The sequence below is a fragment of the Mesoplodon mirus genome (genome assembly GCF_964341445.2).
Source record: "Mesoplodon mirus genome assembly, chromosome: 1".
NCBI lineage: Eukaryota > Metazoa > Chordata > Mammalia > Artiodactyla > Ziphiidae > Mesoplodon > Mesoplodon mirus.
In genome coordinates, this window is record NC_138976.1 from 51,239,240 (window position 1) to 52,392,672 (window position 1,153,433).

Sequence of the window (1,153,433 nt, forward strand, 5' to 3'; positions counted from 1 at the left end):
AGAGACACTTCTACCCTGATTGTTAAGGATGATGAAAAGCTGTCTGATTGCCATGGAGCCCAGGAACAAAAGGAACTTGAAAGCAGTGAATGGGGTTTGAGACACTTTGGAAACAAGATTGCATGACTCAACAATGAACAGAAACATTGCTTAGTGGCTGGGTTTTGTATCTGACCATTTTTTCTTCTCCTGTTTGAGTTTTATATTCACAATATTCATTATCTTTGCATTGCCAAATGACACCGAATTAAATCATTTAATCCAGGGTTGATATCATTAGACCATGACTATTTATTAAATATTTCTTATAATATCAGAATTGACTTGTTATTGCAAAGGATGAGTGTGATTTTAGAGGGTCTCACTTGGTAGTTGTGGAAACAACTTTTGCGGGAGGGATGTTTTCTCTGTGTATTCTAGTTTCTATTCAATATATTTCCATACTTCTTTAAAGTGTGTAGTAAGAACTGTAAAATGCAATACCTAGTCATTTGGTACTTCTCAATCAACGTGCACTAAGATGCTATCATATGGGGAATTAAAAGATGTGGAAGACTCATTCTTTTCCTCAGGAAGCTTATATTTAATGACTCCTACTATGAACTAGGAATACTTTCTATGTTTACTTTACCCTTTACTACCACCCTGCAAGGTAGATACTACAAGGTCGAGGTCATAGACCAAGATCACACAAATAGAAAGTGGCAGGCTGTGGGTTGGGCTTCAAAGTCCATGCTCTTTCCATTACTCCCAGCTTGCTGTAGCAAATTTGCTAGAATCTCAATTTTCCAATGATTAATGCTCTCCTCAGTCGGGCAGTCCACAGCATGTTTCAAGTTAGAAAATCCTGGAGAAGGTAAGCAATTTCCCCCTCTCTAGGTGCCTTGGATGTGGCCCTGGTGGACCCAGAACGCACCCTTTCTGATCTGATATCCTACTCCCCGCCCTGGCCACAAGGTCAGTGTCTTTTCCGCAAGGCCGGGAGCTCTGCTCAGACTGTCCATTTCCCACCTCTTTCCGGAGGGAAGATGACCCAAAGGCGACCTGACGTCTCTTTCCGACGGAGCTGCCATTCCGCGGGCGGCCGCCAGGGGGTCCCCGCACGCGCCTCCGTATGGTAGCCGCGCGCCGGGCGCCGGTGGGGGCTGCTTTGGAGCGGCGGCGTCTGCAGCTGGAGTCGCGCGCTCGTTGAGGCCGCGCGCTCGTTGAGACCGCGCGCTCGTTGAGACCGCGCGCTCGTTGAGACCGCGCGCTCGTTGAGACCGCGCGCTCGTTGAGACCGCGCGCGCTGGCCCGAGATCCCCTCGCTGGATACGCGAGCGTCGCCCCTCCTGCCCCGAGCTCATCCTCTTCCTCTTGCGCCGCCTGCAGCTGCCCCGGCGCGGGGAGCCGACAGGGCCCCGGGGCTGAAGGTAAAAACCCCACGGTGAGTGAAAGCTCGCTTCAAGCGAGGGGAGGTGGCGCAGCCCGCGGCCGCTCACGCCGGGTCGCGCTCAGGAGGGTAGAGGTGCAGGGCGCACCTGGGGGCGGGGGCAACAGGAGGGCGGGAGGCGGCGGACCCCGTTTCCCCGCCCGCCCTTCGCTGGCTTCCGGGGCTGGAATCCGCGTCAGACCCCTGCCCGCGTCTTGGCTTCTGGCCGGCTCCTCCCGCGCTCTTCCCGTGTGTGAACGAGAGTCCACCCCGGGCTCCGGGGCCTTGATTTTAAAATATCTGTCAAAAATATCGATCTTCTTCGGGGTACAAGTCTGTCCCCGAATCCATCTCGGGTTGCTGATGACTGCAGGGTGCGTGTGGGGCAGTGGGTGGCGGGAAGACAAACTTTTACAAAAGTGCGCCTGGGCAGGGGGGAGCACGTTTAGGGCGTCTTGATATTGAAGGAGGAGGTTCGGCTCGGGGCTGCGAAGGGGAACTCCGCTCCATCGGCGAGGTCGCCCCGGGGACTGTGGATGCTTCTTGGAGGGAGACGGTGTGAAAAGGACGTACAAATCCTGCCGAACCCCTGGGCCAACAGCTGTCAAATATCTGGAATCCCAGCCCCTCCCTTTCCCTGAACTGAGGAAGGTGGAAACCCTTCAACTTTCCTTTAATTGCCCCTGCCTGCCTTTGGACCTCTCTGGAAGGGTAAAGGGCCGACTCCCGGCGCCTGGCAAGTAAGCCCCAGAGACCCCAAACTCCTCAAGATTCCCCCTTCACCCACCTTCCTGACCCCTCCCAGACGTCCTCCCCGCAGGGACCACGCGACAGAGCCAATTGAGATCTTGGCGAATAGCCTTTTGTTTCTCCGCGTTTCCCCTATTGTTTGCCTTTCTCACATCTGGCGGGGCTCGGGAGACAAGGAAGCCCCTCGGGTCCTCCTCCCCCCGCCTCCACACCAGCCACCCGGCCAGTTCGCGCCCGGGAGCCCGCCTGGGGAAGGAGAGGAGCCCGACCCCAGCGGGGCCGCCCCACCCGGGCCTTGCGGTTAGAGGGCGGAGGGAAAGTTGTTCCTTCCCCGCCTCCTCGGGTGCCTGTGGCCCCGGGCGCATTTCTCAGGTCTTATCCCCAGCGCGCCGAGGAGCGCAGGTCGAGATGGGTGCCTCTTTCGGCAGAGAGTGAAAGCGAGGTTCCGCCCCAATCTGGGTGTCCTTTGCTGGGTTCCAGTGGATTCCGATCTCCGCCTAAAGGCGTGTGGCCGGCCCGCTGCCAGGCGGCGGGACGGGATCAGGGCACGTCTGGTAGGCAGACAGCTTTAAGGCTCTGAGGTCTGCGAGTTTCCAAGGGTCAAAGGGCAGGCGAGTCGCCTTAAAGAGAATGGAGATATGCAAATAACCTAGGAAGCCTCGAGACTTTGTCTAGAAACTGGAGTGAAGTGGCTCCCTCCAGAATGAACCTGGAGTTCTGTCTTCGCATAGGGCTCCAAGTGTAAAGTCCCGGTCCCCTCTCGGCATTTAGGAGAAGCGCTCCCGGAGGACCCAGCGCAGACGCTGCCAGGGCCGAGTTCACGATACCCAGGCCTTGTGAATCGGTGTCTGGGGACAGAGTTCCTCTGTGAGTGCGCCTGTGAAATTATAGTGGCCCTGTTTCTCTGCCTTTCCTATCAAGTTGTTTGCTTACACATGGTGCTTATTCTTAATGACTGTGGATTATTGAAGAACTAGGACTTACCACCTGAAACTAATATAATATTGTAAATCAACTCTACCTCGGGGGCGGGGCGGGGCGGGGGCGGGGAAGAACTAGGGCCGAAGCACAGTAGCCACTTTGAGAGGGCAGGGACCCCAGTTGGTGCCCCTAGAGTCGCTTAGGCCGTGAGAGGAGACTGTCTGTACACCTGTTGGAATCTATACCTGCACATAGTCTTACATATACTGGTGGTGTCAGCTTTTTCTGTCTGACTGACACCCAATCAGTCCCCTTCCAAGGAGACTCAACTACACCCTTTTTTAATCCTCCACCATTTGATCCCTGCCCCAAGACAGGGGAGGGAGGAAGCTTCCATCTGAACACTCGTGACCGATGTACCCACTCAAGCATTTTTTTTTTTTTTTTTTTTTTTGTGGTACGCGGGCCTCTCGCTGTTGTGGCCTCTCCCATTGCGGAGCACAGGCTCCGGACACGCAGGCTCAGCAGCCATGGCTCACGGGCCCAGCCGCTCCGCGGCATGTGGGATCTTCCCAGACCAGGGCACGAACCCGTGTCCCCTGCATCGGCAGGCGGACTCTCAACCACTGCGCCACCAGGGAAGCCCTCACTCAAGCATTTTAAGTAGAAACTGCACACTGGCCTCTGCCGAATTCCAGAAGTTTTCCCTTTACTGGACTTAGAACTTTTGAGCTTCCATTTAATAAAGAAGAACAAAGGAGACTAAGTCAGGAGAGTGGACACATAGAGCACGTTCTCCAGTGATTTCTGAATATTACCAGTGGGACCAACAAAAGAAAGAAAGCAAAATCTTTGAAGCACCAGAAGGTACTTTACAAAGATTTCGTTGTGAAAATGATCCCCAAGGAAGGATTCCTTTGAAATTAGCAACAGCAGCAGCAGGAGAAAAACAAGAAGGACCTGAGTTGCTCAAGAAGTGTCTAAAGGCATCATTAACAAAGTGAAAGGGCAGTGTCTGTCCCAGTCTACTCCAGTAAGGAGAACAGGGTAATTGCAGTGAAAGATAAGCTTGTACAGTTTCTTTAATTTTAGAATTAAAAGAAAACCCTCCCCAGCATTGTAGAAAAAAACCAGAAAATACAGAGAGGTGAAAATTAAAACAGAGGAAGGAGGGATATTCTAAACAAGGCTCCATTAAACAATCTTATCCAGGTATTTCCTTGGAATAAATTTCTGGAGATAGGATAGCCAGGTCTAAGGAGTTAATATACTTTTTAAGGATATTTAAGATGCCATATTGTCCTGTAGGAAACTTTTGCCAGTTTAGCCTCTCCCCATCAATACACTGGAGTTTTTTTCCCTATACCCCACTGATAGTCTATATTATCACTCTTTTTTATCTCTGCCAGACTGGTGGGAGGGGAGTATCTTATTGTCTTCTTTTGAATTTCTTTAATCATAAATGGGATTAAACATTTTTTCATATTGCCTGTTAGTATTTCTTTGTGATGGTGCCAGATGGTGTCCAGTTTGTACCTATTCTTCAGTGAGAGTGTTCTCCTTTTTCTGACTAGTGGTGCTCTTAATAAAGGCATCCTGTTCTGACTTCTGCCCCTGCCAGTACAATCAGACAATCTTTATTGACTTGAAGTGCCAATTCTCTTCCTTCTTGCATTGCAAACATTTAGCAAGACTGCAACCATAACTTGCTGAAGTAACTGACACAGTCCCAGTAGAGTTACAAGGGAGACCATCCATGCAAAGGCATTACTAGAGAAATTCATGGAAAATATTAAGTGTATACTTTCTGCTCAGTAGCTTGCATGCCCTAACTCCTTTATAGTTTGTAATGCTTTTTTAAAATTTAGAACTACTACTGATGAGTTTTTTTTCCTAAATGGATTATACTAACTCATTTTATTGTCTGATCCTTCCCCTGATAACCAGTATACCATGATCCACAACTAGTTCTTGTGCCTTTAAACATTTCTTCTAACTTTTGGACTGAATTTGCCTCTATTTTATCATAAGACTTTCTCAGTTTGACTACATTATTGGAGCCTTGTACTTGGATGAATCTTGAATCTAAACAGTTCAGCAGCGTGCTGTTAAAGTAATAGCAGGAGAAGCCTTCCAAGAGCTGAACTGGGTACATTTCACCCTCTTTGATGCATTTGGGTAGCCACAATCTCTGTTAATTCTTGCTTGAAGGTAGATGGTTCTGAAATGGGGTAGAGGAGAGAGAGTAAGAGAAGATTCATTTCGGCTAGAAGATGAATTAATACAGATGAAAGACCACACAAGAAAATTTAAGTAAATAATCTGGGTAATCTAGGTACAAAATAACTTTCAAAAAGATAAAGTCTGTTAAAGTGTCATGTATTATTAAATTTATTTAACAAATAGAAAGTGGCTTTCTAACTGGGAAAATCCAATCTGAAATTCTTCCATAGTCTGACTGTAGGCATTTCATTTCAGGCACAAAACAAACAAACAAAAAACAATGAAAGGCAGATATTAAACTTTTCTGCAGCATTTTCCATGCCTTTAGATGTAAAAATCACACAGTATGCATTAGGAATGAACAATGCTCTCTGCATTAAATCATAGGCATCTAATTCAACCATCCAATATCACCATGGATCTTCACTCTCTTAAAATAATAAAATACCAAGCCACAAACTTTATATCATTTTAACCAAACCAAGTTGAGAAGCAAATGGGCCAGAAATTTCAAGGTTTTTTTTTTTGTTTTTTGGGTTTTTTTTTTTTTTTTTTTTTTTTACAGTAGGGAGACAGGAAGGGTTTTAACTCTATGGGAGCATGTATAAGCTCTTTTAATGTGCTGAACTTTCCTAGAATAAACAACCTTGGCAGCAAGAGGATTAAGTCATCGAGGTGTTACATTTTGCAATATTCTCTGATCCGTGTCCTCTAGCCATTGTTTTGGTGGAGTTCAAAGGTGAGAGATAGAGCAAAGCAGGTATGAAAGAGCAAAAGGAAAGAGGAACAGAGAGTAGAAGGTGGAGGGGGAATCCTCCTTTAAAACTGTCTTCAGGACTTCCTAACAAGACTCTTGGTCACCCAGGAGGTGGTTGACTTCACTTTCTTTAGAGAGGTGACTGTGGCTGCCAAACTTCAGAAACAGTGAACATTACCTGAACCACCACCCATCCAACAGAGGGGAGCCTTGGCATAGCACAGTAATCCTTAAACAGAAGATGAAGGAGGAAGAGAAGGAAAAGGAGATTTTGGAGAGAAATGGAATTTGAATTCTAAGAATATACCTTATTTCCTCCTGAGTAGTGCTGTGAATTTATGAAAGAAGTAGAGGCATCTTCTGATTTCCACTCGGACGATCTCCCAGGCGCAGTGACTGTATTTCTTATCTTTGAGGAACCTGTCTATCCTGTTGAAATATCTCCTCAGCTCTAGGTTGCTCAACTGGGGGACTGGAACTCCTGACTGTGTCTGCTCTTCCTCTGCCATCTCTCTCATGTCTTTGTTTTCCTCCTCCTCTTCTTCCAAGCATTGTTCCAGGTATTGCAGCTGTTGATCAAGTCCGATTTGGACTTGTCTCAGGTGTTTCTCTTCCCAAGTGGATTTGAAGGTATCTTGAATGAAGATGTGGAAGGCCTGTCTGGACATTTCATAGAAGGCCTCCTTGATGTCCCTCGTCAGAGCCTGGGTGTGTGAGAGGATCTCTTGGGGCAACTCAAAAGCTTTGCTTTCTCTGAGACACTCTATAGGAAATGACTTGCTCATCCTTCTCAGAAGGCTCAGATTTTGCCAGGTGACTCTCCTCAGGTGAACATTCAGCAGGTTACAGTCCAGAGGGAGGATGCCGGTGATGAACAGACCCATGAGGCACACTGACCACATACACTTTCTAATCACATCAGGCTCGGCGCTCATTTTTTTTCCTCGCCCCCTTAGCTGAAAAATCCACAAGACTCAAGGTTGACAGTGAGTGAGGTTTTAGGTCTTAAGTATTACTTCGTGTGCCTTTTATACACCTGGGTATCTTCAGTGGGGGAGGAGTTTTCTCATTCGTCATTTTATGGTACTCAGGGTTTCGGCCCCTTTGCCTCTGAGGCTTTTTTTGACTTTGGATGACTACACTGACTTTGGAAATGCAATCTTGTTTTTTTTTTTTTTTTTTCAGAGAAGTGAGCAAAGCATTACCATTGTGTTATCTTAGGTGCCTGGATGATCCATCCCAGTACTATAGAATCATCAGAACAAGCCTGATGCAGACTGTTTCAGAAAGATCTGAAAACTGGGACTCTATACACTTGCTCACCTAACACTATTACATAAGAGAGAGCAATCCTCCAAGGAAATATTTTTACCTGACCCTGTAGCCGAACATCTTCTCTCATTGAGTTAATCATAGACGTTGACAAAATAACTATGATTATTTGATTGCAAGACCACTAGAACATAACATAGGTTAGGTTGTTTCTAATCTTGATAAATTAAGCTTTTTAAAAATTAATTAATTATTTTTTATTTTTGGCCGCGTTGCAGTGCCTGGGCTTCTCCTTGCGGTGGCTTCTCTTGTTGCCGAGCATGGGCTCTAGGCATGCAGGCTTCAGTAGTTGTGGCACGTGGGCTCAGTAGTTGTGGCTCATGCGCTCTAGAGTGCAGGATCAGTAGTTGTGGCACATGGACTTAGTTGCTCCGTGGCATGTGGGATCTTCCCGGATCAGGGCTCGAACCCCTGTCCCCTGCATTGGCAGGTGGATTCTTATCCCCTGCACTACCAGGGAAGTCCTTAAATTAAGCTTCTATGTTTGGATATTTTCTCTTTTTATTTGATTTTTCTGGGCCTCAAAGAAGATGAAAAACAAGAGTGGGTCGTTGAGCATGGCACTTATCACAGAACAGACTAGGCTAGCTTAGTTTTCTGTTGCCATTAGGAAATGTTGAAACTCTCCAACTATCCTTTCCTTTAGTTAAACCTGAACCAGTGCTTACCACCCCCGCATGGCATTTTGTATGATCTCATCTCTTTCTTATAAGTTCTCCAGAGGGTTGTATATCGGGGAATATTTTTCTGCCTCATTAACTTCTCTAGTATCGTGCACTTTTTTTTTTTTTAACTTTTAAATATGGTTTAGACAGTATTTTAAAACTTTAACTTAGCTGTCTTTCCTTCTTGTTTAGAGGTTCTGCGTGCTGTAAAAATTTTTTTTGTTAGTTCCTGTTTGTTTTTGAGGAGGTATATGAGTAGGTGATCACCCATTTTAGCCAAACTAATTCTCACCTGGATCAGTATTACTGTGGTAATAATGGCTGTCCACCACTTATGGTTTTCACCCTGTTTGACCAAATAACCTTCTTCTGGTTATGGTCAAAGAAAATTTCTTTCTCCAGGAATGTGAAATGGGATGTCATTAAATAAGGCTAGCTTTAATTACCACCTTAAAAAAAGAAATGCATTAATTTTCAATAAAATCATTTTAGAATGGTAAGCAACCACCATTCCATAAATATGGCAGACTTGGACTGCAAAATTGCTTAAACTGTTTGTGTCTAAATTAGCTGGCTACACCAAAGGCTAATTGTAGACAAGTGAGACTTCTTAAAATCCTGGCTTTTTGGACTGGTTTACTATGAGAAGAAAACCTACTACATAATGTTACTCTATGTGCTCTCTCTGTATAAATTCTGATTTCACAGAGATATTTTGTGGGATGACTAACTTAGAAAAATAATTAGGAAAATGGGCCCTTTTACACAGGAATATAAATTGACACAAACTTCCTGGAGAGCAAGGTGGTGCTATGTATCAAAAGCCTTAAAAATGTACATAATCTTTGACTCAGCAATTCTCCCTCTAGGAGTTTATCTCCAAGAAATAATGATGGATGTCTTTTAAGGACTTAGCTGTCAGGAAGTTCATCACAGCAAAAAACTGAAAACAATTTAAATGTTCAGCAGTAGGTACTTGGTTAAGTAAACCATCTGTAGAAAACGTCTGTGCAAGCATTCAAAATTATGTTGTGGGAATATATTTGGTTACTTGGATGGATACACTTTGTAGCTTAAAAACAAGCTTACGTGGTAGTATATAGAGTCTGATTTGTTAAATATAAACATATGCATATATGTACAGAAGAAATCTAGAAGTATATATGCTACAAATATTGAGTCATTATCTCTGACTAGAAAAATAATGGGTGATTTTTAGTTTTGTATTTTTATTTACCTAGATTTTTAAAGTTTTCTATAGGCAGCAAGTATTTCTTATTTAATAAGGTAAACTATTTTTCAAACAAAATATATTGAAAAAAAGAGATATTATACATCTGCAGTAGGATCAGTTCTACTTTATTTATGTAAACATTTCCGTTCTAGGGTACTTTAAAAAGGAGATGTGAATTTTCTCTGAGATTCAGTTCTAATTCAGTTGATATGAATAATATAGACTATGTGGGAGTTCAGTGTAATATTGTTACAACTTTGCATACAAAAAATATCGGTTTATGTATATATATATATAATACATATATTTATTATTGCACATATGTACACACACAGAGTTTATAAAATGCAAATCTCTTCTGAGGGCCAGACCTTACATACCTCACTTAACTTCTTATACCTAAAGCTTTTTGAATGGTTGCAGTCAGAACTGCTTGTTCCTCTTTGGGCTTCTACAGTGCTTTGTCCTCCTTAATTCTGGCTTTGTAAAGTAAATAATTGTGTAAGTGTTGATCTCCCAATTTTGTGTGCCCCCCACCTCCACCCACCCAGGGTGCTTAGCATAGTTCGTGCTTGAGACAGTTCAAACGTACTAACCAAGCTAAGAGATTGTTCAGTTGACCTTCTGTGCTAAGAGGTTCTGCCTGTGGGTGATGGAGGTGGCTGGAGATTTGGCCGTTGTCAACCATCTTGAAGGTCCCTGTATTTTCTGCCATGTACAGTTTTGTCATCTTATCCCCCTCACCCCATATTCCCTCCCTCTATTGTCATTCCATATTGTATCCTCATTTATACAAAACTGTATTTTTAGCATCTACCACATGCCAATCCCTGGGCTAGGTTTTGAAGAAGGAGGGATAAGGTATAGTCCATGATCTCAAGGAGTCCGCGGTTGAAGAAGTAGGTATGTTCTGAGTGTCTTATGCACAGGAGTAATTCATAGGTCCTCCCTATAGCATGTACCTCATTCCTCATGTACAGTATTCGTGACGAAGAAGGAAAGATGATGGACATGCTTGTTGTCCGCTCTTCCACCATTAGAATTGCTTGATTTAGCAAAAAACAATATGGAAGACCCATGCAATATTTGGAATGCACCTATACTAAAAATCATTAATTTTTTAATCTAAAATTCCAATTTAATGGGGCGTCCCATATTTTATTTGGCAACCCTATCCACCATGCCAGCTCCCATTGACCTCTTAGAGCAGAACTCAGACATGAAGGCCTCTGCAGGAAGCTTTTCCTCTGCTAGCTGTCCACCTTATGCAGAGGGGCATTCGACTGTGTTTCTCTGTGCTGGTTTTACTTGTGCCCACATCCCTAACAACTGTGCACAGTCCGAAGAGGGTACCTGCCACACTGAGACAGAATAGCACACACACGTACTCTCTCACATAATTGTTGTGATCAGAAGCATTATTGCATGATCAGTATTGGTCATGCCTCTGTTCTGTAAAAGCCATGCCATCTGACTCTATCTCAAAATATGATTAGAAAGGTGACGGGCTTCCCTGGTGGCGCCAAGTTGAGAGTCCGCCTGCCGATGCAGGGGACGTGGGTTTGTGCCTCGGTCCGGGAGGATCCCACATGCCGCGGAGCGGCTGGGCCCGTGAGCCATGGCCACTGAGCTGCATGTCTGGAGCCTGTGCTCCACAACGGGAGAGGCCACAATAGTGAGAGGCCCGCGTACCGCAAAAGAAAAAAAAAAAAAAGAAAGGTGAAAAGAATGACAGTGTAAGGAATCGTTTTTATTCCAGAATTTGTCTGTCACAACTGCCCAGTCTGAAACTGTGGGCTATATTTTCACATGCTAACATTGTTCTATGGTACCTGCTCTCATTTCTCTCCATCATTTCTATGTGGTCAGACTTTCCTCAGGGGGAAAGCTGATTAGCAGAGGCTGCCCTGTTGTCAATGGAACTGTGTGAATTTGACCTGTGGATGACATGGTTAACAGTAATGGGTAAGACACAGCTTGTTTGACAAAATGGAGATGAGACATTTCAGTCTAGACAAGATAGCCATGACTCAGCTCACAGGCATCTGGCATCGTATGGTTAAGATTGATAGCTCTCTGGGAAAAGACAAGTTTTGAACCAGGGTGAGAGTAACATGTGGATCATCCATGTGACTCAGTGCGTGAAAGTCGGTCATTCTGTTTGTGGGGTCAGAAGATGATTGAGCCCAGTAAGGAGCTCAGAGATGGGAAGCCTTGTGTCCATACCTGTCAGTGCTTTCCATATGGCGTGCAGACAGCGGTCACCACAAAGTCACGTGCAGCTCTTTTAGCCCAGACCAACCCTGAAGCTCTAATAACTGGGTGTTTCACTTATTCCCACTGCCTCCCATATTGGGGTCCCCTCTCCCCTGGTCTTCTAGTCCCTTTCTTGTTTGTTCTTCTCTAAATGACGTACCTGATACAGAAATTTATAGTGACTACACAAGTGATACATGGATATGTGTCCATATAGTAAACATTTAAACATTTCAGATAAAGTGAAAGCTTTGCTTGCCAGCTCTGCCTCCCGTCATGCCTCTCTCCTCCCCTGCGGTAACTACAGTTATCAGTTTGGTATGTCCTTACTTGGTACCTGTCTCTCCACTAAACACTAAGTTCCGTGAGCACATGTCCAACAACTGGCTTGTTTGCTGCTCGTTCTTGAATGCCCACAGGGCTCACAGAGATGCAGAGACATCTGGACCACTTCCATGGGTGACACGTGGCATGGGAGTAGGGGGACTTGTATGTATTTTTTAAAAATTGCTGAAACAGGATTATAAAAATTGTGATATGCTTTGAAGTTCAAGCCTGGAAGTGTATTCCTGTGACTGTATATATGATATCATTTGGATATCATTTTTAAAATCTATGTTATAAATGCTTTGTGAATGTGAAGCCCAGTATAAATGGCTCATCAGACCTGGATCAGACAGATCCAGGTGTCTTTCACAGCACCCTGCACATAGTAGGTGCTCAATAGTTATTTGTTAGATGATCAAGGGAAGATAATGAAGCCATGTCTCAGTGACAGGGAAGTTATTTGGTGGTTTAGTTCTTCTGGTGTAGAGATACGGGGAGGACAAATTCAGGTGCTGGGGAGACTTGAGAAGTTCACAGAATGGTAGATGGCAGCTCAAGCATTCGTTCAGTGTCCCCTCCTACTTCCATTGCTTTTGTCTTTGGGATTCCCTGAGGCTGGTTAGGTCATGAGCACCATCGTACCTCTACTCTGGTGGTATCACATAGTTCTAGTTGTTTTTTTAAAAAATATTTATTTATTTATTTATTTTGACTGTGCTGGGTCTTAGTTGCGGCATGTGGGATCTTTGTTGCGGCATGTTTAGTTGAGGCATGTTTAGTTGCGGCATGTGGACTTCTTGGTTATTGCATGCCTGTGGGATATAGTTTGCCGACCAGGGATCGAACCTGTGCCCCCTGCACTGGGAGCGTGGAGTCTTACCCACTGCACCTCCAGGGAAGCCCCAGTTCTGTGGTGTTTGGTTAACTCATACATCCTCCCCTCCAGACAAGAAGTGTGTCTTACTCAGTTTTGTATGCTTGGCACCTCTTACATAAAGACATCAAATGTTTGTTGAATAAAAGATGACCATGTGATTTTTTTTATGGTTCTCAAGTTTGGGTGTTAACCTGTGCTGAAAAAACTGAGAGCTTCCAAAATCATCCCTTCCCCTTCTCCTCTGAATATTGCCACTTCTCTGTATTAATTGCTCCTGGTAACTGTCATTTTATATCACCCTTTTGAAGGCTCAGTGGACAGACTTACCCCTGGTTCGCTTTTATAGCCCAGCTTCAGATTATGCACATAGTAACTTCCTACACAGGAATAATTTTAGCTTTTAGAAAATGACCCCAGATAAAAAGAGATTTAACATGGTGGAATAAGTATGTAAGTAAATAAATATGCACCATCAGTAAAACCTACCCTCAGTTTGGTGTTTATCAGAACAGCTTGCATCTGAATCCTGTTCCACTGTTGTTTCTCTTGGTCCGTTTGAACCCTAATGGGGCTTTCACTTCTGAGATGGTGGTAAGCATTTCAGATGAGAGAGGTCACCTACCAGAATAACCCTCCCTTTTACCCACTGAGTAGATGTGGATTTCTTCCCAGACCATATCTGAGTGTGCCTGTAGTCTGGAAAAACAACAAGAGTGGAGTGAGTGATGGACAGCGATGTCCTCTTGTCTTAGATAAATATTTTAAAAGGAATTGCCGTGGCAGAGATGAGGACAGTGGCTTCATTTAATAACTATCAGTTTGAATGTGGTCATAAGGTTTCCTGACATTTATGAAGAACAAAGAAAGGTATTATTATGGAAAAATTTAAGTGGGCTTTTCTTTTTCTTTTTTAAATTTTTATTATTTATTTGGTTGCGCTGGGGCTTAGTTACGGCAGGTGGGCTCCCTAGTTGCAGCTCACCAGCTCCTTAGTTGCAGCATGTGGGCTCCTTAGTTGCGGCATGCATGTGGGATCTAGTTCCCTGAATAGGGATCGAACCCAGGCCCTGCATTGGGAGTGCGAAGTCTTATCCACTGCGCCACCAGGGAAGTCCCGAGTGGGCTTTTCTTTGACTGACAGAAGATTCACATGCCCCAAATTTTAGGGTTTTTTTTTTTTTTTGGTCTGAGCAATGCCTGGGTTTGAGGATAGTGTCTGGAATAATCTACTAGAGCTCTGGGCAGTGGGGAGGGGCCTCTTTTCTTCCTGACAACACCCTTGCCCCTAGGTAGCCTGTGAAGTGCAGACTCTATATTATAGAATGTAGGGTTGGAAGGACACTGAGAGATAGACTCTTGAGGTCAGAGGGGTAAAGTGACTTGCCCAAGGTCAGAGTGATACTTGGGGGCAAAGTCAGGCTGAGACCCCGGTCCTCTGGCCTCAAGGTCACTGCAAGTCTTTCTTCAGTAAGCAGAGAGCTCCCTTCGCTCTGCTTCCACTGAGAGGAGATGCCCACCGGCAGCCATAAGAAAGGGGATTCTGGAGGCTTTCTCTGCTTTGAAGTCAGACAAGGATGCTATAACTCAGGCTCTTTCTGGTACTTCACAAGGGCTTTTTGGCTCAGTGAGGGAGGCATTAGTTAGCAAAGGAGGAAACCCTGAGTTGTCTGACACTCCTAATATTTCTACAAAGTTACTTAGAATTCTACAAATAAAGACTGTTAGGCTTCCCAGATTCCTAGGTCAGTTCAGGACTAAAGTGGTTGCCCTAGAGAAACCTGGAATGGGTTTCCTGAGAGGTTTCCCCCATGTCTGAAATTTATTTCTGGACTCATTTACTTATTTTCTTTGTTTTCCATCATATCTCCAGTGCTTAGCACATAGCATATGCTTAATAAATATTTATTGAACAATTAAGTATGTGTGTCACTATTTTATCTTATGAGTATACTGTATGAGATCGGTTCAATAACTCTACCTCTTGGTAGAACTGTGTAACTTTGAGCAAGTCATTTAAACTTCCTGAACTTCATATGTAAATAGGAATAATAAGGGTACCTACCCCAAAGGGTGGTTGTGGAGATGTAAATTGCTAATAACAGTGCCTGGTACACAGGAAGCAGTCAATAAGATAGCATCGTTATCATCATCATCATCATCATCATCATCTGTTGCCTAGAGTGTAAAGACAATGCTAAATTCCAGGAGTACAGGAATAGAAAAGACATATATAGTCCTTGTCCTTGCAGAGATTCCTGGAGGCAGTGATATCTGAGCTGAGTCTTTTTTAAAACTTATTTTATTGAACTATAGTTGATTTACAATGTTGTGTTAATTTCTACTGTACAGCAAAGTGCTTCAATTATACATATATATAGGCATTCTTTTTCATATTCTTTTCCATTATGGTTTATAATAGGATATTGAATATAGTTCCCTGTGCTATACAGTGGGACCTTGTTGTTTTGAGCTGAGTCTCAAAGGGCAAAAGCTGGTGGGAGTTTGAATTAGCATGGTGACAGTTGGTATGGAGAAGAAGAGAATTATCTAGGAGGTAAGATTGGCAGGTCTTGGTGATTGATTTGGAGTGGGAGGGTGAGAAAGAGGAAATAGACCAGGGTGAAGCCCCATTTTTTTAGCTAGGTATACAGTGGTACCACCAACTAAGAGGTAGCCTATAGGAGAAAGAGCAGGCTTGGGGGGGAACAACTGGTGGGTTCTGTTATAGACGGGTTACTTTGAGTTGTCTATGGGATAGCCAAGTGGAGATGTCCATTTGGCAGTTGGATATATGGGTCTGGATGAGGGCTGGAGACTGATCCAGGTGGGAGAGAGAGATTTGAAAGTATCACTAGAAGCTGTGGGTGATAATTAAGACCATAAGAATCAATGGGTCTGTCTGTCTAATGAGGACATGTAGAGTGCAAAAAGAAGTGTGAGCCAATTTCAGAACCCTAAGAATAGCCTGCATTTAAAGAGTGGGTAGGGGAAGGAGAAACTGAAGAGGATGGTCACAGAGGCATGAGGAGAATGAGGATGGAGTATTTTGACTCTTTATCTGCCTCTCTGCCTAGATAATTCCTCATAATGGCTCTCTAAGACAACCATTCTCAACTCAACTCTATTTGCCATCATTAATCTAGACCTAACCCCGTCTTATAGATGAGATACTTGAAGCTCAGAGAGGGGAATTAATTCATTTAAGCCTAAAATCAAAGCCTCTCCCTCCCCCTTTCCCTCCTTTGTTCTTTTCTAGCACATGCCCCCATGGAACATGCCAGGTGTGTATCTGTAAGTTCTTGGCAGATGTCAACTGGATTGAAAGTTGGCTTGGTTATTTCACTTCTGCCATTTGGGGCTACAGGAGTTGGAGAATGTATTAGTTTCCTAGGACTGCTGTAGTAAATTTCCAGGAACAACGTGGCTGGGATTTCCCTGGCAGTCCAGTGGTTAAGACTCCACACTTCCACTGCAAAGGGGCACGGGTTGGATCCTTGGTCAGGGAACTAAGATCCCACGTGCTGCGTGGCGTGGCCAAAAAAACCCCAAAACAAACAAACAAAAAAAACAACAACGTGGCTTACAACAACAGAAATTTATTCTCTAATAGTTCTGGAGTCTAGAAATCCAAGATCAAAGTGTCATCAGGGCCGGGTTCCCTCAAAACATTCTAGGGACAAATCTTTTCCTGCTTCTTCTAGCTTCTGGTTATTGCTGGAAATCCTTGGTGTTCCATGTCTGGGAGAAGCATCACTCCAGTCTCTGCTTCCATAGTCCCATGACATTCGCCATGTTTTTGTCTGTCCCTGTGTCTTTCAGATGTTGCCTTTAGGTATTCTTTGGTAACAGTCTGCATAGTTATTAATAATAATAAAGGAAACTATTTATGTAGCAGTTACTAAGTACCAACTCTTTATATAAATTATCTTTAATTCTCATAGCCACTACACAATGTAGGTGTTATTACCCTTATTTTATTTTATTTTATTATTATTATTCTTTTTGCGGTACGCGGGCCTCTCACTGCCGTGGCCTCTCCTGTTGCGGAGCACAGGCTCCGGACTCACAAGCTCAGTGGCCATGGCTCATGGGCCCAGCCGCTCCGCGGCATGTGGGATCTTCCCGGACCGGGGCACGAACATGCGTCCCCTGCATTGGCAGGCAGACTCTCAACGTCTGTGCCACCAGGGAAGCCCTACCCTTATTTTAAAGAGGAGGAAATGGAAGCTTGGAAGTATTAGATGACTTGCCTGAGATCACATATCTAGAAATCCACAGAATTAGGTTTCAAACCCAGGTCTGTCTGAGGCCACGTTGTATTTTTACAAGGTCTAGGGTTGTAAAAGTTTTGGTGTAAAATCCACTGTCTGTATGTATTTCATTCCCACAAGGATTTGAAGCAGCTTATAAATATATATAATACAAGAGAATAAAAATGGTTAAAGAAATTAGATTTGAGAGAAAACAAGAGCAAGAAAACAAGATGAAGTCAGGGGTACAGTCTGCACATAAACATGCTTGTCTAGTGTCATTATGGCAGAGAGTTGCAAATCTGTCCCTGGGCTTTCTAGAAGCAAAGGGGAAAGAAGACCTGTTAAAGTAACCACAGTATCCAAAAGATAAAACGAACTAGCAACAAAGCTAAATCCTCAGTAGAAGCAAAGCTTTTCTTGGTACTGAGTCCTGGGGGGAAGTTGTCCTGCAGGCCTTCTGGAAGAGAGTGCTGTGGGACATCCTGGACAAAGACCCCAGCAACTTCCTTACAGGAGTGACCATCACCACCATCACTACCACGTGTATTGCAGGGCTGAGTCTTGTAACCTCCCTCCGTGCAGGCAGATGTCACATTGCCAGGGCACAGTTCTTGTGGGCTTTCTGCAGGGGCTTGTTGAGTTTTCTCATGTTGAGCTGCAGAAGGAGTTCATTAGTTCTGGATTTGGACAGTGTTTCTTCCTCAGGGCTCAAAGGGCGGAAAAAGGTAGTCACACATGTTGGCATTCTCAGGGCATTCAGTGTGGAGAGACTGCCCTGACATTTCCAGAGTCCCTGCCCAGATCCAATCCTGCATTTCCTATTATATGTACAGAGGAACTTTGGGGAAAACTATTTGCAGGCCTGACTCTCCTCCATTTAGTCAGAACTGGGAAAACAACTATCTTGTCAGATTGACCCAGTGCCATAAAAAAAAGTGAAGTGTGCACTGGACTTCCACATGGTCGTGGGCTTGATTTGCTATACTCCTCTAAAGGAGGTCATCCTGGATATGGGAATCCAAGCAAGCAGCCTGTGGTTTTACTCTGCATTTTGGGGACTTTTTTCTCTCCTGAAAGAGCTTCTTCGTAAGTTGGATAGCTTAAAATTCAAAGTGAAGACAGCCTTGTGTCCCCAAATATTATAGATAATTAAATGTTAAGACATCCTCTTGGGACTATTAATTTTGCAAACTCAAGCGTTTTTTATTTAAGAAAAGAACTCACATATGGGTGGCCTCAGAGCTAAAACTTTGTATTTCCAGGAGTGATGCAGTTAAGAGAGCAGAAATTGGCATCACCCTATACCCATCCCCATTGGGAGAGTGCAGTAACACTCACTGCCAAATGTGATAAAACAGTTTCTCATGAATGGTCCATGGGACAAAGAATGCTGTAATTATCTATTGCCTATAATTTCATCCATCCATCCATTCATCCACCCATCCATCTATTCATCTTTGAGGATATGATGCCTGAAACAAGATAGTAAAAAAGAAAAAGAGGTGAAGCAGTTCATGTCCTCATAGAGTGTCCAGATTTTCAGACAATAAAGAATAAAATTTCAGGGTGTTATAAGTGTTATGAAGGAAATAAACAGGGTAAGAGGGTAATTGGGGAGGTGAGGACTGAATTGAGACTTGAAGGGTGAGGAAAAATCAGCAATGTAAAGAGCTGGAGGGGAGAGCATTTCAGGCCATGAGAACAGGAGGTTCAAAAGCTCTCATGGGAAAGAGCTTGGGATATTCAAGGAACACAAAGGAGACTGGTTGTGTTGGAGTGAAGAGAGTGGGGAGGTTGGTCCTAGGATATGTTGGGGTTGGTAGGACATGGCAGGCCATGATGGAGTTCCAATTTTATTCTAAGACTAGTGAAGACACATGAAAGAATTTTAAGCAAGAGAGTGGTGTCATATGACTTGTGCTTTAAAGAGATCACTTCGGGGCCTCCTTGTTGGGAGCAGTTTGGAGAAGGGGCAAGAATGGAAGCAGGGAACCCAGGTAGAGAGTAGATATTTTAGCAGGCCGGGTGAGAGTTGTGGTGGCCTAATAAAGGTAGAAGCAGTGGAGATGGAGAGAAAAGATGATTTGAGAGAAGCTGCTTATGATGTATTTGGGTCCAGGCTAACATCTGTGATCACCAAAGGCCGTTTTCCAGAAACGCCATTATAAGGTCTTTACTGAAATAACACCGGTAGTTTTTTGATAACCAGTAAGTAATCTCATTTGGCATTACATCTTTAACTGGATGGCCTTAAACTAGGGTAAGTCCTTTATACTTCAGACAACAAAATAAATAATTTACTTAATTAGACCTGGGTTGGGATTGAAGCTTGAATTTCACAGGTTTTGCTTGAGGCTTAAGTTTCTGAGTGTCCCTTGATACACAAAACAAATACATATCCCTGTACATTTTAACATTTTTAGATAAAATCATGTGTTTCATGATCAATTTAAATCATGGATTACTATCTATAGTCAAATCATAATGGAATATAATCAATATAATCATACAATTCTGAAGTTAAGAAAGAGATTCTAATCTGTTATTTACTAAATATAGATGAAAGCCTGTAGCTAACAACTCCAATTCTCTCCAATTTGGTTTTTCTAAAAAGTCTCAGAAATGTCTAATTGTCAGAAATGCCAGTCCATACTAATACTGTGACACAGACTATACTCCCATGAAACACAGGTGTTTGATAGGCTGGGTCAAGATGTGCTCATCACTGAAGTCAAGCAATGACAGATTTTTCTTGTGTCACAGAAACATTTTTTTTTTTTTTTAAGATTTATTATTTATTTATTTTTGGCTGCATTGGGTCTTAGTTGCGGCAGGCAGGGTCTTCATTGCGGCACGCGGGATCTTCGTTGCGGCATGAAGGATCTTTTGTTGCAGTGCTCGAGCTTCTCTCTAGTTGTGGCGTGTGGGTTTTCTCTTCTCTAGTTGAGGCACACAGACTCCAGGCACGTGGGCTCTGTAGTTTGCCGCATGTGGGCTCTAGCTGAGGCGTGCGGGCTCAATAGTTGTGGCGTGAGGGCTTAGTTGCCATGTGGTGTGAGGGATCTTAGTTCCCTGACCAGGGATCGAACCTGAGTCCCCTGCATTGTAAGGTGGATTCTTTACCACTGGACCACCAGGGAAGTCCCTTTCAAGGTTTTCAACAACATTTTTCTTAAACTTTCGGCACCTCTGATGGTTAACCTGGAGTAGAAGCTAGGCTACAATGTTCTCTTAGTTCTAGATTATTTAGTTATTTTATGAGCTAGCATCTGATTTCACACATAAGGATTAGATTCATTGTTTTACAAATTATTTATCAGTATTTCATAATTTTGCAAAAAATCCTAGGACTTCCAGATGCTCCAGAGACCAGCTACTGTAATAAACACATCTAAAAACATAGAATGGCTCAAACATGGTAGGAGTATTTCTCACTCATGTAAAGTTTGGAACAGAGGTACTTGAGCTGTGGTTGGCTTTTTTCCAAGCAGTGATCAGGCACCAGACTCCTTCCATCTTGTGGATCTGCCATCTTCCATGTGGCTTCCAAGGTTTCAGAGCTTATCTTCATCAAGCTGGTGTAAAATGTCAAGAGCTGGAGGGATATGCATGGGAGTGTTGTACGGGTTAGGCTTGGAGAGGCATACATCACTTCCAGTCACATCCCATTGGCAGGAACTTAGTCACAGCTAAGTTCAAGGGATACTGGGAAATTCAGTCTAGCCATGTGCCTGGGAAGAAGAGGGACTACTTTGATGAACAGCTAGCCCGTCTCTGCCATGCTCCTGATCCATTTGGAGAAAGTCTAGCAATCAGAATGTGTTGGCACTGGTATGAGTTGGCTTGGGGATTGGGCTGGCGTGATGGGACACATTGTAGAGACCCAGTAAAGATTTTTTAAAAATCCATTTGAAGAGAATTGGAGCTGTCAGCCACAGGCAGCTTTCTAGTGAGGCTATTTATTTATTTTCTGAAGAGTAGAAGAAGTACTGTTGAAATAGAAGATTTTCATTTTTTCCCCTAAGGCTTATACAAAGAAGAAGAAAAATGATTAATTTGTGTCTTTAAAAAAAGCATGCTTTCCTTACAAGAAATCTATTTTGGTAGAAAGATACTGTCATTTGCTTTTTTTTAAAAAAAAGCAGGGCTTCCCTGGTGGCGCAGTGGTTAAGAATCCGCCTGCCAATGCAGGGGACACGGGTTTGAGCCCTGGTCCAGGAAGATCCCACGTGCCGCGGAGCAACTAAGCCCATGTGCCACAACTACTGAGCCTGCACACCTAGAGCCCGTGCTCTGCAATAAGAGAAGCCACTGCAGTGAGAAGCCCATGCACCACAATGAAGAGTAGCCCCCGCTTGCCTCAACTAGAGAAAGCCCGCATGCAGCAACGAAGACCCAATGCAGCCAAAAATAAAACATAAAATTAAAAAAAAGCAAATGGAGCTTATTTCCCACGGGGGCCAACACGTAGAAGACAATCCTTCAGTACTATCCACAGCGAACACTACACTGGGCATTAACCATTCATCAAGCATAGTATTACCGAGTTTGCATACATTATTTCGTTTTAACACCAAAAGAATCCAGCAGGATCCCATTTTATAGTTTTGAGGAACCCAGGCTGCAAAAAGTTACATAATTGGCAAGGGCCACACAAAACTAAGGTCTGCCTGATTTTCTGTTAGACTGTATTTAAGTGAAAATAAGTGTCTTGAGTATATCATGTTTTTCTTTCTTTCTTTTTTTAAATAGAGAAGAAAATTTGTCATAGCCTTAACGTCTTAAAGGCTTCTTTGAGAAAAGATTTTGCAAGGCTCCTGACTTCTGACAAAATAAGTCAAACACACTCGGGTCCCTTTTCCTGCCTGTGGAGGGCAAGACCTTTTCCCTTTCCATGTGGTCAGTTTAGATTCTGGATATTGTTTATGAGTCCCTGCAGCTTGACTGGACGTGGGAGACCAGGCAAATATGATTCTAGGGTGTGGCTGGAATGCACTTCTGGCTTCTGTGGCAGAGGGAGGGAAAAGCGCTGCTGGCCCTGTGAGAAGGGGCGAGAGCTGGGGCCCGCCAGGGTCTCCGCAGAGAAGCAGACTATGACGAGCGTCCTGGGGCTGCACCAAGCAAGCTTGGCTCCTAGCTCAAATCAGCTAGAGGGGTCCTGATGCAGAGACAGGCTCTGCGTCGGCCCAGAGCATCCTGCTGTTAGAAGAGGGGCTGGAGCAATTTCAACACAGTATCTTCAGGTGCAGAAAGGACTCAAATCTGTTTTCCCAAAGTTGGTTCCATGAAACACTAATTTTGCAAGAAGTTCTGTGAAAGAAGCTTTTTGTGGTTCAAGAAATTTAGGAAACTTTGTATGTTCAATGTAGACTCACAGTGTACATTAGCATATTAAAAGTCTCTACAACCTTACAGCAAGACACCTGTTAAGCTTGTTTAACCCATGGTATAACAAACTTATTTGACCACGTACTTAAAAAAAAATCACTCTTATTAATATCCTGAGGAGCCAGTGTTTAGGAGAATGTACTTTGTGATGTAAATTGGGCATAAAAAGAAGGTAATACGGGCTTCCCTGGTGGTGCATTGGTTGAGAGTCCACCTGCCGATGCAGGGGACACAGGTTTGTGCCCCAGTCCGGGAAGATACCCCATGCCACGGAGCAGCTGGGCCCGTGAGCCATGGCCGCTGAGCCTGCGTGTCCGGAGCCTGTGCTCCGCAACGGGAGAGGCCACAACAGTGAGAGGCCCGCGTACCGCAAAAAAAGAAAAAAAAAAGATAATACTAGAAAATACGTAAATCTAATGCCCAAATTCCAGTGGAACATCATATCTGTGGAGGATTATAAGATTACTCTTTTATTAGGCAACATAGGCAGTGACAATGATTGCATCGTAACCCCAGTGGTTTCTTTGGTTTTAAACAAGAGTATGAAAAACTCGTATTTTTTTATATTGTAAAATGCCTTTTGCCCCTCTTTTCTTTTTCTATTACTACATATACTTCTTGCTGTCCTCAAGTAAGTCACTTGACATTGTCATGTTTATTCTTTTCAGAAGATGTGTTAAAATCCCATTGAAGGGAGGATAAAGGTATTAATAAAGTACATATTGTCACTAAAAGATGTTTCATAAATTTATTGGGCTGATAATTTTATTTGATGTTTCTTTAAATTGGGGGAACTGGAAATATATCCCTGCTTCCTTCCTTCCTTCCTGCCTGCCTGTCTGTAGCAAATATATATTGATATTAAGGCTTGGCATTAGAACTACAAAATTCAATATCTCTTAGTGTGCGTGTATATGTATTTTTAATTGGATGAATAAATGTATCTTTTATGTGAATAATGAACATTAAGAAAACTAAAGGGCTTCCCTGGTGGCGCAGTGGTTGGGAATCCACCTGCCAATGCAGGGGACATGGGTTCGAGCCCTGGTCCAGGAAGATCCCACATGTTGCGGAGCAACTAAGCCCATGAGCCACAACTACTGAGCCTGCGCTCTAGAGCCTGCGAGCCACAACTACTGAGCCCACGTGCCACAACTATTGAAGCTTGTGCACCTAGAGCCTGTGCTCCGCAACAAGAGAAGCCACTGCAATGAGAAGCCTGTGCACCACAATGAAGAGTAGCCCCCGCTCACTGCAACCAGAGAAAAGCCCGTGTGCAGCAACGAAGACCCAACACAGCCAAAAATAAAATAAATAAAAATTTTAAAAACCCCAAAAAACTAAAGATATTTGTGTTAGTCACTCGACAGTTTTGATTGTGTAGACTTAGATTTTTTTTTAATTTTTGAATTTTATTTAATTTTTTTATACAGCAGGTTCTTATTAGTTATCCATTTTATACATATTAGTGTATATATGTCAATCCCAATCTCCCAATTCATCCCACCACCACCACCGCCCCTGCCACTTTCCCCCCCTTGGTGTCCATACGTTTGTTCTGTGTAGATTTAGATTGTGTGACATGGTATACTGGAGAGATGCAGATAAATAGCATATGTACCACCACTCTTGTCATGATGCCATGGCAGACATCACTAACAGATCACAGCACTCATTCTTGCTAAGTCCAGACCTGACTTTCTTCATGTAACAGGGAGGCAGGCACTACAGAGCAACTGGGACTGGAGCTGTTTGATTTCCTTGGAGTGGTGGATGGGTTAGAATTTTAGGAGACCTTGGTTCTGTTCTAATGAGTTGTTTGACCTTGAAAAACAGTCTTGGTGGGCCCCATATTCAATTTCCTCATATATTTAGACCAGGTGGTTTACTATATGGGTTTTTTAAAGTTTTTTTAATATACGTATATTTGGGCTTCCCTGGTGGTGCAGTGGTTGAGAGTCCGCCTGCCGATGCAGGGGACGTGGGTTCGTGCCCCGGTTCGGGAAGATCCCACATGCCGCAGAGCGGCTGGGCCCGTGAGCCATGGCCGCTGAGCCAGCACGTCCGGAGCCTGTGCTCCGCAACGGGAGAGGCCACAACAGTGAGAGGCCCGCATATAGCAAAAAAAAAAAAAATATATATATATATATATATACACACACGTGTATATTTTTATTTATTTATTTATTTATTTATTTATGGCTGTGTTGGGTTTTTGTTGCTGTGCATTGGCTTTCTCTAGTTGTGGCGAGTGGGGGCTACTCTTCGTTGCGGTGCGTGGGCTTCTCATTGTGGTGGCTTCTCTTGTTGCGGAGCATGGGCTCTAGGCATGTGAGCTTCAGTAGTTGCAGAACGCTAGCTCAGTAGTTGTGGCTTGCAGACTCTAGTGCACAGTCTCAGTAGTTGTGGCACACGGGCTTAGTTGCTTCGCGGCATGTGGGATCTTCCCAGACCAGGGCTTGAACCTGTGTCCCCTGCATTGGCAGGCGGATTCTTAACCACTGCGCCATACTGTATGGTTTTAAGATTTATATTTGCATTATTCTCCTGCCTACAAAGAGCTATCCTGGTGGCAAATTCAGTTTAAACTCAGAACAGTTTTCTGCCTGCTCATCTGAGACTCCATTTGGTATCTTCTATGCATTTGTTAGGAGTATCTAATGCCTTATCTCTCTATTGTTTTCTGTATGTGTCAATAGTTTGATATATCTTTATTATTTATTTATTTTTAGAAAAATGGCCTTCAGGATGAAATAATAAAAGTTTTGATTTCCTGCATGAATTTACTTTTCTAGACATGTCTAGGCCATATTCCCAGGGAACGTACCCCTTTAGTTTCCCCCACAGCCCTGCTAAGGCTTCTTGGTCAATCCCTACACTTGGATTCCTTAGCTTAATAGATGAAAAGGCTCAGTTTCTTTACCTGTAAAAGAGGAACCATAACTTCTACTCCTAGATGCGATAATAAAAATGTAAAGTGCTTGGCATTTCAGTGTCTGAAATACGGAGAACACTCAGTAAATAATATCAGTAAATACAGACACCCAGTAGATAGTTTGGTGTGTTTGATTGTCTACAGAGTAGCAATATTACATCATAGGATGGTGGTCAAGATGCAGTAGGATGACCCGGCACAGTGCGTACCATGCTTTAGGCGTGCAGTAAATGTCTCCTGTTATTATTATGGAAAATGTGATAGATGAGAGAAGGCATCCCAGGCACGTGGAGGAGGCACATAGTCTGGTCTGGGCTTGGCGAGTTACTCAGTTCTCTTGGACAGAAGATTTGTTCAGGTGAGTAATGGTTGAAAGGTAGATGCTGGTTGTAAAATGCATGACATTTAAAGGAAGAGTCTCTTAATTAGAGCTATTAAAGGAAGATTCCAGGATTCTGGGAGAAAATCAAATGGGTGATGGCCACGTTTCCTTCTGACTCTCCTTCTGTGGTTCCCCCAAAAGTTCCAGTGATTCCTGAGACAGACCGCAGTGACTCAAACAGCCCAGGCAGTAGAGCTCCAGAACTACAGCCTGGAGCACACCAATAACAAGGCGATGACTACCCTTTTGTCTGCTTTGATGATAACAACCCATTTGCCAAAAGGAGAATACGTTGTAGTTTTCATGTGACAATCTGCCCAAGTCTTTGATTTGACAGGTAACAGAGGGAAGCAAAGCTCATGAGTGTATTTGGTGACACGTTATTTCCTGGTCATTTTTCTTCCCTTCACTTTTGAGAGCCAAGTGAAGGAGAGGGAAAAGAGAGGAAGGGGAAAAAAACCCACAACAACTCAGCTCTCCAGGAAATGAGTCTTCAGGCAGAACTGAGACACCTGAAGAATGTGTCCCTTCACAAACTTTGTACATGTGAGTCAGTAGACAGGTTCTGGGTTTGCCAACAGGCACCTGAGGGCTGGTGCAAGGGAAGAGCCTCTCCCTCGCAGCTGGAGGGCTTCAGCTTTAGGTTCCTAAGAGAAGCTGGAGGGATGTGCAGACTCCCTGCAGAGCTGTTTCCCTGGCATTGACCTGGGCCGGAGGACAATCTAGTGCGTCATTCCAAAAGTGTTTGTGCAATGCTATGTGAAAAACAAATTGATAAAACTCATGGTTAAGCAATTTAAAATTGTTTTTTTACTGCCGGGCTTCTCAAGACCTTTGATTATGCCAGTGTGAATTGTGAGCATCCAAGGAGGGAGAATATAAATGCAGTACTTCCCAAACTCCCTGGAAAGTGGTACCTTTTACTGGACTATAGGTATGGACAACGACATGCCTGAGTCTCAGAAACACTGTGCCCAGTCAAAGCAGTGAGACACAAAGAAATACATACTACATGAATCCATTTATATGAAATTCTGGAACAGGCAAAAGCAGTGTGTATTTATAGAAAGCAGATCTCTGGTTGTCTGGGGCTTGGCATGGGATTAACAAAGGAATTTTTTTGGGTGGTGGAAATGTTCTGTATCTTTTTTGTTCTTCTTCTACAACTTGCTTTTTTATTCAACATTGTGCTTTCTAACCCCTTTCCATATTGATAAGAGTGGATCTAGATCTTTATTTTAACTCTGGTTTAGAATTCCATTGTATGAGATATACCATAGTTTATTTATCCATTTCTCTATCCTTGAACATTTTTGTTGTTTCTAATTTTTCTTTAATACCAACAATACTCCAGTATTCATCTATGCACCTAGAAGTAGAATTGCCCATTCATATAATTCACCTTTTTTGTGTTTTTAAAAAATTTTATTTTTTTATACTTATTTGAGGAAGTTATTTAAATTTCTTAAGACAGTCTGTTTTTTTTTATTAATTGATATTGGAGTATAGTTGCTTTACAATGTTGTGTTAGTTTCTGCTGTACAGCAAAGTGAATCAGCTATACATATACATATATCCCCTCTTTTTTAGATTCCCTTCCCATCTATGTCACCACAGAGCACTGAGTAGAGTTCCCCGTGCTATACAGTAAGTTCTCTATTTTATATGTAGTAATGTATATATGTCAATTCCAATCTCCCAATCCATCCTACCCGCCCCCCTTCTCCCCTTGGTAACCATAAGTTTGTTTTCTACATCTGTGACTATTTCTGCTTTGCAAATAAGTTCATCTGTACCATTTTTCTAGATTCCACATATAAGTGATATTATATGATATTTGTCTTTCTCTTTCTGACTTACTTCACTCTGTATGACAGTCTCTAGGTCCATCCATGTTGCTGCAAATGGCATTATTTCATTCCTTTTTACAGCTAAGTAATATTCCACTGTATATATGTACCACATCTTCTTTATCCATTCCTCTGTCAATGGACATTTAGATTGCTTCCATGTCCTGCCTATTGTAAATAGTGCTGCAGTGAACGTCAGGGTGCATGCATCCTTTCGAATTATGGTTTTCTCTGGATATATGCCCAGGAGTGGGATTGCTGGATCATATAGTAGCTCTGTTTTTAGTTTTTTAAGGAACCTCCATACTGTTCTCCATAGTGGCTCCACCAATTTACATTCCCACCAACAGTGTAGGAGGGTTCCCTTTTCTCCACACCTTCTCTAGCATTTATTATTTGTAGATTTTTTTGATAATGGCCATTCTGACCAGTGTGAGGTGATACCTCACTGTAGTTTTGATTTGTATTGCTCTAATAATTAGTGATGTTGAGCATCCTTTCATGTAGTTTTTGGCCATCTGTATATCTTCTTTGGAGAAATGTCTATTTAGATCTTCTGCCCGTTTTTTGATTGGGTTGTTTGTTTTTTTGATATTGAGCTGCATGAGCTCTTTGTATATTTTAGAGATTAGCCCTTGTTGGTTGCTTCTTTTGCAAATATTTTCTCCCATTCTGAGGGTTGTCTTTTTGTTTTGTTTATGGTTTTCTTTGCTGTGCAGAAGTTTATTTAGGTCCCATTTGTTTATTTTTGTTTTTATTTTCATTACTCTAGGTGGTGGATCAAAAAAGATCTTGCTGCGATTTATATCAAAGAGTGTTCTGCCTATGTTTTCCTCGGAGAGTTTTATAGTGTCCAGCTTTACATTTAGGTCTTTAATCCATTTTGAGTTTATTTTTGTGTATGGTGTTAGGGAGTGTTCTAATTTCATTCTTTTACATGAAGCTGTCCAGTTTTACCAACACCACTTATTGAAGAGATTGTCTTTTCTCCATTGTATATTCTTGCCTCCTTTGTCATAGATTAGGTGGCCATAAGTGCGTGGGTTTATCTCTGGGCTTTCTATCCTGTTCCATTGATCTATATTTCTGTTTTTGTGCCAGTACCGTACTGTTTGGATTACTGTAGCTTTGGTATAGTCTGAAGTCAGGGAGCCCTGATTCCTCCAGCTCTATTCTTCTTTCTCAAGATTGCTTTGGCTATTTGGGGTCTTTTGTGTTTCCATACAAATTATAAAATGAAATATTCTATATCTTGATGTGGAATGACTACATGGTGTATATAATTGTCCAAATATCCTTAACTATGCATTCTGAATGAGTATATTTTAAATAAATTATACCTCAGGAAAAAAAAAGGGGAACCTTTTGATGTAGAAGGTATCTAGGGACTAGTGGCTTGAGCAGGTCTTTGAGCAAAGCTGATTCAGGACCAAAATACCAGGCTAAATCATTTCTTTGTTCTTGCCCTCTCCCAGGGGGTCCAGCTCCAGACACAGATGTTTGCAGGCAGCTTTGCCTTTCCAGGAGCCAAATGGGGGTCACTGTTCATGAGAGCACCCATCATTTGGAAAAGCCTGATGGGGTGTGGTAGGCCACATAATGGCTCCCTAAGGTGTTTCACATTCTGATCCCTAGAACTGGTGAATATGTTACCTTACATGTCAGAAGGGACTTTACATGTGTGGTTAAATTAAAGGTATTGGGAAAGGCCATTATCCTGGATTTATCAGGATGGGCCCAAGGTAGTTACAGGAGGCTTTATAAGAGGGATGCAGGTGGGTGGGAGTCTGAGGAGATTCAAGGACAGAATCAGAGGTCAGGGTGATGTGGGGCAGTGAGTCAGGGAATGTGGGCAGTCTCTAGAAACTGGAAAAGACAAGGAAATGGATTCTCCCCTGGAGCCTCCGGAAGGAATACAGCCTTGCCACCCATTTTAGATTTCTGACCTCCAAATTATAATCTAATAAATTTGTGTTGTCTTAAGCAACTAGGTTTGTGGAAATTTGTTATAGCAACAATAGGAAACTAATACTTGGGATTTGATATTGGTCCCACTCTTCCTGTGCTTGAAGGTGGATGGATTAACATACTGCATTACCCTTCTCAGACCTTCAGAACACTAACACTCAAGGGAGCGGCCTGTAAGTAGCCACCATCTGGCCAGGGGGCCCTGCTTTCTTGCTGTCCTTCCTCCACCTCCCCAACCCCCTGAGCCCAAACATCACTCCAGCTCTTGCTTGTCCTGCTTAGATGTCCAGTGACCAATCACCAACGAGCTTTGGATGAAGTGATGTGATTGCTCACTGGTCGTGATGTGCTCCTGTTATTTACATTGTGATCTGTGGATGGAAAAGCAAGCAGCCCTCTCTGTCCTTAATGCAATTACTGCTATAAGATACTATGGTAACTGAAATCTGAACTGGGTTCTTGTGGGACTGGTATTATTTAACCAAACCATAGTCATTGAAATGCACGCATATCAGAGCTGTGCAAAAATGAGGACTGCATTTGTTGCTATCATGGCACAAATTCTGCAGTGTAGTTGTTACAGCTGGACTGGCGGGCAGCCTGGCCGTGCCTTCACTCATCTGCTGAATGTGGCTGATACAGGGTTAGGGCCGTCAGTAAACAATGCATTTAAATTGCAGCAGAGGCTAGTGAGGTACTTCTTGTATCTCATTTCTGATGACCACAGGTCAGTGCTCCAGTAAACAGATTCTGAGACCTGCGATTTGCATGTAGGGGATTTATGGGGAACTGCTTATGACAACAACGCCTGGCAAGAGAAGTGAGAACAGCAGAACTGGGCAGAGGGAGAGGTTGACCGTGATGCACGAGGGCTCGGGAACTGGGCTGCACTAAGGCAGGGGACCAGGCCTTATGTCCCTCCGTCAACTAGGCACTGGATGTGCTCTGCTCAGACCCTAGCCAGCAACTCCCTCCAGCAAGGTGGCTCTAACTACCTGTAATTCCTGAAGAGGCTGAGAGCTGGCAGCCTCCAACACTCCCTGCAACTGTGGGAATAAATGCTCCCGCCCTAAAGGCATCTGGGCAGCACATTATAGGGTCCACTAAATGATTAGCCTACGATTCTGGTGCCACCAGACAGCCAAACTCTAGAGGGGTCTGATCACTATTTTTAGCAATGCTCAAGTCGGAATCTGGGGCAAAGTAATCAGGAAGAAGAGACCGAAGCACGGGAGAGCTCTCAGGCTGCTGAGCCAGGGTCGGGACTGCTGGAGGGAGCAGCAGCCTGCTGGGCCCAGTTTGCCTCCACTTGCATTTTCATTTATGGTAACTTGCCAATTTGAGAGAAGTTGAAGTCTTGTTCTAGGCTTGTTTTGGCCTTTTAGGGCACTTGGACTCTGAATTGGAGCAGACGGAGAAAATGACAAAAACATGAAATAAAAAGTTGCTGGGTCTGACATTTTGTGGTCCGTTTTCCCTCTAGTAAAATGTAGGTACCTTGTAAAGAAAAGTGAAATTTGGTCAACTCCCTGCTCCTCCCCTGCCCTCCTTTTTCCTTTTGATTCTTAGGCCGCACACATACATCAGGTTCTCTCTCCAGTTTAGTCACCCCTAGCTCTTTATTCATAAACCATTAGATGCCTGGAGTCTGGCTCCCACTTCCCTGAATTGGGAAACAATTCATTCTCATTCTCTGAAATAGATTAAAAAAAGGAAAAGGGGCTTCCCTGGTGGGGCAGTGGTTAAGAATCTGCCTGCCAATGCAGGGGACACAGGTTCGATTCCTGGTCCGGGAAGATCCCACGTGCTGTGGAACAGCTAAGTCCATGAGCCACAACTACTGAGCCTTCGCTCTAGAGCCCGCGTGCCTAGAGCCCATGCTCCGCGACAAGAGAAGCCATCACAATGAGAAGCCTGCGCACCGCGGCAAAGAGTAGCCCCCACTCGCTTCAACTAGAGAAAAGCCCAAATGCAGCAACAAAGACCCAGTGCAACCAAAAATAAAATAAATTAAAAAAACCCAACACCATTCACTTTTTTTTTTTTTTTAAACGTAGGGTGTAGAGTTTTATTTATTTATTTATTTATTTATTTATTTATTTATGCTGTGTTGGGTCTTCACTTCTGTGCGAGGGCTTTCCCTAGCTGTGGCAAGTGGGGGCCACTCTTCATCGCGGTGCGCGGGCCTCTCACCATCGCGGCCTCTCTTGCTGCGGAGCACAGGCTCCAGACGCGCAGGCTCAGCAGCTGTGGCTCACGGGCCCAGCCGCGCCGCGGCATGCGGGATCCTCCCAGACCAGGGCTCGAACCCGCGTCCCCCGCATTAGCAGGCAGACTCTCAACCACTGCGCCACCAGGGAAGCCCACCATTCACTTTTAAAAAAAAGAGAGAGAGAGGAAAAAGAAAAAGATCTGTGCTTACTTCCTTGTGATGTTCTCCTTAAAAAACTGAAGATGTTCCTGGCTGTAATAAGGATTTAGTTTTTGCATCCTGGTGGACTGAGGGTTTGGGGGCCACCTGACAAAGGCTTTTCATCCAGAGAACCAAGTCTGACCCATCAGGAGCAGTGGCCTGGAGATGCTGAGTTAGGGAAGATTCTGAAAGAGCCTCTGTCTGATTGGCTGATGGCTGCCCTAGCTGTGCACCGGGGGAGGTGTGTGTTTGGCCATCTCTGGACTAGAGTTTCCACCAACAGCCCTCATTTGGCTGAAGGGTGGCTTTTGTTTGTTTGTTTGTTTTTTGTTTTTAGAAGATATTCAATAGTTACCTTTAATCCAGTGGGATGTACTGAGTTATTCAGAGGTGAAATGCTGAATGTAGCATGGTAAGTTAAAGAGGTAATTGTCTGTCTAGACCCTATACTTCAGGAAGAAAATGAAGGACAGTTAAATCTCCAAACAAGCATATTCTTGAATGGGTAAGAGATGGTGGAATTAGAATGTGTAAATATTCTTTGGTTTTGATATTGTATAGGAGACACAGACCAGTAACTCCACCAAGGTAGGTCTAGGTCCTATATGGCTAGACCTGCTGATATAAAGGTTGTTTTGGGTTTGAGGTGGAGAATTCTCTCATTACCTCATTTGACCTGATGTCAGGCAGTGAAGTATGAAAGAAGAGCTTACAACAAAATGCTTAGCAAATGATGATTGGAAACCAGAGATCTACCGACTCGGTAGGGGAGGGATGGTGTGTGTTTGGAAGAAACAAGAGAGCTGAACTGGTGGCAGAAGAGTAGAAGACAAACGGGGTTAGATTCCAATCTTTGTCCTTTTGGTTGAGGGTGTGCATTTCCTGAAAGAGCCTTGGGGGCTAAAGGTAAAACTTGAACTGCAATTTTACAATTTCCTTTTGTCTAGCAGCATCTCTTTTTGTAAAGCAAAAAATGAAAGGCTGCCCTAAAACAATCAATTCTCTGACACTTTCCCTTGCTGGAAGTAGATTACTTTGCTCAATGTGGAGTCCTTATCTCATAAATAGTGCCTTTTTAAAAAAAAAAAAAAAATTTATTTATTTATTTTTGGCTGCATTGGTTCTTTGTTGCTACATGCGGGCTTTCTCTAGTTGTGGCGAGTGGGGGCTACTCTTTGTTGCAGTGCACGGGCTTCTCATTGTGATGGCTTCTCTTATTGCGGAGCAGGGGCTCTAGGCACGTGGGTTTCAGTAGTTGTGGCATGCGGGCTCAGTAGCTGTGGCTCGCGGGCTCTAGAGCGCAGGCTCAGTAGCTGTGGGGCAGGGGCTTAGTTGCTCTGCGGCATGTGGAATCTTCCCGGACCAGGGCTCGAACCTGTGTCCCCTGCACTGGCAGGCGGATTCTTAACCACTGTGCCACCAGGGAAGTCCCAATAGTGCCTTTTTAATAGAAAGGTCCTATTGCTGTAATTGGAGTTTTAAATGAGGACTCTTTCCATGTGTTCAGTAAGACACCTGTTTGTGCTTTCTGTTATTTGAATTGCATAATAAGGCAGCTTTGCAAAGAACTTGGCATTCCTTGCAAGATACCTTATAGGTAAAAAGTCACAGTTTTGTTCCCAGTACAGAGAATTTGAGACACAGAAAGGCAGAAACTAAAGAAGGTCAACCAGACTCAGTTAAAGGCAATTGGCAACTCAGTTCTGGATGTCTGGTTTCTGGTATACTCCCTTTAATGGTGATTTTTCAATCACTGGAAGTTCTCCATAATCCTGAGTTCAGGTCAAGTTATGCCACAGCATTTCAGAACAAGATGAAGTTAAGTTAGGTATAAATAAACATAAATCTAACATGAGACTGTCTTAAAAGCTTGATTTTCGATGAAAAATTTATCAGCATTCAGTGATAGCTATATGTTATGAATCACTTCAACATCCAACTTAAGGGCAAAATTATAATTCTGTCCAATATAAGATGGTTCTGAAAGTTGCAAACAATATTTAGAAAAAAATGATGCCCCAATGTTGAGATCGTTCAGTATTAGAATACACGGTTTTCCTGTACTGACACCAACACACACACAAAAAGCCAATCGTTTCCTGCTTCGACTTGTCCCTCAGAAGGTGGGATAGTGGCCCAGTATGACTCATTTCCCTCACAGACCGGACGTCGCCTTTCTAATGAGAAATGGCATGAGTGGAAAGCAAATTTGTAAATAATAACGTGTCTGTCCTAGGAAACTGAGAATGTTTATTAAATTGGACAGTGTTTGAGTTACTCATCTTAATATCACTTTGGATTAGATGTGATTAATATTCCAGTTATTAAAGACAGATAAAAATGTCTTAACCTGACACATTTCCTTTCCATGTGTTTTAAGTAAGGACCTGAGTTTGTCTTGCCAAGACAATTAGAATACTACTTGGTTGACATGACGACTTGTTTCATGAACCTAGAGGGTTAATAGGCTTGCTTTCTTACTCATCCCTTTAGAGAAGGTTCTTTTTTTTTTTTAATTTTACTTCTTTTTTCAAAAAAAATTATTTATTTATTTTTGTCTGCGTTGGGTCTTCTTTGCTGCGCGCGGGCTTTCTCTAGTTGTGGCAAGCGGGGGCTACTCTTGGTTACAGTGCGCAGGCTTCTCATTGCGGTAGCTTCTCTCGTTGCGGAGCACAGACTCTAGGTGCACGGGCTTCAGTAGTTGTGGCATGTGGGCTCAGTAGTTGTGGCTTGCAGGCTCTAGAGCGCAGACTCAGTAGTTGTGGCACACGGGCTTAGTTGCTCCGCGGCATGTGGGATCTTCCTGGACCAGGGCTCGAACCCATGTCCCCTGCATTGGCAGGCAGATTCTTAACCACTGTGCCATCAGGGAAGCCCTAGAGAAGGTTCTTAATTGTTGAATTGTGAGGAGACAGAACTCCAGTCTCATCCCTTGGCTTCTATGTGATTTTCCTTTTTTCCTCCTTTTTTTTAAATACCCAAAAGAAGTAAGTTATTAGTAGCTCTGAGGTGTAAAAATAAATGCATTTGCTCTTGTAAGTTCTCGGGTAAAATATTTAAATTGTAAAACCTTAGTACGCTACTCCTATTTTTTTTTTTTTGTGGGTGTGTGGTACGCGGGCCTCTCACTGTTGTGGCCTCTCCCATTGCAGAGCACAGGCTCCGGACGCGCAGGCTCAGTGGCCATGGCTCATGGGCCCAGCCACTCCACGGCATGTGGGATCCTCCTGGACTGGAGCACGAACCCGTATCCCCTACATCGGCAGGCAGACTCAACCACTGAGCCACCAGGGAAGCCCCCTCGTGATTCTTTTCTAGTCTGTTCATTGGATGGTCATTTATACATATACAGAGAAATTTAGTATTGTGCACTTTAAAAATCCTATGTTAAGATCTTGTTCTTTGGAATCAGAAATTGCAAACTGGCAGTGCACAGGCCTATTTTGGTCCTCAGAGATGTTTAGTCTGTGCTTAGAAAGCATTGATTTTTCTTTTTAGTTGTCAACCTGTAAAAATACACAGATTTTCCATAAACATTTGAATTTCCAGTTATTCTTGGAAAATCAGAAGATCCAGCAATTCTAGGTCTTTATCCCCACATTAGCAACTGCTGCTGGTACTGAGTCCCTGCCCCTTTTAAGTGGCACATGAGCCCTGGCACTGTTTATCCTTTATCTGCCTGACGGCTAAAAGCATTTGAGTATGAGACCCTGCTCGTACAAATCACAGTTTTCTCTGTTGGCTTAGATGAGAAAATTCTGGCATTGAAAACAAATAATTTAAGCATTATTAAGTGGTATTTGTATTCAAAGAGATTGGGTACCAGAACAAAAACTTAGGGTACTGCTGCCTTCAACAGTTTTTCGTAAGAAGCGAATTCTCCTAACTTCCTACTTTCTCTTAAGTTTGTCCAAAGGTGCGTTTGCAAATGGTTTCTCAGGACCGGGGCCTAACTGGGCCTCTCCTCCCCAACACAGGCATCACACACTTATTCCTACAACTCCTCTAATTAATGGTCTAGCACAGCTCGTAAGATTCCCGAAGCTAATTAAACAGGGCTCACCCTTGTACTCCTAGTAGGTTGGGGAGTAGCTTGGCAAATGCTGTGATTGCTATGAAAAGTAGCAAGGTATTCTTAAGCACTTTTAGCACTGTTGTTTCTCTCTGAAGCACAAGCTTTCAACACTGTGGCCTTTTATCCTCTGTGCTTTTGGAGTGGAGACCGCCACAAAGGCTACAAGCACCGCAGCATACTTATGGGCTGAGAATCAAGGCTGGGAGGAGAGGGTGGGCAGCAGGGGAGTGACAGGCGGGGAGAGGGAGCTGGCAGCTGCCATCTGAATAGCATTTCCCTCCTCCCATTATCTTGTTGTCATGAAAGCTCCGTCCATTCATATTCATGGTTTCCACCCCTCTTCGTTCTGCGAAGGCCAGCTTCCTTTGCACATTTTATTTCCTTGTCTGTCTTGAATTTACAAAGAATCCTTGAACTGCTTCAGAAAAAGGATGAGCTGTTAGAAATTGGAGCTAGTTGGTAGAGAATCTACAGGGAGAAATTTATTTAAATATAAGAAGCAGTACATGTCTCTTTTTGAATTATGGTTTTCTCAGGGTATATGCCCAACAGTGGGATTGCTGGGTCATATGGTAGTTCTATTTTTAGTTTTTTAAGGAACCTCCATGCTGTTCTCCATAGTGGCTGTATCAATTTACATTCCCACCAACAGTGCAAGAGGCTTCCCTTTTCTCCACATCCTCTCCAGCATTTATTGTTTGTAGATTTTTTGATGATGGCCATTCTGACTGGTGCGAGGTGATACCTCATTGTAGTTTTGATTTGCATTTCTCTAATAATTAGTGATGTTGAGCATCCTTTCATGTGTTTGTTGGCAATGCAGCACTATTTACAATTGCCAGGACATGGAAGCAACCTAAGTGTCCATCAACAGATGAATGGATAACGAAGATGTGGCACATATATACAATGGAATATTACTCAGCCATAAAAAGAAACGAAATTGAATTATTTGTAGTGAGGTGGATGGACCTAGAGTCTGTCATACAGAGTGAAGTCAGAAACAGAAAAACAAATACCGTATGCTAACACATATATCTGGAATCTAAAAAAAAAAAAAAAAAAAAGGTTCTGAGGAACGTAGGAGCAGGACAGGAATAAAAACACAGATGTAGAGAATGGACTTGAGGACACGAGGAGGGGGAAGGGTAAGCTGGGATGAAGTGAGAGAGTAATACTGACATACATACACTACCAAATGTAAAATATGTAGCTAGTGGGAAGCAGCCACATAGCACAGGGAGATCAGCTTGGTGCTTTGTGACCACCTAGAGGGGTGGGATAGGGAGGGGGGTAGGGAGACACAAGAGGGAGGAGATATGGGAACATATGTATAGGTATAACATTCACTTTGTTATAAAGCAGAAACTAACACACCATTGTAAAGCAATTATACTCCAATAAAGATGTTAAAAAATATATATATAAGAAGCGAATGCCAAATCTATATAGTTCATTAACTTCATTTCACTTTTATTTATTCCCATTTATTTCCTACTAATGTAGTGATTAATTTATTTCACATGTATGAAGGCTATAGTCATGCTGATAAGACAACAAAATGAGGAAAACATTTTATATTTTAATTAACAAAAGTATTATACAATAATACATATTTAGTGTAAATGTTAAACTACAAAAATTCATGAAAATACAAAGAAATTTAAAATCACCCTACCTTACTGTTTAATTATTGTTAACTTTTGCATTTATTTCTTTTCAGTCATATACATATGTACATTTTTTTAGGAAATTGAAATAATTCTAGATATGCTATTTCATTATCTACTTATTTATGTGTAATACAAAATCATACATATTTTCATATCATATATTACATTAAAGCTTTTTAAAAGTCTTTATAGAATTACACTGTATGGATACCCTATGACTGATCTATTTTTGGAAAGATAGGTTTTTCCAAATTTGAGTGATAAACAGTGTTGTGATACAGACATTCATAATCTTTCACATCCAAGCTCTCTGCACATCTATGATTTTTTCTGTGGAAAAATACCCAAAAGTGACTTGTGAGTCAAAGGGTGTAGCTGGGCTTATGGTGACCTCCAGAAAGGTTGTAGGAATTTAATATCCCAGTGGCATTTTATGGGAGCCCTAAATAGGGAGCTTTTCTAAGGATGTCTAATGGGAGGCTGCTCTGAATATTCTTTGACTGCTTTTACCTAGATATTTCTACCCCATGAAGAAGAATAACCACTTAGGTTTCTTGGCTTTCAGGAAAAGGAAAGTGGAATGCTGCCAACTATGAAAATGTTTGGAAAAAGTCTGGGCCCTCTTAACCATCATGCTACTTAGCATTTGTTTTATATTGTGCATGGGAAACCAACTCTTCTGTAAGAAAACATAAATGTCTGCTGGGGAGCATGTATTTGCTTTGAGAACTCTTGGGACCAAGAAAATCAAATGCTTAATAACAACAGCATAATGAGGTCACAGAGGTGCTGAAAGCATTAATTAAAGAATGACTTAAGGGCTTCCCTGGTGGCGCAGTGGTTGAGGGTCCGCCTGCCGATGCAGGGGACACGGGTTCGTGCCCCTATCCCGGAGGATCCCACATGCCGCGCGGCGGCTGGGCCCGCGAGCCATGGCCGCGGAGCCTGTGTGTCCGGAGCCTGTGCTCCGCAACGGGAGAGGCCACAGCAGTGAGAGGCCCGCGTACAGCAAAAAAAAAAAAAAAAAAAGAATGACTTAAAAGTTCTCCAGTAAGCTTAGGGAGAGTGTGTGCCGTAGGCTCCCCAGGAGAAAGATTCAGTTTAGAATAGGTGGATTCCTGTACTGACAAAAACTAGTACCTTTGACAACCTGGGGTGAGTTGATTACATCAGAGCTAAATTTTAAAGATGCATGTAATTACAGTTTTCCCTATTGTAAATGTAATGTACCATATTTATAGAAATCCTATTATTCTATTGAGAAGATGAGTCACAGCTTACCATGCCCAATTTTTTGAACATTTTGGCTGTAGAACTAAAATTTTAAACATATCTGGAGACATTTAGAAGTAGATATTGTACCAACTGTACACACACACACACACACACACACACACACAATGTCTCAATTTGCAACAAAAGAGCCATAAGAAGACAGCCCTGAGCTGACCAATTGAATTAGAACTTGAGGCTCTGATCAAAAAAAACAAAAATCAGTTATATAAATACATCAAATTTGGACAAGTGCTTCCTAGTGTTGTCTAATGAAACTTAAATTTTTAGTGGTCCTTCTGGTTTAATGAGGTTTCTAACTCCTAGCAAGAAAACCAGTTTTTGCTACAGTAGTTTCCTTGGCAAATCTAATCTCCAGTTATCTGTGCAGTAAGATAAACCATGTAAAGACTACATGACTTGATTGTACAAGCTGATACTGATGTGAAGCCCCAGTTGGAAAACTTGTTGTATTTTGTAATAAAAGCAATGCAGGGTTTTTGTTTGTTTTTAGTGATCCTTAATTACTTAGAAAACCTATAACCTAAAGTAGTAGAGGTATAAAGCTATTACATGCCTTAAAAGAGAATGTAGGCTCATTATAATAGAATGTGTTATCAGCATGATGGTTTTGTAAGAGGTGTTGTCCCATTGAGGTGCTCGGAATTGTAGTTACTCTTCCTGGAGGACAGGAGACTTCCCTTGAGAGAGGGGAGTTCTGGATTTTTCTTTTCTATCGTAAAGGGAACTCTTTAAACTTTATATTTCTAGGGTGAATGCACAGGATTAATCTTTCCTGGTGGTTCTTTTGCCTGACTATCAAACTAGATAAAGTACTTAATCCCAACAACATTAATTTTAAGTGAAGTTAGCCCAGCAGTTAAGAAGTATGAAGTTCAGACTCATATAGACTTTTATATATTAACCAACAGCAATTTCCTTGAATTTCATTCATTCACCACATTCATGGATCCATTCACTTATTGATGCATAACTGGATTGAATATCTGAATTGAGTGCAGCAACACTTGAGGCCGTAAGGATGGGTGCTCTCGACCCATAGAGCAGACAGGAGAATCCCAATGGTGTGCTCAGTGCTACAGTGGAAGTGTGCTCAATGTGTACAGGCACACGGATAGAGTAGCTAATACTGCCTCAAAGTCGCTCCCATCTCCCTCAGCTTAATTTATTTTAGTTTAGTTTATAACTGCTTTACCCTAGAGCCTTGCTACTCCAATTGTGGTACCCAGACCAGCAGCATTCACATCACTAGCAGTTTGTTAGAAATGCAGCTTCTGAGACCCCATCCAGACCTATTGAATAGTATTGGGTTGGCCAAAAAGTTCATTTGGGTTTTTCCGTAAGATGTTATGGAAACACATAACATCTTATGGAAATGTTCCATAATATCTTACAGAAAAACCCGAATGAACTTTTTGGCCAACCCAGTATTTTGCATTTTAACAAGATCTCCAGGATCCAGATTTTGTCACATGATTTAAACTCGTATGTGAATGGGGACGGGGAACCATTACAAATGTGTATTCTTAAAAGTCTGAGCAGAGAGAGCCCACACTAGATCAGTGAGTGATGGAATAATTTAGTAATATAGCTCCCTTTCTTTTGTGTCTATGGCTTGCCAGTGTGACTGTTAAGTGACTTAAGTATACGATCTTACTTCTCTCTACAACCCACGAGAAAGGAAAACTTACCCCTGTTTTGCACATTAGAAACAGAAGCTCATGAGGTCAAGGGATGTGTCCAAGGCCACGCAGCAAGTAGTAACCGAGCGAGAATGCAAACCAAGGACTGCTTGATTCCAAAGGCTTGCTCCTTCCCCGGCAGGACCCACACAGACTCCCCAGTACTGTAGACACACCCCCCTGAAAGCATGTGTTACACTTAGTTTTTTTAATCTGTCAGTTCAGTTTCATAATAGAAAATTGGTACACTTAACCCGAACAGTCTAAAACTCGAGTTAATACTCTTCCACTCCAAATACAATTAATAAGTACTCTAAACTTGCAGTTCCCAAATGCAGTTTGGGTCAGTGGTTGAACCCCACTGGTCTGCTTACTTACGGGGCTAGATAGTAGATGAACTATTTCTCCAGAAATCTTCTGGTAGGCTCCACCTTGGGGGTCATTTGGGTGGTATTTGGCTGGCAGATTACCTGTCAGATACCTGGGCCTTAAGAGACTATTTGTTTGCTCTGGGATACATTTTACTCAGGGAATGCTTATTGAATCAACTTTTTAAAGACTTTTTAAAAATCCATGGGCTCTATTTTTCTTTCCAGTTTTTTTCTATTCAATTAAAAGAAAAGTATGACATTTTTTGACCATTGTAACAAGTGTGAACATTATGAGGATACAAGAAGAAAAGTTAATAATCTCTCTTCTAATTTTCTTTCCCACTTCCTTCCTCCCATTTCCTCCATGGACTGGCCTGAATTGTTCCACACCTTTCTCCTTCCTCATGCAAACATACAGAAACAGATATGCGCACATGCGGTGTTTTCAGTTTTACAAAAAAATACTCTGCAATTTGCCTTTGATAGGTCAAGGGCTTCCCTTCCTCCACTCTCAAATCTCATTTGCAAAGTTCTTTTTTCTTCACTGCAAGGATTCTCAATTGGAGTCGGGGTGGTGAGGGACAGGGGGGTGAGAAGACAATATTCAGTTTAGGTATCTCAGACTGGAGTTTAAGGAGGTATGCCTATAAAAGTGATGATGTGAAATAAAAGATACTTATAAAATATAAAAATGCTTATATTGATCTTTAAGGAATTACCTTTCTAATCTGGCATATAGAAAAAGAATGGTTGATCCTGATACATGTCTTTTCCCCCACTCTCCAAAAGCAGGTTGATGGGCAGTGACTATTTTTAGAAAGAAAACATGCCTTACTCTGGCAAAATTATAGTGGGACCTAAAATGTCCTAAAAAGATGCTGCAGTTATTTTTCTGAGCCTGTTGCTGTGCTCTCTTGCACAACTTCATTTGAGAGAAAAACATTCTCTTCCTTAATAAACAGCATAAATACACTTCTGTTTTCTGTTTTTCTAACCTTCTGGTTTAATTGGAGTTGGTGCCAAATCTCTCAGCATAAAGGCATCCGTTTTATATTTTCACAGCAGTGACAGCCTCAAATGAACAGTTATAAATAATATATCTAATATATCTTCTTTTTGTATGGACCACATATTAATTTTGTTCATACTATATAATGAGCTTATTCTTGTGATGAAATAATATAGGTAAAAGAGGATTTTAAAAGTGTAAAGTACAAGGAATATTTGTTGCAATTATTATCATTATTATTATCATCTTCCTCTGCCCAGGTATTCTTAATTTTCTAAGTTAAAAAAAATGGCTATATGACGTGCTATTTGGGGCTTCGATAAGTAATCTTTTTGTTCTGGTTGTTGTCATTGTTGTTATAATCCTCCTCTTATTTCACTTTCTGTGCTTCCATCTGGCCTCCCCTTGAGCTTCCCATTGTGCCCACAGCATCTGATGGTATTTATTAAATATGATCCCAGTTTCAGATGGCTACGTTTCATTGGCAGTAAAGGCCTCAAGGTCCAGTGAAAAGACCCCTAGAAGGAGAGTCAAGAAACCAGGTTAGGTGGGCCTTGGAGCTATTCTACTATGAAACCTTAGGGCCATTATGTAATCTCTCTAAACCTCCTCTCCCCACTCCGTACTGCCATCCAGTAAGTCCACTAGCTTCTCCCCCAGCAGATCAAGTGCTTTCACACTGTGTCTTTGTCTATATGCTTTTCCTTCTGCCCTGAATGCCCTTTCTTGTCTCCTACCAAACTCCTACTCATCTTTAAATGACCAAGTTCAAATCTCATCTCCTTTGGGAAGCTTTTCTTGAGTCCTCTTAAATACTCTTAGTTGCTTCTTCCTCTTTGAGCAAACTCATAATTCTGCAAACACACAAGATAATACTTTCAATATGTTATTGTGATTGTGATTGTGCACGTGTGTGTATGTGTTTGTGTTTAAACCACCCTTACTAAACCATGAGCATCTTCAGGGCAGGGATTGTGTGTCTCATTCATACTGTCTCCCCCGGGCCTAGAACGTCTCCTGACACATAGTAGGTCTTCTTTACCTGTTTATTCACTAAGAGATGGGCCTCAGTTTCGTCATCTGCAGTAGGGGGATTGGACCAGATGGTGTCAAAGCAATGCCCTGGAATTCTGTGTTGGTCAGAGACCTTAAATAAGAGGACCCAGGTCTGCAGAGGCCCAGCCAGGTGATACTTTTTATGTACAGCACAGAGGGAAAGTGTGTCAGTGGCATAAGTTTGGCTGCATTGCTGTTTCATAATGGTGAGCACAAGAGACACATTCCCTCTTTTGAGCTTTAGCTGTGCTGTTGGTCCTGATGTCTTGTTACATTACCGTAAAGAATTAGTAATCACTGGGAGATTATTATTATTATGAACTTGTAAAATGTTATCTTATTCTTTGCCCCAATGTCTACCAGTTTTGAATAGACTTTGCTTTAAATAATCCTGTGATAGCTTTTAATCTAGCCTGCTAGATTTGATTAACTAAAACTTGATCATTTTAAGAAAACAAAAAATGGTTGAAAGATTTTCACTAAGATTTTTATGTTTGTCCGAAAATGAACCGATTATTGGGCCCTTTGACACTGGGTTGGAAGTGACTAGGAAAGCTAATTAGTCCCATTTCTAGATCCATTCATTCAGTCACTCATGCACTCTCCCACTCACCAACAAATATTTACGGACAATTCCTGGGTGCCAGGCATTACGCCATGTGCGAGACATACAGAGGACAGCAGAATACAGTCCCTGTTGACGTGGAGCTCTCTCTCTAGTGGGAAAAGAGACCGACAGGCAGTTGGCTTCCATTGTGATAAGAGTTATGATTTGGGAAGTACAGAATAAAATTACCTAATTCAGATTTGGAGAGGCAGGGGTAGCTTCCCAGAAGTGGGTCTTATCTCAGAACTGAAGAGTGGGTGGGAGGGAGCCAAGGGCAGGGGTCAGGGAGTGCCAAAGGAGGACAGTGCTCAAGGCAGACAGAGGATGCTGCATGCCCAAATGCCCAGGAATCAGAGAATGGTGCTCTGCGGGCACCTGAGAAGTATATTCTGACTGGGGTATTGAGTTCAAAGGAATGGATATGGTGGCATTGAGTTCAAGGAGGGGTGAGCAGGGTCCAGATCAGAAGAGGTCCTCTAGGCCATGGCGACATGCTTTGGAAGGCAATAGAGAGCCCTTGAGGACACTGAGCATGGAGTCCTGATCAGATTTGGACATGAGGAAGAGCACTCTGGGTACTCTGTGTGCAGGATGGCTCAGACCGTTCCTAAATAATTTTTTTAAAATAGATCTTTACTGGAGTATAATTGCTTCACAATACTGTGTTAGTTTCTGTTGTACAACAATGTGAATCAGCCATATGCATACATATGTCCCCATATCCCCTCCCTCTTGAGCTTCCCTCCCATCCTCCCTATCCCACCCATCTAGGTCATTGCAAAGCACCGAGCTGATCTCCCTGTGCTATGCTGCTGCTTCCCACTAGCTAACTGTCTTACATTCAGTAGTGTATATAGGTGGATACTACTCGCATTTCGCCCCAGCTTCCCCCTCCCACTCTGTGTCCTCAAGTCCATTCTCTGTCTACATCTTTATTCCTGCCCTGCAACTAGGTTCATCAGTACCATTTTTTTCTTTTTTTTTTTTAGATTCCATATATATGCGTTAGCATACAGTATTTGTTTTTCTCTTTCTGACTTACTTCACTCTGTATGACAGACTCTAGTTTGTTTGTTTTTATGGCTGCGTAATATTCCATTGTATATATGTGCCACATTTTCTTTATCCATTCATCGGATGATGGACATTTAGGTTGTTTCCATCTCCGGGCTATTGTAAATAGAGCTGCAATGAACATTTTGGTACGTGACTCTTTTTGAATTATGGTTTTCTCAGGGTATATGCCCTGTAATGGGATTGCTGGGTCATATGGTAGTTCTATTTGTAGTTTTTTAAGGAACCTCCATACTGTTCTCCATAGTGGCTGTACCAATTCACATTCCCACCAGCAGTGCAAGAGTGTTCCCTTTTCTCCACAGCCTCTCCAGCATTTATTGTTTCTAGATTTTTTGATGATGGCCATTCTGACCTGTGTGAGGTGATACCTCATTGTAATTTTGATTTGCATTTCTCTAATAATTAGTGATGTTGAGCATCTTTTCATGTGCCTGTTGGCCATCTGTATGTCCTCCTTGGTGAAATGTCTATTTAGGTCTTCTGCCCATTTTTTAATTGGGTTGTTTGTTTTTTTGATATTGAGCTCCATAAAATAGACTTTAAAATAAAGCCTGTTACAAGAGATAAGGAGGGACACTACATAGTGATCAAAGGATCAATCCAAGAAGAAGATATAACAATTATAAATGTTTATGCACACAACATAGGAGCACCTCACTACATAAGGCAAATGCTAACAGCCATGAAAGGAGAAACTGACAGTAACACAATAATAGTAGGGGACTTGAACACCCCACTTACACCAATGGACAGATCATCCAAGCAGAAAATAAATAAGGAAACGCAAGCTTTAAATGACCCAATAGACCAATAGATTTAATTGATATTTATAGGACATGCCATCCCAAAACAGCAGATTACACTTTGTTCTCAAGTGTACATGGAACATCTCCAGGATAGAACACATCTTGGGTCACAAATCAAACCTCGGTAAATTTAAGAAAATTGAAATTGTATCAAGCATCTTTTCTGACCACAATGCTACGAGACTGGAAATCAATTACAGGAAAAAACTGTAAAAATCACAAATACATGGAGGCTAAACAGTGCACTACTAAATAACCAAGAGATCACTGAAGAAATCAAAGAAGAAGTAAAAAAAATACATAGAAACAAATGACAATGAAAACAGGACAACCCAAGACCTATGGGACACAGCAAAAGCAGTTCTAAGAGGGAAGTTTATAGCAATTCAATCTCACCTCAAGAAACAAAAAAAATCTCAAATAAACAATCTACCCTACACTTAAAACAACTAGAGAAAGAAGAACAAAGAAAACCCTAAGTCAGTAGAAGGAAAGAAATCATAAAAATCAGAGCAGAAATAAATGAAATAGAAATGAAGAAAATAATAGCAAAGATCAATAAAACTAAAAGCTGGTTCTTTGAGAAGATAAACAAAATTGGTAAACACTTAGCCAGACTCATCAAGAAAAGATGGGAGAGGACGCAAATCAATAAAATTAGAAATGAAAAAGGAGAAATCATAACTGACACTGCAGAAACACAAAGGATTATAAGAGACTGCTACAAACAACTATATGCCAATAAAATGGACAACCACAAAGAAATGGACAAATTCTTGGAAAGGTACAATTTTTCAAGACTGAACCAGGAAGAATTATAAAATATAAACAGACCTATCAAAAGTAATGGAATTGAAACCGTAATTAAAAATCTTCCAATAGACAGAAGTCCATGACCAGATGGCTTCACAGGCAAATTCTATCAAACATTTAGAGAAGAGCTAACACCGATCCTTCTCAGACTCTTCCAAAAAATTGCAGAGGGAGAAACACTCCTAATTCATTCTATGAAGCCACCATCACCCTGATACCAAAACCAAAAAAAGATATCACAAGAAAAGAAAATTATAGACCAATATCACTGATGAACATAGATGCAAAAATCCTGAACAAAATACTAGCAAACAGAATCCAACAGCACATTAAAAGGATCATACACCATGATCAAGTGGGATTTATCCCAAGTATGCAAGGATTCTTCAATATATGCAAATCAATCAATGTGCTACACCTCATTAATAAATTAAGGAATAAACATCATATGATCATCTCAATAGAGGCAGGAAAAGCTTTTGACAAAATTCAACACCCATTTATGATAAAAAAGCTCCATTTGTTTATTTTTGTTTTTATTTCTGTTACTCTAGGAGGTAGGTCAAAAAAGATCTTGCTGTGATTTATGTCAAAGAGTGTTTTTCCTATATTTTCCTCTAAGATTTTTATAGTATCTGGTCTTACATTTAAGTCTTTAATCCATTTGGAGTTTATTTTTGTGTATGGTATTAGGTAGTGTTCTAATTTCATTCTTCTACATGTAGCTGTCCAGTTTTCCCAGCACCACTATTGAAGAGGCTGCCTTTTCTCCATTGTATGTTCTTGCCTCCTTTGTCATAAATTAGGTGTCCATATGTGTGTGGGTTTATCTCTGGGCATTCTATCCTGTACCATTGAACTATATTTCTGTTTTTGTTCCAGTACCATACTGTCTTGATTACTGTAGCTTTGTGGTATAGTTTGAAGTCAGGGAGCCTGATTCCTCCAACTTTGTTTTTCTTTCTCAAGATTGCTTTGGCTATTTGGGGTCTTTTGTGTTTCCATGAATTGTAAAAATTTTTGTTCTAATTCTGTGAAGAATGCCATTGGTAGTTTGATAGGGATTGCATTGAATCTGTGGATCCTAAATAATTTTTGAAACAGATGTGTGCCTATTTCTGTCTTTTGTTCTCTATTACATTTCAGTGAATGTGATTTCATAACTTTCTCTATCGATCTTATCTTCCAGGGCTTAACGGGAGGTGTGTAATATGGGGAATGCCACTGTACAATCCCCGTTTCTCATGTTTTAATTATTTATGTCATGAAGTATTTCAAACAAACAGAAATATACAGAAAATAATATGCTACACACCTAAATGCACACGGCCTACATCTACAGACATAAACAGTTTGCTGCAAAAGCTTAGATCTCTCTTTTTATTAAAGAAATGAACCATTACAGATACATCTAAAGCTGCACCTCCATTCTTTATTACTCCTCTCCAGAGTAGCAACTCTTGCACTTGGTAAGCATCGATCCCCTGCATTTTTTTTTTTTTTTTTACTTTTAGTGTATATATGAATGAGTCCATAAACAACATAAAATCAAGTTTTATATATTTCTTTGAATTTTCATGATTGTTTTGGAGATACATCTGTGTTGATAGTATAGAGAATCTAGTTTGTGTATTCTTTTACAGGTGGACATTACTCTTATGATATTGAGCCTTAATGCCTTCATGGACAAAGAGGAAATAGATTCTCATCTGGTGTGGCATTGTTCTCTCTCCAGGGCCTGTTCCCAGCTAGGGAAATATGTGCTTTTACCTGCAACTCTGGCACCCTGCAAAGAACCCTCCAACTCCTACCCCACCCACACATGCAGTTTGCATTTATCTGCTGATTAGGGAAATCCATGCCACCTCCAATGTAAGCAGTGTTGTGTACCAGCAGCATAGTCTTTCTCTCCTCCCATGGCGAGAGAAATGAGCTTAGTGTTTTTGGAAAATTTCGAGGCAAGAGTGGCTTGAGTTCAAGATGAGAGAGTTAACCTCCAGCACACTTGGTTTTGACGGAAGTCCATTTTACTGCTTTTTAAAAAGAGTGAGACGAAATTGAGCTATTTGTAATGAGGTGGATAGACCTAGAGTCTGTCATACAGAGTGAAGTAAGTCAGAAAGAGAACGACAAATACCGTATGCTAACACATATATATGGAATTTAAGGGGAAAAAAAGGTCATGAAGAACCTAGGGGTAAGATGGGAATAAAGACACAGACCTACTAAAGAATGGACTTGAGGATACGGGGAGGGGGAAGGGTAAGCTGTGACAAAGCGAGAGAGGCATGGACATATATACAGTACCAAACGTAAGGTAGATAGCTAGTGGGAAGCAGCCGCATAGCACAGGGAGATCAGCTCGGTGCTTTGTGACCACCTAGAGGGGTGGGATAGGGAGGGTGGGAGGGAGGGAGACGCAAGAGGGAAGAGATATGGGAACATATGTATATGTATAACTGATTCACTTTGTTATAAAGCAGAAACTAACACACCATTGTAAAGCAATTATACTCCAATTAAAAAAAAAGTAGTGAGAGCCCAGGATTAGCAGCTGCTGGGTATAGGTCTAAGGTCCAACCGAAGCCTCTGCAGGGGCACCTGTTGCTTTCAGAACTGCCTGGGAGGGAGGGAATCCCCCCACACAAAAGGCTTCTGTTGGGTTTCTGTGCATAGCTGAGAAAGCTTAAATGACAAGGGAGGAAAATCACAAGTGAAAGAGGAGGACAGACCAGGAGGAGTAAAAGGGAATACTGTTGACAAGAGGCTGTGCTAGGGCAGAAAGATACCCGTGAGTATGAAACAGCAGAGAAAAACTGAAAAACACACCCAAGATGGCTGGAAAGGAAACCTGGTGGCAGCATCTAAATTTTCCAAAACGAAGATGGGAATCAAAATTATCTAAAATCCCCACCAGACGTTTGAAACATCATGGCTCGCCCCTTTAGTCTGTGCAAGTTACCAATCTTTCCAGAATAAGTAGGAATGATTTTGAGCCCCTGCCATAGGATGGCTACAACCCTAGGCTAGTCCTCCTCCTAACCCTGGCGCGAGTAAGCGGGCACAGGCAGCCTTGAAACGTACATTCTGTAAGCTGGGCTTCCCCCGGTGTGCCCACCACGATGTCATGCAGTTCTGCTGGGTATGCAAAAGAGCGCCCTGTGGGATTAAGTCAGTGCCACTCAGTGGGTGTATTATGAACTCTCTGTAGATGTGACACCCATCTTGAATCTCTGTGTAAAAAATCATGTTTGCACGGTACCCTGATTGATAACTGCTGGGCTGACTATTGAGCCGAGTTAGGTGGGATGGCTAGAGTTCTGAATCACCCTACTCTTGCTGCTGTTCCAAGAGCTGCCACCCTGTAAGAGCTAAATTCGGGAAGATGTTGTCTTTATTCTACCTGATGCTCTCCCTCCTCTCCTCCCATGTTTACAACATAATAGGAAACCAGTTGGTAAGGGATTTTGGGAAAGTCATTTGCAGACTTCCAGCCCCAGGGGCGATACAGAGCAAAGGAGGGCAGTTGTGAGGCTGAAAGACAACAGATAAATAACCGTCACCTGACTCAAGGGGAGCCAGTTTGCATATTAACAGACCTATGGACTGGCCTGGCTTGAAAATCTCTGTCCCATCAGAGACAGGTTGGTGCAATAGGTTATTTTCCTCAGAAATTTGGTATTGGAAATGAAGATTATCAGACAGCTGTGAAAGCTGAAAGGATGCACCTAAAAGGCCATAAGCAAACCAAATTAGAGAAGACAGAAACCGTGATTTGGCAGAAACCACGTTATAAGGCAGAGAAAAGATACACAGCATCGAGGTGAGAAAGATGTACCTGGAGAACCTATGGAAATAGTTGAGTCATTAACAGCAAATACAAGAGTGGAGATCTTCAAACTCGTGCTCGTAAGGGTCAAGTGACCAAGCAGTCCCTAAGGAGCAGGCTAGAGAGGGAAGCTACTAGGTCACGAGCATCTAGGTAGTTTACGACTCGTGGTCCCTCAGGCGGTGTGAACTTCCTGTTCACATGAGTTCCCCTTGCCCCTCGAGTCCCATGGGGGTGATGCGGATGTGGGCCCAGGTGGGTGCTGTGCACACAGGGGCCTGTTCCCCAGCTCAGCAGCACTGAACTTAGGAAACCCCCAATTTTATAGGGGGACCCACCCATCCTCCCCTCCAGAGACAGTGCCATTATCTTTATTACCCTGGAGTGTAGACAGATCTTCTCTGGGCTGGGGTTGTTCCCTGTCTTTACTCTGCTGACCAGGAAACAAATGTGCCCTCTGATCTGGAGGGGGACATTTCTCTAGCTTCCTAGGTTGTCTGCTAAGGGGAACATTCCAGAAGAGATAGTCTGGGGATCAGACTTGCAGAAACAACATGGAGAATTGTCTCCCTACACTGAGGACTCTCAAGCTGCCTTGGCTCTCGTTCCAATTCAAACAGACCAAGTGCTACGTTTTCCTTATTGCTGTTATATGCTTAAAAGCACCACTCTCCTCTTCCACTAGCCCGGTTGGCTTTCTGCTCCTTGCCTTTAGAACTGCAGAACTGGCACAAAGCTGGAAAACTAGGTTGTAGTCAGAATGTGGGACCTTGAATGCCAGGTGAAAGGTATAACCAAACATGAAATCCTGATGCTTGGATGCCACGGGACTAGCACCAATTATGCTTGGTCCAGTTCTGCTTCTGTTCATTTGGGACGTGACTGCCCATGATACAGGAAATTATTTCTCTTCATTGCTTCCAGGATGCTTAGTGGAGCATTGACTTGGAAACCAGAATTCTGGGCCCAGCATCTAAACTAGCCCTTGCCCCACTGTACTCTCTTTGTAACACTTGCTCTGTCATTCTTGGCACACAGCACAAGTTGTAATTATGTATCGTGTGTGTGTGTGTTTAATGGCTTTTCCCTCACCAGATGATAAGCTCCATTAAGATAAGAATTATGTTTGTTTTGTTCACCCCAGCAAACCCAGCCTGACCTAGCAGGTGCTCAAAAAATACTGATTGGACAGATTAAATGTAGGTTTTGGACCCTTTTATTGCAAAGAGGCTTGAATAACAGCTCAGGGAGTTTGCACTTTTATGGTTAACAATAGTTAATAATATAGAGTAAGTGATATATAGGAGTATTGACTATGATTCTTATTGTTATTGACATGTTATCAACATGTGGACTGGATGCCAACGAGACATCCCGCTGAAACTGTCCACCTGGCAATGGAAAATGCCACTCTAGAGCTTGGCTGAGTGGTCTGTTCAAAAACAGCAGCAAGGCTGACTTTCCAGGGTGGTTCATGTGTTGTTAAAGGCTGAGTCAAGTTTTCATGGACTGAGGTGTATGGTCACTGTCACTGTATGTCTCAGAGTCCCAGGCTAGCCCTTCCAAGGTGGGCACCTGGATCTGGCTGTGTGGATGTATTGATAGTTTACTGGCTGGTCCCCTCGTGAGCCCAATACCTGGATATGAGTGCCTGCAGACAAAGCCCCAGGATCCTGAGTTCTGAGAGGGCAAGAGAAGAAATGTATGGAGGGGGCATAGGGGTTGATTTGTGCAGGCATCGAGCCCACAGGGCAGGTACAGGGCTCAGGAGGTGGGCAGGCCTGAAATGCAGCAGGAACAACCTCTGGACCAAACAAAAGGGAATCCTCCTGGGACTGCTGCAGGGGAGCCTTTAGGGTGGCCCTTTAATGTGGATGGGTTAGAGTGACTTCGAAGTTGGAGGCTAACAGCAAATAGTTTCTCAAGTTCTTTATGTTTTTTATTTAAAGTAAAAATAAGCTCACAATAATGGACTTTGGTCTACTCTGTTTTCTGCTTCCCACCCATCAGCTTTGCACAGGGAGAAACATGCACTTCCTATGGTTTCCTGCCCCACCCAGGTTTTTTGTTCCACTTTGGTTTTAATATTGGTCCATTCTAACTGGAAACATGAAGGCCGCCTCCTCAGCCCGCACCTGGTAGGCAGCAGGCCTCCATGGAAGCCCTGGGAGACCTTGTTGGATCAAGGGCTTCTGTGCTGTCTAGCCCCTCCCCCTTCTCTCTTCATTAGCTTGACTCTCTGAAGGTGAGCCCTTATGAAGGACGCCTGATCACTTTTATTTCCAGTCTGTCTTTAGCACCAGACAATCTTGACTGGTGGCGCTTTTTCAGAAGAGCATCCATCATGAAATGCAGGTAACATGTCTCATTGGAGCACTCCTGCCCCTCAAAGGCTTAGGGAGAACTTGGCCTGAACCCCAGTTCCTGGTGCTGTGAGTTCAACATGGCCCTTTACCCCTGCTCTGGCCCCCCTTTTCCTTCTCTGCCCCTGCTGCTGAATCATGCAGCCTCCTCACTTTTACTCAGAATCTGACCTGGATTCTGAGCCTTATCCTTGTTCCATTTCTGCAAGAAATCCAATGGAAATCAGCATTTTCCTGGGCCTGTAGTTTTATTAATGATTTCATGAGAGGTGGGGGGCAGAGGAGGGGCCCACCTCAGCCATGACCAGCCCTCTGCCATGCCCCCTGCACTGCTTCACGTCCCATCAGCCCTCCACGTCCCCTCCAGCTGTGCACGGGACCAGGTCTTCATGGCCTTCTTTCTGAGGCCCTGAGTCCTCGTCTGCCCACACACATGCCGAACATTTCAACTTTTGCCCACAGCCCACGTTAAATGTAGTTTCTGCTGCAAGAAATGAAAAGCGTTCTTATAATTTGGCTTTTGAAATTGACTATAATGAACTCATTCAATTCATGATTGCTCTGATTTCTCAGGAGTTAGGCATTCACGTGTTTTTAAAAAGTGAGACAATGTAGTTTACCATATAGAATAAAGTATCTTTGGATATTAGATTTAAAAATTAACAAGTAAGGGCTTCCCTGGTGGCGCAGTGGTTGAGAGTCTGCCTGCCGATGCAGGGGACACGGGTTCGTGCCCCGGTCTGGGAAGATCCCACATGCCGCGGAGCGGCTGGGCCCGTGAGCCATGGCCGCTGAGCCTGCGCATCCGGAGCCTGTGCTCTGCAACGGGAGAGGCCACAACAGTGAGAAGCCCGCGTACCGCAAAAAAAAAAAAAAAAAAAAAAAAAAAAATTAACAAGTAAGCATCATATATATTTATAGACATTTACTTAAGCATTTGTTAATTTGTATGCTTTTCTCTTTGTATTCTCTCTCTCTTTTTTTTTTTATTTAGGTCTTGCTGAATTTCTATCTATCTATCTATTTATTTATTTTTGGCTGCATTGGGTCTTCATTGCTGCGTGTGGGCTTTCTCTAGTTGCAGCGAGCGGGGGCTACTCTTCATTGCGGTGCTTGGGCTCGGTAGTTGTGGCGCACGGGCTTAGTTGCTCTGTGGCATGTGGGATCTTCCCGGACCAGGGATTGAACCCGTGTCCCCTGCATTGGCAGGCGGATTCTTAACCACTGCGCCACAAGGGAAGTCCTGTATTCTCTTTTAAGCCTTAGAATATTTAGGTACAGCCCATAGAGATTAGACCATAGGCACTGTAGCTCTGCTTTCCAGTTAGTGAGACAGCTTCAGCAGGAGGCCTGTCCACAGGCAAGAACCTCTAGGAAAAGAGTCCAGTCCCAACCATAGTGGCATCCCTTGCTGGGAGGAGCCCCATCAGGCCAATCCATTTACCCTCAGGCCTTCTGGAATTATGATGAACACAATTGTCTTTGTCTCATTACACATATTTTTGCAGAGCCCGACTAAGTTTAAAAATAGCCATGAGATGTATTCCTCATACAGGGATTTCATCAGGCACCTTAAGCAACCTTTAGAGAATGCTTCACTTGGGAGTGGGTTTGGTCTGAAGTGTGGACGGGGAGACTACAGGAATCCTGGCAGAGGCAGCAGCCTGGGCAAAGGTGTGGAGACAGGGGCTGCGATAAGCCAGGTCTGAAAGGCCTTGGAAGCCACACTGAACATTTGGGACCTTACCTCACAGGCCATGGGGAAGAACTGACATTCCAGGAACTGGCTCAAATAACAGACTCAGAGTCACATAAGGTGAACATCCTTGATTCTTCTTTTCCCTTCTCTGCTTCCTCCTCCATCCTTTCAGGTATCTTTTAACATCACTATTTTTATTACCAGGTAGATGAGCCCAGGTATCCAGTAAGCCCCAGAGGAGACTTGTTGTAAGCAGAACTGATGGAATAAACATCCAGACATTATTTGGAGTTTTCAGTCACCACTGGTGCTCTGTGTACTTTATGTTTGGATTATTCAGTGTTTTCCCCATCCTTTAATGTTAGGTCTCTTCAGCCAAATGATAAGGTTGAACAGGGTGGAAATTACAGGGTGTGGATCACAGTGGGTGTTTAGTAGAAGCCATCACTTCCATTTGTGCTGCAAAGGCTTCCAGAGGTGGCTCTTTTTTTCTTTTGTTTTATGTCTTTGTTTCTTCATTTTATTTATTGTGCTTTTTCTTTGCTTGGTTGCTTGTTTCATATTATTTCCTTTTCTTCCATTCACTGAATGAATAGGATATTCTTTTTTTTTTTTTTCAAGGATTGCTTTGTTAAAAAAGTAATAGCCTATGTTTAAAAATCAGATTTCCCATAAAACTCAGAATTTCCAGCTTTGTTTGAAAGTTGACATACATAGCACTGGGCTGTATTCCCACATGGCAGCAATCCGTGAGAACAGCCTTCTTCAGACAGATATTCTCTCACCAGTTTACCCCAGGCCCCACTATACTCTGTTGTCTCCCCTGCCCTGAGGAGGTATCAGTTACCCTTTCATTTGAGCTGTTGCTTTCCTGTACCTGCTGTTTACTCATTTATGTGACTTCGCCTGCCCCAGGAGTTGTTCAAATTTACCATTTTTTTAACTGGAAAATGTAGTGGCCTTGCATTTATCATCGTTACTGATATATTTTAATTAATGTCTGCCAGAGTCTTTTGTGCTTTCTATTTGTCCCCCAAGTTCTATGTTTCTTTTCTCTTTTCTTGTCTTCTTTTGGGTTGACTGAGTTTGTTGTCTCACTCCACTTTTTTTTTTTCTGTACCACTCTGAAAATTATACCATCTTTTTTTTTTTTTGCTGTACGCGGGCCTCTCACTGTTGTGGCCTCTCCCGTTGCGGCGCGTAGGCTCCGGATGCGCAGGCTCAGCGGCCATGGCTCACGGGCCCAGGCGCTCTGTGCCATGTGGGATCTCCCCAGACTGGGGCACGAACCCGTGTCCCCTGCATCGGCAGGCAGATTCTCAACCACTGCGCCACCAGGGAAGCCCTATGCCATCTGTTTTTTATCCTTTTAGTGGTTAACCTAGAAATTATAGTTTGTATCTTTTACTTACCAAAATCTGAAGCGATCAATATCTTTACTTTACTCTGAAGGACACCTTTCCCATTTCCGCCCCCTCGTATGCTAGTTGTTTTGTATATTTTAAGTCTATATTTCTTTTCTTTTAAAAATCCCACAAGATATTGCTTCTTTTATTCTTCTATAGAGTCAATGCTAGTACCGATTTGCCTATATATTTACCACTTTCTGTCCTCTTAACTTTCTTATAGCTTGGGATCTTTTATCTTGTATCTTCTTGTATCTGCTCAGTTCCTTCTTCTAGCTTCTTTTATATGTCTTTCATCTGTGATCAATTTCCTTGGCTTGAACTACAATCTTTAAATTTCCTTTAATGAGGATCTGCCCATGGCAAATTCTTTCTGATTTTATACATCTCATATGAGTGTTCTTTTTTTTCCTTTTCCTCCCCACTTTTACTTTGGAAGTTATACATTACATTTCTTCTGCCCCATCCCCACTCTCATTTCCCCTAAAATTATAATATGCATGCTTAGCTTTAAAAACTTTCATTCTTCAAAATTGCTATTCTTCTACCAAACAACACAAGGACCTTAAAATACTTTAAGGTAATCATACTTCCATATTATTGCTATCTAATATTTTAGTTCCAAGTTGTTTATAACTTCTCCCCTCCATTAATCTTAAAAAAATTTAAATAGTATGGGTGTTTATAAATTTATTATTATTTTTATGATCTTTGCTCATTGTTTATCTTACTTTGTTCTTAGTTTAATTTACTTTAAATTGAAATGTACTATTATTATTTAATATTTTCTTTCAAGGAGCCTCTGTGATTTGGATATTCTTTTCTTTGTATAGATATGTCTTTATTTCACCCCCATTTTTGAGCAGGAATTTAGTTATAGAACATTAGTTTGGCATTTATTTTCTTTTACCACTTTGAGTGTGTTATTCCAGTATCTTCTTGCTTCTGTGTCATTGATGAAAACTCCTGTGCTAATCTAATTGCCATTATTAGGTTGGTAACCTCTTTTTCTATCTGGTTGCTTTCATGACTTTCTCTTTAGTTCTGAGGTGTGTGTGTGTGTGTGTGTGTGTGTGTGTGTGTGTGTGTGTGTGTGTTTCTTTTGAATCCTACCTGGGACTTGTGATGGTTCCAATGAACATCACAGGTATTACTTTAATTCTGTTAAATTCTCAGCCATTATCTTTTTAATATTGCCTATTTTACTTCTTCCTCCTGGAACTCCAATTAAAAGGATATTTTATTTTCTCAAATAAAATACTCTCCATGTCTTATACTCCCCATGTCTTATTACCTCTCTTTCACATTTTTCTATTTCTTTTTTTTTCTCTCTCTACTACATTATGAGTACTTTCCTCAGACCCATCTTCCATGATACTGGTTCTCTTTTTAGCTGTAACTAATATTCAACCTAGCACTGTATTTTTCATTTAAAAAATTCTATTTAGGGGCTTCCCTGGTGGCACAGTGGTTGAGAGTCCACCTGCCGATGCAGGGGGACACAGGTTCGTGCCCCGGTCCGGAAAGATCCCACATGCCGCGGAGCGACTGGGCCCGTGAGCCATGGCCACTGAGCCTGCGCATCCGGAGCCTGTGCTCCGCAACGGGAGAGGCCACAGCAGTGAGAGGCCCGCGTACCACACACACACACAAAAGTTCTATTTAGTTCTTTTTTTCCCCCAAAGCTGTCCTTTTGTTTTTCAAAGAGTCTGGTTCTTTCATTATAGTTTTTATTCCTTCTTTTACTTTAAAAATACCTTTAAACGTATTTAGTTTATAGTTCCATCAGATTATTCTATTACCATCAGTTCTTGAGGTGCTAATCATTCTGCTTGTTATGTATGTGGCCTCTCCCTCTGACTGGTTTGTTTCTTTGTCTGGTTTGTTCAGCAGGACTTGTTTATTCTGAAGGAATCTTGAAGGAGTCCTGAGTTATGAAAACATTTCTACAGGGCAATTTGAGTTTTGCTTCTGCAAAGGTTTCTCTGGTCCTGGGAACATTTTTATTGTAATTTATCAGCTCAGGATTCTTGCACAATTTAAACAGTGTATATCTGGGTATCACACTTGTACATGACACATGCTTGATGTTTTTTTTTTTTTTGAGATGTTTTGTTTTTTTCACCCTGGGACTAGGGCAGAATACACACTTACTGGCCTCTTTCCTGAGTTACTAGGGAGTGGTGGTAGTTTTTCTGGTCCTACTTTCATGTAGAGGCAGGTTTTCAAGAATTCTGACTGTATGCAGTTATGTCGGTTCCAGTCCCCTACCTTGCTTGGGCCCAGGCCACATTACCTGTCCTCACCTGAGCATTAAAATTCCAGCCCCAGGCCGCTATGCAGCTGTATCCAGATTCAACCCCCCTCTGGGTGAGTGCAGCATTTGCTCTCATGCCTCCTGCTTTGGCTTTGGATTCTCTCTTCATTTATGGCCTGCCTGTGTTTTTAAAAAGTTATATTTTATAGGTCTGTGAAGTACATTCTCAAGATGGTCACACTAGGTTATATTTTATATATGTTTGGAACTGAAAGAAGATCTAGGTGATTTTTATATGATTTTTAAAATATATTAATTTACCACAAACTATTTTTGGCTACCTATTACAAGCCTGGCTTTGTTATAGGTGTTGGGGTACAACACTAAACAAAACAAGTCTTTGTGTGGTTTACATTCTCAAGGGGAAGACAAAACAAACAATAAATAAAAAGATACAGTAAAATCAGAGGGAGCTATGAAGAAAATAAAAGCAGGATAATGAGAGAGAAAGAGAGACTGGGTTGGGTGGAGTGTGCTATATTTAGGACAGCAAAGGAAGCCTCTCTGAGGAGGTGACATTTGAGCAGAGGCTTACATGAAGTGGTAAAGAGTCATGCTGATATCTGGGGTGTTAGTCTGGGTCCTCCAAGAAGTAGACACTAACGCAGGATTAGCTGTGCAAGAGATTTATTAAAGCAACCCCTGTGAACAAGACCAGTGTCCAATACAAAGTGCAAATGTGAGTCTCCTTTTTCAAAAAATAACTTATGAAGGATTTCAAGTCAGGTACAGCAAAGCATTCAGTCAAGTTCAGGGCCTTTTTGAGTGCTCTGTTCAGACTAGGAGGGAAAATGGGGAGGGACTTGGTGAGAACCTGGGAGCGCTGTCAGATTATGATGCAAGTCTGAGACCAGGTGAAGAGGAGGGGGGAGGACAGAAGGTTGAGGGGAAGCCTCCTAGAGTTCTGTGCTGTTCTGAGAGAGTTTGGCAAGGCTGGGGGAGAGCCCTTGAGCCAAAGTCCCCTATCAGGTGAATTTTTCATCTCCCAGGAATAGGCTTGCCTTGGCAATCTTGCCCTGCCCAGTCACTGACCAGGAGTAGCTTGTGGACAGTATGACTTTATCACAAATGCAGAGATGGACTTCAGAGCACAGTAGCCATGACTCCTGGTCAGTTATGCTCCTTGTAAGTTGGATGGCTGTGAAGCACGTCCTCATGGCAGCCACACTGGGTAAAGAGCTTTCCAGGAAAAGGGAACAGCCATTGCAAAGGCTCTTTGTTATGGGTTGAATTATATGCCCCCAAAACTCATATGTTTAAGTTCTAAGCCCCAGCACCTCAGAATGTGACCTACTTTGGAAATAAAGTCATTGCTGATACAGTTAGTTAAGATGAGGTCATACTGGACTAGGGTGGGCCCCTACTTCATTAAGAATGGTGTTCTCGTAAAAAAGAGGAAATTTGGAGACAGACACGCCCATGACAAGAACACCATGTGAAGGTGAAGGCAGAGATCGGAGTGATGGTGTCTGCAAGCCATGGGCCACCAAAGATTGCCAGCAAACCACAGAAGAAAGGAGAGAGGCATAGACGAGACCCTTCCTTAGTGCCTTCAAAAGGAGCATGGCCCTGCCAACGTCTGGATTTCAGACTTCTAGTCTCCAAACCCATGAGACAATAAATTTCTTTTATTTAAGCCATCCAGCTTGTGGTACTCTGTTACGGCAGCCCTAGCAAACTAATACAGCCCTGAAATGATAGTGAACTTGGTGTGTTGTAGAAACATCAAGGATGTCAGTGTGGACACAGCAGATAAGTGAGAGGGAGACTTGTAGAGGAAGGAGAAATGTCCAGGGCCCAGATCTGTAGATCACGACTTTGTGAACCAACATAACAACTCTGGTTTTTATTTTGACTGTGATAGGGAACTTTACAGGCTTTAGAGAGGGGAGTGGCCTAATGTCATTCATATTTTTTCAGTGTCACTCTGGCTATTGTCTGGAAATAGATTGCAGAAGAGCCAGGGCAATGAGTCAGGTCCATTGCAGCTGCCTGAGAAAGAGAGGATGGTGGCTTGGATGGGAGAAGTCACTGTGGAGGTGCTGAGAAGCGTGGGAGGGGTGGAAATTTGAAGGTAAACTGTAATTTACTGATGGATTAGATGAGCAGTTAGAGGAAAAGAGAAGAGTCAAGAATGATCTCTCCTTTTTTGCTTTTGTTTGTTTGCCTATAGCGACTAGATAACTATAGTTGTTATTTTCTGAGATGGGAACACTGCATGAGGAGCTTGTCTGGAGATTACAGGAATCAAAATCTAGATCTCTGCTATGTTTTAGAAGTCCCACGTTGTTTTGCAACTTGCTTTTTCCTTTTCGTGGACTTCTTTCCATTTCAATACAGATATATTGCCTCGTTACATTTTGAGGGCTGCCCAGTATTTCTTGTATGGATGTTTCATTCCTGACTGAACTAGCTCCCTCAGAATGGACTTTTGGGCTGTTTCCCTTTTTTGTGTGTGATTGTAAATGATGATGCTTAAAAGTCATATTATTTATCTCTTGCCGCGTAAAAAGAAACCCCCAAACTTGGTGGCTTAAAAACAACTACGTGTATTATCTCCCAGTATCTCTGGGTCAGGAGTCAGAGCACAGCTTAGCTGAGCTCTCCAGTTCAAGATCTCTCTCAAGGCTGTAAGCAAGGTGTAGGCTGGGGCTAGTCATCTCAAGGATACACTGGGGAACTATCTGCTTCTGCGCTGACTCAGTGGTTGTGGGGAGGATTCAGTTCCTGATGGAATGTTGGCCTGAGGGCCTTCTTTCCTCACTGGCTATTGACTGGAAGCCACCCTCAGTTTCCTTGCCGTGTGGTCCTCTCCAAAGGAGAGCTCACAGCATGGCAGCTGGCTTCGTCAAGGTAAGCAGGCAGAAGAGAGTGGAAGAATTTGCAAGCAAGACGGAAGTCACAATCTTTTATAACCTAATCTCAGCAGCATTCCCCATGCCTTTTGCTGTATTCTATTCAGTAGAAGTAAGTCAGTAGGTCCCTCACTCAGGCAAAGAGGATTATTCAAGGGCCATGGATACCAGGAGGCTTACTTAGATCGTTGGGGGCCACCTTAGAAGTCTGCCTACCGCAACAGCCCCCATATTTGTCTTTTGAAAGATTGTTAAAGGTGGGTTTGCTGAATGAAGAAGTATGCATATTTTAAAATTCCAAGCATAGGGAGTACCCTGGTGACCTAGTGGTTAGGATTCCAGGCTTCCACTGCCGTGGCTGGGGTCAAGCCCTGGTCGGGTAATGAGATTCCTGCAAGCCACATGGCGTGGCCAAAAATAATAGTAAAATAAAATAAAATAAAATTCCAAGTATAACACTATAAGATTTCTTTTCAAAAGTGTTACTCCAAAGTTCATTTTGATGGGACTATTTGCTATTGCCTGAGAGGGACAGGTTGTAAATCCTCAAAGAGCCTTTGCCAGATTTTGTCAGGAGTCTCTCTTCCCTTCCTGTCTTCCTTTTTCTTGCCCCTCCAAAATTTCCCACAACAGGAAATAGCTGTGTGTCTTGTCACATAAATGATAGGAAGGGTCTAACCAGCAGGTACATGCCATTCTCATCATCATGGCAACTAGTCTAGGGTATGATGACCTGGGTATGCTGCCATTGAAAAACGTCATTGCCTTCACTTGTTTGCTGGCTTGAGTGAGGTTTTTTTCAGCCAGCCTTGGTGAGAGAGATGAAAAAGTGATAGACAAGGGGAGGGTAGATGGGGCCAATGAGGACTACGGAAACTCCACTTGAATCATTTCTTCTAAATCCTCTGTCCTCAGGAGTTTCTGGTAGGCCATGGAATGATGAGGTGTACATTTATTTCTTCATTAGTCCGAAAGCACCTTTACTTAAAAGGACCCTCTTATGTTTACTTGGATAGGTTAGAGGGAAAGTGGATATCAGGAGAATTGCTTTATCTCCTTCCCACACAATTTTAGGTGGCTTTATAAAATTAAGTACATTCTAAACTGAGACTATTATAAAGACCAAACAAAGGTGTTCCAAGTGTGGATGGCTGCCATCAGGGCGGGTGCCCCCGTGGAAAGCTTAGGTTCTCTTGGCAGGTTCCCAAATGCATGCGGAGGTGCCTTCCTCCTGTGAGCAAGGTGGGCTGGGGTGCGGAGCTGGGGGTAGTACCAGACCTCTGATGGTGTTAGGGAACATCTTGATGGGGCCATCATTGACCTTCCCTGTTTGTGGTTAGCCCCTTGGCTGGAGAAGGGACTGGAATTCCCCATGCTCCGGCCTGACTTTCCACTTTCAGGTTCCCACAAGCCACGAGGCCCTCTTTGGATGTAGAACAGTTTAGGGACCTAGCTCTCAGGGCAGCAACTCCATCTCTGCTTGCGCTGCCCGCTTGGAAAGCTTCTCATACTGGACAAATTGAGAGCCAAAGCCCTGCCTCCTTCCTGTCTGGGCCCTCCTGCGAGCCCGGTGCTGCACGAACAAAGCTTAACAAACTTGGAGCGACTCCTCGTGCTGGGGCAACTGCCCTGCCCCTCTGCCCTCCCCCCAGGCGCCTGCGCAGGATGTGATCACATTTCCAAGATCACTCCGCGAGATGAGAAAAATGTGTGGTTGACTCAGTACAGCGAGCCCGGTCCTGCGGATTGCACTCCCTGCAGAAATGAGAACCCGAGTGGAGCGGCCTTTCAAACTGAAGAAAATCAGGGCTCCTTGGCCATCCTTGCCCTGCTGTCAGGTTTTGCCTTTTTCTAGAAACTCCGCTGGGTTCAGGCAAATTAGGGGAGAGGAAATTAGGCCCGGCTCATTGCGTATCACACTCAGTTTCTAGGGTCTGGGACCAGCCATCTTGTGATTTAAAATATAAATACTTGCCAACGGTTTCTATCTTGATCAGTTATGTAAAAATCTGCGTTTAAGATGTGCTGAAGTGGCTATCAGATGTGTTTCCTTTTTTAATGTGACAGTCTTCTTTTTGTGGAACTCCATTTTTCAGTCTTTGACTATATTAAGACTTTTATATATATATATATTTAACATCTTTATTAGAGCATAATTGCTTTACAGTGGTGTGTTAGTTTCTGCTTTATAACAAAGTGAATCAGCTATACATATACATATATCCCCGTATCTCTTCCCTCTTGTGTCTCCCTCCCACCCTCCCTATCCCACCCCTCTAGGTGGTCACAAAGCACCGAGCTGATCTCCCTGTGCTACGCAGCTGCTTCCCACTAGCTATCTATTTCACATTTGGTAGTGTATATATGTCAGTGTTACTCTCTCACTTCATCCCAGCTTACCCTTCCCCCTCCCCGTGTCCTCAAGTCCATTCTCTACGTCTATGTCTTTATTCCTGTCCTGCCCCTAGGTTCATCAGTACCTTTTTTTTTTTTTTTTAGATTCCAGATATATGTGTTAGCATACGGTATTTGTTTTTCTGTTTCTGACTTACTTCACTCTGTATGACAGACTCTAGGTCCATCCACCTCACTACAAATAACTCAATTTCGTTTCTTTTTATGGCCCAGTAATATTCCACTATATATATGTGCTACATCTTCTTTATCCATTCATCTGTCGATGGACACTTAGGTTGCTTCCATGTCCTGGCTATTGTAAATAGAGCTACAATGAACGTTGTGGTACATGACTCTTTTTGAATTATGGTTTTCTCAGGGTATATGCCCAGTAGTGGGGTTGCTGGGTCATATGGTAGTTCTATTTTTAGTTTTTTGAGGAACCTCCATACTGTTCTCCATAGTGGCTGTACCAATTTACATTCCTACCAACAGTGCAAGAGTGTTCCCTTTTCTCCACAGCCTCTCCAGCATTTATTGTTTCTAGATTTTTTGATGATGGCCGTTCTGACTGGTGTGAGATGATATCTCATTGTAGTTTTGGTTTGCATTTCTCTAATGATTAATGATGTTGAGCATTCTTTCATGTGTTTGTTGGCAATCTGTATATCTTCTTTGGAGAAATGTCTATTTAGGTCTTCTGCCCAGTTTTGGATTGGGTTGTTTGTTTTTTTGGTATTGAGCTGCATGAGCTGCTTGTAAATTTTGGAGGTTAATCCTTTGTCAGTTGCTTTATTTGCAAATATTTTCTCCCATTCTGAGGGTTGTCTTTTCGTCTTGTTTTTGGTTTCCTTTGCTGTGCAAAAGTTTTTAAGTTTCATTAGGTCCCATTTGTTTATTTTTGTTTTTATTTCCATTTCTCTAGGAGGTGGGTCAAAAAAGATCTTGCTGTGATTTATGTCATCGGGTGTTCTGCCTATGTTTTCCTCTAAGAGTTTTATAGTGTCTGGCTTTATTTAGGTCTTTAATCCATTTTGAGTTTATTTTTGTGTATGGTGTTAGGGAGTGTTTTAATTTCATTGTTTTACATGTAGCTGTCCAGTTTTCCCAGCACCACTTATTGAAGAGGCTTCAAGACTTACTATATATTTTTTAATTGACTAAAATTAGTGGGAGAAATGTTTGTGGTTATGCTTATCAGGGTTTTTATAGATTGCTACATCACCTTCTTCCAAAAGGAGTTTGAGTCATTTAGCTCTTATGTAAAATCAAAAACTGTTTAAACTCAGGGAGCTGCTTTTGGCTGTTTTTTTTTTTTTTTTCCTTAAGTATAAAACGCAGTTTAAAGAAAATAAAATGCAGTCTAAGGCAATAGTATCAAACACCTGTTTTGGTCTCTTGCTGGGCGGTAGGCGGGTGCTGTTTTTCTAGGAGTGGTGGCTGTGTTTCTGTTTTTCCTCTTCTTTCTTTGAACAAATAGAGGAAATCTCTAATGGAGGGTTTCTCAACTAGACATACTGGTGAATGTAGAATCTTAAATGAAAAAGGAGTCAGTGGATGTGGCTTCTTGGCCTCTGTGCTTGGACCAGAAATAAAGCAAGTCCTCACCGCAGGCATTTGGCTCAAGGCCTTTGTTTTCCGCAGTTGGCCTGAGCAGCACGTCTCCGAGCAAAAGTTCCCCACGCCTTTGGAGGTTTTTAAGGGCTTTTTTTTTTTTTTTTTTTAAAACCTGCGCTTTCATTGTTTTCAAGAAGAGTGGTGTCACCCTCACTTGTCATTAAAGAATAGTGTGGGAAAAATAAATAAACCTACCCAAAAAATAAAACAGGAAGAACAAAAACCACTCCCCTAAATGAATGAAAAAATTTATACCCGTCACCCTTTTGTGGGGTAACTGTTTGCATGCAAGTTGGTTTAGAAACTTCAAGACGATTTTTTTCTTTTGATTTTTTTTTTGGGGTTGTCTTCTATTTTTATATTGTTGGCAAGTCTACACATTATGGTTACATAAGAAAGTCAGAATTAAGATACTTGGTATTGAAACAGCACCCCTGGACTCAGGATGAGTTTTTCTGGTACTGCCCTGAGAGAGTTCGAATTCCTATCATAATAGGCATAAATGTCCAATCAACACAGGCTTTCTGGCCGCTTTCTCCATGTGGTCCCTGGAGAAGCCTCCTGAACAGGGCTCCTGCCCTCCTGAAAGGCTCCTGTGCCTAGTGAGTGGAAGGAGGTGTCAGAGCATCAGACCTGAGGAGGAAGTTCCTGCCGTCCCTTGCTTTCAGAACTGGTCAAGGTGGGTCAGCCTTTTCAATAGCCACCGCCATTACTGAGTGCCTACGGTGTGCTAGACCCACTTCAGACATCTTTTCACCTCCTGTCTTATTCCATTACCACCACGATCCTTCGAGGTGTAATCTAGTAAGAGTGTGTTTATAAGAGAAGGAAGGTGGAAAGCCTATGGAGTTTGCTGTCCAGAAGTGGGGACACATGTTTATATGAATAAGGTCAAGAAAGTGTTATGTTAATGATAAGAATTAAAAGCTAGTGCTTATTACAGACTTACCTTGTGCCTGGTGCTGGGTCAAATGCTTTGTTTGGATAATGTCATTTAGCTCTCATAACAACACTAGATAGAAAATAGATAATAGATATAATAGAATATATATATATATATAAAATAAGAAATAGATAATTTTATGAAACTAAAGTTTAGCAATGTTATATAATAAGCTCAAGAGCCCAAAGCTCTGAAAATGATAGCCCTGGGAGTCAAACCCAGCAGTCTGATCTCAGACTCACTGACTTCACCACCAGTCTGTACCATACGGGGGCCCACAGACACAGAACACAGGAGGTGGTGAATCTGAGCAGGCTCGCCATCAGTGGTGTAGCTGGTGGACCAGTCAGGGGGAGAGCCGCGCTCTCCGTGCTCAGTGTGATTTCAGCTAGCCCTCCTTTCCCCTAAGGACTTTTTCTGTCGCTCTTATTGCTGGACCTTCAGTGCTTCAGGTGACCACATTTCTGTCCTACCCATTCTCCTCAATAAATGGCTGTTGACCCATGTGGACTCCATGGTAAGCCAGGCCTAGTGTGTGAAACTCCCCAGCTCAGGGAGTTCTCAAACACTGAAGTGCATCAGTCAGTATATGCAAAGTGAGGGGTGGGACCCGAGGGTCTGCATTTTAAACAAGCACCCAGGGTTATCTTGGTCTTCCTGTTCATTTCTGAGGGTGCCCAGGAGGCCCAGGGAGAACTGAAGAGTCAGTGGACAGATGGTTCTGGGCAAGTAGGGGTCATATTTTCTTCTTCAGCAGTCACCCACCTCTACCAGAGTCCCCAGGGCTCAAGAGGGGAAAAATGAAAGAGAAAAAGAACAAATGGGAGGCAGTGCAGGGGAACAGTGGAGAACACAGAAAAGCCAGTCAAATCCATAAACATTGGTTGAGAATCAAGTGTCCAAAATGAGCGCAATAGAGGGGGAGGGGCAATACAGGGGGAGGGGAGTAAGAGGTATAAACTATTAGGTATAAAATAAGCTATAAGGATATATTGTAGCACATGGGGAATATAGCCAATATTTTATAATAACTATAAATGGAGTATAACCCTTAAAAATTGTGAATCACTATATTATACATCTGTAACTTACGTAATATTGTACAGCAACTGTACTTCAATAAAAATAAATACATAAACAAAGGGAAAAAAATTCCCACAGCAAAAAAAATAGGATGAGCAGAAACAAAAGTCAGATCTGGGAAGGGTCAGGAGAGGAGGCAAAGGGGTGGGCTGAGCCTTCCGTGGCGTGGCCACTTGGGTTTGAAACTTGTCTTGATGAACCTGCAGGGGCTGCCAGATGGGTGGGTGGGCCCTCATGGTAGATGGGCGGGGAGGTGGGGGTGAGGTGTGAGAATAACGAATGGTCCAGACTGTTTGGCACAGAGCAACAGTTACACATTCAAAGCTTTGGGAGCAAAGGAGTAACAAGAGTCAGTTCTAACAGCATAGTCAGGAGAGGCTGCTCGGAGGGGTGACAGATGTCCGGGCCTTGCAGGCTGAAGGCTGACTGCAGGTGGGCAAGCCTAGGAGAGGACTGGGGCAGAAATTTAGTCCCTGACAAGTGCGGTGGGCATTAGGGGTCAGGTGGGTCATCGGATTCATAGAGCCACACCTGAAGGTCCTTCAGGGCTTGTTGAGGGTGGGTAGACTAAGAGTGAGGGCTCTTTTCCCTGCTTCAACTGAAGAAGAGAGAATTTTTCTCTATTTTTATATAATTGTGTCCTGCATAAGACTTCATGTGGGGAAAAAAGTCTTTGTTGCTAAAAAAAAAAAAAGACTTAATAACTACCAGGGGAGTTAAAAAAACTATATGTATAATATATACATACACATGTATATATTATATATACACACATGTATATATACTATCTATACATAAAAACATATACACGTGTATGGGTATATATGTATATATATAATATGTGTGTGTGTATATATATATATATGTATATATATATATATATGGTTTGTGTTGTAGTGTTGAAAGAGATAGTTATTGTGAACTTGGGGGCAGTTTGGAAGGGCAGCTAGGTGTCAGGTCTGCATAAACATTTAAGAGATTCCTGCCTTAGTGGAAAGAACACTGGCACCGAAGTTGAGGCTTTGTTTGAGTTCCAGTCTGTCCTAGGTGTGCCCACTTTTCTGGGCATTAGGTGTGTTTGTTTCTGTTTTGTGTTTAATACATTAAGAGGTTGAATTGAGTTAAGTGATTTTCGAGACTTCTTCCCGCTGTGAAACCTCCCAGCAGTGATCTCGCTCGCAGGCCTCCCCAGCATATGCGTGGGGTGGGTGGCAGGGTCATGGCTTGAGGAGCATGAGTTTAAGGTATTGTGCAGGATGATCTAAGGAGGCAGTTGAGGGGCCAGGATGCCTGCTGCCATGTCCCGCTGTGAAGGGCAGCAAAGGGTGGATGCAGCAGAGGCAGAAGCTTGGGGATGGTCACCAAAGTCACAGAAGTAGAGTTGGCACTAAAGGAGGTGATGCGATACGTTTTCTTCTTATATTAAAAAAAAAAAACTCTGCAAGCTGCTTGCCCTCCTGTCTTCCCCATCATTTTTCCTTTGAGGTATATTTTTTAAACTTTGTTTTTAAACAAAGCACACACACAAAAGCCTTTGCAGCACCATGTGAAGATGGTTACAGAGATCGACAACGAGTTTTGAAACATTCTTTTAAGGCCGGGCATCCTTCCAAACGAGCTGACTTTTCGGTGGATGCTGGAAAATGAAAACGTGGGCACAGTTTAGATTGGCCTGGGGAACTGCACATCTAGTAGCTGCTATTGATCTTTGAATGAAGTATCTGTTTTCTGAAAAGGTTTCTCTTGTCGATCATCCTCTCATCATGATTCTGGGAGCGTGGCCCTCTCACCTGGAGAAGGAACTGTTGTATCTGTGCACCATTTGATTAGCAATAATTTAGACACACAGTTCAACCACACAACTCACTGAGTTTCTGTTTGTGCCCCGTCCTGCGCTAGGTCCTCGTGCTGTGATGAAGTCTAGGGTGAGATCCTAGCCCTCCCAGATGGATGGAAGGGCCAGATGTGTGAGCACAGGGATGCAGTGTAGTGTGAGGTTACCGTGTGAGTGTGAGAGAGAGGTGGGTACAAGATGCAGAAGTCACAGGACAGAGATGGTGAGCCACCCCTTTCTTCCTTCGTCTCTACCTCTTTCCCTTTACTATACCAGAGGTTGAGGCCCTGAGGCTGGGCAAGGGAGAAGCCTTATCTGGGTCGAGATGTTTAGATTCCCCATGGAGAAGGCTGGCCATATACTGTTCCTGCATGGTAGCCACCTTCAACCTGGGGCTGTCACGCCCGGTACTCACTGACTGTTGTGGAAAGTTTAGAAACACCTCACAGATGAGAGGTTCCTCTGTTAGCATTCTCACTGTCCATGGCTGTGGCTGTACAGTATGTGGGAGAGATGATCCCTGTGATGGGTGGTCTCTCTTGTCTGAGTCAACCCTTGAGGAGACTGATGCCTGGTGTGCAGACACAGACCTTCTGCAGATAAATAAGGTATGTCTTAAACAGGGCCGTCCTTGAATTGATGTCGTACTGCAGCTCTACTAAAAAACAGCTACGTTTGCATAGGCAAGCTTGTGGGCACAACATGACATTGGGATCTCCATAAGGGCCCTCGAAACAAATACTACCAGTTTTCTCTAAGTGACTTCTGCAGAAATTGATTGAAGCAACAACAGATCGGCCTTACTGCTTATAGGACGTAGCTGTAGGTCTGTTAGTGAAATGTGTTTGCTTACATCAAAACCCTAGATTTACCCCCCTTTTCCCATGCAGCACTGGAGACAAGGGGCTTTGGGGAAGCAGCAAATAGCACACTGCCTGAGGGCAGGCATCTCTCAGGAGGGAAGGCTGAGCCAGCTGAGCATGTGGCCAGTTGATTCTTCTCAAATTCACCAGTTACATGAGTTAGTACCTCCACTTCCCCTGGGGTAACGTTGGTACAAGAACAGAGAAAGGCCAGTTGTATCCTTAGGGGAAATTCTTCCTGATAAAAACCAAGAATGGGGAAATGGATCTCTCCTTCAAACTTTCCAAGATTTTGTACAGTTTTGAAGGTCATGTCTTATGGAGAAGATGTCAAAGAACAGCCCAGGTTATGCTTGGGACCCCTATTGATCATGAAGCCACTTGAAATCCAATACTATGAGAAATCTGGGTTAATAAATGTAACATTTGAAATTTGTCTGTCTTTACTCACACTGTCTCACTTATCCCCCAAACACGCTGTGATATTGCGTTAGTACCCTCATTTAACCAAAGAAGAAATTGAAGCACAAAGAGGGAGGGTTTATCCCAGGAGAGTAGCTCATTAAGGGGCAGAGTCTGGATTCAAGCCCACGTCTTTCTGACTCTAAAGGTAGGGCTCTGTGCAGTCCTCCAGGTGGCCACATCGTTTACAATTACTTGTTTGATTCAGTTTTATTTCAAGCCTCTTTTTTAGTTGTGGATGTGTTCAAGAACTTAGAGAGGATAGCATCATTAATTATTTGTCTCAGTTTTATTGCAGCATTATCCTCCTGTCCATCTGTTTCCCCTCTCGAGTTGAAAAGCTCCCAGGTAGATGTTTGTCTTTTCTCTCTAGAGAGTTTCTGGGGATGCAGCCTAAATCCTCCAGCTGGAACACTGTTTGATAACAGGAGTAACGTTCTAATCAGTTGAGAAAGTTATTCTGTTACCAACACACAGAGATCATAGCTGGGTTAAAACCAAACGTACTGTATTCAATGTAAAGCATTTAAAAGTTTTTAATGAGAAACTTTTATATTCCATTCAAAACAAGTGTTTGAGAGATTAATGGGAGGGTATGCAGCATGTAATTTGCCCTGGTATATCAAAATTCATGAAATAATATTGCACTAGATTTTATTACATGCAGAAATACTAGAACTTCTTCACAATATTAAGCTAAGTGTGTTATAAGTATTAGGGAATCTTTTTCTTTAATGTTTTATTTGTTTTATTTTTGGCTGCGTTGGGTCTTCCTAGCTGTGCGCGGGCTTGCTTCTAGTTGCGGCGAGCGGGGACTGACCTTCGTTGCGATGCGCAGGCTTCTCATTGCAGTAGCTTTTCTTGTTGCAGAGCACGGTCTCTAGGTGAGTGGGCTTCAGTAGTTGTGGCTCTGGGGCTCTAGAGCGCAGGCTCAGTAGTTGTGGTGCATGGGCTTAGTTGCTCCGTGGCACGCGGGATCTTCCCGGACCAGGGCTCGAACCTGAGACTCCTGCACTGGCGGATTCTTAACCACTGTGCCCTCAGGGAAGTGCAATATTGAGGAATCTTGACTCATTATCAAATCACTTAGATTAATATTATTTCCTTTTTTCCTGAGAATTAGAAGTCCATCCGTATGAAGCAAGAAGGAAGCATTTGATTTCTTTCCTCATATGCAGGGCTCCCATTGCCACCCCTTCCCCTGACTCATAAACACACACTTGCATCGAACTGAATCATTTTCCATTACTCATATCATTTCCTGTTGTTACGTCAAAAGTCACCATGTCAGTAACGATATAATGGTTTTCTACTAATGAAGTGCTTCCACAGGAGATATCTCTTTTAATTCTCACAGTAACCTTGAGAGGTAAGCACCAGGTGCTTACCTTTATTTATTTTAATTTATTTTATTTATTTACTTTTGGCTGCGTTGGGTCTTCGTTGCTGTGCGCCGGCTTTCTTTAGTTGCCATGAGCGGGGGCTACTCTTTGTTGCGGTGCGTGGGCTTCTCATTGTGGTGGCTTCTCTTGTTGCGGAGAACGGGCTGTAGGCATGCGGGCTTCAGTAGGTGCAGCGTGTGGGCTCAGTAGTTGTGGTTTGAGGGCTCTAGAGCGCAGCATCAGTAGTTGTGGTGCACGGGCTTAGTTGCTTTGTGGCATGTGGGATGTTCCCAGACCAGGGCTCGAACCCATGTCCGCTGTATTGGCAGGCGGATTCTTAACCACTGCGCCACCAGGGAAGCCCTTACCTTTATTTTTAAAGAAAACAAAACTGAGGCTTATAAAGGGTGTCTTGTCCAAAGATGTAGCCAGTCAGAGTCATTGCCAGGACCTGACTCCAGACCACAAAAGTTCAAGAAATATGTATCATTGGGGGGTGGCACATGACCGTGTACATAGGGCTAGGTCTGTGTTTCTCCCATCCTCTTCCCTAACCCCCTTAGATGTGCCCTAGAAGTTCCTCTGGTCTTTTTTGTGAGCTACCTGTCTAGAGAGGCAGTCTAAATTAGGGTTGAGAGTTTTGGAGTCAGCTTGGCTACTTACTGTTTCTATGACCTGGGACGAGTTTTACTCTCACTGTATCTCAAGTTTCCCTGAGTATAAAATGGGGACAATAATACCTAACTCATAATTTTCTGTTAAAATAAATAAATGTTAGTTATTGTTACTATTATGCAATTAGGTTGAGTAGACTTTTAACCATTCTAACATTCTAATTGGCTGTTTGCTATCTCAGGAATCTGAGTCTCTGTTAAAACTTGAGTCATAACAGGATTCAAAGGATGATGACGATGATAGCAGCAGCCACGTTACTTAGTGCCTGCTGTGTTCCAAACATTTAACCAATATGCCCTCTGGAATTCCCACAGCAACCCTGCAGATGCTGTGTTCTTAGCTACTGGGCTATATTGCCTCCAAATTTTGCCTGCAGTTGGTGTTAGTTTTACCCATCCCACCAAGCTTAAAATAGTATTCTTTTGAAAATTAGAAATGTATTTTCCAATTTCCAGTCTTCTAGTGCATTTTGTGTTCTCTAACCCCCTTCAAAGATCTCTTGCAGTGGTTCCAGATGTCATACATAAATTTCCATAGTGCCAGGGATAAAAATTTTCCAGACCCTGAGACTCAAATTCACTTAGAGTGTCTAAAAGTAAATAAGTCTGTTGATAGTTACAGGAACCAACTTCCTTGAATTTGAATGTTTTCCCTTTAAAGCAAGACTTTTCCAAGAAAGAATTGGCATATCCTGTCTCAAAGAGAAAGAAGGAAATGGTAATTGACAATGACCTTTATCCCAGTATCCGATGGAGGTTCTGAGTGACATCACACCAGCTGGTATACACCTTTGCTTTAAAAAGTAAAAATACATTTTTTATCTGCCGTATTTTTTTAATTTCAGCAATTAAATTAGCTCTACCTGTAGTTACCTCCTCATCCTCCATTTCTCTACTGCCACCTGCCTAAGTATTATGGTCTCAAATCATAAGGATTTTTTTCTAACCACAAAAATATTCTCTAGCTAGGCGAAAGATTTGGAAATAATAGAGAGCAAGTGGTTACTAACTTGGAGAAGTTTTTTTCCTTTAAAAATTATTAAAATAATTAGGATGCCTTTCATGAATATTAAATGGGTCAACTGGCCATTTATCTTGCAATAATTTTGCTTTCACTATTTATTTTTAAAACTGTGGTAAGATTGAATCAACCCTATGCAAGGTAGAACCAAAGATTTGCCATCTCCCTCATTACTGGGAATCTAAGCCAGTCTCTACTGGGCTCAGGAAGGACTTTATTTAAGAGACCTTTATTCTCTTTAAGAAAATATATTTTTTTAAAAGTCTGTCTTTTCTTCAGCACAGTGTGAGTATATGGTAAATTTAACCACACCAAGTAAATCCCACCCTTTTCTTCTCTTTCTTTTTTTTTTCTTTTTTAGAAATTTATGTATTTATTTTGGGCTGTGTTGGGTCTTCATTGCTGTGCACAGCCTTTCTCTAGTTGCAGCGAGTGGAGAATAATCTTTGTTGCAGTGCGCGGGCTTCTTATTGTGGTGGCTTCTCCTGTTGCAGAGCGCGGGCTCTAGGTACGCAAGCTTCAGTAGTTGTGGCGCGTAGGCTCAGTAGTTGTGGCACGCAGGCCCTAGAGAGCAGGCTCAGTAGTTGTGGCGACGGGCTTAGTTGCTCCTCAGCATGTGGGATCTTCCCGGACCAGGGCTCGATCCCATGTTCCCTGCTTTGGCAGGCAAATGCTTAACCACTGCGCCACCGGGGAAGTCCCTAAATCCCACCCTTTTCTATCCTTCCACTCTTTTTACTCTTTCTTACCACCAAGTGTCCTCTTCTGAATGGTGATGTTTCTGAGTCTGTGAAATGAAGAATCATTGTGGGTCTCTGCTGTAAACACCTGTGCATTGATCAATCACCGCTATTGCTGCCACTGCAGTATACCAGCTTGCATGCAATATTTTCCTCTTTGGAATATTTACTCCTATTTTTAATGCTAGACTGTCCACACTGGTGACTAAAATATACAAATGAAACAATGAAAATGCAACTTGAATGGATATTGAAGAGTTAGAAATTGATGGGGAGTGATGGTTATGCAACAGACTTCTGTAAGGCTGCACCTGTTTGTACTGATTTCATCTGTGTTCAGAAATAACCTGGGCATTTTAAAGCTCTGAAATCATACATGCCTTTGAAGATGAAAATGAGGCAGCACTGTCTCTCCCAACTGGTCTAAAACGCAACGGTACAGCATCTCAAAGTTGAGGAAGTCGATTAGTTGGGCCACAAAAAAGAAAAAGGCAAGATGGCTTCTCAGGCAGGAATCTCTCCAATTTTTGGATTGTTTTGTGAGCAAAGACAGTACCTAATGACTAGGCAGGAGTAAAACACTACATAAAGGTTGATAGAGTCACTTTTTAGGCACAATCCTTTTGTTGGAGCCTGAGAAGGTTAGATGATGTTGAATTTATTCACACACACACACTCCTCTAAAATAAAAACCTAATGTACTGTTATTCAATATTTGGAATGTGAGAGGAGGGTTCCATGGACTATTCTAGCCATAAAGCGAAAAAAATAGTGGGAAGATAATAAATCAGGTGAGTTATTCTTTAATTCTGAAGAGCTGGAATTTTAGGTAACACATGGGAAAGAACAGCCCATTTGAGAGAGAAGTTGGACAGATGTCTTGACTTTTCAGGACAGCCCAGCAGTTGGAAATATCTGACCTCAGTGCGTAGGCAGTGAACTTACAGTTTGAGGTGGAGTCCCCAAATAATGAAAGGTAGGAGGTCCAATTTGGTTTCACTTTTGTCGTTTCACTTTGATGCAAAGGGTTCTTCATTCACTGTCATTTATTCATTCATTCAGCCAACTTTCAGTGAATTCGGCTCTGTTCCAGGCACCATCCTAGCTCCTGGGACCCCAGCAATGAAGATGGCATGGACTCCCTCATGTGGGGTCCTTCTGGGGCCCCCATTTTCCTCATGGCCTTCCTGTAGTGGATTGCCCTGCCAGCTGGTCTTGCCAGGAGGAGTGCTTCATCCCACAGAGGAGACATTAAACCTCCTTTCCCCGACTAATATCTCTCTGGTCCCTCTACTTTCTGTCCTGCCTGCCCTTCTGTACCTCCAACGTCTCTAGAGGTGGTCACAGCTAAAGAGGACGCATCTCAGGAGTGGATGGGAGAGCTGTTTCATTTCTTCCTTATCCTTGATGAGGAGTCTTTGATTTTTCAACTAATAAGTCAGCAGACATCAGTAGGAAAAGAAAAATAAGAACTTTTCTTGCCAGTGTTGCTTAGTTACCTTGTCAACATTCCCTTGCAGCCCAGCTGAATGCTCTCTGCATATTTTTATAGTGCACATGTTTTATTGCTATAATTGATCTATTTAGCAGAAAATATGGAGAACACATGGAGCGCCTGTCAATTTTATGCTGTTTATTTGAATCAATTTATGCTGTTTACTTGAAATTTAAGAGAATTTTTCTCTTCACTGTCTTTTTCATTCCTAACCTGAGTAATACCGTGAAGGAATCCCATCATGATCCATGTTGGGGCATTTAATTTTGTAGCTAAAAAAGCAAAAGCCATTGAACTGACCTCAGAACTAGACAGCAAGCTGTGGACTTTTCAAAGGCAGGGCCCAAGTTTTAATTAACTTTGTGTCCTTGGTGCCTAGCCCTTTAGTGAAGGTTTATTGGTTGAATGAGCAGTTAGCTTCAAACATTTCTTAAGAACCAGGATTGTAGTGGGTGTTATTCATAACATAGAATTTGCCATAGTTTTTAGCTACAGAGCAAAGCTGGTGACTTGTTCTTTTCTTTCTGGAGACTGGACAAAGACAGAGAATAACGACAGTGTCGTTGCTAGTCCCACATTTTATTTAGTCAAAGCAGCTTTGTGCCTGAGGCTGCCATGGCAGTAGCAGCAGCCATAGTCCATCTGGCATTTATGACAAGGTCTTGGAACGTCCTGAGTTCTGGGGCTGTGCTATCCAAATCAATGCAGATCAAGAGACCTGGTCATTGTCACTATCTGTCAAGGCAATTGTATTCAAAACACTGAGTCTCTCATTCTTTTTCTCACATACACACACTCAGCTGATAACTAGGTTTATGAAGCAAACTGTTGACAAAACAACGAAGGGAAGTTTATTTAGTCCTCCCCTTTCCCAGCCAGTAGGGCAGCCCACTAACCCAGTACTCCTTAAAACATATACTTCTGAGATTTTGTTGAAATTCAGGCTCAGATGTACTAGGTCTGGGGAGAGGCCTGAGAGTCTGCATTTCTGGCAAGCTCTCTTAGTTAGATCAGGCCTTGATACTTAAAGTGTCATCCGTGGGCCAATAGATTTGGCATCACTTGGGAACTTGTTAGGCCTGCAGACTCTTAGGCGCCACCCCAGACTTACTGGACCAGAACCTGCATTTTAACAAGATCCCATGTTCACATTTGAGAAGCACTGCTCTAACCATGTAATAAGCCTACAGTGTCAATTATGGGTAAGGGTCCTGCTGGGGCTCTGGGTTGAAAGTAAGGTTAGATGGATTTCTTTTTTTTTTTTTAAACGTCTTTATTGGAATATAATTGCTTTACAATGTTGTGTTAGTTTCTGCTGTATGACAAAGTGAATCAGCTATATGTATACATATATCCCCACGTAGATGGATTTCTTGTTGCCTTTTTACTTCAAAACTCTTTTGGGTACCTGCCTCAGTAGAGCATCTGAAGCTCAGATAAAGACACGGACAGATGCCTCTTTGTTCAGTCATTCAGTGGTGTGATGAATTTTATCCATCCTGGAGTGCCATTGTCTTTAAACACAGGGGCCCACTGACCAACCTATCCCTTCTCCAGAAAACTTTATTCTAGACAGAAAAGTTTGAACGGGAGAGACATGTCTGAGCATGTTAGAATGACGAACACATTTGCAACAGCATTAGGAGATGGAAGTTTCCGTTTTCTCATCTGTAAAATGCAGATAATAATACCACCTGTTCTAGCTTCCTTTATAGGCTTGTGAGGAGCTTTGACATCTACCTGTGAAGGGGCTTTGAAAACATAAGGATGTTCATGAGATTTTAAAGCAACTTTAGTGAGAAAAAATCATATATATTTCAGCACTGGAGAGGTCTGGATTCAAAACTTAGCCTTACCATCTACTAATTTTGTGATTTCTGCAAAATTATTTCATATGATTGAGCCTCAATTTCTTTTTATATAAAATGGTCATAAAATCATCCATCATGCAAGGTTGTAGTGAGGATTAAAATGTTAATAATATCCATAAAAATCTGGTGCATAGTAGAGTTTAATAAATGGTAGCCAAGAGCAGCACATTAAGGGACTTGGTTGAGAAATAATCTTACAAAGATGACTGTTCCCTCAGGTAAGCCTGTTACACTGGAGCAAAAAGGAAGAGTGACTTTAAAGCTGGTTAAACGTTTGAATAAACACCCATCCATTTCAAGAGATTGATGTCTTGAAGTTTGTTTTCTAAGTATGTCTGGAAGAAAAGTTCCCAAACCTCAAACAAGGTTTTTTTTTAATTTAAATATTAGTGAGTACCAGCCACTGGCGGGTTTTGTGATTAGGAGGATTTGCAATGGTTATCTGTCTCATTCACACACTCTCAACAGAGGTGCCAGAGGGACTTGGTAGTGTCCATGAGAGCTTGGCACTGGTACGGAGGAAGGTTTCCACATTGGTGTCCGTGCACCCAGACATGCCAGGCCCTGGGGAAACAGCAGAATTAGTGATAACGAGGGTCATGTAAGGTGATGAGATTGCTCTGAGGACCGTGGGAATTGATTGATGATACCCTCATTATCAGAATAACAGAACAGCAAGTCTTATTTACTGGAGACATGAGGGGGCAGCTGTTGGGCTATTGCTGCTTTACTGTCAGCAATTAAACATTTGCGATACAGAGGGACTTGTCTATTTTAAGAGAAAATAAACGTCCTTGTCCTCTTTTCCCTATCTTCCCAAGCTCTAGCTCATATTTTTATTTTGGAAATGCTCTTTGAAGGCCCTCAGCTTTCTAAAGTCTCTTTTCAGGCAGGCTAAGCCTTTGGGATGGTATTCTTTTGAAGAAGAGATTGCTACAGTGTGCAGAATTTGTGTGGTGATAACCTTCCTGGTGATATATATATATTTTTTTTTTTTTTTGCGGTATGCGGGCCTCTCACTGTTGTGGCCTCTCCCGTTGCGGAGCACAGGCTCCGGACGCGCAGGCTCAGCGGCCATGGCTCACGTGCCCAGCCGCCCCGTGGCATGTGGGATCTTCCCGGACCGGGGCACGAACCTGTGTCCCCTGCATCGGCAGGCAGACTCTCAACCACTGCGCCACCAGGGAAGCCCCCTGGTGATCTTCTGAAGTACTGTGAATGTGATTTCACAGACAGCCAAAGGCAGGGTGTCACATGATCTGCTTTTCTGCAGGGATCTCTTTGAGAGGGTGTGTACACTCGAGGCCAGGTGACGAGGGACAAGAACACCTCACTGACAATATGGCCTTGCAGTGAAAACCTAACAGGAAGAGGGTGGGCTTAAGAGGGAGGGAGTGAGCCGACCAAGGCTGCAGGGAGGCTGCAGGGAGTGGCCAGAAGAGGCATTCAGCTGAATAATCAGCAGTTCTGAGTGAAGCGCAGAGCCTGTGAGAGGCAGTCGGAATGTCTTAGATGGTTTTTGTTTTTGTTTTGCTGGAATAACTTAAGGTTGAATGCAGCACTGAACCATGTTTGAGTGTGGCATAGCAGAGGAGTGGATCAGTGGATCCTGCTTCAAGTCCATTTTAACTGATGCCATGGTGGACTCTTCTGACTCTGGCCACAGCTGTTGGCTCATTTTGCTAGGGTTTGACCCATGAATGGATCAGTGATCTCCTCTCTGTTTCCAGGCCACAGAACATCTTCTTCACTTCCAGCCAGTCGATACTTGTGGTCTTTGGGGAATACATGGACAGAAGCTCTAGGTAAAGGGGCTTCATGAACCAGCAGGAAGGACAGGTTGAAGAGCATCACTTTTTAGAATGTAAGGCTACGTGGAAAGAGCATTTGCTAGCAGTCAAAAACTGAATTTCGATCCTAGCCATGTCCCTACTCACTATGGGACCTTGTTCAGCAAGTAATTTTTTTTTTTTTTTTTTGTTGTTGTATGCGGGCCTCTCACTGTTGTGGCCTCTCCCGTTGCGGAGCACAACAGGCTCTGCGGCATGTGGGGTCTTCCCGGAACAGGGCACGAACCCGTGTCCCCTGCATCGGCAGGTGGGCTCTCAACCACTGCGCCACCAGGGAAGCCCTCAGCAAGTAATTTTATCTCTTGGAGACCCAGGGATATTGATACCTACTACAAATCTACTGCACCTATTCTAAATCTGCTATAAATCACACCAGAATTTTAAAAGGGTCAAATGAGGTGATGGAGAAGAGAGCACTGAAGACTTCAGAGCTGCCCTGTCCAGTATGGTAGCCACTAGCTGCATGTGGCTTTTTGGATTATTAATTAATTAATTAAGTCAATCAATTATTTAATTAATTAGAATGAAATAAAATGAAAAATTCAGTTTCTCAGTCACACTAGCCACCTTTTAAGTGCTCAGTAGCCACATGTGGCTAGTGGGTACCATACTGGACAAAAAAGATACAGAACATTTGCGTTATCACAGAAAGTTTTATCAGGTAGTGCTTCAAAGCACTATTTAGGATGTAAAGGATGGCATGTTGTAAGGGTGATAAATTCTGTCCTAGTTAGGGGTTCTTAGAAAGAAACAACCCACTCAAGTGAGCTGGAGTAAAATGAGATATTTGACTAATTCAAGAAAAATGTATGTGTACCAAGGGTTGGAAACACAACTAGGCTTCACGAGGAAATGGAACCAGTTCCTAGAAGACTTATCAAGAACAAAAGAAGCTACTCTCTCCCCACTGTCTCTCTTTCTCTGGTCTTCCTCTGCCTGTGGTCACTTGTGCCCTTGTCTCTGTTTCTCTGTCTGTGCATATGGCTTCTTTCTTTCTCTCCTCTTCCTCCTTCACTTCTTCCTCCTCTTCTTCTCAACCCCTCCCTCTTTCCTCCCTCCCCTCTCTGCAGACCAGCTTTCTCAACTGTACTACACATGGTCCAAATAGGGCTCAAGCAGACCCAATTTTGTAAAAAAATTGTTTAAGTATCATTGATTTACAATGTTGTATTAGTTTCTGGTGTACAGCAAAGTGATTCAGTTACACATATATAATAGTTTGCATTTGTTAATCCCAAACTCCCAATCCCATCCCTCCTCCCCCTTGGCAACCAGAAGTTTGCTGTCTATGTCTGTGAGTCTGTTTCTGTTTTGTAAATAAGTTCATTTGTGTCATATTTTAGATTCCACATATAAGTGTTATCATATGGTATTTGTCTTTCTCTGTCTGACTGACTTCAGTTGGTACAATAAACTCCAGGTCCATCCATGTTGCTGCAAATGGCATTATTTCATTCTTTTTTATGGCTGAGTAGTATTCCATTGTATATATATGTGTGTGTGCGTGTGTGTGTGTGTGTGTATATATATATATATATATATATATATATATATATCACATTTTCTTTATCCATTCATCTGTCGATAGACATTTAGGTTGTTTCCATGTCTCCATGTCTTGGCTATTGCAAATAGCATCAAGCAGACCCAGTTTTCATCACTTCTCAGGGATCATGCCTAACAAAGGCTGGATCCTGATTCCAAATTCCTGGGGAAGCCAGCTGGGTGTGATAGCCACCCCTGCTCCAATCAGCTGTATCCAGGTGGATGGGGGTAGTGTCCTTATGCTTACTCAATAGGGGCAAGTTGGGGGGTGGGGCAGATGCTCTAAAAAGGAGCATATGGGGATGTGTCATTGACTAACATGCTCATCCGTAACACCTTGGAGCAGTCCACTGAAACTATGATCACACAGGGAAAAGTTCCAGAGATTTAATCAAGGCCATGAAGAAAAAGGCTGTGATACTTTTCCTCCTTTGGCTATTTGGTCGTATGATTTGATCACCAATCCAGATTCTCAGGGGTTTGGCTTATCTTCCATGTCCTTATACCTGGATGAAAGTGGGCACAGCCAGAAGTGAGATGGAAGTCAGGTCTAAGCCTTTGTCATTTCTTAAATGCAAACAGGACACTAATGAGACCCTTTTCTCTCCTGCCTTTAGGAAGAAACATGAGGTTCCCCTGGAAATCATTCAAGAGGAAGATGGAAGGGGCTGTCTAAAAAGAGATTGAAAGCTGCAGACCGCAAGACTGGGGCCAGAGGGCTGGCAGTGGAAAACCCTGTTGGGTTGTGATCTCTCGTTGAAAAGCCCCAGTTGCCTTTTTGCTTCCTGCAGGAGGAAGCAAGAGAAGGAGAAGACCATGTCCATAGCCTTGAAGCAGGTGTTCAACAAGGACAAGACCTTCCGGCCGAAGAGGAAATTTGAACCTGGCACACAGAGGTTCGAACTCCACAAACGGGCTCAGGCATCCCTCAACTCAGGCGTGGACCTGAGGGCAGCTGTGCAGCTGCCCAGCGGGGAGGACCAGAACGACTGGGTGGCGGTGCACGTGGTGGACTTCTTCAATCGGATCAACCTCATCTACGGTACCATCTGTGAGTTCTGCACTGAGCGGACCTGCCCTGTGATGTCAGGGGGCCCCAAATACGAGTATCGGTGGCAGGATGACCTCAAGTACAAGAAGCCGACTGCACTGCCAGCCCCCCAGTACATGAACCTTCTCATGGATTGGATTGAAGTCCAGATCAACAATGAGGACATATTTCCAACGTGTGTGGGTAAGTCCATGACCAGCTTCCTGGTTATTTTGTCACCTTCCACCCAAGCTTGGAGGGTTTGCAGAGGCTTCTTCTGGGATGGCCTTTGAATGCTGGATAGCACCTATATCAGTGTTTCCCTAAATTCCATCACTCACATATTAGCAATTTCTTTTTCTGGATCTAAGGACCTTATTGAAAAAACAATCACTTGTAGACCACTTAGAATTATTTTGTAGACCTAAATAGTGGGAAACACTGGCTTGATGAAAAGTTGGATTTGATCTTATTGGCTTCCTTAGGATTAGACTCCAAACCCACCCAGAGCTCCTGGTAAAATTTTTAATTTGGAGCTAATTAACTAGTTAGTTACATTAACTCTGGTGCAATTATTGGTACTCGTCTCTCAGGGTAAGAAATCCCAGTGTGAGGATCCGTGGATTTGTTTGGGAATCAAGCAGACAGGCAGTGGGCATTTTGGAGAAATAAGATCCTGGCATTCTCTTCTTCCCTCTCCTGATCATAGGTATTAATTTCAGTCCGGACTATTAACTCTGGACCCTCGTGTAGCTGCTAGACCAACCCGGACACCTGAAATGCAAATGCTTTTGTTAGCTTTGTGCTCTGAGCCATAAAACTCTTCAAGGGGAGAGACCAGACCTTTCCTATCTCTTATATTTCTTTATGCTGCTGATTATGGAATCTGCATGCCTGGCAGGTTGAATTCAGAATTCAGTTTTTAGGGCCTTAGGTTCAGTAAAGATGAGCATTCTCTTCTTTCCACTGTTGTACCTGTGATACCTAGCTTGGTGCCCTGGAACCTTTTAGGCACTCGGGAACTATTTGTGGAATGGTTGAAAAAACACTTATGCTGCTGGAAAATATTATTGAAAAGCTCTGAGACAGTTGGAGTATTAAAAAAAAAAAAGCGTTTGAAACACATGGCTAAAATCACCTTTAGATGGGGCATGTGTGTCCCCATGTGGCATATGGAAAGTTGAAGTGGGGTGTATGGAAGTAATTATGTTTATACCAGAAAAAAAATGTATATAAATTGATTAGGGCAGTATGTCCATCTTGAAATATTCAGCACACAAACCAATCTGCTCAGAATCCTCGTGTTGCCTTGACTTGTCCAGTTTTCTTACATACTTTCTCTCTGCTGTCTCTTGTTAGGGCAGGAAGTGGGGGGTATGGCAGCACAACCCCCCTTGGTTGGCTCACCAGCATAGGAGGAAGAAGGCAGGTTTCAGAAACTCCCCTGGCTGTATAATTGGCGCCTTGGAGGAGTAGCAGTTTCCTAGGTTCATGTCTTTTTTGCACTTTCATTGACTGTCAGAGGCTTCCTTTTGGATCTGGGGGGAATTTGTCTTTTCCAAAAGCATTACAAGCAACTGCCAATGACTGTGCAGAACATACAACAGCAGTAAAGGTAAATAAATGTGGGCAAGGATCCCTCCTTGCTGTCCTTCCCCTTCTGTTTCTTTGATGCTTTGAACTCTGGGCACTTCTGTTCTCTCTGGCAGTTGTGGTTACCACATAGAGCTGCTGACCAGAAATAACATCACAGAGCCTGGTGTGTTACTTAAGAGGGAGGAAGCTTCTGGCCATCTCCCTGGAAAGTAGAACATCATAGGTGATTTTAGACTTTGCTTGGAGGAAATCACTGGATGCCGCCAGATCCCCCAGAGCAAATGACTTTGCTTTCTTTTTCTAGATGGTTTCCTTAGCCATTCAGTGTGCTTGGGGAACAGTCACCTGATCAGAATCCTCTATTTCAGCTCTTCCCAATCTGTGCCGCACAGTACAAAAGTGTTTTGGGAGCTCTTAATAGGTGCACTGTGATTTTTTTTTTTTCTCCCATGGAAAAATAAGTTTGGGAAATGCGGAGTGAAATTGATTTCTTTACTGCAGGACTTTAAATATACTAATGTGCATTATACATCTCCAAGAAAAGAATATGTTAGTAAGTAGTGTATCCTAATTTGAACCTGGTACCTTCTTTTGTTTTTTGTTTTTTTTAATGGAACACTATTAGCATCTTTTGGGAAATGTTCATCTATATAGAGTTGTCAAACTTTCCTTTGTATCAGAATTACTTGGACCTTCTTCTCAAAATGCAGATTCCTTGGTCCTCCCCCTCAACAACTAAATCAGAATCTCTTAGGTGAGGCCTAAGAAGCTGTACTTTTGGTAAGCTCCTCCCACCCCTCTTGTTCATTGTAACCACCCAGAATGCTTTTTATCCTCCCCAGGAACAGTTTGTTTCTTACCTCTCTGGTTTTAACCATGTCATTCTCTCCTTTGGAATCCCCTTCTAGTGAATTCTTATGCATCCTTTATACCATCTCAGGCTTCCCTGGTGGTCCAGTGGTTAAGACTCCTCCATGCTTCAATGCAGGAGGCGCGAGTTTGATCCCTGGTTGGGGAACTAAGATCCCACATGCTGTGTGGCATGACCAAAAATTTTTTTAAAAAAAATGAACTTTAGGGGCTTCCCTGGTGGTGCAGTGGTTGAGAGTCCGCCTGCTGATGCAGGGGACATGGGTTCGTGCCCCGGTCCGGGAGGATCCCACATGCCACGGAGCAGCTGGGCCCGTGAGCCGTGGCCGCTGAGCCTGCGCGTCCGGAGCCTGTGCTCCGCAACGGGAGAGGCCACAACAGTGAGAGGCCCGCATACCCCAAAAAAAAAAAAAAAAAAAAAAAAAAGAACTTTATACCATCTCCTCTGTGAAGACTCTCATCTTTTAGAATATAAGCCCCTTCAAGTTATAGAATATGTCTTATGCATTTGAATATCCCAGCACTAAGTCCAGTCCTGGTGCCTTATAAGTTGTTGGATGGATGGATGGATGGATGGATGGAAAAATAATCTTTATAAAGGTCCAGCATGTGTATGGTGCTGGTGATCAAAGTGAAGTTAAACAAATGTCTCTGAATCTCTTTATCACCATTCCTGGGTATTTCCCGTACCTTGCCTTCTACAGGGTTTAATTATGTCTGTTTAACTTTTCCAAGGTTAAAATGTTAGGGGTCAGTAAAAACCACCACCATCCACCATCACCCTGAGGGTCTTCATTAGTATCCTTCTCACCTCTGCTATTTGTCCTCAGACAATACTGTTGCTGTCTTTGCAAGAACTTATCTTTTAGGAGCCGCTTTCTCTATGAGAATTCATTTCCTGCTCTTCTTCCTCCCCCTGATTCCAGCCTACTTTCCTTCCTTTTGATCTTGGTGCTGCCATGAGTCATTATCATGGAAATGATCAAGATGTCTGTCAGGATAAAGTAAAAGAGGAATTCCCAGCCAACAGCAGACCCTGGGTGGATGAGAAATTTGGGAGTTCTGCTTCACATTACGTCTTTGAATCCTGGGCATATTTCTGTCTTCTGGCCTGGGAATTGGGAGGGTTTGAAACTTCCCCTCCTCCCCACTGTGATCCGAGGAACTAGAACCGGAAAATACAGACAGATGTGAAGGCTTCACCCTTAGTTAGGTATTAAAGGATATAAACAGCTGTTGATCTCTACCATTGAGACATGGAGGAAAGAAAAGCTTTCATCTGTTTCTGGATTCTGGTTTAACTCGGATACCCGGGCTATTTCAGAAGTCGAGCCTTCTCAGTTGGGAGAATACCAAACAGATGTGGCTCCCTCGTGAACCAGAGTCTCCTCCAGTCTCCCTTGATCCTTCCCAGCTTCCCTTGTTGAAAAGCCAACAGATGTTCCTGCAAAAGCTCCCAAGACAGCAGTAACTTCAGAAGCAAGGGCCACCTCCTCTTTGATTGTATCTCTTTAGCCACTTTTAGAGGTAACGTTTGAAAAGTAGAAAGCACAGCCACCCACTTTTTAAAATTCCATTGCCTGTCTAATTATAATAATTTTTATGTTCTAGCCCCCAGTTTCCCTGTTTTTCTGTTATATAATAGGACTTAAATCTCAGATCTGACACTCAGAAAAAAAGGAGTGGAAAACTTAGCACTCCTCCAACTCATGTTTTTAAAAAGTCTTTGAGCAGGAGGAATTTAAAAAATAATGGCATGGGGCTTCCCTGGTGGCGCAGTGGTTGAGAGTCCGCCTGCCGATGCAGGGGACACGGGTTCGTGCCCCGGTCCGGGAAGATCCCACATGCCGCGGAGCGGCTGGGCCCGTGTGCCATGGCCGCTGGGCCTGCACGTCCGGAGCCTGTGCTCCACAACGGGAGAGGCCACAACAGTGAGAGGCCCGCATACCGAAAAAAAAAAAAAAAAAAAAAAAATGGCATGATCTCACCTACCTCTATGGTTTTAGAATAAATGGGTGTCAGGGAAGGGGAGAGCAAGGAAAGGAAGCAAAGGAAGGGAGAGAAGCCAGGAGGGAGCTCACATGTATTGAGTTTGCTAAGTGCCAGGCACTATACTTGCTACTGTTAATCTTTCTTAATTCTTATAATAACTGAATGAATTAAATATGCCATTTTACCAGTTAGGAAGCTGACATTTAAACAAGCAAAGGGTTTCCCAAGGTTGTACAGCTAATCAGTCATTTAGAAGTCAGGGTTTGAACTCAAGAGTGGCCAAAAATCTATGCCCTTGTCACCCACTACCATTTACAGCATGAATTGTTATTCTGCAAATTTCCTTCACATGGTGAAAGACTTCTCAATCATGGTTTTAAGAGGTTGTCTAGGGTGGGAAAAAACTCAGAAAGGCTGAATTTTGGTATAAATTTTAAAGAAATGATTATTTTCTTTGTTTCTGTTTGTCCCTATTTTATTATTTTTTTAAAAATAAGATTCTTTTTTAAAATAACTTTATTTATTTATTTATTTTTGGCTGTGTTGGGTCTTCATTGCTGTACGCGGGCTTTCTCTAGTTGCGGTGAGTGGGGGCTACTCTTCGTTGCGGTACGCACACTTCTCATTGCAGTGGCTTCTCTTGTTGTAGAGCACAGGCTCTAGGGGCGCGGACTTCAGTAGTTGTGGCTCGTGGGCTCTAGAGTGCAGGCTCAGTAGTTGTGGAGCACGGGCTTAGTTGCTCTGCAGCATGTAGGATCTTCCCGGACCAGGGCTTGAACCCTTGTCCCCTGCATTGGCAGGCGGATTCTTAACCACTGTGCCACCAGGGAAGCCCTGCCCCTATTTTAAAAAATCACCCCTGAAATGCCTGAGGAGTGTGTCCATGAGACTGTAGCTGAGTTTCATCCTCTCTCAGAATATTGTGGCAGGAAACATAAGGCTATAAAAATGTCCATAGGGATGAGCTTTTCAGACATGGCATGTTGGGGAACTGAGTTTATAATTAGCCTTTAAATTTTAACTTTTTATTTTCTGTTGTCTCCCTCCTGGTTTTTTATTTTTATGTAAATCTATGTAACACTGGTAAGACAGCATGTATGTCAACAAAATATATTTACAGTGTGGTAGGACTAGCACTGGGCCTGTAGACAGAGACTAGCTCTGCTATTACAAGATGCTGTGTGACACTGGTAAACACATAACCTCTGAGCTTGCGTTTCTCTGTGTAAAGATTCTGATCTTACAGGACTGTTGTAAAGATTAAATGAGGCAGTGTGAGTAAAAACACCCAGCCCAGAGCCATAAGCCCCTGTAAGAGGTGCTAAAAAACAAATGTGTGTCAGCTGCCTCTCTCTCTGCATACGTTTCTACTTAACTGTCAACCAAAACTCCCGGAGCCCACTAGATGATTTCTGAATGGTATCCCCAGAAAAAAGCAAGACACATTGTAAGAGAATCAGCATGATTTTTAAAAAATGGTTGCTGAATTGCTCTGTGATGGGGGTCATAAATACCTTCCAAGACTCTGGGAAATATCAGTGTTTCTCTAGGAGCTAGACCAACTCCTGGTGTCAGGGATGAACACTTAACCCTTTAGACAGAAAGCTACTAGGAAGGATCGTTTTGCTTGGTTTTCAGAAGACTGAGTACTGAATGTGCCCACGTCCAGTGTCAGTCCGGCAAACCTCAGCAGAGACTGGGTGCAGGTTAGCTGGGGAAGAGGGGAGATAGCTTACTAGTCACATCTGGCACAAGCCATTCATTAAAATCAGTGCTGGGTGAGCTGCCCTGGATTTGACCTCTCAAGAGGATGGGGAAAGAGTTCTCAGTGCCCAGGAATGAAGCCTCCAAGATTGCCTTTTGAACTGGCAAGTTTTTCTAAGACTCTGGAAACATGTTTTGCCTTTGGGATCTGATAAACTGGCTCCCTAAGAATTTACTCGTTGGGAAGGCATCATAATAAAGCTCCAATTTTCTGAATACATACTACCCTCCACGCTTTACCTGCATCATATCGTTTAATCTGTAAAATAACCCCGTAAGGCGGGCATTATGAGGTCCATTTCGCAGATGAAAAAGATGAAGTAACTTGCCCAGGGTTACACAGGCAGAGCTAGGGTTCAGACCCAAAGTAGCCCAACTCTGCAGGCTGTGCTCTCAGCTACTCCGACATCTCGTGTCTGTGATGTTCTTAGCCCAGAATCAACATTACCCTTGATTTACCCCTACCTGTTGCATCACATGTTAAATCCTCTTTAGGAAATGTCCTACGATAAACCCAGCATTCACAGGGAAGGATGTGAAAACAGACAGGGCGGTGCATCCGATGCAAATTGTACTGGGTCCTTACTGATGGCAACTCTTAAAGTTCTGCTCGCTGTAGGAACTTGCCTTCTCTAGATTCTGATGCTACCCTAGTTTATTCAGTTGTCTATTCACGGAAACCATGCAGAAACAGCTGACTCCACTCTTCCTCACCCCCGCTGGCTGCCGGCGAATTGATGGTCTTGTGGAGGGACACAGTTCCCTACTTCCACCTTGTTAACCCAATACTGCAGTGACTTGGTGGCTGAGTTAATAAGAACAGTGGTAAATAACGACCCCACTCAACAAATCCCAAGAGATACCTCTGGAAAATGGTGAGGGCCACCAGTGTGCTAAGAAGCAGCAGGGAAAAGGAGTGGAGAGGGGAGCCCAGAGGGCCTAGAGACTGCCCTGTAAGTTAAGGCTAGTTACCTGCTGTCCCCACCTGCACTGAGGTCTCCATTACTCGTGCTGTGTAATTTTAATGAGCCATATCTCAAATGACAAGTTGTCACATCTCAGCATCAGCTGGGAAGGGAACTGGGCTATATGATACTCAGTGAAAAACAGAGATGAAAAATAAAGGCTGTAATGGGGGTTGGGGGGTATATGCTGCTTTCTCTCGGTTGGTGCTTGTGGACATGGGTGCCCTACCTTAGTCAACGAAGGCTGCCTTGTGGAGGTCAGTGCTGCGTGGATAGGCAAGCCGGGTCAGCACCTAAGCCTTAGGGGTTGTGGAAATGCATCCGGAAATGCAGTGGGATGGAGAAAAATGAGTTAACCAGAACTCTTGCCCGGAACAGACATGGAGTTGGAAGGAGCAGTTGCATAAGCCACTTGAAGTGAGGATGAGATCCCCAAGAGCATGCTGGATTATCACTGACGTGCCAGCTGACTTTTAAAAAGCACAGGTTTTTTGTTTATCTGAGTAGGGCGTATCAGCAGGGCCCTGACACCAGAGGTCTTCTCTCTCTGCCCTCCCCACCAGTCTCTGCCTCCCCTCTAGATAGAGAAGGTACCCTTAAACAGTGTCATTTGGAAGAGAGGTTGAGTTTTTGTCCTGCCCTAGATCTCCTTGTGTGGAGAGTGAGTCTCAAGCTTTTCTTTTCTTTTTTTTTGCGTTACGCGGGCCTCTCACTGTTGTGGCCTCTCCCGTTGCGGAGCACAGGCTCCGGACGCGCAGGTCCAGCGGCCATGGCTCACGGGACCAGCCGCTCCGTGGCATGTGGGATCTTCCCGGTCCAGGGCACGAACCCATGTTCCCTGCATCGGCAGGCGGACTCTCAACCACTGCGCCACCAGGGAAGCCCCTCAAGCTTTTCTTTTAAAAGACCTTTGTAGGTTTCAGGACATGTAGTATCTGTTAAGACCTCTGCATATAAGAACTTTTTGGTGTTTCATCTTAAAAAAACTCATGCAAAATTCATATTCTAAATGATAATTCTATCCATGTTTTCCTTCATGTAATCATGTCTTTCTCTTAAGTCTTCTGGTGAAATGGATGCTGTGGGAAGATGAGCCAGTTTGGGAAGGTGGGGTGTTGGTAAAAAGGAACAAAAGCATTAGTCTCTGTTAGACCTGAGTTTGAATCCCAGTTATCAACTTTTAGTAGAAAATTTTCACTCTCTGGGCCTGTTTCCTCATCTGTAAAATGCATAGAAAAGGATCTACTTCATAGGACTGTTGATATAATTAAATAACATGCTCATGCTACATTTAAAATACTTAGCACAGTGTTAAGACATAGACTAGGTATGCTTTCGATGTTATCCCCTCAATATCACATGGTATCAGTGTGATGAATTAGACTTGGCAGGTGAATTAAGGTAAGAAAGGAGAGAAGGTAGGATGAAAATCCATACTTCTTTCAAGTATTTGGCTGTGGAGTCGATCCACATTCCCTTCATCTTCTGCTATATCTTATGGAACCTTTAGAAGAAATAGTAAACATTCATGGGATGTTTAGCTTGGCCTTGACGGCTGGAACCAGGTGGGTCCCTGATGGAACTTGAGAAGATGTTCACATGAATAGCATATGAGGCCTGCACAAAGCCAATCCCACCTTCTTGTTTCTGCTACAGGGTGCAGCACCCAGCATAACGCTCTGCATCAAGTAGACACATGGTGAACTGATTACTACTATGTAAGTGTAAATTGATTGACTCATGCTGTATAGTTCATATTACAGAACAGAAAATTCCTGAAAATTGTGAGGCAGTTGAATTTCTGTCATTTGGCTGATATTTTCATTTTTCAGAGAGAATTTTAAAGAAAGCTTGGCAAAGAATCCTTTTAGTGTGTGTGAATACCTCCTTAGTGATATGTCTAATTGATCTTTAGAGCAGGCCTTTGGAAGTTAAAATGTTTGTCTTCATGGAGAGACAAACTGGAGTTGTTAGTTGTCTCTCAGGGAAAGGAAACATTCTTCAAATTAGGCCATAGGTTTTCAGTGTTTCTGTGGAATTGTCTGGCCCGGGATCCTAGGACTGGAGAGCAGTGATGAATTAAGGGAGAATCTTCAGCTGATAGTCAAGCGTTCATTCTGCTGTCACCCCCGGGATTCTGCCAGCAACAGCTGGCTCCTGCCTGGCTTCTGGGCCAGCTGAAGTGAGAGAGCCCTAATGCCTGGTGTGGCAGTACAATGGAACCTCAACATCTCAGGACCACCAAGAATTACTTGTGGGTGACTTCCTTCAACATTTCTTGGTTGCCTGGCCCAGCCAGGGAATCCTACCATGGCCTCCAGGAACAGAGGGAAGAAAGTTGTTGAACATTGGGGATTTACCTGTTTCAGCCTTCAGATAAACCATTCATATTTCACCATCCCAAAGTGGGGGGTGGGGGGAAGCCTACAGCTGAGGGCATCTGTCTTTCTGTGTCTTTGAAGAGAAATGTGAGCAAATATGTTAATGATATGTACCAAAGTCCCTGTGAGCAGTAACTGTCATAACACATGGATTGTGTTATGGCTTTATTTTGTTTTCTAAAGATAGTATACAGGGCTTCCCTGGTGGCGCAGTGGTTGAGAGTCCACCTGCCGATGCAGGGGACACGGGTTCGTGCCCCGGTCTGGGAAGATCCCACATGCCGCGGAGCGGCTGGGCCCGTGAGCCGTGGCCGCTGAGCCTGCAGATCCGGAGCCTGTGCTTCGCAACGGGAGAGGCCACAACAGTGAGAGGCCTGCGTACCGCAAAATAATAATAATAATAACAATAATAAAAATAAAAATAGTATACAGGTAAGATTTCATCATCAGCCTGGGTTCAAATCTGTTCCTCTCATGGCTTTGGGACTTTGGGAAGCCCTGACCCTCTCTGAGCCTGTCTCCTCATGTGGAAAGTAGGGGTATTAATAATTACACCCACTTTGTAAGGTTATGAGAATTAAGTGTCATAATGCACACAGGGCTCTTAGTGAGTTCCTGGTAGAGAATTAAGTGCTGAATACATTTGGGCTTTATTACTTTTCATGGTGATATAGAAAGGGAAGACCACTGATTTATTGCAGTTTGTAATGCCTAATGACATAGGAGAATTTTTCCTGCAGTATTCGCTGTAAATTTCTTTTCCAACTGGAATAAAAATTGAGAAAAGCTATTGATCATGTCATAATTACAGTAGTTATCTTGGAAAAAGAATAATCTTTCACATCCATTAGAATGCCAGTTAATAATCAAGACTTGAATACCTCACTGAAATCAATAGATTCCATATTTTATGTCAGGCAGTAATTCCAAAGTTTAAAGTACAGTAATAATAATAGCATTAGCTAACATTTATTGCCTATTCTGGGCCCAACAGCATGCGAGGTCCTTTATGAGTTTTTTTTTTTTTTGGCCGCACTGTGCAGCTTGTGGGATCTTAGTTCCCCGACCAGGGACTGAATCTGGGCCCTGGAAGTGAAAGTACCGAATCCTAACCACTGGACTCTGAGGGAATTCCCTGTGTGTATTTTATTTCTAATCCTCAAAGCAGCCCCAGTCGACATTATCGTTTTCCCTATTTTCAAATGAAGCAACTGAGGTAAGTTCCTTTCCCCAAAGTGTGGGGAGAGCTGAAATGTCAAAATGGGATGGTGAGGTACCAGTGTAATCACAAGAGCTGCAAGTTCCTACTCCCTAGGATTGGACAGACCAAGTGAGGGGAGGGGATGACTAGCATCTGGGGCTGGGGCTGTGCCGCAGGAGCTGGGAGCACGGCCTGTTCAGCAGAATTGGAACCAAGGAGAAGATGCAGCGCCGCTGGAGGCCAAGGAGGACCATGGGAGAAATACCTGGGTGTCTGCTTCCCTCCTCCAGTCTCCTGCTGGGGTAAAGGGGCCTGGGAAACCTATGTAGGGAATGGATCTGAGAGCAAATAAGTGAATGACTGGCATATGGAGAAAACAGATAAATAACAAATAAACGTATGAAATAATTTTAGGTAGTGATGAGTTCTGTAAAGACAACGTTGGGAAAGGGAATTGGGATGCTGTAAGATTTAAGTAAGATAGATGTAGAATAGTGGCCTCACATTTGTTTGGTCTTTGAACTCCTTCATACTCTTAAAAATTATTGAAAATCCTAAAGATCTTTTGTTTTATGTGGGTTATAGCTATCAATTGTTATCATATTAGAAATTAAAACTAGGGAAGTTTTAAAATATTTATTAATTCATTAAAAAATGATAAATGCACCACATATTAACATAAATAACATTTTAATGAGAAATAGCTGTTTCCCAAAACAAACAAAAAATGAGTAAGAAGAATGGCATTGTTTTACTTTTTGCAAATCTCTTTATTTATTTATTTTTAAAATTAATTTGTTTTTTTGGCTGTGTTGGGCCTTCGTTGCTGCGTGTGGGCTTTCTCTAGTTGTGGTGAGCGGGGACTGCTCTTCGTTGCGGTGCGAGAGCTTCTCATCATGGTGGCTTCTCTTGTTGCGGAGCGCAGGCTCTAGGCACGTGGGCTTCAGTAGTTGTGGCACGTGGGCTCAGTGGTTGTGGCATATGGGCTTGGTTGCTCCGCGGCACGTGGGGTCTTCCCAGACCAGGGCTCGAACCCGTGTCCCCTGCACTGGCAGGTGGATTCTTAACCACTGTGCCGCCAGGGAAGTCCCTGCAAATCTCTTTAAAGTCTGAGTTCATAGAAAACAATTGGGCTTTTATATCTGCTTCTGCATTTCAATCTATGGTTCAAGTCCAGCTTTGCACAGATATGTAGTTGGGAAGGGGAGGACTTTGTGTACCTGTGAAAGGACCCCCCAGGGATGCATACAATCCTTTGAGAACCCGGGTTACTACCATTTACTGAGTATCTATAATATGTTAGGTGCATTACAACCACTTTAGAAAGGTGTTTTTTACCTCTTTTCCAAATGAGGAAACTGAGTCTCAGAGAGGCCCAGGTCATACAGCTTATAAAGACTTGTAGCAAGTCTTTCTGACTCCACTGTGTTTTTTCCCTACACCAGGGACCTCTGAGCTATCACATTCTAGGCATGTGCATGCATGTCTTTGCATAAACACAAAGACAGAAATATATTCAAAGACTGTTGTAGATAAAGCAATGAGGAGGCCAGTCCTTTGCACCTAGTAGGCATTTGATGATTTTGGTTGAATGAACACAAATTAAGATTGCATTGAGGGTTTCACAGTGTCCCTTGTAATAAATGGTAGTAGTGAGGACTGATTGTGTGTGTGTGTGTGTGTGTGCGCGCGCGCGCACGCGCCCAAGGTGAAAATCTCACTGGTTAGGAAGAAAAGAAGGAAAAAATAAAAGAATATGAGGGTATGCCTGCTAGCTACCTATAATGCCGTATGGTTCCACATTGAGGAAATGAGCAGAGCAATATAATTGTCTTCAACTTTTACCTTTCAGTCCAGTGTGCAGTCCCTCTGACCCCTTTCACTGCCTTCCCTTTCTACTCCTTGGTCTGTTAACCCTATTTCTCTCCTGTAACACCACGAGACCTAGGTCATAAGGTTGCTGTGAGGACTTAATAATACATGGGGCTCGGCATGTCGAAAACGTTTGATAAATATCAGCTAACATGATTACTAACGATATTGTCAATACTGTATTTCTGCATAGTAGTTACTATGTTTTTTCTCCCATATGAGAAGGTGCACATACCAGTAAGTGGTTGAGGCTCTCAGAAATTAGGACCCTGGAGGCCCTGAGCCCTCGACAGGCAGGGTCAGAGGCAGGTTTCTGGACTTGCTGCAGGGGTGGACTTTTCAGCCATGGTTTCTCTGCGGTCCCTCACACAGTTGACACTTTGGGGCCCATGAAATTTTTTTAGCTGTAAAACATGTTGACTCTTAAAATAGTCATGGAATCCGGCTGCCCTTATCAGTCTGTGATGACTCACAGGGTCGACTGGGCTCAGTGTTGTTTCAGGTGCCACAGGTGTACATTTCACCTCTTCCTTGCCGTGCTCCCCAGCAGCTGGCCTTTGAGGAAGGCCCATGGGGCACTGTCGGCTCACGAGAAATACGGCCAAATGTGGGGCTCAAGTTTTTCAGATAAAACAGTGTCACCTTTTCCAGGACAGTTTGAAAAGGGGGTGTTATCAAAGTGAACCTTTTTAATGACCCAGTAAATAGATCCATAAGGATGAGTTTCTTGAAAAAGCTACGTTTCAGAACTAAGTTCGGGGTTATAATTCAATAACTATTTATTAAGCATCTGCCTATTCCAAGTACTGTATTAAGGGGTGGGATACAAAGACTGGTCTGCCTGCCCCTTGGGGGCCCCTCCACACCCTCAGGGTGCTGTGTTCCTACAGCTGGAGCATTTAACCCCATCCACAGGCTCGGACCCACCAGAGGCTCTGACCTTCTTCACAGGTTTTAGTGGCAAGATGGACTCTCCCAGTATTATTTATTGGGCCAACCCCATACCCCAAATTCCAAGACTGGGAAGTGGATTCTTGCCTAGGGCTCTACCTGGTATCCCAATCTTTGTAAACTGGTGTCCCACCTTGTCGCCCAGTTGTGCCATATTAGAGTCTTACTTCTGGTGTTCAGACCAGGAACAGGGTCCCCACTGTTTGATCCTAGCCCCTTCCATGCAGACCATTTGCCAGCCCCTAATTCCTCTTCCAGTCCCCCCTCTTGCCCCAGCACCCTGCCATCTGCCAGGGCTCCCTGGGTTACCTCCTCCTGAGTTTGCCTCAAGCACCTGCCTCGTCTCCGTGGGTCTATCAGTGGTCCTCAACCTCCTGCCACTGAAGAGGGCCTCTTCCCACCAACTTGGCAGCAGAAGTTCTGCAGCTGCAGCCTCCGGCTGGGAGGCTTTTAGCAGGGAGCAAGTGAGGGCTCCCAGACTCCAGCAGGAACAGGGCTTTGAATCCCATTCCCTTCTAGCCACTAATGCCCTGCTTAACTGCTTAGGTGTTTACTAAGTTTAATGGTCTGCTCCTTTGCCCAAGCTGAAGCGGCGTCAAAAGGCTGAGGGGCTAAGAGTTGGTGCAGCGCCTTCCTTAAAAGAATTTTCAGTGCTCTTGGCTATGTTTACGGTTACTGCTAACTGCTGTCTATGGATGTGGCTTCTAAAAGGTAAACTGACTTGCATTACAATGTCTTAATGGTGTTGCAACTAAATAAGAAAAGGAGAATTCATCTGGCATATCTTTCATCTTATCAGGAGGCCCCTATTCATCTGGTCCAGCAGGCCATCTCCTTAATTTAAGCAACAGCCTTGTGACTTCTGTTCTTCCATAGCTTCTAGATGTGTTTTTATTTCCAGTAGGATTTAGCAAAGTCATTATCCCACGCTTTAAGAAGGCTCCAGACTAAAAATACCTCAATACATTTTTTTTAATGACATAAGAAAACAGAAATCTTCTTTTTTCCTTGGAGAGAAGCGGTTTCAAATATAAGACTGGCAGATGTGTCCCTAAGGATGACTCTCACTTCTGTTGCATAGATCACTGCTCATAAATAATGAGTGTGACAAATGTCAGATGCATCGGTGAATTTCAGAAGAAAGGCTCTGGTGACAATGTTACGTACTTTGTAGCTGTTGAAGGGAGATGTTTATCAGAAATGAGCTTACTGGTATTTTTTCTTTTTAAGTGTCCATCAAACAGATCATATTCATCAATGATTAGTAAATAAATCTCATGTTAATAAATAAACAGACTTGGTAAGAGTTATGGCCCCTTAACTGGCTAATGTCCAGTAAAATGAGAGACTTGTCCCCTTGCTGGAGGTGAGGACTTGAAACTCACCAAAAAGGACTAAAGTCAACATATACCTTTTTAATTATGTAATAACCCCAAATGAAGTCAGATTTTTGAACAGCAAAACAATTTTATTTTTTCCTATAGTGGTCTTTGGTCTTCTAAGAGGTCTTAATGCCAAGAGGGCCAAAACTATTTGGCCTATTTTTCACATAGCAGAGGGTCATTTTCTTAAAAGCCATAAATCAGATCATGTTTATTGTCTGCTTTAAAAACCCCGATATCTCCCCACTGAAACCACAAAGAAGTCCTAAATCATTGCCTTGCCCTGCTGCCCGCTTTGTGAGCAGGCTTCTGGCCACCTCGTCTTGCACCATTTACCCTGCCCACTGGACTCCAGCCATCATCCTAGCTTTTCTTAACTTTATTTTCATTCTGAAATAATTTGTCTTATTCATTTATTCGTTTATGTTGGTTAACAGGAATAAGAGAACCAATAATTTCTTACTAAAAATCAAATGATACAATGAAAACCATCATGATAAATCTGAAATATTACCTTTTTCTGTGGACATGATTGCTTGAATGAACTTGTCTAATTCAACATGTATTTGTTTACTGTGTGCCCAGTAGTATCTTCAGTAAGCCAATCAGACAGTTGGCTCATGTCTACTGAATATTCACATGAAAATGTGCTAGTGTGCTAAAACACTGGAATGTAGCGGCCAGCAAAGCAAGCACGACCTCCTCCTCGAGGAGCTAAAAATCACATAGTGGAGGGAAATATTACAATGGATGGAAGCTCCCTGAGTGCAGGAATCTCTGCCATTCTATGCTGCAACCCCAGTGCCTACAACAGTGCACAAGCAGGGACTCTGTAAGTTGATGAATGAATGAGTGGAATTAATCATTACGCGTGTGAAAGTTTGGCAGAGGGAAATGCAGTGTGCCAAATGTACAAAATACAAAGGCATACAAATACTCTCGAACACGCATACAACATCTCTAACAGGGGGAGCTGTTAGAGGGAGGGGGCATTTAAGATGGGACTGGAAGGGTGAGTGGGACTCAGCAAGGCGGAAAGGGCAGGGTAGGGAGGCGGTGTGGGCAGAAGGAGAGAGCAACACGTGCAAAGGCTCTGAGGTGAGAAAAGCCTGGTATCTCTGAAGAACTGAAAGAAGGGAGATGTGAGGGCTGCCCAGTGAGTGAGGCAGGAGTGACACGTGATGAGTTCACATAGGTAGTGGGGCCTTGGAGACCATGCAAGAAATCCTGGAGGTCCTGAGAAGAACTCTGGACTTCATTTTACTGATGTAGGAAGCCTCTGAAGTCAGCTGAGTGACGTGGTAAGACTCAAAAGTTCAAAGTAGTGAACGAGGGAGGGGCAGAATGGATGTAGAGAAACCGGCCCGGAGCTCATTGCAGTGGTCCAGATAAGAGGTGGTGAGAGCTTAAACGCAAGTGTGAGGTTATATGGATTTGAGAGGTTTAGGAGGGAGAATAGGTGATGGAAGATATGGAGGCAAATCAGGGAACAGGAGCAATAGAGGGTAACTCCTAGGTTTCTGGCTTGAACAGCTAAGTAGAGCCGTTTTCTGAGTTGAGAATGTTGGACGAGGAGTTTTGAGGGGCTGGGAAGTTTGGCTGAGTTGATTCTGAGGTGCCTCTGAGACATCCAAGTGGGAATATGGACCGGACAAGTTGGATGTACAGGTCTGGAACTTAGGAAAGAGGTGAAGCAGGTAAAGGGCACTGAAGCTGTAGGTGTGACTGAGATCACTTAGGGCCGGGAGTCTAAAGTCTAAAGAGCAAAGGTCTAGGACAATGCCCTGAGGGACATCACACTCAGTGGCGGGGCATGTTGATAAAGGAGTTTGGGGAGAAGTCAGCGTTAGGAGGGAAATATGGAGAGAGTGGTGTCACAGGATCAAAGGGAAGAGAATGCTGCAGAGAGTAGGGTGTTGAAAGGCTGAGTTGAGCACAGAAAAGACAAGCACTTCGTAGATCAACGTAGTGAGAGGCGCAGGCCACAGTCCAGGGAAGTCAGAAACACTTGTAAGGCAGCATTGTCCTCCCACAGACATTCTGATCTGCATCCGGGCACACGGAGCCCAGCCAGCTCCCATGATTCCTAGTTCCTAAAGCAGAAAAGGTCGGTGTCGACAAAAATTTAATCAGTCGATCTAAGAAAGAAATAGAAAATTGTATTGGAGCCCAATTGGGGATTATAACCCAGGAACAGCTTCTCAGAAAGCCCCGAGAACTGTTCTGCCTGTTAGAAGTCAAAGCACAGTTAGCTATATAGGTTTTTGAGAGAGAGTGCTGTGCATTAAATGACACAGATAGTTTGCACAATCCAGATCTATGTATACAAAGCAAGTAGTGAGTCTTGGGTCATCGTGGCTTCTTACTAGATTACGAAAGGTTACCTCCTAAGGAGTTATCTTGGTGGTGCTAGGAGAATGTTGTTCTTTATGGCTGAGCAGGTATTTCTGCCAGTGGGGAGGTCTGGTCGATGCATAATGCAGATACACATGGCACAGTAGAGGGGAGAGAGGAGGCCAAAGGGCAGAGAAATTTTTTTATGTTTTACATTTTCCTTCACTTGCCATAGAATAGGAATTTTTATTTCATCATCCGTCTACAGAAGGAGAAGGAGCGAACAGACGGGAAGCTACCATGCGTCTTCAGAGAGGGTGGATCAATCCTATGGGTCTTGGGCTTCCCTGGTGGCGCGGTGGTTAAGAATCCGCCTGCCAATGCAGGGGACATGGGTTTGAGCCCTCGTCTGGGAAGATCCCTCATGCCGCGGAGCAACTAAGCCCGTGCGCCACAACTACTGCGCCTGCTCTCCTAGAGCCCGTGAGCCACAACTACTGAGCCCACGTGCCGCAACTACTGAAGCCCGTGCGCCTAGAGCCAGTGCTCTGCAACAAGAGAAGCCACCGCACCTCAACGAAGAGTAGCCCCCACTCGCTGCAACTAGAGGAAGCCCGCGCGCAGCAACGAAGACCCAACGCAGCCAAAAGTAAATAAATAAATTTATTTTAAAAAGAAAGAATACTATGGGCCTTGACTTGCCAGTTCCATTGCCATTCCCTCGTGATGCTGGATGACATTTCCTGCCCTTGTTTCCTTCCATCAAATGGCCTGCATTAGTTTATGCGCATTCAAGTGGTTTTCTTTTGTGTTCAAGAAAAGAGCCTTGGGAAGCCAAGAACTCTTTGACTGCCAGAGAAAAGACTGCTTGACCTCTGGAGGCTCCATTAAAGGTCACCTTTGGCAGTGATTCAGTAGCGTAGTAGGTTTACTGCTGTAGTACAGCCTGCAACTCCTAAACCATAAATTAAGAATCCCATGCACCTTCAACATGCACAGAATGGCTTCATTCTCCCCTGTAAATCACAGGAATTCTAAAGCCCTTGACAATTCATAGTGCAACCTCCCTTAGTTGTTCTGCTTCCAGGAATTTTTTCAGACTTGATTAACTGGAAGGGTGGAGATGGGGCTTTGCAGGCTTTTTTTGGTATCCTTGGCTGTATGATGAAGTGAGAGGAATGATTCTCTTTTTTTAAGGCAGAAGGCATAAGGTTGGTTTTTCTGAGAGACTTTTCGCATCTCTGATTTCTGTGACAGTCAGTGGGCTTTGCACCCCCATTCCCACTGAACAGCTGACAGAGATTTCACCGCTATGTGTCCAGATGTGTGGCTGCCTCTCAGTTTAAAATCATCTTGCCGCTCAAGACAGGTGAGGGCCACAGCGATGGCATAGACGTGGGTGGAAAATGCATTTAGAGCTAGAAAAGAGGGGAGAGAGGGACTGGAACCATTTCTGATTTAAAATTTTGGAGAAGCCTGGTTGAAAAATCAGCAAATCTGATTTTTAAAAAAATTTTATTTATTTTTTTATTGAAGTGTAGTTGATTTACAATGCTGTGTTAGTTTCAGGTGTACAGCAAAGTGATTCAGTTATACATATATATGTATATCTTTTTCAGATTCTTTTCCCTTATAGGTTATTACAAAATATTCAGTGTAGTTTCCTGTGCTATACAGTAGGTCCTTATTGTTTATCTATTTTATATATAGTAGTGTATATATGTTAATCCCAAACCCTTTGGTAACCGTCACTTTGTTTTCTATGTCTGTAGAGCAAATGTGACTTAGAAAAAAAATTCCGAAAGGAAAGGAAAATGTTGATTTTTCTTAAAGGAAAGATAATATTCTCAGAGAAGAGAAAAGGATGTCCCTGGTCCTGTTCCCTAGCATCATCCTCTGTCTCCCAGATGAATTGAGCATTCGGTATAATCGGGAATTTTTTTTGCGTTTTGGACACAGGTTGGAAACTAGCTTCCTTTGTCCTTTTCCTCCCTCATCTCCTTGAAGCCTTAATTGGAGATACCCCTGTTTCCTGCACAAAAGAGTATAAAGTCGAGAGGGCGGAGGAAGGTTATCCTCCAGGGACAACAGTTAATGCATAGCTTAGAATTGAATCCCACCCTTACTTAAAAGTTGGGAACCCTGCATTTTTCTCAATATTGTTAGGTAGAAAGGGATGAAACTAGACGACTTCCAGGGTCCTCTCAAGTGCTGACATTCGATTATGGAAAAGGATTGCCAATGACAGTGCCTGCTCTGAGGGCATGACAAGGGTCAGGGGTGTGCAACCCTGGCTGGGATTCAGTTCATTTCAAAAGAGGCGTTGAATGCCTACGATGGGCCAGGCCCAGGTGAGGCATTGCAGGGCACAGACGGAACTGCCCCAAGTGCTCCCTGCCCTTGAACTTAACCACCTCAAAGTGAAAATTAAAAATAAAAGCTTTACTAATATGACAATACTAAATAGAACTCTTCGGTGTACAGGTAATTCTAGTACATCATGAGGCAACAATCCTGTTATGCAATTATGACTCCCTCTGCCTTATAGGGGAAGAAATTCAGTTCACAGAAAGAAAGAAATCTTATAGAATTGCAAAAGAAGGAGAGCTCCTATCTGGCTGGTTGATCAAAATAAGTTTTACAGAAATGACTGGGAGTAAAAGCTTGGTTCCACTGCTTTCTTCTGGGACCAGTTTTTATGAATAGACTGCCTTCCTCCCTTAATTAATTTCTCTCTTAGCTGTGCAAGTCCCAGCATTATTTTTCTGAAAATGGCAGCTGATTGCCTGATGTCTTTTGCTTTTGTGAAGCACATTACCCAAAGGATGTTGGATTGTTCCTAATGTTACCTTTCCTTTCCAGTCTAGGGCTCATTTATTCCAGTCCTAAAAAATTGATTTAGCTCGCTTTTAAACTGCCCTGCACTGTGATGCCCAAAGACTCAACTCATCTCTTCTGTGTGTGTGTGACACATAAGCCTGGTACCCTAGAGAGTTTGGGAGAATTTTGTGCATGTTTTGGGTCTTTTGGCACATGGAGCTGTGTTTATCTCTCATGTTGATCGGTTGTGTACAGTTTTTAATGGGAAAAGCCTGACTTTACTGACCTTTTCCAAGCAAATAAATTGACTTCAGGCTGCTTGGTGTCATTTGGAAAAGAATGTTCTTTCTCTTCCTCTGGGGCTGCCTCAAGAGTTTTGCATTTCAAAATCACTACATTCCCAGCTTCACACCTCCCCCAGTCACCGCCACCAATGTCACCACTTTAAAAGCAGACTAGAAGGGGGCCTGAGAGAAGATGAGAGTGGGGAGGAGAGGCCCAGGGGCTGTGTGGGTCAGTCATTGGTGTTGCACTTTGGTGTGCAAGGCAGATTTACATCACTAGCCCTCATGTTCTCTCAGCTCCTGTTGCCTCTTGAGGTCAAGTTTTCCTTCCCAAGGGAAGTCTTATCTTTCTAGAAAGTACTGTCCTCTTTACAGGGTTGGACTCCCTCTGAATTCTCTGAAGCCTGGGGAAGGAGCAGCCAGGAGGATTAATCTGTCCCCTTCCCTGTCTCCATGTTCTTTCTGGGATCTCTTCAAATATGGTGATTAAGTCACGTAGATCTCTAAGGAGATCAGGAGTTCGATTTCACAACTGAAATAAAACCACAAATCTCTAGTAAAGTGAGGAAAATCATGTTGTTTGTTTAACTTTTGATTCTTTGGATGTGATTCCTGGCACTTGTTTGTTTATTTTCTCATTGTTGGGTGATCCAGCATCTCCTCCTTTGGGAATATAGAGAATATCCTTTCCGGGGTGGAAAAATCATCTTAAAAAATGAAAATTTCTCCCTTTAAAAAAAAAAAGTTGAATTTTCCCCTTATCCCAGAAGTCAGTTTTGCTAGCCATGTACAAAATCCCAGCCATTTTCAAGTGGAGGAACCTATTGAAGAAATGGCTGCTGAATTAGCAGTGGCCAAAGTCTTGGGGCCTAAGAGTCTCAGGTGAAATCTGATCTTTGACTGGGAAATTTTTTTTTCTGGCAGGTAGGACGGCAGCTTGACAAGCTGTGGGACAGAACCCATGTGGTTACTGTTCTGAAGTGGGGAGGGGTTCAGAAAGTTAACATTATCGTGGCAGGAACCAGGAGTCATCGTGCCTACTTTCACACAAAATACTTAAGAACAGCTACCACAAAACCCCTCATTTCATAGGCAAAATCATTGTCCCAATGAGCTTTTGTATTTAGTGATGACCTCTTGTAGACATTTTCCATCTCCTTTGAATTCCACCTTGGAGCCACTTTGCTTTTGTCTTGACTTCAACCCTTTAGTTGTTGTAACTACAAAAAATATGGTGTGATGTTATTGATACAGACACACCATTTTCTTGGTTTCAAGCCTTTTTATATTTTTCAAACCAACCAACCAATCAACCAACCAACCAACAAAAGGCCTTGAACCTTAAATAAGATGAGTAAAATTGGATCTGCGTTGGCTGCCGTGGTGGGTGAAAGGCTCAGAGTCTCACCTCCACTCCTCCAAGATGAAGTAGCTTCTTTCACTCATGAAGTGGAACCTTAAAGCTTCAAGAGACACAGTTTGAAATGCTCCGTAAACACTTGCCGCCTATAATTTCCCCTAGGGCCTGCTTTCCTTCTTGTTGTTTGGGAGGCAGGAGGGAGTCACAGACCAAGAGAGGCTGCTTGAGAAGGAAGGAAGAGGCCGGGGGGCTCTGATCCAGCCCTTCATGGTCTGTGGTCTCAACACGTTCTCCAAGCCTCGCCATCTACCCTGAGAAGGTGTGCCTGGCTGAAGATGAGGATGGTGAGAGTACCTCGTCAGGGAGTAAGTAGGGATGTCTCGCTACATCCAGAAAGGTTGATCAGGTGGGGTAGTTTAAGGAACAGCTCTGCAGAGCTCCTACAAGGCAAGTGGCACTCTTGGGGCCCCGCAGGGAATTCTGTTGCAGCAAAGGGGCAACACTGGTGAGGTGGCTTAAGCTTGAATCCGTGAAACAGACACCACATCCATCTGAGTGCTCCTTTTCCCAGAGTCCTAACTCTCCAGAGCCAGCCTTCTCCTGCCCTTAACAAACTGCCACGGCAAACTGAGAAAATGAATCATGTTCTGGCTCCCAAGAGTATTTTTTTCTGTTTATTTTCATTGTTTTAAGATATATTGTTCTCTTAACTGTTTCCCATTCTGAATTGCTCTGAGTGGGCTTAGAATATTACAGAAGAGTTTTCCCCCCTTATTTGCCTCTCCGATGACTTCAGAGGCCAGGTTTCAGCTGATGTCTGCAGTGACCAGAATGACTGCTGGTCATTCTGCGTATACCACCTCCTCTCTTGAGGGTATTTTCAAAGATCTCATATCTCATTGAGGGCCTCTGCAGTTCATTGGTGTGTTGACCTCTGTGTCGAACTGGGCTTTCCAAGTGGTTCATTTTAGAACATTGTTCTGAAGTTGTAAACTCAACCAAGACCTGTTAATTGAAGGGAGTGTAGCAGAGGTGTTCCTAGGGCTGGTGAGAAGCACTCAGAGTGTTACTCTGGGCCTTTCCCTTTGTGCCCTGGCATCCGTAGTGTGAACCTAAAGCCAGAGTGTCTCCTAACGGCTTATGGTGTCACCTACAGATTAAACCATTTTGAATTCCTTAAACTTCTGAAGTGTGTGTGAATCACAAACTTCGGTGTGAATGGAGTATCCATGGAATGTCATGTTTATTTTCCTTAATTTAATTATATCTGAGTACAGTCCCTGTTCTACCAGGTGATGGGAAACCCAGCCACAGACATTCTTGAGACTTTCTATCCTTCCTCAGAGCTTGGCAAAGCTTCCAGGATTTGACTCAGTGCCAAAGTCAGCCCAGCCAGTCCTTTATCTACCCTGCTATGCCCATTGTCCCAGCACACATGGTGCCCTTGAGTATGCTACATATGTGGCAATATTGGGGCACAGGAATCTTTGGCAGGGCCGGGAGCCCTGGAGCCTGCGACCCAGTCATTTTAGACATGCCCCGAAGCCATCACCTCTGATAGGTTGCATCTCCCCTGACAGTAAGTCATATCGATAAATCATCTTGAAACACTTCCTTCTGTTCAGCCTTCGGGACTGCAGTGAATGGAAACTGGACATTTTTACTTTATCTTTTGCCTCTGCCACCCCTCATTTCCCCAAACAGACCAAACCCATCTATTTTGGGCCAACTCCTATTCATCCTCTGAGTCTCAGCTGCAATATTACTGACCAAGTTAGAGGTATCCATGTGGGCACCCCCTCTGCCTGCCCATTCACTTTCCTGTTACCTTGTATTCCAAGTATGATTTGCTTTGGGATCACGTGGGAAATCGTTAAAAATGCAGAATCTCAGACCCCATCCCATATCAAATTGCTAGAACAGAATCTTCATTTTCACAATATCCCCAGGTGGCTCCTGTGCACATCAAAGAGTGAGAGGCACAGACCTACTGGATCATGAGCTCCTTGATCACAAGGTCACTGTTTTTCCATCACGATGTCTCCTTTCACAGTGCCTACTCTATGGCCCCCTCAATAAATAGCTGCTGAATGCATAGATAGCCGTTAAGAAGGATAGAGACCAAACATTCAGTTTGCAGTGGCTGCTATTAAAGGATGGATTTTACCTAAAGTGTGACATGGAGCTACTAAACTGGAGGTGGGTTGGGGTACAACTCTGTGGAGCCAGAAACGGTGGGCTGGGCTAAGGCTAGGTAGCCACGCCCACAGATTAATAACCACCTTATTAGGCCACATGGGGCCAGGTGGGCTAGGTTGGAAAGCCCGCTGGAGAGCCTGACCCCAGGAGGGAGGGCAAAGACTGAACCAATGAAGCAGAAGAGTGGGTAGGGCAACCTCTGTGAGTGTTCCTGAAAGGCATGACGGGAAATAAGTTTGGACAGGTAGATTGAAATTCCAGTGGCATTCATTTCCCACCCAGTGTTGGAACACAGATTCCCAACTAGATCAAAGACAAGGCAAAAAATATGAACAGAATCTTTATTGTTCTCTGCATTCCTTTTGTGCATTTGAACTTGAGGGTAGAGGGATAAGAGCCAACAAATGGATTAAATTCATCTCTCAAGTTAGTTAGAAAACCTGAGATTTTATTAGCGACTTTTTTTTTGGCTGCGTTGGGTCTTCGTTGCTGCACACAGCCTTTCTCTAGTTGTGGCTAGTGGGGGCTACTCTTTGTTGTGTTGCGCAGGCTTCTCATTACGGTGACTTCTCGTGGTGGAGCATGGGCTCCTGCCCTGTGAAGCGCAGGTTTCAGTAGTTGCAGCACGTGGGCTCAGTAGTTGTGGCGTGCGGGCTCTAGAGCGCAGGCTCAGTAGTTGCGGCACATGGGCTTAGTTGCTCTGCAGCATGTGGGATCTTCCCGGACCAGGGCTCAAACCCATGTCCCCTGCATTGGCAGGCGGATTCTTAACCACTGCGCAACCAGGGAGGTCCCTATTAGTGACTTTTACACACCTAATTATGGAAGACATGACTCCTAGACTGACATTAAGGCACCATTTGAGGAGCTGGGGCAGAAAGGCAACTGCCTGTGAAAAGGTCATGCTTGTCTGTGTAGACATCTCTCTTCAAATCAGTCACTCTGAGGGAATGTCTGACGTTGGCCACCTAGGAATTGTCTGGCAGGTGAGGTGTTCACTCTTGCTGGCGTTTTCTTTTACCTAGGAGATAACCAGGCGCTCTTTTGGGATGCTGGCACGTTGGTGCCTTATCAGTTACTGAAGTTTCTTCTTTTGTGGAACATGAAGTCTGTGGATTGTACCAAAGAGGCTTAGCTTTGGATCTAGGGAAAAAAAAAAAAAAAGGAAGCAGCAATGTCTCAGGGCTGCATCAAGTGACCTTGAACTCCACCACTCCTTGCCCTACCCACTCTTCCAGATGGGCAAGGAGTCAAACCTTGAAGGCTTTCTGCTCTCCTTGCCCTGGAATGCCCAGATGTGCTTGTAGGGAAGCATGTAGCACTCACTCTGCCCTTGCTTGTGGCAAACTTGGATGCTCCTCTGCTGAAATCGGCACCTAGGATAATCCAGTGTGTGCTTGCAAATTCTGTCTTGCCTACACAGGCATGGGATTCTGCAAGAAAAATCCAAGTGTCCCTGCCCATTCCCCTCCACCTCTCTGAGCTTGTAATGAACTTGGAGAGCTTGTTTCCAAAGCACTCTTGGGGGAGGGGAGACTATTCTGATTGAAGCCAGGCCTCCCTTCTAGGTGTAGGAGGCTGCAGAAAAGGGAATAATGACCCTGGGAAATGAATCTTAGGGATCCTGGAGCAGCTCATCTTCCCCTTGAATTCTGAGTTGGGAGTGGAAAGTGTCATGTATTATTCTGAGATCGGAATTCAGCTGAGCCTGGATTTCTTTTGAAGAAGCAGCAGCTGTTGCCTAGACATGAACTAGAGGTCCGTGATGGGCAATGGCACTGATGTTCTCAAGTCAGCTTCACACATCCCGCAGGAGTGGAATTATGTGCCCAAATGAGAGATTCACTTCACAGCATCCTGGTCACCTGCCTGGATCTCTGTGCACAAGTGCTGCCTGTATATGTGGTATCTCAACCAATGAGGGTTTGAAAAACTACTTCTCCATGAGATTCCTCCCCACCTATGAACACACACACACACACACACACACGCGCGCGCGCGCGCACACACACACACCTTCCTGTCCTGTTCATACCAAGCAACAATGAAAACAAAACAAAACAACAACAACAAAGCATATGACCCTTCTTTCCTCCCTAAGTGATGCTTGTAACTGAGGAAACTGGATTTGAGTACCACTCAGTGTAGATGACTTTATTTACACAACATTAAACAGATGATGAGTGTGGGATCTGGTGTCCACACAGTCTAGGTTGGAATCCCAGTTCTGCCACTTACAGGCAAGTTATTTAACCTTACTAAGTCACTGTGTCCTCACAGATCACATGGGGTAATAATAACACCTACCCCCTAAAATTTACTGAACGGATGAAATGAAACTTTATATTTAAGGGCTTAACATGGTCCTTTGCTACAGTAAGCACTGAGTAAATATCAGACTTTAAAAAAATGTTCATAAAGAAACAGATCAGCCTCTTCCTCCTGCTGGGTGCATCAGTGCTCTGCTGTCTAATGGACAAGTCAGTTTCCCATCAGTCTTCCTTACTTATTCTGTGCCTTTTCTAGTCCCACATTTTGAGCTGCAGTTTGATTGATGAACAGATGGTAAGATGTATGCTTGAAATCCATCAAGTTTGGGAATACCTTGGGGGGAGGATGCTGAGGAAAGAGAAATGAAGTGAGGAGAGGGCTGATGAAAAAGCCCACAGGCTTTCTGATAGACACACTGAGCCCTGTCTTCCACTCCACCCTGACCACTTCCAGGTTTGTAAAGCCCACTGTATTGGACTTCGGGTTATAAATATGGGTCTACAACCCATTATTAGCCATTCTGGAATCCAGAAAAGGTCTGAAAACCACAAGTGTTTTCATCTGGCATGAGGCTACTTATATTCTTTATTTATTTAACTTAGTATGAACATTCTTATGTTTCACTGTGAAGATATTAACGTGTTTGAGTCCAAGATGCTGTCCCTGGGCCTGCTGGGGGTGTTATGTAACAGGCAGTATATGTACCATGTTGCCATTCTAAATTCTGAAAAATTTTGACTTCTAGAACCAAATCTGTCCCCAGTGACTTTGAATAGGGATTTTTAAATTTTTTTTTTGTAACAAGAAACACTATCCTGAGCAGTTTAAGCCAACAGACAATAAATTGGAGGTGGTGGGGGAGAAATTTATTTCAAGGCTGGTGAGCAGAACCTCAGCAGAAATGCAGCTGTAGTGAGAAGCACGGCAGGAAGCAGGCCTGGGAAGCCTAGGATGCCCTCTCTAGAATTCTGGTTCTTATGGGCATGAACATGGATGGCTGCCATGGATATACCAGTTATAACCCTGGAGGCCCAATCTGTGGCAAGTGGTAGGAACTTAACACATACGTATCAATTCACAGATTGGCTTTCCAGTCTGATATACGCCTTGCTTGGTGGCCAACCCAGGTTGCACATTCTTACTAAGCCCATAATCAGAATTTGACTTTTGTAGGTTTCTATATGATGATCTTCCAAGACTCTGCTGTGTTCCCAGTCTTCTGAGCTGCAGTCCTGGGTCCCAAAGCAGTTTGTGACCAATCCCTGGTGGTTCCTTCTGTGGGTTTGGCAATGGCAGAAATCACTTGGAGTTCATCTTCCTAGAGTTGTGGGGTTTGATTCCCATAAGAATCTATGAGAAATGAAGCAGAATGGGAGAAAGATGGCAAAAAGCAATTTGAAAGAAGGACTCACTCAGGACTTAACATGTTCCTCAGTATTTTTTTCGGACCTTCAGTTTAAGCTCACCCCACATTAACTGTCTTGCCCTGGCCATCATGCCCTGGGACCTGGCTTTACACGGTCATGACTGTTTGGGATGAAGCTCTAAATCAGCCTAATTATTTTCCTTTAGTCTTAGCATCTTTGATAAGCCACAAAAACGTTTCTAAATGTTCTTTTCCCATTTTCCTTCTCTTACCTAAGAGGACATTTATACATAGACATAGGGAATGTCAAGAGGCTAAATCAATGTGGGTGATGGTCAGCTGTCAGGAAGCTGGAGCTTTGAGACACATACACAGACAGTGTCCACAGACATTCACCCTGTATCAGTGCAGTGATTAAAGCGTACAGATTCTGGAACCAGCCTTCTAGCTTTGTGTTCTAGTTCTACCACTTACTAGCTATAGGACATTAGGAAAGTTACTTAACCTCTCTGGGTCCTCACTTCTTCACCTGTAAAGTGGCCATCCTGGCACCTACTTCATATATTTGTTGTAAGGATTAAATGAGTTAATATATTACAAAAACACTTAGAAAGTAGGTGGCATGTAGTAAGTTCTAGATTAATGTTTGATACTTCCCTTTTATAAGCACAGAGTCTGAGTTAGATTCTTATTCATTCGTCAAACAAATATTTATTGTGTGTATTTTGTGTCTACCCTGTGAAGGCCCTGTGTGTGAGCTGGTGAACAATTCACGTATCTTCTAGTCTCAGTGGTGAAGACAAACATTAAACAAGATATTACACATGTGATGAGTATTATGACCCAAGCATTATGCTGGTGGTGCAGTGGTTGAGAGCCCACCTGCCGATGCAGGGGACACGGGTTCATGCCCTGGTCCGGGAAGATCCCACATGCTGCGGAGCGGCTGGGCCCGTGAGCCATGGCCGCTGAGCCTGCGCGTCCGGAGCCTGTGCTCCGCAACGGGAGAGGCCACAACAGTGAGAGGCCCGTGTACCGCAAAAAAAAAATAATAAAAAGAAGAACAGAAATCAGTAATAATAAATCCAACTTTATTGTCTTTTCTCTTTAGATATTGCATACTAAGTACTTCATATATTCTCCAAAGATCAGGGCATAAGTAGAGGTGAGAGTGTCTTCAAGCAATAGTCAGATCAATTGTTGCTTGCTTGGAACACGAAGTGATTTAAATCTATGATAAACTAAAAAAAAAAGAAAAGAAAAAAAATTATTGTCCTTAACTATCTTATGTGTGAGAACCAAAGATATCTACAGAACAGGTGAAATTGTTGTATTTACTTGCAATCATAATAATAACAGCAGCAACAGCCAGAAGATTTGTCATGCTTAGCAGTTCATTCTTCACCCTTGATTGTCATCACTGAGATGTAAAGTCAGTAGAGCAGGATTTACGCCCAATTTACAGATGAGGAAACTGCCCAAAGCAGTAAAATGACCGACCCCAAGTCACAGGCAGGGTTAGTGCCTCACACGTGATTAGCTCCGGTAATATTTGTTGGACTGAATGGCATCCAGGCATTCTGACTCCCTATGTCATCTCTCTGGTTCTATGCAGAACACAAGCAAGACCTGAACTCTGTAGTATTTTTAGATTTCATGCTTATTTAGTAGTATTAGGATCATTTATACTACTTCTTTGCAGATGGTAATTGAACAGCACTGTTTTCTTGACCCTGTCAACACCCAGCAGCAGTTTACCTCCATCTTTTTTCTATCTAGAGATTCAAGACATAGAAAACTAATTTTCAGGGTACATCTTTTAAAATTTTATAAGTACATTTAATAATTTTTAAAAATCATGTACAGTGTTTCTTGACAAATTGTTTCTGTAACTGCAATTTACAGGCAAAGTAGAATTAGTGGTATACAAAGTAGAATTAGTGAAGTCCTCGGTTGAATCCTAGGACTTCAACCAGTCCTAGGATTATCTCTTCTAGATCCAGTCTTTTCAAAGCTATTAATATTCATTAGAGGCTGATCTCACAAGGATTGTCATACAAAAAGCTTAGGAAGTGCATCACTCCCCCTGAATTTTTTGGCAAAATATAAAACTACATATTGCAAAAGCGTGAAAACAAAAAGATAAAATCTGTCTTCAGCTGTCTTGATTAAATATGATGCCTTGGTTCTATTCCACCAATATCTTTAACTTCTCAGGGTGCCCAATTTTAACCTAGGTCAGACTATATTAGCAGAATTAGAGAAATGACATCAAGGTAAGTGTGCAGCATATTTCACATTCACCAAATACCGCTGTTGTAAAAGTCTCTATAAGTAAGTAGTAGAGTTGGACTGAATTTAATTTATGCTTGAAATGGTGGGCACTTGATTTATGTTAATGCAGAAAAGACTAAATGAATGAACTCAGGAAATGTTGGGAAATGAAAGCTAAGTGTAAATCGCTCAGCCAGCCGTCTATTTGGAGAGCAGGCTCAGGTTTAGGTTTTTTAAGCTGAATTGAATATTCAGTCCCACCATTTTCCATTTGTAACTTACTGCCCTGAGGAGAGGTAGCTTTCATTCACTGATTTATGCATTTATTCATTCAATCACTCAGCAGATATTGATGATTGAGCCCCTGTCAGGTTCCAGGCACTTTTTTGACTTTTACTGGGGATGTTACCGACCTGGGCTCTTGGACTCTTTAATCAATAGAAATTGATAAAAGGCCAAATGAGGAATTCAGGCAAGGCTTTATTGGGACTCATGCTGTAGCAGGAGGGAGTGAAAACAAATAACAGGTTCCCTTGCTCACTCCCTGAGCTGGGGCAAGCTGGTGCCTTAAATGCGGTCGGGGGTGGGGAGGGGGCGAATCAATGGGTAAGACTGGAGGGGTGGCTTAGTGGTCTGCTCACCCCGCGGGTGGTGCTGTGTGCAGGGATCGTGCGTGGTACCCGGCTTTTGCTCCTGGCACCTCAGAAGTGGCAGTTGGGTTTTGGCCTTTTTGTATCTTGTTCATAATTTGGCCCAACTGTGCATGCGTGCAGTTATTTCTACGCCCTTACAGTTTCTTTGTATTCTGTTGCTCGAGGGGACATTTGTCCAGGTGCAAGCACTGCAGTAAAGGGTCCCATGAGACTTCCCTGGTGGTCCGGTGGTTAAGACTCCACACCTCCCAATGCAAGAAGCCTGGGTTCGATCCCCGGTCAGAAAACTAGATCTCGCATGTGACAACGAAGATCCCTTGTGCCTTAACTAAGACCTGGCGCAGCCAAATAAATAAATAAGTAAATATTCAGAGAAGAATGAAGACTAAGTTCTCACTCTCCTTGAGCTTATAGCTGAGTGGAAGAGAGAGGCACACTGTAATCACATTTATGATATGTCAGCTGGTGATCAGTGCTGTGAAGAAAATTAACTAGAGAGTGACAGAATGCTGCTTTATAATGGCAGAAGGGCCACTCCGAGAAAGTGATATTGGAACAACATCTGAATGGCATGAGAGACAGAGTCCTTGGATATTGGGGAAAGCACGCTCCAAGCAGGGGGGAAAGCAAGTGCCCAGGCCCTGAGGTGGGACCATGCTTGGAAAGTTTGAGAAACCGCAAGAAGGTGTGGCTAGAGTGAGGAGATGGGGAGAGTTGAAGAAAGTCAGATTATCTAAGGCCTCAGTCAGGTTTTCAAATTTTATTCTGAGGGCGATGGGGAGTCCGTGAAGGGTTTTAAGCAGAGATGTGAAGTAATCTCCCTTGATTTTTAAAAGAACCACTCCAGCTGCTGCGTGGGGAACAAGCATGTGTTGAGAGGAGCAGTGGGTGTGAGCAAAAAGATTGGCGTGATTCCTGCTGCTCTCAACTAGCTCTTTGACTGCAATCTCAACTCCTCACATGTACAATGGAGCTGAGAATACCTCTAGTTCCTGTGAGGGGAAGATGGGTGCAAGGTTACCCCTCAAGTATGGTAAAGGCCTCCCAGAATAGATGAGATTATTATTGTCGTCAAGCTCTGGGTCAGTGATGTATGTTGTTGACCTTCCTATTTTCTCTCCCCAAAGGGTCTGTGTAAGGATCACAGGGGATCATATATGCGAAGTGCCTGGCTGGAGCTCAGTACACATGGCTCCCTTCACCATCTCTTTAATAGTAAAGAGAGTCCAAAGTACTGGCTTCTTCCTTCTCACTGGGGACTCTGAGAGGGAGTCTAGAGGCTTAGAGGGTGTTTTGTAAATTCCCAGGGAAAAGAGCTATTGGGTCCTGGAGCCTGGGGTACAAGGCTTTCAGCAGAGGAGCTGCAATCAGATCACTCAAACCTAACTTTATCATTTCATTCCAAAGAGGGTCTCTCTCTCTCTCCCTCCCTCCCTGCAACCTCCACCCACCCCTCCTTCCCTGCTTCACTCCTTCATTTCCTGCTTTTGTGTTTCAAAAGTAATATGTCCTGGTAGTAATAAGTTACCCAATACCAGTGTCTAAAGTTCCAATAAAATTAAGTTTCTTTCTTTCTCTCCAACCCACTCCAATCCCAAACTCCAGATGTAACTGAAGATAACAATTTAGTGTATATCTTTCTTTAGTTTTCCCTTGCCTATTCAGTCATAAACACATTTACAAATTTATGGTGGTGCTTGTCTTTTGTTTTGTTTTGCAAAAATAAATAAAGAAAATACTCCATGGGTTCCACAGACCCCTCCAAATTATATTCAAAGTGTTTAAGAATGCATTTTCTGGGTAGAATATCTATAGCTTTATCAGATTGTCAAAGAAATCTAGTAACCTACCCCAGCCCCAAATTTTCAGCATCAGTCTTTTAAATTTCCTAAAATCCCCAAACATGGAGATTAGACCAAATGTTCTCTGAGGTCCCTCTGTTATTGCCATTTCACCAAATTTGCTTGTATTCAAGTCCAAGAAAAGCTTTTTTTTCTGATATGCCACTTACTGTATTTCTCTTATTAACTGATTCTTAAGCATACTTAGAATAAGTCTTGAGGTCCTTCAGGATCATGAAGGGAAATCTTAATGCTTGATAGAAATCCTTGATTTTTTTTCTGTGAGTACAGTTTATTAAATTTATTCAGAGTCCAATAATATTTGTATATGCTACATAATAGTTTTATCTATCAGAATAGTGTATTAATACAAACTACATTTTTGTCATATAATTAGAGGATAAAAACATATTGCAAGTCCAAATATCAACCAAGTTTAAATATAGATAACTCAGTGGTGACAGCACATGAAAAGTAAATCTGATCATATATTTGCATCATGAGTTAGCTAAATAAATAAGTGCAAATAAATAAATAAATAAGTGCATAAAACGGAAGATTAAAATCTATATGAGTGATAGAATCCACTCATCTTGCGATTTAGAACCAGATGTGATGAAATTGTATTTTTCTCAACAAGGCAGCACTTCAGCAAAGCAGACACACATCTGTTTGGTTTTCCCCAGAGGATGCAGTGGTTTTCAGATCTAAAGCCAAATCCATTTGAATCAGCCAGGACCTTTTCCATCTGAAGGTGAAAAATGAGGCTCTTTCTTACACAGTTAGCTGATGGTGCTCTGCTGGCATGTTGGGTCAATTATTGCAAACTTTAGACTGACATAAAATGTATGTGCCCACCTCATTTATTTTTTCATGATCCCGTCCAAAGATGGTCATATATAAATATATATTTACCGATGGGTTAGAACAGTTTTCGAGTAAGAAGTCATAGCTGGGAAAATTCAGAGACTACGGAACCAAGTTCTAACTTTTAAAATTTTATTTTCTAATTTGAAATTACTTTAGACTTACAGATAAGTTGCAAAAATAGTACCTAGAGTTTCCATATACCATTCACCCAGCTTCTCCTAATGTTGACATATTCATAACCTTAGAGCAGTTTTCAAACCAAGGAAATTGACATTAATGAAGTCATAATTTTTAATAATTTTTCTGAAAGCAAATGGTAAAATTTCACCTTTTGCCTAGGTTTGAGAAAAAACTGGTATTTTACAGATTGTACGTACACATAAAGCAGTCTTATAAAAATTCTTTCATTCTAAAGGACTTAAAAACCATACTTAGAGGACTGTTCAGCCAAGCTCTCTCGCACATTTTTTGTTGTTGTTTTCCCTCATTTTGGTTCAGAATTTTGGAGATCTGAACAGCAATTCCTACAAACAGCTGCTTGGAAGGCCTACATGCATTTGACTTATTGAGGAGGAAAAAAACTTGCGACTAGGTCATCTCATGTTTATGTTGCTGATTTAAGTAGTGAGGCAGCACTTTGAAAATCACACCATGTGTAACTGGTTCTTTATCACCAAATCCAAGGCCATAGGGAGTATAACCTCAGTAGCAGGAGCCAAGAAAAACTGCCCTTTGTTCAAGACTGATGTTTTAAACCTAATCCCCATGTTAGCTTTGCTGAGGCTGGAGGTGGGTCTTGCCTCATGTGGGGAATCTTCAGGGTCATCCCACTGCCCAGTCCTAGATGAATGGAGGCCATGAGTGTCGGACTGGGCTCTCAGCAGCTGCAAACATCTGTAACAATGTGGTGGTAAGATGAATGAGCCCCACGGGTTCCCAGCTGCTTTCATCCACCGAGACCTTGTAGCTTTAGACAGATATTTCTACCCTGAACACTGGGAAATAAATGTACAGTTTCTCTGCCTGTTGCCAGGGAAGATGGTTATTCCCAGTCATGCTCTGAGGTCCTCTGAAGCCATTAAATGGTACCTGTAGATGTTGGCCTCTGTCGACAAGTGTAAGCCCACATTTGATGCTTTGAAAAGCAAGGCCTTCCCTTGGGAAGCAGCAGTGAGAGAGATCATATGTATTTCTCCATCAGAACCCAGCCCAGATGTATAGAGCAGGGCAGGGTGCAGAGATGTCACAGCATACTTTGTGGCTCCCAAGCTAAATGAAAGCTTGACTCTAGCCAACCCATATGTCAGTTTTAAAAATACATCTCAGGTTCCAGCATTGGCCTTCTGTTCATTGAGACACCTCAAAGAAACCAAAGCTCTTCGGAAGACTGTTCTAAAATAGCCTCAGCAACTTGCTAAAGTTTGGATTTATTAGGGGGCCCCCCTCTCCTTCCTTTGCCAAACCTGCTTCTCCTGCAGGGTTCTCCAGCTCACAGTTTGGCCAAGATCTTCTCCCCAGTTGCTCAGAAACCTAGACAAATCCTTGATGCCTCCCTTTCCCTTGCCCCCACTTTGAATCTATCCTCCATTCCTACTGCTTGTACCTTCCGATGTGTGTTGGGTTTCTGTCTCTCTCCTTATTGCCATTTCTGTAATCATCTCTCAACCAGAATACTACAGTGCCCTCCAATTTTAAGTCTCCCAACTTCACTCTTGCCCCCTCTCCAATCCATTCTCTTCAAAATAGCCAAGAGTAAGTTTTTTAAAACAAACCAAAGCCATGTACATAACTGGTTCTCTAGTGAGTATAACTCATACTGTAACCCAAATGTGACCTTATTCTTTTTCACCCTTGAAAAAAATATATTCAGTATGGTGGTCCTCCCATTGTTCCTGGATAAAATTCTTACAGGCCGTGGCTTTTCTAGTCTCTCTCAGGTGATAAGAATCTTACATCAGTGTAGATCACACGCAAAAAAGTCCCAGTTCAGTAATGAGAATGAGTCCAATCCAAGGTAACCATAACATTCAAAGATAAGACTCCTGCCCCTAGCTTTGCCCCCACCTCTCCGCTGTGCTAAGATAGTTACAATTGAGCTGTTGGCCTCAGGGGAGTGGATCAATAGAAATAAGGCAGGATTCCACTCCTGTTCCAGCATTTCCTTCTTCTCCCACTACTGACTGCTATTTGGGACCCTGCCAAACAACTAGCAAGACAGGAACACAATGCCACCCATTAGCAGAGAGGCTGCCTAAAATCATAATAAGGTCACAGACACCCCAAAACACACCACCAGCCGTGGACCTTCCCACCAGAAAGGCAAGATCCCGCCTCATCCACCAGAACACAGGCACTAGTCCCCTCCACCAGGAATCCTACACAATCCACTGAATCAACCTTAGCCACTGAGGGCAGCCACCAAAAACAACAGGGACTACGAACCTGCAGCCTACGAAAAGGAGACCCCCAAACACAGTAAGTTAAGCAAACTGAGAAGACAGAGAAACACACAGCAGATGAAAGAGCAAGGTAAAAACCCACCAGACCTAACAAATGAAGAGTAAATAGGCAGTCTACCTGAAAAAGAATTCAGAGTAATGATAGTAAAGATGATCCAAAATCTTGGAAATAGAAAGAAGAAAATACAAGAAACATTTAACAAGGACCTACAAGAACTAAAGAGCAAACAAACAATGATGAACAACACAATAAATGAAATTTAAGATTCTCTAGAAGGGATCAATAGCAGAATAACTGAGGCAGAAGAATGGATAAGTGACCTGGAACATAAAATAGTGGAAATAACTATTGCAGAGCAGAAAAAAGAAAAAAGAATGAAAAGAATTGAGGACAGTGTCAGAGACCTCTGGGACAACATTAAATGCACCAACACTCGAATTATAGGGGTCCCAGAAGAAGAAGAGAAAAAGAAAGGAACTGAGAAAATGCTTGAAGAGATTATAGTTGAAAACTTCCCTAATGTGGGAAAGGCAATAGATAATCAAGTCCAGGAAGCACAGAGTCCCATACAGGATAAATCCAAGGAGAAACACTCCAAGACACGTATTATTCAAACTATCAAAAATTAAATACAAAGAAAAAATATTAAAAGCAGCAAGGGAAAAACAACAAATAACATACAAGGGAATCCCCATAAGGTTAACAGCTGATCTTTCATCAGAAACTCTGCAAGCCAGAAGGGAGTGGCAAGACATATTCAAAGTGATGAAAGGTAAAAACCTACAACCGAGATTTCTCTGTGCAGCAAGGATCTCATTCATCCTTGATGGAGAAATTAAAACCTTTACAGACAAGCAAAAGCTAAGAGAATTCAGCACCACCAAACCAACTTTACAATAAATGCTAAAGGAACTTCTCTAGGCAGGAAACACAAGAGAAGGAAAAGACCTACAATAACAAACCCAAAACAATTAAGAAAATGTAATAGGAACATACATATGGATAATTACCTTAAGTATAAATAGATTAAATGCTCCCACCAAAAGACATAGACTGGCTGAATGGATACAAAAACAAGATCCGTATATATGCTGTCTACAAGAGACCCACTTCAGACCTAGGGACACATACAGACTGAAAGTGAGGGGATGGAAAAAGATATTCCATGCAAATGGAAATCAAAAGAAAGCTGGAGTAGCAATTCTCATATCAGACCAAATAGACTTTAAAACAAAGACTAGTACAAGAGATAAAGAAGGACACTACATAATGATCAAGGGATCGATCCAAGAAGAAGATATAACAATTGTAAATATTTATGCACCCAACATAGGAGCACCTCAATACATAAGGCAAATACCAACAGCCATAAAAGGGGAATTCGACAGTGATACAACCATAGTAGGGGACTTTAACATCCCACTTTCACCAATGGACAGATCATCCAAAATGAAAATACATAAGGAAACACAAGCTTTAAATGACACATTAGACAAGATGGACTTAATTGATATTTATAGGACATTCCATCCAAAAATAACAGAATACACTTTCTTCTCAAGTGCTCTTGGAACATCCTCCAGGATAGATCATATCTTGGATCACAAATCAAGCCTTGGTAAATTTAAGAAAATTGAAATTGTATTAAGTATCTTTTCTGACCACAATGCTATGAGACCTTAGATATCAATTACAGGAAAAAGTCTGTAAAAAATACAAACATGTGGAGGCTAAACAATACACTAATAATAACCAAGATATCATTGAAGAAATCAAAGAGGAAATCAAAAAATACCTAGAAACAAATGACAATGAAAACATGACAACTCAAAACCTATGGGATGCAGCAAAAACAGTTCTAGGAGGGAAGTTTATAGCGATACAATCCTACCTTAAGAAAGAAGAAACATCTCAAACAACCTAACCTTACACCTAAAGCAATTAGAGAAAGAAGAACAAAACCCCCCCAAAGTTAGCAGAAGGGAAGAAATCATAAATATCAGATCAGAAATAAATGAAAAAGAAATGAAGGAAATGAGAGCAAAGATCAATAAAACTAAAAGCTGGTTCTTTGAGAAGATAAATAAAATTGATAAACCATTCGCCAAACTCATCAAGAAAAAAAGGGAGAAGACTCAAATCAATAAAATTAGAAATGAAAAAGGAGAAGTAACCGCTGACACTGCAGAAATACAAAGGATCATGAGAGATTACTACAAGCAACTCTATGCCAGTAAAATGGACAACCTGGAAGAAATGGACAAATTTTTAGAAATGCACAACCTTCCAAGACTGAACCAGGAAGAAACAGAAAATATAAACAGACCAGTCAGAACCACTGAAATTGAAACTGTGATTAAAACTCTTCTAAGAAACAAAAGCCCAGGACCAGATGGCTTCACAGGCAAATTCTGTCAAAGACTTAGAGAAGAGCTAACACCTATCCTTCTCAAACTCTTCCAAAATATAGCAGAGGCAGGAACACTGCCAAACTCATTCTACTAGGCCACCATCACCTTGATACCAACACCAGGCAAGGATGTCACAAAGAAAGAAAACTACAGGCCAATATCACTGATGAACATAGATGCAAAAATCCTCAACAAAATACTAGCAAACAGAATCCAACAGCACGTTAAAAGGATCATACACTATGATCAAGTGGGTTTTCTCCCAGGAATGCAAGGATTCTTCAATATATGCAAATCAATCAATGTGATACACCATATTAACAAATTGAAGGAGAAAAACCATATGATCATCTCAATAGATGCAGAGAAAGCTTTTGACAAAATTCAACACCCATTTATGATAAAAACCCTCCAGAAAGTAGGCATAGAGTGAACTTTTCTCAACATAATAAAGGCCATATATGACAAACCCACAGCCAACATCACCCTGAATGGTGAAAACCTGAAACCATTTCCACTAAGATCAGGAACAAGACAAAGTGGCCCACTCTCACCACTATTATTCAACATAGTTTTGGAAGTTTTAGCCACAGCAATCAGGGAGGAAAAAGAATTAAAAGGAATCCAAACAGGAAAAGAAGAAGGAAAGCTGTCACTGTTTGCAGTTGACATGATACTATACATAGAGAATCCTAAAGATGCTACCAGAAAACTACTAGAGCTAATCAATGAATTTGGTAAAGTAGCAGGATAAAAAATTAATGCACAGAAATCTCTTTCATTCCTATACACTAATGATGAAAAATCTGAAAGGGAAATTAAGGAAGCACTTCCATTTACCATTGCAACAAAAATAATAAAATACCTAGGAATAAACCTACCTAAGGAGACAAAAGACCTGTATGCAGAAAATTATAAGACACTGATGAAAGAAATTAAAGATGATACGAATAGATGGAGAGATATACCACGTTCTTGGATTGGAATAATCAACATTGTGAAAATGACTCTACTACCCAAAGCAATCTACAGATTCAATGCAATCCCTATCAAACTACTACTGGCATTTTTCACAGAACTAGAACAAAATATTGCACAATTTGTATGGAAACACAAAAGACCCCGAATATCCAAAGCAATCTTGAGAAAGAAAAACGGAGCTGGAGGAATCAGGCTCCCTGACTTCAGAGTATACTACAAAGCTACAGTAATCAAGACAGTATGGTACTGGCACAAAATCAGAAGTATAGATCAGTGGAACAGGATAGAAAGCCCAGAGATAAACCCACACACTTATGGCCACCTAATCTATGACAAAGGAGGAAAGAATATACAATGGAGAAAAGACAGCCTCTTCAATAAGTGGTGCTGGGAAAACTAGACAGCTACATGTAAAAGAATGAAATTAGAACACTCCCTAACACCATACACAAAAATAAACTCAAAATGGATTAAAGACCTGAATGTAAGGCCAGACACTATCAAACTCTTAGAGGAAAACATAAGCAGAACCCTGTATGACATAAATCACAGCAAGATCCTTTTTGACCCACCTCCTAGAGAAATGGAAATAAAAACAAAAATAAACAAATGGAAGCTAATGAAACCTAAAAGCTTTTGCACAGCAAAGGAAACCATAAACAAGACAAAAAGACAACCCTCAGAATGGGAGAAAATATTTGCAAATGACAAAGGATTAATCTCCAAAATTTACAGGCAGCTCATGCAGCTCAGTAAGAAAAAAACAAACAACCCAATCCAAAAATGGGCAGAAGACCTAAATAGACATTTCTCCAAAGAACATATACAGATTGCTAACAAACACATGAAAGTATGCTCAACATCATTAATCATTAGAGAAATGCAAATCAAAACTACAATGAGATATCATCTCACACCAGTCAGAATGGCCATCATCAAAAAATCTAGAAACAATAAATGCTGGAGAGGGTGTGGAGAAAAGGGAACTGTCTTGCACTGTTGGTGGGAATGTAAATTGACGGAGCCCCTATGGGGAACAGTATGGAGGTTTCCTCATAAAACTAAAAATAGAACTACCATACGACCCAGCAATCCCACTACTGGGCATATGCCCTGAGAAAACCATAATTCAAATAGAGTCATGTACCACAACGTTCATTGCAGCTCTATTTACAATAGCCAGGACATGGAAGCAACCTGAGCATCCATGGACAGATGAATGGATAAAGAAGATGTGGCACATATATACAATGGACTATTACTCAGCCATAAAAAGAAACGAAATTGAGTTATTTGTAGTGAGGTGGATGGACCTAGAGTCTGTCCTACAGAGCAAAGTAAGACAGAAAGAGAAAAACAAATACCGTATGCTAACACATATATATGGAATCTAAAAAAAAAAAAAAGGTCATAAAGAACCTAGGGGCAAGATGGGAATAAAGGCACAGACCTACTAGAGAACGGACTTGACGACACAGGGAGGGGGAAGGGTAAGCTGGGACGAAGTGAGAGAGTGGCATGGACATACATACACTACCAAATGTAAAATAGATAGCTAGTGGGAAGCAGCCATATAGCACAGGGAGATCAGCTCCGTGCTTTGTGACTACCTAGAGGGGTGGGATAGGGAGGGAGGGAGGGAGGGAGATGCAAGAGGGAAGAGAGATGGGAACATATGTATATGTATAACTGATTCACTTTGTTATAAAGCAGAAACTAACACACCATTGTAAAGCAATTATACTCCAATAAAGATGTGAAATAAAAATAAAAAATAATAAAGAATCTGCCTGCCCCTGCGGGGAACATGGGTTCGAGCCCTGGACTGGGAAGATCCCACATGCCGTGGAACATCTAAGCTGGTGCACCACAACTACTAGCCTGTGCTCTAGAGCCCTCGAGCTACAACTGCTGAAGCCCGTGCCCCGCAACAAGAGAAGCCACCGCAGTGAGAAGCCTGCGTACCACAATGAAGAGTAGCCCCCGCTTGCCACAACTAGAGCAACACAGCAACAAAGACCCAACATAGTCAACAGTAAATAAATAAAATAAATTTATTAAAAAAATTTCTTCCTGAGATATACATATACCTATCTAAGGGGTCTATTTTTCCAAAGCACAGAGTACCTCATCCTGTTTTTCATCCTGAATTCCTTTTAGGGTGCACTGTAGGTTAGTGACTGCAGTCAGTGGCTAATGACTTATTGAGCTGGGTTGTGAGCAACATTCTTTGTTGTACGTGGTTCAATCAACTGTAGCCATAGAGGGGTGATTTCCCAAAAAGTAGGGCTGCCATAGAGGATATATACCAATGGGCTGTATGTGGGTCCTCAGAATCTAACTAAGGAATAGACAGCTGCAGGCTAATGACTTAGTGTAGGGCTGTAATAAGCTAAGGTAACCTGCCAGGGTTACTGTTTCTGTTTAAAGCAGGATGGCTGTAACCCTCACTTTTATCCTGAGGTGATGCTGCATTAGCCCTCAGGACTGATCGTCCTCATTCTCCTCCTATGACAGAAGTAAAAACTTTGCCTTCCTTTTTGATTAATGGCTGTAAGTCCATAACACTTGCTCTGGGGAAAGTGGAAGTTGGTACTTGAACTTAGAGGAAAGGAAAGAAGGAAAGGAAAGGAAAGAAGCCCTAAAAGCTGTAGAAACAAAAAGAAAATTGACTCGTGGTGCTGAACGTTTCCACATGGCACTGAAGTATAGAAAAAGAATACATGTCAAGAAGGGGTTGTTGTGTGGTCATAATGCTTTTGATTCTGGGAAGATGGGGGATTCATCAGGAAGCTTCATCAGGAAGCCATCCCCTCACTTATTAGACGTTAACTAGGAGTTTTTTGCTTTGGAAAACGTGAGGAAAGGAACCTGGCCAAGCAGCCTGTGTCTGCTCCCTGGGATTCTGAGTTACTAGACATGGATAAGGGTTCTGCTCCTCCTTGGTTTTATTTGTTTTTATTTATTTTTAATCAAAAGGGAAGATTTCAAGGCAAAGCTGACTTTTTTCCATAACCTTTACTCCATAGTATCCTGTCACATACTATCTGAATTGTTTCATTTTACTTTGTTAGATTGCATAAAACACCATGAATAATAAATTACTTGGGGCTAATAGGCAGCCTTTCCCCCCCCTTAATTAATAACACTTTATTTTTTAGAGCAGTTTTAGGCTCACAGAAAATTAAGCAGATAATACAGGACGTTCTAGTCTGACACTTTACCCGCCTCACAATTTCTCCCATTGTTAATATCCGGATTAGTGTGCTACATTCGTTACAATTGATGAACCAAAATTGATTTGTTATTGTTAATTAAAGTCCATAGTTTACATTGGGGTTCACTATGTTATAGTTCTATGATTTTTGATAAATGCATAGTGCCGTGTATCTACCATTACAGTAGCAAACAAAATAGTTTCACTGCCCTGAAACTCCCCTGTACTCTGCCTTTTCATCCTTCTCCTTTACTTACTTACTGACTTATATTTGTCACACCTCAAGTGTGAGCAAGGCCCCTCCTGTGGGTTCATTTAATACAACTGGCATGGTTTCAAACTTTCAAAAGACTCTGCCAAATCCTGAGGTCGATCAGCGAGGAAGTATACACAGACATTTTAAAAGTCTAAAAATAAGGACTTCCTTGGTGGCACAGTGGTTAAGAATCTGCCTGCCAATGCAGGGAAAATGGGTTCAATCCCTGGTCTGGGAAGATCCCACATGCCACGGAGCAACAAAGCCCGTGTGCCACAACTACTGAGCCTGCGCTCTATAGCCTGCAAGCCACAACTGCTGAGCCCATGTGCCACAACTACTGAAGCCCATGCGCCTAGAGCCCGTGCTCCGCAACAAGAGAAGCCACCGCGATGAGAAGCCTGTGCACCACAATGAAGAGTAGCCCCCGCTCACCGCAACTAGAGAAAGCCCGCACGCAGCAACGAAGACCCAACACAGCCAAAAATAATAAATAAATAATTTTTTTAAAAAATGTCTAAAAATAGGTACGGTGTGTACTCTGATGATGACCGTCCTGCTCCTCCAGGCTCCCTTGCCCATTCAAGGCCTCACACTGGCTTCTGATCTCCACAGTTTAATCCCAAAAGGTTAGTTCAAATCTACAAGCACTTTGCTAGAAAAATTAGAGGGCACTGATTTCACCACTTAAATGCTCCTTTCTAGAAATTTTGAACCTTCTTTGGGACCAAGATAGAGCTGGATTTCTCCACTGCAATAGTATCCCTCCCTCCAAGCCAGTAGGCTTTCTTTTAAAATGAAGCTATTATGTTTCTTTCCTGGTTACAAATTAGTGATGTTCACCTTAGAAAATTTGGAAGATTTGGAAACATCTGTGTGTGATTTCTAGATGTGCCTGGCCCAGAGACCAACCAGGCAACAATGGAGGTGCAAAGCTGGGGTCAGAGTGTTAACCCCTGAGTAGTCAGCTTGCCTGTACTTATTTCCAGAAAGATGCAAAATATGCGTTTATCACAAGAGCAAAGGTGCTCTTAAAAAAGAAAGAATTGCCAGAAATTCAAAAATCCTCTTTTCTAAGCAGTTGCCTAGCCAGGTGCCTCTAAAAACTCTTTTGAACTGGATGACGCGAATTTGCCAGTTTCCAGTATTCCCTTGCTATCATCTTCATCAAACTGTATTTATTACATTTGCCCTATACTGCCTGTATGTTTAGGGAGAAATGGCCCCCACTGGATAAAGGATGAGGTGAGTGAGGCCTTGCGGGAAGCTGGCATCTTTTCTTTCCTACGTGTCTTGGGGTAGAAATGTTTGTTGACTTTGAAATCAAATGACAAAATGAATAGGTATGTGCTCCAGACCCTGAGAACCCCCAGTAATTGGCTGATGTCTTCTCGTTCTTAGGCTGATTTCTTTTATGATCAAAAATTTTTAAAAAATCTATTGATATTTCTTTTACTGTGGTAAAATATACATAACATAAAAATTACCATTTTCACTATTTTTAAGTGTACAAATCAGTGCATTCACTGTGTTGTGCATTCACAGTGTGGTTCAACCATCACCACTATCCACTTCCAGAACTTTTGATCACCCCAAACATAAACTCTGTACCCATTAACCATTAACTCCCCATTCCTCCCTCCCCTCAACCCCTGGTAACTTCTATTCTACTTTCTGTCTCTATGAATTGGCCAATTCTAGGTACCTCATATAAGTGGAATTATCTAATATTTGTTCCTTTGCATCTGGTATATTTCACTTAGGCTCATGTTTTCAAGCTTCCTCCATGTTGTTGTAGCATGTATCAGAATTTCATTCCTTTTTTAGGCTGAATAATATTCCATTGCATGTAAATACCACGTTTTGTTTATACATTCATCTGTTGCTGGACATTTGGGTTATTTCCACCTTTGGGTTACTGCAAATAATGCTACTGTGAACATTTGTGTACAGGTATCTGGTGTGCAGGTATCTGTCCAAGTACCTGCTTTCAATTCTTTGAGGTATATACCTAGAAGTGGAATTGCTGGACCATGTGATAATTCTGTCTAACTTTTTGAGGGACTGCTAAACTCTTTTCCACAATGGCTGCGCCATTTTACATTTCCACCAACAGTGCACAAGGGTTCCAATTTCCCTACATCCTTGCCAACACTCGTTATTTTCCATTTTTTTGGTAATAGCCATCCTAATGGGTGTGAAGTGGTATCTCATTGTGGTTATGATCAAACCTTTTTAAAGCAACTCTTTCTGTGTCGTGACCACCTCTGAACTAGTGTCATGTAATTTAACCCTAGCTTGACCCCAGCTCTGGGATCAAACAGCTTTGAGCTTAAACCGCAGCAGGAAATCAGCTCCATGAGGACTGGAATTTTAGGCTGTTTTGTTCAATAATATATCCCCGGTCCCTACAACAGTGACTGGCACATAATAAAAGCTTAATGTTATCTGATGAATGGACGAATTCTACCTCCATCACTTACTAGCTATGTGACCTGACTGAAGTTAATAACCTAAATCTCTGTTTCCTCAACCGTAATATGGGAAGAAAAATAGTGCCCTCTGCCAGGGTTATGTGAGGATTAAATGCAGCAATGCCTAGAGAGCACTTGCACACTGCCTGGCACATAGTAGGCACTCTGTAAATGGTAGTAAGATGCTTGTAATGACTAAGCAGGGGGCTTCATAAATACGCCAGTGCTGAGCATTGTCTGCAGCATGGTGATGAGTTTCAAGAGGCAGGTAGGGTGTCATGTCTTCAGGGATCTGGGCAGCTTTGGTGCTAAGCCAAAGCTTTGTAGCAGGAAGGAAGGGGAAGTGCTGCAAAAATCCATTAAGCCCAGAGCTCCCCAGAGCAAATGCGCACCCCGGCAATGATGCTGGGGGGCCAGACAGAGGGAGAAGAACTGGGAGGCATCCTCTCAATGGGCCCATCCAGCAGGACCTTAAGCCAGAACAGGCACAGAGAGTTTACAGCAGGAGGAACACTCAGTGGAGATTAATGACCCGTGATTGACGGTGGGTCTTGTAGCTATAGCTACCACGCTCTTTCACGATGCATAATAACACATTGGGAAAATGCAGCTTCATGTAACCAAATGCTAATAGAACCCTAACATCCCAGGTCCAGGAGTAAGTAGACTGAAGGAGGGGAAAGCTAGGCATTTCCCCTTTTGCTCAGGTGTTGATAGAAAATGCATCTCCATCTGGGGGCAGAAATGTAGATTCCTGGGAATTCAGGCAGGCTGAAGTCTACATCCTGTTTGTTCTGTTACATGTCTAGTGAATGGATGCTGGCTAGTGTCAAGCAGATTTCTCTTAGGAGGAGGAGAACTTTTGCTTCCCCCCTCCCCGCCCCCCCCCCCCCCCCCCCCGCGTGGTTTGTCTGTCTTATCAACTTAGAGCCTGCTGGGATGTTTCCGAAGTGATGCATGCGTTATTCCAGCGGCTGAGTCACCTCTGTATTGATCTGTACAGCTGTCATGGGGTAGAAGGTTAACAAGTCCTACTCTGTGCTTACCACATTCTTTCAGGGGCTCAGACACAAGCCTGCTGTGTAAACCCTGACCAGAGATCACCTGGACGCCCTGGGGCACTGGTCAGCTGTTGGCATTCCAGGCACCATGCTCAATGCCCAGAAACAGCCTCTAGAGATGGGGAGGCCTGTGAGCACTCAGCGAGGGTACCAGCTAGGGCTGGCAGCAGCAGGGCTTGGGGCCCTGGAGCCAGAAGTAGGTATGACAGGTTGTCAAAGAATATAGAGCTCACGTTTCAGGATCAGAGCCAAGAATGGGGGAAAAGATGAGGAAAGAAGTTGAGAAGAAGCAGATAAGCATCCCCAGGATCCCAGTGCCTTGCCAGAGATAGTCCCTGAGGCCCTTCCCCACATTCCCCTTGCCAAGTCAGTCCCCATTCTGTGCATCTGAGCACTTCCGGTTTCACGCTCTGCAGGAGAGGGGAAAGTGACCAGTGCTTCTGGAGCTGAAGGAAGTCTGCCAGGGTGGGAGAGCAGCCGGGGGAGCACAAGACTTCCTTGCCTTCCCCACCCCCAGCGCTTCTCCAAGAAGAGGGAAAGGCAGGGTTGAACACTGGCCCTCCTGCCCTCCAGGAGCTCAAAGCTCTCCAGGCCTCCAGGGCCCCGCTTTGACCTGCATCCATGGACCACTGGAATTCCAGTGAGACGGGAGCGTGAGTCACTCCACACCTCTCAGGGAGTTGTGTCCTATTCCTTTGATGGACGACTCAGACCCTCTTTATAACCAAACAAAACCCATCATTATAATCCTGTGGTAACGCTTCTGTTAACAGTAGCTTGAGCTGAAAAGACCAGCTCCCGAATCCTGAGAAACGGCAACAATCCTTAACCTCATCTGGGCAGGGTTCCCTGATGTTCTGCTCTAGGCTTTCTTCTAATCTCAGATGTGAAATGCCGGACACTTCTGTCTTCCCTAGTCCTGCCAGATGACACAAGTGCGGGCCAGGCAGTAAGCGTGTCGGAGAACCTTCGAGATAACGTTGGTGTATTTGTCTTTGTGGACCTTGGCTATTCTTTTCTTCTTGCCTTCTCCCCACGCTTGTGTATTTGTGGTTTCCTGAAGTTTAAGTAATTGAAAGTGACCGATTTTCTTCCAAATGTAACTACATTCTACCTTTCATATGTTGTTCCTCCTTTATTTGTTGTCAAAACCAGGAAGACCATTCCTCTCTTCTAAAAGTGACTTCATTCTAAAATCCAGAGATATAACTTGACATTTTAAAGGTGGATGTATGGCTGGGTGAAGTCTTCTATTTTCACTGTAACTAGTTTTCTTTTTTCTTTTCTTCTCTCTTCTTTTCCTTTTCCTTTCCTTCCCCTTTTTCCCTTTCCTCTCTTTTCTTTTCTTTTCTATTCCTTTTCCTCCTTCCCTTCCTTCCTTCCTTTCTTCTCAATCAATCCAGGCTCCTTCTTGCTCTCCTGGTTGTCACTAGGGCCACATACCAGTTCTTTTCTTTTGTTTTTCTTCCCGGACTATTCTCCCTTCTAATCTGTTTTTCTCTAGGGAAGATTAAATGTTTGATGAGAGGTACAGGGAATCAGCTAAGCATGTTCTTTGGACAAAAAACTGCCTTAAGTAGCATGAGCCACACAGAGTGCCTGGACGGAGGGGCTGGGGGTCTTTCCAATGTCTACAAAGGCTTATCGCACAACTGCGAGCCGTTGGCTGTCTCTGGGCAGACTAAAGCCAGCAGGCTTCTGGAAGCTGCACACCACAGTCCTAAACTTTCCTGGCTTGTCAGGCTGCAGCTCAGCACTTTGCCTCTCTCACTGCCTGGAGGCCCAGGGGACTAAGTGAATGCTGATGGTGTCTCCACAGCACCAAAGAGCCTGCTGGAATGGTGGAAAGGAAGGCAAGGCACTTGGTATTTTGTGACGGCCACGACCAGCACCCTGCTTCATAGCAGTTTTAGTTGATTGATAGTCTCTTTGGACTTTCTGTATTTAGGCTTGAAATTCATTTGCTTGTTCGCCCATTCATTCCTTTAATAAACATTTATTGTGTCCCTCCTGTTTGCCAGGCAATGGAATAAAGAACTATATTGTCCCAGATAGAGGCAGTCTAGAAGAGGTATCTTGAGCATTGTCATCCTTATAATCGTCACCAATATTCATTCATTAGAAAAATAGAGATGAAACACCTACTGTCTGGCAAGTGCTTATGTGGGAAGTGAGATGGGCAGAGTCCATGCTCTCAAAGAGCTCGTAGTTTAACGTTGGAAACATACCATTACACAATAATTATGAAAAATCACAAGTCCTCTGAGAGAGGAAGCATATAATATCAGTTTGATCTACCAAAATGTCAACTTCATATGATTCACCATAATACTGTTTATTGATTGTTCCCTATACACTAAGCATAGGAAGATGTACTTTTAAGTCTCAACATTAATATTCAAAAGAACCCTGCAAAGTAGGTTTTATTATATCCATTTTATAGATTGGGATACTGACATAAAGAGGTTAGGTGATTTTCTCTTGCTCACAGAGAAGTGGCAGAATTCAGTCTGTCTGACTCTAGTTTTTGTGCTGCATTCTCTATGGTATAGAAATACTGTACATTGTGTGCCAGGCCATTGGAGGGGGGCGGTAGAGCATAATGCCCACCTGTTACGTGGAGGACAGATGGAATAAAGTTTAGCCCCCAGAATCATTGTGGTTGCCATGTTTCAAAATCTGCTATCAGATAAGAGATAGATTGCTAAATTCAACATGCGTTTTTAACTTTTGGCTTACCAGTATGTTTTTCTTTTGCTTTCCTTGCTTTGATGTTCCTTTAATGGTTTTAATTCCTCGTTATTGTACTAAGAGGATTTAACTTTTGGCACCTAACTGTGCTCTGTTTGGCACTGTGGGTGCTAGTAGACAGCAGGCTGGCAGAGGTATTGAGGATGAGGGATGAGACAGAAAGGTGTAGGGCAAGAGGGGGCCTGCAGACATATACCTTTGGAGACGGCTATAATGCCTGCGACCCTTCTCAGATCATCCATCCCTGCTCACAGCCCCAGATGAGAGGGCATCTGCCCATGTGACTCCCATCCCTCCTTGACACAGGTGATTGGACCAGGATGGACACCTGACCTGAGCCAGGCCCACCAATAGGTTGGCCTGTGCTGTGTGACTTGTGTGCCACCCAAAAGGAGAGCCGGGCCAACTCGAGCCCCACTCTCACGACTTCATGCTGTTAAAAGATAAACTGAGGTATACTAAAAAATCATAAGAGTTTATTTGACCAAAAATCGATTCCAATCAGGGAGGGCAAAACTGAAAGTGGCTAAAAGCACTCCATCAACAGGGGCCGGGGGAAAGAAGAGACAGAAGCAAAGCAAGGTAGTTATTTGATTGGCTGTAGCTTAAGTGATTGCCTTATTTGGGAAACCTCGTTGGCTGTTTGTGACTGGTTGTCCTTAGGTTTTGATTCCTTAACACTGAGGCATTTCACGATTAGGTTTTGGTTTGCTTATGTAGGCTATTGAGGCATTAACGCCACCTCAGTCTAATGGCCTCTTGTTTAATTAATTTAATAGCACTGAAGCTCAGAGGAAAGGTGTTAGAGCCCTTGAGTTGAAAACTCATGCGGGGCCAGCCTAAAACTGCCGTTTGGGGCTCACGTGCATGTCAAATGAAGAAGGAGTCAAGTCTCAGAGGGGACTAGAAAGAAAATGACTCCAGGGACTAGAGTGAGGCAGAGAAGTGAGATCACATGGCCTGTGAGGTAAGAAGAGCGCCCAGTCCCCACCCTTCAGTTCCCTGGCCCACTTCCATCCCTGTGCTTCATCACCTGTTCTTGGGCTCCATGTTATAACACAGTAAGTCCCTCATTTACTTAAGTAGCTTGAATAGGTTTCTGTTCCTTGTAATGGACAGATCAAAACACAAGTTCTCGGGGCTTCCCTGGTGGCGCGGTGGTTGAGAGTCTGCCTGCCGATGCAGGGGACACGGGTTCGTGCCCCGGTCCGGGAAGATCCCACATGCCGCGGAGCGCCTGGGCCCATGAGCCATGGCCACTGAGCCTGCGTGTCCGGAGCCTGTGCTCCGCAACGGGAGAGGCCACAACAGTGAGAGGCCCACGTACCGCAAAAAAAAAAACAAACCAACACACACACACACAAGTTCTCAAAGCAGGTAATTTGTATCACAGCTAAAGGGAACAGAGGAACCCCGTGAAGTCCTACTTCTAGGCCTCAGATACCTCTGCCCTCTCCACAGAAGGCTAAGCTAGATAATTTCATGTTATTCTGTCCTTAAAGAAACACTGAAAGAGGGAATAGAAAGCATACAAGAAGAGCTGCCCCCTTTAAGTAATTGTCTTTCTACAGTTAATGTACCACTAGAAGAACCATCATTATGCTCAGGCCACTGGCCATCTCTTTCACCCACCATCCCATGGACCTTCTCAAACTCAGGCTCTGAAGAAGGTCCTGGGTAGATGAAGATGAGCAGCACAGCACCTGTTCCTGGGGTGTTCACTGTACCATGGAGAGAACAGCAAACCAATACATCACTGTAAAATATGGGGGTTACTATAGCAGAGACATGGAAGTGTTCCTCTGAAAAGGGAATGACTAATTTCACTTGAGGATTTTGGAGAAGGTTTCACCTTGGAGGTGATTTTTGAGCTGAGTCTTGAAAGGTGAGTAACTATTTGCCTGGCATTTCAGGAAGAAAGGGGAGAGGGAGGCAGGCACTCCAGGCTGAAGGAAGGAACAGAATGTGCAAAGTCACGGCGTTGAAAACTGGTCTGTTGAGTTCATGGAACTAGAAGTCAGTACAGTTGGGGAAGTGAATGTTTTGGGTGAGCAGCAGTAATAAGATTAGGTTGGGGCCAGATTTTGAATATCTGTGTCTACAGTTAACAACGTAATTGATAATAATAATAATAATTATAATTATTATTATTTCTTTTTTTGCGGTACGCGGGCCTCTCACTGTTGTGGCCTCTCCCGTTGCGGAGCACAGGCTCCGGATGCACAGGCTCAGCGGCCATGGCTCTCGGGCCCAGCCGCTCCGCGGCATGTGGGATCCTCCCGGACCAGGGCACGAACCCGTGTCCCCTGCATCGGCAGGTGGACTCTCAACCACTGCGCCACCAGGGAAGCCCTGTAATTGATAATTATCATAAGTATTATTCATTATTCTCTACCAGAGACAAAGTCATCATCTCTATGTATTATTCTCATTTAATTAAAAGCCAAGGAAACAGGAATTCCCTGGAGGTCCAGTGGTTAGGACTCTGCGTTTCCACTGCAGGGGGCATGGGTTCGACCCCTGTAACTAAGATCCCACATGCCGTGTGGAGCAGCCAAAAAAAAAAGGGAAAAAAAAGCCAAGGAAACGTGTTGTGGACAACATGCAACCAATGTGAATGTTTTTTTTTTTTTAAAGGGCTTCAAATGCTTGGCTTTTTAATTAATTAATTAATTAATTTTTGGCTGTGTTCGGTCTTCATTTCTGTGCGAGGGCTTTCTCTAGTTGTGGCAAGTGGGGGCCACTCTTCATCGCTGTGCGCGGGCCTCTCACTATCGCGGCCTCTCGTTGCGGAGCACAGGCTGCAGTCGCGGAGGCTCAGTGGTTGTGGCTCACGGGCCTAGTTGCTCCGCGGCATGTGGGATCTTCCCAGACCAGGGCTCGAACCCGTGTCCCCTGCATTAGCAGGCGGACTCTCAACCACTGCGCCACTAGGGAAGCCCCCAATGTGAATTTTTTAAGGATCATTTTTGGGACTGAGGACTCGAGGCAGTTTGGAGCAGAGGCTGGTGTGAGGGAAGATGAAGAGGGCGGGCAGGAGGCAGCCGCAGTTGTCCAGGTGAGCCATAAGTACGTGATGCAGGGTGGTGGCTCTGGGAGCCAGAGAAGCGGCTGAGCCTAAGCCACGCTTGGGAGCAAAATTATTTAAATGTGTGCAGAGAATGAAAAAGAACCTGGAGCTCGATTTGAAAATTTTCCTCTTTAGAGGTGGAGTCAGTAGTGATAGCACTGATCAAGATAGATGATACAGGAGCAGGAATGGGCAGGAGGGCATGATTTCACCTAGGGACATACTCAGTTTCAGATCCTGATATGAGATCAAGGTGAAGATCTGAGGGCAGTCAGGTAAGGGAGTGAGGCTTGGAAAAGGGATTAGGATGGAATGTACAGGCTTGAATTTCTGTCACTCTGTCCTTCTGACAGGTGGAAGAGTTCAGAGAGGTGTACAAGACAGTTCTCAAGGTTTGTATTACTGGAAGGGTCTCCAGACCACATCAGTCATGGTACCGTCGGCATATGCAGTACTCTCAAACAACCATCCGGTGACTTGCCTCCTTCAGCCAACTCCCTGGAGCTCTAATCCTACTTTCCAGCACTTTCTGCTCCTTAGTGGGCAGCCAGGTAGGGGTGAGCTGGAGGATGGGATGCTCACTAACCCCAAACCCACAATGGTCTGAACTGCGTTTCTGCCTGCCGTTTTGTGCCGTGTGACCCCTTCCCTGCCCTAGGATGGCATACATATGCCATCTCTTTTATGTCATAGCCTAGTATTAGTTTCAGGTGAGTTCTCCCTTCTTCCTCTGATTAATTCAGAGCCCTGCTGGGATTTGGGATCAAGCACCTGCCTCTTTTATTGGAGGGTCTTTTGAAAGCTCTGTAAATTAGCCTCTTGTGTTGATGAAAGAAAGGTGAAGAATAGAATGTTCACCCGTAATAATAGTACACCTCACGTGGGCTTGGCTTCTTCGGAATTTTCCAAACATAACCAAGAATGAGTTCTTTGACCTCCACTTGAGAACCTTACATTTTAGGTATTGGAAATAGTGTGTTCCCCCGCTCCACACATTTAGACTGTTCCCTAAGAAAGTGCCATTTGGCAGATAAAAAATAGTCGAATATCAGCAATTTCCATGCAGTTCAACCTACTGGCATCAGGGATGGGGATGGGGATGGCGAGGTGAAAATAAGAGAAATTTTATGTGAGATGTCTCTTTTCCTTAATTCAGATTGTACATGACTTTAAAAAGTCCTCGGAGCATTTAGTGACACGCAATTATTTATTTGTAGAAAGACTTGGCAGTGTTACACAGTGAGTATTTCTGCTTCAGAGATGTCTTCTGCCTCTCAGGCATGTTGAGCCTCCCCAATTCATCCAAATCCGTGGAGTGGGGCACATGTGCCCTTGCACCCAGCTCTTCTGGTCTCCATCGTGGCTTCCAAATGGGACCATGTGGTGGCCTTGGTTTGAGATTCCTCATGAATAGGGAATGAAAGACCTAGCTTTTGTTATGCACACCTATATACTAGATTCTGTGCTAAATGCTTTATGTGCACTATTTTCTTCAATTCTGAGCAACAGCTTTGAGAACTCGGAATTACTATCTTCGTTTTTATGAACAGGAAAACTGAGGCTCTCAGAGCTGAGATAACTTGCCCCAAATTGCCTAGGACTTGATTGCTGTTGTTAGTTCTTGCTCTGAACTATTAAATCCTCCAGTGCAAATTTTGCCTCCCCCAGGAAAGAAGGCAATAGATGAGGTGATGATCCCTCTGCCCATACTGGGAGGGAGGATGGGAAGGGAATACATTTCAGGAGACACCTCATGTCCCGGTCTCACTGTATGACTTTGGACTCTGTTTCTCAACAATGAATTGAAGATAACACATGAACTCCTCCCAGGGATGCTGTGTGATTGAATGTCAAATTGCTTTGCTTTGTACTCAGCTAATCCAGGAGGGTAATCTTTTGAATAGGGAGGAGGTATGCCATAAAATTTATCTTTGGATCATCTATCAAAAAACGGGAGAGGTTAGTAAGCAATAGATGGATACCCTACAGCAGGAGTTCTCAACTGGGAGTGATTCTGCACCCCAGGGGACAGTTAGCAATGTCTAGAGACATTTTCGGTTGTCACATCTGGGAGGCTTCTCTGGCATTTAGTGAGTAGATTCTGCCAAATGGTCCACACAATGCACAGGACAGCCTCTCGCTACAGTTATCCTGCCCCAAATGTGAATGGTGCTGAGTTTGAGAAACTCTGGTATAAAGTACACTTGCTGGGAAAACATTTAAACTGCTCTAAAAGAACAAGTTAACTTCATGAAATATCAAGTATTTTGGAGGCCCTTACCTGCACATAAAGAATTACTGTAAATTATAAATTACAAAATATCTGGTCATAAAAGCAATTCTCAGCAGGAGGCTTCTATTATTATTATTTTCTTCTGAGGGTTCTATAAACTTTTTAAAAAGTGTATTTTAACAAGAAAAGGGATGTAGTCAAATTTTACACACTTATACTCATCAGAGCAAGGAGAGGACGTAATCACTCAGAATTAGTGAAAATTCAAAATATTGAAGCGTTATTGGTTTATTCCCTTGTAATGTATTGCTTTACATAATAATCAGTGGAGACCCTATTGATTTTCATTTATTTGGTTATTGCTTTCTAATGCATATATTAGCTCTAAACGTGCTGTGGTTCAATGCAAGAAAAGCCTTGAATTAAATGAGATTGTTAAGATATCAATCTTTACCTTTTGGGGTGGAGGAGGCTGAGTACTCCTATAAGACTCATAATCATAGTGTCTCATCCTAGACCAGCCATGCGGGTTTTATTTCGGGGAGGATATGAAATTGGAGAGGTCAGGGACTATGTCTTGAACAGAGGAAAAGAAATCCATTTCTGAGCTGGAAAATGTAAGAAAAGATTACTCTCTCTTACTTGATGTTATTTTTACTTCAGTTGTAGAGGTGGGGTTGGGTGAGATGTTATGCAAAGTGCTAGGGTAGATAATTGAAGTGTTTGGGGAGCCTCAGAGCCCAGCTGTATATTCTTGAGAATCAGAGGAAATGAATGTCCCAGGCATTCTGCACATTTTTAGAGCCATTTGTAACTGATGCATGTGGTTCTTCATTATAAATTTAGTAAGTTCATAATTAATGAACTTCCTAAATAACAGAACTATGGAAATTCCAGCTACTGAATAAGCAAGCATGAGTACCAGGGTAGTTTAATAGAGAAATGGTAAGTGGGATTCTTTGTGTTTCCCTGTTGGCTATGGCTGTTTGTTCTACTGTGTTGAGAAAATTCTGGGACTCTGGCTTAAGTGGAAATGAGCACTGCGGTCAGTTGGTGATGTCTGCTTTGGAAGTGTGGTGGGAGCCTGGTGACATGTAAGCCGTGTCTTTGACAGCCAGCCTGGTTTATGTGTTTAACAGTTAACCACAGTCTCTCAAAGCCCTGAATTTAAAAGTTCTCTGAGTTAGATCCTATAACAAAAAAATTCAGAAAGCTGTATCTGCCCTACCTTTTGTCAATTACAACTGTCTTGTACAGACATTTAATTTTGTGGTTGAAGTCAAGTGTACAGATCTAATTTCATTCATTTTTAGGCTCATTAATACACTAGATGCTATGATGACCAACGCTTCTGTCTAGAAAATATTTGCAACAGAACAGATGTTTAGATCATAGAAATTTAAAGACACATATCATTTCCATGTGCCTTCAGTGATCACACTTGGGGATAATGACATTTCTATAGTGTTATCCAACAAAAAATTTGGAGATCTATGCATGCGTTATGCACAGCATTTCTAAAGCCTGTGTATATCCCTTCCCATTTCCTTCACTTGATCATTCAGGGAGTTTTAAGAGACTGATTTTTCGTTCCTTGGGGATAAAAGAAAATTAAATATTTTTCAGATATGAATTTAAAATAAAGAACTCTTTTATTGGTTCATTGCTTTGGGTCAATTATCCAATGCTTACTTTTGTGTGTGCAGAGAACCCTCAAATTTAAAACAGCTCACTGCACATAAAAGTTCACTGTGTGTTGGCTGGCAGACAACTTGGAGTGATTCCGTTTTGGAGGATCCTGCATCTCCCTGTAGAAGAAATAATATCAGGCATTTTTCCTTAACACCCCTCTCCCTTCTTCCTGCATTCCTTTCTTCCCTAACTGCCGTTTCTTTTGAACCATTCTTAGATGTCTTTATTATGAGACTGGTTTGTAGATGTTATTGTCCTGTGACAAAGGCCTTTTCTACTTCACAAAGAAAATTTATTTGGATTGGGTCCAAAATAGTATTTCCTTATAAGTTGCCCAGTAAGATGACGACAGCACCTTACCAAGTATCGGGAGACTGCATTCTAATCTGTCCTCTCTCTGGCAGTTTGGCCTTGGACAAAAGGCTCTCCTCCTTTTTCTGCCACTATAAAATGAATAGAGCAGATGGTAGCTCCTTCTCCTTGTGCATTACCATTTTAAGATGATAATAGTTAAGTCTTAGGGTGCTTAGGATGCCAACATTAACATCTTGTGCAGCAAAAAATCAGGTTTGCTTGAGGGTAACTGAATTTCATGGAGCCACTGTGCTAGTTAAGAGGAAGGCTGAACTTATTAGAAGAGGGGTGATGTCATCCTTATCACAGAATGGATTAAATGCTGCCATGTTCAGCACGGAAGGAGATTAAGTTTGTTGGTAGATGGTCAAGCAGACATATGGGAAACCATCCATGAAGTAGAAAGGAAACCTGAGTAGAAAGGAAGGAACAACAAGATAGCTATCAGTTAGGGCCCTTTAGTTACAAGCCACAGAAACTGGCTCTGATGAACCAGAGCAGGAAAAAGGATCTATTAGGAAACAGGTAACCTTAGTGCCAAATGATGATTCTGCGTATATGTCAGTTGGGGTGGGTAGGCATGGGGTTGGGGGATCACAGATTGACAGACTCACCAGAACCCCAGTAACTGAGGGGAGAGCAGTTCTCCCCAGGAGGAAAGCTATGAAAAGAGGAAGAGAGAAAGGAATGCTGCTTCTCAAAAATAATATAAGAAAGATAAATACTTGTAGAACAAGTAAAAAAATAAAAGAATTGGACAGCCTCAACTAGCTGTCAACAATACAGCTGCTTGAATCAAGGGGAAAACGTGATTTACTATTTTGGAAAAGAAAAAAAAAAATAGGGAGACTATACCAGGAAATGAAAGTGAACTAAATCAAACCAAATTAACTCCTGCTTGAGCCTAAGTCCCCCATTTCCCATGACTGCCTTGGGTGCCCAGGCACCTGGTGCTCAGGAGCTGAAATAAGACACATGACCCCTGTCCTCAAAGAGCTCCCATTTCAGCCATGCAGTGTGGTGAATCCCTCATTTACTGAATGCTCACTGGGTGCCAAGCTCTTGCTGAGAGCTTTAAAAGCGTATCTCCTTGAATTGTCCAAGTGCACTTTGAGGCCAGTCCTATTATGTCCACCACTGTGCAGGTGCCACTAAGAGAAGCAGGGGAACCAGCCTAAAGTTAGGAAGCAGGTAGGGCAGAGCAGGAGTCGGCTCTGCTCAATTTGGCTGCAGGGCCTGGAGTCCTGTTACTGGTCTGTGTTACCTGTCTTAGCAAATAAAAGAGAAGAAAGAAAACTGAGACAAATGGGAAGGATCAGCTCAGCCCTTTGGTATCACCGGTTATTGACTAGTTCACTGAGCTGTTGTAACGTTTAGGAAATTGACTCCCGTTCACTCCCTATTGAAACCTGTCATAAAATATTAAGGACAGCCATGTACAGTGTGTGCATGAGAGCAGGCTGGCCACTACTCCAAAGCAGGACAGAGCCTGCCCCTCACTCTGGGGCGACTAGCAAATCAACGGTCTTTTTGTGCTGAGCTTCTACAAGATGACATCCTGACTTACTGACTCCATGGATGACCTTTTTCCCCAAAACCAAGTTCAGATTTCAAGTCTAAAATTTCCTAAGCCAGGATAAAAATATTATTGTCTCTTCTGGGCCTGACCTTGTTCATCAGCAGTAAATGGAATGCTTGATGATGGTTCATATTTCTAGACTAGGAGCACCACTGACTCTTGGTCATCCCAAATGTCAAAGCATGGCTCCCAAAACATAAAATGTGAAACTTCTAACATGACATGATTATTTCTCCTTTTAAATTTTTTTTAGTGTTTTCATTTAAAAGTATGTTTACTTTTATAATAGAAAAAAGCATTTATTAAGAAAAATGCCTGATACGCTAGGGTTAATCTAAAATTCATCACTTTTCTGCCCCTTACACCATTACTTATAAAGGAGTCTATTGTAGGTGCCGGAAATGTAAGTAAATGTGACTGTTCGATGCCCCACGCACTGAATCTAAATAACCAAGAAAAGGAAAGTCCCCTCTTGAGAGATCAAGCCTGGGATGTCGTGCTTTCCTTCCTTGTCGTTATCCCCACCACCCTTTGCTGGCTTTGGAACCTTTTCATCGAGACACCTTCTGGGCAGAGTTTATTCAATGGCCAGTGTAGCGTGGAGTTGTCGGCCTTTACGGTCCATTTGGGGCCACTTCTTTTGATAGTTCTGTCTTTTGGAACTCTACGCCTCTGCCTCTGTTTTCTTTTCCTTTCAAAAGTCATTGAAGTCCAGAGTGTCGGCAGTGACCTTTGGAAATGTTTTTACAGCTTACAGAGACTTCCTGACATGTTTTATTAGCTCTTGGTGGTAGCTCATAAAGTGAGGCTTAGCAAAGCTGCCTACCGTGACAGATTAGAGCCACTTCCACAAGGACCACGCACCAGTGTTGCCCGGGAGGACGCTTGATGACAGGATATTTGGCTACTGCCCTCTGTCCAGTTCAGCAGGGCAGGAGTGATTACTTCTTGAAGAAAGAGAGGTCATCCCTTTAGGAAATACAATGACTAACTTATTCTGAGAGAGCCTCAAGTACGAAAGACCCCTGCGTGGCAAACAGAGACATCATTGCTCTGGGGATTGAGGAACGAGCTCTTCCAAAAAGCTTTTGTTAGAATGATAATACCAGATGTAGACAAGAGCACAGAAAAATGGGTGCACTGTTGTCGGAAATATAAATTGGTACACTCTGCTATAATTAGAGCTGACATGTGTTAAATGCTCACTAATTACCTAAAAAAAAACAACCAAAAAGCTTTTGTTTTCTGTGTTCATGGAGGTAAACCATAAGCCAAAGCTGGCCAACTGCTTTTTATTTATTTATTTATTTATTTATTTATTTATTTATTTTTGGCTGCGTTGGGTCTTCGTTGCTGTGCACGGGCTTTCTCTAGATTTAGCGAGCAGGGGCTACTTTTCATTGCGGTGCGTGGGCTTCTCATTGCGGTGGCTTTTCTTGTTGTGGAGCACGGGCTCTAGGCGCGTGGGCTTCATTAGTTGTGGCATGCGGGCTCAGTAGTTGTGGCTCGTGGGCTCTAGAGCGCAGGCTCAGTAGTTGTGGCGCACGGGCTTAGTTGCTCTGCGGCATGTGGGATCTTTCCAGCCCAGGGCTCGAACCCGTGTCTCCTGCATTGGCAGGCAGATTCTTAACCACTGCGCCACCAGGGAAGCCCTGGCCAACTGCTTTTTAGCAGGAAGAAAAGAAGAGAAAACAACCTTCCTTTCAGATTTATAAGTTTTAAACAAGATCTCCGTTCTCTGTTTCCTCCTGCTTGGAGGGGTGGTTTAGCAAACTGGTATGGAGTTTAAGCTCTGGATGTCCAGACATGGACTCCATTTCTTCCTCTGCCGTTGACCAGCTAACTGGGTGATCGTAGGCAGGAGACCACTTAAGACTTGGTCTCCTCACAGAGAAAGTGGGAATCATAATCATAGGGTTACCGTGAGGGATAAAATGTGATAGTGCAGGTCAAGTGTTTAGCACATTGCTTGATACGAAAGCACTCAAAAAGTGTTAGCTATGAAACTATTTTACTAAATTCTTTGGAAAGCTGTGTTTGAGCTGTTGGTGGAATAATATTTATCTGTGTGTGTCCCCCTGCCTGGGTCCATCATTTTGTACAACCTCTTGGGACATGATTGACAATGGGACATCATTTATATAGGATACAGTGTGACTGGGGTCCTGGAGTCATGCAGCACATCAGCCCTCCTTCTCACCCTCCCTTCTCTCTCTCTTTCTCTCTCTCTCACTCTCTCTCAGACACACACACACACCTCTGCACCCTTTACAGATAGACACATAGACTGTATTTGCTTTGGAGAAATAATTTACTCATAAATAAGCATAACAAAAAAAAAAGCAAAAAGACATTTCAGAGATGTTTGGCAGGGATTTACTTGCACCCCTTGCATTTTGTGACAAACCAAGCAGAGAACTGCAGTTTCAGATTGTTGGTAACAGTCAAATAACAGAGCATCTGTCTAATGTGAAATTCCATCATAATGGAAAGCAAGAGAAGCTAAAAAAGAAAAAAGGGACATAAAAGCTGGGAACAATTAATGAAGCAGCCCTTTTTCCTCCTTTTTATCTCAAGCAAGTCTTTATCTCAAGTCTTTTTATCTCACATCCAACAAGATTCTTGGTAGATTGCAAAGCTGTAGGAAGAGAAAACCAAGGAAGGAGGGCAGCTTTGAGTCCCTTCCATCCCTTCCATGGGACAGCTGATTAATCCATGTTAGGTCAGTAATGGTCACAATGATGTTTATCCTTGTTTTATAGATGAACAAACAAAGACAAAAGACAAATTGGTCATGCACGTGATGCCCAAATCACACAGTTAGCAAGGGGCAGAGCTTAGAACTGATATTTGTCTTTATGAAACCCTGGTCTCTCCACTACCTGAGAGCTTCCCAAATGTCAGTGCCGGAGTCAGTGTTCTCTGTGACAAAATGAGAATGAAGAAAATAAGGACATCGTATCAAATGCCTCATACTTACTCCTAAATTTATTCTAGGTCAAGGACTGTCCTTTGTTCTGAGATTACGTCTTTCCTCCTTATTTCTTTTTTGGTGTTAAAAACGCCTTTTCTTTTATGAAATTATAGCGTTGGTGGGGCTTTTCAAATTGCTCTTGTTGATAAAATAAAGGAGACAATTTATGCTGATTTCCCCTTGCCCAGTTTTTAAAATTTTGCTGGATTTTGACACCCAGAAGTTTAGCTACACCGTTTTGCTTCCCTTAAAGTAAAACATGCAAATATTTTAAATGCCCCTGTTTGCACCCTGTTATACTCCTCATAGGCTGTGGGCCATTAGGCCGTATGTGATTATGGCCTCTATTTCTCATCAAGCTGTAATGATGGTCCCATTACGTGCTCCCAGATATGATAAAGGAATATTTCCTGTTTCTTTGTTCAGATTCCACCAGAAATGGTTTCTATTAAGAATTCTTTGGGAAACATTAAAATTGCAGATTCCAGAGCCCTGCCCCGAAAGATTGACTCAGTAGTGCTGGATAGGACCCAAATTTGAGTTTTTAGCAGCCTTTGAGGGGATGCTGATTCTGCTCATCTGGGAATAATACTTTCAGGAACTCTCATATAAAGGCACTGGATCATATGACATTATCTCTTCTCTGCACTGAGAATTCTTTGTTCTTTCCATAGAGACATGGCATCATGTCAAGCTCAATTTTGTGAATTATATGAGATTTCTACATCCATTTCTGATTACAGTGTTGGAAAAGAACCATCTGATTTGCTTCAAGCACTTCCTTCCAAAATCAATTTAAGTAAAATTAATCTTAAAAAAAAAAGACTCATTTCCTAAATTTGAAATCACTTTTATGCTTAACTAAACCTACGATACATCCAAGCTGAATCCTGGGCCCATCGGGGAAGTCTCCATCCTGTATGTGACATCAGTCAGTTACCATGGAACTAAAAGGCTGTGCTATAAATTCTACTTCTATGCAGGTTTTCCTTCAGTGCAAATCAGCTGAGAAACTCACTCTCTCTCTCTCTCTCTCTCTCTCTCTCTCTCTCTCTCTCTCTCTCTCTCTTTTTTTTTTTGGATCACACTCAGAGAGGATATTTAGTATAAACTTACTTTTCTTAAAATACTTTAATAATTTATGGCTTCCAAACGTTTTCTTGCCATCCCATTTTTCATATGAACAGCATACTTAACAATAACCTAGCTCATTACATGAAGGGATTACTGACCCAGGAGAGATGAATCAGATTAGCTGGGGCTCCAGTGTAGCTAAAAATGCCCTGCGTCCTCCCCCAGGAGAATTTATAAGCACTGCCCACTGCACTCCAGTATGCATGTGTACAAATAAACTTTCCAGAGAGCACATATCCTGTCAATAGTCAAAACAGATTATTGTTGAAGAATTGTCCGAGATGAGAGAGGACAGCAGCAGCAGCTCTGAATAGAGCATGCTCAGCCAAATGTCTTCCTGGGATCTGAGCACATTTCACCAGAGCCCTTCTCTTCCCAGCTCAGACTTCTTCTAGGAAAGGAGTAAGTGAGTACAGGGTGAGTCTTTGCTTCCCTGCTTCTTTGTTTTCCACACCTTTGACTCACTCATGCCTCAGAAGTCCCCCTGGACTCCCTTTGACACCTTTACCTTAACCTGGGTGCAGTGATTGCCCTCAGTCCTGTATGGTATATCATGCCCTGTACCATCTGTTATGCTCACTGTAGGGAAAGGATTCAGCAATGAGTTCAGGTGTCACAATCAGACCATCCTGTGTTTAAAGCCTCTTTTTACCACTTACTGTGGGAACTTGGGCACATGACATGATCTTACAACTCAGTTTTCTCATCAGTAAGTGGGAATAATAATTATTCTATATAGTGTTCATGTGACTTAAGATAGTGCTTGTGAAATGTTAGTGCAGTATCTGGTACATAAATAATACTAGTAATTAAATTATTTGAAATATTGTTTAGAGATTTGATATACTTGTCTCTTCCACTTCTATTGAAAGTAACAACTTGGACTTTTTTTTTTTTTTTTCTTAGTGGATGCTTAGAGTAAGGTGTCATAAAAAATTCTGAGGCCATATCCAGGTGTAAGAGGGAAAGACTCTGGAGACCAAATAGCCATGTCTGCCTCATTTAGATGGTGGAGTGAGGACAGATGCCACATATTTTCTTTTCCTGTACTCTACTGGAAGGACCTTAAGGGTGGTAATGCGTGAATTCAAGCCCTTAACGTATCGATCATCTACTATGTACCAAGCACTGTAGTGTCCATTGTGTATACATTAACAAACAAAACAGACATGCCCTGTCCTCGTGGAGGTTACAGCTAGTGGAGGAGCCAAATAAAAACAAGTAAACCAGGGCACTTTCCCGGCGATCCAGTGGTTAGGACTCCACGCTTCCACTGCAGGGGACACAGGTTCGATCCCTGGTCGGGGAACTAAGATCCCACAGGCCGTGGGGTGCAGCCAAAAACAAAAAACAACCAAAAAACAAAAACAAGTAAACCAGAAAATAAAAATAGGAAACTAGTGATAGGGAGTACTGGGAAGAAAACCATTAGATCCAAGCCACAGAGAATTAAAGGTGGAAACAAAAATCTGCATTAGAAAGAGTGGGCAGAGGAAGTACCTGAGAAGGAGATATGAAAAGAGGGATGGGAAATGTGTTCCAGGCAGCAAGAGCAGGCTATGTAAGGACCTGAAGGAGAAAAGACCTTGGCACGGTCAAGAAATTAACAAGATGCCCATTTGACAGAGTGTAATCAGGAAGGAGGAAAGTGAACGAGATGAGGTGGAAGACATAGGCAGGAGCCGGATCACTTAGAGCAGTGATTCTCAAACTCCAGCATGCATCCCAGTCCCCCAGAGAGCTTGTTAAAACCCTGATTGCTGGGCCTCACCCCCAGAGTTTCTGATCCAGTAGGTCTGGGGCGGCACCTGGGAATGTGCATTTCCGAACAAGTTCCAGGTGCCGATACTACTGGTCTGGGGACCACTCTTTGAGAACGCCTCCTATAAGGCTTTTTCAGGCCATGGTCAGGGGCTTGAATTTTATTTGAAGCATCAGTGGTAAGCTATCAAAGGATGTCAAGAGTCATAGCCCTTAATTATTATTTTTTAAATGATTACTCAGGCCATTGTCTGGAGGATTAATTAGGAATTGTCAAGGATGAACATGGGGAGGCCATGTAGGGAGTTATTCACAGTGGTCAGGCAAGGACGGTGGCAGTCAAGAGGCGAGGAAGCGTTCAAGATCTGTGTCGAGGTGGCAGCAGTGGGGTCTGAAGACTGAATGGATGGGTGAGGGAAAGAGAAGTGAAGGATGTTGGGTTTTTGTTGCTGCTGCTGTTGTTTTTTGCGGTACGCGGGCCTCTCACTGTTGTGGCCTCTCCCGTTGCGGAGCACAGGCTCCGGATGCGCAGGCTCAGCGGCCATGGCTCACAGGCTCAGCCGCTCCGCGGCATGTGGGATCTTCCCGGACCGGGGCACGAACCCGCGTCCCCTGCATCGGCAGGCGGACTCTCAAGCACTGCGCCACCAGGGAAGCCCCAGATCTATATATTTTAAAAATATTAACTCACTTAATCCTCACAGCAACACTGTGACTTTGGCAGTATTATTATCATCCGCATTTTATAGATGAGGAAACTGAGGTGTAAAGATTTAACCAAGATCACACAGATAGTTAAGTAACAGCTGGGTTCAGACCCAGGAACTCTAACTCCCCACCCAAGTCCATCCTCATAACTTTACTGTTTTTCCAAAGGAATGGGGAGGAGGGATCTGATGGGAGAGAACACAGGGTCAGTTGGGTGTAAAATGATCTGCCTGCTAAGATGCATCACCTTTAATCTTTATTATTAATTATACTTCTAAATTTACAAAGTCTCTTTGGTAGAAAATTCCCATAGTTTAAAGTATTTGAGAAATTATAGTTTCCACCAATGATAAATATCGCAAGTAAACAATAATTCATTTATTCATGCATTTACCCCCTTTCATTCTGTTTAAAGGAGGCATCTAACTTCAGTTCTCTTAGCAAACACACTTTTTTTTTTTTTTTTCTTTTTGCGGTATGCGGGCCTCTCACTGCTGTGGCCTCTCCCGCCGCGGAGCACAGGCTCCGGACGCGCAGGCCCAGCGGCCATGGCTCACGGGCCCAGCCGCTCCGCGGCACATGGGATCCCCCCAGACCGGGGCACGAACCCGCATCCCCTGCATCGGCAGGCGGACTCCCAACCACTGCGCCACCAGGGAGGCCCAGCAAACACACTTTTAAGCCACAGATTTCATTAAGTCACAGAGATTCATTTTCACAGGCTTGTAACTATTTTTGGTACCCAGAAGTAACTCCTCCACTTTTTGCTGCTATTTCCAAACTGCATGGAGAGGCCAACACAAACATTTCCATCACTGTAGCAACTGCAGGCAGCTGTGAAATTACAGGTGTGCTGAGTTTTCGTGATGTAGTAGGGATGAATGCTCACACTGTTTCCCAAAACTCCTCCAGGAGCACGTCAATAGCAGAGGGAAATGCACTTAGATGAAGGATGTAACACGAGTCATGAGCTGATTCTTCCACTGCTGCCTTGGTTCCTGGAAAGATAAGCTCATGACATTTTCCTTCAAAACATGTTCTGAAATGCAATTCCTGTAGCTAATAAAACATCAGTGAAACTCGGGCTGACTGGGCCTTCAGGGCCATCAAGAATGTGATGACAGTTGATACAGGGTTAACACCTGACCCCGTTTGTGCTACATTGATAGATTCTGAAATTCCTTGGGAAAGAACTTCCATCTGGTGAATTTCTCTAAGGAGGGAAGTTTCTGGCGTTTATGCATCTTATGATCAGAAAAAAAAAATCTTCATGCTGTTCTTGAGAAGACAGAGAATTGCCATCAACACAGCAGTTGCTTCAATCTGCTTTCATTTTCTTTTTGACAAGCCTTGCTTCCAGATCCTGTCCATCAAATGGGCTATGGCTGTAAAGGGACATTTCCTTGGGCTTTGTTGAGCTGTTGCTCTCAGATGTGTCAATAATAATGATGATAATACTAAAAATGTCCAAAATGTATCGGGTACTTAGCTACTATGTTATCACTTTCCATGGATAATCTAACACCTAGATCCCATGAGATGGGAACTATCACTGCCCCCTGATTTACGGTTGAGAAAATACAGGCTTAAAGAGAGAAGTCACCTGCCCCAGGTCACAAGTGAGGCACTAGTGGGGCCAGGACTTGAACTTCGCACACTTTGTTGGGCACCTAACGCCTGCTACGTGCTGTCTTCCACCTGTGACCATCACGTGCCTAAGGAAACGCAGCGGCAGGATGGACTGTCCATGTACTTACTTCTTGTGCTCGTCTGTACAGCAGTTAGGTGTCTGGAGCTTGCAAGGTTGAAAACCTTACTAGGCCCGAGGCACCCTTCATCAAATGGTTGACACCAGAAACACCCAAACCTCAAGGTGCCCTGGGGCTTCTCCCAACAGCTGCCACAGCAGACTGTCTAGGGGAGCAAGTAGGTGCTTAAGGCCGTGCCAGGCCTGGCCAGCCAGCGCTTGAACTTGCTCCTAGCTCCCAGCAAACCATGATCCATAAGTATGTTTCCTCTGCCAGAAACCCCTTAGGGCAATCAACATTGGCATCTGTCTTTGCATGCTTAATAAGAGTCGGGTCCTGGACTGGTCCTGCAGGAAGGACCTTCACATATTCCCAAGGGCTTGTAAACATCAGGAAATGAAGTCTCCCACCAGCTCTCCCTGCAAAGAAACATAGAGAACAGATCAAAGTAGAGCTACCTAATTGGGTGGGGAGAGGATGAATAAGGCAGAGGGCGGGTGAGCCCGAGAGGACCCTGCTTCTCAGCATCTTACCAGCCCACACCCCATTGCGGCCCCTCAGGCACCTTTGTAACACTTGCAGAATACAGTTTCAGAACCACGTCAGTCCTGTCCTACCTTCTTTATCTTATTGTCACTGTCTCACGGTCCTTAACTCAGAGTCTGACACTGTGGAAGTGGTGAGTACATTTTTTATTGAGTTAACATGAACTGGGAAAAAAATAGTCACTGTCCTTTTGTATGTCCTACTTTGCTTTAAAAAAATGTTATGTGAGGGACTTCCCTGGCGGTCTAGTGGTTAAGACTCCACGCCTCCAATGCAGGGGCATGGGTTCGTTCCCTGGTCAGGGAACTAAGATCCCACGTGCCAAGTGGCACGGCCCAAAATTTTTTTTTAAAAAGTAAAAAATGTAATGTGAATGTAAGAATTCAGAGGAGTGTGGTAAACCCCATGGAGGAAACTCAGCTAGAAAACACCTTCAGGGAAACATATTCTACAGGCTCTCCCTCTTCTCCCTTCTCCTCCCCTTCATATCCTGCTTCCTGCCCTGTGGCAGGTCTGTGCAGCAGAAATTAAACGGTCTTGGCTTGGTGCTAATTTCTAGGGCAAGATGCCTATCTTCATCCCTTAGCGGTCCACAGATGCTCATCCTGCTTGCTCTTGACAGGGGTTGCCTGATCAACCTTCGTATCTTGTGCGACATCATCTGGCAGAGGGGCTGGAGGCTGGGGGCTGCTGTCTGAGGACCAGGCTCAGCTTCCCTCCTTCACCAGAGCTCCCCTTCCCGGGCACAGGCTGTTCAGTGTGGCCAGAAGGACTCATCTCTGTTTCAGATGCTACTTCTGGGCAGAACTCTGGGGGGCCTCTGCTAGGAGGAACTTGGCAGGCCTGGCGGAGGCTTCTGTCCCATGCTCAGCTGTGCCGGGGAAATGCTGGAGGGAGGTGTTGATGGAGAGAGCGTGGCTGTGGGTGAGTTCCAGTGCTAAAGCACGTTGGCTTCCACTGTTTTTTCCTATGGAAGAAGGCAGAACAATCGTTTTAATGAGGATGATTTTATTACCCAATGACCAGATTTTTTTTCATCAGTCCGGTGTGAGCAGCTGATTGCCAAGAAGAATGGACTGAGATCATCTGTGCTGTTGAACTCTGAAAGGACAGGATCTCCCAGTTCCATTCCTGGAACTAACCCTGAATGCCAGCATGTCAGCTGCTGGTCCATGTCTTAGCTCAGGCAGGGGTGCACTCAAACCATTCATGGCAATTGATGGCAGCCTGTTTCTATATTTATAGATTTTTAAAAAGTTAGCAAACGTAGGCGTAGTCCCTTTTCCACTCCTAACCAGCTCTGTGGTTTTGGCCAAGTCACTTATTTCTAACATTTAGTTTTACCTGTAGACTTAAAAAATGAAAAGCAAAAGACATAATGTCTGGGATGGTGACTTTTCCAGTGTGGTGTTTTGGAAATGTGAGTGTTCTTATTTTGGAGGCAGAGACCTGGGCTTCTGTCAGTGGCTCTGCCAGCCACTGGATGAGTTTCTGTTTTCTTACCTGGAAAGTGGGAATAATTATCCCCTGCTTGCCGGGAAGTCAAAATTCAGTTGAGCAATTTCACTATTCCCCAGAGCTTCTATTATCTAGGAAAGGGTTCTGTCGCCAAGTAGGTTTTGGAAACCCTGCATTAAAAAGAGCAGGTTTCTTTAGTGTTGAATTTCTCAGAGACTTTATGGTGCTTATGTACACTGGAAAATTTCCTGGAAAGGGATAGAATACACAGGATTTCCTTTAACTTTCGTGTCCTTTAAATCAGCGGTCCCCAACCTTTTTGGCACCAGGGACCACTTTCGTGGAAGGCAGTTTTTCCATGGAGCGGCAGGGGCGACGGTGGGGGGAATGGTTCAGGCAGTAATGTGAGTGATGGGCAGGGATGGAGAGCGGCTGTAAATACGGATGAAGCTTTGCTTGCTTACCTGCCAGTCACCTCCTGCTGTGCGGCCTGGGTCCTAACAGGCCGCGGACAGGTACCGGTCCTCGGCCCGGGGGTTGGGGACCCCTGCTTTACATTATTTTTTTAAGGAGCATCTAACCCCATGAGGACAAACTTTAAGGAATGCTGGGCAGTACATGTAAATTTAAGCTCAGGCCAGCATAAGGTAACAAATATGGGTAATCATAACCATTGACTAGATGCCCACTATGTTTTGGCTAGAGTACAGTATAAATATTGGCTTGGCTGAAAAGTTCCATTACGGAAAAACCTGAACGAACTTTTCGGCCAACCCAATAACAAATCAAGAATGTAGTCCTCCAGCACCTGAGCAAGAGAGGTATATAGGTACCTATTTCCCAGATACCCTTTAAAGGTACCAGCTTACTAGGTTTACAGAGGTGCTCTGTGCTGATTAAAAAGGAAAATAATCTGCTTCCACGGTTAGGTGTCCTTCTACACCCACACCCACATATAAACGACCTGCTTGCCTTTCTGGACTTGACTCTGGAGGCTCCACGGCCCGTTGTGTCCACCCCTTTGACAGGCTGTCCCGCTTCTCTCACAAAACCCTCATCAATCACTGTTGTTTGTCTAAGTGACTTGGAATCATTGGAGCCCGAGTTTGAATTCGCAAACCTCCACTTACTGCCCCTGTGACCCTAGATACATTATTTGTGTTCCAGTTTCTCCAACTGTAAAATTTGGACCCCGCCCACCTCATGAAGATCAAAATGAGATGGAGAGATGAAACAAGAAAGCTTACCCGCCAGGCTCTGTAGTGAGAGCGCCAGCATATATGAATTTGTTTCATCCTCATGAGGTCCTGTGGGAGAGGTTCTTTTATTACCTCCGAAGCACCGAGAGGTCACATCACTCGTCCAAGTGACTGTGTACTGGGATGTGAATGTGGGCAGGCTGGGTCCCAGATCCACACTCTTACTGCTTCACCTTCCCACCTTTCCTGTAAAGCAGGGGTCCCCAACCCCCAGGCCACGGACCGATACCAGTCCCGTGGCCTGTTAGGAACCAGCCTCACAGCAAGAGGTGAGTGGCAGGCAAGTGAGCAAAGCTTCATCTGTATTTACAGCCACTCCCCATGGCTCGCATTACCGCCTGAGCTCCGCCTCCTGTCAGATCAGTGGCGGCTTTAGATTCTCATAGGAGCTCGAACCCTACTGTGAACCGTGCATGCGAGGGATTTAGGCTGCGCGCTCCTTATGAGAATCTAATGCCTGATGATCTGAGGTGGAGCTGAGGGGTGATGCTAGCACTGGGGAGCGGCTGCAAATACAGATGATCATCAGCAGAGAGGTTTGACTGCACAGACACCATAATCAATTGCTAGCAGACTCATATCAAAACCCTATCAGTGAGTGGCAAGTGAAAACAAGCTCAGGGCTCCCACTGATTCTGCATCATGGTGAGCTGTATAATTATTTTATTATATATTACAATGTAATAATAATAATAGACATAAAGTGCACCATAAATGTGATGCCCATGAATCATCCCGAAACCATCCCCCCCGCCCTGTTCGGTGGAAAAATTGTCTTCCACGAAACCAGTCCCTGGTGCCAAAAAGGTTGAGGATCGCTGCTGTAAAGGACCCGAGTGGTTCCTGCCACATGGTAGGTGAAATTGATGGACATTTTCTTCTCCCTCCACATCTGTTCCATCTGCTGAACTGTTCTCTTATTATCTTATTCATCAATGTATTCTCCCCTCCCCCAGTACCTTCCTTAATAAAGTTTTACTCATTTAATTGTATGTTCAACACATAAAGACCACACGGCACCAAGTCCTAGAAGTCTATGATATTGTTTGGGGGCTTTGAATAGGATTGGGGGGCGATAGGGTCACTGGTCACGTCACATCCCTGGGGAACTGCAGGAAGCACCCTTCTTTCTGCCAGTTCTGCTCTGTAGTGAGTAACATTATAAGTGGTCCCTTCATCTCTCATGGCACACTGGAGAACCACAGATCACTACAAGTTCTCACGTGTCAGGTTTTTATCACGTCCTGGGAGGGCAAGGTCCAGGGAATTCTCGGTCTTGTCTTTTCTCTGCCCAGGTAGGAGCCAAGGAGCTATGTGTGTGAATCAGCTTGAAGGAACTCATAATGGGCCTTGATTTATTAGGCGGTTGTCTCGCCCTAAGCCACAGGACTGAGGGTGGGGGACTTGGGGGATGGTTAGCCTTGATCTTCTGAACAATACACATGCTTTCCAGCTTCTGGGTGCAAAGAGTGAATCAGGCCCCTGGGAATAGCTAGAAACATTTGAATCTGTGCCACGTGTTATGGGGAGCCTGGGACTTTAGGCAGAGAAGCCCACGTAGAAAGAGAATTGATTTGATACCTTAAGCAATGGGTATCCATCCACACAGCTGGGTAACTTTGAGCCCCTTAATTTTTCGGCTTATTTTATTATTCATCACATTTTAAGGCAGCCCAGGCATTGACGTGGTAAGAACATTTACAGTGCCAGACACTATGCCAGACTGTCTCATTGTCCATTTGCCCTATGAAAAAGCTGAGGCCCAGAAAGATGAAATCATGTGCTGAAGGCCACAGAGCTGGGATGAGGGGCATCAGAATTACGAACTCAGAGCTTTCTGACTCCAAGGCTTCAGACTAGAGAACATCCACTCTTATCAGGTTATACCCAACCCTCAACCCATTTCACATGATCTTCTCATGGGCTTGGAACATTCTGGGGCCATAGCTGAAATTTCGGAAAACGTCTTTGATTCCATCACAAATCAGCCAGTGCCCCGAGGGGCCCGGCCTGGGGAATGCTGCCTGAAGTGGCCGTTCCACCCAGACCCCAGCTGTCAGCATCTGGCTTGGTTTTCCTAGGCACTTGGCAGTATTCCAGGGACTTTGAGGGTCCCGTGTGATGCCAGGATGTGCAGAAAATGAGGCATCTTCCTAGTCAGTTGGCAGGGACAGACTTATACCCCCAGGACTCCAGGGAAGAGGTGTCCACCCTTTAGCAGTCCTCAGATCAGCATGGGCTGGGGAGACAGCTGTCTACTTCAGTGGGAAATAGAGTCTCAGAACGATAGAATGTTAGGTCTGGAAGGGACCTTAAAAGTCACCCAATTTTATCAAGTGAAATCCTACATAGAACCTGAACATCGACGTGGATGGATAGGTGGGAGAAGAGATCCCTTATTCCTCCCGCTAGCTCGGCAGCACCTCAGCGCCTGCAGTGAAGAGTTTGAGACACACTGATCTCAGCCACACCTCGTGGATGTCAGCTGAGGAGCCTCTCCAGAGGTCACCCCGATTGATCAGGAGCCTGGTGAGAGGTTGTGACCTGGTTTCCCAGGTGAGTTCTGGGTCTACAAAGGTGACCTTGGCTCTGCCTCTTCCCAGCCCCAGGTTAAATTGAGCTTCCTTAGGCAGAGGGGAAAGTCCCAGGCGTCTCTGACTGGTTGACTCCGTTCAAGCTGTTGCAGCTCTTTCCAGTGAGTTTTAACCTTTCTCACAAAGCGCTAGGAATTTTGAGAGAGAAAGGATCATTAAAAAGCAAGAATAGCTTAAGGACCTTAGGCTGGAAGCGAGAACAAGGGTTAATTAGCCGTGCTGCGGGGAGGGGAGCTTGGCAGTAAGGAGACCACCTCTGTTCTTCCCAAAGTTTTGCCCAGAGCAACTTTAATGAGAGGGTTAGTTTAATAGGGCACATAACCTGGAAAGTCCCCTGTGAGTTTAGCGCTCAGAGTATAGACATCACGTCTCCTTTTTTTGCCCTTGACTCTCCTAAGACTGAGATGACCCTGAGGGAGGAAATAGAGCATATTTGGTTGAGAAAGTCCCTGCACTGAAGTTGCACTCCTGGTGCTGAAGCTGGCCTCCAGGCCACGTGGTGGGTGAGGATTTGGCCAAGGTACAGCAGGTGACGCAGCTTTTCCCAGAAAGGCTTGGGCGGGCTCTGTTGAATTAGCACATCAGGAGTTTCACTAGGGTTCATGTTTTAACCGTGTCAATATACTTAACGTCATTTTGTTTGAACATTCCAGGACCCGATAAAACCATTTTGAAGGAGCACGGTTTGTTTTTGAGTGAAGGAACAGCGGTAGGAATTACTGGGGTGCACTCGTGCTGTGTTGAAAAGTTTAAATGTTACAAGTCGAATACAACACCAAAGACCAAAGAACTGCCTATAGTTTATACCTTGAGAGTTTTGCAACACTTTCAGTTGTTATAGTCATTTCATAGTCTGAGAGTCTGTTTCACTCTCTTGGTCATTTCTGTGCTGTGGAATTTTTGTGATTTGGGAGATTCGCTGCTGGTGGGTTTTATTCAGAACCTGCCTTGGACTGGATGGCTTTGGATCAGGTCACATTTGGTGCCTTCTCCTCCTCTGATTAAGAGGAGAAGATCTAGAGCCAGCCTGCCTGAACTCACAGCCGAGCTCCTCCACCCACTTGTGGTGTGACCTTGGGCAGGAAACTTAATCTTCCTGATCTGTGAAATGGGCATGACGGTAGTACCTGCTTCGTGGGGTAGTGATGAGTACTTAATGAAGTAATGCACCAGCCCTGGACCAGAGTAAGCACTCAACACTTAGCTAGTATAGTTGTCGCTGTTAACACCAGCACTGACAACCCACAGCTGGCCCTCTCTTAGACCACGGTCACTATGGTCACAGCATCTCAGAGCTGAAGGAGACCCCAACGATTCCCAAAAGCTGCATTGGAATCCCCAAAGGTGCTTTGAAAAATTAGCTATAACTGAGCTGCACCTGAGACCCAGGGGACTAGAAGGGGGACTGGGAATCTGGCCTATTAACAAACACAGGTGATTGTCATATGCAACCAGTAGTGGAAACCACCTTCTCTTACCTGGATCCCCTCTGTAACAGCACTAGCAAGTGGCCTCTACTTGAACATCTCCCTGAATGGGGAACTCACCACCACCCCAGACAATGAATCCCCCTTTTGGACACCTCTGGCAGTACAACAGTGTGTCTTCCCGTTGATCTTAAGAAGGAAGGGAAGAAGAAAGGGACTGCCTTCAGCCATAAAAAGAGACAGAATAGAGTAGTGGAAAGAGAACAGACTTTGAAGTCAGAAAGAAATGGGCTTGAATTCCTCTCCCGCCCTTGTTAGCTTTGTGGCCCTGGGTGAGTGGCTTGCTGTTTTCTTCTCCCATTCATTTTCCAAATGACAGCCTTTCAGTGTTTGAACCTGATCTTTCCAGTTTTCTCCTGGACTCCCGACATGATAAGACCTCAGTTTCCCTTATCACTTTATGACCAGGCTCTGTCCCTACCCAATCATATAATCCCCAAAGATGCACATGGTTCCCCAGCTGTGGTTCTGGGTCAGAGAGTGAATCAGGACTGGCAGGGGCTGGAAGAATAGACCAGAAGACCAGGGAGTGAGCCAGCAGGGTGAGGGGGGAAGAGACTCTGGCACACCAAATCCCCAGCCCTCATCCCCCTAATCATTCACCTAAGCTGACCCGTGGTTCTGATGCTCCTGGAACTAAACCCTGGCAGTGTGCCTTTGGAGGTGGGACTGGGGATGGATGTTGTCATCCTAGCCACATCCTTGAGGGTAGTGTGTGAGGAACTGGATGGAGTCAAGGCCACCTCTCCCTCCTGTTCAGTTTTCCAGAGGCTGCGACCAGAGCTTGCTGGAGGGCAGGTGAGCAGGAATCTAGGCTGTGCACCCTTTACCCGCATCCTGATGCTGAGTCCATTCCCATGACCTCAGCCCCACCCCAGCTCAGATCCAACAATGCCTGGTTCATTCCCAACCATGCACGTGGTTTTCAGCCTACAAGCAAGGACTCTTCTACCCACTGTGTGGGTCAGAAAGAGAAAAGCAAAGGTTTTTAGATCTGAGTTCTGAAAATCCTTAGTACCGTGTGTGTTCAGAACATTTAACCTCTCTCTCTCTTTTTTAAAAAATTTATTTATTTTATTTATTTTTGGCTGCATTGGGTCTTCGTTGCTGTGCGCGGGCTTTCTCTAGTTGCAGCGAGCGGGGGCTACTCTTTGTTGCAGTGCTCAAGCTTCTCATTGTGTTGGCTTCTCTTGTTGTGGAGCACGGGCTCTAGGTGCTCAGGCTTCAGTAGTTGCAGCATGCGGGCTCAGTAGTTGTGGCTCGTGGGCTCTAGAGCGCAGGTTCAGTAGTTGTGGCACGCGGGCTTAGTTGCTCCGCGGCATGTGGGATCTTCCTGGACCAGGGCTCGAATCTGTGTCCCCTGCGTTGGCAGGTGGATTCTTAACCACTGTGCCACCGGAGAAGTCCAACATTTAACTTCTCTTGAGCTTCAGTTCCTCATCTGTAAAATTGAGATACAAGTAATACCTACCTCACAGGATTGGAGAAAGGACTAGATGACATGTGCATACAAACACTTAAGTATATACTAAGTGACTAATATGTGTCGGCTTCTTGGGAGGAGGAGGTACAATTGAGTGATTGATTTTTTACCCTACCACTGCCTATGAGAGCGGACCAAAGGCTGTGGCTGCCCATGCATCCACCTCTCCAATCCCCTGCGAAGGACCTAGGGTTCAAATGAAAACGTGACCATCAGCATGTCTGTAAAGTTGGTGAAGGCAAATCTAAATAGTACATCAGGGGAGTTTAAATTTTACAGAGGAAATGTGAAAGTCTTGGAGAATTTCTTCCTTTCTTAAACTTTTATAGGGTATATAGTTCAGTGTTGCCTTTCACTTCCGTTAGGTGTCAATTTAGCTGTAAAGGTGTGGTCTGACCAGCTGCATGACCATCACCTGGAAACTTATTAGAAGCACGAAACCTCAGACTCCACTCTGAAACTCTAGGGTGCAGCCCAGCAATCTGTGTTTTAACAAACCCTTCAGATGCTTTTATGGCTCCCATTTGAAAACATTGCTTAGGTGTTGGCGGGGTCGCCTTCCTATGCCCCTCCTCCCACCCCTGGCAGTTTTCAGGTCCACAAGCCCATGTCTCTAGCCATATATTTTCAACACTTCCACAGTTTGAAGACATCTCCTGGGAGAATGATTTATTGTCTCATCTTGGGAGACTCATCTGTTCACACCAACAGCTGGTGTAATCTAAATCCAAGTCTGTACTAGGGAAAAGTCAGGGAATAAACATCTGTTTTGGATGGTCAACCTCCAGATCATTTGGCTTCCTCTACCTCCAAAGCTGCCTTCCTGACCTCCTGAAAACTATCATGGTATTTCTGATGGGTAATGATCATAGCAAATATTTATCAAGCTCTACCTATGTTGGAAAACACCTTCCTTCCTTCCTTCCTTCCTTCCTCCCTCTCTCCCTCCCTCCCTCTCTCCCTCCCTCCCTTCCTTCCTTCCTTCCTTCCTTCCTTTTCCCTGATTTAATCCTCACGACAACCTAATGAGGTAAGTACTGTTAATATTACCCTCCTGGCCTGCATGGTGAAACTGAGCCTCAGAGAGGCTAATTCACTTGCCCCAAATCACGTAGCTAGCAAGTGGCAGGCAAGAGACTCAGACTCCAGTCTGAAACCAGATTCTGTGAATCTTCAGCGAGCCTCCCTGTTTGGTTAAGCAGGCTGTGTATCCTTGAGCCAGGAATATGCACAAAGGAATATTCTAGGCTAGTGTTCTTTAAACATCGGCATGGATCAGGATTATCTGGATGGCATCTTAAAACACAGATGGCTGGGCCCTAGTCCCAAAGATTCAGATTTAGTGTCTCTAACTTGGGGTCTGGGAATGTGCATTTCTAACAAGTTCCCAGTTACTACTGGTGCTGCTGGTCCAGGGACCACAATTTAAGAATCATAATCTAAGCCACTGTTTCTCAAGTAGGGCTGAACATGAGAATCATCTGGAAATTTTCAGATTGAATTGCTGTAGTGGGAAATAACAGCCATTCTTTTTTTTTTTTTAAATATGCTCCCCAGATAATTCTAATGTGCAGGAAGGGTTGAGAACCACTGCTGTACTCAAAGGAAGACTGCTAATTGCTGTTTACAGCTTTAGTTCTTAAGTCCTGTGTCAGTGCTTCTCCAACGAAGGCATTCACACTGCCAAGGAAGTCAGTGGAGTGCCAGGGAATACCAACACTGCAGGATAAATAGAGCCCATTAATTTTATTTCAAGCTTTGGGAACATGTTCATATTCTGGAAGCAAACAAATTTCGTGTGGACTAAAGTACAAAATGTGCATGAATGATTAATATAAACTATGGGGTTAAACCCACTTTTAAGAATCTATCCAAGGAAAATTGTCGGAGACCAACCGCCAAAGATATGTTCAAGGAAAGTCATTCAAGCATTATTTTGTCTTGATAATTGTTAAATCTGTATCATGGGTATATGACAATTCGTTGTTCAAAAAATATGTAATACTCATGATATTATGTTAAGTGCAAAGAGGAGGATACAAACTAAATGTATAATTTGATTCTAATCTTACTTTTTAAAAGCTATATATTATATATATGCAAAGAGACAAGAATGGAAGGTTACATACCAAATATTACCAGTGGTTATTTCTTGGTGGGATTATGGGTGATAATGGTATCTTGACAGCATTTTCTAAATTTTCTTAAACATTACTCATATGATTAGAGCAGAAGAAATGAGGCAATCACCTACTTTTATAAATTTATGTTTCCTAATACCTGTCTGAAACACAAACCAGAGGTTTATAACTTAGGAGTTTTTTTTCAGAGAACTCAAAAACATGTAAGAATTGCTAATTACAGTCCCAAAGAGTGCTAATGCCTTTGGGGCCAGGACATGTGAGAACCTTCCTAGGAATTGGGGAGAGGTGCCTTTGGACAAGGGGACACTTGCTCTGCAAGGTTGTCATGGGGATGGGCAGCGGTGGTCGGGCGGGGGGTGGGCTACTAGGATCCTCCCAGCATGCATGGGGTGGGGCTTTTGTTCTCTCCTCCAATGACAGCTGGCTGACAGTGTTTCTGTGTGACATCACCAAGGTACCACAGTAGGTAGTAAATGTAGAATAGACCAAATGTGCCATGCCAAGGGGGATTAGCGGTGTCCATGTATTGTGTAAATATGCAGGCAGTAAGAAAGTCAAGCCTACATAATAATTTGAGGACCACCTAGGAAGGTTACCAAAGAAAAGATGTAGGGTTGCAAAACACCAAACCCATTTGCTTCCAGCACCCCCAGGAGTCTATCAATGTGCCCAGTGGGGTTGCCTTCAGAAAAAAAGCAAATGATACCTTCTGCACATTTGTTTCAAATGGAGCACTTTGGAAAGAGGACAGTCCCACTGCAGGGCTCAGAGGGGCCTGGAAGGAAGATGGAATCTGAAAGTATTACGTACTCAGGGATGTATTACGTACCCTAGGACGGTGTTCCTAGGGTAATGGTTTTCTAGTATAGCCAATAGATATTTTCTATGCAACCAAGCCTCACCTGGCCTCACAAAACAAAACAAAACAAAAAAGTGTATTAACTACCTGCTTCCACACAGAGAAACACAATGTTTTCTTTAAGGGTCTAGGCTGGCAAAGTAAATGAATGAAATGAATGGGGCTGCCCTGGTAAGTACAGCATCTCCAGTTTACAGGGAGCAAACATCACTTAGTTATTGCCGTGTGGGAATTTCAGTCCACTAGTGCCAGGTCTTTCGAGTTTTTCCAAGAGAAGCCAGACTTCTTAATATTTGTATCATAGTTCCCAATTTCTAAATGTTGGCAGCATTTCAAAAATACTATGTAGTCCAAAGAAAACATGCCTTCTGGCTAAGGTTGGCCTGCAACTGACAGTTTCTCACCTCTGCTTCAGCATCTCAGGTCCAAGAGAGGCAATTGCTTTAGTCACCTGCATCCTCTTCCCGTCCACCTCCATCACATTCCAAAAGACAAATGTCCTGAACTCTCAGACTTTTCTTCTCAAAAGTCATGTTTTATTAAGGACCTTAAAATTGGCTAATGGCCTTACAGTAATTTATTTCAGTTGAGGATTGGTAAAACTAACTATTCAGAGGTACATTCTTGAAGGTGAGGTGAATTTTTAAAATAATTTTAAAGGAATTATGAAGGTAGAGGTTGTATTAGTTGTATTATTTGAGGGTGTGTTATATGCTTTGCAGTGGGATGGATCTCGGTTGAGATTCCAGCTCCATCACCTAGTACCTGTGTCACTTGGGCACAGGTGATTTCCATTTTCTCATCTGCAAAGTGGGGGAAACAACTCCTGAGTTTGTTGGCTTGTTTGATTGGTAATGAATGCTATTAACATATGCTAATATCTGGTGCCATTAGGTGCTCAGGAAATTAAGTTTCTCTCAGGAGCCAACGTAATTGAAACTTTTAATTGAAAATGTTATAAAATAACCTCATGAAACTTTTCCACATTTTAATAATTTAAAAAATTCACTTTCTTCAGAAGTCCCATTATAGTAAATAGTGTTGCAGTTGAAACAGGAGAAAAGGAGAAATTAGAGAGAGTGAGGGGAAGAACCTCAAGGGTGTCCGATCAGTGCCAGGATTCACTTACATTATAAGGGGACCTTATAATTTATGAGTCTAATTTAGCTCTTCTGATTATTGCTGAATTTCTAATATCTAGCGCATTCCCAAATATATGTGTTTGTTAATTTTTAAAATTAGTTAATGGACAAATAAAGAGTATGTGCTGGGAGTTTTATCTGGCAAGAATAACTGCTAGCTGGATAGCTCTGTTTGGACTATGCTGTGTATCAGAAATGGTTGGCTTCCCAGACATGGAACCTGTATGGTCACACAGGACCTGCCCTCAGAAAAGCCCCTTGCTTGGTTTAATATTTGCTGTTGCCATCTTGAAATTCTTTATAATTTTTGAAAAAGGGCCTCCGCAAATTATGTAGCCAGTTCTGATCAGAGAGTGTCATCAGGAAACATAGAATTGTCAGTGCATAAGCCAAAGGGTACAAACTCATGGCCCCTGGACCCTATTGAATATTTTTGGCCCACAGAGTGGTTTTTTTTTTAATATAAATAAACTTTTTATTTAGAAGAGTTTTATATTTGCAGAAAAATTGCAAAGATAAGACAGAGTTCCACATATAACTCATCCAGTTTCCCATGTTAGGAACATCTTATGTTACATTTATACGACATTTGTCACAAATGAGGAACTAACATCAGTACATTTTCATTAACTAAACTCCACACACAGTATTCAGATTTTAGAAGTTTTTCCCTAATGCCCTTTTCCTGTTCCTGGATTCCATCCAGGATACCACATTACATTTAGTTGTCACGTCTCCTTACACCCTTCTGAGCTGACGTTTTCTCAAACTTTACTTGTTTTTGATGACTTGGACAATTTAAAGGAGTGCTGGTAAATGTTTTGTAGAATGTCCCTGAATTTGGGTTTGTCTAATATTTTTCTCATGGTTCCATTGGGGTTATGGGTTTTGGGTCAGAAGTCCACAGAGCTGAAGTGACATTTTCCTCACATCATATCAAAGGTGTATGCCAAGAACATGCCAAGAAACTAATCAGTGATGGCATTGACCTTAGTTACCTGGCCAACGTTGTGTCTGCCAGGTTTCTCCATTTTAAAGTTACTCTTCCCACCTCCCTTTCCAAACTGCACTCTTTGGAAGCGAGTCACCTGGCATACCCCACAGTCAAGGCTACGGAAAGGAGTTCCACCTTCTTCAGGAGAAAGTCACTACGTAAATTATTTGGAATTCTGCTGCAATTTGTCTGTTCCCCACTTATTTATTCAATCATTTATTTCTATCAGTCTGGACTCGTGGGTATTTATTTTATACTTTTGGTTATAATCTAATACTACTCCATTTATTTTCTTGCTCAAATTCCAGCTTCGGCCTTGCAGGAGCTCTTTCAGGTTGCCTCCAGGGTCCCTTGGACACACCTCCACTGTTGTGTGTTTATCGAGGACTCCCTTTCTTTCTGGCGCTACAAAGTGTTCTGTTATATTTCCTGCCCCAGCCTTAGAATCAGCTATTTCTCCAAGGAGCCCTGATTCCCCTTTTTGAAGAATGGTCTTAGACAATAAGATCTGGATGTTGCAGGTGCTCATTGCTACAAGGTATTTTTTAATTTTTAAAATTCTAAAATTAAAAAAATTTTTAATGTAAATTAAAAATGCAATGTAATATAAAATTTTTTAACGTAAAATTTAAAACTTAAGCTGTCATAGAGAGTCAACTTTTCCAGGCTGAGTTAACTATGTAAAAATAAATTACATTAAAAATAAAATGTTTTGGGCTTCCCTGGTGGCGCAGTGGTTGAGAGTCTGCCTGCCGATGCAGGGGACACGGGTTCGTGCCCCGGTCTGGGAAGATCCCACATGCCGCGGAGCGGCTGGGCCCGTGAGCCATGGCCGTTGAGCCTGCGCGTCCGGAGCCTGTGCTCCGCAACGGGAGAGGCCACAACAGTGAGAGGCCCATGTAACGCAAAAAAAATAAATAAATAAATAAAATAAATAAAATGTTTTAAAAAATTTTTTAATGTTTTTAAACTACCAACGTTTAAAACAAGATTTCACATTAGAATCTAGACTTCCGATTCTCTTGAAAGACCAGAAGTTCTAGCAATCCTGGACCCATATTCCTGCTCAACACAGTTAGCTAAGGCTGAGACAATTTTTCTTTCCTGCATAAAGCACTGTCCAGGTTGTCACAGTCTGTGCCATTCTCTATTGTATTACAGCCAGCCTACTTGACGCTTTTATGTCCCTTTCTGACCCTTGAAGGCATTTGAATACGTGATTTCTGGTTAAGACCATATTCAAGTAAGTACTTTACAGATATACAGTTTAGTCGATGAATTTAGCTCTACTTTGACCCAGTGATCAGATTTAAAAGCTACATTTCTGGTTTCATCCCTAACCCACTAACGTACCTTCATTGGGTCTTACATGCAAATGCAATGACTCACCAATTTTTCTCAGTCCCTGCCAGAACCCTTCCAGCTCAGATGCAAAGAGTCATCTGCATCCACTTGCATCCCCTTCAGCCTCATGCAGGGTGGGTCTTTGCATTCAGAGTCTGCTCTGAACTTCTTTGGCAAGTTTTCCTTTCTTAGACCCTTTCTGTCTGGAGAAGATCCCCCAACAGTTACACCCCTGCCTCAGATCAATTTCTTCATGTTCCCTTTTGGCTCTGCAGAGCACCCCTCAAGTTGGGATCCAATCATTGTTCTTTCTGGATCCGCGTTTCTCAAAAGGATGGATTACTTTTGCTATCTATTCCCTCTCCCCTGCCTTCCCCAATCATGTATCCCAGAATTATTTGTTTCTCAATCAATCCTGGCTTATTTCAAACTTCAGTAACTCTGGAAAATGACCTATCTGATAGTTTTCTATTTATATGAAAATAGGTGCTTCGATATAAATATAAAATACAATTTGAGGAGGTGTTCTTTTCCAGTATGGGTGAAAAGTTAATAGAAAGATGCATCTGAGATCTGCTAGGTGTGAAAAGTTAAATGGGTATTAATTTTCATTGCAGCCTTATGGCCTTGGACTTGACAAGGTTAAACATGGGCCAATAGCAGTTCCCTGGGGGATCTTTCCATAGCACAGTGGTTTTCAGACTGTGACTCCAAGGCCACTGCCTGGGGACAGGAGAAGAAATCCAAGAGTAAAGGAAGGAAGCTCCACTAAGGGGGAGCCACAGCCAACCAGGCAGGAGGTGATGGTGGCTTGACCTAGGGAAGTGGCCGTGGGGCTGGAGAGAAGTTTATAGATTAGAAACTATTCGGACAAGACTTGGTATTTTGTGTGTGTGTGTGTGTGTGTGTGTGTGTGTGTGTGTGTATTTTGTGTGTGTATTTTTCTGTATTTAAAAAAATTTAACTATAGTTGATTTACAATATTGTGTTAGTTTCAGGTGTACAACTTCAGATTCTTTTCCATTATAGGTTATTAGAAGATATTGAATATAGTTCCCTGTGCTATATTCAATATAAATAAATAAATCCTTGTTGTAAATCCTTGTTGTCTATTATATATATAGTGGTGTGTATCTGTTAATCCCATACTCCTAATTTATCCCTCCCCCACTTTCCCCTTTAGTAACCATAAGTTTATTTCCTATGTCTGAGTCTATTTCTGTTTTGTAAGTAAGTTGATTTGTATTATTTTTTAGATTCCACATATAAGTGATGTCATATGATATTTGTCTTTGTCTGACTTACTTCACTTAGGATGATAATCTCTAGGTCCATCCATGTTGCTGCAAATGGCATTATTTCATTCTTTTTTATGGCTGAGTAATATTCCATTGTGTATATACACATACATATATACATATACACCACACCTCGACAAGACTGGGTTTTCAGTGCCCTGCACATAATGGAAGGAAGATTCTGCTGGTGAATAAAGAAAAGTTTTATTTGTGAAAATACTCACAACAGATCATCCACGACCGGGAGGCTGAGTCATTTTCAAATTCTGACTGGGGCTGATGATCAAAGTGCTGGTGCTTTTGTCTGACTTTCCAGTTCTAATGAGGTTCATTAGCACCATGTTCTCAGCTCACTCTATCTCATTTGGGCCATTTGATTTTCAGCAAACGCGGCAGGTCTGAACTAGCTAGAATTCATCTTTAATGGCTTTTATTGCCAATGCATAGTGAATGAATGCCTTTCTCAGGTCTTCTTGGGTCTCTCTTGATGTATTTCCACCTCCACGCCAGGACAGAACGAGGGAAGGCAGCCAGCCAACCTGGAGATGGGAACACGAATAAGAAGGAGCTTCCAGGGCTTCCCTGGTGGCGCAGTGGTTGAGAGTCCACCTGCTGATGCAGGGGACACGGGTTCGTGCCCTGGTCCGGGAAGATCCCACATGCCATGGAGCGGCTGGGCCCGTGAGCCACGGCCGCTGAGCCTGCACTTCCGGAGCCTGTGCTCCGCAATGGGAGAGGCCACAGCAGTGAGAGGCCCGCGTACCACAAAAAAAAAAAAAAAAAAAGAAGGAGCTTCCAGCAGCAGAGAAGTGGCGCTGGGGACAGGAAGGGGCAGGTGACAGGCAGGCTCCTTTGGCTGGCTGAAACAGCACTTCCTCTGCCTCGCAAATGGCACGTCTGAGGGAATTAACAGTCTGTTTAGAGTGTATCATCACTTGCTATTCTGTTTTCCCTTCTTTTGGTCCGGCCAGTGTGGTAATGGGTCCGAGGGTAACTCGGGGTTGGGGCGAGGGGCAGCTGGGGAAGAGAGTAGTAGCCAGTTTATTTCTAACCATTTGCAGCTGTCAGCTTGTTTGGGGCCTTTTTTTTTTTTTTTTTCAGGCAGAGGAACAAAGTCTTGCTCCACAGGATTGTTTTCCTTGGCATGGTGTACAGACACTTTCTTGAGGAATGCACTGAGATAACACAAAACATCTGCTTAGAAGAATCGGCCCTCCAAAGCTGAATTTTCATCAGCAAGAGTATGAGGCTTCTTTAGATAAATATATATGTATACGTTTTGCAGGAGGCAGGAGAACGTGGATGGAATGGGCAAGAGAATAAACTATTAGGAGAGGATTTTTAAGAAGTAGGTTTATGTTGTTAAGGTTTCTTTTCTTTCTTTTTCTTTCTTCATTGTGATCCAATTGTGTTTTGTTTTGCAAGTATCTTGGAAATGGTATGTTCTCAGCCACGCTGCCGGAGGAGGCCTGTTTTCTTTTCCCACGTGTGTGGGATGTTGCTTTTATTCACGAGCTATTGAGAATGAGTGGTTTTTATGACTTGTAGAGGGATTTTCACATGCACACTCCTGGTACTGGCCCCCAAAGACCCAAAGGACAGCACAGATGCTCTCAGACAGGAGTGACAGTGTGAAGGAGCTCAAGATAGGCATTTCTGGTTGTTGTTACTGACGTGCCATTGGGGTCCCCAAGGGATTAGATTAACCAAGGCACTAGGCTTCATCTCGTGTCACGTGGAAGCTCCTCGGACAGTTCACACGGTGTTTCCGTATATCACCTTGGGTCCAAATCTGCTTTCCAGGAAGAGTTTGTCCTTTAGAGAAAAGGCAGCTCCATCTGTGCCATTTCATTTGCCCTCCCCCACCCTAGACTCTGATGAGGAAGAGTCTCACCTTTTAGAGCAGCAATAACATGAGCGGCCTTTTGCCAAATGCCTCTGAAAGCCTGCTGGCCCTAGGCTCTGTGTTTAATCCTCCCAATCTTACCAACTACCAGGTATAATTATCCTCATTCCTCAGATAAGGAAACCGAGCCTTTTAGAAGTTAGCAAACTCACTCCCGGGCAAGTATCAGGGGAGTTCCACAGCTGCAGCCTGAAACCAGTGATTGACACCAGAGCCAGACACTTAACCAGTGTCCACGAATGACACATGCCTTTGGGGAAGTAAGAGCCAATATGCCCTTTTCCACCTTCATGTTTTAACAGATTTGGCTTCTCCAATTCTGCCAGTTGGATTGGCAAGAGGTGAAACGAGCCGTAAGAATCCCATCCAGTTTCCTGGCAGAGTGGAAAGAGCATAGGCTCTGGAATCAGACAGACTTGAATTCAGACCCCTTTTCATCACAAACTAGCTCTAAACCTCGGGCCAGTCAGTCCCTGCACCTTTCTGAGCTTTGATTTTGGTGTACCTCCGCTCTGGGCTCTAAGCATCCTTCTGGGAGGAGCATGGATGCACTCCCTGCCCTCAGGGAGCGTACAGTCTGGAGGGGGTGGCAGACCTGAGCCAGTACCCACACAGGTCAGTGTGCAATTGCTATCTGGGATCTGTGCTCAGGAGAGTTACAGGAGCAGATGGCACATGCCAGGCAACCTGAGTCTGGGGATGATGGGAGGCCTTCAGCTGAGCTCTACAGAAGGAAGAGGCATTAGCTAGGTGAACGACGGGCTGGAATGTCTGCCAGCTGCTTGTGGAACCTGGGATGTTCTGGGGCCAGTTCTCTGGTGTCCCTGTAGACAGGCTTTGAGGCCCTCCTCTCCAGAGCTCCACAGCCCAGGTTCAACCCAGTGCCGTCAGAGACCAGGTTCTCAGCCCTAAGCATCTGGCTTTCTCTCCAGAAGAAAAAAGAGAAAAACCATGAAAACAAGAATGGGTAGCAGCTAGCTTGGAAATTGCCGCCTGGGTCTTGTTTGACTTTGGGACCTCCATCTCCCACCTGTGGCCCTGTCATAGCATCTCTGCATTCTCTGAGGGACTCTCTCCTTTTGCAGCTTCCCTAACAGGATAAAAGATAAAAACACAAGCCATTTAGACAACTTCTTGTTTTTTTTTTTCCAGAGGTGCCTGAAAAGGAAGGATTGAATGGGGCATTTGGGGGCTAAGTGAAAGGGAGGGGAGGGGAGGGGATGAGGAAGAAAGAAAATGGATTGAAGCTCAGAAATTACTGGAATTTTTATTCAATTCTGTGTGGGAGAAAGAATAGTTACTGAGTCAGAGATGAAAGGCAAATCCCCATGGGGCCCCAGAGAAATTATTATATTCCATGCTCAATTTAGCTCTCACACTCAATGTGGCTTGGAGATCAGAAAGTTTGTGGTTAGACACATTCATAAACTCAGCAGGGCTCTGTCAGATGCTGGTTCCCGGCTGAGTACCAGGTCCTCACCAGCAGCAGAAACAGAGCCGTGAAGCTGCCTGGTCGGGCCTTCAAGAGGGGCTCCAAGCCCCACAGGCTCATTGCACCCTCCTCCTTCACCCCAACTCTCTGGCTGGCCTTCTCCTTGGCCTGATCGCTTAACAAACTCTAGTCTTGCTTTGAGTCTAATTGTTGAGCAAATTCCTGTGGAACATGTGAGAGATTGGTCTGGGATTCTGACCTCAGCCCAGGCATCTTGCCTGGGCTCGTTCTGGAATCTGAGTTCAGCCTGGTCCCGTTTTAGGCTCACTGATCCCATTTGCAGAGACCAAGCCACACGGCCTGCCCCGAGCCATCCAGATCTATCCTTGAACACCTAGATGTCTATCACCTCTTTCTGAAGCTCATCTGAACACGTCTTCTCATTTCGGGCCAGCTTCTTGGAGTCTGAAATTTCCCAGCTTGAATCTGAGAGTCAGGGGCTATGGCTCAGGGTAGGGTAGAGGAAGGGGAGGCTCTGAGATCAACCGTGCTTGCAAATCATGTAGAGACCTTCTGTTCAAAGGTTGTTTTCTATAGGGATTTCCCTGGCGGTCCAGTGGTTAAGACTCCGCGCTTCCATGGAGGGGGCACGGGTTCGATCCCTAGTCTGGCAAGTTCCTCATGCTGCATGGCATGGCCAAAAAAAAAAAAAAAAAAAAAAGCCTCTCTAGCCTATTCCAAAAGTTGTTTTCTATATGATCAATACATATCTGTCTGAGATTATTGTCGGAAGGTTTGTCTGGGTTATTATAAGACTAGTCAAAGTTTAACTCCAAATCCTTCAGATATGCAGTCTATTTCAGTTATGACTTCTGGTTAATATTGTCTGGCATTAACTTTCTAATTGCGTACAGTGACTGAAAATTAACTATCACCCCCCTGAAAAACTATATTGAAAGGTAAAAAAGGGAGGTTTTAATGATAAAAAAAAAGGAGTTTCAGATTCTTTCTTCCCACCCACTAGGCTAGATGAAAACGTTCTCCATCTCAGAGCTCTCCTCCATAGAAGAGCATTGTGTCGCCTTGCATGCCAGGACCATATCAAGACTCTGGCAAAAAGCTATCATTTCTGCTGTAGGCTTTTTTCCTCCCCCAAATAGGCGATGATGGATTCACATCTTGACTAAATAAGATCACTGCTGTCTTATGATTCAACTTTGAATGATGAGTGTTCCTTACCTAGCCCTGTGCCAGGTGCTTTTAAAGATGGAATCAAAGTATAAAGCAGCCCCTTTGTTCAGGGAACTTACAGTAATACAAGACATAAATATGAGAAATTTGTAAAAAATAATGCAAAGTCAAATATCATCCAGGGCTTAATTGAGTACCTACCACTCAAAATTCTTTGCAAGTTCTGGATTGATGGATTAATAGCAAGACTGCCCTCCTGAAAATAAATATGCAGGAGGAATTTAATCCCAAAGTATGTTACAAAGAACATTTGGTCCATGAGATACTGAAACTAACAGTGCACCAGAGTGCTTCGTATCTGCAAAGTATTAGCAAAGCCTTTTACGTGTGTGTAGTTAATCCTCACAACAACCCCCTGAGCTACAGATAACATAAATATCCCTGTTTCTTTCCAGTTGAGGAAACTGCAGCTTAGAGATACGAAGCCGTTTGCATATGGTTACCTTGTTAATAGGTAGTAGAACCAGAAATGAAACCTGGGAAGTCTGATTACAGACTCTTTTAAACCAATAGCTATTACAGGAAAAAGGGGGTTCCAGAGTTAAATAGGACTTTTGGCTACAGGAATTCTCAGATCCTTTACTATTTTTAGGTATATTGCAAACATTTATAAAAGCAGCATTTTGACTAGTATACTTGACCTCGTGATCCTCTTTTTTAGCCAAGGATCTCCCAGAATTAGTCACTTTTAACACAGACCTTGGGAAGTACGAAAGTGGAGGGTCCCCAGTGCCTTATGTATTCAAAGAAGCAGAAGGGACAAAAGGATGGGGTTGGATATAGTCCTGAGCTGGGTCATTGGTGCCCCTTGGAACACATAGGCTGCCCTCTGCCCAGAGCCTTCCTTGCACGTTCTCCTCAGGTTCAGGCTGCCATGCTAACAAGTCCAGTGTCCATTTGAGATGGTTCATTAGCCTTTCGTTCTTCCTACTGTTAGCCTGTATTTATCGAAAACAAACAAACATTTTTTTGAGCTTCCTCTGCAAGCCAGGTACTGAGCTCAGTGGAGGTCAGAAAATGGTCATCTTAACAGTGAGTTTCGCTGTGCCATGGAGTGTAACTGCAGGACGCCAAAGAAAGGGCCCGAGTTGTCGGAGTCAAATCTCTACATCCTTTTATCTGTGGGGACAGGCAAACACTTCAGCTGAACTAAGCCACAGTTACATTAAAAAAAAAAATTGCTGAAATAATAGTATCACAGCTCAGGATTTCACTGGGAATAAATGACATCACACATACACATAGCAGGCCTCTCTCAGGGTTCATTTTTCTGTGGCTATTTAATGGAGATTAGATACTTCTTACCGGCACCATGAAGACAAGAAACCCTCAGATAAATTAATTGTCATGAACTGGTCCCTCTGGAGCCTGTCAGGAAAAGGAGAAGATCAGCACTGAGTCTTACCCTGTCTTGCTGCCGTGAGGCCAGTTACACAGGATGAGAGTTCCAGGGTCCACCAAAGTGGTGGACATCCAGAGGGGTGAGATCTTCCACTTCCCACCTTCTGACGGTTTATTTAAAGTCTTCACACACACACACAAATCTGAACATTGGAAGGCAGAAGAGAAAGGGAGAAAAGGGCTAAGATAGTATACAAACTGTAGAATTGGACCCTGAACCATCAATAATATTGAGTGAATTTCCCAAATGCCACAGAGCTTTCTTATTCTTAACCCCACACTCTGTGAGCTGGGATTTTATCTCTGGCTTAGCAGGGAACCCACCAGGGTTCTTAGGCTCCCTACGAATCCAGCCTAGGACTTCTCAGCTTCCCATGTTGGCCTGGGGGTGACTATGGTGCATGCTGAGCATGTCCTTACTTGAACCATTTGCAATGTTTGCTTTTGAAGAATGAATTACATGTAAGGAAGGGGATGGTGGAAGAGTCAGGGCCAACTTAGCAGCCAGAGCCAAGAGATTTGAGGCTGGGGTCCTACCTACCCAAGGAGTTCAAGTGGGAAATAACAAAAGTACGACTTAATCTCAAAGTTCCCACCATGTGCCAGACTCATTACAGATACTATTATAAGAACCCTAGAAAGTAAATGTTTTTCTCCATTTTGTAATGAAGTAGAGTGATGAAGTCACTTGCCTATACAGCTAGTAAGTTACAGGGCTAGGATTTTAATCTAGGTCTTCCAGACTCTAAATCAGCTCTTCTCTATACTGTGAAGATCATTCCCAGCCATAGCCCAAATGCGAGAGGCAAGAGCAAACCAAGTTCAAGGCCAAAGGCAAGGCCAGAGACCAGGTGTGGAATGGAGGGCAGAGCCAAGAGCTCAAAGCTGATCAGATGTAGGGACTTGAGGGGTGTGGGGGGATGCAGATTGGGGACACTCTAGAGGGACCCAACAAGTGCCATGAACATCCTTGGTGTGTCCAAGATTTTGCCTTACCTTCAGTCAGTGTGTGGGGTGTGGGCACCAGCTTTAAAGGTCAAGCAGACGAACTGGCACAGCTGAAACCCCCCATCCCTGTGTCCCCAGCAGCTGGTGACGTGAAAGGTGAACGCCCCTGGGGGGATTCAGGCCACCCAGGAAGGAAGGGCTTGGGAGCTGGAAGTGTGTGCAGAGTCCCAGAGCAACATCTCCAGATTTCAGAGTAGTGGGTACTCATGGGCTTTGGAGTTAGACAATCCTGGGTCCAAACCCCTCCGCTATTTGCCAGCTGCATGACCCGGGTAAGCTACTTAATTTTCTGAGTCTGTTTCCTCATTTATGAGATGGAAACAATAATAGTACCTAGACTTGTTACGTGCTCAGTAAATGTTGGCTTTTACTCTTAGTCCCAGGTCCATCGTCTAAGGCACCGGCAGAGAAAACACATCTCTCCTTGGGGCCTCAGAGTATTAGCTGACCTCTTAGTAACTCGGATCTGTGGCTCCCAAGGGTTTGGACTTTTTTCACCCTCCTCTCCTCACCCCTCTCCTTTTTAAAAATTATATTTCTGTGCCACCAAAGACTAATCTTTAGATGCCTCGTTGCATTTAGCAATTAAGCTGTGCTTTTATCCTTGGCAAAGAGAGTCACACTCCAAACATAACCAGATCTGTTAAATTTTAGAATCAGGCTGACTTGGTCCAAATCCCAGCCCTGCCACTGTTTACCTAAGTGGCCTGGAGCAAGTTAATCTGTGCTTGGTGTTAATTCATCTGTGATACAGGACTAGTAAAACCTACATCACGGACAGGTTGCGAAAGTAACACATGTCAACCTCTGCTGTTGTGTCCGTGTGGTTCCAGGACTCCCGTTCTGATGGGAACATAATCAACACTTGAATATGGATAATGGGGGATTCCATCACCTCTGGATCTCAGGCTTCTTTGAAGCCTCTAGACCTTCTCCCAGCCTGGCAGCAGAGGTTTTCACTGGACCCCCCTTCAGCAGAGATAACCACCTAGCCGCTCTGGGGGGGAGCTGCCCTCCACCTTGGGCCAGCTTTACATCACCCCACCCTCAAACCCCAGCATCTGTTGCCCAGACAGTCAGCTGCCAAGCTGTGCCCAAGTCTCTCCCTTGGGTTCATTTGATATGTTGCCACTTTGTTTTGGAAGAAAAGCCAATATCATTGCCGGACCCTGGGGAGGCAGATTCCTGCCTCTGCCAGCTGCCAGCTGTGTTCCGTCGCTCATCCTGCTCTCGGTGTCCCAGGTGATCCCGTGACAGTGTCTCTCACCAGACAGCTGCCACTGGGACCCTGTGGAGGCACGGACAGCAAAACTCCAGGCTTGCTGGGGACCAGGGACATGCCCTGAGCGCAGCTCTGCAATTCTGCCAAACGGCTGGTGGTCATGTCTGCCTTTTCCTGATAAGGGTAATTACTTGCCTTATAACAACAGCTAGATGTTCCAGATCTACAAAGCAGAGAGCGGGCCGGAGAGGTGTCATTCCCTTTAGCAAGCGCTTACTCTGTCCTGGGCGCTGTAGGAGGGTTTTAGTCATGCTGACACTCCTGGCCATGCAAAAAAGGCCTTGTTTTGACTCCTCCTTAACTGACAGAAAAACAAAAGTCACAGGGGTGTCACTTCTAATCCTCAGGACAATTGGCAATTTTACCTGCACCCTACATATGGAGAAACTGAAGCTCAGAGAGGTTAAATAACTTGTCTGTGGTCCTATGGCTGGAAGAGGAGCGCAATAGGAATTCAAAGGCTATTTAACTTTGGAATCCATGACGTCACTGCTTAAGAACAGTGTAAATACCAAGAGTTTAAGCAGTGTCTGAGAAGTAGAAAGGAAGTGGGCTTGGGATTCTGCTATTTGTTGCTCTGACCAAGCTGGGAGTAGTGGTCATCAGACAGGAAATCTGGGTGATTCCTCTGCCCCCTCACCCAGTCTGTGTTAGGAAAAACAACCCCCAACTCTTACCTTCCCTCAAGGAGATGAGGTGACAATAAGTATAATGCGAAGTTTCCATGAAGTTTTGTTGCATTTGCCCACCTCCGAAACAGTGTATCTCAGAAAAAGTTTGGATCAGAATTTGCAAACTGGTAGTCTGCAGGCCGAGTTACCCTAGGAAGATGTTTTGTTTTGACCTGCGGTATTTTTTTCTTTTTTAAATGTCAGGTTAATTTCTATCCTTTTAAAAATAGAACTCCAGATAGTTCATATAGAACCCCAGATTTCTGAATCATCTTGCAAAACCAGATCTCGCAGCCCCGGGCTTCTGTGGCCATCTGGCCACCACTGACTGAGTTGTGCAGCGGCTGCTTCCTTTGACGAGAAAGGGCTTTCTAATTTGCTGCAGTCCTCACCGCTCCCTATTACTCTGTGTCAAGGAGTGCCAGTCTCCCTGGATCATCGCCCTCCTTCTACCAGTTTTCTTATATTAGAGATAAGAGGAAAAGGAACTTTCTTGGGCTCTAAAAAGTGGGAAAAGTAAAAAAGCAAGAAGGGAGAGTGCCTGTTTCTATCTAAAAATAAATATTTCTGTGCGTCTATCTGCACCAAAAAAGATATAACCAAAGAAACAAACCTGGCCCTCTTTGTTCATTTTTTTGGTCTTTTCGTGGTTGTTGGTGTTTGAATTTAACACCATTTTAGCCACTTTTTCAGACAATGTCCAATGCAGCTGCCCACACAGAGCCAGGCATCTGCAGGCTGGCCCAGAAGCCCGGGTCCAGGACTGTTCTCCAGCCTCACACGTGTGCTCGGGGCCTGCCAGAGCTTCCCCATCATGGTTTTGTTTCCTTTTTCCCTTTCTCTAGGTGTTCCCTTCCCAAAGAACTTCCTGCAGATCTGCAAGAAGATCCTGTGTCGCCTCTTCCGGGTCTTCGTCCACGTCTACATCCACCACTTCGACCGGGTCATTGTGATGGGCGCGGAGGCCCACGTCAATACCTGCTACAAACACTTCTATTACTTCGTCACTGAGATGAACCTCATAGACCGCAAGGAGCTGGAGCCCTTGGTAAGTGTCACTGTGCGGCACCCTGGTCACCCCAGGGACTCAGCCACTTGTCACAGGACACTGCCTCGCCCATGCAAACTGATGGCCAGCTCCTAACCAGAGGATTGCAGAATTGGACAGGAGTTAGAGGTCAGCTAAAGGGCAGGAGATGCCAAGATGTGCGCGGCCATCAAACAGAGGTCTTACATTTCTCCCTGGGATTGTCATGGTTTGGGTCAGAGGAAGTAGCTTTAATTCTCAGCTCCAAAACCAGTCACCTATTCACTTAACCCCTTAAATGGGCATCTTTGAGTTCTATGTCATCTCTTACACTGTTTTCCAAAGAAGGTAAGAAACGTTTCTTCAGTCAGTGACTAAATATTCAGCACCTACTGGGTGGCACCTGCTAGATACACAAAGTCAAGTTAAACTAGTTTTGAGTAGCTTTTACTCCAGAGATATAGAGAGAGGTGAGCCCAAGATGAGAATACAGTATCATGGGGACTTTGCTTTTCATACTGAATCTCCTGCAGTGCAGTTTTAATGGAATATATGAGAATCCAGAGCACTTGGTTAAAAAAAACTTTACTATTATTGTTTAAGTGAGTGGGGAGTCCTTTCATTTTCTTTTTTTTTTTTCTTTTTTTTTTTTTTTTTTTTTTTGTGGTACGTGGGCCTCTCACTGTTGTGGCCTCTCCCGTTGCGGAGCACAGGCTCCGGAAGCGCAGGCTCAGCGGCCATGGCTCACGGGCCTAGCCGCTCCGCAGCATGTGGGATCCTCCCAGACTGGGGCACGAACCCGCGTCCCCTGCATCGGCAGGCGGACTCTCAACCACTGCGCCACCAGGGAAGCCCCTTTCATTTTCTTTATAGACTATCTTTACAGTAGGACTCAAACTGTGCTTTGGAAGTCAAGGGCCCCTAAAAACCCTACATCTTTTGTGACATATAACATACTATGGTACCCTCATCACAGCTATCCCTAGCAACTCTATCTAGTACCGTCTTATCCAGTATAATCAGTGCTTTATCGTAAAATCATGCTTTTTTCCTGAAACAGTTATACGTGACAGTTTTGCTAAATATAACTGACAGAGCAACTAAATTTCATCCAACTCCATTTGAACAATGGCCTGAGCACAGGGGCCAGACTGGTCTTTTGCTAGCCTGTCTTCCTTTCTCTTGAGGTACATGTTTTTAAAATACAGGTTTTTTAAATTATTTCTGTATGGTGAGGCCAACAGATCCAGAGATGACTGCCAAAGCAGCTCTACTCAATCAAAACTAATTAAAACAAAAAAGAAAAAGACATGACTGCCATTGAAAAGATAGTTTGTTTTACTCACAGATCCCAAGAGAAGGGGGTATACCACGGTGTGAGGACAACGTGGGGAAGGACGCAGACTGGTCAGGGACAACACGGGCAGGAGCCTTTCTTGTGGTTTCCCTGGGAAGGAATGGGCGAGGCAGGGTAAGAAGGCTAAACATGGACTAATTTAAGTAATTTCAGCAGATTCTGGGGCAGGGGAGCTGCCCCTAGCTGGTCACCTGGTGCTATGGTGATTAGGCCAAAGGGGTTTTAACCCTAAGAGGTCACAGTGGAGGTGGTTGGGAAAGTGGGCTCTGGATTGGTTGGTTTGTGTTGATTGGTGAGTAAACAGCTCAAGGATGAGTTGTCTACAATCTCTAGAAATTGGTTAGCCCTAGAAGGGGCAATCCCTCCCTTTTCATCAAGGCCCCAGATATTCAAGAATCAAAACACAAAAACCAAAAGACATGTTTAATACAGTAGAGTACCTGTATCTGGCAAAGAAGATGTTGGGGAATTTTATATATCACCTTTAGAGTTTCTCAACTTGAAATCTATAACGACGCTTTGAGAATACATGGCAAAAAACCCATTTTTCTGTGTGTCACTCAAGAGTTGTGGAACAAAGCAAGACTCGCTGGGTACAAGTGAGATATATCATTGGCTAAAGCATTTATTTTCTTCGTTTTCTTTCACAACCACTTTCTAGAAAGCTCTTGGCAAGAACTAAGTTGTCTCTGGATTCAGTTGGACGAGTAGTGTGGAAAGAAACTAAAACATAATCATGGTGAGGTTTTGCTCATTTGTCTTGTATAAAGGCTGTTGTGGGTAAACAGAAAAGGTTGTGCAAACAGCAAAAGGGAGTTAAAGGCCTGAAAGGAGCTGATAAAGCTAATTTCAGAAAATGTTAAGGACAGAGTGGATAGGGGCAGGTGAATGAAGAGGGTGGAGCAAGCACTCTGATCTCCAGGAGAAGAGTCTCCTTCTGGGGAGTTTGGTTCAGTTGTTTTCAGTTGACATGTTCAGGTGGAGGGGAAACACCTTCCCTAAAGGTCCACTGGAAGGAAGAGGCTCTCCTCAGCACTCAAGTTTGGGTTTCTCTGAGTTAAAGGAGCAGAAACATCTGATGGAGAGAGCTGAATGTTAATTTCTTCTCTACGTACGGAAGCATGAAGGCCATTGTAGGACAAAGCCGAGTGTAAGTTAACAAGTAGATAAAGCCTTCCTTTGCCATCAGAGCACTCTCAGTTACAGCAGACCCTTGAACAACATGGGTTTGAACTGCACAGGTCCACTTATACGCTATATACTGCATTACTGCACCATCCACGTTTGGTTGAATCTGTTTATGCAGACCCATAGATACGGAGGAAACTCAGTCATGGAGGGCCCAACTATAAATTATACTCAGATTGTCAATGGCATGGAGGGTCAGGGCCCCTTACCCCCACGTTGTTCAAGGGTCAACTGTATTTTCTACAACTGAAGAAGGGCCCCAGGGATTCTAACACCTGGCAGTGCCGGGAACTGACTTGAAGTCTGAGTCACAGAAAGGGCTGGAACAACTCAGTTATTCTATCAATAGATAAGAGCCTATTTCGGGGGATGGGAAACAAACTATGATTGGACTAACCAGGAATTATTAACAGTAGGTGTGAGCAAGAAGGGATATCATTTTTTTCCCCAGAAGCTTATAGTTCTTTAAATTTTGCTTGAAACAGCCTACCTTTATGTTTTGTTCATTTTAATTACAGGGAGATTAATTTCAATGCTTGTACATATTAATAACAAGTGCTTTTAATGCTTAACTGTCTGAAATTATGTATTCATTTTACACAAATCAAAACCTAGAAAGTAACAGAAAAAGATATTGAGAATGTTTCTGAAGACAGTCATTAGCACAGTTCAATGGCCACTAAGAATATTGCACTTGTGGATTATTATTACTGAAACGAGCACTTTCAATATTGAAAGTGCTGGAATACCTAACTTCCAAGTCTACTATTGCAATGCTGTAGTATTAAAATCAGTCATATTATATGAAATCAATACGTATGTATTTGATTTGCATATATCAAGTACCCTATATATGCAAGGCAAGTTGCTCAGATGTTCTAATTGTATAAGAAAGATAAGCTTTTGAGAATTGACAAATGCAGTCTAAAAAAATATAAAATAATGACTGTCACTCATCTTTGGTCCTTGAAGGATGATGAAGTAGTCAGGCATTTGGCTTCCTGTTCTAGTACCTTCTTTAGAATCTAATGCAGCTAGGGACCAGAAGGGCAGCACTTGTCAGGCCAGTTTCCTTTTGAACATCAGCAGCTCCAGAGTCGCCACACCTCCAGTGGGACATTCTCGATGTCATGCCTCGGGATTCCACAATGTAGGATGCAGAAGCCCCACCTCATGTTTCTCTCTGCCATGTTCCCGCCACGCACAGCCATGCTCCTCAGCTGGCCCTGTTAGTTTTGTCTGATGTTGGCTGAGTGCCCAACACACTGGTTGTGTTGAGGGTACAGCAGCCCACAGGGGTAGGAGATTCAGTCTCAAGACAGTGCTTACCACAAGGCTCAGACTCTCTGGGTTCAAACCCTGGACCCTTCATTCACTAACTCGCAATTTCGAGCACGGTTTTTCAAAGCCTCATTTTACTCATTTGTAGAATAGGTATAATAATAGAATTGTAAAAAACTAAATGGGTTAGTCACAGGATAGGTGCTTAAGAAATGTTGGCTGTTAAATGAGATAACGAATGTACAGTGGCTGTCATATAGTAAGCAGAGGTACCCTATTTCTCCCTTCCCCAGCTCCCATGGCCTTTTGCCATCTTGGAGATCCCCTAGGTAGCCTTGTAGCAGATATAGTTCATTGTATTTGTATTAGTGTCTCCCACAGGATTGTCAACTCTTTGAGGGCTGGTAGTAAACGGGACATATGCTTGTATTGCCTGTGTTGCCAAGCACCTAATAAATGCTTAGTGTGTTTTTGAATCCGGAAGAGTACTTTGAGGATGATCCCCATTCAATGGGATTACACACTAGTCATTCCTCCTTTGGTGCCACCCTCATCTCAGAACATGCCTGCAGACCTCCACTTATCCACAGTTGGAAATAAAGCTTCATGCTATCCGATTAGCAGTAGAGATTAAAAAGCAAAATAAGGCGCAGAGCAGTAAAGGGGTGCATCCTCAGCCTCAGGCCTGACAGAGAAAGCTGGGACCCCAGCTCCGTCAGTTCCCTGATCCAGGTTCCAACTATATCACCTAGGAGGATGTTGAATGCTCTCACACTGTCTGTGTGTCCTGGTGGACCAAGTGTACAGTGACCAAGCCTCCCAGATTTAGCACAGAAGAATCCCATGTCTTGGGAAAACACTGTCCCTGGCAAACGGGGACAGTTGGTCACCCTATCAGGCCTCTGAGGGGGAATACAGCTTGGAATTCAGAAGCTGGGAAGAGGTCACCTCGGCAGCCCAGTGAGGAAGGCCAGCACGTCCATCTGTCCACAGGGTTTGCCTCATGGCTCCCGTTGGGACCTGCTGGTCTGCAGCAGCCTGGGAACCCAGAGAAATACGTGATTTCATTTGGTCTCCAACAGCGAGGGGGAGGCTGGAGCATTGACAGACATAGATGTGACAAATGATCTATTTTTCATGTAAATGCAACAGCTGAAGATGACTTGAACTCGAGCAAGTTCACAGTTGGAGAAAAGGAGCCCAAATGATAATTAGCAAATGGGCCAGGCCCTGATTGAATAAGCAGGCTGCTGTTGGCCCTGGGCAGCCTGGGAGTCAGCTGACAGAGTGGAGCTAATCAGGATTATCATTAGCCAGCACAGAGAGCAGCAGTATTTTGTTAGCCTTTCACTAAAAACAAAAGCAGATTCAGAGGGCTGTTAGTGACACAGAAGCTGGCGAATAAAGAGCAGATGAGGGAGGAGGAGGACGAGAGAGGTTGGCGAGGCGGGGGAGGAAAGACAGGAGAGTCCTTGTTCACCCTAAGGCACCTGCTGGCCCCTGGGTGACCTTGGTCCAGCAGTTTCACCTTCTCTCTCCAGGGATCCATTTCCTTATTTCTAACAATGAAAGTGATTATACCATCACCTAGCTTGTAGAGGTGCTGCCATGAAACCACATGTTAGCACAAGGCTGTTTGGTTACCTTATAGCAGGGCACGTGGGCCATAGGAGCTTTTTAATTAAGTCAGTGTTTCTCATTAGGGGTCCACACACCAGCTGCATCAGAATGTCCTGGAAGTGGTATTTTAAAATGTGCATACCCGGGCCTCACCCTGGATACACCAAGTCAGAATTATTGAGGTTAGTGCCTAGTCCCAAGCACCCTCGGTCTGCATCTCAAACTTCAGTGTGCATATGAATCACTCTGGCATCTCGCCAGACTGCAGATTCTGGTTCGGTACCCCTGATAGCAGCGCAATTCATTTTGCTCCCAGGTGATGTCAATGTTGCTGGTTCCCAGACCACTCGCTCAGGGGCACGACTCTAGATAACAATGACTCTCAAATTTGAAAATTACTATTGTTAGCACATCATCCCTTCTTCTTCTCTAGGATGGGTGTGTGGGGGGGTCAGCTCAGTGAAGTGGGAAAGTAAAGCAAAGAAGAAAAATCTAAGGATCAGCATCGACCAAGAGTATTCCTCTAAATATCAGTCCCGAGTAATCATCAGTGAAAACAGTTTTTCTTTTCCTGATCAAATGGGTTTTCGAAACGCTACATCATCTCCACCCCTGAAGACTCACGATGGACAATCATAGATCAAAGGCCTTGTGAAGTCATCCAGTGAAGAAACTGGTTGGGTTTTCTGTAGCGCCCCCTGCCCCCCATTTAGCTGCGTTTGGCTGCTGAAATCTTTTTTCTTTTGTCATCACTCATCGACATCTTATGGAGATTGTGATCCATGGAACAAAGCAAGGGCAACACTGTTCAGCTCTGTGATGTGTTTCTGGATTTTGAGTTTTCCCTCCGTGCCTCCACCCTGGCCCCAGCCGTACACTCACCACTGCTGCATGGGATGAGGAAGAAAGAAGCCTTGGAGAGGGAGATGGGAAGGAAGTGAGACTCCTCATATGGGAAGGCTTCACAGAAGGAAAAGTAACTCAGCCTCATTCACCTTCACTCCTCAACCCTCCCACTTCCCTGTATGACACCCCATCAGTGAGTTTTTACCATGTGGCTGGCATGCACATATTTTCAAGAAATAAACGATAGCTCCATTTCTTGAGTTCCAGGTGTTCCCTTACATTCTTCACATAAATTGTTTCCTCTGTTCCCCACACTTATTACCTTTACTTCAAACAGGTGTGGTGGGCAGTCTCTCAACCTCCCTCATTATTCTCATTACTGCCATCTTATCACACCCAAGCTTCCCCTCCTCCCCCAGTTTGTAGGCAGTGCCTGCTGGCTAATGATTGAGGTTCATGCATCAAATGATCTTAGGCTTCAGCACCAAAACCACTGCTTCAAACATGGGTACTTTAGGGCCAGATGGAAGAACAGCAGTTTGCAGACCAAAGACTTGGAAAGCCTTGTCTCATAAAGACCCAGCACAGCCCATCTAAGCCCAGGCATACGATGACCTTGCCTTCCCATATGAGGTGGCCAGGTCATGCCCACACTTCCCTTGGAGACGCTTGGGTGAGTGCAGTAGCCAGGATTGGCCAGATCAGGTCAGGATGGTGAAAAGAAGCAGAGCCTGTCACATGAGCCAGAGTTGCTCCCCCAAATAGCCAGCAATGAAGAGCCATTGTGGGGCTTTTGAAAGGATCTTTTCTTTTGAAACACCATCTGTGCAAAGGCCTCTGGGCTGCTTCTTGTCAGGCGGGTTCTTTCACTTTCAGCCAGATGGTTCCAACATGGACACAGGCATTGAAGAAGAAAGAGCTTCAGCCTGTGAGTCTGAAGCCTGGCAGTTTGGCCTTTACAAGGATGCTTCTACTATTATGTTACCACATTCGTTGTCTGATGCTGAGCAAGGCATTTAATATCTCTGGACCTCAGTCTTCCATATATGAATGAGATCATATCAAGAGTCCCCCCAGCTTGACTTACTGAGACTATGATCTTTGACATGGTATGTCAACAGCCTTATTGTCTTTGGTCCAAGGTGACTTTCCCTTTTGCTTAGTGAGGCCTTCATGAATTAAAGCTCACCATGCCAGCAGAGTGGGTATACCTGGCACAGAGGGTCGCTGGAGTTGAGTTTGCATTTGTGGGACTTTGTCAAATTAGGTGGGGTGTGTGTGTGTGTGTCTGTCTGTCTCCAGCATGGCATCAGCTGGGGGTGGTTGTTCAGGGCAACCGAAATGCCCAGAGCTGAATGGGGGAGCCTGCCAGAGACCATTTTAGGAGCTTTGGCAGACATATTTTAAAGTGTCAGTTTGAAAAATAGCAAAAGAATGTGGGATTATTTTCAATGAACTGCATTGTGCTGCGTTAGCGGGAATGGAGCAAAGTCAGCTGCATGTCTTTGTGAGTTCTACTTATTCATCTTTTGCTGACGTCCAGTGAGCTTTTGCTTCTGGTTTGTACGATGGGAGATGGTTGGGTTTTGGTTTTTGGTTTTGTTTTGTTTTTTAACTGGGTCAGGGGTGAGATGTGGTCTGCTTTATTTCAGGGCCTAAAATATAATCAATTAGAGTTGAATACTATGCCCATGGGAAAATCACAACACATAATATTAAGTAATAAAAACAAGATTCAAAACCGTATTGGAAAATCACTCTAATCGTGTGTCTGTCTATTAGTATGTCTACTAGAATCATCTAATCATAGATGAGAAAGGAAATATGGCAAAAAGAGTCAAGAGTAGTTCTCTCTTGGGTGATACTTTTGTATATGTGTCTACTTGGACTTTTCAAGTTTTCTGTAACAAACATGCATCACTTTTATAATAATCAGAAAAATCAAACCTTATGCTTTAAAAAGCCTTACCAACAAAGACCAAAGCTAAACATGACAAGTGGCCTGTGTGCCCAGGACCAAGGGGTTTTTTGTTTGTTTGTTTGTTTGTTTTTTAAAGAGTCGACCAGAGGACTCTTTTTTTTTTTTTTTTTTTTTTTTTTTGCGGTACGCGGGCCTCTCACTGTTGTGGCCTCTCCCTTTACGGAGCACAGGCTCCGGACGCGCAGGCTCAGCGGCCATGGCTCACGGGCCCAGCCGCTCCACGGCACGTGTGATCTTCCCGGACCAGGGCACGAACCCGTGTCCCCTGCATCGGCAGGCGGACTCTGAACCACTGCTCCACCAGGGAAGCCCAGGACCAAGGGTTTTGAGTGAGCTCTTTCCTGTCTCTGGCCGTGCCCTCTCCTCCCCCTTCTCAGAGCTGTGGTGACAGAGATGCTCAGAGGAACAGGCTAGTGTTGGTGCATCCCTTTTGTGAATGTAGTTGGAGGCAGATGTGCACAATCACATGGGCTAAACAATGAAGCTTTCACTGGATGTGGGGTGATCCCTCCTGGAGTGGGGGAGTTCAGCATCTTTGTAAACACTGAGGTGATGTTATCTTTATAATAGGTACACTTTTTTCATTTTGAAGCCTCTGTTTTAAGTGGGCCGATCTAAAGCACGTGACGAAGTCTGTGGATCACTCACATGGAACGCATCCAGCCCTGCAGGGACAGGCTTTGTCTGGGCACCTCACTGCCGAGGGTACCATGATCTTGACTGACGGTTTTGGTTGGAGGTTCTCCCATCTAGATTCCTTTACCTAACTAGATCTGAAGAGATTCTTGTTTTTTTCTAACTTCGAGTTTCAAAAGAGAATAGGAAGGATTTATTGAAAAGAGATTAACCCATACCATAGAATGGTCTATATGCAGTGTTTTTTTTTGTTTTTTGTTTTAAAAATATTTATTTATTTATTTTTGGCTGCGTTGGGTCTTCGTTGCTGCATGCAGGCTTTCTCTAGTTGCAGCGAGCAGGGGCTACTCTTCGTTACAGTGTGCGGGATTCTCACTGTGGTGGCTTCTCTTGTTGCGGAGTGTGGGCTCTAGGTACGCAGGCTTCAGTAGTTGCGGCACGTGGGCTCAGTAGTTGTGGCTCACAGGCTGTAGAGCTCAGGGTCAGTAGTTGTGGCACACGGGCTTAGTTGCTCCGCGGCATGTGGGATCTTCCGGACCAGGGCTCGAACCCGTGTCCCCTGCATTGGCAGGGGGATTCTTAACCACTGCGCCACCAGGGAAGCCCTATATATAATTTATTAAATTTAAGCATAAGTGTATGTACAGTAACTACAAATAATTTTTAGCTGAAACTATGGTGTGGGTCTAGAGTTAATTCCAATCCCTTCTTACTAAGGCACTAGCGAAACTAAAGGCCAGAAGTGACTAAGAAACATGGTTCTGTCCTGATCTCAGTCAGGTTCTTGTTTCATCGTTTCTCTTCTCAGAGAGGACCGTTCTCTTCTCCTCTCCCCAGGGACCCATGCTCATCCTCGTTTACACCACCTGTATCTCCGGATTGGTCATTCCTTTCTATGGGGGTGGATATTCTAATCACAACAAATTCTCAGTGTTTAGCTGCTTGGTTTAAATTTTTAAAGAACAGGGTCTTAAAATATTAGTATATTTCAGTAACTCTTATTATTTCTGTTCCAATTTGCTATTACATATCCCTAATTCATACATGTCAGATTATCTTCTAGTTCGGCAGGTGCCCAATACGGCAGCCTGAGAATACCTAGATTTGCCAGCCACACTCTGCCTTCTTTCTTTACCTTTGCTGAGTGGGAACGGTTTGTAGACTGCTTCTGATTTTGATTGGAAGTGAGACATTTCTAGACCATTCAATAAATATTTATTACCTGCTGACCATGTGCTAGAAATCGGGGTCCCTACTTTTCAAGGAATTCATTGGAAGTCTTCCTCTTACCCTGTCATTATTTCAGCATCCTCCAAAGTGTTTTCCCCGGAATCTACTAGTTCTAGGGGATGTCAAAGGTATTATGTGAAAAAGGGGTTCCATGGTCAAATGACTAGGGGAAACAGTGAGTTAATAAAGCTATTCCAGTTTCTTTAGTACCCTGTCATACATCCTAATCCCCCAAGCAAGATATAGAACATACAGATATATTTGATCAGGGAGTTCTTTCTTTCCAGAGCATTTTGTGGGTCTAAGGCTTTGAAATACCCTTTGGGAAATACTAACTAAACAGTCTTAAACAATCTACGTTCCGTATTATAAAGGCAGCCCTCTTCTAGCTACTGAGGGTCTGTTAATAAGCATTTATTGAAAACCTACTATATGTCAGACATGTGCTGAGCGCCAGTGTAAGATACATCTCCATTCTTCAAGAAGCTCCTGGTTTTAAAGAATCCATGAAACCACATTAATTAGAGCTGCACTGTCCAATACAGTAGTCGCTGGTCACCTGTGGCTATTTACATTTAAATTAATTAAAATTAAATAAAAACTAAAATTAGTTTCTTAATCTTACTAGTCACATTTCAAGTGCTCAAAAGCCACGTATGTCTAGTGGGTATTGTATTAGATAGTGAGCCTTTCCATCATCATGGAATGTTCTGTCGGACACCACTGACTAAGAGGTTCCAGCCTCGAGTGTTACCTCCTACAATACTCTGTTAATCCCCTGTCCCACCAATGGCTGCCAGATGTGTTCAGAATTGTCCCCCTGCTGCCTCAGTGAGGCATTGCCATTTAGCTCTTTAAGCATCGATTATGGTCTGCTTCTCTTTGCTAGACCACTTCTCTCCCAGTTTACAGATGAAGAACAGATAAAACTCAAAACTGTATGCTCAGTGTTTCTCCCTAGGTCTCATGTCAGAATCTCCATCTCAGGGGCTGCTCAGCGCCTCAGGAATGCTTGTAAATTACAAATCAATTACAAATCGTAATTACACTTTACTGTGTCTGCATTTTTGGAAATTGCTGCAGAATGTCAGTCACAGCAGGAATTAATTTATCTTCGTGAGCATTTGAATAAACGTGTGAACAGTCAGTATGGCTTGATGCCCATATATAAATAAGCCTGCCAACTTTTGTCTGCTATGTGTGGTCTAGACTAGTTCAAATTTCCCGGCAGACAAGAGTAGATTCTTTGTCAAATGAGTATTAGCTTGGGATTTAAATGCAGGAAGGTTTTACTTACTGAAATATAACAATATATCTTCTCTCACCACTCACCAGTCTTACCACAATAAAAGCATGAGGATACGGTTATAAGCAGTCCTTATCCTAAGGCTCAGTAGTTGTGGTGCATGGGCTTAGTTGCTCTGTGGCACGTGGGATCTTCCTGGACCAAGGGTCGAACCCATGTCCCCTGCATTGGCAGGTGGATTCTCAGCGACTGCACCACCAGGGAAGCCCATGGTCTTTACTTTCTCACTTCCCTTTCAATTTGTTCCGGAAACCTGCTCTTTCTCCGGAAGTAGTACCCGGAAGCCCTATGCACTTATTATTATTTTTTATTTTATTTTTTTTTCTTTTGGCGGTATGCGGGCCTCTCACTGTTGTGGCCTCTCCTGTTGCGGAGCACAGGCTCCGGATGCGCAGGCCCAGCGGCCATGGCTCACGGGCCCAGCCGCTCCGCGGCATATGGGATCCTCCCAGACCGGGGCACGAACCCGTATCCCCTGCATCGGCAGGCGGACTCTCAACCACTGCGCCACCAGGGAGGCCCCGCACTTATTATTTTTTTTGTGTGTGTGGTACGCGGGCCTCTCACTGTTGTGGCCTCTCCCATTGCGGAGCACAGGCTCCGGACGCACAGGCTCAGCGGCCACGGCTTACGGGCCCAGCCGCTCCGCGGCATGTGGGATCCTCCTGGACCGGGGCACGAACTCGCGTCCCCTGCATCGGCAGACGGACTCTCAACCATTGCGCCACCAGGGAAGCCCCTATGCACTTATTTTTGAAACAGAGGAGAAACAATGAACAATATAATTCACTAATAATTCATGTTATGGATGAATCTTAAAAACATTGTGCTGAGCAAAAGAAATCCGGCATAAGGTACATACTGTTTGATGCCATTTGTATCAAATTCTAGAACAGTCTAAACTAATCCAGTGTTAGAAAGCAGATCAGTGGTTGCCTGGGCCAAGGGTGGGGTTGGGGGATTGACCGCAAAGGAGTAAAGAGGGAATTTTCTTGGAGGTGGTAGAAATATTACGTATCTTAATTGAGGTGGTACCTGGAAGCATATATCCATCAAAACTCTTCAAACTGTGCATTTAAATAAAGCATTTTATTAAAAACCAAATATACCTTGATAAACTTTAAAGTATGCTTGGTAAATGCATCCCCAACATATTTTAAAAGCAACTTCAGTATTTGCAAGAGCAATGTTTTGACAGGTCTTTGTTGAAAACTTTTGTCTTCCTGCTGCCTGGGTGGTTAAAGAGACAAACCAAAGGGAAAAGTAGCAAGTTATCTCTAAGGGCCAATTAGAATATCGGCAATTTTCAGTTGGTTGTAATAACAGAAGTGATTCATATCACAGAGACAGGAGGCTCTCCCTCCCCTCTGGCAATCAGTTGTGAATGATTACAAACCACTCTGCCCTACAACCCTGGGGCGGGGTGGGGGGGGAGGTGTATTTCAGAAAGCACCTCAATTCTCAGGCCCCACCTCAGACCTATTAAATCAGAATCTCCAAGTGTAGGGCCCAAGCAAAGTAAAGCTCTCCCGATGGCTCTCGGTGACACCGTGGGTGAGCCCCAGTGAGATGGAGTATGGTGCTTCTCAAAATTTTTTTTTTTTTTTGTACAAGAACATCTGGGAAGCTGGTGGAGGATGTAAATGCTTGGATTCTACTACTGGAAATTCTGATTGAGTAATTCTTCTTGGGGGTCATGAATTTGCATTTTTAATAAGCTTTCAGGTAGCTCTGATGCAAGTGGCCCAGGCATCACACATTGAAACTAACATTATCTTTTCCCAGATTTCTGGGCAGAATTGGAGTTCAACAAGATTCCTTGGCTGAAAAGTGGCTCCTTCATCTTGGGTTTTTTAGATGGCATCTAGCCCTACTACTTTTGTTTACTTAAGTCAGGCTTACTTAGCCCCACCCCATTTCTTCCCCCAGAATCAACCCCACACCCAGTACCCTGTCTAGACCATAATGGCATTTTTGTCACCCCGTACTGGCAGCAATCATCACCATACCCTACAAGCCTATCCCTCCAGACTTCACCTCTTCAGCCTGGCACCTCACCTGTGTTAGAGCCCCCATCACACAAGCCTTTGTGCTACTAGGGTCCTGTGCTCCAGGCACATGGCTAGGTGCTGGGGATACAGTCACAGGTCAGTCTTGGTCTTTGACATAAATCTTCTTATCTAGGTATAGATATGAATGGTCTTAATTTTCCACTGGTCAAATGAGAGGGCTTAACCAAGGTCCATGGTCCTTAGCAACAGGTTCTGAGAACATGCTGGGTGAAGCCAGAGCCCAGTTCTGGGGCCTCACCTCCTCTTCAACCAAAGCTGCCACACTGCTGTCATTAATGGCTTCGGTGTAAGACTGCATTGGAAGAAATGGTTTCTGCTGCTAAAATAAGTTGTAAATCCACTGGATTAAGGAAGGCTTAGCTTTCCTTCCAGTTCTGGCACATTGTGGATCCAGAATGACATAGATTGTCAGTGCCTTTCCCTTTACTTCATTTATTTCTAATAGTATAATTATTTGAAAACAGAGATTTATGGTAGTGATTTATGTCTATGTCTTATGAAAGTATTTCAACATAGAAGAATGCTGTGATGGTCTGTAATAACTATATACTTTTAAAATTTGGTATGTTCAGCTTCTGAAGGTATAATGATAGGGAAATATTTTGGGTAAAGCTATGACCCAGGTGCTGTAGGAGATATGTTTATATATTACCTCATTTAATCTGCACACAGTCCTTTGAGATAAATACTATTTTTATCTCCACTCAAGAGAGAAGGAACATCAGGCAAGGAAGTGAAGCAACTTGTCCAATATCACACAGGTCTGGGGAGGCAGGGGTTGAACACATGCAGTCTGACTTCCAATCCCAGACACAGCCTCTGTTGAGGAAATCCATTCGAGGTGGATTTTTGCTTAAGGAGGACTCACTAACTCAAGTGGGTTCTGATGATCTGCAGCAGCTGGATGATTTCCAAGCTTCTGTCCATCTTTCAACAGCATCCAGTTGTGAGACCAATGTCACAATACCTCAGCTCTCTGAGCCCAAGGAATGTGCTTTGCTGAATGACTCAAATGAGATGACAGTGCATGAAGAGCTGGTGCTGAGTGTTGGCACAGCTCAAAAGACACCACCCTTGCCTCAGGAAGTTTAATATCTCTATATGACCCAAACCCAAAGCCTTCAGAGGCCAGGCAGGTAGCAAAGATGAGTTAACAAGCAGGTAGTGAGAAAAAGCAAGTTGGGGGAGGAGCCGCCACGCAATGCCAGCTAATGGTTTCCCTGGAGGGTACGGGGTGTGTGGAGGGTAAAAAGCCAGTGTTTCCAAATCAAAAGAACCTGGTGAACTCGCCAGGATTTTATCTATCTATCTATCTATCTATCTATTTATTTATTTATTTTTGGCTGCATTGGGTCTTGTTGCTGCGCACGGGCTTTCTCTAGTTGCGGCGAGTGGGGGCTACTCTTCATTGAGATGCACAGGCTTCTCATTGCGGTGGCTTCTCTTGTCGCAGAGCACGGGCTCTAAGCACGTGGGCTTCAGTAGTTGTGGCTCGCGGGCTCAGTACTTGTGGCTCACGGGCTCTAGAGTGGAGGCTCAGTAGTTGTGGCACGTGGACTTTGTTGCTCTGTGGCATGTGGGATCTTCCCGGACCAGGGCTTGAACCCGTGTCCCCTGCATTGGCAGGCGGATTCTTAACCACTGTGCCACGAGGGAAGTCCCTCGCCAGGATTTTAAACGGTGGCAACTGATTTGAACAGTTCTTGTATTTTATTCTATTTATTTTTATATCTACAGACCTAACAAGCTCTTTCTAGGAGTGCCATTTGCCTAGGCGCCATCGTTTTGCATTCCTGCCTTATATAGATTCTGCAGTGGACAGGAGGGTTCTGGCCCATTACAACCTGGCCACACATCGGCAGTATCTGCACTTACAGAGTTATTTTTAGAGTTTCCCCTTATCTTGAAAGCCCAGCACTTCCAAGCATAGGAAGTGAAGCATCAGTGCGTGCGTGTGTGTGCATGCATGTATGTGTGTGTGCATGCATATGTGTTTGTGTGTGTGTGCATGCATGTGTGTTTGTGTGTGTGTGTGTGTGTGTTGGGGGGTGTACAGGGTTTGTCTGAAGCAGACGAGACAGTGGGCATTTGACTGAGTTGGTGTCAGCATCACACCATGCTGCTCCGAGCTCCATCACCATGGCTGGTCTGCAGCAACTGCATTGCAGCAGCCACCAAGGACACAGAACACATCTGTCCCTTTGTCGCTGGCTTCACTTGACATGACCAGTGTCATCTCCAGTTGGCATTTAGCTCATTGACTCCGTCGCTGCCAGGCCCGGGCCATAAGCAGCTATTGTTATTGTGTGTGCTTACTCCAAACAGTAGAGCCTTCAGAAACTCCGCCATACACCACCTCAGCTCGGGGAACTGGCAGAAAGTCCCACAGTACTCACAGCACACACTCAAAGGATTTTATCTTATTAATCTTTGAAAAACATTGGCAAATGCACAGGAGTCAAATACGAAGTTTGCCCACATCTAACATAGGCTGGTTTTAGTTTTACGACCTAATGATTGAAGAAGAAGACTTTTTTATTAAGGTTGGCACTCCTGCTCAGATCTCAGTTCCATTTTTAGGATAAGGTTTCTGTTGTGGTTTGCTGTTTTTTTGGAGCTCACTCTCTCCCTGGCGGGTACAACAGCCTTTGTACATACACGACAGGAGAATCTTAATAGGTGTCCACTGGGTGTGGTTTCTTTCCTTTGGTGTCACTGGTAAAAGATGTTAGAGCTCTAAGAGGTTCCCAGACATAGTTACTCCTTATTTTGATTTCTGTTTCTGGTGCAAGGGTGCTTGGTATTTTGCATTAATAGATTGAGATTATTCTACATAGAAGGACTCTTGAAAACATTTTTATTTCCAATATTGATCGCAATAACAGAGGGAATATAATTAATTGGACATAAATGTTTTCTTTTTTTAGTTTATTTTTTATTGAAGTATAGTTGATTTTCAATGTTGTGTTAGTTTCTGGTGTACAACAAAGTGATTCAGTTATATATATATATAATATATGTGTATTATATATATTGATATATTCTTTTTCATATTCTTTTCCATTATGGTTTATTACAGGGTATTAAATATAGTTCCCTGTGCTATACAGTAGGCCCTTGTTATTTATCTATTCTATATATAGTGGTTTGTATCTGCTAATCCCAAACTCCTAATTTATACCCCTCCCCCCTTCCCCTTGGGTAACCATAAGTTTGTTTTCTATATCTGTGTGTCTGTTTCTGTTTCGTAAATAAGTTCATTTGTGTCATATTTTAGATTCCACATATAAGTGATATTATATGGTATTTGTCTTTCTCTGTGCAGCTTACTTCACTTAGTATGATAATCTCTAGGTCCATCCATGTTGCTTCAAATGGCATTATTTCATTCTGTTTTTATGGCTGAGTAGTATCCCATTGTGTGTGTGTGTGTGTGTGTGTGTGTGTGTGTGTACACCACGTCTTCTTTATTCAGTGATCTGTTGATGGACACTTAGGTTGCTTCCACATCTTGGCTATCGTAAGTAGTGCTGCTATTAACACTGGGGTGCATGTATCCTTTCAAATTATAGTTTTCTCCACATATATGCCCAAGAGTTGGGTTGCTGGATATGGCAACTCTATTTTTAGTTTTTTGAGGGACCGTCATACTGTTTTCCATAGTGGCTGCACCAATTGATATTCCCACCAACAGTGTAGGAGGGTTCCCTTTTCTCCACACCCTCTGCAACATTTGTTATTTGTGGACTTTTTAATGATGGCCGTTCTGACTGGTGTGAAGTGGTACCTCATTGTAGTTTTGCATTGCATTTCTCTAATAACTAATGATGTTGAGCATCTTTTGACATGAATGTTTTCTTGAAAGCACACACACACATGCATAAGTGCGCAATCATACACACAAACACACACTAATGCTCATTTTTTCCTGAAAAAGCTTCAAATCTTTCAAAACCCCTTCCCTGGGGATTTTTTATTTTCCATTTTCTTAATGGAATTGTCTATAAAAATCTTCCTTGAAGCTTTTGAAATTGTTTTTTTCTAAAACTGATATCTGTGGGGTCTTTTTTGTTGTTGTTTGGTTGGTTTTACTTTAAATTATGGTAAAATACACATAACATAAAGCTTACCATCGTAACTGTCTTCGAGTGTATAGTTCATGGGCATTAAGTAACCCACTTTGTTGTGCGACCCTCACCACCGTCCATCTCCAGAAATCTTCATCTTGATAGGTATGGTTTTTAATTTTTGTTTTATTTTATTTTGTTTTCACATATAAGCCAGGTCTTTAGGATGTGCAATAGAGGCCAGAAAGGGGAACAAAAACTATGCAAAGGAAGAAGATATCTGCTTTCATTTCTCCTCAGCTGAAGCAGTGCTACTACCTACCACCTTTCAATACACTGGGCAACTTCCTCTTACACTGAGAGCAAAACACATTGTGAGAACAATAGCACATCATGCTCTGTTGCTAAAATTGCAGCTTCATAATCAAATGTCAAGACCAAGTGAGGAAGGAGCCCTAACAAGTAAAAATTACTTTATTCCTATAAAGCACATTCCCTTTACGTAAAATTCATGTTGTTTTCATGGTTCATTAATTGGGAATCTGAGAATAAGAAAAAAGCCCTTTTCCTCCTCTCGTATGCTGAAAGCCATCGAAGTTTAGTTATCAGGGAGGCAGGTACGTGCAGAGTTTATTCCATTCTTATTTCACGTGCGTTTTCTTTTTTTAAAATTTTTATTGGAGTATAGTTGATTTACAATGTTGTGTTACTTTCTACTGTACAGCAAAGTGAATCAGTTGTGTATATACATATATACACTCTTTTTTAGATTCTTTTCCCATATAGGTCATTATGGAGTGTTGAGAAGAGTTCCCTGTGTTATACGGTACGTCCTTATAAGTTATCTATTTTATATATAATCTTACTGATGTAGCATCACTTCTGTCCCAGGATAGGAGAGATATTGGACTATTTATGGCCAGGTCGATTTTGGAAAGGCAGCTGGGGGACCGTTTATAACCACATGGGCTTTAAAACGATAGAGTCCCACTGCTCGCGGTACCCATGGGGTGCAGACCAGTGCTAGCAAACTTTTTCTGAAAAGATCCAGATATTGAGTGTTTTGGCTTGTGGGCCACATCTACTCAGCTCCGCCATTGACATGGGAAAGCAGCCCTAGACAACACATAAACAGAGGGTGTCACTGGGTTCCAACTTCACCTTTATAGATGGGGATTGAAATTTAAATGTCATGTAATGTTCATGCGTCAGGAAGTATTATTCTTCTTTTGATTTTTTTTCAACTGTTTAAAAGTCATTCTTAGCTTATGGACCATACATAACAGGTGTGGATTGGATTTGGGCCAAGGACTCAATTTCCAGGTGCCTGAAGTAGAGGAAAAACAGGATTCCAAGGCCTGTGGACAAGATGCCAATGACGGATACTGGTTTGAGTTCTCGCTCTGCCAGGTATTAACCATGTAACCTTGGGCATGTCACTAACCTCTGCAAGTTTCAGTTTATCCATAGGGAAAGCACAATGACCACCCCATAGAGATGAAAGTTACAAAGTGGGGCACAAAATGGTGATCAGGCCGTACAGCTCTGGAGAGGCTACATTTCTTTCTTTGGGAGCTTGAGAACATGTTTCAGTTGGTGGTAGTCAAACTCCTAGCAATAGGTCTTATTTTATTAAAAAGAAAATTAAGTTTGTTTCATGTTTATTTACCCCATCAACATAATACTTTGTTTCTACCAAAAGAATGAGATTGCTAAGAAACTACAAATTTCCTAAATTACAGGCTGACTGAGGAAGAAAAATCTCCGTATGTTTTCATCAGACACACAACAGAGGTCTTATTAAGTAATGGCAAGCTCTGTCCTGTGGTGAATTCAGCCAGACTGACCCTCTTCTATGGAATCCTTTGTTTTCCCCAGGGGAGGTAAATTCTTCCTCCAGGGACTTATGCCCTTGAACTTCATTCAGGTTACACCCGAAATGATGAATGATGCTTTGTCAGGGTGTTTTGAATGTCATCAAGGGCTGGACCCTTTAAGCTTCTCTCAGGATAACTAAAAGTCTGTGCCTGCAGCCTAACCTAGATTGGGAATGCTTTCCCAGCCTGTGCTCTTCCCTCCCCACCCCTGCCCCCCATGAAAAGGCCAAGTGACAGAAGCAAATGGGGGAGAGTTCCTTACCTGCCTTCCCACAAACAGTCCTCAAAGAGCCGGGCAACCCGAGAGGTGGGCACTGGGCCATGTTGAAATCTGTTCCATCCCTCCAAGGGTGTGTGTGCATTGAGTTACCTGTGGCTCATCCCAAAACAAGGGGCTTAAGGAACATCTACCAGAAACCAGTCCAGCTGTGCTGACAAATGCAGGGTATGGGAGTCAGGGAGTCAGACCCCTTATGGCTGTGTGGACCCCAAGCCAGGCTGTGGAGGAGGTGGGCAGGCAGAGATGGAAAGGAGGAGGGAGAAGCAACGGACCACCAAAGAGGGCCAGTACTGTGCCTTGTTGGGTTATAGGTAGCATCGCTTTGAGCAGAAATCAGGCTGGATCCATGCACCGTCATGGTCAAGTGCTAACTAACACTGCACCAGCGGGAGGGATGGGATGGGATGGGGGAAGACATGGTTGGTAGATCTGCAGAGAAATCAGGATGTTAAAAAACATGGAATGGCAGATCGGGGGCTGGCAGCAGTCTGCTGACTTGATCTTGAGAAATGAGGTGATGACGAAACGTTTTCAATTCATTCTCTTGCTTTCATGATACGCCATGAGGCAGCCCGCCGTGCGTCCGTATCCCATCTCCTGTGGTTAAAGGAGAGAGCTTCAAAAATGTGCAGCTCTGCCCTTGTAAGAACAAGTGTAAATCAAGAGACTGAATGTGTTTACATAATGTGACTTATTTTTAATGTTTGCAGGATTTGGGAAAAGAAGAGCAGTTTGATTCTTGCATGAGTATGAGTAAATATTCTCTGTGGGTGGCAGGTCTTTGTGTTTATCTATCCATACATGTGTATACATGTACGTGGGGGTGTGCATATATGTGCACACATTCACACACACACACACCCCCGCGTGGGGACTGCCCTCTGTGGCAGTGATGTGGGCTGCTGTTTAGGTACAGAATTAATCAAATAAATATTTTTCTTTCCTGTGTAGGGTGGTCTGGCCTGCTATGTTTCTATTTTTATTTCTTTTGGCTTATTTGCCACCCACATTCCTAAGAGAATGCAGGAAGAACATTTTAAATTTCTGTGTGATGGTTGGATCACGTGTATACTTCAATTTGGGAGAATTTTTTTAAATGTTTGTAGTCTGGCTGCCCTGCCTGCCTTAAAGGACTTCCGACCTGGGGATGCTAGCAAGGAAAGTCAGCAGCCCTGGCTGTGGGCCTGCCATGGATGGCTCCACCGGTCATGGCCCTGTCCCGTCCACACTGCCCTCCCCAACCCCGACGGCCAGGGCTGGCTTTGTATGGCTGCCAACTCAAAGACTCAGCTGAAAGCACACGCAGATATGAGTGAAGATCTGTTCAGAGTGATGCCTTGGGTAGACTGGTTAGGAAGACAGGTCTTCAAGTTTCAACCTTGGCTACCCGAATGAACTATGTGACTTTGACCAAGGGACTTAACCCCAGTTCTGTCATCTGTACAATGAGGAGAGTACCACTCACCCCATAAGACTGCTGTAAGGACTGAAGGAAGTCATGAGTTTAAAGCACTGAGCACAGTCTGGCACATAGAAAGAAGGGCCGGAGGTGTAGCTACCGCTCTCTTAGCAGCACAGTACACTTTCGTTGATTCCTTAAGGCTGGGATGCTACCGCCCCATCTTGCTCGCTGCATCTTTTGTGACCTGGCACTACTTCAATTATGCATTCATCAGGTTATTAATATGTATAAAGCCTTGTTCCAAAAATCATTTAAGGTGGCTAGTGTCAGTCTCCCCCTGGAATTCTTTCTCCGTCTAACAGACACAGCGACGTTAAGAAAAAAAGTTTTTAAAAAATGTTCAGGCCAGGTGCGCTCTTTACTCCGTGGTCTGTCTGTTCTTTGGAACAGAAGCTTCCGGGCCCAGAAGCGTGGCCTCCAGGATCACTGGGAGCAGCAATGTCCTCAGGGCTTCGAGGCCCTGAGGGCAGAAGGAAGTGCTCCGCACCCAGGGGGCGGGGCCGCAGAGACTCCTGGGCAGCTCACAAGTGAAGACCCTCAGCGATCTCGGTCTCTGGAACCAGCTCTGAATGGTCCAGTTCACCCAAGGAGATTGAACTGGGCTCGCGTTTTTGGGGAGCGTGTTGGGTGGCCCTGCTGTAGGCGAAGGCCGAATCATCCTCACTGGCTCTGCCCTGCACTGTGGGCGGAACTGAGGGCTCCTTACAAAGTCCTGCCCTGGGAGGCCCCACCCATGGAATTACCTGCTCTTCCCCCCCGCCCCCCCCCCGCAATTGTCAAGGCACTTGGGAAAAGGTCAATGTCATAGGTGCAGCTTTGTGGATTCTAGAAAGTGAGAGGAGAAACACTGCAGCAGGGGAGAGCTGGCCTCCCCTGGGTGGGTGAGATGCATGGCCGCCCTGTGCCCGAGGGTGGCAGGAGCTGCCCCCTTGTTTCTACCTTCTGAAGACTAGCTGTCCCACAGGGATTGGGCAGGAGAGTGGCTGGGGATGTTTTGTACTCGCTTGTTTGCTTTGCTTTTCTCCTCCTCTCTCTTGTTCCAGGGATTTCCCTGCAGCAAACAGCCTGATATTTTACTGGGCTCCCCCTTGAAGTGAAATACTGCCCTTCAGAGCTCAGGGAGACGCTGTCTGAGGGAGAGCTAACTGCCAGGCCACATTCTTAGCACCCAGCCCTGGGGCCCTCCGGGATCGTCTTTCTCTTCTTCCTTTTCCCCTGAGGCCTGTTCCCTTTCCCTGAGCGCTCTGTCTCCCATCCGGAGACACTTACATGGGGCCTGAAAGGATGAACAGGTGTGTTCTGGGCAGGCTAAGGAAGCGGGGCTCTCGTGCAGAAACAAACAGAAGCAAGGTATGTGCAAGGCTGGAGGGGGGCAGGTCCCAGAGTCCTGCAGTCACTTAACTTGCTGAGACTTTTTCTGGTAGGAGATGGAGGGAAGTGGAAACAAGCTTTGTGTGTTTTTGGATCTTCAGCAGCAGCTTTCCAGCCTGCGCTGCTGATGATACCAGGAGAGATTAGAGAGTGTAGGCCTTTGGCCTTGTCTACACGTTGGAATCACAAGGCAGCATGGGATCATGGGAAATTCTGAGTCCTCCAAACTGGATGATTCGGAGACAACAACTGATTTTGATCCCCGTCATCAAATACCTTGCACACCACCACTTCCTCCCTAAAGCCACCCGTGCCAGTTCCTCGAGTCCTTCTGACCCTGGTGTGGCCCTGCTTCTCACGGCGTCACGGTGCTAGAAGAGCCCTCGCTGAACCCTTGGCCCTGCCTGCGCTCAGGAATCGCCCCACGTTGCCCTGTGTGGCTCAGCTGCCCATCATAGCCTCCTTGCTGGTGCCAGCTCGCTTTTCTTCTGGTTCTCATCCTCCTTGCTCCTCCAGGAAAACTGCCGTTTCCAAAGGGACTCGCTTTGCTACCCGTGGGTTAGATCCCGAGATAAGGAAATAGCAAAATATCTGCTTGACCTCTGGTGTAGAAAGATGGCCAGAGGGAAATGGGTATGGTCAGGAGCTGAGGACCCCAGGGGGCGGGTGGGTTAGGGGTAGTTCTGGTGAAATCCTCGCATGGGCATCAGCAGCACTTTGCTTGGAATGGGGTGGTGGGGAGAGCAGACCCTTGAGCAATGGAATTTTCGAGATGGTCAACATTTTCAATCCACACACTTGTTAGGGGAGGGGAAAATAGCCAATAGCAAAAGAAACAAATGGATAATACGGTTACCACTTGGAGGTTTTAAAGCCTTTAAGAAATGGAATTTGTAGGATGCAAGGCTGCGTAGAAAGTCATTTTGCGGACCGGGCTGCCAACCCCCCCGGGGGCCTAACCAAGTTGTCGGGAATGAAGAAGTCTTCTCAGTTACAGGGTTTACTCGTATCCCATCCCCCCGACCCAGCCAGAAATGTGGTCCCTGTAATTCACGCTGCAGTTCAAACCCACTTTCCCAAATCTGTCTTCATCTGAGAGGAGGCTGAGGAGAGGTGAGGTGTGGCCATGTTCCAGCTTAGGGGGGGCTTCCGGGAACTGGGGGGCCCTGAGGCTGTGCTGCTGATTGGTTGCAAGGAAGCACATTAGAAAAGGAGCACCCCTCCTCCCGGCACCCCCTCTCCCTGCCCCGCACCTTGGCCCTTTTTGGTGGACTCACCGTTTTCCTTTGTCTTTTTGGCAACTATCACCTTAACATAGTGCCTTTAAAATGTGTTGGTGAAGTTCCATTACTGGAGAAGGAAAGTGTGTGTGTGTGTGTGTGTGTGTGTACACCTATGCTCTGTTAGATGAGAGGCAGTTGATGGAATACTTCCCTCTTTGTGCCCGATCTAACGATATGCTGTGTGTTTCAAGCTACCCTGTTTTCATGGTGGCTGGTGGTGGGAAGGACCCGCTAACACAAAGGTCATCTTCACGAAGCGCTGGGCCCAGTGTTCTCATTCTTATCACACTGCTGCGCCTTTTATACCCACCTTCCTTTCATCCCTTTGTGTCCTGTTCTTCCTAAATCATTGCTTTATTTCCAATATTTCTTCCTCCCCTTTCTCCTTCTTATTTCTCAGAATTAGCAGAAAGTTGGTGAATTAGAAACAAGAAATTGGCTTTAAAATGCTGTTGCTGTAGCACTTCTATGCCCAATATATGTTAAAACACTAGAAAAACAAAGAACCTCAGTCCTTTTATTTCTCCTCCCAGTGGAGTAATAGAAACAGGATGTTTTTTGTCTGCTTGCTTGTTTTTTTTGTTTTTTTTTTTGCAGTACACGGGCCTCTCACTGCTGTGGCCTCTGCCATTGGGGAGCACAGGCTCCGGACGCGCAGGCTCAGCGGCCATGGCTCACGGGCCCAGCCGCTCCGCGGCATGTGGGATCCTCCCGGGCCGGGGCACGAACCCATGTCCCCTGCATCGGCAGGCGGACTCTCAACCACTGCGCCACCAGGGAAGCCCTGCTTTTTGTTTTTGAGGCAACCAAATCTGATCCTTATCCTTCCACTTGCTAGCTGAGTGAACTTGGGCAAGTTACTTCAGTTCTCTGAGCCTCTGTTTCCTCATCTGTAAGTTAGAAGGAGCAATGCCTACTTCACAGAGTTTTGAGCAAGAAGTACACACAATAAATATAAGTGCCTCCACCATAGTAGGTATTCAGTTTGTATTTTCCTCTACCTCTCGTTTTACTGGGTCTTTAAGACCTAATAATTGTTCATCTTCATTGGATTTTCATCGAATTAGCAAATATTTGTACAGCCCCTTGTATGTGGCAGGCCTTGTGCACCAGGGTCCAAACAGAAACAAGGTATGGTTCATCTCTTCCAGAGCAATCTCCTGCTGGAACCAGGAATTAATAAAGTGTCATAGAACAACGTGAGAGGTACTATGGGCACAAGGGGAAACTAGAAGAGGAGCAGCTGAGACTTCTTGGGGACGGGGTGGGGAGGGTAGGAGATGGTGTTCCTGAGGGGGGAAATGGTCAAGGGTCTCGAAGGATGCTGGAGTTGGGAGAAAGGTGTTTTGGGAAGAGAGGAGCAAAGGAAAGCATATATAAGGGCATTGCTATGGGCTCAACGGTAGAGAAGGAGAGTTGGGGAGTGACGGCCAAGTGGTTGAGTAGTAGTCCACACCAATGCTAGACGCTAGAGTTGGGACTTAGTTTGAAAGCTGTGGAGAGCCATTTAGGTTTTAGGTTTACGTGGAGGAGAGCCAGTAATGCAAGAGGGATTTTCCTGAAGCACACTGAGGTGACTCTTAAGAAATCCTTGTGTACACAAGTTGCCTCTCTGAAATCAACATGGAGTGCAGAGTCCACAGGTCAGGAGTCCTGGCGCTGCCATTTATCAGTGGTCCCACCTTCGGCAAGTCGCTTCCTCCCTCACGGCCGGGTCTTCACATCTCTGGAATGAAGGTGTTGGACTAGATCACATCCAGGTGTCCTCCCAGCTTGAACAGTAGTCTATGATCCTGTGATTTTGTCACTCCTTTTTGGAGCTCATTTTATAATTCCTAATGTTACCTTATTCATATGGTTATGCTAGCATGATGACTGACACCTGGCAGACATCAGATTTCTTTCTTTATTCCATGTGAAAATTCGATTACTGGAATGTGTGATGGTATGGTGTAGTAAGCTAAGTCAGTCGGTTTCTTTGTAGTCTTGGTCAGGTCAGAAATTATTTGCGTGACCTGGAATAAATCATTTTACTTCCCTGGAAAGTTTATTCCCTCCGTGGCCAGTTCTCAAAATGGCTACACTGAGAGATAAGAGGAAGATTTGACTCATAGAATTCACACAAGTTTGTTCCATGTATATTAAAACAAACAAACAAAACTTTCAAATGCTAGCAAAGATCTCTATTTTAATTTTAAATGTTCTGGATCAGAAGTGGCTGAGTATCTTATGCAGAAGATATGCTGATTTCATCCACCACCACCATTCCCCACAAAGACTAGGCAAAATCATTTTAACTTCATTCCCAAAACTAACTATGATTTCAATGTGGAGATTTGGTCTACTTCTCTTTTTGTTTTTTAAATGACTGAAGCTTACTTTTGAGGAAAAATTACATGTATATTAAAAATATCTAAAAAGCTAGAGGATATGTGAAAGGCAAATATCAGAAATAGAAAACATATATTATTCCATTCACCCAGAGGTAAACTTATCATGCTGGACTCATGCTTTATATTTTTTCCTAATATAATTGGATCAAACCATACATACTGTTATGTGACTTGACCAAAATATCTCTCATCATATATTCCTATATAACAAAGTTTTAAGGGTCTGTTCAGATTCAGGCAAGATGAAATGGTGAGTTCCAGTGCTGGTAGAAAGCAGTGTGATGCAGGTGTGTGCAAAGTGATGGAGGAACCCCGGAAGGGAGCTAATTAACCCTTTCTGATCTTGAAGGATGTCAAAGTTTGCCAGGCATAGAAGGGCAGAAAGCATTTGCCAGATGGAAGAAACAAGCCGATGGGAAGCTACTAGAAACGTTACAGACCAGGGCCCTTGGAGTACGGGGAGGAGTCTAGTTTGCCTGATGGGTGTGGTGAGTGGGCTGGGCTTCAACAGGAGGTGAGCAGGGTGGGTGGATCCAGTTAAGAACAGCTTTGTTTGCCAGGCTGCAGAGTGTGGACTTTGTTCTGCTGAGAGTCGGGAATCAGGGACTTTGCAGAATCAAGTTCTGCCTTACATTAAAGCAGTGGTACCGACTGAGCACAACCAAAACCTGACTTTACTCTTTCCTTAAGAATGGATTTTTAAAAATCTGGGTGCTTGAAAAGTCTTCATGTACAAGCCAAATACAGTCTTTAGGAACATTTCTCAGAAAATTCACACTACCTCTGCAGAAACCTCTTAAGCACCTGTTGGAGCTCTTTAGTGGACTTAATACATGGTGGGTTCAGATAACTCCTGCAATGGCAAATTCATCCCTAGAGAGCAAACTGCATAGGAGTTGCTTAAGCTACTCTCCCCGATAGGAAGGAACGTGTTTGGCCCTGCTGGATGCCTGCAGGAGGGCTCTGATGAAGAGGAAAGCCATGGAACCCAATATTGTCTGGTTTTTTTTGGGGGGGTTTGGGTTTTTTTTTCTCAGAACCAGTTGGTTTTTAGCCAGCCCATTGGCGCCACCTAGTGGGGAATCGCTAGAATACAGCTGTGAAGGCTTGTAGGCTTTTGCAGGGCGGATCCAACTGAGACGTCCTTCCTCAAGTTTCAGATCTATTTCAACCATTCATTCCCTTAAGAATGTTAAGAGGCCTCATAGTAAACAGTTTTTCTCCTGCATTTGAGGCTGCACGGTGTGGTGAGGAAAGCACTGGTCCTGGCTTTTCACAGACTAACTCAGTGGCTTTGCTTAAGTCCCATATCCTCTCTCAATCTTTTCCCTCTTCTGCTTTCCTTAAAAAAAAAAAAAAAGTCTTCCATATTTCTAGTGTCTATAGTCTTTTAGTGGCATAATTGTTTTAGTATTTACCAATTGCACTTGTAACTCAAAGTGGCATCAGTCTGGATAAAGAAAAACTATCTCTTTGGCATTTTGAAAATTCAGGAACGATTGCAATTAATCATTAATTAATATAAGTCAATATCACTCAAATGAATATTCATAAGAATGTCTCAGAGGCTTTAAACCATGGTCATGTGGTGTAGTGGAAAGAGCTGGCCTTTGCATCCAGATAGACCTGAGTTTAAATCTCTACTTCTGCCACTTTCTGTGTGGCTTTGATAAGTTATTCTCTGTCTCTGTGCCTGTTTCCTCATCAGACCAATGGGGATGGCAAAGCTTACTTCACAGGATCAGGGTAAGGGTTACATGAAGTGATATCTGTAGGGCCGTGAGGGACACCAAGACTAAACAACAGCAAACCTTTGTTTGATGGAAGCAACTGTTACCATTTAAGCTGGGCAGCTTACTGTTCACCATACCTGTTCACCCTGAGCACATCACTTCTGCTCTGAGGCCTGGATTCCTCTTCTGTCAAAGTTTTACAGAGGCAATGATATTAATATAACGACCCGAAGCACCTGCAACTCACAGGGGCTTAACAAATGCTAGTTCCTTTCTTTCTGTAATCCTGACCCATTGCAAATAATTATGAGAATTAGTTATAAAGGCAAAGTTGTCTTCATGATCTCTCCTTCACTCTCTTGCTCTCACTCTTTCAAACACACCCGCACACACCCGCGCACACACACACACACTTTGTATTCCCACCTAATTCCCACCTAATTTTTCCCATCTCTGTCACAAAAAGTTAACCAAAAACACAAGAACCTTTGGAAGCTTAACAGAGGAACAGCAAATTCCTTTTCAGGTTGTCATCATCTATTTCCATCCCCCCACACCAGGTGCCTGGGTCCTTATTCAAATAGTTGTGCGCTTACCTGTCTCCCCACCCCTGCATCCCCATCCTGCCCTGCCCCCACCCCGCTCCACCCACAGCAGCATCAGATCCCTGGCAGGCTCCACCTCGACTGTGCTTCCCTCCAGCCACAGCCCCTATTCTCCAGTCCCCCTTCTCCCAGCCTCACCTGTCAGACTCCTCCTCCTCTAGGTTGTGGAGTCCATCTCAGTGGGTACGTTATCAGAGAAGTCCTCTCAAGGCTCTGCCTTCCCAGCACAAAGTGGCCGCTGCCATGTTTGTGCTTCTGGAGAGATCAGGAAAGGGAATGAATGCGTACTCTGTCCATGAACACTTTTTAACCTTCCCACTCACCTCAAGTAGGCATCACTGGTCTGTTTCACAGATGAGGACACTGGGAGCCCATTCATTACTGGATTACACAAACATTTTATCCACCATCACTTGCCAGGCACTGGGGACACAGCACAGACCACAGACACAGCCCTTTTCTTGGTGGGTCTTACAGGATCTTACAAGGGATGAATCCAGGAGGCAGGAATGAAACAGAAAGACTATCCTGGTTGTGAAGAAGGGTGCTATGAAAGAGCAGAAGAGGAGGTGATGCCCTATCCTGGAGGTTCGGAAGGGTATCCCTAGGTATCCCTAGAAAGGGGCCACTTCAGCTAAGACCCAAAGCCTCAGGGAGGTCACACAGGGTGCTAGTGAGGGCAGAGTGGGATGGGTGGATTGGGTTCTACCATGCGTCACCTCCTCCTCTAAATATTAATATTTATATCATTGTATTTTTTTTTGTGTGTGTGTGGTACGTGGGCTTCTCACTGTTGTGGCCTCTCCTGTTGCGGAGCACAGGCTCCGGACGCGCAGGCTCAGCGGCCATGGCTCACGGGCCCAGCTGCTCCGCGGCATGTGGGATCCTCCCGGACCGGGGCACGAACCCGTGTCCCCTGCATCGGCAGGCGGACTATCAACCACTGCGCCACCAGGGAAGCCCTATCATTGTATTTTATATCATTTTCTCCCTGATAGACTGTAGCTCCTTGAGAACAGTGACCTCATCTCCCAGGCACCTGGTCCATAGCATAAGTACTGAGCATAAGTAAATGGTCACTTAATTTTTCAATATATGTATCTCTACATAATTGCCTTGCTTAATATTATAAGGGTGCCAAAGTACCTAAATTCTGTTCTGTATATTTGGTTGTTTTTTTTAACCAGCACATTGGTATGGTTTTCTAATAGAGTCTCTGAGCAGCTGGCATGCGTATTCGCCAGCTCCTGTTACTCAGATGTTTCCTATTTGATAGGGGGCGCTGGAGGGTGAGCTGGGGTCACCGTGCAAGAGAGGTAGCAGCTGGCATCAGCTCTGCAGCAGGTGGACCTCAGAAGCAGCTCATTCATCTAACTAAAACATATGAAACGTGTCCTCCTAAATGCCACAAGGCACAAGTCTCCTTCCCAGCCTGCGACCCAGGACATTCTTGAGGATGAAAGAGGAGCTGCTGCCCTGTGCCAGGCACTGCTAGTGAGGGTTTCTTCTTCCTGACACCTTGGAGCTCACAAGTAGAGCTAACCCACATGCCCGTCGCCCATGTGTGCGTGCACACACACACACACACACAGGTGTACAAACTGGCTCCCTGCACGCAGGCCTCCGGGTGGGCTCAGGTGGAGGGCATGGCTGATCCACAGTGGGAGGGGTGGGAGTGCCTGAAGGCCTCCCAGGCAGATCAGAGTCATCTTGCTGGAGTTGGGAAAATGGATGGCAATTAGCCAAGTAAAGAGAGCAGGGCGAGGTAGGAGCAGGCCACGGGCGAGGGTCTCGCCTGTGCAGAGACCCAAAGAAGGAGAACAGATGCCACATTTGGGGTCTATAAATGCCCACAAGAGCATTTATAGAAAGGCCAGCTGGTTGTGGTTAACGGTCAGACACACTGGGATAGTCTTCCTTTCTATTAAGAAATGTCCTTCCTCCCACTTTTCTTGACTTGTACCTATCCTCCATTTTTTTATCTTTGATTGAAACTTAGGTAAAGAGAAATTGTGCTCTACTCTAAGGAAAACAGCCATCTAAATCCAATTATCATATCAATCAGTAAGTGATACTTCACTCCTGATGGGGAGACTGCTGGGAGTGGTGGAGACTGGGGCAAACTGGAGAGTGTATTCTGCATCTGAAGAGGACAGCAATTCTCAACTCAGCCGCCCAGTGGCTCCAGATCTTGCAATTTTTCCAAAACACAGAGCAACCTGGATTTTTGGCAAGTTAGCTGAGGTTTTTAAACATTGCTTTGATTTTAAAAAAAAGCCTGCAGCCAGTGGAACACATCTGTATGCTGAGCCTTATTCCTGGGCCATGCTTGCAACCTCTTGTTTAAAGGCTCCAGAGATTGCCAGGGTATTTTCAGAATCCTTCAACAAGTCATTGCTCTGCTTATAGTTACTCCTAACCATCCTTCTCCCCCTGCTTTCCAGAAAGAGATGACGAGCAGGATGTGTCACTAACGCCCCATCTTACCCTACGGAAGAAAGAGGAAAAGCTGTTTCCTCCTGGAGTCCCGGGCCGGCAGGAGGGAGACCTCCCTGGCTGAAAAGGCGCACCTACTCCCAGGAGCAGGCAAGCTGGAGACCAGCGGTGACTCCTGAGAGATGTTCCCCGCGCACTTCGTGTGCTCTTAACCGTCTGAGTGCTGCTAGCCGTGACCTGTGGACCTGGCCAGGAGAGAAGGACGGCCCCTCACCCATCCTGGAGGAAGGAAGCCTCTGCACTTACATGCGTGTCGCAGTTCTGCCTGTGACCTGCCACCTAAGCTTTACTGGAATTCAGGTTTTGAGACTGAGATACTTACTTGTACTTTTCCACTTACCTGTCTCGTCAGCCGGCTCCCTTTTCTGTAACGTGTTTTCTAAGTACCCAGTGAATTTTGGAACTCTGGATGCACAGCCAATTTTTCTCTAACAAGCCTTCCTGTGCGGTCCCTGTAGGCTCTGGCCCTGGTGCCGTGGTCTTGGCTGGGAGGTCTGAGGCCCGTCCCACAGCATCAGTGCAATTTCCCCCATAAACAGTTTGACCAGGGACCACTCCACGGCGTGGCTTGTCTTGCCCCAGATAAGGTCTGCACCCTTTCATTGCAGGGAAGAGACTGCTCTCTAGCCTAAGGCTAACTAGTTACCAGTTCACCCTCAACAGAATGTGCTTTTTGTAACCACACCATTCCTTGTCTCTTCCGTTCAAGATATTTTTTTTCCCCTGTTTCCCCAAAGAGAGAAATAAAAGGAAGTTATAAATGACCAAGAATGATCAGCAGATGCCCTGAGCCAAATTAGTGCAGTGTTTGTTCATTACTAAAGGGTGTGGTGGCTGTCTTCACACAATACTGAAATTTCAGTGAAAAAAAAAAAAAAACCAACAAAAGTACAATGGGTAATTTGGTGCCTGTAGCTCAAATGCCCCGCCCATTGATTCATAATCTTCCCAGCCGGCCCTCTGAGTTTCTAGATCCAGCCGATGTTTTCTTCCTCTTCCTCCGCGCTCTCCCTTCCTTTGCCCTATGATATTATGGCACAAAGTTAATTTCTGCCCGGATGATGCTTGCGCCACAGTTGCCAAGGTAACAGTGGAGCTGGAGCCAACTTTCTTCTCCCATCCTTCCCAGTGTTTCTATCCCAGTAGACAGAATCATTCTGTGCTACATCCTGCGTTTTGGAAGCTAAGTGACTTTTAGCTGAAGCACTGTTGCCTTCTGTGATTCATTCGCAAAACCGTGGTGGTCCTGAGAGCCTATGACTAGGGGGTGATGATACTTCCAGTGAGCATTTGAATTCGACAAAATAGCAGTTGGTGGAGGGATGTAGATAAGAATGTATTAGGGCATTTCAATGTAATACTGATTAAAGAATAACTCAACAGCTCTGATTTTGTTTCATTGCATGTAATGTGTTAAAGCCATTTGGAGCTGCCGCGAGAGCCTAGAAAGGCATGAAGTCTTTTCTTGGTCCAGACTGAGAAAGCGTCAACTGTCTGGACACTGTGGCATTCTGTGTTGACCTAACCCGGCAGACCAACCCTTGCTTTGTATCTCGTCAAAGTTGTCTCATGGAATCCAAGTGCTGCTACCTCTCTCTATATTGTTGGGCTCTGATCAACAACAAACATACCTTTTTTGTTTTTTGTTTTTTTGCTTCCTAAGTAACTTTGAGAGGACAAGATAGGCAAAGAATTTTCTCAGCATCGTTTTTGGCTGAAAGGATATCTGACTGTCCGAAGCATCCAGAGATTAGACAAATGAGCCCGTCTTCCCGACCTATGCACGATGCAGTTAGTGCCACATGGGAGTGTTGAGCAGTGAGACAGAGAAGTGACAGCATGGAGCCCAGGCCCTGGGAGGATCTCTGAAGCTCTGCACAATGGAAAACACAGGAGTTTTGCATTAAAAAGTTGACTAAGTTGGGCTTCCCTGGTGGCGCAGTGGTTGAGAGTCCGCCTGCTGATTCAGGGGACGCGGGTTCGTGCCCCGGTCCGGGAGGATCCCACATGCCGCGGAGCGGCTGGGCCCGTGAGCCATGGCCGCTGAGCCTGCGCATCCGGAGCCTGTGCTCCGCAACAGGAGAGGCCACAACAGTGAGAGGCCCGCGTACCGCAAAAAACAAACAAACAAAAAGTTGACTAAGTTCCTGTATTTCAATAATGCCTGATCAAGTAGGATGCTGGACTATGAAGACTTCTGTTATAAAGTCTTTTGAAGGTTATTTTCTGTTAACTGTTCGTGCATATGCAATTTCCACTCAATTAAAAAAAGTTCAGATTTTTTTAAAACTTCTTGGAACCATTTCCTCCTGGTTATATTGTTCGCTGCACTAATCGGCACTTCTAGGGTTAGTGCTGGCAAACCACTCTTATGTTTTAATTACAGACTGTTCCTATTCCCGCAGAACTTTGTTTGGCAAATTCTGAAGAAAATCATTACAGCCGATCTTTTATCTCTTTGGCCTGACTACATCCTAAGTACCTCTCCTGGCAAATGGAGATCTCAGCTCTTCAGGCATCTCCTACTCTCTGGGTCTGAGATTGACATCTTGCTTCTTCCTCCTAACCTGGCTCGCTCTCCCTCATTTCCCACTATTTTTTTTTAGTTGAGTAATACATGTATCCATGATTTTCTTTTTTTTTTTTTTTGAGAAATGTCAAAGTGGAAATTTCAAAAAGGAAAGATTACAATGACATCCATATACCCTTAGTTGTCATTCTCTTTAGTTAATGGATTAGAGTCCTTCTTTTATGTATGTGTGAGGTGTGTGTGTATGTGTGTGTGTGTGTGTGCGTGCGTGTGTGTATGTGGGTCTTTGATGACACTGACATTATTAAAGAGTTCTGGCTGGTTTGTTTGTAGAATGTTCCACAATCTGGCATTTTTTTCTGATTGTTTCCTCATTATTAGAGTCAGGTTAAACATTTTTTAGCAAGAATACTATGTAAGTGATGTTGTTTCTTTCCTTTTGCATCATATCAGGAAGCATATAATGTCTAGATGTCTCTTTTTATGATAAATATTAAGCTTGATCAGTGGGTTGAGGTGTTATCTGCCTGATCCATTCATTATACAGTTCCATAATTCATTATAAAGATCTGAAATTCCATATGCATACATTTTATAGAGTGTGAGAGTGTACATATGTGCTTTCCCAATATTCACAAAGAGGTCCAGGATCTCCAAAAGATTATAGCCATTGCAGTTAGATGAAATAGCAGTGACAGAGAATTCATCTTTTCCCATTTAACAGAAAGAAGAGGACACAAAAAGTTTCCCTCTGTAGGTAGAGCATGAGTATGCTGACTAATGAGAATTTATGTAGTCCCTGAAGCCAGAGTTAAAATATATATAACTTTTTTTTCCTCCCATCCTCAGTGACCTCCCATTCAGACCGATGTTTTATTTTAGAGAGCGTGTATTTTCATTGATGGTGATTGCCCAAGGGTGCAAAAATTGATTTGGGTGGGGAGGAAATCTTATATATTAGACTGGAGCATGGCCTGACCATAGTACATATACAGATATGAAGTATATATGTAGTATTAAATTTCCGTAGGGATAGGGAGATGATTAAGAATAAAATGTCTAAAAAGGCTCTTTAGGAGGATGATAATTTTTAAAAATTGAGAAATACCCATCTGGAGTCAGTTTCTACTTCTGAGATTTCTCATTTTCTCTTCCTGGGGTGTTTGCTCATTTCTGAGGGCCAGGATGAATGGAAGTAACTTCGAGAGATTTCTTAAGCCATTCCTTCTACCCTCCCAAACCACACCAGTAATATTCCAGGTGAAAAACCAATTCTCCTCTCAATGATCTTCAGGCACAGAAATTCTGTAGCATCCTCTGGTATAACCCACAGACCAGATTCCATCTGAAATCCTTCCATTCAACTTGAGTTAAACTATTATCTTTGCGTTTCAGCTCACCTTTTCTAGTATCCCACATTAAGATCCAAAGACTGTATAAGTAAACACATACTAAATGAGAGCTTTATTTGCATGTCCACTAAATACTTGAAGACTGTTACCAGCTGTCTTTCAGCCTTCCTCCATTTATCATCTCCCAATGGCGGAATTCTCTTGGAAGTCTCGTTGCCCCACTGCTAACATTTCTATACTTCAGCCTGAAACCTTCCTAAAGCTCTCCATGTCACTGTGCGTTATGGATGTAACTAGCAGTGAACATTAAGAAATTACTGCATGCTTTCTCCAAACTATGTTGTGTCTTTGCTAGCTCTTGACTTGATTTTATACACTTATAAATTTTCTTTTCTGTTGTATTTGCCCACACTAAATCCTTATCTATATTCTGTTCCACCATTTTGCTTTATCTTCTTGAGCTTCCTTCCTTCCTACCTTTAGCATTCCCTGTAAGATCACACTGAGTTATTTTGTTTTAATTCCCTCTTTAATTGGCAAAGCATTAGGGGACGTGGATAGAATTTCTCTTATCTTTTTGTGGTGATTATGTCATTCTGGTCATTAATGGAAGCACATCACTTCCTATGGTCTCTAACCTTACACTGCTTCCACACCCTATGGGTATCACACTGAGAAAAAGAAATATCATAGGAAAAGTACAGCCACCAAGGAATGTGTACAAAGGCAGAATCACTAAAAGGAGTCTGATGTGTCACTTGGTTAATACTGTTGTCTTTTGTGCTTTGATCATTTTAGTTCTTAATGAAATAGGTGATTCTCTCCTAGAATTAGCGAAACAAAGCGTGTTTTGGAACTAATGGGTTTTTTTCCCTGCTTTTAAAAATATATCAACAAAAAAACAACAAGTTGTTTCTCTCTGGGCAGTTATTAATTCTGGGTAAGCAGTTTTCAATGAATAAATAAGGATTTTTGTAACTTTTAGAGGGAAGAGTCCATTTCTAATCTGACAGTTAAGCTGTTTTACTAGCTTTTAATGTTCTAATTTCAAAGTTTTTCAGTATCTTTTCTAATTGCATCAGAAAAAAGATTTAGCATATCTTTAGTTCCATTTGTGATTAAATTAAGGATTTGGTTAAAAGAACAGACTAACAATTAAAAACAATTAAAATGCAAGATAAAACTAAAGGATATTTATGAAATCAGTTTTATGTGAGCTTAGGAATTCAAATGTTACAAATAAAAGACACATAATCATATACTATTTTGTCTTTTTTATGTGTTCATTTTATTTCTTTAACAAACATATTCTTTATCCTGCAATGATCCTGGAACAAATAGATGCAAAGAAAGGTTAACTCTACAAAAAACTAATTCAAAATTTATTTTAGAACACATGCACATATTTGTATTTTAGCAGAAGTTCCTTTATTCTATTACAAATTTTCCTGGGAGGGTGTCATGCATATTGTGTAGCTTCTCAACAGATTAATGTTGTACATCTTTTTTCTTGCAGTAGGATTCAGTATTAAGTTTGGTAACAGCCTGGCATATAAAGGTAATAAGTCTAGATTATAGAAAAAGCTCATCAACCAGAGTAAACAAACCTGAGGTTTAATCTCAGGTTTGCCACTACCTTATTTGTATGACCTTGGGTAGTATATTTAACTGTTCCATGCCTCAGATTTCTGAACTGCAACTGGGGTCCTAGATTTGTTCCCATGTAGCTTATAATTATTTTTGGACACTGATGTAAGATTAAAATATTAACATATTTGGAAAAGCAGAAATATGCAAATTCTGTATACTTATACATTATTGATATTAGTACATTTCCAGTCACTATGTAATAATTGTAAATGACTCCAAAAGTAGCCCCTGTTCCTAATAGCAACAATAGAATACTATGTCTGACAAAAGCTGTTTGTGACGAGGTGATTTCTAGACACAGGGCAGTGAGGAACGAGATTTCTGGAACTCAGTCACACATATAAGGGTTTCTCTGTTTTCAGTTCCACTGTCTGAAATGTATACCAAGAAGTGACAAAGAGGCGGGCTATGGACTGAATTTGTCCTGCAGGCATGTTTTGTTGGACCTATGTAGATTGTAGTTGTTGTTGTTGTTTTACTAGTACCGACATTTAAAAATCAGAAAATTTGACACATGAAAATCAGAATTTCTGGCTTCTCTTACAAAATCAGAAGATCTGGCCACACAAGGCTTTTTTTTTTCAGGAATTGGCTGAGAAGTGGCTGACCCATTTTGATGGGGTTGTCTCTCTAATGTACCACTGTCCTCACCACTCCCTGTTGCTGCACAAACATGTGGCTGGTTGTCAGTTACCACTGTCCTCTTACACTGGGATGCTTCACTCGTGTATGTTTCTTGCCACTCCCCTAAGGCATGTCAGGTCACAGCCCCTGCTTTACCATGTCTAGAGAGGCCCCTGAGGAAACCATTATTTTAATTTTCAAATGTATCCCCATACACATTGAATACCTGGTGTATTATTATATTCTCCCTAGTAACCTACATTGTATTAATGATAATAAATGGAAAACTGTCTTAGAAGACAATAAATTCAAACCAGATGCCTTCAGTCCTTCCACCCAACAACAGCAAAATTGATACTCCCATAAGAAGCTTGCTTCCCGTGGAAGCTAAGCCGATCATTAAATCTATGCAATCTTTCAATAACCTAAATTCTTAAATTTCAACTTTGCTTCCAAGCAGACTTCATTGCTACATTGACCAAAATGATAAAGAACTGTCATTGGGAAGCAATCGTAGTGTCATTTATAACAATTAGATATTTTATCTGATTTTTCTATTTCATTGTGAAGTAGATTTTAACAGAACACGTTATTTTAACAGAAACTTCTTGTTTTAATGCAGCATTCATCATCTAACTGAGTTTTAATGAGGACAAAAAAAACCCCCAAAATTCCCAGTACTTAATAAATTAAAACCCAAATGAGGACATCCAATTCAATCTAATTAAACTTTGATTGAGCATATAAATATTACTGCATACTAGATTAAGTTGAATAACTGCTCCAGAGTAAATCGTATCATATAACTGAGATGTGACCTCACCTATAACCAAATCAGCAAAGGATAAGAGTGTAAGCATTTTCAAGAAATATATAGAACATAGAGGCACAAAGGTATCAACAGAATCCTATGTTTATTAACCCAGAAACAATATTTTGGATAACTGTTTCTCCATAACTGTGCATATAATGTCTCTACAATGATGTATTTAGTCTTGCTAAACACTACATGCTGACATCCATCCATAAGAGGCAGCAGCATTTAGAAAACTCGTCCATTGTGACTTGTTTATTTATCTAAAGGCTAATTATTTCACTTAGGGCAAAGTTGCTGAGGTCTTTTAGACAGGATGAAATTTGGTGGGAGAAGTTAACATTGGCTGGACATGAGGAACTGGGCCGCCCACTCCTGCCCAGTCTGTGGATGAGAATATAGTCCCTTCTTTGCTCAAAACCTCAGATTAAAACCCTCAGTTCCCCTCTGTCCCTCCTCTCCTTGCTGGCGTCACACATGCCGGTCACATTCACACTTATGGCCTCTGCGCTGGCCGTTCCCCTGCCTGGATGCTCTGCCCCCAAATACCCTCATGTCTAATTCCTTCTCCCCTCAAGTCTTTGCTTGAATGTCACCTTCTCACTGGGGCCTCTGCTGGTCACACCTGCCCACCAAGACTCACAGTCTCCCTTTCTCTGGTCAAATTTTCTTTTTCCCATAGCATCTATGTTGTGTAATTTATTTGCTAGGTTTATTGTGTATTGTCTGTCTCTCCCAACTAGAATATAAATTCTATGTCATCAGGGATCTCTATTTTGTTGATTGATGTATACCTAGCACCTAGAGAGTGGACACAGTTTTGTTTCTTCCTTTCCAATCCTTACATTTTCTATTTTGTTTTCTTGCCTTATTGCACTAAATAGCACCTCTGGTACAGGTTTAGTAAAAGCACCTACATATTACAGTTTGGTCTTTACAGAATATTTACCAATCTATGCTTTAGACCCTAGGTTTAAGTGTGAAAAAAAATCATGAAAGAACTAGGACAAAAAGGTTTATTTTTAAAATAACCTCAGAGTGGGGAGGGATAAACTAATTTAAATAAGAAATGGCATGGTACTGCTTACAAAAAAATAAATAGGTATGAATTGAGGGGAGGGAGGGAGGGAAGATGGAAGGGGAAATAAACTAAAGAGTGGAGGAAGGTTGATTGGATGGAGCTTGTGGGATGACAAAGAAGAGAGTTATTTTAGGAGACACTAAAGGAGTGTTGGGGAGAAATTTGGATAAAGAAGATTTTAAGGAAGTTTTGTATTATGTATTGTATTATTATATTGTATTATGTAGTATTTTGTATTCCCTTTTCGTGGCCTCTTTATGAGACTTCACTCAAGGCACATCTTACTTTACAAACTTGTAATAAGACATTAGACTATACAACTAAGCTTTGTTTACTGTGTGCCAGTCACTGTGCCAAGTGATTTACATGCCATATCTCATTCAATGATTATAACAACTCCATGAGGTGAGTGCCATAATTTCCCCCACTTTACTGGTGAAAAAACTGAGTCTCAAAGAGATGAAATATTTTGCTCAAGGTCAAACTGATAGTTAGTGAAGGAGCAGAGATGTGAACCCAGAAAACCAGACTCAATGCCGGGACTCTTATCCACTATATATTTCTCCTGGTATTGGCCTTTTCATGGTACCAGAGAAAGGATATGGCAGCTTGTGAGTAGATAGAGGCTCATTCTGAGCTCCTGGAATGGTACAAGGACAAAGTAAGTGTTGGCCAGGCTTTCCTGGAGGCAGCTGGTACACTATTCTGCAGTATTCATCTGGAGAAAGGGAATGCATTAATGATAGTAGGAGTTTATAAAGTAAGTTAATTCAGAGGCGTGAGTGTTTGTCATCAGGACACAGAAGAAAAGAACAGGAGACAGCAGAATATTGACCTCCTTGCAACCACACAAGTGAGGTGAGCCAAGAGCAGGCAGGAATCTAAGTCACAGTAGAGCCTGAACTGAGCAAGTGCTCCCCTTGGTTGCCCTGACAATGGGACCTCCTTCCATTAAAATGTTATTATCATGTGGAAAGACACATGCATACAAAGTAAACAGTAATTCGGTGCAGAGCAAAAGTGTCAGGGAGGAGTTTGGGAGGAGTTTGTGTAACAGATAGAGGATCAGACCTTAAGGGAAAGAATTTCACTTATGTATTAAAAAGTTGATGTTCTCAGGATGTCTTGGGTTCTGCAGACCTATTGTGCAGGATGCTGTCCATGTAAACAATAAGTTATACACCTGCAGTTTTATGCTTCCTCACCTCTCCTGCCTGATGCCCTCACTGTACGGAAGGACAACCCTAAGAAGCAGAGTGGGCAGGTCTATAAGAGCCATGCACCAGGGTCCATTTCCAGGCTCTCTTTGTTCCATTGGACAAAGGACAAGGCAGCACAATCCTACCGGGCCTGTAGCATGTTCTCCATGAATTTTTATTAGGATGGCCTTTTGCCAATATCCCCAACTTAGTCTCCAAATCACTCAGTCCTTCAGCTTATAAAATGGGTTGTTATAAGAAACAGTCCCATGAAATTCATTAATGAGCCTCACAGAAGTTTTTATTCAGCATTTATTTTAGCACCTACTACGTGCAAGGGTCTGGGGATACAGCAGTAAATAAGATACACTGAGTCTCACAGAGCTTATATTCTAGCAAGGGGAGACTACCAGGAAACATTATTTGCATGCAAATAACGCCTTATGATCAGGATGAATCCTCCAAGGGTAAGCTCAAGGCACTATATAAGAACAGGAGAACCTGGATTTGGTTAAAGATGGTGGAGTAGAAGCACGTGTGCTCACTCCCTCTTGTGAGAGAACCAGAATCACAACTAACTGCTGAATAGTCATGGCAGGAAGACACTGGAACTCACCAAAAGAGATACCCCACATCCAAAGACAAAGGAGAAGCCACAGTGAGACAGTAGGAGGGACTCAATCACAATAAAATCAAACCCCATAACTGCTGGGTGGGTGACTCACGAACTGGAGAACACTTAGACCACAGAAGTCCACCCACTGGAGTGAAGGTTCTGAGCCCCACGTCAGGCTTCCCAAACTGGGGTCCAGCAACGGGAGGAGGAATCCTCAGAGAATCAGACTTTGAAGGCTAGTGGGATTTGATTGCAGGACTTTGACAGGACTGGGGGAAACAGAGACTCCACTCTTGGAGGGCACACACAAAGTAGTGTGCACATCAGGACCGAGGGGGAAGGAGCAGTGACCCCATAGGAGACTGAACCAGACCTACCAGCTAGTTGTTGGAGGGTCTCCTGCAGAGGCAGGGGGTGGCTGTGGCTCACCATGGAGACAAGGACACTGGCGGCAGAAGTTCTGGGAAGTACTCCTTGGCATGAGCCCTCCTGGAGTCCACCATTAGCCCACCAAAGAGCCTGTAGCCTCCAGTGCTGAGTTGCCTCAGGCCAAACAACGAACAGGGAGGCAACTCAGCCCCACCCATCAGCAGACAATGGATTAAAGTTTTACTGAGCTCTGCCCACCAGAGCAACACCTAGCTCTACCCACCACCAGTCCCTCCTATCAGGAAGCATGCACAAGCCTCTTAGATAGCCTCATCCACCAGAGGGCAGATGGCAGAAGCAAGAAGAACTACAGTCCTACAGTCTGTGGAATGAAAACCACATTCACAGAAAGATAGACAAAATGAAAAGGCAGAGGGCTATGTACCAGATGAAGGAACAAGATAAAACCCCAGAAAAACAACTAAATGAAACGGAGATAGGCAACCTTCCAGAAAAAGAATTCAGAATAATGATAGTGAAGATGATCCAGAACCTCGGAAAAAGAATGGAGGCAAAGATTGAAAAGATGCAAGAAATGTTTGACAAAGACCTAGAAGAATTAAAGAACAAACAAAGAGAGATGAACAATACAATAACTGAAATGAAAAATACACTAGAAGGAATCAATAGCAGAATAACTGAGGCAGAAGAATGGATAAGTGACCTGGAAGACAGAATGGTGGGATTCACTGCCATGGAACAGAATAAAGAAAAAAGAATGAAAAGAAATGAAAACAGCCTAAGAGACCTCTGGGACAACATTAAATGCACCAACATTTGCATTATAGGGGTCCCAGAAGGAGAAGAGAGAGAGAAAGGACCTGAAAAGTATTTGAAGAGATTATAGTCAAAAACTTTCCTAATGTGAGAAAGGAAATAGCCACCCAAGTCCAGGAAGCACAGAAAGTCTCAAACAGGATAAACCCAAGGAGAAACACGCCAAGACACATAGTAATCAAATTGACAAAAATTAAAGACAAAGAAAAATTATTAAAAGCAACAAGGGAAAAATGACAAATAACATAAAGAGGAATTCCCATAAGGTTAACAGCTGATTTCTCAGCAGAAACTCTATAAGCCAGAAGGGAGTGGCATGATATATTTAAAGTGATGAAAGGGAAGAAACTACAACCAAGATTACCCGGCAAGGGTCTCATTCAGATTTGATGGAAAAATCAAAAGCTTTACAGATAAGCAAAAGCTAAGAGAATTCAGCACCACCAAACCAGCTCTACAACAAATGCTAAAGGAACTTCTCTAAGTGGGAAACACAAGAGAAGAAAAGGACCTACGAAAACCCAAAGCAATTAAGAAAATGGTAATAGGAACATACATATTGATAATTACCTTAAATGTGAATGGATTAAAAGCTCCAACCAAAAGACACAGGCTCAATGAATGGATACAAAAACAAAACCCATATATTTGCTGTCTTCAAGAGACCCATTTCAGTCCTAGGGACACATACAGACTGAAAGTGAGGGGATGGAAAAAGATATTCCATGCAAATGGAAATCAAAAGAAAGTTGGAGTAGCAATACTCATAGCAGATAAAATAGACTTTAAAGAATGTTACAAGAGAAAAGGAAGGACACTACATAATGATCAAGGAATCAATCCAAGAAGAAGATATAACAATTATAAATATATATGCACCCAACATAGGAGCACCTCAATACATAAGGCAAATGCTAACAGCTATAAAAGAGGAAATCAACAGTAACACAATAATAGTGTGGGACTTTAACACCTCACTTACACCAATGGGCAGATCATCTGGACAGAAAATAAGGAAACACAAGCTTTAAATGACACAAGAGACCAGATAGATTTAATTGATATTTATAGGACATTCCATCTGAAAACAGCAGATTACACTTTCTTGTCAAGTGCACATGGAACATTCTCCAGGATAGATCACATCTTGGGTCACAAATCAAACCTCGGTAAATTTAAGAAAATTGGAATTGTATCAAGCATCTTTTCTGACCCCAATGCTATGAGATTGGAAATCAATTACAGGAAAAAAAATGTAAAATCACAAATACATGGAGGCTAAACAGTGCACTACTAAATAACCAAGAGATCACTGAAGAAATCAAAGAAGTAAAAAAAGAAAAACAGAAACAAATGACAACGAAAGCATGATGACCCAAAACCTATGGCACACAGGAAAAGCAGTTCTAAGAGGGAAGTTTATAGCAATACAACCCTACCTCAAGAAACAAGAAAAATCTCAAATAAACAACCTAAGCTTAAATCTAAGAAACTAGAGAAAGAAGAAGAACAACAACAAAAACCCAAAGTTAGTAGAAGGAAAGAAATCATAAAGATCAGAGCAGAAATAAATGAAATAGAAACAAAGAAAGCAATAGCAAAGATCAATAAAACTAAAAGCTGGTTCTTTGAGAAGATAAACATAATTGGTAAACCTTTAGCCAGATTCATCAAGAAAAAGAGGGAGAGGACTCAAATCAATAAAATTAGAAATGAAAAACGAGAAGTTAAAATGGACACCACAGAAATACAAAGCATCATAAGAGACTACTACAAGCAATTCTATGCCAATAAAATGGACAACCTGGAAGAAATGGACAAATTCTTAGAAAGCTGTAACCTTCCAAGACTGAACCAGGAAGAAATAGAAAATATGAACAGACCAGTCACAAGGAATAAAATTGAAACTGTGATTAAAAATCTTCCAACAAACAAAAGCCCAGGACCAGATGGCTTCACAGGTGAATTCTATCAAACATTTAGAGAAGAGTTAACACCCATCCTTTTCAAACTCTTCCAAAAAATTGCAGAGGAAGGAACACTCCCAAGCTCATTCTACAAGGCCACCATCACCCTGATACCAAAACCAGGCAAAGATACTACAAAAAAAGAAAGTTACAGAACAATATCACTGATGAATATAGATGCAAAAATCCTCAGCAAAATACTAGCAAACAGAATCCAACAACACATTAAAAGGATCATACACCATGATCAAGTGGGCTTTATCCCAGGGATGCAAGAATCCTTCAATATATGCAAATCAATCAATGTGATACACCATATTAACAAATTGAAGAATAAAAACCATATGATCATCTCAATAGATGCAGAAAAAGCTTTTGACAAAATTCAACACCCATCTATGATAAAAACTCTCCAGAAAGTGGGCATAGAGGGAACCTACCTCAACATAATAAAGGCCCTATATGACAAGCCCACAGCAAACATCATTCTCAATGGTGAAAAACTGAAAGCATTTCCTCTAAGATCAGGAACAATACAAGGATGTCCACTCTCGCTACTCTTTTTCAACATAGTTCTGGAAGTCCTAGGCATGGCAATCAGAGAAGAAAAAGAAATAAAAGGAATACAAATTGGAAAAGAAGAAGTAAAACTGTCACTGTTTGCAGATGACATGATACTATACATAGAGAATCCTAAAGATGCCACCATAAAACTACTAGAGCTAATCAGTGAATTTGGTAAAGTTGCAGGATACAAAATTAATGCACAGAAATCTACTGCATTCCTATACACTAACAATGAAAGATCAGAAAGAGAAATTAAGGAAACAATTCCATTCACCACTGCAACAAAAAGAATAAAATACCTAGGAATAAACCTACCTATGGAGGTAAAAGACCTGTACTCAGAAAACTATAAGACACTGATGAAAGAAATCAAAGATGACAGAAACAGATGGAGAGGTATACCATGTTCTTGGATTGGAAGAATCAATATTGTCAAAATGAGTATACTACCCCAAGCAATCTACAGATTCAATGCAATCTTGATCAAATTACCAATGGCATTTTTTACAGAACTAGAACAAGATATCTTAAAATTTGTATGGAGACACAAAGGACCCCGAATAGCCAAAACAATCTTGAGAAAGAAAAACAAAGTTGGAGGAATCAGGCTCCCTGACTTCAGACTATACTACAAAGCTACAGTAATCAAGACAGTATGGTACTGACACAAAAACAGAAAGATAAATCAATGGAGCAGGATAGAAACCCCAGAAATAAACCCACATACACATGGTCACCTTATCTTTGATAAAGGAGGCAGGAACGTACAGTGTAGAAAGGACAGCCTCTTCAATAAGTGGTGCTGGGAAAACTGGACAGGGACATGTAAAAGAATGAAATTAAAACACTCCTTAACACCATACACAAAAATAAACTCAAAATGGATTAAAGACCTTAATTAAGACCAGACACTACAAAACTCTTAGAGGAAAATATAGGAAGAACACTCTTTGACATAAATCACAGCAAGATCTTTTTTGACCCACCTCCTTGAGTAATGGAAATAAAAACAAAAATAAGCAAATGGGACCTAATGAAACTTAAAAAAGCTTTTGCACAACAAAGGAAACTATCAACAAGACAAAAAGACAACCCTCAGAATGGGAGAAATTATTTTCAAACGAATCAAGTGACAAAGGCTTATCTGGATCCAGCCAAGCAGATAGAAGGAAAAGAGCCCTCCAAGCAAAAGGGCCAGATGGAAAAAGAAACCTCGGGCAGGAAAAGGTTCTTTGAAGCACTGAAGGAACACTAGGGTGCCTGGGGCCCCGGAAGGGAGATGGTGGGTGGCACAGACACAGCTGGAGAGGTACGCAGGGGCCAGATCACACAGAAAATGAGCCTGTCTGATTCCAACACCAAGAATAGGGGTCCACTCTCTGAGAAATAGTTTCTTATTTCTCTCAACACCGTGGGTCGTATAATTGACAAGATTCTCTTTTTTGTATTATCTCTTTCTATGAAGGATAGACCCAATTCTATGCCAACCTTGAACATGGTCATGGGACTTTACAGTTGACTTTTAAAGCTGATTCCTGCTTAACTGAGTACCTGAACTTGCTTTTCTATCTCCCCCACCCCATATTTTATTATTTTTATGTTATGCTGTTATTTTCTGTACCTCTTATAAACTTCCTAAAATCCTTTCTGGGATAAGATGCGCTAAAGTTCACATAAAATAAGAGTAAATATCATGGTAACTTGTTCATTGAGTCAGGCTTGGTCACTGCTCAAATTCCCGTTGCATTTGAAGGTGAACTTCACATTCTCACGTTTGTGGAGGGCAAATCATTTAACTTCAGTGTATGTTTAGAGGCCCCCAAGTTTTCATTTATTCTGCTGTCTTTATTTATTTATTTATTTATTTATTTATTAATGGCTGTGTTGGGTCTTTGTTGCGGTGCACGGGCTTCTCATTGCAGTGGTTTCTCGTTGCGGAGCACAGGCTTTAGATGCACGGCTTCCATAGTTGTGGCTCATGGGCTTCAGTAGTTGTGACTCGTGAGCTCTAGAGCGCAGGCTCAGTAGTTGTGGCACATGGGCTTAGTTGCTCCGTGGCGTGTGGGATCTTCCTGAACAAGGTCTCGAACCTGTGTTCCCTGCATTGGCAGGCGGGTTCTCAACCACTGCGCCACTAGGGTAACCCTATTCTGGTGTCTTTAATCTTTTTACTGTGTAAATTTCCCTTTAGAAGATGTGAACATGGATCATCACTTCAAGTTGAATGAGAAGATATAAGATCGGAGAGAAAGGAATTAGAGCAGGATTTGGGGCAAGGGTGACCATTGAGAAGAAAGAAAAAGACAGCAGTGTTCAGAAGTTCTGAATGTTTCTGAGTCAACTAAATTTGAAAGTAGGTACATTGTCACTTCCCCCTTCATCCTTCTGAAAATTCCTATCCCAAAGCCTTAGGTAGGGTCACTCACAGTAGGATATGTGCCAGGGTGGGGTGGAGGGAGCCATGTGGCCCAGAATGGGGTGTCAGAGCTCAAGTGGGATGAGAAGGGCATCTGAGTAGGAGGAGGGGTGCTCGGTATGGAATATTGGAACGGAATCAGGATCGGGAGGGAATCCATGCAGGGGTGAGGTGGGAGGTAGCCTGGCATGGTGTATTGGAGCCCAGGTGAAATGGGGCAGGCATCTGTGTAGGAGGGCTGCCTACCATGAGGTGGCAGAGGCCAGTGGGGTGAGGAGGTCATCTATCTGGGAGAGCAGCCTGGCAGAGGGTGTCAGAGCCTGAGTGGGTTGTGAAAGGCATCTAGACAGCGGGAGGGAGGTAGCAGCAATGGAAGGTTGATTCCATACCACGGGGAGGAGGGAGAAGTTAATCAAACAAGTAAATATACTCCATTAAGTATAATGGAAGCCAGGTTTCTCACCATCAAAGAAGGGGGTTATAAATATGTAAACAGGTGTTGGTCTGAAGTTAAAGTAACTGTTTGAACCCATGTTTTTGCTATAGATACATATAGAAATAAATATAGATGTAAATATATGTATGTATATATATGCATATATTACATACACATATACACTTGTACATACACTGTATTCCTGTCTCTGTCCACTGAGAGGACCTGACCACAGTGGTGTTCTGATTCAATGAACACGTCTAGTGTCCAGATCTTGGCATGTGGATACTATTGTCCCCTGAAAGGAACCAGGAATTCTTAGAGATGACGGTTGGTTCCATGGCTGGGGCTGGGAAAATCCAAGATGAGTGTGGAACAGTGAGTATCAAGAGCCTGGAAATGTTCATATGCTTTAAGGTAGAAATTCCTCATTTAGGAAACTATCTAAATGAAATCATTATAAATGCTGAAAAAATTTTAGCCATAAATATGCTCATTACTTTACTGTGTGTAATAAGGAAAATTGGAAACAACCTAACCAACGATAAGGTAAATCACCCAAAAAAGTAATAAATATTCACTGAATTGGATGTTTTACAGATATTAAAAGTAAGTGTGTCAGAATGCTTATATTATAATGTTAAATTATAAATACAACATCTAGATTCAGTATGAGTACAACTTCTCACCGAGATCTGGCTCTTCCCTGCAGCCTTCTACAACCCCTTCTCCTAAATCTCATGTACCCCAGTGTATATCAGTGCCTTGAGGTGTGGTTGGCATTCTTGCTCTTCAGTATCTTGACTTTTGTGTTCTCAAAACCACCCATCCTCCCAGGTTTATGCCATTTAACAATACCACTCTCTACCACCCTACCCACCACCATCATCTGTTGTCATTCTCTACACCAGCCTCATTCACAGAAGACCAAGGTACCACTTTCCCACAGTTCCTCTCATTTCCAAGTCTTACATGTCCTAGGGAGCTTCATTGGCCCCAGACAACACATCATGGTCTCTCATTTTACTTAATTTACATCCCAATGCCAATGTTCTTCTTCCCGTCTAATCTAATTTAGCAACCTGAAGCCAGGCCCTTTGGACTCGTTATTACACAGCACTGTTCAGCTTTGAAGTTTTAAACTTCCAGACCCCACTGTAAATCAGTTTTTCCACTCTTTACTTAGCAGTCTCAATGTTCTTGTCCCTCTGTCCTAATGCATCTACCCTGTTATCCTGAATCTTTGGATAGCTATTAATTAGCAACCTCCTTAAGACTTAGGTTAAGTGGCAGTTTTTAAATAGCAACCTAATTAAACAACTTCAGCCTGGCCAGATTCCATGCAGTCTTCCCTTGCCTCTTCTATTAAGTTGTGAATGAAAGATCTGGTTTTAAACCCAACGTTTTAATATCAACAGATATTTCTCTTTTACTACATGAGTCACCATGTTAGTAAAAATACCCTTACTTCAATATTTCTATTCATCTAGAAGCTAAAAAAAGCTTTACCTTAATAAAAAATAATAATATAAATAAAAAGGATCTGGACCTGGGGGAAAAAAGCTCAGATAATCAAAATGATACACAAAAGTACTCATTGATAATCAAGGTTCTCACTTAACCCAGAGGGCCCTATAAATTCTTGACAGCCCCACAAAGAGAGAAAAGAGATTACATTCTGTTCAAAAGAACTTTCTTATATTTTATTGAAAGATTCTAGTTCTTTGAAAATTAGCAATCCTGAATGAAATGGTAACTTCTGTTTAGTTTGAGAGAGTCTGTTAAAGACAACCTCAGTTCCCTAACCATTCCGATGAAGCAGAGTTCATTGTTCTTGGTTTTACAAAATTACAATGATATAACCAATCATTTATTTTATTTTATGTCATGTGTAAACTTACTATTTAGAATTAAGGAAAGTAATATTCAAATTAATATTTTAAGCAAGGTTTGAGACTTACGTTCATGGATTGCAACAACTAATGTACGCTTTGTGGAACTATCTGCGTTTAATGGAGTCTCTCGAAGATTAGGATGACTCAACTGACAGTCTTTAAAATACGTTTGGGGTCATTTTACAACATGGTTTCATTTCTTAATGTTTGTGTGTCTTCTACTACATCACTTTTTCTACTTATATTTACTTTCCTAGTAGGGTACTGTTGTGTTATGCCTCTTAAAAAGCTGTGTATATGAAAATCTCACCAGCGCTAATCCTTTTAGGCATGAAAAAAAATTATCTTATAGAAAGTAAATAAATTCTTTATGAAGTAAATAAATTCAGGAAATAAATTCAACCCAGTAAATGCCTCGAATATCTACTTGGTATGATCTCTAATTTACTTATTTTCCAGATGAGGAAATTCAGGGTTAGAGAGATGATTTGCTCATGATCACATAGGTAGTAAGTGATGGAGCTAAGACCCAAATGTATTCCTTCTTACTCCTGGCCCAGTGCTCTTATCGGAGAAGACACCAAAATGGAAGGGGCTTATAACCCAGACATGGTCAAGAAACAAGAAATAAAATAAAATCATAGATTAGAAAGTATATCTAATGACATCCTTGGTATTAGCAATGGATCCTTCTTAGGGCATTCTTCAAAAGCATAAAATATAGTTTAATATATAGAAAGTAAATATACACTTTTTTTAAAGATAAGTTTTTACTCTATTGCATAATAGAATATTTACATTCATGGAAATGATAACTACAGCCTAAACTGATGATATACAGTGAGGACACATTCAAGTTTAGTTTCCATAATCTCTTCCCAAGAACCCAAAGAGTTTATCTAGTGTTTGTTTGCTAGGGCTGCCATAAAGAAGTACCACAAACTGAGTGGCTTAAACAACAGAAATTTGCTGACTCACAGTTCTGGAGTCTAGACATCTGAGACCAAGGTGTTAGTAGGGTTGGTTCCTTCTGAGGGCTGTAAGGGAGAATCTGTCCTGTGCCTCTCTTCTAGCTTTTGGTAGTTTCTTGGCAGTCTTCAGTGTTCCTTGACTTTTGCTGCATCATCCCCATCTCTGCCTTCATCTTCACATGGCATTCTCCCTGTGTGTGTGTGTGTGTGTGTGTGTGTGTGTGTGTGTGTGTGTGTGTGTGTGTGTGTGTGTGTGTGTGTATCTGTCTGACTGTCTATGTTCAACTTTCCCCTTTTTATAAGAATAGCAATCATGTTGTATTAGGGGCCCACCCTACTTTAGTATGACTTCATCTTAACTAATTACATCTGCAGTGACCCCATCTCAAACAGGGTCACATTCTGAGGTACTGGAGGGTTAGGACTTCAACATTTGAACTTGGGGGTGGGGAGACATAGTTCAACCCGTAACACTAGTGATATACTCTAGAAAGAGTACTGGTCATGGGACAAAGGAAAATTAAAATCAATTTTGAAACAAACTTAGTTTCATAAAATCGAATGTTTAAAAAAAAATCTACCAATTCACTCTACCAGTTCCATTACATGTAGAGGGGGTTTGTCACATCTGAAAATAAGCATAACTATTCTAGGAATATAAGAGGATTCTGCAGAGAGAAAAGTTGGTAATTCCACTGGATGCCACCTCCTCCCCAACCCTGGAACTTCTATCTTTTGCTAAGTTTCATCATGGCTGAGCTCCATCAGACAAAGCTGTGCAGTGGTTCAGGGCAACCAGGGGCATGCTTGCTCCAAGTACGTCCCCTTTTCTATGTTGCACCCTGTTAGGGAGATGCCAAAGTAAAGGGCTCCAGAAGCCTACTAGCTCTTTACTCACATCTCTTCTTCACTTCCCAGCACCCACGGAAGAATGGGCTGGAGAGCCTAAAAGAAAAACAGTACTAAACACAGGACGACCTCCCTTTCGTTGACTGAGGACTGAGGCTGTGATCCTAACCATCTTTTACTTTAGAATAAGTCCTCTCTGCTTCCTGTCACCCTCTTAAGCAATTAGACTCCTTCCGAGTTTACTCTTTAGTACCTCAGGTATGCCCAGTCAATGCCACACTGGCTGGACTTCATTTGTGAGCCTTCATTATACTGAAAAAACATTCAAGTCTTTTTAAACTTGTGCGCTTTTTCTCCTGATGCTTGTGTCATTTTAATTATGAATATTGTCCAGAGCTAAGAGACTCCATCAATAATAATTACAACTGCGGGAGGGGATATTAGGTGATCCTTTAATATGAAGAGCAATATTGGTGGTATTGTCCATTTGATTTCTTGCCTTTATTGCTTATTATATGAGTTGTTATATGAAGAATGTATGGATAATATTATCCAGGCGTAAGTCCTATTCTAACTGTTAGATAATTTTCTCAATCTGTATGATGTGAGGTGAAAGATCGGTTTCACTGATAAAATGTTTTTAGCAAAATAAATATATTATATTCTATAAAGAATATAGGTCTTAAACCGCCCCCAAAAGGATGTTTCAAACAACTTTCCCCTAAAGAATTACAGTTAAGGGCTTCCCTCGTGGCACAGTGGTTGAGAGTCCGCCTGCCGCTGCAGGGTACACGGGTTCGTGCCAGGGTCAGGGAAGATCCCACATGCCGCGGAGCGGCTGGGCCTATGAGCCATGGCCGCTGAGCCTGCGCGTCCACAGCCTGTGCTCCGCAATGGGAGAGGCCACAGCAGTAAGAGGCCTGCATACTGAAAAAAAAAAAAAAAAAAAAAAAAAAAAAGAATTACAGTTAAGATAGCCCAGGAACCAGAATTTGCAGGACATTTGGATTGAATTTTGATGTCTGATTAGTTTTATAGGAGATACTTTGTGGTTATCCAAAACAGCATACGATATTGTAATTCCTTTGAAAACCAAAAGGGTCTGTTCTCATCTTTCTATCAGCAATATTAATTGTTCTTTAAAATCCAGGAACCAAAAATTTACATTACCTCATGAAAACATAAGTCTTAATTTTCAAAGAAAATCTGATAGTGGTTTATTTAAAAAAAAAAAAAAACACACCTAAAAACAATTGTAGGACCAAAGATAAACACATCAGACTGAGTCACAAAGCTTTCGGAAATTCATCCCCAGCATTCTGATCTCCATTTATCAGTGACATCCTAATGTCTCTGCTAGTTACAGAAACTGCTGGGCAAAGAAAGAAGACTCTGAGACACAGTAGATCACTGGATAAATCACGTCATTTTCCCAATGACTTTTTTACTATTTATTTTTTTATGTGGGGTTTTTCACCCAAAGATTAGTGGTACGGATCCCACCGATGAAGGTAAGCATTAAAAATTTTCATCAAAATAGCAGATAAGAAACATGATCCATTATCCTAGGAAATTTGTCCATAGCAATTTTTAAAAAACATTTTATTGAAGTATAGTTGATTTACAATGCGGTGTAAATTTCTGCTCTACAGCAAAGTGACTCAGTTATAGACATATATATACTTTTTGATATTCTTTTCCATTATGGTTTATCATAGGATATTAAATATAGTTCCCTGTGCTATACAGTAGGACCTTGTTGTTTATCCATCCTATATACACTAGTTTGCATCTGCAAATCCCAAAGTCCTAATCCTCCTCTCCACCCCCTTGGCAACCACAGTCTGTTTTCTATGTCTGTGAGTCTGTTTCTGTTTCGTAGATATGTTCATTTGGGACATATTTTAGAATCCACATGTAAGTGATATCATCTGGTACTTGACTTCCTCTATCTGACTTACTTCACTTAGTATGATAACCTCTAGGTCCATCCATGTTGCTGCAAATGGCATTAGTTCATGCTTTTTTATGGATGAGTAATATGCTATTGTATATATATACCACATCTTCTTTATCCATTCATATGTCAGTGGACATTTAGGTTGTTTCCATGTCTTGGCTTTTGTAAATAGTGCTGCTGTGAACACAGGGGTGCATTCATCTTTTTGAATTATAGTTTTGTCTTCATATATGCCTAGAGGTGGGATTGCTGGATCATATGGCAACTCTATTTTTAGTTTTTAGAGGAACCTCCATACTGTTCTCCGTAGCAGTTTCACCAATTTTACATCCCACCAAGAGTGTAGGAGGGTTCCCTTCTCTCCACACCCTCTCCAACACTCTGTGGCAATTTCCTATAGGATGATATAAAGTTTATTGTTGGAAATATGGTATAACTTAGATTTTAAATCTCTGACTGAAATCCTTTGTGAAAAAATGCAGTTAGTAAAAGAAAATAATCAAAGAAATGAACATATGTCTGATCTCTGGACATACTTTTTTTCAGGGCCTGAGACGACGCACTTACCTGAGCAACCTGTGGTTGAACAACCAAAGTGCAAGAAGAAAATAAGGAGTATACTTCTGCTAATGAGAAAACCGGCAGTTATTATAAAGGTATGGAACAATGTAAGCTTTTCAAGTTAATAGCAATACATATACAAAAGCTGATTAGACTGGTTTGATTTAGCTTTGATTAGATTGGTTTGATTTATTCTTCCCTTGCATCTTCCAGCTTCTGGTAGCCCCAGGAGTTCCTTAGCTTATAGCAGCAGAACTCCAACCGCTGCATCTGTCTTCACAAGTTCTTTCTGTGTTTCCATATCCAAATTTCCCTCTTCTCAATAAGGACACCGTTTTGGATTCGGAGCCCACCTACTCGCACGTGACTTTGTCTTCACTAATTAAATGTTCAATGACTTAACTTCCAAATTAGGTCACATTCTGAGGTACTGAAGGTTAAGACATCAACATAGCTTTTTGGGGCGTACAAAATTCAACCCATAACAAGATGACTTTGAGATGTTTGGAAGGTCCACTGAACTTCAGTTTATTCACCATTCATCATATGGGCTTTCTTTCCATGTGCTTACAAGGTCCACCATTCTACAATGTGAAAAATTCATAAGAAACTCTTGTTAAAAATTAAATATAGGGTTTCCCTGGTGGCACAGTGGTTGAGAGTCCGCCTGCCGATGCAGGGGACGCGGGTTCGTGCCCCTGCCGGGAAGATCACCCGTGCCGCGGAGCGGCTGGGCCCGTGAGCCATGGCCGCTGAGCCTGCGCGTCTGGAGCCTGTGCTCCGCAACGGGAGAGGCCCCAGCAGTGAGAGGCTCTCGTAGCGCAAAACTAAATAAATAAATAAAATAAAGAATTACAGTTAAGATAGCCCGTGAACCAGAATTTGCAGGATATTTGGATTGAATTTTGGTGTCTTGATTAGTTTTTCAGAAGATACCTTGTGGTCATCCAAAAGAACATACGGTATTGTAAATGCTTTGAAAACCAAAAAGGTCTGTTCTCATCTTTCTATCAGCAATATTAATTGTTCTTTAAAATCCAAGAACCAAAACTTTACCGTACCTCAGGAGAGCATAACCCTTAGTTTTCAAAGAAAATGTGTTAGTGGTTTATTAAAAAAAAACAAAAACAACGTAAAAACTATTGTAGCACCAAAGATAAAGACATCAGATTGAATCACACACAAAGCTTTTGGAAGTTCATCCCCAGCACTGTGATCTCCATTCGGCAGTGACATCATAATGCCCCTGCTAGTTATAGGACCTGCTGGGCACGAAACTCTGAGACCCAGTAAATCACTGGGTAAACCACGTCATTTTCGCAATGAGTTTTATATTGTTTATTGTTTTATGTGTTTTTTTTCACCCAGCGATTAGTGGTACAGATCCCACCGATGAAGGTGAGCATTTAAAACTTTCATCGAAATAGCAGATAAGAGGTGCGCGGAGGTGGGTCGGTGTGTTGTGGACTCGTGGTGCTGGCTGCCACTGTTGAGGCGGCCGGGAACGGGCGTTGGGGAGCGGGCGGAGCTCGCCCTGCCTCTGCCTACCCGGCTCCGCAGTCGGCGCGGCCGCGCCCGCCGCCTTAAACTGCCCTGAGCGCCTGCGCAGGCCGAGGGAGAAGTCGGGGCCTGCACCTGGAGGGAGCCTGCCGCGCTGGCCCCGAGGAGGGGGCGTGGCCATGGCGACAGCCTCTCCCGCTGCTGACGGGGGGGGGGGGTGTGGGGGGGCGGGGACGGCCCTGGGAAGGAGGGCTGGTCTCCTGGCCCCCTGCTCCTCCCCTTACAATCCCCTGGACTTGGATGGGCCCGAGTTGGGGGCAACACCCCGGGGTGGGTGCTGCGGCGAGGCCCCCCCAGATTGGGCCCTGGTAATGCATGCGGGGTGAGGGTCGCGGCGCGCAGTTTGTGCAGCCTGGGGTGCTGGCCCATGTGCTCACCCTGGATGCATGGTCTACTGAGGAACGTTTAGGCGGAGAAGGAGAGGGGCAGGGCTTTGAAAGACAGGCTGGGTGAGGTGACTAAGCATGCTGACTTCCTCCCTGGGATTACTTAGGAGGAGGAAGAGAGCTTTGACCAAAGAGGATAGAAAACTAGCAAGGAGATGGTAGAGAGAACATTCCCTTTACCCTCTCCCCAACACACACACACAGACACACAAGCTTAGCAGTTTACTTCTTTTTGTAAATCTGTAGCGGTGGTCGTAGTTATGGTGGAAGGATTGAATAAGGGGCCTAACTTGGCTAGCTTTCTGTCTGCTTTTCCTGCAAATGCTCCAGCAACAGGTGTTTTCTTAAAAAGGCATGAACTTGGATTGGGGCTTGATTGCGAGTTCTTGCAAAACATAACTGCTCCTTGTTGACTTGGAAGATGCTGAACGTGGCTTCTCATTGGGGGCTTGGATTCTGTCCTTAGGGCTGGATTGTGTAAACTGATAGTACCCATCATTCCCTCTGCTATAGGTCTCTCTGGCCACTTCTCTGGTATTAGTTCTTGTCAGACAGTTTATCAGTCTCCCAGGCGAAGGGCAAAAACCCAGGAATCCCATTGGCTAAAGACCGTACACTATTGAACAATAGTAGGTTGTGATTGGCTGAATGGTTTTTGATTGTAGAGTTTCTACCAGAAATTGGCTTCATCAAATTCTGCTTTCTTCTGACTTTATCATACACAGCATGCCTTGTTTTGGTGGGTTCATGCCTGGAGCTTAAGTATATTATACCTGAATCCCCTAGCATTTGAAAGGCAATTTATAAACAGGGACTTGGAGTGTGACTCCACTAATGTGTGTGTCTGTGGTCTTGGTTAGAAAGCCAATTGGCTGCCTTTCGTGGCGGGAGTTGGGGGAGGTAGCTGCCGGGAGTGATTGATAAAGTTTCCCTTATGGATTCTGTGGTGCTTCACTGGAGCTCAGAGCACTTTGGCAACTTAAGCACTCCAAATTAAAAGCTCATTAACAATTCCTGCCCAAATATCCTGTAAATAATCGGCTAGCTAGGTCACAGAGCTTGGCTGAGAGCTCTCCTTGCAACTTGAAATTTCCAAATAAAAGTGTTTTTATTCCCTTTAAAAAAATATAGCATATAAGAAACGTGATCCACTATCCTAGAAAATTGGTCCGTAGTAATTTTTAAAAACATTTTATTGAATTATAGTTGATTTACAATGCGGTGTTAATTTCTGCTGTACAGCAAAGTGACTCAGTTGTACACAATATATTCTTTTTGATATTCTTTTCCATTATGGTTTATCATAGGATCTTAAATATAGTTCCCTGTGCTATACAGTAGGACCTTGTTGTTTATCCATCCTATATACACTAGTTTGCATCTGCTAATCCCAAACTCCCAATCCTTCCCTCTCCACCCCCTTGGCAACCACAGTGTGTTCTCTATGTCTGTGAGTCTGTTTCTCTTTCGTAGATATGTTCATTTGTGGCGTATTTTAGATTGCACATGTAAGTGATATCATCTGGTACTTGTCCTTCTGTGTCTGACTTACTTCACTTAGTATGATAATCTCTAGGTCCATCCATGTTGCTGCAGATGACATTATTTCATGCTTTTTATGGCTGAGTAATATTCTATTGTGTATATATATACCACATTTTCTTTATCCATTCATATGTCAGTGGCCATTTAGGTTGTTTCCACGTCTTGGCTTTTGTAAAGAGTGCTGCTGTGAACATAGGGGTGCATTCATCTTTTTGAATTACAGTTTTGTCTTGGTATATGCCCAGGAGTGGGATTGCTGGATCATATGGCAACTCTATTTTTAGTTTTTAGAGGAACCTGCATACTGTTCCCCATAGCAGTTTCACCAATTTTACATCCCAACAAGAGTGTAGGAGGATTCCCTTTTCTCCACACCCTCTCCAACAATCCGTGGCAATTTCCTATAGGATGGTATAAAGTTTATTGTTGGAAATATGGTATAACTTAGATTTTAAATCTCTGACTGAAATCCTTTGTGAAAAAATGCAGTTAGTAAAAGAAAATAATCAAAGAAATCAACATATTTCTGATCTCTGGTCATACTTTTTTTCAGGGCCTGAGATGACGCCCTTACCTGAGCAGCCTATGGCTGAACCACCACATGAAGTGGAAGAAGAAAATAAGGAGTATACTCCTGCTAATGAGAAAACTGGCAATTTTTATACAGATAAGGAAAAATGTAAGCTTTTCAAGTTAATAGCAGTACATATACAACAGCTGATTAGACTGGTTTGATTTAGTTTTGATTAGACTGGTTTGATTTATTTTAAATCTAAAACTCCTATTATCATTTTATTTCCTACTTAAATTTAACTTACTTTGTAGACGTTTTAACGTATGAGATGAAATCCATATTTCCTACAACATTTTCCATGCAGTGTTATGAAGTTTCATAAGATTCTCTTGGTAATTACTAACATAGGGTTTATCATTAGTAGTATGGTTATTTATTCACATTAGTAACCATTGTCCTTATTTTATGGTGAGTTAAGCAAAATTTATTTGGAGGTGTGTGTCAGCTTTGTAGTGCTTCTTGAAACAAAGTACCACAAACTGGGGCTCAAAGCGAAAGAAATTTATTCTCTCAGTTGTCACAGAAACCAGAAATGCAAAATCAAAGTTTTGGCCATGCCAGCCTCTCTCCAAAGCCTCTAGGAGACTATCTTCCCTTGCATCTTCCAGCATCTGGTAGCCTCAGGAGTTCCTTGGCTTATAGCAGCAGAACTCCAACCGCTGCATCTGTCTTCACAAGTTCTTTCTGTGTTTCCATATCCAAGTTTCCCTCTTCTCAATAAGGACACCGTTTTGGATTAGGAGCCCACCTACTCGCATGTGACTTTGTCTTCACTAATTAAATGTTCAATGACTTAAGTTCCAAATTAGGTCACATTCTGAGGTACTGAAGGTTAAGACTTCAACATAGCTTTTTGGGGCAAACAAAATTCAACCCGTAACAAGATGACTTTGAGATGTTTGGAAGGTCCACTGAACTTCAGTTTATTCACCATTCATCGTATTGGCTTTCTTTCCATGTGCTTACAAGGTCCACCATTCTACAATGTGAAAAATTCATAAGAAACTCTTGTTAAAAATTAAATATAGGGTTTCCCTGGTGGCGCAGTGGTTGAGAGTCCGCCTGGCGATGCAGGGGACGTGGGTCCGTGCCCCGGTCCGGGAAGATAACACGTGCCGCGGAGCGGCTGGGCCAGTAAGCCATGGCCGCTGAGCCTGCGCATCCGCAGCCTGTGCTCCGCAACGGGAGAGGCCACAGCAGTGAGAGGCCCGCGTACCGCAAGAAAATAAAAAGAAAAGAATTACACTTAAGATAGCCCATGAACCAGAATTTGCAGGGCATTTGGATTGAATTTTGGTGTCCGATTAGTTTTTTAGGAGATACTTTGTGGTTATCCAGAAGAACATACGGTATTGTAAATGCTTTGAAAACCAAAAAGGTCTGTTCTCATCTTTCTATCAGGAATATTAATTGTTCTTTAAAATCCAGGAACCAAAAATTTACATTACCCATGAAAACATAGTTCTTAATTTTCAAAGAAAATCTGATAGTGGTTTATTAAAAAATTTAAAAAAGAACTCCTAAGAACTATTGTAGGACCAAAGATAAAGACATCAGACTGAGTCACAAAGCTTCTGGAAATTCATCCCCAGCATTTTTATCTCCATTGGGCAGTGCCATCCTAATGTCCCTGCTACTTACAGGACCTGCTGGGCAAAGAAAGGAAACTCTGAGACACAGTAGATCACTGGGTAAATCATGTCATTTTTCCAGTGATTTTTATATTGTTTATTTTTTTATGTGGGGTTTTTCACCCAGAGATTAGTGGTACGGATCCCACCGATGAAGGTGAGCATTTAAAACTTTCATCAAAATAGCAGACAAGAAACATGATCCATTATCCTATACAATTGGTCCGTAGCCGTCTTTTAAAACATTTTATTGAAGTGTAGTTGATTTACAATGCGGTGTTAATTTCTGCTGTTCGGCAAAGTGACTCAGTTGTACACATATATATTCTTTTTGGAAAGAATGGAACATTCTTTTCCATTAAAATTCTTTTCCATTATGGTTTATCATAGGATCTTAAATATAGTTCCCTGTGCTATACAGTAGGACCTTGTTGTTTATCCATCCTATGTACACTAGTTTGCATCTGCTAATCCCAAACTCCCAATCCTTCCCTCTCCACACCCTTGCCAACCACAGTGTGTTCTCTATGTCTGTGAGTCTGTTTCTGTTTCGTAGATATGTTCATTTGTGGCGTATTTTAGATTGCACATGTAAGTAATATCATCTGGTACTTGTCTTTCTCTGTCTGACTTACTTCACTTAGTATGATAATCTCTAGGTCCATCCATGTTGCTGCAGATGACATTATTTCATGCTTTTTTATGGCTGAGTAATATTCTATTGTATATATAGACCACGTCTTCTTTATCCATTCATATGTCAGTGGACATTTCGGTTGTTTCCATGTCTTGGCTGTTGTAAATAGTGGTGCTGTGAACATAGGGATGCATTCATTTTTTGAATTGTAGTTTTGTCTTGGTTTATGCCCAGGAGTGGGATTGCTGGATCATATGGCAACTCTATTTTTAGTGTTTACAGGAACCTCCATACTTTTCTCCATAGCAGTTTCACCAATTTTACATTCTCACCAACAGCGTAGGAGGGTTCCCTTTTCTCCACACCCTCTCCAACAATCCGTGGCAATTTCCTATAGGATGATATAAAGTTTATTGTTGGAAATATGGTATAACTTAGATTTTAAATCTCTGCCTCAAATCCTTGTGAAAAAAATGCAGTTAGAGAAAGAAAATAGTCAGAGAAATCGACATATGTCTGATCTCTGTTCATACTTTTTTTCAGGGCCCGAGAGGACGCCCTTACCTCGGCAGCCTGTGGCTGAACAACCACCTAAAGTGGAAGAAGAAAATAAGGAGTATACTCCTGCTAATCCGAAAATTGGCAATTATTATAAACATAGAAAACAATGTAAGCTTTTCACGTTAATAGCAATACATATACAAAAGCTGATTAGACGGGTTTGATTTAGTTTTGATTAGACTGGTTTGACTTGTTTTAACTCTAAAACTCCTATTATCATTTTATTTCCTATTTAAATTTTAACTTACCTTGTAGACGTTTCAGCGTATGAGATGAAATCCTTGTTTCCTACAACTCTTTCCATGAGGTGTTATGAAGTTTAATAAGATTCTCTTGGTAATTGTCTATAATTAACATAGGGTTTATCATTAGTAGTATGGTTATTTATTCACATTAGTAACAATTGACCTAATTTTATGGTGAGTTAACCAGACTTTATTTGGAGGTGTGTGTCAGCTTTGTAGGGCTTCTTGAAACAAAGTACCACACACCGGGGCTCAAAGCAAAAGAAATTTATTCTGTCACTTCTCACGGAAGCCAGAAATGCAAAATCAAAGTTTTGGCCATGCCAGCCTCTCTGCAAAGCCTGTAGGAGACTATCTTCCCTTGCATCTTCCAGCATCTGGTAGCCCCAGGAGTTCCTTGGCTTATAGCAGCAGAACTCCAACCGCTGCATCTGTCTTCACAAGTTCTTTCTGTGTTTCCATATCCAAATTTCCCTCATCTCAATAAGGACACCGTTTTGGATTCGGAGCCCACCTACTCGCACGTGACTTTGTCTTCACTAATTAAATGTTCAATGACTTAAGTTCCAAATTAGGTCACATTCTGAGGTACTGAAGGTTAAGACGTCAACATAGCTTTTTGGGGCGTACAAAATTCAACCCATAGCAAGATGACTTTGAGATGTTTGGAAGGTCCACTGAACTTCAGTTTATTCACCATTCATCATATGGGCTTTCTTTCCATGTGCTTACAAGGTCCACCATTCTACAATGTGAAAAATTCATAAGAAACTCTTGTTAAAAATTAAATATAGGGTTTCCCTGGTGGCACAGTGGTTGAGAGTCCGCCTGCCGATGCAGGGGGCGCGGGTTCGTGCCCCTGCCGGGAAGATCACCCGTGCCGCGGAGCGGCTGGGCCCGTGAGCCATGGCCGCTGAGCCTGCGCGTCTGGAGCCTGTGCTCCGCAACGGGAGAGGCCCCAGCAGTGAGAGGCTCTCGTAGCGCAAAACTAAATAAATAAATAAAATAAAGAATTACAGTTAAGATAGCCCGTGAACCAGAATTGCAGGATATTTGGATTGAATTTTGGTGTCTTGATTAGTTTTTCAGAAGATACCTTGTGGTCATCCAAAAGAACATACGGTATTGTAAATGCTTTGAAAACCAAAAAGGTCTGTTCTCATCTTTCTATCAGCAATATTAATTGTTCTTTAAAATCCAAGAACCAAAACTTTACCGTACCTCAGGAGAGCATAACCCTTAGTTTTCAAAGAAAATGTGTTAGTGGTTTATTAAAAAAAAACAAAAACAACGTAAAAACTATTGTAGCACCAAAGATAAAGACATCAGATTGAATCACACACAAAGCTTTTGGAAGTTCATCCCCAGCACTGTGATCTCCATTCGGCAGTGACATCATAATGCCCCTGCTAGTTATAGGACCTGCTGGGCACGAAACTCTGAGACCCAGTAAATCACTGGGTAAACCACGTCATTTTCGCAATGAGTTTTATATTGTTTATTGTTTTATGTGTTTTTTTTCACCCAGCGATTAGTGGTACAGATCCCACCGATGAAGGTGAGCATTTAAAACTTTCATCGAAATAGCAGATAAGAGGTGCGCGGAGGTGGGTCGGTGTGTTGTGGACTCGTGGTGCTGGCTGCCACTGTTGAGGCGGCCGGGAACGGGCGTTGGGGAGCGGGCGGAGCTCGCCCTGCCTCTGCCTACCCGGCTCCGCGGTCGGCGCGGCCGCGCCCGCCGCCTTAAACTGCCCTGAGCGCCTGCGCAGGCCGAGGGAGAAGTCGGGGCCTGCACCTGGAGGGAGCCTGCCGCGCTGGCCCCGAGGAGGGGGCGTGGCCATGGCGACAGCCTCTCCCGCTGCTGACGGGGGGGGGGGGTGTGGGGGGGCGGGGACGGCCCTGGGAAGGAGGGCTGGTCTCCTGGCCCCCTGCTCTTCCCCTTACAATCCCCTGGACTTGGATGGGCCCGAGTTGGGGGCAACACCCCGGGGTGGGTGCTGCGGCGAGGCCCCCCCAGATTGGGCCCTGGTAATGCATGCGGGGTGAGGGTCGCGGCGCGCAGTTTGTGCAGCCTGGGGTGCTGGCCCATGTGCTCACCCTGGATGCATGGTCTACTGAGGAACGTTTAGGCGGAGAAGGAGAGGGGCAGGGCTTTGAAAGACAGGCTGGGTGAGGTGACTAAGCATGCTGACTTCCTCCCTGGGATTACTTAGGAGGAGGAAGAGAGCTTTGACCAAAGAGGATAGAAAACTAGCAAGGAGATGGTAGAGAGAACATTCCCTTTACCCTCTCCCCAACACACACACACAGACACACAAGCTTAGCAGTTTACTTCTTTTTGTAAATCTGTAGCGGTGGTCGTAGTTATGGTGGAAGGATTGAATAAGGGGCCTAACTTGGCTAGCTTTCTGTCTGCTTTTCCTGCAAATGCTCCAGCAACAGGTGTTTTCTTAAAAAGGCATGAACTTGGATTGGGGCTTGATTGCGAGTTCTTGCAAAATATAACTGCTCCTTGTTGACTTGGAAGATGCTGAACGTGGCTTCTCATTGGGGGCTTGGATTCTGTCCTTAGGGCTGGATTGTGTAAACTGATAGTACCCATCATTCCCTCTGCTATAGGTCTCTCTGGCCACTTCTCTGGTATTAGTTCTTGTCAGACAGTTTATCAGTCTCCCAGGCGAAGGGCAAAAACCCAGGAATCCCATTGGCTAAAGACCGTACACTATTGAACAATAGTAGGTTGTGATTGGCTGAATGGTTTTTGATTGTAGAGTTTCTACCAGAAATTGGCTTCATCAAATTCTGCTTTCTTCTGACTTTATCATACACAGCATGCCTTGTTTTGGTGGGTTCATGCCTGGAGCTTAAGTATATTATACCTGAATCCCCTAGCATTTGAAAGGCAATTTATAAACAGGGACTTGGAGTGTGACTCCACTAATGTGTGTGTCTGTGGTCTTGGTTAGAAAGCCAATTGGCTGCCTTTCGTGGCGGGAGTTGGGGGAGGTAGCTGCCGGGAGTGATTGATAAAGTTTCCCTTATGGATTCTGTGGTGCTTCACTGGAGCTCAGAGCACTTTGGCAACTTAAGCACTCCAAATTAAAAGCTCATTAACAATTCCTGCCCAAATATCCTGTAAATAATCGGCTAGCTAGGTCACAGAGCTTGGCTGAGAGCTCTCCTTGCAACTTGAAATTTCCAAATAAAAGTGTTTTTATTCCCTTTAAAAAAATATAGCATATAAGAAACGTGATCCACTATCCTAGAAAATTGGTCCGTAGTAATTTTTAAAAACATTTTATTGAATTATAGTTGATTTACAATGCGGTGTTAATTTCTGCTGTACAGCAAAGTGACTCAGTTGTACACAATATATTCTTTTTGATATTCTTTTCCATTATGGTTTATCATAGGATCTTAAATATAGTTCCCTGTGCTATACAGTAGGACCTTGTTGTTTATCCATCCTATATACACTAGCTTGCATCTGCTAATCCCAAACTCCCAATCCTTCCCTCTCCACCCCATTGTCAACCACAGTCTGGTCTCTATGTCTGTGAGTCTTTTTGTGTTTCGTAGATATGTTCATTTGTGGCATATTTTAAATTGCACATATAAGTGATATCATCTGGTACTAGTCTTTCTGTGTCTGACTTACTTCACTTAATATGATAATCTCTGGGTCCATCCATGTTGCTGCAAATGACATTATTTCATGCTTTTTTTATGGCTGAGTAATATTCTATTGTATATATAGACCACGTCTTCTTCATCCATTCATATGTCAGTGGACATTTAGGTTGTTTCCATGTCTTGGCTATTGTCAATAGTGCTGCTGTGAACATAGGGATGCATTCATTTTTTGAATTATAGTTTTGTCTTGGTTTATGCCCAGGAGTGGGATTGCTGGATCATATGGCAAGTCTATTTTTAGTTTTTACAGGAACCTCCATACTGTTCTCCATAGCAGTTTCACCAATTTTACATTCTCACCAACAGTGTAGGAGGGCTCCCTTTTCTCCACACCCTCTCCAACAATCCGTGGCAATTTCCTATAGGATGATATAAAGTTTATTGTTGGAAATATGGTAAAACTTAGATTTTAAATCTCTGCCTAAAATCCTTGTGAAAAAATGCAGTTAGAGAAAGAAAATAGTCAGAGAAATCGACATATTTCTGATCTCTGTTCATACTTTTTTTCAGGGCCCGAGAGGACGCCCTTACCTCGGCAGCCTGTGGCTGCACAACCACATAAAGTGGAAGAAGAAAATAAGGAGTATACTCCTGCTAATCCGAAAATTGGCAATTATTATAAACATAGAAAACAATGTAAGCTTTTCACGTTAATAGCAATACATATACAAAAGCTGATTAGACGGGTTTGATTTAGTTTTGATTAGACTGGTTTGACTTGTCTTAACTCTAAAACTCCTATTATCATTTTATTTCCTATTTAAATTTTAACTTACTTTGTAGACGTTTCAGCGTATGAGATGAAATCCTTGTTTCCTACAACTTTTCTCATGAGGTGTTATGAAGTTTAATAAGATTCTCTTGGTAATTGTCTATAATTAACATAGGGTTTATCATTAGTAGTATGGTTATTTATTCACATTAGTAACAATTGACCTAATTTTATGGTGAGTTAACCAGACTTTATTTGGAGGTGTGTGTCAGCTTTGTAGGGCCTCTTGAAACAAAGTACCACAAACTGGGGCTCAAAGCGAAAGAAATTTATTCTCTCCGTTGTCACAGAAACCAGAAATGCAAAATCAAAGTTTTGGCCATGCCAGCCTCTCTGCAAAGCCTCTAGGAGACTATCTTCCCTTGCATCTTCCAGCATCTGGTAGCCTCAGGAGTTCCTTGGCTTATAGCAGCAGAACTCCAATCGCTGCATCTGTCTTCACAAGTTCTTTCTGTGTTTCCGTATACAAATTTCCCTCATCTCAATAAGGACACCGCTTTGGATTAGGAGCCCACCTACTTGCATGTGACTTTGTCTTAACTAATTAAATGTTCAATGACTTAACTTCCAAATTAGGTCACATTCTGAGGTATTGAAGGTTAAGACGTCAACATAGCTTTTTGGGGCATACAAAATTCAACCCATAACAAGATGACTTTGAGATGTTTGGAAGGTCCACTGAAGTTCAATTTATTCACCATTCATCGTATGGGCTTTGTTTCCATGTTCTTACAAGGTCCACCATTCTACAATGTGAAAAATTCGTAAGAAACTCTTGTTAAAAATTAAATATAGGGTTTCCCTGGTGGCGCCAGTGGTTGAGAGTCCGCCTGCCGATGCAGTGGATGCGTATTCATGCCCCGGTCCGGGAAGATCACACATGCCGCGGAGCGGCTGGGCCCGTAAGCCATGGCCGCTGAGCCTGCGCGTCCAGAGTCTGTGCTCCACAACAGGAGAGTCCACAGCAGTGAGAGGCCTGCGTACCGCAAAAAAAAAAAAAAAAAAAAAGTTTTACAGTTAAGATAGCCCATGAACCAGAATTTGCAGGGCACTTGGATTGAATTTTGGTGTCTGATTAGTTTTTTAGGAGATACCTTGTGCTCATCCAAAAGAACATACGGTATTGTACATGCTTTCAAAACCAAAAAGGTCTGTTCCCATCTTTCAATCGGCAATATTAATTGTTCTTTAAAATCTAGGAACCAAAAATTTACATTACCTCATGAAAACATAACCCTTAATTTTCAAAGAAAATCTGATAGTGGTTTATGAAAAGACACCTAAAAACTGTTGTTATACCAAAGATAAAGACATCAGACTGAGTCACAAAGCTCTTGGAAATTCATCCCCAGCATTCTGATCTCCATTTGGCAGTGACATGCTAATGTCCCTGCTACTTACAGGACCTGCTGGGCAAAGAAAGGAAACTCTGAGACACAGTAGATCACTGGGTGAATCATGTCATTTTTCCAATGATTTTTATATTGTTTATTTTTTTATGTGGGTTTTTCACCCAGAGATTAGTGGTACGGATCCCACCGATGAAGGTGAGCATTTAAAACTTTCATCAAAATAGCAGATAAGAAACATGATCCATTATCCTAGAAAATTGGTCCGTAGCAATTTTTTAAAACATTTTATTGAAGCATAGTTGATTTACAATGCAGTGTTAATTTCTCCTGTACAGCAACGTGACTCAGTTGTACACATATATATTCTTTTTGGAAAGAATTGAAAATTCTTTTCCATTATGGTTTATCATAGGATCTTAAATATAGTTCCCTGTGCTATACAGTAGGACCTTGTTTATCCATCCTATATACACTAGTTTGCATCTGCTAATCCCAAACTCCCAATCCTTCCCTCTCCACCCCCTTGGCAACCACAGTGTGTTCTCTATGTCTGTGAGTCTGTTTCTCTTTCGTAGATATGTTCATTTGTGGCGTATTTTAGATTGCACATGTAAGTGATATCATCTGGTACTTGTCCTTCTGTGTCTGACTTACTTCACTTAGTATGATAATCTCTAGGTCCATCCATGTTGCTGCAGATGACATTATTTCATGCTTTTTATGGCTGAGTAATATTCTATTGTGTATATATATACCACATTTTCTTTATCCATTCATATGTCAGTGGCCATTTAGGTTGTTTCCACGTCTTGGCTTTTGTAAAGAGTGCTGCTGTGAACATAGGGGTGCATTCATCTTTTTGAATTACAGTTTTGTCTTGGTATATGCCCAGGAGTGGGATTGCTGGATCATATGGCAACTCTATTTTTAGTTTTTAGAGGAACCTGCATACTGTTCCCCATAGCAGTTTCACCAATTTTACATCCCAACAAGAGTGTAGGAGGATTCCCTTTTCTCCACACCCTCTCCAACAATCCGTGGCAATTTCCTATAGGATGGTATAAAGTTTATTGTTGGAAATATGGTATAACTTAGATTTTAAATCTCTGACTGAAATCCTTTGTGAAAAAATGCAGTTAGTAAAAGAAAATAATCAAAGAAATCAACATATTTCTGATCTCTGGTCATACTTTTTTTCAGGGCCTGAGATGACGCCCTTACCTGAGCAGCCTATGGCTGAACCACCACATGAAGTGGAAGAAGAAAATAAGGAGTATACTCCTGCTAATGAGAAAACTGGCAATTTTTATACAGATAAGGAAAAATGTAAGCTTTTCAAGTTAATAGCAATACATATACAACAGCTGATTAGACTGGTTTGATTTAGTTTTGATTAGACTGGTTTGATTTATTTTAAATCTAAAACTCCTATTATCATTTTATTTCCTACTTAAATTTAACTTACTTTGTAGACGTTTTAACGTATGAGATGAAATCCATATTTCCTACAACATTTTCCATGCAGTGTTATGAAGTTTCATAAGATTCTCTTGGTAATTACTAACATAGGGTTTATCATTAGTAGTATGGTTATTTATTCACATTAGTAACCATTGTCCTTATTTTATGGTGAGTTAAGCAAAATTTATTTGGAGGTGTGTGTCAGCTTTGTAGTGCTTCTTGAAACAAAGTACCACAAACTGGGGCTCAAAGCGAAAGAAATTTATTCTCTCAGTTGTCACAGAAACCAGAAATGCAAAATCAAAGTTTTGGCCATGCCAGCCTCTCTCCAAAGCCTCTAGGAGACTATCTTCCCTTGCATCTTCCAGCATCTGGTAGCCTCAGGAGTTCCTTGGCTTATAGCAGCAGAACTCCAACCGCTGCATCTGTCTTCACAAGTTCTTTCTGTGTTTCCATATCCAAGTTTCCCTCTTCTCAATAAGGACACCGTTTTGGATTAGGAGCCCACCTACTCGCATGTGACTTTGTCTTCACTAATTAAATGTTCAATGACTTAAGTTCCAAATTAGGTCACATTCTGAGGTACTGAAGGTTAAGACTTCAACATAGCTTTTTGGGGCAAACAAAATTCAACCCGTAACAAGATGACTTTGAGATGTTTGGAAGGTCCACTGAACTTCAGTTTATTCACCATTCATCGTATTGGCTTTCTTTCCATGTGCTTACAAGGTCCACCATTCTACAATGTGAAAAATTCATAAGAAACTCTTGTTAAAAATTAAATATAGGGTTTCCCTGGTGGCGCAGTGGTTGAGAGTCCGCCTGGCGATGCAGGGGACGTGGGTCCGTGCCCCGGTCCGGGAAGATAACACGTGCCGCGGAGCGGCTGGGCCAGTAAGCCATGGCCGCTGAGCCTGCGCATCCGCAGCCTGTGCTCCGCAACGGGAGAGGCCACAGCAGTGAGAGGCCCGCGTACCGCAAGAAAATAAAAAGAAAAGAATTACACTTAAGATAGCCCATGAACCAGAATTTGCAGGGCATTTGGATTGAATTTTGGTGTCCGATTAGTTTTTTAGGAGATACTTTGTGGTTATCCAGAAGAACATACGGTATTGTAAATGCTTTGAAAACCAAAAAGGTCTGTTCTCATCTTTCTATCAGGAATATTAATTGTTCTTTAAAATCCAGGAACCAAAAATTTACATTACCCATGAAAACATAGTTCTTAATTTTCAAAGAAAATCTGATAGTGGTTTATTAAAAAATTTAAAAAAGAACTCCTAAGAACTATTGTAGGACCAAAGATAAAGACATCAGACTGAGTCACAAAGCTTCTGGAAATTCATCCCCAGCATTTTTATCTCCATTGGGCAGTGCCATCCTAATGTCCCTGCTACTTACAGGACCTGCTGGGCAAAGAAAGGAAACTCTGAGACACAGTAGATCACTGGGTAAATCATGTCATTTTTCCAGTGATTTTTATATTGTTTATTTTTTTATGTGGGGTTTTTCACCCAGAGATTAGTGGTACGGATCCCACCGATGAAGGTGAGCATTTAAAACTTTCATCAAAATAGCAGACAAGAAACATGATCCATTATCCTATACAATTGGTCCGTAGCCGTCTTTTAAAACATTTTATTGAAGTGTAGTTGATTTACAATGCGGTGTTAATTTCTGCTGTACGGCAAAGTGACTCAGTTGTACACATATATATTCTTTTTGGAAAGAATGGAACATTCTTTTCCATTAAAATTCTTTTCCATTATGGTTTATCATAGGATCTTAAATATAGTTCCCTGTGCTATACAGTAGGACCTTGTTGTTTATCCATCCTATGTACACTAGTTTGCATCTGCTAATCCCAAACTCCCAATCCTTCCCTCTCCACACCCTTGCCAACCACAGTGTGTTCTCTATGTCTGTGAGTCTGTTTCTGTTTCGTAGATATGTTCATTTGTGGCGTATTTTAGATTGCACATGTAAGTAATATCATCTGGTACTTGTCTTTCTCTGTCTGACTTACTTCACTTAGTATGATAATCTCTAGGTCCATCCATGTTGCTGCAGATGACATTATTTCATGCTTTTTTATGGCTGAGTAATATTCTATTGTATATATAGACCACGTCTTCTTTATCCATTCATATGTCAGTGGACATTTCGGTTGTTTCCATGTCTTGGCTGTTGTAAATAGTGGTGCTGTGAACATAGGGATGCATTCATTTTTTGAATTGTAGTTTTGTCTTGGTTTATGCCCAGGAGTGGGATTGCTGGATCATATGGCAACTCTATTTTTAGTGTTTACAGGAACCTCCATACTTTTCTCCATAGCAGTTTCACCAATTTTACATTCTCACCAACAGCGTAGGAGGGTTCCCTTTTCTCCACACCCTCTCCAACAATCCGTGGCAATTTCCTATAGGATGATATAAAGTTTATTGTTGGAAATATGGTATAACTTAGATTTTAAATCTCTGCCTCAAATCCTTGTGAAAAAAATGCAGTTAGAGAAAGAAAATAGTCAGAGAAATCGACATATGTCTGATCTCTGTTCATACTTTTTTTCAGGGCCCGAGAGGACGCCCTTACCTCGGCAGCCTGTGGCTGAACAACCACCTAAAGTGGAAGAAGAAAATAAGGAGTATACTCCTGCTAATCCGAAAATTGGCAATTATTATAAACATAGAAAACAATGTAAGCTTTTCACGTTAATAGCAATACATATACAAAAGCTGATTAGACGGGTTTGATTTAGTTTTGATTAGACTGGTTTGACTTGTTTTAACTCTAAAACTCCTATTATCATTTTATTTCCTATTTAAATTTTAACTTACCTTGTAGACGTTTCAGCGTATGAGATGAAATCCTTGTTTCCTACAACTCTTTCCATGAGGTGTTATGAAGTTTAATAAGATTCTCTTGGTAATTGTCTATAATTAACATAGGGTTTATCATTAGTAGTATGGTTATTTATTCACATTAGTAACAATTGACCTAATTTTATGGTGAGTTAACCAGACTTTATTTGGAGGTGTGTGTCAGCTTTGTAGGGCTTCTTGAAACAAAGTACCACACACCGGGGCTCAAAGCAAAAGAAATTTATTCTGTCACTTCTCACGGAAGCCAGAAATGCAAAATCAAAGTTTTGGCCATGCCAGCCTCTCTGCAAAGCCTGTAGGAGACTATCTTCCCTTGCATCTTCCAGCATCTGGTAGCCCCAGGAGTTCCTTGGCTTATAGCAGCAGAACTCCAACCGCTGCATCTGTCTTCACAAGTTCTTTCTGTGTTTCCATATCCAAATTTCCCTCATCTCAATAAGGACACCGTTTTGGATTCGGAGCCCACCTACTCGCACGTGACTTTGTCTTCACTAATTAAATGTTCAATGACTTAACTTCCAAATTAGGTCACATTCTGAGGTACTGAAGGTTAAGACGTCAACATAGCTTTTTGGGGCGTACAAAATTCAACCCATAGCAAGATGACTTTGAGATGTTTGGAAGGTCCACTGAACTTCAGTTTATTCACCATTCATCATATGGGCTTTCTTTCCATGTGCTTACAAGGTCCACCATTCTACAATGTGAAAAATTCATAAGAAACTCTTGTTAAAAATTAAATATAGGGTTTCCCTGGTGGCACAGTGGTTGAGAGTCCGCCTGCCGATGCAGGGGGCGCGGGTTCGTGCCCCTGCCGGGAAGATCACCCGTGCCGCGGAGCGGCTGGGCCCGTGAGCCATGGCCGCTGAGCCTGCGCGTCTGGAGCCTGTGCTCCGCAACGGGAGAGGCCCCAGCAGTGAGAGGCTCTCGTAGCGCAAAACTAAATAAATAAATAAAATAAAGAATTACAGTTAAGATAGCCCGTGAACCAGAATTGCAGGATATTTGGATTGAATTTTGGTGTCTTGATTAGTTTTTCAGAAGATACCTTGTGGTCATCCAAAAGAACATACGGTATTGTAAATGCTTTGAAAACCAAAAAGGTCTGTTCTCATCTTTCTATCAGCAATATTAATTGTTCTTTAAAATCCAAGAACCAAAACTTTACCGTACCTCAGGAGAGCATAACCCTTAGTTTTCAAAGAAAATGTGTTAGTGGTTTATTAAAAAAAAACAAAAACAACGTAAAAACTATTGTAGCACCAAAGATAAAGACATCAGATTGAATCACACACAAAGCTTTTGGAAGTTCATCCCCAGCACTGTGATCTCCATTCGGCAGTGACATCATAATGCCCCTGCTAGTTATAGGACCTGCTGGGCACGAAACTCTGAGACCCAGTAAATCACTGGGTAAACCACGTCATTTTCGCAATGAGTTTTATATTGTTTATTGTTTTATGTGTTTTTTTTCACCCAGCGATTAGTGGTACAGATCCCACCGATGAAGGTGAGCATTTAAAACTTTCATCGAAATAGCAGATAAGAGGTGCGCGGAGGTGGGTCGGTGTGTTGTGGACTCGTGGTGCTGGCTGCCACTGTTGAGGCGGCCGGGAACGGGCGTTGGGGAGCGGGCGGAGCTCGCCCTGCCTCTGCCTACCCGGCTCCGCGGTCGGCGCGGCCGCGCCCGCCGCCTTAAACTGCCCTGAGCGCCTGCGCAGGCCGAGGGAGAAGTCGGGGCCTGCACCTGGAGGGAGCCTGCCGCGCTGGCCCCGAGGAGGGGGCGTGGCCATGGCGACAGCCTCTCCCGCTGCTGACGGGGGGGGGGGGTGTGGGGGGGCGGGGACGGCCCTGGGAAGGAGGGCTGGTCTCCTGGCCCCCTGCTCTTCCCCTTACAATCCCCTGGACTTGGATGGGCCCGAGTTGGGGGCAACACCCCGGGGTGGGTGCTGCGGCGAGGCCCCCCCAGATTGGGCCCTGGTAATGCATGCGGGGTGAGGGTCGCGGCGCGCAGTTTGTGCAGCCTGGGGTGCTGGCCCATGTGCTCACCCTGGATGCATGGTCTACTGAGGAACGTTTAGGCGGAGAAGGAGAGGGGCAGGGCTTTGAAAGACAGGCTGGGTGAGGTGACTAAGCATGCTGACTTCCTCCCTGGGATTACTTAGGAGGAGGAAGAGAGCTTTGACCAAAGAGGATAGAAAACTAGCAAGGAGATGGTAGAGAGAACATTCCCTTTACCCTCTCCCCAACACACACACACAGACACACAAGCTTAGCAGTTTACTTCTTTTTGTAAATCTGTAGCGGTGGTCGTAGTTATGGTGGAAGGATTGAATAAGGGGCCTAACTTGGCTAGCTTTCTGTCTGCTTTTCCTGCAAATGCTCCAGCAACAGGTGTTTTCTTAAAAAGGCATGAACTTGGATTGGGGCTTGATTGCGAGTTCTTGCAAAATATAACTGCTCCTTGTTGACTTGGAAGATGCTGAACGTGGCTTCTCATTGGGGGCTTGGATTCTGTCCTTAGGGCTGGATTGTGTAAACTGATAGTACCCATCATTCCCTCTGCTATAGGTCTCTCTGGCCACTTCTCTGGTATTAGTTCTTGTCAGACAGTTTATCAGTCTCCCAGGCGAAGGGCAAAAACCCAGGAATCCCATTGGCTAAAGACCGTACACTATTGAACAATAGTAGGTTGTGATTGGCTGAATGGTTTTTGATTGTAGAGTTTCTACCAGAAATTGGCTTCATCAAATTCTGCTTTCTTCTGACTTTATCATACACAGCATGCCTTGTTTTGGTGGGTTCATGCCTGGAGCTTAAGTATATTATACCTGAATCCCCTAGCATTTGAAAGGCAATTTATAAACAGGGACTTGGAGTGTGACTCCACTAATGTGTGTGTCTGTGGTCTTGGTTAGAAAGCCAATTGGCTGCCTTTCGTGGCGGGAGTTGGGGGAGGTAGCTGCCGGGAGTGATTGATAAAGTTTCCCTTATGGATTCTGTGGTGCTTCACTGGAGCTCAGAGCACTTTGGCAACTTAAGCACTCCAAATTAAAAGCTCATTAACAATTCCTGCCCAAATATCCTGTAAATAATCGGCTAGCTAGGTCACAGAGCTTGGCTGAGAGCTCTCCTTGCAACTTGAAATTTCCAAATAAAAGTGTTTTTATTCCCTTTAAAAAAATATAGCATATAAGAAACGTGATCCACTATCCTAGAAAATTGGTCCGTAGTAATTTTTAAAAACATTTTATTGAATTATAGTTGATTTACAATGCGGTGTTAATTTCTGCTGTACAGCAAAGTGACTCAGTTGTACACAATATATTCTTTTTGATATTCTTTTCCATTATGGTTTATCATAGGATCTTAAATATAGTTCCCTGTGCTATACAGTAGGACCTTGTTGTTTATCCATCCTATATACACTAGCTTGCATCTGCTAATCCCAAACTCCCAATCCTTCCCTCTCCACCCCATTGTCAACCACAGTCTGGTCTCTATGTCTGTGAGTCTTTTTGTGTTTCGTAGATATGTTCATTTGTGGCATATTTTAAATTGCACATATAAGTGATATCATCTGGTACTAGTCTTTCTGTGTCTGACTTACTTCACTTAATATGATAATCTCTGGGTCCATCCATGTTGCTGCAAATGACATTATTTCATGCTTTTTTTATGGCTGAGTAATATTCTATTGTATATATAGACCACGTCTTCTTCATCCATTCATATGTCAGTGGACATTTAGGTTGTTTCCATGTCTTGGCTATTGTCAATAGTGCTGCTGTGAACATAGGGATGCATTCATTTTTTGAATTATAGTTTTGTCTTGGTTTATGCCCAGGAGTGGGATTGCTGGATCATATGGCAAGTCTATTTTTAGTTTTTACAGGAACCTCCATACTGTTCTCCATAGCAGTTTCACCAATTTTACATTCTCACCAACAGTGTAGGAGGGCTCCCTTTTCTCCACACCCTCTCCAACAATCCGTGGCAATTTCCTATAGGATGATATAAAGTTTATTGTTGGAAATATGGTAAAACTTAGATTTTAAATCTCTGCCTAAAATCCTTGTGAAAAAATGCAGTTAGAGAAAGAAAATAGTCAGAGAAATCGACATATTTCTGATCTCTGTTCATACTTTTTTTCAGGGCCCGAGAGGACGCCCTTACCTCGGCAGCCTGTGGCTGCACAACCACATAAAGTGGAAGAAGAAAATAAGGAGTATACTCCTGCTAATCCGAAAATTGGCAATTATTATAAACATAGAAAACAATGTAAGCTTTTCACGTTAATAGCAATACATATACAAAAGCTGATTAGACGGGTTTGATTTAGTTTTGATTAGACTGGTTTGACTTGTCTTAACTCTAAAACTCCTATTATCATTTTATTTCCTATTTAAATTTTAACTTACTTTGTAGACGTTTCAGCGTATGAGATGAAATCCTTGTTTCCTACAACTTTTCTCATGAGGTGTTATGAAGTTTAATAAGATTCTCTTGGTAATTGTCTATAATTAACATAGGGTTTATCATTAGTAGTATGGTTATTTATTCACATTAGTAACAATTGACCTAATTTTATGGTGAGTTAACCAGACTTTATTTGGAGGTGTGTGTCAGCTTTGTAGGGCCTCTTGAAACAAAGTACCACAAACTGGGGCTCAAAGCGAAAGAAATTTATTCTCTCCGTTGTCACAGAAACCAGAAATGCAAAATCAAAGTTTTGGCCATGCCAGCCTCTCTGCAAAGCCTCTAGGAGACTATCTTCCCTTGCATCTTCCAGCATCTGGTAGCCTCAGGAGTTCCTTGGCTTATAGCAGCAGAACTCCAATCGCTGCATCTGTCTTCACAAGTTCTTTCTGTGTTTCCGTATACAAATTTCCCTCATCTCAATAAGGACACCGCTTTGGATTAGGAGCCCACCTACTTGCATGTGACTTTGTCTTAACTAATTAAATGTTCAATGACTTAACTTCCAAATTAGGTCACATTCTGAGGTATTGAAGGTTAAGACGTCAACATAGCTTTTTGGGGCATACAAAATTCAACCCATAACAAGATGACTTTGAGATGTTTGGAAGGTCCACTGAAGTTCAATTTATTCACCATTCATCGTATGGGCTTTGTTTCCATGTTCTTACAAGGTCCACCATTCTACAATGTGAAAAATTCGTAAGAAACTCTTGTTAAAAATTAAATATAGGGTTTCCCTGGTGGCGCCAGTGGTTGAGAGTCCGCCTGCCGATGCAGTGGATGCGTATTCATGCCCCGGTCCGGGAAGATCACACATGCCGCGGAGCGGCTGGGCCCGTAAGCCATGGCCGCTGAGCCTGCGCGTCCAGAGTCTGTGCTCCACAACAGGAGAGTCCACAGCAGTGAGAGGCCTGCGTACCGCAAAAAAAAAAAAAAAAAAAAAAGTTTTACAGTTAAGATAGCCCATGAACCAGAATTTGCAGGGCACTTGGATTGAATTTTGGTGTCTGATTAGTTTTTTAGGAGATACCTTGTGCTCATCCAAAAGAACATACGGTATTGTACATGCTTTCAAAACCAAAAAGGTCTGTTCCCATCTTTCAATCGGCAATATTAATTGTTCTTTAAAATCTAGGAACCAAAAATTTACATTACCTCATGAAAACATAACCCTTAATTTTCAAAGAAAATCTGATAGTGGTTTATGAAAAGACACCTAAAAACTGTTGTTATACCAAAGATAAAGACATCAGACTGAGTCACAAAGCTCTTGGAAATTCATCCCCAGCATTCTGATCTCCATTTGGCAGTGACATGCTAATGTCCCTGCTACTTACAGGACCTGCTGGGCAAAGAAAGGAAACTCTGAGACACAGTAGATCACTGGGTGAATCATGTCATTTTTCCAATGATTTTTATATTGTTTATTTTTTTATGTGGGTTTTTCACCCAGAGATTAGTGGTACGGATCCCACCGATGAAGGTGAGCATTTAAAACTTTCATCAAAATAGCAGATAAGAAACATGATCCATTATCCTAGAAAATTGGTCCGTAGCAATTTTTTAAAACATTTTATTGAAGCATAGTTGATTTACAATGCAGTGTTAATTTCTCCTGTACAGCAACGTGACTCAGTTGTACACATATATATTCTTTTTGGAAAGAATTGAAAATTCTTTTCCATTATGGTTTATCATAGGATCTTAAATATAGTTCCCTGTGCTATACAGTAGGACCTTGTTTATCCATCCTATATACACTAGTTTGCATCTGCTAATCCCAAACTCCCAATCCTTCCCTCTCCACCCCCTTGGCAACCACAGTGTGTTCTCTATGTCTGTGAGTCTGTTTCTCTTTCGTAGATATGTTCATTTGTGGCGTATTTTAGATTGCACATGTAAGTGATATCATCTGGTACTTGTCCTTCTGTGTCTGACTTACTTCACTTAGTATGATAATCTCTAGGTCCATCCATGTTGCTGCAGATGACATTATTTCATGCTTTTTATGGCTGAGTAATATTCTATTGTGTATATATATACCACATTTTCTTTATCCATTCATATGTCAGTGGCCATTTAGGTTGTTTCCACGTCTTGGCTTTTGTAAAGAGTGCTGCTGTGAACATAGGGGTGCATTCATCTTTTTGAATTACAGTTTTGTCTTGGTATATGCCCAGGAGTGGGATTGCTGGATCATATGGCAACTCTATTTTTAGTTTTTAGAGGAACCTGCATACTGTTCCCCATAGCAGTTTCACCAATTTTACATCCCAACAAGAGTGTAGGAGGATTCCCTTTTCTCCACACCCTCTCCAACAATCCGTGGCAATTTCCTATAGGATGGTATAAAGTTTATTGTTGGAAATATGGTATAACTTAGATTTTAAATCTCTGACTGAAATCCTTTGTGAAAAAATGCAGTTAGTAAAAGAAAATAATCAAAGAAATCAACATATTTCTGATCTCTGGTCATACTTTTTTTCAGGGCCTGAGATGACGCCCTTACCTGAGCAGCCTATGGCTGAACCACCACATGAAGTGGAAGAAGAAAATAAGGAGTATACTCCTGCTAATGAGAAAACTGGCAATTTTTATACAGATAAGGAAAAATGTAAGCTTTTCAAGTTAATAGCAATACATATACAACAGCTGATTAGACTGGTTTGATTTAGTTTTGATTAGACTGGTTTGATTTATTTTAAATCTAAAACTCCTATTATCATTTTATTTCCTACTTAAATTTAACTTACTTTGTAGACGTTTTAACGTATGAGATGAAATCCATATTTCCTACAACATTTTCCATGCAGTGTTATGAAGTTTCATAAGATTCTCTTGGTAATTACTAACATAGGGTTTATCATTAGTAGTATGGTTATTTATTCACATTAGTAACCATTGTCCTTATTTTATGGTGAGTTAAGCAAAATTTATTTGGAGGTGTGTGTCAGCTTTGTAGTGCTTCTTGAAACAAAGTACCACAAACTGGGGCTCAAAGCGAAAGAAATTTATTCTCTCAGTTGTCACAGAAACCAGAAATGCAAAATCAAAGTTTTGGCCATGCCAGCCTCTCTCCAAAGCCTCTAGGAGACTATCTTCCCTTGCATCTTCCAGCATCTGGTAGCCTCAGGAGTTCCTTGGCTTATAGCAGCAGAACTCCAACCGCTGCATCTGTCTTCACAAGTTCTTTCTGTGTTTCCATATCCAAGTTTCCCTCTTCTCAATAAGGACACCGTTTTGGATTAGGAGCCCACCTACTCGCATGTGACTTTGTCTTCACTAATTAAATGTTCAATGACTTAAGTTCCAAATTAGGTCACATTCTGAGGTACTGAAGGTTAAGACTTCAACATAGCTTTTTGGGGCAAACAAAATTCAACCCGTAACAAGATGACTTTGAGATGTTTGGAAGGTCCACTGAACTTCAGTTTATTCACCATTCATCGTATTGGCTTTCTTTCCATGTGCTTACAAGGTCCACCATTCTACAATGTGAAAAATTCATAAGAAACTCTTGTTAAAAATTAAATATAGGGTTTCCCTGGTGGCGCAGTGGTTGAGAGTCCGCCTGGCGATGCAGGGGACGTGGGTCCGTGCCCCGGTCCGGGAAGATAACACGTGCCGCGGAGCGGCTGGGCCAGTAAGGCATGGCCGCTGAGCCTGCGCATCCGCAGCCTGTGCTCCGCAACGGGAGAGGCCACAGCAGTGAGAGGCCCGCGTACCGCAAGAAAATAAAAAGAAAAGAATTACACTTAAGATAGCCCATGAACCAGAATTTGCAGGGCATTTGGATTGAATTTTGGTGTCCGATTAGTTTTTTAGGAGATACTTTGTGGTTATCCAGAAGAACATACGGTATTGTAAATGCTTTGAAAACCAAAAAGGTCTGTTCTCATCTTTCTATCAGGAATATTAATTGTTCTTTAAAATCCAGGAACCAAAAATTTACATTACCCATGAAAACATAGTTCTTAATTTTCAAAGAAAATCTGATAGTGGTTTATTAAAAAATTTAAAAAAGAACTCCTAAGAACTATTGTAGGACCAAAGATAAAGACATCAGACTGAGTCACAAAGCTTCTGGAAATTCATCCCCAGCATTTTTATCTCCATTGGGCAGTGCCATCCTAATGTCCCTGCTACTTACAGGACCTGCTGGGCAAAGAAAGGAAACTCTGAGACACAGTAGATCACTGGGTAAATCATGTCATTTTTCCAGTGATTTTTATATTGTTTATTTTTTTATGTGGGGTTTTTCACCCAGAGATTAGTGGTACGGATCCCACCGATGAAGGTGAGCATTTAAAACTTTCATCAAAATAGCAGACAAGAAACATGATCCATTATCCTATACAATTGGTCCGTAGCCGTCTTTTAAAACATTTTATTGAAGTGTAGTTGATTTACAATGCGGTGTTAATTTCTGCTGTACGGCAAAGTGACTCAGTTGTACACATATATATTCTTTTTGGAAAGAATGGAACATTCTTTTCCATTAAAATTCTTTTCCATTATGGTTTATCATAGGATCTTAAATATAGTTCCCTGTGCTATACAGTAGGACCTTGTTGTTTATCCATCCTATGTACACTAGTTTGCATCTGCTAATCCCAAACTCCCAATCCTTCCCTCTCCACACCCTTGCCAACCACAGTGTGTTCTCTATGTCTGTGAGTCTGTTTCTGTTTCGTAGATATGTTCATTTGTGGCGTATTTTAGATTGCACATGTAAGTAATATCATCTGGTACTTGTCTTTCTCTGTCTGACTTACTTCACTTAGTATGATAATCTCTAGGTCCATCCATGTTGCTGCAGATGACATTATTTCATGCTTTTTTATGGCTGAGTAATATTCTATTGTATATATAGACCACGTCTTCTTTATCCATTCATATGTCAGTGGACATTTCGGTTGTTTCCATGTCTTGGCTGTTGTAAATAGTGGTGCTGTGAACATAGGGATGCATTCATTTTTTGAATTGTAGTTTTGTCTTGGTTTATGCCCAGGAGTGGGATTGCTGGATCATATGGCAACTCTATTTTTAGTGTTTACAGGAACCTCCATACTTTTCTCCATAGCAGTTTCACCAATTTTACATTCTCACCAACAGCGTAGGAGGGTTCCCTTTTCTCCACACCCTCTCCAACAATCCGTGGCAATTTCCTATAGGATGATATAAAGTTTATTGTTGGAAATATGGTATAACTTAGATTTTAAATCTCTGCCTCAAATCCTTGTGAAAAAAATGCAGTTAGAGAAAGAAAATAGTCAGAGAAATCGACATATGTCTGATCTCTGTTCATACTTTTTTTCAGGGCCCGAGAGGACGCCCTTACCTCGGCAGCCTGTGGCTGAACAACCACCTAAAGTGGAAGAAGAAAATAAGGAGTATACTCCTGCTAATCCGAAAATTGGCAATTATTATAAACATAGAAAACAATGTAAGCTTTTCACGTTAATAGCAATACATATACAAAAGCTGATTAGACGGGTTTGATTTAGTTTTGATTAGACTGGTTTGACTTGTTTTAACTCTAAAACTCCTATTATCATTTTATTTCCTATTTAAATTTTAACTTACCTTGTAGACGTTTCAGCGTATGAGATGAAATCCTTGTTTCCTACAACTCTTTCCATGAGGTGTTATGAAGTTTAATAAGATTCTCTTGGTAATTGTCTATAATTAACATAGGGTTTATCATTAGTAGTATGGTTATTTATTCACATTAGTAACAATTGACCTAATTTTATGGTGAGTTAACCAGACTTTATTTGGAGGTGTGTGTCAGCTTTGTAGGGCTTCTTGAAACAAAGTACCACACACCGGGGCTCAAAGCAAAAGAAATTTATTCTGTCACTTCTCACGGAAGCCAGAAATGCAAAATCAAAGTTTTGGCCATGCCAGCCTCTCTGCAAAGCCTGTAGGAGACTATCTTCCCTTGCATCTTCCAGCATCTGGTAGCCCCAGGAGTTCCTTGGCTTATAGCAGCAGAACTCCAACCGCTGCATCTGTCTTCACAAGTTCTTTCTGTGTTTCCATATCCAAATTTCCCTCATCTCAATAAGGACACCGTTTTGGATTCGTAGCCCACCTACTCGCACGTGACTTTGTCTTCACTAATTAAATGTTCAATGACTTAACTTCCAAATTAGGTCACATTCTGAGGTACTGAAGGTTAAGACGTCAACATAGCTTTTTGGGGCGTACAAAATTCAACCCATAGCAAGATGACTTTGAGATGTTTGGAAGGTCCACTGAACTTCAGTTTATTCACCATTCATCATATGGGCTTTCTTTCCATGTGCTTACAAGGTCCACCATTCTACAATGTGAAAAATTCATAAGAAACTCTTGTTAAAAATTAAATATAGGGTTTCCCTGGTGGCACAGTGGTTGAGAGTCCGCCTGCCGATGCAGGGGGCGCGGGTTCGTGCCCCTGCCGGGAAGATCACCCGTGCCGCGGAGCGGCTGGGCCCGTGAGCCATGGCCGCTGAGCCTGCGCGTCTGGAGCCTGTGCTCCGCAACGGGAGAGGCCCCAGCAGTGAGAGGCTCTCGTAGCGCAAAACTAAATAAATAAATAAAATAAAGAATTACAGTTAAGATAGCCCGTGAACCAGAATTTGCAGGATATTTGGATTGAATTTTGGTGTCTTGATTAGTTTTTCAGAAGATACCTTGTGGTCATCCAAAAGAACATACGGTATTGTAAATGCTTTGAAAACCAAAAAGGTCTGTTCTCATCTTTCTATCAGCAATATTAATTGTTCTTTAAAATCCAAGAACCAAAACTTTACCTTACCTCAGGAGAGCATAACCCTTAGTTTTCAAAGAAAATGTGTTAGTGGTTTATTAAAAAAAAACAAAAACAACGTAAAAACTATTGTAGCACCAAAGATAAAGACATCAGATTGAATCACACACAAAGCTTTTGGAAGTTCATCCCCAGCACTGTGATCTCCATTCGGCAGTGACATCATAATGCCCCTGCTAGTTATAGGACCTGCTGGGCACGAAACTCTGAGACCCAGTAAATCACTGGGTAAACCACGTCATTTTCGCAATGAGTTTTATATTGTTTATTGTTTTATGTGTTTTTTTTCACCCAGCGATTAGTGGTACAGATCCCACCGATGAAGGTGAGCATTTAAAACTTTCATCGAAATAGCAGATAAGAGGTGCGCGGAGGTGGGTCGGTGTGTTGTGGACTCGTGGTGCTGGCTGCCACTGTTGAGGCGGCCGGGAACGGGCGTTGGGGAGCGGGCGGAGCTCGCCCTGCCTCTGCCTACCCGGCTCCGCGGTCGGCGCGGCCGCGCCCGCCGCCTTAAACTGCCCTGAGCGCCTGCGCAGGCCGAGGGAGCAGTCGGGGCCTGCACCTGGAGGGAGCCTGCCGCGCTGGCCCCGAGGAGGGGGCGTGGCCATGGCGACAGCCTCTCCCGCTGCTGACGGGGGGGGGGGTGTGGGGGGGCGGGGACGGCCCTGGGCAGGAGGGCTGGTCTCCTGGCCCCCTGCTCCTCCCCTTACAATCCCCTGGACTTGGATGGGCCCGAGTTGGGGGCAACACCCCGGGGTGGGTGCTGCGGCGAGGCCCCCCCAGATTGGGCCCTGGTAATGCATGCGGGGTGAGGGTCGCGGCGCGCAGTTTGTGCAGCCTGGGGTGCTGGCCCATGTGCTCACCCTGGATGCATGGTCTACTGAGGAACGTTTAGGCGGAGAAGGAGAGGGGCAGGGCTTTGAAAGACAGGCTGGGTGAGGTGACTAAGCATGCTGACTTCCTCCCTGGGATTACTTAGGAGGAGGAAGAGAGCTTTGACCAAAGAGGATAGAAAACTAGCAAGGAGATGGTAGAGAGAACATTCCCTTTACCCTCTCCCCAACACACACACACAGACACACAAGCTTAGCAGTTTACTTCTTTTTGTAAATCTGTAGCGGTGGTCGTAGTTATGGTGGAAGGATTGAATAAGGGGCCTAACTTGGCTAGCTTTCTGTCTGCTTTTCCTGCAAATGCTCCAGCAACAGGTGTTTTCTTAAAAAGGCATGAACTTGGATTGGGGCTTGATTGCGAGTTCTTGCAAAATATAACTGCTCCTTGTTGACTTGGAAGATGCTGAACGTGGCTTCTCATTGGGGGCTTGGATTCTGTCCTTAGGGCTGGATTGTGTAAACTGATAGTACCCATCATTCCCTCTGCTATAGGTCTCTCTGGCCACTTCTCTGGTATTAGTTCTTGTCAGACAGTTTATCAGTCTCCCAGGCGAAGGGCAAAAACCCAGGAATCCCATTGGCTAAAGACCGTACACTATTGAACAATAGTAGGTTGTGATTGGCTGAATGGTTTTTGATTGTAGAGTTTCTACCAGAAATTGGCTTCATCAAATTCTGCTTTCTTCTGACTTTATCATACACAGCATGCCTTGTTTTGGTGGGTTCATGCCTGGAGCTTAAGTATATTATACCTGAATCCCCTAGCATTTGAAAGGCAATTTATAAACAGGGACTTGGAGTGTGACTCCACTAATGTGTGTGTCTGTGGTCTTGGTTAGAAAGCCAATTGGCTGCCTTTCGTGGCGGGAGTTGGGGGAGGTAGCTGCCGGGAGTGATTGATAAAGTTTCCCTTATGGATTCTGTGGTGCTTCACTGGAGCTCAGAGCACTTTGGCAACTTAAGCACTCCAAATTAAAAGCTCATTAACAATTCCTGCCCAAATATCCTGTAAATAATCGGCTAGCTAGGTCACAGAGCTTGGCTGAGAGCTCTCCTTGCAACTTGAAATTTCCAAATAAAAGTGTTTTTATTCCCTTTAAAAAAATATAGCATATAAGAAACGTGATCCACTATCCTAGAAAATTGGTCCGTAGTAATTTTTAAAAACATTTTATTGAATTATAGTTGATTTACAGTGCGGTGTTAATTTCTGCTGTACAGCAAAGTGACTCAGTTGTACACAATATATTCTTTTTGATATTCTTTTCCATTATGTTTTATCATAGGATCTTAAATATAGTTCCCTGTGCTATACAGTAGGACCTTGTTGTTTATCCATCCTATATACACTAGCTTGCATCTGCTAATCCCAAACTCCCAATCCTTCCCTCTCCACCCCATTGTCAACCACAGTCTGGTCTCTATGTCTGTGAGTCTTTTTCTGTTTCGTAGATATGTTCATTTGTGGCATATTTTAAATTGCACATATAAGTGATATCATCTGGTACTAGTCTTTCTGTGTCTGACTTACTTCACTTAATATGATAATCTCTGGGTCCATCCATGTTGCTGCACATGACATTATTTCATGCTTTTTTTATGGCTGAGTAATATTCTATTGTATATATAGACCACGTCTTCTTCATCCATTCATATGTCAGTGGACATTTAGGTTGTTTCCATGTCTTGGCTATTGTCAATAGTGCTGCTGTGAACATAGGGATGCATTCATTTTTTGAATTATAGTTTTGTCTTGGTTTATGCCCAGGAGTGGGATTGCTGGATCATATGGCAAGTCTATTTTTAGTTTTTACAGGAACCTCCATACTGTTCTCCATAGCAGTTTCACCAATTTTACATTCTCACCAACAGTGTAGGAGGGCTCCCTTTTCTCCACACCCTCTCCAACAATCCGTGGCAATTTCCTATAGGATGATATAAAGTTTATTGTTGGAAATATGGTAAAACTTAGATTTTAAATCTCTGCCTAAAATCCTTGTGAAAAAATGCAGTTAGAGAAAGAAAATAGTCAGAGAAATCGACATATTTCTGATCTCTGTTCATACTTTTTTTCAGGGCCCGAGAGGACGCCCTTACCTCGGCAGCCTGTGGCTGCACAACCACATAAAGTGGAAGAAGAAAATAAGGAGTATACTCCTGCTAATCCGAAAATTGGCAATTATTATAAACATAGAAAACAATGTAAGCTTTTCACGTTAATAGCAATACATATACAAAAGCTGATTAGACGGGTTTGATTTAGTTTTGATTAGACTGGTTTGACTTGTCTTAACTCTAAAACTCCTATTATCATTTTATTTCCTATTTAAATTTTAACTTACTTTGTAGACGTTTCAGCGTATGAGATGAAATCCTTGTTTCCTACAACTTTTTTCATGAGGTGTTATGAAGTTTAATAAGATTCTCTTGGTAATTGTCTATAATTAACATAGGGTTTATCATTAGTAGTATGGTTATTTATTCACATTAGTAACAATTGACCTAATTTTATGGTGAGTTAACCAGACTTTATTTGGAGGTGTGTGTCAGCTTTGTAGGGCTTCTTGAAACAAAGTACCACAAACTGGGGCTCAAAGCGAAAGAAATTTATTCTCTCCGTTGTCACAGAAACCAGAAATGCAAAATCAAAGTTTTGGCCATGCCAGCCTCTCTGCAAAGCCTCTAGGAGACTATCTTCCCTTGCATCTTCCAGCATCTGGTAGCCTCAGGAGTTCCTTGGCTTATAGCAGCAGAACTCCAATCGCTGCATCTGTCTTCACAAGTTCTTTCTGTGTTTCCGTATACAAATTTCCCTCATCTCAATAAGGACACCGCTTTGGATTAGGAGCCCACCTACTTGCATGTGACTTTGTCTTAACTAATTAAATGTTCAATGACTTAAGTTCCAAATTAGGTCACATTCTGAGGTATTGAAGGTTAAGACGTCAACATAGCTTTTTGGGGCATACAAAATTCAACCCATAACAAGATGACTTTGAGATGTTTGGAAGGTCCACTGAAGTTCAATTTATTCACCATTCATCGTATGGGCTTTGTTTCCATGTTCTTACAAGGTCCACCATTCTACAATGTGAAAAATTCGTAAGAAACTCTTGTTAAAAATTAAATATAGGGTTTCCCTGGTGGCGCCAGTGGTTGAGAGTCCGCCTGCCGATGCAGTGGATGCGTATTCATGCCCCGGTCCGGGAAGATCACACATGCCGCGGAGCGGCTGGGCCCGTAAGCCATGGCCGCTGAGCCTGCGCGTCCAGAGTCTGTGCTCCACAACAGGAGAGTCCACAGCAGTGAGAGGCCTGCGTACCGCAAAAAAAAAAAAAAAAAAAAAAGTTTTACAGTTAAGATAGCCCATGAACCAGAATTTGCAGGGCACTTGGATTGAATTTTGGTGTCTGATTAGTTTTTTAGGAGATACCTTGTGCTCATCCAAAAGAACATACGGTATTGTACATGCTTTCAAAACCAAAAAGGTCTGTTCCCATCTTTCAATCGGCAATATTAATTGTTCTTTAAAATCTAGGAACCAAAAATTTACATTACCTCATGAAAACATAACCCTTAATTTTCAAAGAAAATCTGATAGTGGTTTATGAAAAGACACCTAAAAACTGTTGTTATACCAAAGATAAAGACATCAGACTGAGTCACAAAGCTCTTGGAAATTCATCCCCAGCATTCTGATCTCCATTTGGCAGTGACATGCTAATGTCCCTGCTACTTACAGGACCTGCTGGGCAAAGAAAGGAAACTCTGAGACACAGTAGATCACTGGGTGAATCATGTCATTTTTCCAATGATTTTTATATTGTTTATTTTTTTATGTGGGTTTTTCACCCAGAGATTAGTGGTACGGATCCCACCGATGAAGGTGAGCATTTAAAACTTTCATCAAAATAGCAGATAAGAAACATGATCCATTATCCTAGAAAATTGGTCCGTAGCAATTTTTTAAAACATTTTATTGAAGCATAGTTGATTTACAATGCAGTGTTAATTTCTCCTGTACAGCAACGTGACTCAGTTGTACACATATATATTCTTTTTGGAAAGAATTGAAAATTCTTTTCCATTATGGTTTATCATAGGATCTTAAATATAGTTCCCTGTGCTATACAGTAGGACCTTGTTTATCCATCCTATATACACTAGTTTGCATCTGCTAATCCCAAACTCCCAATCCTTCCCTCTCCACCCCCTTGGCAACCACAGTGTGTTCTCTATGTCTGTGAGTCTGTTTCTCTTTCGTAGATATGTTCATTTGTGGCGTATTTTAGATTGCACATGTAAGTGATATCATCTGGTACTTGTCCTTCTGTGTCTGACTTACTTCACTTAGTATGATAATCCCTAGGTCCATCCATGTTGCTGCAGATGACATTATTTCATGCTTTTTATGGCTGAGTAATATTCTATTGTGTATATATATACCACATTTTCTTTATCCATTCATATGTCAGTGGCCATTTAGGTTGTTTCCACGTCTTGGCTTTTGTAAAGAGTGCTGCTGTGAACATAGGGGTGCATTCATCTTTTTGAATTACAGTTTTGTCTTGGTATATGCCCAGGAGTGGGATTGCTGGATCATATGGCAACTCTATTTTTAGTTTTTAGAGGAACCTGCATACTGTTCCCCATAGCAGTTTCACCAATTTTACATCCCAACAAGAGTGTAGGAGGATTCCCTTTTCTCCACACCCTCTCCAACAATCCGTGGCAATTTCCTATAGGATGGTATAAAGTTTATTGTTGGAAATATGGTATAACTTAGATTTTAAATCTCTGACTGAAATCCTTTGTGAAAAAATGCAGTTAGTAAAAGAAAATAATCAAAGAAATCAACATATTTCTGATCTCTGGTCATACTTTTTTTCAGGGCCTGAGATGACGCCCTTACCTGAGCAGCCTATGGCTGAACCACCACATGAAGTGGAAGAAGAAAATAAGGAGTATACTCCTGCTAATGAGAAAACTGGCAATTTTTATACAGATAAGGAAAAATGTAAGCTTTTCAAGTTAATAGCAGTACATATACAACAGCTGATTAGACTGGTTTGATTTAGTTTTGATTAGACTGGTTTGATTTATTTTAAATCTAAAACTCCTATTATCATTTTATTTCCTACTTAAATTTAACTTACTTTGTAGACGTTTTAACGTATGAGATGAAATCCATATTTCCTACAACATTTTCCATGCAGTGTTATGAAGTTTCATAAGATTCTCTTGGTAATTACTAACATAGGGTTTATCATTAGTAGTATGGTTATTTATTCACATTAGTAACCATTGTCCTTATTTTATGGTGAGTTAAGCAAAATTTATTTGGAGGTGTGTGTCAGCTTTGTAGTGCTTCTTGAAACAAAGTACCACAAACTGGGGCTCAAAGCGAAAGAAATTTATTCTCTCAGTTGTCACAGAAACCAGAAATGCAAAATCAAAGTTTTGGCCATGCCAGCCTCTCTCCAAAGCCTCTAGGAGACTATCTTCCCTTGCATCTTCCAGCATCTGGTAGCCTCAGGAGTTCCTTGGCTTATAGCAGCAGAACTCCAACCGCTGCATCTGTCTTCACAAGTTCTTTCTGTGTTTCCATATCCAAGTTTCCCTCTTCTCAATAAGGACACCGTTTTGGATTAGGAGCCCACCTACTCGCATGTGACTTTGTCTTCACTAATTAAATGTTCAATGACTTAAGTTCCAAATTAGGTCACATTCTGAGGTACTGAAGGTTAAGACTTCAACATAGCTTTTTGGGGCAAACAAAATTCAACCCGTAACAAGATGACTTTGAGATGTTTGGAAGGTCCACTGAACTTCAGTTTATTCACCATTCATCGTATTGGCTTTCTTTCCATGTGCTTACAAGGTCCACCATTCTACAATGTGAAAAATTCATAAGAAACTCTTGTTAAAAATTAAATATAGGGTTTCCCTGGTGGCGCAGTGGTTGAGAGTCCGCCTGGCGATGCAGGGGACGTGGGTCCGTGCCCCGGTCCGGGAAGATAACACGTGCCGCGGAGCGGCTGGGCCAGTAAGGCATGGCCGCTGAGCCTGCGCATCCGCAGCCTGTGCTCCGCAACGGGAGAGGCCACAGCAGTGAGAGGCCCGCGTACCGCAAGAAAATAAAAAGAAAAGAATTACACTTAAGATAGCCCATGAACCAGAATTTGCAGGGCATTTGGATTGAATTTTGGTGTCCGATTAGTTTTTTAGGAGATACTTTGTGGTTATCCAGAAGAACATACGGTATTGTAAATGCTTTGAAAACCAAAAAGGTCTGTTCTCATCTTTCTATCAGGAATATTAATTGTTCTTTAAAATCCAGGAACCAAAAATTTACATTACCCATGAAAACATAGTTCTTAATTTTCAAAGAAAATCTGATAGTGGTTTATTAAAAAATTTAAAAAAGAACTCCTAAGAACTATTGTAGGACCAAAGATAAAGACATCAGACTGAGTCACAAAGCTTCTGGAAATTCATCCCCAGCATTTTTATCTCCATTGGGCAGTGCCATCCTAATGTCCCTGCTACTTACAGGACCTGCTGGGCAAGGAAAGGAAACTCTGAGACACAGTAGATCACTGGGTAAATCATGTCATTTTTCCAGTGATTTTTATATTGTTTATTTTTTTATGTGGGGTTTTTCACCCAGAGATTAGTGGTACGGATCCCACCGATGAAGGTGAGCATTTAAAACTTTCATCAAAATAGCAGACAAGAAACATGATCCATTATCCTATACAATTGGTCCGTAGCCGTCTTTTAAAACATTTTATTGAAGTGTAGTTGATTTACAATGCGGTGTTAATTTCTGCTGTACGGCAAAGTGACTCAGTTGTACACATATATATTCTTTTTGGAAAGAATGGAACATTCTTTTCCATTAAAATTCTTTTCCATTATGGTTTATCATAGGATCTTAAATATAGTTCCCTGTGCTATACAGTAGGACCTTGTTGTTTATCCATCCTATGTACACTAGTTTGCATCTGCTAATCCCAAACTCCCAATCCTTCCCTCTCCACACCCTTGCCAACCACAGTGTGTTCTCTATGTCTGTGAGTCTGTTTCTGTTTCGTAGATATGTTCATTTGTGGCGTATTTTAGATTGCACATGTAAGTAATATCATCTGGTACTTGTCTTTCTCTGTCTGACTTACTTCACTTAGTATGATAATCTCTAGGTCCATCCATGTTGCTGCAGATGACATTATTTCATGCTTTTTTATGGCTGAGTAATATTCTATTGTATATATAGACCACGTCTTCTTTATCCATTCATATGTCAGTGGACATTTCGGTTGTTTCCATGTCTTGGCTGTTGTAAATAGTGGTGCTGTGAACATAGGGATGCATTCATTTTTTGAATTGTAGTTTTGTCTTGGTTTATGCCCAGGAGTGGGATTGCTGGATCATATGGCAACTCTATTTTTAGTGTTTACAGGAACCTCCATACTTTTCTCCATAGCAGTTTCACCAATTTTACATTCTCACCAACAGCGTAGGAGGGTTCCCTTTTCTCCACACCCTCTCCAACAATCCGTGGCAATTTCCTATAGGATGATATAAAGTTTATTGTTGGAAATATGGTATAACTTAGATTTTAAATCTCTGCCTCAAATCCTTGTGAAAAAAATGCAGTTAGAGAAAGAAAATAGTCAGAGAAATCGACATATGTCTGATCTCTGTTCATACTTTTTTTCAGGGCCCGAGAGGACGCCCTTACCTCGGCAGCCTGTGGCTGAACAACCACCTAAAGTGGAAGAAGAAAATAAGGAGTATACTCCTGCTAATCCGAAAATTGGCAATTATTATAAACATAGAAAACAATGTAAGCTTTTCACGTTAATAGCAATACATATACAAAAGCTGATTAGACGGGTTTGATTTAGTTTTGATTAGACTGGTTTGACTTGTTTTAACTCTAAAACTCCTATTATCATTTTATTTCCTATTTAAATTTTAACTTACCTTGTAGACGTTTCAGCGTATGAGATGAAATCCTTGTTTCCTACAACTCTTTCCATGAGGTGTTATGAAGTTTAATAAGATTCTCTTGGTAATTGTCTATAATTAACATAGGGTTTATCATTAGTAGTATGGTTATTTATTCACATTAGTAACAATTGACCTAATTTTATGGTGAGTTAACCAGACTTTATTTGGAGGTGTGTGTCAGCTTTGTAGGGCTTCTTGAAACAAAGTACCACACACCGGGGCTCAAAGCAAAAGAAATTTATTCTGTCACTTCTCACGGAAGCCAGAAATGCAAAATCAAAGTTTTGGCCATGCCAGCCTCTCTGCAAAGCCTGTAGGAGACTATCTTCCCTTGCATCTTCCAGCATCTGGTAGCCCCAGGAGTTCCTTGGCTTATAGCAGCAGAACTCCAACCGCTGCATCTGTCTTCACAAGTTCTTTCTGTGTTTCCATATCCAAATTTCCCTCATCTCAATAAGGACACCGTTTTGGATTCGTAGCCCACCTACTCGCACGTGACTTTGTCTTCACTAATTAAATGTTCAATGACTTAAGTTCCAAATTAGGTCACATTCTGAGGTACTGAAGGTTAAGACGTCAACATAGCTTTTTGGGGCGTACAAAATTCAACCCATAGCAAGATGACTTTGAGATGTTTGGAAGGTCCACTGAACTTCAGTTTATTCACCATTCATCATATGGGCTTTCTTTCCATGTGCTTACAAGGTCCACCATTCTACAATGTGAAAAATTCATAAGAAACTCTTGTTAAAAATTAAATATAGGGTTTCCCTGGTGGCACAGTGGTTGAGAGTCCGCCTGCCGATGCAGGGGGCGCGGGTTCGTGCCCCTGCCGGGAAGATCACCCGTGCCGCGGAGCGGCTGGGCCCGTGAGCCATGGCCGCTGAGCCTGCGCGTCTGGAGCCTGTGCTCCGCAACGGGAGAGGCCCCAGCAGTGAGAGGCTCTCGTAGCGCAAAACTAAATAAATAAATAAAATAAAGAATTACAGTTAAGATAGCCCGTGAACCAGAATTTGCAGGATATTTGGATTGAATTTTGGTGTCTTGATTAGTTTTTCAGAAGATACCTTGTGGTCATCCAAAAGAACATACGGTATTGTAAATGCTTTGAAAACCAAAAAGGTCTGTTCTCATCTTTCTATCAGCAATATTAATTGTTCTTTAAAATCCAAGAACCAAAACTTTACCTTACCTCAGGAGAGCATAACCCTTAGTTTTCAAAGAAAATGTGTTAGTGGTTTATTAAAAAAAAACAAAAACAACGTAAAAACTATTGTAGCACCAAAGATAAAGACATCAGATTGAATCACACACAAAGCTTTTGGAAGTTCATCCCCAGCACTGTGATCTCCATTCGGCAGTGACATCATAATGCCCCTGCTAGTTATAGGACCTGCTGGGCACGAAACTCTGAGACCCAGTAAATCACTGGGTAAACCACGTCATTTTCGCAATGAGTTTTATATTGTTTATTGTTTTATGTGTTTTTTTTCACCCAGCGATTAGTGGTACAGATCCCACCGATGAAGGTGAGCATTTAAAACTTTCATCGAAATAGCAGATAAGAGGTGCGCGGAGGTGGGTCGGTGTGTTGTGGACTCGTGGTGCTGGCTGCCACTGTTGAGGCGGCCGGGAACGGGCGTTGGGGAGCGGGCGGAGCTCGCCCTGCCTCTGCCTACCCGGCTCCGCGGTCGGCGCGGCCGCGCCCGCCGCCTTAAACTGCCCTGAGCGCCTGCGCAGGCCGAGGGAGCAGTCGGGGCCTGCACCTGGAGGGAGCCTGCCGCGCTGGCCCCGAGGAGGGGGCGTGGCCATGGCGACAGCCTCTCCCGCTGCTGACGGGGGGGGGGGTGTGGGGGGGCGGGGACGGCCCTGGGAAGGAGGGCTGGTCTCCTGGCCCCCTGCTCCTCCCCTTACAATCCCCTGGACTTGGATGGGCCCGAGTTGGGGGCAACACCCCGGGGTGGGTGCTGCGGCGAGGCCCCCCCAGATTGGGCCCTGGTAATGCATGCGGGGTGAGGGTCGCGGCGCGCAGTTTGTGCAGCCTGGGGTGCTGGCCCATGTGCTCACCCTGGATGCATGGTCTACTGAGGAACGTTTAGGCGGAGAAGGAGAGGGGCAGGGCTTTGAAAGACAGGCTGGGTGAGGTGACTAAGCATGCTGACTTCCTCCCTGGGATTACTTAGGAGGAGGAAGAGAGCTTTGACCAAAGAGGATAGAAAACTAGCAAGGAGATGGTAGAGAGAACATTCCCTTTACCCTCTCCCCAACACACACACACAGACACACAAGCTTAGCAGTTTACTTCTTTTTGTAAATCTGTAGCGGTGGTCGTAGTTATGGTGGAAGGATTGAATAAGGGGCCTAACTTGGCTAGCTTTCTGTCTGCTTTTCCTGCAAATGCTCCAGCAACAGGTGTTTTCTTAAAAAGGCATGAACTTGGATTGGGGCTTGATTGCGAGTTCTTGCAAAATATAACTGCTCCTTGTTGACTTGGAAGATGCTGAACGTGGCTTCTCATTGGGGGCTTGGATTCTGTCCTTAGGGCTGGATTGTGTAAACTGATAGTACCCATCATTCCCTCTGCTATAGGTCTCTCTGGCCACTTCTCTGGTATTAGTTCTTGTCAGACAGTTTATCAGTCTCCCAGGCGAAGGGCAAAAACCCAGGAATCCCATTGGCTAAAGACCGTACACTATTGAACAATAGTAGGTTGTGATTGGCTGAATGGTTTTTGATTGTAGAGTTTCTACCAGAAATTGGCTTCATCAAATTCTGCTTTCTTCTGACTTTATCATACACAGCATGCCTTGTTTTGGTGGGTTCATGCCTGGAGCTTAAGTATATTATACCTGAATCCCCTAGCATTTGAAAGGCAATTTATAAACAGGGACTTGGAGTGTGACTCCACTAATGTGTGTGTCTGTGGTCTTGGTTAGAAAGCCAATTGGCTGCCTTTCGTGGCGGGAGTTGGGGGAGGTAGCTGCCGGGAGTGATTGATAAAGTTTCCCTTATGGATTCTGTGGTGCTTCACTGGAGCTCAGAGCACTTTGGCAACTTAAGCACTCCAAATTAAAAGCTCATTAACAATTCCTGCCCAAATATCCTGTAAATAATCGGCTAGCTAGGTCACAGAGCTTGGCTGAGAGCTCTCCTTGCAACTTGAAATTTCCAAATAAAAGTGTTTTTATTCCCTTTAAAAAAATATAGCATATAAGAAACGTGATCCACTATCCTAGAAAATTGGTCCGTAGTAATTTTTAAAAACATTTTATTGAATTATAGTTGATTTACAATGCGGTGTTAATTTCTGCTGTACAGCAAAGTGACTCAGTTGTACACAATATATTCTTTTTGATATTCTTTTCCATTATGGTTTATCATAGGATCTTAAATATAGTTCCCTGTGCTATACAGTAGGACCTTGTTGTTTATCCATCCTATATACACTAGCTTGCATCTGCTAATCCCAAACTCCCAATCCTTCCCTCTCCACCCCATTGTCAACCACAGTCTGGTCTCTATGTCTGTGAGTCTTTTTCTGTTTCGTAGATATGTTCATTTGTGGCATATTTTAAATTGCACATATAAGTGATATCATCTGGTACTAGTCTTTCTGTGTCTGACTTACTTCACTTAATATGATAATCTCTGGGTCCATCCATGTTGCTGCACATGACATTATTTCATGCTTTTTTTATGGCTGAGTAATATTCTATTGTATATATAGACCACGTCTTCTTCATCCATTCATATGTCAGTGGACATTTAGGTTGTTTCCATGTCTTGGCTATTGTCAATAGTGCTGCTGTGAACATAGGGATGCATTCATTTTTTGAATTATAGTTTTGTCTTGGTTTATGCCCAGGAGTGGGATTGCTGGATCATATGGCAAGTCTATTTTTAGTTTTTACAGGAACCTCCATACTGTTCTCCATAGCAGTTTCACCAATTTTACATTCTCACCAACAGTGTAGGAGGGCTCCCTTTTCTCCACACCCTCTCCAACAATCCGTGGCAATTTCCTATAGGATGATATAAAGTTTATTGTTGGAAATATGGTAAAACTTAGATTTTAAATCTCTGCCTAAAATCCTTGTGAAAAAATGCAGTTAGAGAAAGAAAATAGTCAGAGAAATCGACATATTTCTGATCTCTGTTCATACTTTTTTTCAGGGCCCGAGAGGACGCCCTTACCTCGGCAGCCTGTGGCTGCACAACCACATAAAGTGGAAGAAGAAAATAAGGAGTATACTCCTGCTAATCCGAAAATTGGCAATTATTATAAACATAGAAAACAATGTAAGCTTTTCACGTTAATAGCAATACATATACAAAAGCTGATTAGACGGGTTTGATTTAGTTTTGATTAGACTGGTTTGACTTGTCTTAACTCTAAAACTCCTATTATCATTTTATTTCCTATTTAAATTTTAACTTACTTTGTAGACGTTTCAGCGTATGAGATGAAATCCTTGTTTCCTACAACTTTTTTCATGAGGTGTTATGAAGTTTAATAAGATTCTCTTGGTAATTGTCTATAATTAACATAGGGTTTATCATTAGTAGTATGGTTATTTATTCACATTAGTAACAATTGACCTAATTTTATGGTGAGTTAACCAGACTTTATTTGGAGGTGTGTGTCAGCTTTGTAGGGCTTCTTGAAACAAAGTACCACAAACTGGGGCTCAAAGCGAAAGAAATTTATTCTCTCCGTTGTCACAGAAACCAGAAATGCAAAATCAAAGTTTTGGCCATGCCAGCCTCTCTGCAAAGCCTCTAGGAGACTATCTTCCCTTGCATCTTCCAGCATCTGGTAGCCTCAGGAGTTCCTTGGCTTATAGCAGCAGAACTCCAATCGCTGCATCTGTCTTCACAAGTTCTTTCTGTGTTTCCGTATACAAATTTCCCTCATCTCAATAAGGACACCGCTTTGGATTAGGAGCCCACCTACTTGCATGTGACTTTGTCTTAACTAATTAAATGTTCAATGACTTAACTTCCAAATTAGGTCACATTCTGAGGTATTGAAGGTTAAGACGTCAACATAGCTTTTTGGGGCATACAAAATTCAACCCATAACAAGATGACTTTGAGATGTTTGGAAGGTCCACTGAAGTTCAATTTATTCACCATTCATCGTATGGGCTTTGTTTCCATGTTCTTACAAGGTCCACCATTCTACAATGTGAAAAATTCGTAAGAAACTCTTGTTAAAAATTAAATATAGGGTTTCCCTGGTGGCGCCAGTGGTTGAGAGTCCGCCTGCCGATGCAGTGGATGCGTATTCATGCCCCGGTCCGGGAAGATCACACATGCCGCGGAGCGGCTGGGCCCGTAAGCCATGGCCGCTGAGCCTGCGCGTCCAGAGTCTGTGCTCCACAACAGGAGAGTCCACAGCAGTGAGAGGCCTGCGTACCGCAAAAAAAAAAAAAAAAAAAAAAGTTTTACAGTTAAGATAGCCCATGAACCAGAATTTGCAGGGCACTTGGATTGAATTTTGGTGTCTGATTAGTTTTTTAGGAGATACCTTGTGCTCATCCAAAAGAACATACGGTATTGTACATGCTTTCAAAACCAAAAAGGTCTGTTCCCATCTTTCAATCGGCAATATTAATTGTTCTTTAAAATCTAGGAACCAAAAATTTACATTACCTCATGAAAACATAACCCTTAATTTTCAAAGAAAATCTGATAGTGGTTTATGAAAAGACACCTAAAAACTGTTGTTATACCAAAGATAAAGACATCAGACTGAGTCACAAAGCTCTTGGAAATTCATCCCCAGCATTCTGATCTCCATTTGGCAGTGACATGCTAATGTCCCTGCTACTTACAGGACCTGCTGGGCAAAGAAAGGAAACTCTGAGACACAGTAGATCACTGGGTGAATCATGTCATTTTTCCAATGATTTTTATATTGTTTATTTTTTTATGTGGGTTTTTCACCCAGAGATTAGTGGTACGGATCCCACCGATGAAGGTGAGCATTTAAAACTTTCATCAAAATAGCAGATAAGAAACATGATCCATTATCCTAGAAAATTGGTCCGTAGCAATTTTTTAAAACATTTTATTGAAGCATAGTTGATTTACAATGCAGTGTTAATTTCTCCTGTACAGCAACGTGACTCAGTTGTACACATATATATTCTTTTTGGAAAGAATTGAAAATTCTTTTCCATTATGGTTTATCATAGGATCTTAAATATAGTTCCCTGTGCTATACAGTAGGACCTTGTTTATCCATCCTATATACACTAGTTTGCATCTGCTAATCCCAAACTCCCAATCCTTCCCTCTCCACCCCCTTGGCAACCACAGTGTGTTCTCTATGTCTGTGAGTCTGTTTCTCTTTCGTAGATATGTTCATTTGTGGCGTATTTTAGATTGCACATGTAAGTGATATCATCTGGTACTTGTCCTTCTGTGTCTGACTTACTTCACTTAGTATGATAATCTCTAGGTCCATCCATGTTGCTGCAGATGACATTATTTCATGCTTTTTATGGCTGAGTAATATTCTATTGTGTATATATATACCACATTTTCTTTATCCATTCATATGTCAGTGGCCATTTAGGTTGTTTCCACGTCTTGGCTTTTGTAAAGAGTGCTGCTGTGAACATAGGGGTGCATTCATCTTTTTGAATTACAGTTTTGTCTTGGTATATGCCCAGGAGTGGGATTGCTGGATCATATGGCAACTCTATTTTTAGTTTTTAGAGGAACCTGCATACTGTTCCCCATAGCAGTTTCACCAATTTTACATCCCAACAAGAGTGTAGGAGGATTCCCTTTTCTCCACACCCTCTCCAACAATCCGTGGCAATTTCCTATAGGATGGTATAAAGTTTATTGTTGGAAATATGGTATAACTTAGATTTTAAATCTCTGACTGAAATCCTTTGTGAAAAAATGCAGTTAGTAAAAGAAAATAATCAAAGTAATCAACATATTTCTGATCTCTGGTCATACTTTTTTTCAGGGCCTGAGATGACGCCCTTACCTGAGCAGCCTATGGCTGAACCACCACATGAAGTGGAAGAAGAAAATAAGGAGTATACTCCTGCTAATGAGAAAACTGGCAATTTTTATACAGATAAGGAAAAATGTAAGCTTTTCAAGTTAATAGCAGTACATATACAACAGCTGATTAGACTGGTTTGATTTAGTTTTGATTAGACTGGTTTGATTTATTTTAAATCTAAAACTCCTATTATCATTTTATTTCCTACTTAAATTTAACTTACTTTGTAGACGTTTTAACGTATGAGATGAAATCCATATTTCCTACAACATTTTCCATGCAGTGTTATGAAGTTTCATAAGATTCTCTTGGTAATTACTAACATAGGGTTTATCATTAGTAGTATGGTTATTTATTCACATTAGTAACCATTGTCCTTATTTTATGGTGAGTTAAGCAAAATTTATTTGGAGGTGTGTGTCAGCTTTGTAGTGCTTCTTGAAACAAAGTACCACAAACTGGGGCTCAAAGCGAAAGAAATTTATTCTCTCAGTTGTCACAGAAACCAGAAATGCAAAATCAAAGTTTTGGCCATGCCAGCCTCTCTCCAAAGCCTCTAGGAGACTATCTTCCCTTGCATCTTCCAGCATCTGGTAGCCTCAGGAGTTCCTTGGCTTATAGCAGCAGAACTCCAACCGCTGCATCTGTCTTCACAAGTTCTTTCTGTGTTTCCATATCCAAGTTTCCCTCTTCTCAATAAGGACACCGTTTTGGATTAGGAGCCCACCTACTCGCATGTGACTTTGTCTTCACTAATTAAATGTTCAATGACTTAAGTTCCAAATTAGGTCACATTCTGAGGTACTGAAGGTTAAGACTTCAACATAGCTTTTTGGGGCAAACAAAATTCAACCCGTAACAAGATGACTTTGAGATGTTTGGAAGGTCCACTGAACTTCAGTTTATTCACCATTCATCGTATTGGCTTTCTTTCCATGTGCTTACAAGGTCCACCATTCTACAATGTGAAAAATTCATAAGAAACTCTTGTTAAAAATTAAATATAGGGTTTCCCTGGTGGCGCAGTGGTTGAGAGTCCGCCTGGCGATGCAGGGGACGTGGGTCCGTGCCCCGGTCCGGGAAGATAACACGTGCCGCGGAGCGGCTGGGCCAGTAAGGCATGGCCGCTGAGCCTGCGCATCCGCAGCCTGTGCTCCGCAACGGGAGAGGCCACAGCAGTGAGAGGCCCGCGTACCGCAAGAAAATAAAAAGAAAAGAATTACACTTAAGATAGCCCATGAACCAGAATTTGCAGGGCATTTGGATTGAATTTTGGTGTCCGATTAGTTTTTTAGGAGATACTTTGTGGTTATCCAGAAGAACATACGGTATTGTAAATGCTTTGAAAACCAAAAAGGTCTGTTCTCATCTTTCTATCAGGAATATTAATTGTTCTTTAAAATCCAGGAACCAAAAATTTACATTACCCATGAAAACATAGTTCTTAATTTTCAAAGAAAATCTGATAGTGGTTTATTAAAAAATTTAAAAAAGAACTCCTAAGAACTATTGTAGGACCAAAGATAAAGACATCAGACTGAGTCACAAAGCTTCTGGAAATTCATCCCCAGCATTTTTATCTCCATTGGGCAGTGCCATCCTAATGTCCCTGCTACTTACAGGACCTGCTGGGCAAGGAAAGGAAACTCTGAGACACAGTAGATCACTGGGTAAATCATGTCATTTTTCCAGTGATTTTTATATTGTTTATTTTTTTATGTGGGGTTTTTCACCCAGAGATTAGTGGTACGGATCCCACCGATGAAGGTGAGCATTTAAAACTTTCATCAAAATAGCAGACAAGAAACATGATCCATTATCCTATACAATTGGTCCGTAGCCGTCTTTTAAAACATTTTATTGAAGTGTAGTTGATTTACAATGCGGTGTTAATTTCTGCTGTACAGCAAAGTGACTCAGTTGTACACATATATATTCTTTTTGGAAAGAATGGAACATTCTTTTCCATTAAAATTCTTTTCCATTATGGTTTATCATAGGATCTTAAATATAGTTCCCTGTGCTATACAGTAGGACCTTGTTGTTTATCCATCCTATGTACACTAGTTTGCATCTGCTAATCCCAAACTCCCAATCCTTCCCTCTCCACACCCTTGCCAACCACAGTGTGTTCTCTATGTCTGTGAGTCTGTTTCTGTTTCGTAGATATGTTCATTTGTGGCGTATTTTAGATTGCACATGTAAGTAATATCATCTGGTACTTGTCTTTCTCTGTCTGACTTACTTCACTTAGTATGATAATCTCTAGGTCCATCCATGTTGCTGCAGATGACATTATTTCATGCTTTTTTATGGCTGAGTAATATTCTATTGTATATATAGACCACATCTTCTTTATCCATTCATATGTCAGTGGACATTTCGGTTGTTTACATGTCTTGGCTGTTGTAAATAGTGGTGCTGTGAACATAGGGATGCATTCATTTTTTGAATTGTAGTTTTGTCTTGGTTTATGCCCAGGAGTGGGATTGCTGGATCATATGGCAACTCTATTTTTAGTGTTTACAGGAACCTCCATACTTTTCTCCATAGCAGTTTCACCAATTTTACATTCTCACCAACAGCGTAGGAGGGTTCCCTTTTCTCCACACCCTCTCCAACAATCCGTGGCAATTTCCTATAGGATGATATAAAGTTTATTGTTGGAAATATGGTAAAAGTTAGATTTTAAATCTCTGCCTAAAATCCTTGTGAAAAAATGCAGTTAGAGAAAGAAAATAGTCAGAGAAATCGACATATGTCTGATCTCTGTTCATACTTTTTTTCAGGGCCCGAGAGGACGCCCTTACCTCGGCAGCCTGTGGCTGAACAACCACCTAAAGTGGAAGAAGAAAATAAGGAGTATACTCCTGCTAATCCGAAAATTGGCAATTATTATAAACATAGAAAACAATGTAAGCTTTTCACGTTAATAGCAATACATATACAAAAGCTGATTAGACGGGTTTGATTTAGTTTTGATTAGACTGGTTTGACTTGTTTTAACTCTAAAACTCCTATTATCATTTTATTTCCTATTTAAATTTTAACTTACTTTGTAGACGTTTCAGCGTATGAGATGAAATCCTTGTTTCCTACAACTTTTTTCATGAGGTGTTATGAAGTTTAATAAGATTCTCTTGGTAATTGCCTATAATTAACATAGGGTTTATCATTAGTAGTATGGTTATTTATTCACATTAGTAACAATTGACCTAATTTTATGGTGAGTTAACCAGACTTTATTTGGAGGTGTGTGTCAGCTTTGTAGGGCTTCTTGAAACAAAGTACCACAAACTGGGGCTCAAAGCGAAAGAAATTTATTCTCTCCGTTGTCACAGAAACCAGAAATGCAAAATCAAAGTTTTGGCCATGCCAGCCTCTCTGCAAAGCCTCTAGGAGACTATCTTCCCTTGCATCTTCCAGCATCTGGTAGCCCCAGGAGTTCCTTGGCTTATAGCAGCAGAACTCCAATCGCTGCATCTGTCTTCACAAGTTCTTTCTGTGTTTCCATATACAAATTTCCCTCATCTCAATAAGGACACCGCTTTGGATTAGGAGCCCACCTACTTGCATGTGACTTTGTCTTAACTAATTAAATGTTCAATGACTTAACTTCCAAATTAGGTCACATTCTGAGGTATTGAAGGTTAAGACGTCAACATAGCTTTTTGGGGCATACAAAATTCAACCCATAACAAGCTGACTTTGAGATGTTTGGAAGGTCCACTGAACTTCAGTTTATTCACCATTCATCGTATGGGCTTTGTTTCCATGTTCTTACAAGGTCCACCATTCTACAATGTGAAAAATTCGTAAGAAACTCTTGTTAAAAATTAAATATAGGGTTTCCCTGGTGGCGCCAGTGGTTGAGAGTCCGCCTGCCGATGCAGTGGATGCGTATTCATGCCCCGGTCCGGGAAGATCACACATGCCGCGGAGCGGCTGGGCCCGTAAGCCATGGCCGCTGAGCCTGCGCGTCCAGAGTCTGTGCTCCGCAACAGGAGAGTCCACAGCAGTGAGAGGCCTGCGTACCGCCAAAAAAAAAAAAAAAAAAAAAAAGTTTTACAGTTAAGATAGCCCATGAACCAGAATTTGCAGGGCACTTGGATTGAATTTTGGTGTCTGATTAGCTTTTTAGGAGATATCTTGTGCTCATCCAAAAGAACATACGGTATTGTACATGCTTTCAAAACCAAAAAGGTCTGTTCCCATCTTTCAATCGGCAATATTAATTGTTCTTTAAAATCTAGGAACCAAAAATTTACATTACCTCATGAAAACATAACCCTTAATTTTCAAAGAAAATCTGATAGTGGTTTATGAAAAGACACCTAAAAACTGTTGTTATACCAAAGATAAAGACATCAGACTGAGTCACAAAGCTCTTGGAAATTCATCCCCAGCATTCTGATCTCCATTTGGCAGTGACATGCTAATGTCCCTGCTACTTACAGGACCTGCTGGGCAAAGAAAGGAAACTCTGAGACACAGTAGATCACTGGGTGAATCATGTCATTTTTCCAATGATTTTTATATTGTTTATTTTTTTATGTGGGTTTTTCACCCAGAGATTAGTGGTACGGATCCCACCGATGAAGGTGAGCATTTAAAACTTTCATCAAAATAGCAGATAAGAAACATGATCCATTATCCTAGAAAATTGGTCCGTAGCAATTTTTTAAAACATTTTATTGAAGCATAGTTGATTTACAATGCAGTGTTAATTTCTCCTGTACAGCAACGTGACTCAGTTGTACACGTATATATTCTTTTTGGAAAGAATTGAAAATTCTTTTCCATTATGGTTTATCATAGGATCTTAAATATAGTTCCCTGTGCTATACAGTAGGACCTTGTTTATCCATCCTATATACACTAGTTTGCATCTGCTAATCCCAAACTCCCAATCCTTCCCTCTCCACCCCCTTCGCAACCACAGTGTGTTCTCTATGTCTGTGAGTCTGTTTCTCTTTCGTAGATATGTTCATTTGTGGCGTATTTTAGATTGCACATGTAAGTGATATCATCTGGTACTTGTCCTTCTGTGTCTGACTTACTTCACTTAGTATGATAATCTCTAGGTCCATCCATGTTGCTGCAGATGACATTATTTCATGCTTTTTATGGCTGAGTAATATTCTATTGTGTATATATATACCACATTTTCTTTATCCATTCATATGTCAGTGGACATTTAGGTTGTTTCCACGTCTTGGCTTTTGTAAAGAGTGCTGCTGTGAACGTAGGGGTGCATTCATCTTTTTGAATTATAGTTTTGTCTTGGTATATGCCCAGGAGTGGGATTGCTGGATCATATGGCAACTCTATTTTTAGTTTTTAGAGGAACCTGCATACTGTTCCCCATAGCAGTTTCACCAATTTTACATCCCAACAAGAGTGTAGGAGGATTCCCTTTTCTCCACACCCTCTCCAACAATCCGTGGCAATTTCCTATAGGATGGTATAAAGTTTATTGTTGGAAATATGGTATAACTTAGATTTTAAATCTCTGACTGAAATCCTTTGTGAAAAAATGCAGTTAGTAAAAGAAAATAATCAAAGAAATCAACATATTTCTGATCTCTGGTCATACTTTTTTTCAGGGCCTGAGATGACGCCCTTACCTGAGCAGCCTATGGCTGAACCACCACATGAAGTGGAAGAAGAAAATAAGGAGTATACTCCTGCTAATGAGAAAACTGGCAATTTTTATACAGCTAAGGAAAAATGTAAGCTTTTCAAGTTAATAGCAATACATATACAACAGCTGATTAGACTGGTTTGATTTAGTTTTGATTAGACTGGTTTGATTTATTTTAAATCTAAAACTCCTATTATCATTTTATTTCCTACTTAAATTTAACTTACTTTGTAGACGTTTTAACGTATGAGATGAAATCCATATTTCCTACAACATTTTCCATGCAGTGTTATGAAGTTTCATAAGATTCTCTTGGTAATTACTAACATAGGGTTTATCATTAGTAGTATGGTTATTTATTCACATTAGTAACCATTGTCCTTATTTTATGGTGAGTTAAGCAAAATTTATTTGGAGGTGTGTGTCAGCTTTGTAGTGCTTCTTGAAACAAAGTACCACAAACTGGGGCTCAAAGCGAAAGAAATTTATTCTCTCAGTTGTCACAGAAACCAGAAATGCAAAATCAAAGTTTTGGCCATGCCAGCCTCTCTCCAAAGCCTCTAGGAGACTATCTTCCCTTGCATCTTCCAGCATCTGGTAGCCTCAGGAGTTCCTTGGCTTATAGCAGCAGAACTCCAACCGCTGCATCTGTCTTCACAAGTTCTTTCTGTGTTTCCATATCCAAGTTTCCCTCTTCTCAATAAGGACACCGTTTTGGATTAGGAGCCCACCTACTCGCATGTGACTTTGTCTTCACTAATTAAATGTTCAATGACTTAAGTTCCAAATTAGGTCACATTCTGAGGTACTGAAGGTTAAGACTTCAACATAGCTTTTTGGGGCAAACAAAATTCAACCCGTAACAAGATGACTTTGAGATGTTTGGAAGGTCCACTGAACTTCAGTTTATTCACCATTCATCGTATTGGCTTTCTTTCCATGTGCTTACAAGGTCCACCATTCTACAATGTGAAAAATTCATAAGAAACTCTTGTTAAAAATTAAATATAGGATTTCCCTGGTGGCGCAGTGGTTGAGAGTCCGCCTGGCGATGCAGGGGACGTGGGTCCGTGCCCCGGTCCGGGAAGATAACACGTGCCGCGGAGCGGCTGGGCCAGTAAGGCATGGCCGCTGAGCCTGCGCATCCGCAGCCTGTGCTCCGCAACGGGAGAGGCCACAGCAGTGAGAGGCCCGCGTACCGCAAGAAAATAAAAAGAAAAGAATTACACTTAAGATAGCCCATGAACTAGAATTTGCAGGGCATTTGGATTGAATTTTGGTGTCCGATTAGTTTTTTAGGAGATACTTTGTGGTTATCCAGAAGAACATACGGTATTGTAAATGCTTTGAAAACCAAAAAGGTCTGTTCTCATCTTTCTATCAGGAATATTAATTGTTCTTTAAAATCCAGGAACCAAAAATTTACATTACCCATGAAAACATAGTTCTTAATTTTCAAAGAAATTCTGATAGTGGTTTATTAAAAAATTTAAAAAAGAACTCCTAAGAACTATTGTAGGACCAAAGATAAAGACATCAGACTGAGTCACAAAGCTTCTGGAAATTCATCCCCAGCATTTTTATCTCCATTGGGCAGTGCCATCCTAATGTCCCTGCTACTTACAGGACCTGCTGGGCAAGGAAAGGAAACTCTGAGACACAGTAGATCACTGGGTAAATCATGTCATTTTTCCAGTGATTTTTATATTGTTTATTTTTTTATGTGGGGTTTTTCACCCAGAGATTAGTGGTACGGATCCCACCGATGAAGGTGAGCATTTAAAACTTTCATCAAAATAGCAGACAAGAAACATGATCCATTATCCTATACAATTGGTCCGTAGCCGTCTTTTAAAACATTTTATTGAAGTGTAGTTGATTTACAATGCGGTGTTAATTTCTGCTGTACAGCAAAGTGACTCAGTTGTACACATATATATTCTTTTTGGAAAGAATGGAACATTCTTTTCCATTAAAATTCTTTTCCATTATGGTTTATCATAGGATCTTAAATATAGTTCCCTGTGCTATACAGTAGGACCTTGTTGTTTATCCATCCTATGTACACTAGTTTGCATCTGCTAATCCCAAACTCCCAATCCTTCCCTCTCCACACCCTTGCCAACCACAGTGTGTTCTCTATGTCTGTGAGTCTGTTTCTGTTTCGTAGATATGTTCATTTGTGGCGTATTTTAGATTGCACATGTAAGTAATATCATCTGGTACTTGTCTTTCTCTGTCTGACTTACTTCACTTAGTATGATAATCTCTAGGTCCATCCATGTTGCTGCAGATGACATTATTTCATGCTTTTTTATGGCTGAGTAATATTCTATTGTATATATAGACCACATCTTCTTTATCCATTCATATGTCAGTGGACATTTCGGTTGTTTACATGTCTTGGCTGTTGTAAATAGTGGTGCTGTGAACATAGGGATGCATTCATTTTTTGAATTGTAGTTTTGTCTTGGTTTATGCCCAGGAGTGGGATTGCTGGATCATATGGCAACTCTATTTTTAGTGTTTACAGGAACCTCCATACTTTTCTCCATAGCAGTTTCACCAATTTTACATTCTCACCAACAGCGTAGGAGGGTTCCCTTTTCTCCACACCCTCTCCAACAATCCGTGGCAATTTCCTATAGGATGATATAAAGTTTATTGTTGGAAATATGGTAAAAGTTAGATTTTAAATCTCTGCCTAAAATCCTTGTGAAAAAATGCAGTTAGAGAAAGAAAATAGTCAGAGAAATCGACATATGTCTGATCTCTGTTCATACTTTTTTTCAGGGCCCGAGAGGACGCCCTTACCTCGGCAGCCTGTGGCTGAACAACCACCTAAAGTGGAAGAAGAAAATAAGGAGTATACTCCTGCTAATCCGAAAATTGGCAATTATTATAAACATAGAAAACAATGTAAGCTTTTCACGTTAATAGCAATACATATACAAAAGCTGATTAGACGGGTTTGATTTAGTTTTGATTAGACTGGTTTGACTTGTTTTAACTCTAAAACTCCTATTATCATTTTATTTCCTATTTAAATTTTAACTTACTTTGTAGACGTTTCAGCGTATGAGATGAAATCCTTGTTTCCTACAACTTTTTTCATGAGGTGTTATGAAGTTTAATAAGATTCTCTTGGTAATTGCCTATAATTAACATAGGGTTTATCATTAGTAGTATGGTTATTTATTCACATTAGTAACAATTGACCTAATTTTATGGTGAGTTAACCAGACTTTATTTGGAGGTGTGTGTCAGCTTTGTAGGGCTTCTTGAAACAAAGTACCACAAACTGGGGCTCAAAGCGAAAGAAATTTATTCTCTCCGTTGTCACAGAAACCAGAAATGCAAAATCAAAGTTTTGGCCATGCCAGCCTCTCTGCAAAGCCTCTAGGAGACTATCTTCCCTTGCATCTTCCAGCATCTGGTAGCCCCAGGAGTTCCTTGGCTTATAGCAGCAGAACTCCAATCGCTGCATCTGTCTTCACAAGTTCTTTCTGTGTTTCCATATACAAATTTCCCTCATCTCAATAAGGACACCACTTTGGATTAGGAGCCCACCTACTTGCATGTGACTTTGTCTTAACTAATTAAATGTTCAATGACTTAACTTCCAAATTAGGTCACATTCTGAGGTATTGAAGGTTAAGACGTCAACATAGCTTTTTGGGGCATACAAAATTCAACCCATAACAAGCTGACTTTGAGATGTTTGGAAGGTCCACTGAACTTCAGTTTATTCACCATTCATCGTATGGGCTTTGTTTCCATGTTCTTACAAGGTCCACCATTCTACAATGTGAAAAATTCGTAAGAAACTCTTGTTAAAAATTAAATATAGGGTTTCCCTGGTGGCGCCAGTGGTTGAGAGTCCGCCTGCCGATGCAGTGGATGCGTATTCATGCCCCGGTCCGGGAAGATCACACATGCCGCGGAGCGGCTGGGCCCGTAAGCCATGGCCGCTGAGCCTGCGCGTCCAGAGTCTGTGCTCCGCAACAGGAGAGTCCACAGCAGTGAGAGGCCTGCGTACCGCCAAAAAAAAAAAAAAAAAAAAAAAGTTTTACAGTTAAGATAGCCCATGAACCAGAATTTGCAGGGCACTTGGATTGAATTTTGGTGTCTGATTAGCTTTTTAGGAGATATCTTGTGCTCATCCAAAAGAACATACGGTATTGTACATGCTTTCAAAACCAAAAAGGTCTGTTCCCATCTTTCAATCGGCAATATTAATTGTTCTTTAAAATCTAGGAACCAAAAATTTACATTACCTCATGAAAACATAACCCTTAATTTTCAAAGAAAATCTGATAGTGGTTTATGAAAAGACACCTAAAAACTGTTGTTATACCAAAGATAAAGACATCAGACTGAGTCACAAAGCTCTTGGAAATTCATCCCCAGCATTCTGATCTCCATTTGGCAGTGACATGCTAATGTCCCTGCTACTTACAGGACCTGCTGGGCAAAGAAAGGAAACTCTGAGACACAGTAGATCACTGGGTGAATCATGTCATTTTTCCAATGATTTTTATATTGTTTATTTTTTTATGTGGGTTTTTCACCCAGAGATTAGTGGTACGGATCCCACCGATGAAGGTGAGCATTTAAAACTTTCATCAAAATAGCAGATAAGAAACATGATCCATTATCCTAGAAAATTGGTCCGTAGCAATTTTTTAAAACATTTTATTGAAGCATAGTTGATTTACAATGCAGTGTTAATTTCTCCTGTACAGCAACGTGACTCAGTTGTACACGTATATATTCTTTTTGGAAAGAATTGAAAATTCTTTTCCATTATGGTTTATCATAGGATCTTAAATATAGTTCCCTGTGCTATACAGTAGGACCTTGTTTATCCATCCTATATACACTAGTTTGCATCTGCTAATCCCAAACTCCCAATCCTTCCCTCTCCACCCCCTTCGCAACCACAGTGTGTTCTCTATGTCTGTGAGTCTGTTTCTCTTTCGTAGATATGTTCATTTGTGGCGTATTTTAGATTGCACATGTAAGTGATATCATCTGGTACTTGTCCTTCTGTGTCTGACTTACTTCACTTAGTATGATAATCTCTAGGTCCATCCATGTTGCTGCAGATGACATTATTTCATGCTTTTTATGGCTGAGTAATATTCTATTGTGTATATATATACCACATTTTCTTTATCCATTCATATGTCAGTGGACATTTAGGTTGTTTCCACGTCTTGGCTTTTGTAAAGAGTGCTGCTGTGAACGTAGGGGTGCATTCATCTTTTTGAATTATAGTTTTGTCTTGGTATATGCCCAGGAGTGGGATTGCTGGATCATATGGCAACTCTATTTTTAGTTTTTAGAGGAACCTGCATACTGTTCCCCATAGCAGTTTCACCAATTTTACATCCCAACAAGAGTGTAGGAGGATTCCCTTTTCTCCACACCCTCTCCAACAATCCGTGGCAATTTCCTATAGGATGGTATAAAGTTTATTGTTGGAAATATGGTATAACTTAGATTTTAAATCTCTGACTGAAATCCTTTGTGAAAAAATGCAGTTAGTAAAAGAAAATAATCAAAGAAATCAACATATTTCTGATCTCTGGTCATACTTTTTTTCAGGGCCTGAGATGACGCCCTTACCTGAGCAGCCTATGGCTGAACCACCACATGAAGTGGAAGAAGAAAATAAGGAGTATACTCCTGCTAATGAGAAAACTGGCAATTTTTATACAGCTAAGGAAAAATGTAAGTTTTTCAAGTTAATAGCAATACATATACAACAGCTGATTAGACTGGTTTGATTTAGTTTTGATTAGACTGGTTTGATTTATTTTAAATCTAAAACTCCTATTATCATTTTATTTCCTACTTAAATTTAACTTACTTTGTAGACGTTTTAACGTATGAGATGAAATCCATATTTCCTACAACATTTTCCATGCAGTGTTATGAAGTTTCATAAGATTCTCTTGGTAATTACTAACATAGGGTTTATCATTAGTAGTATGGTTATTTATTCACATTAGTAACCATTGTCCTTATTTTATGGTGAGTTAAGCAAAATTTATTTGGAGGTGTGTGTCAGCTTTGTAGTGCTTCTTGAAACAAAGTACCACAAACTGGGGCTCAAAGCGAAAGAAATTTATTCTCTCAGTTGTCACAGAAACCAGAAATGCAAAATCAAAGTTTTGGCCATGCCAGCCTCTCTCCAAAGCCTCTAGGAGACTATCTTCCCTTGCATCTTCCAGCATCTGGTAGCCTCAGGAGTTCCTTGGCTTATAGCAGCAGAACTCCAACCGCTGCATCTGTCTTCACAAGTTCTTTCTGTGTTTCCATATCCAAGTTTCCCTCTTCTCAATAAGGACACCGTTTTGGATTAGGAGCCCACCTACTCGCATGTGACTTTGTCTTCACTAATTAAATGTTCAATGACTTAAGTTCCAAATTAGGTCACATTCTGAGGTACTGAAGGTTAAGACTTCAACATAGCTTTTTGGGGCAAACAAAATTCAACCCGTAACAAGATGACTTTGAGATGTTTGGAAGGTCCACTGAACTTCAGTTTATTCACCATTCATCGTATTGGCTTTCTTTCCATGTGCTTACAAGGTCCACCATTCTACAATGTGAAAAATTCATAAGAAACTCTTGTTAAAAATTAAATATAGGGTTTCCCTGGTGGCGCAGTGGTTGAGAGTCCGCCTGGCGATGCAGGGGACGTGGGTCCGTGCCCCGGTCCGGGAAGATAACACGTGCCGCGGAGCGGCTGGGCCAGTAAGGCATGGCCGCTGAGCCTGCGCATCCGCAGCCTGTGCTCCGCAACGGGAGAGGCCACAGCAGTGAGAGGCCCGCGTACCGCAAGAAAATAAAAAGAAAAGAATTACACTTAAGATAGCCCATGAACCAGAATTTGCAGGGCATTTGGATTGAATTTTGGTGTCCGATTAGTTTTTTAGGAGATACTTTGTGGTTATCCAGAAGAACATACGGTATTGTAAATGCTTTGAAAACCAAAAAGGTCTGTTCTCATCTTTCTATCAGGAATATTAATTGTTCTTTAAAATCCAGGAACCAAAAATTTACATTACCCATGAAAACATAGTTCTTAATTTTCAAAGAAATTCTGATAGTGGTTTATTAAAAAATTTAAAAAAGAACTCCTAAGAACTATTGTAGGACCAAAGATAAAGACATCAGACTGAGTCACAAAGCTTCTGGAAATTCATCCCCAGCATTTTTATCTCCATTGGGCAGTGCCATCCTAATGTCCCTGCTACTTACAGGACCTGCTGGGCAAGGAAAGGAAACTCTGAGACACAGTAGATCACTGGGTAAATCATGTCATTTTTCCAGTGATTTTTATATTGTTTATTTTTTTATGTGGGGTTTTTCACCCAGAGATTAGTGGTACGGATCCCACCGATGAAGGTGAGCATTTAAAACTTTCATCAAAATAGCAGACAAGAAACATGATCCATTATCCTATACAATTGGTCCGTAGCCGTCTTTTAAAACATTTTATTGAAGTGTAGTTGATTTACAATGCGGTGTTAATTTCTGCTGTACAGCAAAGTGACTCAGTTGTACACATATATATTCTTTTTGGAAAGAATGGAACATTCTTTTCCATTAAAATTCTTTTCCATTATGGTTTATCATAGGATCTTAAATATAGTTCCCTGTGCTATACAGTAGGACCTTGTTGTTTATCCATCCTATGTACACTAGTTTGCATCTGCTAATCCCAAACTCCCAATCCTTCCCTCTCCACACCCTTGCCAACCACAGTGTGTTCTCTATGTCTGTGAGTCTGTTTCTGTTTCGTAGATATGTTCATTTGTGGCGTATTTTAGATTGCACATGTAAGTAATATCATCTGGTACTTGTCTTTCTCTGTCTGACTTACTTCACTTAGTATGATAATCTCTAGGTCCATCCATGTTGCTGCAGATGACATTATTTCATGCTTTTTTATGGCTGAGTAATATTCTATTGTATATATAGACCACATCTTCTTTATCCATTCATATGTCAGTGGACATTTCGGTTGTTTACATGTCTTGGCTGTTGTAAATAGTGGTGCTGTGAACATAGGGATGCATTCATTTTTTGAATTGTAGTTTTGTCTTGGTTTATGCCCAGGAGTGGGATTGCTGGATCATATGGCAACTCTATTTTTAGTGTTTACAGGAACCTCCATACTTTTCTCCATAGCAGTTTCACCAATTTTACATTCTCACCAACAGCGTAGGAGGGTTCCCTTTTCTCCACACCCTCTCCAACAATCCGTGGCAATTTCCTATAGGATGATATAAAGTTTATTGTTGGAAATATGGTAAAAGTTAGATTTTAAATCTCTGCCTAAAATCCTTGTGAAAAAATGCAGTTAGAGAAAGAAAATAGTCAGAGAAATCGACATATGTCTGATCTCTGTTCATACTTTTTTTCAGGGCCCGAGAGGACGCCCTTACCTCGGCAGCCTGTGGCTGAACAACCACCTAAAGTGGAAGAAGAAAATAAGGAGTATACTCCTGCTAATCCGAAAATTGGCAATTATTATAAACATAGAAAACAATGTAAGCTTTTCACGTTAATAGCAATACATATACAAAAGCTGATTAGACGGGTTTGATTTAGTTTTGATTAGACTGGTTTGACTTGTTTTAACTCTAAAACTCCTATTATCATTTTATTTCCTATTTAAATTTTAACTTACTTTGTAGACGTTTCAGCGTATGAGATGAAATCCTTGTTTCCTACAACTTTTTTCATGAGGTGTTATGAAGTTTAATAAGATTCTCTTGGTAATTGCCTATAATTAACATAGGGTTTATCATTAGTAGTATGGTTATTTATTCACATTAGTAACAATTGACCTAATTTTATGGTGAGTTAACCAGACTTTATTTGGAGGTGTGTGTCAGCTTTGTAGGGCTTCTTGAAACAAAGTACCACAAACTGGGGCTCAAAGCGAAAGAAATTTATTCTCTCCGTTGTCACAGAAACCAGAAATGCAAAATCAAAGTTTTGGCCATGCCAGCCTCTCTGCAAAGCCTCTAGGAGACTATCTTCCCTTGCATCTTCCAGCATCTGGTAGCCCCAGGAGTTCCTTGGCTTATAGCAGCAGAACTCCAATCGCTGCATCTGTCTTCACAAGTTCTTTCTGTGTTTCCATATACAAATTTCCCTCATCTCAATAAGGACACCACTTTGGATTAGGAGCCCACCTACTTGCATGTGACTTTGTCTTAACTAATTAAATGTTCAATGACTTAACTTCCAAATTAGGTCACATTCTGAGGTATTGAAGGTTAAGACGTCAACATAGCTTTTTGGGGCATACAAAATTCAACCCATAACAAGCTGACTTTGAGATGTTTGGAAGGTCCACTGAACTTCAGTTTATTCACCATTCATCGTATGGGCTTTGTTTCCATGTTCTTACAAGGTCCACCATTCTACAATGTGAAAAATTCGTAAGAAACTCTTGTTAAAAATTAAATATAGGGTTTCCCTGGTGGCGCCAGTGGTTGAGAGTCCGCCTGCCGATGCAGTGGATGCGTATTCATGCCCCGGTCCGGGAAGATCACACATGCCGCGGAGCGGCTGGGCCCGTAAGCCATGGCCGCTGAGCCTGCGCGTCCAGAGTCTGTGCTCCGCAACAGGAGAGTCCACAGCAGTGAGAGGCCTGCGTACCGCCAAAAAAAAAAAAAAAAAAAAAAGTTTTACAGTTAAGATAGCCCATGAACCAGAATTTGCAGGGCACTTGGATTGAATTTTGGTGTCTGATTAGCTTTTTAGGAGATATCTTGTGCTCATCCAAAAGAACATACGGTATTGTACATGCTTTCAAAACCAAAAAGGTCTGTTCCCATCTTTCAATCGGCAATATTAATTGTTCTTTAAAATCTAGGAACCAAAAATTTACATTACCTCATGAAAACATAACCCTTAATTTTCAAAGAAAATCTGATAGTGGTTTATGAAAAGACACCTAAAAACTGTTGTTATACCAAAGATAAAGACATCAGACTGAGTCACAAAGCTCTTGGAAATTCATCCCCAGCATTCTGATCTCCATTTGGCAGTGACATGCTAATGTCCCTGCTACTTACAGGACCTGCTGGGCAAAGAAAGGAAACTCTGAGACACAGTAGATCACTGGGTGAATCATGTCAGTTTTCCAATGATTTTTATATTGTTTATTTTTTTATGTGGGTTTTTCACCCAGAGATTAGTGGTACGGATCCCACCGATGAAGGTGAGCATTTAAAACTTTCATCAAAATAGCAGATAAGAAACATGATCCATTATCCTAGAAAATTGGTCCGTAGCAATTTTTTAAAACATTTTATTGAAGCATAGTTGATTTACAATGCAGTGTTAATTTCTCCTGTACAGCAACGTGACTCAGTTGTACACATATATATTCTTTTTGGAAAGAATTGAAAATTCTTTTCCATTATGGTTTATCATAGGATCTTAAATATAGTTCCCTGTGCTATACAGTAGGACCTTGTTTATCCATCCTATATACACTAGTTTGCATCTGCTAATCCCAAACTCCCAATCCTTCCCTCTCCACCCCCTTCGCAACCACAGTGTGTTCTCTATGTCTGTGAGTCTGTTTCTCTTTCGTAGATATGTTCATTTGTGGCGTATTTTAGATTGCACATGTAAGTGATATCATCTGGTACTTGTCCTTCTGTGTCTGACTTACTTCACTTAGTATGATAATCTCTAGGTCCATCCATGTTGCTGCAGATGACATTATTTCATGCTTTTTATGGCTGAGTAATATTCTATTGTGTATATATATACCACATTTTCTTTATCCATTCATATGTCAGTGGACATTTAGGTTGTTTCCACGTCTTGGCTTTTGTAAAGAGTGCTGCTGTGAACGTAGGGGTGCATTCATCTTTTTGAATTATAGTTTTGTCTTGGTATATGCCCAGGAGTGGGATTGCTGGATCATATGGCAACTCTATTTTTAGTTTTTAGAGGAACCTGCATACTGTTCCCCATAGCAGTTTCACCAATTTTACATCCCAACAAGAGTGTAGGAGGATTCCCTTTTCTCCACACCCTCTCCAACAATCCGTGGCAATTTCCTATAGGATGGTATAAAGTTTATTGTTGGAAATATGGTATAACTTAGATTTTAAATCTCTGACTGAAATCCTTTGTGAAAAAATGCAGTTAGTAAAAGAAAATAATCAAAGAAATCAACATATTTCTGATCTCTGGTCATACTTTTTTTCAGGGCCTGAGATGACGCCCTTACCTGAGCAGCCTATGGCTGAACCACCACATGAAGTGGAAGAAGAAAATAAGGAGTATACTCCTGCTAATGAGAAAACTGGCAATTTTTATACAGCTAAGGAAAAATGTAAGCTTTTCAAGTTAATAGCAATACATATACAACAGCTGATTAGACTGGTTTGATTTAGTTTTGATTAGACTGGTTTGATTTATTTTAAATCTAAAACTCCTATTATCATTTTATTTCCTACTTAAATTTAACTTACTTTGTAGACGTTTTAACGTATGAGATGAAATCCATATTTCCTACAACATTTTCCATGCAGTGTTATGAAGTTTCATAAGATTCTCTTGGTAATTACTAACATAGGGTTTATCATTAGTAGTATGGTTATTTATTCACATTAGTAACCATTGTCCTTATTTTATGGTGAGTTAAGCAAAATTTATTTGGAGGTGTGTGTCAGCTTTGTAGTGCTTCTTGAAACAAAGTACCACAAACTGGGGCTCAAAGCGAAAGAAATTTATTCTCTCAGTTGTCACAGAAACCAGAAATGCAAAATCAAAGTTTTGGCCATGCCAGCCTCTCTCCAAAGCCTCTAGGAGACTATCTTCCCTTGCATCTTCCAGCATCTGGTAGCCTCAGGAGTTCCTTGGCTTATAGCAGCAGAACTCCAACCGCTGCATCTGTCTTCACAAGTTCTTTCTGTGTTTCCATATCCAAGTTTCCCTCTTCTCAATAAGGACACCGTTTTGGATTAGGAGCCCACCTACTCGCATGTGACTTTGTCTTCACTAATTAAATGTTCAATGACTTAAGTTCCAAATTAGGTCACATTCTGAGGTACTGAAGGTTAAGACTTCAACATAGCTTTTTGGGGCAAACAAAATTCAACCCGTAACAAGATGACTTTGAGATGTTTGGAAGGTCCACTGAACTTCAGTTTATTCACCATTCATCGTATTGGCTTTCTTTCCATGTGCTTACAAGGTCCACCATTCTACAATGTGAAAAATTCATAAGAAACTCTTGTTAAAAATTAAATATAGGGTTTCCCTGGTGGCGCAGTGGTTGAGAGTCCGCCTGGCGATGCAGGGGACGTGGGTCCGTGCCCCGGTCCGGGAAGATAACACGTGCCGCGGAGCGGCTGGGCCAGTAAGGCATGGCCGCTGAGCCTGCGCATCCGCAGCCTGTGCTCCGCAACGGGAGAGGCCACAGCAGTGAGAGGCCCGCGTACCGCAAGAAAATAAAAAGAAAAGAATTACACTTAAGATAGCCCATGAACCAGAATTTGCAGGGCATTTGGATTGAATTTTGGTGTCCGATTAGTTTTTTAGGAGATACTTTGTGGTTATCCAGAAGAACATACGGTATTGTAAATGCTTTGAAAACCAAAAAGGTCTGTTCTCATCTTTCTATCAGGAATATTAATTGTTCTTTAAAATCCAGGAACCAAAAATTTACATTACCCATGAAAACATAGTTCTTAATTTTCAAAGAAATTCTGATAGTGGTTTATTAAAAAATTTAAAAAAGAACTCCTAAGAACTATTGTAGGACCAAAGATAAAGACATCAGACTGAGTCACAAAGCTTCTGGAAATTCATCCCCAGCATTTTTATCTCCATTGGGCAGTGCCATCCTAATGTCCCTGCTACTTACAGGACCTGCTGGGCAAGGAAAGGAAACTCTGAGACACAGTAGATCACTGGGTAAATCATGTCATTTTTCCAGTGATTTTTATATTGTTTATTTTTTTATGTGGGGTTTTTCACCCAGAGATTAGTGGTACGGATCCCACCGATGAAGGTGAGCATTTAAAACTTTCATCAAAATAGCAGACAAGAAACATGATCCATTATCCTATACAATTGGTCCGTAGCCGTCTTTTAAAACATTTTATTGAAGTGTAGTTGATTTACAATGCGGTGTTAATTTCTGCTGTACAGCAAAGTGACTCAGTTGTACACATATATATTCTTTTTGGAAAGAATGGAACATTCTTTTCCATTAAAATTCTTTTCCATTATGGTTTATCATAGGATCTTAAATATAGTTCCCTGTGCTATACAGTAGGACCTTGTTGTTTATCCATCCTATGTACACTAGTTTGCATCTGCTAATCCCAAACTCCCAATCCTTCCCTCTCCACACCCTTGCCAACCACAGTGTGTTCTCTATGTCTGTGAGTCTGTTTCTGTTTCGTAGATATGTTCATTTGTGGCGTATTTTAGATTGCACATGTAAGTAATATCATCTGGTACTTGTCTTTCTCTGTCTGACTTACTTCACTTAGTATGATAATCTCTAGGTCCATCCATGTTGCTGCAGATGACATTATTTCATGCTTTTTTATGGCTGAGTAATATTCTATTGTATATATAGACCACATCTTCTTTATCCATTCATATGTCAGTGGACATTTCGGTTGTTTACATGTCTTGGCTGTTGTAAATAGTGGTGCTGTGAACATAGGGATGCATTCATTTTTTGAATTGTAGTTTTGTCTTGGTTTATGCCCAGGAGTGGGATTGCTGGATCATATGGCAACTCTATTTTTAGTGTTTACAGGAACCTCCATACTTTTCTCCATAGCAGTTTCACCAATTTTACATTCTCACCAACAGCGTAGGAGGGTTCCCTTTTCTCCACACCCTCTCCAACAATCCGTGGCAATTTCCTATAGGATGATATAAAGTTTATTGTTGGAAATATGGTAAAAGTTAGATTTTAAATCTCTGCCTAAAATCCTTGTGAAAAAATGCAGTTAGAGAAAGAAAATAGTCAGAGAAATCGACATATGTCTGATCTCTGTTCATACTTTTTTTCAGGGCCCGAGAGGACGCCCTTACCTCGGCAGCCTGTGGCTGAACAACCACCTAAAGTGGAAGAAGAAAATAAGGAGTATACTCCTGCTAATCCGAAAATTGGCAATTATTATAAACATAGAAAACAATGTAAGCTTTTCACGTTAATAGCAATACATATACAAAAGCTGATTAGACGGGTTTGATTTAGTTTTGATTAGACTGGTTTGACTTGTTTTAACTCTAAAACTCCTATTATCATTTTATTTCCTATTTAAATTTTAACTTACTTTGTAGACGTTTCAGCGTATGAGATGAAATCCTTGTTTCCTACAACTTTTTTCATGAGGTGTTATGAAGTTTAATAAGATTCTCTTGGTAATTGCCTATAATTAACATAGGGTTTATCATTAGTAGTATGGTTATTTATTCACATTAGTAACAATTGACCTAATTTTATGGTGAGTTAACCAGACTTTATTTGGAGGTGTGTGTCAGCTTTGTAGGGCTTCTTCAAACAAAGTACCACAAACTGGGGCTCAAAGCGAAAGAAATTTATTCTCTCCATTGTCACAGAAACCAGAAATGCAAAATCAAAGTTTTGGCCATGCCAGCCTCTCTGCAAAGCCACTAGGAGACTATCTTCCCTTGCATCTTCCAGCATCTGGTAGCCCCAGGAGTTCCTTGGCTTATAGCAGCAGAACTCCAACCGCTGCATCTGTCTTCACAAGTTCTTTCTGTGTTTCCATATACAAATTTCCCTCATCTCAATAAGGACACCGCTTTGGATTAGGAGCCCACCTACTTGCATGTGACTTTGTCTTAACTAATTAAATGTTCAATGACTTAACTTCCAAATTAGGTCACATTCTGAGGTATTGAAGGTTAAGACGTCAACATAGCTTTTTGGGGCATACAAAATTCAACCCATAACAAGCTGACTTTGAGATGTTTGGAAGGTCCACTGAACTTCAGTTTATTCACCATTCATCGTATGGGCTTTCTTTCCATGTTCTTACAAGGTCCACCATTCTACAATGTGAAAAATTCGTAAGAAACTCTTGTTAAAAATTAAATATAGGGTTTCCCTGGTGGCGCCAGTGGTTGAGAGTCCGCCTGCCGATGCAGTGGATGCGTATTCATGCCCCGGTCCGGGAAGATCACACATGCCGCGGAGCGGCTGGGCCCGTAAGCCATGGCCGCTGAGCCTGCGCGTCCAGAGTCTGTGCTCCGCAACAGGAGAGTCCACAGCAGTGAGAGGCCTGCGTACCGCCAAAAAAAAAAAAAAAAAAAAAAGTTTTACAGTTAAGATAGCCCATGAACCAGAATTTGCAGGGCACTTGGATTGAATTTTGGTGTCTGATTAGTTTTTTAGGAGATATCTTGTGCTCATCCAAAAGAACATACGGTATTGTACATGCTTTCAAAACCAAAAAGGTCTGTTCCCATCTTTCAATCGGCAATATTAATTGTTCTTTAAAATCTAGGAACCAAAAATTTACATTACCTCATGAAAACATAACCCTTAATTTTCAAAGAAAATCTGATAGTGGTTTATGAAAAGACACCTAAAAACTGTTGTTATACCAAAGATAAAGACATCAGACTGAGTCACAAAGCTCTTGGAAATTCATCCCCAGCATTCTGATCTCCATTTGGCAGTGACATGCTAATGTCCCTGCTACTTACAGGACCTGCTGGGCAAAGAAAGGAAACTCTGAGACACAGTAGATCACTGGGTGAATCATGTCAGTTTTCCAATGATTTTTATATTGTTTATTTTTTTATGTGGGTTTTTCACCCAGAGATTAGTGGTACGGATCCCACCGATGAAGGTGAGCATTTAAAACTTTCCTCAAAATAGCAGATAAGAAACATGATCCATTATCCTAGAAAATTGGTCCGTAGCAATTTTTTAAAACATTTTATTGAAGTATAGTTGATTTACAATGCAGTGTTAATTTCTCCTGTACAGCAATGTGACTCAGTTGTACACATATATATTCTTTTTGGAAAGAATTGAAAATTCTTTTCCATTATGGTTTATCATAGGATCTTAAATATAGTTCCCTGTGCTATACAGTAGGACCTTGTTTATCCATCCTATATACACTAGTTTGCATCTGCTAATCCCAAACTCCCAATCCTTCCCTCTCCACCCCCTTCGCAACCACAGTGTGTTCTCTATGTCTGTGAGTCTGTTTCTCTTTCGTAGATATGTTCATTTGTGGCGTATTTTAGATTGCACATGTAAGTGATATCATCTGGTACTTGTCCTTCTGTGTCTGACTTACTTCACTTAGTATGATAATCTCTAGGTCCATCCATGTTGCTGCAGATGACATTATTTCATGCTTTTTATGGCTGAGTAATATTCTATTGTGTATATATATACCACATTTTCTTTATCCATTCATATGTCAGTGGACATTTAGGTTGTTTCCACGTCTTGGCTTTTGTAAAGAGTGCTGCTGTGAACGTAGGGGTGCATTCATCTTTTTGAATTATAGTTTTGTCTTGGTATATGCCCAGGAGTGGGATTGCTGGATCATATGGCAACTCTATTTTTAGTTTTTAGAGGAACCTGCATACTGTTCCCCATAGCAGTTTCACCAATTTTACATCCCAACAAGAGTGTAGGAGGATTCCCTTTTCTCCACACCCTCTCCAACAATCCGTGGCAATTTCCTATAGGATGGTATAAAGTTTATTGTTGGAAATATGGTATAACTTAGATTTTAAATCTCTGACTGAAATCCTTTGTGAAAAAATGCAGTTAGTAAAAGAAAATAATCAAAGAAATCAACATATTTCTGATCTCTGGTCATACTTTTTTTCAGGGCCTGAGATGACGCCCTTACCTGAGCAGCCTATGGCTGAACCACCACATGAAGTGGAAGAAGAAAATAAGGAGTATACTCCTGCTAATGAGAAAACTGGCAATTTTTATACAGCTAAGGAAAAATGTAAGCTTTTCAAGTTAATAGCAATACATATACAACAGCTGATTAGACTGGTTTGATTTAGTTTTGATTAGACTGGTTTGATTTATTTTAAATCTAAAACTCCTATTATCATTTTATTTCCTACTTAAATTTAACTTACTTTGTAGACGTTTTAACGTATGAGATGAAATCCATATTTCCTACAACATTTTCCATGCAGTGTTATGAAGTTTCATAAGATTCTCTTGGTAATTACGAACATAGGGTTTATCATTAGTAGTATGGTTATTTATTCACATTAGTAACCATTGTCCTTATTTTATGGTGAGTTAAGCAAAATTTATTTGGAGGTGTGTGTCAGCTTTGTAGTGCTTCTTGAAACAAAGTACCACAAACTGGGGCTCAAAGCGAAAGAAATTTATTCTCTCAGTTGTCACAGAAACCAGAAATGCAAAATCAAAGTTTTGGCCATGCCAGCCTCTCTCCAAAGCCTCTAGGAGACTATCTTCCCTTGCATCTTCCAGCATCTGGTAGCCTCAGGAGTTCCTTGGCTTATAGCAGCAGAACTCCAACCGCTGCATCTGTCTTCACAAGTTCTTTCTGTGTTTCCATATCCAAGTTTCCCTCTTCTCAATAAGGACACCGTTTTGGATTAGGAGCCCACCTACTCGCATGTGACTTTGTCTTCACTAATTAAATGTTCAATGACTTAAGTTCCAAATTAGGTCACATTCTGAGGTACTGAAGGTTAAGACTTCAACATAGCTTTTTGGGGCAAACAAAATTCAACCCGTAACAAGATGACTTTGAGATGTTTGGAAGGTCCACTGAACTTCAGTTTATTCACCATTCATCGTATTGGCTTTCTTTCCATGTCCTTACAAGGTCCACCATTCTAAAATGTGAAAAATTCATAAGATACTCTTGTTAAAAATTAAATATAGGGTTTCCCTGGTGGCGCAGTGGTTGAGAGTCCGCCTGGCGATGCAGGGGACGTGGGTCCGTGCCCCGGTCCGGGAAGATAACACGTGCCGCGGAGCGGCTGGGCCGGTAAGCCATGGCCGCTGAGCCTGCGCATCCGCAGCCTGTGCTCCGCAACGGGAGAGGCCACAGCAGTGAGAGGCCCGCGTACCGCAAGAAAATAAAAAGAAAAGAATTACACTTAAGATAGCCCATGAACCAGAATTTGCAGGGCATTTGGATTGAATTTTGGTGTCTGATTAGTTTTTTAGGAGATACTTTGTGGTTATCCAGAAGAACATACGGTATTGTAAATGCTTTGAAAACCAAAAAGGTCTCTTCTCATCTTTCTGTCAGGAATATTAATTGTTCTTTAAAATCCAGGAACCAAAAATTTACATTACCCATGAAAACATAGTTCTTAATTTTCAAAGAAAATCTGATAGTGGTTTATTAAAAAATTTTAAAAAGAACTCCTAAGAACTATTGTAGGACCAAAGATAAAGACATCAGACTGAGTCACAAAGCTTTTGGAAATTCATCCCCAGCATTTTTATCTCCATTGGGCAGTGCCATCCTAATGTCCCTGCTACTTACAGGACCTGCTGGGCAAAGAAAGGAAACTCTGAGACACAGTAGATCACTGGGTAAATCATGTCATTTTTCCAGTGATTTTTATATTGTTTATTTTTTTATGTGGGGTTTTTCACCCAGAGATTAGTGGTACGGATCCCACCGATGAAGGTGAGCATTTAAAACTTTCATCAAAATAGCAGACAAGAAACATGATCCATTATCCTATACAATTGGTCCGTAGCCGTCTTTTAAAACATTTTATTGAAGTGTAGTTGATTTACAATGCGGTGTTAATTTCTGCTGTACAGCAAAGTGACTCAGTTGTACACATATATATTCTTTTTGGAAAGAATGGAACATTCTTTTCCATTAAAATTCTTTTCCATTATGGTTTATCATAGGATCTTAAATATAGTTCCCTGTGCTATACTGTAGGACCTTGTTGTTTATCCATCCTATGTACACTAATTTGCATCTGCTAATCCCAAACTCCCAATCCTTCCCTCTCCACACCCTTGCCAACCACAGTGTGTTCTCTATGTCTGTGAGTCTGTTTCTGTTTCGTAGATATGTTCATTTGTGGCGTATTTTAGATTGCACATGTAAGTAATATCATCTGGTACTTGTCTTTCTCTGTCTGACTTACTTCACTTAGTATGATAATCTCTAGGTCCATCCATGTTGCTGCAGATGACATTATTTCATGCTTTTTTATGGCTGAGTAATATTCTATTGTATATATAGACCACGTCTACTTTATCCATTCATATGTCAGTGGACATTTCGGTTGTTTCCATGTCTTGGCTGTTGTAAATAGTGGTGCTGTGAACATAGGGATGCATTTATTTTTTGAATTGTAGTTTTGTCTTGGTTTATGCCCAGGAGTGGGATTGCTGGATCATATGGCAACTCTATTTTTAGTGTTTACAGGAACCTCCATACTTTTCTCCATAGCAGTTTCACCAATTTTACATTCTCACCAACAGCGTAGGAGGGTTCCCTTTTCTCCACACCCTCTCCAACAATCCGTGGCAATTTCCTATAGGATGATATAAAGTTTATTGTTGGAAATATGGTATAACTTAGATTTTAAATCTCTGCCTCAAATCCTTGTGAAAAAAATGCAGTTAGAGAAAGAAAATAGAGAAATCAACATATGTCTGATCTCTGTTCATACTTTTTTTCAGGGCCCGAGAGGACGCCCTTACCTCGGCAACCTGTGGCTGAACAACCACCTAAAGTGGAAGAAGAAAATAAGGAGTATACTCCTGCTAATCCGAAAATTGGCAATTATTATAAACATAGAAAACAATGTAAGCTTTTCACGTTAATAGCAATACATATACAAAAGCTGATTAGACGGGTTTGATTTAGTTTTGATTAGACTGGTTTGACTTGTTTTAACTCTAAAACTCCTATTATCATTTTATTTCCTATTTAAATTTTAACTTACCTTGTAGACGTTTCAGCGTATGAGATGAAATCCTTGTTTCCTACAACTCTCTTCATGAGGTGTTATGAAGTTTAATAAGATTCTCTTGGTAATTGTCTATAATTAACATAGGGTTTATCATTAGTAGTATGGTTATTTATTCACATTAGTAACAATTGACCTAATTTTATGGTGAGTTAACCAGACTTTATTTGGAGGTGTGTGTCAGCTTTGTAGGGCTTCTTGAAACAAAGTACCACACACCGGGGCTCAAAGCAAAAGAAATTTATTCTGTCACTTCTCACGGAAGCCAGAAATGCAAAATCAAAGTTTTGGCCATGCCAGCCTCTCTGCAAAGCCTGTAGGAGACTATCTTCCCTTGCATCTTCCAGCATCTGGTAGCCCCAGGAGTTCCTTGGCTTATAGCAGCAGAACTCCAATCGCTGCATCTGTCTTCACGAGTTCTTTCTGTGTTTCCATATCCAAATTTCCCTCATCTCAATAAGGACACCGTTTTGGATTCGGAGCCCACCTACTCGCACGTGACTTTGTCTTCACTAATTAAATGTTCAATGACTTAACTTCCAAATTAGGTCACATTCTGAGGTACTGAAGGTTAAGACGTCAACATAGCTTTTTGGGGCGTACAAAATTCAACCCATAACAAGATGACTTTGAGATGTTTGGAAGGTCCACTGAACTTCAGTTTATTCACCATTCATCATATGGGCTTTCTTTCCATGTGCTTACAAGGTCCACCATTCTACAATGTGAAAAATTCATAAGAAACTCTTGTTAAAAATTAAATATAGGGTTTCCCTGGTGGCACAGTGGTTGAGAGTCCGCCTGCCGATGCAGGGGGCGCGGGTTCGTGCCCCTGCCGGGAAGATCACCCGTGCCGCGGAGCGGCTGGGCCCGTGAGCCATGGCCGCTGAGCCTGAGCGTCTGGAGCCTGTGCTCCGCAACGGGAGAGGCCCCAGCAGTGAGAGGCTCTCGTAGCGCAAAACTAAATAAATAAATAAAATAAAGAATTACAGTTAAGATAGCCCGTGAACCAGAATTTGCAGGATATTTGGATTGAATATTGGTGTCATTAGTTTTTCAGAAGATACCTTGTGGTTATCCAAAAGAACATACGGTATTGTAAATGCGTTGAAAACCAAAAAGGTCTGTTCTCATCTTTCTATCAGCAATATTAATTGTTCTTTAAAATCCAAGAACCAAAACTTTACCTTACCTCAGGAGAGCATAACCCTTAGTTTTCAAAGAAAATGTGTTAGTGGTTTATTAAAAAAAAAAACACCTAAAAACTATTGTAGCACCAAAGATAAAGACATCAGACTGAGTCACAAAGCTTTTGGGAATTCATCCCCAGCATTGTGATCTCCATTGGGCAGTGACATCCTAATGTCCCTGCTACTTACAGGACCTGCTGGGCAAAGAAAGGAAACTCTGAGACACAGTAGATCACTGGGTAAATCATGTCATTTTTCCAATGATTTTTACTTCTTTCTGCTTTGCACTTTCAGCTTCAAATATTATTTCTTTTTTGCATCTTTCCACCAAGTGTAACTATTGATAGATAAAACTGTTGCCAGCATGTGACTCTGGAGGCCATTAAAAGTCTCTAAAGTACATATACCACGTCTTTCACCTTGACGTGTCAATAGCTCATATCTATGAAAGACAAGAAGACAAGGAAAAGGGGATGAAAATAAATAAGGCAAGACAGCATATTTCTGACTATGACCATATTCAATATTGGGAAAAGCCAGACTCAGCAATGCCTAACTATTAATAAAGCTACTTGACAATAACGAAATATTTTGAGCAATTCCAAAATTTGGGGCATAAATGGATAGGGACATTTCAAGGGCATACATTAATTAGACAAACCTCTCACGGGAGTTTTGCTTGCACAGAGCAGACAACATCTTGAGCTATTTGGGATAAGACACACAGAGCCAGGTACCTCAAATTCCCTTAGGAAATGGATTATTGAAGGCCACAGTACCCATGGAAGAGATTCCAAAACCCTAACTTCTCTTCCTACAATTCAGGTCCCCAAAGGATTGTCAAAGTTGTATTGGGATAAGAAATTTTTGCCATTTTGAAAGGGGCCCTAACAGAGGGAGACATGTTGACATGGCGGGGACATTGTGGAGGAACAAGCTCCCCGAGGAGATGGAAATCTCCAGAAAAATTTTGACTAACAATTCTTTTAGTCCCTAAAACGATGAGAGCGAGGCAGTAGTGAGACAATCCAGACATTTTTCTCCAAAATCAAGTCTGAGGGTTGCATAGCAGAGTTAAAGGATTACTTACCAATTGTTCCAGCCCTGCCTGAATCTGTGTCAACTCTGGTAACGGGTTCGTTTTTCCATCCTTCCTTGCCAACAAGATACCTATTCTGTTTGTAGGCTCAGTAGAAATCTTCCTAGAAGTGGGGTTGCCTGTACTTCATATGGAACTTTATTGACTCCTGTATGCAGCAATTTAACTGAAATTGCCAACTTCGTGGGGAGAACAATGGTCCTTCAGTCACAATTGTTCCCAAATACACTCTTGCTGACATACCTCCAGATAGACACATTGTAGACTGAGATATATACTAAATCAGGCCTGAAAATCCTTGATCTGTAGCCCCAAATCTTTAGGGCCAAAACTCTGTTTTGCGTAGTTAACATGCATGTGTTTCCAGTTTGCAAGGACATTGATGTTACAACTCTTTCACGTCACCACCCTGACCAGCAACCAACTTGTCCTGAAGTGACAGTATCACTTCAAGGCCTGTTCAGGGAACCATGTGAAGCCAATGCCTCTCATTCGATAGATGTTCCGTACTGTCAAAGGAAGCCTGTGGCCCCACGCTCCCAGTTTTTCCTCACTCTTGCAAATTATACGCATATTAATCCCACCTCAGGCAACCCGTTATCACACAAACATCATTCTTCAAAGCCTTCTTCTTTCCCCTCCTTTAAGGTATCTCAGGAAAATGTCAACATCTTTCTCTTTTTTTGTTTGTTTGTGTGTTTTGATATTCTTGTCTCCTTTTCCTCTACTTTTTTAGCTTAAAAAATGCTTAATCACAAATGTTGAGTCAATATATTTATATGCTGATAATCCATTATGCCTTTTCGTAGATAAACTCGTCAATGAAAACACGACATTACCACCTCCTGAAACAGTCAGCAATGAAGAAGAAGGTAAAGAACCTACTGAAAAAACTATTCACAGTATTAAAGTTACAACACTGTAGGCAGACCTGGAGCATATCATTATATGACTTAAAACTTTTACTTTCATTAATCTGAGTATTTCGTAAAGTAATAACATGCTTAAAGAATTTGTACTACTACAATTTAAAGCCACTCTAAAATCTTTTAAATGGTAAAAAAAAAAATCTAAGGCTGAATTTTCAGATTTACTTGCCAAGTGATAGGAAGTGAGCTCTTTTTAAAATACAACTTTATGTTAGTAAAATGTATTACATTTATATTTATATTAAATATATATTTATCTAAAATATCATGTGTGTTTAAATATATATTTATATAAATATATTTAATACATTTTAATACAATTTGAAAATAATGATATAACAATCACATGCTTGAGAAATAAACTTGCCTCTGCTTAGAATCAATTGTTGGTGTTTCCTAAGATTATCCGTGGGGGAAAGTTCAGAGTGAGAGTTTACAAAATCAAAATTATCCTTTTACTTTTTCTGACAAGAGTATTGTTCCTTATAAAATACTTGTGAAAACATAACAACCCAGGATGGCTCTCCTCGAAGGTCTTGAAAGAGGAGTGGTCTAATTGAAGACAGTGGACTGTCATTACATGAAACCCTATGTTCTCCAGTTCATGCAATCCAAGTATGTTTCTCATATGATTACTCTAATATTATTCACTTTCTTGATATATTTAAATAGAGAAATCTGATCATCCTGGTTGGCCCCTTCTTAAATACCTTCAGTAATTTTCTACTAGGTTTGGGGTCATAGTCTAAGTTCTTAACCAGGCATTCAAGTCTGAAATGATCTGACCATTGAAGAACTTGCCAGTCTCATCTCTGGTCACATTCCTCACCCACATTCTCCACTCCAGACTACCTGAAGCTCTCAGAACTTACCGAACCTGCTTATGACACCTGAGTTTGCTCACCGTGGAATGACCTCTCTCTTACATAGTTTGTCTGGCAAACAATTTCTAGTCCTCTGAGCCTATATGGGAGCATCAGCTCCCTGTCCAAGTGTTTCTGGCCTTTGGAAGTTGAATTAGATCCCTCTGTGCATACCACCTATGCATCGCTATGAAAGCCCTCATTACCCTGCAACATAATGAACAGTGATTCTTGTCTGTCTCCCAAATTGAGAGCGTGTTCCTTGAGCATAAGACCTTGTTCATTTCTGTAACTTTAATGCCAACCACAGGGTCTGGCACATGATAGGAACTCAAGGTCTAACTTTTAGATGACTAAAGTAACGAATGAATGTTCTATCAAAAATTTACTGAAGCCGGGGCTTCCCTGGTGGCGCAGTGGTTGAGAGTCCGCCTGCCAATGCAGGCGACGCGGGTTCGTGCCTCAGTCCGGGAGGATCTCACGTGCCACGGAGCGCCTGGGCCCGTGAGCCATGGCCGCTGAGCCTGCGCATCCAGAGCCTGTGCTCTGCAAGGGGAGAGGCCACAACAGTGAGAGGCCCGCGTACCGCACAAAAAAAAAAAAAAAAAAAATTATTTACGCCAAATTACCTTATTTTGTTATCATGTTCTATTTTGTTTTCTAAACAGAACCAATCCAGAGTCCACCTGAGACTGCATTTTGGAAAATATTAGCTGAAGGTACGCTCATAGTAGTTGGGTTGCTGGGAAAATGTTTTGGTTTTCTAAAGTCTTCTGTAAGAAAGCCAAGATCAGTGTAAATTGTTCTAATACTGAGAATTAATAAGCCAACATTTTGCTGCCATCATCACATGTAATAGCAAATGTAAAACAAACCCAGAAAGCTGATCAGTGTCACACATTTTCTGATTCTCTCCCCAAAACTCTTATTTTCCTACAAGTGTTGCAATCTAGTCATTTAATTTATGATTAAAAATGTTAAATAAGGCTCTTGCTCAATATAATCCCTCTTTGTATTTGGAGCAGTATGCACATGGAGAGGCATGAATGAATGCAAATTATATATCAAAATATATGCATGCATAAAAGTAATATATAATCATAAATGTACAATCATGCATGTATAAATGTAACATGCATAGCATTTGTATGTATCATGTATAAATGTAACATGCATATCATCTATGTATGCAGACATGTATAAATATAATTCATGTATCACACACATACAAGCATGTGTTATAAATGTGAAATACATACCATATTCAATGGATCCTAGCTTGCAGATTCTGTATTTGTGAATTTACCTGTATCTAAAATTTATCTGGAACCCTCCACTTGCAGAACTTTCACAGTCATTTGTGGACACACACAGAGTAGCAAAAAAAATTTAATTGCTTGATGGTCTTGTTCCTAGCTGAGGTATAACAAAGGACTCCTTTTTTCAGCTCTCATGCTTTAAACAAGTTCCTTTTTTTGTGGTCTACTTAGTGCTAGATGTTTCGCATTTTTGTGCTTTCTGTTGGCGATTTTGCTGTTTTAAATGCCCCCCAAGTATAGTAGTACAATGCTGTTTAATGTTCCTAAACACAAGAAGGCTGTGGTGTACCTCAGGAGAAAAATGTGTGTATTATATAAGCTTCATGTAGGTGTGAGTTATAATGCTGTTGATTGTGAGCTCAGTGTTGATGAATCAGCAGTATATACTAAATAAAGTGTCTCTAAACAGAAACACACACATAAAACAAGGTTAGATATTCATTGGTTGATGAAAATGTAGTGACCAGAGGCTCATAGGAACCTAAGCCTGTATTTCCCTTAGGAACAATGATGGTTCAGTATTCATTGATTCAGTGCTCACATAGCTTAACTGCCATGACTACCATGAACAATGAGAATAAGCTGTATACACACACAAAAGTAAGTGAATTTTGTTTACCATAACACCAATTTATTGTTTAAACAGCTATAAATGCAGACACCAATGAGGACAACCAACGAGATCAAGCTTTTCAGCCAATTCCAAGTAAGAACAAAATACTTCAATTAAAGGGATACATAAATACTTTCACACATTGTAGTGTCTACATGGTGATACTGTTTTCCTCAGTACGGTATAGAATATGTAAGAAGGTAGCATGGTGGCTGACATCATGTCAGAGAGGACATTTACAGTTGTAGGAAAGTTATGTTTCCTAAACAGTGTTCTTCAGTGACCACATTACAGATGACTATTTCCATCTCCCTGTTTTGTAACTTATATTCCTGAAACAGTAAACCAAATGAAGGAGTAGGCAAGTGAACAATATTTAGGATGCAGTTGTCTTAAATTGACAGACATTTTTAGAGCGGTTTTAAGCTTACAGAAAAATTGAGTAGAAAGTACAGGGTTCTCATATATTCCCCCTGCTCAGTTTCCCCTGTTATTAATATCTTTCATTCGTGTGGTGCATTTTTTTAACAATTTATGAGCCAATATTGATACATTGCTATTAACTAAACGTCATAGTTTACATTAGGGTCCACACTTTGTGTTGTACAATTCTACGGGATTTTGACAAATGCATAATGTCTTGTGTCCACCATTACAATCATACCGAGTAGCTTCATTGACCTAAAAATCCCCTACAACCTACTTAGCCATCCCTCCCTTCCCCAACCCTTGGCAACTACTGATCTTTTCACTGTCTCTATAGTTTTGCCTTTTCCAGAAGGTCAAATCATTGGAAATATACAGTATGTATCCTTTTCGATTGGCTTCTTTTGCTTAGTAGTATGCATTTAAGATTAAATATAGAAATCTGATCATCCTGGTTGGCCCCTTCTTAAATACCTTCAGTAATTTTCTGCTAGGTTTGGGGTCATAGTCTAAGTTCTTAACCAGGCATTCAAGTCTGAAATGATCTGACCATTGAAGAACTTGCCAGTCTCATCTCTGGTCACATTCCTCACCCACATTCTCCACTCCAGGCTACCTGAAGCTCTCAGAACTTACCGAACCTGCTTATGACACCTGAGTTTGCTCACCGTGGAATGACCTCTCTCTTACATAGTTTGTCTGGCAAACAATTTCTAGTCCTCTGAGCCTATATGGGAGCATCAGCTCCCTCTCAAAGTGTTTCTGGCCTTTGGAAGTTGAATTAGATCCCTCTGTGCATACCACCTGTGCATCGCTATGAAAGCCCTCATTACCCTGCAACATAATGAACAGTGATTCTTGTCTGTCTCCCAAATTGAGAGCGTGTTCCTTGAGCATAAGACCTTGTTCATTTCTGTAACTTTAATGCCAACCACAGGGTCTGGCACATGATAGGAACTCAAGGTCTAACTTTTAGATGACTAAAGTAACAAATGAATGAATGTTCTATCAAAAATTTACTGAAGCCGGGGCTTCCCTGGTGGCGCAGTGGTTGAGAGTCCGCCTGCCAATGCAGGCGACGCGGGTTCGTGCCCCAGTCCGGGAGGATCTCACATGCCACGGAGCGCCTGGGCCCGTGAGCCATGGCCGCTGAGCCTGCGCATCCAGAGCCTGCGCTCTGCAACGGGAGAGGCCACAACAGTGAGAGGCCCGCTTACCGGAAAAAAAAAAAAAATCATTACAGTTAAGATAGCCTATGAACCAGAATTTGCAGGGCATTTGGATCGAAGTTTGGTGTCTGATTAGTGTTTTAGGAGATACCTTGTGCTCATCCAAAAGAATATACGGTATTGTAAATGCTTTGAAAACCAAAAAGGTCTGTTCTCATCTTTCAATCGGCAATATTAATTGTTCTTTTAACTCTAGGAACCAAAAATTTACATTACCTCATGAAAACATAGCTCTTAATTTTCAAAGAAAATCTGATAGTGGTTTATGAAAAAAAAAAACACCTAAAAACTGTTGTAGGACCAAAGATAAAGACATCAGACTGAGTCACAAAGCTTTTGGGAATTCATCCCCAGCATTGTGATCTCCATTGGGCAGTGACATCCTAATGTCCCTGCTACTTACAGGACCTGCTGCGCAAAGAAAGGAAACACTGAGACACAGTAGATCACTGGGTAAATCATGTCATTTTTCCAATGATTTTTACTTCTTTCTGCTTTGCACTTTCAGCTTCAAATATTATTTCTTTTTTGCATCTTTCCACCAAGTGTAACTATTGATAGATAAAACTGTTGCCAGCATGTGACTCTGGAGGCCATTAAAAGTCTCTAAAGTACATATACCACGTCTTTCACCTTGAAGTGTCAATAGCTCATGTCTATGAAAGACAAGAAGACAAGGAAAAGGGGATGAAAATAAATAAGGCAAGACAGCATATTTCTGACTATGACCATATTCAATATTGGGAAAAGCCAGACTCAGCAATGCCTAACTATTAATAAAGCTACTTGACAATAACGAAATATTTTGAGCAATTCCAAAATTTGGGGCATAAATGGATAGGGACATTTCAAGGGCATACATTAATTAGACAAACCTCTCATGGGAGTTTTGCTTGCACAGAGCAGACAACATCTTGAGCTATTTGGGATAAGACACACAGAGCCAGGTACCTCAAATTCCCTTAGGAAATGGATTATTGAAGGCCACAGTACCCATGGAAGAGATTCCAAAACCCTAACTTCTCTTTCTACAATTCACGTCCCCAAAGGATTGTCAAAGTTGTATTGGGATAAGAAATTTTTGCCATTTTGAAAGGGGCCCTAACAGAGGGAGACATGTTGACATGGCGGGGACATTGTGGAGGAGCAAGCTCCCCAAGGAGATGGAAATCTCCAGAAAAATTTTGACTAACAATTCTTTTAGTCCCTAAAACGATGAGAGTGAGGCAGTAGTGAGACAATCCAGACATTTTTCTCCAAAATCAAGTCTGAGGGTTGCATAGCAGAGTTAAAGGATTACTTACCAATTGTTCCAGCCCTGCCTGAATCTGTGTCAACTCTGGTAACGGGTTCGTTTTTCCATCCTTCCTTGCCAACAAGATACCTATTCTGTTTGTAGGCTCAGTAGAAATCTTCCTAGAAGTGGGGTTGCCTGTACTTCATACGGAACTTTATTGACTCCTGTATGCAGCAATTTAACTGAAATTGCCAACTTCGTGGGGAGAACAATGGTCCTTCAGTCACAATTGTTCCCAAATATACTCTTGCTGACATACCTCCAGATGGACACATTGTAGACTGAGATATATACTAAATCAGGCCTGAAAATCCTTGATTTGTAGCCCCAAATCTTTAGGGCCAAAACTCTGTTTTGAGTAGTTAACATGCATGTGTTTCCAGTTTGCAAGGACATTGATGTTACAACTCTTTCACGTCACCACCCTGACCAGCAACCAACTTGTCCTGAAGTGACAGTATCACTTCAAGGCCTGTTCAGGGAGCCATGTGAAGCCAATGCCTCTCATTCCATAGATGTTCCGTACTGTCAAAGGAAGCCTGTGGCCCATGCTCCCAGTTTTTCCTCACTCTTGCAAATTATAGGCATATTAATCCCACCTCAGGCAACCCATTATCACACAAACATCATTCTTCAAAGCCTTCTTCTTTCCCCTCCTTTAAGGTATCTCAGGAAAATGTCAACATCTCTCTCTTTGGTTTTTTTTTGTTTGTTTTGATATTTTTGTCTCCTTTTCTTCTACTTTTTTAGCTTAAAAAATGCTTAATCACAAATGTTGAGTCAATATATTTATATGCTGATAATCCATTATGCCTTTTCGTAGATAAACTCGTCAATGAAAACACGACATTACCACCTCCTGAAACAGTCAGCAATGAAGAAGAAGGTAAAGAACCTATTGAAAAAACTATTCACAGTATTAAAGTTACAACACTGTAGGCAGACCTGGAGCATATCATTATATGACTTAAAACTTTTACTTTCATTAATCTGAGTATTTTGTAAAGTAATAACATGCTTAAAGAATTTGTACTACTACAATTTAAAGCCACTCTAAAATCTTTTAAATGGTAAAAAAAAAATCTAAGACTGAATTTTCAGATTTACTTGCCAAGTGATAGGAAGTGAGCTCTTTTTAAAATACAACTTTATGTTAGTAAAATGTATTACATTTATATTTATATTAAATATACATTTATCTAAAATATCATGTGTGTATATATTTATATAAATATATTTAGTACATTTTAATATAATTTAAAAATAATGATATAACAATCACATGCTTGAGAAATAAACTTGCCTCTGCTTAGAGTCAATTGTTGGTGTTTCCTAAGATTATCTGTGGGGGAAAGTTCAGAGTGAGAGTTTACAAAATCAAAATTATCCTTTTACTTTTTCTGACAAGAGTATTGTTCCTTATAAAATACTTGTGAAAACATAACAACCCAGGATGGCTCTCCTCGAAGGTCTTGAAAGAGGAGTGGTCTAATTGAAGACAGTGGACTGTCATTACATGAAACCCTATGTTCTCCAGTTCATGCAATCCAAGTATGTTTCTCATATGATTACTCTAATATTATTCACTTTCTTGATATATTTAAATAGAGAAATCTGATCATCCTGGTTGGCCCCTTCTTAAATACCTTCAGTAATTTTCTACTAGGTTTGGGGTCATAGTCTAAGTTCTTAACCAGGCATTCAAGTCTGAAATGATCTGACCATTGAAGAACTTGCCAGTCTCATCTCTGGTCACATTCCTCACCCGCATTCTCCACTCCAGACTACCTGAAGCTCTGAGAACTTACCAAACCTGCTTATGACACCTGAGTTTGCTCACCGTGGAATGACCTCTCTCTTACATAGTTTGTCTGGCAAACAATTTCTAGTCCTCTGAGCCTATATGGGAGCATCAGCTCCCTGTCCAAGTGTTTCTGGCCTTTGGAAGTGGAATTAGATCCCTCTGTGCATACCACCTGTGCATCGCTATGAAAGCCCTCATTACCCTGCAACATAATGAACAGTGATTCTTGTCTGTCTCCCAAATTGAGAGCGTGTTCCTTGAGCATAAGACCTTGTTCATTTCTGTAACTTTAATGCCAACCACAGGGTCTGGCACATGATAGGAACTCAAGGTCTAACTTTTAGATGTCTAAAGTAACAAATGAATGAATGTTCTATCAAAAATTTACTGAAGCCGGGGCTTCCCTGGTGGCGCAGTGGTTGAGAGTCCGCCTGCCAATGCAGGCGACGCGGGTTCGTGCCCCAGTCCGGGAGGATCTCACATGCCACGGAGCGCCTGGGCCCGTGAGCCATGGCCGCTGAGCCTGCGCATCCAGAGCCTGCGCTCTGCAACGGGAGAGGCCACAACAGTGAGAGGCCCGCTTACCGGAAAAAAAAAAAAAATCATTACAGTTAAGATAGCCTATGAACCAGAATTTGCAGGGCATTTGGATCGAAGTTTGGTGTCTGATTAGTGTTTTAGGAGATACCTTGCGCTCATCCAAAAGAATATACGGTATTGTAAATGCTTTGAAAACCAAAAAGGTCTGTTCTCATCTTTCAATCGGCAATATTAATTGTTCTTTTAAATCTAGGAACCAAAAATTTACATTACCTCATGAAAACATAGCTCTTAATTTTCAAAGAAAATCTGATAGTGGTTTATGAAAAAAGAAAACACCTAAAAACTGTTGTAGGACCAAAGATAAAGACATCAGACTGAGTCACAAAGCTTTTGGGAATTCATCCCCAGCATTGTGATCTCCATTGGGCAGTGACATCCTAATGTCCCTGCTACTTACAGGACCTGCTGCGCAAAGAAAGGAAACACTGAGACACAGTAGATCACTGGGTAAATCATGTCATTTTTCCAATGATTTTTACTTCTTTCTGCTTTGCACTTTCAGCTTCAAATATTATTTCTTTTTTGCATCTTTCCACCAAGTGTAACTATTGATAGATAAAACTGTTGCCAGCATGTGACTCTGGAGGCCATTAAAAGTCTCTAAAGTACATATACCACGTGTTTCACCTTGACGTGTCAATAGCTCATATCTATGAAAGACAAGAAGACAAGGAAAAGGGGATGAAAATAAATAAGGCAAGACAGCATATTTCTGACTATGACCATATTCAATATTGGGAAAAGCCATACTCAGCAATGCCTAACTATTAATAAAGCTACGTGACAATAACGAAATATTTTGAGCAATTCCAAAATTTGGGGCATAAATGAATAGGGACATTTCAAGGGCATACATTAATTAGACAAACCTCTCATGGGAGTTTTGCTTGCACAGAGCAGACAACATCTTGAGCTATTTGGGATAAGACACACAGAGCCAGGTACCTCAAATTCCCTTAGGAAATGGATTATTGAAGGCCACAGTACCCATGGAAGAGATTCCAAAACCCTAACTTCTCTTTCTACAATTCACGTCCCCAAAGGATTGTCAAAGTTGTATTGGGATAAGAAATTTTTGCCATTTTGAAAGGGGCCCTAACATAGGGAGACATGTTGACATGGCGGAGACATTGTGGAGGAGCAAGCTCCCCAAGGAGATGGAAATCTCCAGAAAAATTTTGACTAACAATTCTTTTAGTCCCTAAAACGATGAGAGTGAGGCAGTAGTGAGACAATCCAGACATTTTTCTCCAAAATCAAGTCTGAGGGTTGCATAGCAGAGTTAAAGGATTACTTACCAATTGTTCCAGCCCTGCCTGAATCTGTGTCAACACTGGTAACGGGTTCGTTTTTCCATCCTTCCTTGCCAACAAGATACCTATTCTGTTTGTAGGCTCAGTAGAAATCTTCCTAGAAGTGGGGTTGCCTGTACTTCATACGGAACTTTATTGACTCCTGTATGCAGCAATTTAACTGAAATTGCCAACTTCGTGGGGAGAACAATGGTCCTTCAGTCACAATTGTTCCCAAATATACTCTTGCTGACATACCTCCAGATGGACACATTGTAGACTGAGATATATACTAAATCAGGCCTGAAAATCCTTGATTTGTAGCCCCAAATCTTTAGGGCCAAAACTCTGTTTTGAGTAGTTAACATGCATGTGTTTCCAGTTTGCAAGGACATTGATGTTACAACTCTTTCACGTCACCACCCTGACCAGCAACCAACTTGTCCTGAAGTGACAGTATCACTTCAAGGCCTGTTCAGGGAGCCATGTGAAGCCAATGCCTCTCATTCCATAGATGTTCCATACTGTCAAAGGAAGCCCGTGGCCCATGCTCCCAGTTTTTCCTCACTCTTGCAAATTATAGGCATATTAATCCCACCTCAGGCAACCCATTATCACACAAACATCATTCTTCAAAGCCTTCTTCTTTCCCCTCCTTTAAGGTATCTCAGGAAAATGTCAACATCTCTCTCTTTGTTTTTTTTTTGTTTGTTTTGATATTTTTGTCTCCTTTTCTTCTACTTTTTTAGCTTAAAAAATGCTTAATCACAAATGTTGAGTCAATATATTTATATGCTGATAATCCATTATGCCTTTTCGTAGATAAACTCGTCAATGAAAACACGACATTACCACCTCCTGAAACAGTCAGCAATGAAGAAGAAGGTAAAGAACCTATTGAAAAAACTATTCACAGTATTAAAGTTACAACACTGTAGGCAGACCTGGAGCATATCATTATATGACTTAAAACTTTTACTTTCATTAATCTGAGTATTTTGTAAAGTAATAACATGCTTAAAGAATTTGTACTACTACAATTTAAAGCCACTCTAAAATCTTTTAAATGGTAAAAAAAAAATCTAAGACTGAATTTTCAGATTTACTTGCCAAGTGATAGGAAGTGAGCTCTTTTTAAAATACAACTTTATGTTAGTAAAATGTATTACATTTATATTTATATTAAATATATATTTATCTAAAATATCATGTGTGTATATATTTATATAAATATATTTAGTACATTTTAATATAATTTAAAAATAATGATATAACAATCACATGCTTGAGAAATAAACTTGCCTCTGCTTAGAGTCAATTGTTGGTGTTTCCTAAGATTATCTGTGGGGGAAAGTTCAGAGTGAGAGTTTACAAAATCAAAATTATCCTTTTACTTTTTCTGACAAGAGTATTGTTCCTTATAAAATACTTGTGAAAACATAACAACCCAGGATGGCTCTCCTCGAAGGTCTTGAAAGAGGAGTGGTCTAATTGAAGACAGTGGACTGTCATTACATGAAACCCTATGTTCTCCAGTTCATGCAATCCAAGTATGTTTCTCATATGATTACTCTAATATTATTCACTTTCTTGATATATTTAAATAGAGAAATCTGATCATCCTGGTTGGCCCCTTCTTAAATACCTTCAGTAATTTTCTACTAGGTTTGGGGTCATAGTCTAAGTTCTTAACCAGGCATTCAAGTCTGAAATGATCTGACCATTGAAGAACTTGCCAGTCTCATCTCTGGTCACATTCCTCACCCGCATTCTCCACTCCAGACTACCTGAAGCTCTGAGAACTTACCAAACCTGCTTATGACACCTGAGTTTGCTCACCGTGGAATGACCTCTCTCTTACATAGTTTGTCTGGCAAACAATTTCTAGTCCTCTGAGCCTATATGGGAGCATCAGCTCCCTGTCCAAGTGTTTCTGGCCTTTGGAAGTGGAATTAGATCCCTCTGTGCATACCACCTGTGCATCGCTATGAAAGCCCTCATTACCCTGCAACATAATGAACAGTGATTCTTGTCTGTCTCCCAAATTGAGAGCGTGTTCCTTGAGCATAAGACCTTGTTCATTTCTGTAACTTTAATGCCAACCACAGGGTCTGGCACATGATAGGAACTCAAGGTCTAACTTTTAGATGTCTAAAGTAACAAATGAATGAATGTTCTATCAAAAATTTACTGAAGCCGGGGCTTCCCTGGTGGCGCAGTGGTTGAGAGTCCGCCTGCCAATGCAGGCGACGCGGGTTCGTGCCCCAGTCCGGGAGGATCTCACATGCCACGGAGCGCCTGGGCCCGTGAGCCATGGCCGCTGAGCCTGCGCATCCAGAGCCTGCGCTCTGCAACGGGAGAGGCCGCAACAGTGAGAGGCCCGCTTACCGGAAAAAAAAAAAAAAATCATTACAGTTAAGATAGCCCATGAACCAGAATTTGCAGGGCATTTGGATCGAAGTTTGGTGTCTGATTAGTGTTTTAGGAGATACCTTGTGCTCATCCAAAAGAATATACGGTATTGTAAATGCTTTGAAAACCAAAAAGGTCTGTTCTCATCTTTCAATCGGCAATATTAATTGTTCTTTAAAATCTAGGAACCAAAAATTTACATTACCTCATGAAAACATAACTCTTAATTTTCAAAGAAAATCTGATAGTGGTTTATGAAAAAAAAAAAAACACCTAAAAACTGTTGTAGGACCAAAGATAAAGACATCAGACTGAGTCACAAAGCTTTTGGGAATTCATCCCCAGCATTGTGATCTCCATTGGGCAGTGACATCCTAATGTCCCTGCTACTTACAGGACCTGCTGGGGAAAGAAAGGAAACTCTGAGACACAGTAGATCACTGGGTAAATCATGTCATTTTTCCAATGATTTTTACTTCTTTCTGCTTTGCACTTTCAGCTTCAAATATTATTTCTTTTTTGCATCTTTCCACCAAGTGTAACTATTGATAGATAAAACTGTTGCCAGCATGTGACTCTGGAGGCCATTAAAAGTCTCTAAAGTACATATACCACGTCTTTCACCTTGACGTGTCAATAGCTCATATCTATGAAAGACAAGAAGACAAGGAAAAGGGGATGAAAATAAATAAGGCAAGACAGCATATTTCTGACTATGACCATATTCAATATTGGGAAAAGCCAGACTCAGCAATGCCTAACTATGAATAAAGCTACTTGACAATAACGAAATATTTTGAGCAATTCCAAAATTTGGGGCATAAATGGATAGGGACATTTCAAGGGCATACATTAATTAGACAAACCTCTCATGGGAGTTTTGCTTGCACAGAGCAGACAACATCTTGAGCTATTTGGGATAAGACACACAGAGCCAGGTACCTCAAATTCCCTTAGGAAATGGATTATTGAAGGCCACAGTACCCATGGAAGAGATTCCAAAACCCTAACTTCTCTTTCTACAATTCACGTCCCCAAAGGATTGTCAAAGTTGTATTGGGATAAGAAATTTTTGCCATTTTGAAAGGGGCCCTAACATAGGGAGACATGTTGACATGGCGGGGACATTGTGGAGGAGCAAGCTCCCCAAGGAGATGGAAATCTCCAGAAAAATTTTGACTAACAATTCTTTTAGTCCCTAAAACGATGAGTGCGAGGCAGTAGTGAGACAATCCAGACATTTTTCTCCAAAATCAAGTCTGAGGGTTGCATAGCAGAGTTAAAGGATTACTTACCAATTGTTCCAACCCTGCCTGAATCTGTGTCAACTCTGGTAACGGGTTCGTTTTTCCATCCTTCCTTGCCAACAAGATACCTATTCTGTTTGTAGGCTCAGTAGAAATCTTCCTAGAAGTGGGGTTGCCTGTACTTTATACGGAACTTTATTGACTCCTGTATGCAGCAATTTAACTGAAATTGCCAACTTCGTGGGGAGAACAATGGTCCTTCAGTCACAATTGTTCCCAAATACACTCTTGCTGACATACCTCCAGATGGACGCATTGTAGACTGAGATATATACTAAATCAGGCCTGAAAATCCTTGATTTGTAGCCCCAAATCTTTAGGGCCAAAACTCTGTTTTGAGTAGTTAACATGCATGTGTTTCCAGTTTGCAAGGACATTGATGTTACAACTCTTTCACGTCACCACCCTGACCAGCAACCAACTTGTCCTGAAGTGACAGTATCACTTCAAGGCCTGTTCAGGGAGCCATGTGAAGCCAATGCCTCTCATTCGATAGATGTTCCGTACTGTCAAAGGAAGCCTGTGGCCCATGCTCCCAGTTTTTCCTCACTCTTGCAAATTATAGGCATATTAATCCCACCTCAGGCAACCCATTATCACACAAACATCATTCTTCAAAGCCTTCTTCTTTCCCCTCCTTTAAGGTATCTCAGGAAAATGTCAACATCTCTCTCTTTGTTTTTTTTTTGTTTGTTTTGATATTTTTGTCTCCTTTTCTTCTACTTTTTTAGCTTAAAAAATGCTTAATCACAAATGTTGAGTCAATATATTTATATGCTGATAATCCATTATGCCTTTTCGTAGATAAACTCGTCAATGAAAACACGACATTACCACCTCCTGAAACAGTCAGCAATGAAGAAGAAGGTAAAGAACCTATTGAAAAAACTATTCACAGTATTAAAGTTACAACACTGTAGGCAGACCTGGAGCATATCATTATATGACTTAAAACTTTTACTTTCATTAATCTGAGTATTTCGTAAAGTAATAACATGCTTAAAGAATTTGTACTACTACAATTTAAAGCCACTCTAAAATCTTTTAAATGGTAAAAAAAAAATCTAAGACTGAATTTTCAGATTTACTTGCCAAGTGATAGGAAGTGAGCTCTTTTTAAAATACAACTTTATGTTAGTAAAATGTATTACATTTATATTTATATTAAATATATATTTATCTAAAATATCATGTGTGTATATATTTATATAAATATATTTAGTACATTTTAATATAATTTAAAAATAATGATATAACAATCACATGCTTGAGAAATAAACTTGCCTCTGCTTAGAGTCAATTGTTGGTGTTTCCTAAGATTATCCGTGGGGGAAAGTTCAGAGTGAGAGTTTACAAAATCAAAATTATCCTTTTACTTTTTCTGACAAGAGTATTGTTCCTTATAAAATACTTGTGAAAACATAACAACCCAGGATGGCTCTCCTCGAAGGTCTTGAAAGAGGAGTGGTCTAATTGAAGACAGTGGACTGTCATTACATGAAACCCTATGTTCTCCAGTTCATGCAATCCAAGTATGTTTCTCATATGATTACTCTAATATTATTCACTTTCTTGATATATTTAAATAGAGAAATCTGATCATCCTGGTTGGCCCCTTCTTAAATACCTTCAGTAATTTTCTACTAGGTTTGGGGTCATAGTCTAAGTTCTTAACCAGGCATTCAAGTCTGAAATGATCTGACCATTGAAGAACTTGCCAGTCTCATCTCTGGTCACATTCCTCACCCACATTCTCCACTCCAGACTACCTGAAGCTCTGAGAACTTACCGAACCTGCTTATGACACCTGAGTTTGCTCACCGTGGAATGACCTCTCTCTTACATAGTTTGTCTGGCAAACAATTTCTAGTCCTCTGAGCCTATATGGGAGCATCAGCTCCCTGTCCAAGTGTTTCTGGCCTTTGGAAGTGGAATTAGATCCCTCTGTGCATACCACCTGTGCATCGCTATGAAAGCCCTCATTACCCTGCAACATAATGAACAGTGATTCTTGTCTGTCTCCCAAATTGAGAGCGTGTTCCTTGAGCATAAGACCTTGTTCTTTTCAGTAACTTTAATGCCAACCACAGGGTCTGGCACATGATAGGAACTCAAGGTGTAACTTTTAGATGACTAAAGTAACAAATGAATGAATGTTCTATCAAAAATTTACTGAAGCCGGGGCTTCCCTGGTGGCGCAGTGGTTGAGAGTCCGCCTGCCAATGCAGGCGACGCGGGTTCGTGCCCCAGTCCGGGAGGATCTCACATGCCACGGAGCGCCTGGGCCCGTGAGCCATGGCCGCTGAGCCTGCGCATCCAGAGCCTGCGCTCTGCAACGGGAGAGGCCACAACAGTGAGAGGCCCGCTTACGGGAAAAAAAAAAAAATCATTACAGTTAAGATAGCCTATGAACCAGAATTTGCAGGGCATTTGGATCGAAGTTTGGTGTCTGATTAGTGTTTTAGGAGATACCTTGCGCTCATCCAAAAGAATATACGGTATTGTAAATGCTTTGAAAACCAAAAAGGTCTGTTCTCATCTTTCAATCGGCAATATTAATTGTTCTTTCAAATCTAGGAACCAAAAATTTACATTACCTCATGAAAACATAGCTCTTAATTTTCAAAGAAAATCTGATAGTGGTTTATGAAAAAAGAAAACACCTAAAAACTGTTGTAGGACCAAAGATAAAGACATCAGACTGAGTCACAAAGCTTTTGGGAATTCATCCCCAGCATTGTGATCTCCATTGGGCAGTGACATCCTAATGTCCCTGCTACTTACAGGACCTGCTGCGCAAAGAAAGGAAACTCTGAGACACAGTAGATCACTGGGTAAATCATGTCATTTTTCCAATGATTTTTACTTCTTTCTGCTTTGCACTTTCAGCTTCAAATATTATTTCTTTTTTAAATCTTTCCACCAAGTGTAACTATTGATAGATAAAACTGTTGCCAGCATGTGACTCTGGAAGCCATTAAAAGTCTCTAAAGTACATATACCACGTCTTTCACCTTGATGTGTCAATAGCTCATATCTATGAAAGACAAGAAGACAAGGAAAAGGGGATGAAAATAAATAAGGCAAGACAGCATATTTCTGACTATGACCATATTCAATATTGGGAAAAGCCAGACTCAGCAATGCCTAACTATTAATAAAGCTACTTGACAATAACGAAATATTTTGAGCAATTCCAAAATTTGGGGCATAAATGGATAGGGACGTTTCAAGGGCATACATTAATTAGACAAACCTCTCATGGGAATTTTGCTTGCACACAGCAGACAACATCTTGAGCTATTTGGGATAAGACACACAGAGCCAGGTACCTAAAGTTCCCTTAGGAAATGGATTATAGAAGGCCACAGTACCCATGGAAGAGATTCCAAAACCCTAACTTCTCTTCCTACAATTCAGGTCCCCAAAGGATTGTCAAAGTTGTATTGGGATAAGACATTTTTGCCATTTTAAAAGGGGCCCTAACAGAGGGAGACATGTTGACATGGCGGGGACATTGTGGAGGAGCAAGCTCCCCAAGGAGATGGAAATCTCCAGAAAAATTTTGACTAACAATTCTTTTAGTCCCTAAAACGATGAGAGCGAGGCAGTAGTGAGACAATCCTGACATTTTTCTCCAAAATCAAGTCTGAGGGTTGCATTGCGGAGTTAAAGGATTACTTACCAATTGTTCCAGCCCTGCCTGAATCTGTGTCAACTCTGGTAACGGGTTCATTTTTCCATCCTTCCTTGCCAACAAGATACCTATTCTGTTTGTAGGCTCAGTAGAAATCTTCCTAGAAGTGGGGTTGCCTGTACTTCATACGGAACTTTATTGACTCCTGTATGAAGCAATTTAAATGAAATTGCCAACTTCGTGGGGAGAACAATGGTCCTTCAGTCACAATTGTTCCCAAATACACTCTTGCTGACATACCTCCAGATGGACGCATTGTAGACTGAGATATATATTAAATCAGGCCTGAAAATCCTTGATTTGTAGTCCCAAATCTTTAGGGCCAAAACTCTGTTTTGAGTAGTTAACATGCATGTGTTTCCAGTTTGCAAGGACATTGATGTTACAACTCTTTCACGTCACCACCCTGACCAGCAACCAACTTGTCCTGAAGTGACAGTATCACTTCAAGGCCTGTTCAGGGAGCCATGTGAAGCCAATGCCTCTCATTCGATAGATGTTCCGTACTGTCAAAGGAAGCCTGTGGCCCCACGCTCCCAGTTTTTCCTCACTCTTGCAAATTATAGGCATATTAATCCCACCTCAGGCAACCCATTATCACACAAACATCATTCTTCAAAGCCTTCTTCTTTCCCCTCCTTTAAGGTATCTCAGGAAAATGTCAACATCTCTCTCTTTTTTTTTTTTTTTTGTTTTGATATTTTTGTCTCCTTTTCTTCTACTTTTTTAGCTAAAAAAATGCTTAATCATAAATGTTGAGTCAATATATTTATATGCTGATAATCCATTATGCCTTTTCGTAGATAAACTCGTCAATGAAAACATGACATTACCACCTCCTGAAACAGTCAGCAATGAAGAAGAAGGTAAAGAACCTATTGAAAAAACTATTCACAGTATTAAAGTTGCAACACTGTAGGCAGACCTGGAGCATATCATTATATGACTTAAAACTTTTACTTTCATTAATCTGAGTATTTTGTAAAGTAATAACATGCTTAAAGAATTTGTACTACTACAATTTAAAGCCACTCTAAAATCTTTTAAATGGTAAAAAAAAAAATCTAAGACTGAATTTTCAGATTTACTTGCCAAGTGATAGGAAGTGAGCTCTTTTTAAAATACAACTTTATGTTAGTAAAATGTATTACATTTATATTTATATTAAATATATATTTATCTAAAATATCATGTGTGTATATATTTATATAAATATATTTAGTACATTTTAATATAATTTAAAAATAATGATATAACAATCACATGCTTGAGAAATAAACTTGCCTCTGCTTAGAGTCAATTGTTGGTGTTTCCTAAGATTATCTGTGGGGGAAAGTTCAGAGTGAGAGTTTACAAAATCAAAATTATCCTTTTACTTTTTCTGACAAGAGTATTGTTCCTTATAAAATACTTGTGAAAACATAACAACCCAGGATGGCTCTCCTCGAAGGTCTTGAAAGAGGAGTGGTCTAATTGAAGACAGTGGACTGTCATTACATGAAACCCTATGTTCTCCAGTTCATGCAATCCAAGTATGTTTCTCATATGATTACTCTAATATTATTCACTTTCTTGATATATTTAAATAGAGAAATCTGATCATCCTGGTTGGCCCCTTCTTAAATACCTTCAGTAATTTTCTACTAGGTTTGGGGTCATAGTCTAAGTTCTTAATCAGGCATTCAAGTCTGAAATGATCTGACCATTGAAGAACTTGCCAGTCTCATCTCTGGTCACATTCCTCACCCACATTCTCCACTCCAGACTACCTGAAGCTCTGAGAACTTACCGAACCTGCTTATGACACCTGAGCTTGCTCACCGTGGAATGACCTCTCTCTTACATAGTTTGTCTGGCAAACAATTTCTAGTCCTCTGAGCCTATATGGGAGCATCAGCTCCCTGTCCAAGTGTTTCTGGCCTTTGGAAGTTGAATTAGATCCCTCTGTGCATACCACCTGTGCATCGCTATGAAAGCCCTCATTACCCTGCAACATAATGAACAGTGATTCTTGTCTGTCTCCCAAATTGAGAGCGTGTTCCTTGAGCATAAGACCTTGTTCATTTCTGTAACTTTAATGCCAACCACAGGGTCTGGCACATGATAGGAACTCAAGGTGTAACTTTTAGATGACTAAAGTAACAAATGAATGAATGTTCTATCAAAAATTTACTGAAGCCGGGGCTTCCCTGGTGGCGCAGTGGTTGAGAGTCCGCCTGCCAATGCAGGCGACGCGGGTTCGTGCCCCAGTCCGGGAGGATCTCACATGCCACGGAGCGCCTGGGCCCGTGAGCCATGGCCGCTGAGCCTGCGCATCCAGAGCCTGCGCTCTGCAACGGGAGAGGCCACAACAGTGAGAGGCCCGCTTACCGGAAAAAAAAAAAAAATCATTACAGTTAAGATAGCCTATGAACCAGAATTTGCAGGGCATTTGGATCGAAGTTTGGTGTCTGATTAGTGTTTTAGGAGATACCTTGTGCTCATCCAAAAGAATATACGGTATTGTAAATGCTTTGAAAACCAAAAAGGTCTGTTCTCATCTTTCAATCGGCAATATTAATTGTTCTTTAAAATCTAGGAACCAAAAATTTACATTACCTCATGAAAACATAGCTCTTAATTTTCAAAGAAAATCTGATAGTGGTTTATGAAAAAAGAAAACACCTAAAAACTGTTGTAGGACCAAAGATAAAGACATCAGACTGAGTCACAAAGCTTTTGGGAATTCATCCCCAGCATTGTGATCTCCATTGGGCAGTGACATCCTAATGTCCCTGCTACTTACAGGACCTGCTGGGCAAAGAAAGGAAACTCTGAGACACAGTAGATCACTGGGTAAATCATGTCATTTTTCCAATGATTTTTACTTCTTTCTGCTTTGCACTTTCAGCTTCAAATATTATTTCTTTTTTGCATCTTTCCACCAAGTGTAACTATTGATAGATAAAACTGTTGCCAGCATGTGACTCTGGAAGCCATTAAAAGTCTCTAAAGTACATATACCACGTCTTTCACCTTGACGTGTCAATAGCTCATGTCTATGAAAGACAAGAAGACAAGGAAAAGGGGATGAAAATAAGTAAGGCAAGACAGCATATTTCTGACTATGACCATATTCAATATTGGGAAAAGCCAGACTCAGCAATGCCTAACTATGAATAAAGCTACTTGACAATAACGAAATATTTTGAGCAATTCCAAAATTTGGGGCATAAATGGATAGGGACGTTTCAAGGGCATACATTAATTAGACAAACCTCTCATGGGAATTTTGCTTGCACACAGCAGACAACATCTTGAGCTATTTGGGATAAGACACACAGAGCCAGGTACCTCAAATTCCCTTAGGAAATGGATTATTGAAGGCCACAGTACCCATGGAAGAGATTCCAAAACCCTAACTTCTCTTCCTACAATTCACGTCCCCAAAGGATTGTCAAAGTTGTATTGGGATAAGAAATTTTTGCCATTTTGAAAGGGGCCCTAACAGAGGGAGACATGTTGACATGGCGGGGACATTGTGGAGGAGCAAGCTCCCCAAGGAGATGGAAATCTCCAGAAAAATTTTGACTAACAATTCTTTTAGTCCCTAAAACGATGAGAGCGAGGCAGTAGTGAGACAATCCAGACATTTTTCTCCAAAATCAAGTCTGAGGGTTGCATAGCAGAGTTAAAGGATTACTTACCAATTGTTCCAGCCCTGCCTGAATCTGTGTCAACTCTGGTAACGGGTTCATTTTTCCATCCTTCCTTGCCAACAAGATACCTATTCTGTTTGTAGGCTCAGTAGAAATCTTCCTAGAAGTGGGGTTGCCTGTACTTCATACGGAACTTTATTGACTCCTGTATGCAGCAATTTAACTGAAATTGCCAACTTCGTGGGGAGAACAATGGTCCTTCAGTCACAATTGTTCCCAAATACACTCTTGCTGACATACCTCCAGATGGACGCATTGTAGACTGAGATATATATTAAATCAGGCCTGAAAATCCTTGATTTGTAGCCCCAAATCTTTAGGGCCAAAACTCTGTTTTGAGTAGTTAACATGCATGTGTTTCCAGTTTGCAAGGACATTGATGTTACAACTCTTTCACGTCACCACCCTGACCAGCAACCAACTTGTCCTGAAGTGACAGTATCACTTCAAGGCCTGTTCAGGGAGCCATGTGAAGCCAATGCCTCTCATTCCATAGATGTTCCGTACTGTCAAAGGAAGCCTGTGGCCCCACGCTCCCAGTTTTTCCTCACTCTTGCAAATTATAGGCATATTAATCCCACCTCAGGCAACCCATTATCACACAAACATCATTCTTCAAAGCCTTCTTCTTTCCCCTCCTTTAAGGTATCTCAGGAAAATGTCAACATCTCTCTCTTTGTTTTTTTTTGTTTGTTTTGATATTTTTGTCTCCTTTTCTTCTACTTTTTTAGCTTAAAAAATGCTTAATCACAAATGTTGAGTCAATATATTTATATGCTGATAATCCATTATGCCTTTTCGTAGATAAACTCGTCAATGAAAACATGACATTACCACCTCCTGAAACAGTCAGCAATGAAGAAGAAGGTAAAGAACCTATTGAAAAAACTATTCACAGTATTAAAGTTACAACACTGTAGGCAGACCTGGAGCATATCATTATATGACTTAAAACTTTTACTTTCATTAATCTGAGTATTTTGTAAAGTAATAACATGCTTAAAGAATTTGTACTACTACAATTTAAAGCCACTCTAAAATCTTTTAAATGGTAAAAAAGAAAATCTAAGACTGAATTTTCAGATTTACTTGCCAAGTTATAGGAAGTGAGCTCTTTTTAAAATACAACTTTATGTTAGTAAAATGTATTACATTTATATTTATATTAAATATATATTTATCTAAAATATCATGTGTGTATATATTTATATAAATATATTTAGTACATTTTAATATAATTTAAAAATAGTGATATAACAATCACATGCTTGAGAAATAAACTTGCCTCTGCTTAGAGTCAATTGTTGGTGCTTCCTAAGATTATCTGTGGGGGAAAGTTCAGAGTGAGAGTTTACAAAATCAAAATTATCCTTTTACTTTTTCTGACAAGAGTATTGTTCCTTATAAAATACTTGTGAAAACATAACAACCCAGGATGGCTCTCCTCGAAGGTCTTGAAAGAGGAGTGGTCTAATTGAAGACAGTGGACTGTCATTACATGAAACCCTATGTTCTCCAGTTCATGCAATCCAAGTATGTTTCTCATATGATTACTCTAATATTATTCACTTTCTTGATATATTTAAATAGAGAAATCTGATCATCCTGGTTGGCCCCTTCTTAAATACCTTCAGTAATTTTCTACTAGGTTTGGGGTCATAGTCTAAGTTCTTAACCAGGCATTCAAGTCTGAAATGATCTGACCATTGAAGAACTTGCCAGTCTCATCTCTGGTCACATTCCTCACCCACATTCTCCACTCCAGACTACCTGAAGCTCTGAGAACTTACCGAACCTGCTTATGACACCTGAGTTTGCTCACCGTGGAATGACCTCTCTCTTACATAGTTTGTCTGGCAAACAATTTCTAGTCCTCTGAGCCTATATGGGAGCATCAGCTCCCTGTCCAAGTGTTTCTGGCCTTTGGAAGTGGAATTAGATCCCTCTGTGCATACCACCTGTGCATCGCTATGAAAGCCCTCATTACCCTGCAACATAATGAACAGTGATTCTTGTCTGTCTCCCAAATTGAGAGCGTGTTCCTTGAGCATAAGACCTTGTTCATTTCTGTAACTTTAATGCCAACCACAGGGTCTGGCACATGATAGGAACTCAAGGTGTAACTTTTAGATGACTAAAGTAACAAATGAATGAATGTTCTATCAAAAATTTACTGAAGCCGGGGCTTCCCTGGTGGCGCAGTGGTTGAGAGTCCGCCTGCCAATGCAGGCGACGCGGGTTCGTGCCCCAGTCCGGGAGGATCTCACATGCCACGGAGCGCCTGGGCCCGTGAGCCATGGCCGCTGAGCCTGCGCATCCAGAGCCTGCGCTCTGCAACGGGAGAGGCCACAACAGTGAGAGGCCCGCTTACCGGAAAAAAAAAAAAAATCATTACAGTTAAGATAGCCTATGAACCAGAATTTGCAGGGCATTTGGATCGAAGTTTGGTGTCTGATTAGTGTTTTAGGAGATACCTTGTGCTCATCCAAAAGAATATACGGTATTGTAAATGCTTTGAAAACCAAAAAGGTCTGTTCTCATCTTTCAATCGGCAATATTAATTGTTCTTTTAAATCTAGGAACCAAAAATTTACATTACCTCATGAAAACATAGCTCTTAATTTTCAAAGAAAATCTGATAGTGGTTTATGAAAAAAGAAAACACCTAAAAACTGTTGTAGGACCAAAGATAAAGACATCAGACTGAGTCACAAAGCTTTTGGGAATTCATCCCCAGCATTGTGATCTCCATTGGGCAGTGACATCCTAATGTCCCTGCTACTTACAGGACCTGCTGCGCAAAGAAAGGAAACTCTGAGACACAGTAGATCACTGGGTAAATCATGTCATTTTTCCAATGATTTTTACTTCTTTCTGCTTTGCACTTTCAGCTTCAAATATTATTTCTTTTTTAAATCTTTCCACCAAGTGTAACTATTGATAGATAAAACTGTTGCCAGCATGTGACTCTGGAAGCCATTAAAAGTCTCTAAAGTACATATACCACGTCTTTCACCTTGATGTGTCAATAGCTCATATCTATGAAAGACAAGAAGACAAGGAAAAGGGGATGAAAATAAATAAGGCAAGACAGCATATTTCTGACTATGACCATATTCAATATTGGGAAAAGCCAGACTCAGCAATGCCTAACTATTAATAAAGCTACTTGACAATAACGAAATATTTTGAGCAATTCCAAAATTTGGGGCATAAATGGATAGGGACGTTTCAAGGGCATACATTAATTAGACAAACCTCTCATGGGAATTTTGCTTGCACACAGCAGACAACATCTTGAGCTATTTGGGATAAGACACACAGAGCCAGGTACCTAAAGTTCCCTTAGGAAATGGATTATTGAAGGCCACAGTACCCATGGAAGAGATTCCAAAACCCTAACTTCTCTTCCTACAATTCAGGTCCCCAAAGGATTGTCAAAGTTGTATTGGGATAAGACATTTTTGCCATTTTAAAAGGGGCCCTAACAGAGGGAGACATGTTGACATGGCGGGGACATTGTGGAGGAGCAAGCTCCCCAAGGAGATGGAAATCTCCAGAAAAATTTTGACTAACAATTCTTTTAGTCCCTAAAACGATGAGAGCGAGGCAGTAGTGAGACAATCCTGACATTTTTCTCCAAAATCAAGTCTGAGGGTTGCATTGCGGAGTTAAAGGATTACTTACCAATTGTTCCAGCCCTGCCTGAATCTGTGTCAACTCTGGTAACGGGTTCATTTTTCCATCCTTCCTTGCCAACAAGATACCTATTCTGTTTGTAGGCTCAGTAGAAATCTTCCTAGAAGTGGGGTTGCCTGTACTTCATACGGAACTTTATTGACTCCTGTATGAAGCAATTTAAATGAAATTGCCAACTTCGTGGGGAGAACAATGGTCCTTCAGTCACAATTGTTCCCAAATACACTCTTGCTGACATACCTCCAGATGGACGCATTGTAGACTGAGATATATATTAAATCAGGCCTGAAAATCCTTGATTTGTAGTCCCAAATCTTTAGGGCCAAAACTCTGTTTTGAGTAGTTAACATGCATGTGTTTCCAGTTTGCAAGGACATTGATGTTACAACTCTTTCACGTCACCACCCTGACCAGCAACCAACTTGTCCTGAAGTGACAGTATCACTTCAAGGCCTGTTCAGGGAGCCATGTGAAGCCAATGCCTCTCATTCGATAGATGTTCCGTACTGTCAAAGGAAGCCTGTGGCCCCACGCTCCCAGTTTTTCCTCACTCTTGCAAATTATAGGCATATTAATCCCACCTCAGGCAACCCATTATCACACAAACATCATTCTTCAAAGCCTTCTTCTTTCCCCTCCTTTAAGGTATCTCAGGAAAATGTCAACATCTCTCTCTTTTTTTTTTTTTTTTTGTTTTGATATTTTTGTCTCCTTTTCTTCTACTTTTTTAGCTAAAAAAATGCTTAATCATAAATGTTGAGTCAATATATTTATATGCTGATAATCCATTATGCCTTTTCGTAGATAAACTCGTCAATGAAAACATGACATTACCACCTCCTGAAACAGTCAGCAATGAAGAAGAAGGTAAAGAACCTATTGAAAAAACTATTCACAGTATTAAAGTTGCAACACTGTAGGCAGACCTGGAGCATATCATTATATGACTTAAAACTTTTACTTTCATTAATCTGAGTATTTTGTAAAGTAATAACATGCTTAAAGAATTTGTACTACTACAATTTAAAGCCACTCTAAAATCTTTTAAATGGTAAAAAAAAAAATCTAAGACTGAATTTTCAGATTTACTTGCCAAGTGATAGGAAGTGAGCTCTTTTTAAAATACAACTTTATGTTAGTAAAATGTATTACATTTATATTTATATTAAATATATATTTATCTAAAATATCATGTGTGTATATATTTATATAAATATATTTAGTACATTTTAATATAATTTAAAAATAATGATATAACAATCACATGCTTGAGAAATAAACTTGCCTCTGCTTAGAGTCAATTGTTGGTGTTTCCTAAGATTATCTGTGGGGGAAAGTTCAGAGTGAGAGTTTACAAAATCAAAATTATCCTTTTACTTTTTCTGACAAGAGTATTGTTCCTTATAAAATACTTGTGAAAACATAACAACCCAGGATGGCTCTCCTCGAAGGTCTTGAAAGAGGAGTGGTCTAATTGAAGACAGTGGACTGTCATTACATGAAACCCTATGTTCTCCAGTTCATGCAATCCAAGTATGTTTCTCATATGATTACTCTAATATTATTCACTTTCTTGATATATTTAAATAGAGAAATCTGATCATCCTGGTTGGCCCCTTCTTAAATACCTTCAGTAATTTTCTACTAGGTTTGGGGTCATAGTCTAAGTTCTTAATCAGGCATTCAAGTCTGAAATGATCTGACCATTGAAGAACTTGCCAGTCTCATCTCTGGTCACATTCCTCACCCACATTCTCCACTCCAGACTACCTGAAGCTCTGAGAACTTACCGAACCTGCTTATGACACCTGAGCTTGCTCACCGTGGAATGACCTCTCTCTTACATAGTTTGTCTGGCAAACAATTTCTAGTCCTCTGAGCCTATATGGGAGCATCAGCTCCCTGTCCAAGTGTTTCTGGCCTTTGGAAGTTGAATTAGATCCCTCTGTGCATACCACCTGTGCATCGCTATGAAAGCCCTCATTACCCTGCAACATAATGAACAGTGATTCTTGTCTGTCTCCCAAATTGAGAGCGTGTTCCTTGAGCATAAGACCTTGTTCATTTCTGTAACTTTAATGCCAACCACAGGGTCTGGCACATGATAGGAACTCAAGGTGTAACTTTTAGATGACTAAAGTAACAAATGAATGAATGTTCTATCAAAAATTTACTGAAGCCGGGGCTTCCCTGGTGGCGCAGTGGTTGAGAGTCCGCCTGCCAATGCAGGCGACGCGGGTTCGTGCCCCAGTCCGGGAGGATCTCACATGCCACGGAGCGCCTGGGCCCGTGAGCCATGGCCGCTGAGCCTGCGCATCCAGAGCCTGCGCTCTGCAACGGGAGAGGCCACAACAGTGAGAGGCCCGCTTACCGGAAAAAAAAAAAAAATCATTACAGTTAAGATAGCCTATGAACCAGAATTTGCAGGGCATTTGGATCGAAGTTTGGTGTCTGATTAGTGTTTTAGGAGATACCTTGTGCTCATCCAAAAGAATATACGGTATTGTAAATGCTTTGAAAACCAAAAAGGTCTGTTCTCATCTTTCAATCGGCAATATTAATTGTTCTTTAAAATCTAGGAACCAAAAATTTACATTACCTCATGAAAACATAGCTCTTAATTTTCAAAGAAAATCTGATAGTGGTTTATGAAAAAAGAAAACACCTAAAAACTGTTGTAGGACCAAAGATAAAGACATCAGACTGAGTCACAAAGCTTTTGGGAATTCATCCCCAGCATTGTGATCTCCATTGGGCAGTGACATCCTAATGTCCCTGCTACTTACAGGACCTGCTGGGCAAAGAAAGGAAACTCTGAGACACAGTAGATCACTGGGTAAATCATGTCATTTTTCCAATGATTTTTACTTCTTTCTGCTTTGCACTTTCAGCTTCAAATATTATTTCTTTTTTGCATCTTTCCACCAAGTGTAACTATTGATAGATAAAACTGTTGCCAGCATGTGACTCTGGAAGCCATTAAAAGTCTCTAAAGTACATATACCACGTCTTTCACCTTGACGTGTCAATAGCTCATGTCTATGAAAGACAAGAAGACAAGGAAAAGGGGATGAAAATAAGTAAGGCAAGACAGCATATTTCTGACTATGACCATATTCAATATTGGGAAAAGCCAGACTCAGCAATGCCTAACTATGAATAAAGCTACTTGACAATAACGAAATATTTTGAGCAATTCCAAAATTTGGGGCATAAATGGATAGGGACGTTTCAAGGGCATACATTAATTAGACAAACCTCTCATGGGAATTTTGCTTGCACACAGCAGACAACATCTTGAGCTATTTGGGATAAGACACACAGAGCCAGGTACCTCAAATTCCCTTAGGAAATGGATTATTGAAGGCCACAGTACCCATGGAAGAGATTCCAAAACCCTAACTTCTCTTCCTACAATTCACGTCCCCAAAGGATTGTCAAAGTTGTATTGGGATAAGAAATTTTTGCCATTTTGAAAGGGGCCCTAACAGAGGGAGACATGTTGACATGGCGGGGACATTGTGGAGGAGCAAGCTCCCCAAGGAGATGGAAATCTCCAGAAAAATTTTGACTAACAATTCTTTTAGTCCCTAAAACGATGAGAGCGAGGCAGTAGTGAGACAATCCAGACATTTTTCTCCAAAATCAAGTCTGAGGGTTGCATAGCAGAGTTAAAGGATTACTTACCAATTGTTCCAGCCCTGCCTGAATCTGTGTCAACTCTGGTAACGGGTTCATTTTTCCATCCTTCCTTGCCAACAAGATACCTATTCTGTTTGTAGGCTCAGTAGAAATCTTCCTAGAAGTGGGGTTGCCTGTACTTCATACGGAACTTTATTGACTCCTGTATGCAGCAATTTAACTGAAATTGCCAACTTCGTGGGGAGAACAATGGTCCTTCAGTCACAATTGTTCCCAAATACACTCTTGCTGACATACCTCCAGATGGACGCATTGTAGACTGAGATATATATTAAATCAGGCCTGAAAATCCTTGATTTGTAGCCCCAAATCTTTAGGGCCAAAACTCTGTTTTGAGTAGTTAACATGCATGTGTTTCCAGTTTGCAAGGACATTGATGTTACAACTCTTTCACGTCACCACCCTGACCAGCAACCAACTTGTCCTGAAGTGACAGTATCACTTCAAGGCCTGTTCAGGGAGCCATGTGAAGCCAATGCCTCTCATTCCATAGATGTTCCGTACTGTCAAAGGAAGCCTGTGGCCCCACGCTCCCAGTTTTTCCTCACTCTTGCAAATTATAGGCATATTAATCCCACCTCAGGCAACCCATTATCACACAAACATCATTCTTCAAAGCCTTCTTCTTTCCCCTCCTTTAAGGTATCTCAGGAAAATGTCAACATCTCTCTCTTTGTTTTTTTTTGTTTGTTTTGATATTTTTGTCTCCTTTTCTTCTACTTTTTTAGCTTAAAAAATGCTTAATCACAAATGTTGAGTCAATATATTTATATGCTGATAATCCATTATGCCTTTTCGTAGATAAACTCGTCAATGAAAACATGACATTACCACCTCCTGAAACAGTCAGCAATGAAGAAGAAGGTAAAGAACCTATTGAAAAAACTATTCACAGTATTAAAGTTACAACACTGTAGGCAGACCTGGAGCATATCATTATATGACTTAAAACTTTTACTTTCATTAATCTGAGTATTTTGTAAAGTAATAACATGCTTAAAGAATTTGTACTACTACAATTTAAAGCCACTCTAAAATCTTTTAAATGGTAAAAAAGAAAATCTAAGACTGAATTTTCAGATTTACTTGCCAAGTTATAGGAAGTGAGCTCTTTTTAAAATACAACTTTATGTTAGTAAAATGTATTACATTTATATTTATATTAAATATATATTTATCTAAAATATCATGTGTGTATATATTTATATAAATATATTTAGTACATTTTAATATAATTTAAAAATAGTGATATAACAATCACATGCTTGAGAAATAAACTTGCCTCTGCTTAGAGTCAATTGTTGGTGCTTCCTAAGATTATCTGTGGGGGAAAGTTCAGAGTGAGAGTTTACAAAATCAAAATTATCCTTTTACTTTTTCTGACAAGAGTATTGTTCCTTATAAAATACTTGTGAAAACATAACAACCCAGGATGGCTCTCCTCGAAGGTCTTGAAAGAGGAGTGGTCTAATTGAAGACAGTGGACTGTCATTACATGAAACCCTATGTTCTCCAGTTCATGCAATCCAAGTATGTTTCTCATATGATTACTCTAATATTATTCACTTTCTTGATATATTTAAATAGAGAAATCTGATCATCCTGGTTGGCCCCTTCTTAAATACCTTCAGTAATTTTCTACTAGGTTTGGGGTCATAGTCTAAGTTCTTAACCAGGCATTCAAGTCTGAAATGATCTGACCATTGAAGAACTTGCCAGTCTCATCTCTGGTCACATTCCTCACCCACATTCTCCACTCCAGACTACCTGAAGCTCTGAGAACTTACCGAACCTGCTTATGACACCTGAGTTTGCTCACCGTGGAATGACCTCTCTCTTACATAGTTTGTCTGGCAAACAATTTCTAGTCCTCTGAGCCTATATGGGAGCATCAGCTCCCTGTCCAAGTGTTTCTGGCCTTTGGAAGTGGAATTAGATCCCTCTGTGCATACCACCTGTGCATCGCTATGAAAGCCCTCATTACCCTGCAACATAATGAACAGTGATTCTTGTCTGTCTCCCAAATTGAGAGCGTGTTCCTTGAGCATAAGACCTTGTTCATTTCTGTAACTTTAATGCCAACCACAGGGTCTGGCACATGATAGGAACTCAAGGTCTAACTTTTAGATGACTAAAGTAACAAATGAATGAATGTTCTATCAAAAATTTACTGAAGCCGGGGCTTCCCTGGTGGCGCAGTGGTTGAGAGTCCGCCTGCCAATGCAGGCGACGCGGGTTCGTGCCCCAGTCCGGGAGGATCTCACATGCCACGGAGCGCCTGGGCCCGTGAGCCATGGCCGCTGAGCCTGCGCATCCAGAGCCTGCGCTCTGCAACGGGAGAGGCCACAACAGTGAGAGGCCCGCTTACCGGAAAAAAAAAAAAAATCATTACAGTTAAGATAGCCTATGAACCAGAATTTGCAGGGCATTTGGATCGAAGTTTGGTGTCTGATTAGTGTTTTAGGAGATACCTTGTGCTCATCCAAAAGAATATACGGTATTGTAAATGCTTTGAAAACCAAAAAGGTCTGTTCTCATCTTTCAATCGGCAATATTAATTGTTCTTTTAAATCTAGGAACCAAAAATTTACATTACCTCATGAAAACATAGCTCTTAATTTTCAAAGAAAATCTGATAGTGGTTTATGAAACAAAAAACACCTAAAAACTGTTGTAGGACCAAAGATAAAGACATCAGACTGAGTCACAAAGCTTTTGGGAATTCATCCCCAGCATTGTGATCTCCATTGGGCAGTGACATCCTAATGTCCCTGCTACTTACAGGACCTGCTGGGCAAAGAAAGGAAACTCTGAGACACAGTAGATCACTGGGTAAATCATGTCATTTTTCCAATGATTTTTACTTCTTTCTGCTTTGCACTTTCAGCTTCAAATATTATTTCTTTTTTGCATCTTTCCACCAAGTGTAACTATTGATAGATAAAACTGTTGCCAGCATGTGACTCTGGAAGCCATTAAAAGTCTCTAAAGTACATATACCACGTCTTTCACCTTGACGTGTCAATAGCTCATATCTATGAAAGGCAAGAAGACAAGGAAAAGGGGATGAAAATAAGTAAGGCAAGACAGCATATTTCTGACTATGACCATATTCAATATTGGGAAAAGCCAGACTCAGCAATGCCTAACTATGAATAAAGCTACTTGACAATAACGAAATATTTTGAGCAATTCCAAAATTTGGGGCATAAATGGATAGGGACGTTTCAAGGGCATACATTAATTAGACAAACCTCTCATGGGAATTTTGCTTGCACACAGCAGACAACATCTTGAGCTATTTGGGATAAGACACACAGAGCCAGGTACCTCAAATTCCCTTAGGAAATGGATTATTGAAGGCCACAGTACCCATGGAAGAGATTCCAAAACCCTAACTTCTCTTTCTACAATTCACGTCCCCAAAGGATTGTCAAAGTTGTATTGGGATAAGAAATTTTTGCCATTTTGAAAGGGGCCCTAACATAGGGAGACATGTTGACATGGCGGGGACATTGTGGAGGAGCAAGCTCCCCAAGGAGATGGAAATCTCCAGAAAAATTTTGACTAACAATTCTTTTAGTCCCTAAAACGATGAGAGCGAGGCAGTAGTGAGACAATCCAGACATTTTTCTCCAAAATCAAGTCTGAGGGTTGCATAGCAGAGTTAAAGGATTACTTACCAATTGTTCCAGCCCTGCCTGAATCTGTGTCAACTCTGGTAACGGGTTCATTTTTCCATCCTTCCTTGCCAACAAGATACCTATTCTGTTTGTAGGCTCAGTAGAAATCTTCCTAGAAGTGGGGTTGCCTGTACTTCATACGGAACTTTATTGACTCCTGTATGAAGCAATTTAACTGAAATTGCCAACTTCGTGGGGAGAACAATGGTCCTTCAGTCACAATTGTTCCCAAATACACTCTTGCTGACATACCTCCAGATGGACGCATTCTAGACTGAGATATATATTAAATCAGGCCTGAAAATCCTTGATTTGTAGCCCCAAATCTTTAGGGCCAAAACTCTGTTTTGAGTAGTTAACATGCATGTGTTTCCAGTTTGCAAGGACATTGATGTTACAACTCTTTCACGTCACCACCCTGACCAGCAACCAACTTGTCCTGAAGTGACAGTATCACTTCAAGGCCTGTTCAGGGAGCCATGTGAAGCCAATGCCTCTCATTCGATAGATGTTCCGTACTGTCAAAGGAAGCCTGTGGCCCCAGGCTCCCAGTTTTTCCTCACTCTTGCAAATTATAGGCATATTAATCCCACCTCAGGCAACCCGTTATATCACAAACATCATTCTTCAAAGCCTTCTTCTTTTCCCTCCTTTAAGGTATCTCACGAAAATGTCAACATCTCTCTCTTTGTTTTTTTTTTGTTTGTTTTGATATTTTTGTCTCCTTTTCTTCTACTTTTTTAGCTTAAAAAATGCTTAATCACAAATGTTGAGTCAATATATTTATATGCTGATAATCCATTATGCCTTTTCGTAGATAAACTCGTCAATGAAAACACGACATTACCACCTCCTGAAACAGTCAGCAATGAAGAAGAAGGTAAAGAACCTATTGAAAAAACTATTCACAGTATTAAAGTTACAACACTGTAGGCAGACCTGGAGCATATCATTATATGACTTAAAACTTTTACTTTCATTAATCTGAGTATTTCGTAAAGTAATAACATGCTTAAAGAATTTGTACTACTACAATTTAAAGCCACTCTAAAATCTTTTAAATGGTAAAAAAAAAAACTAAGACTCAATTTTCAGATTTACTTGCCAAGTGATAGGAAGTGAGCTCTTTTTAAAATACAACTTTATGTTAGTAAAATGTATTACATTTATATTTATATTAAATATATATTTATCTAAAATATCATGTGTGTATATATTTATATAAATATATTTAGTACATTTTAATATAATTTAAAAATAATGATATAACAATCACATGCTTGAGAAATAAACTTGCCTCTGCTTAGAGTCAATTGTTGGTGTTTCCTAAGATTATCCGTGGGGGAAAGTTCAGAGTGAGAGTTTACAAAATCAAAATTATCCTTTTACTTTTTCTGACAAGAGTATTGTTCCTTATAAAATACTTGTGAAAACATAACAACCCAGGATGGCTCTCCTCGAAGGTCTTGAAAGAGGAGTGGTCTAATTGAAGACAGTGGACTGTCATTACATGAAACCCTATGTTCTCCAGTTCATGCAATCCAAGTATGTTTCTCATATGATTACTCTAATATTATTCACTTTCTTGATATATTTAAATAGAGAAATCTGATCATCCTGGTTGGCCCCTTCTTAAATACCTTCAGTAATTTTCTACTAGGTTTGGGGTCATAGTCTAAGTTCTTAACCAGGCATTCAAGTCTGAAATGATCTGACCATTGAAGAACTTGCCAGTCTCATCTCTGGTCACATTCCTCACCCACATTCTCCACTCCAGACTACCTGAAGCTCTGAGAACTTACCGAACCTGCTTATGACACCTGAGCTTGCTCACCGTGGAATGACCTCTCTCTTACATAGTTTGTCTGGCAAACAATTTCTAGTCCTCTGAGCCTATATGGGAGCATCAGCTCCCTGTCCAAGTGTTTCTGGCCTTTGGAAGTTGAATTAGATCCCTCTGTGCATACCACCTGTGCATCGCTATGAAAGCCCTCATTACCCTGCAGCATAATGAACAGTGATTCTTGTCTGTCTCCCAAATTGAGAGCGTGTTCCTTGAGCATAAGACCTTGTTCATTTCTGTAACTTTAATGCCAACCACAGGGTCTGGCACATGATAGGAACTCAAGGTCTAACTTTTAGATGACTAAAGTAACAAATGAATGAATGTTCTATCAAAAATTTACTGAAGCCGGGGCTTCCCTGGTGGCGCAGTGGTTGAGAGTCCGCCTGCCAATGCAGGCGACGCGGGTTCGTGCCCCAGTCCGGGAGGATCTCACATGCCACGGAGCGCCTGGGCCCGTGAGCCATGGCCGCTGAGCCTGTGCATCCAGAGCCTGCGCTCTGCAACGGGAGAGGCCACAACGGTGAGAGGCCCGCTTACCGGAAAAAAAAAAAATCATTACAGTTAAGATAGCCCATGAACCAGAATTTGCAGGGCATTTGGATCGAAGTTTGGTGTCTGATTAGTGTTTTAGGAGATACCTTGTGCTCATCCAAAAGAATATACGGTATTGTAAATGCTTTGAAAACCAAAAAGGTCTGTTCTCATCTTTCAATCGGCAATATTAATTGTTCTTTAAAATCTAGGAACCAAAAATTTACATTACCTCATGAAAACATAGCTCTTAATTTTCAAAGAAAATCTGATAGTGGTTTATGAAAAAAAAAAAACACCTAAAAACTGTTGTAGGACCAAAGATAAAGACATCAGACTGAGTCACAAAGCTTTTGGGAATTCATCCCCAGCATTGTGATCTCCATTGGGCAGTGACATCCTAATGTCCCTGCTACTTACAGGACCTGCTGGGCAAAGAAAGGAAACTCTGAGACACAGTAGATCACTGGGTAAATCATGTCATTTTTCCAATGATTTTTACTTCTTTCTGCTTTGCACTTTCAGCTTCAAATATTATTTCTTTTTTGCATCTTTCCACCAAGTGTAACTATTGATAGATAAAACTGTTGCCAGCATGTGACTCTGGAGGCCATTAAAAGTCCCTAATGTACATATACCACGTCTTTCACCTTGACGTGTCAATAGCTCATATCTATGAAAGACAAGAAGACAAGGAAAAGGGGATGAAAATAAATAAGGCAAGACAGCATATTTCTGACTATGACCATATTCAATATTGGGAAAAGCCAGACTCAGCAATGCCTAACTATGAATAAAGCTACTTGACAATAACGAAATAGTTTGAGCAATTCCAAAATTTGGGGCATAAATGGATAGGGACATTTCAAGGGCATACATTAATTAGACAAACCTCTCATGGGAGTTTTGCTTGCACAGAGCAGAAAACATCTTGAGCTATTTGGGATAAGACACACAGAGCCAGGTACCTCAAATTCCCTTAGGAAATGGATTATTGAAGGCCACAGTACCCATGGAAGAGATTCCAAAACCCTAACTTCTCTTCCTACAATTCAGGTCCCCAAAGGATTGTCAAAGTTGTATTGGGATAAGAAATTTTTGCCATTTTGAAAGGGGCCCTAACAGAGGGAGACATGTTGACATGGCGGGGACATTGTGGAGGAGCAAGCTCCCCAAGGAGATGGAAATCTCCAGAAAAATTTTGACTAACAATTCTTTTAGTCCCTAAAACGATGAGAGCGAGGCAGTAGTGAGACAATCCAGACATTTTTCTCCAAAATCAAGTCTGAGGGTTGCATAGCAGAGTTAAAGGATTACTTACCAATTGTTCCAGCCCTGCCTGAATCTGTGTCAACTCTGGTAACGGGTTCGTTTTTCCATCCTTCCTTGCCAACAAGATACCTATTCTGTTTGTAGGCTCAGTAGAAATCTTCCTAGAAGTGGGGTTGCCTGTACTTCATACGGAACTTTATTGACTCCTGTATGCAGCAATTTAACTGAAATTGCCGACTTCGTGGGGAGAACAATGGTCCTTCAGTCACAATTGTTCCCAAATACACTCTTGCTGACATACCTCCAGATGGACGCATTGTAGACTGAGATATATATTAAATCAGGCCTGAAAATCCTTGATTTGTAGCCCCAAATCTTTAGGGCCAAAACTCTGTTTTGAGTAGTTAACATGCATGTGTTTCCAGTTTGCAAGGACATTGCTGTTACAACTCTTTCACGTCACCACCCTGACCAGCAACCAACTTGTCCTGAAGTGACGGTATCACTTCAAGGCCTGTTCAGGGAGCCATGTGAAGCCAATGCCTCTCATTCGATAGATGTTCCGTACTGTCAAAGGAAGCCTGTGGCCCCAGGCTCCCAGTTTTTCCTCACTCTTGCAAATTATAGGCATATTAATCCCACCTCAGGCAACCCGTTATATCACAAACATCATTCTTCAAAGCCTTCTTCTTTCCCCTCCTTTAAGGTATCTCAGGAAGATGTCACCATCTCTCTCTCTGTTTTTTTTTTGTTTGTTTTGATATTTTTGTCTCCTTTTCTTCTACTTTTTTAGCTTAAAAAATGCTTAATCACAAATGTTGAGTCAATATATTTATATGCTGATAATCCATTATGCCTTTTCGTAGATAAACTCGTCAATGAAAACACGACATTACCACCTCCTGAAACAGTCAGCAATGAAGAAGAAGGTAAAGAACCTATTGAAAAAACTATTCACAGTATTAAAGTTACAACACTGTAGGGAGACCTGGAGCATATCATTATATGACTTAAAACTTTTACTTTCACTAATCTGAGTATTTTGTAAAGTAATAACATGCTTAAAGAATTTGTACTACTACAATTTAAAGCCACTCTAAAATCTTTTAAATGGTAAAAAAAAAAATCTAAGACTCAATTTTCAGATTTACTTGCCAAGTGATAGGAAGTGAGCTCTTTTTAAAATACAACTTTATGTTAGTAAAATGTATTACATTTATATTTATATTAAATATATATTTATCTAAAATATCATGTGTGTATATATTTATATAAATATATTTAGTACATTTTAATATAATTTAAAAATAATGATATAACAATCACATGCTTGAGAAATAAACTTGCCTCTGCTTAGAGTCAATTGTTGGTGTTTCCTAAGATTATCCGTGGGGGAAAGTTCAGAGTGAGAGTTTACAAAATCAAAATTATCCTTTTACTTTTTCTGACAAGAGTATTGTTCCTTATAAAATACTTGTGAAAACATAACAACCCAGGATGGCTCTCCTCGAAGGTCTTGAAAGAGGAGTGGTCTAATTGAAGACAGTGGACTGTCATTACATGAAACCCTATGTTCTCCAGTTCATGCAATCCAAGTATGTTTCTCATATGATTACTCTAATATTATTCACTTTCTTGATATATTTAAATAGAGAAATCTGATCATCCTGGTTGGCCCCTTCTTAAATACCTTCAGTAATTTTCTACTAGGTTTGGGGTCATAGTCTAAGTTCTTAACCAGGCATTCAAGTCTGAAATGATCTGACCATTGAAGAACTTGCCAGTCTCATCTCTGGTCACATTCCTCACCCGCATTCTCCACTCCAGACTACCTGAAGCTCTGAGAACTTACCGAACCTGCTTATGACACCTGAGTTTGCTCACCGTGGAATGACCTCTCTCTTACATAGTTTGTCTGGCAAACAATTTCTAGACCTCTGAGCCTATATGGGAGCATCAGCTCCCTGTCCAAGTGTTTCTGGCCTTTGGAAGTTGAATTAGATCCCTCTGTGCATACCACCTGTGCATCGCTATGAAAGCCCTCATTACCCTGCAACATAATGAACAGTGATTCTTGTCTGTCTCCCAAATTGAGAGCGTGTTCCTTGAGCATAAGACCTTGTTCATTTCTGTAACTTTAATGCCAACCACAGGGTCTGGCACATGATAGGAACTCAAGGTCTAACTTTTAGATGACTAAAGGAACAAATGAATGAATGTTCTATCAAAAATTTACTGAAGCCGGGGCTTCCCTGGTGGCGCAGTGGTTGAGAGTCCGCCTGCCAATGCAGGCGACGCGGGTTCGTGTCCCAGTCCGGGAGGATCTCACATGCCACGGAGCGCCTGGGCCCGTGAGCCATGGCCGCTGAGCCTGCGCATCCAGAGCCTGCGCTCTGCAACGGGAGAGGCCGCAACAGTGAGAGGCCCGCTTACCGGAAAAAAAAAAAAAATCATTACAGTTAAGATAGCCCATGAACCAGAATTTGCAGGGCATTTGGATCGAAGTTTGGTGTCTGATTAGTGTTTTAGGAGATACCTTGTGCTCATCCAAAAGAATATACGGTATTGTAAATGCTTTGAAAACCAAAAAGGTCTGTTCTCATCTTTCAATCGGCAATATTAATTGTTCTTTTAAATCTAGGAATCAAAAATTTACATTACCTCATGAAAACATAACTCTTAATTTTCAAAGAAAATCTGATAGTGGTTTATGAAAAAAAAAAAACACCTAAAAACTGTTGTAGGACCAAAGATAAAGACATCAGACTGAGTCACAAAGCTTTTGGGAATTCATCCCCAGCATTGTGATCTCCATTGGGCAGTGACATCCTAATGTCCCTGCTACTTACAGGACCTGCTGGGCAAAGAAAGGAAACTCTGAGACACAGTAGATCACTGGGTAAATCATGTCATTTTTCCAATGATTTTTACTTCTTTCTGCTTTGCACTTTCAGCTTCAAATATTATTTCTTTTTTGCATCTTTCCACCAAGTGTAACTATTGATAGATAAAACTGTTGCCAGCATGTGACTCTGGAAGCCATTAAAAGTCTCTAAAGTACATATACCACGTCTTTCACCTTGACGTGTCAATAGCTCATATCTATGAAAGACAAGAAGACAAGGAAAAGGGGATGAAAATAAATAAGGCAAGACAGCATATTTCTGACTATGACCATATTCAATATTGGGAAAAGCCAGACTCAGCAATGCCTAACTATGAATAAAGCTACTTGACAATAACGAAATATTTTGAGCAATTCCAAAATTTGGGGCATAAATGGATAGGGACATTTCAAGGGCATACATTAATTAGACACACCTCTCATGGGAATTCTGCTTGCACACAGCAGACAACATCTTGAGCTATTTGGGATAAGACACACAGAGCCAGGTACCTCAAATTCCCTTAGGAAATGGATTTTTGAAGGCCACAGTACCCATGGAAGAGATTCCAAAACCCTAACTTCTCTTCCTACAATTCAGGTCCCCAAAGGATTGTCAAAGTTGTATTGGGATAAGAAATTTTTGCCATTTTGAAAGGGGCCCTAACAGAGGGAGACATGTTGACATGGCGGGGACATTGTGGAGGAGCAAGCTCCCCAAGGAGATGGAAATCTCCAGAAAAATTTTGACTAACAATTCTTTTAGTCCCTAAAACGATTAGAGCGAGGCAGTAGTGAGACAATCCAGACATTTTTCTCCAAAATCAAGTCTGAGGGTTGCATAGCAGAGTTAAAGGATTACTTACCAATTGTTCCAGCCCTGCCTGAATCTGTGTCAACTCTGGTAACGGGTTCGTTTTTCCATCCTTCCTTGCCAACAAGATACCTATTCTGTTTGTAGGCTCAGTAGAAATCTTCCTAGAAGTGGGGTTGCCTGTACTTCATACGGAACTTTATTGACTCCTGTATGCAGCAATTTAACTGAAATTGCCAACTTCGTGGGGAGAACAATGGTCCTTCAGTCACAGTTGTTCCCAAATACACTCTTGCTGACATACCTCCAGATGGACACATTGTAGACTGAGATATATACTAAATCAGGCCTGAAAATCCTTGATTTGTAGCCCCAAATCTTTAGGGCCAAAACTCTGTTTTGAGTAGTTAACATGCATGTGTTTCCAGTTTGCAAGGACATTGATGTTACAACTCTTTCACGTCACCACCCTGACCAGCAACCAACTTGTCCTGAAGTGACAGTGTCACTTCAAGGCCTGTTCAGGGAGCCATGTGAAGCCAATGCCTCTCATTCGATAGATGTTCCGTACTGTCAAAGGAAGCCTGTGGCCCCACGCTCCCAGTTTTTCCTCACTCTTGCAAATTATAGGCATATTAATCCCACCTCAGGCAACCCGTTATATCACAAACATCATTCTTCAAAACCTTCTTCTTTCCCCTCCTTTAAGGTATCTCAGGAAAATGTCAACATCTCTCTCTTTGTTTTTTTTTTGTTTGTTTTGATATTTTTGTCTCCTTTTCTTCTACTTTTTTAGCTTAAAAAATGCTTAATCACAAATGTTGAGTCAATATATTTATATGCTGATAATCCATTATGCCTTTTCGTAGATAAACTCGTCAATGAAAACACGACATTACCACCTCCTGAAACAGTCAGCAATGAAGAAGAAGGTAAAGAACCTATTGAAAAAACTATTCACAGTATTAAAGTTACAACACTGTAGGCAGACCTGGAGCATATCATTATATGACTTAAAACTTTTACTTTCATTAATCTGAGTATTTCGTAAAGTAATAACATGCTTAAAGAATTTGTACTACTACAATTTAAAGCCACTCTAAAATCCTTTAAATGGTAAAAAAAAAAATCTAAGACTGAATTTTCAGATTTACTTGCCAAGTTATAGGAAGTGAGCTCTTTTTAAAATACAACTTTATGTTAGTAAAATGTATTACATTTATATTTATATTAAATATATATTTATCTAAAATATCATGTGTGTATATATTTATATAAATATATTTAGTACATTTTAATATAATTTAAAAATAATGATATAACAATCACATGCTTGAGAAATAAACTTGCCTCTGCTTAGAGTCAATTGTTGGTGCTTCCTAAGATTATCCGTGGGGGAAAGTTCAGAGTGAGAGTTTACAAAATCAAAATTATCCTTTTACTTTTTCTGACAAGAGTATTGTTCCTTATAAAATACTTGTGAAAACATAACAACCCAGGATGGCTCTCCTCGAAGGTCTTGAAAGAGGAGTGGTCTAATTGAAGACAGTGGACTGTCATTACATGAAACCCTATGTTCTCCAGTTCATGCAATCCAAGTATGTTTCTCATATGATTACTCTAATATTATTCACTTTCTTGATATATTTAAATAGAGAAATCTGATCATCCTGGTTGGCCCCTTCTTAAATACCTTCAGTAATTTTCTACTAGGTTTGGGGTCATAGTCTAAGTTCTTAACCAGGCATTCAAGTCTGAAATGATCTGACCATTGAAGAACTTGCCAGTCTCATCTCTGGTCACATTCCTCACCCGCATTCTCCACTCCAGACTACCTGAAGCTCTGAGAACTTACCGAACCTGCTTATGACACCTGAGTTTGCTCACCGTGGAATGACCTCTCTCTTACATAGTTTGTCTGGCAAACAATTTCTAGTCCTCTGAGCCTATATGGGAGCATCAGCTCCCTGTCCAAGTGTTTCTGGCCTTTGGAAGTTGAATTAGATCCCTCTGTGCATACCACCTGTGCATCGCTATGAAAGCCCTCATTACCCTGCAACATAATGAACAGTGATTCTTGTCTGTCTCCCAAATTGAGAGCGTGTTCCTTGAGCATAAGACCTTGTTCATTTCTGTAACTTTAATGCCAACCACAGGGTCTGGCACATGATAGGAACTCAAGGTCTAACTTTTAGATGACTAAAGGAACAAATGAATGAATGTTCTATCAAAAATTTACTGAAGCCGGGGCTTCCCTGGTGGCGCAGTGGTTGAGAGTCCGCCTGCCAATGCAGGCGACGCGGGTTCGTGCCCCAGTCCGGGAGGATCTCACATGCCACGGAGCGCCTGGGCCCGTGAGCCATGGCCGCTGAGCCTGCGCATCCAGGGCCTGCGCTCTGCAACGGGAGAGGCCGCAACAGTGAGAGGCCCGCTTACCGGAAAAAAAAAAAATAATCATTACAGTTAAGATAGCCCATGAACCAGAATTTGCAGGGCATTTGGATTGAAGTTTGGTGTCTGATTAGTGTTTTAGGAGATACCTTGTGCTCATCCAAAAGAATATACGGTATTGTAAATGCTTTGAAAACCAAAAAGGTCTGTTCTCATCTTTCAATCGGCAATATTAATTGTTCTTTTAAATCTAGGAACCAAAAATTTACATTACCTCATGAAAACATAACTCTTAATTTTCAAAGAAAATCTGATAGTGGTTTATGAAAAAAAAAAATACCTAAAAACTGTTGTAGGACCAAAGATAAAGACATCAGACTGAGTCACAAAGCTTTTGGGAATTCATCCCCAGCATTGTGATCTCCATTGGGCAGTGACATCCTAATGTCCCTGCTACTTACAGGACCTGCTGGGCAAAGAAAGGAAACTCTGAGACACAGTAGATCACTGGGTAAATCATGTCATTTTTCCAATGATTTTTACTTCTTTCTGCTTTGCACTTTCAGCTTCAAATATTATTTCTTTTTTGCATCTTTCCACCAAGTGTAACTATTGATAGATAAAACTGTTGCCAGCATGTGACTCTGGAGGCCATTAAAAGTCCCTAAAGTACATATACCACGTCTTTCACCTTGACGTGTCAATAGCTCATATCTATGAAAGACAAGAAGACAAGGAAAAGGGGATGAAAATAAATAAGGCAAGACAGCATATTTCTGACTATGACCATATTCAATATTGGGAAAAGCCAGACTCAGCAATGCCTAACTATGAATAAAGCTACTTGACAATAACGAAATATTTTGAGCAATTCCAAAATTTGGGGCATAAATGGATAGGGACATTTCAAGGGCATACATTAATTAGACAAACCTCTCATGGGAGTTTTGCTTGCACACAGCAGACAACATCTTGAGCTATTTGGGATAAGACACACAGAGCCAGGTACCTCAAATTCCCTTAGGAAATGGATTATTGAAGGCCACAGTACCCATGGAAGAGATTCCAAAACCCTAACTTCTCTTTCTACAATTCACGTCCCCAAAGGATTGTCAAAGTTGTATTGGGATAAGAAATTTTTGCCATTTTAAAAGGGGCCCTAACAGAGGGAGACATGTTGACATGGCGGGGACATTGTGGAGGAGCAAGCTCCCCGAGGAGATGGAAATCTCCAGAAAAATTTTGACTAACAATTCTTTTAGTCCCTAAAACGATGAGAGCGAGGCAGTAGTGAGACAATCCAGACATTTTTCTCCAAAATCAAGTCTGAGGGTTGCATAGCAGAGTTAAAGGATTACTTACCAATTGTTCCAGCCCTGCCTGAATCTGTGTCAACTCTGGTAACGGGTTCGTTTTTCCATCCTTCCTTGCCAACAAGATACCTATTCTGTTTGTAGGCTCAGTAGAAATCTTCCTAGAAGTGGGGTTGCCTGTACTTCATACGGAACTTTATTGACTCCTGTATGCAGCAATTTAACTGAAATTGCCAACTTCGTGGGGAGAACAATGGTCCTTCAGTCACAATTGTTCCCAAATACACTCTTGCTGACATACCTCCAGATGGACGCATTGTAGACTGAGATATATATTAAATCAGGCCTGAAAATCCTTGATTTGTAGCCCCAAATCTTTAGGGCCAAAACTCTGTTTTGAGTAGTTAACATGCATGTGTTTCCAGTTTGCAAGGACATTGATGTTACAACTCTTTCACGTCACCACCCTGACCAGCAACCAACTTGTCCTGAAGTGACAGTGTCACTTCAAGGCCTGTTCAGGGAGCCATGTGAAGCCAATGCCTCTCATTCGATAGATGTTCCGTACTGTCAAAGGAAGCCTGTGGCCCCACGCTCCCAGTTTTTCCTCACTCTTGCAAATTATAGGCATATTAATCCCACCTCAGGCAACCCATTATCACACAAACATCATTCTTCAAAGCCTTCTTCTTTCCCCTCCTTTAAGGTATCTCAGGAAAATGTCAACATCTCTCTCTTTGTTTTTTTTTGTTTGTTTTGATATTTTTGTCTCCTTTTCTTCTACTTTTTTAGCTTAAAAAATGCTTAATCACAAATGTTGAGTCAATATATTTATATGCTGATAATCCATTATGCCTTTTCGTAGATAAACTCGTCAATGAAAACACGACATTACCACCTCCTGAAACAGTCAGCAATGAAGAAGAAGGTAAAGAACCTATTGAAAAAACTATTCACAGTATTAAAGTTACAACACTGTAGGCAGACCTGGAGCATATCATTATATGACTTAAAACTTTTACTTTCATTAATCTGAGTATTTCGTAAAGTAATAACATGCTTAAAGAATTTGTACTACTACAATTTAAAGCCACTCTAAAATCTTTTAAATGGTAAAAAAAAAAATCTAAGACTGAATTTTCAGATTTACTTGCCAAGTGATAGGAAGTGAGCTCTTTTTAAAATACAACTTTATGTTAGTAAAATGTATTACATTTATATTTATATTAAATATATATTTATCTAAAATATCATGTGTGTATATATTTATATAAATATATTTAGTACATTTTAATATAATTTAAAAATAATGATATAACAATCACATGCTTGAGAAATAAACTTGCCTCTGCTTAGAGTCAATTGTTGGTGCTTCCTAAGATTATCCGTGGGGGAAAGTTCAGAGTGAGAGTTTACAAAATCAAAATTATCCTTTTACTTTTTCTGACAAGAGTATTGTTCCTTATAAAATACTTGTGAAAACATAACAACCCAGGATGGCTCTCCTCGAAGGTCTTGAAAGAGGAGTGGTCTAATTGAAGACAGTGGACTGTCATTACATGAAACCCTATGTTCTCCAGTTCATGCAATCCAAGTATGTTTCTCATATGATTACTCTAATATTATTCACTTTCTTGATATATTTAAATAGAGAAATCTGATCATCCTGGTTGGCCCCTTCTTAAATACCTTCAGTAATTTTCTACTAGGTTTGGGGTCATAGTCTAAGTTCTTAACCAGGCATTCAAGTCTGAAATGATCTGACCATTGAAGAACTTGCCAGTCTCATCTCTGGTCACATTCCTCACCCGCATTCTCCACTCCAGACTACCTGAAGCTCTGAGAACTTACCGAACCTGCTTATGACACCTGAGTTTGCTCACCGTGGAATGACCTCTCTCTTACATAGTTTGTCTGGCAAACAATTTCTAGTCCTCTGAGCCTATATGGGAGCATCAGCTCCCTGTCCAAGTGTTTCTGGCCTTTGGAAGTGGAATTAGATCCCTCTGTGCATACCACCTGTGCATCGCTATGAAAGCCCTCATTACCCTGCAACATAATGAACAGTGATTCTTGTCTGTCTCCCAAATTGAGAGCGTGTTCCTTGAGCATAAGACCTTGTTCATTTCTGTAACTTTAATGCCAACCACAGGGTCTGGCACATGATAGGAACTCAAGGTCTAACTTTTAGATGACTAAAGGAACAAATGAATGAATGTTCTATCAAAAATTTACTGAAGCCGGGGCTTCCCTGGTGGCGCAGTGGTTGAGAGTCCGCCTGCCAATGCAGGCGACGCGGGTTCGTGCCCCAGTCCGGGAGGATCTCACATGCCACGGAGCGCCTGGGCCCGTGAGCCATGGCCGCTGAGCCTGCGCATCCAGGGCCTGCGCTCTGCAACGGGAGAGGCCGCAACAGTGAGAGGCCCGCTTACCGGAAAAAAAAAAAATAATCATTACAGTTAAGATAGCCCATGAACCAGAATTTGCAGGGCATTTGGATCGAAGTTTGGTGTCTGATTAGTGTTTTAGGAGATACCTTGTGCTCATCCAAAAGAATATACGGTATTGTAAATGCTTTGAAAACCAAAAAGGTCTGTTCTCATCTTTCAATCGGCAATATTAATTGTTCTTTTAAATCTAGGAACCAAAAATTTACATTACCTCATGAAAACATAACTCTTAATTTTCAAAGAAAATCTGATAGTGGTTTATGAAAAAAAAAAATACCTAAAAACTGTTGTAGGACCAAAGATAAAGACATCAGACTGAGTCACAAAGCTTTTGGGAATTCATCCCCAGCATTGTGATCTCCATTGGGCAGTGACATCCTAATGTCCCTGCTACTTACAGGACCTGCTGGGCAAAGAAAGGAAACTCTGAGACACAGTAGATCACTGGGTAAATCATGTCATTTTTCCAATGATTTTTACTTCTTTCTGCTTTGCACTTTCAGCTTCAAATATTATTTCTTTTTTGCATCTTTCCACCAAGTGTAACTATTGATAGATAAAACTGTTGCCAGCATGTGACTCTGGAGGCCATTAAAAGTCCCTAAAGTACATATACCACGTCTTTCACCTTGACGTGTCAATAGCTCATATCTATGAAAGACAAGAAGACAAGGAAAAGGGGATGAAAATAAATAAGGCAAGACAGCATATTTCTGACTATGACCATATTCAATATTGGGAAAAGCCAGACTCAGCAATGCCTAACTATGAATAAAGCTACTTGACAATAACGAAATATTTTGAGCAATTCCAAAATTTGGGGCATAAATGGATAGGGACATTTCAAGGGCATACATTAATTAGACAAACCTCTCATGGGAGTTTTGCTTGCACACAGCAGACAACATCTTGAGCTATTTGGGATAAGACACACAGAGCCAGGTACCTCAAATTCCCTTAGGAAATGGATTATTGAAGGCCACAGTACCCATGGAAGAGATTCCAAAACCCTAACTTCTCTTTCTACAATTCACGTCCCCAAAGGATTGTCAAAGTTGTATTGGGATAAGAAATTTTTGCCATTTTAAAAGGGGCCCTAACAGAGGGAGACATGTTGACATGGCGGGGACATTGTGGAGGAGCAAGCTCCCCGAGGAGATGGAAATCTCCAGAAAAATTTTGACTAACAATTCTTTTAGTCCCTAAAACGATGAGAGCGAGGCAGTAGTGAGACAATCCAGACATTTTTCTCCAAAATCAAGTCTGAGGGTTGCATAGCAGAGTTAAAGGATTACTTACCAATTGTTCCAGCCCTGCCTGAATCTGTGTCAACTCTGGTAACGGGTTCGTTTTTCCATCCTTCCTTGCCAACAAGATACCTATTCTGTTTGTAGGCTCAGTAGAAATCTTCCTAGAAGTGGGGTTGCCTGTACTTCATACGGAACTTTATTGACTCCTGTATGCAGCAATTTAACTGAAATTGCCAACTTCGTGGGGAGAACAATGGTCCTTCAGTCACAATTGTTCCCAAATACACTCTTGCTGACATACCTCCAGATGGACGCATTGTAGACTGAGATATATATTAAATCAGGCCTGAAAATCCTTGATTTGTAGCCCCAAATCTTTAGGGCCAAAACTCTGTTTTGAGTAGTTAACATGCATGTGTTTCCAGTTTGCAAGGACATTGATGTTACAACTCTTTCACGTCACCACCCTGACCAGCAACCAACTTGTCCTGAAGTGACAGTGTCACTTCAAGGCCTGTTCAGGGAGCCATGTGAAGCCAATGCCTCTCATTCGATAGATGTTCCGTACTGTCAAAGGAAGCCTGTGGCCCCACGCTCCCAGTTTTTCCTCACTCTTGCAAATTATAGGCATATTAATCCCACCTCAGGCAACCCATTATCACACAAACATCATTCTTCAAAGCCTTCTTCTTTCCCCTCCTTTAAGGTATCTCAGGAAAATGTCAACATCTCTCTCTTTGTTTTTTTTTTTTTTTTGTTTTGATATTTTTGTCTCCTTTTCTTCTACTTTTTTAGCTTAAAAAATGCTTAATCACAAATGTTGAGTCAATATATTTATATGCTGATAATCCATTATGCCTTTTCGTAGATAAACTCGTCAATGAAAACACGACATTACCACCTCCTGAAACAGTCAGCAATGAAGAAGAAGGTAAAGAACCTATTGAAAAAACTATTCACAGTATTAAAGTTACAACACTGTAGGCAGACCTGGAGCATATCATTATATGACTTAAAACTTTTACTTTCATTAATCTGAGTATTTTGTAAAGTAATAACATGCTTAAAGAATTTGTACTACTACAATTTAAAGCCACTCTAAAATCTTTTAAATGGTAAAAAAAAAAATCTAAGACTGAATTTTCAGATTTACTTGCCAAGTGATAGGAAGTGAGCTCTTTTTAAAATACAACTTTATGTTAGTAAAATGTATTACATTTATATTTATATTAAATATATATTTATCTAAAATATCATGTGTGTATATATTTATATAAATATATTTAGTACATTTTAATATAATTTAAAAATAATGATATAACAATCACATGCTTGAGAAATAAACTTGCCTCTGCTTAGAGTCAATTGTTGGTGTTTCCTAATATTATCCGTGGGGGAAAGTTCAGAGTGAGAGTTTACAAAATCAAAATTATCCTTTTACTTTTTCTGACAAGAGTATTGTTCCTTATAAAATACTTGTGAAAACATAACAACCCAGGATGGCTCTCCTCGAAGGTCTTGAAAGAGGAGTGGTCTAATTGAAGACAGTGGACTGTCATTACATGAAACCCTATGTTCTCCAGTTCATGCAATCCAAGTATGTTTCTCATATGATTACTCTAATATTATTCACTTTCTTGATATATTTAAATAGAGAAATCTGATCATCCTGGTTGGCCCCTTCTTAAATACCTTCAGTAATTTTCTACTAGGTTTGGGGTCATAGTCTAAGTTCTTAACCAGGCATTCAAGTCTGAAATGATCTGACCATTGAAGAACTTGCCAGTCTCATCTCTGGTCACATTCCTCACCCGCATTCTCCACTCCAGACTACCTGAAGCTCTGAGAACTTACCGAACCTGCTTATGACACCTGAGTTTGCTCACCGTGGAATGACCTCTCTCTTACATAGTTTGTCTGGCAAACAATTTCTAGTCCTCTGAGCCTATATGGGAGCATCAGCTCCCTGTCCAAGTGTTTCTGGCCTTTGGAAGTTGAATTAGATCCCTCTGTGCATACCACCTGTGCATCGCTATGAAAGCCCTCATTACCCTGCAACATAATGAACAGTGATTCTTGTCTGTCTCCCAAATTGAGAGCGTGTTCCTTGAGCATAAGACCTTGTTCATTTCTGTAACTTTAATGCCAACCACAGGGTCTGGCACATGATAGGAACTCAAGGTCTAACTTTTAGATGACTAAAGGAACAAATGAATGAATGTTCTATCAAAAATTTACTGAAGCCGGGGCTTCCCTGGTGGCGCAGTGGTTGAGAGTCCGCCTGCCAATGCAGGCGACGCGGGTTCGTGCCCCAGTCCGGGAGGATCTCACATGCCACGGAGCGCCTGGTCCCGTGAGCCATGGCCGCTGAGCCTGCGCATCCAGAGCCTGCGCTCTGCAACGGGAGAGGCCGCAACAGTGAGAGGCCCGCTTACCGGAAAAAAAAAAAAAATCATTACAGTTAAGATAGCCCATGAACCAGAATTTGCAGGGCATTTGGATCGAAGTTTGGTGTCTGATTAGTGTTTTAGGAGATACCTTGTGCTCATCCAAAAGAATATACGGTATTGTAAATGCTTTGAAAACCAAAAAGGTCTGTTCTCATCTTTCAATCGGCAATATTAATTGTTCTTTTAAATCTAGGAACCAAAAATTTACATTACCTCATGAAAACATAACTCTTAATTTTCAGAGAAAATCTGATAGTGGTTTATGAAAAAAAAAAAACACCTAAAAACTGTTGTAGGACCAAAGATAAAGACATCAGACTGAGTCACAAAGCTTTTGGGAATTCATCCCCAGCATTGTGATCTCCATTGGGCAGTGACATCCTAATGTCCCTGCTACTTACAGGACCTGCTGGGCAAAGAAAGGAAACTCTGAGACACAGTAGATCACTGGGTAAATCATGTCATTTTTCCAATGATTTTTACTTCTTTCTGCTTTGCACTTTCAGCTTCAAATATTATTTCTTTTTTGCATCTTTCCACCAAGTGTAACTATTGATAGATAAAACTGTTGCCAGCATGTGACTCTGGAGGCCATTAAAAGTCTCTAAAGTACATATACCACGTCTTTCACCTTGACGTGTCAATAGCTCATATCTATGAAAGACAAGAAGACAAGGAAAAGGGGATGAAAATAAATAAGGCAAGACAGCATATTTCTGACTATGACCATATTCAATATTGGGAAAAGCCAGACTCAGCAATGCCTAACTATGAATAAAGCTACTTGACAATAACGAAATATTTTGAGCAATTCCAAAATTTGGGGCATAAATGGATAGGGACATTTCAAGGGCATACATTAATTAGACAAACCTCTCATGGGAGTTTTGCTTGCACAGAGCAGAAAACATCTTGAGCTATTTGGGATAAGACACACAGAGCCAGGTACCTCAAATTCCCTTAGGAAATGGATTATTGAAGGCCACAGTACCCATGGAAGAGATTCCAAAACCCTAACTTCTCTTCCTACAATTCAGGTCCCCAAAGGATTGTCAAAGTTGTATTGGGATAAGAAATTTTTGCCATTTTGAAAGGGGCCCTAACAGAGGGAGACATGTTGACATGGCGGGGACATTGTGGAGGAGCAAGCTCCCCAAGGAGATGGAAATCTCCAGAAAAATTTTGACTAACAATTCTTTTAGTCCCTAAAACGATGAGAGCGAGGCAGTAGTGAGACAATCCAGACATTTTTCTCCAAAATCAAGTCTGAGGTTTGCATAGCAGAGTTAAAGGATTACTTACCAATTGTTTCAGCCCTGCCTGAATCTGTGTCAACTCTGGTAACGGGTTCGTTTTTCCATCCTTCCTTGCCAACAAGATACCTATTCTGTTTGTAGGCTCAGTAGAAATCTTCCTAGAAGTGGGGTTGCCTGTACTTCATACGGAACTTTATTGACTCCTGTATGCAGCAATTTAACTGAAATTGCCAACTTCGTGGGGAGAACAATGGTCCTTCAGTCACAGTTGTTCCCAAATACACTCTTGCTGACATACCTCCAGATGGACGCATTGTAGACTGAGATATATATTAAATCAGGCCTGAAAATCCTTGATTTGTAGCCCCAAATCTTTAGGGCCAAAACTCTGTTTTGAGTAGTTAACATGCATGTGTTTCCAGTTTGCAAGGACATTGATGTTACAACTCTTTCACGTCACCACCCTGACCAGCAACCAACTTGTCCTGAAGTGACAGTATCACTTCAAGGCCTGTTCAGGGAGCCATGTGAAGCCAATGCCTCTCATTCCATAGATGTTCCATACTGTCAAAGGAAGCCTGTGGCCCCACGCTCCCAGTTTTTCCTCACTCTTGCAAATTATAGGCATATTAATCCCACCTCAGGCAACCCGTTATATCACAAACATCATTCTTCAAAGCCTTCTTCTTTCCCCTCCTTTAAGGTATCTCAGGAAAATGTCAACATCTCTCTCTTTGTTTTTTTTTTGTTTGTTTTGATATTTTTGTCTCCTTTTCTTCTACTTTTTTAGCTTAAAAAATGCTTAATCACAAATGTTGAGTCAATATATTTATATGCTGATAATCCATTATGCCTTTTCGTAGATAAACTCGTCAATGAAAACACGACATTACCACCTCCTGAAACAGTCAGCAATGAAGAAGAAGGTAAAGAACCTATTGAAAAAACTATTCACAGTATTAAAGTTACAACACTGTAGGCAGACCTGGAGCATATCATTATATGACTTAAAACTTTTACTTTCATTAATCTGAGTATTTCGTAAAGTAATAACATGCTTAAAGAATTTGTACTACTACAATTTAAAGCCACTCTAAAATCTTTTAAATGGTAAAAAAAAAAATCTAAGACTGAATTTTCAGATTTACTTGCCAAGTGATAGGAAGTGAGCTCTTTTTAAAATACAACTTTATGTTAGTAAAATGTATTACATTTATATTTATATTAAATATATATTTATCTAAAATATCATGTGTGTATATATTTATATAAATATATTTAGTACATTTTAATATAATTTAAAAATAATGATATAACAATCACATGCTTGAGAAATAAACTTGCCTCTGCTTAGAGTCAATTGTTGGTGTTTCCTAAGATTATCCGTGGGGGAAAGTTCAGAGTGAGAGTTTACAAAATCAAAATTATCCTTTTACTTTTTCTGACAAGAGTATTGTTCCTTATAAAATACTTGTGAAAACATAACAACCCAGGATGGCTCTCCTCGAAGGTCTTGAAAGAGGAGTGGTCTAATTGAAGACAGTGGACTGTCATTACATGAAACCCTATGTTCTCCAGTTCATGCAATCCAAGTATGTTTCTCATATGATTACTCTAATATTATTCACTTTCTTGATATATTTAAATAGAGAAATCTGATCATCCTGGTTGGCCCCTTCTTAAATACCTTCAGTAATTTTCTACTAGGTTTGGGGTCATAGTCTAAGTTCTTAACCAGGCATTCAAGTCTGAAATGATCTGACCATTGAAGAACTTGCCAGTCTCATCTCTGGTCACATTCCTCACCCGCATTCTCCACTCCAGACTACCTGAAGCTCTGAGAACTTACCGAACCTGCTTATGACACCTGAGTTTGCTCACCGTGGAATGACCTCTCTCTTACATAGTTTGTCTGGCAAACAATTTCTAGTCCTCTGAGCCTATATGGGAGCATCAGCTCCCTGTCCAAGTGTTTCTGGCCTTTGGAAGTGGAATTAGATCCCTCTGTGCATACCACCTGTGCATCGCTATGAAAGCCCTCATTACCCTGCAACATAATGAACAGTGATTCTTGTCTGTCTCCCAAATTGAGAGCGTGTTCCTTGAGCATAAGACCTTGTTCATTTCTGTAACTTTAATGCCAACCACAGGGTCTGGCACATGATAGGAACTCAAGGTCTAACTTTTAGATGACTAAAGGAACAAATGAATGAATGTTCTATCAAAAATTTACTGAAGCCGGGGCTTCCCTGGTGGCGCAGTGGTTGAGAGTCCGCCTGCCAATGCAGGCGACGCGGGTTCGTGCCCCAGTCCGGGAGGATCTCACATGCCACGGAGCGCCTGGGCCCGTGAGCCATGGCCGCTGAGCCTGCGCATCCAGAGCCTGCGCTCTGCAACGGGAGAGGCCGCAACAGTGAGAGGCCCGCTTACCGGAAAAAAAAAAAAAATCATTACAGTTAAGATAGCCCATGAACCAGAATTTGCAGGGCATTTGGATCGAAGTTTGGTGTCTGATTAGTGTTTTAGGAGATACCTTGTGCTCATCCAAAAGAATATACGGTATTGTAAATGCTTTGAAAACCAAAAAGGTCTGTTCTCATCTTTCAATCGGCAATATTAATTGTTCTTTTAAATCTAGGAACCAAAAATTTACATTACCTCATGAAAACATAACTCTTAATTTTCAAAGAAAATCTGATAGTGGTTTATGAAAAAAAAAAAAACACCTAAAAACTGTTGTAGGACCAAAGATAAAGACATCAGACTGAGTCACAAAGCTTTTGGGAATTCATCCCCAGCATTGTGATCTCCATTGGGCAGTGACATCCTAATGTCCCTGCTACTTACAGGACCTGCTGGGCAAAGAAAGGAAACTCTGAGACACAGTAGATCACTGGGTAAATCATGTCATTTTTCCAATGATTTTTACTTCTTTCTGCTTTGCACTTTCAGCTTCAAATATTATTTCTTTTTTGCATCTTTCCACCAAGTGTAACTATTGATAGATAAAACTGTTGCCAGCATGTGACTCTGGAGGCCATTAAAAGTCTCTAAAGTACATATACCACGTCTTTCACCTTGACGTGTCAATAGCTCATATCTATGAAAGACAAGAAGACAAGGAAAAGGGGATGAAAATAAATAAGGCAAGACAGCATATTTCTGACTATGACCATATTCAATATTGGGAAAAGCCAGACTCAGCAATGCCTAACTATGAATAAAGCTACTTGACAATAATGAAATATTTTGAGCAATTCCAAAATTTGGGGCATAAATGGATAGGGACATTTCAAGGGCATACATTAATTAGACAAACCTCTCATGGGAGTTTTGCTTGCACAGAGCAGAAAACATCTTGAGCTATTTGGGATAAGACACACAGAGCCAGGTACCTCAAATTCCCTTAGGAAATGGATTATTGAAGGCCACAGTACCCATGGAAGAGATTCCAAAACCCTAACTTCTCTTCCTACAATTCAGGTCCCCAAAGGATTGTCAAAGTTGTATTGGGATAAGAAATTTTTGCCATTTTGAAAGGGGCCCTAACAGAGGGAGACATGTTGACATGGCGGGGACATTGTGGAGGAGCAAGCTCCCCAAGGAGATGGAAATCTCCAGAAAAATTTTGACTAACAATTCTTTTAGTCCCTAAAACGATGAGAGCGAAGCAGTAGTGAGACAATCCAGACATTTTTCTCCAAAATCAAGTCTGAGGTTTGCATAGCAGAGTTAAAGGATTACTTACCAATTGTTCCAGCCCTGCCTGAATCTGTGTCAACTCTGGTAACGGGTTCGTTTTTCCATCCTTCCTTGCCAACAAGATACCTATTCTGTTTGTAGGCTCAGTAGAAATCTTCCTAGAAGTGGGGTTGCCTGTACTTCATACGGAACTTTATTGACTCCTGTATGCAGCAATTTAACTGAAATTGCCAACTTCGTGGGGAGAACAATGGTCCTTCAGTCACAGTTGTTCCCAAATACACTCTTGCTGACATACCTCCAGATGGACGCATTGTAGACTGAGATATATATTAAATCAGGCCTGAAAATCCTTGATTTGTAGCCCCAAATCTTTAGGGCCAAAACTCTGTTTTGAGTAGTTAACATGCATGTGTTTCCAGTTTGCAAGGACATTGATGTTACAACTCTTTCACGTCACCACCCTGACCAGCAACCAACTTGTCCTGAAGTGACAGTATCACTTCAAGGCCTGTTCAGGGAGCCATGTGAAGCCAATGCCTCTCATTCCATAGATGTTCCATACTGTCAAAGGAAGCCTGTGGCCCCACGCTCCCAGTTTTTCCTCACTCTTGCAAATTATAGGCATATTAATCCCACCTCAGGCAACCCGTTATATCACAAACATCATTCTTCAAAGCCTTCTTCTTTCCCCTCCTTTAAGGTATCTCAGGAAAATGTCAACATCTCTCTCTTTGTTTTTTTTTTGTTTGTTTTGATATTTTTGTCTCCTTTTCTTCTACTTTTTTAGCTTAAAAAATGCTTAATCACAAATGTTGAGTCAATATATTTATATGCTGATAATCCATTATGCCTTTTCGTAGATAAACTCGTCAATGAAAACACGACATTACCACCTCCTGAAACAGTCAGCAATGAAGAAGAAGGTAAAGAACCTATTGAAAAAACTATTCACAGTATTAAAGTTACAACACTGTAGGCAGACCTGGAGCATATCATTATATGACTTAAAACTTTTACTTTCATTAATCTGAGTATTTCGTAAAGTAATAACATGCTTAAAGAATTTGTACTACTACAATTTAAAGCCACTCTAAAATCTTTTAAATGGTAAAAAAAAAAATCTAAGACTGAATTTTCAGATTTACTTGCCAAGTGATAGGAAGTGAGCTCTTTTTAAAATACAACTTTATGTTAGTAAAATGTATTACATTTATATTTATATTAAATATATATTTATCTAAAATATCATGTGTGTATATATTTATATAAATATATTTAGTACATTTTAATATAATTTAAAAATAATGATATAACAATCACATGCTTGAGAAATAAACTTGCCTCTGCTTAGAGTCAATTGTTGGTGTTTCCTAAGATTATCCGTGGGGGAAAGTTCAGAGTGAGAGTTTACAAAATCAAAATTATCCTTTTACTTTTTCTGACAAGAGTATTGTTCCTTATAAAATACTTGTGAAAACATAACAACCCAGGATGGCTCTCCTCGAAGGTCTTGAAAGAGGAGTGGTCTAATTGAAGACAGTGGACTGTCATTACATGAAACCCTATGTTCTCCAGTTCATGCAATCCAAGTATGTTTCTCATATGATTACTCTAATATTATTCACTTTCTTGATATATTTAAATAGAGAAATCTGATCATCCTGGTTGGCCCCTTCTTAAATACCTTCAGTAATTTTCTACTAGGTTTGGGGTCATAGTCTAAGTTCTTAACCAGGCATTCAAGTCTGAAATGATCTGACCATTGAAGAACTTGCCAGTCTCATCTCTGGTCACATTCCTCACCCGCATTCTCCACTCCAGACTACCTGAAGCTCTGAGAACTTACCGAACCTGCTTATGACACCTGAGTTTGCTCACCGTGGAATGACCTCTCTCTTACATAGTTTGTCTGGCAAACAATTTCTAGTCCTCTGAGCCTATATGGGAGCATCAGCTCCCTGTCCAAGTGTTTCTGGCCTTTGGAAGTGGAATTAGATCCCTCTGTGCATACCACCTGTGCATCGCTATGAAAGCCCTCATTACCCTGCAACATAATGAACAGTGATTCTTGTCTGTCTCCCAAATTGAGAGCGTGTTCCTTGAGCATAAGACCTTGTTCATTTCTGTAACTTTAATGCCAACCACAGGGTCTGGCACATGATAGGAACTCAAGGTCTAACTTTTAGATGACTAAAGGAACAAATGAATGAATGTTCTATCAAAAATTTACTGAAGCCGGGGCTTCCCTGGTGGCGCAGTGGTTGAGAGTCCGCCTGCCAATGCAGGCGACGCGGGTTCGTGCCCCAGTCCGGGAGGATCTCACATGCCACGGAGCGCCTGGGCCCGTGAGCCATGGCCGCTGAGCCTGCGCATCCAGAGCCTGCGCTCTGCAACGGGAGAGGCCGCAACAGTGAGAGGCCCGCTTACCGGAAAAAAAAAAAAAATCATTACAGTTAAGATAGCCCATGAACCAGAATTTGCAGGGCATTTGGATCGAAGTTTGGTGTCTGATTAGTGTTTTAGGAGATACCTTGTGCTCATCCAAAAGAATATACGGTATTGTAAATGCTTTGAAAACCAAAAAGGTCTGTTCTCATCTTTCAATCGGCAATATTAATTGTTCTTTTAAATCTAGGAACCAAAAATTTACATTACCTCATGAAAACATAACTCTTAATTTTCAAAGAAAATCTGATAGTGGTTTATGAAAAAAAAAAAACACCTAAAAACTGTTGTAGGACCAAAGATAAAGACATCAGACTGAGTCACAAAGCTTTTGGGAATTCATCCCCAGCATTGTGATCTCCATTGGGCAGTGACATCCTAATGTCCCTGCTACTTACAGGACCTGCTGGGCAAAGAAAGGAAACTCTGAGACACAGTAGATCACTGGGTAAATCATGTCATTTTTCCAATGATTTTTACTTCTTTCTGCTTTGCACTTTCAGCTTCAAATATTATTTCTTTTTTGCATCTTTCCACCAAGTGTAACTATTGATAGATAAAACTGTTGCCAGCATGTGACTCTGGAGGCCATTAAAAGTCTCTAAAGTACATATACCACGTCTTTCACCTTGACGTGTCAATAGCTCATATCTATGAAAGACAAGAAGACAAGGAAAAGGGGATGAAAATAAATAACGCAAGACAGCATATTTCTGACTATGACCATATTCAATATTGGGAAAAGCCAGACTCAGCAATGCCTAACTATGAATAAAGCTACTTGACAATAACGAAATATTTTGAGCAATTCCAAAATTTGGGGCATAAATGGATAGGGACATTTCAAGGGCATACATTAATTAGACAAACCTCTCATGGGAGTTTTGCTTGCACAGAGCAGAAAACATCTTGAGCTATTTGGGATAAGACACACAGAGCCAGGTACCTCAAATTCCCTTAGGAAATGGATTATTGAAGGCCACAGTACCCATGGAAGAGATTCCAAAACCCTAACTTCTCTTCCTACAATTCAGGTCCCCAAAGGATTGTCAAAGTTGTATTGGGATAAGAAATTTTTGCCATTTTGAAAGGGGCCCTAACAGAGGGAGACATGTTGACATGGCGGGGACATTGTGGAGGAGCAAGCTCCCCAAGGAGATGGAAATCTCCAGAAAAATTTTGACTAACAATTCTTTTAGTCCCTAAAACGATGAGAGCGAGGCAGTAGTGAGACAATCCAGACATTTTTCTCCAAAATCAAGTCTGAGGTTTGCATAGCAGAGTTAAAGGATTACTTACCAATTGTTCCAGCCCTGCCTGAATCTGTGTCAACTCTGGTAACGGGTTCGTTTTTCCATCCTTCCTTGCCAACAAGATACCTATTCTGTTTGTAGGCTCAGTAGAAATCTTCCTAGAAGTGGGGTTGCCTGTACTTCATACGGAACTTTATTGACTCCTGTATGCAGCAGTTTAACTGAAATTGCCAACTTCGTGGGGAGAACAATGGTCCTTCAGTCACAGTTGTTCCCAAATACACTCTTGCTGACATACCTCCAGATGGACGCATTGTAGACTGAGATATATATTAAATCAGGCCTGAAAATCCTTGATTTGTAGCCCCAAATCTTTAGGGCCAAAACTCTGTTTTGAGTAGTTAACATGCATGTGTTTCCAGTTTGCAAGGACATTGATGTTACAACTCTTTCACGTCACCACCCTGACCAGCAACCAACTTGTCCTGAAGTGACAGTATCACTTCAAGGCCTGTTCAGGGAGCCATGTGAAGCCAATGCCTCTCATTCCATAGATGTTCCATACTGTCAAAGGAAGCCTGTGGCCCCACGCTCCCAGTTTTTCCTCACTCTTGCAAATTATAGGCATATTAATCCCACCTCAGGCAACCCGTTATATCACAAACATCATTCTTCAAAGCCTTCTTCTTTCCCCTCCTTTAAGGTATCTCAGGAAAATGTCAACATCTCTCTCTTTGTTTTTTTTTTTTTTTGTTTTGATATTTTTGTCTCCTTTTCTTCTACTTTTTTAGCTTAAAAAATGCTTAATCACAAATGTTGAGTCAATATATTTATATGCTGATAATCCATTATGCCTTTTCGTAGATAAACTCGTCAATGAAAACACGACATTACCACCTCCTGAAACAGTCAGCAATGAAGAAGAAGGTAAAGAACCTATTGAAAAAACTATTCACAGTATTAAAGTTACAACACTGTAGGCAGACCTGGAGCATATCATTATATGACTTAAAACTTTTACTTTCATTAATCTGAGTATTTCGTAAAGTAATAACATGCTTAAAGAATTTGTACTACTACAATTTAAAGCCACTCTAAAATCTTTTAAATGGTAAAAAAAAAAATCTAAGACTGAATTTTCAGATTTACTTGCCAAGTGATAGGAAGTGAGCTCTTTTTAAAATACAACTTTATGTTAGTAAAATGTATTACATTTATATTTATATTAAATATATATTTATCTAAAATATCGTGTGTATATATTTATATAAATATATTTAGTACATTTTAATATAATTTAAAAATAATGATATAACAATCACATGCTTGAGAAATAAACTTGCCTCTGCTTAGAGTCAATTGTTGGTGTTTCCTAAGATTATCCGTGGGGGAAAGTTCAGAGTGAGAGTTTACAAAATCAAAATTATCCTTTTACTTTTTCTGACAAGAGTATTGTTCCTTATAAAATACTTGTGAAAACATAACAACCCAGGATGGCTCTCCTCGAAGGTCTTGAAAGAGGAGTGGTCTAATTGAAGACAGTGGACTGTCATTACATGAAACCCTATGTTCTCCAGTTCATGCAATCCAAGTATGTTTCTCATATGATTACTCTAATATTATTCACTTTCTTGATATATTTAAATGGAGAAATCTGATCATCCTGGTTGGCCCCTTCTTAAATACCTTCAGTAATTTTCTACTAGGTTTGGGGTCTTAGTCTAAGTTCTTAACCAGGCATTCAAGTCTGAAATGATCTGACCATTGAAGAACTTGCCAGTCTCATCTCTGGTCACATTCCTCACCCACATTCTCCACTCCAGACTACCTGAAGCTCTGAGAACTTACCGAACCTGCTTATGACACCTGAGTTTGCTCACCGTGGAATGACCTCTCTCTTACATAGTTTGTCTGGCAAACAATTTCTAGTCCTCTGAGCCTATATGGGAGCATCAGCTCCCTGTCCAAGTGTTTCTGGCCTTTGGAAGTTGAATTAGATCCCTCTGTGCATACCACCTGTGCATCGCTATGAAAGCCCTCATTACCCTGCAACATAATGAACAGTGATTCTTGTCTGTCTCCCAAATTGAGAGCGTGTTCCTTGAGCATAAGACCTTGTTCATTTCTGTAACTTTAATGCCAACCACAAGGTCTGGCACATGATAGGAACTCAAGGTCTAACTTTTAGATGACTAAAGGAACAAATGAATGAATGTTCTATCAAAAATTTACTGAAGCCGGGGCTTCCCTGGTGGCGCAGTGGTTGAGAGTCCGCCTGCCAATGCAGGCGACGCGGGTTCGTGCCCCAGTCCGGGAGGATCTCACATGCCACGGAGCGCCTGGGCCCGTGAGCCATGGCCGCTGAGCCTGCGCATCCAGGGCCTGCGCTCTGCAACGGGAGAGGCCGCAACAGTGAGAGGCCCGCTTACCGGAAAAAAAAAAAATAATCATTACAGTTAAGATAGCCCATGAACCAGAATTTGCAGGGCATTTGGATCGAAGTTTGGTGTCTGATTAGTGTTTTAGGAGATACCTTGTGCTCATCCAAAAGAATATACGGTATTGTAAATGCTTTGAAAACCAAAAAGGTCTGTTCTCATCTTTCAATCGGCAATATTAATTGTTCTTTTAAATCTAGGAACCAAAAATTTACATTACCTCATGAAAACATAACTCTTAATTTTCAAAGAAAATCTGATAGTGGTTTATGAAAAAAAAAAAACACCTAAAAACTGTTGTAGGACCAAAGATAAAGACATCAGACTGAGTCACAAAGCTTTTGGGAATTCATCCCCAGCATTGTGATCTCCATTGGGCAGTGACATCCTAATGTCCCTGCTACTTACAGGACCTGCTGGGCAAAGAAAGGAAACTCTGAGACACAGTAGATCACTGGGTAAATCATGTCATTTTTCCAATGATTTTTACTTCTTTCTGCTTTGCACTTTCAGCTTCAAATATTATTTCTTTTTTGCATCTTTCCACCAAGTGTAACTATTGATAGATAAAACTGTTGCCAGCATGTGACTCTGGAGGCCATTAAAAGTCTCTAAAGTACATATACCACGTCTTTCACCTTGACGTGTCAATAGCTCATATCTATGAAAGACAAGAAGACAAGGAAAAGGGGATGAAAATAAATAAGGCAAGACAGCATATTTCTGACTATGACCATATTCAATATTGGGAAAAGCCAGACTCAGCAATGCCTAACTATGAATAAAGCTACTTGACAATAACGAAATATTTTGAGCAATTCCAAAATTTGGGGCATAAATGGATAGGGACATTTCAAGGGCATACATTAATTAGACAAACCTCTCATGGGAGTTTTGCTTGCACAGAGCAGAAAACATCTTGAGCTATTTGGGATAAGACACACAGAGCCAGGTACCTCAAATTCCCTTAGGAAATGGATTATTGAAGGCCACAGTACCCATGGAAGAGATTCCAAAACCCTAACTTCTCTTCCTACAATTCAGGTCCCCAAAGGATTGTCAAAGTTGTATTGGGATAAGAAATTTTTGCCATTTTGAAAGGGGCCCTAACAGAGGGAGACATGTTGACATGGCGGGGACATTGTGGAGGAGCAAGCTCCCCAAGGAGATGGAAATCTCCAGAAAAATTTTGACTAACAATTCTTTTAGTCCCTAAAACGATGAGAGCGAGGCAGTAGTGAGACAATCCAGACATTTTTCTCCAAAATCAAGTCTGAGGTTTGCATAGCAGAGTTAAAGGATTACTTACCAATTGTTCCAGCCCTGCCTGAATCTGTGTCAACTCTGGTAACGGGTTCGTTTTTCCATCCTTCCTTGCCAACAAGATACCTATTCTGTTTGTAGGCTCAGTAGAAATCTTCCTAGAAGTGGGGTTGCCTGTACTTCATACGGAACTTTATTGACTCCTGTATGCAGCAGTTTAACTGAAATTGCCAACTTCGTGGGGAGAACAATGGTCCTTCAGTCACAGTTGTTCCCAAATACACTCTTGCTGACATACCTCCAGATGGACGCATTGTAGACTGAGATATATATTAAATCAGGCCTGAAAATCCTTGATTTGTAGCCCCAAATCTTTAGGGCCAAAACTCTGTTTTGAGTAGTTAACATGCATGTGTTTCCAGTTTGCAAGGACATTGATGTTACAACTCTTTCACGTCACCACCCTGACCAGCAACCAACTTGTCCTGAAGTGACAGTATCACTTCAAGGCCTGTTCAGGGAGCCATGTGAAGCCAATGCCTCTCATTCCATAGATGTTCCATACTGTCAAAGGAAGCCTGTGGCCCCACGCTCCCAGTTTTTCCTCACTCTTGCAAATTATAGGCATATTAATCCCACCTCAGGCAACCCGTTATATCACAAACATCATTCTTCAAAGCCTTCTTCTTTCCCCTCCTTTAAGGTATCTCAGGAAAATGTCAACATCTCTCTCTTTGTTTTTTTTTTGTTTGTTTTGATATTTTTGTCTCCTTTTCTTCTACTTTTTTAGCTTAAAAAATGCTTAATCACAAATGTTGAGTCAATATATTTATATGCTGATAATCCATTATGCCTTTTCGTAGATAAACTCGTCAATGAAAACACGACATTACCACCTCCTGAAACAGTCAGCAATGAAGAAGAAGGTAAAGAACCTATTGAAAAAACTATTCACAGTATTAAAGTTACAACACTGTAGGCAGACCTGGAGCATATCATTATATGACTTAAAACTTTTACTTTCATTAATCTGAGTATTTCGTAAAGTAATAACATGCTTAAAGAATTTGTACTACTACAATTTAAAGCCACTCTAAAATCTTTTAAATGGTAAAAAAAAAAATCTAAGACTGAATTTTCAGATTTACTTGCCAAGTGATAGGAAGTGAGCTCTTTTTAAAATACAACTTTATGTTAGTAAAATGTATTACATTTATATTTATGTTAAATATATATTTATCTAAAATATCGTGTGTATATATTTATATAAATATATTTAGTACATTTTAATATAATTTAAAAATAATGATATAACAATCACATGCTTGAGAAATAAACTTGCCTCTGCTTAGAGTCAATTGTTGGTGTTTCCTAAGATTATCCGTGGGGGAAAGTTCAGAGTGAGAGTTTACAAAATCAAAATTATCCTTTTACTTTTTCTGACAAGAGTATTGTTCCTTATAAAATACTTGTGAAAACATAACAACCCAGGATGGCTCTCCTCGAAGGTCTTGAAAGAGGAGTGGTCTAATTGAAGACAGTGGACTGTCATTACATGAAACCCTATGTTCTCCAGTTCATGCAATCCAAGTATGTTTCTCATATGATTACTCTAATATTATTCACTTTCTTGATATATTTAAATGGAGAAATCTGATCATCCTGGTTGGCCCCTTCTTAAATACCTTCAGTAATTTTCTACTAGGTTTGGGGTCTTAGTCTAAGTTCTTAACCAGGCATTCAAGTCTGAAATGATCTGACCATTGAAGAACTTGCCAGTCTCATCTCTGGTCACATTCCTCACCCACATTCTCCACTCCAGACTACCTGAAGCTCTGAGAACTTACCGAACCTGCTTATGACACCTGAGTTTGCTCACCGTGGAATGACCTCTCTCTTACATAGTTTGTCTGGCAAACAATTTCTAGTCCTCTGAGCCTATATGGGAGCATCAGCTCCCTGTCCAAGTGTTTCTGGCCTTTGGAAGTTGAATTAGATCCCTCTGTGCATACCACCTGTGCATCGCTATGAAAGCCCTCATTACCCTGCAACATAATGAACAGTGATTCTTGTCTGTCTCCCAAATTGAGAGCGTGTTCCTTGAGCATAAGACCTTGTTCATTTCTGTAACTTTAATGCCAACCACAGGGTCTGGCACATGATAGGAACTCAAGGTCTAACTTTTAGATGACTAAAGGAGCAAATGAATGAATGTTCTATCAAAAATTTACTGAAGCCGGGGCTTCCCTGGTGGCGCAGTGGTTGAGAGTCCGCCTGCCAATGCAGGCGACGCGGGTTCGTGCCCCAGTCCGGGAGGATCTCACATGCCACGGAGCGCCTGGGCCCGTGAGCCATGGCCGCTGAGCCTGCGCATCCAGGGCCTGCGCTCTGCAACGGGAGAGGCCGCAACAGTGAGAGGCCCGCTTACCGGAAAAAAAAAAAATAATCATTACAGTTAAGATAGCCCATGAACCAGAATTTGCAGGGCATTTGGATCGAACTTTGGTGTCTGATTAGTGTTTTAGGAGATACCTTGTGCTCATCCAAAAGAATATACGGTATTGTAAATGCTTTGAAAACCAAAAAGGTCTGTTCTCATCTTTCAATCGGCAATATTAATTGTTCTTTTAAATCTAGGAACCAAAAATTTACATTACCTCATGAAAACATAACTCTTAATTTTCAAAGAAAATCTGATAGTGGTTTATGAAAAAAAAAAAACACCTAAAAACTGTTGTAGGACCAAAGATAAAGACATCAGACTGAGTCACAAAGCTTTTGGGAATTCATCCCCAGCATTGTGATCTCCATTGGGCAGTGACATCCTAATGTCCCTGCTACTTACAGGACCTGCTGGGCAAAGAAAGGAAACTCTGAGACACAGTAGATCACTGGGTAAATCATGTCATTTTTCCAATGATTTTTACTTCTTTCTGCTTTGCACTTTCAGCTTCAAATATTATTTCTTTTTTGCATCTTTCCACCAAGTGTAACTATTGATAGATAAAACTGTTGCCAGCATGTGACTCTGGAGGCCATTAAAAGTCTCTAAAGTACATATACCACGTCTTTCACCTTGACGTGTCAATAGCTCATATCTATGAAAGACAAGAAGACAAGGAAAAGGGGATGAAAATAAATAAGGCAAGACAGCATATTTCTGACTATGACCATATTCAATATTGGGAAAAGCCAGACTCAGCAATGCCTAACTATGAATAAAGCTACTTGACAATAACGAAATATTTTGAGCAATTCCAAAATTTGGGGCATAAATGGATAGGGACATTTCAAGGGCATACATTAATTAGACAAACCTCTCATGGGAGTTTTGCTTGCACAGAGCAGAAAACATCTTGAGCTATTTGGGATAAGACACACAGAGCCAGGTACCTCAAATTCCCTTAGGAAATGGATTATTGAAGGCCACAGTACCCATGGAAGAGATTCCAAAACCCTAACTTCTCTTCCTACAATTCAGGTCCCCAAAGGATTGTCAAAGTTGTATTGGGATAAGAAATTTTTGCCATTTTGAAAGGGGCCCTAACAGAGGGAGACATGTTGACATGGCGGGGACATTGTGGAGGAGCAAGCTCCCCAAGGAGATGGAAATCTCCAGAAAAATTTTGACTAACAATTCTTTTAGTCCCTAAAACGATGAGAGCGAGGCAGTAGTGAGACAATCCAGACATTTTTCTCCAAAATCAAGTCTGAGGTTTGCATAGCAGAGTTAAAGGATTACTTACCAATTGTTCCAGCCCTGCCTGAATCTGTGTCAACTCTGGTAACGGGTTCGTTTTTCCATCCTTCCTTGCCAACAAGATACCTATTCTGTTTGTAGGCTCAGTAGAAATCTTCCTAGAAGTGGGGTTGCCTGTACTTCATACGGAACTTTATTGACTCCTGTATGCAGCAATTTAACTGAAATTGCCAACTTCGTGGGGAGAACAATGGTCCTTCAGTCACAGTTGTTCCCAAATACACTCTTGCTGACATACCTCCAGATGGACGCATTGTAGACTGAGATATATATTAAATCAGGCCTGAAAATCCTTGATTTGTAGCCCCAAATCTTTAGGGCCAAAACTCTGTTTTGAGTAGTTAACATGCATGTGTTTCCAGTTTGCAAGGACATTGATGTTACAACTCTTTCACGTCACCACCCTGACCAGCAACCAACTTGTCCTGAAGTGACAGTATCACTTCAAGGCCTGTTCAGGGAGCCATGTGAAGCCAATGCCTCTCATTCCATAGATGTTCCATACTGTCAAAGGAAGCCTGTGGCCCCACGCTCCCAGTTTTTCCTCACTCTTGCAAATTATAGGCATATTAATCCCACCTCAGGCAACCCGTTATATCACAAACATCATTCTTCAAAGCCTTCTTCTTTCCCCTCCTTTAAGGTATCTCAGGAAAATGTCAACATCTCTCTCTTTGTTTTTTTTTTGTTTGTTTTGATATTTTTGTCTCCTTTTCTTCTACTTTTTTAGCTTAAAAAATGCTTAATCACAAATGTTGAGTCAATATATTTATATGCTGATAATCCATTATGCCTTTTCGTAGATAAACTCGTCAATGAAAACACGACATTACCACCTCCTGAAACAGTCAGCAATGAAGAAGAAGGTAAAGAACCTATTGAAAAAACTATTCACAGTATTAAAGTTACAACACTGTAGGCAGACCTGGAGCATATCATTATATGACTTAAAACTTTTACTTTCATTAATCTGAGTATTTCGTAAAGTAATAACATGCTTAAAGAATTTGTACTACTACAATTTAAAGCCACTCTAAAATCTTTTAAATGGTAAAAAAAAAAATCTAAGACTGAATTTTCAGATTTACTTGCCAAGTGATAGGAAGTGAGCTCTTTTTAAAATACAACTTTATGTTAGTAAAATGTATTACATTTATATTTATGTTAAATATATATTTATCTAAAATATCGTGTGTATATATTTATATAAATATATTTAGTACATTTTAATATAATTTAAAAATAATGATATAACAATCACATGCTTGAGAAATAAACTTGCCTCTGCTTAGAGTCAATTGTTGGTGTTTCCTAAGATTATCCGTGGGGGAAAGTTCAGAGTGAGAGTTTACAAAATCAAAATTATCCTTTTACTTTTTCTGACAAGAGTATTGTTCCTTATAAAATACTTGTGAAAACATAACAACCCAGGATGGCTCTCCTCGAAGGTCTTGAAAGAGGAGTGGTCTAATTGAAGACAGTGGACTGTCATTACATGAAACCCTATGTTCTCCAGTTCATGCAATCCAAGTATGTTTCTCATATGATTACTCTAATATTATTCACTTTCTTGATATATTTAAATGGAGAAATCTGATCATCCTGGTTGGCCCCTTCTTAAATACCTTCAGTAATTTTCTACTAGGTTTGGGGTCTTAGTCTAAGTTCTTAACCAGGCATTCAAGTCTGAAATGATCTGACCATTGAAGAACTTGCCAGTCTCATCTCTGGTCACATTCCTCACCCACATTCTCCACTCCAGACTACCTGAAGCTCTGAGAACTTACCGAACCTGCTTATGACACCTGAGTTTGCTCACCGTGGAATGACCTCTCTCTTACATAGTTTGTCTGGCAAACAATTTCTAGTCCTCTGAGCCTATATGGGAGCATCAGCTCCCTGTCCAAGTGTTTCTGGCCTTTGGAAGTTGAATTAGATCCCTCTGTGCATACCACCTGTGCATCGCTATGAAAGCCCTCATTACCCTGCAACATAATGAACAGTGATTCTTGTCTGTCTCCCAAATTGAGAGCGTGTTCCTTGAGCATAAGACCTTGTTCATTTCTGTAACTTTAATGCCAACCACAGGGTCTGGCACATGATAGGAACTCAAGGTCTAACTTTTAGATGACTAAAGTAACAAATGAATGAATGTTCTATCAAAAATTTACTGAAGCCGGGGCTTCCCTGGTGGCGCAGTGGTTGAGAGTCCGCCTGCCAATGCAGGCGACGCGGGTTCGTGCCCCAGTCCGGGAGGATCTCACATGCCACGGAGCGCCTGGGCCCGTGAGCCATGGCCGCTGAGCCTGCGCATCCAGGGCCTGCGCTCTGCAACGGGAGAGGCCGCAACGGTGAGAGGCCCGCTTACCGGAAAAAAAAAAAATAATCATTACAGTTAAGATAGCCCATGAACCAGAATTTGCAGGGCATTTGGATCGAAGTTTGGTGTCTGATTAGTGTTTTAGGAGATACCTTGTGCTCATCCAAAAGAATATACGGTATTGTAAATGCTTTGAAAACCAAAAAGGTCTGTTCTCATCTTTCAATCGGCAATATTAATTGTTCTTTTAAATCTAGGAACCAAAAATTTACATTACCTCATGAAAACATAACTCTTAATTTTCAAAGAAAATCTGATAGTGGTTTATGAAAAAAAAAAAACACCTAAAAACTGTTGTAGGACCAAAGATAAAGACATCAGACTGAGTCACAAAGCTTTTGGGAATTCATCCCCAGCATTGTGATCTCCATTGGGCAGTGACATCCTAATGTCCCTGCTACTTACAGGACCTGCTGGGCAAAGAAAGGAAACTCTGAGACACAGTAGATCACTGGGTAAATCATGTCATTTTTCCAATGATTTTTACTTCTTTCTGCTTTGCACTTTCAGCTTCAAATATTATTTCTTTTTTGCATCTTTCCACCAAGTGTAACTATTGATAGATAAAACTGTTGCCAGCATGTGACTCTGGAGGCCATTAAAAGTCTCTAAAGTACATATACCACGTCTTTCACCTTGACGTGTCAATAGCTCATATCTATGAAAGACAAGAAGACAAGGAAAAGGGGATGAAAATAAATAAGGCAAGACAGCATATTTCTGACTATGACCATATTCAATATTGGGAAAAGCCAGACTCAGCAATGCCTAACTATGAATAAAGCTACTTGACAATAACGAAATATTTTGAGCAATTCCAAAATTTGGGGCATAAATGGATAGGGACATTTCAAGGGCATACATTAATTAGACAAACCTCTCATGGGAGTTTTGCTTGCACAGAGCAGAAAACATCTTGAGCTATTTGGGATAAGACACACAGAGCCAGGTACCTCAAATTCCCTTAGGAAATGGATTATTGAAGGCCACAGTACCCATGGAAGAGATTCCAAAACCCTAACTTCTCTTCCTACAATTCAGGTCCCCAAAGGATTGTCAAAGTTGTATTGGGATAAGAAATTTTTGCCATTTTGAAAGGGGCCCTAACAGAGGGAGACATGTTGACATGGCGGGGACATTGTGGAGGAGCAAGCTCCCCAAGGAGATGGAAATCTCCAGAAAAATTTTGACTAACAATTCTTTTAGTCCCTAAAACGATGAGAGCGAGGCAGTAGTGAGACAATCCAGACATTTTTCTCCAAAATCAAGTCTGAGGTTTGCATAGCAGAGTTAAAGGATTACTTACCAATTGTTCCAGCCCTGCCTGAATCTGTGTCAACTCTGGTAACGGGTTCGTTTTTCCATCCTTCCTTGCCAACAAGATACCTATTCTGTTTGTAGGCTCAGTAGAAATCTTCCTAGAAGTGGGGTTGCCTGTACTTCATACGGAACTTTATTGACTCCTGTATGCAGCAATTTAACTGAAATTGCCAACTTCGTGGGGAGAACAATGGTCCTTCAGTCACAGTTGTTCCCAAATACACTCTTGCTGACATACCTCCAGATGGACGCATTGTAGACTGAGATATATATTAAATCAGGCCTGAAAATCCTTGATTTGTAGCCCCAAATCTTTAGGGCCAAAACTCTGTTTTGAGTAGTTAACATGCATGTGTTTCCAGTTTGCAAGGACATTGATGTTACAACTCTTTCACGTCACCACCCTGACCAGCAACCAACTTGTCCTGAAGTGACAGTATCACTTCAAGGCCTGTTCAGGGAGCCATGTGAAGCCAATGCCTCTCATTCCATAGATGTTCCATACTGTCAAAGGAAGCCTGTGGCCCCACGCTCCCAGTTTTTCCTCACTCTTGCAAATTATAGGCATATTAATCCCACCTCAGGCAACCCGTTATATCACAAACATCATTCTTCAAAGCCTTCTTCTTTCCCCTCCTTTAAGGTATCTCAGGAAAATGTCAACATCTCTCTCTTTGTTTTTTTTTTGTTTGTTTTGATATTTTTGTCTCCTTTTCTTCTACTTTTTTAGCTTAAAAAATGCTTAATCACAAATGTTGAGTCAATATATTTATATGCTGATAATCCATTATGCCTTTTCGTAGATAAACTCGTCAATGAAAACACGACATTACCACCTCCTGAAACAGTCAGCAATGAAGAAGAAGGTAAAGAACCTATTGAAAAAACTATTCACAGTATTAAAGTTACAACACTGTAGGCAGACCTGGAGCATATCATTATATGACTTAAAACTTTTACTTTCATTAATCTGAGTATTTCGTAAAGTAATAACATGCTTAAAGAATTTGTACTACTACAATTTAAAGCCACTCTAAAATCTTTTAAATGGTAAAAAAAAAAATCTAAGACTGAATTTTCAGATTTACTTGCCAAGTGATAGGAAGTGAGCTCTTTTTAAAATACAACTTTATGTTAGTAAAATGTATTACATTTATATTTATATTAAATATATATTTATCTAAAATATCGTGTGTATATATTTATATAAATATATTTAGTACATTTTAATATAATTTAAAAATAATGATATAACAATCACATGCTTGAGAAATAAACTTGCCTCTGCTTAGAGTCAATTGTTGGTGTTTCCTAAGATTATCCGTGGGGGAAAGTTCAGAGTGAGAGTTTACAAAATCAAAATTATCCTTTTACTTTTTCTGACAAGAGTATTGTTCCTTATAAAATACTTGTGAAAACATAACAACCCAGGATGGCTCTCCTCGAAGGTCTTGAAAGAGGAGTGGTCTAATTGAAGACAGTGGACTGTCATTACATGAAACCCTATGTTCTCCAGTTCATGCAATCCAAGTATGTTTCTCATATGATTACTCTAATATTATTCACTTTCTTGATATATTTAAATGGAGAAATCTGATCATCCTGGTTGGCCCCTTCTTAAATACCTTCAGTAATTTTCTACTAGGTTTGGGGTCTTAGTCTAAGTTCTTAACCAGGCATTCAAGTCTGAAATGATCTGACCATTGAAGAACTTGCCAGTCTCATCTCTGGTCACATTCCTCACCCACATTCTCCACTCCAGACTACCTGAAGCTCTGAGAACTTACCGAACCTGCTTATGACACCTGAGTTTGCTCACCGTGGAATGACCTCTCTCTTACATAGTTTGTCTGGCAAACAATTTCTAGTCCTCTGAGCCTATATGGGAGCATCAGCTCCCTGTCCAAGTGTTTCTGGCCTTTGGAAGTTGAATTAGATCCCTCTGTGCATACCACCTGTGCATCGCTATGAAAGCCCTCATTACCCTGCAACATAATGAACAGTGATTCTTGTCTGTCTCCCAAATTGAGAGCGTGTTCCTTGAGCATAAGACCTTGTTCATTTCTGTAACTTTAATGCCAACCACAGGGTCTGGCACATGATAGGAACTCAAGGTCTAACTTTTAGATGACTAAAGTAACAAATGAATGAATGTTCTATCAAAAATTTACTGAAGCCGGGGCTTCCCTGGTGGCGCAGTGGTTGAGAGTCCGCCTGCCAATGCAGGCGACGCGGGTTCGTGCCCCAGTCCGGGAGGATCTCACATGCCACGGAGCGCCTGGGCCCGTGAGCCATGGCCGCTGAGCCTGCGCATCCAGAGCCTGCGCTCTGCAACGGGAGAGGCCACAACGGTGAGAGGCCCGCTTACCGGAAAAAAAAAAAATCATTACAGTTAAGATAGCCCATGAACCAGAATTTGCAGGGCATTTGGATCGAAGTTTGGTGTCTGATTAGTGTTTTAGGAGATACCTTGTGCTCATCCAAAAGAATATACGGTATTGTAAATGCTTTGAAAACCAAAAAGGTCTGTTCTCATCTTTCAATCGGCAATATTAATTGTTCTTTAAAATCTAGGAACCAAAAATTTACATTACCTCATGAAAACATAGCTCTTAATTTTCAAAGAAAATCTGATAGTGGTTTATGAAAAAAAAAAAAACACCTAAAAACTGTTGTAGGACCAAAGATAAAGACATCAGACTGAGTCACAAAGCTTTGGGGAATTCATCCCCAGCATTGTGATCTCCATTGGGCAGTGACATCCTAATGTCCCTGCTACTTACAGGACCTGCTGGGCAAAGAAAGGAAACTCTGAGACACAGTAGATCACTGGGTAAATCATGTCATTTTTCCAATGATTTTTACTTCTTTCTGCTTTGCACTTTCAGCTTCAAATATTATTTCTTTTTTGCATCTTTCCACCAAGTGTAACTATTGATAGATAAAACTGTTGCCAGCATGTGACTCTGGAAGCCATTAAAAGTCTCTAAAGTACATATACCACGTCTTTCACCTTGACGTGTCAATAGCTCATATGTATGAAAGACAAGAAGACAAGGAAAAGGGGATGAAAATAAATAAGACAAGACAGCATATTTCTGACTATGACCATATTCAATATTGGGAAAAGCCAGACTCAGCAATGCCTAACTATTAATAAAGCTACTTGACAATAACGAAATATTTTGAGCAATTCCAAAATTTGGGGCATAAATGGATAGGGACGTTTCAAGGGCATACATTAATTAGACAAACCTCTCATGGGAATTTTGCTTGCACACAGCAGACAACATCTTGAGCTATTTGGGATAAGACACACAGAGCCAGGTACCTCAAATTCCCTTAGGAAATGGATTATTGAGGACCACAGTACCCATGGAAGAGATTCCAAAACCCTAACTTCTCTTCCTACAATTCAGGTCCCCAAAGGATTGTCAAAGTTGTATTGGGATAAGACATTTTTGCCATTTTGAAAGGGGCCCTAACAGAGGGAGACATGTTGACATGGCGGGGACATTGTGGAGGAGCAAGCTCCCCGAGGAGATGGAAATCTCCAGAAAAATTTTGACTAACAATTCTTTTAGTCCCTAAAACGATGAGAGCGAGGCAGTAGTGAGACGATCCAGACATTTTTCTCCAAAATCAAGTCTGAGGGTTGCATAGCAGAGTTAAAGGATTACTTACCAATTGTTCCAGCCCTGCCTGAATCTGTGTCAACTCTGGTAACGGGTTCGTTTTTCCATCCTTCCTTGCCAACAAGATACCTATTCTGTTTGTAGGCTCAGTAGAAATCTTCCTAGAAGTGGGGTTGCCTGTACTTCATACGGAACTTTATTGACTCCTGTATGAAGCAATTTAACTGAAATTGCCAACTTCGTGGGGAGAACAATGGTCCTTCAGTCACAGTTGTTCCCAAATACACTCTTGCTGACATACCTCCAGATGGACACATGGTAGACTGAGATATATATTAAATCAGGCCTGAAAATCCTTGATTTGTAGCCCCAAATCTTTAGGGCCAAAACTCTGTTTTGAGTAGTTAACATGCATGTGTTTCCAGTTTGCAAGGACATTGATGTTACAACTCTTTCACGTCACCACCCTGACCAGCAACCAACTTGTCCTGAAGTGACAGTATCACTTCAAGGCCTGTTCAGGGAGCCATGTGAAGCCAATGCCTCTCATTCGATAGATGTTCCGTACTGTCAAAGGAAGCCTGTGGCCCCACGCTCCCAGTTTTTCCTCACTCTTGCAAATTATAGGCATATTAATCCCACCTCAGGCAACCCATTATCACACAAACATCATTCTTCAAAGCCTTCTTCTTTCCCCTCCTTTAAGGTATCTCAGGAAAATGTCAACATCTCTCTCTTTGTTTTTTTTTGTTTGTTTTGATATTTTTGTCTCCTTTTCTTCTACTTTTTTAGCTTAAAAAATGCTTAATCACAAATGTTGAGTCAATATATTTATATGCTGATAATCCATTATGCCTTTTCGTAGATAAACTCGTCAATGAAAACACGACATTACCACCTCCTGAAACAGTCAGCAATGAAGAAGAAGGTAAAGAACCTATTGAAAAAACTATTCACAGTATTAAAGTTACAACACTGTAGGCAGACCTGGAGCATATCATTATATGACTTAAAACTTTTACTTTCATTAATCTGAGTATTTCGTAAAGTAATAACATGCTTAAAGAATTTGTACTACTACAATTTAAAGCCACTCTAAAATCTTTTAAATGGTAAAAAAAAAAATCTAAGACTGAATTTTCAGATTTACTTGCCAAGTGATAGGAAGTGAGCTCTTTTTAAAATACAACTTTATGTTAGTAAAATGTATTACATTTATATTTATATTAAATATATATTTATCTAAAATATCATGTGTGTATATATTTATATAAATATATTTAGTACATTTTAATATAATTTAAAAATAATGATATAACAATCACATGCTTGAGAAATAAACTTGCCTCTGCTTAGAGTCAATTGTTGGTGTTTCCTAAGATTATCCGTGGGGGAAAGTTCAGAGTGAGAGTTTACAAAATCAAAATTATCCTTTTACTTTTTCTGACAAGAGTATTGTTCCTTATAAAATACTTGTGAAAACATAACAACCCAGGATGGCTCTCCTCGAAGGTCTTGAAAGAGGAGTGGTCTAATTGAAGACAGTGGACTGTCATTACATGAAACCCTATGTTCTCCAGTTCATGCAATCCAAGTATGTTTCTCATATGATTACTCTAATATTATTCACTTTCTTGATATATTTAAATAGAGAAATCTGATCATCCTGGTTGGCCCCTTCTTAAATACCTTCAGTAATTTTCTACTAGGTTTGGGGTCATAGTCTAAGTTCTTAACCAGGCATTCAAGTCTGAAATGATCTGACCATTGAAGAACTTGCCAGTCTCATCTCTGGTCACATTCCTCACCCACATTCTCCACTCCAGACTACCTGAAGCTCTGAGAACTTACCGAACCTGCTTATGACACCTGAGTTTGCTCACCGTGGAATGACCTCTCTCTTACATAGTTTGTCTGGCAAACAATTTCTAGTCCTCTGAGCCTATATGGGAGCATCAGCTCCCTGTCCAAGTGTTTCTGGCCTTTGGAAGTTGAATTAGATCCCTCTGTGCATACCACCTGTGCATCGCTATGAAAGCCCTCATTACCCTGCAACATAATGAACAGTGATTCTTGTCTGTCTCCCAAATTGAGAGCGTGTTCCTTGAGCATAAGACCTTGTTCATTTCTGTAACTTTAATGCCAACCACAGGGTCTGGCACATGATAGGAACTCAAGGTCTAACTTTTAGATGACTAAAGTAACAAATGAATGAATGTTCTATCAAAAATTTACTGAAGCCGGGACTTCCCTGGTGGCGCAGTGGTTGAGAGTCCGCCTGCCAATGCAGGCGACGCGGGTTCGTGCCCCAGTCCGGGAGGATCTCACATGCCACGGAGCGCCTGGGCCCGTGAGCCATGGCCGCTGAGCCTGCGCATCCAGAGCCTGCGCTCTGCAACGGGAGAGGCCACAACGGTGAGAGGCCCGCTTACCGGAAAAAAAAAAATCATTACAGTTAAGATAGCCCATGAACCAGAATTTGCAGGGCATTTGGATCGAAGTTTGGTGTCTGATTAGTGTTTTAGGAGATACCTTGTGCTCATCCAAAAGAATATACGGTATTGTAAATGCTTTGAAAACCAAAAAGGTCTGTTCTCATCTTTCAATCGGCAATATTAATTGTTCTTTAAAATCTAGGAACCAAAAATTTACATTACCTCATGAAAACATAGCTCTTAATTTTCAAAGAAAATCTGATAGTGGTTTATGAAAAAAAAAAAACACCTAAAAACTGTTGTAGGACCAAAGATAAAGACATCAGACTGAGTCACAAAGCTTTGGGGAATTCATCCCCAGCATTGTGATCTCCATTGGGCAGTGACATCCTAATGTCCCTGCTACTTACAGGACCTGCTGGGCAAAGAAAGGAAACTCTGAGACACAGTAGATCACTGGGTAAATCATGTCATTTTTCCAATGATTTTTACTTCTTTCTGCTTTGCGCTTTCAGCTTCAAATATTATTTCTTTTTTGCATCTTTCCACCAAGTGTAACTATTGATAGATAAAACTGTTGCCAGCATGTGACTCTGGAAGCCATTAAAAGTCTCTAAAGTACATATACCACGTCTTTCACCTTGACGTGTCAATAGCTCATATGTATGAAAGACAAGAAGACAAGGAAAAGGGGATGAAAATAAATAAGACAAGACAGCATATTTCTGACTATGACCATATTCAATATTGGGAAAAGCCAGACTCAGCAATGCCTAACTATTAATAAAGCTACTTGACAATAACGAAATATTTTGAGCAATTCCAAAATTTGGGGCATAAATGGATAGGGACGTTTCAAGGGCATACATTAATTAGACAAACCTCTCATGGGAATTTTGCTTGCACACAGCAGACAACATCTTGAGCTATTTGGGATAAGACACACAGAGCCAGGTACCTCAAATTCCCTTAGGAAATGTATTATTGAGGACCACAGTACCCATGGAAGAGATTCCAAAACCCTAACTTCTCTTCCTACAATTCAGGTCCCCAAAGGATTGTCAAAGTTGTATTGGGATAAGACATTTTTGCCATTTTGAAAGGGGCCCTAACAGAGGGAGACATGTTGACATGGCGGGGACATTGTGGAGGAGCAAGCTCCCCGAGGAGATGGAAATCTCCAGAAAAATTTTGACTAACAATTCTTTTAGTCCCTAAAACGATGAGAGCGAGGCAGTAGTGAGACAATCCAGACATTTTTCTCCAAAATCAAGTCTGAGGGTTGCATAGCAGAGTTAAAGGATTACTTACCAATTGTTCCAGCCCTGCCTGAATCTGTGTCAACTCTGGTAACGGGTTCGTTTTTCCATCCTTCCTTGCCAACAAGATACCTATTCTGTTTGTAGGCTCAGTAGAAATCTTCCTAGAAGTGGGGTTGCCTGTACTTCATACGGAACTTTATTGACTCCTGTATGAAGCAATTTAACTGAAATTGCCAACTTCGTGGGGAGAACAATGGTCCTTCAGTCACAATTGTTCCCAAATACACTCTTGCTGACATACCTCCAGATGGACGCATTGTAGACTGAGATATATATTAAATCAGGCCTGAAAATCCTTGATTTGTAGCCCCAAATCTTTAGGGCCAAAACTCTGTTTTGAGTAGTTAACATGCATGTGTTTCCAGTTTGCAAGGACATTGATGTTACAACTCTTTCACGTCACCACCCTGACCAGCAACCAACTTGTCCTGAAGTGACAGTATCACTTCAAGGCCTGTTCAGGGAGCCATGTGAAGCCAATGCCTCTCATTCGATAGATGTTCCGTACTGTCAAAGGAAGCCTGTGGCCCCACGCTCCCAGTTTTTCCTCACTCTTGCAAATTATAGGCATATTAATCCCACCTCAGGCAACCCATTATCACACAAACATCATTCTTCAAAGCCTTCTTCTTTCCCCTCCTTTAAGGTATCTCAGGAAAATGTCAACATCTCTCTCTTTGTTTTTTTTTTTTGTTTGTTTTGATATTTTTGTCTCCTTTTCTTCTACTTTTTTAGCTTAAAAAATGCTTAATCACAAATGTTGAGTCAATATATTTATATGCTGATAATCCATTATGCCTTTTCGTAGATAAACTCGTCAATGAAAACACGACATTACCACCTCCTGAAACAGTCAGCAATGAAGAAGAAGGTAAAGAACCTATTGAAAAAACTATTCACGGTATTAAAGTTACAACACTGTAGGCAGACCTGGAGCATATCATTATATGACTTAAAACTTTTACTTTCATTAATCTGAGTATTTCATAAAGTAATAACATGCTTAAAGAATTTGTACTACTACAATTTAAAGCCACTCTAAAATCTTTTAAATGGTAAAAAAAAAAATCTAAGACTGAATTTTCAGATTTACTTGCCAAGTGATAGGAAGTGAGCTCTTTTTAAAATACAACTTTATGTTAGTAAAATGTATTACATTTATATTTATATTAAATATATATTTATCTAAAATATCATGTGTGTATATATTTATATAAATATATTTAGTACATTTTAATATAATTTAAAAATAATGATATAACAATCACATGCTTGAGAAATAAACTTGCCTCTGCTTAGAGTCAATTGTTGGTGTTTCCTAAGATTATCCGTGGGGGAAAGTTCAGAGTGAGAGTTTACAAAATCAAAATTATCCTTTTACTTTTTCTGACAAGAGTATTGTTCCTTATAAAATACTTGTGAAAACATAACAACCCAGGATGGCTCTCCTCGAAGGTCTTGAAAGAGGAGTGGTCTAATTGAAGACAGTGGACTGTCATTACATGAAACCCTATGTTCTCCAGTTCATGCAATCCAAGTATGTTTCTCATATGATTACTCTAATATTATTCACTTTCTTGATATATTTAAATAGAGAAATCTGATCATCCTGGTTGGCCCCTTCTTAAATACCTTCAGTAATTTTCTACTAGGTTTGGGGTCATAGTCTAAGTTCTTAACCAGGCATTCAAGTCTGAAATGATCTGACCATTGAAGAACTTGCCAGTCTCATCTCTGGTCACATTCCTCACCCACATTCTCCACTCCAGACTACCTGAAGCTCTGAGAACTTACCGAACCTGCTTATGACACCTGAGTTTGCTCACCGTGGAATGACCTCTCTCTTACATAGTTTGTCTGGCAAACAATTTCTAGTCCTCTGAGCCTATATGGGAGCATCAGCTCCCTGTCCAAGTGTTTCTGGCCTTTGGAAGTTGAATTAGATCCCTCTGTGCATACCACCTGTGCATCGCTATGAAAGCCCTCATTACCCTGCAACATAATGAACAGTGATTCTTGTCTGTCTCCCAAATTGAGAGCGTGTTCCTTGAGCATAAGACCTTGTTCATTTCTGTAACTTTAATGCCAACCACAGGGTCTGGCACATGATAGGAACTCAAGGTCTAACTTTTAGATGACTAAAGTAACAAATGAATGAATGTTCTATCAAAAATTTACTGAAGCCGGGGCTTCCCTGGTGGCGCAGTGGTTGAGAGTCCGCCTGCCAATGCAGGCGACGCGGGTTCGTGCCCCAGTCCGGGAGGATCTCACATGCCACGGAGCGCCTGGGCCCGTGAGCCATGGCCGCTGAGCCTGCGCATCCAGAGCCTGCGCTCTGCAACGGGAGAGGCCACAACGGTGAGAGGCCCGCTTACCGGAAAAAAAAAAATCATTACAGTTAAGATAGCCCATGAACCAGAATTTGCAGGGCATTTGGATCGAAGTTTGGTGTCTGATTAGTGTTTTAGGAGATACCTTGTGCTCATCCAAAAGAATATACGGTATTGTAAATGCTTTGAAAACCAAAAAGGTCTGTTCTCATCTTTCAATCGGCAATATTAATTGTTCTTTAAAATCTAGGAACCAAAAATTTACATTACCTCATGAAAACATAGCTCTTAATTTTCAAAGAAAATCTGATAGTGGTTTATGAAAAAAAAAAAACACCTAAAAACTGTTGTAGGACCAAAGATAAAGACATCAGACTGAGTCACAAAGCTTTGGGGAATTCATCCCCAGCATTGTGATCTCCATTGGGCAGTGACATCCTAATGTCCCTGCTACTTACAGGACCTGCTGGGCAAAGAAAGGAAACTCTGAGACACAGTAGATCACTGGGTAAATCATGTCATTTTTCCAATGATTTTTACTTCTTTCTGCTTTGCGCTTTCAGCTTCAAATATTATTTCTTTTTTGCATCTTTCCACCAAGTGTAACTATTGATAGATAAAACTGTTGCCAGCATGTGACTCTGGAAGCCATTAAAAGTCTCTAAAGTACATATACCACGTCTTTCACCTTGACGTGTCAATAGCTCATATGTATGAAAGACAAGAAGACAAGGAAAAGGGGATGAAAATAAATAAGACAAGACAGCATATTTCTGACTATGACCATATTCAATATTGGGAAAAGCCAGACTCAGCAATGCCTAACTATTAATAAAGCTACTTGACAATAACGAAATATTTTGAGCAATTCCAAAATTTGGGGCATAAATGGATAGGGACGTTTCAAGGGCATACATTAATTAGACAAACCTCTCATGGGAATTTTGCTTGCACACAGCAGACAACATCTTGAGCTATTTGGGATAAGACACACAGAGCCAGGTACCTCAAATTCCCTTAGGAAATGTATTATTGAGGACCACAGTACCCATGGAAGAGATTCCAAAACCCTAACTTCTCTTCCTACAATTCAGGTCCCCAAAGGATTGTCAAAGTTGTATTGGGATAAGACATTTTTGCCATTTTGAAAGGGGCCCTAACAGAGGGAGACATGTTGACATGGCGGGGACATTGTGGAGGAGCAAGCTCCCCGAGGAGATGGAAATCTCCAGAAAAATTTTGACTAACAATTCTTTTAGTCCCTAAAACGATGAGAGCGAGGCAGTAGTGAGACAATCCAGACATTTTTCTCCAAAATCAAGTCTGAGGGTTGCATAGCAGAGTTAAAGGATTACTTACCAATTGTTCCAGCCCTGCCTGAATCTGTGTCAACTCTGGTAACGGGTTCGTTTTTCCATCCTTCCTTGCCAACAAGATACCTATTCTGTTTGTAGGCTCAGTAGAAATCTTCCTAGAAGTGGGGTTGCCTGTACTTCATACGGAACTTTATTGACTCCTGTATGAAGCAATTTAACTGAAATTGCCAACTTCGTGGGGAGAACAATGGTCCTTCAGTCACAATTGTTCCCAAATACACTCTTGCTGACATACCTCCAGATGGACGCATTGTAGACTGAGATATATATTAAATCAGGCCTGAAAATCCTTGATTTGTAGCCCCAAATCTTTAGGGCCAAAACTCTGTTTTGAGTAGTTAACATGCATGTGTTTCCAGTTTGCAAGGACATTGATGTTACAACTCTTTCACGTCACCACCCTGACCAGCAACCAACTTGTCCTGAAGTGACAGTATCACTTCAAGGCCTGTTCAGGGAGCCATGTGAAGCCAATGCCTCTCATTCGATAGATGTTCCGTACTGTCAAAGGAAGCCTGTGGCCCCACGCTCCCAGTTTTTCCTCACTCTTGCAAATTATAGGCATATTAATCCCACCTCAGGCAACCCATTATCACACAAACATCATTCTTCAAAGCCTTCTTCTTTCCCCTCCTTTAAGGTATCTCAGGAAAATGTCAACATCTCTCTCTTTGTTTTTTTTTTTTGTTTGTTTTGATATTTTTGTCTCCTTTTCTTCTACTTTTTTAGCTTAAAAAATGCTTAATCACAAATGTTGAGTCAATATATTTATATGCTGATAATCCATTATGCCTTTTCGTAGATAAACTCGTCAATGAAAACACGACATTACCACCTCCTGAAACAGTCAGCAATGAAGAAGAAGGTAAAGAACCTATTGAAAAAACTATTCACGGTATTAAAGTTACAACACTGTAGGCAGACCTGGAGCATATCATTATATGACTTAAAACTTTTACTTTCATTAATCTGAGTATTTCGTAAAGTAATAACATGCTTAAAGAATTTGTACTACTACAATTTAAAGCCACTCTAAAATCTTTTAAATGGTAAAAAAAAAAATCTAAGACTGAATTTTCAGATTTACTTGCCAAGTGATAGGAAGTGAGCTCTTTTTAAAATACAACTTTATGTTAGTAAAATGTATTACATTTATATTTATATTAAATATATATTTATCTAAAATATCATGTGTGTATATATTTATATAAATATATTTAGTACATTTTAATATAATTTAAAAATAATGATATAACAATCACATGCTTGAGAAATAAACTTGCCTCTGCTTAGAGTCAATTGTTGGTGTTTCCTAAGATTATCCGTGGGGGAAAGTTCAGAGTGAGAGTTTACAAAATCAAAATTATCCTTTTACTTTTTCTGACAAGAGTATTGTTCCTTATAAAATACTTGTGAAAACATAACAACCCAGGATGGCTCTCCTCGAAGGTCTTGAAAGAGGAGTGGTCTAATTGAAGACAGTGGACTGTCATTACATGAAACCCTATGTTCTCCAGTTCATGCAATCCAAGTATGTTTCTCATATGATTACTCTAATATTATTCACTTTCTTGATATATTTAAATAGAGAAATCTGATCATCCTGGTTGGCCCCTTCTTAAATACCTTCAGTAATTTTCTACTAGGTTTGGGGTCATAGTCTAAGTTCTTAACCAGGCATTCAAGTCTGAAATGATCTGACCATTGAAGAACTTGCCAGTCTCATCTCTGGTCACATTCCTCACCCACATTCTCCACTCCAGACTACCTGAAGCTCTGAGAACTTACCGAACCTGCTTATGACACCTGAGTTTGCTCACCGTGGAATGACCTCTCTCTTACATAGTTTGTCTGGCAAACAATTTCTAGTCCTCTGAGCCTATATGGGAGCATCAGCTCCCTGTCCAAGTGTTTCTGGCCTTTGGAAGTTGAATTAGATCCCTCTGTGCATACCACCTGTGCATCGCTATGAAAGCCCTCATTACCCTGCAACATAATGAACAGTGATTCTTGTCTGTCTCCCAAATTGAGAGCGTGTTCCTTGAGCATAAGACCTTGTTCATTTCTGTAACTTTAATGCCAACCACAGGGTCTGGCACATGATAGGAACTCAAGGTCTAACTTTTAGATGACTAAAGTAACAAATGAATGAATGTTCTATCAAAAATTTACTGAAGCCGGGACTTCCCTGGTGGCGCAGTGGTTGAGAGTCCGCCTGCCAATGCAGGCGACGCGGGTTCGTGCCCCAGTCCGGGAGGATCTCACATGCCACGGAGCGCCTGGGCCCGTGAGCCATGGCCGCTGAGCCTGCGCATCCAGAGCCTGCGCTCTGCAACGGGAGAGGCCACAACGGTGAGAGGCCCGCTTACCGGAAAAAAAAAAATCATTACAGTTAAGATAGCCCATGAACCAGAATTTGCAGGGCATTTGGATCGAAGTTTGGTGTCTGATTAGTGTTTTAGGAGATACCTTGTGCTCATCCAAAAGAATATACGGTATTGTAAATGCTTTGAAAACCAAAAAGGTCTGTTCTCATCTTTCAATCGGCAATATTAATTGTTCTTTAAAATCTAGGAACCAAAAATTTACATTACCTCATGAAAACATAGCTCTTAATTTTCAAAGAAAATCTGATAGTGGTTTATGAAAAAAAAAAAACACCTAAAAACTGTTGTAGGACCAAAGATAAAGACATCAGACTGAGTCACAAAGCTTTGGGGAATTCATCCCCAGCATTGTGATCTCCATTGGGCAGTGACATCCTAATGTCCCTGCTACTTACAGGACCTGCTGGGCAAAGAAAGGAAACTCTGAGACACAGTAGATCACTGGGTAAATCATGTCATTTTTCCAATGATTTTTACTTCTTTCTGCTTTGCGCTTTCAGCTTCAAATATTATTTCTTTTTTGCATCTTTCCACCAAGTGTAACTATTGATAGATAAAACTGTTGCCAGCATGTGACTCTGGAAGCCATTAAAAGTCTCTAAAGTACATATACCACGTCTTTCACCTTGACGTGTCAATAGCTCTTATGTATGAAAGACAAGAAGACAAGGAAAAGGGGATGAAAATAAATAAGACAAGACAGCATATTTCTGACTATGACCATATTCAATATTGGGAAAAGCCAGACTCAGCAATGCCTAACTATTAATAAAGCTACTTGACAATAACGAAATATTTTGAGCAATTCCAAAATTTGGGGCATAAATGGATAGGGACGTTTCAAGGGCATACATTAATTAGACAAACCTCTCATGGGAATTTTGCTTGCACACAGCAGACAACATCTTGAGCTATTTGGGATAAGACACACAGAGCCAGGTACCTCAAATTCCCTTAGGAAATGTATTATTGAGGACCACAGTACCCATGGAAGAGATTCCAAAACCCTAACTTCTCTTCCTACAATTCAGGTCCCCAAAGGATTGTCAAAGTTGTATTGGGATAAGACATTTTTGCCATTTTGAAAGGGGCCCTAACAGAGGGAGACATGTTGACATGGCGGGGACATTGTGGAGGAGCAAGCTCCCCGAGGAGATGGAAATCTCCAGAAAAATTTTGACTAACAATTCTTTTAGTCCCTAAAACGATGAGAGCGAGGCAGTAGTGAGACAATCCAGACATTTTTCTCCAAAATCAAGTCTGAGGGTTGCATAGCAGAGTTAAAGGATTACTTACCAATTGTTCCAGCCCTGCCTGAATCTGTGTCAACTCTGGTAACGGGTTCGTTTTTCCATCCTTCCTTGCCAACAAGATACCTATTCTGTTTGTAGGCTCAGTAGAAATCTTCCTAGAAGTGGGGTTGCCTGTACTTCATACGGAACTTTATTGACTCCTGTATGAAGCAATTTAACTGAAATTGCCAACTTCGTGGGGAGAACAATGGTCCTTCAGTCACAATTGTTCCCAAATACACTCTTGCTGACATACCTCCAGATGGACGCATTGTAGACTGAGATATATATTAAATCAGGCCTGAAAATCCTTGATTTGTAGCCCCAAATCTTTAGGGCCAAAACTCTGTTTTGAGTAGTTAACATGCATGTGTTTCCAGTTTGCAAGGACATTGATGTTACAACTCTTTCACGTCACCACCCTGACCAGCAACCAACTTGTCCTGAAGTGACAGTATCACTTCAAGGCCTGTTCAGGGAGCCATGTGAAGCCAATGCCTCTCATTCGATAGATGTTCCGTACTGTCAAAGGAAGCCTGTGGCCCCACGCTCCCAGTTTTTCCTCACTCTTGCAAATTATAGGCATATTAATCCCACCTCAGGCAACCCATTATCACACAAACATCATTCTTCAAAGCCTTCTTCTTTCCCCTCCTTTAAGGTATCTCAGGAAAATGTCAACATCTCTCTCTTTGTTTTTTTTTTTTTGTTTGTTTTGATATTTTTGTCTCCTTTTCTTCTACTTTTTTAGCTTAAAAAATGCTTAATCACAAATGTTGAGTCAATATATTTATATGCTGATAATCCATTATGCCTTTTCGTAGATAAACTCGTCAATGAAAACACGACATTACCACCTCCTGAAACAGTCAGCAATGAAGAAGAAGGTAAAGAACCTATTGAAAAAACTATTCACGGTATTAAAGTTACAACACTGTAGGCAGACCTGGAGCATATCATTATATGACTTAAAACTTTTACTTTCATTAATCTGAGTATTTCGTAAAGTAATAACATGCTTAAAGAATTTGTACTACTACAATTTAAAGCCACTCTAAAATCTTTTAAATGGTAAAAAAAAAAATCTAAGACTGAATTTTCAGATTTACTTGCCAAGTGATAGGAAGTGAGCTCTTTTTAAAATACAACTTTATGTTAGTAAAATGTATTACATTTATATTTATATTAAATATATATTTATCTAAAATATCATGTGTGTATATATTTATATAAATATATTTAGTACATTTTAATATAATTTAAAAATAATGATATAACAATCACATGCTTGAGAAATAAACTTGCCTCTGCTTAGAGTCAATTGTTGGTGTTTCCTAAGATTATTCGTGGGGGAAAGTTCAGAGTGAGAGTTTACAAAATCAAAATTATCCTTTTACTTTTTCTGACAAGAGTATTGTTCCTTATAAAATACTTGTGAAAACATAACAACCCAGGATGGCTCTCCTCGAAGGTCTTGAAAGAGGAGTGGTCTAATTGAAGACAGTGGACTGTCATTACATGAAACCCTATGTTCTCCAGTTCATGCAATCCAAGTATGTTTCTCATATGATTACTCTAATATTATTCACTTTCTTGATATATTTAAATAGAGAAATCTGATCATCCTGGTTGGCCCCTTCTTAAATACCTTCAGTAATTTTCTACTAGGTTTGGGGTCATAGTCTAAGTTCTTAACCAGGCATTCAAGTCTGAAATGATCTGACCATTGAAGAACTTGCCAGTCTCATCTCTGGTCACATTCCTCACCCACATTCTCCACTCCAGACTACCTGAAGCTCTGAGAACTTACCGAACCTGCTTATGACACCTGAGTTTGCTCACCGTGGAATGACCTCTCTCTTACATAGTTTGTCTGGCAAACAATTTCTAGTCCTCTGAGCCTATATGGGAGCATGAGCTCCCTGTCCAAGTGTTTCTGGCCTTTGGAAGTTGAATTAGATCCCTCTGTGCATACCACCTGTGCATCGCTATGAAAGCCCTCATTACCCTGCAACATAATGAACAGTGATTCTTGTCTGTCTCCCAAATTGAGAGCGTGTTCCTTGAGCATAAGACCTTGTTCATTTCTGTAACTTTAATGCCAACCACAGGGTCTGGCACATGATAGGAACTCAAGGTCTAACTTTTAGATGACTAAAGTAACAAATGAATGAATGTTCTATCAAAAATTTACTGAAGCCGGGGCTTCCCTGGTGGCGCAGTGGTTGAGAGTCCGCCTGCCAATGCAGGCGACGCGGGTTCGTGCCCCAGTCCGGGAGGATCTCACATGCCACGGAGCGCCTGGGCCCGTGAGCCATGGCCGCTGAGCCTGCGCATCCAGAGCCTGCGCTCTGCAACGGGAGAGGCCACAACGGTGAGAGGCCCGCTTACCGGAAAAAAAAAAATCATTACAGTTAAGATAGCCCATGAACCAGAATTTGCAGGGCATTTGGATCGAAGTTTGGTGTCTGATTAGTGTTTTAGGAGATACCTTGTGCTCATCCAAAAGAATATACGGTATTGTAAATGCTTTGAAAACCAAAAAGGTCTGTTCTCATCTTTCAATCGGCAATATTAATTGTTCTTTAAAATCTAGGAACCAAAAATTTACATTACCTCATGAAAACATAGCTCTTAATTTTCAAAGAAAATCTGATAGTGGTTTATGAAAAAAAAAAAACACCTAAAAACTGTTGTAGGACCAAAGATAAAGACATCAGACTGAGTCACAAAGCTTTGGGGAATTCATCCCCAGCATTGTGATCTCCATTGGGCAGTGACATCCTAATGTCCCTGCTACTTACAGGACCTGCTGGGCAAAGAAAGGAAACTCTGAGACACAGTAGATCACTGGGTAAATCATGTCATTTTTCCAATGATTTTTACTTCTTTCTGCTTTGCGCTTTCAGCTTCAAATATTATTTCTTTTTTGCATCTTTCCACCAAGTGTAACTATTGATAGATAAAACTGTTGCCAGCATGTGACTCTGGAAGCCATTAAAAGTCTCTAAAGTACATATACCACGTCTTTCACCTTGACGTGTCAATAGCTCATATGTATGAAAGACAAGAAGACAAGGAAAAGGGGATGAAAATAAATAAGGCAAGACAGCATATTTCTGACTATGACCATATTCAATATTGGGAAAAGCCAGACTCAGCAATGCCTAACTATGAATAAAGCTACTTGACAATAACGAAATATTTTGAGCAATTCCAAAATTTGGGGCATAAATGGATAGGGACGTTTCAAGGGCATACATTAATTAGACAAACCTCTCATGGGAATTTTGCTTGCACACAGCAGACAACATCTTGAGCTATTTGGGATAAGACACACAGAGCCAGGTACCTCAAATTCCCTTAGGAAATGTATTATTGAGGACCACAGTACCCATGGAAGAGATTCCAAAACCCTAACTTCTCTTCCTACAATTCAGGTCCCCAAAGGATTGTCAAAGTTGTATTGGGATAAGACATTTTTGCCATTTTGAAAGGGGCCCTAACAGAGGGAGACATGTTGACATGGCGGGGACATTGTGGAGGAGCAAGCTCCCCGAGGAGATGGAAATCTCCAGAAAAATTTTGACTAACAATTCTTTTAGTCCCTAAAACGATGAGAGCGAGGCAGTAGTGAGACAATCCAGACATTTTTCTCCAAAATCAAGTCTGAGGGTTGCATAGCAGAGTTAAAGGATTACTTACCAATTGTTCCAGCCCTGCCTGAATCTGTGTCAACTCTGGTAACGGGTTCGTTTTTCCATCCTTCCTTGCCAACAAGATACCTATTCTGTTTGTAGGCTCAGTAGAAATCTTCCTAGAAGTGGGGTTGCCTGTACTTCATACGGAACTTTATTGACTCCTGTATGAAGCAATTTAACTGAAATTGCCAACTTCGTGGGGAGAACAATGGTCCTTCAGTCACAATTGTTCCCAAATACACTCTTGCTGACATACCTCCAGATGGACGCATTGTAGACTGAGATATATATTAAATCAGGCCTGAAAATCCTTGATTTGTAGCCCCAAATCTTTAGGGCCAAAACTCTGTTTTGAGTAGTTAACATGCATGTGTTTCCAGTTTGCAAGGACATTGATGTTACAACTCTTTCACGTCACCACCCTGACCAGCAACCAACTTGTCCTGAAGTGACAGTATCACTTCAAGGCCTGTTCAGGGAGCCATGTGAAGCCAATGCCTCTCATTCGATAGATGTTCCGTACTGTCAAAGGAAGCCTGTGGCCCCACGCTCCCAGTTTTTCCTCACTCTTGCAAATTATAGGCATATTAATCCCACCTCAGGCAACCCATTATCACACAAACATCATTCTTCAAAGCCTTCTTCTTTCCCCTCCTTTAAGGTATCTCAGGAAAATGTCAACATCTCTCTCTTTGTTTTTTTTTTTTGTTTGTTTTGATATTTTTGTCTCCTTTTCTTCTACTTTTTTAGCTTAAAAAATGCTTAATCACAAATGTTGAGTCAATATATTTATATGCTGATAATCCATTATGCCTTTTCGTAGATAAACTCGTCAATGAAAACACGACATTACCACCTCCTGAAACAGTCAGCAATGAAGAAGAAGGTAAAGAACCTATTGAAAAAACTATTCACGGTATTAAAGTTACAACACTGTAGGCAGACCTGGAGCATATCATTATATGACTTAAAACTTTTACTTTCATTAATCTGAGTATTTCGTAAAGTAATAACATGCTTAAAGAATTTGTACTACTACAATTTAAAGCCACTCTAAAATCTTTTAAATGGTAAAAAAAAAAATCTAAGACTGAATTTTCAGATTTACTTGCCAAGTGATAGGAAGTGAGCTCTTTTTAAAATACAACTTTATGTTAGTAAAATGTATTACATTTATATTTATATTAAATATATATTTATCTAAAATATCATGTGTGTATATATTTATATAAATATATTTAGTACATTTTAATATAATTTAAAAATAATGATATAACAATCACATGCTTGAGAAATAAACTTGCCTCTGCTTAGAGTCAATTGTTGGTGTTTCCTAAGATTATCCGTGGGGGAAAGTTCAGAGTGAGAGTTTACAAAATCAAAATTATCCTTTTACTTTTTCTGACAAGAGTATTGTTCCTTATAAAATACTTGTGAAAACATAACAACCCAGGATGGCTCTCCTCGAAGGTCTTGAAAGAGGAGTGGTCTAATTGAAGACAGTGGACTGTCATTACATGAAACCCTATGTTCTCCAGTTCATGCAATCCAAGTATGTTTCTCATATGATTACTCTAATATTATTCACTTTCTTGATATATTTAAATAGAGAAATCTGATCATCCTGGTTGGCCCCTTCTTAAATACCTTCAGTAATTTTCTACTAGGTTTGGGGTCATAGTCTAAGTTCTTAACCAGGCATTCAAGTCTGAAATGATCTGACCATTGAAGAACTTGCCAGTCTCATCTCTGGTCACATTCCTCACCCACATTCTCCACTCCAGACTACCTGAAGCTCTGAGAACTTACCGAACCTGCTTATGACACCTGAGTTTGCTCACCTCTCTCTTACATAGTTTGTCTGGCAAACAATTTCTAGTCCTCTGAGCCTATATGGGAGCATCAGCTCCCTGTCCAAGTGTTTCTGGCCTTTGGAAGTTGAATTAGATCCCTCTGTGCATACCACCTGTGCATCGCTATGAAAGCCCTCATTACCCTGCAACATAATGAACAGTGATTCTTGTCTGTCTCCCAAATTGAGAGCGTGTTCCTTGAGCATAAGACCTTGTTCATTTCTGTAACTTTAATGCCAACCACAGGGTCTGGCACATGATAGGAACTCAAGGTCTAACTTTTAGATGACTAAAGTAACAAATGAATGAATGTTCTATCAAAAAATTTACTGAAGCCGGGACTTCCCTGGTGGCGCAGTGGTTGAGAGTCCGCCTGCCAATGCAGGCGACGCGGGTTCGTGCCCCAGTCCGGGAGGATCTCACATGCCACGGAGCGCCTGGGCCCGTGAGCCATGGCCGCTGAGCCTGCGCATCCAGAGCCTGCGCTCTGCAACGGGAGAGGCCACAACGGTGAGAGGCCCGCTTACCGGAAAAAAAAAAATCATTACAGTTAAGATAGCCCATGAACCAGAATTTGCAGGGCATTTGGATCGAAGTTTGGTGTCTGATTAGTGTTTTAGGAGATACCTTGTGCTCATCCAAAAGAATATACGGTATTGTAAATGCTTTGAAAACCAAAAAGGTCTGTTCTCATCTTTCAATCGGCAATATTAATTGTTCTTTAAAATCTAGGAACCAAAAATTTACATTACCTCATGAAAACATAGCTCTTAATTTTCAAAGAAAATCTGATAGTGGTTTATGAAAAAAAAAAAACACCTAAAAACTGTTGTAGGACCAAAGATAAAGACATCAGACTGAGTCACAAAGCTTTGGGGAATTCATCCCCAGCATTGTGATCTCCATTGGGCAGTGACATCCTAATGTCCCTGCTACTTACAGGACCTGCTGGGCAAAGAAAGGAAACTCTGAGACACAGTAGATCACTGGGTAAATCATGTCATTTTTCCAATGATTTTTACTTCTTTCTGCTTTGCGCTTTCAGCTTCAAATATTATTTCTTTTTTGCATCTTTCCACCAAGTGTAACTATTGATAGATAAAACTGTTGCCAGCATGTGACTCTGGAAGCCATTAAAAGTCTCTAAAGTACATATACCACGTCTTTCACCTTGACGTGTCAATAGCTCATATGTATGAAAGACAAGAAGACAAGGAAAAGGGGATGAAAATAAATAAGGCAAGACAGCATATTTCTGACTATGACCATATTCAATATTGGGAAAAGCCAGACTCAGCAATGCCTAACTATGAATAAAGCTACTTGACAATAACGAAATATTTTGAGCAATTCCAAAATTTGGGGCATAAATGGATAGGGACGTTTCAAGGGCATACATTAATTAGACAAACCTCTCATGGGAATTTTGCTTGCACACAGCAGACAACATCTTGAGCTATTTGGGATAAGACACACAGAGCCAGGTACCTCAAATTCCCTTAGGAAATGTATTATTGAGGACCACAGTACCCATGGAAGAGATTCCAAAACCCTAACTTCTCTTCCTACAATTCAGGTCCCCAAAGGATTGTCAAAGTTGTATTGGGATAAGACATTTTTGCCATTTTGAAAGGGGCCCTAACAGAGGGAGACATGTTGACATGGCGGGGACATTGTGGAGGAGCAAGCTCCCCGAGGAGATGGAAATCTCCAGAAAAATTTTGACTAACAATTCTTTTAGTCCCTAAAACGATGAGAGCGAGGCAGTAGTGAGACAATCCAGACATTTTTCTCCAAAATCAAGTCTGAGGGTTGCATAGCAGAGTTAAAGGATTACTTACCAATTGTTCCAGCCCTGCCTGAATCTGTGTCAACTCTGGTAACGGGTTCGTTTTTCCATCCTTCCTTGCCAACAAGATACCTATTCTGTTTGTAGGCTCAGTAGAAATCTTCCTAGAAGTGGGGTTGCCTGTACTTCATACGGAACTTTATTGACTCCTGTATGAAGCAATTTAACTGAAATTGCCAACTTCGTGGGGAGAACAATGGTCCTTCAGTCACAATTGTTCCCAAATACACTCTTGCTGACATACCTCCAGATGGACGCATTGTAGACTGAGATATATATTAAATCAGGCCTGAAAATCCTTGATTTGTAGCCCCAAATCTTTAGGGCCAAAACTCTGTTTTGAGTAGTTAACATGCATGTGTTTCCAGTTTGCAAGGACATTGATGTTACAACTCTTTCACGTCACCACCCTGACCAGCAACCAACTTGTCCTGAAGTGACAGTATCACTTCAAGGCCTGTTCAGGGAGCCATGTGAAGCCAATGCCTCTCATTCGATAGATGTTCCGTACTGTCAAAGGAAGCCTGTGGCCCCACGCTCCCAGTTTTTCCTCACTCTTGCAAATTATAGGCATATTAATCCCACCTCAGGCAACCCATTATCACACAAACATCATTCTTCAAAGCCTTCTTCTTTCCCCTCCTTTAAGGTATCTCAGGAAAATGTCAACATCTCTCTCTTTGTTTTTTTTTTTTTGTTTGTTTTGATATTTTTGTCTCCTTTTCTTCTACTTTTTTAGCTTAAAAAATGCTTAATCACAAATGTTGAGTCAATATATTTATATGCTGATAATCCATTATGCCTTTTCGTAGATAAACTCGTCAATGAAAACACGACATTACCACCTCCTGAAACAGTCAGCAATGAAGAAGAAGGTAAAGAACCTATTGAAAAAACTATTCACGGTATTAAAGTTACAACACTGTAGGCAGACCTGGAGCATATCATTATATGACTTAAAACTTTTACTTTCATTAATCTGAGTATTTCGTAAAGTAATAACATGCTTAAAGAATTTGTACTACTACAATTTAAAGCCACTCTAAAATCTTTTAAATGGTAAAAAAAAAAATCTAAGACTGAATTTTCAGATTTACTTGCCAAGTGATAGGAAGTGAGCTCTTTTTAAAATACAACTTTATGTTAGTAAAATGTATTACATTTATATTTATATTAAATATATATTTATCTAAAATATCATGTGTGTATATATTTATATAAATATATTTAGTACATTTTAATATAATTTAAAAATAATGATATAACAATCACATGCTTGAGAAATAAACTTGCCTCTGCTTAGAGTCAATTGTTGGTGTTTCCTAAGATTATCCGTGGGGGAAAGTTCAGAGTGAGAGTTTACAAAATCAAAATTATCCTTTTACTTTTTCTGACAAGAGTATTGTTCCTTATAAAATACTTGTGAAAACATAACAACCCAGGATGGCTCTCCTCGAAGGTCTTGAAAGAGGAGTGGTCTAATTGAAGACAGTGGACTGTCATTACATGAAACCCTATGTTCTCCAGTTCATGCAATCCAAGTATGTTTCTCATATGATTACTCTAATATTATTCACTTTCTTGATATATTTAAATAGAGAAATCTGATCATCCTGGTTGGCCCCTTCTTAAATACCTTCAGTAATTTTCTACTAGGTTTGGGGTCATAGTCTAAGTTCTTAACCAGGCATTCAAGTCTGAAATGATCTGACCATTGAAGAACTTGCCAGTCTCATCTCTGGTCACATTCCTCACCCACATTCTCCACTCCAGACTACCTGAAGCTCTGAGAACTTACCGAACCTGCTTATGACACCTGAGTTTGCTCACCGTGGAATGACCTCTCTCTTACATAGTTTGTCTGGCAAACAATTTCTAGTCCTCTGAGCCTATATGGGAGCATCAGCTCCCTGTCCAAGTGTTTCTGGCCTTTGGAAGTTGAATTAGATCCCTCTGTGCATACCACCTGTGCATCGCTATGAAAGCCCTCATTACCCTGCAACATAATGAACAGTGATTCTTGTCTGTCTCCCAAATTGAGAGCGTGTTCCTTGAGCATAAGACCTTGTTCATTTCTGTAACTTTAATGCCAACCACAGGGTCTGGCACATGATAGGAACTCAAGGTCTAACTTTTAGATGACTAAAGTAACAAATGAATGAATGTTCTATCAAAAATTTACTGAAGCCGGGGCTTCCCTGGTGGCGCAGTGGTTGAGAGTCCGCCTGCCAATGCAGGCGACGCGGGTTCGTGCCCCAGTCCGGGAGGATCTCACATGCCACGGAGCGCCTGGGCCCGTGAGCCATGGCCGCTGAGCCTGCGCATCCAGAGCCTGCGCTCTGCAACGGGAGAGGCCACAACGGTGAGAGGCCCGCTTACCGGAAAAAAAAAAAATCATTACAGTTAAGATAGCCCATGAACCAGAATTTGCAGGGCATTTGGATCGAAGTTTGGTGTCTGATTAGTGTTTTAGGAGATACCTTGTGCTCATCCAAAAGAATATACGGTATTGTAAATGCTTTGAAAACCAAAAAGGTCTGTTCTCATCTTTCAATCGGCAATATTAATTGTTCTTTAAAATCTAGGAACCAAAAATTTACATTACCTCATGAAAACATAGCTCTTAATTTTCAAAGAAAATCTGATAGTGGTTTATGAAAAAAAAAAAACACCTAAAAACTGTTGTAGGACCAAAGATAAAGACATCAGACTGAGTCACAAAGCTTTGGGGAATTCATCCCCAGCATTGTGATCTCCATTGGGCAGTGACATCCTAATGTCCCTGCTACTTACAGGACCTGCTGGGCAAAGAAAGGAAACTCTGAGACACAGTAGATCACTGGGTAAATCATGTCATTTTTCCAATGATTTTTACTTCTTTCTGCTTTGCGCTTTCAGCTTCAAATATTATTTCTTTTTTGCATCTTTCCACCAAGTGTAACTATTGATAGATAAAACTGTTGCCAGCATGTGACTCTGGAAGCCATTAAAAGTCTCTAAAGTACATATACCACGTCTTTCACCTTGACGTGTCAATAGCTCATATCTATGAAAGACAAGAAGACAAGGAAAAGGGGATGAAAATAAATAAGACAAGACAGCATATTTCTGACTATGACCATATTCAATATTGGGAAAAGCCAGACTCAGCAATGCCTAACTATTAATAAAGCTACTTGACAATAACGAAATATTTTGAGCAATTCCAAAATTTGGGGCATAAATGGATAGGGACGTTTCAAGGGCATACATTAATTAGACAAACCTCTCATGGGAATTTTGCTTGCACACAGCAGACAACATCTTGAGCTATTTGGGATAAGACACACAGAGCCAGGTACCTCAAATTCCCTTAGGAAATGTATTATTGAGGACCACAGTACCCATGGAAGAGATTCCAAAACCCTAACTTCTCTTCCTACAATTCAGGTCCCCAAAGGATTGTCAAAGTTGTATTGGGATAAGACATTTTTGCCATTTTGAAAGGGGCCCTAACAGAGGGAGACATGTTGACATGGCGGGGACATTGTGGAGGAGCAAGCTCCCCGAGGAGATGGAAATCTCCAGAAAAATTTTGACTAACAATTCTTTTAGTCCCTAAAACGATGAGAGCGAGGCAGTAGTGAGACAATCCAGACATTTTTCTCCAAAATCAAGTCTGAGGGTTGCATAGCAGAGTTAAAGGATTACTTACCAATTGTTCCAGCCCTGCCTGAATCTGTGTCAACTCTGGTAACGGGTTCGTTTTTCCATCCTTCCTTGCCAACAAGATACCTATTCTGTTTGTAGGCTCAGTAGAAATCTTCCTAGAAGTGGGGTTGCCTGTACTTCATACGGAACTTTATTGACTCCTGTATGAAGCAATTTAACTGAAATTGCCAACTTCGTGGGGAGAACAATGGTCCTTCAGTCACAATTGTTCCCAAATACACTCTTGCTGACATACCTCCAGATGGACGCATTGTAGACTGAGATATATATTAAATCAGGCCTGAAAATCCTTGATTTGTAGCCCCAAATCTTTAGGGCCAAAACTCTGTTTTGAGTAGTTAACATGCATGTGTTTCCAGTTTGCAAGGACATTGATGTTACAACTCTTTCACGTCACCACCCTGACCAGCAACCAACTTGTCCTGAAGTGACAGTATCACTTCAAGGCCTGTTCAGGGAGCCATGTGAAGCCAATGCCTCTCATTCGATAGATGTTCCGTACTGTCAAAGGAAGCCTGTGGCCCCACGCTCCCAGTTTTTCCTCACTCTTGCAAATTATAGGCATATTAATCCCACCTCAGGCAACCCATTATCACACAAACATCATTCTTCAAAGCCTTCTTCTTTCCCCTCCTTTAAGGTATCTCAGGAAAATGTCAACATCTCTCTCTTTGTTTTTTTTTTTTTGTTTGTTTTGATATTTTTGTCTCCTTTTCTTCTACTTTTTTAGCTTAAAAAATGCTTAATCACAAATGTTGAGTCAATATATTTATATGCTGATAATCCATTATGCCTTTTCGTAGATAAACTCGTCAATGAAAACACGACATTACCACCTCCTGAAACAGTCAGCAATGAAGAAGAAGGTAAAGAACCTATTGAAAAAACTATTCACGGTATTAAAGTTACAACACTGTAGGCAGACCTGGAGCATATCATTATATGACTTAAAACTTTTACTTTCATTAATCTGAGTATTTCGTAAAGTAATAACATGCTTAAAGAATTTGTACTACTACAATTTAAAGCCACTCTAAAATCTTTTAAATGGTAAAAAAAAAAATCTAAGACTGAATTTTCAGATTTACTTGCCAAGTGATAGGAAGTGAGCTCTTTTTAAAATACAACTTTATGTTAGTAAAATGTATTACATTTATATTTATATTAAATATATATTTATCTAAAATATCATGTGTGTATATATTTATATAAATATATTTAGTACATTTTAATATAATTTAAAAATAATGATATAACAATCACATGCTTGAGAAATAAACTTGCCTCTGCTTAGAGTCAATTGTTGGTGTTTCCTAAGATTATCCGTGGGGGAAAGTTCAGAGTGAGAGTTTACAAAATCAAAATTATCCTTTTACTTTTTCTGACAAGAGTATTGTTCCTTATAAAATACTTGTGAAAACATAACAACCCAGGATGGCTCTCCTCGAAGGTCTTGAAAGAGGAGTGGTCTAATTGAAGACAGTGGACTGTCATTACATGAAACCCTATGTTCTCCAGTTCATGCAATCCAAGTATGTTTCTCATATGATTACTCTAATATTATTCACTTTCTTGATATATTTAAATAGAGAAATCTGATCATCCTGGTTGGCCCCTTCTTAAATACCTTCAGTAATTTTCTACTAGGTTTGGGGTCATAGTCTAAGTTCTTAACCAGGCATTCAAGTCTGAAATGATCTGACCATTGAAGAACTTGCCAGTCTCATCTCTGGTCACATTCCTCACCCACATTCTCCACTCCAGACTACCTGAAGCTCTGAGAACTTACCGAACCTGCTTATGACACCTGAGTTTGCTCACCTCTCTCTTACATAGTTTGTCTGGCAAACAATTTCTAGTCCTCTGAGCCTATATGGGAGCATCAGCTCCCTGTCCAAGTGTTTCTGGCCTTTGGAAGTTGAATTAGATCCCTCTGTGCATACCACCTGTGCATCGCTATGAAAGCCCTCATTACCCTGCAACATAATGAACAGTGATTCTTGTCTGTCTCCCAAATTGAGAGCGTGTTCCTTGAGCATAAGACCTTGTTCATTTCTGTAACTTTAATGCCAACCACAGGGTCTGGCACATGATAGGAACTCAAGGTCTAACTTTTAGATGACTAAAGTAACAAATGAATGAATGTTCTATCAAAAAATTTACTGAAGCCGGGACTTCCCTGGTGGCGCAGTGGTTGAGAGTCCGCCTGCCAATGCAGGCGACGCGGGTTCGTGCCCCAGTCCGGGAGGATCTCACATGCCACGGAGCGCCTGGGCCCGTGAGCCATGGCCGCTGAGCCTGCGCATCCAGAGCCTGCGCTCTGCAACGGGAGAGGCCACAACGGTGAGAGGCCCGCTTACCGGAAAAAAAAAAATCATTACAGTTAAGATAGCCCATGAACCAGAATTTGCAGGGCATTTGGATCGAAGTTTGGTGTCTGATTAGTGTTTTAGGAGATACCTTGTGCTCATCCAAAAGAATATACGGTATTGTAAATGCTTTGAAAACCAAAAAGGTCTGTTCTCATCTTTCAATCGGCAATATTAATTGTTCTTTAAAATCTAGGAACCAAAAATTTACATTACCTCATGAAAACATAGCTCTTAATTTTCAAAGAAAATCTGATAGTGGTTTATGAAAAAAAAAAAACACCTAAAAACTGTTGTAGGACCAAAGATAAAGACATCAGACTGAGTCACAAAGCTTTGGGGAATTCATCCCCAGCATTGTGATCTCCATTGGGCAGTGACATCCTAATGTCCCTGCTACTTACAGGACCTGCTGGGCAAAGAAAGGAAACTCTGAGACACAGTAGATCACTGGGTAAATCATGTCATTTTTCCAATGATTTTTACTTCTTTCTGCTTTGCGCTTTCAGCTTCAAATATTATTTCTTTTTTGCATCTTTCCACCAAGTGTAACTATTGATAGATAAAACTGTTGCCAGCATGTGACTCTGGAAGCCATTAAAAGTCTCTAAAGTACATATACCACGTCTTTCACCTTGACGTGTCAATAGCTCATATGTATGAAAGACAAGAAGACAAGGAAAAGGGGATGAAAATAAATAAGGCAAGACAGCATATTTCTGACTATGACCATATTCAATATTGGGAAAAGCCAGACTCAGCAATGCCTAACTATGAATAAAGCTACTTGACAATAACGAAATATTTTGAGCAATTCCAAAATTTGGGGCATAAATGGATAGGGACGTTTCAAGGGCATACATTAATTAGACAAACCTCTCATGGGAATTTTGCTTGCACACAGCAGACAACATCTTGAGCTATTTGGGATAAGACACACAGAGCCAGGTACCTCAAATTCCCTTAGGAAATGTATTATTGAGGACCACAGTACCCATGGAAGAGATTCCAAAACCCTAACTTCTCTTCCTACAATTCAGGTCCCCAAAGGATTGTCAAAGTTGTATTGGGATAAGACATTTTTGCCATTTTGAAAGGGGCCCTAACAGAGGGAGACATGTTGACATGGCGGGGACATTGTGGAGGAGCAAGCTCCCCGAGGAGATGGAAATCTCCAGAAAAATTTTGACTAACAATTCTTTTAGTCCCTAAAACGATGAGAGCGAGGCAGTAGTGAGACAATCCAGACATTTTTCTCCAAAATCAAGTCTGAGGGTTGCATAGCAGAGTTAAAGGATTACTTACCAATTGTTCCAGCCCTGCCTGAATCTGTGTCAACTCTGGTAACGGGTTCGTTTTTCCATCCTTCCTTGCCAACAAGATACCTATTCTGTTTGTAGGCTCAGTAGAAATCTTCCTAGAAGTGGGGTTGCCTGTACTTCATACGGAACTTTATTGACTCCTGTATGAAGCAATTTAACTGAAATTGCCAACTTCGTGGGGAGAACAATGGTCCTTCAGTCACAATTGTTCCCAAATACACTCTTGCTGACATACCTCCAGATGGACGCATTGTAGACTGAGATATATATTAAATCAGGCCTGAAAATCCTTGATTTGTAGCCCCAAATCTTTAGGGCCAAAACTCTGTTTTGAGTAGTTAACATGCATGTGTTTCCAGTTTGCAAGGACATTGATGTTACAACTCTTTCACGTCACCACCCTGACCAGCAACCAACTTGTCCTGAAGTGACAGTATCACTTCAAGGCCTGTTCAGGGAGCCATGTGAAGCCAATGCCTCTCATTCGATAGATGTTCCGTACTGTCAAAGGAAGCCTGTGGCCCCACGCTCCCAGTTTTTCCTCACTCTTGCAAATTATAGGCATATTAATCCCACCTCAGGCAACCCATTATCACACAAACATCATTCTTCAAAGCCTTCTTCTTTCCCCTCCTTTAAGGTATCTCAGGAAAATGTCAACATCTCTCTCTTTGTTTTTTTTGTTTGTTTGTTTTGATATTTTTGTCTCCTTTTCTTCTACTTTTTTAGCTTAAAAAATGCTTAATCACAAATGTTGAGTCAATATATTTATATGCTGATAATCCATTATGCCTTTTCGTAGATAAACTCGTCAATGAAAACACGACATTACCACCTCCTGAAACAGTCAGCAATGAAGAAGAAGGTAAAGAACCTATTGAAAAAACTATTCACGGTATTAAAGTTACAACACTGTAGGCAGACCTGGAGCATATCATTATATGACTTAAAACTTTTACTTTCATTAATCTGAGTATTTCGTAAAGTAATAACATGCTTAAAGAATTTGTACTACTACAATTTAAAGCCACTCTAAAATCTTTTAAATGGTAAAAAAAAAAATCTAAGACTGAATTTTCAGATTTACTTGCCAAGTGATAGGAAGTGAGCTCTTTTTAAAATACAACTTTATGTTAGTAAAATGTATTACATTTATATTTATATTAAATATATATTTATCTAAAATATCATGTGTGTATATATTTATATAAATATATTTAGTACATTTTAATATAATTTAAAAATAATGATATAACAATCACATGCTTGAGAAATAAACTTGCCTCTGCTTAGAGTCAATTGTTGGTGTTTCCTAAGATTATCCGTGGGGGAAAGTTCAGAGTGAGAGTTTACAAAATCAAAATTATCCTTTTACTTTTTCTGACAAGAGTATTGTTCCTTATAAAATACTTGTGAAAACATAACAACCCAGGATGGCTCTCCTCGAAGGTCTTGAAAGAGGAGTGGTCTAATTGAAGACAGTGGACTGTCATTACATGAAACCCTATGTTCTCCAGTTCATGCAATCCAAGTATGTTTCTCATATGATTACTCTAATATTATTCACTTTCTTGATATATTTAAATAGAGAAATCTGATCATCCTGGTTGGCCCCTTCTTAAATACCTTCAGTAATTTTCTACTAGGTTTGGGGTCATAGTCTAAGTTCTTAACCAGGCATTCAAGTCTGAAATGATCTGACCATTGAAGAACTTGCCAGTCTCATCTCTGGTCACATTCCTCACCCACATTCTCCACTCCAGACTACCTGAAGCTCTGAGAACTTACCGAACCTGCTTATGACACCTGAGTTTGCTCACCTCTCTCTTACATAGTTTGTCTGGCAAACAATTTCTAGTCCTCTGAGCCTATATGGGAGCATCAGCTCCCTGTCCAAGTGTTTCTGGCCTTTGGAAGTTGAATTAGATCCCTCTGTGCATACCACCTGTGCATCGCTATGAAAGCCCTCATTACCCTGCAACATAATGAACAGTGATTCTTGTCTGTCTCCCAAATTGAGAGCGTGTTCCTTGAGCATAAGACCTTGTTCATTTCTGTAACTTTAATGCCAACCACAGGGTCTGGCACATGATAGGAACTCAAGGTCTAACTTTTAGATGACTAAAGTAACAAATGAATGAATGTTCTATCAAAAAATTTACTGAAGCCGGGACTTCCCTGGTGGCGCAGTGGTTGAGAGTCCGCCTGCCAATGCAGGCGACGCGGGTTCGTGCCCCAGTCCGGGAGGATCTCACATGCCACGGAGCGCCTGGGCCCGTGAGCCATGGCCGCTGAGCCTGCGCATCCAGAGCCTGCGCTCTGCAACGGGAGAGGCCACAACGGTGAGAGGCCCGCTTACCGGAAAAAAAAAAATCATTACAGTTAAGATAGCCCATGAACCAGAATTTGCAGGGCATTTGGATCGAAGTTTGGTGTCTGATTAGTGTTTTAGGAGATACCTTGTGCTCATCCAAAAGAATATACGGTATTGTAAATGCTTTGAAAACCAAAAAGGTCTGTTCTCATCTTTCAATCGGCAATATTAATTGTTCTTTAAAATCTAGGAACCAAAAATTTACATTACCTCATGAAAACATAGCTCTTAATTTTCAAAGAAAATCTGATAGTGGTTTATGAAAAAAAAAAAACACCTAAAAACTGTTGTAGGACCAAAGATAAAGACATCAGACTGAGTCACAAAGCTTTGGGGAATTCATCCCCAGCATTGTGATCTCCATTGGGCAGTGACATCCTAATGTCCCTGCTACTTACAGGACCTGCTGGGCAAAGAAAGGAAACTCTGAGACACAGTAGATCACTGGGTAAATCATGTCATTTTTCCAATGATTTTTACTTCTTTCTGCTTTGCGCTTTCAGCTTCAAATATTATTTCTTTTTTGCATCTTTCCACCAAGTGTAACTATTGATAGATAAAACTGTTGCCAGCATGTGACTCTGGAAGCCATTAAAAGTCTCTAAAGTACATATACCACGTCTTTCACCTTGACGTGTCAATAGCTCATATGTATGAAAGACAAGAAGACAAGGAAAAGGGGATGAAAATAAATAAGACAAGACAGCATATTTCTGACTATGACCATATTCAATATTGGGAAAAGCCAGACTCAGCAATGCCTAACTATTAATAAAGCTACTTGACAATAACGAAATATTTTGAGCAATTCCAAAATTTGGGGCATAAATGGATAGGGACGTTTCAAGGGCATACATTAATTAGACAAACCTCTCATGGGAATTTTGCTTGCACACAGCAGACAACATCTTGAGCTATTTGGGATAAGACACACAGAGCCAGGTACCTCAAATTCCCTTAGGAAATGTATTATTGAGGACCACAGTACCCATGGAAGAGATTCCAAAACCCTAACTTCTCTTCCTACAATTCAGGTCCCCAAAGGATTGTCAAAGTTGTATTGGGATAAGACATTTTTGCCATTTTGAAAGGGGCCCTAACAGAGGGAGACATGTTGACATGGCGGGGACATTGTGGAGGAGCAAGCTCCCCGAGGAGATGGAAATCTCCAGAAAAATTTTGACTAACAATTCTTTTAGTCCCTAAAACGATGAGAGCGAGGCAGTAGTGAGACAATCCAGACATTTTTCTCCAAAATCAAGTCTGAGGGTTGCATAGCAGAGTTAAAGGATTACTTACCAATTGTTCCAGCCCTGCCTGAATCTGTGTCAACTCTGGTAACGGGTTCGTTTTTCCATCCTTCCTTGCCAACAAGATACCTATTCTGTTTGTAGGCTCAGTAGAAATCTTCCTAGAAGTGGGGTTGCCTGTACTTCATACGGAACTTTATTGACTCCTGTATGAAGCAATTTAACTGAAATTGCCAACTTCGTGGGGAGAACAATGGTCCTTCAGTCACAATTGTTCCCAAATACACTCTTGCTGACATACCTCCAGATGGACGCATTGTAGACTGAGATATATATTAAATCAGGCCTGAAAATCCTTGATTTGTAGCCCCAAATCTTTAGGGCCAAAACTCTGTTTTGAGTAGTTAACATGCATGTGTTTCCAGTTTGCAAGGACATTGATGTTACAACTCTTTCACGTCACCACCCTGACCAGCAACCAACTTGTCCTGAAGTGACAGTATCACTTCAAGGCCTGTTCAGGGAGCCATGTGAAGCCAATGCCTCTCATTCGATAGATGTTCCGTACTGTCAAAGGAAGCCTGTGGCCCCACGCTCCCAGTTTTTCCTCACTCTTGCAAATTATAGGCATATTAATCCCACCTCAGGCAACCCATTATCACACAAACATCATTCTTCAAAGCCTTCTTCTTTCCCCTCCTTTAAGGTATCTCAGGAAAATGTCAACATCTCTCTCTTTGTTTTTTTTTGTTTGTTTGTTTTGATATTTTTGTCTCCTTTTCTTCTACTTTTTTAGCTTAAAAAATGCTTAATCACAAATGTTGAGTCAATATATTTATATGCTGATAATCCATTATGCCTTTTCGTAGATAAACTCGTCAATGAAAACACGACATTACCACCTCCTGAAACAGTCAGCAATGAAGAAGAAGGTAAAGAACCTATTGAAAAAACTATTCACGGTATTAAAGTTACAACACTGTAGGCAGACCTGGAGCATATCATTATATGACTTAAAACTTTTACTTTCATTAATCTGAGTATTTCGTAAAGTAATAACATGCTTAAAGAATTTGTACTACTACAATTTAAAGCCACTCTAAAATCTTTTAAATGGTAAAAAAAAAAATCTAAGACTGAATTTTCAGATTTACTTGCCAAGTGATAGGAAGTGAGCTCTTTTTAAAATACAACTTTATGTTAGTAAAATGTATTACATTTATATTTATATTAAATATATATTTATCTAAAATATCATGTGTGTATATATTTATATAAATATATTTAGTACATTTTAATATAATTTAAAAATAATGATATAACAATCACATGCTTGAGAAATAAACTTGCCTCTGCTTAGAGTCAATTGTTGGTGTTTCCTAAGATTATCCGTGGGGGAAAGTTCAGAGTGAGAGTTTACAAAATCAAAATTATCCTTTTACTTTTTCTGACAAGAGTATTGTTCCTTATAAAATACTTGTGAAAACATAACAACCCAGGATGGCTCTCCTCGAAGGTCTTGAAAGAGGAGTGGTCTAATTGAAGACAGTGGACTGTCATTACATGAAACCCTATGTTCTCCAGTTCATGCAATCCAAGTATGTTTCTCATATGATTACTCTAATATTATTCACTTTCTTGATATATTTAAATAGAGAAATCTGATCATCCTGGTTGGCCCCTTCTTAAATACCTTCAGTAATTTTCTACTAGGTTTGGGGTCATAGTCTAAGTTCTTAACCAGGCATTCAAGTCTGAAATGATCTGACCATTGAAGAACTTGCCAGTCTCATCTCTGGTCACATTCCTCACCCACATTCTCCACTCCAGACTACCTGAAGCTCTGAGAACTTACCGAACCTGCTTATGACACCTGAGTTTGCTCACCGTGGAATGACCTCTCTCTTACATAGTTTGTCTGGCAAACAATTTCTAGTCCTCTGAGCCTATATGGGAGCATCAGCTCCCTGTCCAAGTGTTTCTGGCCTTTGGAAGTTGAATTAGATCCCTCTGTGCATACCACCTGTGCATCGCTATGAAAGCCCTCATTACCCTGCAACATAATGAACAGTGATTCTTGTCTGTCTCCCAAATTGAGAGCGTGTTCCTTGAGCATAAGACCTTGTTCATTTCTGTAACTTTAATGCCAACCACAGGGTCTGGCACATGATAGGAACTCAAGGTCTAACTTTTAGATGACTAAAGTAACAAATGAATGAATGTTCTATCAAAAATTTACTGAAGCCGGGACTTCCCTGGTGGCGCAGTGGTTGAGAGTCCGCCTGCCAATGCAGGCGACGCGGGTTCGTGCCCCAGTCCGGGAGGATCTCACATGCCACGGAGCGCCTGGGCCCGTGAGCCATGGCCGCTGAGCCTGCGCATCCAGAGCCTGCGCTCTGCAACGGGAGAGGCCACAACGGTGAGAGGCCCGCTTACCGGAAAAAAAAAAATCATTACAGTTAAGATAGCCCATGAACCAGAATTTGCAGGGCATTTGGATCGAAGTTTGGTGTCTGATTAGTGTTTTAGGAGATACCTTGTGCTCATCCAAAAGAATATACGGTATTGTAAATGCTTTGAAAACCAAAAAGGTCTGTTCTCATCTTTCAATCGGCAATATTAATTGTTCTTTAAAATCTAGGAACCAAAAATTTACATTACCTCATGAAAACATAGCTCTTAATTTTCAAAGAAAATCTGATAGTGGTTTATGAAAAAAAAAAAACACCTAAAAACTGTTGTAGGACCAAAGATAAAGACATCAGACTGAGTCACAAAGCTTTGGGGAATTCATCCCCAGCATTGTGATCTCCATTGGGCAGTGACATCCTAATGTCCCTGCTACTTACAGGACCTGCTGGGCAAAGAAAGGAAACTCTGAGACACAGTAGATCACTGGGTAAATCATGTCATTTTTCCAATGATTTTTACTTCTTTCTGCTTTGCGCTTTCAGCTTCAAATATTATTTCTTTTTTGCATCTTTCCACCAAGTGTAACTATTGATAGATAAAACTGTTGCCAGCATGTGACTCTGGAAGCCATTAAAAGTCTCTAAAGTACATATACCACGTCTTTCACCTTGACGTGTCAATAGCTCATATGTATGAAAGACAAGAAGACAAGGAAAAGGGGATGAAAATAAATAAGACAAGACAGCATATTTCTGACTATGACCATATTCAATATTGGGAAAAGCCAGACTCAGCAATGCCTAACTATTAATAAAGCTACTTGACAATAACGAAATATTTTGAGCAATTCCAAAATTTGGGGCATAAATGGATAGGGACGTTTCAAGGGCATACATTAATTAGACAAACCTCTCATGGGAATTTTGCTTGCACACAGCAGACAACATCTTGAGCTATTTGGGATAAGACACACAGAGCCAGGTACCTCAAATTCCCTTAGGAAATGTATTATTGAGGACCACAGTACCCATGGAAGAGATTCCAAAACCCTAACTTCTCTTCCTACAATTCAGGTCCCCAAAGGATTGTCAAAGTTGTATTGGGATAAGACATTTTTGCCATTTTGAAAGGGGCCCTAACAGAGGGAGACATGTTGACATGGCGGGGACATTGTGGAGGAGCAAGCTCCCCGAGGAGATGGAAATCTCCAGAAAAATTTTGACTAACAATTCTTTTAGTCCCTAAAACGATGAGAGCGAGGCAGTAGTGAGACAATCCAGACATTTTTCTCCAAAATCAAGTCTGAGGGTTGCATAGCAGAGTTAAAGGATTACTTACCAATTGTTCCAGCCCTGCCTGAATCTGTGTCAACTCTGGTAACGGGTTCGTTTTTCCATCCTTCCTTGCCAACAAGATACCTATTCTGTTTGTAGGCTCAGTAGAAATCTTCCTAGAAGTGGGGTTGCCTGTACTTCATACGGAACTTTATTGACTCCTGTATGAAGCAATTTAACTGAAATTGCCAACTTCGTGGGGAGAACAATGGTCCTTCAGTCACAATTGTTCCCAAATACACTCTTGCTGACATACCTCCAGATGGACGCATTGTAGACTGAGATATATATTAAATCAGGCCTGAAAATCCTTGATTTGTAGCCCCAAATCTTTAGGGCCAAAACTCTGTTTTGAGTAGTTAACATGCATGTGTTTCCAGTTTGCAAGGACATTGATGTTACAACTCTTTCACGTCACCACCCTGACCAGCAACCAACTTGTCCTGAAGTGACAGTATCACTTCAAGGCCTGTTCAGGGAGCCATGTGAAGCCAATGCCTCTCATTCGATAGATGTTCCGTACTGTCAAAGGAAGCCTGTGGCCCCACGCTCCCAGTTTTTCCTCACTCTTGCAAATTATAGGCATATTAATCCCACCTCAGGCAACCCATTATCACACAAACATCATTCTTCAAAGCCTTCTTCTTTCCCCTCCTTTAAGGTATCTCAGGAAAATGTCAACATCTCTCTCTTTGTTTTTTTTTTTTTGTTTGTTTTGATATTTTTGTCTCCTTTTCTTCTACTTTTTTAGCTTAAAAAATGCTTAATCACAAATGTTGAGTCAATATATTTATATGCTGATAATCCATTATGCCTTTTCGTAGATAAACTCGTCAATGAAAACACGACATTACCACCTCCTGAAACAGTCAGCAATGAAGAAGAAGGTAAAGAACCTATTGAAAAAACTATTCACGGTATTAAAGTTACAACACTGTAGGCAGACCTGGAGCATATCATTATATGACTTAAAACTTTTACTTTCATTAATCTGAGTATTTCGTAAAGTAATAACATGCTTAAAGAATTTGTACTACTACAATTTAAAGCCACTCTAAAATCTTTTAAATGGTAAAAAAAAAAATCTAAGACTGAATTTTCAGATTTACTTGCCAAGTGATAGGAAGTGAGCTCTTTTTAAAATACAACTTTATGTTAGTAAAATGTATTACATTTATATTTATATTAAATATATATTTATCTAAAATATCATGTGTGTATATATTTATATAAATATATTTAGTACATTTTAATATAATTTAAAAATAATGATATAACAATCACATGCTTGAGAAATAAACTTGCCTCTGCTTAGAGTCAATTGTTGGTGTTTCCTAAGATTATCCGTGGGGGAAAGTTCAGAGTGAGAGTTTACAAAATCAAAATTATCCTTTTACTTTTTCTGACAAGAGTATTGTTCCTTATAAAATACTTGTGAAAACATAACAACCCAGGATGGCTCTCCTCGAAGGTCTTGAAAGAGGAGTGGTCTAATTGAAGACAGTGGACTGTCATTACATGAAACCCTATGTTCTCCAGTTCATGCAATCCAAGTATGTTTCTCATATGATTACTCTAATATTATTCACTTTCTTGATATATTTAAATAGAGAAATCTGATCATCCTGGTTGGCCCCTTCTTAAATACCTTCAGTAATTTTCTACTAGGTTTGGGGTCATAGTCTAAGTTCTTAACCAGGCATTCAAGTCTGAAATGATCTGACCATTGAAGAACTTGCCAGTCTCATCTCTGGTCACATTCCTCACCCACATTCTCCACTCCAGACTACCTGAAGCTCTGAGAACTTACCGAACCTGCTTATGACACCTGAGTTTGCTCACCTCTCTCTTACATAGTTTGTCTGGCAAACAATTTCTAGTCCTCTGAGCCTATATGGGAGCATCAGCTCCCTGTCCAAGTGTTTCTGGCCTTTGGAAGTTGAATTAGATCCCTCTGTGCATACCACCTGTGCATCGCTATGAAAGCCCTCATTACCCTGCAACATAATGAACAGTGATTCTTGTCTGTCTCCCAAATTGAGAGCGTGTTCCTTGAGCATAAGACCTTGTTCATTTCTGTAACTTTAATGCCAACCACAGGGTCTGGCACATGATAGGAACTCAAGGTCTAACTTTTAGATGACTAAAGTAACAAATGAATGAATGTTCTATCAAAAAATTTACTGAAGCCGGGACTTCCCTGGTGGCGCAGTGGTTGAGAGTCCGCCTGCCAATGCAGGCGACGCGGGTTCGTGCCCCAGTCCGGGAGGATCTCACATGCCACGGAGCGCCTGGGCCCGTGAGCCATGGCCGCTGAGCCTGCGCATCCAGAGCCTGCGCTCTGCAACGGGAGAGGCCACAACGGTGAGAGGCCCGCTTACCGGAAAAAAAAAAATCATTACAGTTAAGATAGCCCATGAACCAGAATTTGCAGGGCATTTGGATCGAAGTTTGGTGTCTGATTAGTGTTTTAGGAGATACCTTGTGCTCATCCAAAAGAATATACGGTATTGTAAATGCTTTGAAAACCAAAAAGGTCTGTTCTCATCTTTCAATCGGCAATATTAATTGTTCTTTAAAATCTAGGAACCAAAAATTTACATTACCTCATGAAAACATAGCTCTTAATTTTCAAAGAAAATCTGATAGTGGTTTATGAAAAAAAAAAAACACCTAAAAACTGTTGTAGGACCAAAGATAAAGACATCAGACTGAGTCACAAAGCTTTGGGGAATTCATCCCCAGCATTGTGATCTCCATTGGGCAGTGACATCCTAATGTCCCTGCTACTTACAGGACCTGCTGGGCAAAGAAAGGAAACTCTGAGACACAGTAGATCACTGGGTAAATCATGTCATTTTTCCAATGATTTTTACTTCTTTCTGCTTTGCGCTTTCAGCTTCAAATATTATTTCTTTTTTGCATCTTTCCACCAAGTGTAACTATTGATAGATAAAACTGTTGCCAGCATGTGACTCTGGAAGCCATTAAAAGTCTCTAAAGTACATATACCACGTCTTTCACCTTGACGTGTCAATAGCTCATATGTATGAAAGACAAGAAGACAAGGAAAAGGGGATGAAAATAAATAAGGCAAGACAGCATATTTCTGACTATGACCATATTCAATATTGGGAAAAGCCAGACTCAGCAATGCCTAACTATGAATAAAGCTACTTGACAATAACGAAATATTTTGAGCAATTCCAAAATTTGGGGCATAAATGGATAGGGACGTTTCAAGGGCATACATTAATTAGACAAACCTCTCATGGGAATTTTGCTTGCACACAGCAGACAACATCTTGAGCTATTTGGGATAAGACACACAGAGCCAGGTACCTCAAATTCCCTTAGGAAATGTATTATTGAGGACCACAGTACCCATGGAAGAGATTCCAAAACCCTAACTTCTCTTCCTACAATTCAGGTCCCCAAAGGATTGTCAAAGTTGTATTGGGATAAGACATTTTTGCCATTTTGAAAGGGGCCCTAACAGAGGGAGACATGTTGACATGGCGGGGACATTGTGGAGGAGCAAGCTCCCCGAGGAGATGGAAATCTCCAGAAAAATTTTGACTAACAATTCTTTTAGTCCCTAAAACGATGAGAGCGAGGCAGTAGTGAGACAATCCAGACATTTTTCTCCAAAATCAAGTCTGAGGGTTGCATAGCAGAGTTAAAGGATTACTTACCAATTGTTCCAGCCCTGCCTGAATCTGTGTCAACTCTGGTAACGGGTTCGTTTTTCCATCCTTCCTTGCCAACAAGATACCTATTCTGTTTGTAGGCTCAGTAGAAATCTTCCTAGAAGTGGGGTTGCCTGTACTTCATACGGAACTTTATTGACTCCTGTATGAAGCAATTTAACTGAAATTGCCAACTTCGTGGGGAGAACAATGGTCCTTCAGTCACAATTGTTCCCAAATACACTCTTGCTGACATACCTCCAGATGGACGCATTGTAGACTGAGATATATATTAAATCAGGCCTGAAAATCCTTGATTTGTAGCCCCAAATCTTTAGGGCCAAAACTCTGTTTTGAGTAGTTAACATGCATGTGTTTCCAGTTTGCAAGGACATTGATGTTACAACTCTTTCACGTCACCACCCTGACCAGCAACCAACTTGTCCTGAAGTGACAGTATCACTTCAAGGCCTGTTCAGGGAGCCATGTGAAGCCAATGCCTCTCATTCGATAGATGTTCCGTACTGTCAAAGGAAGCCTGTGGCCCCACGCTCCCAGTTTTTCCTCACTCTTGCAAATTATAGGCATATTAATCCCACCTCAGGCAACCCATTATCACACAAACATCATTCTTCAAAGCCTTCTTCTTTCCCCTCCTTTAAGGTATCTCAGGAAAATGTCAACATCTCTCTCTTTGTTTTTTTTTTTTGTTTGTTTTGATATTTTTGTCTCCTTTTCTTCTACTTTTTTAGCTTAAAAAATGCTTAATCACAAATGTTGAGTCAATATATTTATATGCTGATAATCCATTATGCCTTTTCGTAGATAAACTCGTCAATGAAAACACGACATTACCACCTCCTGAAACAGTCAGCAATGAAGAAGAAGGTAAAGAACCTATTGAAAAAACTATTCACGGTATTAAAGTTACAACACTGTAGGCAGACCTGGAGCATATCATTATATGACTTAAAACTTTTACTTTCATTAATCTGAGTATTTCGTAAAGTAATAACATGCTTAAAGAATTTGTACTACTACAATTTAAAGCCACTCTAAAATCTTTTAAATGGTAAAAAAAAAAATCTAAGACTGAATTTTCAGATTTACTTGCCAAGTGATAGGAAGTGAGCTCTTTTTAAAATACAACTTTATGTTAGTAAAATGTATTACATTTATATTTATATTAAATATATATTTATCTAAAATATCATGTGTGTATATATTTATATAAATATATTTAGTACATTTTAATATAATTTAAAAATAATGATATAACAATCACATGCTTGAGAAATAAACTTGCCTCTGCTTAGAGTCAATTGTTGGTGTTTCCTAAGATTATCCGTGGGGGAAAGTTCAGAGTGAGAGTTTACAAAATCAAAATTATCCTTTTACTTTTTCTGACAAGAGTATTGTTCCTTATAAAATACTTGTGAAAACATAACAACCCAGGATGGCTCTCCTCGAAGGTCTTGAAAGAGGAGTGGTCTAATTGAAGACAGTGGACTGTCATTACATGAAACCCTATGTTCTCCAGTTCATGCAATCCAAGTATGTTTCTCATATGATTACTCTAATATTATTCACTTTCTTGATATATTTAAATAGAGAAATCTGATCATCCTGGTTGGCCCCTTCTTAAATACCTTCAGTAATTTTCTACTAGGTTTGGGGTCATAGTCTAAGTTCTTAACCAGGCATTCAAGTCTGAAATGATCTGACCATTGAAGAACTTGCCAGTCTCATCTCTGGTCACATTCCTCACCCACATTCTCCACTCCAGACTACCTGAAGCTCTGAGAACTTACCGAACCTGCTTATGACACCTGAGTTTGCTCACCTCTCTCTTACATAGTTTGTCTGGCAAACAATTTCTAGTCCTCTGAGCCTATATGGGAGCATCAGCTCCCTGTCCAAGTGTTTCTGGCCTTTGGAAGTTGAATTAGATCCCTCTGTGCATACCACCTGTGCATCGCTATGAAAGCCCTCATTACCCTGCAACATAATGAACAGTGATTCTTGTCTGTCTCCCAAATTGAGAGCGTGTTCCTTGAGCATAAGACCTTGTTCATTTCTGTAACTTTAATGCCAACCACAGGGTCTGGCACATGATAGGAACTCAAGGTCTAACTTTTAGATGACTAAAGTAACAAATGAATGAATGTTCTATCAAAAAATTTACTGAAGCCGGGACTTCCCTGGTGGCGCAGTGGTTGAGAGTCCGCCTGCCAATGCAGGCGACGCGGGTTCGTGCCCCAGTCCGGGAGGATCTCACATGCCACGGAGCGCCTGGGCCCGTGAGCCATGGCCGCTGAGCCTGCGCATCCAGAGCCTGCGCTCTGCAACGGGAGAGGCCACAACGGTGAGAGGCCCGCTTACCGGAAAAAAAAAAATCATTACAGTTAAGATAGCCCATGAACCAGAATTTGCAGGGCATTTGGATCGAAGTTTGGTGTCTGATTAGTGTTTTAGGAGATACCTTGTGCTCATCCAAAAGAATATACGGTATTGTAAATGCTTTGAAAACCAAAAAGGTCTGTTCTCATCTTTCAATCGGCAATATTAATTGTTCTTTAAAATCTAGGAACCAAAAATTTACATTACCTCATGAAAACATAGCTCTTAATTTTCAAAGAAAATCTGATAGTGGTTTATGAAAAAAAAAAAACACCTAAAAACTGTTGTAGGACCAAAGATAAAGACATCAGACTGAGTCACAAAGCTTTGGGGAATTCATCCCCAGCATTGTGATCTCCATTGGGCAGTGACATCCTAATGTCCCTGCTACTTACAGGACCTGCTGGGCAAAGAAAGGAAACTCTGAGACACAGTAGATCACTGGGTAAATCATGTCATTTTTCCAATGATTTTTACTTCTTTCTGCTTTGCGCTTTCAGCTTCAAATATTATTTCTTTTTTGCATCTTTCCACCAAGTGTAACTATTGATAGATAAAACTGTTGCCAGCATGTGACTCTGGAAGCCATTAAAAGTCTCTAAAGTACATATACCACGTCTTTCACCTTGACGTGTCAATAGCTCATATGTATGAAAGACAAGAAGACAAGGAAAAGGGGATGAAAATAAATAAGACAAGACAGCATATTTCTGACTATGACCATATTCAATATTGGGAAAAGCCAGACTCAGCAATGCCTAACTATTAATAAAGCTACTTGACAATAACGAAATATTTTGAGCAATTCCAAAATTTGGGGCATAAATGGATAGGGACGTTTCAAGGGCATACATTAATTAGACAAACCTCTCATGGGAATTTTGCTTGCACACAGCAGACAACATCTTGAGCTATTTGGGATAAGACACACAGAGCCAGGTACCTCAAATTCCCTTAGGAAATGTATTATTGAGGACCACAGTACCCATGGAAGAGATTCCAAAACCCTAACTTCTCTTCCTACAATTCAGGTCCCCAAAGGATTGTCAAAGTTGTATTGGGATAAGACATTTTTGCCATTTTGAAAGGGGCCCTAACAGAGGGAGACATGTTGACATGGCGGGGACATTGTGGAGGAGCAAGCTCCCCGAGGAGATGGAAATCTCCAGAAAAATTTTGACTAACAATTCTTTTAGTCCCTAAAACGATGAGAGCGAGGCAGTAGTGAGACAATCCAGACATTTTTCTCCAAAATCAAGTCTGAGGGTTGCATAGCAGAGTTAAAGGATTACTTACCAATTGTTCCAGCCCTGCCTGAATCTGTGTCAACTCTGGTAACGGGTTCGTTTTTCCATCCTTCCTTGCCAACAAGATACCTATTCTGTTTGTAGGCTCAGTAGAAATCTTCCTAGAAGTGGGGTTGCCTGTACTTCATACGGAACTTTATTGACTCCTGTATGAAGCAATTTAACTGAAATTGCCAACTTCGTGGGGAGAACAATGGTCCTTCAGTCACAATTGTTCCCAAATACACTCTTGCTGACATACCTCCAGATGGACGCATTGTAGACTGAGATATATATTAAATCAGGCCTGAAAATCCTTGATTTGTAGCCCCAAATCTTTAGGGCCAAAACTCTGTTTTGAGTAGTTAACATGCATGTGTTTCCAGTTTGCAAGGACATTGATGTTACAACTCTTTCACGTCACCACCCTGACCAGCAACCAACTTGTCCTGAAGTGACAGTATCACTTCAAGGCCTGTTCAGGGAGCCATGTGAAGCCAATGCCTCTCATTCGATAGATGTTCCGTACTGTCAAAGGAAGCCTGTGGCCCCACGCTCCCAGTTTTTCCTCACTCTTGCAAATTATAGGCATATTAATCCCACCTCAGGCAACCCATTATCACACAAACATCATTCTTCAAAGCCTTCTTCTTTCCCCTCCTTTAAGGTATCTCAGGAAAATGTCAACATCTCTCTCTTTGTTTTTTTTTGTTTGTTTGTTTTGATATTTTTGTCTCCTTTTCTTCTACTTTTTTAGCTTAAAAAATGCTTAATCACAAATGTTGAGTCAATATATTTATATGCTGATAATCCATTATGCCTTTTCGTAGATAAACTCGTCAATGAAAACACGACATTACCACCTCCTGAAACAGTCAGCAATGAAGAAGAAGGTAAAGAACCTATTGAAAAAACTATTCACGGTATTAAAGTTACAACACTGTAGGCAGACCTGGAGCATATCATTATATGACTTAAAACTTTTACTTTCATTAATCTGAGTATTTCGTAAAGTAATAACATGCTTAAAGAATTTGTACTACTACAATTTAAAGCCACTCTAAAATCTTTTAAATGGTAAAAAAAAAAATCTAAGACTGAATTTTCAGATTTACTTGCCAAGTGATAGGAAGTGAGCTCTTTTTAAAATACAACTTTATGTTAGTAAAATGTATTACATTTATATTTATATTAAATATATATTTATCTAAAATATCATGTGTGTATATATTTATATAAATATATTTAGTACATTTTAATATAATTTAAAAATAATGATATAACAATCACATGCTTGAGAAATAAACTTGCCTCTGCTTAGAGTCAATTGTTGGTGTTTCCTAAGATTATCCGTGGGGGAAAGTTCAGAGTGAGAGTTTACAAAATCAAAATTATCCTTTTACTTTTTCTGACAAGAGTATTGTTCCTTATAAAATACTTGTGAAAACATAACAACCCAGGATGGCTCTCCTCGAAGGTCTTGAAAGAGGAGTGGTCTAATTGAAGACAGTGGACTGTCATTACATGAAACCCTATGTTCTCCAGTTCATGCAATCCAAGTATGTTTCTCATATGATTACTCTAATATTATTCACTTTCTTGATATATTTAAATAGAGAAATCTGATCATCCTGGTTGGCCCCTTCTTAAATACCTTCAGTAATTTTCTACTAGGTTTGGGGTCATAGTCTAAGTTCTTAACCAGGCATTCAAGTCTGAAATGATCTGACCATTGAAGAACTTGCCAGTCTCATCTCTGGTCACATTCCTCACCCACATTCTCCACTCCAGACTACCTGAAGCTCTGAGAACTTACCGAACCTGCTTATGACACCTGAGTTTGCTCACCGTGGAATGACCTCTCTCTTACATAGTTTGTCTGGCAAACAATTTCTAGTCCTCTGAGCCTATATGGGAGCATGAGCTCCCTGTCCAAGTGTTTCTGGCCTTTGGAAGTTGAATTAGATCCCTCTGTGCATACCACCTGTGCATCGCTATGAAAGCCCTCATTACCCTGCAACATAATGAACAGTGATTCTTGTCTGTCTCCCAAATTGAGAGCGTGTTCCTTGAGCATAAGACCTTGTTCATTTCTGTAACTTTAATGCCAACCACAGGGTCTGGCACATGATAGGAACTCAAGGTCTAACTTTTAGATGACTAAAGTAACAAATGAATGAATGTTCTATCAAAAATTTACTGAAGCCGGGACTTCCCTGGTGGCGCAGTGGTTGAGAGTCCGCCTGCCAATGCAGGCGACGCGGGTTCGTGCCCCAGTCCGGGAGGATCTCACATGCCACGGAGCGCCTGGGCCCGTGAGCCATGGCCGCTGAGCCTGCGCATCCAGAGCCTGCGCTCTGCAACGGGAGAGGCCACAACGGTGAGAGGCCCGCTTACCGGAAAAAAAAAAATCATTACAGTTAAGATAGCCCATGAACCAGAATTTGCAGGGCATTTGGATCGAAGTTTGGTGTCTGATTAGTGTTTTAGGAGATACCTTGTGCTCATCCAAAAGAATATACGGTATTGTAAATGCTTTGAAAACCAAAAAGGTCTGTTCTCATCTTTCAATCGGCAATATTAATTGTTCTTTAAAATCTAGGAACCAAAAATTTACATTACCTCATGAAAACATAGCTCTTAATTTTCAAAGAAAATCTGATAGTGGTTTATGAAAAAAAAAAACACCTAAAAACTGTTGTAGGACCAAAGATAAAGACATCAGACTGAGTCACAAAGCTTTGGGGAATTCATCCCCAGCATTGTGATCTCCATTGGGCAGTGACATCCTAATGTCCCTGCTACTTACAGGACCTGCTGGGCAAAGAAAGGAAACTCTGAGACACAGTAGATCACTGGGTAAATCATGTCATTTTTCCAATGATTTTTACTTCTTTCTGCTTTGCGCTTTCAGCTTCAAATATTATTTCTTTTTTGCATCTTTCCACCAAGTGTAACTATTGATAGATAAAACTGTTGCCAGCATGTGACTCTGGAAGCCATTAAAAGTCTCTAAAGTACATATACCACGTCTTTCACCTTGACGTGTCAATAGCTCATATGTATGAAAGACAAGAAGACAAGGAAAAGGGGATGAAAATAAATAAGACAAGACAGCATATTTCTGACTATGACCATATTCAATATTGGGAAAAGCCAGACTCAGCAATGCCTAACTATTAATAAAGCTACTTGACAATAACGAAATATTTTGAGCAATTCCAAAATTTGGGGCATAAATGGATAGGGACGTTTCAAGGGCATACATTAATTAGACAAACCTCTCATGGGAATTTTGCTTGCACACAGCAGACAACATCTTGAGCTATTTGGGATAAGACACACAGAGCCAGGTACCTCAAATTCCCTTAGGAAATGTATTATTGAGGACCACAGTACCCATGGAAGAGATTCCAAAACCCTAACTTCTCTTCCTACAATTCAGGTCCCCAAAGGATTGTCAAAGTTGTATTGGGATAAGACATTTTTGCCATTTTGAAAGGGGCCCTAACAGAGGGAGACATGTTGACATGGCGGGGACATTGTGGAGGAGCAAGCTCCCCGAGGAGATGGAAATCTCCAGAAAAATTTTGACTAACAATTCTTTTAGTCCCTAAAACGATGAGAGCGAGGCAGTAGTGAGACAATCCAGACATTTTTCTCCAAAATCAAGTCTGAGGGTTGCATAGCAGAGTTAAAGGATTACTTACCAATTGTTCCAGCCCTGCCTGAATCTGTGTCAACTCTGGTAACGGGTTCGTTTTTCCATCCTTCCTTGCCAACAAGATACCTATTCTGTTTGTAGGCTCAGTAGAAATCTTCCTAGAAGTGGGGTTGCCTGTACTTCATACGGAACTTTATTGACTCCTGTATGAAGCAATTTAACTGAAATTGCCAACTTCGTGGGGAGAACAATGGTCCTTCAGTCACAATTGTTCCCAAATACACTCTTGCTGACATACCTCCAGATGGACGCATTGTAGACTGAGATATATATTAAATCAGGCCTGAAAATCCTTGATTTGTAGCCCCAAATCTTTAGGGCCAAAACTCTGTTTTGAGTAGTTAACATGCATGTGTTTCCAGTTTGCAAGGACATTGATGTTACAACTCTTTCACGTCACCACCCTGACCAGCAACCAACTTGTCCTGAAGTGACAGTATCACTTCAAGGCCTGTTCAGGGAGCCATGTGAAGCCAATGCCTCTCATTCGATAGATGTTCCGTACTGTCAAAGGAAGCCTGTGGCCCCACGCTCCCAGTTTTTCCTCACTCTTGCAAATTATAGGCATATTAATCCCACCTCAGGCAACCCATTATCACACAAACATCATTCTTCAAAGCCTTCTTCTTTCCCCTCCTTTAAGGTATCTCAGGAAAATGTCAACATCTCTCTCTTTGTTTTTTTTTTTTTGTTTGTTTTGATATTTTTGTCTCCTTTTCTTCTACTTTTTTAGCTTAAAAAATGCTTAATCACAAATGTTGAGTCAATATATTTATATGCTGATAATCCATTATGCCTTTTCGTAGATAAACTCGTCAATGAAAACACGACATTACCACCTCCTGAAACAGTCAGCAATGAAGAAGAAGGTAAAGAACCTATTGAAAAAACTATTCACGGTATTAAAGTTACAACACTGTAGGCAGACCTGGAGCATATCATTATATGACTTAAAACTTTTACTTTCATTAATCTGAGTATTTTGTAAAGTAATAACATGCTTAAAGAATTTGTACTACTACAATTTAAAGCCACTCTAAAATCTTTTAAATGGTAAAAAAAAAAATCTAAGACTGAATTTTCAGATTTACTTGCCAAGTGATAGGAAGTGAGCTCTTTTTAAAATACAACTTTATGTTAGTAAAATGTATTACATTTATATTTATATTAAATATATATTTATCTAAAATATCATGTGTGTATATTTATATAAATATATTTAGTACATTTTAATATAATTTAAAAATAATGATATAACAATCACATGCTTGAGAAATAAACTTGCCTCTGCTTAGAGTCAATTGTTGGTGTTTCCTAAGATTATCCGTGGGGGAAAGTTCAGAGTGAGAGTTTACAAAATCAAAATTATCCTTTTACTTTTTCTGACAAGAGTATTGTTCCTTATAAAATACTTGTGAAAACATAACAACCCAGGATGGCTCTCCTCGAAGGTCTTGAAAGAGGAGTGGTCTAATTGAAGACAGTGGACTGTCATTACATGAAACCCTATGTTCTCCAGTTCATGCAATCCAAGTATGTTTCTCATATGATTACTCTAATATTATTCACTTTCTTGATATATTTAAATAGAGAAATCTGATCATCCTGGTTGGCCCCTTCTTAAATACCTTCAGTAATTTTCTACTAGGTTTGGGGTCATAGTCTAAGTTCTTAACCAGGCATTCAAGTCTGAAATGATCTGACCATTGAAGAACTTGCCAGTCTCATCTCTGGTCACATTCCTCACCCACATTCTCCACTCCAGACTACCTGAAGCTCTGAGAACTTACCGAACCTGCTTATGACACCTGAGCTTGCTCACCGTGGAATGACCTCTCTCTTACATAGTTTGTCTGGCAAACAATTTCTAGTCCTCTGAGCCTATATGGGAGCATCAGCTCCCTGTCCAAGTGTTTCTGGCCTTTGGAAGTTGAATTAGATCCCTCTGTGCATACCACCTGTGCATCGCTATGAAAGCCCTCATTACCCTGCAACATAATGAACAGTGATTCTTGTCTGTCTCCCAAATTGAGAGCGTGTTCCTTGAGCATAAGACCTTGTTCATTTCTGTAACTTTAATGCCAACCACAGGGTCTGGCACATGATAGGAACTCAAGGTCTAACTTTTAGATGACTAAAGTAACAAATGAATGAATGTTCTATCAAAAATTTACTGAAGCCGGGGCTTCCCTGGTGGCGCAGTGGTTGAGAGTCCGCCTGCCAATGCAGGCGACGCGGGTTCGTGCCCCAGTCCGGGAGGATCTCACATGCCACGGAGCGCCTGGGCCCGTGAGCCATGGCCGCTGAGCCTGCGCATCCAGAGCCTGCGCTCTGCAACGGGAGAGGCCACAACGGTGAGAGGCCCGCTTACCGGAAAAAAAAAAAATCATTACAGTTAAGATAGCCCATGAACCAGAATTTGCAGGGCATTTGGATCGAAGTTTGGTGTCTGATTAGTGTTTTAGGAGATACCTTGTGCTCATCCAAAAGAATATACGGTATTGTAAATGCTTTGAAAACCAAAAAGGTCTGTTCTCATCTTTCAATCGGCAATATTAATTGTTCTTTAAAATCTAGGAACCAAAAATTTACATTACCTCATGAAAACATAGCTCTTAATTTTCAAAGAAAATCTGATAGTGGTTTATGAAAAAAAAAAAACACCTAAAAACTGTTGTAGGACCAAAGATAAAGACATCAGACTGAGTCACAAAGCTTTGGGGAATTCATCCCCAGCATTGTGATCTCCATTGGGCAGTGACATCCTAATGTCCCTGCTACTTACAGGACCTGCTGGGCAAAGAAAGGAAACTCTGAGACACAGTAGATCACTGGGTAAATCATGTCATTTTTCCAATGATTTTTACTTCTTTCTGCTTTGCGCTTTCAGCTTCAAATATTATTTCTTTTTTGCATCTTTCCACCAAGTGTAACTATTGATAGATAAAACTGTTGCCAGCATGTGACTCTGGAAGCCATTAAAAGTCTCTAAAGTACATATACCACGTCTTTCACCTTGACGTGTCAATAGCTCATATCTATGAAAGACAAGAAGACAAGGAAAAGGGGATGAAAATAAATAAGACAAGACAGCATATTTCTGACTATGACCATATTCAATATTGGGAAAAGCCAGACTCAGCAATGCCTAACTATTAATAAAGCTACTTGACAATAACGAAATATTTTGAGCAATTCCAAAATTTGGGGCATAAATGGATAGGGACGTTTCAAGGGCATACATTAATTAGACAAACCTCTCATGGGAATTTTGCTTGCACACAGCAGACAACATCTTGAGCTATTTGGGATAAGACACACAGAGCCAGGTACCTCAAATTCCCTTAGGAAATGTATTATTGAGGACCACAGTACCCATGGAAGAGATTCCAAAACCCTAACTTCTCTTCCTACAATTCAGGTCCCCAAAGGATTGTCAAAGTTGTATTGGGATAAGACATTTTTGCCATTTTGAAAGGGGCCCTAACAGAGGGAGACATGTTGACATGGCGGGGACATTGTGGAGGAGCAAGCTCCCCGAGGAGATGGAAATCTCCAGAAAAATTTTGACTAACAATTCTTTTAGTCCCTAAAACGATGAGAGCGAGGCAGTAGTGAGACAATCCAGACATTTTTCTCCAAAATCAAGTCTGAGGGTTGCATAGCAGAGTTAAAGGATTACTTACCAATTGTTCCAGCCCTGCCTGAATCTGTGTCAACTCTGGTAACGGGTTCGTTTTTCCATCCTTCCTTGCCAACAAGATACCTATTCTGTTTGTAGGCTCAGTAGAAATCTTCCTAGAAGTGGGGTTGCCTGTACTTCATACGGAACTTTATTGACTCCTGTATGAAGCAATTTAACTGAAATTGCCAACTTCGTGGGGAGAACAATGGTCCTTCAGTCACAATTGTTCCCAAATACACTCTTGCTGACATACCTCCAGATGGACGCATTGTAGACTGAGATATATATTAAATCAGGCCTGAAAATCCTTGATTTGTAGCCCCAAATCTTTAGGGCCAAAACTCTGTTTTGAGTAGTTAACATGCATGTGTTTCCAGTTTGCAAGGACATTGATGTTACAACTCTTTCACGTCACCACCCTGACCAGCAACCAACTTGTCCTGAAGTGACAGTATCACTTCAAGGCCTGTTCAGGGAGCCATGTGAAGCCAATGCCTCTCATTCGATAGATGTTCCGTACTGTCAAAGGAAGCCTGTGGCCCCACGCTCCCAGTTTTTCCTCACTCTTGCAAATTATAGGCATATTAATCCCACCTCAGGCAACCCATTATCACACAAACATCATTCTTCAAAGCCTTCTTCTTTCCCCTCCTTTAAGGTATCTCAGGAAAATGTCAACATCTCTCTCTTTGTTTTTTTTTTTTTGTTTGTTTTGATATTTTTGTCTCCTTTTCTTCTACTTTTTTAGCTTAAAAAATGCTTAATCACAAATGTTGAGTCAATATATTTATATGCTGATAATCCATTATGCCTTTTCGTAGATAAACTCGTCAATGAAAACACGACATTACCACCTCCTGAAACAGTCAGCAATGAAGAAGAAGGTAAAGAACCTATTGAAAAAACTATTCACGGTATTAAAGTTACAACACTGTAGGCAGACCTGGAGCATATCATTATATGACTTAAAACTTTTACTTTCATTAATCTGAGTATTTCGTAAAGTAATAACATGCTTAAAGAATTTGTACTACTACAATTTAAAGCCACTCTAAAATCTTTTAAATGGTAAAAAAAAAAATCTAAGACTGAATTTTCAGATTTACTTGCCAAGTGATAGGAAGTGAGCTCTTTTTAAAATACAACTTTATGTTAGTAAAATGTATTACATTTATATTTATATTAAATATATATTTATCTAAAATATCATGTGTGTATATATTTATATAAATATATTTAGTACATTTTAATATAATTTAAAAATAATGATATAACAATCACATGCTTGAGAAATAAACTTGCCTCTGCTTAGAGTCAATTGTTGGTGTTTCCTAAGATTATCCGTGGGGGAAAGTTCAGAGTGAGAGTTTACAAAATCAAAATTATCCTTTTACTTTTTCTGACAAGAGTATTGTTCCTTATAAAATACTTGTGAAAACATAACAACCCAGGATGGCTCTCCTCGAAGGTCTTGAAAGAGGAGTGGTCTAATTGAAGACAGTGGACTGTCATTACATGAAACCCTATGTTCTCCAGTTCATGCAATCCAAGTATGTTTCTCATATGATTACTCTAATATTATTCACTTTCTTGATATATTTAAATAGAGAAATCTGATCATCCTGGTTGGCCCCTTCTTAAATACCTTCAGTAATTTTCTACTAGGTTTGGGGTCATAGTCTAAGTTCTTAACCAGGCATTCAAGTCTGAAATGATCTGACCATTGAAGAACTTGCCAGTCTCATCTCTGGTCACATTCCTCACCCACATTCTCCACTCCAGACTACCTGAAGCTCTGAGAACTTACCGAACCTGCTTATGACACCTGAGTTTGCTCACCGTGGAATGACCTCTCTCTTACATAGTTTGTCTGGCAAACAATTTCTAGTCCTCTGAGCCTATATGGGAGCATCAGCTCCCTGTCCAAGTGTTTCTGGCCTTTGGAAGTTGAATTAGATCCCTCTGTGCATACCACCTGTGCATCGCTATGAAAGCCCTCATTACCCTGCAACATAATGAACAGTGATTCTTGTCTGTCTCCCAAATTGAGAGCGTGTTCCTTGAGCATAAGACCTTGTTCATTTCTGTAACTTTAATGCCAACCACAGGGTCTGGCACATGATAGGAACTCAAGGTCTAACTTTTAGATGACTAAAGTAACAAATGAATGAATGTTCTATCAAAAATTTACTGAAGCCGGGACTTCCCTGGTGGCGCAGTGGTTGAGAGTCCGCCTGCCAATGCAGGCGACGCGGGTTCGTGCCCCAGTCCGGGAGGATCTCACATGCCACGGAGCGCCTGGGCCCGTGAGCCATGGCCGCTGAGCCTGCGCATCCAGAGCCTGCGCTCTGCAACGGGAGAGGCCACAACGGTGAGAGGCCCGCTTACCGGAAAAAAAAAAATCATTACAGTTAAGATAGCCCATGAACCAGAATTTGCAGGGCATTTGGATCGAAGTTTGGTGTCTGATTAGTGTTTTAGGAGATACCTTGTGCTCATCCAAAAGAATATACGGTATTGTAAATGCTTTGAAAACCAAAAAGGTCTGTTCTCATCTTTCAATCGGCAATATTAATTGTTCTTTAAAATCTAGGAACCAAAAATTTACATTACCTCATGAAAACATAGCTCTTAATTTTCAAAGAAAATCTGATAGTGGTTTATGAAAAAAAAAAAACACCTAAAAACTGTTGTAGGACCAAAGATAAAGACATCAGACTGAGTCACAAAGCTTTGGGGAATTCATCCCCAGCATTGTGATCTCCATTGGGCAGTGACATCCTAATGTCCCTGCTACTTACAGGACCTGCTGGGCAAAGAAAGGAAACTCTGAGACACAGTAGATCACTGGGTAAATCATGTCATTTTTCCAATGATTTTTACTTCTTTCTGCTTTGCGCTTTCAGCTTCAAATATTATTTCTTTTTTGCATCTTTCCACCAAGTGTAACTATTGATAGATAAAACTGTTGCCAGCATGTGACTCTGGAAGCCATTAAAAGTCTCTAAAGTACATATACCACGTCTTTCACCTTGACGTGTCAATAGCTCATATGTATGAAAGACAAGAAGACAAGGAAAAGGGGATGAAAATAAATAAGACAAGACAGCATATTTCTGACTATGACCATATTCAATATTGGGAAAAGCCAGACTCAGCAATGCCTAACTATTAATAAAGCTACTTGACAATAACGAAATATTTTGAGCAATTCCAAAATTTGGGGCATAAATGGATAGGGACGTTTCAAGGGCATACATTAATTAGACAAACCTCTCATGGGAATTTTGCTTGCACACAGCAGACAACATCTTGAGCTATTTGGGATAAGACACACAGAGCCAGGTACCTCAAATTCCCTTAGGAAATGTATTATTGAGGACCACAGTACCCATGGAAGAGATTCCAAAACCCTAACTTCTCTTCCTACAATTCAGGTCCCCAAAGGATTGTCAAAGTTGTATTGGGATAAGACATTTTTGCCATTTTGAAAGGGGCCCTAACAGAGGGAGACATGTTGACATGGCGGGGACATTGTGGAGGAGCAAGCTCCCCGAGGAGATGGAAATCTCCAGAAAAATTTTGACTAACAATTCTTTTAGTCCCTAAAACGATGAGAGCGAGGCAGTAGTGAGACAATCCAGACATTTTTCTCCAAAATCAAGTCTGAGGGTTGCATAGCAGAGTTAAAGGATTGCTTACCAATTGTTCCAGCCCTGCCTGAATCTGTGTCAACTCTGGTAACGGGTTCGTTTTTCCATCCTTCCTTGCCAACAAGATACCTATTCTGTTTGTAGGCTCAGTAGAAATCTTCCTAGAAGTGGGGTTGCCTGTACTTCATACGGAACTTTATTGACTCCTGTATGAAGCAATTTAACTGAAATTGCCAACTTCGTGGGGAGAACAATGGTCCTTCAGTCACAATTGTTCCCAAATACACTCTTGCTGACATACCTCCAGATGGACGCATTGTAGACTGAGATATATATTAAATCAGGCCTGAAAATCCTTGATTTGTAGCCCCAAATCTTTAGGGCCAAAACTCTGTTTTGAGTAGTTAACATGCATGTGTTTCCAGTTTGCAAGGACATTGATGTTACAACTCTTTCACGTCACCACCCTGACCAGCAACCAACTTGTCCTGAAGTGACAGTATCACTTCAAGGCCTGTTCAGGGAGCCATGTGAAGCCAATGCCTCTCATTCGATAGATGTTCCGTACTGTCAAAGGAAGCCTGTGGCCCCACGCTCCCAGTTTTTCCTCACTCTTGCAAATTATAGGCATATTAATCCCACCTCAGGCAACCCATTATCACACAAACATCATTCTTCAAAGCCTTCTTCTTTCCCCTCCTTTAAGGTATCTCAGGAAAATGTCAACATCTCTCTCTTTGTTTTTTTTTTTTGTTTGTTTTGATATTTTTGTCTCCTTTTCTTCTACTTTTTTAGCTTAAAAAATGCTTAATCACAAATGTTGAGTCAATATATTTATATGCTGATAATCCATTATGCCTTTTCGTAGATAAACTCGTCAATGAAAACACGACATTACCACCTCCTGAAACAGTCAGCAATGAAGAAGAAGGTAAAGAACCTATTGAAAAAACTATTCACGGTATTAAAGTTACAACACTGTAGGCAGACCTGGAGCATATCATTATATGACTTAAAACTTTTACTTTCATTAATCTGAGTATTTCGTAAAGTAATAACATGCTTAAAGAATTTGTACTACTACAATTTAAAGCCACTCTAAAATCTTTTAAATGGTAAAAAAAAAAATCTAAGACTGAATTTTCAGATTTACTTGCCAAGTGATAGGAAGTGAGCTCTTTTTAAAATACAACTTTATGTTACTAAAATGTATTACATTTATATTTATATTAAATATATATTTATCTAAAATATCATGTGTGTATATATTTATATAAATATATTTAGTACATTTTAATATAATTTAAAAATAATGATATAACAATCACATGCTTGAGAAATAAACTTGCCTCTGCTTAGAGTCAATTGTTGGTGTTTCCTAAGATTATCTGTGGGGGAAAGTTCAGAGTGAGAGTTTACAAAATCAAAATTATCCTTTTACTTTTTCTGACAAGAGTATTGTTCCTTATAAAATACTTGTGAAAACATAACAACCCAGGATGGCTCTCCTCGAAGGTCTTGAAAGAGGAGTGGTCTAATTGAAGACAGTGGACTGTCATTACATGAAACCCTATGTTCTCCAGTTCATGCAATCCAAGTATGTTTCTCATATGATTACTCTAATATTATTCACTTTCTTGATATATTTAAATAGAGAAATCTGATCATCCTGGTTGGCCCCTTCTTAAATACCTTCAGTAATTTTCTACTAGGTTTGGGGTCATAGTCTAAGTTCTTAACCAGGCATTCAAGTCTGAAATGATCTGACCATTGAAGAACTTGCCAGTCTCATCTCTGGTCACATTCCTCACCCACATTCTCCACTCCAGACTACCTGAAGCTCTGAGAACTTACCGAACCTGCTTATGACACCTGAGCTTGCTCACCGTGGAATGACCTCTCTCTTACATAGTTTGTCTGGCAAACAATTTCTAGTCCTCTGAGCCTATATGGGAGCATCAGCTCCCAGTCCAAGTGTTTCTGGCCTTTGGAAGTTGAATTAGATCCCTCTGTGCATACCACCTATGCATCGCTATGAAAGCCCTCATTACCCTGCAACATAATGAACAGTGATTCTTGTCTGTCTCCCAAATTGAGAGCGTGTTCCTTGAGCATAAGACCTTGTTCATTTCTGTAACTTTAATGCCAACCACAGGGTCTGGCACATGATAGGAACTCAAGGTCTAACTTTTAGATGACTAAAGTAACAAATGAATGAATGTTCTATCAAAAATTTACTGAAGCCGGGGCTTCCCTGGTGGCGCAGTGGTTGAGAGTCCGCCTGCCAATGCAGGCGACGCGGGTTCGTGCCCCAGTCCGGGAGGATCTCACATGCCACGGAGCGCCTGGGCCCGTGAGCCATGGCCGCTGAGCCTGCGCATCCAGAGCCTGCGCTCTGCAACGGGAGAGGCCACAACGGTGAGAGGCCCGCTTACCGGAAAAAAAAAAAATCATTACAGTTAAGATAGCCCATGAACCAGAATTTGCAGGGCATTTGGATCGAAGTTTGGTGTCTGATTAGTGTTTTAGGAGATACCTTGTGCTCATCCAAAAGAATATACGGTATTGTAAATGCTTTGAAAACCAAAAAGGTCTGTTCTCATCTTTCAATCGGCAATATTAATTGTTCTTTAAAATCTAGGAACCAAAAATTTACATTACCTCATGAAAACATAGCTCTTAATTTTCAAAGAAAATCTGATAGTGGTTTATGAAAAAAAAAAAACACCTAAAAACTGTTGTAGGACCAAAGATAAAGACATCAGACTGAGTCACAAAGCTTTGGGGAATTCATCCCCAGCATTGTGATCTCCATTGGGCAGTGACATCCTAATGTCCCTGCTACTTACAGGACCTGCTGGGCAAAGAAAGGAAACTCTGAGACACAGTAGATCACTGGGTAAATCATGTCATTTTTCCAATGATTTTTACTTCTTTCTGCTTTGCACTTTCAGCTTCAAATATTATTTCTTTTTTGCATCTTTCCACCAAGTGTAACTATTGATAGATAAAACTGTTGCCAGCATGTGACTCTGGAAGCCATTAAAAGTCTCTAAAGTACATATACCACGTCTTTCACCTTGACGTGTCAATAGCTCATATCTATGAAAGACAAGAAGACAAGGAAAAGGGGATGAAAATAAATAAGGCAAGACAGCATATTTCTGACTATGACCATATTCAATATTGGGAAAAGCCAGACTCAGCAATGCCTAACTATTAATAAAGCTACTTGACAATAACGAAATATTTTGAGCAATTCCAAAATTTGGGGCATAAATGGATAGGGACATTTCAAGGGCATACATTAATTAGACAAACCTCTCATGGGAGTTTTGCTTGCACAGAGCAGACAACATCTTGAGCTATTTGGGATAAGACACACAGAGCCAGGTACCTCAAATTCCCTTAGGAAATGGATTATTGAAGGCCACAGTACCCATGGAAGAGATTCCAAAACCCTAACTTCTCTCTCTACAATTCACGTCCCCAAAGGATTGTCAAAGTTGTATTGGGATAAGACATTTTTGCCATTTTGAAAGGGGCCCTAACAGAGGGAGACATGTTGACATGGTGGGGACATTGTGGAGGAGCAAGCTCCCCGAGGAGATGGAAATCTCCAGAAAAATTTTGACTAACAATTCTTTTAGTCCCTAAAACGATGAGAGCAAGGCAGTAGTGAGACAATCCAGACATTTTTCTCCAAAATCAAGTCTGAGGGTTGCATAGCAGAGTTAAAGGATTACTTACCAATTGTTCCAGCCCTGCCTGAATCTGTGTCAACTCTGGTAACGGGTTCGTTTTTCCATCCTTCCTTGCCAACAAGATACCTATTCTGTTTGTAGGCTCAGTAGAAATCTTCCTAGAAGTGGGGTTGCCTGTACTTCATACGGAACTTTATTGACTCCTGTATGAAGCAATTTAACTGAAATTGCCAACTTCGTGGGGAGAACAATGGTCCTTCAGTCACAGTTGTTCCCAAATACACTCTTGCTGACATACCTCCAGATGGACACATTGTAGACTGAGATATATACTAAATCAGGCCTGAAAATCCTTGATTTGTAGCCCCAAATCTTTAGGGCCAAAACTCTGTTTTGAGTAGTTAACATGCATGTGTTTCCAGTTTGCAAGGACATTGATGTTACAACTCTTTCACGTCACCACCCTGACCAGCAACCAACTTGTCCTGAAGTGACAGTATCACTTCAAGGCCTGTTCAGGGAGCCATGTGAAGCCAATGCCTCTCATTCGATAGATGTTCCGTACTGTCAAAGGAAGCCTGTGGCCCCACGCTCCCAGTTTTTCCTCACTCTTGCAAATTATAGGCATATTAATCCCACCTCAGGCAACCCATTATCACACAAACATCATTCTTCAAAGCCTTCTTCTTTCCCCTCCTTTAAGGTATCTCAGGAAAATGTCAACATCTCTCTCTTTGTTTTTTTTTGTTTGTTTTGATATTTTTGTCTCCTTTTCTTCTACTTTTTTAGCTTAAAAAATGCTTAATCACAAATGTTGAGTCAATATATTTATATGCTGATAATCCATTATGCCTTTTCGTAGATAAACTCGTCAATGAAAACACGACATTACCACCTCCTGAAACAGTCAGCAATGAAGAAGAAGGTAAAGAACCTATTGAAAAAACTATTCACAGTATTAAAGTTACAACACTGTAGGCAGACCTGGAGCATATCATTATATGACTTAAAACTTTTACTTTCATTAATCTGAGTATTTCGTAAAGTAATAACATGCTTAAAGAATTTGTACTACTACAATTTAAAGCCACTCTAAAATCTTTTAAATGGTAAAAAAAAAAATCTAAGACTGAATTTTCAGATTTACTTGCCAAGTGATAGGAAGTGAGCTCTTTTTAAAATACAACTTTATGTTAGTAAAATGTATTACATTTATATTTATATTAAATATATATTTATCTAAAATATCATGTGTGTATATATTTATATAAATATATTTAGTACATTTTAATATAATTTAAAAATAATGATATAACAATCACATGCTTGAGAAATAAACTTGCCTCTGCTTAGAGTCAATTGTTGGTGTTTCCTAAGATTATCCATGGGGGAAAGTTCAGAGTGAGAGTTTACAAAATCAAAATTATCCTTTTACTTTTTCTGACAAGAGTATTGTTCCTTATAAAATACTTGTGAAAACATAACAACCCAGGATGGCTCTCCTCGAAGGTCTTGAAAGAGGAGTGGTCTAATTGAAGACAGTGGACTGTCATTACATGAAACCCTATGTTCTCCAGTTCATGCAATCCAAGTATGTTTCTCATATGATTACTCTAATATTATTCACTTTCTTGATATATTTAAATAGAGAAATCTGATCATCCTGGTTGGCCCCTTCTTAAATACCTTCAGTAATTTTCTACTAGGTTTGGGGTCATAGTCTAAGTTCTTAACCAGGCATTCAAGTCTGAAATGATCTGACCATTGAAGAACTTGCCAGTCTCATCTCTGGTCACATTCCTCACCCACATTCTCCACTCCAGACTACCTGAAGCTCTGAGAACTTACCGAACCTGCTTATGACACCTGAGCTTGCTCACCGTGGAATGACCTCTCTCTTACATAGTTTGTCTGGCAAACAATTTCTAGTCCTCTGAGCCTATATGGGAGCATCAGCTCCCTGTCCAAGTGTTTCTGGCCTTTGGAAGTTGAATTAGATCCCTCTGTGCATACCACCTGTGCATCGCTATGAAAGCCCTCATTACCCTGCAACATAATGAACAGTGATTCTTGTCTGTCTCCCAAATTGAGAGCGTGTTCCTTGAGCATAAGACCTTGTTCATTTCTGTAACTTTAATGCCAACCACAGGGTCTGGCACATGATAGGAACTCAAGGTCTAACTTTTAGATGACTAAAGTAACAAATGAATGAATGTTCTATCAAAAATTTACTGAAGCCGGGGCTTCCCTGGTGGCGCAGTGGTTGAGAGTCCGCCTGCCAATGCAGGCGACGCGGGTTCGTGCCCCAGTCCGGGAGGATCTCACATGCCACGGAGCGCCTGGGCCCGTGAGCCATGGCCGCTGAGCCTGCGCATCCAGAGCCTGCGCTCTGCAACGGGAGAGGCCACAACAGTGAGAGGCCCGCTTACCGGAAAAAAAAAAAATCATTACAGTTAAGATAGCCCATGAACCAGAATTTGCAGGGCATTTGGATCGAAGTTTGGTGTCTGATTAGTGTTTTAGGAGATACCTTGTGCTCATCCAAAAGAATATACGGTATTGTAAATGCTTTGAAAACCAAAAAGGTCTGTTCTCATCTTTCAATCGGCAATATTAATTGTTCTTTAAAATCTAGGAACCAAAAATTTACATTACCTCATGAAAACATAGCTCTTAATTTTCAAAGAAAATCTGATAGTGGTTTATGAAAAAAAAAAAACACCTAAAAACTGTTGTAGGACCAAAGATAAAGACATCAGACTGAGTCACAAAGCTTTGGGGAATTCATCCCCAGCATTGTGATCTCCATTGGGCAGTGACATCCTAATGTCCCTGCTACTTACAGGACCTGCTGGGCAAAGAAAGGAAACTCTGAGACACAGTAGATCACTGGGTAAATCATGTCATTTATCCAATGATTTTTACTTCTTTCTGCTTTGCACTTTCAGCTTCAAATATTATTTCTTTTTTGCATCTTTCCACCAAGTGTAACTATTGATAGATAAAACTGTTGCCAGCATGTGACTCCGGAAGCCATTAAAAGTCTCTAAAGTACATATACCACGTCTTTCACCTTGACGTGTCAATAGCTCATATCTATGAAAGACAAGAAGACAAGGAAAAGGGGATGAAAATAAATAAGGCAAGACAGCATATTTCTGACTATGACCATATTCAATATTGGGAAAAGCCAGACTCAGCAATGCCTAACTATTAATAAAGCTACTTGACAATAACGAAATATTTTGAGCAATTCCAAAATTTGGGGCATAAATGGATAGGGACATTTCAAGGGCATACATTAATTAGACAAACCTCTCATGGGAATTTTGCTTGCACACAGCAGACAACATCTTGAGCCATTTGGGATAATTGACACACAGAGCCAGGTACCTCAAATTCCCTTAGGAAATGGATTATTGAAGACCACAGTACCCATGGAAGAGATTCCAAAACCCTAACTTCTCTTCCTACAATTCAGGTCCCCAAAGGATTGTCAAAGTTGTATTGGGATAAGACATTTTTGCCATTTTGAAAGGGGCCCTAACAGAGGGAGACATGTTGACATGGCGGGGACATTGTGGAGGAGCAAGCTCCCCGAGGAGATGGAAATCTCCAGAAAAATTTTGACTAACAATTCTTTTAGTCCCTAAAACGATGAGAGCGAGGCAGTAGTGAGACAATCCAGACATTTTTCTCCAAAATCAAGTCTGAGGGTTGCATAGCAGAGTTAAAGGATTACTTACCAATTGTTCCAGCCCTGCCTGAATCTGTGTCAACTCTGGTAACGGGTTCGTTTTTCCATCCTTCCTTGCCAACAAGATACCTATTCTGTTTGTAGGCTCAGTAGAAATCTTCCTAGAAGTGGGGTTGCCTGTACTTCATACGGAACTTTATTGACTCCTGTATGAAGCAATTTAACTGAAATTGCCAACTTCGTGGGGAGAACAATGGTCCTTCAGTCACAATTGTTCCCAAATACACTCTTGCTGACATACCTCCAGATGGACGCATTGTAGACTGAGATATATATTAAATCAGGCCTGAAAATCCTTGATTTGTAGCCCCAAATCTTTAGGGCCAAAACTCTGTTTTGAGTAGTTAACATGCATGTGTTTCCAGTTTGCAAGGACATTGATGTTACAACTCTTTCACGTCACCACCCTGACCAGCAACCAACTTGTCCTGAAGTGACAGTATCACTTCAAGGCCTGTTCAGGGAGCCATGTGAAGCCAATGCCTCTCATTCGATAGATGTTCCGTACTGTCAAAGGAAGCCTGTGGCCCCACGCTCCCAGTTTTTCCTCACTCTTGCAAATTATAGGCATATTAATCCCACCTCAGGCAACCCGTTATATCACAAACATCATTCTTCAAAGCCTTCTTCTTTCCCCTCCTTTAAGGTATCTCAGGAAAATGTCAACATCTCTCTCTTTGTTTTTTTTTTTTTTGTTTTGATATTTTTGTCTCCTTTTCTTCTACTTTTTTAGCTTAAAAAATGCTTAATCACAAATGTTGAGTCAATATATTTATATGCTGATAATCCATTATGCCTTTTCGTAGATAAACTCGTCAATGAAAACACGACATTACCACCTCCTGAAACAGTCAGCAATGAAGAAGAAGGTAAAGAACCTATTGAAAAAACTATTCACGGTATTAAAGTTACAACACTGTAGGCAGACCTGGAGCATATCATTATATGACTTAAAACTTTTACTTTCATTAATCTGAGTATTTCGTAAAGTAATAACATGCTTAAAGAATTTGTACTACTACAATTTAAAGCCACTCTAAAATCTTTTAAATTGTAAAAAAAAAAAATCTAAGACTGAATTTTCAGATTTACTTGCCAAGTGATAGGAAGTGAGCTCTTTTTAAAATACAACTTTATGGGGCTTCCCTGGTGGCGCAGTGATTGAGAGTCCGCCTGCCGATGCAGGGGACGCGGGTTCGTGCCCCGGTCTGGGAGGATCCCACATGCCGCGGAGCGGCTGGGCCTGTGAGCTATGGCCACTGAGCCTGCGCGTCCGGAGCCTGTGCTCCGCGACGGGAGAGGCCACAGCAGTCAGAGGCCCGCGTACAGCAAAAAAAAAAAAAAATATAAAATAAAATAAAATACAACTTTATGTTAGTAAAATGTATTACATTTATATTTATATTAAATATATATTTATCTAAAATATCATGTGTGTATATATTTATATAAATATATTTAGTACATTTTAATATAATTTAAAAATAATGATATAACAATCACATGCTTGAGAAATAAACTTGCCTCTGCTTAGAGTCAATTGTTGGTGTTTCCTAAGATTATCCGTGGGGGAAAGTTCAGAGTGAGAGTTTACAAAATCAAAATTATCCTTTTACTTTTTCTGACAAGAGTATTGTTCCTTATAAAATACTTGTGAAAACATAACAACCCAGGATGGCTCTCCTCGAAGGTCTTGAAAGAGGAGTGGTCTAATTGAAGACAGTGGACTGTCATTACATGAAACCCTATGTTCTCCAGTTCATGCAATCCAAGTATGTTTCTCATATGATTACTCTAATATTATTCACTTTCTTGATATATTTAAATAGAGAAATCTGATCATCCTGGTTGGCCCCTTCTTAAATACCTTCAGTAATTTTCTACTAGGTTTGGGGTCATAGTCTAAGTTCTTAACCAGGCATTCAAGTCTGAAATGATCTGACCATTGAAGAACTTGCCAGTCTCATCTCTGGTCACATTCCTCACCCACATTCTCCACTCCAGACTACCTGAAGCTCTGAGAACTTACCGAACCTGCTTATGACACCTGAGTTTGCTCACCGTGGAATGACCTCTCTCTTACATAGTTTGTCTGGCAAACAATTTCTAGTCCTCTGAGCCTATATGGGAGCATCAGCTCCCTGTCCAAGTGTTTCTGGCCTTTGGAAGTTGAATTAGATCCCTCTGTGCATACCACCTGTGCATCGCTATGAAAGCCCTCATTACCCTGCAACATAATGAACAGTGATTCTTGTCTGTCTCCCAAATTGAGAGCGTGTTCCTTGAGCATAAGACCTTGTTCATTTCTGTAACTTTAATGCCAACCACAGGGTCTGGCACATGATAGGAACTCAAGGTCTAACTTTTAGATGACTAAAGTAACAAATGAATGAATGTTCTATCAAAAATTTACTGAAGCCGGGACTTCCCTGGTGGCGCAGTGGTTGAGAGTCCGCCTGCCAATGCAGGCGACGCGGGTTCGTGCCCCAGTCCGGGAGGATCTCACATGCCACGGAGCGCCTGGGCCCGTGAGCCATGGCCGCTGAGCCTGCGCATCCAGAGCCTGCGCTCTGCAACGGGAGAGGCCACAACGGTGAGAGGCCCGCTTACCGGAAAAAAAAAAATCATTACAGTTAAGATAGCCCATGAACCAGAATTTGCAGGGCATTTGGATCGAAGTTTGGTGTCTGATTAGTGTTTTAGGAGATACCTTGTGCTCATCCAAAAGAATATACGGTATTGTAAATGCTTTGAAAACCAAAAAGGTCTGTTCTCATCTTTCAATCGGCAATATTAATTGTTCTTTAAAATCTAGGAACCAAAAATTTACATTACCTCATGAAAACATAGCTCTTAATTTTCAAAGAAAATCTGATAGTGGTTTATGAAAAAAAAAAAACACCTAAAAACTGTTGTAGGACCAAAGATAAAGACATCAGACTGAGTCACAAAGCTTTGGGGAATTCATCCCCAGCATTGTGATCTCCATTGGGCAGTGACATCCTAATGTCCCTGCTACTTACAGGACCTGCTGGGCAAAGAAAGGAAACTCTGAGACACAGTAGATCACTGGGTAAATCATGTCATTTTTCCAATGATTTTTACTTCTTTCTGCTTTGCGCTTTCAGCTTCAAATATTATTTCTTTTTTGCATCTTTCCACCAAGTGTAACTATTGATAGATAAAACTGTTGCCAGCATGTGACTCTGGAAGCCATTAAAAGTCTCTAAAGTACATATACCACGTCTTTCACCTTGACGTGTCAATAGCTCATATGTATGAAAGACAAGAAGACAAGGAAAAGGGGATGAAAATAAATAAGACAAGACAGCATATTTCTGACTATGACCATATTCAATATTGGGAAAAGCCAGACTCAGCAATGCCTAACTATTAATAAAGCTACTTGACAATAACGAAATATTTTGAGCAATTCCAAAATTTGGGGCATAAATGGATAGGGACGTTTCAAGGGCATACATTAATTAGACAAACCTCTCATGGGAATTTTGCTTGCACACAGCAGACAACATCTTGAGCTATTTGGGATAAGACACACAGAGCCAGGTACCTCAAATTCCCTTAGGAAATGTATTATTGAGGACCACAGTACCCATGGAAGAGATTCCAAAACCCTAACTTCTCTTCCTACAATTCAGGTCCCCAAAGGATTGTCAAAGTTGTATTGGGATAAGACATTTTTGCCATTTTGAAAGGGGCCCTAACAGAGGGAGACATGTTGACATGGCGGGGACATTGTGGAGGAGCAAGCTCCCCGAGGAGATGGAAATCTCCAGAAAAATTTTGACTAACAATTCTTTTAGTCCCTAAAACGATGAGAGCGAGGCAGTAGTGAGACAATCCAGACATTTTTCTCCAAAATCAAGTCTGAGGGTTGCATAGCAGAGTTAAAGGATTACTTACCAATTGTTCCAGCCCTGCCTGAATCTGTGTCAACTCTGGTAACGGGTTCGTTTTTCCATCCTTCCTTGCCAACAAGATACCTATTCTGTTTGTAGGCTCAGTAGAAATCTTCCTAGAAGTGGGGTTGCCTGTACTTCATACGGAACTTTATTGACTCCTGTATGAAGCAATTTAACTGAAATTGCCAACTTCGTGGGGAGAACAATGGTCCTTCAGTCACAATTGTTCCCAAATACACTCTTGCTGACATACCTCCAGATGGACGCATTGTAGACTGAGATATATATTAAATCAGGCCTGAAAATCCTTGATTTGTAGCCCCAAATCTTTAGGGCCAAAACTCTGTTTTGAGTAGTTAACATGCATGTGTTTCCAGTTTGCAAGGACATTGATGTTACAACTCTTTCACGTCACCACCCTGACCAGCAACCAACTTGTCCTGAAGTGACAGTATCACTTCAAGGCCTGTTCAGGGAGCCATGTGAAGCCAATGCCTCTCATTCGATAGATGTTCCGTACTGTCAAAGGAAGCCTGTGGCCCCACGCTCCCAGTTTTTCCTCACTCTTGCAAATTATAGGCATATTAATCCCACCTCAGGCAACCCATTATCACACAAACATCATTCTTCAAAGCCTTCTTGTTTCCCCTCCTTTAAGGTATCTCAGGAAAATGTCAACATCTCTCTCTTTGTTTTTTTTTTTTGTTTGTTTTGATATTTTTGTCTCCTTTTCTTCTACTTTTTTAGCTTAAAAAATGCTTAATCACAAATGTTGAGTCAATATATTTATATGCTGATAATCCATTATGCCTTTTCGTAGATAAACTCGTCAATGAAAACACGACATTACCACCTCCTGAAACAGTCAGCAATGAAGAAGAAGGTAAAGAACCTATTGAAAAAACTATTCACGGTATTAAAGTTACAACACTGTAGGCAGACCTGGAGCATATCATTATATGACTTAAAACTTTTACTTTCATTAATCTGAGTATTTCGTAAAGTAATAACATGCTTAAAGAATTTGTACTACTACAATTTAAAGCCACTCTAAAATCTTTTAAATGGTAAAAAAAAAAATCTAAGACTGAATTTTCAGATTTACTTGCCAAGTGATAGGAAGTGAGCTCTTTTTAAAATACAACTTTATGTTAGTAAAATGTATTACATTTATATTTATATTAAATATATATTTATCTAAAATATCATGTGTGTATATATTTATATAAATATATTTAGTACATTTTAATATAATTTAAAAATAATGATATAACAATCACATGCTTGAGAAATAAACTTGCCTCTGCTTAGAGTCAATTGTTGGTGTTTCCTAAGATTATCCGTGGGGGAAAGTTCAGAGTGAGAGTTTACAAAATCAAAATTATCCTTTTACTTTTTCTGACAAGAGTATTGTTCCTTATAAAATACTTGTGAAAACATAACAACCCAGGATGGCTCTCCTCGAAGGTCTTGAAAGAGGAGTGGTCTAATTGAAGACAGTGGACTGTCATTACATGAAACCCTATGTTCTCCAGTTCATGCAATCCAAGTATGTTTCTCATATGATTACTCTAATATTATTCACTTTCTTGATATATTTAAATAGAGAAATCTGATCATCCTGGTTGGCCCCTTCTTAAATACCTTCAGTAATTTTCTACTAGGTTTGGGGTCATAGTCTAAGTTCTTAACCAGGCATTCAAGTCTGAAATGATCTGACCATTGAAGAACTTGCCAGTCTCATCTCTGGTCACATTCCTCACCCACATTCTCCACTCCAGACTACCTGAAGCTCTGAGAACTTACCGAACCTGCTTATGACACCTGAGTTTGCTCACCTCTCTCTTACATAGTTTGTCTGGCAAACAATTTCTAGTCCTCTGAGCCTATATGGGAGCATCAGCTCCCTGTCCAAGTGTTTCTGGCCTTTGGAAGTTGAATTAGATCCCTCTGTGCATACCACCTGTGCATCGCTATGAAAGCCCTCATTACCCTGCAACATAATGAACAGTGATTCTTGTCTGTCTCCCAAATTGAGAGCGTGTTCCTTGAGCATAAGACCTTGTTCATTTCTGTAACTTTAATACCAACCACAGGGTCTGGCACATGATAGGAACTCAAGGTCTAACTTTTAGATGACTAAAGTAACAAATGAATGAATGTTCTATCAAAAATTTACTGAAGCCGGGGCTTCCCTGGTGGCGCAGTGGTTGAGAGTCCGCCTGCCAATGCAGGCGACGCGGGTTCGTGCCCCAGTCCGGGAGGATCTCACATGCCACGGAGCGCCTGGGCCCGTGAGCCATGGCCGCTGAGCCTGCGCATCCAGAGCCTGCGCTCTGCAACGGGAGAGGCCACAACGGTGAGAGGCCCGCTTACCGGAAAAAAAAAAAATCATTACAGTTAAGATAGCCCATGAACCAGAATTTGCAGGGCATTTGGATCGAAGTTTGGTGTCTGATTAGTGTTTTAGGAGATACCTTGTGCTCATCCAAAAGAATATACGGTATTGTAAATGCTTTGAAAACCAAAAAGGTCTGTTCTCATCTTTCAATCGGCAATATTAATTGTTCTTTAAAATCTAGGAACCAAAAATTTACATTACCTCATGAAAACATAGCTCTTAATTTTCAAAGAAAATCTGATAGTGGTTTATGAAAAAAAAAAACACCTAAAAACTGTTGTAGGACCAAAGATAAAGACATCAGACTGAGTCACAAAGCTTTGGGGAATTCATCCCCAGCATTGTGATCTCCATTGGGCAGTGACATCCTAATGTCCCTGCTACTTACAGGACCTGCTGGGCAAAGAAAGGAAACTCTGAGACACAGTAGATCACTGGGTAAATCATGTCATTTTTCCAATGATTTTTACTTCTTTCTGCTTTGCACTTTCAGCTTCAAATATTATTTCTTTTTTGCATCTTTCCACCAAGTGTAACTATTGATAGATAATACTGTTGCCAGCATGTGACTCCGGAAGCCATTAAAAGTCTCTAAAGTACATATACCACGTCTTTCACCTTGACGTGTCAATAGCTCATATCTATGAAAGACAAGAAGACAAGGAAAAGGGGATGAAAATAAATAAGGCAAGACAGCATATTTCTGACTATGACCATATTCAATATTGGGAAAAGCCAGACTCAGCAATGCCTAACTATTAATAAAGCTACTTGACAATAACGAAATATTTTGAGCAATTCCAAAATTTGGGGCATAAATGGATAGGGACATTTCAAGGGCATACATTAATTAGACAAACCTCTCATGGGAATTTTGCTTGCACACAGCAGACAACATCTTGAGCTATTTGGGATAAGACACACAGAGCCAGGTACCTCAAATTCCCTTAGGAAATGGATTATTGAGGACCACAGTACCCATGGAAGAGATTCCAAAACCCTAACTTCTCTTCCTACAATTCAGGTCCCCAAAGGATTGTCAAAGTTGTATTGGGATAAGACATTTTTGCCATTTTGAAAGGGGCCCTAACAGAGGGAGACATGTTGACATGGCGGGGACATTGTGGAGGAGCAAGCTCCCCGAGGAGATGGAAATCTCCAGAAAAATTTTGACTAACAATTCTTTTAGTCCCTAAAACGATGAGAGCGAGGCAGTAGTGAGACAATCCAGACATTTTTCTCCAAAATCAAGTCTGAGGGTTGCATAGCAGAGTTAAAGGATTACTTACCAATTGTTCCAGCCCTGCCTGAATCTGTGTCAACTCTGGTAACGGGTTCGTTTTTCCATCCTTCCTTGCCAACAAGATACCTATTCTGTTTGTAGGCTCAGTAGAAATCTTCCTAGAAGTGGGGTTGCCTGTACTTCATACGGAACTTTATTGACTCCTGTATGAAGCAATTTAACTGAAATTGCCAACTTCGTGGGGAGAACAATGGTCCTTCAGTCACAGTTGTTCCCAAATACACTCTTGCTGACATACCTCCAGATGGACACATTGTAGACTGAGATATATACTAAATCAGGCCTGAAAATCCTTGATTTGTAGCCCCAAATCTTTAGGGCCAAAACTCTGTTTTGAGTAGTTAACATGCATGTGTTTCCAGTTTGCAAGGACATTGATGTTACAACTCTTTCACGTCACCACCCTGACCAGCAACCAACTTGTCCTGAAGTGACAGTATCACTTCAAGGCCTGTTCAGGGAGCCATGTGAAGCCAATGCCTCTCATTCGATAGATGTTCCGTACTGTCAAAGGAAGCCTGTGGCCCCACGCTCCCAGTTTTTCCTCACTCTTGCAAATTATAGGCATATTAATCCCACCTCAGGCAACCCATTATCACACAAACATCATTCTTCAAAGCCTTCTTCTTTCCCCTCCTTTAAGGTATCTCAGGAAAATGTCAACATCTCTCTCTTTGTTTTTTTTTTTTGTTTGTTTTGATATTTTTGTCTCCTTTTCTTCTACTTTTTTAGCTTAAAAAATGCTTAATCACAAATGTTGAGTCAATATATTTATATGCTGATAATCCATTATGCCTTTTCGTAGATAAACTCGTCAATGAAAACACGACATTACCACCTCCTGAAACAGTCAGCAATGAAGAAGAAGGTAAAGAACCTATTGAAAAAACTATTCACGGTATTAAAGTTACAACACTGTAGGCAGACCTGGAGCATATCATTATATGACTTAAAACTTTTACTTTCATTAATCTGAGTATTTCGTAAAGTAATAACATGCTTAAAGAATTTGTACTACTACAATTTAAAGCCACTCTAAAATCTTTTAAATGGTAAAAAAAAAAATCTAAGACTGAATTTTCAGATTTACTTGCCAAGTGATAGGAAGTGAGCTCTTTTTAAAATACAACTTTATGTTAGTAAAATGTATTACATTTATATTTATATTAAATATATATTTATCTAAAATATCATGTGTGTATATATTTATATAAATATATTTAGTACATTTTAATATAATTTAAAAATAATGATATAACAATCACATGCTTGAGAAATAAACTTGCCTCTGCTTAGAGTCAATTGTTGGTGTTTCCTAAGATTATCCGTGGGGGAAAGTTCAGAGTGAGAGTTTACAAAATCAAAATTATCCTTTTACTTTTTCTGACAAGAGTATTGTTCCTTATAAAATACTTGTGAAAACATAACAACCCAGGATGGCTCTCCTCGAAGGTCTTGAAAGAGGAGTGGTCTAATTGAAGACAGTGGACTGTCATTACATGAAACCCTATGTTCTCCAGTTCATGCAATCCAAGTATGTTTCTCATATGATTACTCTAATATTATTCACTTTCTTGATATATTTAAATAGAGAAATCTGATCATCCTGGTTGGCCCCTTCTTAAATACCTTCAGTAATTTTCTACTAGGTTTGGGGTCATAGTCTAAGTTCTTAACCAGGCATTCAAGTCTGAAATGATCTGACCATTGAAGAACTTGCCAGTCTCATCTCTGGTCACATTCCTCACCCACATTCTCCACTCCAGACTACCTGAAGCTCTGAGAACTTACCGAACCTGCTTATGACACCTGAGTTTGCTCACCGTGGAATGACCTCTCTCTTACATAGTTTGTCTGGCAAACAATTTCTAGTCCTCTGAGCCTATATGGGAGCATCAGCTCCCTGTCCAAGTGTTTCTGGCCTTTGGAAGTTGAATTAGATCCCTCTGTGCATACCACCTGTGCATCGCTATGAAAGCCCTCATTACCCTGCAACATAATGAACAGTGATTCTTGTCTGTCTCCCAAATTGAGAGCGTGTTCCTTGAGCATAAGACCTTGTTCATTTCTGTAACTTTAATACCAACCACAGGGTCTGGCACATGATAGGAACTCAAGGTCTAACTTTTAGATGACTAAAGTAACAAATGAATGAATGTTCTATCAAAAATTTACTGAAGCCGGGGCTTCCCTGGTGGCGCAGTGGTTGAGAGTCCGCCTGCCAATGCAGGCGACGCGGGTTCGTGCCCCAGTCCGGGAGGATCTCACATGCCACGGAGCGCCTGGGCCCGTGAGCCATGGCCGCTGAGCCTGCGCATCCAGAGCCTGCGCTCTGCAACGGGAGAGGCCACAACGGTGAGAGGCCCGCTTACCGGAAAAAAAAAAAATCATTACAGTTAAGATAGCCCATGAACCAGAATTTGCAGGGCATTTGGATCGAAGTTTGGTGTCTGATTAGTGTTTTAGGAGATACCTTGTGCTCATCCAAAAGAATATACGGTATTGTAAATGCTTTGAAAACCAAAAAGGTCTGTTCTCATCTTTCAATCGGCAATATTAATTGTTCTTTAAAATCTAGGAACCAAAAATTTACATTACCTCATGAAAACATAGCTCTTAATTTTCAAAGAAAATCTGATAGTGGTTTATGAAAAAAAAAAACACCTAAAAACTGTTGTAGGACCAAAGATAAAGACATCAGACTGAGTCACAAAGCTTTGGGGAATTCATCCCCAGCATTGTGATCTCCATTGGGCAGTGACATCCTAATGTCCCTGCTACTTACAGGACCTGCTGGGCAAAGAAAGGAAACTCTGAGACACAGTAGATCACTGGGTAAATCATGTCATTTTTCCAATGATTTTTACTTCTTTCTGCTTTGCACTTTCAGCTTCAAATATTATTTCTTTTTTGCATCTTTCCACCAAGTGTAACTATTGATAGATAATACTGTTGCCAGCATGTGACTCCGGAAGCCATTAAAAGTCTCTAAAGTACATATACCACGTCTTTCACCTTGACGTGTCAATAGCTCATATCTATGAAAGACAAGAAGACAAGGAAAAGGGGATGAAAATAAATAAGGCAAGACAGCATATTTCTGACTATGACCATATTCAATATTGGGAAAAGCCAGACTCAGCAATGCCTAACTATTAATAAAGCTACTTGACAATAACGAAATATTTTGAGCAATTCCAAAATTTGGGGCATAAATGGATAGGGACATTTCAAGGGCATACATTAATTAGACAAACCTCTCATGGGAATTTTGCTTGCACACAGCAGACAACATCTTGAGCTATTTGGGATAAGACACACAGAGCCAGGTACCTCAAATTCCCTTAGGAAATGGATTATTGAGGACCACAGTACCCATGGAAGAGATTCCAAAACCCTAACTTCTCTTCCTACAATTCAGGTCCCCAAAGGATTGTCAAAGTTGTATTGGGATAAGACATTTTTGCCATTTTGAAAGGGGCCCTAACAGAGGGAGACATGTTGACATGGCGGGGACATTGTGGAGGAGCAAGCTCCCCGAGGAGATGGAAATCTCCAGAAAAATTTTGACTAACAATTCTTTTAGTCCCTAAAACGATGAGAGCGAGGCAGTAGTGAGACAATCCAGACATTTTTCTCCAAAATCAAGTCTGAGGGTTGCATAGCAGAGTTAAAGGATTACTTACCAATTGTTCCAGCCCTGCCTGAATCTGTGTCAACTCTGGTAACGGGTTCGTTTTTCCATCCTTCCTTGCCAACAAGATACCTATTCTGTTTGTAGGCTCAGTAGAAATCTTCCTAGAAGTGGGGTTGCCTGTACTTCATACGGAACTTTATTGACTCCTGTATGAAGCAATTTAACTGAAATTGCCAACTTCGTGGGGAGAACAATGGTCCTTCAGTCACAGTTGTTCCCAAATACACTCTTGCTGACATACCTCCAGATGGACACATTGTAGACTGAGATATATACTAAATCAGGCCTGAAAATCCTTGATTTGTAGCCCCAAATCTTTAGGGCCAAAACTCTGTTTTGAGTAGTTAACATGCATGTGTTTCCAGTTTGCAAGGACATTGATGTTACAACTCTTTCACGTCACCACCCTGACCAGCAACCAACTTGTCCTGAAGTGACAGTATCACTTCAAGGCCTGTTCAGGGAGCCATGTGAAGCCAATGCCTCTCATTCGATAGATGTTCCGTACTGTCAAAGGAAGCCTGTGGCCCCACGCTCCCAGTTTTTCCTCACTCTTGCAAATTATAGGCATATTAATCCCACCTCAGGCAACCCATTATCACACAAACATCATTCTTCAAAGCCTTCTTCTTTCCCCTCCTTTAAGGTATCTCAGGAAAATGTCAACATCTCTCTCTTTGTTTTTTTTTTTTGTTTGTTTTGATATTTTTGTCTCCTTTTCTTCTACTTTTTTAGCTTAAAAAATGCTTAATCACAAATGTTGAGTCAATATATTTATATGCTGATAATCCATTATGCCTTTTCGTAGATAAACTCGTCAATGAAAACACGACATTACCACCTCCTGAAACAGTCAGCAATGAAGAAGAAGGTAAAGAACCTATTGAAAAAACTATTCACGGTATTAAAGTTACAACACTGTAGGCAGACCTGGAGCATATCATTATATGACTTAAAACTTTTACTTTCATTAATCTGAGTATTTCGTAAAGTAATAACATGCTTAAAGAATTTGTACTACTACAATTTAAAGCCACTCTAAAATCTTTTAAATGGTAAAAAAAAAAATCTAAGACTGAATTTTCAGATTTACTTGCCAAGTGATAGGAAGTGAGCTCTTTTTAAAATACAACTTTATGTTAGTAAAATGTATTACATTTATATTTATATTAAATATATATTTATCTAAAATATCATGTGTGTATATATTTATATAAATATATTTAGTACATTTTAATATAATTTAAAAATAATGATATAACAATCACATGCTTGAGAAATAAACTTGCCTCTGCTTAGAGTCAATTGTTGGTGTTTCCTAAGATTATCCGTGGGGGAAAGTTCAGAGTGAGAGTTTACAAAATCAAAATTATCCTTTTACTTTTTCTGACAAGAGTATTGTTCCTTATAAAATACTTGTGAAAACATAACAACCCAGGATGGCTCTCCTCGAAGGTCTTGAAAGAGGAGTGGTCTAATTGAAGACAGTGGACTGTCATTACATGAAACCCTATGTTCTCCAGTTCATGCAATCCAAGTATGTTTCTCATATGATTACTCTAATATTATTCACTTTCTTGATATATTTAAATAGAGAAATCTGATCATCCTGGTTGGCCCCTTCTTAAATACCTTCAGTAATTTTCTACTAGGTTTGGGGTCATAGTCTAAGTTCTTAACCAGGCATTCAAGTCTGAAATGATCTGACCATTGAAGAACTTGCCAGTCTCATCTCTGGTCACATTCCTCACCCACATTCTCCACTCCAGACTACCTGAAGCTCTGAGAACTTACCGAACCTGCTTATGACACCTGAGTTTGCTCACCGTGGAATGACCTCTCTCTTACATAGTTTGTCTGGCAAACAATTTCTAGTCCTCTGAGCCTATATGGGAGCATGAGCTCCCTGTCCAAGTGTTTCTGGCCTTTGGAAGTTGAATTAGATCCCTCTGTGCATACCACCTGTGCATCGCTATGAAAGCCCTCATTACCCTGCAACATAATGAACAGTGATTCTTGTCTGTCTCCCAAATTGAGAGCGTGTTCCTTGAGCATAAGACCTTGTTCATTTCTGTAACTTTAATGCCAACCACAGGGTCTGGCACATGATAGGAACTCAAGGTCTAACTTTTAGATGACTAAAGTAACAAATGAATGAATGTTCTATCAAAAATTTACTGAAGCCGGGGCTTCCCTGGTGGCGCAGTGGTTGAGAGTCCGCCTGCCAATGCAGGCGACGCGGGTTCGTGCCCCAGTCCGGGAGGATCTCACATGCCACGGAGCGCCTGGGCCCGTGAGCCATGGCCGCTGAGCCTGCGCATCCAGAGCCTGCGCTCTGCAACGGGAGAGGCCACAACGGTGAGAGGCCCGCTTACCGGAAAAAAAAAAAATCATTACAGTTAAGATAGCCCATGAACCAGAATTTGCAGGGCATTTGGATCGAAGTTTGGTGTCTGATTAGTGTTTTAGGAGATACCTTGTGCTCATCCAAAAGAATATACGGTATTGTAAATGCTTTGAAAACCAAAAAGGTCTGTTCTCATCTTTCAATCGGCAATATTAATTGTTCTTTAAAATCTAGGAACCAAAAATTTACATTACCTCATGAAAACATAGCTCTTAATTTTCAAAGAAAATCTGATAGTGGTTTATGAAAAAAAAAAAACACCTAAAAACTGTTGTAGGACCAAAGATAAAGACATCAGACTGAGTCACAAAGCTTTGGGGAATTCATCCCCAGCATTGTGATCTCCATTGGGCAGTGACATCCTAATGTCCCTGCTACTTACAGGACCTGCTGGGCAAAGAAAGGAAACTCTGAGACACAGTAGATCACTGGGTAAATCATGTCATTTTTCCAATGATTTTTACTTCTTTCTGCTTTGCACTTTCAGCTTCAAATATTATTTCTTTTTTGCATCTTTCCACCAAGTGTAACTATTGATAGATAAAACTGTTGCCAGCATGTGACTCTGGAAGCCATTAAAAGTCTCTAAAGTACATATACCACGTCTTTCACCTTGACGTGTCAATAGCTCATATCTATGAAAGACAAGAAGACAAGGAAAAGGGGATGAAAATAAATAAGGCAAGACAGCATATTTCTGACTATGACCATATTCAATATTGGGAAAAGCCAGACTCAGCAATGCCTAACTATTAATAAAGCTACTTGACAATAACGAAATATTTTGAGCAATTCCAAAATTTGGGGCATAAATGGATAGGGACATTTCAAGGGCATACATTAATTAGACAAACCTCTCATGGGAGTTTTGCTTGCACAGAGCAGACAACATCTTGAGCTATTTGGGATAAGACACACAGAGCCAGGTACCTCAAATTCCCTTAGGAAATGGATTATTGAAGGCCACAGTACCCATGGAAGAGATTCCAAAACCCTAACTTCTCTCTCTACAATTCACGTCCCCAAAGGATTGTCAAAGTTGTATTGGGATAAGACATTTTTGCCATTTTGAAAGGGGCCCTAACAGAGGGAGACATGTTGACATGGTGGGGACATTGTGGAGGAGCAAGCTCCCCGAGGAGATGGAAATCTCCAGAAAAATTTTGACTAACAATTCTTTTAGTCCCTAAAACGATGAGAGCAAGGCAGTAGTGAGACAATCCAGACATTTTTCTCCAAAATCAAGTCTGAGGGTTGCATAGCAGAGTTAAAGGATTACTTACCAATTGTTCCAGCCCTGCCTGAATCTGTGTCAACTCTGGTAACGGGTTCGTTTTTCCATCCTTCCTTGCCAACAAGATACCTATTCTGTTTGTAGGCTCAGTAGAAATCTTCCTAGAAGTGGGGTTGCCTGTACTTCATACGGAACTTTATTGACTCCTGTATGAAGCAATTTAACTGAAATTGCCAACTTCGTGGGGAGAACAATGGTCCTTCAGTCACAGTTGTTCCCAAATACACTCTTGCTGACATACCTCCAGATGGACACATTGTAGACTGAGATATATACTAAATCAGGCCTGAAAATCCTTGATTTGTAGCCCCAAATCTTTAGGGCCAAAACTCTGTTTTGAGTAGTTAACATGCATGTGTTTCCAGTTTGCAAGGACATTGATGTTACAACTCTTTCACGTCACCACCCTGACCAGCAACCAACTTGTCCTGAAGTGACAGTATCACTTCAAGGCCTGTTCAGGGAGCCATGTGAAGCCAATGCCTCTCATTCCATAGATGTTCCGTACTGTCAAAGGAAGCCTGTGGCCCCACGCTCCCAGTTTTTCCTCACTCTTGCAAATTATAGGCATATTAATCCCACCTCAGGCAACCCATTATCACACAAACATCATTCTTCAAAGCCTTCTTCTTTCCCCTCCTTTAAGGTATCTCAGGAAAATGTCAACATCTCTCTCTTTGTTTTTTTTTGTTTGTTTTGATATTTTTGTCTCCTTTTCTTCTACTTTTTTAGCTTAAAAAATGCTTAATCACAAATGTTGAGTCAATATATTTATATGCTGATAATCCATTATGCCTTTTCGTAGATAAACTCGTCAATGAAAACACGACATTACCACCTCCTGAAACAGTCAGCAATGAAGAAGAAGGTAAAGAACCTATTGAAAAAACTATTCACAGTATTAAAGTTACAACACTGTAGGCAGACCTGGAGCATATCATTATATGACTTAAAACTTTTACTTTCATTAATCTGAGTATTTCGTAAAGTAATAACATGCTTAAAGAATTTGTACTACTACAATTTAAAGCCACTCTAAAATCTTTTAAATGGTAAAAAAAAAAATCTAAGACTGAATTTTCAGATTTACTTGCCAAGTGATAGGAAGTGAGCTCTTTTTAAAATACAACTTTATGTTAGTAAAATGTATTACATTTATATTTATATTAAATATATATTTATCTAAAATATCATGTGTGTATATATTTATATAAATATATTTAGTACATTTTAATATAATTTAAAAATAATGATATAACAATCACATGCTTGAGAAATAAACTTGCCTCTGCTTAGAGTCAATTGTTGGTGTTTCCTAAGATTATCCGTGGGGGAAAGTTCAGAGTGAGAGTTTACAAAATCAAAATTATCCTTTTACTTTTTCTGACAAGAGTATTGTTCCTTATAAAATACTTGTGAAAACATAACAACCCAGGATGGCTCTCCTCGAAGGTCTTGAAAGAGGAGTGGTCTAATTGAAGACAGTGGACTGTCATTACATGAAACCCTATGTTCTCCAGTTCATGCAATCCAAGTATGTTTCTCATATGATTACTCTAATATTATTCACTTTCTTGATATATTTAAATAGAGAAATCTGATCATCCTGGTTGGCCCCTTCTTAAATACCTTCAGTAATTTTCTACTAGGTTTGGGGTCATAGTCTAAGTTCTTAACCAGGCATTCAAGTCTGAAATGATCTGACCATTGAAGAACTTGCCAGTCTCATCTCTGGTCACATTCCTCACCCACATTCTCCACTCCAGACTACCTGAAGCTCTGAGAACTTACCGAACCTGCTTATGACACCTGAGCTTGCTCACCGTGGAATGACCTCTCTCTTACATAGTTTGTCTGGCAAACAATTTCTAGTCCTCTGAGCCTATATGGGAGCATCAGCTCCCTGTCCAAGTGTTTCTGGCCTTTGGAAGTTGAATTAGATCCCTCTGTGCATACCACCTGTGCATCGCTATGAAAGCCCTCATTACCCTGCAACATAATGAACAGTGATTCTTGTCTGTCTCCCAAATTGAGAGCGTGTTCCTTGAGCATAAGACCTTGTTCATTTCTGTAACTTTAATGCCAACCACAGGGTCTGGCACATGATAGGAACTCAAGGTCTAACTTTTAGATGACTAAAGTAACAAATGAATGAATGTTCTATCAAAAATTTACTGAAGCCGGGGCTTCCCTGGTGGCGCAGTGGTTGAGAGTCCGCCTGCCAATGCAGGCGACGCGGGTTCGTGCCCCAGTCCGGGAGGATCTCACATGCCACGGAGCGCCTGGGCCCGTGAGCCATGGCCGCTGAGCCTGCGCATCCAGAGCCTGCGCTCTGCAACGGGAGAGGCCACAACAGTGAGAGGCCCGCTTACCGGAAAAAAAAAAAATCATTACAGTTAAGATAGCCCATGAACCAGAATTTGCAGGGCATTTGGATCGAAGTTTGGTGTCTGATTAGTGTTTTAGGAGATACCTTGTGCTCATCCAAAAGAATATACGGTATTGTAAATGCTTTGAAAACCAAAAAGGTCTGTTCTCATCTTTCAATCGGCAATATTAATTGTTCTTTAAAATCTAGGAACCAAAAATTTACATTACCTCATGAAAACATAGCTCTTAATTTTCAAAGAAAATCTGATAGTGGTTTATGAAAAAAAAAAAACACCTAAAAACTGTTGTAGGACCAAAGATAAAGACATCAGACTGAGTCACAAAGCTTTGGGGAATTCATCCCCAGCATTGTGATCTCCATTGGGCAGTGACATCCTAATGTCCCTGCTACTTACAGGACCTGCTGGGCAAAGAAAGGAAACTCTGAGACACAGTAGATCACTGGGTAAATCATGTCATTTATCCAATGATTTTTACTTCTTTCTGCTTTGCACTTTCAGCTTCAAATATTATTTCTTTTTTGCATCTTTCCACCAAGTGTAACTATTGATAGATAAAACTGTTGCCAGCATGTGACTCCGGAAGCCATTAAAAGTCTCTAAAGTACATATACCACGTCTTTCACCTTGACGTGTCAATAGCTCATATCTATGAAAGACAAGAAGACAAGGAAAAGGGGATGAAAATAAATAAGGCAAGACAGCATATTTCTGACTATGACCATATTCAATATTGGGAAAAGCCAGACTCAGCAATGCCTAACTATTAATAAAGCTACTTGACAATAACGAAATATTTTGAGCAATTCCAAAATTTGGGGCATAAATGGATAGGGACATTTCAAGGGCATACATTAATTAGACAAACCTCTCATGGGAATTTTGCTTGCACACAGCAGACAACATCTTGAGCCATTTGGGATAATTGACACACAGAGCCAGGTACCTCAAATTCCCTTAGGAAATGGATTATTGAAGACCACAGTACCCATGGAAGAGATTCCAAAACCCTAACTTCTCTTCCTACAATTCAGGTCCCCAAAGGATTGTCAAAGTTGTATTGGGATAAGACATTTTTGCCATTTTGAAAGGGGCCCTAACAGAGGGAGACATGTTGACATGGCGGGGACATTGTGGAGGAGCAAGCTCCCCGAGGAGATGGAAATCTCCAGAAAAATTTTGACTAACAATTCTTTTAGTCCCTAAAACGATGAGAGCGAGGCAGTAGTGAGACAATCCAGACATTTTTCTCCAAAATCAAGTCTGAGGGTTGCATAGCAGAGTTAAAGGATTACTTACCAATTGTTCCAGCCCTGCCTGAATCTGTGTCAACTCTGGTAACGGGTTCGTTTTTCCATCCTTCCTTGCCAACAAGATACCTATTCTGTTTGTAGGCTCAGTAGAAATCTTCCTAGAAGTGGGGTTGCCTGTACTTCATACGGAACTTTATTGACTCCTGTATGAAGCAATTTAACTGAAATTGCCAACTTCGTGGGGAGAACAATGGTCCTTCAGTCACAATTGTTCCCAAATACACTCTTGCTGACATACCTCCAGATGGACGCATTGTAGACTGAGATATATATTAAATCAGGCCTGAAAATCCTTGATTTGTAGCCCCAAATCTTTAGGGCCAAAACTCTGTTTTGAGTAGTTAACATGCATGTGTTTCCAGTTTGCAAGGACATTGATGTTACAACTCTTTCACGTCACCACCCTGACCAGCAACCAACTTGTCCTGAAGTGACAGTATCACTTCAAGGCCTGTTCAGGGAGCCATGTGAAGCCAATGCCTCTCATTCCATAGATGTTCCGTACTGTCAAAGGAAGCCTGTGGCCCCACGCTCCCAGTTTTTCCTCACTCTTGCAAATTATAGGCATATTAATCCCACCTCAGGCAACCCGTTATATCACAAACATCATTCTTCAAAGCCTTCTTCTTTCCCCTCCTTTAAGGTATCTCAGGAAAATGTCAACATCTCTCTCTTTGTTTTTTTTTTTTTTGTTTTGATATTTTTGTCTCCTTTTCTTCTACTTTTTTAGCTTAAAAAATGCTTAATCACAAATGTTGAGTCAATATATTTATATGCTGATAATCCATTATGCCTTTTCGTAGATAAACTCGTCAATGAAAACACGACATTACCACCTCCTGAAACAGTCAGCAATGAAGAAGAAGGTAAAGAACCTATTGAAAAAACTATTCACGGTATTAAAGTTACAACACTGTAGGCAGACCTGGAGCATATCATTATATGACTTAAAACTTTTACTTTCATTAATCTGAGTATTTCGTAAAGTAATAACATGCTTAAAGAATTTGTACTACTACAATTTAAAGCCACTCTAAAATCTTTTAAATTGTAAAAAAAAAAAATCTAAGACTGAATTTTCAGATTTACTTGCCAAGTGATAGGAAGTGAGCTCTTTTTAAAATACAACTTTATGGGGCTTCCCTGGTGGCGCAGTGATTGAGAGTCCGCCTGCCGATGCAGGGGACGCGGGTTCGTGCCCCGGTCTGGGAGGATCCCACATGCCGCGGAGCGGCTGGGCCTGTGAGCTATGGCCACTGAGCCTGCGCGTCCGGAGCCTGTGCTCCGCGACGGGAGAGGCCACAGCAGTCAGAGGCCCGCGTACAGCAAAAAAAAAAAAAAATATAAAATAAAATAAAATACAACTTTATGTTAGTAAAATGTATTACATTTATATTTATATTAAATATATATTTATCTAAAATATCATGTGTGTATATATTTATATAAATATATTTAGTACATTTTAATATAATTTAAAAATAATGATATAACAATCACATGCTTGAGAAATAAACTTGCCTCTGCTTAGAGTCAATTGTTGGTGTTTCCTAAGATTATCCGTGGGGGAAAGTTCAGAGTGAGAGTTTACAAAATCAAAATTATCCTTTTACTTTTTCTGACAAGAGTATTGTTCCTTATAAAATACTTGTGAAAACATAACAACCCAGGATGGCTCTCCTCGAAGGTCTTGAAAGAGGAGTGGTCTAATTGAAGACAGTGGACTGTCATTACATGAAACCCTATGTTCTCCAGTTCATGCAATCCAAGTATGTTTCTCATATGATTACTCTAATATTATTCACTTTCTTGATATATTTAAATAGAGAAATCTGATCATCCTGGTTGGCCCCTTCTTAAATACCTTCAGTAATTTTCTACTAGGTTTGGGGTCATAGTCTAAGTTCTTAACCAGGCATTCAAGTCTGAAATGATCTGACCATTGAAGAACTTGCCAGTCTCATCTCTGGTCACATTCCTCACCCACATTCTCCACTCCAGACTACCTGAAGCTCTGAGAACTTACCGAACCTGCTTATGACACCTGAGTTTGCTCACCGTGGAATGACCTCTCTCTTACATAGTTTGTCTGGCAAACAATTTCTAGTCCTCTGAGCCTATATGGGAGCATCAGCTCCCTGTCCAAGTGTTTCTGGCCTTTGGAAGTTGAATTAGATCCCTCTGTGCATACCACCTGTGCATCGCTATGAAAGCCCTCATTACCCTGCAACATAATGAACAGTGATTCTTGTCTGTCTCCCAAATTGAGAGCGTGTTCCTTGAGCATAAGACCTTGTTCATTTCTGTAACTTTAATGCCAACCACAGGGTCTGGCACATGATAGGAACTCAAGGTCTAACTTTTAGATGACTAAAGTAACAAATGAATGAATGTTCTATCAAAAATTTACTGAAGCCGGGACTTCCCTGGTGGCGCAGTGGTTGAGAGTCCGCCTGCCAATGCAGGCGACGCGGGTTCGTGCCCCAGTCCGGGAGGATCTCACATGCCACGGAGCGCCTGGGCCCGTGAGCCATGGCCGCTGAGCCTGCGCATCCAGAGCCTGCGCTCTGCAACGGGAGAGGCCACAACGGTGAGAGGCCCGCTTACCGGAAAAAAAAAAATCATTACAGTTAAGATAGCCCATGAACCAGAATTTGCAGGGCATTTGGATCGAAGTTTGGTGTCTGATTAGTGTTTTAGGAGATACCTTGTGCTCATCCAAAAGAATATACGGTATTGTAAATGCTTTGAAAACCAAAAAGGTCTGTTCTCATCTTTCAATCGGCAATATTAATTGTTCTTTAAAATCTAGGAACCAAAAATTTACATTACCTCATGAAAACATAGCTCTTAATTTTCAAAGAAAATCTGATAGTGGTTTATGAAAAAAAAAAAACACCTAAAAACTGTTGTAGGACCAAAGATAAAGACATCAGACTGAGTCACAAAGCTTTGGGGAATTCATCCCCAGCATTGTGATCTCCATTGGGCAGTGACATCCTAATGTCCCTGCTACTTACAGGACCTGCTGGGCAAAGAAAGGAAACTCTGAGACACAGTAGATCACTGGGTAAATCATGTCATTTTTCCAATGATTTTTACTTCTTTCTGCTTTGCGCTTTCAGCTTCAAATATTATTTCTTTTTTGCATCTTTCCACCAAGTGTAACTATTGATAGATAAAACTGTTGCCAGCATGTGACTCTGGAAGCCATTAAAAGTCTCTAAAGTACATATACCACGTCTTTCACCTTGACGTGTCAATAGCTCATATGTATGAAAGACAAGAAGACAAGGAAAAGGGGATGAAAATAAATAAGACAAGACAGCATATTTCTGACTATGACCATATTCAATATTGGGAAAAGCCAGACTCAGCAATGCCTAACTATTAATAAAGCTACTTGACAATAACGAAATATTTTGAGCAATTCCAAAATTTGGGGCATAAATGGATAGGGACGTTTCAAGGGCATACATTAATTAGACAAACCTCTCATGGGAATTTTGCTTGCACACAGCAGACAACATCTTGAGCTATTTGGGATAAGACACACAGAGCCAGGTACCTCAAATTCCCTTAGGAAATGTATTATTGAGGACCACAGTACCCATGGAAGAGATTCCAAAACCCTAACTTCTCTTCCTACAATTCAGGTCCCCAAAGGATTGTCAAAGTTGTATTGGGATAAGACATTTTTGCCATTTTGAAAGGGGCCCTAACAGAGGGAGACATGTTGACATGGCGGGGACATTGTGGAGGAGCAAGCTCCCCGAGGAGATGGAAATCTCCAGAAAAATTTTGACTAACAATTCTTTTAGTCCCTAAAACGATGAGAGCGAGGCAGTAGTGAGACAATCCAGACATTTTTCTCCAAAATCAAGTCTGAGGGTTGCATAGCAGAGTTAAAGGATTACTTACCAATTGTTCCAGCCCTGCCTGAATCTGTGTCAACTCTGGTAACGGGTTCGTTTTTCCATCCTTCCTTGCCAACAAGATACCTATTCTGTTTGTAGGCTCAGTAGAAATCTTCCTAGAAGTGGGGTTGCCTGTACTTCATACGGAACTTTATTGACTCCTGTATGAAGCAATTTAACTGAAATTGCCAACTTCGTGGGGAGAACAATGGTCCTTCAGTCACAATTGTTCCCAAATACACTCTTGCTGACATACCTCCAGATGGACGCATTGTAGACTGAGATATATATTAAATCAGGCCTGAAAATCCTTGATTTGTAGCCCCAAATCTTTAGGGCCAAAACTCTGTTTTGAGTAGTTAACATGCATGTGTTTCCAGTTTGCAAGGACATTGATGTTACAACTCTTTCACGTCACCACCCTGACCAGCAACCAACTTGTCCTGAAGTGACAGTATCACTTCAAGGCCTGTTCAGGGAGCCATGTGAAGCCAATGCCTCTCATTCGATAGATGTTCCGTACTGTCAAAGGAAGCCTGTGGCCCCACGCTCCCAGTTTTTCCTCACTCTTGCAAATTATAGGCATATTAATCCCACCTCAGGCAACCCATTATCACACAAACATCATTCTTCAAAGCCTTCTTCTTTCCCCTCCTTTAAGGTATCTCAGGAAAATGTCAACATCTCTCTCTTTGTTTTTTTTTTTTGTTTGTTTTGATATTTTTGTCTCCTTTTCTTCTACTTTTTTAGCTTAAAAAATGCTTAATCACAAATGTTGAGTCAATATATTTATATGCTGATAATCCATTATGCCTTTTCGTAGATAAACTCGTCAATGAAAACACGACATTACCACCTCCTGAAACAGTCAGCAATGAAGAAGAAGGTAAAGAACCTATTGAAAAAACTATTCACGGTATTAAAGTTACAACACTGTAGGCAGACCTGGAGCATATCATTATATGACTTAAAACTTTTACTTTCATTAATCTGAGTATTTCGTAAAGTAATAACATGCTTAAAGAATTTGTACTACTACAATTTAAAGCCACTCTAAAATCTTTTAAATGGTAAAAAAAAAAATCTAAGACTGAATTTTCAGATTTACTTGCCAAGTGATAGGAAGTGAGCTCTTTTTAAAATACAACTTTATGTTAGTAAAATGTATTACATTTATATTTATATTAAATATATATTTATCTAAAATATCATGTGTGTATATATTTATATAAATATATTTAGTACATTTTAATATAATTTAAAAATAATGATATAACAATCACATGCTTGAGAAATAAACTTGCCTCTGCTTAGAGTCAATTGTTGGTGTTTCCTAAGATTATCCGTGGGGGAAAGTTCAGAGTGAGAGTTTACAAAATCAAAATTATCCTTTTACTTTTTCTGACAAGAGTATTGTTCCTTATAAAATACTTGTGAAAACATAACAACCCAGGATGGCTCTCCTCGAAGGTCTTGAAAGAGGAGTGGTCTAATTGAAGACAGTGGACTGTCATTACATGAAACCCTATGTTCTCCAGTTCATGCAATCCAAGTATGTTTCTCATATGATTACTCTAATATTATTCACTTTCTTGATATATTTAAATAGAGAAATCTGATCATCCTGGTTGGCCCCTTCTTAAATACCTTCAGTAATTTTCTACTAGGTTTGGGGTCATAGTCTAAGTTCTTAACCAGGCATTCAAGTCTGAAATGATCTGACCATTGAAGAACTTGCCAGTCTCATCTCTGGTCACATTCCTCACCCACATTCTCCACTCCAGACTACCTGAAGCTCTGAGAACTTACCGAACCTGCTTATGACACCTGAGTTTGCTCACCGTGGAATGACCTCTCTCTTACATAGTTTGTCTGGCAAACAATTTCTAGTCCTCTGAGCCTATATGGGAGCATCAGCTCCCTGTCCAAGTGTTTCTGGCCTTTGGAAGTTGAATTAGATCCCTCTGTGCATACCACCTGTGCATCGCTATGAAAGCCCTCATTACCCTGCAACATAATGAACAGTGATTCTTGTCTGTCTCCCAAATTGAGAGCGTGTTCCTTGAGCATAAGACCTTGTTCATTTCTGTAACTTTAATACCAACCACAGGGTCTGGCACATGATAGGAACTCAAGGTCTAACTTTTAGATGACTAAAGTAACAAATGAATGAATGTTCTATCAAAAATTTACTGAAGCCGGGGCTTCCCTGGTGGCGCAGTGGTTGAGAGTCCGCCTGCCAATGCAGGCGACGCGGGTTCGTGCCCCAGTCCGGGAGGATCTCACATGCCACGGAGCGCCTGGGCCCGTGAGCCATGGCCGCTGAGCCTGCGCATCCAGAGCCTGCGCTCTGCAACGGGAGAGGCCACAACGGTGAGAGGCCCGCTTACCGGAAAAAAAAAAAATCATTACAGTTAAGATAGCCCATGAACCAGAATTTGCAGGGCATTTGGATCGAAGTTTGGTGTCTGATTAGTGTTTTAGGAGATACCTTGTGCTCATCCAAAAGAATATACGGTATTGTAAATGCTTTGAAAACCAAAAAGGTCTGTTCTCATCTTTCAATCGGCAATATTAATTGTTCTTTAAAATCTAGGAACCAAAAATTTACATTACCTCATGAAAACATAGCTCTTAATTTTCAAAGAAAATCTGATAGTGGTTTATGAAAAAAAAAAACACCTAAAAACTGTTGTAGGACCAAAGATAAAGACATCAGACTGAGTCACAAAGCTTTGGGGAATTCATCCCCAGCATTGTGATCTCCATTGGGCAGTGACATCCTAATGTCCCTGCTACTTACAGGACCTGCTGGGCAAAGAAAGGAAACTCTGAGACACAGTAGATCACTGGGTAAATCATGTCATTTTTCCAATGATTTTTACTTCTTTCTGCTTTGCACTTTCAGCTTCAAATATTATTTCTTTTTTGCATCTTTCCACCAAGTGTAACTATTGATAGATAATACTGTTGCCAGCATGTGACTCCGGAAGCCATTAAAAGTCTCTAAAGTACATATACCACGTCTTTCACCTTGACGTGTCAATAGCTCATATCTATGAAAGACAAGAAGACAAGGAAAAGGGGATGAAAATAAATAAGGCAAGACAGCATATTTCTGACTATGACCATATTCAATATTGGGAAAAGCCAGACTCAGCAATGCCTAACTATTAATAAAGCTACTTGACAATAACGAAATATTTTGAGCAATTCCAAAATTTGGGGCATAAATGGATAGGGACATTTCAAGGGCATACATTAATTAGACAAACCTCTCATGGGAATTTTGCTTGCACACAGCAGACAACATCTTGAGCTATTTGGGATAAGACACACAGAGCCAGGTACCTCAAATTCCCTTAGGAAATGGATTATTGAGGACCACAGTACCCATGGAAGAGATTCCAAAACCCTAACTTCTCTTCCTACAATTCAGGTCCCCAAAGGATTGTCAAAGTTGTATTGGGATAAGACATTTTTGCCATTTTGAAAGGGGCCCTAACAGAGGGAGACATGTTGACATGGCGGGGACATTGTGGAGGAGCAAGCTCCCCGAGGAGATGGAAATCTCCAGAAAAATTTTGACTAACAATTCTTTTAGTCCCTAAAACGATGAGAGCGAGGCAGTAGTGAGACAATCCAGACATTTTTCTCCAAAATCAAGTCTGAGGGTTGCATAGCAGAGTTAAAGGATTACTTACCAATTGTTCCAGCCCTGCCTGAATCTGTGTCAACTCTGGTAACGGGTTCGTTTTTCCATCCTTCCTTGCCAACAAGATACCTATTCTGTTTGTAGGCTCAGTAGAAATCTTCCTAGAAGTGGGGTTGCCTGTACTTCATACGGAACTTTATTGACTCCTGTATGAAGCAATTTAACTGAAATTGCCAACTTCGTGGGGAGAACAATGGTCCTTCAGTCACAGTTGTTCCCAAATACACTCTTGCTGACATACCTCCAGATGGACACATTGTAGACTGAGATATATACTAAATCAGGCCTGAAAATCCTTGATTTGTAGCCCCAAATCTTTAGGGCCAAAACTCTGTTTTGAGTAGTTAACATGCATGTGTTTCCAGTTTGCAAGGACATTGATGTTACAACTCTTTCACGTCACCACCCTGACCAGCAACCAACTTGTCCTGAAGTGACAGTATCACTTCAAGGCCTGTTCAGGGAGCCATGTGAAGCCAATGCCTCTCATTCGATAGATGTTCCGTACTGTCAAAGGAAGCCTGTGGCCCCACGCTCCCAGTTTTTCCTCACTCTTGCAAATTATAGGCATATTAATCCCACCTCAGGCAACCCATTATCACACAAACATCATTCTTCAAAGCCTTCTTCTTTCCCCTCCTTTAAGGTATCTCAGGAAAATGTCAACATCTCTCTCTTTGTTTTTTTTTTTTGTTTGTTTTGATATTTTTGTCTCCTTTTCTTCTACTTTTTTAGCTTAAAAAATGCTTAATCACAAATGTTGAGTCAATATATTTATATGCTGATAATCCATTATGCCTTTTCGTAGATAAACTCGTCAATGAAAACACGACATTACCACCTCCTGAAACAGTCAGCAATGAAGAAGAAGGTAAAGAACCTATTGAAAAAACTATTCACGGTATTAAAGTTACAACACTGTAGGCAGACCTGGAGCATATCATTATATGACTTAAAACTTTTACTTTCATTAATCTGAGTATTTCGTAAAGTAATAACATGCTTAAAGAATTTGTACTACTACAATTTAAAGCCACTCTAAAATCTTTTAAATGGTAAAAAAAAAAATCTAAGACTGAATTTTCAGATTTACTTGCCAAGTGATAGGAAGTGAGCTCTTTTTAAAATACAACTTTATGTTAGTAAAATGTATTACATTTATATTTATATTAAATATATATTTATCTAAAATATCATGTGTGTATATATTTATATAAATATATTTAGTACATTTTAATATAATTTAAAAATAATGATATAACAATCACATGCTTGAGAAATAAACTTGCCTCTGCTTAGAGTCAATTGTTGGTGTTTCCTAAGATTATCCGTGGGGGAAAGTTCAGAGTGAGAGTTTACAAAATCAAAATTATCCTTTTACTTTTTCTGACAAGAGTATTGTTCCTTATAAAATACTTGTGAAAACATAACAACCCAGGATGGCTCTCCTCGAAGGTCTTGAAAGAGGAGTGGTCTAATTGAAGACAGTGGACTGTCATTACATGAAACCCTATGTTCTCCAGTTCATGCAATCCAAGTATGTTTCTCATATGATTACTCTAATATTATTCACTTTCTTGATATATTTAAATAGAGAAATCTGATCATCCTGGTTGGCCCCTTCTTAAATACCTTCAGTAATTTTCTACTAGGTTTGGGGTCATAGTCTAAGTTCTTAACCAGGCATTCAAGTCTGAAATGATCTGACCATTGAAGAACTTGCCAGTCTCATCTCTGGTCACATTCCTCACCCACATTCTCCACTCCAGACTACCTGAAGCTCTGAGAACTTACCGAACCTGCTTATGACACCTGAGTTTGCTCACCGTGGAATGACCTCTCTCTTACATAGTTTGTCTGGCAAACAATTTCTAGTCCTCTGAGCCTATATGGGAGCATGAGCTCCCTGTCCAAGTGTTTCTGGCCTTTGGAAGTTGAATTAGATCCCTCTGTGCATACCACCTGTGCATCGCTATGAAAGCCCTCATTACCCTGCAACATAATGAACAGTGATTCTTGTCTGTCTCCCAAATTGAGAGCGTGTTCCTTGAGCATAAGACCTTGTTCATTTCTGTAACTTTAATGCCAACCACAGGGTCTGGCACATGATAGGAACTCAAGGTCTAACTTTTAGATGACTAAAGTAACAAATGAATGAATGTTCTATCAAAAATTTACTGAAGCCGGGGCTTCCCTGGTGGCGCAGTGGTTGAGAGTCCGCCTGCCAATGCAGGCGACGCGGGTTCGTGCCCCAGTCCGGGAGGATCTCACATGCCACGGAGCGCCTGGGCCCGTGAGCCATGGCCGCTGAGCCTGCGCATCCAGAGCCTGCGCTCTGCAACGGGAGAGGCCACAACGGTGAGAGGCCCGCTTACCGGAAAAAAAAAAAATCATTACAGTTAAGATAGCCCATGAACCAGAATTTGCAGGGCATTTGGATCGAAGTTTGGTGTCTGATTAGTGTTTTAGGAGATACCTTGTGCTCATCCAAAAGAATATACGGTATTGTAAATGCTTTGAAAACCAAAAAGGTCTGTTCTCATCTTTCAATCGGCAATATTAATTGTTCTTTAAAATCTAGGAACCAAAAATTTACATTACCTCATGAAAACATAGCTCTTAATTTTCAAAGAAAATCTGATAGTGGTTTATGAAAAAAAAAAAACACCTAAAAACTGTTGTAGGACCAAAGATAAAGACATCAGACTGAGTCACAAAGCTTTGGGGAATTCATCCCCAGCATTGTGATCTCCATTGGGCAGTGACATCCTAATGTCCCTGCTACTTACAGGACCTGCTGGGCAAAGAAAGGAAACTCTGAGACACAGTAGATCACTGGGTAAATCATGTCATTTTTCCAATGATTTTTACTTCTTTCTGCTTTGCACTTTCAGCTTCAAATATTATTTCTTTTTTGCATCTTTCCACCAAGTGTAACTATTGATAGATAATACTGTTGCCAGCATGTGACTCCGGAAGCCATTAAAAGTCTCTAAAGTACATATACCACGTCTTTCACCTTGACGTGTCAATAGCTCATATCTATGAAAGACAAGAAGACAAGGAAAAGGGGATGAAAATAAATAAGGCAAGACAGCATATTTCTGACTATGACCATATTCAATATTGGGAAAAGCCAGACTCAGCAATGCCTAACTATTAATAAAGCTACTTGACAATAACGAAATATTTTGAGCAATTCCAAAATTTGGGGCATAAATGGATAGGGACATTTCAAGGGCATACATTAATTAGACAAACCTCTCATGGGAATTTTGCTTGCACACAGCAGACAACATCTTGAGCCATTTGGGATAATTGACACACAGAGCCAGGTACCTCAAATTCCCTTAGGAAATGGATTATTGAAGACCACAGTACCCATGGAAGAGATTCCAAAACCCTAACTTCTCTTCCTACAATTCAGGTCCCCAAAGGATTGTCAAAGTTGTATTGGGATAAGACATTTTTGCCATTTTGAAAGGGGCCCTAACAGAGGGAGACATGTTGACATGGCGGGGACATTGTGGAGGAGCAAGCTCCCCGAGGAGATGGAAATCTCCAGAAAAATTTTGACTAACAATTCTTTTAGTCCCTAAAACGATGAGAGCGAGGCAGTAGTGAGACAATCCAGACATTTTTCTCCAAAATCAAGTCTGAGGGTTGCATAGCAGAGTTAAAGGATTACTTACCAATTGTTCCAGCCCTGCCTGAATCTGTGTCAACTCTGGTAACGGGTTCGTTTTTCCATCCTTCCTTGCCAACAAGATACCTATTCTGTTTGTAGGCTCAGTAGAAATCTTCCTAGAAGTGGGGTTGCCTGTACTTCATACGGAACTTTATTGACTCCTGTATGAAGCAATTTAACTGAAATTGCCAACTTCGTGGGGAGAACAATGGTCCTTCAGTCACAATTGTTCCCAAATACACTCTTGCTGACATACCTCCAGATGGACGCATTGTAGACTGAGATATATATTAAATCAGGCCTGAAAATCCTTGATTTGTAGCCCCAAATCTTTAGGGCCAAAACTCTGTTTTGAGTAGTTAACATGCATGTGTTTCCAGTTTGCAAGGACATTGATGTTACAACTCTTTCACGTCACCACCCTGACCAGCAACCAACTTGTCCTGAAGTGACAGTATCACTTCAAGGCCTGTTCAGGGAGCCATGTGAAGCCAATGCCTCTCATTCCATAGATGTTCCGTACTGTCAAAGGAAGCCTGTGGCCCCACGCTCCCAGTTTTTCCTCACTCTTGCAAATTATAGGCATATTAATCCCACCTCAGGCAACCCGTTATATCACAAACATCATTCTTCAAAGCCTTCTTCTTTCCCCTCCTTTAAGGTATCTCAGGAAAATGTCAACATCTCTCTCTTTGTTTTTTTTTGTTTGTTTTGATATTTTTGTCTCCTTTTCTTCTACTTTTTTAGCTTAAAAAATGCTTAATCACAAATGTTGAGTCAATATATTTATATGCTGATAATCCATTATGCCTTTTCGTAGATAAACTCGTCAATGAAAACACGACATTACCACCTCCTGAAACAGTCAGCAATGAAGAAGAAGGTAAAGAACCTATTGAAAAAACTATTCACGGTATTAAAGTTACAACACTGTAGGCAGACCTGGAGCATATCATTATATGACTTAAAACTTTTACTTTCATTAATCTGAGTATTTCGTAAAGTAATAACATGCTTAAAGAATTTGTACTACTACAATTTAAAGCCACTCTAAAATCTTTTAAATGGTAAAAAAATAAAAATCTAAGACTGAATTTTCAGATTTACTTGCCAAGTGATAGGAAGTGAGCTCTTTTTAAAATACAACTTTATGGGGCTTCCCTGGTGGCGCAGTGATTGAGAGTCCGCCTGCCGATGCAGGGGACGCAGGTTCGTGCCCCGGTCTGGGAGGATCCCACATGCCGCGGAGCGGCTGGGCCCGTGAGCCATGGCCACTGAGCCTGCGCGTCCGGAGCCTGTGCTCCGTGACGGGAGAGGCCACAGCAGTGAGAGGCCCGCGTACAGCAAAAAAAAAAATAAAATAAAATAAAATACAACTTTATGTTAGTAAAATGTATTACATTTATATTTATATTAAATATATATTTATCTAAAATATCATGTGTGTATATATTTATATAAATATATTTAGTACATTTTAATATAATTTTAAAATAATGATATAACAATCACATGCTTGAGAAATAAACTTGCCTCTGCTTAGAGTCAATTGTTGGTGTTTCCTAAGATTATCCGTGGGGGAAAGTTCAGAGTGAGAGTTTACAAAATCAAAATTATCCTTTTACTTTTTCTGACAAGAGTATTGTTCCTTATAAAATACTTGTGAAAACATAACAACCCAGGATGGCTCTCCTCGAAGGTCTTGAAAGAGGAGTGGTCTAATTGAAGACAGTGGACTGTCATTACATGAAACCCTATGTTCTCCAGTTCATGCAATCCAAGTATGTTTCTCATATGATTACTCTAATATTATTCACTTTCTTGATATATTTAAATAGAGAAATCTGATCATCCTGGTTGGCCCCTTCTTAAATACCTTCAGTAATTTTCTACTAGGTTTGGGGTCATAGTCTAAGTTCTTAACCAGGCATTCAAGTCTGAAATGATCTGACCATTGAAGAACTTGCCAGTCTCATCTCTGGTCACATTCCTCACCCACATTCTCCACTCCAGACTACCTGAAGCTCTGAGAACTTACCGAACCTGCTTATGACACCTGAGTTTGCTCACCGTGGAATGACCTCTCTCTTACATAGTTTGTCTGGCAAACAATTTCTAGTCCTCTGAGCCTATATGGGAGCATCAGCTCCCTGTCCAAGTGTTTCTGGCCTTTGGAAGTTGAATTAGATCCCTCTGTGCATACCACCTGTGCATCGCTATGAAAGCCCTCATTACCCTGCAACATAATGAACAGTGATTCTTGTCTGTCTCCCAAATTGAGAGCGTGTTCCTTGAGCATAAGACCTTGTTCATTTCTGTAACTTTAATGCCAACCACAGGGTCTGGCACATGATAGGAACTCAAGGTCTAACTTTTAGATGACTAAAGTAACAAATGAATGAATGTTCTATCAAAAATTTACTGAAGCCGGGGCTTCCCTGGTGGCGCAGTGGTTGAGAGTCCGCCTGCCAATGCAGGCGACGCGGGTTCGTGCCCCAGTCCGGGAGGATCTCACATGCCACGGAGCGCCTGGGCCCGTGAGCCATGGCCGCTGAGCCTGCGCATCCAGAGCCTGCGCTCTGCAACGGGAGAGGCCACAACGGTGAGAGGCCCGCTTACCGGAAAAAAAAAAAATCATTACAGTTAAGATAGCCCATGAACCAGAATTTGCAGGGCATTTGGATCGAAGTTTGGTGTCTGATTAGTGTTTTAGGAGATACCTTGTGCTCATCCAAAAGAATATACGGTATTGTAAATGCTTTGAAAACCAAAAAGGTCTGTTCTCATCTTTCAATCGGCAATATTAATTGTTCTTTAAAATCTAGGAACCAAAAATTTACATTACCTCATGAAAACATAGCTCTTAATTTTCAAAGAAAATCTGATAGTGGTTTATGAAAAAAAAAAAACACCTAAAAACTGTTGTAGGACCAAAGATAAAGACATCAGACTGAGTCACAAAGCTTTGGGGAATTCATCCCCAGCATTGTGATCTCCATTGGGCAGTGACATCCTAATGTCCCTGCTACTTACAGGACCTGCTGGGCAAAGAAAGGAAACTCTGAGACACAGTAGATCACTGGGTAAATCATGTCATTTTTCCAATGATTTTTACTTCTTTCTGCTTTGCACTTTCAGCTTCAAATATTATTTCTTTTTTGCATCTTTCCACCAAGTGTAACTATTGATAGATAATACTGTTGCCAGCATGTGACTCCGGAAGCCATTAAAAGTCTCTAAAGTACATATACCACGTCTTTCACCTTGACGTGTCAATAGCTCATATCTATGAAAGACAAGAAGACAAGGAAAAGGGGATGAAAATAAATAAGGCAAGACAGCATATTTCTGACTATGACCATATTCAATATTGGGAAAAGCCAGACTCAGCAATGCCTAACTATTAATAAAGCTACTTGACAATAACGAAATATTTTGAGCAATTCCAAAATTTGGGGCATAAATGGATAGGGACGTTTCAAGGGCATACATTAATTAGACAAACCTCTCATGGGAATTTTGCTTGCACACAGCAGACAACATCTTGAGCTATTTGGGATAAGACACACAGAGCCAGGTACCTCAAATTCCCTTAGGAAATGGATTATTGAGGACCACAGTACCCATGGAAGAGATTCCAAAACCCTAACTTCTCTTCCTACAATTCAGGTCCCCAAAGGATTGTCAAAGTTGTATTGGGATAAGACATTTTTGCCATTTTGAAAGGGGCCCTAACAGAGGGAGACATGTTGACATGGCGGGGACATTGTGGAGGAGCAAGCTCCCCGAGGAGATGGAAATCTCCAGAAAAATTTTGACTAACAATTCTTTTAGTCCCTAAAACGATGAGAGCGAGGCAGTAGTGAGACAATCCAGACATTTTTCTCCAAAATCAAGTCTGAGGGTTGCATAGCAGAGTTAAAGGATTACTTACCAATTGTTCCAGCCCTGCCTGAATCTGTGTCAACTCTGGTAACGGGTTCGTTTTTCCATCCTTCCTTGCCAACAAGATACCTATTCTGTTTGTAGGCTCAGTAGAAATCTTCCTAGAAGTGGGGTTGCCTGTACTTCATACGGAACTTTATTGACTCCTGTATGAAGCAATTTAACTGAAATTGCCAACTTCGTGGGGAGAACAATGGTCCTTCAGTCACAATTGTTCCCAAATACACTCTTGCTGACATACCTCCAGATGGACGCATTGTAGACTGAGATATATATTAAATCAGGCCTGAAAATCCTTGATTTGTAGCCCCAAATCTTTAGGGCCAAAACTCTGTTTTGAGTAGTTAACATGCATGTGTTTCCAGTTTGCAAGGACATTGATGTTACAACTCTTTCACGTCACCACCCTGACCAGCAACCAACTTGTCCTGAAGTGACAGTATCACTTCAAGGCCTGTTCAGGGAGCCATGTGAAGCCAATGCCTCTCATTCGATAGATGTTCCGTACTGTCAAAGGAAGCCTGTGGCCCCACGCTCCCAGTTTTTCCTCACTCTTGCAAATTATAGGCATATTAATCCCACCTCAGGCAACCCATTATCACACAAACATCATTCTTCAAAGCCTTCTTCTTTCCCCTCCTTTAAGGTATCTCAGGAAAATGTCAACATCTCTCTCTTTGTTTTTTTTTTTGTTTGTTTTGATATTTTTGTCTCCTTTTCTTCTACTTTTTTAGCTTAAAAAATGCTTAATCACAAATGTTGAGTCAATATATTTATATGCTGATAATCCATTATGCCTTTTCGTAGATAAACTCGTCAATGAAAACACGACATTACCACCTCCTGAAACAGTCAGCAATGAAGAAGAAGGTAAAGAACCTATTGAAAAAACTATTCACGGTATTAAAGTTACAACACTGTAGGCAGACCTGGAGCATATCATTATATGACTTAAAACTTTTACTTTCATTAATCTGAGTATTTCGTAAAGTAATAACATGCTTAAAGAATTTGTACTACTACAATTTAAAGCCACTCTAAAATCTTTTAAATGGTAAAAAAAAAAATCTAAGACTGAATTTTCAGATTTACTTGCCAAGTGATAGGAAGTGAGCTCTTTTTAAAATACAACTTTATGTTAGTAAAATGTATTACATTTATATTTATATTAAATATATATTTATCTAAAATATCATGTGTGTATATATTTATATAAATATATTTAGTACATTTTAATATAATTTAAAAATAATGATATAACAATCACATGCTTGAGAAATAAACTTGCCTCTGCTTAGAGTCAATTGTTGGTGTTTCCTAAGATTATCCGTGGGGGAAAGTTCAGAGTGAGAGTTTACAAAATCAAAATTATCCTTTTACTTTTTCTGACAAGAGTATTGTTCCTTATAAAATACTTGTGAAAACATAACAACCCAGGATGGCTCTCCTCGAAGGTCTTGAAAGAGGAGTGGTCTAATTGAAGACAGTGGACTGTCATTACATGAAACCCTATGTTCTCCAGTTCATGCAATCCAAGTATGTTTCTCATATGATTACTCTAATATTATTCACTTTCTTGATATATTTAAATAGAGAAATCTGATCATCCTGGTTGGCCCCTTCTTAAATACCTTCAGTAATTTTCTACTAGGTTTGGGGTCATAGTCTAAGTTCTTAACCAGGCATTCAAGTCTGAAATGATCTGACCATTGAAGAACTTGCCAGTCTCATCTCTGGTCACATTCCTCACCCACATTCTCCACTCCAGACTACCTGAAGCTCTGAGAACTTACCGAACCTGCTTATGACACCTGAGTTTGCTCACCGTGGAATGACCTCTCTCTTACATAGTTTGTCTGGCAAACAATTTCTAGTCCTCTGAGCCTATATGGGAGCATCAGCTCCCTGTCCAAGTGTTTCTGGCCTTTGGAAGTTGAATTAGATCCCTCTGTGCATACCACCTGTGCATCGCTATGAAAGCCCTCATTACCCTGCAACATAATGAACAGTGATTCTTGTCTGTCTCCCAAATTGAGAGCGTGTTCCTTGAGCATAAGACCTTGTTCATTTCTGTAACTTTAATGCCAACCACAGGGTCTGGCACATGATAGGAACTCAAGGTCTAACTTTTAGATGACTAAAGTAACAAATGAATGAATGTTCTATCAAAAATTTACTGAAGCCGGGACTTCCCTGGTGGCGCAGTGGTTGAGAGTCCGCCTGCCAATGCAGGCGACGCGGGTTCGTGCCCCAGTCCGGGAGGATCTCACATGCCACGGAGCGCCTGGGCCCGTGAGCCATGGCCGCTGAGCCTGCGCATCCAGAGCCTGCGCTCTGCAACGGGAGAGGCCACAACGGTGAGAGGCCCGCTTACCGGAAAAAAAAAAATCATTACAGTTAAGATAGCCCATGAACCAGAATTTGCAGGGCATTTGGATCGAAGTTTGGTGTCTGATTAGTGTTTTAGGAGATACCTTGTGCTCATCCAAAAGAATATACGGTATTGTAAATGCTTTGAAAACCAAAAAGGTCTGTTCTCATCTTTCAATCGGCAATATTAATTGTTCTTTAAAATCTAGGAACCAAAAATTTACATTACCTCATGAAAACATAGCTCTTAATTTTCAAAGAAAATCTGATAGTGGTTTATGAAAAAAAAAAAACACCTAAAAACTGTTGTAGGACCAAAGATAAAGACATCAGACTGAGTCACAAAGCTTTGGGGAATTCATCCCCAGCATTGTGATCTCCATTGGGCAGTGACATCCTAATGTCCCTGCTACTTACAGGACCTGCTGGGCAAAGAAAGGAAACTCTGAGACACAGTAGATCACTGGGTAAATCATGTCATTTTTCCAATGATTTTTACTTCTTTCTGCTTTGCGCTTTCAGCTTCAAATATTATTTCTTTTTTGCATCTTTCCACCAAGTGTAACTATTGATAGATAAAACTGTTGCCAGCATGTGACTCTGGAAGCCATTAAAAGTCTCTAAAGTACATATACCACGTCTTTCACCTTGACGTGTCAATAGCTCATATGTATGAAAGACAAGAAGACAAGGAAAAGGGGATGAAAATAAATAAGACAAGACAGCATATTTCTGACTATGACCATATTCAATATTGGGAAAAGCCAGACTCAGCAATGCCTAACTATTAATAAAGCTACTTGACAATAACGAAATATTTTGAGCAATTCCAAAATTTGGGGCATAAATGGATAGGGACGTTTCAAGGGCATACATTAATTAGACAAACCTCTCATGGGAATTTTGCTTGCACACAGCAGACAACATCTTGAGCTATTTGGGATAAGACACACAGAGCCAGGTACCTCAAATTCCCTTAGGAAATGTATTATTGAGGACCACAGTACCCATGGAAGAGATTCCAAAACCCTAACTTCTCTTCCTACAATTCAGGTCCCCAAAGGATTGTCAAAGTTGTATTGGGATAAGACATTTTTGCCATTTTGAAAGGGGCCCTAACAGAGGGAGACATGTTGACATGGCGGGGACATTGTGGAGGAGCAAGCTCCCCGAGGAGATGGAAATCTCCAGAAAAATTTTGACTAACAATTCTTTTAGTCCCTAAAACGATGAGAGCGAGGCAGTAGTGAGACAATCCAGACATTTTTCTCCAAAATCAAGTCTGAGGGTTGCATAGCAGAGTTAAAGGATTACTTACCAATTGTTCCAGCCCTGCCTGAATCTGTGTCAACTCTGGTAACGGGTTCGTTTTTCCATCCTTCCTTGCCAACAAGATACCTATTCTGTTTGTAGGCTCAGTAGAAATCTTCCTAGAAGTGGGGTTGCCTGTACTTCATACGGAACTTTATTGACTCCTGTATGAAGCAATTTAACTGAAATTGCCAACTTCGTGGGGAGAACAATGGTCCTTCAGTCACAATTGTTCCCAAATACACTCTTGCTGACATACCTCCAGATGGACGCATTGTAGACTGAGATATATATTAAATCAGGCCTGAAAATCCTTGATTTGTAGCCCCAAATCTTTAGGGCCAAAACTCTGTTTTGAGTAGTTAACATGCATGTGTTTCCAGTTTGCAAGGACATTGATGTTACAACTCTTTCACGTCACCACCCTGACCAGCAACCAACTTGTCCTGAAGTGACAGTATCACTTCAAGGCCTGTTCAGGGAGCCATGTGAAGCCAATGCCTCTCATTCGATAGATGTTCTGTACTGTCAAAGGAAGCCTGTGGCCCCACGCTCCCAGTTTTTCCTCACTCTTGCAAATTATAGGCATATTAATCCCACCTCAGGCAACCCATTATCACACAAACATCATTCTTCAAAGCCTTCTTCTTTCCCCTCCTTTAAGGTATCTCAGGAAAATGTCAACATCTCTCTCTTTGTTTTTTTTTTTTGTTTGTTTTGATATTTTTGTCTCCTTTTCTTCTACTTTTTTAGCTTAAAAAATGCTTAATCACAAATGTTGAGTCAATATATTTATATGCTGATAATCCATTATGCCTTTTCGTAGATAAACTCGTCAATGAAAACACGACATTACCACCTCCTGAAACAGTCAGCAATGAAGAAGAAGGTAAAGAACCTATTGAAAAAACTATTCACGGTATTAAAGTTACAACACTGTAGGCAGACCTGGAGCATATCATTATATGACTTAAAACTTTTACTTTCATTAATCTGAGTATTTCGTAAAGTAATAACATGCTTAAAGAATTTGTACTACTACAATTTAAAGCCACTCTAAAATCTTTTAAATGGTAAAAAAAAAAATCTAAGACTGAATTTTCAGATTTACTTGCCAAGTGATAGGAAGTGAGCTCTTTTTAAAATACAACTTTATGTTAGTAAAATGTATTACATTTATATTTATATTAAATATATATTTATCTAAAATATCATGTGTGTATATATTTATATAAATATATTTAGTACATTTTAATATAATTTAAAAATAATGATATAACAATCACATGCTTGAGAAATAAACTTGCCTCTGCTTAGAGTCAATTGTTGGTGTTTCCTAAGATTATCCGTGGGGGAAAGTTCAGAGTGAGAGTTTACAAAATCAAAATTATCCTTTTACTTTTTCTGACAAGAGTATTGTTCCTTATAAAATACTTGTGAAAACATAACAACCCAGGATGGCTCTCCTCGAAGGTCTTGAAAGAGGAGTGGTCTAATTGAAGACAGTGGACTGTCATTACATGAAACCCTATGTTCTCCAGTTCATGCAATCCAAGTATGTTTCTCATATGATTACTCTAATATTATTCACTTTCTTGATATATTTAAATAGAGAAATCTGATCATCCTGGTTGGCCCCTTCTTAAATACCTTCAGTAATTTTCTACTAGGTTTGGGGTCATAGTCTAAGTTCTTAACCAGGCATTCAAGTCTGAAATGATCTGACCATTGAAGAACTTGCCAGTCTCATCTCTGGTCACATTCCTCACCCACATTCTCCACTCCAGACTACCTGAAGCTCTGAGAACTTACCGAACCTGCTTATGACACCTGAGTTTGCTCACCGTGGAATGACCTCTCTCTTACATAGTTTGTCTGGCAAACAATTTCTAGTCCTCTGAGCCTATATGGGAGCATGAGCTCCCTGTCCAAGTGTTTCTGGCCTTTGGAAGTTGAATTAGATCCCTCTGTGCATACCACCTGTGCATCGCTATGAAAGCCCTCATTACCCTGCAACATAATGAACAGTGATTCTTGTCTGTCTCCCAAATTGAGAGCGTGTTCCTTGAGCATAAGACCTTGTTCATTTCTGTAACTTTAATACCAACCACAGGGTCTGGCACATGATAGGAACTCAAGGTCTAACTTTTAGATGACTAAAGTAACAAATGAATGAATGTTCTATCAAAAATTTACTGAAGCCGGGGCTTCCCTGGTGGCGCAGTGGTTGAGAGTCCGCCTGCCAATGCAGGCGACGCGGGTTCGTGCCCCAGTCCGGGAGGATCTCACATGCCACGGAGCGCCTGGGCCCGTGAGCCATGGCCGCTGAGCCTGCGCATCCAGAGCCTGCGCTCTGCAACGGGAGAGGCCACAACGGTGAGAGGCCCGCTTACCGGAAAAAAAAAAAATCATTACAGTTAAGATAGCCCATGAACCAGAATTTGCAGGGCATTTGGATCGAAGTTTGGTGTCTGATTAGTGTTTTAGGAGATACCTTGTGCTCATCCAAAAGAATATACGGTATTGTAAATGCTTTGAAAACCAAAAAGGTCTGTTCTCATCTTTCAATCGGCAATATTAATTGTTCTTTAAAATCTAGGAACCAAAAATTTACATTACCTCATGAAAACATAGCTCTTAATTTTCAAAGAAAATCTGATAGTGGTTTATGAAAAAAAAAAACACCTAAAAACTGTTGTAGGACCAAAGATAAAGACATCAGACTGAGTCACAAAGCTTTGGGGAATTCATCCCCAGCATTGTGATCTCCATTGGGCAGTGACATCCTAATGTCCCTGCTACTTACAGGACCTGCTGGGCAAAGAAAGGAAACTCTGAGACACAGTAGATCACTGGGTAAATCATGTCATTTTTCCAATGATTTTTACTTCTTTCTGCTTTGCACTTTCAGCTTCAAATATTATTTCTTTTTTGCATCTTTCCACCAAGTGTAACTATTGATAGATAATACTGTTGCCAGCATGTGACTCCGGAAGCCATTAAAAGTCTCTAAAGTACATATACCACGTCTTTCACCTTGACGTGTCAATAGCTCATATCTATGAAAGACAAGAAGACAAGGAAAAGGGGATGAAAATAAATAAGGCAAGACAGCATATTTCTGACTATGACCATATTCAATATTGGGAAAAGCCAGACTCAGCAATGCCTAACTATTAATAAAGCTACTTGACAATAACGAAATATTTTGAGCAATTCCAAAATTTGGGGCATAAATGGATAGGGACATTTCAAGGGCATACATTAATTAGACAAACCTCTCATGGGAATTTTGCTTGCACACAGCAGACAACATCTTGAGCTATTTGGGATAAGACACACAGAGCCAGGTACCTCAAATTCCCTTAGGAAATGGATTATTGAGGACCACAGTACCCATGGAAGAGATTCCAAAACCCTAACTTCTCTTCCTACAATTCAGGTCCCCAAAGGATTGTCAAAGTTGTATTGGGATAAGACATTTTTGCCATTTTGAAAGGGGCCCTAACAGAGGGAGACATGTTGACATGGCGGGGACATTGTGGAGGAGCAAGCTCCCCGAGGAGATGGAAATCTCCAGAAAAATTTTGACTAACAATTCTTTTAGTCCCTAAAACGATGAGAGCGAGGCAGTAGTGAGACAATCCAGACATTTTTCTCCAAAATCAAGTCTGAGGGTTGCATAGCAGAGTTAAAGGATTACTTACCAATTGTTCCAGCCCTGCCTGAATCTGTGTCAACTCTGGTAACGGGTTCGTTTTTCCATCCTTCCTTGCCAACAAGATACCTATTCTGTTTGTAGGCTCAGTAGAAATCTTCCTAGAAGTGGGGTTGCCTGTACTTCATACGGAACTTTATTGACTCCTGTATGAAGCAATTTAACTGAAATTGCCAACTTCGTGGGGAGAACAATGGTCCTTCAGTCACAGTTGTTCCCAAATACACTCTTGCTGACATACCTCCAGATGGACACATTGTAGACTGAGATATATACTAAATCAGGCCTGAAAATCCTTGATTTGTAGCCCCAAATCTTTAGGGCCAAAACTCTGTTTTGAGTAGTTAACATGCATGTGTTTCCAGTTTGCAAGGACATTGATGTTACAACTCTTTCACGTCACCACCCTGACCAGCAACCAACTTGTCCTGAAGTGACAGTATCACTTCAAGGCCTGTTCAGGGAGCCATGTGAAGCCAATGCCTCTCATTCGATAGATGTTCCGTACTGTCAAAGGAAGCCTGTGGCCCCACGCTCCCAGTTTTTCCTCACTCTTGCAAATTATAGGCATATTAATCCCACCTCAGGCAACCCATTATCACACAAACATCATTCTTCAAAGCCTTCTTCTTTCCCCTCCTTTAAGGTATCTCAGGAAAATGTCAACATCTCTCTCTTTGTTTTTTTTTTTTGTTTGTTTTGATATTTTTGTCTCCTTTTCTTCTACTTTTTTAGCTTAAAAAATGCTTAATCACAAATGTTGAGTCAATATATTTATATGCTGATAATCCATTATGCCTTTTCGTAGATAAACTCGTCAATGAAAACACGACATTACCACCTCCTGAAACAGTCAGCAATGAAGAAGAAGGTAAAGAACCTATTGAAAAAACTATTCACGGTATTAAAGTTACAACACTGTAGGCAGACCTGGAGCATATCATTATATGACTTAAAACTTTTACTTTCATTAATCTGAGTATTTCGTAAAGTAATAACATGCTTAAAGAATTTGTACTACTACAATTTAAAGCCACTCTAAAATCTTTTAAATGGTAAAAAAAAAAATCTAAGACTGAATTTTCAGATTTACTTGCCAAGTGATAGGAAGTGAGCTCTTTTTAAAATACAACTTTATGTTAGTAAAATGTATTACATTTATATTTATATTAAATATATATTTATCTAAAATATCATGTGTGTATATATTTATATAAATATATTTAGTACATTTTAATATAATTTAAAAATAATGATATAACAATCACATGCTTGAGAAATAAACTTGCCTCTGCTTAGAGTCAATTGTTGGTGTTTCCTAAGATTATCCGTGGGGGAAAGTTCAGAGTGAGAGTTTACAAAATCAAAATTATCCTTTTACTTTTTCTGGCAAGAGTATTGTTCCTTATAAAATACTTGTGAAAACATAACAACCCAGGATGGCTCTCCTCGAAGGTCTTGAAAGAGGAGTGGTCTAATTGAAGACAGTGGACTGTCATTACATGAAACCCTATGTTCTCCAGTTCATGCAATCCAAGTATGTTTCTCATATGATTACTCTAATATTATTCACTTTCTTGATATATTTAAATAGAGAAATCTGATCATCCTGGTTGGCCCCTTCTTAAATACCTTCAGTAATTTTCTACTAGGTTTGGGGTCATAGTCTAAGTTCTTAACCAGGCATTCAAGTCTGAAATGATCTGACCATTGAAGAACTTGCCAGTCTCATCTCTGGTCACATTCCTCACCCACATTCTCCACTCCAGACTACCTGAAGCTCTGAGAACTTACCGAACCTGCTTATGACACCTGAGTTTGCTCACCGTGGAATGACCTCTCTCTTACATAGTTTGTCTGGCAAACAATTTCTAGTCCTCTGAGCCTATATGGGAGCATGAGCTCCCTGTCCAAGTGTTTCTGGCCTTTGGAAGTTGAATTAGATCCCTCTGTGCATACCACCTGTGCATCGCTATGAAAGCCCTCATTACCCTGCAACATAATGAACAGTGATTCTTGTCTGTCTCCCAAATTGAGAGCGTGTTCCTTGAGCATAAGACCTTGTTCATTTCTGTAACTTTAATGCCAACCACAGGGTCTGGCACATGATAGGAACTCAAGGTCTAACTTTTAGATGACTAAAGTAACAAATGAATGAATGTTCTATCAAAAATTTACTGAAGCCGGGGCTTCCCTGGTGGCGCAGTGGTTGAGAGTCCGCCTGCCAATGCAGGCGACGCGGGTTCGTGCCCCAGTCCGGGAGGATCTCACATGCCACGGAGCGCCTGGGCCCGTGAGCCATGGCCGCTGAGCCTGCGCATCCAGAGCCTGCGCTCTGCAACGGGAGAGGCCACAACGGTGAGAGGCCCGCTTACCGGAAAAAAAAAAAATCATTACAGTTAAGATAGCCCATGAACCAGAATTTGCAGGGCATTTGGATCGAAGTTTGGTGTCTGATTAGTGTTTTAGGAGATACCTTGTGCTCATCCAAAAGAATATACGGTATTGTAAATGCTTTGAAAACCAAAAAGGTCTGTTCTCATCTTTCAATCGGCAATATTAATTGTTCTTTAAAATCTAGGAACCAAAAATTTACATTACCTCATGAAAACATAGCTCTTAATTTTCAAAGAAAATCTGATAGTGGTTTATGAAAAAAAAAAAACACCTAAAAACTGTTGTAGGACCAAAGATAAAGACATCAGACTGAGTCACAAAGCTTTGGGGAATTCATCCCCAGCATTGTGATCTCCATTGGGCAGTGACATCCTAATGTCCCTGCTACTTACAGGACCTGCTGGGCAAAGAAAGGAAACTCTGAGACACAGTAGATCACTGGGTAAATCATGTCATTTATCCAATGATTTTTACTTCTTTCTGCTTTGCACTTTCAGCTTCAAATATTATTTCTTTTTTGCATCTTTCCACCAAGTGTAACTATTGATAGATAAAACTGTTGCCAGCATGTGACTCCGGAAGCCATTAAAAGTCTCTAAAGTACATATACCACGTCTTTCACCTTGACGTGTCAATAGCTCATATCTATGAAAGACAAGAAGACAAGGAAAAGGGGATGAAAATAAATAAGGCAAGACAGCATATTTCTGACTATGACCATATTCAATATTGGGAAAAGCCAGACTCAGCAATGCCTAACTATTAATAAAGCTACTTGACAATAACGAAATATTTTGAGCAATTCCAAAATTTGGGGCATAAATGGATAGGGACATTTCAAGGGCATACATTAGTTAGACAAACCTCTCATGGGAATTTTGCTTGCACACAGCAGACAACATCTTGAGCCATTTGGGATAATTGACACACAGAGCCAGGTACCTCAAATTCCCTTAGGAAATGGATTATTGAAGACCACAGTACCCATGGAAGAGATTCCAAAACCCTAACTTCTCTTCCTACAATTCAGGTCCCCAAAGGATTGTCAAAGTTGTATTGGGATAAGACATTTTTGCCATTTTGAAAGGGGCCCTAACAGAGGGAGACATGTTGACATGGCGGGGACATTGTGGAGGAGCAAGCTCCCCGAGGAGATGGAAATCTCCAGAAAAATTTTGACTAACAATTCTTTTAGTCCCTAAAACGATGAGAGCGAGGCAGTAGTGAGACAATCCAGACATTTTTCTCCAAAATCAAGTCTGAGGGTTGCATAGCAGAGTTAAAGGATTACTTACCAATTGTTCCAGCCCTGCCTGAATCTGTGTCAACTCTGGTAACGGGTTCGTTTTTCCATCCTTCCTTGCCAACAAGATACCTATTCTGTTTGTAGGCTCAGTAGAAATCTTCCTAGAAGTGGGGTTGCCTGTACTTCATACGGAACTTTATTGACTCCTGTATGAAGCAATTTAACTGAAATTGCCAACTTCGTGGGGAGAACAATGGTCCTTCAGTCACAATTGTTCCCAAATACACTCTTGCTGACATACCTCCAGATGGACGCATTGTAGACTGAGATATATATTAAATCAGGCCTGAAAATCCTTGATTTGTAGCCCCAAATCTTTAGGGCCAAAACTCTGTTTTGAGTAGTTAACATGCATGTGTTTCCAGTTTGCAAGGACATTGATGTTACAACTCTTTCACGTCACCACCCTGACCAGCAACCAACTTGTCCTGAAGTGACAGTATCACTTCAAGGCCTGTTCAGGGAGCCATGTGAAGCCAATGCCTCTCATTCCATAGATGTTCCGTACTGTCAAAGGAAGCCTGTGGCCCCACGCTCCCAGTTTTTCCTCACTCTTGCAAATTATAGGCATATTAATCCCACCTCAGGCAACCCGTTATATCACAAACATCATTCTTCAAAGCCTTCTTCTTTCCCCTCCTTTAAGGTATCTCAGGAAAATGTCAACATCTCTCTCTTTGTTTTTTTTTGTTTGTTTTGATATTTTTGTCTCCTTTTCTTCTACTTTTTTAGCTTAAAAAATGCTTAATCACAAATGTTGAGTCAATATATTTATATGCTGATAATCCATTATGCCTTTTCGTAGATAAACTCGTCAATGAAAACACATTACCACCTCCTGAAACAGTCAGCAATGAAGAAGAAGGTAAAGAACCTATTGAAAAAACTATTCACGGTATTAAAGTTACAACACTGTAGGCAGACCTGGAGCATATCATTATATGACTTAAAACTTTTACTTTCATTAATCTGAGTATTTCGTAAAGTAATAACATGCTTAAAGAATTTGTACTACTACAATTTAAAGCCACTCTAAAATCTTTTAAATGGTAAAAAAATAAAAATCTAAGACTGAATTTTCAGATTTACTTGCCAAGTGATAGGAAGTGAGCTCTTTTTAAAATACAACTTTATGGGGCTTCCCTGGTGGCGCAGTGATTGAGAGTCCGCCTGCCGATGCAGGGGACGCGGGTTCGTGCCCCGGTCTGGGAGGATCCCACATGCCGCGGAGCGGCTGGGCCCGTGAGCCATGGCCACTGAGCCTGCGCGTCCGGAGCCTGTGCTCCGCGACGGGAGAGGCCACAGCAGTGAGAGGCCCGCGTACAGCAAAAAAAAAAATAAAATAAAATAAAATACAACTTTATGTTAGTAAAATGTATTACATTTATATTTATATTAAATATATATTTATCTAAAATATCATGTGTGTATATATTTATATAAATATATTTAGTACATTTTAATATAATTTAAAAATAATGATATAACAATCACATGCTTGAGAAATAAACTTGCCTCTGCTTAGAGTCAATTGTTGGTGTTTCCTAAGATTATCCGTGGGGGAAAGTTCAGAGTGAGAGTTTACAAAATCAAAATTATCCTTTTACTTTTTCTGACAAGAGTATTGTTCCTTATAAAATACTTGTGAAAACATAACAACCCAGGATGGCTCTCCTCGAAGGTCTTGAAAGAGGAGTGGTCTAATTGAAGACAGTGGACTGTCATTACATGAAACCCTATGTTCTCCAGTTCATGCAATCCAAGTATGTTTCTCATATGATTACTCTAATATTATTCACTTTCTTGATATATTTAAATAGAGAAATCTGATCATCCTGGTTGGCCCCTTCTTAAATACCTTCAGTAATTTTCTACTAGGTTTGGGGTCATAGTCTAAGTTCTTAACCAGGCATTCAAGTCTGAAATGATCTGACCATTGAAGAACTTGCCAGTCTCATCTCTGGTCACATTCCTCACCCACATTCTCCACTCCAGACTACCTGAAGCTCTGAGAACTTACCGAACCTGCTTATGACACCTGAGTTTGCTCACCGTGGAATGACCTCTCTCTTACATAGTTTGTCTGGCAAACAATTTCTAGTCCTCTGAGCCTATATGGGAGCATGAGCTCCCTGTCCAAGTGTTTCTGGCCTTTGGAAGTTGAATTAGATCCCTCTGTGCATACCACCTGTGCATCGCTATGAAAGCCCTCATTACCCTGCAACATAATGAACAGTGATTCTTGTCTGTCTCCCAAATTGAGAGCGTGTTCCTTGAGCATAAGACCTTGTTCATTTCTGTAACTTTAATGCCAACCACAGGGTCTGGCACATGATAGGAACTCAAGGTCTAACTTTTAGATGACTAAAGTAACAAATGAATGAATGTTCTATCAAAAATTTACTGAAGCCGGGGCTTCCCTGGTGGCGCAGTGGTTGAGAGTCCGCCTGCCAATGCAGGCGACGCGGGTTCGTGCCCCAGTCCGGGAGGATCTCACATGCCACGGAGCGCCTGGGCCCGTGAGCCATGGCCGCTGAGCCTGCGCATCCAGAGCCTGCGCTCTGCAACGGGAGAGGCCACAACGGTGAGAGGCCCGCTTACCGGAAAAAAAAAAAATCATTACAGTTAAGATAGCCCATGAACCAGAATTTGCAGGGCATTTGGATCGAAGTTTGGTGTCTGATTAGTGTTTTAGGAGATACCTTGTGCTCATCCAAAAGAATATACGGTATTGTAAATGCTTTGAAAACCAAAAAGGTCTGTTCTCATCTTTCAATCGGCAATATTAATTGTTCTTTAAAATCTAGGAACCAAAAATTTACATTACCTCATGAAAACATAGCTCTTAATTTTCAAAGAAAATCTGATAGTGGTTTATGAAAAAAAAAAAACACCTAAAAACTGTTGTAGGACCAAAGATAAAGACATCAGACTGAGTCACAAAGCTTTGGGGAATTCATCCCCAGCATTGTGATCTCCATTGGGCAGTGACATCCTAATGTCCCTGCTACTTACAGGACCTGCTGGGCAAAGAAAGGAAACTCTGAGACACAGTAGATCACTGGGTAAATCATGTCATTTTTCCAATGATTTTTACTTCTTTCTGCTTTGCACTTTCAGCTTCAAATATTATTTCTTTTTTGCATCTTTCCACCAAGTGTAACTATTGATAGATAATACTGTTGCCAGCATGTGACTCCGGAAGCCATTAAAAGTCTCTAAAGTACATATACCACGTCTTTCACCTTGACGTGTCAATAGCTCATATCTATGAAAGACAAGAAGACAAGGAAAAGGGGATGAAAATAAATAAGGCAAGACAGCATATTTCTGACTATGACCATATTCAATATTGGGAAAAGCCAGACTCAGCAATGCCTAACTATTAATAAAGCTACTTGACAATAACGAAATATTTTGAGCAATTCCAAAATTTGGGGCATAAATGGATAGGGACATTTCAAGGGCATACATTAATTAGACAAACCTCTCATGGGAATTTTGCTTGCACACAGCAGACAACATCTTGAGCCATTTGGGATAATTGACACACAGAGCCAGGTACCTCAAATTCCCTTAGGAAATGGATTATTGAGGACCACAGTACCCATGGAAGAGATTCCAAAACCCTAACTTCTCTTCCTACAATTCAGGTCCCCAAAGGATTGTCAAAGTTGTATTGGGATAAGAAATTTTTGCCATTTTGAAAGGGGCCCTAACAGAGGGAGACATGTTGACATGGCGGGGACATTGTGGAGGAGCAAGCTCCCCGAGGAGATGGAAATCTCCAGAAAAATTTTGACTAACAATTCTTTTAGTCCCTAAAACGATGAGAGCGAGGCAGTAGTGAGACAATCCAGACATTTTTCTCCAAAATCAAGTCTGAGGGTTGCATAGCAGAGTTAAAGGATTACTTACCAATTGTTCCAGCCCTGCCTGAATCTGTGTCAACTCTGGTAACGGGTTCGTTTTTCCATCCTTCCTTGCCAACAAGATACCTATTCTGTTTGTAGGCTCAGTAGAAATCTTCCTAGAAGTGGGGTTGCCTGTACTTCATACGGAACTTTATTGACTCCTGTATGAAGCAATTTAACTGAAATTGCCAACTTCGTGGGGAGAACAATGGTCCTTCAGTCACAATTGTTCCCAAATACACTCTTGCTGACATACCTCCAGATGGACGCATTGTAGACTGAGATATATATTAAATCAGGCCTGAAAATCCTTGATTTGTAGCCCCAAATCTTTAGGGCCAAAACTCTGTTTTGAGTAGTTAACATGCATGTGTTTCCAGTTTGCAAGGACATTGATGTTACAACTCTTTCACGTCACCACCCTGACCAGCAACCAACTTGTCCTGAAGTGACAGTATCACTTCAAGGCCTGTTCAGGGAGCCATGTGAAGCCAATGCCTCTCATTCCATAGATGTTCCGTACTGTCAAAGGAAGCCTGTGGCCCCACGCTCCCAGTTTTTCCTCACTCTTGCAAATTATAGGCATATTAATCCCACCTCAGGCAACCCGTTATATCACAAACATCATTCTTCAAAGCCTTCTTCTTTCCCCTCCTTTAAGGTATCTCAGGAAAATGTCAACATCTCTCTCTTTGTTTTTTTTTGTTTGTTTTGATATTTTTGTCTCCTTTTCTTCTACTTTTTTAGCTTAAAAAATGCTTAATCACAAATGTTGAGTCAATATATTTATATGCTGATAATCCATTATGCCTTTTCGTAGATAAACTCGTCAATGAAAACACGACATTACCACCTCCTGAAACAGTCAGCAATGAAGAAGAAGGTAAAGAACCTATTGAAAAAACTATTCACGGTATTAAAGTTACAACACTGTAGGCAGACCTGGAGCATATCATTATATGACTTAAAACTTTTACTTTCATTAATCTGAGTATTTCGTAAAGTAATAACATGCTTAAAGAATTTGTACTACTACAATTTAAAGCCACTCTAAAATCTTTTAAATGGTAAAAAAATAAAAATCTAAGACTGAATTTTCAGATTTACTTGCCAAGTGATAGGAAGTGAGCTCTTTTTAAAATACAACTTTATGGGGCTTCCCTGGTGGCGCAGTGATTGAGAGTCCGCCTGCCGATGCAGGGGACGCGGGTTCGTGCCCCGGTCTGGGAGGATCCCACATGCCGCAGAGCGGCTGGGCCCGTGAGCCATGGCCACTGAGCCTGCGCGTCCGGAGCCTGTGCTCCGCGACGGGAGAGGCCACAGCAGTGAGAGGCCCGCGTACAGCAAAAAAAAAAATAAAATAAAATAAAATACAACTTTATGTTAGTAAAATGTATTACATTTATATTTATATTAAATATATATTTATCTAAAATATCATGTGTGTATATATTTATATAAATATATTTAGTACATTTTAATATAATTTTAAAATAATGATATAACAATCACATGCTTGAGAAATAAACTTGCCTCTGCTTAGAGTCAATTGTTGGTGTTTCCTAAGATTATCCGTGGGGGAAAGTTCAGAGTGAGAGTTTACAAAATCAAAATTATCCTTTTACTTTTTCTGACAAGAGTATTGTTCCTTATAAAATACTTGTGAAAACATAACAACCCAGGATGGCTCTCCTCGAAGGTCTTGAAAGAGGAGTGGTCTAATTGAAGACAGTGGACTGTCATTACATGAAACCCTATGTTCTCCAGTTCATGCAATCCAAGTATGTTTCTCATATGATTACTCTAATATTATTCACTTTCTTGATATATTTAAATAGAGAAATCTGATCATCCTGGTTGGCCCCTTCTTAAATACCTTCAGTAATTTTCTACTAGGTTTGGGGTCATAGTCTAAGTTCTTAACCAGGCATTCAAGTCTGAAATGATCTGACCATTGAAGAACTTGCCAGTCTCATCTCTGGTCACATTCCTCACCCACATTCTCCACTCCAGACTACCTGAAGCTCTGAGAACTTACCGAACCTGCTTATGACACCTGAGTTTGCTCACCGTGGAATGACCTCTCTCTTACATAGTTTGTCTGGCAAACAATTTCTAGTCCTCTGAGCCTATATGGGAGCATGAGCTCCCTGTCCAAGTGTTTCTGGCCTTTGGAAGTTGAATTAGATCCCTCTGTGCATACCACCTGTGCATCGCTATGAAAGCCCTCATTACCCTGCAACATAATGAACAGTGATTCTTGTCTGTCTCCCAAATTGAGAGCGTGTTCCTTGAGCATAAGACCTTGTTCATTTCTGTAACTTTAATGCCAACCACAGGGTCTGGCACATGATAGGAACTCAAGGTCTAACTTTTAGATGACTAAAGTAACAAATGAATGAATGTTCTATCAAAAATTTACTGAAGCCGGGGCTTCCCTGGTGGCGCAGTGGTTGAGAGTCCGCCTGCCAATGCAGGCGACGCGGGTTCGTGCCCCAGTCCGGGAGGATCTCACATGCCACGGAGCGCCTGGGCCCGTGAGCCATGGCCGCTGAGCCTGCGCATCCAGAGCCTGCGCTCTGCAACGGGAGAGGCCACAACGGTGAGAGGCCCGCTTACCGGAAAAAAAAAAAATCATTACAGTTAAGATAGCCCATGAACCAGAATTTGCAGGGCATTTGGATCGAAGTTTGGTGTCTGATTAGTGTTTTAGGAGATACCTTGTGCTCATCCAAAAGAATATACGGTATTGTAAATGCTTTGAAAACCAAAAAGGTCTGTTCTCATCTTTCAATCGGCAATATTAATTGTTCTTTAAAATCTAGGAACCAAAAATTTACATTACCTCATGAAAACATAGCTCTTAATTTTCAAAGAAAATCTGATAGTGGTTTATGAAAAAAAAAAAACACCTAAAAACTGTTGTAGGACCAAAGATAAAGACATCAGACTGAGTCACAAAGCTTTGGGGAATTCATCCCCAGCATTGTGATCTCCATTGGGCAGTGACATCCTAATGTCCCTGCTACTTACAGGACCTGCTGGGCAAAGAAAGGAAACTCTGAGACACAGTAGATCACTGGGTAAATCATGTCATTTTTCCAATGATTTTTACTTCTTTCTGCTTTGCACTTTCAGCTTCAAATATTATTTCTTTTTTGCATCTTTCCACCAAGTGTAACTATTGATAGATAATACTGTTGCCAGCATGTGACTCCGGAAGCCATTAAAAGTCTCTAAAGTACATATACCACGTCTTTCACCTTGACGTGTCAATAGCTCATATCTATGAAAGACAAGAAGACAAGGAAAAGGGGATGAAAATAAATAAGGCAAGACAGCATATTTCTGACTATGACCATATTCAATATTGGGAAAAGCCAGACTCAGCAATGCCTAACTATTAATAAAGCTACTTGACAATAACGAAATATTTTGAGCAATTCCAAAATTTGGGGCATAAATGGATAGGGACATTTCAAGGGCATACATTAATTAGACAAACCTCTCATGGGAATTTTGCTTGCACACAGCAGACAACATCTTGAGCCATTTGGGATAATTGACACACAGAGCCAGGTACCTCAAATTCCCTTAGGAAATGGATTATTGAAGACCACAGTACCCATGGAAGAGATTCCAAAACCCTAACTTCTCTTCCTACAATTCAGGTCCCCAAAGGATTGTCAAAGTTGTATTGGGATAAGACATTTTTGCCATTTTGAAAGGGGCCCTAACAGAGGGAGACATGTTGACATGGCGGGGACATTGTGGAGGAGCAAGCTCCCCGAGGAGATGGAAATCTCCAGAAAAATTTTGACTAACAATTCTTTTAGTCCCTAAAACGATGAGAGCGAGGCAGTAGTGAGACAATCCAGACATTTTTCTCCAAAATCAAGTCTGAGGGTTGCATAGCAGAGTTAAAGGATTACTTACCAATTGTTCCAGCCCTGCCTGAATCTGTGTCAACTCTGGTAACGGGTTCGTTTTTCCATCCTTCCTTGCCAACAAGATACCTATTCTGTTTGTAGGCTCAGTAGAAATCTTCCTAGAAGTGGGGTTGCCTGTACTTCATACGGAACTTTATTGACTCCTGTATGAAGCAATTTAACTGAAATTGCCAACTTCGTGGGGAGAACAATGGTCCTTCAGTCACAATTGTTCCCAAATACACTCTTGCTGACATACCTCCAGATGGACGCATTGTAGACTGAGATATATATTAAATCAGGCCTGAAAATCCTTGATTTGTAGCCCCAAATCTTTAGGGCCAAAACTCTGTTTTGAGTAGTTAACATGCATGTGTTTCCAGTTTGCAAGGACATTGATGTTACAACTCTTTCACGTCACCACCCTGACCAGCAACCAACTTGTCCTGAAGTGACAGTATCACTTCAAGGCCTGTTCAGGGAGCCATGTGAAGCCAATGCCTCTCATTCCATAGATGTTCCGTACTGTCAAAGGAAGCCTGTGGCCCCACGCTCCCAGTTTTTCCTCACTCTTGCAAATTATAGGCATATTAATCCCACCTCAGGCAACCCGTTATATCACAAACATCATTCTTCAAAGCCTTCTTCTTTCCCCTCCTTTAAGGTATCTCAGGAAAATGTCAACATCTCTCTCTTTGTTTTTTTTTGTTTGTTTTGATATTTTTGTCTCCTTTTCTTCTACTTTTTTAGCTTAAAAAATGCTTAATCACAAATGTTGAGTCAATATATTTATATGCTGATAATCCATTATGCCTTTTCGTAGATAAACTCGTCAATGAAAACACGACATTACCACCTCCTGAAACAGTCAGCAATGAAGAAGAAGGTAAAGAACCTATTGAAAAAACTATTCACGGTATTAAAGTTACAACACTGTAGGCAGACCTGGAGCATATCATTATATGACTTAAAACTTTTACTTTCATTAATCTGAGTATTTCGTAAAGTAATAACATGCTTAAAGAATTTGTACTACTACAATTTAAAGCCACTCTAAAATCTTTTAAATGGTAAAAAAATAAAAATCTAAGACTGAATTTTCAGATTTACTTGCCAAGTGATAGGAAGTGAGCTCTTTTTAAAATACAACTTTATGGGGCTTCCCTGGTGGCGCAGTGATTGAGAGTCCGCCTGCCGATGCAGGGGACGCGGGTTCGTGCCCCGGTCTGGGAGGATCCCACATGCCGCGGAGCGGCTGGGCCCGTGAGCCATGGCCACTGAGCCTGCGCGTCCGGAGCCTGTGCTCCGCGACGGGAGAGGCCACAGCAGTGAGAGGCCCGCGTACAGCAAAAAAAAAAATAAAATAAAATAAAATACAACTTTATGTTAGTAAAATGTATTACATTTATATTTATATTAAATATATATTTATCTAAAATATCATGTGTGTATATATTTATATAAATATATTTAGTACATTTTAATATAATTTTAAAATAATGATATAACAATCACATGCTTGAGAAATAAACTTGCCTCTGCTTAGAGTCAATTGTTGGTGTTTCCTAAGATTATCCGTGGGGGAAAGTTCAGAGTGAGAGTTTACAAAATCAAAATTATCCTTTTACTTTTTCTGACAAGAGTATTGTTCCTTATAAAATACTTGTGAAAACATAACAACCCAGGATGGCTCTCCTCGAAGGTCTTGAAAGAGGAGTGGTCTAATTGAAGACAGTGGACTGTCATTACATGAAACCCTATGTTCTCCAGTTCATGCAATCCAAGTATGTTTCTCATATGATTACTCTAATATTATTCACTTTCTTGATATATTTAAATAGAGAAATCTGATCATCCTGGTTGGCCCCTTCTTAAATACCTTCAGTAATTTTCTACTAGGTTTGGGGTCATAGTCTAAGTTCTTAACCAGGCATTCAAGTCTGAAATGATCTGACCATTGAAGAACTTGCCAGTCTCATCTCTGGTCACATTCCTCACCCACATTCTCCACTCCAGACTACCTGAAGCTCTGAGAACTTACCGAACCTGCTTATGACACCTGAGTTTGCTCACCGTGGAATGACCTCTCTCTTACATAGTTTGTCTGGCAAACAATTTCTAGTCCTCTGAGCCTATATGGGAGCATGAGCTCCCTGTCCAAGTGTTTCTGGCCTTTGGAAGTTGAATTAGATCCCTCTGTGCATACCACCTGTGCATCGCTATGAAAGCCCTCATTACCCTGCAACATAATGAACAGTGATTCTTGTCTGTCTCCCAAATTGAGAGCGTGTTCCTTGAGCATAAGACCTTGTTCATTTCTGTAACTTTAATGCCAACCACAGGGTCTGGCACATGATAGGAACTCAAGGTCTAACTTTTAGATGACTAAAGTAACAAATGAATGAATGTTCTATCAAAAATTTACTGAAGCCGGGGCTTCCCTGGTGGCGCAGTGGTTGAGAGTCCGCCTGCCAATGCAGGCGACGCGGGTTCGTGCCCCAGTCCGGGAGGATCTCACATGCCACGGAGCGCCTGGGCCCGTGAGCCATGGCCGCTGAGCCTGCGCATCCAGAGCCTGCGCTCTGCAACGGGAGAGGCCACAACGGTGAGAGGCCCGCTTACCGGAAAAAAAAAAAATCATTACAGTTAAGATAGCCCATGAACCAGAATTTGCAGGGCATTTGGATCGAAGTTTGGTGTCTGATTAGTGTTTTAGGAGATACCTTGTGCTCATCCAAAAGAATATACGGTATTGTAAATGCTTTGAAAACCAAAAAGGTCTGTTCTCATCTTTCAATCGGCAATATTAATTGTTCTTTAAAATCTAGGAACCAAAAATTTACATTACCTCATGAAAACATAGCTCTTAATTTTCAAAGAAAATCTGATAGTGGTTTATGAAAAAAAAAAAACACCTAAAAACTGTTGTAGGACCAAAGATAAAGACATCAGACTGAGTCACAAAGCTTTGGGGAATTCATCCCCAGCATTGTGATCTCCATTGGGCAGTGACATCCTAATGTCCCTGCTACTTACAGGACCTGCTGGGCAAAGAAAGGAAACTCTGAGACACAGTAGATCACTGGGTAAATCATGTCATTTATCCAATGATTTTTACTTCTTTCTGCTTTGCACTTTCAGCTTCAAATATTATTTCTTTTTTGCATCTTTCCACCAAGTGTAACTATTGATAGATAAAACTGTTGCCAGCATGTGACTCCGGAAGCCATTAAAAGTCTCTAAAGTACATATACCACGTCTTTCACCTTGACGTGTCAATAGCTCATATCTATGAAAGACAAGAAGACAAGGAAAAGGGGATGAAAATAAATAAGGCAAGACAGCATATTTCTGACTATGACCATATTCAATATTGGGAAAAGCCAGACTCAGCAATGCCTAACTATTAATAAAGCTACTTGACAATAACGAAATATTTTGAGCAATTCCAAAATTTGGGGCATAAATGGATAGGGACATTTCAAGGGCATACATTAGTTAGACAAACCTCTCATGGGAATTTTGCTTGCACACAGCAGACAACATCTTGAGCCATTTGGGATAATTGACACACAGAGCCAGGTACCTCAAATTCCCTTAGGAAATGGATTATTGAAGACCACAGTACCCATGGAAGAGATTCCAAAACCCTAACTTCTCTTCCTACAATTCAGGTCCCCAAAGGATTGTCAAAGTTGTATTGGGATAAGACATTTTTGCCATTTTGAAAGGGGCCCTAACAGAGGGAGACATGTTGACATGGCGGGGACATTGTGGAGGAGCAAGCTCCCCGAGGAGATGGAAATCTCCAGAAAAATTTTGACTAACAATTCTTTTAGTCCCTAAAACGATGAGAGCGAGGCAGTAGTGAGACAATCCAGACATTTTTCTCCAAAATCAAGTCTGAGGGTTGCATAGCAGAGTTAAAGGATTACTTACCAATTGTTCCAGCCCTGCCTGAATCTGTGTCAACTCTGGTAACGGGTTCGTTTTTCCATCCTTCCTTGCCAACAAGATACCTATTCTGTTTGTAGGCTCAGTAGAAATCTTCCTAGAAGTGGGGTTGCCTGTACTTCATACGGAACTTTATTGACTCCTGTATGAAGCAATTTAACTGAAATTGCCAACTTCGTGGGGAGAACAATGGTCCTTCAGTCACAATTGTTCCCAAATACACTCTTGCTGACATACCTCCAGATGGACGCATTGTAGACTGAGATATATATTAAATCAGGCCTGAAAATCCTTGATTTGTAGCCCCAAATCTTTAGGGCCAAAACTCTGTTTTGAGTAGTTAACATGCATGTGTTTCCAGTTTGCAAGGACATTGATGTTACAACTCTTTCACGTCACCACCCTGACCAGCAACCAACTTGTCCTGAAGTGACAGTATCACTTCAAGGCCTGTTCAGGGAGCCATGTGAAGCCAATGCCTCTCATTCCATAGATGTTCCGTACTGTCAAAGGAAGCCTGTGGCCCCACGCTCCCAGTTTTTCCTCACTCTTGCAAATTATAGGCATATTAATCCCACCTCAGGCAACCCGTTATATCACAAACATCATTCTTCAAAGCCTTCTTCTTTCCCCTCCTTTAAGGTATCTCAGGAAAATGTCAACATCTCTCTCTTTGTTTTTTTTTGTTTGTTTTGATATTTTTGTCTCCTTTTCTTCTACTTTTTTAGCTTAAAAAATGCTTAATCACAAATGTTGAGTCAATATATTTATATGCTGATAATCCATTATGCCTTTTCGTAGATAAACTCGTCAATGAAAACACGACATTACCACCTCCTGAAACAGTCAGCAATGAAGAAGAAGGTAAAGAACCTATTGAAAAAACTATTCACGGTATTAAAGTTACAACACTGTAGGCAGACCTGGAGCATATCATTATATGACTTAAAACTTTTACTTTCATTAATCTGAGTATTTCGTAAAGTAATAACATGCTTAAAGAATTTGTACTACTACAATTTAAAGCCACTCTAAAATCTTTTAAATGGTAAAAAAATAAAAATCTAAGACTGAATTTTCAGATTTACTTGCCAAGTGATAGGAAGTGAGCTCTTTTTAAAATACAACTTTATGGGGCTTCCCTGGTGGCGCAGTGATTGAGAGTCCGCCTGCCGATGCAGGGGACGCGGGTTCGTGCCCCGGTCTGGGAGGATCCCACATGCCGCGGAGCGGCTGGGCCCGTGAGCCATGGCCACTGAGCCTGCGCGTCCGGAGCCTGTGCTCCGCGACGGGAGAGGCCACAGCAGTGAGAGGCCCGCGTACAGCAAAAAAAAAAAAATAATAAAATAAAATACAACTTTATGTTAGTAAAATGTATTACATTTATATTTATATTAAATATATATTTATCTAAAATATCATGTGTGTATATATTTATATAAATATATTTAGTACATTTTAATATAATTTTAAAATAATGATATAACAATCACATGCTTGAGAAATAAACTTGCCTCTGCTTAGAGTCAATTGTTGGTGTTTCCTAAGATTATCCGTGGGGGAAAGTTCAGAGTGAGAGTTTACAAAATCAAAATTATCCTTTTACTTTTTCTGACAAGAGTATTGTTCCTTATAAAATACTTGTGAAAACATAACAACCCAGGATGGCTCTCCTCGAAGGTCTTGAAAGAGGAGTGGTCTAATTGAAGACAGTGGACTGTCATTACATGAAACCCTATGTTCTCCAGTTCATGCAATCCAAGTATGTTTCTCATATGATTACTCTAATATTATTCACTTTCTTGATATATTTAAATAGAGAAATCTGATCATCCTGGTTGGCCCCTTCTTAAATACCTTCAGTAATTTTCTACTAGGTTTGGGGTCATAGTCTAAGTTCTTAACCAGGCATTCAAGTCTGAAATGATCTGACCATTGAAGAACTTGCCAGTCTCATCTCTGGTCACATTCCTCACCCACATTCTCCACTCCAGACTACCTGAAGCTCTGAGAACTTACCGAACCTGCTTATGACACCTGAGTTTGCTCACCGTGGAATGACCTCTCTCTTACATAGTTTGTCTGGCAAACAATTTCTAGTCCTCTGAGCCTATATGGGAGCATGAGCTCCCTGTCCAAGTGTTTCTGGCCTTTGGAAGTTGAATTAGATCCCTCTGTGCATACCACCTGTGCATCGCTATGAAAGCCCTCATTACCCTGCAACATAATGAACAGTGATTCTTGTCTGTCTCCCAAATTGAGAGCGTGTTCCTTGAGCATAAGACCTTGTTCATTTCTGTAACTTTAATGCCAACCACAGGGTCTGGCACATGATAGGAACTCAAGGTCTAACTTTTAGATGACTAAAGTAACAAATGAATGAATGTTCTATCAAAAATTTACTGAAGCCGGGGCTTCCCTGGTGGCGCAGTGGTTGAGAGTCCACCTGCCAATGCAGGCGACGCGGGTTCGTGCCCCAGTCCGGGAGGATCTCACATGCCACGGAGCGCCTGGGCCCGTGAGCCATGGCCGCTGAGCCTGCGCATCCAGAGCCTGCGCTCTGCAACGGGAGAGGCCACAACGGTGAGAGGCCCGCTTACCGGAAAAAAAAAAAATCATTACAGTTAAGATAGCCCATGAACCAGAATTTGCAGGGCATTTGGATCGAAGTTTGGTGTCTGATTAGTGTTTTAGGAGATACCTTGTGCTCATCCAAAAGAATATACGGTATTGTAAATGCTTTGAAAACCAAAAAGGTCTGTTCTCATCTTTCAATCGGCAATATTAATTGTTCTTTAAAATCTAGGAACCAAAAATTTACATTACCTCATGAAAACATAGCTCTTAATTTTCAAAGAAAATCTGATAGTGGTTTATGAAAAAAAAAAAACACCTAAAAACTGTTGTAGGACCAAAGATAAAGACATCAGACTGAGTCACAAAGCTTTGGGGAATTCATCCCCAGCATTGTGATCTCCATTGGGCAGTGACATCCTAATGTCCCTGCTACTTACAGGACCTGCTGGGCAAAGAAAGGAAACTCTGAGACACAGTAGATCACTGGGTAAATCATGTCATTTATCCAATGATTTTTACTTCTTTCTGCTTTGCACTTTCAGCTTCAAATATTATTTCTTTTTTGCATCTTTCCACCAAGTGTAACTATTGATAGATAAAACTGTTGCCAGCATGTGACTCCGGAAGCCATTAAAAGTCTCTAAAGTACATATACCACGTCTTTCACCTTGACGTGTCAATAGCTCATATCTATGAAAGACAAGAAGACAAGGAAAAGGGGATGAAAATAAATAAGGCAAGACAGCATATTTCTGACTATGACCATATTCAATATTGGGAAAAGCCAGACTCAGCAATGCCTAACTATTAATAAAGCTACTTGACAATAACGAAATATTTTGAGCAATTCCAAAATTTGGGGCATAAATGGATAGGGACATTTCAAGGGCATACATTAGTTAGACAAACCTCTCATGGGAATTTTGCTTGCACACAGCAGACAACATCTTGAGCCATTTGGGATAATTGACACACAGAGCCAGGTACCTCAAATTCCCTTAGGAAATGGATTATTGAAGACCACAGTACCCATGGAAGAGATTCCAAAACCCTAACTTCTCTTCCTACAATTCAGGTCCCCAAAGGATTGTCAAAGTTGTATTGGGATAAGACATTTTTGCCATTTTGAAAGGGGCCCTAACAGAGGGAGACATGTTGACATGGCGGGGACATTGTGGAGGAGCAAGCTCCCCGAGGAGATGGAAATCTCCAGAAAAATTTTGACTAACAATTCTTTTAGTCCCTAAAACGATGAGAGCGAGGCAGTAGTGAGACAATCCAGACATTTTTCTCCAAAATCAAGTCTGAGGGTTGCATAGCAGAGTTAAAGGATTACTTACCAATTGTTCCAGCCCTGCCTGAATCTGTGTCAACTCTGGTAACGGGTTCGTTTTTCCATCCTTCCTTGCCAACAAGATACCTATTCTGTTTGTAGGCTCAGTAGAAATCTTCCTAGAAGTGGGGTTGCCTGTACTTCATACGGAACTTTATTGACTCCTGTATGAAGCAATTTAACTGAAATTGCCAACTTCGTGGGGAGAACAATGGTCCTTCAGTCACAATTGTTCCCAAATACACTCTTGCTGACATACCTCCAGATGGACGCATTGTAGACTGAGATATATATTAAATCAGGCCTGAAAATCCTTGATTTGTAGCCCCAAATCTTTAGGGCCAAAACTCTGTTTTGAGTAGTTAACATGCATGTGTTTCCAGTTTGCAAGGACATTGATGTTACAACTCTTTCACGTCACCACCCTGACCAGCAACCAACTTGTCCTGAAGTGACAGTATCACTTCAAGGCCTGTTCAGGGAGCCATGTGAAGCCAATGCCTCTCATTCCATAGATGTTCCGTACTGTCAAAGGAAGCCTGTGGCCCCACGCTCCCAGTTTTTCCTCACTCTTGCAAATTATAGGCATATTAATCCCACCTCAGGCAACCCGTTATATCACAAACATCATTCTTCAAAGCCTTCTTCTTTCCCCTCCTTTAAGGTATCTCAGGAAAATGTCAACATCTCTCTCTTTGTTTTTTTTTGTTTGTTTTGATATTTTTGTCTCCTTTTCTTCTACTTTTTTAGCTTAAAAAATGCTTAATCACAAATGTTGAGTCAATATATTTATATGCTGATAATCCATTATGCCTTTTCGTAGATAAACTCGTCAATGAAAACACATTACCACCTCCTGAAACAGTCAGCAATGAAGAAGAAGGTAAAGAACCTATTGAAAAAACTATTCACGGTATTAAAGTTACAACACTGTAGGCAGACCTGGAGCATATCATTATATGACTTAAAACTTTTACTTTCATTAATCTGAGTATTTCGTAAAGTAATAACATGCTTAAAGAATTTGTACTACTACAATTTAAAGCCACTCTAAAATCTTTTAAATGGTAAAAAAATAAAAATCTAAGACTGAATTTTCAGATTTACTTGCCAAGTGATAGGAAGTGAGCTCTTTTTAAAATACAACTTTATGGGGCTTCCCTGGTGGCGCAGTGATTGAGAGTCCGCCTGCCGATGCAGGGGACGCGGGTTCGTGCCCCGGTCTGGGAGGATCCCACATGCCGCGGAGCGGCTGGGCCCGTGAGCCATGGCCACTGAGCCTGCGCGTCCGGAGCCTGTGCTCCGCGACGGGAGAGGCCACAGCAGTGAGAGGCCCGCGTACAGCAAAAAAAAAAAAAAAATAAAATAAAATACAACTTTATGTTAGTAAAATGTATTACATTTATATTTATATTAAATATATATTTATCTAAAATATCATGTGTGTATATATTTATATAAATATATTTAGTACATTTTAATATAATTTTAAAATAATGATATAACAATCACATGCTTGAGAAATAAACTTGCCTCTGCTTAGAGTCAATTGTTGGTGTTTCCTAAGATTATCCGTGGGGGAAAGTTCAGAGTGAGAGTTTACAAAATCAAAATTATCCTTTTACTTTTTCTGACAAGAGTATTGTTCCTTATAAAATACTTGTGAAAACATAACAACCCAGGATGGCTCTCCTCGAAGGTCTTGAAAGAGGAGTGGTCTAATTGAAGACAGTGGACTGTCATTACATGAAACCCTATGTTCTCCAGTTCATGCAATCCAAGTATGTTTCTCATATGATTACTCTAATATTATTCACTTTCTTGATATATTTAAATAGAGAAATCTGATCATCCTGGTTGGCCCCTTCTTAAATACCTTCAGTAATTTTCTACTAGGTTTGGGGTCATAGTCTAAGTTCTTAACCAGGCATTCAAGTCTGAAATGATCTGACCATTGAAGAACTTGCCAGTCTCATCTCTGGTCACATTCCTCACCCACATTCTCCACTCCAGACTACCTGAAGCTCTGAGAACTTACCGAACCTGCTTATGACACCTGAGTTTGCTCACCATGGAATGACCTCTCTCTTACATAGTTTGTCTGGCAAACAATTTCTAGTCCTCTGAGCCTATATGGGAGCATCAGCTCCCTGTCCAAGTGTTTCTGGCCTTTGGAAGTTGAATTAGATCCCTCTGTGCATACCACCTGTGCATCGCTATGAAAGCCCTCATTACCCTGCAACATAATGAACAGTGATTCTTGTCTGTCTCCCAAATTGAGAGCGTGTTCCTTGAGCATAAGACCTTGTTCATTTCTGTAACTTTAATGCCAACCACAGGGTCTGGCACATGATAGGAACTCAAGGTCTAACTTTTAGATGACTAAAGTAACAAATGAATGAATGTTCTATCAAAAATTTACTGAAGCCGGGGCTTCCCTGGTGGCGCAGTGGTTGAGAGTCCGCCTGCCAATGCAGGCGACGCGGGTTCGTGCCCCAGTCCGGGAGGATCTCACATGCCACGGAGCGCCTGGGCCCGTGAGCCATGGCCGCTGAGCCTGCGCATCCAGAGCCTGCGCTCTGCAACGGGAGAGGCCACAACGGTGAGAGGCCCGCTTACCGGAAAAAAAAAAATCATTACAGTTAAGATAGCCCATGAACCAGAATTTGCAGGGCATTTGGATCGAAGTTTGGTGTCTGATTAGTGTTTTAGGAGATACCTTGTGCTCATCCAAAAGAATATACGGTATTGTAAATGCTTTGAAAACCAAAAAGGTCTGTTCTCATCTTTCAATCGGCAATATTAATTGTTCTTTAAAATCTAGGAACCAAAAATTTACATTACCTCATGAAAACATAGCTCTTAATTTTCAAAGAAAATCTGATAGTGGTTTATGAAAAAAAAAAAAACACCTAAAAACTGTTGTAGGACCAAAGATAAAGACATCAGACTGAGTCACAAAGCTTTGGGGAATTCATCCCCAGCATTGTGATCTCCATTGGGCAGTGACATCCTAATGTCCCTGCTACTTACAGGACCTGCTGGGCAAAGAAAGGAAACTCTGAGACACAGTAGATCACTGGGTAAATCATGTCATTTTTCCAATGATTTTTACTTCTTTCTGCTTTGCACTTTCAGCTTCAAATATTATTTCTTTTTTGCATCTTTCCACCAAGTGTAACTATTGATAGATAATACTGTTGCCAGCATGTGACTCCGGAAGCCATTAAAAGTCTCTAAAGTACATATACCACGTCTTTCACCTTGACGTGTCAATAGCTCATATCTATGAAAGACAAGAAGACAAGGAAAAGGGGATGAAAATAAATAAGGCAAGACAGCATATTTCTGACTATGACCATATTCAATATTGGGAAAAGCCAGACTCAGCAATGCCTAACTATTAATAAAGCTACTTGACAATAACGAAATATTTTGAGCAATTCCAAAATTTGGGGCATAAATGGATAGGGACATTTCAAGGGCATACATTAATTAGACAAACCTCTCATGGGAATTTTGCTTGCACACAGCAGACAACATCTTGAGCTATTTGGGATAAGACACACAGAGCCAGGTACCTCAAATTCCCTTAGGAAATGGATTATTGAGGACCACAGTACCCATGGAAGAGATTCCAAAACCCTAACTTCTCTTCCTACAATTCAGGTCCCCAAAGGATTGTCAAAGTTGTATTGGGATAAGACATTTTTGCCATTTTGAAAGGGGCCCTAACAGAGGGAGACATGTTGACATGGCGGGGACATTGTGGAGGAGCAAGCTCCCCGAGGAGATGGAAATCTCCAGAAAAATTTTGACTAACAATTCTTTTAGTCCCTAAAACGATGAGAGCGAGGCAGTAGTGAGACAATCCAGACATTTTTCTCCAAAATCAAGTCTGAGGGTTGCATAGCAGAGTTAAAGGATTACTTACCAATTGTTCCAGCCCTGCCTGAATCTGTGTCAACTCTGGTAACGGGTTCGTTTTTCCATCCTTCCTTGCCAACAAGATACCTATTCTGTTTGTAGGCTCAGTAGAAATCTTCCTAGAAGTGGGGTTGCCTGTACTTCATACGGAACTTTATTGACTCCTGTATGAAGCAATTTAACTGAAATTGCCAACTTCGTGGGGAGAACAATGGTCCTTCAGTCACAGTTGTTCCCAAATACACTCTTGCTGACATACCTCCAGATGGACACATTGTAGACTGAGATATATACTAAATCAGGCCTGAAAATCCTTGATTTGTAGCCCCAAATCTTTAGGGCCAAAACTCTGTTTTGAGTAGTTAACATGCATGTGTTTCCAGTTTGCAAGGACATTGATGTTACAACTCTTTCACGTCACCACCCTGACCAGCAACCAACTTGTCCTGAAGTGACAGTATCACTTCAAGGCCTGTTCAGGGAGCCATGTGAAGCCAATGCCTCTCATTCCATAGATGTTCCGTACTGTCAAAGGAAGCCTGTGGCCCCACGCTCCCAGTTTTTCCTCACTCTTGCAAATTATAGGCATATTAATCCCACCTCAGGCAACCCATTATCACACAAACATCATTCTTCAAAGCCTTCTTCTTTCCCCTCCTTTAAGGTATCTCAGGAAAATGTCAACATCTCTCTCTTTGTTTTTTTTTGTTTGTTTGTTTTGATATTTTTGTCTCCTTTTCTTCTACGTTTTTAGCTTAAAAAATGCTTAATCACAAATGTTGAGTCAATATATTTATATGCTGATAATCCATTATGCCTTTTCGTAGATAAACTCGTCAATGAAAACACGACATTACCACCTCCACCTCCTGAAACAGTCAGCAATGAAGAAGAAGGTAAAGAACCTATTGAAAAAACTATTCACGGTATTAAAGTTACAACACTGTAGGCAGACCTGGAGCATATCATTATATGACTTAAAACTTTTACTTTCATTAATCTGAGTATTTCGTAAAGTAATAACATGCTTAAAGAATTTGTACTACTACAATTTAAAGCCACTCTAAAATCTTTTAAATGGTAAAAAAAAAAATCTAAGGCTGAATTTTCAGATTTACTTGCCAAGTGATAGGAAGTGAGCTCTTTTTAAAATACAACTTTATGTTAGTAAAATGTATTACATTTATATTTATATTAAATATATATTTATCTAAAATGTCATGTGTGTATATATTTATATAAATATATTTAGTACATTTTAATATAATTTAAAAATAATGATATAACAATCACATGCTTGAGAAATAAACTTGCCTCTGCTTAGAGTCAATTGTTGGTGTTTCCTAAGATTATCCGTGGGGGAAAGTTCAGAGTGAGAGTTTACAAAATCAAAATTATCCTTTTACTTTTTCTGACAAGAGTATTGTTCCTTATAAAATACTTGTGAAAACATAACAACCCAGGATGGCTCTCCTCGAAGGTCTTGAAAGAGGAGTGGTCTAATTGAAGACAGTGGACTGTCATTACATGAAACCCTATGTTCTCCAGTTCATGCAATCCAAGTATGTTTCTCATATGATTACTCTAATATTATTCACTTTCTTGATATATTTAAATAGAGAAATCTGATCATCCTGGTTGGCCCCTTCTTAAATACCTTCAGTAATTTTCTACTAGGTTTGGGGTCATAGTCTAAGTTCTTAACCAGGCATTCAAGTCTGAAATGATCTGACCATTGAAGAACTTGCCAGTCTCATCTCTGGTCACATTCCTCACCCACATTCTCCACTCCAGACTACCTGAAGCTCTGAGAACTTACCGAACCTGCTTGTGACACCTGAGCTTGCTCACCGTGGAATGACCTCTCTCTTACATAGTTTGTCTGGCAAACAATTTCTAGTCCTCTGAGCCTATATGGGAGCATCAGCTCCCTGTCCAAGTGTTTCTGGCCTTTGGAAGTGGAATTAGATCCCTCTGTGCATACCACCTGTGCATCGCTATGAAAGCCCTCATTACCCTGCAGCATAATGAACAGTGATTCTTGTCTGTCTCCCAAATTGAGAGCGTGTTCCTTGAGCATAAGACCTTGTTCATTTCTGTAACTTTAATGCCAACCACAGGGTCTGGCACATGATAGGAACTCAAGGTCTAACTTTTAGATGACTAAAGTAACAAATGAATGAATGTTCTATCAAAAATTTACTGAAGCCGGGGCTTCCCTGGTGGCGCAGTGGTTGAGAGTCCGCCTGCCAATGCAGGCGACGCGGGTTCGTGCCCCAGTCCGGGAGGATCTCACATGCCACGGAGCGCCTGGGCCCGTGAGCCATGGCCGCTGAGCCTGCGCATCCAGAGCCTGCGCTCTGCAACGGGAGAGGCCACAACGGTGAGAGGCCCGCTTACCGGAAAAAAAAAAAAATCATTACAGTTAAGATAGCCCATGAACCAGAATTTGCAGGGCATTTGGATCGAAGTTTGGTGTCTGATTAGTGTTTTAGGAGATACCTTGTGCTCATCCAAAAGAATATACGGTATTGTAAATGCTTTGAAAACCAAAAAGGTCTGTTCTCATCTTTCAATCGGCAATATTAATTGTTCTTTAAAATCTAGGAACCAAAAATTTACATTACCTCATGAAAACATAGCTCTTAATTTTCAAAGAAAATCTGATAGTGGTTTATGAAAAAAAAAAAACACCTAAAAACTGTTGTAGGACCAAAGATAAAGACATCAGACTGAGTCACAAAGCTTTGGGGAATTCATCCCCAGCATTGTGATCTCCATTGGGCAGTGACATCCTAATGTCCCTGCTACTTACAGGACCTGCTGGGCAAAGAAAGGAAACTCTGAGACACAGTAGATCACTGGGTAAATCATGTCATTTTTCCAATGATTTTTACTTCTTTCTGCTTTGCACTTTCAGCTTCAAATATTATTTCTTTTTTGCATCTTTCCACCAAGTGTAACTATTGATAGATAATACTGTTGCCAGCATGTGACTCCGGAAGCCATTAAAAGTCTCTAAAGTACATATACCACGTCTTTCACCTTGACGTGTCAATAGCTCATATCTATGAAAGACAAGAAGACAAGGAAAAGGGGATGAAAATAAATAAGGCAAGACAGCATATTTCTGACTATGACCATATTCAATATTGGGAAAAGCCAGACTCAGCAATGCCTAACTATTAATAAAGCTACTTGACAATAACGAAATATTTTGAGCAATTCCAAAATTTGGGGCATAAATGGATAGGGACATTTCAAGGGCATACATTAATTAGACAAACCTCTCATGGGAATTTTGCTTGCACACAGCAGACAACATCTTGAGCTATTTGGGATAAGACACACAGAGCCAGGTACCTCAAATTCCCTTAGGAAATGGATTATTGAGGACCACAGTACCCATGGAAGAGATTCCAAAACCCTAACTTCTCTTCCTACAATTCAGGTCCCCAAAGGATTGTCAAAGTTGTATTGGGATAAGACATTTTTGCCATTTTGAAAGGGGCCCTAACAGAGGGAGACATGTTGACATGGCGGGGACATTGTGGAGGAGCAAGCTCCCCGAGGAGATGGAAATCTCCAGAAAAATTTTGACTAACAATTCTTTTAGTCCCTAAAACGATGAGAGCGAGGCAGTAGTGAGACAATCCAGACATTTTTCTCCAAAATCAAGTCTGAGGGTTGCATAGCAGAGTTAAAGGATTGCTTACCAATTGTTCCAGCCCTGCCTGAATCTGTGTCAACTCTGGTAACGGGTTCGTTTTTCCATCCTTCCTTGCCAACAAGATACCTATTCTGTTTGTAGGCTCAGTAGAAATCTTCCTAGAAGTGGGGTTGCCTGTACTTCATACGGAACTTTATTGACTCCTGTATGAAGCAATTTAACTGAAATTGCCAACTTCGTGGGGAGAACAATGGTCCTTCAGTCACAGTTGTTCCCAAATACACTCTTGCTGACATACCTCCAGATGGACACATTGTAGACTGAGATATATACTAAATCAGGCCTGAAAATCCTTGATTTGTAGCCCCAAATCTTTAGGGCCAAAACTCTGTTTTGAGTAGTTAACATGCATGTGTTTCCAGTTTGCAAGGACATTGATGTTACAACTCTTTCACGTCACCACCCTGACCAGCAACCAACTTGTCCTGAAGTGACAGTATCACTTCAAGGCCTGTTCAGGGAGCCATGTGAAGCCAATGCCTCTCATTCCATAGATGTTCCGTACTGTCAAAGGAAGCCTGTGGCCCCACGCTCCCAGTTTTTCCTCACTCTTGCAAATTATAGGCATATTAATCCCACCTCAGGCAACCCATTATCACACAAACATCATTCTTCAAAGCCTTCTTCTTTCCCCTCCTTTAAGGTATCTCAGGAAAATGTCAACATCTCTCTCTTTGTTTTTTTTTGTTTGTTTGTTTTGATATTTTTGTCTCCTTTTCTTCTACGTTTTTAGCTTAAAAAATGCTTAATCACAAATGTTGAGTCAATATATTTATATGCTGATAATCCATTATGCCTTTTCGTAGATAAACTCGTCAATGAAAACACGACATTACCACCTCCTGAAACAGTCAGCAATGAAGAAGAAGGTAAAGAACCTATTGAAAAAACTATTCACGGTATTAAAGTTACAACACTGTAGGCAGACCTGGAGCATATCATTATATGACTTAAAACTTTTACTTTCATTAATCTGAGTATTTCGTAAAGTAATAACATGCTTAAAGAATTTGTACTACTACAATTTAAAGCCACTCTAAAATCTTTTAAATGGTAAAAAAAAAAATCTAAGGCTGAATTTTCAGATTTACTTGCCAAGTGATAGGAAGTGAGCTCTTTTTAAAATACAACTTTATGTTAGTAAAATGTATTACATTTATATTTATATTAAATATATATTTATCTAAAATGTCATGTGTGTATATATTTATATAAATATATTTAGTACATTTTAATATAATTTAAAAATAATGATATAACAATCACATGCTTGAGAAATAAACTTGCCTCTGCTTAGAGTCAATTGTTGGTGTTTCCTAAGATTATCCGTGGGGGAAAGTTCAGAGTGAGAGTTTACAAAATCAAAATTATCCTTTTACTTTTTCTGACAAGAGTATTGTTCCTTATAAAATACTTGTGAAAACATAACAACCCAGGATGGCTCTCCTCGAAGGTCTTGAAAGAGGAGTGGTCTAATTGAAGACAGTGGACTGTCATTACATGAAACCCTATGTTCTCCAGTTCATGCAATCCAAGTATGTTTCTCATATGATTACTCTAATATTATTCACTTTCTTGATATATTTAAATAGAGAAATCTGATCATCCTGGTTGGCCCCTTCTTAAATACCTTCAGTAATTTTCTACTAGGTTTGGGGTCATAGTCTAAGTTCTTAACCAGGCATTCAAGTCTGAAATGATCTGACCATTGAAGAACTTGCCAGTCTCATCTCTGGTCACATTCCTCACCCACATTCTCCACTCCAGACTACCTGAAGCTCTGAGAACTTACCGAACCTGCTTATGACACCTGAGCTTGCTCACCGTGGAATGACCTCTCTCTTACATAGTTTGTCTGGCAAACAATTTCTAGTCCTCTGAGCCTATATGGGAGCATCAGCTCCCTGTCCAAGTGTTTCTGGCCTTTGGAAGTTGAATTAGATCCCTCTGTGCATACCACCTGTGCATCGCTATGAAAGCCCTCATTACCCTGCAGCATAATGAACAGTGATTCTTGTCTGTCTCCCAAATTGAGAGCGTGTTCCTTGAGCATAAGACCTTGTTCATTTCTGTAACTTTAATGCCAACCACAGGGTCTGGCACATGATAGGAACTCAAGGTCTAACTTTTAGATGACTAAAGTAACAAATGAATGAATGTTCTATCAAAAATTTACTGAAGCCGGGGCTTCCCTGGTGGCGCAGTGGTTGAGAGTCCGCCTGCCAATGCAGGCGACGCGGGTTCGTGCCCCAGTCCGGGAGGATCTCACATGCCACGGAGCGCCTGGGCCCGTGAGCCATGGCCGCTGAGCCTGCGCATCCAGAGCCTGCGCTCTGCAACGGGAGAGGCCACAACGGTGAGAGGCCCGCTTACCGGAAAAAAAAAAAATCATTACAGTTAAGATAGCCCATGAACCAGAATTTGCAGGGCATTTGGATCGAAGTTTGGTGTCTGATTAGTGTTTTAGGAGATACCTTGTGCTCATCCAAAAGAATATACGGTATTGTAAATGCTTTGAAAACCAAAAAGGTCTGTTCTCATCTTTCAATCGGCAATATTAATTGTTCTTTAAAATCTAGGAACCAAAAATTTACATTACCTCATGAAAACATAGCTCTTAATTTTCAAAGAAAATCTGATAGTGGTTTATGAAAAAAAAAAAACACCTAAAAACTGTTGTAGGACCAAAGATAAAGACATCAGACTGAGTCACAAAGCTTTGGGGAATTCATCCCCAGCATTGTGATCTCCATTGGGCAGTGACATCCTAATGTCCCTGCTACTTACAGGACCTGCTGGGCAAAGAAAGGAAACTCTGAGACACAGTAGATCACTGGGTAAATCATGTCATTTTTCCAATGATTTTTACTTCTTTCTGCTTTGCACTTTCAGCTTCAAATATTATTTCTTTTTTGCATCTTTCCACCAAGTGTAACTATTGATAGATAATACTGTTGCCAGCATGTGACTCCGGAAGCCATTAAAAGTCTCTAAAGTACATATACCACGTCTTTCACCTTGACGTGTCAATAGCTCATATCTATGAAAGACAAGAAGACAAGGAAAAGGGGATGAAAATAAATAAGGCAAGACAGCATATTTCTGACTATGACCATATTCAATATTGGGAAAAGCCAGACTCAGCAATGCCTAACTATTAATAAAGCTACTTGACAATAACGAAATATTTTGAGCAATTCCAAAATTTGGGGCATAAATGGATAGGGACATTTCAAGGGCATACATTAATTAGACAAACCTCTCATGGGAATTTTGCTTGCACACAGCAGACAACATCTTGAGCTATTTGGGATAAGACACACAGAGCCAGGTACCTCAAATTCCCTTAGGAAATGGATTATTGAGGACCACAGTACCCATGGAAGAGATTCCAAAACCCTAACTTCTCTTCCTACAATTCAGGTCCCCAAAGGATTGTCAAAGTTGTATTGGGATAAGACATTTTTGCCATTTTGAAAGGGGCCCTAACAGAGGGAGACATGTTGACATGGCGGGGACATTGTGGAGGAGCAAGCTCCCCGAGGAGATGGAAATCTCCAGAAAAATTTTGACTAACAATTCTTTTAGTCCCTAAAACGATGAGAGCGAGGCAGTAGTGAGACAATCCAGACATTTTTCTCCAAAATCAAGTCTGAGGGTTGCATAGCAGAGTTAAAGGATTACTTACCAATTGTTCCAGCCCTGCCTGAATCTGTGTCAACTCTGGTAACGGGTTCGTTTTTCCATCCTTCCTTGCCAACAAGATACCTATTCTGTTTGTAGGCTCAGTAGAAATCTTCCTAGAAGTGGGGTTGCCTGTACTTCATACGGAACTTTATTGACTCCTGTATGAAGCAATTTAACTGAAATTGCCAACTTCGTGGGGAGAACAATGGTCCTTCAGTCACAGTTGTTCCCAAATACACTCTTGCTGACATACCTCCAGATGGACACATTGTAGACTGAGATATATACTAAATCAGGCCTGAAAATCCTTGATTTGTAGCCCCAAATCTTTAGGGCCAAAACTCTGTTTTGAGTAGTTAACATGCATGTGTTTCCAGTTTGCAAGGACATTGATGTTACAACTCTTTCACGTCACCACCCTGACCAGCAACCAACTTGTCCTGAAGTGACAGTATCACTTCAAGGCCTGTTCAGGGAGCCATGTGAAGCCAATGCCTCTCATTCCATAGATGTTCCGTACTGTCAAAGGAAGCCTGTGGCCCCACGCTCCCAGTTTTTCCTCACTCTTGCAAATTATAGGCATATTAATCCCACCTCAGGCAACCCATTATCACACAAACATCATTCTTCAAAGCCTTCTTCTTTCCCCTCCTTTAAGGTATCTCAGGAAAATGTCAACATCTCTCTCTTTGTTTTTTTTTGTTTGTTTGTTTTGATATTTTTGTCTCCTTTTCTTCTACGTTTTTAGCTTAAAAAATGCTTAATCACAAATGTTGAGTCAATATATTTATATGCTGATAATCCATTATGCCTTTTCGTAGATAAACTCGTCAATGAAAACACGACATTACCACCTCCTGAAACAGTCAGCAATGAAGAAGAAGGTAAAGAACCTATTGAAAAAACTATTCACGGTATTAAAGTTACAACACTGTAGGCAGACCTGGAGCATATCATTATATGACTTAAAACTTTTACTTTCATTAATCTGAGTATTTCGTAAAGTAATAACATGCTTAAAGAATTTGTACTACTACAATTTAAAGCCACTCTAAAATCTTTTAAATGGTAAAAAAAAAAATCTAAGGCTGAATTTTCAGATTTACTTGCCAAGTGATAGGAAGTGAGCTCTTTTTAAAATACAACTTTATGTTAGTAAAATGTATTACATTTATATTTATATTAAATATATATTTATCTAAAATGTCATGTGTGTATATATTTATATAAATATATTTAGTACATTTTAATATAATTTAAAAATAATGATATAACAATCACATGCTTGAGAAATAAACTTGCCTCTGCTTAGAGTCAATTGTTGGTGTTTCCTAAGATTATCCGTGGGGGAAAGTTCAGAGTGAGAGTTTACAAAATCAAAATTATCCTTTTACTTTTTCTGACAAGAGTATTGTTCCTTATAAAATACTTGTGAAAACATAACAACCCAGGATGGCTCTCCTCGAAGGTCTTGAAAGAGGAGTGGTCTAATTGAAGACAGTGGACTGTTATTACATGAAACCCTATGTTCTCCAGTTCATGCAATCCAAGTATGTTTCTCATATGATTACTCTAATATTATTCACTTTCTTGATATATTTAAATAGAGAAATCTGATCATCCTGGTTGGCCCCTTCTTAAATACCTTCAGTAATTTTCTACTAGGTTTGGGGTCATAGTCTAAGTTCTTAACCAGGCATTCAAGTCTGAAATGATCTGACCATTGAAGAACTTGCCAGTCTCATCTCTGGTCACATTCCTCACCCACATTCTCCACTCCAGACTACCTGAAGCTCTGAGAACTTACCGAACCTGCTTATGACACCTGAGCTTGCTCACCGTGGAATGACCTCTCTCTTACATAGTTTGTCTGGCAAACAATTTCTAGTCCTCTGAGCCTATATGGGAGCATCAGCTCCCTGTCCAAGTGTTTCTGGCCTTTGGAAGTTGAATTAGATCCCTCTGTGCATACCACCTGTGCATCGCTATGAAAGCCCTCATTACCCTGCAGCATAATGAACAGTGATTCTTGTCTGTCTCCCAAATTGAGAGCGTGTTCCTTGAGCATAAGACCTTGTTCATTTCTGTAACTTTAATGCCAACCACAGGGTCTGGCACATGATAGGAACTCAAGGTCTAACTTTTAGATGACTAAAGTAACAAATGAATGAATGTTCTATCAAAAATTTACTGAAGCCGGGGCTTCCCTGGTGGCGCAGTGGTTGAGAGTCCGCCTGCCAATGCAGGCGACGCGGGTTCGTGCCCCAGTCCGGGAGGATCTCACATGCCACGGAGCGCCTGGGCCCGTGAGCCATGGCCGCTGAGCCTGCGCATCCAGAGCCTGCGCTCTGCAACGGGAGAGGCCACAACGGTGAGAGGCCCGCTTACCGGAAAAAAAAAAAAATCATTACAGTTAAGATAGCCCATGAACCAGAATTTGCAGGGCATTTGGATCGAAGTTTGGTGTCTGATTAGTGTTTTAGGAGATACCTTGTGCTCATCCAAAAGAATATACGGTATTGTAAATGCTTTGAAAACCAAAAAGGTCTGTTCTCATCTTTCAATCGGCAATATTAATTGTTCTTTAAAATCTAGGAACCAAAAATTTACATTACCTCATGAAAACATAGCTCTTAATTTTCAAAGAAAATCTGATAGTGGTTTATGAAAAAAAAAAAACACCTAAAAACTGTTGTAGGACCAAAGATAAAGACATCAGACTGAGTCACAAAGCTTTGGGGAATTCATCCCCAGCATTGTGATCTCCATTGGGCAGTGACATCCTAATGTCCCTGCTACTTACAGGACCTGCTGGGCAAAGAAAGGAAACTCTGAGACACAGTAGATCACTGGGTAAATCATGTCATTTTTCCAATGATTTTTACTTCTTTCTGCTTTGCACTTTCAGCTTCAAATATTATTTCTTTTTTGCATCTTTCCACCAAGTGTAACTATTGATAGATAATACTGTTGCCAGCATGTGACTCCGGAAGCCATTAAAAGTCTCTAAAGTACATATACCACGTCTTTCACCTTGACGTGTCAATAGCTCATATCTATGAAAGACAAGAAGACAAGGAAAAGGGGATGAAAATAAATAAGGCAAGACAGCATATTTCTGACTATGACCATATTCAATATTGGGAAAAGCCAGACTCAGCAATGCCTAACTATTAATAAAGCTACTTGACAATAACGAAATATTTTGAGCAATTCCAAAATTTGGGGCATAAATGGATAGGGACATTTCAAGGGCATACATTAATTAGACAAACCTCTCATGGGAATTTTGCTTGCACACAGCAGACAACATCTTGAGCTATTTGGGATAAGACACACAGAGCCAGGTACCTCAAATTCCCTTAGGAAATGGATTATTGAGGACCACAGTACCCATGGAAGAGATTCCAAAACCCTAACTTCTCTTCCTACAATTCAGGTCCCCAAAGGATTGTCAAAGTTGTATTGGGATAAGACATTTTTGCCATTTTGAAAGGGGCCCTAACAGAGGGAGACATGTTGACATGGCGGGGACATTGTGGAGGAGCAAGCTCCCCGAGGAGATGGAAATCTCCAGAAAAATTTTGACTAACAATTCTTTTAGTCCCTAAAACGATGAGAGCGAGGCAGTAGTGAGACAATCCAGACATTTTTCTCCAAAATCAAGTCTGAGGGTTGCATAGCAGAGTTAAAGGATTGCTTACCAATTGTTCCAGCCCTGCCTGAATCTGTGTCAACTCTGGTAACGGGTTCGTTTTTCCATCCTTCCTTGCCAACAAGATACCTATTCTGTTTGTAGGCTCAGTAGAAATCTTCCTAGAAGTGGGGTTGCCTGTACTTCATACGGAACTTTATTGACTCCTGTATGAAGCAATTTAACTGAAATTGCCAACTTCGTGGGGAGAACAATGGTCCTTCAGTCACAGTTGTTCCCAAATACACTCTTGCTGACATACCTCCAGATGGACACATTGTAGACTGAGATATATACTAAATCAGGCCTGAAAATCCTTGATTTGTAGCCCCAAATCTTTAGGGCCAAAACTCTGTTTTGAGTAGTTAACATGCATGTGTTTCCAGTTTGCAAGGACATTGATGTTACAACTCTTTCACGTCACCACCCTGACCAGCAACCAACTTGTCCTGAAGTGACAGTATCACTTCAAGGCCTGTTCAGGGAGCCATGTGAAGCCAATGCCTCTCATTCCATAGATGTTCCGTACTGTCAAAGGAAGCCTGTGGCCCCACGCTCCCAGTTTTTCCTCACTCTTGCAAATTATAGGCATATTAATCCCACCTCAGGCAACCCATTATCACACAAACATCATTCTTCAAAGCCTTCTTCTTTCCCCTCCTTTAAGGTATCTCAGGAAAATGTCAACATCTCTCTCTTTGTTTTTTTTTGTTTGTTTGTTTTGATATTTTTGTCTCCTTTTCTTCTACGTTTTTAGCTTAAAAAATGCTTAATCACAAATGTTGAGTCAATATATTTATATGCTGATAATCCATTATGCCTTTTCGTAGATAAACTCGTCAATGAAAACACGACATTACCACCTCCTGAAACAGTCAGCAATGAAGAAGAAGGTAAAGAACCTATTGAAAAAACTATTCACGGTATTAAAGTTACAACACTGTAGGCAGACCTGGAGCATATCATTATATGACTTAAAACTTTTACTTTCATTAATCTGAGTATTTCGTAAAGTAATAACATGCTTAAAGAATTTGTACTACTACAATTTAAAGCCACTCTAAAATCTTTTAAATGGTAAAAAAAAAAATCTAAGGCTGAATTTTCAGATTTACTTGCCAAGTGATAGGAAGTGAGCTCTTTTTAAAATACAACTTTATGTTAGTAAAATGTATTACATTTATATTTATATTAAATATATATTTATCTAAAATGTCATGTGTGTATATATTTATATAAATATATTTAGTACATTTTAATATAATTTAAAAATAATGATATAACAATCACATGCTTGAGAAATAAACTTGCCTCTGCTTAGAGTCAATTGTTGGTGTTTCCTAAGATTATCCGTGGGGGAAAGTTCAGAGTGAGAGTTTACAAAATCAAAATTATCCTTTTACTTTTTCTGACAAGAGTATTGTTCCTTATAAAATACTTGTGAAAACATAACAACCCAGGATGGCTCTCCTCGAAGGTCTTGAAAGAGGAGTGGTCTAATTGAAGACAGTGGACTGTCATTACATGAAACCCTATGTTCTCCAGTTCATGCAATCCAAGTATGTTTCTCATATGATTACTCTAATATTATTCACTTTCTTGATATATTTAAATAGAGAAATCTGATCATCCTGGTTGGCCCCTTCTTAAATACCTTCAGTAATTTTCTACTAGGTTTGGGGTCATAGTCTAAGTTCTTAACCAGGCATTCAAGTCTGAAATGATCTGACCATTGAAGAACTTGCCAGTCTCATCTCTGGTCACATTCCTCACCCACATTCTCCACTCCAGACTACCTGAAGCTCTGAGAACTTACCGAACCTGCTTATGACACCTGAGCTTGCTCACCGTGGAATGACCTCTCTCTTACATAGTTTGTCTGGCAAACAATTTCTAGTCCTCTGAGCCTATATGGGAGCATCAGCTCCCTGTCCAAGTGTTTCTGGCCTTTGGAAGTGGAATTAGATCCCTCTGTGCATACCACCTGTGCATCGCTATGAAAGCCCTCATTACCCTGCAGCATAATGAACAGTGATTCTTGTCTGTCTCCCAAATTGAGAGCGTGTTCCTTGAGCATAAGACCTTGTTCATTTCTGTAACTTTAATGCCAACCACAGGGTCTGGCACATGATAGGAACTCAAGGTCTAACTTTTAGATGACTAAAGTAACAAATGAATGAATGTTCTATCAAAAATTTACTGAAGCCGGGGCTTCCCTGGTGGCGCAGTGGTTGAGAGTCCGCCTGCCAATGCAGGCGACGCGGGTTCGTGCCCCAGTCCGGGAGGATCTCACATGCCACGGAGCGCCTGGGCCCGTGAGCCATGGCCGCTGAGCCTGCGCATCCAGAGCCTGCGCTCTGCAACGGGAGAGGCCACAACGGTGAGAGGCCCGCTTACCGGAAAAAAAAAAAAATCATTACAGTTAAGATAGCCCATGAACCAGAATTTGCAGGGCATTTGGATCGAAGTTTGGTGTCTGATTAGTGTTTTAGGAGATACCTTGTGCTCATCCAAAAGAATATACGGTATTGTAAATGCTTTGAAAACCAAAAAGGTCTGTTCTCATCTTTCAATCGGCAATATTAATTGTTCTTTAAAATCTAGGAACCAAAAATTTACATTACCTCATGAAAACATAGCTCTTAATTTTCAAAGAAAATCTGATAGTGGTTTATGAAAAAAAAAAAACACCTAAAAACTGTTGTAGGACCAAAGATAAAGACATCAGACTGAGTCACAAAGCTTTGGGGAATTCATCCCCAGCATTGTGATCTCCATTGGGCAGTGACATCCTAATGTCCCTGCTACTTACAGGACCTGCTGGGCAAAGAAAGGAAACTCTGAGACACAGTAGATCACTGGGTAAATCATGTCATTTTTCCAATGATTTTTACTTCTTTCTGCTTTGCACTTTCAGCTTCAAATATTATTTCTTTTTTGCATCTTTCCACCAAGTGTAACTATTGATAGATAATACTGTTGCCAGCATGTGACTCCGGAAGCCATTAAAAGTCTCTAAAGTACATATACCACGTCTTTCACCTTGACGTGTCAATAGCTCATATCTATGAAAGACAAGAAGACAAGGAAAAGGGGATGAAAATAAATAAGGCAAGACAGCATATTTCTGACTATGACCATATTCAATATTGGGAAAAGCCAGACTCAGCAATGCCTAACTATTAATAAAGCTACTTGACAATAACGAAATATTTTGAGCAATTCCAAAATTTGGGGCATAAATGGATAGGGACATTTCAAGGGCATACATTAATTAGACAAACCTCTCATGGGAATTTTGCTTGCACAGAGCAGAAAACATCTTGAGCTATTTGGGATAAGACACACAGAGCCAGGTACCTCAAATTCCCTTAGGAAATGGATTATTGAGGACCACAGTACCCATGGAAGAGATTCCAAAACCCTAACTTCTCTTCCTACAATTCAGGTCCCCAAAGGATTGTCAAAGTTGTATTGGGATAAGACATTTTTGCCATTTTGAAAGGGGCCCTAACAGAGGGAGACATGTTGACATGGCGGGGACATTGTGGAGGAGCAAGCTCCCCGAGGAGATGGAAATCTCCAGAAAAATTTTGACTAACAATTCTTTTAGTCCCTAAAACGATGAGAGCGAGGCAGTAGTGAGACAATCCAGACATTTTTCTCCAAAATCAAGTCTGAGGGTTGCATAGCAGAGTTAAAGGATTACTTACCAATTGTTCCAGCCCTGCCTGAATCTGTGTCAACTCTGGTAACGGGTTCGTTTTTCCATCCTTCCTTGCCAACAAGATACCTATTCTGTTTGTAGGCTCAGTAGAAATCTTCCTAGAAGTGGGGTTGCCTGTACTTCATACGGAACTTTATTGACTCCTGTATGAAGCAATTTAACTGAAATTGCCAACTTCGTGGGGAGAACAATGGTCCTTCAGTCACAGTTGTTCCCAAATACACTCTTGCTGACATACCTCCAGATGGACACATTGTAGACTGAGATATATACTAAATCAGGCCTGAAAATCCTTGATTTGTAGCCCCAAATCTTTAGGGCCAAAACTCTGTTTTGAGTAGTTAACATGCATGTGTTTCCAGTTTGCAAGGACATTGATGTTACAACTCTTTCACGTCACCACCCTGACCAGCAACCAACTTGTCCTGAAGTGACAGTATCACTTCAAGGCCTGTTCAGGGAGCCATGTGAAGCCAATGCCTCTCATTCCATAGATGTTCCGTACTGTCAAAGGAAGCCTGTGGCCCCACGCTCCCAGTTTTTCCTCACTCTTGCAAATTATAGGCATATTAATCCCACCTCAGGCAACCCATTATCACACAAACATCATTCTTCAAAGCCTTCTTCTTTCCCCTCCTTTAAGGTATCTCAGGAAAATGTCAACATCTCTCTCTTTGTTTTTTTTTTTTGTTTGTTTTGATATTTTTGTCTCCTTTTCTTCTACTTTTTTAGCTTAAAAAATGCTTAATCACAAATGTTGAGTCAATATATTTATATGCTGATAATCCATTATGCCTTTTCGTAGATAAACTCGTCAATGAAAACACGACATTACCACCTCCTGAAACAGTCAGCAATGAAGAAGAAGGTAAAGAACCTATTGAAAAAACTATTCACGGTATTAAAGTTACAACACTGTAGGCAGACCTGGAGCATATCATTATATGACTTAAAACTTTTACTTTCATTAATCTGAGTATTTCGTAAAGTAATAACATGCTTAAAGAATTTGTACTACTACAATTTAAAGCCACTCTAAAATCTTTTAAATGGTAAAAAAAAAAATCTAAGACTGAATTTTCAGATTTACTTGCCAAGTGATAGGAAGTGAGCTCTTTTTAAAATACAACTTTATGTTAGTAAAATGTATTACATTTATATTTATATTAAATATATATTTATCTAAAATATCGTGTGTATATATTTATATAAATATATTTAGTACATTTTAATATAATTTAAAAATAATGATATAACAATCACATGCTTGAGAAATAAACTTGCCTCTGCTTAGAGTCAATTGTTGGTGTTTCCTAAGATTATCCGTGGGGGAAAGTTCAGAGTGAGAGTTTACAAAATCAAAATTATCCTTTTACTTTTTCTGACAAGAGTATTGTTCCTTATAAAATACTTGTGAAAACATAACAACCCAGGATGGCTCTCCTCGAAGGTCTTGAAAGAGGAGTGGTCTAATTGAAGACAGTGGACTGTCATTACATGAAACCCTATGTTCTCCAGTTCATGCAATCCAAGTATGTTTCTCATATGATTACTCTAATATTATTCACTTTCTTGATATATTTAAATAGAGAAATCTGATCATCCTGGTTGGCCCCTTCTTAAATACCTTCAGTAATTTTCTACTAGGTTTGGGGTCATAGTCTAAGTTCTTAACCAGGCATTCAAGTCTGAAATGATCTGACCATTGAAGAACTTGCCAGTCTCATCTCTGGTCACATTCCTCACCCACATTCTCCACTCCAGACTACCTGAAGCTCTGAGAACTTACCGAACCTGCTTATGACACCTGAGCTTGCTCACCGTGGAATGACCTCTCTCTTACATAGTTTGTCTGGCAAACAATTTCTAGTCCTCTGAGCCTATATGGGAGCATCAGCTCCCTGTCCAAGTGTTTCTGGCCTTTGGAAGTTGAATTAGATCCCTCTGTGCATACCACCTGTGCATCGCTATGAAAGCCCTCATTACCCTGCAGCATAATGAACAGTGATTCTTGTCTGTCTCCCAAATTGAGAGCGTGTTCCTTGAGCATAAGACCTTGTTCATTTCTGTAACTTTAATGCCAACCACAGGGTCTGGCACATGATAGGAACTCAAGGTCTAACTTTTAGATGACTAAAGTAACAAATGAATGAATGTTCTATCAAAAATTTACTGAAGCCGGGGCTTCCCTGGTGGCGCAGTGGTTGAGAGTCCGCCTGCCAATGCAGGCGACGCGGGTTCGTGCCCCAGTCCGGGAGGATCTCACATGCCACGGAGCGCCTGGGCCCGTGAGCCATGGCCGCTGAGCCTGCGCATCCAGAGCCTGCGCTCTGCAACGGGAGAGGCCACAACGGTGAGAGGCCCGCTTACCGGAAAAAAAAAAAAATCATTACAGTTAAGATAGCCCATGAACCAGAATTTGCAGGGCATTTGGATCGAAGTTTGGTGTCTGATTAGTGTTTTAGGAGATACCTTGTGCTCATCCAAAAGAATATACGGTATTGTAAATGCTTTGAAAACCAAAAAGGTCTGTTCTCATCTTTCAATCGGCAATATTAATTGTTCTTTAAAATCTAGGAACCAAAAATTTACATTACCTCATGAAAACATAGCTCTTAATTTTCAAAGAAAATCTGATAGTGGTTTATGAAAAAAAAAAAAACACCTAAAAACTGTTGTAGGACCAAAGATAAAGACATCAGACTGAGTCACAAAGCTTTGGGGAATTCATCCCCAGCATTGTGATCTCCATTGGGCAGTGACATCCTAATGTCCCTGCTACTTACAGGACCTGCTGGGCAAAGAAAGGAAACTCTGAGACACAGTAGATCACTGGGTAAATCATGTCATTTTTCCAATGATTTTTACTTCTTTCTGCTTTGCACTTTCAGCTTCAAATATTATTTCTTTTTTGCATCTTTCCACCAAGTGTAACTATTGATAGATAATACTGTTGCCAGCATGTGACTCCGGAAGCCATTAAAAGTCTCTAAAGTACATATACCACGTCTTTCACCTTGACGTGTCAATAGCTCATATCTATGAAAGACAAGAAGACAAGGAAAAGGGGATGAAAATAAATAAGGCAAGACAGCATATTTCTGACTATGACCATATTCAATATTGGGAAAAGCCAGACTCAGCAATGCCTAACTATTAATAAAGCTACTTGACAATAACGAAATATTTTGAGCAATTCCAAAATTTGGGGCATAAATGGATAGGGACATTTCAAGGGCATACATTAATTAGACAAACCTCTCATGGGAATTTTGCTTGCACACAGCAGACAACATCTTGAGCTATTTGGGATAAGACACACAGAGCCAGGTACCTCAAATTCCCTTAGGAAATGGATTATTGAGGACCACAGTACCCATGGAAGAGATTCCAAAACCCTAACTTCTCTTCCTACAATTCAGGTCCCCAAAGGATTGTCAAAGTTGTATTGGGATAAGACATTTTTGCCATTTTGAAAGGGGCCCTAACAGAGGGAGACATGTTGACATGGCGGGGACATTGTGGAGGAGCAAGCTCCCCGAGGAGATGGAAATCTCCAGAAAAATTTTGACTAACAATTCTTTTAGTCCCTAAAACGATGAGAGCGAGGCAGTAGTGAGACAATCCAGACATTTTTCTCCAAAATCAAGTCTGAGGGTTGCATAGCAGAGTTAAAGGATTGCTTACCAATTGTTCCAGCCCTGCCTGAATCTGTGTCAACTCTGGTAACGGGTTCGTTTTTCCATCCTTCCTTGCCAACAAGATACCTATTCTGTTTGTAGGCTCAGTAGAAATCTTCCTAGAAGTGGGGTTGCCTGTACTTCATACGGAACTTTATTGACTCCTGTATGAAGCAATTTAACTGAAATTGCCAACTTCGTGGGGAGAACAATGGTCCTTCAGTCACAGTTGTTCCCAAATACACTCTTGCTGACATACCTCCAGATGGACACATTGTAGACTGAGATATATACTAAATCAGGCCTGAAAATCCTTGATTTGTAGCCCCAAATCTTTAGGGCCAAAACTCTGTTTTGAGTAGTTAACATGCATGTGTTTCCAGTTTGCAAGGACATTGATGTTACAACTCTTTCACGTCACCACCCTGACCAGCAACCAACTTGTCCTGAAGTGACAGTATCACTTCAAGGCCTGTTCAGGGAGCCATGTGAAGCCAATGCCTCTCATTCCATAGATGTTCCGTACTGTCAAAGGAAGCCTGTGGCCCCACGCTCCCAGTTTTTCCTCACTCTTGCAAATTATAGGCATATTAATCCCACCTCAGGCAACCCATTATCACACAAACATCATTCTTCAAAGCCTTCTTCTTTCCCCTCCTTTAAGGTATCTCAGGAAAATGTCAACATCTCTCTCTTTGTTTTTTTTTGTTTGTTTGTTTTGATATTTTTGTCTCCTTTTCTTCTACGTTTTTAGCTTAAAAAATGCTTAATCACAAATGTTGAGTCAATATATTTATATGCTGATAATCCATTATGCCTTTTCGTAGATAAACTCGTCAATGAAAACACGACATTACCACCTCCTGAAACAGTCAGCAATGAAGAAGAAGGTAAAGAACCTATTGAAAAAACTATTCACGGTATTAAAGTTACAACACTGTAGGCAGACCTGGAGCATATCATTATATGACTTAAAACTTTTACTTTCATTAATCTGAGTATTTCGTAAAGTAATAACATGCTTAAAGAATTTGTACTACTACAATTTAAAGCCACTCTAAAATCTTTTAAATGGTAAAAAAAAAAATCTAAGGCTGAATTTTCAGATTTACTTGCCAAGTGATAGGAAGTGAGCTCTTTTTAAAATACAACTTTATGTTAGTAAAATGTATTACATTTATATTTATATTAAATATATATTTATCTAAAATATCATGTGTGTATATATTTATATAAATATATTTAGTACATTTTAATATAATTTAAAAATAATGATATAACAATCACATGCTTGAGAAATAAACTTGCCTCTGCTTAGAGTCAATTGTTGGTGTTTCCTAAGATTATCCGTGGGGGAAAGTTCAGAGTGAGAGTTTACAAAATCAAAATTATCCTTTTACTTTTTCTGACAAGAGTATTGTTCCTTATAAAATACTTGTGAAAACATAACAACCCAGGATGGCTCTCCTCGAAGGTCTTGAAAGAGGAGTGGTCTAATTGAAGACAGTGGACTGTCATTACATGAAACCCTATGTTCTCCAGTTCATGCAATCCAAGTATGTTTCTCATATGATTACTCTAATATTATTCACTTTCTTGATATATTTAAATAGAGAAATCTGATCATCCTGGTTGGCCCCTTCTTAAATACCTTCAGTAATTTTCTACTAGGTTTGGGGTCATAGTCTAAGTTCTTAACCAGGCATTCAAGTCTGAAATGATCTGACCATTGAAGAACTTGCCAGTCTCATCTCTGGTCACATTCCTCACCCACATTCTCCACTCCAGACTACCTGAAGCTCTGAGAACTTACCGAACCTGCTTATGACACCTGAGCTTGCTCACCGTGGAATGACCTCTCTCTTACATAGTTTGTCTGGCAAACAATTTCTAGTCCTCTGAGCCTATATGGGAGCATCAGCTCCCTGTCCAAGTGTTTCTGGCCTTTGGAAGTGGAATTAGATCCCTCTGTGCATACCACCTGTGCATCGCTATGAAAGCCCTCATTACCCTGCAGCATAATGAACAGTGATTCTTGTCTGTCTCCCAAATTGAGAGCGTGTTCCTTGAGCATAAGACCTTGTTCATTTCTGTAACTTTAATGCCAACCACAGGGTCTGGCACATGATAGGAACTCAAGGTCTAACTTTTAGATGACTAAAGTAACAAATGAATGAATGTTCTATCAAAAATTTACTGAAGCCGGGGCTTCCCTGGTGGCGCAGTGGTTGAGAGTCCGCCTGCCAATGCAGGCGACGCGGGTTCGTGCCCCAGTCCGGGAGGATCTCACATGCCACGGAGCGCCTGGGCCCGTGAGCCATGGCCGCTGAGCCTGCGCATCCAGAGCCTGCGCTCTGCAACGGGAGAGGCCACAACGGTGAGAGGCCCGCTTACCGGAAAAAAAAAAAAATCATTACAGTTAAGATAGCCCATGAACCAGAATTTGCAGGGCATTTGGATCGAAGTTTGGTGTCTGATTAGTGTTTTAGGAGATACCTTGTGCTCATCCAAAAGAATATACGGTATTGTAAATGCTTTGAAAACCAAAAAGGTCTGTTCTCATCTTTCAATCGGCAATATTAATTGTTCTTTAAAATCTAGGAACCAAAAATTTACATTACCTCATGAAAACATAGCTCTTAATTTTCAAAGAAAATCTGATAGTGGTTTATGAAAAAAAAAAAAACACCTAAAAACTGTTGTAGGACCAAAGATAAAGACATCAGACTGAGTCACAAAGCTTTGGGGAATTCATCCCCAGCATTGTGATCTCCATTGGGCAGTGACATCCTAATGTCCCTGCTACTTACAGGACCTGCTGGGCAAAGAAAGGAAACTCTGAGACACAGTAGATCACTGGGTAAATCATGTCATTTTTCCAATGATTTTTACTTCTTTCTGCTTTGCACTTTCAGCTTCAAATATTATTTCTTTTTTGCATCTTTCCACCAAGTGTAACTATTGATAGATAATACTGTTGCCAGCATGTGACTCCGGAAGCCATTAAAAGTCTCTAAAGTACATATACCACGTCTTTCACCTTGACGTGTCAATAGCTCATATCTATGAAAGACAAGAAGACAAGGAAAAGGGGATGAAAATAAATAAGGCAAGACAGCATATTTCTGACTATGACCATATTCAATATTGGGAAAAGCCAGACTCAGCAATGCCTAACTATTAATAAAGCTACTTGACAATAACGAAATAGTTTGAGCAATTCCAAATTTTGGGGCATAAATGGATAGGGACATTTCAAGGGCATACATTAATTAGACAAACCTCTCATGGGAATTTTGCTTGCACACAGCAGACAACATCTTGAGCTATTTGGGATAAGACACACAGAGCCAGGTACCTCAAATTCCCTTAGGAAATGGATTATTGAGGACCACAGTACCCATGGAAGAGATTCCAAAACCCTAACTTCTCTTCCTACAATTCAGGTCCCCAAAGGATTGTCAAAGTTGTATTGGGATAAGACATTTTTGCCATTTTGAAAGGGGCCCTAACAGAGGGAGACATGTTGACATGGCGGGGACATTGTGGAGGAGCAAGCTCCCCGAGGAGATGGAAATCTCCAGAAAAATTTTGACTAACAATTCTTTTAGTCCCTAAAACGATGAGAGCGAGGCAGTAGTGAGACAATCCAGACATTTTTCTCCAAAATCAAGTCTGAGGGTTGCATAGCAGAGTTAAAGGATTGCTTACCAATTGTTCCAGCCCTGCCTGAATCTGTGTCAACTCTGGTAACGGGTTCGTTTTTCCATCCTTCCTTGCCAACAAGATACCTATTCTGTTTGTAGGCTCAGTAGAAATCTTCCTAGAAGTGGGGTTGCCTGTACTTCATACGGAACTTTATTGACTCCTGTATGAAGCAATTTAACTGAAATTGCCAACTTCGTGGGGAGAACAATGGTCCTTCAGTCACAGTTGTTCCCAAATACACTCTTGCTGACATACCTCCAGATGGACACATTGTAGACTGAGATATATACTAAATCAGGCCTGAAAATCCTTGATTTGTAGCCCCAAATCTTTAGGGCCAAAACTCTGTTTTGAGTAGTTAACATGCATGTGTTTCCAGTTTGCAAGGACATTGATGTTACAACTCTTTCACGTCACCACCCTGACCAGCAACCAACTTGTCCTGAAGTGACAGTATCACTTCAAGGCCTGTTCAGGGAGCCATGTGAAGCCAATGCCTCTCATTCCATAGATGTTCCGTACTGTCAAAGGAAGCCTGTGGCCCCACGCTCCCAGTTTTTCCTCACTCTTGCAAATTATAGGCATATTAATCCCACCTCAGGCAACCCATTATCACACAAACATCATTCTTCAAAGCCTTCTTCTTTCCCCTCCTTTAAGGTATCTCAGGAAAATGTCAACATCTCTCTCTTTGTTTTTTTTTGTTTGTTTGTTTTGATATTTTTGTCTCCTTTTCTTCTACGTTTTTAGCTTAAAAAATGCTTAATCACAAATGTTGAGTCAATATATTTATATGCTGATAATCCATTATGCCTTTTCGTAGATAAACTCGTCAATGAAAACACGACATTACCACCTCCTGAAACAGTCAGCAATGAAGAAGAAGGTAAAGAACCTATTGAAAAAACTATTCACGGTATTAAAGTTACAACACTGTAGGCAGACCTGGAGCATATCATTATATGACTTAAAACTTTTACTTTCATTAATCTGAGTATTTCGTAAAGTAATAACATGCTTAAAGAATTTGTACTACTACAATTTAAAGCCACTCTAAAATCTTTTAAATGGTAAAAAAAAAAATCTAAGGCTGAATTTTCAGATTTACTTGCCAAGTGATAGGAAGTGAGCTCTTTTTAAAATACAACTTTATGTTAGTAAAATGTATTACATTTATATTTATATTAAATATATATTTATCTAAAATATCATGTGTGTATATATTTATATAAATATATTTAGTACATTTTAATATAATTTAAAAATAATGATATAACAATCACATGCTTGAGAAATAAACTTGCCTCTGCTTAGAGTCAATTGTTGGTGTTTCCTAAGATTATCCGTGGGGGAAAGTTCAGAGTGAGAGTTTACAAAATCAAAATTATCCTTTTACTTTTTCTGACAAGAGTATTGTTCCTTATAAAATACTTGTGAAAACATAACAACCCAGGATGGCTCTCCTCGAAGGTCTTGAAAGAGGAGTGGTCTAATTGAAGACAGTGGACTGTCATTACATGAAACCCTATGTTCTCCAGTTCATGCAATCCAAGTATGTTTCTCATATGATTACTCTAATATTATTCACTTTCTTGATATATTTAAATAGAGAAATCTGATCATCCTGGTTGGCCCCTTCTTAAATACCTTCAGTAATTTTCTACTAGGTTTGGGGTCATAGTCTAAGTTCTTAACCAGGCATTCAAGTCTGAAATGATCTGACCATTGAAGAACTTGCCAGTCTCATCTCTGGTCACATTCCTCACCCACATTCTCCACTCCAGACTACCTGAAGCTCTGAGAACTTACCGAACCTGCTTATGACACCTGAGCTTGCTCACCGTGGAATGACCTCTCTCTTACATAGTTTGTCTGGCAAACAATTTCTAGTCCTCTGAGCCTATATGGGAGCATCAGCTCCCTGTCCAAGTGTTTCTGGCCTTTGGAAGTTGAATTAGATCCCTCTGTGCATACCACCTGTGCATCGCTATGAAAGCCCTCATTACCCTGCAGCATAATGAACAGTGATTCTTGTCTGTCTCCCAAATTGAGAGCGTGTTCCTTGAGCATAAGACCTTGTTCATTTCTGTAACTTTAATGCCAACCACAGGGTCTGGCACATGATAGGAACTCAAGGTCTAACTTTTAGATGACTAAAGTAACAAATGAATGAATGTTCTATCAAAAATTTACTGAAGCCGGGGCTTCCCTGGTGGCGCAGTGGTTGAGAGTCCGCCTGCCAATGCAGGCGACGCGGGTTCGTGCCCCAGTCCGGGAGGATCTCACATGCCACGGAGCGCCTGGGCCCGTGAGCCATGGCCGCTGAGCCTGCGCATCCAGAGCCTGCGCTCTGCAACGGGAGAGGCCACAACGGTGAGAGGCCCGCTTACCGGAAAAAAAAAAAAATCATTACAGTTAAGATAGCCCATGAACCAGAATTTGCAGGGCATTTGGATCGAAGTTTGGTGTCTGATTAGTGTTTTAGGAGATACCTTGTGCTCATCCAAAAGAATATACGGTATTGTAAATGCTTTGAAAACCAAAAAGGTCTGTTCTCATCTTTCAATCAGCAATATTAATTGTTCTTTAAAATCTAGGAACCAAAAATTTATATTACCTCATGAAAACATAGCTCTTAATTTTCAAAGAAAATCTGATAGTGGTTTATGAAAAAAAAAAAAACACCTAAAAACTGTTGTAGGACCAAAGATAAAGACATCAGACTGAGTCACAAAGCTTTGGGGAATTCATCCCCAGCATTGTGATCTCCATTGGGCAGTGACATCCTAATGTCCCTGCTACTTACAGGACCTGCTGGGCAAAGAAAGGAAACTCTGAGACACAGTAGATCACTGGGTAAATCATGTCATTTTTCCAATGATTTTTACTTCTTTCTGCTTTGCACTTTCAGCTTCAAATATTATTTCTTTTTTGCATCTTTCCACCAAGTGTAACTATTGATAGATAATACTGTTGCCAGCATGTGACTCCGGAAGCCATTAAAAGTCTCTAAAGTACATATACCACGTCTTTCACCTTGACGTGTCAATAGCTCATATCTATGAAAGACAAGAAGACAAGGAAAAGGGGATGAAAATAAATAAGGCAAGACAGCATATTTCTGACTATGACCATATTCAATATTGGGAAAAGCCAGACTCAGCAATGCCTAACTATTAATAAAGCTACTTGACAATAACGAAATAGTTTGAGCAATTCCAAATTTTGGGGCATAAATGGATAGGGACATTTCAAGGGCATACATTAATTAGACAAACCTCTCATGGGAATTTTGCTTGCACACAGCAGACAACATCTTGAGCTATTTGGGATAAGACACACAGAGCCAGGTACCTCAAATTCCCTTAGGAAATGGATTATTGAGGACCACAGTACCCATGGAAGAGATTCCAAAACCCTAACTTCTCTTCCTACAATTCAGGTCCCCAAAGGATTGTCAAAGTTGTATTGGGATAAGACATTTTTGCCATTTTGAAAGGGGCCCTAACAGAGGGAGACATGTTGACATGGCGGGGACATTGTGGAGGAGCAAGCTCCCCGAGGAGATGGAAATCTCCAGAAAAATTTTGACTAACAATTCTTTTAGTCCCTAAAACGATGAGAGCGAGGCAGTAGTGAGACAATCCAGACATTTTTCTCCAAAATCAAGTCTGAGGGTTGCATAGCAGAGTTAAAGGATTGCTTACCAATTGTTCCAGCCCTGCCTGAATCTGTGTCAACTCTGGTAACGGGTTCGTTTTTCCATCCTTCCTTGCCAACAAGATACCTATTCTGTTTGTAGGCTCAGTAGAAATCTTCCTAGAAGTGGGGTTGCCTGTACTTCATACGGAACTTTATTGACTCCTGTATGAAGCAATTTAACTGAAATTGCCAACTTCGTGGGGAGAACAATGGTCCTTCAGTCACAGTTGTTCCCAAATACACTCTTGCTGACATACCTCCAGATGGACACATTGTAGACTGAGATATATACTAAATCAGGCCTGAAAATCCTTGATTTGTAGCCCCAAATCTTTAGGGCCAAAACTCTGTTTTGAGTAGTTAACATGCATGTGTTTCCAGTTTGCAAGGACATTGATGTTACAACTCTTTCACGTCACCACCCTGACCAGCAACCAACTTGTCCTGAAGTGACAGTATCACTTCAAGGCCTGTTCAGGGAGCCATGTGAAGCCAATGCCTCTCATTCCATAGATGTTCCGTACTGTCAAAGGAAGCCTGTGGCCCCACGCTCCCAGTTTTTCCTCACTCTTGCAAATTATAGGCATATTAATCCCACCTTAGGCAACCCATTATCACACAAACATCATTCTTCAAAGCCTTCTTCTTTCCCCTCCTTTAAGGTATCTCAGGAAAATGTCAACATCTCTCTCTTTGTTTTTTTTTGTTTGTTTGTTTTGATATTTTTGTCTCCTTTTCTTCTACGTTTTTAGCTTAAAAAATGCTTAATCACAAATGTTGAGTCAATATATTTATATGCTGATAATCCATTATGCCTTTTCGTAGATAAACTCGTCAATGAAAACACGACATTACCACCTCCTGAAACAGTCAGCAATGAAGAAGAAGGTAAAGAACCTATTGAAAAAACTATTCACGGTATTAAAGTTACAACACTGTAGGCAGACCTGGAGCATATCATTATATGACTTAAAACTTTTACTTTCATTAATCTGAGTATTTCGTAAAGTAATAACATGCTTAAAGAATTTGTACTACTACAATTTAAAGCCACTCTAAAATCTTTTAAATGGTAAAAAAAAAAATCTAAGGCTGAATTTTCAGATTTACTTGCCAAGTGATAGGAAGTGAGCTCTTTTTAAAATACAACTTTATGTTAGTAAAATGTATTACATTTATATTTATATTAAATATATATTTATCTAAAATGTCATGTGTGTATATATTTATATAAATATATTTAGTACATTTTAATATAATTTAAAAATAATGATATAACAATCACATGCTTGAGAAATAAACTTGCCTCTGCTTAGAGTCAATTGTTGGTGTTTCCTAAGATTATCCGTGGGGGAAAGTTCAGAGTGAGAGTTTACAAAATCAAAATTATCCTTTTACTTTTTCTGACAAGAGTATTGTTCCTTATAAAATACTTGTGAAAACATAACAACCCAGGATGGCTCTCCTCGAAGGTCTTGAAAGAGGAGTGGTCTAATTGAAGACAGTGGACTGTCATTACATGAAACCCTATGTTCTCCAGTTCATGCAATCCAAGTATGTTTCTCATATGATTACTCTAATATTATTCACTTTCTTGATATATTTAAATAGAGAAATCTGATCATCCTGGTTGGCCCCTTCTTAAATACCTTCAGTAATTTTCTACTAGGTTTGGGGTCATAGTCTAAGTTCTTAACCAGGCATTCAAGTCTGAAATGATCTGACCATTGAAGAACTTGCCAGTCTCATCTCTGGTCACATTCCTCACCCACATTCTCCACTCCAGACTACCTGAAGCTCTGAGAACTTACCGAACCTGCTTATGACACCTGAGCTTGCTCACCGTGGAATGACCTCTCTCTTACATAGTTTGTCTGGCAAACAATTTCTAGTCCTCTGAGCCTATATGGGAGCATCAGCTCCCTGTCCAAGTGTTTCTGGCCTTTGGAAGTGGAATTAGATCCCTCTGTGCATACCACCTGTGCATCGCTATGAAAGCCCTCATTACCCTGCAGCATAATGAACAGTGATTCTTGTCTGTCTCCCAAATTGAGAGCGTGTTCCTTGAGCATAAGACCTTGTTCATTTCTGTAACTTTAATGCCAACCACAGGGTCTGGCACATGATAGGAACTCAAGGTCTAACTTTTAGATGACTAAAGTAACAAATGAATGAATGTTCTATCAAAAATTTACTGAAGCCGGGGCTTCCCTGGTGGCGCAGTGGTTGAGAGTCCGCCTGCCAATGCAGGCGACGCGGGTTCGTGCCCCAGTCCGGGAGGATCTCACATGCCACGGAGCGCCTGGGCCCGTGAGCCATGGCCGCTGAGCCTGCGCATCCAGAGCCTGCGCTCTGCAACGGGAGAGGCCACAACGGTGAGAGGCCCGCTTACCGGAAAAAAAAAAAAATCATTACAGTTAAGATAGCCCATGAACCAGAATTTGCAGGGCATTTGGATCGAAGTTTGGTGTCTGATTAGTGTTTTAGGAGATACCTTGTGCTCATCCAAAAGAATATACGGTATTGTAAATGCTTTGAAAACCAAAAAGGTCTGTTCTCATCTTTCAATCGGCAATATTAATTGTTCTTTAAAATCTAGGAACCAAAAATTTACATTACCTCATGAAAACATAGCTCTTAATTTTCAAAGAAAATCTGATAGTGGTTTATGAAAAAAAAAAAAACACCTAAAAACTGTTGTAGGACCAAAGATAAAGACATCAGACTGAGTCACAAAGCTTTGGGGAATTCATCCCCAGCATTGTGATCTCCATTGGGCAGTGACATCCTAATGTCCCTGCTACTTACAGGACCTGCTGGGCAAAGAAAGGAAACTCTGAGACACAGTAGATCACTGGGTAAATCATGTCATTTTTCCAATGATTTTTACTTCTTTCTGCTTTGCACTTTCAGCTTCAAATATTATTTCTTTTTTGCATCTTTCCACCAAGTGTAACTATTGATAGATAATACTGTTGCCAGCATGTGACTCCGGAAGCCATTAAAAGTCTCTAAAGTACATATACCACGTCTTTCACCTTGACGTGTCAATAGCTCATATCTATGAAAGACAAGAAGACAAGGAAAAGGGGATGAAAATAAATAAGGCAAGACAGCATATTTCTGACTATGACCATATTCAATATTGGGAAAAGCCAGACTCAGCAATGCCTAACTATTAATAAAGCTACTTGACAATAACGAAATAGTTTGAGCAATTCCAAATTTTGGGGCATAAATGGATAGGGACATTTCAAGGGCATACATTAATTAGACAAACCTCTCATGGGAATTTTGCTTGCACACAGCAGACAACATCTTGAGCTATTTGGGATAAGACACACAGAGCCAGGTACCTCAAATTCCCTTAGGAAATGGATTATTGAGGACCACAGTACCCATGGAAGAGATTCCAAAACCCTAACTTCTCTTCCTACAATTCAGGTCCCCAAAGGATTGTCAAAGTTGTATTGGGATAAGACATTTTTGCCATTTTGAAAGGGGCCCTAACAGAGGGAGACATGTTGACATGGCGGGGACATTGTGGAGGAGCAAGCTCCCCGAGGAGATGGAAATCTCCAGAAAAATTTTGACTAACAATTCTTTTAGTCCCTAAAACGATGAGAGCGAGGCAGTAGTGAGACAATCCAGACATTTTTCTCCAAAATCAAGTCTGAGGGTTGCATAGCAGAGTTAAAGGATTGCTTACCAATTGTTCCAGCCCTGCCTGAATCTGTGTCAACTCTGGTAACGGGTTCGTTTTTCCATCCTTCCTTGCCAACAAGATACCTATTCTGTTTGTAGGCTCAGTAGAAATCTTCCTAGAAGTGGGGTTGCCTGTACTTCATACGGAACTTTATTGACTCCTGTATGAAGCAATTTAACTGAAATTGCCAACTTCGTGGGGAGAACAATGGTCCTTCAGTCACAGTTGTTCCCAAATACACTCTTGCTGACATACCTCCAGATGGACACATTGTAGACTGAGATATATACTAAATCAGGCCTGAAAATCCTTGATTTGTAGCCCCAAATCTTTAGGGCCAAAACTCTGTTTTGAGTAGTTAACATGCATGTGTTTCCAGTTTGCAAGGACATTGATGTTACAACTCTTTCACGTCACCACCCTGACCAGCAACCAACTTGTCCTGAAGTGACAGTATCACTTCAAGGCCTGTTCAGGGAGCCATGTGAAGCCAATGCCTCTCATTCCATAGATGTTCCGTACTGTCAAAGGAAGCCTGTGGCCCCACGCTCCCAGTTTTTCCTCACTCTTGCAAATTATAGGCATATTAATCCCACCTCAGGCAACCCATTATCACACAAACATCATTCTTCAAAGCCTTCTTCTTTCCCCTCCTTTAAGGTATCTCAGGAAAATGTCAACATCTCTCTCTTTGTTTTTTTTTGTTTGTTTGTTTTGATATTTTTGTCTCCTTTTCTTCTACGTTTTTAGCTTAAAAAATGCTTAATCACAAATGTTGAGTCAATATATTTATATGCTGATAATCCATTATGCCTTTTCGTAGATAAACTCGTCAATGAAAACACGACATTACCACCTCCTGAAACAGTCAGCAATGAAGAAGAAGGTAAAGAACCTATTGAAAAAACTATTCACGGTATTAAAGTTACAACACTGTAGGCAGACCTGGAGCATATCATTATATGACTTAAAACTTTTACTTTCATTAATCTGAGTATTTCGTAAAGTAATAACATGCTTAAAGAATTTGTACTACTACAATTTAAAGCCACTCTAAAATCTTTTAAATGGTAAAAAAAAAAATCTAAGGCTGAATTTTCAGATTTACTTGCCAAGTGATAGGAAGTGAGCTCTTTTTAAAATACAACTTTATGTTAGTAAAATGTATTACATTTATATTTATATTAAATATATATTTATCTAAAATGTCATGTGTGTATATATTTATATAAATATATTTAGTACATTTTAATATAATTTAAAAATAATGATATAACAATCACATGCTTGAGAAATAAACTTGCCTCTGCTTAGAGTCAATTGTTGGTGTTTCCTAAGATTATCCGTGGGGGAAAGTTCAGAGTGAGAGTTTACAAAATCAAAATTATCCTTTTACTTTTTCTGACAAGAGTATTGTTCCTTATAAAATACTTGTGAAAACATAACAACCCAGGATGGCTCTCCTCGAAGGTCTTGAAAGAGGAGTGGTCTAATTGAAGACAGTGGACTGTCATTACATGAAACCCTATGTTCTCCAGTTCATGCAATCCAAGTATGTTTCTCATATGATTACTCTAATATTATTCACTTTCTTGATATATTTAAATAGAGAAATCTGATCATCCTGGTTGGCCCCTTCTTAAATACCTTCAGTAATTTTCTACTAGGTTTGGGGTCATAGTCTAAGTTCTTAACCAGGCATTCAAGTCTGAAATGATCTGACCATTGAAGAACTTGCCAGTCTCATCTCTGGTCACATTCCTCACCCACATTCTCCACTCCAGACTACCTGAAGCTCTGAGAACTTACCGAACCTGCTTATGACACCTGAGCTTGCTCACCGTGGAATGACCTCTCTCTTACATAGTTTGTCTGGCAAACAATTTCTAGTCCTCTGAGCCTATATGGGAGCATCAGCTCCCTGTCCAAGTGTTTCTGGCCTTTGGAAGTTGAATTAGATCCCTCTGTGCATACCACCTGTGCATCGCTATGAAAGCCCTCATTACCCTGCAGCATAATGAACAGTGATTCTTGTCTGTCTCCCAAATTGAGAGCGTGTTCCTTGAGCATAAGACCTTGTTCATTTCTGTAACTTTAATGCCAACCACAGGGTCTGGCACATGATAGGAACTCAAGGTCTAACTTTTAGATGACTAAAGTAACAAATGAATGAATGTTCTATCAAAAATTTACTGAAGCCGGGGCTTCCCTGGTGGCGCAGTGGTTGAGAGTCCGCCTGCCAATGCAGGCGACGCGGGTTCGTGCCCCAGTCCGGGAGGATCTCACATGCCACGGAGCGCCTGGGCCCGTGAGCCATGGCCGCTGAGCCTGCGCATCCAGAGCCTGCGCTCTGCAACGGGAGAGGCCACAACGGTGAGAGGCCCGCTTACCGGAAAAAAAAAAAAATCATTACAGTTAAGATAGCCCATGAACCAGAATTTGCAGGGCATTTGGATCGAAGTTTGGTGTCTGATTAGTGTTTTAGGAGATACCTTGTGCTCATCCAAAAGAATATACGGTATTGTAAATGCTTTGAAAACCAAAAAGGTCTGTTCTCATCTTTCAATCAGCAATATTAATTGTTCTTTAAAATCTAGGAACCAAAAATTTATATTACCTCATGAAAACATAGCTCTTAATTTTCAAAGAAAATCTGATAGTGGTTTATGAAAAAAAAAAAAACACCTAAAAACTGTTGTAGGACCAAAGATAAAGACATCAGACTGAGTCACAAAGCTTTGGGGAATTCATCCCCAGCATTGTGATCTCCATTGGGCAGTGACATCCTAATGTCCCTGCTACTTACAGGACCTGCTGGGCAAAGAAAGGAAACTCTGAGACACAGTAGATCACTGGGTAAATCATGTCATTTTTCCAATGATTTTTACTTCTTTCTGCTTTGCACTTTCAGCTTCAAATATTATTTCTTTTTTGCATCTTTCCACCAAGTGTAACTATTGATAGATAATACTGTTGCCAGCATGTGACTCCGGAAGCCATTAAAAGTCTCTAAAGTACATATACCACGTCTTTCACCTTGACGTGTCAATAGCTCATATCTATGAAAGACAAGAAGACAAGGAAAAGGGGATGAAAATAAATAAGGCAAGACAGCATATTTCTGACTATGACCATATTCAATATTGGGAAAAGCCAGACTCAGCAATGCCTAACTATTAATAAAGCTACTTGACAATAACGAAATAGTTTGAGCAATTCCAAATTTTGGGGCATAAATGGATAGGGACATTTCAAGGGCATACATTAATTAGACAAACCTCTCATGGGAATTTTGCTTGCACACAGCAGACAACATCTTGAGCTATTTGGGATAAGACACACAGAGCCAGGTACCTCAAATTCCCTTAGGAAATGGATTATTGAGGACCACAGTACCCATGGAAGAGATTCCAAAACCCTAACTTCTCTTCCTACAATTCAGGTCCCCAAAGGATTGTCAAAGTTGTATTGGGATAAGACATTTTTGCCATTTTGAAAGGGGCCCTAACAGAGGGAGACATGTTGACATGGCGGGGACATTGTGGAGGAGCAAGCTCCCCGAGGAGATGGAAATCTCCAGAAAAATTTTGACTAACAATTCTTTTAGTCCCTAAAACGATGAGAGCGAGGCAGTAGTGAGACAATCCAGACATTTTTCTCCAAAATCAAGTCTGAGGGTTGCATAGCAGAGTTAAAGGATTGCTTACCAATTGTTCCAGCCCTGCCTGAATCTGTGTCAACTCTGGTAACGGGTTCGTTTTTCCATCCTTCCTTGCCAACAAGATACCTATTCTGTTTGTAGGCTCAGTAGAAATCTTCCTAGAAGTGGGGTTGCCTGTACTTCATACGGAACTTTATTGACTCCTGTATGAAGCAATTTAACTGAAATTGCCAACTTCGTGGGGAGAACAATGGTCCTTCAGTCACAGTTGTTCCCAAATACACTCTTGCTGACATACCTCCAGATGGACACATTGTAGACTGAGATATATACTAAATCAGGCCTGAAAATCCTTGATTTGTAGCCCCAAATCTTTAGGGCCAAAACTCTGTTTTGAGTAGTTAACATGCATGTGTTTCCAGTTTGCAAGGACATTGATGTTACAACTCTTTCACGTCACCACCCTGACCAGCAACCAACTTGTCCTGAAGTGACAGTATCACTTCAAGGCCTGTTCAGGGAGCCATGTGAAGCCAATGCCTCTCATTCCATAGATGTTCCGTACTGTCAAAGGAAGCCTGTGGCCCCACGCTCCCAGTTTTTCCTCACTCTTGCAAATTATAGGCATATTAATCCCACCTTAGGCAACCCATTATCACACAAACATCATTCTTCAAAGCCTTCTTCTTTCCCCTCCTTTAAGGTATCTCAGGAAAATGTCAACATCTCTCTCTTTGTTTTTTTTTGTTTGTTTGTTTTGATATTTTTGTCTCCTTTTCTTCTACGTTTTTAGCTTAAAAAATGCTTAATCACAAATGTTGAGTCAATATATTTATATGCTGATAATCCATTATGCCTTTTCGTAGATAAACTCGTCAATGAAAACACGACATTACCACCTCCTGAAACAGTCAGCAATGAAGAAGAAGGTAAAGAACCTATTGAAAAAACTATTCACGGTATTAAAGTTACAACACTGTAGGCAGACCTGGAGCATATCATTATATGACTTAAAACTTTTACTTTCATTAATCTGAGTATTTCGTAAAGTAATAACATGCTTAAAGAATTTGTACTACTACAATTTAAAGCCACTCTAAAATCTTTTAAATGGTAAAAAAAAAAATCTAAGGCTGAATTTTCAGATTTACTTGCCAAGTGATAGGAAGTGAGCTCTTTTTAAAATACAACTTTATGTTAGTAAAATGTATTACATTTATATTTATATTAAATATATATTTATCTAAAATATCATGTGTGTATATATTTATATAAATATATTTAGTACATTTTAATATAATTTAAAAATAATGATATAACAATCACATGCTTGAGAAATAAACTTGCCTCTGCTTAGAGTCAATTGTTGGTGTTTCCTAAGATTATCCGTGGGGGAAAGTTCAGAGTGAGAGTTTACAAAATCAAAATTATCCTTTTACTTTTTCTGACAAGAGTATTGTTCCTTATAAAATACTTGTGAAAACATAACAACCCAGGATGGCTCTCCTCGAAGGTCTTGAAAGAGGAGTGGTCTAATTGAAGACAGTGGACTGTCATTACATGAAACCCTATGTTCTCCAGTTCATGCAATCCAAGTATGTTTCTCATATGATTACTCTAATATTATTCACTTTCTTGATATATTTAAATAGAGAAATCTGATCATCCTGGTTGGCCCCTTCTTAAATACCTTCAGTAATTTTCTACTAGGTTTGGGGTCATAGTCTAAGTTCTTAACCAGGCATTCAAGTCTGAAATGATCTGACCATTGAAGAACTTGCCAGTCTCATCTCTGGTCACATTCCTCACCCACATTCTCCACTCCAGACTACCTGAAGCTCTGAGAACTTACCGAACCTGCTTATGACACCTGAGCTTGCTCACCGTGGAATGACCTCTCTCTTACATAGTTTGTCTGGCAAACAATTTCTAGTCCTCTGAGCCTATATGGGAGCATCAGCTCCCTGTCCAAGTGTTTCTGGCCTTTGGAAGTTGAATTAGATCCCTCTGTGCATACCACCTGTGCATCGCTATGAAAGCCCTCATTACCCTGCAGCATAATGAACAGTGATTCTTGTCTGTCTCCCAAATTGAGAGCGTGTTCCTTGAGCATAAGACCTTGTTCATTTCTGTAACTTTAATGCCAACCACAGGGTCTGGCACATGATAGGAACTCAAGGTCTAACTTTTAGATGACTAAAGTAACAAATGAATGAATGTTCTATCAAAAATTTACTGAAGCCGGGGCTTCCCTGGTGGCGCAGTGGTTGAGAGTCCGCCTGCCAATGCAGGCGACGCGGGTTCGTGCCCCAGTCCGGGAGGATCTCACATGCCACGGAGCGCCTGGGCCCGTGAGCCATGGCCGCTGAGCCTGCGCATCCAGAGCCTGCGCTCTGCAACGGGAGAGGCCACAACAGTGAGAGGCCCGCTTACCGGAAAAAAAAAAAATCATTACAGTTAAGATAGCCCATGAACCAGAATTTGCAGGGCATTTGGATCGAAGTTTAGTGTCTGATTAGTGTTTTAGGAGATACCTTGTGCTCATCCAAAAGAATATACGGTATTGTAAATGCTTTGAAAACCAAAAAGGTCTGTTCTCATCTTTCAATCGGCAATATTAATTGTTCTTTAAAATCTAGGAACCAAAAATTTACATTACCTCATGAAAACATAGCTCTTAATTTTCAAAGAAAATCTGATAGTGGTTTATGAAAAAAAAAAAACACCTAAAAACTGTTGTAGGACCAAAGATAAAGACATCAGACTGAGTCACAAAGCTTTGGGGAATTCATCCCCAGCATTGTGATCTCCATTGGGCAGTGACATCCTAATGTCCCTGCTACTTACAGGACCTGCTGGGCAAAGAAAGGAAACTCTGAGACACAGTAGATCACTGGGTAAATCATGTCATTTATCCAATGATTTTTACTTCTTTCTGCTTTGCACTTTCAGCTTCAAATATTATTTCTTTTTTGCATCTTTCCACCAAGTGTAACTATTGATAGATAAAACTGTTGCCAGCATGTGACTCCGGAAGCCATTAAAAGTCTCTAAAGTACATATACCACGTCTTTCACCTTGACGTGTCAATAGCTCATATCTATGAAAGACAAGAAGACAAGGAAAAGGGGATGAAAATAAATAAGGCAAGACAGCATATTTCTGACTATGACCATATTCAATATTGGGAAAAGCCAGACTCAGCAATGCCTAACTATTAATAAAGCTACTTGACAATAACGAAATATTTTGAGCAATTCCAAAATTTGGGGCATAAATGGATAGGGACATTTCAAGGGCATACATTAATTAGACAAACCTCTCATGGGAATTTTGCTTGCACACAGCAGACAACATCTTGAGCTATTTGGGATAAGACACACAGAGCCAGGTACCTCAAATTCCCTTAGGAAATGGATTATTGAAGGCCACAGTACCCATGGAAGAGATTCCAAAACCCTAACTTCTCTTCCTACAATTCAGGTCCCCAAAGGATTGTCAAAGTTGTATTGGGATAAGACATTTTTGCCATTTTGAAAGGGGCCCTAACAGAGGGAGACATGTTGACATGGCGGGGACATTGTGGAGGAGCAAGCTCCCCAAGGAGATGGAAATCTCCAGAAAAATTTTGACTAACAATTCTTTTAGTCCCTAAAACGATGAGAGCGAGGCAGTAGTGAGACAATCCAGACATTTTTCTCCAAAATCAAGTCTGAGGGTTGCATAGCAGAGTTAAAGGATTACTTACCAATTGTTCCAGCCCTGCCTGAATCTGTGTCAACTCTGGTAACGGGTTCGTTTTTCCATCCTTCCTTGCCAACAAGATACCTATTCTGTTTGTAGGCTCAGTAGAAATCTTCCTAGAAGTGGGGTTGCCTGTACTTCATACGGAACTTTATTGACTCCTGTATGAAGCAATTTAACTGAAATTGCCAACTTCGTGGGGAGAACAATGGTCCTTCAGTCACAGTTGTTCCCAAATACACTCTTGCTGACATACCTCCAGATGGACACATTGTAGACTGAGATATATACTAAATCAGGCCTGAAAATCCTTGATTTGTAGCCCCAAATCTTTAGGGCCAAAACTCTGTTTTGAGTAGTTAACATGCATGTGTTTCCAGTTTGCAAGGACATTGATGTTACAACTCTTTCACGTCACCAACCTGACCAGCAACCAACTTGTCCTGAAGTGACAGTATCACTTCAAGGCCTGTTCAGGGAGCCATGTGAAGCCAATGCCTCTCATTCCATAGATGTTCCGTACTGTCAAAGGAAGCCTGTGGCCCCACGCTCCCAGTTTTTCCTCACTCTTGCAAATTATAGGCATATTAATCCCACCTCAGGCAACCCATTATCACACAAACATCATTCTTCAAAGCCTTCTTCTTTCCCCTCCTTTAAGGTATCTCAGGAAAATGTCAACATCTCTCTCTTTGTTTTTTTTGTTTGTTTGTTTTGATATTTTTGTCTCCTTTTCTTCTACGTTTTTAGCTTAAAAAATGCTTAATCACAAATGTTGAGTCAATATATTTATATGCTGATAATCCATTATGCCTTTTCGTAGATAAACTCGTCAATGAAAACACGACATTACCACCTCCTGAAACAGTCAGCAATGAAGAAGAAGGTAAAGAACCTATTGAAAAAACTATTCACGGTATTAAAGTTACAACACTGTAGGCAGACCTGGAGCATATCATTATATGACTTAAAACTTTTACTTTCATTAATCTGAGTATTTCGTAAAGTAATAACATGCTTAAAGAATTTGTACTACTACAATTTAAAGCCACTCTAAAATCTTTTAAATGGTAAAAAAAAAAATCTAAGGCTGAATTTTCAGATTTACTTGCCAAGTGATAGGAAGTGAGCTCTTTTTAAAATACAACTTTATGTTAGTAAAATGTATTACATTTATATTTATATTAAATATATATTTATCTAAAATGTCATGTGTGTATATATTTATATAAATATATTTAGTACATTTTAATATAATTTAAAAATAATGATATAACAATCACATGCTTGAGAAATAAACTTGCCTCTGCTTAGAGTCAATTGTTGGTGTTTCCTAAGATTATCCGTGGGGGAAAGTTCAGAGTGAGAGTTTACAAAATCAAAATTATCCTTTTACTTTTTCTGACAAGAGTATTGTTCCTTATAAAATACTTGTGAAAACATAACAACCCAGGATGGCTCTCCTCGAAGGTCTTGAAAGAGGAGTGGTCTAATTGAAGACAGTGGACTGTCATTACATGAAACCCTATGTTCTCCAGTTCATGCAATCCAAGTATGTTTCTCATATGATTACTCTAATATTATTCACTTTCTTGATATATTTAAATAGAGAAATCTGATCATCCTGGTTGGCCCCTTCTTAAATACCTTCAGTAATTTTCTACTAGGTTTGGGGTCATAGTCTAAGTTCTTAACCAGGCATTCAAGTCTGAAATGATCTGACCATTGAAGAACTTGCCAGTCTCATCTCTGGTCACATTCCTCACCCACATTCTCCACTCCAGACTACCTGAAGCTCTGAGAACTTACCGAACCTGCTTATGACACCTGAGCTTGCTCACCGTGGAATGACCTCTCTCTTACATAGTTTGTCTGGCAAACAATTTCTAGTCCTCTGAGCCTATATGGGAGCATCAGCTCCCTGTCCAAGTGTTTCTGGCCTTTGGAAGTTGAATTAGATCCCTCTGTGCATACCACCTGTGCATCGCTATGAAAGCCCTCATTACCCTGCAACATAATGAACAGTGATTCTTGTCTGTCTCCCAAATTGAGAGCGTGTTCCTTGAGCATAAGACCTTGTTCATTTCTGTAACTTTAATGCCAACCACAGGGTCTGGCACATGATAGGAACTCAAGGTCTAACTTTTAGATGACTAAAGGAACAAATGAATGAATGTTCTATCAAAAATTTACTGAAGCCGGGGCTTCCCTGGTGGCGCAGTGGTTGAGAGTCCGCCTGCCAATGCAGGCGACGCGGGTTCGTGCCCCAGTCCGGGAGGATCTCACATGCCACGGAGCGCCTGGGCCCGTGAGCCATGGCCGCTGAGCCTGCGCATCCAGAGCCTGCGCTCTGCAACGGGAGAGGCCACAACAGTGAGAGGCCCGCTTACCGGAAAAAAAAAAAATCATTGCAGTTAAGATAGCCCATGAACCAGAATTTGCAGGGCATTTGGATCGAAGTTTGGTGTCTGATTAGTGTTTTAGGAGATACCTTGTGCTCATCCAAAAGAATATACGGTATTGTAAATGCTTTGAAAACCAAAAAGGTCTGTTCTCATCTTTCAATCGGCAATATTAATTGTTCTTTTAAATCTAGGAACCAAAAATTTACATTACCTCATGAAAACATAGCTCTTAATTTTCAAAGAAAATCTGATAGTGGTTTATGAAAAAAAGAAACACCTAAAAACTGTTGTAGGGCCAAAGATAAAGACATCAGACTGAGTCACAAAGCTCTTGGAAATTCATCCCCAGCATTGTGATCTCCATTGGGCAGTGACATCCTAATGTCCCTGCTACTTACAGGACCTGCTGGGCAAAGAAAGGAAACTCTGAGACACAGTAGATCACTGGGTAAATCATGTCATTTTTCCAATGATTTTTGTATTGTTTATTTTCTTATGCGGGGTTTTTCACCCAGAGATCACTAGTACGGATCCCACCGATGAAGGTGAGCATTTAAAACTTTCATCAAAATAGCAGATAACAAACATGAACCATTATCCTAGAAAATTGGCCCGTAGCAATTTTTTAAAACATTTTATTTAAGTATAGTTGATTTACAATGCAGTGTTAATTTCTCCTGTACAGCAAAGTGACTCAGTTGTACACATATATATTCTTTTTGATATTCTTTTCCCTTATGGTTTATCATAGGATCTTAAATATAGTTCCCTGTGCTATACAGTAGGACCTTGTTGTTTATCCATCCTATATACACTAGCTTGCATCTGCTAATCCCAAACTCCCAATCCTTCCCTCTCCACCCCATTGTCAACCACAGTCTGGTTTCTATGTCTGTGAGTCTTTTTGTGTTTCGTAGATATGTTCATTTGTGGCATATTTTAAATTGCACATATAAGTGATATCATCTGGTACTAGTCTTTCTGTGTCTGACTTACTTCACTTAATATGATAATCTCTGGGTCCATCCATGTTGCTGCAAATGACATTATTTCATGCTTTTTTTATGGCTGAGTAATATTCTATTGTATATATAGACCACGTCTTCTTCATCCATTCATATGTCAGTGGACATTTAGGTTGTTTCCATGTCTTGGCTATTGTCAATAGTGCTGCTGTGAACATAGGGATGCATTCATTTTTTGAATTATAGTTTTGTCTTGGTTTATGCCCAGGAGTGGGATTGCTGGATCATATGGCAAGTCTATTTTTAGTTTTTACAGGAACCTCCATACTGTTCTCCATAGCAGTTTCACCAATTTTACATTCTCACCAACAGTGTAGGAGGGCTCCCTTTTCTCCACACCCTCTCCAAGAATCCGTGGCAATTTCCTATAGGATGATATAAAGTTTATTGTTGGAAATATGGTAAAACTTAGATTTTAAATCTCTGCCTAAAATCCTTGTGAAAAAATGCAGTTAGAGAAAGAAAATAGTCAGAGAAATCGACATATTTCTGATCTCTGTTCCTACTTTTTTTCAGGGCCCGAGAGGACGCCCTTACCTCGGCAGCCTGTGGCTGAACAACCACATAAAGTGGAAGAAGAAAATAAGGAGTATACTCCTGCTAATCCGAAAATTGGCAATTATTATAAACATAGAAAACAATGTAAGCTTTTCACGTTAATAGCAATACATATACAAAAGCTGATTAGACGGGTTTGATTTAGTTTTGATTAGACTGGTTTGACTTGTTTTAACTCTAAAACTCCTATTATCATTTTATTTCCTATTTAAATTTTAACTTACTTTGTAGACGTTTCAGCGTATGAGATGAAATCCTTGTTTCCTACAACTTTTTTCATGAGGTGTTATGAAGTTTAATAAGATTCTCTTGGTAATTGCCTATAATTAACATAGGGTTTATCATTAGTAGTATGGTTATTTATTCACATTAGTAACAATTGACCTAATTTTATGGTGAGTTAACCAGACTTTATTTGGAGGTGTGTGTCAGCTTTGTAGGGCTTCTTGAAACAAAGTACCACAAACTGGGGCTCAAAGCGAAAGAAATTTATTCTCTCCGTTGTCACAGAAACCAGAAATGCAAAATCAAAGTTTTGGCCATGCCAGCCTCTCTGCAAAGCCTCTAGGAGACTATCTTCCCTTGCATCTTCCAGCATCTGGTAGCCTCAGGAGTTCCTTGGCTTATAGCAGCAGAACTCCAATCGCTGCATCTGTCTTCACAAGTTCTTTCTGTGTTTCCATATACAAATTTCCCTCATCTCAATAAGGACACCGCTTTGGATTAGGAGCCCACCTACTTGCATGTGACTTTGTCTTAACTAATTAAATGTTCAATGACTTAACTTCCAAATTAGGTCACATTCTGAGGTATTGAAGGTTAAGACGTCAACATAGCTTTTTGGGGCATACAAAATTCAACCCATAACAAGATGACTTTGAGATGTTTGGAAGGTCCACTGAAGTTCAATTTATTCACCATTCATCGTATGGGCTTTGTTTCCATGTTCTTACAAGGTCCACCATTCTACAATGTGAAAAATTCGTAAGAAACTCTTGTTAAAAATTAAATATAGGGTTTCCCTGGTGGCGCCAGTGGTTGAGAGTCCGCCTGCCGATGCAGTGGATGCGTATTCATGCCCCGGTCCGGGAAGATCACACATGCCGCGGAGCGGCTGGGCCCGTAAGCCATGGCCGCTGAGCCTGCGCGTCCAGAGTCTGTGCTCCGCAACAGGAGAGTCCACAGCAGTGAGAGGCCTGCGTACCGCAAAAAAAAAAAAAAAAAAAAAAAAAGTTTTACAGTTAAGATAGCCCATGAACCAGAATTTGCAGGGCACTTGGATTGAATTTTGGTGTCTGATTAGTTTTTTAGGAGATATCTTGTGCTCATCCAAAAGAACATACGGTATTGTACATGCTTTCAAAACCAAAAAGGTCTGTTCCCATCTTTCAATCGGCAATATTAATTGTTCTTTAAAATCTAGGAACCAAAAATTTACATTACCTCATGAAAACATAACCCTTAATTTTCAAAGAAAATCTGATAGTGGTTTATGAAAAGACACCTAAAAACTGTTGTTATACCAAAGATAAAGACATCAGACTGAGTCACAAAGCTCTTGGAAATTCATCCCCAGCATTCTGATCTCCATTTGGCAGTGACATGCTAATGTCCCTGCTACTTACAGGACCTGCTGGGCAAAGAAAGGAAACTCTGAGACACAGTAGATCACTGGGTGAATCATGTCAGTTTTCCAATGATTTTTATATTGTTTATTTTTTTATGTGGGTTTTTCACCCAGAGATTAGTGGTACGGATCCCACCGATGAAGGTGAGCATTTAAAACTTTCCTCAAAATAGCAGATAAGAAACATGATCCATTATCCTAGAAAATTGGTCCGTAGCAATTTTTTAAAACATTTTATTGAAGTATAGTTGATTTACAATGCAGTGTTAATTTCTCCTGTACAGCAACGTGACTCAGTTGTACACATATATATTCTTTTTGGAAAGAATTGAAAATTCTTTTCCATTATGGTTTATCATAGGATCTTAAATATAGTTCCCTGTGCTATACAGTAGGACCTTGTTTATCCATCCTATATACACTAGTTTGCATCTGCTAATCCCAAACTCCCAATCCTTCCCTCTCCACCCCCTTCGCAACCACAGTGTGTTCTCTATGTCTGTGAGTCTGTTTCTCTTTCATAGATATGTTCATTTGTGGCGTATTTTAGATTGCACATGTAAGTGATATCATCTGGTACTTGTCCTTCTGTGTCTGACTTACTTCACTTAGTATGATAATCTCTAGGTCCATCCATGTTGCTGCAGATGACATTATTTCATGCTTTTTATGGCTGAGTAATATTCTATTGTGTATATATATACCACATTTTCTTTATCCATTCATATGTCAGTGGACATTTAGGTTGTTTCCACGTCTTGGCTTTTGTAAAGAGTGCTGCTGTGAACGTAGGGGTGCATTCATCTTTTTGAATTATAGTTTTGTCTTGGTATATGCCCAGGAGTGGGATTGCTGGATCATATGGCAACTCTATTTTTAGTTTTTAGAGGAACCTGCATACTGTTCCCCATAGCAGTTTCACCAATTTTACATCCCAACAAGAGTGTAGGAGGATTCCCTTTTCTCCACACCCTCTCCAACAATCCGTGGCAATTTCCTATAGGATGGTATAAAGTTTATTGTTGGAAATATGGTATAACTTAGATTTTAAATCTCTGACTGAAATCCTTTGTGAAAAAATGCAGTTAGTAAAAGAAAATAATCAAAGAAATCAACATATTTCTGATCTCTGGTCATACTTTTTTTCAGGGCCTGAGATGACGCCCTTACCTGAGCAGCCTATGGCTGAACCACCACATGAAGTGGAAGAAGAAAATAAGGAGTATACTCCTGCTAATGAGAAAACTGGCAATTTTTATACAGCTAAGGAAAAATGTAAGCTTTTCAAGTTAATAGCAATACATATACAACAGCTGATTAGACTGGTTTGATTTAGTTTTGATTAGACTGGTTTGATTTATTTTAAATCTAAAACTCCTATTATCATTTTATTTCCTACTTAAATTTAACTTACTTTGTAGACGTTTTAACGTATGAGATGAAATCCATATTTCCTACAACATTTTCCATGCAGTGTTATGAAGTTTCATAAGATTCTCTTGGTAATTACTAACATAGGGTTTATCATTAGTAGTATGGTTATTTATTCACATTAGTAACCATTGTCCTTATTTTATGGTGAGTTAAGCAAAATTTATTTGGAGGTGTGTGTCAGCTTTGTAGTGCTTCTTGAAACAAAGTACCACAAACTGGGGCTCAATGCGAAAGAAATTTATTCTCTCAGTTGTCACAGAAACCAGAAATGCAAAATCAAAGTTTTGGCCATGCCAGCCTCTCTGCAAAGCCTCTAGGAGACTATCTTCCCTTGCATCTTCCAGCATCTGGTAGCCTCAGGAGTTCCTTGGCTTATAGCAGCAGAACTCCAACCGCTGCATCTGTCTTCACAAGTTCTTTCTGTGTTTCCATATCCAAGTTTCCCTCTTCTCAATAAGGACACCGTTTTGGATTAGGAGCCCACCTACTCGCATGTGACTTTGTCTTCACTAATTAAATGTTCAATGACTTAAGTTCCAAATTAGGTCACATTCTGAGGTACTGAAGGTTAAGACTTCAACATAGCTTTTTGGGGCAAACAAAATTCAACCCGTAACAAGATGACTTTGAGATGTTTGGAAGGTCCACTGAACTTCAGTTTATTCACCATTCATCGTATTGGCTTTCTTTCCATGTCCTTATAAGGTCCACCATTCTAAAATGTGAAAAATTCATAAGATACTCTTGTTAAAAATTAAATATAGGGTTTCCCTGGTGGCGCAGTGGTTGAGAGTCCGCCTGGCGATGCAGGGGACGTGGGTCCGTGCCCCGGTCCGGGAAGATAACACGTGCCGCGGAGCGGCTGGGCCAGTAAGCCATGGCCGCTGAGCCTGCGCATCCGCAGCCTGTGCTCCGCAACGGGAGAGGCCACAGCAGTGAGAGGCCCGCGTACCGCAAGAAAATAAAAAGAAAAGAATTACACTTAAGATAGCCCATGAACCAGAATTTGCAGGGCATTTGGATTGAATTTTGGTGTCTGATTAGTTTTTTAGGAGATACTTTGTGGTTATCCAGAAGAACATACGGTATTGTAAATGCTTTGAAAACCAAAAAGGTCTGTTCTCATCTTTCTATCAGGAATATTAATTGTTCTTTAAAATCCAGGAACCAAAAATTTACATTACCCATGAAAACATAGTTCTTAATTTTCAAAGAAATTCTGATAGTGGTTTATTAAAAAATTTAAAAAAGAACTCCTAAGAACTATTGTAGGACCAAAGATAAAGACATCAGACTGAGTCACAAAGCTTCTGGAAATTCATCCCCAGCATTTTTATCTCCATTGGGCAGTGCCATCCTAATGTCCCTGCTACTTACAGGACCTGCTGGGCAAAGAAAGGAAACTCTGAGACACAGTAGATCACTGGGTAAATCATGTCATTTTTCCAGTGATTTTTATATTGTTTATTTTTTTATGTGGGGTTTTTCACCCAGAGATTAGTGGTACGGATCCCACCGATGAAGGTGAGCATTTAAAACTTTCATCAAAATAGCAGACAAGAAACATGATCCATTATCCTATACAATTGGTCCGTAGCCGTCTTTTAAAACATTTTATTGAAGTGTAGTTGATTTACAATGCGGTGTTAATTTCTGCTGTACAGCAAAGTGACTCAGTTGTACACATATATATTCTTTTTGGAAAGAATGGAACATTCTTTTCCATTAAAATTCTTTTCCATTATGGTTTATCATAGGATCTTAAATATAGTTCCCTGTGCTATACAGTAGGACCTTGTTGTTTATCCATCCTATGTACACTAGTTTGCATCTGCTAATCCCAAACTCCCAATCCTTCCCTCTCCACACCCTTGCCAACCACAGTGTGTTCTCTATGTCTGTGAGTCTGTTTCTGTTTCGTAGATATGTTCATTTGTGGCGTATTTTAGATTGCACATGTAAGTAATATCATCTGGTACTTGTCTTTCTCTGTCTGACTTACTTCACTTAGTATGATAATCTCTAGGTCCATCCATGTTGCTGCAGATGACATTATTTCATGCTTTTTTATGGCTGAGTAATATTCTATTGTATATATAGACCACGTCTTCTTTATCCATTCATATGTCAGTGGACATTTCGGTTGTTTCCATGTCTTGGCTGTTGTAAATAGTGGTGCTGTGAACATAGGGATGCATTCATTTTTTGAATTGTAGTTTTGTCTTGGTTTATGCCCAGGAGTGGGATTGCTGGATCATATGGCAGCTCTATTTTTAGTGTTTACAGGAACCTCCATACTTTTCTCCATAGCAGTTTCACCAATTTTACATTCTCACCAACAGCGTAGGAGGGTTCCCTTTTCTCCACACCCTCTCCAACAATCCGTGGCAATTTCCTATAGGATGATATAAAGTTTATTGTTGGAAATATGGTATAACTTAGATTTTAAATCTCTGCCTCAAATCCTTGTGAAAAAAATGCAGTTAGAGAAAGAAAATAGTCAGAGAAATCGACATATGTCTGATCTCTGTTCATACTTTTTTTCAGGGCCCGAGAGGACGCCCTTACCTCGGCAGCCTGTGGCTGAACAACCACCTAAAGTGGAAGAAGAAAATAAGGAGTATACTCCTGCTAATCCGAAAATTGGCAATTATTATAAACATAGAAAACAATGTAAGCTTTTCACGTTAATAGCAATACATATACAAAAGCTGATTAGACGGGTTTGATTTAGTTTTGATTAGACTGGTTTGACTTGTTTTAACTCTAAAACTCCTATTATCATTTTATTTCCTATTTAAATTTTAACTTACCTTGTAGACGTTTCAGCGTATGAGATGAAATCCTTGTTTCCTACAACTCTTTCCATGAGGTGTTATGAAGTTTAATAAGATTCTCTTGGTAATTGTCTATAATTAACATAGGGTTTATCATTAGTAGTATGGTTATTTATTCACATTAGTAACAATTGACCTAATTTTATGGTGAGTTAACCAGACTTTATTTGGAGGTGTGTGTCAGCTTTGTAGGGCTTCTTGAAACAAAGTACCACACACCGGGGCTCAAAGCAAAAGAAATTTATTCTGTCACTTCTCACGGAAGCCAGAAATGCAAAATCAAAGTTTTGGCCATGCCAGCCTCTCTGCAAAGCCTGTAGGAGACTATCTTCCCTTGCATCTTCCAGCATCTGGTAGCCCCAGGAGTTCCTTGGCTTATAGCAGCAGAACTCCAACCGCTGCATCTGTCTTCACAAGTTCTTTCTGTGTTTCCATATCCAAATTTCCCTCATCTCAATAAGGACACCGTTTTGGATTCGGAGCCCACCTACTCGCACGTGACTTTGTCTTCACTAATTAAATGTTCAATGACTTAAGTTCCAAATTAGGTCACATTCTGAGGTACTGAAGGTTAAGACGTCAACATAGCTTTTTGGGGCGTACAAAATTCAACCCATAGCAAGATGACTTTGAGATGTTTGGAAGGTCCACTGAACTTCAGTTTATTCACCATTCATCATATGGGCTTTCTTTCCATGTGCTTACAAGGTCCACCATTCTACAATGTGAAAAATTCATAAGAAACTCTTGTTAAAAATTAAATATAGGGTTTCCCTGGTGGCACAGTGGTTGAGAGTCCGCCTGCCGATGCAGGGGGCGCGGGTTCGTGCCCCTGCCGGGAAGATCACCCGTGCCGCGGAGCGGCTGGGCCCGTGAGCCATGGCCGCTGAGCCTGCGCGTCTGGAGCCTGTGCTCCGCAACGGGAGAGGCCCCAGCAGTGAGAGGCTCTCGTAGCGCAAAACTAAATAAATAAATAAAATAAAGAATTACAGTTAAGATAGCCCGTGAACCAGAATTTGCAGGATATTTGGATTGAATTTTGGTGTCTGATTAGTTTTTCAGAAGATACCTTGTGGTCATCCAAAAGAACATACGGTATTGTAAATGCTTTGAAAACCAAAAAGGTCTGTTCTCATCTTTCTATCAGCAATATTAATTGTTCTTTAAAATCCAAGAACCAAAACTTTACCTTACCTCAGGAGAGCATAACCCTTAGTTTTCAAAGAAAATGTGTTAGTGGTTTATTAAAAAAAAACAAAAACAACGTAAAAACTATTGTAGCACCAAAGATAAAGACATCAGATTGAATCACACACAAAGCTTTTGGAAGTTCATCCCCAGCACTGTGATCTCCATTCGGCAGTGACATCATAATGCCCCTGCTAGTTATAGGACCTGCTGGGCACGAAACTCTGAGACCCAGTAAATCACTGGGTAAACCACGTCATTTTCGCAATGAGTTTTATATTGTTTATTGTTTTATGTGTTTTTTTTCACCCAGCGATTAGTGGTACAGATCCCACCGATGAAGGTGAGCATTTAAAACTTTCATCGAAATAGCAGATAAGAGGTGCGCGGAGGTGGGTCAGTGTGTTGTGGACTCGTGGTGCTGGCTGCCACTGTTGAGGCGGCCGGGAACGGGCGTTGGGGAGCGGGCGGAGCTCGCCCTGCCTCTGCCTACCCGGCTCCGCGGTCGGCGCGGCCGCGCCCGCCGCCTTAAACTGCCCTGAGCGCCTGCGCAGGCCGAGGGAGAAGTCGGGGCCTGCACCTGGAGGGAGCCTGCCGCGCTGGCCCCGAGGAGGGGGCGTGGCCATGGCGACAGCCTCTCCCGCTGCTGACGGGGGGGGGGTGTGGGGGGGGGCGGGGACGGCCCTGGGAAGGAGGGCTGGTCTCCTGGCCCCCTGCTCCTCCCCTTACAATCCCCTGGACTTGGATGGGCCCGAGTTGGGGGCAACACCCCGGGGTGGGTGCTGCGGCGAGGCCCCCCCAGATTGGGCCCTGGTAATGCATGCGGGGTGAGGGTCGCGGCGCGCAGTTTGTGCAGCCTGGGGTGCTGGCCCATGTGCTCACCCTGGATGCATGGTCTACTGAGGAACGTTTAGGCGGAGAAGGAGAGGGGCAGGGCTTTGAAAGACAGGCTGGGTGAGGTGACTAAGCATGCTGACTTCCTCCCTGGGATTACTTAGGAGGAGGAAGAGAGCTTTGACCAAAGAGGATAGAAAACTAGCAAGGAGATGGTAGAGAGAACATTCCCTTTACCCTCTCCCCAACACACACACACAGACACACAAGCTTAGCAGTTTACTTCTTTTTGTAAATCTGTAGCGGTGGTCGTAGTTATGGTGGAAGGATTGAATAAGGGGCCTAACTTGGCTAGCTTTCTGTCTGCTTTTCCTGCAAATGCTCCAGCAACAGGTGTTTTCTTAAAAAGGCATGAACTTGGATTGGGGCTTGATTGCGAGTTCTTGCAAAATATAACTGCTCCTTGTTGACTTGGAAGATGCTGAACGTGGCTTCTCATTGGGGGCTTGGATTCTGTCCTTAGGGCTGGATTGTGTAAACTGATAGTACCCATCATTCCCTCTGCTATAGGTCTCTGGCCACTTCTCTGGTATTAGTTCTTGTCAGACATTTTATCAGTCTCCCAGGCGAAGGGCAAAAACCCAGGAATCCCATTGGCTAAAGACCGTACACTATTGAACAATAGTAGGTTGTGATTGGCTGAATGGTTTTTGATTGTAGAGTTTCTACCAGAAATTGGCTTCATCAAATTCTGCTTTCTTCTGACTTTATCATACACAGCATGCCTTGTTTTGGTGGGTTCATGCCTGGAGCTTAAGTATATTATACCTGAATCCCCTAGCATTTGAAAGGCAATTTATAAACAGGGACTTGGAGTGTGACTCCACTAATGTGTGTGTCTGTGGTCTTGGTTAGAAAGCCAATTGGCTGCCTTTCGTGGCGGGAGTTGGGGGAGGTAGCTGCCGGGAGTGATTGATAAAGTTTCCCTTATGGATTCTGTGGTGCTTCACTGGAGCTCAGAGCACTTTGGCAACTTAAGCACTCCAAATTAAAAGCTCATTAACAATTCCTGCCCAAATATCCTGTAAATAATCGGCTAGCTAGGACACAGAGCTTGGCTGAGAGCTCTCCTTGCAACTTGAAATTTCCAAATAAAAGTGTTTTTATTCCCTTTAAAAAAATATAGCATATAAGAAACGTGATCCACTATCCTAGAAAATTGGTCCGTAGTAATTTTTAAAAACATTTTATTGAATTATAGTTGATTTACAATGCGGTGTTAATTTCTGCTGTACAGCAAAGTGACTCAGTTGTACACAATATATTCTTTTTGATATTCTTTTCCATTATGGTTTATCATAGGATCTTAAATATAGTTCCCTGTGCTATACAGTAGGACCTTGTTGTTTATCCATCCTATATACACTAGCTTGCATCTGCTAACCCCAAACTCCCAATCCTTCCCTCTCCACCCCATTGTCAACCACAGTCTGGTCTCTATGTCTGTGAGTCTTTTTGTGTTTCGTAGATATGTTCATTTGTGGCATATTTTAAATTGCACATATAAGTGATATCATCTGGTACTAGTCTTTCTGTGTCTGACTTACTTCACTTAATATGATAATCTCTGGGTCCATCCATGTTGCTGCAAATGACATTATTTCATGCTTTTTTTATGGCTGAGTAATATTCTATTGTATATATAGACCACGTCTTCTTCATCCATTCATATGTCAGTGGACATTTAGGTTGTTTCCATGTCTTGGCTATTGTCAATAGTGCTGCTGTGAACATAGGGATGCATTCATTTTTTGAATTATAGTTTTGTCTTGGTTTATGCCCAGGAGTGGGATTGCTGGATCATATGGCAAGTCTATTTTTAGTTTTTACAGGAACCTCCATACTGTTCTCCATAGCAGTTTCACCAATTTTACATTCTCACCAACAGTGTAGGAGGGCTCCCTTTTCTCCACACCCTCTCCAACAATCCGTGGCAATTTCCTATAGGATGATATAAAGTTTATTGTTGGAAATATGGTAAAACTTAGATTTTAAATCTCTGCCTAAAATCCTTGTGAAAAAATGCAGTTAGAGAAAGAAAATAGTCAGAGAAATCGACATATTTCTGATCTCTGTTCCTACTTTTTTTCAGGGCCCGAGAGGACGCCCTTACCTCGGCAGCCTGTGGCTGAACAACCACATAAAGTGGAAGAAGAAAATAAGGAGTATACTCCTGCTAATCCGAAAATTGGCAATTATTATAAACATAGAAAACAATGTAAGCTTTTCACGTTAATAGCAATACATATACAAAAGCTGATTAGACGGGTTTGATTTAGTTTTGATTAGACTGGTTTGACTTGTTTTAACTCTAAAACTCCTATTATCATTTTATTTCCTATTTAAATTTTAACTTACTTTGTAGACGTTTCAGCGTATGAGATGAAATCCTTGTTTCCTACAACTTTTTTCATGAGGTGTTATGAAGTTTAATAAGATTCTCTTGGTAATTGCCTATAATTAACATAGGGTTTATCATTAGTAGTATGGTTATTTATTCACATTAGTAACAATTGACCTAATTTTATGGTGAGTTAACCAGACTTTATTTGGAGGTGTGTGTCAGCTTTGTAGGGCTTCTTGAAACAAAGTACCACAAACTGGGGCTCAAAGCGAAAGAAATTTATTCTCTCCGTTGTCACAGAAACCAGAAATGCAAAATCAAAGTTTTGGCCATGCCAGCCTCTCTGCAAAGCCTCTAGGAGACTATCTTCCCTTGCATCTTCCAGCATCTGGTAGCCTCAGGAGTTCCTTGGCTTATAGCAGCAGAACTCCAATCGCTGCATCTGTCTTCACAAGTTCTTTCTGTGTTTCCATATACAAATTTCCCTCATCTCAATAAGGACACCGCTTTGGATTAGGAGCCCACCTACTTGCATGTGACTTTGTCTTAACTAATTAAATGTTCAATGACTTAACTTCCAAATTAGGTCACATTCTGAGGTATTGAAGGTTAAGACGTCAACATAGCTTTTTGGGGCATACAAAATTCAACCCATAACAAGATGACTTTGAGATGTTTGGAAGGTCCACTGAAGTTCAATTTATTCACCATTCATCGTATGGGCTTTGTTTCCATGTTCTTACAAGGTCCACCATTCTACAATGTGAAAAATTCGTAAGAAACTCTTGTTAAAAATTAAATATAGGGTTTCCCTGGTGGCGCCAGTGGTTGAGAGTCCGCCTGCCGATGCAGTGGATGCGTATTCATGCCCCGGTCCGGGAAGATCACACATGCCGCGGAGCGGCTGGGCCCGTAAGCCATGGCCGCTGAGCCTGCGCGTCCAGAGTCTGTGCTCCGCAACAGGAGAGTCCACAGCAGTGAGAGGCCTGCGTACCGCAAAAAAAAAAAAAAAAAAAAAAAAAAGTTTTACAGTTAAGATAGCCCATGAACCAGAATTTGCAGGGCACTTGGATTGAATTTTGGTGTCTGATTAGTTTTTTAGGAGATATCTTGTGCTCATCCAAAAGAACATACGGTATTGTACATGCTTTCAAAACCAAAAAGGTCTGTTCCCATCTTTCAATCGGCAATATTAATTGTTCTTTAAAATCTAGGAACCAAAAATTTACATTACCTCATGAAAACATAACCCTTAATTTTCAAAGAAAATCTGATAGTGGTTTATGAAAAGACACCTAAAAACTGTTGTTATACCAAAGATAAAGACATCAGACTGAGTCACAAAGCTCTTGGAAATTCATCCCCAGCATTCTGATCTCCATTTGGCAGTGACATGCTAATGTCCCTGCTACTTACAGGACCTGCTGGGCAAAGAAAGGAAACTCTGAGACACAGTAGATCACTGGGTGAATCATGTCATTTTTCCAATGATTTTTATATTGTTTATTTTTTTATGTGGGTTTTTCACCCAGAGATTAGTGGTACGGATCCCACCGATGAAGGTGAGCATTTAAAACTTTCATCAAAATAGCAGATAAGAAACATGATCCATTATCCTAGAAAATTGGTCCGTAGCAATTTTTTAAAACATTTTATTGAAGCATAGTTGATTTACAATGCAGTGTTAATTTCTCCTGTACAGCAACGTGACTCAGTTGTACACGTATATATTCTTTTTGGAAAGAATTGAAAATTCTTTTCCATTATGGTTTATCATAGGATCTTAAATATAGTTCCCTGTGCTATACAGTAGGACCTTGTTTATCCATCCTATATACACTAGTTTGCATCTGCTAATCCCAAACTCCCAATCCTTCCCTCTCCACCCCCTTCGCAACCACAGTGTGTTCTCTATGTCTGTGAGTCTGTTTCTCTTTCGTAGATATGTTCATTTGTGGCGTATTTTAGATTGCACATGTAAGTGATATCATCTGGTACTTGTCCTTCTGTGTCTGACTTACTTCACTTAGTATGATAATCTCTAGGTCCATCCATGTTGCTGCAGATGACATTATTTCATGCTTTTTATGGCTGAGTAATATTCTATTGTGTATATATATACCACATTTTCTTTATCCATTCATATGTCAGTGGACATTTAGGTTGTTTCCACGTCTTGGCTTTTGTAAAGAGTGCTGCTGTGAACGTAGGGGTGCATTCATCTTTTTGAATTATAGTTTTGTCTTGGTATATGCCCAGGAGTGGGATTGCTGGATCATATGGCAACTCTATTTTTAGTTTTTAGAGGAACCTGCATACTGTTCCCCATAGCAGTTTCACCAATTTTACATCCCAACAAGAGTGTAGGAGGATTCCCTTTTCTCCACACCCTCTCCAACAATCCGTGGCAATTTCCTATAGGATGGTATAAAGTTTATTGTTGGAAATATGGTATAACTTAGATTTTAAATCTCTGACTGAAATCCTTTGTGAAAAAATGCAGTTAGTAAAAGAAAATAATCAAAGAAATCAACATATTTCTGATCTCTGGTCATACTTTTTTTCAGGGCCTGAGATGACGCCCTTACCTGAGCAGCCTATGGCTGAACCACCACATGAAGTGGAAGAAGAAAATAAGGAGTATACTCCTGCTAATGAGAAAACTGGCAATTTTTATACAGCTAAGGAAAAATGTAAGCTTTTCAAGTTAATAGCAATACATATACAACAGCTGATTAGACTGGTTTGATTTAGTTTTGATTAGACTGGTTTGATTTATTTTAAATCTAAAACTCCTATTATCATTTTATTTCCTACTTAAATTTAACTTACTTTGTAGACGTTTTAACGTATGAGATGAAATCCATATTTCCTACAACATTTTCCATGCAGTGTTATGAAGTTTCATAAGATTCTCTTGGTAATTACTAACATAGGGTTTATCATTAGTAGTATGGTTATTTATTCACATTAGTAACCATTGTCCTTATTTTATGGTGAGTTAAGCAAAATTTATTTGGAGGTGTGTGTCAGCTTTGTAGTGCTTCTTGAAACAAAGTACCACAAACTGGGGCTCAAAGCGAAAGAAATTTATTCTCTCAGTTGTCACAGAAACCAGAAATGCAAAATCAAAGTTTTGGCCATGCCAGCCTCTCTCCAAAGCCTCTAGGAGACTATCTTCCCTTGCATCTTCCAGCATCTGGTAGCCTCAGGAGTTCCTTGGCTTATAGCAGCAGAACTCCAACCGCTGCATCTGTCTTCACAAGTTCTTTCTGTGTTTCCATATCCAAGTTTCCCTCTTCTCAATAAGGACACCGTTTTGGATTAGGAGCCCACCTACTCGCATGTGACTTTGTCTTCACTAATTAAATGTTCAATGACTTAAGTTCCAAATTAGGTCACATTCTGAGGTACTGAAGGTTAAGACTTCAACATAGCTTTTTGGGGCAAACAAAATTCAACCCGTAACAAGATGACTTTGAGATGTTTGGAAGGTCCACTGAACTTCAGTTTATTCACCATTCATCGTATTGGCTTTCTTTCCATGTGCTTACAAGGTCCACCATTCTACAATGTGAAAAATTCATAAGAAACTCTTGTTAAAAATTAAATATAGGGTTTCCCTGGTGGCGCAGTGGTTGAGAGTCCGCCTGGCGATGCAGGGGACGTGGGTCCGTGCCCCGGTCCGGGAAGATAACACGTGCCGCGGAGCGGCTGGGCCAGTAAGGCATGGCCGCTGAGCCTGCGCATCCGCAGCCTGTGCTCCGCAACGGGAGAGGCCACAGCAGTGAGAGGCCCGCGTACCGCAAGAAAATAAAAAGAAAAGAATTACACTTAAGATAGCCCATGAACTAGAATTTGCAGGGCATTTGGATTGAATTTTGGTGTCCGATTAGTTTTTTAGGAGATACTTTGTGGTTATCCAGAAGAACATACGGTATTGTAAATGCTTTGAAAACCAAAAAGGTCTGTTCTCATCTTTCTATCAGGAATATTAATTGTTCTTTAAAATCCAGGAACCAAAAATTTACATTACCCATGAAAACATAGTTCTTAATTTTCAAAGAAATTCTGATAGTGGTTTATTAAAAAATTTAAAAAAGAACTCCTAAGAACTATTGTAGGACCAAAGATAAAGACATCAGACTGAGTCACAAAGCTTCTGGAAATTCATCCCCAGCATTTTTATCTCCATTGGGCAGTGCCATCCTAATGTCCCTGCTACTTACAGGACCTGCTGGGCAAGGAAAGGAAACTCTGAGACACAGTAGATCACTGGGTAAATCATGTCATTTTTCCAGTGATTTTTATATTGTTTATTTTTTTATGTGGGGTTTTTCACCCAGAGATTAGTGGTACGGATCCCACCGATGAAGGTGAGCATTTAAAACTTTCATCAAAATAGCAGACAAGAAACATGATCCATTATCCTATACAATTGGTCCGTAGCCGTCTTTTAAAACATTTTATTGAAGTGTAGTTGATTTACAATGCGGTGTTAATTTCTGCTGTACAGCAAAGTGACTCAGTTGTACACATATATATTCTTTTTGGAAAGAATGGAACATTCTTTTCCATTAAAATTCTTTTCCATTATGGTTTATCATAGGATCTTAAATATAGTTCCCTGTGCTATACAGTAGGACCTTGTTGTTTATCCATCCTATGTACACTAGTTTGCATCTGCTAATCCCAAACTCCCAATCCTTCCCTCTCCACACCCTTGCCAACCACAGTGTGTTCTCTATGTCTGTGAGTCTGTTTCTGTTTCGTAGATATGTTCATTTGTGGCGTATTTTAGATTGCACATGTAAGTAATATCATCTGGTACTTGTCTTTCTCTGTCTGACTTACTTCACTTAGTATGATAATCTCTAGGTCCATCCATGTTGCTGCAGATGACATTATTTCATGCTTTTTTATGGCTGAGTAATATTCTATTGTATATATAGACCACGTCTTCTTTATCCATTCATATGTCAGTGGACATTTCGGTTGTTTCCATGTCTTGGCTGTTGTAAATAGTGGTGCTGTGAACATAGGGATGCATTCATTTTTTGAATTGTAGTTTTGTCTTGGTTTATGCCCAGGAGTGGGATTGCTGGATCATATGGCAACTCTATTTTTAGTGTTTACAGGAACCTCCATACTTTTCTCCATAGCAGTTTCACCAATTTTACATTCTCACCAACAGCGTAGGAGGGTTCCCTTTTCTCCACACCCTCTCCAACAATCCGTGGCAATTTCCTATAGGATGATATAAAGTTTATTGTTGGAAATATGGTATAACTTAGATTTTAAATCTCTGCCTCAAATCCTTGTGAAAAAAATGCAGTTAGAGAAAGAAAATAGTCAGAGAAATCGACATATGTCTGATCTCTGTTCATACTTTTTTTCAGGGCCCGAGAGGACGCGCTTACCTCGGCAGCCTGCGGCTGAACAACCACCTAAAGTGGAAGAAGAAAATAAGGAGTATACTCCTGCTAATCCGAAAATTGGCAATTATTATAAACATAGAAAACAATGTAAGCTTTTCACGTTAATAGCAATACATATACAAAAGCTGATTAGACGGGTTTGATTTAGTTTTGATTAGACTGGTTTGACTTGTTTTAACTCTAAAACTCCTATTATCATTTTATTTCCTATTTAAATTTTAACTTACCTTGTAGACGTTTCAGCGTATGAGATGAAATCCTTGTTTCCTACAACTCTTTCCATGAGGTGTTATGAAGTTTAATAAGATTCTCTTGGTAATTGTCTATAATTAACATAGGGTTTATCATTAGTAGTATGGTTATTTATTCACATTAGTAACAATTGACCTAATTTTATGGTGAGTTAACCAGACTTTATTTGGAGGTGTGTGTCAGCTTTGTAGGGCTTCTTGAAACAAAGTACCACACACCGGGGCTCAAAGCAAAAGAAATTTATTCTGTCACTTCTCACGGAAGCCAGAAATGCAAAATCAAAGTTTTGGCCATGCCAGCCTCTCTGCAAAGCCTGTAGGAGACTATCTTCCCTTGCATCTTCCAGCATCTGGTAGCCCCAGGAGTTCCTTGGCTTATAGCAGCAGAACTCCAACCGCTGCATCTGTCTTCACAAGTTCTTTCTGTGTTTCCATATCCAAATTTCCCTCATCTCAATAAGGACACCGTTTTGGATTCGGAGCCCACCTACTCGCACGTGACTTTGTCTTCACTAATTAAATGTTCAATGACTTAAGTTCCAAATTAGGTCACATTCTGAGGTACTGAAGGTTAAGACGTCAACATAGCTTTTTGGGGCGTACAAAATTCAACCCATAGCAAGATGACTTTGAGATGTTTGGAAGGTCCACTGAACTTCAGTTTATTCACCATTCATCATATGGGCTTTCTTTCCATGTGCTTACAAGGTCCACCATTCTACAATGTGAAAAATTCATAAGAAACTCTTGTTAAAAATTAAATATAGGGTTTCCCTGGTGGCACAGTGGTTGAGAGTCCGCCTGCCGATGCAGGGGGCGCGGGTTCGTGCCCCTGCCGGGAAGATCACCCGTGCCGCGGAGCGGCTGGGCCCGTGAGCCATGGCCGCTGAGCCTGCGCGTCTGGAGCCTGTGCTCCGCAACGGGAGAGGCCCCAGCAGTGAGAGGCTCTCGTAGCGCAAAACTAAATAAATAAATAAAATAAAGAATTACAGTTAAGATAGCCCGTGAACCAGAATTTGCAGGATATTTGGATTGAATTTTGGTGTCTGATTAGTTTTTCAGAAGATACCTTGTGGTCATCCAAAAGAACATACGGTATTGTAAATGCTTTGAAAACCAAAAAGGTCTGTTCTCATCTTTCTATCAGCAATATTAATTGTTCTTTAAAATCCAAGAACCAAAACTTTACCTTACCTCAGGAGAGCATAACCCTTAGTTTTCAAAGAAAATGTGTTAGTGGTTTATTAAAAAAAAACAAAAACAACGTAAAAACTATTGTAGCACCAAAGATAAAGACATCAGATTGAATCACACACAAAGCTTTTGGAAGTTCATCCCCAGCACTGTGATCTCCATTCGGCAGTGACATCATAATGCCCCTGCTAGTTATAGGACCTGCTGGGCACGAAACTCTGAGACCCAGTAAATCACTGGGTAAACCACGTCATTTTCGCAATGAGTTTTATATTGTTTATTGTTTTATGTGTTTTTTTTCACCCAGCGATTAGTGGTACAGATCCCACCGATGAAGGTGAGCATTTAAAACTTTCATCGAAATAGCAGATAAGAGGTGCGCGGAGGTGGGTCGGTGTGTTGTGGACTCGTGGTGCTGGCTGCCACTGTTGAGGCGGCCGGGAACGGGCGTTGGGGAGCGGGCGGAGCTCGCCCTGCCTCTGCCTACCCGGCTCCGCAGTCGGCGCGGCCGCGCCCGCCGCCTTAAACTGCCCTGAGCGCCTGCGCAGGCCGAGGGAGAAGTCGGGGCCTGCACCTGGAGGGAGCCTGCCGCGCTGGCCCCGAGGAGGGGGCGTGGCCATGGCGACAGCCTCTCCCGCTGCTGACGGGGGGGGGGGTGTGGGGGGGCGGGGACGGCCCTGGGAAGGAGGGCTGGTCTCCTGGCCCCCTGCTCCTCCCCTTACAATCCCCTGGACTTGGATGGGCCCGAGTTGGGGGCAACACCCCGGGGTGGGTGCTGCGGCGAGGCCCCCCCAGATTGGGCCCTGGTAATGCATGCGGGGTGAGGGTCGCGGCGCGCAGTTTGTGCAGCCTGGGGTGCTGGCCCATGTGCTCACCCTGGATGCATGGTCTACTGAGGAACGTTTAGGCGGAGAAGGAGAGGGGCAGGGCTTTGAAAGACAGGCTGGGTGAGGTGACTAAGCATGCTGACTTCCTCCCTGGGATTACTTAGGAGGAGGAAGAGAGCTTTGACCAAAGAGGATAGAAAACTAGCAAGGAGATGGTAGAGAGAACATTCCCTTTACCCTCTCCCCAACACACACACACAGACACACAAGCTTAGCAGTTTACTTCTTTTTGTAAATCTGTAGCGGTGGTCGTAGTTATGGTGGAAGGATTGAATAAGGGGCCTAACTTGGCTAGCTTTCTGTCTGCTTTTCCTGCAAATGCTCCAGCAACAGGTGTTTTCTTAAAAAGGCATGAACTTGGATTGGGGCTTGATTGCGAGTTCTTGCAAAATATAACTGCTCCTTGTTGACTTGGAAGATGCTGAACGTGGCTTCTCATTGGGGGCTTGGATTCTGTCCTTAGGGCTGGATTGTGTAAACTGATAGTACCCATCATTCCCTCTGCTATAGGTCTCTGGCCACTTCTCTGGTATTAGTTCTTGTCAGACATTTTATCAGTCTCCCAGGCGAAGGGCAAAAACCCAGGAATCCCATTGGCTAAAGACCGTACACTATTGAACAATAGTAGGTTGTGATTGGCTGAATGGTTTTTGATTGTAGAGTTTCTACCAGAAATTGGCTTCATCAAATTCTGCTTTCTTCTGACTTTATCATACACAGCATGCCTTGTTTTGGTGGGTTCATGCCTGGAGCTTAAGTATATTATACCTGAATCCCCTAGCATTTGAAAGGCAATTTATAAACAGGGACTTGGAGTGTGACTCCACTAATGTGTGTGTCTGTGGTCTTGGTTAGAAAGCCAATTGGCTGCCTTTCGTGGCGGGAGTTGGGGGAGGTAGCTGCCGGGAGTGATTGATAAAGTTTCCCTTATGGATTCTGTGGTGCTTCACTGGAGCTCAGAGCACTTTGGCAACTTAAGCACTCCAAATTAAAAGCTCATTAACAATTCCTGCCCAAATATCCTGTAAATAATCGGCTAGCTAGGACACAGAGCTTGGCTGAGAGCTCTCCTTGCAACTTGAAATTTCCAAATAAAAGTGTTTTTATTCCCTTTAAAAAAATATAGCATATAAGAAACGTGATCCACTATCCTAGAAAATTGGTCCGTAGTAATTTTTAAAAACATTTTATTGAATTATAGTTGATTTACAATGCGGTGTTAATTTCTGCTGTACAGCAAAGTGACTCAGTTGTACACAATATATTCTTTTTGATATTCTTTTCCATTATGGTTTATCATAGGATCTTAAATATAGTTCCCTGTGCTATACAGTAGGACCTTGTTGTTTATCCATCCTATATACACTAGCTTGCATCTGCTAACCCCAAACTCCCAATCCTTCCCTCTCCACCCCATTGTCAACCACAGTCTGGTCTCTATGTCTGTGAGTCTTTTTGTGTTTCGTAGATATGTTCATTTGTGGCATATTTTAAATTGCACATATAAGTGATATCATCTGGTACTAGTCTTTCTGTGTCTGACTTACTTCACTTAATATGATAATCTCTGGGTCCATCCATGTTGCTGCAAATGACATTATTTCATGCTTTTTTTATGGCTGAGTAATATTCTATTGTATATATAGACCACGTCTTCTTCATCCATTCATATGTCAGTGGACATTTAGGTTGTTTCCATGTCTTGGCTATTGTCAATAGTGCTGCTGTGAACATAGGGATGCATTCATTTTTTGAATTATAGTTTTGTCTTGGTTTATGCCCAGGAGTGGGATTGCTGGATCATATGGCAAGTCTATTTTTAGTTTTTACAGGAACCTCCATACTGTTCTCCATAGCAGTTTCACCAATTTTACATTCTCACCAACAGTGTAGGAGGGCTCCCTTTTCTCCACACCCTCTCCAACAATCCGTGGCAATTTCCTATAGGATGATATAAAGTTTATTGTTGGAAATATGGTAAAACTTAGATTTTAAATCTCTGCCTAAAATCCTTGTGAAAAAATGCAGTTAGAGAAAGAAAATAGTCAGAGAAATCGACATATTTCTGATCTCTGTTCCTACTTTTTTTCAGGGCCCGAGAGGACGCCCTTACCTCGGCAGCCTGTGGCTGAACAACCACCTAAAGTGGAAGAAGAAAATAAGGAGTATACTCCTGCTAATCCGAAAATTGGCAATTATTATAAACATAGAAAACAATGTAAGCTTTTCACGTTAATAGCAATACATATACAAAAGCTGATTAGACGGGTTTGATTTAGTTTTGATTAGACTGGTTTGACTTGTTTTAACTCTAAAACTCCTATTATCATTTTATTTCCTATTTAAATTTTAACTTACTTTGTAGACGTTTCAGCGTATGAGATGAAATCCTTGTTTCCTACAACTTTTTTCATGAGGTGTTATGAAGTTTAATAAGATTCTCTTGGTAATTGCCTATAATTAACATAGGGTTTATCATTAGTAGTATGGTTATTTATTCACATTAGTAACAATTGACCTAATTTTATGGTGAGTTAACCAGACTTTATTTGGAGGTGTGTGTCAGCTTTGTAGGGCTTCTTGAAACAAAGTACCACAAACTGGGGCTCAAAGCGAAAGAAATTTATTCTCTCCGTTGTCACAGAAACCAGAAATGCAAAATCAAAGTTTTGGCCATGCCAGCCTCTCTGCAAAGCCTCTAGGAGACTATCTTCCCTTGCATCTTCCAGCATCTGGTAGCCTCAGGAGTTCCTTGGCTTATAGCAGCAGAACTCCAATCGCTGCATCTGTCTTCACAAGTTCTTTCTGTGTTTCCATATACAAATTTCCCTCATCTCAATAAGGACACCGCTTTGGATTAGGAGCCCACCTACTTGCATGTGACTTTGTCTTAACTAATTAAATGTTCAATGACTTAACTTCCAAATTAGGTCACATTCTGAGGTATTGAAGGTTAAGACGTCAACATAGCTTTTTGGGGCATACAAAATTCAACCCATAACAAGATGACTTTGAGATGTTTGGAAGGTCCACTGAAGTTCAATTTATTCACCATTCATCGTATGGGCTTTGTTTCCATGTTCTTACAAGGTCCACCATTCTACAATGTGAAAAATTCGTAAGAAACTCTTGTTAAAAATTAAATATAGGGTTTCCCTGGTGGCGCCAGTGGTTGAGAGTCCGCCTGCCGATGCAGTGGATGCGTATTCATGCCCCGGTCCGGGAAGATCACACATGCCGCGGAGCGGCTGGGCCCGTAAGCCATGGCCGCTGAGCCTGCGCGTCCAGAGTCTGTGCTCCGCAACAGGAGAGTCCACAGCAGTGAGAGGCCTGCGTACCGCAAAAAAAAAAAAAAAAAAAAAAAAAAGTTTTACAGTTAAGATAGCCCATGAACCAGAATTTGCAGGGCACTTGGATTGAATTTTGGTGTCTGATTAGTTTTTTAGGAGATATCTTGTGCTCATCCAAAAGAACATACGGTATTGTACATGCTTTCAAAACCAAAAAGGTCTGTTCCCATCTTTCAATCGGCAGTATTAATTGTTCTTTAAAATCTAGGAACCAAAAATTTACATTACCTCATGAAAACATAACCCTTAATTTTCAAAGAAAATCTGATAGTGGTTTATGAAAAGACACCTAAAAACTGTTGTTATACCAAAGATAAAGACATCAGACTGAGTCACAAAGCTCTTGGAAATTCATCCCCAGCATTCTGATCTCCATTTGGCAGTGACATGCTAATGTCCCTGCTACTTACAGGACCTGCTGGGCAAAGAAAGGAAACTCTGAGACACAGTAGATCACTGGGTGAATCATGTCATTTTTCCAATGATTTTTATATTGTTTATTTTTTTATGTGGGTTTTTCACCCAGAGATTAGTGGTACGGATCCCACCGATGAAGGTGAGCATTTAAAACTTTCATCAAAATAGCAGATAAGAAACATGATCCATTATCCTAGAAAATTGGTCCGTAGCAATTTTTTAAAACATTTTATTGAAGCATAGTTGATTTACAATGCAGTGTTAATTTCTCCTGTACAGCAACGTGACTCAGTTGTACACGTATATATTCTTTTTGGAAAGAATTGAAAATTCTTTTCCATTATGGTTTATCATAGGATCTTAAATATAGTTCCCTGTGCTATACAGTAGGACCTTGTTTATCCATCCTATATACACTAGTTTGCATCTGCTAATCCCAAACTCCCAATCCTTCCCTCTCCACCCCCTTCGCAACCACAGTGTGTTCTCTATGTCTGTGAGTCTGTTTCTCTTTCGTAGATATGTTCATTTGTGGCGTATTTTAGATTGCACATGTAAGTGATATCATCTGGTACTTGTCCTTCTGTGTCTGACTTACTTCACTTAGTATGATAATCTCTAGGTCCATCCATGTTGCTGCAGATGACATTATTTCATGCTTTTTATGGCTGAGTAATATTCTATTGTGTATATATATACCACATTTTCTTTATCCATTCATATGTCAGTGGACATTTAGGTTGTTTCCACGTCTTGGCTTTTGTAAAGAGTGCTGCTGTGAACGTAGGGGTGCATTCATCTTTTTGAATTATAGTTTTGTCTTGGTATATGCCCAGGAGTGGGATTGCTGGATCATATGGCAACTCTATTTTTAGTTTTTAGAGGAACCTGCATACTGTTCCCCATAGCAGTTTCACCAATTTTACATCCCAACAAGAGTGTAGGAGGATTCCCTTTTCTCCACACCCTCTCCAACAATCCGTGGCAATTTCCTATAGGATGGTATAAAGTTTATTGTTGGAAATATGGTATAACTTAGATTTTAAATCTCTGACTGAAATCCTTTGTGAAAAAATGCAGTTAGTAAAAGAAAATAATCAAAGAAATCAACATATTTCTGATCTCTGGTCATACTTTTTTTCAGGGCCTGAGATGACGCCCTTACCTGAGCAGCCTATGGCTGAACCACCACATGAAGTGGAAGAAGAAAATAAGGAGTATACTCCTGCTAATGAGAAAACTGGCAATTTTTATACAGCTAAGGAAAAATGTAAGCTTTTCAAGTTAATAGCAATACATATACAACAGCTGATTAGACTGGTTTGATTTAGTTTTGATTAGACTGGTTTGATTTATTTTAAATCTAAAACTCCTATTATCATTTTATTTCCTACTTAAATTTAACTTACTTTGTAGACGTTTTAACGTATGAGATGAAATCCATATTTCCTACAACATTTTCCATGCAGTGTTATGAAGTTTCATAAGATTCTCTTGGTAATTACTAACATAGGGTTTATCATTAGTAGTATGGTTATTTATTCACATTAGTAACCATTGTCCTTATTTTATGGTGAGTTAAGCAAAATTTATTTGGAGGTGTGTGTCAGCTTTGTAGTGCTTCTTGAAACAAAGTACCACAAACTGGGGCTCAAAGCGAAAGAAATTTATTCTCTCAGTTGTCACAGAAACCAGAAATGCAAAATCAAAGTTTTGGCCATGCCAGCCTCTCTCCAAAGCCTCTAGGAGACTATCTTCCCTTGCATCTTCCAGCATCTGGTAGCCTCAGGAGTTCCTTGGCTTATAGCAGCAGAACTCCAACCGCTGCATCTGTCTTCACAAGTTCTTTCTGTGTTTCCATATCCAAGTTTCCCTCTTCTCAATAAGGACACCGTTTTGGATTAGGAGCCCACCTACTCGCATGTGACTTTGTCTTCACTAATTAAATGTTCAATGACTTAAGTTCCAAATTAGGTCACATTCTGAGGTACTGAAGGTTAAGACTTCAACATAGCTTTTTGGGGCAAACAAAATTCAACCCGTAACAAGATGACTTTGAGATGTTTGGAAGGTCCACTGAACTTCAGTTTATTCACCATTCATCGTATTGGCTTTCTTTCCATGTGCTTACAAGGTCCACCATTCTACAATGTGAAAAATTCATAAGAAACTCTTGTTAAAAATTAAATATAGGGTTTCCCTGGTGGCGCAGTGGTTGAGAGTCCGCCTGGCGATGCAGGGGACGTGGGTCCGTGCCCCGGTCCGGGAAGATAACACGTGCCGCGGAGCGGCTGGGCCAGTAAGGCATGGCCGCTGAGCCTGCGCATCCGCAGCCTGTGCTCCGCAACGGGAGAGGCCACAGCAGTGAGAGGCCCGCGTACCGCAAGAAAATAAAAAGAAAAGAATTACACTTAAGATAGCCCATGAACTAGAATTTGCAGGGCATTTGGATTGAATTTTGGTGTCCGATTAGTTTTTTAGGAGATACTTTGTGGTTATCCAGAAGAACATACGGTATTGTAAATGCTTTGAAAACCAAAAAGGTCTGTTCTCATCTTTCTATCAGGAATATTAATTGTTCTTTAAAATCCAGGAACCAAAAATTTACATTACCCATGAAAACATAGTTCTTAATTTTCGAAGAAATTCTGATAGTGGTTTATTAAAAAATTTAAAAAAGAACTCCTAAGAACTATTGTAGGACCAAAGATAAAGACATCAGACTGAGTCACAAAGCTTCTGGAAATTCATCCCCAGCATTTTTATCTCCATTGGGCAGTGCCATCCTAATGTCCCTGCTACTTACAGGACCTGCTGGGCAAGGAAAGGAAACTCTGAGACACAGTAGATCACTGGGTAAATCATGTCATTTTTCCAGTGATTTTTATATTGTTTATTTTTTTATGTGGGGTTTTTCACCCAGAGATTAGTGGTACGGATCCCACCGATGAAGGTGAGCATTTAAAACTTTCATCAAAATAGCAGACAAGAAACATGATCCATTATCCTATACAATTGGTCCGTAGCCGTCTTTTAAAACATTTTATTGAAGTGTAGTTGATTTACAATGCGGTGTTAATTTCTGCTGTACAGCAAAGTGACTCAGTTGTACACATATATATTCTTTTTGGAAAGAATGGAACATTCTTTTCCATTAAAATTCTTTTCCATTATGGTTTATCATAGGATCTTAAATATAGTTCCCTGTGCTATACAGTAGGACCTTGTTGTTTATCCATCCTATGTACACTAGTTTGCATCTGCTAATCCCAAACTCCCAATCCTTCCCTCTCCACACCCTTGCCAACCACAGTGTGTTCTCTATGTCTGTGAGTCTGTTTCTGTTTCGTAGATATGTTCATTTGTGGCGTATTTTAGATTGCACATGTAAGTAATATCATCTGGTACTTGTCTTTCTCTGTCTGACTTACTTCACTTAGTATGATAATCTCTAGGTCCATCCATGTTGCTGCAGATGACATTATTTCATGCTTTTTTATGGCTGAGTAATATTCTATTGTATATATAGACCACGTCTTCTTTATCCATTCATATGTCAGTGGACATTTCGGTTGTTTCCATGTCTTGGCTGTTGTAAATAGTGGTGCTGTGAACATAGGGATGCATTCATTTTTTGAATTGTAGTTTTGTCTTGGTTTATGCCCAGGAGTGGGATTGCTGGATCATATGGCAACTCTATTTTTAGTGTTTACAGGAACCTCCATACTTTTCTCCATAGCAGTTTCACCAATTTTACATTCTCACCAACAGCGTAGGAGGGTTCCCTTTTCTCCACACCCTCTCCAACAATCCGTGGCAATTTCCTATAGGATGATATAAAGTTTATTGTTGGAAATATGGTATAACTTAGATTTTAAATCTCTGCCTCAAATCCTTGTGAAAAAAATGCAGTTAGAGAAAGAAAATAGTCAGAGAAATCGACATATGTCTGATCTCTGTTCATACTTTTTTTCAGGGCCCGAGAGGACGCGCTTACCTCGGCAGCCTGCGGCTGAACAACCACCTAAAGTGGAAGAAGAAAATAAGGAGTATACTCCTGCTAATCCGAAAATTGGCAATTATTATAAACATAGAAAACAATGTAAGCTTTTCACGTTAATAGCAATACATATACAAAAGCTGATTAGACGGGTTTGATTTAGTTTTGATTAGACTGGTTTGACTTGTTTTAACTCTAAAACTCCTATTATCATTTTATTTCCTATTTAAATTTTAACTTACCTTGTAGACGTTTCAGCGTATGAGATGAAATCCTTGTTTCCTACAACTCTTTCCATGAGGTGTTATGAAGTTTAATAAGATTCTCTTGGTAATTGTCTATAATTAACATAGGGTTTATCATTAGTAGTATGGTTATTTATTCACATTAGTAACAATTGACCTAATTTTATGGTGAGTTAACCAGACTTTATTTGGAGGTGTGTGTCAGCTTTGTAGGGCTTCTTGAAACAAAGTACCACACACCGGGGCTCAAAGCAAAAGAAATTTATTCTGTCACTTCTCACGGAAGCCAGAAATGCAAAATCAAAGTTTTGGCCATGCCAGCCTCTCTGCAAAGCCTGTAGGAGACTATCTTCCCTTGCATCTTCCAGCATCTGGTAGCCCCAGGAGTTCCTTGGCTTATAGCAGCAGAACTCCAACCGCTGCATCTGTCTTCACAAGTTCTTTCTGTGTTTCCATATCCAAATTTCCCTCATCTCAATAAGGACACCGTTTTGGATTCGGAGCCCACCTACTCGCACGTGACTTTGTCTTCACTAATTAAATGTTCAATGACTTAAGTTCCAAATTAGGTCACATTCTGAGGTACTGAAGGTTAAGACGTCAACATAGCTTTTTGGGGCAAACAAAATTCAACCCATAGCAAGATGACTTTGAGATGTTTGGAAGGTCCACTGAACTTCAGTTTATTCACCATTCATCATATGGGCTTTCTTTCCATGTGCTTACAAGGTCCACCATTCTACAATGTGAAAAATTCATAAGAAACTCTTGTTAAAAATTAAATATAGGGTTTCCCTGGTGGCACAGTGGTTGAGAGTCCGCCTGCCGATGCAGGGGGCGCGGGTTCGTGCCCCTGCCGGGAAGATCACCCGTGCCGCGGAGCGGCTGGGCCCGTGAGCCATGGCCGCTGAGCCTGCGCGTCTGGAGCCTGTGCTCCGCAACGGGAGAGGCCCCAGCAGTGAGAGGCTCTCGTAGCGCAAAACTAAATAAATAAATAAAATAAAGAATTACAGTTAAGATAGCCCGTGAACCAGAATTTGCAGGATATTTGGATTGAATTTTGGTGTCTGATTAGTTTTTCAGAAGATACCTTGTGGTCATCCAAAAGAACATACGGTATTGTAAATGCTTTGAAAACCAAAAAGGTCTGTTCTCATCTTTCTATCAGCAATATTAATTGTTCTTTAAAATCCAAGAACCAAAACTTTACCTTACCTCAGGAGAGCATAACCCTTAGTTTTCAAAGAAAATGTGTTAGTGGTTTATTAAAAAAAAACAAAAACAACGTAAAAACTATTGTAGCACCAAAGATAAAGACATCAGATTGAATCACACACAAAGCTTTTGGAAGTTCATCCCCAGCACTGTGATCTCCATTCGGCAGTGACATCATAATGCCCCTGCTAGTTATAGGACCTGCTGGGCACGAAACTCTGAGACCCAGTAAATCACTGGGTAAACCACGTCATTTTCGCAATGAGTTTTATATTGTTTATTGTTTTATGTGTTTTTTTTCACCCAGCGATTAGTGGTACAGATCCCACCGATGAAGGTGAGCATTTAAAACTTTCATCGAAATAGCAGATAAGAGGTGCGCGGAGGTGGGTCGGTGTGTTGTGGACTCGTGGTGCTGGCTGCCACTGTTGAGGCGGCCGGGAACGGGCGTTGGGGAGCGGGCGGAGCTCGCCCTGCCTCTGCCTACCCGGCTCCGCAGTCGGCGCGGCCGCGCCCGCCGCCTTAAACTGCCCTGAGCGCCTGCGCAGGCCGAGGGAGAAGTCGGGGCCTGCACCTGGAGGGAGCCTGCCGCGCTGGCCCCGAGGAGGGGGCGTGGCCATGGCGACAGCCTCTCCCGCTGCTGACGGGGGGGGGGGTGTGTGGGGGGGCGGGGACGGCCCTGGGAAGGAGGGCTGGTCTCCTGGCCCCCTGCTCCTCCCCTTACAATCCCCTGGACTTGGATGGGCCCGAGTTGGGGGCAACACCCCGGGGTGGGTGCTGCGGCGAGGCCCCCCCAGATTGGGCCCTGGTAATGCATGCGGGGTGAGGGTCGCGGCGCGCAGTTTGTGCAGCCTGGGGTGCTGGCCCATGTGCTCACCCTGGATGCATGGTCTACTGAGGAACGTTTAGGCGGAGAAGGAGAGGGGCAGGGCTTTGAAAGACAGGCTGGGTGAGGTGACTAAGCATGCTGACTTCCTCCCTGGGATTACTTAGGAGGAGGAAGAGAGCTTTGACCAAAGAGGATAGAAAACTAGCAAGGAGATGGTAGAGAGAACATTCCCTTTACCCTCTCCCCAACACACACACACAGACACACAAGCTTAGCAGTTTACTTCTTTTTGTAAATCTGTAGCGGTGGTCGTAGTTATGGTGGAAGGATTGAATAAGGGGCCTAACTTGGCTAGCTTTCTGTCTGCTTTTCCTGCAAATGCTCCAGCAACAGGTGTTTTCTTAAAAAGGCATGAACTTGGATTGGGGCTTGATTGCGAGTTCTTGCAAAATATAACTGCTCCTTGTTGACTTGGAAGATGCTGAACGTGGCTTCTCATTGGGGGCTTGGATTCTGTCCTTAGGGCTGGATTGTGTAAACTGATAGTACCCATCATTCCCTCTGCTATAGGTCTCTGGCCACTTCTCTGGTATTAGTTCTTGTCAGACATTTTATCAGTCTCCCAGGCGAAGGGCAAAAACCCAGGAATCCCATTGGCTAAAGACCGTACACTATTGAACAATAGTAGGTTGTGATTGGCTGAATGGTTTTTGATTGTAGAGTTTCTACCAGAAATTGGCTTCATCAAATTCTGCTTTCTTCTGACTTTATCATACACAGCATGCCTTGTTTTGGTGGGTTCATGCCTGGAGCTTAAGTATATTATACCTGAATCCCCTAGCATTTGAAAGGCAATTTATAAACAGGGACTTGGAGTGTGACTCCACTAATGTGTGTGTCTGTGGTCTTGGTTAGAAAGCCAATTGGCTGCCTTTCGTGGCGGGAGTTGGGGGAGGTAGCTGCCGGGAGTGATTGATAAAGTTTCCCTTATGGATTCTGTGGTGCTTCACTGGAGCTCAGAGCACTTTGGCAACTTAAGCACTCCAAATTAAAAGCTCATTAACAATTCCTGCCCAAATATCCTGTAAATAATCGGCTAGCTAGGTCACAGAGCTTGGCTGAGAGCTCTCCTTGCAACTTGAAATTTCCAAATAAAAGTGTTTTTATTCCCTTTAAAAAAATATAGCATATAAGAAACGTGATCCACTATCCTAGAAAATTGGTCCGTAGTAATTTTTAAAAACATTTTATTGAATTATAGTTGATTTACAATGCGGTGTTAATTTCTGCTGTACAGCAAAGTGACTCAGTTGTACACAATATATTCTTTTTGATATTCTTTTCCATTATGGTTTATCATAGGATCTTAAATATAGTTCCCTGTGCTATACAGTAGGACCTTGTTGTTTATCCATCCTATATACACTAGCTTGCATCTGCTAACCCCAAACTCCCAATCCTTCCCTCTCCACCCCATTGTCAACCACAGTCTGGTCTCTATGTCTGTGAGTCTTTTTGTGTTTCGTAGATATGTTCATTTGTGGCATATTTTAAATTGCACATATAAGTGATATCATCTGGTACTAGTCTTTCTGTGTCTGACTTACTTCACTTAATATGATAATCTCTGGGTCCATCCATGTTGCTGCAAATGACATTATTTCATGCTTTTTTTATGGCTGAGTAATATTCTATTGTATATATAGACCACGTCTTCTTCATCCATTCATATGTCAGTGGACATTTAGGTTGTTTCCATGTCTTGGCTATTGTCAATAGTGCTGCTGTGAACATAGGGATGCATTCATTTTTTGAATTATAGTTTTGTCTTGGTTTATGCCCAGGAGTGGGATTGCTGGATCATATGGCAAGTCTATTTTTAGTTTTTACAGGAACCTCCATACTGTTCTCCATAGCAGTTTCACCAATTTTACATTCTCACCAACAGTGTAGGAGGGCTCCCTTTTCTCCACACCCTCTCCAACAATCCGTGGCAATTTCCTATAGGATGATATAAAGTTTATTGTTGGAAATATGGTAAAACTTAGATTTTAAATCTCTGCCTAAAATCCTTGTGAAAAAATGCAGTTAGAGAAAGAAAATAGTCAGAGAAATCGACATATTTCTGATCTCTGTTCATACTTTTTTTCAGGGCCCGAGAGGACGCCCTTACCTCGGCAGCCTGTGGCTGAACAACCACCTAAAGTGGAAGAAGAAAATAAGGAGTATACTCCTGCTAATCCGAAAATTGGCAATTATTATAAACATAGAAAACAATGTAAGCTTTTCACGTTAATAGCAATACATATACAAAAGCTGATTAGACGGGTTTGATTTAGTTTTGATTAGACTGGTTTGACTTGTTTTAACTCTAAAACTCCTATTATCATTTTATTTCCTATTTAAATTTTAACTTACTTTGTAGACGTTTCAGCGTATGAGATGAAATCCTTGTTTCCTACAACTTTTTTCATGAGGTGTTATGAAGTTTAATAAGATTCTCTTGGTAATTGCCTATAATTAACATAGGGTTTATCATTAGTAGTATGGTTATTTATTCACATTAGTAACAATTGACCTAATTTTATGGTGAGTTAACCAGACTTTATTTGGAGGTGTGTGTCAGCTTTGTAGGGCTTCTTGAAACAAAGTACCACAAACTGGGGCTCAAAGCGAAAGAAATTTATTCTCTCCGTTGTCACAGAAACCAGAAATGCAAAATCAAAGTTTTGGCCATGCCAGCCTCTCTGCAAAGCCTCTAGGAGACTATCTTCCCTTGCATCTTCCAGCATCTGGTAGCCTCAGGAGTTCCTTGGCTTATAGCAGCAGAACTCCAATCGCTGCATCTGTCTTCACAAGTTCTTTCTGTGTTTCCATATACAAATTTCCCTCATCTCAATAAGGACACCGCTTTGGATTAGGAGCCCACCTACTTGCATGTGACTTTGTCTTAACTAATTAAATGTTCAATGACTTAACTTCCAAATTAGGTCACATTCTGAGGTATTGAAGGTTAAGACGTCAACATAGCTTTTTGGGGCATACAAAATTCAACCCATAACAAGATGACTTTGAGATGTTTGGAAGGTCCACTGAAGTTCAATTTATTCACCATTCATCGTATGGGCTTTGTTTCCATGTTCTTACAAGGTCCACCATTCTACAATGTGAAAAATTCGTAAGAAACTCTTGTTAAAAATTAAATATAGGGTTTCCCTGGTGGCGCCAGTGGTTGAGAGTCCGCCTGCCGATGCAGTGGATGCGTATTCATGCCCCGGTCCGGGAAGATCACACATGCCGCGGAGCGGCTGGGCCCGTAAGCCATGGCCGCTGAGCCTGCGCGTCCAGAGTCTGTGCTCCGCAACAGGAGAGTCCACAGCAGTGAGAGGCCTGCGTACCGCAAAAAAAAAAAAAAAAAAAAAAAAAAGTTTTACAGTTAAGATAGCCCATGAACCAGAATTTGCAGGGCACTTGGATTGAATTTTGGTGTCTGATTAGTTTTTTAGGAGATATCTTGTGCTCATCCAAAAGAACATACGGTATTGTACATGCTTTCAAAACCAAAAAGGTCTGTTCCCATCTTTCAATCGGCAGTATTAATTGTTCTTTAAAATCTAGGAACCAAAAATTTACATTACCTCATGAAAACATAACCCTTAATTTTCAAAGAAAATCTGATAGTGGTTTATGAAAAGACACCTAAAAACTGTTGTTATACCAAAGATAAAGACATCAGACTGAGTCACAAAGCTCTTGGAAATTCATCCCCAGCATTCTGATCTCCATTTGGCAGTGACATGCTAATGTCCCTGCTACTTACAGGACCTGCTGGGCAAAGAAAGGAAACTCTGAGACACAGTAGATCACTGGGTGAATCATGTCAGTTTTCCAATGATTTTTATATTGTTTATTTTTTTATGTGGGTTTTTCACCCAGAGATTAGTGGTACGGATCCCACCGATGAAGGTGAGCATTTAAAACTTTCCTCAAAATAGCAGATAAGAAACATGATCCATTATCCTAGAAAATTGGTCCGTAGCAATTTTTTAAAACATTTTATTGAAGTATAGTTGATTTACAATGCAGTGTTAATTTCTCCTGTACAGCAACGTGACTCAGTTGTACACATATATATTCTTTTTGGAAAGAATTGAAAATTCTTTTCCATTATGGTTTATCATAGGATCTTAAATATAGTTCCCTGTGCTATACAGTAGGACCTTGTTTATCCATCCTATATACACTAGTTTGCATCTGCTAATCCCAAACTCCCAATCCTTCCCTCTCCACCCCCTTCGCAACCACAGTGTGTTCTCTATGTCTGTGAGTCTGTTTCTCTTTCATAGATATGTTCATTTGTGGCGTATTTTAGATTGCACATGTAAGTGATATCATCTGGTACTTGTCCTTCTGTGTCTGACTTACTTCACTTAGTATGATAATCTCTAGGTCCATCCATGTTGCTGCAGATGACATTATTTCATGCTTTTTATGGCTGAGTAATATTCTATTGTGTATATATATACCACATTTTCTTTATCCATTCATATGTCAGTGGACATTTAGGTTGTTTCCACGTCTTGGCTTTTGTAAAGAGTGCTGCTGTGAACGTAGGGGTGCATTCATCTTTTTGAATTATAGTTTTGTCTTGGTATATGCCCAGGAGTGGGATTGCTGGATCATATGGCAACTCTATTTTTAGTTTTTAGAGGAACCTGCATACTGTTCCCCATAGCAGTTTCACCAATTTTACATCCCAACAAGAGTGTAGGAGGATTCCCTTTTCTCCACACCCTCTCCAACAATCCGTGGCAATTTCCTATAGGATGGTATAAAGTTTATTGTTGGAAATATGGTATAACTTAGATTTTAAATCTCTGACTGAAATCCTTTGTGAAAAAATGCAGTTAGTAAAAGAAAATAATCAAAGAAATCAACATATTTCTGATCTCTGGTCATACTTTTTTTCAGGGCCTGAGATGACGCCCTTACCTGAGCAGCCTATGGCTGAACCACCACATGAAGTGGAAGAAGAAAATAAGGAGTATACTCCTGCTAATGAGAAAACTGGCAATTTTTATACAGCTAAGGAAAAATGTAAGCTTTTCAAGTTAATAGCAATACATATACAACAGCTGATTAGACTGGTTTGATTTAGTTTTGATTAGACTGGTTTGATTTATTTTAAATCTAAAACTCCTATTATCATTTTATTTCCTACTTAAATTTAACTTACTTTGTAGACGTTTTAACGTATGAGATGAAATCCATATTTCCTACAACATTTTCCATGCAGTGTTATGAAGTTTCATAAGATTCTCTTGGTAATTACTAACATAGGGTTTATCATTAGTAGTATGGTTATTTATTCACATTAGTAACCATTGTCCTTATTTTATGGTGAGTTAAGCAAAATTTATTTGGAGGTGTGTGTCAGCTTTGTAGTGCTTCTTGAAACAAAGTACCACAAACTGGGGCTCAATGCGAAAGAAATTTATTCTCTCAGTTGTCACAGAAACCAGAAATGCAAAATCAAAGTTTTGGCCATGCCAGCCTCTCTCCAAAGCCTCTAGGAGACTATCTTCCCTTGCATCTTCCAGCATCTGGTAGCCTCAGGAGTTCCTTGGCTTATAGCAGCAGAACTCCAACCGCTGCATCTGTCTTCACAAGTTCTTTCTGTGTTTCCATATCCAAGTTTCCCTCTTCTCAATAAGGACACCGTTTTGGATTAGGAGCCCACCTACTCGCATGTGACTTTGTCTTCACTAATTAAATGTTCAATGACTTAAGTTCCAAATTAGGTCACATTCTGAGGTACTGAAGGTTAAGACTTCAACATAGCTTTTTGGGGCAAACAAAATTCAACCCGTAACAAGATGACTTTGAGATGTTTGGAAGGTCCACTGAACTTCAGTTTATTCACCATTCATCGTATTGGCTTTCTTTCCATGTGCTTACAAGGTCCACCATTCTACAATGTGAAAAATTCATAAGAAACTCTTGTTAAAAATTAAATATAGGGTTTCCCTGGTGGCGCAGTGGTTGAGAGTCCGCCTGGCGATGCAGGGGACGTGGGTCCGTGCCCCGGTCCGGGAAGATAACACGTGCCGCGGAGCGGCTGGGCCAGTAAGGCATGGCCGCTGAGCCTGCGCATCCGCAGCCTGTGCTCCGCAACGGGAGAGGCCACAGCAGTGAGAGGCCCGCGTACCGCAAGAAAATAAAAAGAAAAGAATTACACTTAAGATAGCCCATGAACCAGAATTTGCAGGGCATTTGGATTGAATTTTGGTGTCCGATTAGTTTTTTAGGAGATACTTTGTGGTTATCCAGAAGAACATACGGTATTGTAAATGCTTTGAAAACCAAAAAGGTCTGTTCTCATCTTTCTATCAGGAATATTAATTGTTCTTTAAAATCCAGGAACCAAAAATTTACATTACCCATGAAAACATAGTTCTTAATTTTCAAAGAAATTCTGATAGTGGTTTATTAAAAAATTTAAAAAAGAACTCCTAAGAACTATTGTAGGACCAAAGATAAAGACATCAGACTGAGTCACAAAGCTTCTGGAAATTCATCCCCAGCATTTTTATCTCCATTGGGCAGTGCCATCCTAATGTCCCTGCTACTTACAGGACCTGCTGGGCAAGGAAAGGAAACTCTGAGACACAGTAGATCACTGGGTAAATCATGTCATTTTTCCAGTGATTTTTATATTGTTTATTTTTTTATGTGGGGTTTTTCACCCAGAGATTAGTGGTACGGATCCCACCGATGAAGGTGAGCATTTAAACCTTTCATCAAAATAGCAGACAAGAAACATGATCCATTATCCTATACAATTGGTCCGTAGCCGTCTTTTAAAACATTTTATTGAAGTGTAGTTGATTTACAATGCGGTGTTAATTTCTGCTGTACAGCAAAGTGACTCAGTTGTACACATATATATTCTTTTTGGAAAGAATGGAACATTCTTTTCCATTAAAATTCTTTTCCATTATGGTTTATCATAGGATCTTAAATATAGTTCCCTGTGCTATACAGTAGGACCTTGTTGTTTATCCATCCTATGTACACTAGTTTGCATCTGCTAATCCCAAACTCCCAATCCTTCCCTCTCCACACCCTTGCCAACCACAGTGTGTTCTCTATGTCTGTGAGTCTGTTTCTGTTTCGTAGATATGTTCATTTGTGGCGTATTTTAGATTGCACATGTAAGTAATATCATCTGGTACTTGTCTTTCTCTGTCTGACTTACTTCACTTAGTATGATAATCTCTAGGTCCATCCATGTTGCTGCAGATGACATTATTTCATGCTTTTTTATGGCTGAGTAATATTCTATTGTATATATAGACCACATCTTCTTTATCCATTCATATGTCAGTGGACATTTCGGTTGTTTACATGTCTTGGCTGTTGTAAATAGTGGTGCTGTGAACATAGGGATGCATTCATTTTTTGAATTGTAGTTTTGTCTTGGTTTATGCCCAGGAGTGGGATTGCTGGATCATATGGCAACTCTATTTTTAGTGTTTACAGGAACCTCCATACTTTTCTCCATAGCAGTTTCACCAATTTTACATTCTCACCAACAGCGTAGGAGGGTTCCCTTTTCTCCACACCCTCTCCAACAATCCGTGGCAATTTCCTATAGGATGATATAAAGTTTATTGTTGGAAATATGGTAAAAGTTAGATTTTAAATCTCTGCCTAAAATCCTTGTGAAAAAATGCAGTTAGAGAAAGAAAATAGTCAGAGAAATCGACATATGTCTGATCTCTGTTCATACTTTTTTTCAGGGCCCGAGAGGACGCCCTTACCTCGGCAGCCTGTGGCTGAACAACCACCTAAAGTGGAAGAAGAAAATAAGGAGTATACTCCTGCTAATCCGAAAATTGGCAATTATTATAAACATAGAAAACAATGTAAGCTTTTCACGTTAATAGCAATACATATACAAAAGCTGATTAGACGGGTTTGATTTAGTTTTGATTAGACTGGTTTGACTTGTTTTAACTCTAAAACTCCTATTATCATTTTATTTCCTATTTAAATTTTAACTTACTTTGTAGACGTTTCAGCGTATGAGATGAAATCCTTGTTTCCTACAACTTTTTTCATGAGGTGTTATGAAGTTTAATAAGATTCTCTTGGTAATTGCCTATAATTAACATAGGGTTTATCATTAGTAGTATGGTTATTTATTCACATTAGTAACAATTGACCTAATTTTATGGTGAGTTAACCAGACTTTATTTGGAGGTGTGTGTCAGCTTTGTAGGGCTTCTTGAAACAAAGTACCACAAACTGGGGCTCAAAGCGAAAGAAATTTATTCTCTCCGTTGTCACAGAAACCAGAAATGCAAAATCAAAGTTTTGGCCATGCCAGCCTCTCTGCAAAGCCTCTAGGAGACTATCTTCCCTTGCATCTTCCAGCATCTGGTAGCCCCAGGAGTTCCTTGGCTTATAGCAGCAGAACTCCAATCGCTGCATCTGTCTTCACAAGTTCTTTCTGTGTTTCCATATACAAATTTCCCTCATCTCAATAAGGACACCGCTTTGGATTAGGAGCCCACCTACTTGCATGTGACTTTGTCTTAACTAATTAAATGTTCAATGACTTAACTTCCAAATTAGGTCACATTCTGAGGTATTGAAGGTTAAGACGTCAACATAGCTTTTTGGGGCATACAAAATTCAACCCATAACAAGCTGACTTTGAGATGTTTGGAAGGTCCACTGAACTTCAGTTTATTCACCATTCATCGTATGGGCTTTGTTTCCATGTTCTTACAAGGTCCACCATTCTACAATGTGAAAAATTCGTAAGAAACTCTTGTTAAAAATTAAATATAGGGTTTCCCTGGTGGCGCCAGTGGTTGAGAGTCCGCCTGCCGATGCAGTGGATGCGTATTCATGCCCCGGTCCGGGAAGATCACACATGCCGCGGAGCGGCTGGGCCCGTAAGCCATGGCCGCTGAGCCTGCGCGTCCAGAGTCTGTGCTCCGCAACAGGAGAGTCCACAGCAGTGAGAGGCCTGCGTACCGCCAAAAAAAAAAAAAAAAAAAAAAAGTTTTACAGTTAAGATAGCCCATGAACCAGAATTTGCAGGGCACTTGGATTGAATTTTGGTGTCTGATTAGTTTTTTAGGAGATATCTTGTGCTCATCCAAAAGAACATACGGTATTGTACATGCTTTCAAAACCAAAAAGGTCTGTTCCCATCTTTCAATCGGCAATATTAATTGTTCTTTAAAATCTAGGAACCAAAAATTTACATTACCTCATGAAAACATAACCCTTAATTTTCAAAGAAAATCTGATAGTGGTTTATGAAAAGACACCTAAAAACTGTTGTTATACCAAAGATAAAGACATCAGACTGAGTCACAAAGCTCTTGGAAATTCATCCCCAGCATTCTGATCTCCATTTGGCAGTGACATGCTAATGTCCCTGCTACTTACAGGACCTGCTGGGCAAAGAAAGGAAACTCTGAGACACAGTAGATCACTGGGTGAATCATGTCATTTTTCCAATGATTTTTATATTGTTTATTTTTTTATGTGGGTTTTTCACCCAGAGATTAGTGGTACGGATCCCACCGATGAAGGTGAGCATTTAAAACTTTCATCAAAATAGCAGATAAGAAACATGATCCATTATCCTAGAAAATTGGTCCGTAGCAATTTTTTAAAACATTTTATTGAAGCATAGTTGATTTACAATGCAGTGTTAATTTCTCCTGTACAGCAACGTGACTCAGTTGTACACGTATATATTCTTTTTGGAAAGAATTGAAAATTCTTTTCCATTATGGTTTATCATAGGATCTTAAATATAGTTCCCTGTGCTATACAGTAGGACCTTGTTTATCCATCCTATATACACTAGTTTGCATCTGCTAATCCCAAACTCCCAATCCTTCCCTCTCCACCCCCTTCGCAACCACAGTGTGTTCTCTATGTCTGTGAGTCTGTTTCTCTTTCGTAGATATGTTCATTTGTGGCGTATTTTAGATTGCACATGTAAGTGATATCATCTGGTACTTGTCCTTCTGTGTCTGACTTACTTCACTTAGTATGATAATCTCTAGGTCCATCCATGTTGCTGCAGATGACATTATTTCATGCTTTTTATGGCTGAGTAATATTCTATTGTGTATATATATACCACATTTTCTTTATCCATTCATATGTCAGTGGACATTTAGGTTGTTTCCACGTCTTGGCTTTTGTAAAGAGTGCTGCTGTGAACGTAGGGGTGCATTCATCTTTTTGAATTATAGTTTTGTCTTGGTATATGCCCAGGAGTGGGATTGCTGGATCATATGGCAACTCTATTTTTAGTTTTTAGAGGAACCTGCATACTGTTCCCCATAGCAGTTTCACCAATTTTACATCCCAACAAGAGTGTAGGAGGATTCCCTTTTCTCCACACCCTCTCCAACAATCCGTGGCAATTTCCTATAGGATGGTATAAAGTTTATTGTTGGAAATATGGTATAACTTAGATTTTAAATCTCTGACTGAAATCCTTTGTGAAAAAATGCAGTTAGTAAAAGAAAATAATCAAAGAAATCAACATATTTCTGATCTCTGGTCATACTTTTTTTCAGGGCCTGAGATGACGCCCTTACCTGAGCAGCCTATGGCTGAACCACCACATGAAGTGGAAGAAGAAAATAAGGAGTATACTCCTGCTAATGAGAAAACTGGCAATTTTTATACAGCTAAGGAAAAATGTAAGCTTTTCAAGTTAATAGCAATACATATACAACAGCTGATTAGACTGGTTTGATTTAGTTTTGATTAGACTGGTTTGATTTATTTTAAATCTAAAACTCCTATTATCATTTTATTTCCTACTTAAATTTAACTTACTTTGTAGACGTTTTAACGTATGAGATGAAATCCATATTTCCTACAACATTTTCCATGCAGTGTTATGAAGTTTCATAAGATTCTCTTGGTAATTACTAACATAGGGTTTATCATTAGTAGTATGGTTATTTATTCACATTAGTAACCATTGTCCTTATTTTATGGTGAGTTAAGCAAAATTTATTTGGAGGTGTGTGTCAGCTTTGTAGTGCTTCTTGAAACAAAGTACCACAAACTGGGGCTCAAAGCGAAAGAAATTTATTCTCTCAGTTGTCACAGAAACCAGAAATGCAAAATCAAAGTTTTGGCCATGCCAGCCTCTCTCCAAAGCCTCTAGGAGACTATCTTCCCTTGCATCTTCCAGCATCTGGTAGCCTCAGGAGTTCCTTGGCTTATAGCAGCAGAACTCCAACCGCTGCATCTGTCTTCACAAGTTCTTTCTGTGTTTCCATATCCAAGTTTCCCTCTTCTCAATAAGGACACCGTTTTGGATTAGGAGCCCACCTACTCGCATGTGACTTTGTCTTCACTAATTAAATGTTCAATGACTTAAGTTCCAAATTAGGTCACATTCTGAGGTACTGAAGGTTAAGACTTCAACATAGCTTTTTGGGGCAAACAAAATTCAACCCGTAACAAGATGACTTTGAGATGTTTGGAAGGTCCACTGAACTTCAGTTTATTCACCATTCATCGTATTGGCTTTCTTTCCATGTGCTTACAAGGTCCACCATTCTACAATGTGAAAAATTCATAAGAAACTCTTGTTAAAAATTAAATATAGGGTTTCCCTGGTGGCGCAGTGGTTGAGAGTCCGCCTGGCGATGCAGGGGACGTGGGTCCGTGCCCCGGTCCGGGAAGATAACACGTGCCGCGGAGCGGCTGGGCCAGTAAGGCATGGCCGCTGAGCCTGCGCATCCGCAGCCTGTGCTCCGCAACGGGAGAGGCCACAGCAGTGAGAGGCCCGCGTACCGCAAGAAAATAAAAAGAAAAGAATTACACTTAAGATAGCCCATGAACCAGAATTTGCAGGGCATTTGGATTGAATTTTGGTGTCCGATTAGTTTTTTAGGAGATACTTTGTGGTTATCCAGAAGAACATACGGTATTGTAAATGCTTTGAAAACCAAAAAGGTCTGTTCTCATCTTTCTATCAGGAATATTAATTGTTCTTTAAAATCCAGGAACCAAAAATTTACATTACCCATGAAAACATAGTTCTTAATTTTCAAAGAAATTCTGATAGTGGTTTATTAAAAAATTTAAAAAAGAACTCCTAAGAACTATTGTAGGACCAAAGATAAAGACATCAGACTGAGTCACAAAGCTTCTGGAAATTCATCCCCAGCATTTTTATCTCCATTGGGCAGTGCCATCCTAATGTCCCTGCTACTTACAGGACCTGCTGGGCAAGGAAAGGAAACTCTGAGACACAGTAGATCACTGGGTAAATCATGTCATTTTTCCAGTGATTTTTATATTGTTTATTTTTTTATGTGGGGTTTTTCACCCAGAGATTAGTGGTACGGATCCCACCGATGAAGGTGAGCATTTAAAACTTTCATCAAAATAGCAGACAAGAAACATGATCCATTATCCTATACAATTGGTCCGTAGCCGTCTTTTAAAACATTTTATTGAAGTGTAGTTGATTTACAATGCGGTGTTAATTTCTGCTGTACAGCAAAGTGACTCAGTTGTACACATATATATTCTTTTTGGAAAGAATGGAACATTCTTTTCCATTAAAATTCTTTTCCATTATGGTTTATCATAGGATCTTAAATATAGTTCCCTGTGCTATACAGTAGGACCTTGTTGTTTATCCATCCTATGTACACTAGTTTGCATCTGCTAATCCCAAACTCCCAATCCTTCCCTCTCCACACCCTTGCCAACCACAGTGTGTTCTCTATGTCTGTGAGTCTGTTTCTGTTTCGTAGATATGTTCATTTGTGGCGTATTTTAGATTGCACATGTAAGTAATATCATCTGGTACTTGTCTTTCTCTGTCTGACTTACTTCACTTAGTATGATAATCTCTAGGTCCATCCATGTTGCTGCAGATGACATTATTTCATGCTTTTTTATGGCTGAGTAATATTCTATTGTATATATAGACCACATCTTCTTTATCCATTCATATGTCAGTGGACATTTCGGTTGTTTACATGTCTTGGCTGTTGTAAATAGTGGTGCTGTGAACATAGGGATGCATTCATTTTTTGAATTGTAGTTTTGTCTTGGTTTATGCCCAGGAGTGGGATTGCTGGATCATATGGCAACTCTATTTTTAGTGTTTACAGGAACCTCCATACTTTTCTCCATAGCAGTTTCACCAATTTTACATTCTCACCAACAGCGTAGGAGGGTTCCCTTTTCTCCACACCCTCTCCAACAATCCGTGGCAATTTCCTATAGGATGATATAAAGTTTATTGTTGGAAATATGGTAAAAGTTAGATTTTAAATCTCTGCCTAAAATCCTTGTGAAAAAATGCAGTTAGAGAAAGAAAATAGTCAGAGAAATCGACATATGTCTGATCTCTGTTCATACTTTTTTTCAGGGCCCGAGAGGACGCCCTTACCTCGGCAGCCTGTGGCTGAACAACCACCTAAAGTGGAAGAAGAAAATAAGGAGTATACTCCTGCTAATCCGAAAATTGGCAATTATTATAAACATAGAAAACAATGTAAGCTTTTCACGTTAATAGCAATACATATACAAAAGCTGATTAGACGGGTTTGATTTAGTTTTGATTAGACTGGTTTGACTTGTTTTAACTCTAAAACTCCTATTATCATTTTATTTCCTATTTAAATTTTAACTTACTTTGTAGACGTTTCAGCGTATGAGATGAAATCCTTGTTTCCTACAACTTTTTTCATGAGGTGTTATGAAGTTTAATAAGATTCTCTTGGTAATTGCCTATAATTAACATAGGGTTTATCATTAGTAGTATGGTTATTTATTCACATTAGTAACAATTGACCTAATTTTATGGTGAGTTAACCAGACTTTATTTGGAGGTGTGTGTCAGCTTTGTAGGGCTTCTTGAAACAAAGTACCACAAACTGGGGCTCAAAGCGAAAGAAATTTATTCTCTCCGTTGTCACAGAAACCAGAAATGCAAAATCAAAGTTTTGGCCATGCCAGCCTCTCTGCAAAGCCTCTAGGAGACTATCTTCCCTTGCATCTTCCAGCATCTGGTAGCCCCAGGAGTTCCTTGGCTTATAGCAGCAGAACTCCAATCGCTGCATCTGTCTTCACAAGTTCTTTCTGTGTTTCCATATACAAATTTCCCTCATCTCAATAAGGACACCGCTTTGGATTAGGAGCCCACCTACTTGCATGTGACTTTGTCTTAACTAATTAAATGTTCAATGACTTAACTTCCAAATTAGGTCACATTCTGAGGTATTGAAGGTTAAGACGTCAACATAGCTTTTTGGGGCATACAAAATTCAACCCATAACAAGCTGACTTTGAGATGTTTGGAAGGTCCACTGAACTTCAGTTTATTCACCATTCATCGTATGGGCTTTGTTTCCATGTTCTTACAAGGTCCACCATTCTACAATGTGAAAAATTCGTAAGAAACTCTTGTTAAAAATTAAATATAGGGTTTCCCTGGTGGCGCCAGTGGTTGAGAGTCCGCCTGCCGATGCAGTGGATGCGTATTCATGCCCCGGTCCGGGAAGATCACACATGCCGCGGAGCGGCTGGGCCCGTAAGCCATGGCCGCTGAGCCTGCGCGTCCAGAGTCTGTGCTCCGCAACAGGAGAGTCCACAGCAGTGAGAGGCCTGCGTACCGCCAAAAAAAAAAAAAAAAAAAAAAAGTTTTACAGTTAAGATAGCCCATGAACCAGAATTTGCAGGGCACTTGGATTGAATTTTGGTGTCTGATTAGTTTTTTAGGAGATATCTTGTGCTCATCCAAAAGAACATACGGTATTGTACATGCTTTCAAAACCAAAAAGGTCTGTTCCCATCTTTCAATCGGCAATATTAATTGTTCTTTAAAATCTAGGAACCAAAAATTTACATTACCTCATGAAAACATAACCCTTAATTTTCAAAGAAAATCTGATAGTGGTTTATGAAAAGACACCTAAAAACTGTTGTTATACCAAAGATAAAGACATCAGACTGAGTCACAAAGCTCTTGGAAATTCATCCCCAGCATTCTGATCTCCATTTGGCAGTGACATGCTAATGTCCCTGCTACTTACAGGACCTGCTGGGCAAAGAAAGGAAACTCTGAGACACAGTAGATCACTGGGTGAATCATGTCATTTTTCCAATGATTTTTATATTGTTTATTTTTTTATGTGGGTTTTTCACCCAGAGATTAGTGGTACGGATCCCACCGATGAAGGTGAGCATTTAAAACTTTCATCAAAATAGCAGATAAGAAACATGATCCATTATCCTAGAAAATTGGTCCGTAGCAATTTTTTAAAACATTTTATTGAAGCATAGTTGATTTACAATGCAGTGTTAATTTCTCCTGTACAGCAACGTGACTCAGTTGTACACGTATATATTCTTTTTGGAAAGAATTGAAAATTCTTTTCCATTATGGTTTATCATAGGATCTTAAATATAGTTCCCTGTGCTATACAGTAGGACCTTGTTTATCCATCCTATATACACTAGTTTGCATCTGCTAATCCCAAACTCCCAATCCTTCCCTCTCCACCCCCTTCGCAACCACAGTGTGTTCTCTATGTCTGTGAGTCTGTTTCTCTTTCGTAGATATGTTCATTTGTGGCGTATTTTAGATTGCACATGTAAGTGATATCATCTGGTACTTGTCCTTCTGTGTCTGACTTACTTCACTTAGTATGATAATCTCTAGGTCCATCCATGTTGCTGCAGATGACATTATTTCATGCTTTTTATGGCTGAGTAATATTCTATTGTGTATATATATACCACATTTTCTTTATCCATTCATATGTCAGTGGACATTTAGGTTGTTTCCACGTCTTGGCTTTTGTAAAGAGTGCTGCTGTGAACGTAGGGGTGCATTCATCTTTTTGAATTATAGTTTTGTCTTGGTATATGCCCAGGAGTGGGATTGCTGGATCATATGGCAACTCTATTTTTAGTTTTTAGAGGAACCTGCATACTGTTCCCCATAGCAGTTTCACCAATTTTACATCCCAACAAGAGTGTAGGAGGATTCCCTTTTCTCCACACCCTCTCCAACAATCCGTGGCAATTTCCTATAGGATGGTATAAAGTTTATTGTTGGAAATATGGTATAACTTAGATTTTAAATCTCTGACTGAAATCCTTTGTGAAAAAATGCAGTTAGTAAAAGAAAATAATCAAAGAAATCAACATATTTCTGATCTCTGGTCATACTTTTTTTCAGGGCCTGAGATGACGCCCTTACCTGAGCAGCCTATGGCTGAACCACCACATGAAGTGGAAGAAGAAAATAAGGAGTATACTCCTGCTAATGAGAAAACTGGCAATTTTTATACAGCTAAGGAAAAATGTAAGCTTTTCAAGTTAATAGCAATACATATACAACAGCTGATTAGACTGGTTTGATTTAGTTTTGATTAGACTGGTTTGATTTATTTTAAATCTAAAACTCCTATTATCATTTTATTTCCTACTTAAATTTAACTTACTTTGTAGACGTTTTAACGTATGAGATGAAATCCATATTTCCTACAACATTTTCCATGCAGTGTTATGAAGTTTCATAAGATTCTCTTGGTAATTACTAACATAGGGTTTATCATTAGTAGTATGGTTATTTATTCACATTAGTAACCATTGTCCTTATTTTATGGTGAGTTAAGCAAAATTTATTTGGAGGTGTGTGTCAGCTTTGTAGTGCTTCTTGAAACAAAGTACCACAAACTGGGGCTCAAAGCGAAAGAAATTTATTCTCTCAGTTGTCACAGAAACCAGAAATGCAAAATCAAAGTTTTGGCCATGCCAGCCTCTCTCCAAAGCCTCTAGGAGACTATCTTCCCTTGCATCTTCCAGCATCTGGTAGCCTCAGGAGTTCCTTGGCTTATAGCAGCAGAACTCCAACCGCTGCATCTGTCTTCACAAGTTCTTTCTGTGTTTCCATATCCAAGTTTCCCTCTTCTCAATAAGGACACCGTTTTGGATTAGGAGCCCACCTACTCGCATGTGACTTTGTCTTCACTAATTAAATGTTCAATGACTTAAGTTCCAAATTAGGTCACATTCTGAGGTACTGAAGGTTAAGACTTCAACATAGCTTTTTGGGGCAAACAAAATTCAACCCGTAACAAGATGACTTTGAGATGTTTGGAAGGTCCACTGAACTTCAGTTTATTCACCATTCATCGTATTGGCTTTCTTTCCATGTGCTTACAAGGTCCACCATTCTACAATGTGAAAAATTCATAAGAAACTCTTGTTAAAAATTAAATATAGGGTTTCCCTGGTGGCGCAGTGGTTGAGAGTCCGCCTGGCGATGCAGGGGACGTGGGTCCGTGCCCCGGTCCGGGAAGATAACACGTGCCGCGGAGCGGCTGGGCCAGTAAGGCATGGCCGCTGAGCCTGCGCATCCGCAGCCTGTGCTCCGCAACGGGAGAGGCCACAGCAGTGAGAGGCCCGCGTACCGCAAGAAAATAAAAAGAAAAGAATTACACTTAAGATAGCCCATGAACTAGAATTTGCAGGGCATTTGGATTGAATTTTGGTGTCCGATTAGTTTTTTAGGAGATACTTTGTGGTTATCCAGAAGAACATACGGTATTGTAAATGCTTTGAAAACCAAAAAGGTCTGTTCTCATCTTTCTATCAGGAATATTAATTGTTCTTTAAAATCCAGGAACCAAAAATTTACATTACCCATGAAAACATAGTTCTTAATTTTCAAAGAAATTCTGATAGTGGTTTATTAAAAAATTTAAAAAAGAACTCCTAAGAACTATTGTAGGACCAAAGATAAAGACATCAGACTGAGTCACAAAGCTTCTGGAAATTCATCCCCAGCATTTTTATCTCCATTGGGCAGTGCCATCCTAATGTCCCTGCTACTTACAGGACCTGCTGGGCAAGGAAAGGAAACTCTGAGACACAGTAGATCACTGGGTAAATCATGTCATTTTTCCAGTGATTTTTATATTGTTTATTTTTTTATGTGGGGTTTTTCACCCAGAGATTAGTGGTACGGATCCCACCGATGAAGGTGAGCATTTAAAACTTTCATCAAAATAGCAGACAAGAAACATGATCCATTATCCTATACAATTGGTCCGTAGCCGTCTTTTAAAACATTTTATTGAAGTGTAGTTGATTTACAATGCGGTGTTAATTTCTGCTGTACAGCAAAGTGACTCAGTTGTACACATATATATTCTTTTTGGAAAGAATGGAACATTCTTTTCCATTAAAATTCTTTTCCATTATGGTTTATCATAGGATCTTAAATATAGTTCCCTGTGCTATACAGTAGGACCTTGTTGTTTATCCATCCTATGTACACTAGTTTGCATCTGCTAATCCCAAACTCCCAATCCTTCCCTCTCCACACCCTTGCCAACCACAGTGTGTTCTCTATGTCTGTGAGTCTGTTTCTGTTTCGTAGATATGTTCATTTGTGGCGTATTTTAGATTGCACATGTAAGTAATATCATCTGGTACTTGTCTTTCTCTGTCTGACTTACTTCACTTAGTATGATAATCTCTAGGTCCATCCATGTTGCTGCAGATGACATTATTTCATGCTTTTTTATGGCTGAGTAATATTCTATTGTATATATAGACCACATCTTCTTTATCCATTCATATGTCAGTGGACATTTCGGTTGTTTACATGTCTTGGCTGTTGTAAATAGTGGTGCTGTGAACATAGGGATGCATTCATTTTTTGAATTGTAGTTTTGTCTTGGTTTATGCCCAGGAGTGGGATTGCTGGATCATATGGCAACTCTATTTTTAGTGTTTACAGGAACCTCCATACTTTTCTCCATAGCAGTTTCACCAATTTTACATTCTCACCAACAGCGTAGGAGGGTTCCCTTTTCTCCACACCCTCTCCAACAATCCGTGGCAATTTCCTATAGGATGATATAAAGTTTATTGTTGGAAATATGGTAAAAGTTAGATTTTAAATCTCTGCCTAAAATCCTTGTGAAAAAATGCAGTTAGAGAAAGAAAATAGTCAGAGAAATCGACATATGTCTGATCTCTGTTCATACTTTTTTTCAGGGCCCGAGAGGACGCCCTTACCTCGGCAGCCTGTGGCTGAACAACCACCTAAAGTGGAAGAAGAAAATAAGGAGTATACTCCTGCTAATCCGAAAATTGGCAATTATTATAAACATAGAAAACAATGTAAGCTTTTCACGTTAATAGCAATACATATACAAAAGCTGATTAGACGGGTTTGATTTAGTTTTGATTAGACTGGTTTGACTTGTTTTAACTCTAAAACTCCTATTATCATTTTATTTCCTATTTAAATTTTAACTTACTTTGTAGACGTTTCAGCGTATGAGATGAAATCCTTGTTTCCTACAACTTTTTTCATGAGGTGTTATGAAGTTTAATAAGATTCTCTTGGTAATTGCCTATAATTAACATAGGGTTTATCATTAGTAGTATGGTTATTTATTCACATTAGTAACAATTGACCTAATTTTATGGTGAGTTAACCAGACTTTATTTGGAGGTGTGTGTCAGCTTTGTAGGGCTTCTTGAAACAAAGTACCACAAACTGGGGCTCAAAGCGAAAGAAATTTATTCTCTCCGTTGTCACAGAAACCAGAAATGCAAAATCAAAGTTTTGGCCATGCCAGCCTCTCTGCAAAGCCTCTAGGAGACTATCTTCCCTTGCATCTTCCAGCATCTGGTAGCCCCAGGAGTTCCTTGGCTTATAGCAGCAGAACTCCAATCGCTGCATCTGTCTTCACAAGTTCTTTCTGTGTTTCCATATACAAATTTCCCTCATCTCAATAAGGACACCGCTTTGGATTAGGAGCCCACCTACTTGCATGTGACTTTGTCTTAACTAATTAAATGTTCAATGACTTAACTTCCAAATTAGGTCACATTCTGAGGTATTGAAGGTTAAGACGTCAACATAGCTTTTTGGGGCATACAAAATTCAACCCATAACAAGCTGACTTTGAGATGTTTGGAAGGTCCACTGAACTTCAGTTTATTCACCATTCATCGTATGGGCTTTGTTTCCATGTTCTTACAAGGTCCACCATTCTACAATGTGAAAAATTCGTAAGAAACTCTTGTTAAAAATTAAATATAGGGTTTCCCTGGTGGCGCCAGTGGTTGAGAGTCCGCCTGCCGATGCAGTGGATGCGTATTCATGCCCCGGTCCGGGAAGATCACACATGCCGCGGAGCGGCTGGGCCCGTAAGCCATGGCCGCTGAGCCTGCGCGTCCAGAGTCTGTGCTCCGCAACAGGAGAGTCCACAGCAGTGAGAGGCCTGCGTACCGCCAAAAAAAAAAAAAAAAAAAAAAGTTTTACAGTTAAGATAGCCCATGAACCAGAATTTGCAGGGCACTTGGATTGAATTTTGGTGTCTGATTAGCTTTTTAGGAGATATCTTGTGCTCATCCAAAAGAACATACGGTATTGTACATGCTTTCAAAACCAAAAAGGTCTGTTCCCATCTTTCAATCGGCAATATTAATTGTTCTTTAAAATCTAGGAACCAAAAATTTACATTACCTCATGAAAACATAACCCTTAATTTTCAAAGAAAATCTGATAGTGGTTTATGAAAAGACACCTAAAAACTGTTGTTATACCAAAGATAAAGACATCAGACTGAGTCACAAAGCTCTTGGAAATTCATCCCCAGCATTCTGATCTCCATTTGGCAGTGACATGCTAATGTCCCTGCTACTTACAGGACCTGCTGGGCAAAGAAAGGAAACTCTGAGACACAGTAGATCACTGGGTGAATCATGTCATTTTTCCAATGATTTTTATATTGTTTATTTTTTTATGTGGGTTTTTCACCCAGAGATTAGTGGTACGGATCCCACCGATGAAGGTGAGCATTTAAAACTTTCATCAAAATAGCAGATAAGAAACATGATCCATTATCCTAGAAAATTGGTCCGTAGCAATTTTTTAAAACATTTTATTGAAGCATAGTTGATTTACAATGCAGTGTTAATTTCTCCTGTACAGCAACGTGACTCAGTTGTACACGTATATATTCTTTTTGGAAAGAATTGAAAATTCTTTTCCATTATGGTTTATCATAGGATCTTAAATATAGTTCCCTGTGCTATACAGTAGGACCTTGTTTATCCATCCTATATACACTAGTTTGCATCTGCTAATCCCAAACTCCCAATCCTTCCCTCTCCACCCCCTTCGCAACCACAGTGTGTTCTCTATGTCTGTGAGTCTGTTTCTCTTTCGTAGATATGTTCATTTGTGGCGTATTTTAGATTGCACATGTAAGTGATATCATCTGGTACTTGTCCTTCTGTGTCTGACTTACTTCACTTAGTATGATAATCTCTAGGTCCATCCATGTTGCTGCAGATGACATTATTTCATGCTTTTTATGGCTGAGTAATATTCTATTGTGTATATATATACCACATTTTCTTTATCCATTCATATGTCAGTGGACATTTAGGTTGTTTCCACGTCTTGGCTTTTGTAAAGAGTGCTGCTGTGAACGTAGGGGTGCATTCATCTTTTTGAATTATAGTTTTGTCTTGGTATATGCCCAGGAGTGGGATTGCTGGATCATATGGCAACTCTATTTTTAGTTTTTAGAGGAACCTGCATACTGTTCCCCATAGCAGTTTCACCAATTTTACATCCCAACAAGAGTGTAGGAGGATTCCCTTTTCTCCACACCCTCTCCAACAATCCGTGGCAATTTCCTATAGGATGGTATAAAGTTTATTGTTGGAAATATGGTATAACTTAGATTTTAAATCTCTGACTGAAATCCTTTGTGAAAAAATGCAGTTAGTAAAAGAAAATAATCAAAGAAATCAACATATTTCTGATCTCTGGTCATACTTTTTTTCAGGGCCTGAGATGACGCCCTTACCTGAGCAGCCTATGGCTGAACCACCACATGAAGTGGAAGAAGAAAATAAGGAGTATACTCCTGCTAATGAGAAAACTGGCAATTTTTATACAGCTAAGGAAAAATGTAAGCTTTTCAAGTTAATAGCAATACATATACAACAGCTGATTAGACTGGTTTGATTTAGTTTTGATTAGACTGGTTTGATTTATTTTAAATCTAAAACTCCTATTATCATTTTATTTCCTACTTAAATTTAACTTACTTTGTAGACGTTTTAACGTATGAGATGAAATCCATATTTCCTACAACATTTTCCATGCAGTGTTATGAAGTTTCATAAGATTCTCTTGGTAATTACTAACATAGGGTTTATCATTAGTAGTATGGTTATTTATTCACATTAGTAACCATTGTCCTTATTTTATGGTGAGTTAAGCAAAATTTATTTGGAGGTGTGTGTCAGCTTTGTAGTGCTTCTTGAAACAAAGTACCACAAACTGGGGCTCAAAGCGAAAGAAATTTATTCTCTCAGTTGTCACAGAAACCAGAAATGCAAAATCAAAGTTTTGGCCATGCCAGCCTCTCTCCAAAGCCTCTAGGAGACTATCTTCCCTTGCATCTTCCAGCATCTGGTAGCCTCAGGAGTTCCTTGGCTTATAGCAGCAGAACTCCAACCGCTGCATCTGTCTTCACAAGTTCTTTCTGTGTTTCCATATCCAAGTTTCCCTCTTCTCAATAAGGACACCGTTTTGGATTAGGAGCCCACCTACTCGCATGTGACTTTGTCTTCACTAATTAAATGTTCAATGACTTAAGTTCCAAATTAGGTCACATTCTGAGGTACTGAAGGTTAAGACTTCAACATAGCTTTTTGGGGCAAACAAAATTCAACCCGTAACAAGATGACTTTGAGATGTTTGGAAGGTCCACTGAACTTCAGTTTATTCACCATTCATCGTATTGGCTTTCTTTCCATGTGCTTACAAGGTCCACCATTCTACAATGTGAAAAATTCATAAGAAACTCTTGTTAAAAATTAAATATAGGGTTTCCCTGGTGGCGCAGTGGTTGAGAGTCCGCCTGGCGATGCAGGGGACGTGGGTCCGTGCCCCGGTCCGGGAAGATAACACGTGCCGCGGAGCGGCTGGGCCAGTAAGGCATGGCCGCTGAGCCTGCGCATCCGCAGCCTGTGCTCCGCAACGGGAGAGGCCACAGCAGTGAGAGGCCCGCGTACCGCAAGAAAATAAAAAGAAAAGAATTACACTTAAGATAGCCCATGAACCAGAATTTGCAGGGCATTTGGATTGAATTTTGGTGTCCGATTAGTTTTTTAGGAGATACTTTGTGGTTATCCAGAAGAACATACGGTATTGTAAATGCTTTGAAAACCAAAAAGGTCTGTTCTCATCTTTCTATCAGGAATATTAATTGTTCTTTAAAATCCAGGAACCAAAAATTTACATTACCCATGAAAACATAGTTCTTAATTTTCAAAGAAATTCTGATAGTGGTTTATTAAAAAATTTAAAAAAGAACTCCTAAGAACTATTGTAGGACCAAAGATAAAGACATCAGACTGAGTCACAAAGCTTCTGGAAATTCATCCCCAGCATTTTTATCTCCATTGGGCAGTGCCATCCTAATGTCCCTGCTACTTACAGGACCTGCTGGGCAAGGAAAGGAAACTCTGAGACACAGTAGATCACTGGGTAAATCATGTCATTTTTCCAGTGATTTTTATATTGTTTATTTTTTTATGTGGGGTTTTTCACCCAGAGATTAGTGGTACGGATCCCACCGATGAAGGTGAGCATTTAAAACTTTCATCAAAATAGCAGACAAGAAACATGATCCATTATCCTATACAATTGGTCCGTAGCCGTCTTTTAAAACATTTTATTGAAGTGTAGTTGATTTACAATGCGGTGTTAATTTCTGCTGTACAGCAAAGTGACTCAGTTGTACACATATATATTCTTTTTGGAAAGAATGGAACATTCTTTTCCATTAAAATTCTTTTCCATTATGGTTTATCATAGGATCTTAAATATAGTTCCCTGTGCTATACAGTAGGACCTTGTTGTTTATCCATCCTATGTACACTAGTTTGCATCTGCTAATCCCAAACTCCCAATCCTTCCCTCTCCACACCCTTGCCAACCACAGTGTGTTCTCTATGTCTGTGAGTCTGTTTCTGTTTCGTAGATATGTTCATTTGTGGCGTATTTTAGATTGCACATGTAAGTAATATCATCTGGTACTTGTCTTTCTCTGTCTGACTTACTTCACTTAGTATGATAATCTCTAGGTCCATCCATGTTGCTGCAGATGACATTATTTCATGCTTTTTTATGGCTGAGTAATATTCTATTGTATATATAGACCACATCTTCTTTATCCATTCATATGTCAGTGGACATTTCGGTTGTTTACATGTCTTGGCTGTTGTAAATAGTGGTGCTGTGAACATAGGGATGCATTCATTTTTTGAATTGTAGTTTTGTCTTGGTTTATGCCCAGGAGTGGGATTGCTGGATCATATGGCAACTCTATTTTTAGTGTTTACAGGAACCTCCATACTTTTCTCCATAGCAGTTTCACCAATTTTACATTCTCACCAACAGCGTAGGAGGGTTCCCTTTTCTCCACACCCTCTCCAACAATCCGTGGCAATTTCCTATAGGATGATATAAAGTTTATTGTTGGAAATATGGTAAAAGTTAGATTTTAAATCTCTGCCTAAAATCCTTGTGAAAAAATGCAGTTAGAGAAAGAAAATAGTCAGAGAAATCGACATATGTCTGATCTCTGTTCATACTTTTTTTCAGGGCCCGAGAGGACGCCCTTACCTCGGCAGCCTGTGGCTGAACAACCACCTAAAGTGGAAGAAGAAAATAAGGAGTATACTCCTGCTAATCCGAAAATTGGCAATTATTATAAACATAGAAAACAATGTAAGCTTTTCACGTTAATAGCAATACATATACAAAAGCTGATTAGACGGGTTTGATTTAGTTTTGATTAGACTGGTTTGACTTGTTTTAACTCTAAAACTCCTATTATCATTTTATTTCCTATTTAAATTTTAACTTACTTTGTAGACGTTTCAGCGTATGAGATGAAATCCTTGTTTCCTACAACTTTTTTCATGAGGTGTTATGAAGTTTAATAAGATTCTCTTGGTAATTGCCTATAATTAACATAGGGTTTATCATTAGTAGTATGGTTATTTATTCACATTAGTAACAATTGACCTAATTTTATGGTGAGTTAACCAGACTTTATTTGGAGGTGTGTGTCAGCTTTGTAGGGCTTCTTGAAACAAAGTACCACAAACTGGGGCTCAAAGCGAAAGAAATTTATTCTCTCCGTTGTCACAGAAACCAGAAATGCAAAATCAAAGTTTTGGCCATGCCAGCCTCTCTGCAAAGCCTCTAGGAGACTATCTTCCCTTGCATCTTCCAGCATCTGGTAGCCCCAGGAGTTCCTTGGCTTATAGCAGCAGAACTCCAATCGCTGCATCTGTCTTCACAAGTTCTTTCTGTGTTTCCATATACAAATTTCCCTCATCTCAATAAGGACACCACTTTGGATTAGGAGCCCACCTACTTGCATGTGACTTTGTCTTAACTAATTAAATGTTCAATGACTTAACTTCCAAATTAGGTCACATTCTGAGGTATTGAAGGTTAAGACGTCAACATAGCTTTTTGGGGCATACAAAATTCAACCCATAACAAGCTGACTTTGAGATGTTTGGAAGGTCCACTGAACTTCAGTTTATTCACCATTCATCGTATGGGCTTTGTTTCCATGTTCTTACAAGGTCCACCATTCTACAATGTGAAAAATTCGTAAGAAACTCTTGTTAAAAATTAAATATAGGGTTTCCCTGGTGGCGCCAGTGGTTGAGAGTCCGCCTGCCGATGCAGTGGATGCGTATTCATGCCCCGGTCCGGGAAGATCACACATGCCGCGGAGCGGCTGGGCCCGTAAGCCATGGCCGCTGAGCCTGCGCGTCCAGAGTCTGTGCTCCGCAACAGGAGAGTCCACAGCAGTGAGAGGCCTGCGTACCGCCAAAAAAAAAAAAAAAAAAAAAAGTTTTACAGTTAAGATAGCCCATGAACCAGAATTTGCAGGGCACTTGGATTGAATTTTGGTGTCTGATTAGCTTTTTAGGAGATATCTTGTGCTCATCCAAAAGAACATACGGTATTGTACATGCTTTCAAAACCAAAAAGGTCTGTTCCCATCTTTCAATCGGCAATATTAATTGTTCTTTAAAATCTAGGAACCAAAAATTTACATTACCTCATGAAAACATAACCCTTAATTTTCAAAGAAAATCTGATAGTGGTTTATGAAAAGACACCTAAAAACTGTTGTTATACCAAAGATAAAGACATCAGACTGAGTCACAAAGCTCTTGGAAATTCATCCCCAGCATTCTGATCTCCATTTGGCAGTGACATGCTAATGTCCCTGCTACTTACAGGACCTGCTGGGCAAAGAAAGGAAACTCTGAGACACAGTAGATCACTGGGTGAATCATGTCAGTTTTCCAATGATTTTTATATTGTTTATTTTTTTATGTGGGTTTTTCACCCAGAGATTAGTGGTACGGATCCCACCGATGAAGGTGAGCATTTAAAACTTTCATCAAAATAGCAGATAAGAAACATGATCCATTATCCTAGAAAATTGGTCCGTAGCAATTTTTTAAAACATTTTATTGAAGCATAGTTGATTTACAATGCAGTGTTAATTTCTCCTGTACAGCAACGTGACTCAGTTGTACACATATATATTCTTTTTGGAAAGAATTGAAAATTCTTTTCCATTATGGTTTATCATAGGATCTTAAATATAGTTCCCTGTGCTATACAGTAGGACCTTGTTTATCCATCCTATATACACTAGTTTGCATCTGCTAATCCCAAACTCCCAATCCTTCCCTCTCCACCCCCTTCGCAACCACAGTGTGTTCTCTATGTCTGTGAGTCTGTTTCTCTTTCGTAGATATGTTCATTTGTGGCGTATTTTAGATTGCACATGTAAGTGATATCATCTGGTACTTGTCCTTCTGTGTCTGACTTACTTCACTTAGTATGATAATCTCTAGGTCCATCCATGTTGCTGCAGATGACATTATTTCATGCTTTTTATGGCTGAGTAATATTCTATTGTGTATATATATACCACATTTTCTTTATCCATTCATATGTCAGTGGACATTTAGGTTGTTTCCACGTCTTGGCTTTTGTAAAGAGTGCTGCTGTGAACGTAGGGGTGCATTCATCTTTTTGAATTATAGTTTTGTCTTGGTATATGCCCAGGAGTGGGATTGCTGGATCATATGGCAACTCTATTTTTAGTTTTTAGAGGAACCTGCATACTGTTCCCCATAGCAGTTTCACCAATTTTACATCCCAACAAGAGTGTAGGAGGATTCCCTTTTCTCCACACCCTCTCCAACAATCCGTGGCAATTTCCTATAGGATGGTATAAAGTTTATTGTTGGAAATATGGTATAACTTAGATTTTAAATCTCTGACTGAAATCCTTTGTGAAAAAATGCAGTTAGTAAAAGAAAATAATCAAAGAAATCAACATATTTCTGATCTCTGGTCATACTTTTTTTCAGGGCCTGAGATGACGCCCTTACCTGAGCAGCCTATGGCTGAACCACCACATGAAGTGGAAGAAGAAAATAAGGAGTATACTCCTGCTAATGAGAAAACTGGCAATTTTTATACAGCTAAGGAAAAATGTAAGCTTTTCAAGTTAATAGCAATACATATACAACAGCTGATTAGACTGGTTTGATTTAGTTTTGATTAGACTGGTTTGATTTATTTTAAATCTAAAACTCCTATTATCATTTTATTTCCTACTTAAATTTAACTTACTTTGTAGACGTTTTAACGTATGAGATGAAATCCATATTTCCTACAACATTTTCCATGCAGTGTTATGAAGTTTCATAAGATTCTCTTGGTAATTACTAACATAGGGTTTATCATTAGTAGTATGGTTATTTATTCACATTAGTAACCATTGTCCTTATTTTATGGTGAGTTAAGCAAAATTTATTTGGAGGTGTGTGTCAGCTTTGTAGTGCTTCTTGAAACAAAGTACCACAAACTGGGGCTCAAAGCGAAAGAAATTTATTCTCTCAGTTGTCACAGAAACCAGAAATGCAAAATCAAAGTTTTGGCCATGCCAGCCTCTCTCCAAAGCCTCTAGGAGACTATCTTCCCTTGCATCTTCCAGCATCTGGTAGCCTCAGGAGTTCCTTGGCTTATAGCAGCAGAACTCCAACCGCTGCATCTGTCTTCACAAGTTCTTTCTGTGTTTCCATATCCAAGTTTCCCTCTTCTCAATAAGGACACCGTTTTGGATTAGGAGCCCACCTACTCGCATGTGACTTTGTCTTCACTAATTAAATGTTCAATGACTTAAGTTCCAAATTAGGTCACATTCTGAGGTACTGAAGGTTAAGACTTCAACATAGCTTTTTGGGGCAAACAAAATTCAACCCGTAACAAGATGACTTTGAGATGTTTGGAAGGTCCACTGAACTTCAGTTTATTCACCATTCATCGTATTGGCTTTCTTTCCATGTGCTTACAAGGTCCACCATTCTACAATGTGAAAAATTCATAAGAAACTCTTGTTAAAAATTAAATATAGGGTTTCCCTGGTGGCGCAGTGGTTGAGAGTCCGCCTGGCGATGCAGGGGACGTGGGTCCGTGCCCCGGTCCGGGAAGATAACACGTGCCGCGGAGCGGCTGGGCCAGTAAGGCATGGCCGCTGAGCCTGCGCATCCGCAGCCTGTGCTCCGCAACGGGAGAGGCCACAGCAGTGAGAGGCCCGCGTACCGCAAGAAAATAAAAAGAAAAGAATTACACTTAAGATAGCCCATGAACCAGAATTTGCAGGGCATTTGGATTGAATTTTGGTGTCCGATTAGTTTTTTAGGAGATACTTTGTGGTTATCCAGAAGAACATACGGTATTGTAAATGCTTTGAAAACCAAAAAGGTCTGTTCTCATCTTTCTATCAGGAATATTAATTGTTCTTTAAAATCCAGGAACCAAAAATTTACATTACCCATGAAAACATAGTTCTTAATTTTCAAAGAAATTCTGATAGTGGTTTATTAAAAAATTTAAAAAAGAACTCCTAAGAACTATTGTAGGACCAAAGATAAAGACATCAGACTGAGTCACAAAGCTTCTGGAAATTCATCCCCAGCATTTTTATCTCCATTGGGCAGTGCCATCCTAATGTCCCTGCTACTTACAGGACCTGCTGGGCAAGGAAAGGAAACTCTGAGACACAGTAGATCACTGGGTAAATCATGTCATTTTTCCAGTGATTTTTATATTGTTTATTTTTTTATGTGGGGTTTTTCACCCAGAGATTAGTGGTACGGATCCCACCGATGAAGGTGAGCATTTAAAACTTTCATCAAAATAGCAGACAAGAAACATGATCCATTATCCTATACAATTGGTCCGTAGCCGTCTTTTAAAACATTTTATTGAAGTGTAGTTGATTTACAATGCGGTGTTAATTTCTGCTGTACAGCAAAGTGACTCAGTTGTACACATATATATTCTTTTTGGAAAGAATGGAACATTCTTTTCCATTAAAATTCTTTTCCATTATGGTTTATCATAGGATCTTAAATATAGTTCCCTGTGCTATACAGTAGGACCTTGTTGTTTATCCATCCTATGTACACTAGTTTGCATCTGCTAATCCCAAACTCCCAATCCTTCCCTCTCCACACCCTTGCCAACCACAGTGTGTTCTCTATGTCTGTGAGTCTGTTTCTGTTTCGTAGATATGTTCATTTGTGGCGTATTTTAGATTGCACATGTAAGTAATATCATCTGGTACTTGTCTTTCTCTGTCTGACTTACTTCACTTAGTATGATAATCTCTAGGTCCATCCATGTTGCTGCAGATGACATTATTTCATGCTTTTTTATGGCTGAGTAATATTCTATTGTATATATAGACCACATCTTCTTTATCCATTCATATGTCAGTGGACATTTCGGTTGTTTACATGTCTTGGCTGTTGTAAATAGTGGTGCTGTGAACATAGGGATGCATTCATTTTTTGAATTGTAGTTTTGTCTTGGTTTATGCCCAGGAGTGGGATTGCTGGATCATATGGCAACTCTATTTTTAGTGTTTACAGGAACCTCCATACTTTTCTCCATAGCAGTTTCACCAATTTTACATTCTCACCAACAGCGTAGGAGGGTTCCCTTTTCTCCACACCCTCTCCAACAATCCGTGGCAATTTCCTATAGGATGATATAAAGTTTATTGTTGGAAATATGGTAAAAGTTAGATTTTAAATCTCTGCCTAAAATCCTTGTGAAAAAATGCAGTTAGAGAAAGAAAATAGTCAGAGAAATCGACATATGTCTGATCTCTGTTCATACTTTTTTTCAGGGCCCGAGAGGACGCCCTTACCTCGGCAGCCTGTGGCTGAACAACCACCTAAAGTGGAAGAAGAAAATAAGGAGTATACTCCTGCTAATCCGAAAATTGGCAATTATTATAAACATAGAAAACAATGTAAGCTTTTCACGTTAATAGCAATACATATACAAAAGCTGATTAGACGGGTTTGATTTAGTTTTGATTAGACTGGTTTGACTTGTTTTAACTCTAAAACTCCTATTATCATTTTATTTCCTATTTAAATTTTAACTTACTTTGTAGACGTTTCAGCGTATGAGATGAAATCCTTGTTTCCTACAACTTTTTTCATGAGGTGTTATGAAGTTTAATAAGATTCTCTTGGTAATTGCCTATAATTAACATAGGGTTTATCATTAGTAGTATGGTTATTTATTCACATTAGTAACAATTGACCTAATTTTATGGTGAGTTAACCAGACTTTATTTGGAGGTGTGTGTCAGCTTTGTAGGGCTTCTTCAAACAAAGTACCACAAACTGGGGCTCAAAGCGAAAGAAATTTATTCTCTCCATTGTCACAGAAACCAGAAATGCAAAATCAAAGTTTTGGCCATGCCAGCCTCTCTGCAAAGCCACTAGGAGACTATCTTCCCTTGCATCTTCCAGCATCTGGTAGCCCCAGGAGTTCCTTGGCTTATAGCAGCAGAACTCCAACCGCTGCATCTGTCTTCACAAGTTCTTTCTGTGTTTCCATATACAAATTTCCCTCATCTCAATAAGGACACCGCTTTGGATTAGGAGCCCACCTACTTGCATGTGACTTTGTCTTAACTAATTAAATGTTCAATGACTTAACTTCCAAATTAGGTCACATTCTGAGGTATTGAAGGTTAAGACGTCAACATAGCTTTTTGGGGCATACAAAATTCAACCCATAACAAGCTGACTTTGAGATGTTTGGAAGGTCCACTGAACTTCAGTTTATTCACCATTCATCGTATGGGCTTTCTTTCCATGTTCTTACAAGGTCCACCATTCTACAATGTGAAAAATTCGTAAGAAACTCTTGTTAAAAATTAAATATAGGGTTTCCCTGGTGGCGCCAGTGGTTGAGAGTCCGCCTGCCGATGCAGTGGATGCGTATTCATGCCCCGGTCCGGGAAGATCACACATGCCGCGGAGCGGCTGGGCCCGTAAGCCATGGCCGCTGAGCCTGCGCGTCCAGAGTCTGTGCTCCGCAACAGGAGAGTCCACAGCAGTGAGAGGCCTGCGTACCGCCAAAAAAAAAAAAAAAAAAAAAAGTTTTACAGTTAAGATAGCCCATGAACCAGAATTTGCAGGGCACTTGGATTGAATTTTGGTGTCTGATTAGTTTTTTAGGAGATATCTTGTGCTCATCCAAAAGAACATACGGTATTGTACATGCTTTCAAAACCAAAAAGGTCTGTTCCCATCTTTCAATCGGCAATATTAATTGTTCTTTAAAATCTAGGAACCAAAAATTTACATTACCTCATGAAAACATAACCCTTAATTTTCAAAGAAAATCTGATAGTGGTTTATGAAAAGACACCTAAAAACTGTTGTTATACCAAAGATAAAGACATCAGACTGAGTCACAAAGCTCTTGGAAATTCATCCCCAGCATTCTGATCTCCATTTGGCAGTGACATGCTAATGTCCCTGCTACTTACAGGACCTGCTGGGCAAAGAAAGGAAACTCTGAGACACAGTAGATCACTGGGTGAATCATGTCAGTTTTCCAATGATTTTTATATTGTTTATTTTTTTATGTGGGTTTTTCACCCAGAGATTAGTGGTACGGATCCCACCGATGAAGGTGAGCATTTAAAACTTTCCTCAAAATAGCAGATAAGAAACATGATCCATTATCCTAGAAAATTGGTCCGTAGCAATTTTTTAAAACATTTTATTGAAGTATAGTTGATTTACAATGCAGTGTTAATTTCTCCTGTACAGCAATGTGACTCAGTTGTACACATATATATTCTTTTTGGAAAGAATTGAAAATTCTTTTCCATTATGGTTTATCATAGGATCTTAAATATAGTTCCCTGTGCTATACAGTAGGACCTTGTTTATCCATCCTATATACACTAGTTTGCATCTGCTAATCCCAAACTCCCAATCCTTCCCTCTCCACCCCCTTCGCAACCACAGTGTGTTCTCTATGTCTGTGAGTCTGTTTCTCTTTCGTAGATATGTTCATTTGTGGCGTATTTTAGATTGCACATGTAAGTGATATCATCTGGTACTTGTCCTTCTGTGTCTGACTTACTTCACTTAGTATGATAATCTCTAGGTCCATCCATGTTGCTGCAGATGACATTATTTCATGCTTTTTATGGCTGAGTAATATTCTATTGTGTATATATATACCACATTTTCTTTATCCATTCATATGTCAGTGGACATTTAGGTTGTTTCCACGTCTTGGCTTTTGTAAAGAGTGCTGCTGTGAACGTAGGGGTGCATTCATCTTTTTGAATTATAGTTTTGTCTTGGTATATGCCCAGGAGTGGGATTGCTGGATCATATGGCAACTCTATTTTTAGTTTTTAGAGGAACCTGCATACTGTTCCCCATAGCAGTTTCACCAATTTTACATCCCAACAAGAGTGTAGGAGGATTCCCTTTTCTCCACACCCTCTCCAACAATCCGTGGCAATTTCCTATAGGATGGTATAAAGTTTATTGTTGGAAATATGGTATAACTTAGATTTTAAATCTCTGACTGAAATCCTTTGTGAAAAAATGCAGTTAGTAAAAGAAAATAATCAAAGAAATCAACATATTTCTGATCTCTGGTCATACTTTTTTTCAGGGCCTGAGATGACGCCCTTACCTGAGCAGCCTATGGCTGAACCACCACATGAAGTGGAAGAAGAAAATAAGGAGTATACTCCTGCTAATGAGAAAACTGGCAATTTTTATACAGCTAAGGAAAAATGTAAGCTTTTCAAGTTAATAGCAATACATATACAACAGCTGATTAGACTGGTTTGATTTAGTTTTGATTAGACTGGTTTGATTTATTTTAAATCTAAAACTCCTATTATCATTTTATTTCCTACTTAAATTTAACTTACTTTGTAGACGTTTTAACGTATGAGATGAAATCCATATTTCCTACAACATTTTCCATGCAGTGTTATGAAGTTTCATAAGATTCTCTTGGTAATTACGAACATAGGGTTTATCATTAGTAGTATGGTTATTTATTCACATTAGTAACCATTGTCCTTATTTTATGGTGAGTTAAGCAAAATTTATTTGGAGGTGTGTGTCAGCTTTGTAGTGCTTCTTGAAACAAAGTACCACAAACTGGGGCTCAAAGCGAAAGAAATTTATTCTCTCAGTTGTCACAGAAACCAGAAATGCAAAATCAAAGTTTTGGCCATGCCAGCCTCTCTCCAAAGCCTCTAGGAGACTATCTTCCCTTGCATCTTCCAGCATCTGGTAGCCTCAGGAGTTCCTTGGCTTATAGCAGCAGAACTCCAACCGCTGCATCTGTCTTCACAAGTTCTTTCTGTGTTTCCATATCCAAGTTTCCCTCTTCTCAATAAGGACACCGTTTTGGATTAGGAGCCCACCTACTCGCATGTGACTTTGTCTTCACTAATTAAATGTTCAATGACTTAAGTTCCAAATTAGGTCACATTCTGAGGTACTGAAGGTTAAGACTTCAACATAGCTTTTTGGGGCAAACAAAATTCAACCCGTAACAAGATGACTTTGAGATGTTTGGAAGGTCCACTGAACTTCAGTTTATTCACCATTCATCGTATTGGCTTTCTTTCCATGTCCTTACAAGGTCCACCATTCTAAAATGTGAAAAATTCATAAGATACTCTTGTTAAAAATTAAATATAGGGTTTCCCTGGTGGCGCAGTGGTTGAGAGTCCGCCTGGCGATGCAGGGGACGTGGGTCCGTGCCCCGGTCCGGGAAGATAACACGTGCCGCGGAGCGGCTGGGCCGGTAAGCCATGGCCGCTGAGCCTGCGCATCCGCAGCCTGTGCTCCGCAACGGGAGAGGCCACAGCAGTGAGAGGCCCGCGTACCGCAAGAAAATAAAAAGAAAAGAATTACACTTAAGATAGCCCATGAACCAGAATTTGCAGGGCATTTGGATTGAATTTTGGTGTCTGATTAGTTTTTTAGGAGATACTTTGTGGTTATCCAGAAGAACATACGGTATTGTAAATGCTTTGAAAACCAAAAAGGTCTCTTCTCATCTTTCTGTCAGGAATATTAATTGTTCTTTAAAATCCAGGAACCAAAAATTTACATTACCCATGAAAACATAGTTCTTAATTTTCAAAGAAAATCTGATAGTGGTTTATTAAAAAATTTTAAAAAGAACTCCTAAGAACTATTGTAGGACCAAAGATAAAGACATCAGACTGAGTCACAAAGCTTTTGGAAATTCATCCCCAGCATTTTTATCTCCATTGGGCAGTGCCATCCTAATGTCCCTGCTACTTACAGGACCTGCTGGGCAAAGAAAGGAAACTCTGAGACACAGTAGATCACTGGGTAAATCATGTCATTTTTCCAGTGATTTTTATATTGTTTATTTTTTTATGTGGGGTTTTTCACCCAGAGATTAGTGGTACGGATCCCACCGATGAAGGTGAGCATTTAAAACTTTCATCAAAATAGCAGACAAGAAACATGATCCATTATCCTATACAATTGGTCCGTAGCCGTCTTTTAAAACATTTTATTGAAGTGTAGTTGATTTACAATGCGGTGTTAATTTCTGCTGTACAGCAAAGTGACTCAGTTGTACACATATATATTCTTTTTGGAAAGAATGGAACATTCTTTTCCATTAAAATTCTTTTCCATTATGGTTTATCATAGGATCTTAAATATAGTTCCCTGTGCTATACTGTAGGACCTTGTTGTTTATCCATCCTATGTACACTAATTTGCATCTGCTAATCCCAAACTCCCAATCCTTCCCTCTCCACACCCTTGCCAACCACAGTGTGTTCTCTATGTCTGTGAGTCTGTTTCTGTTTCGTAGATATGTTCATTTGTGGCGTATTTTAGATTGCACATGTAAGTAATATCATCTGGTACTTGTCTTTCTCTGTCTGACTTACTTCACTTAGTATGATAATCTCTAGGTCCATCCATGTTGCTGCAGATGACATTATTTCATGCTTTTTTATGGCTGAGTAATATTCTATTGTATATATAGACCACGTCTACTTTATCCATTCATATGTCAGTGGACATTTCGGTTGTTTCCATGTCTTGGCTGTTGTAAATAGTGGTGCTGTGAACATAGGGATGCATTTATTTTTTGAATTGTAGTTTTGTCTTGGTTTATGCCCAGGAGTGGGATTGCTGGATCATATGGCAACTCTATTTTTAGTGTTTACAGGAACCTCCATACTTTTCTCCATAGCAGTTTCACCAATTTTACATTCTCACCAACAGCGTAGGAGGGTTCCCTTTTCTCCACACCCTCTCCAACAATCCGTGGCAATTTCCTATAGGATGATATAAAGTTTATTGTTGGAAATATGGTATAACTTAGATTTTAAATCTCTGCCTCAAATCCTTGTGAAAAAAATGCAGTTAGAGAAAGAAAATAGAGAAATCAACATATGTCTGATCTCTGTTCATACTTTTTTTCAGGGCCCGAGAGGACGCCCTTACCTCGGCAACCTGTGGCTGAACAACCACCTAAAGTGGAAGAAGAAAATAAGGAGTATACTCCTGCTAATCCGAAAATTGGCAATTATTATAAACATAGAAAACAATGTAAGCTTTTCACGTTAATAGCAATACATATACAAAAGCTGATTAGACGGGTTTGATTTAGTTTTGATTAGACTGGTTTGACTTGTTTTAACTCTAAAACTCCTATTATCATTTTATTTCCTATTTAAATTTTAACTTACCTTGTAGACGTTTCAGCGTATGAGATGAAATCCTTGTTTCCTACAACTCTCTTCATGAGGTGTTATGAAGTTTAATAAGATTCTCTTGGTAATTGTCTATAATTAACATAGGGTTTATCATTAGTAGTATGGTTATTTATTCACATTAGTAACAATTGACCTAATTTTATGGTGAGTTAACCAGACTTTATTTGGAGGTGTGTGTCAGCTTTGTAGGGCTTCTTGAAACAAAGTACCACACACCGGGGCTCAAAGCAAAAGAAATTTATTCTGTCACTTCTCACGGAAGCCAGAAATGCAAAATCAAAGTTTTGGCCATGCCAGCCTCTCTGCAAAGCCTGTAGGAGACTATCTTCCCTTGCATCTTCCAGCATCTGGTAGCCCCAGGAGTTCCTTGGCTTATAGCAGCAGAACTCCAATCGCTGCATCTGTCTTCACGAGTTCTTTCTGTGTTTCCATATCCAAATTTCCCTCATCTCAATAAGGACACCGTTTTGGATTCGGAGCCCACCTACTCGCACGTGACTTTGTCTTCACTAATTAAATGTTCAATGACTTAACTTCCAAATTAGGTCACATTCTGAGGTACTGAAGGTTAAGACGTCAACATAGCTTTTTGGGGCGTACAAAATTCAACCCATAACAAGATGACTTTGAGATGTTTGGAAGGTCCACTGAACTTCAGTTTATTCACCATTCATCATATGGGCTTTCTTTCCATGTGCTTACAAGGTCCACCATTCTACAATGTGAAAAATTCATAAGAAACTCTTGTTAAAAATTAAATATAGGGTTTCCCTGGTGGCACAGTGGTTGAGAGTCCGCCTGCCGATGCAGGGGGCGCGGGTTCGTGCCCCTGCCGGGAAGATCACCCGTGCCGCGGAGCGGCTGGGCCCGTGAGCCATGGCCGCTGAGCCTGAGCGTCTGGAGCCTGTGCTCCGCAACGGGAGAGGCCCCAGCAGTGAGAGGCTCTCGTAGCGCAAAACTAAATAAATAAATAAAATAAAGAATTACAGTTAAGATAGCCCGTGAACCAGAATTTGCAGGATATTTGGATTGAATATTGGTGTCATTAGTTTTTCAGAAGATACCTTGTGGTTATCCAAAAGAACATACGGTATTGTAAATGCGTTGAAAACCAAAAAGGTCTGTTCTCATCTTTCTATCAGCAATATTAATTGTTCTTTAAAATCCAAGAACCAAAACTTTACCTTACCTCAGGAGAGCATAACCCTTAGTTTTCAAAGAAAATGTGTTAGTGGTTTATTAAAAAAAAAAACACCTAAAAACTATTGTAGCACCAAAGATAAAGACATCAGACTGAGTCACAAAGCTTTTGGGAATTCATCCCCAGCATTGTGATCTCCATTGGGCAGTGACATCCTAATGTCCCTGCTACTTACAGGACCTGCTGGGCAAAGAAAGGAAACTCTGAGACACAGTAGATCACTGGGTAAATCATGTCATTTTTCCAATGATTTTTACTTCTTTCTGCTTTGCACTTTCAGCTTCAAATATTATTTCTTTTTTGCATCTTTCCACCAAGTGTAACTATTGATAGATAAAACTGTTGCCAGCATGTGACTCTGGAGGCCATTAAAAGTCTCTAAAGTACATATACCACGTCTTTCACCTTGACGTGTCAATAGCTCATATCTATGAAAGACAAGAAGACAAGGAAAAGGGGATGAAAATAAATAAGGCAAGACAGCATATTTCTGACTATGACCATATTCAATATTGGGAAAAGCCAGACTCAGCAATGCCTAACTATTAATAAAGCTACTTGACAATAACGAAATATTTTGAGCAATTCCAAAATTTGGGGCATAAATGGATAGGGACATTTCAAGGGCATACATTAATTAGACAAACCTCTCACGGGAGTTTTGCTTGCACAGAGCAGACAACATCTTGAGCTATTTGGGATAAGACACACAGAGCCAGGTACCTCAAATTCCCTTAGGAAATGGATTATTGAAGGCCACAGTACCCATGGAAGAGATTCCAAAACCCTAACTTCTCTTCCTACAATTCAGGTCCCCAAAGGATTGTCAAAGTTGTATTGGGATAAGAAATTTTTGCCATTTTGAAAGGGGCCCTAACAGAGGGAGACATGTTGACATGGCGGGGACATTGTGGAGGAACAAGCTCCCCGAGGAGATGGAAATCTCCAGAAAAATTTTGACTAACAATTCTTTTAGTCCCTAAAACGATGAGAGCGAGGCAGTAGTGAGACAATCCAGACATTTTTCTCCAAAATCAAGTCTGAGGGTTGCATAGCAGAGTTAAAGGATTACTTACCAATTGTTCCAGCCCTGCCTGAATCTGTGTCAACTCTGGTAACGGGTTCGTTTTTCCATCCTTCCTTGCCAACAAGATACCTATTCTGTTTGTAGGCTCAGTAGAAATCTTCCTAGAAGTGGGGTTGCCTGTACTTCATATGGAACTTTATTGACTCCTGTATGCAGCAATTTAACTGAAATTGCCAACTTCGTGGGGAGAACAATGGTCCTTCAGTCACAATTGTTCCCAAATACACTCTTGCTGACATACCTCCAGATAGACACATTGTAGACTGAGATATATACTAAATCAGGCCTGAAAATCCTTGATCTGTAGCCCCAAATCTTTAGGGCCAAAACTCTGTTTTGCGTAGTTAACATGCATGTGTTTCCAGTTTGCAAGGACATTGATGTTACAACTCTTTCACGTCACCACCCTGACCAGCAACCAACTTGTCCTGAAGTGACAGTATCACTTCAAGGCCTGTTCAGGGAACCATGTGAAGCCAATGCCTCTCATTCGATAGATGTTCCGTACTGTCAAAGGAAGCCTGTGGCCCCACGCTCCCAGTTTTTCCTCACTCTTGCAAATTATACGCATATTAATCCCACCTCAGGCAACCCGTTATCACACAAACATCATTCTTCAAAGCCTTCTTCTTTCCCCTCCTTTAAGGTATCTCAGGAAAATGTCAACATCTTTCTCTTTTTTTGTTTGTTTGTGTGTTTTGATATTCTTGTCTCCTTTTCCTCTACTTTTTTAGCTTAAAAAATGCTTAATCACAAATGTTGAGTCAATATATTTATATGCTGATAATCCATTATGCCTTTTCGTAGATAAACTCGTCAATGAAAACACGACATTACCACCTCCTGAAACAGTCAGCAATGAAGAAGAAGGTAAAGAACCTACTGAAAAAACTATTCACAGTATTAAAGTTACAACACTGTAGGCAGACCTGGAGCATATCATTATATGACTTAAAACTTTTACTTTCATTAATCTGAGTATTTCGTAAAGTAATAACATGCTTAAAGAATTTGTACTACTACAATTTAAAGCCACTCTAAAATCTTTTAAATGGTAAAAAAAAAAATCTAAGGCTGAATTTTCAGATTTACTTGCCAAGTGATAGGAAGTGAGCTCTTTTTAAAATACAACTTTATGTTAGTAAAATGTATTACATTTATATTTATATTAAATATATATTTATCTAAAATATCATGTGTGTTTAAATATATATTTATATAAATATATTTAATACATTTTAATACAATTTGAAAATAATGATATAACAATCACATGCTTGAGAAATAAACTTGCCTCTGCTTAGAATCAATTGTTGGTGTTTCCTAAGATTATCCGTGGGGGAAAGTTCAGAGTGAGAGTTTACAAAATCAAAATTATCCTTTTACTTTTTCTGACAAGAGTATTGTTCCTTATAAAATACTTGTGAAAACATAACAACCCAGGATGGCTCTCCTCGAAGGTCTTGAAAGAGGAGTGGTCTAATTGAAGACAGTGGACTGTCATTACATGAAACCCTATGTTCTCCAGTTCATGCAATCCAAGTATGTTTCTCATATGATTACTCTAATATTATTCACTTTCTTGATATATTTAAATAGAGAAATCTGATCATCCTGGTTGGCCCCTTCTTAAATACCTTCAGTAATTTTCTACTAGGTTTGGGGTCATAGTCTAAGTTCTTAACCAGGCATTCAAGTCTGAAATGATCTGACCATTGAAGAACTTGCCAGTCTCATCTCTGGTCACATTCCTCACCCACATTCTCCACTCCAGACTACCTGAAGCTCTCAGAACTTACCGAACCTGCTTATGACACCTGAGTTTGCTCACCGTGGAATGACCTCTCTCTTACATAGTTTGTCTGGCAAACAATTTCTAGTCCTCTGAGCCTATATGGGAGCATCAGCTCCCTGTCCAAGTGTTTCTGGCCTTTGGAAGTTGAATTAGATCCCTCTGTGCATACCACCTATGCATCGCTATGAAAGCCCTCATTACCCTGCAACATAATGAACAGTGATTCTTGTCTGTCTCCCAAATTGAGAGCGTGTTCCTTGAGCATAAGACCTTGTTCATTTCTGTAACTTTAATGCCAACCACAGGGTCTGGCACATGATAGGAACTCAAGGTCTAACTTTTAGATGACTAAAGTAACGAATGAATGTTCTATCAAAAATTTACTGAAGCCGGGGCTTCCCTGGTGGCGCAGTGGTTGAGAGTCCGCCTGCCAATGCAGGCGACGCGGGTTCGTGCCTCAGTCCGGGAGGATCTCACGTGCCACGGAGCGCCTGGGCCCGTGAGCCATGGCCGCTGAGCCTGCGCATCCAGAGCCTGTGCTCTGCAAGGGGAGAGGCCACAACAGTGAGAGGCCCGCGTACCGCACAAAAAAAAAAAAAAAAAAAATTATTTACGCCAAATTACCTTATTTTGTTATCATGTTCTATTTTGTTTTCTAAACAGAACCAATCCAGAGTCCACCTGAGACTGCATTTTGGAAAATATTAGCTGAAGGTACGCTCATAGTAGTTGGGTTGCTGGGAAAATGTTTTGGTTTTCTAAAGTCTTCTGTAAGAAAGCCAAGATCAGTGTAAATTGTTCTAATACTGAGAATTAATAAGCCAACATTTTGCTGCCATCATCACATGTAATAGCAAATGTAAAACAAACCCAGAAAGCTGATCAGTGTCACACATTTTCTGATTCTCTCCCCAAAACTCTTATTTTCCTACAAGTGTTGCAATCTAGTCATTTAATTTATGATTAAAAATGTTAAATAAGGCTCTTGCTCAATATAATCCCTCTTTGTATTTGGAGCAGTATGCACATGGAGAGGCATGAATGAATGCAAATTATATATCAAAATATATGCATGCATAAAAGTAATATATAATCATAAATGTACAATCATGCATGTATAAATGTAACATGCATAGCATTTGTATGTATCATGTATAAATGTAACATGCATATCATCTATGTATGCAGACATGTATAAATATAATTCATGTATCACACACATACAAGCATGTGTTATAAATGTGAAATACATACCATATTCAATGGATCCTAGCTTGCAGATTCTGTATTTGTGAATTTACCTGTATCTAAAATTTATCTGGAACCCTCCACTTGCAGAACTTTCACAGTCATTTGTGGACACACACAGAGTAGCAAAAAAAATTTAATTGCTTGATGGTCTTGTTCCTAGCTGAGGTATAACAAAGGACTCCTTTTTTCAGCTCTCATGCTTTAAACAAGTTCCTTTTTTTGTGGTCTACTTAGTGCTAGATGTTTCGCATTTTTGTGCTTTCTGTTGGCGATTTTGCTGTTTTAAATGCCCCCCAAGTATAGTAGTACAATGCTGTTTAATGTTCCTAAACACAAGAAGGCTGTGGTGTACCTCAGGAGAAAAATGTGTGTATTATATAAGCTTCATGTAGGTGTGAGTTATAATGCTGTTGATTGTGAGCTCAGTGTTGATGAATCAGCAGTATATACTAAATAAAGTGTCTCTAAACAGAAACACACACATAAAACAAGGTTAGATATTCATTGGTTGATGAAAATGTAGTGACCAGAGGCTCATAGGAACCTAAGCCTGTATTTCCCTTAGGAACAATGATGGTTCAGTATTCATTGATTCAGTGCTCACATAGCTTAACTGCCATGACTACCATGAACAATGAGAATAAGCTGTATACACACACAAAAGTAAGTGAATTTTGTTTACCATAACACCAATTTATTGTTTAAACAGCTATAAATGCAGACACCAATGAGGACAACCAACGAGATCAAGCTTTTCAGCCAATTCCAAGTAAGAACAAAATACTTCAATTAAAGGGATACATAAATACTTTCACACATTGTAGTGTCTACATGGTGATACTGTTTTCCTCAGTACGGTATAGAATATGTAAGAAGGTAGCATGGTGGCTGACATCATGTCAGAGAGGACATTTACAGTTGTAGGAAAGTTATGTTTCCTAAACAGTGTTCTTCAGTGACCACATTACAGATGACTATTTCCATCTCCCTGTTTTGTAACTTATATTCCTGAAACAGTAAACCAAATGAAGGAGTAGGCAAGTGAACAATATTTAGGATGCAGTTGTCTTAAATTGACAGACATTTTTAGAGCGGTTTTAAGCTTACAGAAAAATTGAGTAGAAAGTACAGGGTTCTCATATATTCCCCCTGCTCAGTTTCCCCTGTTATTAATATCTTTCATTCGTGTGGTGCATTTTTTTAACAATTTATGAGCCAATATTGATACATTGCTATTAACTAAACTTCATAGTTTACATTAGGGTCCACCCTTTGTGTTGTACAATTCTACGGGATTTTGACAAATGCATAATGTCTTGTGTCCACCATTACAATCATACCGAGTAGCTTCATTGACCTAAAAATCCCCTACAACCTACTTAGCCATCCCTCCCTTCCCCAACCCTTGGCAACTACTGATCTTTTCACTGTCTCTATAGTTTTGCCTTTTCCAGAAGGTCAAATCATTGGAAATATACAGTATGTATCCTTTTCAGATTGGCTTCTTTTGCTTAGTAGTATGCATTTAAGATTAAATATAGAAATCTGATCATCCTGGTTGGCCCCTTCTTAAATACCTTCAGTAATTTTCTGCTAGGTTTGGGGTCATAGTCTAAGTTCTTAACCAGGCATTCAAGTCTGAAATGATCTGACCATTGAAGAACTTGCCAGTCTCATCTCTGGTCACATTCCTCACCCACATTCTCCACTCCAGGCTACCTGAAGCTCTCAGAACTTACCGAACCTGCTTATGACACCTGAGTTTGCTCACCGTGGAATGACCTCTCTCTTACATAGTTTGTCTGGCAAACAATTTCTAGTCCTCTGAGCCTATATGGGAGCATCAGCTCCCTCTCAAAGTGTTTCTGGCCTTTGGAAGTTGAATTAGATCCCTCTGTGCATACCACCTGTGCATCGCTATGAAAGCCCTCATTACCCTGCAACATAATGAACAGTGATTCTTGTCTGTCTCCCAAATTGAGAGCGTGTTCCTTGAGCATAAGACCTTGTTCATTTCTGTAACTTTAATGCCAACCACAGGGTCTGGCACATGATAGGAACTCAAGGTCTAACTTTTAGATGACTAAAGTAACAAATGAATGAATGTTCTATCAAAAATTTACTGAAGCCGGGGCTTCCCTGGTGGCGCAGTGGTTGAGAGTCCGCCTGCCAAGGCAGGCGACGCGGGTTCGTGCCCCAGTCCGGGAGGATCTCACATGCCACGGAGCGCCTGGGCCCGTGAGCCATGGCCGCTGAGCCTGCGCATCCAGAGCCTGCGCTCTGCAACGGGAGAGGCCACAACAGTGAGAGGCCCACTTACCGGAAAAAAAAAAAACATTACAGTTAAGATAGCCCATGAACCAGAACTTGCAGGGCATTTGGATTGAAGTTTGGTGTCTGATTAGTTTTTGAGGAGATACCTTGTGCTCATCCAAAAGAATATACGGTATTGTAAATGCTTTGAAAACCAAAAAGGTCTGTTCTCATCTTTCAATCGGCAATATTAATTGTTCTTTTAAATCTAGGAACCAAAAATTTACATTACCTCATGAAAACATAAATTTTAATTTTCAAAGAAAATCTGATAGTGGTTTATGAAAAAAAGAAACACCTAAAAACTGTTGTAGGACCAAAGATAAAGACATCAGACTGAGTCACAAAGCTTTTGGGAATTCATCCCCAGCATTGTGATCTCCATTGGGCAGTGACATCCTAATGTCCCTGCTACTTACAGGACCTGCTGGGCAAAGAAAGGAAACTCTGAGACACAGTAGATCACTGGGTAAATCATGTCATTTTTCCAATGATTTTTATATTGTTTATTTTTTTATGCGGGGTTTTTCACCCAGAGATTACTGGTACGGATCCCACCGATGAAGGTGAGCATTTAAAACTTTCATCAAAATAGCAGATAACAAACATGATCCATTATCCTAGAAAATTGGCCCGTAGCAATTTTTTAAAACATTTTATTTAAGTATAGTTGATTTACAATGCAGTGTTAATTTCTCCTGTACAGCAAAGTGACTCAGTTGTACACATATATATTCTTTTTGATATTCTTTTCCATTATGGTTTATCATAGGATCTTAAATATAGTTCCCTGTGCTATACAGTAGGACCTTGTTGTTTATCCATCCTATATACACTAGCTTGCATCTGCTAATCCCAAACTCCCAATCCTTCCCTCTCCACCCCATTGTCAACCACAGTGTGTTCTCTATGTCTGTGAGTCTGTTTCTGTTTCGTAGATATGTTCATTTGTGGCGTATTTTAGATTGCACATGTAAGTAATATCATCTGGTACTTGTCTTTCTCTGTCTGACTTACTTCACTTAGTATGATAATCTCTAGGTCCATCCATGTTGCTGCAGATGACATTATTTCATGCATTTTTATGGCTGAGTAATATTCTATTGTATATATAGACCACGTCTTCTTTATCCATTCATATGTCAGTGGACATTTCGGTTGTTTCCATGTCTTGGCTGTTGTAAATAGTAGTGCTGTGAACATAGGGATGCATTTATTTTTTGAATTATAGTTTTGTCTTGGTTTATGCCCAGGAGTGGGATTGCTGGATCATATGGCAAGTCTATTTTTAGTTTTTACAGGAACCTCCATACTGTTCTCCATAGCAGTTTCACCAATTTTACATTCTCACCAACAGTGTAGGAGGGCTCCCTTTTCTCCACACCCTCTCCAACAATCCGTGGCAATTTCCTATAGGATGATATAAAGTTTATTGTTGGAAATATGGTAAAACTTAGATTTTAAATCTCTGCCTCAAATCCTTGTGAAAAAAATGCAGTTAGAGAAAGAAAATAGTCAGAGAAATCGACATATTTCTGATCTCTGTTCATACTCTTTTTCAGGGCCCGAGAGGACGCCCTTACCTCGGCAGCCTGTGGCTGAACAACCACCTAAAGTGGAAGAAGAAAATAAGGAGTATACTCCTGCTAATCCGAAAATTGGCAATTATTATAAACATAGAAAACAATGTAAGCTTTTCACGTTAATAGCAATACATATACAAAAGCTGATTAGACGGGTTTGATTTAGTTTTGATTAGACTGGTTTGACTTGTTTTAACTCTAAAACTCCTATTATCATTTTATTTCCTATTTAAATTTTAACTTACTTTGTAGACGTTTCAGCGTATGAGATGAAATCCTTGTTTCCTACAACTTTTTTCATGAGGTGTTATGAAGTTTAATAAGATTCTCTTGGTAATTGTCTATAATTAACATAGGGTTTATCATTAGTAGTATGGTTATTTATTCACATTAGTAACAATTGACCTAATTTTATGGTGAGTTAACCAGACTTTATTTGGAGGTGTGTGTCAGCTTTGTAGGGCTTCTTGAAACAAAGTACCACAAACTGGGGCTCAAAGCGAAAGAAATTTATTCTCTCCGTTGTCACAGAAACCAGAAATGCAAAATCAAAGTTTTGGCCATGCCAGCCTCTCTGCAAAGCCTCTAGGAGACTATCTTCCCTTGCATCTTCCAGCATCTGGTAGCCTCAGGAGTTCCTTGGCTTATAGCAGCAGAACTCCAATCGCTGCATCTGTCTTCACGAGTTCTTTCTGTGTTTCCATATACAAATTTCCCTCATCTCAATAAGGACACCGCTTTGGATTAGGAGCCCACCTACTTGCATGTGACTTTGTCTTAACTAATTAAATGTTCAATGACTTAACTTCCAAATTAGGTCACATTCTGAGGTATTGAAGGTTAAGACGTCAACATAGCTTTTTGGGGCATACAAAATTCAACCCATAACAAGATGACTTTGAGATGTTTGGAAGGTCCACTGAAGTTCAATTTATTCACCATTCATCGTATGGGCTTTGTTTCCATGTTCTTACAGGGTCCACCATTCTACAATGTGAAAAATTCGTAAGAAACTCTTGTTAAAAATTAAATATAGGGTTTCCCTGGTGGCGCAGTGGTTGAGAGTCCGCCTGGCGATGCAGGGGACGTGGGTCCGTGCCCCGGTCCGGGAAGATAATACATGCCGCGGAGCGGCTGGGCCAGTAAGCCATGGCCGCTGAGCCTGCGCATCCGCAGCCTGTGCTCCGCAACGGGAGAGGCCCCAGCAGTGAGAGGCTCTCGTAGCGCAAAACTAAATAAATAAATAAATTAAAGAATTACAGTTAAGATAGCCCGTGAACCAGAATTTGCAGGATATTTGGATTGAATTTTGGTGTCTGATTAGTTTTTCAGAAGATACCTTGTGGTTATCCAAAAGAACATACGGTATTGTAAATGCGTTGAAAACCAAAAAGGTCTGTTCTCATCTTTCTATCAGCAATATTAATTGTTCTTTAAAATCCAAGAACCAAAACTTTACCTTACCTCAGGAGAGCATAACCCTTAGTTTTCAAAGAAAATGTGTTAGTGGTTTATTAAAAAAAAAAACACCTAAAAACTATTGTAGCACCAAAGATAAAGACATCAGACTGAGTCACAAAGCTTTTGGGAATTCATCCCCAGCATTGTGATCTCCATTGGGCAGTGACATCCTAATGTCCCTGCTACTTACAGGACCTGCTGGGCAAAGAAAGGAAACTCTGAGACACAGTAGATCACTGGGTAAATCATGTCATTTTTCCAGTGATTTTTACTTCTTTCTGCTTTGCACTTTCAGCTTCAAATATTATTTCTTTTTTGCATCTTTCCACCAAGTGTAACTATTGATAGATAAAACTGTTGCCAGCATGTGACTCTGGAGGCCATTAAAAGTCTCTAAAGTACATATACCACGTCTTTCACCTTGACGTGTCAATAGCTCATATCTATGAAAGACAAGAAGACAAGGAAAAGGGGATGAAAATAAATAAGGCAAGACAGCATATTTCTGACTATGACCATATTCAATATTGGGAAAAGCCAGACTCAGCAATGCCTAACTATTAATAAAGCTACTTGACAATAACGAAATATTTTGAGCAATTCCAAAATTTGGGGCATAAATGGATAGGGACATTTCAAGGGCATACATTAACTAGACAAACCTCTCATGGGAATTTTGCTTGCACACAGCAGACAACATCTTGAGCCTTTTGGGATAATTGACACACAGAGCCAGGTACCTCAAATTCCCTTAGGAAATGGATTATTGAAGACCACAGTACCCATGGAAGAGATTCCAAAACCCTAACTTCTCTTCCTACAATTCAGGTCCCCAAAGGATTGTCAAAGTTGTATTGGGATAAGAAATTTTTGCCATTTTGAAAGGGGCCCTAATGGAGACATGTTGACATGGCGGGGACATTGTGGAGGAGCAAGCTCCCCAAGGAGATGGAAATCTCCAGAAAAATTTTGACTAACAATTCTTTTAGTCCCTAAAACGATGAGAGCGAGGCAGTAGTGAGACAATCCAGACATTTTTCTCCAAAATCAAGTCTGAGGGTTGCATAGCAGAGTTAAAGGATTACTTACCAATTGTTCCAGCCCTGCCTGAATCTGTGTCAACTCTGGTAACGGGTTCGTTTTTCCATCCTTCCTTGCCAACAAGATACCTATTCTGTTTGTAGGCTCAGTAGAAATCTTCCTAGAAGTGGGGTTGCCTGTACTTCATACGGAACTTTATTGACTCCTGTATGAAGCAATTTAACTGAAATTGCCAACTTCGTGGGGAGAACAATGGTCCTTCAGTCACAATTGTTCCCAAATACACTCTTGCTGACATACCTCCAGATGGACACATTGTAGACTGAGATATATACTAAATCAGGCCTGAAAATCCTTGATCTGTAGCCCCAAATCTTTAGGGCCAAAACTCTGTTTTGCGTAGTTAACATGCATGTGTTTCCAGTTTGCAAGGACATTGATGTTACAACTCTTTCACGTCACCACCCTGACCAGCAACCAACTTGTCCTGAAGTGACAGTATCACTTCAAGGCCTGTTCAGGGAGCCATGTGAAGCCAATGCCTCTCATTCGATAGATGTTCCGTACTGTCAAAGGAAGCCTGTGGCCCCACGCTCCCAGTTTTTCCTCACTCTTGCAAATTATACGCATATTAATCCCACCTCAGGCAACCCATTATCACACAAACATCATTCTTCAAAGCCTTCTTCTTTCCCCTCCTTTAATGTATCTCAGGAAAATGTCAACATCTTTCTCTTTTTTTGTTTGTTTGTTTGTTTTGATATTCTTGTCTCCTTTTCCTCTACTTTTTTAGCTTAAAAAATTCTTAATCACAAATGTTGAGTCAATATATTTATATGCTGATAATCCATTATGCCTTTTCGTAGATAAACTCGTCAATGAAAACACGACATTACCACCTCCTGAAACAGTCAGCAATGAAGAAGAAGGTAAAGAACCTATTGAAAAAACTATTCACAGTATTAAAGTTACAACACTGTAGGCAGACCTGGAGCATATCATTATATGACTTAAAACTTTTACTTTCATTAATCTGAGTATTTTGTAAAGTAATAACATGCTTAAAGAATTTGTACTACTACAATTTAAAGCCACTCTAAAATCTTTTAAATGGTAAAAAAAAAATCTAAGACTGAATTTTCAGATTTACTTGCCAAGTGATAGGAAGTGAGCTCTTTTTAAAATACAACTTTATGTTAGTAAAATGTATTACATTTATATTTATATTAAATATACATTTATCTAAAATATCATGTGTGTATATATTTATATAAATATATTTAGTACATTTTAATATAATTTAAAAATAATGATATAACAATCACATGCTTGAGAAATAAACTTGCCTCTGCTTAGAGTCAATTGTTGGTGTTTCCTAAGATTATCCGTGGGGGAAAGTTCAGAGTGAGAGTTTACAAAATCAAAATTATCCTTTTACTTTTTCTGACAAGAGTATTGTTCCTTATAAAATACTTGTGAAAACATAACAACCCAGGATGGCTCTCCTCGAAGGTCTTGAAAGAGGAGTGGTCTAATTGAAGACAGTGGACTGTCATTACATGAAACCCTATGTTCTCCAGTTCATGCAATCCAAGTATGTTTCTCATATGATTACTCTAATATTATTCACTTTCTTGATATATTTAAATAGAGAAATCTGATCATCCTGGTTGGCCCCTTCTTAAATACCTTCAGTAATTTTCTACTAGGTTTGGGGTCATAGTCTAAGTTCTTAACCAGGCATTCAAGTCTGAAATGATCTGAACATTGAAGAACTTGCCAGTCTCATCTCTGGTCACATTCCTCACCCGCATTCTCCACTCCAGACTACCTGAAGCTCTGAGAACTTACCAAACCTGCTTATGACACCTGAGTTTGCTCACCGTGGAATGACCTCTCTCTTACATAGTTTGTCTGGCAAACAATTTCTAGTCCTCTGAGCCTATATGGGAGCATCAGCTCCCTGTCCAAGTGTTTCTGGCCTTTGGAAGTTGAATTAGATCCCTCTGTGCATACCACCTGTGCATCGCTATGAAAGCCCTCATTACCCTGCAACATAATGAACAGTGATTCTTGTCTGTCTCCCAAATTGAGAGCGTGTTCCTTGAGCATAAGACCTTGTTCATTTCTGTAACTTTAATGCCAACCACAGGGTCTGGCACATGATAGGAACTCAAGGTCTAACTTTTAGATGACTAAAGTAACGAATGAATTTTCTATCAAAAATTTACTGAAGCCGGGGCTTCCCTGGTGGCGCAGTGGTTGAGAGTCCGCCTGCCAATGCAGGCGACGCGGGTTCGTGCCTCAGTCCGGGAGGATCTCACGTGCCACGGAGCGCCTGGGCCCGTGAGCCATGGCCGCTGAGCCTGCGCATCCAGAGCCTGTGCTCTGCAAGGGGAGAGGCCACAACAGTGAGAGGCCCGCGTACCGCACAAAAAAAAAAAAAAAAAAAATTATTTACGCCAAATTACCTTATTTTGTTATCATGTTCTATTTTGTTTTCTAAACAGAACCAATCCAGAGTCCACCTGAGACTGCATTTTGGAAAATATTAGCTGAAGGTACGCTCATAGTAGTTGGGTTGCTGGGAAAATGTTTTGGTTTTCTAAAGTCTTCTGTAAGAAAGCCAAGATCAGTGTAAATTGTTCTAATACTGAGAATTAATAAGCCAACATTTTGCTGCCATCATCACATGTAATAGCAAATGTAAAACAAACCCAGAAAGCTGATCAGTGTCACACATTTTCTGATTCTCTCCCCAAAACTCTTATTTTCCTACAAGTGTTGCAATCTAGTCATTTAATTTATGATTAAAAATGTTAAATAAGGCTCTTGCTCAATATAATCCCTCTTTGTATTTGGAGCAGTATGCACATGGAGAGGCATGAATGAATGCAAATTATATATCAAAATATATGCATGCATAAAAGTAATATATAATCATAAATGTACAATCATGCATGTATAAATGTAACATGCATAGCATTTGTATGTATCATGTATAAATGTAACATGCATATCATCTATGTATGCAGACATGTATAAATATAATTCATGTATCACACACATACAAGCATGTGTTATAAATGTGAAATACATACCATATTCAATGGATCCTAGCTTGCAGATTCTGTATTTGTGAATTTACCTGTATCTAAAATTTATCTGGAACCCTCCACTTGCAGAACTTTCACAGTCATTTGTGGACACACACAGAGTAGCAAAAAAAATTTAATTGCTTGATGGTCTTGTTCCTAGCTGAGGTATAACAAAGGACTCCTTTTTTCAGCTCTCATGCTTTAAACAAGTTCCTTTTTTTGTGGTCTACTTAGTGCTAGATGTTTCGCATTTTTGTGCTTTCTGTTGGCGATTTTGCTGTTTTAAATGCCCCCCAAGTATAGTAGTACAATGCTGTTTAATGTTCCTAAACACAAGAAGGCTGTGGTGTACCTCAGGAGAAAAATGTGTGTATTATATAAGCTTCATGTAGGTGTGAGTTATAATGCTGTTGATTGTGAGCTCAGTGTTGATGAATCAGCAGTATATACTAAATAAAGTGTCTCTAAACAGAAACACACACATAAAACAAGGTTAGATATTCATTGGTTGATGAAAATGTAGTGACCAGAGGCTCATAGGAACCTAAGCCTGTATTTCCCTTAGGAACAATGATGGTTCAGTATTCATTGATTCAGTGCTCACATAGCTTAACTGCCATGACTACCATGAACAATGAGAATAAGCTGTATACACACACAAAAGTAAGTGAATTTTGTTTACCATAACACCAATTTATTGTTTAAACAGCTATAAATGCAGACACCAATGAGGACAACCAACGAGATCAAGCTTTTCAGCCAATTCCAAGTAAGAACAAAATACTTCAATTAAAGGGATACATAAATACTTTCACACATTGTAGTGTCTACATGGTGATACTGTTTTCCTCAGTACGGTATAGAATATGTAAGAAGGTAGCATGGTGGCTGACATCATGTCAGAGAGGACATTTACAGTTGTAGGAAAGTTATGTTTCCTAAACAGTGTTCTTCAGTGACCACATTACAGATGACTATTTCCATCTCCCTGTTTTGTAACTTATATTCCTGAAACAGTAAACCAAATGAAGGAGTAGGCAAGTGAACAATATTTAGGATGCAGTTGTCTTAAATTGACAGACATTTTTAGAGCGGTTTTAAGCTTACAGAAAAATTGAGTAGAAAGTACAGGGTTCTCATATATTCCCCCTGCTCAGTTTCCCCTGTTATTAATATCTTTCATTCGTGTGGTGCATTTTTTTAACAATTTATGAGCCAATATTGATACATTGCTATTAACTAAACTTCATAGTTTACATTAGGGTCCACCCTTTGTGTTGTACAATTCTACGGGATTTTGACAAATGCATAATGTCTTGTGTCCACCATTACAATCATACCGAGTAGCTTCATTGACCTAAAAATCCCCTACAACCTACTTAGCCATCCCTCCCTTCCCCAACCCTTGGCAACTACTGATCTTTTCACTGTCTCTATAGTTTTGCCTTTTCCAGAAGGTCAAATCATTGGAAATATACAGTATGTATCCTTTTCAGATTGGCTTCTTTTGCTTAGTAGTATGCATTTAAGATTAAATATAGAAATCTGATCATCCTGGTTGGCCCCTTCTTAAATACCTTCAGTAATTTTCTGCTAGGTTTGGGGTCATAGTCTAAGTTCTTAACCAGGCATTCAAGTCTGAAATGATCTGACCATTGAAGAACTTGCCAGTCTCATCTCTGGTCACATTCCTCACCCACATTCTCCACTCCAGGCTACCTGAAGCTCTCAGAACTTACCGAACCTGCTTATGACACCTGAGTTTGCTCACCGTGGAATGACCTCTCTCTTACATAGTTTGTCTGGCAAACAATTTCTAGTCCTCTGAGCCTATATGGGAGCATCAGCTCCCTCTCAAAGTGTTTCTGGCCTTTGGAAGTTGAATTAGATCCCTCTGTGCATACCACCTGTGCATCGCTATGAAAGCCCTCATTACCCTGCAACATAATGAACAGTGATTCTTGTCTGTCTCCCAAATTGAGAGCGTGTTCCTTGAGCATAAGACCTTGTTCATTTCTGTAACTTTAATGCCAACCACAGGGTCTGGCACATGATAGGAACTCAAGGTCTAACTTTTAGATGACTAAAGTAACAAATGAATGAATGTTCTATCAAAAATTTACTGAAGCCGGGGCTTCCCTGGTGGCGCAGTGGTTGAGAGTCCGCCTGCCAAGGCAGGCGACGCGGGTTCGTGCCCCAGTCCGGGAGGATCTCACATGCCACGGAGCGCCTGGGCCCGTGAGCCATGGCCGCTGAGCCTGCGCATCCAGAGCCTGCGCTCTGCAACGGGAGAGGCCACAACAGTGAGAGGCCCACTTACCGGAAAAAAAAAAAACATTACAGTTAAGATAGCCCATGAACCAGAACTTGCAGGGCATTTGGATTGAAGTTTGGTGTCTGATTAGTTTTTGAGGAGATACCTTGTGCTCATCCAAAAGAATATACGGTATTGTAAATGCTTTGAAAACCAAAAAGGTCTGTTCTCATCTTTCAATCGGCAATATTAATTGTTCTTTTAAATCTAGGAACCAAAAATTTACATTACCTCATGAAAACATAAATTTTAATTTTCAAAGAAAATCTGATAGTGGTTTATGAAAAAAAGAAACACCTAAAAACTGTTGTAGGACCAAAGATAAAGACATCAGACTGAGTCACAAAGCTTTTGGGAATTCATCCCCAGCATTGTGATCTCCATTGGGCAGTGACATCCTAATGTCCCTGCTACTTACAGGACCTGCTGGGCAAAGAAAGGAAACTCTGAGACACAGTAGATCACTGGGTAAATCATGTCATTTTTCCAATGATTTTTATATTGTTTATTTTTTTATGCGGGGTTTTTCACCCAGAGATTACTGGTACGGATCCCACCGATGAAGGTGAGCATTTAAAACTTTCATCAAAATAGCAGATAACAAACATGATCCATTATCCTAGAAAATTGGCCCGTAGCAATTTTTTAAAACATTTTATTTAAGTATAGTTGATTTACAATGCAGTGTTAATTTCTCCTGTACAGCAAAGTGACTCAGTTGTACACATATATATTCTTTTTGATATTCTTTTCCATTATGGTTTATCATAGGATCTTAAATATAGTTCCCTGTGCTATACAGTAGGACCTTGTTGTTTATCCATCCTATATACACTAGCTTGCATCTGCTAATCCCAAACTCCCAATCCTTCCCTCTCCACCCCATTGTCAACCACAGTGTGTTCTCTATGTCTGTGAGTCTGTTTCTGTTTCGTAGATATGTTCATTTGTGGCGTATTTTAGATTGCACATGTAAGTAATATCATCTGGTACTTGTCTTTCTCTGTCTGACTTACTTCACTTAGTATGATAATCTCTAGGTCCATCCATGTTGCTGCAGATGACATTATTTCATGCATTTTTATGGCTGAGTAATATTCTATTGTATATATAGACCACGTCTTCTTTATCCATTCATATGTCAGTGGACATTTCGGTTGTTTCCATGTCTTGGCTGTTGTAAATAGTAGTGCTGTGAACATAGGGATGCATTCATTTTTTGAATTATAGTTTTGTCTTGGTTTATGCCCAGGAGTGGGATTGCTGGATCATATGGCAAGTCTATTTTTAGTTTTTACAGGAACCTCCATACTGTTCTCCATAGCAGTTTCACCAATTTTACATTCTCACCAACAGTGTAGGAGGGCTCCCTTTTCTCCACACCCTCTCCAACAATCCGTGGCAATTTCCTATAGGATGATATAAAGTTTATTGTTGGAAATATGGTAAAACTTAGATTTTAAATCTCTGCCTCAAATCCTTGTGAAAAAAATGCAGTTAGAGAAAGAAAATAGTCAGAGAAATCGACATATTTCTGATCTCTGTTCATACTCTTTTTCAGGGCCCGAGAGGACGCCCTTACCTCGGCAGCCTGTGGCTGAACAACCACCTAAAGTGGAAGAAGAAAATAAGGAGTATACTCCTGCTAATCCGAAAATTGGCAATTATTATAAACATAGAAAACAATGTAAGCTTTTCACGTTAATAGCAATACATATACAAAAGCTGATTAGACGGGTTTGATTTAGTTTTGATTAGACTGGTTTGACTTGTTTTAACTCTAAAACTCCTATTATCATTTTATTTCCTATTTAAATTTTAACTTACTTTGTAGACGTTTCAGCGTATGAGATGAAATCCTTGTTTCCTACAACTTTTTTCATGAGGTGTTATGAAGTTTAATAAGATTCTCTTGGTAATTGTCTATAATTAACATAGGGTTTATCATTAGTAGTATGGTTATTTATTCACATTAGTAACAATTGACCTAATTTTATGGTGAGTTAACCAGACTTTATTTGGAGGTGTGTGTCAGCTTTGTAGGGCTTCTTGAAACAAAGTACCACAAACTGGGGCTCAAAGCGAAAGAAATTTATTCTCTCCGTTGTCACAGAAACCAGAAATGCAAAATCAAAGTTTTGGCCATGCCAGCCTCTCTGCAAAGCCTCTAGGAGACTATCTTCCCTTGCATCTTCCAGCATCTGGTAGCCTCAGGAGTTCCTTGGCTTATAGCAGCAGAACTCCAATCGCTGCATCTGTCTTCACGAGTTCTTTCTGTGTTTCCATATACAAATTTCCCTCATCTCAATAAGGACACCGCTTTGGATTAGGAGCCCACCTACTTGCATGTGACTTTGTCTTAACTAATTAAATGTTCAATGACTTAAGTTCCAAATTAGGTCACATTCTGAGGTATTGAAGGTTAAGACGTCAACATAGCTTTTTGGGGCATACAAAATTCAACCCATAACAAGATGACTTTGAGATGTTTGGAAGGTCCACTGAAGTTCAATTTATTCACCATTCATCGTATGGGCTTTGTTTCCATGTTCTTACAGGGTCCACCATTCTACAATGTGAAAAATTCGTAAGAAACTCTTGTTAAAAATTAAATATAGGGTTTCCCTGGTGGCGCAGTGGTTGAGAGTCCGCCTGGCGATGCAGGGGACGTGGGTCCGTGCCCCGGTCCGGGAAGATAACACGTGCCGCGGAGCGGCTGGGCCAGTAAGCCATGGCCGCTGAGCCTGCGCATCCGCAGCCTGTGCTCCGCAACGGGAGAGGCCACAGCAGTGAGAGGCCCGCGTACCGCAAGAAAATAAAAAGAAAAGAATTACACTTAAGATAGCCCATGAACCAGAATTTGCAGGGCATTTGGATTGAATTTTGGTGTCTGATTAGTTTTTTAGGAGATACTTTGTGGTTATCCAGAAGAACATACGGTATTGTAAATGCTTTGAAAACCAAAAAGGTCTGTTCTCATCTTTCTGTCAGGAATATTAATTGTTCTTTAAAATCCAGGAACCAAAAATTTACATTACCCATGAAAACATAGTTCTTAATTTTCAAAGAAAATCTGATAGTGGTTTATTAAAAAATTTTAAAAAGAACTCCTAAGAACTATTGTAGGACCAAAGATAAAGACATCAGACTGAGTCACAAAGCTTTTGGAAATTCATCCCCAGCATTTTTATCTCCATTGGGCAGTGCCATCCTAATGTCCCTGCTACTTACAGGACCTGCTGGGCAAAGAAAGGAAACTCTGAAACACAGTAGATCTCTGGGTAAATCATGTCATTTTTCCAGTGATTTTTATATTGTTTATTTTTTTATGTGGGGTTTTTCACCCAGAGATTAGTGGTACGGATCCCACCGATGAAGGTGAGCATTTAAAACTTTCATCAAAATAGCAGACAAGAAACATGATCCATTATCCTATACAATTGGTCCGTAGCCGTCTTTTAAAACATTTTATTGAAGTGTAGTTGATTTACAATGCGGTGTTAATTTCTGCTGTACAGCAAAGTGACTCAGTTGTACACATATATATTCTTTTTGGAAAGAATGGAACATTCTTTTCCATTAAAATTCTTTTCCATTATGGTTTATCATAGGATCTTAAATATAGTTCCCTGTGCTATACAGTAGGACCTTGTTGTTTATCCATCCTATGTACACTAGTTTGCATCTGCTAATCCCAAACTCCCAATCCTTCCCTCTCCACACCCTTGCCAACCACAGTGTGTTCTCTATGTCTGTGAGTCTGTTTCTGTTTCGTAGATATGTTCATTTGTGGCGTATTTTAGATTGCACATGTAAGTAATATCATCTGGTACTTGTCTTTCTCTGTCTGACTTACTTCACTTAGTATGATAATCTCTAGGTCCATCCATGTTGCTGCAGATGACATTATTTCATGCTTTTTTATGGCTGAGTAATATTCTATTGTATATATAGACCACGTCTTCTTTATCCATTCATATGTCAGTGGACATTTCGGTTGTTTCCATGTCTTGGCTGTTGTAAATAGTGGTGCTGTGAACATAGGGATGCATTTATTTTTTGAATTGTAGTTTTGTCTTGGTTTATGCCCAGGAGTGGGATTGCTGGATCATATGGCAACTCTATTTTTAGTGTTTACAGGAACCTCCATACTTTTCTCCATAGCAGTTTCACCAATATTACATTCTCACCAACAGCGTAGGGGGGTTCCCTTTTCTCCACACCCTCTCCAACAATCCGTGGCAATTTCCTATAGGATGATATAAAGTTTATTGTTGGAAATATGGTATAACTTAGATTTTAAATCTCTGCCTCAAATCCTTGTGAAAAAAATGCAGTTAGAGAAAGAAAATAGAGAAATCAACATATGTCTGATCTCTGTTCATACTTTTTTTCAGGGCCCGAGAGGACGCCCTTACCTCGGCAGCCTGTGGCTGAACAACCACCTAAAGTGGAAGAAGAAAATAAGGAGTATACTCCTGCTAATCCGAAAATTGGCAATTATTATAAACATAGAAAACAATGTAAGCTTTTCACGTTAATAGCAATACATATACAAAAGCTGATTAGACGGGTTTGATTTAGTTTTGATTAGACTGGTTTGACTTGTTTTAACTCTAAAACTCCTATTATCATTTTATTTCCTATTTAAATTTTAACTTACCTTGTAGACGTTTCAGCGTATGAGATGAAATCCTTGTTTCCTACAACTCTTTCCATGAGGTGTTATGAAGTTTAATAAGATTCTCTTGGTAATTGTCTATAATTAACATAGGGTTTATCATTAGTAGTATGGTTATTTATTCACATTAGTAACAATTGACCTAATTTTATGGTGAGTTAACCAGACTTTATTTGGAGGTGTGTGTCAGCTTTGTAGGGCTTCTTGAAACAAAGTACCACACACCGGGGCTCAAAGCAAAAGAAATTTATTCTGTCACTTCTCACGGAAGCCAGAAATGCAAAATCAAAGTTTTGGCCATGCCAGCCTCTCTGCAAAGCCTGTAGGAGACTATCTTCCCTTGCATCTTCCAGCATCTGGTAGCCCCAGGAGTTCCTTGGCTTATAGCAGCAGAACTCCAACCGCTGCATCTGTCTTCACAAGTTCTTTCTGTGTTTCCATATCCAAATTTCCCTCATCTCAATAAGGACACCGTTTTGGATTCGGAGCCCACCTCCTCGCACGTGACTTTGTCTTCACTAATTAAATGTTCAATGACTTAAATTCCAAATTAGGTCACATTCTGAGGTACTGAAGGTTAAGACGTCAACATAGCTTTTTGGGGCGTACAAAATTCAACCCATAACAAGATGACTCTGAGATGTTTGGAAGGTCCACTGAACTTCAGTTTATTCACCATTCATCATATGGGCTTTCTTTCCATGTGCTTACAAGGTCCACCATTCTACAATGTGAAAAATTCATAAGAAACTCTTGTTAAAAATTAAATATAGGGTTTCCCTGGTGGCACAGTGGTTGAGAGTCCGCCTGCCGATGCAGGGGGCGCGGGTTCGTGCCCCTGCCGGGAAGATCACCCGTGCCGCGGAGCGGCTGGGCCCGTGAGCCATGGCCGCTGAGCCTGAGCGTCTGGAGCCTGTGCTCCGCAACGGGAGAGGCCCCAGCAGTGAGAGGCTCTCGTAGCGCAAAACTAAATAAATAAATAAATTAAAGAATTACAGTTAAGATAGCCCGTGAACCAGAATTTGCAGGATATTTGGATTGAATTTTGGTGTCTGATTAGTTTTTCAGAAGATACCTTGTGGTTATCCAAAAGAACATACGGTATTGTAAATGCGTTGAAAACCAAAAAGGTCTGTTCTCATCTTTCTATCAGCAATATTAATTGTTCTTTAAAATCCAAGAACCAAAACTTTACCTTACCTCAGGAGAGCATAACCCTTAGTTTTCAAAGAAAATGTGTTAGTGGTTTATTAAAAAAAAAAACACCTAAAAACTATTGTAGCACCAAAGATAAAGACATCAGACTGAGTCACAAAGCTTTTGGGAATTCATCCCCAGCATTGTGATCTCCATTGGGCAGTGACATCCTAATGTCCCTGCTACTTACAGGACCTGCTGGGCAAAGAAAGGAAACTCTGAGACACAGTAGATCACTGGGTAAATCATGTCATTTTTCCAGTGATTTTTACTTCTTTCTGCTTTGCACTTTCAGCTTCAAATATTATTTCTTTTTTGCATCTTTCCACCAAGTGTAACTATTGATAGATAAAACTGTTGCCAGCATGTGACTCTGGAGGCCATTAAAAGTCTCTAAAGTACATATACCACGTCTTTCACCTTGACGTGTCAATAGCTCATATCTATGAAAGACAAGAAGACAAGGAAAAGGGGATGAAAATAAATAAGGCAAGACAGCATATTTCTGACTATGACCATATTCAATATTGGGAAAAGCCAGACTCAGCAATGCCTAACTATTAATAAAGCTACTTGACAATAACGAAATATTTTGAGCAATTCCAAAATTTGGGGCATAAATGGATAGGGACATTTCAAGGGCATACATTAACTAGACAAACCTCTCATGGGAATTTTGCTTGCACACAGCAGACAACATCTTGAGCCTTTTGGGATAATTGACACACAGAGCCAGGTACCTCAAATTCCCTTAGGAAATGGATTATTGAAGACCACAGTACCCATGGAAGAGATTCCAAAACCCTAACTTCTCTTCCTACAATTCAGGTCCCCAAAGGATTGTCAAAGTTGTATTGGGATAAGAAATTTTTGCCATTTTGAAAGGGGCCCTAATGGAGACATGTTGACATGGCGGGGACATTGTGGAGGAGCAAGCTCCCCAAGGAGATGGAAATCTCCAGAAAAATTTTGACTAACAATTCTTTTAGTCCCTAAAACGATGAGAGCGAGGCAGTAGTGAGACAATCCAGACATTTTTCTCCAAAATCAAGTCTGAGGGTTGCATAGCAGAGTTAAAGGATTACTTACCAATTGTTCCAGCCCTGCCTGAATCTGTGTCAACTCTGGTAACGGGTTCGTTTTTCCATCCTTCCTTGCCAACAAGATACCTATTCTGTTTGTAGGCTCAGTAGAAATCTTCCTAGAAGTGGGGTTGCCTGTACTTCATACGGAACTTTATTGACTCCTGTATGAAGCAATTTAACTGAAATTGCCAACTTCGTGGGGAGAACAATGGTCCTTCAGTCACAATTGTTCCCAAATACACTCTTGCTGACATACCTCCAGATGGACACATTGTAGACTGAGATATATACTAAATCAGGCCTGAAAATCCTTGATCTGTAGCCCCAAATCTTTAGGGCCAAAACTCTGTTTTGCGTAGTTAACATGCATGTGTTTCCAGTTTGCAAGGACATTGATGTTACAACTCTTTCACGTCACCACCCTGACCAGCAACCAACTTGTCCTGAAGTGACAGTATCACTTCAAGGCCTGTTCAGGGAGCCATGTGAAGCCAATGCCTCTCATTCGATAGATGTTCCGTACTGTCAAAGGAAGCCTGTGGCCCCACGCTCCCAGTTTTTCCTCACTCTTGCAAATTATACGCATATTAATCCCACCTCAGGCAACCCATTATCACACAAACATCATTCTTCAAAGCCTTCTTCTTTCCCCTCCTTTAATGTATCTCAGGAAAATGTCAACATCTTTCTCTTTTTTTGTTTGTTTGTTTGTTTTGATATTCTTGTCTCCTTTTCCTCTACTTTTTTAGCTTAAAAAATGCTTAATCACAAATGTTGAGTCAATATATTTATATGCTGATAATCCATTATGCCTTTTCGTAGATAAACTCGTCAATGAAAACACGACATTACCACCTCCTGAAACAGTCAGCAATGAAGAAGAAGGTAAAGAACCTATTGAAAAAACTATTCACAGTATTAAAGTTACAACACTGTAGGCAGACCTGGAGCATATCATTATATGACTTAAAACTTTTACTTTCATTAATCTGAGTATTTTGTAAAGTAATAACATGCTTAAAGAATTTGTACTACTACAATTTAAAGCCACTCTAAAATCTTTTAAATGGTAAAAAAAAAATCTAAGACTGAATTTTCAGATTTACTTGCCAAGTGATAGGAAGTGAGCTCTTTTTAAAATACAACTTTATGTTAGTAAAATGTATTACATTTATATTTATATTAAATATACATTTATCTAAAATATCATGTGTGTATATATTTATATAAATATATTTAGTACATTTTAATATAATTTAAAAATAATGATATAACAATCACATGCTTGAGAAATAAACTTGCCTCTGCTTAGAGTCAATTGTTGGTGTTTCCTAAGATTATCCGTGGGGGAAAGTTCAGAGTGAGAGTTTACAAAATCAAAATTATCCTTTTACTTTTTCTGACAAGAGTATTGTTCCTTATAAAATACTTGTGAAAACATAACAACCCAGGATGGCTCTCCTCGAAGGTCTTGAAAGAGGAGTGGTCTAATTGAAGACAGTGGACTGTCATTACATGAAACCCTATGTTCTCCAGTTCATGCAATCCAAGTATGTTTCTCATATGATTACTCTAATATTATTCACTTTCTTGATATATTTAAATAGAGAAATCTGATCATCCTGGTTGGCCCCTTCTTAAATACCTTCAGTAATTTTCTACTAGGTTTGGGGTCATAGTCTAAGTTCTTAACCAGGCATTCAAGTCTGAAATGATCTGACCATTGAAGAACTTGCCAGTCTCATCTCTGGTCACATTCCTCACCCGCATTCTCCACTCCAGACTACCTGAAGCTCTGAGAACTTACCGAACCTGCTTATGACACCTGAGTTTGCTCACCGTGGAATGACCTCTCTCTTACATAGTTTGTCTGGCAAACAATTTCTAGTCCTCTGAGCCTATATGGGAGCATCAGCTCCCTGTCCAAGTGTTTCTGGCCTTTGGAAGTTGAATTAGATCCCTCTGTGCATACCACCTGTGCATCGCTATGAAAGCCCTCATTACCCTGCAACATAATGAACAGTGATTCTTGTCTGTCTCCCAAATTGAGAGCGTGTTCCTTGAGCATAAGACCTTGTTCATTTCTGTAACTTTAATGCCAACCACAGGGTCTGGCACATGATAGGAACTCAAGGTCTAACTTTTAGATGACTAAAGTAACGAATGAATGTTCTATCAAAAATTTACTGAAGCCGGGGCTTCCCTGGTGGCGCAGTGGTTGAGAGTCCGCCTGCCAATGCAGGCGACGCGGGTTCGTGCCTCAGTCCGGGAGGATCTCACGTGCCACGGAGCGCCTGGGCCCGTGAGCCATGGCCGCTGAGCCTGCGCATCCAGAGCCTGTGCTCTGCAAGGGGAGAGGCCACAACAGTGAGAGGCCCGCGTACCGCACAAAAAAAAAAAAAAAAAAAATTATTTACGCCAAATTACCTTATTTTGTTATCATGTTCTATTTTGTTTTCTAAACAGAACCAATCCAGAGTCCACCTGAGACTGCATTTTGGAAAATATTAGCTGAAGGTACGCTCATAGTAGTTGGGTTGCTGGGAAAATGTTTTGGTTTTCTAAAGTCTTCTGTAAGAAAGCCAAGATCAGTGTAAATTGTTCTAATACTGAGAATTAATAAGCCAACATTTTGCTGCCATCATCACATGTAATAGCAAATGTAAAACAAACCCAGAAAGCTGATCAGTGTCACACATTTTCTGATTCTCTCCCCAAAACTCTTATTTTCCTACAAGTGTTGCAATCTAGTCATTTAATTTATGATTAAAAATGTTAAATAAGGCTCTTGCTCAATATAATCCCTCTTTGTATTTGGAGCAGTATGCACATGGAGAGGCATGAATGAATGCAAATTATATATCAAAATATATGCATGCATAAAAGTAATATATAATCATAAATGTACAATCATGCATGTATAAATGTAACATGCATAGCATTTGTATGTATCATGTATAAATGTAACATGCATATCATCTATGTATGCAGACATGTATAAATATAATTCATGTATCACACACATACAAGCATGTGTTATAAATGTGAAATACATACCATATTCAATGGATCCTAGCTTGCAGATTCTGTATTTGTGAATTTACCTGTATCTAAAATTTATCTGGAACCCTCCACTTGCAGAACTTTCACAGTCATTTGTGGACACACACAGAGTAGCAAAAAAAATTTAATTGCTTGATGGTCTTGTTCCTAGCTGAGGTATAACAAAGGACTCCTTTTTTCAGCTCTCATGCTTTAAACAAGTTCCTTTTTTTGTGGTCTACTTAGTGCTAGATGTTTCGCATTTTTGTGCTTTCTGTTGGCGATTTTGCTGTTTTAAATGCCCCCCAAGTATAGTAGTACAATGCTGTTTAATGTTCCTAAACACAAGAAGGCTGTGGTGTACCTCAGGAGAAAAATGTGTGTATTATATAAGCTTCATGTAGGTGTGAGTTATAATGCTGTTGATTGTGAGCTCAGTGTTGATGAATCAGCAGTATATACTAAATAAAGTGTCTCTAAACAGAAACACACACATAAAACAAGGTTAGATATTCATTGGTTGATGAAAATGTAGTGACCAGAGGCTCATAGGAACCTAAGCCTGTATTTCCCTTAGGAACAATGATGGTTCAGTATTCATTGATTCAGTGCTCACATAGCTTAACTGCCATGACTACCATGAACAATGAGAATAAGCTGTATACACACACAAAAGTAAGTGAATTTTGTTTACCATAACACCAATTTATTGTTTAAACAGCTATAAATGCAGACACCAATGAGGACAACCAACGAGATCAAGCTTTTCAGCCAATTCCAAGTAAGAACAAAATACTTCAATTAAAGGGATACATAAATACTTTCACACATTGTAGTGTCTACATGGTGATACTGTTTTCCTCAGTACGGTATAGAATATGTAAGAAGGTAGCATGGTGGCTGACATCATGTCAGAGAGGACATTTACAGTTGTAGGAAAGTTATGTTTCCTAAACAGTGTTCTTCAGTGACCACATTACAGATGACTATTTCCATCTCCCTGTTTTGTAACTTATATTCCTGAAACAGTAAACCAAATGAAGGAGTAGGCAAGTGAACAATATTTAGGATGCAGTTGTCTTAAATTGACAGACATTTTTAGAGCGGTTTTAAGCTTACAGAAAAATTGAGTAGAAAGTACAGGGTTCTCATATATTCCCCCTGCTCAGTTTCCCCTGTTATTAATATCTTTCATTCGTGTGGTGCATTTTTTTAACAATTTATGAGCCAATATTGATACATTGCTATTAACTAAACTTCATAGTTTACATTAGGGTCCACCCTTTGTGTTGTACAATTCTACGGGATTTTGACAAATGCATAATGTCTTGTGTCCACCATTACAATCATACCGAGTAGCTTCATTGACCTAAAAATCCCCTACAACCTACTTAGCCATCCCTCCCTTCCCCAACCCTTGGCAACTACTGATCTTTTCACTGTCTCTATAGTTTTGCCTTTTCCAGAAGGTCAAATCATTGGAAATATACAGTATGTATCCTTTTCAGATTGGCTTCTTTTGCTTAGTAGTATGCATTTAAGATTAAATATAGAAATCTGATCATCCTGGTTGGCCCCTTCTTAAATACCTTCAGTAATTTTCTGCTAGGTTTGGGGTCATAGTCTAAGTTCTTAACCAGGCATTCAAGTCTGAAATGATCTGACCATTGAAGAACTTGCCAGTCTCATCTCTGGTCACATTCCTCACCCACATTCTCCACTCCAGGCTACCTGAAGCTCTCAGAACTTACCGAACCTGCTTATGACACCTGAGTTTGCTCACCGTGGAATGACCTCTCTCTTACATAGTTTGTCTGGCAAACAATTTCTAGTCCTCTGAGCCTATATGGGAGCATCAGCTCCCTGTCCAAGTGTTTCTGGCCTTTGGAAGTTGAATTAGATCCCTCTGTGCATACCACCTGTGCATCGCTATGAAAGCCCTCATTACCCTGCAACATAATGAACAGTGATTCTTGTCTGTCTCCCAAATTGAGAGCGTGTTCCTTGAGCATAAGACCTTGTTCATTTCTGTAACTTTAATGCCAACCACAGGGTCTGGCACATGATAGGAACTCAAGGTCTAACTTTTAGATGACTAAAGTAACAAATGAATGAATGTTCTATCAAAAATTTACTGAAGCCGGGGCTTCCCTGGTGGCGCAGTGGTTGAGAGTCCGCCTGCCAAGGCAGGCGACGCGGGTTCGTGCCCCAGTCCGGGAGGATCTCACATGCCACGGAGCGCCTGGGCCCGTGAGCCATGGCCGCTGAGCCTGCGCATTCAGAGCCTGCGCTCTGCAACGGGAGAGGCCACAACAGTGAGAGGCCCACTTACCGGAAAAAAAAAAAACATTACAGTTAAGATAGCCCATGAACCAGAACTTGCAGGGCATTTGGATTGAAGTTTGGTGTCTGATTAGTTTTTGAGGAGATACCTTGTGCTCATCCAAAAGAATATACGGTATTGTAAATGCTTTGAAAACCAAAAAGGTCTGTTCTCATCTTTCAATCGGCAATATTAATTGTTCTTTTAAATCTAGGAACCAAAAATTTACATTACCTCATGAAAACATAACTCTTAATTTTCAAAGAAAATCTGATAGTGGTTTATGAAAAAAAGAAACACCTAAAAACTGTTGTAGGACCAAAGATAAAGACATCAGACTGAGTCACAAAGCTTTTGGGAATTCATCCCCAGCATTGTGATCTCCATTGGGCAGTGACATCCTAATGTCCCTGCTACTTACAGGACCTGCTGGGCAAAGAAAGGAAACTCTGAGACACAGTAGATCACTGGGTAAATCATGTCATTTTTCCAATGATTTTTATATTGTTTATTTTTTTATGCGGGGTTTTTCACCCAGAGATTACTGGTACGGATCCCACCGATGAAGGTGAGCATTTAAAACTTTCATCAAAATAGCAGATAACAAACATGATCCATTATCCTAGAAAATTGGCCCGTAGCAATTTTTTAAAACATTTTATTTAAGTATAGTTGATTTACAATGCAGTGTTAATTTCTCCTGTACAGAAAGTGACTCAGTTGTACACATATATATTCTTTTTGATATTCTTTTCCATTATGGTTTATCATAGGATCTTAAATATAGTTCCCTGTGCTACACAGTAGGACCTTGTTGTTTATCCATCCTATATACACTAGCTTGCATCTGCTAATCCCAAACTCCCAATCCTTCCCTCTCCACCCCATTGTCAACCACAGTGTGTTCTCTATGTCTGTGAGTCTGTTTCTGTTTCGTAGATATGTTCATTTGTGGCGTATTTTAGATTGCACATGTAAGTAATATCATCTGGTACTTGTCTTTCTCTGTCTGACTTACTTCACTTAGTATGATAATCTCTAGGTCCATCCATGTTGCTGCAGATGACATTATTTCATGCATTTTTATGGCTGAGTAATATTCTATTGTATATATAGACCACGTCTTCTTTATCCATTCATATGTCAGTGGACATTTCGGTTGTTTCCATGTCTTGGCTGTTGTAAATAGTAGTGCTGTGAACATAGGGATGCATTCATTTTTTGAATTATAGTTTTGTCTTGGTTTATGCCCAGGAGTGGGATTGCTGGATCATATGGCAAGTCTATTTTTAGTTTTTACAGGAACCTCCATACTGTTCTCCATAGCAGTTTCACCAATTTTACATTCTCACCAACAGTGTAGGAGGGCTCCCTTTTCTCCACACCCTCTCCAACAATCCGTGGCAATTTCCTATAGGATGATATAAAGTTTATTGTTGGAAATATGGTAAAACTTAGATTTTAAATCTCTGCCTCAAATCCTTGTGAAAAAAATGCAGTTAGAGAAAGAAAATAGTCAGAGAAATCGACATATTTCTGATCTCTGTTCATACTCTTTTTCAGGGCCCGAGAGGACGCCCTTACCTCGGCAGCCTGTGGCTGAACAACCACCTAAAGTGGAAGAAGAAAATAAGGAGTATACTCCTGCTAATCCGAAAATTGGCAATTATTATAAACATAGAAAACAATGTAAGCTTTTCACGTTAATAGCAATACATATACAAAAGCTGATTAGACGGGTTTGATTTAGTTTTGATTAGACTGGTTTGACTTGTTTTAACTCTAAAACTCCTATTATCATTTTATTTCCTATTTAAATTTTAACTTACTTTGTAGACGTTTCAGCGTATGAGATGAAATCCTTGTTTCCTACAACTTTTTTCATGAGGTGTTATGAAGTTTAATAAGATTCTCTTGGTAATTGTCTATAATTAACATAGGGTTTATCATTAGTAGTATGGTTATTTATTCACATTAGTAACAATTGACCTAATTTTATGGTGAGTTAACCAGACTTTATTTGGAGGTGTGTGTCAGCTTTGTAGGGCTTCTTGAAACAAAGTACCACAAACTGGGGCTCAAAGCGAAAGAAATTTATTCTCTCCGTTGTCACAGAAACCAGAAATGCAAAATCAAAGTTTTGGCCATGCCAGCCTCTCTGCAAAGCCTCTAGGAGACTATCTTCCCTTGCATCTTCCAGCATCTGGTAGCCTCAGGAGTTCCTTGGCTTATAGCAGCAGAACTCCAATCGCTGCATCTGTCTTCACGAGTTCTTTCTGTGTTTCCATATACAAATTTCCCTCATCTCAATAAGGACACCGCTTTGGATTAGGAGCCCACCTACTTGCATGTGACTTTGTCTTAACTAATTAAATGTTCAATGACTTAACTTCCAAATTAGGTCACATTCTGAGGTATTGAAGGTTAAGACGTCAACATAGCTTTTTGGGGCATACAAAATTCAACCCATAACAAGATGACTTTGAGATGTTTGGAAGGTCCACTGAAGTTCAATTTATTCACCATTCATCGTATGGGCTTTGTTTCCATGTTCTTACAGGGTCCACCATTCTACAATGTGAAAAATTCGTAAGAAACTCTTGTTAAAAATTAAATATAGGGTTTCCCTGGTGGCGCAGTGGTTGAGAGTCCGCCTGGCGATGCAGGGGACGTGGGTCCGTGCCCCGGTCCGGGAAGATAACACGTGCCGCGGAGCGGCTGGGCCAGTAAGCCATGGCCGCTGAGCCTGCGCATCCGCAGCCTGTGCTCCGCAACGGGAGAGGCCACAGCAGTGAGAGGCCCGCGTACCGCAAGAAAATAAAAAGAAAAGAATTACACTTAAGATAGCCCATGAACCAGAATTTGCAGGGCATTTGGATTGAATTTTGGTGTCTGATTAGTTTTTTAGGAGATACTTTGTGGTTATCCAGAAGAACATACGGTATTGTAAATGCTTTGAAAACCAAAAAGGTCTGTTCTCATCTTTCTGTCAGGAATATTAATTGTTCTTTAAAATCCAGGAACCAAAAATTTACATTACCCATGAAAACATAGTTCTTAATTTTCAAAGAAAATCTGATAGTGGTTTATTAAAAAATTTTAAAAAGAACTCCTAAGAACTATTGTAGGACCAAAGATAAAGACATCAGACTGAGTCACAAAGCTTTTGGAAATTCATCCCCAGCATTTTTATCTCCATTGGGCAGTGCCATCCTAATGTCCCTGCTACTTACAGGACCTGCTGGGCAAAGAAAGGAAACTCTGAAACACAGTAGATCTCTGGGTAAATCATGTCATTTTTCCAGTGATTTTTATATTGTTTATTTTTTTATGTGGGGTTTTTCACCCAGAGATTAGTGGTACGGATCCCACCGATGAAGGTGAGCATTTAAAACTTTCATCAAAATAGCAGACAAGAAACATGATCCATTATCCTATACAATTGGTCCGTAGCCGTCTTTTAAAACATTTTATTGAAGTGTAGTTGATTTACAATGCGGTGTTAATTTCTGCTGTACAGCAAAGTGACTCAGTTGTACACATATATATTCTTTTTGGAAAGAATGGAACATTCTTTTCCATTAAAATTCTTTTCCATTATGGTTTATCATAGGATCTTAAATATAGTTCCCTGTGCTATACAGTAGGACCTTGTTGTTTATCCATCCTATGTACACTAGTTTGCATCTGCTAATCCCAAACTCCCAATCCTTCCCTCTCCACACCCTTGCCAACCACAGTGTGTTCTCTATGTCTGTGAGTCTGTTTCTGTTTCGTAGATATGTTCATTTGTGGCGTATTTTAGATTGCACATGTAAGTAATATCATCTGGTACTTGTCTTTCTCTGTCTGACTTACTTCACTTAGTATGATAATCTCTAGGTCCATCCATGTTGCTGCAGATGACATTATTTCATGCTTTTTTATGGCTGAGTAATATTCTATTGTATATATAGACCACGTCTTCTTTATCCATTCATATGTCAGTGGACATTTCGGTTGTTTCCATGTCTTGGCTGTTGTAAATAGTGGTGCTGTGAACATAGGGATGCATTTATTTTTTGAATTGTAGTTTTGTCTTGGTTTATGCCCAGGAGTGGGATTGCTGGATCATATGGCAACTCTATTTTTAGTGTTTACAGGAACCTCCATACTTTTCTCCATAGCAGTTTCACCAATATTACATTCTCACCAACAGCGTAGGGGGGTTCCCTTTTCTCCACACCCTCTCCAACAATCCGTGGCAATTTCCTATAGGATGATATAAAGTTTATTGTTGGAAATATGGTATAACTTAGATTTTAAATCTCTGCCTCAAATCCTTGTGAAAAAAATGCAGTTAGAGAAAGAAAATAGAGAAATCAACATATGTCTGATCTCTGTTCATACTTTTTTTCAGGGCCCGAGAGGACGCCCTTACCTCGGCAGCCTGTGGCTGAACAACCACCTAAAGTGGAAGAAGAAAATAAGGAGTATACTCCTGCTAATCCGAAAATTGGCAATTATTATAAACATAGAAAACAATGTAAGCTTTTCACGTTAATAGCAATACATATACAAAAGCTGATTAGACGGGTTTGATTTAGTTTTGATTAGACTGGTTTGACTTGTTTTAACTCTAAAACTCCTATTATCATTTTATTTCCTATTTAAATTTTAACTTACCTTGTAGACGTTTCAGCGTATGAGATGAAATCCTTGTTTCCTACAACTCTTTCCATGAGGTGTTATGAAGTTTAATAAGATTCTCTTGGTAATTGTCTATAATTAACATAGGGTTTATCATTAGTAGTATGGTTATTTATTCACATTAGTAACAATTGACCTAATTTTATGGTGAGTTAACCAGACTTTATTTGGAGGTGTGTGTCAGCTTTGTAGGGCTTCTTGAAACAAAGTACCACACACCGGGGCTCAAAGCAAAAGAAATTTATTCTGTCACTTCTCACGGAAGCCAGAAATGCAAAATCAAAGTTTTGGCCATGCCAGCCTCTCTGCAAAGCCTGTAGGAGACTATCTTCCCTTGCATCTTCCAGCATCTGGTAGCCCCAGGAGTTCCTTGGCTTATAGCAGCAGAACTCCAACCGCTGCATCTGTCTTCACAAGTTCTTTCTGTGTTTCCATATCCAAATTTCCCTCATCTCAATAAGGACACCGTTTTGGATTCGGAGCCCACCTCCTCGCACGTGACTTTGTCTTCACTAATTAAATGTTCAATGACTTAAATTCCAAATTAGGTCACATTCTGAGGTACTGAAGGTTAAGACGTCAACATAGCTTTTTGGGGCGTACAAAATTCAACCCATAACAAGATGACTCTGAGATGTTTGGAAGGTCCACTGAACTTCAGTTTATTCACCATTCATCATATGGGCTTTCTTTCCATGTGCTTACAAGGTCCACCATTCTACAATGTGAAAAATTCATAAGAAACTCTTGTTAAAAATTAAATATAGGGTTTCCCTGGTGGCACAGTGGTTGAGAGTCCGCCTGCCGATGCAGGGGGCGCGGGTTCGTGCCCCTGCCGGGAAGATCACCCGTGCCGCGGAGCGGCTGGGCCCGTGAGCCATGGCCGCTGAGCCTGAGCGTCTGGAGCCTGTGCTCCGCAACGGGAGAGGCCCCAGCAGTGAGAGGCTCTCGTAGCGCAAAACTAAATAAATAAATAAAATAAAGAATTACAGTTAAGATAGCCCGTGAACCAGAATTTGCAGGATATTTGGATTGAATTTTGGTGTCTGATTAGTTTTTCAGAAGATACCTTGTGGTTATCCAAAAGAACATACGGTATTGTAAATGCGTTGAAAACCAAAAAGGTCTGTTCTCATCTTTCTATCAGCAATATTAATTGTTCTTTAAAATCCAAGAACCAAAACTTTACCTTACCTCAGGAGAGCATAACCCTTAGTTTTCAAAGAAAATGTGTTAGTGGTTTATTAAAAAAAAAAACACCTAAAAACTATTGTAGCACCAAAGATAAAGACATCAGACTGAGTCACAAAGCTTTTGGGAATTCATCCCCAGCATTGTGATCTCCATTGGGCAGTGACATCCTAATGTCCCTGCTACTTACAGGACCTGCTGGGCAAAGAAAGGAAACTCTGAGACACAGTAGATCACTGGGTAAATCATGTCATTTTTCCAATGATTTTTACTTCTTTCTGCTTTGCACTTTCAGCTTCAAATATTATTTCTTTTTTGCATCTTTCCACCAAGTGTAACTATTGATAGATAAAACTGTTGCCAGCATGTGACTCTGGAGGCCATTAAAAGTCTCTAAAGTACATATACCACGTCTTTCACCTTGACGTGTCAATAGCTCATATCTATGAAAGACAAGAAGACAAGGAAAAGGGGATGAAAATAAATAAGGCAAGACAGCATATTTCTGACTATGACCATATTCAATATTGGGAAAAGCCAGACTCAGCAATGCCTAACTATTAATAAAGCTACTTGACAATAACGAAATATTTTGAGCAATTCCAAAATTTGGGGCATAAATGGATAGGGACATTTCAAGGGCATACATTAATTAGACAAACCTCTCACGGGAGTTTTGCTTGCACAGAGCAGACAACATCTTGAGCTATTTGGGATAAGACACACAGAGCCAGGTACCTCAAATTCCCTTAGGAAATGGATTATTGAAGGCCACAGTACCCATGGAAGAGATTCCAAAACCCTAACTTCTCTTCCTACAATTCAGGTCCCCAAAGGATTGTCAAAGTTGTATTGGGATAAGAAATTTTTGCCATTTTGAAAGGGGCCCTAATGGAGACATGTTGACATGGCGGGGACATTGTGGAGGAGCAAGCTCCCCAAGGAGATGGAAATCTCCAGAAAAATTTTGACTAACAATTCTTTTAGTCCCTAAAACGATGAGAGCGAGGCAGTAGTGAGACAATCCAGACATTTTTCTCCAAAATCAAGTCTGAGGGTTGCATAGCAGAGTTAAAGGATTACTTACCAATTGTTCCAGCCCTGCCTGAATCTGTGTCAACTCTGGTAACGGGTTCGTTTTTCCATCCTTCCTTGCCAACAAGATACCTATTCTGTTTGTAGGCTCAGTAGAAATCTTCCTAGAAGTGGGGTTGCCTGTACTTCATACGGAACTTTATTGACTCCTGTATGAAGCAATTTAACTGAAATTGCCAACTTCGTGGGGAGAACAATGGTCCTTCAGTCACAATTGTTCCCAAATACACTCTTGCTGACATACCTCCAGATGGACACATTGTAGACTGAGATATATACTAAATCAGGCCTGAAAATCCTTGATCTGTAGCCCCAAATCTTTAGGGCCAAAACTCTGTTTTGCGTAGTTAACATGCATGTGTTTCCAGTTTGCAAGGACATTGATGTTACAACTCTTTCACGTCACCACCCTGACCAGCAACCAACTTGTCCTGAAGTGACAGTATCACTTCAAGGCCTGTTCAGGGAGCCATGTGAAGCCAATGCCTCTCATTCGATAGATGTTCCGTACTGTCAAAGGAAGCCTGTGGCCCCATGCTCCCAGTTTTTCCTCACTCTTGCAAATTATACGCATATTAATCCCACCTCAGGCAACCCATTATCACACAAACATCATTCTTCAAAGCCTTCTTCTTTCCCCTCCTTTAATGTATCTCAGGAAAATGTCAACATCTTTCTCTTTTTTTGTTTGTTTGTTTGTTTTGATATTCTTGTCTCCTTTTCCTCTACTTTTTTAGCTTAAAAAATGCTTAATCACAAATGTTGAGTCAATATATTTATATGCTGATAATCCATTATGCCTTTTCGTAGATAAACTCGTCAATGAAAACACGACATTACCACCTCCTGAAACAGTCAGCAATGAAGAAGAAGGTAAAGAACCTATTGAAAAAACTATTCACAGTATTAAAGTTACAACACTGTAGGCAGACCTGGAGCATATCATTATATGACTTAAAACTTTTACTTTCATTAATCTGAGTATTTCGTAAAGTAATAACATGCTTAAAGAATTTGTACTACTACAATTTAAAGCCACTCTAAAATCTTTTAAATGGTAAAAAAAAAAATCTAAGACTCAATTTTCAGATTTACTTGACAAGTGATAGGAAGTGAGCTCTTTTTAAAATACAACTTTATGTTAGTAAAATGTATTACATTTATATTTATATTAAATATATATTTATCTAAAATATCATGTGTGTTTAAATATATATTTATATAAATATATTTAATACATTTTAATACAATTTAAAAATAATGATATAACAATCACATGCTTGAGAAATAAACTTGCCTCTGCTTAGAGTCAATTGTTGGTGTTTCCTAAGATTATCCGTGGGGGAAAGTTCAGAGTGAGAGTTTACAAAATCAAAATTATCCTTTTACTTTTTCTGACAAGAGTATTGTTCCTTATAAAATACTTGTGAAAACATAACAACCCAGGATGGCTCTCCTCGAAGGTCTTGAAAGAGGAGTGGTCTAATTGAAGACAGTGGACTGTCATTACATGAAACCCTATGTTCTCCAGTTCATGCAATCCAAGTATGTTTCTCATATGATTACTCTAATATTATTCACTTTCTTGATATATTTAAATAGAGAAATCTGATCATCCTGGTTGGCCCCTTCTTAAATACCTTCAGTAATTTTCTACTAGGTTTGGGGTCATAGTCTAAGTTCTTAACCAGGCATTCAAGTCTGAAATGATCTGACCATTGAAGAACTTGCCAGTCTCATCTCTGGTCACATTCCTCACCCACATTCTCCACTCCAGACTACCTGAAGCTCTGAGAACTTACCGAACCTGCTTATGACACCTGAGTTTGCTCACCGTGGAATGACCTCTCTCTTACATAGTTTGTCTGGCAAACAATTTCTAGTCCTCTGAGCCTATATGGGAGCATCAGCTCCCTGTCCAAGTGTTTCTGGCCTTTGGAAGTTGAATTAGATCCCTCTGTGCATACCACCTGTGCATCGCTATGAAAGCCCTCATTACCCTGCAACATAATGAACAGTGATTCTTGTCTGTCTCCCAAATTGAGAGCGTGTTCCTTGAGCATAAGACCTTGTTCATTTCTGTAACTTTAATGCCAACCACAGGGTCTGGCACATGATAGGAACTCAAGGTCTAACTTTTAGATGACTAAAGTAACGAATGAATGTTCTATCAAAAATTTACTGAAGCCGGGGCTTCCCTGGTGGCGCAGTGGTTGAGAGTCCGCCTGCCAATGCAGGCGACGCGGGTTCGTGCCCCAGTCCGGGAGGATCTCACGTGCCACGGAGCGCCTGGGCCCGTGAGTCATGGCCGCTGAGCCTGCTCATCCAGAGCCTGTGCTCTGCAAGGGGAGAGGCCACAACAGTGAGAGGCCCGTGTACCGCGCAAAAAAAAAAAAAAAATTTATTTACGCCAAATTACCTTATTTTGTTATCATGTTCTATTTTGTTTTCTAAACAGAACCAATCCAGAGTCCACCTGAGACTGCATTTTGGAAAATATTAGCTGAAGGTACGCTCATAGTAGTTGGGTTGCTGGGAAAATATTTTGGTTTTCTAAAGTCTTCTGTAAGAAAGCCAAGATCAGTGTAAATTGTTCTAATACTGAGAATTAATAAGTCAACATTTTGCTGCCATCATCACATGTAATAGCAAATGTAAAACAAACCCAGAAAGCTGATCAGTGTCACACATTTTCTGATTCTCTCCCCAAAACTCTTATTTTCCTACAAGTGTTGCAATCTAGTCATTTAATTTATGATTAAAAATGTTAAATAAGGCTCTTGCTCAATATAATCCCTCTTTGTATTTGGAGCAGTATGCACATGGAGAGGCATGAATGAATGCAAATTATATATCAAAATATATGCATGCATAAAAGTAATATATAATCATAAATGTACAATCATGCATGTATAAATGTAACATGCATAGCATTTGTATGTATCATGTATAAATGTAACATGCATATCATCTATGTATGCAGACATGTATAAATATAATTCATGTATCACACACATACAAGCATGTGTTATAAATGTGAAATACATACCATATTCAATGGATCCTAGCTTGCAGATTCTGTATTTGTGAATTTACCTGTATCTAAAATTTATCTGGAACCCTCCACTTGCAGAACTTTCACAGTCATTTGTGGACACACACAGAGTAGCAAAAAAAATTTAATTGCTTGATGGTCTTGTTCCTAGCTGAGGTATAACAAAGGACTCCTTTTTTCAGCTCTCATGCTTTAAACAAGTTCCTTTTTTTGTGGTCTACTTAGTGCTAGATGTTTCGCATTTTTGTGCTTTCTGTTGGCGATTTTGCTGTTTTAAATGCCCCCCAAGTATAGTAGTACAATGCTGTTTAATGTTCCTAAACACAAGAAGGCTGTGGTGTACCTCAGGAGAAAAATGTGTGTATTATATAAGCTTCATGTAGGTGTGAGTTATAATGCTGTTGATTGTGAGCTCAGTGTTGATGAATCAGCAGTATATACTAAATAAAGTGTCTCTAAACAGAAACACACACATAAAACAAGGTTAGATATTCATTGGTTGATGAAAATGTAGTGACCAGAGGCTCATAGGAACCTAAGCCTGTATTTCCCTTAGGAACAATGATGGTTCAGTATTCATTGATTCAGTGCTCACATAGCTTAACTGCCATGACTACCATGAACAATGAGAATAAGCTGTATACACACACAAAAGTAAGTGAATTTTGTTTACCATAACACCAATTTATTGTTTAAACAGCTATAAATGCAGACACCAATGAGGACAACCAACGAGATCAAGCTTTTCAGCCAATTCCAAGTAAGAACAAAATACTTCAATTAAAGGGATACATAAATACTTTCACACATTGTAGTGTCTACATGGTGATACTGTTTTCCTCAGTACGGTATAGAATATGTAAGAAGGTAGCATGGTGGCTGACATCATGTCAGAGAGGACATTTACAGTTGTAGGAAAGTTATGTTTCCTAAACAGTGTTCTTCAGTGACCACATTACAGATGACTATTTCCATCTCCCTGTTTTGTAACTTATATTCCTGAAACAGTAAACCAAATGAAGGAGTAGGCAAGTGAACAATATTTAGGATGCAGTTGTCTTAAATTGACAGACATTTTTAGAGCGGTTTTAAGCTTACAGAAAAATTGAGTAGAAAGTACAGGGTTCTCATATATTCCCCCTGCTCAGTTTCCCCTGTTATTAATATCTTTCATTCGTGTGGTGCATTTTTTTAACAATTTATGAGCCAATATTGATACATTGCTATTAACTAAACTTCATAGTTTACATTAGGGTCCACCCTTTGTGTTGTACAATTCTACGGGATTTTGACAAATGCATAATGTCTTGTGTCCACCATTACAATCATACCGAGTAGCTTCATTGACCTAAAAATCCCCTACAACCTACTTAGCCATCCCTCCCTTCCCCAACCCTTGGCAACTACTGATCTTTTCACTGTCTCTATAGTTTTGCCTTTTCCAGAAGGTCAAATCATTGGAAATATACAGTATGTATCCTTTTCAGATTGGCTTCTTTTGCTTAGTAGTATGCATTTAAGATTAAATATAGAAATCTGATCATCCTGGTTGGCCCCTTCTTAAATACCTTCAGTAATTTTCTGCTAGGTTTGGGGTCATAGTCTAAGTTCTTAACCAGGCATTCAAGTCTGAAATGATCTGACCATTGAAGAACTTGCCAGTCTCATCTCTGGTCACATTCCTCACCCACATTCTCCACTCCAGGCTACCTGAAGCTCTCAGAACTTACCGAACCTGCTTATGACACCTGAGTTTGCTCACCGTGGAATGACCTCTCTCTTACATAGTTTGTCTGGCAAACAATTTCTAGTCCTCTGAGCCTATATGGGAGCATCAGCTCCCTGTCCAAGTGTTTCTGGCCTTTGGAAGTTGAATTAGATCCCTCTGTGCATACCACCTGTGCATCGCTATGAAAGCCCTCATTACCCTGCAACATAATGAACAGTGATTCTTGTCTGTCTCCCAAATTGAGAGCGTGTTCCTTGAGCATAAGACCTTGTTCATTTCTGTAACTTTAATGCCAACCACAGGGTCTGGCACATGATAGGAACTCAAGGTCTAACTTTTAGATGACTAAAGTAACAAATGAATGAATGTTCTATCAAAAATTTACTGAAGCCGGGGCTTCCCTGGTGGCGCAGTGGTTGAGAGTCCGCCTGCCAAGGCAGGCGACGCGGGTTCGTGCCCCAGTCCGGGAGGATCTCACATGCCACGGAGCGCCTGGGCCCGTGAGCCATGGCTGCTGAGCCTGCGCATCCAGAGCCTGCGCTCTGCAACGGGAGAGGCCACAACAGTGAGAGGCCCACTTACCGGAAAAAAAAAAAACATTACAGTTAAGATAGCCCATGAACCAGAACTTGCAGGGCATTTGGATTGAAGTTTGGTGTCTGATTAGTTTTTGAGGAGATACCTTGTGCTCATCCAAAAGAATATACGGTATTGTAAATGCTTTGAAAACCAAAAAGGTCTGTTCTCATCTTTCAATCGGCAATATTAATTGTTCTTTTAAATCTAGGAACCAAAAATTTACATTACCTCATGAAAACATAACTCTTAATTTTCAAAGAAAATCTGATAGTGGTTTATGAAAAAAAGAAACACCTAAAAACTGTTGTAGGACCAAAGATAAAGACATCAGACTGAGTCACAAAGCTTTTGGGAATTCATCCCCAGCATTGTGATCTCCATTGGGCAGTGACATCCTAATGTCCCTGCTACTTACAGGACCTGCTGGGCAAAGAAAGGAAACTCTGAGACACAGTAGATCACTGGGTAAATCATGTCATTTTTCCAATGATTTTTATATTGTTTATTTTTTTATGCGGGGTTTTTCACCCAGAGATTACTGGTACGGATCCCACCGATGAAGGTGAGCATTTAAAACTTTCATCAAAATAGCAGATAACAAACATGATCCATTATCCTAGAAAATTGGCCCGTAGCAATTTTTTAAAACATTTTATTTAAGTATAGTTGATTTACAATGCAGTGTTAATTTCTCCTGTACAGAAAGTGACTCAGTTGTACACATATATATTCTTTTTGATATTCTTTTCCATTATGGTTTATCATAGGATCTTAAATATAGTTCCCTGTGCTACACAGTAGGACCTTGTTGTTTATCCATCCTATATACACTAGCTTGCATCTGCTAATCCCAAACTCCCAATCCTTCCCTCTCCACCCCATTGTCAACCACAGTGTGTTCTCTATGTCTGTGAGTCTGTTTCTGTTTCGTAGATATGTTCATTTGTGGCGTATTTTAGATTGCACATGTAAGTAATATCATCTGGTACTTGTCTTTCTCTGTCTGACTTACTTCACTTAGTATGATAATCTCTAGGTCCATCCATGTTGCTGCAGATGACATTATTTCATGCATTTTTATGGCTGAGTAATATTCTATTGTATATATAGACCACGTCTTCTTTATCCATTCATATGTCAGTGGACATTTCGGTTGTTTCCATGTCTTGGCTGTTGTAAATAGTAGTGCTGTGAACATAGGGATGCATTCATTTTTTGAATTATAGTTTTGTCTTGGTTTATGCCCAGGAGTGGGATTGCTGGATCATATGGCAAGTCTATTTTTAGTTTTTACAGGAACCTCCATACTGTTCTCCATAGCAGTTTCACCAATTTTACATTCTCACCAACAGTGTAGGAGGGCTCCCTTTTCTCCACACCCTCTCCAACAATCCGTGGCAATTTCCTATAGGATGATATAAAGTTTATTGTTGGAAATATGGTAAAACTTAGATTTTAAATCTCTGCCTCAAATCCTTGTGAAAAAAATGCAGTTAGAGAAAGAAAATAGTCAGAGAAATCGACATATTTCTGATCTCTGTTCATACTCTTTTTCAGGGCCCGAGAGGACGCCCTTACCTCGGCAGCCTGTGGCTGAACAACCACCTAAAGTGGAAGAAGAAAATAAGGAGTATACTCCTGCTAATCCGAAAATTGGCAATTATTATAAACATAGAAAACAATGTAAGCTTTTCACGTTAATAGCAATACATATACAAAAGCTGATTAGACGGGTTTGATTTAGTTTTGATTAGACTGGTTTGACTTGTTTTAACTCTAAAACTCCTATTATCATTTTATTTCCTATTTAAATTTTAACTTACTTTGTAGACGTTTCAGCGTATGAGATGAAATCCTTGTTTCCTACAACTTTTTTCATGAGGTGTTATGAAGTTTAATAAGATTCTCTTGGTAATTGTCTATAATTAACATAGGGTTTATCATTAGTAGTATGGTTATTTATTCACATTAGTAACAATTGACCTAATTTTATGGTGAGTTAACCAGACTTTATTTGGAGGTGTGTGTCAGCTTTGTAGGGCTTCTTGAAACAAAGTACCACAAACTGGGGCTCAAAGCGAAAGAAATTTATTCTCTCCGTTGTCACAGAAACCAGAAATGCAAAATCAAAGTTTTGGCCATGCCAGCCTCTCTGCAAAGCCTCTAGGAGACTATCTTCCCTTGCATCTTCCAGCATCTGGTAGCCTCAGGAGTTCCTTGGCTTATAGCAGCAGAACTCCAATCGCTGCATCTGTCTTCACGAGTTCTTTCTGTGTTTCCATATACAAATTTCCCTCATCTCAATAAGGACACCGCTTTGGATTAGGAGCCCACCTACTTGCATGTGACTTTGTCTTAACTAATTAAATGTTCAATGACTTAACTTCCAAATTAGGTCACATTCTGAGGTATTGAAGGTTAAGACGTCAACATAGCTTTTTGGGGCATACAAAATTCAACCCATAACAAGATGACTTTGAGATGTTTGGAAGGTCCACTGAAGTTCAATTTATTCACCATTCATCGTATGGGCTTTGTTTCCATGTTCTTACAGGGTCCACCATTCTACAATGTGAAAAATTCGTAAGAAACTCTTGTTAAAAATTAAATATAGGGTTTCCCTGGTGGCGCAGTGGTTGAGAGTCCGCCTGGCGATGCAGGGGACGTGGGTCCGTGCCCCGGTCCGGGAAGATAACACGTGCCGCGGAGCGGCTGGGCCAGTAAGCCATGGCCGCTGAGCCTGCGCATCCGCAGCCTGTGCTCCGCAACGGGAGAGGCCACAGCAGTGAGAGGCCCGCGTACCGCAAGAAAATAAAAAGAAAAGAATTACACTTAAGATAGCCCATGAACCAGAATTTGCAGGGCATTTGGATTGAATTTTGGTGTCTGATTAGTTTTTTAGGAGATACTTTGTGGTTATCCAGAAGAACATACGGTATTGTAAATGCTTTGAAAACCAAAAAGGTCTGTTCTCATCTTTCTGTCAGGAATATTAATTGTTCTTTAAAATCCAGGAACCAAAAATTTACATTACCCATGAAAACATAGTTCTTAATTTTCAAAGAAAATCTGATAGTGGTTTATTAAAAAATTTTAAAAAGAACTCCTAAGAACTATTGTAGGACCAAAGATAAAGACATCAGACTGAGTCACAAAGCTTTTGGAAATTCATCCCCAGCATTTTTATCTCCATTGGGCAGTGCCATCCTAATGTCCCTGCTACTTACAGGACCTGCTGGGCAAAGAAAGGAAACTCTGAAACACAGTAGATCTCTGGGTAAATCATGTCATTTTTCCAGTGATTTTTATATTGTTTATTTTTTTATGTGGGGTTTTTCACCCAGAGATTAGTGGTACGGATCCCACCGATGAAGGTGAGCATTTAAAACTTTCATCAAAATAGCAGACAAGAAACATGATCCATTATCCTATACAATTGGTCCGTAGCCGTCTTTTAAAACATTTTATTGAAGTGTAGTTGATTTACAATGCGGTGTTAATTTCTGCTGTACAGCAAAGTGACTCAGTTGTACACATATATATTCTTTTTGGAAAGAATGGAACATTCTTTTCCATTAAAATTCTTTTCCATTATGGTTTATCATAGGATCTTAAATATAGTTCCCTGTGCTATACAGTAGGACCTTGTTGTTTATCCATCCTATGTACACTAGTTTGCATCTGCTAATCCCAAACTCCCAATCCTTCCCTCTCCACACCCTTGCCAACCACAGTGTGTTCTCTATGTCTGTGAGTCTGTTTCTGTTTCGTAGATATGTTCATTTGTGGCGTATTTTAGATTGCACATGTAAGTAATATCATCTGGTACTTGTCTTTCTCTGTCTGACTTACTTCACTTAGTATGATAATCTCTAGGTCCATCCATGTTGCTGCAGATGACATTATTTCATGCTTTTTTATGGCTGAGTAATATTCTATTGTATATATAGACCACGTCTTCTTTATCCATTCATATGTCAGTGGACATTTCGGTTGTTTCCATGTCTTGGCTGTTGTAAATAGTGGTGCTGTGAACATAGGGATGCATTTATTTTTTGAATTGTAGTTTTGTCTTGGTTTATGCCCAGGAGTGGGATTGCTGGATCATATGGCAACTCTATTTTTAGTGTTTACAGGAACCTCCATACTTTTCTCCATAGCAGTTTCACCAATATTACATTCTCACCAACAGCGTAGGGGGGTTCCCTTTTCTCCACACCCTCTCCAACAATCCGTGGCAATTTCCTATAGGATGATATAAAGTTTATTGTTGGAAATATGGTATAACTTAGATTTTAAATCTCTGCCTCAAATCCTTGTGAAAAAAATGCAGTTAGAGAAAGAAAATAGAGAAATCAACATATGTCTGATCTCTGTTCATACTTTTTTTCAGGGCCCGAGAGGACGCCCTTACCTCGGCAGCCTGTGGCTGAACAACCACCTAAAGTGGAAGAAGAAAATAAGGAGTATACTCCTGCTAATCCGAAAATTGGCAATTATTATAAACATAGAAAACAATGTAAGCTTTTCACGTTAATAGCAATACATATACAAAAGCTGATTAGACGGGTTTGATTTAGTTTTGATTAGACTGGTTTGACTTGTTTTAACTCTAAAACTCCTATTATCATTTTATTTCCTATTTAAATTTTAACTTACCTTGTAGACGTTTCAGCGTATGAGATGAAATCCTTGTTTCCTACAACTCTTTCCATGAGGTGTTATGAAGTTTAATAAGATTCTCTTGGTAATTGTCTATAATTAACATAGGGTTTATCATTAGTAGTATGGTTATTTATTCACATTAGTAACAATTGACCTAATTTTATGGTGAGTTAACCAGACTTTATTTGGAGGTGTGTGTCAGCTTTGTAGGGCTTCTTGAAACAAAGTACCACACACCGGGGCTCAAAGCAAAAGAAATTTATTCTGTCACTTCTCACGGAAGCCAGAAATGCAAAATCAAAGTTTTGGCCATGCCAGCCTCTCTGCAAAGCCTGTAGGAGACTATCTTCCCTTGCATCTTCCAGCATCTGGTAGCCCCAGGAGTTCCTTGGCTTATAGCAGCAGAACTCCAACCGCTGCATCTGTCTTCACAAGTTCTTTCTGTGTTTCCATATCCAAATTTCCCTCATCTCAATAAGGACACCGTTTTGGATTCGGAGCCCACCTCCTCGCACGTGACTTTGTCTTCACTAATTAAATGTTCAATGACTTAAATTCCAAATTAGGTCACATTCTGAGGTACTGAAGGTTAAGACGTCAACATAGCTTTTTGGGGCGTACAAAATTCAACCCATAACAAGATGACTCTGAGATGTTTGGAAGGTCCACTGAACTTCAGTTTATTCACCATTCATCATATGGGCTTTCTTTCCATGTGCTTACAAGGTCCACCATTCTACAATGTGAAAAATTCATAAGAAACTCTTGTTAAAAATTAAATATAGGGTTTCCCTGGTGGCACAGTGGTTGAGAGTCCGCCTGCCGATGCAGGGGGCGCGGGTTCGTGCCCCTGCCGGGAAGATCACCCGTGCCGCGGAGCGGCTGGGCCCGTGAGCCATGGCCGCTGAGCCTGAGCGTCTGGAGCCTGTGCTCCGCAACGGGAGAGGCCCCAGCAGTGAGAGGCTCTCGTAGCGCAAAACTAAATAAATAAATAAAATAAAGAATTACAGTTAAGATAGCCCGTGAACCAGAATTTGCAGGATATTTGGATTGAATTTTGGTGTCTGATTAGTTTTTCAGAAGATACCTTGTGGTTATCCAAAAGAACATACGGTATTGTAAATGCGTTGAAAACCAAAAAGGTCTGTTCTCATCTTTCTATCAGCAATATTAATTGTTCTTTAAAATCCAAGAACCAAAACTTTACCTTACCTCAGGAGAGCATAACCCTTAGTTTTCAAAGAAAATGTGTTAGTGGTTTATTAAAAAAAAAAACACCTAAAAACTATTGTAGCACCAAAGATAAAGACATCAGACTGAGTCACAAAGCTTTTGGGAATTCATCCCCAGCATTGTGATCTCCATTGGGCAGTGACATCCTAATGTCCCTGCTACTTACAGGACCTGCTGGGCAAAGAAAGGAAACTCTGAGACACAGTAGATCACTGGGTAAATCATGTCATTTTTCCAATGATTTTTACTTCTTTCTGCTTTGCACTTTCAGCTTCAAATATTATTTCTTTTTTGCATCTTTCCACCAAGTGTAACTATTGATAGATAAAACTGTTGCCAGCATGTGACTCTGGAGGCCATTAAAAGTCTCTAAAGTACATATACCACGTCTTTCACCTTGACGTGTCAATAGCTCATATCTATGAAAGACAAGAAGACAAGGAAAAGGGGATGAAAATAAATAAGGCAAGACAGCATATTTCTGACTATGACCATATTCAATATTGGGAAAAGCCAGACTCAGCAATGCCTAACTATTAATAAAGCTACTTGACAATAACGAAATATTTTGAGCAATTCCAAAATTTGGGGCATAAATGGATAGGGACATTTCAAGGGCATACATTAATTAGACAAACCTCTCACGGGAGTTTTGCTTGCACAGAGCAGACAACATCTTGAGCTATTTGGGATAAGACACACAGAGCCAGGTACCTCAAATTCCCTTAGGAAATGGATTATTGAAGGCCACAGTACCCATGGAAGAGATTCCAAAACCCTAACTTCTCTTCCTACAATTCAGGTCCCCAAAGGATTGTCAAAGTTGTATTGGGATAAGAAATTTTTGCCATTTTGAAAGGGGCCCTAATGGAGACATGTTGACATGGCGGGGACATTGTGGAGGAGCAAGCTCCCCAAGGAGATGGAAATCTCCAGAAAAATTTTGACTAACAATTCTTTTAGTCCCTAAAACGATGAGAGCGAGGCAGTAGTGAGACAATCCAGACATTTTTCTCCAAAATCAAGTCTGAGGGTTGCATAGCAGAGTTAAAGGATTACTTACCAATTGTTCCAGCCCTGCCTGAATCTGTGTCAACTCTGGTAACGGGTTCGTTTTTCCATCCTTCCTTGCCAACAAGATACCTATTCTGTTTGTAGGCTCAGTAGAAATCTTCCTAGAAGTGGGGTTGCCTGTACTTCATACGGAACTTTATTGACTCCTGTATGAAGCAATTTAACTGAAATTGCCAACTTCGTGGGGAGAACAATGGTCCTTCAGTCACAATTGTTCCCAAATACACTCTTGCTGACATACCTCCAGATGGACACATTGTAGACTGAGATATATACTAAATCAGGCCTGAAAATCCTTGATCTGTAGCCCCAAATCTTTAGGGCCAAAACTCTGTTTTGCGTAGTTAACATGCATGTGTTTCCAGTTTGCAAGGACATTGATGTTACAACTCTTTCACGTCACCACCCTGACCAGCAACCAACTTGTCCTGAAGTGACAGTATCACTTCAAGGCCTGTTCAGGGAGCCATGTGAAGCCAATGCCTCTCATTCGATAGATGTTCCGTACTGTCAAAGGAAGCCTGTGGCCCCATGCTCCCAGTTTTTCCTCACTCTTGCAAATTATACGCATATTAATCCCACCTCAGGCAACCCATTATCACACAAACATCATTCTTCAAAGCCTTCTTCTTTCCCCTCCTTTAATGTATCTCAGGAAAATGTCAACATCTTTCTCTTTTTTTGTTTGTTTGTTTGTTTTGATATTCTTGTCTCCTTTTCCTCTACTTTTTTAGCTTAAAAAATGCTTAATCACAAATGTTGAGTCAATATATTTATATGCTGATAATCCATTATGCCTTTTCGTAGATAAACTCGTCAATGAAAACACGACATTACCACCTCCTGAAACAGTCAGCAATGAAGAAGAAGGTAAAGAACCTATTGAAAAAACTATTCACAGTATTAAAGTTACAACACTGTAGGCAGACCTGGAGCATATCATTATATGACTTAAAACTTTTACTTTCATTAATCTGAGTATTTCGTAAAGTAATAACATGCTTAAAGAATTTGTACTACTACAATTTAAAGCCACTCTAAAATCTTTTAAATGGTAAAAAAAAAAATCTAAGACTCAATTTTCAGATTTACTTGACAAGTGATAGGAAGTGAGCTCTTTTTAAAATACAACTTTATGTTAGTAAAATGTATTACATTTATATTTATATTAAATATATATTTATCTAAAATATCATGTGTGTTTAAATATATATTTATATAAATATATTTAATACATTTTAATACAATTTAAAAATAATGATATAACAATCACATGCTTGAGAAATAAACTTGCCTCTGCTTAGAGTCAATTGTTGGTGTTTCCTAAGATTATCCGTGGGGGAAAGTTCAGAGTGAGAGTTTACAAAATCAAAATTATCCTTTTACTTTTTCTGACAAGAGTATTGTTCCTTATAAAATACTTGTGAAAACATAACAACCCAGGATGGCTCTCCTCGAAGGTCTTGAAAGAGGAGTGGTCTAATTGAAGACAGTGGACTGTCATTACATGAAACCCTATGTTCTCCAGTTCATGCAATCCAAGTATGTTTCTCATGTGATTACTCTAATATTATTCACTTTCTTGATATATTTAAATAGAGAAATCTGATCATCCTGGTTGGCCCCTTCTTAAATACCTTCAGTAATTTTCTACTAGGTTTGGGGTCATAGTCTAAGTTCTTAACCAGGCATTCAAGTCTGAAATGATCTGAACATTGAAGAACTTGCCAGTCTCATCTCTGGTCACATTCCTCACCCGCATTCTCCACTCCAGACTACCTGAAGCTCTGAGAACTTACCAAACCTGCTTATGACACCTGAGTTTGCTCACCGTGGAATGACCTCTCTCTTACATAGTTTGTCTGGCAAACAATTTCTAGTCCTCTGAGCCTATATGGGAGCATCAGCTCCCTGTCCAAGTGTTTCTGGCCTTTGGAAGTTGAATTAGATCCCTCTGTGCATACCACCTGTGCATCGCTATGAAAGCCCTCATTACCCTGCAACATAATGAACAGTGATTCTTGTCTGTCTCCCAAATTGAGAGCGTGTTCCTTGAGCATAAGACCTTGTTCATTTCTGTAACTTTAATGCCAACCACAGGGTCTGGCACATGATAGGAACTCAAGGTCTAACTTTTAGATGACTAAAGTAACGAATGAATTTTCTATCAAAAATTTACTGAAGCCGGGGCTTCCCTGGTGGCGCAGTGGTTGAGAGTCCGCCTGCCAATGCAGGCGACGCGGGTTCGTGCCTCAGTCCGGGAGGATCTCACGTGCCACGGAGCGCCTGGGCCCGTGAGCCATGGCCGCTGAGCCTGCGCATCCAGAGCCTGTGCTCTGCAAGGGGAGAGGCCACAACAGTGAGAGGCCCGCGTACCGCACAAAAAAAAAAAAAAAAAAAATTATTTACGCCAAATTACCTTATTTTGTTATCATGTTCTATTTTGTTTTCTAAACAGAACCAATCCAGAGTCCACCTGAGACTGCATTTTGGAAAATATTAGCTGAAGGTACGCTCATAGTAGTTGGGTTGCTGGGAAAATGTTTTGGTTTTCTAAAGTCTTCTGTAAGAAAGCCAAGATCAGTGTAAATTGTTCTAATACTGAGAATTAATAAGCCAACATTTTGCTGCCATCATCACATGTAATAGCAAATGTAAAACAAACCCAGAAAGCTGATCAGTGTCACACATTTTCTGATTCTCTCCCCAAAACTCTTATTTTCCTACAAGTGTTGCAATCTAGTCATTTAATTTATGATTAAAAATGTTAAATAAGGCTCTTGCTCAATATAATCCCTCTTTGTATTTGGAGCAGTATGCACATGGAGAGGCATGAATGAATGCAAATTATATATCAAAATATATGCATGCATAAAAGTAATATATAATCATAAATGTACAATCATGCATGTATAAATGTAACATGCATAGCATTTGTATGTATCATGTATAAATGTAACATGCATATCATCTATGTATGCAGACATGTATAAATATAATTCATGTATCACACACATACAAGCATGTGTTATAAATGTGAAATACATACCATATTCAATGGATCCTAGCTTGCAGATTCTGTATTTGTGAATTTACCTGTATCTAAAATTTATCTGGAACCCTCCACTTGCAGAACTTTCACAGTCATTTGTGGACACACACAGAGTAGCAAAAAAAATTTAATTGCTTGATGGTCTTGTTCCTAGCTGAGGTATAACAAAGGACTCCTTTTTTCAGCTCTCATGCTTTAAACAAGTTCCTTTTTTTGTGGTCTACTTAGTGCTAGATGTTTCGCATTTTTGTGCTTTCTGTTGGCGATTTTGCTGTTTTAAATGCCCCCCAAGTATAGTAGTACAATGCTGTTTAATGTTCCTAAACACAAGAAGGCTGTGGTGTACCTCAGGAGAAAAATGTGTGTATTATATAAGCTTCATGTAGGTGTGAGTTATAATGCTGTTGATTGTGAGCTCAGTGTTGATGAATCAGCAGTATATACTAAATAAAGTGTCTCTAAACAGAAACACACACATAAAACAAGGTTAGATATTCATTGGTTGATGAAAATGTAGTGACCAGAGGCTCATAGGAACCTAAGCCTGTATTTCCCTTAGGAACAATGATGGTTCAGTATTCATTGATTCAGTGCTCACATAGCTTAACTGCCATGACTACCATGAACAATGAGAATAAGCTGTATACACACACAAAAGTAAGTGAATTTTGTTTACCATAACACCAATTTATTGTTTAAACAGCTATAAATGCAGACACCAATGAGGACAACCAACGAGATCAAGCTTTTCAGCCAATTCCAAGTAAGAACAAAATACTTCAATTAAAGGGATACATAAATACTTTCACACATTGTAGTGTCTACATGGTGATACTGTTTTCCTCAGTACGGTATAGAATATGTAAGAAGGTAGCATGGTGGCTGACATCATGTCAGAGAGGACATTTACAGTTGTAGGAAAGTTATGTTTCCTAAACAGTGTTCTTCAGTGACCACATTACAGATGACTATTTCCATCTCCCTGTTTTGTAACTTATATTCCTGAAACAGTAAACCAAATGAAGGAGTAGGCAAGTGAACAATATTTAGGATGCAGTTGTCTTAAATTGACAGACATTTTTAGAGCGGTTTTAAGCTTACAGAAAAATTGAGTAGAAAGTACAGGGTTCTCATATATTCCCCCTGCTCAGTTTCCCCTGTTATTAATATCTTTCATTCGTGTGGTGCATTTTTTTAACAATTTATGAGCCAATATTGATACATTGCTATTAACTAAACTTCATAGTTTACATTAGGGTCCACCCTTTGTGTTGTACAATTCTACGGGATTTTGACAAATGCATAATGTCTTGTGTCCACCATTACAATCATACCGAGTAGCTTCATTGACCTAAAAATCCCCTACAACCTACTTAGCCATCCCTCCCTTCCCCAACCCTTGGCAACTACTGATCTTTTCACTGTCTCTATAGTTTTGCCTTTTCCAGAAGGTCAAATCATTGGAAATATACAGTATGTATCCTTTTCAGATTGGCTTCTTTTGCTTAGTAGTATGCATTTAAGATTAAATATAGAAATCTGATCATCCTGGTTGGCCCCTTCTTAAATACCTTCAGTAATTTTCTGCTAGGTTTGGGGTCATAGTCTAAGTTCTTAACCAGGCATTCAAGTCTGAAATGATCTGACCATTGAAGAACTTGCCAGTCTCATCTCTGGTCACATTCCTCACCCACATTCTCCACTCCAGGCTACCTGAAGCTCTCAGAACTTACCGAACCTGCTTATGACACCTGAGTTTGCTCACCGTGGAATGACCTCTCTCTTACATAGTTTGTCTGGCAAACAATTTCTAGTCCTCTGAGCCTATATGGGAGCATCAGCTCCCTGTCCAAGTGTTTCTGGCCTTTGGAAGTTGAATTAGATCCCTCTGTGCATACCACCTGTGCATCGCTATGAAAGCCCTCATTACCCTGCAACATAATGAACAGTGATTCTTGTCTGTCTCCCAAATTGAGAGCGTGTTCCTTGAGCATAAGACCTTGTTCATTTCTGTAACTTTAATGCCAACCACAGGGTCTGGCACATGATAGGAACTCAAGGTCTAACTTTTAGATGACTAAAGTAACAAATGAATGAATGTTCTATCAAAAATTTACTGAAGCCGGGGCTTCCCTGGTGGCGCAGTGGTTGAGAGTCCGCCTGCCAAGGCAGGCGACGCGGGTTCGTGCCCCAGTCCGGGAGGATCTCACATGCCACGGAGCGCCTGGGCCCGTGAGCCATGGCTGCTGAGCCTGCGCATCCAGAGCCTGCGCTCTGCAACGGGAGAGGCCACAACAGTGAGAGGCCCACTTACCGGAAAAAAAAAAAACATTACAGTTAAGATAGCCCATGAACCAGAACTTGCAGGGCATTTGGATTGAAGTTTGGTGTCTGATTAGTTTTTGAGGAGATACCTTGTGCTCATCCAAAAGAATATACGGTATTGTAAATGCTTTGAAAACCAAAAAGGTCTGTTCTCATCTTTCAATCGGCAATATTAATTGTTCTTTTAAATCTAGGAACCAAAAATTTACATTACCTCATGAAAACATAACTCTTAATTTTCAAAGAAAATCTGATAGTGGTTTATGAAAAAAAGAAACACCTAAAAACTGTTGTAGGACCAAAGATAAAGACATCAGACTGAGTCACAAAGCTTTTGGGAATTCATCCCCAGCATTGTGATCTCCATTGGGCAGTGACATCCTAATGTCCCTGCTACTTACAGGACCTGCTGGGCAAAGAAAGGAAACTCTGAGACACAGTAGATCACTGGGTAAATCATGTCATTTTTCCAATGATTTTTATATTGTTTATTTTTTTATGCGGGGTTTTTCACCCAGAGATTACTGGTACGGATCCCACCGATGAAGGTGAGCATTTAAAACTTTCATCAAAATAGCAGATAACAAACATGATCCATTATCCTAGAAAATTGGCCCGTAGCAATTTTTTAAAACATTTTATTTAAGTATAGTTGATTTACAATGCAGTGTTAATTTCTCCTGTACAGAAAGTGACTCAGTTGTACACATATATATTCTTTTTGATATTCTTTTCCATTATGGTTTATCATAGGATCTTAAATATAGTTCCCTGTGCTACACAGTAGGACCTTGTTGTTTATCCATCCTATATACACTAGCTTGCATCTGCTAATCCCAAACTCCCAATCCTTCCCTCTCCACCCCATTGTCAACCACAGTGTGTTCTCTATGTCTGTGAGTCTGTTTCTGTTTCGTAGATATGTTCATTTGTGGCGTATTTTAGATTGCACATGTAAGTAATATCATCTGGTACTTGTCTTTCTCTGTCTGACTTACTTCACTTAGTATGATAATCTCTAGGTCCATCCATGTTGCTGCAGATGACATTATTTCATGCATTTTTATGGCTGAGTAATATTCTATTGTATATATAGACCACGTCTTCTTTATCCATTCATATGTCAGTGGACATTTCGGTTGTTTCCATGTCTTGGCTGTTGTAAATAGTAGTGCTGTGAACATAGGGATGCATTCATTTTTTGAATTATAGTTTTGTCTTGGTTTATGCCCAGGAGTGGGATTGCTGGATCATATGGCAAGTCTATTTTTAGTTTTTACAGGAACCTCCATACTGTTCTCCATAGCAGTTTCACCAATTTTACATTCTCACCAACAGTGTAGGAGGGCTCCCTTTTCTCCACACCCTCTCCAACAATCCGTGGCAATTTCCTATAGGATGATATAAAGTTTATTGTTGGAAATATGGTAAAACTTAGATTTTAAATCTCTGCCTAAAATCCTTGTGAAAAAATGCAGTTAGAGAAAGAAAATAGTCAGAGAAATCGACATATTTCTGATCTCTGTTCATACTCTTTTTCAGGGCCCGAGAGGACGCCCTTACCTCGGCAGCCTGTGGCTGAACAACCACCTAAAGTGGAAGAAGAAAATAAGGAGTATACTCCTGCTAATCCGAAAATTGGCAATTATTATAAACATAGAAAACAATGTAAGCTTTTCACGTTAATAGCAATACATATACAAAAGCTGATTAGACGGGTTTGATTTAGTTTTGATTAGACTGGTTTGACTTGTTTTAACTCTGAAACTCCTATTATCATTTTATTTCCTATTTAAATTTTAACTTACTTTGTAGACGTTTCAGCGTATGAGATGAAATCCTTGTTTCCTACAACTTTTTTCATGAGGTGTTATGAAGTTTAATAAGATTCTCTTGGTAATTGTCTATAATTAACATAGGGTTTATCATTAGTAGTATGGTTATTTATTCACATTAGTAACAATTGACCTAATTTTATGGTGAGTTAACCAGACTTTATTTGGAGGTGTGTGTCAGCTTTGTAGGGCTTCTTGAAACAAAGTACCACAAACTGGGGCTCAAAGCGAAAGAAATTTATTCTCTCCGTTGTCACAGAAACCAGAAATGCAAAATCAAAGTTTTGGCCATGCCAGCCTCTCTGCAAAGCCTCTAGGAGACTATCTTCCCTTGCATCTTCCAGCATCTGGTAGCCTCAGGAGTTCCTTGGCTTATAGCAGCAGAACTCCAATCGCTGCATCTGTCTTCACGAGTTCTTTCTGTGTTTCCATATACAAATTTCCCTCATCTCAATAAGGACACCGCTTTGGATTAGGAGCCCACCTACTTGCATGTGACTTTGTCTTAACTAATTAAATGTTCAATGACTTAACTTCCAAATTAGGTCACATTCTGAGGTATTGAAGGTTAAGACGTCAACATAGCTTTTTGGGGCATACAAAATTCAACCCATAACAAGATGACTTTGAGATGTTTGGAAGGTCCACTGAAGTTCAATTTATTCACCATTCATCGTATGGGCTTTGTTTCCATGTTCTTACAAGGTCCACCATTCTACAATGTGAAAAATTCGTAAGAAACTCTTGTTAAAAATTAAATATAGGGTTTCCCTGGTGGCGCCAGTGGTTGAGAGTCCGCCTGCCGATGCAGTGGATGCGTATTCGTGCCCCGGTCCGGGAAGATCACACATGCCGCGGAGCGGCTGGGCCCGTAAGCCATGGCCGCTGAGCCTGCGCGTCCAGAGTCTGTGCTCCACAACAGGAGAGTCCACAGCAGTGAGAGGCCTGCGTACCGCAAAAAAAAAAAAAAAAAAAAATGTTTTACAGTTAAGATAGCCCATGAACCAGAATTTGCAGGGCACTTGGATTGAATTTTGGTGTCTGATTAGTTTTTTAGGAGATACCTTGTGCTCATCCAAAAGAACATACGGTATTGTAAATGCTTTGAAAACCAAAAAGGTCTGTTCTCATCTTTCAATCAGCAATATTAATTGTTCTTTAAAATCTAGGAACCAAAAATTTACATTACCTCATGAAAACATAACCCTTAATTTTCAAAGAAAATCTGATAGTGGTTTATGAAAAGACACCTAAAACCTGTTGTTATACCAAAGATAAAGACATCAGACTGAGTCACAAAGCTCTTGGAAATTCATCCCCAGCATTCTGATCTCCATTTGGCAGTGACATGCTAATGTCCCTGCTACTTACAGGACCTGCTGGGCAAAGAAAGGAAACTCTGAGACACAGTAGATCACTGGGTGAATCATGTCAGTTTTCCAATGATTTTTATATTGTTTATTTTTTTATGTGGGTTTTTCACCCAGAGATTAGTGGTACGGATCCCACCGATGAAGGTGAGCATTTAAAACTTTCCTCAAAATAGCAGATAAGAAACATGATCCATTATCCTAGAAAATTGGTCCGTAGCAATTTTTTAAAACATTTTATTTAAGTATAGTTGATTTACAATGCAGTGTTAATTTCTCCTGTACAGCAAAGTGACTCAGTTGTACACATATATATTCTTTTTGATATTCTTTTCCATTATGGTTTATCATAGGATCTTAAATATAGTTCCCTGTGCTATACAGTAGGACCTTGTTGTTTATCCATCCTATATACACTAGCTTGCATCTGCTAATCCCAAACTCCCAATCCTTCCCTCTCCACCCCATTGTCAACCACAGTGTGTTCTCTATGTCTGTGAGTCTGTTTCTGTTTCGTAGATATGTTCATTTGTGGCGTATTTTAGATTGCACATGTAAGTAATATCATCTGGTACTTGTCTTTCTCTGTCTGACTTACTTCACTTAGTATGATAATCTCTAGGTCCATCCATGTTGCTGCAGATGACATTATTTCATGCATTTTTATGGCTGAGTAATATTCTATTGTATATATAGACCACGTCTTCTTTATCCATTCATATGTCAGTGGACATTTCGGTTGTTTCCATGTCTTGGCTGTTGTAAATAGTAGTGCTGTGAACATAGGGATGCATTCATTTTTTGAATTATAGTTTTGTCTTGGTTTATGCCCAGGAGTGGGATTGCTGGATCATATGGCAAGTCTATTTTTAGTTTTTACAGGAACCTCCATACTGTTCTCCATAGCAGTTTCACCAATTTTACATTCTCACCAACAGCGTAGGAGGGCTCCCTTTTCTCCACACCCTCTCCAACAATCCGTGGCAATTTCCTATAGGATGATATAAAGTTTATTGTTGGAAATATGGTATAACTTAGATTTTAAATCTCTGCCTCAAATCCTTGTGAAAAAAATGCAGTTAGAGAAAGAAAATAGTCAGAGAAATCGACATATTTCTGATCTCTGTTCATACTCTTTTTCAGGGCCCGAGAGGACGCCCTTACCTCGGCAGCCTGTGGCTGAACAACCACCTAAAGTGGAAGAAGAAAATAAGGAGTATACTCCTGCTAATCCGAAAATTGGCAATTATTATAAACATAGAAAACAATGTAAGCTTTTCACGTTAATAGCAATACATATACAAAAGCTGATTAGACGGGTTTGATTTAGTTTTGATTAGACTGGTTTGACTTGTTTTAACTCTAAAACTCCTATTATCATTTTATTTCCTATTTAAATTTTAACTTACTTTGTAGACGTTTCAGCGTATGAGATGAAATCCTTGTTTCCTACAACTTTTTTCATGAGGTGTTATGAAGTTTAATAAGATTCTCTTGGTAATTGTCTATAATTAACATAGGGTTTATCATTAGTAGTATGGTTATTTATTCACATTAGTAACAATTGACCTAATTTTATGGTGAGTTAACCAGACTTTATTTGGAGGTGTGTGTCAGCTTTGTAGGGCTTCTTGAAACAAAGTACCACAAACTGGGGCTCAAAGCGAAAGAAATTTATTCTGTCACTTCTCACGGAAGCCAGAAATGCAAAATCAAAGTTTTGGCCATGCCAGCCTCTCTGCAAAGCCTCTAGGAGACTATCTTCCCTTGCATCTTCCAGTATCTGGTAGCCCCATGAGTTCCTTGGCTTATAGCAGCAGAACTCCAATCGCTGCATCTGTCTTCACGAGTTCTTTCTGTGTTTCCATATACAAATTTCCCTCATCTCAATAAGGACACCGCTTTGGATTAGGAGCCCACCTACTTGCATGTGACTTTGTCTTAACTAATTAAATGTTCAATGACTTAACTTCCAAATTAGGTCACATTCTGAGGTATTGAAGGTTAAGACGTCAACATAGCTTTTTGGGGCATACAAAATTCAACCCATAACAAGATGACTTTGAGATGTTTGGAAGGTCCACTGAAGTTCAGTTTATTCACCATTCATCGTATGGGCTTTGTTTCCATGTTCTTACAAGGTCCACCATTCTACAATGTGAAAAATTCGTGAGAAACTCTTGTTAAAAATTAAATATAGTGTTTCCCTGGTCGCGCCAGTGGTTGAGAGTCCGCCTGCCTATGCAGTGGACGCGTATTCGTGCCCCGGTCCGGGAAGGTCACACATGCCGCGGAGCGGCTGGGCCCGTGAGCCATGGCCGCTGAGCCTGCGCATCCGGAGCCTGTGCTCTGCATCGGGAGAGGCCACAGAAATGAGCGGCCTGCGTACCGCAAAAAAAAACAGACCAAAGAAAAAAAACAAACTAACAAAAATTAAATAGTATTGAGATTAAATCTGATTATCCTGCAATCTTTCATAATATTAATCGAAGATAAAATAGAAATAGTATTAAGATATACACATGTACATTCACTCAAGTACTTTGAAAACTATAATACATAAGTTGTATTTCTGTATGTTCTTTGGTGAATCACTGTCCTCTTTTGTAAGTTCAAAAAATCACTGATGCTTCACAGAGGTCAATTGCCAGGTTTCATAGCTACGAAGAAGCAGAGTCACTAGTGGTGTCCAGTCTGTTCACCACAGGCTGCCTCTACTGTATGCAAAATCATGCAGTTATTTCCTTTTCAGGATGTATCTCTATTTTGAATTTCCAGAGGGTAAATAAATTAAGAGCCTGATATTTACTTAGATTGAAGAAAAAAATCTTTCTTACACACACACATATATATATAAAATATAAATGGGATTATACGAAAGGATTGTATTATGACTTGCTTTTTTCATTTAACAACTCCAGAGCTCTTTTCACATCTACCTCCTTATTTTTAATGGATATATACTGTTCCATAAAATGATATGTTCCATAATTTATCCACTATCTCATTAAAGAATTAGATTATGTGCAGTTTTTTCCCTGTACATTCTTCTCATGTACACTTGTGTGTATCTCTCTTTGGATAGATACCTAATACTGGAATTTTTGAATCAAGGATTAATCTTTTAAAATATTGATAGATACCACAAATTGTACTCCAAACCTTATCTACCAATTTACATCCCCCAAGAATGCACCACAATATCACATCACATACAATGAATATTGTTAATCATATTTTGTGAATAAGTGAGAATTTTTCATTACTGTTGTAATTTGCACTCTGATTCCTTTTGAAACTGAGGATTTTTCTCTGTATTTACTGGGCATTTTTATTTCTACTTCCATGATTTACCTGTTCATATCCTTGGCCCATTTTTCTATTAGGTTGTATTTTATTTGTTTGTAGGGGCTCTTTTTATGTTTTGTATATTAATTTTTTCTCTATGATAAAAGTAACAAGTATTTTCTCCCAAGCTGTTGCTTATCTTTAAACTTATTTAGGTATCTTAATCACAGAGAAAATTTTAAATTTTATGAGATCAATTCTTGATTAATTTCTTCTTCATTTTGTATCTTATTTAGGTAGGCCTTATCCAATCCAAGATATTAAATTATTTTCCAATTTTTGGATAATTTTTTATTTTTGTTTAAACTCTTAGGTCTTAAATCCAATTATCTTTGTATATGGCATAAAATATGCATAAAACTTTACATTTTTCCAGGAGGATTGCCGGTTGTCTAACACTAGTTCCCTACTGATATGACACTCACATTTAATATAATCTAAATTCCATTTGAAATTGTTCAGTTGCTACCTTTTTATTGTTTCTTTTATCTGTCTTTCCCTACAAAAATACCACAGTGTTTTAATTTTTATACTTTCATAACTCATAACATGAATATTGAGCTGTGATTTCCTTTTATTTCTCCATAGATCTAGTCCAGAAATTCTTCAAAATTAATGGCAGTGTGTGTGTGTGTGTGTGTGTGTGTGTGTGTGTGTTGGGGAAGTGAATATATATATTTATATACTAAACACACATATACATTCATGTGTGTAAAATTTTCTGTCATTTCATGAGATTTTGGAAAGTGGAGACATGCATATGAATGTTCAGTCTGGCATCTTGATCCAATTTACTTTGACTCTGGTTGGGTGGGCATGTCCATTAGTTTTGAATTACAACCAGCCTCACTGACAACTCTTAATAGCAGGCTTCTTTATGTGCATGTGTAAATGTGAATCTGTTGGGGAGATCTTGATTGTTACTGAAGTATGTGCTTTTTAAGCTGAACTATTACAGTCTAACAGAAGGTTCAAGGGCAAGTGAATGCTTCTTACTTGGCTAAAATTTGACAATGTTAATACAAACAGTGATAATATTACACATCTACAAATCCTTTGGGCACCTATTATGCACCTATATATGTTTTTTTGCAATTTCCTTAATAATTTCTTTTCAGAAATAATCAGTTAGTATAAGGATACTAGTTTGGCTTTTTTCCCCATGAATTTTATTTTTGACCCTTGCCCCACTTGTTATTTTGTAGCTGAAGAATGTCTCAAATACTTTATTATTCTTTTCTTGGAATTAGTTAGTGCATATGTTTTAAGAAAAAAAACATCTGGTGAGGAAAAATGTAAAAGGAACAAGAAGGGACTTAGCAAGCTGCTGAAAAATTTTGATCTTATTAGAGATTAGAGATTATTTAGATCTTTTTAGATGTGTTTACATCACAAAATCCAAATGGCACACAGTCTGAAATACCTGTGAGAACAACAACTGACCTGAATTTTTCTCTAAGAAACTCTTAAGTACTGAAAGGCACCATTGCAAATATGAAGAACCCTTAAAGCAAGATTCCAAAATAGCACTACAGAGTATTGGGTAGGAAAAAGGTCTTAGTGGAGCTAATGTCATCAGGGAGTCTCAGTTCCTAAAATAGGGAGACTCCACGATAGCCATTGCACTGATAAATTCAGAAGGCAAGGACGTTCTTATATTTCTTAGCCTCATATTTTTGGTTTGTGTGGACAGGAAAATGAAATAACTAAATTTAGGACTCTAGAAAATTGTTTTTTCTTTTTTTTTTTTTTTTTTTTTTTTTTTTGCTGTATGCGGGCCTCTCACTGTTGTGGCCTCTCCCGTTGCGGAGCACAGGCTCCGGATGCGCAGGCCCAGCGGCCATGGCTCACGGGCCCAGCAGCTCCGCGGCATATGGGATCCTCCCAGACCGGGGCACGAACCCGTATCCCCTGCATCGGCAGGCGGACTCTCAACCACTGCGCCACCAGGGAGAAAATTGTTTTTTCTTAAACCCACAGTTTTACTTCTTTCTGCTTTGCACTTTCAACTTCAAATATTATTTCTTTTTTGCATCTTTCCACCAAGTGTAACTATTGATAGATAAAACTGTTGCCAGCATGTGACTCTGGAGGCCATTAAAAGTCTCTAAAGTACATATACCACGTCTTTCACCTTGACGTGTCAATAGCTCATGTCTATGAAAGACAAGAAGACAAGGAAAAGGGGATGAAAATAAATAAGGCAAGACAGCATATTTCTGACTATGACCATATTCAATATTGGGAAAAGCCAGACTCAGCAATGCCTAACTATGAATAAAGCTACTTGACAATAACGAAATATTTTGAGCAATTCCAAAATTTGGGGCATAAATGGATAGGGACATTTCAAGGGCATACATTAATTAGACAAACCTCTCATGGGAATTTTGCTTGCACACAGCAGACAACATCTTGAGCTATTTGGGATAAGACACACAGAGCCAGGTACCTCAAATTCCCTTAGGAAATGGATTATTGAGGACCACAGTACCCATGGAAGAGATTCCAAAACCCTAACTTCTCTTCCTACAATTCAGGTCCCCAAAGGATTGTCAAAGTTGTATTGGGATAAGAAATTTTTGCCATTTTGAAAGGGGCCCTAACAGAGGGAGACATGTTGACATGGCGGGGACATTGTGGAGGAGCAAGCTCCCCAAGGAGATGGAAATCTCCAGAAAAATTTTGACTAACAATTCTTTTAGTCCCTAAAACGATGAGAGCGAGGCAGTAGTGAGACAATCCAGACATTTTTCTCCAAAATCAAGTCTGAGGGTTGCATAGCAGAGTTAAAGGATTACTTACCAATTGTTCCAGCCCTGCCTGAATCTGTGTCAACTCTGGTAACGGGTTCGTTTTTCCATCCTTCCTTGCCAACAAGATACCTATTCTGTTTGTAGGCTCAGTAGAAATCTTCCTAGAAGTGGGGTTGCCTGTACTTCATACGGAACTTTATTGACTCCTGTATGAAGCAATTTAACTGAAATTGCCAACTTCGTGGGGAGAACAATGGTCCTTCAGTCACAATTGTTCCCAAATACACTCTTGCTGACATACCTCCAGATGGACACATTGTAGACTGAGATATATACTAAATCAGGCCTGAAAATCCTTGATTTGTAGCCCCAAATCTTTAGGGCCAAAACTCTGTTTTGAGTAGTTAACATGCATGTGTTTCCAGTTTGCAAGGACATTGATGTTACAACTCTTTCACGTCACCACCCTGACCAGCAACCAACTTGTCCTGAAGTGACAGTATCACTTCAAGGCCTGTTCAGGGAGCCATGTGAAGCCAATGCCTCTCATTCCATAGATGTTCCGTACTGTCAAAGGAAGCCTGTGGCCCCACGCTCCCAGTTTTTCCTCACTCTTGCAAATTATACGCATATTAATCCCACCTCAGGCAACCCATTATCACACAAACATCATTCTTCAAAGCCTTCTTCTTTCCCCTCCTTTAAGGTATCTCAGGAAAATGTCAACATCTCTCTCTTTGTTTTTTTTGTTTGTTTGTTTTGATATTTTTGTCTCCTTTTCTTCTACTTTTTTAGCTTAAAAAATGCTTAATCACAAATGTTGAGTCAATATATTTATATGCTGATAATCCATTATGCCTTTTCGTAGATAAACTCGTCAATGAAAACACGACATTACCACCTCCTGAAACAGTCAGCAATGAAGAAGAAGGTAAAGAACCTATTGAAAAAACTATTCACGGTATTAAAGTTACAACACTGTAGGCAGACCTGGAGCATATCATTATATGACTTAAAACTTTTACTTTCATTAATCTGAGTATTTCGTAAAGTAATAACATGCTTAAAGAATTTGTACTACTACAATTTAAAGCCACTCTAAAATCTTTTAAATGGTAAAAAAAAATCTAAGACTGAATTTTCAGATTTACTTGACAAGTGATAGGAAGTGAGCTCTTTTTAAAATACAACTTTATGTTAGTAAAATGTATTACATTTATATTTATATTAAATATATATTTATCTAAAATATCATGTGTGTATATATTCATATAAATATATTTAGTACATTTTAATATAATTTAAAAATAATGATATAACAATCACATGCTTGAGAAATAAACTTGCCTCTGCTTAGAGTCAATTGTTGGTGTTTCCTAAGATTATCCGTGGGGGAAAGTTCAGAGTGAGAGTTTACAAAATCAAAATTATCCTTTTACTTTTTCTGACAAGAGTATTGTTCCTTATAAAATACTTGTGAAAACATAACAACCCAGGATGGCTCTCCTCGAAGGTCTTGAAAGAGGAGTGGTCTAATTTAAGACAGTGGACTGTCATTACGTGAAACCCTATGTTCTCCAGTTCATGCAATCCAAGTATGTTTCTCATATGATTACTCTAATATTATTCACTTTCTTGATATATTTAAATAGAGAAATCTGATCATCCTGGTTGGCCCCTTCTTAAATACCTTCAGTAATTTTCTACTAGGTTTGGGGTCATAGTCTAAGTTCTTAACCAGGCATTCAAGTCTGAAATGATCTGACCATTGAAGAACTTGCCAGTCTCATCTCTGGTCACATTCCTCACCCACATTCTCCACTCCAGACTACCTGAAGCTCTGAGAACTTACCAAACCTGCTTATGACACCTGAGTTTGCTCACCGTGGAATGACCTCTCTCTTACATAGTTTGTCTGGCAAACAATTTCTAGTCCTCTGAGCCTATATGGGAGCATCAGCTCCCTGTCCAAGTGTTTCTGGCCTTTGGAAGTTGAATTAGATCCCTCTGTGCATACCACCTGTGCATCGCTATGAAAGCCCTCATTACCCTGCAACATAATGAACAGTGATTCTTGTCTGTCTCCCAAATTGAGAGCGTGTTCCTTGAGCATAAGACCTTGTTCATTTCTGTAACTTTAATGCCAACCACAGGGTCTGGCACATGATAGGAACTCAAGGTCTAACTTTTAGATGACTAAAGTAACGAATGAATGTTCTATCAAAAATTTACTGAAGCCGGGGCTTCCCTGGTGGCGCAGTGGTTGAGAGTCCGCCTGCCAAGGCAGGCGACGCGGGTTCGTGCCTCAGTCCGGGAGGATCTCACGTGCCACGGAGCGCCTGGGCCCGTGAGCCATGGCCGCTGAGCCTGCGCATCCAGAGCCTGTGCTCTGCAAGGGGAGAGGCCACAACAGTGAGAGGCCCGCGTACCGCACAAAAAAAAAAAAAAAAAAATTATTTACGCCAAATTACCTTATTTTGTTATCATGTTCTATTTTGTTTTCTAAACAGAACCAATCCAGACTCCACCTGAGACTGCATTTTGGAAAATATTAGCTGAAGGTACGCTCATAGTAGTTGGGTTGCTGGGAAAATGTTTTGGTTTTCTAAAGTCTTCTGTAAGAAAGCCAAGATCAGTGTAAATTGTTCTAATACTGAGAATTAATAAGCCAACATTTTGCTGCCATCATCACATGTAATAGCAAATGTAAAACAAACCCAGAAAGCTGATCAGTGTCACACATTTTCTGATTCTCTCCCCAAAACTCTTATTTTCCTACAAGTGTTGCAATCTAGTCATTTAATTTATGATTAAAAATGTTAAATAAGGCTCTTGCTCAATATAATCCCTCTTTGTATTTGGAGCAGTATGCACATGGAGAGGCATGAATGAATGCAAATTATATATCAAAATATATGCATGCATAAAAGTAATATATAATCATAAATGTACAATCATGCATGTATAAATGTAACATGCATAGCATTTGTATGTATCATGTATAAATGTAACATGCATATCATCTATGTATGCAGACATGTATAAATATAATTCATGTATCACACACATACAAGCATGTGTTATAAATGTGAAATACATACCATATTCAATGGATCCTAGCTTGCAGATTCTGTATTTGTGAATTTACCTGTATCTAAAATTTATCTGGAACCCTCCACTTGCAGAACTTTCACAGTCATTTGTGGACACACACAGAGTAGCAAAAAAAATTTAATTGCTTGATGGTCTTGTTCCTAGCTGAGGTATAACAAAGGACTCCTTTTTTCAGCTCTCATGCTTTAAACAAGTTCCTTTTTTTGTGGTCTACTTAGTGCTAGATGTTTCGCATTTTTGTGCTTTCTGTTGGCGATTTTGCTGTTTTAAATGCCCCCCAAGTATAGTAGTACAATGCTGTTTAATGTTCCTAAACACAAGAAGGCTGTGGTGTACCTCAGGAGAAAAATGTGTGTATTATATAAGCTTCATGTAGGTGTGAGTTATAATGCTGTTGATTGTGAGCTCAGTGTTGATGAATCAGCAGTATATACTAAATAAAGTGTCTCTAAACAGAAACACACACATAAAACAAGGTTAGATATTCATTGGTTGATGAAAATGTAGTGACCAGAGGCTCATAGGAACCTAAGCCTGTATTTCCCTTAGGAACAATGATGGTTCAGTATTCATTGATTCAGTGCTCACATAGCTTAACTGCCATGACTACCATGAACAATGAGAATAAGCTGTATACACACACAAAAGTAAGTGAATTTTGTTTACCATAACACCAATTTATTGTTTAAACAGCTATAAATGCAGACACCAATGAGGACAACCAACGAGATCAAGCTTTTCAGCCAATTCCAAGTAAGAACAAAATACTTCAATTAAAGGGATACATAAATACTTTCACACATTGTAGTGTCTACATGGTGATACTGTTTTCCTCAGTACGGTATAGAATATGTAAGAAGGTAGCATGGTGGCTGACATCATGTCAGAGAGGACATTTACAGTTGTAGGAAAGTTATGTTTCCTAAACAGTGTTCTTCAGTGACCACATTACAGATGACTATTTCCATCTCCCTGTTTTGTAACTTATATTCCTGAAACAGTAAACCAAATGAAGGAGTAGGCAAGTGAACAATATTTAGGATGCAGTTGTCTTAAATTGACAGACATTTTTAGAGCGGTTTTAAGCTTACAGAAAAATTGAGTAGAAAGTACAGGGTTCTCATATATTCCCCCTGCTCAGTTTCCCCTGTTATTAATATCTTTCATTCGTGTGGTGCATTTTTTTAACAATTTATGAGCCAATATTGATACATTGCTATTAACTAAACTTCATAGTTTACATTAGGGTCCACCCTTTGTGTTGTACAATTCTACGGGATTTTGACAAATGCATAATGTCTTGTGTCCACCATTACAATCATACCGAGTAGCTTCATTGACCTAAAAATCCCCTACAACCTACTTAGCCATCCCTCCCTTCCCCAACCCTTGGCAACTACTGATCTTTTCACTGTCTCTATAGTTTTGCCTTTTCCAGAAGGTCAAATCATTGGAAATATACAGTATGTATCCTTTTCAGATTGGCTTCTTTTGCTTAGTAGTATGCATTTAAGATTAAATATAGAAATCTGATCATCCTGGTTGGCCCCTTCTTAAATACCTTCAGTAATTTTCTGCTAGGTTTGGGGTCATAGTCTAAGTTCTTAACCAGGCATTCAAGTCTGAAATGATCTGACCATTGAAGAACTTGCCAGTCTCATCTCTGGTCACATTCCTCACCCACATTCTCCACTCCAGACTACCTGAAGCTCTCAGAACTTACCGAACCTGCTTATGACACCTGAGTTTGCTCACCGTGGAATGACCTCTCTCTTACATAGTTTGTCTGGCAAACAATTTCTAGTCCTCTGAGCCTATATGGGAGCATCAGCTCCCTCTCAAAGTGTTTCTGGCCTTTGGAAGTTGAATTAGATCCCTCTGTGCATACCACCTGTGCATCGCTATGAAAGCCCTCATTACCCTGCAACATAATGAACAGTGATTCTTGTCTGTCTCCCAAATTGAGAGCGTGTTCCTTGAGCATAAGACCTTGTTCATTTCTGTAACTTTAATGCCAACCACAGGGTCTGGCACATGATAGGAACTCAAGGTCTAACTTTTAGATGACTAAAGTAACAAATGAATGAATGTTCTATCAAAAATTTACTGAAGCCAGGGCTTCCCTGGTGGCGCAGCGGTTGAGAGTCCGCCTGCCAAGGCAGGCGACGCGGGTTTGTGCCCCAGTCCGGGAGGATCTCACATGCCACGGAGCGCCTGGGCCCGTGAGCCATGGCCGCTGAGCCTGCGCATCCAGAGCCTGCGCTCTGCAACGGGAGAGGCCACAACAGTGAGAGGCCCACTTACCGGAAAAAAAAAAAACATTACAGTTAAGATAGCCCATGAACCAGAACTTGCAGGGCATTTGGATTGAAGTTTGGTGTCTGATTAGTTTTTGAGGAGATACCTTGTGCTCATCCAAAAGAATATACGGTATTGTAAATGCTTTGAAAACCAAAAAGGTCTGTTCTCATCTTTCAATCGGCAATATTAATTGTTCTTTTAAATCTAGGAACCAAAAATTTACATTACCTCATGAAAACATAACTCTTAATTTTCAAAGAAAATCTGATAGTGGTTTATGAAAAAAAGAAACACCTAAAAACTGTTGTAGGACCAAAGATAAAGACATCAGACTGAGTCACAAAGCTTTTGGGAATTCATCCCCAGCATTGTGATCTCCATTGGGCAGTGACATCCTAATGTCCCTGCTACTTACAGGACCTGCTGGGCAAAGAAAGGAAACTCTGAGACACAGTAGATCACTGGGTAAATCATGTCATTTTTCCAATGATTTTTATATTGTTTATTTTTTTATGCGGGGTTTTTCACCCAGAGATTACTGGTACGGATCCCACCGATGAAGGTGAGCATTTAAAACTTTCCTCAAAATAGCAGATAACAAACATGATCCATTATCCTAGAAAATTGGCCCGTAGCAATTTTTTAAAACATTTTATTTAAGTATAGTTGATTTACAATGCAGTGTTAATTTCTCCTGTACAGCAAAGTGACTCAGTTGTACACATATATATTCTTTTTGATATTCTTTTCCATTATGGTTTATCATAGGATCTTAAATATAGTTCCCTGTGCTATACAGTAGGACCTTGTTGTTTATCCATCCTATATACACTAGCTTGCATCTGCTAATCCCAAACTCCCAATCCTTCCCTCTCCACCCCATTGTCAACCACAGTGTGTTCTCTATGTCTGTGAGTCTGTTTCTGTTTCGTAGATATGTTCATTTGTGGCGTATTTTAGATTGCACATGTAAGTAATATCATCTGGTACTTGTCTTTCTCTGTCTGACTTACTTCACTTAGTATGATAATCTCTAGGTCCATCCATGTTGCTGCAGATGACATTATTTCATGCATTTTTATGGCTGAGTAATATTCTATTGTATATATAGACCACGTCTTCTTTATCCATTCATATGTCAGTGGACATTTCGGTTGTTTCCATGTCTTGGCTGTTGTAAATAGTAGTGCTGTGAACATAGGGATGCATTCATTTTTTGAATTATAGTTTTGTCTTGGTTTATGCCCAGGAGTGGGATTGCTGGATCATATGGCAAGTCTATTTTTAGTTTTTACAGGAACCTCCATACTGTTCTCCATAGCAGTTTCACCAATTTTACATTCTCACCAACAGCGTAGGAGGGCTCCCTTTTCTCCACACCCTCTCCAACAATCCGTGGCAATTTCCTATAGGATGATATAAAGTTTATTGTTGGAAATATGGTATAACTTAGATTTTAAATCTCTGCCTCAAATCCTTGTGAAAAAAATGCAGTTAGAGAAAGAAAATAGTCAGAGAAATCGACATATTTCTGATCTCTGTTCATACTCTTTTTCAGGGCCCGAGAGGACGCCCTTACCTCGGCAGCCTGTGGCTGAACAACCACCTAAAGTGGAAGAAGAAAATAAGGAGTATACTCCTGCTAATCCGAAAATTGGCAATTATTATAAACATAGAAAACAATGTAAGCTTTTCACGTTAATAGCAATACATATACAAAAGCTGATTAGACGGGTTTGATTTAGTTTTGATTAGACTGGTTTGACTTGTTTTAACTCTAAAACTCCTATTATCATTTTATTTCCTATTTAAATTTTAACTTACTTTGTAGACGTTTCAGCGTATGAGATGAAATCCTTGTTTCCTACAACTTTTTTCATGAGGTGTTATGAAGTTTAATAAGATTCTCTTGGTAATTGTCTATAATTAACATAGGGTTTATCATTAGTAGTATGGTTATTTATTCACATTAGTAACAATTGACCTAATTTTATGGTGAGTTAACCAGACTTTATTTGGAGGTGTGTGTCAGCTTTGTAGGGCTTCTTGAAACAAAGTACCACAAACTGGGGCTCAAAGCGAAAGAAATTTATTCTGTCACTTCTCACGGAAGCCAGAAATGCAAAATCAAAGTTTTGGCCATGCCAGCCTCTCTGCAAAGCCTCTAGGAGACTATCTTCCCTTGCATCTTCCAGTATCTGGTAGCCCCATGAGTTCCTTGGCTTATAGCAGCAGAACTCCAATCGCTGCATCTGTCTTCACGAGTTCTTTCTGTGTTTCCATATACAAATTTCCCTCATCTCAATAAGGACACCGCTTTGGATTAGGAGCCCACCTACTTGCATGTGACTTTGTCTTAACTAATTAAATGTTCAATGACTTAACTTCCAAATTAGGTCACATTCTGAGGTATTGAAGGTTAAGACGTCAACATAGCTTTTTGGGGCATACAAAATTCAACCCATAACAAGATGACTTTGAGATGTTTGGAAGGTCCACTGAAGTTCAGTTTATTCACCATTCATCATATGGGCTTTGTTTCCATGTTCTTACAAGGTCCACCATTCTACAATGTGAAAAATTCGTGAGAAACTCTTGTTAAAAATTAAATATAGTGTTTCCCTGGTCGCGCCAGTGGTTGAGAGTCCGCCTGCCTATGCAGTGGACGCGTATTCGTGCCCCGGTCCGGGAAGGTCACACATGCCGCGGAGCGGCTGGGCCCGTGAGCCATGGCCGCTGAGCCTGCGCATCCGGAGCCTGTGCTCTGCATCGGGAGAGGCCACAGAAATGAGCGGCCTGCGTACCGCAAAAAAAAACAGACCAAAGAAAAAAAACAAACTAACAAAAATTAAATAGTATTGAGATTAAATCTGATTATCCTGCAATCTTTCATAATATTAATCGAAGATAAAATAGAAATAGTATTAAGATATACACATGTACATTCACTCAAGTACTTTGAAAACTATAATACATAAGTTGTATTTCTGTATGTTCTTTGGTGAATCACTGTCCTCTTTTGTAAGTTCAAAAAATCACTGATGCTTCACAGAGGTCAATTGCCAGGTTTCATAGCTACGAAGAAGCAGAGTCACTAGTGGTGTCCAGTCTGTTCACCACAGGCTGCCTCTACTGTATGCAAAATCATGCAGTTATTTCCTTTTCAGGATGTATCTCTATTTTGAATTTCCAGAGGGTAAATAAATTAAGAGCCTGATATTTACTTAGATTGAAGAAAAAAATCTTTCTTACACACACACATATATATATAAAATATAAATGGGATTATACGAAAGGATTGTATTATGACTTGCTTTTTTCATTTAACAACTCCAGAGCTCTTTTCACATCTACCTCCTTATTTTTAATGGATATATACTGTTCCATAAAATGATATGTTCCATAATTTATCCACTATCTCATTAAAGAATTAGATTATGTGCAGTTTTTTCCCTGTACATTCTTCTCATGTACACTTGTGTGTATCTCTCTTTGGATAGATACCTAATACTGGAATTTTTGAATCAAGGATTAATCTTTTAAAATATTGATAGATACCACAAATTGTACTCCAAACCTTATCTACCAATTTACATCCCCCAAGAATGCACCACAATATCACATCACATACAATGAATATTGTTAATCATATTTTGTGAATAAGTGAGAATTTTTCATTACTGTTGTAATTTGCACTCTGATTCCTTTTGAAACTGAGGATTTTTCTCTGTATTTACTGGGCATTTTTATTTCTACTTCCATGATTTACCTGTTCATATCCTTGGCCCATTTTTCTATTAGGTTGTATTTTATTTGTTTGTAGGGGCTCTTTTTATGTTTTGTATATTAATTTTTTCTCTATGATAAAAGTAACAAGTATTTTCTCCCAAGCTGTTGCTTATCTTTAAACTTATTTAGGTATCTTAATCACAGAGAAAATTTTAAATTTTATGAGATCAATTCTTGATTAATTTCTTCTTCATTTTGTATCTTATTTAGGTAGGCCTTATCCAATCCAAGATATTAAATTATTTTCCAATTTTTGGATAATTTTTTATTTTTGTTTAAACTCTTAGGTCTTAAATCCAATTATCTTTGTATATGGCATAAAATATGCATAAAACTTTACATTTTTCCAGGAGGATTGCCGGTTGTCTAACACTAGTTCCCTACTGATATGACACTCACATTTAATATAATCTAAATTCCATTTGAAATTGTTCAGTTGCTACCTTTTTATTGTTTCTTTTATCTGTCTTTCCCTACAAAAATACCACAGTGTTTTAATTTTTATACTTTCATAACTCATAACATGAATATTGAGCTGTGATTTCCTTTTATTTCTCCATAGATCTAGTCCAGAAATTCTTCAAAATTAATGGCAGTGTGTGTGTGTGTGTGTGTGTGTGTGTGTGTGTGTGTGTTGGGGAAGTGAATATATATATTTATATACTAAACACACATATACATTCATGTGTGTAAAATTTTCTGTCATTTCATGAGATTTTGGAAAGTGGAGACATGCATATGAATGTTCAGTCTGGCATCTTGATCCAATTTACTTTGACTCTGGTTGGGTGGGCATGTCCATTAGTTTTGAATTACAACCAGCCTCACTGACAACTCTTAATAGCAGGCTTCTTTATGTGCATGTGTAAATGTGAATCTGTTGGGGAGATCTTGATTGTTACTGAAGTATGTGCTTTTTAAGCTGAACTATTACAGTCTAACAGAAGGTTCAAGGGCAAGTGAATGCTTCTTACTTGGCTAAAATTTGACAATGTTAATACAAACAGTGATAATATTACACATCTACAAATCCTTTGGGCACCTATTATGCACCTATATATGTTTTTTTGCAATTTCCTTAATAATTTCTTTTCAGAAATAATCAGTTAGTATAAGGATACTAGTTTGGCTTTTTTCCCCATGAATTTTATTTTTGACCCTTGCCCCACTTGTTATTTTGTAGCTGAAGAATGTCTCAAATACTTTATTATTCTTTTCTTGGAATTAGTTAGTGCATATGTTTTAAGAAAAAAAACATCTGGTGAGGAAAAATGTAAAAGGAACAAGAAGGGACTTAGCAAGCTGCTGAAAAATTTTGATCTTATTAGAGATTAGAGATTATTTAGATCTTTTTAGATGTGTTTACATCACAAAATCCAAATGGCACACAGTCTGAAATACCTGTGAGAACAACAACTGACCTGAATTTTTCTCTAAGAAGCTTAAGTACTGAAAGGCACCATTGCAAATATGAAGAACCCTTAAAGCAAGATTCCAAAATAGCACTACAGAGTATTGGGTAGGAAAAAGGTCTTAGTGGAGCTAATGTCATCAGGGAGTCTTAGTTCCTAAAATAGGGAGACTCCACGATAGCCATTGCACTGATAAATTCAGAAGGCAAGGACGTTCTTATATTTCTTAGCCTCATATTTTTGGTTTGTGTGGACAGGAAAATGAAATAACTAAATTTAGGACTCTAGAAAATTGTTTTTTCTTAAACCCACATTTTTACTTCTTTCTGCTTTGCACTTTCAACTTCAAATATTATTTCTTTTTTGCATCTTTCCACCAAGTGTAACTATTGATAGATAAAACTGTTGCCAGCATGTGACTCTGGAGGCCATTAAAAGTCTCTAAAGTACATATACCACGTCTTTCACCTTGACGTGTCAATAGCTCATATCTATGAAAGACAAGAAGACAAGGAAAAGGGGATGAAAATAAATAAGGCAAGACAGCATATTTCTGACTATGACCATATTCAATATTGGGAAAAGCCAGACTCAGCAATGCCTAACTATTAATAAAGCTACTTGACAATAACGAAATATTTTGAGCAATTCCAAAATTTGGGGCATAAATGGATAGGGACATTTCAAGGGCATACATTAATTAGACAAACCTCTCATGGGAATTTTGCTTGCACACAGCAGACAACATCTTGAGCTATTTGGGATAAGACACACAGAGCCAGGTACCTCAAATTCCCTTAGGAAATGGATTATTGAGGACCACAGTACCCATGGAAGAGATTCCAAAACCCTAACTTCTCTTCCTACAATTCAGGTCCCCAAAGGATTGTCAAAGTTGTATTGGGATAAGACATTTTTGCCATTTTAAAAGGGGCCCTAACAGAGGGAGTCATGTTGACATGGCGGGGACATTGTGGAGGAGCAAGCTCCCCAAGGAGATGGAAATCTCCAGAAAAATTTTGACTAACAATTCTTTTAGTCCCCAAAACGATGAGAGCGAGGCAGTAGTGAGACAATCCAGACATTTTTCTCCAAAATCAAGTCTGAGGGTTGCATAGCAGAGTTAAAGGATTACTTACCAATTGTTCCAGCCCTGCCTGAATCTGTGTCAACTCTGGTAACGGGTTCGTTTTTCCATCCTTCCTTGCCAACAAGATACCTATTCTGTTTGTAGGCTCAGTAGAAATCTTCCTAGAAGTGGGGTTGCCTGTACTTCATACGGAACTTTATTGACTCCTGTATGAAGCAATTTAACTGAAATTGCCAACTTCATGGGGAGAACAATGGTCCTTCAGTCACAATTGTTCCCAAATACACTCTTGCTGACATACCTCCAGATGGACACATTGTAGACTGAGATATATACTAAATCAGGCCTGAAAATCCTTGATTTGTAGCCCCAAATCTTTAGGGCCAAAACTCTGTTTTGAGTAGTTAACATGCATGTGTTTCCAGTTTGCAAGGACATTGATGTTACAACTCTTTCACGTCACCACCCTGACCAGCAACCAACTTGTCCTGAAGTGACAGTATCACTTCAAGGCCTGTTCAGGGAGCCATGTGAAGCCAATGCCTCTCATTCCATAGATGTTCCGTACTGTCAAAGGAAGCCTGTGGCCCCACGCTCCCAGTTTTTCCTCACTCTTGCAAATTATACGCATATTAATCCTACCTCAGGCAACCCATTATCACACAAACATCATTCTTCAAAGCCTTCTTCTTTCCCCTCCTTTAAGGTATCTCAGGAAAATGTCAACATCTCTCTCTTTGTTTTTTTTGTTTGTTTTGATATTTTTGTCTCCTTTTCTTCTACTTTTTTAGCTTAAAAAATGCTTAATCACAAATGTTGAGTCAATATATTTATATGCTGATAATCCATTATGCCTTTTCGTAGATAAACTCGTCAATGAAAACACGACATTACCACCTCCTGAAACAGTCAGCAATGAAGAAGAAGGTAAAGAACCTATTGAAAAAACTATTCACAGTATTAAAGTTACAACACTGTAGTCAGACCTGGAGCATATCATTATATGACTTAAAAATTTTACTTTCATTAATCTGAGTATTTTGTAAAGTAATAACATGCTTAAAGAATTTGTACTACTACAATTTAAAGCCACTCTAAAATCTTTTAAATGGTAAAAAAAATCTAAGACTCAATTTTCAGATTTACTTGACAAGTGATAGGAAGTGAGCTCTTTTTAAAATATAACTTTATGTTAGTAAAATGTATTACATTTATATTTATATTAAATATATATTTATCTAAAATATCATGTGTGTATATATTTATATAAATATATTTAGTACATTTTAATATAATTTAAAAATAATGATATAACAATCACATGCTTGAGAAACAAACTTGCCTCTGCTTAGAGTCAATTGTTGGTGTTTCCTAAGATTATCCGTGGGGGAAAGTTCAGAGTGAGAGTTTACAAAATCAAAATTATCCTTTTACTTTTTCTGACAAGAGTATTGTTCCTTATAAAATACTTGTGAAAACATAACAACCCAGGATGGCTCTCCTCGAAGGTCTTGAAAGAGGAGTGGTCTAATTGAATACAGTGGACTGTCATTACATGAAACCCTATGTTCTCCAGTTCATGCAATCCAAGTATGTTTCTCATATGATTACTCTAATATTATTCACTTTCTTGATATATTTAAATAGAGAAATCTGATCATCCTGGTTGGCCCCTTCTTAAATACCTTCAGTAATTTTCTACTAGGTTTGGGGTCATAGTCTAAGTTCTTAACCAGGCATTCAAGTCTGAAATGATCTGACCATTGAAGAACTTGCCAGTCTCATCTCTGGTCACATTCCTCACCCACATTCTCCACTCCAGACTACCTGAAGCTCTGAGAACTTACCGAACCTGCTTATGGCACCTGAGTTTGCTCACCGTGGAATGACCTCTCTCTTACATAGTTTGTCTGGCAAACAATTTCTAGTCCTCTGAGCCTATATGGGAGCATCAGCTCCCTCTCAAAGTGTTTCTGGCCTTTGGAAGTTGAATTAGATCCCTCTGTGCATACCACCTGTGCATCGCTATGAAAGCCCTCATTACCCTGCAACATAATGAACAGTGATTCTTGTCTGTCTCCCAAATTGAGAGCGTGTTCCTTGAGCATAAGACCTTGTTCATTTCTGTAACTTTAATGCCAACCACAGGGTCTGGCACATGATAGGAACTCAAGGTCTAACTTTTAGATGACTAAAGTAACAAATGAATGAATGTTCTATCAAAAATTTACTGAAGCCGGGGCTTCCCTGGTGGCGCAGTGGTTGAGAGTCCGCCTGCCAATGCAGGTGACGCGGGTTCGTGCCCCAGTCCGGGAGGATCTCACATGTCACGGAGCGCCTGGGCCCGTGAGCCATGGCCGCTGAGCCTGCGCATCCAGAGCCTGCGCTCTGCAACGGGAGAGGCCACAACAGTGAGAGGCCCGCGTATCGCACAAAAAAAAAAAAAATTTTACTGAAGCCAAATTACCTTATTTTGTTATCTTGTTCTATTTTGTTTTTTAAACAGAACCAATCCAGAGTCCACATGAGACTGCATTTTGGAAAATGTTAGCTAAAGGTACGCTCATAGTAGTTGGGTAGCTGGGAAAATGTTTTGGTTTTCTAAAGTCTTCTGTAAGAAATCCAAGATCAGTGTAAATTGTTCTAATACTGAGAATTAATAAGTCAACATTTTGCTGCCATCATCACATGTAATAGCAAATGTAAAACAAACCCAGAAAGCTGATCAGTGTCACACATTTTCTGATTCTCTCCCCAAAACTCTTATTTTCCTACAAGTGTTGCAATCTAGTCATTTAATTTATGATTAAAAATGTTAAATAAGGCTCTTGCTCAATATAATCCCTCTTTGTATTTGGAGCAGTATGCACATGGAGAGGCATGAATGAATGCAAATTATATATCAAAATATATGCATGCATAAAAGTAATATATAATCATAAATGTACAATCATGCATGTATAAATGTAACATGCATAGCATTTGTATGTATCATGTATAAATGTAACATGCATATCATCTATGTATGCAGACATGTATAAATATAATTCATGTATCACACACATACAAGCATGTGTTATAAATGTGAAATACGTACCATATTCAATGGATCCTAGCTTGCAGATTCTGTATTTGTGAATTTACCTGTATCTAAAATTTATCTGGAACCCTCTACTTGCAGAACTTTCACAGTCATTTGTAGACACACACAGAGTAGCAATTTCTGTTGGCGATTTTGCTATTTTAAATGCCCCCCAAGTATAGTAGTACAATGCTGTTTAATGTTCCTAAACACAAGAAGGCTGTGGTGTACCTCAGGAGAAAAATGTGTGTATTATATAAGCTTCATGTAGGTGTGAGTTATAATGCTGTTGATTGTGAGCTCAGTGTTGATGAATCAGCAGTATATACTAAATAAAGTGTCTCTAAACAGAAACACACACATAAAACAAGGTTAGATATTCATTGGTTGATGAAAATGTAGTGACCAGAGGCTCATAGGAACCTAAGCCTGTATTTCCCTTAGGAACAATGCTGGTTCAGTATTCATTGATTCAGTGCTTACATAGCTTAACTACCATGACTACCATGAACAATGAGAATAAGCTGTATACACACACAAAAGTAAGTGAATTTTGTTTACCATAACACCAATTTATTGTTTAAACAGCTATAAATGCAGACACCATTGAGGACAACCAACGAGATCAAGCTTTTCAGCCAATTCCAAGTAAGAACAAAATACTTCAATTAAAGGGATACATAAATACTTTCACACATTGTAGTGTCTACATGGTGATACTGTTTTCCTCAGTAAGGTATAGAATATGTAAGAAGGTAGCATGGTGGCTGACATCATGTCAGAGAGGACGTTTACAGTTGTAGGAAAGTTATGTTTCCTAAACAGTGTTCTTCAGTGACCACATTACAGATGACTATTTCCATCTCCCTGTTTTGTAACTTATATTCCTGAAACAGTAAACCAAATGAAGGAGTAGGCAAGTGAACAATATTTAGGATGCAGTTGTCTTAAATTGACAGACATTTTTAGAGCAGTTTTAAGCTTATAGAAAAATTGAGTAGAAAGTACAGAGTTCTCATATATTCCCCCTGCTCAGTTTCCCCTGTTATTAATATCTTTCATTCGTGTGGTGCATTTTTTTAACAATTTATGAGCCAATATTGATACATTGCTATTAACTAAACTTCATAGTTTACATTAGGGTCCACCCTTTGTGTTGTACAATTCTACGGGATTTTGACAAATGCATAATGTCTTGTGTCCACCATTACAATCATACCGAGTAGCTTCATTGACCTAAAAATCCCCTACGATCTACTTAGCCATCCCTCCCTTCCCCAACCCTTGGCAACTACTGATCTTTTCACTGTCTCTATAGTTTTGCCTTTTTCAGAAGGTCAAATCATTGGAAACATACAGTATGTATCCTTTTCAGATTGGCTTCTTTTGCTTAGTCAGATGCATTTAAGATTCCTCCATGTCTTTTTGTGCCTTGATGGTTCACTTCTGTTCATCACAGAATAATATTCCATTGTATGGATGTACCAGTTTGTTTATCCATTCACCTATTGAAGGACGTCTTGACTGTTTCCAAATTTTGGCAATAATGAATAAAGCTGCTAGAGACATGCACTTGTAGGTTTTTGTGTAGTCATAAGTTTTCAACTCATTCGGGTAAATACCAAGGATCGTGATTGCTGAATCATGTGGTAAGACTATGTTTAGATATGTAAGAAACTACCAAACTGTCTTACAAAGTGGCTGTACCATTTTGTATTCCCACCAGCAAGGAATGAAAGAATTCCTGCTACTGAATGTAGTTTTCATTCATGGATTAATTTTATTTGTATGAGTGAAAGAACTCCTGACTTGATGGAAAATTTCATAATGAGGCAATATATTAATTTTCCCCAATCCTCTGTCTTTCAAAAGGACATTGAAAAAGAAATAACATCTGATAATACATCTAAGTCCTGTCACCTCAATTCTGTACTGGATTATTTGACCAGTACAGCCACTTGCCTTTCAGTGCATCAAGAAAACAGAGTCAGTCTTCTTTGTTTAGAAAAGTGATATACAGTAATGACAAATACTTTAGAAATATTTTGTGTTTTCAAGTAATTAAAATGAGCATCACTGATTTTCTATTACATATTGAGCACATACTACACTATACATACATTATTATGTCAGCACTCACAGCAACTCCATGAAAGTTGGTATTATCTCCATTTTACAGATGAGGAAACTGAGGCTTAGAGGAAAAAAAAGCTGTCCAAACTTGTAATTAGCTTTTCTATAATTTCCAGTGGTTAGGAATTTCAAACCCTTCTCTAGTTTTGACCACCACCTTGATAAACAAAATGTACTATAAGCACACCTATTTACAAACACCCTTTTAAGGAGTAACAAAGCAATTCAGGAGCACAGTCCATTTTAACATAATTTGTTTATTCCCAAAATAATCTCCCTCAAAGTCAAGATATCAGTCATTGACAACTGTGCACATTTCACTCCCCTTGGCCTAGGATTGCACTTTGACAATTACAAGTTTTTTAAATATCAGAGAGTTAGATATGGGAGCTTGTCATTGCTTATTACCAAAATATCATTACCTAGAAAATCATGAAAACCCTTGGAACTTTTAGGTGGGAGGAGGTTGGGGGAAAGGGGAGAAATAGCAACATGGTTATTTAAAGTCACTATTAAATGCCTATTAAGTCAGACATATATTCAGGAAGTTATAAAATTTGGCAGTAAAGATATATTTTCATAACTTTAGGAAAAAGACTTTTGACGTTTCTGGATCCAGACATGATTTTTATTATATAATGTATTTTAGAAAGTTAACTAAATTTCCATTTCTTTAACATCAAGTACACTAGATTTGATCACAGTAATAAAATGGCAAATTCAGTTCTTTTTTTAAAAATAAATTTATTTATTTTATTTATTTTTGGCTGTGTTGGGTCTTCGTTGCTGCATGCGGGCTTTCTCTAGTTGCGGTGAGTGGGGGCTGCTCTTCATTGTGGTGCACGGGCTTCTCATTGCAGTGGCTTCTGTTGTGGAGCACAGGCTCTAGGCGCGTGGGCTTCAGTAGCTGTGGCATGCAGGCTCAGTAGTTGTGGCTTGTGGACTCCAGAGCTCAGGCTCAGTAGTTGTGGTGCATGGGCTTAGTTGCTCCATGACATGTGGGATCTTCCAGGACCAGGGCTTGAACCCATGTCCCTTGCATTGGCAGGCAGATTCTTAACCACTATACCACCAGGGAAGCCCGCAAATTCAGTTCTTAAGCCTTGTGGAGAAAGCATTGTAATACATCATCCTTTTAGCTTAAAAGAAAGTCAATGCATGTCCCAACAGTAGAATTGCATCTTTCTCTCTTGAAGGACTAATCCCTTGTGTGTAATTTCATCACTTTTTTTTTTTTTTTTTTTTTTTTGCGGTACGCGGGCCTCTCACTGTTGTGGTCTCTCCCGTTGCGGAGCACAGGCTCCGGATGCGCAGGCTCAGCGGCCATGGCTCACGGGCCCAGCCGCTCCGCGGCATATGGGATCCTCCCGGACCGGGGCACGAACCCGTATACCCTGCATCGGCAGGCGGACTCTCAACCACTGCGCCACCAGGGAGGCCCCATCACATTTTTTTTTTTTTTTGCGGTATGCGGGCCTCTCACTGTTGTGGCCTCTCCCGTTGCGGAGCACAGGCTCCGGACGCGCAGGCCCAGCGGCCATGGCTCACGGGCCCAGCCGCTCCGCGGCATATGGGATCCTCCCAGACCGGGGCACGAACCCGTATCCCCTGCATCGGCAGGCGGACTCTCAACCACTGCGCCACCAGGGAGGCCCCCCATCACATTTTTAATAGTAATCTCTTCAGTCTTGAATTGTTTTTATTATTATTATTATTCAGGGAGGAAGTCTGATACATATTTTAACATCTGGTAACCTGGGTTTGATACCAAATTTTGCCACTTATTAGCTGTGTACCAAGGGCAAATCCATAAACTTCTGTGATCCTGGAAAATGGAGCAAAGGACAGCTCCCCCATGATTGCTGTGAAGGGGAAAGGTAAAAAAGTTAAGAGTACTTGGCTGTAGGGAGTGGCCTATAGCCTTCTCCTTTGCATTGCATGAGGGTAGTGGGGAGAACTCAGTGAAGACTCCGGGTGGTGAAGGCTTCTCTTCAGTTGCTTTGCGATCCTTATTCCTCCAGGAAAACATGCTGAGCAGAGTCACTCTTTCCCATTGCATTTTCTTTCTTTTCTCTCAGACTCTGATGTGAATGCTACAGATAAAGACAACCTGGCAGAAGTTAAGAAAGCCAAATTAAGGTTAATTCTGGGCATCTCGTTGACGAGCCTCTTCCTTTTTGCCATCCTCTTGGCAGTCAGTTGTACCGTGCTGTACAAAGTGAAGATAAAGAAGTAAGTCTACAGACCTCTGGAGTCTTTAAAACACGTGAGAGGAAACACCCACTCTGCTCTCTTTAGTCGAGTGCTAGGCAAACGTGACTCCCAAGTTTATAAGGTATTCATTTTGGCTCCATTTCCCCTATTTGGAAAGGAGCATGGGGCTGTCTCTCAGGGAATATCCCACTTGGACTTTTTCCCAATATTTTAAATAGTCATCTAGAGATAGTAACAACCCTAGTCAATTGGAAAGGGTATAGAGAATCTAGAAATGTATTCTTTTTTAATAGCCTTGAAACAAAAGGGCTATGACCTCTGTTCTAAACAGCACATCTGTGTAGGGTCTAACATTTTTCATTCATTTTTATATAGTGTTATAATAAATAGCTAATATATTGGACAGAATTCATATATCACTTTAAGATGCTTTTCTAAGCCAAGCTGCAAACGTACACAATTAAAAACAATTTTTGATGTATGTTTTTTTTTTTCAGATGTAAAAAAGCTCTTCAGTCTGGTGAAGACTTTGTCGACCCAGAGCAGGCATCTCTTTATAACTGATCCATGAGAAGGCGTATCAACACATCTTTTTCTCAGAGTACTGACAGCAGCACATTTTGGGGCACCACTTCTTCAGAATTAAGGAAATCAGACACAAGGTCAAAATCTAGGACAACAGACGTGGTTTCCACAGGCTCAGATGAGACAGGCATGAATGATGAGTCAGACTTAATTCAGAGTGAGGAACAAAGACAAACCCACTGATGAATAGACAACTTTAATTTTTTTTGTCATAAAAAATATGTTGGTGCCACTCATGTTATGATTTGGAAACTCTGTTGAGACCTTTAAATTTTCTGGTGCTTTAAAAGGAGGGCAGGGCTTCCCTGGTGGCACAGTGGTTGCGAGTCCGCCTGCTGATGCAGGGGACACGGGTTCGTGCCCCGGTCCGGGAAGATCCCACATGCCGCGGAGCGGCTGGGCCCGTGAGCCATGGCCGCTGAGCCTGCGCTTCCGGAGCTCCGCAACGGGAGAGGCCACAAAAGTGAGGCCCGCGTAACGCAAAAAAAAAAAAAAAAGGAGGGCATATTCAATTAAAAAATCTCTCAGCTATAAAAACCATTCAATGGAAAAAAAATAGAAGGAAATAACTTAAGGTGTGGAAAACTTCATCAAGTAAAAATGATCCTGGAAAGTGACTTAAGGAAACTATTCATTCTAGGCTGGTTCTTTTTAAAATGAGAACATTTAGTTTTTTACCTTACTTGGGGGCATTTTGAGGACTTTCAGGGTAATCACTACTAACTACGCCCCTCCCCACCACCAAAGCAAAAAAAACACACCTGTTCATGTTTTACTGGCAAAACAGGTGTGCCGTATCAAGAGACAAAACTAGCACTAGAGACTCTTAGCATTCTTCAATTGTTTCCAAGTCATCAGGGTCCTCTCATAGGACAGTAAGATTTAGGACCTTCTAAAGTATCCATAACCATTTGAGATAACATTGTTTTTCAGAAGAAAAGAAAGGAAGGAGGGATCCCAGCATGTAATTTCCTAGAGGGGGATCCATGGACCCTGAATCTTTTAGAGCTGGAGGACCCTTCCTTCTCTCTTCCCCCCAGCACCCAGGCTCAGTATGTGCTACTGGAAGAAAAGCAAACATCTCAAAGACTAATTGAAGTTATCAGTGACTTATGAACCTATCTATCCTAGGAGTATTTCAGTTTACAAAGAAGAACAATGGAATAGGGAACTGTTTCCCTTTTAGGAATCAGTTTCAACTGGAAGGATTTTAGGGACATGTACCAGGTCCTTTGTGGATATGTGTTGATGATGGGAAGGGGAAGAACTTGTCCTCCTCAATTCTCACCTACTTTATGCTAGGCACTTTGGTACATTACAGCACACTGAATTCTACTACCCTATGAAAGGCAAGTTTATTTTACAGATCAAGAAAGGAGAACTCGGGTAAGTCAGATACCTTGCCTAAGATCACCTGCTAGAGAGAAGCAAAGTTTAGATGTGCTTCACAGCTGAGGTTCTCTCCATGATCCATGAGGGTTAATAGCCAAACTTACTATAAGTCAAAGGATGTTGTTTAGGAGCAAGGTAGGCATCCACAAGGCAGGAGATTCCTTAATCCAAGGGTCCTTTCATCTCTTGGGAAATTGTTTTCCTTACCTGTAGGTTAGGTCTTTATGAACCTTCTTCCCCATGGAGGACAGACACACACTACACTCACCTGACGCAGCCCTACCATGCATTCTCTGGGTCATTCCCTCCCTCGTTATTTTCTCCCCTGACGCCAGCCCCAAGCTCTCCATTGGCTGGGAAAGCTACGAAGCTCCGCCTTCGAGTAGCAACGGACTATATAAGGCGGTACCCTGGCTGGAGAAGAGGTAGTAGGGTGTGTGTTAAGCTCTGCTTGCTTTTCCCATCAGTGCACACAATTTTCGAAGCCAGAGGAGGTGGCCTTGAGCAGTAGCCCATGCTGCCCTCCGTGGGTTACTTTTGCCATTTTCCATGCCCTTTTGACAGCCCCTGGGGCCGGTGCCAGCGTTTGTGCTGCCAGTTCAGGCACCGGGAAACGCGGTGGGAACTGAGTTAGGCAGCTCATTGCAGCAGCTTGGAGGTGCTCGGAGTGCAGCGGAGCCATGTTGAATCCATGGGTGAGAAAAGGCTTGTGGGAAGAATGTCAGGTGGGCTTGGGGAGGGGTTGGCTACCAACCGTTCCCACCTTTTTACTCCACCCACCCTTGGAAGGGACCACGAATTTTCTTGATTGGAAAGAGGTGTAAGGGTTGCTTTTGTCTCCAGGACTAATGTACCTTGAGAAAGTTACTCAATATGGTTTTACTATGCCTAAAAGGGCCAAAAGAGATGTTAACTATATATATATATATATATATATTTTTTTTTTTTTTTTTAATTGGTTTCTCATCCTCAGCATAACTTGCAGATACCATTGTAGGTAACATTGTAAAGTGCAGTCATGGTATTGGGGGCGGGGCATGAAGAATGTCAGGTAGTCTAGAAGTGAGGAGAGGGTCCTACATCCCAGGCTGGTGTGTATGTGTATTGGGAGGGGGAGTGTCTTTTCATTTGTCCCCTGCTGACCCTCCATGCCATGACTAAACCTGGATTTCCTAAACAGGTTGTCTGGACCTCTGATGTGTTTGTTTCCTCTTAAAGGACAAAATAAAACCAGTTCCTTTTTAACTTGTTTCCCCCCATTCCAAAACACCCTTGCATTTCCTTTCTCTGATGCCCATAATCTGTCTCTTCCCCAGCCCTCAGAAAGGGCTGTTTACTCCCACCTACCTACTTAAGGGCAATTCCTATAGAGTGGCTATTATGGGCAAGAGGAAAACAAGCACTTGCCTTCGAACGAGGAACCAAGTTGTTAAGAGTTCGCAAGAGTAAATCTTCCCAGCATCGCACAGCCAGGTTCAGGAGCCTTAAGGGCTAGTCCTTACTCCCTCTTACTTCACCCCTCCCACGTCAAGTGTGTTCGACATATACTGAGCAGTGAGGGTGCTATGCAAGATCCTGTTTGAGGACGTTCTTCGAGAGCCTTTTGGGTGGTCACACAGTTTCTGAAACCGTGGAGCGGGGGCGTCCAAGAGACATTCGGGAAGATGGTTGGCTTAGGCTGGTCATCCGCAGAGAATCTCCGCCCCAGTACTGAGAAGCTGAGAGAGCTGAGAGAGCTCAGCTTCCAGGCCGGCTCTACGTGGGTGGCCACCCCGCCCCCAAGGCTCCGGAGGGGGAGAGTGGGGCGGGGCCAAAGTCACGTGGCCAGGGAGGCAGGGCGAGGAGCGTGCTGTGGACCGGCGTGTGCGGACGGTTGATGCCAGCTCTTGGGAACGCGGGATCCTAGAAAGGCATGCACAGTAAGATGCACGTGCGTGGTCTTGTGTGGTTTTATCATCGCTTCCTGTCACCCATCCCCAGTATGGTATTACTCTAAGGAGCTTCCTGTGCTCTGGGGAAAGGTGATGGGTGGGGTGGGACCCCGGTTGTGGTGAAGAGGATTTACAAGTCAGGAGGAGCTGTTTCCAATCACCTGTAGCCTGAGCAAAGGTTATAAGTGTGCCTCAGACTTCAAAATTTGCCCTCCAAATCCAGCTTCTGATGCAGCAAAGAAATTTTAAACTTCGGACATGGAGGTAAAGTACAGTTTTTTGTTTGTTTGTTTTGTTTTTTCAGTAGCACCCCAACGCACTGCTTAAATAGCCTTTCCTGAATCATGGCAACCAGATAAAACCCAGCTTATGCCAAAATGCAGTTCTAGCTGGTTACCCAGAGTTTACTCCCCTTTCCAAGTTTATTTAAAAAGAAATTAGACCCATTTGTTTATGTTTGGAACATAGGATAGTTCTCATTCTTGTGCCTGCTCTTCACCTTTTTCCTTCTCCATCAAAATGTCCTACACCTTTGTTACACACGTTGTTTTGGATTTCAATAGAGTTGATTTCTTAATAGAAAACAAATGATAAATTGAAAAGCGAGTGAGCCAGGAGAAAGCTCATTGTGTAAAGAGGAAGCACATGTGTGTTATCAAAACACGTAGGTTATCTAAAATAAATTCAGAGTTTTAACGAGTATAATTTGGACGACATCTCATATCTGAAATTTCTTGTTGGGGAGAAGAGAGAAGTATGTAAATTATCCCATCATTGCCATAGGAAAGTATATCTTGGAAAGAGGGAAGAGGTGGAGATTTCCTTAGTAAAAAGTCAGGAAGGAGCTGCCAGGTATTGTGAAGAGCCATGACTAAGCAGCCTGATCTCTTGTCGCTGTCCTGGGTTTCCTCAGGAGTGTGGATCCAACTGGTCTGGAGTTTTATTTTTTTGATTTTTTTTAAGGTTTTTTTAATGGTTGGTTGTGGAAGGGTGTGTTTTGCTTAACTTGGTGTTTGAGGCATTCTGTAGAATATCAGGGACCTTAGTGAGAATGTTAAGAACCACTAAATTAAGAAAAGACTAATGTTTTAAAAAAACTTTCTTGTGACAGAGGAGATATATTGGTGTGTGAGTCTATGTACAGTTCTGTGTAAGAGGCATTTGACTATTTGAACTATTACCAAATTGTCACTGCTTGGTAAATAATAAGGTGAATAGTGTATATCCAAACCATGTCATGTTTGACACAGCTCAATATGTATACACGTGGCCTATCCCACAGATGTATAGTTACTCTAGTAATAAGACACGAATGTACTTTAATCAGTCATGGGAATGAGCTAGACATTTGAAAGACTTAATCAGTAATAGCCGTTGACATTCTCATTCCAGGAACTGACCTGTTAGTCAACAATTCCCTGCATTTAAGGCTGGGTTTGGAAAAGTTAATGTCCTTGTGATAGGAAACTCATTGTCCAGGATATTCTGGAGTCCACATTTCATCTTAAGTGATGTTTAAAGATAAACCCATCTTCCATTAACAACACTAGGCACAACTATGGAAGAATTGGAAAGAATCAACAAAGAAATCGAGTCAGTCAAGGCTGAGGTTGCAGAAAAGGGGAAGAGGCTCTCCAGGTTTACTTTAGCGCTTGAAGAGCTATCGCAAAGCCCCGCGGCCTCCTTGAGTGACACAAAAGTGAGACAAGGTTCTCCTGAAACTAGTCTGCTCCCAAAAGAACAGTGGAATGAACCGTCAAAGAGCAAAGAGAGTCAGCCTAGAAAGTACGTGATGGACCACAGATGTCCAGCAACTGACCTTGAGTATGATCCCTTGCTCAATTATTCTGCAGGGCTGCTTGGGGCATCTAAAGCAAAGCAGGGTAAGACTGACAAGCAGCACTTCTGGAAGAAATCTGTGGGTGGAAATTGCCACAAGTCCCTGGAGAGCCAAAGACCTTATGTTTCACCAATACGAATTAAAATAAATCTTCAAGATTCTGATGAAGATGACCTTGTTATGGATGTACCTCCAATCATTCCTACTTCTAAGAAATCTAAGCCATTTAGAGGCTTTAAATATCAGAATATGGATGAAAAGATACAAGTATTGCCCCCGGAGGAGAGAAATCTTCAGATCAGTGGTATGGAAGAGGAGAAGATAGATGAAACGCAACTAACCACACAAACAGATGATGACAGTAACAAGTTAGAACCACCAAAATCACACATGAAAACCTCACTAGATACTAAAACTAACATAAACTTATGTGGTGTTAAAAACCACATTTCTAAGATGGAAAGCTTCAATGGTGAGGAAAAGCATGTCTGTATTTCAGGAGAAAGTATAACTTGTGCACCTCTCAGTGACAAAGAAATACAGAAGGAAAGTCATAATGAAAGTTACCCAAAGAGCAGAAGACGTGTAAAAACAATTGATGATACTCAAAAAGAAGAAACTGAATGGCAATATTCACCAAGCCAACTCCGGTTCTGTTATTCAGACGATCATGTGAAAGACAAAGTTCTGAGAGTACAAGACGACAGTCAAGACTTCACTACTCTTGAAGACAACAGATTAGTTGAATTTGATTTTGATAAGGAATGTACTGAAGATGACACTCCTTCTGATTCTGATGACACTGTGAAGGAATGTCTTCGAATTTTCAGTAAGTTCACACGAAGCAAAGCTCATAAGGGAGAGACTGCTAAGCAGGTTGGTCACTTTTTTAAAAATCCTTTTCCTAAATCTAAAGGAGTTTCCCTTAAATATATATTCTCTATATTCTAAACCCTATAGAATATATATAACATCTATTATATATATTTCTAATACTTATGATTAATAATGTATTAAAATAAGGCAAAACCTTGGTAATTGGCCAGCCATCATGTCTTGCAGACTTGACATTTTCCAGAGACCCTGGTATTATGTACAGTAACTTATAGTTGATTTCCCAAATTAGAGGTATCTTTTATAGGAACCTATGCATGTCAGATTATCCAAATTAAATTATTTTTTCTGAATTATTTTTTAATAATTTGCCTAGTATTTTGTAGCTTGGATTCCTGTGGCTCTTCGGGAAACATAACTTTGCTTTTACTACACTGAAATTGGATGTCTTATCTTTTTCCCATTAGCCTTCAGGAAAGCAAATGGAATTAGATATGCAGTATTACCAAAACGTTTCTGGACCAAAAAGGAGAATTGCGCACACTGCCAAGTTTGATGTGAGTCATTTTGTTTCTCTTTCTATCGCACTTCTCACCCTCCCTGTCTCTCTCAGCAGGTTATGAAGTACCTACCTTGTCATTTCAAGCTTTAAGTATATTCCAGTACTTGTTATCCTATTATCCACTAGGGGGCACAAGTGGGCAGTCAATAAATTTATTGCCTACTTGTAAGCATTTTCTGAAACCTTCATTTTTCTCCCCCATTATCTAACGTTTTCATTAAAAGAAGGTATGTTGTTTTTGTATAACCTTTTAACTATAAATTAAAATGGTCAATCCTTATTATTTTCAGATTCTGTATTTGCAAATTTGCCTCTTCAGTAAAATTAATTTGTAACTTTAAAATCAAGACTCATGCTTCTGTGGTCCTCTGTACACAGGCGCAGTGGCCAAAAAATTGAATTGAATCGCCTGACATGCACGTTCCCAACTAAGGTTGAACAAGGCAACACTGACTTCTTGTTCAGCTGTCATACTGTTAACCAAGGTCCTTACCTGAGTCTGTCTGGTGCCATGTTTTCTGCATTTTTGTGTGTTTTGTTGGTGATTTTGTTATTTAAAATGGTCCCCAAGTATAGTGCTGTCTAGTGTTCCTTGGCGCAAGAAGGCTGTGCTGTGCCTTACAGAGAAAATGTGTGTTAAACAACTTTGTTCAGGCACGAGTTATTAGTGCTGTTGACCACAAATTCAGCGTTGATGAATCAGCATTATATACTAAATGAAGTATCTTTAAACAGAAACACGCATATAACAAGGTTATGTATTCATTGGTTGATGAAACTGCTGTGACCAGATACTCACCTGCACCTAGGAGTAATGGTTCAGTATTTTCTAATTCATTGTTTGCGGGACTCTATAGAACTTAACTAGCGTAAGTAAGGGGAATTGACTGTAGTTTTGCAAAGCAATTTGAACCTCTTGTAAATTTATATTATAAATGCTGAAGTTCTTTTATGACATGTAAAGGAACTGTACAAACACTGCAGCAAGTATTATTCCTTTAACACTTTTGTGTTAAAAAGTGCTATTTAACACAAACTTTATTTCTCTGCTCTAGTCTCTGTATTATTTTTACTTGGTACATACTGACAGCAGAATCTTCTGCATGGCATAAAAAGGCTTTATGCTTCCAAGTCGCAATTAAGACCCTGAATTCCAGTTCTTAACAGAATAGTTGAACGTCCTTGAGCAAATTACTTAATTTCTCTGTTTCATTTTCCATATCCATGAAATGGAGATAGTGAATACCTGCACATCCCGGGGTCAGATATTATAGATATTTACTAAACTAGTTTCTCTCCCCTTCTCTCTTATGAAAAAAGTTTTTAGGAGGCTAACCTTGTTTCTCTTTAATTGCAAGTGATGTGGTGGTTAGTTTTCACATTACTGTGCTATATAACGTCCCCCCAAATTCTTATATTTAAATGATTGTCGGTTTCATCAGCAATTTTTAAAGAATACATTCTCACAAATAGAAGTAACTGGGCAAAAGAAGATAAAGATTTTTATGATTTTAAAAATATGTTACTGGGCTTCCCTGGTGGTGCAGTGGTTGACAGTCCGCCTGCCGATGCAGGGGACACGGGTTCGTGCCCCGGTCGGGGAAGATCCCACATGCCGCGGAGCAGCTGGGCCTGTGAGCCATGGCCGCTGAGCCTGCGTGTCTGGAGCCTGTGCTCCACAACGGGAGAGGCCACAACAGTGAGAGGCCCACGTACAGCAAAAAATATATATATATATGTTACCATATTGCCTTCTAGAAGGGTTGTGACAATTTACAGTCCTACACAGTGTTCCAGGGTTCCCTTCCCACAAACCTTACAAAAAATGGGTATTATCATTTTTTAAACCTGTAAATCAGAGTGAAATTTTATTTCCTTAGTTTATATTACATTTCTTTGGTTACTAGTGAAGCTGAACATTTTTTCATATGTTCCCTTCTTTTCTCATAATGAATGTTGCTGTGGAGAAGTCTGATGCTAGCCTGCTATTTCTCCCTGTATGGGTCACCTGATACGTCTGCCAGGTTACCTAATGAATTCTTTTCTTAACTTTGAATTTCAGTAACTTCAGTAGGATATGTCTTATTACCACTTCTACCTGCATACAAAGTGTCATTATCTTATAAGATTTAATTTTCTCTCTTATTTCAAGAAAAAATGTCTCAAATCATATGCTTAAATTGTTGTTCAGTTTTATTATTTCTGTTTATTTCTGGGAATATTCCAATTATGTGTGTATCGGACTACATGTAGTATTGTGAATGGAGTCAATTCCAAAGAGCTTTTGTGCAAAAGGAAAGTGAAATTATCCATCTTATCCATTTTTAAAATCAGGATTTTTTTGTTTTATGTTGATTCTCTATAGGTTCCAACCAGTAAAGAGATCACTAGCCCATCCAGGGGACCAGTTCTACCATTAATTAGTCACACTGGAATCCTTCAGGCCCAGCAACAGGCAGTGCAGATAATGGCTGCCATTAAGGGTGGGCAGGCTTTTGTTGCTGCCACTTCAGAACAGAAAAAAAAAAACATTTGCATGTCCAGCCTCTCAGACCCAAAGGAAAGCCTCAGGAGGTATGAGAAAATCTCTTTTTTAAGTCACTTATTTAATAAATGTGGTTTTACCTTATTTTAAAAATGTTTCTTATGAAGTCCATATATTCCCAATTATAGTTAAGTCAATCACCTAGAGCTTTACATGAAATAATATGATTAGCATGATATCTAAATCATTTATATTGTTTATCTCTATATGCTAGGCAATAAATGGTAGTATTTTGCATGCATTCTTACATGGAGCAAGTTGCTTTATAAATTATTTAAATTTGTTCTAGGTTATACTGGAGTTGGTTATTGAGACCCTTTTGTGTTAGCATTTTGTTTTCTTCCAGAAAAAAATATATATGTATATATATAGATCAAGCCTATAAACGAAGCATTGTGAAATTTTGAGCTGATGATTGAAATAAACTCATCTTCTGAGACTAATGACATTAAAATTTACCTTTTCCTTTTTCTCTCGTTCATTTTAAACTTCTTAGAAAATTCATGTACATCAGACAGCCTTCATGTGGATGTAGTTCTTTCAAAGGAAAATCTAACTGCAAAGCCAAACAGATCACACATTCCTGTGAAAAGTATTGCTTCTTTTCCTGTAAAGGTACTATAAACTAAGTCTGAAGATAATAATTTTATTTCTAATTACCATCATATCCTACCCATATATAGAGCCCCTTGGAGAGTGGGTATATTCTTCTCTCTGAAGACCCCTAATTCAGATAAATGCCAAACCTATTGAAGAGAAATTTCAACCTTTTTTGGTTACCCTTAGATATAGTTATTTTCATATTTTCATGGGATGTGTGCCTGTGCGTCACTTTTGGTTAATTTGGTTTTCCTATCCTTGGAAACATTAGGCATTTTTTCAGACCTAAAATATCTGTAGCTATGATTAATTTAAGCTGCCTCAGAGTTTTTCAGAGAAAAGTTTTACATTGGAATATGCCTTTCAGGCCACATCCAGTGAGGGGTGTATATGTGTACATATGTGAGAGAGACAGGGAGACAGAGAGACAGACCTTTAGAAAATAATGCCCACTAGTAATATGATAGTACAACCTTTCCTCTTTAGTCAATTTTCCCCTACTTGTGGCAATGATGTTTTTTTTTTTTCTTTTTACCAAATATTCTTTAGCAGAAAACTACCGGTCAGTTTTAAGGCTTTGTCCCTCCTAAAAGTGAGGTAGATTAACTCATCCTAGAATTCTTAGTCTTTTTAAGTCCGTCGAAAGGAATGCTCACCTTGTTTCTAGCTGGGATCGTTTTAATATTGAATATGCAAAGATTGTCATAAATTTAAGTCCAAACATTTTTCTCAATGAAAAGTTAACTGAAAGGCATTGGGACATATATTTGTTTTAAGAATAGTAAGCTGGGACTTCCCTGGTGGTGCAGTGGTTAAGAATCCGCCTGCCAATGCAGGGGACACGGGTTCGAGCCCTAGTTCGGGAAGATCCCACATGCTGTGGAGCAACTAGGTCTGTGCACCACAACTACTGAGCCCGCGTGCCTAGAGCCCGTGTTCCACAACAAGAGAAGCCACAGCAGTCAGAAGCCTGCGCACCACGACAAAGAGTAGCCCCCGCTTGCCGCAACTAGAGAAAGCCCTCGTGCAGCAACGAAGACCCAATGCAGCCAAAAATAAATAAATAAATTTATTTTTAAAAAAAGAATAGTAAACTTCACACCTTCCTGTACGCTGATCAGAGGACCAAACCATGGTTCTAAGAATCTGGATGTGGAAACAGCAAAGGGATTAGATGAGTAATCAGATCAGCCTTAATAATGGTGGACATACAGGCAGCTGTCCCACTTCTCCCTTTTGTGAGTGTAGATAATTTATGCCTTGCATTTATTCTACTTCTGATGAATTTAAAATGAAATTATTTTTAAATTTAATTCTGGATATAAAACTTACCTAAGATAGTTATACTTTCATACACATAGTAGGAATGTTAAACAGAACACACATGTATTCTTCTTTTCTCTAATCAATTTTGTATTTAACAAGATGTTGAAACATAAAGTGGCTCATCAGAAGAGGGCTGTAGGAGCATCAGAATCCTCGTCCAAAGTACCTGATGAAGTAAGACAACGCTATGTCAACCTCTTTTTTGAGAAGTATTTGAGAGTTTATAAAACAGAGGATGAGGCTTTTAACAAGGTCAGTACTAAATAATGTAATTTATCTGAAAACAACACACACACACACACACTCAGTAACTATTACTTTGACTAAAGAACTCATGAGGCACAACTAGCAAACAACTTTATTCAGTTTCTCTCCAGTACTTTTTTGAAGCCAGGCTGTAGACCTAGATTTTTCCTCCCTCTTGAATGACTTTTCTGGTCTTGATAATTTGTAAAAAGTACTCTGGTTACTTTTCTTTTTTTAAAAAAATAATTAAACTCTTTATGTTGGAGATTCATCAGGTTTTTTAAAAAATTAATTTATTATTTATTTTTGGTTGCATTGGGTCCTTGTTGCTATGCGCGGGCTTTCTCTAGTTGCAGCGAGTGGGGGCTACTCTTCATTGCGGTGCGCGGGCTTCTCATTGTGGTGGCTTCTCTTGTTGTGGAGCACGGGCTCTAGGTGCACAGGCTTCAGTAGTTGTGGCACATGGGCTCAGTAGTTGTGGCTCATGGACTCTAGAGCACAGGCTCCATAGTTGTGGCGCACGGGCTTAGTTGCTCTGCAACATGTGGGATCTTCCCAGCCCAGGAATCGAACCCATGTCCCCTGCATTGGCAGGCAGATTCTTAACCACTGTGCCACCAGGGAAGCCCCTGGTTACTTTTAGTGGTAAAACTGTCTTAGTCAGTCCTGCGATTTCATATCAAAGCAAGTAGTTTATTAATCTGAGTTGTGTCTCCCCCTTTATGTGCTGTCTAGTGAGCCACAGTCCCCACCACTCCCTATTAGGCACACCTGCTACACTCATTTCTAAGCCATGCCTGGTTTCTTGGCAGCACCTGTATTTGCAGTTCCTACTCAAAACCTTTTTCCCAAATTGAAACCTTTCAAATCAGTGGCAATAGCTGTAGCTCTCACCCCATGCATATTTTCAAAATCCAATGTGGAGTGGTGAGGATGGTGACTTACTAGGTAGAATAAGTCCCATCTAAAGGTGGGCAGATACCTCTCGGCTCCATCTGATTATTGCAGTTTGGAAATGCAAGTTCAAAATGTACAGATTTCTAATCTTCGAATAATTTTTATCTTAAAATCTCTACTTAACACACTGTCAGACAAACACATGTCTGAGCACTCGATTTGGGCTTTGTGCTGCCCCTCCTCTGATTGAGGTGAATTCAGATGGCTCTGGAGGTTATTTTAAAAGACTATGGCTGGATGAAACAAGAGGCACATTTCAGATCAACATGAAAAAGACCTTTGTAACTGATATGCTGTCCATAAAACAGATTCACAAAACAGTGAGCTGCCAGTTGCTAAAAGTGTTTGGGATAGAAGCTAAATTGTCATCACAACAGGAGATTCATGCATTAGGAGTGAGGAAAAATCAATTTAAGAATTCTTTTTATTAACAGCTTTGTTGAGATATGATTCACATACCCTACAATTCATCCATTTAACATATATAGTTCAGTAACTTTAGTATATTCACAGGGTTGTGCGATCACTGCCACAATTAATTTAACTACATTTCCATCGCCCCCAAAAGACACCCTTTACCCTTCATCTGCCATTCCCCCACTCCTCCATATCTCCCAGCCCTAGGAAACTACTAATTTACTCTCTATTTCTATTGATTTGCCTATTCTAGACATTTCATGAAAATGGAATCATATAATATGTGGTTCTTTTGTGACTGATGTAATGTTTTCCCTTAGCATAATGTTGTCAAGGGTCATCCACGCTATAGCATGTGTCATTGCTGAGTAATATTCTGTTTTATGGATATACACATTTTATTTCTCCATTCATTAGTTGATGGACGTTTGGATTATTTCTATTTGGGGCTATTATGAATAACAAACATTTGTACAGAATGTTTATTTGTATTTGTGTACAAGTTTTTGTGTGGACAAATAGTTACATTACCCTTAAGCATATTTCTAGGAGTAAAATTACTGGGTTATATGCTAGTTCTACATTTAGCTTTTTGTGGAACTAACAAACTGTTTTCCAAAGTGACTATACCACTACATTCCCACCAACAACATACAGGGGTTCTGGTTTCTCCACATCCTTGCCGACACTTGTTATTGTCTGTCTTTCTAGCCATCCTAGTGGGTATGAAGTGGTAGCTCATTTGTAGTTTTGATTTGCATTTCCCTACCAAATAATGATGTTAAACATACTTTCATGTACCTGTTGGCCATTTGTATATCTTCCTGAAGAAATGTCTATTCAAATCCTTTGCCCATATTTTGGGTTATTTGTTTTCTTACTGTTGAGTTATAAGAGTTGTTTATGTATTCTGGATACAAGTCTCTTAGATAAAACATTGTCAAATATTTTTTCTTTTCTGTGGGTCGTCTTCTCACTTTCTTGATGGTATCAGTTGCAGCACAAAGTTTTTCACCGTGATGTATTCCAATTTATTTTTCTTCTGTTCCTTGTGCTTTTGGTATCATATGTAAGAAAACTAGGTCACAAAGTTCTTTCTTTTTTTTTTTTTCCTAAGAGATTGAAAGTTTTAGTTTTTACACTTAGGTGTATGATCTGTTTTGAGTTTAGTTTTGCATAATGTTTGAGGTAGGGGGTCCAACTTCATTCTTTTGAATGTGGATAAACCAGTTATACCACCATTTGTTGAAAAGACTATTTTTCCTTATTTAATTTTTGTGTCACTTTTGTCAGAAATCAGTTGTAAATATAAGAGTAACTGACCATAAATTCTGAGCTCTGGTTCTCTTGCTTTGATTTCTATTTCTGTCCTCATGCCAGTACTACACAGTCTGAATTACTGTAGCTTTGTAGTAAGTATTGAAATTAGAAGTGTGAGTTCTTAAAATTTGTTGTTCTTTTTTAAGAACGTTTTGGTCTCTGGCATATCCATATAACTTTTAGGATCAGCTTGTATTTTCTGCAAAAATATCGAGTTAGGATTTTGGTAGAGATTGTTCTGAATCAGTAGATCAATTTGTGGAGTATTACCATTTAACAATATTAAGTCTTGTGAGCCATGAACATGGGATGTCTTTACATTTATTTAGATCTTTAAATCCTTTCAACAGTTTTTGTAGTTTTTCAGAGGACAAGTCTTGAACTGCTTTTGTTAAACTTATTCCTAGGTATTTTAATCTTTTTAATGCTATTGTAAATGGAATTGTTTTTGTAATTTTATTTTCAAATTATTCATTACAAGTGTGTAAAAATACAATTGATTTCTGATCTTGTATCTTGCAACTTTGCTGTATTTGTTTATTAGTTCTAATCATTTTTATTGAGCTCCTTGGAAGTTTCTTTATAAAAGATTATATCTTCTATAAATAGAGTTTTATTTTTTCCTTTCCAATGTGGGTACTTTTATTTCATTTTCTTGCCTAATTTCTCTAGGCATAAACTCCAGGATGATATTGAATACAAGTGATAAGAGGGGCCATGCTTATCTCTTTCCTCATTCTAGGAGAAAAACTTACAGTCTTTCTTCATTAAGTACAATAGTAACTGTGGGTTTTTTGCATGTGTCCCTTCTGTCTCATCTAAATGTTCTGATTTATTGGCATATAGTTGTTCATAGTATTCCTTTATAATTCTTTCTATTTCTGCAAGTTCTATAATGATGTCTTCTTTCAATATTTATTTATTTATTTATTTATTTATTTATTTATTTATTTATTTATTTATTTATTTATGGCTGCATTGGGTCTTCATTGCTGTGTATGGGCTTTCTCTAGTTGCAGTGAGCAGGGGCTACTCTTCATTGTGGTGCACAGGCTTCTCATTGTGGTGGCATCTCTTGTTGCAGAGCACAGGCTCTAGGGCATGCGGGCTTCAGTAGTTGTGGCACATGGGCTTAGTTGCTCTGCGGTATTGTGATCTTCCCAGAGCAGGGCTTGAACCCATGTCTCCTGCATTGTCAGGTGGATTCTTAACCACTGCGCCACCAGGAAAGCCCTCATTTATTTTAATAATTCGAGCGTTCTCTCTTTTTTCTTGGTCAATCTGGCTAAAGTTTTATCTATTTGGTTGATCTTTTTCAAAGAATGAACTTTTAGTTTTTATGATTATCTCATTTTTAATTCTTTATTTTACTTATTTCCACTCTACTCTTTATTATTTGATTCCTTTTGCATTCTTTGGGTTTAGTTTCCATTAAAATTCTAGTTGCTTAAGGTGGAAGGCAAATTTACTGATTTGAGATCTTTTTAATATAGCCATTTACAATATTAATTTTACTCTAAGCACTACTTTAGGTGCATCCTATATGTTTCATTATGTTGTGTTTCCATTTTCATTCATCTCAAAGAACTTTTAAGTTTCCCTTTTATTTTTGTATACATCTTTATTGGAGTATAATTGCTTCACAATGTTGTGTTAGTTTCTGCTGTACAACAAAGTGAATCAGCTATATGCACACACATATCCCCATATCCCCTCCCTCTTGAGCCTCCCTCCCACCCTCCCTACCCAACCCCGGTAGGTGGTCACAAAGCACCGAGCTGATCTCCCTGTGCTATGCAGCAGCTTCCCACCAGCCATCCGTTTTACATTTGGTAGTGTATATATGTCAGTGATACTCTCTCACTACATCCCAGCCTCCCATAACCCCCGTGTCCTCAAGTCTGTTCTCAGAACCTACCACTAGGTTCATCAGTACCATTTTTCTAGATTCCATATATATGCGTTAGCATATGGTATTTGTTTTTCTCTTTCTGACTTACTTCACTCTGTATGACAGAGTCTAGGTCCATCCACCTCACTACAAATAATTCAGTTTCATTCCTTTATATGGCAGAGTGATATCCCATTGTATATATGTGCCATATCTTCTTTATCCATTTGTCTGTCGATGGGCATTTAGGTTGTTTCCGTGTCCTGGCTATTGTAAATAGTGCTGCAGTGAACATTGTGGTACATGTCTCTTTTGGAATTATGGTTCTCTCAGGGTATATGCCCAGTAGTAGGATTGCTGGGTCATATGGTACTTCTATTTTTAATTTTTTAAGGAATCACCATACTGATCTCCATAGTGGCAGTATCAATTTATATTCCCACCAACAGTGCAGGAGCGTTCCCTTTCCTCCACACCCTCTCCAGCATTTATTGTTTCTAGATTTTTTGATGATGGCCATTCTGACTGGTGTGAGGTGATACCTCATTGTAGTTTTGATTTGCATTTCTCTAATGATTAGTGATGTTGAGCATTCTTTCATGTGTTTGTTGGCAATCTGTATGTCTTCTTTGGAGAAATGTCTATTTAGGTCTTCTGCCCATTTTTGGATTGGGTTGTTTTTTTTTCTGATATTGAGCTGCATGAGCTGCTTGTATATTTTGGAGATTAATCCTTTGTCCATTGCTTTATTTGCAAATATTTTCTCCCATTCTGAGGGTTGTCTTTTCTCTTGTTTGTGGTTTCCTTTGCTGTGCAAAAGCGTTTAAGTTTCATTAGATCCCATTTGTTTATTTTTGTTTTTATTTCCATTTCTCTAGGAGGTGGGTCAAAAAGGATCTTGCTGTGATTTATGTCATAGAGTGTTCTGCCTGTGTTTTCCTCTAAGAGTTTTATAGTGTCTGGCCTTACATTTAAGTCTTTAATCCATTTTGAGTTTATTTTTGTGTATGATGTTAGGGAGTGTTCTAATTTCATTCTTTTACATGTAGCTGTCCAGTTTTCTCAGCACCACTTATTGAAGAGACTGTCTTTTCTCCATTGTATAGTCTTGCCTCCTTTATCAAAGATAAGTTGACCATATGTGCGTGGGTTTATATCTGGGCTTTCTATCCTGTTCCATTGATCTATATTTCTGTTTTTGTGCCAGTACCATATTGTCTTGACTACTATAGCTTTGTAGTATAGCCTGAAGTCAGGGAGCCTGATTCCTCCAGCTCCGTTTTTTTCCCTCAAGATTGCTTTGGCTATTTGGGGTCTTTTGTGTTTCCATACAAATTGTAAAATTTTTTGTTCTAGTTCTGTGAAAAATGCCATTGGTGGTTTGATAGGAATTGCATTGAATCTGTAGATTGCTTTGGGTAGTATAGTAATTTTCACAATGTGGAGTCTTCTAATCCAAGAACATGGTATATATCTCCATCTGTTTGTATCGTCTTTGATTTCTTTCATCACTGTCTTGTAGTTTTCTGAGTAAAGGTTTTTTGCACCTTAGGTAGGTTTATTCCTAGGCATTTTTTTCTTTTTGTTGCAGTGGTAATTGGGAGTGTTTCCTTAATTTCTCTTTCTCATTTTCCATTGTTAGTGTATAGGAATGCAAGAGATTTCTGTGCATTAATTTTGTATCCTGCTACTTTACCAATTCATCAATTAGCTCTAGTAGTTTTCTGCTGGCACCTTTAGGATTTTCTATGTGTAGTATCACATAATCTGCAAACAGTAACAGCTTTACTTCTTTTCCAGTTTGGATTCCTTTTATTTCTTTTTCTTCTCTGATGGTCATGGCTAAAACTTCCAAAACTATGTTGAATAATGGTGAGAGTGGAAATCCTTGTCTTCTTCCTGATCTTAGAGAAAATGGTTTCAGTTTTCCACCATTGAGAATGATGTTGGCTGTGGGTTTGTCATATATGGCCTTTAGTATGTTGAGGTAGGTTCCCTCTGTGCACACTTTCTGGAGAGTTTTTATCATAAATGGGTGTTGAATTTTGTCAGAAGCTTTTTCTGCATCTATTGAGATGATCGTATGGATTTTATTCTTCAGTTTGTTAATATGGTGTATCACATTGATTGATTTGCATATATTGAAGAATCCTTGCATTCCTGGGATAAACCCCACTTGATCATGGTGCATGATCCTTTTAATGTTCTGTGGATTCTGTTTGCGGGTATTTTGCTGCGGATTTTTGCATCCATATTCACCAGTGATATTGGCCTGTAATTTTCTTTTCTTTATTTTTTTCTTTATTTTTTTTGTGCGGTACGCGGGCCTCTCAATGTTGTGGCCTCTCTTGTTGCGGAGCACAGGCTCCACACGTGCAGGCTCAGCGGCCATGGCTTACGGGCCCAGCTGCTCCGTGGCATGTGGGATCCTCCCGGACCGGGGCATGAACCCACATCCCCTGCAGGCGGACTCTCAACCACTGCACCACCAGGGAAGCCCCTGTAATTTTCTTTTTTTGTGACATCATTGTCTGGTTTTGGTATCAGGGCGATGGTGGCCTCATAGAATGAGTTTGGGAGCGTTCCTCCCTCTGCTATATTTTGGAAGAGTTTGAGAAGGATAGGTGTTAGCTCTTTAAATGTTTGATGGAATTCACCTGTGAAACCATCTGGCCCTGAGCTTGTTTGTTGGAAGATTTTTAATCACAGTTTCAATTTCAGTGCTTGTGATCAGTCTGTTCATATTTTCTATTTCTTCCGGGTTTAGTCTCAGAAGGTTGTACTTTTCTAAGAATTTGTCCATTTCTTCCAGTTTGTCCATTTTATTGGCATAGAGTTGCTTGTAGTAGTCTCTCTCATGATCCTTTGTATTTCTGCAGTGTCAGTTGTTACTTCTTCTTTTTCGTTTCTAACTCTGTTGATTTGAGTCTTCTCCCTTTTTTTCCTGATGAGTCTGGCTAATGGTTTATCAATTTTGTTTATCTTCTCAAAGAACCAGCCAGCTTGTAGTTTTCTTGATCTTTGCTGTTCTTTCCTTCATTTCTTTTTCATTTATTTCTGATCCAATCTTTATGATTTCTTTCCTTCTGCTAACTTTGGGGTTTTTTTTTTTTTTGGTTCTTTAATTGCTTTAGGTTTAAGGTTAGGTTGTTTACTTGAGATTTTTCTTGTTTCTTGAGGTAAGATTGTATTGCTATACATTTCCCTCTTAGAACTGCTTTTGCTCCATCCCATAGGTTTTGGGTCATCATGTTTTCATTGTCATTTGTTTCTAGGTATTTTTTGATTTCCTCTTTGATGTCGTCAGTGATCTCTTGGTTATTTAGTAACGTATTGTTTAGCCTCCATGTGTTTGTGTTTTTTACCGTTTTTTCCCTGTAATTAATTTCTAATCTCATAGCATTGTGGTCAGAAAAGATGCTTGATATGATTTCAGTTTTCTTAAATTTACTGAGGCTTGATATGTGACCCAAGATGTGAACTATCCTGGAGAATGTTCCATGCACACTTGAGAAGGAAGTGTAATCTTCTGTTTTCAGATGGAATGTCCTATAAATATCAATTAAATCTATCTGATCTCTTGTGTCATTTAAAGCTTGTGTTTCCATATTAATTTTCTGTTTCGATCTGTCCATTGGTGTAAGTGAGGTGTTAAAATCCCCCACTATTATTATGTTACTGTCGATTTCCTCTTTTATAGCTGTTAACAGTTGTCTTATGTATTGAGGTGCTCCTATGTTGGGTGCATATATATTTATAATTGTTATATCTTCTTCTTGGATTGATTCCTTGATCATTATGTAGTGTCCTTACTTTTCTCTAGTAGCATTCTTTATTTTAAAGTCTATTTTATCTGATATGAGTATTGCTCCTCCAGCTTTCGTTTGATTTCCATTTGAATGGAATATCTTTTTCCGTCCCCTCACTTTCAGTCTGTATGTGTCCCTAGGTCTGAAGTGGGTCTCTTGTAGACAGCATATGTATGGGTCTTGTTTTTGTATCCATTTAGCAAGCCTGTGTCTTTTGGTTGGAGCATTTAATCCATTCACATTTAAGGTAATTTATTGATATGTATGTCCCTATTACCATTTTCTTAATTGTTTTGGGTTTGTTTTTGCAGGCCCTTTGCTTCTCTTATGTTTCCCACTTAGAGAAGTTCCTTTAGCATTTGTTGTAGAGCTGGTTTGGTGGTGCTGAATTCTCTTAGCTTTTGCTTGTCTGTAAAGCTTTTGATTTCTCCTTCAAATCTGAATGAGATCCTTGCTGAGTAGAGTAATCTTGGTTGTAGGTTCTTCCCTTTCATCACTTTAAGTATATCATGCCACTCCCCTCTTACTTGCAGAGTTTCTGCTGAAAAATCAGCTGTTAACCTTATGGGGATTCCCTTGTATGTTATATGTTGCTTTTCCCTTGCTGCTTTTAATATTTTTTCTTTGTATTTAATTTTTGATAGTTTGATTAATATGTGTCTCAGTGTGTCTCTCCTTGGGTTTATCCTGTATGGGACTCTCTGCACTTCCTGGACTTGATTGACTATTTCCTTTCCCATGTTAGGGATGTTTTCAACTCTAATCTCTTCAAATATTTTCTCAGACCCCTTCTTTTTCTCTTCTTCTTCTGGGACCTCTACAATTGTAATGTTGGTGCATTCACTGTTGTCCCAGAGGTCTCTGAGACTTTACTCAATTCTTTTCATTCTTTTTTCTTTATTCTGCTCTGCAGCAGTTATTTCCACCATTCTGTCTTCCAGGTCACTTATCTGTTCTTCTGCCTCAGTTATTCTGCTATTGATTCCTTCTAGAGTATTTTAAATTTCAGTTATTGTGTTGTTCATCACTGTTTGTTTGTTCTTTAGTTTTTCTAGGTCCTTGTTAAATATATCTTGTATTTTCTCCATTCTATTTCCGATATTTTGGATCATCTTTACTATCCTCACTCTGAATTCTTTTTCTGGTAGACTGCCTATCTCCTCTTCATTTGTTTGGTCTTGTGGGTTTTTACCTTGCTCCTTCATCTGCTGCATATTTCTGTGTCTTCTCATTTTGTTTAACTTACTGTGTTTGGGGTCTCCTTTCTGCAGGCTGCAGGGTCGTAATTCCTCTTACTTCTGTTGTCTGTGCCTAGTGGGTGAGTTTGGTTCAGTGGCTTGTGTAGGCTCCCTGGTGGGGGGGACTGGAGCCTATGTTCTGGTGGGTAAAGCTGGATCTTGTCCCTCTGATGGGCAGGGCCACATCTGGTGGTGTGTTTTGCGGTGTCTTTGAGCTTAGTATGATTTTAGGTAGCCTAGCCTGTCTGCTAGTGGGTGGGGTTGTGTTCCTGTTTTGCTAGTTGTTTGCTGTGAGGCATCCAGCACTGGAGCTTGCTGGCCGTTGGGTGGAGCTGGGTCTTTGTGTTGAGACAGAGACCTCTGGCAGAGCACTCACTGATTAATATTCCAAGGGGCTGGGAGTTCTCTGGTGGTCTGACATCCTGGACTCAGCTCTCCCACCCCCAAGGCTCTGGCCTGATCCCCTGCTGGACCACCAAGACCCTGCAAGCCACACAGTGTGGAAGAATAGGAAGAAGAAAAACAAAATCATAAAGAAAAAACAGAAAAGAACCCAAACAAACAAACGGACAAATCCCCAAGACAAATGGTAAAAGCAAAGCTAAACAGACAAAATCACACAAAGAAACATACACACAGGCACTCACAAAAAAACAAAAGAAGAAAAAGAGAAAACAAAGAAGAGAGGAACCAAACCAATAAACAAATCCAAAACCAAAACAAACACTAAAAACTAACAAAAACATAAAAGCAGAAACAAATCAAGTGCAGAATGCAAACTGAAAAAAGGCACTGAAAGCATAAAAGAAATACAAAAACGATAAAGCAAAATGTAAAGACGAAAGATGAAAACAAAAGGAAAAAATACAAAATGACAGAGAGGTAAAGTAAAAATAGAAAAATATAAAATACAGTTAAAAAAAAACAAAGCAAAAGAAAGGAAAAAACAAACACAAGGAAAAAGCACAATATAAAAGTACAGTAGAAGGTGAAAACAATTAAGTAAAATATATTTTAAAAATAAAAGCATAAAAAGAAAAGTAAATTTAAAAGTAAAATTTAAAAAATGATAATAATAAAAAAAGAACAACAGAACCAAAAAAAAAAAAGTAGTGATATTTTCCTGTAGCCTTCATTGTCAGTGTCCTTGGCTGCACAGTGAGCCACAGCCAATTCCTGCTTCCCCAGGAAGCCCTCGGGTACCTCTAGGTGGGTCTCTGGACCTGCTGTGGGCACTGTGGGGCCAGCTCAGACTCTGACCTGACCTTAGTCCTGCATGTACTTGCCCCCAAAGTCCACAGTTGCCCCCAAAGTCCACAGCCTCAATTGTGGGAACACTCATTGTCTATTCAGGTATTCTACAGATGCAGGGTTTACCCAGCCGATTGCAGGGATTTGATCACTGCTCCTGAGCTGCATGGGGATACTTCCCTTTCTCTTTTTTGGTCACACTGCCCCTGGAGTTCAGCTTTGGTTTTGGCCCCGCCTCTGCATGTAGCTGCCCTCAGGCGTCTGTTGCCTGCCCAGGCAAGAGGGGGCAAAGCAGCAGCTATAGATTAGGTCTCACTTGCTTGCTCAGGCTGCGGGGAGAGGGATATAGCAGTCATAATTGGGATGTGCGGGGAGGGCCTGCAGTGGCAGAGGCCGTTGTGAAGTTGCAAGAGCCTAAGGAGGCGCGCCATGCTTTCTCCCGGGGAAGTTGGTCCTGGTTCGCAGGACCCTCAGCAGTGGCAGGCTGCACAGGCTGCTAGGAAGTTGTGGGCAGGTACCTGCCTTGCACACAGGACCCTTGGTGGCAGTGGCAGCAGCCTCTGGGGTCCGAGATAACAGCCACAGGTCACACTCGCGCCCATGCAGGCATTGCCCTACCATCTGTGAGCACACAGAGAGAGAAGCTTTTCTGGCAGGGCTGCCCCTCTCCTCATGCACACAACAAAGGTATCCTGCCTCTCTGGCAGGCCTAGGTTTTTTCCCAGACTCCCTCCCAGCTAGCTGTGGCGCACTAGCCCCCCAAGGCTGTCCTCACGCAGCCAACCCCAGTCCTCCCAGGGGTCTGACCTCCGAAGCCCAAGCCTCAGCACCCAGCTCCCACCTTCCCCAGCAAGTGAGCTGACAGGTGTCTCAGGCTGGTGAGTGCTGGTCAGCACTGATCCTCCATGTGGTAATCTGTCTGCTCGGCACTCCACACCTCTGTTGCTGCCCTCTCCTCTGAAGCTCTGACGCTCCCCCATCCCATCTCCACCAGTGAGGGGGCTTCCTAGTGTGTGGAAACTTTTCATCCTTCACAGCTCCCTTCCAGAGGGACAGGTCCTGTCCCAATTTCATTGTCTCTTTTTTTCTTTTTTCTTTTGCCCTACCCAGTTACATGGGGATTTTCTCACCTTTTTGGAAGTCTAAGGTCCCCTATGAGGATTCAGTAGTTGTTCTGTAGGCGTTCTTCCACATGTAGATGTATTTTTGATGTATTTGTGGGGAGGAAGGTGATCTCCACGTCTTACTCCTCCACCACCTTGCAGTTCTCTCCCCTAAGTTTCCCTTTTATACCTTCTTTGACCTGTTCATTATTTAGGAATGTGTAATTCAATTTTCACATATTAATGAATTTCCAAAATATCCTGCCGTTGATGTATAATATAGTACCATTATGGTCAGAGAACATACTTTGTATGACTCCAGTCCTTTTAAATTTATTGAGGATTGTTTTATGACCTAACATGGGATCTGCCCTAGAAAATGTTCCATGTGTACTTGAAAAGTATATGTATTCTGTTCTTGTTGTGTGGCGTATTCAATAGGTGTCTATTAGGTACAATTGCTTCATAGTTTTGTTGAAGTGTTCCATTTTTTTCTTGATATTCTGACTTGTATCCATTATTGAAAGTGTGACATTGAAGTTTCTGATTGTTGAATTGTTGTTTCTCCTATTCCATCCATTTTTGCACTGTGTATTTTGGTGCTCTGGTATAAGATGCATATTTGTTTATAGTCATTATGTCTTTCTGATAGATTAACACTCTTATCATTATAAAATGTCTTTGTCTCTAGTGACAACTTCTGTTTTAAAGATTATACTGTCTGACATTAGTGCAACCACTCCAACTATCTTTAATTAGTGCTTAGAAAGTATCTCTCTTTTCTTCCTTTTGCTTTCAACCTATTTGGTCTTTGAATTTAGTGTGTGTCTTGTAGACGGCATACAGTTGACCCATATTTTCCCCCATTCTTCCAAATGTAAATGGAGTGTTTAATCCATTTACATTTAATGCAGTGACTCATAACTAATAAAGTAGGATTTATCTATACATCATCCATTTTGCAATGTGACTTTTATGTCTTGTGTCTTTTTATTTCCTCTACAAGTATTGCTTTGTTTGGGGTTAAATATTTTCTAGTATACCATTTAAATGCCCATGTCATTTCTTTGACTATATCTTTTGAATTATTTTCTTAATGTTTATAGTAAGGATTACAATTACCATCTTAATTTGTGACAATCTGGTTCAAACTAAAACTAACTTAATTTCAATAGTATTCAAAAATTTACACCAGTATATTTCTTTCTACCCCTCCTTTATACCATTACTGTCATATAAATTACATCATTATATATTATAAAACCTGTAATTCAATTTTATAATTCTTCCTTTATGTTATTATCTTAAAATAGATGAAAAAGAAATAGATTACAAACAAATACATATTTATTCTCTTATATATTTTCCTGTGAAGTTACATTTACCAGTATTCTTTATTTCTTCATGTGGATTCAAATTACCATCTAGTGTCCTTCTCAGACTTAAGGAATCCCTTTAGCAATTCTTGGAGGATAGATCTGCTAATGACAAATTCCCTCAGAGTTTATCTGGGAATGTCTTCATTTCTCCTCCATTGTAAGGAAAAATTTAGTTGGTATAGAATTCTTGGTTAACAGTCTTTTTCTTTCAACACTTTGATATGTCATTCCACTGTTTCCATGGTTTCTGATGAGAAATCAACTTTTAATCTTATTAAAGATCCTTTGTACATAATGTCATTTTTCTCTTACTATTGATATTTTCAAGATTTTCTTTTTGTCTTTGACTTTCATCAGTTTGACTGTGACATGTCTAAGTGTGGCTCTCTGTGAATAAATTCTACTTGGAGTTTGTTGAGCTTCATGGATGTATGGGTTAATATTTTACATAATATTTGGGAAGTTTTGGGCAATTATTTCTTCAATATTTTTTCTGCTCCTTTCTTTCTCCTTTTCCTGTGGAACTCACATTATGTGAATGTAGGTATGTTTGATGGTGTCCCACAGGCGTCTGAGGCTTTGTTCATTTTATCTTTTTCTTTTTTCTTCTCCTGAAGCTGAATCATCTCTATTGATCCATCTTTAGGCTCCCTGATTATTTCTTCTGCTAGCTCATATCTGTGGTTGAGCCCCTATGGTGAATTGTTCATGTAATTTTTGTACTTTTTAACTCCAGAACTTCAATTTTTTTTTCTATTTTTACTTCTCTTTATTGGTACTATGTATTTGATGAAATATCATTTTCACACTTTCCTTTAATCCTCTAGACATCATTCCATTAATTTTTAAAACATATTTACAATAGCTGATTTAAAGTCTGTGTCTACTAAGTCCCAAATCTGGACTTTCTCAGGAACATTTTCTCTTGGCTGCTTTTTTTCTTCCTGTTAGTGGTATACTTTCCTGTTTCTTTACACGTCTCATGATTTTTTGTAGAAAACTATACAGTTAAATAATGTATCATAATAACTCTAGGGTCGGGTCAGATAGGTATTTATTTTGTTGCTAGGTTCTTGTAATTGTTTTTCTTGTTGCTACTTACTTCCTTACTGACTTTTCTGAACTAATTCTGTAGATTCTGTATTGCTTCCAGTGTATGGACACTTAAGTCCTCTGGTGGCATTTTTTTTTAAGTTCTTTTATTATTTATTTTAGGAGTCATCCTGTGTCAGTACAATTTAGTGATCAGCCAATGACTTGTTAGAAAAGTTTCTTAAATGCCTTGTCTATATGTCTTCCACCCTTTTTATCCCTTCCCACAAGAGGATCTATGTGCCTTCGAACTTGTTGCAGTTTATAAGACAGCCTTAGCTTTTACTTCCTGTTTGTGCAGGGTTTCAAGGTCAGCCACTAGTGAGTTATTGGGAGATTCTCTTTTCCCAGGTCTTTCTTGGGTCACCTTTTTTTTTTTTTTAAAGAAGGTGCTGGGGATAGGAGTTTATTAATTTATTAATTTATTTTTGCTGTGTTGGGTCTTCGTTCCTGTGAGAGGGTTTTCTCTAGTTGTGGCAAGCGGGGGCCACTCTTCATCACGGTGTGCGGGCCTCTCACTATCGCGGCCTCTCTTGTTGCAGAGCACAGGCTCCAGACGCACAGGCTCAGTAGTTGTGGCTCACGGGCCTAGTTGCTCCACGGCATGTTGGATCTTCCCAGACCAGGGCTCGAATCCATGTCCCCTGCATTAGCAGGCAGACTCTCAACCACTGCGCCACCAGGGAAGCCCCCTTGGGTCACCTTTTACACCCTAAGAATATGTCAGAGCTTTTCAAAGTTTCAAAATCTAGTTCTCCAAGATTTCCTTTTAAATTCCTAGTCAGGTTTTTGTTTACCCGCCTGAAATCATATCCTTAGGTAGCTGCCATATTGCCACCCATTTACTATTGTTTTGATAGTACTCTGGGGATAGGTTTTTTTTTTTTTTTCTCCCATGATCTGAACTCTGAGTCCAATCAAATACCCATGGCACTCTGGGAATAGAGATTTTTCCAGGAACTGCTTGTTCGGACAAAATACTGACTGTGCTCTGGGGATGATGCCTTTAATGTAGCTCTAAAAGAGTTCTGTCCTTTATGTGGGCTATCTGGCTGCCAATTTTTTGCAGCTATGGTGCCACTAAGCTGGGGAGAAAGGCGGGTGGGAATAGCCTCAAGCTAAAATGTTAGAGACACCACTGTCTTACCAAGGTTCAGTAGTTTCTCTTAGACAATTTTCAGTTTTCTTCTGTGGCTTTGGTTAATTTTCCGTGTTTTGAAATGGTTGGTTTTAGTTGTTTTGCCAGTATTTGTATTGTTTTTGTGGGACAGTTTGTGAAGGTTCTTGTCCTACCATTCCAGAAGTCTGTCTCCTCTAGGATTCTGTATAAGTTAAAGAATAATGACAAAGCAAAGAAACAAAAAAGGAGCCTCTTAAAAAGAAATGTTACCCTTTTTCTTCCAGCTTTGTCTTTTTCTGTATCCCTGTCTTGTCTTCTGTACTGTCTTCCAACCTCCCTATGGCATTCACTCTGGGATGGTTTAGTGTAGTGAGGAGAGTCTTGACTTCGGAACTTGGGCACACCTGGATTCCATTTCTAGCTCTGCAACAGTAAGCAAGATACTGACTCCTTTGGTCTCAGTTTCCTCATATAAATTGGTGATCCTCATAGAATCACAATAAAGATTAAATGAGAAAACTTTTAACGAGCTTATTCCAGACCTGTACATACTAGGTGCACAATAAATTATTAATATAATATACAATTTATTATTCATTTGGTTCTCTCGTTTCATCCCTTTTTACTGACCTATCTTAATGAGTTTGGGTGTAAAAATAGTAATTAATGGATTTAGGAAAGTAACTTATAGAAGAAAGATAATGAAAAGAGAATCATGTCTTTTCTTTGCTGTGTGATCTTAAGAAAATTATTTAGCCACTTTGAGCCTTAGTGTCCTCACCCTTTTTTTTTTTTTTTTTTTTTTTTTTTTTTGTGGTACACGGGCCTCTCACTGCTGTGGCCTTTGCCGTTGCGGAGCACAGGCTCCGGATGCGCAGGCTCAGCAGCCATGGCTCACGGGCCCAGCCGCTCCGTGGCATGTGGGATCTTCCCGGACTGGGGCACAAACCCGGGTCCCCTGCATCGGCAGGCGGACTCTCAATCACTGCACCACCAAGGAAGCCCAGTGTCCTCACCTTTTAAATTAGAATACTAGTATGTGCCTCTGATAATGTCAGGGCCTTGCTTTGAGACTCACATGAGTTCATGACACTGTAGGCTTGTGGAGGCTTTGCACCATGCACTGTCTGCAAACATACAGTGGTCTCTAGTTTGTGAAGATAAGTGGCTGGTTCTTGGATTAAATTCATGGGATTAAGTTTGCTTTTTTTTTCTTCTCAAAAACCATAAACATAGAATGTAAAATAAGTTGCTTATTATTTGTGGCACCATTTCCCCCATCTTTTGAGTTAGATAAGTATTTTGCCATATTTATCCATTATATAGCAAATGACATTTATTGTTCATAGACTTTGGATTTAATATTTTCATTTAATTATTCACTTTGTGATTTAGGCTAAAATAGAAGAAAAGGCCATTTATGAGTGCCGTAGCAGTCGAAATATGTATGTGAACATAGCAAGAAATACTCTGAAGAAGCTGAGAGACCAAGGTAATGTCTTTTCAATTAAGTGATAAGATAAAAAGTTGTGATTAACACCTGACACTGAATGTGTTTTCTTCATTAGCAGGGTTGTTTTTAGATATTCAATGAAATGTATGTTTTAAATATTCTGTTGAGTCGAACATGCAGGTGGCATTTTTTTGTTGAAAGTAACAAGTTAGCCTTGAAGTTAGATATAAATATAACCTCACTGAAAGAGGTTATCACTGATATATTTAAATTTGATTTCTGGTTATAAAAGTAATTCACCTCCATGTGGAATAGTATCAGTACTTCTCAACTTTTTAAAAATCAATATTTTTCCCCTAATAAACCTATTTTTTCTACATCCTTCACCCCCAGTAAAATGAAGTACTGAGGGATAATATTTTATCAGTTAAATTGGGTTTTGTAGAGCCACATACTATTATAATAGCTAAGATTTTTTTCATTCCTCAAGAGCCAATTTTACTCCTCTGGGGGCAGTACCACCCCAGTTGAGAATATGTGGCATGAGTTCAAATAATACAGAAAAACATCTTTTTAAAAAACAGTCAAAGACAACTGTCTTCCACATCTCTTATATAGACCCTCCTTTACATGACTACAGAGATATATATAATATTCATGAATACAATCATTTTATATACAGTGTGTCTAACTTTTTTTACTCAGTAAGGTATCATAGAAGTCTTTTGTCAGTTAACCTGGAATCCACATTCATATCTAGATCTGTATCATATTTTTTAAAGACTGCATGAAACTCTATTGTATAGAACCTATACTATAAATATTCCAATATATGGAATCTATAATATAGATGAACTAAACGCCTTTGGGTATTTAGATTGCTTACATTTTTTTTTGAGTATAAATTCTGTGATAAATATGTGTGGGCATGTTAACACATTAACATTTACTTAAACCCGAACATATGTATCTTTAGCATAAATTCCTATACACAGAGAAGCTAGCAGAAAGGGTCTGTATGTTTAAAATTGGTAAATATTGGATTTTTTTGTTTTTTTTTTTATTTTTGGCTGCGTTGGGTCTTCATTGCTGCGCGAGGGCTTTTCTCTAGTTGCGGCAAGTGGGGGCTACTCTTCATTGCAGTGCATGGGCTTCTTATTGCGGTGGCTTCTGTTGTTGCAGAGCACAGGCCATAGGCTCATGGGCTTCAGTAGTTGTGGCATGCGGGCTCAGTAGTTGTGGCTCATGGGCTCTAGAGCACAGGCTCAGTAATTGTGGCACACGGGCTTAGTTGTTCCGCAGCATGTGGGATCTTCCCGGACCAGGGCTCGAACCCTTCTCCCCTGCATTGGCAGGCGGATTCTTAACTACTGTGCCACCAGGGAAGCCCTGGTAAATATTGTTAACTACCCCAGAAAGGGTTTGTCCATTTACATCGCCCACTAATGGTGGAGTATGTGGTTTTCCTCATACCCTGCCAAACTTTCTTATTTATCCTATTTCAGAGTATGAAGGTATATTTTTTAAAAAGTTATTTTAATATCTTTTATTCCTACGAAGTTGAAGATGTTTATTTCTCTCTCTTTTTAAATGTGTTCGTTGTATCCTTCTGCCCCCCCTTTATAAATTGTCCTATTCATTTGGGACAGCCTTTTACATATTCTCTTTTAATATACTGCAGATATTTTCTTCAGTTTGTCACTTGCGCATCAGCCTTGTTTATACTTTTTTTATAATATAGAGGTTATTTTCAAAGTGTAATCAATCTCTTTTTTATTGGTTTCTGGGTTTTGTGTCATGCTTTGAAAGTCTTTTCCATTCTCAAGAATATAAAAAGTGTTCATCTGTGATTCCTTTATGGCATTTTTTTTAATGTACAGCACTTTAAGTAGACTTAAATACATGTATTAAAATATACGAGATCTCTTAGATTAGTATTTTCATGGCATTCTAGCTTCCCCCCCCTTTTTTCTCATACTAAATATAGCCCATGGAAATAGAACATGCAGGTCTAAGTACATATTTTAAATATTCCCAATGAAAATAGAAATGGTTTGCAAGCTGTTACAGTTGTGGTAAATGATGGTATAAAACTCAGTGACTCAAATTTAGACACACTCTATCCAGTAGTCAAAATGTATTAGTTTTAGCAAATGTAAAATCCTGATCTTTTTAGTAGTTGAATAGATATGACTTTTTCCCAATTTGGAATTGGTTATGAAGATGTTTGCCCTCACATGGATGTTTTAAAAGAAAAAGAAATATTTTATTATACTGTAGACCTTTTTATGTTCTGTATGTTTTTATGAAGTAGATAAAAATAGTTCATCTCAGGAGAAAAGTTCTTATATGTTTTAGATGTGTCTGGAAGCAGTAACAACAATAAGACAACTGGATTGAAAAAGAAGGAAAAGAAAAACGGTAAGCTTACTGTGATAATGATAGGGCCTTGCAGTTGTGACCTTAAAGGGGAAGTAAATTTGGTAGACTGCAGCTATTAAACTGTTGTGTTTGTGAAGGATCAGCTGCATACTTTGTACATGTGCTATCCTTTTTAAAAGCTTGTATAAATTGGAGATGAAAAAATGGACTTTGATTTAAGTAATATTTGGATAGAATTCTCAACTTTGTTTTTTCTTTTGGTAGTTAACATGTGTCTAGTCAGCAAGAGTAGTGCTGCTCAAATTTTCAAACTCTACCTGCATTGGAATTACCTGGAAATCTTGTTAAAAATGCAGATTCTGATTCAATGGGTCTGGGTACAGCCTCAAAGTCTGAATTTATAACAAGAAAGAAGGTAGAGAAAACAATTTGGTTGTATTTTGAATAAAACCAGATGGTTGTGTTCTCTTTAAAAAAAAAAAAAAAGCCTCATGTAAGAATTGAAACAACATAGATGCTTTTAGAATCTCTTAATACTTCTCGTAACAAAGTTTTTCGTTTTACAAAAGAGTTTGCTAAAGCATGTCTAGTAAATTCTGCTAAAGCTTTTAATAATAAATTAGAGAAACTTTCTCCAGAGCTCATTAGAGTGAGGGGATCTGGGACTGGGTTACTGGTGTTGGGAAGAGATCCTTGAGCTATTTTGCCTTTGTGAGAGTCATCAGTGTTCCCATTGCCTCCTGCTTGTAAGATTTTGTACTTTTCTTATCTGAGTGAGTATTAAGAGCTGTTACGCAAGATCTCGAACCAGAAGGCCTGGGTTTGTGTATCAACTGTGCTGTGTGACTTTGTTCATATGTCCTTACTTTTCTGAGCCTCATCTAATTCATCTGTAAAAGTGAAGTCAGTTCACTTGCCATTCTGGCTTAATGTAAAGTTTAAATCAACATGCTTAGAACAGGTTTTGGCCTGCTTAATATGCACCAGCTATTACTGATATAATTTTAACTTTCCCATCTCTCGCCCAAAGCTTAGGACATCACATGATCCAGGAAACAATATTGATTTGTTGTGGCTCTTATTGAAGGACACGAAGACTTGGATTCTTTTAGACTACTGTCATACTTAATGTTAAGCAGAATCCTAGCATTTCATATCTAAAAGGGTTAGTAGATTCTAACCTTACCACTACTTAAAAAGGAAAAAAAAAGCAATTTAAATTTTATTGAACAGCTTTTCTTTTTCTCTTAGTGCTCATAGGAATTATTCTCTACAGACATCTTAAAGACTACCTTCTAACTGAAGAACAGTTCCGTGAAAATAACTACCCCCAACCCAACCCTGACAAACCAGGAAATATTCTTTTAAACCCAGGCATGACAAAAACTCTTGTAAATGATCGTACGTATATGGGTCCAACAATTATCCTTTCTACACACGAAGACTGGAGCCCTAAAAGTCCCAGTGTTCTGGCACTTCCCTGGTGGTCCAGTGACTAAGACTCCGCGCTCCCAATGCAGGGGGCCCAGGTTTGATCCCTGGTCAGGGAACTAGAGCCCATGTGCCACAACTAAGTCCCATGCTCTAACTGAAGATCCTGCATGCGACAATGAACATCCCACGTGCCACAACTAAGACCCAGTGCAGCCAAATAAATAAATATGAAAAATAAATAAAAATAAAAGTCCCAGTGTTCTGACATTTTCTAATGGAAAGAAGATTTGTGGCCAGCCATGGCCACAAATGATGGCCAGCATCATTAGGCTACAGGTAAAAGCATTGTTGCATTTCATTTTCTTTCCCTTTCCATTTCATTTTATTCCCAGTATCTAAGTGCTTTATTTATGTAATCAGTTTTATTAAATCTTAGCAGCCATTTCAGGTAAGTACTGTTACCACCTCCATTTATACAAATGAAGAAACTAAGGTTCAGAGAGGTCAAATAATTTATCAAAGGTCACTCAGAAAATAAGTGGTAGAGCCAGGATTTGAACCCAAGGAGTCTGACTCTGGAGCTTCTTCTTTTACCCCTAGACATATGTAGGCAGTGCTGTGTTCTGTATACTTCATACCCTTTCACTAGGAATTCTTAGAAAAAGACTTACAGTTAGTCTTATTATTTTGCCTTTTCTCCAAATACTGGGCATAGTTAGTTAATATATTTATCCCACTCCCTCTCCCCCGAGAAAAGAGATAACAAGAGAATATTTAACATTAACACAACTGTCAAATGTTAGGTCCATCAGAGTTTGAAATGCAGTTATAGAAGTATTTTTCATTGGCTAGAAGAGATTTAGCTTCATCTCTTGCATCTTTAGAACTTCTCTCTTGGGATTATTTTCGCCATTTGCTTTACCTTTCTTTAAATCCTCTCATTGGAAGGCAGTACACTTAACAGTTAAGAACCAGGGCTCTGAAGGAGAAAGGCAAATCTGGGTCGGGGTGCTGGGTAAGTCATGAGTCACTCTCCCAGTGTCGGCTTCCCCACTCTGAATAATGAGATGATGGTAGCTGCCCCATCAGTAGCTATGAGAATCCATTAAAATAGTGCATCTGAAGTGCTTGGTGCAGTGCCTGCCTCATCATCGCATAACAGACACCCAAATAAAAGAGTTGCTGTCATCATCGTCCTCAGAGCCAGTTTGAGGGTCATTAATAAAAACAAGTATTCATAAATGGGTCTAGTGAAAAGCCCAGATACACTCTCAGTGACAATAAACAAACAGATCACTATGTGTCTAAAAGGAAGACATGGGTCCTAATTCAGGAGTTACTATGTACTAGAGTAGATGACAGATCAAGTTGGTGACAGTCAACTTGTGGTGCTAAAACCACAATTACCTGGCGTTGGGCTGACTCTGGAAGCAGGTGGGAGAATGCCTGTTTGAGCAGTGGCAGCCCTGATGCAGGAAGCAGTTCACCTGCACACACTCCTTTGCATAATTCTGTTCCTTTTCCTGTTACTTCGAGATCACACTGAGTGTGTGCTCATGACAGGATCAGGAATGCAAAGGCAAGTCTCTGCATTCAGGTCCTCATTTCCCCCCCCTGCATCTATTCATGAATAACTCTACTTCATGTTCTGTTTCAGCTTCTAGGAAGATGTGCTGTCGATGTGGGAAGATCTATGGCGTGGCTCCTGCAGGCAAAAACAGCAGCAGAGAGGAATGTCACTACCACCTTGGCCGACTGGTGAGTCATAAAGGCAAGTATCTGGTCATTCCATTTCATTTACTTGACGAGCTGGTGCCAAAGCACTGGGGAGAAAAGTGGAATAAAGTATTCAGTTCAGTGTGTATTTGTTAAATAAAATACAGTAATACAGTAAAGAGAAACTGTATTGATTCAAAAGTTTCCATTACAAACACTCCCAACCATCACTTCTTAACTTTGGAGCTCGCTGGCTCAAGAAGTATGGCTGTGATGATTCTTCCGCCTTTTTAAGACCTCAGGTCAATCAGCTACCTCCTGACTTCACCTGCTTTTCACAGGCCAGCATTAGAATAATTGCTTATGGCTTCAGTTCCTTGGCCCCTGCCCTGCACTGAGTGAGGATGAATACCTGCTTCCTCACCCCCAACCCAGCCCCCATTTCTTCTCCAGCACAGTAAATTCCCTACAGTCCACTCAGATGGGTTTTTTTCCCTACTCAGACCAAAAAAACCTGGGTGCAGTCACCACTGTCTCCCCTCGGTGCACCCTCCCCCACCCCCATTCAAGGCCTTTGTTTTGTTTTTCCCTTTTTTCTTTTTTTCTGCCTATGCCAGCACCCTTAGTTCCCCCACCAAGGATTGAATCCAGGCCACGGCACTGAGGGCACCGAGTCCTAACCACTGGACCACCAGGGAACTCCCTGGTGCGCCCTTTCATCTCAGCGGTGTCCACGTCCCATTTGTTCTGTTACCTCCAAAGTGTCTCTTCTCCACCTCTGCTGCCCCCCACCAGGGCCACAAGACCCTCATCTCCTTCCCAAGCTACTGCAGCATCCTCCCAGTCTTACACTCCCCTGCCCCAAGCTACTTCTCAGCCAACAACCGCCAGAATAATTTTTAAATCACAGTTCTGTTTACATCACTCCCTTGCTTTAATGAAAACTCTTCAATAACTTTGTCAACCCTGCCGAATTTGGCCTCTTCCCCCTATCTTGTACCCTTTCCACAGTTTCCTTCCTATCACACTGGCCAACTTTCTGGAACCTTCTAACCTGCTGTCTCCTCTCCTTTTCACACGGCTGGTTCCTTCTCATCCTTTAGGTCTCTCCTTAAATGTGACCTACTCAAGGTTCTTTCGCGACCCCGTGATCTAAAATAGGTCCTCCCTCTTCTGTCACAACCTTTGAGGGCCTTTGACTGTCACTGCCTTTGACAGCACCCAACTGCATTTTGTAATGATTTAGCGATTTATCCGCCATCTTCAAAAGACTGCAAGCTCTCGGAGGGACCGAATGTCTCCCCGGCACTTAGCATGGTACCTAATGCATACAGGCTGTCAATATCTGTGTGGATAGATGGGTGAACAGATGAATTATTTATGCAGATATGGAAATAAATATGAAAGCTATTATAATAAATGCTATGAAGAAAATAAAGCAGGGCAGAGGAAGTAGAGAGGAACAGTGGATGTGATTGAATTATAGAATAAATATAAGAATAATGGATCAATAGTAAAGTAAATCAGACAAGTTTGACTTAAGTGTTTAGGGCTTAGTTTTAGTGGGTGGGGAGACTATAAATTCCAAAAGGGAAGAAAAATAGGAAGACACTGTAGGAGAATAAAAGTAGCAGATTAACTACTGTGTGGAATAACTAGACGACACAGCGTAATGAACAGAATGGGACTTTGGAGCTGGCGGACCTGAGATTTTGGGCTGTTTCACCACTTACTTTCTCTGAGACCTTGAGCAGGTTTCTGAAGCTCTCTGAGCTTTTGTTTCCATATTCATAGAATGAGCTTTGTGTGGCAGTTTAGTGAGCTGATGGGTCCAATTCCTGGCTTATAACAGATGCTCTGTTAATACTGGTTCTCAGCCTCCCTTTCTCATCACAGGAGAAGGTAAGATAAAGCCGTGAGATGTCAGGATTGGATGAGTAATAGAAGGTTGGTTAAGCAAGAGTCTTCAGTGCCAGCCTGAGAAATTGGCATTTGATCAGCAATGTACAAGTGAAGCATTTGAGGAAAGTGATGTAATGAAAAATGTGCTTGAGGAAGATTAATCTAACCACATGTTATAGGAAGACTGGTGCAAAACCTACTGCAGGCAGAGGGGTTTTTAGGGAGCAGTTGGGAGAACATTACCTTAGGCCAGAGGGAAGAAGGACTTGGGGTAGGTAAGGGTACAGGTGAGATGGAAGGTGTGAGAGAGATAAAAGAGAGAAGACGGCTTAGGCTTGTTGCTGTGAAAATGTGCAAAGTGTCTGGCCAAGGAAAATGGAAGAAGAGGGTGTCGGGATTTCAGAGGTCCAGCCAGGGTTGGAGACAACATCTTTATTACGGTCTCAGTCTACGTAACTGGGTGACGTTGCTCAGGTCACATGCAGGAAGGGAGAGGGTGGTAGCTGGAGCCCATCATCCAGGGGCTTCAGCAAAGAGGGAAGGTCAGGGAGGAGAATATTTTGAAAGGATGGTTGACATAGAGTTAAAGCAGAATGAAGAAGTGACATCAGGAGAGGAGCTGAGGGGCCCGGCCACGTTATGGGGAAGCAAAGGGAGGAAGGGAAGAAAGGCATTCAAGACACTGGTAATTATAATTCACCTTCAAAGTGCAGCCTCTGAGAACTCGGCTTCTAGGAGTCAGTGTTTCCTGTTTGTTACATAATAGCTAGAAAAGCAACCATGCAGAGTTTTAGACTTTACATCAGATCGCTTGCATGGTGCGGTCTTAAAGGTGCTTGCGGGTGAGACGCTCTGGGAGTTAGCCACTCTGCCTTGTCAAGCTTGCCTGTTTTGATTTTTACTTTTCGTGTGGTTTGCAGTCCTTGGTGGCTCAGAAAGGCGGCACAGCTGTTGTGAAGGTATCCTTGGATCCCCCGGGTGTCAGGTTGCCAAGGTAGGGCTTGTTCCCCAGAATGCTGCTTGTTTCAGAACCAGAGTTGCTGCCTCCTGCGCAGACCTTGGGGATCCATAAGCATTTGGTATAATCCACTAATTTTCAGTTGATGAAATTTTTATGAGCTTAGTTGCTCTTGCCAAAACGTACAGTAACTTATTTGGCAGTGTTTGTTTCAGCTTCACGTTCATGACCAAAAAGAAAACCTAGAAGGCTTTGTGAAGACTTTTGTCAAGTTCCCACCCTGCAGCGGGAATCACGGTGTATTTGCCGTGAATTGTGAGGTGGTACGTTGGTGGTATGTTTTGCCTTATTTATGCATGTGTAAGGAACGTTCCCGGGCTCGCTCTCTCAGTCCCACACAGCGCTGTGATGTTGTTCACACATTTTCAGATGAAGCAACTGAAGCTGAAAAGAGTTAAGTGACTTGGTGGGATACCTGCACTTGGTGATGGAGCCAGGAGTTGGCCCATGATCCTCTTTCTTTTACTTATTAATTTTTCTTTATATATAATCACTGCTTGTCCTACTCATTACATTGCTGAAATTACACTGGTGGAAAATGTTATGAGTACTACTGTTATCCCCCAAATCAGCATAAAAGCTTTAATTTTTAAAAAACTATTGTTTTTATAGAGACAATAAAATATTTATAGGGAGTTATCTTCTTTCATATGAGAATCAATACTAAACAGTAGGGGAAAAACAGAACTTGGAATCATGAGACCTCGGAAGCTCCACTGCTTATCAGGCAAGTCTCCCAGATGCTCCAATCTGTAAATTATGAGGTTAATAACAATCCGCCAGTGATGGTGAGAATCAGATACACTAATATATGGCAAAGTGCTTTGTATATGTCGAACATTATGTGAACAGTCATCTTTAACAAAACATAAAATTAAATTTTTGTTCCCTGTGGCATATTTGGAAAGCAGATTTGTGGAGTTTTTAAGCTTAGATTTTTAATTGCAGACAATGAAAGCTGCTTCTGGCTTAGAAATCAAATGATTTTTTTTTTCATTCAACAAGGTTTATAACTGCATTGTCCACTATGGTATCCACTAGCAAACAAACATGTCGGTATAGAGAACAGAGTAGCAGTTACCAGAGGGGAAGCGGGGGAGGGCAAAATGGGTAAAGGGGGTCAACTGTATGGTGATGAATGAAAACAAAATTTTTGGTGGTGCAGCGTGCTGTAGTGTTTATAGAAGTCAAAATATAATGTTGTACACATGAAACTTATATAATGTTATAAAACAATGTTACCTCAATAAAAAATTAAATTAAATTAAAAATTTAGGGCTTCCCTGGTGGCGCAGTGGTTGAGAGTCTGCCTGCTGATGCAGGGCACATGGGTTCGTGCCCCGGACCAGGAAGATCCCACATGCCGCGGAGCGGCTAGGCCCGTGAGCCATGGCTGCTGAGCCTGCGCGTCCGGAGCCTGTGCTCCGCAACGGGAGAGGCCACAACAATGAGAAGCCCGCATACCGCAAAAAGGAAAAAAAAAAAAAATTAAAAATTTAGTTCCTCAGTCATACTAGCCATATTTCACATACTCAATCCCCACTTGTGGCTGGTGGCTACCATATTGGACAGGACAGAAATAGAACATTTCATCTTCACAGAAGGTTCTTTTGGATAGCACTGACCTCTAATGAAAATAATTGTAAAGCCTAAGCCAAGAAAATGAAATTATTTTTATTAGCAGAAATATTACCAACATTAAGGAAAAAATTAAAGCTTGGATCATCTTTTATATGACCATCAGATCCACACACTGGCTTTTGTTAGCAAAACTGAATGATAGGGTTAGATTGTATATTCCAGTTAGAAATATTCCTTTAAGATATCTAAGATGTTAAAATATGTTTGCCCAATATGATGTTTAAATTTAATAGTTCCATCTTTATAGTGCTATACAGCCAAAGGTTTGGAACTTACTCAAGTGACAGTGGTTGATCCCAGCCTCCAGGTGGACTATGATACATTTGTGAAACCAGATGAAGAAGTCATTGACTGTAACAGTAGGTATGCATTATACACAGGGGTTTGTTTTTGAAATTATAGAACATTGAACATGTACTTTGAGTTTTAGCCTAGGTACTTTTATTTGATTCAACTTTAGCGCATGAGTTAACATTGTTTTCTTTTAATTAATTTGTTTATTCAAAACTATTCATGTTCTGTTGAGTACCTTGCTAAAATTATGTAGACACTGTATTAGGCCCTGGGTAACAACCCTAAATTAGAGATACGGCCTCAGCACTCATGTTGTTTACATGTTGGAATGGTAGGTAGGAGGCTAGAGAGACAGACAAAAATATTGAACACGTTATTTATTCATTCAATCATTAATCAGTTTCTTCTGAAAATACCATACTATTCCCATTGGATGAAAATTTCTATAATCCTGTAGGCATGTCGCTGAGTATACATAGCTTTGATATAGCATACAGAACACTGGTTCAGTGCAAATTCTATTTTACTATTATTAAAGTAGGACATGTTTCTGATCCAAATTCAATGCTAACTTGAGATAGTGTGATATAGATGTGCCTTTAATTTTTAAAAAGCTCATATAAAACACCCGATAATATCATTGATTAATTGAATTGGATTTCCTAAAGGCATATAAGCCATATGACATGACATATTTATATATTTATTTAAATATATCTATTTAAATATAAAATAGAAGACATTGATCTTATTCTACAATGAAAATTTAGAAGTGTTAATTACTGGTGTGACTGTATTTATTCAATCTTCTTTAAATAAATTCTCCAATGGTACTTAATATGACGTGTGTGCGTATACATGCACACATATATACATACATTTGTATATGTATATATGAACAAATATGACTTGATACACATACACGTGTATATTACATGCATTATATACTATAGTACATAGTTTATAGTATTATAGTATATATAGTATACATAATATATATTATATATGTGTACGTCCATAATTTTGGAGCACAGTAAGGCAAGGTGGTCAAGTGAATTAAAAGTTGTTGTGATAAATTTTGAGAATAATTATAAAGAATTCTGCTAACAAGAATTTTTTAACCTGAATTTCCTCATGGTTCATAAAAATGGTTGAATACATAAAAACTCAGTAAAAGTTGCTGTTATCAGAAAATGCATTGTTACTAATCTCTCTCCTGACCTCATTTGATTTTTTTTCCTACTCATTTTGCCCATATCCTAATAGCCCCAGCTACTTTATATTTTACTCTTTTTTTTTTTTTACTTTATTGAGCTATAACTGACAAAATTGTACTATATTTAAAGTTACTGTACTCTTATTGGTTCTTGTTCTTCCATGGGTTTAGCGGAATCTTCTAACTCCTTTTTGGAACAAGTCAGGAAATGCTTTGCTAATTACTGATACTCATAGCAGCAAAATGAGAACTGAAGGTCTTGCTTTAAAAATAAAAACTTGGGGCCTCCCTGGTGGCGCAGTGGTTGAGAGTCCGCCTGCCGATGCAGGGGACACGGGTTCGTGCCCCGGTCTGGGAGGATCCCATATGCCGCGGAGCGGCTGGGCCCGTGAGCCATGGCCGCTGAGCCTGTGCGTCCAGAGCCTGTGCTCCGCAACGGGAGAGGCCACAACAGTGAGAGGCCCGCGTACAGCAAAAAAAAAAAATAAAAAAAATAAAAAATAATAATAATAAAAAAAATAAAAACTTGAATCTTTAAAGAAAAAGTCAAAAGGGGGCTTCCCTGGTGGCGCAGTGGTTGAGAGTCCGCCTGCCGATGCAGGGGACACGGGTTCGTGCCCCGGTCTGGGAAGATCCCACATGCTGCGGAGCGGCTGGGCCCGTGAGCCATGGCCGCTGAGCCTGCGCGTCTGGAGCCTGTGCTCCGAGACGGGAGAGGCCAAAGCAGTGAGAGGCCTGCGTACCGCAAACAAAACAAAACAAAACTCTATGTGCTAATGTGGTAGTCATTATCATTGTGTTATCACTGTTGCTTGATTTGCCCTTTTAGACAAAACAAGATAAGAATCACTGTGCTGATGACTTCGTCCAACTCTTGTAAACCAGAAGCAGTATAAGATGCCCAAGTCATTTGGCTAAACAGGTCAGAAAGAAAGTCCATTATCAATTGTGATGAAACCAAAATCGTTGTTTTGACATGGTCTTAGATCATTGTCTTTAATATTCAAGTGGGTAAAACTACGTTTATCTAATAGGTTATTATAGTCACGTCCTGGAAGATAACTTTTTCATATTAAGTCAGGTAGACTTATAAAGCCTACCTATAAGGTAGGCTCAAAATCAAATGGCATGTTCATTTTTCTTGGCATGATAGGCTTGAAAATCTCCCCCTTAATACTCCAGGTTAAAATGGTCTGTTCTTTGCTCCATGTTCTAGAACAGGTGTCAGCACACTATGGTCCACGTTAGCCACCTGTTTTTGCAACTATTTTTATTGGAACAGAGCCACCACACCCACTCACTGATGTATTTTCTATCACTGCTTTCATACTACAGTGGCATTGTTGAGTAGTTATAACAGAAATGGTATGGCCTGCAAGCCTAAACTATTTATAACTCGGAAGAGAGTTTGGTGGCCACCCCCGATCTAGAACAGTGCTCTGCAACAGAACTCTCCGTTCTACATGTTCACTATCCAATATGGTAGACACTAGCCACATGTGGCTAGTGAGCACTTAAAATGTGTCTAATGTGACCGAGAAAACGATTTTTTCATTTTGCTTACTTAATTTCAATAGTTACATGTGGCTGGTGGCTACCACATTGCACAGCGCAACTCTAGAACTTTGGGGACCTTGACTGTTTGTTTCAGCCACCCCTAAGACTTACCTTCATGCTGAGAAGGGCTAGTTCTTCTTTAGCGTAAGAATGTAAGTAAGGCCATTTAATTTTCCTGAGTATCCACCTCTTTCCCTGCAAAGCTGGTACCATAGTATAGATAGTTGTTTCACACAGCACTGTTGTCTCTGCATGTGACAGATGAGACTGGAATGTGCTTCCACCAGACCCCACCCAAGTGTGAGCAAAGAGAGCTGGGGACGTAAGCTTTCTGTAAGAAAGCTCTTCACAGGGGTGTCCTTCTGACACCTCAGCGACAGCTTGTCTCAGACTCAGCTTCTCACCATGACTTTCCTGTCTCTCATTTTCCAGGAACCGTTCTGTTTCACTTGTCTCCCAGACCAGAAAATTTGAAACCACTGTGTTTTTTTATTCCTTGTAATCAGTCTGTTTCTTTCACCCAGATTACTCGTAGATTTCTCTATTTCCCCCACCACCTTCTTTTATGTGCTCAGTATTCTGCAGCCAGGAACCAGTGTCTAGGAGGTGGCTGACACATTAAAAGTGAGAATTTAAAGCGTTTATGGATGGGGCGTAGTAGGTGCTAAACATTAAACTTCCAACCCCTTTCTTCTTCTTTTTTATTCATTTATTTAATTTTTGGCTGCATTGGGTCTTTGTTGCTGCGCACAGGCTTTCTCTAGTTGCTGAGAGCGGGGTCTACTCTTCATTGCGGTGCGTGGGCTTCTCATTGCGGTGGCTTCTCTTGTTGCGGAGCATTGGCTCTAGGTGCGCGAGCTTCAGTAGTTGTGGCATGTGGGCTCAGTAGTTGTGGCTTGCGGGCTCCAGAGCACAGGCTCAGTAGTTGTGGCGCACAGGCCCAGTTACTCAGCGGCATGTGGGATCTTCCCGGACCAGGGCTCGAACCCGTGTCCCCTGCATTGGCAGGCAGACTCCCAACCAGTGCACCACCAGGGAAGCCCCAACCCCCTCTCTTCTTGATCAGTCTTTAAATTACTCTTGTCCTGAGGCTAATCTTCTTCAACGCTTTTTCAAAGTACAGCTCTTCTAACGAGGAATCCAAACTGGTAGCTGACAGTCCAGGCTCTCAGTTATCTGACCCCTCTCTTATTGTATCACTATTTCCTACTTTATTAAATCTCAGGAAAAATTTATTCACCTTCTTCCATGTGTAAGCAGAGGGGATTTGGACCTAGATGGGACTAATCCTTGTCCATGCCCCCTCCCCAGGGACAGACAAACCACTGAAATGGGCCTTGCACTAGAGTGAGGTGTGCCTGCACCTCCGCTGAGTCACAAGGTGGGAGGAGCCTGGCTCACCCTTTACCGCCCCTCACCCCGCCAGTAATTATTGGAACCGCTCTGAGCTCATGCTGCCCCCTGGTGGTGCTCCCTTGGTAGGAAAGTGGACTTGGAAGTCAGGCTGCTGAGATTGGATTTCCTTCTACCCTGCTGACTCAGCTTAGGCAACTTTCTTAACCTCTCGAAGCCTCAGTTTCCTTGGCTGTAAAAAGGGACAATAAAATACCTACCTTGCTAGGTTACTCTGCAGGTTGTAGTGAAATAATCCAAGTAAAGTGCCTAGTGACTGGCCTGTTGTAACTGCTCATGTCACTTGCTTTTGTAGCCTAGTTACTGCTGCTACAGTTACTGTTGCTGCCATCAGTTTCCTTATTCTTTGGGAAGAACGTCTAAAGAGTTTTCCTCTTTCCTTTGACAGTTAATTCATACTTCAGTTGTGGACACGACAGTTATGTTTCCTCATCGGCTAGGCTTGCCTCACAAAAGATCCCTTAAAAGTCTAGTGGCCGACTACCTGCGGAGAATCATTCAGGATGATGGTAAGAGCCTGCTTGTTCGTGATGAATATCAGGATCCTAAGTCTGACTTGAGTAAACCATGAGGTTCATGGTAAAGGTCTACTGTTTGAAATGCTGCCCTGTGGGTTCTCTTCTTGGGTAGAGAATCCTAAAGCTTCTGCTTAAGTAAAAAGTGTTCCATGCTCACTGCCTGGTATAGTCCTAGATGTTCCACAGGCATCAAAATAGCAATTAAACTGAGACTGGTGACCACATCATGGTTCAGCAAGTTGCCTGACCTTGGAATTCATGCATAAAACTTTTGTTGGGGCTTCCCTGGTGGCGCAGTGGTTGAGAGTCCGCCTGCCGATGCAAGGGACACGGGTTCGTGCCCCGGTCCGGGAGGATCCCACATGCCGCGGAGCGGCTGGGCCCGTGAACCATGGCCGCTGAGCCTGTGCATCCGGAGCCTGTGCTCCGCAATGGGAGAGGCCACAACAGTGAGAGGCCTGCGTATCTCAAAAAAAAAAAAAAAAAAAAACTTTTGTTGGTGTAGAGATCTAATTCCATTCTAAATTTTGCTGTGTACCTCCTTTCATATGTGATTTTCGTTAAGCCTAAAGAGATTCTAAAATTGATTGGGTCCAAGTTCTCTCACCCAGGGTAAATAGTGTGCATTGCAAAAGAAGTATAGCTCAAATTCAATACATTCATGCGTGCACTTGCTCTGTAGTGGATTGGTACAGAGGTTTTGCTCTCAGAACTTTTTTTCTTTTTGGTTTTTCTGATGAAAAATACCCAACATTAAACAAGTTAATCTAATACAACAAGTACAGCCACCAACTATCCTGTTAGTGGCATTGTGATATGCATGAGATATGTGTCTGGCTTGGAATGGAGGTTAGTTACTCTGTACATTTCATGTATACCCATATAGGCCCCACTTTTGCACAAGAGGGAGAAGAAAGTTAATTTTGAGTATGTTAAAATTATGTTATAATGCTGTATGTTTCTACAGATGCTCCGCTGATCATGCCATTTATTGTACAAAATACAGATTTTACTTTATGGTCTTTACTCTTTCATTCTCTGTTTATTAGACACTACCCAATACCATCTTGCAGAAAATCTTTAATTTACATTATCTGCTTTGTTAAAAATATTCATATCTCAAATTCCCAGAAAATGCTCTTATCAAATTTGTAACGTGTTCTACTGAAAATAATCTGGAACCATGGACACAAAAATATTTCACCTAACAAAAAATACCCTATGTAAAACAAAATCTTCGAAAAGTTATATAATACCACAGTTCTCTCAGAATAACACAAATAAACAATAATATACCATTTTAGAATTGTGGTCCATATGATTTTTCTCATTTAATCTCGGATGTCATTTATTATTTTGACCAGAACTGCAGGCTTGATATCTTGGGTAGATTTCATCTACTTTTTAAAACCATGTCATTTTGTATCTAAGGTCACTCTTTGTCTGGAGAGGTGTACTTTTTCTAGCGTCCCTTATTTCTGGCTTCTTTTTTTTTTAATTTTTTAATTTTTTAATTATTATTATTATTATTTTTTTTTGCAGTACACGGGCCTCTCACTGCTGTGACTTCTCCCGTTGCATAGCACAGGCTCCGGACGTGCAGGCTCAGCGGCCATGGCTCACAGGCCCAGCCGCTCCGCGGCATGTGGGATCCTCCCGGACCGGGGCACGAACCCGTGTCCCCTGCATCGGCAGGCGGACTCTCAACCACTGCGCCACCAGGGAAGCCCATTTCTGGCTTCTTGTCAGATCTCTGTCGTTCAGTGGTACCTGTCACTTTGTTGTTGTATCTCCCTGGAAACGAGGTTCATGGAGAAGGTACTGATGTGCTATCCAGTCATAGCAATGTAGTGACCACATGACTGAGGACAGGTTACATAGAGAAAGGGAGATGCTTGTTCATCTGGATTTATGTAAAACATTTCTAAAGCAACCAGTAGGGGTTGTCCTAGGTATGAAATAATGAAATATTGATAAGTGGCCAGTGGTAATTTTGTTTCAAACTCAAGACTTCGTTTTGAGACCATCCGTGGGTAACATCACAGAGTTGTCTATGTCTAATGTGCTATTTTATATTCTATACTATTTGAAGGTCACAATTCAAGTGAAAATGCAACCGCCTGCATGGAACTGGTACTCTGGAAGGTAAAAGACGACCTGAAAGGAAAGAAGTAACCACTTTGCCCAAGAATATCTTAAACCTCTGCATTGCTTCCGTGACTACTTGGCCTCCACTGCTGGCAGTAGAGTTTGGTCTATAATAACATGAGGTTTCTCCATGCTTTCAAAGAGAAGAGGAGAAGGACAAGCACTGTTGAGGTCTATTTATTACATTTTAAAGGTTAAATTTCCACAGTGATTTCTAAAGTTGTGACTGGGGACGAGCGGGGGAAGGAATTAGGTTTTCTGGAATTTGACTCATCTTTGTAGGCAGTGTACAAATAACAGTGGAAGATGGTTTGAAGTTGAAGTAATGGGTCCAGGACTTTCACAAAGGTCGTTTCTCAGGTTACTTAAATTCCTTTTTCTCTCTAAATACTTAGAACCATTATACTGCTTGGAGATAGAAACATCTTTACCTAACAAAATTGTAAGTTTTCTTTAGATCATCTATATAGAAACAGAAGTGGAGATTTTCCTCACAAACTATATGGAAGTAAATGTAAACTTTTCAGTGTACTATTAACATAAAAGTTCTGGTCATTTGGCTATTGTGTAATGTGTTTTTAATCTAACTGGTGTATTCTTACTTGATATCAACAACTCACTGATTTTTTTTTTTTTAAGGCAGTGTCCTATGGCTCTTCTAAACACACTGAAATCTAATCTATATACCCAGTACTGGAATTGTCTAATTCCTTTAAGGCGTTGGTTCTTTCCTTCTTAATTGCTTTTTGATGATGTGGAAACTGGCCTATGGAAATGACATGACTTTATTCAATTTGACTATCGACCTTTGAGTAAGTATGAATCTTTAATATTAATGCCGTTAACATGCTACAAAACTACAAAGGTTTCTCTGCCAATGGTAGGGATGAGACCCAGAGCTGTCAATCGTATGGTCTCTGTGCCAGGAGTAAATTCAAGTTGATGGTGATGATGTGCCCTCAGTAAGAACACCTCAGGTTTGCTGCTTTGGTACTTTGAATTTACAAGTAAATCTTAGGTATCACTGAATTCGTTTTTCTTTTTTCTTTTTAATTATTTATTTTTGGCTGCATTGGGTCTTTGTTGCTGTGCGTGGGTTTTCTTTAGTTGCTGCAGGCGGGGGCTACTCTTCGTTGTTTGCGGTGTGCGGGCTTCTCATTGCGGTGGCTTCTCTTGCTGCAGAGCACGGGCTCTAGGTGCGCAGGCTTCAGTAGTTGTCGCGCACAGGCTTAGTTGCTCCACAGCATGTGGGATCTTCCCAGACCAGGGCTCGAACCCATGTCCCCTGCATTGGCAGGCGGGTTCTTATCCACTCTGCCACCAGGGAAGTCCAGTTCCTTTTTCTTGATACCGTAAGTACTTCCTTAGTCATCTCTTATACTTGACATGAAGTAAATTTGTAATGATGTAAAGTATTTTAAATATATGTAATCAAGAAGGTCAGGCTGCTATAGAAAAAGCAGCTGTTATTATGTATTCCAAAGCCACATGCAAAATTTGAAGACATTATCTACATTTTTCAGATCATCCTTGTTCTTGTTCAGTTCCATGTACATGCAAACCAAGAGCTGTCAGGAGTATCTCCACAACATTTGGGTAAAAAGCAAAATGGAACTATTCACATATATATACATATATACACATATATCTATACATATATGTATATATATGTATATATAGTGTATATGTATATATAAATAGTGTATATATATAGTTTATATACATGTGTGTATATATATATGTGTGTGTGTGTATATATATATATATATATATATATATATATATATATATATATTTGGACCTACTTTCAATGGCTCTTCATTTGAGCCCCTACTTAGTTGATGAAATAAATGCTGCGACAGCAGTCTTGCTTTTGTTTTGTCTCCACTGCATATGCTGTTGTGGATGAAGAGCGTTTGGGACAAATACAATTTCCTGGTCATTGTTTCTGATGCATAAAGTTGAGCAGATGGCAGGAATATGGAACGTTATGCGGTATGGCGAACTGTTAACATTGCAGCACAATTAAAAGGGATTCTAGTTCTAAGCCCTCAGTTCACATTGGAATACTACCAGAGGTGCAAGAAAACACATTAGACAGTAGGATACTTCTGGAAGACATTTCTAATCTTGTGAGCTTGAGATACGTCTGGTGGCATATACCCACCAACTGCTCTCTGCATATTACCAACAAGGTAGAGGATGATAATTTAAGGTGTTTTTCTCAAAAGTATAATACAGACATTTGGCAATACCTATGAGACATATTCCTGGACAAAATGTGGGTAGGCAAGACATTTATTCACTTACTATATGATCTCAGTGTAGCATGTGCCTACAGTATAAACGGTAAACTCACAAATGATCAAAACTAAAACTTTTTACAATGTGTAATACAGGTAGGGATGTTAATCTGATATGATGTCACATGTCTCCCAAATATAACTAACTAACTCCAAGCTTCCTATTTTAATTTCTTAATAAACACATCAATGTTATCAAAGAAACTAAAACTAAATCCTATTAATTGATCAAACTTATACTTCTCTCAAAGTTCTTAGGCATCTAAGGAACGAGATTTAAATCTGTTTTTCAGTGTTAGCATTCTGGACTGACTTGTGGGCTCTGGAAACACCTGACAAAGTTGTCAAATTATGAAATGAAATTGGGGTGGCTTCCACAGGTGAGGGGGAAATTTTAGAGATAGAAGAAGCTCTTTTATATTGCTTAGGTACAGACTTAAATCCATGTCCTGTAAGAATTCATACATTTCCCCTACTTTTCTCACCTGTGCTATCAGGGTCAGGTTTACAATATTTTCTTCTACACAGCAAGACATAACATCCAATATATAGGTAAATATCAAAAATATCTGGGACAATAATGAGTTATGCACTACAGTAATTGTACTCTCACACCTTCCTGTAAAGTCCATGTTTTTAGAAAAATATATTATTGCATATGAAACCACAGGCATTCTGATTCCAGCACATTCTTACTCAAAATAGTATATACAGTCCTAATAGAGGGTACTATAGATTCACACACAGGGGTCTTACGGTGAATGTCCCAGACAGACAGCAATCTATATACACGTCCATATTCTATGTCACCTCTCTTGACAGAGACTTGCTTGCTTGGCATCAAGTTCTCAAGGGTCTCTCATGCTGGTGAAGCGAAAACGGAATATACAGCTGAAGATGGTCTGTCCTAGGCTGCTTCTTCGGCAGAACAGTCGATTCCTGCGTAGGTAAACTTCTCATAAAGCGTGGTATTCACGTAGGTCTAGAAGAACAAGAGTGGTTCAGAGACACAAACTGGCTCAGTCCTGCCTCTGCCAGGGGCAGTTACAGTAATACCCCAGTTTCCTTAGCTTGTTTCAACTCAGATGCGGATACTTGGGGGGTAGTTTTCTATCCTTATTCCCTCTGTTGTGTTTAACAACTTTCTTCCTGAAAAGTATCCCTTGACTTCTGCAAGTAGGATTGCTTCCTCTCACCTGTTTCAGTCTCCGGCTTCTCTTTCTCATGGTCTCTCACTGGTCCCTCCTGACACGCCCCACATCCTCTAAGGCCCCTTCCTCTGTCTGCTTCTCACCTCCTGCTGTGTGACCTCACCCACATCTTTGGTTTAATTACCAACTGGGTTTTGATGACGTTCAACATCTACTTCCCTAACCTAGATTTGTCTTTCGAACCTCAGATCTGTATAGTCAACTACTTTCTAGAAATTTTGATAGAATGCCTGACCCTCCCCATAGTAACCTGTAGACCACGCTATGTTGTCTACCTGCTGTTTGTCCTTGGGCAAGTCACTTTTCACCCTTCTAAGTCTGTTTCTTCCTCTATAAAATTAAAGGGTCAGGCTGTATGACTGATGAGATTTAAGATTGCTTCTAGCTCGAATAAGCCCGTTGTATATGTTGTGCTACTGTGTGTGACTGTATCTTATATAGGAATCTTATGTCCTCCAAAATTGTAACTTCCTCAAAGTTGGGTCCACATCCTTATGTCCCTCTAGCACCTAGGGTCATGCTCAGGAGAACCTGTTGACTTGTATCAACTTTTTATTAACCACAATAGACACATGAGGAATTCCACTTAAAGAACCCCTGCTTTGATCTCCATACTCACTTTTCGTTCTTCTAACATCCTGTTTAAGGACACCAGGATCTGGGCAAATGAGGGCCTTTCATAAGGCTTCTCCCGCCAGCATTGTCTCATGAGATCATACCTTTTGAAAACAGTGAAAGGGTTAAGTCTACAACTGTGCTTCAGGCCTGCGCACAGCCAGGTGTAGGGTATGGCAAAAAAGAGAATGTAGCCACCCAACGCATGGTCATCATGCTTAGCCAGCAAAAGACAAAAGTACGGCACCTAGGAAGATTCTGTTAGGCCTCCCATCTCCCCATCCAAGTCCCCTTTCTTCTCCCACTAGATCTAGTGCCTGCTTTAGGTACCACTCCCATGGGATCTTGGTCTCAGCTATTCTGATTATCTGGAAAGAACTGAGTTACATGTCTAGGGCAGCATGTCCCTTGGAATACCACACCTCTCAAAATGTCAGGGTTTTATTTTTTTTAAATGGCCCCATGCTCAAATAAATTTGCAAAATGCCACCCATCGCATCTTCCTCTTAGGCATCGACCCAGGAAAATCTTGAGAAGACATTCCATTAAAAACAAGCTACCTTTTTAACCAGGTTTAACCTAGAAGCTTCCCAGACATAACTGATCACAGAACTCTGTGTCATTTATTTACGTCTCACACTTTCCACATAGTTTAGGAAGTGCTGGTCTAAGTCAGTACTTTCTCAAATGTGGCCAGAACTACTTGTTAAAATGCAGATTCCTGGGACGCACCCTAGATGTACAGAATCATGTCTGGGAATGGGGCTCAAGATTTCACATGCTGACCAGGTGACTCAGGGGAACTGTAGTGCACAGAGGGCTCTCAACCATCAGCCTGGGGTGTTAGAGATTCTATCAATAGAACAGTTTGTACTTTAACAGAAGTTTCATAAGGGCTGAAAATATCGCTCCTTATGGAATGAATCTCAAAAGATGAAATTTTAGGGACTTTGTCCAGTGATGGTTCAGGTACACCCAGGTTTTCCCAGGATGGTCTAGTTTTATATCTCTTGTACCATAACAATAACAGCACCCTATTTCACTCTTAGAAGTGGCTTGGTTTGGATGATAAATTACTTGCTCAGCCTAGAGCCTTGCACTCTTCAAATCATGCCAGTTAGGCAGCAACTACATTGGTTAGTTCTGGGAATGGCAACATCGCTAAAGATAATCATTATTCCCCTGAGAAGAATACTTATTCCTGGAAAATAATCCTCATAGAAGTAAGATTTTATGAAGAAAAATCTGTCTTTCTTAATATAACAGCTCTGAAATCTCTGTCCCCAAAGTTAGTCTCAAGGTTTCATACATTTATTCATGGATAATTTCATGAATTTATTTCAGATCTTTTCTGCCTTTGTTGCCCTTTCTCCTTTCAACCTTAAGATTCAACCAAGAATCATCACCTTAAATTCCTCCTGGATTTCTATGCCTAGAAAGCTGTTATTCCCTGCCCATTGCATCACAGTCTTAGTTTCAAGAACCCCCTTGTTTCTGACTATATGGGGTGTGCATGTGTGCGTGCGTGTGTGCACATATAGGTAAACATATGTGTATGTATCAGATAGCTCCTTCATTAGAGTCAGTCCAAGAAAGGTACAGGGAGAAAGTCAGGATAAAATGGCCCCGGGTGAGGCCTGACTTACACCTCATCATCACAGTTTAGCGGCTTCTCCAATCTGTAGCCCTGGGGCAGCTTCTCGTAGAGTTCTGCACACGTCATCCCACAGTAAGGGGTGCCACCTGGAAGACAGGAAACGGTGCACCCTAAGCCCCCTCGGATGCAGAAGTCAGCATCTCCTGCCCTGAGGCTATACAGCCAAGGGGCTGGGAGAAAGACGGGGTGTGTCAAGCAATGCTGAGCACCCGTGGTGATCTTCCTCCAGAGCAAGCCTACCGCACATCACAGCTGGACTTCGGCTACAGACCGTGCTTCCGTGCGGCCACTCCTTAGTGCAGAGATCCACCACAGTCTCCTTCCTTCTGGTGCTATTCCTCTTCCCCAAGTCTGTCTACACACAGCACGTCTATTGTACCAATGACATGGATCTTTTTCCTAATTGGAAGTCTGTATTTATGTTATGCAATTCCTATTTTATCTATCAATGTTAATTACAAAAGCAATACATGTTTACTGTGGAAAATACAAAAAATAATGCAGAAAAAAACTACATTTAAAAAAATCCTTCTGTGTGGTCCTCCCAGTTTTTTTCATGTGTCATATTTATAAAACCGGGATTATGGGAATTTTTTCTGGTTTTTGGCATGCACATTTTCACGTGGTATTAAATGGCCTTAGAAAATGTGACTTTTCATAATATACTGTCTTCAAGTTGTAGAAGTAAACTTATGACAGCTCTGTGACATCTGTGCACAAGCAGAGACAACTCAGAATGAAGTTCTTGACCACCAGGTTATTAGTATTAAATATGACATTAAACACAGGGCTTTCATAAAGAGAACCATGGGAATAAACACACTCAAACATGGAAACCCGTAAGGTTCTTTTCCCAAGTGGCGTCTGTTGGCACTGAGTACACGTTACCCATGAAATTATACAGTAAAGGAGTCTGGGAGGGGCCCACTCCCTTTGCCTAGAGCCTCACCTGGTAGGTAGACATGGATACTCACCTAAGCTAACAATCTCCCATAGTAACACGCCATAGGACCATCTGCAGAGGAACAAAAGAGAAACCAATAAGCACGCATGTTGCCCAGTCAACTTTCTGCCCAGAAAGCCAGGGCGACTAAGCCTAGGTCAGAAAAGGAAAAGTTACATGTCTGTTTCCTAGGCTAGGGCCTTGCACACAGCATGCATTTATCTCCTCTTTGGCCAATGGAAGGATTATAACAGGGAAAGAGTGTTAGCTCTGCCAGAGCTCCCACTCGCTTTAGGTAGCGAATGCAAGGTGGAAAGCTGGAAAGCAGGAGATTCTAAGCCAGACAGACCTGTGTCAGATCCCATCTCTGCCACCTGATACTTGTGTGACCTGAGACAAGTGGCTAGAACTCCTGAGGCCTCTTAGTGTATTCTTCCAAAAGTGAGGACACCAATTTCTTAAAGTTATGCAGAGATGATGTGAGATAACATATAAAGGCACACACTGAAGACACAGGAACACTCGGGGCCTCAGTTCTTCCTCCTGAAAAGAGGGAACCTGAGCAAGAGGGCTCAGGCCTCAATCCCAACCCTTCCTTCCCCCACCAGCCTGAGACTTGTCATGCAGGCTGCAAGCAGAGATGGTTCCCACTGTGTCTGTCTGCTTTCCATCCCTGCCACCTCTGATCCCCAGCAGCTACTGTGGGCCACCTCCTCTGATCTAGGTCCTCGTGCTGAGGTCAGTCTGGGAGTGGAGCCATGGGAAGGCTGGGATGCCCCTTGCTCCTCTGGAGATGAGGAATTCACCACTTGAGGTCACTCCTCGACATGCAGAAAGAAACCCAAAGCCTGCCACCAGGGAAAACTGTCCCCTCTGTGGCTTCATTTAGTCTGTGATTTCCTGGGATTAGTGATTAGCTTTATTCCCCAGACAGATACAATATTTCTGCTTCTCTTTAAAACCTCTGTCAAATGGATATTTTTCTGGGACAAAAAAAAAAAAAAATCCCTCAGCAGTGAGAGGCTTTACTTACACGTCACTGTTGGTTGTATACACGCTGTAATTTAGTGACTCGATCGCCATCCAGCGCACGGGGAGCCGTCCCTGGAGAGAACGAGGTGAGATGCCGCTTAGGCTGGACAGGGCCCCTTCCCAAGGCTCGCCGCTGGCCTGAAGCTGGGACTCACCCAAGTCCACGGGGAGGTCCCCAGACAGAAGGCGTGGCAGACTCAGGAACTGTTTTGCACATGTCCCACCCACAAGTGTGCTTTTAAATTCAAAGACTTGCAAATTGTGTGAGTCCCACTTACCTCAAGGGGCCCCTACCACAGTTTCACATATTTAAGGTTTAAATATAAAAGTATCCTTTCTCAAAAAAGATCCATGGTTGCTAGGGGTGGGGTTGGGTTTAGGGTCTGAATAGGCAGAAAACAGGATTTTTAGGGCGGTGAAAATGTGTAAGATACAATAATGAAGAACATAGGTCCTTATAAATTTCTCCAAACCCATAGAATGTACAACACCGGGAGTGAGCTTTGATGTAAACTATAAACTTTGGGTGATTATGGCATGTCAATGCAGGTCCATTGGCTGTAACAAAGGTACCTCTGTGACAGAGGATGTTGATGATGGGGGAGGGTATGCATGTGTGGGGTAGGGAGTATATGGGAAATCGCTGTGCCTTCCTCTCCATTTTGTTGTGAACCTAAAACTGCTCTAAAAAAAAAAGTCTTCTTTTAAAAAAGGATCCTTTCTCACATCTACATCTTCAGTGTTCTCCTCAACATCCACGCCTCCCTTCTCTCTATGTCCACCCCACCCCATCTGTCACCTGTTTTTCTCTCTTCCCCTTCACAGCTATGGAACGGAAAGAGTTGTCTCCATTTCCTGTTGGGTCTTTGCTCTCATTTACTCCCAACCAGCTGACCTCTGACCTCATACCTCCTAATGACTGATTTCCATGCACACTTCATCCTTTCTGTTTTATTTGACTGCTTTTGGATCTGCCCACATGTGTCTGTCCCTACCGCTATCACCTTGGTGCAGGCCACCATCATCTCCTGCCTGATGAAACCACCACCTCTCCACGGATCTCCCAGCCTCTAGTTTCACCCCGATGACCTGTTCTCCACACCACAATCACTCTAAATGGCAAGTACAACCATGTGGTTCCTTTCCTTAAAGTTCTTTAATGTCCCAAGATCCCCAGTGCTTAGATGAGTCCCCAAATCCTTAGCTGGCATCCAAAGCTCTTCAGGACCTTATCCCCACTTGCATTTTAACTCCAACCTTGCATTTTATTTTTTACTTATGGCCTTCCACAAGCATACACTCTTTTCCATAGTTACAATCACAGTGAACCTAACCATTCTGGAACTTTCCACACTCCCTTGGAAAGTCCCAGCCTTGCATTTTAACTCTCCCTTTTTTCTGCATCACACTCCAGCCATACTGAACTACTTAATGGCCAAAGGTTCCATGCTTTCCTTTGCCTCTCGATTTTTATATATACCACACCCTCCAGGTCATCCACTTCATTCTGACATCTCCAATATCTATTTGACATTTACTGTAAAGCTTCAGTGTGCTTCCTCTGAGTTCCCATGGCACTGGCACTTTCCTCATCCTCAGCCTCATCCACTGTGACGATTGTTCATTATGGGTCTCTGAGCTCTTTGAAGGAGAACATTGTGTCTGAATTATATTATCCCCAAACCTAGCACAAGCATGAAACATTATAGTAATAAATAAATCCATGCTGACGGGATCGATATATTAATCAATGATAGTAAAACCCCAAATCACTTAAGTACGTTAGTTTGCTACACTTCCAGTATTAGCATCGCCTGGGGGAATTAAAAAAAAAAAAAAAAACTGATGCAGGATGCCCTCCCCAGAATAACTGAATCAGAATATCTAAGCCATAGGACTCAGCAGCTGTATTTTTTTTAATTTCCCCGGACGACTCTAGGTACAATAGGAATTGAATATCTCTGACTTAAATAATAGGCCAGAGAAAGTGGCTCCTCTGCCCTCTGGTGGTGTCTTGCTATACTGCACCCTTCTTGCCGGGAGCTTGCTCCTCTCCAGTCCCTTCTCTTTTCTTCCCCTACCCTCACCCTGTCCTTTTCCTCCCCAGACCCCATGCTGCCACTGCACACTTTGCCCTTCCACTGGGAGATAGACTTGAGCCCTACCTGTGCTCCGCCCCTCTAAGCATTCCTCCTAAGCTCCCCAAGATACAGAAATCCCTACCCTTGATGAAATGTCGAGCAAACCAACCTTAGCTTTGGGGGCCTAAGGAAAGCAACCAAATAAAATGCGTGGATTATGGGGCTAACCTGTGTTAACCTCTCTTGCCCCTCATCTGGGGCAAACCCCACCCTGCCCATGCCAGAGTGAAGGAAGGAGAGGGATTCTGTGATGGAGATAAGAGGATTCTAAGGAGGATGCTCCCAGGAGGAGTGGGGAGAGCAAGAGTAGATGGGTGAGTGGTGGTAGGTCCTGCTTCTTTAAGACCAGCCCAGCTCCTTCCCAGAGAAAAGTCTGCTTTGAGTGGGGCAAATCTGAAGTGTTTAGGGGAAAAAAAAATATTGCCTGGAAACCAGCCCTCAGGGAGGCATCTCTGGCTTCCAAAAAGTGCTGATGTTAATAAGTATACAGGACCAGGGGCATGGTGGTCTCTAAGAACCAAAGGAGACTAACTTCAAAACCTCATCCAAAAAGAGAGTGGGAAGTTCCAAAGTGGTTAGGTTCACTGTGATTGTAACTATGGAAAAGAATGTATGCCTGTGGAAGGCCATAAGTAAAGAATAAAATAAATTAATCGTGTCCAGGTTGTGAACTGTGGACCATTTCCTCTTGAAAGCATTCTTGAGTGTTATTTCTGTGTTATCTTGTCAGTAACTAAAATAAGTATATTGAAGAGAAAGGAAACCTGAGCTTGAGGATAAACACAGAAGCCTGAGCCTTGCTAGGAGGCAATTTGGTACCCACAAAAGTAAAAGGACCCTCTATATGTTATAAGAACTGGAGTCATCCCAAGAAAGCTGAGCCCAGGTAATGCTGGGAGAGCCAGGCCAGTGGAGTGGACCTACCCAACACGTGCAAAGACTACAGGGTGTGTCACCCCCAACGCCCTACATTGCCCACCCGCTCAGGGAAAGCAGAGGGTGGTGGCATGTTGTCGGCACAGCACTAATGTCCAGGAATGTGGCATGTCCAGGGCTTTATGATTCTAGGGTGGACAAAAGTAGCAGAGTGAGTCCAGCTTCTCTCTTCTAACACTGTGGTGAGGTTCTCCCAGGAGCTTGTATTTGAAGATAAAATATGAATGTTTAGGAGACTAGGTATCATTAGGTGAAAGTGGATTTGATTGGGGCTTGAAGAGTGAGCAGAGAACTTTTGGCAAAGAGGGAAATCTTGTATGAGCATTTAGAAGTTATGAGTTTCTCTCTAGAGCATCCTTGTGATTTAGGAACCTCATTAATTGATTTCCTTGATGTTTTAGAAGGTATATTAAGTGTCTTTTTCCCCCTCCTAAGTTTGCTGTGCAAAAGGGGACTGTGGGAGCTCTCCAGAGGTTTCTGAGTGAGACCAGACCTCAGGGTCTGGGCTGGATGTAGACCTGAGTCCCTGCAGCACTAGGCTTGCACGTTCAATTACTTGGCCACATGTGACAGGGCCTTCTTCATTGGTAAATGTCGACCCTCCAGTCATTTTAGGAATCAAAAATGAGAAAGGACGTTTGCTGGGCCAGGGCATTATCCAATGGGGAAAATGGTCAGAGGCCTCAGTCATCACAGAAAGATGGTATTCTAAGAGAAACAACATCAGGAGAGGGAGGGGTGCCCCGGAAAGGATCTCATCAGTGTCTGTTCTGAACTTACCATCGTCTTTTTCACATACACTTCTTGACCTCGGGACAATCCAAAATCGGCTATTTTGGCTACATAGTTTTCACCAACTAAAATGTTCCTGGCAGCCAGGTCCCTGTGAATAAACTGAAATTTAAAAAAAAAATCATGTATTTTCAGCATCGCATTTGCTTTTTCACTCCATTTTGTTTCTTGCGTAGGGGCAAGAGCTTTGGGAAACAGAGAGGTCAGTGTGAAAAGGGGTTTTCAAAAGTCATCAGAATCCAGTTCCCTTAAAGTTCCTCTCCTAAATGCTCAGTGAGTGGATTCTGCCAAATGACCCACATGTCTCTGGAGGAGCAACCTGGAAGAAAAACCAGGTCATGAAATCTTCCAGTTGCCGTGAATGGCCTCTGCTACTATGCATTATTTAGAGCCACATCAAGCTTAGATCGGTGAAGGCACCTCACCAAATATACATGATAAGAGTCACTAGATAAACATACCGTCAGTGTTGGGCATTAACTTCTATATAAAGAGATGACATATTAGCAAAGATATGAAAATTAGAAGATTGTAAGAAGGAATTAAGGAAGAGACAGTGACCAAAAACAAATGTACAAACTTATCTAAACTCTGATTCCAGAGAGAATTTCAGAGGAAAGATGTCCAAAGCAAGATCCTCAGGACGAACCTGTTTTTGGCTCAAGTAGTCCATTCCCCGGGCCACATCTGCTGCAAAGTGGAGGAGCTGCTGGGAGGACAGCGTGGAGGCGGTGCTGTTAGCGATGGCGAACGCAGGGTCCGTCTCCAGCACGCGGCTCTTGCGCAGGAAGTCAAGGAGGTTGCCGTGGGGGGCATACTCGATGGCCAGGTACAGGTAGCCTGGGCAGGAAGGGAGACAGCACCACTTTATCGGTAACCCTAAGCTGCCGTGATATTTCTGAGATGTGCTATGATTCTCAGGAACCGCTTATACACCTCTGTTTTATCGTAAAGTTACACATCTAGTGGTACCGACCTCGGTAATGCTGGGGCCAGGAGGAAGACAAGTGACATCATTCCTGCAATACTTAAAGTGCTTGCTCTCAGGGTTCCCCTCCCCACCTCTACCAAACATAGAGGGCTTCCTGTCACCTACTCGGTGACACTAGTAGAATGAAATCAAAGCATTTGCTTCCAGACGATCTAAGACAGCTAGTCCACATCACCTGTCATTTTTTTATTCAATCAATATTGAATATCAAGAACCTAATATGAGCCAGGCATGTTATTCCAGTATGAATCTAGCTTTTTTTTTTTTTTTTTTTTTTTTTTTTTTTTTGTGGTACGAGGGCCTCTCACTGTTGCGGCCCCTCCCGCTGTGGAGCACAGGCTCCGGACGCGCAGGCTCAGCGGCCATGGCTCACGGGCCCAGCCACTCCGCGGCAGGTGGGATCTTCCCAGACCGGGGCACGAACCCGTGTCCCCTGCATCGGCAGACGGACTCCCAACCACTGCGCCACCAGGGAAGCCCGAGGTTATAATTTTTTAATCAAAAAACAATGATAAAATATCCATAGCAGAAGAGGACCCACACCAGGTAACTTTCTCTCTCTCCTGCCTTCTGCTCCTCCCTAAAATCTGGAATAAGTCACTATATTGCTGAGTAGGTCACTAGTCAGCAGAGCCTAGTGTCAGGGATTGCATTTTTGCTTACAGAAACCAGAAAACTCAACCTTTTAGGAAAAAAATAAAACAAAATAGTTCCTAGAGGAAACTATGGTGCAGTGTCTTATTTTTATTCCAAATTGCTTTCTCCTTTTCCCTTTTTAATAAAATGTAAGCTGCTTTGATAAAAACATTGATCTTTGGAGCCAATGAAAAGTAAAGTGGTTTTACTGTCTTTTAAAGGTGAATTATTTGGTCTTTTTTTAATGTTGAAGGAATTTAAACTTCAAAGATATTCTAAGGAAGTGAAATTCTCAAAAATTAAAAAAATCTAGCACTGAATCCTGTTGTACTATAAGGAAAGATATACTTCAATTCTGGTATGAATGTGCTTTCTCACTTCTTTACTGAATTATAAATTTTAAGAGCCAACCAATAATGTGACCATAGAGCAAAATATTAAAAGATATACATTCTTCTGTTGTTGTCGGTTTCTTTCTTTTTTTTTTTTTTTAACTTTCATTTACTGCTGTCCCATGCTGATTACTGTTCTCAGGAAACAGCTCAAAAATAAATGTCATTACTTCATTATCTAACCTAAGAGACATGATCTGGCTTTCAGGATTACACCCTTATTGGATCACAGAATGATACATTGTTTGAAGTACCAGTATTTTTAGTTTAATAAATTGAGGAAAAGGAAGTAGTCTCTTTTCCATTGTTGGTATTTGTGCTGCAAAGTCAACAAGAGGTTGTCAAGTCTGTAAATAATTACTGTGTGGAGCTTTTTTGTTGGAGCAAATTTTTCCACGAGAAATTAAGATTAAGCATAGATTTAGACCTACAAACCCAGGTAGCAAGCAGAGGTAAAGCCATGAAAGATTTCTTGTTACCTACTCATTCACAGCTAATTACATGCATTACAATAGGAAATACTCAATAAATACTTGAATTAATAATGTAAGTTGGACTTAAGAGTATGTGTGACATAGGATAGTTGTAAAACTTCAGTGTTATTGTACAGGACATTGTTTTGGATAAAAACAAAGTATTGATACTATTAGATATAAGCTTATTATTATTATTTTAACCTAAGCATCACCAGTGCTTTCACATTACAGTAGATTAATGGCATTCACAGATTTAACATTCAGAATATCAGTTCCTTGGGTTTGGAGGGAAAATGAAAAGGTAGGCAACTAACAAGAACCAATCTACTTCACTCTTCCTGGTGCTGAGGGCTGCCTCAATCCACTCAGTAGTAGCTGAGAAAACCTCTGGATTAGCAAAGGTGGAGGCATGTAGGAGCCATGGATATTTTGGGGCAGTACTAGCTGAACCACATCAGAGGCCAAAAGATTCAGCCTTGGGATCTACCTTCAAAAAGGTACTAAATCTCAGCATGATCTATTAATGGGACCAGACATTCAGACTGAAACTGCAACTTAAAAAAAAATAGATAACAATCTTAGATGACTTTCTTTCCTAATTTCAATATGGAATGTGCCTGTTTTTTTAAAAAAAAAAATCTGGCAGGAAAGACAGGAAAAGAACATCTTACCACGATGTTCACACGCTCCCAAGAGATTGATGATGTTTGGGTGGTGTCCAAGTTTACAAAGCACCTCCAGTTCCCCAGCGAAGTCCCTGTGGTCATCCTTGGAAGCATATTCTGGGAAGAAAGTAAAGAGTAGTGATCCCTTTCTGTTACACCTCTTCAGAAACAACTGTCCCCCCTCTGCTTCCCAGAACCTTCAGGTACACTCAGCCACCATTAGGTCTGGAAAACTGTATAGAAATCAGAGATGACTATAATGCAGATGCTTCTTTATTGTTGGGGGCTGCCCTGTACAAAGTAGGATGTTTGGCTGCACCTCTGACCTGACCCACTAGATACCAGTAGCCCAACTGAAAATGTATCCAGAAATCACCAAATGTCCCCCCTGGGGGAAAAATCACCCCTGCTTGAGAACCACTGCTCTGAAGTTTTCCTGTTGAAGCTCTCAAATATCCAGGGAAATGATTTGGTCGAGATGGAGCTGCATCCATTCTTAGACTCTGGCTCTCCCAGCTAACTCTACCGTCCAGAGACAAATATGCTCAGGGATAAAAACAAAGTTGTAGTGAAACATCACCAGTAGTGTACACACCTTGCTTTATTATAATAACTTTACTTTTTTCATAAACCAGTCCTACTGAAAAAATTCAAATCTCAATGTCATTTTCATAGAAGTTGCTTGGTAGTCAGGAAACAGTTGCATTTATTTCTGTTCCTTTCATTCCATCTGTCCGCTAGCACTTTGATCAGAGGGAGAACCACCAGTCAGGCTGAAGAGAAAGCTCTTTGGCTGATGCACAACTGGCTGATCAGCCTTGAGTCAGTGACAGTATACTATTATGGCTTTTTGAAGAAATAACATTGGGGGAAAGGGTGAGAAGGGAGCTGGTAGCCATGTGAATGCCTGAACATGCTTGGAAATTATGGGAATGTTTCATATGGGCTAAGGGTACCCATAAGGCTGATAAGTAGGCAATTCCAAGTCGAGGACCCTGTTTATACCACAGGGACCTGAGGGTCAATACCTTGGAAGCATTTAAAAAGCAAAGCTCTTTATAATAAGGTTGTCAGTAGCTGCCCTCTTTGCATGCATGATTTTTCCTGCAAAAATTGTCTGCCCTGGTGCCCTGTTAAGCTATTCTACCTCTTCACATGGGCATGAGATAGACAATCAGCTCAGGTCAGATGCCAATAAAAACTGATGCTACAAAGTTCTACACCCTCTCTCCTCTCACTATTTTTACTGCTTCCTAAAGCTCCCTGTAACTAAAGTAGCAAAATGAAAAAGGGATTTCTGGATGCTAAGCAAGGTGTGTGTGTGTGTGTGTGTGTGTGTGTGTGTGTGTGTGTGTGTGTGTGTGTGTGTGTGTGTGGTTTGAAACATTACTGTCTCTAAGCATAAATAATACTGTGTTTATTTTGTTTTGTTCATTTTCTGACATAGTGTTTTCTAGCAATGTGGAAAACAGCGATGATTTAAAAAGATTTAGGGTTAATTGTCATCTTAGGCTTAATATTGCAGTCAAAAAGAAGGAAAACCCATCAGCAACCTCAGAGAGTCCTTACAATGGAGCTGCCCAATGCAACTAGTAATTACATTGCTGGCTCTAATACGCCACTTTTCAAGCCTGTGTGCTGTAAAAGCAACAGTGCAGCTTCGCAATCAAGTCATTTCTAAACTGCCATTTCACCCGGAAGAGAAGACAGATAGTATTGCCAGGGAACAAGTCATTCTGCTTTCTCAGAAGATCTGATTAAATGGATAGGCCCCAAGCAGTCTTTTTTTTTTTTCTTCCCCCAAGCAGTCTTGAACACAACTGGAAAAGATCTAGTTCCTGTGACCATACATCAAGGGTTTTCAAACTTGAGTGTACAGAAGAGCCACTGAGCAAGCTTAAAAACATAGATTTTTCATGCACCATCCCAGAAATTAGAATACAGTAGAACCATGAGAAGGAGAAACCCAAGTAGATGCATTTCTAACAATATTTCTAGGAATGTTGATGCAGATAATCCATGAAGATAGTGGTTTGCCAAGTGTGGTCTCCCAAGCCTCAGAATCAGCATCACATGGGAACTAATTAGAAATCCAAGTTCTCTGGCCCTGCGCCAGACTTACTGTATCAGAAACTGTGGGGTGGAGCTGAAGAATCTGGTTTTTTAACAAGCCTTCCAGGTGATTCGGATGCATGCTCAATTTTGAGGACCACTGGATTAAGAAAAATAATGCTCCCCCAAAGTCAGCAGGGTATGACAGAGAATCTGTATTCTCACATCCCAAGGAATCAAGACAGTGGTATCTAAATAGCTTATGCCTTCATGTTTACATCCTGACCCTCAAAGGAAACATCACCTTCAGTTGCACATAACAGCTCTATCTGACACCACGCCAATTTTTTGTTTAAAGAGCGTAAGACCTTAGAGGAAAGATTCAACAGGAAGTCAAGCTGTCCCCCCACCCTAATAAAATGCTGACTCGAGCAGTCCAAGCACTGACCTTTCATTCTCTTGATGGCAGCGTCCATCCGTAACCCATCCTTCTTGATGCGAGCTTTCAGAACCTGGCCAAAATTACCCTCCCCAATCACATCTTGAAATTTGATGTCATTCCAGTCAAGCACTGGATAAATTGTAGGATCTGGGTTGTTTTTGGCCTTCCTGTTCAGGGCCAGAGTTCCTGAGTTGAACTGCACAGCTGGTTCTTCCCGCTAGAAAAATAATGGTTTTGTGTCAGGATTTTTCATAATTTTAAGGTACATAATACCTCCTGATTTGTACCCACACTGGGTGAAAAAAGAAATACTGTATCCAATTCTAGAATGAAAACGGAAATAGGGTTCATTGAACAGGCCCACTCAGATGAAGTGGCTGCCTATAGAGCTGCATGGGCACGATCACAGGCCTCAGTGGCAAAGCACGCCACAATCAATTAGTTATGTCTGCAGAGGTGAGGGAGGGGAGGATAACAGCATGTATGCCACGAAATAGCATATCCCTGAGTTAGTCACACTTGAGTTTCTACTCTGCTGTGGAATGAGCAGGTGTTGAGTTCTGATCTGGAGAAGAACTCAGAGATCGATCTGAGTCAGTCACAGGACACACCTCTGTGAGAGCTTTGTTTCCTAGCATCATCTTGGTCTATTCTTGGCTCTTACTCAACTTGTCCTAAAGCTCAGAATCTCTCAAGCCCACTCTGGCGCAGACACTGGCCCCAAGATGACTGATGCTTAGAGTAAAACCCAACAGGGTGTCTCCTTTTCTCCTGAGTTTCAGTGGCTGCTGATGGTATCAGAACAAAGCATCAGTAGTACCATGATGCGCTCTAGCACTCTCTACCACCTTGCTGGTCCTTCCTCTACAGGGACAGCCTGAGTTGAGCCAGCTCTGGCAAGGAGTCCGATTACAGAGCTTCCCTTGTTCTGTACTGAAGGGAATCTCAGGGACTCATGTACAGGAAGGTATACTTCATTTGGAATATGTAATTGTACTCAATGTTTCATATACAGAATCAATAAAGTTGGGTACAGATTAATTTTACAGAGCTTGAAACCACAAACTAGGGAAATGTTCAGGCTGTAGTATAGCAGAGGACTCAAATGGGGTGCCTATAGGTAAAGTATGATTTTCTAAACTTTTTACTGGTCAAAATTCCTAGATGAAAGAAAGAGGCCGTGCCAAGCACCATGAACTATGGCTGCAGACCAAAGGGTGCACAGGAATGGAGATACACACGTATATGTAATCCATACATATAGGAGGGATAATAGAATTGAAAGAGATATTAGAAGTACAAAATGGAAACTGGAAACAGGGAAACGTGGGGAAAACTGGTCTAGTGCAAATCTTCATTACCTATCACTCTGAGGTCTGGTTACCCTTATGCCATTCATTACCAAAAATGTTCAGTTCTTTATATTACAAGATTACCCTTGCTGGTGACTTATTACTAGTATGACTGTATTCTCTTTCTGATGGGGCAGTAGTCCTGCTTTAGGCTTGGTTTCCTGCATACTTATTAAGAGCAGCCTTTTCACTCTTAGAATTGTTCTGATTTGGACAAGAAATTATATAGCCATGCTATTTATCTCCCATTTCATAATGGAAGACAAAGAAAAGACGAAACTTGCCTAAGGGAAATATTTGCTTTACAGGTAAAATTTTTGACCCACATCTTTAAAATGAAGGTTCTGCATATATGTGGAATTGCACTTATTACTATTAGGAAGATGAGACATACCACGTTTTGGAAGGCTTGGGCCATTCTTCTTTGGACGTTTGCCCTCTTCAACTGCAACATGATCAGAAAGGCCAAGAGCACCGTCAGGCAGGTCATTCCCGCTGAGCCAAGGATGGCAATCAGCAGCATCTTCCCACTTCCGAGGTCTGCTGGGGCTGTGCCGGAGAACACAGGAGAAGGAGCAGGTTAGTCTAGGTAGAGAGAGAGGCCAAGACCATCTGCAGGAGAAGTCACAGTGTAATGGGAAAGTAATGGCAGCCTGAGCCCAGCCTGAGCCCTGCTAGGTGACCTTGGGCTACTCATTTATTTTCTGGAACTCAGTGGAGATGAGTCTGACTCACAGGGCTGTTATAAGTTCAAAGAAATGTGCAAAAGACCTTTTTAAATGGCAACATGCTAATCACTAATTGTTGTCCTTTGTTCAACTTTCACTTCCAAGTACAGGCCCAAGCAGATGAATATTATCGAGTAATAGTGAGAATGACTAACTAGATCTATGACTTTGGGTAAGTGACTAAACCTCCCTGCACAATTTAACCACCTAGAAAAGCTTTAAAGCTCTGCAACTCTAAAGAGCATAGCGTCTGTAAGATATTTGGCTTTGGCTTTTTTCTTGTTTTAAAGAGCTAATGGAGATTTTCTTACTATGCACTCTGATCTGAAGTGCCAGATGCAAGGCCTCTGCTTGAAGCACCCTGTGAACAACTGAAACTAGTCGAAGCACAAAGGAAAACAAAACAAAAAAACAATCTGTAAAACCTCTGAAAAAAAAGCCTCTGCACCTCTAGCTCTTGTTGACAAGAGGTTGACATCTTCAGTGGAGGCTCCTATTGCAGGGGGACCTTCAAGATGGTGGAGGAGTAAGATATAGAGATCACCTTCCTCCCCACAAATACATCAAAAATACATCTACATGTGGAACAACTCCTACAGAACACCTACTGAACGCTGGCAGAAGACCTCACACTTCCCAAAAGGCAAGAAAATACCCCCCATACCTGACCACGTGGCTGACAGGGTCTTGGTGCTCTGGCCTGGTGTGAGGCCTGAGCCTCTGAGGTGGGAGAGCCGAGTTCAGGATATTGGACCACCAGAGACTGCCTGGCCCCACGTAATATCAATTGGCAAGAGCTCTCCCAGAGATCTCCATCTCAACGTTAAGACCCAGCTCCACCCAACAGCCAACAAGCTCCAGTGCTTGACGCCCCATGCCAAACAACTAGCAAGACAGGAACACAACACAACCCATTATGAAAGAGGCTGCCTAAAATCATACTAAGTTCACAGACACCAGAAAACACACCACTGAACATGGCCCTGCCCAACAGAAAGACAAGATCCAGCCTCATCCACCAGAACACAGGCACCAGTCCCCTACACCAGGAAGCCTACACAAGCCACTGACCCAACCTCACCCACTGCGGGCAGACACCAAAAAAAACCAGGAACTACGAATGTGCAGCCTGTGAAAAGGAGACCCCAAAAACAGTAAGTTAAGCAAAATGAGAAGACAGAGAAATATGCAGCAGATGTAGGAACAAGGTAAAAACCCACCATACCAAACAAATGAAGAGGAAATAGGCAGTCTACCTGAAAAGGAAGTCAGAGGAATAATAGTAAAGATGATCCAAAATCTTGGAAATAGAATGGAGAAAATACAAGAAATGTTTAACCGGGACCTAGAAGAACTAAAGGGCAAACAAACAATGCTGAACCACACAATAAATGAAATTAAAAATACTCTAGAAGGAATCAATAGCAGAATAACTGAGGCAGAAGAATGGGTAAGTGTCCTGGAAGATAAAATAGTGGAAATAACTACCACAGAGCAGAATAAAGAAAAAAGAATGAAAAGAATTGAGGACAGTCTCAGAGACCTCTGGGACAACATTAAATGTATCAACATTTGAATTATAGGGGTCCCAGAAGAAGAAGAGAAAAAGAAAGGGTCTGAGAAAATATTTGAAAAGATTACAGTTGAAAACTTCCCTAACATGGGAAAGGAAATAAGTCCAGGAAGTGCAGAGAGTCCCATACAGGATAAAGCCAAGGAGAAACATGCCAAGACACATATTAATCAAACTATCAAAAATTAAATACAAAGAAAAATTATGAAAAGCAGCAAGGGAAAAGCAACAAATAACATATGAGGGAATCCCCATAAGGTTAACAGCTGATCTTTCAGCAGAAACTCTGCAGGAAAAGCAACAAATAACATACGAGGGAATCCCCATAAGGTTAACAGCTGATCTTTCAGCAGAAACTCTGCAGGCCAGCAGGGAGTGGCAAGACATATTTAAGTGATGAAAGTGAAAAACCTACAACCAAGATTACTCTACCTAGCAAGGATCTCATTCAGATTCAACGGAGAAATTAAAACCTTTACAGACAAGCAAAAGCTAAGAGAATTCAGCACCACCAAACCAGCTCTACAACAAATGCTAAAGGAACTTCTCTAGGCAGGAAATACAAGAGAAGGAAAGACCTACGAAAACAAACTCAAAACAACTAAGAAAATGGTAATAGGAACATACATACTGATAATTTCCTTAAAAGTAAATGGATTAAATGCTCCAACCAAAAGACACAGACTGGCTGAATGGATACAAAAACAAGACCTGGGGCCTCCCTGGTGGCGCAGTGGTTGAGAGTCCGCCTGCCGATGCAGGGGATACGGGTTCGTGCCCCGGTCTGGGAGGATCCCATATGCCGCGGAGCGGCTGGGCCCGTGAGCCATGGCCGCTGGGCCTGCGCATCCGGAGCCTGTGCTCCGCAACGGGAGAGGCCACAACAGTGAGAGGCCCGCATACCACAAAAAGAAAAAAAAACAAAAAAAACAAAAACAAGACCTGTATGTATGCTGTCTACAAGAGACCCACTTCAGACCTAGGGACACATACAGACTGAAAGTGAGGGGATGGAAAAAGATATTCCATGCAAATGGAAATCAAAAGAAACCTGGAGTAGCAATTCTCATATCAGACAAAATAGACTTTAAAATAAAGACTATTCCAAGAGACAACGAAGGACACTACATAATGATCAAGGGATCAATCCAAGAAGAAGATATAACAACTGTAAATATTTATGCATCCAACATAGGAGCACCTCAATACACAAGGCAAATGCTAACAGCCATAAAAGGGGAAATGGACAGTCACAATTTAATAGTAGGGGACTTTAACACCCCACTTTCACCAATGGACAGGTCATCCAGAATGAAAATAAATAAGGAAACACAAGCTTTAAATGACACATTAGACAAGATGGACTTAATTGATATTTATAAGAGATTCCATCCAATAAAAACAGAATACACTTTCTTTTCAAGGGCTCATGGAACATTCTCCAGGATAGATCATATCTTGGGTCACAAATTGAGCCTTGGTAAATTTAAGAAAACTGAAATCATATTAAGTATCTTTTCTGAGCACAACACTATGAGACTAGATATCAATTACAGGGAAAAAACTGTAAAGAATACAAACATATGGAGGCTAAACAATACACTACTAAATAACCAAGACATCATTGAAGAAATCAAAGAGGAAATCAAAAAATACCTAGAAACAAATGACAATGAAAACACGATGACCCAAAACCTACGGGATGCAGCAAAAGCAGTTCTAAGAGGGAAGTTTACAGCAATACAATACTACCTGAAGAAACTAAAAAAATCTCAAATAAACAACCTAATCTTACAACTAAAGCAATGAGAGAAAGAAGAACAAATAAAAACCTCAAAATTAGCAGAGGAAAAGAAATCATAAAGATCAGATCAGAAATAAATGAAAAAGAAATGAAGGAAATGATAGCAAAGATCAATAAAACTAAAAGCAGGTTCTTTGAGAAGATAAACAAAATTAATAAACCATTAGCCAGACTCATCAAGAAGAAAGGGAGAAGACTCAAATCAATAGAATTAGAAATGAAAAAGAGGTAACAACTGACACTGCAGAAATACAAAGGATCATGAGAGGTTACTACAAGCAACTATGTGAATAAAATGGACAACCTGGAAGAAATGGACAAATTCTTAGAATAGCACAATCTTCTGAGACTGAACCAGGAAGAAATGGAAAGTATAAACAGACCAATCACAAGCACTGAAGTTGAAACTGTGATTAAAGATCTTCCAACAAACAAACGCCCAGGACCAGATGGCTTCACAGGAGAATTCTATCAAACATTTAGAGAAGAGCTAACACCTATCCTTCTCAAACTCTTCCAAAATATAGCAGAGGGAGAAACACTCCGAAACTCATTCTAGGACACCACCATCAGCCTGATACCAAAACCAGGCAAAGATGTCGCAAAGAAAGGAAACTACAGGCCAATATCACTGATGAACATAGATGCAAAACTCCTCAACAAAATACTAGCAAACAGAATCCAACAGCACATTAAAAGGATCATACACCATGATCAAGTGGGGTTTATCCCAGGAATGCAAGGATTCTTCAATATATGCAAATCAATCAATGTGATACACCATATTAACAAATTGAAGGAGAAAAACCATATGATCATCTCAATAGATGCAGGAAAATCTTTTGACAAAATTCAACACCTATTTATGATAAAAACTCTCCATAAAGAGGCATAGAGGGAACCTACCTCAACATAATAAAGGCCATATATGGAAAACCCACAGCCAATACTGTCCTTAATGGTGGAAAATTGAAACCATTTCCACTAAGATCAGGAAAAAGACAAGGTTGCCCACTCTCACCACTATTATTCAACATTGTTTTGGAATTTTTAGCCACAGCAATCAGAGAAGAAAAAGAAATAAAAGGAATCCAAATCAGAAAAGAAGTAAAGCTGTCACTGTTTGCAGATGACATGATATTATACATAGATAATCCTAAAGATGCTCCCAGAAAACTACTAGAGCTAAACAATGAATTTGGTAAAGTTGCAGGATACAAAATTAATGCACAGAAATCTCTTGCATTCCTATACACTAATGATGAAAAATCTGAAAGGGAAATTAAGGAAGCACTTCCATTTACCATTGCAACAAAAAGAATAAAATAACTAGGAATAAACCTACCTAAGAAGACAAAAGACCTGTATGCAGAAAACAATAAGACACTGATGAAAGAAATTAAAGATGATACAAACAGATGGAGAGATATATGATGTTCTTTCATTGGAAGAATCAACATTGTGAAAATGACTAGACTACCCAAAGCAACCTACAAATTCAGTGCAATCCCTATCAAACTACCAATGGCATTTTTCACAGAACTAGAACAAAAAATTTCACAATTTGTATGTAAACACAAAAGATCCTGAATAGCCAAAGCCATCCTGAGAAAGGAAAAAAGGAGCTGGAGCAATCAGGCTCCCTGACTTCAGTACAGGTAAAAGCTACAGTAATCAAGACAGTATGGTACTGGCACAAAAACAGAAATATAGATCAATAGAACAGGATAGAAAGCCCAGAGATAAATCCACGCACATATGGTCACCTTATCTTTAATAAAGGGAGCAAGAGTATAAAATGGAGAAAAGATACCCTCTTCAATAAGTGGCACTGGGAAAACTGGACAGGTACATGTAAAAGAATGAAATTAGAACACTTCCTAACACCATATACAAAAATAAACTCAAAATGGATTAAAGTCCTAAATGTAAGGCCAGACACTATAAAACTCTTAGAGGAAAACATAGGCAGAACACTCTATGACATAAATCACAGCAAGATCCTTTTTGACCCACCTCCTAGAGAAATGGAAATAAAAACAAAAATAAACAAATGGGACCTAATGAACTTCAAAGCTTTTGTACAGCAAAGGAAACCATAAACAAGATGAAAAGACAACCCTCAGAATGGAAGAAAATATTTGCAGATGAAGCAACTAACAAAGGTTTCATCTCCAAAATATACAAGCAGCTCATGTAGCTCAATATCAAAAAAACAAACAACCCAGTCCAAAAATGGGCAGAAGACCTAAGTAGACATTTCTTCAAAGAAGATGTACAGATTGCCAATAAACACATGAAAGGATGCTCAACATCACTAATAATTAGAGAAATGCAAATCAAAACTGCAATGAGGTATCACCTCACACTGGTCAGAATAGCCATCATCAAAAAATCTAGAAACAATAAATGCTGGAGAGGGTGTGGAGGAAAGGGAACCCTCCTGCACTGTTGGTGGGAATGTAAATTGATACAGCCACTATGGAGAACAGTATGGAGGTTCCTTAAAAACGAAAAATAGAACTACCATATGACCCGGCAATACCACTACTGGGCACATACCCTGAGAAAACCATAATTCAAAAAGAAACATGTACCACAATGTTCACTGAAGCACTATTTACAATAGCCAGGACATGGAAGCAACCTAAGTGTCCATCAACAGATGAGTGGATAAAGAAGATGTGGCACATACGTACAATGGAATATTACTCAGCCATAAAAACAAACAAACTACAGTCTGTCATACAGAGTGAAGTAAGTCAGAAAGAGAAAAACAAATACCATATGCTAACACATATATATGGAATCTAAAAAAAAATCGTTTTGATGAACCTAGGAGCAGGACAGGAATAAAGACGTAGACGTAGAGAATGGACTTGAGGACATGGGGAGGGGGAAGGGTAAGCTGGGGCGAAGTGAGAGAGTAGCCTTGACATATATACACTACCAAATAGATAGCTAGTGGGAGGCAGCTGCATAGCACAGGGAGATCAGCTTGGTGCTTTGTGACCACCTGGAGGGGTGGGATAGGGAGGGTGGGAGGGAGACGCAAGAAGGAGGAGATATGGGGATATATATATACATATAGCTGATTCACTTTGTTATACAGCAGAAACTAACACAACACTGTAAAGCAATTATACTACAATAAACATGTTAAAAAAAAAGAGCTGATGGAGAAAACCTGAGGATACCAATGGGACAAGGAAAGAAGGAAGGAAAGAAGAGAGAGAGAGAAAAACCATTAAATTTTGGGCTCAGGTCAAAATAAACTATTAAAGACTATGGTATAACCTCTCTACTTCTTTCCCTTATTTAAATTCAAATAAAGATAAATTCAATGTATTTTTATGAGAAATAGCATGTAGAGCATGATCCTATCTTTTAACAATTATTCTTTTGTGATTAGCTACCTTTCCTTCTATCTCCGTTTTATATGTGCATAAAGAGATGTCTGAAATGGGATGATAAGGGCTTTTTAGTTTTGTTACATCTTGTCTTTAAATTTTTCTCTTTGTGTTTTATTTATAACTTGGATTTAGGGCCTGTACATGTTTTACCAAAACACAAGTAACTATAGAAATTATGCATTTATTAAGAGTGTCATGTGAAAACTACTGCATACAATTCTCTATAATTGGCAGACCCATCATTCCTTGCATATTTCAAACATGTTCCAAAGAATCATCACTGAGAACAGGGCTTGCTTGATTTTATTTCTTAAGCCCTAGGGAGGCCTCAAGAGAACCAAGAAGTTTTTAGTGCTATAACATTTTCTGTAAAAATACTCTGGTCTGAATTATAAATTTGCAGAAATCACCATTTCCTTCTAATGTCCCTCTAGGTACATTGCCTTGCACAAGCTGTATAGTGCAGAGCGCGAAGAAGTGCAATTTCAGACAGAACTCAGAGGGAAGGCTCTCCAGGAGCTGCAGTTCTTCCCACCCCCTGGGGTCCTTGTTCACTAATTACATTCAACAGGTTTTACCAATCACAAACACTGGAGAGGATTAAGAGGTACAACCCTCCAGTTATGAAATAAATAAGCCACGGGGATGTAATATACAGCATATGGAATGTAGTCAATAATATTGTAATCACTTTGTATGGAGACAAATGATTACTAGCCTTATTGTGGTGATCATTTCATAATATATGCAAATGTCAAATCACTATGTAGTGCTCTTGAAACTAACATAATATGGTACATTACATCAACTATATTTCAATTTCAAAAAATCTCAAACACTGCGCCTCGTGTGCTTGGCACTCTGAGCGATCTCTATCTCAAAGGGCTTATTCTCTCTGGAGTGGGGGTTAGCGGTGGACGTGGAGACATCATAACCTGGATCTGAAAAGGAAAAGAAAACTCAGACTAGCATAGTGTCATCCAAGCTAAAAGAGGGTTCGTTCTGAGAAAGAGTGGAGTGTGGTTCCTGGAGTGCCCACCGAAGCACCACGCAGGGCTGTCTCCACTAAGCTGGGTCCTCTGTCTTCCGTCTGCATGGAATCACATTCATATCCCTCAGAGTTTCAATTGCTGGGTGGGGAGTGCTGATGGGCTAAGTTCACCTAAGTTTTCATGATAGATAACAGATCAACGGGCTATCCTTCCAAGGGGCATTTTCATTCCAAGGACCTCTTTAGAGATGGTGACGCCTACCAGCCCATTATGTCACATGATGCGAATATGGGGTAAATATCGTAAGACAGTGGGGCTTTTCTGATACTCTCCAGAAATAATTCTATGTAAATACCTGTCCACTCTACCAACCTTGAGATTCAGAAAGAGTCATCAGTTCATGAGAAAAGGTTGGATTGCTTGACCCTATGTTGTTCTCTGCAAAGATGTCCACCTGGTAAGCTGTTTGGGGCTCTAGGCCCTTGAGCTGATACTGGGTGATGGTGGCATTCTTGATCTTCACATCAATGTGCTGGTCTTCATTCTTGCCCTGAACCTTGTAACGGATGATAATAGAAGAAATAGAATAGCCATCCAGGATTGTCCAAGAGATCACAGCTGAGGAGTCTGTGATGTTGGAAATCTTGATGTTTTCTGGTTGAGGAGGGAGAACTAGAAATTTAAAACAAACAAACAATATTTTACTTAAGATATATTACCATCTCTATGATTATTATGCTTTTGAGAGAGAGTTAATATCAGCTCATAAACCATGAATGGCTAGTAAGTGTTATCTCAGAGGGTAACTCCAATCAGTTGGTAGTGGACTCGACGCAGACTTGACAAGTGGCTGCAGACAGGAAAATGGCAACACACACACACATCACATATATGCCATCCTTAAACTAAATTAAGACCTCGGAAATTCTGTTACTCCACAAACTGCTATTACACTGTTTTTGATACTAAGGAAAACAGAAAAATGTTGAGAGCTGACATTTATAGAGGCCCTTCCATATAGTAACTCATTGACTCCTCATAACAATCTTACTGTAAGTATTGAGGCTCAGAGAGATTAAGTGACTTGGCTGAGGTCACACAGCTTTTAAGAAATAGATTCAAATAGAAGAAATAAGATTCCTGTTAGTCTGCAGTTAGCCACTGGTCCATAGGGCCTATCCGTATTAAGCACTTGTTAGAAAATATGTTAAGCACTTAGCAGACATATTCAAAAAGCAAGATGGAGACTATATATGCATATGCACACTTATGGATGTACTTAATGTATTAAAATTATACAACATTGACTGGAAGGATACATAATAAACTCATAATTTTGGTTGTCTCTGGGGAGAGGGGAGAGAATTAGATTGGGGATGATGGTCAAAGAGGATTTTGATATATCTGTATTGTGGAATTACTTCCACAAAAAGGCTGAAAGCAAATATGACAAAATGTTGAGTTGTTAATTCTGTGTGGTAGAAATGTAGGTTTTTGTTGTATTATTCTCTGCATTGTCCTATAACTTCTCTTTTTTTTTTTTTTTGCGGTATGCGGGCCTCTCACTGTTGTGGCCTCTCCCGTTGCGGAGCACAGGCTCCGGATGCGCAGGCCCAGCGGCCATGGCTCACGGGCCCAGCCGCTCCGTGGTATATGGGATCCTCCCAGACCGGGGCACGAACCCGTATCCCCTGCATCGGCAGGCGGACTCTCAACCACTGTGCCACCAGGGAGGCCCTGTCCTATAACTTCTAAATGTCAGAATTTTTTAAAGATGAAGAAGACATCCCTAAACACAGACAAAACCGTTGAGACTTCCACATGTTATTGATACAAGAGAGTGCCTGGAAAAACAAGAGCCAGTTTACACACCTGTTACTGGCGAGGTGGCAACTCAGCTGCAGAAAAGAACCTCAGACTTTGGGAGTTGACAAGAGACCACAGGATCCTAGCATAAGTGACGGTTGGTGTGACCCAGAAACACCTAATCTTTCCAAGGACTCCAAAATGCACAGACAGTTCTAATGCAGTGAATCAAAATAGAACTCTCTGGTTCATGATGAAAAAGCTTTCAATTCTACAAAGAAACCCTAGAAGTTCCAACTAATTTTTAATGACCAATATGAGATTGAGAGAAGCCTGAACTGAAGAACATTTTGAAAGAAAAGTTGTTTTATTACTCTCAAATATAGACTGTAATGCCAGGAATTGTCTGTTTTGAAGATTTTTCAAGCAGAGTTCTTTGGCTTTTAAGATTAGATGAATTAGATGAATCATCATCTGTGTGCAACAATCCTAAAAACTGCCATATAACAGATTCAACAAGCCCTAGAAAACCTTATTCATGTTATTAATTTACTTAATAAGTATCTCTATAGAAAGGAAAGGTAAATTTTAGCACAGTCCTGCCTGAATTATCACAAATCCAAACACATGAAGAGTTGGTATATATTGCAGGTTGCTAAAATGATTTGATGTGTTGGTGGGGGGCACTAATGAGCCTCCATTCACAACTAACTACCTTTTATGGTTTCTAAGAAGCAGACTTGAAGTGACGGGAGCTAAGTCTAAACAGCAGCAGCCAAGTGTCATTCAGGCAAGGCTGGGGCATCATGAGGTACTTACTGTCGCTAAGGGTCCAAGCGATGAGATCTTCGCTCCATTCCCCCTGGGCCTTGGTGTTGACTCTGGCTCGGACTATGTACTGCTCCCTGGGCTGTAAATTGTTAAGGAGCACTGAAGTCAAGTTGCCTGGCACTTTAATATTCTGCTGATCACTATTCATTAGCACAGACCTCCTCTCAACTTCAACATAAAAGTCATCTTCTGAGCTTGGAAATATGGGTTGCCAGGTCAAATTTAGAGTGGTCTGACTTTTTGGCAGGAGACTGAGACCTCTTGGAGGAGGAAGACCTAGGAGAAACCAGAATAATCATTGTTTTTATATAGGGTGAAGGTAACAACAGCCCTGAAGGACAGCTTTATAGGATAACCTTGGCTCCTAGAATAATATAGACTTTCACAAGCTATCAAAGAAACACACGCTACCAGCCAGGTAATACTTTTTCTTTTTCCTACCAGAATAGCAAAGCTTTAAAATATTCTAGGATGTAGCTTGAGTAATTGTAAGACAGGAATACAACCCCTTTGAAGGACAACTTGGGAATATTTTTCAAGAACTCTAGAAATGATCATATACTTTGGGAGAAGAGTCTGACTACCAAGGATTTATCCTGAAGAAACAACTCAAAGGAAGCGAAAAGCTAGGTGCATGAAGATGTCCATTACAACATTGTTTATAATAACAAACAATCATAAGAAACCAAAATGCTCAAAATAGGAAAATGCTTTAATAAATTATGATATAGCCATCCAAGGGATTAAAAGTTTATTGGAAAAAGTACAAAAGCCTCTCCAAAACTTATAACACACGAGAAAAAACTCTGCTTACCACTTGGTAAAAGCCATGTCTACAATTGGTGAAAAAGGAAGGAAACTGATAAAAATGGAAACACTGGATTTGCCAAGGTTCTGGGGTTGTAGGTTCAGTGTTTCTGTTCCCATTTTGAGTAATATATTGTAAAGCAATTTCAGGGTTACTTCCCCTTAGCAAGGACAATTTCAGACACGACAGCACTGTGATGGCTGGGCCAGGCTTCACACTGCTCTGATCACATCAAGGTTTGGCTCTGACCACACGCCGTGTGGCCATAATCACCCCCAAGAACCTGGGCTACCAGAGAGGTAACTGAATGGAAACAATATGGGTTTTGAAATCAAGGAGGCAGGATCATGCCCCTTTACTTTTGTGACCTTGGGAAAATTCATAACCTCTCCGAGTTCACATGTAGCATGAAATGAAAATACTCATCTTCCAGACTCAGGAAGAGAAATGAGATAGTGAAGGTGAAAATGCTTGGAAGGTGTTAGGGGCTCTGTCAACATTTTCTCTCTCTCTTCCTTCCTTCCTTCATAAAATATATTGGGCCAATGGACAGTGGAGGAATCTGTAAATTTTCAGCTAATAATAGTATATTGATATTTTAAACTTCAGATATAAAGTATTTTCAAAACATAGAATAGTGATCCTCTACTCATGCATTCTTGGTGGGGACATTATTGCCCCTAAGGGGGCAAAAATTGGTTCTTGGGGTATGAGAAAATTTTAGATAATGACAATTGTTTATGAAGGGCCACCATATATAAACAGATCTGTGGTATTACAATTCATGGCAGAAGAGACATTAAGACAAAACAGAGATTTTGTCTTAAGGACAAAACTATCTAAGAAGCTCTTTAGAGGGTGATAATTTAAAAAATTACAATAAGGTAAAGAATCTGAAAAAGAATGAATATACGTATAACAATCACTTTCCTGTACACCTGAAACTAACACAACATTGTATATCAACTATATTCCAATAAAATGAAAAAAAAGTTAAAAAAAAATTAAAAATAAAAAGGTTGAGAAACTTGGTTAGAGGTGAGAGGAAGGGTCTGTTTCCACCCAGTGGGAGAGGGACTCTCACTGGCCAGTCCTGACCACCCTTAGATGAGGGAGAACCAGCAATCAGGTCCTGCCACCTGCTGGGCATTATGCTACAGGTCTTATTGGTCTTTTCTCCATAACCTTTGCAAATTGAGAGAGGTGATGTCACCTCCTTTTGCTCTTCTCTAAAGTTGAAGTTCCAAAATAAGCCACCTGGAGTGGGTAGATAGGCTTACGATGACAGCAGACAGAGGGAGGACTGATGGTGTGCAGCAAACATGTAAACCTTCTAAGCCTGTGCCTGGTACAGAGAAGCAACCCCATAAATGGTCATTTCCTTCCCTTTGGGAGCATGACTTACCCTTCACCCCTCCCAACCTGCCCTCTCTCTGCCGTGTGTTCAGAGTATCTTCTCTCCCCTCCCCTCCTGGCCTTCCCAGCCTTTATCACTCAACCAACACATTTATAAATAGTGCAGCTGCCAAATGAATTTAAAAACAAACATCAGCAAAATTCAAATGCTGGGAAAAGATGAACCTTCAAGAATTCCCTTCCCGCCCACCCCTGAGAACTACTTTGAAATATATTCCAAGACATCTCTAAATACATCCTGGCTGGAACATATTCTGAGAGCTGAAGACAGCACAGGACGGGTCTGTGAAGTGTTTGATGTTCTGTTCCATAAATACTTTCCATCTGAGTCAGATTATGGCCTTCCCCTTTTGATTCATCAGCACTGCTCTAAGAGAGAATTAACTACTATTTGCCTTTTAGCAGCAACCTGATGACATATTAGGGGCCCCTTGGATCATAGTCATGGAGATTCCTTTATCCTCTAAGTCATACGTAGTCTCCAGTGTTATTTTTGGTATTTACTACCTGGTGGGTTCCCAGGAAGCCATTCCTTACTTGTGCAATGCTTCTACAAGCATCAGAGTAGCTACTGAGTTTCATTTGGTTCTTTAAGGATGCTGCTGGTCAGATGAACCCTAGGTGGGGAGTGTGGAGGGGAGAGTCTCTGTTAGGGATGCACAACCCCTGCAGAAGAGCCTGATGCTCTTCCTAGCTTCTCAGTAAATCATTCCATATCCTTCTGCTTTTAGTAAATGGACTAAAAATAGGAAAACTCATCAACTGGGATAAGGACATCGTGCCTTTGGACTCCCAGGTAAAAAATACCTGGATATTTTGTTTCTCCCAGGAGAAACAAAAAGGTATCAAGTCTGAAGATCTAGTATAGCAATGTACCCAATGCATTACCATGGGCAAATTATTAACCACTCTGGGACTCTACTTTCTCCAGTTGCGGCGAGGGGGGGCCGCTCTTCATTGCGGTGCGTGGGCTGCTCATTGCAGTGGCTTCTCTTGTTGTGGAATGCGGGCTCTAGGCTCATGGGCTTCAGTAGTTGTGGCACGTGGGCTCAGGAGTTGTGGCACACAGGCTTCAGTAGTTGTGGCTTGCAGGCTCTAGAGTGCAGGCTCAGTAGTTGTGGCACACGGGCTTAGCTGCTCCGCAGCATGTGGGATCTTCCAGAGCCAGGACTCAAAGCTGTGTCCCCTGCATTGGCAGGTGGATTCTTAACCACTGCGCCATCAGGGAAGCCCAGAACTGCTGTTCTACAGGTAAAAGCCTTTCATTCTATTTGATGTTTTCACTATGTGCGTGAATGACTTCGAAAAACTAGAAATTACTTTTTAAAGTAAATAAACTGGGATTTCTGGAGTACGTATGCGGCAAGAGCCTGTCTTGGGCCCTTAAGATGGAAACAGGAAGCTGGTGGTAAAACTCGGGAGCCAAGACGGAGCACAGTTGCTGCTAAGTAAATCCCAACTCCTAAGGGATGTCCCTGCCTTCCTGAAGGGTCATCTGCTTCCTTCTCTGTCCCAGTGGATTGCTGCAGACCCCCTCCCCCAGGGAGACAGACCAGGAGTGCAGCCCAAATAAAGGACCGGTTTGGCTCCAAGTTGCTAGCCTTCCTGTCACTTTCCCACCCATTCAAAAGCAAACCCCTTTCCACCACCATCCCACTCACCCACCACCACCCTTCCTGGTCTTCCTTCCTCTTTCCCCTTCCTCCCCCACCCACCCAGCTCCTGAATAAATGCCTGTTTGCTTCAACTGACCGATGGAAGCTGTTGTGAACCGCCTCACGGGTCCAGGATGCCCTTCCCCGCCCTCTCCACGCCGGACCAGCTGCACGCAGAGCTCGTATTCTGTCCGAGGTTCCAAATAGTTGAGGGTAACAATCTCATTTGTCACTGAGAAGAGGGAAAGTTCAGGAAACTTCAGTTGGCAATCTTTTACATTCTTTAAACTGGAATGTTGTTATTGTGAGGTGAACTAATGTTTGGTTTTTAAAAATACAATGTCTGAGTAGAACAGAGAGGCAATCCCATCTTCAGGGCCTCAGTGTCCCTAATATAAGGAAAATAAGGCTTTTTCATGTAAGTATCTCTGTGCCACTTACACATTTCTGCTCTAGTGTGTTTGTCTTTTCATTTGTAGAGTAAAACCACGCAAATCTTCAACCATATGGAATACCAATCAGATTTAGGGGAAAAACTCAATTAGAATAATATTAAATAACTTCTGTTTTCAAGTACTTACAGTGATGGCAATCAAGCTATCAAGAGAAGAGACCCTTGACGGTATGCTTACAATGACTAGACAGTGAACTTGTGACACTCATGTCATAACAAATGAAGCGTTCTGAAGTACTTGAAAATAGATCCCATAAGCAAATGACATATGCTCCTTTTCTCCTTAGCTATTCTATTTTGCCACCCTGTTTCTCTGTGGATATTGCAAAGGTAGATTTTTGCCTTACCATATGATAAATTCCTAGTCGGTAAGAAAACGTATTGGACTGTGTTTAAGGTTTTTTAGAAGACCACTTCATAGATGTCCACAAAGAGATGATGGATTATTAACACCATGTTTTTTTTTAAAAGCTGCTTTTTAAAAAGACCTAGCCATCCACAACAGAAACAGCAATCCATTAAATCAGCCTTATGTTGCTGGGATTCTGAATTTTGGCTGAATCTTTAAAAGAATGTGAAGAGTTCAGTAATGATACCAAGACATTATTCAATATACCCAAATCAGCTAGTATTATTAAGCCAAAAACCCTCTTTTTCTTCTCCTTTTTTGTAACTTTGATTATCGACATCTCATGGGTAGAGGGCGCTTTTTAGGAAGTCACAGGCATAGTGAGACTAAAGTACTGGTGGAGGGCTGCACATTCCCTACAAGCATGACAGTGGCAGGTCTCGCTATAAGATGGTGCAATTAAAGCAGCTGGCTCAATAGATGATGCTCAGCTTTCTTTTTTAAAAAAATGTGATTTTTACATCATCATGCAACAAACAGAACTGTCATTTGTGTTTCAAAATAAATTTAATTTACAAATAAATAAATTTAACTGCATGAACTTTTGACATTTTATTACATTTTGGGGTGTTTTTCCCAAAAGTTGGGGGAGGGGCATGTACCTCTCTTTGCCCACATCCTCTCCTCTTCCTGCCACAGCCCAAACACTCTGGTCCAAAGTCCTCTCAAAACCTCTGTGAGTTAGGAGCCTGCAGGCAGGGCAAGACTCAAATACTAAAAACAATAAACTTGATACAGCAGGAACAATCACCCTTCAGATGTAAGCAAATTAAGTCTCTGCCTTTCCAGCAGGCCCTGGATTTTTCTCTTACCATATTCATGGCATAAACTTGTATCTTTCACCATGACCAAGCAAGATAGAGTCAAAAAGGGATTAGAGATCCAGAGAAGCCTGGAAAGAAAATATTGATGCAGATAGTAACTCCTGACACAGGCGTGTTCTGTGTCCCATTTTACATCATGACTTCCGAAAAGATAGCCCCAGAACTCAGAGGACCACCTCCTGACCCCCAACTCCTTCTTGAATACTCTGAAATGGAATCCACTGCTACAGCCCCTACCTTGGGGTAGAGGGTTGAGACTGGGAGAGAGGATTTCTATATTTGGGGAAAAAATATTTTTTCATGGTGCCCCATCTCCAGCTGGAGCCTTTCCTTTCCAAACCTTACCTTGAATATGCCGCCAAGCCTCATAATGATTAACAGGTTTGTAGAGAAGCTTCTTGGATTTGATTGGTCCATCCCCAAAGTAAGGCTCAGAGCTGATGTTGATGACAGCAAAGTTATGTCCAGTGTCAATCACATTTGGGGCATTCAAGGGCTTTGGAAGAACTAAATAAAGTGTCAAGAATCAGATCAGTCCTTACACTTTGGGGTTTTACTGCTGTTCTGAGATGGGGGTAGAGGATGAGTATCTTTACACTCCCAACAAAGCCCTCTTAGCGTTCTCTGCTCAGGTTCCATGTAGTTGCCGTCTCTGTGATCTCCTGGTTTGCTCTTGCCCCTCCAACTCACTATCCACAAAGTGCTTTCTTAAAATACGAGCACTCCTCTGCTCAAGACCTTTCAATGGGTTTCCACTATGTTTCAAATAAAATCTAAAATTCATACCAAGACCTGCCAGGGACGATAGAGCCCCTGCCTCCTCTTCAGCTTCCTCGTTCCCTCACCTAATACCCTCCAGTCCCAGTGACCTTTCAGTTCATTCAACTAACAATGCACCAGGCTCCTTTCTGTCTCCGGTTCTTTGTTGAGGCTGTTCTCCTGCAAGGAATGGTATAGACTTCCCATGATTCTGCAGTTAACTCTTACTCATCATTCATCTCTCAGCTCTCATGTGACTTCCTCACAGGGGCTATCCCAGAACCTTGGTTAGGCTCACGTGTCATACCCTTCCACAGAACCTTTTCCTTCACTGCAATTTTCAGAATTTATTATTCTTAGTGATTTGGTGTGATTATTGAATACCAGTCTTCCTACTAGACCACCAGACTAAGTCTGTCTTTCTGTCTGTCTGTCTCTCTCTGCTTAGAACAACATCAATTTATTCTCTTACAGCTCCGGAGGTCAGAAGTCAGACATGGGTCTCACCGGGCTAAGATTAAGGTGTTAACAAGGGCTGTGTTCCTTTCTGGAGGTTCTAAGGGAGAATTTGTTTCCTTCTTTTCAGCTTCTAAAAAACATCTGTATTCCTTGACTCATGGTCCCTTCCTCCATCTTCAAAGACAACAAAGTCATGTGTCTCTGACCCTTCTTCCATTGTGAGATCTCTTTCTGACAGTCTTTAAAGACTCCTGTGATTAGAGTGGGTTCACCCAGATAATCCAGAATAATCTCCCCATCTCAAAGACCATGTATTCCCAATGGGACTGAAAAAGCACTCCCAACAAGGTGAAAATTGGTTCTTGGGGAAAGAAAAATTCTTGGATATTACAATGGTTTGTGGCCTTCCTAAGGGCCACAGTATATAAACAGATTTATAGTATGTCCACAATATTAAGCAAGTTCTAGTTTGAAAGGAAAGGACATCTTGTCAGGCTGTCAGTACCCCCATTTATTCAATTGTAGAAGTAGCCCAACTAACTTTGTACTTGCTTTGAGTCTTAACTGAGCTCCCATGAATCAGAGGTCCACCAGAATCCTGTGCCCTGGGTCATCAAGAACACTTATGGGAATGGGGTGGCCAAGAAAGAAGACAGATAGTGAGTCTATCTCTTCTGCTCATGCGCACACTCCATTGTGTCACTGGACTTCACTTACGAAAGTCAAAGATAAAATTTCAAGTTGAAGACAATAGAACATTAAACCAAGTGCAGGGCCCTGTGTGGACAGGTCATAATCCCATGAAGCCAGCCCTGCACATCACTCTTCCTGTATGAGAGGAGGGTTGCTGGGTCCAGCTCACATGCAAGGGGAAGCGATTACACAAGGTCATGAATTCCACAAGGCAGGGGTCATTAAGGGACACGTTAGATACTTCCTACCTCATCCAATATCATTTTTCTCTTTTGACTTATTCCTTTCTCCCTTGCACTCTATAAACAGTACCTATATTTGGAGATAGGGTCTTTAAAGAAGAAATTAAGTTACAATGAGGTCTACAGTCATTCCTAATCCAATATGACTGTTGTCCTTATAAGAAGATTAAATTAGGACACACACACAGGAGGAAGACCATGAGAAGATACAGGGAGAAGACAGCTGTCTACAAGCCAAGGAGCAAGGCCTCAGAAGAAACTCACTCTGCCAACACCTTGATCTCAGATCAAGGTCAGATTACCTTGATCATCTAGCCTCCAGAACATCGAGAAAATTAATTTCTGTTTTTTTGTTTTTTTGCTTTTTTTCGGTACGCGGGCCTCTCACTGTTGTGGCCTCTCCCGTTGCGGAGCACAGGCTCCAGACGCGCAGGCTCAGCGGCCATGGCTCACAGGCCCAGCCGCTCCGCGGCATGTGGGATCTTCCCGGAGCGGGGCACGAACCCACGTCCCCTGCATCGGCAGGCGGACTCTCAACCACTGCGCCACCAGGGAAGCCCCTAATTTCTGTTGTTTGAGCCACTCAGTCTAGGGTACTTTGCTACAGCAGCCCTAGCAAAGTATTACCTATGAATATAACACAATTTACTTATCCTTTCTAACGTTGATGGATATTTGGGCTATTAGGAATAAAACTCCTCAGAACATTACTGAAGATTATTTGCTTTTAACATATGCACTCATTTCTTTTGAGCATAAACCTAGGTGTAGAATTATCAGGTCACAGTGTAGGTGTATGCTTAGCTTTAATATATATTGCCAGTTTTCCAAAGTGGTTGCTCCAGTATGTACTCTGGTAGTAAAGTCTAGTACAGTCAGCCTTCTGTATTCAGGTTCTGCATCTGCAGATTCAACCAAGAGCAGATCAACATTCAGGGGGAAAATTTAAAAAAACTCCAGAAAGTTCTAAAAAGCAAAACTTGAAATTTGCCATGTGCCAGCAACTATTTACAAAGTATTTACATTATAGTTACTATTTACATAGTATTTACATTGTATTAGGTGTTACAATAGTCTCCCTTATCTTCAGTTGATATATTCAAAGACCCCAGTGGATGCCTGAAACTGCAGACAGTACCAAACCGTATATACACTATGCTTTTTCCTATACATACATACATATGGTAAAATTTAACTTATAAATTAGGCACAGTAAGGGAATATTCAAATTGCCAGCATCACATTAGGTTAAATAAAGGTTACTTGAACGTAAGCACTGTGATACCATGACAGATGATATGGTAACTTAGACATCTTCTAAGTGACTAATGGGTGGCATGCACGAGACAAAGGGAGGATTCACATCCCTGGCAGGATGGAGTGGAACAGTGTGAGATTTCATTATGCTGCTCAGAACAGTACACAATTTAAAACTTATGAATTGTTTATTTCTGGAATTTTCCATTTAATTTTTTGGGCTGCAGTTGACCGTGGGTAACTTAAACCGTAGAAAGTGAAACCACAGATAAGGGGGGACTATTGTTTAAGTAATCTAGAGATGATTCAAAATATACAGGAGGATGTGCGTAGGTTGAACGCAAATACTATGCCATTTTATATAAGGGACTTGAGCATCAATGGAGTTTGGTATACAGGGAGGTCCTAGAACCAATCCCCTACAGATACTGAAGGGCAACTGTATCTCTGTATCTATTTTTTTTTTAAATACTATGATTAAAGACACTGCTTAATTTACCTAATGGCTATTTCCATTTTATATCTGTCAATATGACAGTGAAGAGGCATCAGTGACTTAGAACTAGAGAGGTTTCTGTGCACTGATGTTGTGTGCTGTGTCTTTTATTTAAAAAATAAAAATTAGGGGCTTCCCTGGTGGCACAGTGGTTGAGAGTCCACCTGCTGATGCAGGGGACACAGGTTCGTGCCCCGGTCCGGGAGGATCCCACATGCCGCAGAGTGGCTGGGCCCGTGAGCCATGGCCGCTGAGCCTGTGTGTCCGGAGCCTGTGCTCCGCAACGGGAGAGGCCACAACAGTGACAGGCCCGCGTACGGCAAAATAAATAAATAAATAATGAATAAATAAATAAATAAAATTAGAATCAGTAACTCTTCTGAATCTTAGCACCATGGTTTTTTACTTATTATTATTTACTTTCTATGGGCAGCAAACATTTCAAGAAGCTTAAAAATAACATAGTTTGTCTTGTCTGTATATCATTTCCTTTCTTCCAAGAACATGTATGATGTAAGAAATTATTTTGATCGTGTTAATGTTCTACTGAATAAAATAGATCTGGGATTTTCCAGTAATCCAAAAAAATATTAAAGATTCTGAGGTGTTTTATATGGGTTCTCAGGGCAGAGAATCCAACTCTATGAGGCTGTATTTATGCTCCTACTATTCTTGACCTTTTTTTAAAAAAATTATGCTCTGGGTGATTACATTCAGTTCATTTACAGAAATTACCTCTGGGATCACCCAAAGATTCCTAATCAGGTAGTGAAATAGTTTACATACTAATCAGCTTCTGTTATCTTGCTTCCTTATCTGTAACACAAGAGTCTCAGAAAGCAAAATGATCTACAAAAGATGATGCAGGGTTTAGAGTCAAGACCAGGTTCAAAACTAAGATTGGCTGTTTGCCAGATGTGTTACCTTAGACAAGTCACCTAAACCTTCTGAACCTGTTTATTGAAAGATAAAGTGGGGATAACAATACTACTGTACATTGTACTCATAAAATTTAAATAAGATGAATAAGCACTTAGCTCAGTGCCTTTCTAGAGTATATACCACAGAGTTGTTAGGTGTTTTTGTCTAAATGGATTAAAAAGTAACTTCCAAATTTAAAATTCTTTGTTGTATCTTTGTACACCAACCAAGCTAACTTGGATTTACTTCCACTTTATTTCTTCCCTGCAAGCCTCAAAGGTACACGCATCCACTTAGAATAACTCTGAATTTTGAAATACTAATTCATAGTAGGAAGAATATTCAGAACTCTGAATATGGGAGAAAATCATTCATGTTAATTGTATAGCATAGCCTGGGCTTCATATTAAGTGAGTAGTCCTCAAAATGAAGATTCTCCAAATTATTCTCTACAGTGAATAGGAAGTCACGACAATGATAAGGTTAAACTTTTTACAAAATAAAATCACTACCAGACACTTTATGCCAGACACAATTCCACTATTTAACAAATCTTCTCAATAACCCTGAGTGGTAGATAAACTAAGCTGTGTTTACAAATAAAGAAAGGCTCAGAGAGGTCAAATTCATTTGCTCAGGGCCACACCCAAGTTTACTAGCTGTTAGCAATGAAAATCAAACCCAGGTCTATGTAACTCCAAAGGTCATAAACTTAATCCCTCCTTTCCATTTTAATGCACATAATTTTTTTTTAAGGCTTAGTATCCTGGAGAACATCCAAAAGGCATTTTAGTGGTCAGAGAGCATTTCTGTTTAGAAGCAGCACCCAGTGATACATAAACACAGCACCATCAAGTTTACAACCTCTTTCCCTGGAAAATGGACCTTACCTTTAACAGAAAGGTTGAAAGGCTTTTCCACCATCCCAGCCACCGTGTTCACACTGCAAACCCAGACTCCTGAGTCAGGGGGCAGGATCCGGTGGATCGTGAAGGTGGCCACTGAGAGATGACCCGTGTGGTTAAAGTCTTTCGGCTGGAAAGGTCAAAAAAAAAAAAGCTTCTAGATATGTATAAACACAAAGGTTCTTAACACTGACCCCATCGCATTGTTAAATAAGGAGTTTTCTAGGGGAGATTAAGAAGATCATTGCAATGCTTGTATAAGCATTGGCTTATTTCCAAAGCTATTGTAGTAGCTCTGAAAGTTTACGTTGGATTGATGCCCTCGCAGATCCTGCTGTTGTATTTATGTGTTTGGGAGTGTGGGGCAAACACTTCCAAGCAAAGAGTCTAAGTCCTTCTAAACTGCTTCTGGTAACATTTGTTCCTTTCTGGTCCAATACAGAGATGGTTGGGTGAGAAGACAAAATGGCTTCTTAAAGTGTTTGAGGGGCTGCCGAGTATGGTATTGTGGAAAAAGTCAGGGCTCGGCAGACACATAGACCTGAGTTCACATCCCAGCTCTGCCACTTTTGACCAATTCCTTAGTTACTTAACTTCACGCAGCCAGTTTCCACTTCTGCAAAAAGAGGACAGGTAATGTAAAGTAAGATGTGTATAGTATGGTCAGCCCTCACTAGATGGTAGCTGTGACTTCCACTGACTCATGGATACGCCAACAAGATTTTGGAAGCTGTCAGTTGGCTTCTACTACCTAATGGATTATTTGAGTGGAATCAGGGACATCTGATGTGTGAACATTCTACATATCCTGCCCTCAAGATGTCATTTGGATCTGCCTTCTGGTCAAGTTGATTTTGTCAGCTTTGAGAGAAAAATAAGATAACTATTTCAAAATCTTAGATAAGAAAATACATCAATTTCCTGAAGATCACTTGTGACACAGAGAAATTTGAGGTAGTTCCTGTCTCTGCTGCATTTGGGATTGCTGGGACAGGGAAGGGAAACATATCGGAAAAGTAGCTTATTCCTTTCCAGCAAAGAAGAATGCTGTGATAGCACCCTAACCAGTGGTGGACACCAACAGTGAGGACAAAGTGCAGAGGCAGAGACCCAAGGTATGTATTCAGACCTAAGGGATTCTGTGGATCATAGTTTCTGGACTGGAGGTGTGGGATCAGGTCTATCTAGAGTCAAATGGATTATGCTGAACTCTCCTCTGCTTTTTGTCAAAGCTAACAACACCCTAGCTTAGGAGGATGCAAGCCATGAATGGAATCCAGCCTTTAGCAGGGTGAGTGCTACACTGAAAATATCTAGTAGTATAAGGAGGTCAGATTAAGAATACAGCCACTATGTAGAACAGTATGGAGGTTCCTTAGAAAACCAAAAATAGAGCTCCTGTATGATCCTGCAATCTTACTCCTGGGCATATATCTGGAGAAAACTACAATTCGAAAAGATACATGCACCCCAATGTTCATTGCAGCACTATTTTCAGTAGCCAAGACATGGAAGCAACCTAAATGTCCATTGACAGATGAATGGATAAAGAAGATGTGGTATATTTATACAATGGAATATTACTCAGCCATAAAAAAATGAAATAATGCCATTCACAGAAACATGGATGGACCTAGAGATTATCATACTAAGTGAAGTAAATCAGACAGAGAAATACAAATATCATATGATATCCCTTATATGTGGAATCTAAAACATGACACAAATGAACTTATGTATGAAGCAGAAACAGACTCATAGACATAGAAAACAAACTTATGGTTACCAAAGGGAAAAGGGGGAAGGGGAGGGATAAATAAGGAGCTTGGGACTAGCAGATACAAACTACTATATATAAAATAGATAAACAACAAGGATTTACTGTATAACAGGGAACTACATTCAATATCTTGTAATAACTTATAATGGAAAAGAATCTGAAAGAAATATATATGTATAACTGAATTACTTTGCTGTACACCTGAAATTAACACAACATTGTAAATCAACTATACTTCAATTTATAAAAAGGCTATAATTTGTTCTACAGAAAAAAAGAAAAAGAATAACTCTTACATGGAGCACTGTCCCATCTGGCTTCACTAGGGTCATTTCTTCATTAGCAGGTAGCGGCCAGCCAGATGCTTTGCAGATGGGGTTAAATTTACCACTGTTTACTTCTATGTGATCTGGCAAATCCTCTATCTTTGGGGTCATCCTTGGCATGCCTGAATGAAGGAAAGAGCACTGTGAAATCTAATCTTTAACACAGCAGAAATAGAAATAATAAAAGTAGCTACCATTTAGTAAGTCATGCACTGGGCAAGAACTTGGCAAATATTATATTGTTTTATCATCACATGATAAACTTGTGGGGTGGGTGCTATTCCCATTTTAAAGATGAGGAGACTGAGGCTCTGAGTTCAGGTTCAAGCTCAGATCTTTATGACTCCAGAATTCACACTCTTTGGCCATAATGATGTACTTTCTCAGTGGACCTAGGAGATACAGTCTCAATATTGAAAAAATCATCAGCACCACATCTCTGCAGATCTTACTGTCCACTCCCCCTCTTGCTTTTTAAGGGAATTTTTTTTACAAAAACAAAAACTAGTTCTTCTTTCACTCTGCAAGCCCCCAATACTGCCGATCAACAATATGTCAAGTTTTGATATCTGAGAGATGTCTCATTAATTGGGAAGTCTGCAAGTGGCCGATGATTAATTATATTCACATTTACATTGAAGAAGTAAAGTGGAATAAAACTCCCCCAAATCAGTTTCCTATCAATAGCCAAATAAAAAATACTGCTGCCAATATGGAAAGGAAAAAATGTCTCTGGTATCAACAAAGGTATCAGGAGCCCTTGCTTATTATCTGCAGAGTAGAGAATGAATAATCCTGAAATATAACAATTTTATTCTGAACTGTAAGGTCTTAGAGAATTTTGGAACATGTGTAACTAAATGTAAGACGTGACTGAAAACAGTCCAACACTTAGTAAAGAATGTAGGAGACGGAGATGCACTTAAAGCAAATAAGGGAAACATTGGAAAAGCGGCTTAGTCCTTTCCAGCAAAAAAGAACAGCAGTCACCTACATGCTCTTCCATATCAGCGGTGGGTCAAGGTAAACACATCAATATTGATATTTTATATTGATATCCTATTTCTCAGGCCTCGAATGAAACAGGTGAAGTGTATGGAACAGGAGGGAAAAAGATCTAATAGCCACAAAGATAATTCCTTGATGTATCTGCAGACTTGGAGAGATTGTGATTAGAAAATTTGCCAGACTGTTCAGCCTACATAATTATTGCCATCGGAATTCTTCAACGTGCTTTGACATTTTCACACCATATCTTTCCTTCATTGTCCCCTTGCAGTTTCTACAGCTGGATGGGGGTGGAGGAACAGCTAGCGTGTGGAAGAGGGTGTGAGGGAAAGGAGCTGCTCCCCAGAAGCCCAGAACCTGGTTCTAAGTTTGAGATTCTCACACTTTTTGTAACATCAGCCTTGGAACAGAAAGGAGGAAGTGGTGCAGAAAATCCAAATCGTTAAGCTTGTTTATTGCCCACTTTCAATCCATGTTCTGGCCCATAGCCTTTCCTTCCCTTCCTAGACCCTCCCAGATTCCTGCCCTGTAACAAAGTCCAAACGCTGGGGAAGAGGAGAAAGTATAAAGCTGACAAGCTAAAGCCTTTGAGAAAACAGTTGGTATTTCCCCACATATTTGTTCTGATTTTTAAAACTCACAGGCAGAAGACCATAAATGTCTTATTACTCTGAGTGTAGATTTCACTGGACATATGTTATTTATATTTGACTGAAAAAGTAATATATGTTTATTATTTTTAAATTTTGAAAGTATGCTTCTTCAGATTTTAAAAAGTATATTCTAGGGTAAGCATTAGCAAACTTTCTTGAAAGGACAAGATAATAAATATTTTCAGCTTTGTAAGCCATATGTTCTCCGTGGTAACTCCTCAACCCTGTTGTGTAAGAGCAACCTTACACGATATATTGTAAACAAATGGGCATGGCTGTATTCCAATAATTTTTTTTTATGAGAACAGATAGATGGTTGGGCAATAAAAAGGAATGAGATACATACTGACATGTGCTACAATACAGATAAACCTCAAAAAAAGTATGGTAAGTGAGAAAAGCCAGCCACAAAAGACTATGTATTGTGTGATGCTATTTATAGAATAGGGAATATCAAGAATAAGTAAATCTGTACAGGCAGAGAGTAACTTAATGGCTGCCAGGTGCTGGGAGGAGGAAAGAATGGGAGTTACTGCTAATAGGTACACACTTTCTTTTGGTAAAATGAAAACATTCTAGATTATGGTGATGGTTTACAGAGGTAAAAGCATTCAATTTTACGTTTTAAAGGGATGAACACTTCATGGTATAAAAATTATACCTCAATAAAACTGTTTAAAAAAAAAGTACACAAGGGACTTCCCTGGCGGCACAGTGGTTAAGAATCCGCCTACCAATTCAGGGGACATCGGTTTGAGCCCTGGTCCGGGAAGATCCCACGTGCTGCAGAGCAACTAAGCACATGCGCCACAACTACTTAACCTGAGCTCTAGAGCCAGGAGCCACAACTACTGAAGCCCACATGCCTAGAGCCCATGCTCTGCAACCAGAGAAGCCACTGCAATGAGAAGCCCACGCACCGCAACAAAGAGTAGCCCCCGCTTGCCTCACATGCACAGCAACAAAGACCCAGCACAGCCAAAAATAAATAAATAGATAAAATAAATTTATTAAAAAAAAATAGTACACCAGATTTGGTCTGTGGGTCAGTGTTTGCTGACTTCTGCTCTACGGTAATTCTGAACTAGAATTATTTAAAACTTCATTTTGAGGATAATATTTTTCATTTTTTTCCTTTCATTATATCTTTCTTTTTAAAAATATCTTTTATCCAAATCCCTTCCACATAATTCTTCCACTGTTGTGGATATCCAGGGAAAAGGCTGGTCCTAGAGAAGAGAGCAAAAGCAAAAGGCAGAGTTCTCAGCTGGCCAGTTATCACTTAATGTGCTACAAAGAACATATGGTTTATTCCTTAGTGGAAAGGCCAGTGTGAGAGTCCATAGAAAAGATTCAGAAAGCTGTCCTTTAGAACATGGTATATATTCTTCCCTACTTCAGGATGGAAACAGAAGGAGTTTAAGAATCTTGGGCTAGTGGGGCAAGAATTATGCCAGAAAAGCTTGGTTCAGACATGCTGAACCTGGCCCTGACTACCGTGTTACCTTGCTTTACCTTCTTTCTCACACTGGAGCCCTTGGTGTCCTGGAGAGCAGAGGCATCCTTGGAACCGATCACACATCTCCCCATTGGTGCAACTGCACCTAAGCTTACAGTCTGGTCCATAATAACCAGGCTGGCATGCTGTAAACAAAGACATCAAAAACCAGCGTTAAGATAGGGAAGGAGGAAAACTCAGGCTATAGGTGGCTAGTTTTACTTCTTTTCTCCAAGCTACCAAGTAGTATTATTTATCTGAATTACCAAGAAGTTAAAGGGTTGAGGAATTCTGCTTCCAGGACAGTTGAATAAGCTCCTATCAGGTCACCCTTCTCAAAAATAACAACTCTATTTTAAAAACAACTACCTGAAAGCACTGAAGAGTGATGGGAGGAGGGACAGAGGGGACCATGCAGGTTCCGAGGGGAACTGAAATTTGGAAGATGGGAATGGTGTGCTCCCCATTTTTCAGCTTTTAGTCTAATGGTTGGTACAGTTGACATTATGTGGGGAAGCTAGGACCCCAAAGAAAACCTGTAGTCTTACAGACAGAGGAATCTTAGAGGACAGAGTCAAAGCAACTACAGCCTCTGGAAAGTGAGAGGGAAAATCTAGAAAGGAAGAGCCAGAGGGAGGAAGTCCCAAATCTTTGGCTGACCCCAGAACCACACATGTTAAGTGCAGACTTGAAGCAACCCAGCTAAGGCTAAAAGGAATGAACTGGGTTTGAGTTGATGCCTGAGAGTCAGAGTTTGCAGTTTGAGTCATGCCAAGCTGATTGCCTGATAGGACATAATGAAACAAAATCAACATTCTTCAGAGAAATATATCATATTCCAAGTCTCCTAAATGTAATATTCACAATGCCCAAAATACAATCAACATAAGAAGAAATGGAAAAGTCTGACCCATTCCCAAGGGAAAAGAAAATCAACAGAGACCAACCTGGATGAACCAGATGTTGGAAATAGCAACTACAATAACTATGCTCAGTGAAGTAAAGGAAAATATGCTCACAACAAATGAAACAATTAGAAATTTCAGCAGAGAAATATAAACTATAAAACATAACCAAAAAGGCATTCTAGAATTGAAAAACATAATATTTGAAATAAAGATTTCACTGTATGGATGTAGCAACAGAATGGAGATGACAGAAGAGTCAATGAACTTAAAGCTAGATCAATAGGTATTCAGTCTGAAGAATACAGATAGGGAAAAAGAAAAAAATGATTGGAACCTCAGGGACCTAAGGGACAATATCAAAAGGTCTAACATACATGTAATTGTAGGTCCAAGGAAGGAGTCTGGGAGAACACTAAAATATCTCAATTCATAAAATCTTAGTGATTTCTTGAGCCAGATGTGGGCTGGGATGTTAATAAAGGTACTCCTATAAATCTGGGTCTAGAGACATATTCACCATGAAGTTAATGAAGCTTATGTTCTAGACTCCTCACATGCATGTATGCCTTCTGGGGCCTAGCAAAGTTTTCATATATGCACATGTTTTTTAAAATTTGTGTATGATTTTTTAATAGTCTTTAAGGAGGAACTGGATCTACCCCTACTCGGAGGCACCTTTTACTTTAAGGTGTACATTTCTGAGACCATGTGGGATTCCTCTACAGCTAAGGCTCCCTCAGTGTTCCACAGGGGGCAGATACAGCATTTAGAAGGAACTGAGTGAGGTTCTGCAGGTAGTTGAAGCTTACTTTTGTGTAACTCTCCTCTTTGTCCTCTTACTCTAAGCCCCTAGAGCTATGCTGTCCAGTATGGTAGCTGCTAGCCATGGATGGCTATTGAGCTCTTAAAATATGGCTAATCCAAATTGAGATTTCAAAGACTCAGTATGAAAAGAGGAATGTAAAACATCTCATTAATATTTTTTCTATTGATTACATGTTGCTATGGTAATATTTTTGATATATTGGGTTAACTGAAATATTACAATTATTTCAACTGAAATATTACAATTATTTCACCTGTTTCTCTTACTTTTTTAATGTGGATACTAGAATAATTTAAATTACATACGTGGTTTGTTTATATTTCTACTGAACTTCTCTGTCCTAGTGCACTGTTATCAAGTGGCTGGAGACCCCATCACGGCTCCCAAGAATGCCAGATGTGGAAAAAGCTGATTTTGTGAGGCAAATACTGAAACACCATTGAGCTCTGCCTAGTTCACCAGATTAGCACTCATTAGGGAAGATCTAGCATATTTGGCCACAGGTTCATGTTAAGTTACTGTGTGATAGTTGATGTGAAAAGCTTATTGGAAAGTAGATGGGAAACACATACCTCTGAGCTTCACCAAATGGGAAAATATATATTAAAAAGGGTAGAAGGAATCTTCGAGTAGGTGAAGTTAGTATTGCTTGTGTGAGGTCCACGGAAGATAAGACCTTAACTTCCTCGATTTTCAAATCCCAAATCCTACCTGGATCTGACCTAAAAGCAATGATATTTATGATGCACTGAAGATAACAAATCTTCTATGGGTTTCCAACTCAAAGTGTGGTCTGAAAACCAAGAGCATCACCTCGGAGCTTGTTAGAAATGCAGACCCTCACGCCCCAGTCCAGACCTATGAGATCAGAATCTGTTTTAATAAGATCCCCAGGTGATGTATATAAGGAGCACTTTCTATGAGGTCCAGAGTCTTAACATGAAAGCATAATTAACTTTGGATGAAGATATCTTTGATTCAAAACCTTGTAATTCAGCAATAGACAGTTGAGTGAGCAGTCCAGGTATGTCCTAAACAATGATTTCCAGCAAGCTGGATCTCCTTGATATACCTGCTAGAACCTTTTCTCTTTAGGGGTGTGACTGGTGCCTACCTTCATTGCACTGCAGACCCTTCCAGCCTGTGGCACAGGAACACCCATAGGGGTCTGGGAGACAGAACACATAGGACTTGCATCCCTCTGGTCCACTACACCTTTCTTTACAAGTTCTGCCAAACGTGTGCAGTTCACAAGCTGTGGGTGAGAAAAAGATGATTCAGAGGCAAATAGGCAGCCCTTTGAAATGCAGGATTCTTCTTTTTAAGGGTCTCTCCTAGACCAGTGAACATGGAAAATAATCCAATGTAAGCTGTGGAATTGTCAGTGTAAACACACCCTTATGGCCCATGAAACTGCCTCACAGAGAGGACACTGCAGGCACAACCCCCAGTAGTGCAGTTTGTGTATTGCACAAACCTGGGGAGTGGCGTTCACATCATAGATGTCGTAGATTTGTACACTTATTACAACTTTTCAGTGGTTGACAATAAAGAGCCTTTAAGAAAGGGCACCTTTTTGGAATTTACTCAAAGGTACCATATGGGCTCACAGAGGCCATTTAGCTTCCATTCTCAAATGCGTCCAGATCTAAAAATTCTAGGTCCAGCAACAATGGCTTTTTAAATCCACAGGTTACTCATCAAGCATTTGTGTGTGTGTGTGTGTGTGTGTGTGTGTGTGGTACGGGGGCCTCTCACTGTCGTGGCCTCTCCCGTTGCAGATCACAGGCTCCGGACGCGCAGGCTCAGCGGCCATGGCTCATGGGCCCAGCCACTCCGCAGCATGTGGGATCTTCCCGGACCAGGGCATGAACCCGTGTCCCCTGCATCGGCAGGCAGACTCTCAACCACTGTGCCACCAGGGAAGCCCCTCATCAAGCACTTTTGACTTACCCTTCTCACATGTTCTCCCCATGAACCCAGGAGGGCAAATGCATTCTCCAGTATCTTCGTGGCAGATCCCATTGTTCATACAAGCAGTGCAGACACGGTTACATTCACGTCCCCACTTCTGAGCTTCACATCCTTTTTTTTAAGGAAAACAAGACTATGGTGAGTGGAGCAACTTCATTCCCCAAAGCTTTATTGAGCACCTGATACATGTTAGTCATGTGAGTGGGCACTGGTGAACGAAGATAAATAAAACACAATCTCTGCTCTCTAAAAGCTAAGAGTCCAATGTGGGAGACAGACATGTGATAGAAAATAATGATAACGACAAAGACAGAAGTACCTAATTCTGCCTTAGGGTTGGAATAGGGCATAAATGAGGGCTTCTCAGAAGAGGTGGTATGTGCGTTGAATCTGCAGGACCCACTAAGTGACAAAGAAGAAAAGGTTGGAGAGCGTGTCCTGGGCAAAGGCTAGGTCGGGAGGAAAACACGGCATGTTTGAAGAGCTGCAGTTATGTTAGAGACAAGAGCAGTGGTTTTCAAAGTGTGACCCCTGACGAGTAGCATCACTATTACCTGGGAATCTGTTAGAAATGCAAATCCCAGACTCCCATCAATGACCTACTGTATGAGAAACTCTGGAGGTAGCCTAGCAACCTATGCTTCACAAGTGTTTCAGATAATTCTGAGGCATGCCAGGGTTTGGGAATCTCCAGTGTAAACAATGTGGAGAATAACCCAAATGGGAAAAGAATTTGAAAAAGAATAGATCCATGTATATATGTAACTGAATCACTTTGCTGTACACCTGAAACTAACACAAAATTGTAAATAGTTCAATATAAAATAAAGATTAAAAAAATAAAGAATGTGGAGACAGAAGACAGCTAAAAGGGGAAGCAGGAGCTAGTAGACCCCAAATATTTTTCAGGTAGAAAACATATAAGAAATGAAGCAAGATACAAAATTGAAAGTACAAGAATGGTAAAATGCTTCTAGATTCATATTTCCTGGCTCTTTCTCTCCAACACTTGGTGATTTCAGATTGTTATTTAGGATACCTTCTGATAAGGAAAGCCCAGGAGGAGCGGGGTAGGGTGACCCTTTGTGGTCAGGAATTTAGTTTAATTTTTCTTCTGAAAGGAACTAATGTCTTTGTCCCTGAATATTAGTCTCACGGTAGTAAACTTGGACCTGTGCCTACAGCTTATAATATTTTTGGCAAGAACTCCTAGATATCAGTATTTTCTCTAAAATAATCAGGAAGACTGTCAACACAGACCCAGGCTTACAGGCAACCACTTAATTGATAAAGCTACAAAATGTCTCAAAGCTAATATTTACATGCCTTAATATATAAAGGGAAAAATACTTTTGCACAATTAGTGATTTCTTGAGACCAGACCACAGATTATCTTCACATGATGAAAACTAATGATAGCAGACACTGGAGATGAAAGGGGTTCTCCTGTTACATTAAAGTATGTCTCTAACCCTGCACCGATCTGAAGACCTGTCCCAGCTTCACTCCTAATCCTGGGAAAGAGGAAGGGATTAAGCTCAAGGAAATACTTAAGGTGATCTCTTAGGGATGCAGAAGGCAGGAAAAGAGTTCCTTGATAAGCAACAAGTATGCAGTTAGGCTTCTGTTATTTTCTTCAAAAGCCTCGTGGTTTTGTATTTTAGGAAACCATAGATCCGTGGCATACAGAGAGAAATCTTATAAACTTAATGTTTTCGAGAAATCTTCTGCCATGGAGAGAATTTACGCCGAAAAGAAATCCTACACATATAACCAGTATGATTTTTAATACACATCTTTAAGCACTGACTATTCCTAGGGTTCAAATGTACCTGGAGAGATACCTTACAGTTATGAGAAATGGACAAATGCCTTCAACTGTACCTCATTTTTTAGTAAACATCAGAGGTCAAATGGAAGGAAGTACTTTTAAATAGGATGGTTGTGGCCCAACTCAAACTTTCTTAGAATGATTTTAGATATTAGCAGTGCTTCTCAAACAGTTTTATTCAAATAAGAGCCAAAGAGAATAAATGTGCTTCTGGCCATCTGAAAAGGAGACAACTTGGAGATCAAAATGTGTTTGAAGTCTTTTGCTTTATCTTAAAACTTCAGGGAAATTTAAAATTCTAATCTATGATAAGTCATGTTTGTTTTGTCATTTAAAAAAAAAAAGCTTTAAACCTTTTACCATATATCGACATTTGATGTTTTTGATATTGTTGGAAAATCTGCCAAGTTAGCCCAGACTCTGAGTGCCCCTGGTACATGGCGCTATATCACACTGGAGAGACCATCTTAATGAAATGAATGCAAATTGTGTCCTTGCCAGTCTGAGAGTGGAGAGGAATGAAAGGGGATTTCACCTGCCCAAACTAGATGAACCACACTTTTCATATGTCTATTGTCATATCACAGTATCTGTTTATCTATTTATGTATGTACCTGCTCTGCTTGGGAATTACCCAAGGGACAGTGATTCACCTTATTATCCTTGTATTCTCAACACCAACACAATGCCTGGCAGAGATTTATAATCAACACGGATTTGTTGCATGCATGAATGAATGCATAAATATAATGCAAAGCAAAATAAGTACTCTTCACAAGTTAGCGATGCTAATCATTAGAGGAATAACAGGGCATCCCTAGTACTTAGACCTGAAGGCCTGAACATTTAATATCATGAATACCTAACATAATCGGAGAAAATTCAGGGCAAATTTTTTGCTTTCTATAGATCAATTTTTTGTAAAAACCACTGGTGACAGTTACTACCCACTTTGATAGTTATAATGGGGGAGAAGTTTACACCAGTTCTAACTCTTGCATTTTTCAAACCTGAAAACAGAAATCACATTTGAGAGTTAAATGATCTGGAAAGTTGGGATTTACAGGAGACTTAATGTTTAACTAGATATTAGGCCAACCCAGAAGGCCCAACTCATCTCCCTGTAGCAGACACCTTTGGGGGAGACTGTCCAGCTCACAGTGATTACCATTCTGTATGTAGTATGTGGCTCCACCCTTGTCTATAGCTCACTGGTCTAGGCGAGTAGATACCTGACACGTGTCTGGCCAATCTGATTGTTCATCCTGAGAGTTCAGCATTTAGAAGTAAAAGAAACATCACTGAAGCTAAGTTAGGGTCATGGTAGCATCCTAAAGTCCACCCTCCCTCCCCGGTGCTGAGCCCCAGATCTTCCCTGGAAGATCTTTTCTGGAATTTGCTTATCAGCTTTTCCATCAATTTTTTAAAGTCTTCAGTATACTTTCAACTAATCCCTGGTTTTTGCTTAAGTAGCCAGAGTCAGTCTCTGCTACTTCCAACTAAAAATCCTAACAACCACACCATCACTTACTCCGGACTATTAGCCTGGTGAAGGCCGAGGTGAAGAGGTTTCCTCCTATGTACCTGGCCGAGTACACTCCAGCATCCTGGGGCTGAGCATGAGGCAGATGCACTTCTAAAATATCAGGTACTTCATGCCGGGGCACTGAATGGATGAAGGAACCTGTAAGGGAGAAAAGTGGAGAACAATGGGTCACACTCAAACACTGCTGTTTCCTTGTCTGCCCCCTCCACTTGATCAGCTTTCCCTGGCCTGATACAGAAAATGTGCTCTAGCATATTAGATGGGGGGAGAAGATTGAAAAGGCTGAACTATCGAATGCACTCCCAAAAGTTGAGAAAAGTATGGTGTTGGAGCAGATAGGTTAGTCTATAGGATCTACCACCAAACAGATGAAGGTGAGGGTAGCCTAAATTTTCATCTTCTGCAGGCAAAGGCAAACCGACAAAGCTGGGGAAAATGTCAGGTAAACTTGCCAACTAATCAATTAAGAGATAACTAGAATCACTACTCCAACCTGTAAGTCATTCATCCACAGATCTCAGAAGAGTCTCCATCAATATTTCAGCGGCATCAGGCAACAGCCACCAGGTGGTGCCAAACCGTAGTCAGACCCAGACAGATTTGGGTTGTGCACTTGGACCCCCAGAACCACTGCCAATTGGCTTTCCAGGCTCACTCTGGTCATTTCCTTAGCCTTGCAATCAAACAGCATCCCATTTTACATGGCAGAATTTGAGACCCCACGTATTACATCATGATGGGATTTTCTTGTACGTTCATAGTTCATATTGTGTATTTGTAAATGTACAATGTAGGTAGGTGCATTCATATATGTATAAAAATCTCCACTTTAATTTACTTAAGTAACCAAACACGTTACCTAAGACAGCTTCTATCATAGAATCTGATTAGCTTGCATCATAGTAGCTTTACTTCAAATATCTGCCCCCAAGACTGCAATAAGATAATGACCCAGTATGTTTTATGCTATCTGATGTCTCATACAACAGTGTTGGAATGACACAAAACACATACTCACCGTTTTTGTAAATCACTGCATCTTCTTCTTTAATCAATACTTTTTTGAAAGATATGTTCACATTATCTCCTCTGTCCACAGTCATAGTTAAAGTAGCTGGTAGGAAGGAAGCTTTTAAAAGAGAGAGAAAAAACAAATGAGAAAATGAGGTTATATATCTTTTCCAGGAACAAATGAACCTTGAATCAGAAGATGAGGCCTATTGCTTGGCAAGAGTCAGCTGGTTTTCATGAGAGCTTAGAGAGCTACCCTGTGAAGGCAGAAGATGCCTCTGAACCATGCTCAGAAGGACCTGAGCTTTAGGTACATCTGCTTGTTTTCCTCAGCGCCTGCTGACCTGGGCACAGTGCCCTGGAAGACTCCCACACAGATACCGTGGTGCAGATAGTGACATGGGGCGGACCCAGGAGAGTGGTGGAGATCAAAGAGCACCATGAGCCCTGGAATTAGACAGTCCTGGGCTTAAGGCCACCCTCTGCCACTTACTGAACCTTTTTTTTTTTTTTTTTTTTTTTTTTTTGCGGTACGCGGGCCTCTCACTCTTGTGGCCTCTCCTGTTGCGGAGCACGGGCTCTGGACGCGCAGGCTCAGCAGCCATGGCTCACGGGCCCAGCCGCTCTGCGGCACGTGTGATCTTCCCGGACCGGGGCACGAACCCCTGTCTCCTGCATCGGCAGGCGGACTCTCAACCACTGCGCCACCAGGGAAGCCCTACCGAACATTTTTGACCCAGTTATTTCACCTCTGAACACCTCAGCTTCCTCATCTGTAATTTAGGAGTAAAAGTATTTACCTTAAACAGTTGTTAGGAATAGTAAATGATGTATGCCAAACCCCTGGGTGCTTAGAAGAGGTTAGGATCCTTCCCAAATATAAACAAAGGCCACGCCGCTGTGGTGACACGTGCAGTGTGGCCATGAGTGGCAGGGAAGGCAGGCAGGGGACCTCAGGGGCCACTTTCCGGGGCTCCCTCTCACCTGAGGAGGCGCTTCATTTAGCAATCTAACCGAACAGCTCTTGCTCTCTGCGACATGCCCTTAGGCTCCTGTGAGAACTATCTGACCATTTCAGGCTGTTGTTCCTTTCTCTGTGGTTTGTTTATATTTTCTGCTCCTTTGTGTGAAGATTGTTTAGCTGACCGTGGGACTTCTCGCTCAGCATTGTATTCTGAAAAGGAACTGAGATTCTCCACTCGGCTCAACTCCAGTGTGGCTTTACTTTTTCCCCATTCTGTGGTTGCGCCTCTTAAGCTCCCTGTTTTGGGTGTCGGAACACAGTCACACCAGAGTTCCCCTGCCGCCCAGCTGGCCACCTCCCACATTCATGACTCTAGGTGTATCGTTCTCTGCTGAGGACTAACAAAGCGCATCCACAAGCCAGCCTTGCACCTTGGGCTTCCTGATGACACAGGAGTCTGACTTGTACACAGTACGCATAGACTGATAGTCATGTGACTCAACTGGATCATGAAAACAATAAGCCCCTATTGACCAGGCATTGTTCTAAGCACTTCACACATATTTAATTTTCATAATATCTCTAGGAGATAGGCACTACAATTATCCTACTTTTACAAATGAGGAAATCAAGGTCCAGAGAGGTCAAGTAACCTGTTCAAGATTACACAGCAAGTTCACAGGAGAGCCAGGATTTGAAGCAGGTAGCTCAGCTCCAGAGGCCTTTCATAGGTGATATAACACCTTCTTTTATAAATGAGATAGCTGAGGCCTAGGTTAGAAGATGACTTGCTTGAGATCATTTGGATTGATTAATTAACTCATAGACCTTAACTATGAACACAATTCACTTATTCCTTAAATGGTGGAGAAGAAACTAGAAGGTAGTAAAAGTTATAAACAAAGACACTTCTCATGGATGAAAAATAATTGAGCTAAATTTCAGTTATCTCCTTTAATTTAATGATAAATAAAAACTGAGAGTAATAATGTCATTTTATGTCCATTGTTATTTTGTATAATTTCATAACAGCCCTGTGAAGACCAGATATCCACAGTCTGTCCGTGTGGAGATGGAGTTAAGGGTGACCAAGTCCCTTCCCAGTGCCTCCTAATAGTAAGTGTGAAAGTTGAGACACAAACTCAAGAGCTCCACGCTTGTTCCAGACATCGGCCATCCAGACCCATCCTACTCTGGGCCCGGCATTCTTACCTCTCACTTCCAGCCATTCTGAACTGTACTCAGTCCCTCGAACAGATCACGTGATCACTCACGTCCAAGTCATGAACTTTCTCCCTTCTCTTCTGCTCCTTCCTTTCCCCTGTGTCTCACCAAGTCCTACTCATTCATTGGTCTCCACTTAGATGTCACTTTCTCCAGGGGCCTTACACAATCCTGGAGTCCAGGTTAAGTGCTGTCATACTGCCCTACATATACCCTGCCCTTCCCCATTACAGCCCCACTCATACTAGGCTGAGCATTCCAGGAGGGTAGGCTCATGGCGGTTTTGAAAGGCAGCACAGGGATCAGACCCAAGTTTACCTTCCCAGGTCCAACACGGGAAACCAGGTATATGAATGCTTCTAAGTTACAATAGTTATAAGACTTACCTATTAATATGAAATCATAATAGTCCTCATCAGATATGCATTTGGTAATGACTAAATTACATAGCAATGTATAGAAAATTGCTTAGGGAGATGTCAGGCACATAATAAGTATTCAGGAAATGTTAACTTCATTGTGTTGCCCATGTGTGGCACAAATAGAGGTTTAAGAATACTTGTGGAATGGAAGAATAGATGAATGAATCTGATTTCAAATTTTCCTATTTTCTTTATACATTTAACATGCTCATTTGAGTTATTTAGATACAAATGGCTCCTCTCAGTCAACTTCACAAATCATGTTTGGGAAATTGGATGTTCTTAAAGCAAAGTCATTTCTCAAACAAAAAGAGGAAGAAAAATAACCTAGGTTTCTTCTGATGGAACACTCTGTAATAGATCTTTGGATGTGAAAACGTTCCAAACTTCATTTATACCTCCCTACCCCCAAATGCAATGTGCAGGGAGGTTTGAAAAAACTGCTTTTGACTTTTTTGGATGATGCCATTGATAAAAATCCCTTTGGCCATTTGGAGTATGTGAGCCAATTTAAGCTGTGTTTTGGCACATCTCAAATGGATTTTCCACTTCCTCCCCAGATGCACGAGTCAGCAGCAAGCAGGGATATAGTGATGTTTATCCTATCCTGCTGTGTCCCTAGGCAGGCACTCCTGAGTTCCCGTGATGTTTTACCAGGGAATTAAGAGCGTCATGAAGACACAGTGTTGGAGGTTTTCTTGACTCACCATAAAGAGTATCACTTTCCTTACACCATATTTCAGCCATTGGATGGTCAACAAAAGAAAATCAGTTCAACAGCTTGAGATGATGCTGTTATTCAAGTACAGGAGAGAAGGTACTTCCTATTTTTCTATTTTGTCTAAACCTCCATAATTATGTTAAAAGATGATATTAACATTTTCCACAGTTGAGTAGCAAAATTAATAGTCCCGCTAAATTACTGCTCATTCCAAGGCACTAAATAATGACAATTACTGAACATTCACTGTGAGCCAGATAATGTTGGTGATTTCATTTGATTCTCAAATGTACGTGGTAAAATCTCTATCCCCATTTATTTTTGCAAATGAGCAAACTATGATTTCACGTAAGTAACTTGCGCTGGGTTATACCAGCGGTTGCAGAGCTAGGCTCAAACCCATGTCTGACTAACCTCCACTGCCATATCTCTGTGCTCTAGGTTGCTTTGGGGGGCTTCAACTAGAGTTGTTGTACTTTATAAAACAAGTGCTCAGAATTGGGGTGGGTGGTTAAAGTAAATGAGAGGGTATAGAGAGGGTAGTGCAATAAATACAGACTCTGAAGCCAGACCACTTGGCATTAAATCCTATTCCCACTATTTACAAACTGCTATTGTTATTATTATGTAAATTGTTCTGCAATGCCTCACTTTACAGTGAGCTTTCAGGAACATATCTACTGTGTAAATCAAATCTTACACTCATGGGAGCTGGCTTCTTGTATATACCATCTTACTCTTATTTAAAACCTAGGATGCTTTTGAAGATATTATTATACCCATTTCACAGATGATGAAAAAGGAGACCCAAAGAAATTGAATAACTTGCTGAAGGCCATACAGCTGCTAAGTGGTAGAGTAAGAATTAAACTCAGGTGAAGTTGAGTCTAAAAGCCATCTTCTCTTCACTGTTCCTCACTATCCATGCCTGCCTTAGCCTCATTTAACTGAACTTAAACTATGCTTTACCTGTGCTGACCTGGGCTCTCACTTTGGAGGGATCATTACGGTTGGTTTTTGACTCCCAATATTCTGTTTTAATTTGCTCTACGGATTCTTATTTATACATTTTCAGGACAGCCCAGAAAGGGCACTTCTCATGTCAATCCTGTGGGACCATTGGGGCACAAATCTCAGATCATCTTCATTCAGAATGTGGGCATATCAGCAGAAGGACATAACTCTTTACACAAGTCAGATCCCAAATGACACATGTGAAAAATAACAGAGCCGACTTTTCAGCCACGATAGCTTTGGCACACCTCACATCCCTTTGTTCAACCTCTCTTCCCTCATCAGAGAGCTGCATTCCTGGGAATTTCTGTTGTGCACTTTTCCCACTCGCCTGATGCCATTTAAAGGTGAATGTTATAGTTTTGCTAAGAGGGCCTTTTCCCTCATTTGTGAGGAATAATGATTTTATCACTTTGATCTTAAAACGAGCTTGCTGCCTTCAAATTTTTAAATTACACCATTAGCAAATTCAAAGAAATATTTTCAGGTAGACCCCAGCTAGGGGCTGACTCTAACCCCTTGCTACTCAAAGTGTGGTCCTCAGCCCAGCAACATCTTATCCCCTGGAACCTTGTTAGAAATGCAGAATCTCAGGACTCTCCCCAAGGATCTATTGACTCAGAGTCTGCATTTTAACAAGACCCTTAGGGTGATTTTATAAGCATTTTTAACCTTGAGAACCAGTAATCTAAAAAACCTACAGATTCCTATATAAAAAGCTGACAATCAGGATCCGGAGGAAGATGGCGGAAGAGTAAGACGCGGAGATCACCTTCCTCCCCACAGATACATCAGAAATTCATCTACACGTGGAGCAACTCCTACAGAACACCTACTGAACGCTGACAGAAGACCTCAGACCCCCCAAAAGGGAGCCTGTGCAGCCCGCCACTGCCGGGGTCCCGGGACGCAGGGACGGTTTCCCGGGGAAAGCGCACGGAGCTCCTCGGGCTGGTGCAACGTCACGCTGGCCTCTGCCGCCGCAGGCCCGCCCCGCACTGCGTGCCCCTCCCTCCCCTCGGCCTGAGTGAGCCAGAGCCCCCGAATCAGCGGCTCCTTTAAACCCGTCCTGTCTGAGCGAAGAGCGGACGCCCTCCGGCGACCTACGCGCAGAGGCGGGGCCAGGTTCAAGGCTGAGACCCGGGAGCTGTGAGAGCAGAGAAGAGACAGGGAAATCTCTCTGTACAGCCTCGGAGGCAGCGGATTAAAGCTCCACGGTCCGCTTGATGTGCCCTGCGTCTGTGGAGTGCATGAATGGACAGCGAATCATCCCAAATTGAGGAGGTGGACTTTGAGGACAACATTTAAGATTTTTTCCCCTTTTCCTTTTTTTTTTACAACGAATTATCCCAAATTGAGGAGGTGGACTTTGAGAGCAAGATTTTCGATTTCTTTCCCCCTGTTCTCTTTTTGTGAATGTGAATGTGTATGCTTCTGTGTGAGATTTTCTCTGTATAGCTTTGCTTCCACCATAGGTCCCAGGGTTCTATCCGTCCGTTTTTTTTTTCAATAATTACTTTTTTTATTTTTAATAACACTACTATATTTTATACTTTATTCTATTTTACTTTATCTTCTTTCTTTTTTTCCTACCTTCCCTTCCTCCCTCCCTCTGCCCCTTTCTTTCTTTCTTTCTTCCTTTCTTTCCTCCCTCCCTCCCTCCCTTCTTTCTTCCTTTCACTCTTTCTTTTTCTTTCCTTCCTCCCTCCCTCCCTCCTTTCTTTCTTTCCATCCTTCCTCCCTCCCTCCCTCCTTTCTTTCTTTCTTTCTTTCTTTCTTCCTTCCTTCCTTTCTTTCCTTCTTCCTTTCTCTCTCTCTCTCTTTCTTTCTTCTACTAATTCTTTCTTTCTACTTTTTCTCCCTTTTATTCTGAGCCGGGTGGATGAAAGGCTCTTGGTGCTGCAGCCAGGAGTCAGTGCTGTGCCTCTGAAGTGGGAGAACCAACTTCAGGACACGGGTCCACAGGAGACCTCCCAGCTCCACATAATATCAAGCGGGAAAATCCCCCAGAGATCTCCATCTCAACACCAGCACCCAGCTTCAGTCAATGACCAGCAAGCTACAGTGCTTGTCACCCTATGCCAAGCAACTAGCAAGGCAGGAACACAACCCCACCCATTAGCAGAGAGGCTGCCTAAAAACATAATAAGGCCACAGGCACCCCAAAACACACCATCAGACGTGGACCTGTCCACCAGAAAGACAAGATCGAGCCTCAACCACCAGAACACAGGCACTAGGCCCTCCCCACCAGGAAGCCTACACAACCTACTGAAACAACCTTAGCCACTGGGGACAGACACCAAAAACAACGGGAACTACAAATCTGCAGCCTGCAAAAAGGAGACCCCAAACACAGGAAGATAAGCAAAATGAGAAGACAGAAAAACACACAGCAGGTGAAGGAGCAAGATAAAAACCTACCAGACCTAACAAATGAAGAGGTAATAGGCAGTCTACCTGAAAAAGAATTCAGAATAATGATAGTAAAGATGATCCAAGATTCTATTTCCATGATCCAAAATCTTGGAAATAGAATAGACAAAATGCAAGAAACAGTTAACAAGGACCTAGAAGAACTAAAGATGAATCAAGCATTGATTAAAAACACAATAAATGAAATGAAAAATACTCTAGATGGGATCAATAGCAGAATAACTGAGGCAGAAGAACGGATAAGTGAGGTGGAAGATAAAATAGTGGAAATAACTGATGCAGAGCAAAATAAAGAAAAAAGAATGAAAAGAACAGAGGACAGTCTCAGAGACCTCTGGGACAACATTAAACACACCAACATTCGAATTATAGGGGTTCCAGAAGAAGAAGAGAAAAAGAAAGGGACTGAGAAAATATTTGAAGAGATTATAGCAGAAAACTTCCCTAATATGGGAAAGGAAATAGTTAAGCAAGTCCAGGAGGCACAGAGGGTCCCATACAGAATAAATCCAAGGAGAAATAGGCCAAGACACATATTAATCAAACTGTCAAAAATTAAACACCAAGAAATCATATTAAAAGCAGCAAGGGAAAAACAACAAATAACACACAAGGGAATCCCCATCAGGTTAACAGCTGATCTCTCAGCAGAAACTCTACAAGCCAGAAGGGAGTGGCAGGACATAATTAAAGTGATGAAGGAGAAAAACCTGCAACCAAGACTACTCTACTCAGCAAGGATCTCATTCAGATTTGATGGAGAAATTAAAACGTTTACAGACAAGAAAAAGCTTAGAGAGTTCAGCACCACCAAACAAGCTTTACAACAAATGCTAAAGGAACTCCTCTAGGCAAGAAACACAACAGAAGGAAAATACCTACAATAATGAACCCAAAACAATTAAGGAAATGGGAATAGGAACATACATATCAATAATTACCTTAAATGTAAATGGATTAATGCTCCCACCAAAAGACACAGATTGGCTGAATGGATACAAAAATAAGACCCATATATATGCTGTCTACAAGAGACCCACTTCAGACCTAGAGACACATACAGACTGAAAGTAAGGGGATGGAAAAAGATATTCCATACAAATGGAAATCAAAAGAAAGCTGGAGTAGCAATTCTTATATCAGACAAAATAGACTTTAAAATAAAGACTATTAGAAGAGACAAAGAAGGACACTACATAATGATAAAGGGATCGATCCAAGAAGAAGATATAACAATTGTAAATATTTATGCACCCAACATAGGAGCACCTCAATACATAAGGCAAATACTAACAGCCATAAAAGGGGAAATCGACAGTAACACACTCATAGTAGGGGACATTAACACCCCACTTTCACCAATGGACAGATCATCCAAAATGAAAATAAATAAGGAAACACAAGCTTTAAATGATACATTAAACAAGATGGACTTAATTGATATTTATAGGACATTCCATCCAAAAACAACAGAATACACATTCTTCTCAAGTGCTCATGGAACATTCTCCAGGATAGATCATATCTTGGGTCACAAATCAAGCCTTGGTAAATTTAAGAAAATTGAAATTGTATCAAGTATCTTTTCCGACCACAATGCTATGAGACTAGACATCAGTTACAGGAAAAGATCTGTAAAAAAATACAAACACATGGAGGCTAAACAATATACAACTCAATATCGAAGTGATCATTGAAGAAATCAAAGAGGAAATAAAAAAATACCTAGAAACAAATGACAATGGAGACACGACGACCCAAAACCTATGGGACGCAACAAAAGCAGTTCTAAGTGGGAAGTTTATAGCAATAAAATCCCACCTTAAGAAACAGGAAACATCTCGAGTAAACAACCTGACCCTGCACCTAAAGCAATTAGAGAAAGAAGAACAAAAATCCCCCAAAGTTAGCAGAAGGAAAGAAATCATAAAGATCAGATCAGAAATAAATGAAAAAGAAATGAAGGAAATGATAGCAAAGATCAATAAAACTAAAAGCTGGTTCTTTGAGAAGATAAACAAAATTGATAAACCATTAGCCAGACTCATCAAGAAAAAAAGGGAGAAGACTCAAATCAATAGAATTAGAAATGAAAAAGGAGAAGTAACAACTGACACTGCAGAAATACAAAAGATGAGAGATTACTACAAGCAACTCTATGCCAATAAAATGGACAACCTGGAAGAAATGGACAAATTCTTAGAAATGCACAACCTGCCAAGACTGAATCAGGAAGAAATAGAAAATATGAATAGACCAATCACAAGCACTGAAATTGAAACTGTGATTAAAAATCTTCCAACAAACAAAAGCCCAGGACCAGATGGCTTCACAGGTGAATTCTATCAAACATTTAGAGAAGAGCTAACACCTATCCCTCTCAAACTCTTCCAAAATATAGCAGAGGGAGGAGCACTCCCAAACTCATTCTACGAGGCCACCATCACCTTGATACCAAAACCAGGCAAGGATGTCACAAAGAAAGAAAACTACAGGCCAATATCACTGATGAACATAGATGCAAAAATCCTCAACAAAATACTAGCAAACAGAATCCAACAGCACATTAAAAGGATCATACACCATGATCAAGTGGGGTTTATTCCAGGAATGCAAGGATTCTTCAATATACGCAAATCCATCAATGTGATACACCATATTAACAAATTGAAGAAGAAAAACCATATGATCATCTCAATAGATGCAGAGAAAGCTTTCGACAAAATTCAACACCGATTTATGATAAAAACCCTGCAGAAAGTAGGCATAGAGGGAACTTTCCTCAACATAATAAAGGCCATATATGACAAACCCACAGCCAACATCGTCCTCAATGGTGAAAAACTGAAACCATTTCCACTAAGATCAGGAACAAGACAAGGCTGCCCACTCTCACCACTCTTATTCAATTTAGTTTTGGAAGTTTTAGCCATAGCAATCAGAGAAGAAAAGGAAATAAAAGGAATCCAAATTGGAAAAGAAGAAGTAAAGCTGTCACTGTTTGCAGATGACATGATACTATACATAGAGAATCCTAAAGATGCTACCAGAAAACTACTAGAGCTAATCAATGAATTTGGTAAAGTAGCGGGATACAAAATTAATGCACAGAAATCTCTGGCATTTCTGTACACTAATGATGAAAAATCTGAAAGTGAAATCAAGAAAACACTCCCATTTACCACTGCAACAAAAAGAATAAAATATCTAGGAATAAACCTACCTAAGGAGACAAAAGACCTGTATGCAAAAAATTATTAGACACTGATGAAAGAAATTAAAGATGATACAAATAGATGGAGAGATATACCATGCTCCTGGATCGGAAGAATCAATATTGTGAAAATGACTCTACTACCCAAAGCAATCTACAGATTCAATGCAATCCCTATCAAACTACCACTGGCATTTTTCACAGAACTAGAACAAAAAAATTCAAAATTTGTTTGGAAAAACAAAAGACCCCGAATAGCTAAAGCGATCTTGAGAACGAAAAACGGAGCTGGAGGAATCAGGCTCCCTGACTTCAGACTATACTACAAAGCTACAGTAATCAAGACAGTGTGGTACTGGCACAAAAACAGAAAGATAGATCAATGGAACAGGATAGAAAGCCCAGAGATAAACCCACACACATATGGTCAACTTATGTTTGATAAAGGAGGCAGGAATGTACAGTGGAGAAAGGACAGCCTCTTCAATAAGTGGTGCTGGGAAAACTGAACAGGGACATGTAAAAGTATGAGATTAGATCATTCCCTAACACCATACACAAAAATAAGCTCAAAATGGATTAAAGACCTAAACGTTAAGGCCAGAAACTATCAAACTCTTAGAGGAAAACATAGGCAGAACACTCTATGACATAAATCACAGCAAGATCCTTTTGGACCCACCTCCTAGAGAAATGGAAATAAAAACAAAGATAAACAAATGGGACCTAATGAAACTTCAAAGCTTTTGCACAGCAAAGGAAACCATAAACAAGACCAAAAGACAACCCTCAGAATGGGAGAAAATATTTGCAAATGAAGCAACTGACAAAGGATTAATCTCCAAAATTTATAAACAGCCCATGCAGCTCAATAGCAAAAAAACAAACAACCCAATCCAAAAATGGGCAGAAGACTTAAATAGGCATTTCTCCAAAGAAGATATACAGACTGCCAACAAACACATGAAAGAATGCTCAACATCATTAATCATTAGAGAAATGCAAATCAAAACTACAATGAGGGCCTCCCTGGTGGCGCAGTGGTTGAGAGTCCGCCTGCCGATGCAGGGGATACGGGTTCGTGCCCCGGTCTGGGAGGATCCCATATGCCGCGGAGCGGCTGGGCCCGTGAGCCATGGCCGCTGGGCCTGCGCATCCGGAGCCTGTGCTCCGCAACGGGGAAGGCCACAACAGTGAGAGGCCCGCATACCGCAAAAAAAAAAGAAAAAAAAAAAAAAAAAAAAAACTACAATGAGATATCATCTCACACCAATCAGAATGGCCATCATCAAGAAATCTAGAAACAATAAATGCTGGAGAGGGCGTGGAGAAAAGGGAACACTCTTGCACTGCTGGTGGGATTGGTATGTGGATTGGTACAGCCGCTATGGAGAACAGTATGGAGGTTACTTAAAAAACTAAAAATAGAACTACCATATGACCCAGCAATCCCACTACTAGGCATATACCCTGAGAACACCATAATTCAAAAAGAGACATGTACCAAAATGTTCATTGCAGCTCGATTCACAATAGCCCGGAGATGGAAACAACCTAAGTGTCCATCATCGGATGAATGGATAAAGAAGATGTGGCACATATATACAATGGAATATTACTCAGCCATAAAAAGAAACGAAACTGAGCTATTTGTAATGAGGTGGATAGACCTAGAGTCTGTCATACAGAGTGAATTAAGTCAGAAAGAGAAAGACAAATACCATATGCTAACACGTATATATGGAATTTAAGAAAAAAAATGTCATGAAGAACTTAGGGGTAAAACAGGAATAGAGACACAGACCTACTGGGGGTGGGCTTCGGGATATGGGGGGCTGGGCTGTGACGGGGCGGGGAAGAGGCATGGACGTGTATACACTGCCGGGCGTGGGGTGGATGGATGGTGGGGGGTGGCCGCATGGCGCGGGGGGATCGGCTCGGTGCTTTGTGGCCTCCTGGAGGGGTGGGATGGGGAGGGTGGGAGGGAGGGAGATGCAGGAGGGAGGGGATGTGGGAACAGATGTATATGTATGACTGATTCACTTTGTTGTAAAGCAGAGACTAATAAAAAAAAGCTGACAATCAGAAATGTGCAGAGGTGCATTATTTATCTGGATCAGTTTTACAATTAAAAATCAAATCCTAAAGAGCTCACAATGTCATTGTCTCATGAAATGACACATCCTCAGGCCACAGTCTCGTGTGGTTATGATGATGTTAATTTGGTGAGGACCCCTTCATTTTAGTTATAACCAACCCAGAGAAAGGGACTGAGGGTGAGGGGCCAGATCATTTCCATCAGAACAAGGAGAGGTCATTTCTGCTGGAATCTGTACCTTCTTCCCAGTAGACAGCATCAAGAGCACCAGAAGTCTACCTGCCTGTCCACGCTTGGGAGCCTTAGGGCAGAACAGAGTCATTAAATAATGTTTACAATGACATTTCCTCCAACTGCCATGAGTGTGGTGGACTGGCCTAAAGATACAGCTTAGGACCCACTTCTATTTTGGGAGAAAGGTTCCATCACATCACTGCTTTGTGAGGCATAGAAAGGAGTAATACTCTTCCTTTACAGAAGGCTCTCAAGGTCCTCCTTCAAAAGTTCTGGTGTTCTGTGAGCTGGGCCTGGGTACTCAACTTCTAAAATTAAATCATGTAGCCTGAAAAAAAGGGCCCCAATTCTTCATCCCTCCCTGTATCCATACTCTTGGCCATGTAATTGTGTAATACCCTCCCATTCTGACTTTAGGCTCAGCTGTTCAACTTGCTTTGGGCGATAAAAGTGAGGCAGAAGTGAGAGTATACAGTACTAAGGCTAGGTTTCAAGAAGCCGCGTGTGTTTCTGCTTGTTCTCTTGCACCCCTGCTGTCTCCATGAGAACATATCTACATTAGCCTGCTAACAGATAACAGTCACGTGGAACAGAGCCAAGGTAGCCCAACCAAGGCCAACCTAATAAGCCAATATCCATACACATGAGAAAGCTGCCCAGTCAAGATCAGCCACCTATCAACCCAGCTGACTTAGGCTCACAAGCTATGAAGGCTTATCACTGTATATCACCGTGTACATCTTATCACCGTGGTTTTGGTTGTGTGTTACACAGCATTACTATGTCAATAGATAACCACTATACCAAGTAACTAATTAAATTGAGAGATGTTTCCCTTAATTTTTTATTTCTACCTTATTTTTCCTCTGAAAACATTAACTTCCATTAAGAATACTCAGAGGCCAAGAAAACAAATAAGGAATCAAATGAAAAATCAATGAGAAAACTCCAAATAGCCCATAGTTTGGTGGTGGACACTTGTCTTCATTGCTGTGAATCATATTATATACACGTAACATGTTCATATCTCCATCAGGACCATGGAGCCCTTAGTAGAACATGTGATATATTTCATTTCATCTCATGAACTAGGCACAAGGTCTAGTGAAAGGATTGTATGTGAGGGAGTTGGACTAGATGATCTCTTATCTCTAATGCTCTCAGGCAGCTCATACCCAGCCTGAGTGAGCAGCTGCCAAGACAAGGGGCGGGTGTCTGTGGCTCAGTGGACCTCACCTGCCCACAACCAAAGGGCATGTTACCTTGTTGGCGCATCTTCATGGTCCGTATCCTTATTGCCTCTCCTCGAACTCGCCCTTCACAGAAATAAGCACCATTGATTTTACTGGCCTTTTCTCTCTTCCAAACAACTTTTTTAGCCCATTCTCTGGTTGCATCTTGAGTAACTTCCAGTGGATCCTGGTGCTGGTTCATTAAGGCTTCAAAGTCCCTTCCTATGATGATGGGCTCATGGGGATGCCATCCAGAGGCGATGCAGGTGAGGGATGTCTCAGCGTCAGACACGAGAGGTAGGGAATTGATCAAGATCAGGTCCATGGCACCGTCCACTGTTGCTAAAAGGAAAAGAGGGAACATAATGTATGAGGAAGGTTATTAACATGGCCCCACAGGATAAGGTGGTGTTTACAAAACCTTGTCTAAAAATAACTGTGTGAGCAGTCTTTCTAAAATGCTACTCTGATCATGTGCCTATCTCTCATTGGACAAAATCCAAAACTCTTTAGCATGGCATCAAGACTCTGCATCACCTAGACCCTGCTAACCACTCCTGCCCCATTGCACACCCTAGCTGTAATGGACTATCAGTTATTCTCCATTCCCAAAACAAGATGTGCACTAGCTGTCTTTACACACTACAGTGCCTGAGACATAGTTAAGTATTCAGTGTTTGCTGAATTGAGACACATTCATGATAATGGCATTATTATCATTATCATGAACTGAATAAATAATTATCATTATTTATCATTAATTATTGATCAATTAATGATAATGTGGTTCTATCCCAATAATAAACTATTCTAAATAAATATGTCAATGACATACACCATATGCTAACTTTATAGACTCTCATCATTATCAAAGTATTGCCTGATTCCATATTAAATTCCACAAGGTAAGAGAGGGACTGAGTGAAGTCTACATTTCCCTCTGACCCTCATCTTTGAAATGAGCCTAATAAGACCTGTCTTGCAGAATTCTTGTAAAGATTAAGTGAGGTAAACTACATAACCTGCCAAGCACTGTGTCTGCAATATACAGGGTACTCAATGACCGTTATTTCATTTCTCTTTATTCTGTTTTCTGAACACCTAGCCCCAAACCTCAAATCTTCCCAAATGTAAAAAGAAAATGCTACCTGACTTTTAAGATTTATTTCCTAAGTGATAAAGCACGTTTACAAAAAGAAAACCCTCTCATTTCACTTTCTCTCTCTCTCTCTCCCTCTCCCTCTTTCCCCTTCTCTTCTCATTTCCAAAGTTTCAAAGATAAGCAAATGGAATCTGTGGCTATTCTCTCCTCTTGGTGAATATGGAAATACCAGGGATGTAGGTTGTTTTCTGGCTCCAGTGATGGTTGATTCTCAAGTCTACGTAAAATGATCAGGAGACTAGAAAGGTCAAGCACAGCGGGTGATGAGGGCTACTGGAGTCTCAGGGACCTTTATGTAGATGTAAAGTGATTCAAGTAGGTTCCATGTTATCTCATTTAATATTCATCAAATTCTCTCCTGGGAGTATGCACCATTATCTCATTTTTAAATAGAAAGAAATTAGGGCTCAAAAGATTGAGTGGCTTATTCTATCTTCCACAGCTATTGAAGTCAGAGCTGGAATTCAAATTCTCACTGGTCTTTCAGTTCCTTAGCTATACCATGCCCTTTCCTACCTCAAAACCTTTGGACATTCTGATCCCTATGCCTGGAATGCTCTTTTCCGCTCTTTTCCATACTTTTCATGGCTAATTTCTCTCATCCTTTGGAGTCTTAGCTTAAATGCCTATCTTGTGGAGATCTTCTTTACCTGTCTTATCTACAATATCTACACACTCTCATCCCACCACCCTCAATTCAGCCTCCTATTTGTTTCCTTCATAAAGATTACCACAATCTGTGATTATTTTATTTGATCTCTCTCCTCCTAGATGATACATTCCATTAGGATGACAATTGAAGCTGTTTTATTTGCAATGATTTACATATGAATATTCTACCTATTCTCAGCATATAGAGGACTTAATAAATATTTGTTGGCTAGATGGATGGATGGACAGATGGACACATTTTATACCAGATCTAATTCAATTTCACCAATTCACTTGGCTCCCACTTGTTGAAAAATGAAGTTAAAAATGAAAGTTCTCTCCTATTTACAATAGCCAAGACATGGAAAAAACCTAAATGTCCACTGACAGATGAATGGATAAAGAAGATGTGATATATATATACACACACCCCATGGAATATTGCTCAGCCATAAAAAATGAAATCATGCCGTTTGCAGCAACATGGATAGACCTAGAGATTATCATATTAAGTGAAGTAACTGAGAAAGAGACAAATACCATATGATATCACTTATATGTGGAATCTGAAATATGACCCAAATGAACCAGTCTATGAAACAGAAACAGACTTGTGGTTGCCAAGGGGGAGGGGCGGTGGGAAAGGGAAGGATTGGGAGTTTGAGGTTAGCAGATGCAAACTACTATATACAGGATGGATAAACAACAAGGTCCTACTGTATAGCACAGGGAACTATATTCAATATCCTGTGATAAACCATAATGGAAAAGAATATGAAAAAGAATATATATATGTATAACCGAATCACTTCGCTGTACAGCAGAAATTAACACAACATTGTAAATCAACTATACTTCAATAAATTTTTTTTAAAAAATGAAAGTGCTCTTCTGAGTCTAAACTGACCCCTTTGCCCATATTTAAAAGATTGTTTTGATAATTACTGAGTTCATGAGGGGGAAAGCAAATGTTACGCTTTTACAAAATGCTATAGAAAGGTGATCAGTGGTTGCTGAGGATTTGGAGCTGACTGGTATTCATTTACCAGACCTACTTATGCCAAGCACTGTGCCTGCCATGAAGTCCTCATACAATTTTTTTTTTGATAGCATTTGCCAATGTTTGATGTATACAGTGATGTTTTGAGGATGATCCTATTAGGAGCTACATTTTTATCTGATTCACTAGGAAGAATTTCAAAGTCAAGTCTTAATGTAAGTAGGAGTGGGTGTTGCAATATTTTTCTTGTAATATTAACTCAGTATGCTGAGGGAAGAAATCTTGAGTAGAATGGGTTCCCAAGCCTGACCCTCAAGCATCTATCTTGCTTCTAGACTCATTGGTTTAACTTTAGGATTTCAAGAGAGGGAACAGAGGTTAGGATAAGAAAAGCATCACAAGAGAGAATGAGCTAGGAAACCTAGCTGTGGAATTACAGCCTCCAAAAATAACACCACAGCACAGTTACCCGTACACACACACACACACACACACATCCAGCCCTGCCTCTGAGTAAGCACCACCTCATCTCCCACACTCACTCCTTCCAGGCATGTTCCCAGAGAGAGTCATCAAGAGGAAGGAAACACTGTAATTCTTTCAGCTCCGGTGGGATCCACCCCCATTTCTAGGGCCAGCTGAGTGATTTGCCAAAACCAAGGGCTCTGCTCTGAACTCACCAAACTGCATTAGCACTGGCTGTGGTTTATTTCATGACTTTAGGAAATAATAGAAAAAGCAGTTGATTTGAAAAGACAACCACACTGCATCTGTAAATTATTTCTAGGTATGGGTCTCGTTTCTTTTTCCTTTTGTTCCTCCCAGCTCTCTCCCTTTACTTTCAGGGATAGAAAGGGAAACTGTATACTCTGAGAGTCTGGATCTGACTACACTTTGCTACCCTTATTCAGCATGTCAGTTTCAGGAAGCACTCTTCCACCCATGAGTTCTCTGACCTTTGTACTGCCACTTACACTAAAATATCAGAAGAATTTTGTACATGAGTTTTAGATACAGGAAGAAATAGTTACCACGTTCCTGGAATGAATTTTAAAAATCATCTGTTTAGCTTTCCTAAAACAAGAATCAGTATTTGTTCTTGTTTGCATATGCTCCAGGGAATTTCTGGAAGGTGATACAGGAAGCTAAGAACAAGGGTGACCCATTAGGGGAGAATGAGGTCATTGGGGGGACAATGATGGGAGGAACACTTTTCACTGTATACGTAATGTATACAATGCTTTTGAACCATTGGAATATTATCTACACATAAAAATTAAATGTAAAAAAGTAAATGTTAACTGCTCTTCCCTTAAAAGGGTGCATTTGTAAGGGAATCTAGAACCAGAGAAATATATATGTCTCTCATCATTTATCCCTACACTCACTCCAAATCTTTTTGGATCACATCCATATAACGCATTTTCTTTTTCTCTCAACTTTGGACTAGTAATAGAAAATGTGACATCACTCCACAATGCTGAAAAAAAAATTGGTTAAAATAAAATATAAGAAAAGGGAGGAGGAGAGTGGTCAAACTTCACCTTTCAAAAAGAAGAAAGAAGCAGAGGCCCTCCTGCCACAGGTACAATTTTAGCCTGTGGCTTCTCAAAAGGGTTCTGCTACTGGCACAGTGAAAGGTGTAACTGCTACTGCGTGACTGATGCTACCCAGGAATCTGCTATTGGGGACATTTTCCTGAGAATAAATGCCAAGAGACAGAGCCCACCTGGGCTTGCACAGCTATCCGTCCCCAAACCAACACCTTTTCTTCCACTACAAAACTATCCTCTCCAAGTGCTACTGCAGACCAGTTTTGAGTTGTTTCACCACAACCACAGCCTGAAGAGCTTGAATCAAATTCATTAATTAGTTCAATTCACACTTCTAACATCAAGACTAAGAGTCTGCTGTAAGTAAGACGCATATGGAATTTCATACATCTTAACGTGCTTTGGGGATTGATATTACTTTTCCTCAGCAAAGATCTCACAAACACTTTTCAATATTTGCATAAAAGTGTCTCTTGTTTGTAAGGAGATACTGGCCAATGTAGCACAGCATCCATTGGGTTAACAAATGACTGTTCATCACAGTTGAAGCATAACAATATCCTACAACATTGTTCTGCTCATTATGTTTTCTGTGTGCTGTACTGAACAGCATCTAACATTTTGCAGTAACATTTTCTCACTAAATCTCATTGTGGTGAACACAAAATGCTGCTTAAATCTTCTTTTTGAGTATAGATTTTCTTTCTTTTTTAACTTTAGTAGCTTTTTTTCTTTTTTTTTTTTTTTGGCTTCATTGGGTCCTAGTTGCGGCACGCAGGATCTTCATTGAGGCGCACAGGCTCCTCTCTAGTTGTGGCGCGCAGGCTTCTCTTTAGTTGTGGTGTGTGGGTTTTCTCTCTCTCATTGAGGCGCGCCAGCTCAGTAGTTGTGGTGCGTGGACTTAGTTGCCCCGCAGCATGTGGGATCTTAGTTCCCTAACCAGGGATCGAACCCACGTCCCCTGCACTGGAAGGTGAATTCTTTACCACTGGAGCACCAGGGAAGTCCCTGCATATAGATTTTCTTATACTCAGTATTGCTTCTGTAAAACTAAAATAACACCCCCTGAGGAAACGTAAAAATAAGAGAAATCCCCTAAGAAAGAATATAGAAAATGGACCAGGTGTGGCTGACAGGGACCAAAAATAAAACGGAGCCAGGCAGTCACGACAGACCTGGGACTGAGTCACGTAACTCCTTCTTAGAAAACACACACACAAAAAAACCCTATAAGGACTTCTGATTCTGCTAAGGTCCTACCTGGAAAAGCCCCTAATGAGAAGCTTGGATGACAGCCAATCACACACACTCTCACTGAGCAGCTCAACTTTCATCTGTTTGTTTTATATTTCGGCTCCACATAAATTTTCATTTGGGAGAAAGGAATTTGCTTAAATAAAACATATAAAACCTCAAAGGTCATCACTTTTAACAATTTTACTTTTACAGATGAAGAAAATGAAAGGTTAAATGAATAAGTATCAATGAAAATACATGTCCCTGCCTCACAAGGTGCTGACTCCAATTAGTCTGCTGTGCCCCTCCATCCACATTCAAGTTCAGCACAGCTGCAGAGGCAAGTTCTGATTAACACAGCTCCCCAACCTTTGAAGCACTTGCCAGCTAAGCGGAAAAAGCAGGTTAAATTACTGCAGAGTGTGGCTATTCCCTTGTGCTTCTTATTACCGCAGAATTGTGGTGTTGGGTGGAGTTTCACTAATATGTGTTTGGAATAAGGCATCACATCTTCGGAACGACTGTCTGTATGATTTCTTGGAAGTTTAGTACTGACTATGTTTCAAATTTTTCCAAGGTGTCCTTGGTTGTCTCACCTTCCCAACAGCAGCAGATATCTTAGAGTCTAAATATGTAAAATGGCAATGAGCACTAACTTGGCCAAAAGTCTTTTTGAAATCAGGGGATTGGCAATGAACTGATAAGGTCTTGGCCAAAAGCATTTCTGAAATCAAGGCCCTGACAATGAGCAAAGAAGCAAAGACATCCCCAAAACTATCCAAGATTATTTGGTGGAACTGTTTGGATTTTAGTTTAGTTATTTTTTATGGTGTCCAGAAAAGGAGAATTCTCTTCAGTTAAAATAAAACAACTCATTAAATTATTTATATGTCTACTCATCCGTTAACAAATTTACTGAGCACCTCCCATGTGCTAAGGTACTATATTTGACCCTGAAGACACAACAATGAATAAAACAGATCTGATCTCAACCCGTACGTAATTTACAGGCAAATGTAGAAGACAGATATGGCAAACCAATCACATAAATAAATATAACACTGGAACCATGATAGGTACCATGAGAGAGAATTATAAGGTGCTATGGGATAGCATAACCGTGAACTTAATCAAACTTGGCTAGAGAGGAGAAATGGTTTATGAATCAGGTAAGGCTCCCTGAGGAAGCGACATTTGGCCTGAAGGAGAGTTGGAATTACCAGGACAAAGCGAAAGGGATATGAGAAGAGAGTCAGGAAAGTTTTCCCCCAAAGGGTAACTACTGAGCAGGATTTTGAAGAATGAGTAAGTGTTTAATAGGACTCACCACTAGAATGTCCTCTCTTGGTTAATGTCAACATCCTAAAGTTGACACTAATTTCTTTTTATTGGATTCTAAGAACTACTGGCACCATTTCTATGTGTCAACTCTATGTTAAAGTATTTTTCGCGTCTCCTCTCCCTTCTTGTGTTCCCAGAAGAAATCCCGTTCCCAGGCATGTTTCCAATATTTTAATCTTTTGTTTGTTTGTTTGTTTGTTTCTAGGATACTTTTATGTATGTAATAAGTCTCTGAGCAATAACTTCATCCTCAAATTTCCTTCCGAGAAGATAGTGGGCAATTAACCAAAAGATACCAACATGCACAAGCGTGGAAATAACCAAAGGAAGTTTCTAACTTTTTACATGCACAGTTGGGAGTTAGACAAGGACACCCTTGATATGACTAGGCTGGGTCTCTCTCACAACAAACTGCTCTCACTCAGGAGTTGCGCCAAGCCTGTTCACCCCAAGGGCATGCCCATTTCCCATCCCCGCCCCCCTGACAAACAGGACCCTCGTCCAACTGCTGGAGGAGACAGCATCCCACCCCCCCACTCCGTGAACGCCAGAAAGTTTCCATCCAGGATAAATGCCGCACGTTCTAGTTAGAACATCAGAATGGCCACCAGTCAGTTAGCAAGCAAGTTTTTATTTTACACAGGAGTAGACCCAACATCCACAGAGTGAGACTTCACTAAATGCCCAGCACATATGCACACTTACATGCAAAACTCCATTTCTGTAAGGTGGGGCTGGAGGAGGCATGGCACCATCAAATCAAGGATTGTTTAAACTGGAAAAGACTTTAGAGATTGCCTGGTGCAAGCCTCACACTTTATAAAGGGCAAACTGAGGCCCATGGAAAAGAGACTGGCCACGGGTCACACAAAGGCTAATGGCAAAGCCAGCCCTCAAGTGTGAATTTCTCCCCAGGGCCTTTTCTGTCACCCCAGGGTAGCAGGGTAAATGGACAAACCTTTAATGTGAGGGAATTTGGAATGTTCATCATTTTGACAGGATGGTACCTGAAGAATCCTGGAGCTTGGCAGAAACTGGGCCAAGAGAGAAAAGACATTGAGGAGAGGCAGCCAAAAAGCTGGGAAGGGTACAGGACAGAGAGAGTGGGAATTCCCAGAAATGAGGTTTGCCCACCTCATAAATCCCCGCAAGCCTTACAATGTTGCCTTATAATCTTTCTTATCATTTCGCCCCGAGAGAGGGATGCTCTCTAATTGAATCGTATTTGTCCACTGCCAGCAAATTTATCTGGTGTGAGAGGAATCCATCTTTGGAGCCAGGCCACCTTCTCTTTCTGGGTTCTTCTGCTTCAATCACCTGCCAAGTTCCCTTCTCCCTTCTGCTGCCAAAAGATGTGCACAGACGTACATACTCATTCCCACAACCAAATATCTCTATCGTCCAAGACAGAATTCAACAAGCTCTTTAACTCCTAAGTTCCCTGTTCTCCAGATCCCAATAAGGAAGGCAATTTGGGTTGATTTGCTTGCACAAAAAAGAGAATAAGAATAAGAATTTAAGAATAGCTTAAAGTGACAACTCTGAGAACTATCAGAAGAGCAAACCAAAGAAGTGAGTCTGTAATGGGAGAAGTTCAGGACTATGATCATTTCTAAGAGACTGACAAAGAAAGAGGGCTAGTGTTCTCAGCAGGCTTCAGATTATACCATGTCCGGAAGAAAGACAACATTGTTTATTATAGACTACGTAACAGGTACTATGCAAGGTGTTTTACAAACTTTGTGTGCTTGAATTCTTTGTGCACTTGAAGGAAGGGATTTATATTCCATTCTATAGGTTAAAAAAAGAAACTCACAGATGTTCTGTAATATGCCCAGCAACAGACAAATAGAATTTGAACCCATGTCTCACTAAGTTCCATTACCAGTCACAATGTTTCACTCTAAACACCACAAGAGAATTCTATTTTGCCCTTTGTCCACTATTGTATCTCTAACAATTAGCACAGTGCCTGGCATATAACAGCTATTCAATAATCGCTGATGAAGGAATAAATAAATAAATAAGCAAGCAAGCAAGCCTGGTCTTCGATGAGTGAATTTATTCAATAAGCACTTACTTAATAAGTACTATGAGCTGGGCCCTATGCTGCCTTCCGTGGATGAAGAAAAGAATAAAATATGGTTTCTGCCTTCAAGAAGCTTACAGTCTGGTCATCCAAAGGCATGAATATACACAAATCCATAAAGGAAAACACTGACAGATTGCACTATAGAAAATTCCAAAATCTTTTATAAAATAAACAGCCAACTGCAGTAGATTGAAATATAATGGTCACAATAATTTGCATTTCTTTCCATTGAGAAGTGAAATCTACTTCTTTACCCCTTGAATCTAGGCTTGGCCATGAGACTATCCTTGATCAATGAAACATTAGCAAATGTGACAAAAACAGAAGCTTTAAAAGCGCTTTTCCCCTGGGCCTGCCCCTCCTACTGCTCTATTAGACCCTGAGACCACCATGAGGAAAAGCCCAGACTAATCTACTGGAGGATGAGAGACCACATGATACAGACATGAGCCATTCCAGCTGAGGCCCAATAGACCAACTGCCAGATACGTGCATTAACAATCCTAGACCATCCAGCCCCAGCCAAGCCATCAGCTGACTACAGAGATCGGCCAATCCACCCTAGATCAAAGAACTTTCCAGCTGACCCACAGAATCTAAGATATAATAAATGTTTGCTGTTTCACCATTACGTTTTCAGATGACTTGTTACTCAACAAAAATTAACTGATAAAATAATTACCATATGAAATGATAATTAACTTGACTACAAATCTCGAAACACAAACTAAAAGGACATCTCATTATTTGTCTATCAAATTAACTAACAATAGAGAGGGTCATAATATCTATTGCTAGCAGATAAACAGGAAGGTCTACACCGTTGGTGTAATTGATAAAAAGGCCAAATGGGAAAAATATTGTTATAGATAAAACTTAAAGAGTTAATATGTATAATACATAAGTAAATTCTATAAATTAATAAATCAGTAGTAATTCACAGAGGAAGATAAACAAATAGGCAACTGTAATAAATTGGAAAAAATGATCACAATATTTCCAATATTCCTTGGAAATGCATTTCTGGGACATGTTTGCAAATCTACAGTTGTAAAGTTACATAAAATCTAACCCTATTTCAGCATTTATTATATGTCAGGCACTTTTCCATGTGTGTAACATGTAATAACTTAATCCTCGTGGAACCTTATGGAATAGGCACTATGATTATCTTCATTTTACAGAAAAGGAGACTAAGACAAAAAGAGGTTAAATACTTGGTCATTGTCATACAAGTAATTAGTGGTAGAACTGAGATTCAAATTTAGGCAAACTGATTTCAAAACCCACTCTTTTAATGATTAAACTATACACATATTACACTGGTTCATATCAAAAATGTATCTTCTAACAATTCAGTGAAGAAAGATTACTCTCTTCAACAATAGTGTCAGAACAACTGGACATCCATATGCCAAAAAAAAAAAAAAATAGAACCCTAAACTAAAACCTCCCACCTTGTACAAAAATTAAATGAAAATGGATCATGTAAAATATAAAAATACAAAACTTTTGGGATATGGGAGAAAAATCTTCATGATGTTGGAGTTAGGCAGTGAGTTGTTAGCTATGACACCAGAACTGTGATCTGTAAAGAAAAACATTGATAAATTGGATTTTATCAAAATTTCAAACTTTGATCTATGAAAGGCACTGTTAAAATCAAAATACAAACTACAGACTGGGAGAAAACATAGCTGACAAACAACTTACATCCAGAATATATCTTAAAACTCTCAAAACTTAACAGTAAGAAAACAAACAATTCAATTTTTTTAATGGGCAAAAGATTAGAGACACTTTACCAAAGAAGATATGTGGATGGCAAATAAGTACACAGAAAGATGGTCAGTATCATTATCCACTAGGAAAATGCTAATTAAAACCACGTGAGACACCACTGCACACCTATTAGAAAGGCTCAGAAAAACCCTGACAACACCAAGTGCTAGCTAGAATGTGTAGCAACTGTAACTCAATCACTGCTGGTGGTATGTAAAATGGATGGTCCAGTCACTGTGGAAAATGGTTTAATCTTTTTTTATAAAGTTAAATATACATTTATCACATCACCCGGCAATCCCACTTCTATGTATTTACCCTACAGAAATGAAACTTTATGTTCATACAGTGAATGTTTATAGCAGCTCCATTTATTCATAATCACCCCTAACTGGAGAAACCCAAATGTTCTTCAACAGACAAATGCATAAACAGCCGTTGTACATCCAGACAATGGAATACTACTCAGAAATAAAAAGGGGTAGACTATTAATACTTGCAAAAATATGGCATTATGCTGAGTAAAAGAACCAATATAAAAAAGCTACATACTGTATGAATGCCTTTATATAACATTCTGGAAAAGGTAAGCCTATAAGGATGAAGAGCAGATGAGTGGTTGCCAGGGATTAGGAGTAGGAGAGATGTGACTAAAAAGGGCAGCACAAAAAAGATTTTAGGGGGTGATGGAATTGTTCTCTATTCTAACGTGGTGGCAGTTGCATTAAAACTCATAAAGCTGTACACACAACATAACTTAACTGTATATTAATTTTATATTATATAATCTAGAGCACAGGCTCATTAGTTATGGCACACGGGCTTAGTTGCTCCATGGCATGTGGGATCTTCCCGGGCCAGGGATCAAACTCACGTCCTCTGCATTGGCAGGCGGATTCTTAACCACTGCACCACCAGGGAAGCCCTAAATCACTGACATTTGTGTAAAGGGCTATTTGTATTAGCATGACATGAAGCCAGTTTGATCAAGTGAATCTGTATGAAAAGATGGTCTGTGTCAGCCCCAGAGGAAGGGTTTTAATTTTTTAATTTTTAAGTCATCTTGGAGCTAAGGCACCCAAAGAAGGAAGAACTTCTAATGGCTTTGTGTCCTGCTGTGTGACCACCCTCCCACACACTTCAAACCCACATGAGCAGGAAACAGGCTGATCATGAGCTAAGGAAGATTCCCTGTGTTTCCTTCTAAAATCCTTTGATTGCTGCCCCCTTTCTTACAGGACTGACCTTAACAGGAAACCAAATCTCTGCACATGCAAGTGATTCTGGAAAAGCAGTTTCACAACCAGCTTGGTGGTGTGGAGGGAGCCTTGGAGAGAGAGATGAGGGGGCTACTCAGAGATGGACACAAGCCATCACTCCATGGGCCTCTGCCAGCTAACCCTCGGGAAGACCACTGACATAGCCCAAAGGCCTCCCGCTGTGTCCCTGGACAAGAGAACCTTCCTTACATTTTCTTCCTCGTCTTTCAAAGTGAGAACTAGGGACTTCCCTGGTGGCACAGTGGTTAAGAACCCGCCTGCCAATGCAGGGGACATGGGTCTGAGCCCTGGTCCGGAAAGATGCCACGGAGCAACTAAGCCCGTGCACCACAACTACTGAGCCTGCGCTCTAGAGCCCGTGAGCCACAACTACTGAGCCCACGTGCCACAACTACTGAAGCCCGCGTGCCTAGAGCCTGTGCTCTGCAACAAGAGAAGCCACCGCAATGAGAAGCCCGTGCACCACAACAAAGAGTAGCCCCTGCTCGCCGCAACTAGGGAAAAGACCACGCACAGCAACAAAGACCCGACGCAGCCAAAAATAAATTAAATAAATAAATAAATACATTGATTAAAAAAATAAATAAGAGTGAGAACTATACTCCAATAAAAAATTTTTTAAAAAGTGACCCTCTGCACAGTCTATAGTTCTTATACTTTGCTTCACTTTACTCTTAGAGCAGGACAGTAGCTCTGCATTCTGAAGCATCACCCCCACCACTGACTAACCAATGGGGTCATGATCTTAACTCAGTAGTGAAAGAGGGCTCAGGGACCCTCTAGTCTCATTTCATTTAGTTTAGGAATTCCTTTATTACAATTCTGGAATCTATTGTCCTCTGGGCATTACCTGAATTATTTCTGTGATTGGAAGTCTCCTACTTGGGAAGCAGCTTGTGAAACCATATTCCCTCCCCTCCATCAAAAAAAAAAAAATCTTGCATACTTCCAAACTACAGATGCATTTGCCAGGTAGAATTCCAACTATAAAATTTATGTCAGTTTTCCCCCTATCGAACTGCAGGCCTGAATGTCTCAAGAGGTGCTAATCTATGTGTCTTTGTTAAGAGAGGTTTCTTGAGAAACCCTGAGTATCATAGTTAGTGTCATCTCTTTGGGCCGCAGTGGCAATGACAACATTCCAAACATGTTGGGAGCTCTTCTCAAGGAATCGTCCTTGGAATCTGAACAAGCCATACTCCTTATCTGCATTGCATGAGCCCTCCTCCAATGCTTCTTTTATTTCCCCGTCAACTGGCGAACACTTGCTTAGCCTCCAAGGCTTGGTTCATGCTCTCACACACCCTGGGGAGCCTCCCAGATGCCACAGGGCAGAGGCTGTTGTCTTACAGACTGCACAGATATCTAGTAGGCATGGCAGTGTGACAGGCCACGATCCTACATACAGCAGCTGCCTGGGAGTTTATCACTAATGGCTTAGGAAAACAGCTCCTCCTTTATCTTCCCAAGTAGACAATCTAAGATCGACTGAGACTTTTCTGGCAGCAAGGAGACAGAGCCTGTCTGTGCAGTCACTTGAGGGAAAACAGTCCAAAAACATGAAAGCCAAGAGGGAATTTCATTACATGTTTGTGTCAGATACTCTTGGCATAGGCTGGGTCCATTTTCAAGTCAAAGTTAGTATAAAATGTAAATGTCCTCGGGTAAGAGTCTCGCTTTCTAAGCCCAAGACATGCTCCATTTCTTCTCTTCATTTTGACAAGGGGTGCCCTTTGCCAGCTGCTCTCCAACCTCCTCCACCCAGCTCTGGGGCCAGGGAGGTTACCTGTGACCCGCTGGGTTCAGCTACAAGGGGGATCCAGATGGAGACAGGAGGGTGGTAGGTGAGTGTGATCAGGGTGTTTATTCTCCCAGGTCTCCACCACCCCACTGAGCCATCTACAGAAGCCACAACTTGGTGGGGAGTCTTCTCATGCTACTGCTCTATCAGGGTTTGAGAACCACTCCTTCCCCTTGTACCTTCAGGTCTATACGCGTTTCAAGAATCATTCATGTTTCAGTCGTTCCCTTTATGTAAATGAAATTTTGTGTTGAGGTCTGAGAATTAACCAGATAAAACCATACTTCCTGTGTCTCGTCAGGGAGACAGGAGCCCAGCTTGGTACCTGCTCCCCCGACCCTTGACACAGCTCCTCAGGCACCTCCCTAGACAGGCTATTTCTTTAAGAAGCACAGTTCGCAAATCACTGCTATTAAGTATTTGCTAGTTCTGCTTTTCAACAGCAGTGTGTCAGTTACACATAAATAATTCCTAAAATTATTAGTCGTAATATAAGAGCAATAAATTATTAAGGACCTACCACCTTGTGGATACTTTAAATACATTGTTGTACCTCATTTTCACAATGACCATATGAATTATTCATTTATATCTCATATCACAGATGAGGAAACCGACTTAGACAAAATAAGCAACAGTGATGACTAAATGAGATCTTAAATGTAAAACATCCGGAACAGTGTTAGAACTCATGTCTTCCTTTTCCTTGATAGAGAGCCTGACACAGTAGGTTCTTCATATGTATGTACTGTTTGACTGAGTATACATTTGCCTTAGTACCTTGATCATCCCAGTAGAAAAGTGTAAGCCTATGAATCTCAAATAGAAGTTTTCCTTTGGATCTAATTTCCCATTCATCTTCCTTGCCAAGACTCAGCAAGTGGCCATGGCCTTAGCCCAGAGATTATAGCTTGACCAGCACTATGGAAGACTCCATTTCCGTTTTCACAGTGATCTCACCAACTCCCAAGACTTCAGTTATCACCTGTTCCAAGTCTCGGTCTCTAGTTCCAACCTCTTCCCAGCTATAAAACAGGTTATAAACAGGCCTCCTGCTCACCTAGGTAGGCGTCTCAACTGCGATATGTCTAGAATGAACTCGGCATCTTCCCCTCTCTTCACCTTCTCTCTCTCCTGATCTCTGACGTCTCCATCTTTCTAACCACAGATGCTTGAAAACTCTGAGTTATTGTCAACAACTCTCTCTCCCTCACTGTTTACAGTGGTTGGATAATCACCATATTCTGCCCATTCTAGCTCAGTACTATCTTTCACATTCAACTCCTTTTCACGCCCTCATTCTCTCTCACTTGAACTCCTGCAAAATTTTGGTGCCATTGTCTCTTTAGCCCCAAACGCTCTACAGGCTTTCCTTTCCTAGCCGTTGATGACATTGTTCCTTCTGCCGAGGATGACCTTCCCTACATATATTTATCTGTTCAATTCTAATCTCTTCCAAGGTTCAATTCTAATCTCTTCCAAGATTCAATTCAAATCTCAATGGTAATAGGAATTTATGTTCTATTATTTTGCACAGTTCAAAAAATGGAGTTCAAATTGGCAGACTGTTGTAACTGAAAATTCAAACCCACTACACCTGTTTTTTGTAGTGAACAAAATGAAAGAAAACGAAGGAATTTAAGATACACCAAATGTGAGGTGATATTTAATTAACTACATCATGAAATGGAAATGTATATCTTAATAATGAAGTCTGGATCTCAGCTTTAAAATGACATCTGACTAGCACCTTTGATGTAGCCTTTCTCAACTTTCCCCTAAAGACATGGGGGAAAAAAAAAGAGAGAGAGAATTGCAAATACCTACAGTGCTAACCAAGATTGTCAATCTACCTATTGTCAGCACCTAGTAACCACAAAGACCAATAGGATTAGATAGAGAAAATGAATTTTCATTGTTAAAATATTTTTAATGTCAGAAATTCCTCTTAAAATTAAAAATATATGCTGTAAAAAGTAACTTGGATCTTAAATTCCAGATTAAGGTGGCAAAGAATTTGAAGGGAAAAGGAAGGAGGAGAGAAAGTTAACATGTGCTGAGTTCCTCACTGATACACTGATGTTCAAAGTATGGTTTCACTATTTACTGTTATAAACAGAGAAGTATAGGTTAAAGAGTGTTTTTAAAAACATAAGGGTAAACCACTAATAAAATAAAAAACAGGATGCATATGTCAAAAATGACTAGAGAAGATAAATGTAAACAAAATGTAGACCAAGTAAGCAAATGACAGGAAAAAATAAAAGACTAAAAGGAAACAGCAGGAAAGTATAAAAAAAATCAAAGTACAAAACCAAATGTCAGATGTTAAGATTAAACATATTATCTGTGATTTAAAGATATTTAAAATCACCTATAGAATGACAAATACTCTCAGAAAAAATGAAACCTTCCAAGATGATGCTTAACAAAGATATGGGCAAAGAACTTATCAAGAAATGAAAAGAAAAAAATGATGAAAGAGAAGAAAACAAAGGTAACAGTATTAGTTTCAGCCAAGTGGATAGAAGGCATGGAATGGGATAAAACCTATCACCTACACTGATAAAAAGTAAAGTCCATAATGAAAGCATAGTGGTTATGCATCACTGTGCTATAAATCATATAGAATCAAATACAGAAAAAAACTGGTAAAAGCAAAAAGAATGTGAGGAAAGCACAATAGTTCTGTGCTTTATACCTCTCTCAAATTTTGACTAATGGGGCTTCCCTGGTGGCGCAGTGGTTGAGAATCTGCCTGCTAATGCAGGGGACACGGGTTCGAGCCCTGGTCTGGGAAGATCCCACGTGTCATGGAGCAACTAGGCCTGTGAGCCACAACTACTGAGCCTGCACGTCTGGAGCCTGTGCTCCGCAACAAGAGAGGCCGCAATAGTGAGAGGCCTGCACGCCGCGATGAGGAGTGGCCCCCGCTTGCCACAACTAGAGAAAGCCCTCACACAGAAACGAAGACCCAACGCAGCCAAAAATAAATAAATTAACTAATTTAAAAAATTGTTTTGACTAATGAAGTTGACTAAAAATCAAACTACAATTTAGTAATAATTAGACATATGTGTAGTTATATATTTATCTTTCAGATATATATAACTCTATACATTAAAATACGGAATTCGTCTTTTTTTTCCCCAATCACTCCTGCAGTACTTATCAAAATTGAGTATATCCAATGGAGCAACACATTTAATAGGAGTGAGAGTTCTAAAGATCAGTGGCAAAGGTAAAAATTGTGTATACATGACACTACTCTTGACAATCCTTTAAATCGGTCATGAAGGATAATGTGGAAGTATATCTTCTATGCACAAATATAACAGCTAAGTTTTCCTCCAGCACTGGGACAGATCACTGTTGCTTTGGATAAGAACCAGATAAAGCAGTTGGCTGGTATTCAGGAACCAGGCAGCACAAAAAGTATTTACCTCCAAACACGGGGGTCACAACTGGAGCATGAGAAGCCACAGAACAGGGCCCAAGCTGTCTATGAAGTGAAAGGGCAACTGAAATTACATGCACTATTTTATATTTGTAGATCTTTTAGATCAAACAGGTATAGTCGAACCTGCTTAACTTAAGCTTGGCATGGCTCAGAGGTGATATTCAAAATATTTAGCAACCTGGGCCCATGAACACTGATCTGGGTAGTGGAAAAGGTTCTGAAAGACCCTGATGGGCCAGATATTAACACTTTAGTTGCTGAATTGTGAAGCGGTCCAGAGGTCCTGAGGGAGTGACCTAGGCGGCCAAAGTAGCAGGTCAAGGGGAACTTAGGAGACCCAAGCAGCAGTTATTTACCAGATGGCACAGAATTACTTCACTCTTCTAACAGCTGGTACAGATGAACCAGTACAACACAGTGGAATATCAGCCCTGCTGTAACTCATGCTATCCTAGACACACACACACACACACACACACACACACACACACATACACACACACCCCTCAGTGAAGTCCAACAAAGGGAAACTGTCTTTGCAATAATCCCAAATCACAACAAAACAATCCCACACCACACACAATAAATCAAGTTTAACAACATATCATTGAACAACAACAAAAAAGAAAATCAACCCGCTAAAAATCATAAAACAGTATTCTAAATAATCATTAATTCTCAAAAAAAAAAAAAAAACTAAAAAGCACATGATTTGTTAAGAACCCTACTTTCAAAACTGCTACAATGAGTCCAAAACTACTTTTGGAGACAAATTTATAGCTTTAAATACTTTTCTTGTTAATGAGTATTTAAAAAACCAAGAAATGTACTCAGGAAACGTTTGTGAAAGAACTAACAAGACTTAAGAAAGTCAGGGAGAAAGAAAAAATAGAGCTAAATAAGAATACTAATAAACTTAAAAATAGGAAAATGAGAATTCTGAGAGCTGGTCCTTGGTGTGGGTAAAATCTACAACAGCAAGCCTCTAAAATCTATTTAGAAACTAAAACTGAGAGTAAAACAAGAAGTAAAATAGCTCTTGTGGAAAAGATGCTTTAAATCATAAGAAAATCTCATGTATAATTCTCAGCTAATAAATTTGAAAAAAATATATATAATGATTAAGAAATATAAATCCTTAAACTCAAAATTATGAAGCCTGAATTATCTCATCAAAAATTCACAGGGCCAGCTGGTTTTGCTGATGAGTTTATGTAATACAAAAAAAAATTTTTAATAGAAAGCTACCAATTCTTTTAAGCTAGTAAAATCCTATTACCTAACATAAAATAAATAGCTGAGAAAAGAAAACTACTCCTTATCTCACTTGTGAAAAGGCAAAAAATCCCAAATAAAATATTAGCAGATCAGTTCAGCAGTTTATTAAATGAATCTTCTATAGATACTATGGGTTTATCCTCAGAAGGCAAGAATGGTTTAGTGTATCACAATTGCCTTAGGATATCACTTATTACTTAACAGCCCAACGTGAAATGTATAGGACTTATATGAAAATATCTATGAAATTTTACCAAGGACAAAAAAGATTTAAAGACATGGAGAGATGTTCTGTATCCTTCAGTGGAAAAGCACAATCTTGGAAAGTTGATAATTCTTCCTAAATTAATTTATATATTTAACATAAACCCAATGAGTGACACAAAGGGAAAGAGAAGCAGGAAAGATAAAGGCCAAGCAGTATGATGGGCAGCTGAAGGACTTTAATAAATAGGCTAGTGTGATATTCGTGGTGGAGTTGTTTGGATTGCCACAGTGCAAACCTCATCTTTTTCTCAACTCAGGAGTTAAGTGCGTTATACTCACAACGCCTTATCTGTCTGCATGTCTCTGTGTTTGTGATTGTGTCTGTCTGCACCTGTGTGTCTGCATGCAGAAAAAATTGTTGCCATTTTTATTTTTAATTGAAGTAAAAGGCTGAGCTACATGTTGAGGCTGATACCAAGTTCAACAGAGACCACACGTGTAGAAGTGAGCAAGGGAGTGCATGCGTTTACTTAAATCAAAACTGAAGCCAGAGCTCAGTGTAGGAGGTAACCATGGGAATGTAAGTGCACTGGGAATTCCAGGGGAAACCTGGAGGAGGGCATTTGAATTCCCCAGGGAGAGATATAAAATTCAATCTTATCTAGAAAATGTTAAGGGTGGCTATCTCTGGATGGTGGTATATTGTATACACGAAGTTAAAAGATAAACATTTAAAAAATTGAATTCTTTGAAAGGAAAGCAAGTGACTTGTGCTCTACACACTAAGTCTTGGATTTACAGTAGTGTCTTTCATCATACTGAGGTGTTAAAACTGCCTTCTGTGTGTCCATGTGCCCTGCACAGGGTTATATTTATCTCAGAACAGATCACATTGCAGTCCTGGAGTGCCGGGAAGCTTAGCATGGCTGAGCAGCAGAGAGATGCAGCATGTGGTCAGAGGCTAGGGAATCAATCACCTTGGGTGTGAACCCCAGATCTGCCACATATTACTTGTATAATACAGGACCATATACAAATTCCGTAGCCTTCTGTGCCTCAGGTTGGTCATCTGTAAAATGGAGGTGATGATACTTACCTCTAAGCACTTCACTGAGGATTAATAAATGTATAGCTCTACACACTATGAAAAAATCTTTTCTAAATTTTATGAATGATGTGTGTGGCAAATAGTGGAATAGTCAATAAACAGTGATGATAATGATGATGATTTATGATTCTCTAAAGTTGTGGGACTAATGAAGAGAAAATGGGGTTTGCTCCTCTGCAAAGTAGTCACAACTGTATCCTCCTGAGGTGTGATCCTGCCTGCAGAGCTAATCACAGGGAAAAGCTAACATTTTGGGTATTATTTTCATCTTATATCCAAAGGAAATGAGGTTCCGAGAGTGAGCTAATGAATACTACCCAGCACAATAATGGTGGAGTAGGACAAGGATTCTTTTTAAAATTTATTTCACATCCTTTTTTCCATGTAGTAACACACCAGAGAAGCAACACAAACATGGGCAAGAAATGAGCTCAGTTAGCCTGATTGGTCTCTGGACGCTGGGAACTACATTCCATCCAAGTCCTGACATTCTGGGCTGCACTGCTAAAGCTTCCATCCTCTTAACTTGTTAGCTCTTCAAATGGACTTGACTTCTAGTAGAGGCCATAAAATTTTAATCTGTGTTTTTTTTAATGATGAAATCTGACTCCATCTAAAAACGACACACATTTATAGTCTAAAGTCATCAGTGGGAAACAAGATTTACCATGTGTTCTACAAACTGAAGTCCCAAATCCCTGGATTCAGAATTTTAAAATGTGACTAATCTGCTAAAGTCCTAGGTTTCAAATAGAATTTTTGATTCTCCTAATTTTGGCTCATAGAGGAGTCAAAAATTGGATTAAACTGACTTTAGTTCTTAGACGGTAGAATGTACAATGTATTCAAAGGAAGCCAGAATGTTTGCTCTATTGTGTGTACTTGAAATTAAAACCTGATTGCTGAGGCTAGTGTGGCTAATTTCAAAATTTTATCATTTGAAAGGGAGGAACACTCCAATGGTCAACTTAAGAAGAAACAACCACACATTCAATAGTCTCCCCCAAGCGTCTTCAGGTTTTTCTTTTCTTTTCTTTTGGCCCTGCCACAAGGCTTGCGGGATCTTAGTACTCTGACCAGAGATTGAACCCGGACCCCCTGCAGTAGAAGCACCCTAACCACTGGACCTCCAAGGAATTCCCAAACTTCAGGTTTATAGGCAGTAAATCTCACAGAGTAAATGAGACGATGCTAACTCTCTAATTCAAGTATACATAATATTAATATCCATGCAATAACAGTTCATCCACCCAAAACTCTGCTCTCTAGCAAACAAACTTCAACATAACACTGACAAAAAATCAATGTTATAAAGTTCATGACTTAAGATGCATCCCTTTCACTCCTAGAAGAGTCTCAAACCTCCAGTCAACACCTTACCAGCCTTTACACAGGCATGATTATCCTGTTTCCAGTCTACAACAAATAGAAGAAACAAACTAGCTTGCCACAGCTCATACTTCAGTTTCAAAAACTGTACTTTGAGCCACTACTGATTTAGCCAATAATTCCTCATACAGGATACCGGTCTATCACTCCCAGCTCTGGGCTGTTTTGCCAGAGCAAATCCTACAACTTATGCCAGCAGTTCCCTAAAGTGCTTTTGTTTAAGCAAAGACATACTTTTAATGAATGTCACATCATAGAGAAGATAATATGTGAACTAAATAGAGTAGAGTTACTCTGGGTGAAGTTGGGGCAAAGTAAAGGCATAGGACCCAGAGACGGACAGGCATAGTCCGCGCCCTCACCAGCTATGGCAGCCGCATGGCACCTCCTTGGAACACCCAGAGCTCTATAATACAAGTGTGAAAGCCACTGGCCTACAGTCTAGTGGGAGATTTGTAGAAAATCAGACATACTCAGGTAATTAGTTTTGATATAAATACCAAAGAGCAGCAATAAGCTGAGAACACTGGCTCTCGGGTTTGGACATGTCACATGGCCACTAAAATTACAAAGGAAGCCATGGTGGAAGATTGTGGAGAGCAGTGGTGGGCTGCATCCCTCAGCTTACTCAATCTCAGTTGACTGTGGCTCCCAAGGTTGATAAGGAAGATGGTGATGGGAGAGCTAAAGACAGAGCCAGAAGTCACACTACGTTGAAAGATGCCCTTTGATACCAGGCATTCTTGGACATTCCCAACTATTTCATGACCCTAAAAACAAGCCATGACTCTTTTCTCTATTGACAAATAATAGCTTTTCTTTACTAACAAAGAGTGTGTGTATGACACTCAAATCCCATTTCTGATACTTAAACCCTCATCCCTCACACTTCCCTGAATCCTCACTCCATCTCTCAGGGTTAAGTCAAGTAATGAGAAGAGGTCCAGGAATAAGAGGAAAGTATTTGTTTCAGACATTACTTGATTGTAATGTGGCAGCATCAGAAGACTTGGATTAGCTCTGTGACTTCACTTTCCATGGGGTCCCTTCTGGCTTATGGTCAATGATCCCGTGGTTGAGACCTTTATTTTTCTTTCACTTCCCATGACAAAGGGACCTTGCACAACTGGGTTTATGTTTAAAGACGATAATTAACAGATGTTAAACCAAACAATCAAATCTGTCTCCCTGTCTCTCTCTGTGTATATATACAAACACACATACATACATACATATATATATATACAGAGAGAGAGAGAGAGATGATATATATATCATTAAGAAGTGTGTCGAGTTAACTATAGTGGCTGTATTTTTAAAATGTTTTTCTGTGTACCCAAATTTTTCTACACGAACATGAATTATTTTTGTGATCAGAAAAATATGCATCTTTAAGGAAGCTAAAGCAAATGTCATAATTTGGAATAACTACCCAGAGTTTTAAACTGTATAGTAGTTTTTATTCCCAAACTTTAAAAATCAACTGAATACTGTGAAAGAAACATTTCTCATTGTCTTTCCTGGCCTTATTTCAATAAGCCATCTACAAGTCCCAATAAAAATGTCCAAGGAAGAGATTGTTTCTGGAATCACTTTTCTGTAATAACTCAGCATTCATTAACATCTTTACAGTCATAAACATTTTATGACTCAAAATAGATTGCAGTCCTGATAAATATGGGTCCTTTAATATTTATTTTTATCCTGTTAGGTGATAACAACTTAATAATAAAAATCAACAGAATATCTCTAAAACCACAAAAATAATATATTTAATGGTCCTTTAGACCATTCAGAATATAAATTACTTTAAAATATATCTCCTTATTATGAAATCCTTCTTAAAACACCAGATCAGGCCTATCCAAACATAGTGAGAAAGGAGAAATGGTTAGAAAGGAACATTGTTACTCTTGTTAACATTTTGATATATATCCTTTCTTTTTTTCCCAGAACATATATAAAGAGAAATTGCAGAAACCAACATATATAATTTTTTTGTATAGTAAAAAGCAAATACAGTTTCTTATCTTGAATTTTTACTTAATCCTATGATAATATTTTAGATCTTATTACAACATTTTGCTTTACAGTGCCACATTTCTATCTAAAAAGCTACAGTGTATGAGAGTGAACATTTAACTAACCCCAGCCATGCATTATTAAGTATTCTCTTTTGTTTTTTAAACTTTGCTAAGTTGATATACACAAATAGTATCTTACTTTGATTTTATTTTAATTTACAGGGTGAACTTTTTCACATGCTTATTAGCCATTTGCATTTCCTCCTTTTGTGAATTATTTGTTCCTCTCTTTATTCTATTGATGTTTTTTTTTTTTTTTTTTTTTCTTTTTGCGGTATGCGGGCCTCTCACTGTTGTGGCCTCTCCCGTTGCGGAGCACAGGCTCCGGATGCGCAGGCCCAGCGGCCATGGCTCACGGGCCCAGCCGCTCCGCGGCATATGGGATCCTCCCAGACCGGGGCACGAACCCGTATCCCCTGCATCGGCAGGCGGACTCTCAACCACTGCGCCACCAGGGAGGCCCTCTATTGATGTTTTGATATTTTTCTATCAATTCCAATAAGCTTCTTTTTTGGAAATATTTTAATCTCTTATACACCATATTTGTTGCAAGTATTTTTCTTTTGTTCTTTGCCTTTTAATTTGCTTATTGTTGGGTTAACAGTTTACATATTTATGAAGCTATATGTATTGATTTCTATTTTTGTGGTTTCTTCCATTGTTTTTAAACTTAAAAAGGCCTTTCCCATATGAAAAGTCAATAAATATTCACTTCCATCTTCTTCTGATGGCTTGATTTTTTTTACATTTACTCTTTAATCCATTTGGAATTTGGTATATGGTAACAGATGGTTTTTTTAAACAATTCTTTTTTTCCAAACAGAAAACTAATTTTCCGAGAGCTATTATTCCTTTCCCCACTGATTTGTGTCCTTTATAGGATATTAAAATTTTATATAGGCTTCCCTGGTGGCGCAGTGGTTAAGAATCCACCTGCCAATGCAGGGGATACGGGTTCGAGCCCTGGTCCAGGAAGATCCCACATGCCGCAGAGCAACTAAGCCCGCGAGCCACAACTACTGAGCCTGTGCTCTAGCGCCTGAGAGCCACAACTACTGAAGCCCGCGTGCCTAGAGCCCATGCTCCACAACAAGAGAAGTCACCACAGTGAGAAGCCTGGGCACCAAAACCAAAAGTAGCCCCTGCTCACTGCAACTAGAGAAAGCCTGCGTGGAGCAATGAAGACCCAACGCAGCCAAAAATAAACAAATAAAAATAAATAAATTTATTTTTAAAAATTTATATAAACTCAGATTTGGTTCTGGCCTATCCAGTCTGTTGATGTGTGTGCTTATACCCTTGGACTGTACCCCACTGTTATTACACTATTATACTCTGCCTTAAGATCTAGTGGAGCTATTCCCAAGACATTATTCTCTTTTTTTCCCCAGAACTTTCTCAACTATTCCTCCTGTGCATTCTTCATGATAAAATTCATAATTATTTTGTTAAGTTTTGAAAACAATCTTTTTTTTAAAATGTTATCTTATATTTATTGTATGTATCATTTACAGGCATCTTCACAAATAGTCCCATTTGGCCCTCAAACTCAGGGTAGACCAGTATATGCTAATCCCATTTTTAAAAAAAAAATTTATTGGAGTATAGTTGATTTTAAATGTTGTGTTAGTTTCTGCTGTACAGCAAAGTGAATCAGTTATACATATACATATATCCACTCTTTTGTAGGTTCTAGAAAACAATATCTTTTGATGAGAATTATTAGGAAGAAATGTTTAGAACTTAATGTGATGAACACTACAAAACCTTGCTGTGAAATATATAAGAAAACTACAGTAATTAACATTACATATCAGTTTTGTGGAAGAAAACATGACAAAAATGTATCTTTTCCCCCAAAGCATCAGATTAGCAGAAATCTATTAATTTATTGAATATCTACTGTGGCTACAACCTGGACTAGGCTCTTTAAAAACTGCAGAAACCATGAATCATACGTCCACAACAAGAAAATCCTTATTCTGTCAGGAATGACTGGCAGAGGCAGTGTTAGGGAGTGGTAACTCATCTGGGACCTCGTACTTCTTTATTGCTTGTGCCAAAATATGGAGGAAATATTTTACTGGATGAATACTTGGATAATTCCCTTGGAGTAGGGAATGGAGGGTAGTAAAAACTCCCAAAAGCCAGGCTTGAGTAACAATACAGGGCCTCTGCTAAGATTCCAGAGGAGAAGGGTCCGGTTGGCTAGCTGGCTGTTGTTTTGCAGCGGTGTATGCAAATGGCAGTGAAAGTGGAATTGCCTGGAAGAGTAGAGGCAGAGGAAGGCAGGGAAGAGAAACAAGGAGGCTGGGAGCTGGAGGGGAATTTAGCCAGAGGACCAGAGTCATCTACTCGTGAATTTATTATTCTGCACACTAGACAACACAAATCATCTTCTTTGACCCACCAAAAGCTCTTTGTTACTTGCTGATCGACAAAGTTGGATCGTTTCAGGACCTTGTTTGGTGTCTCAGAGTACTGAGTCTTGCTTCTAAAAGGATGTGGGTGAGAAAAGGCTTGAGGCCATCCAGTCAAATCTGGGCTACACAGTACAGTGCTGGAGGGGCAGAAATCCTGCACCCATGAGCCCGTCTGGCTGAGCTGGCTGCACCCAGCCACATGGTTCCATCCCATCACGCCTCCACCTCTACTGCCTGCTGTCAGAATCGCCCTCCTGCATTTGAAAGTCTGATTCCAGTCAGAGGACCCTGGTTGCCCCAGACTGAATCTGTGCTTGCTTTCTCTCCTGTGCTTCCCCTGTACTTCCATGGAAATGTTATTGCAGTTTGAGCCGTTTAGGCATTTGTATCAACCGTGGATCCTCATCATTTGTTGATTCCATACTGTGAATTTGCCTATAATTTATTTACAACCTCAAAATCCATACTCTCGGTGCCTTCCCAGTCACTTGAACACATGTGCAGAGCAGGGAAAACCCTGAGTCCTCAGATGCATCTGTTCCAGACTGAGGTGAAACAACGCATCGCTCTACTGGGCTCTCATACTGTAAACCAGTGTCCTTTGGATGGTATATTTGGTGCCACTTTTTCACATTTTTATGCTTTTTTTGGCAAAAGAAACAAACACAAAACTGGGTTATGTATTGATCAGGTGACAAAAATGTTGCAACTAGTAGAAATCTAACCCAGTTTTGGTGGTTTACAGAATACAACTACTACGAATAACAAGAATCTACTATATGTCTATCTGCAACTCACATCCCAACAGGAACCTCCGTAGCAGCACGGACTTTATATTTGCTGACCTAGGGCTGGGCAAAGAGTAGGAGCTCAAAAAATATTAAAGACTAGAATGGGTTAGGAAGAAATGAGATAGGTTGAAATGGGATGGAATGGAACATAGTAACGTTTATACAGCATCTTGGAGACAGGATGCTCCTAGGAGCAATAGCTAGTGGCATAGGGATACAGAAGAAATAACGATAGCTAATATTCATTGAGCGTTTTTTATGAACCTGCACTTGGCTAAGCATTTGACCTACATGTATTATGTAATCTTCACAACTTTTTAGTGCGGTAACATTATTATCCCCCTTCCACAGGAAGGTGAAAATGACTTGCCTGAGGTCACATAGCTATCACATTGTTGAATGGGGCTCCAGCCCAGATTCATCTGCCCCCAGAGTCGGTGCTCATAACACCACCTGGTCAAGATGAAAGAGGGGCTTGGTGAGGGTTGTAAACCATGAGTTCCATCAGATAGTGACCTCTAGGAGAGGAAGAGGGCCTCTAGCAGAAGTTAGCCTGAGTCACTGGCTCTCCCAGCCTTCCTGAGAAGACAGTGATGCAATTAACGGTGATTTTTTTCCTCCAGCTGGCAAAAACACTGTTTTTTGTTTGATTCCAGAAGCAGCTGGCAGAATTCATGTATTACTCACGATGGAATTACACTCTGCTGATGGTTTATGTACTCTAGAGTCAGGCAGTGGTCAGGGCTGTGTCTAGGACTGTTGTGAGATTACTACAGGCCTCTGAATATGGCTGAGCTTCTGCAGCTGTTGTGTGTTTCTGGCTCCAGTTCCACACCTCTTGGCAGATGGTCTGTGTGAAAAGGTCTGCTGACTCTGGGTGTGAGATACACAGGGTGAAGGGGGCTGGGAGAACCAAGCAGCACAAAACCAGCCCATGCTGCCGTTTAAGCACTTGTAAGCAAAAGAAAGGAATTTAGAGATGAGTGATTTGGAGGACCTTCAGAAGGTCACTCCTTTGAGCCCTTCTGCTAGTGGAGAATGGCTGATGCTGAGCCAGTTTATCAAGTCAACCCTAACCCTTCCATAGCTGCTCCGGTGGCAAACACCCCAAATATCCTCCATCACCCATGGATGGTGATGGGTGGATGGATAAAATTAGTAACAATCTTAATATTTACCTAATGCTTAAGTTTAAGTATTGTTCTAAATGGTTTACATGAACTAATTCATTTAATCCCCACCACCACCCCACCCCCACCAAAAAAATCCCAAGAGGTAAGTGCTATTATGATGCTTATTTTACAGGTTAAGTCAAGTAACTTGCACCACAGCACAAAGCTAGTAGCGGCTATAGTAGATCGAATTGTTGGCCCCAACTCTTCAGCCCTCCTTGTATCGAACCCTTGCTTTGGCCTCATCATGGGCAAAGTGTAGTTCCCGAACCTTGACTTTGGGAATGACAGTGTGTTGGTTCACAGCCTAGGCCTTAAGAAGACTCACTTGCTGTTTTGTTTCTAATAGTGATGTGTTTCTAACATCACCATTAGAACAACATCCCCTGGGCTGATCCTAGAAGGATGAGATACATGTGAGCAGAGTCACCCAGACAACCCCCACACATGCAGCAAGAAGCAGAGCTGCACCAGCTGCTGCAATCTGAAGCAGAACCTCAGAGCTGTGCTCAACACAGATGAGGCGAGCCGTGAATCACACAAAGACTTATGAGGGATAATAAATGTTGGTTGAGCCACTGGGTTCTGGGAGTAGTTTGTTACACAGCAATAGCTAACCAATTCAATGATAAAACTGGAATGCAAGCCCAGGCAGTCTGACCAGACAGTACATGCATTAAGCTCTAATTTATATTGCCTTCCACACTCTCTGTTAAAGTGAAGAGACAGCCTCTAATGAGCTGAGTGAGCTTGAGCAAAGTGCTGAACTCCCTGGGCCTCAGTGTCGGCATCTATAAAATGAGCAGGTTGAATCAAACCAGCATTTCTTAAGGTATCAAACATTAGCTCCACATGATACTCAAAAAAAGGGGGGGGGGATTCAGTGATTCTCCTGGAATTAGTATTATGCGAAGACAATTCAGTAACACTGGACTAAATCATCTTTTGAGTCTTTGACCATTCTAATATACCTCATTCCAGGTAACAGTGTGTGGCACCTCCATGTACCTCCATTACCATGTATTTGTGAAATTAAAATAATTATCTAATTCAGGCAACTTGGGGACAACATCCATGGGAAGGAGAGAATGTCGGTGATGGAAGAGGTTTTTCTCTACTTCCTTCAAACCTCAGCATATTTTCCTAGCACCTTGAACCAACAATGGCAGAGAAGACCTCACCCCTTCTCCTACCAAATCACCCTAGAATCAGGCTTACAGAAGCACATGGAAACAGGAAGCTGCCGTGACATGGGACATCTCTCAGAAAGGAATCTATGCTTACTTATTCCACTTCCTCACCTCGTCCTTACTCTTCAACCCAAGCCCTGCCACCCACTGAAAATGCCTTGCAACAATAATTGCCAAATTCTCTAGTCTCTCTCCTTACGCTGGCTCCTGCCTCTGTAAATTTTTACGTAGTTGAAACTCCCTCCTCCTTTGGCTTATCTCTTTGAATGCCTTCAGTTTCCTCTTCCTCCACCTGCATCACCCCTTGACAGAGGTGTTCCCAGAACCACCCTCTCTCCTCTTCTTGGGCAATGCCATTCCCTCACACAGCTTCATCCTATATCCTGAAAACTCCCATAACTGACTCTGGCCCTGCCCACTCAGCCAACCTCAAACCAAGTTACCTTCTTCCCAGCCCACCTCCCTAGTTTTATTCCCTGTACCCTAGAGGGTAGCCACATAGAACCACTGCACAAACATTTCTTAAACTTTTTATTCCTCATTTTCCATGTTTTTTCCTCTGCCCAGAATAACTTTCCTCCTCACTTCCCCTCCTGCTTTTCCACAAAGTGTAATTCTGCTCATCCTTCTCAAATGTCACCCTCTTAGTGAGACCCCTGTTCTCTTCCAGAATGACTCCCTCCAGCCTCGATGCTTCCAACATGCACTCTCTGCCTCTAACAGAGCAGAGCTTCTCACCCACCAGACTAAAAGCCACCTGAAGTCAGAGCCCTCTCTTAACCATGCTTGTAACTCTAATGCCCAGCAGATTCCCAGAACACAGAAAGAGCTCATTAAATGTTAGCTTGAATGAATGCATATAACTGACCTATCCATTCCTCTACTTTGGACATTGCCTACTATTTTGCTGGCTGACTACTGGGCCTTTTTTGAGGAACACTCAGTATGCCCAACATGTAAACTAGGTCTTGTCTGTAATTTATTAATAAATGTCCACTTTCCAGGTTTCCTGAGAGGAGCAATACTAGAGTCCAAGACAGTCTTTTGAGACAGGTTGATCACCAAGAGACTCTCTTCCACTTAGTCCATGTCACTAGGATAGTATTAATTATGTGCCCAAATTACTTTTCTATTTTTTATTTGAACACACACACACAAAACAGAGTTCTAAAAAGGATTGGCTCTCTCATTCAGTTAGAGCGGTGTCCCTTAAACTGCACTGATGAATACATCATTTTCATGATTCTTGCTGAGTCTACAGGAGACTTGTACAATTATTCTATTAACCATTCTCTTTAAATTAACTCATCTATTTTTTCCTTAGCCTCAAATAATGCCAAAATACTCATTAAATTACATGATTGATATGATACATACACACATACATCTATATATACAAATAATTTTTATAATTAAAAATGTTCTTCCAAGCACCACATTAAATCATCTTTCAGGCCAGCAATAGTATATGTAGCACACTTAGGAAAGCACTAGGTCAGAACATTTAATCCAATGCAAAACTATTTATTAAAGCATTTCTCTTACTGATATGTAAAACACAGACCATAGCTTAGTGGGCAAACCATCAAGTAAACTGTAAATTGTAATTTAATATTCTAAGTACTATGGCAGAGACAAGCACAAGGGTGCCTGTATCCAATACCTCTTGGGCACCAATGCAGATCTTCCCCATTCCAGGTCTTGCTTCAGCTACTTCTGCAGCCACAGCTGAGCAGACCTCCACAAGCCTTGAGCAGGTGTAATATCAAAGTAGCTCACACAGAGCCCATGGGAGGATATCTCACTTCCTCCCTTGGGACTTTCTCTGGCACAACAGCATAGGACCCCAGCAGTAGCTTATCAGCTTCTTGCATCTATATGACCCTTGAATAAAGGGGAGGAGAGCAATGGATGAATGTCCTTGAGTCTCATTTCATAAGGCTCCTCAAAAGGTCTGGAGAACCAGGCATTTGAGGCAGTGGCCAATGTGATAACACATGCTTGTTCACTTCCATTCCACTAGTCCCTTACTCTTGCTCCCTGGGATCACCTCCCAATAATCTACCTGCACATATGCCTTTGCCTCAGACCATGGGTTTTTTGTTTGTTTGTTTGTTTGTTTGTTTTGGTGGAATTCAGGCTAAGGCAGGGACCTAATCCATGCAAGAAGGTTAGGGAAGACTTCTTAGAAGAAATGACACTTGATATAAATCTCAAAGCATGAATAAGTTAGGTGAAGAAAAGAAAGTGAAGAGGATATTCTGGACAGAAGGGACAGTGTACACAAAGGCCTGGATGCTTGACGGTGTAGTTTTAGAAACTGAAAAGATCCTGGAATGACTGGAACACACCTCCAGTGTAGCCTGAGGGACTAAGAATCACAAGAGCCTGGTGAGGTAGGCAAGACTGGCTCCTGAAAAGTTGCTGACCACAACCAACTACCACTGCCACCCTGCTCTTTGCTTCTGGAGTGGTAGCAATGAATAGCAAAATAGGTGGGTATTTAAATCAACTCTGGTAGATTAGAAAGTGCTTTCCAGATTCAAGAGGTGCTGGACACAAAGAGGAATTGAGACTAAGAGGAGAAAGAATTAAAGGCAAGATGGTGGTGAAATAGGGGCAGAGTTATGATCACGCACACATGCACATACACACATGCACTCCAGGATGGGTCCAAAAATTCAATAATGGGCTTGGTCTGAAGTGAACCACACTGCACTGGGAATTGACAATGCCACAGAAAATTTTCAAGGACTAGGAGTTAATAGGTTTGGAATAAATGAGGTGGGAACAATCTAGGGCAAAGCATCCTAGAGCCTCTGTTTAGTCAAGACCTGAGAAAACAGGAAATTGGGGGCTGGCAGGAGAAAAGTCGGGAGCACCATCCTGCCAGCTGGTAGGGCCATGGGAAGGAATTCCCTCACCTGCACTCCAGATTTTTAGCATAAACCCAAGAACGCACAGCTCTAAGTTTTTCTCTCTTTGTCCCTGAGACAAAGCCAGGCTTAGGGTACCAATGCTGAGTTATCCCAAGGGAAGCCAGGGAGCTCCATCTGGCATAGAATAGAAGTTGCCTGCCCTCATGGATGGAGATGTGCTTTGAAAAGATTGGCATAAAGTGACATAAGATCCTCCAGCTTTGTTTAGAAGTAAACAATTTAAGAACATCTGATTTTTATTGAGTGCTCATCATGTACCCACACCATACTAAGTAATTTTAAGTAGTATCTTTTAAAATCTTCCCCTAGGGCTTCCCTGGTGGCACAGTGGTTGAGGGTCTGCCTGCTAATGCAGGGGACACGGGTTCGAGCCCTGGTCTGGGAGGATCCCACATGCCGTGGAGCAGCTAGGCCTGTGAGCCACAACTACTAAACCTGCGTGTCTGGAGCCTGTGCTCCGCAACAAGAGAGGCCGCGATAGTGAGAGGCCCGCGCACCGCGATGAAGAGTGGACCCCACTCGCCACAACTAGAGAAAGCCCTCGCACAGAAACGAAGACTCAACACAGCAAAAATAAATAAGTTAATGAATAGGGCTTCCCTGGTGGCGCAGTGGTTGAGAGTCTGCCTGCTAATGCAGGGGACACGGGGTCGAGCCCTGGTCTGGGAGGATCCCACATGCCGCGGAGCAACTAGGCCCGTGAGCCACAAGTACTGAGCCTGCGTTTCTGGAGCCTGTGCTCCCCAACAAGAGAGGTCGCGATAGTGAGAGGCCCGCACACCGTGATGAAGAGTAGCCCCCGCTTGCCACAACTAGAGAAAGCCCTCGCGACAGAAACGAAGACCCAACACAGCAAAAATAAATTAATTAATTAATAAAAATTTAAAAAAAAATAAGTTAATGAATAAACTCCTACCCCCAACATCTTCTTAAAAAAAAAAAATCTTCCCCTAAAACTACACAAATAAGTACTGTTATCAGTCTCGTTTTCTGGAAACCAGCCTGAGGTGACCATGAAACACTAGTTGGAGCACAGTGAAGTGTTTGAAAGAGCCCAGGATTTGGGTTCAGGTCATTCTCAGTTTAACTCTTTTTTTAAATTAATAAATTAATTAACTTTTTTTGGCTGCGTTGGGTCTTCGTTGCTGTGCGTGGGCTTTCTCTAGTTGCAGCGAGCTAGGGCTACTCTTTGTTGTGGTGCACAGCCTTCTCATTGCAGTGGCTTCTCTTGTTGTGGAGCATGGGCTCTAGGCACACAGGCTTCAGTAGTTGTGGCTTTCAGGCTCTAGAGCGCAGGCTCAGTAGTTGTGTCACACGGGCTTAGTTGCTCCACGGCATGTGGGATCTTCCCAGACCAGGGCTCGAACCCGTGTCTCCTCCATTGGCAGGTGGATTCTTAACCACTGTGCCACCAGGGAAGCCCTCAGTTTAATTCTTGCCGCCATCATTCCTACGGAGATCGTGTGGTCACTGAGGACTATTCATTTTCAAGAGACAGAAAACAACTCAAAATAGCACAAGCAAATAAAGGCAACTGGCTCCCATAACTGGAAGGGGCAGGGATGGGTCTCCGATCTAAAAACATTGGATCCAGGGCTCAGATAATTTCAGAGTGCCTGTCTGGGTTCTGTTCTCTCTGTCTCTGTCATCATTCTCTCCTATCAAAGACTAGCTTCCAGTGCCAAGGGAAGCTGGCGGCTCCAGGTAAACAGTGTCCTCACTGAAGAAAGAGAGCATCTTGCTCATAAATTCCCAGAGAAGAGTCTATGTGGCCCTATTGAGTCATGCACCCTCCATCTGAACCAACTGCTCTCTTCAGATGGACAGTACACTCTGATCAGTGATTGGCAGTCCCATCAATGGAGGGAAAGCATGGTGGCTTTTGAAAAATAGGAACGTTAGGCAGTCCCAAATAATGAATGTCCACAACATTTTAACCTTAGTCAAGTCACAACCTTTGTGAGCCTCAGTTTCACCATCTATTTTTAAAACAAAACAAAACAAATAATAATACCTATTGTGTGAGATTGTTGTGAGATATTAAAAATCATATTAGGACTTCCCTGGCAGTCCAGTGGTCAAGGCTCCATGCTTCCACTGCAGGGGGCACAGGTTCGATCCCTGGTTGGGGAACTAAGATCCCGCACGCTGCGCAGTGCGGCCAAAAATAATAACAAAAATAAAAATAAAATAAAGAAGAAGAATTTTGAAAAATCATATTAAACACTTGGCACATAGCGACATTCAGAAGATGGTAGCCATTTTTGTTATTCCTGGTACTATTATTGTCTTGCAGTTGTTTTTGACACAGGGATCAGAATTCAAAACCCATCCCAGATTCCCAGATGTCTAAAGTACTCCTGTCCCCAGGGTGGAGTCCCCTTTGGCTCTGGAGCCAGACGCCTTGCACAACCCAGGCCCTGTGTGCCAAGGTTAAGTTGGTTCACCATCTGACGGCCACGGAGCAGCGAGTGCCTTCCCAGCCCCAGCAATGTCAATACTGCCTTCCTGACTCCGCCTATTGTATCTGGAGGAAAGTGGCCGAGCATTGTCTTCCAGCGCTCCCCCCAGGAAGCATGATATCACCCTCTAACAAAAGCGGGAAAGCTGACAGATCTGCTGAGATGGGTGTGACCACCACACACACCTCACTGGTCAAGCCCTGGGCAGGCAGAGCAAACAGCAGCCGCCCACATGCCCCTCAGCTGGCTGCCTAATGGGCTCCTTTTGCTCATCTTTAGGTTTTCTCCCTCTCTTTGTTACGTACGTGTGTGCGTACCATGTTAGACATGGCACCACTAGGCAGTGGGAACGCACTCCCTCTAATCAACAGATGTGTTGAAAAGAGTCAGGACTCTGCCCATCTGGCAGATCCATGTCTCCACACCTGCCCCTGCAGCCTTCGGGAAGAAACACAGGGAGAAGGATGGTCAGAGTCCCGAAGGGACAAAAGGAGGCAGTGGGGGAAGGATGTAGAGGAAAGCAGACAAGGCTCAATCTAAAAAACATTCTGCACGTGTGATACGAGTTGAGGAATGGTCTGGCTAGACCGGTGGGAATTGGGTTATCAGTTTAAAATTCCAGAAATAAGGGAGGCAACTTTAGACATTGCCTTTCTTGAAAGCTGGGAGTGATGCTAGCTGATCTTCTGACATCCTTCCAGCTCCGGCACGGTAATGATGTCAGTGCAGCTGGCTCTCTGTAAAATAACCCACCTGCAGTCTGGTGCCCCCATGCCAAGCCCAGAGGCTGTCACTCTGCTGTCCCCATCTTACTGTCCCCTTCTTTAAACTTTCTCCTTCCTTAGCTACCACAACACCAATTCTCTGAAATCTCTGGGAAGGAATCTGATTGGGTTTGCCTCCCCTGGCAACTCCCTGACTGCTTCTTCATAGAACCCTTGGCTATCTGCTCTTTCTCTTCCTTTCACATAAATCTTGGTATATAACCCATGTCTTCGCTTACCATAAACAAAGATTTCTACATTTCAATCCCTTGCCCGACCCTCTTGTTCTGAGCTTCAGACCCAGAGAGCCAAATTTTGCTAAATATCCACCTTTAACATGGAAATTCAAAATCAACATGTACAAAATAATTATTTGCTTCATGCCAGCCTGTCATCAAGCAGTTCCTTCTGCCATGTTTCCCAACACAGAGAATGGCAACACCGTTACCCAAACCAGAAGCCGGGAGCAATGCTTATTCACCCCACTTCCCACAACCTCCAATATATAACCAATTACCAGTCCCTACAGTTTCACCTCCTAACACTTTCAAACACCTTCTTCATCTAAGCCTCCCTGCCTGGAGTGTTGGGAAGCCAAATGGGTCCAGGCCTAAGTCTCTGCTATGTCAATACATAGTTCACACTATTATCAGAGTGAATTTTCCAAGACATAAATCAGATATGATAGAACAAACACCATACTAAATTTCCATGTGTACAGAAAGAGGTACAAATGACTTAAAATGTCCTATGAGGCCCTTCCTGATCTGAACCCAACCTTAATTCACCACCTCCTCCCTACATTCCAGACTTACTCAACTTCCCTGAGCTTGCCCAGCTATTTCACACCACCTGCTCCCTCTGATGGGAAGTTCTTTCTTCTCTTTTCCTTTTTATCTACTTAGTTTTAAAATCATTTGGCTACGAGTAACTCATAACTACACTAGCCATAATTTTTGGCAATATTCATTATTATTTAGGAGTTCTTGCAAAGTGAGGAAAATCTATCCTACAGATTATTTTCAATATAAATTTTATTCATACTAAATTTAGCAATTAATGAAGTTGACATTATATGTTTTTAGCCATTTATGTTTAATTTGGATTTTAAAGTTGCTTTTATTATTGAAGCCAATAAACATTTTTATAGCTCTTGAAAAGCTAGATTTTGATATACCCCTACTACATTATTTATCATAGCATCTTACAATTTATATGCCTATAGTCATCCTTCCTACTAAGATGTGAGTTTAGCAAGGGGAAAAATAATTCATCCTTTTTTTCATTCCTAGTATCCAGTACAGTACTTGGTGCAAAGTAAGTCCTCAGTATGTCTTCATTGATTGAAATGATATTTAAGTGAGTGAATGAATGAATGAAAGGTGGGCAATAACTCAATAAATGTCTATTGAATAAAAGTATGTGTATCTTTAAAGTAATATTCAACAATCATACAATACCTAATATTATGTAAAATCTTGTTAAACCCACTTTCGTGAGTATATCTTTTATGTTTCACACCTAAGGGAAAAAAGGGATTTTCTTTTGACCTTATTTACACCAAATATTTAACATAAGCCAACCTTTTAAGATATGAGTGAATACTACTTGCAATATATATGAAATTGATTATTATTGTTATCCTTTCAATGTTTAAAAGCCCTTTGTACAACAACAAACAATTTCCCTCTTTTTTTCAGGTCTGCCACGGTATACCAAAAGTTTCTTACTATGGCATATTAAACTCCATGCACTACGGAGAATAAGAAGTAAATAGTATCTGTTGTCAACAATGTTAGAGGTTAACTGGGCTAAATCTATGTGTCTAAAGCTCAAAGGCACAGCCTGTGTGGGAAGGGAACTCAGAATTAGGGGAAGAACACGAGGAAGAGTTGGCCTAGGCAAACTAAGTTGAATTTTGTTTGCAGACTGAACATGGTGGATGTCATTTCCAAATGGATAGAACAGCATGAACAAGAGCCAAGGGGAAAGTATGCATAGATGGTGGAGATGGGCCTGGTTGAAGTAGAAGAGCCATGAGCAGGGATAGGGGAGGGAAAGCACTGGAGAGTAGGCCAAGTGTTCTGGCTTGTCAAGTGGGGAGAGATCAGCACAAAATTTGAGAAACTGGCTTATGCTGAAATCTTTTAGGAGAATGCTTCTATGAGTCATAAGTGACTCCCCTACACCTGGAAAAGATTAGGCTGGTCTTGAATGAGCCCAATGGTCCTCAGAGCAACACTCCTCTTTTGATTACACTAGCTTCACTTACTAAGAGAGTTCTTACTGGCTGAGTACTTTACATGCATTATCACACTTGATGCTTATAACAACTCTGGGAAAAAAGTATTCTCAAATGTAAAAGATGAGAAAACTGTGCTTTAGAACAATCAAATAACTGGCCCATGGTCATCCAATTTGAGCTTAATCCCAGGTGTGTGACTTCACAATCCATACTCTTAATTCCTTCTCCTGCCTTCTTGATGAGATCCACCTCAGCCTCATAAAGCAGTGTTCAAAAGTGAGTCATAATAGCACAAGTGCATGTGGTTTTTCTTCTCCTAAGGCATGTTAACTGAGTTACAATTCAGCATAAAGTGACCATATCTGGGTCCACATTCAGAAAACAAACTCAGTTTGATTTCAGTGGGCAAAGATCTTGGTGGCTCTTCTGACCTTTATCCACCTGCTAAGTGGTCGGTGAGGAGCCACAGGTAGTGAAATGAAAAGGATTTTCTTTTCACATTCCTAAAGACTATCGTTCACCCAACCCATGCCCGAACCCTCTCCAGTGTGGGAACTCACTCCCCAGGGGGATAGTGATCCAGTTTTTAGGTTTCCATCAACAAAGCCAAACTCTGTCTTTTGTGCAACTCCCTCCACCCCTGGATCCTAGACCTGACAAAATACAGTGTCAATCTATGGTGTCTGCTATGTGGAAACCCATGAAAATGCTGCTCCTTCATCTCTTCTCTCCTGACTAAATGTTCCCATATGACAAAGTTTCTAAAGCACTTACCTTCCCATTTGCCTACTATGTTTGCTGTCAAATTTTTCAGTGTCTTCAGTGTTTAATGGATGTGCTTTGAGCAGCAGATTGAAGTGATTACCACCTCTAATTCTGACCTTATATTTCTACTATGCAAACGGTTACAGCTTATGTGTTACCTTTTTAGCAAGTAAAGCACGTGTTGGCGCCTATAAATTGGCTCCTTGCAATTCATCAAATTTTGTGTATCACCAAAACTTGGATGTCATTCACTAGAACTCTCAGCAAACCAGGTCTCTCTCACATTGAACATACGTCATCTATTTATTGAATCCAAATGCATAACTTGACATTTATCTATTTTGACATTTATCTATTTATCTTTTGTGTTTGGTTCACCCTTCCAGCCTAGACAAATCTATTTGAATCCTGATTCTGTGCTCTTACCAATAAGCCATCTACAGGGAATAAGCTGGTGACACAATCACACACATATCTTTTTAGGAATAGAGCTCCAGGAGATGAATTGATAATGTCAGAAAAAACTGGACCCCACCCATCTGAATCCCCCAGAGGATATAGTGTAGTCTTCTGAGATGAACTTAGAAGAGTTCTTCCCTCCTGGAGAGATGTCTTAGAAGGACTAGACTCTTGAAGGAAGCTCTCCCAGGGTAAGGCTGAAAGGGAAATGCTGAGAGCTCCCAGCAAAAACAATGTTTAGGAGGGAGCATCTGTGAAGAGAGCAAAACTCCTCCTTCTGAGAATAATTCCCAGGTGTGTCTCTGTTCCCAGCTTCTACGCCTCCACCCTTGATTACTCAGACTTGATAATAGCCTTCTAAGACCAACCCTAATCAGGAGGTTCCATCTGGGACCACTTCCCTGACCTTATAACTGAATTTCCTCTGCCACTCCAGACAAGATATTCACTATCTCTGAACCCAGGTTGTTACTTAAAATGTCAAATGAGACAGGAAAGAGGCATGAAGGCATGCTACGAGATGCTTCCCATTGGATCAGTGTGTGATCACAAAGGACATATTATGATAAAGCAGAAAGAGTGATTAGTTTTATTTTGTTTTTCTCTTTGGGAGAGCAACCTGGTTTGGTGAGAATGGGAGAGTAGGGAAAATCTAGTATGTTTCTTAGAACTTGTTTCTTAGCTGGTATTGGCCATGATCTGCTATTGGGAGGGGAATCTACCAGAATCTAGGTGGATTTGAGGGAAGGCTTCTAAAAACTACATACCTCCTCCAACCCTTTTATGGGTTAGCATCTACCACCCAGAGTCACCTTCACTGAGGCAAATGTGATATTTTTTTCAGTTCTATTTGTTCAGAAAAAAGGAATGACGAACAACCCACTAGACTAGAGAGAGAAATCCGTAAGTCATGAGCCCCTTGCTCCATTACTGTAGTCTACCAGTGGAGTTTGGTTTGAAGAATGGGATCCTATGCCTGTAGACATAATCATGCCGGATTCTTGTTGTTGCAATTATCAGGCCTTCAGTATTCATATTCACGGAGGCTTAGATGGAAAATCTAAGTTAGGATTTAGCACAACAGACCTACTCCAGAAACCAACCTTGCCAGTGTTACCCTTCCTTTCAACAAGAGCATGAAACCCCTCTCTTAGGGCTTCACCCTGCTTAAGTTAGTGCTGTGCTTTTGGTTTATACACAGAGTAACTATTTTGCCACATAACTTTTTTGTTTGATTTTATGACATCTTTTCTAAGCCTATATTGCAAAGTGCCATAACATGGTCACTATGGGGAAAAAAGCTGAATTAGAACAGAGTGTGTGTGTCTCTGTGTGTGTATATTATTTAACCTAAAAAGTATCTCAGAGCAGCTGTGGACCCCTGGGCTTTGCATGACTATAATCCCTGATGTAGAAGCAGTTCCAGATTTCATGTTACTGATAAATGTCATACAGAAAAAAAGCAAACCGAAAATGGAATTATGATAACTATTTGGCTTAAAGATGCATATTGTTGGAGAAATCAACATTATTTCTACATGAATATAAAACATTTCTACATAAATATTGAAACTATCTCAGATAATCTTTCATTTTCAGCAGTTTACACATTCTTAGTCTTAAAATATTATTAAATCCTCAATTGATCACTGAAAACAAACTGAAGAGCTATAAACAAACATGGAATTCTGTTATCTTATTGGATTAATTTTTTGACTATTTAATAATATAATATTGCAAACATATGAAAAATATAAAATAATTAGCAGATACTTATGTATACTTGGATCAAATTCTACTAATATAATATAGCCCACACCATTAAGTTCAGTAAATTTTCCCAAATTCATTTCCTATATCGATTCTATTTTCATTACAATAATTCAAATGCTTTCAAACTGAAAGGAAGAGATTGATGGCCATTATAGTTGTTATTTGTATTTCGTGATTTGATACCACTTTCATAGGTATCCCATAGGGTGAGTGAACTATAAGCCATGCCGCCATCTAGAGAGTCTGAACAACAGACAACCTAAATCTAAAAACATTCAAGCCAACCATTCCTTAAACCCACAATAGGTTTTCTTACTCTCCTGTGCCCAGTGATCTGGGTAACTGCCTAAACTTTCATTTCATTGGGCCAATAAAGACTTTACAAATTACTATGTGCCAAATATTTTTTAAATAAAACAAAAATTATATAGCCTTAATCTCCCTGACCCCAACTATAAGATAAAAACCAAAAAGCCTAGCGTTTGACTGCTTTGATTAAAATAGGATATAAATATGAAATCTTTATAGAAAAGCATTTTTGTTCTCATTTAAAAATGACAATCTGTACAATGCCTTAAGTGGGTCTGAATCATTCTCAGCATGAATTTGATTTTTTTTTAATGACTGAAGATTTTCTTTGAAGCAGGTAAAGCCAGGTTTCTTCTTTTTCTATAGAGTAAGGAAACAATCTAGAATGAGGAACAGTAAAATAATGCACTATGGTAAGCGTGTCTCTTCAAATAAAGTGACCTAAACAGTCCTCACATAGTCTATGCTAACACAGCGGGCAATAATCCAGAAGAGAAACTCTAGAAAAATCAGTTCATACCACAAGGACTTTCCATGGCAATCCTTACATATATTAAATGGAGACTCATGGAGAAACAGTCCCTGTGCCTCAGCTGCCCCTTGTTAACCAGCACTAAGCATTGGTGAGAGAGCCCAGAATCATTAACTCTGTTAAAAATATTTTTTTAAAGATAATAAAGCCAAACCTTACCAGAAAGGAGCAAGCTGACTCCATAGAGAACTAAGCCGGCTAAAGAATCCATGCTTCCCCAAATCTCTCCATCCAGTTTCCACAGATGTGCATGAGGTCCCAAGGATCCTTTCAAACACCCTGAGGTTTGTGACTTTCCATTCGCATGTCCTACTAGGTCTTGTTTACAAGTCAGAGGCAAGAAGGAACAGCACAGAAGCGGGCTGTAACAGTCTCATTTCTGTCTGAGCACAGGGAGTTTTAAGTTCCTTTTTCCTGTTTCCTTTGTAGATTAGGATGGGAAAAGCTGTATCTTAAAGGCATTTGGTATCAGCAAGGCTGGGGGCACTGTAAGCCCTATCCATCTTGCAATTCATCAAAACACTTATCTATTGCAGTTGCTTCTGCTGCTGCTTTTGCTGCTGTTGGAGGGATAGAGGAATTTTAGTTGGAAGTGTGGGTCCTGGTCAGCACTTTCAGAAACAATAGGGGTATCCTCTCCTAGGCGGGAAACTGAGAATAACAAGCCCTCCACCTATGTATGGTATGCGCTGATGACTGGCCCTTCTCAGCCCTCTAACAGCTCTCCCGGGTCTACTTGGGAGCCCTGACAGAAGGGGCTTTTGGGTGTGGGGAGCAGTTTTGGCTTTTGTTTTCTTGTTTTAACCCACATGGTTTGAATTGGGAAGAGAAGTTTTCGTGATGAGAGAACACAACCCCTAAAAACAATTAATTTGGGTAATTAACAGTGAGGTCAATGCTCACAGTGGCCACAGAGACCAGAGTCCAAAATTGTTAGCCTGTTTTCTTACACACAGATGGCTTATCTTTTGGCCAAGAGCCCAAAGATATCCATGCTACTGGCCATCGAGTTAATTTTTTATTAACAATTCATCTGAAGATGATCTAATTTCTTAAAGAATTGGCAGAGAAGGGTTTTAGTAATACTAAGAGGGATTTCGTGGTTACTGGCCAACTTACTTTCAGAAGAAAATTGTATCCAAAATTTAAAAAATAATAACCTGTGTAAAAACCAAATACTATAAGTGATTAGATTGGGATAAAAATATTATTCATAAGAGCAGAGAGAGTACACAGGCCGAAAGGAAAATAACCACTGGGGTAACCATACCTACAATGAGATCAGAGACCCTAAATTTATCCAGATGACAATTTCACCAAAATACGAATTCTGACCTTAGCATAGAGAGCCGATACCTCAGTCATAACCTCACCTTCATGCCGGAGGAAAGAGTTGTGTGATCCTTTTTCCTACTCACCACAGGAAAAGGCAGATGCTGCTAGTGTTGCCTGATTTCTGTCCCAGGTTTTATCAATCAGTGATGATCTCAAGAACCAATTGATGTTTCCAGGCAACTGAGGTAGAAAAGCTCAGGCTGTGTTTTCATGCAGATCTGGGTTCAAATACTGGCTCAGCCATGTGTGGTCTGAGACAAGTTACTGAAACTGTGAGTCTCAGTTTCAACAGCTATAAAATGACAATAATCTCTCCATCAAGGGGATTTTTGAGAGGATTAAATGAGGTTTAAAAATCCGTAAAAACACCTGCCACTGTGTCTAATTCATAGAAGGCTTTCATTAATTGTGTTAACGTATTCACTTCCTTTCGTCTTTCCATTCTGTCTCTGATTTCGGTCCTAAAAGCTTCCTCCAGAATGTCATTCTCTATTCCTATGAGATGGCTTCAAGTTTGGCATCGTAAAGAACCAGACTAGGAGTCAGGGATTCTGGGTTCTAGTTTTAGTTCTGCCATGATCTGCCTGTGAGGCTTTGGACCATTCACTTCCCATCTCTAGGCCATGGTTTCCTCAACTGCAAAGTGAAGGATTTAGACTGGATATGACTAATTTCCCTTCTGATAGTAACACCTCATAGCCTAAAGGACTAAACTGTCCGACTCTCAGCATCTCCAGGTTGATTCCTAGGACCTTTCATCTGGGCAGTTCAAAGAAGACGCTAGCTTTGTATCTCCGTCACTGTGAAAGCCTGAGAGGGTCACCAAAGTGCTCTACTTAAGCACATTGTATCTGGGACTTTGTGAGGTCCACCGGCCCCAGGCTATGTGGAGCAGCAGTGGAAGGAAGACCTTGGAAACAAACCAACCCCAGGGCACCTGCCTTCCCAGGCACAGCTTCCCCTGTTTGTGCTTGATGGGCAAGCAAGGAAGCTGTCATTGCTCTCGCTGCCTCCTGGTTCTTGTGGGCTGAATGTGTTGCTACCTTGAGTCCTTTCCTGCGCTGCCTGCCTCCGTTATCCACAAAAGCAGTCCAGCTTCATCCTTCCGCATCATCCAGAATGATCTCCTCCTACCCAGAACTGTGAGTCAGGTTCTTCCTCCCTCCATTATCCAGGTTGATTGACTCAATTTCACTCTTCTCTCTGTAATCCAGAAATATTGCTCAGTTTAATTTATTTCTTCACTATCCCAAAGATCTATGTAGCTTAACTTCATCTTCCAGGATCCAGAAATATTATTCCATGTAATCCTTTTCACTGTTACCCAGAATATTGACACCATATAATAAGTACTGCTGGATTTCCTGAGCCTATGATTATACAGCTAGTCAAAAGGCTAAGCAACTTTCATGTGGGAGGTCTGAATCTTTGGCATGTAAATTCCAGGTGTAAAGTGAAGATAACTTGTGGACAAAAGTGTCCAGACATGCTCTGCTCCAGCTTTCTGCCCTATGGATCTTAGAACATGGAGAACCTATTGAGGAACAACAATATGAGCTTCACTACCAAGTGCAAGGCCAATAGGTCAGCAGAGCTGATTGGCAACAGGTTGGGAAGTTGCACAACTGGATGGTATGCCAGGATTTCCAAGGGAAGGGAGAGGCCATTTCCATGTCTGGACAGGACTTTCCCCAATACATAATGTATTAAGGAAATACCACACACTTGGACATGGCCACAACCCTTCTCTACAAAGCTGGCTGTGGTCATCATCAGGGCATCTTCATCCCCTGAAGAGCCTTATTGGGGACCAGCTGGATCAGCTCTCTATCCTTAGCAGCTCCATCCACCCAGAGATATTGAAAGGCTCTTCCCATTCTTGCCTGATTAATGCCTAGTTATCTTCTGGGTCTCAGTTTCAGAAAGGTCTTCCCTGACCTATTCAATCCAAATCAGGTCTTCCTTGTCATTTCATCCCAACACCCTGTACTTTTTTTTCACAGTACTAATCACAATTGGTAATCATATATTTGTGTCTTCATCTTTTTAATGTCTCTTTTCCCCCAGCTGACTGATATCTTCATGAGGCAGGAAACATATCTAATTTATTCACCACTGAATTCCCAGATCTGACCACAGTGCCTGGAAAGTCATAGTATGTCTTGAATAAATACTTAATGAATTAAGAAATGAATGAACAGACTCCCATCGTTACTTATATACTCATACCTTGAAAAGGCTTTGGAGTCAGGCAAACCTAGATTACATGTTATAGCTGTAATTTACTCTCTGTATGACCGGGGCAATTTAATTCACATCTCTGAACCTCAGATTCCCCATCTTTAAAATGGAAGACAATAATGCCTAATTCATGAGATAATATATACATAGTATCTGGCACAAGTACATATTTAATAAAGGCTTTCTATGGGTTTCTTCCCCATCTACAACCACCACACTACCCCTGGATTTTTATATAGAGCTATTTGCAATGAGGAAACAAGGTCCCACACAGGCTGAGTAACTTGCTCAGCTGTGGGTAGTAGAGGGAGTATCAGAATCCTGGTCTCTTGGCCTCCAATTTTTGCAAAGTTGGCTATTTTTTTCATAGTTCATCTTTAGACCACAATGTGCAAAAAAGTAGATAAAGAGAAATGTAGCAAACATCACAAACACCAACAGGGTATGCCCAGACCTTAGGAAAGTATTTGCAATGAAACTTTGACAGATAATGGAAAAGTGTGATGACACTGATAAATGCAGACATTTATCATTGTGCTTCCGAAATAGTGGTAATAATATCAGGATCTGTGGGCACCCCACTGTCAAGCTCCAGGGAAGTGAAAGGGGTTTCCTTGTTAGTCAAGCTTACTCAGCTTACTTTAATTTGATTTTTCCAGACACACTTATAGCAGCACAAAAAAGAAAAACAAACCAATACACAAGCAAACAAAATATGCAAAGAAACAGGGCACTTGGCTGATATTTCATTTTCTAGTCTCTGCCTTTTGTACTTAATATGTGAAAAAAAATCTACAGAAAACATTGAAAGTCTTTGAGATGAATTAATCAAAATAGCAATGGATAAATTAAAAATGTGAAGAGGTGTGGAAAATAACTTATACAATGTTCCTATAAGCTGGTATCACATGTCTAGAGGTCACTATCACAAATATGTAGCAAGTCTTAGATGCATATCCTTTGGCCCAGAAAATCCACTTTTATGATATAACCCAAGCCCAAATAAAAGATGTGCCCAACATTTATGTATGAGGGCATTACAGAAGTATTGTTGATAATAATCAAAACCTGGAAACAATCTAAATAGCCAACAAAAATGGATTATTAATATAAATCTTGGTACACAGTAAAATCCCATACAAATGTCAAAATGTTCTGATGGAAGCATACTGACATGGAAAGATGTAAGGATGTTTATGCTGTATTACTGATTGGGAAAAACAACAGTTTGGACAGCATGAAATTTATACACATGCATACATTCTCTCTCTCTCTCTCTCTCTCTCTATATATATATATATATTATATACTTATATATGTATAAAATATACAACAAAATGTTAAAAGTTACTATTTCTGGGTTATTGAAAAACTGATTTTTATTTTCTTTATAATTTCTATAATTTCAACATTATAGAAAATGAATATATATGTACAAATGAAGATGATTAGGGGGAAATCCTTGAGACAGTGGACCCAGGGAAGTAGGATGTACCTTAAAACACTCATTGGCAAATATGAAACAGAATGCAGGTGAACCACAGCCTCCAGGAGGTGAGCAAACAGGGTGGGGTGTTGACTTCTGGCAGTGCAGCACTGGCATTCTGCCTTTTGCAGGGCTGTGGGCACTGAAGCTCCAGAGTCATCACATCTGTCTTCTTAAGGACTTTCGTGAACTTTTTTCATGAAACTACTGCACCTAACAGTGACTAGAAGAAAAGGAAGGGTCATCAACAATTAAGTCCTGGTCTTCAGCCAGAACACCACAGTTAAAGTGGCAACACCCACTCTGGTCTGGAGCGGAGTTGATGGCCATGGAAAATACCTGACCCTCTCTGAACCCCATTTACTCTAAACCTTTTTTTTTTCAGCATTGAAGTGGCAAGCACTGTACTAATTGTTGTAGGAAGAGACACATAGAGAAGATGTGGTCTCTGCTGTTGAAGCTCACAATTATACAATCCCAGCCATAGTGACAATGCATCAAAACAGGAAAAGTTAAATAACAAAATCAGACACTGTGTGGTTAAATACCAAAGGGTGGTACTGGCAGTAAAAGTTGTAGTAGTCTTTGCTTTGGGATCCTTTAGGCCATGAGGCGTCAATTCTCATGGCTTTTTTTTCTTTTTTTTTCTTCTCCTGATATTTCCTTGGCACATATGGCATCTTTCCAGATAGACTATAAGCCCCTTAGGCAGGGGCTCACGTCTTTTAAATTTGTTTAGGTTTGTTTTATGGCCCAGAATATGGTGTATTTGGTGAGTGTTCCATGTGCACTTGAAAAGAATATGTATTCTACTCTTGGTGGTTGGATTATTCCAAAAATTACAGTTAGGTCCAGTTGGTTCATAGAGTTGTTTAGGTCCTCTATATCCCTACTGATTTCTTTTCTACCTGTTATGTCAGTTTCTGAAAGCAGAATGTTAAAGGTTCCAACTATAATTATGGATTTGTACTTATGCTTTAAATTCCATCAATTTTTCTTCACGTATTTTAAAGGTTGTTAGGTTCATTCATATTTAGGATTGTATGTGTCTTTGTAAATTGACTCACTTATCTTTATTTAATTAATATCTATCTCTATCTCTGATAATATTGTTCTGAAGTCTACTTTGATATTGTGGTAATTTTTGAAATTTATCACAGTAGACTTATTCTCTGTTCTTCACAGTTACTTAATCATTCATAGCTCTGCCCTAAAGGGCCATACAGAAGAAGGAAATCTTGAGCTAGGTACTGAAAGCTAAGGTGTTTACTAGGTGAACCATGACAATGGCATGGAGGAGGGCATGACAGGCATTTCTGACAAGTGGACCAGTAGTCTGAGCCAAAACATGAATGTATAAAATACTATACCATGTTAGGGGAAATGTAATGTTGAGCAAGGCTGAAATAGGGCTGAGAAAGGGCTTAGCCTGAGAAAAGGTGCATTAAACAAACTGGGTCCAGGTTTGATATACCCTACTAAGGTCTATAACAAAGAGAAATAGAAGGTTTTAAATCAAGGAGTGCTATGACTAAATTTTCATTTTAGGATGGTCACTCTGAGAGCAATAGACATGTGACATTTGCAGAGATTAAAGCCAGGAAAACTCATGATAGATGACTATTGCAGTGTGGTATTTAAAGATCATAAGTCTGAATTAAGGCTATAATTGCATCAGAAGTAGAAAGAATGACAAGTGTTAAAGTGATAGAAATATGAATTTTAATGACTGTTTGGGGTTGACCGAGAGGGAGGAGACTAGGGTAAGTCCAAGGTTGCTGTTTTGTATGACAATATGAACCTGGTAGTACTCACTGTGAAAGGGCCATGGGACATGAAGCTCTTTTGTGGGGAAATTCAATATAGAACTCTATTATAGATACATGGGCTTGGACAAAAAAGGACAAAAAGTTCAATATAGAATTCTATTATAGATACGTGGGCTTGGATTGGGTATGGGATAGCCAAGTCCAGATAGATGCTTAGTTTGCAGTGGATACATTGGTATGAAACTCATGAGAGAAATCTGAGCATTGCCATGGGGATTAATGAGCTCACCCAGATGGCATGCAGAGCAGCCTGGACCATAAGGAGTAGATGCAGAAAGGAGATGAGTAGAGGAGTGTGAAAGGCAGGGAGGGCTCTGAGAGGCAGGAAGAGAGGTTTTGCAATGACTCTAGCAAAGTATTGTCGATCTGCCTTACAATTCCTTGTTTCCCTTCTAGGCTAAGAGTTCTTCAGAGGCAAGGACCATGTCGTAGTCATCTTTGTATCTCCAGTATTTAGCACAGTGCTTCACTCACAGATACTTAATGAAGTTTTGGTAAATGAATACAGAAGGGCCCATGTTTCAGAGAACAGTTTGACCATTCAAAACAAAACCAGTGCAAATGTCCTTAGAGGGTTGGTGGTAAAGTAGTTACCAAATTGTCTCTGACTCAATCCAGATACACATCATTGAAACCAATTTTTAAGGAGTTGGTAGAAAAGCAGGAAGTATGGGGCTTTAGAATCGCCAACCTAGGACTCAACACAGACCCCACACACTAGCTGTTTCACCTTGGGCTAACTCAGGTCTCTGAAGTTTAGTTTCCTCATCTGCTAAATGGGGGAAGGTAGGGGAGGAGCCTCTCTTTGGAAATAACATTTAATTTGTGTAAAGCATCTAGCATAATGCCTGAAAATGATGATAGGTATCATCATCATCATCAGATATAACCCACACTTTTTACAGGTTTAAAAACATCAACAACCACATGTGACAACTGTAGAAAAAGCTGAACTGGCCTCTACTGGGAAATAAATCTACTATGCTTCATTGTAGAAAACTGTCTGCACACCTTTCTCTTATACTAGACTTTGGGCTCCCTGAGAACAGGAATCATGTCTTATGTATCTCCAGCAGCTATTTTTACAAAGGTTTATAGAGTTGAAACATGAAATACAGAGCCTTTAAACTCTATTTAGGAGACATTCCAGTTTGGAGAAATTTATTTTGATACCATTATTTGAAAACCAAATAAAGGTAGTTTAACTAGTTCCTACATAAGCAGAAGTTTGTTCAATTCAGTGTCATTAGCACTGATGGGTTAAATGTCCAGGAAAAGGTCTCTGAAAAGTCTGTTTTTTGCATATAAGATTTATAATGTCCACATATATGTGTCCACAGATGAAACTGAAGTTACCCACACCAGGCCAGTCAGGAATACAGGCATCTCACTGTAAAATAACTAAATGGTAATTCTTTGACTTCTACAACTGCCTGCAAAACTGCTAGAAACTCAGGCCCAAATCTCTCCCTTTGCTTCCTTGGGGATGAAGTAGTGGGGTCATGAGGCACTCTCTTATGCCTGGCATTGCCCCATGGAAGGCCCTGCCCTTTGTGACTCATGACTACTCATCGACTCTGTATTGTGGACTCTTGGCGTGGCCTGCCATACCCTGCAGGAGCCATCCTGCCAACCTCTCCAGTTTTATAGGAGCCGCCCTCCCCTTGCCCTCTGCACTTGGGTACAATGGCCTCCTCACTGTTCCTGGAACATTCTAAACTCATAGCCCCATAAGCCATTCCCCCCTTGGGGCCTTTATAATAAGTTTTCCCTTTGTCTTGAAAGCTCTTTCTCTTAATCACTTCAGTGAAATGGGAAAGAAATGGAGAAAGAGAACAAAATTAACCTTAGATTGTGTATCATCTCTTCAGTCACACCCACCCACTGAGATAGCAATCATAGTCCTTGTCAGATACAGAAACAAACAAACAAAAATTGTAATGAGGAATTTAACAAAACTCAAAATAGAAACTAATTTTTTTTTTTTAAGTAAGGGGGTCTTTTTTCCCTGCATTTGGCAAAATACGCTTTAAGTCAGGGACGTAAGAGTCTGTCTGTGCTATAAATTTCTTGACACCGGAAAGCCCATATTTGAAATGACTTCTGAAACTGGCATTCCAGCATCACATTAAGTTAATAATATTAATTGATGATAATTGTCTATTCTTTAACCTGGCTTAAAGGACAGAAAATCCAAAGCAGGAAAAAATTCTGTTTAACCAAAAACTTATTTAATCATGTATATATGTTTAATTTAAAATGTAGATACATATTAATAATACCTACAGACCCATGCACAATCCATGCTATCGTAGATTTAACCAACCTAAACTGTCTATAAGTTGAATACGCAAGGTTCTCCCCAGTACAGCACAGCATATTGTTGAGGACAAGGCTCAAGATCAGAAAAACAAGAATAAAGGACTAAGCCCACCATTTCCTAGTATGTTACACTAGATATTTAAGCCTCTGCTTCCTTATCTGTAACAGCAGTTTGAAAGTACTCCCCTTATGAGGTTGTTATAAAGACTGTATGAGATAATGTATATACAATGCTTAGCACAGTGCCTGGGATAGAGTATGTACAAAATAAATATTACTATTAATATTCTTAAAGCTTTAAGAAGGAAGTTAATAGCCATCATTTATATGAAGCTTGAAATAATGTATCTCAGTGATTAATTTAAAAGATGAAACAATTAATATAAGTAATTGTGCATATAATTTTTAAATGATCATAAGAGAAAAGAACCATCATAAATAATTCAAGTATACTTCTGTTTTCATTATTCCCAAACGTAATGTCTTACTCAAGTGTGGCTTATGCCTTGATTGCCTATTTTAGAAACAAGAAATGTTAAACCTCCTTCTCCTCAAAACATCAAACAGAAAACTTCAATAGGCAAATAGAATTGAAAATGAATTTCCAGTTTAGAGATGGTGAACTAATCATATGCAGAACTACTCCTCCCTCTCAAAATCATTAAAATAGAGTAAATGAATTCTTCAAGGATATAAAGCCAACCAGCCAAAGAAAATGGGAGAGAAGGCAGAAACCACAAAATTTCAGAAGCTGGAAAACTGTTGAGCCAGAGTACCTGATATAACAAGCACATAAATGCTACTGCTTAGTGATTGGTGGAGGGGAAAGTAATATACACTGCAGAACGTCTAAAAGATGGTAAGTTAGTGACTACCTATACCTCTGGAAGTGGGGATAAGGTGGAATTAAGGACTAGTTGAATGTATATTTAAAAGCCAGTTAGACAAAATGAGATCCCACTTCACACACACTAGAGTGGCTATAATGGAAAAGTCAGATAATAACAAGTATTGTCTAGGATGTGGAGAATTGGAACACTTGTACATTGCTGGTGATTATGTAAATGGTGCAGCCACTTTGGAAAACAGGCAGACAGTTCTTTAAAGGGTTAACTACAGAGTTACCATGTGACCCAGCAATTCTACTCCTAAGTATATACCCAAGAGAAATAAAAACATGTCCATATAAAAACCTGTACATGATTATTCATAGCAGCATTATCTATAATAGCCAAAAAGTAGAAACAACCCCAAACCATGAACTGACAAAATGAATAAAATATGATATATCCATACAATGGAATTTTTTGGCAAAAAAAAAATGAAGTACTGATACATGCTACAACATGCATAGACCTTGAAAACATTATGCTGAATAAAAGCATTGAGTCACAAAATACCACATATTGTATAAATCCTTTTATATGAAATGTCCAGACTAGGCAGATACATAGAAAAATAAAGTAGATTAGTGGTTGTCTAGGTCTGGGGTAGTGGGGGCAGTGGAGGATGAGAGGAATGGTGGGGCAGGTGACTGCTAAGGACTCAGGCTTGTTTATGTGGTGATGAAAACATTCTAAAATTGATGTGGTGCAATGGAATATTACTCAGCCATGAAAATGAAATAATGCCATTTGCAGCAACATGGATGAACCTAGAGATTATCATACTAAGTGAAGTAAGTCAGAAAGATAAAGACAAATACCATATGATATCACTTATATGTGGAATCTAAAATATGACACAAATGAATTTATTTATGAAAGACTCACAGACATAGAAAACAAACTTATGGTTACCAAAGGGGAAAGGGGGTGGGGGAGGGATAAAGTAGGAGTTTGGAATTAGCAGATACAAACTATTATATATAAAATAGATAAACAACAAGCTCCTACTGTATAGTATAGGGAACTATATTCAACGTCCTGTAGTAAACCAGAATGGAAAAGAATATGAAAGAATATATATATATGTAACTGAATCACTTTGCTGTATACCAGAAACTAACACAATACTGTAAATCAACTATACTTCAAATAAATAAATAAATGAAATGAAATTGATGTGGTAATGGTTGCACAACTCTGCGAATATAATAAAGACCATTGAATCATACACTTTAAATATGTGAATTGTACAGTACATAGATATCTCAATAAAGCTGCTCCAAAAAAACCCCCCAAAACCCACACAACAGTTAGATCCTTGATGCATTTCTTCTTGCTCTCCACACAGTGGAGTAAACATACCTTTTCCACCACATAGAAGACTGGGGCAGGGGTGTCAAAGAGGTCTTTTTCTCTGGAGGAGGTATAAAAGAGAGGTTCTCTGGACCATACAGTTGTAGACAGAAGGTAGGATTAAGCTAAAGTTTGAACTGAATTTAGACCTTGGGCTTTCTTCACCCATTGTCTCACAGAAGGCTGGCAAAAGTTTATTCTCCACACAGGAGTTCAGCAGATCTCTGGGAAATCTGACCAGCCCTAGTGAATAAGTCTGAAGATGTTGATATTTCTCCAACGGATATATCAGTAGGGCACCTCCAACAAAACCATTCCGCTAGTTTTGCTGCAGAGAGGTGCAACACACTGAACTCATGCGCAGAGCTTCCAGTCAGTTTTTTGATGTTCCACTCTTAAACAGCCAGCCAGGACAAACAGATATTTGCAGAAAGCCTTTAATGTAAAAGTACAGGCCTACAGAAAGGCCAGAAAAAAAGCATCTTGGCAGGAACAGAGACTACTAAGGAAGAAGGAAATGGCAAAATTTTTTTAAAGGATTATATGAATATCAGAAATATATATGGATAAAGATGTGTTATATATATATATATATATATATATATATATATATATATATATATATGAATACTACTCAGCCATAAAAAAGAGAGAAATTTTGCCACTTGCAACAACATGGGTGGACTTGGCACGTATTATGCTAAGTGAAATAAGTCAGGCAGACAAAGGCAAATACTGTACAATATCACTTATATGTGGAATCTAAAAAGTATAACAAACTAGTGAATATAACAAAAAAGAAGCAGATTCACAGATATATAGAACAAACTAGTGGTTACCAGTGGGGAGGAGGGGCAGGGGGGCAATACAGGAGTAGGGCATTAAGAGATACAAACTACTATGTATAAAATAAGCTATATGGATATATTGTACAATATGGAGAATATAACCGATATTTTATAATAACTATAAATGGAGTATAACCTTTAAAAATTGTGAATCACTATATTGTACACCTGTAACATTATATTGTACATCAACTATATTTCAATAAAAAAGAAATATATGAAAAATACTGCATGCATGAAGCAAGAGAAGGATGCTATTTTTTAAACATTCAGATACATCCATACAGTGGAATACTATTAAGTGATAAAAAGGAGGAGCTCTCAAGCCACATAAAGATATGGATGAATCTTAAATGCATAATTACTAAATTTAAAAAGCCAGTCTTAGAAGGCTATATACTATATGATTCCAATCATATGACATTCTGGAAAGGGCAAAACTATAGAGATAGTTAAAAGATCAGTGGTTTCCAGGGGTTTGGAGAGAGTGATGAATATGTGTAGCACAGGGGATTTTTAGGGCAGTGAAACTATTCCATATGATATAGTAATGGCAGATATATGACATTGTGCATTTGTCAAACCCATAGAACTTTACTGAACCAAGAGTGAACCTTACTGCAAGCAAATTTTTAAAAATTGTTTAGAAGGCCAGGGGATCTCAGAATGTATACAGAATGTAACAGAAGAATCGAACTGTATTACAATTGTATGAAACAACCTCACATAAGGAAGTGGGGAAAAAGGAGTCTCCTTACTATTTTTGTCCCAGTATTCCAGACATCTGATCATGGAATTCTATTAATGTATAAAGTTAGAACACTTTTTCAAGGGACATCTCCAAGTAGATACCGAAATACTCTAATAAAAATGACGGGGTAGTTACAATATGTTTCCTCTGACAAAGAAAGAAACCTGCTTTCTTCATAGGGTATCCTTAATTTTTGAGAACAAGTTAAGAAGTCCATTTAAAAAATTTTTTCAGAAAATAGCTGTTGACAAAAAAGAAAGAAAAAAGACATTTAAACCATAACACAGGCCAGGCACTTACATATATGTTATCTTATTCAATTTTCCACAACCTTAAGAAATAGGAATTTCCATTCCCATTTTACAAAGAAACATTACATAAAGTCCTAGATCTCAGAGTATGTAGTAGACTTTCAATGAGTTTACAGGAAGTAAATAAGAGAATGAATAATTTAAGCACAAGTCATGCATGGAAAACAAATAGTTTATTATACCTTGCTAAGGGTGGAAATACATAATGAATTTAAGTATTGTTATTACAGAAATTTCAATTATTGTTTAATTTTCAGGGAAATATTCAGATATGGTTTCAGTGAGAGGATAAGACTTGAGTTGGGCTTTGAAGTGTGGCTAGAAAATAGATAAGAGACATGGGGAGGAGGACATTTCAGGTGGAGGTAGCTAGAGGAAGTCAGGAACATGGTTGTGGAGAGAGTCAAGTGGATTGAAGCGCTTTCCTAGGAGCCTTTCAACTCTAATGTTTTAAAAAAAACCTACAATAGGGCTTCCCTGGTGGCGCAGTGGTTGAGAGCCGCCTGTCGATGCAGGGGACGCGGGTTCGTGCCCTGGTCCGGGAAGATCCCACATGCCACGGAGCTGCTGGGCCCGTGAGCCATGGCCACTGAGCCTGCGCATCCGGAGCCTGTGCACCGCAACGGGAGAGGCCACAACAGTGAGGAGCCCGCGTACCACAAAAAAAAAAAAAAAAACAAAAAACTACAATATATACAAGCTATGCAATCTATGTCTACTAATTTTATGGCTTTCTTAAAGCTAATATTTAACTTTCTTCAATATGTCAGCAAACATGGAAACATTATCAGATAAATCATTAAGTCAAAAAATGTAAAAACAAGGAGACTGATGCAGATAAGTTGCTAAAATTTTCCAAGACAACACACATGGTAAGTGGCAGAGGTGGGGTATGAACAGACGTTTCTGGTTTCTGAGTTCTATATTCTTTTGACCTACATGGCTTGATTCCTCATTTACAAATGAGGAACTGAAGTCTGGAGAGGTTATATTACATAAAATTTATTAGAGTTAATTCAGTGAGGTCTTCCTGTTCTGATTTCTCTAAAAATACAGATAGAATAACAGAATACAAACTATAAATAGAACACAGTTAATTGGCTCTGTCATACAGAAAAGGCGTCAAAAGCAGAGGAGCAGGTTAGGAAGATAATTTGCTCGATTTGTGATGAATTTGAGTTGTTATTAGATAAGCTTTGGATGTCTAGGCACCCTTCTTAAAAAATCCTCCAAATTATGGGAAGAACCACTTGGAGTTTTGTCAGATCTTGTACAACTGTTTGTATATATGTTTGTTTATTCTAATCCCAAATATTCTTTTTCTCCTCCAGTTATGCAACCAAGTTGTGAATCGTCCCTTTGACAGTTAGGTATTAGGTGTGTGCATTTCCTTGGCTTGATAGTTTAAACTACCCTCTAATCATTATCCTCTTTGAAGATTTAGACTTAAAAGAAGAGATATGTTACTTCTTAGCCACTCCCACTCTGTGAGATATGCCTGGTTGTACCTTCACTCCTTTCTCTTCAGTTCAGTGGAAACCTGATGAAGACCAGGTCTAGAGCTTATCCAAACCTAGAGCTGACGAAGAAAGACAATCCTAACAGTACTGCAAAAGAATATTATATATCCTGCCCCTTTTTGCAGGAACAGAGTAAGAATCTCTCACCTTTTTCATGAACATATCACCCACTTAATATGAGTTAATGTTATATTTTTTAAAAACTGTAAAATCGACTCTGTTTAGTCCTTTTAAAAGTTGACAAATTTCTCAGTAAAATATATATATTTTCCAGAATGCTCTCATCTTAAGTACAACAATAATGCAAGAAGCAAGAAAACGAAAGTGATAAGAAATTAAGGTAGTATTCTCATTACCTGTCTCAATGTGTTGAGAAAGCAAGCTAAGAATACTTCGACAAAATTATGTTGAAAACTATATTTTCATGTTTAATGAAACATATTTGTAGGAGTGTTTGATGTATTCTTGAAATAATTTAAATTTTATATCTACTTTGTTTCAAATTTCATCTTCATGCTATCTTTTGTCATTAGCTCACTTGACCATGATTAATCAGGCTCTTTTCCTGCTGATATGTAGGAAAGAGGTTTTACAGTTTTAAGTTTTTACCATTTTGACCAGTTTCCTTTTTAGCCAATTTTCATCTATCATATTTTTAAAGTAAATGTGCAAATTAAGTATATAAATGTTTCTTACTTATTATATATTTACTATGCACAGAACTCACATTTCCTCATGGAAATTACTAAAGGAGAAATTTTCAAAATGCTAACTAGCGTCTATTAGTGTTCTTCTCATTAACAGGAACAGTTTGATAAATTTATCAAGATGTTTTTCGTTCCAATAAGTAAATGATGGTACTTTATTCTACTCCCTACAAAGATGCACTATAAATTTAGTGAACTGAGTAATTAACTTTGAACTTCCTGAAGGACTTGATAGCATCATCTAAACTTTCACATGGTAGACTATCTTCTTACCAGAGGAAATTAGTGAAAAATGTTTAAGTGTTATATTTCAGCATTCTGTACACCACGAAACATTTAGCCAAATGAATACAAAGCCACTGAACCTGCAAGAAAAAGTGTGTAACAGCCATACGACCCTGTATTACCAGGATGCTCAGACATCCTGTTTTAGGACAGCACACTTACGGAGGGGAAAGTCACCTACTGATGAAAGTAAACTTGGAAGGATTTCTATTTCAGCACCCTTTCTTCTTCAAGTCTCCTGCTCCCTGCCCCCATCCCCTACCCAACTCGACTTCCCAATTACAGTAATTAAAAAAGGAGGACATAGCCCAATGGAATGCTTCTTTTGTTTGAAACTTCCTTACCAGAAGTTTATTGTTCTTTTTTTAAAAAAAGATGTCACATTTATTGCTACAACACTACTATGTACAAGTGCCATTTTCTGTAAAAGTGACACAAAATGTTTTTACATTTCTTACTGTTGGTAGAAAAGATTTGTCAATAGCTATTAAAATTAAAAATAAGCATGTCCTCCAACTTAGCAATCCTTCTCCTGGGAATCTGTCCCAAAGAAATAAACATATCAGTAGATAAAGACATATAAATATGTTTATTGTAGCATAATTTGTAGTGCCAGAAATGGAAAGAAAATGAATGCTCAGCAGTTGGGGGATTGCTGAATACATAACGTTATATCTAAATCATAGAATATTGTGTTTCCATTAAAATATGAATTCACATTGTACCCAAGTGAATTGTTCTTCTGGGCATTGCTGGGTGAGAAAAGCAACATGCTTCAGAATATGGTCTCATTTTTTAAATTAATAATCAAAAAACCCTGTATTTGCATAGGTATATAAGTATATTATTGAATAGGTTTGCACAGAATTGTATAAATCAAGAGAAAAAAATAGATGGATACATATTAGGCTATTAACACAGGCTACTATGGGAATGGGGTGTGAAGAGGCTCAAGAGGGGGGAGAGAGAGATTTTTTAAAAACTTCATTATGAAAACATGTATATGATCACATTTATGCATTATCTAAAATGTTATGTATATTTATATAAATGTATCCATAAAGTAATGGACTTTTAAAAATAAAAAGCTTAGTCAATATTGCTTGAAATTTGCACAAATCTATAATAATTCATCAATGAAAACTAGAAGACAGGAAGTAAATCATCTAAGGCAATTTGTTCTTACAGTGAAAAAGTATTCCTCAGTACATTATAACCAGACTGTAGTCTTAAAATGCCATTAAAAGTTAAAATCTCTGTATTTCCATTATATAACAACTGGGAATATATAATAACTTCCATTTAATAATATTAACTGTTACTATTTATTGAGCACTGTGCAGATGCTTTACTGTATCAGTTCATTTCATCTATATGCTATAAAGAAGACATTGTTTTCCTTATTTTGCAGTTGCTAAAACTGAGAATTAGAGAAGGAAGGTGGCCCTGGGTTACCCTAACAAGTGGCAGACCCAGGATTAAAACCCGAATTTGACTACCTCCAGAACCCATGCTCTTAACCACTATTCTATATGTGTTCCCCATTGTTCTGAACCAGATTTCCTCTGTATTGTAACCCTTTCTTCTCCTGGAAAGGCTGCTGTAGTGATATCCCAAACTTCTTAGCTGATGTAAGTCTGGTTGTAGGGCTTCTATGATATGCAGTAATATCTGGAAAGAAGGAAACCCCATCAAGAAAAATGCTATGATGAATGCTGCTTATCTAGTTTTGTTCACTATGCAACACTTTTTTTTTTACTATCTAACACTGAGCATAAGTTTCTTAATTCAGAATTTTATGATAATGACAAAAACAATCATCCATTTATCAAAAAATATCTGTTGAGAACCTACCATATAAAAGCATTATTCTAAGCATTATTGAGAATGGGTCCACATTCTATTATATACCCATATATACTACAAACTGTACAGAATTATGGTAAGGTCATTGTTTCATTTTGTTAATAAAAACCTAAGTGTGCACTAGCATTGTTCAAGGCACTGGTGGGTACCACAGTAAAAAAGACAAAGTCCTGTCTGTTATGAAGCTCAAATTCTAGTTGGGTTGGAGTAGGGTAGTGGGACGTGGGCGGAACTAATCAAACACTGAAGAACATACCATGAAGAGATAAAAACATACGTGCCGGGAAGAGAATTAAACAGGATGATGTAAATAGAGTGTTGCTGGGCGGGAGGAGGGGGGCTGTGTTCAACTGGGTGATCAGAAAAGGCTTCCCCAAGATCATGAAGAACAGATTTGTGGGTCAAGGCAAAATGTTTAGCAGTGGGAGGTCACTGGAGGTTTTAAGCAGGGGAAGACTGTGAACTAATTTGTGTTTTAAAAATATTACTTTAGGGGCTTCCCTGGTGGCGCAGTGGTTAAGAGTCTGCCTGCCAATGCAGGGGACACAGGTTCGAGCCCTGGTCTGGGAAGATCCCCCATGCCATGGAGCAACTAAGCCCGTGCGCCACAACTACTGAGTCCGTGCACCACAACTACTGAGCCTGCAAGCCACAACTACTGAGGCTGTGTGCCACAACTACTGAAGCCCATGCGCCTAGAGCCTGTGCTCCGCAACAAGAGAAGCCACCTCAGTGAGAAGCCTGCACACCATAAAGAAGAGGAGCCCCTGCTGGCCACAAATAGAGAAAGCCCACACGCAGCAACGAAGACCCAACACGGCCAAAAATAAAAAATAAATGAAATAATTTAAAAAATTACTTTAATTAAAAATTTTGAAATACAAATAACATCTTATATAAAGTGAAAAGATAAGGCATAGACTGAGAGAAGATATTTGGGAGATATATATCAATATATAGATATAGATATAACTAAACTATATATGGTGTAAATAATTAGGATCCAAAACAGTAATAAGCAATAGATATGAACAGATAATTCACAGAAGAAGAAAAATTAATGTCCAAGAGTCACATGAAAAGATACTTCACCTCACTAGTCATCATGGAAATCTCATTAAAACAACAATTTGAAAAAATTTAAAGTTTGAAAATACCAAGTTCAGGAGTTGATTGGTGGGACTGTAAATCAGCACAACTACTTTGGAAAGAGCTAACTGAAAATGTGCATGCATACTCTATGATCTAGCAATTCTACACCCAAGTAATGAAAGTTGTATGCATGAGCACAAAAAGTCACATACCAGGATGTTCACTGGAGCACTGTAATAGAGAAAAATATAAAGCAACCTAAACATCAATCAGTAGCAAAACCGAAGAGTAGGTTGTATTTTATTCATACAGTGGAATACAATACACAGCAATTAAAATGAATAAACAAGATTTGTAAGAATAAACATGGATAGCTTTCAACAAAGTAATGTTCAGTCGAAAAAAAGGTGAATGATAGCTTTTATATAGATGTTTTAAGCATACAAAACAATTCTATATTTTGTTTATAAACATATATATCGAGTAAAGGTATAAAAACAGCCTTGAGGGATAAACACCAAATTTAAGGTGGTGATTAGTTCTGGGCTATGGGGCTGAAGAAAGAAACAAAGATGACATCACCATACATGTAATACCTATTTTTATCATATTTGTAATGTCATTCATATGTAAAGACAAAATATTAATAACTTACTAATTCCATGTGGTGAGTACACTAGCATTTGTTGTAAAATTCTTTGTATTTACTGAGTTTTAAATTTTTTTCAATAAAATCAAAAGTATTATCATGGCTGTTCTTAAAGAATGGATTGTAGAGAGGCAAGGGACCTTAACTTTTGCTTAGACCTTAACTGAACAAAGTTAAGGTCTAACTAAAACATGATGGTGGCTTGAACTGGGATTATAATAAAAGAAATGAAAATAAATAGACTAAACAGGTGATATTTTGGAGATAAAGTTTTAGAAGCTGCTGTTAAATTGAATATAAAGGTTAAGGGAAAGAAAGGAATGAAGGCTGTGTCTTTAAAAAAAAAAATTTATTTATTTGGCTGCGCTGGGTCTTAGGTGCGGCATGTGGGAGCTAGTTTCCTGACCAGGGCTCGAACCCGGGCCCCCTGCATTGGGAGCATGGAGTCTTAACCACTGGACCACCAAGGAAGTCCCTGAAGGATGTCTCTTAATTTTAAATCTGTTTTTGCATGTAGACTTACTTCCTACTTGGAGTTTAATTTTGTTGGGCAAAAACATAGATAGTATGAAACTACCTGTGCAGTTCCATTAAATATCACTTATAGTCACTTGAGATACTTACTGGTTAATTATTTCAGGCATAAAGGTAAGAAAAGTTTACTTCCACATTTTGTTGGGAGGTGCTCTACTCCCAAGTAATGCAAAGGCAGCACATTAACAGAACTTGGTTGGTACGTGCCATATGTCTAGCTAACTGTGCTTTTTGATTCCCTTGAGCTCAACCTTCCCTTCTTTGGACCAGAACTTCTCCCAGTTGCCCATGGCAGTAACTAGATCTTCTTCAGCTCTCTAGTTACCTGTGTTGTAGTGGCAGTACCAAAGAGTAGCTTAGGGTAGCTTAAGAGTAGCTTTTGAATTCCACCCCCAATCTATATCACTATTCCCCAAATAAACAGTGTGCTTGCTAGTCAAATACAGCTTTAAGACAAGTCTCCTAGCCACACTTTCAATGAAATTACAATCCTTAAGGTCCTCTCATACAGACATTCTGGAGCCAATGTGAGACTAAACAGTCTTGGGTTATTCTGGGATGTTGGTCAGAACACCACATTTAGGCTAGAGATGGATCCTAGGGACAGAAGCTGTGATATTCACTTATGCCTTTAATCACTTTAGAAATTGATTATCCCATAAAGTTTGAGAAAGTTGATATGAAATAGATGAGATGTCTTGAAGAACCCCTGGAGGTTTTACTTGAATGCTTCCAGAAAAACATATTTTATGTTAGTAAAGGGTTCATGAACTTGGCAGTTGGGTTTACAAAGAGACACTTTAATTTTCCAGTATTAGCCAGTATTGACATTTACCAGGAAAAGTTGTCATCACATGAACTTGAATTGTTTGTTTATTCCTCCATTAGGAGGTAAGTTCCATCTGGGCAGAAATTTTGTTGGTCTTGTTCACTTCTTTATTCAATAAGCATTAGTTGAATGAATTTGATAAATGGAAACAGGCAGCCTTACTTTGCTGGTATGGTTGGCTTTATATATACAGATATGTTTTGCTTTCCTCATATGATGGACTTCACACCATTAGAAGTTCCTGCTATTGGCAATGAAATTATGACAAATAAGTAAGAGGATGGAAACTATAATTGGTGAAAAAGTAATTGCAGAGGGTTGTGGCATATGTTGTATAAATCTGGGCTGTAGTGAATTACCACAAGCTTAATGGCCTACAGCAACACAAATTTATTATCTTACAGTTCTGGAAGTCAGAAGTCTCAGAAGTCTTAGGTTTAAATCCTTCTAGAGGCCCTGGGGAGATTCTGTTTCCTTTCTTTTCCCAGCTTCCAGAGGCTGCCTGCATTTCTTGGCTCATAGATCCTTCCTCTACCTTCAAAGTACATCATTCCAACATTTGCTTCTAACCCTCATGTTTTATTTCTCTGGCTTTGACCTTCTTGCCTCCCTTTTAAAGGGAGGTTTGTGATTTCACTGGGTCCACCCAGATAATCCAGAATAATCTTCCCATCTCAATCTTTAATCACACTTGCAATGTCTCTTTTGCCATGTAAGGTAACATATTCACAGGTTCTGGGGATTAGGATATCAAAATCTTAATTCTGTGTACCACAGCTACTTAGAAATCTTACTTGCATTGAAGTTTTCACTCTTTGCTCATTCACTATGTTGTTGCTTCCGTGTAAAAAACTGAAATATTTTGAAAAGTTTAGAGGCACACAGAAGAGTTTTACCCTGAATAAACAAAATTGGAAATTTATTTCCATCTCAACCAAGAAGACCTGATTATTTTTTATAATAGATGAGAGCAGGGGGAACACTACTTCTTTTATCAATTATTTCAATAGATTATAATATGAGTGAGTTATAAACAATGATTTTCAAACAGTAAGACTAATCCACCCCCATTCCTCACCTTCCAAACGTACTGAAATCTGCTTTTCAGTTAAATTCAGATGTGTGTTGAGCTTCAAAGCAGCCAACTTGGTAGGGCAGGCTCCTAGATGAAGGATGTTGCCTTTAAACATTTTTATAGCTTTTTTTTTTTTTGGAATTGTCTTTAAAGACAGTTCACCAGACACACAGGAAAATGTGGCTCGTTATTTTAAGGTCACAAGGTACTTCGCCTACTCTGTCTTCTTCCCTTCCCCATTGTTTTAATCCACTTGCCTTCATCCTCAGTCTTTCCTCTGCTGATACTAGTGCCAGAAATCTGTGAGGTTGAGAGGAAGGCCTGGGGAGCCAGAGTGTAGCTGGGAAGGGGGCAGGGAGAGCTTCATGCAGAGCTCAAGAGGTAGCAGACTGCAATGTAAGTTTTTTTGTGTAACCCAGTCTATTTCACACACTATTAAATAACAATATTTGATAATTTGCTAAGTGTCAAAAAACCATGATGTTAAAATAAATCCCTATTGAGAACTGTCTATAACTTCATCTAAGCTTTCTTTTTGTTCCCAATGTAAATATTATTTTAAATAAAAGGTATACTTAGTCAAACAGACTTTTAGATTTACTATTTTTTGATGGGGGAAGTTGGGGCATTGGAGGAGAAACTAGAAGAAGTTTCCCCTGTACTGATTTTTTTTTCCAAAGAAGGTCTCAGTTTAGAGGCTTTCTTAGAATAGCTCTGTAATTCAAAGCTTTTCAACTCTGGCAATTAAAGTTTACTATTTAGGTACATGGATAAATGAAGAAAATATTATTGATATTGGCATCATATAAAATATTTATACCATAGAATATAGGTTGCAAAGTGTTTTTGAATACTGGAGTTATTAAATGTAAGTACAGTTCACAAACCCTCTGCTCTTTTCAATTACTGAAGTTACAGAAGATCTGGCCTGTCAGATTCTTTCAGAGGTTCCATTCAGAAGAAAATAATTAAATATTTCTAACTACTACATATATTTTTTTCTTCATTTGACCAATTAAGGTTACTTTTCAATGAAATATGTCTGTAAGAGTAATTTAAGAGTAATCAAAGGAAATGCAAAAAGTCCGACTTTAGATTATAATCTGATATAGGAAAGTTTTTTTTTCCTTATGGGACAGTCTTCCTCTATTTAACAAAACTGCCATTTGGCTTCCTCCTATGGTTTATCCCCTTGCTATAATCAGAATAAAAAGTTCTAAATTCTAAATCTATGCTGTCCAGTTTGTAGCCACTATCCACATGCTGCTATTGAGTACTTGAAAGGTGGCCAGTCTGAATTGAGATTGGCTGTAAGTGTAAAATACACATTGAATCTTAAAGACTTAGAATGAAAAACAATATATAAAGTATCTCAATAGTTTTAAATTTATTAGATGTTGAAATAATATTTTGGATATATTAAGTTAATGAAATATATTAAAACAAATTTCACCTGTTTCTTTTTACTTTTTTAATGTAGGTATTAGAAAATTAAAAATTTACACATTTGGCTCACATTTGTAGCTCATGTTATATTTCTATCGGACAGCACTGTTCTAAATTATCAGGGCAGTATTTCCTCTTACAGGGTCAAGATCAAAGAGCTTCATTCCTAAATAGACATGTTTGAATGAGTTACAGTATATTTATGCATTAAAATATCTTTAATTCAAAACATTTTTAAAGCACTATCTATGTAATCACTAGCTCTCTCTGGAAGAGTAGGTAGATATGTCCCCCATTTTCCAAGTGCATCTCCACAGAGCTTAAAATGACTGACAATTGTACCAGCTGTACAGGTGCTCTAAGTCTGTACCAGACTCAGTTATCCCTTCACTTTTACTTTTTTTTAGTATACATTCTTAGAGAAGCAATGGTCATTTTATTTAAAAAAATTCTGCCTAGAAATAAATAAATCATTGAACCTAGAAAAAAGGCTAGCAAATGGGAACCTAAATGATGAGTCTCAACAGATGTTCCCTCAACCACAGTAAAAGAGAAGACAGAATCAATTGCTGAGATGTCAAAAGTAAAACAGAAAAGCTATCAAAATTCTTACGAATTCCAAAGATCCACAAAAAAGAACTCTTTTTGAATTACATTTACAGAAGGGCAAGTTTTGTACTTGTTTGGTTTTTTCCAAGTGGTGTAACCATCTATCTATCTATCTATCTATCTATCTATCTATCTATCTATCTATCTAACTATCCATCCATCCATCCATCATCAAAATATCCCAAGAGGAACAGAAACCTGGCCTGTCTTTGAATAAGCTTCAAAAAGCTGAACTTGGATTACAATAGTGGTGCTAGGGAGGAAGAACATAATTTTTGACATTTCTGCTTCTCAACAGAAATCCTAGAGAATGTTCAAAGGGCTCTTGAGCAACAAGAGTTGTCCCACAACTACTATGCCTCCTCATTTAAAACAAAATAATAATGAGTAATTTTATTGAATCACTTCCACATTAACCAAAGACTTTTAGTCTAGATTTATATATGGTTCCCTTTTATTAGTGTTCTTTTTTTTAAAGTGAGATATAATTAACATATCATAAAATTCATTTAAAGTGTACAATTATATGATTCTAAAAAATATTCAGAGTTGTGCAAACACCCCTTCAATTAATTTTACAACATTTTCATCAGCCGCAAATAAACACTGTACCTTTAGTTATCACCCCCTCAACTCTCTCCCATCCCATCCCTAGGCAACCAATAATCTACTTTCTGTCTCTATGGATTTGTCTATTCTGAATATTTCACATAAATAGAATCATAAAATATGTAGCCTTTTTGAATGGTTTCTTTCACTCAGCATGTTTTCAAGGTTTATCCATATTGTTGCATATATAAGTACTACACTTTTTTTTTTTAAAGCTTACTAAGTGCCTGGCCATTTTATTTGTTTATTTATTTTAATTTATTTTATTTATGGCTGCATTGGGTCTTCATTGCTGTGTGTGGGCTTCCTCTAGTTGCAGTGAGTAGCCACTCTTCGTTGCAGTGTGCGGGCTTCTCATTGTGGTGGCTTCTCTTGTTGCGGAGCACGGGCTCTAGGTGCATGGGCTTCAGTAGTTGTGGCATGTGGGCTCAGTAGTTGTGGCTCAGGGGCTCCAGAGCTCAGGCTCAGTAGTTGTGGCGCACGGGCTTAGTAGTTGTGGCTCAGGGGCTCCAGAGCTCAGGCTCAGTAGTTGTGGTGCACAGGCTTAGTTGCCCCGTGGCACGTGGGATCTTCCTGGACCAGTGATCGAACCCGTGTCCCCTGCATTGGCAAGCAGATTCTTAACCACCGCGCCACCAGGGAAGCCCCTACACTTCTTTTTATGGCTGAATAGTGTTCCATTGTGTATATTTATACACCACATTTTATTTATCCATTCATCAGTTGATGGATATTTGGGTTGTATCCACTTTTAGACTATTATGAATAATGCTGCTAAGAACATTTGTATACAAGTTTTTGTGTGAATGTATGTTTTCAACTCTCCCGGGTACATATACCTAGGAGTGGAACTGTTTGGTCACATGGTAACTCTATGTTTACCATTTTAAGACACTTTCAAACTGCTTTCCAAAGCGACTCTCATGCCTTCTCAATTTGGCTTAGTGTAACCCACCCAAACTAATTCAATTCAATAAGCATTCACTGTGAGTTTATGTGTCAAGTGGTCCACTTGGCAGAGAGGATGCAGATGACTAAGACATAATCCCTGTCTGCAGGGAGCTTATAGCCTGGTGAAAGACCTCATAGTTTAGTAGAAATGAGTGAGAAGTTCTTCCTACCACCTGGAGCCTACCTTAAAGAGAGAAGAAAATACTGTGGCCCAATAGTACCAGACGAGGACAAGATGCTCAAATGACTGCAATACTTTACAATAACAATAGCATTCAGGGAATGTTTAATAAAGGGGTTTTTGTTGTTTTCATTGCTGCTACTGTGGCTTTTTTTTACCTTCAGATGAGGTCACAACTGAACTCATTAGTTGTACTAAAATTTATCTACATCTAGTGACACTTTAGAAGTCTATGGGAAATAAGTAGTCATGATCCAATTTTCATTATATAGTTATCTTAATCACAAAATCATTATCAAAGTATGAAATCAGCCTGACACATAGGACTCTTTGAGATAATTCCAATAGCCAAGAAGAAAGAATTCAATTTGGCAAGCTAAAATTCTCTAAGCCTCTTGTAGAAGCAGAAGAGATGCCTGGGGAAAAGAATGAAGAGTAGACAAAAAGGTAAAAGAATTAAGCGAAAATGATGTCACAAAATGCAAAGGAAGACAAAGTTTCAAGAAGGTAGTGGTTACTAATTTTAAACCCTACACAGAAGTTTTACTGGAATAAAACCTAAGAGTCCACTAACTTTAGTAATTAAGATAGCAATCCCACTACTGGGCATATAACCTGAGAAAACCATAATTCAAAAAGTCATGTACCGGGCTTCCCTGGTGGCGCCGTAGTTGGGAGTCCGCCTGCCGATGCAGGGGACACGGGTTCGTGCCCCGGTCCGGGAAGATCCCACATGCCGCGGAGCGGCTGGGCCCGTGAGCCATGGCCGCTGAGGCTGTGCGTCCGGAGCCTGTGCTCCGCAACGGGAGAGGCCACAGCAGTGAGAGGCCCGGGTACCAAAAAAAAAAAAAAAAAAAAAAAAAAAAAAGTCATGTACCACAGTGTTCATTGCAGCACTACTTACAATAGCCAGGACATGGAAGCAACCTAAGTGTCCATCAACAGATGAATGGATATGGAAGATGTGGCACATATATACAATGGAATATTACTCAGACATAAAGACAAATGAAATTGAGTTATTTGTAGTGAGGTGGATGGACCCAGAGTCTGTCATACGGAGTGAAGTAAGTCAGAAAGAGAAAAACAAATACCGTATACTAACACATATATATGGAATCTAAAAAAAAAAAAAAAAGGTTCTGAAGAACCTAGGGGCAGGATAGGAATAAATACGCAGATGTAGAGAATGGACTTGAGGACACAGGGAGGGGGAAGGGTAAGCTGGGACAAAGTGAGAGAGTGGCACGGACATACATACACTACCAAATGTAAAATAGATAGCTAGTGGGAAGCAGCTGCATAGCACAGGGAGATCAGCTCGGTGCTTTGTGTCCACCTAGAGGGGTGGGATAGGGAGGGTGGGAGGGAGACACAAGAGGGAAGAGATACGGGGATGTATGTATACATATAGCTGATTCACTTTGTTATACAGCAAAAACTAACACAACATTGTAAAGCAATTATACTCCAATAAAGATGTTTAAAAAAAAAGATAGCATTGGTTACGTTAACAAAAGCAATTTCAGTGGAGTAGAGGGAGTAGTGTTTGGAAAAAAACTTGGGGTATGAAGTAAACTAGTCTTTTAAGAACTTCAAATGTGAAAATAATGGGGGGAAGATGAATGTGTTTCTGCATTGAGAGGATGAAATCAATGGAGGACAGGCTAAAGCCATAGGAGGAAGGGGATGAAAGACAGAAAATAAAGGAAGATTCATAAGGAATCTGGACTGGATATGATGAGCACCAGTGTAGGAACTAGTCTTGAATAGAGAGGGGACTTCTAGAAAGACTTAGAAACTATGCTTCTAAGACATGCTTCTGAGAGGGAAGAATGGGTACTGATGCAGATGTTTGCATGCAGGTAGTGGTACAAGTGAAAGGAATATAGTAACTACTACTTTATTTATATAGTATTTTATACACTAATGTAATTTCACACATATTAGATGAGAGTCTCATAATACCCTGGAAATAGGCTCAGGGAGACTGAATGAGTTGCCCAAAGTCCTTCAGCTAGTGAGCTGCATGGGTGCTTCTTCAAACTCAAAGTCCCATGCCTTTCCCATTATGCTGTATTCCTCAATCATTATGTACAAGCAGAAGAGAAAGGTGGTGAAGGAAAGATCCACAGGAAGTGTATGACTAGCTTGGGTTATATGAAGGGGGATTATTTCTTCTAGTAAGTGAGGAAAATCTTTGCAGACAGCTGGTTCAATGAGGAAAGTTAAAGAAATGACTAATTATACTTATATGGTGGATGCTTTTAGCACCATGGATGAAACAGGGATAATGTCAGATGACAGGACAAAGGGTCTGACCCGTGTGGCAGTCAAAATCCCAGCGATTGGGCTTCCCTGGTGGCACATTGGTTGAGAGTCTGCCTGCCAAAGCAGGGGACGCGGGTTCGTGCCCCGGTCCGGGAAGATCCCACATGCCACGGAGCGGCTGAGCCCCTGAGCCATGGCCACTGAGCCTGCGCGTCCGGAGCCTGTGCTCCGCAACGGGAGAGGCCACAACAGTGAGAGGCCCACGTATCGCAAAAAAAAAAAAAAAAAAAAAAAAAAAAAAAAAAATTCCAGCGTTACTGAGGTGCCATGTGTTAGTGCTAAATCTCCTCTCCAGTCTTTATTTGGAAATGTCCTGTTTACATTTCTGAGGCTGTGACCACATAATGTCAAAACATTGGCTTGGTATGGAATTTCAGACAATCAATCCAATATACTCTTCAAAAAATTCTTTTCATCAGGTCATACCTTAATACTTACTGAGAAGATAATTAAGAGATATGGCTTGTTGAGTTTATTGTTTAGGGAGGGGGATGGCAGTGCACAGTGAGGTCATGAAATTTCTTAGGAATCAAAAGTCTGACAAATCAGAGTATGTGAGAAGGAAAACCTGTCCTGGAAATCTAATCTGTGCTCAATAAAAAGACACTGGATCACAGAAACTTTGAATGTTTATTTTATGGAGGCCTTTTATCATTTTTTTGGGCTGACGTGGGGGCACCTTAGAGATAATACAGTGGTGAGTGGTTTTGTAAGAAGCTTGCTTATCTATTACCTGACACTTCTTTCAATTAGCTGTTTCTTAGGGTCTCTTATGGATACCTCTTACGGTCTAACTGGCTACCTCAAGTGTGCCACAGAAAAAGGAAACAAGGCAACTGGACTTTTACAGCTTCACCAGACCCCCTTCTCTGACTTTGATATTTCTGGCAGAAAAAGGAACTGAGCCAAGGAACATCTTCAAGGCTAGAGGCCACCAGGGAGGTAGGGCCAATTGGTAGTAAATGTCCATTTGGCCTTCTGAAAACCACCATGAGCAAGGGACAGAGCTTATGTGGCTTATAAAGGCAAGAGCTCTGGTACTCTGCAGGGATTTAGGCTTCATCCATCCATCTACTGTTTGGCACTTCTGTTATTTCCTCCCAAGGGATGCCTGCTTTTCTCTGTAGGCTACATGGGAAGTTAGAGAGGCTGGAAAAGCAATTTTCTCTTCCTCTCCTTCTTAACCATTTCCCCTAATCCTGAGACACAAGGTCCCTGCTTTGTCCTTGGCTGGGGCGGGGATGGAGTGGTAATGGTTGGCCTCTAAGGTAGCCCTCCCTCACTCCAGTAAACAGAGGGAAAGTTCATTTTAACAAGAAGCTGTTTAAAGATTGAGAGAGGCTTTTAAAAATGAACTATGGTTTCCTTTGATAAAAAAAAATTCAGGTTGAGCTTATGGACTGTATCAAATATTTTCACCTTCAGCGTTGGTGGTATAGTGATGAGCATAGCTGCCTTCCAAATATTTTCACTGTCATGTCATTCGAGACTTCCTCTAATAAGGGTGAGTTTATCTGTTGAAAGTGACAACACAGAAATATTTCAGTTTGGCTAGTAGCAGTTCTTTCTTGACCCTATGCCAAATACAATTCTAATCAATTAAGTTTGCTTTCTTCCATGGTATTACTATGTTGTTATCATGGTAAGAATACCATTTTACAAAAAGATTTTGAAATAAAACAAGTTAATTTTGAAAATCTCATTTTAGTTTTTATATTTTTCTTGTGAAATGCTCATCTAGTGTGTCTAAGCCTCTTTTAGGTAGGAGACCACTCAAATCCTTCTGACTCATGCTTCTTCCAAACTCTCTTCTATATTAGACTCTCCAATGGGTGTTATTTTCCCTCCCATGACACAGCTTCTCCTTATGTGTAATCACTCTGACCTCGAGGAGGATAAAGTGACCAGGCAGAACAGCCTTGTTTACTGACTAGGTTACTCATACACAGGTTATTCCTATGCCCCTTAAGGTTATACAGTCAGGTTTCAGAGCAGCAATTCATTACAATATGTTATGAGAGAAGATATTGAGGCAGCAAAGTATAATCTATTATCTTCTAAATATAAGCAGTAAGCATTAAGCTTTTGTTATTACAAAGTTATAATGAATAAATATTTTTAATAGTTTTTAAAATCATATTTTGTTTTCTTTTTTTAGTATGAAAACATATTCTGCATTGTGCTTTCTTGATTAAAACACAAGGTTTCTAGTTGTAGTAATGGAGGCAGTTTGGTTTACTTAAAAAAACTAAAACGAGGTAGTGCAATGTCAACCTGGAAAATGCAGGTGGTGGTGAGAGTGCAGGAAAACAAGCACTCTTGCACACTGCTAAGCACGCCACCTTTCTGAGAGCCTTTTGTGTCAAAAGCCTTGGACCCTGCATACTCTTTGACTCAATCCTATGAGTTAAGCACTACTACTTCATTTTATAGATGAAACTGAAATTCAGAGACTAAGTAAGTTCCCAAGGTCATATGACAAGTTAGTAGTGGAGCTGTGATTCAAACTCAGTTACCTTAGTCAAAGCTTACACTTAAACCCACCCCTTAAACTTCATTCAATAACATGGCGTTTGTATTCAGAAAGTATTCCTATAAAAAAATAATATGCAGCAATTTAACATGTTGTTGTACATGAATATATAATGACACGAACAAATGTTTGCAAAACTATAAATAGCAAAAGTAAGTTTAAGAAAAGTATATTAATTTTATTAAAAATACATAAGTATATAATGAAAAATAGATATGTGTGACAAGACATATAGATGCACATCTAGAGACTAGTGTGATCAGAAGTAATTTATTTTCTTCATTTTGTTTATCTGTCTTTCCTCACTTTTCTACCTTTGTATTAAAACCGGTTTTTTTAAAGATGTTTAATCTCAGTTCTCAAACTATGAATCTGCAATTTAAAGACACAACCTGCTTTTATTTAAAAAGATACTCTCGGGCTTCCCTGGTGGCGCAGTGGTTGAGAGTCCACCTGCCGATACAGGGGACATGGGTTCGTGCCCCAGTCCAGGAAGATCCCACATGCCGTGGAGCGGCTGGGCCCGTGAGCCATGGCCGCTGAGCCTGTGCGTCCGAAGCCTGTGCTCCACAAAGGGAGAGGCCACAGCAGTGAGAGGCCCGTGTACCACAAAAATAAATAAATAAAATAAAATAAAAATAAAAAAAAATAAAAAGGTACTCTCTCGTAGTCCATCTTGATTTCTTCTTACTTCAAGCCTAAACATTCTAATTTATTAAGGTTGTTTATGCTGGAATCATATAGCTAAAGGAAAGAACAACAGAGAAATTGGGCATGGGGACAGCAAGAACCCCTGGAGCTTCTATTATCTTCTATCTTCTTTCATCTCTAGTGTGAACAGCATTACTCCACGCTCTAATCCTCTCACCCTGCCTGAATTCTACACATTAACACAAACCAAGAATATGGTCCAAATCAGGGACTCCCATTAGTGAAAAAGAGTATAAAGAACTCATGTTTATTTACTGATAAAGATAAGGATGGGAAAAACAAAGACTTGCTAACTTTCCCATGTTGATGTTCATTAGTAAGACTATTCAGCATGTTTGTTCAGTCTGCAGCTTCTTTCCACGACTTACAAGGTGTTATTTTAACAGGAATGAAACTCACTGAGCAATGTGACTGACTGAGGAAGAGCCGGTTCATGCAGATAGTAGCCTCCAGGTCTATCCTAGCAGAGAGAATATTCTTGTCCGATTTGTTGAAAAGCTCTGAGAGGAAGGAAGAGACATTAGTCAAGAATTTCCCTCAGATAACACGTTTTAGTTTAAAGAAATCCTGCTCAATTATGTTCCCCAAATATCATATATGAGTAATTTAGAATGGAAGTTGAGAACCTTGCTTTTTTCAAGAAATTTTCAAATTTTTTTTCTGCCGAACTTCACATTGTTACAATGCAAATGCATATATTTAACGAATAGGCAATTTTCCTCCTACTTCCTTTCTGGGTAAAGACTGGTTCCGTTCTAGTTCAATGACTACAGAGTTGTCTTAACTATCATATGTCCTTTCTACAAGTTAAAGTACTAACTGTATATATGACTTTATTTGAATTTTTATTGCATGTCTAAGTATTATATGTACATCACAGATAATTTTGAGAACATATCAGAAAGTCCAACGAAGATTAAAGATCCACAATCCCACTACTCAGAAAAAAAGACCCTAATATTAATAGTATATACTCTTCTTGAACTTATTGCACATTAGCACATTAAGGGTTCTGAGCAGTCAAGAAGAAAGAAAACAATTTACCTTTGTTTCAAATAATGTTTCCCAAACTCCTTTGACTGAATCCTTTGGTGGTATAACACCTATTAAAAATCTGAGGAGCTCAGGATCTGAAGAGCACACTTTATGAATGCCACCTAAATGAATTTATCACTGTGCAAGATCTTCAGCCATACTAGTAATTCCGAATTAATCAAACTCAACAATGTTCACCCCTCTACCTAAACTCACACAGAACTAAAGTTGAATAATTTAATATTTACTTCAAGAAAGCAACATGCATGGGTATTTTTATCGTATATAAATTGTATCTCAATAAAGCCTTTTTAAAAAGAAACTAATATGCTTGTGTTTCATGAATACTGAGAAGAAGAAGAACTTGATGAACATGAGATCAGAGCGAAGGACAGTTTTAAGGAATATTTTTTGCTGGCCAAGGTGACTCATTCCTGCCCAAAAGAGAGGGCAGGACATTAGTTACCATAATGTCTCCCAGATTCCTATAACACAATTCTACTTCTTCCACCTTTTCCTTTCAAATGTTCTAGCAATGCTTATAATCTACTTAAGTCCTCCTACAGTACTAAAGAGTGAATGTATACTCCAGGGTGGAAATGAACAGCAGTAGCCATAGTCCAAAAGAGCCGGCCATAAGTACAACATTTCTTTTAAGTTTCATGTTTTTCCTAGCAAATATTTACATGTGAGAAAGTATTTTAAAAATGCAAAGATTAAAAGTCTTAATTCAAAATCTTTAGGAATAACTGATATATAAAAATGTTATATATTTACATGTGACTTTATATGTCTTAAAACACATCAAATATACCCTATTTGAGAAGTAAAGCTCAAAACTAAATATCTCCCTTCTATTCTTACTTTTTCTAGAAGCAAAAATTGGCAAGGTTGATAAGTACTAATTCAGAATCATACTCCATACACCCCTCCTAGGCTTGACATATGAAAAGACGATCTCATGTGCTGCCATAGATGTATTATACCAACTAAGTGAGTAACAATGGCCACTTTTAGTTTGTTTATCTCCTGGTTCTTTGAGACATTTTATCACCCACGCAAAACAAATACAAATATATATATAAATATATATATACAAATACAAATATAAATATAAAAGGAGACAATACTTTTTATAAGAAACTATTTATTAAACTATTATACTATTTAAAATTTCACACTTCAAAGAGGCCACAAAAATTGTAACATTCAAAAATTTTAGGTAAAACTCTTCAAGGGTAAGCTATTATTTTTCAGCTGGCATGTATGAAGTTTAGCAGCAAAAGGATATTTCTATAGAGACTTGTAGTTGGTTCAGACTCAGTTTCTGCTCGTGCTATGTAGAGCATCCATGATGGTTTTATTATACTCTGCAATCTGCTTGGTCACATTCTTCATAATTGGCCGGTAATCACTCTCTTGACTCTTGGTTGCTATGACTAATTACATGAGTTAAGGGGAAACAGTATCAAAACAAATATTAATCTAATTTTGTGACTCAGAAAGGACCCAAATTGTACTAGTATTTTTCTTATTGAAAACTGAAGATGGCACAAAAAAGCACAATTAGAATAGTTATTAAAAAAAACAGATTAAGCATCAATTGAAACCTAAAAGGCCAGGCAAAACTTGTTTCAAAAAAGTTCACCTATGGTATAAAATCTTTTTTAGAGTTAACATGTTATTCATCTCAATCTTAATCTGGTTGTAGAACTCAATGTTCAGAAGAACTATGTCCTTTAGAGTACCACACAGGATTTCAGGCAAGTCTCTAGACTTCACTCTGTTTCAAAATCACCTACTTTATGTTGCACAAAACCAGAATTCTGGACTTTATCATACTGTGAATGGGAATCTTCTGCTTTTAAAATAAGTTGCACAACCACTGGGAATAAAGCCCTTAAAGCATCTCATCTGGAGGTAAGCTGGGGTCCATGCTGCCCTGAGCTGATGTTCAGTAGTGTCCTAGAGGAGAACCTATGCAACCAGTGAGTCAGGATCTAGTTCTCTAAGCAGAGATGTCCGTAAATAGGTCAAAACGGGACTAGGAAACAACCTTTGGGGAAATGTTTCTTACAACTTCACAATACTTGTCCTCAGCAGCTGCTTCCTTCTTTGTCCATACAAAAAGACAAGCAAGAATACTGAATATAAGAACTATCTTGATAGAAATAAGATGGGACATAAGTACTATCTTGGTAGATGAAGCTGAATTGGCTGAAACACAGATGAGCTTGAAGGTCAAATTTCTCATGACACTACTTGGTTTATCTCTCCCTTTGCTGCCCAGATATCCAAGGTACAGCATTATAAATAACAACAAATGACTATACATACATACATACATGCATACATACTATACATATATATGGTTATATGTAATTCTCCCAACAACTCTATGAGAAGGAAGTATTAACTGTATTTGAGATGACAAAAATTGAGGTTTAAACAATTAAGTAAACTGTCCAAAGTCCATAACCTATAAGTAGTAGAGTCAATATTTAAAATTAGATCTCCTGACTCTAAAACCTGTGCACTTAATCACTATGCCGCACTATGGCTTTGTACAGTCTGCTTTCTATTAGTTTGGTGTATACACACACACACACACACACACACACACACAATCACAGAATGGAAACTAAGTCTTATTCATTTATTTCCCACATAGTTTAGCCAGTGTTTTGTACATATTAGGTATTTGATGTTGAACTGAATTTCATTTCAGTCTTTAAAGAAATTCCTAAAAAAAATCACTCAGTCAAGCTCATTCGCAGTTTTTTAAAGGATACATTCTTTCATCACAAAATTATTTTGCTCATGGTGTTGCCACTTCCTCTCCAAATTTGTAAGCTAAAAACACAAAAGAAAAATGTTAACCAGTGCCCATATTCAAAACAATTATACACCCCTTTGAGACGATAAGAAAAAAAACACCCCCAATTTTAAATCTTTTCAACTCCCTGCATTTTATTGAGATAAGGCCATGATAGACAAAAAAGAAATTAAAAAAATTAAATAACAGTAATACAATAATAAATACAATGCTGAATTTGACAACAGGTTTACTCTGTTTACTTTAATTGGAAATTATTTATTATATCAATGAACATAACAACCGAAAGACAATTTATGATTTTTCCCTTTCCGAAAAGAACTTAAAAAAGAAGAATGGGACATGATAGGAATCTCTCCTTGAAACCTGAAGGTCCAATGCCACAAAAGTACTATATATTCTAATACTGCAAAGGTTCAGCTATATAGGAGAAACTTCCTTATTTCCAGGGCTAAATTTCCTGTCTAATTCCACAGGCTGTGATAAGAGCAGAGCTGCAGTGTGAAGATTATAAGAGGGCTGGTAAAAAGCTGGCACTGTTACAATAATTTCTGCATCAACAGGAAGCTAATGTGGATATTATATTGATGGTTGCTTCCTCCAAAGACAATTTTACTGTTATAGAATTAAATTGTTTTTCTGATTTAATTAACCTTGTAACTCTGGGTTATGGTCTTTCTTTTTTAAGATGCACATAGTTTTTTTCCTAAACAAAGGACAGTCTGAAAAATGAAACATTAAAATAATGTTCTGCCAGGACATTTCCAAGAAGTAATAATCATTTTAAAAAATCTGATAATTGAAACAGCTATTAATATTTCTTTCTAATCTTATGTTAAAATTATTTTCAGGGCATAAGTTCAGTCTTAATGTAGCATCCATCCCATTGTTTCCTCCAAAGAGATAAATCTAGATATTAGGATGAATCATAACTAATTAATTATATGAATTGTATGTGCTGTGACTTAATGCTACTAAATCAGATCTAGAACCTTGAAGTAAGTTAAGATGGGCTTAAGGAAGCAGTCAGCAGTTTTTGACAATAAATCTCTAATAACCTTTTGCAAAGTCAAGTACCAAATTTTTCCTCTTTGTTTCATACAAAGGGGTGGCCTTATAATGCAGCAGACCCCTTAAGTGCTACATGAATAATGATATAAAAGCAACACTGTATCAGATGGTCAAATTCCTTCTATATTATACATCTATTTCAGTTACTTGCCTTTAAAGCTCCAAAGATGTCATGAAGCACACATCTGTCTTTTTTTCCCTACAACTTATTTTAAAAGTCTGTTATGAGTTCTTTATATGTTTTGGATATTAACCCCTTATGAGACATATGACTTGCAAATATTTACTCCCATCCTGCTTTTTCATTTTGTTGTTTCATTTGCTGTGTAGAAACTTTTTAGTTTGATGTGGACCCACTTATTTATTTTTTGCCTCTGTTGTTTGTGCTTTTCGTGTTATAATAAAAAACTTGTTGCCAAGACTAATGTCAAGGAGCTTTTCCCCTATGTTTTCTAGGAGTTTTACAGTTGTTCCAATATAAATGTGTTTAAATGATTTCAAATCAATAACCACTCAAAAAAAAAAAAGGTCTATTGTATAAATTACAGATCTCAAAAGCCAGTTTTTGAGTAAATAACTGCAAAAGATAGGGAGACCAGGATGTGATTCAAACAGTTGGGATTCACAAAAGGCAACAAATAATACAGAGAAGCATTGTAAATTGTGGTTTATGTTACAAATTCCTGTACGTGGGGTTACAAATAAGATTAGCACTTAACGTGGGAATAAATGAGGTAGCCACTGACTGGCTCTAAGAAATTGTGTTTGTCAAATGTTTTCCTCTTTAAATCATCCATTCAGTGGAAGAGGAGGGCCAAAAATCCATATGAAATATCAGTATTTTTTCCTATGAACCATAAGACAGTGGCCTCATAAACTTTTTCTTATGTTTCTTCTCCAGTATCCAGTCCCACTCTAAACAGACTAGGATAATTTTGCTATTCACAAGTCTAGATCCAGGCCTGTATATTACAAAGTAGAGACAGAGTAACTGACGAATAAATTTGAAATATGTAAATTAGTGACTTCTAAGCTTTTAGCAGTTGTGGCAAACTTTTTTTTTTTTTTTTTTTTTTTTTTTTTTTTTTGTGGTATGCGGGCCTCTCACTGTTGTGGCCTCTCCCGTTGCGGAGCACAGGCTCCGGACGCGCAGGCTCAGCAGCCATGGCTCACGGGCCCAGCCGCTCCGCGGCATATGGGATCCTCCCAGACCGGGGCACGAACCCGCATCCCCTGCATCGGCAGGCGGACTCTCAACCACTGCGCCACCAGGGAGGCCCTGGCAAACTTTGATGAGAGTCAAAGTTTGATGAGAGTCCACTCCTTTCAAGAAGAATATAAGGTTTATCTTTTTCTAAAATGGTACATCCACACAATGAAACAGCTGATGCCATAAAAATGTCATCAAAAAAAGCTCTTGAAAACACTTAAGAAAACAATTGCTTAAAGAGCATATGCATAGAATGATTTCATTATTTGTAAAAAACAATATAATTAAGGGTGTATAACTGCAAAGGAAAAAAAATTTACAAGGATATTATACCAAAATGTTAATGATGGTTATCTATTATCATCGTGTTACTACACGAAGAAAAAATTTAATGCATTTAGCATTAATAAATCATAGTTGCAAATTGCTAACGTAGATAATTAGATGTGAGAATGACCAACCTTTATCAGACCATAATTACTGATTTTGTATATGACACGCATGCTTCATTTAATCCTCCAACAAATACTTATTGAACACCTATTACGTGCTAACCACTAGCACAGTGCTGGGGAGAAAGTGAGGGAAAGAGACATCATTTCTGCCCTTAGAAAGAGCTCTCGATGTAGAAGACCTTGGATCTTGTTCAGGTAATTATCAACAGGATGAGTGATAAGAAAAGGGGGCTTGTCTATGCATCCTGTGTAATAATCAGAGATGTAAATAAAGAAATTCAAGAACAGTACTGCTCTTTATAGCATTATTTGAATAGTTTGAAACTGAGAAATAACCTAAATGTCCAACAATTTGGAATTGACTCAGTAAATTATGCTATATCCATATAGTCAAATATTATATAGAATCATATTTAAAAAAAATCTACTGACAAGGGAAAGTATTTATGCTGTATAGTTAATAATGAAAAACAAGTTTCCAAAGAATAGGTACAATATGGTACCATTTCTATAAATATACAGAAATAAATGTGTACGTATGTACACGTATAAACTAAGTGTACACATAACATAGATATATAGACTAGAAATATCTGTCTTCATATACACAGAATCATCCCCTGGGTGGTGCGATGTTAGTCATTACAGCTCAGTTTTGTTATCTGCAGCATTTATGTATTAGCAAAGTTTCTGCATTAAAAACACTTTACTTTTGAGATTTTTAAAAGCCATTACTATAATGGCTGTGCCCAGAACAGTGCCTAGCATAGAGTTGGCCTTCAATATAGGTTTATAGAAGTCAGGAAAGCAGGAGTAAATTCATTCTGAGTGGAGACTATACAGAATCTAGTTATCTTCAAAGCCAGAAAATCTGGAAGGTAAATAAAGCAGCTGAAAAAAAAAAAAAAAGAATGGATTGCTTTGGGAGTGAAAATATAGATCAAGAGAACAGGCCAGATAGCCTAAAAACAGAAATGAATTTCAGTCTTTTTTTTTCTTTTTACCTGAGAATGTGTCTCGTTTTCTTGCAATTGTGTTTTTAGTGTCTCATATTCTGTGTTTAGTTTCTGAATTATTTTTTTAAAGGCATTTCTGCGGGTTGATAATACTGTTCTCTCCTGATGCAATTTCTAGATAGATCCAAACAGAAGTAAATAACAGGCTTTAGCAGATACCTAGTAAACCAATATAAACAGCATTTGACTTAAACAATTTCAATAATATTCTGATAAAATTCTACCAAGGCTATAATTACTCTAAAACCTGTTTGTAAAAATATCCTTTTAATTATAAGCTAAATTAATATTAACTATATTAATAATAACTTGTTAGGGCTGTCATATGTGTTTGTACTCCACCAGATTTACTTTATTTTTAAATTTTTTTGTAAATTTATTTATTTAATTTATTTATTTTTGGCTGCATTGGGTCTTCATTGCTGTGCGCAGGCTTTCTCTAGTTGCAGAAAGCGGGGGCTACTCTTCATTGAGGTGCACGGGCTTCTCACTGCGGTGGCTTCTCTTGTTGCAGAGCACGGGGGCTCTAGGCGCGCGGGCTTCAGTAGTGGTGGATCAAGGGCTCTAGAGCTCAGGCTCAGTAGTTGTGGTGCACGGGCTTAGCTGCTCCGTGGCATGTGGGATCTTCTCCGATCAGGGCTCAAACCTGTGTCCCCTGTATTGGCAGGCGGATTCTTAACCACTGCACCACCAGGGAAGCCCCAGATTTACTTTAAATTAATGTAAATGGCAATGAAAAGCCACTAAGAAGTCTTAAGTAGAGAAATATAGTAATCAAATTTGCATTTAACAAAGTTTATATTTGAAGTACCCTATCATTCGCTTTTCAATGTTTGTCTTTTGTTTTGAAACTTAAATCACTCTAAATTCCGACTATATATGTAAACTTCTTTATTTTTTCTTAGATTATATATCAAATAGTCAACTGAAAATAATAAATTTTATAAATTAAAAAAATACATATATTATTAAATTTAATCAAGAAAAAGCCAACTTGAATTACAATTTCATAGAACTGTTACCATTTACCTTTTTCTTTTCTTCACCTGATGATTTTAAAGCTGGCAAATCATTATATGTTTCCAGATCAGTTATCATTTGCTTAATTTTGCTTTTTAGAGACTGTTGTTCCTCAGTCATTTTACTTTCCAGTAGCTCCATTTTTTGTAGATCCAACTGTAGACGCTGACTATCTGAAATGCAGGAAGATTCAAGGCCATTAGTCGAAATTTTATTCCTTACACAAAAGGAAATGCAATCATTAAAAATCATGTTTTACAAGAGTATCTGCACAAGAAACATGCATTCACTGCAACCAGTGAGACAATACAAAGATAAATTTTTCAAAAATTACTTACCCCCAGGTAACCAACATAACCCGATGTATATTAATCACATGTCTCCATTCTCATACAAACATGTAAGAACACACACAGTTCTTTTTCTTACTTAATAATATATGAGATAAAGATTCATCATTTTTAATATGTGCATGACATATACACACAGTTTTGTGGGGAAAAAAGCAAGTTATGAAACGTTATGAGCAAAATTTTATAAGTACATATACAGTCAGTTCTCATTATTTGTGGTAGTTATATTCTGTAAAGTCATTGTAAACACTGAGTTAGCAAATACTGAACTCCTATGGGAAATACAGGATTAGGTTTCTGTGAGTCTCTGGTCACGATACTTTTATCAACTTTGATGATACTTTTATCATCAAACTAATACATAACCTTGTTTTATGTATGTTTCTCTTTAAATATCTTATTTAATATATATTATTGATTTGTTAACATTGAACTCAAGGCCAACTTATGCCTCAATGAAGCTTACCTAACTGACATATTTTCTCTGTAAGGCACATCACAGCCTTGTGTTTAGGAACACTAGCCAACACTTCAGCACTATACTTGGGAGCCATTTTACATAGCAAAAGCACTAGCAAAAACACACAAAAGTGTGGTAAAAAAAAAAGTGACATTAAATAATATACCATGAAAAGGATACTTGTTTATAGTATGAGAACTAATGCAGGAAGGCATAGTGCTGCCTTAATCAACCTCCACTGGGAACTCGAGCATTCAAATTTGAATTCCAATTTTTCACCTCTGCGTGTGTTCACAAAGGACCATGAAAGTGCTGCAAATATGAATTTGGGGTTACAAATTAATTTCAGTGAGAGAGCAAGTTTACAAATACAGAATCCATAAATAATGGAGATTGCCTGTGTTGGTGTGTATGTGTGTGTGTGATTCTTTCTTTCAAAAGTATTGGGCATCTACTATGTGCCAGGTGCTGAGGATATAATGGAAATCAACAGAGACATCATTGTTTTCACTCGAGGAGCTATATTCTAAAGGTTAAATTAGGAAATTAAATAAGCATTTACAGTAAACTGGATAACTACTATGAAAAGAGTAATACAGGGTACCATAGAACATGTGGTATTGGTAAAAAGAATTCTCTGAAGACATGCCTTTTAACTAAGGCATTAAGGATTAGGAATCAACCACACAAAGGAAAAAGTGAGTGTTCCAGAGAAAATAATCAACATGTGCAAAAAAGTCTAGAGGTAAGAAAGCATGAGGTAAAGTCTAAAAGTCTAGAGGTGAGAAAGCATGGTACCTTTGCGCAAATCAGAGAAGTATGACTAGAACCCAAAGTTCAAAGTGGATGGTGGTAGGAGAGAAAACTGAAAAACTGAAGGATTTCAGTTCATGAAGGGCTTAAGTCAAGATAGGGAGTTGGGACTTTATGCCAAGGGCTATGGCAAGTCATCAATGAGTTTCAAATCAGAGAGTAACATAATTAAATTTTAGAAAGTTCTCTCTAGTTGCCATGTGGACAATTAATCGAAATAGCATAACTATGTGCAGGAAGACCAGTTAAGTGTTGATTCAGTGATCTAGGCAAGAAATCTTAGACTGGTGGGGATTTTTTTTTTCATAAAACAATATTTAGGGACTTCCCTGGCAGTCCAGTGGTTAAGACTTCACCTTCCAGTGCAGGGGGTGCGGGTTCGATCCCTGGTAATGGAGCTAAGATCCCACATGCATCACAGCCAAAAAACCAAAACATAAAACAGAAGCAATATTGTAACAAATTCAATAAAGACTTTAAAAATGGTCCACATCAAAAAAAATCTTCCAAAAACCCCAATATTTATTAAATAAATGCTTTCTATGTGCCAGGCAAATAGAAAGGCATGGGGAATATAGCAACGAACAAAGAACTTATATTCCAGTGGAAGAAGACTATATATATAAAATATACAGTTATGTCAGATAAAAATAAATGAAGAAACAGTACAGGAGAGATCTGGAGGGACTCAAGAAATATTAGGGATTTGGGATTAACAAAACAGGCAATCGACCGGATACAGTAGTTGAGAGAGAAAATGCAGAATCCCACTTCCAACTTGAATAAATGAGTGTATGGGAGGGTAGGCAGAGGGACATATAAATTTTTGTCTGTTGGAGGGATTTATGATACACTGAAGTCGATTTAGGATTTGTTGAGTTTGAGATACCTCAGAAACATCCAAACAGAGATAAGTAAAGATGTCCATATATAGAAACATGGGTCTAAAACCCAGAGGGAAAAATGTGAGCTCTGAAGATACAGATTCTGAAACCACCAGCATAGAGGTGGCACTTGAAGCAATGGGAGTGGTTCAAATCATCAAAAGAAAAGGATTCATGACTGCACCTATAAGAATACCAAATTTTTAAAGAATAAATTAACATGAAGGATCCATATAGAATAAGAAATGACCAAGGAAATAAGAGAAAAATCAGAAGTCATGGGGAAAAGATATTTCAAGAATAAAGAAGTGGTTTGTAGTGCAGAATATTACTTAGAGATTTAAAAAAAAGGTGGCAAAATATGTGTTGAATTTACTGACCAGGAGAACCTGGATGTATCTGCTGAGAACAGATTTCACAGAAAGAAATGGAATCAAGAGTGAGACGAAGGTTTTAAGAAATTTGACTGTGAAACCTTTGAAAGAGAGGGATAAGAGCTGGGCCGAGAATACTCAGAAAAGCCTTTTTATTTTTTTCCAAGATGTGATAAAATACGGAAAAAAGACTAAAAAGATACCAAAATTTTAATAGTAATAAACTTTTGATAGTGGGATTGTATTTTTAGTTTTTATTTATGTTTGCTTATATCTCCTAAATCCTCTATAATGAATATGAATTCCATTTATAATCAGAAAACAGTATTTTAAAAAATATTCCATTCTGGTAGGATTATATAATACCTACCTTCTCTATTTCAGAGACTTCTTAACTTTGTGATGCCGGCTTTAAAGGTCTCTTTTTTAAAGGGAAAGAAAGGTTTAAGAGGAAACCAATATTACTGAGAACCTGGAATGTGCCTGGCTTTATATATTATCGGATTTACTTTTCGTAATAGCCCTGGGCGAGGGTAAATTTTATTATATGAGGAAACTAAAGCTTAGAAAGGTAATTACCGCCCAAGGTCAACAGCCAGTCAAGCTTTGGTGCTGAGTGATATTGTCATCACCTTTATGAAAGGTTCATGTTTTATAATAGCAAATGTTACTTTATGATCCAAAGATGCCTCAATGAGCATCAGTGAGTTGTGGGAAGAGGAACAGTAACACTTGGTCAATTTTGCTACTTCAGGCTTCTTTCCCGAGGCACCATCCTTTGTTCTGCTTTCCTTATAGCTACCAAAATAAAATCTGATTTCAGCTAACTCAAAAACAGATACTAAAATGGAATTGAAATATATATCCTGTATATTTAGACGAAGAAATCTAGATTCAAACCTGCCTTGACCAGTTTCTTCTCTTCTGTGTTCCCAGGGATAGGCATGGGAATAATCCAATGCATCCTGTAGTTACTTATTTGTAGAGGCATACAGTGATGCACTGTCATCTTAGAACATTTTACCTTCACTTTTCCTCTAGTTTAAAGTAGGAATATGAATACCCTCAAAAAAATAGTGGTATTTCAGAGTGTCAAAAGCCAAATATGAACATCTTCCTTGAATTACTTAGATTTAGGGGTAGAAGATTTTTATATTAAAGTAACATATTTCAGAGTAAAATACAAAATTCACAATGATTTTTATGATAAAATTTAATCTCATAGTGGGATATATTGTACCCTGTGTATACATATTATTTTTCTCTGGCTCCTTTTATTGTTTTCTCTTTATTGTTGCATTTCAGCAGTCCGATGATGATGTGCTTAGGTAAGGAATTTTTACATTAATCCTGTTTGGGGTGCAAAGAGCTTCTTAGATCTGTACAATTAAGTTTTTCATCAAATTTTCAGAAAATTTTCAGCCATTATTTCAACTATCTTTTCTCCCCCATTCTCTGTCCCTCCTCTCCTTCTGGGACTCCAATTACATGTAAATTAGACTGCTTGAAACTGTCCCACAGGTCATTTAGGCTCTGTTCATTCTTTTTTCTTCTTCAGATTAGATAATTTTTATTTATTTATCTTTAAGTTCACTGATTCTTTTTTTCTGCTGTCTTCAATCTTCTATTAAGGTCAGTGAATTTTTCATTTTAGTTATATTTTCAACTCCAGAATTTTCACCTGGTTCTTTTTTGTAATTTCCATTTCTCTGTGGGATTCTCCAATCTGTTCATTTTTTATGATTTTATTTTCCCTCAAGCCCTTAAATATGTTTATAAACTTTTAAAGTCCTTTTCTTTTCATTTCAATGCCTGGATTATCTCAGGTTCAGTGTATAGTGACTGCCTTTCCCCTTGACTCACATTTTCTTCTTTCTTCATCTTTACTAAATGTAAATTAACTAAATGTAAATTTTTATGGTATAATGGACATTTTAAATGACATGTTGTAGAGACTTTGTATTCTGCTCCTTTGAAAAGTGCTGGTATATATTATAAATAAGCAATTAACTTTGCTGAACTAAATAAATCTCTAAACTTTTCTCCTTTGGAGTGGGTAGCATCTTAAATCTCTGTACTCAGTTCTTTCAACTTCTAGCTGCTGCTTTTTCCTAGGTCCCATAAAGCCTACTCAATGCATACACATTTCAGTAGTCAGATTAGGATTTGGTTAGAGTTTATACATAGATTTTTGGCACTCCTTCTTACCAGGATATCTCTCTTATACAGGGCAGGCAATGAGTAAGTAAGTTGGTTTCTTCATGTAAGATTTAGCAAAATTTACTTGGATTTAATAAATTTAAGTTTTATTACCTATACAGATTCTCTAATGGAAAAATCAATACAAAGCTGCTATTAAACCTTCCTCTTCTACCTATGAAATCAGAAAGATTAAAATATACCTGGAAGGTGACATTATAATAAAAATATCATGTTCAAGAATCGAGCAACTCTCTACTTATGAATATAACAAAAATCACAGAGTATAAAATACCAAATAGTAAAAAAAAAAAAAAAAAAAAAAAAAAAAAAGCTTTAGAAGACATTGATTTAAGAAAGGGGGTTGTTACCAACCAAATTTGTCCTAAGTTGGTATAATTAAATGTGAACATTTCCTTCTGTCTCTTTAAAGAGTCTTAAGACTCAACCACATTGACTATATGTTATTTTAAAAGATGTATCAATATATGGACTGAAATGTTGTTGAGAGGGTTTTATTTTATTAGATTAATATTTCTTTTAGGGTTGGAAATAGTTAAGTTGAGAATCAAAGTGCTGAATCAAAGTCACTGAAGCTTATGGTGTTTCAATGCTCTAAATAGGAAATGTACTTATTTTGTATATTTTGGCTGTTCAGTGAAAAGTTATATAAATCTAACTATAAGTTTAATTTAAAGATATATTAGGGAAATACATTTTTAAACTATATATACTGCTTTTCCTAGAGAAAGGGAGAAAACGGTTGGTTGGTACAGGGTAAAGTTTATCTTCCTTTAACTGCAGGACCCCATGAAAAGCTAAAAGCTTCTCCAAGAGAAGAGACAGGAAGAGGATGCAGACTAGTTCCTTCTGATATGCTATGAAGTTGCAAAGTTTACCAAGTAGTGTGTACATAGTAGCAAAATCTCAGAAGGAACCACTTTGACCTGGGGAAATGTTCCTGAAATATTCTGCCATCAGCCCATTTGTTTATTCCCTGGAGTTTCCTTTCCAAAAATATAAATAAAAACTATTGCTGACAGGTTCCTTGTCTCTTTACTCATGCAGTTTATCAGTGTATCTTAACCTTTTTTTTCATTACTGTCCCCCTAAGGAGACTTCTGTAGACTATTGTTTTCCCAGTCACCTCCCATGAATTTTTTATATTACAGATGTATATCTGTTTATGTACAGTGACCCTTTGGAAGGCCACACACCTTTATAGTTAGTATCTAAAATTTTTTTTTACCCTACCCCCAAGAAGTAATTTTGCCCCCTTGGGAGTGATATTGCTCCATTAAGAAGCATAGAGTACACTAAGAAAATCAGGTGAGTTCCAATTATAACTTCAAGGGTCAAAGGGAGGCAGTTCACAAAAGGGGAATGTAAAATTCATTATCTCTGAAAGATGAACCAGAATATTATAAACCTCTTATGGTGATTTCCAGATAGAAAAAGTTTCTTGTGGGGGATGGTATTAAGAGAGGAAAAGCAATTTATATGCTTGGCTTAAATTAACACTTAAAAATAACTGACTAAATGAAATTAATTGTAGGGGTCAGATAATTCAAACTTTAAAAGGGAAACTTTCAGTAAAATCCTTATCATAGTAACAAACCGGATTTTTATCTCCATTGAAGCCAGTTCTCGTTCTTTTTTAATTCTACATCTCTGGAGAAGACTAGGTTTTTAAAAGAAATGTAAACACAAAGTATAAAAGTATGAAAGGAATACAAAGTCCTGATTATTGAATTCATTTCCTGGTATTGATATTTACTCTTTTAAAAAATGTATGTTTCTCGACAGCCATTATACAAAGGTAGCTTAAAGGAGGCAAAAACTTGTTGAATTAATACTGACCTTAGAAAATGAAAAATTTTAAACTATGATCTAAAACACAAAACAGAAGTTTCTTAGATAAAATAATTAAACATAAAATTCTTCAGCTTATAGAAAAAAGAAAATAAAGATGTAAAAACACTCATAGTTGTATACATCCAAAATAATTGAAAATGGGATCTTGAAGAGATATTTGCACACTTATGTTCACTGCAGCAGGATTTCACAATAGCCTAGAGGTGGAAATAACCTAAATGTCCACCAACAAATGAATGAATAATGAAAATGTGGTATGTACATACTACAGAATATTATTCAGCCTTAAAAATAAATCCTGTCACGTGTCACAACACAGATGAACCTTGAGAACATTATGATGTGAACTTAACTGGTCAAAAAAAGGCAAATATTGCATGACTCCACTTATATGAGGTATCTAAAATAGTCAAACTTTTAGAAACATAAAGTAGAGTGTGGTTAGCAGGAGCTCAAGAGGAGGAAATGGGGAGCTGCTGTTCAATGGTATAAGTTTCAGTTTTGCAAGATGAATATGTTCTAGAGATCTGTTGAATTAACAGTGTGTAGATAGTTAACACTACTATACTGTACACTTACAGATAGTTAGGATGGTAAATTTTGTGTGTTTTTTATCACAATTAAAAAAATACTCATAGTTAAACCAACAGTAGGTATAAATCAAATTTAGAATGCACCTACTCCACTTACGTGGAATTCAGATATACAAATAAAACTATGGCAAACAAACTTTAAGCAAATCTGGGCAGATAAAATAAATGTACAGAATGACAATTTTCCACCTATATCATCAATTTAAATTCAACTGCATATTAATAGAGTTCAATATGCATTTATGGATTCACAATCCTTTATATAAAACTCCTAGGCAGTTGTGTTTTAGAATGCAGAATTCTTTGAATTTTAGAAAAGTAATATAGTGTATATACTGATTATTATATAACTCCCATGACAGGGTCTGAGGCAGCAACCCGACATCAAGTAGATGAATATACTTCTGCAGCAAAAAGTATGCACAGTCACATTAGGTCGGATAATTAAATAGCCTCATGTCAGTTCAGGTCAGGTTAGGTTTTGCTATAAAGAGCTTTTTTAGATTTGGGGATTCCAGATAAAGGGATATTATGGAAACTATTCCATTTTGGGAACCTTTCAACATTTTTTTTTTTTTTTTTTTTTTTTTTTTTTTTTGCGGTACACGGGTCTCTCACTGTTGTGGCCTCTCCTGTTGCGGAGCACAGGCTCCGGACGCGCAGGCTCAGCGGCCATGGCTCACGGGCCCAGCCGCTCCGCGGCACGTGGGATCTTCCTGGACTGGGGCACGAACCCGTGTCCCCTGCCTCGGCAGGCGGACTCCCAACCACTGCGCCACCAGGGAAGCCCAACATTTTTAAGTTAGCAAATAGTGTCTTCCTTCTCCATGATCTCACAAACTGCCAGAGTAATTTCAAGTACATAAATAAAACATAGCTAATTCAAAGTCACCATACACCATCATAGTTAGAATCCACCACTTCAAAAAACCAAAGATACTATACAAATTTTGACTTGACTTTATCCTAGGCTCTTTAAGCTCAATTATGTATATTTGTTTCTAATCTCTACCTGCACTATCCAAATGGCAGCCACTAGCCACATATGACTTTTGAGAACTGGAATGTGTCCAGTCCAAATTGAGATGGGCTGTAACTGTAAAATCTCATTGATCATTTTATATTGACTACATGTTGAAATGATAATATTTTGAATACAGGGGTTAAATATAATATATTATTAAAATTCACCTGTCTCTTTTTACTTTTTTAATGTGGCTACTAGGAAATTCAAAATATATATGTGGCTGGCATTACATTTCTTTTGGACAATGCTGCTCTAGTCTCATGTTAGTCATAATGGCTGAAACTATAAATAAAACATTACCACCTCTAGGATACCTCTCCTAACTACCCAAGACCACAGTGGATATGAGCCCCATGCACGTCCATTGCTCCTTATCCTTCTATCATAACACTGTTTCATTACACTTCAATTGTTTGTTTGTCATTCCACCAGATTACAAGTTTCTTGAGGAAACAGACTGGATTTTTTTTTTTTAATCCCTGTATACCCAAGTTACAGCAAAGGCATAAAGCAAATACTCAATAACTGTTAAATGAGTGAGAATATCCCAATGAATTACTATTAAGTTGATAAGAAAAGTCACACAAAATTCTGAGCCTATGAATGACTGCAGCAATAGGCAGTCATAAATTATATCCTCAGTCTTTCAAAAAAAATCAAAGAGAATAACATTAGATTTTAACAGTTCCAGTTTGTTACAGAAAAAAAGGATATTAAAATCTAGGTTGGGGCTTCCCTGGTGGCGCAGTTGTTGAGAGTCCGCCTGCCGATGCAGGGGACATGGGTTCGAGCCCCAGTCCGGGAAGATCCCACATGCCACAGAGCGGCTAGGCCCGCGAGCCATGGCCGCTGGGCCTGAGCGTCCGGAGCCTGTGCTCCGCAACGGGAGAGGCCACAACAGTGAGAGGCCCATGTACCGAAAAACAAACAAACAAACAAACAAACAAAAAATCTAGGTTGTTTCCTCACCTGAAGTCAGATTCCTAGCCGTACTTTGTGATTTCTGCATTTCAGTAGATTTAAAATTGAGATCATCCTGCATCATCTTCAGCTCTTGATTGGTGATAGAGGATATCTGTTTCATACGATTTATATTCTGTATTTGCAGAGACATAAAAGTGGAAAAAATTCCACTGATTTAACTTTCCAATAAAACTCTTGAAAATGCTGCTAAAGGACTGGATGTTTTGAAAGGGTATTCTTTTTTGAAATACATCATTCATTATATATATATTTTATAAAAGAATACAGTGAGATTCAAAGTGGTTTTCTCAATAAGGAGAGGTTAAATTAAAATTCAGAATTGTTTCTTTTACATTTGCTTTATTTTAATGTAGAAAAAATTCAAATATTCTATTTTAGGAACTGACTGGATTTTTAAAACACTTAGAATATTGAAGAGACCATGCATTTTTCCTCCTATGGTACCACACAATAGTAGCTGCTCAATAAATGTTTTTTGAGGAATCAAGATACTTATTAGGTATCCTGTACTCTTACATAATAGTGTACCACTGCAGTTTTTGAGTTGTATTTAGAAAGGTAATCACAGTAAAAATAATGAAGACACTAAGACAGGCACATGGTACTTACTCGACTACAGTGCTCCAAGAGTGCAACAATGTTGGCTTCTATCTGTGCCTTCCTTTCCAGTTCCTGGTTCTTAGTTTCCTCAAAAGTCTCAATAAAGGCTGCCAATTGAAAAATATGATGAGATGCTACTGTTGATATAGCTAAACACTACATAAGCTCTGATTTGTAGGTGTGAAAAGTACTTTTTAGAAATTCAAGGCAAATTTTAAACTATCACTGTTTAATTTTTTATTAACCCAAGGGTAATTAAATTACTCAATAAGAACATTTCTACATACTTTCAGACTTTTAAAGTTTGTTATGACCCTAATACAAATAAACTAAAAATTTATAAATTTGGGCTCAGAAGTAACAGTTGATAAAATGGAGATGAGAATAAATCCTTTGTTTTTACACTAGGATCTCATTGATACATCTACAATTAACATCTATAATTAGCCACTTACTTTACTTCGGAAAATATTACTAACTACCTTTTTTACCTGAAAATTTAGTATTTTATAATGCCAAATTAGTCTCAACTAAGTAAGTTTAGTAATTCATTGTTACAAGTAAATATTCTAAGAAATCCTCCTTTTTCTTCTCTAACATAGAATTAGTACATAATTTGCTCTTACTTACATTCTTAAAGTATTTCTATGGATCTTCCAAAATTAACTTAAAATAATTTTACTATTAGCATGAAACAACAAATTAATTTTGAGATAATTTTTGGTACTTGCTGAGATTTTAAAGAAATCTTGGGATATCGTTAAGCCAGAGGTGGTAATTACTGCTTTATAACATGTTTTTTCTATGAAGGTAACAATTGACCTCAGACCTATAAAAATGTCAGATTTTAGAATGATAATTTAAAAAGGAAACCAGTAATCATTAATATAGTCAATTTTGGTAAACTTAGGAATGTACAACATAAGTTTAAGTGAAGATCTATTTACAAAGTCAAATTCAGATTTTTTTTTCAGGTTTTTAAAAAAAGTGAATAAGAAGCTACAATAGAAGGCTACTAAAGCTTCAGTTAGTGATAGAGCCAAGAAACAAAATCAGAGGTGAGGGCTAATAAATAATGAGATAAGTACTATGAAAAGCTTTAAAAAAGGTGAAAGATATTAAAGGTGAAGCATGTAAAAGAGAACATTCAACAATCAATGAGTGGTCTATAGACTATACAGACTATAAATGTACATATTAGCTTTAGAATCTATCCCTAACACACAGTCATACACATACATACACATGTACAAAATCTTTCTAGAATTCTCTACCCATCTAAACTATGCTAGATATTTAGTAATACTTCAAGGCAAATGCTTTGAATGTCCACACTTCTGCACTTCTATTATTAGTCATTATATCTTCTCAAAATGAGATCTCTGATTCAGTATAAATGAACAACTGAGAATATATTTTCACATCTATAAGATTATCACTTACTGTCCATATTTTCCTCCCTTTTTTTTAGCTCCTTGTACTTCTGATTCATTTCACCTATAAGAGATAAAAAATTTAACATTAGTTTCAAGAACTTAAGATATAGTACTCTAAATTAGAAATATCTCTTAGGTTCTCTATATGTCACTAGTCATTAAATATTCAGTATTTTCAATTAGGTGAAATTCATTTACATTGACTTACAGGGTCTTTCAAAACAGCTATATATATATATATGTATGTTTGACTATTTGGAAAGAACAATCCCCTGACTGGAAAGGACTGAAAGACTCTCCAATGGTTCTCTATTTCACTTCCAACTTGGAGCTATTCAACCTACGCATGAACACACTGGTGACGGGAAACATAAGCTCCCATGAAATTTCATTTCATCTCTGAATAGCTTATAACAGCAAACAAGATGGCAGGGTTACTTACCTCACAGAGCTTAAAGTCTAGAGATTTAACAATTAAAATGTACTAAGTGCTATCATATGAAAGTAAAGGGTGCTATAGCAGCACACAGCAAGGACAATTAATCTAGTTCAGGGATTCAGGAAATTTTCCTCTAAAGAAGTAATATTTAAGCGGCATTATAAAGAATGGATGAATAGGAGTTACTTGGTCAAAATATAGAAGGAGTTGAAAGTCAAAGCATTATAAGTACAGAAATATGAAAGTGAGGATGAATATGGTAGCACAGAAAACCGAAAGAGTCCTGAGGCAGAGAATGTGAAGTGAAAAAGTGGCACAAAGATGAGGCAGGTTATGAGAGACCTTATAAGACACATGTTATAAAAGTTTGGATTCTCTCCTAAGGGCCAAGATTACTGAAGAATTTTAAGCAGAGGAATAAAATTATCAACTTGCATTTCTGATCTGGAGAATAAAAGACAAGTAAGAGTGGAGGCAATAAGACCAGTTAGGAGGTTGTCAAAGTAATCCAAATGAAAGATGAAGACTGCCTGGTGGCAATTAGGATGTAAGGTAGAGGATCTTCATTTGAGACATTTAAGAGCCAGAGTGAGGTGAGGATTTTGGTGAGGGTCAGAGAGGGAGAAGTATGACTCCCAGGTTTCTGGCTTGGGCAGTCGAGGACACTGTGGTACTGAAAAATAAATAAAAAGCAAATTGAGGAAGAAACTGCTTGCAACAGTTTTAGACATGTTGCATTTAATATATGTAAAAGACATGATTAAAAGGGCAAAAATCCATGGCCCGTACAGATGGATGAAATCGGACACTTTAGCTGCATAAAGGGACCATTAGTAGAGGTGGATCATGATTATTTTAGAAAAAGAGGATTTTCAGTGTAACAGAAATTGAGATTTGGAGGCTCAGGGCTATTTTCCTGAACTAGTGAGATGGCTGCAGTCCTGTGCTCCCACGGCCCCAGGTAGAGAAAGCAGAATAAATTTGTGCTTGATCCAATCTGTACAGTTTCTTCATTAAAGTCAGTTAGATCTTAGCATTCTGGAGAAACAAAGGAAGCTTACTAAGACAATGCCCAGCAAAGATGGAGAGAATAAGAGACTCCTAAGGGTGTTCCTGGTAAGAAGCTGGCATTTAGAAGGACTTTAGGAAGAAGATTTCTAAGAAAATGGGGGAGCCAATAGTTAATAGTTACTCCAGAGGCTAAAACCCATTGGTCAGCCTGTGTTCTATATATCCTCCTATAAGCTCTACGGTTTTGCCAAGTACCGGCTAGAGCAGCAATAACATTAGGGAGTGGAGGTAGATAGTCAGAATAGAGCCCCTAATTACATGGAGGCTATGGACTTCCACTTGTATACTTGCTTGGGTGGGAAGTGAGTTACGAGTACACAAAGGTGATGGCAAAGTCAGAGACCCAGGTCAGCAGACAGCTTTTCTGCTTTCTGGTCTGAAAACATTTTTCCCAAATTCACTGAGGACAATCCTTATACAGAGAAAACCTTGTCAAGGCCCCCACCACCAGTACTCGTAGTAAAAAGCTGAAAGCTACTGTAAAAGGATAGTAAATACCCAGAGGTCATGAATTCCAAGCCAGTGAACACTCAGAACGAATGGGAAACATTTGGTTCACTCTAAGACTTTGGATGCATTAACAACTTTACTGATCAGTTCAGATGATCAACAATGGTCTCAGAGCATACTGATGCAGCATGATTAGTTGTAAGGGGAAGGGGAGAGATCTTTTTGTTTTACTAATAACAAAGTTTGTATATGATTAAGTTTTTTTTGAAAAATACGTTATAGACAGATTAAGATTAGCCCTATAATGATGTTACCATTCAGTAATTTATGGCAATAGTTTTTTGGTGGGAAACAAAGAGAAAGAATATGAGCTTGCAGCATACATGATCTGGAATATCCTCACAAGAGGCTGATATGCTCGTAAATATTATATAACATATGTGAAGTAGCAGAAAAGCTAGTATCTGCTGAATCTGCCATGGCCTAGGTTTCTAAAAAAGTCCTAGTTCCTTGTGTGAGAAGTTGTCCTCCTGGGAGACTGGTCAGGCATTAAGGGATTAAGAAGAAGGCCTGCATCCTAGGCTTTATAGGCATTTAACTACCTTCTTATCTTTCCTCTTCTAAACTTAAGAGAATTTCCTACACATGCTGTTTCCAGCTCCTCATCTTGCTATTAGACCTTACGGCACTGCAATGAGGCTTCTCCTCCTGACATTCCAATGAAATAGTTCACAGTAAGATTATATGACTCCTTAATTATCAAATCCAAGGGGCAGTTTCAAGTTATCTTACTCTGTAATATTTGACACTATTGATACATCCTTTCTTCTTCCAATTTTTTTCCGCTTATGTTTTTTGTTGCTTGGGGGTTGGGCTTTTCTGGTTTTTCTTACTCTCAGATCATCCTTCTTTGTCTTCTCTTCATAACTTTCCCTTTCTTCATTTAAATTCTGGATTCTGCTCTTCGTTGACTTCTAATGCTACATTATATCCAAGGAAATCCCACTCATTCTTGTGGTTTAAAAACTCTTAAATTTGACCTTTTTCCTAATTTTCAGATTGCTTTATCCAATTGTTTACTACATATATTCATGTGGGCACATTTCATGATATCCTAATACACAGCCTATCCATAATTAAATGCATCAGTCTTCCCCCTCAAAGTCTGTACCCCTCTGTATTGCCTATTATGTTTGAAAGCCCTTCACCATAAACTTATCATCCAAGTCAGAAACCTGGGAGATTCCTCCCTCCTTCTCCCCTCAAATCCATGCTCCAAGTTGCCATCAGATTGAGCTGGAAGACATATCTGGTCAATGTCTCCCAGCTATACAGCTGGCCAGCTAGATTAGTTAGGACAGAGTTCCCATATATTTTAGCAAATTCCCAAGCTTCATAAAACCTCCTCCCATATCACTGTTGCTAAAAAGAGAAGAGATCAGGGCCCTAGTGAACTCCTCTATTTTGTGATTTCTCAGTTGGTGGATTAATATCTGAGCTTCTCATGAGAGGAAATGTACAGATGTGGGCAGTCCTAAAGTAGGGTAAAATATAGGGCTTGTTACCAAATCTATCCTTAGATTTAATATTATAGGAGAGGACAAGATCATAGACAGGGGAAGCTAATCAGTTATCACACTGGGGGTGCAAAGCAGGCCAGAAAAAGGGTCTAATCATTGTAGAAAGATCAACAATGAAGAGACCAAAGGAGAGGGAAAAGGACAAGTTCATAAAATGAGGGTTATTTTAGAGCTATCCTCAAACTCTGAGTATTTGATGTGATCATAGTTCTACATAATTTATCTCTTCCAAGTTTAGTGAGTACCTATTATGTGCCAGATACTATAATAGGTGCTGGGGATATCAAAATGAAGAAGACAGTTGCCACTCTATCCTAGAAGGGTGTACAATCTGTTAGGTGAACAAAAGCAAAAAGTTACAATGCAACATAAGTAATGTAACTAAGCTATATATGAAGTACTATGATAACTAGATGGGTGAAAAAGTTCAGTAGGCTTTTACATAGAAAGTATCATATCAGCAAGACACTTTAACAGGTAACGGAGGAATTATAAAGATGAATAAGATATTTTCCTTCAAGAAATTTATGCTCTAGTAAGACAAGTACCCCAAAATTTCCACTATAAATTCAGGCCTCTTTCCCCTTACAAGGGGAAAGAAGAAATGAGTACAGACTGTTACAGAAGACTTGGGAAATTGTAGAAAGGACATTATTGCTTTCTGATACTCTCAGCTATAGTCAGACAGTGGAGTAAGGGAACTAGGCGCTTCTTCCAGCACTAAAGGGCTGAGTACCACCATAACCACCTTTCTCCTCACTTGTCAGTAAGGTCATCTGACTCTTTTACCTCTCTATCATAAAATGTTCTCTTGAATCAAGGCTTAACAGAGCAATCTTGGCTTTTATACTCTGAGAAGCAGTTCTGACCCTGGAGAAGGGTCTGATCACCATTTTCCAGAACAGGTAGCTACCCCAATCTTCTCTCATGACCAGTGTACAACAAGGCACAAGCTAGTGACTCCCCTGGCTGCAAGGCCCCCAAGTCAGCAGACCTACTGATTTTAGAGGTGAAAAAGTAGCAGATAGCAAATAAAATTAGAGAGGAGGGGCAAAAATAAACACCAAGGTACTTTTGCTGGAAGGTAGGATTCTTTCCTTTCTAGCACTTGGGGTCCTTCTGAGGCAAGCTAAATATCCCGGTACCTTCGAGCGATCAGTACCTTCAAGTGTTCCCTATGTGGCATAGTTTCAGTCTTGTTATCATTCTGCTCATTCTACTCTTAGTCCAGTTCTTCTGGACTAAGAGTTCATTCTACTCTTACTCCAGTTCTTCTTCATTCCTTTTAAAGTATGATGCCAAGAAACAGGATTCCAAGCAGACTACCACTTCTCATAGTCCATATATTCATCTTTTGTTAATGCAGTCTAGGATTCCAGCTGTTCTGGAGGCTGTATCACATGAATTCACATTGAGCAGTTATCTAAACCCACTCTAACATTTTCACATATTTTAGTAAGATACAGCACTTTCTCCTCCCCCATGCCTGCTTCAATTTTAATTAGTTTTGGAGTCCTATTAAACTTCATCTTTTTACATTCAGTCTCTCTCTCACCTACTTTTCGCACATCACTATAGCAGTAAGTGATAAACTAATATATCAAATACTGCTAAACTGGTATGCTAAAATGAGTACATATAAGTTTAATGTTTTAAACTAACTTTTAGCTTCAAGCTTCACCCAATTTATCAATTATACATTAAACAAAATGTTTTAAATTTTGGCAGGAAAGTTTCTTTACAGCTATGCAGACAAGGTCTGATTGTTCTATCTACTAGAGACGTTTAAAATATATACAATAAAAATTCTCTAAATATGTAAAAGTTAAGTTATTGCCTAAAATCTCACCATTTCTAAAGAAAACAAAAAGGACTATGAAGAAGTTTGTTTCAACAGAGTAATATCCATAAAATCAGATGGTATAATGAGTAATCCTTGGCATGTATACTAAACACAATGTAAGTTCTTAATTATTTCCTAAAGCAGTGGTTATCAAACTTTAGCATGCATCGGAATCATCAGGAGGGTTTGTTGAAACACAATTTGCTAAGCCCTATTCCCAAGGTTTCATGTTTAGTAGGTCTGGGGTAGAGTCCAAGAAGTTTTATTTCTAACAAGTTTCAGATGGTGCTGAAGTGCCTGGTCTGAAGATAATACCACCATACTAATGAATAGTTTAACCAATCCCCAAATTGAACAATAAGCAATGATTCATTCTTCTTCATTGTATGTATATTGAGAAGCTACAAAACAGCAATGTAAAGATGCCATTTGAAACTCAGATACCAGCTGATAAACTGAATATATTATCCTGTACATCCTGGGGAAAATACTTTCCAAATATGTTTTGGGAAAATCTCCAGGAAAATTATTAAAGTTTCAGTTTATAAATTAATAGCATTACATATGGTCACCTTATCTTTGATAAAGGAGGCAAGAATATACAATGGAGAAAAGGAAGCCTCTTCAATAAGTGGTGCTGGGAAAACTGGACAGCTACATGTAAAAGAATGAAATTAGAACACTCCCTAACACCATATACAAAAATAAACTCAAAATGAATTAAAGACTTAACCGTAAGGCCAGACACTAAAAAACTCCTAGAGGAAAACATAGGCAGAACACTCTATGATATAAATCACAGCAAGATCCTTTTTGACCCACCTCCTAGAGAAATGGAAATAAAAACAAAAATAAACAAATGGGACCTAATGAAACTTCAAAGCTTTTGCACAGCAAAGGAAACCATAAACAAGACGAAAAGACAACCCTCAGAATGGGAGAAAATATTTGCAAATGAAGCAACGGACAAAGGATTAATCTCCAAAATTTATAAACAGCTCATGCAGCTCAATAGCAAAAAAAACAAACAACCCAATCCAAAAATGGGCAGAAGACTTAAATAGGCATTTCTCCAAAGAAGATATACAGACTGCCAACAAACACATGAAAGAATGCTCAACATCATTAATCATTAGAGAAATGCAAATCAAAACTACAATGAGATATCATCTCACACCAGTCAGAATGGCCATCATCAAAAAATCTAGAAACAATAAATGCTGGAGAGGGTGTGGAGAAAAGGGAACACTCTTGCACTGCTGGTGGGAATGTGAATTGGTACAGCCACTATGGAGAACAGTATGGAGGTTCCTTAAAAAACTACAAATAGAACTACCATATGACCCAGCAATCCCACTACTAGGCATATACCCTGAGAACACCATAATTCAAAAAGAGACATGTACCAAAATGTTCATTGCAGCTCGATTCACAATAGCCCGGAGATGGAAACAACCTAAGTGTCCATCATCAGATGAATGGATAAAGAAGATGTGGCACATATATACAATGGAATATTACTCAGCCATAAAAAGAAATGAAACTGAGCTATTTGTAATGAGGTGGATAGACCTAGAATCTGTCATACAGAGTGAAGTAAGTCAGAAAGAGAAAGACAAATACCGTATGCTAACACATATATATGGAATTTAAGAAAAAAAAATGTCATGAAGAACCTAGGGGCAAGATGGGAATAAAGATGCAGACCTACTAGAGAATGGACTTGAGGACACGGGGAGGGGGAAGGGTAAGCTGGGACAAAGTGAGAGAGTGGTAGTGTATATATGGACATATATACACTACCAAATGTAAAATAGATAGCTAGCAGGAAGCAGTTGCATAGCACAGGGAGATCAGCTCGGTGCTTTGCAACCAGCTAGAAGGGTGGGATAGGGAGGGTGGGAGGGAGGGAGATGCAAGAGGGAAGAGATATGGGGATAAATGTATATGTATAACTGATTCACTTTGTTATAAAGCAAAAACTAACACACCATTGTAAAGCAATTATACTCCAATAAAAATGTTAAAAAAAAGCAGATTTCTAATCAGAAACAATGTAAATGAGAAGACAGTGGATCAACATCTCTAAAGTACTGAAAGATAAAATCTGTCAACCTTGACTATACCCAGCAAAAATATCCTTTGAAAATGAAGGCAAATAGGCATTTTCAGACATACAAAAGCTGAAAGCATTCATCACCAGCAGACCATAACTACAAAAAATGTTTAAAGTCCTTCAAGCAGAGAGAGAAAGATCCCAGATGGAAATCTGGAATCTATATTAAGGACTGAAGAACAGCAGAAATGGTAACGACTTGGGTAAACAGTAAGATTTTGCTCCTTATTTGTAATCTTTTAAAAATATAATTGACTGTCAAAAATAATAGCTATGCAAAATGGATATCTCAGAAATAACTAAATTTCCTTGTCAATTGCATTATTATGAACTTTCATCAAATCTTTAACCGTGGTCATTTTTTTTTTTTTTTTTTGCGATATGCGGGCCTCTCACTGTTGTGGCCTCTCCCGCTGTGGAGCACAGGCTCCGGACGCACAGGCTCAGCGGCCATGGCTCACGGGCCCAGCCGCTCCGCGGCATGTGGGATCTTCCCAGATCGGGGTACGAACTCGCATCCCCTGCATCGGCAGGCGGACTCTCAACCACTGCGCCACCAGGGAAGCCCCAACCGTGGTCATTTTTAAGTCTTTTGTCATTTACAGACAGTTCTGGGTGAACTCTGATGCTTTTGCAAAAATGTTCCTATAGAAGGGCTTCATCTGCAAGGAATTCATGGAAAAGACTCTGAGAAGTGCAGGTTTCTGGTAACTGACTGTACTGCTGAACTGAATGAATAAGCATTTTCAGAACTCTAATGGAAAACTGATGGATTCATAAAAGTGTTAACAAAAGATCAAGATGAAAAAAAATTAATTACATGGGACTGAGTGAACTGATGAGGATGATTATAATTTTTTGACTTTCTGTCTGAATTAAAAAAAAAATCCCACAAGGACTCAGAGGCAAAAAATATACAAACCAATTTTCACTGCAAAGTAAAGGAGCTGTTACAGTGGAGGATTACTGGACTGAATGTCAATATTATGACATAGTATGAGTGTGTTGGTAATTGCAATCATCGTTGCTTTTGTTGTGGTCATCCATTTACAATGCTTGGTGTCAGTTTATTTATCTCTTATAAAATTAAAATACAGTGTATGTGTGTGAAAAAAAATAGCTATGTAGTTATTACCTTATAAAATATGTAAAAGGAAAATGTGTGATGACAATACCACAAAGACCAGGAAGGGAGAACTAGAAGCATGCCATTGTCAAGGTTCTTATACTATACATAATGAGGTATAATATAACATGAAGGTAGACTGTGATAAGTTAAAGATATACACAATATCCTAAAGCAACCACTAAAATAACAAAACAAAAAATTATAACTGAAAGAGCAATAAAGAAGATAAAATGGAATCATTAAAAATAATTAATCCAAGTCAGACAAAGAAGAATGAATAAATAAACTGTGGTTTATCTTCACAGTGGAATACTACTCAGCAATGAACAGGAGCAAACTGGTGACATGTGCAAATATATGGATAAATCTTAAAATAATTATGCTGAGTGAAGAACCAGAGAAAAATGTGTACATAGTTATGATTCTGTTTATATAAAATTCTAGAAAATTTAAATTAATCAACAGTGACAGAAACCAGATCATCGGTTACTTGGGGATGGGAGAGTGAGGCAGGAAGAAGTGGGAGGGAGAGGCTGCAAAAGGGTATTAGGAGATTTGGGGGATCGTTGGGTATGTTTACTCTCTTGATTGTGGTGATGGTTTCACAGGTGGATGCATATGTCAAAACTTATCAAATTATGTGCTTTAAATATGTGCACTGTATTGTATGTCAATTAAACCTTTGTAAAGCTGTTTTAAAAAAACTAAAAAAAATAATTAATTAATAGCATTAATAATAACAGCCAATAACTAACATTTATGTGCAATTTTTAAATTGCATGCTATTCTGAGTCATACACACACACACACACACACGCGTGCGCTCCATTCATCTAATCCTCACAGTAACCCTAAAAGGAAGGTAGGTACTGTTATTATCTCCACTTTAAAGATGAGGAAACTAAGGTACAGACAGGTCAAGTAGCACGTCTGAGATCAGCCAGTAAAACAGCACAGCCCAGATTTGAATCCTGGCATTCGGGTTGCAGAACCCGTGCTCTAAAACAAAACTATTCTGTCTTTATAAATTCTATTTTACCTGACATAATCAGAGAATAAAAGCTTCTAACCTAGGCCTTGGAACTATGAGTAGGAAAAAGTATCCTAGAGACAAACTATAGAAAAGGGTTTTATTTTATGTTTTTACTACTCTTGAAAGCAGCATATAAATTATAGAGTAAATTGCAATGAATTCATTTGAAGTTTAGGACCGTAATCCAATGATCCTGTAGCATTTTATGCATACTTCTATTATGATACATATTTATCACATTGTAGCTGTTAGATATTTAGATGTCTGTGATATGCCGTATTGATAACCACATGATATTCCATTTTATCAATCTTTGGGAAGATACTGTACTCTAAAATTGAAGGAATAATTTGTAGTGAGCAATAATGCCCAAAAATCCTTCTTGGGAAGAAATGTGACTGTACTTTGTAAACTGTGTTCCTTAAGCCTTGTCTGAGCATGCAGATGTCCAGAAAATTAGCTCCACCTCGTGGATCATGGTAGTACTACAAATTCAGGCCTTTGAGAACAATGAACTGTCAGAGAAGTAATTAGCCCTGGTAAGGAAGCACTTTCACATACTGCTGCTGGATGTATAAACTGGTACAACCATTTCTGGAAAGAAATTTTCAAAAAGAATCAAAATTGTATACATAAGTAACTTTCTATTCAAAATTTCACTTCTAGAAATTTAGCCTATAGAAATATACAAATTAACAAACATGTATGTATCAAGGTTATTTACTGCAGCATTGTTCTTGGTAGTGAAAAATTAGAAACAACCTAATGTCAATGTGGATACAGCTAATACTATTTAACAAGAATATCAACATGACTACAGCTAATAGTTTTTGTAAGTACTTAAATATGTGCCAGGGACCATTCTTAGTCTGGCTTTAAAGCCCTGACATTGGCTACTATGCTATACTTCTTAGAATGAAGTATATACATCCTCGTATGGAAGAATGTTCATTATATACAGTTAAATGAAAAGACTCAAGCTCAGAAGAACTGTATCACTCAATTAAATATATATACATTAAATATATATATATATATGCCATGTATAGAAAAAAGTCTAAAAGGCTATACATATCAAACTGTAAACAATGATTACCTCTGAAGAATGGAATGCGTATGAGAAAGGAGATGATTTTTACTTTATACACTTTTGTATTGCTTGAATTTTCCACATTAAGTACACACCAGATTTGTACATAAAAAGTACACAATTAAAAAAAATAAGTTAATTGGAGTCTTTAAAATAACTTTAACTACTTTAAGGAAAATTTTTAAAAAGTAGGAAGGGGTAACCTCCTAGATGCTGACTGATAATTTGCACAGTTAATGACAATACATGAGAATGGTCATTTCAGGCAACACACACACACACCCACACCCACACCCACACACACCCATAAAATGAAGTATGTTCAAGGTGATTAAAACTCTTCAGAAATTCTGGGTAAGTTTATAACTGGTAATTTTTTGACAAAGATGGTAGGTTGAACATGCACATCTAACCCTAACCTGCCCCACCCCACAAACTCCACTAAAATTATAGTAAAAAGAATTTTTAAAGGTCAAACTCGCAGCAATGAGGAAAATAGGAGAGGAAACAATAGTAATAAAATTTTGGAAGCTGGAAGCAGATGGACAAATGGTAACTAATTTAGCACACCTGAGAAAGTCTAAACCTAAGCTGCACTGGGTAAAGCTGAGAATTAACCAAATTTCAAAAGGCTCAGGAGTTCTTCATAGACAATCACTTATTTTGTGTTCCTACACCATGAAAGGTTTTGTCGTGTCTTAAAATAGTAACATTGCTCTTTTTAGAATTTAATGGAATATAGTGAAGAGTACAGTAGAGGCCTGAGTTAAGCAGACCAATAAACACCATTTACTTTGAGGGACCTTCAATATGAAATATACAAAAATTAATTTGTTGTGAGAATAAATTTTCTTAGTCAACAATTACCTTATCAAAAACTAATTACTCAACCATATGTTAGAAGTAAATCTTTAGGTAAAAGTATAATAAAAATAATATCCTATGTTGAATGAGAATATAGGCTACTATTATCTTGTTGCCTTCACCTAGAGCTCCAATGCCTTTTCCATTATTTTCCCTTTCTCATACTGAAAGAGCATTTTAAAAAGCAACAATTAAGTAAATATTTAATGGTTGGCACTTCAGCTGAGAAAGGAGAAATCAGGATGGATTCCAGGAGAAATCAGGCTTTTCTGAAAAGTAGCATGGCATCTGCCAATACTGCTCTGCTTTAATAATGATGCAGATTGTAGCCAAATTCTGACCATATAACAACTTTCAATAGAGCTATTTCTCACTGTTTCTAGTTAGCAAAAATAGTAACAATTCCTTTCCTGCTAAAATATAGGATAGTACACGTATTTAAACCTAAGTATTTTTAGAACCCATATAACAAAGTTACCTGATCCAGCAATAAAGTAAAACTACTGTAGGGGTGAAGTCTAACAAATACTTAACATAATAGGATTAAATCCCCCAGCAGTTTAAAAAAGTAATGACATTTTATTATAATGAAAATTCTCTGTTATGAGATTATTTCACCTTTAAAAATTACTTACAAAGACTAAATAAAGATTTGAGAGCAAAGAAGCCCATCTAGAATTGGTCAAAAGCGTAGTGTATTATGAGGATTTTTTCTGCATTATCCAGATTGTCACAGAAACTGATAACTCAGCATCAGGGAATAATGAAGATTTTTGTAGAAGAGCCAAATAACTGTTAATTGATTTTATTTAGTTAACTTCGAGACAATGTAACTTTTAGCAAATTATAACTTTAAGGACTTAAAAAGTTCAAAAATATGATTAACTTGAAGAAGCTGTTGGATTATAGGACCACCATTAATATCTAGCAGAGAACATAACTGTACCTAAACCAGTATCAAAGGATGCCTTTAAATTTAGAATGAATTATGCAAAACTTTAAAAAGTTTATTTGAAAACTGAAGGGTTGGAGCAAGTACTAACAAAGTCAGACATGTACAAACACATTTACGGTTTAAAGGTTATGTTAACCAGAACCCCTACAAGGCAAAAGGTGGCCTAGCTGGATTACACACAGGTGCCATAAATGGAAGAAACCAGGTAACATCTAAGAAATTAATAAAATGGGCCAGAAGGAATAAAGCTGGGGGCAGAGATAAGTATGGACCAGAAAGTCAAAATAACTTGATAATCCTCCACATCTTAAGGAGCAGATTATCCACAATCTTGAGTCAAGGGACTGCTGAGAATGCAGATGTAGATAAGAATCCACCTCTTTACTGGAAATCATAAATCGAAGGTAGGAATCCTCTAAAAAGTAATAAAACTGTTGCTAACTAATCAAGCTCTCTCTGTAGATAAGAGTGCATTTGTATATCTTAAGAACTAGAGGGCCCAAAGAAGTTACTAGAGCCCAACTCTCATCTTTAATTCATTCTACAAATCCTTCCCTTCTAAAATACAGGACTGGGAATTCCCTGGCTGTCCAGCTGTTAGGACTCCATGCTCTCACTGCTGAGGGCCTGGGTTCAGTCCCTGGATGGGGAACTAAAATCCCACAAGCTGCACGGTGCAGCCAAAAAAAATAATAATTATTTTAAAATATATAAATAAAATACAGGACTGTTTAATTCATTCCACAGAGACTTACTGAATGTTTATTTTCCCAGGCATTGTGTTGATGAAAGAGGTTACCAAAATGAACAAGACACAATCCCTGTCCTGGAGGATGTATAGCCTAAGGGAAAAGACAAACACCTAAGTAGAAAGTGGTAAAGTAATGTGGTCAATACATTTATGCCGTGTGTTCTGATAATGGCGGGGATCACTCACTTAGCCCAGCCCAGAAATAGGTCAGGGAGAGAAGTTAGGGTTACTATGTTGGATATGAAAGGATACCTGAGCTAGATCTTAAAAAATGAGAAGTTAGTAAAATAAGTAACAGGGAAAAGAACATTCAAGAAAAGGGAACAAATAATAGGAGCAAAGGATTGAGCATGAAATAATCCTTTGATGTATGATAAAGAGAGTGAGGTGTGAGGTACCACTGGTAGATTATTATTATTATTCTTAGAATGTAAGGATAGAGATGCTGAGGGGTAGGAGAGGAGGCTGACAAGGTACAGGCCAGATTATGGAGGGACTAGAATGCCATACAAAGATTCTTAAACTTTATCTTGTAGGTCATGGGGAACCACTGTTAAGTGGAGAATGATACAGAATCACATTTCACATAAGTCACTCTGGCAACACTGCGGTGGGTGAATCTGAGAGGGAGCAAGATTGGAGGTCGGGGACCAGTTAGTAGACTACTGAAATAGTTCAGGAAAGAAATAATGAGGTCCTGAACTAACAAGTGACCTTCTAATAAAAACCTCTGTGCCGTTGAACCAATAATCCAGGATGATCAAAGTGTAGTAGAAGAACAAAAAACTAATGCATTGATATATATGTGAACATACAATACATAATATTTATATATCACATATATTTTTTGTTTTGTTTTGTTTTGTTTTTTTGCGGTATGTGGGCCTCTCACTGTTGTGGCCTCTCCCGTTGCGGAGCACAGGCTCTGGACGCGCAGGCTCAACGGCCATGGCTCACGGGCCTAGCCGCTCCACGGCATGTGGGATCTTCCCGGACTGGGGCACGAACCCGTGTCCCCTGCATCGGCAGGCGGACTCTCAACCACTGCGCCACCAGGGAAGCCCATCACATATATTTTTATATGTACATATATATATGCTTTTTTGCTAGTATTACATTACATTATAGATTGTGCCTTTCTACATTAATCAAAAAGGACAGGTAATTCCCTGGGTCCAGTGGTTAGGGCTCCTCACTTCCACTGCAGGAGGAACCGATTCGATCCCTGGTCGGGGAATTGAGAGCCCGCAAGCTGTGGTGCGGCCAGAAAGAAAAAAAAAAAAAAGGACAAAGAATTTACGAAAACAAAAAGGAGAAGGGAAGCTACAATTCAAAGCATTCTATTTATTGTAGAACTAGCAATTAATAATAAATTGTTACCCCCAAATGAGTTATTTTACTGGAAAAATAAATAGAATTCTGCTAGAAATTTAAATTTAGAAGGAGGAATATTATTTAAAATGTATCCCATAAAGCATCTGAAATCAAGAACATTATCAGATTTCTCAGAATAATTTATTAACAAAGAAAATCTATATACTAGATCTACATAAATTAAAAGGAATAAAATAATTTAATAAAGAAAACATGACCTTAGTAACAATTTATTGTGAACCTACCTTGCCATGTGTACCATTTACTATTCGTAAATCTTAGTGAGGTAGAACCACTATATTCATTTTGCAGATGAGAAAATGAAAGCTCAGATAAGTTTACTTACCTAATAACCAGGACTTAAAGTTTGTCTGATTTTAGATGTCTTGTTTACATGTAGCCACATGTAAATAAGACTGTAAGCATTTCACAAGAATATTTTTATTTCACAAATACAGCACTTCATATCAGAAAGCCAAGATTAGGTTTGGCAATAGAACTAACACTTTGGGGTCAAAGAGAACTTGGTTTATATCTAGACTTTACCCCTTACTAGCTGTAAGAATCTGAGTTAACTTCTCTGAGTTTCAACAAGCATAAAAGAGGTTAGAAGCCTTCAAAGTGTGCCTGCAAAGATCACAAAGTAACCAGTCCAGGTAAGTAATCAATTAATAGTAGCTAATGCTATTATTCATAAATCAATAAAATGTATAAATAAAACTAATACACTGCATTAAAATTGAAACAAAAAATTAATTTAGGAAAAGAACACCCTTTTTCCCTGCTATGAATGTTTCTTTAGCCATAATAGGCATATTATTTACAATAGAATACCTAGCTCATAAGAATATATAGTCAACTCTTGATAATCCAATAGCATATTAACTGGTTTGCAGTTAATCTGCGATTAAAGTGCCATAGTAACCCAGCTTTTCCTCCCTTGTTAGAGACAAGTTGGTTAGGAACCTGTGATGCCCAAACTCTTCCCTCAACCACACATAACACTGTAGCTCCCAAATCCCCACCACAGCATTTCCACCCCAAGTGCTCTGGTCCCCCTGCCTTGGCTCTTCAAATCCCACTGCTGGGGAAAGCTGAGAGAGGACTGGAATAATCAGTACTTGCCACCACATTAGTGGGTCCCCTAATGAATAATTCTTCCTGCATTTTTTGTGATATCTGTGACTTGATCCTCACTCCCCTGTAACTCTACCACTTACCCCAGTTAATAGCTGACAATATTGAAGAAGTATAACTTAGAAATCTGTGAGCAACTTTAAACCATTTTACTTGATTAAAAAAAAATTTCTTGCTGTATAGTACAGGGAACTCCACTTCGCTGTACAGTAGAAACTAACACAACGTTGTAAAACAACTATATTCCAATTAACAGAAAAATTTCTTTGCAAAACAAAATAAATTCTTGCCATTATATAACCATTTTAAGTTATATAAGTTTTTAGTTGGCTTAAATAATTCAATACTAACTATAATATTTAGTTACTACTACTAAATATTTTAATAGTTTAGTATTTTAGTAGTTAAACTTAGTGATATCACAATGAATTAAATAATAAACCCCAGGTAAACAGTCCCTGAGGCCCAAGTTAATACTGTATAAATACTGCTATGTATCTATATTATACATCATAAAGATATTTTAAAAATTACCTTGGTGTTCTTCTAAATCCATGTCAAGTTGTCTAATTTCTTCATTAAGCTGATTTATTTTTTCTTTTATATCTGTTAACCTGTTGAAAATATTATTTAATGAATTTATGGCAGACAATTTAGATATTCAGTAAAAATATTTAGTGACGATGTTACGAAATCTTAAATCTTTTCGAATCTGCAGAAAAAATATCAATAAATAATATGCTTTATTCTGAGGACAATACTATAAATTTTGAGAGAAAAATCTTTTTTCATGATTTGTATTTAGAGTACAAGCGTGTTCTGAGAATGTTGGCTTGCCTGACTTCAACAGTAGACCCTTCCCCAGCCTTCTTTTGAACTTTACTTGTGATATTAAGAAAATAAAAAATCTTTAGCAACCTTCTTTTTGTAGGTTTATATAAATAAACTAAGTTAGCAAGTTTGTCCTAAAAGTTAGAAAATAAGAGAAAATTTACCATTGAGAGAAGACTATATGGGTTAAAATTTTAACAAAAGCAGTTGTACTTATTATAAAGCTATAGTAATCAAGACAGTATGATACTGGAATAAGGACAGACATATCCTTTTAAGGATAGACAATGGAATAGAATTGTGAGTCTAGGAATAAGACCCTGTATCTATATACAATTGATTTTTGACAAAGGTGCCAAAACAATTAAACCGAGAAAGAACATTAAATAATATTTGTTGAAAGAATATTTCAACAAATGGTGCTGGGATAACTGGATATGCACAAGCAAAAGAATAAAACTGGACTCCTACCTCATACCATACACAAAAGTTAACTAAAAGTGGGTCATAGATCTAAACATAAGAACTAAACTATAAAACACTTAAATAAAAAAACATAAGCATAAATCTTCATGAAATTGAACTAGGCATTGGTTTCTTACATATGACACCAAAAGCACTAACGACAAAAGAAAAAAATAAATAAACCAGATATAATCAAAATTTAAAACTACTGGGACTTCCCTGGTGGTGCAGTGGTTAAGAATCCGCCTGCCAATGCAGAGGATACAGGTTCGACCCCTGGTCTGGGAAGATCCCACATGCTGCAGAACAAATAAGCCTGTGCACCACAACTACTGAGCCTGCGCTCTAGAGCCCGTGAGCCACAACTACTGAAGCCTGCACACCTAGAGCCCGTGCTCCGCAACAAGAGAAGCCACTGCAATAAGGAGCCCAGGCACCGCAACAAAGAGTAGCCCCCGCTCGCTGCAACTAGAGAAAGCCCGTGCGCAGCAATGAAGACTCAATGCAGCCAAAAATAAATAAATAAAATAAATAAATTTATTTAAAAAATAAAGTCTTAAAAAAAATTTTAAACTTTTGTGCTTCAAAGGACACCATAAAGAAAGTGAAAAGAAAACACAAATAATGGAAGAAAAATTTTGCAGATCATTTATCTGATAAGAGACTTTATTTAGAATATATAAAGAGCTCTTACAATTCAGTAATAAAACAATAAATAACCCAATTTAAAAATGGGCAAAAGCACAGGGAGATCAGCTTGGTGCTTTGCGATGACCTAGAGGGGTGGAATAAGGAGGGTGGGAAGGAGGCTCAAAAGGGAGGGGATGTGGGTATATATGTATGCATATGGCTGATTCACTTTTTTGTACAACAGAAACTAACACAGTATTGTGAAGCAATTATACTCCAATAATGATCTATAATAAATAAATAAATAAATAAAACAAAAAAATGGGCAAAGAATGTGAATAGACATTTCTCCAAAGAATATATATATACATGACCAATAAGCACAGGAAAAAAAGTTCAACATCATTCATTAATCATCAGGAAAATGCAAATCAATGATACCACTTCACACCTACTATGATGGCTACACAGTAATCAAAAATGACAGATAATAACAAGTGTTGATGAGGTCATGGAGAAACTGGAACACTTATACACTGCTGGTGAAAATGTAAAATGGTGCAGCTGCATTGGAAAATAGTCTGGCACCTCCTCAAAAAGTTAAATATAGAGTTACTGTATGAACCAGCACTCCTAGGTAAATTCCACTCCTAGGTAAATACCCAAGAGAAGCGAAAATATATGTCCACACACAAAAACATGTACACGATTGTTCATACCAGCATGATCCATCACAGCCAAAAAATAGAAGCAATCCAAATGTCCATCAATTAATGAATGGATAAATAAATATGGTATAGCCACACAAATGGGATATTATTTGGCAATAAAAAGAAATGAAATACTGATACATGCTACAACACAGATGAACCCTGAAAACACTATGCTAAGTGTAAGAATCCAGCCACATAGGACCATATATTGTATGCTTTCATTTATATGAAATGTCCAGAACAGGCCAATCTACACAGACATAAGGTACAGTGGTTGCTTAGGGCTGGGAATGGGGGATGAGAGGTGTGATGGTTAAGGGATATGGGTTTCTATTGGGGTGACTGAACTGTTCTGAAATTGACTGAGGTGGTGGTTGCACAACTCTGTGAATACAGTAAAAAACTCTGAATTGTACACTTTAAATATGTGAATTGTACGGTATGTATTATATCACAATAAAGCTGTTTTTAAAAAGCAATTATACTATGTAATGGCTCTTAACTAAACATTCAAAGAATTATTTAAAGCTATAAATAAAACTGAAAGCTGCATCAATATTGTCAATGTGAATCACAGAAAAAATGACTGTAACAATATGCACCTCTTACACATTTAGAATGCAATTTAAAAGATGAGAAATGAATGTAAAATGTCCTAGTGTAAAAGTACTTACTGTCGCTCCATGCTGGCTATTTCCTGATTATCTTCCTTAACCTTTAAAGGCATAAAGAGAAAACAGAATTTAAAGAATTACTCATTGTTAGGCTATCTTAAAGAGATTTTCCTTCTAGGGTGTGTACTAAAAAATCAAATCTAGTCACTTTAAACTTATTTCTTGAAATTCAGCCTTTGAAGTTAAAAGGAACATCATTAGGGAACTATTCACAGATTTTTCTTTCCTCCTCAAAGGAAGAGTGGTGACTGATAAATATCCATACCTATCCACGTGGCACCAATAAGTTAACATATCTTCAGGCCTGGATCAATTTACATAAATATCTAGGATTTTTGAGCCTGTCTCCCCCGCCCTGCTCCCCCTGCTCCCCACCCCCAACCCATGCACACGGTAGGGCTGCCAGATTTAGCAATCCCTGTTACATTTGAATTTCAGAAAAACAATGAATAACTTTTGTGGTATGTATTTGAAATACACTTATTATCCTTATGTATATATTTATTCTAAAAGATTATTCACTGCTTATCTGAAATTCAAAGTTAACTAGTCATTCTGTATTCTATCTAGAAATTCTATCCCAAGATCATACTCTTTGTCCCCTGCCTTCAATGATCTCTTTCCAAGACACTTCAGAGATTCTAGATTTTGATACCTTTCTAGAATGATTCTAATACTTAAATAGCTCCTGAGTTGATCCCTAAGGTTCCTGCAAACCCACTGGATTCAATATAAGACCACAAAAGTAGTCTCATTTGTAGGTTCCTGACTAGAGGTGCTCCCAAATATATAGGCTCCTAAGGGCTGTATATTTAGGGTGTCTCAGGATAAACAATAGGCTAAATTAAAGCCAGCCTTGGGATAGTAAGAAAGCTACTGAACACATGTGACATAACATGGTGACATACTGTGATTTCACAGGACATTTTAATTCCATTCACTTCATGGTGGCACTGATAGAAATAACCACACAAAGTCATCAGCCTTGGGGCACTTCATTTTCTAAATATGAGGCCCAAAACAAATCATGGAATACATCTTCAATAAGATTAATTATTTACTGACCAATAAGAAGAGTTTCAAGTTTTTCTTATAAGGATCCAAAACATGAAAAAATGACCAAAATATGCATGAAGACCATATAAAATTAGGATTTAAGTAAAAAAAAAAAAAGTTTATTTGAGAAATGACTTTTACCTAGATCTTCTTGGTCAAGCAGTTCATATTAATTTAGATGGAGTTCACTTTTCACTGTTTTTTAAGAAAATAAGCTTATTAGCTTTCTGTTCAATTCACATGCCTTAAATAAAACAGACTGATACATTTACCAAATCCTGACATATTAAAATACGTATGTTTGTTTTTCCTACCTGCTTAAGTAATCTCTCTCTCTCTTCCATTGGGGATCCCATGCTTTTGTCTTCTGCAATCATTTGATCTCGATGGGATTCCAACTCATAAAGTTTTTCATGCAACAATACAGCCTCCTGTTTTACCTGGGAGTGTGCTATTTCCTGAAGAGAATTAAAATAACTTTAGTATTTTATCAAAAACTATTCAAATAGTTTTCAGTTTATAAGACTAAGGACAAATTTAAACTACCATTATCTTTAAATAGAGATATCAAGAACCTAGAGTACTCAATAATGCTACAAAGTGCGTTTCTAAACATGGAAGAATAAAAACAAATTCCTCTATACTTTTCATAAGCAATTTTCAGTCTAAGATTCACAAGAAGGTGGTAGTTTTAGTTTATTTTCTAAATACAAGACCTAAACAAAGATAAAGACATCTCTACCAATGGGAAGATAATAAAGAAAATGTAACGATGTATGTATAACTTTAACCACAAAACCCAATCCAAAGTCCAAGGAACTGATCTCTAGAGGGAAAATATTTTCCCCTGAATAGATCATATATATGCTTTCCTACAATATTATGGGTTGAACTATATCCTCCTAAAATGTATGCTGAAGTCCTAATCTCCAGCACCTGTGAACATGACCTAATTTGAAATGGAGTCTGTGCAGATTTAATCAAGTTAAGATTATCTTGAGGTCATTAAAGTGGACCTTAATCCAGTACTAACTGCTCTTTATTAGAAGAGAAGAGATAAAAACAGAGACACCCGAGGAGAATGCCATTTGATGATATAGGCAAACAATGGAGCGATGTAGCTACAAGTCAAGGAACAAATGCCAAGGGCTGACAGCCAGCACCAGAAGCTAGGAAGAGGCAAGGAAGGATTCTACCTAGTGTCCCAGAAGAAGCAAGTCTCTGCTGATGCTTTGATTTTAGACTTTTAGCCTCCAGAACTACAAGAAATTTCTGTTGTTTTATGTCACCCAGTTTGTGATACTTTATTTCAGCAGCACTAGGAAACTAATATACATGAGTAGTAAAATTATCATGTATTCACCACTGTTCTACTGTTCACAAAGAGAAAATAAGGGATGTGATAATTTTAAAAGATAACCAAAAGAGCTAGGGATGTTGGTGGTAGTGGTGATTATGATGATGAAAATGACATTTGAAGTCGATATTTATTGAGCACGTATTCTGTGCCAGGCACTATACTTAATATTTTTAATATACTATCTCTAACACTCAAAGCAACTCTGTAAGATAGTACTATCATCTCTGTTTCACAGATGAGAAAACTGATGATCTGATATCTAAATAATTTTTCTAAGTTAACAAAAATAAAAGTTAATCATGAAAAAAAACGTTAATGATATCTGAAACCAGGCCCACAGTATGAACAAGATTTTTAAGAGGGGAGACCTCCTCCTTTTTGAAAGCAAAAGAGAAGGAATCTTAAAAAAAGGAAAAAGTGAACAAGAGGAAATGTTTGAAAGTCCATAGGCAAAGGGTTATATACACAGCTTAAGTAATGTATTAGCTTCAGGTGAAAAGGCATGATAATAAAATACCTATAGAACAAATGCAGACATTTTGATGTATCCCTTTTCATAGCACCTTCCCCTTCCCTTTTGCTTAACCACCTATAGACATGTTCATTATTGCATCTTGATAAAACCACTCCTGAAGACTCAAGCTCATGTTGATCTTTCACCTGATTTTTTTCACACTCCTATGAACTGAGTCAGCAATACTTAGCACAGTAGGGAGCATACAGCAGATATGCAATAAACACTACTTGAATGATATTTGACATAATGTTATCTTGAAGAACAAATATTCCCCCCCATCAAAAAGACCCACAAAGGAATCCAGCTAAAGTTAAACAAGATTAGGATCTACATTTTCTTCATTTGAGAATACTGTAAATCTTTTTAAATTCATGTAATTTTAGGCATACAGGTACTAATGCCAAAGTAGAGTGGCATCAATAGAAAAACTAACTCCAAGGTCATACCCTACACCTCTTCCTGTGGAAACTAAATCTGCCAATGAAATAAGACCTAACTCTCTCCTACACACCCTAAAAAAAGATAGTGAGGAATTCTGAAAGCTGGCTGTATTAATACTATATAAATGCAGTCCTAATTCCTTGAAGCATATTTTTATTACCAGAGAGATCAAAGAAAATAAAAATTCTGTGTACCCACATGTAGACAACTGGATATAGAAAATCGTCTTAATATTTTTAAGCAAACTAGTTTTTTCAATAGCAAATTTCCAAAAGAATGATTACAAAATACTCATGGTTTATTTCTTTTGCAAGCTAGGTGAAAGCAATCATGTCAATTTACAATTGTTACTAATTCTATCATCGTTATAGCTACCTGAATACATAGGAAATCAAGAAAGGCAGGCAAGATTTGATGTACAGACAGTGGGAAGGTAGTTTGCAGAAAAAGAATACACTGGCCAACAAATATATAAAGAGATACTCAACTTTTTGTATAAATAAATGAAAATTAAAACAAGATACTAATTTTAAACTATTAAACTAGTAAAAATGTAAAAGGTGGATGGATAACGCAGCTGTTAATGAGACGGAGGAAATAGGCACTCTCATACATTGAGATTAGGAGTAGAAAATGGAACTTTTTTGGAAGGCAATTTGGCAATGTTACAACGTTTTAGAAGTTTGTACCTTCTGACCCAATGCAAGAAATTTATCTTAAGATACACTTGTAGTAACTTTGCATAAAATGTGTGTTTTCACTACAGCACTGTCTTATAATCTCAAAAAACTATCAATATAAACAACCTAGTCATCTACAAGGCTGTGCTATATATAGTCATACAATGTAATACAATGCAGTAATTTCAAAAAATGAGAAAGATATCTTAAGAACTGGCATGAACAGACATTCAAGAGAGAATGTTACGTTAAAAAAAAAAAAGCTGCAGACAGCATATCCAGTGTACATCCCACTTAAGGTTTTTCTCAACAGTAAAATGAAGGTAGGATTATAGGACTGCTGTGAAGATAAAATGACAATGCTGGTGACATATGTAAAGAGCTCAAAAAAAGCACATAGCAATCACTCAATAAATGTGAGAGCAGTTCTGTCTGGAAAGGGGGAAAAGAAATAGGCATTTTTACTTTCATCTTATTTAACTTTTTAATAAAAAACATGTTTTGTGAATTTAAAAACGCTTTAAATAAACAAATAATAAAACAAACGCAAGCTTTTACATCTTTAAAGTAATGAACTGACTTCTCCCTCTTCATTTGTTTTTAGCCTCTTGATCGTATGTTTTTTTTCTTAACATCTTTATAGGAGTATAATTGCTTTACAATGTTGTGTTAGTTTCTGCTATATAGCAAAGTGAATCAGCTATATGTATATATATATATCCCCATATCACCTCCCTCTTGCGTCTCCCTCCCACTCCCCCTATCCCACCCCTCTAGGTGGTCACAAAGCACTGAGCTGATCTCCCTGTGCTATGCGGCTGCTTTCCACTAGCTATCTGTTTTACATTTGGTAGTGTATATATGCCAGTGCTACTCTCTCACTTCACCCCAGCTTACCCTTCCCCCTCCTTGTGTCCTCAAGTCCATTCTCTAGTCTGCGTCTTTATTCCTGTCCTGCCCCTAGGTTCATCAGAACCTTTTTTTTTTTTAGATTCCATATATATGTGTTAGCATACGGTATTTGTTTTTCTCTTTCTGACTTACTTCACTCTGTATGACAGACTCTAGGTCCATCCACCTCACTGCAAATAACTCAATTTCATTTCTTTTTATGGCTGAGCAATATTCTATTGTATATATGTGCCACATCTTCTTTATCCATTAGTCTGTCAATGGACACTTAGGTTGCTTCTATAACCTGGCTATTGTAAATAGTGCTACAGTGAACATTGTGGTACGTGACTCTTTTTGAATTATGGTTTTCTCAGGGTATATGCCCAGTAGTGGGATTGCTGGGTCATATGGTAGTTCTATTTTTTGTTTTTTAAGGAACCTCCATACTGTTCTCCATAGTGGCTGTATCAATTTACATTCCCACCAACAGTGCAAGAGGGTGTCCTTTTCTCCATACCCTCTCCAGCATTTACTGTTTGTAGGTTTTTTGATGATGGCCATTCTGACCAGTGTGAGGTGATACCTCACTGCAGTTTTTATTTGCATTTCTCTAATGATTAGTGATGTTGAGCATCCTTTCATGTGTTTGTCGGCAATCTGTATATCTTCTTTGGAGAAATGTCTGTTTAGGTCTTCTGCCCATTTTTGGATTGGGTTGTTTGTTTTTTTGATATTGAGCTGCATGAGCTGCTTGTATAGTTTGGAGATTAATCCTTTGTTAGTTGCTTTGCTTGCAAATATTTTCTCCCATTCTGAGGGTTGTCTTTTCTTCTTGTTTATGGTTTCCTTTGCTGTGCAAAAGCTTTGAAGTTTCATTAGGTCCCATTTGTTTATTTTTGTTTTTTTTTTCCATTCTCTAGGAGGTGGGTCAAAAAGGATTTTGCTGTGATTTATGTCATAGAGTGTTCTGCCTATGTTTTCCTCTAAGAGTTTTATACTGTCTGGCCGGCCTTACATTTAGATCTTTAATCCATTTGAGTTTATCTTTGTGTATGGTGTTAGGAAGTGTTCTAATTTCATTCTTTTGCATGTAGCTGTCCAGTTTTCCCAGCACCACTTATTGAAGAGGATGTCTTTTCTCCATTTTATATTCTTGCCTCCTTTATCAAAGATTAGGTGACCATATGCGCATGGATTTATCTCTGGGCTTTCTATCCTGTTCCATTGATCTATATTTCTGTTTTTGTGCCAGTACCATACTGTCTTGATTACTGCAGCTTTGTAGTATAGTCTGAAGTCAGGGAGCCTGATTCCTCCAGCTCCATTTTTCTTTCTCAAGATTGCTTTGGCTATTAGGAGTCTTTTGTGTTTCCCTACATTGTGAAATTTTTGGTTCTAGTTCTGTGAAAAATGCCATTGGTAGTTTTAAATTACCATTAGATTTTGTGTGCCTCGGCAAGGCAGAATGATTTTTGTACAGGGTAGGTACTCAATAACTGAATCTGCTTTCTTACTAAACTAAGATATTTGCAGTCCTGAATAGGAAAAAAATTATTACATTCCTATTAGTAAACTACTAAATAAATATGTACCTGAATGAGTTCCATTAATATATTTAACTGAATTTTCTTTTGTAGGTGAGTAATATGAAAACTTTTACTTGATTTTTACTTACAGATTCCAAGCTCTCTTTTTTCATGTTCAGTGAATCTAGCTGTTGCTGAAGTGTATCTAATTCCTAAGAAGAAGGAAAAAAAGCAAATATATATGCAAATTACATTAAGAATAATTTCTTTCTCAACATTTCAAATACAGATGTGACAAAGTAAATTTTGTAAATGTTTTCAACCCATATCTTAAAATCTGACTAGAATTTATTAACATTCATTATTTCTATTTTTGCCAATTTATTTCATTATTACTAAAAACCTTGCCAAGATCTACCTTTTAAAATACTTATGAGCTTTTTAAAGGGAGCCAGAACTTTTCACAGTGAATCATCACTGTATTCTGAGAATATCAAATATCAGAAGACTTCAAAATAATGATGGTACTGTTTAAAGTTATAATTTTTATTTGTCTTTTTAACCATGTTTCCATATCTTTTCCCTGTTTTCTTTTAAGGCCAAGATCTGTAGCCATTTATATGGCTCACTCTTAGGGATAAGACCCTTGAACTGTTTATAGTTGACCCCTGAATAAGAAAAGTTTGAGCTGCATGGGTCCACTGACATGTGGATTTTTTTCAAGAAATACGTACTACAGTACTACTCAATCCATGGATGGTTGAATCCGTGGATGTGGAACCTTCGATACTGAGGGCCAACTATAAATTATACACAGATTTAAACTGCACAGGGGTCAGTGTGCCTAACACCCAAGTTGTTCAAGGGCCAACCAGATGCATTCAAACACCCCTGTGTGATATTAGCTATATTTTGATAATATTTTAGCATTTTTATAATATTCTTTCATCAATGTTTCATTATATGCTATGAATTCTGTCTAAAATAAAAAGTTATATTAAATTGTCAATAAAGGATTATCTGAGAAACTAGAACTACATTCATTATTGGCATTTGTGGGGACTAATTCTCTGTTAACTGGTTAAGGGATATCTGGACATGAAAGGGCACTACCTTGCAAACCTGAGTCACCACCATGACTGAATGTTGAGAGGATTCTCAATAATCCCTCAGCAGGCATCCAAATTTCTTATTTAAACACCATAATTAGGGGACAAAAGCTGTTCAAATTAAGGATATAGCAAGTAAATGACTTGCTGTTTATTAGGCAGGAAGAAAAGGAAAGAAAGTAAATATCCATATGGCTCTGGTGTATGAGGACTTTTAATGTTTTCATTAAAAGTTCATTAAAAAACAAGTGTTTCATGTATCTTTATGACCTGCAAAAATGAATGATGCATAGAACTGAATAACAGAGTAAAAGCTAGGTCATTATGCAACATAAGAAAACAAAATTTTCTAGATCAGTGCTTCCTAAATTCAAATGTCCATATGAATCATCTTGTTAAAATGAAGACTCTGATCAGTAGGTTTAGTCAAGCTCTCAGGGGATGCCAATGCTGTCCACCTTCAGATCACATTTTTAGTAGTAAGACTGCTATATGCCCAGCACAGAGTAGTAATTAGTATTACCTGCAACAATTTCTCATTCATGGTTTTCATTTCTATATACTTGACTTGTTTTTCAGGAGGCATATTTTTGATAATGCCCTCTGCTGCCTGTTTTACCTGTTCAGTTTCTTCTTCTACACTTCTAATTTGTTTTTCCTTCCTGAAATCAAAAGTATACAATATTCCTCTTACAATATTGCGGGGAAAAATCAATTAACTTTACTCAGTTTCAATTAAATAGGATACTTAAAAGTTATTTAACCATAGTTTGTGATCTAAAAGTCCTTATAGATGTACACAAAAATTTTATTTGACCTGTACAAAATTTGGCCCTATCAACACAGACTTACTGGGACTTCCCTGGTGGTGCAGTGGTTAAGAATCCGCCTGCCAATGCAGGGTACACGGGTTCAATCCCTGGTCCAGGAAGATCCCACATGCTGCAGAGCAACCAAGCCCATGCGCCACAACTACTGAGCCTGCGCTCTAGAGCCCGCGAGCCACAACTACTGAGCCCGTGTGCCACAACTACTGAAGCCCGCATGCCTAGAGCCCAAGCTCCACAACAAAAGAAGCCACTGCAATGAGAAGCCTGCTCACCGCAACAAAGAGTAGCCCCCGCTCGCCGCAACTAGAGAAAGCCCGTGCGCAGCAACGAAGACCCAATGCAGCCAAAAACAAATAAATTTATAACAAAACAAAACACAGACTTATTTTACATCTTTCTCTTCTCAATCCCCAAATCCTTGTATTTCCTTATTCTCCACTTTACTTTCTTATAAAAAAAACACAAAGATTATCACAGAAAATCCTTAAAGTCTTATACATATCAGAATGTATTTGCACTTTTTGTTATCATACCCTCAAGGCAAACAAGAGAGTTAAATTTTAGAATAGTGGTTTTCAAGTATCTTTTAGCTATAGAATTCTTTGACCAAATGAAATCTTGTATGGAAGTTTACCACATAAATCATCTCAAGTAACACAGCTCTGACTGAACTGGGGAGTAGGAAGACCAACAGTGTAATTTGATTAAAAAATTCATAGCTTTAGATTAATATATTTTGCTTAAATTCCCTTTTATCTACTGCTTTAACTAAAATTGTTACTGATACTTCATAAATTATCAACTGTACTTTAGCACTGCAAAATAATAAGCTAATTTCCTTGAAAATATAACAGGAGCATTACAAGTCTAATCATGTAAGTAGTAGTAATGAAATTAATTACAAACAATAACCATCTTTATCATATAATCACAAGAAATACCAGTGATGTGCCACTTATTACCTATGCAAGATCAATTATAAATAGGGTAGAGAAAAATTCTGAAAAAAATAGAGGTATGATGCTAGTTATCATGTAAATACTTCAAGATTTACATATAAAAAGCTTGCTTGAAGATAAATTCTCAGTCTCAATATCATAAATTTCTACTTTGAGTTTCAAAATATAATTATTCTATTCAATCTCTTTCAAATGTAGATATCGTTAACAGTTTTCACAATCACTAACTGAGTCTCATAGATCCACATATCTATCCTCCACACACTTTACACATTCATACCCTAGTACCAGAATAAGATAATCTAAACTCAGAAATTTTCCTATAGAGAGCATCTCATAATAACCAAATAAAAGATGAACATAATGAAACAGACAACCTGGAATTTCTATTTATTTTTGTCTCATTATTGAACAGGAAGTGATGTCTTCACTTTGAGCTTCAATTACTATAGCATAAAAAAATGTGTCTGCTGCTGCTACAATTTATACGGGTATACGCGCTCATAGAAATTCCAAACAGAAAAGATCATCTATTTCAATCTCTTTGTTTCACAGATTAAGGATACTGAAGCCCAGAGAAGTTTGTTAGATCTAACTCATTCTGAACTCCATGATTATTTACTACCAACAGTGAATCTTAACCATGTTTTTGCCTGATATATCTACCACAGTTAGATGGGAACTAATGTTGTAAAGTATTCCATTTTACAGAGGGGAAGTTACACAAGGAAGCACAAGGAAGGTAACTGATTTTTTGAAGGCCATGTAATGGCCAAGGGTCGGGTCTTTTGATGCTTTGAGCAGTCTGCTCCTGTTATAACTTGGCAGTAAAACTATCAATGATGGTGTCATAAAAATGAGTAAACAACAAAGTTGAAACTCAGTGGAATACAAAACTTGGTGGAATCTTTTCAACTTGAATCTTTCAAAATACAAAATACCTTTAGGATCAACACTTAAATCACTTTAGCTATGTATCTTTCAAATTATGCATTCCCAATATTATATACTTTAACTCACAAAGTAAATTTGTTAATATTTAAATTTTTTAAGAGTAATTAAGAATCACAAAGGTTAAGCAAGCCACCTCAGTTGTTACAATAAAAAGTCAAAGATGACTTTAAGAAATTATTCTTCTAGTCAATCTTTTGCTAAGGAAGTCTAATTTCTTTTTTTTTTCCACCTGTTCACAGTACAAAGGTTAAAACAAAGTGAAATAAAATCATATGACATACTTTTTTTTTAAATGGTGTGGAAGAAAGAGTAGATTCCTTACACACCAGTCTCAGAGACAAAAGAAAAAAGGAAAGGTAAGATCCTATATATTTATATGTTTGGTGATTATTGTTGAATTTTTTTAAATCATATTTAAACTTGTTAAGTCTATACAAAAATCTTTGTCTCTAATAAGTGATGAAAGAGAAGAAAATATGATTGTATTTTTCACAAGATCTACCTTAGAAATATAAACCTGGGACATGGCCAAAAAATCTTTCCCAAATAAATTGATAATGTAATAAAAAGTAATTATTTTTCTTTTGGAAAAAAAAAGGTTTCATCTAGCCAATCAAATTTATAAGATCTTTTTATTTTGAAATATGTTAATCACAGAGCATTCTGAAGTGATATTAACTTAAAAACAAATTTGTAAGATGAAAAAGACTGACTACCAGGTGATAATTGTTGAAACTGGGCAATGACTATCCTACTTAGAGGTTTTTTCTTGATAGTTTCCATTATAAAAGTTTTTAAATTTGAAAGAAAAGTTCTATAAAATTACAAGAGAAGTTAATTGTGAATTATTAATACCTTACTCCAAATACACTGAGTTCTGGTATAAATATCTAAAATATTTAATGACAAAACTGTATTACAGTATATACATTTTATTTAACAAAACCAAAATAATTGCAGTATCTTTTTATTTCATGGTATATAATAGTCATATAAAGTACATGAACAAAAACTTCTCAGAAACTTGTACTTGAAACTGCACTAAGAAGAACATTGTTTCTTTTTCAATATCTACCATTTCATTTTGTGAAAATCTTTTTTTCTGTAATATAGGTTATAGGCTATATAAAAGGGCACTTAATTTTGTAAGATAGTTTTTTTAAAAAAACTTATATTCCATTTATTCTCTATTTTTTAATCACTAAACTCAAGCCCACATATCATTTCAAAATAAATATCAAATTGAGAAAAAAATCTAAAGGGAGAAAAAGGCAATAATAACTGTTTCCTTTTAAATCGACTTTTTAAATAGGGTAAACTGACTCAAGAACAATTTCTGCATAATCTACCGGCTGTTATTCTGCCAATCTGATGTCTTCAAGATAACCAATAAAACTAGCAAATGTTGCTGTCTAAGGATTTGTCTATTTAGTGTTGTGATGGTCAACATCCATCTACCCCGGCTTTCAAACTTTCCCCTCTCAAAACATGTACAAATGTATGAAAAGCCCCATGGACCTTGCGGCTCAATCAATGCATTTCATAGCTTTAGACCTAATGATGGTTTAGATATGTTGACTGCTTTCTTGTACAGAATCTACCTTAAGCTCTAAGTATATATAGTTTCTAACTCTAAAATTTATCAAATAGAAGGAAAAAAAAGATTCCTTTTCTAACCCTTACGATTTTATTCATTTTAGCATACTGGAGAAGACAATTATTAGTATAACGCAGATGATAAAGATAATAAATACAAGACAATCCTCTGTCTCCATTTTCACAAAGTCTCACAGTCCCACCTGACCTCCATTACCTTCTCCGGCTGCTTCTATCCCACATAAACTCTTTAGTTAATTTTCTTTGTAGCCTGTCTGCTTCCTTTATTCATCCTTATCCTATTTATTTCTGGGGAAAAAAAAAAAGAAGCACTTTTCCCTTACCACTGCCCTACCCACATGGGCATCCTACAAAAACATCAGGAAGAATTTCACTACACCACTGAGAAATACTGAAACAAGCCACTGGAGAGGTTGCATACTTATTCCTAGAAATCACTAAATATGGGGAAACTACCTTTTATATATGAGTTAGGGATCCCCTTTTGTAGGCAGTGGTCTGGAATAAGTGATAGCTTGAATTCATTTCTGACTCTAAAAGGGATTCTATTATGATCTACATTCAAATTGTAAAATCTAGGAGAACAGTGGCTTTTTCTTCAAACTTTGATTTAGCCATGTAAAGAAAGTGGAAAAGGAATAAACATAAACAGATCATCAGATGGAAGGCAATGAGGAAGTTAACTAGAATAGACCAGTACTGGCATAACAATAAATTCCTCATTGCTAATGCAGCAACAGACTTTAGTAACTTGAAATGAATCTTGCTCACCGAGTAGTTTCTTACCTCCTGCTCTCGTGGAATAAATTTTCCTAAAAAATCATAAGCAACTAATTGTAACAAGTGCTATAAGAAGGCTCAAAAGACTAAATTTTAACCACTAAGGATGATAGTAACAGGACATATTCATATCATTTCAAACAGATCATTTGTTTGCAGCAGTTTCTTATTTATTTCCTATTTATTTATTTTGATGTGGACCATTTTTTAAAGCCTTTATTGAATTTGTTACAATATTGCTTCTGTTTTCTGTTTTGGTATTTTGGCCGCAAGGCATGTGGAATCTTAGCACCCTGACCAGGGATTGAACCTGCACTCCCCTGCATTGGAAGGCGAAGCCTTAACCACTGGACCACCAGGGAAGTCCCTATTTATTTATTTTTTAATAGATCTTTTTAAAATTAATTTTTATTGGAGAATAGTTGCTTTATGCAGCAGTTTCTAATGTTGACTTTAAGAAAACAGGAATAAAAATAAGAAATATCAAGGTCATGAATAAAATGACTAAATGGAAAGTATTTATAAGAAGAATTACTGAAATAAATGGCAATTTCCAGTTAAACATGGCATGTTGAATGTACCCACTAACTTTGACTCTGTCCAAAACCCTACTAAATGAAAATAAAAGGTAATTTGAAGTATATAAACTCATAACGACAAAAAGAATGGAAGAGGAAACAACAGCAATAAAATCTAGAAACTAGAAAGCTAAAAGTTAAGTGCAAACTGACTGGGAAAGCAAAATTCTCCCAAGCCAGCAGTGGGGAAAGCTGAGAAGCCACTTGATTTACACTGCAGAATCCCTAGATGGCCCAGAGATTGGCAGTACCAGATATTCTGGAAGTAGAAAAGGAGGGGCTGAAACATAGTTGAAAGCCTTTCTCCCTGACACTGCCCAGACAGGTAAAGGTCCTCTCCTACCTAAGCAGAAAAATAAGGCTTTTGTTTTTTTGCTCTGGGGAAAATAAAACAAACGGAATCTGGGCACTAGGCACAAGTGACTGCAGGGACGTTATGACAAAAGCAGGAAGAGTAAGTTGAAGTTTACATACTAATTACTGAGATAAACTCACCTTTTCCACCACTGAGCTCTCAGAATGCTGGCTACTTGGCCTCACCTTTTCGGGCAGTAGATTAAAAATGTCATTTTGGGGAATCCAAGCAGCCCAAGAGAAACAATCTAAAGATAATGACATTTAGGGATTCCCCCAAAAAACAGTCCATTAAGGTCACTCTACAGTAAGATCTAAAGTTAATAAGAACTGGGAATTCCCTGGTGGTCCAGTGGTGAGGACTCCATGCTTCCACTGCAGGGGGCACGGGTTTGATCCCTGGTCAGGGAACTAAGACCCCAAAGGCCATGCAGCGTGGCCAAAAAATATTAGCGAAGTTAATAAGAACCACACAGATGCACAGTTTCCCATCAGCTTTTTCGTTTCCCACTCTTACATGTAAGTCCTAAACCAAATATTAACAGATACACAAAGTTCAAAAGAAAACCTCAACATAAAGGATACTTAAAAAAATAAACTGGAAAAGCACAACTTGAGGGTACAAAGGCTATTCAAGGAAAAAGAAAACAAGAGATACAACAAGAAAAAACAAGGAAAAAAATATATTCATACCACAGTATACTACAAAAGAAATTTTCAGAGAACAAAAAGAGCTTAGAATTAAGAAGATGACAGGAAAAAGAAAACTTTAACAGAAAAGTTTGACGATAAAGTTCCAGAAAGCAGAGCAAAAATACACAGAGATGAAATGTGGAAGAGTAAATATAAAAAATTAGAAAATCATACCAGGAGATCCAACACCTAATTAAAGGGGTTCTAGAAAGAGAAGTGAGATTTTTTTTTAATGAGGAAGAAAATTATCAATACCATCAATCAAATAATTCAGAAAATTTCCCATTGTTTCCAGATTGAAAGTGCCCACCAACTGCCCAGTTTCATGAATGAAAACAGACTCGCACAAAGGATCATGAAATTTCAGAATATCCATATTAAGGCTATACTGTACAATTCAGAGAATATAGCCAATGTTTTATAATAACTATAAATGGAGTATAACCTTTAAAAATTGTGAATCACTATACTGTACAACTCTAACTATATAATATTGTAGAGCAAAGAAAAAGCTTCGGTGTTAAGAAATGGCAAGTTACATAAAAGGATAAAGAATTAGAACGGCATAGCATCACAGTTCTTAACAGTAATACAGTCATGGTTGGTTGAATCCACAGATGTAAAACCCGTGGATACGAAGGGTCCACTGTATTCATTATATTGCACCACTTTATGTAAGGGATTTGAACATCTACAGATCTGTTATCTGTAAGGACTCCTGAAACCAAACCCCTGCTGATACTGAGGGACGACTATACTAGAAACCCAAAGACAATGGGGCGGGCTTCCCTGGTGGCACAGTGGTTGAGAATCTGCCTGCCAATGCAGGGGACACGGGTTCGAGCCCTGGTCTGGGAAGATCCCACATGCCGCGGAGCAACTAGGCCCGTGAGCCACAATTACTAAGCCTGCGCGTCTGGAGCCTGTGCTCCGCAACAAGAGAGGCCGCGATAGTGAGAGGCCCACGCACCGCGATGAGGAGTGGCCCCCACTTGCCACAACTAGAGAAAGCCCTCGCACAGAAACGAAGAGCCAACACAGCCATAAATAAATAAATAAATAAATAAATAAATAAATAAAAAGACAATGGGGCAATGCCATCAACCTTTTGAGGGAAAATTATTTCCTACCTAGAGTTCTATTTCTAGCCAAAATATCTTTCACGGTCTAAAAAAATTCTCTTCTATGGACCTTCTCAGGAAGCTCCTGCAGGAAGCTCCATGGAAAAAAGGCAGTAATCCAAGACAGGGCATTCTAGAAAACAGGAATCCAGTAACAAGGGCAAAAGGGAGTCTCTACAATGAGGGTGGAAGGAGAGTGGAAGTCAAGGGCTGTGTAGAGGGCCTAGTGATCAGCTCATCTAGATCAGAGCATGGCAGCAGGCTCTGGGAGAGACTTCTTCAAGCAAATGAAACAGATTAAACTATCTAATACACATAAACTACTGAGAGATTTGCTAGGGAGAGTTTGGGTATAAATTAATGAGAAAAAAAAAAAACAAACCCTAAGCACATGAAAAGAAAACCAGGACAATTAATTAGAGGAAAAAAAGTGTGCAGGAACAGAATAATAATCCTGTTAACAGGGCTCAGTCATTGACAGCTTTATACATTCCTGATAGTATAAACACTGAGTACTCATCTAACCAAAATTACAAGTGACTATGCTTGGAAAGTAAAGAGACAGTAAGTATATATTTGATGCATTGAAGATGAAGGTAGGGAGTGTTTGAAAGAAAGCTGAGGACTCTCATCTCCCAAAGTGTTAAGTCAAAGGATAATATCAATAGATAATGCCTAAAATTGAAAAATCAAGAAGTAGCAATATAAGCATATACTTAAACGTGTATCTATACATAAATATATATCCTCTGGACTTTCTTTTGTGCACATATATTAAAATTTTAAAATGTACAACCACTTCAATTGTTTTAAAGTTCCTTTCAATAGATCTAGGAACTAAAGAGACACCCTGAAAATTACTGTCTTTCATTCTCCCCAGGAGCTTTCCAGTTTTTTAAGATTAGAGTGCAGGGAGGGTAAAGGGATATTTACTTGTTTCATATTTTATATTTTTTAAGAAAAAATAGATTTAAAAGGAGAAAAAAGGAAATCAAAATGTCCTAAAAAATCTCTAATGTTCTAGTCTCCTAATGAGATATAAATACTCTCTTTTCTGTCAGGCTTGCAATATGAAAATCACAAGCATCACAATCTTGCTTTGGCCACTCTCCATGCTATTGTTATCAGAAGAAAGCCAGACGTCTAAAATCGTAAGTTTTTACAATCAAGCTAGTGAAAATATTTTCAAAGGTACACTTTGTGTAGCTTTAGTAAAATACTGAAGGCAATAAAAGAAGAAAAAAATCAAGCTATCAAAACAAACTCTTTAGTTAGCTGTGTATATTCAAAACATGTGATCTCTGAGCCAGATTCTAATTTGACAAAAGCAGTCTTCATTTTTTAAAAAACTGAGTTCTTTAAAAGTTGACTAAAGGAGAAATACGTAAAATTTCACTACAAAACCAGAGATTAGTTAAGACATAAAAAACACACTTTAAAATGTAGGAAACTTTAAAAAAAACACGTATTTATGAGGGAAATTGCTGTTGTTACATTATTATTATTATTGGGGGACATTTCAACTGCAAAAACAGTCAAAACAAGAACTGTTTCTTTGGATTTATATCCACATAAGGAAAGCACTTCTTCCTGTTGCCTGACCCTTTAAATTCAACACATGGCTCAATTTCTGTTACAAGATATTTTCTTTTAAAACACCAAATTTTGAGCTGTTAACCCTATAGAGGTATATATTGAATATTGTTTCTTAATTATTTAATAGTCTTAGATGCAGTGCTGGTAGCTCTGATTTTTAAAAATTACATTTTTACATTATTTTCTCATTATAAATGTCAATCTTGCACACTGAAATACTAAATAAGTTAAGAAAATTATTATTTACCATTTACTTCCACATCTATAAATGGCAATATACCAATATTTTCTTTCTGTAATGATTATTTAATAACAGTTGGAAGATACTTGTATGACAAACTAGGATCTCCTTCCTCAATTATATATATCAGAAATCCTTAATCTTCAACATTCCATCCCAATAAAAAAAAAGTATTTGCTTTACCTTTTTCATATTTTAACATAAAAAGATTAGATAGTAGATTTTTTTCTAAAAGTATTTCCTTCTAATGTCTAATTGCCTGCATATGAAAATTTGGGAAATTCTGCTAGCATTTTTCCTTATTAATGCATTTCTAATTTTCTTTTTAGGAAGTCAAATGTAATTTCACTGCAAAGAATTATGCTTTGATTCCAGCAAATATCAATAAAAATGTTACTATACTTGACCTCAGTTATAACCAAATTACTCTGAATGTTACAGATACAAGAGTTCTACAGATATACTTTTTACTCACTGAGCTCTATTTGATTGAGAACAATGTCATTCTCCTACATAATAGTAGTTTTGGTAACCTCTCCAATCTAGAAATTTTAAATATCTGTAGAAACTCCATCCACATAATTCAACAGGGTGCCTTTACAGGCTTAGATAAACTAAAACAGTTATACCTCTGCCAAAACAAAATAGTTCAACTGAATCCTGATATATTTGTGCCTCTAAAAAGCCTGATACTATTGAATCTGCAAGGCAATTTGATAAGCTATCTTGATGTACCACAACTGTTTCATCTGGAATTCATAATTTTATATGGAAATCCGTGGAACTGCTCTTGTAGTCTACTGAATTTGCAAAACTGGTTGAACACATCGAATGTGACACTAGGTAAGCAATTATAATTTAAATTAGTCAAAACCAAAATGTGATTGATTTTGGATTGTTCTACCCCAGAAAAGTCTCGTTTCATATCTAAAAGAAAAGGAAACTATTCCTGTTTAAGGGAAACAAGAAGAAACACTGAAAAGCAATTGCTGAATACAAGCTCTCCCTCTGCCTCTCCAGAAAAAAAGAAGAAAAGAAACTTAAATGTTCTATATATATGAGATGAAACTGTCACTTTGTATACTAAGTTTGCATATATATAAGACTAATATATAAGACTAATTTTTAAAAGCACTTCCTTTTCTTAGGATATCTTGTCAGAGAGTAGGTGAAAACAGGTGCCCTACTTTCTAAACTACATGCCATGTTCCAGATGTTCACCATAATCTAAATCATAACATTTTTACTTTACTAACACAAACTAAACAATAAACAGATACTGCACTTAAGCTACATTTATAACATAAACAGAAATGGGCATTTCCCTCGTGTTGCTAGGCAAATACAACAGTTTCTTTTTTATAATATCTTTAGTGACGACAGATAAATATGTCAAAAAATTCTAGATAAAAAATTATAAAATGTTAACCATAATAATTTATTAACCATAATAAATCTTATTCTTTCTAATTTACTAGAAAATGAGATCATCACCATGTGCAGCTATCCGGATATACTGAAGTGCTACAATATCAAAACAGTACCTTACAAGGCTGAATGCTACTCAAAATTTCCTTCATCTACAACTGAAGATCTTTACATTCATTTTCAGTCCATTAGCAATTCAACATTTAATAGTTGTTTGAACAACTTAACAAGAAATTCAGGTAATGTACTGGTTTTGAATAATAATATTGCTGAGGATAGCATGCCAAATAAACTGAGATAGTTCTCATTTTTTTTTGTATTTTAAATTTCTAGAAACAATGTAAAAGAACAATTCCTCCACCCAAGAAAAGATTGACAAAACACTGGGTTTCTAAAGTAGGCTCTGCTAGTTATCAGTCAAATGCCGTTATGCAAATTATTGATATTTAACTTCTCTGAGCCTTGGTATTAACTAGTTAAGTCACAATTCTTAACAGGTATAAATCAATAATGTTCCTAGGTGAATGGATAAACAATACCTGCAAAGACAGGTAGATATTTTGAAAAAAGGTATTCTTTCACCACACTATGAAATATCTTTATTTTTGGCAGTTTTAGTAACTTTTGCTTAAAGAAGATTATGTACATTTATTTCTAATACCAATATTGGGGAGTTATTAGGATATGTAATTATGATTATTTTATTTTTGTCAATTTAACAAAACTACCCCCACCCTCTCTTTCTCGGTATTCCATTTAAGAACGTGAATCTCAAGGAAAAAGCTGGGCTTTTCTTGTCAGTGTTGTGGTCACTGTACTGATGACTTCACTCCTCATTTCAATTGCTATCAAATGTCCAGTATGGTATAATTTTCTGCTTAGTTACAATCATCATCGCCTGGAAGAGCATGAAGCAGAAACCTATGAAGATAGTTTTACCAGAAATCCAAGTCCTCCTTCACAGATACCAGACACAAGCTCCGAAGAAACTACAGTAATATTTGAACAACTACATCAATTTGTGGTAGATGATGATGGGTTTATTGAAGACAAATACATAGATACTCATGAATTACGTGAAAAAAATTAATTTCTTTCAATGTTTGATTCTTTAAAAAATGTTAACAGCTCACTCACAGTTTAGACATGGAGATTTTGATACATGACATACTGAACTATAGCTAGTAGACCATCATATTAATTGCAACAAACATAAATATCATAAAATTATGCTCTTCTCATTGGCATTGTGCAAGTAGGTCCAAATACAGTAACTGCCACCCCTTGTTAGCTAACAGTTAAAATGCTAGCATTACTATTCTCAGCAGTATTCAGGGGACCATACATAACAGTAGGAAAAGGCCTAAGGTAAATTATTCATTAATTAAAATGGACAGATTTTCATATTAGTCAGATATGTGATGCAATACACATTAAAGTTTTACTGGTTGGAATCAGTAAAGAAATAAAGATTTTGGAATTTTATCACAAGTCAAAGTGAAGAACAGCGATAGTTTAAACTGACAACACACTAAGGTTGATTTTATGCCCATAGAATGAATTCATGGAATTGGAAAATGTTTTTTAAATTTTTTTAAATGTCTCTTGAATTGGCACAACAAATTTCTGAAAATTTAGTAGCGATTTAAAGCACAGGTACAATGTCCAGGCACAATCTCTTGATTTTCGTTACAAAGAAAGACTGTCATCAAAATGCATGACTGTCACAATTGAATAATATGGTGGCTTCCAAAGTAGGAATCATCTATGAATCTTGTTTTTTAAAATACCTATTTCTGCCTCTCTTTAGATTTTTATTCAAATGATTCTGTGCTGTGGCTGAGGAATCTTCAGTTGGTCCGTGGTCAGTTCTTTGGGATGCTGTAGATAGAGCAATGTTTCCCAAATTGTCTTCTAGAACATTAATTTCCAGAGAGACATTCAGAAGTATTTACAAGGTGGGGGATTAAAAGGTACATGGACAAACTACTATAGAATTACTAGGAAATACTGGGTTTAAACAAAGTCTAACAAGTTTTTTTACTATAGGACTTACCCAAGGCTTTACTAAACTGCTCTCTGCTCTTCAAGAGCAAAATATTAAGGATTTGCCAAACTTCCTTGACAACAAAACCTTTTCTTTGATGTATGGCTACTAATACCTCATAGGACAATAATGGTCCAAAGAACACTGGCCTTGAGACTATTATAGGAAGAGTCTAAAGTGAATTAGTTGCCAATTCTTTATAATCAATTGGCTACAATCATAATTTTAACAACTTAATGCAAATAGTGGCATTAAAAACTGTAACAAAATATCATTTTTACCTTCCATATGTGAGGAAATTTAGTATACAGTATTTATATCTTTTAGAGAAAGGAATATCTCTAAAACACTGAAATATATTTATGGATTAAATAATAAGGGGTTTAAAATTTTCTTCATCATTATACAGGGAAGGGAACAGTGTCTAGTGGTCTGGATGGAGCAGGGTTGGATAAAAGTTGATGGAGATGGGTGCATAGGAGTATAATACACTATTTAATTTTGGGGTATGTTCAAATTTCTCTATAACATAAAGTTTTTAACACATGTACATACCTGATAATTTCTTAGAAAAAAGAGACTAAAAATAATGTAGATGTACATTATATCCTAAAAATAGTCATTTTTAAGGTTATATCAATAGTAAATTCAGTTCAAATGTCTACTTAGGAAAATAAAAACTGTTTTGGATGATATACCCTGTGAAATAAAAGAACTGACTCATTTGTAATGCGTATTTGTATTTATAGGAACATGTTTTCAATAAAAGATATAAATGTTTTACGTGTAATATTTCCTAACAGATAATGTAAATTATATGTTATAGTTTTAAATCTCAATTATAAGAGTGCGATAACTTTAAAAATATAAGGCATCTTTTTCTAAATAACCTATCATTTTACCAAAATATCATTTCTTAATTTGAGGCAAATATTCATATTTGAGAAATGAAGTAAAATGAAATATAATTATGAATGAGCAAAAACTATCTTTCATCTCTTATATTCAAAAGCCTCTTATAATTAAATATTGGGTATTCAGTAGATATCTGACTAAACAAAGAAAAATAAATGGGTTTAAAATAATTACATATATTTTCAAAGGATAAATGATTTTAGCTAACACCAAACTAGAAAAGTGTAGACATTAGAATTAGAAGAGAATCATTAGTTCAAGCAGGCACATGAAACTGAATTAAAGCCACAGGCATCATAGTAACATATTAAGGCTATATATTATAACCAATTTATTAAAAATAGGTGTTCCATAATAAACTAGATGGTCTCATACCACAGTAAATGGTGGTACTAAAAGAGAAGAGAATAAAAACAAGATTTTTATACCTGCTTTCTCAAGGTATGACATTTCCTGCTCCCTTTGAGTGTACAGAGTCAAAGTAAAGTCTCGTGTTAAGATGTTGGCTATCTGATTAACACATGAAATAAATCTATCCTCCTGTGATATATAAAAATAAACTTTCTAAAAATAACTTGTTTTTAATTTAAATTTCCTCTTAAAGGGTCAGGAGAACCTATTTCACTCAGACTTAGTTACAAACTACAAATATTAAGTTTTGAAACTGCTGACATTTTCAGGACAAAGTACCTTATTTTAAGAACATTTTCTTTAATCAAATGAACCAAATAGACATAAAAACCTATGAAATTCTTAAATTTATAATCTGGGAGTTATTTTTTTGGATAAAATATCTATAAAACATGTACATATAATATTTATAAATCTGACCTGGGTATCATATAACTTTGCAGATAAATGATGAAATAAATGAGGATCTAAATGTTCTAAACTATATAAGGTCCTCAACAGGTTATAGCTTATTATTTCTTATTCTTTAGGTACTTAGGAAAGTATTTTATATGTAGTAAATGACAAATATTTGCTAAATGGTCTAAAACCAGAACAACAACAACAAAAAGGAAGTTTTCAAGTAAGTGTTTGGTCACCATGAATATGGAATTTTCTTTGTAAAAGGGAAGAGACTTCCAGTATATTTGTAAATTTTAAGATAGCACTTTAGGGACTCCCCTGGTGGTCCAGTGGTTAAGACTCCATGCTACCAATGTAGGGGGCCTGAGTTCAATCCCTGGTCAGGGAACTAGATCCCGCATGCCGCAACTAATACCCAGTGTAGCCAAAAAAAAAAAAAAAGATAGCACTTTACAGTAGCATCAAATGATAGATGGGGAAAATGAGATTCCTTTGTTTTTCATCAATAGAAAATTACACCTATCTTTCAAATAGTTCATCCTTATATTTAAAATCCTATTCTTCATCAAATATTTACTGTACATGCAGAGGTAATATGACAGTATGTTTGATGTTACATAATTTTGGTTAATTATTATCCTTGCTCTCAAGGAAATTAATATTGATAAGTTTATGGAACAAAATGTGTGCAGTATTAGTATGTACAAAATAGCTCATCTTCTGTTTGCACTGCTTTAGACAGTAATTAAGGTCAAAGAGTCAATAAAGAATAATTATGTTAACTAATGCTGTTGTCTGAATATTTGTGTCCCTCCAAAATTCATACGTTGAAATCCTAACCACCAAAGGTAATGGTATTAGCAGTTTGGGGCCTTTGGGAGGTGATTAGGTCATGAGGGTAGAGTCCTCATGAATGGGATTAGTGCCCTTATAAAAGAGATCCCACAGAGCTCCCTAGCCCCTTCCACCATGTGATGATACCTTGAGAAGGTGCTAGGTATGAACCAGCAAGAGGGCCTTCACCAGAATAGGACTATACTGGTGCCTTGATCTTGGACTTCCCAGCCTCCAGAACTGTGAGTAATAAATTCCTGTTGTTTATAAGTAAGCACATCTATGGTATTTTGTTATAGCGGCCCAAAAGGGCTAAGATAACTACACTACATCCATTTATTAACTTTGTAGGCATTACCGTCACTGCCACATTTACCTTATAACCAAACTCAAAGTTACTTGGTATTTGGTCTTTAACCAGGTTATATAAAAAGATGCACAAATAATCTACATCTATGATTAGATTACTAATATAACAACTAATTATCAATTAATAATTGAATAATGAAATAATATAAATAGCCCACTGAATAATAATGTGCATTTCATTAGACTGAGGCTTAAATCTCATAATTCAAATTAGTTAAAAAGCTCAGGTTAGGGACTTCCCTTGTGGTCGAGTGGTAAAGAATCCATCTTATAATGCAGGGGGGGAGGGTTAGATCCCTGGTCGGGGAACTAAGATCCCACATGCCGCGGGGCAACTAAGCCTGCGTGCCACAACTACTGAGCTCACGTGCCTCAAATAAAGCCCGCGTGCCGCAAACTAGAGAGCCCACGTGCTCTGGAACCCACGTGCCACAACTACAGAGAAGACTGTGCGCCACAATGAAGAGCCTGCGTGCCGCAATGAAAGATCCTGCATGCCTCAACAAAAATCCCGCGTGCTGCAACTAAGACCCGACACGTTAAGCTGGGATGAAGTGAGAGTGGCATGGACTTATATACACTACCAAACGTAAGATAGATAGCTAGTGGGAAGCAGCCACATAGCACAGGGAGATCAGCTCGGTGCTTTGTGACCACCTAGAGGGGTGGGATAGGGAGTGTGGGAGGGAGACGCAAGAGGGAGGAGATATCGGGATATGTATATGTATAGCTGATTCCCTTTGTTATAAAGCAGAAACTAACACACCATCGTAAAGCAATTATACTCCAATAAAGATGTTAAAAAAAAAAAAAGACCTGACACAGCCAAAAATAAATAAATAAATAATAAACAAATCTTTAAAAAAAAAGAGCTCAAGTTAAAATCGCAAATGGTAGAGATGAAGATGTTCTTATCCATCTTAGATTTTAAACTCCAAGACGTAGAAATTTTATTTCTCTGAATGAAGACAAGATAAACAATACAATTTGTACTGCAAATATTCAACTTTTTAAAATAAAAAATACATCAGGGAAAACCAATTAACAAAATTGTAAAGAAATAAATGGCTCAGAACTTAAACTACCTTATACAAGTCACTTATAAATCTGTTTGATTTCTAAATTGATTGTACTCACGCTTGTCTTTCAGTAAATATAATATCCATACTTTGTGTTTCTCGATCATTTTGAGCTTTAAGCTGAATAAAGAGTTAACACAAAAGTTATTGATAAAAATTACCATTAGGCCAAACCATCTCTTTAAAGGTTGTTTTGATTATGAACCAATTAGAGATTATTATAATAATCATAATGCCACAGGCAAAGTTTTAAAAAATACAGTATGCTTCATCTAACAAACCACTACAAACACCAAATACAAATAAACGGTCTTTTTCACAGGCATTGTAATCTCACACCAAAAATATTCATTATTTACTGATCTGTCAAGTAATCTAATGTAAACTTCATTAATGTAAACAGAATTTCAAGATTTTTTAAGTGTTCAATAGTTGATTAGTAATATGTTAAATTTACACCCAATGCAAGTTGTATTCTTAAATCATTTACGATTTTACCCGAGTGCTCCTAGTTGACTCTACCTGTGCATATTCAGCCTAGAATTTGGACCCATCTCAAAAAACTAAAAAAACACAAAGATTTTACTTTTTTACATTTGGCATTAAAAATACAGTCTTTAAATTGGGAATTCTCCTGTGTTCTAAAGCTAAGAATAATTTCACTACATTATCATTGCTTTTATTAATAGAATCCCAATTTAGAAAAGTCATTTTATAAATCCTATGCTTTTATAAAATAGTCTTTGATTGCATAAATTATAAACTATGCTATAAGTTGTATGTTATTTTCTTCCAAATGCTTATAATCAATTAAGCTAGCAATTATCATTTTACTGTTTTCCACCAAATAACCCAAGACCACTGAACATAAATTCTCATTTACTAATCAAAAGTAGTATTATGTCTGGCATCATATGGTAACTATTCATTTTCTCCCTTTCTAATAAAATTCTTCATTGAGTACTCAGCTCCATTTGCACAAATATTAAACCAGAAGTATTGCAAACTAATTTATATACAATTAGTATATATATATACTAATTTATATACAAATTAATTTATATACATAATATATATTATGTATATTATATACATAATATATATGTAGACGGGACTCCCTAACTAATGCTTAGTGAGAGACCAGTTCAAACACAGCCTTGTAGAAAGACACTGAAGCATCCACTTGGGAAAACCAACCAACAGGAAGAAATTTTAAAAGAGCAACTAAAGGAACTCAATTATAACAGTAGTATTTAGGATCAGAGTAATACCTATCTCCAAGGTACATAAGGTTTTATCAAATTATTTCTACATATAAATGCTTTGTTTTGGAGGCAATGTAGATCTATTGCTTATACCTATAAATTTTCTTACCATGCTGAAATCATTCATTACTTCTTCCATTTCAGTATTGGTATTAAGTTTATCTACCAACTAAAAACAAAAGTACAAAAAAAACATATTATATTAGTCTTCATAAATTTTCTCTGTAATCCATAATATAGGTATTCAATCTTACAACTAATGAGTAGTCATTTAAGTATTAATACTTCCAAGTACTTTACATTCTAAGATAAAAACAAATATTGAGCTATCTAAGTAAGCATATACTATGAATTACGGCAATCAATAAACTACATCTTTAGGGTGGAAAAGTAGGCAGTAATGAACTACTCTTCCTGCGGATGGTACCTCAAAGAGTTTTGTCTGCTCTGAAAAGATGTCTGAGCTTATAAAGAAGGATGTTGAGAAGACAAAATCTGGGGGAAGATCTCTCACTCTCTCTCTTTTTTTTTTCTTTTCAGGGGGGAGGAGTGTTAATGGATTTACAAATTTATACCAGTGTAAATGTAAAATGATTTTCTTGGTCTTCTAAATATTTAAAAAAAATTTTTTAAAAAACAGGGCAAGGCACAAACAGAACACTAGTTAGCCTACTTCAAAGAGTTCGGCAATGACAGGAATAGCAAACATATTTACCTATTTACCTTGTACCAAACCCTGTTCTGAACTTATTAGATGTATTATTTCACTTAATTTTCACAATTACTCTATGAAGTAGATATTTTGTCCACATTTTGCAGATACAGAAATTTAGCAAGTTGTAGAGCCAGAATCTGAACAGGAGGCTACTAAAAGCAAACTATTTGGATGTAATTGATTTTAAAAGACTAAGCTTTCCTAATGTAATATAAATTACTATATATCACGTTTTCACTTGTGGTATGAATAATAAGTGCTAATGAGCTCTAATATTTATTGAGACCTTACTATATGTTAGATACCTGGCTAACTAACTTCTTTCTCTGTATCAGAGAAAAACCTACAAACAGCATATTTTACATGTTATTAATATTTTTATATTAAGTAACTTACCTAATGCATTCTAGTACAACTAAAAATCCCCTTCATCTAATGTCTTTTTATATTCTATAAAGAACTATTTTTCGGTCTTCCCTGGTGGCGCAGTGGTTGAGAGTCTGCCTGCTGATGCAGGGGACATGGGTTTGTGCCCCGGTCCGGGACGATCCCACATGCCACGGAGCGGCTGGTCCCGTGAGCTATGGCTGCTGAGCCTGCACGTCTGGAGCCTGTGCTCCGCAACGGGAGAGGCCACAACAGTGAGAGGCCCGTGTACCACAAAAAAAACCCCAAAAAACAAAAAACAATGTTTCTCATATTTAGAACAGAACATCATTTACAGAATATTATGGATTATAAAGTCCAACAAATGTGAGAATTACAATATACTATAATCAGAGAAATTTTGTTTATGAGTACAATGTAACAATATCAAGTAGGTATATCATAATTTACCTAACCATTATGGTGGCATGTTTCTTATTTTGTGTAACACTATTTTTTTTTGGCGGTACGCGGGCCTCTCACTGTTGTGGCCTCTCCCGCTGCGGAGCACAGGCTCCGGATGAGCAGGCTCAGCGGCCATGGCTCACGGGCCCAGCCGCTCCGCGGCATGTGGGATCTTCCCGGACCGGGGCACGAACCTGTGTCCCCTGCATCGGCATGAGGACTCCCAACCACTGCGCCACCAGGGAAGCCCTGTAACACTATCTTTTAGTTGGAGAAGTGAGATAAAAGTTTTCAATAAGTCCAGAGACCACTGCTGCCTAAAGTACCTACAGAGTAGGAAGGAAGAAAATTTTGCCACTAGAAATTTTCATGGGGCCAAGATTACCCCAAAGATTGAGGCAGTAATCAACACTGCCAACAGGATCATTTCTTTTGTAAATCCACATTAGGAAGCATCTTCTGGAAGTCCACATTAGGAAGCAAAACTATGTTTATGTTAGATACTCTATTTTGACAGAAGGCAAACACTGTATTTTGAATGAAACATACTGATGAAGGTTATTTGTGGACTAAGTAATTAAATTTTTAAAATTTCATGAAGACAACACTCCATAGAAAGACAAAAACATTTTTAATGTAATGACATTGCTAGTACCCAATAAATTTTATCTACTTTAAAAATTATTATTTTAACATTGTTAGGGAAAAAATGTGTGCATGTTTCTGTATTTAAGTATTGATAAATTCTTTTTTTTTTTTTAAAGGCTTGAAGAATACTTATCAATCTGCTAAGCCAAATTATTTCTGGGGAGGGAAAGGAGGGAGAAAGCCAAGGGAAACTTCAATATCTACACTTTCTATGGTTTCAATCTTTCTCACTATGCATGTATTCATGTATTATTTGGTATTTAAAATAACATTTTTTAAACTGGTAAAAAACAATGAAAATTTTCAAAAGAAATTCAGAAAAGAACAAATACCATGTTGTAGTCTGCTAGTTGTCCTTGAAACTCTTTGATTTCAACAGCTAAAGTCTCAGCTCTGGAAACATAAAATAAAAACATTCATAAATACATAAATAGGCAGATGAACATTATGAATATTATGTATAACTACAAATTCAGTATTAAACTCCTGATACATACTACATTAAATGTTACTCATAATAAAAACATATCTTGCATACTTTAACTGCAAAATTACTCACCTCTTTTCATATGACAAATATACTGAATTCTCTTGATTGTACATTTCTATTTCTTTCTGAAGTTTATTGATTTCTGTTGTAAGTTCACTTATTTTACTTCTAAGTGAAAAGAAATAAAAAAGTCAGTAATACTTCCAATCCAGAAAACAGTCTCTCTAGTTAAACAAAACAAACTTTTCATAAATGTGTAACAATAATATAAATGGTTTTGTGAAATTTCACTAGAAAAAGAAAAACAATTTAAGTGGCTTATTTGATTAAGGAGGTATATCCCAACTGATAAACTGATATAGGTTCTCTATTTATTAAAAAAGATGAAACAGTACTGGAATGGAAACCTGGGCAAACTGGTACAATCTAAGACAGAAGTAGATACCTAATTGTCACCCTTACAGCTCTTGCTACCCTCTAGGACAGGGTTTCTCAAGAGCAGCACTATTGACATTTTAGGTCTTTGAATAATACTTTGGTAGGGGGGTGGTATTCTGTGCACTGTAGGATGTTTAACAGCATCTCTGGTCTGGATGCCAGTGGCACACCCCCCAAACCTAATTATGACAACTAAAACTGTGTCTAAAAATTGCCAAATGTTCCTTGGGGGGCAAAATCACTGCCAACTGAGAACCACTGCTCTACAGTCAACTACACAAATAGGTAAAACAATTTTTTAATACAGAAGCACAAATCCTGGAGAGGAGAGGCAATGCAATGATGAGAAACAGCTCTATCACCTTCCCTTCTTTTGATTGAAAAGTGGCTGGATATCAAAAGATGCTATTCAACTGATGGCCTCACTGTCTTTCTTACTGATGTCAACTTTGAGGACAGATGGAGAAAACCTACCCTTCTCCTATTGCCTTCTGGAGTTTGAGAATCAAAAGGATTCAGGTAATTGAACAACAAAAGAATTAAGAAGGACTAAGAAAGAAAACAGAGCTTTCAGGACAAGATAGAAGGATGCATTAAATGGAATGCAAGTCAGAGAGAAAGAAGATATAGAGGATGAGCCAACAAGAAAACAAAGTGTAATGGAAAAATGGAGATAAGAAAGTAGGACACCTGAGCAGAGAAAAAGGTAGGTATAGAAAGGGAAAAGAGTTCTTAATTTAGAGCTGCATACTTACAGATATATAACAAAGCTTATGAATTAATTAAAATTAGGCCACATTTATAGCAACTGACCAAATACATACTTACTTAAAACTCTGTACTAAATATATTATAAATAAGCATATATATTTTATCATTAATACATATATGTATGAATAATATATTTCAGAATAACTAGTGAAAGAAGCATAAAAGATTATTATTAAATGAAAAAGAGTGAACTTGAAATATATAGTTCACATACATTCAAATACATAAAATTTAAAACCTCAGCCTAACTGTATCACCACATTTTGTGATGACATCTATTTACAGCTAAATTAACCAAAAATGATGTTAGAATACAAAATTCTTAGGAATTAACAGACACCTAATTATCTTTTTTTCCTCTTTATTGGAGTATATTTGCTTTACAATCTAATTATCTTAATAAGTACCGTAGTTAAAACTTCATGATCATGCATAGAAAAAAAAGTATTTAACATACCGAAGAAGCCCAAGATAATAAGATTTGTCTAAAATTTGCCTCTGGGGACCTAAAAAACATTTTTTTAAGTATTAGTGTTCAGTTTGAAAATGCCACCAAAATAGCAAATCCAAAGCACAACCAGAATTAGACTCAACAGTTCTCTAATAGTGCTCACAAATGCCCCAGTAAATCTGAAAATAAGGAAGAAGCACTGAAATAGAAAAAGAACTAATATCTTAGCATCATGACATAATGGAAACTTGAATTAAGACCACAAAGAGTGTTAGGACAGTGGACTCAAAAAAAACAAAAACAGTGGACTCTACAGGTCAGGTTGGCTGAATGGAAACTGGGTCTAAGGGGGTCTAGAACAGGGCTAACCAAAAGAACTTTCTGCAACAATGGAAATATTCTATAGCAGCACTGTCCAATAAAGTAGCTGCATGGGAATACTGACCACTTGAAATATGGCTGGTGCTGCTGGGAAGTGAATTTTTATTTTACCTAATTTTAATTAATTTAAATTTAAATAGCCACATATAGCTATTGGCTATCATAATGGACAGTGCAGATTTAGACTACAAATTTCTCAATGTAGGCAAGATATTATAATTTTACATAATTTTTTCAGAGACTTTTTAGAAAGAAACATAATCTTACATTTCAGTAGGACTAAAAAAAGTATCCCTAGGTTAAATGTCCCAAACTTTGAGAGAGGTGAAGTGCCCTGGAAGGCATGAGAGAAATGGCTAGGGAGTACTTACTGACTGAGGTCTATGCTGAGAAGAGGGAAAGAATGTCTCACTAGAATGGGAAATGAGAAACTGGAACAGGTAAGAGCAAAAGTCACAGCAGATAGTGGTGCATGATGGTAACAATCAGAACTCTTTCGCACAAGGCTTTGAAGCAGAAAATGACTATCTTAAATGATACTGAATCTGTTTTAAAGCAGAAATTAATACAGTAATAAAATTTGATGAATTCTCTATAGAATAGCAGTATGTTTCTACCCGTTTTTAAATAAGTAATATATAAATGCTTCTATGAAGACATTTTTAAAGACTAAACAACTAAAAAATTTTGACTCATTTTCCTTCACAGTATTGATAATTATTAAGCAAGCATTTCTAAATAATCAACTGGTTTTTTTTTTTCATCTTTTGGCCACGCCACACAGCTTGTAGGATCTTATTCCCCAACCAGGGATTGAACCCACGCCCCATACATCAGAAGCATGGAGTCTTAACCACTGGACCACCAGGGAAGTCCAGTAATCAATTGGTTTTTAATATTTAGTGAGCTAAGGGTATTATAATACAAGTAAGAAAATTTAAGTCTCCTGAAAGGCATGATATACTGTATTACAGAAGGTAGTATGACATCTTCTAATTAATTTTGTACCAGTAGAGTAACTTCATCCCTGAGAAGTCATTTGCACAAATACAGAAAATAAAAAACTCATTATAAAACAGTTTACCATGCTTTGAATTATATATATTATAGACCAACTTTCTGAATTATAACATATAGTGTTATTATTATGCCTTTCTAAACACAGAGAGGCATAATGAGAGATGTAGTATAAATCTATGTGTTAGCCTTACTTCCTTACTTAAGCATTATAATGGAATATTATTACCCAAAGTAACACTTCTTGACTCACTACTCATAAATACACAAATACCTTACCAGTGTCATTTTGGTATAGAAACCAAAAAAAAAGAAAAAAGTATTTCAGAATATTTCTATATAGTACTAGAAATCTAATTTTTATTCCTGAGCTTTTCTTTTCTTCAAATTATTTCACATTTCTTCAAGTTATAGCAAAGTTTACCAACAAGAACCTACTGTATAGCACAAGAAACTATACTCAATATTTTGTAATAACCTATAAGGGAAAAGAATCTGAAAAGGAGTATATATATACATATATATGTATATATAACTGATGTATATATAACACTATGCTGTACACCTGAAATTAACATGATATTGTAAATCAACTACACTTCAATTTAGGAAAAGTTATAGCAAATTTTTATGTTAAGAAAAATGAAGATTAAAATAGCTAGTATATGTATATAACTCCCTAGTTCACAATGAATTTTCACATTCAGTCTTTTATTTAACCCTTACAGTTCTGTGAATCAAGGAATAAGAATTGAGTAAAATAGCCTCCTTCAGTCTACAATTCTGATTTAGTAATATGATACTGTAATACTTGTACAAAATATACTCTTCTTAAAATAGATACCTTTCATCCCAGTTTTCATTCCACTCAAACCTTGTTGTGTCACAGGACGATCAGCAACTTTGATTTGAGAGGACAGAACCCCTACTGTCCCTATGGGACCACCACGAGAGCCCAGTCTTGCTGTTCCAGGTGGCATCTAAATGACAAACAAGATTCAGTTTTAATAAACAAGAAAAAGACTGTGCCTCTAATATTGTTAAGACTGCAAAGAGAATATTAAAAAAAACTAAGATTCTATATAATTTGTAAAATTTTCCTTACATTTTAAATGGCTGAAATATTAAATAAAATTAACATCTAAAATTCTATGATAATTAAATAATACATTTCTTTAAAATTTAAAATTCTATTTGTAGATGTATTTATAGTACTCCCAAACTGGAAAGGAGCAAAGTGTCCACCTATTTGTTCTTATTTAACCATAGGAAATGGTTATAATTCCATTTTTGTAAAATAAAGTCTGGAGGATTACATTAAAAAATAGTAACAAAGTTTATCCCTATGTAATAATATAATAGTTCATTTTTATTTTATGTTTTATATAATTTCATATTTTCAACATTATTACAGTAAGTATATATTACCATTAAAATCAGAAAAAAATAAAGAAATTTTCATCTTGAGGAAAAAAAGATATAATTACATCACAAGATAGCCGTATAAGTATTAAAGAGTTTCCATCATTCAGCAAGCATTCATATTATTACTCTACATGATTCTCTACTTCAGGTCTGCAGAATCTAATGTAATATTATACATCCTGAGGAAAGGTCAAAAGACTCCCTTCTTGTCAGTTCATATAGTATGTACAGGCATGGGAAGGTATAAAGGACAGCCGGAAACTGTTCCAAGATATCCTTCTTTTGTTTATCTTCCTTTCTCTCTTTTCTTTTTTCTCACTCTCTGCCAAAGAATAAAGTAGTAGATTTAAATATGTAGTAGAAATTTTAGATAGAGGTTAGATACAACCATTCTGGTTGATTTTGATTGTTTTTAATTCCTTTAGCTGGTAGCCTCAAATTCTATCAGCTAACATAGTTCTCAAGTGACTCTGAAAAGTACTTGGTAATTAATTTGAGTATGGGGGCCAGGAACAGTAACACATTTCAAAGAATACATTGTATACAGGAATACTGTCAACGACAAATTCAAGTGAAATGAGTTCAGGATTATCTGAGTCATCTTTGGGAAAGAATGCTAAATCTCTCCTTGGATAAACCTTCTGAATAATTTCCTCTTTGGCTCTATGCAAGCATAATTATGACAGCCACTCAAATAACTATATCACTTTAAAAAAATTTACCAGATGAAAGTATAGAGAAGAAAGCATAAATTAAAACTGCACAGGGCTTCCCTGGTGGCGCAGTGGTTGACAGTCCGCCTGCCGATGCAGGGGACACGGATTTGTGCCCCGGTCGGGGAAGATCCTACATGCCGCAGAGCGGCTGGGCCCGTGAGCCATGGCCGCTGAGCCTGCGCGTCCGGAGCCTATGCTCCTCAACAGGAGAGGCCACGGCAGTGAGAGGCCCGCGTACCACAAAAAAACCCCCAGAAACTGCACACATTAAAAAGAATGTAGTAGATATTCATGTATTCACACAGAAATATATTTACAATACATTATTGAAAGAAAAGGACAAGATAAATAACAATGTATACATATAGCACTGTCCTCATTTTGGAAAATACTAAAACCATACAATTATATATGGATGTGTGTTAGTGTTTGTAAATGGATAGAAAAAGGTCTAGAAGGATACACATCACACCTTAGACAATGGTTATACCTAAGGTAGAAGGAGGGAACTCTGACACTTTTCCTTTGCATGTTTTACAACAAGCATTACTATTTTAGTAATTGCAAAAATTAGTTAAAGCACCTGGCAAACAGTAGGTGGCCAATATATTTCAGATTCCTTTTATAAATATTTAACAAGCATAAATTCTTACTATTAGAATAATAGAAAAAGATACCCTAGCTCAGTACCATATATATGAAGACTTTAGAAAAATCATTTCAGTATAAGTTGTTGATGATGTTGATAATATTACCTAAAACTCTAGAAAAATCTTAAAACTTTAAGAAAACCTAACTTTAACAAAATTATTCCCTCCAAACATTGCTGCTCTTCTTATGATTTAAACACAGGACGCAGCATTATCTCTAGTTTGCAATTAGTCTACCGTCCAACCTTGAGTACCTCACAGGCACCTTGAGATAGGCAAAACCATCTCTTGTGAGCATCAGAGAAATAACTATGAATATTTTGGTGTATTCACTTCTTTCTATGTAAATGTAAATATATATATAGCTTTATGTTAAACTGACACCACACTGCTTTTTTCACTTAATACTGTACTATAAAGATATATTATTTCCTGAATTTTTTTTGAAAATAATTTTTAAAGGCTACTTAATAGCCGATTATAGGGATAGACATATCATAATTTATTTAAGATTAACCTGTTGTAAGGCCATTTAGGCTGTTCTCAAATTTTCACTATTATACTTATAATGAAAATGTAATAAATATCCTTACAGGATATTATTCTGGTTAGAATTATCAGCTTATAAAGTTTACCAATTCTTTCTAATGTGGTGTGTTTCTCTTACTGATTCACTGATTTATGACACTCTCTATCTTACATTAAGCTCTTAACATTTACTAGAGTTTATTTCTAGGCTGCTGTAGCAACCAGAACACTGTTTTACTTATTACTTATATTTTTATATTAGAGTATTGTACTTTTTCTTATTTTTGCCTTTGTACCCTTCTAGGTGAATGTTAAAATAGTGTTACAATGATATTCCTTCCCCTACCCCAAGAGAAATCTCAAGGAATTTTGATTGGACATAGGATTTATAGCTTTAATACAGAAAGAGCTTTTACAAATGAGTAAACTTTCCTTTTTCATTTTAAGAGTCTGAACTCTATGCATGACATATATGTTGCAAATACTTTTTTTTTAACCAGTTTGTCATTTTTCTTTTAACCTTTTTATGATGTTTTCAATTTCTGTAAATTCAAATATATAAATATAAAAACACTTTCCGGGCTTCCCTGGTGGCGCAGTGGTTGAGAGTCCGCCTGCCGATGCAAAGGACACCGGTTCGTGTCCGGGTCTGGAAAGATCCCACATGCCGCAGAGCGGTTGGGCCCGTGAGTCACGGTCGCTGAGCCTGCGCGTCCAGAGCCTGTGCTCCGCAACGGGAGAGGCCACAGCAGTGAGAGGCCCGCGTACCGAGAAAAAAAAAAACTTTCCCTTTCAGTACTCGATATTTCCTGTTATTTTTACAAAGGCCTAACCTACGCCAAGTTTATACAAAATACTTACCTATATTTTCCTCTAATACATTTATGGTTTCATTTTTTAAATATAAAATTTCTAAAATATCTAGAATTCTGTGTGAGGGAGGGATTTTTTTAAAACATTTGGTTTTTTTAAAACAAATGGTTTACCAGTTATTTGAGTGCACTACTGAATACTCCATGTTTTTCCAACTAATTTGAAATGCCACCTTAATCATTAATTAAATTCTTACATGCCTGATTCCATTTCTGGTCTTTTCCATTTCACTTGGTTTTGGCACCAATACACTATACCACTTAAATTATTGTAGCTTTAAAATAAATTTGAATATCAGCATGAGCAGGCCTCTTTCTCTTAACAGTGTCTTTCAAACATTCTCCCACATTTATACTTCTATATGTTTTCCAAAAAACATACTTATATAATAGTATGTTTTCTTTATAAAGAAAAACAAAGAAGAATCTCTTATTATAGACAAGCTTCCCAAATTCTACCAGGATATACGCATAATAATTCAATTATTTGTTTTAAACTTACTCCAGTTGCCACTCGAATATTTCCTGATGGGGGCCGTATTCCAGAAGGAGGCCTTCCTGTCAATCCAATCCCACCTCGAGAAACAGGGCGAGCTGCTGAAGGTTTGTGATTACTGGCCATTGCTTGCTCACTTTAACCACTGTTTGGAAACAAGGAACAGGTCTCCTTTGGTATCTTCTGTAGCAAGATAGTAGTGACCTGCATACCCTTCCTTCAAACATTTAATCCATGATGACTTTTCTTGCAAATTGCCATTCCAGGTATCACTACGTACAAGGTTGAGCTTGCTTTAATTCTGTTCAGATTTGACATTAATGTTCGATTTAGAACCATGAAATCATTTATTACAACATGCCCTCCTCATTTCCCTGTTATCTTATCAAAATGCAAGCCCCTCTAGATATCTTTCTCTCTTGGACTCTCATCCCATACTCTAGTAAGCTTTCTCTCTCCCAGCAAAACCAGTATCATTCTTCTCTGCCGATATTTTCTCTGTGATTTCTGGTCTATAATAAACTCCTTTATATTCTCAATCCTATTATAAATAGTTCCTTTTACACTTTGCCTTAACAGGTTCCCATCTTCTCCTGAAAATGCTTTTGGTAGTGAAGGCTGTTTTAGCTTCCTGTCCCACAATTCCAAAGCAAAGGAGTACATCGCACTCTCCTTGCTCCACAATGTCACTGTCAAAACATTATTCTTCCAAGTTTTTAAAAACTAAACAGGATTCTCTTCCCTTGAGGACCAAATAATGCAACTATATTGCCTTGGATCTTTCTTGGTTGCTTTTATCTAGGGACCTCCTAATCTCTCCATGTTTACTAAAGTCTTTTGTTCACAGTCCTCTATTCCAGTACCACCAACACCCTGGATGACTTCCATATGGATACTGGATTCAATATGTAACATTCTAGCTTCACAGTTCCCTGACCTAAATTTCAGTAATCATTTCAACTCTATTTTAGTCACTCTATTCATAGCCATGGCCAGAGCTGGAGCTTGTCATCATCTGGAATTGCTTCATCTCAAATATCTTCATTGAAATACTTTATTCTCTGGCCTTAATTTCCTCTCCTTCTTTTTTCTCACCTTTATTCTCACTATACCTCCCCTTAAACTATTTCCTTTATTCACTCATTCTCTCCCAGTTTACCAGCCCCCTCCTTTACTCATCAGAATATATTATTATTTAAAGTTTTGGCTAATAATTTAAAATAGCATTTTAAAATTATGGGTCACAGCCTATTAGTAGCTTATGAAAACAATTTAGCAGGTTATGACCAATATGGCTTAAATATGAAATAAAATAGAAAATACAAGAGAGTTCACTGCACATAGGAAGAGTACTGTTTCATTAATTTTTTTTCAGTTATATTTATACAAATTTACACATATGTGTATACTGGTCTATAATGTAAAATATATGTCCTATTATAGGTCATGTTCAAAAGAGTTTTAAAGATACTGAGAGAGAGAATATGGAGAAAGAACTAGAGAGAGAATATGGAGAAAAAGAGTGCCCAAGACTCTGGCCTCAGGAATGTCAATACCTAGAGATTGCACAGAAGAGGAGAAACTAGTATAAGAGACTGAAAACGAAGACTCAGAAAGCAAACAAAAAACCAGGAGTATGTGTCAGAGATGCCAAGAAAAGGCAGGAGTGGTCAATGCCATTTTCTGCTGGGAATTCAAGTAAGATGAATACTGAAATGTCCATTGGAATCCCCATCCAAGAAACCATTAGTGACCTTGAGGAGGTCAGTTTCAAGGACTCCTTTCCTTCTCAATATTAAATTACTGTCTCATGAGCACCATCAACAAATTTGCATCCTCGAACTCTTCTTCAACCCTTCTGGAAAAATCAGAAACCATTCTCTACATTCAACCTGGACTGCTGAACTGTTGATGGAAATCCCAAGACTATACAGACTGGAGAACTGCAAAGCCATAGTAACCAAATTCAGATGGACCCTCATCTCAGAAATTATTTTATTTATCCTTTATAAGCTACTCTGTCCTTGATGATTCCAATTCTTAACCACTTTTCTAATTAAGTCTGTTCCTGCCACTCTCAGCAGATGACTCAACTTCATAATTGAGAAAATTAAGACATGAAATCTATCACATTTGGAGCACATAAACTTACCTATATCCACCCTGACCTCCAATCTCAATAGCCATCCTTTCTCTCATTCAAGATCAGTCTCTATTCTGATTTATCCTCTTGATCCCATACCTCTGGGACATTAGCTTCCCTCTCCTTGCCAACCTCCTTCTCCCTCACCCCTGCCCCAATTTCCTTTGGAGCATTATCCAGCTCTTACGTATGTCTTTAAACTTTCTCCTTTCTTTCAGTCTGTTATCATGTTCCATTCTTTCCTAACCTTAAAAACTAATTTCTTGATCCTGAAACCACCTTTAATACAGTCTTATATGTCCTTTTTCTACACAGGGAAACTCTAAAAAAACAGCTTATATTCATTATTCTCTACTTTTTCCACTTCCTCTATCTCCTGGATTCCTACTATTCCATTCAAATGGTTCCTGCCAATGCAGCTAGGAATGTAAATGTCATCTCTGTTACGGGTGTCCACTCCTACATGAAACCATCTCCGTGACACTCCCCTCCTCTGTTTCTCCTTTTTCAGTCTCCATCTTATTCTCCCTGCCTTTATTAGCAGCATTTCTCAAGATATCATCCACAGTCTATTTTTCTTTCTTCTCTTTAAGCTCTCATTGTGCCACCTCATCTACACTCAGGGTTTTAACAATTAATCAGCTAATGACTCACAACACCGTATCTCCAGTCCTGACTTCTCACACTCCAAGGTGTTTATATCCAAATAATTACTTGACATTTCCACTTCAATATATCATCAGTATTTCAAAATAAATATATCTAAATGTAAACTCATTGTCATCTCCCCCAGATTTGCTCTTCCTCTTGGTACAGCTCCTAGCCACACAAGTCAGAAACGTAGTCCTTGATTTCTCCCTCTCCCTCATTTCCCATAGCTAATGAAATAATACTACTGATTTTATGCCTAAATGTTTAAAATCTAACTTCCTCTCCATTCCTACAGTACTGTTCATGGCCTCATGGACTCAAGTGGATTATTATATTGGCCTCCTGAGTGGTCCCCTTGCATAACACACATCTTGCCTGTTATCCTCCCTAGGAATCCTTCACCAACCAGACCATAACCACCCCCACCTTCTTCAATTTGAATTTACAGGGCTGACCTAAATGCTACGATGGATCCATACACATCTCTATCCCAGGACCTATCACACCAATTGAAATAATCTGCTTAAGTATTTCTCTACCTTGAATGCAAGAGCTGGATCCTATTCATCTTTATATCCCCAGCATATATCTCAGGGCCAGGCAAAAACTTTCTGTTCTTTTGTACCGTCGGAATTTCTTCCCACATGAAGGCGTTGCCAGTTACAAAAATTTACTAAATTATTAAAAAGGAAACAAATCATTTCTCAAACTAAAATGGTTTCTCAGTTTCTATAGCCCATGCCCAGTACTTCTTCCCTGGCTTTCCTTAGCATCATTCATGATCAGCCCTTGGATTACTTCTCGTCTCTCCATAATATTTCATCCTTTTCTTATAACTTGAACTAGGCTGATTACTCTTATAACTTGAACTAGATACTGATTATAAATCAGTATCTCCTGTTCTGTCCTTTAAACTGGGCACCAATTTTAAGTTTTCAACTGTTTATTGGGAATTTCTATTCAGATATCCCATTATCACTTTATATTTAATATGTTCACGCCAAACTTACAACCCTCCCATTCCAGCTAGCTCCGTGATTCTATTTTCTTGCCGTTTTGAACTCTTCGGACAAAGTAGTAAAATTACTACTATTATTATTGCAAATAGAAAAGTGAGTTTCATGAAACAACTTTTTGAAAGGCAGACAAGGTCTGTGGTCAAAACGGTTTCTCCCAGAGAAAGCTAATACGATAAACCTGTTTCCAGCAGAATTAGTCAGTGTTAATCCAGCTTTCCTGAGGAACTTTAATTAAATGTACGATATATAGAATTTCCACCTGATTTTCTTTGCCACTGCTTTACTATCGTGGAAGAAGTTTAGTTAGCATTAGGTCAGTTCCACCGGGTAAAATAAAAGGGAGGGGCACTGGTAACAAATATGCCACTAACTCCGCGGTTAGTCATTCAAATGTTCACACAATCGCTGGGGTTATTCACACAACCAGAGAGGTTCCAGAAAGTTTAGGGATGCTAACGGAGCTCCGTCAGTTACCACACATTATCCCCTCTGGACGTGTTTCCTCATCTGCAGTGTGGCAGCGAGCTCTAGCTTGCACAGCCGTTGTGATGATTCCAGATGCTTCACATGAAACCTCTGGCTCCTAATTATTACAATCATTATCCTCCCCGAATCAACCATTTTAACATACATGAAGAAGTGGAAAGTTGCTAAGTCCCTTCCGCTCTGACCAACAGACGGAAATCTATTATTACTTCGAGTAAATCCTTCAGCCCACAGTGAACTTTCTCTCTGAGGCGCTCGAATCGTTCCCTCTGGTCTCGCCTTGGCAGGTCTCCTCAGGGGACTGTTTGAGGTCTCTCCTCACGCTCTGCCGGCCTAGAAATGGGACTTCCTTGGCGGAGGAGAACACCTAAGAGCCGGATTTATTCTGTTTGAAGCGCATCAGCATCTCCAAGGCTAAAATAATCGGCAAGGGAGGCAAAGAGGGAGAGTTTGGTCCCGGGATTTCTCACCTCCGCCGGCGCTGAGGGCGCGGAAGGAGGGAGGTCGCTCCGCTGCGGGGCGCGGAAGGAGCGAAGTCGCACGACTCAAGGGCACTCGCACTTCTTTCCGAGCCCTCCACCACCGCGTAGCCCTCCAGTCGGGCCCGCGAACCCGTTAGCTCACCCGAGACGCCCCGCTCACCTGCGCGCAGCTTTCCTGGGCCCTCAAGGCCTCACCCCTAGTGGCCGCGTGCCTTCGCGTCTCCCGGCAACGGGGGCTGGTCGCGGTGAGGCCCCCTCCTCCTGATTGGCCAATCCTCGGCCTTCGCTCAGTGAAGCGAGAGTGAAATGCTCTCGCGAGGTTTGAGGACTAAGTTTTGTTACCTCGATACCTCTGGAGGACAGGGAAAACGGCGAGTAATAAGAATTATTTGAAGTTATTCCGTGGTAGGCAGCATTCATTGTACAGTCTTTTTGTTTCTCATAAGTAGTAGTTTCCTTCCTGTTAGAAGGAAGGAACACAACATACACGATACAGCATTAAGTATTGATGCGATTCTGGTACCATGTTTCATTTCATTGAAAGCTTTATACCTTTAGGCTTCCTTTCAGAGTTATTTTGTGAGGAGGGCTGAATTAAAAGCAAAGTTGTCTTAAAATAATTATTTTAAAATCAAATGGTTTTTAAACATGTTTTTTAAAAAAATGAGAATTACGTCGTCTGAAATCCTTTTTCTCTAATAAAAGTAACTTGCAGTTTGTTTTTTTTCCAGTCTTCCTATAGACAGCTTAAATATGATGGGAGTTCAAAAAAAAATGTGATGGGAGCTCTAAACATTCATACATATTGAACTTTTAATGTTTTCACATTATTCCCATCTTGCATACTTTTTTTTTTTTTTTTTTTTTCCTGCGGTACGCGGGCCTCTCACTGTTGTGGCCTCTCCCGTTGCGGAGCACAGGCTCCGGACGCGCAGGCTCAGCGGCCATGGCTCACAGGCCCAGCCGCTCCGCGGCATGTGGGATCTTCCCGGACTGGGGCACGAACGCGTGTCCCCTGCATCGGCAGGCGGACTCTCAACCACTGCGCCACCAGGGAAGCCCTTGCATACATTTTTTATGCCCAGATTTATTCTCTTATATGCCTGCCTTCAAGTAGGTTAAAATCAGTGCAATACAAAATGAAATAATGTCATGTGATTGAGTTCTCAAAGTTTGTAAAACATTTTCATGTAATTATTCCATTTGAGACCAACATATTTGTAGTGGTCATTTGTTATACTTATGGTCGCTGTAGTGAAGGGTGGTAGAATTTGCCATCCCAAAATATGCCACTTTGGTATTATAAGGATTGTTTGGAGGGGAAGGCAATTGAAAAGCGGGTACAGGAAAAGTTCTCTACTATTCTGCTATTTGCTTAAAAGCAGAATATAAAATTTCAAAAGTGCCCCTCCTTGCTTCTTAACCAGGAAGGACAAAAGTTAATCATTGGAGACAACTTTAGACCTTTACCATCCTGGAGACTGCACCAGAAGAATCTACATAAAAACTTTACTAATTAGCCTTTAACTACTGTTAGGTTCCCATATAGTCGGCTTCCCATAATTTGCTGCCTCTAAAGATTTAAAAGTTCTTTTCTTTTATCGCTTGTGTAAAAACGTATTGTTCCTTTGTTAAGATGCCATATAAGCCCAAGCTCTCGTCACCTGTTTGAGTTATTCATCTCTGAAGGAGATACACGTTAAAACACCTGTTTTTCTCTTGTTACTCTGTCTTTTGCTAGAGCCCCAGCAGAAAACTTTTCTGCTAGAAGAGTAGAAAGAAAAAAAGATATTTCCTCTCCTATAACCTCTAACTGTCCAACTATTCCGTATGTTGTCTCACAAAGAAGCTACTGACATTTCTCCCTTAGTGTTTTCAGACGGTAAGTTAGACCCAGCATTTGCCATTTGTATAGAGATGTTACAGTTTGAGAGAAAACTTTAAATCTTTAACACGTAAAACTTTTTTTTAAAGTACCAAAAACCCGGCTTAGTATTCACAGAATTCAAGGAAAGTGATTTGTTTCCAACTTGGCCCCAAGCTCTCTCGTTTTAATTTAGAAAAGTTTAGACTGAAAAAAAAAAAAATCTCGGGTAACTACTCAGAGAAGGTTTGGGGAAATCGGCGGCCTAAGCCTGCCCCCAACACCACACGCGACGCAAACTCACTCAGCCACAGAACAGCCCTCAGCACAGCGGACTAAGATTTAAAATACCCGGATTGGCGCGCCTACGACTCACGCCCCGCTGGCGCGTGGCATTGTGGGATTTGTAGTCCGGCCCACATCCGGCATCACAATAAAAAGCTCAGCCGGGGCTAGGCGAGGACGCGGGCTCGGAAAGGTCCGGGATTCGGGCGCCCACTCCGAGGGGCCGGACGGTGGTATCTCTTTCTCCGCTGGCGGTCCAGCGCGCATGAGGGAATCGAGCCTCGGCTCCTCAACGGCCTCAGCAGTCTGGACGCACACATTCTGCGTCATGGCGGGCTAACGCCGATGACGAATTCCGGTGTGCATGTCAGGGTTGCTGTGTCACTCGACCCGCTGGGCGCGCCCCTTCCCGGCCGCCCTTCCGCACCGGCCTTCGGGCTCTTCCGGTCCCGTCGCCTCTCACCTTCAGGCCCTCTCCCGCTGCACGCCCGGCCTCCCCGACGGACTAATCTCGCGCGGTGCCCGGGCACCGGGCGCCGGACCTACTAGGGCCATGGCGAGCGGCGCCGCCAGGTACCGGCTGAGCTGCTCGCTCCCGGGCCACGAGTTGGACGTGCGGGGCCTGGTATGCTGCCTCTATCCACCGGGGGCTTTTGTGTCCGTGTCCCGAGATCGCACCACCCGCCTCTGGGTTCCAGACAGGTGAGCGCTGCGAGTCCCGCTGTTACCCGGCTGTGCCGCAGGCTTCCTTCGGCGTCTGGGAAGAGAGTAACCCTTCCCTGCCCTATCCTACCCTCTTCCTCTCTTCCCGGCCTTTACGACGGTCCACGCTCCCTCCCATTTCTTAGAGCACTGGCAGTCTGGGCACGCAGTGTAAGAAACTAGTGAGGTTTACGTGGAAAGAGCACCGGGTTGGGGGAACAGAGACCTACTTTCTTGTCCTAACTTGACCACTAAACTACTGAGTGACCTTGGACGAACTTTTATTTTTTGTGGCTTCACTTTGTGGACGATGATTTCCTGTGTTTCTTTTAGATTTGAAAAACTTCTGACGCCAGATGCACCCTCCTTAATGAGGCCGTGTGAAAGCATCTGGAATGTGTAATTGAAGGAAGTCCTCTTCTTTCCCTGGAATTTGTTCTGTAGTCTTCCCTCAAATTTGAGAATTAAGGTTCTCAAAAATTTCATTGCAAAAGTTGCCTTGGTCCCTCTCCACGTTGTCCAACTCAGACTTTCTTAGTCTGGGGTATGTGATGGACTTGGGCGGAGGGGATGAAACCCCTCAAATGTTTTCTGGATGTGGCGGAGTGTATTTGCTTGAGGAGAGAAAGCCCATTGCCTTCGAAAGATTTTCAGAGAGATTAATCAAAAAAATATTAGGAAACAGAAGGTTAAGCTCCAGTCCAAATCAAGTTCAAGGGTTTAGCCCTGATTTAGTTGTTGTAACAGGAAATTTAAGACCTGGAAGACAGATTTCAGTTCAGATAGGGAAAAATTGAGGTAAGTTACTTCAGGTAGTAACTCTCCCATCAGAGGTTTCACTCCTTGAAACCATACGTTTTCATCCATAAATTCAGATGATAAATGTTTATTGAGTGGCTCCTATTTGTTTGTGATCCTGAAGAAGAATAAAAGGACAGACAAGTTTCCTGTGTTTATAGATCTTGCCTACAGTCTGGGAGGGAAGATGGATGAAAAAACAACCAAATAAATAATTACGCGTTGGCGTGTGTACTATGAAGAAAACAAATATAGATATAAGATATAGAATTGAGTGGAGGGCGATGTTAACGAAAGAAGCCTCTCTGAGGAAGGTGTTTTTGGTATTTGTTTTTTTTTCTTAAATGATACTGAGTTTGAGCTGGTCAAGGGGGTGAGGAACCAGAAGGGTTCTGTAGACCGTAGGAGGAGCAAACACAGTGGCCCTGGATTGAGGAGGAGGAAATTCCCAATGTGCAGGAGGGAATGAACTGTGAGGTGAGGGCAGGTCTTAGAGGCTGGCAGGAGCCAGATCATGCCCTGGGAAGAGGGCTGAGGAAAGAAGTTAGTAGGTGGAAGCCTTCAGAGTTTCAAGCAGAGGACACCATTATTTGATTTACCTGTGGAGAAGTTTCTGCTAGCTTCAGGTGGAGAATGAATCGCAAAGGGATAAATGTGGAAGGAGACCTGTTTAGAGGCTTTTGCAGTAGTGCAGCCAAAATACGACAGACTAAACTAGGGATATTGTAGAGGAAACTCCTATATTGAATTAGATAAGGTCTTCTCTAATGCTTAAGATTCTGTGATATTCCAAACCACTTGGTAACACTGATACATAACTTCTGTGTATTTGAGTACAAATTACTGATGAAGCTTGTACATTTAAAATTTTGTTCAGTAGAAGCACATGCCCAGTAGGATATGAACATTGCAGTAAAGAGTAGCTAAAGGATGCTTGTAATAGTTGAATTCTGTTGAACAGCTAAATCCTCAAACTTTGACATTGTAGGACTGTGTTAGGTTGACAGGAGCTTAAATCACTGGATCACAGGAACTTGACGAACTTTGAGCTGCAATGACCCTCTCTTTGAAAACTGGTTCTTTTCACTTAGTTCCTGTTGTCTTTCGGTTTTGTTTTTTAGAATTCATCTTGTATTCAATTAACACTGATTGAGAGCCTGCATTGTACCAGGTACAGGGCTCCATAGTGAGTGATGGGTGAGATAAGGTTGTTTTCCTCTCATTTCCAAGTGCTGTGGTAGAGCATCTCATAGTCACTCTTAGGCATCCTAACTAGTGTCTCAGCCGTACCTTTAGTGTGATAAAAAGTGTCCTCAAGGCTGACATCCTGACAATTTCTATTTATTTCATGGTATATTAATAAAATTAATGAAGTGCAGTAAAATGTTTGGAGCCAAGTAGTAAACATTTTTATTTTCTCATGTACATTGTTGATAGGGCTCTGAATTGGGGTGGATAATGTAGGGGTGGACTGGTAATGATGGGGGGATTTAATTTAGTTTCAAGGAGGCAAAATAGTTCTATTCTAGGGTGGACTAAACCAGATATTTCATCTTTCACAAGAGCCCACTGAAAACCCAGAAAGCCTCCGGGTCTTCTGAAGGTGCTTCAGAATGGAGATGCCATTTTTTGGTTGTACATTGAACTGAACCAGTCAACGTGCCATTGTTGCAGACTGCTTCAAGCCTCTAGAAGCCCACCTCACAGTAAACTGGATTTCCCAAGTCTGTCACCAACGATTACTTTGCCTTTTGAAAACTACCCGTATTTGAAAGATGCCAACTTCAGATTCAATATCATGTGTTAAATTTTCCTTGACCATGCCAAGGCTGGAGTGATTTCTCCCTCATGTAAACACTCAGCACCTTGGGTCCTTAGGCAAGTAGTTCTGCAGAGTTTAAGAAATTAGAGCCATTCCCTTCCTACCCTCCAACCCACTATTCCCTTTTCTTGGAGGCAAAATTTTCATCTCTTTTAATGGCTTATTTTTGAATTTTGCTTCCGTATCTGTATATAAAGTGCTATACTGCTATTTCTTTTCATTTAAAATTTCTTTTAGTTTTCTGTTTTAGCATTTTCTGTTAGTTCTTATTATGGAATATGAAAATTTAGCTCTCATTTCTACCCTCTACCAACCCCCATCACATATGCATCCTTTCTATGTCCTGATCCTTATAACATAGCTTAATTTAATGTAGACTAAATCAGTGTTTTGTGACTGTACAGTCTGTCTACACCTGAGCTGTGGAATAAACTATGATAACTTTTCCTCAACAGTTTTATGATCTCCCTATAGCTAATAAATGTCTTATTTTTGGTTTTCATTTGCTTAATTTTCTATGTATTTATCACTACTTCAACTTCATATTGTTTGCTAGTTGTCTAACTCTCCTCTCAAGACCTCTAGACACATTGGATATATAACAGTTTCATTTTCCTGATGATGAAAACTTTCTGACCTGGTCTGTCTGCCTCTGGTGCACAGCTAATCCTGGGTTCTCCCTTCACTGTCTTCTTGAGAATCCCTTTTTGGACCTCTTGTCTTAGATTTCTATTATCAATATCCTTTAACTTTCTTGGTTTTCTTCCTTGACACCTTATTGGAGCACATCCTCCAGGAGCTTCCTGAAATACAGTGCAGTGATAATAAGTGTATTAAGACCTTGCAATTGGAACATGATTTTAGCCTGCCTAGCTACTTGAATAATAATTTAACTGTTTGTAGCATTGTAGTTTCCAAATTTTCTTCAGAATTTTGAAGCCATTGCTCCACTGTATTCACTGTGTTACAGTTGAGAAGTCTGAAGCCATTCTTATTTTTGACCTATTATTTTTTTCTCTCTGAAAGGTGGTCTATATTCATTCATTTTTCACGTTCATTAAGTGTGGTCCCTTTTAATGTCCATAAGTCATGTCCATAAGTTCTGGGACATTTTCTTAAATTCTTTGGTTTCGTCTTATTTTCTCCTCTTTTCTGGAACTTTTTATTCATATATTGAATTTGTTTCTAAATTGCTTTTTAATTTCTCTCTATAAATTTCTTTCTTTCTGTCTCTACTATACTTCCTCAGAAGCTGCCTTAACTTTTTGTGAAATCATGTTTTTGTTTCATGGTTGCAATATCTTATACCTATGGATGGCAATGCTGATTTTTTTTAAAGTTATTTTCTCCTTAGTGGTCTGTTTCCTCCAAATTGGTTATTTCCCCTCCCTGTTTGTTTTGGTCACTGTTTTACCCCAAATATCTGGTAATTCTTATTCTGTGCTTTCCATTAGGGTGGAGAACTAAAAAACTCCTTGAAAGATCTGTGTATCAGTGGAGCTTCATGGCTGTGAGCTTCACTGTAGGGTTATCTGGCTGGACTGTTTCATAGGGCTGATCTCCTGCCTAGAGGATGATTGCCTGGCTTCTAGGTTTTGTCTTTGGTGGTCTTGGCCTCCATGGTGAATGTACATGTTTCTCATACCCCAAGGCTCAACTGTGCCTTGTGTCTACCCCCAGCCAAACACTTTCACCTTTTCTAAAGAAAAAACTTCAGACTTTTGCTGGGTACAAGAGGGGCAGTTGTCTGGCTGGAGTGTCTGTCTTTTTTTTTTTTCTTGATGCTTAAAGCATTTTTTCACTGATTCAAGAAGTACTTAATGATTACCATGTACAACATTGTGCTACAAACTTGGGAAGAACCAGGTCTGGATTCTGCCATTAAGAGCTTCACAGATCACTACGGTAGATACACACAAGCATCCATCTGTACTGGGGAGTGCTAAGGGACACATTTAGGTAGATTTAGTGGTTTATATAATATAGGTTTTTAAACATGTCCTATCTTTTACATTTCATTGGGCTTACTGATGAAATGGTTTCTAGGGCTTCCCTGGTGGCACAGTGGTTAAGAATCTGCCTGCCAATGCGGGGGACACAGGTTCGAGCCCTGGTCCGGGAAGATCCCACATGCCGCGGAGCAACTAAGCCCGTGTGCCACAACTACTGAGCCTGCGCTGTAGAGCCGGCGAGCCGCAACTACTGAAGCCCGCACGCCTAGAGCCCGTGCTCTGCAACAAGAGAAGCCATCGCAATGAGACCATGCATCGCAACATAGAGTAGCCCCCACTCGCCGCAACTAGAGAAAGCCCGTGCCCAGCAACAAAGACCCAACTCAACCAAAAAAAAAAAAAAAGTTTCTAAAACCACACTTAAAAAGAAAAAAACACCAAAATAAACAAGTTAAAAATAGCTACTACCAAATACCTTCCTTTGAAGATTTTTTGATATGATTCTGTGTCTGATTCCAAAGACTTTCACCTAGTCTTCCTAATTCTAGTTTTTTGTTTGCATTTCCTAGAGATACATAGTGCTGCTAATTCTTGAGCCTTCTGCAGATTCATTGGTAAATTGGGCCTCTTCCCCTGATGCCTGCTTAGAACTCATTTTTTTCAAGTATCCTAAGGCCATTACTACTATGCTGTCAGCTTTCAGTATTCAGTTATATTTCTGTTCTTTTTTTTCTTATTCTCTCTGGCCTTGTGGGTTTATGCCTTTCTTAAAATATACATAGATGGATAGGTAGATATAAAATATACATTATACATATTGTTGTAGTGGTGTTTGGGAAAGGAGTGAATATAGATGAGCATGTGTGCAGTCTTTATCTGGGAGTCTTCTCTTTTATGTACAGTTGTTTTATCTCCTTCAGCTAGATAACAAACTCCTTGATTTAGCTTGAATCAGGGATATAATTATTTTATCCCCCTCTACAGCTAACTTACTGCCTTCCACATATAGTATATCATAATCTGTTGTTTGACTTGTTATGTAAGGGAGTGGTGCTAAGTGAAGGATGTGTATAACAAATTGGTAATCATTCTAATTCCCAGGCAGTTATTAATATGCTGTGTCCCTAGAGCAGTCATTTATATGTCCCTGTATTAGTTCCTTTAGTTTGCATACTGAAAGTGATTGATAGTCTAGCTATTTAGATACACACACTATACTAATGAGTACTAAGTTAATGTTTCAGAGTGTGCAAATGTCCTCAATGTGTTTACGGCTTATTGATAGTAGATTCCATTATCCTAATTGCATGAATGTTTCACTTCACCAGGGATTTCTTACGGTAACAATCACTGATAAGTAGAAATGCAGATGGAGCAAAAAAAAAAAACCACTTATGATATTTGTCTCCTTTCCTTTCCTTCCTTGTTCTTTCTGTTAATTAACATACTCTTAACAGTGAAACACTAATTAAACTTCTCCTAATCTGATTAAGCCTCTGTAGTAGCTAAGACAAATTAGGTATTTAATTTAAAACAATAGATTCTTAAAGTGGTATATAAAGTTCAACCTAAATACAAAAAGAAAATGAGTACTTTGACAACGTCTGTCCTAGGCTAAGTCAGAGGACAAATGTATATCTTATTAATTATCATGTCTTTCCAGTCCTAACAGGGGCTTTACAGAAATGCACTGTATGAGTGGCCACTCCAATTTTGTCTCTTGTGTATGCATCATACCTTCAAGTGACATGTACCCTCATGGACTAATCGCCACTGGAGGAAATGACCACAATATTTGCATTTTCTCACTGGAGAGTCCAGCGCCACTTTATGTACTAAAAGGTCACAAAAATACTGGTGAGTATAATGCTTTGGTATTTTTCTGTTTGAATAGGTTTCATCCTTTTGAAGATAAAATTCTTATATCTGCTTTCCCTAGGTTTTTTTTTTTGTGGTACACGGGCCTCTCACTGTTGTGGCCTCTCCCGTTGCGGATGTGCAGGCTCAGTGGCCATGGCTTACCAGCCTAGCCGCTCCACGGCATGTGGGATCTTCCCGAACCAGGGCACGAACCTGTGTCCCCTGCATCGGCAGGCGGACTCTCAACCATTGCGCACCACCAGGGAAGCCCCCTAGTTTTTATTATTATTATTCTTTACCTATAGCTATGGCTTAATAGTGAAAACCTTGTGGATCATCATTGTTCTGCAAATTATCTGTTACAGACTTATTGTCATCAGTAATGGTTGACGTGATTATATATGTAAAAAGGAAGAGATTATGGTTTTATATACTTTGTAATTTTGGTTTTTCAGCTATCTTGTGCAAGAAATTCATTTACTCAGGAAAACTGTGAGCACTTCTTTATCTTTGGGCTGTTATGTCTGTATTTATGCAGCAAATTGAAGCCCCAGAAGGAATGTATTTAGGGTTCTGGTATCATTATTTGAAAGTATTTAATACTTTTGAACAGCATTTTCTGTGATTTGTATTTCTGATTCTTTTATATTCCTGGATTTGTGTTTGCTTAACAGCTCTTTGTTATAAAATGATATGCTTAATCAATGCAGTATGTATATTACTTTTTTTTAATGTATCTGGAATAGTTTGGGACCTCTGTAAGCAAATAGTGTGGCCCATAAGCACTCTAAACTTAATTTCTTTAAGGAGTTTGTAAAGTGTTCTATGTGTAGGTATGGGAAATCTTCAATACAGGGTGATACAGATTTTTTAAAACTTTTTGAAGGAAATCTTCAAATGTATACAAAAGTAGAGACATAGTATTTTATAATAAGTTATATATAAACAAACATAAAAGAGAATAGTGTAATGATATTTTCTACTCATGTATTTACATAGCTTCAAGGATTATCAACACAAGGCCTATCTTTTTTTTTTTTTTTTTTTTTTTTTTTTTTGCGGTATGCGGGCCTCTCACTGTTGTGGCCTCTCCCGTTGCGGAGCACAGGCTCCGGATGCGCAGGCCCAGCGGCCATGGCTCACGGGCCCAGCCGCTCCGCGGCATATGGGATCCTCCCAGACCGGGGCACGAACCCGTATCCCCTGCATCGGCAGGCGGACTCTCAACCACTGCGCCACCAGGGAGGCCCAACACAAGGCCTATCTTGCTTCATCTTCTGCTTCCAAAATATTATTTTAAAGGAAATTTCCAATATACTATCTCATTTGTAAATACTTCAATATATAGCACTACAATGGGGTTTGGCAAACTTTCTGTAAAGGGGCAGGTAGTAAATATTTTAGGCTATGCAGGCCATACAGTCACTTTCACAACTGCTCAGCTCTGCCATTGTGTGCAAAAGCAGCCACTGACAGTAAACGAGTGAACATGTCTGTGTTTCAATAAACCTTTATTTATGGACACTGAAATTCGAATGTCATATAATTTTCACATGTCAGGAAGTACCTTTTTTTTTCTCTCAACCACTTGAAAATATAAAAACCATTCTTAGTTTGTGCACTGTAAAAAAACAGATGGCCAACAGGCCACAGTTTGCTGACCCCTCAAAAAGATAAGGATTCTCTTTTTTAAAATTAATTAATTAATTAATTAATTTTTGACTGTGTTGGGTCTTCATTGCTGTGTGCGGGCTGTTTCTAGTTGCGGCGAGCGGGAGCTACTCTTCGTTGGGGTGCGCGGGCTTCTCATTGTGGTGGCTTCTCTTGTTGCAGACAGCAGACTCTAGGCGCATGGGCTTCAGTAGTTGTGGCACGTGGGCTCAGTAGTTGTGGCTCGCGGGCTTCAGAACGCAGGCTCCGTAGTTGTTGCGCACAGGCTTAGTTGCTCCACAGCATGTGGGATCTTCACAGACCAGGGCTCGAACCCGTGTTCCTTCCACTGGCAGGCGGATTCTTAACCACCGCGCCACCAGGGAAGTCCCTCTTTCTTTTTTAAAAGCAATATCATTATCACACCTAAAACCAAACAAAACCTAATTTCTCGTTACCAAATTATCTAGTGAATGTTCAAATTTACCCAGTTGTCTCAAATGTTTCTTTTTACAGTTTGTTTGAATTGTGACCTAAAGGTCCACATGTCTTTCAATCTATTGGTTTCTTTCTTTTTTTAAATCCCCTCTCTATTTGAAACCAGCTTATTTTACCTGTAGAATTTCCTGTAATCTGAACTCCGCTGGTTAAAGCCTCATTTCTCTCGCCTCATGTTCCTCAGTCCCGTAGTCTTGTAAGCTATTAGATCTAGAAGTTTGATCAGATTCAGACTCAAGTTTTGAGCAAGAATTGTATACTTTCTGTTGTAGCACAGCAGGAGACATGTAATATTTCTTTTCATGATGTTAAGATTCATCCATTCTTTATAAAATTCCCATCAGCCTTTGAAAATAAGTCTTTAACATCTACTGATGATCATTACATAGATCCAGTATTTCACTAAAATTTGCAAATACTCTAATTCTACCATTATTTCTGGATTTAATAGCTAGCATTTTTCTGTAAAGAACTTTCCACATAAACTCTTTGGTTACCGTGTGAGACACACAGAGGAGACAGGATAAGCACTTTTCTTGCCCCTTCTCTCACCTCTTTTACTGGGTTTCAAAATGAGTTGATTCCCTAACTTTTTTTTTTTCTCTTTTGATTCTCAAATTGTCCCATATTTGATTGGAAACCTCTTTAAAAAAATTGGCTCCTGTGGCCTCTTGATAAGACCTTCAGTAGTCTTCCTTGCTTTTGGTAGTACAAAATGTTCTAGACTTGAAATCAGCTTTTTGCCAAGAAGCCTTATGTTTTTCTTTTAGTGGGAGATAGTATTTAGAAACCTCAATTTGAGTTGTAGTGGTGCTCACCAGGATTTTTTTTAACTTAATTTTGTTTTGTAATTATATAAAACAAACATAGTTGCAAAGAAAAAACTATTCAACATGGTGCATTCAGAGAAATCTGGATTCTGTCTGTATCGCCTTCTCCCGCCATCCTTATAAGTAACTAATTGTTTATTAACTCTGTTCTTTCTGAAAAAAAAATTAGTAAATATGTATGTATATTTACGTTGCCCCTTTCTTAGATAGAAGGTATCTTACTGCAGTTTTCTGCCCTGGCTACTTTTGCTTGATAATATTGTCCTAGGGATTACTTCATTGCAGTATATAGAAATCGTCATTCATTTTTACTATGGCATTGTATTTCATTGTGTAGCTGTACTATAGCTATTTTAACCTATTTAGCCAGTCCCTTATTGATGGATATCTAAGTTTCCAAATTTTTGCTAGTGCAAGTGTCTTTGTGCATATGTCATTTTGTTCTTTTGTGAGTGTAACTTAGGTATGATATCTAGTTCTGGATCAAGGGGTAAAATGCATATTTAATTTTGTTATTGCCAAATCCCCACATTAGGTGTTAAAACTTTTTTTGCATTTCCAGCAGCAGTATATACGTCCCTATTTCTCTTATCAACAAAGTATGTTGTCAGATTTTTAGATTGTTGCCAAAATAAGTGAAAAATGATATTTTAGTATGGGCCAATTTTCATCTCTCATTATGGAGGGGTCATTTTTTCATATGCAGAAGGGCTGTTGGCATTTTTTTTCCCTGAGAACTATATTCTTGTCCATATAATGTGGGGTTATTGGCCATTTTAAAAGTCCTTTGTAAGTTAGAGTTTTTAATCCTTTGATACAAATTACAAATATTTTTTCATTTCATTATCTTTTTTAACTTTATATATGTTCTTGTTTTTCTTTTTTTTTTTGTAATGCAAAAGTTTATTTTATGTAATCATATTTATCTTGATTTTTTTTAAGGTGTTTCTCATAGAAACCTGTGCAGTAAAAATACTGCTTCATGTTTTAGGGTATTTTTTCTGCCTGGTTTGTTTCTACTTTATCATAAGGTCATCTTTTGTTATTTTGTTAAGTTACTTGATGGTTTGAGGCCAAATGTCATTTCTTCCTTCCTCCCTCCCTCCCTCCCTTCTTTCCTTTCTTTCTTTCTTTCTTTTTTAAATTTAAAACATACCACATTAGTGAGTAGGAGATAAAGAACTTAATGATTGACATCCTTATGTCATGTCATTTTTTTGTTAGCTTTCTAGCCCAAATTTTATTTTCTAAATGGTAGAGTGGTACTGTTTTTTAGTCAATATATATATATATATATAACACTTTCCAGTTACATTACAAGTTGCAGTTTTAGGTAATGGGGGAGGAAAGTGCCATCCCACACTTCGGGACAAGTGCCAGGGCCCAAAAAGAGAGAGCTACCACAGTTTGCCTCTGGTCACCAGTTATTCAGCTTGCTCTCTCTTCTGCAGGCAAAATATACCCACTTCTTTCTCAATGTCAGACAAGCCAAAAGTCCCATCCAGTTGCAGCATCAAGTTCAAAATTAAGAATTTCTGGATGATACATAGTATTCTAAACATCAGGGAAATGATGCTCGGGTGTTTCTACATCAGGTCCAGACATAGTTCCTCTTAAATTTGGAGACCCGTGGACCGAAAAACACAAGTTATCTGTCACTTCACTCAGTATACAACTGTGGAATATTGAAGGTAATCAGAGGAAGCACTCCCATTCAGAAAAGAGAACAACGCAAGATACCAGTTTCTAATCTGTAGCCATCTGAAATTCAGATGGGTGGCTGTTTCAAGGACCCCCTAATCTGAGAGTGATAGGTTTTTGTGATCAGTTCCCTCTGGTCTCCAAAAGGGGTTTCCCAATCCATTGTTCTTCATGGCTCTCCTTTAACCCTCTGGGATTCTTTTCTGTTATTCTCCTTGGTCACATTGACCCTCCTTGGGGATTACCAACTTTTTTAACTTGCTTTCTGCTTGTGGGAGCTAGGTACGCAAGGGTCGGGTTAAGTCTTGAACAGTCACGGACATTTTTAGTTATTGGCGGCATAACTCTCTGAAAAACATGTTTTTTACCTGTTTGATTTCCAGTCAGATCTCTTTGTCAGTAGTCATACCTCAGCTGTAGTCTAGATTTGCTGTATTACTCCCCATCTCTCCTTTCTTTCTTTCCCTGTGTGCCTCTTCAGATTTAGCTACTGAAACCTTGTGCCTTTCAGACTTTAGTTGGAAAGCTGAACCTTTAGGTTCTTTTCCCTGAGCTATTTTCCCAGGTGAAAGCATTTATTTTCAGGGCAACAACCTTAATTTTTCTTTGCTTTGAAAATGCTTTAAATCCATTTGGAAGTTTTGGCACTGTGCAGGATGGATGGCCATGTTTTTGATTTGTTCCTGTTGCGTGGCTGGGTTTCAGTTGTCCTTTGCTGCTGAAAGGACTTCTTGGGTTTACATTTCTCATTTGGGCTTGAGAAGCAATTGGCTCTTCCAACTCTGCAAATCCCTAAGTTTGGACTCTTCGTTTCTGGCTGGGAACCAGCCAGTTCTTGATCTCATTCCATTCTTTTAGTACCTAGCCAAATGTGGCCAATAGTAAGTGACACCCATCACTGAAGTCCTGTTTTCCAGCCTCTTTCTTTAGACTACAAGTTTGTCATGTCCTGAGTTATTGCCGGTAACAGCTTTACCAAATGTTCCTTACTACCTGATAAGGAGCACCAGCTTTCTATTCTGTGATAATAGTCTCCTCATTACCTGCCTGTTAAGCCACTGCCATATATTTCAGCTTTTTGCTTCAGCAGTGCCTCACTTTTGCTACTAATTCTGAATCGGTCAGGTAAGCTAGGTGACATTGTGGTAACAGACAACGCCAGAATCACAGTGGCTTAATGCAGTAAGTTTGCTTTGCTTCTTATAGGTCCAGTGCAGCAGGGGGCTCTGCTCCTCGTAATCACTCAGGGATCCAGATGACAGAAGCTTCACTGCAGCATGTGCTTTCACAGAGATTGCAGTAGTAGGGAGGGAGCATGGCTTCATTGTGCACCTATCCTTAAAGCTTCCACCTGGAAGTAACATTATTTCTGCTCATTTTTCAATGCCAAAACAAGTCATGCAGCATACCTAAAGCCAAAGGAACTGGGGAGTTCAGTCTTACCATTTGCTTAGAAGGTGAAGAGCAGAAAATATTTGATAAATATCACTAATGGCTACCACACACATTAAAATATTTATATGTTCCATGTATTTCCTGGAAACTTCCTCTTGTAACCTTCTAGCCTTCTGTTGGATTGGTACTACCTGGGCTAATGTCATCCTGGATTTCCCTATTTCCTAGAGCCCATGTTTTGTCATTCTTAACTTACTCTTTCATTTTAGTGTAATACAGCTGTTGCAGCTTCCTAAGAAAGCTGTGACATGGGGGTTAAATATATTGTATTTGCATATTGGAAAATAGCTTTATTCTAGTCTTACTGAATACTTGATTTTTTGGCTAGACATAGAATCCTGTGTTAAAACCATTTAACCTCAGAATTTTGAAGGCATTGCTCCATTGTCTTTTAGTGTATAACGTTATTTAGAAGTTTGATGCTATTTTGATTCCCCATCTTTTCTATGGGACACTTTTCTGGTCCCCTCCCAAACTTTTGGAGCCTTCTCTATTTCTAATGTTATAAAATTTCACAATGCACGTCCATCTCTGTTTCTCAAAGTGCCTTTCATTGGGCACTTTTGTGGGTTAATTCAATCTAGATATCATGACCTTCATTTTTAGGAATCTTTCTTGTACTATTTCTGTGTTCTTTGCCTCATCTTTCTCCTCCCCCTCCCCAATTATCTCTTTCTGGAATCCCTGTTAGATGTTGGGCATTTTGAAATTACTTTCTAACTTTCCTAATTATCCTTTCCTATTTTTCATATATTTGCCTTTTGGGTCTAATTCTCAGGAGACTTTTCTCCCCCTAGTTTTTTTTTATTATTTTTTCAGTTTGGTTCTTCTATTTTTAGCATTTAGTTTTCTTATTCTCGCATTAGTTCTTTTTTTTTTTTTTTTTTTTTTCCGTACGCGGGCCTCTCACTGTTGTGGCCTCTCCCGTTGCGGAGCACAGGCTCCGGATGCGCAGGCCCAGCGGCCATGGCTCACGGGCCCAGCCGCTCCGCGGCATATGGGATCCTCCCAGACCGGGGCACGAACCCGTATCCCCTGCATCGGCAGGCGGACTCTCAACCACTGCGCCACCAGGGAGGCCCGCATTAGTTCTTTTTAAATATAATATCTGTTTGCAAATAATATTGTATTGAAGATTTTTCTTCTGCTTCCTGAAATTGGATTTGTTTCTTACGGGTCCCCCAAACCCCTTCCCCCTTATTTTTCTGTTTCTTTGTTCTGGTTTTTCTCTTTCGTGTAGGTGGAGCTTGATGATTAGTGGGCTTTGTTAGAGGGTGATCTGATGGTCTGACTTTTTAGATGGAAACCCTCTCGAATGTCTGCATCTGGATTTCTTTAACATTATTCAGTCCTCTAGAAAAGAGTCCTCCTGCCTCATACTTAGGTGGAGTGGGATATATGCCTGGCTGCTGATACTGTGGGAGCAGGGGGACTGTAGGTACCACATTTCAGGATGGAGACTTTCTACTTATTCCCCTTGTGTTTCTTAGGGTTCCTTATTCCAACCCCTTATTATGCCTGGTGACCAGAGTCTAGAAACTCTGCTTCAGTTCCTCCAGAGGATAAACCTCCATCCATTCTCCTTCCTGCAGTGGATAAGGATGTACTTTCCTGACACTGTAGGCTGAGAGGAGAGGTCTAGTGTTTCACTCTGTTGTGTGCAGCCTTTGAATCACTGTTCTCATTTTTCAGGTCCTCTGCTTAGCCCCATCCTCTGTGGAACCTAGTGGCTGGATACTTAGTCTCAGTTTTGTGGGGCCAGTTACTCTGCTTCTAATCACTTTCTGTGTAACCTCCTCCATTTTGCTAAGTCAGTTATGTTGTTTTCTGTTTTCTTTGTCCTTGAAGATTAATACCATTTATAGCATTACTGTGGATAATCTGCCATTTTTAATCAGAACTCTGTCTTTTTTGTTTCCATGTTTTTAGATAATTTTTCATATTTATAATTTTTAGCTTGTACAGTGTTACATCAAGATCATAAGGCATTTAATTAACCATTTCACTACTGTTGAGTAATGAAATGAGTCAGCTTGACTCTAGTTTATTCTGTCATGTTAACCAAAGTGACCCTAAATAACTATATAAATAACATTTGAAAATCATTTGCATTATTTTCCTGTGTAGTTTCTTAGAACTGGAAGGGATTGTGCAGCCCACTTAATCCTGCTCCCTCATTTTACAGTCTAGGAATCTGATGTTAAGTAATATCCCTGAGGTCAGACAGCTCCCAAGTGGTATAGCTAGGACTTGGACCCAGGCAGTCTGGCACCAGAGTCTGTGCTCTTGACCACTGCACCCTTCTGCATTTCCATTGAGTTGAGCCTTAATTAGCTAATACTGTCACTTCATAAAGTGTTTTTAAAATTGTAGTGTTTTAATAACTAGCAAGGTTGAGCATTTTTCTGTATGAAAATGTGTTAATTAATGCCCTTTTTCCCTTTAGTTTGTAGTCTTTCATCTGGAAAATTTGGGACATTACTTAGTGGCTCATGGGACACTACTGCTAAAGTCTGGCTGAATGACAAATGCATGATGACCTTACAGGTACAGTAGTTCTATGTGAATATTTGAGAAAATAATTAAAGATGATGATTCTGTGGCAATTTAACTTAATACCCATTTTCCTCACAGGGTCATACAGCTGCAGTATGGGCAGTAAAGATATTACCTGAGCAGGGCTTAATGTTAACTGGATCGGCAGACAAGACTATTAAACTTTGGAAAGCTGGAAGATGCGAGAGGACATTTTCTGGTAAGATCAGAGTAGACAGCTTTTGTAATCTCTTTGCTTCCTATTTGCACAGGTGATTTTTTTCAAAAATTTAGAAGTTTTAAAGTGGTATTTGAAAAACATCAGTGTATTTGAGCCATTTAACTTGGGTGAATGTAAATTTTCTGACAGTTAATATGTAATATCTTTCTTTTTTGAATTATTTATTTATTTTTGGCTGTGTTGGGTCTTCGTTGCGGTGCGCAGGCTTCTCATTGAGGTGGCTTTTCTTGTCGCGGAGCACAGGCTCTAGGTGCGCGGGCTTCAGTAGTTGTGGCTCACGGGCTCTAGAGCGCAGGCTCAGTAGTTGTGGCACACGGGCTTAGTTGTTCTGCGGCATGTGGGGTCTTCCCGGACCAGGGCTCAAACCTGTGTCCCCTGCATTGGCAGGCGGATTCTTAACCACTGCACCACCAGGGAAGCCCTGTAATATCTTTTTAAAAGATGTACTGAGACCTCTCATAAAATAACCAGATATGGACTAATAAATAGCTACAATATGGGTATGTGCTTCTCTGTATTTTATATATGTAATTTTTGGTACTCAGTTATGTTTTGGTTGTCATTTGAACAAGTTCAGCCTGAAACTTCCAAGCATAAGTCTTATTGAGGGTGGGTCAGTAGTGTTACCTTCATATATGAGGAAAGCATCAGTCATGCTTTTATTAATATTGATGTACATTGTTTAATGATAACAACTTTCAGGCTTTGTTTATGTTGTGGTTTCAGGTGGGTAGTCTTTTAAAACCTCAGCTATCAAATAACTCCTAAAACGAGGCATCTGCTGTCTAATACTAGAACTGGTGATTTATTTGTGGGGCATTTAACATTTTTGGTATGATTTTGTTTGTTTGTTTGTTTGTTTTTCCTTTATTTATTCCTTAAAAGTTGATCAGCATCCTGGATAATACTTCAAGAAGTCCCTGTAGAGACTTCCACCTATCTGTAGGTGGAAAATGGACAATGAGTTGTAGCTAAACATCCCTTTGTTTCTGCTTCCATACATACAACATATGTGTTAAGTTTTTATTAATCTGTTATAGCTAATCTGAATCAGCATAGGAAATACTGAGCATGGGAAAGGTTTTGACTTCTAGTCTCCTTTATTAGAGCACAAACTTCTGAGAATGTTTTGTCTTTTAAAAAAAATTGTGGCATCTGCAATGCCTCAATTAATATTGAAAGAAATGGAATCATATCAAGTTTTTAAAAACATTTAATATCCTTTGATGAGAGGAATAAATACACACACACGTATGTATATATACAATCAACATAACACAAGAAGTTTTCATTCCATAAATTCTTGCCCTTTTAAAAAATCAATAGTCATTAGTTTTTATTTTATCATTTTAATGCCTGCATTTATATAAATTATGAAATATTTCCCTTGGTAAAGCAACAATGTTTGGCTTTATATTTATGTTTGGTTGAATCAAAAGAGGTAGGAATAGGGGGCAGGAAACTTGAATTCTTGCTTTAGCTCTGCCACTGATTGTGTGGTTTTAGATAAATTAATCTCTCTCAACCTATTTCACATTTTAATAAAGTTTACTTTTCTATGATAAAGATTTTATTTCAGGGCTTCCCTGGTGGCGCAGTGGTTGAGAGTCTGCCTGCCAATGCAGGGGACATGGGTTCGTGCCCCAGTCCGGGAAGATCCCACATGCCGCAGAGCGGCTGGGCCCGTGAGCCGTGGCCGCTGAGCCTGCGCGTCCGGAGCCTGTGCTCCGCAACGGGAGAGGCCCCAGCAGTGAGAGGCCCGCGTACCACCAAAAAAAAAAAAAAGATTTTATTTCAAACTCTTAAATAATTGAAATCTTTTTTGTAATCTTAGTTTTTCTTTTCTTGGTGCTTTATAAATATTAATCTCAGTATTATGTGGTGAGAAATTTAGGGGATATTTACTCTTTGTTATATATCTGTTTATATTTTAATATTGTGTATGTTATGAATTACTCTTGTTATTGCGGAAGACAAGTTGAAATGAATTGTCAAGTAAAAATTGGGGGACTTCGCTGGTGGTCCGGTGGTTAAGACTCCGAACTTCCACTTCAGGGGGCACGTGTTTGATCCCTGGTCGGGAACTAATATCCCGCATGCCGCGAAGCCAATCAATCAATCAATAAATAAATAAAGGATTTCCTTTAAAAAAAATTGTGGGGATCAGAATCCTATTTCTGGAGGGGTTTAAGAAATTTTTAAGAAATAACTTAGAGAAGATATGATAAATATAGAATAACTTCCCAAGACTGGTGATAAAAAATACTGCCAAGCCTACAATACAAATTTTGGCTATCAGGTTTTTCTACCAGATAAAAAGTATTTCTCTAACTTGAAAATCAGTTTTTAACATTCACTGGTATGTGTTTTATAATGTTAATAAAATACATAGAGCCATCAACCAAATGATCCATTTTTCTTGATCTATCTTGTTCTTTTTTTTTAATACAGGGCATGAAGACTGTGTAAGAGGCTTGGCAATTTTGAGTGAAACAGAATTTCTCTCCTGTGCAAATGATGCTAGTATTAGAAGGTGGCAGATCACTGGCGAGTGTCTTGAAGTATTTTATGGTCATACAAATTACATTTATAGCATATCTGTCTTTCCAAATTGTAAAGGTAAGACTGTCTTATACTACATATTTTAAATTTTGTATTGAGCATTGTTCTATTCTATCTTGGGGGTGGGCGGAGGGCTAATGATTTAAATCAACTTACTAACTGTAACTTGAGTAATTTAGTAACTTTATTTCATAAGTATCTTTTTCCTAAAGGAGAAAACTGTATGATCATCTTTATATTAATTCAGACTTGATGCTGTGTTGTAAAAAGTTCTTGGGCGGGCTTCCCTGGTGGCGCAGTGGTTGAGAGTCCGCCTGCCGACGCAGGGGACGCGGGTTCGTGCCCCGGTCCGGGAAGATCCCACATGCCGCGGAGCGGCTGGGCCCGTGAGCCATGGCTGCTGAGCCTGCGCGTCCGGAGCCTGTGCTCCGCAACGGGAGAGGCCCCAGCAGTGAGAGGCCCACGTACCGCAAAAAAAAAAAAAAGTTCTTGGGCATCTGAGGAAAGACTTTTTATAATTTATTGGTATAAAGTATAGTGTGTAAGATGTGAGAAATATATAAAAATGTGATTTTTTTTTTTTTTTTTTTTTGGCGGTACACGGGCCTCTCACTGTTGTGGCCTCTCCCGTTGCGGAGCACAGGCTCCGGACATGCAGGCTCAGCAGCCATGGCTCACGGGCCCAGCCGCTCCGCGGCATGTGGCATCCTCCTGGACCGGGGCACGAACCCGCGTCCCCTGCGTCGGCAGGCGGACTCTCAACCACTGCGCCACCAGGGAATCCCAAAATGTGATTTTTTTGAAGTTGTATATTGTATAAGTGACAAATATATAAAATTTAAAGCTATAATTTATAAATACTTTGGGGTTTAAAAATCAGTATGCCTATTTAGAAAGGTGGTATATATAAATGTACTTAATTTTATTTATTCAAACTAATTTTTCCTGTATTCATTAATTTTAGATTTTGTGACAACAGCAGAAGACAGATCTCTGAGAATCTGGAAACATGGGGAATGTGCTCAAACAATCCGACTTCCAGCTCAGTCTATATGGTGCTGCTGTGTGCTAGACAATGGTGACATTGTGGTTGGCGCGAGGTATTCATGTTCTAGTCAATCAATCAATAATATGTGTCTAGGCCTTAGGTAGGTGTTAGAGTGCACAGAGATAAGCCATAGGAATTTCAGGTGAATTGGGGAGACCACAGGCACATTTGTGTTACTAAACAAAACAGTAGTAGGTGTAACAGCTTTTGCACTAATGATACATGATATACTACATAGTATTGCACTGTAAGTTGTGCAGTCGAAACATGAAATTAGAGAAGTTAGAGATTGGTGTGGGCAGACTTTCTGGAGAAGAAGAAATTTGAATTGGGTTTTGAAAGATAATGAAGGAAAATGGTGGAGGAACAATGCTGGGGAACCGTAGATGACAGGGGAAGATGGTAGGGTGGGGCTTAATTATGGAGAACCTGGAATGCCCGGCATTTGTTAGATTAAGTGCTTGGGGTTAAAGGGTTGTAGCTCTTGAGCAAGAAGTGCTGTGATTAAAGCAGAACTTATGAATTATTAAATACATAGGTTAGATTTAACTAGTGGTGACAATGGTCAGGAAACCAAGTTGGTAAGCAATTGCAGTAGTAGGTGTAAAGTTATGAAATATTGACCCTGCAGTGCTAATGGATAAAGGACCAGAAAATGAGATAATGCAGAGGGAAAATGATCAGAAGGGGGGTGTCAGAAAAGGATAGAGTTTCAAACTTTGGATGATTAGAAGTCCACATTAATAAAAGTGGACAAGAGTGACAATTGGTTTGGTGAAGAAGGTGATAACTTCCTGGGATCCAAGTGGTGATAAGCCACACTCATGCAGATTGGTCATGGGCATTTGGACTGGGTCCTAGTTTAGCAACTGAGACTGAAAATCAAGATTGGCACAGAACTTCCAGAGTCAAGCAACAGGGCATCTTTCTCTGAGGGAAGAAACATAGAAGGGGAGGAACAGAACTAAAGACTGAACTTGTGATACACTGTGGGTAGAAAAAGAGAAGCCAGTAGCCCAAACAAAAAGCAATCCAGATGTTGAAATTCAGAGATGGAAAAGAGATTTTGGAGGGACATTGTGATCAGTGTCAATAAGTACATGAGGGGTTAAGGAATGGAAAGTTAGGAAAGCTTTTGGATTTGCTTTGAAAGATGTTAGTAGTGACTTTTTTGACATCACATTTTCATAGAAAATGATAGAAAAGGGTAAATGAGAGGAGACAGATAAAGAGTTTTTTGAAGAAATGGATGAGGGAAAGGATTATAGACTACTGTGGCACTGAAGGCAAGAGGAAAAAGGGCGACAGCCATAAGGGATAAAGTGTCTAATAAAGCGGATGTATTTTACTCCTTGGCTGGGCCAGAGGTTGATTTGTTGGTTTAGTTATTTTCACCCTAAAGTCATTTAAAGTTGAAAAATAAACAAAGGGGTAACACTGCTGTTAGAAGAAGGTTAAGTAAGAAAGTTTTTCTGTAGAGTTGAGTAGGGTTAGTACAGTTGAAAGTGGCTAACTTGCCTCCCCTACCCCAAAATTTCACAGAGAAATTATGGAAGTGAAGTCATTTTTCTGAGAATAGAGGCTGGGACTGCCATCTAGTCCAGAGGTGAAGCTGTTTTTTTCTTGATTCGGGTTACATTGCTAGTTAATGGCATAGTAAGGACAGGCTCCATGCGTTTCTAATGAACGGATATCAAGCATCTAGTATTTTCTAAGCCCTATGCTGGGTATTTGAGCCCTTTATAAGTTAAACAGTTTACTACCCTTCTTTATACCATAATACCTATGTGTGTAATATTCACTTTAAAAGTGTATGCTATGTCTGTAGATTTTTATGATGGTAAATATTTAATTTGGAATTGAAAATTGTGTTAAATATATATTTCTTTGTTCTTTGCCAGTAACTTTTTCCTTAAATAGTCTTTTTCCACCCTTTCCATTGCTTTAGAAAGTAATAGAGGGTAGTGTGCTGAAATCAGCATAGTTCTATACTCAGCAATAAATACATAGTAACATTTTTCATATTCACAAATACAGATTATTTTTGCTTTGGATCATTGAAGTGTGATAATGTTAACCTACTGTGGCAGTGACCTAAAATCAGTTTCTGTTTCCCTATAGTGATGGTATTATTAGAGTGTTTACAGAATCAGAGGATCGGACAGCAAGTGCTGAAGAAATCAAGGCTTTTGAAAGAGAACTCTCTCAGGCAACCATTGATTCCAAAACTGGTGATTTAGGGGACATTAATGCTGAGCAGCTTCCTGGGAGGGAACATCTGAATGAACCTGGTAAATATTCCAATGTATCTAGTAGTAAAAAATGCTATCATGTTTGCCTTTTGGAATAATGAGTGACAAGAAAAAAAGATTGTTTTGTTAAGTCATTCAGTATTCTCATTGCCAGGTACTGATCTTTGAGACTTTTTATTATGCATAACCACAGTGAAAAATCATGTTCTTTTTGCCTCTACCTCACAGTTTTAAAGACTTGGAGCTAAGTTCCCATAAACAGGAATCTTTTTTTCTTTAAATAAATCACCTAATACTTAGCTCATATATAGTAGGTGTTTGGAAGTCACTCATTTAATACCTTTTGGTTGATTGGATTCTCTGAGAGGTTGTACAGACTAAAAATAAAAATGAGTTTAAATAAAGCAATGTCTGCTTAATGCGTTAGGGATCATTGATTTTAAAATCAGAGGACAGTAGTTGTCTCAAATGAAATCTTAGGTTGGATATATCCATGATCCCTTGGTCCATGGACCCCTGGGGATTCTGAGATCCTTTCAGGATATCCATGTGGTCAAAGCTAGTTTTATAATACTAAGATGTTATTTGCCTTTTACACTGTGTTATCATCTACATTTATGGTATAAAATCGGTGGTGGGTAAAACTGCTGGCTCCTTAGTACATAGATCAAGGCAGTGGCACCAAACTATTCAGGTAGTCATGGTGTTCTTCACTGGTTTGCAGTCGTCATTAAAAAAAAAAAAAAATGCCATCTGCCCTTAGGAGTGTCCCTGATGAAGCATTAAAAATTAATTTTGGCCCTTTAGTACATGTCTTTTTTAACATTCTGGATGACAAAATGTAAAGTACACATACAGTTTACCGAAGTACCATGTACCTCAGGGGTAAGTACTTCTGCAGTCATTTGAGTTGCAGGCTGAACTCTCCCTTTTTTCAGGGAATGCCATTTTTATTTCAAAGAGCAACTACGGTTATTCAGGCTTAGGTATTTGGCAGATATTTTTTTGAAAATGAACAAAGCGAGAATGTTACTTTAAGGAAAACAACTGACAGCATTTGTTGCCAAAGATAAAATTCAGACTTCCAAATGAAAATTGAAATTTTGGAAAACTTGTGACATTAGTGGTAATATTAACAAATGCAATTGTTTTATATTGAATAATGAAATGTGTAATCATATGGAAGATCTGCATAGCTCAGTGAATCAGTATTTTCCAAATGACCAGTTCATGGTCTTACAAAATCATACATGGGTAAAAGAACTGTTCAAAGTATAAGATAGACCAATGGATTTTAGTATAATAGAGCATGAAAAATTCATTGATACAGTTTCAGATTCTAAATTTGTAACCTTTAGGATCTACTACTTGTAGAATATCCACATTTTTCTGAAAAGGCTATTAAACTAGTCCTCTGTTCCTCAACTGTATTATCCGTGTGATGCTGGATTTTCTTTGTATACATCAACCAAGCACCAGATTGCAACAGGTTAAATGCAGGGGCAGGTATGATAATCCAGCTGTCTTCTATTAAGAGAGACAGTAAAGAGATTTACAAAAATGTACAACAATGCCAGACTTCTCACTAAGTTTTTAAAACTATACTTATTTTTCATTGAACTATTATTTATTCAATATCTAATGGATCTATTACTGTTTTCCATGAAGTAAATATATATATATATATATTTTTTTTTTTTTTAGTAAATATATTTTTTGCTCTTCTCATTTTTAATTTCAAATTCAGTAAATCAACTGATATAACCTACATTAAAAAAAAGCTGTTTGGGCTTCTGAATAACATTTCTGATTGTAAAGAAACATTGAAACCAAAAGTTTGAACACCACTGTATTATTTCATGTTTTTAATATTCTTACAGTTCTTTGGAAAAATGTAATCTTTTTGTCTCTATATATACACAGTCAATAAATATTTACTAGGTACCTACTGTCTGCCCTGCATTGGTCTAAGCTCTGGGGAATACAGATAACAAAAGGGACAGAAATCTCTGTTCCCACAAATTTATGTTCTACAGGAGGAGACAGATAATTAAAAAGTTAATAAGTAAATATAGAAGTATGTCAGATAAGTACTATGGGAAAAGTAAAGCAGGTATTGAGTTTTAATAAAAAATAAAACAGCAGTTTGAAATTCAGTGGTCAGGAAATGTATAATACTTAGGATAGTACTGGTTGCTGTAACAGATAAATCCTAAAATGTCAGTGGCTTAACATAAGAGAAGGTTATTTATTGCACATTTAAAGTTCAGTTGACAGCAGGGTATGCTGGAACATGTTTGTAGAATAATTTTACTCCTCTAGGTCACTCAGAGACCCATGCTGAAATCACCATCTTCATCATGTGCTTGCAGGGTCCCCTTGGTTATAGATATTCAGCCACCTGACAGCATAAGAGGGGAGGGTAGAAGATGATGGAATAGGCCTAGAACTGGCACTTATCACACCCACCCAGATTCCACTGACCATTACTCAGTGTAATCTAGGGACTACAGAATGTAAGGGGGCGGAATAAGGTAGTCTTCGACTAGACAGCTACAGCTCTACCCATTGGAATAGGAGCAGGAATCTCTGGAGGACAGCTAGCAGTCTCTGCCACTGAAGGCCTTGCTGAGAATGTGGCTTTCAGGTAAAGTCCTTAAGGAGACAGGGGAGCAAATCTTGCTAACATCTGTGTGGAGAATGTCATAGGCAGAATAAACAGCCAGTGTTATAGACTCTAGGGGGCTCCAGGGCCTATAGTAGGAGGCCATTGAATCAGTACAACTGAGAAATAATGGTGGCTTGTACCAACGGGTAGCAATGGAGATGGTGAGAAGAGGTAGTCTTTTAGCTATATTTTAAAGATAGAGCTGATGGAATTTGCTGAAGGATTAAAACTGAGAGAAAGGAATCACACTCTTCTACTCTTTTTGGCCTGATCAGCTAGAAGAATGGAGAATCATTTACTGAAATGAAGTATTGTCAGAAGATACTCGTTAATAAAACTTGTTTTATTTTTGATCAGCCAGCTACTTTTTAGTAGAATCACATCTTTTTAACCATCCTTTATTTAATAGAGTTTTTTTTTTAATAAATTTATTTTTGGCTGCGTCGGGTCTTCATTGCTGCGCGCAGGCTTTCTTTAGTTGCGGCGAGAGGGGGCTGCTCTTCATTGCGGTGCGTGGGCTTCTCACTTCTCATTGCGGTGGCTTCTGTTGTTGTGGAGCATGGACTCCAGGCGTGCGGGCTTCAGTAGTTGTGGCACGTGGGCTCAGTAGTTGTGGCTCACGGGCTTTAGAGTGCAGGCCCAGTAGTTGTGGCACACAGGCTTAGTTGCTCCGCGGCACGTGGGATCTTCCCGGACCAGGGCTCGAACCCGTGTCCTCTGCATTGGCAGGCGGGCAGATTCTTAACCACTGCACCACCAGGGAAGTAGCAATAGAGTTTCTTTTAAACCATTATTTTCTTTTTGGCCAGTTTCCAGTAGAATTACATTTTAAAATATTTTGTTTCATAAAATTTTCTATTAAACCAAAATACATATTCTTTTATATATAAACTTTAATGTTAAACCTTTTCTATCTAATGTTTGTAAATTTTACTCTGCCATTCTCTCTTTGATTCTTAAAATTTTTATTTTAAGGTACTAGAGAAGGACAGACTCGCCTAATCAGAGATGGGGAGAAAGTCGAAGCCTATCAGTGGAGTGTTAGTGAAGGGAGGTGGATAAAAATTGGTGATGTTGTTGGCTCATCTGGTGCTAATCAGCAAACATCTGGAAAAGTTTTATATGAAGGGAAAGTATGTCGACTTCTTTCTAATTGCTCTTATCTTAAAGCATTAGACAAATTAAAAGTTTTCGTTTCCCTTTCCCCATGCTAATAAAATTTTCTTTGGTGTTTTGACATTTAAAAATAGATTTCAATGGGGAGATTCTCAGTCTTGAAGTAGATTTTTTCTTTTTTAATATCTTTGCATGTAGAGAGAGCTGCATTTGTGATGGACACCGCCATTATTTGCCTTTTGGTAGTTACATAGATAAGCTGTTCCCAACCATTTTGGATTAGGCGCTTCTGTGTCACCTTTCATCTAATGCTTTGTGCCTAGCTATATTTAACTTGACAGGCCATGAGGGACCCTGCAGGGCTGTGCTTATAATGCCAGCATGTTTTCATGAGTAGGGTAAGGTAACAGCTAATACTTTTGGCCTTGAGATCAACTAACTGGAAACCATCCTCTGGTCTTACAATTAATATGTAGTAATAATCCATCCCCCACATCTACCTGCCAGTGAGCTTCTATTCTTGCACCACATGCATATGGTTGCTATTAAACATTATTTGCCAAATGGAAGATTTTAAAATTGTGCTTTGGAGAAAGTTTAGCACTATAATTATTACAATAAATCTGTGTTATGTATGTCATTAATTTATGTGAACAGATAGTAATCACTTATCTCCTTTTTATATTCCTATTAAAGGAGTTTGATTTTGTTTTCTCAATTGATGTCAACGAAGGTGGACCATCATATAAACTGCCATATAACATCACTGATGATCCCTGGTTAACTGCATACAACTTCTTGCAGAAGAATGATTTGAATCCTATGTTTTTGGATCAGGTGGCTAAATTTATTATTGATAACACAAAAGGTCAAATGTTGGGACTTGGGAACCCCAGTTTTTCAGATCCGTTTACAGGTAAGTTAGGGTTTGTATTAAGCCTTATATACTTCCACCAATGTTGATTATTATTTTTTCTTTATTTGTTGTCTTTAAACACCTATTATGATTAGCTGTTTAAATAAAAACCAAGATCTACAGCAGGTTTTTGCTGCAGATATATATTTTTGAGGCTTAAATTATATAGTAATTTCGTATTTATGGAAACAATTGTAAATCCTTCTCCTTCAAAAATACAGCCACACTTTAAACTAAATAAAATTAAACTGAAACTAATTCAGTCATTTGAAATGAAAAGAAACCTGTAAGTTCCTTCATGTTATTGCTTCTTTTTAAAATATATATTTTGGTGAAATTCAGTAAATAGAAATTCTGTTTTCATATGAGGCTAAACCAGTTAGTTATGCATCAAATCTAGAACTGAACTATGGGTAGTTTTAGTTTACATGTTATTTGTATTCCACATGTTCATTTTAAGTCAGTTGTTTATAACATAGTATACAGCGCCTAAAATGTTATTAATGGGATTAGGTTCTCGTGCCAGTAGTATTATCCCAGTAGTATTAGTCTGAGTCTGGGATCCTTGGAAATGGAGTTTAATTCTAGAAGTATTAGCTTGAGCTCTAGGCCCTGGGAACTGAGGCCATGGTATGGGATAGATATAGAGCTGGCCCTATATCTATCTTTTCTTAGATATAGGGCTAGCTCTAAATAAAAATTTGAAATTGACACTTTATTGTTAATGGGTTCCTGTTATTTCTGACTCTGTCTTTCATGTGCTAGTGCTGTTCCTTGTATTGCAAGGATCCCATATCCTCTTCTTGTCTCAGGTCTTTTTTTTTTTCTTCTTCCCGCACAGATGCTTCATGCTCCTAAATTATCTCCTCTCCTTCTAGTTCAAAATTCCATTGTTTGTTCATATAATAAAGTTAATCTGACCTGCATGTTGACTTAAACAGATTATCAGACTGATTCATTACGAACTATAAATGATAGGACCCTCCCAGCAGATGCACTTGACAGAACAAGAAAAAAAAAAAGTTTATTACCTGGATATTTCTGTTGGTTGGAATATCGGTCTACAGTACAAAAGAGTACTGTATTTTATAATCTATCTTGTGGGATGGAGGACAGATATTAAAGCAGCTGGCTCTGTCTGGAAATCTGACAACGATTTGGCTTTTTTGCTCCTCTGAAATTCTGTCAGCATCCTTAGATATATCTTTTTGTAGACGCCTCTGATTATTTCCCTAGAGATACTAACAAAACGTACTCACACACACCACACATTTGTAAATGTATAAATGGGAAATCTGTTTCCTTTGAACCACTCATCCCCTTTGTAATTTTCTCCAGTAGGTTGTAAGCTTCAGTGGATACAAGCAATCTTGTTCCCTGCTGGATCTCAGCACTGAATGCACTGTTTGACACATGAATTAATGAACCCAGGGGTTTTCTAAAAGATTCACATTTGGTGCCTGTGGTTTGATAGCAACAACAGCAGCCGGAATTCTAGTGAATCCATATAGGAACAGGAACTGATTGTACGTGTATATTATTTAGGTCAGAGACCAACTGCAATTTATCTTTTTATATTTGAATTCCTAGTTATTTTAATATTTAAGTGCAGAAGCTAAGATATAATAAAGGATTAAAGTTAACAAAAACAAAACTTGGAGAATCACTGAAATTTTAGTTTCCTACTAACCTTTCCAACTATAAGTCTTCTGACTATAACTCCTCTTGTTCTGTCATGGGACAGCCTTGCTCTTTTATTTCTCCCCACATTTAGAGTCTTCTGATGTAAGCATCGTGCCATTTATGAAATTCAGGATTCTGGCGTACTTCAGATGTTTCTTTGTTTGCATGCACAGGTGGTGGTCGGTATGTTCCAGGCTCTTCATCAGGATCTTCTAACACACTGCCTGCAGCAGATCCTTTTACAGGTGGGAAGCAGTTTTGATCAATATGTCTTTCTTCACTAAATGTGTAACATTTTGTATTATATAGCTTTACATTTTGAAGATATTATCCAGTAACTGATAATTCCCTTATTATCTGTGTTTCCAATTTTGATGGATCTCCTTTTCTTTAACTTCTAATTTTTTCTTTTTCCTCGAGTACTTTTATAGCTTTCCTCATGACTTTTAATGACATATTATTAAAATGCATCATTTTCTCCAGTGGTCCTTCCTGAAAGGAGAGCAGCGTCATTAAGATCATAGATTTTAGAGTCAGACAGACCTTGATTCAAAATCTGGCTCTACCACTTACTTGCTATGAGAAGTTGGCAAGTTACTTAACCTGTCTGAGCCTATTTTTTTTATCTGTGAAATTAGATAATAGGGGAATCCACCAACCAAGACACAGCATGAGTGCTATCACTGGCGAGATGCTACTGATCACGAGCAGAGAAGGAGCCATGTGAGTCCCTGAGATTGGATGGAGCAGTGCAGTCAAGAAGTTTGCCCAGGCATAATTTGCCTTTAGCATGGAAGGAGACAGTCCACCCAGCTACCCAGGATTAGTCTTCCTAATCTAAGTTATTAATGGCCTTCATGAAGCCCTGGAAGTGTTGGTGTCTCTTCAAAGTGACTTTATTTACCAAAGGTATGCATGCCTCAGCATCAACACTACTGGAAAAAAATTGGACTTTAATGCAACTGAAGAAATCTCTGTTTTCAGAATAGCATTTGATGTATTTTATGATGCTGTTGTTGGATCTCCAGCCAGAGTTCCTGGACAATATACCAAATTTGGGAAGAAATTCATAGTATTTATGGTATCTATTGGCCTTGCAGACTTAGTACTGTGAGCTCTAAAAGTGGCCATAGAGTCCTTTCTAAACCATAGATGGGACCAACACACAACCTTGGGTCAGTATCATGAAGTTGTGAACTGCTCTCAGTGAGCTTCCCTTCTCCTGAGAATGCATTGATGGCCCAGATGCAAATAAATAGCTGTACCCTGTGCAGTGTACCAGTGTACTACAGAAACCAACTATCAAGCTAAATGTTGTGATAGCATGATGGCTATTAAGGAAGTCTTTGGTGACCCTGAAAAGGCAGTAAAGATCTGAAGAGTAGATAAGATGATAACTTTCTCTATCAGCATATTCAGGCACAGTGATGCTCTGAAACTTAGAACAACAGAGTTCCTGAATCTCATTAGCAGCTTTTTTGTGGAACAGAAAGAATATACCAAGCTTCAAACAGTACCAACAAAATCAAGAGAACAACTGGGGCCATCGTAACTGGAGCATGTCTCACTGTTGCACAGTGTCAGTAACTCAGAAGATGCACTTATTATGGAGATGTGCAAGATAGCATACTAAAAGTCCAAGAGAATTACGGAATTAATAGGTTAACTGAACCACACTGTTAATAAAAGATAGGTTAAAACGTTTGCCATATTGAGATATTATAAAAATTAAGTGGTATAGTTCATATAAAGTGTTTAGCAAAATGCCTGGTATATATTTAAGCCCTCAATGTATGTTAGCTATTACTATTGTTGATGTTGTTCCTCCAGTTTTACCAACAGCACTGGGGCCAAAACATTCCCCATCTTGCTTCTAACTTAAGGTCAATCTTAATTCTTTTTTCTTTTCCTCATTTATATGATTCTCAAACGTTTAATGTCAGTTAGAATCATATGGGATGATTGTTTAAGTTAGTTATTGCAAGGTCCCACCCAGAGATTCTGATACACTAGATTAGTAAGGAGGTTAAAAATACTCAGAGTCGGATCCCTTCCCCAGGAATTCTGATTATATGGTCTTGGATGTGGTTTGCTGTTTAGGTAGTTTTAAAAGCTCCCTATTGGTTTCTAAAGTGAAGCTAATTTGGAGAACTACTAGGCTATTATGGGCAGGCCCTGGGAGTCTGCATATTGAACCAGTGACTCTCATTCAAGTGGTTAGAGAACCACATTTGGAACAGTGTAGGACTACCTTCTGCCTCATAATAATGCCTTGGGCAAATTATTCAGCCTTCCTCTTCTAAAATATTATATAATAATGATCTCTAATTAATATTTAAATGATTCATGCATATAATATGCTTAGCATGCTAGCCAGCATATGGTAAAAACTCAGCAAGTCCACTTATTCTGTGTTCTTCATTATTTTAATGAATCCTGCACATCTGCAGTTTTGTGTTTTAGTTTTGTTTGCTTTTTCTGTATCTGTTGCACTGGTTATACCAACTCCTGAATATTAAGCTTAGAGGGGCTAGAACAATAGCTCATCTTTCTTCTTCCCACAAAGGCTGATCCAGGACTCCGAACATCTCCAAATCCTGCTGATTCTCTCTCTGCACTTGTTTTTCCTGTTTCTTTCTTTCTTTCTTTCCATTTTCAATAAAGCAGCTACAAGTATTCTCAAATTTGAGACTGGGCTATTATCATAGCATCCCTAACTCTTACCTAGTTTCTTTTCTATTTGTCTTATGTGCCAAGTAATCCCGTCTCTATTTCAATAAAATAGTGTTCACATTTCATTATGGAAACTTTTGACTTTCTTTCTCTCCAATCTATTAATGCTTTTGTAATTCATTAAACTTCTATAATTATAGTATATAAGGCATGTAATATTTATTTTATAACTTGAGAATTAATTTTCCAGCTAATTTTATTGAGATCTAACTGCATGCCAGATACTGTTCTAAGCATTTTGCTGTATTAAATTTACAGCTGTTTTATTAAGATGTCATTCTGAAGTGTGACTAATAATGAAAATAAGTCATTCTGTGTAAAGAAGGAGCAGTTTGAACTTTATCATTTGCTGTTACCTGTGCTTACTAGGAGTATTATTGCATTTTAGGTGGTGGTCGGTATGTACCAGGGTCTGCAAGTATGGGAACTACCATGGCTGGAGTTGATCCATTTACAGGTACACATTTTTCATTTCCTCTTTTTTTTTTAATTCATTAGTACTTTTATGTAATGAAAGTTTAAGGAAATTGGCATCTTCTTCTTGCTGGAAAACTTTTTATACAGTAAATCAAGACCAAACTTTTGACCTGGCTTTTATGGTGTTCTCAGAATTGTGTCATTACTGCACATTAGAATCATCTGGGGAGCTTAGAAAAACTACTTCAACCTCATCCCCAGCGATGCTTACTTGATCTAACGTTGCTCTGGGTTGGGGTCTTAGCGAGAGTAGTTTTATAATTTTCTCATGTGCAGCCAGGATTGAAAACTGCTGTTTCTACTGTGGTAAGGCTGGTTTCCTCACTATCCTTACAAAATCTGAGTTAGTCCCATCTCTTCTGCTTCATTCTTTTATACTTAATGTGTTTAGAATATTATTTACTACATTACACATTGAGAGGACTCAGGAGAGAATTTGGTTTTACGATTTAGGCCTGGAATATTTGGCTTTGTCCTGAGCAACTAACTTTTTTTATTCTTAGTATCCAGCCTAGACCCTGACACATCTTACTTGTTTAGCATTGTTGAATATACACAGGCTTACTTTTTTACTCTGTATAGGCTGCCGTAAAACGCAGAACTGAATTTGTGGTTCACCTCTTGTAAGCTTGACAGATCTCTTGGCATATATATTTCCCTATTTATTATTTTATACAAGAGAATATGTGTGATATATATGTTATTGAGCATAATAAAATATTCATAAACCCACCACTCTACTTGAGAACTAAGTTGGTATATGATTGTTTAAGCTGTTTTTTCATTGTGAAAGTAACATTGGTTGGCAGTATTGAAGTTTAATGTAGTAAGTAATTAAGATTAAGGACTCTGGAGTGAGAATGCTTAGATTCAAATCTCAGTTCCACTACTTTTTATGTGTTTTACCTTGAGCAAGTCATTCTCTTTCTGTGCCTCTCTTCTTCTCATTTGTAAAGTTATATTTACTTCCTAGAAATAAGAGTTTAAAATTACGAAATATATGTAAATCATTTTATACGGAATAAATTCTTAGTAATGTTATACCTGTTGTATTACAAAAGACTCTTAAAGTTAACAGTGCTTCCTCTCATTTTTAAGAAATTAAAGTTTTTAACAGTTTGGTGTATGTAATAGACCTTTGTATACCTTATCTAAGCAACTGTCACCTCTCACCTAGACCAATGAAATAATGGCCTCCAAGTTGGTCTCTCAGTCGTCCTCTGTTTATGCCCCTCCCTTGATTAAAAACCCTGTAATAGCTTTCTCTTGCCTTGCATCACATTCCTCTCTGCCTTTTTTCTTCCATACTGGCCTGCATCAGTGTCTTGAGCATGGCATGCAGTTTTCTACCTCAGGAGTTTGATACTGCTGTTGTCTTTGGGAATATTTGTGCCCTCTACTTTGCTATTTTGACCACTAATTATTGTTTGGCTTTTTTCCCTCCTTTTTCTTTTTTATTTAATTTTGCAGTATAGTATTTATTAAATGAATTCAGTGAAACTTCCTGGATATGCACATATACCTCTTGCTAGATCCTCTAGTCTATCATAAGCTCTCAATGCATCCTATACTTTTCCTTCAGAGAACTTTTCATTGTACTTAATTGTTTGAATGATACTTGATTTGCAGTCTCCTTACCACAACTAGACTCTAACAACCAGGAGTAGAGGCAGTGTCTTTGATGATGTCAATAAATATTTTATGCTTTCTAAGCAATTAGAATTAATTTTGTGCACTTACCTCATTCTTCATTTATCTACCTTCCCCCTTTCTATTCCTAATATACTCAGAAGATTAAAATGTTTTATTCATATTTTTGCAAAATACCTTCATTTTACGTCAGAACAAAAACGTTGTATAAATTAAGATTTGAGATGAATGTAAGACATAAATGAGATTTAAATTATGCTTTAGTTGAAGTAGCTTTATTCACTGAGTATTGTTGAATTTTCACCTTGTGGCAGTTTTTTGTTCATCATCAGATACTGAGTTAGTGTTACTATAATGGGGACTTAAGAAGTAAATACGTATGCCCTTCAGGAGCTTATAATTTGGGAGGGATTTATAAAAATGCTGTAGAAAATGATTGGAGAAAATGACAATGCCTACTACATGATTTGGAATGAGAAAAGAGAGATCAGTATGCCTGGAGAAGAAGGAAATGGAAAGTTTCATAATTGTTTGTGTTCTTTGATATTTTAAAAACTTTCAATTTAGATTGAATCTTAAAAATATGAGAGAAGGGGCTTCCCTGGTGGCGCAGTGGTTGAGAGTCCGCCTGCCGATGCAGGGGACACGGGTTCGTGCCCCGATCCCGGAAGATCCCACATGCCGCGGAGCGGCTGGGCCCGCGAGCCATGGCCGCGGAGCCTGTGTGTCCGGAGCCTGTGCTCCGCAATGGGAGAGGCCACAGCAGTGAGAGGCCCGCGTACAGCAAAAAAAAAAAAAAAAAAAAAAAAAAAAAAAAAAAAATATGAGAGAAGTAGAAAATATGAAATGGAAAGGCTTTGTTTTACAACGAAGCTCCCATTCCAAAAACTAAAATTTATTATATTAACAAATATATACAGTATATAAAATCTTATTGATTTATTTTCTTTTTTTCTGAAGTTGGTTGTTATTTTATTGCATGCACTGAATAGTTATGTATCTCAGTAATTTTGAAAACAAAAGTCAATTAGAAAAATCTTGCTTTTGACCACTCTGAATGATTTTCACCTTCTTCTATTCTGTAAATAGGGAACAGTGCCTACCAATCAGCTGCATCTAAGACAGTGAATATTTATTTTCCTAAAAAAGAGGCTGTCACTTTTGACCAAGCAAACCCTACACAAATATTAGGTAAGTGTATTTTAATTAAATAGTTTTCTCACATATCCACAGACTCCTTGAGTTGCTCTCAAGGCTGTTTCTGTCCTAAGCATGTGCTGGGAACCAGGTGCTTACATGATACAGACTTGTATTTTGGTATTACACAACTGAGTCAACTAAAAATACACGATCTGATAATGAACACTAATACTTTATAAGAAACCTTACACAAATATAAGTAAATGCTTTTTAATGACTTTAATGAGAAAAAAAATTAAAGGGGAAAAATATTAGTCACATTCCCTAAGCTCTTCACTGATTTCAGAAAAAAATAATGAAAACAAATGAGTAAAGCATTTAAAAAACAAAGATCTTGTCTGTAAAAATGAAACTGCTCAGTTGGCTTTCATTGCTTTTTCTGTTAATGTTTTCCTCAAAATAAAATGACTAGGTTTTGTTTTTTGTTTGTTTGTTTATTTTTGACTGAGAGTATTACTAGCTCTGTTTTCCTCAAAGATTATGGTGAGAGTCTATTGAGATAAGATAACATACATACCTGAATATGTGACAGGGTGTTATTGTTTTGGGGAGGTTTGTTTTGTTTCTCATCATCCTTCATACTATCTTTATAAAAATCATTCATAGGTCTTTTCTTAATTGTTTTATTTTTGACACAATACACTTCTGGACAACTTAACATTTTTAAACTCTTGTACAAATATAAAAGATCTCTTGCTTTTTTGCATTCCCTTAATAAACTGTTTTAATATTCTGTTAGTGTTAAGCAATTTTTAATGCCAAAGAATAATGAAATAGATCCAAGTTTCCAGTTATGATAGATAAAAATTTGTAAATTTGGACATTGTGTCTTCTTAAACCTTTTGTGATGGAAATTTGGGCTTTTTTATTCTTTGAGATGAAAATTTTTGAGGAAATAGTGTTAGATGACTCAAAGTAACATTAATGATGACAAAGATGCTGATATTGAAGATGCATGTGAAGAGTTTGAAAGAAATAGTTTCATGAAGTGTCAGTATTGTGGGAAGCAAATTAAATATGTTTTTTTAAAAATGTGATGTCAAATGTGCAGATGAAACTAAGTCAATAAATTAAATATAAATACACATTTAGCTTTTTGACTATTTCATTGACAGTCATAGAAGTTGCCATAAGTTGGCTAAAAGTTGTTATAAATTTTCTCTCTGAGAAAGTAGGGGATTGACTTATATATGACATAATATTACTTTGAAAAGCATTCAAAATGATAACAAATATGGTATACTTAAAAACTTATTCAAAGCAAAAAGCTTGAGAATATCTTAGAAGACAACAGGTAACATAAAAATCATTACAGTAATCTTTCTTTTTCTATACTGTACTCAGCTTAAAATTACTCCCAGGCCTTATTCTTGTTTTATGGTCTTTGATAATTGCTGTGAAAAGTCTTACCTCCCAATGGTGTGTGGTAGAGTACTCTTATTGAAAATGTTGGCATTTGTGTGATACATCTGCCTAATTACAGTTAGAGAATATTGAAGGTTTGGGTTTGGGTTCTAGGTAAACTGAAGGAACTTAATGGAACTGCATCGGAAGAGAAGAAGTTAACTGAGGATGACTTGGTACTTCTTGAAAAGATACTGTCTCTAATATGTAATAATTCTTCAGAAAAACCCACAGCCCAGCAACTTCAGATTTTATGGAAAGCTGTTAACTGGCCTGAAGGTACAGAAACACTCTTTAAAATGTAACTAGAAAGCAGAAAGTATATCTTTTAATTTCTATCCATACTACTGGTGTTTCTAGATTAAATAAAAGTTGACATGTTAGTTGAAATTCACATTGGGAAAAACTTCACTAAAAGGATTCACTATACCACTGTAACTTTACCACTGTAACAAAGCAAGCACAAAGCCTTGCTTTGGTCACATACCTTAAGAGAATCTGAAGGTAATGTAATGATCCCATACATGGACCATTTTGTATACTCTTTCAGAGCATTTGTGGATTCCCTGCAAGCCATCCATGAAACTCTATCTAACCTGTTAAACATAGGCTACAGACGTTTGCTATAAGTATGTTTTCTTTTATTTAGTTAATTCTTTTTTATTCCAAAAGTGTCCTCTTCCTCATTATTTTTTCGTGTAATTGATTTATTGGAGAAAAAAATCATTTTTCCTGCAAAATGTCCCGTATTTTGAATTTGGCTGATCACTTAATGTGTTCCTCTATCTCTGTTTTTCCTGCTAGACATAATTAGATTCTTGTTCAGTAGTTTTTTTCAGGTGAATATCCTTTATAAATGAGGTTGCATACTACCTTTATATCACAGGGCCCATAATTTCTGCTTTCCTCACTTTTAATGATGTTAAGAGTGTTGAGCGCATGCATTTACATGGTGTCTACCCAGTCCCTTAAATATAAATCCTTCCACCAATGTGTATAATAAGCATCCTGTTGGCATTTGTGAACTGGAATTCTCCTATAAAGAACTTTCCCTCAATTCTTTGGTCTTGTTTTAGGATTTTTTTTTTTTTTTTTTTCTTTTTGCGGTATGCGGGCCTCTCACTGCTGTGGCCTCTCCCGTTGCGGATCACAGGCTCCGGACGCGCAGGCCCAGCGGCCATGGCTCACGGGCCCAGCCGCTCCGCGGCATATGGGATCCTCCCAGACCGGGGCACGAACCCGTATCCCCTGCACCGGCAGGCGGACTCCCAACCACTGCGCCACCAGGGAGGCCCCTTGTTTTAGGATTTTTTAAAAGCAGGTCCCAATCCTATTCTTTGCACAAAGATTTATTGAATACTAACTGTATGTCAAGCTATTTTAATAACCCAGGAGAGTTACCATATTTTTAAAGTAATGTGATCTTGTAGCAATAAATACAGTCTCTATAAATATGAAAAATCAGTTAACACAAGTTTCAGAAGTATACACATTTTGTAAAGCAGGCATATGATTTTTAATGTTTAAAATGTCTTTTTAACATTAATGAATTTTTCTTTTCAATAGATATTGTCTTTCCTGCACTTGACATTCTTCGGTTGTCAATTAAACATCCCAGTGTGAATGAGAACTTCTGCAGTGAAAAAGAAGGAGCTCGGTTCAGCAGCCATCTTATCAGTCTTCTGAACCCTAAAGGAAAGCCAGCAAACCAGCTGCTTGCTCTCAGGACTTTTTGCAATTGTTTTGTTGGCCAGGCAGGACAAAAGCTCATGATGTCCCAGAGGGAATCACTACTGTCCCATGCAATAGAACTGAAATCAGGGAGCAATAAGAACATTCACATTGCTCTGGCTACATTAACCCTGAACTATTCTGTTTGTTTTCATAAAGACCATAACATTGAAGGGAAAGCTCAGTGCTTGTCAGTAATTAGCACAGTCTTGGAAGTTGTACAAGACCTGGAAGCCACTTTTAGACTTCTTGTGGCTCTTGGGACACTTATCAGTGATGATTCAAACGCTGTACAATTAGCCAAATCTTTAGGCGTTGATTCTCAAATAAAAAAGTACGCCTCGGTATCAGAACCAGCTAAAGTAAGTGAATGCTGTAGACTTATCCTAAATTTACTGTAACAGTGGGCTAGGGGACTGAGATTTTAAATTGATAAGTTTTTTTTTTCTCATATTTCACATGAGTGATTACAGATGATGAAAAGAATGCTGTGGATTAAGTAAAATTTCAGATCTTGTAAAGTGGGGGCGGGGGAGGTGAAACAAAGGAGAAATAAAGTTTTTGCACTGATGAACTGTGAAATTTTCCTGGGTAATGGGGATAGGTTTTTTAATAGTTCAGAGATAAATTAAGAATGAGCTGTGACCAACAGCAACACAACTACAGTGGTGTAATTCCCTTACCTTAGCAAACTAGGAGAAGACAAGGGCTTTTATTTATGTAATCTGCTTTACTACTTATACCTCCAGACTGTTAATTGTTGGTGGTTGTCTTTTATTTAATTTCTGCTCTACTCATTTTCATCGCTGGATGCTTTCAACAGCACTGATTGATTTCAAGGTCTTGTTTTAGGACAACTACTTTAGAATTTTTAAAATTAAGTTTGTTATAAATTATTCCATATATTGAAAAGATATAAAATAATTTCTTCATTTAAGTTCTTTGTAAATAGAAAGTTTGTTTGATGGCTCATTTTTAGTTCAAGTAAAAGCAAATTACTAAGCTGTGTTATGTGTATCAGTTCAGATAGATGAAGCCCCAGATTAACTACAGGCTTATGATCCAGTTTCTTTTCCCCTTCACTATTTGAGGTAACTTCATTATTCATTCCAATTTCGATATGTGATTGTCTATTTTTGGTCATTGCCATTATATCAAAGGGAATTTGGAATGTGTTGAATATTATCAGGCAATTGAGTGAGCAAGAATACATCAAACTGTTATTTGCAAGTCCAGAGACTGTCATGGGAAATTAGTATTTTTGAGCCTCTAACATGGTCCCGGTATAGTGCTAAACACTTGGATATTTAATTCCCAAATCCTGTTAAATGTAGGGTGATGTTATCTCTATTTTCAGAAGTAAAGATAGTGGGATGAATCATGATGGAAAAAGGAAAAGTACAAACCATGCCATACTTCCTAGAGAGGGAGGGGTCACAAATTTGTCTATGAACATCCTAGCAACTAACACCAAGAAGGAACCAACCCATTAATTATATAATTTACTGTGTCTAAGAGAACCTTAATTTCTTAAGAGAAGTGTAACTATTCTTAATCTAAAATAGCATCATTCCCAACATTTATGATATATAGAACCGTGAATTTCCTGGCTTAATGCCAAATTGCAGTCTAAGAAGACCAGTTCTTCCCCAATAAGAGAGGAATGGTTTGATTGTCTAGATTAATCCAAGGAAAAACTTTTGGAATATCAAAAGAGAATGGGTAAAATGTAAATTGAGGGGATATATATTTTGCTAAGTATTAAATTGCAATTTTCTGGTGTGTACCCAGACGTTAAATATTGTTTGCTGGTTCCATTAGTTACCTGTGCTCTGCTTTTTGTTGAATTGGGATTTAGGGGGTTAAGTCAAAGTTAAATGACTGCATTAAGAGTATAACTGGGTCAGCCTGGTTCAGTGCTTACAATACAGTGCTTTCTTTTTAACATGTCATGTTTAGCATGCAATTGTAAGTACAATTTATCTGCAATATTTTGAAATACTAGGTACCTTTGTATAATGGTAGGATGTAAAGTCTTCATTAAGAATAGTTTACTCTTCAAAATGTAAGGGGTGGCAAATGGTAAACACTGTTTGCTTCCCATTAGTGTACAAGTGTTTTTATAACCACTTTTATTATACTGTTATGTCATGTTTATTGAAGAAAAATTACAAAATACAGTTTAGCAAAAAGGAAAAAAAATCCCACTTGAAAGATAAGTGATAAGTGGTGATCTAATTGTTTTAAAGATTTTTTTAAGTTACTTTTTTCCATGATTCCCTTATTTTTTTTTCTGAATAGAAAAATACACATTCATTGAATAAAACACACACACATTAAGTAAAAATTGCCTATAATTCCACTACCCAGAGAGAATCATTCTTGACATCTTGTGCCATATCAATTGGTATGTAAACATGTTTTATTTTTTTAAAAAAGGATTGTATTATACACATTGTTCAATAACTTGATTTTTAAACTTGACATATAGTACACATATTTCCACCTTAATAAATATAATATTATGTTATATCGATGTGCCCATTTCCTACTATCTGACATTGTTTCCTATTTTCAGCTATCAAGCAATGCTATGGCAAATCTCACAAGTTTCTTACTAATTCCTTAGGATACATTTTATACTTGGAATTGGTGGGTCAAGTTAATGCACATTTTTAAACTTTGATAAATGTTGCCAAATCACCTCCAGTGGTAAAAGTCTTGGAGTTAATGTCCTTCATATTGCGTTAGAAACAGTTGCCTGCAAAAGAGCTAAGTTATTGTCTCCAATTCATTAACCATTATAGTCCCCCTCTGGCATTACATTTTTAAAAATGAGCATTTTAGGGAATTCCCTGGCTGTCCAGTGGTTAGGATTCCATGCTTCCACTGAAGGGGGGCAGGGTTCAATCCCTGGTTAGAGAACTAAGATCCCCCATGCCACACGGTGTGGACAAAAAATAAATAAATGAGCATGTTATGATTTTTTTTCATGACTAGCTGAATTTATAACTAAATAACAATGTGACAAAATTTTTTTATCTACCTCATAATCAAAATAAGGGAAGAAGCATAGCTAAAAACCTTCTTCACAAAGATAATTCTGGGGATAAGACTGGGTTATGGCTTCCTTAGCAGTTATCACTGTATATTATGGTTATTTTGTGAAAAAATAATAAAATGTATAGAGGATCATTAGTGACGTATCATCCTTCCTAGAGGTCTTGAGATATAAATTACCCACCTGAGAATAGGAAATGTTATTCAATCATTAAAAAAATAAATTATAATTAATTTCTAGTGCATTTTTCTGTAGAAAATTATACACAGTATCTCAGTCTGTTGCGGCTGCTACAACAAAAATACCATAGATTTGGTGGCTTACACAACAAACGTTTACTTCTCACAGTTCCGGAGACTGGAAGGTCCAGATAAAGGTGCTGGCATATTTCGTGTTTGGTAAGGGCCCGCTTTCTGGCTCTTACATGCTGTCTTCCTGTGTCCTTGCATGGCAGAAGGGAGGGGGGAGCTCTCTGGGGACCCTTCAGTCCTGAGGGCTCCACTCTCATGATCTAATCACCTCCCAAAGGCTCCACCTCCAAATACCATCACGTAGGAGATTAGGTTTCAACATATTTTGAGGAGGCACATTCAGCTGTAGCACACAGTGTAGTTGTCATTATAAATACAATTTTGAAGACTTTCATTTAACATCATTTTTCCATGTGTTTCAATTTTTTAATGAAAATGTTCATACATACAATGAACACTCATGGACTTGCCAACTACGTTCTGCAGTTGTTAACATTTTGCCATATTTGCTTTATCTCTGTTGTTAATACTTCCATTTGAAATTATTTAAAAATAAGTTACAAATAACACACTTATCAACTAAATACTTCATTATGCATCTTTTAAGAAAAAAACATTTTAAAGAATATTCTTATTAATAACCACATACTAAAAGAATTAGTAATTTCATAACATCTAATATCCAGTGTATATTCAGGTTTCCTCATTGTCCTAAGAATGTTTTTTATAACTTTTGTTCTAAGGGATCTAATCTAAAAAATCAAGGTTTATGTATTGAATTTAGTTATTTGGTTATATGGCTGTTTGGTCTCTTATTAATCTAAAACAGTTCCTCCATCTCCTTTTTTTTTTTTTTTATCATTGACTTTGAAGTGTGTTGGCCAATCCAGAATGTTAACTACTCCCGGTTTGTATTTGTAAAAAATATTCTTATAACCCTACTGTATTATCTACTGTTGCTTAATAAATTACCTCAATACTTAGTGACTTAAGATAACACACATTTATTATCTCAAATTTTCTGTGAGTGAGGAATCCTGCCACAACTTAGCTGGTTCCTCTGCTTCTTGGTTTCACATGAAGCTGCAATCAAGGTGCCCACCAAGGCTGGGGTCTCATCTGAAGGCTGGACTGGGGAAGGATGCATTTTTTAAGCTTACTTATGTAGTTAGTGTTCAGTTATTTTTGATTGCTGAGTTAAGGACCTCAGTTCCTAGCTGGCTGTTGGCCAGAGGCTGCCATCAGTTTTGCCTGGTGGGCCCCTCTGACATGGCCAGTTGCTTCATCAAAGCCAGGAAGAGAGAGTCTGCTAGCTGGACCAACAAGAATCTTTATAATTTAATCACAAACATGACATCCCCTCAACATCAAGATACTCTATTGCTTGGAAGTAAATTAAGAAAAGTGGATTACACAAGGTTATGAATACCAGGGAGAGGGATCTTTGGTGGCCCTCTTAGAATTTGCCTGCCACACCTATTTCCTATAAACTGAAAGCTAAATCCAAAGCCTTGGTTAGATTGAAATTAGACTATTGTGGGCAGAATATTCACAGGTGATTAGTACTTGTTTTTTGTGTGATTTTTTTTTACTTGATTGCATCATATCTGAGCTTCCTTAATGATGTTTTCCTTCCCTTAACTAAAGGAGGTTAGGAGAATAAAAATGGTATAATTGGCATTCTAGTTACCATCTCAACAAAGATGGGGGAACATTTTTTTAAAGTTTTCTTGTTAAATATTTTTCCACCTGTCTGCTTCCCAAAGTGGTTATCAGGTTTTATTTGTTTAATATTTGAAATTAGGATGCTTGTTTCCCAGGGATACTAAGAAAGGCAGGATCTTGACTTTGAGGGCAAAAGTAAACCACTCATGCCTGTCATGGAGGAAAATAGCCTTCAGAATAAGGTGGGTAATGGAAGTTTTAGAGGAGAAAGTTGACCAACATACTTCTGTAAAGTAGGTAGGCTGATATTGATCCTAGGCCTAAGATGAATTTCTGGGACTTAAAACTTAACCCTGGGTTTCCTGGACACTTTATAATAAATCAGAAAAGTATAATGTCCAAGTGGCAATGATATTTTCATTAGATAGGATGTGATAGAGATAACATCACTGTACATTTAAGGCATATGATATAGCAATGTTTACTCAGTGGTTTGCAACTGTATTTAAAACCAACCAGTTGAGCAGCACTGCAAAGAACAGATGAATTTAAGTAAACTAAATAGCATGCATTAAGCAAGTACATTATGCTATTTCCTATGTTTACCATTATTTCCATGGGGCAAGTACTGCTAGTAATCTTACTTTTACAGGTGAAGAAACTGAAAGAGGTCAAGTAAATTTTTTTGACAAGTCAGTAGTAACAAAACAACAAAATTATATTTAAAAAATGATGTTGGCAAAACTGGATATCCGTATGGAGAAAAATCTCGATTTGTAGTAGCCTCTTCACTTTATCATAATAGCAACTATGATGGTTGGTAGTGGCATGTAAGGTTGATACATAGAGCAGAAAAAAGTGGCCTGAAACAAGTCCTCAAACCACATTTCTTTCATTCTTGTGTCTTCAAAGGAACTAATAAATTCAAGAAATGTTTGCTTACATCTACATCATTTAAAATTTCAATAGTAAGAGCAACCAGAGATGCAGTGTAATATAGCAAAAGAGTACTGGCTTTGGAGTTAAAAAGCCATATAGTTCAGTGATATTTCCACCACTTACTAATGAGTTAAGGCAAGTTGCTTAACCTCAGTCCCAGTTTACACATCTCTACATTGAGATTTCATAAAATAGAAGAATAAGATATTTGTGTAAAAGCCTAGCAAAATACGGGCTTCCCTGGTGGCGCAGTGGTTAAGAATCCACCTACCAATGCAGGGCACACAGGTTCGAGCCCTGGTCCAGGAAGATCCCACATGCCGCGGAGCAACTAAGCCCGTGCGCCACAACTACTAAGCCTGCGCTCTAGAACCTTTGAGCCCAACTACTGAAGCCTGTGCGCCTAGAGTCGGTGCTCTGCAACAAGAGAAGCCACAATAACGAAAAGCCCGCGCACCGCAAGGAAGAGCAGCCCCCGCTCGCCGCATCTAGAGAAAGCCTGCGCATAGCAATGAAGACCCAACTGCAGCCAAAAAAAAAAAAAAAAAAAAAAAAGCCTAGCAAAATGTCTGCCACATATGTGTTTATCAAGCATTACTTTCAAAGATAACCAAGTCTAACATCTTCTTTAACAATGAAAGTGACTGCTGTGTACAAAGAATATTTAAAAGGAAAAGAAAAATACTAGATTTTATTGCTACAGGGGGAAAAAGTGCCCATGTAAGTGGTAGGGGGTGGTGGTGTCCTGATGATTTTTTAATAAAAGCAGTTGGTTGGAACTCTAAACACAAATATCCTTACACTTCTTTATAATGCTACAGAACCTCACCATGAAATATAAAGGCATTTCTGTTAGAATACAAGAATCACATCTACCCATCCTACAGCTGTAGCATTGAACAGTGATTCATTTGATATCAAACAGCATTGAAGGTCCTTCTCATAACTAGCAGAGAAATACAAGGAAAGAGGGGGCAGGGGGAGTCTAGAAAGTATGCATATAAGTTAACTATAGCCACAGTAATACTGCACAGAAAACAATAACAAAAACGATAGCATTTATTTAGCTCAGGAGTTACAAGTTTGGGGTTTGGCTGATCCTGGCTAGGCTCATTTGTGACTCTGCTCTACTCTGGACTTGACTGGATAGCTTAGCTGGGGCAGCTGAGCCCTATTTGTCTCCACTTTCTCCTGGGACCCATGGGCTAGTCTGAGTATATAATTTTCATGGTGATGGTGGAAGCACAAGAGTGGACCATCCTAACTGCACAAGCTTTTTTTTTTGAGACTGCTTGCTGCACATCTGCTGATATCCCCTTGGCTTCATTAAGTCATATGGCTGACTCCACTTTGCAGGAATTATGTCTCTAGTCAGTGGAAGAAGGCCATTATTAAATTACATGGCAAAGGGCATGAAGACAGAGAGGTGAAGACCTGGAGCCATTAATGCCATTTACCACAGTGGCGACATAAAAGAAGCTCTGTGTGGATCTGCAACTTCTCAGTACAGAGTTTAACAAGCATTGAGTTTCTAGCACGTGCCAGATACTGTATTATATGTTGAGACTACAAAGATATGTAATACACGGCCTCTGTGCATGAGAACTAACAGTATTTTGAAGAAGATATTAGCAAGTGCCTGCAGTAGAGAGTTTTGGTTGCTCTGTAGGGAGAACAGTAGGTTACAAAGGAAAAAGAGGCTAATCTTAGCAGGGTTCAGAATGCAAGTGATTTGGAAGGGTTTTAAATAAGTGATACTTGAAGTGAAATCTTAGATGTAGTTAAGATGAGTGGAGGTGGGGTTTTAGAATAGTCTCAGAGGGTATATTTCTAGGAAGATATGGGGCAGCAGAAAAAAATGCTGTTCTTGGAACATCTTACATGTCGTAAGTTGTATTAATTAGGACTCTAGGTTGCAAGTGACAGAAAGTAACAGATCAGCTTTAAAAAAAAAAAGAATTATTGGCTCACTGATGAAAAATGACACTTTCTGTGTCTTGTTTCAAGCAAGTGTCTCTTGTTGGTCTCATTCTCTTAGCATCCTTCCCAGGACAGGGAACATGACAACTAGCAGCTATGAGGTAACTTCCTTATAGTTCATCATTTAAGATGAAAGAGCAAAATTCTCATCTAATGTCTCTTTATAAAATTCCAGCGAAGTACTGATTGGCCCCAGCATTAATGCATCCTGTCCCTAGCCAATCACTGTGATTAGTGCTCACTGGGTGAACTCATTGAAGAGTAGTTATGAAAATGGCATATAAATCCCAATCTCTGTCCACCCTCCCGTATATTTGTTCCAGGGCAGAAAAGCAGTCCTGCATCTGCTTGCAGAGCTTTTAAGCTCATAACAATATTTAGTGCTGGGCCTCTTAAGCTCTATAATATTGGGTTGAACCATATGAAACTGTCACCATTCAACCAGTTTTGACTTAGAAAAAAGGCAATTTCATATGGTTCAACCTAAATAAGACAGTGGCATCTCACTGACTCTAAGCCAACCTGGATGTCTCTGTCATATTCACACCATGAGTCAAAGCCCTTTCCCTGTCTTCATGACCTCATTTAAGCTTAATTACCTCCTTAAACTCCCTACCCCAAATACAGTTATATTGGGTTAGTTAGGGTTTCTACATATAAATATTGGAGGAACATAATTCAGTTCATAACAAGGTCACAATTACATGTTACTGATTTTATGTATTTATTCTGTCTGTGAATATACTGTAATATTCCCATTCCTTTCAGGCATGAGACTTAATGAGGCCAATAAGGAACTCCTGAGGGTACAGTGGGCTTGGCCTCAGCATTGACTTTAGAAGGCAAATATAAGGGTGGAATGGGGAGTGGAGACAGCTATTTTCCCAGACCTGGGATTGCCCCTGCAATCTGGTTTGTTTTAGGCACTTACTAAATAGTTGCTGAGTGACTGAGACAGGTAGGGAATGTGGTCAAAGGGAGGTTTCTTTTTTCAACTGCTTTCTGTCACCTCAATGAAAGTTAGAAAATTACTACCACCCAGCTAGTGTTGCCCTATCCTTACCTTTTTTCCTTCCGTGGCTAAAGGCCTCAGCTGAGACCACCGAAGCCAAAAGGTGACACTTTTTTTTATGTGTTCTTGATCTCTGATTTTAAAACCTGGCTTGTGTTTAGATCCAAAAATCCCACACAGCAGCCCACAAAAGCTAACATTTATAAAACTATGACCCATAATCTATTTTCAAAAACTCACTCGTCTTTTTCTTGTCCCTCATGCATTCTATGCAGGAAATACATAATCTCCGGAAATACTCCCTAAATTCTCTTCCATTCTTTTCCATTGCTGCCTTCACGCACTGCTCCTTTTCCTTTGCATTTCTTGCCTCAAATCCCTTTAAAAAAAAATGGTCTGGGATCTCCTTATTGGTGACCTCCACTCCTAAACTCTTCTTGTTTTCCTCTCCTTCAAAAAACCAAGAACTAGTGTGAAACGGCAGTTTATGAGGAAAGAAGGAAGAGAGAAAAGGTAGCAACACTAATACGCCAATAGTATTTTATTCCTGCTCCCCTTTCCCCAACATAAAGAATTAATTTACATTTAGCAGGTCGCTATACTTATTCTAGTAGAAAAATGGTTAAACAATACCAGACTACTTGATGATGAGGAAACAGTGCTCCAATCAGTGGAAAAGTATTCAACACTGTAAGTCAAGAATCCAAGTTAAAACTACTATTATTATGTGTTAGAACAAATTCTTACAAAGATTTCAGTGTATGCATGACATTCTAAGTTGGTTCAGCCCTTCTTTTTCAAAGGAACTCGATTAAATAGAAGAAAAATAAGATGCTTATATCCTTTGATCAGTTTCTTTTTTTTTGAGTACAAAATAATGTAAATTTTTTCTTGTTATTTATAGCGGCATTTTTTTGTCAATGTGCCAGGCTGTCAACAACCTAAGCGCCAGTATTTGAATATTAAATAACTTGAGAAAGAATAAATACAAGCGTCAAGGGCCTTTAGAGTGAAAAGGAATCATGCCCAGAGAGTAGTGTTAATGGGGGAAAACAAAGAAGCAGAAGACCCTACTCTTGTGCAACTCCCTAAAATACATTAAAAAAAAAATCTATCCACGTGATGATGATAATGAGATTTCCCTTAAATTTTCTTTATTGTTGTTAGTGTCAACCAAAAACTGAAAGACAAATGACACTGGAGAATCAAACAATATACCTTTACCTTACTGTGTATTGTATATAGACAAAGATAGAAAAACAGTATCAATAAGGCAAAGAGTTGTTGTAATGCTCCGCCTTCGGCCCTTTGTAGGGGTATGAAGACAAACAACAAAAAACGACCCACGCTGCTCACCTGCCGCAAACTCAAGCCTACCTCCTCGGCTGGCGGAGGCAGCGCTATTGGTTCCGGCCCCGCCTCCAGAAACGCCTCCTGACGTCAGCGATGCGGCCGGAAGTGACGTCAAAGCTGCGACGCCCCCGTGCCCGCTGCTAACTGCTGCGGTAGGCTTTCGGTCGATCCAGAAGCGGCGGGCTTTCCCCGGATGGTTGCAGCAGAGGGATCATGACGGGGAAGAAGTCTTCCCGGGAGAAGCGGCGCAAACGAAGCGGTCAGGAGGCGGCGGCGGCGCCCGCGGCGCCGGACCCGGTTCCCGCCGTCGCCAGCGGCGGCAGTGGAAGCACCAGCGGTTGCGGGAGCGCCAGCGGCTGCGGGAGCGTCACCTGCTGTGGGAACACCAGCTTGAGTGGAAGTGTCACTGGCGGTGGGAGCGGCGGCAGCTGCTGGGGTGGGAACAGCGTGGAGCGCGGTGAGCGCCGTAAGCGGAGGAGCACTGACTCATCTGCCAGCGTCTCCGGCTCCTTGCAGCAGGTGCGTGCGTGCTTTTCTCGCCTCTTCTCGAAGCGGCTGCGTTTCCGGAAGAAGGTGGGCGAGGAGCGGAATGTAGCAGCGGGATGCGGAGCCGGAGGTATATCATGTTAGCGCTGCGATCCTAAGGGGTCCCGTGTTTGAAGTTTACGTTCCTAAGTTCCCTTGAACCCCACACTTCCACGTCTTGAACTTAAAGTTTCCGAATTTACCGATCGTCTGACTCATACTGCTTTTGGCTTTTTCCACTCCTGTGGTCTCCTCAGTCTCCTTGAAAAGTATGGGTCAGGAACTACCCTTCAGTGCCCTTGCGAGCCGCGCTTTATTTCTCTCTTCCTCCACGTTACAAGATGAGAAAATTGAGGCTCAAAGAGGTTAAGGAAGTCCACCCACAGCCACAGTTTGTTAATAACGCCTACATTTGAATGCAATATCTTTATTAAAAGCCATGTTCTTTATGCTCCATCGACCTAGCAAGATATTAACGTTTGTAAAAAAAATTTGCTTACATTATAAAACAAATGCATGAATACATACTTTAAATGTATACAACACAGAAATGAAGGGAAAATCATGGAAGTCTCTATGCTTCCCCATTAATAGTTTGATATGCAGCCTGTTTATTAACTCTCGTCAGCCCTGATAATTCTTTTATTTATTTAAATTTTTTTTTTAAAATTTTTTATTGGAGTATAGTTGATTTACAGTGTTGTGTTAGTTTCAGGTGTACAGCAAAGTGCTTCAGTTATACATGTACATATATTTATTCTTTTTTAGCCCTGATATTTCTTATTTTTTGTCCTTTTCAAAATTTTATTTATTTATTTTTGGCTGCGTTGGGTCTTTGTTGCTGTGCACAGGCTTTCTCTAGTTGCAGTGACTGCGGGCTGCTCTTCATGGCGGTGCGCTTCACGGGCTCTAGGCGCACGGGCTTCAGTAGTTGTGGCACACGGGCTCAATAGTTGTGGCTCACGGGCTCTAGAGCGCAGGCTCAGTAGTTGTGGCGCACGGGTTTAGTTGCTCTGCGGCATGTGGGATCTTCCCGGACCAGGGCTTGAACCCATGTCCCCTGCATTGGCAGGCGGATTCTTAACCACTGCCACCAGGGAAGTCCTTTTCTTTCTTTTTAATCTAAAGCTTTTAGTATAGTGTTGAACACAAGCGTTCATAGTAGTCATTCTTTTCCCACGTGGAAACATTTCCCATAGTGGAAACATTTCTAATTTTACACCAGTAAGTGTATTTGCCATAGGTTCTGAAAGATACCTTTGATCAAGTTAAGGACATTTTCTTTAATTTGTGGTTTTCTGAGGGTTGTAGAGTTCTATCAGATGCCTTTAGGGCATTCTGTTGAGGTGATCAGTAGTTTTCATTCTTAATCTGATTATGTAATTTTATTGATGAGTTAACTTATATTGAATTGTCCTCAGCATTCTTGGGATAAATACTATTTGATTTGTTGATTTGGTTGTTGTACTCAGCTGAAATTCAGTATTTTTACTTTTGTGCCTATGTTCTTAAGTTAAATCAGCTTATTGTTTTTATTTTTGTAGTTATCCTGTCTTGTTTTGGTATCAGGGTTATGGTAGCCTTATGGATTGAGTTGGGAAAGCTTTGCATTTTTTTTTGGTGTGTTCCAGAGTAGTTTATATCTTTTTCTCAAAGATATGTCGGAACTTGACTGTTGGACCATACAGCTGTCGGGGTCTGGTGGATTTTTCTAGGGCTGGTTTTTTTTCTCTTAACTGCCATCTTTTTTCCCCCAAATTCTTCAATAGTTATAGATCTATGCATTTTTCCACCCCTTTTCGATTCAGTTTTGGATATCACCATTCTTATCTTAAATAGTTTCCATGTCTTTAGTACTCTTTATTATTATGGGGAGACCAATAATAAGGATTCTATAAGCATTTGCATACAGAACTAAACGGTACTTCTCATGAGAAGTAACTGTATTTGTAAAAGAAAAAAAAGTCATTATATATTAGGCATGTAGAGAACATCACAAAATTCCAATAGTGCCATAATATTAGTTGTGTATTGCATTCCCTATTGTTGTTGTTAACAGCTTTATAGAGATATAATTCCCATACCGTACAATTCACTAATTTCAAGTATACAGTTCACTGGTTTTTGAGTATATTCACAGAGTGGTGCAACCATCACTGTAGTCCATTTTAAAATATTTTCATCATCCCCAGAAGAAACCCTATATGTAATTTTTAGCTGTCATCCCTACTAGCCCTACACCCATACACCCATTCTATTCCTAGGCAATCACTAATCTACTTTTTATCTCTATAGATTTTTTTTTTTTTTTTGGCTGCATTGGGTCTTCGTTGCTGCGCACGGGCTTTCTCTAGTTGTGGTGAGCGGGGCTACTCTTTGTTGCGATGTGTGGGCATCTCGTGGTGGCTTCTCTTGTTGCGGAGCACTGGCTCTAGGGCGTGCCAGCTTCAGTAGTTGTGGCACGCGGTTCTAGAGCGCAGGCTCAGTAGTTGTGGCACACGGGCTTAGTTGCTCTGCGACATGTGGGATCTTCCCAGACCAGGGCTCGAACCCGTGTCCCCTGCATTGGCAGGCGGATTCTTAACCACTGAGCCACCAGGGAAGTCCCCTCTATAGACTTATAAATTTCCCTGTTCTGGGCATTTTATATGAATAGAATCATATGTGATCTTTTGTGTCTGGCCTCTCTCGCCTAGCATATTTGTTTTTCAGAGTCTGCCTATGTTTTAACACATATCAGTACTTCATTTCTTTTTGTAGCTGAATAATATTTCACTGTGTGGCTAATACCACATTTAATTATTTCATTTGTCAATTGATATAGACATTTGGATTGTTTCCAACTTTTGGCTATTATGCATAATGCTGCTATGAGCATTTGTGTACAAGTTTCTGTGCAGACATTATGGTTACATTTCTTTTGGATATATATCCAGGAATGAAATTTCTGCATCATATGGCAACTTTATAAGGAACTACAAACCGTTTTCCAAACCAGCTGCACTATTTTGTATTCCTACTAGCACCTTATGGGAGTTCAGTTCCTTTACATCCTTGCCAACACCTGAATTGCTTTGTGAGCCATTAGAACAAGAGCTAACCTTTGCTTTTTCAGTGTAATTATCATAGTGTTCTTTAAAATTAGCTTGTTTTTAAACTGCATTTTAAACAGTTGCGTTAGAAAGTATAAAAAGGAAACCTACTTGAATAATATAGTTAGGGACTTATCCTGAGGAAATGACTTTTAAATTGATACTTGAGTTTGTTGATCTTGGGAGTATAGAGTGATGGGGAAGTGGGGAAGAAAGACTCTCCTAGACAGAAGAACAGTGTGTACAAAAGCCCTGCCTGTATGAAATGAAGGGAGAACACCTTATGTTTGAGTAGTTCAGACAAGGTCGTTGTGTTTGGAACACAATGAGCACGAAGGACCTAATAGGCTATATTACCCTAAGAACAGTGGGAAGTCATTGACAGCTTGTATCAGTAAATAGGGAGGATGAGTATATTTGCATTTTATAAAATCCATTTTGGTGACAATATACAAAACAGATTGGCAAGACCTCAGATTAGATGTAGGGAGTCCAGTTAAGTGCTACTGAGGTAATCTAGGCAAAAAGAGTATGGTACCTTGGATCAGGATTATGGCAGTAGATTTGGAGAGACTGGATAGATTTGGGAGAAAGGAGGTAAAATTGATTGAAATGCCTTAAATTAATTGCCTGCTTTGAATATCATTAGGTATATAACAGTTTTTAAAATGATAGAGACTTCCCTCGTGGCCCAGTGGCTGAGAATCCATCTTCCAATGCAGGGGATGCAGGTTCGATCCCTGGTTGGGGAACCAAGATCCCACACGCCGCGGGGCAACTAAGCCTGCGCGCTGCAACTACTGAGCCCATGCGCCTCAACTAGAGAGCCTGCGTGCTGCAAACTACAGAGCCCGTGTGCTGCAACTAAGACCCAATGCCACCAAAAAAAATAATAATAATAAATAAATAAATATTTTTTAAAAAGAAATCTTTATTTAAAAAATGACAATAGCTTCTGGTAAGCAATGATACTTTATTATATAATATTTGTGGTTTATAACATTTTTGCTGCTATCCCATTTCTTTTTATGAATTAAGAAGAATGACAACGCATACATAAAATTCTTGGGTGAATTGTCTACTGGAGGAATATCGTATTCCACAAGTCTAAAATTGTAGGAAATCATTCAGTATTGAGTATATTTTCATTTTTGTGTCCTAGGATATTATCTCTTCACTTTTTCTCAATTTATTGATAATTACAGAGTGGAGAGTAACTTCAAAGAATACTGAGCAATTAAACAATCTTTCCTATGGTTTTAAATAAATAATTTGTGCAAAAAAAGAATTTGGAAATGTTTAATGAAGATTTTATTAAATGAAAATGTATGACATTATAGACATATTTCTATTGTTTAATGGTTCTTTGTCTCTTAATTTTAGGAAGCAAAATATCTTTTGCCAACTCTGGAAAAAGAGTTATTCTTGGCAGAGCACAGTGACCTTGAAGAAGGTGGATTAGATCTGACTGTGGCATTAAAACCAGTTAGTTTCTATATATCAGACAAAAAAGAAATGCTTCAGCAGTGTTTCTGTATCATAGGAGAGAAGAAGTTACAGAAGATGCTTCCTGATGTGTTAAAGGTACTTCATTACATACATTATCAGGCTATCCACATATACAGAAATATACAAACACTTTTTTTATAGCAATCATTTTACTTAATGGAAATTATAATCGGATGTTTTCAACTAATATGAGCTACTTCAAGAAGATATAAAGAAGGGATTTTGTAGAACCATAAATGGCTTTGTATATTTAAAAATTTGCCAGGAAGAAATAGGGTACTTTACTATATTTAGGTAAGGAATTTTTTGACCTTCTGGAAATTATTCTATTAAATACAGGCAGTTTAAGTAACTAAGTTAGAGGTATACTGATTCTTTCTGGTGCTTTAAGAAGTAGTGTACTGCTGTGTAACAGTATGCAGTGATAGTTGGTAATAGCCTATATTTCATTAAATTCATAAATGTTTTCATGTATTTATCTCTGAAAATTATTCAGGGAAATACATGGTATTCTAATTTTACAGATGTGGAAAAAAAGCCGTGGACAAGTTAAGCCCAACGTCATATATATCTAAGATGTATGGAGCTAGGACTTGAATATTTAAGCCTTTAGAGGTATTACCTAACATAAGTAGGCTGCTGTTAAGAATATATGGGCACCTACTTACTTTTCAGTTTGTTCTGTCATAATAAACATGACTTTATATATCCAAATCAAAACTCTATAAATTATAATGTTTACATGTTAACTGGCAGGTCTTTACATTTCATCCCAGAAAAAAATTTATGTGGCTTTTAATTTGTTTTACTGTAGGATTTTGCTTAAGCAGACTTTTTTTTTTTTAAACGGTTGCTGTTTTCTAGTTTACATTGGTGCTGTGTTATGTAAATGCATTTTTTAAAATGTCATTTTCTTTAGAACTGTTCAATAGAAGAAATTAAAAAACTGTGCCAGGAACAGTTAGAGCTCCTGTCTGAAAAAAAAATCTTGAAGATTCTTGAGGGTAAGAATGCGTATTTCTACCTTCTGGTAACTTAGTGGTTAATACTATACTTAGCATAAATCCTGAGGGTATTCTTTTTTTTTTTTTTTAACTTGACTGTTACTTTAATTTTATTATTGGGTAATCACTGAGTATTTTTACCTCTGTTTGTACAGAAATATAGTTTACATATCAGAATAGCATCTCAGGAATGGACTTTTTGATGTATGTATGGTTTCTCCAAATCAGTTGTGTAGGTAAGAACATTAAGTTTGTGCACAATAAAAAAATGAAATAAAAAATGTTTACCCAAAATACTATAAAAAATTACTTATTGAGAAGGCAAAGCCTTCTCTTAAAATATTTAAAAACTTTCTGCTTTATATTCTTTCTGCTTTTAATTATCTGTTGAATACCATTTCTGCTCTAGTAAGACCCAAATGCAGAGCTAGAAGAATTGCCAACATTTCTGTCTGTCTGAAGTAAGACTCTTCTTTGTATATGTTACCTGTAGAAGTTTGGATTTTAAAGCTTTTCTTTTTGGACTCTACAAGGATATTAGCATTAGCATTATAAGAGAAGGAACAAAAAAATGGAGAATTTCAATTTCCAGAGATAACACCTTTTTAAAATGTAAAATGGTGATAGATGTATACATGTGTGTATAGTTTGTAAGTATTATATGTATACACCTTCTTGCTTATATATATTTTGTACATTTATAAAATAGATAAAGGGAAGGCAATGACAAATACCTAATAAGGCATTTATATATAAGCAATTAAAAATGTCATCTTTCAGCAACTCTCAAGTTTTTTAATCGTCACTTTATACATGACACTTTCTGTATAATGATTAAATCACTCTGACATTTTATGAGCATGCTTTCAATTTTTTTTATGTCATTCATAAGGTGACAATGGTATGGACTCTGATATGGAAGAAGAGGCAGATGATGGCTCTAAGATGGGATCTGATTTAGTTAGTCAGTAAGTTAAAAACTTTCACTTTCATTTCAGAATTTCTTTGTTATCCCTTTGGTGATTTCTTACCTCAAGAATGTGATTGTTTTTCTGTGTTATGTTTATATAAAGTGATTCAACAATGTTGGATTGATTGTTTTACTTGTAATGATTAGTCCTTTTGGTATATATGAGAATGAAGTTAATTGCTTTCAGGATTAAGATGATTTTCTTAAACTACTGCTCAGATATAGGACTGCAACAATGCCAACCTCAAGCAGAATCACATTTCTCATTTGGAATTTGAATATACGTATCACTAGTGATACCCACTATTTATTAAGTATTATACTTACTCTACCAAACATTATGTTAGTAGTTCAGAAGACTTTATCTCGCTGAATATCTTCTACATACCTATTAATGTTTGGTGATAATAGCTTCTTTTCACAGCTGAGATAGTAAGGTGGTTCACTTTATATAGGTACATATAATTTGATTATTGTGATGATGAAAAATACCTGATGTTTTGGGATGCTGACTAATCAAGAAGCAACATGCTAATTTCTTTTTCTAGATTATTCTGCTCTGCCATGGGCTTATCAAACTTTCACCCACTGATTTTATCATCTATTGATGATTTTTGACTAAAATAATTTTTTTTTTGGTAGTTGCCAAAGACTGACTTGTATCTTTGTTTGCAGAGTTGGGCTATAGGCAGTAGCACAAATAAAAACAGATAACCAGAGGCAGTAGCATAAATAAGTAGCACATATTTAACCTGAAACCTTGAGTATATTTTCATTTCTAATACAATGCTGTTGGGTAAGTATCACTGAAAAAAGATAATTTAATTTCATGTTATAACTGTAGAGGGCATCAAATAATCTACTTATACTGAAGCATTGAAGAAATCATTGTATCTTGGTTGCCTCATAATCAGTAGATTTTTGGTCATCACATACATCTTGCCTAGGAGTGTCACAGCATGATTTATACTTACCCACAGAGTAGAAAATGTACACATTTCTAAAAAGTCTTGCTATTGATTTGCCTTCAAAATACTTAGCTTTAAATTGTCTATGTAATATGCTAATCTAGTTCAGATAGTTTAACCATTTACAAGGCTTGTCACTTTTTAGTACTTTTTAGTTTCTTTTATTTATTTATTTATTCATTCATTTATTTTGGGCTGCATTGGGTCTTTGTTGCTGTGCAGAAGCTTTCTCTAGTTGCAATGAGCAGGGGCTACTCTTCGTTGCAGTGCGTGGGCTTCTCTTTGCAGTGGCTTATGTTGTTGTGGAGCAGGGGCTCTGGGCATGTGGGCTTCAGTAGATGTGCCACGTGGGCTCAGTAGTTGTGGCTCATGGGCTCTAGAGCACAGGCTCAGGCTCAGTAGTTGTGGCATGCAGGCTTAGTTGTTCCGCGGCATGTGGGATCTTCCCGGACCAGGGCTTGAACCTGTGTCCCCTGCATTGTCAGGCGGACTCTTAACCACTGTACCACCAGGGAAGTTCCCACAAATGTAGTTTTAGGAACTAAAAATAAATTCTGAATTCCTAAACTTAGGAGACAAACTGATAAAGAGGTTAGCTATGATTGGGGGCTACATCATTGTCCTAAGAAATCAAGTTGAATAAATAAATACAGAATAATAAAAACCACACACAAAAAGTATAAATCCTTATGTTTAACTCATGGCTACCTGGAAGACAATTTTAGACCTATCCTGAACATACTAGAAATTATAGAAAGGGAAACAAATAGCTAGAAAAGTATTGAAGAAATGATAGAATTAAAATTTTTGATTTAAAGACTTAAGACTGTAAGGGCAAGGATAATGAGAAAACACCTGGTTATGGGCTGAATTATGTCCCTTCAAAATTCATATATGGAAATCCCTAATCCCTACCACCTCTGAATGTAATCTCATTTGGAGATAAGGTCTTTTTTTTTTTCTTTTTTTTTTTATTTATTTATTTATTTATTTTTTTTTTTGTGGTACGTGGGCCTCTCACTGCTGTGGCCTCTCCCGCCGCGGAGCACAGGCTCCGGACGCGCAGGCTCAGCGGCCATGGCTCACGGGCCCAGCCGCTCCGCGGCACGTGGGATCTTCCCGGATCGGGGCACGAACCCGCGTCCCCTGCATTGGCAGGCGGACTCTCAACCACTGCGCCACCAGGGAAGCCCTTTTTTTTTTTTTTTTTTTCTTTTTGCGGTATGCGGGCCTCTCACTGTTGTGGCCTCTCCCGTTGCGGAGCACAGGCTCCGGATGCGCAGGCCCAGCGGCCATGGCTCACGGGCCCAGCCGCTCCGCGGCATATGGGATCCTCCCAGACCGGGGCACGAACCCGTATCCCCTGCATCGGCAGGCGGACTCTCAACCACTGCGCCACCAGGGAGGCCCGGGAGATAAGGTCTTTAAAGAGGTAAATGGGACTTCCCTGGTGGTTTAGTGGTAAAGAATCTACCTTACAATGCAGGGGATGTGGGTTCGATCCCTAGTCAGGGAACTGGGATCCCACATGCCATGGGGCAGCTAAGCCCATGCACCACAACTACTGAGCTCGCACGCCTCAACTAGAGCCCGTGTGCCTCAGACTACAGAGCCCACGTGCCCTGGAGCTTGTGCACCACAGCTAGAGAAGAGAAAACCCGCACACCACAACTAGAGAGAAGCCCGCGCACTGCAACGAAGAGCCCGAGTGCCGCAACTAAGACCTGAAGCAGCCAAAAATAAAAATAAAATAAATAAGCAAAACAAATAAATAATATTTAATATATAATAAATAAAAATTTATTATATATTTTAAATATTAAATAATAAATAAACAAATAAATAATAAATCTTTTTTTTAAATACGGCGATTAAGTTAATCCAATCTGATTGGTGTCCTTATAAGAAAAGAAAATTTGAGTACACTGAAAGACTCCAGGGCTGGGCACACACAGAGAAGAGCCATGTGAGGACACAGCCAGAAGGCAGCCATCTGCAAGCCTCAGAAGAAACCAAACCTGAGACACCTTGATCTTTGACTTCTACCTTACGGAACTGTGAGAAACACATTTTTGTCATTTAAGCCAGCCAGCCTTTGGTATTTTGTTATGGCAGCTTTAACAAACAAACACAAACTTACATGTATGTGTGTGTGTATGAATTTCCCAGTGAAAAATTTTTCCCCAAACTTTTTATTTTGGAAAACTTCAAACTTATATAAAAGTTGAAAGAATGATGTAATGAACATCCATATACCCTCTACCTAGATTCAGCAACATTAACATCTTGCCATTTTTGCTTTTGCTCTCTCCTTATATTTATCCTTTTTCCCCAAGAGCCATTTGTATTAGGTTGCTAGAGCTGCCATAGCAGAATACCACAGACTGCCTGGCTTAAACAACAGAAATTTATTTTCTCACAGTTCTGGAGGCTAAAAGTGCAGATCAGTTACTGGCAGGGTTGTTTTCTCTGAGGCCTCTCTCCTTGGCTTGCAGATGGCCACCCTCTTGCTGCCTTTTCACTTGGTTGTCTTTCTCTGTGTGTGTCCCCCTGGTGTCTCTCCCTGTGTCTTAATCTCCCCTTATAAGGACACTAGTCAGATTGGATTAGCACCTACCATAATGGCCTTATTTTAAGTTAATTAGCTTTATAAAGGCCCTATCTCCAAAACAGTCAACATTCTTAGGCACTGGGGTTAGGGTTTCACATATGAATTCTTTGTGGGGAAACAGTTCATCTCATAACCTATTAAAAAATAAGTTACAGATGTCATAACATTTCATGCTTAAACAATTCAGTATGCACTTCCTAAAAATAAGGAGAGTCTTAACAGCCACAATGCCATCATCACTTTTCAGAAATAAACAGTAATTCAAATAATATCATCTAATATATTGCCCATATAAAATTCCCCCAATTACTAAAACAAATTTATAGTTTATTTTAATTAATTAACTGATTGATTCTGATCCAGGATCCAGTTGGAATTCATGTGTTCTGTTTGATTGTTAGTATTTCAAAGCTAAATTTAAAGAGAAGATTTAGATATGAGAGAGAAAAGCTTAATGACTAGCCCAGGAGCTTAGTTCACATCTTAAAGGAATTTAAAAAATAACAAAATAAACCAAAAGAAAGTTAGAAAAATGAAACAACAAAGGTAAACATTAAACCTAAGAAACAGAAAACAAAAGGATAATTAAATTTATTAACTTGATTTTTGTAAAGACAAGAAAATAAGATAAACTCTTCTTTGGTCTGATTAAGGAAATAAGTAGAGAGCAATTAAAATTGAGATTAGTGAGAAAGGAGGAGACAGAATCATAGGCATGTATGAGTTTAAAAGAATAATGAGACTCCACATTGTATAAACAAACTTGAAGCGAGCAAATGTATGGTATTCTATCAAAATACAAATTAACCAAATTAACTTCTCCCAAAAGTGGAAAACTTGGAGATTAACAAAGAAGAAATTAGAAAGGTGAATAGAGGTCTGTTGAAAAAGACAAGGTGAATTCACAACTGAATTATTATTTACATGAGTTGATACATGTAATGTGTTTACAGCTAATAAAACATTCAATAATGCATGCCATCTGTTACTATTTTCAAACAGATTACACCTGTGTTATTTAAATTAGTCCAAGCCCTAGAAAAAGATGAAAAGATCTTCAGTTTATTTTATGATTTCTGCATAGCTTTAATATCCCAAATTTCATAAATAGTGCCAAAAAAGTGTGTGGGGGATTATAGGCCTTCTCACTTGTGAATATAGATGTAAAAATTGTAAGTACAACATTAGCATATCGAATCCAGCAGCGTATCAGTGGGTAATTATGCTACTGACCAAGTAGGATTTACTCTCGGAATTTACAGGAGACTTAATTAGAAAGTCTATTAGCATAAGTCATTTCAACAAATTAAAGGAGAAAAATTACATGGTCAGATAAGTAGATGCTAAAAAGGCCTTTGCTAATATTCAGCAGTCATTTCTAATATAAGCTGTAGGTAAAAAAGATATAGTAGAAAACTATTCAGATATGATAATGACCATTTGACCAAGCTTAACTACCCACTTGGTGAATTAAAATGACGACTCAGGCAGGAACATTCATTTTCAGTGTTTCTTGGAGGTTCTAGCAAATGCACTTAGACCAAAAAATAACCAAAACAAAACAACCCCCCCCCCCGCCACGCATGCAACATTGGTGGTAGGGAGTAATTAACTGGTCAAAGGCAGCTAAAAGAGATGGGATGATGGAAGCAGAGATTGGAGTGATGTACTTTGAAGATGGAAAAAGGAGCCACAAGCTAAGGAATGCAGGTGATCTTTCAGAAGCTGGAAAAGACAAGCAAATGGATTCTCCAGAAGAAATGTAGCACTACGTACACCTTGATTCTAGTGTCGTAAGACTAATTTGGGATTTCTGACCTCCAGAACTGCAAGTTAATAAATTCACATTGTTTTAAGCCACTAAATTTGTGGTGATTTTTGTTACAGTGGCAGTCGAAAACTATGCAAGGTACTGGATTAAAACCTAGACATAAGCCAGAGTTTTAGATTGTTGCCTGTAACCACAGAGATATTTTGCTCAATTTAAATATTAAAAAATTTTTCAAATAGTTCCAACATTTAAAAATCAAGTGATAACACACCAAAGTTTGGATATCTGAGTTGCTTGAAAATCAGATCAAGCAACCTTTCCTGAGAGGGCAAAAAAAATTTGGAGCTGAGTGTAGGTACTCTCTTTTTGAGTGGCATATATATGTTTCACTTTGCCACATAGTACTTCATTTGCCTATATGCTTAATGTACAGAATGTCTAGAAAATGAAACTCTGATACAAGGGAAAATACATAAAGACCAGAGGTTTGCCTTGGAACCAGTTCTGTCAGTTTGTCAGTGTCTTATCAACTGAGACATACACCTTTACCTTTTTATCCCAATTTTGATGAACAAAAAGAATTTTAAATAGGTCTAGATAAAGCAGTCTATGGTATTAAAGTCATGTGAAAATTTTGATATTTTCTTTTAACGGCAACCTGTGTGCTTTTATTGTGGTGTTTATGAGAAAGGACATAACATTAATAGCTTCTTAGAATTATCTAAGAAGCTGTAAAGTGACAACTTTCAGTAGGTATATGTATGCGTATGTGTATGTATATGGTATTTAATATGCCCTATGTAAATTAATTTTCTCGTAAATCATTAAAAGTTTGAAAATACACAAGTACACACAAATGTTTATGCACAAGGGAAAAAAATCTAAATTTATATTTTCAGTTTTACATGATCTCCTCACATTGTTAGCTTTATATTTTTAAGTTATATTTATCTTTTAAGGTCAGCTTTCAAATACATGTTTTTTCCCCCAAGCTCTCTTGATCTCTACTGCTTTTTAAAATTTTGATTGCTTACTCATACTTACTTTACAATAGTTCTTTTTACTACCCAAAGGAAAAACAAAGTAGTAGTTATAAGAAATTTTTGACAGTGTACTACTTTGAAACTTGAAATTAGTGAGTGTTAATTTATAACAATTTTAATAGGAATGAGATGCAGGAACTATGAAGATAGAACTTTCGTAGTTTCTAAATACCTTCATTTTTAAAAAGGTGAGGGATGGGATTGTCACTTTAGTTCACCTTAGGTAAGTAAATGAGCAACTTTGTATTGTACTAAGATAGTCTAAAAATTTTAGCATTTATAATTTTGCAGTGTTTTAAAACTTAGATATTGTGACAAGATTTGCACATGTTACAGATTACAAGTTGCTTAACAAGAACAACAATTTTAAGTAAATAAGGTAATATGCCTGGAATCAGAGTGCTCTCTTCATTTGGAAAAGAAGCTTTATTATAGCTAAAGTAGCACTAAAAATGAGAACAGGTATTAGCTTGGCCTATAATGTGAGATGATTGCACCCTAAGAATATGTTTGTAATGAAATTTAAGTCTTGAATAGTGCAATAAAGTAATCAGGATTGAGGTTTTAAATAAAAAGAATAAAAATACAAGCACTTTAGGGAAATCTTAACAATGTTTTAGAATTGATTTAATAAATACCTTTATGAATTTTAAATTAATATGCTTTTAGTGAATGATATTGAGGGAGATGTCAGTGGAAATGAAGTTGTATTTCTCTATGGATAATAAGCAGTGATGAGATAATATTCCAGTTCTAGAAGGCAAAGGAATTTAAACATCGAGATTCTCAAACTAAGATATACTGCAAAGTAGGTTCTATAGGAGTGTTCTGGAACTATTGATCCTAGTCACTGCTCCTTAGAGGATGGGCATGTTCAAATTAGTTATTATCAAATTCTAGTTTTGGGTGATTAACTTTCTGAAAAAGTAAGATACTCCTGAAGAGGCCTCAGAGCTCTTAGGTAATACATATAATTTGAACAACAACCCTAATAGTGATATGTGGTAGAACTCTGATGCCGTTTGTTAGTTGAATAAAAAGCATTAGTTTTTCTTTTGTTTTTAGTAAGGGAGAAGCATTCATGTCCTTTTTGATGAGTTATAGCTGTCTTGTGGGTTCAGCTCAGTTGGCATTAGAGTACTGAGTCTGATTTGTTCCAATTCAAGCAACGCACTCCTTGGATCATGTATGTATAAGTAACTTTCAAAGGGGCAATAGTACTCAGCCAAATGCTGAACTCTCAGTAAGTGTCAGTAAAACTAAACTTGTTGGGAATAAAAGAATCCATCATAAACTGCTGTTATTAAGCTTCAAAGGAATAAAGCGTTTGAGTAAAATTTAGAGTGCTCCGGAGCATTGAATTAATGGGCAGCATAAATCTACAGTACATAATTAAGTAAGCATTTTTATCAATAGATACAAAAATAGGCCTCAGGTAGACCCTAGACCCGGGCTTATTAGGAATAATACCTTCACAAATTGACCTGTGATTCATCTAACTCACATAACCCACTCTGGAATGTATGAGGTGGTTTTGTAACAGTTATTTGTTTGTTTTAACTCTATCATGAAAAATTTCAGTGTACGATGAACCCTTGAATACCTATCACCCACTATGTTTCCTCCCATATTATTTTAACACCTCCTTTCAACTTGATAACTTTGAAGCAGATCTTGACCCAGTTCTTTTTAAATATTTAGCAGATAGGCTCCTCTCTAGAGTCTTTAGAACATTCCTTGTAATGGGAGGGCCTGAGCTTCTCAGAGGTCTTAGATAGGCTCTTCATTTGAATTGCAACTGTGTTTTCCATTGGGGAATTTTGAGGGTCTTGGGAAGGATTTTCTGGTTTTGTAACTGTCTACACACACACAAAATCTTTCTTTGTGTTACAGAAAGCTGATTTTTAAACTGTATCTGTTGTTGTTTTCCCATCAGTCGTTTTAATGCCTCATCTTGCTGCTCAATCACTAGATTAGATGTAAGCAGGTAGTTTTCCTTTTCTCTGCTCTTCCCATATCACTTTTTAAAAAAAATTTAAGATTTTCTTAATCACTTATCTGATTCTTTGTATTAACTGTCTTTTCCATTTCACTTGAAAAATAAATTCACTGATGTTAAGTGCACTAAACTGGTTGTTAATGATTATTCTTTAATTCGCTGGTGCACTTCTCCCACCATTTGAAGTTTTTGCTTACCAAGAGTCACTTGTATTTGTTTCCAGTGCAGTTACTGTAGTATTACAATATAGTTATATGCAAAAACAGGTGAAATATCAGTATAAAAAGATTATTTGATCACGCTGAATGCTTTGGAAAAACTCAAACTGCAGTTGTTTTTAGCTGTGGGATAACAATGGTAAAAGTTTGGGCAGCACTGTATAAATAAAAAGGGTTATTTTTTTCTGCACTCACATTTTTGTGCTTTAAATAAGCCAAAAGTAGAGATGCAGTCAATGGCTTATATGAGTAGGATGAGCCTGAACTCTTTCCCATGGATTCATATCAAAGATAAGGCTTCATATCCAAAGACTGATGAATGAAGATACATTTCTGTTTTATGTTAACCTAAAAAGCTTAAATTATATATGTAACTTTTTTCTTTTTTAACATCTTTATTGGAGTATAATTGCTTTACAATGGTGTGTTAGTTTCTGCTTTATAACAAACAAATCAGTTATACATATATCACCATATCTCTTCCCTCTTGCGGCTCCCTCCCTCCCACCCTCCCTATCCCACCCTTCTAGATGGTCACAAAGCACCAAGCTAATCTCCCTGAGCTAATCTCCCTGTGCTATGCGGCTGCTTCCCACTAGCTATCTATTTTACATTTGGCAGTGTATATATGTCCATGCCACTCTCTCACTGTCACAGCTTACCATTCCCCCTCCCCATATCCTCAAGTCCATTCTGTAGTAGGTCTGTGTCTTTATTCCCGTCTTGCCCCTAGGTTCTTCATGACCTTTTTTTTCCCATAAGATTCCTTATATATGTGTTAGCATATGGTATTTGTTTTTCTCTGACTTACTTCACTTTGCATGACAGACTCTAGGTCCATCCACCTCATTACAAATAACTCAATTTCGTTTCTTTTTATGGCTGAGTAATATTCCAATGTATATATGTGCCACATCTTCTTTATCCATTCATCTGTTGATGACACTTAGGTTGCTTCCATGTCCTGGCTATTGTAAATAGAGCTGCAATGAACATTTTGGTACATGACTCTTTTTGAATTATGGTTTTCTCAGGGTATATGCCCAGTAGTGGGATTGCTGGGTCGTATAGAAGTTCTATTTGTAGTTTTTTCGGAACCTCCATACTGTTCTCCATAGTGGCTGTATCAATTTACATTCCCACCAACAGTGCAAGAGGGTTCTCTTTTCTCCACACCCTCTCGAGCACTTATTGTTTGTAGATTTTTTGATGATGGCCATTCTGACCGGTGTGAGATGATATCTCATTGTAGTTTTGATTTGCATTTCTCTAATGATTAATGATGTTGAGCATTCTTTCATGTGTTTGTTGGCAATCTGTTATCTTCTTTGGAGAAATGTCTATTTAGGTCTTCTGGCCATTTTTGGATTGGGTTGTTTGTTTTTTTGATATTGAGCTGCATGAGCTGCTTGTAAATTTTGGAGATTAATCCTTGTCAGGTACTTCATTTGCAAATATTTCTCCCATTCTGAGGGTTGTGTTTTCATCTTGTTTATGGTTTCCTTTGCTGTGCAAAAGCTTTGAAGTTTCATTAGGTCCCATTTATTTATTTTTGTTTTAATTTCCATTTCTCCAGCAGGTGGGTCAAAAAGGATCTTGCTGTGATTTATGTCATAGAGTGTTCTGTCTATGTTTTCCTGTAGGACTTTGATAGTGTCTGGCCTTACATTTAGGTCTTTAATCCATTTTGAGTTTATTTTTGTGTTAGGGAGTGTTCTAATTTCATACTTTTACATGTAGCTGTCCAGTTTTCCCAGCACCACTTACTGAAGAGGCTTTCTTTTCTCCACTGTATATTCTTGCCTCCTTTATCAAACATAAGGTGACCACATGTGCGTGGGTTTATCTCTGGGTTTTCTATCCTGTTCCATTGATCTATATTTCTGTTTTTGTGCCAGTACCATACTGTCTTGATTACTGTAGCTTTGTAGAATAGTCTGAAGTCAGGGAGCCTGATTCCTCCAGCTCCGTTTTTCTTTCTCAAGATTGCTTTGGCTATTCGGGGTCTATTGTGTTTCCATACGAATTGTGAAATTTTTTATTCTAGTTCTGTGAAAAATGCCATTGGTAGTTGGATAGGGATTGCATTGAATCTGTAGATTGCTTTGGGTAGTAGAGTCATTTTCACAATGTTGATTCTTCCAATCCAACAACATGGTATATCACTCCATCTATTTGTATCATCTTTAATTTCTTTCATCAGTGTCTTATAATCTTCTGCATACAGGTCTTTTGACTCCTTAGGTAGGTTTATTCCTAGATATTTTATTCTGTTTGTTGTAGTGGTAAATGGGAGTTTTTTCTTAATTTCACTTTCAGATTTTTCATCATTAGTGTATAGGAATGCTAGAGATTTCTGTGCATTAATTTTGTATCCTGCAACTTTGCCAAATTCATTGATTAGCTCTAATAGTTTTCTGGGCACATCTTTAGGATTCTCTCTATATAGTATCATGTCATCTGCAAACAGTGACAGTTTTACTTCTTCTTTTACAATTTGGGTTCCTTTTATTTCTTTTTCTTCTCTGATTGCTGTGGCTGAAACGTCCAAAACTATGTTGAATAATAGTGGTGAGGGCTTCCCTGGTGGCACAGTGGTCGAGAGTCCGCCTGCCGATGCAGGGGACATGGGTTCGTGCCCCTGTCCGGGAAGATCCCACATGCCGCAGAGTGGCTAGGCCCGTGAGCCATGGCCGCTGAGTCTAAGTGTCCGGAGCCTGCGCTCTGCAACGAGGGAGGCCACAGCAGTGAGAGGCCCGCGTACCGCAAAAAAAAAAAATAGAGAGGGAACCTTGTCTTGTTCCTGATCTTAGTGGAAATGGTTTCAGTTTTTCACCGTTCAGGACAATGTTGGCTGTGGGTTTGTCATATATGGCCTTTATTATGTTGAGGAAAGTTCCCTCCATGCCTACTTTCTGGAAGGTTTTTATCATAAATGGGTGTTGAATTTTGTCAAAAGCTTTCTCTGCATCTGTTGAGATGATCATATGGTTTTTCTCCTTCAATTTGTTAATATGGTGTATCACATTGATTGATTTGCATATATTGAAGAATCCTTGCATTCATGGGATAAACCCCACTTGATCATGGTGTATGATCCTTTTAATGTGCTGTTGGATTCTGTTTGCTGGTATTTTGTTGAGGATTTTTGCATCTATGTTCATCAGTGATATTGGCCTGTAGTTTTCTTTCTTTGTGACATCTTTCTCTTGTTTTGTTATCAGAGTGATGGTGGCCTCGTAGAATGAGTTTGGGAGTGTTCCTCCCCCTGCTATATATTGGAGGAGTTTGAGAAGGATAGGTGTTAGCTCTTCTCTAAATGTTTGATAGAATTCGCCTGTGAAGCCATCTGGTCCTGGGCCTTTGTTTGTTGGTAGATTTTTAATCACACTTTGAATTTCAGTGCTTGTGATTGGTCTGTTTATATTTTCTGTTTCTTCCTGGTTCAGTCTCGGAAGGTTACAGCTTTCTAAGAATTTGTCCATTTCTTCCAGGTTGTCCATTTTATTGGCATAGAGTTGCTTGTAGTAATCTCTCATGATCTTTTGTATTTCTGCAGTGTAAGTTGTTACTTCTACTTTTTCATTTCTAATTCTATTGATTTGAGTCTTCTCCCTTTTTTTCTTGATGAGTCTGCCTAATGGTTTGTCAATTTTGTTTATCTCCTCAAAAAACCAGCTTTTAGTTTTATTGATATTTGCTATCATTTCCTTCATTTCTTTTTCATTTATTTCTGATCTGATCTTTATGATTTCTTTCCTTCTGCTAACTTTGGGGGTTTTTTGTTCTTCTTTCTCTAATTGCTTTAGGTGTAAGGTTAGGTTGTTTATTTGAGATGTTTCTTGTTTCTTAAGGTAGTATTGTATTGCTGTAAACTTCCCTCTTAAAACTGCTTTTGCTGCATCCCATACGTTTTGTGTCATCGTGTTTTCATTGTCATTTGTTTCTAGATATTTTTTGATTTCCTCTTTGATTTCATCAGTGATCTCTTGGTTATTAAGTAGTGTATTGTTTAGCCTCCATGTGTTTGTATTTTTTACAGATCTTTTCCTGTAATTGATATCTAGTCTCATAGCATTGTGGTTGGAAAAGATACTTGATATGATTTCAATTTTCTTAATTTTACAAAGCCTTGATTTGTGACCCAAGATATGGTCTGTCCTGGAGAATGTTCCATGAGCACTTGAGAAGAATGTGTATTCTGTTGGTTTTGGATGGAATGTCCTATAAATATCAATTAAGTCCATCTTGTTTAATGTATCATTTAAAGCTTGTGATTCCTTATTTATTTTCATTTTGGATGATCTGTCCATTGGTGAAAGTGGGGTGTTAAAGTCCCCTACTATGATTGTGTTACTGTCAATCTCCCCTTTTATGGCTGTTAGTATTTGCCTTATGTATTGAGGTGCTCCTATGTTTGGTGCATAAATATTTATAATTGTTATATCTTCTTCTTGGATCGATCCCTTGATCATTTTGTAGTGTCCTTCTTTGTCTCTTGTAGTAGTCTTTATTTTAAAGTCTATTTTGTCTGATGTGAGAATTGCTACTCCAGCTTTCTTTTGATTTCCATGTGCATGGAATATCTTTTTCCATCCCCTCACTTTCAGTCTGTATGTGTCCCTAGGTCTGAAGTGGGTCTCTTGTAGACAGCATATATACTGGTCTTATTTTTGTATCCATTCAGTCAGTCTGTGTCTTTTGGTTGGAGCATTTAATCCATTTACATTTAAGGTAATTATCTATATGTATGTTCCTATTACCATTTTCTTAATTGTTTTGGGTTTGTTATTGTAGGCCTTTTCCTTCTCTTGTGTTTCCTGCGTAGAGAAGGTCCTTTAGCATTTGTTTTCAAGGTGGTTTGGTGGTGCTGAATTCTCTTAGCTGTTGCTTGTCTGTAAAGATTTTAATTTCTCCATCAAATCTGAATGAGATCCTTGCTGGGTAGAGTAATCTTGGTTGTAGGTTTTTCCCTTTCATCACTTTAAATATGTCCTGCCACTCCCTTCTGGCTTGCAGAGTTTCTGCTGAAAGATCAGCTGTTAACCTTATGGGGAATCCCTTGTGCGTTATTTGTTGCTTTTCCCTTGCTGCTTTTAATATTTTTCTTTGTATTTAATTTTTGCCAGTTTGATTAATATGTGTCTTGCTGTGTTTCTCCTTAGATTTATCCTGTATGGGACTCTCTATGCTTCCTGGAGTTGATTAATTATTTCCTTTCCCATATTAGGGAAGTTTTCAACTATAATTTCTTCACATATTTTCTCAGTCCCTTTCTTTTTCTCTTCTTCTACTGGGACCTGTATAAGTCGCATGTTTGTGCATTTAATATTGTCCCAGAGGTCTCTGAGACTGTGCTCAATTCTTTTTATTCTTTTTTCTTTATTCTGCTCTGCACTAGTTATTTCCACTGTTTTATCTTCCAGGTCACGTATCCGTTCTTCTGCCTCAGTTATTCTGCTATAGATCCCTTCTAGAGAATTTTTAATTTCATTTATTGTGTTGGTCGTCATTGTTTGTTTGCTCTTTAGTTCTTCTAGGTCCTTGTTAAACTTTTCTTGTATTTTCTCTATTCTATATCCAAAATTTTGGATCATCTTTACTATCATTATTCTCAATTCTTTTTCAGGTATACTGCCTATTTCCTCTTCATTTGTTAGGTCTGGTGGGTTTTTACCTTGCTCCTTCATCTGCTGTGTGTTTTTCTGTCTTTTCATTTTGCTTAAGTTACTGTGTTTGGGGTCTCCTTTTTGCAGGCTGCAGGTTTGTAGTTCCCATTGCTTTTGGTGTCTGTCCCCGGTGGCTAAGGTTGGTTCACTGAGTTGTGTAGGCTTCCTGGTGGAGGAGACTAGTGCCTGTGTCCTGGTTGATGAGGCTGGATCTTGTCTTTCTGGTGGGCAGGTCCACGTCTGGTGGTGTGTTTTGGGGTGTCTGTGACCTTATGATTTTAGGCAACCTCTCTGCTAATGGATGGGGTTGTGTTCCTGTCTTGCTAGTTGTTTGGCATAGTGTGTCCAACACTGTAGCTTGCTGGTCGTTGAGTGAAGCTGGGTCTTGGCGTGGAGATGGAGATCTCTGGGAGATTTTCACCGTTTGATATTACGTGTGGCTGGGAGGTCTCTTGTGGACAAGTGTCCTGAACTTGTGTCTCCCACCTCAGAGGCACAGCCCTGACACCTGGCTGGAGCACCAAGAGCCTTTCATCCACACGGCTCAGAATAAAAGGGAGAAAAAGTAGAAAAAAGATAAAATAAAGTAAAATAAAGTTATTAAAATAAAAAATAATTATTAAGAAAAAAGCTGTAAAAAGTTAAAAAAAGCAAACACACTCAAAAAACAGACAGAACCCTAGGACAAATGGTAAAAGCAAAGCTATACAGACAGAATCACACACAGAAGCATACACACTCACAAAAGTAGAAAAAGGGGGGGAAAATGTTATATCTTTGCTCCCAAAGTCCACCTCCTCAATTTGGGATGATTTGTTGTCTATTCAGGTATTCCACAGAGGCAGGGTGCATCAAATTGATTTTGGAGATTTAATCCTCTGCTTCTGAGGCTGATGGAAGAAATTTCCCTTTCCCTTCTTTGTTTGCACAGCTCCTGGGGTTCAGCTTTGGATTTGGACCTGCTTCTGCGTGTAGGTCGCCTGTGGGCGTCTATTCTTTGCTTACACAGGACGGGGTTAAAGGAGCAGCTGATTCGGCAGCTCTGGCTCACTCAGACCGGGGGGAGGGAGGGGTACTGATGCGGGGCGAGCCTACAGCGGCAGAGGCCGGTGTGACGTTGCACCAGCCTGAGGCGCACCGTGTGTTCTCCCGGGGAAGTTGTCCCTGGATCACGGGACCCTGACAGTGGCGGGCTGCACAGGCTCCCCAGAAGGGAGGTGTGGAGAGTGACCTGTGCTTGCACATAGGCTTCTTCATGGCAGCAGCAGCAGTCTTAGCGTCCCATGCCTGTCTCTGGGGTCCGCACTGATAGCCGCGGCTCACACCCGTCTCGAGCTCCTTTAAGCAGCGCTCTTAATCCCCTCTCCTTGCGCACCAGGAAACAAAGAGGCCAGAAAAAGTCTCTTGCCTCTTCTGCAGCTCTGGACTTTTCCCGGACTCCCTCCCAGCTAGCTGTGGTGCATTGGCCCCCTTCAGGCTGTGTTCACTCACCCAACCCCAGTCCTCTCCCAGGGATCCGACCTCTGAAGCCCAAGCCTCAGCTTCCGCCCCCGCCCGCCCCGAGGGGTGAGCAGACAAGCCTCTCGGGCTGGTGAGTGCTGGTCGGCACCGATCCTCTGTGCGGGAATCTCTCCGCTTTGCCCTCCGCACCCCTGTTGCTGTGCTCTCCTCCGTGGCTCGGAAGCTTCCCCCCTCCGCCACCCGCAGTCTCCGCCATTGAAGGGCCTTCCTAGTGTGTGGAAACCTTTTCTCCTTCACAGCTCCCTCCCACTGGTGCAGGTCCCATCCCGATTCTTTTTGTCTCTGTTTTTTCTTTTTTCTTTTGCCCTACCCAAGTACGTGGGGAGTTTCTTGCCTTTTGGGATGTCTGAGGTTTTGTGCCAGCGTTCAGTAGGTGTTCTGTAGGAGTTGTTCCACGTGTAGATGTATTTCTGATGTATTTGTGGGGAGGAAGGTGATCTCCGCGTCTTACTCTTCCGCCATCTTGAAGCTCCTTCTATATGTAAATTTTAAAAGTGTTTCCCTGTGTTAATAAAATATTTCTTATTTTCAGTTAAGTGATACCATCTTGTCCGAATTAGACAAAAGGGAGTTCACTGTATTAGGTTGTTCTTGTGTTTATTTTTTTTATTACGAAAAGTGTCAAGTGTATAGAAAAGTAGAGAGAACAGTATAATGAAACCCCCAGATAACTATTGCCTAGGTCTAACAATTATTACAGTTTTCCATATTTATTTTATCTATTTTCTTGAAGTACTGTAAGTTGATTCTACATATTTATGTTTGAATTTTCAGTAAATAAGGACATTTTCCCACATAGCCATATATCTTGTGTGTGTTATTTAACAGCTTATTTATTTGAATGGTAAATGTATGCACATAGTATAACATTTTAAAAAGTATATAGTGGGGCTTCCCTGGTGGCGCAGTGGTTGAGAGTCCACCTGCCGATGCAGGGGACACGGGTTCGTGCCCCGGTCCGGGAAGATCCCACATGCCGTGGAGCGGCTAGGCCCGTGAGCCATGGCCGCTGAGCCTGTGCGTCTGGAGCCTGTGCTCTGCAACAGGAGAGGCCACAACAGTGAGAGGCCCGCGTACCGCAAAAAAAAAAAAAAAAAAAAGTATATAGTGAAAATAAGTCTCACTATTTTTTCTGTTCCCCATTCTGAATCCCTTCCTGTAGGCAACCACAGTAAACCAGTTTCTTGTGTATCCTCCCAGAGAAATTGTATACATTTACAAATGTATAAGTGTATGTATAGTTTTTCTTGTCACACAAATGGTAGCATACTGTGCAAACTGTTCCATACCTTTTTTTGTTTAATTGTTTCCATTTAATAGTATGACTTTTTTGGATTTTGTTCTACCTAGTGCATATAAGGCTTCATACACACACACACACACACACACACACACCTGTATACTATTCCATTGTTGAATGTAGCAAAAGTCTGGACATTTAAGTGTTTACTGTCTTCTGTTACTGCATATGATGAGTATCTCTGTATGTAAGTAATCTTGTTCTTCTGGACATTTAAGTGTTTACTGTCTTCTGTTACTGCATATGATATGAGTACCTCTATATGTAAGTAATCTTGTTCTTCTGTGATTATATAAAGCCCTATAAGTTAATTGTTGGATCAGATGTTTGGGCATTTGAAATTTTAATAGATACTGCCTAATTGACTTTCAGAGTTTAAACCAATATATACCCCTCCCCCAAAATGTGGAATACATGTTTTCATATACTTTAGCTAATATAGTGTTATCTAACATTTTGATCTTTGTTCATCTGATAGGTATAAAAGGATATCTCACTGGAATTTTAATTTATATTCTCTGAGTGAAATTGACTGTCTTTCCATATATTACAAAGCTATTTGAATTTCCTTTTTCTGTGAGCTTTGTCGTTTTTGTTTACCTTGTGTGTGTATGTAGGTAGAGGGCTTTGGTCTTTTTTTTTTAAATTAATTTGTTTTATTATTATTATTATTTGTTTTGGGCGCACTGGGTCTTTGTTGGGGTGCACGGGCTTTCTCTAGTTGCGGCGAGCGGGGTCTACCCTTCACTGCAGTGCACAGGCTTCTCTGCTGTGGCTTCTCTTGTTGCAGAGCATGGGCTCTAGGCACACAGGTTTCAGTAGTTGCAGCATGCAGTCTCAGTAGTTGCGGTATGCGGCCTCAGTAGTTGTGGCTTGCAGGCTCTAGAGTGCAGGCTCGGTAGTTGTGGCACATGGGCTTAGTTGCTCCACCGCATGTGGGATCTTCCTGGACCAGGGATTGAACCCATGTCCCCTGCATTCGCAGGAGGATTCTTAGCCACTGCGCCACCAGGGAAGTCCCCTCTGGTCTTTTTAATCCGTTGTTTGTGATGTGGGTTGCAATTTTTTTCTTTTTTCTTTTTTCTTTTTTTTTTTTTTACTTTGTTTATGGCTTTTATTGTTTTTTTGCACATGCATAAATATTTCATGTTTATCAATCTTATGGTTTCTGGGTTTTATATTTACAAAAGTTCTCTATTCTGAAATTATAAAAAGTATTTTTCATACTTTCTCTTAATACTTTACGGTTTTTTTAAATGTTTAAATCTTTGATTCATTTGGAATTTATTTTGGTTACCAGTTGTATTTGCTCATGTCTGTCTTTTCATTGAAATTTTCCAATGTAAAATAATAATTCTGTCTTGACGATTTAATAGCATATCTTAGTTTTTCCAATAGAAAGAAGTATTTTCTTATGAGGTCTTGGGGTCAAATTTTGAATGAAAACTGACCTGATACTTTGAGATGTAGATGATGGCTACGTATAATTTCTAATACTACCACTTGGAGAACTACTTCTTTAAGTAGGAGAAAGTCTGCATAAATGTAAAGAATGAAGGTTCTAGAGTTAAACTGCCTGCATTTTTAGCAGCAGAACTCCACAGCTTACTATCTCTTTGACCTTTGGCAAGTTAGTTTACCTCTCTGGGCCTGAATTTTCTTGTTTGGGGAATAGGGGTAATAATCAGTACCCACTCATAGGCTTGTGATGAGGATTAAATGGGAAAAGATTGTAAAGTGCTTAGAATAGTACTTGTTGAAATGCATTGAAAAAAATGTTGCTGTATTTGCTTTAGAATTTTTACTTTGAATCACTGAATTTTTACTTTGAGTCACACAATCACTGTTCTTAAAATTCCACTTTACATTGATGAGTATTGGGGATTCCCTTCCCCAAATTCCTTTTATGAAAGCCTAAAGAAAGCAAAAGAATTCATTTGATTTTTTAATTATTATTCTTTACTGTTATTGCTTTTTAAAAACAATTTATTGCGTACAAGTGTCTTTTTCATTTATTACAAACATAGTTTAAATTAAGAGAAAACTATTGTATACATATTTTAAAGCATAAAAGGATTTTTTTTCACAGATGAGATCAATTTATTAAACTGCCATTACTCTGTATGCTAAATTCTTTTAGACATAGTATATGTATTATAAAGGACTTGACTGTGTGCTTTTTGGCTGGTAAAGGGTAATAAATTGGTTATTTATACCCCACTTATGTTCTTGTGTCCTTCTAAATTAGCTGTAATACTTAGACTATTCTGTATAATAAGTTTATCAGAAATAACAGAATACGTTTTTCAGAAAACCTTCATAGAAAGTACTACTAATCATTGACAGTATTGCGACTTTATGCTTAGATAGGACTCCACATTCAAAGTAGTAGGGTATTTGCACATCCTACTTGTGCACCTTTAAATAAAGCACTTATAAAGTGATCTCATACGATTTTTAAAACTGGAAAAGGCTTGAAAGCAGGAATATAGGGATAGAACAAAGAAGAGAACCTCTGTGATTCCCTTTAGTCACTTTTATATAGATTAGAGCCCCCATTTAGAGAATTCACTTATTTACAAAAACTTGGAGTTGTGGGGGGCAGTTTATAGAATGAATTCTTAGAGAATCATGGATCAGAGAAACTGGAGTATGGTAACTGATTTTTGGAATTATGTTATTTGGGGAAAGGAAATGGAAACAAGGGTTAAATTTTGCTATCGTGAGGAATGAGCTTGCTTAGGGAAACACTAGAGATGTGAATTTATTTGCTGTTTGGAAAGGCCCTTTGAGAAAGATTGTTTTGCTCCATTCCATAGTGTTTGAGGGTTACATTTGAGCACTAGGTGATTTCATTTTTCTGACCTTGTTCTAAGACTTCGTGGTACCCCAACTTAAAAAATATTAAAAGTGTAATTTAGATACAAAAATATTAAAAATGTAATTTAGATAAAAGTGTAATTTAGGTTTTTTTTGTTGTTTGTTTTACTATATAGTTATGCGGGTTTGGACAAATTTATCTACCATCACAGCCACAATATAAACCTGTTCCATCATACCCAGAATTTCCCCCATGGCTCTTTGTAGTCCAGTCCTTCTCCTATGTCCAACCCTTGACAACCTGATTTATGTCCTCACACTTTTTCTTTTTCCAGAATGTCATATAGATAAATACAGTATATAGGCTTCTTTCACTTAGCATAATGCATTTGAGATTCACTTATGTTGCTGTGTAGGTAAGTAGTTCCTTCCTTTTCCTTGCTGAGTAGTTGGTATTCCATTGCGTGGGTGAACCACAGTTTGTTTATCCATTCTTCAGTTCAGATAATATAGTAGGCAGAAGAATGACTCTAATCTCCAGAACTTAAGAATGAGTTACTTTATATATTGAGAAGAGGGACTTTGCAGATTTGGTTAAGGTTAAGGACTTTGAGATGGGGAGATTATCCTGGATTATCCAGCTTATCCCAGTCTCATCACACTGAGTTATTAAAAGTGGAAGAGGAAGACAGAAGAGTAGGTCAGAGAGATGTGACATGAGAAGACCTTGACTGGAAGCTGGGTAAGCAGCAAGGCAACAGGGATTTTGGCCCTTACCATCTCAGGGAACAAATTTATGCCAACAATCCAAATGAGCAGGAAATGAATTCTCCCCTAGAGTCTCCAGAAAAGAGTGCAGCCTGTGGACACCTTGGTTTTAGTCCAGTGAGACCCCTCCCAGACTTCTGACCTACAGAACTGTGATACACATTTATGTTGTTGTTTTAAACTATTGACCATATATGTGTTAGATCTGTTTCTGTACTCTATTCTGTTTTATTAATCCAGATGTTTATCCTTTCTCTAATACCATTACTATCTTGGTTACTGTAGCTTTTTACTTTTGAAATGTGATAGTGTGCATCCTTAAACTTGGTTATTCTTTTTCAAAATTGTTTTGGCTCCTCTAGTTTCTTTGCCTGTCTCTTATTTTTAATAGTAGAAAGCTCATAACATGATAAGCTGGCATCATTCAGCCTCTAGTTTTACTCCCAGGATAGTGGAGAGAACCAAGGGTTATATCTGTCGTTAGGCCAGTTTGCCTGATTCTTTGTTAGCTGACTTTTTCCAAAATGGGAGGAATCCTTCTGGTTTGGTTCTCTCTTTATCCTTCTGTTGAGGTCTCTTCCCAGTATTTTTCTTTTGGACAAGAAATTGATTTTTTTTTTTTCTGTTTAGCAATATATTTTAAACCTTAGTAATTCACATGTGTGGTTGTTCTTGATTAAGTCCTACAGATCTCCCCAGTGTATTACTCTGATTTTAAAAAACAAATTCATTGGAGTTATAAGAAAACATCAAGTGTAGAACCATATTTGGAGTAAAAGAAAGAAAGTTGGACTGATGTTGGTTTGAGAACTTAAATCCCAAGGATAGATATAGGGCTCTTTTATAATTCAAGGCCAAGATTGTAAATTAAGGTGCTTTAAGGAGCATTGCAAATGGGAGAAGAGAATTGGGGAAATAAAAACTGGCTTTTATTTTTCTTAATGGAAAAGACTACAAAAAGCATCGCAAGATTCTTAACCCAAGCCAGATTTTTTAGTGTGTTCCTTCCCTCCCCCCTTTTTTCTCTTCACCTCTTCTCTGTCCAGTTGTTATAAAATTCTTATATGGTTTTAAAGCGTTTGATAGAAATATTTAAATGTCATTTAAATATAAATTGGAATTCCTTTAGTTTTCCTAACTCTGACACTTAGTATGTTTTATTATGTTGGGGAAGACATAATTTTCTTACACTTTAAGACATTTCCTTTTTTGTTTCCATCTTGCCTTTTATGCTCTTTAGTGAAAATCTTTAAATTGCATTACAGAACTCTGAATGTGTATGATAATTTTAGTTGCAAATCTATGTCTTGGAAAAATTAAAATTCCAAACTATTTTCTGGAGCATTTTTTCAGCTTCAGATGATACTGATGTAAAAGCATCTAGCTTTTCACTTTTCAGCCACAAGATGGTGTACTGCCTCTACTGTCTGAAGTTTTTTTTGGTGACTTTCTTCAACAGCCTGATCAAATCCAACTTAAAAGAAAACAGAACATTATAAACATTCACTTTGGGCAGTAAAAAAATTTGTTTATGACGGCAGATAGTCTTTATAGAGGGGTCCAGTTTTATTTGAAGGGGATTCAAGGAGCTTTCACAGAGAAAATCAAATAATGCATAAAATAATGTATTTCCCTACATTATTATTAATTTAAATTTTTTATTTGGAAATAATTTCAGAATTATTAAAATGTTGCAGGAATAAGAATAGTACAAGAAACATACATATATCCTTTACGTGGATTTACCTATTATTAACACTTAGTCCCATTTGCACACCTTCTCTTTATATACTTGTATATTTTCTTCTGAAACATTTGAGGCTAAGTTACATACATCATGACACTTTACCTCTAAATACTACATTGTACTTTTCCTAAAATAGTGATTTTTTTTCATATAACCACAATATATTGTTAACTTCAGTAAATTCAGCTTTAGTAAATTTAACATTGATACTTTTATCCAATCTGCCATCAGTATTTTTGTTTGTCACTTGATTCAGTAATATCCTTTATAATATTTTCCCCCTCCAGTTGAGCAGTCTCAAGTCACTTATAACATTTAATTGTCATGACTCTTTAGCCTCCTTTAACCTGGAATATTTCCACAGCCTTTCTTTGTCTTTTATATTGACTTTAACTCCCCTCCCTCTTTTTAATAGAACATTACTCATTTCCACTTGCGGTTTGTCTGATGATTCCTCATGATATAGGTTATACATTCTCAGCTATACTATTGCGTGAGTGATTTTGTGTCTTTATTAGGTATTGCATATGCCCATGGTCCTTTTTTTTTTTTTTTTTTTTTTTTTTTTTGCGGTATGCGGGCCTCTCACTGTTGTGGCCTCCCCCGTTGCGGAGCACAGGCTCCGGATGCACAGGCCCAGCGGCCATGGCTCACGGGCCCAGCCGCTCCGCGGCATATGGGATCCTCCCAGACCGGGGCACGAACCCGTATCCCCTGCATCGGCAGGCGGACTCTCAACCACTGCGCCACCAGGGAGGCCCTGCCCATGGTCCTTTTAATGGTGATGTTACATTATGTTTTTGTTCAGGTCATTTTTTTTTAAAGTTAGGTCTATGTGTTTAGAAGAGAAATAAGTGCCATTCAGGTATAAGAGCAAACAAACATTTTCTGTAAAGGAATATACTTAAAAATAGATTAATGTTCCCAGTAGGTAAAATCTAATTTGACGTAAGGCTTGAGGTGGCATATTTTAACTTTATTCTTTGCAAAGCTTTTTTTTTTTTTTTTCCTCTTTTTTTTGGCTGCGTAGGGTCGTCGTTGCTGTGCTTGGGCTTTCTTTAGTGGCGGCGAGCGGGGGCTACTCTTCGTTGCAGTGGCTTCTCTTGCCATGGGCACTAGGCACGCAGGCTTCAGTAGTTGTGGCTCGTGGACTCTAGAGCACAGGCTCAGTAGTTGTGGCGCACTGGCTTAGTTGCTTCGTGACATGTGGGATCTTCCTGGACCAGGGATCGAACCCTTGTCCTCTGAATTGATAAGCAGATTCTTAACCACTGTGCCACCAGGGAAGTCCCCTTTGCAAAGCTTTTAATGTGGTATATTGGCATTTAATCTGCCCCTAGATTACCAGGGTGTGTTGTTGATATCTTCCTTGGGATCTGCTAGTCATTCTGGTGAAAGAATAAAATCTGAGTAGGCGACATTAGACAGAAAGAAAGATAAAAAATGGAACTATCTAAATTATAAATCTCTAAGATGTCATAATACCAAGTTAAATATTTTCATAGTTTCTATTTGAGTTTGTACTTGCATTAGTAAAGTTTTAATACAGAACAAACTTATAAGTGCCAAATGTGTTGACTGTAAAGAAAATTGTAAACTTCTCAAAGAAATGATCACAAGTCTTTATCCTTTAGTTATTTGAGGGATTTGTTATTAAGTGGATATAAAAAGTTCTGTGAATACGAAAATTTCCTAGATATTTCTAGTATGTTAGTCTTAGGGTGTGTATAAAAATTCTCAGAAGGTAATAGATATGTATTTTAAAGAAAATAGTTATTTTGAATATTTACAATAATTAATGTCTTGACTTTTGCTGTAAAGTATTTGTAACATCAATATTATGATGGTATAATGCTCTCTAAGAAAGAGTATTAGTTTAGTTTACAGCTCTTTTGCAGAAATAGTGAATCAAGAACTTTTTTTATGGCATGATCTTATACATAATCCGTTTACTTTGATTACATATGTATATTACAAATAAGATATGTATTTTCCACATCCTGTAGACACCAAAGCATTTGAGGTATGAAATTAGATGAATATAAAATAATTTGAATGCCAGAGTGCCCATTAAATTTAACAGTTGAACTTGAAAAATTACTAGATTCTTCTGTGAGTTATGATTTCTCCCATCAGCTACCCTGCAGAGTATTGGAAGGGAGAGAAAATTAACCTCGGTATTCATTCCAGGTTTGTCGCTTGATTTTACAAAGTATACTACTTAAATTGGTAGTAGTTTATAGCCACTGCTTCTGACACTTGTATACATGTTTCTGAGTTTCCAGAATGTACTGATTGGTACCCTGGGGGCTGAGAAGAATTCAGTGTCTCTTCTCAAGTGTATAACTTAATTCTAGGAACCTCAGCAGTAAATATTATTTCATTGAATAATGTTTAAAAAATTGTTTTTATTTATTTTCATTCCTCAGACAAGACATCTGTATAGATTCTACTTCATCCCTGAGAGAGAACAAGCAACCTGAAGGTTTGGAATTAAAACAAGGTATGGATCACGTACTTAACTTTTTCTGTAACATTTTACCTGAAAATTAGAAGCATTTTACCAATAATAAATTTTCACAGTCTTCCAGTTTGCGCCCATTTTATAGATAGGGAAACAAAATAGTTTATTTAGTCTAAGATCAAGAGTAAGATATACATCCTTTATTTCATGACTCCTTTAGCCATTGGAGTGGTTCTGTCTTAGTGCTGTATGGTTACAGATGCCAACAGAAAGGTGTCATTTTTGAATAGTTTTAATTCAGTAATCTATTATATATTCTCACCTCCAAGATACTGTAGCTATGTTAACTGGATAGCTTTGGGTTGTATATGGGGAAAAAAGTTTTATAGAGTAACTTTTTTCTGTCTTTTTTTTTGCTAGATATTTTATCCTTGTTTACTTTCTTCCTCATATATTATTTTCTATAAATCAGTAATTTTTGACACCAGCTAACAGAAGTAAAATGGCAGTTGTTATTTATTCAAGCTAGGCAGATGAATAGAGCTAATCTTTTAGATGTCTTTTTTTGTTGTTGTTTTTTTCTCATGCCTAGTAGGGAAAACTGAATGTAAAAATAAATTTTTATTAGTTAGTCAAAGATTACCTCATATTTTTCCATTTTCCTGATAAAAATTACTTCAGAGCAGTGAGAATCTGTTGCAGCCAAGAGGGTTATGTTTTTTATTTTGTAGGCAACTAGTCTTTGATGGCTAAGAATAGTTTCTCTAAAACTTGAATCATAAGAACTTATTTGGTAGAGAGAAACAGGTCATCAGTTTACTTAGGCAGAATTTCTTTTTTTAAGCCATGGCCTGTACTACTCATGTTTAATTAAGAAAGGGAGGGACTTCCCTGGTGGCACAGTAAGTAAGAATCCACCTGCCAGTGCAGGGGACACAGGTTCGATCCCTGGTCCCGGAAGATCCCACATGCTGCAGAGCAACTAAGCCCATGCACCGCAACTACTGAGCCTGCTCTCTAGAGCCCGCAGGCCACAACTACTGAGCTCTTGTGCCACAACTACTGAAGCCCACGTGCCTAGAGCCTGTGCTCTGCAACAAGAGAAGCCACCATAATGAGAAGCCTGCACACCGCAATGAAGAGTAGCCCCCGCTCGCTGCAACAAGAGAAAGCCCGCATGCAGCAACGAAGACCCAATGCATTCAAAAATAAATAAATTAAATAAATAAATTAAAAACAAAAAAAATGTGTATTTAAAAAAAAGAAAAAGGAAAAACATTGATTAATTAATTTTGTGATTCCTTCAGTTTATATGTAGTGAGAACAAAATCTAGATTTTCTATAATTCTAACTTACGTACTCTGGTGTTTATAAATATTTCTGATGATTTTGAGAATTCCAGTGCCAGACAAAATTGCATCTTTGTGCCCTTACTCCTTCTTAGCACCCCCACAGACAGAAACTCAGATTCATAGTTTTATTTACATTTGTTTGTCGTGTATCAATACATGCCAAGCACACATCGTTTCCATATGATGTAGTCATGGTCATTTAACTCTTATGCCCCATGTGTAATTTGACAGCACTGCTATTGTTTATGCCTTTGTTCTGTTCTTTGCATTTAATGAGCAGGAGGTGTGGAGACTGTGCTATTAAATGTATCTGTGGAGAGAAGAATGCCTTATATGTATACGTACAGCTGATTCACTTTGTTTTGCAACAGAAACTAACACAACATTGTAAAGCAATTATACTCCAATAAAGGTGTTAAAAAAATCCTGAAAAATAAATTTAAAAAACGAATGCCATATAAAGGATAGAGAAGTCTAGAATGGGCAGGTTGATTCCAGTTCCCAGGGAAAAAGGAATGGAGACCTCATTGTGCAAATTAGCCAGTGCTGCCCTCCAAGGGAAGGGGTTTTTCTGCTCCTGTGTTCAGGCACCTGGAGCTCTCTTCAGAATCCCCTTCCTGGTGCTAACAGCCTATTTTGCTGTGATTTTTTTTTTTTTTATGGTAACTTCAGTCATTGGAAAATTAGCGATGGAGGTGAAGGAGGAGAGAAAAATAACTCAGTAACCAGATATCACAAAGCCTAGTTTTTTATGCTCAGGAGCCTTTATAGACACTCTTGGGTTCTCACCTCAGCATCAGAAACATCAAGAACACACTGTCAACAGTAAGTGACAGCAAGCAGAGGAGAGGAAACAGGAGATCCAAGCACAGCAGTTACCATTGTGCAGTGCAGTTCATGTTCATACTGTAACTAAATTTGTAGAAAATGGTTAAATTAAATTTCAACTCTTTTTAGAAAGCAGGGAAATAAGTGAAGTCTTTTAGAAAAATGCCTATGAAATGGTTAAAATTTTAAATTTTGTTGCATAATGGGATAAACGTAAGTTATTTAGAAGATTCAATTATATAGAACTTTTTACAGACAAATATTAGTATAGCTGAAATCTGAACCAGATAGTAACTAACTTGCTTAGAGTTAACCAAGAAGGTGAAGTACCCCAGAAAACAAATCCTGACAGGCTCAGTAAAGATTATTGCGTTTATTTTAAATGAACTAATATTGTCTGTTTTTAATATGCAGAACTTTCAAAATTGATTTAATATTATCTGTAACTTTCTATTTTTGCTCACAGTTATTAGCTCAATAAAAACAGAGCATAATTCTCCTTGTGAATGCGTTGTCATTTTATTGAATGGCTTGACCATTTAAGAAAATTCATTGAAGCTCACTTAGTACTAAAGTAACCCTTTGCTCAGTAGACCAAAATATAAAGCAGCATTGAATTTTCTCTTTGTTCTTTCAGGATAAAATAAATCTTATATGCCCTATTAATGGTATATGATATTGAAAAGTTATTTAAATTATATTTTCAGTTTTTTCAGTTTCTAAAATACTCAATATTGAGAAACAGTGACTATGAATTAGGTAAATTGAAATTGGCATTTCTTTGTCTAGTACTGGTATTATTTATCTTATCGATAGGAAATTTATTTATGAAACTGGCTGTGCTGAAGGTGAGTATCAGATTGTACACGAACTTTCACCTTCACTCTGCAAACATTATTTAAATATAAATATAATCTACTAGTTGATTGATTGGTCCTGTAGTAAAATAGGATTAGGATTAGTGTCCTAAGTCATTCATTTTTAGCAGGAGGGTAGTTGTATAAGAATGGTTTATATAAATTTTCTAAATTAGTCATTTGTGCTACAGTTAAGAAAAAATGAAACCGCTGTTTGTCAAAGGTATTTAATGCATAGAAAATACTTTTAAAATATCAAACAAATCTTTGCTAATCTTAATGAATTCTCTTCTATATATTTATCTATAAATAAATAAATTTAAGACATTTAGTAATACTAAAACAATTTAAATTTTTGCTTTAAAGTTTACAACTGGGGTAAACTGTAATTTTGCAAATTATTCTCCTTTGTAACTTCAAGAATTAAACTCTTATGTTTGCATTCCTTCTTGGAAATTGTTATGAGAAACTTTTTTTTACTATACATGATTAAATAGCTAAGTTAAAATTGTGTATTTAGGTTGACGAGAAGAGTTGAGGTTTATAGTAGTCCCTTTAAAATATTTGAAGGGCTGTTAAATAGAAGACTGATTAGGCTTGTTCTGTATTGAGAATTTGAGAATAAAAGCAGGGCCAGTAGATAAGGTTATCATTAAACATGTTTGGATCGATTTATTTATTTCAAATAATCAGATATATCAGAAAATGCATTGGGCTGCCTTCTGAGATACATCCCTATTGCTGAAGGTGTTTGAACACAGGTTGCACAAATGGCCACTTGGTGGTGCTGTTGTAGAGCAGATTCTCGCAATGTTTAAATATTTGGATGTTTGGCCTGGATCTTGAAGTTCCTTTCTATCAGATTTTCTAAGGAACAGGGCCTAGAGCAGTGTCTGCACTTGTGAAGAGTGCTTCTTAGTAACTGTTTTATTAAATTGTTTAATGGAAGAAGAATGAGATATACAATTTTTTCTATCTCTACATTTTTCTATTAGAGAAAAAGATGCTTGATTTTTTAGTCTTTAAGCTGTATGATGGTTCCTTAAGATGCATTCATTTGAATACAGTTATAAAAGTAAGTAATGTAACCACATGGTGTATAAAATGATTAAAATTAATAAGACATTGACTACATTTTACTCTGAATCTTTTACATTAACTTTCTCATGTGAAAATTATTCCTCTTTTCTATTAGAGAAAGATGTGCAAACACACACACAAAATGCACAGACTTTTGCTGTGGTTAGACTCAAATCTTGTCACTTTTTTTTTTTTTTAAGTAATGTAGTTGCCTCATGCAGTTATATTTCGGCCTTCTAGTTCAAGAGTTAATGAATGATAGGACTTCCCTGATGGCTCAGTGGTTAAGAATCCTGGCGTAGAGTGCAGGGCACACAGGTTTGATCCCTGGTCTCGGAAGATCCCACATGCCGCAGAGCAACTAAGCCTGTCTGCCACAACTACTGAGCCTGTGCTCTAGAGCCTGCAAGCCACAGCTACTGGAGCCTGTGTGCCACAACTACTGAAGCCCACGTGCCTAGAGCCAGTGCTTTGCAACAGGAGAAGCCACTGCAACGAGAAGCCTGCATGCCGCAAAAAGAGTAGCCCCTGCTTACAGCAACTAGAGAAAGCCTGCGTACTGCAATGAAGACCCAACGCAGCCAAAAATAAATAAATAAATAAATAAATAAATAAATAAATAAATAAATAAATAAAAAACAGTTAATGAATGATAGACAGCTTTAAGAATTACCTTGTTGAGAGCTTCAAGAATTTGAAACGTAGACTTTAATAGGGGAAAATTGTTTTCAGTGGTTAAACCATGTGATGAAAGTTTAGATAGGTATTTTCTTTGGGCTTCTTTCAGCCTTTCAGACCACTGGTTAGCACAGTGTAATTATACACACTCCCTGGGAATGAAAGATGAAAATACTAGAGCTTCTAAAGTAAATAAATACATATATAAACTTATATATTTAAACCTCTCCCTTTTAAAATGTTCAGTTACATGTATGTAATTGTTCATATTAATTATGTATTAATTTATAAGTAAATAAAAAAATATGTAGTTGGACAGGTACTTAAAAATGTTTTCACTGATAGGTTTATGAAAATAATGAAGTTGCGAGACCACTCTTTTAGACTATTATAAAGGATTGATGGTGGCCATAATGTATTCATTTATTACTTCAAAAAAATTCAATTTTATATGGGATATTTTCCATCATTTAGCAAAGATTAAATGTAAAATTATGTGAGACTATTTGAGTCCTTAAGGTGAGAGAGAAATGGAAAAACTCAATTTTTGTTCTTATTGCTTCTGTTGTTGTTCTGAGGTAGTACTGCACTAGGAGAAGGGAAGGTAGGTATGGAGAGGGACTAGAATAAAAAAGAATGAAGAAATCAGTTTGCAGTTACAAAGGGGTTGAGTATTGCTGAAAAGAACTTTACAACCATGAAGGAATAAGTACAAGTTATAAAAAAATTGAAAAGATAATGAGAAAAATGTCATCAGAGACTTTTATTGCACTGTAAAGGAAGAGAGAATGAAGATCATCAGTTAATTAAGTAGCATTTGTAGGCCAAAAGTTTTACGTGAAGAAGTTTGGATTGGCAGATGAGCTCTGTGCTGCCTCTTCCTTTGAAAACCAAAATTGCAGGTAGGCGTGTTAGAGAGCTGAGGGGAAACTGAAAAGAAAGTGTTAGAAGTCTGTTCTGGAGTTGGAAGCAGAGAAGCATGTGTACTACTGATTTGTTTTCAAAGTTTGAGTCTTAATTCCTTTCCTTCTTGCCCTTGATTATCTCCTTGACTGGCTCTAACAAATAAGTATTCACAGAATGCAGCTTTTCAACACGAGTTAACTTCTTTAAAAGATTTTTAAAAACTTATTCTGGGGAAATGTTATCCAATTCAGCAATTGGTGAAGTAAAAAGAGATTGTGGTGTAACCATCGGTGTGGCATAAGAATTTATATTTCTTTTCTCATTCCTTTGAGCTTTTTCACAAGTTATTACCAGCAATGACAACAACATGATCCTCCCTGCTTTTTAATTTGTCTCTTTCTATGAGTAGTAGTTGAATGAAAGGGTAAAAATTATATTTTATATGGCAAATTAGCCCATACTGTTCCTGTACCTTTTGAAGGCCCCTCTGTTGCATTTGAATGTGAGACTTTTCTGGATTAAAAAAAAAAAGTAAACTGTTAAGGTTTTTGGATGCATAATGCTCTGTGTGTTTTTTATCAAGAATGAAATTATGAATTTGCTTCAGTATTCTGAGAGAAATGTTTATTTCCATGTTTCTTTAAATTGTACTCATTTTAAACATTCTATCTTGTGATGCATTTCATAGGATCCTAGACACACCCTTACGGGAGCTACTTTGGAGGTTGCATACTCCAACCCTTCCTCAGATGTTTGGATCCTCTGTGTTTTTCAGCCCCTATGTTCTCATCCAGTTCATTGGGAAAAGTACCTCCTTATATAGAAGCGCTGCTACCAAAAGAAAGATAGTAAATACTAGGCTTGAAATCAGTTTTGTTAACAGTTCCTGTTTTATATACCTCACACCTAGCCTATGATTTAATCAGCCATTTTGGTTGCCACATCATATAGTTGATACATATGGAGCTTGTAGTTAACAAGCTTTATTTTTATTTTTAAAAACTAATACTTGTAATTTTTTTGAACAGCTTTAAATTAGGTTTACAAAAAATTGAGTGCAAAGTACAGAGCTCCTGTATACCCACTTACCACCACTTCTCCCAGTTTCCCATATTATCATCTTGCATTAGTGTGGTAAATTTGTTAAAATTGATGAGGCATATTAACACATTATTACTAACTAAAGTCCATAGTTGCCTGTTTATTTACTTCTGTTGTAACACTGCCCAATAATTAATAATTGTTTTCAATTCAAGAAGCATTTATGAGTACCTAAATTTAGGTACTTAAGGTAAAGGATTGTGTCTTAGGATTCTTTAAGTCTTTACTGCTTGTCTATATTGGGTACTCATATTCTTTTGAATGAGTAAGTGGATGGATAGATGACTAAAAGAATTCCTTCTTTCTCTTCTGTCCTGTCCAGTATGTACCAGGTTCTTAAAAAGAAGATAGAAATGAAATAGAATATTAGTTATATTTACCTATTAATATTCTACCACCTACCCCAAAGAGTGAGTTGCTTATAAGCTTGTTTTTCTTTCTGGTCTTAACAAAACTGAGCCATGTTTTGGTTTGTTTCCCTTAGCCTTTAGCTTTGTTTATATTGCTTGTATAGATTCATACCAGTCTTTTATATTAAGCATTGATCATGTGCCCTTTATAAAATATGTGGTCATCATAGAGATTCTTCTGTAGCTTATATTTCTCTGGATATTTCCTCATTAGGGTAATTAATGTTTGGGTAGAGTTTTATTTTTGAGCATCTTCCTACACTCTTGAACTGTCCTTCTCCATGAGATTATCTTTTTTCCAACCATTCTGAAAACATACAGGACACTTTTTACTGCATTTTCCACCTTCAGTACCATATACTCTAAGGTGACGTAGTTATTTTTTCCAAAGACTCTCACTACTTCCACATATTTTCTTTTATGGAAAGAATTAGGGTGAAACTGACAGTTTTCATTATTTTTCCTACTTCTTTAATGAAAGTGTTTTTAGTTTTAGGGTAGGATTTCTATGTTTTATGAAATGCACTACCACTTTTTTGCCATACTGATAATGACTGGCTGCTTTCTGCATGAGTATATAAAAGATACTTTTACATTATCTAAAATTAGAATCAAGTCTTTAGTATCTCTTTGTAAGCTTATATTTATATTTAAACTAAAGCAATGTCACATGAAACATGGCATATTGTGAAGTAGATGATGAGTTTAAGAACACCTTCCTTGGATGGGCAGATTGTCGAGCACTGAGATGTTACTAGCAGAGAATATTTGAGTGTGATGCCCTTTTAAATTCATAAGTTCCAACAAATCTTTGGAGAACAGTTGCCTGATTTTAAACAGCAGTGCTTGTAAATACACCACTCTGTCTTCATTTTTAACCCCTTTGTATGTTTTCATATTAGAAGCCTGTTTAATCAAATGATAGGAGAAATGATGAATGACATTTAAAAATATGTTCTTCCTGTTTACTTTCAGATTACTAGAGGAAGGGTAGTCAGGAATCTCTCATGTGTTAGCCTGTTATTGTACCCCAGTGTGACCCCAAAATATTTACTTACCTGATCCATTGTGAAAGGCTGGCAGGAGGTTTCTATTATGCTTTTTATCCTGGAATGGTGATGTCTTCAGAGGCAGTAATTTTGGGTACTACCCTTTTCTATATTCTCACGTCTGCGTTTTATTCTGTTAGGCTCACATATTGTACTGAGTTTAGATCTAATACTTTGCCTTTGTCCATTCTGTCCCCCACACTTGGAGTTTCCTCCCCTGTCAATATCACCTGTTAGATTCTAAGACCTACTTAATAATACATGTCTGTAAAGATCTCCTTGACTTTTCACTATTGCTTTATATACTGTGATATTCTATTATACTTTATATTGTACAATTTAGCATTTTAAAGTGTGATGTTCATATTTTAAGCATCCTCAAGCACCATGAAGGCAAAACCTGTGTCTTAAATCCTGCCACACATATTTAGTCTACACTACCTGTGGCATTTTGTAAGGCCTACTTCTGTGGCCTTTACAGCACATATGTAAATAGATACTGAGTGAATATTTATTGATTCTTGGACTAATCTCTGGATTCGTGGTTCTTAAAAGTTAGGTTTACAGGCTAGCAGACAATCACTTATCCAGAGTTTAATGGATAGTTCAAGGGGTTTGGTAGAATACTAGACAGTTTTTCTGTATTAAATTGTTTGCATTTTCTTTTTTATGAGTAATAGTTTGTTAATGTCATGATTAAGTTTTGAATATGATGGTTAACATGATGCACTTAAAGTTAAATCAATAGTTTAAAACACTGCATGAAAAAAAAATAGCCAAGATCTGTTAGTTTTGCTGAGAGGAAGATTGAAGGCTTATCCAGAAAAAATTATTCTTATATATTAAAAGAACAGTTTTGTTTCTTTTAAAGAAAATAAAGTTTTGGCTTCTTGAAAAGGCTGGAACTCACTAAAAATGTTAGAAGTTATCAAGCTGACTTTCTACAGTTAGAATACATTAAAAGTGTGTTCTTCATAACTTAAAAATTTTTTAAACCAAAATTATCTGTAGTCTAAGAAAAGAAATCCATGGAGGCATAGCATTGCTGTCCAATATATCATACGCTTTGTTACTAATGAGATTCCAGCAGATTGATAACGCCGGAGGCCTTGGAGAGTTAAGATTCTAGAGGGAAGGATGGTGAAATGTGTTGTTCTAAATGGCATAACCACTGAACGTGAATAACTTAAAATCAGATGAGAAAAACTAATTAAAATAGAAAAAGTAAAATAGTTTAACCCTTCCAATAACCAACTCTATGTTTGCTTGATAGGAAAATTGGATTTCAATTTTCTCATTTTCTTCTCCATTGTGTGTGTGTGTGTGTGTGTGTGTATTGAAACCTGTTGTTACAGGTTTCTAAATAAAAATCAACTTTAAAAAACCTATTTATTTGGGAAATTTTCAAGCAAAAATAGGAAAGAAAATAGGAATATTAATTCCCATGTACTCAGCTACATCTTCAACAATTATCCACCTATGTCTAATCTTTTTTCATCTATATTCCTACCTGCTTCCTACCCGTTATGTTATTTTAAAGCAAATCCTACATCTTTTCAGTTCATTTGTAAATATTTTAGTATCAATATATCTCTTAAAGATAAGAGGTGGGTTTTTTTTTTGTTTGTTTTTGTTTTTTTTGCGGTATGCGGGCCTCTCACTGTCGTGGCCTCTCCCGTTGCGGAGCACAGGCTCCGGACGCGCAGGCCCAGCGGCCATGGCTCACGGGCCCAGCCGCTCCGCGGCATATGGGATCCTCCCAGACCGGGGCACGAACCCGTATCCCCTGCATCAGCAGGCGGACTCCCAACCACTGCGCCACCAGGGAGGCCCAAGAGGTGGGTTTTTAAACATAATCATAATACCTTAAAAAGTAGCGTTTCTTAAATCATCAGATAATATTCAGAAAGTGTTCAAATTTAAACCTAGTTGTTCATTGGTGGGTATTGTGATATTAAGATTGATCTATTGGGTCAGATGTTGTCAGCCTAATGGTTTTAATAGCTATTTAGTATTGTCTAGTTCCATTATTTCATTAGGGGTTACAGAACAGTGATAATGTATTTTTAATCCTGAGATATTCAGTGTTCAAACTTCTCTGATTGTCTTATAGTATTTTTTAAACTATATTTGTAAGAATCAGGATCCAAATAAGGTCCCTACATTGCAATTGGATGATACTGAGTCTCTTTTTAATCTACTCCCCTTTCTCTCCCTTTCTTCCTCTCTGCAGTTTATTTCTTGAAGAAGCTGGGTTGTCGGAGTTTCTCAGTTTAAATTTACTGATTGCATCTCAATGTTTTATTTAACATTTTTCTGTAAATTGATAATTAGATATAGAGACTTGATCAGATTCATGTTCAACCTTTTAACAAGAATATTTAGAAGCAGTGTTGTGTTCTCGAGACACAAAGTATGTCATTACTCCTCTTTTTTGTGAGCATGTCCGTAGCCATTGGAATGTATTGTCCACAGTGGCTGATAAGAATGCTCTTGATTTCTTGAGGCTGTCTTTTCTTGGACATCTATTTTTTTCTCTCCTCGGAAATTTTAAGAACTTTTTTTTTTTTATCGTTGAGTTCTGATATTTCACAGGATGTGTCTTGGGTGTGATGCTCTTGGCAGACCCTTTCGGTGTGAAAGCCTTCTTTGTTTCATATCAGTTTTCTTCTCTTATTTCTTTATTTTTATTTTTTGGGGGTATAGTTGCTTTACAATGTTGTGTTAGTTTCTGCTGTACAGTGAAGTGAATCAGCTATATGTATACATGTATCCCCTCTTTTTTGGATTTCCTTCCCATTTAGGTCACGACAGAGCACTGAGTAGAGTTCCCTTTGCTATACAGTAGGTTTTCATCAGTTATCTATTTTATACATAGTATTTTCCCTCTCCACTCCCTCTCTTCTTGCTTTCTGACTTGTTCTGTTGCTTTAAGTCTCTGCTCAACTGTTACTGTATCAAATCACAGTGATCACTCTCTATGAAAGCATTCTGCTGCTATCTTCTATCCTGCTTTATTTTTTTCATAGCACCTGATGTTGATTTATTTATAGTGTCTCTCCTATGACTTAATGGTAAGGCAAGGACTTTTTAAGATTCACTGCTGTTTCCTCAGTGTTTAAAACAATGTCTTGTACATAGTAGGTGCTCAACAATATTTGCTGAATTAATTATATTAGGTTGTTGGACTTGTGAGTCATTCATCCTTATCTCTTAACTTTTATTGCATATTTTAAATACACTTTTATTTCTTTTCTACATTTTGAAAGTTTTTTTTAAAAAACATTGTCTTTCAACAACCATTGAATGTTTGCTCTTGATAACTGTAATTGTAAATTATAATATTTCTTGTTCTCTGGTCCTTTTTCATTGCACCCTGTACTTGTTTTATGGCTACAGTGTCTACTTCAAACTCCATAAGGATACTAAGTAGACACCCCAACCCCTCATTCTCCTCCAGTAGAATATCTTCTGATCCCTAAATTTTCTTTATGTCCTCCTTTGTTCATCTTGGTCCTTCAGTTATTGTAGTTTTTCTGGTAGCTGGTTTGGGTTTCTTCAATAGATGTTTAGTTATATTTCTCTACCAGATCTCTTTACTGTAAGTGAATGGGGTAGGCCTCCCAATAGAGTGCTTGGGCATGTGTCAGGGAAGGGGAAGGAAGGAAGGAAGGGTTCAGTTGACTCATCTATTCTGAATGAGTTTAATTATCTTGCTGTATGTTCCAAAGCCAACTCTTCCTTGCTTCCAAGACTCTCTAAGAAAGAATTACACTTATCTGTGGTGTCTTTGGCAGTGATTTTGCTTTGCTTTTATTTTTCTGTCAATTTTATCCTGCCTACTTACATTTTGCAGAAATCCAGCAAAATTTCTTTTTAGATGATACCCTTTCTTATCTAATATTATAATTTCTTTTTTAAACTTTCTACAAGGTTATATTCTTAGAAATGGTTGAAGAAGTACATATGTTCATAGAGCAAAATTGGAAAACTCAATTTCTTCTCTTCCCCTTCTACTTTTACTCCTCTCCCCAGAAGTAAACCACTATTAATAACTTACTTATGTTATCTTTAACATAGTATGATTATTACTCTTTAGCTTACTTTTTTGACTTAACAATGTGTCTTGATCATTTTTGCATCTTGCCAGTTTATTATTTTTTTCTCCAGATGGCTGAAATTCTTATTTTTTTTTTTTACTAATGAGTAAAAAGTAATATCTTAATGTTTTAATTTGTATTTCCCTGGTGAAAAATTATGTTGATCATTTTTATATGTTTATTGATCCTTTGTATTTCATATTTTGTGAAATGCTTAACCTGTTTCTATCCTTTGCCCATGTTTTTAGTTATTTCTAACAATACCCAGACGTTGTATATATACTTACATTTGTCCTGTTAAAAAATGTATTTTGCTAATATTTTCTTATAGGTTTGCCCCATCTTATAATTTTATTTGTAGTCTATTTTCTTTCTCAGAAGTCTTACATTTTTTCAGCTTTGTTGATATTTTTCCTTTGTGGATTCTCCATTTTGTATTTTACTTAGGAAGGACTGATGTTTGTTATTTTCATCCTCAGTTAATTTACAGGGTTTTTTTTCTTTTTTTTATAAATTTATTTATTTGTTTGTTTGTTTGTTTATGGCTGCATTTGGTCTTCATTGCTGTGTGCAGGCTTCCTCTAGTTTGCGGCAAGCATGGGCTACTCTTTGTTGCAGTGCGCGGGCTTCTCATTGGGTGGCTTCTCTTGTTGCAGAGCACGGGCTCTAGGCACATGGGCTTCAGTAGTTGTGGCACTTGGGCTCAGTAGTTGTGGCTTACAAGGTGTAGAGCTCAGGCTCAGTGATGGTGGTGCACGGGCTTAGTTGCTCCGCGGCATGTGGGATCTCACCAGACCAGGGCTCAAACCCTTGTCCCCTGCATTGACAGGTGGATTCTTAACCACTGTGGCACAAGGGAAGTCCTAATTTACAGTTTTTATGCTATTATTTTTAAGTATCTCTCTTCTGTCACTTCAGTGGATTCTTGATAGGGAAAGGAATTAGATATGTGTGCTCAATTTGCCATCTTTATCAGGAATTCAGACAGATACTTAATTATTCCATGTACTAGGGTTTGTCTCTTGGCTTAATTTAATAACTCACTATCAAGAAATTTCACAAGCTGGGCCTCCCTGGTGGCGCAGTGGTTGAGAGTCCGCCTGCCGATGCAGGGGATACGGGTTCGTGCCCCGGTCTGGGGGGATCCCATATGCCGCGGAGCGGCTGGGCCCGTGAGCCATGGCCGCTGGGCCTGCGCGTCCGGAGCCTGTGCTCCGCAACGGGAGAGGCCACGGCAGTGAGAGGCCCGCATACCGCAAAAAGAAAAAAAAAAAAAAGAAATTTCACAAGCATGTAGTCACTCATAACATTAGATATGCTTTCATTTTGTGCCTTAAAAGTATTCTGATATGTTGAATTATTTGCAAGTGGAATATTATAGGCCCTGTCAAGGTTTAAATGTAGCATAACTTAAAAGTCCTTTTTAATTTTTATTACTCAAAATATCTAATAATTCTTCTATGTTTGTTTACTTTGGGTAATTAAAACTTATTTTAACAAAAAGCAAACATAAAACGTAAAATGTTTTCCTTTATCTAGCTTAGGGGAATCTCTGTAGCTTTCAAGCATTGAGGTTTGTTATAGATGATAATAAAAATACAGGTATTGCATTTTAGCTTTTCTATTATGTAGTACACTCCCATTTTTAAATACCGAAACTATATTAATTTTAAAGTGATTGAGTCTTTTGTAGTTGTAAATTTTCTCCTTGTCAGTAAAATATTTAAAGAGTGTTGGGTGTTCTATTTAGTTGTGAAATATTTTCCCTTTATGGTTTTATCCCATGTTTATAACTATGCCTCATTAAATAATATAAACAAATATTTTCTCTGATAAATTGTTCCATTTATTCATCTGTGTTAGTGATGAATTTAGATAGTGATTGATTCATTTTGCTGTCTAGATACTGAACCTAGATGGATTGATTTGTTATTTAAAAAGCTTTGGTACTTGGGTAGAGTTTGACTAGGGTATGAATCAAGTTCGTAGCACAGAAGATAGCAGGAAAACAAAAGAAAAGAGAAATGATGAATGTATACAGATGAGAGGAAAATGGAATAGAATGTATATTTGTGAGTAGTTGGCTAGGACATCAACCATAAGAGATGAATGCTCAATAAAACTTTGTATTGCTTTTTCCCTGAAAAATATTTTAACTCTTACTCTGTGTTCCTGTAACTATTGCTTAGCCAAATTCTTCAACTCCTTTAGTCCTTTCCCTTAAGTTATTTGATTCATTTCTTTAGTTATACTGCTTTTTCTCTGAAGTTCTCTAAATAGTATGTAGTATTTTAAGGGCCACCCATGTTACATTAATTCTGCTCTTTTATATAATCTAGTAAGGAATATATCATACCCTCTTGTTTCTTTGTGTATATTTTAAAGTTACTTTATTTTATTTTTAAATTTAATTTGTTTATTTTAATTTTAATTTTATTGGAGTATAGATGATTAACAATGTTGTGTTACTTTCAGGTATACATAACAATGTTGTGTTACTTTCAGGTATACAGCAGAGTGATTCAGTTATACATAAACATATACATATATTCATTCTCTTATAGATTCTTTTCTCATATAGGTTATCACAGAATATTGAGTAGTTTCCTGTGCTATACAGTAGGTCCTTGTTTAGTTATTTATCTTATATATAGTAGTATGTGTATGTTCATCCCAAGCACCTGATTTATTCCTCCCCCCACCTTTCTCCTTTGGTAACCATAAGTTTGTTTTCGATATCTGTAAGTCTATTTCTGTCTTGTAAATCAGTTCATTTTATCTTTTAAAAAAATTAGATTCCACATATGAGTGGTATTATATATTTGTCTTTCTCTCTCTGACTTAATTCACTCTAGGTTCATCCATGTTGGTGCAAGTGACATTACTTCATTCTTTTTTATGGCTGAGCAATATTCCATTGTATATATGTACCACATCTAAATTACTTTAATTATTTTGCTGCTTCATGACATTGGTAATTTGGGTCTAATTTTATGCTTGCTCTCTTCCCTGAGCCATTTTTTATTGTAATGTCTTTAACAGTTAACGGTCTGAGTTCTTATTCTTAATATTTTCAATTACATTTGTATTATTTTACCTCAGAGACCCACCTTTTATTTTTCTTGGATTTCAATAGCCTTACTTTAACATCATGCATGCAGTAAAACTGTTTTTATTTATTTTAGAGGAGTACAAATAATTTCCCTGAGATTGATTTGTTACTCTCAGACTCCTAAGTCCGTGTAAAAACTTGAAGATGCTCTTTTGTAGAATTCTCTTATAATTTAAATGTGTACTCACTTCCCCCTGAACACACATGTGCACACACACAAACACACACACATTTTCACATATGTAGAATGGGGGTATGGAAGGACAGAACGTGACCACACTGATATTTTGAGGGCTTAGAATGAGGCATTTTAGGTTAAAGTTACTTTTTTAGAAAGAATGTACAAGTTATACCCCTTCTGATTTGAGGATCATAATTGACAACAAAAAAACCCTGCTATTTCTAATACTTAGGATAAGAGTAAATTATCTTTGAAAATGTATTCATATATTTTCAAGCTATACTTTAAAAGTGAGTCAGTAGAATGAAGAAAATTAAGAAATAGTGAAAAGACTTGAAGTATGATCCTAGATCTTTACATAGTTTGTCAGATTACATTGTACAAATTACTTACCTAACTTTCATATTTGTGACGTGAAGTGCTTATGCTAAATTATTTCAGGTACAGATTCTACAAAGCTTTGGCATCCATGGTGCAGGTATAATGGGCAGATGGAACTTGTGAATGCTTTTACTAATACTGTGCTACAGAGAACTCAATCACTTGGATTTGGATAATTTTTAAAAACAGAGAACACCAAATTTATAGAGCCCCATTTCTTCAGTGAATAACATGTATAGCCGTTTCTGATTTAAAAAATAAAGCAAACCCCACGTCTGCCCTCTAAAAATGTTTGAAACGAACCCGTAGAAAATATAATCAAAAAAAGTTTTTTCATAAAGAGTTTTCTCCTTTGAAACATTGAGAGGGTGTGTAGCAGAATCAAGGTCAGTAAATCATTTATTTTAAAATCCATGGAGTAGAATTGTTTATACATTCTATTATCAGAATTTTCTATCTGTCAATCTATGTTTTGTAAATAAGTTCTTCCAACTACAAGAAAACTAACAAAGCTAACAATTGGGGGATCATTACTTTCTTTTTAAAAGACATATTAGGAATTTAAAAGATAAATAAATTGGAGGTACAAGGGAGCACTCAAAGTTGTAAATAACTCATGGACTTCAGTAATGGTCCAGGCCAAGGTGGTTGAGGGCTACAATCTGTGTTTATATGCAAGTTCTTAGCATCAGTTATAGAAGTTTTATAACAAATGTATTTTTAAAATTTATGGCATACTAACTTTATTAATTAAAATCCTCTTGGTGAAAAGTTATTTTACCTTAGAAAGTGGGCTTAGGCATTCTCCTTTAATTTATTGATTTAGAACAAAGTGTTTGAAAAAGTATATGAAAAGCTTTGAAATAATTGCAATGCACATGGTGTCCAGCTTGTCAGTGATATTTTTCCTTTTTTGTAGTTTATAAGGCAAAGTATTTTAAATTCCTTCTCTAATGGAATTTTGCTTCTTCAGTAATAAGCAATACTCTATCCAAAGGGTGTCAAAATTTTGTAATGTAGAGGCTTCACTGTGATCTAAAGTGTTACGATATTTTAATTAGGAAAATTGATCAGGGACATCCATATGATGGTATACATTTCCCAGTGCTTCCATATTCTTCTAAATTGGAATGAAAAATACATTAAAATTTACATTAAATTAGATCTGTTTTCAAAGTTGAAGGGGGGAACCCTGGCGGTCCAGTGGTTAGGACTCGGTGCCTTCACTGCTGGGGCCCGTGTTCAATCCCTGGTCAGGGAACTGAGGTCCCACAATCTATGCGGGGGTGGGAAAAAAAAGAAAGGGAGGAAGAGAGGGAGGAAGGAAGCAAGCAAGCAAAGAAGGAAAGAAAGAGCGGGAGGAAGGGAGAGAGGGAGGAAGGGAAGAAGGGAGGAAGGAAGTTGAGTCAGGGGAAAAGGGTTGGGATGGGGTTTATGGAATGTATTTGGGACTCCATGGTGGGAGGTGGGGGTCACAGCAGCCCTTTCATCATAAACAGAAAGGAAATTTTGATCAGGGCATTTAGGTTACATGGTTCTTTGCCTTTTTTTTGTTTGTTACAGGCAAAGGGGAAGATAGTGATGTACTCAGTATAAATGCAGATGCTTATGACAGCGACATAGAAGGCCCATGCAATGAAGAAGCAGCTGCTCCTGAGGTCTCAGAAAATACAGTCCAAAGTGAAGCTGGTCAGATAGATGACCTGGAGAAAGACATTGAGAAAAGTGTGAATGAGATTCTGGGACTGGCAGAGTCTAGCCCAAAGGAACCGAAAGCCGCCACCCTGACTGTTCCTCCACCAGAAGATGTTCAGCCTTCTGCACAGCAGCTGGAGCTGCTAGAACTTGAGATGAGGGCAAGAGCTATTAAAGCCCTAATGAAAGCTGGTGATGTAAAAAAGCCAGCCTAGTTTATTTAAATTGTATCTGAATATTAGATGTATTTGAACAAAGCCACATCATATAATTTTGTATCTAAAGTTTATTTGGAGTCTTACATGATATTTCTCATGTAACTCTTATTAGATAAACTCATTTTAGGCCTAAAATACATGTTTTTGTTGTTGTTACTTTTGTATTATATATGTTATTGTTTTCCGAATTCATGGCAAATATCATTGGGTAACCTGGATACTTTGTTAGATGAGTATTTAGCTATATCTGCAAATTAATATCTGAAAAGCCATTAGCAAAAAGAATAATGGTATTTTTTTTATTTTGAAATGTTTTGGCATCAAACCAAAAAGTTTATGAAAGATTGACCAAGCATGTTGCCTTTAGGCTACCTGTATTTTGCGATAGAATATTAAATTATTGCTACTAGGTTTGTTAGCAATTTAAGAAATTTAGTTATGCTTATATGCACTTTTAAAATATGTACTGCATTGAAGATGCCTTCTATGGGTGTGGACTTGTTAGTAAAAACTGAGTGACTTTTTTTTTTTTTTTTTTTTTTTTTTTTTTGCGGTATGTGGGCCTCTCACTGTTGTGGCCTCTCCCGTTGCGGAGCACAGGCTCCGGATGTGCAGGCCCAGCGGCCATGGCTCACGGGCCCAGCCGCTCTGCGGCATATGGGATCCTCCCAGACCGGGGCACGAACCCGTATCCCCTGCATCGGCAGGCGGACTCTCAACCACTGCGCCACCAGGGAGGCCCCTGAGTGACATTTTTGTTACAAGACTTAGAGATCCAAAATGGCTGAGAAAAGCTTTCTTTATAAAAGAAAAAAAGGACTTAATTTAAAGCATTTTTTAACAATGTAGAAGTAATTGCCCAACTTTAATTCCAGCAGACACGTTATTCTAACAGGTATTTGATATTACTGGACGCTTAGTTCAATTTTTTTCCTTCAATAAAAAGGGAACACATTTTAATTTACATTCCAAGCTGTTAGGAAAAGGAGACTATTTTATTGTACAGGCTTTCATCTGATGTTTTTGCTTGAAGATCTGATATGCTATAATTAAAATAATTAATTTTAAATTAATGAATTAAAAATAATAAAGACTATCATTCTGGATCTGAGGACTTTTGATACATTTCCAAAAATGAAATTAATTTCAGGAAGCTTTGATAAGTTGATGTAATAATTAATCTAATTTTGTATAGTTTTTGTAAATAAATTAATATCCTGCCACAATTATGGATGCTTGCCCCATCACTAATTGTAGTTGTTTGATACCAAAATAAATTTAGGCGGAGACTCTTAAAATAAATTAATTTTTTTTCTAAAAGATAAATCTGGAACTGTTGTTTTTATATTTGCTAACAAAAACAGTATATTTCATTTATAAGCCATGTTCTGCTAATGTTGTATGAGGATTTTCCTTATACACAAAACTTACAGGGATTGTGTCTTATTAGCTGGCTTAATTATATGTAAATTTTAGAGGGTTTCTTATGAAAATAGTATTTATGAAACACTGGAGTTGCAGTTAACAAATTCATTTTTGTTGTTCCTGAACATGCCTTTAAATAATCCTGTCATTTTTTTTTCTTGTGGAATCTTTCTAATGAAGGACAGAGGCCTATATCATTTGAAATGCTTCTCTTAGACTGATAAACATGGATATGATTTAAATAGTTCTCATAGTTACTGCTTCAAAACGAAAAATCAGTTTCTATTTCAACTTAAATTAAAAGTTAAAATAACAAAGTAGTGCAGAATAAACTTTATTGCTGCTTATTAATTATAAGATGCAGTAGATGACTTTTGTGTGATCAAACATAGGAGTAGAAAAAGGTCTGAGTGCTTTGTAGCTGATTAAAGTCACCACCTTCATGAAGCATCCTGTGTCTGCTGTATTCACTGTGCAGAATTGTTTAGAGGACATTTGACTAGAGTGGGTGTGTTTGAGGTAGAATGAACTGAACAAATCGGGCTGCTTGGATTCTTACCTTGGAAAATCAAATTTCTCACTTTTTTTTTTTTTTGTAATGTTGAAAGACAAGAGGTTTTTGCAAATGAATGGCTTTAGAGAACAGGAATAAGGTTATCTTAGAAATGCCTAGATCAATATATGGGAAAATATCATATATTGATCTGATGCTGTCATTTAAATCATCAGCTCACAGGTATTTATTGACTACCTCAAAGGTGTTTAGTCTTGTTCAGAATCTTAAACTGTTATGGTGTAGGAATGTTGTGGTGTAGATTTTAGCATGGAATAGACTGATTAATAAACATGTGAGTGCTGCTTCGTTTTATGCCAAATTCTTCCCTTTTGCCAAAAAAAAGAAAAATTTTAGGCAATGTTTAATTAGTGATTAAGAGGAAAAAAAATTGGCAGCCTAGCTTTCCATCCAAAGTCAGGTAATTCTGATATTAGACTAGGAACTTGACCTAAGACTTGAATGATAGGTGGTGACTGGTAATAATGGGTCCTCTGCATTAGGCCTTGGCCCACTTTTTGATGTTCCTATTAAGCCAGAGACTCAAGGTATATCCTAAAAACCTATCACTAGGTTACTAGTGTGTAGCATAATAATTATGAAAATCACCTAATGCTCTCAAGTCCTTTTGTTGAACACCATCAGTTCCTTAAAACTATAGGGCAGTATATCTTTTCCTTGTAAATCTTGTTGCCAAAACCTACTTTCAGCAAATCGTTAGATCCTAGGGCATGATTAGCTATCTGAATAAAGGTGTTCTGAGTCATTTGAATAGTAATACAAATTGCAATAAAATACGTATTTTCAATGCCATTTTCAAGGTAGATAAAGCAGGAGTGAACCCACAATTTAAGCAAAATATAGATGGCAGCCTGAAAGTTTTAAAAATTCTCAGTTCCATTTCATCATAAAAAGTAGGAAAAGAGAGTTTGGTTATAGATACTTTTCCTTTATTGTATAATATCTAATTATTTAAAAGTAAAAGACCAATATGCTTTAACTTAAAACTAATAGATATTTTTACATTTTTTATTTTCAAGTAGTCTCCCTTTTTAAATAAAAAGAAAAGTGCTAATGAATATATCAGTAGGAACTCAATTTCCTTGATATTTAATTATTATTTTAAAATGCATTGTGATAGAATGACAAGAGTGTGAGAGTTAAGAGCAGAGGGTTCTGATTCAGCCCAAACCAGCTGTGTAACTTTGGACAAGTAACTATAAAATGGGAGAGATGAATCATTAGCCAATATATAAGGTTTCTTTCTGCTGTAACATCCTGTGATTCCAGTAGAAAATACCATAAAATTTGCAAAACTTAGGGAACTCTTTTGAGTTCAAGTATTTCTTATGGCTTCCCCTCCTCTTCCCCCTATTCAAAATGAAACAGTCTAATCTTTCTTTGTCCCATAGGGCTGCTAGATATGAACAATAATCCAGTTTTTTTTCTTTTACCTATTTTTTTCACTATTTATTTATTTATCGTTGCTGCCCGCGGGCTTTCTCTAGTTGTGGCGAGCGGGGTCTACTTTTCATTGTGGTGCGTGGGCTTCTTATTGCGGTGGCTCCTCTTGTTGTGGAGCATGGGCTCTCTCTAGGTGTGCGGGCTTCAGTAGTTGTGGTGCATGGGCTCAGTAGTTGTAGCACACGAGCTTAGTTGCTCCATGGCATGTGGGATCTTCCTGGACCAGGGATCGAACCCGTGTCCCCTGCATTGGCAGGCGGATTCTTAACCACTGTGCCACCAGGGAAGTCCTACCTATTAGTCTTTATTGTCAGGGTCACTTGGTAAGTATTGTCTAGAATTATTCACTTTGGCCTATAAACGTAGGTTGCTATCTTTAACTTATTGCTTTATTTATTTATTTCAAAATATGTAGATAGTTTTAAGTCAAAAGATTTTTCTCCAAGGCTTATTATAATGAAAAACAGTACTCCCTTCCCTCTTTTTACACCAGCTCTTGCTACTGAGAGGTAACCACTTTCAAATATTTTTGCCTTCTTAAAACTTTACCTTTGTATTTCTAAGTAACATGATTTTTTGCTATTCCTTGATATTTCAGTCTTAGATTTTATTTATTGATCTATTTTGGAATATGAAAATTAAGCTCTATTCCTTCTCCCTGTTCCCTAAAAATGTAGCTTCCTCTCTCATCCTCCCAATTTAGTGCAGTTACATCACAGTTTTGGTTCAACTAGCATTCAATATTTATACTATTTTGACTGTGTAAATGTTATTCACAACTGGGTTGTGTGGTATCTGTAATTAGATTTCCTTTTTTGTTCCAATTTTTGTTTTAAGCTGTTTGGAATTAATTTATAATGACCTTATTCTTTCATTTACTCAGTGTTCTCTGTAGTAGCAGTTAAATTGTACCCTAACTACCTTCCAGGAGTTTCAGTCTCTTAGTAGGTTCAAACACATCATGTAATCTAGCTTTTTTTTTTCTTTCTTTAAAGACATTTCTCCTGGTGCTCTCTGTCCTATGCTAATCTGGGTTGGTTGCTCTTCACCTCTTTCATGCTGGATATCCCATTTCCTGAATCCTGTCTTCCTCTTTTCATTTATTCCCTCATTTTGGTGGTGTACCTCTTCCAACAGCTTCCTGTGAAAAACTGCATAAAGAATAAATAGTTTTGATTCATTGGTGTGACTCAACATGGTTCAATTCTATCCATATGTTCAATTGAAACATGAGTGTTGACATTAGGCTGGAAATCATTGTCCTTTTCAATTTTACAGCATTGCACCAGTGCCTTTTCCACTGAAGCTATTGAGAAGTCATTTGTCATTTTGATTCTTGATACTTATGTGTGTCCTGTTTGTTTCTCTTTGGAAGCTGTTAGTGTCTTATCTTTATTCCTAATATTCTGAAATTTCTTGATGATGTGTTAAAGGATGGATCTTTTTTTTCATCCTTGAGTTAATCATTGATGGACTCTTTAAAAGAGAAATTCACATCATTGAGTTCTGGGAAGATTTTTAAAATTACTTCTTGGATAAGTTCCTTCCCTCTAATTTTTTCTAATCTCTATTTCTAAAACTCCTTTTATTAAGATGTGGATATCCAGGCCTAATTTTTAAATTTCTTATTTCTCACTGTCTCTTTTCCATCTTTTTCTTCTTGCTTTCTTATATATTAATATTCTCTTCCAGTTCTTCCAATGATTCTTTTCTCCTGTCATATTTTTAATATCCAAAAGATTTTTTAATTCTCTGAAGATTCCCTTTTAAAAGTAGCAGTATGGATAGCTAGTGGGAAGCAGCAGCATAGCACAGGGAGATCAGCTCGGTGCTTTGTGACCGCCTGGAGGGGTGGCATAGGGAGGGTGGGAGGGAGGGAGACGCAAGAGGGAAGGGATATGGGAACAGGTGTATATGTATAACTGATTCACTTTGTTATAAAGCAGAAACTAATACACCATTGGGAAGCAATTATACTCCAATAAAGTTGTAAAAAAAAATAATAATAAAATAAAATAAAATGAAAAAAAAAAGTAGCAGTATGTTGTGTCTGTAGGGCCATGGCTCCACTCCATGGTGTTCTGGTGACCTTGCACATATCCCCGTAGGCCATGCAGTCAGAGCTTGAACCTCCTGGCCTAAGTCTTTATGCAATGCCCTGTTATCTTCCTAGGAACGTGGTCAGACAGTCAAGTCTTGTGAGGAGCCGTCACAAGACCATTTTCTCATCGGCCTTTTCTTCTTGAGGGAAGCTCCCTATTTTGCAGAAGGATGTCTTGAGGCAATTTTCCCATCTGCCTCCCTGGTTCCTTGGAGACTTGAGACTTTCTATCTTGCCCCACTTAGGGCACAGCTGTAGGCTATAAAATTTCTTAGCTGCAGCCTGGCGTTAGCGCCTCAGCAGCAGTGTCCCGTTAATCCTGTTGCATCTGGTTCCTTTTACTTTGGTGTCACCCTACCCAGAGGCCATGGGGACTTGGCACATTTGACTACTGTTTTTTCACTGTAAGTAATAAGCTGCCTGCATCTAAAAAGAGCTTGTTGTTTTTCGTTAATGGCTAAGTCTTTTGGGTCTTGCTTGACCCTTGCCTTGGACTTGTGCTTGATAGTTTCATAGATGAAACATTTTTACCTGTCTGAGGATGTTAATTTTAGTGCTTGTTTTCAAGTTTTCTTCTGCTTTTTTTTTTTTTTTTTTTGTAGTACGCGGGCCTCTCACTGTTGTGGCCTCTCCCACTGCGGAGCACAGGCTCCAGACGCGCAGGCTCAGCGGCCATGGCTCACGGGCCCAGCCGCTCAGCGGCATGTGGGATCTTCCCGGACCGGGGCACGAACCCGTGTCCCCTGCATCGGCAGGCGGACTCCCAACCACTGCACCACCAGGGAAGCCCTCTTCTGCTTTTTTGCCTTCTAGTTCCTTCAATTTAATTTTTTTCTTGTTTGTTTTCCTCTCTATCTAAGGTTTTCTCAAATTTCCTTAAATCTGTGGTGATGTTTAGCTGCTTTCATTAGTAAGACCCTAAAAAGCTGATTGGAAGCCCTGTTTGTGGATGAGGCTCGTTAATTGGTACAATTCGCTTTTCTTTGGGGCTGCCTGAGGATATCCACGGTTTGCTCTGAAGGCTTTTTCCTGAATGCCCTTAGCTCTGCTTGGTATGCCTGAGTTTAGAATCTTATGCTTCAACTTTGCCAGAGTTTTCTGTGGAGTTGGTGAATGAAGGGTTGCCTGATTGTGAAACCAACTTTCGTGGTTTCCCCTCTGCACTGTCTTTGGAGGAACCTAGGATCTTCATTACTTGGGTATGTGTTTAGAAGCAAGTTGCTTCTTAGTTTCCTACAGCCCTTCAGGTTGCAAACTTCTTCACCTGCTAAGTCAATTTCACTCATTTGTGCTTCAGCTTCCAAAATTTTCTTATCATTTCGGTGGATTTTCATGAGAGAGCAGTGGCAAATGTGGTGTTTAGTATACGTTTAAGCAGATGTTACTTGAACTTTTAACTTGTTTTTGCTTTGGTCAATTCTGAGTTTTTGTTTTTCTTAAATCCAAGCTTAGATTAATTGGTTTCAAGTGGAAAGGTGTGAAAGAGAGTAGACAAAGATGATGGTAGACTAGAATCTGTGATACCTGAGGCTGGCTTATATAGGTCACCATGTGTTTTTCTTCTTTTGCTCTGGTAATTTTTAGGAGAATATGTGTTGGCGTTAGTTATTGTGCTGATATTTTCAAATATGCCATGTGCTCTTTCATTATGTAATTACACATTCTTTTTAATTTTACAAATATTTACTTGAATTCTTATTGTAGTATTTGTTCTTTTGCCCTTGCTTTGGTTTTCTTCTGGATTTCCTGTTATTTGCCATGTGTCTTTGCTTATCTTCAATGTATGTCACTTTCTTGTGAACCTTTTTTATACTCACTTTGAGTTAAATTTTTTTTTCCCTTTTCACCTATTTCTCTTAAGGCACTATCTGTTATGTTTATTCACTCCTATGTTTCTTCTAGTTTTGTTTTCATTTCTGGAGTGATATTTTTCTTTCATTTCCAATTTCTCCCTAAATTCTGTCCCCTCATTTCTAATTCTGATATTTCATTTTTTTATGGCTTGTATCATTTTCTTAATGACTTTAATCTCATTTTAAAATACAAGGTAATAGTTTTGATATGTTCTGTGGGTCTTTCTGGTGTACTTTTATTGTCTGGAGGGATGTTATTCTGTTCCTTATTCTGTTTTATTTATAACAATATAGCATAGGATTTGATCTTGATATTTTTGTTTCTCATTTTTAGTGAAGCTCATTTTTCTGAACTTTTAAAAGGAACCTGGTTCAGATAAGGTTTTCTATCCTCATACTCCTTTTGGTTTTCTTTGTTTTTTAAAATATTTATTTATTTTTGGCTGCATTGGGTCTTCATTGCTGCATTTGGGCTTTCTCTAGTTGCGGTGAGTGAGGGCTCCTCTTTGTTGCAGTGCATGGGCTTCTCATCGTGGTGGCTTCTCTTGTTGCAGAGCATGGGCTCTAGGCACGTGGGCTTCAGTAGTTGTGGCATGCAGGCTCAGTAGTTGCGACTTGCGGGCTCTAGAGCGCAGGCTCAGTAGTTGTGGCACATGGGGTTAGTTGCTCCATGACATGTAGGATCTTCCTGGACCAGAGATTGAACCTGTGTCCCCTGCATTGGCAGGTGGATTCTTAACCACTGCACCACCAGGGAAGCCCCTCCTGTGTTTTTTTTCTCTGGTGTTCAAAATTATGCTGCCTTGCTTTCAGAGCTCTGTTCCCCTTTCCCACCTTTACTTGAACTTCTCTTTCCATCTGTTGATTTCCTCTATCCTGATGAGTTTTGATTCTACCACCAAGTGATTCTTCTTAGTAGGACTCTCTCCTAGAAGGGAGCCCTGGCTGGTCTGTTTCAGAAGTGCTTAGGGTCTAGAGTGCTCCTGCTCCTTTGAGACATTATTTTCCTCACATTCACCTGCTATTATGAGAGGCAAAACCCATCCCGCCTTCAGTTGCTGTCTCAAATTGCCTCACCTGATTTCTACTTATTTTGAGCGTCTCCTATTATCAGGTCTGTTAGATGCCCAGTTGGCTTCCCTTTGTTTTCTCCTAAGAAGTGCTGATATTATGAAGGTCATAGGACTTGTTAGTGGTTTGTTCTACCTACTTATATTTTGAGGTTGTTGCATACCTGTACTTAGTCTTGTTTTAAATGTTGTCCATGGTTTTCGGGTTTTCTTTCCATTGCTCTCCCTGGGTTTATGGAGAGATTCAAAAACTCTTGCTTTTGCTACCATTATCTTCCCAGGGTACTCCTGTGTTTTAATTTTAAGATAGGTAGTCAGGGCTTCCCTGGTGGTGCAGTGGTTGAGAGTCCGCCTGCCGCTGCAGGGGACATGGGCTCGTGCCCCGGTCCGGGAAGATCCCACATGCCGTGGAGCGGCTGGGCCCGTGAGCCATGGCTGCTGAGCCTGTGCGTCCAGAGCCTGTGCTCCCCAACTGGAGAGGCCACAACAGCGAGAGGCCCGCGTACCACAAAAAAAAAAAAAAAAAAAAAAAAAAAAGATACGTAGTCAGTCTTCATTGTATACAAATAAGAATGTACTTTATATAAAGGAGAGCTGACATATATATGAGATATCTTACTGAATTATTTCAAATAATTCTTAAAATTATTATGTTAATTTTAACAAAGTTATTTTTTAATTTTAAAACCAAAGCTTGATTGTTATCTGGTAGAAGCAGTTGTTACCCTGAATGTAAAACATGCTAGTACTGCTCCTTAATAGCAAGGGAATTAGCTTTATTAGGTATTCTTATAATAGTTACTGTCAGTTGTAAGATCTTTTTTATTCTCTTAAGATTAAAAGTCATTTGTACAAAAATAAAAAGATATGACATTATAGATTCAGGGAACCAATATTTTAATGTTTTAAAATTTGGGGGGAAGAGAATAGAATTCACTGTGTCACTTTTAAAAGATAAATTGTTTCTTATTCTTTGAATAACTTATATTTATTCATTAGTCTTCTGTTTTAGTATATCTTCTCTGCCTGGAACGTATTTTCTGAGGCCAAAAGAGAGCTACGAGTTTTAGTAACTGATTTTTTTCCCTCTAAATACATTTGGTGTAGGATTTTAAATAAGATTCTATCTTTAGTGTGATATTTAAAATCACCATATTAATGAAAAATTGGTATTATCGTATGCCATGTTTATCAATCTATTATAACATGGTCACAAAAACCAAAAAAACTCTGCCTGAAAAGAGATTCAGAAAGTGTCAGTACCATTATTACATAAAGTTTTTCTCTGTCTTTTAGTTTAAAAGATAGCTTGATGTGGTTGATTACTGTAACACAATTGTTTTGGTATTAAATATCTGTGGAATAGCTTATTTGTGGAATTTTTCTATTAGTAAACATGGAGACTATATTAGGAACACTTAAGATATCAGATTAAACTCTGATTATGCCTTTGGCTTATTCACGATTATATAAATTTTCTTGTTTACATCTGTGTCAAATATGCGATATGTAAAAAGAGAAAAAATGTTTATTATGTATATTTTATTTACAGCCATATTTGAAGGTTAAAATACTGCATTTTTCAATCAGGTTTCATGTTTTATAGTCCTTGCTATTAACATTTAAATGCATAAATGGAATTCTTATGCATTCTGAGGTCTGCAAAAAGATTTTTGCCGCACACTAGTTGATCAAACTGCTGCTGTAGTCACATGAGAAAGAACCAAAGACGATAACTGTAAATACTGTATGTTTATGAAACTGTGGAGGACAAGTAATCATCCCTCTTTTTTTAAAAAATATATGTTCAGGGCTTCCCTGGTGGCCCAGTGGTTGAGAGTCTGCCTGCCGATGCAGGGGACACGGGTTCGTGCCCTGGTCCGGGAGGATCCCACATGCCGCGGAGCGGCTGGGCCCGTGAGCCATGGCCGCTGAGCCTGCACGTCCAGAGCCTGTGCTCCGCAACGGGAGAGGCCACAGCGGTGAGAGGCCCGCATACCGGAAAAAAAAAATAATAATAAATAAATATATATATATATGTTCATACAATTGACTATTCTATTTTCAATATACCTTCAGATATCATCTTTTTCCATTTACTCTTTAGACACTTTTGTCAAAACTTAATATGAATATCATCTTTTTCCACTTAATCTTTAGACTCTTTTGTCAGAACTTAATGTGAATTTTAACCTATGGTAAAATTCAGTCTTATATAAATACTTATTGTTTTCTGTGTTGAGTAAATGAAATCAATCCCTCCCAGTTATGGAACATGTTTATATCGACATGTGACAACTATAAGAACTTGGTTTTTATATTTCCACTTATATGTTAATTAAATGTTAATTGATTTTTTTTTTTTTTTTTAGAAAAGCCTGCTAGTCTTTAGTGGAGGAGAGACATTTTATTGGCAGTTTTATTTTTTTCCTGAATCTCCAAAATGAACCTTTATTAGTGCATTGATTTGGAATTCAGAAACTTTTAAATTGTAGCTCAAAGTATTTAAACATTGTGAGTTGTCAATCTTAAGCACACTTTACTGTGAACTAGTTTGAAATTATTTGTCTTTATTAGCTAGATATTATCAGAAAATAGAGTTTTGATTGGTAAGAGAAGGAACTTTATATTTAGAGCTTATGGATCTAACAAATGCATAGGAGACCATGGGGTGCAGCTACCCACATTAGCTTGGTTGGTGTGTCTGTGTTGAAACAGCCCTACTGACCAAAATTTTTAGTAAATCTTCTTTGTTTGCTTTTCTTCCCTTTTTTCTTCCACCTCGCTATAAATATTAACTCTTTCCTTTGCTCTTTTTTCATTTTCCTGCTCTGCATTTTCTTCCTTAACTGATCATTATTTGAGAAAAAATTTTAAATTCTTTGTTGTGTTCTCAACCTATATATTTAAAAAAATGTCAAAAACTTTATGTTTAGAAACCTATTTTTCTTTAAAGTATATAATTGAGAATTTTATAATCATAGAGAATCAGAGAAACAGAATTTTTGATTGGATGAGATATTAAAGATCTAGTTCAAAATACCAACAAATTGAATGTCTATTTTTGTATATGATCTTCAAAAAACTTCATTTTTGAATTAGTGTTTTACCATTACAAGAAAAGATTAAAGCTTTTGGTCATGCCACTTCCTTCCCCCATTCCCCACAATCATTTCAGTGCATATGTCACCCCAATATTAATTCTCTTCCTCCTGTTTTTTCCACAGCTTCAGTTTAAATTATCAAAAGTACATGAACATTAGGTGATTTTGAGTTCAAAGTTTTCTTTCTTTTTTTTTAAAGCTCTGTTTCCTAATTTCTCATTTGCAGCATTAGAGCTTTATTGCAGATAACTTGGACAAAAGAGAAAAATATAGAGAGGAACCTCAATGTCTAGACGTAATCTATTGGGTATTTTGCCTTGTTCTCCAATGTTTAAAATCATTGTCTGTTGATCAAATTAGCAGTACAACACACACACACACACACACACACACACACACACACACACACTGTGTTGTCAAGATACTCAGTGTTGTCAAGAATACAGAGCTTCCTTGACTTACAATGGTGTTATGGCCTGATAAACCCATTATAAGCTGAAAATACTGTAAGCTGAAAGTGCATTTAATACACCTAACCTCCTGAACACCAGAGGTTAGCCTAGCCCACCTTAAACATGCTCAGAACACTTATATTAGCCTACAGTTGGACAAAATCATCTCACACAAAGCCTATTTTATAACCAAGTGTTGAATATCTTATGTGATTTACTGAATACTGTACTGAAAGTAAAAAACAGAATGGCTGTCTGGGTACAGAATGGTTGTAAAGGTATCAGTTGTTTACCCTCGTGATCATGTAACTGATGAGAGCTACAGCTCCCCACCACTGCCCAGCATCATGAGTATCATACTGCACGTTGCTAGCCTGGGAAAAGATCAAAATTCAAAGTACGATCTCTAGTGAACATGTATATTGCTTTCACACCATCATAAAGTGGAAAAATCCTAAGTCGAACCATCATAAGTTGGGGACCATCTGTATAAGGAGTAAAAACATAAAAGGCAAACAATCTGGAGGAAAAAGAGCATGTGTACAAATGAAAGCCATAGGGTTGATATTATTAAGATATTAAGATTTAATACATATAATTGAGAAATTACAAAGTGTTAATACTGTAGAATTGTGTGTTTACGGTGGTGGCTGATTCTTCAAGCTCAGAGAATATTGGAGGGGTAGGAGACAGCGCTGGGAGATGTGTGGAGTAAGCACATCCAGTAGGAGAAATGACAGCTCACAATGAAAGAAGTGAAAGAGCTCTGGTTCTGTGGTCCTTGGAGACCATTTAGTGCAGGGGCAAATAGTTTCACACTCAGGAGGTTTTGTTTGCTCTAAGTATCACACTACAGTGTGATAACTGATGTGTCTAATGATGAATCCGAGTCTGTAAGAAATGGAGTTCGTGTGGAGTTGCTTGCAAATTTAAGTTTTGTTGTAAAGTGTAAAAAGCAGATGTTTGGGTATAAGAAGACTGTATATATGGGCAGCTTCTTTTCTTGATTTACTGGATAAATGAGACATCATCTTTAGGTAACTATTTGAAAATATCCTGTTATATTCTCTTATCTCTGCTTTGAGTCCTAGCTGCAGTTAGAATATATGTAATTTCTGTTCACTGAAACAATAGAATAGAGAAAATGGACTTGAGTATTCCTTGGTAGATGGCCACATAATGTCGTTTGAAGCATAAAACATGTTTATCACTGAAAACTGAAATTAGCCCCAGAGCTAGTGGGCTGTGTTTGACACTTTAAAGGTATAAACTCAGTGAGGAACATAATTAGGGATAACAGGCTTTAATGCATGGCAGGAGTAGGTGGCACATTTACTTAACATACAGTGCTTAATATTACTCTCTTGACAGATTCTCCAAATATCATTTTTTTCCATAGCAACATGTTCCCCCATGTGTCTGATACTTGATATGAACAAGATTTTTAACAAATGGTTGATTGCAGTTAAATGATGAGAACCCTGTGGTATGGTCAAAGTGAAGTATCATATACTTTGTATGTAACAAGTATGAATATTATAACTTACCTGAAAGTTAAGAAATCAAGTCAAGAAATCCAACTTTTTTTTTAATTCCTCTACTTTTTTTTTTTAGAAAATTGCATTTTTATTTATTTATTTATTTATTTTTGGCTGCGCTAGGTCTTCATTTCTATGCGAGGGCTTTCTCTACTTGTGGTGAGTGGGGGCCACTCTTTATCGCGGTGCGTGGGCCTCTCACTGTCGTGGCCTCTCTTGTTGTGGAGCACAGGCTCCAGACACGCAGGCTCAGTAGTGTGGCTCATAGGCCTATTTGCTCCGCGGCATGTGGGATCTTCCCAGACCAGGGCTCGAATCCGTGTCCCCTGCATTGACAGGCAGATTCTCAACCACTGCACCACCAGGGAAGCCCAAGAATTCCAACTTTTCAATAGCTATGAGTTTGCTGTCTCTAGCTTTCTTGCAATTCAGTGTAGTATTGCAGTGAACACTCTCTGATGCTTTGTTTTAAATTTTTGTGTTTGTATTATCCTGAAAGGAGAGCTTCCAAATTATGTTTCCATATCCAGTCCCTGTAAACATTTAATTTAACTAGTCAAAGCAATGACAAAGTCTTTGCTTTGTTGCAGAATGTTTAATAAACAATGCCTAAGTAAAATAATAGAAACACAATAAATTTATTTTTTTATTTTTATTTTTTAAACATCTTTATTGTTGTATAATTGCTTTACAATGGTGTGTTAGTTTCTGCTGTATAACAAAGTGAATCAGCTATACATATACATATATCCCCATATCTACCCCCTCTTATGGCTCCCTCCCACCCTCCGTATCCCACCCCTCTAGGTGGACACAAAGCACCAAGTTGATCTCCCTGTGCTATGCAGCTGCTTCCCACTAGCTATCTATTTTAGATATGGTAGTGTATATGTGTCCATGCCACTCTCTCACTTCGTCCCAGCTTACCCTTCCCCCCCTTGTCCTCAAGTCCATTCTATACATCTGCGTCTTTATTCCTGTCCTGCCCCTAGGTTCTTCAGAACGATTTTTTTTTAAATTTAGAGTCCATATATATGTGTTAGCATACAGTATTTGTTTTTCTCTTTCTGACTTACTTCACTCTATGACAGTCTCAAGGTCCATCCACCTCACTACAAATAACTCAATTTTGTTTCTTTTTATGGCTGAGTAATATTCCATTGTATATATGTTCCACATCTTCTTTATCCATCTGTCGATGGACACTTAGGTTGCTTCCATGTCTTGGCTATTGTAAATAGAGCAGCAATGAACATTTTGGTACATGACTCTTTTTGAATTATGGTTTTCTCACAGTATATGCCCAGTAGTGGGATTGCTGGGTCATATGGTAGTTCTATTTTTAGTTTTTTAAGGAACCTCCATACTGTTCTCCATAGTGGCTGTATCAATTTACATTCCCACCAACAGTGCAAGAGGGTTCCCCTTTCTCCACACCCTCTCCAGCATATTCTTTGTAGATTTTTTGATGATGGCTATTCTGACCGGTGTGAGGTGCTGCCATATTTTAGTTTTGATTTGCATTACTGTAATGATTAGTGATGTTGAGCATCCTTTCATGTGTTTGTTGGCAATCTGTATATCTTCTTTGGAGAAATGTCTATTTAGGTCTTCTGCCCATTTTTGGATTGGGTTGTTTGTCTTTTTGATATTGAGCTGCATGAGCTGCTTGTAAATTTTGGAGATTAATCCTTTGTCAGTTGCTTCATTTGCAAATATTTTCTCCCATTCTGAGGGTTGTCTTTTGGTCTTGTTTATGGTTTCCTTTGCTGTGCAAAAGCTTTTAAGTTTCATTAGGTCCCATTTGTTTATTTTTGTTTTAATTTCCATTTCTCTAGGAGGTGGGTCAAAAAGGATCTTGCTGTGATTTATGTCATAGAGTGTTCTGCCTATGTTTTCCTCTAAGAGTTTGATAGTGTCTGGCCTTACATTTAGGTCTTTAATCCATTTTGAGTTTATTTTTGTGCATGGTGTTAGGGAGTGTTCTAATTTCATACTTTTACATGTACCTGTCCAGTTTTCCCAGTGCCACTTATTGAAGAGGCTGTCTTTTCTCCACTGTATATTCTTGCCTCCTTTATCAAAGATAAGGTGACCATATGTGCATGGGTTTATCTCTGGGCTTTCTATCCTATTCCACTGATCTGTATTTCTGTTTTTGTGCCAGTACCATCCTGTCTTGATTACTGTAGCTTTGTAGTATAGTCTGAAGTCTGGGAGCCTGATTCCTCCAGCTCTGTTTTTCGTTCTCAAGATTGCTTTGGCTATTCGGGGTCTTTTGTGTTTCCATACAAATTGTGAAATTTTTTGTTCTAGTTCTGTGAAAAATGCCATTGGTAGTTTGATAGGGATTGCATTGAATGTGTAGATTGCTTTGGGTAGTTGAGTCATTTTCACAATGTTGATTCTTCCAATCCAAGAACATGGTATATCTCCATCTATTTGTATCATCTTTAATTTCTTTCATCAGTGCCTTATAATTTGTTGCATACAAGTCTTTTGTCTTCTTTGGTAGGTTTATTCCTAGATAATTTATTATTTTTGTTGCAATGGTAAATGGGAGTGTTTTCTTAATTTCACTTTCAGATTTTTCTTCATTAGTGTATAAGAATGCCAGAGATTTCTGTGCATTCATTTTGTATCCTGCTACTTTACCAAATTCATTGATTAGCTCTAGTAGTTTTCTGGTAGCATCTTTAGGATTCTGTATGTATAGTGTCATGTCATCTGCAAACAGTAATAGCTTTACTTCTTCTTTTCTGAACTGGATTCCTTTTATTTCTTTTTCTTCTCTGATTGCTGTGGCTAGAACTTGCAAAACCATGTTGAATAAGAGTGCTGAGAGTGGGCAACCTTGTCTTGTTCCTTGTCTTAGTGGAAATAGTTTCCATTTTTCACCATTCTGGACGATGTTGGCTGTGAGTTTGTCATATATGGCCTTTATTATGTTGAGGAAAGGCCCCTCTATGCCTACTTTCTGCAGGGTTTTTATGATAAATGGGTGTTGAATTTTGTCAGAAGCTTTCTCTGCATCTATTGAGCTGATCATATGGTTTTTCTCCTTCCATTTGTTAATATGGTGTATCACATTGATTGATTTGCGTATACTGACATATCCTTTCTTCCTGGGATAAACCCCACTTGATCATGGTGTATGGCCTTTTAATGTGCTGTTGGATTCTATTTGCTAGTATTCTGTTGAGGATTTTTGCATCTATGTTCATCAGTGATATTGGCCTGTAGTTTTCTTTTTCTGTGGCTTCCTTGTCTGGTTTTGGTATCAGGGTGATGGTGCCTCATAAAATGTGTTTGGTAGTGTTCCTCCCTCTGCTATATTTTGGAAGAGTTTGAGAAGGATAGGTGTTAGGTCTTCTCTAAATGTTTGATAGAATTCGCCTTTGAAGCCATCTGGTCCTGGGCTTTTGTTTGTTGGAAGATTTTTAATCACAGTTTCAATTTCAGTGCTTGTGGTTAGTCTGTTTATATTTTCTATTTCTTCCTGGTTCAACCTCTGAAGGTTGTGCTTTTCTAAGAATTTTTCCATTTCTTCCAGGTTGTCCATTTTATTGGCATATAGTTGCGTGTTATCTCTCATGATCCTTTGTATTTCTGCAGTGTAAGTTGTTACTTCTCCTTTTTCATTTCTAATGCTATTGATTTGAGTTCTGTCCCTTTTTTTCATGATGGGTCTGTCTAATGGTTTATCAATTTTGTTTATTTTCTCAAAGAACCAACTTTTAGTTTTATTGATCTTTGCTATTGTTTCCATCATTTCTTTTTCATTTATTTCTGATCTGATCTTTATGATTTCTTTCCTTCTGCTAACTGTGGGGTTTTTTGTTCTTCTTTCTCTAGTTGCTTTAGGTATAGGGTTAGGTTATTTATTTGAGATTTTTTGTGTCTCTTGAGGTAGGATTGTATTGCTATAAACTTCCCTCTTAGAACTGCTTTTGCTGCATCCCATACGCTTTGGGTCATCGTGTTTTCATTCTTATTTGTTTCTAGGTTTTTTGTTTTTTTTTTTTTGCGGTACACGGGCCTCTCACTGTTGTGGCCTCTCCCATTGTGGAGAAGAGGCTCTGGACACACAGGCTCAGCGGCCATGGCTCACGGACCTAGCCGCTCCGTGGCATGTGCGATCTTCCCGGACTGGGGCACGAACCCGTGTCCCCTGCATCAGCAGGTGGACTCTCAACCACTGCGCCACCAGGGAAGCCCTCTAGGTATGTTTTGATTTCCTCTTTGATTTCTTCAGTGATCTCTTGGTTATTTAGTTGTGTATTGTTTAGCCTCCATGTGTTTGTATTTTTTACAGATCTTTTCCTGTAATTGATATCTGGTCTCATTGCATTGTGGTTGGAAAAGATACTTGATACAATTTCAATTTTCTTAAGTTTACCAAGGCTTGATTTGTGACCCAAGATACAACCTATCCTGCAGAATGTTCCATGAGCACTTGTGAAGAAAGTGTAATCTGCTGCTTTTGGATGGAATGTCCTATAAATATCAATTAAATCCATCTCATTTAGTGTATCATTTAAAACTTGTGTTTCCTTATTTATTTTCATTTTGGATGATCTGTTCATTGGTGAAAATGGGATGTTAAAGTCCCCTACTATTATTGTGTTACTGTTGATTTCCCCTTTTATGGCTGTTAGCATTTGCCTTATGTATTGAGGTGCTCCTATGTTGGGTGCACAAATATTTACAATTGTTATATCTTCTTCTTGGATCGATCCCTTGATCATTGTGTAGTGTCCTTCTTTGTCTCTTGTAATAGTCTTTAGTTTAAAGTCTGTTTTGTCTGATATGAGAATTGCTACTCCAGCTTTCTTTTGATTTCCTTTTGCGTGGAACATCTTTTTCCATCCCCTCACTTTCAGTATGTGTCCCTAGGTCTGAAGTGAGTCTCCTCTAGGCAGCATATGTACTGGTCTTCTTTTTGTATCGATTCAGCCACTCTATGTCTTTTGGTTGGAGCATTTAATCCATTTACATTTAAGGTAGTTATCAATATGTATGTTCCTATTACCATTTTCTTAATTATTTTGGGTTTGTTACTGTAGGTCTTTTCCTTCTTTTGTGTTTCCCGCCTAGAGAAATTCCTTTAGCATTTGTTTTCAAGCTGGTTTTGTGGTGCGGAATTCTCTTAGCTTTTGCTTGTCTGTAAAGGTTTTAATTTCTCTGTCGAATCTGAATGAGATCCTTGCTGGGTAGAGTAATCTTGGTTGTAGGTTTTTCCCTTTCATCACTTTAAATATGTCCTGCTAGTCCCTTCTGGCTTGCAGCGTTTCTGCTGAAAGATCAGCTGTTAACCTTATGGGGATTCCCTTGTATATTATTCTTTTTCCCTTGCTGCTTTCAATATTTTTTCTTTGTATTTAATTTTTGATAGTTTGATTAATATGTGTCTTGGTGTGTTTTTCCTTGGATTTATCCTGTATGGGACTCTCTGTGCTTCCTGGACTTGAGTAGTATTTCCTTTCCCATATTAGGGAAGTTTTCAACTATAATCTTTTCAAATATTTTCTCAGTCCCTTTCTTTTTCTCTTCTTCTTCTGGGACCCCTATGATTCGAATGTTGGTGTGTTTAACGTTGTCCCAGAGGTCTCTGAGACTGTCCTCAATTCTTTTCATTCTTTTTTCTTTATTCTGCTCTGCAGTAGTTTTTTCCACTATTTTATCTTCCAGGTCACTTATCCATTCTTCTGCCGCAGTTATTCTGCTATTGATTCCAATTTCATGTATTGTGTTGTTCATCATTGTTTGTTTGCTCTTTAGTTCTTCTAGGTCCTTGTTAAACATTTCTTGTATTTTCTCTTTTCTATTTCCAAGAATTTGGATCATGTTTACTATCATTATTCTGAATTCTTTTACAGGTAAACTGCCTATTTCCTCTTCATTTGTTTGGTCTGGTGGGTTTTTACCTTGCTCCTTCATCTGCTGTGCATTTCTCTGTCTTCTCTTTTTGCTTAACTTACTGTGTTTGGGGTCTCCATTTCGCAGTCTGTGGGTTCGTAGTTCCTGTTGTTTTTGGTGTCTGCTCCCAGTGGCTAATGTTGGTTCAGTGGGTTATGTAGGCTTCCTGGTGTAGGGGACTGGTGCCTGTGTTTTGGTGTATGAGGCTGGATCTTGTCTTTCTGGTAGGCAGGACCACATCCGATGGTGTGTTTTGGGGTGTCTGTGACCTTATTATGATTTTCGGCAACCTCTCTGCTAATGGGTGGGGTTGTGTTCCTGTCTTGCTATTTGTTTGGCATAGGGTGTCCAGCACTGTAGCTTGCTGGTCGTTGAGTGGAGGCGGGTTTTAGTGTTGAGATGGAGATCTCTGGGAGCGCTTTCGCCGTTTGATATTACGTGGGGCCAGGAGGCCTCTGGTGGACCAACGTCCTGAACTCAGCTCTCCCATCTTAGAGGCTCAGGCTTGGCAGCCGGCCAGAGCACCAAGACTCTGTCAGCTTTTGGGAAGTCTGAGGTCTTCTGCCAGCATTCAGTAGGTGTTCTTTAGGAGTTGTTCCACATGTAGATGTAGTTTTGATGTATTTGTGGGGAAGAAAGTGATCTCCATGTCTTATTCCTCCACCATCTTGAAGGTGCCCCCCTGAAATGCAATAAATTTAAAATGTTCTTTTAATGTTTTATATTTGTGTCTTATTTTTTTTTAAAAGATGGAAGTGGGGAAAAAAGGAGAACTTAAAATTTTTGTATTTAATTGAACTAACAGCATGTGCTGACAAGTAATAAATAACAGCAGTCCGAAGTGACTAAATAAATTGGTTTGCACAAGCAATGATTCATCTTCTGTCTTTTATTGCCATCAGGCTAAGAGACAGTTTCTTTTTATCAGCTTATAGGAAAAATATTTGATAGTTTAACAATCCTGTTTCTAGACCTGCGATAGAAGCTCATTGTCTTCTATAATAGTTGCACATTAAAATATTTAAATGCAATAATTAAGTCTACATTTGGTTATTCATTTACCTAAAACTTTGTGATGCTATAATTGCTCGTTTTTTGCAGTGATTTGCAGTATTCTGACGGGATCATTCCCTCTTAATTTTTTCTTTGACTTTAGGGGTTACTTATCAATAGAAATGTATTACTTAGTTTCCTAATATTGGGAGATTTTCTAAAATCTTTCTGTTACTGATTTTTAACTTAATTCTATTGTGGTCATAGAACATATTTTTTATGACTTGGATCCTTTTAAACTTATTGAGATTTGTAGTATGGCCTAAAATAAGCTATGTTGGTAAGTATTCCTTGACTACTTAAAAAGAATGCATATTCTGCTGTTGTCTGGTAGGTTGTTGTATAAATGTCAATTAGATCAGGTTGGTTAATAGTGTTGTTCAAATCTTCTATGTTCTTACTGATTTTCTGTGTATACTTTTTTACTTATTGAGAGAGAGCCATATTAGTTTTATATTGCCACATAACAAATTACCACAAATTGGGCTTAAGACAGCACACATTTATTATCTCACAGTTTCCATGAGTCAGGAATTTGGGGATGGCTTAGCTGGGTCCTCTGCTCAGTGTCTCAGAAGTCTGCTCTGAGGGTGTCAGCTAGGGCTGCGATCTCATCTGAGGTTTGGTGGCCTCTTCTAAGCTCATGTGTTTGGCAACTTCCTTGCAGTTGTAGAACTCACAGTGGCTTGCTTTTTTTCTTAAAGCCAATAGGACAGAGTCCCTGACTTCTTTCATCTCTAACCTCTACACCCTACTTTAAAGGGCCCACCTATGTAGGTCAGACCCACCCAGGATAATTCTCTTTTAATTAATTCAGAGTCAACTAATAAATGACCTTAATTATATCTGCAAAATCCCTTCACTTTTGCCATATAGCATAACTTAGTCATGGGAGTGAAATTCCATCAGATTTACAGGTCTTAGTAAGGAATTATACAGGGCATGTATAGCAAGGGGGTGAGAATTTTGGGGATGTTCTTAGAATTCTGCCCACTACAGAGGAGTATTACAATCTCTAAAAATAACTGTGCATTTGCTTATTTCTCCTTGTAATGCTGTCATTTTTATTTTAAGTATTTTGAAGCTCTGTTATTAGGTGCATAGATGTTTATGATTATTATATCCTCTTTAAAAATTGATTTCTTTATCATATGGAATAACATTATTATCCCTGGTAATGTTCTTTGCTCTGAAATCTATTTTTTTCTTAGTATTAGAACTACTTCTGCTTTCTTTTGATTAGTGTTGGTATGGTATATCTTATCCTACATTTTAATCTATTTGTGTCTTTATATATAAATTGTGATTCTTGTAGATAACATATGGTTGGGTCTTACTTTTTTATCCAATACTACAATCTCTGACTTTATTTTTTAGAATTTCTTTGCAATTTATTTTTTATACATATTATTTGCACATAGTGTATGATATGTAACACTATCTATCACCTTTTAGATTATCTTCCACACTATATTTCTATCATTTCTTTTATTTTGACAGTCTTGTTGATATATAATTCACATACCATAAAGTTTACCCTTTTTTTCTTTTTTTTTTTTGGCTCTGCCACTCGGCTTGCGGTATCTTAGTTCCCCGAACAGAGATTGAATCCAGGCCCCTCGCAGTGAAAGCGCTGAGTTCTAGACCACCAGGGAATTCTAAAGATTACCCTTTTAAAGTGTACAGTTCAGAAACTTTATACCTATTAGCAGTCACTTCCCATGCACACCTTCTCCCAGCCCCTGACAAACATTAATATACTTTTCTGTGTATGGATTTGCCTATTCTGGATATTTCACATAAATGGAATCTTACAATAGGTAGCTTTTTATATCTGGCTTCATTGTTTTCAAGATCCATCCATGTTGTAGCATATGTCAGTACTTCATTCATTTTATGGCTAAATAATTTTCCATTGTATTAATATATCACATTTCATTTATCCATTCATTAATTTGTTAATTATTGGGTTATTTCTACTTTTTGGCTACCATGAATAATGCTGCTATGAACATTCATGTACAAGTTTTTGTGTGGACAAATGTTTTTATTTCTTTTGGATACATAACTAGGAGTGGAGTTACTAGGTCATATAGTAACTCTATGTTTAACTTTTTGAGAAATTTGCAAACTTTTTTCCAAATGACTGTACCATTTGACTTTCCTACCAGAAATGTACTAGGGTTCCAGTTTCCTTGCCAATACTTGTAATTGTCTGCCTTTTTAGTATTTTAAATATGTTGCTTCACTGTGGTCTCATTTGCTTGTTTCCAATGAGATATCTCCTGTCATTATTATTCCTCCGTATATAACATGTCTTTCTCTGACTGCTTTTACAGTTTTCTTTATTACTAGTTTTGAGCAATTTGATTACAATGTGGCTTTATGTAGTTTTCTTCATATTTCTTGTGCTTGGGGTTCATTGGTATTCTTGGATTTGTGAGTTTATTATTTTTATCACATCTGGAAAATTTTCAGCCATTATTACTTCAAATAATTTTTATTGCCCTCTTTTTCTTTTGGGTACTCCCATTACACATATATAGAGTACTTTAAGTTTTTATCATAGCTCACTGCTGCTCTGTTTATTTTTTAAAAGTCTCTTTTCTCTTCATCTCTCAAATTCACAATCTTTTATTCTGTAATATCTAACCTGCTGTTAATCCCATCTAATACTTTCTCATATTTTACATTGTAATTTTCAATTTAAGAAGTTTGATTTGCATCTTTTTATATTTTTCATATCATTGCTTAACATTTTGAAAATATAAAAAATAGTTATAGTAACTTTTTAAAAAGTCCTTGTCTGCTTATTCTGTGTCAGTTCTCAGTTCGTCTCAATTGGTGAATTTTTCTCATAATGATGGGTCACATTTTCCAGTCTCTACATAGGCCTGGCAATTTTTGATTGAATGCCAGACAATATGACTTTTACTTTGTTGGGTGCTGGATATTTTTATTCATATAAATGGTCTTGAGCCTTTTTACTGGGACATAGTTAAGTTACTTGTAAACCATTTGATCCTTTCCATTCTTGCTTTTAAGATTTGTTAGGCCCAACTGGAACATGCTGATGCTAGGTGTAATTTGTCCTCATTACTGAAGAAAAGCCCTCTGTGTATTTAGCCTGGTGCTCTGTGAGTCATGAGGTTCCAGTCTGGCTGTTGTGAACAGGCACTGCTCCTAGCTTCGTGTGAATGCAGGGCATTATTACCTCCTATCCTTATAGTGGTTCTTCTCCTGGCCTTGGCAGTTTCCTCACCTGCATTCCCTGTTCAATCTCAGCTGAGTACTTGAGAAGGCCTCTGCACTTCTGCAGAGTCCTTTCTGCGTTGCTCTCTTGTCTCTGGTTTAGAGTGCAAGTCAGAGTTTGTTTTCAGTGCAGATTTGTCTTTGGCTAGTTTATTCTGACTTCTGTTCTTTACGGTGTTTCTCTAGTCTTAATAAATCTAGATTTATCATACTCCCTTCAGGTGATCTGAAGCCTTATCTCTCTGCCTCTCTTTACCCCTATTTTCCTCTATTCCCTCACCCTACATAGCAAAGAACTGTCTTTCTATTTATCTTATATCATGTGTTGTCTGATTCTGGAGACATACTAATTTCTGTGTTTCATAGAAGTAGAGAACTAAAATGTTAATCGTTTATCCATGTTTTGTTATTATGCAATAGGATACTTGCCTATGTAAGAGTATTAGTTAGTACAGCCGTCAACTGGTAGTTATTTGTGTTACCCTCATTTCCTTTAACAATGTGAGTTATAATTTAGATTGTCAGTTTTCCCGCTTAATTTTAGAGATAGTTGATACTGCTAATAAATTTTTTAAAAATCTCTTTTAGGCCTTCTTCATTTGCAATGGAATAACTGTATTGCCATCTGTTTTTCTTAGTATTATAGGTAATGAATTTTAAAGAGAGTTGAAATGATGGTAACTTTAGGCCCTTATTAAAGTGGCAAAGAAGAATTATTGGGGAATAAATGTGCAATTCTATGAATAACTGTTTTCTGGTTGTAAAATAATGTTTATTCGTATAATGTTTAAATAATACAAAGACAGATGGTTAATAACTCCTATCTGCAGCCATAAAAGTAAAATAAGTTTGTTTAAAAAAAATTTTTTTGTCAAATGGACATGTGGGCAATTAATCTGTTGCCATCTTTCCATTGAGAACAAATTTAAAATGGTATAAAAATATTCAGAAACAATTTCTTAGTCATGGAACATAGTTTCTTATTTTGCTTCTCATTGGTACTTCTCTGTTCTTGTTGGAACTGCTGAAGTATTGAAATACTTCAATAAAAAGGGGGTGGACCTCCCTTTTATACAGGAATAGATTTTGTGGCAGACCACTGAGCCAGCAGTTATTTTGACTTTCCCTGAAAGAGATGAAGTTCCTAAGAATTTATTATATATGTGTTTTGCCACTGAGTGAGCAAGAAAAATACATACCCATCAGTGCTGACTGGATGGTAATTTCTGAAACATGATGCCACCATCCTCATAAATAACAGCGTAACAGAATCACGGAGAATTTGGCAGAGATCAATCTCTAGATGGATGAGTTAGTCTGCAAGCAAAGAGCTACTCAACTTCTCCTGACTTTTAAGAATGCTCTGTGGGTTTTCTAATCCAGACCCTTGGATTTCAGTGAGTCTCTGGAGATCAAGAAATTTTTACAGACTAACAAAGACTAACTGGTCAACCACTGAGCGTTGGTGTGTGGAGGTACATTGTAATTTCAGTGAGAGATGCCCCTGTGCTGCTTCTAGACACTCGACTCCACTTGCTATCATGGAAATTTGCCATGACTGTTTCGTGAGTTGAATTTGACCCTGATGTCGTGAGATGAGAAAGTATAGATTTCATCAGTGAAAATCTCATCAGATCTGTGAAAACCTGCCAATAAAATATTTGTGTAGTTTCATTTTTTTTTAATTTAATCAGTTATACATATACATATGTTTCCATATCCCCTCCCTTTTGCGTCTCCCTCCCACCCTCCCTATCCCACCCCTCCAGGCGGTCACAAAGCACCGAAATGATCTCCCTGTGCTATGCGGCTGCTTCCCACTAGCTATCTACCTTACATTTGGTAGTGTATATATGTCCATGCCTCTCTTTCACTTTGTCACAGCTTACCCTTCCCCCTCCCCATATCCTCAAGTCCATTCTCTAGTAGGTCTGTGTCTTTATTCCTGTCTTACCCCATGTTCTTCATGACATTTTTTTTTCTTAAATTCCATATATATGTGTTAGCATACAGTATTTGTCTTTCTCTTTCTGACTTACTTCACTCTGTATGACAGACTCTAGGTCTATCCACCTCATTACAAATAGCTCAATTTCATTTCTTTTTATGGCTGAGTAATATTCCATTGTATATATGTGCCACATCTTCTTTATCCATTCATCCGATGATGGACACTTAGGTTGTTTCCATCTCCGGGCTATTGTAAATAGGGCTGCTATGAACATTTTGGTACATGTCTCTTTTTGAATTATGGTTTTCTCAGGGTATATGCCTAGTAGTGGGATTGCTGGGTCATATGGTAGTTCTATTTGTAGTTTTTTAAGGAACCTCCATACCGTTCTCCATAGCAGCTGTACCAATTCACATTCCCACCAGCAGTGCAAGAGTGTTCCCTTTTCTCCACACCCTCTCCAGCATTTATTGTTTCTAGATTTTTTGATGATGGCCATTCTGACTGGTGTGAGATGATATCTCATTGTAGTTTTGATTTGCATTTCTCTAATGAGTAAAGATGTTGAGCATCCTTTCATGTGTTTGTTGGCAGTCTGTATATCTTCTGTGGAGAAATGTCTATTTAGGTCTTCTGCCCATTTTTGGATTGGGTTGTTTGTTTTTTTGCTATTGAGCTGCATGAGCTGCTTATAAATTTTGGAGATTAATCCTTTGTCAGTTGCTTCATTTGCAAATATTTTCTCCCATTCTGAGGGTTGTCTTTTGGTCTTGTTTATGGTTTCCTTTGCTGTGCAAAAGCTTTGAAGTTTCATTAGGTCCCATGTGTTTATTTTTGTCTTTATTTCCATTTCTCTAGGAGGTGGGTCAAAAAGGATCTTGCTGTGATTTATGTCATAGAGTGTTCTGCCTATGTTTTCCTCTAAGAGTTTGATAGTGTCTGGCCTTACATTTAGGTCTTTAATCCATTTTGAGCTTATTTTTGTGTATGGTGTTAGGGAGTGATCTAATCTCATACTTTTACATGTCCCTATCCAGTTTTCCCAGCATCATTTATTGAAGAGACTGTCCTTTCTCCACTGTACATTCCTGCCTCCTTTATCAAAGATAAGGTGACCATATGTCCGTGCGTTTAACTCTGGGCTTTCTATCCTGTTCCATTGATCTATCTTTCTGTTTTTGTGCCAGTACCATACTGGCTTGATTACTGTAGCTTTGTAGTATAGTCTGAAGTCTGGGAGCCTGATTCCTCCAGCTCCATTTTTCGTTCTCAAGATTGCTTTGGCTATTCGGGGTCTTTTGTGTTTCCATACAAATTGTGAAATTTTTTGTTCTAATTCTGTGAAAAATGCCAGTGGTAGTTTGATGGGGATTGCATTGAATATGTAGATTGCTTTGGGTAGTAGAGTCATTTTCACAATGTTGATTCTTCCAATCCAAGAACATGGTACATCTCTCCATCTATTTGTATCATCTTTAATTTCTTTCATCAGTGTCTTATAATTTTCTGCATACAGGTCTTTTGTCTCCTTAGGTAGGTTTATTCCTAGATATTTTATTCTTTTCGTTGCAATGGTAAATGGGAGTGTTTCCTTGATTTCACTTTCAGATTTTTCATCATTACTATATAGGAATGCCAGAGATTTCTGTTCATTAATTTTGTATCCTGCAACTTTACCAAATTCATTGATTAGCTCTAGTAGTTTTCTGGTAGCATCTTTAGGATTCTCTATGTATAGTATCATGTCATCTGCAAACAGTGACAGCTTTATTTACTTCTTCTTTTCCAATTTGGATTCCTTTTATTTCCTTTTCTTCTCTGATTGCTGTGGCTAAAACTTCCAAAACTAGGTTGAATAAGAGTGGTGAGAGTGGGCAACCTTGTCTTGTTCCTGATCTTAGTGGAAATGGTTTCAGTTTTTCACCATTGAGGACGATGCTGGCTGTGGGTTTGTCATATATGGCCTTTATTATGTTGAGGAAAGTTCCCTCTATGCCTACTTTCTGCAGGGTTTTTATCATAAATGGGTGTTGAATTTTGTCGAAAGCTTTCTCTGCATCTATTGAGATGATCATATGGTTTTTCTCCTTCAATTTGTTAATATGGTGTATCACGTTGATTGATTTGCGTATATTGAAGAATCCTTGCATTCCTGGAATAAACCCCACTTGATCATGGTGTATGATCCTTTTAATGTGCTGCTGGATTCTGTTTGCTAGTATTTTGTTGAGGATTTTTGCATCTATGTTCATCAGTGATATTGGCCTGTAGTTTTCTTTCTTTGTGACATCCTTGTCTGGTTTTGGTATCAAGGTGATGGTGGCCTCGTAGAATGAGTTTGGGAGTGTTCCTCCCTCTGCTATATTTTGGAAGAGTTTGAGAAGGATAGGTGTTAGCTCTTCTCTAAATGCTTGATAGAATTCGCCTTTGAAGCCATCTGGTCCTGGGCTTTTGTTTGTTGGAAGATTTTTTATCACAGTTTCCATTTCAGTGCTTGTGATTGGTCTGTTCATATTTTCTATTTCTTCCTGGTTCAGTCTTGGCAGGTTGTGCATTTCTAAGAATTTGTCCATTTCTTCCAGGTTGTCCATTCTATTGGCATAGAGTTGCTTGTAGTAATCTCTCATGATCTTTTGTATTTCTGCAGTGTCAGTTGTTACTTCTCCTTTTTCATTTCTAATTCTACTGATTTGAGTCTTCTCCCTTTTTTTGTTGATGAGTCTGGCTAATGGTTTATCAATTTTGTTTATCTTCTCAAAGAACCAGCTTTTAGTTTTATTGATCTTTGCTATCGTTTCCTTCATTTCTGTTTCATTTATTTCTGATCTGATTTTTATGATTTCTTTCCTTCTGCTAACTTTGGGATGTTTTTGTTCTTCTTTCTCTAATTGCTTTAGGTGCAAGGTTAGGTTGTTTATTCGAGATGTTTCCTGTTTCTTAAGGTGGGATTGTATTGCTATAAACTTCCCTCTTAGAACTGCTTTTGCTGCATCCCATAGGTTTTGGGTCGTCGTGTCTCCATTGTCATTTGTTTCTAGGTATTTTTTTATTTCCTCTTTGATTTCTTCAGTGATCACTTCGTTATTAAGTAGTGTATTGTTTAGCCTCCATGTGTTTGTATTTTTTACAGCTCTTTTCCTGTAATTGATATCTAGTCTCATAGCATTGTGGTCGGAAAAGATACTTGATACAATTTCAATTTTCTTAAATTTACCAAGGCTTGATTTGTGACCCAGGATATGATCTATCCTGGAGAATGTTCCATGAGCACTTGAGAAAAATGTGTATTCTGTTGTTTTTGGATGGAATGTCCTATAAATATCAATTAAGTCCATCTTGTTTAATGTATCATTTAAAGCTTGTGTTTCCTTATTTATTTTCATTTTGGATGATCTGTCCATTGGTGAAAGTGGGGTGTTAAAGTCCCCTACTATGATTGTGTTACTGTCGATTTCTCCTTTTATGGCTGTTAGTATTTGCCTTATGTATTGAGGTGCTCCTATGTTTGGTGCATAAATATTTACAATTGTTATATCTTCTTCTTGGATCGATCCCTTGATCATTAGGTAGTGTCCTTCTTTGTCTCTTCTAGTAGTCTTTATTTTAAAGTCTATTTTGTCTGATATGAGAATTGCTACTCCAGCTTTCTTTTGGTTTCCATTTGCATGGAATATCTTTTTCCATCCCCTTACTTTCAGTCTGTATGTGTCTCTAGGTCTGAAGTGGGTCTCTTGTAGACAGCATATAGATGGGTCTTGTTTTTGTATCCATTCAGCCAATCTGTATCTTTTGGTGGGAGCATTTAGTCCATTTACATTTAAGGTAATTATCGATATGTATGTTCCTATTCCCATTTTCTTAATTGTTTTGGGTTCGTTATTGTAGGTCTTTTACTTCTGTTGTGTTTCTTGCCTAGAGAAGTTCCTTTAGCATTTGTTGTAAAGCTGGTTTGGTGGTGCTGAACTCTCTCAGCTTTTGCTTGTCTGTAAACGTTTTAATTTCTCCATCAAATCTGAATGAGATCCTTGCTGGGTAGAGTAATCTTGGTTGCAGGTTTTTCTCCTTCATCACTTTAATTATGTCCTGCCACTCCCTTCTGGCTTGTAGAGTTTCTGCTGAGAGATCAGCTGTTATCCTGATGGGGATTCCCTTGTGTGTTATTTGTTGTTTTTGCCTTGCTGCTTTTAATATGATTTCTTTGTGTTTAATTTTTGACAGTTTGATTAATATGTGCCTTGGCGTATTTCTCCTTGGATTTATTCTATATGGGACTCTCTGTGCCTCCTGGACTTGATTAACTATTTCCTTTCCCATATTAGGGAAGTTTTCAACTATAATCTCTTCAAATATTTTCTCAGTCCCTTCCTTTTTCTCTTCTTCTTCTGGAACCCCTATAATTTGAATGTTGGTGCGTTTAATGTTGTCCCAGAGGTCTCTGAGACTGTCCTCTGTTCTTTTCATTCTTTTTTCTTTATTTTGCTCTGCAGCAGTTATTTCCACTATTTTATCTTCCACCTCACTTATCCGTTCTTCTGCCTCAGTTATTCTGCTATTGATCCCATCTAGAGTATTTTTTATTTCATTTATTGTGTTTTTAATCGATGCTTGATTCATCTTTAGTTCTTCTAGGTCCTTGTTAACTGTTTCTTGCATTTTGTCTATTCTATTTCCAAGATTTTGGATCTGGGAAATAGAATCTTGGATCATCTTTACCATCATTATTCTGAATTCTTTTTCAGGTAGACTGCCTATTACCTCTTCATTTGTTAGGTCTGGTGGGTTTTTATCTTGCTCCTTCTCCTGCTGTGTGTTTTTCTGCCTTCTCATTTTGCTTATGTTACTGTGTTTGGGGTCTCCTTTTTGCAGGCTGCAGGTTCGTAGTTCCCGTTGTTTTTGGTGTTTGTCCCCAGTGGCTAAGGTTGGTTTAGTGGGTTGTGTAGGCTTCCTGGTGGAGGGGACTAGTGCCTGTGTTCTGGTGGATGAGGCTGGATCTTGTCTTTCTGGTGGGCAGGTCCACGTCTGGTGGTGTGTTTTGGGGTGTCTGCGGACTTTTTATGATTTTAGGCCACCTCTCTGCTAATGGGTGGTGTTGTGTTCCTGTCTTGCTAGTTGTTTGGCATAGGGTGTCCAGCACTGTAGCTTGCTGGTCGTTGAGTGAAGCTGGGTGCTGGTGTTGAGATGGAGATCTCTGGAAGATTTTTGCCGTTTGATATTATGTGGAGCTGGGAGGTCTCTTGTGGACCAGTGTCCTGAAGTTGGCTCTCCCACCTCAGAGGCACAGCACTGACTCCGGGCTCCTCAATTTCGGATGATGTGTTGTCTATTCATGTATTCCACAGATGCAGGGTACATCAAGTTGATTGTGGAGCTTTAATCCGCTGCTTCTGAGGCTGCTGGGAGAGGTTTCCCTTTCTCTTCTTTGTTCTCACAGCTCCTGGGTCTCAGCTTTGGATTTGGCCCCGCCTCTGCGTGTAGGTCGCCGGAGGGCGTCTGTTCTTCGCCCAGACAGGACAGGGCCAAAGGAGCAGCCGCCTCGGGGACTCCCGCCCACCCAGGCCGAGCGGGAGGGAGGGGCACGGAGCGCGGGGCGAGCCTGCAGCGGCAGAGGTCGGCGCGACGCCGCACCAGCCCGAGGCGCGCCGCGCGCTCCCCCAGGGAAGCCGCCCCTGGATCCCGGAACCCCGGCAGTGGCGGGCCGCACAGGCTCCCGGAAGGGCGGCGCGGGCAGCGACCTGCGCTCGCACACAGGCCTCCCGGCGGCAGCAGCAGCAGCCCCAGCGTCCCACGCCCGTCACTGGGCTCCGCGCCCCCAGTCGCGACTCGCGCCCGTCTGCGGAGCCCCCCCAAGCAGCGCTCCCAATCCCCCCTCCTCGCGCACCAGGAAACCAAGAGGGAAGAAAAAGTCTCCTGCCTCTTCGGCAGCTCCAGAGTTCCCCCGGACTCCCTCCCGGCCAGCTGCGGCACACCAGCCCCCCCCCCCACGCCGAGCCCTCACCGCCAGCCCCAGCCCTCCCTCCGCGCTCCGACCGAAGCCCGGGCCCCAGCCCCCAGCGCTGCGCGCCCCGGCGGGCGAGCAGACAAGCCCCTCGGGCTGGTGAGCGCCGCTCGGCACCGACCCTCCGTGCGAGAATCTCTCCGCTTTGCCCCACCCAGGTATGTGGGGGAGTTTCTTGCCTTTTGGGAGGTCTGGGGTCTTCTGCCAGCGTTCAGTAGGTGTTCTGTAGGAGTTGTTCCACGTGTAGCTGTATTTCTGGTGTATCCGTGGGGAGGAAGGTGATCTCCGCGTCTGTAGTTTCATTTTTGGCGTATTTATGAGGCTGGGTTTTGTGGTGTCGTTGAGATCATCTATCTATCTATATGTCAATTGCCTTGTATAAAAGTATAACCTTGGTAGCCAAAGACATTTCCTGCCCTTGCCATGTTTCTCTATAAATATGCTGCAGGGACTATAAACTTGTAGTTGTTTGATAGGTATGTTGCCTAATAGCCCCTGTTTCCCTGTTTGGAACCTAGCAACATTCCCTGGCTCTATAAATGAACAAAGAGATGATCTAAAAGCAAGTGAATATGATTTGAATTTTCAAGTGAGATATGGACCCAAGCAGTCCTTTTTGCATCTCTGCATATGAGGAACGAGGAACCAGGAGATGCCTGAAATGGTCCCTAAGGTGCCATCAGCTATTATCTCAGGCTTTTGACAGGTGTAGGCAGGCAGGGTGGTTAGAAGTTTGAAAGCAGAGTTTAAAAAATTATGTCACATTTTTAATAGCCTTCATACAGGGTTTGCCTCATTGCACTGCTTTTTACTGCCTCTTTACATTTGGACAAGCTGAGGTATTTTTTTAAAAAAGATTTTTGTTTCAGTATGGCCCTTGGCAGGGACAAAGTTACTGTATGGGGAATGTTAACTAATTTGGAATGGATGTCCTCAGACAGAGCTGTGAAATAGGCCAAGTGCCTTTCTGGCAACCCATTGCCTCCTTTGAAGTGTCCTTCCTGCTGAAGGGATTTGTGCCATCAGTGCTGCCTGGGCCCCAAAGAGGGAAGAAATCCCATCAAACAAAGACAGTGGGGACTTAATACATTACACATACCAAGAGCAGGGACATTTTAAGAGAGAAACCAGGGAAACGGCAATGCTAGCCATAAAGGTAATGGTAATACTAATAATGATAATGAGTTACCTGTATCAGGCACTGTGCCAAGTACTCTATATACTTTGTCCTCCACCATGAAACCAGTGGAGAGTGATTGTTCTCCCCATTTCTTAGATGCCACGCCCACAATAACACAGGAAAATAGCAGAGCCAAGGTTCATTTGTCTGACACCAAAGCCAGGCTCTTTGCTTTGTGCTGTGATTTTCTACTATGAATGGCTGGTAACTGGAATTTTGGATGTCACAAGGGAACGTGATTTTAGGATAGGGACCTTCTTAGCTTTCTCAGATTATGGAGAGACAAAGTTAATTCTGGAACCAGAGATTTTTTCACACCCCATACAAATGGTTTCCTGGCTCCGAGGATCTGAATAGATTAAAATGTATGCTGGAGCTGTGAGCCAATAAAATAAACAAAGTGCCTTGATGATGACAGGAGGTTTTGTCTGATCACTGGAATACCACCCTGGGGAAGCGTGGCACCCACGGACCATCAACCACTTTGCCCCTGTTTGTTCCTGAATGCCATTGGTGACCTTCTGTGAATGTCAGGGGAAGCAGCATCTCCCCACTTGAGTAGCTGCACGCAACGGGTAAGAGCATCATTAATCATTGATAGAGGCATTTTACATTTTCTAGCCGTGCTCCAATAGCATAGAAGTCACTAATCATAGATGGTGCATGAGCAAGTGCCAAGTAGGTATTTTCATTTAATGGGAAAGTAAAGTAAGGGCAGACAATTGGTAGCTGTTTATACATCTCTTTTTCAGTCAGTGGTCTATTTTATGTGAGGGATAGTAGGTTTCTCACATGTCAACTCCAAATGACAGTAAGGCCTGCTCTGAGCTCTATGTTACAAAGGATTCTGAGAACCCACCTGGAGGCCATGATCTATTAATGATGTCTGCCAAAGGTGCAGGAAGAGCTAGTGAGTCATGAGTTTGCCACCACTTGTTAGATCAGTAAAATATATTCCAGAAAGACCCTCAAATACCGGGTAGTTTTCTCAGAGTATAACCAAATACTAATTCTGCTCTGGTGTCAGACCTCTTGGTTCTAACCGTGGCACCTTTGTGACCTTTGGTCTCAAATTTCTCTGTGCCTCAGTTTTCCTCATCTATGAGATGGGGCGTAATAATAGTATTTAGCTCAAAGAGTTGTTAGTTTAAATAAGTTAATATATGTAAATTTCTTAGAACAGTGCCCGGCACATTCAAAGTGTTCAATAAATGTTAATTATGATTAATACAAAAATGGTTTGAGTACCTATTATGTATAGGCACATTCTGAGTTTTGTGCAACACCTCTAACCTAACACCCTGCCCAATTTAAGCTAGTATTTATTGAAAGTGCAGCTTGATTTTCACTTGGTATCACCCTTTCTAAGGACCAAGTGAATGAGAACCCTCTCCAAACCAACAAATCCTGTTTTGGTCTAATACCAAAATTTTATAACTGGAAGGTATCATAGAGATCATGGAATGTACTTCCTTATTTTATATAGCTGAAGAATCTGAAGCTCAGGAAGATTGAAAAAACATCTATTTTTGTGATTTAGGCATTTATCTTATTTGTTAATGAAAGAATCATAGACTGTTATAGCAGATTAGGGTTTATGTTTCTCTCATGTATCACATGAAGTCGTTATGTGCACAGTGATGCCTCCTTAGAAGGAGATATTTAGGATAAAAGAGGAAAGTTGGGCACTGAAAAGGAATTGGACCCAGGAAGGCTTGATCTTTTCGGCAGTAGAGTGTGTCTGGCTGAGACAGTGCTCTTCTGAAAGGGATGAGCTGCAGGATGTCTTGAGCCCCCTGCAGGGAGAACAGCGCCAAGACTTAGAACATCTCTGCTGTGAAACCATATAATGAAGGATGGAGGTTTTAAATTTTCAACACCTGATTCCTGATCCCAACTGTCCCTAAGACTCTGACTTATAATGTGCAACACAATATGGAATATGAAAATCTTAATTAAAACGTGTGTGTGTGTGTGTGTCTGTGTGTGTGTGTGTGTGAAGCGGTAGTGTCTGTAATTAGATTGTCTTCAAACCTGGAAACAGCTTAAAAGAGCTAAAGCCCAAACAGTCACTTCAGCAATCCAGGAAGGAGGTAGCAATTTACTGTTGACCTTGACCACAAATTCTTTATTCTAGCAGTGAGGCAGATGACAATTTGCCTAAGATATGTTTAAACAGTGAAGAGCTAAAGACTCTTGTTTTTGTGTGTGAGAGAGAGGAAAATGAAATATTTAATTTGGGACATTTATTTGGAGAACTCTGAGGATTTGAAGTAGAGCTCTCTAGGTATAGAAAGAATTGAAGAATAAAGACCTAGAACTCTCTTTCTCCCCCCTCCCTCCAAAGCTCTTGTGGAAGCTGTATATAAAGGGTCACATTAGCTGCTCTTTTCCATTGATACTGGAACAAGACAGAGGCTGAGATTATACCAACGGGCATTTAAGTAATAAATTAAGAACTTGCTGCATGATATCACAGTTGCTAATGCCAGAAGAGAAACTAACTTTTCTAGGAACTTTTCCCCTTATCTTTTTTGAAAAGGTTAGTTCTAGTGTTGTAGCTTTGTAGACACATCTGGCTTCAAATCTTGGGTCCTCTACGGTTAGCTATAATGAATGGAGTCAAAGTTACTTAACATTGTCTATTCTCAATTTTCCAAACTGTAATGTGGAGTTAATAATACTCACCTGTAGGGGTCATTGTGCGATCTAAATGGGATAACATGAACAGTACCTAGTATGTGGAAGCAGCTAAATAAAAGTTACTTCTCTTGCCATTTATTTGGAAGATATATTTGAAGTAGTTGAAAAGAAATGAACAAGGTCATTGATTGGCACACCTAGATATGCTATGAAATTACATGAGGACTTTTAAAAAAAACTACTGAATTACTGAATCAGAATCTCCAAAGTATAGCCTAGAAAACTGTAATTTTTATAAAACTCTCAGATAATTCTGATGCCAGACTCAGTTTTAGATCAATAAACTACAAGAACTCTTGAAATTCTTTGTATTTTATTATCTCCCATCATCATTTAAAAATCAATTTAGTTAGGCAACTAATATTAACCAGTGTTAGAATCATCTATACTGAGTTTAGAAATACTTCTGATCATGGGCTGAGCTGTAGAAGACACTTGAATTGCTTTGATCACATCTCACTTTCTGAAAGCCTTGAAATAGTCTGATTAAGAATTATATGTAAAAAAGTTCATTCCACAAATATTTATTTACTACCTCCTATACGCCAGACATCATGCTAGATGCTTATAATTGGTTAAACAGGCAGAACTCCCTGCTTTGTGGAGCTTAATAAAGTTAAGCTTGTTTGTGTGTTTTTAAGACCTGAGCAAATAAGCCTTTGCTACAATTATAATTTGAACCTTAATAAATAGCCAAACCGGAAGTTTACTGCCATGCATATCATACTTCATATTTATTTTTTTCATGTTTTCTAACATTTTGTTATGAAAATTTTCAAACAAGTAGCAACATTGTAAGAATTTTACAGTGAACACCCACATACCCAGCACCTAGGTTCTACTATTAACACTTTACTGGACTTGCCTTGTTACTTAGCTATCAATCCCATAAATAAACCCATCTTAGTATTTGTGATGTACTTCAAAGTAAATCTAAGGCATCAGTATACTTCCCCTAAATACTTCAGAGGCGTATCATTAGCATTAGAGTTTAATATTTGTTAACATTTTTCTTTTGATGTAACATTTACAATGAAATGCACTGTCTTAAGTGAACATTTGCTGCATTTTGGCAAATGTATATACACATATAAGCTATCAAGACACAGAACACAGAATTTCTCACTCCCCTTCCTAGTGAATCCTTCCTCCAAACTCCAGCGGCAACCTCTGTTCTGAAATTTTTCCACTGTAGATTCATTTTGTATTTTCTGGCATCATGTCAATGAAATCATACAATGTATACTCTTTTGTGTAAGACTTCTTTTGCTCTGCATAATACTTGTGAGATTTATCCATGTTCTTTCATGTATCAGTCATTTGTTCTTTTGTGTTGCTAGTTTCATTGCTTACCACCACGTATTTATCTGTTTTTCGGTTGATGGGCACTATGACTCTTTCTAGTTATTGGCTCTATGAATAAAGCCATGATAAACATCACAAGTCTTTTTTGTGAATGTATTTTCATTTATATTGGGTAAATACCTCTGTGTGGAACTGCTGGTCATAGGGTACATGTATGTTTCACTTTAGAAGAAACTGTCAGACCTTTTCCCAGAGTGGTTGTGTCATTTACCCCACTGTGGACAGCATTGCTCCAGGTGCTGCGTCCCTGCTTCCATGGATGGCTAGTGTCAGTCTCTTTGACTATAGCCCTTCTGATGGGTGTGTAGTCCTGTCTCCTTGTGCTTCTAATTTGCATTTTTTGATAACAAGTGATGTTGAGCACTTCTTTCATGTGCTAATTGGCCATTCAGCTACATATATTTTTGATTCTTCAGATCTTTTGCCCATTTTTAATAGTTTTTTTGTCTTTCTATTGTTGAAGTGCCACAGTTCTTTGTATATCCGGGAAAACGGTCCTTTGTTAGATATATGTTTTGCCAATGATTCCTCCAAGTCTGTTGGATTGACTATTCATTTTCTTTTTTTTCTTTTTTTTTTTTTTTTGCTGTACGCGGGCTTCTCACTGCTGTGGCCTCTCCCCTCGCGGAGCACAGGCTCCGGACGTGCAGGCCCAGCAGCCATGGCGCACGGACCCAGCCGCTCCGCAGCATGTGGGATCCTCCCAGACCGGGGAACGAACCCGTGTCCCTGCATCGACAGGCGGACTCTCAACCACTGCGCCACCAGGGAAGCCCAACTATTCATTTTCTTAATGGAGTATTTTGATGAGCAAAAGTTTTTAATTTTGATGAAGCCTGTTTTTGTTTTCTTTTGTGGTTATTGCTTTCTGTGACCTAAGAAATCTTGACTACTCATGAGTCATGAACATATTCTCCTATACTCTGTTGTAAAAGTCTGATAGTTTTAGCTATTATGTTTAGGATATTTATTTCACTTTTTCACTAATTTTCACAGTTTTTCAAGGATGGCTCTCCTAAGCTATGTAAAATAATATACAGTTAAATTTCTTATATATAAACAAATAAATGAATTTTATTCACTGTCAGGGAGGGGGAAATTTCCCCCTCTATCCCTTCTTGAGTTCTGTGGCTGTACTAGTAATAAAATTGGCACAAGACAGATTAATAGGAGAAACAAATTTTAATTTTTGCACACAGAGACCTAAGAGGAGACCAAAGCAAGCAGCTTTTATACTTTTTAAACAAAGAAACAATAAATTTTTAAACTTGAAGTATAGCTGATTTACAGTATTATGTTAGTTTCAATTATATAGCAAAGTGATTCAGGTATATATACATATATTTTTTTTCAGGTTATTTTCCATTATAGGTTATTACAAGATATTGAGTATAGTTCCCCATGCTATACGGTAAATACTTATTGCTCATCTATTTTATATATAGTAGTGTGTATCTATTAATCCCATATGCCTAATTTATCCCTCCCCCACTCTCTTTCCTTTTTGGTAACCATAAGTTTGTTTTCTATGTCTGTGAGTCTGTTTCTGTTTTATAAATAAATTCATTCATATTATTCTTTACATTCCACATATAAGTGATATCATATAATATTTGTCTTTTTCTGTCTGACTTACTTTACTTAGTATGATATTCTCTAGGTCCATCCATGTTGCTACCAAGGGTAATATTTTATTCTTTTTTATGGCTGAGTAATATTCCATTGCATATATATACCACATCTTCTTTATCCATGCTTTTTTAAAAAAATTAATTAATTAATTAATTTTGGCTGCATTGGGTCCTCGTTGCTCTGCGCGGCCTTTCTCTAGTTGCAGCGAGTGGGGACTACTCTATGTTGTGGTGCATGGGCTTCATATTAAAAAAAAATTTTTTTATACAGCAGGTTCTTATTAGTTATCCATTTTATAAATATCAGTGTATATATGTCAATCTCAATCTCCCAATTCATCACACCACCACCACCACTGCCCCCCCTGATTCCCCCTTTGGTGTCCATACATTTGTTCTCTACATCTGTGTCTCAATTTCTGCCCTGCAAACCAGTCCATCTGTACCATTTTTCTAGGTTCCACATATATGCGTTAACAAACGATATTTGTTTTTCTCTTTCTGACTTACTTCACTCTGTATGACAGTCTCTAGATTCATCCATGTCTCTACAAATGACCCAATTTCTTTGCTTTTTATGAATGAATAATATTCCATTGTGTATATGTATCACATCTTCTTTATCCATTTGTCTGTAGATGGGCATTTAGGTGGCTTCCATGACCTGGCTATTGTAAATAGTGCTGCAATGAACATTGGGGTGCATGTGTCTTTTTGAGTTATGGTTTTCTCAGGGTATATGCCCAGTAGTGGGATTGCTGGGTCATATGGTAATTCTATTTTGAGTTTTTTAAGGAACCTCCATACTGTTCTCCATAGTGGCTGTATCAATTTACATTCCCACCACCAGTGCAAGAGGGTTCCCTTTTCTCCCCACCCTCTCCAGCATTTGTTGTTTGTAGATTTTCTGATGATGCCCATTCTAACTGGTGTGAGGTGATACCTCATTGTAGTTTTGATTTGCATTTCTTGAATAATTAGTGATGTTGAGCAGCTTTTCATGTGCTTCTTGGCCATCTGTATGTCTTCTTTGGAGGAATGTCTATTTAGGTCTTCTGCCCATGTTTTTTTTTTTTTTTAATATTGAACTGCATGAACTGTTTATATATTTTGGGGATTAATCCTTTGTGTGTTGAGTCATTTGCAAATATTTTCTCCCATTCTGAGGGTTGTCTTTTTGTCTTGTTTTAGTTTCCTTTGCTTTGCAAAAGCTTTTAAGTTTCAATAGATCCCATTTGTTTATTTTTGTTTTTATTTCCATTACTCTAGGAGGTGGATCAAAAAAGATCTTGCTCTGATTTATGTCAAAGAGTGTTCTTCCTATGGTTTCCTCTAAGAGCTTTATAGTGTCCAGTCTTACATTTAGGTCTTTAATCCTTTTGAGTTTATTTTTGTATATGGTGTTAGGGAGTGTTCTAATTTCATTCTTTTAAATGTAGCTGTCCAGTTTTCCCAGCACCACTTATTGAAGAGGATGTCTTTTCTTCATTGTATATCTTTGCCTCCTTTGTCATAGATTAGTTGACCATAGGTGCGTGGGTTTATCTCTGGGCTTTCTATCTTGTTCCATTTATCTATATTTCTGATTTTGTGCCAGTACCATATTGTCTTGATGACTGTAGCTTTGTAGTATAGTCTGAAGTCAGGGAGTCTGGTTCCTCCAGCTACGTTTTATTCCCTCAAGACTGCTTTGGCTATTCGGGGTCTTCTGTGTCTCCATACAAATTTTAAGATTTTTTGTTCTAGTTCTGTAAAAAATGCCATTGATAATTTGATAGGGATTGCATTGAATCTGTAGATTGCTTTGGGTAGTAGAGTCATTTTCACAATATTGATTCTTCCAATCCAAGAACATGGTACATCTCTCCATCTGTTGGTATCATCTTTAATTTCTTTCATCAGTGTCTTATAGTTTTCTGCATACAGGTCTTTTGTCTCCTTAGGTAGGTTTATTCTTAGGTATTTTATTCTTTTTGTTGCAGTGGTAAATGGGAGTGTTTCCTTAATTTCTCTTTCAGATTTTTCATCATTAGTGTATAGGAATGCAAGAGATTTCTGTGCATTAATTTTGTATCCTGCAACTTTACCAGATTCATTGATTATCTCTAGTAGTTTTCTGGTGGCATCTTTAGGATTCTCTATGTATAGTATCATGTCATCTGCAAATAGTGACAGTTTTACTTCTTCTTTTCCAATTTTTATTCCTTTTATTTCTTTCTCTTCTCTGACTGCTATGGTGGTGAGAGTGGACATCCTTGTCTTGTTCCTGATCTTAGAGGAAATGCTTTCAGTTTTTCACCATTGAGAATGATGTTTGCTGTGGGTTTGTCATATATCGCCTTTATTATGTTGAGGTAGTTTCCCTCTATGCCCACTTTCTGGAGAGTTTTTATCATAAATGGGTGTTGAATTTTGTCAAAATCTTTTTCTGCATCTATTGAGATGATCATTTTTTTTCTTCAATTTGTTAATATGGTGTATCACATTGATTGATTTGCATATCTTGAGGTTTCCTTGCATCCCTGGGATAAATCCCACTTGATCATGGTGTATGATCCTTTTAAAGTGTTGTTGGATTCTGTTTGCTAGTATTTTGTTGAGGATTTTTGCATCTATATTCATCAGTGATATTGGTCTGTAATTTTCTTTTTTTGTAGTATCTTTGTCTGGTTTTGGTATCAGGGTGATGGTGGCCTCATAGAATGAGTTTGGGAATGTTCCTTCCTCTGCAATTTTTTGAAAGAGTTTGAGAGGGATGGGTGTTAGCTCTTCTCTAAATGTTTGATAGAATTCACCTGTGAAGCCATCTGGTCCTGGACTTTTGTTTGATGGAAGATTTTTAATTTCATTTAAAATGAAATTCAGTTTCAATTTCATTACTTGTGATTGGTCTGTTCATATTTTATATTTTTTCCTGCTTCAGTCTTGGAAGGTTTTACCTTTCTAAGAATTTGTCCATTTCTTCCAGGTTGTCCATTTTATTGGTATAGATTTGCTTGTAGCAGTCTCTTAGGATGCTTTGTATTTCTGCAGTGTCTGTTGTAACTTCTGCTTTGTCATTTCTAATTTTAGTGATTTGAGTCCTCTCCCTCTTTTTCTTGATGAGTTTGGCTAATGGTTTATCAATTTTAACTTCTCAAAGAACCAGCTTTTAGTTTTATTGATCTTTGCTATTGTTTTCCTTGTTTCTATTTCATTTATTTCTGCTCTGATCTTTATAATTTCTTTCCTTCTGCTAACTTTGCATTTTGTTTGTTTTTCTTCCTCTAGTTCCTTTAGGTATACGGTTAGATTGTTTGAGATTTTTCTTGTTTCTTGAGGTAAGATTGTATTGCTATAAACTTCCTTAGAACTGCTTTTGCTGCATCCCATAGGTTTTGGATCATCGTGTTTTCATTGTCATTTGTCTCTAGGTATTTTTTGATTTCCTCTTTGTTTTCTTTAGTGATCTCTTGGTTATTTAGTAATGTATTGTTTAGTCTCCATGTGTTTGTGTTTTTTACAGGGTTTTTTTCCTGTAATTGATTTCTAATCTCATAGTGTTGTGTTCAGAAAAGATGCTTGATATGATTTCAGTTTTCTTCAATTTACTGAGGCTTGATCTGTGACGCAAGATGTGCTCTATCCTGCAGAATGTTCTATACGCACTTGAGAAGAAAGTGTAATCTGCTGTTTTTGGATGGAATGTCCTATAAATATCAATTAAATCTATCTGGTCTATTGTGTCATTTAAAGCTTGTGTTTCCTTCTTAATTTTCTGTTTGGATGATCTGTCCATTGGTGTAAGTAAGGTGTTAAAGTCCTCCACTATTATTGTGTTACTGTCGATTTCCTCTTTTATAGCTGTTAGCAGTTTTCTTACGTATTGAGGTGCTCCTATTTGGGTGCATACATATTTATAATTGTTATATCTTCTTCTTGGGTTGACCCTTTGGTCATTATGTAGTGTCCTTCCTTGTCTCTTGTAGAATTCTTTATTTTAAAGTCTATTTGTCTCATTTGAGTATTGCTACTCCAGCTTTCTTTGGATTTCCATTTGCATAGAATATCTTTTTCCATCCCCTCACTTTCAGTGTGTATGTGTCCCTAGGTCTGAAGTGGGTCTCTTGTAGACAGCATATATATGGGTCTTGTTTTTGTATCCATTCAGTGAACCTGTGTCTTTTGGTTTGAGCATTTAATCCATTCACATGTAAGGTAATTATCAATATGTATGTTCCTATTACCGTTTTCTTAATTGTTTGGGGTTTCTTTTTGTAGTTCCTTTTCTTCTCTTGTGTTTCCCACTTAGAGAAATGCCTTCAGCATTTGTTGTAGAGCTGGTTTGGTGGTGCTGAATTCTTTTAGCTTTTGCTTGCCTTTAATGCTTTTGATTTCTCCATCAAATTTGAATGCGATCCTTGCCAGGTAGAGTAATTTTGGTTGTAGGTTCTTCCCTTTCATCACTTTAAATATGTCATGCCACTGCCTTCTGGCTTGTAGAGTTGCTGCTGAGAAATCAGCTGTTAACCTTATGGGAGTTCCCTTGTATGTTATTTGTTGTTTTTCCCTTGCTGCTTTCAATAATTTTTCTTTGTCTGTAATTTTTGCCAATTTCATTACTGTGTGTCTAGGCATGTTTCTCCTTGGGTTTATCCTGTATAGGACTCTCTGCTCTTCCTGGACTTGGGTGGCTATTTCCTTTCCCATGTTAAGGAAGTTTTTGACTATAATCTCTTCATATATTTTATCGGGTCCTTTCTCTCTCTCTTCTCCTTCTGGGACCCCTATAATGCAAATGTTGGTGCATTTAATGTTGTCCCAGAGGTCTCTTAGGCTGTCTTCATTTCTTTTCATTCTTTTTTTCTTTATTCTGTTCTGCAGCAGTGAATTCCACCATTCTGTCTTCCAGGTCACTTATCCGTTCTTCTGCCTCAGTTATTCTGCTACTGATTCCTTCTAGTGTATTTTTCAGTTCAGTTATTGTATTGTTCATCTCTGTTTGTTTGTTCTTTAATTCTTCTATGTCTTTGTTAAACATTCCTTGCATCTTCTCGATATTTGCCTCCATCCTTTTTCTGAGGTTCTGGATCATCTTCACTACCATTATTCTGAATTCTTTTTCTGGAAGGTTGCCTATCTCCACTTCATTTAGTTGTTTTTCTGGGGTTGTATCTTGTTCCTTCATCTGGTACATAACCATCTGCCTTTTCATCTTGTCTGTCTTTCTGTGAATGTGGTTTTTGTTCCACAGGCTGCAGGATTGTAGTTTTTCTTGCTTCTGCTGTCTGCCCTATGGTGGATTCACAGTGCCTGGGCTTCTCATTGCAGTGGCTTCTCTTGTTGCAGGGCACAGGCTCTAGGTGTGCGGGCTTTAGTAGTTGTGGAACATGGGCTCAGTAGTTGTGGCTCATGGGCTCTAGAGTGCAGTCTCAGTAGTTGTGGCGCATAAGCTTAGTTGCTCCGTGGCATGTGGGATCTTCCCGGACTAGGGATTGAACGCATGTCCCCTGCATTGGCAGGCAGATTCTTAACCACTGCACCACCAGGGAAGTCCCTCCATTCATTTATTCATGGACACTTAGGTTGCTTCCATGTCTTGGCTATTGTAAACAATGTTGCTATGAACATTGGGGTGCATGTATTGATATCTTCTCGAATTAGAGTTTTCATCTTTTCCAGATATATGCCCAGGAGTGGGATTGCTGGATCATATGGCAACTCTATTTTTAGTTTTTTTTAAGGAAACTCCATACTGTTCTCCATAGTGGCTGCAGCAATTTACATTCCCACCAGCAACATAGGAGGGTTCCCTTTTCTCCACACCCTCTCCAGCATTTATTATTTGTAGACTTTTTGATAATGGCCATTCTGACCCATGTGAGGTGATACCTCATTGTGGTTTTGATTTGCATTTCTCTAGTAATTAGCAGTGCTGAACATCTTTTCATGTACCTGTTGACCATCTGTATGTCTTCTTTGGAGAAATGCTTATTTAGGTCTTCTGCCCATTTTTTGATTGGGTTGTTTGTTTTTTTTGATATTGAGTTGTATAAGCTGTCAAAGAAACAATTTGTGAGGAATTGACAGGACAAAGACACTTAGGTTTTGGGTGCTTAATTAGTGAAGAATCTAAACAGAGTTTGGTCTTGGGGTAGTAAATTAAAGAAGTAACAGGGTTTGTTTATAGAAGCTTCTTGGCCCAAACTCCTTGTCTCTGTGGTAAGGCTGTCTTACTTCCAAATGCATTTGGTGCATTTTTCACATGAGAGATTTATTTCCTGCTTTCAGGGAGGCAGAGGAACATCAGAGTTTCCTCCTTGGGTCCTCTGCTTCTCAAGTAACTTCAATTCAAAATAATCAATATGTCTTTGTGGTATGTTTTGGGGTGTCCTGCCATGAGCCCCAACATCACGTTACAAGAAACCCATTACAATGTCTTTCCAGAGAAAATATGTGTAAACATGGGATTATTGAAAAGATCAGACTATCTTCCATATTCATGTTTTGTTTTCAAGCATATCATTTAAGAATAATAAAGGATTCTCTGATTAAAGAGCAACCTTGACTTAAAGAGGTTTGAAATATATGTTTGTTTCGTTAAAAGAAAATGGACTGTTCTGTGCATTTATAAGTAACAGTGAGGGGCAGGGAGACAAGAATAACATCCACACACTGGGCTTCATCTGCTCGCATGGAATTTGGGAGGAAAGTGAGAGCAGAAACCACATCCTCCTTGATGACACAGGAGAGAGAAACTTACTCCTTCTGTTCCCAGTTGTCCTCATAACTTGTTCTTTTCTATTTCATATGTTCAGATCTGATAGTCAGATGATGACTCTGGCCACCCTGCTTCAGGCGGAGTGTCACCTGTGTTCCTTTACAAGGCCTGGCTCCCAGCTGTTACATGGTGGAGGAATCTGACACTCTGATAAATGAACAGGCCATCGGATAGTCTATCCAACAGAGGGCAGTGGCTCATTGAAACATTTGCTCTGAAAATGTAGTTTCTGAAACTTTCCACTTAAATAGCTGTGGATTAACTTTTAGTGAGGCCAACATAGTGGAAAGTAAGCAGAGCGTATAACCCCAGACTGTTGGGCAGCCGCACGTGGTCATGGTTCTGCCTTAATTCGCTGCGTATTACTTCCTTTGAAATTTGCAACCAGATTCTAAACTATTCACCTTTTAATGTCTGGAAGTGCTGAAAGCATTTGGCCATTTGCTCACCTTGTTTAAGCTGAACAACCCAGGGAGGGTAAGACTGTATTTGCCAAAGCAGAGTATACATGTCTGAAAGTTTAGACTGGTACTCCCAAAATGTTCTTCTAGTCTAGACAAGACATAGAAGGTTAGTGATCATGTTTTTATGCAGTCCAATAGTGATAACATTCTATGTTATGATGCCTCCCCCAAAAGCTTTTTTAAATGAAGTTTAAAAAGTTTCCAATATAAAGGTTGTATTATCAACAAATGATGGTTTGAAAGAACCAAATAGAATTTTGAAGATTACCCTTCTTTAACAATGTCTTAAATTTTTATCTCCTTATCCATTCCTCGTTGCTTTCTTTCTCAAGGCATTATGGTTTATTGTGTCTCTACTAGGTGCCTTGCATGTGATTTATACAGTGAATGGCCCTGCTTTTGGAGCAAGTTAATGATATAATATCCCCATTTATATTCAGAGCAGTCAACACTTTCTAGCTCCCAGAATAATAAAAGCACCTGCATTTAATATACATGGAAGAATGAGAAGGCAAATAGCAGATAAGGCACAATCAGGTAAGTGTAATCAGATAAAATATCACAATATTATAGTAGATCAGCATCTGGTAATGACTTGAATTTTGAAAGAATGACAAACAGCATGGCCTAAAGCAGCCAGGAAAACATTCAGAGCAACTCTTCCCAGAGCTGATTGCTCCTCTCATGTGTTTTCTGGCAGATTATGCAGGTACGGTTTCTTATTTTAATTCTTCTAGAACAGCATTGTGCCACTGGAAAAACACTGGCAATGTTCCTTTTTGAGCCCAGATCAGAAGCAAAAACAAACGATGTCTCTAAAATAAAACCTGGCATCTCCCAGCAGTTATCTCAAATTGATACAAATCAATTTTATTAAAAAAAATAAAGCTTGTGGTGATAGGCAGAGCTTTCATTTCCATCTCTGTAAACTTGCCTGCACAGCCTTGACATTTTATTCTTATTTTTTTTAAAGCAGGGAAATCTTAGTTTATTAGAAGCTTATTTGTCTCTGAGAGCTTCTTCACTTTTGACCCTTGGCAGCTAGTAAACCTAGCTATCTTGGCCTTGCACAAGTCCTAATGTAACAGAACCATAAGGAGTCAAATAGAACGCTTCAGATTTGCAAAAGTAAGAACTGAACAAACCTGGTTTGTATAGTGGAATTTAGTAGTTTTCCTCTCCCTTTTTTTTTTTTTGGCATTACGCGGGCCTCTCACTGCTGTGGCCTCTCCCGTTGCGGAGCACAGGCTCCGGACGCGCAGGCTCAGTGGCCATGGCTCACGGGCCCAGCCGCTCCATGGCATGTGGGATCTTCCCGGACCAGGGCACGAACCCGTGTCCCCTGCATCGGCAGGCGGACTCTCAACCACTGCGCCACCAGGGAAGCCCTTCCTCTCCTTTTAAGTTACTCTTTTTTTTTTTTAGCTTTTTAAATTGAAGTATAGTTGATTTACAATGTTGTGTTAATTGCTGCTGTACAGCAAAGTGATTCAGTTATATATATATACATTTATATATACACATATATGTATATATATGTGTGTGTGTATGTATATATATGTATATATATATATACTTTCTTTTTCATTTTATATTCTTTTCCTTAAGTTGCTCTTTGATGGAGGCAGGTAAGCTCTTCAATTAATTCACTTCCCGGTACCACAGAGGCAAGGGAGGGTGGCGATGGGGTGCAGAAGGGCTCTTTGACCCACAGTCTGCCCCAGTACTGGCTTCTCCGGTGGGAGGATCAGGAAGTGTCTTTGCTTGTACCTGCTGCAATTGGACTAGACATCAAATGTAGAAAATGGCATCAACTGCTCCATCTTCTGAGAAGGGCTGTATCCACCCTCTTGTTCCTTAGTTCTTATCCTCTGTTCCCTGTTCTAAAGGTGGTAGCCCTGGGCATGGCCAAGGATGTCTATTTCAATGAAACTTTCATAAATATAAGTATGAAGGAGATGAAATAACTGTCCATTGCATTTAGAACAACTATATCTTTATGGAGATCACTCTTCCCAGAGTGTCTTTGTCTCTTCACCCGGTTTAGTCAGTTTGCGCTGTGATAACAAAATACCATAGACACAGAAATGAATTATCTTACAATTCCAGAGGCTGGTAGTCTGAGATCAGGGTGTCAGCATGGCTGGGTTCTGGGGAGGTCCCCCTTCTTGGCTTGCAGACCATGACCATCTCCAGTGGTGCTCACTTGACCTCTTCTTTGTGCATCCACAGGGAGAGAAAGAACAAGCTTTCTGATGGCTGTTCTTATAATGATACTAATCCCATCAAGAGGGCCCCACCCTCATGACCTCACCTAAGCCTGTTTACTTCCCAGTGACCCCATCTCCAAATACCAGCACTTTGGGGGTTAGGGCTTCACCACATGAATCTGGGGTGGTGGTGGTACAGTTCAATTCATAGCATCATCAAGTTGTATTATTGTGGCAAAGTTACTAAGGCTGAGACAAAGAGAGCTACTGTGTGGCCAACAAGACTGACATGAAGGATATTAGTAGTTCAGTCCACGATGGAGCAAATGTCAATGAACCAGAGCCCTTGATGGCCATATTCTTCATCCCTTCTTCACATACACCCACACCCACACTCACTCATCCCTGCCACACCCACTTTCAAATCTTAGGAAAAAGATCACAAGAGAAAGCATTTGTGTCAGGAACAAAATGGGAAAGCCACAGCTTCAGGATACTTATGGTGTCAACATTCTCTTGTATTTTCTATCACACTTTTCACCCTTGCTGTAACATGGACTGATCACTGATTTCAGAATGATAAATGAACCCACTTGGGAGGCTCACTCACTCAAGAGTTTCAGTTATATTCTGAATATAAAGGATGGAAAAAGAACTAATTTTCAGATGTCTAATGGCAGGAGTAGAAAGTAAGAAGGAGTTTGTGGAGCATCATGGGTTTATTATAACACCCTATTTCCAGAGCATCCCATTTTATATAATGTTTTTTTTCACAGAATTCATTATTTAGTGCTTTGGGGAGGTGGGCTGAGATTTACACTGTACAATTGAAAAATGTGAGCTTCTCCAAGGTCATGAGAAGAGATCTGGATTGTTAGTTTAAACATGAACTGTACAATATTGAAAATGGAAAACACCTTCCTCAACGGTTCATTTGTTGTTTGGTTGGTTGGGTTGGTTGAGGTTTTTCTGCACTTTAGTTTTGGCTCAAGAGGACAAACAAAGCAGTCTGTTGTTATTTTTTAAAAATATTTATTTATTTATTTTGGCTGTGCTGGGTCTTCGTTGTAGCATGAGGGATCTTCGTTACAACATATGGGATCTTTAGTTGTGGAATGCAGACTTCTTAGTTGTGGCATGCGAACTCTTAGTTGCAGTATGTGGGATCTAGTTCCCCGACCAGGGATCGAAACTGAGCCCCCTGCACTGGAAGTGTGGAGTCTTATCCACTGGGCCACCAGGGAAGTCCCTGTTGTTATTTTAACTTGTTATTTAATGAGTCTGGGCCATGAAGAGCCACGGCCATGTCAAAAAAGAGATATATCACTATCTGATTTGTGATAGAGATGACCTTAGACAAAGCCCAATTGAGGCTACTTCAGCCTCCAAATTGAAAACATTTCTCTTTCTGCTTACAGTCACATTAAGGGGTATTTTGTAAATAGTGATGGTGATATTGCAACCAGACAAATTCTTCTCTGGTTCCACCTGCATTCCTCACCATTTCATCAGAGCTCCTGTCCTGGAGAGCCAGGCTACTGCAGTAAGTAAGCAGTAACACAGTTGTTTGAAGTATAGTGTGAGCACTGAACCATCCTGGGTGTTTCAGTATAGACTGTGCTATACGTAATTGGGTATGAAGCATAAGCCTCTCTGACTTAAGACTGTGGCTTATGTGTTTTGCTACCACCATCTCTGTTTTGGGCAGATAAAGTACTGATCTTTTAGAAATGATAGTGGAAATAGATTGAGGAGAATAAAAAGACTGGGGAGATATATGGGTGTGATGGCCTTCACCCACAAAAAAAAAAAAAGGATCATTACTTGAAGAGAGAATTTGTATTTTAGGTAACAGAAAAATATTTCTTACTTTTTCAATTATATTTGAGTTGTTTACCCTGACCCAGAAAAATACCTGAGTTTGCCTTTGTTAAACGCACACCCCAAATCTAAACTTGGTACATTTCAAGCTTCTGGAATTAAAAAGATTAGATCTTCATGCATGTTAGTTCTTAGGAATTCATCTAGCTTTATGCTTCAGCTTTCTCATTTCAAAAGCAGAAACATATTATTTTTATGCCACATTTCATAATCCACTCATTTCTTAGCTGAATTCTCCAGATACTCGTCAGAAGATTTTTTTCCTTCCGTGATGAGGCACAAATGTTTAATAAATCATTGCTATCAAGACATTACAAAATATGTATATAAATAGATTTATTTTTTTAAATTATTTTATTTATTTATTTATTGGCTGCATTGGGTCTTCATTGCTGCACACGGGCTTTCTCTAGTTGTGGCGAGCAGGGGCTACTCTTCATTTTGGTGCGTGGACTTCTCATTGCGGTGGCTTCTTTTGTTGCGGAACATAGGCTCTAGGACATGTGGGCTTCCGTAGTTGCAGCACACGACCTCAGTAGTTGCAGCATGAGGGCCCTAGAGTGCACGGGCTTCAGTAGTTGCAGCACGCGGGCTCAGTAATTGTGGCTCACGGGTTCTAGAGCGCAGGCTCAGTAGTTGTGGTGTATGGGCTTAGTTGCTCTGCAGCATGTGGGATCTTCCTGGACCAGGACTCAAACCCGTGTCCCTTGCACTGGCAGGCAGATTCTTAACCACTGCACCACCAGGAAAGTCCCTATAAATAGATTTCTAGGGAACAAGTATATGCATAGTTGGAAATGACAAATTGTTAAATAGCAAAAATGACTAGTAGAGAAAGCCCATCTGAAAAAAAATGGTAACTTAGCTGAGTAATGAGTGCTCTGATTAACATATTCTACAAATCTATCAATACTATGGCTCAGCATGTCCTTGTTACTCTGTAAAATTAATAATGACAGGTACCAAGACCCTTTTAATATTGTAATAGTCTAATAGGCCCAGGCAAGCATGCAACAGGGAAGAATGTAAATCATTTGTCAGGGTTGCTAGGTGGTCTCCAGAGAGTCTGCCAGGTGGGAGAGCTAAGTCCTCATAAAGCTTTCTTAACTTCTTCCTGCCTTCATTCTCATCTCAGCAACCAGTTTCAGAAAATGTACTCATTTTGAACAGAAGAATGTGCTAGTACAAGGCAAAACCCATAGAGTATTTAGCACTCTTTATGCCCACAATGTATTTTAAGAAATACTAATGTTCATGTCAGTGTATATCCTTAAATGCTCTGTCATCTGAAAACTAGTAAGAACTCTTACAAAGAATATATGTACATGAGTTTGAAGAAATAAGTTTTCTCTGATTCTAGCACTGGCAGTCTCCTTGTTCTCACCATCTCCAAATTCATCCTTAGTAGAAATGGCATAATGTGTATAAACTACTGAGAGATACTTGAAAGAATAAAACTGAATGAAATGAGGAAAGAAGGGAAGAAAAACATTCAGTAACGTGTAAAGTACCTATGGTGGTGCCCAGCACAAAGGGGGTACATATAAAGCAGTGTTCGTTTCCTGCTCTTTTTTGCTTCGAGGAAGTGGTCCATTTCCTCAGGAACTTACGCTTCGCCTTCCTGTGTGGCCCACATGTATTTTGCAGCTCTCATAAAGTTTTCCTTGGAGTAGACTGGATTTGAGGATATATTGATAGTTCCCCCCTGTAATAGTATGTCCCTATAATTTTTTTTTTTTTTTTTTTTTTTTTTTTTGCGGTACACCGGCCTCTCACTGTTGTGGCCTCTCCCATTGTGGAGCACAGGCTCTGGACGTGCAGGCTCAGCGGCCATGGCTCACGGGCCCAGCCGCTCTGTGGCATGTGGGATCTTCCCGGACCGGGGCACGAACCCGTGTCCCCTGCATCGGCAGGCGGACACACAACCACTGTGCCACCAGGGAAGCCCTGTCCCTATAATTTGATGCTCATTGACATTGTTCTTTAGAGAGGGAGCATCTGTGTATTGAGGGCTGTCATCATCAGGTAGTTTTGAGGGATCATTTGTTGAAATCCATACAGGTCCAGGGAGGAGAGACCAAATATTTTTGGGTTGGAATATCTAATCTAAATACCACAACGGATCTATAGAGCAAGGTGGGGACAAACCAGAAGAAGAGAGGCCAGATTCTAGAAAAAAATAAAGGGAATAAAGGAATTTTTGCCAGGAAGCCAGAATTTGTATATACACCCCAGGACTAGCACCCCCAGATGTAGGTTTGGTGGCAGCTGCTGGAATCTCTCCAAGACAAGAATTAGCTCTGTTCTTGGAGTCTTCTTATACTTTAGCTGGAAATGACTCATTTTTAATCACCTGATTATACTTAGAGCTCAGAGATAGGAAATACATTTCTTCTTTCTCCCTCTCTTTTATATTTTCTTACAACTTAAAAGAGGTTGGCTTGGCCTCCCTGGTGGCGCAGTGGTTGGGAGTCCGCCTGCCGATGCAGGGGATACGGGTTCGTGCCCCGGTCTGGGAGGATCCCATATGCCGCGGAGCGGCTGGGCCCGTGAGCCATGGCCGCTGGGCCTGCGCGTCCGGAGCCTGTGCTCCGCAGCGGGGGAGGCCACAACAGTGAGAGGCCCGCATACCGCAAAAAAAAAAAAAAAAAAAAAAAAAAAAAGAGGTTGGCTTTTATTTTGGTCTTGACTCTGCTGCCAGTTTGCCTGACTGATTTTTCTCACCGCAAGTCCCACCCAACTCTCACTCCTATATATGCTTGCTGTATTTTCTGTATTTTCCCTTACCACCTCTCACTAAGCTATTGTGCCAGGCATGTATTGGAACCAACCACGTTCTTTTTTTTTTTTTGCGGTACGCGGGCCTCTCACTGCTGTGGCCTCTCCCGTTGCGGAGCACAGGCTCCGGACGCGCAGGCTCAGCGGCCATGGCTCACGGGCCCAGCCGCTCCGCGGCATGTGGGATCTTCCCGGACCGGGGAATGAACCTGTGTCCCCTGCATCGGCAGGCAGACTCTCAACCACTGCGCCACCAGGGAAGCCCCAGCCACCTTCTTGTCCCTGCCTTTTGACCAACTATTCATCCTCAGGGTCTCCTCCAGCATCACCTGCAATGAAGTTTTCTCTTCCTTTCCCCCCATCTCAGGTCTAATGAGCTCCATTTTCTTCATTTCCACAGCACAAGCATTGTAATCTGTACCTGTAGGATTATGTTTCTATGCAGGCATGCTCGTCTTTTTCACTGGATTGTCAGCTCCTTGGCGACAGGGTCTGTGCCATTCATTTTTATATGCGTGGTACATAGTAGGTGCTGATGGCACATTTGATAAACATTCAGTGCATTCTCTTTTGTTTCATGCAACAAAATAATTTGAAGTTAATAGGAGCTTCTGACGTGCAAGATATTAATGAAGAGATTAACTGCTTGTATTTTATTGTTTGTTGAAGACATGGAAGGCTACATATGTTTAATAAATATGGGAAAAAATTACTGACTTGGTGAGGTTATGGGATGAACCATCCTGAAGGATGGCATGATAAGGTAGGACAAGGACCCTGCTCTCAGGTTCATAAGCCAGCATCCTAGGCAGAGCTTTGCCATAGAATCTTGTCATAGTCCCTGGAGCCTTCCTTTTTCTGGATCTAATTTTCTCATCTTGTAGAATGGAGAGACAGGATGAGATAATTTTATAAGAACCCCAGGTCATTCAAGCTCTGAAACTCTATCATCTATCATAATAATCCCGGTTAGGGATTGTCTGTTAGTGCCAAGAAGACCCATCTCCCTAGCCCCCAAATAAGGTACTTAAATTTCTTATACCTTATTCAGATTTGGGGTCCTCTAGGTACTTTTCTTACTTCCCTCCTTCTCCTTCCTCTAGAACTATAGTTTTTGCCTTGAAGCTGCAGGGTAGTTTGAATGTGGTGTTATATGGTGCCCCCGTTCTTCCTGTAGGGTGACCTCATTCCCCGCTCCATGGCCTCATTACACCAGCCCTCATACAAGCCTTGGCCCCTCTGCAGCTCAGCCTTACCTCCTACTGGCCCAGATAAGATTTTAAAACCTCCTTGCATTTTGCCCTATCTTCCTTTTTTGTGTAAAAGCCATACCACCATGAAAATCTGCGGCCATTTCACCATTAGCTCACCTACCTTTTATCTGTTTTTTTTTTCTTCAGAACTCTCCCATTTTTATATGATAATAGTAGTAAATACTATTTACAGAATGTTTACTATATACATGCCAGGTATTGTGGTAGATATTTACTTCCATCTCTAATCCTTATAGCATCCCTAAAGGGCTGATATTTTACATTAATTTTAGAGATGAGGAAATTGATTCTCAGATTGTTTAAAGAAATCGCCCAGATTGTCTAACTCCAAAGCCAGTGCTGTTTCCATTGCATTAGGCTACATTTCAGCATTTGTAGGTCCATATCCATTTTTGTTGGTTTGTTCATATCAGTTTTTTATTTGTTTCAGAAACAGTATTATATCACCAAAAAGAAAAACATTTCACCACTTTAGGACACATCAACTTGCTATTTTATATTTCGTATACACTAGTCTATTCTTTGTTTATATTCACACATATCTTAAAGAGTTATGATTGTAATGTGAATGTAGGCCGTATTCTAAAAATAAGAATTCCATAACCATTTTCTTTGTTGCTCTCTTCTGTATTGTCATTTTAATGGCTGCCTAGTTTTCATCAGATTGGTTTATCAGAGATTAAAATTTTTTTTCTCCTGTAGAACATTTAGATTATTTCCATTTTGTGCTGCAATAAATTGTTATAATAATGACGCTTATGTAGTTTTTTAGATGAATGGTAATGCATTGGCTTTTAAAACCTTTTTTATCATGAAAATTGTGAAATATTCATAAGAGTGTAGAAGGGACCTGCATCTACCTATCACTAGGCTTCAGCAATAATCAACATTTTGCCCATCTTGTTTAATCTATTCCCCCACTTTTTTCTTGAGGACATTAAAGAAAATTTCAAGTAGCTTGTCACTTCATGTGTAAATACTTCAGGATAGACTTATAACTGATAAAGGCTTTTCCCTAATATCATCTAATACTCAGTCTGGTTTAAATTGCCCTGATTATCATGATTGACTTTTAATATTTGGTTTGTTCAAATTAGGATCCAATTATGGTCTACAAGTTGCAATTGGTTGTTACATCATTAAAATTTTATTCATTCTAAACAGTACACACACACATTCTTTTTTTAATGGCATCAATTTATTGGAGAAATCACGTCAGAAGTCCTGTAGAGTGTCCTGCATTCTGAGGTTGAAGTTTCCTTAAGGTTCATTTAACTTGTTTCTCTATCTACTACAGAAGTCTCTTGATATCTGTGAGGTATTGGTTCCAGCCCTCCCCCCAGACACCAAACTGCATGGATGCTCAAGTCCTTTATATAAAAAGGCATAGTATTTGCGTATAACATACGCACATCCTCCTGTATACTTTAAATCATCTCTAGATTACTTGTACTACCTAATACAATGTAAATGTTACACAAATAGTTGCTAGCCATGGCAAATTCAAGTTTTGTTCTTTGGAACTTTCTGAAAAAATGTTTTTTCAAATATTTTCCATCAGCGGTTGCTAGAATCCACACATGGGGAACCTGCAGATGTGGAGCACCGACTATATATTGGTTTTAACTGGCATTTAGATGTTGAGAGCCTAATAAGATTGTGGCTCAATTTTTAAGAAAAACTACTTTGTTAACAAGGTCCTTTTCAATTTGAGTTCAAACTTAGCACAATTCTCAGAACATTTTGCCAGATCATAAGCTTCTTTTCTTTCTTGCTCTGTTAGAAAGCCTCTTGTACAAGCAGTTTATTAAAATGAAAGGCCATTTGTGTCAGATGCAGGTAACTGGATCCCCGTTAATCCCAGCCTCTTCTGCGCTGGGTGCTGGATCTAGTGTTAACATTAACCAATTTCATTCTAGCCCCTTCAACCTTGGTAGAAAACTAGGAATTGCCTGAAATACTTTTGAAAGCTGTTAGAGACCCAAGAAAAACCTGGATTTGAAAGAGGAATAATTGAGAAATGAAGAAGGATGCCTCAACCTTAGACACTAAATGTTCTGTTCACAGGTTAAATTCAAGGAGATTGGGCAGGACCATCACAATGATGCCTTTGCAGGTTAGGCAAGGGTTGAGATACACAACTGTTCCTGCTTCTATACTTTGAGCTTAGGGTATAAATAAGTTTTCTTTTCTTTAGAGTGTTAATGTTGAAGGTCATCATAAAGCATTAAGTTCTCATGAGTCTGGTTCCATCATCCTGAATCCCTGGGTGCAATGAGGAAGCCATGGCTAGAGCAGGGGAGTGGGGCACTTCCCTATCTCGCCATAACACATTCCTCCTTATAGTTTATTTTATTTATTTATTTTTTTGGCTACACTGGGTCTTTGTTGCTGTGTGCTGGCTTTCTCTAGTTGCAGTGAGTGGGGGCTACTCTTCGTTGCGGTGCATGGGTTTCTTATTGTGTTGGCTTCTCTTGTTGCGAAGCATGGGCTCTAGGGCTCGCAGGCTTCAGTAGTTGCAGCATGTAGGTTCAGTAGCTGTGGCTCACAGGCTCCAGAGTGCATGCTTAGTAGTTGTGGTGCACGGGCTTAGTTGCTCCATGGCATGTGGGATCTTCCCGGACCAGGGATTGAACCTGTGTCCCTTGCATTGGCAGGCGGATTCTTAACCACTGTGCAACCAGGGAAGTCCCTCTCCTTATAGTTTAGATGTGGGATTTGCGGCCTCTCTTCAGGGCCACATGACACCTAATGTCCCACAAAACAGAGCAAAGGGATGTCCAGGAATTGGAAGAGGCAGACCAAGTCTCCTTTCTCTCTGCACCCAGGAAATTGGAGGGCGTATGTGGCTTTCTCTTTAGGTCATTAGGCAAAGTCAGATCTTCCACGTCCTGGTTTGCTTGACTCTTCCAACCCACTACATCTTCATACTCTACACACTCATACACTACAGGTAAAATCTAGCATTACTGGGCAAGTAGACATATGTTCCCACTGTAGCCTTCTCTGGATTCCCTGCAACTGGAAAGGCTAGATCGAAGCGCTATTACATTTTTCCCATATGTGCCAGAGGCAGTTATGCTATTGTGTTAATGGGAACAAGGATGGAAAGGGCTCATGACAATAGCTTCAGAGAGAGAAGGACTGTGAAGCACTTTATATAACAGGGTGATTTTGGGGACTAAATTCAAGTATCTGAATTTTTCTCTTTTATCTTATTGGACAGGCTCTGGAATGGTGACTCTGGATTTTAACTTTGAGGGCATAGGAATACAGAGACTTTCTTCATTCTTTTAGCTGCTGGTTGTTCATTTGTTTTTTTCATTACCATTGTATGGTATTGGCAGCCTCACTGGAAGGAGTCACAGAAATTGTGAATTTGAAAATGGAAGAAAAAAAAAAGACTCACCATTAGGTTGTTTCATCCTATAAAACTCTGTTTAAAATTATATTCTGCAACTTGATCTTTTCCCAGTTTAAGCTTAGTGCTAACCATTTTTCCTCTTTATTTTTCTTAAGAAATGGCTTTGGTGTGTATTAGGTATTACTGAGAATGCTTGTTACTCTTTTGTTTTTTCCTAATTGTACGCAGGTATGCCTCTTTGGGCATAGTAAGCAATTCTTTGTCTTCCTTACTTAACCTTTACAATACTTAGAGGCTTTTAAATTGCCACTGTGGCAAACTGCACTATTTGTACCATTTGTTCTTTGACCATACGATTCTTTTTACTCTTTTGATAATTCTATAATACGTGTGCAAGGTGTAGTGTGAATACAATGAATAATGTGTGTGCAATAGAGTATTGAATTCCTCTAAATGAGAGGAGAGATCAGTGTCTGACTTCTTTTGGTTTTGAACAAGTCATGTAAGGAATAGAAATGAAATTGAAAGGAGGATGTTACTTCAGGCTGGAGTTTATACAGCTAACTAATTTTAAAGACCTCTTTCAATATTATGGTCCAGTATTTCTCAGGCGTAGCAAGACCTAAGCTAAAAAGTGTAGTATTTTATTAGACTATCCAGTAATTAGTTAAGCATACTTAGAAGGCAGAAGCTAATGTATAAGATTCTATACTAAATGGAAGGCAACTGTATCATGGCTCTTAGATCAATCATAGAACTTTATAGCTAAAAGAGGTACCAAGAAGTCATACTGTTTCATACTCTTTCCTTGTCCATAGTGAAGCTGAAGCTCCTGGGTTTTTCTAGGTCACCTGGCTACTTAGTTGCTGAGCCTAGTTAAGTTCCCCCCCACTCCACTCACTATGCTTTGTTTAGTCAGCACCAAATAGGAATGACCTTAAGAACTGCAAGCTTCTTTTTGCATTTTTAACCTTTATGTCATGAATTATTTATTACTTTTACACTAAATGTTACTTGGATGTTCAATATTGTTGCTTATTATTATTTGGCAAATACTAGACAAATCAATGTTAAGTTCCTCCAATATGATCCCAGACTATGAATCCTTTAGCTGTCCACTCTGAAATTGTAAAAGCAGTGACTAACTCCATCATGTTGTTTTGTCTGAGTGTTCATCAGCATCTAAAATATACATGTTCACCAGTGCAGGGAGGCCAAAAATGAGTCAAGTAGTAGATGAAGAATGTTGCTAAATATTTCCAAGGTCAGCGACAAACCTTTTGTCCCTCGGACTCCCAGAGGGAAAATGTAAATAAGGCAGCACCTAAAATGGAGAATCAGCTTCTGACTTGATACGTGGCATGGATCTAACTCTTTGCTAGAAAAGGAAAGTTTCCATTCCATTCGTCCTTTGTGTGCTTATCCGGATTTTGTCTTTTTCTTTCAGTGTCTCCCATTTGTTTAATTCTTTTGTTTGTTTTTTAAACCACTTTATTGAGGTATTGACATACAAAAAGCTGTGCATATTTAATGTGTACAACTTGATGAGTTTGGAAATAAGTATACACTTGTGAAACCATCACTACAATCTGTGCTTTACACCTTTCCATCACCTCCAAAAGTTTTCTGCTGCTCTTTTTACTTTTTTTTTCATATATTTAAGTCTTATCTCCTGACACTCTACATTTGAAAAAGACCTCTCTGTAATCCATGGACACCATTTGCTTTTGGTTTTATAGTGTTAATTTGCTATATGCTAGGCATTCCCTGTAAATGTATACAATTTATAAGCTGGGTAATTGGTATATGCTACCTAGCAGTGTTCAGTCTACATTCACTTCCTTCTATTGCGTAAGTAGTTGTGGCTTTTATGCAAACAAAGGAGTAAATTTCTATATACAGTATATGGCTGAACCTAAAATGAAAAAAAGCTTGGCTATCAGACGTGAATCCAATGTGCTATACAGACGAATCCATTATTTGAGTATATCTGGGATGGCATGAATTAATCTTAATCGTGTTTATTCTTTAAAAAACATCAACAGTTAAAAATTGCATATCTTATTATTAAAAATGGTTTTGGAGCTGAGATGTAATCTCCTAAATGAAGGAATAAAAATAAGAGCAGGATGATCCAGCTAACCATTTTTCTTCCTAAAACTTGAAATAAGTGGAGATCAAGAATGTTAGACATCTTTAAATAAATCAGAGGTCTTATGACATTTCTAATACTTTATTAACAAAATTTTGATTTGATTTATCTATCTAAAATAACTAGCAAGGTATTCCCTAAGTGCTGAAACATAAATTACAAACACGAAAACTTGATTTATGTTAATGGTAGATAATATGCGAGACATGGCAAGTTATCACGGACTTGGCAATATTCCTTTAGGCGGGGGATGGAATCACAGAAAAGTACTGAAGAAAGTGCTGCCTTAGGCTCCATTTGTTGATGTATAGATGACAGCTGTCTTCTAAGAAATGGTATAATCCTGATGATGTGAACTTCACTTTTATTCCAGACACCTCCAGGTTTAGTGAAATCTGCTCGACAATTCTGAGTGTCTCCGTGTCTCTGTGATGGATAAGAAACATTCAGACCTCTGGAAAGGATGGCAGAGGAGTATTAAAAAAAGGTTCTGCATAGGTAATTATTGGATCTCTCTGGTCTCTTACTGAATGTTAACATTTGCATATTTCTCAAAGCACCTTCATTTCTATCACAGCTTAGACCTTTAATGATGCTCACTGCCAATTCCCAATTCTGTGTCAATTCAAAATATGTCTTCTGTATCCTTTACCTGGGCTGCTAAGCAAGCATCAGTAGAGGGAAATCACAAGGTTCTACAAACTGGCACCAGTACACATTTTTATTTTCCAACCTCAGGGACTTCTGTTTTTCTCCTGCACCATCTCCCTGTTCTTTGCATGGCTGTCCTCTTCCGATTCTTAAGGTCTCACCTTCAACATAACTGCGTCAAATAATCCTTCCCTGATCTCTCTGCCTAAGTGGGTCCCCCCCTCACCTGGGGCCTGTTCATTTATTTCATGACACTTTGCCTCCTTATAGTTCTTTATTTAGTGTTTGCCTGACTTTTTGTTTGTCTCTACAACTAATTTCTTGTGCAGAGGGACAGCATCTGTTTTATTAATTACTGTGGTACAGCACTTCCTAGCATGTAGTAGGCACTCAGGAAGAATTTTTGTACAAATAAATAAACTGTAAGATTGCTTTTTTTTTCTTTAAAGAAAAGTCATCCCTAATTTTTAAAAAGTTTAAAAAGCACCACTTTAAATGATTGTTACCATAAGCCCAAGAGATATTCTTATAGATGTCAGGTTGCATATACCTTTCAAATCAACTTCTCATGTGTGGTTAAATAGTTAAACAGACTCTTGTATTCTGAATTCGGAACATGTAGCAGTTGCTAAGTCTTTACAGCAGTGGTTTTCACCCTCCCTCTGTTTGCAGATGTGCACAGACTGATGATGCTCTGTTGACACATGCCATGTGGACACACCCAGTTGTGTATGGTTCCCAGAGCCCTGGCTGTTCTTTCTTCCCTGCTCGAGAAATCATATTGAGAGTGACTGAGTGTGAGTATAAGGCTATTAGAAGGATTACCTTGAACTTGTTCTAATTTATATGAAAAAGTACAAGACAAAGCCATTGTAAATTTTGGATTAAAAAATAATAATAATGAATGATTTACTACGCACCTCACAATTAATCAAGACATATCAGTGTGTCATGACATGTGATCTTTTGAATTGGTGTTTCAGAAATTAGTTCCAAACCACTGGGGAGACTTTTACTCCTCATATAACTTTTGGAGAAGAAGAAAATGCATGAGTTGAGAGTGAAAAATAGCAAACCCTGTAGAAGAGGAACTCATGGAAATAATAATTGCTATAAAGTGTATACTGTTGCTTATAAGGTATTGCCTCTGAAGGCCTCCCTCAATGATTGACACAAAATACTTGTTATTTAAGTTGCACCATATAGATGTAAATATTAGACATCTTTGGCCTAAAAATGCAATTTCATATGGCTCAAACTAATTAATTTGGTAATATTTCCTATCATTCATCTAAAATACACTTGGAAATGAACCATAAGTACTTGAAAGAAAAGGAGAAAAGTGGCACAACAGTGGACTTTTTGGTGTCCCTTTTGGTGTCTTTTTTCTCAGGACAAGTCAACCAACCAATGAAGCTATTGGTCTTGGTTGCACATCCTTAGCCCAGCACTGGTCTACGTGCTCTCTGGGGAACACCAGAGAAGCCCAGGATAGCTCTGACCCATAAGAAGTTATAGTCTAAGTGGAAGAACAAGATACATCTAGAAAATGAGACAGTTTATACATGCTAAATTATGCAGCCCTTACAAATAAAGAACGGCTTTTCTGCCACTATGGTTCCACTGTGGCTTGCCATATATGTATTTAAAATATTTTTTTATTATGAAAAATAATTTTACATTTATAAATGAGTTGCGGTGATAGTACAGAGAGTTTCCATATACCCTTATCCTCGGCTTCCCCAAGTGTTAACATCTTATATAACCATGGTACAGTTATCAAACTAAAGTACTACCATTGCTACCTTAGTATTAACTAAGCAACAGACTTTATTCAGATTCCATGTTTTTCCATTAATATTCCTTTTCTGTTCCAGGATCCAATCTGCTGAGGTACCAAATTACATTTAGCATATATGTATTTTAATAATGGATAAGATATAAAAGTAAGGAGGAAAGCATTTTATACATATTCAGATATCACTGCTGTTGGTATATTCTCTTCCTGACACACACACGTAAACACACACCACACACATTTCAGGATCAGACTGAATATCTACTTTTTTACCCTATTTTTTATCATGTAACAAATCATAAATATTACCCTATATTATTAAATTAGTATTTGAAATATGTTTGATCTGTACATAGTTTTTATCACATGGATTACCAGATTATTTTAAAACTTTTAAAAATTGAATAAAATCAATTTGTAACATTGTACGTATCATTACCAGATTATTGAATGCTTGTTTCCATTTTTCCTCTTACAAATGACACTGTGATGATTTTCAGTACACATGAGCTCTGGGCAGTTTTCATATTTCTGTAGGCTGATAATAAGGAAAAATATATAAAGTTAAGGTCTGTGAAATTTCCCCTTTTATTATATTTTAAAATTCAACAGTAGCATGTTTAAACTATACTGAAATCTCTAAATTGAAAATGAAAATCTCCCCCTGCTCTGGTAGACTTACTTCCCTGAGGAAAAGAACGTATCATGAGGTCTCTGGCTTTAGCCTGAACCTGTGCAACTGAAATTATTAGGGGTGTTTCCAGCAACTGTGTAAAAATGTAGCTTCAATCCTCTGCTTTTCATAAGTGGTCGAAGTTCCAGTGAGTTCTCAGGAAGACTATTTCAGCCCCATTATCTTTTTTTTTTTCCGGTATGTGGGCCTCTCACTGTTGTGGACTCTCCTGTTGCGGAGCACAGGCTCCAGACACGCAGGCTCAGCGGCCATGGCTCACGGGCCCAACCGCTCCGCGGCATGTGGGATCTTCCCGGACCGGGGCACGAACCCGCGTCCCCTGCATCGGCAGGCGGACTATCAACTACTGCGCCACCAGGGAAGCCCCGCCCCATTATCTTTTGATTTGTGACCAAGGGTGGCACTGGTTGAGCATTTCCTGTGCTTGTGGTTGACTGTTGTATTTTTTTTTAGGATTTTGCTGCTCATTTGTCACCGAGGAGCCAGTTTCATTACTAGGTAGACATCAACATCAGGGAAAAAGTTCCTCTGATTGTCCCTGCCTTCAAGAATAGATAATTCATCCATTCCCAGGACACTAAGTCTTTTAGGGGAAAACTCCTGACATAACTCCCATTGGTCATGAGAGCATCCAGGAAACATCTTGGGACCCCTTAACTGCCAAAGCCGCCAGCCACAGTGGCTTGACTGGTCACTGAGAGCTCACTGCTCATGTTGGGGCTTACCACTAACAGCGGACAGAGCACGGGTAATGGAAAAAGTGTGGCTCTGGGCTTCCCTGGTGGCGCAGTGGTTGAGAGTCCGCCTGCCAATGCAGGGGACACGGGTTCGTGCCCCGGTCCGGGAAGATCCCACATGCCGCAGAGCGGCTGGGCCCGTGAGCCATGGCTGCTGAGCCTGCGCGTCCGGAGCCTGTGCTCCACAACGGGAGAGGCCACAGCAGTGAGAGGCCCACGTACCGAAAAAAGAAAAAAAAAAGTGTGGCTCTGAAGCTAGTCAGGCCTGGGCTCACATCCTAGCAGGGAGGATCCAGTACCTATTAGGGACTCCAACTTTAATCAAGTAACTGAACCCCTCTAACCTGAGCTTTCTTAGCTGTGAGCATGCGATTGTTACACAGGCAGTTGTATAATTTGAACAAGATTTGAAAATGTTTGGTACAGTGCCTGGCATAGAGTGTGTCATTGGATCAAAGTTTGTTAAATGAAGGGATGGATGAATGACTCACAGAGCCAATTGAACACCCTTTTTTAAAAAAATAGGGGTGTGCCCACTTGTGATAGAAAGCATAAGAAATATCAATGCAATGAGTTAAATGTCAATTTCATTTCTTCCCCTGGGTGGCAGACAACATACACCACCTCCAGCTAGCTAACACAGAAGGAATTTATTGACAGGACGCTCAGGTTCTGAAATCTAAGAGTTAAAGCAACCAGTCTTTGGTTGGGTTGGAGCCAGGCAATGTCAAGGACCTCAGAAGCAGGAAATTATGGACCTTTTTTCTAGAATACTGACATCTGTAATTCTCAGCTTTAGTGACCTGCTGTCAGATGGACCGACTCTGGCCAGGAAGGCAGGGTCACATGGTCCAGGCATGGCTGTGGGGGGTTCCTCCTTTGTAAAAGGGGCAATCCCCAGGACAAGGGGAATATTGGAAACTAACTAAACATGCACACATGTTTTCATTTCTCTTGGGTGAAAACCTAGGTATAGAAAAGCTGGGTCATATTGTAGGTGTATATTTAACTTTTTCAGAAACTGCCAAGCAGTTTTCCAAAGTGCTTCTACCATTTTACATTCTCACCAGCAATGCATGAGACTTCCAAATGCTCCATATTCTCACCTACACTTGGTACGTATCCAGAATTTATTTTTTAAAAACCTCTCAAAACTTAATACTAGGAAGACCAACAACCCAATTTTTAAAAAATGTATAAAAGATTTCCATAGAGAATTTGGCAAAGAAGATGTAGTCCTTAGAGAAATTAGTCATTAGGGAAATGAAAACTAAAACCACAACTGACATGCTTATTTAAATGGCAAAGGTTAAAGGGAGCAAAAATTTTACATTAGTATGATATCCATTTTATAGATGAGAAAATTGATGTTCTGGGAATTACATAACTTGACTGAGGTTGACCAGCTATTAAGTGGTAGAATTTGAATTTGAACCCAGGTCTGCTAACCCCTGCTTAAACCCGATGCTATTCAAGCAGTAGTCCTTTGAAGGAGGCTTCAAAAGCCAAGGTTGGGGGCTTCCCTGGTAGCACAGTAGTTAAGAATCCAGCTGCCAATTCAGGGGACACAGGTTCGAGCCCTGGTCCGGCAAGATCCCACATGCCGTGGAGCAACTAGCCCGTGCTCCACAACTACTGAGCCTGTGCTCTAGAACCCGTGAGCCACAACTACTGAGCCTGCGTGCCACAACTACTGAAGCCTGCGCACCTAATGCCCATGCCAAGAGAAGCCACCACAATGAGAAGCCCACACACTGTAACGAAGAGTAGCCCCCGCTCACCGCAACTAGAGAAAGCCTGCGTGCAGCAACAAAGACCCAAAAATAAATAAATAAAATAGATACAACATTAAGGAAATAAAAAATGTTAAAAAAAAAAAATCCAAGGTTGGAAACGGGGGAACTCACTTCTTACTAAGGAATACAGTTTCCATTTCCTCTCCTGATGGGGCAGCCTATCACCAGTCACAGTGGATATCATGGAACTTCAAGTCTGGACATCTGTTTTGCCTAAAGGATAAAATTTGTGTTCTCCCAACATCCAGCTTTGTCTAGATGCCTCTTGAGAGAAGAATTCAAAGTGTAGAATGCCCACCAAAACTTCATCAATCCAACAGAGATGTAGGCCTGTTGAACCGTGATGATGAAGAATGTGAGTTTTTGGTTTTGTTTTTGTTTTTGTGGTATGCGGGCCTCTCACTGTTGTGGCCTCTCCCGTTGTGGAGCACAGGCTCCGGACGTGCAGGCCCAGCAGCCATGGCTCACAGGCCCAGCCGCTCCACGGCATGTGGGATCCTCCCGGACTGGGGCACGAACCCGTGTCCCACTGCATTGGCAGGCGGACCCTCAACCACTGCACCACCAAGGAAGCCCAAGAATGTGAGTTTAAAAAAAAAAAGAAATGAATGTGAGTTTTTTGGCTCAGAGAGATATGAGTTTGAATCACAGATCTGCTATTTCTTTTTTTTTTTTTTAATTTATTTATTTTTGGCTGTGTTGGGTTTTCGTTTCTGTGCGAGGGCTTTCTCTAGTTGTGGCAAGAGGGGGCCACTCTTCATCACGGTGCACGGGCCTCTCACTGTCACGGCCTCTCTTGTTGTGGAGCACAGGCTCAGTAGTTGTGGCTCACGGGCCTAGTAGCTCTGCGGCATGTGGGATTTTCCCAGACCAGGGCTCAAACCTGTGTCCCCTGCATTGGCAGGCAGATTCTCAACCACTGCGCCACCAGGGAATCCCTGCTATTTCTTAATTACGTGATCCAGGACAAATTACCAAACGCTTTGAGCTTTGATTCTTCATTTGTGAACTTGGAATGATACTGACATTACAGTGTTTTAAGGGTTAGAGGAGCTGATGTATAATATATAGGTTACCACAATGTCCTACAGTTAATAAATTCTCAAAACACTCTTACCATGTCACAAATAATAATGTGCAACCACACTAAGAATAGGTGTATTCAGCATCTCACTCACTACAAAGCTTAAATGAAACACTAACTCATCACTACCTAACATCTTACATCCCTCCAGGGACTTGCTCCTTTATTTAGGAAATGCTAGTCCACCACCAGATGATGGCATTAATTCTATAAGGATTATTAAGAAGTCAATGAGATATTTATCCTTTAGTTGTCAATGTTAGACATAGTCTTTGGAGGGCATATTTATGGCTGCTCTTGGGCCACATCAACTCCGTGTCTGTGTGGTGTTTTTAGAGTTCAGTTATCAGATATGCAGGGATCCCACGGAGTAAAGAAATCAAAGTCAATGTAATAAAAAGCTCTACGCAGCCCCGTTCCTTATGCTAAGATAACCAAAGCCTGGCCGCAGTTCCGTGTGGCTTATAAACCTTATCAGGTATGCACACTCGGCATCCTTCCTTCATCCTTTACCGGTTCTAACTCCACCAGCTCTTTTTCCAGGCCCCTGGACATGCTACTTTAACTACCAATGAAGTGTTTTCCGCTGTCCTACTGACTGTTTTTTGAAATACAATCGATGTTTTCAGTCAGTACTTAGGGACAAGAGTGAAGCTTCCTCCAAGCACTTGGATGTCAGATGATGAAGAGAGACGAGCCATTTTCTCTCTGGATGCCTCCAGCAACTTTCTCTCAGGTCATCCGGTAATGAGCTGGCCCGGCAGAGAGAGCCAGAAGTTGTACTGGTTGGCACCAATTCTAATACACAAACTTCCCAGAAGATGGGCATTGAGAAGAGAATGTTTTTTCACACTGGCAAGGTTGTGCCTCGTTTTCAGAGCCACAGGGTTGGGTGATCTCTGTCACCTCCCAGCTATAAATATGTGAGGTCGCGGGTACCAGAAGATCTCTCTCCTGGAGCACAAGCAAGATGGACTCAACTTAAGCCATATGATGGTGGGAGACTAGGTAACTAACTGCCTACATTCTGTTCCTTGAGCCCAAAGGAACCTAAGACAATTTCTTCTTAGTGTGTCATTGTGGTGTTTGACCCTAGATCTTTTGCAACAGAAAAATAATACTTTTTTTCTTTCATAATTTGACTTAAAAACAAGCACATAACACTTTAGAGTGGAGATACTGAAATTCAACTCCAAGGCCTATAAGATATGCCTATAACTCATCCAATTAATCCATTTATTCCTTTTTAAAAAATTATGATAAAATACACAAAACATAAAATGTATCATCTTTACTATTTTTGAGAGTGCAGTTCTGGGGTATTGAGTACATTCATATTGTGCAACCATCACCTATCTCCAGAATTCTTTTTGTCTTGCAAAACTGAAGCTCTATACCCATTAAACAATAACTCCACATCATGCCTCCACCACCCCACTTGCAGCCTCTGGCAACCACCATTCTACTTTCTGTCTCTAAGTATTTGATTAACTCTAGGTACCTCATGTAGGTGGAATCACACAGTATTGGCCTTTTTCCCCCCTTTCATTCTTAAGGTATATTCATAAAAGCCAGTTACTTTCTAGAAACTTTGGCAGTGGAATTCCTATGGAGTTGGGGGAATCCTGCTATTTATCTTAATACCATTAAAATGTGTATTTCTGGATTTCTTCTGATCCCAGGTTTATAAAGCAACCCTCTTTACAGTATATCTTTGTACAGTAGAATCATGTAGCTGCCTCCCAAGCATTTATTCCATCCTGTTTACACTGTATAGATTGTATTGTAGTTTGGCCATCCCTTAACTCCAGAGATTGGCTGTAAACCAGTTTTCACAAACCCATACTCTTTGTCACAGTGATTGATTCAGGGATAAAAACTGACCTAGACCTAAACTAATCCTCTGGCTATAGTGATTAGTTCATGGATAGGTACTTGTCTCATTTATTCCAGTCAAAGTAAAGTTTAGGACTTTTATTTGATGGTTGGACAGAAAGAAACCATCATTCTTTTACTGAAGTTGAATAGAAAAATGCATATCATCTTATTGCTGCTGACAACCATTTTGCCACCATGGAAACGGTGCCAGTATGATGGAAAATAGAGCCAATATATCAAAAGAAATTTAATTCTTGGTGATAGCCTTAAGCTGCTGGATCAAGCCTTGCCTGGAGTACTTCCTAGCACAGACTTTTTGGGTTATATAAATCAATCAACAAATTATTGTTTAACCCAATTTGAGCTGGATTTTCTATTACTTGTTTTTAAGTACATTCTAATGGCTTTCCATAGAGATCTGTGAACAGAACCAGAAAACAGTGGTTAAATGGAATCCATGTATTCCCTTTGATACTAATTTCTCTTTGTGAAAAAATACATTGGTGTTCTGGTTTTACACATCAGTTTCTTTTGCTTGTTTAATATGAGATGTGGGTTCATTCTCAGGATCCTGAAAAAAATTAGTTTTTGACTTTGTCCTACTGGGAACCATGGTCTACTTTCAAGATAGTGAATATCATTCTGTGGAGGTATCTTGGGAAAAGACCTTAGCGACCATGCACAGTCTGCCTTGAAGGCACTCCTTGACCTTGAGCTTCTGTTTCATCCCTTTAAATTTCTGTAGCCACTGGAAATTCTTTTGGACATCAGTGAATGCTCTAAAAGTAGCAGTGCTAGTCCCACCGTTGGCCACTTGGTCTCTGACACTTGGCCTCACAATCCTGGAAGCCTCCTACTTAGGTGCTATTGTATTCTCTGGCCAGCAAAGGGGAGCTAAGTCCTCCTGCATAGGCCTGAGCCCTTTGCATGTGGCCCATGATGGAGGTGATATCATCTAGCGCAGTGCCTAGCAAGTGTGTCCTGCATTGACTCTGAATCTGAGAGGTCCCTCTAGTTCTGTCACTGGCAGCCCTGAGAAGGCTGGAAGACACCAAGTTAAGTTCAGTGAAGGCTCAGATTTTTCCTTGTCTTGTTTATCAGCTCTTCCGACTTATACAGATCCCTGGCTGAGACCTTTCTGGTAGTGTAGTTGTGTGTTCTCAATATTTTCCCCCTTCCTGCTCCCCTTAGAGAAATCTATGCATCATTTCTCTTCTTCTGCTGGCCTTGGGTAAAAATATATTACACCCAGAATAGAAATAACACATTAGCAGTAGGGTTGTTCACACATGGTGTGCTCATGAAGCATTTCTTTCTAATGCGACTCAAAATGCAAAAGGAAGATGCTAACAAAAGATTGAAATTACACCAAAAATCTGAGTGTTTATTGTTTTTAATTTTACCCTAGAAGTTGTGGACTCCTTGAATTCAGGGAAAGTTGTGGATGAAGTGATGTTCAGCCATACTTAGGGAAATGTCCATGGACACATATTCTATTAGTTGTGGCGAAATGCAGAGCTATTTGCCCTGTCAGCATCAAGACAAGATGTACTTGGAATTCCAGTCCATAAACATTTACATGCAGTCACTCTAAATCTTTTGGGGCAAAGACTTGTATTTTCTCTTTTCAGTGACGGAACCATTTTTTAACAGAGCATGCTGTGTGAACTGGTTGAACAGAGTGCCATGAAAGTCTTTAATAAATTATAGACAGAGTTATGGGTTCTGCTCAGGACCATTGTATGTTGGCTGTGTTGAAATAAAATGGCACATATTCATCCAGAAGGTCCAGTGGGTCCTGGGTATTAGGGAAAGGAGATTCATGAGTGGAAGCTATTTTTTTTTTCACCTTATAGTCTTCTTACTCTACGTGGACAATTGTCTCTAGTATTGAATAGTCCCATCACATTAAAGTGCCATATTATTAAGTTACTTAGGAAAACTTCTTCAGAGTAACTTAGTTTACCTTTTGCAAAATCATATCAGTAAGCAAACTCTGAGAGTCAGCCCCACAGTTCCAACAGGAAAGCATCACAGCAATCTAAGGTGGATGGACCTCGTTTATATGCATAACATCTCTAAGATATTCACAAGGTCTCTTGTGACTAGTGTTTTCCACCATATATTACATTTCCTACTTCCTGTGCTTCCATTAAGAGGAGCAGAGGACTGCTGATGGAATGTCAAAGCTTCTGCTGACTTGGCCACTTCTAGGGATGTCGTTGGTTTTGTCGGTCCATTGTGACTTTCTGTACTCATTTATAAATAAACCTCTTGTGAGCTGTGCTCATGAGAAAAATGTGAAGATGAGTGGGAGTTAGGTTCTAAATTACAGGAGTGTTTCCTTAAATCAGGGCCAAAGTATTAGCAGAAGCAGTGGTGTTTGGAAATTATGGCTGAAATAACTGGGATTCTTGCAGGAAAGTTCAGAAACCTTGAAGGTTATCTATATTGAATATGTATATTGAAAGTTCCACCTCCTGCCATAAGCAGTTACATGGACCTAATTTCTAACTGCGTGATGTTGACGTGCTTTGTGCCTCTTCCCTTGACGTGGTGTTTCTCTTCAGCTGTCTCTTCGGTATGGTTGATAACTAACATGGATATTCGCCATCTGTCTTCATTGAACTTGTGTGTTCAGTTCATGCTGCTCAAGTTGGCGATGTAACCAGTCACACCACTCAACTAGTGACTAATCTTTGTGAAGCAAAACAAGGATAATTTTATCTAAAAGAAAATTTTCTTCCCCTTTTTTCCTCTTCCAGAAGACCACTGAGATGGCTAGAATTTATATGTTGTTTGTACACTTGGAGAGCTCCTAGTAGATAGTGAAAAGGACAAGGAAAGAGTAAGGAAGAAAAGATAGTGAGCAAACTCTTTGTTGGCAAAAATAATATTGCTGTTTTGCTGCCTCCAAAGGTCCTGTGTGATGTCTCCATTTACCTAGTAGCTTGTGTGCTTTCTTGTGAGTTTCCATGAAGGTCCTACTCTGTGTAGGAAGGCCAACAAAAGGGCAATTTCCAATGCATGGGATGGAATTGTCTCTCTTTCCTGTAGAATCAAGTTAGAAAATGAATCTCGACATTTATCAGGGGGTGTCATAACACTGGAGACCGTCTCATGCAAGTATGCTGCATTGCTTTTAAGAGGCTCTTGTGAATATATCACACAGGGAACTCTTTCCTTATAGAATTGCTAGAAAAGTCATCTTCAAAGAGATGAGGATGTACACTGGCCCCTCTGCCTGGAATACCCTTCGTTTTCTTGACCACCTGCAAAATCCTGATCTTGTCAAGCAGAGCACGTGTCTCTGACCTCCCTTTCCTCTGTAGAATTGTGCCCCTAGTGTATTTAGTTCTTAGTTTATTGAGTTCTTGCCTCTGTTATAACACCTTTTAGAGTAGAACAAATATCTGTTGCCTGCTTTATGTCGGGAACTGGCTACGTGCTTTAAGGGTGACTCTTCATAACCACCCAAGTATTATCTCCATTTTACAGATGAGGAAATGAGGAAATGTATGAAAAATCATTAGTATCTAGCATAAAGTAAAGATGTAAAATAAATTATTAGAAGTAATCAATATTATGTATTTACATATTGACCTAATATTCCTTTGAGATGAGGGCAGAGTCAAATTCTTCTTTGTAGTCCTAGCATCTAACAGAGTGCTTGGGGCCTAGTAGGTGCTTAATAAATCTTAGTTAAAGGTGTGAGTAATTGGCCAGTAGATCTGAGTCTTCCTAAGAGTTTAGAGTAGAGCAAAAGTGATTCAGGTTAGATAGAAAGCAGAGCTTTATATCTCTTATAAGGTATTTGTCTAATTATAAAAATAATAGAAAAGCATTGAAGAAAATTAGGACAATACAGAAGAATATATACTTTTCACAGTCATCTATCACTCGGAGAAAATAATTTTCCTTCCATTCTTTCCTCTGTGCATTTTTACTCTGATATCATAATATATATGCAACATTGTATGTTGCTTTTGTGCTATTCCAGTATTATAAGTATTTTCCATGTCATCAAAAACTTTCAGTAAACTTTACTTCTAATTGGTGTATAGATAAATATGTTTATTATATGAATTTACTTATACATTCCCTTTACATTGAACATTTAGGGTGTTTGTAATTTTTTATCATAATAAATAACACTGTAATGAACATCTTTGGGCATATATAAGTTTTGTGTGCATCTTTGATACTAACTGTTGGTATAGGGAGTTCTACAAATTGAATTCGTGGTTAAAATGTATCAATAATTTTAGACTCTTGGTACATATTGCCAGTTTGCACCCAAGAGAGGTAATAACAGTTTATTCTTACATTAGCTATGTCTGAGCACACTCATGAACATTATTATTACCTTTTACATCTTTGTTACTTTGATAGACTAAAAAAGACATTGAACCAGGCTCAAAGACTACTTAACTTTATGATTCTATTTATATGACATTCTGGAAAATGAAAAACTATAGGGAAAAAAATTGGATTAGGGTCTGGGGAAGAGGGAAGGGATTGAAAAGAAAGGAGTCCAGGGGAACTTTTGGGGGTGATGGAAATTTTATATATCTTGATCTTGATGATGGTTTCGTGACTGTGTATATTTGTCAAAACTCATTGAACTATATACTTGAAAAGAATGAATTTTCCTGTGTGTAAATTATACTTCAATAAACCTAACTTATAAAAATGACATTGCTCATTTTTTAAAGTCACAGTCCTTTTGCTTTCCAGTGAAATTGAACGGCTTTATATTGATTAGTCATTTAATGGAGAATTAGTTCCACTGGAGTTCTTTGGAGACATGTATTTAATCCCATTATAGAATTGTCTACTAAGTCTGAGAATTTTTCCTATTAATTTGGGTGATCTTTTGATAGTGTCTGTCCTACTTGCTAAAAATAGTTTTCTAAAGTTCTTTTAACTTTATTTGTGAATATTTTATGTAGTTATTTGATCTAGCCAAATTTGCTGACATTACTTTCAAGGTTTCTTTAATTTTTTAGCAGACCTTCCCAATAGAAACCTTTGAAACATTGCATTGTTTCAATAAATTGTACTTCAGTTTTTCTGGGGAATTTACCAGGTATGCTCTGGGAACACTTTTCAAATTAAAAGAAGACGACCTCTCTATGCATAAGTGTAGTTGTTTACCTTCCAAGATGCTTGTTGGGTTCATTCTCTCATCTTTTTCCTACTGCACCACTGGGCTGAGTGACTGGAGCCTGTGCCTGTGACCTAAGTCACCACGCTTTCCCCACAGTGGCAGCAATGCCCTGTAAAGTGATTTTAGCGATAGAAATGGACTAAAACCTCAGTTAATAGAGAACCTCATTTAACATTTCCTTCTGCTCTCCAGTTTTTGGAAGTTCTGTTTTGTCTTGATTTGCTCCATAATGAGATTGAGGGGAGAGTATTACTTAACCTTGTACATTTCAGTAAATACCTACTGATTGCTTACTGTGTGCCTGGAGCATTGCTAGGTGCTAGATGTACAAAGGTGAATAAGATAGACTAAGTTTCCTGGCCTCATAGAACTTACGGCCTAGTTATGTGGATAGACAATAAGTATCAGACAATGACATCAAATAATTGGAAATTATGATAAGTGCTATGAAAGGAACAAAGATGATTTTGTCTGCCTGCTGCAAGTGGGGATGTGAAGAGTGACCCTGTTCTCACTCCAGTCTGAAAAGTTTTGTTTGGCCTCAAGCTTCCAGTAAATTTTCCCTTCTTGGAAGACTTCAGCAAAAGGAAAATGGTTGCAAACCAATGCCCTATGGAATTATAAATAAATGTGAGAAGCTGAGTGAGCTTGGGCAAGGCCAAGTTTCCTCATCTATAAAACATAGTTAATGTTATCTGTCCTAGGGGTTGCTGGGTGAATTACCAACTATAAATGTAAAAGAGGCAGAAGAGATACTGGCTGAAGACTCTGAAGGCAGACAGCCAGGGTTCTGGCTTCTCCACTTACTAGCTGCTGCTGTGTCAGGTAAGTTATTTAGCCTCTCTGTGCTTCAGTTTCTTCATGCAGAGGGTGGTGATGGCAATAGTGCCTACCTCCTAGGGTTGACTGGAGAATTAAATAAGAAAAAATATACATTTGGCTTTTTAAATAGTGCTTGGTGCATGGTAAGTGATAAGGCTAGCTTCTCTCCTTGTCATCATATCATTGTCGTCATCATCATCATCATCATCATCTTGGAATACAGGTCCTAACACAAGCACAGTGAATTCTCATGCATTGTAGCCATGTAGTCAGATGACCTGGAGCAGTCAGGCCCTAGGTCTATGAGGAATAGGTACATGCATAAAGAGAGAAATGTGAGCAACATGGTGGCTGTAGACTTTCTGTGTAAAAAGGGTCAGAGATCTCATCTCAGTTCCAACCCCATTTCCCTATTCCTTTTATTAGGGAGAATGACCTTGAAGGAGGGAGAATTGCACTCTGAGTAGGTAGAACAGCCTTGGCTACAAGCCCAGCTTCACCAGCCAGGTGCAGAGCACAGCCCTCTGATACCTCTGCAATGATTTAGCTTTATTGCCTATTGTCTCTCTCTCCAAATTGCCTTCAGGATGAATGTCCCAGCCGGAACCCCTATAGAGGACACCAGCTCCCCAAGTACCTCCCGAGATGTGGATACTCTCCCTGTGTGAAACATCCTTCAAATTGACCATTAGTGGAGGCTGTATTTTGCACCTTATGAAGAGGAAATTACACTGCATTAGAAGTTTTGCCCTCTGGCTTAGGGAGTGAATTAGATGAGGGATGCAGGCTGGGGTGCTTTCCTACTGGGCATAATACTCAATTTATTTTCATTTACATTAATTTATCTACATCAGTGACTGCATGAGGCGTTAAACTATTAAAAGCAAACAATTCCCAATTGCTTGACACAAAAGAAATGTTTAGTGAATAGTAATTTTTTAAAAGTAGCCTATGGATCCTCCAAAACTCAAAATTGTGAGAACATGTTAATCAACTTTTCACATTGCATAGAGCTTGACTCTCTTTCTCTCTCTCTTTCTCCCTCCCTCTCTCCCTTCCGTCCTCCCTGCTTCTTTCCCTCTCCTCTTTTCTTTCTCCCTTTTTTTCTTCCTTTCTAAGTTTCCTTTGAAAAGACAAAGCAAATACATTTAAGTGGAAAAAGTTAAAGTAGTATAGCATTGGTAACACAATGAATAGAATGCATGGACATGAAAGCCTTTATCTGGAGGATTCCAAGATGCAAAGAATTAAAAAAAAACTCCCTTCAGCTGTATGAATGGAGCAGTTTGGCTGCTGGTATGAAAGGGGATTTTAATTTATGCATCTCATCTAAATATCAATTACATCTACCTAATGTCTTCCTGGCCTCACTGGCCTGTTAGAAGGAGAGTCAGTTTAGGAAAAAGGAAGATGTCTCTACTGGGGAGTCTCATCAGCACCTCATTCCCAAGCTTCCAGGAATCTTGGGACTTACTTGAGCAAGAGTGGAATCTTAAAGCCTCCATAAAAATGGATGGATCTTTCCCCCCATAGTTTTATTCTCATCTCCTGACTTCATCGTATGCTGTGGCTAAAAGAGTTTTGTTGTTAAGAGAGATCTGGAATCCAGGCTCTGTCGCTTCATGAGTAGTATGACTGGGCAAAACGACTTTCACCTCTCTGGTCCTCAAATTCCTTACCTACAAGATGGGCAGCAAAGACCTGTCTTCCATGGATATTTCCAACACTCTGATAGTAAAAGCTCAAGTATATAAAAATAAATGTAGAAAAGAGACTGGAAGGAAAAAATAGAATGTTAAAAATGGTTGTTTATTTTTCCTCTTTGTTTTGCACCTTTCAACTTTCTATATAGGCAAGCATTATATTTCAATAGGAAAATTATGGTTTATAAAAGCACATCTTTTTTTGTTCAAGATCACATGGATTATAATAATATCTATTGAATCTCCTTTTCCTTTTCCTCTGCTCCATAAAATCTACCCTTCTCTCTTACTCTTTTGAAAGGAAAGCAGATATGGGGTGTATTCATTTCCAATTGCTGCTGTAACAAATTACTGCATACTAAGTGACTTAAACAACACAGATTTATTCTCTTACAGTTTTGGAGATCAGGAATCTGCAATGACTCTTATGGGGCTAAAATCAAGGTGTGGGCAGGGCTGGTTCTTTTGGGGGCTGTGAAGGTAGAATCCATTTCTTTGCCTTTCTTGGCTTCTGGTGGCTGCCCGTATTCCTTGCCTTGTGGCTCCTTCTTTCTTTTTCTTTTTTAGTAATAAAATATTTCTATTTTTAAAAATTTATTTCATTTTTTAAATTTAATTTTTATTTTGTATTAAAATATAGTTGATTTATTCGGTTGGCTTTTTGGCCAACCCAGATCAATGTTGCATTAGTTTCAGGTGTACAGTTATACATATACATACATCCATTCTTTTTCAGATTCTTTTCCCATGTAGGTTATTACAGAATATTAGGTAGAGTTCCTTTTGCTATACAGTAGGTCCTTGTTGATTATTTTATATACAGTAGTGTGTATATGTTAATCCCAAACTCCTAATTTATCCCTCCCCCCACCTTTCCCCTTAGGTAACCTTAAGTTTGTTTTCGAAGTCTGTGAGTCTGTTTCTGTTTTGTAAATATGTTAATTTGTATCATTTTTTCAGATTCCACATATAAGTGATAGTTCATGATATTTGTCTTTCTCTGTCTGACATATATACAAGGGAATATTACTCAGCCATAAAAAAGAATGAAATAATGCCATTTGAAGCAGCATGGATGGACCTAGAGATTATCATGCTAAGTGAAGTAAGTCCTTCCCTCACTTTCAAAGCACATCACTCCAGTCTCTTCTTCTGTCACCACATCACCTTCTTCCCATGTAAGGACATTGTAATTACATCAGACATAGCTGCTTAATCTGGCACAGTCTCCCATCTCAATAATCTTATTCACCTCTGCAAAGTTCTTTTTTGCCTTATTAGGTAACATATGGAGATCTTTTAATGAGGGGACATCACTAAGCCCAGCACATGGGGCTTGTGTATAAGAGGTGATGAATTAAACAAAAAGTGGGCAAGGAAAAGCCACAACAAAGTTTCTGATAATGTAAAATAACAAGTACTTTACACAGAATATCTGTTCATGTCTTAAAGATCGTAGCTGTACTGGACCAAGCGCACTGACAGGAGATACAACGTGTTTGGGTTGGGTGTAAATGTAGAAGCTGATGTGTTCTATTAAAAAACCCAAATCATGACATACAACAATGAAAAATGATCAAGTCGCTTCTCCCCAAATCTCTAAAAGGCTAGAAATTCAGTCTAAAATTATTCTTATTATTGTTTGAAATGTTAATTCTTACTGGTAAAAGGCACCAGAAAGACTCATATCAAGGACTACTCCTTGATTCTAAAGCAGCCTGTTTTCTCCAGCTTGGTACCAAGATATGGCAAGGATGACTTTTTTAAAAAGCAAAAAGGTTCAAATGATTATTTTTTGTTGAAAAAGTGCCACAGGTTATTAAACTAACATCAGGAATGGATATAATCAGATCTTATCTATTATTAATGAGGTTCTGCCTTAATGTGATCATTATAGGTGTGTGCCTTACACCTAGAAGCTATCATCTAACATAATAACAACCTGAAATAATGAGTTGCCAGCATGATATTTTTCTTCTGTGAAGGGTTATACCTATAGGGCTGCTTTTTCCTTTTCCTATAACAACAACAACAATAATAAACTGTAGCATTTTAGACAGAGACAGGTGTAAGTTTTATTTGTAATATAACGGGAACTGCTTATCATCTTTACAGTTAAGATTGGCTACAGAGCCAACACAAAAATGTTTTGAAAACCATATTACAACTTATAATAATGATCCCAGAGCCAAAAAAAACTCATGTAACTTTCTTTAACATCTACTGTGCGGATGTGTGAAAGACAGAGACAGAGAAAGAGACCGAGAGGGAGAGAGAGAGTAACAGAGATCCAAGATATGATTATGCTTAGAGGTCAATTTACTAAGAAATTAAAAAATATTTCTTCTTGTACACCAGCCTTTTAACTGCAATCTGTTTCCTTCTCTAAGGCATAAAGCTCAGAAAAGACATAAATTAAGCCTCTATGAACAGAGGAAGAGACAGACCACATCCTGAATAGGTTAGCTTCCTTTATAGCTGGTTATTACGTATAGTTGTGCTGAGGCTTGCTCACAAAAATCCTATTTAATCCTTAACACAGTTGAATTCTGTGGGGTGCGGTTACCTGGAAACCAGGTTAGGCAAACTTAAGTGTCGGGAGTGAGAGTGAATGAAGAAATAAGGCAATAAGACCCAAGTACCCAAGCATGTGACAACAGCAAAATCAGTGGAGAAAATCTCAAGGTTGGCCAATTAGAACCTTCACCTCTCCAGTGGTTATTCCACTAATTCCCCCGCTTCCTCCCTTCCTGGCTGGACTCCACTTCCTTACATTCTGCTGGATTCCAGCTCTGTGTGACTTTTGCTCTCCTGGCCTGGTTTCGGGGCAGGGTGTCTTGGAAGTATTGGTGACTTGATCTCGGTCAAGTTAGTGCTATGGCGTCTGGAGGCTCTCCCCTCCACCACCTTCCTCAGCACCAGGCTTTCCTGGCTCTTCTTTTCTTCCTTTTCCTTTTTAAAATTATTTTATTGGAGTATAATTGCTTTACAATCTTGTGTTAGTTTCTGCTGGACAGTGAAGTGAATCAGCTATATGTCTACATATATCCCCTCCCTCTTGGACCTCCCTCCCACCCCACTCCCCATCCCACCCACCTAGGTCATCACAGAGCACCGAGCTGAGCTCCCTGTGCTATACAGCAGGTTCCCACTAGCTATCTATTTTACACATGGTAGTGTATTTTTGTCAAACCTGATCTCCCAATTCATCCCACCCTCTCCTTCCCCCCTGTGTCCACATGTCCATTCTCTCTGTCTGTGTTTCTATTCCTGCCCTGCAAATAGGTTCATCTGTACTATTTTTCTAGATTCCACATATATGCGTTAATATACGATATTTGTTTTTCTCTTTCTGACTTACTTCACTCTGTATGACAGTCTCTAGGTCCATCCATGTCTCTACAAATGACCCAATTTTGTTCCTTTTTATGGCTGAGTGATATTCCATTGTGTATATGTACCACATCTTCTTTATCCATTTGTCTGTCGATGGGCATTTAGGCTGCTTCCATGACCTGGCTATTGTAAATAGTGCTGCAATGAATATTGGGGTGCATGTGTCTTTTTGAATTATGGTTTTCTCTGAGTATATGCCCAGTAGTGGGATTGCTTGGTCATATGGTAGTTCTATTTTTAGTTTTTAAGGAACCTCCCTACTGTTATCCATAATGGCTGTATCAATTTACATTCCCACCAACAGTGTAAGAGGGTTCCCTTTTCTCCACACCCTCTCCAGCATTTGTTGTTTGTAGATTTTTTGATAATGGCCATTCTGACTGGTGTGAGATGATATCTCATTGTAGTTTTGATTTGCATTTCTCTAATAATTAGTGATGTTGAGCATTCTTTCATGTGCTTCTTGTCCATCTGTATGTCTTCTTTGGAGAAATGTCTATTTAGGTCTTCTGCCCATTTTTGGATTGGATTGTTTGTTTCTTTAATATTGAGCTGCATGAGCTGTTTATATATTTTGGAGTTTAATCATTTGTCCATTGATTAGTTTGCAAATATTTTCTCCCATTCTGAGGGTTGTCTTTTCGTCTTGCTCATGGTTTCCTTTGCTGGAGTCACGTACTTTTGTGTATGTGTTCTTTATGGTTTTCTTTGAGGTGACCGTGACAGTGCATCTCTTAGATCTCTGACTGTAAGGAGTGTAGTTGCTCAAGGCCCCAGCTCCTGGCCTAAAAATCCATTCCTGCAATTCCATGAGGCCACGTTTCCTGCCAGCTGCTGTCAGTCAGTGACCTGAGCTAGGCTAGGATATGAAACTCGCCCATCACTGGGAGAAGCGGGACTCCACTGACAGATGGTTTCGGCTCAAGAACTCCTTGACAGTCCTGAACTTTTCTTAGAACTGTACCACATACTCAGACGCTGCCACCCAATCTTCCTTTTCTTTCCCTTTCACTTGGGGTCAGACCAGCATTACACAGGCTCCCAGTTCCTCCTCATTTTCTCTCACAGGCATTTCCCCTAGAAAGTTCTTCCTTGTCTTGGGTACTGCTTCTTGGGTGACCTGGACTCATATACAACCTATATTTGATATCATAAGAAATTCACCTTTCTCCATGGAAGGAGATGGAAAATTTGGTCTGGTTTTAGCATCATTTGTACAACTGCAACCAATCCCACAGATTCTTTTTTCCATAGCAAAGGCATCCATTCGTCTTTTTCTTAAAAATGTTTTTTTTCCTATTAATAATTAAGAATACATAACATTTGTGAAAAAAAACACATCTGTAAAAAGAAGGAAATAAAACTCTCCATAATCGCTCCATCCCTGAATAACCACTGTTTTCATGTCTTTTCTAAAATATACCAGAAAAGTTTTAAAATAACAATGACTAATAGAAGTTGATCTATATAGTGGTTTAGTAGAAGAGTTGGCAAACTTTATCTGTAAAGGGTCAGATTAGTGAATATTTTTGAATTTATTGGCTCTGTAGACTCTTGCAACTTTACAACTCTGCCCAGTGGGGTGAAAGTAAAAGTAACCCTAGAGGACGTGTAAATAGGAATGTGGCTGTATTCTAGTTAAACCTTACAGTATTTAAAAATCAAATAGGAGACTGGATTTGACCTGGGGGCCATGATTTGCTGACCCAGGATTTAATAAAAAGAGGAGATCTTGTTGAAAGGCCTAATCTGTGGCTGAATGGGAATTTTCAGACCCTATTTAAAATGACCAATTGGAGCCTGTAGAATCAGCCTGAGCCTTTTGCCAAGTGGCTGCTTGAGCAGAGGCCCCATCAGTGTCCTGTAAGAGAGCGACTGCTACAGGCAGGGCTCGCTTACCTCTGTGGAGTGGGTCCCAGGCCACAGGGGGCAGGCCCTAGGATGTGTGAGAGACTCCTGTTTTCTTGGAACTTCCCAAAAGGAGTAGCCATGATTTAAATTGGGAAGGAGAACCACTAAGCTGACAGCTACACTATGCTCTTTTGCTGTTGTCAGGCATGAGTTAAGTAGGTTTCTAACCCTTCCTAATGGGCTTTTCTCTTTTAATTTTGTGGCTACATAAACTTTCATAGCAAATAATGAGTTAGGGCTGCAGCCCAAATGTTATGGACTCTTTATGTATCTGGAGAGCCTGTGTGTGCAGCTCTGCATTCTAATGGCCACTTAACCAGGCACTGCCTGGGCTGAGCAAGCTTGTTTTGGCTTGAAGATGGATTCTGCAGAATGCGAGGGGAACCCACCAGAGAGCTCCTTGGCCTCACTGCCGCCCTGCCCTCTCCACGGAAGCATTTTTTCCCCAAGACTTGACAGCTGTTCCTCTTGGGTCAGAGTGAATTTTTCCCTCAGCTAGAATTCTGAGTGTGTCTGTCATGATTTGAGTGCTGAAGGATAAATTCTTACCTAGGAGTCCTGTTTTCAACATTCTACACTTGATACTCCTATTTGTCCCAGGAAATCAACATTGACTACCTATTCTCTGGCCCATCTGCTGGGGTGGCACGCTGCCTGGTTCCTGGCAGGGCGGGTGTAGTCCAAAGGGCTGAAGTTTCAGTGAGTGGTATTTGGAGGGGTGGCTGTGAGAGGTGGGGAGAGCAGTGGGCTTTGGAAGGACAGGAGGTACAGGAAACTCCTTTATCTTGCATTGTCCTCAACCTCAGGCTCCTGGCCCCATGTAGCAGCAGACCTTGCTTTACCTCTCTAGGGATCCTGCCATTTAGAAAACCTGGGCATGAGAACTGCATGTCTGCATGGGGTGTGGTGAATGTTAGAATCTTGTTTCAGTGCTTTCCCCATCCACAAATCTAGAGGGGTCGTCACCTGAGATAAAACAGAGTGAAGCAGGTAAAGCAGGTTAAAAATGATAATGTAGGGCTTCCCTGGTGGCGCAGTGGTTGAGAGTCCGCCTGCCGATGCAGGGGACACGGGTTCGTGCCCCGGTCCGGGAAGATCCCACGTGCCGCGGAGCGGCTGGGCCCGTGCGCCATGGCTGCTGAGCCTGCGCGTCCGGAGCCTGTGCTCCGCAACGGGAGAGGCCACAACAGTGAGAGGCCCACGTACTGCAAAAAAAAAAAGATAATGTATAGTGTTACCCCATTCACGTAAAATGTGTGGTGTGTGTGTGTGCACATTAGTTTTTCCGGAGGTACGTCGATGGTGGGATTATTGGTGACTTTTATTTTTCATTTCTTTTTTATTATCTGCTTTTACAAATTTCTACAATAGATACGTGGATGGTAATAATAAGAAAGCAAAGCAGAACAAAAATAGCTGCAGAATAATAGGTATAAGAGACTTTCCTAAAGGACCTAACCTCTGGCTGAGGAAGAATTTCTCAGCCCTCTGTAAAATCTTAATCAACTGGTGCTCGTGAAGTTCAAGCTGGGACTTCAGGACATGAGACAAAGGACCTGGAAACAGAGGAGATGGGGGCAGTGGCTGGAGTAGAGGAGGATGCAACGGCTGGTTCTGAAAGTGCTGGGGAGGTGAGTAAGAGCAGAGCTGGAGCTACAGAGGAGACTCAGAGTCTGTGTTATTTTCCTGAGACGCCTTCAACTGTCCCTCACCACGCCCACCCCATCCTTCCCTGGACGAGTTGATGGCTCCCTTTTCTGACTCCACAGGCTGCTATCAGAGAAGTTTTCCACTGTAGGTCCAATTCATTGAAACAATCCAGTTCCTCTCTCTAGAGGTACATGGGTTCTTTGAGAAACGGAACCATCTCCCCAGTGCTTACAAGGGAACCTGATTTATGGCAGATGCTCAAAATAAATTTCTCCCTTCCCCCAGCCAGAAAACTTTTTTTTTTACCACTCTAGTTTATTTTTATTTTTTATTTTTTGTGGTAAAATAGAACATAAAATTTACCATCTTAACCATTTTTCAGGTGTACAGTTTATTGGCGTTAAGTACATTCACATTGTTGTGCAGCTGTCACCACCATCGATCTCCAGAACGTTTTCACCTTTCCCACCTGAAACTCCATCCCGCTCCTCCCAGCCTCTGGCAGCTACCATCACCATTCTACCTTCTGTTCCTGTGAGTCTGACTTCTCTAGATACCTCGTCTAAGTGTAACTGACAATATTTGTCCTTTTGCAACTGGCTTATTTCACTTTGCATCATGTCCTCAAGGTTCATCCATGTTATAACGTGTCAGAATGTCTTTCCTTTTTAAGGCTGAATAATACCCCATTGTATGTATTTACCACATTTTGTTTATTCACTCCTCTGTTGATAGACACTTGCGTTGTTTCCCCTTTTTGGCTATTGTGAATAATGCTGCTATGAATGTGGATGTATAAATACCTGTTCAAGTGGCTGGTTTCATTTCTTTTGGGGTATATACCTAGAAGTGGAATTGCTTGGAAAACTACTCTTTAAAGGATGGCTGTAGCCTGGCATGAGGTTGAAGCCAGATGTAAAAGGGGTCGTAGGTAGAGGGATCAGAGTCCAGGTATAGTTGGGGAGCTACCCACCACAGCTATACCTACTGAATCAGAATCCTTCTGGGTGCTGGGCTAGGAATCCATATTTTTAATAAGTACTCTGGATGATTTGATGACCAGCTAGGGTTGAGGAATCATGGAATTCTATGATTTCAAGGTTTCTTTCCACTCTGTGATTGGATAAAACTCTGTCACCGCTCCTACCCATGGGGCTTCTATGAAATCTTTGGATGTTTTCCTTGCAGGTGGAAAATAGAACTTGAAGAGTGCTCACTAATTCTCACAAAAAGAGAAAGAATGGTAAACCAAATTATATTTAATAGGGTTATTTTGTTTCCAGGGGAAACAACAGTTCCCATACCTCACCTGAAGCCCATTGCTATATCACTATCTTTACCCTGTAAAGTTGTTGATTTGATAAATCCACCTGAAGATCTATAGTAATTCTAGCTACCATTTATTGTACCAAAGAGTATTCCTGACTGTCTTTTGGAAGTATTGCTTTTAATTTCCTCCAGATCTTGCAAGGCACGTATCCAACCTTCCATTTTACAAATAAGGACACAAAGACATTGAGGGCTTAAGCAAGTTGCCTCCAGCCACGTGTAATATACACCTGTTTGTATATGTGCAATGACATAACAGAAATTTAGGGTCTAAAGGAATTTCAATCCAATGCCCTCATATTCCAGATTCATATTAAGACTGAGAGGTGAATTGTCCAGCAGAGGATGCACGGTGGGTGGCACTGGATCAGAATGCATCTGCCCTGATTGACACCCTAATGTGTCTGTAGAGACTCACTCCCTTGAAATTCTTTCATGCTTTCTCCCAGCTAGGCTGTGAGTTTCATATAAGTATAACCTCATCTTATCCCTCAGTATCCCATTGTGCCTAGGATAGGGTTAGACACATAACAGCGGGTGACTGAGGGGATGGGAGTGGCAGTGCAGATGAAATGAAGAAACATTTGACATGTGGAATGACCCCCCTGAAATGGTATGATTTATTTCTGTGAATGTAAGTGGGAAGAGTTGTTCCTATTAATTATCAATGTAGTGGGGAAAGTACATGGGTTATAGAGCCCAAAAGACTTAGAATTTAATTTCATTTCACTTTTTACTACTGAAGGGGATCAGGGTATGCCACCCCCAAATATACCACTTTGGCACAGCATTATTTTGAGTTGAAGACAATGGAGGATCAACAAATGTAGGAAGAGTCTCTGCCCTCTTGTTAACTGCCTAAAAGGCAGGTCATAAATGTCCCTTTGTGAAAGTGTCCTCCTCTACCAGGAAGAGAAGGACCCTCTTATTACCAGAGATGGAGAGTCAACACTGAGACAAGTGTGCATAAACAGACTTTACTAAAATAACCCTTATTTTCCATTAGTTCCCCATATATTTCCTAGTCACTTCCACAACATTAATGTCCCTTAAAGCCTAAATTGCCTTTCCTTTGTTAAAATATTATACAAACCCCAGAGACTAACCTCTTCTTTGAGTTTCACTTCTTTTCTGTGAACGTCTGTGCATGTAAATATTAATAAAAATTGTGTGTCTTCTGTTAATCAAGCTTTTGTTAGTTTAATTTGCAGCCCTCCATACAATCACCTAAGAGGATAGTGGAAAATATTTTCTTCCTGACACTACTTTGAGATCTTGGGAAAATTGTTAAACTCTTAGCCTGATGATCCTCATCTGTAAAATAAAGAGATTAATATCTACTTTAAAGGTTTATTAGGAATAGAGGGTAAAAGCACCATTCACAGAGACTGACACATACTGGGCATAATAAATATTAGATCTTTTCCAAATTCCCTCCTAGGAAAAAGCACACCAATCTCAAGGAAAAGGCTGGTTCACCAGTCGCAGTGGGGATGCATTGCCAATGCAACTGGGGCAACTGGAGGTTGAAGTTAGGGTCAAATTTTTGGACCAGAAAAATGTGTCTGTTTATATCAAATCAAGAGAAGGGTCCAGTTGTACACACATGTTCACAGCAGCATTATTCACAATAGCCAAAGGTGGAAGCAACACAAATGTCTATCCACAGATGAATGGATAAACAAAATATGGTATATACATACAATAGAACATTATTCATCCTTAAAAAGGAAGAAAATTCTGACACAGATTATAACATGGATGAACCTTGAGGACATTATGCTAAGGGAAATAAGCTAGTCACAAAAGACAAATACTGTATGATCCCACTTAAATGAGGGATTTATAGACTACCTAGAGTAGTCAAACTCATAGAGACAGAAAGTACAATGGTTTGTCAGAGGCTGGGGCGTGGGGGGCGGGGGGAATGCAGAGTTGTTTAATGAGTATAGTTTCAGTTTTGCACGGTGAAAAACTTCTGGAGATTTGTTGCACAACAGTATGAATATATTTAACACTACTGAACTATACATTTAAAAATAAAGATGGTAAATTTTGTTATATGTATTTTACTACAATTAAAAATTAAAAAATTTTAAAAAGAAAAGAGTACAGGAGCAATGAATAATATTTTATTCCAGCAGCATGTAAAACCACATCTTTTCTTTCTGAGTCCAACCTGAAAACCTGAGGCCATTTCTTTGCAGGCAGAACTCCATCCATGCTGCAACAGGTAAGAAATAGCTTCATAATTTTCAGATTAGCAGACTTTCTCTGCTAATGTCTCACTAATTATCATGTAGACTTAGCATTGAACCATACTTATTATCAGTTAATTAGACCTTAAAATGTATCTTTGATAACACCTCTGGCATTTAATTATGTAACTGGTAACTTGTGACTGTTATTATTTTCTTTTAGTTACAAATTGAAATTTTTTATTATTTCTTATTTGATTGTATTTTCAATTTAGTATTGCTAAATAGACTCTCTTTAAATATAAAATCCCCATGGAATTTTTACTAATTAATTCTTTTTTTTAACACCTTTATTGGAGTATAATTGCTTTACAATGGTGTGTTAGTTTCTGCTTTATAACAAAGTGAATCAGCTATACATATACATATATCCCCACATCTCTTCCCTCTTGCATCTCCCTCCCTCCCACTCTCCCTATCCCACCCGTCTAGGTGGTCACAAAGCACCGAGCTGATCTCTCTGTGCTATGCAGCTGCTTCCAACTAGATATTGGTTTTACATTTGATAGTGTATATATGTAGATGCCACTCTCTCACTTTGTCCCAGCTTACCCTTCCCCCTCCCCGTATCCTCAAGTCCATTCTCTAGCAGGTCTGTGTCTTTATTCCCATCCTGCCCCTAGGATCTTCATGACCTTTTTTTTTTTTTTTTTTTAGATTCCATATATATGTGTTAGCATACAATATTTGTTTTTCTATTTCTGACTTATTTCACTCTGTATGACAGACTCTAGGTCCATCCACCTCACTACAAATAACTCAGTTTCATTTCTTTTTATGGCTGAGTAATATTCCATTGTATATATATGCCCCATCTTCTTTATCCATTCATCTATCAGTGGACACTTAGGTTGCTTCCATGTCCTGGCTATTGTAAATAGAGCTGCAATGAATATTGTGGTACATGACTCTTTTTGAATTATGGTTTCTCAGGGTATATGCCCAGTAGTGGGATTGCTGGGTCGTATGGTAGTTCTATTTTTAGTTTTTTAAGGAATCTCCATAGTGTTCTCCACAGTGGTTGTATCAATTTACATTCCCACCAACAGTGCAAAAGGGTTCTCTTTTCTCCAAACCCTCTCCACAATTTATTGTTTGTAGATTTTTTTTTTTTTTCCGTATGCGGGCCTCTCACTGTTGTGGCCTCTCCCATTGTGGAGCACAGGCTCCGGACGCACAGGCTCAGCGGCCATGACTCACGGGCCCAGCCGCTCCGCGGCATGTGGGATCATCCCAGACCGGGGCACGAACCCGTGTCCCCTGCATCAGCAGATGGACTCTCAACCACTGCACCACCAGGGAAGCCCCTATAGATTTTTTGATGGTGACCATCCTGACTGGTGTGAGATGATATCTCATTGAAGTTTTGATTTGCATTTCTCTAATGATTAATGATGTTGAGCATTCTTTCATGTGTTTGTTGGCAATCTGTATATCTTCTTTGGAGAAATGTCTATTTAGGTCTTCTGCCCATTTTTGGATTGGGTTGTTTGTTTTTTTGATATTGAGCTGCATGAGTTGCTTGTAAATTTGGGAGATTAATCCTTTGTCATTTGCTTCATTTGCAAATATTTTTTCCCATTCTGAGGGTTGTCTTTGGTTTCCTTTGCTGTGCAAAAACTTTTAAGTTTCACTAGGTCCCATTTGTTTATTTTTGTTTTTATTTCCATTTCTCTAGGAGGTGGGTCGAAAAAGATCTTGCTGTGATTTATGTCATAGAATGTTCTGCCTATGTTTTCCTCTAAGAGCTTTATAGTGTCTGGCCTTACATATAGTGTCCGGCCTCTTTAATCCATTTTGAGTTTATTTTTGTGTATGGTGTTAAGGAGTGTTCTAATTTCATTCTTTTACATGTAGCTGTCCAGTTTTCCCAGCACCACGTATTGAAGAGGCTGTCTTTTCTCCATTGTATATTCTTGCTTCCTTTATTAAAAAGAAGGTGACCATATGTGAGTGGGTTTATCTCTGGGCTTTCTACTCTGCTCCATTGATCTATACTTCTGATTTTGTGCCAGTACCATACTGTCTTGATTATGTGATTACTGTAGCTTTGTAGAATAGTCTGAAGTCTGGGAGCCTGATTCCTCCAGCTTTGTCTTTCTTTCTCAAGATAGCTTGGGCTATTCAGGGTCTTTTGTGTTTCCATACAAATTGTGAAATTTTTTGTTCTAGTTCTGTGAAAAATGCCAGTGGTAGTTTGATAGGAATTGCACTGAATCTGTAGATTGCTTTGGGTAGTATAGTCATTTTCACAGTACTGATTCTTCAAATCCAAGGACATGGTATATCTCTCCATCTGTTTGTATCATCTTTAATTTCTTTCATCAGTGTCTTATAATTTTCTGCATACAGGTCTTTTGTCTCCTTAGGTAGGTTTATTCCTAGGTATTTTATTCTTTTTGTTGCGATGGTAAGTGGGAGTGTTTCCTTAATTTCACTTTCAGATTTTTCATCATTAGTATATAGGAATGCAAGAGATTTCTGTGCATTAATTTTGTATCCTGCAACTTTACCAAATTCATTGATTAGCTCCAGTAGTTTTCTGGTAGCATCTTTAGGATTCTCTAGGTATGGTATCATGCCATCTGTAAACAGTGACAGCTTTCCTTCTTCTTTCCTGATTTGGATTCCTTTTATTTCTTTTTCTTCTCTGATTGCTGTGGCTAAAACTTCTAAAACTATGTTGAATAATAGTGGTGAGAGTGGGCAACCTTGTCTTGTTCCTGATCTTAGGGAAATGGTTTCAGTTTTTCACCATTGAGGACGATGTTGGCTGTGGGTTTGTCATATATGGCCTTTATTATGTTGAGGTAAGTTCCCTCTATGCCTACTTTCTGGAGGATTTCTGTCACAAATGGCTGTTGAATTTTGTTGAAAGCATTTTCTGTATCTATTGAGATGATCATATGGATTTTATCCTTCAATTTGTTAATATGGTGTATCACATTGATTGATTTGTGTATATTGAAGAGTCCTTTCATTCCTGGGATAAACCCCACTTGATCATAGTGTATGATCCTTTTAATGTGCTGTTGGATTCTGTTTGCTATATTTTGTTGAGGATTTTTGCATCTATGTTCATCAGTGATATTGGCCTGTAGTTTTCTTTCTTTGTGACATGTTTGTCTGGTTTTGGTATCAGGGTGATGGTGACCTCATAGAATGAGTTTGGGAGTGTTCCTGCCTCTGCTATATTTTGGAAGAGTTTGAGAAGGATAGGTGTTAGCTCTTCTCTAAATGATAGAATTCGCCTATGAAGCCATCTGATCCTGGGCTTTTGTTTGTTGGAATTTTTTTTTTAATAAATTTATTTATTTGTTTATTTTTGGCTGTGTTGGGTCTTTGTTTCTGTGCGAGGGCTTTCTCTAGTTGCGGTGAGTGGGGGCCACTCTTCATCATGGTGCATGGGCCTCTCACTGTCATGGCCTGTGTTGTTGCGGAGCACAGGCTCCAGACATGCAGGCCCAGTAGTTGTGGCTCACGGGCCCAGTTGCTCCGTGGCATGTGGTATCTTCCCAGACCAGGGCTCGAACCCGTGTCCCCTGCATTGGCAGGCAGATTCTCAACCACTGCGCCACCAGGGAAGCCCCTGTTGGAATATTTTCAATCACAGTTTCAATTTCAGTGCTTGTGATTGGTCTGTTTATATTTTCTATTTCTTCCTGGTTCAGTCTCAGAAGGTTGTGCTTTTCTGAGATTTGTCCATTTCTTCCAGGTTGTCCATTTTTTTTTTGGCATATAGCTGCTTGTAGTAATCTCTCATGATCCTTTCTATTTCTGCAGTATCAGTTGTTACTTCTCCTTTTTCATTTCTAATTCTATTGATTTGAGTCTTCTCCCTTTTTTTCTTGATGAGTCTGCCTAATGGTTTATCAATTTTGTTTATCTTCTCAGAGAACCAGCTTTTAGTTTTATTGATCTTTGCTATCGTTTCCTTCATTTCTTTTTCATTTACTTCTGATCTGATTTTTAGGATTTCTTTCCTTCTGCTAACTTTGGGGTGTTTTTGGTTCTTCTCTTTCTAATTGCTTTAGGTGTAAGGCTAGGTTTTTTATTTGAGATGTTTCTTGTTTCTTAAGGTAGGATTGTATTGCTATAAACTTCTCTCTTAGAAGTACTTTTGCTGCATCCCATAGGTTTGGGTCATCGTGTTTTCATTGTCATTTGTTTCTAGGTATTTTTTGATTTCCTCTTTGATTTCTTCAGTGATCTCTTGGTTATTAAGTAGTGTATTGTTTAGCGTCCATGCGCTTGTATTTTTTACGGATTTTTTCCTGTAATTGATATCTAGTCTCATAGCATTGTGGTTGGAAAAAATACTTGATACAATTTCAATTTTCTTAAATTTACCAACACTTGATTTGTGACCCAAGATATGATCTATCCTGGAGAATATTCCATGAGCACTTGTGAAGGAAGCATATCTCATTGTTTTTGGAGGGAAGGTCCTATAAATAACAATTAAGTCCATCTTGTTTAATGTATCATTTAAAGCTTGTATTTATGTATTTTCATTTTGGATGATCTGTCCATTGGTGAAAGTGGGGTGTTAAAGTCCCCTACTATGATTGTGTTACCGTTGATTTCCCCTTTTATGGCTGTTAGCATTTGCCTTATGTACTGAGGTGCTCCTATTGGGTGCATAAATATTTCCAATTGTGATATCTTCTTCTTGGATTGATCCCTTGACCGTTCTGTAGTGTCCTTCTTTGTCTCTTGTAATAGTCTTTGTTTTAAAGTCTGTTTTGTCCAATATGAGTATTGGTATTACAGCTTTCTTTTGATTTCCATTAGTATGGAGTATCTTCTTCCATCCCCTCACTTTCAGTCTGTATGTGTCCCTAGGTCTGAAGTGGGTCTCTTGTAGACAGCATATATATGGGTCTTGTTTTTGTATCCATTCAGCCAGTATATGTCTTTTGTTTGGGGCACTTAATCCATTTACATTTAAGGTAATTATCAATATGTATGTTCCTATTACCATTTTCTTAATTGTTTTGGGTTTGTTATTGTAGGTCCGTTCCTTCTCTTGTGTTTCCTGCCTATAGAAGTTCCTTTAGCATTTGTTGTCAAGCTGGTTTGGTGGTGCGGAATTCTCTTAGCTTTTGCTTGTCTGTAAAGGTTTTAACTTCTCCATCGAATCTGAATGAGATCCTTGCTGGGTAGAATAATCTTGGTTGTAGGTTTTTGCCTTTCATCACTTAAATATGTCCTGCCTCTCCCTTCTGGCTTGCAGAGTTTCTGCTGAAAGATCAGCTGTTAACCTTATGGGGTTTCCCTTGTATGTTATTTGTTGTTTTTCCCTTGCTGCTGTCAGTATTTTTCTTTGTATTTAATTTTTGACAGTTTGATTAATATGTGTCTTGGTGTGTTTCTCCTTGGATTTATCCTGTATGGGACTCTCAGTGCTTCCTGGCCTTGAGTAAGTACTTCCTTTCCCATATTAGGGAAGTTTTCAACTATAATCTCTTCAAATATTTTCTCAGTCCCTTTCTTTTTCTCTTCTTCTTCTGGGACCCCTATGATTCGAATGTTGGTGTGTTTAACGTTGTCCCAGAGGTCTCTGAGACTGTCCTCAATTATTTTTATTCTTTTTTCTTTATTCTGCTCTGCAGTAGTTTTTTCCACTATTTTATCTTCCAGGTCACTTATCCATTCTTCTGCCTCAGTTATTCTGCTATTGATTCCAATTTCATTTATTGTGTTGTTCATCATTGTTTGTTTGCTCTTTAGTTCTTCTAGGTCCTTGTTAAACATTTCTTGTATTTTCTCCATTCTATTTCCAAGATTTTGGATCAACTTTACTATCATTATTCTGAATTCTTTTACAGGTAAACTGCCTATTTCCTCTTCATTTGTTTGGTCTGGTGGGTTTTTACCTTGCTCCTTCATCTGCTGTGTGCTTCTCTGTCTTCTCATTTTGCTTATTTTACTGTGTTTGGGGTCTCCTTTTCACAGGCTGCAGGTTCGTAGTTCCCGTTGTTTTTGGTGTCTGTCCCCAGTGGCTAAGGTTGGTTCAGTGGGTTGTGTAGGCTTTCTGGTGGAGGAGACTGATGCCTGTGTTCTGGTGGGTGGAGCTGGATCTTGTCTTTCTGGTGGGCAGGTCCGTGTCCGGTGGTGTGTTTTGGGGTGTCTGTGACCTTATTATGATTTAGGCAGCCTCTCTGCTAATGGGTGGGGTTGTGTTCCTGTCTTGCTAGTTGTTTGGTATAGCGTGTCCAGCACTGTAGCTTGCTGGTTGTTGAGTGAAGCTGGGTCTTGGCGTTGAGATGGAGATCTCTGGGAGATTTTTGCTGTTTGATATTACATGGAGCTGGGACGTCTCTGGTGGACCAATGTCCTGAAGTTGCCTCTCCCACCTCTGAGGTACAGGCCTGACACCTTGCTGGAGCATCAAGATCCTGTCAGCCACATGGCTCAGAAGAAAAGGGAGAAAAAGAGAAAGGAAGAAAGAAAGAAAAATTAAAATAAAATAAAGTTACTGAAATAAAAAATAATTATTAAAAATTTAAAAAATTTAAAAAGTAATTTAAAAAAATAAAGAAAGAAAGAAGAGAGCAACCAAACCAAAAAACAAATCCACCGATGATAACAAGCGCTAAAAACTATACTTAAAAAAAAAAACCCAAAAAATGGACAGACAGAACCCTAGGACAAACGGGAAAAGCAAAGCTATACAGACAAAATCACACAAAGAAGCACACACATACACACTCACAAAAAGAGAAAGAGGAAAAAAATATATATATATATCGTTGCTCCCAAAGTCTACCTCCTCAATTTGGGATGATTCATTGTCTATTCAGGTATTCCACAGATGCAGGGTACATCAAGTTGATTGTGGAGATTTAATCCGCTGCTCCTGAGGCTGCTGGGAGAGATTTCCCTTTCTCTTCTTTGTTTGCACAGCTCCCAGGGTTTAGCTTTGGATTTGGCCCCACCTCTGCGTGTAGGTCGCCTGAGGGCGTCTGTTCTTCGCTCAGACAGGACGGGGTTAAAGGAGCAGCTGATGCGGGGGCTCTGGCTCACTCAGGCCGGAGGGAGGGAGGGGTACGGAGTGCGCAGCGTGCCTGCGGCGGCAGACGCCCGCATGATGTCGCACCAGCCTGAGGCGCGCAGTGCGCTCTCCCGGGGAGGTTGTTCCTGGATCCCAGGACCCTGGCAGTGGTGGGCTGCACAGGCTCCGGGAAGGGAGGTGTGGAGAGTGACTTGTGCTCGCACACAGGCTTCTTGGTGGTGACAGCAGCAGCCTTAGCATCTCACGGCCGTCTGTGGGGTCTGTGCTGATAGCCGCGGCTCGCTCCCGTTTCTGGAGCTCCTTTAGGCAGCGCTCTGAATCCTCTCTCCTCGTGCACCAGGAAACAAAGAGGCAAGAAAAAGTCTCTTGCCTCTTCAGCAGCTGCAGACTTTTCCCGGACTCCCTCCCGGCTAGCCGTGGCGCACTAGCCGCCTTCAGGCTGAGTTCAAGCAGCCAACTCCAGTCCTCTCCCTGCATCCGACCGAAGCCGAGCCTCAGCTCCCAGCCCCCGCCCTCCCTGGCTGGTGAGCAGACAAGCCCTCTCGGACTGGTGAGTGCTGGTCGTCACCGATCCTCTGTGTGGGAATCTCTCCGCTTTGCCCTCCGGAGCCCTGTTGCTGCGCTCTACTCCGTGGCTCCGAAGCTTCTCCTCCGTGGCTCCGAAGCTCCCCACCTCCGCCACCCGCAGTCTCCACCTGCGAAGGGGCTTCCTAGTGTGTGGAAACCTTTCCTCCTTCACAGCTCCCTCCTACTGGTGCAGGTCCCATCCCTATTCTTTTGTCTCTGTTTTTTTCTTTTTTCTTTTGTCCTACCCAGGTACGTGGGGGAGTTTCTTGGCTTTTGGGAGGTCTGAGGTCTTCTGCCAGCATTCAGTAGGTGCTCTGTAGGAGTTGTTCCACGTGTAGATGTATTTCTGATGTATTTGTGGGGAGGAAGATGATCTCCGCGTCTTATTCTTCTGCCATCTTGAAGCTCCTCCTATGAATGTTATTAAGAGGATATATGACTACAGTAAAGTATAATTAGATCTCATTTTTGTTTCTTGATATCATATTGATTGTGATAACAGTTTTGTAGTTTTTACAGCTTATATGGTAATGGTCACATTAAATTGATAGTCTATAAAACGCACATTTTAATGCATATTTAAGAAGCATATTACAAAGAGAGAGACTTTGGGAAAAGGAAAAGTAGCTATCATTCTTGATACTATTTGGCAAAAGTTCACAATAAATAAATTGCCTGTTTTCAGGGTCACTTTTTGCCTAAAATCCAATAACATTTAAGAATTTATGTCATAAAAAATTAACTCCTACTGTTGGAAAACAGAAAAGCACTACTCATGTGTTTCCAATGTTGTGAAAGTCACAATATGTTCTCCCAAAAGCTGTATGGACATCTACTCATATTTTATTTTATTTTTTAAAATTATTTATTTATTTATTTTTTGGCTGTGTTGGGTCTTAGTTGTGGCGTGCGGGTTTCTCTGTAGCTGTGGCACATGCATGGGCTCCAGAGCACGTGGACTCAGTAGTTGCAGCGTGCAGTGTCTCTCGTTGTGGCACACGGGCTCCAGAGTGCATGGCCTCTGTAGTTGTGGCAAGTGGGCTCTCTAGTTATGGCACGCAGGCCCAGTAGTTGTGGCACATGGGCTTAGTTGCCCTGTGGCATGTGGGATCTTAGTTCCCCGACCAGGGATTGAACTTGCATCTCCTATATTGGAAGGTGGATTCTTAACTGGTGGACCACCAGGGAAGTCCCATCTACTCATATTTTAAATGTCCTATTGTACATTAGGAAATGTGCAGTGAATCTTTTTGTAAAATGAAGGATCCCTTTTTAGAATAATGTGATTAATTTCCTCTCTGTAGGAGAACTCTAGGTCGGTTAGAAACTAGATCATCTAGTCAGATTGGCTGGTAGATTCTAAGCCCCTTGAGTGCAACATTCTATCTTTTTAAAATCTTAACATCATTTATAGTTCCTCACGTGGTAGTTCACATATAGCAGGTGTTTGTTCAGCTTTCTTGGGGTATAATTAACAAATAAAATTTTAAGATGTTTAAAGTGTATATCATGTGATATGATATACATATACATTGTGAAAGATTTCTTCTCATCTAGTTAATTAACACATCCATCACCTCACATACTTATCTTTTATTGTGTGTATGTGAGAACACTTAAGTTTTACTTTCAGCAAATTTCAATTATACAATACAGTGTTATTAACTAGAGTCACCATGTTATACATTAGCTCCTCAGAGCTTATTCATCTTATAGCTGAAAGTCTGTACACTTTTACCATCCTCTCCCTATTTCCCCCACTCCCCAGCCCCCAGCAACCACTTTCCTACTGTGTTTCCCATGAGTTTGACTTTTTATTTAGATCCCACATATAAGTGATACCATGCAGTATTTTTCCTTCTTTGTCTGGCCTATTTCACTTAGAATAATGTCCTCAATTTCCATCCATGTTGTCTGAAACAGCAGGATTTCCTTCTTTCTCATGGCTGAATAATACTCCATTGCATACATATACCACATCTTTTTGATCCTTTCATCCACTGATGGATACTTAGGTTGTTTCTGTAACTTGGCTGTTGTGAATAATGCTGCAATGAATGTGGGAGTGCAGATATCTCTTTGATATCCTGTTTTCATTTCCTTTGGATATATACCCAGTAGTAGGATTACTGAATCCTACGGTTTGAATATTCATTGCCTGTTGAGTGAGAGAGCTTGGAGAAAATTAAAGAAACTCTGCTTTTTGTGCTTTCTCTCCAAAATGGAGACGATGAAACATGCCTTAGGAAAACAAGATTCTGATATGGAAACGTTACCCAGAGCCTGAAGAATTGGTGGATACTTGGTCACAGAGGAGAGTGTGGAATATATAAGGAATAATGATGCAAAATAGATAAGGAAACTCTGGTAGTAGGGTCAGGTGTAGGCGTGAAAGGTAAGCTATGTGAAACATATTCAGATTTGAATTTCTACAACTAATCTTAGACAAATAGATGGATTGATTTATATAGTTTTCCATATCCTGATTTGTAATAAAAATGTAATAAATTAGCTGGAATTTGGGGTACCATTTGAAGTGTAGCATAGATGAAGAAGCTCTTTGCTCAAAGCCACAAAGAAAAAAGAAATCATTGTTTAAAGTCACAGGAGTATGATGCATCAGTCATTAACTGAAAGTTTTTGTAAACATAATTCTCATTTTTCAATTCAGATTAAATGGGAAGATTTTAAAAACAAATTTGGACAACTTAGTTTTGCTCTTCACAGAATAGCAACTGCTCTGTTGTCTTCCTTTTGCTAAACAGCAGATCATTGGTCATATACAATCTAAGGAACAGAGTGTGAAAACACTAGCCTTCTTTCTTTTCTAAACATGAGCTTTCTTATCAAATCCAAACAGCTTTGATTTGAATATTTGTGTAAACTAATTTACAGTTTCCTTCCCTGAAGTGAGTGATCCTTGTATAGAAGGAACGTATGTAGATGTCAACATGCTTTCTCAAAGAGCTGTGTCATAGGTTATAGGGCTTAGTGGGGAAAAAAAGATAGACTAGTCGAGAGAGAGAGTTACACAGACATAGAAAACAAACTTATGGTTAGCAAAGGAGACAGAGAAGGGGAGGGATAAATTAGGAATTTGTGATTAACAGATACACACTACTATGTATAAAATAGATAAACAACAAGGACCTACTGTATAGCACAGGGAACTATATTCAATATCTTGTAATAATCTATAATAGAAAAGAATCTGAAAAACTATATATATATATATATATATAAGTGAATCACTTTGCTGTACACTTGAATCATTTTAAGCCAAGTATACTTCAAAAAAAAAAAAAAAGCAGAGAGAGAATACCTCGCTGTGTGGTCTTGGGCAGCCTATTAAACATCTCTGAGACTATATCTTGACTTGTAAAATGGGGCAATGGGTCATTGTTAGGATAAGAGAAAATATTTGGAAAGCATATGCCGTTTGATTTGTGCTTAATAAGTGCTAGTTAATTTACTCTTATGATTGTAAGGAGCTGAGATGCAAATTGCAATGCCACTGAAAGGGAAACCAATCAATTAGCCAAAGAGGAACACGAAAATGGAAGTAAAACCAGAAAAACAAAACTGTTTAACACACAGAAGCTGTAGATGAGCTTTGGGGAAATAGCAGTTGTGTTTACCCAAAGCAGCTTCAGTGTATTTTGTTTGGGGAAGAATGGAGTGAGATCATGTAAGGGACCTTGGACAAGAGTGGGGCTAATAACAGTACTCATCTCATAGAGTTATTTTAGGGGATTAAATGAGATACTATTTGTGATGCACCATGTATAGTACTTAGAACAAAATAAATGAACAGAAATAAAAGGGTCTTTTCAGACCAAACACATATTTTATTGATGAAGAAAGTGAGGCTCAGGAGAATTAGGTAACTCTAAGCTTACACCAAAGGAAAAATAGGCCCTTGGTCACCTGATTCCTAAGTCCAGGACTCTTTCTATTTTACCATCCTTCTGAAGTTATTTAAGAATCATTGCAATATACTCCATAACTTCCTACATTTATTCAATAACTAAATCACATTTCTGAGAAATTATTCTGTTCACAATGCTTAGTGTCTAGGAACCCTGAATAATAATGGAATAATAATGCTTTAGATGGTATTTAAGAGTTTATCAAGGTACAGGTAACGCATTTAGATTGTATTACTATCATTATCCTCTTATGAAGCCTGGCTGCTGCCCCCTGGTGCTGGTGGTGTGGAAGTCCAGAACTTCATGGAAGTTCTGCCCAATGTCTAGGTTTGAGTCAAATGTTGATAAGAAATTAAACAAGCAGTCCTTCAAACCAAACATCCGTGCTCATGATCTGTTACAAGCCAGAGACCACCTAAGCATACCAATGGGTAGCAGAATGACTTCACCTTACTTAGAAAGTAATCCGTTTCTGAGAAACCATTGCAGGCAGTTTGGCACAGCTGAACTTCATCTTTAACCTTTCACTGTGATTTATGTGATTAGGCTACTGGAGGATGTGGTTTACAACAGCATGATTAAAGCACTTTGAGGAAATAATTTCTGTCTCAAGCAGCTTGCGTACATTTTTGTTTTCAAGTGTTTGTCCTTTCTCATTAAAAGGAGAGACAGGAAGTGGAGAAATACTGACTTTTAAACATTGTCTTGGACAGAAAAGAGAGATGAGAAAACAACAGAGTCAAAGCCAGGGTGCTGGTCTTTTGCAGACCTGTACAGTATGGTTTCTTGCCTTAGCATTCCCCAGATTTGTGAATTTCATCCATCTGCCAGGGATTTGTGTTTTTCCTAAACTTAGGAGACCCATCAACTTTTAAATGTTAACAAGCAAGGACTTATTTAAAAACAAACAGGGCTTCCCTGGTGGCGCAGTGGTTGAGAGTCCGCTTGCCGATGCAGGGGACACGGGTTCGTGCCCAGGTCCGGGAAGATCCCACATGCTGCGGAGTGGCTGGGCCCGTGAGCCATGGCCGCTGAGCCTGCGCGTCCGGAGACTGTGCTCTGCAATGGGAAAGGCCCACAACAGTGAGAGGCCCCATACTGCAAAAAAAAGAAAAAGAAAAAAATAAAAACAAACAAACACACATGACTATCTAAGAACTAATTTTATAAAAGAAAGGACATTTTAATACCAGAAAAATAAGACAAGCATAACTGTATAATAATGGGCAATTTTATCCAAGGAAATATAATTGTTGTATTAGTCTTTTGTTTTCTCATTTTAGAGTTTCCTATTCGGAGGACCTGCTCAAATCCAGTTCAGACTAATTTTAGTCCAGAAATATTAAACTCTGCTTCTGCATTTACCTCTGTGCCTCAGGTTATGTTTAGAGCTTCCCAAAGAGTCTTCAAAATCAATGAAGTTTATAGGCAATATATGTTGTTCCACATTTATGGGAGTAGGGAGGAATGTTTTAAGAATTCAGCTGAGTAGTGAGATTCGCAAATCCCAAGATTCTGAGTCATCATTCTGAACTCTACTTGTCCTTTGCCATTTTCTTTTGAGAAATAGGATCTTGTGCTCTTGCACCATGGTACTTTACATCTCAACAAAAAGGAAAAGAGTACATGTTCTTTCTGGAGAGAGTAGGTTGTGGGTGACCTATCTGAGTTCACTGGCTCACTGAACATTGATTAACATTTAAAATGTATGCAAACTTGACTCCTAATTAAAGTCCAATAATGTAAGACTTTGAACCTGTTCACTGCCTTTGGAAATAATCACAGATGTTGGCTGCTTATCATGAAAAAGTCATTCTGGTAAATGACCAACTCCCCCACCTTCTCCCATCAGCTGCAAAAGTGATTCTCCATTGTAGGGATCTGCAAATGGTGCATGTTGCAGAGTCCAACGTCTCCTGGTAGCTGGAATTGTTATGCAAATTATCTCAGTTATAGGAAGAATAAACTTTATAGAGCTCCTGTCATATGCGAATTTGCAAGCAAGTACCACATTTGGAGATGGAGAACCCTAGCGTTGATCTGTAGGGTCATCAAGAGCTCTTGATGGCAATTTGAGCATGGTGGTGATAAAGGATAAGAGACCCTTCTTCCCATTCTTTATTCTTACTCCTTTGCTTTGCTCAGTCTTTGTGGGAGGGTGTATACGGAGCACAGAGAGGGAGTCAGAAAAAAGTGATGAAATCCAAAAGACGTCAGAGGACACAAATATTCAGGCACCAGGTATTAGTTGCATGTTGAAGAATTAGTCAATTTGTTTGCCAGAGATGGGGAGAGAATCCAAGTAAGAATGAAAGGCTCAGTCTCAGAAGAGGAAAAGAGGAAAAAGTGAGAACCAACATTAATTGTGTACTTGCTGTGTGCCAGAGATTCCAGTATGTGTATTACCCATTTTCTCATCTGACCTGTATGATAGCCTGATGAACCAGGTTGTGTTATTT

General features: G+C 39.6%; 9 protein-coding genes across 23 annotated transcripts; 6 read left to right on the forward strand and 3 right to left on the reverse strand.

Moving 5' to 3' along the window:
• Window positions 1-1,260: 1,260 nt before the first annotated feature.
• MOB3B (MOB kinase activator 3B) lies at window positions 1,261-235,072 on the forward strand. 4 transcript variants are annotated; one of them, XM_082602941.1, is made up of 5 exons: window positions 1,265-1,426; window positions 81,268-81,884; window positions 174,195-174,397; window positions 228,140-228,249; window positions 235,031-235,072. In XM_082602941.1, exons 2-4 carry the CDS (start codon window positions 81,467-81,469, stop codon window positions 228,203-228,205), a joined length of 687 nt encoding a protein of 228 aa, XP_082459067.1. In that variant the 5' UTR covers window positions 1,265-1,426; window positions 81,268-81,466; the 3' UTR covers window positions 228,206-228,249; window positions 235,031-235,072. The 4 variants fall into 4 exon arrangements, with proteins under 4 accessions (XP_082459069.1, XP_082459067.1, XP_082459068.1 ...); XM_082602942.1 differs by having other exon boundaries at window positions 1,265-1,412; XM_082602943.1 differs by lacking the exons at window positions 228,140-228,249; window positions 235,031-235,072 and adding an exon at window positions 179,906-179,980 and having other exon boundaries at window positions 1,261-1,426.
• IFNK (interferon kappa) lies at window positions 6,237-8,398 on the reverse strand. Its single transcript, XM_082619004.1, has one exon. The coding sequence runs from the start codon at window positions 6,995-6,997 to the stop codon at window positions 6,371-6,373; it is 627 nt and encodes a 208-aa protein (XP_082475130.1). The 5' UTR covers window positions 6,998-8,398; the 3' UTR covers window positions 6,237-6,370.
• An 84,188-nt stretch (window positions 235,073-319,260) lies between the features above and the next one.
• Window positions 319,261-686,635, forward strand: EQTN (equatorin; the record flags this gene model as incomplete). Its single annotated transcript, XM_082625779.1, has 5 exons — window positions 319,261-319,303; window positions 326,639-326,701; window positions 330,338-330,400; window positions 685,793-685,946; window positions 686,426-686,635. The coding sequence occupies 5 exons, from the start codon at window positions 319,261-319,263 to the stop codon at window positions 686,490-686,492; spliced, it is 390 nt and encodes a 129-aa protein (XP_082481905.1). The 3' UTR covers window positions 686,493-686,635.
• A 66-nt stretch (window positions 686,636-686,701) lies between these two features.
• LOC309802455 (RNA exonuclease 1 homolog) lies at window positions 686,702-733,700 on the forward strand. 9 transcript variants are annotated; one of them, XR_014293804.1, is made up of 9 exons: window positions 697,414-697,795; window positions 714,762-714,858; window positions 717,178-717,240; window positions 720,293-720,393; window positions 723,174-723,247; window positions 725,160-725,275; window positions 729,781-729,901; window positions 732,003-732,055; window positions 732,698-733,700. XR_014293804.1 is itself a non-coding variant. In XM_082618017.1 (6 exons), exons 1-6 carry the CDS (start codon window positions 697,643-697,645, stop codon window positions 725,194-725,196), a joined length of 525 nt encoding a protein of 174 aa, XP_082474143.1. In that variant the 5' UTR covers window positions 697,414-697,642; the 3' UTR covers window positions 725,197-726,905. The 9 variants fall into 9 exon arrangements, 2 of the variants coding, with proteins under 2 accessions (XP_082474142.1, XP_082474143.1); XR_014293801.1 differs by having other exon boundaries at window positions 729,781-732,229; XR_014293802.1 differs by having other exon boundaries at window positions 729,781-732,055.
• Window positions 733,701-734,338: 638 nt separating this feature from the next.
• TEK (TEK receptor tyrosine kinase) lies at window positions 734,339-841,727 on the reverse strand. The gene is made up of 23 exons (XM_082618005.1): window positions 841,467-841,727; window positions 800,090-800,401; window positions 786,508-786,618; window positions 785,475-785,627; window positions 782,092-782,223; window positions 781,253-781,393; window positions 778,422-778,550; window positions 775,216-775,367; window positions 773,125-773,269; window positions 767,753-767,914; window positions 765,818-765,952; window positions 761,830-762,117; window positions 759,577-759,876; window positions 751,089-751,243; window positions 749,349-749,559; window positions 746,855-746,965; window positions 744,338-744,528; window positions 743,677-743,790; window positions 739,821-739,891; window positions 738,819-738,859; window positions 737,834-737,930; window positions 736,192-736,291; window positions 734,339-735,343 (listed from the first exon to the last, which is right to left on the reverse strand). Exons 1-23 carry the CDS (start codon window positions 841,516-841,518, stop codon window positions 735,269-735,271), a joined length of 3,378 nt encoding a protein of 1,125 aa, XP_082474131.1. The 5' UTR covers window positions 841,519-841,727; the 3' UTR covers window positions 734,339-735,268.
• A 33,036-nt stretch (window positions 841,728-874,763) lies between these two features.
• IFT74 (intraflagellar transport 74) lies at window positions 874,764-953,597 on the reverse strand. 3 transcript variants are annotated; one of them, XM_082603336.1, is made up of 21 exons: window positions 953,411-953,597; window positions 952,978-953,182; window positions 948,476-948,614; window positions 944,627-944,762; window positions 942,391-942,439; window positions 940,794-940,892; window positions 940,567-940,627; window positions 938,150-938,209; window positions 936,834-936,895; window positions 920,091-920,229; window positions 918,608-918,670; window positions 913,355-913,498; window positions 911,985-912,025; window positions 909,206-909,285; window positions 892,847-892,900; window positions 891,413-891,510; window positions 890,789-890,915; window positions 881,251-881,414; window positions 880,210-880,335; window positions 876,426-876,486; window positions 874,764-875,072 (listed from the first exon to the last, which is right to left on the reverse strand). In XM_082603336.1, exons 3-21 carry the CDS (start codon window positions 948,593-948,595, stop codon window positions 874,954-874,956), a joined length of 1,803 nt encoding a protein of 600 aa, XP_082459462.1. In that variant the 5' UTR covers window positions 948,596-948,614; window positions 952,978-953,182; window positions 953,411-953,597; the 3' UTR covers window positions 874,764-874,953. The 3 variants fall into 3 exon arrangements, with proteins under 3 accessions (XP_082459462.1, XP_082459460.1, XP_082459461.1); XM_082603334.1 differs by lacking the exon at window positions 952,978-953,182 and having other exon boundaries at window positions 953,411-953,596; XM_082603335.1 differs by lacking the exons at window positions 952,978-953,182; window positions 953,411-953,597 and adding an exon at window positions 953,239-953,404.
• Window positions 928,524-931,808, forward strand: LRRC19 (leucine rich repeat containing 19; the record flags this gene model as incomplete). The annotated part of the gene is made up of 4 exons (XM_082603625.1): window positions 928,524-928,604; window positions 929,620-930,133; window positions 930,769-930,957; window positions 931,480-931,808. The coding sequence occupies 4 exons, from the start codon at window positions 928,524-928,526 to the stop codon at window positions 931,806-931,808; spliced, it is 1,113 nt and encodes a 370-aa protein (XP_082459751.1).
• A 2,191-nt stretch (window positions 953,598-955,788) lies between the features above and the next one.
• PLAA (phospholipase A2 activating protein) lies at window positions 955,789-995,853 on the forward strand. Its single transcript, XM_082621716.1, has 14 exons — window positions 955,789-956,101; window positions 962,337-962,530; window positions 971,114-971,214; window positions 971,302-971,422; window positions 973,895-974,062; window positions 974,970-975,105; window positions 977,175-977,344; window positions 980,949-981,106; window positions 981,786-982,005; window positions 983,862-983,933; window positions 986,810-986,878; window positions 989,638-989,739; window positions 991,267-991,431; window positions 992,719-995,853. The coding sequence occupies exons 1-14, from the start codon at window positions 955,953-955,955 to the stop codon at window positions 993,282-993,284; spliced, it is 2,391 nt and encodes a 796-aa protein (XP_082477842.1). The 5' UTR covers window positions 955,789-955,952; the 3' UTR covers window positions 993,285-995,853.
• Window positions 995,854-1,003,221: 7,368 nt separating this feature from the next.
• CAAP1 (caspase activity and apoptosis inhibitor 1) lies at window positions 1,003,222-1,054,438 on the forward strand. Of its 2 annotated transcripts, none has more exons than XM_082628438.1 (6): window positions 1,003,222-1,003,663; window positions 1,008,145-1,008,345; window positions 1,009,190-1,009,274; window positions 1,010,167-1,010,242; window positions 1,035,109-1,035,182; window positions 1,052,742-1,054,438. In XM_082628438.1, the coding sequence occupies exons 1-6, from the start codon at window positions 1,003,358-1,003,360 to the stop codon at window positions 1,053,086-1,053,088; spliced, it is 1,089 nt and encodes a 362-aa protein (XP_082484564.1). In that variant the 5' UTR covers window positions 1,003,222-1,003,357; the 3' UTR covers window positions 1,053,089-1,054,438. The 2 variants fall into 2 exon arrangements, with proteins under 2 accessions (XP_082484564.1, XP_082484565.1); XM_082628439.1 differs by lacking the exon at window positions 1,003,222-1,003,663 and adding an exon at window positions 1,003,685-1,003,760.
• Window positions 1,054,439-1,153,433: the final 98,995 nt, after the last annotated feature.

What these genes read in the sequence shown, in the direction of transcription:
- MOB3B (XM_082602941.1), top strand. Translation starts at nt 81,467, where the DNA reads ATGTCCATAGCCTTGAAGCAGGTGTTCAACAAGGACAAGACCTTCCGG. An exon ending in CATATTTCCAACGTGTGTGG is followed by an intron (nt 81,885 to 174,194) that starts GTAAGTCCATGA and finishes CCCTTTCTCTAG; the next exon opens with GTGTTCCCTTCCCAAAGAAC. An exon ending in GCAAGGAGCTGGAGCCCTTG is followed by an intron (nt 174,398 to 228,139) that starts GTAAGTGTCACT and finishes ACTTTTTTTCAG; the next exon opens with GGCCTGAGACGACGCACTTA.
- TEK (XM_082618005.1), bottom strand. Translation starts at nt 841,518, where the DNA reads ATGGATTCTTTAGCCGGCTTAGTTCTCTATGGAGTCAGCTTGCTCCTT. An exon ending in TGCAGTGATTTACAAAAACG is followed by an intron (nt 785,628 to 786,507) that starts GTGAGTATGTGT and finishes TCTCCCTTACAG; the next exon opens with GTTCCTTCATCCATTCAGTG. An exon ending in GGGGAGAACATGTGAGAAGG is followed by an intron (nt 781,394 to 782,091) that starts GTAAGTCAAAAG and finishes TCTCACCCACAG; the next exon opens with CTTGTGAACTGCACACGTTT.
- LOC309802455 (XM_082618016.1), top strand. Translation starts at nt 691,395, where the DNA reads ATGGAAGAATTGGAAAGAATCAACAAAGAAATCGAGTCAGTCAAGGCT. An exon ending in AGGGAGAGACTGCTAAGCAG is followed by an intron (nt 692,553 to 692,977) that starts GTTGGTCACTTT and finishes TTTTCCCATTAG; the next exon opens with CCTTCAGGAAAGCAAATGGA. An exon ending in CGCACACTGCCAAGTTTGAT is followed by an intron (nt 693,068 to 695,437) that starts GTGAGTCATTTT and finishes GATTCTCTATAG; the next exon opens with GTTCCAACCAGTAAAGAGAT.
- IFT74 (XM_082603336.1), bottom strand. Translation starts at nt 948,595, where the DNA reads ATGGCCAGTAATCACAAACCTTCAGCAGCTCGCCCTGTTTCTCGAGGT. An exon ending in ATATTTACTGAAAGACAAGC is followed by an intron (nt 920,230 to 936,833) that starts GTGAGTACAATC and finishes TTTTGATTTCAG; the next exon opens with GAAGGAAAAACAAATTAGAA. An exon ending in TCTTGGAGCACTGTAGTCGA is followed by an intron (nt 890,916 to 891,412) that starts GTAAGTACCATG and finishes CTGCAAATACAG; the next exon opens with AATATAAATCGTATGAAACA.
- CAAP1 (XM_082628438.1), top strand. Translation starts at nt 1,003,358, where the DNA reads ATGACGGGGAAGAAGTCTTCCCGGGAGAAGCGGCGCAAACGAAGCGGT. An exon ending in TCTCCGGCTCCTTGCAGCAG is followed by an intron (nt 1,003,664 to 1,008,144) that starts GTGCGTGCGTGC and finishes TCTTAATTTTAG; the next exon opens with GAAGCAAAATATCTTTTGCC. An exon ending in AATCTTGAAGATTCTTGAGG is followed by an intron (nt 1,009,275 to 1,010,166) that starts GTAAGAATGCGT and finishes GTCATTCATAAG; the next exon opens with GTGACAATGGTATGGACTCT.
- PLAA (XM_082621716.1), top strand. Translation starts at nt 955,953, where the DNA reads ATGGCGAGCGGCGCCGCCAGGTACCGGCTGAGCTGCTCGCTCCCGGGC. An exon ending in TGGAGTTGATCCATTTACAG is followed by an intron (nt 986,879 to 989,637) that starts GTACACATTTTT and finishes TTCTGTAAATAG; the next exon opens with GGAACAGTGCCTACCAATCA. An exon ending in AAACCCTACACAAATATTAG is followed by an intron (nt 989,740 to 991,266) that starts GTAAGTGTATTT and finishes TTTGGGTTCTAG; the next exon opens with GTAAACTGAAGGAACTTAAT.
- IFNK (XM_082619004.1), bottom strand. Translation starts at nt 6,997, where the DNA reads ATGAGCGCCGAGCCTGATGTGATTAGAAAGTGTATGTGGTCAGTGTGC.